Genomic DNA, 1,104,326 nt, shown 5'->3' on the forward strand with positions numbered 1-1,104,326 from the left:
GTAAGATGAGCTCATATGGAGACTTACGACTGTCACTCTCCGCATTGGCTCTCCGCAATCAGTGCTCACGAAAGGACCGAAAAGGGGAGAAATAAAGAAATAATAGAGACACAGGAAGTAATCTCCGCCACATACCGCAAGATGATACGTGGAGCATAGATGAGGATGTAGATATTGCTATGGACGATCGTATAACAATTTGTTTAATACCGGAAACTGGTTAAATCTATCTGGCGAGTATCCCAATATATTTTAAATATACTCGGTAACACTTTTAATGTTGTAAAACAGTGACAATAGCTCACGAAAACTCTTGAAACAATAGCGTATGAGATTTTTCTGGTGGACAGATACAGCAAATATTGCTTTTATTGGTAACTGTAGCTCACACAATTAGCAGATACGCTGCAACGAGGCATAAATATTAAAGAGACCGTTCAAATGGCACCGTATTTAAAATGGGCGCACAAATTTGCCTGCGGAACCTCACTGCATAATCCGGTGCGGTGAACTAAAACGCAATATGTATGTGATTGGATAGCAGCAATCATCAAGATAATTATACACGCCCGGCGTGTTCCGGTGTACAGCATATGCTATTTTCCAAGTGCTGAACGGTCGTATCCGGACACGTTGCGTTTTATATCAGAGTTAACTGTTGCGAAAATTCTGTGCTTTAGGTGTATATTCTTCACCCTATAATAAATATATCAACGAAACTCCCTGGTACATTAAAGCTGTGTATCGAACAGTAACTCGAAGCCGGAACTTTCGCCTTTCGTGGGTAAACTCTCTACCTACTTACCTATCCGGGTGTAGTTCGGAAGCCGCCCTCACTACCTCCACCATTACCCCTCCCCTACTCTGTAAACGTCACAAGAACTCTCCTGTAGGCAATACATTTCTTTTATTTCCGCCACTCATCACAAAACTTTTGGTCCTTAGACTATCTGTTTCGATCAGCAATGACCATCTTCAAATCTGCAGCAACACATGGGAAATGAAATGAACCAGTAGAGAGATATCCTGTTAAAACAATGAAATATGCCGAAACGAAAAATTATTGCTTTTATGGATGTGGTAACATGCGCTTAAAATATGACAAGGCATACCTGTTTTATAACATGCCGTACTGTAATAAAGCCATACTGACATCGTCACAAAATGTGAACAAAATCAGCTTACCATCGTTGCACATATTTAAAATGACGTGTAAACTAGGACCAAGTGCCGGCAGTGTCATACTGTCAGTAGCACTGCTGTTCGTAAGAAATTACGGTACAGTAGCCACAACAAATGTTTGTGTCGCGAGCTTGTTAAATGTCGCTACTGTATGTCTCCACATACTCATCAACAAAAAAATTGTAGAAAGTACAATAAATTAAAGACTACAATAGGTAACATCCCTAGTGAGCTTTCCCAGTGTGTAAGCTATTACAGAGATAAACTGTAATAATTGAAACACGAATAAAGTTGAATTTAAAATTGTTAAAAAGGAAATGGTTAAGTGGTAATATGTGCTTCCGAGACCCTCTTGTGGTCACTCTAGATAAAAATAATAACGTGCACAAAAACACGCTTTGTAACCTCCCCCTTCCTCATCAGCCTACTGGATTGCGATATAAGTGACCCTGATCGTGTATGCCTAATGAAATTTTACAGTGAGTAAGGCTATCGTTGCCGAAGGAAAATAACACCGGTTAGTTTGAGGAAAGTGTACAACAGACTCTTCTGAAAGAAGAATCTACTCTAAACGTAAGCTAAATACTGATGATAATTTTGAAATGGTGGAATATAGTGCAATCGCTCACGAACCACACAGGGGGAAAAAGGGTAACACGTAATATTTATTACAAAAATCACTGATAATGCTAATAAACCACTAATTAGCTAAAAAAGGGGTAATTAACCGGTCCACAGCCCGCTAGGGCAATGAATCTCCAGAATCATAAGAAAGGTAACGGCAAAGAAATTCAGTCGAATAATCACTGGCGTGGCAATAGAAGGTTGTCACGCTTTTCCACAACACAACAGTTCACGAGAAAACAAATGATTCAGAAAGCACTGAGTCTGCAGTTATTTATTCTGAAATACTAAATTTTGAAAGTAACGTGAATGAAATTACTGGTTAAATAAATGCGTGGCTTAAGTTAAACTTCGTTATGTAAAAAAATAGTTTTCAGTAACCTCAGTGTAACGTAATGCAAAGTTTAGAAAATGGCAAGCAATTTACTTTTGATTATTGAAAGACTGAAATGAATTTACTTTATGCAAACGAGCACTTGGTTTTACTTTTAAAATAACAACAATAAAATACATACCACGCCAGCACAAGTCACTCTCTAAGTTGACTACAGACTACATGAAATTGCGCCCTTTTAGTTTGTGCTGTATCTTTAGTTATTAGTTTTGCCAGTGAAACTTTGTTACTTTAAATGAATGAAGGTAGCACTCAAAATTTCAAATTACATGAGCCTCTGTTACGCAACACAAGAATGGCCAGTTACTGAGGAAGAAAATTTATACAAACTGGTCATTGGCAAACCACACAAAACTGGGAGTGAACAGTTAGTTTTCATATTCTTACGACACTCGGTGATTGCATGGAAAGAAAACGGACCCTGCCTGATAATGTCTAAGGACAAGACAACACAGATGCCAGGTGCCATAAAAGTTTTATCTATTGCGAATTATTATTCACGTTAGTCATACCTGTGAAAGAAATGTTCCTAGGCGAAGTCTCTCCATTCGTATATCTGTCAGTTAACGGTCTTACGGCGTTGTAGCAGCGCGGACGACCAAGAATGTAGCCGACGACAATGCTGAGCTGACGTTGCCGCTGCTGCTGCTGTTGTTAGAGACCCCTGAGTCGTCTCTAGAGAATCACGGATAATTATGGGACAGACATTAGTTGGAATTGGAGCTTCCTCCACCCGTCCACTCCCACCGTGCTCTAAATAACCGCAGGTTAACGAATCAGGCGCTTCTGCACTGGAGTGACCATTGCAGCACACCGCGTCGGCGGGAGCGCCCAACAAGCACTTCCGCACTCTTTGATACCTCAAGCTGCAATGTCTTCTGTATGCTAGCAACACGACAGAGACTCTCCATATGCAAAGATAAACAACGCCACAGATACTACCATTTCATCGTTGCTATCGATACATTTCAATAAGGTTCCCTTGGCTATTACTCAGCAATTTAGAACATTTTCATTATAATTACAATCAATTATATACAGTCAAAATGAAATACGCTAGTACTTCGATTACATATGAAATATAGTTTCTGTAGTACAGCTTACAGCGTCAGAATCAAAAGTACAGTGCAAGTCATAAACGGATATTAAACGGCGAAAAATTTTGAATGGTGCAGAAGGTATTTTATCTGCATTTTCGGTGTTAACATCTTATGAGGGTAACAAAATAAAATAAAGTTGATTAATAAAACTAGGGAAAGAAGCGAAAATGATGAAAACGGAAGACTAAAGCAAATAACCAGCGACAGATGTTGGCGTAGTCGCCAGAATTGTGTGTCCGATTGGGACTAGTCCATAATCTTTTCGCTAAATACAGCAATGGTGAAACTACAAACAGCGCATATAACCCAGACATTTTGTGACAGACATCTATTGCAGTCTAATTCTAACCTATTTTCTTTGATCAAAGTCATTTCACTTGTAATTTAAGATGTCTGTGTTGACTGATGTCAGGTATTACTGGTCTCTGGCATTACTTTGTCATAAATAACTCTAAATCGAGTAAACAGACAGCACCTATGTCGTTCCCAGAATCAGATTTTCACTCTGCAGCGGAGTGTGTGCTGATATGAAACTTCCTGGCAGACTAAAACTGCGTGGCGGACCGAGACTCGAGCTCGGGACCTTTGCCTTTCTCGGGCAAGTGCTCTACCGTCTGAGCTACCCAAGTACGACTCACGCCCCGTCCTCACAGCTTTACTTCTGTCAGTATCTCGTCTCCTAACTTCCGAACTTTACAGAAGCTCTCCTGCGAACGTGCAGAACTAAAACTCCTGGAAGAAAGGATATTGCGGAGACATGGCTTAGCCACAGCCTGGGGGATGTTTCCATAATGAGATTTTCACCCTGCAGCGGAGTGTGCGCTGATATGAGACTTCCTGGCAGATATAAACTGTGTGCCGGACCGAGACTCGAACTCGGGACCTTTGCCTTTCGCCGGCAACCACGACTCACGCCCCGTCCTCACAGCTGTACTTCTGCCACAACTGTGGCTAAGCCATGTATCCGCAATATCTTTTCTTCCAGGAGTGCTAGTTCTGCAGGTTTGCAGGAGAGCTTCTGTGAAGTTTGGAAGGTAGGAGACGAGGTACTGGCAGAAGTAGAGCTGAGAGGAGGGGGCGTGAGTCGTACTTCGGTAGCTCAGATGGTAGAGCACTTGCCTGGGAAAAGTGAAGGTCCCGAATTCGAGTCTCTGTCAGGCACACAGTTTTAATATGCCAGGAATTTACCTATGTTGTTTGTACATTTCATACTTACACGACACTGAAACACATCTTACTATATCATGGTTTTCAGAAACAGGAGATACATTTTTCTCCAGCAGTGAGAATTCCGAATCATAGCTCTGTTTGTGTACGGCACGTTGGCGTATCTAATAGAAAATTTCAGTTACATGTTCACATCTGTGTCGAAGCTATTTTCATCCTGTTGCAAGGGTAGAGAAAAGGTTCCAGTTATCACTTCAAAAAGTAAAGTTCCACCATAGAATGGGGCAACCCACTGATAAAGTGCTGTTATTAGTTTTCGGTACAGGGGAAAACGTACAAGGAGACTTCATGAAGCAAGTTACACAATATTGTGGCAGGCCAAGTGTCTTTTGTCGAATGCTCCACTACACTTCAGAGCGACACGCACCCGTGACACTATCTTTTAACACAGTCACCAAGTGTCTGTAAACAATGGCCGGAACATCGTTCAGATCCTCGACGACAGAAGTCCTCTTCCTGATGTCAGGGCCATTCGAGAACTGCTTTATGTCAGTATCCATCATTGAAATATTCCTGCCCCCCCCCCCCACACCCACTCCCACCAGGTGTTCTTTCAGCTTGCCGAAAAGATGAAAACGGCTTGGTGCAAGATCTGAACTTCTCTGTCGACGTCACACACCTCTGCGTGGCCTTGGTGAAATTCTTCGTACCATTTCATTACAGTTGAAAGGGACATTGCACATACCGCCACAATTTCACGGTGAATCTGTGTGCAATTTACACTCTTTGCCCACAAGAATCGTACTGTCCCACGTATCTCAACTTTGGAGTACGTTTCCAGTTAGGTAGCGCTTCATTTCACTGCCCCACTGTGGCACACCTGTTATCTGTATCGCACCAGAACTGCGTCTGCAAGAAACACAGAACACGTACCCTCTTCTGACAATTCGCCTCTCTTGTTGTCCAATGGTCTTAGCGGGGCAGGACCCGTGTAACTAGGAGAGATTTGCCGAAATTGCACCATAGTACAACGCCATCATCAACTGCATGGTGTTGTTCTTAGTAACTGATCGGAAGATTTGAAATTTTGAAAAAACGTAAACAAACAACTATTAATTTTTTTTGCAAATGGTACAAATCAGGAACCGGGTTCCCTAACTTACACGAGTGGGTGCATAAATTGTACAATCATTACAAACTATGCTCCTGAACTTGAAGATACGAGACTTGCCCATAAAGTAATGCACCGCATTTTTTTCTTCAACAATTCTTTATTGAACGTAATGAGAATTACACACACGAAAGAATGGTGTTTTATCTACACATCCCATTTTTCCATACCGTTCTATGGCCTTCCTTCAGCACGAAACTAGGGCGCGCATGCCCTGTCCGTACCAATCCTCGTCTTGGTGTCAGAGCCACTGCTTCACTGTGTAGATTCCTAACTGTGTGGATTCCTCGTCGTCCTTAAAATGCCCTTCACGAATGGCATCCTTTAATGGGCCAAACACTGTCCAACCCTGTTTCGCGATGTGTTCAGCAGTCCTCAGACTTGTGTGCGGCCGAGCGTTGTCGTGTCGCAGCGAAACATCTCCTACGTTGCTGTGGCGCCCAGATCGCCGGAAGTGCATCTTGGGTTTTGCTAATGTTTTGAGATATGCTTCCGAATTTATGCTACCGCCCCTTGGCATCATATCATTGAGAATCACACCTCCACAGTCTCAGAACACGCTGATAATGATCTTACCGACGAAAGGAGTTGCCTTGAATTTTTTTCTTCTGTGGGGGATTGGGAACGACTGTCGTTTTGTTTCGAGCTCAGAATGGTGAACCCAGGTTTCATCACCTGTCACAATCCGGGACAAGAAGGCCCCCCCTCTCAGCTTCAATCAGTTGCAACAAATCAATCGATTTGTGATCCACCGTTCGACACCGCGGGACCCATCTTGCGCACACTTTTGAATATCCAAGAGTGCGGATAGCTGCATCCACACTTCCTTTGCTGATTGACAGGTGCAACGTCAACTGCCGAGCCGTAATGCATCTGTCCTAGCGAATGACGTCAGCTCGCTGCAACACGTCAGGTGTGACAGCCGTGGATGATCTCCCCAACCGCTGCAAATCGTGGAGCCCCGCCGAACCACCATATTATGACCTCACCCTCCGTGCCCAGCCACTACCCGTACTTCTGTCGACAGTACATGCCCCATAGATACTGCACAAGCGTTTGTGAATATTCCCCACAGTTTCTTTCTCAGCAGTGAGAAATTCAATGACGGCACGTTGCTGTTTTGAAACTGTCCTGCAGCTACGATATCAGTCGAACGTGACGGAAACTTGGCGCGCTCACTCTGGAGACTTCAGATGATACATACGCAACGTTTCACATCCGTAGCATTGTTTTGTACATTGAGCAAGCAGTAAAGGGAACAAAAGGAAAATTCGGAGTAGATATAAAAATCCATGGAGAAGAAATAAAAACTTTGAGGTTCGCCGATGACTTTGTAATTCTGTCGGAGACAGTAAAGGACCTGGAAGAGCAGCTGAACGGAACGGACAGTGTCTTGAAGGGAGGATATAAGATGAACATCAACAAAAGCAAAACGAGGATAACGGAATGTAGTCGAATTAAATAGGGTGATGCTGAGGGAATTAGATAAGGAAATGAGACACTTAAAGTAGTAAAGGAGTTTTGCTATTTGGGGAGCAAAATAACTGATGATGGTCGAAGTAGAGAGGATATAAAATGTAGACTGGCAAAGGCAAGGAAAGGGTTTCTGAAGAAGAGAAATTTGTTAACATCGAGTATAGATTTAAGTATCAGGAAGTCGTTTCTGAAAGTATTTGTATGGAGTGCAGCCATGTATGGAAGTGAAACATGGACGGTAAATAGTTTGGACAAGAAGAGAATAGAAGCTTTCGAAATGTGGTGCTACAAATGAATGCTGAAGATTAGATGGGTAGATCACATAACTAATGAGGAAGTATTGAATAGGACTGGGGAGAAGAGGAGTTTGTGGCACAACTTGACCAGAAGAAGGGATCGGTTGGTAGGACATGTTCTGAGGCATCAAGGGATCACCAGTTTAGTATTGGAGGGCAGCGTGGAGGGTAAAAATCGTAGAGGGACACCAAGAGATGAATATACTAAACAGATTCAGAAGGATGTAGGTTGCAGTAGGTACTGGGAGATGAAGAAGCTTGCACAGGATAGAGTAGCATGGAGGGCTGCATCAAACCAGTCTCAGGACTGAAGACCACAACAACAACAACAACAACAACACTGTTTTCGGCTGAGAAAAAATAATGTGTTGTATTACTTTTTGGGAAATCCTCATATGTCTATATTTTTAGGAAATGATGTATATATCAGTTCTTCATCAATATTTGGCGGTACTATAATATAACTTTCTTCCTCCTTGCACTCACCCCTGCGTACTCTACAATAATCCACATTTTGCATTTCATGCAGCTGATCGTTTCTTTCATTCGTTATTCCTCGCACAACACGCTATACGATTCCTCTGTTTTACTAATGCTCGGCTCACAGGCCCCTCGCCTGTTTTGTATGGAACTTTCACATTTTCCCTCGGATTCGGCGATATTTCTTCGATAAACACCTTCAGCTCACTTTTTACTTGGTATGGCTTCTTCTGCGTTGAAATTGTAGAGGAAACCGTTTCCTTCCGCAGTGGAACAAGTACGTTTTCTTACTTCCGATATGCTTAAACCGAACTTCATCTCTTCAAAAGTATGAATATGTTTTTCTAATTCGTTTTCAACTTTGTTGGGAAATACTTCACTGAAGCCAAAAACTTTTACGTTCCAATCTGCAGTTTCATTTTCATTTCCAGAATTGATCATACAATGCAGGCTTTCACGGCCGGTATTGTCTTCACTTAAAACTTCCGGGCTGATAGGCCGTGGTCGAAGTATAAAACTCTCCACTGACCTTTCGTCTCCGACTACGGGAGACGTCCTCGGAGGTACAGCGGCGAACTGCGAAGAGAACTCGAGGAAGCGCTGATTATATAGGCAGTACAGAGGGCGCCACTGTCGATCACGTGGCGTCAGCTATGAGATTGTCTCCGGTAATGCCAACATTCTCGATTGAAAGTAATCGATCGTCACGCTTGCGGCGCAACGCTGACATCCAAATGTTATCCTGTTTAACACCTTCGTCTTTCCTGTTAAAATTATTACGGTGTTTATCAATGTCTATAACCTCTCTATACATGCGTGCGTAATAATGCGAGGTTTTTGATACGACGCTCGTCTCTCTGAATTTTATTTCATGATTACCTTCCTGGTAAACATGTTCCACTACGGCCGATTTATCCGTGTGACCCAGGCGGCAATTCCTCTTATGTTCAACAATACGGGTGTTCACACTTCTCTTTGTGATACCGATATAAACCTGTCCACAACTACAAGGAATTTTATATACCCCCGATGTAGCCAAAGGGTGTCATGCATCTTTTGCCGATCTTAAATATTCTTTTATTTTCATGGAGGGTCTGAAAATACACTCCTGGAAATGGAAAAAAGAACACATTGACACCGGTGTGTCAGACCCACCATACTTGCTCCGGACACTGCGAGAGGGCTGTACAAGCAATGATCACACGCACGGCACAGCGGACACACCAGGAACCGCGGTGTTGGCCGTCGAATGGCGCTAGCTGCGCAGCATTTGTGCACCGCCGCCGTCAGTGTCAGCCAGTTTGCCGTGGCATACGGAGCTCCATCGCAGTCTTTAACACTGGTAGCATGCCGCGACAGCGTGGACGTGAACCGTTTGTGCAGTTGACGGACTTTGAGCGAGGGCGTATAGTGGGCATGCGGGAGGCCGGGTGGACGTACCGCCGAATTGCTCAACACGTGGGGCGTGAGGTCTCCACAGTACATCGATGTTGTCGCCAGTGGTCGGCGGAAGGTGCACGTGCCCGTCGACCTGGGACCGGACCGCAGCGACGCACGGATGCACGCCAAGACCGTAGGATCCTACGCAGTGCCGTAGGGGACCGCACCGCCACTTCCCAGCAAATTAGGGACACTGTTACTCCTGGGGTATCGGCGAGGACCATTCGCAACCGTCTCCATGAAGCTGGGCTACGGTCCCGCACACCGTTAGGCCGTCTTCCGCTCACGCTCCAACATCGTGCAGCCCGCCTCCAGTGGTGTCGCGACAGGCGTGAATGGAGGGACGAATGGAGACGTGTCGTCTTCAGCGATGAGAGTCGCTTCTGCCTTGGTGCCAATGATGGTCGTATGCGTGTTTGGCGCCGTGCAGGTGAGCGCCACAATCAGGACTGCATACGACCGAGGCACACAGGACCAACACCCGGCATCATGGTGTGGGGAGCGATCTCCTACAATGGCCGTACACCACTGGTGATCGTCGAGGGGACACTGAATAGTGCACGGTACATCCAAACCGTCATCGAACCCATCGTTCTACCATTCCTAGACCGGCAAGGGAACTTGCTGTTCCAACAGGACAATGCACGTCCGCATGTATCCCGTGCCACCCAACGTGCTCTAAAAGGTGTAAGTCAACTACCCTGGCCAGCAAGATCTCCGGATCTGTCCCCCATTGAGCATGTTTGGGACTGGATGAAGCGTCGTCTCACGCGGTCTGCACGTCCAGCACGAACGCTGGTCCAACTGAGGCGCCAGGTGGAAATGGCATGGCAAGCCGTTCCACAGGACTACATCCAGCATCTCTACGATCGTCTCCATGGGAGAATAGCAGCCTGCATTGCTGCGAAAGGTGGATATACACTGTACTAGTGCCGACATTGTGCATGCTCTGTTGCCTGTGTCTATGTGCCTGTGATTCTGTCAGTGTGATCATGTGATTTATCTGACCCCAGGAATGTGTCAATAAAGTTTCCCCTTCCAGGGACAATGAATTCACGGTGTTCTTATTTCAATTTCCAGGAGTGTAGTTTCCACCCCATACTTGCTTAAAACTTTCCCAATGCGATCTGTGACCTTACTAATGAACGGAAGGAAAACTTTGCCCTTGGGCGACTGTTGTTCGTCGTTGCTCCTGATTCTCTGCCTAGAGTGAAGTGCTCGATCTATATCCTTGCTAGAATAGCCATTCTTCACGAAAGTTGACAGTTGATATTCAATCTCATCTTTTAAATAAACAGGTTCAAAAATTTTGTACGCCCTGTCTACCAAGGTTTTCATTACACCCCTTTTATGTTTAGGGTGGTGGTTTGAATCTTTATGCAAATAACGATCAGTATGTGTGACCTTTCTATACATCTTATGGCCCAACGTTCCGTCCCGTCGTTTAATCACAGACACATCCAGGAAATTCAATTGCCCATTCCTTTCCGTCTCCATAGTGAATTGGATTTTTGGATTAATGCTGTTTAAATGTGTCAGGAAGGCATCCAACTCCTCTGCTCCGTGTGTCCATACTACGAACGTGTCATCGACATAGCGATACCATCTGGCTGGTCTCTTACTGGCAGTCTGCAACGCCCGTTGCTAAAAAGTCTCCATAAACAAGTTAGCCACAGCAGGACTAAGAGGACTACCCATAGCCACCCCGTCAATCTGTTCATAAAAGTTATTATTGTATTGAAAGTAGGTTGTGGTGAGGCAGTGTCGGAATAATGCCACAATATCGGTAGGAAAAATATCCGCTATGCATAAGATAGCTTCGTATACCGGAATGATGGTAAATAACGACACAATATCAAAACTGACGAGGACATTATCCGAGCCCACGCTCGTTTCCTTTAACTTGTCAATGAATGAGCTGAATTTTTAATGTTACTGTCCGTCCTAGCAACATAAGGTTGCAGCAATGATGCAAGGTGTCTAGCTAAATCGTGTGTTGGTCCGGCTATAGCGCTGACAATTGGCCTCAACGGAATCTCAGCATTCGTCTTAACTGTTTTAGTCACATACGCATGCACATCGTTTTAATGCATGATCCCCACGTAGATGAATCGTTACAGCTAAAAGTAGTTCATCTCTGCTCCACTTTCAATAACGACTCATAATCCAACATAAAATAATATTTAATTAATAACTTAGGATAAAGAACAGATTTGAAAATTCACATTATCTTGCACAACTAATATTAAACGCATTTTTAAAGCTCACTATGTAAGAAAATTTCTCAAATTTTACCCACGTAATACCGGAAACTTATAGTGGTGCATTACAGGAAGCGTCTCCATTTTCTCTGTATTAATTTCCTAGACACGATTCGCAACGAATACAGATTCATGACTGCCAGAAAACTAAGATTGTTTCATATACAGGGTGATTCAAAAATGCATGTAAATATTTTAAGGGTGTATTTGTGTGGTAAATATAAGACAAAAATGTTCTATAAATGTTTTTCCATAAACGTTTAATTCCAGAGTTATCGTTAAATACGAAAGTCATGTCCGTATCAAAACGACGGCAGTGCAAGCAGCAGGATGCCATATTCTGGTACGTAATTCACATACGTATCTCCCAACAGTTGATTCGAAACTGCATGAATAGTGTTTGTTTTTGTTTGCACGTGATGTTTACTCCTACTGTACGGAAGATGGCGCTGATGTTGTTGGTAACGGAACAGTACGTCCTGTCGTTCATTCATCGTCGGAAGGCTAAAGGTTTCGTGCACATGATGTACTCAAACAGTGAGTATGCTGATATGCACCTTGTGTATGGTGCAGCAGATGGAAATGCACTTGCAGCAAGACGAAGGTACAGTGAGCTGTTTCCAGGAAGACGGTTACCAAGTCATCAGACGTTTGTATCTGTGGACAGACGTATGCGGGAGTATGGCATTCGTCCTGGGCCACATTCAGGTCGACCACTTGAGCATGCAGTGAACGTCGAGGAACATGTTTTGGACCTGGTAGACCAAGATCCATCTATCAGTACGAGACAAATTAGTGCAGCTGTACGACTTCCACAATCTACTGTATGGCGGCTGCTTCGGAGACAACAGTTGCATCCATTTCACCTGCAAAAAGTGCACGAATTGACACCTGAAGACTATCCTCGCCGTCAGCAATTCTGCCAGTGGTTACAAGAGCGTCATTTGAATGATCCAATGTTCATTCGGCGGATATTATTCACAGATGAGGCCATGTTTACTCGTGCGGGTGTAATCAATTCGCATGATATGCACCAGTGGGCTGTCGAGAATCCTGGCGCGAGAATTGTGCGTGGATATCAACATCAATTCTCCATAAACATTTGGTGTGGTATTGTGGGGAATTACTTACTCGGACCTCATGTTCTGCCTCCAAGGCTGAATGGGCACGCGTACTGCGAATTTTTGGAAGGAGAATTGCCTGGATTGTTACAGGATGTCCCTCTTGCAACACGAGCCACCATGTGGTTTATGCACGATGGTGCTCCCGCCCATTACAGCCGCAACGTAAGGGCGTACCTCAATTCTGCGTATCCACATCGATGGATAGGTCGCGGAGGACCAATTGCTTGGCCAGCCAGATCACCTGACCTGAACCCTTTAGACTTTTATTTATGGGGCCGACTAAAGACATTGGTGTATTCTTCTGCAGTACCGAACAGAGAAGTGCTACAACAAAGAATTGAAGGTGGTTGTGAAATTATTCGTGGAGAGTTGAACGGACTGTGTAATGTGCAGAGATCATTGATGCGACGAGCACGGGTCTGTCTGCAAGTTCAGGGACAGCATTTTGAACATGCATTGCATTAAGATTTGTGCAAATACAATACAGTACAGTACAGTCTGTAAAATGCTTCAATTTTCCTTAGTTATTGTGCATTGCTGTAGTTCAATCAACAGGACCTAAATTAATACAGTGTTCGCGAGGAATTGTTTCAGTTTGTTACGTCACGTTTATTTATCAGTTTGCGTTGTTAGTCCAAATGCACTGTAATTAAACTGTGAACTCTGGGAATTAAATACCTTACGTTGTATTGAATGTATTATCCTGTTTTGTTCATAACTCTGTAATAAGCCAAGTATGGAAAAAATTGTATAGAACATTTTTGTCTTATATTTACCTCACAAATACACCCTTGAAATATTTACATGCATTTTTGAATCACCCTGTATATTCACTCACCTACATCTACATCTACATGAACACTCTGCAAATCGGACTTAAGTGCGTGGCAGAAGGTTCATCGAACTACGTTCACAATAATTCTCTATTATTCCAATCTCGAACGGCACGCGGAAAAAACGAAGTGCCAAAAATATATTTTCGCATCCGGAGGAGATAGTTGGTGAACAAAATTTCGTGAGAAGATTCCGCCGCAACGCAAAACGCCTTTGTTTTAATTATGTCCATCGAAAATCCTGTATCATGTCAATGACACTACTCCCCTATTTCGCGATAATACAGAACGTGCTGCTTTTCTTTGGACTTTTTCGATGTACTCCGTCAATCCTACCTGGCAATGATCCCACACCTCGCAGTAGTATTCTAAAACAGGACTGACAAGCGTAGTGTAGGCAGTCTCCTTAGTATATCTGTTGCATTTTCTAATTGTTCTGCCAATAAAACGTAGTCTTTGGTTTCCCATCCCCGCAACATTTTCTATGCGTTCTTTCCAATTTAAATTTTTCGTAATTGCAATTCCTAGGTATTTAGTTGCCTTACGGCCTTTAGATGTGACTGATTTATCGCGTAACCGAAGTTTAACAGATTTCTTTTAGCGCTCATGTGGATGACCTCACACTTTTCAATATTTAGGGTCCATTTCCAATTTATGCACCATACAGTTCTCTTTTCTAAATCGTTTTGAGATTTGGTTTGGTATTCTGATGATTTTAGTAGACGATAAACGACAGCATCATCTGCAAACCTAAGACGGCTGATAGATTGTCTTCTGAGCCGTTTATACAGATAAGGAACACCAGAAGGACGCCAGAAATCACTTATGTTTTACTCGATGACTTTCCGTCAGTTACTACAAACTGTGACCTCTCTGACAGGAAACCACGAACCCAGTCACATAATTGAGACGATATTCCATGAGCAGCCAATTTCGCTACAAACCGCTTGTGTGGTACAGTGTCAAAAGCCTTCTGGAAATTTAGAAACACAGAATCAACTTGAAATGCCTCGTCAACAGCACTCAACACTTCGTGTTTGTAAAGTGCTAGTTGTGTTTCATTAGAACGATACTATCATTTACCTTATGACAGTAATTCTCTTCGCCACGTTCATAAAAACTTACAACAGAGTCAACGCTGCTGTCTTCAGACCTGGTTCAAATGGTTCAAATGGCTCTGAGTACTATGGGACTTAACATCTATGGTCATCAGTCCCCTATAACTTAGAACTACTTAAACCTTACTAACCTAAGGACAGCACACAACACCCAGCCATCACGAGGCAGAGAAAATCCCTGACCCCACCGGGAATCGAACCCGGGAACCCGGGCGTGGGAAGCGAGAACGCTACCGCACGACCACGAGATGCGGGCGTCTTCAGACCTGATCTTCAACGCACAGAGCTCTTAGTTAACAAAATGGCTCCAAGAAGCACATAGTTAACGCTGACCTCACTAAATATCGGCCAGTACAAGACATTCGAATTTTACAGCAGTGGTACGAACTGGTAGATGATACAATATAGGAAACTCTCTCCTAATTTCTAAAATCCCTATGTAGCTGTGTCAGGGGCACCTAGATGAGTTCTTTAGCCGTGGGATTGGCCTAACGTAACTCAAACGTCTCTGATTCTGCCGAAAACTAATCACCACACGTTAATCCACATTTTGGTTCTTCGTGAGACAACCGGGATCACCTTGTCCACCACGACTACAGGCATGTACCACAAACAAAGAAAACATTAATTACGTAATGTTGTTTTTGAAGTGATAATTAAAACTTCATGACTACCCCTCGTTTAGTATAGTTTGAAGTAAGCCATTATTGTTGAAAGTTTTTCTCAATTTATTTTCACCTTGCTAAGCACCGGTTACATCATTTGCCTATAGCGGAACCGAAAACGCTTCATGTCAACGCTGTTCAAAATGAATCTTTACCGTGAAGAGAATGATGATTAGCATAAGTGGAAGTGAGGGCAGAGAGATGTGAAGCGCCCATAGTTAATAGCAGTTATCAGGTCCATAGGCGCTGGGTCTGCACCAGCGACTCATCAAGGCCGTGCGCCTGTGTACACGCGCGGTTTACACTGGCGCCGGAGATGGACGGTCGCTGGCGAGCTGTGTGTGCAGTGCGCTAATGTGCTGGCGCCAGTAATCTCTCTCAAACACGTGCCGTGCAACCGTTAGCAGCCGAAAATCGAACGGCCTTCAATGGGTAATTTAGTGCCGCGACACAGCATCGATAGCAATTCTCGTAGTCTCTTTGAATAAGGGAACCCACTTACCAGTACAAATATACGTGTAGAAGAGCACTAGTACCATGAAATTTTCTGACATACAAATACGTTTTAGCAATTCAATGTTCACTTTAAAAAAGCTGACAAGCTAAAACGGAATAGGTTTCGGGGCACATATCAGACATTTTAACTTCAGCACTTCAGTGCAAACAGACTTTTCCGTACATAGGTAAAGCTACACCCCATGCCTCCTCGTATAAGGGCGTCAGTTCGACATGCTGTAGCTTGATACGTCTAAGTTACAAATTTCTAATGTACTTCACATGTCAGTCAATATTATGTAGCTTCCATGTAGAAATACGCGTTCATTTATGAGATTCAATGTTTTTTTTATGCATGCGGCTTCTGTGGCACGTCAGAAGGGGTCCAAACGTTCTGAACATCCTTGTTGAAGTTTCGAGCGTATGTGTAAACCATATCTCTTTAAGGCGCGATGAAAATGGTTAAATAGATTTCGTGTGAGTGCGAGTAAAGATATTGAGAGGTGGCATGAGCCCCCTCTCATATTTCTATCTTATTCTGAGTAATTCGATTTTCCTCTCTAACTTCATGCAGTGAAAAGTTGCTATTCCTTCACACAGATTTCCCATGTAGCGTCTCTCGTCACCCGGGTGGTCCGGTGACAGGCAGGTTCTGCTGAGCTTGAAAGGGTTAAGCCGACGGGTGTGAGGGAGTCGAGTGAATGCTTTCCAGACGCCGACATTGTCATAAGAGCGGGAGCGACTCGCCCACAGGGGCCTGAAGGAGTGGCTGGGCTAGAGATTCCGTTACTTCGCAGAAACATAGTGAAAACACTTTCTGGCGGGCTACCAACGAGGCGTGGAAATGACTTGTGTTCCCAGGCAGTCATGGCGGGTAAATTCTCGCGTTTTCTGCAAAATCGTAACTGTGATTGGCTGGCTCAGGGGATAGCTCTGTGACGTAGCAAAATCGGCGCAAAAATTGGCGCCAACTATCTCCATTGGTGGAATAGTAGTGCATCGGCAACAGAGTGGAATTTTCCACCGGTTTTTGAGTTGCTGATTGGAGCGTTTAACCACGGCCACTGTCATGGCGGTGGGAATGTTCTGTGTTCGGCTTGTACGGGTGCTCTTGAGATGGTCGGCTCCTGCCTTTCAGTCGGGGTGGTTTACAAGACTGAGCTCTCGCTGCTCTGGACAGCCTGGCTTCCGTTGGCTGTCTAACATACTTTCATTTTTAATTGTAACTGTTTGACGAAGTTGCTGAAATTTCGACTCCAACGTAACTTTCCGAGTACAGTTGGCAATTGCGCGTTCTGCGTACAAGCGGCCTATGTTGTTGGTCTTGAGCAGTTTTGGCTAAAGTTGATTGTATCGGAGTTACTGTGTGACTTCGCTTGTTACAATCAATCACTGTACTATTAGTGATTGTGTGGCGAGCCTTCTTCGTCTCCCTCAGAGGCGCATTTGTATTGACAGGAAGTCTTTAGTCTGGAACAACCAGACCAGGATAATTTGTTTCGGGCTATACTCGCGACATTATCATCACTACGACGGAATGTCGAAGCAACCAGCCATCGCTTCCGGTACGCCAGATCGTGTCCTTGCAGTTAAGAAGACAGCTTGGTAATGTATGTCCGCAGCACCGGCAGATTAGGGAATTTGCTCTGTGATAATCAGAGCTCAGCAGAGCGCACCTGTTCCTGTCTTTTCCTACGTGGTTCTGTCTTGGATGTTCATTGCCTGAGTTCTCACTACTGTAGCAGCAATTAATGTTGGGTTGGCTGGGTGTTTCTCTTAAGATTTGAGTTTCAAGGAATGGGCTCCACATACCACTTGGTCATAAAAGTCACAATCTAGTTTATGGACAACCTCACCTTCACAGAATTTATTTGAGTATCCAATTTTGATGTATTGTAACTGTTTCATGTGTTTTGTTTACTATTTTGAGTTCAGTCATAATAAATCAAATTGTTATTTTGGACAGAACTTTCATTCTGTTAATCGATAGAGCAACCCTTTCATTTCTCACTACGTTAATGAAACTCTACTTTATATAATTAATTTCTATCAAATTAAATTATTGCAGGTGCCACTTGCATGGTCGATTACAGTCTGTTCGCGTTTCTTCTTAATCCATGTGCAACAGCAAAAGTTGGAGTTAGAAAAGGGGGGGCTTAAAGCATCATTTCCATATGAAGATTCTAGAAGAATTTAGTGTTAAATACGCTGATAGCCCCGGCACCTCGCAATATAAGGTAAGTAGAAGTCATTTTTTTAAGTTACAGGTTTTCTGCATTCCTTAAAGAATTCTATAGTTAATAACCATTTCGAGCTTCGCAGAAATGAAAGGCAAAACATTATCATTCAGAACTATGGCTTACAGCCACAAATGTCTTCTTTTCTCTAGGGGTGGGCAGAAGGAAAGTGTTTTTAGTCATTATTCTCTTGAGTTCAAATGTTCAAATGTGTGTGAAATCTTATGGGACTTAACTGCTAAGGTCATCAGTCCCTAAGCTTACACACTACTTAACCTAAATTATCCTAAGGACAAACACACACACCCATGCCCGAGGAAGGACTCGAACCTCCGCCGGGATCAGCCTTCTCTTGAGTAACGGGGAGTGTATCAGTAACTGAAATTGTGGCACTGAAGTGAAAAATACGGGCAGCTGCGTCTGATTGTAGCTCACACTTCTGTGTGAACTTGAAGTAATTGCCCACGGACTGAATCACACTGAACGGCCGTTTCGTTTGTTCAAACCAATCGCTAAACAATAACCTGTAGGCAATCGGATCAACACAGATTACGAGAAATTTGGTACAATAATTACTGAAATCAGATAACACTAGATAAACATGATGAATCAGCCGCGGAGCATCAGTTTCCGTTACGTAAGTAGTGTTACGGATGTGGACTGCCACAGGATAGTAGGCTAAATCACGGATGGTCTCCTGCACGTTATTCGTTAGACATAATACGACTATAAAACAATTAGCACATACAGAGGCTTCCTGCACAGTACTACCCCCTGTATGTTTGTGGCGTTGTCAATGCATCACTATTACTAATTGGAAACTTTTCCCTTCACAGTGCAGCACTTCACTGAAACATAATTTCAAACTTCCTTTCAAGAGCTGATCAATATACAATAACGTTTTAGTTTTCGAGTGGAAGAGAGCTATCGAAAATGTTCATATTTTAGCAATGGCTACTCATTTGTATGTAATACGAAACATAAGCTGCAGTTGTTTTACTGAGATATTCAGTGTTGTGTGAACTAGTGCTGCACTCAGCCACCTTTTACCTGAACGACAATTTTGTCTTGATTTATTTTCCAAGTAAGTTAATGAAAGTTATCGAAGCAACACGACAGTACTTTCAAACGGAGGCATGACACTCTGTCCTTAACAGTTTACGTAAATATTAAAACAGCGAGCTAGATGTCTGGACTTGCTGGGAGTGGACACCCATACGGAAGTAGCTGTGAATTAAACCCCGTCATATCAGATTAAGGTTCTTTGAACTTTCCCTAAACAATTAAGATGAATGGAGAGTTAGATCACGGTCAGTTTAATGTTACGTATTTATTTGGATAAGCTAAGGCTTGTATTTATTGTTGAGTTTGATCTAAATACGAAGACTCTGTTGCGAAATTCTTCCCTAAATTTGAACTGTCATCGTCAATCGGCTGACGTCTATAAATCTACAGAGACGTTAATCACTTCAGATATTTTCAGTCCCTCACCACCAGTAGTAAACAAAAACGATATCATAATTTAGTGTCGTTTTCAGAGATAGTGTTGGTCTACCGACTATTCAAGTCTTCCCATTGTTTTCGTTTACAGTATCTGGTGGTGGTGGTGGTTAGTGTTTAACGTCCCATCGACAACGAGGTCATTAGAGACGGAGCGCAAGCTCGTGGTAGGGAAGAATTGGGAAGGAAATCGGCCGTGCCCTTTCAAAGGAACCATCCCGGCATTTGCCTGAAACGATTTAGGGAAATCACGGAAAACCTAAATCAGGATGGCTGGAGACGGGATTGAACCGTCGTCCTCCCGAATGCGAGTCCAGTGTGCTAACCACTGTACAGTATCTGGTGTCCGAAAATAGCGAACCAGCGTTTTACAAGGTTCTTGACATCGAATACTGCATTTCCAAATGCTGTACTAGGGGAAATTCTAAAGTATATGGTTAAAATAATATGTAATTTAATATCTTCGTTGTTAGAATCACACACACATTGTGTGACCTGTAATCTAAAGGTTAGTGTACGAAGAGACAACAGCCGCCGTCGAAGAGAGCAGAAGGCGTCTCTGGATAATGCTCCCAAGGTAACTCCCCTCCCTCATACCTTTCCAAGCCATTTTATGTAACACAGAGACACCTTGCTTCTTTCACTTGCAGAACCAGCAATAACGCAAATTGCGTAAGCTTGAGAAGGAGCCTATTTACGTCTCAGCAGGTGTTTGAGTTTGCAGATATAGGCTGAACAAAGCATTTGCCCAGGAATGATATTAAAATGGAACTTTTTTGACAAATATATGCGACTTTTTAACTTGGGGAAGGACGGTGGTACGCAATAGCAAAAAAGGAGCACTTGGGAAGTGAGATTGCATGAGGATTATCATATTGTTATACACATTGCTGCTCGACCTTTTGTATTGTAGTCTGCTGGGAGCCAACTGAGGACCTTGGTCGTTGCGTGTATATGGTAACCATCAGCCAGAATCACTGCCACCAGAAACTTGGCCCTGTTCACATTTATTGCACAGGTGCCGTCCCATTGACCCGGTGTCACCAACACACTGTCCATGCGCTGCTTGGTAATGAAACATACTGACACATTCAGGTAAAAGTCCATCTGCCATAGTTCCATTAAACTCAGAGTGATAACTGACACCCAGGACAATAACCCTGACGGCTGAGATAGTTCTCGATACACTTCTCACATTTTTTTTTTTTTGTTTTGTTTCTAATGTCAGTTTGTGATGGAAAGATGTTACTTGTTTCACTGTAGTTTTTACAACGATTAACTACAATGAAACGGGCTACTGTATTTATCACACGTTTTTTACAAAAAATCGAAGCAGTTATAATGAAATATAACTGCAGTTCTGCGACTGGCACACCTAATCTTTTTATAACTAATGTGCTCTCGCTATTGGCAATAAACGTAATTAATATAAATTAACATCTCTATCAGTAAAATGTAATGAAATCTACCACCATATAAATTAGCTTCCCGGATATAGTCTGAGGAATTGCTCACAACATAAATGAGCTCCCCGTCAAGGGACTGACAAAAAAGATAACAATATTTCTCAAGTTTGAACTATTTTCTGTCTCATGGGATATTCGGAATAAAATTGTTATCAGAAACGACCTCGGTTTTAGAAGTATATTCCCTTCACCGTGGGTTATTTCGTTTTATATGCAGAATATATAAAGAACACATTACAAAAAAGGTATTTGCTCCTCACCCCCCCCCCCCCCCCCCAAGAAATGAATTCATAAATGTAACATATTTAAGGACTCGTTCTTGTTTAAGACATTACTGATTACAGCAAAAAATAGATATGTAGAAGGAATTCGAGATGTAATGACCAAATCTTAGCTTGGTTGCAGAAAATTGAATGTATCAAAGACAGAACTGTTTACTTTGCTTATTGATAGAAACAGGGAATTAAAAAAAAATAGGGTACCGATGCAGCATAAGTAAATACCTCTATAAAATGGAATACTGTATTCGAAGCCGAAAAGTAAATGCGTTAGATGTGCTAAGACAGAAATGTAGTTCATTGTGAAGATAAACAATGTTGAAATAATAAAAATGGGAGCCGCGCGGGGTAGCCGCGTGGTCTATGCGCCTTGTCACGGTCCGTACGACTCCCCCCGTCGGAGGTTCGAGTCCTTCCTCGGGCATGGGTGTGTGTGCTGCCCATAGCGTAAGTTAGTTTAAGTTAGATTACGTAGTGTGTAGGCTTAGGGACTGATGAGTTCAGCAGTTTGGTCCCATAAGACCTTACCACAAATTTCAAATTTCCAAATAAATATATAGAAAGTAAATACCACCCGTGTAATCAAGAATGTAAGTCACGGTTAGCATTTGCAATGCATGCTACCTTATATGTTAGCGTGATACTGGAAGAACTGTAAGAAAAAAATAAAGCTTCTGAACAGAAAAAATAACGAAGCTACGCTAAGCTTTGGAGACACTGAGGGAAAAAGAATCTTAACACCAAAAACAGTTATTGCAGAGTAATGAAATTTCGAGAATACATTTGCCTTGGTAACATACTTAAGTGATTAAAGATCACAGATTAATGTAAGCGCAGGATAAGCCAATACAAATATGAAATGCTGGTAAATTAATAACCGGCATAACAGCTAGACTGTTGAATGCAAGCATGCAAAAGTCCATGATTTCGTTGTACAGGTGCCGGATATCAAATTGTGAGTTGGAGTTCCATGCATGTTGTACTTGGTCGGTCAATCCAGGGGCGGATAATGCTCTTTGTGGCTGATGCTGGACTTATGGTACTCTGATATCCCATATGTGCTCGAATGGAGACAATCTGGTGGAAACTGGCCGGAGTGGCCGAGCGGTTCTAGGCGCTACCATCTGGAACCGCGCGACCGCTACGGTCGCAGGTTCGAATCCTGCCTCGGGGATGGATGTGTGTGATGTCCTTAGGTTAGTTAGGTTTAAGTAGTTCTACGTTCTAGGGGACCGATGGCCTCAGAAGTTAAGTCCCATAGTGCTCAGAGCCATTTGAACCATATCTGGTGATCGAGCAGGCCAAGTTAACATGTCGACACACTGCTGGGCATGATGGGCTACAACAGATGCATACTGGGGAGTATAATCCTGTGGGAAAACACCCCCTGGATTGCTGTTCGCCGGCCGCGGTGGTCTAGCGGTTCTAGGCGCTCAGTCCGGAACCGCGGGACTGCTACGGTCGCAGGTTCGAATCCTGCCTCGGGCATGGATGTGTGTGATGTCCTTAGGTTAGTTAGGTTTAAGTAGTTCTAAGTTCTAGGGGACTGATGACCATAGGTGTTAAGTCCCATAGAGCTCAGAGCCATTTGAACCATTTGATTGCTGTTCACAAATGGCAGCACAACAGTCCGAATCACCAGACTGACGTAAAATTACAAGCCAGAGTGCGTGGGATAAACATGAGAGTACTCCTGCTAGCATACGAAATCACACTCAAGATCGTAACTCACGGTGTAGGTCCAGTGTGTCCAGTACACAAAGAGGTTGGTTGCAGGCCCTCAACTGGCTTCCACCAAACCAATTCATGACCATCACCAGCACCGAGGCACAGCCAGCGTTCATCAGGAAACACAACAGTCCTTCACCCGGCCCACCAATCAGCCCTCGCTTGACACCACTCAAGTCGCAAATGGAGGTGGTTTGGGGCTAGTGGAGTGCACGCTACAGGGCATCCGGCGCGGAGATGTCTTTGAAGTAACAGATGTGTAACAGTTCGTTATGTCGCTGTGGTGCCAAATGCTCCTCATACTTCTGATCCAGATGTAGTACGAGGGTGAGTCAAATGAAAACCTTGAATTTTTTTAAATATTATTTATTTTGCGGAAGTGGTACGAAGCTGTATCACTTTTCAACATAATCTCCCCCACGCTCAATGCAAGTCCTCCAGCGCTTACAAAGTGCTTCAGTTCCTTTAGAAAAAAATTCTTTTGGTATTCGGCACAAACACTCATGCAACGCGTGGCGTACCTCTTCGTCAGAACGGAACTTCTTTCCTCCCATTGCGTCTTTGAGTGGTCCAGACATATGGAAATCACTTGGGGCAAGGTCTGCTGAGTATGGTAGATGAGGAAGACACTCAAATGCAGGTCTGTGATTGTTGCAACTGTTGTACGGGCAGTGTGGGGCCTTGCATTGTCATGTTGCAAAAGGACACCTGCTGACAGCAATCCACGTCTCTTTGATCTGGATGCAGGCCGTAGATGATTTTTTATATCTGTGCATGATGAACTGGTGACAGTGGTCCCTCTATGCATGTAATGCTCCAAAATGACGCCTTTTTCGTCCCAAAAGAGGGTCAGCATAACCTTCCCTGCTGATGGTTCTGTTCAAAACTTCTTTGGTTTTGGTGATGAGGAATGGCGTCATTCCTTGCTCTCTTCGTTTCTGGTTGGTGGAAGTGAGCCCAGGTTCCGTCCCCAGTAATGATTCTTGCAAGCAAGCCATCACCTTCTCTTTCAAAGCGCCGAAGAAGTTCTTCACAAGCATCAACACGTCGTTCTCTCATTTCAGGAGTCAGCTGCTGTGGCACCGATCTTGTAGACACTTTCTGAAACTGGAGCACATCATGCACAATGTGGTGTGCTGAGCCATGACTAATGCGTAAACATGCTGCAATGTCATTCAGTGTCACTCGGCGGTTTTCCTTCACTATGGCTTCAATTGCTGCAATGTTCTGTGGAGTCACAACTCGTTGTGTCTGACCTGGACGAGGAGCATCTTCCACTGAAGTCACACCATTTTCGAACTTTCTACTCCATTCGTAGATTTGCTGCTGTGACAAACATGCATCACCGTACCGAACCTTCATTCGTCGATGAATTTCAATAGGTTTCACACCTTCACTGCGCAAAAACTGAATAACAGAACGCTGTTCTTCCCTGGTGCAAGTCGCAAGTGGCGCGGCTATCTTTATACTGATACTGCGACGGTATGTGTGCATCTGCACTATGCTGCCACCTACAGGCCATTCTGCACGCTGTTTGTAGCCCACTTACCAACTTACAGGATAACAGCGCGAAATTTCGATTTGTTATTACAAATTTGTTTTCATTTGACTCACCCTCGTGCGATGTGCCAGAACCAGAAGTGGAACACAATGGTGTTCCCTCGCGGTAGTGCCTCTTGGTCACCAGGAGCCCGGTCTCCTTGTGACCGTACATTCCCCCTGACCACTGGTACTAGCAATCACGTACAGTGACTACATTCCTGCAAAGTCTTTTTGAAACATCGCAGAAGGAAGAACTAGCTTCTTGTACCCCTATTATTTCGCTCAACTCCTTCTTCGTGTTGCGATTTTTTCCGTCAGTGCATTAGTTTTGTCACAAAGAAAAGGAACACTAGAACTAGTATTTATTGATAAACAGGTTTAAAGATAATCAAAAAGAGATGAGAGTTATGATGTTTTGACGGGGGGGGGGGGGGGGGGGAGGACGACGAGATAAGAATAGTAGACGAAGACGGAAACAACTTTCAGTATCGTAAGAATTAGATGAGTGATGTTGGAAGAAGTAAATTATTCCCGCTACGTAGAAAGGAAGGTGATGTTAAATCATCGAAACAAATTGGTACAAAAGGAGCGCACTAACGCTAGTGAAGGAAGTATGCTGCAACAGATTCGCGCTAGTCGTCCACGAGACTCAGAGGGCAATAGGCACGGGTTCCCAGGTAGATGCCGTGTTTCTTGACTTCCGCAAGGCGTTTGATACAGTTCCCCATAATCGTTTAATGAACAAAGTAAGAGCATACGGAATATCAGACCAATTGTGTGATTGGATTGAAGAGTTCCTAGGTAACAGAACGCAGCATGTCATTCTCAATGGAGACAAGTCTTCCGAAGTAAGAGTGATTTCAGGTGTGCCGCAGGGGGGTGTTGTAGGACCGTTGCTATTCACAATATATATAAACGACCTTGTGGATAACATCGGAAGTTCACTGAGGCTTTTTGCGGATAATGCTGTGGTATATCGAGAGGTTGTAACAATGGAAAATTGTACTGAAATGCAGGAGGATCTGCAACGAATTGACGCATGGTGCAGGGAATGGCAATTGAATCTCAATGTAGACAAGTGTAATGTACTGCGAATACATATCATTTAGCTACAATATAGCAGGTAAGCAACTGAGAGCAGTTGATTCCATAAATTATCTGGGAGTAGGTGTTAGGAGTGATTTAAAATGGAATGCCCATATAAAATTAACCGTCAGTAAAGCAGATACCAGACAGATTCATTGGAAGAATCCTAAGGAAATGCAGTCCAAAAGCAAAGGAAGTAGGTTACAGTACACTTGTTCCCCCACTGCCTGAATACTGCTCACCGGTGTGGCATCCGTACCAGATAGGGTTGATAGAAGAGATAGAGAAGATCCAACGGACAGCAGAGCGCTTCGTTACAGGATCATTTAGTAATCGTGAAAGCGTTACGGAGATGATGGATAAACTCTAGTGGAAGACTCTGCACAAGAGACGCTCAGTAGCTCGGTACGGGCTTTTGTTGATGTTTCGAGAACATACTTTCACCGAGAAGTCAAGCAGCATATTGCTCCGTCCTCCGTATATCTCACGAAGAGACCATGAGGATAAAATCAGAGAGATTAGAGCACACACAGAGGCATACCGACAATCTTTCTTTCCACGAACAACACGAGACTGGACTAGAAGGGAGAACCGATAGAGGTGCTCAAGGTACCCTCCGCCACACACCGTCGGGTGGCTTGCGGAGTATGGATGTAGATGTAGACTTAGGTTAAACATGTTGCTTGCAAACATTGGCCTAGATTTCGCGAAGTATGTTCTCACTATGTTTGTCTGTTGTACAGAATTCCATGATGGAAAACGTGGACAATGGAAGAACTGATTCCATTTGAGTTGGGCACTACAAAACAGTTCGAAAAACAGCATAAAATCAACCAAAATACGGTAGTATTAGAAGTAGACGAATAAATATATCTAAATCCATTATGAAATATTTTCGTTAGCAGAGGAACGTATGATCTAACTTACTGAAAGTGACTGACATATTTAAACCGCTTCTCAGTAAGGTATTACAACCTCGACCCTTTCATAGGCAATGCTCTTACCGAATGTGTGATCTAAACACGCATCACAATTCCCCTCTATGTAATGTGTATAATTCCGCCAGTAGATGCAGGTCCGAATTCGAGCGACAACTGCGAAGGAAACGGAATGCAGAGGACATTTGTAGCAGGCAGGATATTTCAGAAAATGAAACTGTTCACAAAAGATTTGTATGGTTTCAGTTGTCTAGACTACACAGAAACTATACTGTAGCTGGACTGGAGATACTAGCGTAGTCCAACGCGAACCGATACTGCCTCTCTCCAAATGATTCCAGGTGTAACGAGTGTATGGAGTGTGTAGCCAAGGATAAGGCTGGTGGGAATGTGGACCACCACAGCGTCAGAGACGGTCTTCTGGAGGAAGGACGAGGCGTGAGCGATGTCATAAGGATGGTGGAAGGCAGGGGGCGGCTTCTGGCCTGTGAATTGAGGGATTCCCAGTAGGCATTCCAGTCTACACAGCGTAGTCGTCAACGACTTTGGGAGGGGCGACTAGGCAGTGGGAGGGCGAGGGGCAAAGGAGATGGTGAGATGTGTAGTGCTTTTTTTCCCCTTTATTGTTATTTCACACCTTACATAAGGTGGGCTGGCAGCAGCACAATACGCTGCTCTTCAGTCACATGTTTTACAAAAGAAAAACAATGGAGACATAGAATATACATAACATTGTGGGGTACAAAAAATAGTAGACACAGCAACGAAAAAACACGAAGCCGTTCACATGCAAAGAAAACCAAAGAAACTGTTAGCACTGAACACGGACACTGATGATGGAGACGACACGTGAACGATGGAGCGTGGGTGGCGAAAACACTGAGGCACAAACACGACAGCACACACGCTAAACCAATGGCTATGATCTCTGGCGCGCTAATGTCCACTTAACGTGTGCGTGTCTGGGGACCTGCCAAGAGGGGAAGAAGGTGGTGGGGGAGGGAGAAGGGAGAGCAGAGATGCCAGAGGAGATGCTGGGAGGAATGAAGGTATGGGGGTAGGGGAAGCCCGGGGGAGGAGTGGGGAGGAAGGGAGGAGGAAGGGAAGTGAGAGAGAAGGGAAGAGCGTACCCTGAGGGAAAAACACGGGAAGTGGGAGGATCAAAGTTAATAGGAGGGATAAATGGAGGGGAGGAGGGCATCATCATGGAGGGGAGCTGGCGGAAGCCACCTTGGGAGAGGGTATGGAGAGTGGAGAGATGGAGAGCAGATGGGACGTGGAAATACAGGCGCGGCAGTGGACGGGGGTGGGAGAGGATGTGAGAGACAAGCGGGTGAGGGGGATCTAGTTTACGGGAGGTGTAGAGGATCCGTATCCATTCGAAGAGAAGGAGGAGCTGGGGAACGGAATAAGGTCGTCCAGGATCCGCGTATGGCAGGGGAGACGGATGCGGTAGGGGAGGCGAAGAACATGGCGTTCGAGGATTTGAAGGGATTTGTAAAAGGTAGGCGGGGCGGAGATCCAGGCAGGGTGGGCGTAGTAGAGGATAGTGCGGATGAGGGATTTATAAGTGTGGAGGAGGGTGGAGAGGTCCAGACAACATGTACGGCCAGAAAGGAGCTTGAGGAGACGGAGTCGGGAGCGTGCCTTGGCTTGGATTGTCCAGAGATGGAGAGTCCAGGAGAGGCGACGGTCAAGGGTGACGCCAAGGTACTTAAGGGTGGGGGTGAGGGCGATAGGACGGCCATAGATGGTGACATAGAAGTCAAGGAGGCGGAAGGAAGGAGTGGTTTTGCCTACAATGATCGCCTGGATTTTGGAAGGATTGACCTTAAGCAACCATTGGTTGCACCAAGTGGTGAACCGGTCAAGATGGGATGTATAGTGCCACATCCTGTCTGCCTTATACGCGTAGGAATCTGAACAAGAAGGCGAGAGTATGCCTTTTCGATTTCATTCCGAAGACGTGAGCAGGCTGAGAAGGGCGACCGGTTCCTCTGTAGCTCCGTAGAATGAGTGCCAGAGTCTCCGGAGCAAACTGGCTGGCGGCGCCGTGAATCAGCGGAATACGGCGCCGCCGCCTCCTCTGAGTTTTCCCCCTACTGGGTACGCGATGGTGGCGCCGCGCCGGCGCGTTGCGGCGGCGGCCGGAGATACGGGCCAGCTGCGGCCGCGGACGGAACACAATGCGCGGCGGTGATTGGGGAACAGGCAGCCGGCCGCCGGCCGCACAGCAATCTGCGAGATCAGCGCCTCTCGTGGCCGCCGGCGAAAGGCCCACGGGCGACCGGGGAGGGGGAAAGACAGATGGAGTACCAAAGGCTGCCCGTGTCGACTGTACGCGAGTTTTCCCTAACCGCCTGCATCTTAATGTTATTCGAAAAACGAGAGATCGTTCACTACGCGCTACTCACTAGGATTAAAAGGTCCATTATCGCTAATGTCTTTCTCTGCGTCGATGCATCAGCAGTGCCCAAAAAGACGTCAAAGGTTACTCTTCTTTTGCTTCTGGTCCTTATCCCGCTTAGGCAGCCTCCGCCGTATGATATTCGGCATATCATAATGTCCGACACTTACTTTAATAAGATACACGTCTGTTGTCACACACACATACCACATACACACTCATGCACACACACACACACACACACACACACACACACACACACCACACATTCCAATCTTATGATCAAATTCTTGGAAGCAATGGTTTTAGATCGCTTAGGGCATCAATAGAACCTCCCTATCAATTCAAAAAGACCATAACTTCTTCCCACGCTCGGGTTCCCGGGTTCGATTCCCGGCGGGGTCAGGGATTTTCTCTGCCTCGTGATGGCTGGGTGTTGTGTGCTGTCCTTAGGTTAGTTAGGTTTAAGTAGTTCTAAGTTCTAGGGGACTGATGACCATAGATGTTAAGTCCCATAGTGCTCAGAGCCATTTGAACCATTTTTTGCCATAACTTGGCTAAGTGGTAGAGAAACAACATCGTGCTTTGTTGTGAAAAGTTTGGTAGCTCTCAAAACCTTTCTTTCTGCTGACAGAATTTCACGGTGTACCCTACCCGCTGCTCCTAGAACATCAAGACGAATTCCAGCTCTGTCCATGGCCGCATCAGCACTGCAGCATCAACAGCTCTGATTGCTTCATTGATTCGTGCACGAAATGTAGCAATGGTGTTGTATGCACGCTATCCTTGACGTAAGCCCAACAAAAAAGTGGTTCAAATGCGTGACGTAGGGAGAGCACGAAGGCTATTAATGGATGGGAATATGTCGAAATTTGGACTGCTGATCTTGCTTCTTGTAATACGCCTGATGCACGACGAATTGGTTTGTAAGGGCTGTGATGAAATGCAGCTTCCACTTTGCCAACACATACTCGAGACACAAGCGAATGTCCACTTCGAGAGAGGTCTTTGACACTGCCTGTATCTGTAAAGCTTCTGAACCACGTCATAATGCATGTTTTTGCCAGTGGTACCCTCCTACATTGCCATAGACAGTTCCGCGATATTGTCGTCACAGGTTTGGATTCTGCGTACCAGATGATCCCAATATGTCGCCAATATGATGCACTTGAATACAAACCTGCAATAAAGACTAAAAGGAAAAAAGAAAGTCAAGATCTGATAAAAGTTTTACAAAAGGCCACGATTCTCTACAACACTTTCCGATTCTAAAATTTTGTGACAATAGTGTAACTTTATGTGAACCCTGTAATTTCTGCAAACGCTAAAATGTTGAATACACTGTATATTTATGTATGCTTCATTCTTTATTACGGGTAGCCCCCTCATCGTAACAGGTAGTACTTGTCCACTAACGAATGAGCAGAATCGGCTGCCGCGTGGTGGGTCAGCGGGCACCCAAAAATGGTGCTGTCGGCGTTTTGTCCCGCACCATGGTGACACAGAAATGTGTCTCTTCTAGACAACAGACGTGCGGTGAGAAGCTTCCGCGGTTAGAGTGGACACGAAACACTGGGAGGAGGAACGCCCAAAGAAACACCACGATCGTGCAGCGATTTTCGACAGAATATCCATATGTCTTCTCCTCATGATATTATTTTAACACAAGGATATACTGAAAACTAACGCCTCCGATGTTTTTTTTATTCTATTCTCAGCACTGGGTCATGTGTGTAATGTAACTATGTCAGTACGTGCGAAAAGCGTGAATTCGAAGTGTTTGTCCACACATCAAGCACCGTCTGCTTAAGAATGACAATTCCAAACCACACACGAGCGCCGTGACATCTGCAACAATCCGACAACTCGGGTTCGTTGTCACCGCTCACTGTCATCGATCCTTACAGCACTTACTTGGTCCAATCCCAGTTTCATCTGCTTCCAAAACTTAAAGAAAACCTTCAAGGACTTCTCTTATATAGTAATGATGCGACGTAAACAGAGATGAGGTTGTGGCACCGTCAACAAAGTCAAACATTCTACAGTCACGGTATCGACAAACTGGTGTTTTGTTGCGAGAAATACGTTCGTCGCCAGGATAACTATGTAGAGAAATAAATGTGTAGACATATGTATAATTATAACGTATAATCTTAATAAGATTTGATTTTATGTATATAAGCTGAAGCGGAGAGTATAAAGTTATACCAAGGCCAGATATCGAACACATTATGGTTTTACGTATATAGACAGATGCGGTGAGTGAAAATTTGTACTAATGCCGGCAATCGAACTCGGATCTCCTGCTTACTACATACATCAAGTCATATCTATATGAGATAAGTAAAGTCTCTCAAAATGTGCCATTTCATTTGTATAAGTACCTGAACCTGGGTTTCAGGCTGTATCCCCCAGTTATAGTAGATACTGAGGAGCTATTCCAAAACATGGAGAGCCTCGGCAGTTCTGTTCGTGTGAAAGGGGGAATTTAAAGTAGATCTGGGCGGCAGTGAGAATTTGGATCGAGGAGGGGGCCATGCCAGGGTAATCGGTGCAGTTGTGTGAACCGCTGTGCCAAGGTAGCTTAGTACCTAACGCATCTGTCTGGTAAGCAGGGGAGCCGGATTCGTTTCTCGGCCTTGGTTCAACTTTTCACTCGCCATATATACAGGGTGGCCCATTGATAGTCACCAGGCCAAATATCTCACGAAATAAGCATCAAACGAAAAAACTACATAGAACGAAACTCGTATAGCTTGAAGGGGGAAACCAGATGGCGCTATGGTTGGCCCGCTAGATGGCGCTGCCATAAGTCAAACAGATATCAACTGCGTTTTTAAAAATAGGAACCCCTATTTGTTATTACATATTTGTGTAGTACGTAAAGGAATATGAATGTTTTAGTTGGACCACTTTTTGCGCTTTGTGATAGATGGCGCTGTAATAGTCACAAACATGTTGTTGTTGTAGTGGCCTTCAGTCCTGAGACTGGTTTGATTCAGCTCTCCATGCTACTCTATCCTGTGCAAGCTTCTTCATCTCCCAGTATCTACTGCAACCTACATCCTTCTGAATCTGCTTAGTGTATTCATCTCTTGGTCTCCCTCTACGGTTTTTACCCTCCACGCTGCCCTCCAATACTAAATTGGTGATCCCTCGATGTCTCAGAACATGTCCTACCAACCGATCCCTTCTTCTGGTCAAGTTGTGCCACAAATGTCTCTTCTCCCCAGTTCTGCTCAATATCTCCTCATTAGTTATGTGATCCACCGATCTAATCTTCAGCATTTTTCTGTAGCACCACATTTCTAAAGCTTCTATTATCTTCTTGTCTAAGCTATTTATCGTCCACGTTTCATTTCCATACATGGCTACACTCCATACAAATACTTTCAGAAACGACTTCCTTACATTTAAATCAATACTCGATGTTAACAAATTTCTCTTCTTAAGAAACGCTTTCCTTGTCATAGCCAGCCTACATTTTATATCCTCTCTACTTCGACCATCATCAGTTATTTTGCTCCCCAAATAGCAAAACACCTTTACTACTTTAAGTGTCTCATTTCCTAATCTAATTGCCTCAGCATCACCCGACTTAATTCGACTACATTCCATTATCGTCGTTTTCCTTTTGCTGATGTTCATCTTATACCCTCCTTTCAAGGCACTCTCCATTCCATTCAACTGCTCTTCCAAGTCCTTTGCTGTCTCTGACAGAATTACAATGTCACCGGTGAAACTCGAAGTTTTTATTTCTTCTCCATGGATTTTAACACCTACTCCGAACTTTTCTTTTGTTTCCTTTACTGCTTGCTCAATATACAGATTGAATAACATCGGGGAGAGATACAACCCTGTCTCACTCCCTTCCCAACCACTGCTTCCCTTTCATACCCCTAGACTCTTATAACTGCCATCTGCTTTCTGTACAAATTGTAAATAGCGTTTCGATCTTTGTATTTTACCCCTGCCACCTTCAGAATTTGAAAGAGCGTATTTCAGTCAACATTGTCAAAAGCTTTCTCTAAGTCTACAAATGCTAGAAACGTAGGTTTGCCTTTCCTTAATCTATTTTCTAAGATAAGTCGTAGGGTCAGTATTGCCTCACGTGTTCCAACATTTCTACGGAATCCAAACTGATCTTCCCCGAGGTCGGCTACTACCAGTTTTTCCATTCGTCTGTAAAGAATTCGCGTTAGTATTTTGCAGCTGTGACTTATTAAACTGATTGTTCGGTAATTTTCACATCTGTCAACACCTGCTTTCTTTGGGATTGGGATTATTATATTCTTCTTGAAGTCTAAGGGTATTTCGCCTGTCTCATACATTTTGCTCACCAGATGGTAGAGTTTTGTCAGGACTGGCTCTCCCAAGGCTGTCAGTAGTTCTAATGGAATGTTGTCTACTCCGGGGGCCTTGTTTCGACTCAGGTCTTTCAGTGCTCTGTCAAACTCTTCACGCAATATCATATCTCCCATTTCATCTTCATCTACATCCTCTTCCATTTCCATAATATTGTCCTCAAGTACATCGCCCTTGTATAGGCCCTGTATATACTCCTTCCACCTTTCTGCTTTCCCTTCTTTGCTTAGAACTGTGTTTCCATCTGAGCTCTTGATATTCATGCAAGTGGTTCTCCTTTCTCCAAATGTCTCTTTAATTTTCCTGTAGGCAGCATCAATCTCACCCCTAGTGAGATAAGCCTCTACATCCTTACATTTGTCCTCTAGCCATCCCTGCTTAGCCATTTTGCACTTCCTGTCGTTATCATTTTTGAGACGTTTGTATTCCTTTTTGCCTGCTTCATTTACTGCATTTTTATATTTTCTCCTTTCATCAATTAAATTCAATATTTCTTCTGTTACCCAAGGGTTTCTACTAGCCCTCGTCTTTTTACCTGTTTGATCCTCTGCTGCCTTCACTATTTCATCCCTCAAAGCCACCCATTCTTCTTCTACTGTATTTCTTTCCCCCATTCCTGTCAATTGTTCCCTTATGCTCTCCCTGAAACTTTGTACAACCTCTGGTTCTTTCAGTTTATCCAGGTCCCATCTCCTTAAATTCCCACCTTTTTGCAGTTTCTTCAGTTTTAATCTACAGTTGATAACTAATGGATTGTGGTCAGAGTCCACATCTGCCCCTGGAAATGTCTTACAATTTAAAACCTGGTTCCTAAATCTCTGTCTTACCATTATATAATCTATTTGATACCTTTTAGTATCTCCAGGGTTCTTCCATGTATACAACCTACTTTCATGATTCTTAAACCAAGTATTAGCTATGATTAAGTTATGCTCTGCGCTTCCTCTTTCATTTCTTAGCTCCAATCCATATTCACCTACTATGTTTCCTTCTCTTCCTTTTCCTACTGACGAATTCTAGTCACCTATGACTATTAAATTTTCGTCTCCCTTCACTACCTGAATAATTTCTTTTATCTCATCATACATTTCACCAATTTTTTCGTCATCTGCAGAGCTAGTTGGCATATAAACTTGTACTACTGTAGTAGGCGTGGGCTTCGTGTCTGTCTTGGCCACAATAATGCGTTCACTATGCTGTTTGTAGTAGCTTACCCGTACTCCTATTTTTTTATTCATTATTAAACCTACTCCTGCATTTGATTTTGTATTTATAACCCTGTATTCACCTGACCAGAGCCCGCAGCTTGTGGTCGTGCGGTAGCGATCTCGCTTCCCACGCCCGGGTTCCCGGGTTCGATTCCCGGCGGGGTCAGGGATTTTCTCTGCCTCGTGATGGCTGGGTGTTGTGTGATGTCTTTAGGTTAGTTAGGTTTAAGTAGTTCTAAGTTCTAGGGGACTGATGACCATAGATGTTAAGTCCCATAGTGTTCAGAGCCATTTTTGAACCTGACCAGAAGTCTTGTTCCTCCGGCCACCGAACTTCACAAATTCCCACTATATCTAACTTTAACCTATCCATTTCCCTTTTCAAATTTTCTAACCTACCTGCCCGTTTAAGGGATCTGACATTCCACGCTCTGATCCGTAGAACGCCAGTTTTCTTTCTCCTGATTTCTCTCACAAACATATGGCTCACAATTTTACACGAACAGTTGGTAACAGGTAGGTTTTTTTAAATTAAAATACAGAACGTAGGCAAGTTTGAACATTTTATGTCGGTTGTTCCAATGTGATACATGTACCTTTGTGAACTTATTATTTCTGAGAACGCATGCTGTTTCAGCGAGATTGCCTGTAAATACCACATTAACGCAATAAATTCTCAAAACGATGTCCGTCAACTTCAATGCATTTGGCAATACGTGTAACGACATTTCTCTCAACAGCGAGTAGTTCGCCTTCCGTAATGTTCGCACATGCATTGACAATGCGCTGACGCATGTTGTCAGCCGTTGTCGGTGGATCACGATAGCAAATATCCTTCAACTTTCCACACAGAAAGAAATGTGGGGACGTCAGCTCCGGTGAACGTGCTTCGACGACCAATCCACCTGTCATGAAATATCCTATTCAATACCGCTTCAACCGGACGCGAGCTATGTGCCGGACATCAATCATTTTGGAAGTTCATCGCCATTCTGTCATGCAGTGAAACATCTTGTAGTAACATCGGTAGAGCATTAGTAGGATATCAGCATACATTGCACCATTTAGATTTCCATCGATGAAATGGGGGCCTATTAACCTTCCTCCCATAATGCCGCACCATACATTAACCCGCCAGCGTCGTTGATGCTCCACTTGTCGCAGCCATCGTGGATTTTCCGTTGCCCAATAGTGCATATTACGCCGGTTTACGTTACCGCTGTTGGTGAATGACGCTTCGTCGCCAAATAGAACGCGTGCAAAGAATCTGTCATCGTCCCGTAATTTCCCTTGTGCCCAGTGACAGAACTGCACACGACGTTTAAAGTCGTTGCCATGCAATTCCTCGTGCACAGAAATATGGTACGAGTGCAATCGATGTTGATGTAGCACTCTCAACACCGACGTTTTTGAGATTCCCGATTCTCGCGCAATTTGTCTGCTATCGATGTGCGGATTAGCCACGACAGCAGCTAAAACACCTACTTGGGCATCATCATTTGTTGCAGCTCGTAGTGGACGTTTCACATGTGGATGAACACTTCCTGTTTCCTTAAATAACGTAACTATCAGGCGAACGGTCCGGGCATTTGGATGATGTGGTCCAGGATACCGAGAAGCGTACATAGCACACGCTCATCGGGCATTTTGATCACAATAGCCATACATCAACACGATATCGACCTTTTCCGCAATTGGTAAGCGGTCCATTTTATCACGGGTAATGTATCACGAAGCAAATACCGTCCGCACTGGCGGAATCTTAAGTGATACCACGTACTTATACATTTGTGACTATTACAGCGCCATCTATCACAAAGCGAAAAAAGTGGTCCAACTGAAACATTCATTCATATTTCTTTACGTACTACACGAATATGTAATAAAAATGGGTGTTACTATTTTAAAAAACGCATTTGATATCCATTTGACCTGTGGGAGCGGCATCAAGCGGGCCAAACATAGCACCATCTGGTTTCCCCCTTCAAGATAGACAAGTTTCGTTCTTTGTAGTTTTTTCGTTTGATGCTTATTTCGTGAGATATTTGGCCCGGTCACGATCAATGGACTACCCTGTATATACATAAAATCGTACCTGTTCAAGATCAGTAAAATTTCTGAAAGTGTTTCATTTCATTAAAAAGATTTGATTCACTTAAAAATCCTTAAATGTTTTCACTTAATAAATTCGAAGACATTACTTTTCAGTACGCCCTCGTATTAGAAATAAAGATTCGATTTCCACTACACTCGTGTGTATGGATTTCAGTGTGTATATACTTCGAATTTTGGAGCTGCCAATGAATGTATTATATCATGGTGTTCTGAGTTCCGAAGGAAAGAAATTGCTTGTTGCTGCTGTGAGGGTGGAGGGGAAATGTAGGCCAGTTTATATTGGTCAGTTATAAGCCATACGGTAGCCCTGCAGTCTTAGACAGAGTGACTACCCCCTGTCACCCAACGACGAGGCCACTTGAAATTAATTCCTGTGGAAGGCCCTAGGACAGTAAGCTCGCATTTTCGAAAAAATTCAGGTCGGAGATCATGGTACACGAACCGTTTTTCGGCTAGGTGCAATAGTTACAACAATCGAAAAAAAGGATATAATTTACACATATCAGACATGCGAGGTTTTACTTTTTGAAATATTGAAAAATTAATAATTATGACTCGTTACATTTATAGCTTGTAAGTGGAGCGGTGACCAAGCAGTACAAGGATTGCAATCAGCAACCGGTCCAATCAGTAAGCGCCTTGCTTCTCAGGTATACATGCAACGAATCGAAAACGTTTCTCTGTGCAGTGCAAGATTCTTTATCTGCAAATAATTACTGCAACCTACATCCATCTCAACATTCTTACTGCATTTGTCTCCTGGTCTGCCTCTACAATTTTTAACATTCACACTTCCCTCCAATACTAACTTGATGACATCTCGATGCATCAGAATGTATCCTATCAACCGATCCCTGCTTTCAGCCAAGTTACCCCACAATTCTTCTTTCTCCCCAGTTATATTCAATACTTCCTCATTAGTTACGCGATCCACCCATGCAAATTTTAGCACTCTTTGTAGCACAAAATTTCAAAATCTTCTGTTATCTCCATTTCTAAACTGTTTATTGTCCACGTTTCTCTTCCGTAAATGGCTACACTCCATGCAAATAATTTCAGAAAAGACTCCCTGACATTTAAATCGACACTGGATGTTAAATTTATCCTCTTTAGAAAAGTCTTTCTTGCCATTACCGGTCTACATTTTATGTCCTCTCTGCTTCGACCATCATCAGTTGCAAGGTCAGGTCAGTCAATCATTCCGGCAATTACTGAAAAGGCTGCTGCCCCTTTTCAGGAACCATACGTTGTCTTACCTCCCAACAGATACCCCTCCATTGTGGTGGCACCTACGATACGGCCATCTGTATAGCTCAGGCATCCAAACTACCCCATCTCGCCAAGGTCCGTGGTTCACGGGGTGATGTAAAAATATTATTCGGAGCCACTCCAAGGTGACATGTGTGAGAGGGCTTAGCTTACTTCGTTTACGTTTTCGAAGAAGAAAAATAAGATCGAGCTCAAACGTCATGACAGATGCTCCGTTTCGGACCAGATGGTATCGTTGTAATACTTCAAAATAGGAAACTTTAATACTGAAGCGACAAGGAAACTGATATAGGCATGCGTATTCAAATACAGAGACATGTAAACAGGCAGAATACGGCGAGGCGGTCGGCAACGCCTATGTAATGTAACCTCCCCACAAAAAATTTTAAGATGATATTATTTTAAATGCTAATGCACATTGTGCTAAGTGTAAGCTCCCCAGAGAAATTTTGAAACACAATAGTTGAATGTTAACAAGAATACAACCTAACGTAAGCTCCCAGCAAAATAAATTTAATGACAATAAAAATGAGAATCGCAATCTGACTCAAGGTGTAAGCTGTCACGAAAGTAATGAAAAACAATTCAATGCTAATGAGACTTCAGTGACAATGTAAACTCAATTAAACCAAAATATCGGTCTTTGGCCCTGTGCAAAAAAAAAAAAAAAAAAAAAAAATCATAATTAATTTCTTACCTCATTGAAACTGCTTGTCAAATTTCTGCTCTTATTGTTGGCCACAGCTTGGAGGAACTGCATCGCAAGTAATATTTTTTTTTTAATTTAACTGAAACTTTTCTTTAAAGGAAATGGAAGGAAATCGTTCGTTCAATTGAATAGTTCTTTTGTTAAAAATATTGATTTGAAAACCAAAATTATTATTGGGGCGATTATTGCACAAATTAGTTACAGTTAATTTACATTATTAGCTGAGCGCATTTAAAAATAATATACCTCATCCTGAATCTTGACCAGAGTGCCATGTCGACGCCCGCCGACTCCTCACACACAACTGTACTGGGCTGCTACTACCGACATACTGCTCTGCCCTACTGCTACTGACAGACTTCCCACTGACTACTGCTCTCAACTGCACTGCACGGCTACTACTGACAGAGTACCGCTCGCAACTCTCGCGCGGTCAAGCGCAGACTAGCCACGATAAATGGTTCTCTGGTCAGAGACTCTGCAATGCCTCGCCATCGCCGCCACACAACATACGTGTTTCAATAAGACAACAAGTGTCTGCTGCTACAATGGCTGGTTATCAAGATTTAAGTGAACTGGAACGTGGCGTTATAGTCGGCGCAAGAGCAATTGGACACAGCATCTCCGAAGTAGCGGTGAAGTGGGGCTTTTTCCGCTTTCCGCACAACCATTTCACGAGTGTACCGTGAGTACAAGGCCAAGTAGAACATCAAATCTCCGACATCACTTCCGCATCAGCACCGAAGCCTGCGCGCAACCGACTTATCCGGTGTTTCTGCAAACTCGCTGCAGGCTGCCATCCTTGTCTAGGTCAAACTTAAATAAATAAAATTCCATGCCAGCCTTCTATTAGATTCCATTAACGTAATATTCACAGTGATACGTGATTGACGATTGAGCCTTTTTATCTAACGTATAACTTTCTTTTTATAAGTCTTAGTCTCACTTTTTATGTACTTGTATGACGTTCCTTGCTGATAGAGCACCTGTTTGACCACATGTATAAGTGAGATTAAATAATTTTAACTTATCAGTCTTTCGTTGCGGTTACCACATATTCTACGTACATTTTGTGACATGTTATTATGATTCACTGAAAGAGGTATGTTATTCTTCAGACGCATAACTATTACAGATAATCTTAAATACGCATTTCAATCTTTTTAGGACATCTTAATTATTCTGCTCTCAGTTTACGTCTGCTTATCCGTGTCGAAAACCAGTAGCGTGTAAGGTTCAAATGGCTCTGAGAACTATGGGACGTAACTTCTGAGGTCATCAGCCCGTAGAACTTAGAACTAGTTAGACCCAAGTAACCTAAGGACATCACACACATCCATGCACGAGGCAGGATTCGAACCGGCGACCGTAGCGGTCGCGCGGTTCCAGACTGTAGCGCCTAGAACCGCTCGGCCACAAAGGCCGGCTGTGGTAAATCACTTTTGCACATTTCCGATATAGAATTTGTATAGTTGTCTTCGTGTGTAAAGTGAATCTAAATTTCAGGAACATGAAATAGCGAAATGGGGTGAAAGTACGCAGGCTAATGTGGTAGAAGTTCGCAGTGCGTACTTTTACCCCAACAAGGAACTATTTGCGACATTTTGCCCCGCGACCTGTACTGAGAGCTGTGTAGTCCCTTTTTTTTTTTTTTTTGTCATCAGTCTACCGACTGGTTTGATGCGGCCCGCCACGAATTCCTTTCCTGTGTTCCTGTGCTAACCTCTTCATCTCAGAGAAGCACTTGCAACCTACGTCCTCAATTATTTGCTTGACGTATTCCAATCTCTGTCTTCCTCTACAGTTTTTGCCCTCTACCGCTCCCTCTAGTACCATGGAAGTCATTCCCTCGTGTCTTAGCAGATGTCCTATCATCCTGTCCCGTCTCCTTATCAGTGTTTTCCACATATTCCTTTCCTCTCCGATTCTGCGTAGAACCTCCTCATTCCTTACCTTATCAGTCCACCTAATTTTCGACATTCGTCTGTAGCACCACATCTCAACTGCTTCAATTCTCTTCTGTTCCGGTTTTCCCACAGTCCATGTTTCACTACCATACATTGCTGTACTCCAGACGTACATCCTCAGAAACTTCTTCCTCAAATTAAGGCCGGTATTTGATATTAGTAGACTTCTCTTGGCCAGAAATGCTTTTTTTGCCACAGCGAGTCTGCTTTTGATGTCCTCCTTGCTCCGTCCGTCATTGGTTATTTTACTGCCTAGGTAGCAGAATTCCTTAACTTCATTGACTTCGTGACCATCAATCCTGATGTTAAGTTTCTCGCTGTTCTCATTTCTACTACTTCTCATTACCTTCGTCTTTCTCCTATTTACTCCCCAACCATACTGTGTACTCATTAGACTGTTCATTCCGTTCAGCAGATCATTTAATTCTTCTTCACTTTCACTCAGGATAGCAATGTCATCAGCGAATCGTATCATTGATATCCTTTCACCTTGTATTTTAATTCCACTCCTGAACCTTTCTTTTATTTCCATCATTGCTTCCTCGATGTACAGATTGAAGAGTAGGGGCGAAAGGCTACAGCCTTGTCTTACACCCTTCTTAATACGAGCACTTCGTTCTTGATCGTCCACTCTTATTATTCCCTCTTGGTTGTTGTACATACTGTATATGACCCGTCTCTCCCTATAGCTTACCCCTACTATTTTCAGAATCTCGAACAGCTTGCACCATTTTATATTGTCGAACGCTTTTTCCAGGTCGACAAATCCTATGAAAGTGTCTTGATTTTTCTTTAGCCTTGCTTCCATTATTAGCCGTAACGTCAGAATTGCCTCTCTCGTCCCTTTACTTTTCCTAAAGCCAAACTGATCGTCACCTAGCGCATTCTCAATTTTCTTTTCCAGTCTTCTGTATATTATTCTTGTAAGCAGCTTCGATGCATGAGCTGTTAAGCTGATTGTGCGATAATTCTCGCACTTGTCAGCTCTTGCCGTCTTCGGAATTGTGTGGATGATGCTTTTCCGAAAGACAGATGGTATATCACCAGACTCATATATTCTACACACCAACGTGAATAGTCGTTTTGTTGCCACTTCCCCCAATGATTTTAGAAATTCTGATGGAATGTTATCTATCCCTTCTGCCTTATTTGACCGTAAGTCCTCCAAAGCTCTTTTAAATTCCGATTCTAATACTGGATCCCCTATCTCTTCTAAATCGACTCCTTTTTCTTCTTCTATCACATCAGACAAATCTTCACCCTCATAGAGGCTTTCAATGTATTCTTTCCACATATCTGCTCTCTCCTCTGCATTTAACAGTGGAATTCCCGTTGCACTCTTAATGTTACCACCGTTGCTTTTAATGTCACCAAAGGTTGTTTTGACTTTCCTGTATGCTGAGTCTGTCCTTCCGACAATCATATCTTTTTCGATGTCTTCACATTTTTCCTGCAGCCATTTCGTCTTAGCATCCCTGCACTTCCTATTTATTTCATTCCTCAGCGACTTGTATTTCTGATTTTCCCGGAACATGTTTGTACTTCCTCCTTTCATCAATCAACTGAAGTATTTCTTCTGTTACCCATGGTTTCTTGGCAGCTACCTTCTTTGTACCTATGTTTTCCTTCCCAACTTCAGTGATGGCCCTTTTTAGAGATGTCCATTCCTCTTCAACTGTATGCCTGCTGCGCTATTTCTCATTGCTGTATCTATAGCCTTAGAGAACTTCAAACGTATCTCGTAATTCCTTAGTACTTCCGTATACCACTTCTTTGCGTATTGATTCTTCCTGACTAATGTCTTGAACTTCAGCCTACTCTTCATCACTACTATATTGTGATCTGAGTCTATATCTGCTCCTGGGTACGCCTTACAATCCAGTATCTGATTTCGGAATCTCTGTCTGACCATGATGTAATCTAATTGAAATCTTCCCGTATCTCCCGGCCTTTTCCAAGTATACCTCCTCCTCTTGTGATTCTTGAACAGGGTATTCGCTATTCCTAGTTGAAACTTGTTACAGAACTCAATTAGTCTTTCTCATCTTTCATTCCTTGTCCCAAGCCCATATCCTCCTGTAACCTTTTCTTCTACTCCTTCCCCTACAACTGCATTCCAGTCGCCCATGACTATTAGATTTTCGTCCCCCTTTACATACTGAATTACCCTTTCAATATCATCATACACTTTCTCTATCTGTTCATCTTCAGCTTGCGACGTCGGCATGTATACCTGAACTATCGTGGTCAGTGTTGGTCTGCTGTCGATTCTGATTAGAACAACCCGGTCACTGAACTGTTCACAGTAACACACCCTCTGCCCTACCTTCCTATTCATAACGAATCCTACACCTGTTATACCATTTTCTGCTGCTGTTGATATTACCCGATACTCATCTGACCAGAAATCCTTATCTTCCTTCCACTTCACTTCACTGACCCCTACTATATCTAGATTGAGCCTTTGCATTTGCCTTTTCAGATTTTCTAGTTTCCCTACCACGATCAAGCTTCTGACATTCCACGCCTCGACTCGTAGAACGTTATCCTTTCGTTGATTATTCAATCTCATGGTAACCTCCCCCTTGGCAGTCCCCTCCCGGAGATCCGAATGGGGGACTATTCCGGAATCTTTTGCACATGGAGAAATCATCATGACACTTCTTGAATTACAGGCCACATGTCCCGTGGATACACGTTACGTGTCTTTAATGCGTGGTTTCCATTGCCTTCTGCATCCTCATGTCGTTGATCATTGCTGATTCTTCTGCCTTTAGGGGCAATTTCCCACCCCTAGGACAAGAGAGTGCCCTGAACCTCTATCCGCTCCTCCGCCCTCTTTGACAAGGCCGTTGGCAGAATGAGGCTGACTTCTTATGCCGGAAGTCTTCGGCCGCCAATGCTGATTATTTATCAAAATTTAGGCTATGGCGGGGATCGAACCCGGGACCGAAGACGTATTGATTATGAATCAAAGACGCTACCCCTAGGCCACGGGTTCCCTCTCCCATCTAGCGTATTTAAGCATTTTTTGGTGTGTATTTACTTTAGATGCCTCTTTATTCATCTTAGTTGCCCCATTATTCACCTCAGAGAACTTAAATTAATTTTTCATTTCTATAGTTTTTCTTTCAATGGGTATTAGTTTCTTCAAAGATGCCTACCTCACAAACACACCGAGGACATGAACTCGACAGCCACTGAGAGAACTGCTCTCTACCATCAAGCTCTTGGTATTATTGAACGTGGGAACCCTGTACGGTAGGCATGCAAAGTTACCGGTTTTTCAGAAGTTGACTTAAGAAAATGCCTTAAGACAGGCGGATGTGGTGATCGCTCCGACCGCTTCACAGAAACTTTCATTGGAGGAAGAACAAGCAATAGTGCAGCATTTCCCTAAAGAGACATGTTCAGGCCTCACTCTCGTATCATTACGACATTTCCTTTTTGAATTCGCCAAAAAATAAAGAGTTCCTAATTTGTTTTTTCACAAATTTATCTGTAATCCGCCATATTTTCTTCAGTTGGGGGTAAAACTGCGCACTGCGCACTCTTCTTGCCGCAAGCCCATGTGCTCTTACGCCATAGCACGGGTAAGAGTTCGCAGAATTATTTTTTCCGAAAACATTTATTATTCCTCTACTTACTACTGAATCACAGTGAGACTTCTAAACAGTGTTACAAAATATCAAACTGGGTGGTTTATGCGTAATTGGTGTAATATTGTTGTAAGCGATTTTAAAAAATTATTTGGTCAAACCAATAATTCATACTTTGACCCCCACCCATCCTACATTTTTGGTATGTTCTAATTGTTTGTACTATCGTGATTTTGGAAGCTTCCGAATATGGCACGTTAATTCGTCAAAAAAAAAAAAAATGTTCAACTGTGTGTGAAATCTTATGGGACTTAACTGCTAAGGTCATCAGTCCCTAAGCTTACACACTATTTAACCTAAATTATCCTAAGGACAAACACACACACCCATGCCCGAGGGAGGACTCGAACATCCGCCGGACCAGCCGCACAGTCCATGACTGCAGCGCCTAGACAGCTCAGCTTATCCCGCGCGGCGTTAATTTGTAAAGACCGGTTAATTACAATAAAATATTTAAATTGTGCAGCTGACTACAAATTTTGCGTTGAAAAAATTAAACTCATTAAATGTGTACATGATTTGCGGAGGCGCAACTCGAACCGTGCAAATTACGCAGAGTATTTGAAAATGAGAGTTCTTAGCGTCTTCCAACAAACTTTACACGCAATTTAAAACCTTTTAGAAACTTTTTTCCTCGCTGACACTGCTCACAAAGCAAAGAAAGAAAAAAATTCTTTCACTGCGCTTTTTCTGTTCTTGCAGTAAAAGATCAGCGTCAGGCATGATATTTTAGTTTATTACTTCTTTAATCCTAAATCTATTCACAACGAATTTTTCAGACTGTTCACGCACATAGCGTTGTATGTCCTTACAAAATTGTACCACTGGACGACTCACAATTCAGGAGACTCACGTTGAGATTTTAATGCTTAATGCTAAACATTTAAAACATTATCTCATTTTCAAACACATTTGTAGCTGTTTTATACATGGGAACTTTATTCTTCAAGAAATCGGATGCCGCGGGGAGCCCCTAGTGCTATAGAAACTGCTTATCTGAGTGTAATGAAATTATGGAAGAAATATAAAAACCTCAAACTTACAGTATAGCTGCTGGCTCAACTAACAAAACTAAATGCTCATGAAGTAAACAAATACTTATACTTATACCGTCTAGATCACTGTAAGTAAAACGCAATTACATACAAAGATATTTTAGCAACATGTTTGGTAGTGGATGTGGGTTATGCTTAAGCCGCTCTACACAACATATGCTGAATTTAGTTGCCATTTTAGAGTGGTAGTGAAATGGTACTTTAAAAGGTGAAATATATTTATGCACATTAATGAGGATCACAGTGAATTTGTATGGTTACTGCAAAGCTACAATTTAAAATGTGTTTTCCCAACTAATGGACTCCCTTTTGGGCCAAGGTAAGTACTTTTAAGTCCTCCTGCAGATGAGTCTCATTTGTCGTACTGAGTTAGTGAGCCGAACCATAAGCTGAAAGGAGGCATGCGTCACAATTTTGGTTAACGAAATCTTTGGCTATTGCTGCCACTTATGACATGGTATACAAAAAATGGTTCAAATGGCTCTGAGCACTATGGGACTTAACAACTGAGGTCATCAGTCCCCTAGAACTTAGAACTACTTAAACCTAACTAACCTAAGGACATCACACACATCCATACCCGAGGCAGGATTCGAACCTGCGACCGTAGGGCATACAAAAAATTGATTTTTTTTAATTCTGTGGAGTAATTAACCTTTGAAGCAGCAGTTACTCAATTTTGCGCAGGATGTACATCAATACACGACAAAACAATTTCTATGAAGCATTCTTCGTCTTAGGAAACATTGACTGTGTTGAAGGACATACTCCACACCATTACGCTACTTGAGATTTCAGCCTGAAAGTACGTAATAAATTCCACCTTTTTTATAATTAATATCTCACAATGTCGTTGCACATACACAATGTAAATGATGTTTACTCTCACAATGTCGACAGTGTAATTAATAACTTGTTGCAACCTTTCAGCAGGTATACTGTGCGTCCTCCACCTGACCTCGTTACGGAGCGGTAGTCCGAAGATCTGTTCTACCTCCACGTCCTTATATTTAGCGGTACACTAGGCAGAACTGCTTACCGACTATTAAATGTGTCATTTCAAACATCACCGACAATGAAATAGCTAAAAACCAATTACTAAAGTACACAAGAACGTGATTGGCACCATTATTATACATATGAAACATCTGTCTCAAATACGAAATCTTGATGATGATTGGTGTTTCCGGGCGCCAACAACGAGGTTATCAGCACCCGATATGAAATCTTGTTGCCACCACCTGTAAGTACTCCGCAATCAAATGACAAATGAGCGTTTAATGCTTGGGTATTTCGTAATTACACCTTGGCTTCCTCTAAACGAGATATTGCTCGAACCGTTCTACTTCACTGACAGTGACGCCAAACAATCTGATTTCGAGATTAGAAAGTTACGAGTCACACAGACAAATTCTTTATAACAGTTTCAGCAAATACCGGTAACAGTTAACTATCTAATAAATTTTAGATGCTCTCAATGTATGTGTTAGTATCTTCTTGATACCAACTCTCTTCGTAAGTCTAAACTTTGACATGAACAATGTACTACTTGTGGTCAGATGCCTAAGAAGACGCTAATGTATAATCTTTCGCATTTTTAACTTTTCAGAATATCTGCTACATTGCCTCTGAAGATGTCTGCCAAGGCGTCCTGGGTAAAGAAAGTTTGCAGAAACATTACTGTGGTGACGAGACAGACAGTAAATGAATTTTCGAACATGAACACGAAGACTTCTTGAGTCGGGAAAATACTTTATTCCTCTAAATCTTCTCATTATCATCTAAATTGGATTTCTTTTGTGTTGGCGATATCTTTCCGGGCGTAGCGTCTCCATTAACAACTGTAACTTAACAGTTAACATTTGTGCAAGTTGCGCCCGTAATCTCATACACTATTTAAGGTGTATTTATTTATTTTATGTAGTATTAGTAGACTCTTACTATTTCAGCTTTATATTTTGTCCCTTAGACGTCAGTCAAATGAGATAAATATTTGTTTAACCCATACCTTTCTCGATGAGAAGCTATCGCCAGTTCGCATACTGAGCCAGCAAAAAACTGCGAACGTGAAGTGATACTTCCGTTGACAAATAACGCAGCTCAGATCAGTTTTGCGTTGGCGACCCAGCCGTTTTTCACGGGACACGAGTATTAAATTTCGTGCCCATCACTTGTCAGTTTTTCGCACGCACTGGCATTTTGTGCTTTAATTAAATTTTCTGTCAATTTAAATGAGCGCCCTGTTTCCCCACAGATATTTTCTGTGTTACATTAGTGTGCAGAGGATCTTTTTTTTCCTCGAAATGCCATGATTCTCTACGTATCATTTTGTTTTGATGTCTACTCTGCTTTGTGTTGCTACAGGCGACTCCGCTCTGACTCGATGAAAAGCTCTCGTACAAACAGCCGCGTAGAATGCTGATTTTTCGTCAAATTGTGATTCTAAACTGTCATTCATCCAATATTAGAAACTGCGACAGAGCACACAGTGGTTAAAGGAAAGCTTCACTTTGCTGTCCCGCACTGAGTAATAGAGAAATTCCGGAGATTGCTAATTTTATTGGTTACCAGAACACCGTGAATACGTTATAAAAAGTTTCGCCTCTTCGTTCCCGAGGAAGTATGAATGAAAAATAAATACCATTGTTATATCAACTCGCTGAAAATATTTGAGAGACTTTCAAGAAAAAGTAATCGAAATTCTGTCCTCACACTGTGATAATCAACTATCCTTATCTGAGCAGAAGGATGCCATTCTTACTCTTTTAGCAACACCAAGAACAAGCGGGTACTTGTGCTTTACAGTGAGGTTCAGCAAATACAAATGACAGATGGTAGTACACAGGAGGGAACTAAATTCTAAATTGCAGCTGAAGCAGGTATTTAGAGAGAAAACTATATCAAAATTAATATCACCAGAACAATGAGGCGATGAAAGTGTTTTGGGATAAAGGGAAAGGATCCATGTCGCTGTATCATGGGGCCTATATATTGTTTTCATTTTCAGTAACACGGGCCGTGAGAATTTTTAATATAATTGTAACATGTGGGCCAAGGACAGCGTTTAAGGAGAATCTTACTTTTCGAGCCAATTTGGCACAGTGGCTGTATCTCGTCGCACTGGACTCTGATTTGCGCGGACCGGCTATCCAGATCACGGTTCTCCACGCTTTCTCCAAATGGTATTAGACAAATGACGGACTAGCTCCTTTGCCAATGGCACGGACGCCCACATTCACTACTCTCGTCCGATTCGAGCTCTTGTTCCGTCCCCAATGGCTTTGTTGTTGATGGCACGGAATAGCACGTTTGACCTTCTTCTCTTCTAAGCATATAAAGTGCTTTAACCAGCTTTTTAGATAAAACGGATCTGTTTTTTATTGAAACATTTTGGCGCGTTAAAACTGTGTTAGTGTTGCCATGCTGGAAACGCTTACCTCCGAGTCAGTTATTATCCAATTTCAGCTATAAATATCTCCATCCTCTTGACTTTGAAACAGCTGACTCAATGAAAAACATGTAATGTGTAGTGCAGTATAGCACGGGAGTACACGATCCAATTTTGCTTCTGTCTTAATCTGAGTAAACATTTTTGGATTCAGTTTGCCGGCAATGCAGATCAATTCATTTAATTTATTGTCATTTCATGCACGTTCCTCTATGCAGCAAGTTGTCATAAATGAGGTATCTACATCTACATCTAAGTGATTACTCTGCTATTCACAATAAAGTGCCTGGCAGAGGGTTCAATGCACCACCTTCAAGCTGTCTCTCTACCGTCCACTCTCGCACGGCACACGGGGAAAACGAGCACTTAATTTTTTCTCTGCGAGCCATGAGTTCTCTTATTTTATCGTGATGATCATTTCTCCCTATGTATGTGGCTGCCAACAGAATGTTTTCGCCATCGGAGGAGAAAACTGGTGATTGAAATTTCATAATAAGATCCCGTCGCAACGGAAAACGCGTTTGTTTTAATAATTGCCACTCCAATTCATGTATCATGTCTGTGACAGCTATGTTCCCTATTTCACGATAATACAAAACGAGTACTTTTTCGATGTCATCCGTCAGTCCCACCTGATGCGGATCCCACACCGCACAGCAATACTCCAGAATAGGGCGGACAAACGTGGTGTAAGCAGTCCCTTTAGTAGACCTGTTGCTCCTTCTAAGTGTTCTGCCAATGAATCGCAGTCATTGGTTTGCTCTACCCACAATATTATCTATGTGATCGTCCCAATTTGGGTTATTTGTAATTCTAATCCCTAAGTATTTAGTTGAATTTACAGCCCTCAGATTTGTGTGACTTATCGCGTAATCGAAATTTAGCTGATTTCTTTTAGTACTCATGTGAATAACTTCGCACTTTTCTTTATTCACGGTCAATTGCCATTTTTCGCACCGTATAGATATCTTATCTAAATAATTTTGCAAGTCGTTTTGATCATCTGATGACTTTCCAAGACGGCAAATGACAGCATCATCTGCAAACAATCTAAGTCGGCTACTCAGATTGTCTCCTATATCGTTAATATAGATCGGCAACTATAGAGGGCCTATAACACTTCCTTGGGGAACGCCGGATATTACTTCTGTTTTACTCGGTGACGTTTGTACATCTGTACATCTGGTGATAGGGTCGTAAGAGAGAAATAAAGAGCACAGTTACTTTCCCAGCGTTATATGCATACCCTATGTATGTTTAAAATGCACTCCCACCGCTGTTTTATGATCTTTTCTTTTCTATGGGTTCTACAACACCATCCGCAACACATACTTCCTTACGGTCGAAACCCGTACCCGGCAGCGTCACCAGTATCCCGTCAGCGAGAGGACAACTACTGCCTCACAGCGCGCTGGACCCCCCAGGCGCGGCGCCAGTTTAAACGCCATGAGTCAATGCGCCCCGTGCACCCTAAATAAAAAACCTGCGACCGAGTTTATAAGCAGCCGTAACTTAGCGCGGCCACTCTCGGGATTAGGTGCCAAGTTTTTTTACGGTGCATCGATAGGTGCTCCCTTAAATCGCGCGGGCCGTAAAATCCGCCCCCACTTGGCGGGGGCGGCGGTTGGGGAGGGGGGGGGGCGGTAAGAGTTTAAAGCGGCGCCGCCCGGCTGCCGAGATAGCGGACGCAGCACCTCGCCGGCGGAAATCACGGCGGCGGCGCTCTCCCGCTTGCGCCGCCAACAAAATGCACGAGGCTGCAACTTCTTGTGGCGGCGCCAAGTGCTCAACTTGCTACAGCCGCGACTGTACACGAGTAACAGCGCTCTGCAGCTGCAGTCGCTCCTTCTCGCTACGTCTACTATGCGTTTCACTCGGCAGAGCATCGTCCTCAAGTGCATTTTATACTGTATCGAATGCGTACACATGAACATATTGCAATAAGCAAACAAAGGCCATAAAATGAAACCATATGAAGAATTTGGAATATACGTACTAGAACAATCGGACTAGCCAGAATTTACTTCATGACAAAAGCGAATCAAATTCGATTACCTACTTAAGAAACTTCAAAAATACTCTTGAAAGTATCAACTACAATATTCGTATGATCCATACCTGATTCTATGCTAATAGAAATAACAACTGTAATGGAATTAATATGTTCCTGTTGTTGTCGTTGTAGCCTTCAGTCTGAAAACTATTACGTGCAGCTTGTAAAGGGACATCCTCATCTAGCATTACTTTCCCTCAACAGTAGTAGTCGATACCAGAAATATTATTCGAGTATTAAACATGTCAGTATTATCTCAGCTGTTTTTCTGAAAAATTTCATATAATTTTATACACTATATGGTGACTTTCAAGCTAACATTTATGGAAAGGAATTGCTTTATTTTTGTTGTTACAATCGATATGTACTAGCTCTGACTACACAGTTAAAATTGTTTTTTTAGAAACTTGAAATTAAAAAATATTTGGCACACTTAAAATTTCTGTTATTAATTATGCAATCTAGTACATTTTTTATGTTTATTTTTGGATTCATTTATAAAATAACATACTAAGCTAATATAAATTCATTTGTCAAAAAATTGTAAGTCCTTTGGAAAGTTGTTATTACTGCAGAGTGAAGGAGTAGCAAGCAGGCCTCTCATATGATCGGACATATTTTTGTATTTTGGACGAACAATGTAATTTAGACCTTGTTAATGTGAAAATTCGAAAGACGGTGTAATATAGCAAAATGTGAGACAATAAATTATCCTGAAAACAAACATTCTGCGTAGACATTCTTCAAAATTACTTAGATCAAACAAACCATGAGAATCTAAAATGTGAATCTTTCAGCTTCAAGAATAAGGCTCCTATACATGAAGAACTGGAGGCAAATGTGCGAAAAAAGATAAGTAAAAAGTTTATTGTAAATCTTACTCGTCTCGAATCTTCTGAAAAGACTTCACCATCGAGGACAGTAGCAACAAGAAGAAAGGGAGGGTTGGATTACAAGCTCTACACGCTAATCTACCCTGTACAAGTCTCTTCATCTCTGTACAAATACTGCAACCGACTTCAAGTTTTACCGCTCACTTTCCTACCACCCATTCACACTCCCTCCGTTAGCAAATTTATGACTCCTTGGTGCCTCAAGACGTGTCGTATCAACTGAGCCATTCTCATTGCCAAGTTGTACCACAAAATACTGTTGCTTCACTTCGATTCAGCACCTCCTCATTATTTATTCGATCTACCAACTCTGCTGTAGCATCAAATTTCAAAAGTCTCCATTCTCTGGAAGCTTCCTGGTGGATTAATACTGTGCGCCAGACCGAGACTCGGACTCAGGACCCACGCCTTTCACGAGCAAGTACTCCACCAACTGAGGGACCCATGCACGACTCAAGACTTGTTTCACAGCCTTACATCCGCCAGTTTCCGTGCTCGAGTCGCAGTCCTTCACACAGTTTTAATCTGCCATAAAGTTTCATATAAGTGTACACTCCTCTGCAGAGTGACAGTTTCATTCCATGCTCCTCTTCTCTGAATTGTTTATCGTCCATCGTTTCACGTCGACACACGGCTACACTCCACAAAAATACCTCAGAAAAGTCTTCCTTACATTTAAATTTACATTATACCTTGAAAATTTACATTTTTTCAAAGAAATCTTTTTTCCGATTGTTAATCTAAATTTTATGTTATCCATACTTCGCCCTTATCATTTATTTTGCTGTCAAAATAGCAAAACTCCTCTACCCTTTTCAGTGTGTCATTTCCTAATCTAATTCCATCATCAACATCTCATGTCATTCGACTACATTACATTGCCCTTCTTTACTTTCGTTGTCGTTCATTTTATTTCCTGTGCTCAAGATACACTGCAGTATACTTTACTGCCTTCCCAACGAAGTTCTTTACTGCCCTGGCGGAATCACGAAGTCATCAGCAATCCTAAAAATTTTAACTTCTTGTAACTAACGAGTTGGTTGCATCTTCCACAGACAGTTTGACCAATTTTTTTTCCTCATAATCATGTGGAACCAGCCAGTTTAAAGGATATGTATACATAATTAGTTTTATCAAGATAAGTCTTACTCATCAAAGTACACAAATAACTGGGTTCCCTTTATTTACAGAATACTATTTTTCAAATACAAATTCGTTCATGTAGTATAAGGATTTGTCCAGAACAGATGATTTAAAGTTATTTTAATATTTTTTGTGTAGGTGGCCGCGCAGCATGAAGCACTTCGCAACATAAGATTTTAAATTGAATCTTCTAATAGTTTCATTATATTTCGTAAAATAGGCCTGTTTCCTAGTACACAAATATCACAAAAGTATATCATATTTGCCATCTGTAGTTCTCAGATGTACTTGACAATGGAAAGACTGCCGAAATAGACCGATTGTAAGAAATATAATAAAAGTATTAGCAAGCAACTAATTTGAAACAATAAGTTTCTATAAAGCTTTGTGAAAGTTCAGTTAAAATGCCTAACTCCATGAAAAGATATCTATAAAGTAACTGCGAGTGAACACCATATATTCTTATCCATTGCTTTTGTGCTATTAATACCTTGTTTTCAAATGATGAGTTACCTCACGAAATTATGCAATATGATTTTACTGACGGGAAATACTCAAGTTACTTTACGTGTCTGATTCTTTAGATTATAACAGCAGCAGTTAAACGAAGACTAAAACTAGCTGAACTTAATAATTGGAGCAGCATAGTGAAATTTTTCTTCCATCTGCCAGGGTAGCGGAGAGCGCTAATGCGCTGCTTCCTGGACTCGGGTAGGTGCGCCGGCCCCGGATCGAATCCGCCCAGCGATTTAACGACGAGGGCCGGTTTGCTGGCCAGCCTGGATATGGTTTTAGGCGGTTTTCCACATCCCGCTAGGTGAATGCTGGGCTGGTCCCAAAGTTCCGCCTCAGTTACACGCCTCACAGACATTTGAAAACGTTCGCACTCTCATGACTTACACTAGATGCAGACAGCTGGGGTACACTAATTCCGTCCCAGTAAGTTCGGGTGGCGTCAGGAAGGGAATCCGGCGACCCTCTGCAATTAACACTGCCAAATCCGTCATAACAAAGCCGACCCCGCGCTGGAAGCGGGACAAAGGCCCGAGAAAGAAAGTAAAATTTTTCTTCCAGTTCAAATTTTCATCAATGTCTACACCCAAAAATTTGGAGGAACGCCCCCTAAATTTGTCCAAGGGTCTCAATATAACATGCTTCCACCTATGTATTTGTATTTTCAGTTGCGGATCGTTTCCATCAAAGTTAACGTCATCTTCCGTTTGAGTTCCCTTTGTGGAATCCAAACTAATCGTTGTACAACGAATACGGTATGCGACAGCTTATGAATGTGTAGCAAAGATGTTTTCATAGCAGTTAGGGCACTATACCATTAAAGCAGATGAGACACAAAACCAGAGATTTACTTAGTTCCCAAAAGGTAAATGCAACCCTTAGAAGCAAACGCTACGTCCGAAGAATTATCAATCTGCAAAGATTTGCTGTTAAAATTCGAATATTAAATGACGTAAGATGAGTCACGCAACTTACTGCTTCCTCTGTCGTACCTCTCTCAAAATGACCATTCCCGGAAGATCAGAGAAATTCAAGCTCAAATGGAGCCTTAGCAATAATTTTCCTTTGTGTGGTATTCGCGAAGGGAACAAGAAACGCGAAAAAGACAATGATTTATGAAGTTCTCCTCCACATGGCGTGAGTTGACTTACAGAATATGGTCGAAGATGAAGAATGTAATTTCCTCGATGAACTTCGCCTCTGTCCAATATTCTCGTGGAGTGCCAGAGAGCTCCTTTACCTCACCTAACCTCTGACTGGACACCACGACTACGTAATATTCTGCCAGGCGTACTGCTACTAAGATTCAGTGTAGCACTAAGTCATAACAGCTGCGAAAGAACCGTTACTGCTACCACCTCACAAAAATGCTTTATTGAGAAACGAAACCATTACATTATTTTCATAAGCATTTACATCTTTCTAAATTATCTTAAATTGTAGAATGCAACACGATAAACTCTATTCAACCAATAATATTTTTGCTCTCGAAATGTATGTGCTGTACTTTATCAGCTCCCATATAGTCAAACTGTCGATGTTCTATAAGATTCGAGGGAAGAAATAAAGAGGCATACGTGTCAGGGGACGAAACTACATGGAACAGCATAACATCCCGCTGCAGCTGGATTTACACACAAGTCTCGAAAGACCGGTAAACTCGCCCACGATAAGCGACAAGTGAATTGTGCCCTAGAGGACCGAGGGCTGTCGGCATCACCCCCTAACCATTACTTTGGGTCCGTGTACTTACTTTACGTGCTAAACCGTTTCCGAGTGCATATATGGCTCGCTAACGAGTCCCACAGGAGGCTATATCGCGAGCTACCTCGTTGTTCCGCAGTTATTCCGATTTACGGTTTTTTCCTCTTTATAAAATCCCATCAACCTATTTCATTCTGCAGCTATGGCTGTAAATCACTTAATGTGCTGCATTTAGTTTGGCATTCAGTATAAGTCCTTAATCGTGACAATTACTATTCCATTTAATTAGTTATAGGAAGCTGAGGGTGTGTTAACTGATAACTTTTCATCAACTTGCATCTATAAATATTTTAATGGTTTGTTTTAACGTCATTCACATTTCTGACACAAAATCTTCCGATTGTGGCGCAAACATCACATCTACACATGCACATACATCACATTCACGCCTCTACAAATATTTTTAACGTCAGGAAATAATTTTACGTCTAGTACAGAAACTCCAGGAAGTAAACAACCGCGTTCTAAACGATAATTAAACAGCGCCTAAGCCGTTAGGTGTTCCTGAAAGGCAAATGTTTTCGTACCATACAGTCCAAGTATGTCCTAAGGAAAAGGTAATTCACGGAAGTCAAGCACTTATAGCTATATTTCTATCAATAAATAGTCGTACAAAATGACAATCGAACAATCAGAATCGGTATAACTCCTCTGTAAATAAAACGTCATAAAAACGGTATACGGTGAAATACTACATAAAGTAATTATGATAACACAAAGGATCCATGGTTCTTGTCAGATCGAAAGCAATGAGCAAGGCGGCGCAGTGGTTAGCACAGTGGGTACCAAATCAGGACGACAACGGTTCAAATCCCCCTCTCGTCATTCAGATTTAGATAGTGGTGGTATCCCCATAATATAAATGACAGGATGGATTCTTTTTAAAAGGCACTGACGCTGTCGAATTCCTTCTCCCCTTTAAAGATGCTCACGAGACACTAATTGCTAATCTTCGTCGTTTATTGATGTAGGAAGTGAGATGTGCATGGTTCTAGAGGCAGCCACGCGTCTTAAAATCTTCTGCACCTCGATGTTTCATTCTTCGGCCTGACGTGTGCGTGTTGCTTCTGTAGTGATGAGGTTTTTACCGCGCTCGCTAACGTAGGGCAGTGAAGATTAGTGCAGTGACTTCCAGATATCTTTACGTGGACATTCATAAATTTTTTGTAGCCTATTCTGCGACTTTAATTTCCTAAAGGCTTAACTGTACGCTGTTTAAAGCTATCCTATCCAGAGTATACACAAAAATTGAAGAAATGACGGAGGAAACGACAGTGATTAATTTTTAGGATTGCGTGTTGGTAATAATTCAGTTGATAACGGCATACCGTAGAACTACCGAGATTATGAAATAAATTATTATTTGGTGTCATGAGAAAGAAAGATCAGACGTGCGTTGCGCTATCGACCAACCGTGCGCGAGTGAGTGATAATAATGCGGAGCTGGCATCAAAGTCGAAGGCCTTTCTGCCTTACACACCTTGCACCTCCAACAAGATTAGTCGAATTTTGCGGAAATATAATGTGAAATGCGTTTTCCGACTTTCATATAAGACTAGGGTCTTTTAGATTCCGTTAAGGGTGATCTTCGTTTGTGTAATGTGGGTGTCTGACGTATTGCTTGCAGTTGTTGCGTATTGTCAGACTATCAGGACCGTGAAGGACCGGTGTACTGAGCGTAAGCGGCACACACGCCTACAACAGCCGAGAAAATCGGCTACTGAAGAACATTGTCTTGACACCGCTCATCCTATGCAATCTAACAACACGGAGGGTCTTGTATGCATTTCCAGCTGTTGGAATAATGTAGTTAAGGAAACATCTGAGATTAAATTAGCAAGTAAACTTGTCAATAGACACGGAGGTTTCAGCTTAGATTCTGATTGGAATCCTGCTCTCTCCCTTGTCGAAAAACAGAGGGGCTGAGTTAACGTTACCTCACTCACTGGTTATTAATTTTCACTGTAGATAACTTCAGACGTCGGTCATCTCTGACGCGAGTTCAACGAGGAAGACAGGCCGCGGCGCGTACGTCACGAAAGTGGGTCTGCACTCGCTCGCACAACTCAGCAGACAAACTACGTTTCTACACCTGTTAATTCGTAACTAGTGTGTACGTTGTTGTTGTTGTTGTTGTGGTCTTCAGTCTTCAGACTGGTTTGATGCAGCTCTCCATGCAGGGAATTGCATCTTCTACTGGAATCCGCTATTATGGAGTCTTACTGCTATTAGTCCTACAATGGTCGGAAGTCCAAAGGCCTACTTATAATTTGTTACGGCTGTACTTGGGTAGAAGAAAATTAGAATCATGCCAAAATTGTTATCAGTTGCATAATGCACCACTTCTTGTATGAAATGAGGACTGAGTACTGTTAAGCAGAAGAGACTAAATTCACTACGCAAGCCGTTATACCATATATAGGGTGGTCCATTGATAGTGAAATAAGCATCAAACGAAAAAACTACAAAGAACGAAAGTCGTCTAGCTTGAAGGGGGAAACCAGATGGCGCTATGGTTGGCCCGCTACATGGCGCTGCCATAGTTAAAACGGATATCAACTGCGTTTTGTTAAATAGGAACCCCCATTTTTTATTACATATTCGTGTAGTACCTAAAGAAAAATGAATGTTTTAGTTGGACCTTTTGTTTCGCTTTGTGATAGATGGCGCTTTGCTTCGTGATACATTACCGTGTCAAAATGGACCGTTTAGCAATTGTGGAAAAGGTCGATATCGTGTTAATGTATGGCTATTGTGATCAAAATGACCAACAGGTGTGTGCTATGTATGTATGCTGCTCCGTATCTTGGACGACATCATCCAAGTGTCCGGACATCCATTGCACCCGTACCATATTTCTATGCACCAGGAATTGCATGGCGACGACTTTGAACGTCGTGTACAGTTCTGCCACTGGGCACAAGAGAAATTACGGGACGATGACAAATTTTTTGCACGCGTTCTATTTAGCGACGAAGCGTCGTTCACCAACAGCGGTAACGTAAACCGGCATAATATGCACTACTGGGGAACGGAAAATGCACGATGGCTGTGACAAGTGGAACATCATCTATCTCGGCGGGTTAATGTATGGTGCGGCATTATGGGAGGAAGGATAATTTGCCCCCATTTTATCGATGGCAATCTAAATGGTGCAATGTATGCTGATTACCTACGTAATGTTCTATCGATGCTACTACAAGATGTTTCACTGCATGACAGAATGGCGAACTACTCGCTGTTGAGAGAAATGTCGTTACACGTATTACCAAATGCATTGAGGTTGACGGACATCATTTTGAGCATTTATTGCATTCATGTAGTATTTACAGGTAATCACGCTGTAGCGCCATGCGTTCTCAGAAGCGGTAAGTTCACAAAGGTACATGTATCACATTGGAACAACCGAAATAAAACGTTCAAACGTACCTACGTTCTGTATTTTAATTTGAAAAACCTACCTGATACCAACTGCCGCTCCCTGTCGCCGTTGGATAAGCAGCTGCAGCAGCAAGTCGTGTACTCTTAGCTCACTTACTTGTTACATAGTTTAATTCTTAATTTCTTTGCGTGTTTTTGGTATTTGCATTGTTTAATTCATAAATTTCGGGCGTATTATGGTATTTGAGAGTTGTAGCATCGCGCTTTAGTACCTGAATAGTGTAAATTCGCGTAGTCGTCTCTCTTCTGTTTTTGATTTGAACGGCCAGTGTCGGTTGGTCACAGCCAGTGTGCTCCCTGCCGCCGTTGGATAAGCAGCTGCTAGCAGCAAGTCGTATACTCCTAGCTCACCTATTTGTTACATAGGAGGTGAAATTTCGAGTTTTAGTTACTGTAATCGTAAATTCAGGCAGATTGTAGCGCAGTCGTTAGACATTTCTACAGGTTAGTTCATACATTCTTTGCGTGTTTCCCTTGCGTTATCTAGGCACGGACTCGTGTTTCAGTAACTGTTGTTCAACATCGATTAGAATGGACAGGGACAGTGATTGCTGTGTTCGGATGAGGGCTGAGTTGGCATCCCTTCGCTCGCAGCTGCAGGCGGCGCTGACTTCAGTCACGCAGTTTGAGGCTGTTGCCAATGGCCACCACTGTGGGGAGCCGGATCTGGGTATCACGGGGATGTCAACCTCGTCCCGTCAGTCCCCAGATCGGTCTGCCGCTGTGGTTGCCCCGGTTGCTGCCTGCAGTGGGGCCGAGCCCTCGCCTGTGGTCGATTGGGAGGTCGTTCCAAGGCGTGGCAGGCAGCGAAAGACGTCCCCAGAGGCTGATCAGAAAGCCTCCCCGGTGCGTCTGACAAACAGGTTTCAGGTACTGTCTCTGGATGAGCCAGATGCAGCTGCCTGCCCTGTTTCAGAGGATGATTCTCAGCCTGCAAGGTCCGGGCAATCGCAAAGGGTGGGCTTATTGGTAGTTGGGACCTCCAATGTTAGGCGCGTAATGGGGCCCCTTAGGGATATGGCGGCTAAGGAGGGGAAGAAATCGAGTGTGCACTCCGTGTGAATTTCGGGTGGAGTCATTCCCGATGTGGAAAGGGTCCTTCCAGGTGCCATGAAGAGCACAGGGTGCAGCCAGCTACAGGTGGTGGCACATGTCGGCACTAATGACGTGTGTCGCTTTGGATCCGAGGAAATTCTCTCTGGATTCCAGCGGCTATCTAATTTGGTGAAGGCTGCCGGTCTTGCTTACGAGATGAAGGCAGAGCTCACCATCTGCAGCATCGTTGACAGAACCGACTGCGGACCTTTGGTGCAGAGCCGGGTGGAGGGTCTGAATCAGAGGCTCAAACGGTTTTGCGACCGTGTTGGCTGCAGATTCCTTGACTTGCTCCATAGAGTGGTGGGGTTTCGGGTTCCACGGAATAGGTCAGGAGTTCACTACCCTCACCTCGCGGCTACACGGGTAGCGGAGGCTGTGTGGCGTGGACTGGGCGGTTTTTTTAGGTTAGAAGGCCTTGGGAAAGTACGGGGTGGGCTGCAATCTCCAAGGGTGCATGGCAAATACAGGACGTGCTTGGATAAAGGAACAGTTGTAAATTGTTGTAGTAGTGCTGGGACAGTCCCTGAGCTTCAAGCGCTAATAGAAAGCACAGAAGTTGAAATCGTTATAGGTACAGAAAGGTGGCTAAAGCCTGAAATAAATTCTGCAGAAATTTTTACTAAGTCTCAGACGGTGTTCAGGAAAGAGATTAGGCAGAATTGGTGGTGGAGTGTTTGTGTCTGTCAGTAGTGGTTTATTTTGTAGTGAAGTCGAAGTAAATACTCCGTGCGAATTGGTATGGGTGGAGGTTATACTTAACAGCTGAACTAAGTTAATAACTGGCTCCTTCTACCGACCCCCAGACTCCGATGATATAGTTGCTGAACAGTTCAGAGAAAATACGAGTCTCGTAACAAATAAATACCCCACTCATACGGTTATAGTTGGTGGGGATTTCAACCTTCCCTCGATATGTTGGCAAAAATACTTGTTCAAACCGGTGGTAGGCAGAAAACATCTTCCGAGAGTGTCCTAAATGCTTTCTCTGAAAATTATTTCAGCAGTTAGTCCACGAACCCACGCGAATTGCTACGAAAGCACACTCGACCTCTTAGCCACAAACAATCCAGAGCTGATAGAGAGCATCATGACTGATACAGGGATTAGTGATCACAAGGTCGTTGCAGCTAGGCTCAATACCGTTTCTTCCAAATCCACCAGAATCAGACGCAAAATAATTTTATTTAAAAAAGCGGATAAAGTGTCACTAGAAGCCTTCCTAAGAGGCAATCTCCATTCCTTCCGAACCGACTATGCAAATGTAGACACTTTTTTAGGTCAGAAGGCCTCGGGAAAGTACGGGGTGGGCTGCAATCTCAAAGGGTGCGTGGCAAATACAGAACGTGCTTGGATCAAGGAACAGTCGGAATTGTAGTTGTATATTGTTGTAGTTGTGCTGGGAAAGTCCCTGAGCTTCAAGCGCTAATAGAAAGCACAGAAGCTGCAATCGTTATTCAAAGATATAGAAGCAACAGCTATTTAGAGATTCATACCTCATAAATTGGTAAGAGATGGAACTCATCCCCCATGGTACACAAAACTGGTCCCAACGCTGTTGCAGAGGCAACGGGAAAAGCATGCGAAGTTCAGAAGAACGCGAAATCCCGAAGGTTGGCTAAAATTTACAGACGCGCGAAATTTGGCACGGACTTCGATGCGAGATGCCTTTAATAGTTTCCACAACGAAACATTGTCTCGAAATTTGGTAGAAAATCCGAAGAAATTCTGGTCGTATGTAAAGTACACAAGCGGCAAGACGCAGTCAATACCTACGCTGTGCAGTGCCGATGGTACTGTTACCGACGACTATGCCACTAAAGCCGCTAAGTTTAAGAAGGGTAGTAGGAGTAATCTGTCGAACTACAGACCTATATCATTGACGTCGGTTTGCGGTAGGGTTTTGGAGCATATACTTTATTCAAACATTATGAATCACCTCGAAGGGAACGATCTATTGATACGTAATTAGCATGGTTTCACAAAACATCGTTCTTGTGCAACGCAGCTAGCTCTTTATTCGCACGAAGTAATGGCCGCTATCGACAGGGGATCTCAAGTTTATTCCGTATTTCTAGATTTCCGGAAAGCTTTTGACACCGTTCCTCACAAGCGACTTCTAATCAAGCTGCGGGCCTATGGGATATCGTCTCATTTGTGCGACTGGATTCGTGATTTCCTGTCAGGAAGGTCGCAGTTCGTAGTAATAGACGGCCAATCATCGAGTAAAACTGAAGTGATATCAGGTGTTCCCCAGGGAAGCGTCCTGGGACCTCTGCTGTTCCTGATCTATATAAATGACCTGGGTGACAATCTGAGCAGTTCTCTTAGGTTGTTCGCAGACGATGCTGTAATTTACCGTCTAGTAAGGTCATCCGAAGACCAGTATCAGTTGCAAAGCGATTTAGAAAGATTGCTGTATGGTGTGGCAGGTGGCAGTTGACGCTAAATAACGAAAAGTGTGAGGTGATCCACATGAGTTCCAAAAGAAATCCGTTGGAATTCGATTACTTGATACATAGTACAATTCTCAAGGCTGTCAATTCGACTAAGTACTTGGGTGTAAAATTGCGAACAACTTCAGTTGGAAAGACCACATAGATAATATTGTGGGGAAGACGAGCCAAAGGTTACGTTTCATTGGCAGGATACTTAGAAGATGCAACAAGTCCACTAAAGAGACAGCTTACACTACACTCGTTCGTCCTCTGTTAGAATATTGCTACGCGGTGTGGGATCCTTACCAGATGGGATTGACGGAGGACATCAAAAAGGTGCAAGAAAGGGCAGCTCGTTTTGTATTATGACGTAATAGGGGAGAGAGTGTGGCAGATATGATAGGCGAGTTGGGATGGAAGTCATTAAAGCAAAGACGTTTTTCGTCGCGGCGAGATCTATTTACGAAATTTCAGTCACCAACTTTCTCTTCCGAATGCGAAAATATTTTGTTGAGCCCAACCTACATAGGTAGGAATGATCATCACAATAAAATAAGAGAAATCAGAGCTCGAACAGAAAGGTTTAGGAGTTCGTTTTTCCCGCGCGCTGTTCGGGAGTGGAATGGTAGAGAGATAGTATGATCGTGGTTCGATGAACCCTCTGCCAAGCACTTAAATGTGAATTGCAGAGTAATCATGTAGATGTATATGTAGATGTAGCACTGTTCGTCTAAAATTGTGAGCCATATGTTTGTGACTATTACATCGTCATCTCTCACAAAGCGAAAAAAGTGGTCCAACTAAAACATTCATATTTCTTTACGTACTACACGAATATGTAATAAAAAATGGGGTTCCTATTTTAAAAAACGCAGTTGATATCCGTTTGACCTATGGCAGCGCCATCTAGCGGGCCAACCATAGCGCCATCTGGTTTCCCCCTTCAAGCTAGACAAGTTTCGTTCTTTGACGCTTATTTCGTCAGATATTTGGTCCGGTCACGATCAATTGACCACACTGTATGTTGAGTTTTGTTACAGTATGTTAATCAGTAAGACTTCATAATAGCAGATTCCGGTAGAAGAAGCAATTCTCGCTAGTACGTACACGTCCAGCTGCGAGTTAACAGATCTAGAAACGCATTTTGTCTGCTGAGCTGAGCTAGCGAGCGAGTGCAGGCCTACCTTCATGACGTTCGCGCGGCGTCGTCGTCTCTGACGGTGTGTTGGTGCTCGTGCTTACAGCGTGTCTGCGTGTTATCTTTCCGGAATCGCTTTGCAACTGCAAACTCTTATATGTATGTATGTATTGTATGTTAACCGGGGGCCTAGAAACGACGGAGATGATCCGTCCCCGCCGCAGCCGCAGTAGTCCCCAACCCCACGACGAGTACCGCAGTCCACTTCACCCCTCCGCCGCCCCACACCGAACCTAGGGTTATTGTGCAGTTCGGTCCCCGGTGGACCTCCTAGGGAACGTCTCACACCAGACGTGTTTAACCCCTATGTTTGCGAGATAGAGTAATGGTGGTGTATGCGTACGTGGAGAACTTGTTTGCGCAGCAATCGCCGACATAGTGTAACTGAGGCGGAATAAGGGGATAACCTCCTGAAAACCATCCACAGACTGGCTGGTTCACTGGACATCGACACAAATCTGCCGGGCGGATTTGTGCCGGGGACCAGGCGCTCCTTCCCGCCCGGAATTCCATGTGTTGGACCGCACGGCCAACTGGGTGGGTCTGCACAACCCTAACTTTCTGCAGTTTTGCCTTGAAAATGAAAGGGTTGTCATCTGTCGAAATATCGGCTGTTGTCGACAATGCCTCCCGGGTGCATTCTTTTAAGTTATTTTAATACAGTGTAATTTTCTCCTTTCCATCCCTGCTGGGGCGATGTGTAGGGGCTGTAGTAAGTTCCTCGACTCATCATTTAAAGCTAGTTCCTCAAACAATTGTTCAAATGGTTCAAATGGCTCTAAGCAATGTGGGACAACATATGAGGTCATCAGTCCCCTAGACTTAGAACTACTTAAACGTAACTAACCTAAGGACCTCACACACATCCACGCCCGAGGCAGAATTCGAACCTGCGACCGTAGCAGGCGCACGGTTCCGGAATGAAGCAGCCTAGAACCACTCGGCCACAGTGGCCAGCTCAAACAATGTAAACAGGGTTTCTCGGGATAGTTTGTAGCTCTCTTCAAGCGATCCGCAGTTCAGTTTCATCAATATTCCCATAGCACTCACCCACGGGACAAACAGTTTCTGGTACCCTTTTCTGCATACGTTCCATATCACCTGTTAGTCCCGTTTCGCACTGGCTCCACACACTTGAGCGATGTGGTGGAATGGATCGCACACATCTGTAGTAAGCAGAATACTGTGATATCTGACTGAATTTCCTGAGTGTTCGACCAAAGAACCGAAGTCTGCCACCTGTACTACCTGCTACAGAGCCTGTGTGCTGGTGCCAATTCATGTCCCTACAAAGCGTTACATCCAGCCACTTGTATCAGTTGACCGATTGCAGCTCTGACTCCTTGATATTGCAGTCATGCGTTTTTTTTTTAGTTTTATAAGGAAAAAATGTTTTAAGTTTCTGAACATTTAAGGGTTGTTCCCAATATCTGCACCACTGTAATAGGATGACCGGAGTGCGTGACGTGGTCGTGGTTGTAAGGTGCGGCTGGGTAGAAGAAGGTGGCTGTTTATAACGATCTTCCTCTTTATTGTTGGTTCCCCCAGTACATTTTCCGGTAGCTCAGCCCCACCGCTAGTGTCGTGGTGGAGACGAACTGATGCACGCAGTCCGGGGAATGCGACGCCGCGCTCGGTCAGCGGCTGCGCAGGCGGTAGGAGGTTAGCGGCACGAGACCTGGACGATCGCGCCTCCTGCAGACGCTGCTGCTCTACATCTACATCTACATCTATACTCCGCGAGCCACCTTACGGTGTGTGGCGGAGGGTACTTATTGTACCACTATCTGATCCCCCCTTCCCTGTTCCATTCACGAATTGTGCGTGGGAAGAACGACTGCTTGTAAGTCTCCGTATTTGCTCTAATTTCTCGGATCTTTTCGTTGTGATCATTACGCGAGATATATGTGGGCGGTAGTAATATGTTGCCCATCTCTTCCCGGAATGTGCTCTCTCGTAATTTCGATAATAAACCTCTCCGTATTGCGTAACGCCTTTCTTGAAGTGTCCGCCACTGGAGCTTGTTCAGCATCTCCGTAACGCTCTCGCGCTGACTAAATGTCCCCATGACGAATCGCGCTGCTTTTCGCTGGATCATGTCTATCTCTTCTATTAATCCAACCTGGTAAGGGTCCCATACTGATGAGCAATACTCAAGAATCGGACGAACAAGCGTTTTGTAAGCTACTTCTTTCGTCGATGAGTCACATTTTCTTAGAATTCTCCCTATGAATCTCAACCTGGCGCCTGCTTTTCCCACTATTTGTTTTATGTGATCATTCCACTTCAGATCGCTCCGGATAGTAACTCCTAAGTATTTTACGGTCGTTACCGCTTCCAATGATTTACCACCTATGGCATAATCGTACTGGAATGGATTTCTGCCCCTATGTATGCGCATTATATTACATTTATCTACGTTTAGAGAAAGCTGCCAGCTGTCGCACCATGCATTAATCCTCTGCAGGTCCTCCTGGAGTACGTACGAGTCTTCTGATGTTGCTACTTTCTTGTAGACAACCGTGTCATCTGCAAATAGCCTCACGGAGCTACCGATGTTGTCAACTAAGTCATTTATGTATATTGTAAACAATAAAGGTCCTATCACGCTTCCCTGCGGTACTCCCGAAATTACCTCTACATCTGCAGATTTTGAACCGTTAAGAATGACATGTTGTGTTCTTTCTTCTAGGAAATCCTGAATCCAATCACAAACCTGGTCCGATATTCCGTAAGCTCGTATTTTTTTCACTAAACGTAAGTGCGGAACCGTATCAAATGCCTTCCTGAAGTCCAGGAATACGGCATCAATCTGCTCGCCAGTGTCTACGGCACTGTGAATTTCTTGGGCAAATAGGGCGAGCTGAGTTTCACATGATCTCTGTTTGCGGAATCCATGTTGGTTATGATGAAGGAGATTTGTATTATCTAAGAACGTCATAATACGAGAACACAAAACATGTTCCATTATTCTACAACAGATTGACGTAAGCGAAATAGGCCTATAATTATTCGCATCTGATTTATGACCCTTCTTGAAAATGGGAACGACCTGCGCTTTCTTCCAGTCGCTAGGTACTTTACGTTCTTCCAGCGATCTACGATAAATTGCTGATAGAAAGGGGGCAAGTTCTTTAGCATAATCACTGTAGAATCTTAAGGGTATCTCGTCTGGTCCGGATGCTTTTCCGCTACTAAGTGATAGCAGTTGTTTTTCAATTGCGATATCGTTTATTTCAATATTTTCCATTTTGGCGTCCGTGCGACGGCTGAAGTCAGGGACCGTGTTACGATTTTCCGCAGTGAAACAGTTTCGGAACACTGAATTCAGTATCGGAACACTGATGACGCCGGGACTCGCCGGTGCAGCAGCGGGCAGCGCCCTCCACCGGCCGGTCCTCTGGGACAGAGTCACTGATGACGACGACGTGCAGCGAACCGAATGCCGACACCCACCTCTGATGCCCTTAAATAGTGCAGACTGCTGCTGAATCCGCCAGTTACGCAGCGCCGTGTTTATTAGAAGGTTCTCGACGAGTTGGCTAACGCAACCGCGCCACACGCGGCCCGCGCCTGCGTAATTCTGCTAATGCTGCGTTCTGGCTGTTGATGGCTGCCGCGCACGTACAAACATACCGACAATCGTTGCAAAACTGTGTCACCTGCATAACGCGCCGGCCAGCCTTCGTCCGCCGTCTGTCGTGAGGCTGGCTCATCGCGCACTGAAACACTCTCAATCACAAATTCGCATTGTACACTCCTGGAAATTGAAATAAGAACACCGTGAATTCATTGTCCCAGGAAGGGGAAACTTTATTGACAAATTCCTGGGGTCAGATACATCACATGATCACACTGACAGAACCACAGGCACATAGACACAGGCAACAGAGCATGCACAATGTCGGCACTAGTACAGTGTATATCCACCTTTCGCAGCAATGCAGGCTGCTATTCTCCCATGGAGACGATCGTAGAGATGCTGGATGTAGTCCTGTGGAACGGCTTGCCATGCCATTTCCACCTGGCACCTCAGTTGGAACAGTGTTCGTGCTGGACGTGCAGACCGCGTGAGACACCGCTTCATCCAGTCCCAAACATGCTCAATGGGGGACAGATCCGGAGATCTTTCTGGCCAGGGTCGTTGACTTACTCCTTCTAGAGCACGTTGGGTGGCACGGGATACATGCGGACGTGCATTGTCTTGTTGGAACAGCAAGTTCCCTTGCCGGTCTAGGAATGGTACAACGATGGGTTCGATGACGGTTTGGATGTACCGTGCACTATTCAGTGTCCCCTCGACGATCACCAGTGGTGTACGGCCAGTGTAGGAGATCGCTCCCCACACCATGATGCCGGGTGTTGGCCCTGTGTGCCTCGGTCGTATGCAGTCCTGATTGTGGCGCTCACCTGTACGGCGCCAAACACGCATACGACCATCATTGCCACCAAGGTAGAAGCGACTCTCATCGCTGAAGACGACACGTCTCCATTCGTCCCTCCATTCACGCCTGTCGCGACACCACTGGAGGCGGGCTGCACGATGTTGGGGCGTGAGCGGAAGACGGCCTAACAGTGTGCGGGACCGTAGCCCAGCTTCATGGAGACGGTTGCGAATGGTCCTCGCCGATACCCCAGAAGCAACAGTGTCCCTAATTTGATGGGAAGTGGCGGTGCGGTCCCCTACGGCACTGCGTAGGATCCTACGGTCTTGGCGTGCATCCGTGCGTCGCTGCGGTCCGGTCCCAGGTCGACGGGCACGTGCACCTTCCGCCGACCACTGGCGACAACATCGATGTACTGTGGAGACCTCACGCCCCACGTGTTGAGCAATTCGGCGGTACGTCCACCCGGCCTCCCGCATGCCCACTATACGCCCTCGCTCAAAGTCCGTCAACTGCACATACGGTTCACGTCCACGCTGTCGCGGCATGCTACCAGTGTTAAAGACTGCGATGGAGCTCCGTATGCCACGGCAAACTGGCTGACACTGACGGCGGCGGTGTACAAATGCTGCGCAGCTAGCGCCATTCGACGGCCAACACCGCGGTTCCTGGTGTGTCCGCTGTGCCGTGCGTGTGATCATTGCTTGTACAGCCCTCTCGCAGTGTCCGGAGCAAGTATGGTGGGTCTGACACACCGGTGTCGATGTGTTCTTTTTTCCATTTCCAGGAGTGTATTTCCTAAAAATAACCCCTTGTCCTCTACACCACTTTTACATCTGTTGAAGATCAAACTGAATATTTGAGCAACATTTTTTTCAGACAGTACTTTCCTAAAGACAATTGCACGATATTCGAAAAGTCTGAGATTGCTGTTAATATTGTCTGCAAGTTCATTAACATACAACATGAACAGCAAGGGATCCAACACGCTTCCCTGTAGCCAGTCAACGTTGCATCCACAACTGTCGACGACTGCATTCTGCGTCCTCCATACTACGAAGTCTTCAGTCCCGTAAGAAATTTCGCTTGACACGCCAGACTATCGATCTTTCGATAAAAAACTGTAGGTGTGATACTGAGGTAAATGCTTTTCGTAAATCGACAAATATGCCGTCACCTTAACTGTCTTGATCCATGGGTTTCAGGGTGTTATTGAGAAAGGTGCGAGTTCTATTTCACATGATCAATATTTTAGGGATCCGTGTGGGTTGGCATGGAGTGGTCACTCTGTTCGAGCTACATCATTTCGTTTGAGCTTAGACTATGTTCCAAGATTCTACAACAAATAGATGTCAAGGATACTGGACAACACTTTCGTGGATCACTTCCCTGTGATCACTACTGGAGAATTTCACCTGTGAGCTCTTGTACGACTGAAGGGATACTTTTATTCGCCTGTCCAGTCAGTGTGTGCAGTAAATGCTGTTGTACTTTCACCTTTGTAGCATCTGTCTTAAGAGAAAAAATTAACTTTTGTACAATGATTAATACACATGAGCTAAAATGACAGGATGGTGTACAATTAGCTACATAGCAATCAAAGATTAATTAGAGTACCGCATTTTTTCCTTAAGTGAGGGTTCTTACCCTAACCTCCCTTAGTTCCCTCACCATAAAATGTTAAACAATGTTCGGATAAAGATGTTCGGATGCGCCTTAGTAGTTTGGTTTAATTTCAACATAATTTGCGTACTTGCTGGATTGCTGCTAAACGACATTCTACAATATTCCGGCATAGATTACAGTGGATTTAAGAAGATTATTAAATAAAAAGAAAATGTTAAAGATAAGAATAGGGCAAAAACGAAACTGGAACTTTCAGCTGTCTCTTATCATTTAATAAGTCAGAAGGTCTATTTATTGAAAATGGAGTGACAATTGTACATGTATTCAAAGTTGTTTGGTTTCAAAAATGAACTAGAAGTAGTTAGCCAATAATGAAAATTATGAATTTTCGAAATTAGTTCAAGCTGACGTGAAGGAATCCACTCGACGTTTGGAAAAAGCGAACATGTCTGTAGATAACGGCCTTTCAAGAGAAATATTTAAAGCCAGACTCAAATTAATATAAATAAAAAAAGGAAAAATTACTTACAGAGAGCCGGCCGTGGTGGCCGAGCGGTTCTAAGAGCTTCAGTCTGTAACCGCGTGGCCGCTACGGTCACAGGTCCGAATTCTGCCTCGGGCATGGATGTGTGTGATGTCCTTAGGTTAGTTAGGTGTACGTAGTTCTAAGTTCTAGGGGATTGATGGCCTCAGAAGTTAAGTCCCACAGTGCTCATAGCCATTTGAACCATTTTTTTTACTTACAGAAAATCTTCTGTACTTTTAGGCTTTAAAAGAAATGGGACAGGTACGACACACAAAAAAATCATTGATCTACTGGTCTTTCCGTAATGTACGACATTTCATTAAAACCAACACCAACTGTATAGAAAAACAATGAATATTGTGACAGTACACTCAACCTGTGTTTAGATGTGGGTATGTCGCAGACAGGTTGTGAAGGAAATTATAGAACGAAGCAGTTGCGCAAACGTACTACCTTATCACGATATTATTACTGAACTTGGCCTCACGTGTGCGTTACCAGAAACACGCAGTGACGTTACAGTAAAAAATGCAGTGCTGACTAAGGAAAACACATCTTGCTGTGAATTATATCATGACATTTGTGCTTATACTACGAAGCCTTTCAGAGGGGAGCCAAACAAGCGTCAACCAATATTATCAAAACACTCATCTGGACCAGAATCCTGATGAGTTACTGGCATTAAATGAAATTTTAGTTTAGCTTCATAGTGTGCGCTACTAATTCATGAGCATATTATATTTATTGATATATAGACACTTGCCTAATTCACAGAATTATTTAATTAAAAAGAAAAATTGAATGTAGTAATTTAAATAAATAATCAGCATTAAACAGTCATTGACAATTTTATAAAAAAGAAAGCATGAGTACTGCTGTGAAAAGATAAGAAAATTTTGAAAAGTGCAACACATAACAAGAAAGAAAAAGTAGTTTCCTTTTACAGAGATGTTACAGGCACTCATAACTACTGCCCGATATATTCGCATCCTGAGAGGAACTTTACGTTGTAAAACGTCCCCTTAGAAAATTTAATGAACTACTGTGCTGATAAATCTCGACGTTATTTGATTTTCAAACATGAAAACTGAACGTACTCCGATATTACTTTCTTTACTTGTTCTGATCAACACTAAACTGACACACAATATTTTTAGCGCAACGCAATCTGACTTTCAAAAATCCCTACAAAAGAATAGCCCTGACTAACAATAACCTATACCTTTCATGAATCACTTACCTCACAAAAATCTTCGTTACTCGAACTACAGCAATACAGCAAGCGCCACTACTGCCAGCTAAATAAAAGATTCTAACTACTGAAGACACAAACTATTGATAGGAATAGTTAGCAAATGAAAGATTTTGATAAAGAACAAACAATGTATTTACCTTAATAGTGTTCAAAAGTCACAATATATATATCAGTTCATGACATCGAGTCTTACAAATTTACTGTCTCTGATGGACAGACGTCCAGATCATCCGCTCTCAAAACTCCGCCATTTCTCTCCCCACATCCACCACTGCTGGCGGCTCACCTCCAACTGCGCAGTGCTACGCGCTGTTCACATCCAACTGTCCAACACTACAATAGCAAGCAACAATGCACACCAGCCACAGACTGCACACAGCACAGTCAGTGATTTTCATACAGAGCGCTACGTAGCGTTACCAACATAAAACCTAAACAGCCTACTTACAATGTAAATTATACAAATGTCGGAAGAAATTTAATTCTCATGCGTTCTAAGGAATAATGAAATCTCCTTTTAAATCGAATGTACAAATACAGGTCAACAGCAGAGAACTCGTGGAGAGGATCCAAAGGTAGCGATCAAACTGATAGGGGCTGAAACAGTAACCACACATAATGGGAATATCTTATTAATCGCTACTTAAAACGTTAATCTGTAGATTTCTTGTGTTCCAAGAGAGGTTCTCTTGAAGTAGCGTCACGTTCGCAATAAAAGTTTTGTTACAAGTAGACCGTGTCTCAGCGCTAGCAAATCCATATGGAAATGATATTGTGTTTGATGAGAAAAAAGCCAAAGTTTTTAAGCTGCCCATATAAAAGTTCAAATTCTGAGAGAAAACGGAAACTAAACTTATTTTCTACAAAAATGGCTCTGAGCACTATGCGACTTAACTTCTGAGGTCATGAGTCGCCTAGAACTTAGAACTAATTAAACCTAACTAAACTAAGAACATCACACACATCCATGCCCGAGGCAGGATTCGAACCTGCGACCGTAGCGGTCGCTCGGTTCCAGACTGTAGCGCCCAGAACCGCACGGCCACTCCGGCCGGCTTATTTTCTACAAAAATTTAGATTTCATAAGACAAAATCAATGTACTCAACAGTCGACGGCTCCTGTTCGTAGCGTTAGTGCTCACGGTTGTTATAGTATGAATGAGTGCATTGCCTAACACAGTTTATAATTGACTATGTGACTTATATTACTATGTGACAACAGCCAGCTCTGTGTAAATGCTATGTACCTGTGTTGTTATTGATATGCTTTGTTTGTAGTTGGTCACAGAATTCTGTGTGTCGTAATTTTATTTGCAGTAACGAATTCATGGGTTTCACAATGTGACGCCTGTGACTTTATATCGCCTGGTATGATGTTGTAAATGCTTTTATGAGAGTACGTTACATTTTATTAGATGGATTTTGTTCGTTAGCAGGTACATCAATTAGTAAAAGTGAGAAAGTTTAATCTTGTATTGCTTTATATACGTCTTTTCAATTTGATACAGGAACCTGACAATGGTCCGTGGACCGTGTAATGGTACTTGAATTACGTAACCATTACGGCACCTCACCTCAACCTCTCGATATCAGCAATATTCTACTGTGTTTCTGTAAAATAGTTAACATATTTCTGTGACAATATTCAGATTTGATTTCATTAATGTAGAGGTACTTTGATACATCGATATGTTTATATTGCAATGATATTATTCTTATGCATATTCTTTCTTTTGTCACTATGATCTTTGTCATACTTGTAACTCTGATTTTTGGGCGCATAAGCGGTTATTAGAGAGTCAAGTCTTGGTCGTCATGTTGAAAAGACGCAAATTGTAGTCAGTTTATGAAATGTGAACTTTAGCAGTGAGGAAGATATTTTCAAGTATGTTTTATATTGTGAAGTGATGTTGCAACAAAAGTAATAAAAAAGAAGTGTAACTTAAATTCGGAGTGCTGATTACTTTTTTACATCACCATTCTCTTAACTTGCAAAAGTTTAATCTTCAAGAATGGTTTATGAAGCACATCTATAAAACTTTTGAATATCGCAGAGCCGGCTGTGGTGGCCGAGCGGTTCTAGGCGCTACAGTCTGGAACCGCGCAACCGCTACGGTCGCAGGTTCGAATCCTGATCACAACGAGACCAGCGTGGGAAGCACGAAAAGATGAGTGCCTAGTTTATCCATTATTTCACGAAATCTTTATTAACTGTGCTCTAATGACACCTGCCACATAATATAACTTTGTTGTTGCCCGAAAATGCAATATTTAGCAGCGTGAGCAACACTACAATCATAATTAAATTTTACCTTTGTTGTGGTAGGGTTGTTAGAACCGAAACTGGTTGTACAATATAAAAATTGTATCAGCAGCTCTTGGCGGGAAATCATGACGTCCTTTAAATATTTTCTATCACATGTCACATAAATCAGCAATCTATTGCAAGTAAAATGTAAAAATTCCATAAAAATACTTCTTTTGTAGTGTCATATCTCACGTATTACTTTGTTCGAAACGTCGCATAATTCCACTTTTAATTTATCGCAGGCGAAAGGGATGATCGGGCTCATAAACACGTAAAAGTGACCCTGGATGAAGAACCTTTATGAGATTTTCACATTAACCACAATGCTAGAAACGACTGACGTGTTGCAGAAAATTTCACCATCATTTTATCTTAATATAAAATATGGTGACTAAAAATGGGGCAACTACCGATAAAACAGGTAGTTTTGCAGTACGTATTATATAAAACTCGATACCGGTAACTTCTTTACTATAATCCGTACAACGTTTAAAACATAATTCACTGCCATCATGAAGAAAGGAAAACATGCGAGCGGATTATTGTATACAGACAGGTTCGGCTGAAGGCCTGCGAGAACAGTAGCCGGAAACAGTTTATGCGCACGTCCGCTCTGCTGATGGGCCTTTCCAATCCGTGCCAACATTTTCAGCCGTGCATTTTTTTGAAGTACTTGTCGCACAGAGGAGAGCCACGCCTTCAGAGTGATATTTCTACCCGTAAAATGTGACACCGAACGATGTTACTGGTACAGCGCGGGTGAAATGAGAGGAAGAGGAACGGGGGGGAGGAGAGAATGGGATTTAGGTGCAGGGGTTTTGACGGACACACTCTGCATATTGAGCTTTAGTAAAATATACATGATATGCATACGCATCTCTCCGAATCACCCTTTATCCTCTCTCCACTCCCTGCCCCCACCTCTCTACCCCACCCCTCCCTCTCTTACACATACACACTAGTGGCCGCAGTGGCTATTCATTTCCTCGGCTACAGTGCTTAGCGGAATTTTTTTGCTCCCGTTTTCATTTCCACGGGACGCCGCCTCGCATTTTAAATAAGCGCCCCCCATTCAGCTATACGCAGTCGGGGTCATGCTGGCGCTATTTACGCGGTATTTTTCCCGCTGGTCCTTTGTTCGCGTGGGTGCAGCATGTGAAAGGTTGGACACGAAACGTGTGACGGGTTACGCGTACGAACCGTTGCTGGCAACTGACGTTCGCAGAGGTCGACAAGTCTCTAGCGTTCCCGCACCAATGTCATGCTTGCTATCGCACTGTACAGCGTTTTAGGGGTATAATTACAGAAAATAATTCACGTATTGAATTACGTACAGGGTGAAAATTATTGAAACGGAAAAATTCTTGAAGGTTCCACGAGATACTGAAAACACAATTTCTAAACTTTCTTTTTCCTGTAAGGACCAAAGTAATACAAAAAGTTTTAGTTCTTTTTTACCAAGTGACAACATTAAAACGACACGATAGTCCAATTACAATAGAAGTTCAAAAATGCTTCCATTGACTTGTAAGCAGAATTTCACCGGTGGCTCCTGTTCTGTCTAACACAGTCAACGGTTGCAGAAGTGTGGTTAATTTCTACTGCTGTTGCTACTGTCCGGGTAACCAGATATTCTTCAGATTCAACAGGAGTTTTTTAGACAAGGTTGCGCATCTCTCATCACACAGAAAAGTCCAGACGGATCAAGTCAGGAGGTCGAGTAGGCCGTGCTGAAGGACCATCAGTTCCAGTTCACTTCTCTGGGAACTGTCTGCTCAAGAATCGACGCACAGGACGACTGAATGTGCCGGCTCCCTGGTTAAATATGGGCAGACTAGACCAGGTTAATATAATAAGTGGTTCTCCGCTGAAGAACAAGCGGGACCTCGAACAATGGAAAATCGATACATGGCAAGAAGAATGGGGCACAAGTGATAAGGACGCAGAGTACATATATTTTTTCCGGATATAACGATAAGGTTGAGAATGAAACATGCCAATCCTAGCCGCGACATGGTACATTTCTTGACTGGGCACGGACCTTATCCCACGCACTTGAACCGCGTGAGTCTAAGAGACACATCTACATGTACATGCGGAGGTATGTGAACCCCCGAACACATAATCCTATTCTGCGGCAAATACAGACAACACAGGAACACACCACGAATACAACACTTACAAACTGAACGACACGTATACGATGCAATCAGAACACCAGAATTATGGGACGAACTAAACGTACTGACAGAAAAAATCTCAGATGAATGCCATAAAGAGTACAGGCGCGAGAGACCGTACAGACAACATGCAGCACCCATAAGACGCCATAGTGTGGAGGATGAAAACCGAGACAGAAAGTAGACCAACAGAAATGCATCAGTCTAAACATAATGTACGGACATCACAATAGATTACACATAACTGAAGTTCAGCATGAATAGATGTAAACAGTGTCGGCGCACCGTCGCAATTGCCACAGGCAAACATGGCACTTTAAACCTGTTAATAGCGTAATTGTCTTAGTAACAGCTTTAGTAATTAGCATAGAAATTATAGATTAGCATAGATCTCCTTAGTTCAAGGTAAGCAAAGGATTTGAGACTGAGGATCAATGGCTTGACGACTAATCCCAAGGCTTTCATCCTCAGTTCCCCAAAGTGGAGTGACTATAAACTTCTTTCTTTCCTATCTTCTTTCCTCTTCTTCATTCTAAACTATACTTTTGTAGTTCTTTTTCAAAATTTAAATTTCATGTAAATTTTTGTTATTAAACGGTTTGGGAAAGCTGCCATGAAGAAAAGAAAAGAAAGATAAATAGCAAACAAATATAACGAAGTAAAAGAAAACAAAAGACGATCAACTGTGAGCCGCCTACACGTGGCGGCACACGGGGCAACCGTGCGATCGGATGCAGGAACTACTGTGGAGGTTCAGCCGTATCAGCGCTCATATACCGATCGCAGCGGCTAAGTGGTCAATAAAGACCCACCTTAAGCAATTAGGTGGTGGGTCGTCGAACCACATGCTCTGTCTTGTAGCGAATGGCACGTCCTCCAGCAACTCTGGCAATGCTCTGGCGAGCAAACCGCAATAATGCATGTCATTTAATGGCCTAGGTAGGAAATATGGTCCAATTAAACAGTCATCGACAACACACGCCCGCACATTCACGTATAACCACGGTTGTGTAAATGCGGCATTCGAAACATGCGAATCGTGGGTATTGAAGACCACATGACGTCTGAACGTTGCTTCATTTGCAAACAGCACAAATGACGGAAGTGTGGACGCGAAGACCATTCTGAATGAGAATCGTCTGGTTCCAGGTCGTGCTCACGCTATACGTCAAATGGATTAACGGTTGCTCATGAGGAAGGGCTCTTACAGTCTTGATTCTTCCCCATGTTATGACAGAGCGGTGTAGTGCAGTGGTTAGCACACGGTATTCGCATTTGGGAGTACGACATTTCAAATTCCAATCCGGCCATCCATATTTAGGTTTTCCGTGATTTTCCTAAATCACTCCAGGCAAATGCGGGGATGGTTCCTTTGAAAGGATCATGGCCGATTTCCTCCCCCAACCTTCCATAATCCGAGATTTTGCTCCGTTTCTAATGACCTCGCTGAAACGCCCGCTAAACCCGCTGGGCAGAACAGATAATAGGATTGTGGAAAAGGCCAAGGACTGAGGTCAGTTTCTGCTTCTAATTGTCATTTATTGTAATTTAGTCACTCTTTTGGACTGAACGCCTCCAACAAGAAATCTTAACAAGATAAAATCCAATTAAGATAGCAATAAAATAACTCAAAAAACAACATACGCAAAGTGCAATACAAATGGCTGCGGGCCACAACTAATTTCCTAATTGTAGAATATATGACCATAGACCCTTAAAGGCAGAAGGCCAACAAGAAATCTTTAAAAAATCTAAATTTCAATTAAGATAGCAATAAAATAATTTAAAACCCAAAAGGCAACGTATTCAAGGTGCAACACAAATCGTTGAGGGCCACAATTAAATTTCAAAACTTCAGAATATACAGGGTGATTCAAAAAGAATACCACAACTTCAGGAATTTAAAACTCTGCAACGACAAAAGGCAGAGCTAAGCACTATCTGTCGGCGAATTAAGGGAGCTATAAAGTTTCATTTAGTTGTACATTTGTTCGCTTGAGGCGCTGTTGACTAGGCGTCAGCGTCAGTTGATGCTAAGATGGCGACCGCTCAACAGAAAGCTTTTTGTGTTATTGAGTACGGCAGAAGTGAATCGACGACAGTTGTTCAGCGTGGATTTCGAACGAAGTATGGTGTTAAACCTCCTGATAGGTGGTGTATTAAACGTTGGTATAAACAGTTTACAGAGAATGGGTGTTTGTGCAAAGGGAAAAGTTCTGGACGGCCGAGAACGAGTGATGAAAATGTAGCACGCATCCAGCAAGCATTTGTTCGCAGCCCAGGAAAATCGACTCGCAGAGCTAGCAGAGAGCTGCAAATTCCACAATCAACTGTATGGAGAGTCCTACGAAAACGTCAACTACCCGAGGCGATGGATCGGCCGCCAGGCAGCCCGTGACAGAGCACTTCATCACTGGCCTCCAAGAAGCCCTGATCTTACCCCCTGCGATTTTTTCTTATGGGGGTATATTAAGGATATGGTGTTTCGGCCACCTCTCCCAGCCACCATTGATGATTTGAAACGAGAAATAACAGCAGCTATCCAAACTGTTACGCCTGATATGCTACAGAGAGTGTGGAACGAGTTGGAGTATCGGGTTGATATTGCTCGTGTGTCTGGAGGGGGCCATATTGAACATCTCTGAACTTGTTTTTGAGTGAAAAAAAACCTTCTTAAATACTCTTTGTAATGATGTATAACAGAAGGTTATATTATGTTTCTTTCATTAAATACACCCTGTATTACCATAGACCTTTAAAGGCAGAAGACCAGCATGTTTAACAACAAGAAATCTTAAAAATCAACAAGATAAAAATCCAATTAAGATAGCAACAAAATAATTTAAAGAAACAATGTATGCAAGGTGCAATACCAGTGGCTGAGGGCCACAATCAAACTTCAAAATTTCAGATACATTACCATAATCTTTAAAGGCAGAAGGCCGCTGTGTTTAAGCTTGAAGGTAAATTTAAAAATTAATTTTGCGGAATTTGAAGAAACAACAATAACCCTAAGCCTAAAATTTAAAATAGCTGACAACAGATAATTAAACACCGGTAGCACTCAGAAGGCCTCCAGGGAGGTCGGTCTGCCCTCGTTCACTTAGGCGAGACAGGTGGTGAACCCAACTATACTTGATCCGTCGGAACCAAACCAGGGGGCAGCCACGGACCGGCCGACAAAACTACTTGCTTCCCGTCAATCAGTACATGAGAACCCCAACCGGAAGTGTTACAAATAATCCACAATGGAGTACGTATTGGCTATCAAAATTACACACCATGTTGGTCAGCGACAACAGGTGAGGAACTGACGCTGCCTGAAATTACGTAAGTGGCCAGGGCAGGTAACCGGAACACTAACGGCCACTAGGCAGAAAATTCTGCTGGTACACTAGAATTTGACACAGGGTAATAGTTACCTTCACTCAAAAGAACACTGTCTGAATTTACGTCAGTGCCCAGTGCAGGTAACCGGAACACTAACGGCCACTAGGCAGAAAATTCCACTGGTGCACTCAAACCGTTGTTGTTGTTGTTGTGGTCTTCAGTCCTGAGATTGGTTTGGTGCAGCTCTCCATGCTACTCTATCCTGTGCAAGCTTCTTCATCTCCCAGTACCTACTGCAACCTACATCCTTCTGAATCTGCTTAGTGTATTCATCTCTTGATCTCCCTCTACGATTTTTACCCTCCAATACTAAATTGGTGATCCCTTGAAGCTTCAGAACATGTCCTACCAACCGATCCCTTCTTCTGGTCAAGCTGTGCCACAAACTTCTCTTCTCCCCAATCCTATTCAATACTTCCTCAATAGTTATGTGATCTACCCATCTAATCTTCAGCATTCTTCTGTAGCACCACATTTCGAAAGCTTCTATTCTCTTCTTGTCCAAACTATTTATCGTCCATGTTTCACTTCCAACATGGCTACACTCGATACAAATACTTTCAGAAACGACTTCCTGACATTTAAATCTATACTCGATGTTAACAAATTTCTCTTCTTCAGAAACGCTTCCCTTGCCTTTGCCAGTCTACATTTTATATCCTCTCTACTTCGACCATCATCAGTTAATTTGCTCCCCAAATAGCAACACTCCTTTACTACTTTAAGTGTCTCATTTCCTAATCTAATTCCCTCAGCATCACCCGACTTAATTCGACTACATTCCATTATCCTCGTTTTGCTTTTGTTCATGTTCATCCTATATCCTCCTTTCAAGGCGCTATCCATTCCATTCAACTGCTCTTCCAAGTCCTTTGCTGTCTCTGACAGAATTACAATGTCATCGGCGAACCTCAAAGTTTTTATTTCTTCTCCACGGATTTTAATACCTACTCCGAATTTTTCTTTTGTTTCCTTTACTGCTTGTTCAATATACAGGTTGAATAACATTGGGGAGAGGCTACAACCCTGTCTTACTCCCTTCCCAACAACTGCTTCCCTTTCATGTCCCTTTACTCTTATAACTGCCATCTGGTTTCTGTACAAATTGTAAATAGTCTTTCGCTCCCTGTATTTTACCCCTGCCACCTTTAGAATTTGAAAGAGAGTATTCCAGTCAACATTGTGAAAAGCTTTCTCTAAGTCTGCAAATGCTAGAAACGTAAGTTTGCCTTTCCTTAATCTTTCTTCTAAGATAAGTCGTAAGGTCAGTATTGCCTCACGTGTTCCAGTATTTCTACTCAAATCGTAGTCGACCAAAATAGTTAATTGCACCGCATGGTGGCTAAATCTCAGCAGTAGAACCACTCGGTGTTGCTCACCGGAAAACCTCCCCAACAGCAAACCACCGAAGCGAACCAACACAACAAGAATAGACGTGGCCTGGGTACTTGAAACCACTACTCAACTTTGACGTCCTGGGTCAGTGAACCACGAAGCTCGTAGCGATCGGACAGCTCCACACACGCACCGACACTGCGCAGGGACTGCCAGCGACCCCAGCCGACTGCACCGCACGGAGAACTTCCCACGTCCGCAACAACCGACCGACTCACTCCAGACCCCCTTGCCGGAAACTATATTCACCAAACCAAAGATGGTACACCGCGTAAATATCGATAGACATCACTACTGCCAGACGTAGAAGGGAGAAGAACCGCGACGTAACCGCGACAAGGGCGGGAAACCAAACACATAGAGACAGCGAAGTTCACGGAAACGCATAGTTGGCAGAAAGCACGGCTCGCTCGCCATCGACAGGATGTTAAACTCTAATTACTCCACCTCCTCCCACGTTATGAGTAATTGCAATAGTGCTGAAAGCGATTATGCCCTCTACCGTGTTGAAAATGCTCACAGGTAATTATGACATTAAGAAAAATGATTCTTTTGTTTTCAAATGTACCCGCCGCTATTTGACTGTACTTTTGTTTGTTTAATTACAACCCAGATTTCTGGTCTTTTATGTCATTTTCAAGTGACTGATTTTTGTGTCATTAACGTATATTGCAGGACTGATGGCAAACTCACTCATACTACATACACCGTGCATGTGTCTGACCAGCATTCATTCCTCCCCACGCCTGGGCGGGCTTACATCGATAGTAGGTCGATGGTCACAATGTTCTAGCTGATCAGAGTATACTTATTAAAGAGTGGAAAGATTATGAACATCTGTTTAGTGGCGTGTTGGTGCAACTTTGTTACGCAACACAATAGTAATGGTGCGTGGTGTGAATAGGACAGAATTTCGCAGGTTTCGTGAGATCCGTCTATGCACGGGTCACGTATTTCCAGTTTATTACGGGCCGGTGGGTTGTGAACACAGAGCTGACGCCAGATCGTTTCTCAGATGTGTTCCACATGGTTCAGGTCAGGTTAAATTGGTGCCCAAGAGAGAACTGTTCAACATTTTCCTCAAACCAGCATGATTTGGGCCGTGTACCATTGAGAGTTATCCAGTTTTCTGAATTTTGGTCACGGTCAGTCTGTAAAACGTGAAGAAGACGAGATTAACAATTCATCTTGTTTTACACTTGTAACTGTTGCAAACGTCTTAAGCACTTTCACTCTTGAACTTTACATTTGAGAACATGTGCCTTTCACGGAACAAATACGTAAAATTTTGTTTTAACACCATATTCCCCGGATTACAGATATCAGATTATACAAATGTCTGTACTGTGCAGTATACGCCTTATGTACAATCACCTAGATATTCGTTTGTATGTTACTCGAGAGTTTATTCAGTAACGGTCAGCAGATTTTTTGGAACTACTTTATAGCCAACTGGCAGGGAGAGAGTTCTCTGTAGCTCTGACCCTATTTCTGTCACGTGTCTTTTAGAAGGGTGACTTTCCATTCATCTGTAATACTTCTGTTTTCTACATTTCTTCAGAACCTCTTTGCAGATTATTTATAATCTTCGATGTGTCCATCTCACGACCTGATCTCCAATTTTTATTCTAGCTACTTCTTTCTTATTCGAATCCCCTTTACATTTTGAATATACTATCTTCTATGGCAGTTTCTTCTACCTCATTTTTCGAATTATTTCTCCTAGACACTTAAACATGCTTACGTTTTCTATTTTATTGCATTGTCCTACATTTTCGTTTGCACTCTGATACATCTAAACAAACAGAAAATGGCGTTCTAAAATATTTTGTTTGTGTTACGACAGTATGTTTTGATTACTGTTATTAGAAGAGATTATACGAGGGGTTCTCATAATTCTTTAACTAGCACCGCGAAAAAAAATCCGAAGTAACAATTCATTTTTTGCTTGTTTGCAGGCAACAAGTGCCGTCCGGGTACCTACTGTAATGCCTGCACCACATTACTGTTGTACGATTATTGTGAGTCGAAGAGTGCAGTTGATTGCCTTGACACAGCTGCCGAAAACAAATTACACTATTGGCCGTTAAAACTGCTACACCAACAAGAAATGCAGATGATAAACGGGTATTCATTGGACAAATATATTATACCAGAACTGACACGTGATTACATTTTCACGCAATTTGGGTGCATGTATCTTGAGAAATCAGTACCCAGAACAACCACCTCTGGCCGTAATAACGGCCTTGATCCGCCTGGGCATTGAGTCAAACAGAGCTTAGATGGCGTGCATAGGTACAGCTGCCCATGCAGCTTCAACACGGTACCACAGTTCATCAAGCGTAGTGACTCGCGTATTGTGACGAGCCAGTTGCTCGGCCACCACTGACCAGACGTTTTCAATTGGTAAGAGATCTGGAGAATGTGCTGGCCAGGGCAGCAGTCGAACATTTCCTGTATCCAGAAAGGCCCGTACGGGACCTGCAACATGCGGTCGTGCATTATCCTGCTGAAATGTAGGGTTTCACAGGGATCGAATGAAGGGTAGATCCACTGGTCGTAACACATCTGAAATGTAAAGTCCACTGTTCAAAGTGTCATCAATGCGAACAAGAGGTGACCGAGACGTGTAACCAATGGCACCAAATACCATCACGCCGGGTGATACGCCAGTATGGCGATGACTAATACACGCTTCCAATGTGCGTTCACCGCGATGTCGCCAAATATGGATGCGTCCATCATGATGCTGTAAACAGAACCTGGATTCATCCGAAAAAATGACGTTTTGCCATTCGTGCACCCAGGTTCGTCGTTGATTACATCATCGCAGGCGCTCCTGTCTGTGATGCAGCGTCAAGGGTAACCGCAGCCACGGTCTCCGAGCTGATAGTCCATGCTGCTGCAAACGTCGAACTGTTCGTGCAGATGGTTATTGTCTTGCAAACGTCCCCATCTGTTGAATCAGGGATCGAGACGTGGCTGCACGCTCCGTTACAGCCATGCGGATAAGATGCCTGTCATCTCGACTGCTAGTCATACGAGGCCGTTGGGATGCAGCACGGCGTTCCGTATTACCCTCCTGAACCCACCGATTCCATATTCTGCTAACAGTCTTTGGATCTCGACCAAAGCGAGCACCAATGTCGCGATACGATAAACTGCAATCGTGATAGGCTACAGTCCGACCATTATTAAAGTCGGAAACGTAATGGTACGCATTTCTCCTCGTTACACGAGGCATCACAACAACGTTCCACCAGGCAACGCCGGTCAACTGCTGTTTGTGTATTAGAAATCGGTTGGAAACTTTCCTCATGTCAGCACGTTGTAGGTGTCGCCACAGGCGCCAATCTTGTGTGAATGCTCTGGAAAGCTAATCATTTGCATATCACAGCATCTTCTTTCTGTCGGTTAAATTTCGCGTCTGTAGCACGTCATCTTCGTGGTGTAGCAATTTTAAACGCCATTAGTATACCTTACGATATTACACTTTATGAATCGGCTGTGCTAGCACTGTGCTGCATTACCGTGGCTCTGCGATTTCAGTGTTTAAAAGGCCTGCGGACACGAACCCGCAAACAAACAACAAATTAATTACGAGTAGATAAATTAATTTTATTGGTGACAAAACTTTATGTCAACATCTTGTAAGTAAACGAGAAAATCCCCTCCAGAGGTCCCCGCCGCACACGGAGCAATGATGGAGACGTGGAGCGGAGCGTGGGAGGCTCCCCCGTGCGTGACGCAGTGGCTGCGCGCGCCCCCGCGCCGTCTCTTGTTCCGCGATGGCGGCGTGAGATAAACCCAGCCGTGCCTGCCACGGCCGGCGCTGGCAGCGGGCGCCTTATCTCCGGCCGCGCGGCCGACCCGCCGAGCACCGCGGCTTTGCGGGCCGCCTTTCGGCACGCCGGCTGTGTGCGCTCCCAAGTGTGTGTACACGGGAGGGGGTGTGGTCGACAGGCGCGAATACCGCCTCCTCTCATTCTGGCGGGCGAGCGGTTCGCTGACGTGCAATTTCAGCTGTTTACCATACATCATTTGAACTATTATCTTATCGAAATGATGTGGAACGAGTCAGTTCGCGGGATATATATATGATTAGAGTCGAGATTCATCAACACATCATTTTGTTCCTACTCATACAACTGCACTTTAAAAAAGTTTATGGTTTCTTTTTACTTTGTACTGACTACCAGTTTTCAAGTAGAAATTCGTCACTGAAATACGAAATTTATGCAGGTTAAATGATTTTAAATTACATTTATAACTTGCTTCGTTACCTGTCAGACAGTTTATGTTTTTGGACAAATAATCGACAGTTTTTATTTCTGCATATTGAACTCCTCTCTAAACCACTGACGGCTTGAATAATGGCTAATAAAGGTCATTTCATCCCTCTAGTGTTCTTATGAAATTGTACTGGATTATTTATGACGAATTTCATTAGCGGAAATAGGTGTTGTGATGGTGCAGTTAAAATGCTTAGCTCCTTGAAGAGGCATGTACATGCCATCCGTGAGTGAACACTATATTAAATTATTTTTCTGATCGATTTTATGCAATCAATACTTTCTTTCTAAGTGATGAGTTATCCCCGAAAATTATCCCGTAAGATAATGTTGAGTATAAATATGCAAAATATCTGAGGAGGTTCATACTTTTCTTTCCAAGAGTGGCAATTATGCGAAGATTGAAAGCAGCTGAACTTAATTGCTTGAGAAACTCAGTAATATTCTTCTCCCAATTCAAGCTTTCATCAATATGTACACCTAAAAATATGGAGCTTTGTACCCTACTTACTGACGTCTGCTGATGTGCTACATCAGTCGTTGGTATGACTATTTTTTGTACAGAGTTGAATGTAGTGAATTTTTTCAAACTTTAGGGAAAATCCATTCTCAGAGAACCACTTAATAATTTTTTGGAAAAACGGCCGGTGTGGCCGAGCGGTTCTAGGCGCTACAGTCTGGAACCGCGCGACCCCTACGGTCGCAGGCTCGAATTCTGGCTCGGGCATGGATGTGTTGATGTCCTTAGGTTAGTTAGGTTTAAGTTGTTCTGAAGTTCTAGGGGACTGATGACCTCAGACGTTAAGTCCCATAGTGCTCAGAGCTATATGAACCAATCTTTGGGAAATATCATTTAGTAACTTTTCTGCTGCTTTCTCTCTAATGGGATTTCTTATAATAATGATATCGTCACCAAAAAGTACCAATTTTGCTTGTAGACTGTTAAATGGAGGGTCATTCACATGTGTAAGATACAGGAGTAGACTCAAAACTGAACCCTGTGGGACTCCCTTTGTGATTTTTTTTACCCCTGTCACTAAAATTTTCTACCTTTCCGACACTGAATTATTCAGCACAACCTTTTCCATTGTGTTTGTCAGATAAGATTCATACCGCATGTGTGTAAAGCCATTAGTTCCATAAAACTTGAGATTTTCTGTTAGAGTATCATGATCTACGCAATCGAAGGCCTTGGAGATATCGCAAAAATACCAACTGGCGGCATATTATTATTGCAATACAGGGAGCCCGGCACTTCCCAGCTTGATGCGGATTCGACACTGCGACGGAAACAGAAAGACTTACATAATCCAAAATACACAATTACTTGAGACAGCCAAAACTTCTCAGCCAAGATCGCTTGTAAACAACTTTTACTGGCGATTGCCTTTTTGAGTAAACATGGTTACGATCTTCATATTTGTGAATACAGGCATGCAATGTGAAATTATACAGAGATAAAATTAAGTATAACAGCAGGTGCATTGTATGATAGCAAAACCGAGTTACATCATACCGCATAGAAGTTATTAATCGTTTCCTACACCAGCTGTACGAGTACTCTATCTGAAACATTGGCAGGTATGTGACGGACGAGATTAACGATGCGTCGGCAAGTCAATATCAAAACCACGATATGCAGAGTAATTCGTCAAACTCTCGTGTCCCATACCTCACACTAATGTTCGCGTCCTTGGAGCCAGGGCACCGCTAGATTGGCGGTTGCTGTCCGGTACTGGCCGGAAAAATGACAAATGACAGCGACGGGTGCCGCTAGGTAGATTAACACTCGTGCAAGAGATCATTACGTTTGTATTGGTTAACCAGATAAAATACGGCATTAAATGTTTGCCGACAGCTGTTTAACCCATAGTGACTGCTTTTTTCCAGCTGTTCTCTACTGGCTGCGACCTTTACAGTTTAGTTAGATGCTCCCACTTCTTCTGATTTCAGGTCATACCCATTCATACGTAGACATCAGGCGACACATCCTTCGACTTTCAACATTTTTCTGACATTGCCTTTTCTTCTCTACCAACAAATGATGACAGGAATTGTAAGTAAGGAAGACAAATATAGGTCACAGGTAGACAGCTTAACTGAACATAGTAAAATAGCATTTTGTGGAGGTGTCATGCGTCTTATGCGTGACTTTAATCCGTTCTCTTTGTTATGCTATACATTTGTTTAACGCGTTTTTAACTCGATGAATTTAGCCTATCCATTAATAACATCGTGATGAGTATGTATTTTTCAAGTAGTAGACCACTGGAATAAAATGCACCCACTGTTCATGGCTTTGATACGGGCCGTCACACCGTCTAACTGTTGTTACTACGTGAGTTAAGTTCAAATGGTTCAAATGGCTCTGAGCACTATGGGACTTAACATCTATGGTCATCAGTCCCCTAGAACTTAGAACTACTTAAACCTAACTAACCTAAGGACAGCACACAACACCCAGCCATCACGAGGCAAAGAATATCCCTGACCCCGCCGGGAATCGAACCCGGGAACCCGGGCGTGGGAAGCGAGAACGCTACCGCACGACCACGAGATGCGGGCCCGTGAGTTAAGTGTGTTATCCACTATCACTGCAATACTTTATTATTTGCATTATTGTTAATTACTTAGGTGGTCATCTGCAGCGTAAAAGGCTATCTAAATGATACAGTGGAAGCCCACCGTGTAACTTCTGCACAATTTTGTAAATTTTATAAGTATACAATAATGTTTGCAGACTTTTATAAATTACAGAATATCGTCATACAGCAATATATTGTATATCAGTTTTTAGTAATTGCACCAAGTTTTAACGCAGCTTCTACATTAACGCATAAGTGAATGTTATAAAAATATTTAACAGTATCTGTTTTCATAACTATTTTAAGGAAAAAGTGTTTAGGAATCTTTTATCGACACATAACAGGACTCGTGCTGCAACAAAATACATCAGTAACTTTAAGTAAGGACGATATGAATACACTAGCGGCACCTGCGGTGACAACTGTCAGTTTTCTGACCAGCACCGGACACTGCCTGCCAGTCTAGCGATGTCCTGGCTGCCATGAAGTACACAGTAGCACGTGGTACGGAATTCGAGAATTTGGCAAATTCCTTTGCATATTGTGGTTTTAACCTTGACTTGCCGAGACATTGTCTATCTCGCCCCTTACATACCTGGCAATGTTTTAGAAAGAGTACCTGGACAGCTGGAAGAGGAGACATGTAATAACTTCTATCAGGGTATGTTGTAACACGGTTTTGCTATTACAATGCACCTGCTATTATACTTAACTTTATCTCTGTATAAATTCATAAATTCACATTGTGTAACCACGCTTACCGCAACCGTTAATCGATAGTAAAGGTAGTTCACAAGCGATCTTGGCTGAGAAGTTCACGTCCTCCTGAAAAATTATCACAGATCGCTCCTTAACACTCAAGATGAGTAAACTAATCAAAATACACAGGTTTTTACGGAAAACTGCCATTTACTGTATTTGCTAAACATGCTCCATGTCACATTTGACAGCTCACAGTATTACGTAACTGTTACTCGCCAAATTCTGACAACTTATTTACAAAATTACACTAAAAGCGCATTGTGTGTTGTATCACTTGCTTTTAATTCACTTTCTGGAAACATACGTCCAGTTTTCTTTTTCTCTCTGTTTTTAATTCCCTATGTTCCTGAAGGCCTTTCTCATTTTCCGGGAGAGTCAAAACAGTGGTATATTCAAACGAATTTTGTCTTGAATATTTTAAGAAAATGTCGGTACTATATCAGTGTCCCGGTGTGTGTGATCGCCCAATCTTCGCTCTCTTGCTCCACCGAACACGCGTTGTTGGCTATAGCCGATCACTTCGCTGCTTACAGGCATCGAATTTAACCACTCGCGGATGTTTTCATTTTCTACGTATTCACAACCGCAAATTCGTATTTCATAAAAAAATATTCGTTCCAATTACAACAGAAACCTTCAGGTCTGTTTTTCTTTATTTTTTTCGAAAATCGCTGAAATATGCACAGATAATTGGCAAACAGGGTAATGGGGAGATTTGTGTACACACAGTACGCGCGGAGACAGTTACCTAGACGTGTCGTCCCACGTTAAAACCACAGCGCAACAGGAGCGTTATATTGTCAGCAGTAATCAGATGTTCCAGTTTTCCCACAGACACAGTTCTGCTACGGTAGTGAGAACAGGTGCATCACGGTCTGCGAGTGAAATGGTGTGGCAGATGAAAGCTGAAGTACGTGGGACAGTACGATTCATGTCGGTAAAACGTCTAAGTAGCACACAGACTGTCAGTAAAATTCGTGACTGTCGACATTTTTTTCTGTTTTCCGTCGTTTCCTAGTTGCTTCAAAACTTGTGGGGGCATCTTCCGTCCACGCAACTAATTGAAGGCACTTGTGTCATTTCCATACGCGTTCCGCTTCGTTTATTTGTGAAGCATCTTCAGTGGCCTTTAACACATGTTTCTTTTTATACATATAATAAGTGTATTATGTGGTAGTTACAATGTGTTAATATGTTACATATTGTCATGTTTTTCTCTTGTTTTTTCTGTTAGATTTTGTAGCACGAATTTCATCATGTGAAACTATCGTTCGGTGTTACTTAAGATTTCCAGCCCTCTTAGCCCATGTGTGTGGTCCTGGAGATATATTCATTACTTTCCATCCTCCTGTTGGCCGATTTATGGCGTTCTTTCACCCACATTTGATTCAACACATCGCATACTTCACTTGCACTTTACATTTTGTGTTCAACATTCGATGTCTAGTGTTGCCAGCTATCGCTGTGTGTTCATCTCTCGTCTTTTGTTTGTATTGTGCGTGTGGTTTGATATTTTCATCTTTTGTGTGTGTGTGTGTGTGTGTGTGTGTGTGTGTGTGTGTGTGTGTGTGTGTGTGTGAATGTGTATTTTGTTGTGTATAAATGTGTCGTTCTTTCTGAGAGTGTGATTTTTTTAATGGATAGACGGAACACACCTCCATGAGTTCGTGACAAAGTTGAAAAATATTCTGACGTGTCTGTGTCTTCAAAGCGTAGTGCAGAATTCAATAAAGGCTACTTGATCCGTCACAATAATGTGGAACTTACTTTTTGAACTACAAGGCTACACACAACCACAACAGTATGACATTTTTATCTTTCCCTTTGACAAGAATAATAAGTTAAAATTAAAATAATGATCACTAGTTCTTGTTCATATTTCATTTTAGGTTAAATAGTAAACGCGTGATATAAAGAAAAAAATGTCATTTGCCATTACGTGCCTCATCTAGTGGAAACACCTGTGTTAGGGCAGGTCACAGGGCGCGGCGAGTAATCTAAGCGCGCGAAACTGGAGGAGTCCGCTGAGAACAGTCTGACCTGGCGAATGTGGAAAGAATGGCCTCGAATGCTGTAGCATCATGTAGACTTGCCGTGAAGTCCACTGAAGAATTGGCAGCGCTCATGGGTGTCATAAAATTTTCCCAATGGGCTCAGCAGCGATTTTATCCACCGACCATCTTGAGTCCTTATGCTAACTACAAGTGAGCGTTCTATGGCATGTGGACCACATTACAAGCGCCAGTTCACGATTGCCAGCAGCTCGTCATCATTATATGGAGGCTATCTACAGGGTGGTCACAAAAAATCTGATAAGCTTGTGTGAGTGTTGCAGGAGAGTTTGTGCTGAGAAATAATTATTAAGAAAAATTTCGATACGTTGCGCCGCTTCCGAGTTGTTCAGCACTGGAGTTAGATAATTAGATAGTTGCTTGCACAAATTCAAGCATTTCCACGCGCTAAGATGCGGTGATCCACAGACATCTGTTGGTCCGTGAGCTACCTCTTGTTCAAATGCTTTACAGCAACCAATATCATTGAGCAAAACTGAATCACAATGAGCTCCTTCAGTCTTACGTAAACTGTCCAACTGTCCATTAGTATAGCAGTTCTGCTAGAAGGCTGCTGTTGATGGTATTATGTTATGGCAGCAGCCAACTGGGGACCTACCGTTAGCGCAGTTCGGAACCGCGGGACTGCTACGGTCGCAGGTTCGAATCCTGCCTCGGGCATGGATGTGTGTGATGTCCTTAGGTTAGTTAGGTTTAAGTAGTTCTAAGTTCTAGGGGACTGATGACCACAGAAGTTAAGTCCCATAGCGCTCAGAGCCATTTGAACCTACCGTTATCTGGACTGCTGCAACTACTCCGTCTCAAGCGGACACAGTTACTTTCTGACCCTGAGCTCCCTGGGTTACTCAAGTAACCACTATCATCTGGCAAATATTGACTGGTATTTGGGGTACCAACTTCCTCGCCATTCCATGGTGATGAGCAGCTGTCCATCATTCCCACTAATGCATTACTCTATCATTTTTCCGGTGTAGGTCAAGATAAAGCTGGTCAACAGCAGCACAAAACACACTGAATAAGCAAGCTTTTGAATACGATTTGATTTGAATTTGTTAAAAAGTGCCTTTTTCTGGAGCGATAAATTTAAGCTACTTCCAGCACAACTGTTAAGAAATAAGCCAGTGACAATATTAATAGTGCTCTTACAGACTCAAATGCAAATTTTATGACCTTTGTGCCCTTCTGTAATGATGGATGATTTTAGACCAATCAACGGAAGCTCATACAGTGTGAGACGTATGTAGATCTTTCATTTTAGTTGAATAGTCTGTGTCCTTGTGTTTGTTATATCGCTAAAAGTGTTTTACCCATCTCATTAAATAAACCACAACATGGTCATGGAGCATAACTACATTAATTATTGGCTGTCAAAAGTAGGTAGAAACGCTCCACGTTCAACATGTTCTCCCAGATGCAATTTTAAGTTTCTGTACCTTTTCTGGGCACCGTGCATTTGAAACATTCTACAAAAGTTTTTTATTATTCTTATTTATTTATGAGCTTTCGTTTACTCGAAAATATCTGAAATGAGAACGCTGCAGAGCAAAGTAAATTAAACGATCGATATTTTCTTTGTCTAAGAAAAACAAAATTTCACAGTGGAGCTACTATTTATATTTTGTTGCTCTAGATGGGCTCTCTTTCTCTTATGGAAATTAGCGTTTGGCGTCATTGTCCGAGAGGCCCCTTATGGGATAGGTCCGGCCGCCTTGGTGCAGGTCTTATTTCATTCGACGCCACATTGGGCGACCTGCGCTCCGGATGGGGATGAAATGATGATGAAGACAATACAACACCCAGTCCCTGAGCGGAGAAAATCCCCGACCCAGCCTGGAATCGAACCCGGGCCCTTAGGACGGCAATCTGTCACGCTGACCACTCAGCTATCGGGGTGGACTTCTTTCTCTTATGAAATGAAAGTGGCAGTTGTCACCCAGGTCATTCCAACATTATGCTCATTGTCAGTTTACGTTCATAAATGTCGGCGCAAGCTTTTGTGCACCAAAAGCTACGCTCTTTTTATTGTAATGGCTGTTCGTCCATTCGTGGCTTCAACTGGATCTATACATCTGTCGTAAGTTCACCTACACTAGAAGGAAAAGAACAATACCATCATCAAAAGGAAAATGGTTTTTAGATGTTCCATTCATATGAATTTCTTCTTCACTTTTACAGTGTAAGTATGTAGATTGCTAGCATCGTTTGAAAAACCGAAAGTAAAGCCCTGTGAGGAGAAAAATAATTCGAAAGATCACTTGTGGTGGTAAACCATTGTGGAAACACTTCGATTAACAATTAAAAAAACGTAATCTGTCTGTTACAATATCCTTTATTAAAGTATCAGTAATTCTAAACACATTTTGTACTTTTTATACATATCCCTTTCAGGACCTTGAGTGAGTGTTACGATGCGCTAAGACATGAAGGAACTAGAGGAAGCTGTTGAGGTTAAAAATTGCAGGCTAAGACAGAGATTAGTACACATCAAAGTAATAATTGAGGATGTACGGTGCTGCTCTGAGATCAGAGGATGCCACCGGAGAGGAATTCGTAGCAGGCCACTTCGAACCCGTCAGATGAGTTATGACCCAAGAAAATAGTGTCCGTGTGACTTCAATAATCATCGATATATATTTTCCTGTGTAAGATGTTGGTGCGAATATTTTATGGAGGAACTGTTTGGGAAATGCCATCACATATTTGAGAAATAATTACCAATCCAGTCTTTTCAACTTGCCGGGTAGAACAGAATTAAAACGTTTCCTTTCTCTGGCATAATAATAAATTTTAAGGATATTATTTCGGATTCTAAGCTCAGTTACTCTCAGTTTAATTTACTTGCATGGCACAAAATCAGCTTAAAATGTGAGTACTCTTTCCAGATTAACTTATCTTTTAACCAAGCATTCGGATATAACGCGGAGCAGTGCGGAGTCATTCCAAGGCAACGCTAATTTCTATGTTTAAGACTTGGCAATAAACATTACGAGCACGAGCCGCTTCTGTGCCGAGAAAGCGGGATTAAACGTTTATTTATGTAGAACGAAGAAATAACGCCGGCAGGGGAGAGGCATTAGGCGCCGGTCGTAGGTGAGGCCGCGGTAGACGAACGACCGCGGCAGCGCCTAAGAAGATTAGGCTGGGCCGCGGCTCGCCGATAAAGCGTGTAAACAAAAGTGGATAAAGAAATGTGCGTGCGCGCCGGAATTCGCGATAGCGGGAGCCGCGTGCAGCCTAACCGGCGGCGAGCAGGGGTCCGAGAATACGCTGCCGTCACTGTCTCAGTACCGCAGAGTGTCGAGACTGCGATCATATGGACTGAAGATGCCATTTATGCATTCTCTGGACTGTGACACCTCGTGAAGAGTCGAGAGTCACCAGTGCATTTTTTTGTAGTAGGGAAGTTCCGATTTACTGTCACGTTGCATCTTAAAAATTTCTACCTATGTCAGTCGATGAGAAATGTCAGAAAGGAGCTACTGTTCCATTTGCAATGACAGATTAGATCAACGTCTACATCTACATGGTGAACCCGCACTCCCACCGACAATATTTCAAAGGTTTCAATGTATTTTCTTCGTACACTGAAGCGCCAAAGAAACTAGCATAGGCACGCGCATTCAAGTACAGAGATAACGGGTGATCAAAAAGTCAGTATAAATTTTAAAACTGAATAAATCACGGAATAATGTAGATAGAGAGGTACAAATTGACACACATGCTTGGAATGACATGGGGTTTTATTAGAACCAAAAAAATACAAAAGTTCAAAAAATGTCCAACAGATGGCGCTTCATCTGATCAGACTAGCAATAATCAGCATAACAAAGTAAGACAAAGCAAAGATGATGTTCTTAATAGGAAATGCTCAATATGTCCACCATCATTCCTCAACAATAGCTGTAGTCGAGGAATAATGTTGTGAACAGCACTGTAAAGCATGTCCGGAGTTATGGTGAGGCCTTTGGCTTCGGATGTTGTCTTTCAGCATCCCTAGAGGTATCGGTTGATCACGATTCACTTGCGACTTCAGGTAACCCCAAAGCCAATAATCGCACAGACTGAGATCTGAGGACCTGGGAGGCCAAGAATGACGAAAGTGGCGGCTGAGCACACGATCATCACCAAACGACGCGCGCAAGAGATCTTTCACGTGTCTAGCAACATGGGGTGGAGCGCCATCCTACATAAACATCGTACGTTCCAGCAGGTGTTTATCAGCAAAGCTGGGGTTGATGGGATTCTGTAATATATCGGCGTACCTCTCACCCGTCACGGTAGCAGTTACAAAACCAGAATCACGCATTTCCTCGAAGAAAAAAGGCCCGATAACGGTAGATGTGGTAAATCCAACCCATACCGTGACTTTCTCGTCGTGCAATGGAGTTTCCACGACAGTTGTAGGATTTTCGGTAGCCCAAGTTCTGCAGTTGTGGGCGTTGACATACCCTCGGAGCGTGAAATGAGCTTCGTCGGTCCACAACACGTTACCCAACCAATCGTCATCTTCCGCCATCTTTTGAAACGCCCACACCGCAAATGCCCTCCGCTTCACTAAATCGCCAGGTAACAGTTCAAAATTCCGATGGATTTTCTACGGATAGCATCGGAGGGTACGCCTTAGTGCCAACCAAACAGCAGTGTATGGAATGCCGGTGTGACGTGCGATTGCACGAGCGCTGTCTTCCCCGTGCTTAGACGAACCCGATACAGTCTTCATTTCTTCCTGAACTGTCTCAGCAGCATTACGCCTTGTGCTCGGTCGGCCACTTGGAGGTCTATCGTCTAAACAACCCGTGGCTTCGAACTTCGAAATCATTCTCACCACAGCTGTTTTTGCCAACGGACCTTTCCCCGTTCGAATCCCCTTTCTATGGCGGTAGGATAGTAACGCTGAACTAGCACATTCCACATTCTGATAATACAGCTTCACTGAAAGCGCCTTTTGAGGTAACGTCAACATGCTGTGACTGCTGGCGCATCTGATTCTCTCTCTCTCTCTCTCTCTCTCTCTCTCTCGTTACACGATTGTCATGCTCAGTCACTGACGTTTTGCTGTCAAGCGCTATCTGTCAGACATTTTGTGAACTTTTTTTTAAAAAAAAAACCATGTCATTCTAATCATTTGTGTCAATTTTTACGTCTCTATCTACATTATTCTGCCGTTTATTAAGTTTTCAAATTTATACTGACTTTTTGATCCCCCGGTATGTAAACAGGCATAAGACGACACTGCGGTCGGCAACACCGATAGGACAACAAGTGGCAGTAGCAGTTATTAGATCGGTTACTGCTGCTACAATAGCAGGTTATCAAGATTTAAGTGGGTCTGGGCGTGGTGATACAGTCAGTGTATGAAGGATGGGACACAGCTTCTCCGAAGTAGCGATGTAGTTGGGACTTTCCCGTACGATCATTTCACGAGTGTACCGTGAATATCAGGACTCCGGTAAAACATCAAATGTACGACATCGCTACAGTCGGAAAAAGATCCTCCAAGAACAGGACCAACGACGACTGAAGGGAATCGTTCAGCGTGACAGAAGTGCAACCCTTCTGCAAATTGCTGCAGGTTTCAATGCAGGGCCATCTACAAGTGTCAGCGAGCGAACCATTCAACGGAACATCATCGATATGGGCTTGATGACCGCACCACACAAGGCTTTACGCCTCGCCTGAGTCCGTCAACGCCGACATTGGACTGTTGATGACTGGAAACATGTTGCCTGGTCGGTCGAGTGTCGTTTACAATTGTGTCGAGCGGATGGACATGTACGGGTATGGAGACAGCCTCATGAGTCCATGGACCCTGCATGTTAGCACAGGACTGTTCAAGTGGGTGGAGGCTCTGAAATGGTGTGGGGCGTGTACATTTGGAGCTATGTGGGACAACTGATACGTACTGATACGACTCTGACAGGTGACACGTACGTAAGCATCTTGTCTCATCGCCAGCATCCATTGCTGTCCATTGTGCGTTCCCACGGACTTGGGCAATCTCATCAGGACAGTGGGGCACCCCACAAGTCCAGAATTTCTACAGAGTGGCTCCAGCAACGAGCTTTCGTGTTTAAACACTTCCGCTGCCCACCAAATCCCCCAGACATGAACATTATTGAGCATATGTGGCATGCCTTGCAACGTGCTGTCCGGAAGACATCTCCACCCCCTCGTACTCTTACCGATTTATGGACAGCGCTGCAGGATTCGTGGTGTCAGTTCCCTCCAGCACTACTTCAGACATTAGTCGAGCCCACCGTACGTCGTGCCGCGGCACTTCTGCGTGCCCGCGGGGGCCCTACACGATATAAAATGTAGTCTCATGTGACTTGCTACAGAGTGATAATTTAATTATGATTTATTCGGTTTGTTAACTCTATAACCTTATTGCCGTTAAAATACCTCCTGAAGAGTGAAAAGGCCTGTAACGTGGAATCAGCAAAAGACAAAGAACAGATTAACGCAACAATGCTCAGATTTACCCTCAGTTGAGAAGTCATGGGGTAGCAATATGCATACAGGGTGGTCCATTGATAGTGACCGGGCGAAAAATTTCCCTAAATAAGCATCAAACGAAAAAACTATAAAGAACTTGTCTAGCTTGAAGGGAGAAACCAGATGGCGCTATGGTTGGCCCTCTAGATGGCGCTGCATAGGTCAAACGGATATCAACTGCGTTTTTAAAAATAGGAACCCCTTTTTATTACATATTCGTGTAGTGCGTAAAGATATATGAGTGTTTTAGTTGGACCAGTTTTTTCGCTTTGTGATAGATGGCGTTGTTATAGTCACAAATATATGGCTCACAATTTTAGACGAACAGTTGGTCACAGGTAAGTTTTTTAAATTAAAATACAGATCGTAGGTACGTTTGAACATTTTATTTCGGTTGTTCCAATGTGATACATGTACCTTATCATTTCTGCGAACGCATGCTGTTACAGCGTGATTACCTGTAAATACCACATTAATGCAATAAATGCTCAAAATGGTGTCCGTCAACCTCAATGCATTTAGCAATACGTGTAACGACATTCTTCTCAACAGCGAGTAGTTTGCCTTCCGTAATGTTCGCACATGCATTGACAGTGCGCTGACGCGTGTTGTCAGGCATTGTCGGTGGATTACGATAGCAAATATCCTCCAACTTTCCCCACAGAAAGAAATTCAGGGACTTCAGATCCGGTGAACATGCGGGCCATGGTATGGTGCTTCGACAACCAATCCACCTGTCATGAAATATGCTATTCAATATCGCTTCAACCGCTCGCGAGCTCTGTGCCGGTCATCCATCGTGTTGGAAGTACATCGCCATTCTGTCATGCAGTGAAACATCTTGTAGTAACATCGGTAGAACATTACGTAGGAAATCAGCATACATTGCACCATTTCTATTGCCATCGATAAAATGGGGGCCAATTATCCTTCCTCCGATAATGCCGCACCATAAATTAACCCGCCAAGGTCGCTGATGTTCCACTCGTCGCGACCATCGTGGATTTTCCGTTGCCCAGTAGTGCTTATTATGCCGGTTTACGTTACCGCTGTTGGTGAATGACGCTTCGTCGCTAAATAGAACGCGTGCAAAAACTCTATCATCGTCCCGTAATTTCTGTTGTGCCCAGTGGCAGAACTGTACACGACGTTCAAACTTTTCGCCATGCAATTCCTGGTGCAGGTGCAATCGATGTTGATGTAGCATTCTCAACACCGACGTTTCTTAGATTCCCTATTCTCGCGCAATTTGTCTGCTACTGATGAGCGGATGAGCTACGACAGCAGCTAAAACATCTACTTCGGCATCATCATTTGTTGCAGGTCGTGGTTGACTTTTCATATGTGGCTGAACACTTCCTGTTTCCTTAAATAACGTAACTATCCGGCGAACGGTCCGGACGCTTGGATGATGTCGACCAGGATACCGAGCAGCATTCATAGCACAGGCCCATTGGGCATTTTGATCACAATAGCCATACATCAACACGATATCGACCTTTTCCGCAATTGGTAAAGTGTCCATTTTAACACGAGTAATGTATCACGAAGCAAATACCGTCCGCACTGGCGGAATTTTACGTGATACCACGTACTTATACGTTTGCGACTATTATAGCGCCATCTATCACAAAGCGAAAAAAAGTGGTCCAACTGAAACATTCATACTTCTTTACGCACTACAGGAATATGTAATTAAAAATGGGTGGAATATGTAATTAAAAATTGGTGTTCTTATTTAGAAAACACAGTTGATATCCGTTTGACGTTTGGCAGCGCCATCTAGCGCACCAACCATAGCGCCATCTTGTTTCCCCCTTCAAGCTAGACGAGTTTCGTTCTTTGTAGTTTTTTCGTTTGATGCTTATTTCGTGAGATATTTGGTCCGGTCACTATCAACGGACCACCGTGTATATTATGTTTGTGATGTTTTGTATGTTTTAGCTGCGTAGTATTGTTTATGTCTAGGACTTTTGAAATAACTAACTGCCGGCCGAAGTGGCCGTGCGGTTAAAGGCGCTGCAGTCTGGAACCGCAAGACCGCTACGGTCGCAGGTTCGAATCCTGCCTCGGGCATGGATGTTTGTGATGTCCTTAGGTTAGTTAGGTTTAACTAGTTCTAAGTTCTAGGGGACTAATGACCTCAGAAGTTGAGTCCCATAGTGCTCAGAGCCAAATAACTAACTCGTGCTGTTCTTTTCGCAGGTAAAACGCGCGATTTCTTCGCTTACAAATACGCCAAAGGTGCAGTTTCTGGGGTACTTTTATTTAATGTGTCTATGACTACAGCAAAGTCTGTTACCAAGATGTGGTTGTGTACAAACTGTGAAGTATGGCCCGAATCTGGATCGCAATATGGCCGCTCAGCACTCCCCGAATACTCTCGGCTCCCCCCGCAACGCCAACAGATTTTTTTTCTTATCTGAGAGCTTTTGCGAGCAGCTCGCGAGAGATGGAGGTTGCAGCCTACACGTGAGCTCAGAACTCGCAGATAGCAACTATCTGTATCTGGCCCCACTCTTGGACAGTGCGGACAAGCTGACTCTCGGGTATTTTTGCTCGACACGTATTGACTCTCGGATATTTTTGCGCGACACATATTACTCGCAAAACATCTCTGAGAGCGAAAAACTCTAGGGAGTATACCTAGCTAAACTTTGTCTCCTTACTATTAGAATCACATTCCAGTTCAAAGTAATGAGCGTTATTACCTCGCAGTGCGAACATGAGAAGTGATCTCGAATACCTTCGCGAGGAGCCGCAACACCTTGCTGTTAACGTCATTAATTTTACGGACAATGAGAACTGCGCCAACGGAGAATGAAACGGAAGGTGCAAGGCAATGATGTGCGAATTATGGAAGGAGGAACACTATGCCGACAAACTTTATTTTTGCTGTCAAGTGTGGGGCCTTGCCCACTCGTCTCGTCTATGGTGCCTAAAAGATGCTGCGTTATCGAAATGCTATACAACAATTCAAGCAAATAATACTAGTAGTTTTATTTCAATAAAGCAGATTGACAATACTTAACGTCGAAATAACAGTGGTGTTGCAAGCGCTGGGTGACACGCAACATAAATCAGAGTCCTTTGCTACATACGCTAGTCATGCTAGTTGTGGATCACTAATAACTGTACTCTTAGCGTGCTCTGCTAGGCCTGTCCGTAGACTGTCCCGATACTGAGCGAGTACTGAGCGTCGGGGCTGGCAGGAACTGCGGCGCTTCTCTTCCCTTTGTGTAGAGGCCGCTCGTGTCGTCGTTCGATCCTAATCAGCACACCACTGGCAGATGTCCTTTCACCGCCTTCTCTACTTTTGCGTTCTTCATCTTCGTTCCGGCGCTCGTGGTTTCGCCAGAACATCAAATAACGCCTATATCTATATCATTTGTGAAATATTTATTGTGTGCCTTTTACTACTTCTGCTGCGGTGCGGATACTTGAATCCTCATGCTTTTGTTGATAATAAACAAACACCGTGTATCATCTTGCCTTGTACAGGACTTTTATTCGGTGACTGTGGCGTCGGTTTGGCTGCTTTTATGTTAAAGTGGCTTCTCAGCTGCCATCATAAGGGTGAGTGGTCCTCCTTACAGACGTTGCTACCAAAACAGAAATTGAATTGGTCTCTGGGAATCGAGCTCAGGACCTTGACGGTCGTAGCGAAGAAGTCTAGACAGTCCTTTTTGATTATCAGATTGATTTGGTACTTTCATGAAAGTCAGGTGACGATAACCAAAATCATAAAGTAAAATGAACTACAAATTCGTGGCCGATCGGTTCTAGGCGCTTCAGTCTGGAACCGCGCCAACGCTACGGTCGCAGGTTCGAATCCTGCCTCGGGCATGGATGTGTGTGATGTCCTTAGGTTAGTTAGGTTTAAGTAGTTGTAAGTTCTAGGGGACTGATGACCTCAGATGTTAAGTCCCATAATGCTCAGAGCCATTTGAACCATTTGAACTACAAATTCAGCGAACAAATAGTCATTAGTAACGAAAGAAGACAAAAAGGAAAGTAACTTACAATGTATTCTCTAGTTTTTAAATTTTAATTATTTATTTTTATTTGTTTTATTTATTTTTGTGTAAGGAAGAAAAGTGAACAAAACTGGGCCTTACGTGGCTGAGCAGCAGAAACAGGAAAGAGCCAAAGGTCGCAAGGGAACTTAACCAACAACTTAACTACTTGTCGATTAAAAACAACAAATAGCATCTTTACAAAAAGCGTTCGATAACATGGGAACCGCAGCCGCTTCCAATGCTCGGTCTCAAAATATTGATGAAAGACATGGGGATTAGGCTACTTCCTTTCTTCAACAACGTAGTGATCCAGGACACAGACGACCATTCGATTTCGTCTGAGAAAAAAAGGATACGTGTGGACGAATAAGAAATTCATCCGAAAAAGAGTATTCAGGCCATCTGTAAAGAAAAGCCAACTGTCGACAAATGCAGAGCTAATGATCCCGATCACAAGAGACGAGCCTGTGAAGTAAGCTATAAGGATGGTGACGTTCATCACAGTGATGTGTTGGGCAAAGGCCTGTGTGAAATGGCGGTTGACACTCGGTATCAAACGATGGATGGCTCTATACCACAACGAAACTGTCTCTTTGCGTAATATAGGAAGTCTAAGATGAGACCAGGCAGTTTCCCAGGGTGTTGACGGGGAAGCAATTGCAACAGGGTAGCGGCAAGGTGGTTGATCCGAGCAGATGATAAGTCTCCAGTAGTGAGGCGCGTCTTTGTAGTTAGTTTTTTACCTATTGTTGCACATTTGAAGAATATCAAGACCTAAGAAACTGCCAGTCAAATATTCGTGGATACGTCGTAATTTGGGGTTATTCCAGCTAACATCATTGGGAGGAGTCAGGATGATCATTTGGAGACAGGAAAATAAAAATGGCTCTGAGCACTATGGGACTTAACATCTGAGGTCATCAGTCCCCTATAACTTACAAATACTTAAACCTAACTAACCTAAGGACATCACACACATCCATGCCCGAGGGAAGATTCGAACCTGCGACCGTAGCAGTTGCGCGGTTCCGGACTGCAGAGCCTAGAATCGCTCGGCCACCGCGGCCGGCGACAGGAAAATAAACGAGATGTAATGGGATGCGGCGCCTATGTACATGTTACGAAACTGTGTGGTACAAACAAGATGAACGCCTTCACTTTAATATCTGGAAGATCTCATCCTCTGAGACTGCGAGGCCTGGCCACTACTTCACACTGACCGCGAAATGTGTGTCGTCGACGCAAGAATCGGGCAGATAGTTGTTTGAATCTGCGGATCATCATCGCGGGAAGCGCGAAAATCTGTGCTACGTAATACACTTTGTTGAAAATAGAGGTGTCTGAGACCCGGTGACTAAGGGAACGGCGTTAGCGTTCAGGAATCGCTCCCTGAACACGAATAGTAACCTCTCGCCAGTTAAGTACAGCCATTTTGGCCGGGTTGCGATCTATTATGATCCAGAAAGTCTTATGACGATCGACAACAGTCGCCAACGTAATTACTACTTTGTTAAAGCTCTGAAATGGTAGAAAGGTGCATTTGCGATCATTCATGTGGGCACTAGCTAGGCGACAAAAGGAATCCAAGTTATCCTTGAACCCTGAAATGCCGTCAGCATTTCCTACTAAAACGATGACGTCATCGGCGTAAGCGAGGATCGAGAATTGGTCACCCAATTTAGTCCAGCCACGAAGTTTCATGGCAAATACGCCGAAGCAAGAGTTCTACGAACAAAACAAAGAGTGACGTGGATAAGAGCTTCCTCTGGGGTAGATCCCGTCGGATCGAAATTCGGGCGGTAAGGTGACCATTCAAAACCACGGAGGCATGGATACCAGTGAAAACTTTGGCTAGGACCTAGCATGCGTCGTGAGTAAAACCCAAAGCGGTTAACTCATTCATTAAAAAACTGTGACTGACATGGTCAAATGCCTTGTGGATGTCGAAAAAAAGCAAGGCGCCCGAGGTATTGGTGGCTACAGCCACCGAAACGACATCTCGACATTCGATAACAGATGTCAGTACCGTGCGTCCAAGCACACAGTTTTGGTGATGAGCAATAATTTTCTCGAGCAACTTAGATGAGTGCTTATAACTCCAGCAACAATTTTATAGTTGAGGTTTAGGAGAGTAATCGGACGAAGTGAGTCAAGGTCAGGTCGACCCTTGGTTTTCGGGATGAGGAGCATTTTACCTTGCTTGAAAAGAACAGGAAGCGAGACACACCGTATCACTTCAATGAGCATTGACGTCATTCTATCACCTACGAGAGGCCAAAAAAAGAACAAAAAATCCTTAGGAATGCGTGACTTGCGTGACTGAAATCCGGTAACAACGTCATACATATTGTCCTTGTGGAAATCACTCGAAAAAGCATCATTCAATTTAGGGGTGACGACTAACCCCAGCAAATGGGTGAAGTCGCGAAAATTTTCAACTGGAAAGTGGGAGTCATACAATTCAATAAATTAGTTAAAATTAAATTGAAAATGTCATGGTGGGATGTTGACAGTCGATCATCGGCGTTAGGAAGTGGAACAATGGAAACGTCTTAGTTGCGCGGGTGCATACGGATCAGATGGTATAGTGAAGCCAGTTCATCTTGTAAAACGGAACGTCGTTGAAATTGCATTCGGAGCCCTTCCACTTGAAATTGTTTTAACTGTAGCAGTTTGGCTCACCCATAATCCCAAGCTCCATGTAGGTTCAACGAGTGTACCAAGTCATCGAGTTCCTTACTAAAACTAAAATCAGAATAATAGTTCATCGGGCGTAGAACACAATTAAAATCACAAAACAACAGAATCTTTGTAGAGTATTTAAAAAGTAGATAAATGATTTTCTTTTCGTAGAAAAGCGAACGTTCCATAGAACGGTCGGCGTCGGGAGCAGAGAGAAGAAGTAAAGTGATACCAAAAAAGCTGCATTCTACAGCCCACCATCATCGGGAACTTCGATTCTCGTAACAGTATTCCGTCCCTTTAAACCAAAGCAGTGCCCGTAGAAAGTTCAGAAGCCACATTAAAGCATTTCTAGAACCCAGATATCAAAAACTGATGAAGTAATGCTCCCTGCAGAAACAGAACGTCTGCACCATAGTCATGTATAGACTGTCGCAAAACGGCAAGCTGGAGATCAGAACAAATCCTGTTAATACTCAAATTGAGGAAAGTATATGCTTGCATATACAATTGAACTGGAAGAAAAACTACAAAATTACAAAACCATCATGGAACGGAACTGTATACCAGTATCCATGGCAGAATCAACGGACATAACGGAGGAAGAAGGAATATGGACATCTCTCCCATCTTCCCTGATGCGACCCTTTCAGTCTGGATACGTTGTTTATTGCGGCTTCTCGGATTTCCCGCTACCTTGTGCGGTTGTGAGGGTGGATCATGCAGAACGTTCGTTTTAGACTGGGAGGGAAATACTTCCGCAGCCCATTCGTCGACGGACAGGTCTTCGCGTGTGGAGATTTGTTTCATAGCGACGAGTTAATCCTGCCCTTGGGAATCAATCCAGTTACGCTCATCAAGATGTCGTGACGTAGAAGTCGCGACAGAAGGCGTAGAAGTAATTTAGGAAGATGAAACAAAAGGTGAGGTATGCGATAGAGCTGGGGGACACAAGTGGGATTCTGAAACAAATTCTTTAACGGGGGGCGGCCTGGATGATTGGAGAGTCGCTAGACGACTTATCAGTGACCATATGACCAGATGCAGAAGCACCCGTGGCTTCGTCGTGCACAAACTCAGGCCGGAGAAAAGGGACCGCCATTGGAAGACTACCCGAAGGGTGAGCAAAAGCAAAAGCCTCCTCATCGTCTTGTGTTCTGCTACGTTTGTTTTTAATAACCAGGACCGGCATCACGGGAGTGATGGCGTTAATGTCTAATACGCATGAGCCGTGGGGGAAAATCAGGAGCATTATCTCTCAAAGATCCATTTTGACCCTCAACACCGTTGTTGACTCAGCTGCAGAATCCTGTGGGAGAAGATCCGCTGAAGTCAACTTTTACGCTGTTCGTAAGCAGGATTCAATACTACCGAACGATGCGTACGAGTGGTACGGATGCGGATTCTGTGACTACAAATACAGCAGGTTCCTTCCCAACCGGTATACGTAACATTAACCCGCACTTGGAAGTGAGGGTGAATATTTTTTTAATCACCATTTTGAACCGTAGCATCTTCATCTTTGCCTAGGTGTGGTGTGTCGTCTTCCGGAGCCTTGGCTTTGCTCTGCCGCGATTGGTCCGTTTGCTTGTAAATTTCGGAGGGCCCTGCGTTCTCGAGAGAGACCTGCTGACGACGAGAGTATCGAGTGCTGCTGCGGGGAGTTTAGTTTCCGGTTGTGTGGTAGCGCTATGTTGCGGGAAGGGTGGTATAACTTCCTGTGAACGCACGTGATTGTTACGAGTGTGTGTACTCGGGACGGCGGCAGTCGTTCTGGGCGGGCTGTGTGATAAGGAAGCTCGGCGCGGCAACTGTTGACGCGGCGTGTCCGCGTTGCTATGGCGGAACTGGGGCGATTGACATAACTCGAGTTGGTGTCGGTTGCAACCTGTCGCCGAATGCTTGTCTGCCTTCTGGACTAACGGTGAGAATTTCTTGACTTGATGTGTCTCACTCAATTTCTGCCCGTGTCGTCGGGTGTGTTACGCTCTAAGGTCGTGTGCCATGGTGTTTCGCAATTTTAGTAGGCTCAGGCGTGCCCGAAATCCCGGTTCAGTGATCTACTGTTATATTGTCAAGTGTAACAATCACTAGAAAAGAGTGTTAACTCTCTGTGTCTTAATAACTGAGCCTAAAATATTATCTATGGTTGAAATTTTATTCTGATCCAAGTGCCATAACGATCTTGTATTTTACAATTTGAGTGATATTATTATTTAGTACTGGCCTTTACATTTACTAAGTCGAAGATTTACGAAGGCGAGTGGGCGTCATTAACAGTTCCTGCCTAGATAGTCGTTATATTATGAGCTATGTGTTTCAATGTTTAGTAATTTTTATTTTATGTGTTATAGAGAGTTGCTGTCATGCCCTATGTGGACGATTCGCCACGCTGGTGAAGTTTCTAGTTGTTCTGCTGGCCTGTGATATATTTCTAAAGCAGGCAGTCCTAGCACAGCTGATTCTAATTTTTCCTAGTGGTGAGGACCACGGGCTGGTTTTAAGTGCTAACTCACTAACTTCAACCATTCTCAAATATTTATTACTACTGATATTCAGGCCCTTCAGGCCTAGTGGCGACGTCACTACCCCTTTTTGGTTATTAACTTTATCCTGTTAGCTTTTTTCATTAAAAAAAACACCTTTGCTATATGAATTTCTCTTTTGGTCTTTACTGCCCCTTTGGACGAAGTAAATTAACTGGTGGTTTTGCATTCTTGTAGCATTATCAAATCAGCATTTGTGGTTATATTTGATTGGCCTTTCTGGCCGAATGATTAAAGTCATTCCTTTCAGTAACTTATTGTATTGGTCAATAATTAATCAAAAGTGTTGGGTCCTTCAGACCGTGATTATCTTGAATCTTAAGGTTGTCATTCTGACATTACAGTTGTGAATGTTCAGCGGCTCTTCAGGCCTGGAGTTTTGGTTAAGTTTTCCCATACCACGACGTATCACATTTATACCGACCGAACACCACTGCTGACCTGTGAGCCGTGCTGTGCAGACCAGCATTCCCTTCAAATGTGTTGTATATCCCCATAATGGAGCAGGATAGACCCCAGAGAACTGTCCTCTAGCTCGAGGTGAAGATTTAAAACCCGATTATTTGTATGGACCACTTCTGTATTCCCTGAAAGAACCATGCTAGTGGAACCATCACGATGAGTAAAGGGGACCTGGGTACCGTGACGTAATAATACCCTGGCAATCTGAAGCGGGTCGAAAAATTTAGTAAAAAACGCGCATAATCCCGAATCAAAGTCTACAGTATGCACTTGATCTTGTAGTAATCTTGATATTTTCCACTAGCCTGTCGTGTATCTGTAAAGAGCTGGGCTGCACATGCAGCATGGGTTTTTCAAAACCGAAGCTCACGGCAGCTGTAGGTGGAATAGATGCGGGGAGCATCTTGGCCGTCACGGCGCGAGACAACGCTGTGTCACGAAGGGGTGCACGAACACCAAACAGTGGACGTTAAAAAACAATGTGACGCACACGAAGACTCACAAGACACTAAACGGAAAAAACTAAGGCATGCGGCGCTCGGTTAGACGCGGAACTAGGACAGCCCACTACAGTGGCCAGTAGACGGCGCCGTCAGTTTCCAGTCGCTGCTGTAACTGTAGCATTGATTGTATGAAACAGTCTGGTTTATCATCCACTACTGAAACTGCTGGTGATGAATCAACAGACCCGAGCGGTCTGTGGCGCTGCAGTCATGGACTGTGCGGCTGGTCCCGGCGGTGGTTCGAGTCCTCCCTTGGGCATGGGTGTGTGTGTTTGTCCTTAGGATAATTTAGGTTAAGTAGTGTGTAAGCTTAGGGACTGATGACCTTAGCAGTTAAGCCCCATAAGATTTCACACACATTTGAACATTTTGAATCAGCAGACACTGCTGTGGAGAATATTGACATCGCCGAGTAAGATAGGGTTACGGATATTGCTAGTGAACCGCTGTGGGCAGCGAAGGTGAGTCATACTGTACTTCCTGTTCCTGTTCTGAAAGGGTACCTCATTTAGCGGCGCGAAGAGTGTAGCTTATGAGTAGTGGTGTGCCGTAAGGCTGCGTGTTATCACGTTACTTATTCTATGTGTACGCAGAGTACGTTATGAAAAATGCCGGGCTAGATGAAGAAGAAACCGGAGTTAAGATAGCTGGGATAAACATAAACAACCTTAGATACGTAGATGATATTATGCTGTTGGCAGGAAGTGAAGAACAGTTAGACTCTCTCGCTGAAGGTGAAAGAAGAAATCGAAAAAGCTTGTCTTAGGCTGACTGTTAAGAAAAGGACAATTATGGCAACTACACCTATTTCATGTCATGTGGGAGGAGAAGCAATGGAGGCAGCGTCTCGATCAATTATCTCGGTTCCCAGATTTCTGCTGATGGTGGCTGCCGGCCGAAGTGGCCGTGCGGTTCTAGGCGCTGTAGTCTGGAACCGCGAGACCGCTACGATCGCAGGTTCGAATCCTGCCTCGGGCATGGATGTGTGTGATGTCATTAGGTTAGTTAGGTTTAACTAGTTCTAAGTTCTAGGGGACTAATGACCCCAGAAGTTGAGTCCCATAGTGCTCGGAGCCATTTGAACCATTTGATGGTGACTGCAGCCACGAAATTAGGAGACGCTTGCTGCTTGGTAGAAAGGCAGTGCCAAATCTTGACGACGTTTTAAGGAACAGAGATATAACTGTAGCAACAAAGATCCGGATTGTAAGGGCTATGGTCTTTCCAGTTACATGAAAGTGAGACCTGGACCATTAGAAAGGTTGAATGGCGAAGAAAAGACTCCATTGAATTATGGTGTTGGAGGGATCTTCTTAGAGCCCCATCGGCTGCATAGAGAACGAATAGGCCAATATTTGAGCAAATAAAACCAGATTGCTCCCTGGAAGATCTGATACCAAACAAAAGCTGACCCTCTTTGGACACATCAAATGCTGGGGAAGATCGAAGGCACTAGAAGAAGACGTCAGAGAATGAGTTGGATCGATGGCATCACAGAAGTAATGTGTTCCAACCTGGAAAGCCTACGGAAGACAGGCCAGAAGAAATTGGCGTTCTTTGGTTCAAGGGGTCACGGAGAATCGAAACCGACTAAACCAAGAGAGAGAGAGAGAGAGAGAGAGAGAGAGAGAGAGAGAGAGAGAGAGAGAGAGGGAGGGAGGGAGAGTGGAGTGTACGATATCGCTTATCGCTACCTCCCCTTCTACTGCCATCGGCGCGAGGTTGTCAGTCTGGTTTGCCCAGCAATAAATGCATCGTAATGCGGTTGCCCTCACTACGTAAACAGCTCAGCATAACGCCGTTGTACCGCTTTTCCATTGTTTCAGTGAACCCTAACGCAAGGTGTATACAGACTAAGTCTTCATCAATAATCCAATCCGCGCTGTTGTGTGCCACTGTAAATGTTTAACAAATACTGCTGGATAAACAAACCCTAGTTAGAACAGAGGACGAATGAATGCAAACTTGAGGCCGAGGAGTAGAATGTACGTTATTATTGTCAACGACAAGCACCGAGAGATGATGTAACTGCTTCGTTTCGAAACTACACACACATCGCACACCGTTGACACACAGTTGTGCAAATACTTTCAGACCATTACAGACAGGAAGATAGAGGGAGCTACGAGAAACAAACAAAATGCACATGCTGCGAGCCATCAGAGTCCACATTGCTCATAAAACGTTCCTGAACAACCTTCGATATTTTGTCAGTGTGTTTGGGGTTTACCTAGGGTACTCCGAAAACCACCATAAAGTACGTGTCGGGAGGTACTTCCTACCAAAGTTATAGATTTTCTGCCCTGTTATGCTTACGTATTGAGCGAAACAGTAGCTGGTTGTTACATGGCAGCCGCGCGGGATTAGCCGAGTGGTCTAGGGCACTGCAGTCATGGACTGTGCGACTGATCCCGGCGGAGGTTCGAGTCCTCCCTCGGGCATCAGTGTGTGTGTTTGTCCTTAGGATAATTTTGGTTAAGTAGTGTGTACGCTTAGGGACTGATGACCTTAGCAGTTAAGTCCCCGCCGGCCGGTGTGGCCGTGCGGTTAAAGGCGCTTCAGTCTGGAACCGCGTGACCGCTACGGTCGCAGGTTCGAATCCTGCCTCGGGCATGGATGTGTGTGATGTCCTTAGGTTAGTTAGGTTTAATTAGTTCTAAGTTCTAGGCGACTGATGACCTCAGAAGTTAAGTCGCATAGTGCTCAGAGCCATTTGAACCATTTTTTAGTTAAGTCCCATAAGATTTCACAAACATTTGAACATTTGTTACGTGGCTCTGTAGGTGCTTTAATCTCTCTTATCAAATTCTCATGATCATTAAGCGAGACATACGAAGGGGCAAACATAATGCTCGCACAGCAGGTTTCGTAAAGAATACGGCGCGTTTCTTTCAAGGACTATCATTTCTGTTACACTTTCGCATTGGCTACACCGACCTTTTACGATCGTAACAGTTCGCCTCTGAATTCGTCTGATGTCTGTCGTCGTGTGTACTGGATAATGAGGCAGTAGATTAGTGTTTAACGTCCCGTCGACAACAAGGTCATTAGAGACGGAGTACAGCTCAGATCAGAGAAGGATAGAGAAGGAAATCGGCTGTGCCCTTTCAAAGGAACCATTCCAGCATTTTCCTGAAGCGATTTAGGGAAATCGTGGAATACCTAAATCAGGATAGCCGGAAACGGGTCTGAACCGCCGTCCTTCCGAATGCGAGTGCTAACCACTGTGTCACCTCTCTCGGTACTGGATAAGGGCTCCAGACACTGGAAGAGTAATGTATGAATGCAGAGCCTCGCGACGATGCGGATAAAATGTTCTCGGGTTTCCAACCGCGTCAAATGCTTAAAACTACACGAGCTTTCGGCCAAGCACCCCTTGGCCATCGTCAAGTGATACGACTGCCAGTGTGCTGTTGGTGCGCCCTTATATACGCTAGCTGCCGGCTGTGACGTCACTGGTGCCCGTGACATTACCATATATGGGCATGTCTAGAGTCGGCGTTCGATGTGCCCTCTTCAACCGCACGATCGCTCGATCCCACGCAGCGCTGAACTGTAAGCCATCGTCTCTATTCAGGGTGTTTGCGGTAATTTTTATTTCAATAGCTTCCTTTGTTAAACTGTCCCAGAAGCCGTTAGTGCGAGCCACGACAGAGGTATCGTCAAATTTTATGTGGTGACTGTTGTCTAACGCATGCTAAGCTAACGCAGATTTCTCTGGATAGCGTAGGCGATAATACCTCTCATGTTCTTTCCTGCGTTGTTTCACAGTACGCACTGTTTGTCCGATGTACTTCTGGCCATACTCACAAGGTATGTCGTAGACTCCAGGTGTTCTGAGACCTACTGCGTCTTTAACTGGTCTCAATAATTGACGGATTTTCGTTGGAAGCCTGAAGATTGTTTTGATCTTGTGTCTTTATCATATCTGATAAATCATTTATGTCGTCTGAGATATTAGAGTTCCCATTACGCTTCCTTGAGCGCACCCAGTGATACTTTGGTTTCTGCACAACTTTCGCTGCCTTATGTAACTTTCTGGAATCTGTTGGCCACATTTCTATCGAAGATACTTCACATCGTCTAACATCGATCGGTAGTCGACGATGGAGTACCAGCTCGATGACCTTACGGAAATCTACGAAGACGGAATGTACTTGTTTGCGCGTGTATTATTTGCAGGACTTACTACATGTATAATGCAAGCAGTGTTTCACTCCAATGGGTTTTCCTGGATCTGTACGGATTCTTCCATAGAAGCTTGTTTTTCCTTCAGGAATGGCACACTGTTTAAGCTTAGCATATGTTGTAGGGTCTAAGAACAGTCGGACCTCAGCGATACTGCGCTGTAATGTTGTCCATCCGATCCTCTGGCCTTTTTGCTAAACCGGAATAACCTGCCCTCTTTCCCAGTCACGCAGACTGATCCCTGCTACAGAGGTTCTCGATAAATATAAACTAGGAAAGGTGCTGAATCCGCTGTGTATTCAAAGTAAATTCAAACTGGATTTCCGTCTGTGCCCGGTGCCTTTTTCTCTTTTACCTGTATAAATTCTTTTTCAAAGCCAAGAGAATTAATAACGATGGCTCTGCGCGGCGTTCTGACATTTATATGGTAGTATCCTCAGGCGTGAATACGTTTTTAAACGCAGAATTTGGTATATCAGCTTTTCTTCTGCTGTCTTCAGTTTCAACAAAAGCAGACGGATCCACTACAGACTGAATGTAAGGTTCAGGAGAAAACTATTTATCTTTTTAACATAATAGTAACACAGAAATATGCTAGAGTGGTAAAGAGGATTGTAACATTTAATAGGAAGACCAGTGCGATGAAAATCATTGTTGACTTTATTATATCCACAAAGAACCGTGTCAGCGAAAACAGTGTCGCGGGGAACACACTAAACATTCGCTGCTGTTGTCAAAGCTTTTAGTAAATACAAAGAATAAGCACCACTTTACTGAAGAATAAAAGATGTAGATAAGGATCCAGTGGAAACATGTCATGTTTTCCGATGGACGTGTTTATGTATGCAGAAGATCAAGGGAAGCATTCAGACTGTGTTCTTCCAACTGCAATGCTGGAGGCTCCCCAATGCTTTTACCAGTCACTGTGTGCTTTTTAATGCGTTCTGTGGCTACTCGGAAAGGACACGTAATTCCCAAGACATAATTACGAGAAAGACTTTAAAATTATTTTATGTAACGAGTGGCTCAATCTTCTTATTTTGTCCTTTACGGTGATTGCGTAGAAGTCTACATGTAGATACAAACATCTAGAGAATACAAGACTTGAAATAAGTTGCAATAATTCGTCTCTCTGTCTCTCCCTCCCTCCCTCTGTGTCCATCTATCTATGTGTCTCTGTCTTTCTCTCTCCCTATCTCTCTCTCTCTCAGTATCTCTCTCTCTCTCTCTCTCTCTCTCTCTCTCTCTCTCTGTGTGTGTGTGTGTGTGTGTGTGTGTGTGTGTGTGTGTATATCTATCTCTATCTACCTCTCTCTCATTCGGTCTTTCTCTCTCTCCCTCCCTCTTTCTCTCTCTCTGTCTATCTGTCTATCTACCTACCACCCCCTTTTTCAGGAAGTAGTTATCCAATTATTTTGCGTTATTCTCCACTTGTACCTGTGCTGCTTCAAATCTCTAGGTTCGTTCTTACCTTTTATGGTGCAACTTACATACATATTCTAACCCTTGTCTTCCACTGTAACTTTTCATGGCCACTACTTTCCCGAACGCTAAGTGTTTCAAGTACTTTACTTTAGACCTCATTGCCCACTTAATTTTAACATCAATCTATAATATCTGCTTTTGCGGTTCGTACATAGTCCATGGAACATGTACAGACAGTGCTCTGCGCTAATTCTGTAAACGACATTTTCGTCAGTCCTTTTGAGTACAACTTCATAAATAACGGTAAGGGCAGGTGGGCTGCAGAGTATTGCGCAACTCTTATCACAGGACAATGGACAGGAACAGAAATAAGTAATGAATTAGTTAATATAGTAAACAGAAGAATTACTTAACTTTCATTTCTCCACGTGCATGAAGTCTCATAAATAATACAGCAAGAAGCAGAGTCCAGCTACTACAATAGCAACAATGAGGCTCTTTGTACGAGGGTGAGTCAAACGAAAACCTTAAATATTTTTTTAAATATTATTTATTGTGCAAAAGTGGAACAAAGCTGTACCACGTTTCAACATAATCTCCCCCGCGCTCAAATTCAAGTCTTCCAGCGCTTACAAAGTGCATAAATTCCCTTAGAAAAAAATTCTTTTGGTATTCCGCGCAACCAGTCATGCACCGCGTGGCGTACCTCTTCATCAGAACAGAACTTCTTTCCTCCCATTGCGTCTTTGAGTGGTCAAAACATATAGAAATCACTTGGGGCAATGTCTGGTATGGTGGATGAGGAAGACACTCAAAATGCTGGTCTGTGATTGTTGCAACTGTTGTACGAGCAGTGTGGGGCCTTGCATTGTCATGTTGCAAAAGGACACCTGCCGACAGCTACCCACATCGCTCTGATTTGATTTCAGGCCCCAGATGATTTTTTAGGAGATCTGAGTATGATACACTGGTGACAGTGGTCCCTCTAGGCATGTAATGCGCCAAAATGACGCCTTTTTCGTCCCAAAAGAGAGTCAGCATAACCTTCCCTGCTGATGGATCTGTACGAAACTTATTTGGTTTTGGTGATGAGGAATGGCACAATTCCTTGTTCGCTCTCTTCGTTTCCGATTGTTGGAAGTGAACCCAGGTCTCGTCCCCAGTAACGATTCTTGCAATGAAGCCATCATCTTCTCGTTCAAAGCGCCGCAGAAGTCGTCACAAGCATCAACACGTCGTTCTCTCATTTCAGGAGTCAGCTGCCGTGGCACCCATCTAGCGGACACTTTGTGAAACTGGAGCACATCATGCACAATGTGGTGTGCTGAGCCGTGACTAATCTGTAAACATGCTGCAATGTCATTCAGTGTCACTCGGCAGTTTCCCTTCACTATGGTTTCAACTGCTGCAATGTGCTGTAGAGTCACAACTCGTTGTGCCTGACCTGGACGAGGAGCGTCTTCCACTGAAGTCACACCATTTGCGAACTTTCTACTCCATTCGTAGACTTGCTGCTGTGACAAACATGCATCACCGTACTGAACGTTCATTCGTCGATGAATTTCAATAGGTTTCACACCTTCACTACGCAAAAACCGAATAACAGAACGCTGTTCTTCCCTGGTGCAAGTCGCAAGAGGGGCGGCCATCTCTATACTGATGCTGCGACGGTATGTGTGCATCTGCACTATGCTGCCACCTACAGGCCATTATGCACGATGTTTGTAGGACGCTTACCAACTTACAGGATAACGGCGCGAAATTTCGATTTGTTATTACAAATTTAAGGTTTTCATTTGACTCACCCTCGTACTAAAGTAAGAACGATTGAGTCGGAGCCACGACTAGGTGGCGTGTGTGTAGCTACACGTAGCGGAGAGGCTTCAACTGCAAGTGGTCCGAGTGGCTGTCGTCGGCCGTCCTGTATCCCGGCGGCAGAGGGACTCGTGGTACACGGCCGCTGGAGGCGTGGCCGGCAGGCCTGCGCCATTGGGTCCGCCGCATCCGGCATGGCCACTAAGAGCCTCTGACGGACACATTTTTTGTTATCGTCGGTCTACGTTTTACAGTCTTCCCACTTGGGCCGTCATCAGATTTTTGCTCCCAAATAGCAAACCTCTTCTACTGCTTTTATTGTGTCATTCCTTAAGCAAATTCACTAAGTATCGCCTGATTTAATTCGTCTACATTTCATTACCTTGGTTTACTGTAATCTATATTCATTTTGTAACCTCTTTATAAGGCCATATCCATTCCGTTAAACTGATTCTTCGTGTTGTATATCTGCTGCAATAAATTACAATGTCCGTGGCTAAACGCAAAATTTTATTTCTTTTCCCTGAAGTTCAAATCAGTTTCAAAATTTCTCAAGGGTGTGCTTTAATCTTTGCTCGATGTAAAGACTGAGTAACATAGGGGATAGACTACAACCCTCTGGTTCCTGTATAATTTGGGGGTGAACGTTCGCCTCCTGTGTTTTATTCCTACTACCCTGAGAATTTCAAGAATATAATCCCTTCAGCTCAAGCTCTCTCTAAATCCACAAATGAACATAAACTTGCCTTTACTCAGTCTAAGACAGGCCGTAGGGTCTGTATCGCCTCACTTCCTCTTACATTTCTATGAACCCAAACGGATCTTTTCTGAGACCGACTTCTACCAATCTTTCAATTTATCTGTAAATAATTCGTGTGACTACTTTGCATACATTATAAGTAGGCTGTTTAGGTTTTTATATTGGTAACGCCACGTAGAGCTCTGTATGAAAATCACTGGCTGCACTATGTACAGTCTGTAGCTGGTTGGCATTGTTGTAATATCGCTATTGTACTGTTGGGAAATTGGATGTCAAAAAGGCGTAGCGTTGCGCAGTTGGAGGTGAGCCGCCAGTAGTGGTGGATGTGGGGAGAGAGATGATAGAGCTTTGAGGGCGGGTGATCTGGACATGTGTCCATCAGAGACAGTAAATTTGTAATACTCGATGTCATGAACTGATATATATATTGTGACTTTTGAACACTATTAAGGTAAATACATTGTTTGTTCTCTATCAAAATCTTTCATTTGCTAAGTATGCCTATAAGTAGTTAGTGCCTTCAGTAGTTAGAATCTTTTATTTAGCTGGCAGTATTGGCGCTAGCTGTATTGCAGTAGTTCGAGTAACGAAGATTTTTGTGAGGTAAGCGATTCATGAAAGGTATAGGTTATTATTAGTGAGAGCCATTCCTTTGTAGGAATTTTTGAAAGTCAAATTGCGTTGCGCTAAAAATATTTTGTGACAGTTTAGTGTTGATCAGAACAAGTAAAGAGCGAAATGTCTGAGTAGGTTCAGTTCTGCTCAGCTGTTTGAAAATTAAATAACGTAGAGGTTTTCCAGCACTGTCATTTATAAAATTTTTCTAAGGGGACGTTTCATAACATGATGTGTTATACTGACGGTTCTCTCATATTCACACTACTCAGTAGCTGCAGTCTGTAGAACTGGAACTATAACGTTCTACTTGAATTGTGAGGGTACTTCGCCCATTCCTACATTGTTACAGTAACTGAAAGATTTATGGCAATTTGGTGTTGATACAGCAGAGAGGAATATAAAATAAAATATTATGGCCTCAGGCGTTTCAGCTACGTATCTCAGTAAGTATGCATAGGTGTAGGTGCCGTTCAGATTTAGTGTATACAAAGATTAATCTAGATACTGTTTCTGCAGTAGAGCTGTAATATCGAATAAACTTATACATCCTATAGGATTCAGACAGGATAAAAGGCATGGATAAGATACACATTTTTTGTACAAAAGCTGTTAAGAGTCCCGTAAATCATTCTAAAAGAGTGAATCGCCACTAAGCACAGTCGAGAGTATGTTACTGTACAGTATCACAGTATTTGTTGCTGCTTACCTTCATGATAAAATGTAGAGAGAGCTTGGAATTTAAACCACATAATGTCCCCTACACGTTCCATAAAAGGATATTCGAAGAGATGGCACCTCCGATGTCTTTTAACACAATTGATTTCGTCAACATCTCTCACCTCTCTGTCCGTTTCTAAGACATAAGTATCGTAGTGGTTAATATTCAAGAGAAATTGAAATCAAATCCTGCCTAACAACCATGATTACATTTTTCCTCGCTTCCCTAATCACTTGACGGAAGGCCAGGGTGCCACTTGAACAAGACCATGGCTGAATTATTTTAGCAACTTTTTTTCTTTCCATCCTTGAATTTCGTCTATTTATGATCTCGACGTCGACGGGACGATCAATCAAAAATAGTTGAAATGGCTGTGAGCACTATGGGACTTAACATCTGAGGTCATCAGTCCCCTAGAACTTAGAACTACTTAAACCTAACTAACCTAAGGACATCACACACATCCATGTCCGAGGCAGCATTCGAACCTGCGACCGTAGCAGTCGAGCGGTTCCAGACTGAAGCGCCTAGAACCGCTCGGCCACACGGACCGGTGACGATCAATAATAACTGATTTGTTTTCCATCTTGACGAAGTCACAAATGAAACAGGAATAATGAGTAGCCGGGAGAGTAACAAGGAACATAAACTATCGATAATCCATTATACCGACGCACATAATAATACTGTAAAATAGTACTTAGAGTGGCGCTGCTGAGAGCTCTGGAATGAACGGGAGAGAAAAATTATAATTGTCACACTGATGGAGATAACCCTATATTAGGGAACCCATTAGAAACCTATATCCTAGGAGTCAGACGATAACTAAAATAACTGTAGCCCTAAACTTGAATCTAGTGTCCTGAACACTGCGGAATGAAAAATGGCGTTCATATTTGCGATAGACAACTGACATGTTGGATACTGTGAATACAAGCAAAACGTTGACAAATGTGGTCATCTTTAATGAAAATGTAGGCCGAATAAATAAACATGGAGATAACGAACCAGCGACAGTATTAGGTCATAATACTCTGTTGTTTCAAGATCCACAGTTATCCACACTGCTGCGCGAGAATACTGCGAGTAGTATTATATAGGACACGAATCACCATCTGCCGCCAGAATATATTTCGTGTTTAATTTTTCAAAACAGTACTTACTAGAATGGTGTTACTACTCGCTAAGTGAATTTTTTGAATGTTTATGCAAATAGTGGACAAGCAAATATGAAACATTGGTTTAATAATGCAATGCTTTCGTTATAAGCGATTTTTTAAGCAGTTTCAAATGTTAGTGACTCCAGTGAGCCACTATTGTTCTTATTTATTACGTTGTATTTTTTATGCGGCGTAACAAGAAACTTATGTTTGAAAATAGACATAAAATAAATTATGAATTTATCAAGGGATATTTACTAGCACAATTTTGTGAAATAGTACACTGTCACGTTTAGGATGCCACATTTAAAATTTGCGAGTGCTTAGGCAACGCGGTTTCGGGTCATGAAACGTTAGCGGGCTTGCGTATATACTCGTCTACGTGAGTAATACCTAAATAGCGTGACAAGCGGTAATTTTACGGTTTGTATTTCAACAATGATTATTGAACGTCCTTGTATTCTCAAATGCGATTGCGTGTGTGAACCGCGATTCATAACAAGGAGCGAGAAAATTATTGTTTCCTGTCGTAGAATAAAGAAGTCTCGCGTAATTTTATCTTGGTTGCTGTATAACATTACTTTCAACGTGCCAGAGTGCAATAAGGGATAATAATGTGTGTTCATGATCTCGGCTGAGAACTCACTCCTTTATTTACATTGTTTAATATGAGAACTTCAGTGTGTTCATTGAATTTGGTAGAAAATCCACTCGAAAGTGTGCGGTTTTCTGTTTAATGCGTGCACAGAAACAGTACGCTTCTAAGTAACAACAGTCGATGTGTAAAAAACAAGTTGTGCGAGGTGAATTGACTCATGAAGGAGCTGCAGGTAATGGCACGATATCTAAACTGACTGAAAATGTGGAAGAGGAGATCCAGATACAAAAAAAATTACTGTACTTTCTCCTATTCAGTCTTGAAGCTCATTTCCCTTGGATGTCCATGCTTAGTAACAACTGAAACTCTTATTTCTTAAAGGGAACAACTCATAATTGGTAAATTGTTCAGGAAGAAGAAAAAATGTGTCACAGCTTTGTTTAATAATTAACGCTGAACTTGTTTCTGCCGTATGAAACAATTCATTTTCTGGCATGTGTAAGGCTAGCACTACCTAGTTTGAAAAATATTTCTAGCTGATATTGTGATCTTTATCACCAAGAGTTCTCCCCTTATAGCAACCCATGAGGAAGCAAATATGTTTTAAGGCACTTACTTAACTTACATAAAAATAAAAACTTATAATTGATGAATGACTGTTTTTCTTGCGCAATAAATGTGACGTAAACAAAATATGTCTGTCTTGAACATATTGTTACCAAAAAAATGGCACTACTGTTGTACTAATTATGTTATGAAAAACATTTAAATGATAACCAAATAACTTAGTGTTCCTCATTGTCTCTGAACCTAAACCACTCATTATGTTTAACATTTATTTTATAGCCCTAAGTGTTCACAAAAGTATCAACTACTTGTCCGTTCTTTTCTAAACTGTGTTCGTACTACAGAAAATGCTGGGGAACAAATGACACTCTGTCACGTATCCTAGTGCCTCTTGCGGTTTTCTCAGCTGAGATGACCTTTCTGTACAAAAGGATCCACACTATTTCGGTTGTTTTTGCTGCATAAGCTGTAAAGAGACAAAGGTGGCTGGATTCAGTGATGGGTGACATCTATCGATCTGGAACAAGTATTCGGCGACACATTCGTACTTTTTTCTCGCGACACCCAAGTAGCGTTCAATAGCTAGACATGAGTGCCCTCTGATCTGGGAATAGTGGCAGATTTTGTTAGTTCTTCCAAGAACATATCTGTCTGTTAAGAACCACAACAGTCTTGTGATTGTATGATTGCTATTTTGTCCTCCACATGCATCTCTGAATAAATGGATTTCTCTTAACTTTTTGGGGACAAAGTTCTCAATGTAACGACGCAGAAAAGTGCAAGCTTCGTTAGGACCTTTCCTACTTTGACCCCCATGATGATTATAAAACATACCTAGAAACGTCCCATTAGAAAAATTATGAATGACAGTGCAGGAAAACCTCCTACGTTATTTGATTTTCAAACAGCTGAGCAAAACTCAACGTACTCAAACAGCTTTCTCTTTACTTATTCTGATCATCACTAAACTGACACACAACATTTTTAGCGAAACGCAATCTGACTTTCAATAATCCCTACAAAAGAATGTCCCTGACTAACATTAACCTATATCTTGCATGAATCACTTACCCCACAAAAATTTTCGTTACTCGAACTACTGCAATACAGCGAGCGCCAATACTGCCAGCTAAATAAAAGATCTAACTACTGAAGGTGCTAACTACTGATGGGCGTAGTTAGCAAATGAAATATTTTGATAGAAAACAAACAATTTATTTATCTTAAAAATGTTCAAAAGTCATTATATATATATATATATCAGTTCATGACATCCATCTTTACAAATTTCCTTTTTCTGGCGGGCACAAGTCCAGATCGTCCGCTTATAGTAACCTCTCAAAACTCTGGCATCTCTCTCTCTCTCGACATCCACCACTGCTGGCGGCTCACCTCCAACTGCACAACTCTACGCGCTGTTAACATCCAATGCTCAACACTACAATAGCGAATATTCCAACAATGCCAACCAGGCACAGACTGCACACAGCACAGTCAGTGATTCTCGTACAGAGCGCTACAGGGCGTTACCAACATAAAAACCTGAACAGACTACTTACAACATTCATCTGTTCTCATGTTGTGCATCTCAAAATTAAAAACCCATAGCGTACTAAAAGGTAATCAAGCTTACCTTTCTTGTTTTCTCAATTCTTGATCATTATTTGAAATTTCAAACTCTGAGCTGCTCATCTAAATAGTATCTGCGGATAGTTTATCAGAGTCAGTAATAAAAGTCACCACGTGGTTGAGCATGATTCCAGGCCTGCGATATGCCTATTTCTCAAGCGTGACAGCTCCTGGAGTCCCATATTAGGAACAAACGCAGATTTCAAACTGCTTTCCACAAGCAATAAGACAATGTCAGCATCTGATTTAAAACCTGCATTTTCAATTTTGGAGGAGTTATCTCATTTTAGTAATAAGTGAGTCAGTTGCCTTAAAATATGTTTCAAAGAGCAGCTAACAATTATTAAAGCACAGGATGTTTCAGGAAGATTTCACACCACTCTATCTTCTACACAAATGAGCTTGGGGCGGATATTAACTTACGCATCGAAATTAAAAGTTTACCTCGGCGCCAGTTGTAAGTTGCCGGTTAATATGGTTGCCGGTAAAGGTCTTGCTGGCACAGCTAGCGAGCCCCCTGGTTTATTACCAGTTCAGTTTCCACTGTGCGGCATATGACTCTCTCTGAGAGTACGCCACAGCAGCCCCTACAGTGAAAGGGTAGTACGGTCCGCACATTGCCCCATTGGCCTCCGAGGTCGCCTGATCTCAGAGTATGAGAATTCCCTTTCCGTGAAAAAAGACTCCCTCTACTTTGGCTGAACTGCATCACCGCATAGCAGCAGCAGAAGTGAATGCAATAACTCGAGACGTCCTCTCAAAAGTGTGACAAGAGTTTGACTACCGTCTGGATTTTGGTCGTGCGTCCGGTGGTGGGACAGTGAACATTTATGACAAACAAACGAAAATCTTAGTCCCAGACGTAGTTATAGAAAGTAACCCTGCGATCTACGCGCATGCATGTAAAAGATGTACTCTTTTAAACTCTGATGGTATTTTGAAATAAAAGCTGGCAGTCCTTCGTGTAACTTGGTGCAGGGAGTGGACCTGACGGGATACCAATTCGATTCTACACAGAGTACGCGAAAGAACTTGCCCCCCCTTATAACAGCCGTGTACCGCAAGTCTCTAGAGGAACGGAAGGTTCCAAATGATTGGAATAGAGCACAGGTAGTCCCAGTCTTCAAGAAGGGTCGTCGAGCAGATGCGCAAAACTATAGACCTATATCTCTGACGCCGATCTGTTGTAGAATTTTCGAACATGTTTTTTGCTCGAGTATCATGTCGTTTTTGGAAACTCAGAATCTACTATGTAGGAATCAACATGGATTCCGGAAACAGCTATCGTGTGAGACCCAACTCGCTTTATTTGTTCATGAGACCCAGAAAATATTAGATACAGGCTCCCAGGTAGATGCTATTTTTCTTGACTTCCGGAAGGCGGTCGATACAGTTCCGCACTGTCGCCTGATAAACAAAGTAAGAGACTACGGAATATCAGACCAGCTGTGTGGCTGGATTGAAGAGTTTTTAGCAAACAGAACACAGCATGTTGTTATCAACGGAGAGACGTCTACAGACGTTAAAGTAACGTCTGGCGTGTCACAGGGGAGTGTTATGGGACCATTGCTAGGTCTAGTAGATAGTGTCGGAAGTTCCATGCGGCTTTTCGCGGATGATGCTGTAGTATACAGAGAAGTTGCAGCATTAGAAAATTGTAGCGAAATGCAGGAAGATCTGCAGCGGATAGGCACTTGGTGCAGGGAGTGGTCCTTTATTGTATGATTATATGATAGCGGAACAAACACTGGTAGCAGTTACTTCTGTAAAATATCTGGGAGTATGCGTGCGGAACGATTTGAAGTGGAATGATCATATAAAATTAATTGTTGGTAAGGCGGGTACCAGGTTGGGAGAGTCCTTAGAAAATGTAGTCCATCAACAAAGGGGGTGGCTTACAAAACACTCGTTCGACCTATACTTGAGTATTGCTCATCAGTATGGGATCCGTACCAGATCGGGTTGACGGAGGAGATAGAGAAGATCCAAAGAAGAGCGGCGCGTTTCGTCACAGGGTTATTTGGTAACCGTGATAGCGTTACGGAGATGTTTAACAAACTCAAGTGGCAGACTCTGCAAGAGAGGCGCTCTGCATCGCGGTGTAGCTTGCTCGCCAGGTTTCGAGAGGGTGCGTTTCTGGATGAGGTATCGAATATATTGCTTCCCCCTACTTATACCTCCCGAGGAGTTCACGAATGTAAAATTAGAGAGATTAGAGCGCGCACGGAGGCTTTCAGACAGTCGTTCTTCCCGCGAACCATACGCGACTGGAACAGGAAAGGGAGGTAATGACAGTGGCACGTAAAGTGCCCTCCGCCACACACCGTTGGGTGGCTTGCGGAGTATAAATGTAGTGGCCAAAGGTAAATCTCCAGTGAATCTGCAGTTGTTAATTAAAATGATGACACCGAGTAAAAATTTTGCATTTGACTGTGTTAAAATAAAATTCGTTCCGAGACACGATCCAAAAGTTTCCTTCTATGGGAGTTTCTAGAGTTTCTGAAAAATAAACACTTGGCGCTGTTCCTAATTATATTTCGCACATTAAATTAAAATTCATCAGCTCCAAACTTCCGATCAATAATCGGTGCAACCTACTGCCACTTCAATAGCAAAATCTACCAAGAAGAAGAGTACAAATGCTGTAACTAACTTTTTGCATATAACAGAATTAAAGACTAGTCTGCTACAAAATATCTTATTACGTCACTCGATCAAGTACGCAAAGCAAGGATTGATTGTGCACAGTTAGATATTTTTCTTTTTTTTTCGTTTCTTGTTCTGCAGCTGTCGCGTCTTGAAGTCCTTTGGCTGCCGGTGTGTTGTCATCTTGCTGCCGTTGCTCACACGGACGAGTGCCAGGAAATTTCATCTCTCTCGGCACCTTCGTATTCTGCGTGGAGTCGCTCAAATACGTAGCTCGCTGGACGGTCGTCATGGGCGAACCGTCACAGTATAGTAAAATCGTATGAGTATTTTTGAAAAAACCCTTAGTTTGTAGTCAGTTGTAGATCGAAGTAAAAAAGATACATTTCTTGGAGCGTTTTCATTCTAATTTCCCAATGACAACAAACTGGGATTACAAAACACAATGATGATATGCTCACTTGGGCTACATCCGGAAATTTGACTGCCTTAGATGACCATTTCCACATTCGTGATAGACAACTTCGCATAAAAATAAGTTAGAACAGTAAAATTTAGAGATGATTATAAGTAATAAGTGGAAACTTCATCTGGGTTGCGACTCGAAGTTGATTGATAATCCTTTGTGAGCAATTTGTTTGTTGTCTGCGGTATCCCAGGGAACTTCACAGATGCACCTAAACCCTCAATCTCTAGTAGGTTACCCGTAGTCTAGGGAAGCTGACACGGCAGAGGCTGGCTGCCCTCTCCAAAAAAAAAAAAGAAATCAACGATGAACTTGAACAGGTGTCATGTGACGTCCGTCCAACCCAAATGCCACATAAAATCACGAAAAAAAGGAAAGCAAAAATGGATAGCATATTTGACTGATAATCTGGACGATAAATAGTTTGGACAAGAAGAGAATAGAAGCTTTCGAAATGTGGTGCTACAGAAGAATGCTGAAGATTAGATGGGTAGATCACATAAATAATGAGGAAGTATTGAATAGGATTGGGGAGAAGAGAAGTTTGTGGCACAACTTGACCAGAAGAAGGGATCGGTTGGTAGGACATGTTCTGAGGCATCAAGGGATCACCAATTTAGTATTGGAGGGCAGCGTGGAGGGTAAAAATCGTAGAGGGAGACCAATAGATGAATACACTAAGCAGATTCAGAAGGATGTAGGTTGCAGTAGGTACTGGGAGATGAAAAAGCTTGCACAGGATAGAGTAGCATGGAGAGCTGCATCAAACCAGTCTCAGGACTGAAGACCACAACAGCAACAACATTCTGGGTCCCAGGTTCGAACATAGCCACCCCTTAAATGCTGAATAAAAATCATCAGCAATGGGGATCGAAGACAATCGGCGTAAAATGTCACCCTCGTTCTGCAAACGACCCTGTGATTGTGGGAAAAGGAGCAGACAGACGTTCAGGTCACTTTCTGTTTGCAAAGGTAAAGATAAAATGCGTGTAATCAGATTTTCGTCAGATGAAGCAATCGAACGTTATAAAAACTGGTTTCCTGAAGTGTGAAGAGTGTCATCCTTGCTTTGAGGACCGTATCCCCTGTACAGAAATATACATAATGCAGAATGAGTTTTCTCTCTGCAACGGAGTGTGCGCTAGTATGAAACTTCCTGGAAGATTAAAACTGTGTGCCAGACCGAGACTCGAACTCGGGACCTTTGCCTTTCGCGGGCAAGTGCTCTAGCATCTGAGCTACCCAAGAACGACTCACGCCCTTTACTTCTGCCAGTGGCACGTCTCCTACCTTGCAAACTTCACAGAAGGTCTCCTGCGAAACTTGCAGAACTAGCACTCCTGACAGGATAGATATTGCGGAGACATGGCTTAGCCACAGCCTGGGGGATGTTTCCAGAATAAGATTTTCACTCTGTAGCGGAGTGTGTGCTGATATGAAACTTCCTGGCAGATTAAAAAGTTCGCAGGAGAGCTTCTGTAAAGTTTGGAAGGTAGGAGACGAGATACTGGCAGAGGTAAAGCTGTGAGTACCGGGCGTGAGTCGTGCTTGGGTAGCTCAGATGGTAGAGCACTTGCCCGCGAAAGGCAAAGGTCCCGAGCTCGAGTCTCGGTCCGACACAGTTTTAATCTGCCAGGAAGTTTCAATATACATAATGGATGAACGAGTGTAGGTTGTAGAAACGTGGTTGACGACATACAGAAGTTTCGTTGTGGACGTGAAGCGTGCTCGGATAGCTTAATGGCAAACCGACCGCTGTGATAAGCGGAAAATTCGGGTTCGGTTACTGATCGGACACAACTTTTCACTGTCGTCGTTCCTTTACGCAGCTGCTCGTTATTCTTTTTCTCAGCTGCGAAACGAAATAATGTAATGTACCAAGACGTACATGTATAGTGTGGTTCTACAGGTCGGTCTAAGCTGGGCACTGCTCAAGACAGACAAAAAGCGCTGGAAGTGATGGAAACGTGAGACTGGTGCAGACTATCGTAGAACAGATCGACGGAAAGAAGATCCAATTTAGATGTTATGAAAGAGTTCAATGAGCAAAGGAACATCATGGCAAATGTCCCAAAAAGTAATCATCGTCATCATCATCATCATCATCGTCATTTAAGACTGATTATGCCTTTCAGCGTTCAGTCTGGAGCATAGTCCCCCTTATAAAATTCCTCCATGATCCCTTATTCAGTGCTAACATTGCTGATGTTAAGCCTATTACTTCAAAATCATTCTTAACCGAATCCAGGTACCTTCTCCTTGGTCTACCCCGACTCCTCCTACCCTCTACTGCTGAACCCATGAGTCTCTTGGGTAACCTTGCTTCTCCCATGCGTGTAACATGTGTAACATGACCCCACTATCTAAGCCTGTTCGCCCTGACTGCTGCATCTATAGAGTTCATTCCCAGTTTTTCTTTGATTTCCTCATTGTGGACACCCTCCTGCCATTGTTCCCATCTACTAGTACCTGCAATCATCCTAGCAAAGTAAGACAAAAGTTTTTTTGATACTTATTTAGACACGATATTTTTAACAGACACATTGGAAGGAAAATTTGTGGGAAGGATAACCAAGGGGAGAATAAGAAAGGAAATAGATCTATTCGAAACAAAAAAAGCACCAAGATCATTGAAAAATGAGAAAGACGGCAGAAGACAGAGGAGGAAGGCTGCAGCGACCAGATGACGGTGATGTTGGTGATTATGGTGGCGGTGGTTGCTGGTAGAATTTGTGCAGACTTCTATCGCATGCTTCTCCTCTTGGCGCGGCCACACCAGAGCTCGGCGCAGAAGGCAAGAGCGCCAGCGGCGAGCCCCGCTGCCAGCAGGCAGAAGGCGCCCTGCAGGTGCTGCAGCGCCAGCGCGCGCCGCGGCGCCGCCCCCGCCGCCCCCGCCGCCCCCGGCGGGCGGCGCAGCCTCGCCTGGAAGAGCAGCGCGCGCTCCAGCCGGTCGACGACGCCCGCCTCCAGCAGGCGGCGCACGGCGCGGCCCAGCGCGGGCGCCAGGTGCGAGCCGCGGCGCACCAGCGCCACCACCGGCACGGTCAGGAACTTGGCGCCCAGGTGGCGCACCAGCGGCCGGCCCTCCTCGTCCACGTACCTGCCACACCCCCCAGACGGCTGAAAGACTGACTTACATCGTCCAAAAACTAAACGCGAAAAAGTAAAAGTAGAAGTACTGTGACTGATGTAGTGTCCCAGCAATGAATGCCATCCTCTCACAAGGAAACATCACCAATTTGACCTTATATGATAAAGAGAAAAATGTTCACTTGCCCCACCTAGCATGGCCTCATCATTGACCGTCACCTCACCTGCATCCCTCATCTCTGCTCCATCCATTTCAAAGCCCACAACCGTCTCCAACTGCTCAAACTACTCTCTGGCTGCACATGGGGGTTGCACCCCTCTACCATCCTCCACACCTACAAATCCTTAATCTGTCCCATCCTCTGTTATGCCAGTCCCACCTAGATATCTGCCCCCCCCCCCCCAAATTCTATAAGTCCCTCCAGATTCTTGAGCGTCATGCACTCTGCCTCGCCTTCCGTATACACCTCCCGTCCCCCACGTGGATCCCCTATGACCTCATTCCTTTCCCCCATCTGCTCCTATTCCTCGAACATATCCGCATACTCTACACTTCCCGTCGCCTTGATCCCCCTCACGCCCTGGCTGCTCCTCTCCTCTCCTGTCCCTGCCCCCTGCCATGTTTTCATTGTTGTGTCCCCCCTACCCTCCATATCTACACCCTTCATCTCCTTTCCGAAGGTGGCTTCCATCAACTCCCCCTCCCAGATGATGCCCTCTCTCCCACCATTGATCCCTCCTATCAACTCTGATCCTCACTCCCCCTCCTTTCCTCTGTCCTTTTCGTGGGCTCCCTGTCCCCCCCTTCCAGCCTCTTTTTTTCCACACCTACCCTCTCTCTGCCCCCCTTCTCTCCCCAGAGTCCTTTTGCTTTCCCTCCTCTGCCTTTTCCCATTCTCTCTCGCATCTGCCCTGCCCCTCTACCTCCTTTGGTTCCCCCCCTCCCACACTTTCGTTTTCCTCTCCTCCCTCCTTGTTTTCCCCCTCATCTGTCCAGGTCGCCCCCCCCCCCCCACCACCATCTGCACTTGGCTATGGTATGTCATCTTTGTGCCGACATTTTAGTGCAGTGCTTACAGTGAGTGTTCAGTGTTGTGTGTCTTTTACAAAGTGTTGTGACTGGACACCATACTGTCGCTGGGTGTGACTTTTATATCTCTTGCGAACAGAAACCAAACTGTCGCCATGTTTTTTTAATTGTCTGTCTACTATGTTCCCTGTCTACTTCCTGTGTATTTTATTTGCATTGCCAACCCTTTGTTTTATGTTTTAACTTTCCACAATTTTCCGCCGTTTTACAATTTTATCACCTGCTTTTATTGTTTATTATCTTCTTCTTACGTTTTAAAAAGTCTGTAGGCTGCAGCGCAGTGTACTAAGCTGCTGCCAGCCCGCCCCCTTAGGGGGAATCGAAATTCAATAAAGGAAAAAAAATGTTCACTTGCAAGAAAATTCAACTCATCCCCTGTTCACGACTGCATCACCTATCAACACCCTGAAGAATGCCCCACCTTTTTTCTACTTGCCCTTGCAACCCATTGTACCACTATCCTCTTCACAGGTTCCTGTCCTGAGCTGTGGAAAACCTCTAAAATCCTGATGTTCCTCAATCTGCACAAACCCCCTTCTGATTCTTCCTCCTATTATCCCACCTGCCTCACCTCACTGTTCAGCAAGATCTTTGAATCTGTCCTCTCCCAATGCATCCATCAACACCTGAACCAACACAACCTCCTTTCCATTCACGTATGGGGCTTCTGTCCCAAGTTTCTCCTCTTCTGACCAGCTCCTGCAGGCTGCACCTCACCCACCTCCTATCACATCAACTCGACTACCCTGTTTTCGTCGACCTAGAAAAAGCTTACAGTCCCACATGGCATTCCAATCTCCTTTTCAAACACGGGACATACACATCTCCAGTTAACTAATTCTGCCTTATTGCATCTTTCCTAACTAATTGTCCATCATTTATCACTATTAACAATACTGCTTTTCTCGCCCTCTTCCATATACTTTAGAAATCCCACCGGTCTCTCCAAACCCATCTCACTCAGTCAGTTTACCTTCTTGTGTAATCAATAGCTCCTCAAGATCTACATCTCTAAAATTTGGCCAGTAATTATAGGATGAATCATCCAAGCTTTTAGACTTCATTACTTTTGCCTTAAAATTTACGACCATGCTATCTAGTTTACTAACAGACTGAAATATCTTGGACTAACCCTCGACCAGCAACTAATGTGAAAACCTCACCTACTAACCATCCAACAGAAAGGCCACAACAGCCTAATACTATTAACAGGCCAAAGTTGGGGATTACACCCCTCCACTATTCTCAATACCTACAAAACCCTCATCCAGCCCATCCTCTGCTCCTCAAATGTTGCACTGATCTCTGTCCCACCGAAGTTCTGTCAGTCTCTCCAAATCCTCGAGAACAATCCACAGTGTCTCGCTTTCCACATCCATTTATCTTCCCCCACATTGATCCACTACCATCTCATTAAATTCCACCACATCTCTTACACCATCTGTAAACTAGATTCCAGAAACCCCATTGTCTTCCCTCAGATCACTAACGCTGCTACCATGCCATGCCTTCCACCTACACACATTGCATATCCTATCCCAGCACAACTTCAACCAACTCCATCTCGCAGACAATGAGATCTGCCCAAGTCTTTATCCTTTCTAACAACTTTAATTCTTCCCCACCTATGACACCCCACATCAAGGCTCCTCTCTCCTTTTCTCTCTCCGTCCACCCTCACACGTTTCCTCTTGTGGCCAATACCCTCCCCACACAGCACAGAGCTGCTGACTCTCCGCCTTATCACCATGTACACGCCCACTATCCACCTCAACTCCTACCTACCATCTCCAGTGTTTTCATACAGAACTGACATCTATCTTTTTACCCACACTCCTCAATGCTACGGAACGTACTCTCTCCATGCACAATACTTCTCTTGCAGTGCAGGTCTTTTAGAGCTTATGTAAAAGTGCAGTGCTCCAGGAGAATATCACCATGCTGCAATTGTATTTTTGAAGTGTATATTTTTTTCTTTTAGCTGCTCATTTTTAATATTTATAATTTCAAAAGAAAACAGTTCTCATATTTTTTATCATCTTTGTTGTATTTTTAAGAATGTCCTTGGTTGAAGAGAGGAGTTCTGTACTGCTGATACTCCACCCACCCCTTGCCCATATGGGGCAAGGAGGATGAAATATAATAAAGGAATCAAAATTACACATGCAAGATATCAATCCCAGAAAACGGTCCTCACACGAAACTCTGACATTTTATAGCAAAAACTCCTCAGCCAGCTATATCCTGACCTAGTTTCAGTAAGTCACTACAGCGTTCGTGGCTTATAGCTACATCATCGGGTGCATTTAAATACATGGTAAACAACATAGCGGAGAACATAGAAGGCCCAACATTTATAATTAAAACCATAATGATCGTAGGACGGACAGGCAATAAATAAAAATTTAGGCGACGACAAACATTTTATCCCAAGCAACTGGGTTACCGCACTTCACCCGAGTGGTTCAGTGTTGCGCTGACTTTGTGGTTATGGCGCGCTCTTGCGGCATAAGATGTTTTCCGTCCTCCAACATTTTATTGATTGACTATCCGACCTACGTACATTGTGGTTTTGACTATGAAAGTTAGGCATTCTGATTCTCCGCAGTGTTTTTTACTATGTTTTAACATTTATAAGCACCCGATTATGTATCCAGCGAAACTTGTAGTGACTTAATAACATTGGTTCGAAATACGCCTGTTTGCGGAGTTCTCGTATTGATATGCTGCAGCTACATACGAATAAACATAACCAACTGAACAATTATTGTGAAAAAATGAAGTTAACGATTTTCGATTTACATTTTAATCATGCATATCACGTTGAAGAATGGAGCATCTCCTGTACTTTATTTTAATAGTACCAGTTTAAATTCTAGAGAAAGTAACGCACAACAGCGTTGTCAATAATTAACGAGTGCACCGTAAATATCAGGCATCCGGTAAAGTATCAAATTTCCGACATCGCTGCGGTCGGACAATGACGACTGAAAAGAATCGTTCAGCGTGACAGAAGACCAATCCTTCCACAAAATGGTGCAGATTTCAATGCTGGGCCATCAACAAGTGTCAGGAAGCGAACCCATAATGGCTGCATGTCACAAAGCTTTACGTCTCGCCTGGGCCCGTCAACACCGACATTGGACTGTTGATGACTGGAAACATGTTGCCGGGACGGACGAATCCCGTTCCAAATTGTATCGAGTGGATGGACGTGTAAGGGTATGGGGACAACCTCATGAATCCATGGACCCTGCATGTCAGCAGGGGACTGTTCAAGCTGGTGGAGGCTCTGTGTGGGGCGTGTGCAGCTGGAGTGATATAGGACCCCTGATACGTTTAGATACGACTCTGACGGGTGACACGTACGTAAGCATCCTGTCTGATCACCTGCATCCATTCACGTTCATTGTGCATTCCGACAGACTTGGGCAATTCCATTAGAACAATGCGACACCGCACACGTCCAGAATTGCTACAGAGTGGCTGCAGGAACACTCTTCCGATTTTAAACACTGCCGCTGGTCACAAAACTACCCAGACATGAACATTATTAAGCATATCTGGGATGCAATGTAACGTGCTGTTCAGAAGAGATCTCCACCACCTCGTTCTCTGACGAATTTATGGACAGCCCTGCAAAATACATGGTGTCAGTTCCCTCCATCAGTACTTCAGACATTAGTCGAGTCAATGCGGCGCTTCTGCGTACTACCTGGTGCTCTACACGATTTTAGGCAGGTGTACCAATTTCTTTGGCTCTTCAGTGCAGAACACTAGTAAGACCATTTCTTGAGTACTGCTCAGCTGTTTGGGATCAGCACAAAGTCGGATTAAAGGAAGACCATCGAAGCAGTTCGAAAGCGTACTTCTAGATTTATTCCTAGTAGATTCGAACAAAACGAATTATGGGCGTGCTTCGTGAATTCAACTGGAATCCCTGGTAGGAAACCCTGTTGAGAAATTTAGAAAACCATCATTTGCTGCTACCTGCATTTTGGATTCCGTAGAAATATTGGAACACGTGAGGCAATGCTGACCCTACGACGTATCTTAGAAGCTAGATTAAAGAAAGGCAAACCTACGTTTCTAGCATTTGTAGACTTAGAGAAAGCTTTTGACGATGTTGAATGGAATACCTTCTTTCAAATTCTGAAGGTGGCAGGGGTAAAATACAGGGAGCGAAAGGCTATTTACAGTTTGTACAGAAACCAGATGGCAGTTATAAGAGTCGAGGGACACGAAAGGGAAGCAGTGGTTGGGAAGGGAGTGAGACAGGGCTGTAGCCTCTCCCCAGTGCTATTCAATCTGTATATTGAGCAAGCAGTAAAGGAAACAAAAGAAAAATTCGGAGTAGGTTTTAAAATCCATGGAGAAGAAATAAAAACTTTGAGGTTCGCTTATGACATTCTAATCCTGTCAGAGGCAACAAAAGACTTGGAAGAGCAGCTGAACGGAATGGAAAGTGTCTTGAAAGGAGGATATAAGATGAAGGTCAACAAAAGCAAAACGAGGATAATGGAATGTAGTCGAATTAAATCGGGTGATGCTGAAGGTATTAGATTAGGAAATGAGACGCTTAAAGTAGTAAAGGAGTTTTGCTATTTGGGGAGCAAAATAAGTGATGATGGTCGAAGTAGAGAGGATATAAAATGTAGACTGGCAATGACAAGGAAAGCGTTACTGAAGAAGAGAAATTTGTTAACATCGAGTATAGAACTAAGTGTGAGGAAGTCGTTTCTGAAAGTAATTGTATGGAGTGTAGCCATGTATGGAAGTGAAAGATGGACGATAAATGGTTTGGACAAGAAGAGAATAGAAGCTTTCGTAATGTGGTGCTACAGAAGAGTGCTGAAGGTTAGATGGGTAGATCACATAACTAGTGAGGAGGTACTGAATAGAATTGGGGAGAAGAGGAGTTTGTGGCACAACTTGACTAGAAGAAGGAACCGGTTGGTAGGACATATTCTGAGGAATCAGGTGATCACAAATTTAGCATTGGAAGGCAGCGTGGAGGGTAAAAATCGTAGAGGGAAACCAAGAGATGAATACACTAAGCAGATTCAGAAGGATGTAGGTTGCAGTAGGTACTGGGAAATGAAGCAGCTTGCACAGGATAGAGTAGCATGGAGAGCTGCATCAAACCAGTTTCAGGACTGAAGACCACAACAACAGCAGAACGATTGTACTGTTGTCAAAGTACACTTCGCATAAGGACAAATACCTGCCGGCGTAGCGGCACCGGCAACGAAGCCGCCAGCTGCTGCGGACGCTCTTTGAGCAGCTGGGATGCAGGCAGTGCGTTACCTGGTGGACGCGTAGTGTTTGAGGTAGGTGGCGCTGCCCCACAGGGCGAAGTCCCTGCGGCGGACCACGCGCTCGTAGCAGGGCGGCAGGTGGACGCACAGCTGGTAGGAGTCGTTGATGCGCGCCTCGGCCGGCGTCTCGCGGCCCGCGAACAGCGGCAGCGCAACCGGGTGGCCGCCGAGCGCCAGGCCGGACGACAGAAGGTCGTCCACCGTCTCCAGCGGCCGCGCGTACGTCGCCACCTGTCGCGGCAGGTCCTCAGCTGCTGGAGCTCGAAACGTGGCGATGCGATGAGCGCGGATGCCCACGCTGTAGCTTAGTACCACACCTCTCAACAAAAGTTTGGAATATCATAGTTTACTACAGTGACTTCTTATACACTGAAGAGCCAAAGAGATTGGTATAGGCATGCGTATTCAGATACAGAGATACGTAAATACGCAAAATACGGCACTGCGGTCGGCAGTGCCTATATAAGACAACAAATGTCTGGCGCAGTTGTCCCCCAACTTCTCCTTTTCCTTGAACAGATCCGCACTCTATACAGGGTGAGTCATCTAACATTACCGCTGGATATATTTCGTAAACCACATCAAATACTGACGAATCGTTTCCACAGACCGAACGTGAGGAGAGGGGCTAGTGTAATTGGTTAATACAAACCATAAAAAATGCACGGAAGTATGTTTTTCAACACAAACCTACGTTTTTTTAAATGGAACCCCGTTAGTTTTGTTAGCACATCTGAACATATAAACAATTACGTAATCAGTGCCGTTTGTTGCATTGTAAAATGTTAATTACATCCGGAGATATTGTAACCTAAAGTTGACGCTTGAGTACCACTCCTCCGCTGTTCGATCGTCTGTATCGGAGAGCACCGAATTACGTAGGGATCCAAAGCGAACGGTGATGGACCTTATGTACAGAAGAGACTGGAACAGCTCATTACGTCCACATGCTAACACCTTTTTATTGGTCTTTTTCACTGACGCACATGTACATTACCATGAGGGGTGAGGTACACGTACACATGAGGTTTCCGTTTTCAATTGCGGAGTGGAATAGAGTGCGTCCCGACATGTCAGGCCAATAGATGTTCAATGTGGTGGCCATAATTTGCTGCACACAATTGCAATCTCTGGCGTAATGAATGTCGTACACGCCGCAGTACATCTGGTGTAATGTCGCCGCAGGCTGCCACAATACGTTGTTTCATATCCTCTGGGGTTGTAGGCACATCGCAGTACACATTCTCCTTTAACGTACCCCACAGAAAGAAGTCCAGAGGTGTAAGATCAGGAGAACGGGTTGGCCAATTTATGCGTCCTCCACGTCCTATGAAACGCCCGTCGAACATCCTGTCAAGGGTCAGCCTAGTGTTAACTGCGGGATGTGCAAGTGCGCCATCATGCTGATACCACATACGTCGAAGCGTTTCCAGTGGGACATTTTCGAGCAACGGTGGCAGATCATTCTGTAGAAACGCGATGTATGTTGCAGCTGTTTGGGCCCCTGCAATAAAGTGAGGGCCAATGAGGTGGTCGCCAATGATTCCGCACCATACACGGTCGCTGTCGCTCTACCTGTCTGAGCCAGCGAGGATTGTCCACGGACCAGTAATGCATATTCTGTACATTCAAGGTCCCGTGGTTTGTGAAACCCGCTTCATCGGTAAACAGGTAGAACTGCAACGCATTCTCTGTTAAGGCCCATTGACAGAATTGCACTCGATGATTAAAGTCATCACCATGTAATTGCTGATGTAGCGACACATGAAACGGGTGAAAGCGGTGACGGTGCAGTATGCGCATGACACTACTTTGACTCAGTCCACCGGCTCTCGCAATGTCCCGTGTACTCATGTGGGTTCATGGCAACAGCAGCTAACACACCAACTGCACCCGCTTCTCCTGTGACGGGCCTGTTACGGACCCGTTTGCGTGCTACGACCATACCTGTTGCATACAGTTGGCGGTAGATGCTTTGCAATGTGCGGCACGTTGGATGCTCTCTGTCCGGGTACCGTTCTGCATACACTCTGCAGGTTTCAGCTGCATTTCGTCGACACTCGCCATAGATGAGTATCATCTCCGCCTTTTCAGAGTTCGAATACACCATTGTCACAGTTCCTACAACACTACACTATCACAGACGTCTGGTAACACGGTGTACTACAGTTGCTCTGCGTGCGGAGACGAATGCAGAATAACAATAGCAGCAAGCGCTACATGCGGACACTGCGACAGCTAGACCAAACCACAACAGTGCACTACAGCCACACTCGTAAACACGGTCGTCATCGTAAACATGCCGCTGCAGATGCTGCTCGCCGACCGTGGCCCGTGTTTGTTACAACACGCAACTGAACTTCGGAGGTTTCAAGCGTCAACTTTAGGTTACAATATCTCCGGATGTAATTAACATTTTACAATGCAACAAATGGCACTGTTTACGTATTTGTTTATATGTTCAGATGTGCTAACAAAACTAACGTGGTTCCATTTAAAAAAACGTAGGTTTGTGTTAAAAAACATACTTCCGTGCATTTTTGTATGGTTTGTATTAAACAATTACACAGCCCCTCTCCTCACGTTCGCTCTGTGGAATCGATTCGTCAATATTTGATGTTGTTTACGAAATACATCCAGCGGTAACGTTAGGTGACTCACCCGGTATATTTTCCGCCGCGCCTTTACCGTTGTGTCCCACCCTCTCTCCATCTCCACACCCCCCGCCTCCATTCCTAATGCAACTTCCACCATCTACCCCTCCGGGATGATGAACTTCGCCCTGACATCTACCCTTCCTCCCAACTCTAACCCCATCTTCCTGCCTCCTCCTCAGGGCTCCCTCTCCTCCCCCTCCCTTCTCCTGAGCGACTTTCCCCTCCTACCCCCCTCCCCCTCTTGTGCTCCCCTTCAGTGTCTCTGCACTCCCTCCTGCCCTGTCTTCCCTCTTCCTCTCCTGCCCCACCAGTCTCCTGCCCCTTAGTGTACCTGCTGACACCCCTACTCTCTTCATCCCGCCACCTCCCCTGCTGCCCCTTGCACTCCCCTCCTTTTCCATCCTCTCCAGCCTCTCCCTCGGCAGTTTTATTCTTCATCGTGTGTGTTCCAAGTGGGTTTTAAGTGTGTTGTTCTGGAGTGCATTTCATACTGTGGCCGACTTTTAACCTGTATGTGTGCCTTCAGTGCCTTCTTTGTGTTTTTAAAATCGCCAACTGTGTTTTTTAACCTTATGTCGCCTTTTTTAATTGTTCCCCCATGAACGTCTCCATGTCAGTATATTTCTACCTCAATTATCTCCCCTTATTCTGTTGTATGTTCCCCTTTTTTATCGCCTTATATATGAAACATTTTATTCTTGTCTTAGTTGTCATGTCACTCGGCTGAAGAGCGGTGGATTGTGCCACTGACAGCCCTCCCCTGCCCATATGGGGCAGGGGAATGAAATCACAATAAAGCAAATAAATGGCGCAGTTGTCACATCGCTTACTGCTGCTACAATAGCAGGCTATCCAGAATTAATTGAGTTTGAACGTGGTATTACAGTCGCTGCACGAACGATGGGACACAGCATATCCCAGGTAGCGGTGAAGCGGGGATTTTCCCATACTACCATTTCACAAGTGTGCTGTGAATATCAGGAATTCGGTAAAACAACAAATTTCCGACATCGTCGCTGCTGGAAAAAGATCCTGCAAGAACGGGACCAACGACGACTGAAGACAATCGTTCAATGTGACAGAAGTGCAACTCTTTTGCAAATTGCTGCAGATTTCAATGCTGGGCCATCAACAAGTGTCAGCATGCGAACCATTCGACTAAACATCATCGATATGGGCTTTCGGAACCGAACGGCTACCAGTGTACCCTTAATGACTGCATGTCACAAAGTTTTACACCTCGCCTGTGCCTGTCAACACCAATATTGGACTGATGATGACTGGGAACATGCTGGCTGATCGGAAGACTCTCGTTTCAAATTGCATTGAGACAATGGACGTGTACAAATATGGAGACAACGTCATGAATCCATGGAACCTCCAAGTCAGCATTGGATTGTTCAAGCTGGTGGAGGCTCTGTAATGGGACACCTGATTCGTATATTTTAATTTTATTTATTTATTTATTTATCTAACCTTATCAGATCAGGGCCATCAGGCCCTCTCTTACATCGGACCAGTGTTTCACACATGCAGCATTTCACACATCAGAGTTACATCATGACCATAGTTTAAATGAGAAAATTAGCTTACTTAGTGACAATATGAATAAAGAGTAGTGACTAAGACCTAATAAAGTAAATGCGGCAGTATTTTTACAACAGGTGCTATACATACAGATTATGATAAAAGCAATAATAATAACAGTAAAAAAAATCAAATAATAATGACAAACATGAGAAAGATTGGCAATAGTAATGGTTTGTGCAGATGTACATTAATATCTTGCTGTGTAAAGTAGATGTTTACTAGTATAGCGAGTTTTGGGGAAGGGAGATTTAAGGAGGGGGAAAGAGGGAAGTAATGAGGTGAAGTGCATTCGTGTACAGAGGAAGGCATTACTGTTGCTTAAGTAGATACGTCATTAACTGTTTTTTGAAGCCGGACATGTTTTTAAGTTCTCTAACATAACGAGGGAGGTTATTCCAGAGTCGGGTTCCCGCTACAGTAAAGGACTTGGAGAAGGTGACTGAGCGATGCAGTGGAACGGAGAGGATTTTATTATAATGGGAACGTGTGTTTCTGTCATGTTGTTCCCAGATGAGCGTTAGGGACGAGGAGAGATATGAGGGACAGTGTACATTTATAAGTATTTTTACAACAGAGTGTATGGAAATCTCTGCGTTTGTCTGCAAGCAGCCAGGACAATTTTGCATATGCTGGTGAAATGTGATCAAAAAGTCGAACGTCACAGATATATCGGACGCAGGCATTCATGACCAGTTCTAGACGTCGGGAATTTTCCTGAGAGAGGCCTTGTAGGATAATATCGCTGTAGTCAATGATTGGGAGTATAAGCGCTTGTACTAATTTCTTTTTCAGATCTAAAGGGAAGAGTTTTTTATATTTTTGTAGGACATGAAGGGATGCTGATGCTTTTTTGCACACTGCAGTTACGTGCTCTGTTCAATTTAGATTTTCATCTATTATTACTCCCAAACTCTTTGCTGAAGGAGAGAAGTTAATATTTGTTCCATTTAGGATAAGAGGTGGTACGGATTCCCGATGTTTTGGGCTAATGAGCTTAGAGTGACCAACAAGTACCGCTTGGGTTTTAGATGGGTTTAGTTTTAGACCTATGTCCTGTGCCCATTTTGACAGTGCATCGAGGTCAGTATTGAAATTTTCAATAGCTTTCTTGAGATTGCTTGGTTTCACACTTTGATACAACTGAAGGTCATCAGCATACATATGATATTTCCAATAGGTCAGAACCGATGACACATCATTGACATACAGAGAGAAGAGTATAGAACCTAATACTGAACCTTGGGGAACGCCTGACACTACCTGCCACCATTGTGATTTTATATCCCCAGACAGGACGCGTTGCTGACGAGACGTCATGTATGAGCAAAACCATTGCACTGCGCTTGGTGAGAAATTTAGACCGCTAAGTTTGGCTAGTAAGATGTCGAAGTCGACAGTATCAAATGCTTTGCTGAAATCTAAGAAGCAAATGATACTCACTTCATGTCTGTCCATGGCAAGTTTCAGGTCATCTGTCACCTTTATCAGTGCGGATGTTGTGCTTCGATGTTTACGGAAACCTGATTGGTATTCGTCTAGTAGGTTGTTAGTAGTTAGGTAGTTGGTGAGCTGGTCATGAACTATATATTCTAAGGCCTTTGATAGTGCAGGAAGAAGGCAGATATGGCGGTAGTCAGAGGGTGCTGTGGCGATGTCTTTTTTAGGCAGTGGCTTAATTCGTCCCAGTTTCCAGGCCTCAGGGAAAACACTTGTGATTAATGAATCGTTGAAAATGTCTGTTATAGAGGGCAGTAGTTGATCAATAATAAGTTCTGGATAGTGATACCATCATGTCCAGTAGATGCTGATCTAATCCGCATTATGGCTTTCTTGACAGTACTGCAAGTGACGTGCTGTAGGTAGATTTTTCTTTGCTACAGTCGTTCATCCCCATGAAGTAATCAATGATTCTCTGTTTGTTTTGCGGTTCAATTTTGGTTGTAGGTAATGTGAAGAATCGGTTTAGTTCTTCAGCTGGAACCATGGGATTTTCTGCAACTTTTATTTTGCCTAAACCGAGACTACGGAGATTTTTTCACAGGGTAGTTGGTCTACATCTATTGTCAGCTAATGTACGGGCATGTCTGAGCTTAGCGTTTCTCACCGCTTGACTGACTTTGTTTCGTTTCTGCTCGTATACAGCATGATTTTCAGGTGTGGGGTGTATCTTGTATGCTCGATGTGCAGCATCTCTGAGATTCATGAGCTGTTTTAGTTCATCAGTCAGCCAAGGTGCAGGTTGGCTTTTTGCTTTTCTGGTCTTTATTGGAGCGTATTTGTTATATAGTTGAGTAATTTTGTTAGTGAAATCCTGGAGTTTGTCGTTTATGTCCATGAGAGGAGTAGAGGTCATCCCCCAAACTATTTCTTGTGCCTCAGTTTCGAGTTCAGGCAAATTTATGCGTTTGAGGTCTCGGTATGTAGACAGTTTTTGTTTCTTTCTAGGGCATTCTAGTGAATACGTCATGGAAATGATGTCATGGGCAGACATGACAGGCGCAGATATTTGAGAGGTGCGGATTATTCTGTTCGGAGATTTCGTTGTGAATATATCTATGAAAGTGTGACTGGTAGTCGTGTGATGAGTAGGTGCCAGCTGAAGTAGCGTCATATTTGAGGAAGAAAGCATCCTCTTAAATTTCCCAGTGGAAGGACTATTGCACAGAAAATTGATGTTAGTGTCACCCGCTATAATTACATGTTCATATGACGATTCGAGACTAGAGAGGGCAGTTTCGAAGCAGGCGAACCCACCTACTTTAGGAGGTTTGTAAAGGACACATATTAAGCGCTTTCTGTTAAGTGATTTGATCTCTATGAACATATATTACACTTGTGTATCTACATTGTTTTCGGATGTGTGTAGTACTGTAGGTGACAAATCAGAGCGTATGTACGCCCCTACTCCGCCCCCTCGTCTGTTGCATCTGTCGTGCCTGAGAAAGATATAGCCATCTAGGTTTACGGAAGTTGTAGGAATACTTGGTTTGAGCCAAGTCTCTGACAAAAGTATTACGTGTGTATCATCAGTTTGAAATATATATTTGAACTCGTCGAAGTGAGCTGGCAGAGACTGGACATTTGCATGGGTACGACTGTGACAGGTGACACGCACGTAAGCATCGTGTCTGATAATCTACATTCATTCATGTCCATTCCGACGAACTTGGGCAATGCCAGCTGGAAAATGAGACACAGCACACGTCCAGAATGTCTGCACAGTGGCTCCAGGAACACTCTTCTGAGTTTAAATATATCCGCTGGCCACCAAACCCACCCGGACATGAACATATCTGGGACGCCTTGCAAGATGCTGTTCAGAATAGATCTCCACAACTTCGTACTCTTACGGATTTATGGACAGCCCTGCAAAATACATGGTGTCAGTTATCTCCAGCACTACTACAGATGTTAGTCGAGTCCATGCTACGTCGTGTTGCGGCACTTCTGCGTGCTCGCGGTAGCCCTACACGATATTAGGCAGGTGTACCAGTTTCTTTAGCTCTTCAGTGTAGCACACCCATTGACGATTGTACAATACAACTTTATCCACAGCTGTGTGCAGCAACCGTGAAAATATTTTTTATAGTAAAGACAGCCCACTGGTTGCATTGGATTTTATAGTCGAATTGACCATGGTCTCGACTCCCTTAGTTTAGGAGTCGAAACCATGGTCATTCCGACTGTAAAATCCAAATGCAACCAGTGGGCTGTCTTTACTATAAAAAAAGTTTCTACAATACTTAATTAATAAATAAACGTAATTCCTGTCCCCTAAGTGTACATCTTAACAAGAAAAACCGTGAAAATCTCTGTTGATGATAATTATCACTCTTTAGTTGGTAGTCTGTCCTCCCACACACGGATGAGCTCTTCCACCCTGCGAAACACGCTCTGGATCAGACCACCAATTTTATCTTGCTGTATTAAGTCTTCAATGACAGCTTCAATGACGTCACGAAGATTGTCAGGTGTATTCGGACACTGTGCAATGGCTACCTTCAATAGGTCCCATACATGCTCAATTGGATTTATGTCTGCGGACTGCGCTGGTCAATGCATTCGATTGATGTTTCACCTTTCAAGATACCGAGTCACTGCTAGAGTACGGTATGGTCTTGCATTGTCATCGACTAGGATGATGTTGTTACCGAGTTCACGTCTGTAGGGCCTTACAGTTGTTTGTAGGACCTCTTGGAGGTATTCGGGAAAAATAAAATTGTTGCAGAATGGAATTAGAGGAGTCCGCCGTCCCATCATTATTGCCTACCAGAACGTTATACTTCTGACTGCTTAAGTGGAAAACTTCTCGTTGGACTTCTGGAATGAAGACTAACCTGATGCAGTCTTTTACGCACTCTTTGGTCTGAGATACGAATCCCTGTTGCCCGGGAGAAGTCATTCCCAATATTTCTGGCAGCTGATGTTAGGCACCTGCGAGCCGACCGCTGGAGGAAACGATGCTGCATTAGTGTTATTGTACGAGGACGACCACTGAGAGGTCTATTGATCACATTTCTCGTCTTTCTGTACTTTCTCCACGCCTTAGACATACCGCTTTGAGGGACATAACCAATTGGCAGCAGCTTTCTGTCTACAATCTGCTGGAATTAAAGCCACTATTCTGGCTCCGTCAAAGTGCTGTATGCCTCTACGTGGCATGTTACTGCAGTGCTGGACACAAACTGAATGAAGCTGTTATTGATACTGAACTGCTCGCCGTGTGCCTCTGTAGTAGCGATATTTTACACGTATGTGTCTGGGAAACTGCGTGCCATATTAAAAACCGTCCAGGATATGGACTCTTAACTGCATAATGCATAAAGTACCTAGGTCAATGGGACCTCTATTACGGTAGACTACATTTTACGATAGTATTCCAAACTTCTGTTGAGCAGTGTGCTTATAATCTGTAACTGATGTACATGGGAATAATCACTCATTGTAAAAGCAAATGCGGTTGGTGTATGAGCAGAGAAACAGAAGTTATAGCGAGCTAAGAGGCGCGAATCGGAATTCAGTGTGGTATTGGTCGTGAAGTGAGATGGCACGGATCACATGGTTGGCGCTGCCGAATGCTTACGGAGTCAGCCGAGTCGTGTGTCGGCTGGCGATCGCAGTGACTAGCACGAGCAAGGAGGCGGAGGAACACAGCCACTATAGGAGTGGACAAAACCTAAAAACGCAGTATCTCTAAGCGGATACGCTTCTACAATGGGACAGGTCCTAGTAGTGTCCTCCATCAAAGATAGAACAGATCTGTCGGTAAACAATTAAGGTGAAGCAAGAGGCCATATATATATATATATATATATATATATATATATATATGGCAAATTGTTCTTCGTTTATGGGCGACAGTCGGTTGTTTTCTTGGCTAGGTTAAGTACGATCTGAATTAGTATGGTGTCACTAATCGTGCTAGTTACCTGAATTCGTTGTTCTTATAAGAGGAAAGACTAAATGTGTTCGTTGGATGACAAGGTCCGGGAGTTGCTACTTGAACAAAAAGTGAAATAAATGTTCTCTGTTCTAAATGTTTCTGCCGTTGCACCAGTTATTTGAGTTCTTAGGAAATCTGAATATCTGCCCGTTAAAATTGCTACACACGCGAAATTTAACCGACAGGAAGAAGATGCTGTGATATGTAAATGATTAGCTTTTCACAGCATTCACCCAAGGCTGGCGCCGGTGGTGACACCTACAACGTGCTGACACGAGGAAAGTTTCCAACTGATTTCTCATACACAAACAGCAGTTGACCGGGCTTGCCTGGTGAAACGTTGTTGTGATGCCTCGTGTAAGTAGGAGAAATGCGTACCATCACGTTTCCGAGTTTGATAAAGGTCGGATTGTATCCTATCGCGATTGCGGTTTATCGTATCGCGACATCGCTGTTCGCGTGGGTCGATATCCAATGACTGTTAGCAGAATATGGAATCGGTGGGTTCAGGAGGGTAATACGGAACGCCGTGCTGGATCCCAACTGCCTCGTATCACTAGCAGCCGAGATGACAGGCATCTTCTCCGCATGGCTGTAACTGATCGTGCACCCACGTCTCGATCCCTGAGTCAACAGATGGGGACGTTTGCAAGACAACAACCATCTGCACGAACAATTCGATGATGTTTGCAGCAGCACTGACTATCAGCTTGGAGACCATGGCTGTAGTTACCCTTGACGCTGCATCACAGACAAAAGCTCAACGACGAACCTGGGTGCACGAACGACAGAACGTCATTTTTTTCGGATGAATCCAGGTTTAGTTCACAGCATCACGATGGTCGCATCCGTGTTTGGCGACATCGCGGTGAACGCACATTGGAAGCGTGTATTCGTCATCGCCATACTGGCGTATCACCCGGCGTGATGGTATGGGGTGCCATTGGTTACACGTCTCGGCCACCTCTTGTTCGCATTGACGGCACTTTGAACAGTGGACGTTACATTTCAGATGTGATACGACCCGTGGCTCTACCCTTCATTCTATCCCTGCGAAACCCTACATTTCAGCAGGATAATGCATGTTGCAGGTCCTGTACGGGCCTTTCTGGATACAGAAAATGTTCGACTGCTGCCCTGGCCACACATTCTCCAGATATCTCACCAATCGAAAACGTCTGGTCAATGGTGGCCGAGCAACTGGCTCGTCACAAAACGCCAGCCACTACTCTTGATGAACTGTGGTATCGTGTTGAAGCTGCATGGGCAGCTGTACATGTACAGGTCTGTTTGACTCAATGCCCAGGCGTATGAAGGCCGTTATTACGGCCAGAGGTGGTTGACTGGGTACTAGTTTTCTCAGGATCTACGCAGCCAAATTGCGTGAAAATGTAATCACATGTCAGTTCTAGTATAATATATTTTTCCAATGAATACCCGTTTATCATCTGCAATCGTTTTTGGTGTAGCAATTTTAATGGCCAGTGGTGTATTACGCTTTTGTAGAGAGAATTCATAGGGTGGCGAAGACAGCACGAGTGGCTGCGATGCATGTAAAGTCAATAGCTTACAGATCGAGGCTGAATACACTTCTAATGTGCAGGTATGTACAGCAAGGACCTGCCAAGCACACCTCTAAGGCCATCGCTTACTGTACCAGTCAGTCAAAGTGGTCCCCGTGCGCTCGATACGGAGGGATTGTCATCCACCGCTTCTCCTGTTCCGACGCCAATGCGAATTCGTATTTTATTTTTATGTTACAAGGAGGAGTAGTGTGTTCGTCTTCGGAGAGAACTCTATGATGAGAATTGTTGCACGCTGTTGAGTCATTACTGGGTGAGTCTGCCTACCGTGAGGACGGTGACGAGAGAAGACTGGTAACCGGCAGAGAGGACGAGCGTCGCGACGACCCACCCCAGCAGCAGGAGCCGCCTCGGCCACTCGGAGACGGGCGTCGGCGTCGAGACGGCCAGCATCGCCGCCCACACGTTCAGCGGAGACAGCCCCGCCAGGCGCGCAGCGGCGCACATGCACAGCTGGCCGGCAGCAAGGACGGGCGCACTCGCATCAAAATAGGAGTAACACAAAACATCTTTGATATAAAAGCAATGGTACAGTATTCAGCAGTATCAGATAATCTAATTAGCGTCTCGTCGTTCGCCTAAAACTGGCCGTTGTAAACCTTTTCATAGGAAACTCAAATTTAGAAATGCTTCTTCAGGACAGTGTTTTAAATTTTTTAATTTAATCGTATGGTGATTTTATACAGTATACATATGATATAAGACAAGATTAAACCTTAAAGTCCGTGAAACTTCCTGGCACATTAAAACTGTGTGCCAGGCCGAGACTCGAACTCGGGACCTTTGCCTTTCGCGGGCAAATGCTCTGCCATCTGAGCAACCCAAGCACGACTCACTCCTCGTCCTCACAGCTTTACTTCTGCCAGTACCTCGGCTCCTACCTTCCAAACTTTACAGAAGCTCTCCTGCGAAAGTAAAGCTGTGAGGACGGGGTGTGAGTCGTGCTTGGGTAGCTCAGTTGGTAGAGCACTTGCCCGCGGAAGGCAAAGGTCCCGAGTTCGAGTCTCGGCCTGGCACGCAGTTTTAATCTGCTAGGAAGTTTCATATCAGCGCACACTCCGCTCCAGAGTGAAAATCTCGTTGTGGAAACATCCCCCAGTCTGTGGCTAAGCCATGTCTCAGCAAAATCCTTTCTTTCAGGAGTGTTAGTTCTGCAAGGTTCGCAGGAGAGCTTCTGTAAATTTTGGAAGGAAGGAGTCGAGGTACTGGCAGAAGTAAAGCTGTAAGGACGGGGCGTGAGTCGTGCTTGGGTAGCTCAGTTGGTAGAGCACTTGCCCGCGAAAGGCAAAGGTCCCGAGTTCGAGTTTAGGCCTGGCATACAGTTTTAATTTGCCAGGAAGTTTCATATCAGCGCACACTCCGCTGCAGAGTGAAAATCTCATTCTTGAAGTCCGTGTTTTTCAACCAGTTAATTAAGCTGGGTGTGAGAGTGAACAAGTCATCGGGAATTCCAGGGTGTGAATGAAGTGGACAGCGTTGGACTAAATGTTCAGTTGTCTGCTCTTCTTGATTACATTCACACACTGGTGAACTGATCCAGCCCCATTTGTACCTCAAGCAGCTACAACAACTATGTCCAGTCCTTAACCTGTTGAGGCGGCACCAAAGTTTCCTCAGTAGATCAAAACCTTTTGGCTTCTTTCTGGGATCAAGGTGATGGGCTCTTGTTCCCAATGTTTTTGTTGACCATTCATGCTTCCAGCTTTCATTTAGATCAAAACCATCCGCGATGAGTTGTCCTGCAGTAACACTTGCTGGTCTTCCTGATCGCAATCGTTGCTGTGGCGGATCACAGAATTCCTGGTGCAGTGGTAGAGAAGAGGATGCAGAGATTTTCTTGGCCTCCCTCAGTAGAGCTTGTTTCCGTCTTAAGTGAGGTGGAGGGATGTAACTCAGTAAATGGCTCTGAGCACTATGGGGCTTAACATCTATGGTCATCAGTCCCCTAGAACTTAGAACTACTTAAACCTAACTAGCCTAAGGACAGCACACAACACCCAGCCATCACGAGGCAGAGAAAATCCCTGACCCCGCCGGGAATCGAGCCCGGGAACCCGGGCGTGGGAAGCGAGAACGCTACCGCACGACCACGAGATGCGGGCTGTAACTCAGTACAGGTAACCAGTGGCATGGGGTTGATTTGATGGAACCAGCAATGCAGCGCATTGTGTCGTTGAGTTTTGTGTCCACCTTCTTCAGACGTACACTTTCCAACCAGACATGTGCACAGTACTCGGCAGCAGAGTGCACAAGATTGATGCCAGTTAAAAGCAGACAGTCAGCAGAGGTTTCCCAGGTGGTACCACTGAGCTTATGTAGTATGTTGTTCCTTGCAGCAACTTTATGAGAAACCTTGGTGGTGTGCTCTTTGTTTTAAATAAGTAATCATTTTGGATCTCAAAATGTATTTGGCGCATATGAGAGCACTTTCGTTCAGGAGGGCCGTGGGTGACGTGTGGTCTGAGTGGAACATGTGACAGAGAGTCATACATTGAAGTAAAATGTCTTCATTTATTGCACACTCGGGCTGCAGTAGGGCATAATCATTTTTGGAAATTTGTGGTACGTTCTTATGGGATCAAATTGCTAAGGCCATCGGTCCTTACACACTACTTAATCTAACCTGAACTAACTTACACTAAGGACAAACACACACACACATACACACACACGCATGCCCGAGGGAGGACTCGAATCTCGGACGGGGGGAGCAGCGCGAACCGTGGCAGTACGCCCCTGACCGTGCGGCTACCCAGCGCGGCATTCACATTGGCAAAGGGGTGGGCGACCGAAAGTTAAGTTTTCAAAAGGAATAGTGATACTGCAGAGGAGAAAGCTGAATAGAAGAGAAAAGGGCAGAAGGTCTGAGCCGGTTCCGGAAATATCCAACTGTTGTGGGTGTCGGCGAATAGATTGTAGCAGACTTACGGTTGCATAACCACGTCGGCTTTCTCGTTGCATTACGTTGTCCAAACTCTCAATAGCGCTTGCGAACAGCCTTTCCGCAACATCCACCACATTAGTAATACTTTTTCATTATGATAAAGCGCGGTCTCGTCGTGCAGCGCTCCATTGCTAACCACGGAGAAAACAATCGAAAATCGTGCGCTGTTCAGTGCTGCCAAATTATGAAACAGAAATGGCCGACACTCAAAAACTTGCTTTTTGAGAAGGGGGGGGGGGGGGGGAGGGGAATACCCCTTTAGCCAAAGAAGACCAGTTGCCTTTATTCGACGGTCTGGTTCTTTAATACACAGAGTGCTGCGGAAAACTTGGATGTCGCATGTCACTTAATCCCAATGCGTGACAGTAATTTTCCACCCTGGAGAGAGTGTCATCATAACAGCCACGGTTTGTTAGCAGTCGGGTGTGGTTTCAACGCACAGGATTGTTCAGTTTTTATTTGCCTTTGCCGGACACATATTTACAAACACTGTACACACATTTACAAAAAAAGAGATCATTCAGATGACATTTCTCTGAAATTAAGCAACACCTAGAGCACAGTAAGTTCACAAAGAGGACACTGCACAGGCGTTCCACAGTTCGTGCTTCTCCACACACACACACTTGTTATCGTAAACGCGTCAGTTTAAGGGCGGACTTCACCCACCCGACACCAATTCTCAAGCGGTTAAGGAATCTCCAAACAACCCAAACGGTTCCATCCAATCATGTTGTGCGATCTCCATTGAAAAGTCTTGTCTGGAGGGAGTTTCAAAGGGTCTGCTGTTCGAAGGAAACTTTTTCTTGATTTTAGCCTAAGCTGAGGTAGTTTATGGCCAAACATTGGTTCAACTTCAGTCGTTGGTGATCTGCGGCAATTTCTCTACGAATATTTGCAACTACAATACCTTCAAGACAGTGAAAGTGAATCTTCTCAACAGGGATAGAGTTTAAGCTCTCTATAATCAGCCTGCAAGCTTCGTTCAGAACAGGCTCCACAGCTTTCGCATAAAGTGGTTTATACCAAACAGGGTACAAAGTCCCTACTCTCTCTTCTGTACTTGTAAGAAATAAGTAACTCTATTGTCTTGTATTACAAGGGTCTGGTCGTAGCTCTCAAGCTGTGTGACCTTGCTACAACATTGATTATATATTGCAAAGTGTAATATTCGAATAAAACCAATAATAATAACACATTGAAAACTTTACTTTTTATTGATTCAGAAAGAAATAAAATGCACCTTATAAACGAATGAAACAAAGAACAGTCAAAATACACTGCTGTTGACCAAAACCTTAGAAATTTAAGTTGTTACACGGTAGTTTTAATTAAACTTTCCCGGAACATGTGTATCAAGCATTAGAAATAGTCAAGTTAAATTGGAATAAATTAATCCGCACTGGATAATAAAATACGAATTAGTACTAGTGATTTTCAACACATAACCACTTGGATTTTTATTTCATATCCCACATTGCTTTCCAAAGATAAATGAAAGGGCACTGGCAAAGCAAACTGTACTGTACTAAGAGGGAGGAATGCTTTGTAGGTCGTAACCCCTCCCCGAGGGAGTCCAACCCCATGCCGTTCCAGAACCTCCCCGATCGCTTCCCTGTGTGAAATGAAACGAGAGGCAGCTCTGAAAACGGCTAGAGCAGTGGAAGAGAGCCACCCCGACACAGTTGGCACCGTGCGTCTGCCGTCAGACACTGCAGAGGACATCACAGGAATTTGCAGGACAAAAGAGGTTCTTTCGAACAGCACGCGTCCACGGGATGCGTGCTGCCAAACGGCCAGACACCCAGCAGAGCCGCTTTTGTAGGAGAATTCAGTGGGAAGTCAAAATTTACAGAAAAACATGGGCTACTGATATGGCGAGTTAGAAAGTGGAAGAGGAACGGAAAGTTTGGACCTCTTTGTAGTGCATCAGACGCCGACACTCAATCGGGCGACACCAAAGTAAATGAATATATTTTTAGAATGAAGACAGGTCTAATTGGTTCAGGTGAACAGTCTAGCATTGGGGGAAGAGGGTGCGACTGCGCTTACTGTGACCTAACCGTATTAGTCAGTATCGGAAAAAGGCAAAGGGAGGGAGTAAGCATACACATTTTTGGAGCCCTAATACTAACAAGTTTTTGACCGGTAAACCACTTGGAATCCGAGTAAGGAAGGGAGGGCAGTGTCTTGCAAGACAACGTCTCACTACTCACCACTCACAAGAATCGATATGCCGCAAATCAAAATTGCCGAAAACCACAGAGCTCAAAGTTCTCCACGTCGGATGCTCTCGGCAGATAGTCACATCTCTCGTAGGATTCAGTTCTGGGCCACACTTCTGTTTTGACGCCACACGGTTGGGACGAGAAGCTCTCATCCAGCTGAGGTTAAACTTTGAATCTGGCAGTGACCATCTAACCGAGCCAAAGACTGATTTTGTAGCCACTGCAGTTGCCACTTGTAGGCTCTCAGTGCGGCAACGCATAGCCGCAACAGCGAAACGAACTGTAAGGCAAGCCGAAGTTTACAAAATGATGTTAATTAATTCCAATTTTAAGTTTCGTAACTTATTTGCAGTTAGAAATTCAACATGCTTTCGACTCTAGCAATAGATCCACACAGAAATCCTTCTATAATACGAGGGTCACTCCATAAGAAATGTACACTATTTTTTTTTAAATCCATCTCTTATTCTACATGTTTGAAAGTTTTACAGTGTGTAGATACATCCTTTAGGAACAATATTTTCATTTCTCCACATAATTTCTATCCCTCTCAACTGCCTTACGCCATCTTGGAACCAGCGCCTGTATACCCACACGGTAAAATTCTGGACCAACCTGTTGGAGCCACTGTTTGGCAGCGCGCGCAAGTGAGTCATCATCTTCAAACCTTGTTCCACGAAGAGAGTCTTTCAGTTTCACAAAGAGATGATAGTCACATGGAGCCAGGTCAGGACTGTAAGGTGGGTGCTTCAGTGTTTTGTGATCGCTTCCATGGTTTTTTCACTGACATGTAGCCGTGCGTTGTCGTGCAACAGCAAAACATCCTGCTTTTGCCGATGTGGTCGAACACGACTCAGTCGAGCTTGAAGTTTCTTCAGCGTCGTCACATATGCATCAGAATTTATGGTGGTTCCACTTGGCATGATGTCTACAAGCAAGAGTCCTTCGGAATCGAAAAATACCGTAGCCATAACTTTTCCAGCAGAAGGTGTGGTTTTGATTTTTTTTTTTTTTTTCTTGGGTGAATTTGCATGATGCCACTCCATAGATTGCCTCTACGTCTCTGGTGAAAAATGATGGAGCCATGTTTCATCACCTGTCACAATTCTTCCAAGAAATTCATCTCCACCACTCTCGTACTGTTCCAAAAGTTCTCTGCATACTGTTTTTCTTGTTTCTTTGTGAGCCACTGTCAACATTCTGGGAACCCACCTGGCACAAACCTTTCTTTAACGCCAACACTTTCAGTATTCTGCAAACACTTCCTTCCCCTATCCCAACGTCCCGTGACAATTCGTTCACTGTGATGCGTCTATCAGCAGTCACCAATTCGTTAACTCTCTGCACATTGTCTGGAGTGTGTGCAGTACGAGGCTTGCCGCTGCGAGGACAATCCTCAATATTGCCGTGCCCGCATTCATCACGTAAGTTGCTTGCCCACCGACTAACTGTACTGCGATCGACAGCAGGATCTCAATAGACCTTTTTCAACCTCTTGTGGACGTTTCTCACTGTCTCGTTTTCACATCACAGGAATTCTATGACAGCACGTTGGTTCTGACGAACGCCAAGTATAGCAGCCATCTTGAAGACATGCTGTGACGGCGCCACTCACGGGAATAGGTTGAACTAAGTTTGAAAACAAGAGGGAAGGATGTATCTACACACTGTAAAACTTTCACACATGCAGAATGAAAACTGTATTTTTACAAAAATAGTGTGCATTTCTTTTGGAGTGACCCTCGTATTTTCTTCCTCATGTCCGCAGGAAGAGCTCAGACTTTATAAATACGATTGTTTTAAATCCTTAAGCATATGACGATGAAATAAATGCGCAGTTACTATTCTCAATGTACTCTTACAATGGTTTTATCATATCTCTTCCCGATAATTGTCTTTAAATAATCGTTACGAAATTATGTCAGATACTGACAACACACTACGAGAATGCAAATGTAACGCTGTCAGATTATAAGGGAAAACACATTCTCCTGCAGAATAGTACAGGCCCAAATCAGAGGTTTTAAGAACCTGCGGCTTAGCTCGCTAGTTTGGCCTCTTAAGCTTTTCAGTACTTTGCTTGGAGGGTTGATTTCCCGTTTGGCGTTGGAGCCGTGTTGTCTGAAGGTGGAGAAGCAGCCCAGTGTTGCTGCTGTGTAATCTGGGGTGAAGCAATGTCCTAAGGAGGTGCTGTTCCAAGACACTTTCAATTTTCCAATTTTCTTTCGGTCACGCTGTTTCTGAGATAGAATATTGGAGGGGTCAGGCTTCAACTGATTAGCCTTATAGTATGTGTCGAGTTCTTTCAGAGCAACGGTAGAGAGTGCGCATATCAACCGATTGATTCTGCACAACCTGAGGATGAGATAAATAATGTAATATTACATATTAATAACTCGGTGGAAACGAATGTAAGGGATCATTTACCCAGATGTCTCCCAGTCGTGCACACAGAGAGCTGGACGTCGCATGGCCTAAGATCAACGTAACTATATTGCTAAATGGTACTGGCCCGGCAATAGGAGGCAGTTGAAGACAAAAAGACAGTGTGTGTCAAACAGCAAGCAGTTATGGTGCACTGTGGCCGTGTTCTTCTTTGCAAAATGGGCCAGAGACAACATTTGGATGATTTCACACGGGAAAAATCATCGGGAAACCGGAAGAAGGACGAAGTGTGACAAACGTAGCCCAGGGGTTCGGAACTGATCACAGCATTGTTTCACGTGCATGGGGAGCGTTCTGAAAAAGAGGCACTACTGCCAGAAGGAGAGGTAGTGATCGCCACGGTCCACTACAGCAGGATATGAATGTTACACTGTGCAACAGGCAGGAAAGGACCCACACCAAACAGCGAGTGCAATTGCAGCGATATTTAACAGGACTGCAAGGAATGCAATCTCACGCCGCACAGTGGCACGTGGACTGCATTGGGGCGCTCTCCTTGGCTGACGAACAGTACGTTGTGTTTCGCTGAGGCCCTCACATCCACTGCACCGCTTGCGATAGTAACAAGACTGTAGGGAGTGCACGAACGGGAAGTGACCCCACGTGGTCTTCTCGGATTGGCTCTGAGCACTATGGGACTTAACTGCTGAGGTCATCAGTCCCCTAGAACTTAAACTACTTAAACCTAACTAACCTAAGGACATCACACACATCCATGCCCGAGGCAGGATTCGAACCTGTGACCGTAGCGGTCGCGCGGTTTCAGACTGTAGCGCCTAGAACCGCTCGGCCACCTCGGCCGGCCTTCTCGGATTACAGCAGATCCAGTCTGACAAGGGGAGGCCGCCAATTGTGAAATTCAGTTTCGATTCATACTGCGCATAATAAAAGCTCATGGCCACAGGTGTAATGTGGCAAAGCACCAAGATGCACTTCTCAGCCGTTGTCGAGAAAATCGACAGTTAAAAGAAACCGTTGCGGTGAAATGCTCTCGACGATTAGTAATTTTCTACAGCGTCGTGGCGCAGCGGTAAGCGCTCGGGTTCGTAATCCGAAGGTCGCCGGATCGGATCTCGCGCCATGCAATTTTTTTTATTAGTTTTTTGTAATATATATATATATATATATATATATATATATATATATATATATATATATATATATATATTAATGATTTGCTTATGCATGTTGGTGAAGGCGGATCGCTCTCCAATTGTACCGCCTCCATTTTTCCTTTTTTCTTAACAGGGTGTACCAAAGCTCTCACGTCCGCACTGATTTTCGACAATGTTATAAGTTGCGCTAGGGACCGCATCTACCTTCTTTCGAAGTTAGCAGGCAACTACGCTGTTATGCAGCGGCTCGTTTCGGCCCATTCAACATCTGTCATTCAAGTGTAACGAGCGAGTAACGGAGTTTATATTTCATACCTGCCATAGCAAATTTGTGTTCGTGGGGTCTCTATTCTAATTCGAACGTTCGACTTACGCTATACGTATTCGTTTCGGAATATCGTTTCTACGTCTTCCGTTAACTATGCGTGGTTAACATTATGAAGACAATAAATAACATTTGTGAAATACAGCTTTGTTTGCGGAAAACATAATGATGTTCGAAGTCGCCAGTTTTTCCACGACAAACGACTTTCAACAACTTATTATATGCATAATTGTTGCAACTGATTGCCGGGAATTATATATATATATATATATATATATATATATATATATATATATATATATATATATATTTGAATTATAAAAAACAAATACTAAAAAAAAAAAGGTTGCATAGCGCGAGATTCGATCCGGCGACCTTCGGATTACGAACCAGAGCGCTTACCGCTGCGCCACGACGCTGTAGAGAATTATTAATCGTAGAGAGCATTTCACTGCAACGGTTTCTTTTAACTGTCGATTTTCTCGACAATGGCTGAAAAGTGCATCTTGATGCTTTGCCACATTACACCTCTGGCCATGAGCTTTTATTATGCGCAGTATGAATCGAATTTGAATTTCGCAATTGGCGGCCTCCCCTTGTGAGTAGTGATTCTCTACGTACTCTTGTATGGCGACGGATGGGAACACGTAACACAGCCAGCAACATTGTCTAATATAAAATATCTTCCACCCTATTGTGTCGTTTGATACAGGATCTGCAGGTAGAATATTTGAATTAAAACCAGTCATGGTTGCAATTTATTCTTTTATTAACAATGAGTTTTGCCTTCGTGGGGCATCTTCAGATTATTTTGAAATTATGTGGTTTGACGTGTGCTTCACTCCAACGCAGAGCTGTTTTATCGTTTGTTATATGTTATAAAAGGAAAATTTTGAGATAATCTGAAGATGCCCCACGAAGGCGAAACGCGTTTTTAAGAAATAAATTGCAACCAAAACTGTTTTTAATTCAAAGCATCATTGTTTTGGTGATCCAGACGTTACGGTGTGTGGAGGCAAAATTTTGCATAGGCGTACTGACGTCCAAATATTTGAAAACAGTAGGTTCAGCTGTGAAAGCTATTGTGACGCTGTAGTTGTTCCCCACGTGTGTCTTTTCAGCGGCGGGGTTCGGCCCTGCCTTCATTTTTGTGGATGGCAGTGAGAAATGGCATCGAACTGTGCAGGTGGAGGGACTATTGGAACGGGAACATTTTCGCTGAATAGACAAGTCTGATGGTTCTCTCGTCTTAAATCCCGTCGATCACGCGTGCAGCACGTCCACACGGACCAAAGACAATGCAACAGCTGTTAACTGTGCTGTTTGAGGGATGGAACGTCCTACAACAAGAGCTGTTTACCAATCATGGGAGCACGTTGCAGAGCCAGCAATGCCGTTCTATTAAGCACCATGTATTGCCTTTTGTAACGTCCAAGGGACCATAACAAGTAACGGATATTTCAGTCTTTAACTTACAATAAAAGTGTAAGTTCGTTCGTCTCGTTGCGTATTTCTTTGTTACCTTCCGTACTGTACTGTAGCAATTGTTTGTATGTATCGTATACGTTTCGTCGTGGCATGTTACTTGTAAGTGACACATCATGCGAAAATCACTTTCGTCGTTAATCCTTTCTATAGCAATTTTATTTCAAAAACGTTAACGTACGGTTATTTTAATTGGCGTTTTAGTCAGAAATAACAATATTAAAAGAGTATTTCCCGCCGTTTCGTTTCCCAAGGGGGTTGCGGGTGGGGGAGGGGGGAGGGAGGAAGTACAGGAATATTCATAAGTACCTCCAGGTCCTCAGAAGAAGACTGCGCAAGACCTACAAGACACACTGAAACAGACAAACATCAGGAGACAGCATCTCTCCAAGTCTCTACCTCGCAATATATGGGCTCAATATATGGGCCTTGTTTGTGATGTGGTAAGTGTCAATTCATGGGTTCAACTTCTCGACACGATGTGTCTGGGAAGGCGCGAAGACAACTCACTTTGCCATCTGGTAATAGAGTTGCCTAACTGCAGGAGCGAAATTATTCGAAGTGATAATATGGAGACGTGTGTGGCTCGTGTTCTCGCCATCATTTATTTTACACCCTGTTTTTATCGTACTTCCACCTCACTACGTTAAGTTAAATTACTACTGTCACTGAGTTGCTGATTTGCCTGACCGTGAGCAGCGTTAGCAGCGCGTATCGATATATCCCCTCTCGTAGTATCTTTGCTCGACTGCTATTACTTCCCGGTCTTGTCTGTCGTGAGGCAGTTCGCGTCGGGAGTTCGGGTAGCGAGTTCGGTCTGCCAGTTAGTTGGTCGGAGTTCGCATAGAAAGTCAGGTCTGCCAGTCAGTTGGAACGGGACTCGAGCGTAGTCTGGACCTGCCAGTCCGTGTTTCCTCTGCGTGGTTGGGTCCGGGCCAGTATTTCCGCCGTCGTGTATCTGGAAGTGAGTGGCAGACGCACCAGCAGTGCAGTCGCGACGGACCAGCAGGCAGTCGGTCAGTTGATGCGCACCAGGGAAGATGTCTCCGTGCGGTGCAGTCGCTGGGTCCGCTGCCGATCCCTGCGCAGTGACGGAGCGTGTGTGGAGCTGTCCGATCGCTACGAGCTTCGTGGTTTACTGACTCAGGACGTCAAAGTTGGGTGTGGTTTTAAGTACCCAAGCCTGGTCCATTCGTGTTGTTCGTTTCGGTGGTTCGCTGTTGGGTAGGTTTTCCTGTGAGCAACGCCGAGCGTTTGTATATGTTTCATTGTGAATATTCACGTTCGTAACCTTTTGTATTTGAGTTCTCATGTACTGATGGAAAGCAAGTCGTTGTGTCGGTCGGTCCGTAGCTGTCCCCTGGGTGGGTTCCGAGGGATCAAGTGTAGTTAGGCTCACCACCTGTCTCGCCCAAGTGAACGAGGGCAGACCGACCTCCCTGGAGGCTTCTAAGGGCCACCGGTGTTTAATTATCTGTTTTTAGATGTTTAAAATTTAAGGCTTTTATTTTTTCCTGTTTTCTTAAAAATTTTGCAAAATTAATTCTTTAATTTGTCTTTCAAGCTTAAACATTCTGGACTTCTGCCTTTAAAAGTGTATGGTAATATATTCTAAAATTTTTAAAATTAATTTGTGGCCCTCAGCTATTTTTATGGCACCTTGCATATGTTTCTTCTATCTACTTCGCTGTGATTTTTTTAAAAAATTTTATTGCTGTATTAATTGGATTTTATCTTGTTGATTTGATACGTTTTCTTGATGGGAGGCCTTCAGCCGTGAAAGAGTTGCATTCGGTAAAGGTCCGGCTATGTGCCGCTTTGATTGTAAAGGTTATTAAATCCTGTTACCTGTTCTGCCCAGCGGGTTCAGCGGGCGTTTCATTAACGATGAAACTTGAAGACACCACAACCTACAGGTGCAATCTGTAACTATTACAGTTCTGGTAATGAGTAGTAGGCTTGCCTTTAGGAGTGGGGCATTGATACATAGCAGCAACATCCAACAAATTCCAGTTCGTTCTCTTGCACACTGAGGACGCCTCCCAATATCGAGCCGGACCTCCTTTTTTCCGGCATGGTGCAGCAACTCGGCATCGTCTCAACAAGTAGAGGGAAGTCCCCTGCAGAAACACTGAGCCATGCCGCCTCTATAACCGTGCACCATTGCTTAAGTGTTGCCACTGCATGATTTTGTGCACCAACTGACATCTCGATTAAGTCCCATAAGTCTTTAATGGGATTCATGTCCGGCGATCTGGATGGCCAAAACATTCGCTCGTATTCTCCAGACTGTTCTTCAAACCAGTCAGGAACAATTGTGGCCCACGACACGGCCACTGTCATTCATAAAAACTCCATCGTTGTTTGGGAACACGAAGTCCATGAATGGCTGCAGTGGGTCTCCGAGTAGCCGAATATAACCATTCCCAGTTAATGATCGGTTCTGTTGGACTAGAGGTCCAATTCCAGTTCCGAGTAAACACAGCCCACAACATTATGGAAATTTTTTGGATATTTGTGGTAAGGTCTTGTGGGACCAAACTACTGAGGTCATCCGTCCATAAGCCTACACTTTACTTAATCTAAATAACTTACGCTAGGGACAACACACAGACCCATACCGGAGGGAGGACTCGAACCTCCGACGGGGGGCAGCCGCACGGACCGTGAGAAGGCGCCCCAGACCACGCGGCTACCCCGCGCAGCACACCATTATGGATCTACATCTACATCTACATACATACTCCGCAATCCACCATACGGTGCGTGGCGGAGGGTACCTCGTACCACATCTAGCATCTTCTCTCCCTGTTCCTCTCCCAAACAGAACGAGAGAAAAATGACTGCCTATATCCCTCTGTACGAGCCCTAATCTCTCTTATCTTTGTGGTCTTTCCGCGAAATTTAAGTTGGCGGCAGTAAAATTGTACTGCAGTCAGCCTCAAATGCTGGTTCTCTAAATTTCCTCAGTAGCGATTCACGAAAAGAACGCCTCCTTTCCTCTAGAGACTCCCACCCGAGTTCCTGAAGCATTTCTGTAACGCGTGGTGATCAAATCTACCAGTAACAAATCTAGCAGCCCGCCTCTGAATTGCTTCCATGTCCTCCCTCAATCCGACCTGAGAGGGGTCCCAAAAGCTCGAGCAGTATTCAAGAATAGGTCGTATTAGTGTTTTGTAAGCGGTCTCCATTACAGATGAACCACATCTTCCCAAAATTCTACCAATGAGCCAAAGACGACTATCCGCCTTCCCCACAACTGCCATTACATGTTGTCCAACTTCATATCGCTTTGCAATGTTACGCCCAAATATTTAATCGACGTGACTGTGTCAAGCGCTACTAATGGAGTATTTAGAGATTACAGGATTCTTTTTCCTATTCATCTGCATTAATTTACGTTTATCTATATTTAGAGTTAGCTGCCATTCTCTACACCAATCGCAAATCCTGTCCAAGTCATCTTGTATCCTCCTACAATCACTCAACGACGACACCTTCCCGTACACCACAGCATCATCAGAAAACAGCCGCACGTTGCTATCCACCCTATCGAAAAGATCATTTATGTAGATAGAAAACAACAGCGGACCTACCACACTTCCTTGGGGCGCTCCAGATGATGCCCTCACCTCCGAGTACTGGGTTCTATTACTTGAGAAGTCTTCGAGCCACTCACATACTTGGGAACCAATCCCATATGCTCGTACCTTAGTTAGGAGTCTGTAGTGGGGTACCGAGTCAAACGCTTTCCGGAATTCAAGGAATATGGCATCCGTCTGATATCCTCCATCCATCACCAGTTTGCCCAGTGTCTTTCTGACAACTTGGGCCCAAGGTTTTGTGGGGGTCTCCGCCACATTTGAACCGTACCATCAGCTACTACGAACTGAAATCGGGACTCATCTGACTGGATCACGGTTTTCCAGTCGTCTAGGGTCCAACCGTATACGGTCACGAGTCCAGGAGAGGCGCAGAAGGCGATGTCGTGCAGTCAGCAAAGGCACTGGCGACGGTTGACTGCTGCCATACTTCATTAACGCCACATTTCGCCTAGCTGTCTTAACGAAAACGTTCGCTGTACGTCGCACATTGATTTCTGTTGTTATTTCACGCGATGTTGCCTGTCTGTTAGCACAAACAACTCTATGCAAACGCCGCTTCTATTCGTCATTAAGTGAAAGATGCACTGCATTGTCCGTCATGTCAGGTTGAGAGGTTCCATGCCCTCTTTTGCATGTCGCTTCTCATTTTCATCAATTTTATTAATGTTCTATATCATTGCACGGTAGTAACAGACTGAATAAGGTTATTGTAATGAGAGTATTTGTACTGAGAGCTCAAAAAATGCTTTTCCCGCATTCCTATAAATGTTGGGTTACTTAACTGGATGGCCTGTCCGAGGCAAGCATCGGAGGACGCGGCACACGCCATTTCCGGTTGGGTGCTGCACTTCCCTGAATTCTGAGAGGTTCGTACAATAGGCTGGTGGAACGACTGACGTCGGTCGAGTTTCGCCTATTGTGTGCAGGGCGAAACGACCTGCGAGACATCTGAGTATCGGCGCAGTTTATGTGTTTACTGTTCCGGCGCGCCCGGAACGAAGATTCGTGACACCGACTGAGTGCGTTGTCCTCTAGATTGTGAGAATACTTGCGGACCGTGCCCTGCTGGGTGCGACTGTCTGGCGCCGGATGGCCAGTGGTCTAGGCAGGCTGTTTTCGTAGCCGGTCAAACGGCAAGTTCAGTGCCCTCAGCTGAACAGCAGAGGCATGATTGGTCAACTTAAACTGAGGGTAGTTGATGTCATAAAGCCCTGCTCGAAATTGGAGGGAACAGTCGCTATTGGTGCGAATGATGTTCCGAGACAGTGTGGGGGAATTTCGAAATCAGCACTGAACGCTGATTCGCGGTTTTCAAGGAGACTAGGGAGTTGAGCAATGCTGGCTTCGCTCTTGCATCGCATCACAGAGGGTTCGGGATCTGATCTTCCTCAGAGTCGGACAGTCCTTGTCGCTCGTTTTCGGAAGAAGTTAGAATTCTCGGACAGTCTTCGAAGCCAGAGGTTGAGACAGGGTTGCTGCACGGCAGAAGTCGGCGCCTACGTCATCAGGACGCAGCCTACCGACGACGTGCTCCAGATTTCAGTACTGGTACAGTATTTGGCGGCTCCGGCATTGTAGGACCTTATCAATTTTATGCTGAATCCCTCAGCAGCACGCACGTTTGCTATGCTGCAAGTCCACCTTGCTTGTTTCTTCATGTGATCCCATTTCAGCTCTCACTATTAATTACGATACTGCTATATAGTGGGAGATTAATATTTGATTCATTAGGACGTCCAGTCATTATCGTCAGTCTATTGCATCACAGAGAGTAGGAGGCTCTTGTTCTCGAGCCAACTCTCATTCTCACCATATTTCAGTATACCCTATCCTTTAACCTACTGTTTGTGTCGATAATCATTTGCATTTATGTTATGATGTATAATAAATTTCATTGTAGTATTTAATCCGGATATCATTTCGTAGATATATGCAGAATCCCATTTCCTGTTGTTTATTATGATAAAGTTCTCATTTTTTTGAGTAGATTACGATTTTTATTAAATTATTGTGAGTGTGCGCTCCTTATTTTACCATCTAGTAGGGTCCATCATCATTCCCTTCCATTACCGTTGTGCGCATAATTAATTAGCTGGTAGATAAGGAGGAGGTCGAGTGCATGTGTCGTTCTCATGCAAAATTCGTCTGAATTAAAGAGGTACATACTCTTCTCAACCCCGGCACCTCGCAAGGTAATGCCTGAAATATCGTATTCATTGCACACTCTTGGCACTGCGGATCTCGGAATATCGAACTCCCTAACGACTTTCGAAACGGAATGTCCCATGCGTCTAGCTCCAGCTGCCATTCCGCGTTCAGTGTCTGTCGACTCCCGTCGTGCGGCCATAATCAGTTCGAAAACCTTTTCACACGAATCACTTGAATACAAATGACAGCTCCGTCAGTGCACCGCCCTTTCAAAGGGTACTTCCGCGATCTTTATGTCACGTCAGTGTATGTCCCGTTCGACCCGCCAGGTTAGCCTAGAGCGCTAATGCGTTGCTTCCTGGACTCGGGTAGGCGCGCCGGCCCCGGATCGAATACGCCCGGCGGATTACCGAAGTCGGCCGGTGTGTCGGCCAGCCTGGATGTGGTTTTTAGGCGGTTTTCTACATCCCACTAGGTGAATACCGGGCTGGTCCCACGTTCCGCCTCAGTTACACGACTCGCAGACATCTGAAGACGTTCGCACTATTCCATGGATTACACTAGACACAGACAGGTGGGGTACACTATAGTTCAATTGTTTTATCTTGGCGGTTCGCGCATGCCCGCCCAGACGCGGGAGATTGCTGCGTTGCCAGTTGAACGCGCCAAGAGAATCAGCGCCATAGTATAGTTCGCAAACTTAGGTTTAGGGGGGAGCGCGCAGTTTATGAAGTAAAGCCACCACGGCCGCATTAATCCTTTCGCTGCTACAGAGACGTGCTCCCCGCATTCTGCGATGTGCCCGATTTTGTCATCATTGCACTGCTCACCTGTGCAGACACATGGTGTTCCGACTGCTTTGACACACTTTATCATTCGATTTCATAAAAACTATTTGGCCCAAAAATTTGATTTTTACACATCTACTTGACTGATGCCTTCCTCCCATAAATGACTTAATTTTTTTTTGATGTTCAACGCAGTTATTGGTTCAATTGGCTCTGAGCACTATGGGACTTAACATCTATGGTCATCAGTCCCCTAGAACTTAGAACTACTTAAACCTAACTAACCTAAGGACATCACACAACACCCAACGCAGTTATTGTGCAGCATTAGATGTAGTAAACCATTGCACGAAATTTTGAAGAGTTTGCAGAGGTAAACGTCCATAGCGTATACTTTCCGTATGGTCGATTTTAGTTGCCACTAAAAATTTCAAAAAATTACATTCAAACGAATAAAATTCAAGAAGTACGACACTTCGATATTGTTTTTAAAATAAAGAAAATATAAGGACCGATCAAGGTTTGAACCCAGAATCTTTCACTCAGCAGCCATGCACTTTAACCATTACGCTAACGCAGCTCGTCGTTTAGTATTTCCCCCAGAGGACTTTAAAATATCACGCAAAATACCGACAAACACTGTTGGCATGATTATGAATTACTCACGTTTTGTCGAAGTACTATAGGAAATAAACAATTACCGCTCTTCTTTATTGCGAAAAAGCGGTTAGTGAGAATGATACAATTACCTTTCCTTGCTATGGCCTGAATTAGGAGGCTTATTGCTTGTTTGGTTTAATTAATTAATAGAATATGAAGCAAATGGTATAAAGAATGCTTTTTTCAAACGTTCTATAAATGAAAGTCTGCTATCAAGACATTGCGTTTGTTCAATTACTTTATTTATGACAGAACGTTTCTAAAACTGAAGACACTCGTCCGTGCTCTGCACTGCAGTCGAGCTCTGGCAACGTCGTTCTCTGTTCATTGGCTGACTGTGTTTTGTGACGTCAGATGCGCAGAACGTACCTATACTCGGCTGCCGTCATAAATGACGCGCACTTTAATTCTGTCCCGGGGGGGGGGGGGGGGGAGCGGGATTGGGGGGTACGGGGTGGCGGCAGGAAGGGCATCCGGCCAACCCTTATTACTAACCTTGCAAAATCCGTTCCTAACCGTTCCGACCCTGCGAAACTGCGGGACAAGGCGCCAGCAAAAGAAAGAAAGCAAAAGAAAGCAACTGGAATCACTCAACAGAGGAAAGTCCACTGGACCTGGCGGGATACCAATTCGATTCTACACAGAGTACGCGAAAGAACTTGCCCCCCTTCTAACAGCCGTGTACCGCAAGTCTCTAGAGGAACGGAAGGTTCCAAATGATTGGAAAAGAGGACAGGTAGACCCAGTCTTCAAGAAGGGTCGTCGAACATATGCGCAAAACCATAGACCTATATCTCTGACGTCGATCTGTTGTAGAATTTTAGAATATGTTTTTTGCTCGCGTATCATGTCGTTTTTTGAAACCCAGAATCCACTCTGCAGGAATCAATATGGATTCCGGAAACAGCGATCGTGTGAGACCCAACTCGCTTTATTTGTTCATGAGACCCAGAAAATATTAGATACAGGCTCCCAGGTAGATGCTATTTTCCTTGACTTCCGGTAGGCCTTCGATACAGTTCCGCACTGTCGCCTGATAAACAAAGTAAGAGCCTACGGAATATCAGACCAGCTGTGTGGCTGGATTGAAAAGTTTTTAGCAAACAGAACACAGCATGTTGTTATCAATGGGGAGACGTCTACAGACGTTAAAGTAACCTCTGGCGTGCCACAGGGGAGTGTTATGGGACCATTGCTTTTCACAATATACATAAATGACCTAGTAGATATTGTCGGAAGTTCCATACGGCTTTTCGCGGATGATGCTGTAGTATACAGAGAAGTTGCAGCATTAGAAAATTGTAGCGAAATGCAGGAAGATCTGAAGCGGATAGGCACTTGGTGCAGGGAGTGGAAACTGACCCTTAACATAGACAAATGTAATGTATTGCGAATACATAGAAAGAAGGATCCTTTATTGTATGATAATATGATAGCGGAACAAACACTGGTAGCAGTTACTTCTGTAAAATATCTGGGAGTATGCGTGCGGAACGATTTGAAGTGGAATGATCATATAAAATTAATTGTTGGTAAGGCGGGTACCAGGTTGAGATTCATTGGCAGAGTACTTAGAAAATGTAGTCCATCAACAAAAGAGGTGGCTTACAAAACACTCGTTCGACCTATACTTGAGTATTGCTCATCAGTGTGGGATCGGGTTGACGGAGGAGATAGAGAAGATCCAAAGAAGAGCGGCGCGTTTCGTCACAGGGTTATTTGGTAACCGTGGTAGCGTTACGGAGATGTTTAGCAAACTCAAGTGGCAGACTCTGCAAGAGAGGCGCTCTGCATCGCGGTGTAGCTAGCTGTCCAGGTTTCGAGAGGGTGCTTTTCTGGATGAGGTATCGAATATATTGCTTCCCCCTACTTATACCTCCCGAGAATATCACGAATGTAAAATTAGAGAGATTCGAGCGCGTACGGAGGCTTTCAGACAGTCGTTCTTCCCGCAAATCATACGCAACTGGAACAGAAAAGGGAGGTAATGACCGTGGCACGTAAAGTGCCCTCCACCACACATCGTTGGGTGGCATGCAGAGTATAAATGTAGATGTAGAATGTAGATGAAGATGTATGTCCTGTTGGGAGTCAAAGGGTTAAGTTTTGCACAGCGGCGTATTTTAATTGGAAATGTGACTGACCAGCGACAGCAGCAGGGCGAGCCAGAGCGGCGGCGCCAGAGGCCGGAAGGGCGCCGTCCAGGGCGGCAGGCGTCGCGGCGCCGGCACGACGAAGGAGTAGCCGTCCTGCAGGTAGGCGGGAGAGAACTGGAAGGCGAGCAGGGTGCGCGGGAAGGGCCGCAGCCCGCAAGCGGCCAGAGCGGCCGCCCCGCGCCACACCTCGCCCAGCACACCCTCCGCCCTGCGCCGCGTCACGTCCAGCAGGCCCCACAGGCCGCCGTCCAGCGGCGCGCGGACCGCCGCCGTCGCGTTCAGCGCCGCGCCCACCTGCCGGCCGACCGCCTCTGTACTGCCTCCACACCAGCTGGCGAGACACTCGAAAGTTCCTCGCTGCGAAGTCGCTAGGCGCCATATAGCGGAACACCAGAACGTATTTCTTACTCGTTAACCGCTGGCCGGGGTGCCCGAGCGGTCCTAGGCGCTTCAGTCTGAAACCGCGCGATCGCTACGGTCGCAGGTTCGAATCCTGCCTCGGGCATGGATGTGTGTGATGTCCTTAGGTTAGTTAGGTTTAAGTACTTCTAAGCTCTAGGGGACTGATGACCTCAGATGTTAAGTCCCATAGTGCTCAGAGCCATTTGAACCATTTGAACCTACTTCCACAATACATTTGTGGTGTGGTCCCAAGAAACGTGTAACACCATAGCTGAGACACTACATATCTTTTGTTGATTCATTTTGCTTTCTGTTTTGTTCAACATTCCATTGTTGAGGTTCTCTCGCCGGAGAGCTTCTGTAAAGTTTGGAAGGTAGGAGACGAGATACTGGCAGAAGTAAAGCTGTGAGGACGGGGCGTGAGTCATGCTTGGGTAACTCAGATGGTAGAGCATTTGCCCGCGAAAGGCAAAGGTCCCGAGTTCGAGTCTAGGTCCAGCACACAGATTTAATCTGCCAGGAAGTTTCATATCAGCGCACACCGCTGCAGAGTGAAAATCTCATTCTGGAAACATCCCCCAGGCTGTGGCTAAGCCATGTCACCGCAATATCCTTTCTTTCAGGAGTGCTAGTTCTGCAAGGTTCGAAGGAGAGCTTCTGTAAAGTTTGCAAAGTAGGAGACGAGATACTGGCAGAAGTAAAGCTGTGAGGACGGGGCGTCAGTCGTGTTTGGGTACCTCAGTTGGTAGAGCACTTGCCCGCGAAAGGCAAAGGTCCCGAGTTCGAGTCTCGGTCCGGCACACAGTTTTAATCTGTCAGGAAGTTTCTCTAATTGTTCTATGATTAAGTTGGTACTGTATAAAAATGTGTACTTTTTTCTTTGTAGAAACTTTGATGTCCTGGTTTAATCATATTTAATGTATTGTCTGTATTATTTAAATTCTTTGCCTCGCGTGGAAGGGACAAAACTTACTATATATAATTGTAATTTCTGTGTGAATAATTTTTTTTTTGTAGTAGTACCAATAAGTGTAACTGATCTATTTTATTTAATATGTTTGGTTGCTGTTCTGTAATTGCTGATCCACAATAGGTTATTTCTATGTAAAATGGGGTGTGGCTCCCCTCGGGAACGGAATCGTGTATCGCGCACAAAATGTGGTTGGCACAGATAGAGAGGTGGAACAAAGAGTCACTCGGGGACGAGCTCAAATTGGTTCAAATGGCTCTGAGCACTATGGGACTTAACATCTGTGGTCATCAGTGCCCTAGAACTTAGAACTACCTAAACCTAACTAACCTAAGGACATCACACACATCCATGCCCGAGGCAGGATTCGAACCTGCGACCGTAGCTGTCATGCGGCTCCAGACTGAAGCGCCTAGAACCGCACGGCCACACCGGGGCGAGCTACCAAACTGTCAACTGCTCATGTAAAAGTTGTGTATTGTACCGGTGCCGAGAGAGGCTTTTTCGTGCCGTTTTCCGATGTGCCAATGCCTCGCATGGATAAAGAGCTGGAACTGCTCTGGAATTGGTATCTATCATCACCACCAAGTAATGACAGAGTACAGCATTTCCGCATGCAAATCCACCCACCAACATGCACTCGCCACCACGTTGCGCAATCACTGAAAAGGAACCAAGGAAGTGTAGAAATGTAAAGTGAATGATCAGCTCATGTGGATGATTTATTTGTTTTCAGTTAAAAGGTAAACCAAAAGGCTATTTACCAAAACATACCTTGATCTATCCTCTGTCACATTTCCGCTTAGGATCTTTCCCATGCTAAAGTGATTACCGAGTGTCCTTATTGAAAGAACATTAAAGCCCAGTGTTTTACTAATTAATGCCTCTTGAACATAGTGAAAAGAAAGTTAAGGTCAATGTGGCAAAAGAGTGAGCTGAAGTAAATAATGTTTGCTGAAAGTAATTTTGCAATTAAAACTGCTTAAAGTTTGGGGGCTTGCTAAAAAACTAAAGTGAAAAATAGAGTTTAAAGTAATAAAGCAGTACAAAACAGGTATTATAACAGTTTGCTGTCAACATCAAAATTAAAAGTCCTTAAAGCTGACGCTTATAAAATTTTGCTATGTAAATGATCACATTACTGACTGCTGTAAATCGCAAAAGGTGAGTCAGTATCTTACAAATATGTCAAATTTGTGTCCAATTGCAGCAAAAGTTGAAAACTGCAATTGTGGAAAGTTATACACTCAAGCTTGCTAAACACTTTTTTCTCTTGTGTATTGAAAGTGCGTATTAATAGTGTAACAGGCTCCACAGTTTATCCTTTATGCTCATGATAGATAACAATTAATGGAAAGACCACTATCTATGAAAATAGTAACTTCTTTCATTCAAAGGTCAGTGAGGAAGTGTTTGTTAGTGAAATACAATTTAACTTTTATTTTAAATAGAAAAGTATTTAGCTGAGAGAGGCTTAACCTATGCCCAGTTCATAATTTTTCAGTGAACTACATTTACAAATTTTTGTCAGATAGGAAAATGTTTGAAAAGTAATACTGAACCTATGTCCAATTTATGATTCTACAGTGAATATTAATAGTAAAATTATTGAGACCACTCAGTTTGACTAAGCCCTGAAGGTAGTAGTGTGTATCGTTATCTGTTATATTTATGCAAATAGTTTGTTCTGCTCGAACTGTCAGCTCCAACCTTAACGTTAACATATGCAGGTGGCTGATTTCATTGCACTCTCGTGTGACAAAGTGCAGGCTGTGTTTGCCCATTGAAGTTACTTATTTTCAGTTTCTTATTTTCAGTTTCTTGAACAAGAATGTTACTCATTCTTATGCCTATTAGGCTGGCGACCGTTTTTATTATCATTTGGACAGTGTGGATAGGTAAATTATTGTTTGTTACTGTTTAAATATTTACGTAATTCTGACTTTCACTTCCGATAAGCCACCTCCATTAGGTACATCACGGTCAACATAACAAAATTCCTTTCAGAGGGTAACACTGCTCTGTTGCTTTATACCATAATTGCTTTAACAAGATAGTTACATCTGCCTCAAACTTAAAGGTTATGGTATAGCAGTAGAAGCGGTAGTGTTGTAAACAGAGACATTACCCATGTTTCTCCAGCATCTGAACTCGCTCTACCAGAATATACAGTTCACCATGAAAATGGAAAAAGTTGCCATCTTACCATTCCTGGATGTCACGCTTAAAAGAAAAGTCGACGGTACACTGGGACACAGTGTCTACCAAAAACAGCTGCTGTCATCATCCTGCACAATGAGGTAGTGTCCTATGCTCACTGGTATATAGAGCACATGTGGTCTCAGATACGCCATTAATTCCGTTCTAAGCCAGTTGAAAGCAGGGACGTAGAAAAAGATGTGGAGGCATCCATTGCAACGGCTTTCTTGCAGTATTTCGGCAGGCTGTCTACAACAATCTACATCTACATCCATACTCCGCCAACCACCTGACGGTGTGTGGCGGAGGGTACCTTGAGTACCTCTATCGGTTCTCCTTTCTATTCCAGTCTCGTACTGTTCGTAGAGAGAAAGATTGTTGGTATGCCTCTGTGTGGGCTCTAATCTCTATGATTTTATCCTCATGGTCTCTTCGCGAGATATACGTAGGAGGGAGCAATATACTGCTTGACTTCTCGGTGAAGATATGTTCTCGAAACTTCAACAAAAGCCCGTACCGAGCTACTGAGCGTCTCTACCGCAGAGTCTTCCACTGGAGTTTATCATCTCCGTAACGCTTTCGCGATTACTGAATGATTCTATAACGAAGAGCGCTGCTGTCCGTTGGATCTTCTCTATCTCTTCTATCAAACCTATCTGGTACGGATCCCACACGGGTGAGCAGAATTCAAGCAGTGGGCAAACAAGTGTACTGTAACCTACTTCCTTTGTTTTCGGACTGCATTTCCTTAGAATTCTTCCAATGAATCTCAGTCTGACCTCTGCTTTACCGACGATTAATTTTATATGGTCATTCCATTTTAAATCACTCCTAATGCCTACTCCCAGATGATTTATGGAATCAACTGCTTCCAGTTGCTGACCTGCTATATTGTAGCTAAATGATAAAGGATCTTTCTTTCCTTGTATTCGCAGTACATTACACTTGTCCACATTGAGATTCAATTGCCATTCCCTGCACCATGCGTCAATTCGTTGCACATCCTCCCGCATTTCAGTTCAATTTTCCATTGTTACAACCTCTCGATATACCACAGCATCATCCGCAAAAAGCCTCAGTGAACTTCCGATGTTATCCACAAGGTCATTTATGTATACTGCGAACAGCAACGGTCCTACGACACTCCCCTGGGGCACACCTGAAATTCGGAAGACTTCTGTCAACTGATAATGACATGCTGCGTTCTGTTATCTAGGAATTCTTGAATCCAATCACACAATTGGTCTGATAGTCCATATGCCCTTACTTTGTTCATTAAATGACTGTGGGGAACTGTATCAAACGCCTTGCGGAAGTCAAGAAACACGGCATCTACCTGGGAAACCCGTGTCTATGGCCCTCTGAGTCTCGTGGACGAATAGCGCGAGCTGGGTTTCACACGATCGTATTTTTCGAAACCCATGTTGATTCCTACAGAGTAGATTTCTAGTCTCCAGAAAGAATCCTTCAGAGACGCGACGTCACGGTAAAGACAATGGAGGAAATTCGTTCGGTCGCATGAATCTTGTTTCACACTGTTACATCCCAAGAGTGAAACACGACAGCGGGTTCGAGTATGATCCTGCGAGCCACATCGTGGTATTCCATGGGCCCCATGATTACCCTGCAAGATTGCATAGCTACCAAGGATTATGTGACCATTTTGGCTGATCAAGTCTGTTCCATAGCACAATGTTTGTTTTTTTCCAATAGAAATGCTGCATTCCAAGACGACAAGGCCCCTGTCCACATAGCTCGCATCCTCCTGGACTGGTTTAGTGATCACGACGACGATCTGTCACGCCTCCCCGGGCCCCACAACATTCACCAGATCACAGTGCTGCTGAGCCTTTGTTGTGTACTTTGGAGAGAATTGTGCGTGACACCTATCCACCTTCATCATCGTTAGCTCATGTTTCACGAAGAATGGTACAGTATTCCTCTGAAAGCCATCCACGACTGTATACGTTTACGGTGATTTCATATTTGGTCCACTCCCTTAAGTTTTCCGTGGCTCTCCCTTCCACCACTGTACAAAAATTTGCGATGACACGAATTATTTATCTAATTTTTCAATCGTTGACCAGACAACAGACATGACAGACCTGGACCCGTATCTGCCATGCAATCGGAGTTCGTCTCGCTGTCCAGCCGGGCTGGAGCCGCTGTTGCTACAAGAAGCACTACGTTTAAAATCCTGTAAACCGTCAAATGAGCTACAATACGCACAATCAATAAAGATATAGATATATGCTATGCCTCAAGCTGTCACAGTTTTAGTGGCCAGTACTGCAATACCGTTTTCCTAGGTTTAGAAATCTCTGAACGACGCGTACGGCTGATAATCTGGAAACGACTATACAAAATATCATCCAGGATGTGTGAATTCTTGGAATAAGTGTTGACTGATAGAACATACTTCTTTTGTTTATAACGTCATGACAGTGCTACTCAGCGGTTAAGACAAAATAAACTTTTCCCAGTAACCGATATTATCCTGAAATCTGCTAATATTTATTCTATTATATTTATTAAAAATAAATATAATAGATTAAAAAGAATACATGGATAATATGCAGAAACAAAAAATGTGTAAATTAAATTAAATAAAAGCGGTTTGAAGTTTGTGTACTCCTGATACACCTAACTCAGTTCTTTGTCTCTGATTTATATAAACTGTCTAAATGACCAACGAAATGATCTGTAAACAATATTTATCTCAAATTTAACATTTACCACAGAAATATAACTTGAAGTATTGACAAATGTGCAAGTATCCATTCTGAAATTATTCCAAACTTAATAACTCATTATGTGTATTTGAGTAGCAATAGCTGCATAATTAACACTGACGAGTAGGGTGCTGTACATTGAATGAAGAGCTGACAGATAACGGTGTGACACGAAGGGAGAAATCGAACGCTTACTCATGACCAGAGACGGAGAGTGTCTTACAGCACAAATCTACGCCGACTGCAAACGGGACCGATATCAAGAATAAGAAGCCAGAATCGCATGCTGTCCATACGTCAGAGCCATTTTCGGGAGGATCATAAGAAAGATAGGAATATGCTGTTCCCGTATTGTATCGATTCCTCAAACGAATTTATTCGTCTACTGTACTGCGTGGAATTGGCTGTATTCTACAGGCCCTCTGAATGTGGCTCAAAAATGGTTCAAATGGCTCTGAGCACTATGGGACTTAACATCTGAGGCCATCAGTCCCCTAGAACGTAGGACTAATTAAACCTAACTAACCTATGGACATTACACACATCCATGCCCGAGAAAGGATTCGAACCTGCGACCGTAGCGGTCGCGCGGTTCCAGACTGAAGCGCCTAGAACCACTCGGCCACACCGGCCGGCGGGACTGTGGCATATCTTGCATTAGACAATGTACTAATTGTTGGAGGGAGATGTAAACAGCGCAAGTTTTACACCCATCTCAACCAGAGGAATAAATCACCAGTGGAAGAAAAATGCCTCACCTGAGAGCATGAAACGACATACGATGATACCAGCATCGCGACCAATTTGGAAAAGGAGACACTACAGACTGGAGTGACGAATACTGTAATTAGCAGGAGTGGAAACTTAGATTTGAATAAAGTGTGGAATCCGAAACTCATATTAAATCACTTTGCACACCTCAACGCCATCTCTCTGCTCATAGATAAGTACATATTAAGGCATCTTTGGTGAATGGTATTACCCTTTGGCATTATGGCCTTTTTTTACCTTTTCGCATAGCCTTGCTATTGGTTGTTTTATTTCTGTTGACTGTTTCATTGTTTAACGTCGCCGGAAAACAATATTTAAGTCGGCGCGCATTGTGTCCCGTTCACTGTTTGGTCAGACTCCAAAAGGAGAGCAACGAAGTTTGCGCTTGACACCTGAGGGAGACAGCTAGAGGATTTGTCGAAATGACGTGTAAAGGCAAAATGACAACTCAGCTGCAAATCCGATAGCTGGTAAACGTTAAAGTATTTTACTGATTGGCGCAACGAGAAGCGTAAATGAGTGCATGCAATTCAAAAGAAAACATCGTAGTCGTTCTAAAAGATGCACAGCAAAAACAGAAGTGCGCTGAAGAAGCAAATACGTAAGTTTCAGGAATGCCCCTGTTCAGTGGTCAGCCGTACCTCTTTCACGAGACGAATCTCGATACCATCCGTCAGATCATCGTTTACGAATGGCGGGAGTGGAATTGTGACAACGGTCAGCGGGCACCCGAAGAGATTTTTCCCCTTATCGGGAAACAGTTCCAGTCGGCCATTAGAGAGCGCCCCTCCTGGTTCCGGGCAGATGGTGAGTAGAGAGACCTGCCAAATCCTGGCTCCCGCGCAGCCTTGGCTCCACTGTGCGTCGTACGGGTGCCACGTGTAAGCCAACACCAACGGCCCCAGCACGACCAGTACGGTGGCCGACGCAATCTGCACAGCAAAGATAACAGCGTATTTGTCGTTTTATCTGGCCAATGAAGGCAGCAATCCACACAGTTAATGTAGGGAGGGTGTCGTCGTTACAGGAACCGGGCCCATGTCTTACGGACTGTGTCATTTCGTGTTAAACTGACGTGTTACCAGCGTAACATTCAGTTATAGTTTCTTGAAGCAAACAGCATGCAGTTGTCGTATTAAATAATACAATAAATTCGTGTAGATAAAACAAGAGGAGTTGGAGCATGGTCACGAAGATACCACTGCGCCGTCTTTCTGATAAAGGCAAATGAGAAATGGATCTGAACCGTGAATTTATTTTCAAAGAATATTCTTAAGAATTTATTTTATTTACTAGCGATTCATCAAGAACATTAACACATTTAATCACACTATGTAAGCGTGGAAGTAGTTGCCAGGGAGTAACTGATGAAATCATAATCAAATTCCTTTTAACAAATGGGAATTTTATTACCTTTACTTTAAAAGAAACAGATTTAAAAATAATAATCATAAAGCACACTCTAAATATCAAGTTACAATTTATTCAGAGGCAGAAAGAAACAAGTTTTTACTGTATGAGCTTTAGGGCAGAGAACCTTGCCACTCCCTTTTGACACGGCCGTAGTTACGACCGCTCACAACAGCCTCTGAAAAACTTCGCTGGTGCAAATCTGCAACACACCAGATTACCTTAAACTAAAAGTTTTAACAATTTAGACACGCACACAAACCATGCACCCCAATAGGAGGGCTGGAAATGGTACAAAACACTAAAAACTAAAATATTAACTTTGCCACCGAAGGTGCAACTTGATTTTAACTTCTAAGAAAAGTCTTACGATGAAAGGGTGGCAAGTTTATATACTAAAATGATCATTTAGATAAAACCCATGAAATGCAATCTTATATAAAACTCTACAGGGTTGACCAAACAAGTTAAGATGCTCTACAGTACACAGATACCGCCTCTCAAAATGATAGGCGAGACCCAAACATATTTCAGGAATTACGCCGTTACACTCCAAGCAATAAAATTCGTTAACACCCGAATTCGACAAACATGACAGAGGCAGTTACTAACGTACGGCAGATTGGTAGGGATATTACCGAACAACCCGAACAGCAGGTTGCTCTAACCCGCCCCTACTCCACAAGAGAAAAAACGGACCACCCAATTCATAAATCACTTTCCCGCGGGTGGGCAAACGGAGAAGAATGGTGGGACGACCCCAAACAAAGCGGCTAGTGACCTCACCAAGAAAACAAGTAGAATTTAACAAGTAAATGAAACAACATATCACCGATCACCTAACTTCTGATAAACTGCGATTTCTCGAGAAGCCCTGGCGCAGCACCCCCAAATTGCTCTCACGAAATGTCCGCTGCCAGCCGCTTTCCTGGTCCGCATCAACCGACCGACTGCCCGCTGCTCCGTCCGCGACTGCTGCTCCGTCGCGACAGGACTGCTGGTGCGCCTCCCACTCACTTCCAGGCACACGACGGCGGAAATACTGGCTCGGACCCAACCATGCAGAGGAATCACGCCCACTGGCCAAACGACATCCCTGCACCAGGAAAGGACCGAGCCAAGCTCCACAAGATGGTAACTGAAGTGGCCCAGAAGCGCTCGGAGAACCAGTTACACCACGGCGTCGCAGCTCGCACCGGCCAGACCGATGTCGTGGGTTGACTCCTGTTGCTCTCCTGTCGGCCACGAAGCCACTACCCCTCGCTATACGGCGCTGCCCACTGGACTCACGTGGCGACCTCACATGCACCGACGCTCATGGCGGACAAGTCATCTTGTGTCTCAGTGGGCGACCGACCATCCGATCAATCCAACCGCCAATGACCATTGCCTGAGCAACTCGAGCAGACTGGCGGCCTAACGCGCAGACTCAGATGCAGGAATTAAGACCCGACCGGGCGACCACTCGCTGAGTTCTCTTACTGGCGGAGTGGAAAGATTCTCATTTATCCGGCCTTGTAGATAGATCCGAACGAAAGATAGAGTAGCACTCCGGACGACAGACAGACACTAACTGCCTCCTAATTTCGGACGAGAGACTGATCCCACACTGACTCCAGACTGACTCACTGGCGAGCTCATAGCGCCCCTTAAATGCACGTGAACAGAAACCTTTCCCCTTTCCCACCAGAGGGAGACACCAAAGCTGCGATTGCCACAGCGGCGCCACCGCCAGAAACGGAGGGCGACTACTTCACACTACGCGCTGCGGCGCGCTCTTCAAAACAGCAATTTTTACCACGGCTCAGGATAACTAAATAAAGTTGTATGCACGCATTATTAATACTCTTTTCTGGGGTAAGGAATGCGAACAACACATGAAAGATTCCCTGAGCACAAAGTATGTCATTTAGTTTCAAAACGCATCAGTTGTAAATTGACCCGCTGTACAGTCGTTACTCATTTGGATCTCTTGGTGCAAGTGGTATACCAACCGCCTTTTAGCGGGGTTGGGGGAGAGGAGTAACCATGGAAATCGCATGGGCAGACACTGTAACTGTGTGAAGGATGTGAAGGGCTTCCCAGCAAAACTTCTGCAGTGTTCTCGAAACAACCACGGCAGCAAGTGGGCGGCAAGCCTCTCGTTCATGTCATACCAAACGAAGCCAACATATCGAAGTAGTTTTCTATCGAGGTAGGAGAATCGTATCTCTACCATAAGACGAGTAAATGGGTTGTGTGTGTCGGTGATAAGCCGTAAATGAAAGTTTCCGCATGCCACGGGAGCTTGGCTGAAAAATGTATGTCTGATTCACATTAGAAGAAACCAGCGAACAGGAAAGAGCCATGACCACTTCGAAACCGCCAAATCTCATTTGCATTTTTGTCCTTGTACACAAAATTGAACAAAAATAATTGACTGGACTGCGCACGTTTCACGTTCGTCACCAGAAGAGCAGCGTGTGGTAGCGAAAGTACGACCTCAAGTAGGAGGGGTGGGGAAAACAAGAGATAGCATGGACGTCTGCAGAAACTTATCCGGAGAGGGGAGAGTTGCATGACGCTGAAATTTGCATCTTTTTATATAAATGAGTTCGTCAGTTTAGAGACGTGTCATTACAGGAGAACTAAAACTTATAGGTAACTAAAAAACTTATTGCATCCGAGAGAACTGATAATTATCCAATGAATATTTGTTTTAGGCAGATTAGTCTTATAAACATGATCTCATGACTGTCTTAAAACCATAGCTTTTTGTATTATTAACCCACCGTTGGTAACATGAATAGCACATTATTCAATGGTAACAGTGACGACTTACCTCACGAATGTTTTACTTTGTAATTGATATCAACATTGCAAAACTTTCTAAATGGTAATTAGTCCAATGTTACGTGTTCAAATTCTTATTATCACACAAACATTACAGACAATAATTTAATAACGGTTATTAAGTCATTGTGCTTTAAGAGAAAGAGGATGTGAAAATTTGTCTATGGTCACTGTATGCAGGCTTACCGTATTTTACACAGGCTATTGTCACTTTCCTGTCTTTATCTCTAGGGCACAAACAATGACATCTTCCTGCTCCTATCTTGTCTGTCTGTAGTTTTTGTTCACAGGAATTTTCACAATGTCACTACTTTGAGCATTACTTTCCTTAGACGGTACCTTAGTCCGTAAAAATCCAGTAGCATTTTTCATTGCGTTTGTTGACGATGCCTCCTCCGTCCACTCCCCGTTACCGCCATCTTTTGAACTGAAACTTTTCTCTCACTATTACATTAACATTGTATTTCTGAATTATCTGCCACGCTTGAAAATAAGTCATCTTCATTGCCATCGTGTCGTCTTCCTCCAAAACACTTCCCACAAAGTCCTCAAAACCTGTATTACTCTTACTTACAGAGTTCATACCTGAAGGGCTTATGAAATTTGGAAATTTGTGGTAGGGTCTTATGGGAGCAAACTGCTCAGGTCATCCGTCCCTAAGCTTACAAACTCGTTTACCCCGAGCAGCAAATATTTATGAAAGCTGGCATGGCTACCAAGGAACATTTCACCTACATAAATGGTAACAGGGGTATCATATAACCCCAAGGATTATTGCATTTCAGTTAGGGGCTAATGGCAGCTGACTAACAGCACAACTGACTAGTGACTAATTTATGCAGCAATGACAATGGAATAGATAGACATGACGGAAAAATAAAACTATTGCAGCCAACTTTACACAAGAAACAAACTATTACTGGAGTGACGCATCACCCCTGTTACAATCAGAGGGTTAAAAAAATTGTGGGTGTGACATTTTTAAACCTGATGATCTGAACTTATTTATTTATATGATTAAATATTATATGTACCTGTTACATGATTAACAGGTAAATCGACCAGATAATCTGGCTGCTCAGGTTGAAAAGTATTGTATATTTTATTTACGCTCGGAAGGTGATAAACGTGTAATTCATTTCAATATTGAATGAGCAGATGAAAACTTCAGGAATTCTGGAACATTCCGATTTCATGCTTTTCGTGGCACTAAACTAATATGCTGCTGACCCCGGCGGAGGTTCGAGTCCTCCCTCAGGCATGGGTGTGTGTGTTTGTCCTTATGATAATTTAGGTTAATTAGTGTGTAAGCTTAGGGACTGATGACCTTAGCAGTTAAGTCCCATAAGATTTCACACACTAAACTTGTAAAGTGGCACTTCACGTTTAGAACGTGTGATACCTGACAGCTATCATTTGGCTCTGAACCAGTCGTGGCCCTATAAATGAATAAAAGAAAAGTTCGAGTCGTTTCCTACATATTCATGATCCAGCTGCTGGGAAGTATTGCAGTTCATTCAACTTGGTGGATGGACTCGCTAGGAGAAGTAAAAATGGTTGCGATACCTTTCGGTCCCAGAACTGCTGCAGCACTTCTCGGGCGACAAGCTCCGGCTGGTGCGCGCCCGCCGCTGCTTCCACGACGGCCAGGAAGCGAGAGCCGCTGTCCCAGAAGGGGAGCGTCCAGTTCCCCACTGTGGCCAGCAGCGGCTGCACGCCGTCTGTCGCATCGGCCCACACCACCACCGACCGCGAAGCCGTCTGTGGAAGTACGCGCTGGCATCGTTCTATGGCAGCTGGCGTCGTAAAGTAAACGTTCCCTGTCTCCTTTGTACTCGCGAGAACATAAGCGCAGTTCCAACAAGAAACGCCACAAACACCAGGGCGCTTCTGGACATCAACAACAAACTTTCAGGAGTGACATCTCACACACAAGTGATAAATTTGTCATACACTATTGGCCATTAAAATTGCTACACCAAGAAGAAACGCGGATGATAAACCGGTATTCATAGGACAAATATATTATACCAGAACTGACATGTGATCACATTTTCACGCAATTTGGGTGCATAGATCCTGAGAAACCAGTACCCAGAACAACCACCTCTGGCCGCAATAACGGCCTTGATACGCCTGGGCATTGAGTCAAACTGGGCTTGGATGGCGTGTACAGTCGTGGACAAAACGAGAGAGACCCCTCGCCTTTTGGTTATGCTGATCCGCACAGCTTTTAAGTCCGCTACACAGCATAACAGGCAAGGCGACGAAGTGCTACCAACATACTATGCACAGGCGTGTAATTGAAAAACTATCCGAACTTTGTCAGGCTGTTTTTAATCATGTGTAAGACTATATTAACGCTGGTTAGTGTGTTAAACACATAAATATAAGATATAAATGAAAGAGGAAACTCTGATTAGTATGAACTGTACTAATATGAATGAATTTCAGCTTATCGAGATAACACAACTGTTTTAGTAAGACAAAGTACCCCACATCGTTGCGAATTAGAAAAATATTACGCGCATTCGACCACGGAACAGTCTGTGTCAAAGTTCAGACCAGTCACACTAGATTACAGTTGCTGAACTACCATGAAAGTGTGCAAATTTAGCAAAGCGTGAAGACTCATAACGAAATTCTGTTAAAAATCATTCGTTGCCACACGTAAGTCAATTCAGTTATTGACAGAAGCGGAAAAAGTAGGCAGTAACAAGTATGAAGTTCTACAAGTGTTTCATATTGACATCCACACAAGGCGCTGGTTCAGAATAAAGGTAGAAATAAAACGCATTGGGGGTGCCAGAATTTCTTAAAATGGCTTTACTGATAGTCTACCTGCTTCCATCGAGATTAGAACCGAAAACAAACCAGACCTCCCTTACAGTAGCTAACACCTTTCACTACACTAGCAGACAACCCTGGCAACAGCCCTCTATTATTACTCCGGACATGATAAGCCGGCAATTTCCCAATGAAAATGGCACAATGATCTGCAGTTTCTGTTGCATACAGATTTCTGGACTCAAAAAAATGAATTTTCTACTTTTATGTCACCGCTTATGTGACGACCATCAGGATGTTTATCGAAATAACAAAATACTGTTATTCTCGAGTAAATTTAGTAGGATAATTCTGCACCACTCCAGGAAATAAACGGCGACATAGCTGCCAAACATATTCTACAGTGTTTCGAATTCTCCATTAGACTCACCACAGCCAGAAAACGTTTATTAGCCGAAGTGTTTCTTAAGCTGGCTAGCAATGGGAATGCTCTCACTTCTAAAACGCCGTGGCATTAATGCTGGGATCTGAATTACCACGTGTATAGGCAAATGGATTTTATTTGCATTCCTGTAAACATGATTTGGATCGAAACCGTAGCTGCGATTAATATGCTGATGTATCGACTGCAACTATAACATTTCGAATAAACAGTAGGGTGACTTATTCATTCGTTGTTAGGAATTCGTCACCTAAATCGGTAAAAATGGAACCCTACTAGTTTAACTTTCTTGGCCGTCTATCTGTCTACCCAACCCTTGAAACCCGGTTACGTCGTGTATGGGTAGATAAGCGGAAATGTGTCGCACTTCCTGCAATATACGATCCCTTGGTGGTGTAAAAATGTGAGCTTCTATGCCAACGTAATCTAAAGATACGGCCGTTTATGTAAAGAAAATTTACGCGAAAGTTCAAAAAGTGGCTCTAAGAACTATGAGACCAAACTGCTTAGGTCATCAGTCCCCTATACCTAACTACTTAAACCCAACTAAGCTAAGGACCTCACACACATCCATGCCGAGGTAGGATTCCATCCTGTCACTGAAGCTGCCGCGCTGTTCGTGACTGAAGCGCCTAGAACCGCTCGGCCACCGCACCTGCTGAAACCCTTTCCCCATTAACAGAATTTCGTTATGAATCTACAAGCATTGCTAAATTTGCACACTTCAATGGTAGGTCAGCAACGGTAATCCAGTGTGACTGGTCTGAACGATGACAGACCGTTTCGTGGTCGAATGCGCGTAATATTTTGCTAATTCGTAACGATGTGGGGTACTTTGTGTTACTAAAACAGTTATGTCATCTCGAGAAGCTGGAATTAATTTTTATTAGTACAGTTCACTAGTTAGCGTTTCTTCTTTCATTTATATTTTATATTTACGTGTTGTGTTTAGCACACTATTCAGCTTTAATATAGTCTTAGACATGATTGAAAACAGTCTGACAAAGTTCGGATAGTTTTTCAATTACACGCCTGTGCGTAGTATGTTGGTAGCACTTCGTCGCCTTGCCTGTTATGCTGGGTAGCAGACTTCAAAGCTGTGCGGATCAGCATAACGAGAAGGCGAGGGGCCTCGCTCGTTTTGTCCACGACTGTACAGATACACCTGTCCATGCAGCTTCAACACGATGCCACAGTTCATCAATAGTGACTGCCGTATTGTGACGAGCCAGTTGCTCGGCCACCATTGACCAGACGTTTTCAATTGGTGAGAGATCTGGAGAATGTGCTGGCCAGGGCAGCAGTCGAAATATTTCTGTATCCAGAAAGGCACGTACGGGACCTGCAACATGCGGTCGTGCATTATCCTGCTGAAATGTAGGGTTTCGCAGGGATCGAATGAAGGCTAGAGCCACGGGTCGTAACACATCTGAAATGTAACGTCCACTGTTCAAAGTGCCGTCAATGCGAACAAGAGGTGACCGAGACGTGTAACCAATGGCACGCCATACCATCACGCCGGGTGATACGCCAGAATGGCCATGACGAATACACGCTTCCAATGTGCGTTCACCACGATGTCGCCAAACACGGATGCGACCATCATGATGCTGTAAACAGAACCTGGATTCATCCGAAAAAAAATGACGTTTTGCCATTCGTGCACCCAGGTACGTCGTTGAGTACACCATGTCAGGCGCTCCTGTCTGTGATGCAGCGTCAAGAATAACCGCAGCCGTGGTCTCCGAGCTGATAGTCCACGCTGCTGCAAACGTCATCGAACTGTTCGTACAGATGGTCGTTGTCTTGCAAACGTCGTCGTCTGTTGACTCAGGGATCTAGACGTGGGTGCACGATCCATTACAGCCATGCGATAAGATGCCTGTCATCTCGACTGCTAGTGATACGAGGCCGTTGGGATCCAGCACGCCGTTCCGTATTACCCTCCCGAAACCACCGATTCCATATTCTGCTAGCAGTCATTGGATCTCGACCAACGCGAGCAGCAATGTCGTGATACGATAAACCGCAGTAGCGATAGGCTACAATCCGACCTTTGTCAAAGTCGGAAACGTGATGGTACACATTTGTCCTCCTTACACACGGCATCACAACAACGTTTCACCAGGCAACGCAGGTCAACTGCTGTTTGTGTATGAGAAATTGGTTGGAAATTTTTCTCATGACAGCACGTTGTAGCACCGGCGGCAACCTTGTGTGAATGCTCTGAAAAGCTAATCATTTGCGTATCACAGCATCTTCTTCCTATCAGTTAAATTTCGCGTCTGTAGCACGTCATCTTCGTGGTGTAGCAATTTTAATGGCCAGTAGTGTACTAGTAGATTCTTCTGTCATTTCTGTCAGAATTTCAGTGTTAAGTCTGAAAAGCAAGCAAACTGCATTTTGTGGCACTATTGTGCAAGAAAACAAACTTGTATCTTAACATACAGGATCTTGAAAAGTATCCATATATCCAGAGGTGGCAGTTTGGACCAAAACGAGGAAATAAGTGCAGTAAGCATGAGCTCTAAAATGCATACCTTAAGAGCTATGAGCACTTGTTCATCTACGCCATAGCGAAACACGTCTCCTCTGCTGCAAGTTCTTTACTGTTACTAACTGTCTATATTATGCAGTCTACAAATGATAAAACAAATGCGAACAAATCATTCTGTACTTATGAAACAGTAATGTTACAAGAAGCGGTCGAAAAATTTCCTTTTGAGGGCGTTGCTGTAGTTTATATGCAAAGTAGTATGACTCCGATGCAGGTATATAAGCACCGACATGTTGGCAAGGAATGAGTGTGGCATTCGCCTCTTTCGGACGTGCGTGTCGTAAATGTGGAAACGTGGACTATGGTGACGTTATTGCCAAATGCGACGAATCAGGACCAACGCGTTGTTATTCTTTTATTGCAGAAGGACAGACAACCACTGTTTTGGAATGGTACGTCTAGTTCCGTGCTGCAGAAAGTTGAAGTAAGCAGTTCACATAATATGCAAAATACTGGTGATTTCTCAAACTGGGGAACAATCAAGAATGGGGTGGCGCAAGTTTCGGTCTTGAGTCCTCTGCTGTTTTTAATATATATCAATGATTTGCCATTCTATATTCAAGAAGATGCAAAGCTGGTACTTTTTGCCGATGATACAAGTATAGCCATCACACCCAAAAGAGAAGAATTAACTGATGAAATTGTAAACGATGTTTTTCAGAAAATCATTAAGTGGTTCTCTGCAAATGGGCTCTCATTAAACTTTGACAAAACGCAGTATTACGGTACAGTTCCACACAGTAAATGGAGTAACACCACTAATAAATATAGACTTCGATCAGAAATCGGTAGCTAAGGTAGAATATTCAACATTTCTAGGTGTATGCATTGATGATGGTTTGAACTGGAAAAAACACACTGAAGATCTGCTTAAACGTTTGAGTTCAGCTACTTATGCTATTAGGGTCATAGCAAATTTTGGCGACATACATCTCAGTAAATTGGCTTACCACGCCTATTTTCATTCTCTGCTTTCGTGTGGCAATATATTCTAGGGTAACTAATCATTGAGTAAAAGAGTGTTCATTGCACAAAAGCGTGTAATCAGAATAATTGCTGGAGTGCATCCAAGATCATCCTGCAGACACTTATTTAAAGAGCTATGGATTTTCACTGTAGCCTCACAATATATATATATTCACTTATGAAATTTGTTATTAACAATCCGAACGAATTCAAAAGTAATAGCAGGGTACATGGCTACAACACTAGGAGGAAGGATGATCTTCACTACTCAAGGTTAAATCTAACTTTGGCTCAGAAGGGGGTAAATTATGCTGCCAAAAAAGTCTTTGGTTACTTACCTAATAGCATCAAAAGTCTGACAGATAGCCGTATAGCATTTAAAAGGAAATTAAAAGAATTTCTGAATGGCAACTCCTTCTACTCATTAGATGAATTTTTGGATATAGTAAGTGGGTAATTTCCCCACCCCCCACCAAAAACAAAAATATTAAGTGTCATGTAATATTTTGGGTAATGTAATATCTTGGATAGACACCTTTTATTAACCTGGCACGTTCCACATCATTACGAAGTGTCGTATTCATTATTTATGGAACAAGTACTAATCTAATTTAATCTAATACCACACGTTGCCGTATTTTAACATCGGGATATCCTCCTCTAGCATTACTTTTCCTCAACAGTAATTGCCGATATCAGTATTACTTTTCGAATTTTGGACAGGTCAGTATTATCTCAGCTGCTTTTCTGAAAACTTTCATATAATTTTATATACACTATGTTATATTTCAATCTAAAATTTATGAAAAGGAAATACTTTATAAAATATTTCAGTTTCGATGTTATAATCGACAAGTACTATTTCTGAATGTGCAGTTAAAAGTACTTTTTTAGAAACATTTGAAATTACGAAATATTTGTACACCTAAAATTTCTATTAATAATTACGCAATCCTGTACTGTTCTCTCTGTTTATTTCTGGATTCGTTAATGAAATAATAATCGAAATTAATAGTGTAATGAAAACTAAAAGGAATTCATTTGTTAAGAAAAATTGTAAACCCTTTGGAATATTGTTTTTTCCGTAGAGTGCGAGAGTCGTAAGCTTGTCTCTGACGTGATTGTACGTATTTCTGTATAACTGGTGCAAACAATGTAATTTCGGCTTTGTTAATGTGAAAAATCAAAATACTGTATGATATACTAAAATGAGAAAAACTATATTTACGTAAAAAAATTCTGCAAAAACAATCTTCAAATTTATTTAGTTCCAACCAACTGTGAGGACTTGATGTGAGATTTTCAGCTTCAAGAATCAGACCCTTAGACAAGAAGAACTGGAGCCATCTCAATATGACAAACTAAGTAAACTTGAAGGTTTATTGTAACCTCCGCTTCTCTCAAAATCTTCATAAAGGCTTTCCTTATTAATTACGTGAACTGCGCATTGTCTGATGTGGGCAATAGCTGGAAGAAGGAGGGAGGGGGGAGATTACAGTATGACATGGTGATATTTGACTTTAAATCGAAAAGTATTTTGACTGTTTAGCAGCTTTGTATCCATTAAGGAACGTTTCCAATCAGTTGTTCGGGCGGATTTCCTGGTATGTTGCTGAACAAGCACACCAACTTTGTTTCGGAGCTAGATCAACAGCCACGCTTCCTGTCCCTTTGAATTTCACGACCTGGCTACGCAACGTGTACTGCTCGACCTATTCAGTGTTCCCCAAAATCGAATGGTAACTTTGATCGTACATCGCACTGAAGGTACTAAAACTATAAAAAAAGAAAAAAAAACTCTCGTGTCCAGCAGTTGTAAGTGTAGTACCCGTATGCGGTTACTGACGTAAGCTGTGTCACTTTAGTACCCCGCCAGAGGTGTGCGGATCCAATACGATGACTAGAATTATCTAACTAGTCATTCAACGCAACTCTTTCTGGTCGGATTTACCCCGTGTACAATCTCATGACCTGAGATGTGGCAATTATGACTGCTAAATTTACGGGCAACCATAAAGTATTCTCCGACTAAAACATGTGTGTAGAGACAGTATCATAAGTACCGCCATGCAAAAAACTAGAAGAAACTGCACAAGAGTGACAAAATTTGATGGTCCTAGTGAGTCATCGGAAGATGGTACACGTCTGAGTTGCATTCCTCCAGTATACGCCAAACAGTTACGCGAACTGTGTTGGTAATACTTTCCGCAGCAGCAGTACTGGTTGTAACTGCGTTAGGGTGTGCACGCAAAGGAAGCAGGTTATGCGCACTCTGCGTGAGTTGGCTTGAAATTGTGCGAAGAATATCCTCCTATTTTCGAATGGGGAGATACATCTACAGAAGCGGACTGGCACCGGCTACTTACCCAGAATTCACGAAATACTCTTTTGGTGCTCCACTGCGGCGGTATCGGACTAGCTATACAGTGGGAGCGGACTCACGCTCGTCTTCTGCTCTGGAATCTCTCTCAAACGATTTTATCGAAACTATTCGGTAGCAAGTTTTTTTTATACAAGTTGTCATTTTTGTTTTTAGGACTACTTTTTCCCACTATCGCTGTTATCTAAGTAACATAAGTTACAACACTCCATTTTGTGGATGGAAAAGTTACTATCGTATATATTTATATGTTACCGTTCTCAACACAGGCTCTCTAACTACAATGTTGGCAACCAGAAAGTGATTAGCAAAAATGTGATGCCTGTAATTAGAGTTCACTGTGCCCACTCTGATGGAGAATTTAAGTTCATTACTCTGAGGATTAAGAATGATGTCTGGGATACATAGAAAATGCAGTTTACTATAACAGTTATCACTATATTCTGAAAACGATAAAGCGTAAAATTCCAGACAAATGATTATCCATATCAGGTATTGTACTATCAGAGCTGTTCAGAGTCTAGCTAACGAAACTGTTCAGTAATCGTTATCGATGTAAATGTTCAAAGTGAATGCTCCTCAAAATTTGATGTTAATACTCATCAAACGCCACGCTGGTAATGGTAGAAAGTCTGTCCTGCGGCGACACGTGAAAATACGACATACCCAAACTGAGAATAAATCACTGAGGTTGTTCCACAATTAACACTTTACCCCAATGCGAACTCATTGTTACGTGCATATCGAGTTACGTAATACGGCATCCAAGGCTGTTCCTTGCAAATGCACAAACGCGACGCAGCTTCCGACACGGAGTGCGCGCTGATACGAATCTAGAAGAGAACTGGGGCCTTTTCTAGCTCGCACGCTCTTATTTATATAGCCGCGGTGCGGATCGCCGAAGGCGCAGCCGACATTTGCCTTACTGACTAGCTGCTGGGTTAGCAAAATATCACTTCAATTTATTAAATAATTAATTGCTTCATTCGCTGAAGGCCAATGAAGCTCTCGATTTAATTGTGCAATCAGCACACAGGTAGGTATCTATAATAAAATTCTAATGTGGCTAGGTTAAATACTTTTGTCGAGAGAATTATTTTAGTTGTACTGCACGCAATAGATGAGGTCTGAACTTGCCCTTTGGAGTAACGATACAGCTATAGTTTTATAGGTACCTTTTGGAAACTTCTCACATCTTTGTTATTATAGCGTATCTCCATTGTACCTAAATCTAAAAATCCTAGCTTTATCTAATCACTTACTTAATCTATCTTGCTTCCGAACTTTCAGGACACAAAAACAGAAAATCATGAATTTTAACCTAAATATTACTTTGTGAGATCCAGTATGCTGTCTCCATTAAATTACAATGAACGAGGAATCTGAATATAAATTTTGAAGTTTCTAGCTCCTTCCTGTTGTGTCGATGATTTTTATGTAAAACGTCCAAATTTATAAAACTGTAAGTTATTAAACTAAAACTTAACACATTATCATTTTAGCATCATTTCTGACATTCCCTCAACTTTTCAGATTATTTACTTTATTTTTAAGGTATTGTGCAACATTCGTGACGTCAAAGCTAGTTACTGCGGACTAGGCTGGCACACAATGGAAAGCATATGAATTATATATGACGTGAGTAGGCTGCTTCCCAACAGTCTTTTGCGATTGTAACAAGAGTCTTATTCAGACCATACGCGTTTCGCTTTATTTCAAAGCATCTTCAGTGGTTACTGTAACAATTTGATTTTTCTTACAGATTTCTTTGTCAAGATCGTAAACAGTTCTCATGTTTTACATTACGACTACTAAATATAATTAAATTACAATGATGACTCACGGTTTTCTTTTTCCTTTTTGCATTGCACTTCACTCTGACACTGCATGTTTCATGTTATGTAGAGACCATACAGTATGTTACCGTGAGAGAGTGCAAAAATGCAATAGGACATGAAGGATGCTCCACTGAACAATTTGAGGTAGGGAACATGGGGTCGGAGAAGCCCGCTTAAAGAGATATGGAAGTGAAATTGTCTTCCGCTTTGTCTAGCATTACTAGTTTCCATATTCTTTACAACTAATATGCGTACAAGTTTACATGAACTGTGCTGTTCATTTACATGTACATTCTTTATTTCCTGCAAGGAAACAAGAAGGACAAGCCTGATTACTGGGAAGTCGTGATGCAGTTGGCCGTCTGAATGGCAACCTGTACTTCAGGTTCGTGCAAAGATTTCTGCCTGACTCGGAGAAAGTATCCTTGGCTGTTCGTGAGAGGATGTGGATACAACAAGACTGTGCACCGCCTCACTTCAATATGGATATCCGCAACCATCTCAGTGCTGTATTTACTGGTCACTGGACTGGAAGGGGAGATCTTATTCCGTCGTCTGCGAGGTCACTTGACTTGAATCCCTTTGCTTATTTTCTATTGGGATATCTAAAGTCATTTGTGTAAGAGTCCCCAGTAGATACGGAGATGAAATTAGTTCTCGGAATTGTATCTGTCTGTGATGCGATTAGGAATACACCAGGGATATTGTCAGGGTGCGTCAGAGTCTTTTTCGCCGGTTGCAAGCTTGCATTGCATTGCATTGAAGGTCGCCAGTTTCAGCACATTTTGTAAGAAAAGGTAGAAATGGTACGTTCATTGTGGCAATGACAGTATCTGCAGTTAACTGTAACGAATCTAAATAAAAAATTACAAAGTGATGTGGTTTTATTCCTATAATCTCCTTAAGCTGGCTTCTCCGCCCTAGGTTCCTAACTCCGATTGTTCATAGGAGTATGCTCTATGTCCTGTTCAATTTTTGGCCACTCTTACGGAAAGACCCTGTATACTTCCTGCAGTTTGTTTTCACGTGACTGTCGTTTGTTTCCGATATCTGTAGCTTTGAGAACGTCTGCTGTTCCTCTGTCTGTCTGTCTCTCTTTCTCTCTCTCTCTCTCTCTCTCTCTCTCTCTCTCTCTGTGTGTGTGTGTGTGTGTGTGTGTGTGTGTGTGTGTGTGTGTGTGTGTAGGTGGGTGGGAGCGCAGGACAGGTGTATTTCGTAAAGCCTGTGAGCACGTAGTACTACTTTGTTAAAGCTACTTTACTATGATACTGTGATACTGCGACGCTGTGATGGGTGATCTTCAGTGGGTATGTTGGCCGCATTATGTGACAGTGTTTTTGTGGTGGCTAGCGGGATTGTCATTGATCTACTGTATGTTTTATTAGTTTAAATAACGTTTGGCTGCCGACATTTGTTTCGTCATTTATTATCCGTTTGTTTTCTGTGATTGCTTTTTTAATCTGAAATTTTTCTTCTAGTGTCAGTAGCCGCTTTTTTGTTGTTGAATATGATTTCTTTGGTATCTACTTCTATTGTGGTTGATGGGAGAAAAGGGGGGGGGGGGGGGTTCTTCACAGAAGTGTTGCAAATATTGAATGGCTGGACCACACATTCAAGCTCTTCTGTTATTTATATCTTGTTTCAAATGTTCTGCTAGTCGTTCCCGAGTATAAAATGTCTGGAGTGTAACCAGAGTAATGATTCAATACAGAAAGATTTGAAGAATAAAGATGACACTGATGTGTATCGAAAATCTGGCGTTTACCAACTCCAGTGTAAGAGCTGTGATGCTATTATTTAAAAATTAAGAAGCATATCACAAGAAATTCGAATGGTTTGCAATGAATTTATCTTTAGTTCATATTAGGAAATACATTGCTGTGTATGAAATATAGCTGATGTACTGATTCTTTTTAACTTGGCAGAAGATCTATACCGACATCTGCATCCCATCTCGAGAAAGTGGACTGTATGAAGTGCACTGACTTCCCGCTGTACACATCACAAAACATCAAGAGTTAATTATTTAGAACTATCGTCATAGTTCATGAATGGTTCATGATATCGAAACGAGTTTTTGTCAGATGACAGCATTTAAAGATGAGAGTATTTTTTCTATATTTTTTATATTTGAAGCCGGCCGGGGTGGCCAAGCGGTTAAAGGCGCTACAGTCTGGAACCGCGCGACTGCTACGGTCGCAGGTTCGAATCCTGCCTCGGGCATGGATGTGTGTGATGTCCTTAGGTTAGTTAGGTTTAAGTAGTTCTAAGTTCTAGGGGACTGATGACCTTAGAAGTTAAGTCCCATAGTGCTCAGAGCCATTTGAACCATTTTTATATTTGAAACTTTCTCGTCTACTGCTATACAGAAATAACTACAGACTTTTTTCAGTGGAATTGTGCATTTTTAAGAGCGATCAATAGCTGTAGAAAAAGAAAATTTGTTTATACCTGCAAGAATATAAGTGAAGAAAATATACATTTAAGTGTATGCTCTGTAAACAAAACAAAAAGAGTGTTTGTTTGATTTTTAAGTATCACCCTACTTGAAACACAAATTTCTCCTTCTAAGTTCTTTGATATTCGTTGCGTTTCTGGATAAATCGTTTTAAATGAAAAGCTGTATTTACGAACATTAAGCATGAATCATACAAGTGATGAAATGAAACCAGCTTTGTATTACATGTGCCCGGTAAATTCACTCAGTAGGAATTCAGCATCTACACAAACTGTCTGTTTACGAAACGATACACAGGGAGACTCAGATGCCCCTAACCATGGGTATTAAGCAGCTCTTAATGCCTACAAATACCATGCGAAAGATTTTCATATTCTGTCACTTGTTACACACAAACTTTTAGTCCTACAGAAAAAATTAATGGGACGTTTTTGTAGGAAATTTAATGTAGTTAAGTCTTGGGATACGTTTTTGCTAGAGACCGTAGTTTTCGAATTATTCAAGAAATACGTATAAAAGAGACCTTCAAATTGCGTTCCCTTGAATAACTAGAAAACTGTGGCCTCCAGTAAAAAGGTATCCCAATGCAAAATTTTAAACTGCAGCTAATCTCCAAAGAACAGGCCTCAGAAGGCCCAAGTAATCGACCGACAGCTGTGTCTTCTTTGGCCGACAGGCTTTACTGGATGCGGGTATGGAGGGGCATGTGGCAGCACACGACTTTCCTGGCCAATGTCAGTTTTCGTGACCACAGACGCTACTTCTCAGTCAGATAGCTCCTCAATTGACCCCACCAGGATTGAGTGAACCCCACTTGCCAACGGCACTCGGCAGGCCTGGACAGTCGTTCATCCAAGTGCTATCCAAGCCCGACAGCACCGGTGTTACTAGTGTGGCAAGAACGTTGGCAATACAAAATTTAACTACATTAAATTTCCGACAAAAATATCCTGCTCATTTATTCTGTAGTACTAATAGTTTGCATGTAGTGAGTGAGAGTGTATGAAAATCTCACACGTGTTTTCCGGAGGCTTGTGAGTTGCATAAAACTCGTGGGTAGGGGCAGGTTAATCGGCTGTGCAGTAGATGGCTACCATCCCGAATAGTTCGCTGACTCACTTCATCGCTGTGTAACTGACTTGAACGTTAGAGCGACTCTATTTCTGCTGGTATTTGTAACTTTAAGTACAGTGAGCCACAAAGACGCATTTGCGCCGCTGCTGGCGACACCCCACCTCGATGGTGAGGCAGCAGGAGGTGCAGACTGGCCCGCGGCAGGCCTGGACGGCCCACCTGCCCGAGGCGTGCAGCCGGCGCGAGGTGTTCTCCTGCGGGGGAGAGTCGACTGGTCCGCACGAGACGAGCACCAGCTGGCCGGCCGGCAAGTGGCGCTCCGCAGCGGACAGCAGGCAGTGCTCCAGGGCTGACAAGGGCGTGGGCGACAGGTGGTGCAGAGGCAGCTGAGACGAGGGCTCGAAACTGACAACGGCCACAGCCACCACCAGCATTAACATCTTCAACGGTGCCAACACTCGACCCTCTAGGCAGTTTCTTCTCCTGTAAAACAGACCCTTAGTTATCTAAAAACATTTCCAAACGCACCGGTACGTGTCTCCACTTAAGCAGAAACTTGACACTAAAATACAGGTAACTGTGTGGCGCTTGTAGCTTCGAGATAATAATAGTAATGAGTGTATGGCATTGGTGGCCAGGAGACCCCTCGCGGGGCGGTTCGGCCGCAGCTCCACAAGTTCTTCAACGCCACTACGGCGACTTGCGAGTGAATGAGGATGAAATGATGATGTAAGACATACAACAACCAGTCATCTCGAGCAGAGAAAATCCCTGACCCCGCCGGGAGTCGAACCCGGGACCCAGTGCGCGGGAAGTGAGAACGCTACCGCAAGACCACGAGCTGCGGACACCTTCGAGATGAAAGGTCCTCGTTCCAAAAAGTGACCATTCTTGTGAGGTTCGTTTCATATAATACTGACAGGCTCACCAAACTGGAGAGGAACAAAAGTGAAAATTACATATGTTTGAGACAATGTCTCGAAGAAGACTGGGACAACACTCGACCCGTTAAGCAGTCTCTTCTCCTGTAAAACATACCCTTAGTTAACCAACGACATTCCCAAACGTACGTGTCTCCGCTTAACCAGATACTTGACACTAAAATACAGGAAACTGAGTGGCGCTTGTAGCTTCGAGATGAAAGGTCCTCGTTCCAAAAACTGACCATTCTTGTGAGGGACGTCTCATATAAAACGGACAGGCTGCCCAAACTGGGGAGGAACAAAAGTGAAAATTACATATGTCTGTGATGATGTCACGAGGAAGAAGTAATTTTTTTTTTTCGTGGTTTCCTTTATTACGTAGAGGAAACTTGAGATCGAATTAGCATGGTTTTCCAATATTTGTGGCGGTTTAAGATAACAGACGGTGCACAGTAAGGCATGTGTCTACATCTACATCTATACTCCGCAAGCCACCTGACGGTGTGTGTGTGGCGGAGGGTACCTTGAGTACCTCTATCGGTTCTCCCTTCTATTCCAGTCTCGTATTGTTCTTGGAAAGAAAGATTGTCGGTATGCCTGTGGGGGCTCAAATCTCTCTGATTTTATCCTCATGGTCTCTTCGCGAGATATACGTAGGAGGGAGCAATATACTGCTTGACTCCTCGGTGAAGGTATGTTCTCGCAACTTCAACAAGAGCCCGTACCGAGTTACTGAGCGTCTCTCTTGCAGAGTCTTCTACTGGAGTCTATCTATCATCTCCGTAACGTGATTACCAAATGATTCTGTAACGAAGCGCGCTGCTGTCCGTTGGATCTTCTCCATCTCTTCTATCAACCCTATCTGGTACGGATCCCACACTCATGAGCAGTATTCAAGCAGTGGGCGAGCAAGTGTACTGTAACCTAGTTCCTTTTTTTTCGGGGATTCTTCTAATGAATCTGCTTTACCGACGATTAATTTTATATGGTCATTCCATTTTAGATTACTCCTAATGCCTACTCCCAGAGAATTTATGGATTTAAGTGCTTCCAGTTGCTGACTTGCTATATTCTAGCTAAATGATAAAATAAAGGATCTATCTTTCTATGTATTCGCAGCATATTACACTTGTCTACATTGAAATTCAATTGCCATTCCCTGCACCATGCGTCAATTCGTTGCAGATCCTCCTGCATTTCAGTACAATTTTCCATTGTTACAACCTCTCGATATACTACAGCATCACCCGCAAAAAGCCTCACTGAACTTACGATGTTATCCACAAGGTCATTTACATATGTTGTTAATAGCAACTGGCTATGACACTCCCCTGCGGCACACCTGAAATCACTCTTACTTCGGAAGACTTCTCTCCATTGAGAATGACATGCTGCGTTCTGTTATCTAGGAACCCTTCAATCCAATCACACAATTGGTCTGATAGTCCATATCCTCTCACTTTGTTCATTAAACGATTGTGGGGAACTGTATCAAATGCTTTGCGGAAGTCAAGAAACACGGCATTTACCTGGGAACCCGTGCCTATGGCCCTCTGAGTCTCGTGGACGAATAGCGCAAACTGGGTTTCATACGATCGTCTTTTTCGAAACCCATGCTGATTCCTGCAGAGTAGATTTCTAGTCTCCAGAAAAGTCATTATGCTTGAACATAATACGTGTTCCAAAATTCTACTACTGATCGACGTTAGAGATATAGGTCTATATTCTGCACATCTGTTCGACGTCCCTTCTTGAAAACGGGGATGACCTGTCCCCTTTTCCAATCTTTTGGAAGGCTACGCTCTTCTAGAGACCTACGGTACATCGCTGCAAGAAGGGGGACAAGTTCCTTCGTGTACTCTGTGTAAAATCGAACTGGTACCCCATCGGGTCCAGTGGCCTTTCCTGTTTTGAGCGATTTTAATTATTTTTCTATCCCTCTGTCACGACAGTGCTTTGAATGAACTTGGCGGTCAGTTAAGAGTGGATCTCTGCACAGTTTCTCTTTGGTCTAATCGTTTTTGATGATAGCCGTGCTAGTATAAACGCTTACTCGAGATCACCAAATACATAACTAACAACGGATAAAATGAAGAGAAGTTTTGTAGCAGATTGCGTTGAAGAAACTTCGTGAAACCACTAGTCTACCACCGCCAGCACTCTGAAAACAGACGACTGATCTGTGCAAAAGGAAAACATTCGACGTTGGTACTGGAGCAGTCTTTTATAAATTTGTTGCATGTGGCAGAATATGTTTTTCACTTTTGCTCGTAAGTTTAATTTAGAGTCCACCTAGTGTACAATTTTATCATCCTCGTGATCAAGTAGTTGCGAAGTCCTAAGTCAAAGGTCTTACAAGCTATGTTCTTTGTTTACAATGCCCAAGGAATTGTGACAGACACTACAGTTTACTAGCATGACCTCTCACATACATTCTGCAAGAGATTACGCGAGGATGAGTCACTCATTCTACACGACAACTTTCTCCAGATGGTTTCAAAGCCGGCCGCTGTGTCCGAGCGGTTCTAGGTGCTTCAGTCCGGAACCGAGCTGCTGCTACGATTGAGCCGGCCGAAGTGGCCGTGCGGTTAAAGGCGCTGCAGTCTGGAACCGCAAGACCGCTACGGTCGCAGGTTCGAATCCTGCTTCGGGCATGGATGTTTGTGATGTCCTTAGGTTAGTTAGGTTTAACTAGTTCTAAGTTCTAGGGAACTAATGACCTCAGCAGTTGAGTCCCATAGTGCTCAGAGCCGTTTTTTTGCTACGGTCGCATGTTCGAATCCTGCCTCGGGCATGGCTGTGAGTGATGTCCTTAGGTTACTTAGGTTTAAGTAATTCTAAGTCTAGGGGACTGACGACCTCAGATGTTAAGTCCCATAGTGCTTAGATCCATTTGATGGTTTCAAATTTCGTGATTGAAACGTTGTGCGAATACTGTTGCAGTGTTACTCAAACTCCATACGGTCCAGCCAATACCTTATCCTCGAAGTGCGCCGATATTCTTCTCCGGAAGATATCGCTGCTATAGCTAAATTAGTGACTCATGAGCTGAACAGAAATGGCGTCATCGATGGAATAGAAAGACTTAGCACACTTTGAAACTGGGCAACTGACAAACTTCGAGATCGTGTTGGAGGACTCTGAAGAGATACTGTAAAATAAATAATATAGGTAACCCGTTCTAAGCTGAAGCCTACGCTCACAATTTTTGTAAATATTAAGCGGGATCCCTCGACACCCAAACTTTCACGGTTATCACTCAAAAAGGTCTGTCACCTCTGCTTTGATTATTATCTAAAAGGAATTCCGCCGAAAATACAGCGATTCATGTTTTCCTGGCTTGTTAACCATTTGTAACTTTCAGAGAAGTGTCAATATGTTAGCTAAATTTCATACGCAGCAGCATACACTACTAGCCATTAAAACTGCTACACCACGTAGATGACGTGCTACAGACGCGAAATTTAACCGACAGGAGGAAGATGCTGTGATATGCAGATGATTTAGCTTTTCAGAGTATTCACACAAGGCTGGCGCCGGTGGCGACACCTACAACGTGCTGACATGAGGAAAGTTTCCAACCGATTTCTCATACACAAACAGCAGTTGACCGGCGTTATCTGGCGAAAAATTGTTGTGACGCCTCGTGTAAGGAGGAGAAATGCGTACCATCACGTTTACGACTTTGATAAAGGTCGGATTGTAGCCTATCGCGACTGCGGTTTATCGTATCGCGACATTGCTGCTCGCGTTGGTCGAGGTCCAGTGACTGTTAGCAGAATATGGAATCGGTGGTTTCAGGAGGGTAATACGGAACGCCGTGCTGGATCCCAACGGCCTCGTATCACTAGCAGTCGAAATGGCAGGCATCTCATCCACATGGCAGTAACGGATCGTGCAGCCACGTCTCGATCCCTGAGTCAACAGATGGGGACGTTTGCAAGACAACAACCATATGCACGAACAGTACGACACCGCTTGCAGCAGCACCGACTATCAGCGCGGAGACCATGCCTGCAGTTACCCCTCACGCTGCATCACAGACAGGAGCGCCTGCGATGGTGTACTCAACGACGAACCTGGATGCACGAATGGCAAAAACGTCATTTTTTCGGATGAATCCAGGTTCTGTTAACAGCATCATGATGGTCGCATCCGTGTTTGGCGACATCGCGGTGAACGCATATTGGAAGCGTGTATTCGTCATCGCTATACTGGCGTATCACCCGGCGTGATGGTATGGGGTGCCATTGGTTACACGTCTCGGTCACCTCTTGTTCGCATTGACGGCACTTTGAACAGTGGACGTTACATTTCGGATGTGTTACGATCCGTGGCTCTAACCTTCATTCGAACCCTGCGAAACCCTACATTTCAGCAGGATAATACATGACCGCATGTTGCAATTCCTGTACGGGCCTTTCTGGATGCAGAAAATGTTCGACTGCTGCCCTGGCCAGCACATTCTCCAGACCTCCCACAGTGGACGATACATTTCGGATGTGTTACGATCCGTGGCTCTAACCTTCATTCGAACCCTGCGAAACCCTACATTTCAGCAGGATAACACATGACCGCATGTTGCAATTCCTGTACGGGCCTTTCTGGATGCAGAAAATGTTCGACTGCTGCCCTGGCCAGCACATTCTCCAGACCTCGCACCAATTGAAAACGTCTGGTCAATGGTGGCCGAGCAACTGGTTCGTCACAATATGCCAGTCACTACTCTTGATGAACTGTGGTATCGTGTTGAAGCTGCATGGGCCGCTGTACCTGTAAACGCGATCCAAGCTCTGTTTGACTCAATGTCCAGGCGTATCAAGGCCGTTATTACGGCGAGAGGTGGTTGTTCTGGGTGCTGATTTCTTAGGATCTATGCACCCAAATTGCGTGAAAATGTAATCACACGTCAGTTCTAGTATGACATATTTGTCCAATGAATACCCGTTTATCATCTGCATTTCTTCTTGGTGTAGCAATTTTAATTGCCAGTAGTGTATTATGTAATATGCACCAAACGCAAAATCATAACGACCCCCATATTTAATTGCAAACTTTTTCGAATTTCGTGCATTGTCTTATTTCTAAGTAAATATCGCAATAACTATATCCATTTACGAAATGATGGACACATCACAATGAATCTGACATATGAAGCTTCTATTATAGCAGAAATGATTTTTTTTATCGAATAGTTTCTGTAAAATCGGTTGAGAAAGATTGCGGTTCAGTTGTCGCCCACCGGCTGAAAGGTGGCAGATAGTGTTGGTCTCTTTTTTCGAACAAACGAATGATCTCGCCCAGAGCTTCGGGCGAAAACTGGTCACTGAGCATCGGCCATGACATCCTGCGCGGAATCTAAACATCTCCTCCGTGTATCTCCACTCATAATTTACTCAAACCAAAACCGTACACCGTCCATCCGCAAAGTTACGAGACTGATTTTACTCTTAGCGTACAAGCGAAATAGTGCAGAAACTATAGTGGCAACTTCAACTAACAATTATAAACAAAGGCGTGCGTGTGACCAGTCAGAAGTGAGCAGACAGTGTTGAGTGGTGGACGTGCGGCCACACTGTGTCACAACCAGCAATGGGGCAACGTCTCTACATCGAGTGCTGGAGACATTCTCTTGACTGTTTGGAAGAAGAGAGAAGTTGGCACAAAATTTGTCCCGCCCTCCTTCACATTCGAACAAAGACGGTGATGTGTCGACACCTGCACGAATTGATTGGAATACAAAACGCCCACAATTCTTTTCTTGGAAAAACCATCATGGGTGACGAGTCTTGGTATTATCAATGCGAACCTACATTTTCTTCTGACTGGTTTAATGCGGCCAGCCACGAATTCCTCTCCCGTGCTAACCTCTTCATCTTGGAGTAGTACTTGCAACCAACGTCCTCAATTATTTGCTGGACGTATGCCAATCTTTGTCTTCTTCTACAGTTTTTACCCACTACAGTTCACTCAAGTACCATAGAAGTAATTCCATCATATCTTAACAGGTGTCCTATCATTCTGTATCTTCTCCTTATCAGTGTTTTCCACATTTTCCTTTCCTCTCCGATTCTGCGCAGAACCTTCTTATTCCCTACCTTATCAGTCCACCTAATTTTCAACATTCGTCTGTAGCACCACATCTCAAATGCTTCCATTCTCTTCTGTTCTCCCACAGCCCATGTTTCACTACAATACAATGCCGTACGTTCTCAGAAATTTCTTCCTCAAGTACTATGTTTGATATTAGTAGAGTTCTCTTGGCCAGGAATGCCATTCTTGCCATTGCTGATCAGCTTTTGATGTCCTCCTTACTCCGTCCGTCGTTGGTTATTTTGCTGCCTAGGTAGCTGAATTCCTTAACTTCATCTACTTCGTGAGAATCAGTCCTGATGTTAAGTTTCTCGCTGTTCCTCTTTAAGGTACTTCTCATTGCTTTTGTCTTTCTTCAGTTTACTCTCAATCCATACTCTGTACTCATTAGATTGTTCATTCCGTTCAGCAGATCACGTAATTCTTCTTCATTTTCACTCAGGATAGCACTGTCATCAGAGAATCGTATCATTGATTCATGATCTTCACCTTGAAATTTAATTCCACTCCTAAACCTATCTTTTATTTCCATCATTGCTCACCCTTTTTTAATCCGAGCACTCGGCTCTTGTACATATTGTGTATTACCCGTCTCCCCCTATTGCTTGCCCCCTTTTTTTTCTAAAAATTTCGAAACATCTTGCACCATTTTACATTGAAGAAGGCTTTTTCCAGGTCGTCAAATCCCATGAACGTTTCTTGATTTTTCCTTAGGTTTGCTTCCATTATCAATCGCAACGTCAGAATTGCCTCTCTCTTGACTTTACCTTTTCTAAAGTCAAATTGTTCGTCATCTAGCACATCCTCAGTTTTCTTTTCCATTCTTCTGTATATTATTCTTATCAGCAACTTGGATGCATGAGCTGTTAAGCTGATTGTATGATAATTCTCGTACTTGTCAGATCGTGCAGTCTTCGGAATTGTGTGGATGATATTTTTCTGAAAGTCAGATGGTATGTCGCTAGACTCATACATTCTACACACCAACACGAATAGTCGTTTTGTTGCAACTTCCCCCAATGATTTTAGAAATTCTGAGGGAAATTTATCTATCCCTTCTGCTTAATTCGATCTGAGGTCTTCCAAAGCTCTTTTAAATTCTTATTCTAGTACTGGATTCCGTACCTCTTCTAAATCGACTCCTGTTTCCTCTTCTATCATATCATACAAATCTTCCAATTCATAGAGGCTTTCGATATATTCTTTCCACCTATCCGCTCTTTCCTCTGCGAACCTACTACAAAACGACAAAGTGCAGAAAGTCAGAAGCAGGATCGACTACAATCAAACCAGTGTGACGCATGAGCTGAACATCATCTCAGAGGAGGGTATTTCTGACAGTTTCGCATAGTTTAATGTTCTGTGCATTGTACGAAAATTGGGGGAGGGAGGACTATGTAGAACAGCTGAAGCATTAACACCGCCATCTTAAATTTTCTTTTTTGTTGATCCAGTCTCGAAACGTTTTGGATTGGTCGGGTACGATTGCGTAAATCAGCAATATGAACCACTAAACGCAAGATGTGACGTGAACTCTTATATCCACAAATTTCTTGTCTGTTTCATGAAGAACAGACAATTGCTATTTTTTTTAAATGTACTACTGATGCAAATACACAATATCAAACGACAACTGGCCTTCAGTTAGAGGCGGGGAAGTTCCCAGTTCCAATGCATCGTTTTTAGACTAGAGTAAATTTCCCTTTAGTGCACAACATAGAACAACATGCAAGCTTACGGTGATGTTCCATTGTGTGCTCCTCCCCAAAATCGTTTTACCCAGGATCTCTGAAGTATTACCATTTCAGGCAATGTTCTTCGTTTGAACTGTGCCCACAAAATAGTAGCGCTCTCACGTCGTCCAAATGGGATAATCCCTGAAGAACAGCCGACACAGGAAGTTCTTTCAGCCCGTGAACAGTTGATACTGCGTTGTGTCTAAAATAGTCACTTACCTCGCTCACATCAATCACAAAAACAGTTTAAAATCAACCAAACTCCCAACGTACTTTGTAATACGGTTCCCGATATGATACGACTGTTGATGTTGTAGGGCACCAGTCCACGGCGTCTGGGGAACTCTGTACGGCAATTTCTCCTTCATTGATGTTTTATACTATTTGCTGTAATGTGCAGGTATGAGTTCTATACATTTTATGACGCCGTTCGGTACATAGCTATAGCTCAAAGCGCTGCTTTGGTCATTCTCATAAGAACTGTTTACCATTACTCTGTTGCGTTTGTTTTTTTTACTGTTCTAAGAGAGATTTACCGTGTGTTGTCCCATAATAATACCTCAGGCTGTAGTCTGTTACTATTTGAACTTACTCCTGACTTTCGATCCACTTACTTGGTAATTGGTAATCATAAAGAACGTGAATAAACATGAGAATTTCAGACAGCACTGTCGCGTGCAGTTCGTCCGGTAGAAAGGAGCTGAACCGAAATAAAGAGCGCTCAGTTCTTTTATTACAGAAGCCTGATGAAATATTGGTCAGATAATAGCTTTTTGTATACTGGAGACTCGTTCACAGATTTATTAAGTCTGCAAATTTACTTCGCAGAGAAAATGGGGACGAAAGCTAGAGAGAGCGAAGGGAAAGACAGAGACAGAGAGGGATTGCAAGGGGGCAAGGGAGGGGAGCCGAATTTTAATTTCTCTCGAAGAATAATGGAACATAATTCAGTTCAGTTAAATGAATATCTTGTGTTTCATTATAAAGATTCATTTCCCGCCGTTTTAATAGACCGTTAAGAGCGCTTCCTAAGAAATGAACAAACACAGATCAACAAAGCGCATTTCTCTTCATTAAGAAACGTCTGGCATCTTTCTACTCATTTGTGAGTCCGAGGAGAAAACTGGGAATTGTATAGTGCATCAAGTTATTTCAAAGTGGTGGCGCAAGTGGCAACGCTTTCAGACATTTCGAGCGAAAACGTAAGGTGCAGACCTGAAGATATCAGTGAATCGTAAATTATTACTAGCATTCGTTACTTGCAAACAAAACGTTGTTTTTAATTGATTTCGCTCTCAGGCTTGCACAAACTCTGTAACATCTAGAAAATATTTCTTCTATTCATCTCCTCAAAGCTTGTCGAAGGACGACAGAAACCACATAGGATACATTAGCATGAAGAAGTGATGAATGGTGTTTTTTTTTTATTAACAGATGTTTGTCGTTTCGATATCACAGTATTGCACCTAGAATTGTTTTAAAGTAAGGAGAAGATTCCCGCAGGTTTGAAATCTAAGTCCTGAACGATTTTGTAGCCTTCTGTTGGAAAGTGGAAAGTCCTCTCACGGGCCAAACTTTCCAACAGAAGAATTTTCCAGAGTGAACACCTTCTTTGAGCATGCTTTAAAACTTCCAGCTTTACTCTGCTGGGGCAGAAGTGTTTAGAAGGGGACTGTACAAACTTCCTCTCACTAATTTGACTAATATTGAAAGGGTGTGTAGGGTACAACTACTACTTCAGTATGTCTAAACAGAAAGACACCATTCTGAAGCGTTTCTCAGAAAATGGAGTTTGAATATTACAGACGTACCAATGCTGCGTGCTTTGTGGGGCCGCTAGTGTTACTGGAGGCTGCAGCCTGGAGATGCAGTCTGCCTTTGGTAGTGGTGAAGTCAGCACGTATTGTTTGCGTCTCGCCAGTTGTGCTGCTTATGGGCGAGCGCACATTTGTTTATTTCTACGTAGCGGTTTGTCTCTGCGTCCAAATTCATTGACCGTCAAGGCGTTTCCATATCGCTAAGCCACAACTGAATTAACATTTCCTTTGAATCATGAACAACCAAAAGCGTATGAAGTAGAGTGGTTTACATGGGACGAAATGCGTCTCCCGCCACAAGATGTTCTCGAAATTAATTTTTTGACGCTTATTACCACCATATACATAAAACTGATGACTGAAGAGCTGTGAGGCCGGCCGGAGTGGCCGAGCGGTTCTAGGCGCTACAGTCTGGAATCGCGCGACCGCTACGGTCGCAGGTTCGAATCCTGTCTTGGGCACGGATGTGTGTGAAGTCCTTAGGTTAGTTAGGTTTAAGTAGTTCTAAATCTAGGGGACTGATGTCCTCAGATGTTAAGTCTCATAGTGCTCAAAGCCATTTTTTGAAGAGCTGTGTGGCTCCATGATGCCGATCTCAATTTCTGATACTCTGATGGCCATGTAAGAGCCATGGTGGTTGAGCATACTGGTTTTCGCCTGCGAACACTGAGGATTTTCGACCTCCCCCGTCGGACATTGTGGCGGCCCTCTTTAAACTTATAGCAACGTCATCAGTCATGTTTGTGAAACGTAAAAGACGTTCAAAACATACTGTGTTCTCAATGGTGTCCATCAGATAAAAACTGAAGAGAGGAAACATGTACCTTCTTACTTCGTCATTGCTGGGTGCAGGGCTGTCATCATGTATAACGATCAGCAGCGCTTTTGTTCAGATTGTGGTCAGGAACACTATGTCCACTCTGAATGTCTCTCAGCAGAGAATTCGCTCTCCCTGTGGCGCCCACTTTGTTACCCCTATCTTATACGTCTGTAATGGGGCTGCCAGCAGCAACCACTATAAATCGATTGGCACCAGCGACGTCTCCTCTTGACAACACGATGGATATTTTGCATGCATCTCCTACACTGCTGCTAGACGCAACACCAACAGCCGTTGACAGTCAGCATCTGCAAGACAACTGTTCGAACCCCATGTTTGTTCATCATGGAGTTGTTCCCATCTCTGCTTATCTGCCATCTGGCCATATGTCGGACGGCACGCGTCTGCCATCCGACACAGAACAACATGTTAGGAAGCAATAGTTGCTGAGGAAACAGCGCTGTACCCCTTTTGATGACAGCCTCCATCATCTGTGTACACAGGATGATGACCCTCCTACTGACGAGGTGCTATCCTCTGATGCTCTGGAACCAGACGATACAATGTCTCTACCCAACCCTATTTCCAGGCAGCATTCACCTATGGACACTGACCTTTCCCCATCTGTAACTGATGAGGCTGCCTGCCTTTCTGTGTCTGACACATTTCTGAAAATGTTCCACTGAGCTGGCCCAGTGGGGCATCTTTTTTCCTGGGCGGTCGACTTCGATGCTGAGGATGGACGTTCTGGAGGTGTACAAAGTAATGCACACCCCTTGGTGGGGTAAGCTCCCACATGTCACCATGATGTGCTCTTTCATGGGGGACTAAGCGGTTCTCCCTGTGCTCCCTTCATGGTTGCATCTCCTGCTCTCTTGACGATGGCAACTTTTCAAACTTATGACTTAGCCATGGTCAATGTTAATAACATTCGCACGTGCCATAAACAAGCATTACTCCACAAAATGCTGTATGCAGCGGACTTTGATATTTCCCTCCTTTAGGAGGTGAAAGTTGCAACATTCTGCGCTCCCCATGGCTTTATGGCACACATCTCCTATGCTTCCACTATCGGCAATGTGATGGCAATGATGGTATCCTCATTGATGCAGTTTCCAGTCTCCCAGATGCCAGAGGTATGGCCCTCACGTCCGGTGGGGTCAGCATCATCAGCATCTATGCGTCATTTGGTTCAGCTCGCCGCTGTCAACATTCCACTTTCTTCCCAAAGACAGTCACACATCTCTTCCTGGGTTGGTAGGATGCCTTAATCATGGGAGGCGACTTCAACTCCAGCCATGTATCCAAAGACCAACTGCCGTATCACTCTCTGCGCATGGTGCCGGCGGCGATTGTCCAGCACCTCAACCTTGTGGACTCTTGGGAGCATGTTCATGGTTATCGCCCAGGGTTTATGCATTTCAATAGCCATTCTTCCAGTCGTATCGATCGTGTTTATATCTCCCACTACATTGTCAGTGGATTGCAGGCTGCTCAATTCTGACCCCAGGCATTCTCTGAGGATGACGCATGTACCTCTACCGCCAAATTGTGCAGCGCAGCTGGGTACCATGGAAATCTGCGTACTGGGAGATCATCGAGATCACGTGGACAAATTGTCGTCGGTGTCGTGGTGCATATCGGTCTGCCCTGTCACGGTGGGTCCTCTCACAAAGTCCATCGTCTGCAGGGCTCACATTGGTTGTGGAAGGGAGGTCATGGCGTGGTAGCGGAAGAATTTCTATTTCACCATTCTCTGGGAATGTGCTACGATACCATATTCGCCAGAGCGATGGTGAATAGTGTTACGGTATTGTCCTCTCTCGACTTCGAAGCAGCTATGGTCAGGAAGTGCATATATCACAGTTTAGTCCAGGACTGTCCGTCTATGTACCACGTGATAGCAGGATGCAGCCACCATCGGATGACTTTCATTAATGGTCTTACAACGTATGCTGGGTGGCGCTTACCTACTCAAAGCGATATGGGATTTGCCTTCCATGCATATTACGATTTGCTGTACTCTGCACATCACCACCCTGCCAACATTATGGCCCTATCCCGACTCTCCTTTGGCTCGGTTCCTGGGGATTCTACGATGAATCTTCTTGCTGACCACATGGAGGACGAAGTCCATGATGGTATCCAGGTGGGTTCTACAAACTAGTCGCCTGGCCCTGAGGGCCTCCCACTACAGATTTACTGGACATTTTGTCTTCTGCTGGCGCCAATGTGGAGAACTCAGACCACATCCTCGACGGTCTCCTCATTCCAATCCAGAAACCTCAGGATACCTCACGAATATGTGATTATCGTCCCTTGACGTTGCTCGACAGAGGCAAGCTTAAATGGATTACTCAGTATGTTTTCCCCTGATCAAACCTCTTCGAGAGGTGCCAGTAAAATCCTCACTGCCTGTGTCGCAGTCGAGACATAATCGCTCTTGCTCACGCTCATCTTGTGCCTAGACTTTTAACAACTCTTGACATCTGCCAGGCGTTTGGTCGGATCGATCACGGCTACCTGGAAAGGGTGCTCAGCAAAACAGGATACCCCGGTACTACCATCTACTTCAAAATGCATCTCCTTCGTGGAGCGACGTCCCATGTACCCTGTAGTGTCCTTCTCGCTGCTCCCATATTTATCCCTCATTCAGCGCGTCAAGGGTGCTCTTCTCTGCATTTTTGTATGCTTTCGCCATGGAGCAGTTGCTGTCCCAGATATTTCTCGATGCCCGTGATATTCAACTGCACTGGTTATGGGGACGATCTCGTCATCTTTCTCTGGAGCGGTGCCGAGGTCAAAGAGCCACTGGCATGTGTTACCACCTACGACGAAGCTTCTGGTATCTGCCTCAACGTCCGCAAATCAAGCGCCATGGTTATAGGTGTAGGGCTTCCTGAGGACAGTGCTGCCCCACTGCGTGTAGCTGCTACTGTCTGATGTTTAGGACTCGATTTCGCAAGTGATCTGCATTGTACGACTGCCCTCAACTGCCGGCGCCTATTGTCCCAGTAACGAGCTGGGCTCATAGATCATCGTTTATGAGCCCTCGATCTTCTGGAATGGACAAAATATATTAATGGATGTTTGGCGACACACATCTCCCACGTGGCACAGACACTCCACATTCCGTCAGCCGTGGCCCGCCGCATGCTAGCGGCACTGGGTTCGTATGTTTACCACGGTTTGCTAATCAGGATACAGTACGAGACCCTCCCACGGTGCAAGGGTGGTTTAGGCCTGCATCATGTCCGTTACAGAGAGATAGCCCCTTTTTTCAGCTCTCAGATGGTGCTGTGGCGCCGTTGTCCTACGTGCCTTACCAGCCTGTTGCTGGAGACCCTTCTAAAACGCTCTCTCTCAGCCCCTAACCAGCCGCCCTTCTTTTGCTTCCGCCGTTTTCCTTCGAAATGAGCTAAGTCCGTACTGCAGTATTGCCAGTGCACTTGATATCCGCGAAGGTGATCTATGGCTTTCTTCAGCAGAACAGGTCACCAAATGTGGTTGAGGGGAAGCAGCGTCATGTCGAAACGCATGCCGTCCGGCGATCGATGTGCGCTCCTTACCTTTCCGCTGAAGTCCAATCTGCGTTGTACTTACAGTAAATGGGAAGCAAATAGGTCAGGCACGCCTTCACGGGATTCACCTTGCAAACACCGCGTTGTTATTCGCCTGTGATGTCACCTATTGCCCGGATCGGCGATGGGTGTCTGGATCTATGCGCTACAGATGCTGGCCTTAATTACGCGTACGACACCTCATCAGATACTTCCTCACCCGCTCCTCTTCTGGTCTCAGGATGCTTCCCACAAAAGAAGACGAACTCCGTGAAGTGGATAAGTGGATCTGCCAACATGCAGTCCACCATTTCTGAATTCGTCTCGTTCGTCTATCATTTCTTTATTGACTCCTGCTTGTTTTAGGTCTTCTTCTATTTCATGAAACCAGTTTTTTTTTATTGAGCTGTTGGCTACATCAAAAATCCTGTTTGTCTGTCTGTGAGACTGGTATTGATCATTCTGTTCCCAAAGAATGTTAACCGACGTATTCTGATTATGTCTGTGAGTCTGTTTGTATGATCGTATATTTCTTTGGTTGGCCTCTTCAACCATACACCATCTCTATGTACTGCTCCAAAAATTTTTCGAAGGATTTTACGTTCTATATTTTCTGTCTCTGTGATGCCTGGTGTCCCGATTGTGGTCGTTTCTGACGCGTAGAGGTCTTCTGGAAGTACAACTGTATCAATGAATTATTAAATATTGATACTTTACACTGTCATAAATCTGTTGTTGAAATTGCTTGAGGAAACAACAGCAGCGAGATTCGATCCAGAGACGTCGAGCTTATTAATCAATGCGATTGTGTCTTTAGTTGCTGACTCCGTGAACACTAGTGGCCATATAAAGCATACAAAATTAGCACGCCTACAATTCTGAAACTTGATGGTCTCAAAAACGGCTGAAAGTTGCGTCTTTCTCTTTACATATGTTAAAGCTCTACTCGTTACGTATACTCATTTGTCGGTATGAATGAAATCGGTAGTGATGAATTCATACATTCCCCTTGTTGGCTGCGCGCTGTACTGCCATATCGGTGGGGCCAACGAAAGGAGGAAAACCCACACAAGACTATATTGGGGACGTACAGGTAGTAGACAAAAACATGGAAACACATTCAAATCTGTAATACGGTGTAGGAAATCCGTTGACATTCACCACAGCTTCCATTCGTCTCGGAATGGATAAATACAGATCCCTTATGACTATCAAGAGAATTCTCGCAAAATTGTGGCAAGTTAGGTAACCGATGTGGATAGCGACCATGCACCATTTTCTTCTAAGACGATCGCAAAGGCGCAATAATATTGACATCTCGTGACCGTAGCGGCCAGGGAATATGCGAAAATTCGTCCTCGTGCTCACAACAGTCCTTACGATGCGAGCTGTGTGAACAGGAACCTGTTGTCGTGGAAAACAGCATCACCATTGAGGAACAAATATTGCACCATGGAGTGGATCCTATCGGCCAAAATTGTCACATAACCCTTAGTACTTGAAGTAGTAGATGAGTTTTGCTGTTTCGGGAGCAAAATAATTGATGATGGTCGAAGTAGAAAGGATACAAAATGTAGGCTGGCCAAAGAAAGGAAACGTTTCTAAAGAAGAGAAATTTGTTAACATTGGGTATAGATTTGTCAGGAAGTCTTTTCTGAAAGTATTTGTAAGGAGTGTAGCCATGTATGGAAGCGAAACATGGAATATAAATAGTTTAGACAAGAAGAGAATAGAGGCTATCGAAATGTGATGCTACAGAAGAATGCTGAAGATCAGATGGATAGATCACGTAACTAATGGGGAGGTACTGAATAGAATAGAGGAGTCTGTGGCATATTTTGATTAGAAGAAGGGATCTGTTGGTAGTACATGTTCTGAGGCATCAAGAGATCACCAGTTTAGTACTGGAGGGAAGCGTGGAGGGTAAAATTCGTAGAGCGAAACCAAGAGATGAATACATTAGGTAGATTCGGAGGAATGTAGGTTGCAATAGGTACTTGGAGATGAAATAGCTTGCACAGGATAGGGTTGCATGGAGAGCTGTATCAAACCAGTTTCTGGACTGAAGAACACAAAAACAGCTCTTGGCAGTAATATGACCTCGCGGAGTAACCATGGGGTCATAGAACAATACGATATCTGCCCAAATCTTCACAGAACGCCCGCATGGTTCACTTTCGCGATGTAAACTCGGCCAGAAGTTAGAAACAGTGAACAAGACTCATTCAAAAAAATTACTTTCTTTCGTTGCTCCATAGTCCGGGTTTTATGGCTTTCGTACCATATTTTCCTGTTACGGGCTTTTACGTCACTGATGAGGGGTTTTGTAGTACCAGCTCATCCTGAAATTCCCAGATAATGGAGATCATCTTCGTGTTGTTTTGTTGGTGACTGATTTCGCGAATGCAATGACCTTTGTAGCTGTCGACCTCTCATATTTCCTCACTTTCCTGTTCAATGATCATCCGTCACGATTATTCGGTACAGTCTTTCGTCAGCGTTGTAACTTAGCGAATGATTTTTTCCGCTTCCCCTGTCTACGGTACAAATCTTCGACTGGAGCCTGTTCAAACTGCGGACACTTTGGCTATCGGGAAGCACCCACCATAGGAGCGCTAGTAATTTGCCCACTACGAATTCGCTTTGCTCTGACATAATACTGTCACAACTGCACAGAAACTGCTCTGGCCAAGACTAACATTGCAACGTATTGATCCGCGAGGGGTAGCCTCGCGGTCTGAGGCATCTTGTCACGGTCCGCGCGGCTGCCCCCGTCGGAGGTTCGGGTCCTCCCTCGGGCATGGGTGTGTGTGTTGTCCGTAGCGTAGGTTACCTTAAGTTGGATTAAGTAGTGTGTAAGCTTAGCGATTGATGATCTAAGCAGTTTGATCCCATAAGGTCTTACAACAAATTTACAATTTTTGCAACGTATTGAGGACATTGCACAGGTCCCGCGGGTGGGCAAATACAACAGTACAAAATGCAAAACTGGCTAGCATCTGCATTTATGTTCAAGCGTGCATTTCTCGCCGCGTCTCCATATTTTTGTCCAACCCCTGTCCGTAAAACAGTTAAACTTGATTTTTCAATTTACCAACAGTGAAATGGAAATTCAGTTGAAATATACTGAATAACGTAAGGAAACACACCATGGCATGCAAATATAGGCGCCTTATTACCATATAGCCCACGTCTATTACGTAAAAAACACGTGCAGAATTTTTGTGGAAATGTCCAGCTACATTGTTAGTTAACGAAAGGGCACAGATGAAGTACGTGATTATTGGTACAATACATTACACTTTAAGATTTACCTATAATTTCGTGATATTTAATTTACTATTTACGAAAAAACTGGCTCAAAGGTGATGTACACTATAATTTGACGTTCTGCAAGGAAAATTCACTCATATCAAACTGACGTGAGTAGTGGTGCACTTCACGTAAGACCTCATGTATATTATTCAGTCAATAGTCACGAAAATTGTACGTCTTGTATTGTTTTAAGATACGTCGCTAGTGTCAGCGGGGCTGGACGGAACACAGTAAAAAGCGATTGCCTATGACACGCTAGGTAGCTGCGATAGTAAGGGAACACAGACTGCAAGCGTTGGACGACACTTGTTGTTCGCTGGTAAAACGGGGCAGCTCATCCTGGGAAATGGTTGACTGAACGCTTCATCCTGGGGGACAATGGTGTGGACCCTTGATGGCATGAGATCTAGGAGTGAGGACTTAAAGAGAAGACGCAGTTGTCTTGTGACAGCCAGAGCGAGAGCACCAGCAGCAGCGAGTACTGTTTGTATAAAGCGTTTATTTTGCATTTTGTTTACGACCTTCCACTAAGGAAGGGATTCTATTTGTGTTTATCTGCTCTGCATAGTAACTAACAGTTCTTGATAAAACTTTACGTAGTTTTCGTGTTAGATTTCTTAGTGTTTTCTTGATCGTTTAGAACAGAAAGCGCCCTAAAACCGTCTTTTGTTTGTTTCGCGGCCGTTAGCCACTAGTCACTTGAATCAGCAGTTGTCTTGTGACAGCCAGAGCGAGAGCACCAGCAGCAGCGAGTACTGTTTGTATAAAGGGTTTTTGTACTTATTTGCTGCGCTTAGCTTTTAAATAGTTTTTCTGGGAAAACCTAGCGTAGTTTTCGCGTCTCGTATTTCAGTGAGTGTTTCTTGATTATCAGAGTAGCTCATCAGAAGATTATCTTGGGAATTTGTCACCGTATAGAGTAGGGTAAACATAGTCATGTGTAGGGACTGTGGTTGTTGTGAGCGGACGCAAGGAGAATTGGCCACTCTTCGGGGGCAGGTGGAGGCTTTGTCTGTTAGGCTCATCGAGCTCGAGGCGCAGGCGTCGGCTCGTAGTGGCGTTGGGGCAACTGTGGTGAGACCTATGCCTACTTCGGTGGCCTTGGAATCACATGGAACCCCTGATGTCGCTGCGTCTTCCGGCAGTGAGCATCTTACCGGTCAGCCATCACTCCAGGGTGAATGGCGGACAGTGGTGGGCTCGCGCGTGCCTGGCCGAAAGGCGAAGGTGGGATCTGGCCGCGTGGCAGCTGCCTTACCCCTTTCCAACAGGTACGGGGTGCTTCCTAGTAGTGATGACATCGTTTCCGAGCCACCACAGGATGCCTCGCCTGTTGGACCAGTGGCCGATTCTCCGGCAAGGTCCCGACAGTCACAGAGGGCGGGCCTATTAGTTATAGGGAGCTCCAACGTTAGGCGGGTTATGGAGCCCCTCAGGAAAATAGCGGGTAGGTCGGGGAAGAATGCCAGTGTGCACTCGGTGTGCTTGCCGGGGGGTCTCGTCCGTAATGTGGAGGAGGCCCTTCCGGCAGCTATTGAACGCACTGGGTGTGACCGGCTGCAGATAGTAGCACATGTCGGAACGAATGACGCCTGCCGCTTGGGTTCTGAGGCCATCCTTGGTTCCTTCCGGCGGCTGGCTGATTTGGTGAAGACAACCAGCATCGCACGCGGAGTGCAAGCTGAGCTTAATATCTGCAGCATAGTGCCCAGAGTCGATCGCGGTCCTCTGGTTTGGAGCCGTGTGGAGGGTCTAAACCAGAGGCTCAGACGACTCTGCGACTATAATGGTTGCAAATTCATCGACCTCCGTTATTGGGTGGAGAACTGTAGGGCCCCCCTAGACAGGTCAGGCGTGCACTACACACCGGAAGCAGCTACTAGGGTAGCAGAGTACGTGTGGCGTGCACACGGGGGTTTTTTAGGTTAGAGGGACCCCCCCTTGGGCGAAACGATAAAATACCTGACGGCTTACCAGAGAGGACATTATCATCGTTGATAAAGAACGTCCGTCCTCAGAGACCAAAAACAGGAAAAGTTAACGTAATATTGGTAAACTGCAGGAGTATCCAGGGCAAGGTTCCTGAATTAGTATCTCTTATTGAAGGAAATAGTGCGCATATAGTATTAGGAACGGAAAGTTGGTTAAAACCGGAAGTGAACAGTAACGAAATCCTAGACACAGAATGGAATATATACCGCAAGGATAGGATAAACGCCAATGGTGGAGGAGTATTTATAGCAGTAAAGAATTCAATAATATCCAGTGAAGTTATTAGCGAATGCGAATGTGAAATAATCTGGGTTAAGTTAAGTATCAAAGGTGGGTCAGATATGATAGTCGGATGCTTCTATAGACCACCTGCATCAGCAACCGTAGTAGTTGAGCGCCTCAGAGAGAACCTGCAGAACGTCGTGAAGAAGTTTCGTGATCATACTATTGTAATAGGGGGAGACTTCAATCTACCAGGTATAGAATGGGATAGTCACACAATCAGAACTGGAGCCAGGGACAGAGACTCTTGTGACATTATCCTGACTGCCTTGTCCGAGAATTACTTCGAGCAGATAGTTAGAGAACCAACTCGTGAAGCTAACGTTTTAGACCTCATAGCAACAAATAGACCGGAACTTTTCGACTCCGTGAATGTAGAAGAGGGTATCAGTGATCATAAGTCAGTGGTTGCATCAATGACTACAAGTGTAATAAGAAATGCCAAGAAAGGAAGGAAAATATATTTGCTTAACAAGAGTGATAGGGCACAAATCGCAGAATATCTGAGTGACCACCATCAAACGTTCATTTCTGAGGAAGAGGATGTGGAACAAAAATGGAAAAAATTCAGAAACATCGTCCAGTACTCCTTAGATAAGTTCGTACCGACTAAGGTCCAAAGCGAGGGGAAAGATCCACCGTGGTATAACAATCATGTACGAAAGGTACTACGGAAACAAAGAAAGCTTCATCATAGGTTTAAGAGTAGTCGAATCATAGCTGATAAGGAAAAGCTGAACGAAGCGAAAAAGAGCGTAAAGAGAGCAATGAGAGAAGCATTCAACGAATTCGAACATAAAACATTGGCAAACAATCTAAACAAGAACCCTAAAAAGTTTTGGTCATATGTAAAATCGGTAAGCGGATCTAAATCCCCTATTCAGTCACTCGTTGACCACGATGGCACCGAAACAGAGGACGACCGAAGAAAGGCAGAAATACTGAATTCAGTTGTAAGTAGGCTGTTTATGTTTTCTCAATGTAAGTAGGCTGTTTATGTTTTCTCTATGTAAGTAGGCTGTTTATGTTTTCTCAATGTAAGTAGGCTGTTTATGTTTTCTCTATGTAAGTAGGCTGTTTATGTTTTCTTATTGGCAACGTTACGTAGCGCTCAATATGAAAATCACTGGCTGTGCTGTGTGCAGTCTGTGGCTGCTTTGCATTGTTGTAATACTCGCCATTGTAGTGTTAGGCAGCTGGCTGTGAACAGCGCGTAGCGTTGCGCAGTTGGAGGTGAGCCGCCAGCAGTGGTGGATGTGGGGAGAGAGATGGCGGAGTTTTGTAATTTTTCATGAACTGCTTTATTTATATATGATGATATCAAGGTAAATACATTGTTTGTTCTCTATTAATATCTTTCATTTGCTAACTATCCCTATGAGTAGTTAGCGCCTTCCATAGTTTGAATCTTTTATTTAGCTGGCAGTAGTGGCGCTCGCTGTATTGCAGTAGCTTGAGCAGCGAAGATTTTTGTGAGGTAAGTGATTTGTGAAAGATATAGTTTAATGTTTGTCAGGGCCATTCTTTAGTAGGGAATTTTGAAAGTCAGATTGCGTTGCGCTAAAAATATTGTGTGTCAGGTTAAGCACAGTCCTGTATAATTGTTAAAAGGGGACGTTTCATATGTCGACCCTTAGCCTAGGATACCTCACTGGAATCTTCTGATTTTTTCCTTGTAGTTTGTGTAATTAGTGTAGCTATTGTTTATTGCTAGCGCGTAATTGTAGAGAAAATCTCCTTTGTAGTTGCAGTCTTTCATTGTTGTGCAGTAAAACAGTTTTGGCATGCATGTAGATTTGCACCAAGTATTTCGCAGCTGCAATTAACTAGATATTATTTTCAGTGCTATTTTAATGTGTTCTCTTATTTTTGATCTTCAAATTGTGCTTTTCTTTGTTATCGTGTGAAATACTGTGACAATAATGGCGTGTGAAAAACGTAACACTAGGCTCCAAACTAAACTGAGAAATAATAGTGATGACGAGCGTAGCTTATCAGCGCCGCCGAGTAATGAATTTACTAATGTTCAAAGTAGTAATTTGGTAACTGTGCACAGGGAAATGGAGCGGGCGTCAAACAATGGCGTGGACAGTGAAACAATTAGTGAAGAGGGAAGCATTATCGATCGATCGGTCGGCAATAGCTCGCCTCAGGAAGCCGAAATGACACGACACGATCTCGCAAATACTGTAGATTCAGGTTTTGGATCCTCACCGTTTTCTCAAATAAGTCAAGACACATTTTCTGCTTGTCAAAATGTGAATGTTTCCGGTGTAAATTCACTGCCGAAAAGCACTGAGGAACATGTTTCAGACACCAATGCATTGTTATTACAATTAATACAACAAATGGGACAAACACAGCAAAAGCTTCAAAAGTTAGACACAATGGAACAACACCAGAGACAAACACAGCAACAGTTAGATGCAATGGAACAAAATCTTCACACCACGCTTGAACAAACACGTGAAGATTTAACTACTGAGTTACATAACATTGAATGGAAATGTCAAAAAGTCTGTAATGACGTAAAAACACAAATTTGTGAGCATGTTCAACCTATTTTTTCGCGGCATGAAAATGCATTACAGAATCACGAAGCAGCCATAAAAGAACTGCAAGCCATTGTTCATGAAAATCATGAGACCTTGTGGGCTAAAATTGACTCAGTTGCATCTACCGATTCGGTTACGCAACTTGCAATAACTCAGGAAAACTTAAAGGACACAGTAGATACGATTTCAACACAAATGGACAATCTGAAACTTGGTTCAGAAAAACATACAGAGGAAATAATTTCACTATCGGATAAAGTAGCCGAACTTTCGGATCAGGTCACTAACTTATCTACAAAGGTAGATGATGATCTGAATAACACAACACCTGTAGCCTTCACTGACACAGAAGAGTATGAACAAATAAGAAAATTCAAACAAAATCAAAATCAAATCAATACACAGTACAAAAGAGAAATCCGGGAAGTACAAGATCAGCTGACACAGGTAATTCAAGAATTACGTATTTCAGAGGACACTGGCGCTCCAACACGGGAAGAGGGACTTAGAAACACGGAAAAGCCGCAAAATAATAACACAGGGCATTTCGGAAGTTATGAAAGAAATTGGCAATGTGCACCGAATTTTGAGTTTGAACAGCCGACACGACGTGACAATGACCGATATGCGACTCGCCGACATGATGACTTTGACTATAAGCTGTTCATTACTACACGTAAATTCAAAACATTTAAGAATTCTGGCAACGACATTCATCCACAAGCATGGCTCCATCAATTCTCTCATTGTTTTCCTCCCAACTGGTCATTAGAGCACAGATTAGAATTTATGTGTGGCTACTTAGAGAATGAACCAGCTGTAAGAATGCGGTCGGTCATTCACGATTGCCACAGTGAAGGAGAGTTTTACCATGCCTTCCTCTCAGCATATTGGTCTCAAGCCACACAAGACCGTGTAAAACATAGTATCATAATGATGAAACATTTCGAACAATCTGAATTCTCCAGTCTTGTGAAATACTTTGAAGACATGTTGCACAAGAATCAGTACCTGTCAAACCCATACAGCCCCTCAGAACTCATCCGCATTTGCTTACTCAAATTGCCTGAACATTTACGGCATATTATTTTAGCAGGACGTTGCAAAGACGACATTGAAGCCTTTCAGGGACTGTTACAAGAACTGGAAATTGACACTGACAATCGCGGAACGCGAAAACAGGAACACAACAATTACAGGTCACATCTGTCACAATTCCGTGACGACAGAAACGATAACTGGACGCGACAAGGCTATTCTCACAACACAAATCGTGACCGAAACAGGCACCACCCGTATTACAACCGTTGGCAGAGTAGTAATAATTACAGGGAAAGATCACCTCTCCGCGGTAATGACTATTACAGAGACAATCAGAGAAACAGACAATATGGGAACCAAAATAATTATTATTACGGGAGACAGAATAACTTTAGACGCAACGGACCAGCGCGCAGTTACGATTCAGGGAGAAATTCTCCACCATGTGACCGACAAGAAAGAAACTATGGGATCTACCGACATGACGACAGACGATATGATCGTAACGACAGACCTGAATTGCATCAGAACTGGCGGGATTCAAACAGAGCAGGGCACTTTCGACAACGTGAATTTGTAGAAGTTAGGTCTCCTAATCCCAATAACGACGCGCGCCAACAAAGAAACAGACAATGACTCACACCGCAGGCAGCCGCGTGCGGCCGCTGGCTCAGGGAAAAATAACAAAGACGCTAGCCTTGAGAAAAGATTTAGCATTCTTTACCGATGTAAACAACATGATAATTGCTTTGAAGTTGAAAGTCTGCATACTAGGAAGAGTAAAGGATTGCACCACACTTCACATGTAAAACCGCTTACTGAGAGATAATCTGCTTTTTAACTTTGTCTTTGCCATAAAACGTTTCACTTCACGTTACTAGTATGCTTTAGAAACTGTTACCATGCAACAATGTTTGAAGTTAAATATCCCGCCAAGAACCAAGAGAAATTATTTAAACAGAAATTACGAATGCATTGTTATTGCGAACAGACGACACAGTGTAATTGTGTGTGTACATTCTTGCTTGTTAGTTGCACGATTAGAACATTTACCAGTACTGCTAATGAGATTTTAATGCAACATTTTGGTTTACTTGAAAATACATTCCGGATTTAAAGTACTTTCTGTGAGATACCAGATGAGACAATAGTTAGTTTATGTGACAGCTACACGATTTTATCACGACGCTACTAATGAGTGACAATTTACAATGTTGCTTTTGCAGTGTATCTGTTTTATATCTGCACAGTTTTCTGAATTCTTCTAGGAAGAAAAACATGTTTTAGTAGTAACTTTTGTGGTATAGCAACAATGAGACAGCCTTTTTCGTGGCACAACATTACGTCACTGTACAGTACTTTCTTCATCACGCCAATAAGCATAATAACTACGACATCTATACGCAAAGCATTTCACTTTTGTTTATCATGTGGTAAGTACATTGACTTCTGCAGAACTTAGCTTTCGGAGGACGATAACTACGACACTTCCACAGAGATTATGTTGCGACAAGATGCACAGTTTAGCGCTACAGTACACGCATTTGAGTGATTAATCTTATACTTAAAACACTTATTTTTAAAGATTTTTTTTTAATTACAAAGAAAGTTTTCCGTGATACATTTCATTCCATTGCGGTAATTTGTAACACCTGGGAGTATAATTACATTAATCCTCAGGGGGGTACACGCCTACTTTGTGTACCATGTGTGTGGCAACCACAAGGAGCCCTAGCTAATATGGTATTTGCTTATACAACTTTACACATCGGTACCATATTTCTCTAACACACAAATTACACAGCTATCTGATTATTTAACTGAGAGAGACAAACATTTATTTTACTACATCAGTGACACATGTTTACGCAATTATACAGTTGGATAACTTCACACTTATGAAACTGTATTTTGTCTGTACTTTGTAAACTGTTCATATTTTATCGGAACCATTGTGATACTATGAGAGCTTTGAATGATGTATTTGGTATGGATTCATGATTTTTAAAGTACTTTTGAGGCAGATGACACTCTTGACATGAGCAGAGAATTTTTTTAGGCTTAGAAATTATTGGAGGAAGTTACGACGATTTTGAGATTTGACTGAAGTGTTATGATGTTATTATTACGACGACGATGTGTATTATGTTGTTGAGGAATGTTTATTATGCTACGTATTTCTCACGATGAAATATTGAAGAAGTGTCGACGAATATGTATATGTATAATGAGGTAAGGAATAATGAGTAGTGTTTAGGGACTCTGATTTATGAAAAGGATGTTGTAAACCAAGAAACGTACTTTAAGAGTTATGAAATGTGTGACTCTATCACAATGCTGACCAATATTTTTTTTGGACACTTATATTTATAGGATTTTGTTTCTACAGATTTGCAACGCTAATTCTTGACCTGTGAAATATTTTTATGTGCGACTGTCTCTGTAGCGGAAACTGCTGTCGTAAATATTTCCGTAAGAAAGTTAATGGACCACCTACACATAATGCGTCGTGGGCACCCAGCTGTGTCAGACGCCTGGAAAAAAAGCCATTAGCGCGTGCCTTTCAGAGCACAGGAAAACACCTGGAGAACAAGCCATTAGGGTGTGCCTTTCATCGCTAATGCGACACCCTCGTTACTTGAAAACATATGATTACTCGCACTTTGTGCTAATTGCTGAAATGCTTATGAATTGATGGGAAATATTCGTACATCTGCACACCTGATTATGACAAGTGTCTTTCTATGAGAGTTGAGAGCTACTAACTTACGAAATGTCACATGACTACTGAATGATATTTTTATGCTTTGCTTTTCATAGTTGCTTATTTCATTTGATACCTGTTTTTCAGCTGTGTTGCAGCATTGCTTTTATAAAATGAAATGCATTTGCTAATGTGAACACTTTCTGTCAACAGATCTATTAAATAATTATTTTATGATCCACATTCTTTAAAAAAAAAAAAGGAGCACTTGGAAAGGAAAGAACAATAAGAAGGAACTAATAACAGTAACACATAATTTTCTTTTCAAGTACTTGGTAATTTCTTTTGTAGAATAAATTGTGATGCATCACTCTAATGTTAAGATGTGACATAGGTATTAGACATGGCCATTTTAGTGTAATATTTTTTCTGCTTGCGCTATGTCATGTTTAGGTATAAGTTACTGCTGTTTGCCAGGCATCGTGTTACTGAATTTTAATTTGTGTTACTCAGCTAAGCCAGATTTAATTTTTTGTTTACTGCGCATTGGCTCATATTAGTTGTAATGTTGCATTGCTTGTTAATTTAGATTTACTGTAGCTTGCTTTGCAAATTTCCATTTTTTTTCTCATTGCTGTTTGTGTTAATTGTTATGTGATGCTGCATTGCCTCGTCCCTTAGTTTAGCATCTGAGCTCAGTAGATTTAAGTTAGCTTAAGAGGGGGTAGCCTCTAAGAGAATGAGTTGCGATGAATTGGAAGAAATGCATTGAGAAAACAGGTTTAGGTAGGATTTTCTTGGAAATAAATGTTGAGGTAAGAAATGTGTGAACATATAAATACAGAAAGCATGCTTAGATAGAATTTTTTTTGGTGGAAACAAAGGATGAAATAAGAGGAAAGATATATGAAGTTTTGGGTTGGACTGCAGTACCAAATGTTACACTGAAAACGAACCCTGTCCTTTCCTATTGGTGTTATCCCACTATGTGTTTGTGTACCCTTGAGTATTTGTTTTCTTCCTGTCTCTGTGTACTGTTTCATAGAATTTTTTTCTCTTCCAATACTAAGCTATATTCACTATGAGGAGGAATACTGTTATCCTCAAATATAAGTTGCATTAATAATATGTTATTTTCTTTGTAAAGTTGTTTACAATTCTGTTCTGTTTCAATGTTCATGTGTGAAATTAATGTTTCGAAAACTATTCTCATTATTTTATGTATGTACTTATGTCACTATTTTTGTAACACTCATGTATATGTTTATTTCTATTCTTTTGTAAAGCCTGTACTACAAATGTTATCTATATTGCTATGTTCTTTAATGATATATTTTGTACCTTTGTAATTGTATTCTTATGTTATAATATTGTAATTGACACCAGTTCATCAAATTAAGTAACTTGTCAGTTTCATTTCACTGCACACGTTTCTGTTGGTCATAGTATATGGACAATATGTGAGAAGTAGGGACTGTTAGTGTTTGCACATGTGTTGATAATTCAGCAAGGGACTGGATAACGGCATTGCTGGTTCTAAGGACTATTCCAAAAACTTTGTGAGTGCACAAGTGGTGGTTATGGACTTGCTCTATTATCCAGAAGACTCTTTGATGGTGATTGTGCACCTGCACAGTCACAACAGATGGCTGCTGGCCATCTCTACAAGGACTACAGTGGATCTGCACCTCTGGTGGCCCACCAATACCATACTCTCTACCAGGACTACAGTGGGCCTGTCCACAATTTCTACAAGGACTGGAGTGGGTCTGCACCTCTGGTGGCCCACCAATACTCTCTACCAGGACTGCAGTGGGTCTGCTCTGTAATGACCTACCTACCTGTATTCATCATCTTCGAATGACTCTGCTGTGGGTTTACTCTGTTGTGGCCCATTACCTGTCTGCATGTCGAGTCAGCACTGTCTTTCCGTTGGAAGGACAACACTACTTCTTCAAGACTGCATGGAAATCCACTACTTCTGTGTGCATTTTCTTTTACTGCTCAGACTTTGAGAAAAACTCTGCATTTTTACTGAGATGAACAATCTGGACTGTCTTTATGGACTGTGAGAAATTTTTAGCTTTTGACCAACATTGTATCAATAAGTGTGTGCATTTGATATCTTTGTTATTGTAATTATGAAAAATTTTATCAAATCATTATTGGCCACTGCCCAAAAAAAATTTGTAAAACTTTTTGTGGGGAGCATGGGGGCTATGTAAGTAGGCTGTTTATGTTTTCTCAATGTAAGTAGGCTGTTTATGTTTTCTCTATGTAAGTAGGCTGTTTATGTTTTCTCAATGTAAGTAGGCTGTTTATGTTTTCTCTATGTAAGTAGGCTGTTTATGTTTTCTTATTGGCAACGTTACGTAGCGCTCAATATGAAAATCACTGGCTGTGCTGTGTGCAGTCTGTGGCTGCTTTGCATTGTTGTAATACTCGCCATTGTAGTGTTAGGCAGCTGGCTGTGAACAGCGCGTAGCGTTGCGCAGTTGGAGGTGAGCCGCCAGCAGTGGTGGATGTGGGGAGAGAGATGGCGGAGTTTTGTAATTTTTCATGAACTGCTTTATTTATATATGATGATATCAAGGTAAATACATTGTTTGTTCTCTATTAATATCTTTCATTTGCTAACTATCCCTATGAGTAGTTAGCGCCTTCCATAGTTTGAATCTTTTATTTAGCTGGCAGTAGTGGCGCTCGCTGTATTGCAGTAGCTTGAGCAGCGAAGATTTTTGTGAGGTAAGTGATTTGTGAAAGATATAGTTTAATGTTTGTCAGGGCCATTCTTTAGTAGGGAATTTTGAAAGTCAGATTGCGTTGCGCTAAAAATATTGTGTGTCAGGTTAAGCACAGTCCTGTATAATTGTTAAAAGGGGACGTTTCACAGTGTTCCGAAACTGTTTCACTGCGGAAAATCGTAACACGGTCCCTGACTTCAGCCGTCGCACGGACGCCAAAATGGAAAATATTGAAATAAACGATATCGGAATTGAAAAACAACTGCTATCACTTAGTAGCGGAAAAGCATCCGGACCAGACGAGATACCCTTAAGATTCTACAGTGATTATGCTAAAGAACTTGCCCCCTTTCTATCAGCAATTTATCGTAGATCGCTGGAAGAACGTAAAGTACCTAGCGACTGGAAGAAAGCGCAGGTCGTTCCCATTTTCAAGAAGGGTCATAAATCAGATGCGAATAATTATAGGCCTATTTCGCTTACGTCAATCTGTTGTAGAATAATGGAACATGTTTTGTGTTCTCGTATTATGACGTTCTTAGATAATACAAATCTCCTTCATCATAACCAACATGGATTCCGCAAACAGAGATCATGTGAAACTCAGCTCGCCCTATTTGCCCAAGAAATTCACAGTGCCGTAGACACTGGCGAGCAGATTGATGCCGTATTCCTGGACTTCAGGAAGGCATTTGATACGGTTCCGCACTTACGTTTAGTGAAAAAAATACGAGCTTACGGAATATAGGACCAGGTTTGTGATTGGATTCAGGATTTCCTAGAAGAAAGAACACAACATGTCATTCTTAACGGTTCAAAATCTGCAGATGTAGAGGTAATTTCGGGAGTACCGCAGGGAAGCGTGATAGGACCTTTATTGTTTACAATATACATAAATGACTTAGTTGACAACATCGGTAGCTCCGTGAGGCTATTTGCAGATGACACGGTTGTCTACAAGAAAGTAGCAACATCAGAAGACTCGTACGTACTCCAGGAGGACCTGCAGAGGATTAATGCATGGTGCGACAGCTGGCAGCTTTCCCTAAACGTAGATAAATGTAATATAATGCGCATACATAGGGGCAGAAATCCATTCCAGTACGATTATGCCATAGGTGGTAAATCATTGGAAGCGGTAACGACCGTAAAATACTTAGGAGTTACTATCCGGAGCGATCTGAAGTGGAATGATCACATAAAACAAATAGTGGGAAAAGCTGGCGCCAGGTTGAGATTCATAGGAAGAATTCTAAGAAACTGTGACTCATCGACGAAAGAAGTAGCTTACAAAACGCTTGTTCGTCCGATTCTTGAGTATTGCTCATCAGTATGGGACCCTTACCAGGTTGGATTAATAGAAGAGATAGACATGATCCAGCGAAAAGCAGCGCGATTCGTCATGGGGACATTTAGTCAGCGCGAGAGCGTTACGGAGATGCTGAACAAGCTCCAGTGGCGGACACTTCAAGAAAGGCGTTACGCAATACAGAGAGGTTTATTATCGAAATTACGAGAGAGCACATTCCGGGAAGAGATGGGCAACATATTACTACCGCCCACATATATCTCGCGTAATGATCACAACGAAAAGATCCGAGAAATTAGAGCAAATACGGAGACTTACAAGCAGTCGTTCTTCCCACGCACAATTCGTGAATGGAACAGGGAAGGGGGGATCAGATAGTGGTACAATAAGTACCCTCCGCCACACACCGTAAGGTGGCTCGCGGAGTATAGATGTAGATGTAGATGTACTGACATGTTCGCCATCATAGTTTCTGTCCAGTAGACAGGCTTTTTCACCAACGGCGTTGTCACGTAAATACACCTTTTCTCATGAAATCACCGAGGTTGGTTGGTTCAGTTGGGGGAGTGGACCAAACAGCGAGGTCATCTGTCTCATTGGATTAGGGAAGTATGGAGAAGGAAGCCGACCGTGCCCTTTCAAAGGAACCATTCCGACATTTTCCTGAAGTGATTTAGGGAAACCACGAAAAACCTAAATCATGATGGCCGCACGCGGGTTTCAACCGCCGTCCTCCCGAATGCGGGTCCAGTGTGCCAACTACTGCACCATCGCGCTCAGTATCACCGAAGTTACGCAACGTCGGGCGTGGTCAGTGGATGGGTAACGTAGTTGTATGGGTGTTATGTTGACGTGTTGCGCAATGGTTTGATCTGACAAGTACCCTTTGGCTTCTGCAAGAAACAATTTCCACCCTTACACTACTACAGAAGTCAGACGATCCTAACGTACCAAAAGGAAAGCTTGATAAACTTTCAGCAATAAATATCTTCTGGAGTCATCCTCTGTAAGGAAAAGGCACAAAAATATTCTATTTTCGTACGTAACTAGTAGGATACTTGGGTACTGGAGTATTGCTAGTTAGTGTAAGAAAAACATTAAACGAACGGAAAATATTATTTATTGCAAAATCTGAGAAAATAAATTAAACCTTTTTTTTATAAACTGATACACAAATTTCTGGGTTCTTCTCGGAATGGGAGGTTGCCTCTTATGGATAGGAATCCTGTTAATGAAATTTATATTAAAAGTGTGGGAAAGCTCTTTTATCCCTTTTCTTTAAGAATGTTATTTATTCAGCAGAATGGCTGAGAGTCGCACCTACTCAACTTGAATAATTATCCGATTGAATTTTTCAAAGTACGGTCGAAGCTGTCGCGTGAGAAATGTAACGGAGTGACGTCAATGAAATATGTTATTTCTAAAGGAGGAAAGATGGGGCTCACCTACGGTGTAGCGCACAATACCGTGAGCTGCAACGACTGTTGCCTGCGTCGTTCGCCACTGAAAAATAACAAAACTATCTCTTTCTATCTGGATTGACCTTCGCCAGTCGAACTCTCACTACACCTTGATGAAGTCAAGGACTCCTATTTGCCCCTAGTCTAACTACTGGTGTGGTACACCGGTCAGATAACCAGTCCACCAGGATGACACTCAATGTTCGCTCGCAGGCGCTAACTAATACTCTGTCTGTGTTCACACCGTACATTTAGTGTCATGGCCAACACAGAGAACAAGCATTTAATCGCGAACGACTCAGTATATAGTATCACTCAGATTTGCTAGCGACAGAGGTGCTCTCTCAGTGCAGTACTGAGTAGAGACTTTGTTCCTCGCTCTCTGCATGCATGCACGAGCGCACTCGCTCCCGCTACGTGTTCCTACTTTAAGAGCTTCACCGGACCGACCCCTCTCCACGACAAAACGAAAGGGTATATAATCCGCTGTCTTTCCCTCACTCCTTCGTCTTATTGCGCCAGAAATATCCCGCCAATCAGCGTTACTCTTACAAATGGGAGAGTGGCACTCCGTTTAAGCTGACCAGACCGGAAGTATAAAGCATTCACATTAGGCGTTTACTTTCCACCTGTGAGAACTCTGAAACTGCACACTAGGTCCATCAAAAAATGCGTATGCTGGGGCTCTCCCAAAGAATACAGTGGGTTTTGCTTTTAAGGTGAACACACAGTCCGTTATCCCTTTTCTCTGGCAAAAAACTGTTTTGATCCCAGGGTGGTCGACTGGCTGGTGCAGCTGCATGCTAACTCACCCTCCTATGGACTTTCCAGCGGGCTGGTTGCCTCTGCCGAAGAAAAACTCCTGTGCCTGTCATGTCTTGAATGTTTGTTTATGCCAGCCTCGACTTTTTAAACTCGGTGCGCACTTGCAATTTATTTATTAGATTTGCATATCGATTAAATGGAAATAAGTAAAATTGACTCTACCCTATCGAGTTTGGGCTGGAATGAAACATCTTGATACACAGAATACGATGTTAAGGTCGGAATATGAAAGAAATGAAAGTCAGGAGAGCACGCCACCTTACAGTACCCATGTGGATACACCATGTGCTGTAGGCTGCCTTCCATTTACCTTTACGAAAAAGGGGAGGATATGTAGTGACGTAAAGTTCTTGGTCACAGGTCTTTGTGTTAGTGTCCTGGATTAAGTTCCAAAGCTCTCCTCAGTGTCTCACGAGCTGAGGACATGTGACGCTGCTCACAATCATCAGTTCGTTGGAAGGAAACGTTAAGCCGAGTAACCTTCTCGGTGCTGTCTGACAGGTGTAGGCTATGTACTAGTACAGGGTTTCACCCTCTCTGATCTTATGATCATCGTCGTCATCATCACTGTCAGCCATCACGAACGTGACATCACACTGCGGACACCCATTACAGTCACACCGAGCGACATAGGGCAATGGTTATCACACTGGACTCGCATTCGGGAAGACAACGGTTCAAATCCAAGTCTGGCAGTACAGATTTTTGTATTCGGTAGTTTCCCCAAATCGATCCAGGCCGGAATGGTTCCTTTGGAAAGAGCACGGTCAATTTAGTTCCGCATCCTTGAAACACTCCGAACTTGCGCTCCGTTTCTAACTACCTCGATTTCAGTGGGACGTTAAACCCTAACCTTCCTTCCATACTTTCTTCATTACCGTCACCCACACACGTCAGCTACACCTAAACACACTGCACTCATACTTGGCGAGGTAAAGGTGTTACTGTGCTCGAAGGACAGGAAAGGTTTCCAATTAAGTGGCTTAATGTGCTCTTCGGGGTGTCTCAACGAACAATGCCATACGTTTTCTTTACTTATTTTACAGGTTTTGGGACAGAAATCAGTGTAATATTTAAATATTTTTGAGGAGCATTTTATGTTGTCAAGCCCAAATTTTTCTTCGCATGCCGTTACAAAAGCAGTAATGGATATAGGAACAGCACATTGTTCTTCATTTAGTTTGATTTAGTGAAAGAGTGTATACACTGTCTGCCAGCTTGCGCTGCTGTGACAACAGTTTTTAACGGCAAAACGATATGCATTTTCAACATAAATATTTGTATTTGAAACTATAATACACTACTAGCCATTAAATGCATATGATAAACGGGTATTCATTGGACAAATATATTGTACTACAACTGACATGTGATTACATTTTCACGCAATTTGGGTGCATAGATCCTGAGAAATCACTACCCAGAACAACCACCTCTGGCCGTCATAACGGCCTTGATATCACTGGGCATTGAGTGAAACAGAGCTTGAATGGCGTGTGCAGGTACAGCTGGCCATGCAGCTTCAACACGATACCATAGTTCATCAAGACGATTGTGACGAGCCACTTGCTCGACCACCATTGACCAAACGTTTTCAATTGGTGAGAGATCTGGAGACTGTGCTGACCAGGGCAGCAGTCGAACATTTGCTGTATAGAAAGCCCGTACAGGACCTTCAACATGAGGTCGTGTATTATCCTGCTGAAATGTAGGGTTTCGCAGGGATCGAATGAAGGGTAGAGCCACGGGTCGTAAAACATCTTAAATGTAACGTCCACTGTTCAAAGTGCCGTCAATACGAACAAGAGGCGACCGAGATGTGTAACCAATGACACCCCATATCATCACGCCGGGTGATACGCCAGTATGGCGATGACGAATACACGCTGCCAATAGGCGTTCACCGCGATGTCGCCAAACACACATGCGTCCATCATGATGCTCTAAACAGATCCTGGATTCATCCGGAAAATGACGTTTTGCCATTCGTGCATCCAGGTTCGTCGTTGAGTACACCATCGCAGGCGTTTCTGTCTTTGTTGCAGCGTCAAGGGCAACCACAGCCATGGTCTCCGAGCTGATAGTCCATGTTGCTGCAAACGTCGTCGAACTGTTCGTGCAGATGGTTGTTGTCTTGCAAACGTCCTCATCTGTTGACTCAGAGATCGAGATGTGGCTGCACGATCCGTTACAGCCATGCGCATAAGATGCCTGTCATCTCGACTGCTAGTCATACGAGGCCGTTGGGATCCAGCACGGCTTTCCGTATTACCCTCCTGAACCCACCGATTCCATATTCTGCTAACAGTCATTGGATCTCGACCAACGCGAGCAGCAATGTCACGATACGATAAACCGCAATCGCGATGGGCTACAATCCGACCTTTATCAAAGTAGGAAACGTGATGGTACGCATTTCTGCTCCTTACACGAGGCATCACAACAACGTTTCACCAGGCAACGCCGGTCTACTGCTGTTTGTGTATGAGAAATCGGTTGGAAACTTTCCTCATGTCAGCACGTTGTAGGTGTCGCCACCGGCGCCAGCCTTGTGTGAATGCTCTGAAAAGCTAATCATTTGCATATCACAGCATCTTCTTCCTGTCGGTTAAATTTCGCGTGTGTAGCACCTCATCTTCGTGGTGTAGCTATTTTAATGACCAGTAGTGTAATGCAGCCTTTGCGGTCATACACGATCCATTAATGTGACCACCTGTTGAAAGCATGAGTACCGTCTTTTGCAGCGCGGACCTGCAGGAAGAGAGTGGGTGAGGCTCTGGAATGTGGAGCCTTGCGGACTCTAGGGCCGTGGCCAGCTGCGCTTGGTTTCTCGGCTGAGGATGCGTGGCGCGCACAGCCTGATTGAGGTGGTCCCATAGATTCATGACTGAGTCTAAATCCGCCTAGTTTGGTGGCCACGGTAGTACGATAAACTCGTTCTGATGCTCTTAGAACCCCGCACGTACACAGTGAGTTACGTGACACGTTGCATTGTCCTGCTGGTAGATGCTGTCGTGCCGAGGAAAAAACGAACTCCATGTAGGGCTGTACATGGTGTCCAAGAACAGATGCATACTCGTGTTTATCCACTGTGCCCACCACACCAGAGCTCACCCTCCCCTGGCCTAGACCCTTTCAGCGATTGTTACAAAGAGTTTGCTTTCTAAAGTTTCACTCTGAGGGAGCATAAAACGATTCTCGTCTGGAAAGGCCAGCTGTCGCCAATCAGTAATTGAGTGCCAGATCCAGCCTTCGTCGCCGACTATCATCAGTCAGCATGGGTCTACTGCAGAGGTTCCTATGCAGCACGGTTCACTGAACGGTCCTTGAGAACACACTGGTTCATCTGCGCGGTCAGTTATTCAGTAGTTACACTTCTTTTTCCGCGTACACATTTCGGCAAGCGTCCTTCACCCCTGGCCCATGGTGCATCACAGTTACTTCGGCGCCTGTTCCTGATAGCGCCACTTTGCCATCTACGGTGTACTTTAACCACGGCGGCTCACGAACGGTCTACAAAATTGGCTGTTCCTTTCACATTTGGCCCGAAAGCCAACGATCAAGACCTGGACGTCACCTGGATCACCCCGCTTCCACATTACGACAACGACTGCACTGTTTCATACATCCCACGAAACGCTTTATATACCCTCCACTGTTAGTGCTGCCACCTGTGGCCTGTAAATGTTTATTGCCCGTCGACTTCGAACATATGCGGTGGTCACGTTAACGATACTGCACCGTGTATGTACTAGAATCTGGTCACTCCATCACGTGTGACTGTTACGGCATAACTTTTCTGTGAGACTCGACATTGTAAAATCAGATAAGAGAAGAACTGTCGCTGTGATATCTGAAAGTTGTGCGTCGTGCCTTTCCGTACCGTTTGGTACATATACATACCATGGGACTTTCAAGCAGTCGTAGACTTTAACAGCAGTTTCATAGCAAGAACGTTACTGTAGTATCTGTGGATTATTTCCTGGTGGGAAGGAGAGCCGGTCCTCGACACGAATCCGCCCGGCGGATCTGTGTCGAGGTCCGGTAAGCCGGCCAGTCTGTGGATGGTTTTTAGGCGATTTTCCATCTGAATCGGCGAATGCGGGCTGGTTCCCGTTATTCCGCCTCAGCTATACTACGTCGGTGATTGCTGCGCAAACAAGTTCTCCACGTACGCATACACCACCATTACTCTACCATGTAAACAAAGGGATCACACACGTCTGGTGTGAGACGTTCCCTTGGGGGTCCACCGGGGACCGAACCGCACAATAACCCTGGGTTCGGTGTGGGGCGGCGGAGGGGTGAAGTGGACTGCGGTAGTCGTCGCGGGGTTGCGGACTACTGGAGCTGCGTCGGGGACAGAGCCTCTCCGAAGTATCTAGGTCCCCGGTTAACATAACATAACATCTGTGGATTAGATCCTTCCATTATATTACCGTAGTTTAGAATTTTGGCTGCGCTTATCAGTGGAGAAATCAAGTTAAAAAGGATTCCTCAGTTTGATCTCATGAAATGGCTTTTTTTGTACTTAACACACATGTTGCTTTTCATAAATATAAGCTATTTTGTATTTTTCGTGTTGTGTGCTAACCATATGAGTCCCATCAATTCGCTAGTGTAACACAGCTATTTACATACATTTGGCACCGCACTAAGTTTTCACAACACGTCATCCGCTTCTTACGGTTTCCTTTGACGTAACGCAGAAGTCGGCAGTCCTCCAAGTTTGAGTAAAGTAAGAGAAACGATGAGAGAGAAAAAACGATTTGCTGTGTAGTATACACGGTCGCAGAGCCTTGGACTTGACGAGATCTGTCTACGGAAAAAGAATGGTTCGAATGGCTCTGAGCACTATGGGACTCAACATCTTAGGTCATAAGTCCCCTAGAACTTACAACTACTTAAACCTAACCAACCTAAGGACATCACACACACCCATGCCCGAGGCAGGATTCGAACCTGTGACCGTAGCAGTCCCGCGGTTCCGGACTGCAGCGCCAGAACCGCACGGCCACCGCGGCCGGCACGGAAAAAGAAGTTACTAAGTTCCCAACAGTCTGTTAATTAATCTGCGTTAGTAGAACATTGCGTGTAGTATTTGAAAGTAAGTAAAGATTCGCCATCTTGTACTTTTCCTACCTCTTTTTACACAGGATACCTGATTTATGTCCGCCCCCGCATATCAGTGGTCAGCGGCGTCTGACTGCGGAGGACCTGATTTAGATTCCCGGTACTGTCAGAGTTTTTTGTGGGCAGATTGGAGCGAGGTGCGCCTCGTGAAGCTACATGAGGAGTTACTTGAATGAGACACGGCTGGTTTAAGGGTAAAAAAAAAAAAAAATGCGGACGTCCTCTGAAAATGGATGAGTAGAGCAACATATGTAGAAGGAGGGACAGAGTGACGAGACGTGTGTTGAGCCAACAAGGAATAAAGTAAACGGTGCTTGATGGGGCTGTAGAGGGAAAGAAATTCTTGGCAGGTCGCATCAAAGTAATGAGAAAACTAATGACAAAAGCATGAAACTCTGCTCAGTCCTATATGGGACGGCAGGCTTTCTCGGCGAATTCTATTGATGAAATCTTCTCGAGTCGTAGCATCGCCTTGTCGCAGCGTTTCGGTGACCTTCCTACTTGTCATCTTCAGGTGAATATGAAGCGTACGAAACTCTTGGAAACATTGCAACAATACGACGTAACGACTCGGTTGATAAGATGATTTGCTCAATTCATTCATTTCTGTTTGTTAGTATTTACGAATGATTAACATCTCAGAACGCTTCGAGACGCTGCTCGTCAGGTGACTTATGATAATGCCGTGCAGCGCCCTATATTCGCACACCATAGACGCACACTCTTGGTGAAAAAGAGAGAGCTGGCCCTGTTCGCGAGACGTGCAGTCGTCGCCTATGCGGCGCGGTGCACAGCGCCTCGTATTTCGCGCGTAACGGCGGCCTTCGCCGGCGCCGTTAGCAGGTTCAGACTTACGGCACCGCCGCGGCCCGCCGCGCCGTTCCGGAGCGCAAGCACCGCGGCCGCCCGCTCTACGGCAGCGGCGCCGAGATGGGAAAGCCGATACGCCGCCCCTCACACCGTGACGGAACCGCAGCCCCCTGGCAGCTAGGCCGCACTGCGGCGCACGCTTCGCGTATTGTGTTCGCCGCAGTCTGCCCGTACGTCAGGGCAGACAACTTTCGTGTACCACACTGAGGCTGGACGACAATGTTTAGTGACAGTGTACTTCATTACTACGGAAGTGAATGCATTTTCACTGTTGGAATTTACACTCCTGTGTAGAATTCTACCACTCACAATTTCTTAAAATTAGCTCCTCCTTACAAGTTACCATTACATCCTATTACAGAATTTCGCTTAGGATATACCGCCTGGATGTTAAATAAGAGTTCTTTACACTAGCAAATCTCCAATGTGTGTAGTTAAATATATACTATTCTCTTTGTATTTCGTTATTGTATAATACCTACATGTACACCGTAGGGTGCTATAACAAAACTCTGGAACACTGTTAGTATTTTAAACATTTATTTATTTACATATTTATTTATATTTTACATGAGTCTTTTGAATGGTTTAATGCGGCCTGCGGTGATTTCCGCTCCTGTGGGAGCCTCTTCATCGCAAAGTAGCTCTTAACCCAATATCCTCAATTGTTCGTTCGACATTTTACAATCTTTGTGTGGTGTCACCGCCAGACACCGCACTTGCTAGGTGGTAGCCTTTAATTCGGCCGCGGTCCGTTAGTATACGTCGGACCCGCGTGTCGCCACTATCAGAGATTGCAGACCGAGCGCCGCCACACGGCAGGTCTAGAGAGACTCCCTAGCACTCGCCCAGTTGTACAGCCGACTTTGCTAGCGATGGTGCACTTCCTACATACGCTCTCATTTGCAGAGACGATAGTTTAGCATAGCCTTCAGCTACGTCAATTGCTACGACCTAGCAAGGTGCCATATTCAGTTACTATTGATATTCATATTGTGAATCATATCCCTCCTCACGCCAGCCTGCGTGAGCTAAAACGCGTGCATTTCGGCCTCCTCTAGTAACACGGTGTTGGCTCTTCTGCCAACACAACAGTCTGTACAGTTTTTTCCGTCTACGGTTCCCTCAGTATCATTCAAGTTCTTCCATGACCTCATAACATCCATCCTAAGAGCTTGCCCCTTCTTGTCATTTATTTGCTGTATGTTCCTTTCTTCCCAGATTTTGACGAGAACCACTTCATTCCTATGTTTTACAAGTCCACCTAATTTTCAACATCCTTCTGGAACACCATATCTCAATCACTTCGATTCTCTTGTGTTCCGGCATTTCCACTGTCCATGATTCGCTACCGTACGATGTTGTGCTCCGAACTACATTCTCAGAGATTTATTCATGGATTATAGCCTATTTTTGATACCAGCAGGCTCCTCTCTGCCGGAATGCCCTCATTCTTGTGCTACTGTCGTCCTTGTTTCGTCCATCAGGGGCTATTTTGCTTCGAAGGTAGCAGAATTCCATAACTACGCCTACTTCGTGACCACTGATATTGATGTTAAGATTATCACCATTCTCATTTCTGCTACTTCTCGTTACTTTTGTCTTTTTCCAGTTTAATCTAAATCCGTGTTCTGCATTCATTAGACTGTTCATTCCATGCAACAGCTGCTGTAATTCTGCTTCACTATCACTGAATTTCATCATTGATAATCTTTCACTTTTAATTTTAATCACACTCCTGAACCTTTCTTTTATTTACGTCATTACTTCTTCGATATGTAGATTTAACAGTAGGGACGAAAGACTACATCCCTGTCTTACTCCATCTTTTATTCCAAGAAGTTCGTTTTTGATTTTCCTCTCTTATTGCTACCTTTTGATTCTTGAACATATTGTATAATACCCTTCTTTACTGTAGCTTATTCCTATTTTTCACAGAATTTCTAACTTCTTATACCACTTTACATTGTCTAACTGCTGTGTAGGTCGAAAAATCCTATGAAATTGTCTTGATTTTCCTCCCGTCTTGCTTCCATTATCAAGTGCAATGTCAAAAAGCCTCCCCCTTTGCTAAAGCCATTTGATCGACGCCTCCACCTTTGCTGAAGCCAAATTGAACGTCGTCTAACAGACCCTAACTTTTCTTTTCCATTCTTCCCTATATTATTCTTGCCTCTCAACTGGAAAAGCAGATGGTCTCGAAAACAGATGTAAGACAGACATAGTGCTCATAACGTTTAGGAAATTATCCTTGTAATTCTTTCAAAATCACAATGATTTATTCAAACCTCAGGTTCAGTGAGCTTAGGGAAGAGAACAGTCCTTGTCAGAAAGTGTCCCTTCTATCATGTTTTATAAATACATCCCCGTCAACTAAGAAAAATTTGTTTCTCACTTTACTATGTCTTATTGAGGGCAGTGAGCATTCAAGCCCATTTGAAATGCGAGGTCTACAACCCATTGCGGATAATCTAATTTCCGTTCCTACACTCTCTTTTCTTCATAAATTCAACAATAGCGAGTTTCAAATCTAAAAATCATACCAGGCAAGCCCCTTGACTTAACCGAAGTATTTTGCAGTAATGTATGAAGTTTCCATACTCTTCTCTCAATTCCATCGAAAATTGTTGCCACTGACAGTGCAATAACGCGTGCGGATTCAAAAATTTTAGGAATACTATTCATACCACCAATTTCTTCATGTGCTGCAAGCCTTGCAGTTTATCACAAAGTGCTTCAGATTCCTCGATCGTTGTGGTTTTTGCTCTTTCATTGTCATCTAAATCTTTAACTTCTTTCTGCATGGCAGTGTAATGTCGTTTCATAGTAAATTTGCAGTATCCGTCGGTTATGCAACTGCATAATACATACTGAGAATTCTCATCCCTCTTTTCTGTCATTACCATTCATTTTTAAAGGCTTTTGACGATAGATAGCTAAACTAATCTTCTTGTCTGGACATCCTGCTACATCTATGAACGTCTTTCATACCACAACGAAATAGCGAAAGGTAAACAGCGCTGACCCGACGATTCTGCCGAACTGAAGAGAGTTGTGCAGACCGTAAAGAGCCACCGCACAATGTAAAACGACAGTTCACGATGTACCCAGAACTTCCGAGAGGAACGAGCAAAACCGAGATGGGCCGATTCGTCGCCCGCACACGGCCCACTGAACCGGACTGCGTGAAATCTGGTACACCGTGCCCTGTCCCGCCCCATAATACACTCCTGGAAATTGAAATAAGAACACCGTGAATTCATTGTCCCAGGAAGGGAAAACTTTATTGACATATTCCTGGGGTCACATACATCACATGATCACACTGACAGAACCACAGGCACATAGACACAGGCAACAGAGCATGCACAATGTCGGCACTAGTACAGTGTATATCCACCTTTCGCAGCAATGCAGGCCGCTATTCTCCCATGGAGACGATCGTAGAGATGCTGGATGTAGTCCTGTGGAACGGCTTGCCATGCCATTTCCACCTGGCGCCTCAGTTGGACCAGCGTTCGTGCTGGACGTGCAGACCGCGTGAGACGACGCTTCATCCAGTCCCAAACATGCTCAATGGGGGACAGATCTGGAGATCTCGCTGGCCAGGGTAGTTGACTTCCATCTTCTAGAGCACGTTGGGTGGCACGGGATACATGCGGACGTGCATTGTCCTGTTGGAACAGCAAGTTCCCTTGCCGGTCTAGGAATGGTAGAACGATGGGTTCGATGACGGTTTGGATGTACCGTGCACTATTCAGTGTCCCCTCGACGATCACCAGTGGTGTACGGCCAGTGTAGGAGATCGCTCCCCACACCATGATGCCGGGTGTTGGCCCTGTGTGCCTCGGTCGTACGCAGTCCTGATTGTGGCGCTCACCTGCACGGCGCCAAACACGCATACGACCATCATTGGCACCAAGGCAGAAGCGACTCTCATCGCTGAAGACGACACGTCTCCATTCGTCCCTCCATTCACGCCTGTCGCGACACCACTGGAGGTGAGCTGCATGATGTTGGGGCGTGAGCGGAAGACGGCCTAACGGTGTGCGGGACCGTAGCCCAGCTTCATGGAGACGGTTGCGAATGGTCCTCGCCGATACCCCAGGAGCAACAGTGTCCCTAATTTGCTGGGAAGTGGCGGTGCGGTACCCTACGGCACTGCGTAGGATCCTACGGTCTTGGCGTGCATCCGTGCGTCGCTGCGGTCCGGTCCCAGGTCGACGGGCACGTGCACCTTCCGCCGACCACTGGCGACAACATCGATCTACTGTGGAGACCTCACGCCCCACGTGTTGAGCAATTCGGCGGTACGTCCACCCGGCCTCCCGCATGCCCACTATACGCCCTCGCTCAAAGTCCGTCAACTGCACATACGGTTCACGTCCACGCTGTCGCGGCATGCTACCAGTGTTAAAGACTGCGATGGAGCTCCGTACGCCACGGCAAACTGGCTGACACTGACTGCGGCGGTGCACAAATGCTGCGCAGCTAGCGCCATTCGACGGCCAACACCGCGGTTCCTGGTGTGTCCGCTGTGCCGTGCGTGTGATCATTGCTTGTACAGCCCTCTCGCAGTGTCCGGAGCAAGTATGGTGGGTCTGACACACCGGTGTCAATGTGTTCTTTTTTCCATTTCCAGGAGTGTATCAAGGTCATGTCCTAGTGACCAGCTTTCAGTGTAGCTTCAACTAAAATAACAATAACGGAAACAAAATATCTATAATTCGTCTCCCATAGAATAATGTTTTGTGGCATGTGTTCACTTCCATCATCCCTTCTGGTCATTATTGATGATTCCTACATATTATGTCTTGGCAGTAATACCTTAGTAATTTGTAGAACTACACTACTGGTCATTAAAATTGCTGCACCACGAAGATGACATGAAGAAGATGCTGTGATATCAAACAGATTAGCTTTTCAGAGCATTCACACAAGGTTGGCACCGGTGGTGACACCTACAAAGTGCTGACATGAGGAAAGTTTCCAAACGATTTCTCATACACAAACGGCAGTTGACCGGCGTCGCCTGGTGGAACGTTGCTGTGATTCCTCGTGTAAAGAGGAGAAATGCCTACCATCACGTTTCCGACTTTGATAAAGGTCGGATTGTAGCCCATCGCGATTGCGGTTTATCGTATCGCGACATTGCTGCTCGCGTTGGTCGAGATCCAATTACTGTTAGCAGAATATGGAATCGGTGGGTTCAGGAGGGTAATACGGAACCCCGTGCTGGATCCCAACGGCCTCGTATCACTAGCAGTCGAGGTGACAGGCATCTTATCCGCATGGCTGTAATAAATCGTGCAGCCACGTCTCGATCGCTGAGTCAGCAGATGGGGAAGTTTGAATGACAACAACCATCTGCACGAACAGTTCGATGATGTTTGCAGCCGCATGGACCATCAGCTCGGAGACCATGGCTGCGGTTACCCTTGACGCTGCATCACAGACAGGAGCGCCGGCCGCGGTGGTCTAGCGGTTCTGGCGCTGCAGTCCGGAACCGCGGGACTGCTACGGTCGCAGGTTCCAATCCTGCCTCGGGCATGGGTGTGTGTGATGTCCTTAGGTTAGTTAGGTTTGAGTAGTTCTAAGTTCTATGGGACTTATGACCTAAGATGTTGAGTCCCATAGTGCTCAGAGCGATTTGAACCATTTTTGAACACACAGGAGCGCCTGCGATGGTGTACTCAACGACGAACCTGGGTGCACGAATGGCAAAATGTCATTTTTTCGGATGAATCCAGGTTCTGTTCACTGCATCATGATGGTCGTATCCGTGTTGGCGTCATCGCGATGAACGCACATTGGAAGCGTGTATTCGTCATCGCCATACTGGCGTATCACCCGGCGCGATGGTATGGCGTGCCATTGGTTACACGTCTCGGTCACCTCTTGTTCGCATTGACGGCACTTTGGACAGTGGACGTTACATTTCAGATGTGTTACAACCCGTGGCTCTACCCTTCATTCGATCGCTGCGAAACCCTACATTTCAGCAGGATAATGCACGACCTCATGTTGCAGGTCCTGTACGGGCCTTTCTGGATACAGATAATGTTCGACTGCTGTCCCGGCCAGCACATTCTCCAGATCTCTCACCAACTAAAACGTTTGGTCAATGGTTTCCGAGCAACTGGTTCGTCACAATACGCCAGTCACTACTCTTGATGAACTGTGGTACAGTGTTGAAGCTGCATGGGCAGCTCTACCTGTACACGCCATCCAGGCTCTGTCTGACTCAATGCCCAGGCGTATCAAGGCCGTTATTACGGCAGAGGTGGTTGTTCTGGGTACTGATTTCTCAGGATTTATGCACCCAAATTGCGTGAAAATGTAACCAAATGTCAGTTCTAGTATAATATATTTGTCCAATGAATATCCGTTTATCATCTACAATTCTTCCTGGTGTAGCAATTTTAATGGCCAATAGTGTACTTCTTACAATTCTCTAAGAAGGCCTGTATTGCGAACAGAGTCGCAATGGTGGCAACGCGTGGTGTCGTACAGTAGGAAGCCCGTTCTACGCGTTGTCGCTGGATCGCCCCCGCCCCCGCCTCATCGCATTTTAACACAGGAGTCCTGCCGTGTGTTTCCGCTGCGCAGCGCAGTGCGGTGAATTATTTGCTGGCGGCGCCGTTGGCAGTGAGGGTGTTATGCGGCCGCCTGTCGTAGAGCAGCATACGGCTGTCACTGCGCCTGCGCAGCCGGCAGCTTCGTCTTGAAAAATACACGCGCACCCCCAAAGTGCTCCCACACGGCGTTAGCAGCGGGCGGACCTCGCGTGCCTCTTGCTGCCTGGCTTCTCTCCAGCACACGTGACCCACGTGGAACTCAAACTAGCGCTGTGGAGTGACCCTCCACTGCAAGGCACAACTGTTCTTCCCAAACTGCCGCAGTAATCTTCCTTGAACGATTTGTACCATTACTAAAAATGGTTCAAATGGCTCTGAGCACTATGAGACTCAACTTCTGAGGTCATTAGTCCCCTAGAACTTAGAACTAGTTAAACCTAACTAACCTAAGGACATCACAAACATCCATGCGTACCATTACTTCTAGCTCATTTTTGTACCTGGCCTCTAACATGCAAACCTGTGGTGAAAACCCCGGTTTCTTTTGTAATTTATAGAGAGTTTCTACTAAAGTGGTAGCACATTCGGCTTCACTAAATCAATACTTTGTAATGTAGATTCGTCAGTAAAATGTCAACTTGTAACAACGGAAATGCATATCCTCCTATTTCCATCTATTGTACGAGGGCAGTTCAATAAGTAATGCAACACATTTTTTTTCTGAAACAGGGGTTGTTTTATTCAGCATTGAAATACACCAGGTTATTCCCCAATCTTTTAGCTACACAACACTATTTTTCAACGTAATCTCCATTCAATGCTACGGCCTTACGCCACCTTGAAATGAGGGCCTGTATGCCTGCACGGTACCATTCCACTGGTCGATGTCGGAGCCAGCGTCGTACTGCATCAATAACTTCTTCATTATCCGCGTAGTGCCTCCCACGGATTGCGTCCTTCATTGGGCCAAACATATGGAAATCCGACGGTGCGAGATCGGGGCTGTAGGGTGCATGAGGAAGAACAGTCCACTGAAGTTTTGTGAGCTCCTCTCGGGTGCGAAGACTTGTGTGAGGTCTTGCGTTGTCATGAAGAAGGAGAAGTTCGTTCAGATTTTTGTGCCTACGAACACGCTGAAGTCGTCTCTTCAATTTCTGAAGAGTAGCACAATACACTTCAGAGTTGATCGTTTGACCTTGGGGAAGGACATCGAACAGAATAACCCCTTCAGCGTCCCAGAAGACTGTAACCATGACTTTACCGGCTGAGGGTATGGCTTTAAACTTTTTCTTGGTAGGGAAGTGGGTGTGGCGCCACTCCATTGATTGCCGTTTTGTTTCAGGTTCGAAGTGATGAACCCATGTTTCATCGCCTGTAACAATCTTTGACAAGAAATTATCACCCTCAGCCACATGACGAGCAAGCAATTCCGCACAGATGGTTCTCCTTTGCTCTTTATGGTGTTAGGTTAGACAATGAGGGACCCAGCGGGAACAAACCGTTGAATATCCCAACTGGTGAACAATTGTGACAGCACTACCAACAGAGATGTCAAGTTGAACACTGAGTTGTTTGATGGTGATCCGTCGATCATCTCGAACGAGTGTGTTCGCACGCTCCGCCATTGCAGGAGTCACAGCTGTGCATGGCCGGCCCGCACGCGGGAGATCAGACAGTCTTGCTTGACCTTGCGGCGATGATGACACACGCTTTGCCCAACGACTCACTTTGCCTTTGTCCACTGCCAGATCACCGTAGACATTCTGCAAGCGCCTATGAATATCTGAGATGCCCTGGTTTTCCGCCAAAAGAAACTCGATCACTGCCCGTTGTTTGCAACGCACATCCGTTACAGACGCCATTTTAACAGCTCCGTACAGCGCTGCCACCTGTCGCAAGTCAATGAAACTATACGAGACGAAGCGGGAATGTTTGAAAATATTCCACAAGAAATTTCCGGTTTTTTCAATTGGCCGAGAAAAAAAATTAGTTGCATTGCTTATTGAACTACCCTTGTACTATAATTTTTTTCCTTATTTTGTTACCTGAAGATATGACATTTCTGTGTCTTTATATATTGTAATTGTTTTACTATTTGTATATATATATATATATATATATGCATTTATGTCGATGTATAATTGGTTTGTTTTGTAAATACTATTTGTATTTTTACGCTGAGTCTTGCCTAGGGAAACCTATGCTATCGAACGATTACATCGATAGGTCGTGTGGAGGACCAAAGTGCTTAGGATCTTTGGGAGCGGGGTCTGGCTGGTGTAGGGCGGTGGAGCAGGTTTGTTGTGTGACGCTCCCGCGAGTTGCCGCGCTTTCAGGGTTTGGCAGCATGTAATTGCGCTCGACTTGCTATGTTAGTTTCTGACACGGTGTCGCGGACGGGAAGCATTAGCTGGCGCACATCAACAGCCCGTTTCGCCTGGTGACTGTGCCGAGAAGAAGGCGTGCCAACATCCAGCTTCTGCAACAACGACGGCCGACAATGAGTGACTGTCGCCACCTCCTCGGTCGACGACTTCAAACCTTCAATCAACCAACAAGGAAGACTGGAAGCACATAAAGTTTTAGAACTGTACAGCAGACCTAAGCTTTTCAAACTGTTCCATTTCCCTCACAAAATTACAGCAACTTAGCATGAACCTTTGTTGCTCATTGTCCCAATTTCATTACCAAGCAGGGTCCCTTCCTTTTCTGGAATGAACCCGAGTGTCATTGAAATTCAAACGCCAGCATTAGAGTAATATCATTCCATTTCATTGCTTTAATTTCGAAGTTCAGTTAAAGTATTCATAGCTGCTACAATATTTAGATTACACAAGCACAAATTAAGAGTGCGAGTTTTGTTACCATATTTTAGCTTACCTGTGACTGCAGCTCAGCTTGGTACGTACTAAATTTTACTATTGTTAATTGTTCAGAATCAATTAATTCAAGTTCAAAGTTAAATCTCTTATTTCTAAATTGCGTAGATTCAAGTAGCTTTTGAAATGATTGTTGAGGTAGCAGAAGACTAACCTTATTTTATTGAATTTCGTACTGCTTCAGAAACAAAGTTCACTATTAATTTCAGTCACTAAATTAACTTTCAATTTTCCGGTTTTATTAATTCTTTTGCTAAATTAAGTCAGAGTGTAGCGAAATTTATTACTTCTGACAAACATTCAGTTTTCACACAACACGTGTCAACCTTCAGTTGCCACGCTTTTAGTGCAATAACCTTTCTTTTTCAGTTATTATAGTAGTTGTCCATAGGACTGGCGACCGTAATTTTCCCCAAATCTCAAATATCTAATTAACACCAGTTAATTGTTAACGTAACGACCGCACAATTACTTTCTTTATTAACTTACCCTTTTTTTAAATTAATTTCCACCGGTTTCATTTGTATTTCTCCTTTCATTTAGATGTAACCCTTTCCTCCGTCTTTACCGACAGATTAACTTCGGTGACGATTGCTTTTCCCAAATTTCCATTAGGTACACGCGGTTTAATTTTTACTGTCATTATGATCGATAAGTGAGGGGCAGGTTACAAACTGACTCTTTTGCCCTTGCTTGGTAGCAAGTCCACATCGACAGCAGCTTTGGTGGTATTAGCCGTCGAGGTACACTTGCTTCTTGATAAAAACGATTGTACACAGTCATTATGGTGAAAAATTTTTAGGTACTATGGTGGTCTCAACAGACCAAACTACTTTCGTTCAAATTATAGTGTGACTTTCGTGCCCTTTATGGCAGCTAAGCTTGATAATTGTCATCGACCAAAACTAGTGTCGAAATGTGCACAATAAAGGACAGCTGAAAGCTTAACCAGAAATTTTAACAATTATTTGGCTCCTGAATATCCCCACCTGCAATCACAGGGGGCTGTAACGCCAGTGATGATGATGGCGATGATGATGATGACGATGATGTAGGACTTTGCATTTTCTCGTCTCGCCTCCCTGTAGTTACCACTGGCAGTACTGTACCCCTCGTAGAATTTGTTCAGTCCCTCCGCACCTCCTATGTACTTCTTGGTATAACTGCATAAAATCCTTACTGGAACATTTGTTGTAGTGTGAATGGTGAAAAAAAGGTTTCTAACCAGAATGACATAGAGCGAGAAAAGATTTTCTACGACTTAAAATTCGAGATGTGTCGGGTAGTATGGGCCATACAATAAAAACAGCTTTTCAAATAAAAAAAGGTGCCTTTGTGGCTTACAAACAAATGAATCTGTTTATACATCAAAAGTGCAAGGTAATAAAAAAGTATGTTAAAATAACTTTCAACTTGTGGTCAACTGAATCTGACACAACACATCAAGATTTTCAGCAAGGTAGTTCTGGGCTCTTTTTCATAAAGTTTTGATACAGATCTTTACCTATCAATTTCTTTTTCTCTGTTCAATATGTGAAGTAGTTTTAAATTTTCTGGCAAATCGTAAGCCAACTTTTGAAACTCAACCTTAGCTTGCAGTGCTAACTTTGAATCCAAATCTTTCATGTGTGCAACAAATTTTCTTTGTAACTACCTTCAGACAGTGGTTTGAAACCACCGCTGATCTGTCACTTCCCTATAATGATTTTAATCTTCGTAACAGTGTAGTTCTAGGAACATTGAAACGATCGACAGCAGCACTTTCGGCCATTTCGTCTTCCAAAACATGTGAATCCGATTGCTTCATCGCATTCTGAGACCAGTCCCCTCAACTCTCATCGGCACATTTCTTCTTCAACGTTTTCCATACAACTCTACTTCGGGGTACCCGACTGCGCTGTACATTAACACATGACGGAAGCAGAAACTCACTTAAGCTAGTGGAATTTCATTATTACAATACAATCTACATTAGACTATTTAAATATCGCAATACCTGTGAGGTAGTACTATTTCTTACCTGTAAAAGAATTAAAAGATGCTGAAAATGACACCATTCACCAGCTTTGACAGTCAGAAACGAAAATGAATTTTACTATGACACATACTCAACAGATACGTACTGAAGTTCTAGCAAATGGCGCAGTTATGTGTGAGCTTTATTCGAAGCACTGCACGCATCTGCTGTTTTCCAGCATAAAGCAGGTGGCGCATATTGCCCACTGGCGCATAGTAACCACCGTTTCCCTACAGCTTCTTACAAAACATAAAATACAGTCTAAAACCTTCCTTGTTTGTGGGTGCATGTGTGTGTGATACATTTCTTAACCCAGGGATATGAAGGCTGAGAAACTAAGGGTACCTACATGTGTGTAATGTTGCGCAACGGATTTAACTAACACCAAATGAAGAGTGGCCCTGTCGCTTACAAATACCGCCTGGAGGTAGTTGTTAGAAACAAAAGCTAACTGACAACAACAAACAGTTTAATCACAATAAATATCTTACAAGTAGAACATATCCCATGGATAATAATTATGATAATGAGCGTATGGCATTGGTGGCCGAGAGGCCCCTCGCGGGGCGGTTCGGCCGCCGCTCCACAAGTTTTTTAACGCCACTATGGCGACTTGCGAGTGAATGAGGATGAAATGATGATGAAAGACACACAACACCCAGTCATCACGAGGCAGAGAAAATCCCTGACCCCGCCGTAATTCGAACCCGGGACCCGGTGCGCGGGAAGCGAGAATGCTACCGCAAGACCACGAGCCGCAGACATCCCATGGATTGTTCACTGATTTTATAGCATATTCAGGCTATATTCTCGTCTTCGAGCTCATCCAAATTAATTATTGTGCCGCGCGGGGGTAGCCGTGCGGTCTGGGCGCCTTGCCACGGTTCGCTCGGCTCTCCCCTTCGGAGGTTCGAATCCTCCCTCGAGTATGCGTGTGTGTGTGTGTGTGTGTGTGTGTGTGTGTGTGTGTGTGTGTGTGGTCCTTAGCGTAAGTTAAGTTAGATTAAATAGTGTGTAAGCCTAGGGACTGATGACCTCAGCAGTTTGGTCCCGAAGGATCTAACCAAAAATTTCTAAATTAATTATTTCATCTGAATACCGTGAATAAAATAAACAACACAAAACAGTAAAAGGCACTGATCAAGGGAAATTAATCTCTATTGAAAGAATAAATGGCATTCGGCATTATAAAATTTTATTTTAAGCCACAATCCGTTTAAATGAAGATGATGTAATGACATAAGCGTCCAACGGACATACAAAACTAAATAAAAGTCTCTGAACTAATACCAGCAATCAGCTGCCTAGTTCAGTTTGGAGCTGTAGCCTCAGAAATATAACCTGAGATGCCTGGCGTCACCTCAGTACGAAACTCTATAAGAAACTACCCCGAAAAAAATTGGCGTGAAGCCTCAGTGGAGATAAAAAATGCGTTAATAGCGATCACAGAAATTTATTTTTACAGCCTTACTAATCCGGAACGAACTGTAATATCACCGTGAATACAGCGCTGTGGCGAAACGGAGTGACGATTCTCGAAGAAATCTGCACCGTCGGCAGAGCTACAGACGCTCAGACTATTCTAAACGCTACAATGCAAAACCTTGGACAGCAGACTGCGGTGCACAAGCTACTGCTGTCTTCTAGCTTCTCTGCACACTACAAACGAGAGACGTGAACTCCCAGGCAAAACGGCGAAATTTAGTGAAAGTATAAGAAGAGAAGTGCTCTCAAAATCACCGTACGCTGCTTAATACACGAGAACCCCCAGCCAGAAAAGCGAAGTTCAGAAATGTCTAAGTTTATAACAGATATAGTGTTCTGCTCGCTAAAGTACAAGTTCGCCTGAGAGAAAAAGGCACCAAGTCCGTCCGTCATCAACAAGAGTTGACACGAAAGCACGAAAGACGTCCACCCTTCACGAGTGCCCAGGCGGAAGTCCCCTCTCTCAAAACTGTTCGCTCTGGGCTCTCCAGCAAACCCCCGACATCCTCCCCCCCCCCCCCTCTTAGTGCGAGCGGTGAATCATAATCATAGAATTTCCGTACATAATCACTCTGTGCTCATTCTTCCGACCACCAACCAACCACCCACTTAAGCTTGGTTTTTGGTATACAGGGTGTTACAAAAAGGTACGACCAAACTTTCAGGAAACATTCCTCACACACAAATAAAGAAAAGATGTTATATGGACATGTGTCCGGAAACGCTTAATTTCTATGTTAGAGCTCATTTTAGTTTCGTCAGTATGTACTGTACTTCCTCGATTCACCGCCAGTTGGCCCAATTGAAGGAAGGTAATGTTGACTTCGGTGCTTGTGTTGACATGCGAATCATTGCTCTACAATACTAGCATCAAGCATATCAGTACGTAGCATCAACAGGTTAGTGTTCATCACGAACGTGGTTCTGCAGTCAGTGCAATGTTTACAAATGCGGAGTTGGCAAGTGTCCATTTGATGTATGGATTAGCACGGGGCAATAGCCGTGGCGCGGTACGTTTGTATCGAGACAGATTTCCAGACCGAAGGTGTCCCGACGGGAAGACGTTCGAAGCAATTGATCGGCGTCTTAGGGAGCACGGAACATTCCAGCCTGTGACTCGCGACTGGGGAAGACCTAGAACGACGAGGACACCTGCAATGGACGAGGCAATTCTTCGTGCAGTTGACGATAACCCTAATGACAGCGTCAGAGAAGTTTCTACTGTACAAGGTAACGTTGACCACGTCACTGTCAATCCTCATTTCAGTGCAAATGTTCTCTTTACGGATGAGGCTTCATTCCAACGTGATCAAATTGTAAATTTTCACAATCAACATGTGTGGGCTGCCGAGAATCCGCACGCAATTGTGCAATCACGTCATCAACACAGATTTTCTGTGATCGTTTGGGCAGGCATTGTTGGTGATGCCTCGATTGGGCCCCATGTTCTTCCACCTACGCTCAATGGAGCACGTTATCATGATTTCATACGGGATACTCTACCTGTGCTGCTAGAACATGTGCCTTTACAAGTACGACACAACATGTGGTTCGTGCACGATGGAGCTCCTGCACATTTCAGTCGAAGTGTTCGTACGCTTCTCAACAACAGATTCGGTGACCGATGGATTGGTAGAGGCGGACCATTTTCATGGCCTCCACGCTCTCCTGACTTCAACCCTCTTGACTTTCATTTATGGGGGCATTTGAAAGCTCTTGTCTACGCAACCCTGGTACCAAATGTAGAGACTCTTCGTCCTCGTATTGTGGACGGCTGTGATGCAATACGCCATTCTGCAGGGCTGCATCAGCGCATCAGGGATTCCATGCGACGGAGGGTGGATGCATGTAACCTCGCTAACGGAGGACATTTTGAACATTTCCTATAACAAAATGTTTGAAGTCACGCTGGTACGTTCTGTTGCTGTGTGTTTCCACTCCACGATTAATGTGATTTGAAGAGAAGTAATAAAATGAGCTCTAATATGGAAAGTAAGCGTTTCCAGACACATGTCCACATAACATATTTTCTTTATTTGTGTGTGAGGAATGTTTCCTGAAAGTTTGGCCGTACCTTTTTGTAACACCCTGTACATACTTCTAGAATTTATTCCAACTTTGTCATCTAGACAGAATTCCCCCAATTGTAGACCACTAAGTGAAAATTTCACACTGGAAGCAGCCTCGCATACGTGCCGAGCTAACGGCTGATGGCGCTGCCAGATCCCACAGGACATTCCAGACTTCCTCTGTACTGGTCAACAAGATTTGCAGACGTAACTGCAAGGCAACCATGGAGCTCAACTGCTCACTGCGTGCGTGCTGCCACGATCCTTTACGTGAGGTCGCCGACCGCTGTATCACGAAGAGACCCTGAGGCGCCCCGCATCTCCCCTCTGTAAGCTAGGCTGTGAAATCGTCTTTGAAAGCTGTACCGCCGCCTCTCCACACTGCACGCCGTTTCCAGTCTGGCGAGGGCTGCCCGCACACACATCGTGAGACCTACGTCCTATTTCTGTCTCTTATTCCTCCGAGCTCACAGTCTCTGATAATAAAACCAATCACCCATCATGGAATAAACACTAAGAATTAATACAAGTGTGTGCCTGACTATGTCAGTCACCTTCAAATGTCCTCGTAAACGATACAGAACATATCAAGTTTCAGATTAATCGCATGGCCAGGGATGGGAATTGAATCACTCCAAGGTGCATAATATCTACATCTACATATATACTCCGCTAGCCACCAAGCGATGTGTGGCGCAGGCCATAATTCGCGCCAAAGTCATATTTCCCTCCCTCTGTTCCACTCGCGGATCGCGCGAGGGAAAAACGGCTGTCTGAACACCTCAGTACGAACTCTAATTTCCCTTACCTGTGTATAGTGATCATTGCGCGATTTGAAAGTTTAATAATATATGCTCTACATCCTTGGTGAAGATCGGATTTCGGAATTTACTGAACAACCCCTTCTGTTTAGCGCGCCGTCTATCTGCAAGTGAGTTCCACTTCAAACTTGCTATGAGATTTGTAACGCTTTCGCGATGGCTAAATGTACCAGTCACGAATCTTGCCGCTCTTCTTTGGACCTTCTCAATCTGTTGAATCAGACCCAACTGGTAAGGGTCCCACACAGACGAACAGTACTCCAAGACTGGATGAACTAACGTATTGTAAACTATTTCCTTTGTTGGACTGCATCGCTTCAGGATTCTACCAATAAACCGCAATCAAAAGTTCGCCTTACGCGTTACTTGTGTAATCATTCCATTTGACATCATTTCGAATAGTCACAACCAGATACTTGACGGACGTTACCGCTTCCAAAGACTGGGCATTTGTTTTGTACTCGTATATCAGTGGGGATTTTTGCCTTGTTATACGCGGTAGGTTACACTTACTAACACTGAGAGATAAGTGCCAGTCATTACACCACGCATCTATTCTCTGCAAATCCTCATTGATTTGTTCACAACTTTCGTGTGATACTACTTTACTGTAGACTACACCATCATCGGCAAACAGTCTAAGGCCGCTGTCAATACCATCAACCAGATCGTTTATGTAAATCGTAAAAAGCAGAGGACCTATTACGCTGCCCTGGGGCACACCTGAAGTTACGCTTGTTTCTGTTGAAGTCACCCCGTTCAGGACGGCATACTGCTTCCTGTCTGTTAGAAAACTTTCTATCCAACCGCATATGTCATCAGATAGACCGTAAGCCCGCACTTTTTGTAGCAGGCGACATTGCGGAACTGAGTCGAACGCCTTTCTAAAGTAGAGAAATATGGCATCACCCTTGGAGCCAGATGTAGAACCTGTTGTATATCATGCACAAAGATGGCCATCTGTGTCTCGCATGACCGCTGTTTCCTAAAACAGTGCTGGTTTCTGCAGATGAGCTTCTCAGAGTCCAGAAAGGTCATTATGTCTCAACACAAAATACGTTCCATTATTCTACAACAAATCGATGTCAGTGAAATTTGCCGGTAATTATGTGCATCCCATTTTCTACCCTTTTTATAGATTGCTATGACCTGGGCCTTCTTCCAGTCCCGTGGAACTTTCCGCTCTTCCAATGATCTCTGATAGAAGATGGATTAGAATGGTGCTATATTTGTAGCATAGTCAACATAAAATCTTATGGGGATACCGTCTGGGCCAGATGCCTTCCTGGCGTCTAAGGATTTTAACTGTTTTACAATCCCAGATATACTAAACACTATGTCAGCCATCCTTTCGTTTGTTCGATAATTGAAAGGGGGAATGGTGCTGCAGTCCTCTACCGTAAACGAGTTTTTGAAGGCTAGGTTTAGAATTTCGGCCTTCTGTTTATCATCATCAGTTGCATTACCCGTACTGCCAGCAAGAGAATGTATTGAATTATTTGTAGCGTTCATAGATTTTACCTACGACCAAAATTTTGTGGTCTTTTTTTAGACTCTGCAGATAAAATATTGCTTTCAAATTCGTTAAAAGAATCTCTCATTGTCCTTCTGATAGCTGCTTTCATTTCGCATAATTTCTGTTTCTCAATGCCGCCTTACAATGTAGCTATTGAAATTCGTTCTGGTTCTTTTGAATTTTCCTTTTTCCGAACATTTTCTCAAATATGAGTCCAAGACAGGTGTCCCTACCATAGGGCACATAGCCACTCCAATTTTCAGTGTTAACTTCAAAGCAGATAGGTGGTGACGACTCGGCCTGTCTGATGGCGACACGGACTTTCTAGTCACAACATTATGCGATTGTCGCATCTTACAATCAACCTTATGAGGTCGCAGAATTCCTGCTTCGGAATAAGCTTTTTCTATGTAGCCTCACGAAGATCAATGTTCTTGTAGAGAAATACCACTACAGACAACGCATCCGACTGAACTCTTCTGTCCACTGCTGCTGCCTTCCAGATTTTGTACCAGAACTAAACTTGCGCTGTACCAAATACAGTGTCTGGTTGTTTAGGCAGAGCACATAAATGACGTAGTAAATAGCAGGATTACGGGTAATATTGGTAGCATTAATACGGAAAGAAACATAACTGAATGCGTAAAGGAGAAACTGGGAGCCGACCACTTTTCTTTGTTTTATTGTTCTTTTTTGTTTGCTTTGCACAAAATCAGTAGCGTACAACATTCAGTGTTAGTCCATTGTGTATTCTGTACCACTATGCAATAGAAATTGCATTTCGTAACTAATAATAACTACTTAATCGCGTAACTTCTGCGCTTTTATGTAACCAAAGCAATTACTTTCCATGCAAGTACAGTTTGCTTGCACAAACACAAAAAGTATTAATTATTTTTGTTATTTTGTGCTCAATCAAACGTTTGTCATCATGATCAAAGGTAAGATTTTCCTGATGTTACTGATAAATTCGAAAGTTGTTTATGAATAACAGGAACATGTTTTAAATATGTTCGACAAAGTATTTAAGTGACAACTTTCTATTTTACGTTTTTATGGGAAATTGCATTTTCTAGACCTATATGATAAATTTGTATTTCTTCTTTATTTTTACAACAACATAGCAACATGGCAAATCAATTGTTTTCGAATAACCCGAATTAATCATTGACAGTTTCAATTTTGATGTAAATACTGTTTATTTTGAAATAACAGGCAGGAGGATGTCTGTGTAGAACAAAAACATTCCTTAGGTTACCCAGCCCTTTATATATACCCAGCAGTTACTGGACATTTGGCCACTTCTGATTTTTAGCGAAATCTAGTAGGACACTGATCGTATATGTAACTATAGCGATCATCGTGAGGTAATGCCGATACGTATGCAACTCAACCAACATACAGGTAATGCAGGTATGATTTTAACTGACCAAAGCTATTAGGAAAACTACCGCAGTCAGCGCTTACTTGCGGTAGTCTACATAGGCCTACGGTACTTATGGTAGTCTACATAGGCCTATGGTACTTGTTGTTGTTGTTGTGGTCTTCAGTCCTGAGACTGGTTTGATGCAGCTCTCCATGCTACTCTATCCTGTGCAAGCTTCTTCATCTCCCAGTAACTACTGCAACCCACATCATTCTGAATCTGCTTAGTGTATTCATCTCTTGGTCTCCCTCTACGATTTTTGCCCTCCACTCTGACCTCCAATACTAAATTGGTGATCCCTTGATGCCTCAGAACATGTCCTACCAACCGGCCCCTACTTCTAGTCAAGTTGTCCGACAAACTCCTCTTCTTCCCAATCCTATTCAGTACCTCCTCATTAGTTGTGTGATCTACCCATCTAATCTTCAGCATTCTTCTGTAGCACAACATCTCAAAAGCTTCTATTCTCTTCTTGTCCAAACTATTCATCGTCCATGTTTCACTTCCATACATGGCTACACTCCATACAAATACTTTCAGGAACGACTTCCTGACACTTAAATCTATACTCGATGTTAAAAATTTCTCTTCTTCAGAAACGCTTTCCTTGCCATTGCCAGTCTACATTTTATATCCTCTCTACTTCGACCATCATCAGTTATTTTGCTGCCCAAATAGCAAAACTCCTTTACTACTTTAAGTGTCTCATTTCCTGATCTAATTCTCTCAGCATCACCTGACTTAATTCGACTACATTCCATTATCCTCGTTTTGCTTTTGTTGATTTTCATCTTATATCCTCCTTTCAAGACACTGTCCATTCCGTTCAACAGCTCTTCCAAGTTCAGAATTACAATGTCATCGGCGAACCTCAAAGTTTTATTTCTTATCCATGGATTTTAATAGCTACTCCAAATTTTTCTTATGTTTCCTTCACTGCTTGCTCAGTATACAGATTGAATAACATCGGGGAGAGGCTACAACCCTGTCTCACTTCCTTCCCAACCACTGCTTCCCTTTCGTGTCCCTTGACTCTTATAACTGCCATCTGGTTTCTGTACAAATTGTAAATAGCCTTTCGCTCCTTGTATTTTACACCTGCCACCTTCAGAATTTGAAAGAGAGTATTCCAGTCAACATTCTCAAAAGCTTTCTCTAAGTCTACAAATGCTACTTATGGTAGTCTAAATAGGCCTACGGTACTTATGGTAGTCTAAATAGGCCTAAAGTACTTATGGGAGTCTAAATAGGCCTATGGTACTTATGGTAGCCTACATTGGCCTACAGTACTTGCGGTAGTATACATAGGCGTACGGTACTTATGATAGTATACATAGGCCTACGGTACTTACGGTAGTATACATAGGCCTACGGTACTTATGGTAGTCTACATAGTCCTACGGTACTTTCACAGCACCGAGCTACGTGGCTGAACTCCCATTCTGGATGATGACAGTTCAAACCTGCGTCCGTCAATCCTGATTTAAGTTTTCTGTGATTTCCCTAAATCGCTTCAGGCAAATCCTTTGAAAGGGCACGGCCGATTTCCTTCCTTAATCCAATGGAACCGATGACCTCACTGTTTGGTCCCCTCACGAAATCAACCAACTAACGTACTGTTACGACTCTAGACAGAACATCTAGATGGGGGGACACGTCCATCAGGCGCAGTCGCTGGCCTGCGCCGCAGTGAAAGAAACAGCAGCGGCAGTTGGAAGAGTGCAAACAGGCGGGAGCGCGCCCCTGGCTGTGACGAGCCGCGGCCTCCCGCCTTTGGTCGGCCGCAGCGGCGGCAGCAGCCGGGGGCCAATTAATTAGCGCCTCTCCGCCTCCGTGCCGGCTAATTATTCCGAGAGGCGCCCGCGGACTCGCCTGCCGCCTCGATCCGCCGCAGCCCACCTGCTCAGAAGCAGAGTTCACAAGCCGACAGTGGCTTTGTCAGCGTCCGACGAGACACCGGCTCAGTTGCCTGTGCTTCCGAGAGCTCTCTTAATCAACACCGCCCAGTATCTCATCGCGGAATCCGCGCGGACTTGTCGCTTTTGTTTGCAGAGGCTGCTGGCTCGGCTAACGAGAATGCCTCCTGAGGGCAATAAATTATAGCAGGTTTCGTAAAATAGTGCACAAGTGAGGTCGTGTAAGCTGATACCTTGCCTACAGCAAAGTGCTTACGTAGCACGACCAGTGTTTCGACAGAGCGAAGATCTACAATATTCGCTATCAAGTCAGATACTGGCGAAGACCGTAAGTGTTGCCACTCAATTCGCATAAGAGCGTAAACGGCACTGGAAAGAATACTTACATTCAGCTACTGCCTTCTTTGTGCCACATTTGTGAGTAGTTCGTAGCACTAGTGAATAGAACTGGGGGTGGGGGTGGGGAGGGGGAAAGAAAATAGCACTACAGAACTAAGTTTGGTTGGTTGATTTGTGAGAGGGACCAACAGCTAGGTCATCAGTGTCATCGGATTGGCGAAGGAAGTCGGCCATGACCTTTCAAAGAAACCATTCAAGCATTTACCCGAAGAGATTTAGCGAAATCACGGAAAACCTAATTCAGGATGGCCGAACATGGGTTTGAACCGTTGACCTCCCGAAAGCGAACCAGTGTGGCACTGTTGTACTAAGGGAATGGACAGGTTAATAGGACAATGATAAATCATCGACACGGTAGTGGAGAAAAGTGTGAGGAGGTAAAAACTGTACAACAAGCAGTTTCAGATGAATGTACACTACTGGCCATTAAAATTGCTATACAAAGAAGAAATGCAGATGATAAACGGGTATTGATTGGACAAATATATTATACTAGAACTGACATGTGATTACATTTTCACGCAATTTGAGTGCATAGGTCCTGAGAAATCAGTACCCACAACAACCACCTCTGGCCGTAATAACGGCCTTCATACGCCTGGGCATTGAGTCAAACAGATACAGCTCCCCATGCAGCTTCAACACGATACTACAGTTCATCAAAAGTAGTGTCTGGCGTATTGTGACGAGCCAGTTGCACAGCCACCACTAACCAGACGTTTTCAATTGGTGAGAGGTCTGGAGAATGTGCTGGCCAGGGCAGCAGTCGAACATTTTCTGTATCCAGAAAGGCCCGTACAGGACCTGCAATTTGCGGTCGTGCATTATCCTGCGGAAATGTAGGGTTTCGCAGGAATCGAGTGAAGGGTAGAGCCACAGATCGTAACACATCTGAAATGTAACGTCCACTGTTCAAAGTGCCGTCAATGCGAACAAGAGGTGACCGAGACGTGTAACCAATGACACGCATACCATCGCGCCGGGTGATACGACAGTATGGCGATGACGAATACACGCTTCCAATGTGCGTTTACCGCAGTGTCGCCAAACTCGGATGCGACCATCATGATGCAGTAAACAGAACCTGGATTCATCCAAAAAAATGACGTTTTGCCATTCGTGCACCCAGGTTCGTCGTTGAGTACACCATCGCAGGCGCCCCTGTCTGTGATGCAGCATCAAGGGTAACCGTAGCCATGGTCTCCGAGCTGATAGTCAATGCTGCTGCAAACGTCTTCGAACAGTTTGTGCAGATGGTTGTTGTCATTCAAACGTCCCCATCTGTTGACTCAGACATCGAGACGTGGCTGCACGATCCGTTACAACCATGCGGATGGGATGCCTGTCATATCGACTGCCTGATACGAGGCCGTTGGGATCCAGCACGGCTTTCCGTATTACCCTCCTGATCCCACCGATTGCATATTCTGCTAACAGTCATTGAATCTCGACCAACGCGAGCAGCAATGTCGCGATACGATAAACGGCAATCGCGATAGGTTACAATCAGACCTTTTTCATAGTCGGAAACGTCATGGTACGCATTTCTCCTCCTTACACGAGGCATCACAACAACGGTTAACCAGGCAACGCCGGTCAACTGCTGTTTGTGTATGAGAAATCGGTTGGAAGCTTTCTTCATGTCAGTGCGTTGTAGGTGTCGCCACCGGCGCGAACCTTGTGTAAATGCTCTGTAAAGCTAATCGTTTGCATATCACAGCATCTTCTTTCTGTCGGTTAAATTTCGCGTCTGCAGCACGTCATCTTCGTGGTGTAGCAATTTTAATGGCCAGTAGTGTACAAGTGTGAGTAGTTCGTACAACTAGTGAATAGAACTGAGGAGAAAAGACAAATAGCACTACTGAACTAAGTTTGGTTGGTTGATTTGTGAGAGGGACCAAACAGCTAGGTCATCGGTCTCCTCGGATTAGCGAAGGAAGTCGGCTGTGCTCTTTCTGAGAAACCATCCCAGCATTTGCCAGAAGCGATTTAGGGAAATCAGGGAAAACCTAAATCGGGATGACCGAACGTGGGTTTGAACCGTTGTTCTCCCGAAAGCGAGTCCAGTGTGGCACTGTTGTACTGAGGGAAGGACAGGTTAAGAGGACATTAATGAATCATCGACACGGTAGTGGAGAAAAGTGTGAGGAGGTAAAAACTGTACAGCAAGCAGTTTCAGATGGATGTAATTAGGCAGAGCTGAAGAGGCTTGTCCGGTGCAGAATAGCGTGGACAACTCTTCAAATCAGTCTTCGGTCTGAAGTCCACAAATGTTGTGCACAACTTTGTACACAACGGTAAGGAGAGTTGGGCTACAGTGCACTGAAGCAGCTGTCGTTGTATGGAAGCTGAAAAGATCAGCGAATATGTAAATACAATAAACAGAAGATTTACTCAGTTTGTAGCTTTCTCCAAGCGTCACGAATAAACTTTAAAAAAGAACAAGCAGCAGTGAAGACCAGCTATTCCAAGAACCCAAGTGTTGTGGAGTGTCGTGCTCCCACTACTGATGCAAGAGTGCACTGTCGAAGGCTGATTAAGGCGAAGATTGTCGAGGGCTGCAACTCAGACTGGGCCGTGTAGCTCCCACCAGCCATGCTATACCGCGGTGCATAGTGCTCTCATAGTCGGAGCCACTGAAGGCGTGGCTCAGCCGGCAGGCGTCACTGGGTCCATCAGGTCCCTGCACGAATGCTGTCGCCGTCTGTCGGGAACGTGTGTTTCTGTTGCCAACAGTGAGGGTGATATCGATCGGTGACACAACAACAAGTGAGTAAAACTGACATGTGGAGCTTGAGGTATATTTGCTCACACCTGGTGTACAAAAAGATATCCGTTCTACAGTTCCGACTGTTATATTCTAATTACCTTGCATATACACTCCTGGAAATGGAAAAAAGAACACATTGACACCGGTGTGTCAGACCCACCATACTTGCTCCGGACACTGCGAGAGTGCTGTACAAGCAATGATCACACGCACGGCACAGCGGACACACCAGGAACCGCGGTGTTGGCCGTCGAATGGCGCTAGCTGCGCACCATTTGTGCACCGCCGCCGTCAGTGTCAGCCAGTTTGCCGTAGCATACGGAGCTCCATCGCAGTCTTTAACACTGGTAGCATGCCGCGACAGCGTGGACGTGAACCGCATGTGCAGTTGACGGACTTTGAGCGAGGGCGTATAGTGGGCATGCGGGAGGCCGGGTGGACGTACCGCCGAATTGCTCAACACGTGGGGCGTGAGGTCTCCACAGTACATCGATGTTGTCGCCAGTGGTCGGCGGAAGGTGCACGTGCCCGTCGACCTGGGACCGGACCGCAGCGACGCACGGATGCACGCCAAGACCGTAGGATCCTACGCAGTGCCGTAGGGGACCGCACCGCCACTTCCCAGCAAATTAGGGACACTGTTGCTCTTGGGGTATCGGCGAGGACCATTCGCAACCGTCTCCATGAAGCTGGGCTACGGTCCCGCACATCGTTAGGCCGTCTTCCGCTCACGCCCCAACATCGTGCAGCCCGCCTCCAGTGGTGTCGCGACAGGCGTGAATGGAGGGACGAATGGAGACGTGTCGTCTTCAGCGATGAGAGTCGCCTCTGCCTTGGTGCCAATGATGGTCGTATGCGTGTTTGGCGCCGTGCAGGTGAGCGCCACAATCAGGACTGCATACGACCGAGGCACACAGGGCCCACACCCGGCATCATGGTGTGGGGAGCGATCTCCTACACTGGCCGTACACCACTGGTGATCGTCGAGGGGACACTGAATAGCGCACGGTACATCCAAACCGTCATCGAACCCATCGTTCTACCATTCCTAGACCGGCAAGGGAACTTGCTGTTCCAACAGGACAATGCACGTCCGCATGTACCCCGTGCCACCCAACGTGCTCTAGAAGGTGTAAGTCAACTACCCTGGCCAGCAAGATCTCCGGATCTGTCCCCCATTGAGCATGTTTGGGACTGGATGAAGCGTCGTCTCACGCGGTCTGCACGTCCAGCACGAACGCTGGTCCAACTGAGGCGCCAGGTGGAAATGGCATGGCAAGCCGTTCCACAGGACTACATCCAGCATCTCTACGATCGTCTCCATGGGAGAATAGCATATGGATATACACTGTACTAGTGCCGACATTGTGCATGCTCTGTTGCCTGTGTCTATGTGCCTGTGGTTCTGTCAGTGTGATCATGTGATGTATCTGACCCCAGGAATGTGTCAATAAAGTTTCCCCTTCCTGGGACAATGAATTCACGGTGTTCTTATTTCAATTTCCAGGAGTGTAATAATTTTTTTCATAATGTGGGGCCACATATATTTCTTTAAAGTCAGTACAGCCATTAGACTTTTTTTTAGTATTATTTGCAGTGTTACATGTACATTATCATGATTTCGGCTTAAAGTGCCATAATCAAGTGTTCTAATGTTATACAGCACCTAAGATGGCATACTGTCGTATTTAAAATACACTATTAGACACATTGCGTAAGGGTCAATATTTCTGGTAAAATCCTACTTCTTTGTTTTATCACTGAGTTTACCATCTATTCAATCAAGATGGTAAACTCAGTGATAAAACAAAGCAGTATGATTTCACCAGAAATATTGACCCTCAGACAATGTGTCTAATAGTGTATTTTAAATACGACAGTATGCCATCTTAGGCACTGTATAACATTAAAATACTTGATAATGGCATTTTAAGCCGAAATCATGATCGTGTAAATGTAACACTGCAAATAATAAAAAAAACAGTCTAATGGCGGTACTGAATTAAAGAAATACCTTGCATATGTGGAATTCTTTTTGTTACAATCAGATATGGATGAGTGTGCTCAACAAACCGCCACTTTCAAAACCAACATTTTCGAAAATTCTAATATTTTAATATCGCTTTCCTATTGTAATTCCAGTCCTTCAGAAGTAGCCGTGACAGTGATCGTCCTGTCGATTAACTCACAACCCGTGTGGTAGTCATATCACGATTCTATTCTGGAAGTGCGTCAAGCGAGTTTGCATCAAAGAGCTATTATACCATATTGCGTGCTTCAGAGACATTAGATCCAATTAACTATTTATTCTCGAGTCAGATCGGTCGTGCCCTGGGCGTCAGGTTTCTCTGGCGGCTGATCCTTTCACACCAGAAACTATGAAGAAGCAGCATAGTTCCCTGCTAACGTCCATAACAAGTAGTATGCCTTACTTACAAAACCATCCTGCCCCATCTTAATATTTACTTTTAATTTCAGAGCGTGGTCTATAGGCAACTGGACGTATTACGGAGATTGGGTTAAGAAAGAGTATACATTTTGTAATTTACCTGATTGTGTTCTCGAGCACAAATACATCTTATACAACCAGTAAAACTAAAAATTAGTTCACGACAGTAGACATTTGCTCGTTTTTTAAACGAGGTCAACAGGGCATTTCCTTCGCTAGCCTATTTCTCTATTCATTAGATTTGAATTTTTCACTTTCTCAATTTCATATTAGAATTTTCTACTATTTGAATTATTTTATAGTTGCCGTTCAGCAGTTCACAATACACTTTCACAGCCACCGTAATGTAAAATTCGTAATTCTTAACTGGTACAATGATAGCTGGTTATTGGATAATAAGTTCGCGCTATCTGAACGAACTGATCATTAACAGCCCAACCTCCACGTCATAACTCATGCGATTATATTTACTTTTTCCTTACTGACCGACGAATTGTCCTTCTGCGAGAATTCGCGACTAATACAGCGGTAAGGATCTCATGTAATTGCGACTTAACACACAACCGACTTCTCGAAACGTTTAAGTCAAAACTCAAACCGTGGTGACTTAGGCATTTTTGTTTACACCACAATGCCGTCACGTTCTGAAAATCCCAGAAAACCAGAAGTGTACTGTGTTATCAGTAGCCATGAACTTATAGATGTGTTACAGTCCTGGATAAAAAGATTAATTTCTACTGAATTAACAATTATGAATTTTGAGCTCAAAAATAGCTTCTAAGCTAATCTACTGCATTTGTTTATCCATTTTAAAGATGCTGAAACAGTTCTTATCTGTTATAAACGTAGATTTCACCTTAAAACTGTCGTTGAACTGGGCCAGGTAGAAATATATAGGTTGGTCAGCAACAGCTTGAAAAGCTTGTAAGGACGTTGCAGGGTAGATTGAGCTGAGAAATAAGTGATAAGAAAAAAATTCTATACGTTGCGTTGTTTCCGAGTTAATTAGGATTGAAATTAGGCAATCAGGCCGTTGCACGCTCAAAATGAAGCGGCGCCCCAAATAAATGTAGTTTTAGTTGTGCTTATAGCGTAGATGGTACCGCAAGAAGCTACTCAGCCTTTGACTTGGGTTCGTTCCTTACTATTGCTCCCTGTCTAATTTTTGTGTTGCTCTCGTTTTCGGTTTTAGGAAACCAAAAGAAGAACACATTTGGCGACACCGTCTCTGGCATGCCGCTTCAATTAGGGCGCGCGCAACGACACGATGGCTAACTTCAGTGTTAATTAACTCAGTAATTGCGCCATGCGTCGAACTTCTTCCTTAGCATTCATTATCTCTCAGCACAACCTACCTTGAAACACCCTTACATGTTTTTCGGACTGTTTTTGACCATATCGTGTATATAATACGTATTCTCATCGTGCACTTCCTCTTTTATCGATATGAACAATTTTAATAGCTGCGACTACAAACTCTGAAGTCGCTCTGGAACAAGGAACGGGTTATTTGGCCATAATCAATGTTTCTTTCTTTCCTTCAGTTTATTAACTGAGATTTCTCTTTGTTGCAGCTGGCATTCGCCGCTGGCAGCAAAGCTGCCGACAATGCGACCTTGCTACCGGACGCCGACTCTGATGCCGTGGGCGGCGATGGAAACTTTATGAGCAACAGCCTGGACCAGCTCGAGATGGAACTCGTTGAACAGGTGAGCTGTGCTACGAATTCCTGCCTCAGTCGTAACGCCTATTTAGTTGGACACCGCTCCACGTAACACAATAGAGCTTTCAACTACTTGTTTATTGTTAATGTGACACATTTGCGTATCCGTTTGTTCACAAGCTGAATTTGGTAAGTCATTATCCATATTATAGTGAAGAACTATTTCAGACAGCTAACGGCAGTGCCATCTTAAGATGGTTTCCATTACTATGCGGCATTCAGGTATAAATAAATTGTCCAGCTAACCTGGAAGTCCTTGTGTATGTTTTGTGAAAACGCGAAATTAGCATTCTACTCCATTCAGTCTTTGAGCTGACAGTACGTAACAGTTAGAAACAACGGACGCAAGAAGAGCGGCTTCTAGACCCAATGACAAGGCCTACTTAAACTGTTCCTCCCTACGATTCAATATTTTTTTCTTAGAAGATCTCTTTCCAACTTACGTAATGAACTTTGTTTTGTTATTTTTCCTATTTATGGTGAATGAAGCGCTGCATGGAATGTCTGCTACGACGTGTAATCATCGGCTACGTACTTGTAAGAAAGAGTAAGAGAATGTGGAGCACCAGTTAAGGCCTTCCATAAAGCAAGCTATAGCTAGTAACAAATCCTTAAAAATGGTAACCCCACAACTTTTGTAACCAGCCCTGGAGATACATGGTATTTATGTTCTGCACAAGTACTCCCTCAACACAGGAATGAGAGCTGTATATTCAACGACTGCGTGCCTAAACTCCAAGTACCTGGTTTTCCCGCGGCGGTTGCTCTTCTCTCTTTTTGCACAGCCTGCCCCGATGTGCACCGCAATACTTGTTGTTTAACAGGACGTGGAGCCACTCACACAGCCAATGACAACTTAAACTCGGGACCTTTGCAGGAGAACTTCTGTGAAGTTTGGAAGGTAGGAGACGAGGTACTGGTGGAATTAAAAGCTGTGGGGACGGGTCGTGAGTTGTGCTTGGGTAGCTCAGTTGGTAGAACACTTGCCCGCGAAAGGCAAAGGTCCCGAGTTCGAGTTTCGGTGCGGCACACAGTTTTAATCTGCCAGGAAGTTTCATATCAGCGTACACTCCGCTGCAGAGTGAAAATTTCATTCTGGAATGACAATTTAGCCTGGTATAATTCAATATATTCTTTTAGACACACACACGCCGTGTTGGGGTGCACTCACCACAGTTAATATTATTCCACAATTGACGTCAGTATTTGCATTTCACTTACGTAATCCATTGTAACGTACTAAAGTTATTGTTGAAGTAATATTAGAGTGGGACAAATAAAAGTGGTCTGAAGAACAGAGTTCCAGGGTACAAAGAAACAGAGCAAAGGAAAGGAGATACAGTACTAATCTGACTATAGCAGATGTTGAAAAGGACCACCGTTCATCTCTAGGCACTATTGGTCCATGGTCAGCAAGTTGCTGACTGCGGATCGAAGCTGGACTGCTGGAATTGTTGCAGTACCATCTAAACTATTCTGGTGCAGTTTTTGAACACTATGACGGTTGTTGTGATACACCTCAAACTTGAGGGCTCCCCACCCAAAGTAATCGCACACCGACTGATCAGGTGAGCTGGGTGGCCAGCTAGAGCTGGGACCGAACTGACTGCTAACAACTCTGCTAGGCGTGAATGTTGTGTAAATGTGCTCCTAAGTTCGACGAGCCGCATGGTCATTTGCTGCATCCTGCTGGAAGTAACTGCAGGTCTTTTCCGCCTCCGTTAATGCTCCCACAAATAGTTTCGTTCAGGCCACCTTTAATGTGCCCCCCCCCCCTAGACAATTCAAATACGTGCAACACAGAGCACACATGAAATTCATTGTTCGGTGGGTGGTTTATAAGTCGACGAAACCGACTGTTCTTCCAGCCAGCACTAAACAATTCCTTCGTTCATTACACGAGCGTGAGCGTGACCAGACGGGGAAGTTTCAAAAGGTCGGTGTGCGATATCCGAAACGAGAAAGTACCTAGGCTCGTCATATTCAAACAGTGCAATCGTACGTGTTTCATTCACTTGGAACTTGTAATCAGAGTCAATCTAGTCCACGTTATCTACCAGTAACCGTCCCTGCGTGGTTGATCGTTGACCTCCCGACACGAAACACGAGGTCGAAAATCGTCCCCTTTCAGATAAACATCAATATTGAGCCATGAACACTGATAGAAAATGTACAACTTTCGTGGAAAAAATTTTTAATTCCATGACAATAACTTGAGAAATTTGTGCTAGAGCCACGGCTTTGACCCTGGACGATCCTACATCAACTAAGCTACGACTACCGATGCGGTCTACCCTCGCCACGCTTAAAAACCTCTGCAATATTTTAGATAATTAGTGGTTTTATTGGTCATTTTGTAATTCTAAAATGCCGGCCGGGATGGCCGAGCGGTTCTAGGCGCTACAGTCTGGAACCGCGCGATCGCTACGGTCGCAGGTTCGAATCCTGCCTCGGGCATGGATGTTTGTGATGTCCTTAGGTTAGTTAGGTTTAACTAGTTCTAAGTTCTAGGGGACTAATGACCACAGCAGTTGAGTCCCATAGTGCTCAGAGCCATTTGAACCATTTTTTGTAATTCTAAAATATGCTGAGTAAATAATTATAGGAGTATACAGCTCCATTTATCATTTCAGTTCACAGCTTAACCACAGCAGTGGAATGACATAGGCGTCCGAAATTTTTGCTAGTGGCACACATTACAACAAATGTGGAAACGTATCCAATAAAAAATGAGCACTAAAGCAAAAGTCACATAGTTATCTTACGATCCCGTCATTTTCCGCTCTTAAAATATTTTTTTCAGATGATAAGCTATAATGCAAAAACATTTAATATCTTAGATAAAAGTTCTTAACTAAATAGCGTGCAACATTTTTGCAACAAAAAATCGTATAAAACTTGTGTTCTGTCAGCATAGACCTACAATAGTAACTAGCGTATATATATGTACACCCTCTATCAAGTAATTCAAGTTGAATAATGGTAGGCAACACAAACACGTCTCTATGAACTTCTTAAAAATGGAAACTAGACCATGATTGACCACAGCTACTGGTAACGCTATCACTGTAGAATTTGTATCATTGACAGGTGTTTCATCTCAAGATCAAATACCCAGTAAGATAAAAATCAGTCGTAAGTAGTCCGATTTTTAGTAAAATAATTCATCATTTGCTCGCATAATTACTGTGGGGAAGTTGTGAAAATAACGTAATTAGTCGCCTGTTACGTTGTAGAACAACATTTGGGATGAAAAGCAACCTCATTACTTCGTGGGCGGAAACACACAAATTATAAGCGATGGCAAATAGAACTTCTCGGCATAACTCGCGAAGGAAATGTTCCATTTCAGCAAAATGGGCCTTGCTGTTATTTTTTATACCATCACCACTATAAGATAAAGAAGCTCAAGTGCGATATTTTTGGAAACCAGGGAAAACAATGTAAGATATGTAACGGTAGGCTTCCGCGACCGTTGTCATAATCAATAAATTCTTCAATGTATGTGACCGCATTGATAGTGTGTAAAATTCTCTGACATTTCAGTCGATGTTGCAAATGGTCTTCCACAGGGTGTTTTTGCTAACAACAAAAACGCCCTGAGAAAAGCCATTTGCAACATTGGCCGAAACGTCGGAGAATTTTACACTTGTCATTGTGGTCACATAGCCTGAAGAATTTTATCGACATTGTAAGACATTTCCAGCTAAGGCACTATCTCGAAAGGAACAGTCCGTGTGAGAACACTGTAATCACTACTGAGTGAACACGATCAATTACAGTTGGTTTACAGACGTCCCACTTCTCTCTAGTATTCAGTGAAATCAAGGACACAAAAAAGTCCAAACAGTTAAGAGATTATTTTCATCTTAATGATGTTGACGAGAAGTTGACTGCTTCGTTCGCGTGCTTCACTACTGTACAGAGTGATCAAAAAGTCAGTATAAATTTGAAAACTTAATAAACCACGGAATAATGTAGATAGAGAGGTAAAAATTGACACACATGCTTGGAATGACATGCGGTTTTATTAGAACAAAAAAAAGAAAGAATGCACAAAATGTCCGACAGATGGCGCTGGACAACAAAACGTCAGAAACTGCTACCATGACGGGTGAGGGGTGCGCCGATATGTTACAAAATCGCATTATCCCCAGCCTGGCTGATAAACACCTGCTGGAACGTATGATGTTTATGCAGGATGGCTCTCCACCCCCTATTGCTAGACGCGTGAAAGATCTCTTGCGCGCGTCGTTTGGTGATGATCGTGTCCTCAGCCGCCACTTTCGTCATGCTTGGCCTCCCAGGTCCCCAGACCTCAGTCCGTGCGATTATTGGCTTTGGGGTTGCCTGACGTCGCAAGTGTATCGTGATCGACCGACATCTCTAGGGATGCTGAAAGACACATCCGACGCCAACGGCTCACCATAACTCCGGACATGCTTTACAGTGCTGTTCACAACATTATTCCTCGACTGCAGCTATTGTTGAGGAATAATGGTGGACATATTGAGTATTTCCTGTAAAGAACATGATCTTTGCTTTGTCTTACTTTGATACGCTAATTATTGCTATTCTGATCAGATGAAGCGCCATCTGTCGGACGTTTTTGAACTTTTGTATTTTTTTGGTTCTAATAAAACCCCATGTCATTCCAAGCATGTGTGTCAATTTGTACCTCTCTACCTACATTATTCCGTGATTCATTCAGTTTTCAAATTTATACTGACTTTTTGATCACCCGGTATATAGAGGGTCAGAGAAAATTATGGGAACAGCGCGCGAGAACTAGAACATAAATGTAGATGCTAGCGAAGCCTGCAGGTTGCGCTGTTATATTTGTACCACGGACGCCACCTGTGCAGCGGTCTCTATACCTCGGGAGCATCAGTCGTGGTCTGGTCAGAAAAGTGTTCTCTGCATCTGTGAGTGCATTATGTCAGAGCTAAGTGAATGCGAACTTGAGCAAATGGATGGTGTTCTTATCGTGTGTGTTCTCCTAACGAAGGTAGCCGCAGTGTTTGGTTTTCCAAGAGCCACTGTATTGAAGATCTATACCGCTCACAGCTAAGCGGAGAGACATTATCCGCTAAGTCGTAACACGGACGAAAGTGTCTGTTGAGTGATCGTGACAAATGGTCATTGTAGAGGACGTTGAAGGAAAATAAGAGGACGAATGGTGCGAAAGTCAATGCAAAGCTGAATATCGCGCTCTCGAACCCTGTCAGCTACAAATCAACACGAAGGGAGCGCCATTAGCTGTGAATTGCAGGACGATCTGGATCAGTGATGCAATGCCCATTACAGAAAAACGTGCCGCCGAAACCATAAAATTTGGACATGGAGCAAAGCAGAAAGTGGTTTGGTAATTTTTGAGAACATTTCTCGTGGAGAACAGAGGCCTAGCAGAAAGTAATTAAAAAATGAACACAAACAGTCTCTACCGCAAAAGCCGGCCGCGGTGGCCGTGCGGTTCTAGGCGCTGCAATCCGGAACCGCGGGACTGCTACGGTCGCAGGTTCGAATCCTGCCTCGGGCATGGATGTGTGTGATGTCCTTAGGTTAGTCGACGTTTATAGGTTTTTTTTCGACACATACTTCCCCAGAGTGCTGTTTCGACAATTACTTCCCCAGAGCGCAGTTTACAATCAGTTTAAACTTTACCCTTAATACCCCTGTGTCCATCATAATGGAACTAACGATGTCCATTCATTGTATAACCGCGCGACCGCTACGGTCGTAGGTTCGAATCCTGCCTTGGGCATGGATGTGTGTGATGTCCTTAGGTTAGTTAGGTTTACGTAGTTCTAAGTTCTAGGGGACTGATGACCTCAGAAGCTAAGTCCCATTGTGCTCAGAGCCATTTGAGCCATTTTTCATTGTATAAGCAGGATGCTAACAACCGGTTAGCTGCTCTTTCCAGAATAAATACTCTCCTAGCCTCCTTGATGTAATCTAACGCCGGCCGGTGTGGCCGAGCGGTTCTAGGCGCTTCAGTCTGGAACCGCGTGACCGCTACGGTCGCAGCTTCGAATCCTGCCTCGGGCATGGATGTGTGTGATGTCCTTAGGTTAGTTAGGTTTAAGTAGTTCTAAGTTGTAGGGGCTGATGACCTCAGGCGTTAAGTCCTGTAGTGCTCAGAGCCATTTGAACCAGTTTTTGTATTCACACATTTGTCGGGCAGTGAGAAAACAAACAAAATCGTCGGGTTCAGATGCTTTGGAAGCTCTGTTTCTTCGGGTGGAAGTTGTAATCGCAAAAGCGAAAGAAACTTTCAGTAAAAATCGTAGTACATCAATAATGAAAATCATCTAATGAAAAAAATTGACAGAAGAGTCGTATCACGAGGATCGGAAACTCGGATTTAGCATGAGGAGGATAAGACGTGAGCATGGCAGCCGTTGCCAACATGGGCCTAATTACTCCCCCTGGGGAACAATATAAAATCATCTGAGGGGTAAAATCAAAAAGATTTGGAATATGGCTTAGTCACTGTCCTGTAACATTTTTAAAAGATAATCATTAAAATATTACGAATTTCATAAGGAAATCTATATTGCAATTCACTAAATCCTGCACAATAGCAACTAAATACCATCAGCCAAAATCGTCCGTTTATCTTAAGCAAAATACGATGTTTTCGACTAAAACCACTCAAAATCCAGACTGGACAGATCAGGACAATAGTATACAAAGCCGCCCAAATTCTTCACAAATAAATGCGAGAACATCAGATCTGCAGGAGCACCAAAATTTATTGAGTGTACCGCAGCACTATTTTTACTGAAAGCATCTTTCGCTTTTGCGATTCCAACTTCCGTCAGAAGAAACGAAGCTTCTAAAGCAGATTTTGAAAATCAGTAGGTTTTCCAAAACCCTGCCGTACATGTCACCCAAGAAATTCTCAAAATAGCGTAAACAGTTATTCGTTTGAAAACTGCGAAACGCCACCACAAACGCTCGTGGTTTGTTGGAGCTCCTACCACGCCGGCACGGACACCTGTCTCTGAACTGACAGAGCCCTCCCCTGTTTCCGGCTGAGATACGCCGACGCCGCCCCCCGTTATGACAGGCGCGAGAGCCGCCCGCGGCAGGGGAAGACGGTAGGGAGGCGGGGGTGGGGATGTTACGGTCCAGAGGCGCGTCACCACTGACGGAACACTTGCTGTCGCCCTGCAGAGTGCACACTAATGCAGGGCTCCCATCGTACTGGACGTTTCCAGGAAGCTGAGAACTTTCTCAGGTCTATTATAAGTAGTCCACACCTGATGTTCAGAACTGTGATTGAGAACACTTTTAATATTGTTTGCATCATTCGTCATACAACAAAAAATGTTATCAGTACATTGAAAAGTAATTTTTGTACAAAAACTGCCAAAAAATTGTTTTACTAAATTTCAACAACATTGGCTAATACGTAGTTCAAGCTGTTCGGAAAGCCTAACTAGCTAAAGTTAGGTGTCACGACAAGCAGGTGATCCAAGTTCAAATTCCGGTTGATACAAGTTCGTATCATTTCATTTCATTCATTTTATCTTCTTTATTGTTATTTGCCCACGGGGACGGTAGACGGTGGACGGGGGGAGGGGGGGGGGGGGGGAGGGTTGACTGTCGGTTGATACAATTTGCCACTCTTCAGCCACATGAGCGTAAAACTTTTAAAACATAACATAAGAAACCCGTATAAAAGATGGGCATGTCGGGTGACTAAAATAAATGTTCTGTACAATAAAAAGATAGATCGTCAGTTACATAAGTTAATATACTGGGTGATCAAAAAGTCAGTATAAATTTGAAAACTGAATAAATCACGGAATAATATAGATAGAGAGGTACAAATTGACACACATACTTGGAATAACATGGGGTTTTATTAGAACCAAAAAAATACAAACGTTCAAAAAATGTCCGACAGATGGCTCTTCATCTGATCAGAATAGCAATAATTAGCATAACAAAGTAAGACAAAGCAAAGATGATGTTCTTTACAGGAAATGCTGAATATGTCCACCATCATTCCTCAACAATAGCTGTAGTCGAGGAATAATGATGTGAACAGCACTGTAAAGCATTTCCGGAGCTATGGTGAGGCATTGGAGTCGGATGTTGTCTTTCAGCATCCCTAGAGATGTCGGTCGTTCACGACACACTTGCGACTTCAGGTAACCCCAAAGCCAATAATCGCACGGACCGAGGTCTGGGGACGAAAGTGATGGCTGAGCACACGATCATCACCAAACGACGCGCGCAAGAGATCTTTTACGCGTCTAACAATACTTTTTGGTTCTAGTAAAACCCCATGTCATTCCAAGCATGTGTGTCAATTTTTACCTCTCTATCTACATTATTCCGTGGTTTATTAAGTTTTCAATTTTATACTGACTTTTTGATCACCCGGTATATTCAATATAGACACAGATTGATGGAAAATTAGTGTCACACACGAATATATAAAGACAGATACGTAGTTGCATAAGGTAACGGCTGATGTGTTGTCTGATAAAAATACATACACGGAAGAGTGAAGAGATGAGTGAATGTAAACTACTAGGGATAACGGTATCATTGGGCCGTAGAATTTAAAGGCAGTGCATAGGAGGGGGTATGTGTAGGGGAATGTTTGGAGGGGGAATGGGGAGAAGAGTGGAGAGAGATGCGGTTCTGAACCAAGACTTATGAAGTGGGTGGAGAGTGTGAGGTAACGAGTGAGTTGTGGCGCCCTTGAAATATTATATGTTTGGAATTGGGGCGGCCGCACTCGACGGTCGTCAAAGCCAGGGCCCAGCAGAAAACACGTGGTGGCAAACGTTAGCCGGACGAGAGGGGCAGCGCATGATCCAGCTGCGTGGCTGGGAATTCCGCTGTGACGAGGACGGTGCTTTGTGTCGATGAAGGAGACACGCAGGGAGTCCCAAAGACGGCGGACTATGTGAAACCTTAATGGCAGACATTTCACAGTTCGTATGGAAATTAATAGTAGCCAGATGAGTCATGACACCTCAAAAAGAAACATGTACATTACTATCATTTGCACGAGGATTCTCATGGTGTAATCAGATTTTCAATATCTTTATTACTTTAAAGGTTAGTACCTGACTGTAAATTATACAAGTAACACGCAGCAACGAATTTCCAAAATCTAAGCGGTTCTTCCGATTTCGTTGGTCTATGTGTCTTTAGAAAGCTATTAGTGTAAACCTAAATTGGTATGAATTACAGGCATGTAACTTAAATAGTACACGAGTTATTTGAGATCAAAATGGCAAATTACTATCGATCGCGTCAGGCCGTAAGTACTCCACAGTTACACGACAAAACGGTAGCAGCATGCTTATAAATATATTTATTCATTTATGTCTTTGTATATATCCGATATATAGTATTCATGAAGAAATTGGTTAAATATCTACTGTGTTTTAGAAAACACAGAGACATTAGGTTCCTGACCTTCTTCTGCTTCTTTTATTTTGATATGCGTTTATTTAATTGTTTATGTATTTAATAATGTGTGTTAGAGCGTTTTTATGGTCCATCCGTAGGAATATTTACTTGATTTCAAGTTATTTAAATGTATGCCCAGTATTTAGAAAATGTCTCATTTTGTTTGTGTGACTGTGCGTTGGCATGAAGACATGGCGCGAGCGCTCTAGCCAATCACAGCGCTCGTGAATGGGGAGACTGGATGAAAGCGAGTTTCCGGAGAGGACACAGGGGTAGTCCGGAGTGTATGGCACAGGACACGGAAAGTGCCGGGACGCGGAGTCGGCGGAAGGACTTGGACAGTGCAGCGGTTTGCAGGTGGTCGCGAGAGAGAGAAATACACTCCTGGAAATTGAAATAAGAACACCGTGAATTCATTGTCCCAGGAAGGGGAAACTTCATTGACACATTCCTGGGGTCAGATACATCACATGATCACACTGACAGAACCACAGGCACATAGACACAGGCAACAGAGCATGCACAATGTCGGCACTAGTACAGTGTATATCCACCTTTCGCACCAATGCAGGCTGCTATTCTCCCATGGAGACGATCGTAGAGATGCTGGATGTAGTCCTGTGGAACGGCTTGCCATGCCATTTCCACCTGGCGCCTCAGTTGGACCAGCGTTCGTGCTGGACGTGCAGACCGCGTGAGACGACGCTTCATCCAGTCCCAAACATGCTCAATGGGGGACAGATCTGGAGATCTCGCTGGCCAGGGTAGTTGACTTACACCTTCTAGAGCACGTTGGGTGGCACGGGATACATGCGGACGTGCATTGTCCTGTTGGAACAGCAAGTTCCCTTGCCGGTCTAGGAATGGTAGAACGATGGGTTCGATGACGGTTTGGATGTACCGTGCACTATTTAGTGTCCCCTCGACGATCACCAGTGGTGTACGGCCAATGTAGGAGATCGCTCCCCACACCATGATGCCGGGTGTTGGCCCTGTGTGACTCGGTCGTATGCAGTCCTGATTGTGGCGCTCACCTGCACGGCACCAAACACGCATACGACCATCATTGGCACCAAGGCAGAAGCGACTCTCATCGCTGAAGACGACACGTCTGCATTCGTCCCTCCTTTCACGCCTGTCGCGACACCACTGGAGGCGGGCTGCACGATGTTGGGGCTTGAGCGGAAGACGGCCTAGCGGTGTGCGGGACCGTAGCACAGCTTCATGGAGACGGTTGCGAATGGTCCTCGCCGATACCCCAGGAGCAACAGTGTCCCTAATTTGCTGGGAAGTGGCGGTGCGGTCCCCTACGGCACTGCGTAGGATCCTATGGTCTTGGCGTGCATCCGTGCGTCGCTGCGGTCCGGTCCCAGGTCGACGGGCACGTGCACCTTCCGCCGACCACTGGCGACAACATCGATGTACTGTGGAGACCTCACGCCCCACGTGTTGAGCAATTCGGCGGTACGTCCACCCGGCCTCCCGCATGCCCACTATACGCCCTCGCTCAAAGTCCGTCAACTGCACATACGGTTCACGTCCACGCTGTCGCGGCAAGCTACCAGTGTTAAAGACTGCGATGGAGCTCCGTATGCCACGGCAAACTGGCTGACACTGACGGCGGCGGTGCACAAATGCTGCGCAGCTAGCGCCATTCGACGGCCAACACTGCGGTTCCTGGTGTGTCCGCTGTGCCGTGCGTGTGATCATTACTTGTACAGCCCTCTCGCAGTGTCCGGAACAAGTATGGTGGGTCTGACACACCGGTGTCAATGTGTTCTTTTTTCCATTTCCAGGAGTGTACTTCGGAGTTCGGACTTATGAACTTGTGAGATTTCCGAGGTTTCTACAGTGAAGACGTAGTGTGCGTTTAGAAGTGAATATCTCGCGAGCTATGTTGTCGTTCACAACTAATTACGTGCAGTAGGAATCTACTGTTTCCCTGATATTCAACTTATATTTTATTTTATTGCTGGACCATCGACACCAATACGTGTTTGCAGAAATATACGGCATTTTCAAAAGTACTAATGCTATCATACTCATAATTTAAAGTCGTTAAAATAGCACCTGCAGATTTTATTTAACTGCAATCTTTCATTTATAAATTTCTATATCAATTCGCATTTGCAGACCATTCGATTCATGTGTGTATTCATGTTGTATACTGTAGACTCAGCAGCGTTTGGCTTGTAATGCGGCAACAATGTATCCCACCCCCTAGACAACGAAACCAGCCAAAACTGTTAACATTTGCAGCTTTGCGTCGGAGGGTGCGTAGTTATTATTAGTAAGCCCGCAGGAGGAGAAGACGGCAAAGGAATTCTGTCAAGGCGAGGGCAATAGGTTTCACCTACATCTGGTAGGACGGTTATATATCAGTTCGAATTTCGTAGTCGGACAAGGGAAGTGCACGGCATTTTATGTCCTATACTAATACAATGAAATCTAAATAACTGCTCTGTCTCTTGGTACCCTATGGTGTCAAAGTATCACACAGGTGAACATTTATCTCTCCTAGTTCTCTGTAAATAGCAACTGCTAAGTCAGAATGCAGTCATCGGAATGGAACTCGCGAAACTGTGCTCCACGGTGCAATTACAGGAACTCTACTGAATCGGCTGCCGGTGCTGCTTCGTGGCTCGTCTTCTTTCCTGCCTGCCGGCAGAAGGATTCCTCTCTCTGCCAGTACTAGGCAGAAGCAAAACCGAGAGAGGTGGCGCAGTGGTTAGACACTGGAATCGCATTCGGGAGGACGACGGTTCAAACCCGCGTCCGGCCATCCTGATTTAGGTTTTCCGTGATTTCCCTAAATCGCTCCAGGCAAATGCCGGGATGATTCCTTTGAAAGGGCACGGCCGACTTCCTTTCCTAATCCGATGAGACCGATGACCTCGCTGTCTGGTCTCCTTCCCCACAGAACCCCCAACCCCCGATGACCTCGCAGAAGCAAAGTAGTTTACAACCAACAGCGACCTCTCGGTCACCTGGCAACACAGTTGTCGGCGATTACGACGCGCTGATGGATGTGGCGCGGAAGTAGAAATATGGCGGACTCTCAGTATTTGCTGTCCGGTACAGAACAGACTGCAACACTAAGGAGATGTGTGACTGCACTGAGCCTTGTACCACAGATTAGAAAGAATATAAACGGTTACATTCACAGAACTGACCATTATCCCTCACTTGGAAAATTCAGCATGTACGTGTTCCATCGGACAAGGTTTAAAAATGGCTCTGAGCACTATGGGACATAATATCTGAGGTCATCAGTCCCCTAGAACTTAGAACTATTTAAACCTAACTAACCTAAGGACATCAGACACATCCATGCCCGAGGCAGGATTCGAACCTGCGACCGTAGCAGTCGTGATGGGACAAGAAAATGGAGGCTACGTCGCCCAGGAAAGAAGGTTGACTCATTCCTCGCCACACCTAAATCGTCAGGAGGAGTGGCAGTATGTCGGGCATTTGCTGTTCACATCCCCTTCAACACAAACGAATAGGGAATCGAACCTGATTGTGCAAAACAGAAACTTTCCTTGTGTTTTTGTTCTTCACATACAGAAGGTACGTACCCGGATTCAAGACAATGCTAAGAAATACGCTTTGGATTCTTTTACATGGTCCACGGCGCAGCTCTGTACTCTGGTGCAAAGTTGTTCAACAACTTAAACGTGTATACCATGTCAGTCGTGCAACTTGTCTTGTTATTGAGATTCGAGGACAAGTTCTGTCAACTGCGAGGCAGGTAATTGCATATATATATATATATATATATATATATATATATATATATATATATATATATATATATATATATATTCTTTGGAAAATACGAACGCAATAAAACGTATATTACGCTGCCCTTGGAAGATAAACATGACGTTTATAATGAAGCAGAGGAAGCAAAAGTTTTTTCCGAATAATTGCTTTCTTGCCGATTCAAAAGGTTAAGTTTAATTGGTATAAGCAAAAAAAAAAAAATGGTTCAAATGGCTCGGAGCACTATGGGACTTAACTGCTGTGGTCATCAGTCCCCTAGAACTTAGAACTAGTTAAACCTAACTAACCTAACTACATCACACACATCCATGCCCGAGGCAGGATTCGAACCTGCGACGCAGCGGTCGCGAGGTTCCAGACTGTAGCGCCTAGAACCACTCGGCCACTCCAGCCGGCCAATTTGAATAAGCACTGTGTTACTCGCTGCAGTGACGGTTTATTGACAATCAGTGTGTCCATTAAGTTGCTAAGCATAGCTTTTGTGTTGTTAACGTATACCTCCACTTGTTTGAATCCATGACGGTTCTCTTTCTTGCTGCGATCTACATATGAAGATGTATGAACGACTGAATGATCACTATTTTGTTGCTCTAATACAGGATGAACCAGAAGTTACGTAAATTCCTAAAATTCAAAACTTTATTATTCTACTAACATACGTTTTCTCACAAAAGATGCTGCAAATGTCATCCATGTGCTGCAGTACACGCCTCAATACGTCCCTTCATGTTAGCTGCTACGCTAGCGCTGGATGTTTCGTCTCGATGCTGTGCTTCAGTTAATCGACTGTATGAGCGTTGCTGTTATAGACTTTATCCTTCCGATATCCCCAAGAAGAAAGTCGGGGGAATATAAGTCTTGCGATCTAGGCTGCCACGCGTCACGCGAAGTTAAGTGGCCCCCAAACATCTCATGCTACATTATGAGGGTGTTACACACCGCCTGCGCTGCTGCACCATCTTGCTGCAGCCAGCAGTGTCGTTCATCGGCATCTAACAACGCTACAAACTGCAATTGATATCCTGGTAACGTGCAGTTGCTTTCGTCTCCGAGAAATAAATTCGGGCTTACCATTCTTTTGTGCGAAGCTTGACACCAATCGCCAAAATTCTATGTTTGTAATGAAGTCTCATGGAAAACATGAGCGTCGTTTGAGCTCCAATATCTGTAGTAAGGCAATTTGCTGACATAGTTCCGGTATCCACTTACTTGCTGGATGTAACAGCATACGCGGATATTTTCTAATGATGCATCACTTAACACTGAAGGCTGACCAGAACGTCACACTAGCAGTTTTTCTAAGGCGAGCGACTGTGAGTGAAATATAATCAGCACCCTTGTTTCAAGAAGAGCTACCCTAAAGTCTTTCTGGCGTTTAAAAACAGAGTGCTATTTCAAGTAACCTGAGAAGAACGAATGTTTTTTTCGCACACAAATAACCCAACGCTGGCATCGAAATGGCGGGAAAGTGTTCGGATGTGACGAGCCGTGCGTCTACGATCAGGTCATCCGTTGCCAAGGCAAACATTCCCGCCGATAAGAAACTCAATTTCCCACTACAATATTTTCTTTTTAATTTAGGTTTGCGTAATTTCTGACTCAGACTGTTTTTATTACACTATCATCATTTTAATCAGTGACCGCTCATGCAAAATTTTATCAGTGCGCTACAACGTGGTGGCCTATAGGGTTTCGAATTACAGTGGTAGTAATCGTAACTATATACTGAATATATTAACTTTACATACATAAACTGAACGGTTTCAGCATATTTAAATGTTGTAACTAATTGTTTGACATTGCGAGGAACAAAATACAATGAAAAAATGACGGTAACAGTGGGTTGGTTCAAAATGGCTCTGAGCACTATGGGACTCAACATCTTAGGTCATAAGTCCCCTAGAACTTAGAACTACTTAAACCTAACTAACCTAAGGACATCACACACACCCATGCCCGAGGCAGGATTCGAACCTGCGACCGTAGCAGTCCCGCGGTTCCGGACTGCAGCGCCAGAACCGCTAGACCACCGCGACCGGCGGTAACAGTGGGAACTAAACCCAGAATGACGAATCGACAGTCTACGCACTTAACCAATACGCTGCAGAGCTGACATTTGTACCGCTACCCGAAAATCGCTCATACGGTATGCTTAGAGAACTTAAGCGCTGTTTACCTGTCTTGTTCCACCAACCCTCCATCTTTAATGGACGAGTTACTTCCATCTCTCGGCAAATAAAAAAGTTTCGAGAATTTATCGTAAGAAATCTTTGCGTGCTATCATTTGCAAAATGTCTTCTTTCTATACCTTGAACCGTTTATGAAATGTGACGATTGTTACGCCCGCATAATTGTCGATACGCAGGAACAGCAATGGACGCATCGCAAGAGACCGTCCAACGGATATATGAAGAAAACTTTCGAGAACGAAAAGAGATATCGTTCTACTTTTAATTTTAAATAAGATTTCGTTATCTTATCTACATTTCACACATAGCAACGTTTGAGCGCAATGTTTACTCAATCCGTTTTTACCGCTCCAAACTCTTTAAAATTTTGTGCTGTGATTTGCCGTACCACAGTAATTAAGACAAATAATGAAAAGAAACTCAGTCCAATATCGAGGGAAAATGTGTAAAAATAAATTTTTTCACTGAATCGGAGGATGAGTATTTCATAGCCAATGGAATGCCGTCTCTCAACCTTCGTAGAATCAGTAGGCGGGCAGCAGAGCGACAAAAAAAACCACGCTCAGCACGGAATGTAGTGAGCACGTCTATAGCTGTCACAGTGTTAAAATTTTTTAATTAATAGTTGAACACTGAGAGGAATGAACTGCAATGATAAAAATAGTAGCAGCGGTATTAAAATCCGAACCACCAAATTACCAGCCTATGTACTATACTCGTGAGGCACACCTTTATTATGCAAAGCATTCTACCATCACCGCCGGCAGATATCCGTGAGAGCAGAGGAGAACAGTTGACAACAGACAGCTGCATCCCTTCTCTGAGTTGATCTTAACAACAGCTGACTGTACAGTACTCGACATTCGTGTCTAGTTATAGCGGAGAGAGCGTTACAAAACATACTTTCGTCGAGTTTATTCGCTTACCAGCACGCTTTCGTAGAGAATTGGCGTAATTTTAAGGAGATCTTTAGCTCGCATTCGATGAGAAATGGCATAAGATTAGTGCGATAGTTGCAATGTGGTGTAGCACATTAGCATATAAACACCGGCCGCCACTGACCTTAAGCTATTCGACATTCAGTCAGTCTAATTTTTAGCTCTCGAAGTCCATCGAAGTTCTTCCTTGCTCCACCAACCCCCCATTCGCTTGGCCACGTGTCGCTCCATATTATGTCAATTTCTTTACAGCAATAAAAATATTCCAGGTACTCTTAATTCTGAACTGTACATTCCCATTTCTTCAATCTACGCTGGAGCCGGCCGGAGTGGCCGAGCGGTTAAAGGCGCTTCAGTCTGGAACCGCACGACCGCTACGGTCGCAGGTTCGAATCCTGCCTCGGGCATGGATGTGTGTGATGTCTTTAGGTTAGTTAGGTTTAAGTAGTTCTAAGTTCTAGGGGACTTATGACCACAGCAGTTGAGTCCCATAGTCCTCAGAGCCATTTGAACCATTTGAATCTACGCTGGTGTCCAAAGTTAAGGCAACAAACCGCTCTTTCCTCGTCGTCTGTCTAATTCGCGATATAATGATACAAACTGTCAACCAGATGTCCGTACGATCGTGTTCTGCCCGGAACAGGGCATTTCGGTCAACGGACAACCATGCCAAAAGTGACGTTAGGTCACCTATCAAACAAGGTAGTGTTTTCCGGATAGTCCCACATCCTCAATCGCAGTGTACACAGTCACTGAGGGTGCAGTATGACACAGAAAAGACGGCTACCAGACTTTCTGCGGTGGAGGGCTATAGAAAGAAAGGAAGCAGGACAGTCGCAAAAGGATGTGGCCGGATGGCTTAATGTGAATCGCTCTGTTATTTCTAGAATATGGCGACAGTTTATAGAGACTGTAAGTATATCCTGAAGACCAGGGCTGCGCCAGTCATGTGTGACTTCAGAATAGAAGAATGTTGTAGAAAAATATCCGCTACCAGTCACAATAAAAGGTTATTTATTTGTCACACGACCGGTTTCGGGCTTGCGCCCATTCTCATGTGTTTATACATTCATGTACATGTTTCTACTGTTGGAAATCAACATGTACATGAATATACACTCCTGGAAATTGAAATAAGAACACCGTGAATTCATTGTCCCAGGAAGGGGAAACTTTATTGACACATTCCTGGGGTCAGATACATCACATGATCACACTGACAGAACCACAGGCACATAGACACAGGCAACAGAGCATGTACAATGTCGGCACTAGTACAGTGTATATCCACCTTTCGCAGCAATGCAGGCTGCTATTCTCCCATGGAGACGATCGTAGAGATGCTGGATGTAGTCCTGTGGAACGGCTTGCCATGCCATTTCCACCTGGCGCCTCAGTTGGACCAGCGTTCGTGCTGGACGTGCAGACCGCGTGAGACGACGCTTCATCCAGTCCCAAACATGCTCAATGGAGGACAGATCCGGAGATCTTGCTGGCCAGGGTAGTTGAGTTACACCTTCTAGAGCACGTTGGGTGGCACGGGATACATGCGGACGTGCATTGTCCTGTTGGAACAGCAAGTTCCCTTGCCGGTCTAGGAATGGTAGAACGATGGGTTCGATGACGGTTTGGATGTACCGTGCACTATTTAGTGTCCCCTCGACGATCACTAGTGGTGTACGGCCAGTGTAGGAGATCGCTCCCCACACCATGATGCCGGGTGTTGACCCTGTGTGCCTCGGTCGTATGCAGTCCTGATTGTGGCGCTCACCTGCACGGCGCCAAACACGCATATGACCATCATTGGCACCAAGGCAGAAGCGACTCTCATCGCTGAAGACGACACGTCTGCATTCGTCCCTCCTTTCACGCCTGTCGCGACACCACTGGAGGCGGGCTGCACGATGTTGGGGCGTGAGCGGAAGACGGCCTAACGGTGTGCGGGACCGTAGCCCAGCTTCATGGAGACGGTTGCGAATGGTCCTCGCCGATACCCCAGGAGCAACAGTGTCCCTAATTTGCTGGGAAGTGGCGGTGCGGTCCCTTACGGCACTGCGTAGGATCCTACGGTCTTGGCGTGCATCCGTGCGTCACTACGGTCCGGTCCCAGGTCGACGGGCACGTGCACCTTCCGCCGACCACTGGCGACAACATCGATGTACTGTGGAGACCTCACGCCCCACGTGTTGAGCAATTCGGCGGTACGTCCACCCGGCCTCCCGCATGCCCACTATACGCCCGTGCTCAAAGTCCGTCAACTGCACATACGGTTCACGTCCACGCTGTCGCGGTATGCTACCAGTGTTAAAGACTGCGATGGAGCTCCGTATGCCACGGCAAACTGGCTGACACTGACGGCGGCGGTGCACAAATGCTGCGCAGCTAGCGCCATTCGACGGCCAACACCGCGGTTCCTGGTGTGTCCGCTGTGCCGTGCGTGTGATCATTGCTTGTACAGCCCTCTCGCAGTGTCCGGAGCAAGTATGGTGGGTCTGACACACCGGTGTCAATGTGTTCTTTTTTCCATTTCCAGGAGTGTATAAACACCTGAGGATAGGCGCAAGGCCGAAACCGGTCGTGTGACAAATAAATAACCTTTTATTGTGACTGGTAGCGGATGTTTTTCTATACCCTATAAAGGGACATCACGAAGTTCGATAGCATCCACTATGGATAAAATTCATAGAAGAATGTTATTTGACTGTAAGGGCACCGTATTACCGCCTTAGTACTGCACGGCAAATGGCATGTGAGCCCACAGCATCCACTGGATGTGCTGTATAGACGAAAACGATGTGCAGAAGGCGTCGTCAGAGTGGCCTTCATTGTCGAAAACATGCTGTATGTGTACCTCTGACGCGTCTTCACAGAAGGGAAGGTCTAAGTGGAGTCATCAACATACCACATGGACGATCGAGCAGCGGGCCAATGTTGTTTTCGTAGATGAGTCTCGATTTATTCTGGAGAGTCATTCTCAATGGATTCGAATCTGGAGAGAACGTGGAACGCGATTTCGGGACCCAAACAGTGCGGAAAGAGACCGACATGAAGGAGGATCGCTAATGGTGTGGGCAGGGATTGTCTACCACTCGAATCCCTGTTCACGAATTTGTACAGATGACTCGGCAAGGTTTAACTGGGACCTCATTTGCGGTTGTTGCGAGGTGGCGTGGGCCCAGACTTCGTATTGCTGGACGATAATGATCGAAGTCATAGAGCAGGGGTTGTTGATGTTTTCTTGGAAAAGGAAGATATTTGACGCATGGCGTGGCCTGCTCGCCCTGACGATTTGAATCCCACAGAGCACGTCTGCAACGACCCGCCAGGGTAGCCGAGAGCGCTAACGCGGTGCTTCCTGGACTCGGGTAGGCGCGCCGGCCCCGGATCGAATCCGCCCGGCGGATTAACAACGAGGGCCGATGTGCCGGCCAGCTTGGATGTGGTTTTTAGGCGGTTTTCCACATACCGCTTGGTGAATGCTGGGCTGGTCCCTACGTTCCGTCTCAGTTACACGCGTCGCAGTCATTTGAAACACGCCCACACTATTTCAGGATTTCATTAGACGCAGACAGGTGGGGTACACTGATCCCGTACTGGGGGGTACGAGGGTGGCGGCAGGAGGGGCATCCGGCCATCCCTAAAACCAACATTGCCATATCCGTTGTAACCACGCTGAACCTGCGATCGCTGCGGGACTATGGCGTAAGCGATAGAAAGAAAGAGAATGACTGCGACGCATTAGGGAGACGGTGTGCGTCTACATCTACATCTACATTTATTCTCCGCAAGCCACCCAACGGTGTGTGGCGGAGGGCACTTTACGTGCCACTGTCATTACCTCCCTTTCCTGTTCCAGTCGCGTATGGTTCGCGGGAAGAACGGCTGTCTGAAAGCCTCCGTGTGCACTCGAATCTCTCTAATTTTACATTCGTCATCTCCTCGGGAGGTATAAGTAGGGGGAAGCAATATATTCGATACCTCATCCAGAAACGCACCCTCTCGAAACCTGGCGAGCAAGCTACACCGCGATGCAGAGCGCCTCTCTTGCAGAGTCTGCCAATTGAGTTTGTTAAACATCTCCGTAACGCTATCACGGTTACCAAATAACCCTGTGACGAAACGCGCCGCTCTTCTTTGGATCTTCTCTATCTCCTCCGTCAACCCGATCTGGTACGGATCCCACACTGATGAGCAATACTCAAGTATAGGTCGAACGAGTGTTTTGTAAGCCACCTCCTTTGTTGATGGACTACATTTTCTAAGGACTCTCCCAATGAATCTCAACCTGGTACCCGCCTTACCAACAATTAATTTTATATGATCATTCCACTTCAAATTTTTCCGCACGCGTACTCTCAGATATTTTACAGAAGTTACTGCTACCAGTGTTTGTTCCGCTATCATATAATCATACAATAAAGGATCCTTCTTTCTATGTATTCGCAATACATTACATTTGTCTATGTTAAGGGTCAGTTGCCACTCCCTGCACCAAGTGCCTATCCGCTGCAGATCTTCCTGCATTTCGCTACAATTTTCTAATGCTGTAACTTCTCTGTATACTACAGCATCATCCGCGAAAAGCCGCATGGGACTTCCGACACTATCTACTAGGTCATTTATATATATTGTGAAAAGCAATGGTCCCATAACACTCCCCTGTGGCACGCCAGAGGTTACTTTAACGTCTGTAGACGTCTCTCCATTGACAACAACATGCTGTGTTCTGTTTGCTAAAAACTCTTTAATCCAGCCACACAGCTGGTCTGATATTCCGTAGGCTCTTACTTTGTTTATCAGGCGACAGTGCAGAACTGTATCGAACGCCTTCCGGAAGTCAAGACAAATAGCATCTACCTGGGAGCCTGTATCTAATATTTTCTGGGTCTCATGAACAAATAAAGCGAGTTGGGTCTCACACGATCGCTGTTTCCGGAATCCATGTTGATTCCTACATAGTAGATTCTGGGTTTCCAAAAACGACACGTCAGCATCGACCAACCACTCTGCTCTGCAAGAAGAATGGGCATTATTGCATCAACGTGAGATTGATGACCCCATTCACAGCATGCCCCGTCGTTTTAGGGCCTGTACTGCTACCAGAATTGGTAACACCCCATACTGAGCACATTAACCAGTTGTCGGAATGTGTTTGCAAATCCGTTAAATTGGAAAAACGAAGCACATTGTTGCCTGCCGTTAAGCACGTTGCAGTTGTTCGTATTCTGCAGTTTTTACGTTGCTTTTACTTTAGTATCACCTGTTCATACTGTTTTGTAGTAAAATAAACGAAACCTTGCAAAATTTCCATTTGTTGCTTTAATTTCGGACACCAGTGTATTTCCCTAAGACAAGTCGTAGGATCAGTATTGCTTCAAGAGTTCCTCCATTTGCAAGATACCTCGTGTGGGAGGGGGAAAGAGATGTGAATTTTATTTATATTCTATAAATGAAATCCATGGGGTGCTGTTCAACATATAAGTGGTTTATTCAGTGAAACTGCATCAAACTGCTATGCAATAATTATTGAAATTTTATCAAATTCCTTTAACAATCAGTCACAAATTATTCAAATAATGATAAACAAAAATAAAAAATGTGGGTCTCCAGAAACTGTAGAAAGTATTAAAAAAAACCAACAGGAACAACAAATAGAATTGAACTGGCACCAGGAGCTCACAACAAGTGAATTATATAAGGTACCTGCCATGGTATTTGCCTTTTAGCATGAGCATTGTATGACTTCATTCTAATTTAATATATAAATAAATTACACGAGACGGGTTGACCTGGTGTAATAAATGAGGAAGGAATAAAAAAAAAGAGCTGAACATATGACTCTCTTAACGGGCAAACGGTGAATACTGTGCCTTTCGTTTTTATGAGCATCTAACACATTTCAAAGAAATTCAAGAAAGCGAAAGAAGAATGCGCAGCTAGGAAAGCGGGCGTTTTCTGTATTACCGTGCTCATGCCGTGGTCGGCGTGGCGGTGGAGTCGGCTGATTGCATGCGGCTTCATCAAGACTCTGCCAGCGACATAGTCGATCGTCTAACGTGCCCTACGCTGAAAATAGTGACCGAAATCTGTTACTGGAAGTTATCACTACTGGGCGATGGTATGCGTCCATCTGCAAGTGAAAAACTACGTGGAACTGCATTAAACAAAGCTCAAAAGTGTTCTAACAGTACTACCGTCATCGGACATGTAGTAAATCAAAATGGGATCCTGAGTTAAGCTCTTGATAACGCGCACTGTGAGTGAAGCTCGCCTACTTGGATCCAACAAACTTTGATCTCGACGCTGTTTGCGACGAATGCAAAGTGCATTGTCTCATGACAAGCGATAAGAGAATCCTTGCGACTTTTCGAAAGCAGTCAAGAGTGAACTCCTACCTCCTCAGAAGCAATATTCGGGAATGCCCAATACTAGTGCGCTCCTCGCACCTGGAGAGAGAGAGAGAGCCGCTCCCCTCTAGCGTCTTGTCTCTACCATTCCACAAATTACGTAGCTCGAACTATTTTTTCAGAGCGAACATTAGATTCTTGCCAATGCAGAGGTTCCTTTCAAAATTTCCTCCCTCCTTGCCGTCGTATTCCGCGAGGAAAAGAGAGCTATACTATGCGTGAGACAGAATATACAAATAAACCAAGACTTCTCCCTTTGAGTATTGCCGCTGCGTTCCCAGGTGTTCTGCTCGCGGGAAACGGTCAAAATTCCCCGGGCCACTTGAGATTCTTGGACACTCAATTCATGCTGTTGCTATTCAACTCGCCGCTCTGTCTGCGTCACCTAGAATCGTGACAAAGCTGTTTTTCATTCTAAGTTTAGAGTTTCCGCTGCCTCGGGCAGATGTGCGAATGTCCACGGCTTCCTTTGGCAGGGTGTTGATGTATGCAGTGTCTTCGCCTGTCGCTAATCCTCTGGGGACCTGCCCTCTCTGAAGCGTGCCGACATAGGCGCGCGACCGCCGCTCTCCCGTGGGCATTACTTGTGTCCACCTGGTCGCCGGACTTCCCAGCTAGGAACACATCAGAAGAATTCCTTTCATGCACAAACTGTACCAAGTTTGCAAAGAGAAGAATCATAGCCCTTTCCCGATACTTAAGGACACAATAATTCACCTCCATCACACTTCATATATTGCAATAAACTAATGACAGATTTTAAAAGCCATTTTCTCCTTTAATTATAAACATGAAAAGCTTTGACGTTTTTCACATTTCTCAGGAACCTTAAATGAATTTTGTGCGAGGTCGATGTAACGACACCAAATATTTCATTGCTATCTGTACCCGGGGGACAACTTCTCATCTTACCGCTGTACTACATTTGACACTTCATGACCGTAAATTAGACTTAGAGAAAGCTTTTGACAATGTTGACTGGAATACTCACTTTCAAATTCTGATACAGGCAGCGAAAGGTTATTTACAATTTGTACCGAAAGCAGATGGCAGTTATAAGAGTCGAGGGACATGAAAGGGAAGCAGTGGTTGGGAAGGGAGTGAGACAGGGTTGTAGCCTATCCCCGATGTTATTCAGTCTGTATATTGAACAAGCAGTGAAGGAAACAAAAGAAAAATTCGGAATAGGTATTAAAATCCATGGAGAAGAAATAAAAACTTTGAGGTTCGCCGATTACATTGTAATTCTGTCAGAGGCAGCAAAGGACTTGGAAGAGCAGTTTAACGGAATGGATAGTGTCTTGAAAGTAGGATATAAGATGAACATCAACAAAAGCAAAACGAAGATAATGGAATGTAGTCGAATTAAGTCGAGTGATGCTGAGGGAATTAGATTAGGAAATGAGACACTTAAAGTTGTAAAGGAGTTTTGCTATTTGGGGAGAAAAATAACTGATGATGGTCGAAGTAGAGAGGATATAAAATGTAGACTGGTAATGGCTAGGAAAGCGTTTGTGAAGAAGAGAGAGATTTGTTAACGTCGAGTATTGATTTAAGTGTCAGGAAGTCTTTTCTGAAAGTATGTGTATGGCGTGCAGCCTTGTATGGAAGTGAAACATGGACGATAACTAGTTTGGACAATAAGAGAATAGAAGCTTTCGAAATGTGGTGCTACAGAAGAATGCTCAAGATTAGATGGGTAGAACATATAACTAATGAGGAGGTATTGAATAGAATTGGGGAGAAGAGGAGTTTGTGGCACAACTTGACTAGAAGAAGGGATCGGTTGGTAGGACATGTTCTGAGGCATCAAGGGATCACCAATTTAGTACTGGAGGTCAGCGTGGAGGGTAAAAATCGTAGAGAGAGACCAAGAGATGAGTACAGTAAGCAGATTCAGAAGGATGTAGGTTGCAGTAGGTATTGGGAGATGAAGAAGCTTGCACAGGATAGAGTAGCATGGAGAGCTGCATCAAAGCAGTCTCAGGACTGAACACCACAACAACAACAACGACCGTAAATTTCGTCCTCGCCCGTGTACACCGCTACGCGACGTGCGCAGAGCAGCCAGGTTCGTAGAGGACTTGTCTCCCACCGCCGGCACTTTCGCCGGCAGAGGGAGCTCACATCCGGCCCGGTCCGTGCCGCAGAGCCTGGCAGCGGCGCCGCTGCTGTGTTTGCGTGTTGCTGGCCCGCCGGAACAGTTAGCGGCGCGCCCGGGCAATTACTGTCGGCGCTCGCTCTAATGGCATTCCGCTGGCGCCGATTACGGGGGCCGGCTGCCGGGGCGCGCTGCTGCCGCCGCCTGGTGGTGGGCTCGTCTGCGTCTGCTCGGGACCGAGGCGGGCGCCGGGCTGTCCGCTCTGGAACCAGCCTCACCCGCCTACCTGCCGAAGCGCTGTATGGCGAATGTCGCTTTTACCTCAGCGTTTTGCGAGTCCTGATGTTGATACGCGGAGGAATCTGACCAGGTTGCTCCCGTGAGTCAGGTCTGTTTTGTGGCTGGGAGCCTGGTGGAAAGCTTAACCAGAAACTCAGGCGATTCCGTGACGATATTGGTTGCGGATTTGTCTGCCTGCACCATGCGGAGAAGATTTCTACGGCCGCCGTTAACAGGTCAGATGTGCACTACACACAGGAAGCAACTACTAGGTTATAGGAGTGGCAGTGGCGTGCTTATGTGGATTTCCTAGGGTAGAGAAATCTCTCTACAGACTCGATAAGATGCGTTCTGATTCCAGAAGGCTTTCGTCTTCGCACTTCGGAGAATGCAAATGTTAATATACACTACTGGCCATTAAAATTGCTACATCAAGAAGAAATGCAGATGATAAACGGGTAGCCATTGGACAAATACATTATACTAGAACTGACATGTGATTACATTTTCACGCAATTTAGGTGCATACATCCTGAGAAACCAGTACCCACAACAACCACCTTTGGCCGTAATAACGGCCTTCATACGCCTGGGCATTGAGTCAAACAGATACAGCTGCCCATGCAGCTTCAACACGTTACTACAGTTCATCAAAAGTAGTGACTGGCGTATTGTGACGAGCCAGTTGCACAGCCACCACTAACCAGACGTTTTCAATTGGTGAGAGATCTGGAGAATGTGCTGGCCAGGGCAACAGTCGAACATTTTCTGTATCCAGAAAGGCCCGTACAGGACCTGCAACATGCAGTCGTGCATTTTCCTGTTGAAATGTAGCGTTTCACAGGGATCGAATGAAGGATAGAGATACGACTCGTAACACATCTGAAATGTAACGTCCACTGTTCAAAGTGCCGTCAATGCGAACAAGAGGTGACAGAGACGTGTAACCAATGGCAGCCAATACCATCACGCCGGGTGATACGCCAGTATGGCGATGACGAATACACGCTTCCAATGTGCTTTCACCGCGATGTCGCCAAACACGGATGCAATCATAATGATGCTGTAAACAGAACCTGGATTCATCCAAAAAAATGACGTTTAGCCATTCGTGCACCCAGGTTCGTCGTTGAGTACACCATCGCAGGCCCTCCTGTCTGTGATGCAGCGTCAAAGGTGGCCGCAGTCACGGTCTCAGAGCTGATAGTCCATGCTGCTGCAAACGTCGTCGAACTGTTCGTGCAGATGGTTGTTGTCTTGCAAACGTCCCCATATGTTGAGTCAGGGATCGAGACGTGGCTGCACGATCCGCTACAGCCATGCGGATAAGATGCCCGTTATCTCGACTGCTGGTGATACGAGACCATTGGGATCCAACACGGCGTTCCGTATTACCCTCCTGAACCCACGGATTCCATATTCTGCTAACAGTCATTGGATCTCGACCAACGCGAGCAGCAATGTCGCGATATTATACTCCCCAATCGCGATAAGCTGCATTTCTTCTCCTTACACGAGGCATCACAACAACGTTTGACCAGGCAACGCCAGTCAACTGCTGTTTGTGTATGAGAAATCGGTTGGAAACTTTCCTCATGTCAGCACGTTGTATGTGTCGCCCCCGGCGCCAGCCTTGTGTGAATGCTGTGAAAAGCTAATCATTTGCATATCACTGCATCTTCTTCCTGTCGGTTAAATTTCGCGTCTGTAGCACGTCATCTTCGTGGTGTAGCAATTTTAATGGCCAGTAGTGCATTAACAGCGTTAGCTGCCAGTGGACATTGATTTAAACCAATCAGGAAAGTTGAAAGTTTGTGCATAACCGGAATTCGAACCTGGGTCTCCTGCTTATCAGGCAGTGATTCCTTCAGTACAAACGCACACAAACCTCGAGCTCTTACGGGAATCGGCGAGATCCCACGAGTAATGAGGATAGTGGGCAAGGGGCACTACATAAGTAAGGTATTTGGCTCTGACTGGAGATGTGCTTCGGTTGTCCGTGCAGTTGAGACGACCACTGTGTAAACATGGCGCAGTGGCCAGCGCATCTGCCTAGTAAGAAGAAGACCTGCGTTCGAATCCCGATTAGGCACACATTATCAACTTTCCCCATTGATTTAGATCAATGTCCACTGCCATTTAATGTCTGTAATTCCTTTGTGACTCATAGTGGCTGCAGCATGTAAAATGATGACATGTCCGAAACAACCGACACCACACACGCATATATACTCTGCCACGGATTATGTGACCATTTTGGTTAATCAGATCCATCCTATGGTACAATGTTTTCTCCCCAGTGGTGATGCTGGGCTCCAAGACGCCACTGTTCACACAGCTCGTATCGTCCAAAACAGGTTTTGGGACCAGCGGGGATGAACTGTTGCATCTGTCGTGGCCACCACAGTCGCCAGACCTCAATATTATTGAGCTTTTGTGGTCTGGTTCGGAGAGAAGAGTCTGTTATTATCCACTTCCGTTATTGTTACCGAAACGTGCCCTATTTTGCAGTAAGAATGGCATAAGATTCGCTTTAAAATCAGATATTTATCACAGACCGAAACTAATTACCGATGCAAATATAGGGTGCTCCTTAACTCGAATAAGAACGAAATAAAACAAGTCATACCTGGATCATTGTTATTTTGCTACCACAACGCCGCAACTCATGTTCAGTGTTTGGGGGGGGGGGGGGGGGTATCGTCATTCCTCTTCCAGCCCTCCACGTCACCTGATCGAGGAAACCGTGTTTCTGGGATTTTTACCCCACTTTTGACTTTGCTAGTCACGGCTCACACTCCACCGCTGTACAGACGTGCTGGCAGCACCAGCGTCTTGTAGCACCTCAGCATTGTCTCCTTTCTTGCACTCTGTCTCGGAATTCAAGGTATTGTTTCATACCACAGTCAAATTTTCAGTTCAAGTGCTGGTACCAAATACACTACTGGCCATTGAAATTGCTACGCCACGAAGATGACGTGCTACAGATGCGAAATTTAACCGACAGAAAGAAGATGCTGTGATATGCAAATGCTTAGCTTTTCAGAGCATTCATACAAAGTTGGCGCCGGTGGCGACACCTACAACGTGCTGACATGAGGAAAGTTTCCGACCGATTTCTCATACACAAACAGCAGTTGACCGGCGTTGCCTGGTGAAACGTTGTTGTGAGGCCTCGTGTAAGGAGGAGAAATGCATACCATCACGTTTCCGACTTTGATAAAGGTCGGATTATATCCTATTGCGAGTGCTGGTTATCGTATCGCGACATTGCTGCTCGCGTTGGTGGAGATCCAATGACTGTTAGCAGAATATGGAATCGGTGGGTTCAGGAGGGTAATACGGAATGCCGTGCTGGATCCCAACGGCCTCGTATCACTAGCAGTCGAGATGACAGGCATCTTATCCGCATGGCTGTAACGGATCGTGCAGCCACGTCTCGATCACTGAGTCAACTGATGGGGACGTTTGCAAGATAACAACCATCTGCACAAACAGTTCGACGACGTTTGCAGCAGCATGGACTATCAGCTCAGAGACCATGGCTGCGGTTACTCTTGACGCTGCATCACAGATAGGGGCGCCTGCGATGGTGTACTCAACGACGAACCTGGATTGCACGAATGGCAAAACGTCATTTTTTCGGATGAATCCAGGTTCTGTTTACAGCATCATGATGGTAGCATCTGTGTTTGGCAACATCGCAGTGAACGCACATTGGAATCGTGTATTCGTCATCGCCATACTGGCGTATCAACCGGCGTGATGGTTTGGGGTGCCATTGGTTACCTCTTGTTCACATTGACGGCACTTTGAACAGTGGACGTTACATTTGAGATGTGTTACGACCCGTGGCTCTACCCTTCATTCGATCTCTGCAAAATCCAACATTTCAGCAAGATAATGCACGACCGCATGTTGCAGGTCCTGTACGGGCCTTTCTGGATTCAGAAAATGTTCGAGTGCTGCCCTGGCCAGCACATTCTCCAGATCTCTCACGAATTGGAAACGTCTGGTCAATGGTGGTCGAGCAACTGGCTCGTCACAATACGCCAGTCACTACTCTTGATGAACTGTGGTATCGTGTTAAAGCTGCATGGACAGCTCTACCTGTGCACGTCATCCAAGCTCTGTTGGACTCAATGCCCAATCGTATCAAGGCCGTTATTACGGCTAGAGGCGGTTGTTCTGGGTACTGATTTCTCAGGATCTATGCACCCAAATTGCGTGAAAATGTAATCACATGTCAGTTCTAGTGTAATATATTTGTCCAATGAATACCCGTTTATCATTTGCATTTCTTCTTACAAGGGGAGGCCGTCAATTGTGAAATTCAGATTCGATGCATACTACGCATAATAAAAGCTCATGGCCAGAGGTGTAATGTGGCAAAGCTTCAAGATGCACTTCTCAGCCGTTGTCGAGAAAATCGACAGTGAAAAGAAACCGTTGCGGTGAAATACTCTCTACGATTAATAGTTTTCTATAGCGTCGTGGCGCAGCGGTAAGCTCTCGGGTTCGTAATCGGAAGGGCACCGGATCGAATCTCGCGCCATGCAATTTTTTTTTATTATTAGTTTTTTGTAATTCAAATTATATATATATATATATATATATATATATATATATATGTATATTTAATGAATTGCTTATGCATGTTGGTGAAGACGGATCGCTCTCCAATTGTACCGCCTCAATTTTTCCGTTTTTCTTAACAGGGTGTACCAAAGCTCTCACGTCCGCACTGATTTTCGATGATGTTATAAGTTGCTAAGTTGCGCTAGGGACTGCATCTACCTTCTCTCGAAGTTAGCAGGCAACTACGCTGTTATGCGGCTGCTCGTTTCGGCCCATTCAACATCTGTCATTCAAGTGTAACGAGCGAGTAACGGAGTTTATATTTCATACCTGCCGCAGCAAATTTGTGCTCGTGGGGTCTCTATTCTAATTCGAACGTTTGACTTACGCTATACGTATTCGTTTCGGAATACCGTTTCTACGTCTTCCGTTAACTATACGTGGTTAACATTATGAAGACAATTAACAACATTTGTGAAATACAACTTTGTTTGCGGAAAACATAATGATGTTCGAAGTCGCCAGTTTTTCCACGACAAACAACTTTCAACAACTTATCATATGCATAATTGTTGTAACTGATTGCCGGGAATTATATATATATTTGAATAAGGTTGCATGGCGCGAGATTCGATTCGGCGACCTTCGGATTACGAACCCGAGCGCTTACCGCTGCGCCACGACGCTGTAGAAAATTATTAATCGTAGAGAGTATTTCACCGCAACGGTTTCTTTTAACTGTCGATTTTCTCGACAACGGCTGAGAAGTGCATCTTGGTGCTTTGCCACATAACACCTCTGGCCATGAGGTTTTATTATGCGCAGTATGAATCGAATCTGAATTTCACAATTGGCGGCCTCCCCTTCTTAGTGTAGCAATCTTAATGGCCAGTAGTGTATTTAATATGAGAAGGTAAAACAAAGGAAATTAAATTTTCTGTGCTGTTTGGTGGATTTTTTATTAATAACCAACTTGCAGCGCATTTGAGAAGCACCACAAAATGCCATGGATTCTGTTTCGTGCAGCGACGTTTCAGAATTGCACTTGTCCATTATTTTATTTAGTTCAAACGCAGCTCGTTGTAGTACATCCCAGAACTTGAAACTGTTACCTAATCGTCAGCAGCGGCAAGACAATCGCTGTTTGTGCCACTGTCAAAACTATATTAGCTATCCATAAATATTTTTTCCTTTTATACAAATAAAGTTTTGAATATTAATCCACGACTATTATTTTTTTATACGTTCAGTTCAACTGGATTTATTAAGTACAATAATGTACATGTATCCATGTCAGAATGAAAACAGCAACTAGATCTTATTGTCCTTTGCCGTGTTTGGTAAACATTACTGCTACATTTCTTGTCCTTCCCGGTATCTTTCAGAGCCGACTTCTAGATAGATTGCTGCTGTTTGATTTCACTGAGTTTATTATCCAGGAACGTGGCCTGTGAACGCAGAGAATGAGCTGCACGCTGCGCCGCGACTGTATCGGCAAAAGCAGGGGAGAGTGCGGCCAGAGTGAAGCTTTGGTGAGCAACACAGGTTTGGGTTCATTTCGCGTCTGCCGCGGGGGGTAACGGAGCTGCGTGTCAGCCCAGCGCGTGACAAATGAGCGGAGTTCTTCACAAACCACAAGCCAGAGGCCGCCTCCTGCGCTTCTACAACTCAGCTACGTTTCTCCAGCTGTCGGCTGGCAGTGCATCAACGCGCCGCTCACTGCAGCTGGGAATCGTGTAGACAGCCTCTCAAAAACTCTCACCAGAGATACTCTTCTTCATGTCCTACTTTCATTACCTCAGCAACAGATTATATGAACTGGCAACTTTACCTGTGCTCACTACATCTACATCTACATACATACTCCGCAATCCACCAGACGGTTCGTGGCAGAGGGTACCTAGTACCACAACTAGCATCTTCTCTCCTGTTCCAGTCCCAAACAGAACGTGGGAAAAATGACTGCCTATATGCCTCTGTACGTGTCCTAATCTCTCTTATCTTATGTTTGTGGTCTTTCCGCGAAATGTAAGTTGGCGGCAGTAAAATTGTACTGCAATCAACTTCAAACGCTGGTTCTCTAAATTTCCTCAGTAGCGATTCACGAAAAGAACGCCACCTTTCCTCTAGAGACTCCAACCCGAGTTCCTGAAGCATTTCCGTAACACTCGCGTGATGATCAAACCTACCAGTAACAAATCTAGCAGCCCGCCTCTGAATTGCTTCTATGTCCTCCCTCAATCCGACCTGATAGGGATCCCAAACGCTCGAACAGTACTCAAGAATAGGGCGCATTAGTGTTTTATAAGCGGTCTCCTTTACAGATGAACCACAACTTCTCAAAATTCTACAAATGAACCGAAGACGACTATCCGCCTTCCCCACAACCGCAATTACAGGCTTGTCCCACTTCATATCGCTCTGCAATGTTACGCCCAAATATTTAATCAACGTGACTGTGTCAAGCGCTACACTACGAATGGAGTATTCAAACATCACAGGGTTCTTTTTCCTATTAATCTGCATTAATTTACATTTATCTATATTTAGAGTTAGCTGCCATCCTTTACACCACTCACAAATCCTGTCCAAGTCATCTTGTATCCTCCTAGAGCCACTCAACGACGACACCTTCCCGCACACCACAGCATCATCAGCAAACAGCCGCACATTGCTATCCACCCTATCCAAAAGATCATTTATGTAGATAGAAAACAACAGCGGACCTACCACACTTCCCTGGGGCACTCCAGATGATACCCTCACCTCCGATGAACACTCACCATCGAGGACAACGTACTGGGTTCTATCATTAAGAAGTCTTCGAGTCCATATGCTCGTACCTTAGTTAGGAGTCTGCAGTGGGACACCGAGTCAACCGCTTTCCGGAAGTCAAGGAATATGGCATCCGTCTGATAGCCTTCATCCATGGTTCGCAAGATATCATGTGAAAAAAGGGCGAGTTGCGTTCGCAGAAGCGATGCTTTCTAAAGCCATGCTGATGCATGGACAGCAACTTCTCTGTCTCAAGGAAATTCATTATATTCGAACTGAATATATGTTCGAGAATCCTGCAACAAACCGATGTTAATATGTATTAATGTTTTTCGAGAACTAGACTACAGAGAGCCTACTGGTTGTGAAGATGTACTTTCATTTAATATGATTCTCTGTCTGTTCGTAGCCACAATATACAGAAGGAGGCTTCAGAAAGAGTGTAAGCACGAACCCGGTTCGAAAATTGAAAATGAATTTCTAACTGCACTGACATGTATTCCAGTTAGACAACTTCTGTTGAATTTATTTGCTACAAAACTCTTTCTCCTGGCTATCTGAATTAGCTAAGCCGGCAGTGCTAATTTCAGTTGCAGATTATGAAGATCCGGATACTCTCATTAGCTTTTTTCAAATGTGACCATCATATTTTGGAAATATAAGTTCACTAGGTGGAGTATTATTCGCACCGCCCCGTAAAAAAGCGCAGTGCTTAGTTTGGAGCGTTGTACGTTACGTAAAGCTGTTGTCAATCGGTGATGTGATCTTTCACTGCCAACGTAAGTTGGCTGTATGGAATGAGCATAAAAAAGTGGGTTGACGTCGTGACGTGATAAAACGGCAGAGGTGTGCTTCCGCGTTTTGATGTGCCCGTGACCACAAAGTGAATTAAGCTGCCAGATTTGATGGTTTGCCACGCAGACTATTCAAAGCGTATAATAAGAATGGTTTTTAAAGTGGTACCCTTTCATATACAAAACTCCAGCCCTATAGGCTATAAATAAATCTCACGGTCCTGCATTGCACAGTCGCCCACCCTTCCTTAGCCAGAAATCGAGCAGTTTGTCAATTTTTTTGCCTCCCTATTCACCGGAACCGTGACCGACAGTATACTGACGGAAAAAAAAAATCAGAACATCGAAAAGTAATTAAAGTAAAGTAATGAAATTTCGGGAATACATTTGTCTAGGTAACATATTTAAGTGATTAACATTGTGGAATGTGTCGTGTATACGCACGACTGAGTGGACAGTGTACAAGAGGAATACAATGATGACGATACGTGCTTAACAATTGAAAGTGATCATGAAACAGGTGGCAAACCATGTATTTCATCATCCAATCGAACAGAAAAGCCGGCCGGTGTGGCCGTGCGGTTAAAGGCGCTTCAGTCTGGAACCGCCTGACCGCTACGGTCGCAGGTTCGAATCCTGCCTCGGGCGTGGATGTGTGTGATGTCCTTAGGTTTAATTAGTTCTAAGTTCTAGGCGACTGATGACCTCAGAAGTTAAGTCGCATAGTGCTCAGAGCCATTTGAACAGAAAACCACAAATCCCGTTTCCGCTCAAACGTACTAACGGATAATCACTGTCCAAGGAACGGATACTACAAATAATTACGTACATGCAAGATTATCTGCAGCACAGCAAAAAAATAATTATGAACACATTTCCAGTAAGTCCACAGCAACATGACCGTGTAGCACATAAGAAAAACTACATATATTCAAGGGAGGACAAGGTGCACTTGTTACAAAAACTGATGTCTGTGAGTTTTAAGTGTGCTTGTAACCTCCTCCTCACTTATCGACCTTAATGACAGTGAAAAATTAAACCGCGTGTACCTAATGGAAATTTGGGAAAAGCAATCGTCACCGAAGTTAATCTGTCGGTAACGAGGGAGGAAAGGGTTACATCTATATGAAAGGAAAAATGCAAATGAAACTGGTGGAAATTAATTTTGAAAAGGGGTAAAGTTAATAAAGAAAGTAAATGTGCGGCCGTTACGTTAACAAATAACTAGCGGTAATTAGATATTTGAGATTTGGGGAAAATTATGGTCGCCAGTCTTATGGACACTTACTATAGTAACTGAAAAAGAAAGGTTATTGCACATATAATTAGCACTAGAAGCGTGGCAACTGAAGGTTGACACGTGTAGTGTGAAAACTGAAAGTTTGTCAGAAGTAATAAATTTCGCTACACTCTGACTTAATTTAGCAAAAGAATTAATAAAACCGGAAAATTGGAAGTTAATGTAGTGACTGAAATTAATAATGAGCTTTGTTTCTGAAGCACATCGAAATTCAGTAAAATACGGTTAGTCTTGGGCTACCTCAACAATCATTTCAAAAGCTACTTGAATCTACGCAATTTAGAAATAAGAGATTTAACTTTGAACTTGAATTAAATGATTCTGAACAGTTAACAATAGCAAAATTTAGTACGTACCAAGCTGAGCTGCAGTCACAGGTAAGCTAAAATATGGTAACAAAACTCGCACTCTTAATTTGTGCTTGTGTAATCTAAATATCGTAGCCAGATATGAATACCTTAACTGAACTTTGAAATTAAAGCAGTGAAATCGAATGATATTACTTTAATGCTGGCGTTTGAATTTCAACAACACTCGGGTTCATTCCGGAAAAGGAAGGGACCCTGCTTGGTAATGCAATTGGAACAATCAGCAACAAAGGTTCATGATACGTTGCTGTAAATTAGTGAAATAAACTTAACAGTTTGAAAAGCTGAGGTCTGCCATACAGTTCTAAAACTTTACGTGCTACCAGTCTTCCTTCTTGGTTGATTGAAGGTTTGAAGCCGTCGATCGAGGAGGTGGCGACAGTCATCCATTGTCGGCCGTCGCTGTTGCAGAAGCTGGATGTTGGCATGCCTTCTTCTCGACACGGTCTTCAGCCGAAACGGGCTCTTGATGTCTGCCAGCTAACGCTTCCCGTCCGCGGCACCATGTCAGAAACTAACATAGCAAGTCGAGCGCAATTACATGCTGCCAAACTCCGAAAACGCGGCAACTCGCGGGAACGTCACACAACACACCTGCTCCACTGCCCTACTCCAGCCAGACTCTCTCTGCTCTGCCTGCACTCCACGCGGCAGAGTTAACACTACCAAAGATCCTAAACACTTTGGTTCTCCACACGATCTATCGATGTAATCGTTCGATAGCATAGTTTTCCCTAGGCAAGACCCAGCGTAAAGATACAAATAATATTTACAAAACAAACCAATTACACATCGACATAAATCAAGATGATGTGACTTACCAAACAAAAGCGCTGGCAGGTTGATAGACACACAAACAAACACAAACATACACACAAAATTCAAGCTTTCACAACCAACGTTTGCTTCGTCAGGAAAGAGGGAAGGAGAGGGAAAGACGAAAGGATGTGGGTTTTACGGGAGGAGGTAAGGAGTCATTCCAATCCCGGGAGTGGAAAGACTTACCTTAGGGGGAAAAAAGGACAGGAATACACACACACACACACACACACACACACACACACACACACACACACACACACACACATATCCATCCGCACATACGCAGACACAAGCAGACATATATATATATATATATATATATATATATATATATATATATATATATATATATATATATATACAGTAAAACAATTACAATATATAAAGAGACAGAAATGTCATATCTTCAGGTGACAAAATAAGGAAAAAAATTTATAGTACAATAGATGGAAATAGGAGGATATGGATTTCTGGCGTTACATGCTCCATACAGTTATCAGTATGTGCATGATAGCGACGTGCTACGTTACGGATATCATATTGTGCGCGCATAGATTACAGTGATTTCAAGGGAAGCAGTAAATGGTTATATGACTTCAAACAGTGCTACAGCATTGTAAGATGTAGGGTAACGAAATTTCAAACCAAGCGTCAACTTGACGATGCACAGCAAACTGTGGACTTGGCCCAAAAATTTGTAGATGAGATAAACAAACTTATCCCATCCTTAAATGACGAATTTTTTTTTCGACTCCGACCATTCGGAATTTGAAGAGGAAATGTGTTTGAAACGTACCCAGTAAATTAGAGGAACCAAGAGAGTTGTATCAAAATCAACTAACATCAATACCTTAATGCATTCGTATACAATTATACCGACTGTTAATCTGGATGGCAAATTAGCTGGAAAGTTATTTATTGTGTTTGTGGTCCTGGAAGGAAGGTTGGTAATACACTCCAGGAAATGGAAAAAAGAACACATTGACACCGGTGTGTCAGACCCACCATACTTGCTCCGGACACTGCGAGAGGGCTGTACAAGCAATGATCACACGCACGGCACAGCGGACACACCAGGAACCGCGGTGTTGGCCGTCGAATGGCGCTAGCTGCGCAGCATTTGTGCACCGCCGCCGTCAGTGTCAGCCAGTTTGCCGTGGCATACGGAGCTCCATCGCAGTCTTTAACACTGGTAGCATGCCGCGACAGCGTGGACGTGAACCGTATGTGCAGTTGACGGACTTTGAGCGAGGGCGTATAGTGGGCATGCGGGAGGCCGGGTGGACGTACCGCCGAATTGCTCAACACGTGGGGCGTGAGGTCTCCTGAGCGCCACAATCAGGACTGCATACGACCGAGGCACACAGGGCCAACACCCGGCATCATGGTGTGGGGAGCGATCTCCTACACTGGCCGTACACCACTGGTGATCGTCGAGGGGACACTGAATAGTGCACGGTACATCCAAACCGTCATCGAACCCATCGTTCTACCATTCCTAGACCGGCAAGGGAACTTGCTGTTCCAACAGGACAATGCACGTCCGCATGTATCCCGTGCCACCCAACGTGCTCTAGAAGGTGTAAATCAACTACCCTGGCCAGCAAGATCTCCGGATCTGTCCCCCATTGAGCATGTTTGGGACTGGATGAAGCGTCGTCTCACGCGGTCTGCACGTCCAGCACGAACGCTGGTCCAACTGAGGCGCCAGGTGGAAATGGCATGGCAAGCCGTTCCACAGGACTACATCCAGCATCTCTACGATCGTCTCCATGGGAGAATAGCAGCCTGCATTGCTGCGAAAGGTGGATATACACTGTACTAGTGCCGACATTGTGCATGCTCTGTTGCCTGTGTCTATGTGCCTGTGGTTCTGTCAGTGTGATCATGTGATGTATCTGACCCCAGGAATGTGTCAATAAAGTTTCCCCTTCCTGGGACAATGAATTCACGGTGTTCTTATTTCAATTTCCAGGAGTGTATTTACGTCACAGCAAGCAACACGGGGAAAATGTGTGTAAGAGAACTACAACTGTGATTTGATATGTACTTTTGGCCAATATCTGGCCAAAATAATTTGCTGTTGCTTGATTCCTTGTCTGAGTATAAAAGTCATGCTCCTTTAGAGTAAACTTTTCCTGCTGAAAATTGTGTGACATTACAGTTCATACCACATGGAACCACTGGACAAATTCAGCCTATGCATGTTTGTTTTTGGCGTGCCTATAAAACATATTATCGAGCTATCTGTAGCGATGCCTTAAAGGATAGCCAGTTTCACGATAAGCTCCTCAACAGACTGTTTTGTATTCGGTTGCAAGCCATCACGTTCCGTCAGTTCTCATCACCCCGTTGAATCAGTATAATTCAATATGCATTTTTTAAGAGTGGATACCTAGCTGAACGTCCTCCATGATTTGTAACACCCAAATAGTCCGTCTTCTATCTTGACGGTGCGAACCTTTGTGATCACTTTGACGCGCGATTTTTCATTCGGCATTCATGGTGCAAGTTAATGGTTCCTTTTGAAAATTTCTGGAATGTCGGAAATGTCGATTTTGTGAATTGTGAGCACTGAATCCCACAGAAGGCTAATCGCTGCACCTCCCGGACACATTTCCTGTCGTCCTCCTGATACACATGGTAAGTCATTAGCAGCTAGTATTTTCCCTGTCATAACTGTTAACACAACAATTGCAAATGAGCCTTCCTAAAGATTGAAAACGTGAGCTCGTACTCAACGGGTTCTTTATTAGTATAGTAATGCTACCTAAGCCAACATGTTCTACCCACGGGGCAAGTTGGCAGAGTAGTTGGAGCAAATTGTCCAATATGACTTTATCATTTAATTCAGTTACAACGCTAATTATTTAACTGAAAGTACATCGACTGTAATGCTCCCAGTAACACAAATTCCTACAGATTTATCAGAAAAACTGCGATCATAAATTTTGTTATCATTGTTATAATAACAGTCTGACAGAAACGTGAGTCCAAAATTTTCGTCTCCGCTGGAATGCCCGCTAGGGTTCTCACAGTTCAAATATTCATAAAGAAGTCCTTCGCGTCATTTTTGACACATGGCATATCTGACCACCGCTTACAACTTGTGCAGTTAAGCCATTCATCACGTGTATTGCTGGGAGAAAATGGTTTAAAACACGTAAGTCACACGGCATACTCATTCTCATCTTGAAGAACGTTCTTAAGAATACGGCTGCATTTCGTGTCTGGTGTGATACTGAGGTTCTCATAAACAGATACTTCATATAATATTTGTTTATTATCAGCACCCAACAAAATGGTTCAAATGGCTCTGAGCACTATTGGACTTAACATCTGAGGTCATCAGTCCCCTAGAACTTAGGACTACTTAAACCTAACTAATCTAAGGCCATCACAAGCATCCATGGCCGAGGCAGGACTCGAACCTGCGACCGTAGCAGCAGCGTGGATCCGGACTGAAGCGCCTAGAACCGCTCGACCACAGCGGCCGGCTACCAATCAGTTGTGCACATCAAAAATAACATTGGTAATCACTGCACATACAGTTCTGTCCATGACAATGGAACAAGAGCTAAACTCAACTTACATTTACCAAGACAAAATAAACACAAAATTCAAAACAGAATTTTCTGCCAAGGAATAACACTGTACAATAGATTACCAAAAGAGATAAAAGAAATTGCAAAAATACATTTATTTAAAAAGTCAGCTAAAAAGTACGTGTTATGCAATACATTTTATACATTAAATGATTACATTTATAAGACATTACACAAATAAATAATAATAATTACTATAAAACATCCAAAATTCCACATAACACCTTCACACTATGTTTTCTTCCTTCTTTTTTCCTTTTCTAGAAAACGTTACCCCCAAGCTATGCATTGTATAATACTAACACCTTTTCGTCTTTCTGAGCCCAACATCTCACTCACTATAGAGGGATGCTGACTCAGTTTTTCAGGTATCAAATGGGAAGTTGTGGTACAGAAAATGGCCCAGAGATCACCAGTGCGTGTGTGTGTGTGTGTGTGTGTAGTGAGTGAAGTTTTTATTTAATTAGTTATTTGTAAAAAAAAAATTATTGTATACCAGGAGTAAATCAAATGATTGTCTCTAACTATAAATCTGTAAATTTATATCTATACGAAGTAGCTTATTTTCAATTGGTCTACTTGTAAATACTTTGACATGTCCTATATCCTTGTAAAAAGAGATCCACAGATGAATAAAGCTACTTCTAATAAGTAAAAACATATACCTGATTCACTCTAATATGGTCGCCACTATTGCTGCCGTCATAGCTTTATTGCCATGATACCGTTACTCATAAACGAAAATCTCGTGCAATACACGAGTGTAGCTGAAAACCAGCCACCATCCTGCCACTCTGCTAGTAACTGACCACCTTCTGCTGGGTCGCTCCTTTTGCAGTAGTGGCTTCTGACGTCATTATTATGGCGTCAGTCAACCCATACGTCAGAATTACAAGATACTCGTAGCTTTTGAATCAAGTTTCAAAGGATTATGAATACCACTTATTAACTTCTCAGTCCTGAGCTCATCTTTTATGAGTGAGAAGGTTATGTTCTTGACTAATCCATTGCTCTGGGACAAAATAAGACCAAAATATAAATTTAAAAAACCGGAGTAATTTACAAAAATTTTAATATATGTTCAAAGTGAATAATATTTATGTCAGAAAATAATCTAATATATACAGGGCTATTGTACACGATTTCTTCGTTCTGCACTTTCCAAAATAAAGCATGTGCAAATATAACTGATGAACGAATATATCTGTAAACTCCGCATGTTAGCATGCTATAGTCTAAAAATGTACTTCTAGTGTCCCTCTGGTCATACATCATACGTACATGCAGCAGTAACGTTCGTTCCATACTTTATGTGGCAACATGCTTCAGAGGTAGTCAAAGCAGCACTGATGCGTTGTCTGAGCTGTTCCAGCATCCTTGGCAGCGGTACATAAGCACGGTCCTTAACCCTAAAGGAAATATTCACAAGGCGTTAGGTCAGCTGACGTGGGTCGCCAAACGAACATCTTCGCCCCTATGCCCACTCCAGCGATGCGGAAGTTCGTCGTCTAAGAACCGACGAATATCAGTGCTCCAATGAGGGGAGGCCTCATCTTGTTGGAATATAAAATTTTCGGAATCGACAGTCATTTGTGAAACACCAACACCTGCAACATATCAATGTCCCATAAAACTTCGACTAAAAAAAAATGGTTCAAATGGCTCTGAGCACTATGGGACTTCTGAGGTCATCAGTCCCCTAGAACTTAGAACTACTTAAACCTAACTAACCTAAGGACATCACACACATCCATGCCCGAGGCAGGATTCGAACCTGCGACCGTAGCGGTCGCGCGGTTCCAGACTGAAGCACCTAGAACCGCTTGGCCACTCCGGCCGGCAACTTTGACTAAGACACTGGACAGAAAACATTATCCTTCGCCAAATCTCGTACATCTGCCACAATTTCATGAGGATTTTAAGGTTCAAATGGCTCTGAGCGCTATGGGACTTAACTTCTGAGATCATCAGTCCCCTAGAACTTAGAACTACTTAAACCCAACTAACCTAAGGACATCACACACATCCATGCCCGAGGCAGGATTCGAACCTGCGACCGTAACGGTCGCGCGGTTCCAGACTGTAGCGCCTAGAACCGCTCGGCCACCCCGGCCGGCTGAGGATTTTAAGTTCCCAACGCTCTCACATTGTGGCGATCAACCTCTCCACATAAATAAAGATTGCTTCGCCGCTGTATGTCAGCTTGGAGGTGAAATGTTCATCCTCGAGCGCTTCCTGTATTGTGAAGTAGAACTGAAGGCGCCGGCCATAACCTTCCTGTTTAAATCGTTGCACGAGCTGCGGACGATACAGTTTTAAATGTAGCCGCCGCCGCAGAAACTTCCACACACTTTGCTGCTGTATTCCAAGTTTCTAGGTCGCGTGGATCGTTGATTTTTTGGACTGCGTACGAAACTTTCCCTCACCTTCTCCTCGATTGCGTTTTGCAATCTGGTCGACCCGAACGCTTTTGTTCATAGAGGTAACCAGAGACCCTAAACTGTCGATACTAACGCACAATTCTACACATTTCTCTGTTTCCACGACGGTTCTTTTCCATAATTCCTTTTGAGTGAACGCTGCGCTATTATTACATGTAAACATCTCCCATACGCTTTCTTGCTTTGTCGCCATTTTGTCAAGGCATTGCCCTCGTAACGCCAAATGCACAATGCAGACTCAGTGAGTTTACGGTTCTATTCCCAAATCAGTAATACTTGTACATGTGATGCTTTAGAAAATATAGAACTGGGAAGACCGTTGATAATGTGTAGCTACCCTTTACAATACTCAGAAAACTCAGTATTGGACACTTAAAAATTATGGAACATATACCACCGTAATGTGAAAGTACTGATCATTGCTGAATGTGGACACGATGCTAAACGAAAAAAAATGTTTACCGTTACATTGTTGTGGTGAAATAAACAACCGCCTGTTCGATAGTGTAGGATATGTTAGCATATCATAGTATATTCGTAGCACTTTCTAGTTCAAAATTCCAAAAAACGACTCAAATTACCCTTATTTGTCGAAGACATGCTGGCACTGTGGTAAACAGCTTTTTAAAGCACTTACTGCCACCTACCTGGAACATACAGAAGCGAAAACAAGAGATGCAGAGGAAGCACACATTGCAAACTATATCCTACAGTCAGGCACTGAGAGTTTACTCGATTCCCTGACCTGGAAAAAACTTAAAGTCGGATGTAGCATGTATGATAGATTAGGACTGACGAAGTTAAGCAAGATGCAGTGCAGCTATAATGAATTCGAGGACCCTTACGGACTGTCGTTCTCTTTCGCATGCAAATCGTGTTTGTAATACATGGACTGAGCTGTGCTGAAATGAGAATAGAATGGTTAACAACACACAACAACTAAAATCATTACAGAATTCGAAAATAAAAGTTTAGTAGAACGTTGTTATAATTATCAAATGAGTGCTTTTGATCGATGGAGTATAAATATGAAATCGGATTTTATCAAGACAAAATACACACATCAAAAAAAGTTTTGCATCACCTCGTTTCCGAGAGTTCCGGAACCTGTACAGAAAATTGGAACAGAGACCAACACAAACATCATTTCCGCTCTTTTTATTGCTCATGAAAACCACACATTGTGTGTTGTACCACCATACCGCGAGACCTTCAGAGGTGGTGGTCCAGAATGCTGTACACACCGCTACCTCTAAAACCCAATAGCACGTCCTCTTGCAATGTCGCATGCCCGTAGCCGACGTGGCATATTATCCACTAGTTCATCAAGGCACTGTTGGTCCAGATTGTCCCACTCCGCAACGCCGATTCGGTGTAGATCCCTAGGAGTACTTGGTGGGTCACGTCGTCCATAAACAGCCCTTTTCAATCTAATCCAGGCATGTTCGATATGGTTCATGTCTGGAGAACACGCTGGCCACTCTAGTCGAGTGATACTGTTATCCTGAAGGAAGTCATTTACAAGATGTGCACGATGGGGACGCGAATTGTCGCCCATGAAGGCGAATGCCTCGCCAATACGCTGCCGATATGGTTGCACTATCAGTCGCAGGATGGCATTCACGTATCGTACAGCCGTTACGGCGCCTTCCATAACTACCAGCGGCGTACGTCGGCCCCACATAATGCCACCCCAAAACAGCAGGGAACCTCCACTTTGCTACACTCGCTGGACAGTGTGTCTAAGGCGTTCAACCTGACCGGATTGCTTCCAAACACGTCTCCAACGATTGTCTGGTTGAAAGCATATACGACACTCATCTGTGAAGAAAACGTGATGCCAATCGTGAGCGGTCCATTTGGGATGTTGTTGGGCCCTTTTGTACCGCGCTGCATGGTGTGGTTGCAAAGACGGATCTCGCCATGGGTGTCGGGAGTGAAGTTGCGCAACATGCAGCCTATTGCGCACAGTTTGAGTCGTAACACGACGTCCTGTGGCTGCACAAAAAGCATTATTCAACATGGTGGCGTTGTTGTCAGTGTTCAACCGATACATAATCCTTAGGTAGCGGTCATCCACTGCAGTAGTAGCCCTTGGGTGGCCTCAGCGAGGCATATCATCGACAGTTCCTGTCTTTCTGTATCTCCACCATGTCCGAACAACATCGCTTTGGTTCACTCCGAGACGCCTGGACATTTCCCTTGCTGAGAGCCCTTCCTGGCAGAAAGTAACAATGCGGAGGCGATCGAGCCGCAGTATTGATCGTCTAGACATGGTTGAACTTACGGCAAGAAAAAGGAATAAAAGTGAGATAGTGTTAATACTTTCATCCTTCTTTACCTCCTCTGCATTACTGCAGATGACGTGTCACCGAGCACATTTGTACTGTGCATGCAGTACACGTGAGGTGCCTAGTTGTTTCCACTGCCCTATGTGGAATACATAAGTTCTTGTACACTTCACTAACCTGCTGTCTTCATGATGATGATGTCCCCAGCGCAGAAGACAGCACGCAGGTCCTGGATTCTTTTTCTTGAGGCTGAAATAAACTTCGCAAGGAACTGCTGCTACGAATAAACTATAACTCATTTGGGATGCCACTTGCGTTTTTATTGATGTAGACACGAGAAACTATTCTTGATCACAACGTATTGAACATATCTTTCCACATTCATTATATCTGGCTAAAATAACATGAAATACATCCTGCCACAGACAACATGTCTGTCTACTGGAACCGTCAGAACTGGAGAATAAAATTACATGAATCAAATACTACTATTACAGACAACATGTCTGCACCTAGCGACGGTCGGAACTGTAGTAAATAAAATTGCATGAAACAAATACTGCTATAACAGACAACATGTCTGTCTACCGGAACGGTCAGAACTGGAGAGCCGGACTGCCCGAGACACCTCGCGCGCCAAGCCAGCAAGGCGTGACCCGAACGCCACCGAAGTGCATCGGCAGTAATATCGTCAGTCTTTTCTTTTAGTAATAATTTTGAAATGGCTGATTGATAGCTGGCTGTTGAGAGATGTTTATTTTAAAAAATGAAGTAATTTGGATGACAGGTTTAATTAATAATAGCAACTAAAGTTTAACGTTTTGGCGCCCTACCGCCGAACAAAGCAGCCAATCACAGAGCAGCAGCATCATGCAGGCGGTCTTTCTCACGGGAGTGGTACCGAATCTAACATCTGTCACCGGTACCTCATCCCACATTGCGTCATCTCTAAGCTTCTTGTTTCTCCACTGCTGGGGAATAGCCTCCTGGAGCCTAATATGATGGCTGAAGAAGCCAGAAATATTACAAACTACAGACAACACGAGCCGTGTATATCCTTCTTGGTGGAATGACTGGAACTGTTCGGCAGTTTAGTGACATCTCTGAACAGTCAAAGGGACTGTGTGAGTCAACGTCTATCTTCAGGAGTTCTGGGAACCGGGGAGATGCCAATTTTTTCTTATGTGTGTATTTCGAAAGTTAGTGATGCGTGATGCATTGTTATCGTGCTTTAATTAACTTGTATTAATTAAGAGCGCGGCTGCCGTATGAAACTAGTAATGTTTATCGTGCTATTTTAACCTCTTACTGAGATAGCCATACAGGTTAAGAAGACTGAAGGAATCAGTTATACGTAGATCGATCTGAGAGTGACAAAGAGAGTGTAAAATTCTCCAGAACTATGTTACATGTGGTACAGAAGTTTTGTCTCGTTTATGTCGGTTTGTGGAATCGGAGCAACTACTACTCCATTAAATAAATACCAGTTGTCTGCATGAAACTGAACTGATTCGATTTCTGTTCTTCTTGATATCATAACAAGACCTTCAGAACATGTGCTAACCCATCATCCATGAGAATAAAGATATGCCGCACGGGATTAACCAAGCAGTCTAGGGCGCTGCAGTCATGGACTGTTCGGCTGGTACCGGCGGAGGTTAGAGTCCTCCCTCGGGCATGGGTGAGTGTCTTTGTCCTTAGGATAATTTAGGTTAAGTAGTGTGTAAGCTTAGGGACTGATGACCTTAGGAGTTAAGTCCCATAAAATTTCACACACATTTGAACAATAAAGACGTCGGAGGTGGACAAGAATCAGGGAACTCCGAAACCACAACAAATTACCAAGCCTGATGCGCTACAGGCAAACAAGTCTCAATAATATTGAGAACGGTTGACTATGGCGGCCAGTGGAAATGCAAAAAAAAAAACATATCATCCTTGTGCCCACAAAACCAGTTTCGGGTGATGAGAGCTACGCGAAATGGAGTCCTGTCGTTTCGTACACTGTGTCGGTTGTGCTCTTTTGCATTCCCTTTTGAGGCTGCAGTCCGTTCTCTGGTGACGTCGAATGTGGTGTGTGCATCTAGCAGGTGAAAGACGGGTGAAGGACACATTTGCTGGTCCTCTAGACATGAGAAACACCTTAGCTGACTTTCTAAATTGTAAGAATGATTTGGAATCTGTTACATCATTGACATCAGTATTCGGGAGTGGAAATATCTATTTCCTCTATGTTTTTTTTTTTTTTTCAAGTTTCACGTAAAGGCCTTCACGGACGGGATGAGTTTCTAGTTACTCAGTGGTTTACAGCACGCTCCACCTAGCTAAAGTTTCGAGTTTTTGGAGAAATAATTTTGAGCCTATATCTTCAGAATAATACTGTGCGAGCGATACTGCTATGCAAGCGATATTTCTGTGTGCTTGATATCGAGAAGTATCGTGTAAATGGTATAATGTTCTGGCAAGCCATGTGAAAATATATGTGTTCTTGCAAGTTAGGTTAGTGAAGGTAGCCCATTTGACCTATTTTCCCGCCAAAATTTGAACTTACTGCTATGATGTCATTGTGACGTTGCCATATCTACAGCCGCCATCTTGGATCTGCCATCTTGAATAAATTTGGCAGCTATGTAACGTGGCGCCTTGCTCTCGTTGTCCCACTGCTAGTATTATTTTTCTTTCCCCCGTAATTCTAACAACAAGTTTATTATAACTGTGCAAATTATCAGTATCTAATGATTCACTTGTTACTTACATATCATGAAAAAATCCTGTTTTCCTAAGGGGCTTCGAAATGGAGAAAGATACACGAGAACTTTCAATCAAATCAGTGTAGTCATTTCCGTAAGATTATTGTGTCTGTATTTGCGACGAGTATAGTACGTAATGTATGGAGCACTGCACGAATTAGGAAAACAATAATCACTGTGATATAGAGCACATGTGATGAATGCCGCATTTTTGTATTTGTATAATTTTTCAGTGTGTCTCTTGCAAAACAAACTTTCTTTACAATCATAAACAATTCTAAGTCATCACACGGCTTAGCAGCGTACCATGCATATCGCACCATATCGCGAAGATTGGCGCAGACGACTGATTGCGAACGATGGATTCGATTTTACGCGATCTTCTCTTGAAGGTATCTCTTTATTATGTTCGATGACGTACGCCCAATGTCTTTTCATAACGTTCTGCGTCTGCATGTAAAAATAAATGTCGCAAGTCTGCACCAACAGAGTATGTTTAGGAGGGATTTTTTTTACTATTGCACGTTGGCAGAAGAACGTCGAACGAAAAAGAAAAGTGCGGGTAGCCAGATTCGATCCACGGACCTCGCACTTTGAAACTAACCGCTTCCCTCTCAGCTGTGGACTCCTTCAATGCTAACCGACCTTACAAAATATGTAAGCAAGTCTAAAATTTTCAGACTTCTCAAAGACGGTTGAGAATTGCGTCCTCCTGTTTCCATATGTTGAAGTCCTAGTCGTGCTCTAAACATCCGGTTAGTATGAATCAGATTGGTCAGGGGAAGTTTGAAAAATATGCACAGAACAGATATAAAGTGAGTACCAAAAATAAACTAGTAACGTTAGACTCGTCACTGGCAAAAAAAATCGTATTTGTAAATGCACCTGCCCCAATTCTTATACCATGAGGTATTATATCCTTCATCCATTCCCTGACCATGTCATCGATGCAGACATCGGACAGCGATATTGTAATACTACAGCCTTAACCTACTCTCTGGTTTATCTCTGTTTCTGGGAAATGATAGCGACGGAAATTGGCCGTGACCATTTCGAAGGAATCGTCTGGGAATTGAGTTCTGTTTATAGAAAGCACGAAAGGTCCTAATGTGAATGACCGCAGTCTTCCTAGTGCGTGCTTTGAGTTCATGAGTAGAAGAACAATTTCAAAAACCATATTTTAACACAGAAAAAATTGAAGGAAACTAGGCTTTAGTGTCTTGTCAACGACAAACTCTTTAGAGCACTAGGGCAGATATAGGTAGAATGGGGAAGGTAATCGATCTCGTCCTTTCCAAATGAACTATCCCCGCCATGTGCTGTGGCAATCAACGTTTTGAGCTATATAGGAAAACAATGGGAAATGTAAATCAACTTGTCTGGGGTGGGATTTGAAACTCCGTTTGTAGCACTGCTATCGATATCACCTACGTTTCTCTTATTAACTTTTTTGTCTGCTTATGTTTAATAAGACTTCTGTATCACGAAGCTCTTTTAGATACCGTCTGTGTAAAATTTTTATTCATTATTTATGTCTATTTATCTTATTGTAATAGATTTATGTGTGCAGTTTTAAAACCAATGCTCTGCAAAACTATTGGCATGTTAAAAGTATACTTGTAGTACTGGTAATCATTGTAATGATGTAAAAACCTAGTGGGAATTCCTTTCGCAACGAAACTGGCTTAGCGGGAATAGAAAATGTGGATTTGGTCGACGAACTGCAAGGTTCCTTTTTGGCAAGAGTTAGTTGATGGCTAGCATGTAAAGTGTTCGCATGTTGTGTGCTAAATAAGGTAAGACGATCAGCAAGATTATTTAATATAGCCTCGGATATGGAAGAAATTTTGCTCGTTTTTCATAGAATACATTGATTAGCTCTGGACGACAAAAATCTGACGCTAAGAAGAGAAGAATCAGAGATTTTGTACAAGAAGAGCCGTAAGTACACTTGCCGCCCTTTTAGTAGCCACAGAAGATCGCCATAGTCATCACCTTCGTCTTAAATAATCGGTTGAGTACTATATAACTGCATAGATCAGTTATTTGGTTTCTTATCCACATAATAATGCCATTTTGCTTAAAGTATGCGTTGAGGACCTGTATTCAATCCTGTTATTTACCTAGGCAGAATCCTTTTCCAGTTCCTGCAATATTTCCGAGAATTCTACTTTATTGAACTGAAAAGAAATTGTTTTCTAGAACAACGTTTAATAGCTTTGGTTGAGTATTAGATTTCATAATTATTCAGTGAGTCTTGTTTCTGGTGTATTCCATTAGTCTTACAAAAGTACAATTACAAAGAAAAGATCTCAAGTGCCTTGCTCAGATGTTATTCTCATTGAAATCCCAGTGCGTTATTAAAGTTGTCTGCCTTAAACTGGGACCATTCAGAGCATTTACTGGTTAGTAAACCTGAAGGGCCAGCTTACGGAATAATTACTTACATGTTTGTAATAATGTTTATATTTTACATACGTTTGTAGGAAAAAGTGTTTCTTTTTCATATTGTGTTGTAACAGGACTAGCCAGCCTTCATTTTAATCACAGATAGAATTAGTTTCTCGCACCCTCATGCTAACTGTTGAGCTATCTTTTCATTATGCATTATAACTGCAGTAATAACGAAGTGCAGCTATGACAGTTGTGTGATTTACTAAATAACTGGCTGCAACTATTCAAACTAGTATACTAGCTTCAGCGGCCACAGGTTTCGTTTGTGCTCTAGCAAGTATAAAGAAGTGAATGTTCCATAAGAAAAAAAAATCAGAAACAGTGAATATAAGTATCAAAAAACTACTTCAATGACAGCAAATTTCTAATCATTAAACTGATGGAAGGACTTCGCATCCAGGTTAATAGTGCTCAATCGTGAGTAATCCTCTGCACGTAACGAACATTAGTTCTCCTATTCTGTTGTAAGGATAGTAAGTGTTACTGACAGCAAGTTGTTGCGAAAATGCTTAACATTTCTTCAGTGTTGTTCACGCCAAAACACGAAAATTTCTTGTTAAAATGTACTACTAAGTGTCCTAGAAGCAAAATAGTATTTCAGTATTAAGTAAACTAATACCAATAGCTAACTCTCTTTATGAGCAGTGCAAGTACTTGGTACAAAACTGCGTAATTAGGAAGGAGACCGTTTCGTTTTATGTAATTGCCGTTCACTTTATTACTAATAGAACCATGGGTCGATTTCCGTTTATTTCTACAGAAAACTTTCGATAAATGAATTCAATTGGATACCTTAACCATTGCTCACATTCCTCAAAAACGTTCAAATGTGTGTGAATTCTTAAGAGACCAAACTGCTGAAGTCATCGGTCCCTAGACCTACACACTAAACTAACTTAAGCTAAGAACAACACACGCACCCATGCCCCGAGCGAGGACTCGAACCTCCGGCGGAAGGGGCCGCGCAGTCTGTGACATGGCGTCTCAAACCTCAAGACCACTCCACCCGGCCCTCACATTCCTCTCACAGCAGTAACATTATCATTATATTGCTCATTTAGTACAGTGTTCCATTTTTTTCTGAATGTGAGACTGTGACTTATGATATTTTCGATGTGGAACACAATAGGAACTTGCATTTTTCACGCTTTCTCCCATTTGATGATTGCTTTTGTAAGCAAACGGAACATTGCTGCAAAATCGTAGCTGAAGGACTCTGCTTCCATTCGAGTGCCGCCACACTTAACCACTGGAGCGCTACTGTGGGACTCTGTTTATTTTTTAGCGTTCCGAACTGTGTCTTGGGATACCAACGGGACTTAGCTTCTGATACCGTAAGGCTGGACTGTAATTATTTTCACCTCATTTAGGTGAGTGATTCTGAACAGTGCCGCTGGAATTTAACTGTGTTTAAACCAGTCGGGGCCGGCCTGAGTGGCCGAGCGGTTCCAGGCGCTACAGTCGAACCGCGCGACCGCTCCGGTCGCAGGTTAGAGTCCTGCCTCGGGCATGGATGTGTGTGATGTCCTTAGGTTAGTTAGGTTTAATTAGTTCTAGGCGACTGATGACCTCGGAAGTTGGGTCGCATAGTGCTCAGAGCCATTTGAACCATTTTTTAAACCAGTCGGGACTTTGAATATTTCGTTGCATGCGACATTTAGGAATTCGTGCTAGTGCCGAGTGAACTTTAGATCATCGGGGTTAGGCCATGTTTTAGAAAACTAATCGATTTGCTAACTTTCAATCGATGTTCTTCAGCATTCGACAATTTTTATTAAAATTGATGTGTTCGGTAACGCTATTCGGGGTTCGAGCAGTAATTAAAACGGCACGTAACTCTTTGGAAGGTACCACCAGTGAACTGTATTCAGTTATGAATAAAAACTTGTGAATTTTAATGAACTTAACACACGCATTCGATTAGTCATTTGGCATCAGGCTCCTAGACTGTACTCTGGTGAACATTTGTACTTGTCGGTCAGCAGCATCGAGAGTGTTTTATTTGCGCGGTTTAACAGGTGTTAAGCGCACGGGTCGCGCGGTAGAAGCATTTGCAGCACCATTCCACCGACTTTCGCAAGACCGCTCGTGCTTCTAGTTTCTACGAGTATTGTTGCGGTGTTCGGGTGTTAGCAGACAGTTTCGCAAAGTCTGGACAAAGCACGTCTCTCGTTGACCCAATCCACCACTGGTGGTAGTACTGCATAGACAGAGACACGGGGAGACAGGTACACACACACACACACACACACACACACACACACACACACAGAGAGAGAGAGAGAGAGAGAGAGAGAGAGAGAGAGAGAGAGAATGAGTCAAATAATGTGCACGCCAGACTTAATCTCCTGATGCAAATCTCACGCGCCCGGCACGTCGCCGGAGCTCATCAGGTGGAAGTGAGAACGTGTGAGAGAGCTCCCCCTGCGGCCGCCAGAAGTGATGAGAAGAAAAACTGGCGGCGACGCCGAGCGCCGCGGCTGACGTCATAACGAGAGGCCGGAATTAAAATTGGTTGTCCGGGCCAGCCGGGAGAGGCCGGCGCCGAGTACGGGCGCTGCCAGCGCGCCGGCCCCGAATGCAGATGCAATTACCGCTGCGCGTCCCGCAAACACGAGGGAACGGCCAGAAACAAAGGGCCAAAAAAGGCGAACAAGCCGCAGCGGGACATCGGCCGGATGAAACACTGGATTCTGTGTGTGCGTGTGTGTGTGTGTTTGTGTGTAACCGGAGCCCAGTGCTACGAATAATAGAGGTCGAAAAAAACAACGGCGGGGAGAAAGAGAGAGTGGTGAGGTCTCCGGGGATTGCTTTCGGGCTAATCACGGGTCATAGCGGCCCTGAGAGCGCGCGCGTCCGGGTTGATAATGTTCCCGCCAGGGGTGAGCGGCCGCTTTCCGCTGACTGCGGCCTCTGCAGAGAGGACACTCACGCACCAACTGCACGCCACAACTGCTGACCCATTTTGACGGAAAAGTGTTGCAAGCGTACGAGACACTCGTCAGCGGAGTGGAGAGCGTACCAACTAACAGGGCGCGTGTTGCAGAGGTCAGTTTAAATTATTTTTCCTTCTTTTTTAAATTATTTTTTAAGGATTGCTGTACAGGGGCTGGACAAAAATATACTAACGCAGCGAGAAATGGATGCTTGAACATAAACGCAGATACTAGTCGAGGCTACAGTTTCATTTCGGAGTTTTTATCGTCGACTCGGACACACAGTTTCCTGTCCTGCAGAAAGCTGTCTATGAGTCCAGTGTAACAATCCGCAATAGGGGTAGTGCGATGCAGTTTGACGATAAGGTTGGGCCGCCACACCTTATCGTAAGCTTTTTCGATGTCAAGGAATACACCAGTTGTGAAGTGCTGCTTGTTGTATCCTTCTTGTATCCGTTCGGTGATCCGTAGAACTTGAAGTCTGGCACATAACTTGTCCTTGTAACAGAATTGTTCGGATCGTATAACATCATGCGCTGGATAAGCGTGTCATGGAGCCTCTTCTACACCACTCTCTCGAGCACCTTGCCAAGGGTCGGCAAGAGGCTAATTGGCCGGTAACTGGTGGGTTCTGCTAGGTTTTTGCCTGGCTTTGGGGCTGGAACTGTTCGGGCCGTCTTCCATGCCGTAGGAAAATATCGCTGCAGGAGACAGCTGTTGAAAATTCGGGTAGATTTTACGGATCTCTGCAGGTGTGGTGAGTTTTGGGAGGCTCTGCACAGGCGTAGTAGCAATGTCCTCAATAGATTGCAAGTGTTAGTCGTGGCCAGAACAGTGTTCTGTGTAGATGGCAGTGAATTATGTGAGAGCTAAGTGAATGCCAACAAGGGAAAAGTGTTGGTGCTCATACCATACCGAGGTAGCCTAAGTGTTCGGTGCTTCAAGACGCATCGTATGAAACATTTATACCGCATACACAGAAGGCGCAAAAACATGTGTTAAGTCACAATGCTGACGAAAGTGTGTGTAGTGTGATCGCAGTAGACCGTCATTGAACAGGACTGTGACGAAAATAAGAGGACGACAGATGCAAAAGTCACTGCAGAACTGAATGTTGAACTCGCGAACCATGTCAGCACCAAAATAAATCGAAGGGAGCTCCATAAGCAGGGAATAGCAGGGCCAGATGGAATGTCAAAGCTGTGTCCAAAACAGGAAAACATAGTGTCGAAGTCATAGAACCTGGACTACGAATCAGTGGGAGAAAGTCATTTGATCGAACGAGTCTTGTTGCACACTCTTTGCAGCTTCTGGCCAGGTTTACATGGTGGTGGTTTTGGTGATGGTTTGGGCAGTTATATCGCGGTATTCCACGAGCCCTATGGGTATTCTGTAAGACAGCATTACAGCCAAGGTTTATGTGATCATTTTGTTTCATAAGGTCCATCCTATGGCGCAACATATGTTCCCCAGTGGTGATGCTGTTGTTAGGTGGCTAGTTTTCTCTGAAACTGTCTCACAACATGTTTCAGAATATTTCTAACCTCATTTCCTTTGATCAGTTTGTCTGTCACTGAGGCTCCACGGTAACTGTAATCAAAAAGTACCTCCAGTGACTGTCCCTTTTGTGGTCTTCGTTGCACTTCTCTCTTTCCAGTACGGTGAAGTACGTACAAAATTAGGAGCCTACGAGCTGGCAAGCAAAAGATAAGAGTCCTATTTAAGAGCAGCTGGCTGCTATATAAGTGTTGAGAGCCTGAGGCGGAGTCCCAGCCTCAGATAGACAGACCGGTATTCGCGTCCATTCGCGTCTCCCGTCCCACACTCTCAGGGCAGGACACGGGACACCTGCTTCTGACGGAAACAACCCAGCATTGTTCGTTGAAGCCTTTTAGCAAGATAACGAATCACTAGCCAGGTATTGCTTACCAGAGGCCAGCGTATGAATCTTCGTTCCCTCTAGAACGATGCCACAAAATAATGTTCGATTTTAATTTTTAGAATCCTACGTTCTGGTTTGTCCTTACTGTCATTTCCATAGGGCCTACAGTATCTCGCCTGTGCCTACATGCTGGCCATTATATAGGTCTGTATCAAAATTGTGGCATGGAGTGGGGGTGATTTTCTGCCTGCCTCCCCACCTGAGACCACTACTGGTTCGAAACAACAGAAATCTGAAAGAGCAGGAGGTTGTTTCACATCTTTACTTGAAATTTTTTGAACGTAGTTTTAGGAAATGTAAGCAGTCGTAAAATACTGTTAGCAATATAATGAAAAATTAATAAAAACAGCATGACTGCATATGTAGTCCAGATAGCTTTTGTAATTTAGATGACTCTGTGGCGTCTGTTCTTGGCTCTGAGCACTATGGGACTCAACTGCTGAGGTCATTAGTCCCCTAGAACTTAGAACTAATTAAACCTAACTAACCTAAGGACAGCACAAACATCCATGCCCGAGGCAGGATTCGAACCTGCGACCGTAGCGGTCTTGCGGTTCCAGACTGCAGCGCCTTTAACCGCACGGCCACTTCGGCCGGCGTCTGTTCTTTCGGACATCAGCGGCGACGAGCAAAAACTGGGATTCGCACCTCGGATCTCCTGTTTACAAGGCAGTTGCGTTAACCACTGCACCACCCGGCCACAGTGTTTATCGCGACTAAGTGGACTGCCACTGCACGCCTCTCGGCCGACCCACAGCAACACCGTCTCCAAGGAAGGCCTCGGCGCTTGTTGGTGACGTTACGTCAGCTAGGCACGGCGAACGACAGGTCTGTTGCAGGCAGAAACACCTGGGCGAGCTGATCACTATAAATCTTTTATTCTTGGACAAAATATTTGGTATTGTTTTGGATTCTGCAGTTTTATTTAGATGAAAGATTTTGTTACTATCGTAAAGCTACAAATGAGGATCATAGTTCTGTATTACTGAATCCTGTCGAAACAAAGGTAGATCAATATAAGAAGATGCTTTGCCCCATTGCAAGTTTAGGAAATTTTACATGAAAGTAACTATATTTACTTGATCCATTTCGTTATCGAAACTTACCCCAACCACCTTACAATTAACTCGTTTCTTTTATTTATTTTTTAATTTCGTTTGACATCGTCACTGGAAATGTGAACTAATTTACATGTGTTAATGTCCAACTGTTGCCAGTCATTAGATTACAGTCGTTTTCAACGACAGGAATTCTAAACAGGAAACAAAATAGCTTCATACATCGAAAACACTGCTGAGCTTAAACTTTTTTAAACATGCACATTAGAAAAGGTAAATATTTCCCTCCTGCAACTGAAAGGAGAAACTTTATAAGATAAAAAAATTTTATTTGATAAAACAAGTATCTCTCTTTTGCCTCTTCTTCTGTCCGCCACCCCCTCCCCCAGTGTGTACAATCGCAAGATATTTCATTAACATTCAGTGCTCCTCACCCCATAGTCAACCAAGATACCCAAAGAAGAGCAGCGATATGTTCACAGTTTCTTTTAAAAGCAACGCAGTACAAACATAACTCAAAAATGGCTCTGAGCACTATGGGACTTAACATCTTAGGTCATCAGTCCCCTAGAAGTTAGAACTACTTACACCTAACCAACCTAAAGACATCACACACATCCATGCCCGAGGCAGGATTCGAACCTGCGACCGTAGCAGTCCCGCCTTTCCGGACTGCAGCACCTAGAACCGCAATACAAACGTAACTTCCTCAGATTTACAAATAAGGTAAAGAAGCACGAATTCTGTTGCTGCTGGACCATGAAGTTGTTTTTGTATGTCAATCCTTAAAACAGGTGGAAATTTAAGTTCAGGAGTACACTATTTGTTGAGAAGTGTAATTAATTGCACAATTAATTGATTGCAGAAATCTCTCAGGACAATTTGTGTTGGCCAAGTACCGCCAATAGTTTCACATTTTCCTGTGTCAGGGAGGGAGACACCACCATTATGAGTGCAACAGACCTGGCGTTCGCCGTGCCTAGCTGACGTGACGTCACCAACAAGCGCCGAGGCCTTCCTTTGAGTCGGCGTTGCCCACAGTCGCAGCCAGCGCCACCTGTCCGTGTCCTCCGTGCTCGCTACTCTGAGATTCCCGCAGGAGGTCGGACGTGGTCGTGCATTCGCACAGAAGAACGTGGATTCGTCCCCCATCGAAGGATATGTCCGAAAGAACAGACACCACGCATACAAATAATTGATTCGCCTCGATGGGGAACGAATCCACCTTCTTCTGTGCGAATGCACGATCACGACCGACCTCCTGCGGGAATGTCAGAGTAGCGAGCAAGGACGACACGGACAGGGAATGTGGTGGATAGGTAGCGCTGGCTGCGACTGTTGAGTTGGCAGAGAGGAGCGACGAGGTAGTCTGCGCAGTTGTGATAAATACTGCTTTGTAAGCAGGAGATTCCAGGTTCTGATCCTGGTCCGGCACGTTTGCTTGTCGCCACTGATTCCGCGTAACGTCCCGATGTGGCTGACACCGACAGTCCCTTACCTTTCCTTTTCTTTCTCCCCCCTCCATCTCCAGTTTACATGTAAAACTTTTGTTACATTTTTAGTAAACCTCTACTTGATCACTACAGGGAACTAGCAATGTCCAGCGCCAGTGGCCGTCGAGGTCTCTGCTCTAACAGAAACAGCACAGATACACAGCGTCCTGGAAAAAAAAAAACCTCTTCAGCTTGGTTGTGAGTTGGCGCTAGGCTACGGAGGAGTGATGGCAGAGGCTGTTGGATGACTGATGAGTCCAGCCTCACTGTGGCAGAGAAGTATCTTTCCGCTCAAGTACCGAGTCCATAAACAGATCTCAACTCGAGAGTATCCAGCCATCACTGCCATCGCTTTCCGCATTACGCTAAGATGGGCCATTGTTGGGCGACCACCGATTCCGTAGGGGGACGATATTAGCCCACTCCCTTCAGAAGCCAGTTATTCCGTTTTAATATCTCGCAGCCAACTAGTTTGCTTTTAGTATGTAGTTTGGTAGCACGCCCGGCTACCCGTGCAGTCTAACGCATTGCTTCCAAGGCGGATTAATGTCGAGGTCCGGTGTGCCGGCCAGCCTGAGGATAGGTTTTTAGGCGGTTTTCCATCTGCCTCGGCGAATGCGGGCTGCCTCCCCTTATTCCGCCTCAGTTACACTATGTCGGCGATTGCTCAGCAAACACTGTCTCCACGTACGCGTGCACCATAATTACTCTACCACGCTAACATTGGGGTTGCACTCGTCTGGAATGAGACGTTCCCGGGAAGGGGGGGGGGGGGGCCGAGAGGAGGGGTTCCTCTGGGGCCGAACCACACAATAATCCTGGGTTCGGTGTGGGGTGGTGGTGGGGTGAGTGGACTGCTGTAGCCAATTATGGGGTTGTGTACCACTGAGGGCTAAGGCGGCGACGAAGTCTCTCCGTCGTTTCTAGGTCCCCAGTTCGATACATACATTCATACACTATTGGCCATTAAAATTCCAACACCAAGAAGAAATGCAGATGATAAACAGGTATTCATTGAACAAATATATTATACTACAAATGCCATGTGATTACATTTTCACGCAGTTTGGATGCATAGATCCTGAGAAAGCAGTACCCAGAACAACCACCTCTGGCCGTAATAACGGCCTTGATACGCCTCGGCATTGAGTCAAACAGCGCTTGGACGGCGTGTACAGCTACAGCTGCCAATGCAGCTTTAACACGATACCACAGTCCATCAAGAGTAGTGACTGGCGTATTGTGACGAACCAGTTGCTCGGCCACCATTGAGCAGCCGTTTTCAATTGGTGAGAGATCTGGAGAATGTGCTGGCCAGGGCACCAGCCGAACATTTTCTGTATCCAGAAAGGACCTGCAACATGCGGTCGTGGATTATCCTGCTGAAACGTAGGGTACCGCAGGGATCGAATGAAGGGTAGAGTCACGGGTCGTAACACATCTGAAATGTAACGTCCACTGTTCAAAGTGCCGTCAATGCGAACAAGAGGTGAACGAGACGTGTAACCAATGGCACCCCATACCATCACGCCGGCTGATACGCCAGTATGGCGATGACGAATACACGATTCCAATGTGCGTTCACCGCGATGTCGCCGAACGCGGATGCGACCATCGTGATGCTGTAAACAGAACCTGGATTCATCCGAAAAAACGGCGTTTTGCCATTCGTGCACCCAGGTTCGTCGTTGAGTACATCATCGCTGATGCTACTGTCTGTGGCGCTGCGTCAAGGGTAACCGCGGCCATCATCTCCGAGCTGATAGTCCATGGTGCTGTAAACGTCATCGAACTGTTCGTGCAGATGGTTGTTGTCTTGCAAACGTCCCCATCTGTTGACTCAGGGATCGAGACGTGGCTGCACGATCCGTTACAGCCATGCGGATAAGATGCCTGTCATCTCGACTGCTGGTGATACCAGGCCGATGGGATCCAGCACGGCGTTCCGTATTACCCTCCTGAACCCACCGATTCCATATTCTGCTAACAGTCATTGGATCTGGACCAACGCGAGCAGCAATGTCGCGATACGATAAACCGCAATCGCGATACGCCACCGGCGCCAACCTTATGTGAATGCTGTGAAAAGCTAATCATTTGCATATCAGCTCATCTTCTTCCTGTCGGTTAAATTTCGCGTCTGTAGCGCGTCATCTTCGTGGTGTATCAATTTTAATGGCCGATAATGTACTTGCACGTCGGTGATCCAGCTGGTGTCCGGGCCTGTCTCTCCGTGTCCTTCCCATAATTTACTAACCAATCTTATAACCAGTGATCGTATTCGCGTATTATCAAAGACGGTGAAACAGACGATTTCGTCGACATTCACATGATCGATATTTTAAACGCACATTATATAGAGTGATATTTAGATCGAATTAATTTTATATGAAAACAGCGCATTACTTTATTTGTATTAAAGATTGTCCGATAGTGATTGCCAATACATGAAGTGCTTGGAGGCGTTTTATTTCTTGAGAATTACGTTTGGATCACCTGACAAACAGCAGATCTAAGTGGACCGATGGCACCAATACCCTGTCGCGGGTTGTAATGGTGTCGCCGACGCCAGGTAGGACAGAGTGCAGTGGATAGGGCGAGCGGTCGCCAGTAGCGAGCCGACACAACGCTGACATACAGGCAACGCCGTCGTTGTAATTATGCACGAGGTGAACGCCGCTGCCACGTTCCTAAAGAGTTGTTCTGCGGTGAGGGCATTTTAAAGTACAGTGAAGATCCTGGAAGGCGGTAAGCAGTGAGCATTGGGCGGAGAATGCAGAGACGACGGCGCCAGTCTGCCGATAGGTAAAATCGGTAAGCGCATCTAAATCCCCTATTCAGTCACTCGTTGACCACGATGGCACCGAAACAGAGGACGACCGAAGAAAGGCAGAAATACTGAATTCAGTGTTCCGAAACTGTTTCACTGCGGAAAATCGTAACACGGTCCCTGACTTCAGCCGTCGCACGGACGCCAAAATGGAAAATATTGAAATAAACGATATCGGAATTGAAAAACAACTGCTATCACTTAGTAGCGGAAAAGCATCCGGACCAGACGAGATACCCTTAAGATTCTACAGTGATTATGCTAAAGAACTTGCCCCCATTCTATCAGCAATTTATCGTAGATCGCTGGAAGAACGTAAAGTACCTAGCGACTGGAAGAAAGCGCAGGTCGTTCCCATTTTCAAGAAGGGTCATAAATCAGATGCGAATAATTATAGGCCTATTTCGCTTACGTCAATCTGTTGTAGAATAATGGAACATGTTTTGTGTTCTCGTATTATGACGTTCTTAGATAATACAAATCTCCTTCATCATAACCAACATGGATTCCGCAAACAGAGATCATGTGAAACTCAGCTCGCCCTATTTGCCCAAGAAATTCACAGTGCCGTAGACACTGGCGAGCAGATTGATGCCGTATTCCTGGACTTCAGGAAGGCATTTGATACGGTTCCGCACTTACGTTTAGTGAAAAAAATACGAGCTTACGGAATATCGGACCAGGTTTGTGATTGGATTCAGGATTTCCTAGAAGAAAGAACACAACATGTCATTCTTAACGGTTCAAAATCTGCAGATGTAGAGGTAATTTCGGGAGTACCGCAGGGAAGCGTGATAGGACCTTTATTGTTTACAATATACATAAATGACTTAGTTGACAACATCGGTAGCTCCGTGAGGCTATTTGCAGATGACACGGTTGTCTACAAGAAAGTAGCAACATCAGAAGACTCGTACGTACTCCAGGAGGACCTGCAGAGGATTAATGCATGGTGCGACAGCTGGCAGCTTTCCCTAAACGTAGATAAATGTAATATAATGCGCATACATAGGGGCAGAAATCCATTCCAGTACGATTATGCCATAGGTGGTAAATCATTGGAAGCGGTAACGACCGTAAAATACTTAGGAGTTACTATCCGGAGCGATCTGAAGTGGAATGATCACATAAAACATATAGTGGGAAAAGCAGGCGCCAGGTTGAGATTCGTAGGAAGAATTCTAAGAAAATGTGACTCATCGACGAAAGAAGTAGCTTACAAAACGCTTGTTCGTCCGATTCTTGAGTATTGCTCATCAGTATGGGACCCTTACCAGGTTGGATTAATAGAAGAGATAGACATGATCCAGCGAAAAGCAGCGCGATTCGTCATGGGGACATTTAGTCAGCGCGAGAGCGTTACGGAGATGCTGAACAAGCTCCAGTGGCGGACACTTCAAGAAAGGCGTTACGCAATACGGAGAGGTTTATTATCGAAATTACGAGAGAGCACATTCCGGGAAGAGATGGGCAACATATTACTACCGCCCACATATATCTCGCGTAATGATCACAACGAAAAGATCCGAGAAATTAGAGCAAATACGGAGACTTACAAGCAGTCGTTCTTCCCACGCACAATTCGTGAATGGAACAGGGAAGGGGGGATCAGATAGTGGTACAATAAGTACCCTCCGCCACACACCGTAAGGTGGCTCGCGGAGTATAGATGTAGATGTAGATGTAGAGAGCAATATACCGGTCGACACCATGCAGACTCTGTAAAAGCTACAGGTATTTATAGCTCTATGCTCTCGGCAGAACTTTGCAGGCAGGTGTGATGATCCTGTAAGAGTCAGACCAAGTTCCTCATCCCAAAAATATCTGTAGGTCTGCCCTCATATATATCAAGCGGATCTTGGAGGGTCGTAGGAAACAACATCTTAATGCGCTCCTTTGGGGCACCGACAGGACAGCGCCAAAGCACATTCCTTTCGTTAGCTTTAGGCCTCGGGGCGCGAAAGTGCGGGAATTTCATTGGTCAGCGTGGTCTGATGTAGTAATTTTACAAAATTATTGAAAAGTGTGAGGACGCTCTCCATGAGAACTGAGTCTTGTGAATGGATGGGGCCAGGATTGTTCCCGAAGAAGGGGGGAATCTTACGAGGAAAGACAGACATAGTGAGTGGACTTAATTAATCAGTCGTAAAGGTGCTAAAGCAATGAACTACTGTTTGTTTACACACTAAAAAAGTAAATGGAAACTTTTAAAATACAAGCTCGAAAAAATCAAGACAAGAAAGTGGTCCAACATGCCCCGGTCGCCGGGCTTCCTCCATCCAGCTGCATGTGTTGTCGCAGAATGGCTGCCTTCCCTTCTTGGATATTTTGATCAAAAAAAAAAAAAAAAAGCCGGACGGTACGTTAGGACACTCGGTCTACAGGCCGGCCGAGGTGGTCTCGCGCTTCTAGGCGCGCAGTCCGGAACCGCGCGACTGCTACGGTCGCAGGTTCGAATCCTGCCTCGGGCATGGATGTGTGTGATGTCCTTAGGTTAGTTAGGTTTAAGTAGTTCTAAGTTCTAGGGGACTGATGACCACAGATGTTAAGTCCCATAGTGCTCAGAGCCATTTGAACCATTTGAACTCGGTCTACAGGAAGAAGACGCACACGGACTTATATCTCAATGCTCGGAGCTGCCACCATCCAACACAACGTAACTCAGAACCGAACACCTTAGTACAAAGAGCCAGGTCGATCCGTGACAGCGAGAGTTTGCCGCGTGAGTTAGCACATCTGCGGGAAACCTTCCGAAAGAACGGCTACACCGAGACACAAATAAGACACGCCTTGCGTGCAGATAAGAGGCGGCAGGAGAAACCAGAAGAAGACGAAGCAAAACGTGTGGCGTTTCTGCCGTTTATTGGACCGCCGACAGCCAAGATCGCAAGAATATTAAAGAAGCACGAAGTAATTACCATCTTTCGCGCACCGAAAAAAGTCAAAGGTGTACTTGGCTCAACCAAAGACCAGCTAGGGTTGCAGCCGCCGGGCATTTACAGTACTGAGTGCGAATGTGGGATGGAATGTGTCGGGCAGACACAACGATGTACCTCCCAGCGCTGTACTGAACACATCAGGAACGAACGACTAGGACAGATAAACAAGTCAGCGGTAGCAGAACATAGCATTATCGAGGGACACACCTTCGAATTCGAAGAAACGAAGAAGTTATGCAGCGCCAACGGTTTCTGGGACTCGGTCTTCAAAGATGCAGTGGAGATACGCCTGCACAACAAAAAATGGTTCAAATCGCTCTGAGCACTATGGGATTTAACTTCTCAGGTCATCAGTCCCCTAGAACTTAGAACTACTTAAACCTAACTAACCTAAGGACATCACACACATCCATGCCCGAGGCAGGATTCGAACCTGCGACCGTAGCAGTTCCGCGGTTCCGGACTGCAGCGCGTAGAACCGCAAGACCACCGCGGCCGGCGCCTGCACAACAATTTAGTAAACAGGGATAGCAGTTTTTTAGCTTAGTGCAGCGTGGAATTGACAAAATACGTCAGGAACACTCCGATCTGAAGGCATGTGATTGGCCGGCCTACAGAAGCTGACGACGTCCACGCAGCTATATAGATATTCAGAACACAGCATACCGACAACAAGAACATTGTGATCAAAGACCTACCGAGACGACTGTCCCTGCAGGCGATCAAAACATACTTGACTGCCCAGGGGTACGTCGTCAAGGCGGTCCTGCAGATGGGCAACATAGGAAGCAAATGGCCCCTATACCAGATCACAGTGCGAGATATCCCGCAAAACAAAAGGGAAATAAAGATGGTCCTGGCTGTCCCTGTGACCACTGAATCACTGCGCCGCAAAAACAAGATGGTGCAGTGCTTCAGGTGCCAGGGCCTTAATCGTATTGCAGCACACTGCTCCACGGCAGTCAGGTGCAGAAAATGCGCCGACATGGACATGCACAATAAAACACATGGACCCACAAACAAGGTGCACGCTGTGTGGTAAAAACCACACAGCGAGTTACCAAGGTTGTGAGGCCCACAAAAGACACTCACAGCAGGCATAGGGCGCCAAGGCCGCCCCCCGCCCCCATACACGCAAACAAATCACCACCAACCCATCCAGCCACACAAGAAAACAAATCATGACAACACACACGGACAAGGCCTGGGTAAAACCAAGACCGGACACACCAATGGCAACTTACACGGAAGTGGTTTCTCCTTCGAGAAGCCATGGAAACATAGCCCCATCACCACAACACCAGACTCCATCACAAGAGCAACACCGGGAAACACACAGCAACAACGACCAGGTCCACCATGACAGAGAAAGCTCTAGGGATCCCCACGCACAGCCCACACCCTCGGATCAAGTGTTAGGCATTATGGTGCAGACCATGAACCTCGTCATGGAAATGATGAAGGAATTCGAGGCAGCCCAGAAGAACGCACAGATCCTCGTTGCCCTTCACGCAGCGGTCCAGCAGTCGCTCCCCTCTGCGACTTCCTCAGTAGTTCAAAACCCCATCATGAGTAGATGACCAAACATCCAAGGCCTGACAATGTGCGTCTGTAACACAGACGGCATTGTTAATCAAGAGGTCGAGTTCAGAGAACTCATGAAGGAGTTCTCCATCGACATATGCATGATGGGGGAAACCCACCAAATACTGGGAATAAAAGAGACAGTCCCCAACTATGTTAGCTATCGCAAAGACAAGCCAACGCAAAGCAGAGGAGTGGCCATATACATAAAAAGAGGGATCCCCCACCACCAGGTATTCTTACCAGCTACCAATAAAATCGAAGCAGTGGCGGTGGAAGACCACTAACAATTGTTGCAGTCTACCGACCCCCACATGACCAGATAGATGAGGGAGACATAGCTGCTCTAGGGCAAATTGAAGGCAAAGTCATAATAGGGGAGACTTCAATGCCAAACACCCTGATTGCAATTCTAGAGTAAACTCCAGAGCAGGCGCCAAACTGCAACAACTTGCGCGCACCCACCACATCGAAACATGGGGTCCAGTCGAGCCCACACATTTTCCAAAAAATGGAGGCAGGCCCGACGTGTTATAGCTCTCACTAGGAGGATCGCAGGGTTTTTGGCCGCAATGAAAATCAACAGAATGTCCTCCGACCACAACCCAGTGAGTCTAGAGGTCGATGTGGGAGAATGGGTAGCACTCCCACGGTACCAGACGTCTTACAAACGTACAGACTGGGAGCGATACCGAGAAACTGTCACCTCTGATATTGCTCGCGCTCCGCCACCTACTGCCGAAACAATAGAACAAGCGCTACAAGACTTAACAGGCACCATCTTGCAGGCAGTGGAAGAGGCCACCCCTCCACAAAGGGATGGCCCACCGCCGCAAATACAGCTCCTGGAAAACTTGCTAGCTCAAATTCGACATAAGAACAGAGAGGCAAAAGAGTGGAAGATACCAGAAATCAGGCCACCAGGAGGCTGCTCAATCGTCCACAGAGAGAACTGAAGGTAGTGCTCAATGAGCACAGAAACCAGCAATGGCAAAACCGCCTCACAGCTCTCAAAGTAGACGATCATGCACTATGGAAGCAACAAAACAGTTCACAAAAAGACGCGCTAGGATGCCGCCACTGCACGGCGAGTGGGGTCTGGTATACAGCCATGCTGAGAAGTCCAACGCCCTCGCCGACTCGTTTGAGAAGCAGTTTCAAGCGGCAGAACCCCAGGTTGAAGAGCATGAAAAGTAGTCAGTCGTCAACTGGCTGTCTTCCTCAATGCTGAGGTAGTGATACATAAACCAGGGAAAGACCCTCTATTCCCGCAGCATTACAGGCCGATTAGCCTCTTTCCAACTCTCAGCAAGATCTATGGGCGCCTCCTGCTAAGATCCATACAGGAACATATTACCAGAGAGCAACTTATGCCGGATTTCCAGTTCGGGTTCTGGCAGAACCACTCTGCCCCACAACAGGTCAGTGGTTGAAGCAGCCACAGAGGGCTTCAATCACAGTGGCTACTGCGGGATAGTGCTACTAGATATAGCCAAAGCCTTTGACTCAGTATGGCATAGAGGGCTACTCTACAAGTTGTACACACAAGGGTTTCCCGGGAGCATAGTTAAGCTGATCAAAAGCTATCTCACGAATAGGACTTTCTCAGTCAAAGTAGAAACTGCCACCTCCACCAAAAGGCTGGGCTGCCACAGCGATCGGTCCTGGGGTCCGTTTTGTACAGTCTGTACACTGCGGACACACCAATGGCCCCTCTGGTGCACACTGCGCAGTATCCAGACGACACAGTCTTCTACACGAGAAATACGAACAAGGACCTGGTCACCCGTAGGCTACAAAGGGTTTTAGATGACACAGAAACTTGGGCCCGTCGCAGGGGTACCACTATCAACTCTGAAAAGACACAGACTATGCTGATTACCCGCAGGCTCGGAAGGCGCGAACCACCTCAAAGTCCCCCCCCCCCCCCCTCCACCTTCACCTAAATGGAACCCAACTCCCCTGGCGCAGAACCGCCAAGTACCTTGGCGTAACCTTGGACTCTCGTCTCACGTGTAAGCCCCACATAGACGAGGTCCACTGGACAAACTCCAGAGGCTGCAGAACCGCGCCCTCAGGAGGTCAATGCATTTACCTCTGGGATTCCCCACAGATGATCTGCACGCCGCAGCTGAAATCCCACTCCTGAGCGAGCGTTTACAAGATCTGGCAACAGCCTTCTATGAAGGTTCTTCCAGGTCAGGAAACGCCCTCATCCACTCCCTAGGTCGGTATGACATGTCCCGCGACAAGCACAAGCGCCCCATGACGATCTTCGACGATTAAGTCGAAGAGAAAATTCCTATACCCAATCCCTAATCCAGATCCTTCAGATATAACACCAATCATCTCGCCAACCTCAGGCAAGTACCAGACACAAACAGAACAATCATCACATTTCACAGACACCAAAAAAACTACAGAAATAATCACACACACACCTACAAAGGGGAGTAAAAGCCCCCACACACTTCCCCAAAGAGGGGAAAGTAACAGATGAGAGCCGCAGCAGCATCCCGACACTTCGCCAGAAGATGATGGGTACGAAACGTTGCGACAAAACGACGCTACCACTCGGCTGATAAGTTGAGAATAATTCATCAGTAGAACAAGCCGAGAAAGACTGCAATCGCATAGTTACAATATTGAAAGAGCTGAAACGGAAAATGCACCCTAAGCGCGATAATCCGTTTCCTGCAGACACAGCGCACGCGAATGGATAGCCACATATTACCTTATTGCATATATTTCAACCTGGAGCCTTCACACCAGCACGGCGCAAGATAGTACATTCGATTGTACCAACACCTGACAAACAAATGCTCGCTAGCGCAGCCTGATTACGAGACAATGATATAAACTCTGAAATCCAAAGTCTGTCCTCTATACGTGTACTCCGTAAATTGTCTCTTTAACAAATAATACAAACGAAACTGTCATCTCTCATAATACAGGAAGCTTAAAGTGCATAAATTGGTGAAAAAAGTCCAGATCGCAATGGTTATTTTATTTAAAATGACCGATGTCATCATAGTCCTCGGCCATCTTCGGAATAGCACCATCATCTGAAGCTGGCGATATCCGAAACAGTCAGTAGAGCTCAGACGCTGAAATTGCTGAGGTCTACTCACTGTTCTGGACATCGTCAACTTCAGCTGATGGTGCTATTCCAAACATGGCCTAAGGCTAGGCCAAAACCGGTCATTTTAAATAAAATAACCACGGTGATCTAGACGGTTTTTCACTAATTTGATACAGCTCACAAGATCACTGTTCTTCGAAAATGTTACACAAATTTTTGACCATAAGGGGTACCGACTAAGAGTTCTCTCTGAATTTGGATAAGTAAAGATGGTGCCTATATAAAGAATGAGAGTGAGACAGTCCGATACTACTCGGGTACAAAGTTATCTGGCGAACGTCTCTATGAAGTCGCATCGCATAAATATTTACTAATAGTTCTAAATAGTGATTTGAAATGTGTAAGGGGTCCGTAGGCCCTTACTATAACTCTGCACTCGGCACAAGTCGACAGGGCGAACAATCGATTGTGACGTGTTGTGAGAGCGAGTGTGGAGATGCGCCAGAGTGGTTGGCGGGAATGGTGTGTGTGGAGTGGAATACAGGGTTTTTAACCGAGAAGGGTGTCACCATGGCCGTGGTTAGACCTCTAAATAATAAATGAATACCGGGAAAGTGATGAAGTATCTTTGTAAAAGTGATCAGTGACGTTACTAGTGCCGATATTTAGTTTCGCGTCTACCGCGCCGGCCTAACCTTGGATTGTAGTGTTGGATGCAGTGATGGATTAGCGTGTGACGATAATGGCAAATGAGGAAAGCCTGTGCTGAGGTTAGCCGTAATTAGATATGTATGACTTAGGCAGAGGCTGTCTCCTTTTTTGTGTTTTGAGAAGAATATAAGTTCGTAATTAGTAAAACTGAGTTTGTGTTCCTTATTACCATACATTCAGTGTTATAACATTGAACAGGACGAACTGGAAAGTAACAACTTCCGTAGCAGTCAATTCCGATTACCAGCCCCATTAGGTTCACGGTCATGTTAATAATAAATATTGGGCTGCTATTCGATCAGATCATGTTGGGATAAAAAACGGAGGTGATACAAATGGGATCGATGAGTTCTACGTAAGGCGAATGAGAAACCTATATTTGTCGGAAAAGCGTTGGAAAAATTCAGTGCATCTCTAAGAAAAGCGAACCGACAAGTGCGAGCATCTCACAAGTCCTTATTAAGTAAACATAACAGCAGACATCGAGCGAGATCAAAGATGCACCTCATAGGGTTGTAACCGTTCCGTATGGCCCATATGAAAATGAAACAGAGCTGCTAGGGGAACTGAAATGAGGCTGTTTGGTAGAAAAGCGACGTAGTTGCAGGGAAACTCTGCGCCGTACATATAGAGGTCAGGCCCTCGAGGATGACTATGCGAGAACGTTACTGCGATCAGCTCAAATTCTGCGAGGGGTCGCCAGAGTAAGGTAAAAGAACAGATCAGCGTGCTGTCAGAACTATTTATTCCTCACTCAGTACTCGAACAGAATTGAACCGAAAATCGTTAACTGCTGCACTATCTGATCAAAAGTATCCGAACAACTTATGTGATGCGGTACTCACCGCCTCCCCCCCTTACCCCCCCCTTACCCCCCCCTTACCCCCCCCCCCCCCCCAGACGTGGCGAGAGGTGGACCTGGACCCGCCAGGATAAACAAACAGAGGCGCGTGAGTGTCGTGCTGTAACTGGAGAGACAGCAACTGCAGAACGGGTCAGTCAGGGGAGCCCAGTGGACTATTCATTAAAAGGAAGGAAGGAAAGAAAGTCAGGTTTAACGTCCCGTCGACAGCGAGGTCATTAGAGACCGACCACAAGATCTAATCGTGCCACGAATGTGGAAGAAAATCGGCCGTGCCCTCTCAAAGGAATCATCCCGGCATTTGCCTGCAGCGACCTACGGAAATCACGGAAAACCTAAATCTCGATGACCAAAAGCGGGTTGGAACTGTCGTCCTCGTGAATGTGAATCGAGTGTGCTACTCACTGCACGACCTCACTCGTTCCTAATAGTCACCGTATGTCACCTTAGTAACCAATCAGTCAGGGGTAGCTCAGTACTTCTAATGTTACACAAAGCGACTGTTGGTGATGTCAGCACGAATTGAAAACCACAAGGAACAACCACAGACGAACCGAGTCCAGATAAATCTCATGTACTGATGAACAGGGCCCGTCTAGCGTCGAGGAGAGCGGCTGTAAAGTGTTGCAAGAAATCAGCGCAAGGAATCACTCGTCAGTTCCAACGTGCTACTAACAGTCCAGACGGCGCAGGGACAGTGCGTAGGTACACTACTGGCCATTAAAATTGCTAAACCACGAAGATGACGTACTACAGACGTGAAATTTAACCTACAGGAATAAGATGCTGTGATATGCAAATGATTAGCTTTTCAGAGCATTCACACAAGGTTGGCGCCGGTGGCGACACCTACAACGTGCTGACATGAGGAAAATTTCCAAGCGATTTCTCATACACAAACAGCAGTTGACCGGCGTTGCCTGTGTGAAACGTTGTTGTGATGCCTCGTGTAAGGAGGAGAAATACGTACCATCATGTTTCCGACTTTGATATAGGTCTGATTGTAGCCTACCGCGATTGCGGTTTATCGTATCGCGACATTGCTGCTCGCGTTGCTCGAGATCCAATGACTGTTAGCAGAATATGGAATCCGTGGGTTCAGGAGGGTAATACGGAACGCCGTGCTGAATCCCAATGGTCTCGTATCACTAGCAGTCGAGATAACGGGCATCTTATCCGCATGGCTGTAACGGATCGTGCAGCCACGTCTCGATCCCTGACTCAACATATGGGGATGTTTCCAAGACAACAAAAATCTGCACGAACAGTTCGACGACGTTTGCAGCAGCATGGACTATCAGCTCTGAGACCGTGACTGCGGCCACCTTTGACGCTGCATCACAGACAGGAGCGCCTGCGATGGTGTACTCAACGACGAATCTGGGTGCGCGAATGGCAAAACGTCATTTTTTCGGATGAATCCAGGTTCTGTTTACAGCATCATGATGGTCGCATCGGTGTTTGGCGACATCACGGTGAACGCACGTTGGAAGCGTGTATTCGTCATGGCCATACTGGTATATCACCCTGCGTGATGGTACGGCGTGCCATTCGTTACACGTCTCGGTCACCTCTTGTTCGTATTGACGGCACTTTGAATAGTGGACGTTACATTTCAGATGTGTTACGACCCGTGGCTCTACCCTTCATTCGACCCCTGCGAAACCCTACATTTCAGCAGGATAATGCACGACCGCATGTTGCAGGTCCTGTACGGGCCTTTCTGGATACAGAAAACGTTCGACTGTTGCCCTGGCCAGCACATTCTCCAGATCTCTCACCAATTGAAAACGTCTTATCAACGGTGCCCGAGCAACTGGCTCGTCACAATACGCCAGTCATTATTCTTGATGCACTGTGGTATCGTGTTGAAGCTGCATGGGCAGCTGTACCTGTACACGCTATCCAAGCTCTGTTCGACTCAATGCCCAGGCGTATCAAGGCCGTTATTACGGCCAGAGGTGGTTGTTCTGGGTACTGATTTCTCAGGATCTATGCACCCAAGTTGCGTGAAAATGTAATCACATGTCAGTTCTAGTATAATGTAATTGTCCAATGAATACCCGTTTATCATCTGCATTTCTTCTTGGTGTAGCAATTTTAACGGCCAGTAGTGTAGTTTGCTAGCAAACATCCACGTACTGCTGCAATAGTTTACCTTTGAATATCTGTGAGCAGTGAAAGCCTAACCACATAGTTCACCGTTCTTGAAAAATAAAAAGGTATGTATGGAACATACACCGTCATTGTTTTAGCACCCGGCCTAATTGTGTTACACTTATTTCACAGATAAGTTGATGAATTGTTGTTGTTCTAACCAACACAGGTTTCTCGTCTGAAACCAGGCCTGGACTGACTGTTCCGGGACCAAAAATCTGGCCCTTCTATATCCTCAGAATAATAGGTGCTGAAACTTCACAGTTTTCGAAGTTTAATTTACGGAAATTACGTTGAAAACTTAACGCATTAAATTAACTGAATACATCAAAAATTGGTTCTTTTTAACAGTTTCTTCTACTACAAGAAAGAGGCCAAATTAGTTGTTTAAATCATGAAATAAACTAATATAGTTATATAAACAATACTTTTGACAAAACTGTTAATTCTTTTGGAATTTATTAAGGGCTGGCTTTGCTAACATGTTTTTTGGGTAGAGCCAAATAGATCCTTTAAGAATACTATTTGTTGTTCCTCCAGATGTTTATAATTAGTACAGAATTTATATTTGTTTGTACGTCAACAACAGAATTGAAGTTATGAAACAGTTACTGATTTCGCCCTATAACAAAAGATACTAACTAATTATAGTGAAAATAAATTAGAAAATCAATTATATAAATAAACTAAGCACAAAATCAGATCTGGTGTTATATTCTTTAAAACTGAGGGCCAACCTTTCTCTTCTATGGAAATGCAGATTATACTCACGTGTGCTAATGCTAATTAGTTAAAAGTGAAAAAATTAATTTTAAGGAGGCAGACGGCAAATCAAGAGGGGAAGTAACAATATACCAGCTTGCTTCATCACAAGTGGGATGCCATTCCTCCACAGGTGTCAGACACCTCGTTGAAAGTACCATCAGAAGGGATCAAGCAGTCATGAGAGCGAAGATGGACGCAGCCCATATTAATGTGCCGTAACAAGTGTCCAGATTGTTTTTCTCACATAGTGTGTATGTGTGTCCCCAGACACCTAGGTAAATAGTCTACTACAGTACATACGCTGCCAAAGACTTTACCTGCTACCAGTAAGAGATGACCGCTAGCAATCACTTGCATCTAGCTTCTGGTGGCATGCAGGAAAAAAAATCCAGCTGCCTTCACAACATGAGCTCACTTAATATCACCCTGTGCTTTATTATTCACCTCCCTGACAGGTGTGCATACGTGACAGAGATTATTATTGAATCTCAATTGGACAGGTCTTTGAATTGCGAATACACGGATTCTGACGGCCTAGCGTGGCCATGGACTAACTGAATTCTTGTCTTTTTTATTTATTTATTTATTTATTTGTTCCGTGGGACCAAATTAAGGAGAAGTCTCCATGGTCATGGAACGAGTCAATACATAAAATTATAACACGATAGTAGAAACAGATAAAATGAAATACAGGAAACATATTCAGGCGACAAGTCGAAAGTTTCAATAAAGAAAATCAACAATGTAACACTGGATTTTGCTTAATTATTCAGCTCTTCCCGGAGCTCCTCGACAGAATAGAAGGAGTGAGCCATGAGGAAACTCTTCACTTTAGACTTAAAAGAGTTTGAGCTACTGCTAAGATTTTTGAGTTCTTGTGGTAGCTTATTGAAAACGGATGCAGCAGAATAGTGCACTCCTTTCTGCACAAGAGTCAAGGAAGTGCATTCCACATGCAGATTTGATTTCTGCCTAGTATTAACTGAGTGAAAGCTGATAGCTCTTGGGAATAAGCTAATATTGCTAACAACAAACGACATTAAGGGAAATATATACTGTGAGGGCAATGTCAGAATTCCCAGACGATTGAATAGGGGTCGACAAGAGGTTATCGAACTTACACCACACATAGCTCGAACAGCCCGTTTTTGAGCCAAAAATACCCTTTTTGAATCAGAAGAATTACCCCAAAAAATAATACCATATGACATAAGCGTATGAAATTACGCAAAGTAGACTACTTTTCGTGTTATCACTTACTTCAGATACTGTTCTAATGGTAAATAAAGCAGCATTTAGTTTCTGAACAAGATTCTGAACATGGGCTTTCCACAACAGCTTACTATCTATCCGAACGCCTAGGAACTTGAACTGTTCAGTCTCGCTTACAATATGCCCATTCTGTCTTATCAAAATATCGGTTCTTATTGAATTGTGAGTTAGAAACTGTAAAAACTGAGTCTTACTGTGATTTAGCATCAAATTATTTTCCACAAGCCACGAACTTATTTCATGAACTAAATGGTTCAAATGGCTCTGAGCACTATTGGACTTAACAGCTGAGGTCATCAGTCGCCTAACTAACCTACGGACATCACACACATCCATGCCCGAGGCAGGATTCGAACCTGCGACCGTAGCGGTCGCGCGGTTCCAGACTGAAGCGCCTGAACCGCTCGGCCACTCCGGCCGGCCTATTTCATGAACTACATTGTTTGATACTGCTTCAACACTACACACAAGATCCTTCACTACCAAGCTGGTGTCATTAGCAAACAGAAATCTTTTTGAATCACATGTAATACTAGAAGGCATATCATTTATATAAATAAGAAATAGCAGTGGCTCCAGCACCGATCCATGGGGTACGCCCCATTAACAGTGCCCCATTGGGACTGAACATCACTGCCACTCTCAATATTGCGGAGAATTGCCTTCTGCTTTCTGTTCTTAAAGTAAGAGGCGAACCAATTGTAAGCTACTCCCCTTGCTCCATAATGGTCCAACTTCTGCAGCAATATTTTGTGGTCAGCACAGTCAAAAGCCTTCGTTAAATCAAAGAAAACACCTAGCGTTCGCAATCTTTTATTTAATCCGTCCAAAACCTCACAGAGAAAAGAGAATACAGCATTTTCAGTTGTTAAATCATTACTAAAACCAAACTGTACATTTGACAGCAAATTATGTGAATTTACATGCTCCGGTAACCTTGTATATACAACCTTGTCGATAACTTTAGCAAACACCGATGGCATAGAAATAGGTCTAAAATTGTGAACATTATCCCTGTCTCCCTTTTTACAAAGTGGCTTCACTACCGAGTGCTTTAATCGGTCAGGAAACCGACCACTCCTAAAGGAAAAGTTACGGATACGGCTAAGTAATGAGCTAACATACATAGAATAATACTTCAGTATTCTGCTAGATACCCCGTCATATCCATGAGAGTTCTTGGTCTTTAGTGATTTAATTATTAACTCAATCTCCCTCTTGTCAGTATCATGGAGGAGCATTTCAGGTAACAGTCTGGGTGTTTGTGTACAATTTTACGACGACTAGGCACGTACTGGTTTTGTAAACTGTCAACTGACGATGGTGTATCCACCTTTACTGTTGTGATAATAAATATTTGTTTTGCACTTCATCAGGTATAATATTAGCATTAGTATATAGTACCCACCGCCAAGCTCTACACAATTTCTAGTGGCATATTTGCGTAGAATTTGTTGTAGTAGTTTTACTGTAACCTGCGTTCCAACCTTCGTCTCAACACGAATGCTTCCGCGTTGAAGGTAGAGGTTTCTTATTATAGTTTGCTTCCGTAATAGTGATAATCGGAGCTACATACTATTTAATCGCGAATCTTGAAACAAGATACAACCAACAATCGCTGCCCTGGCCGATTCGATATACCGGAGATCCCGATCACATATTCATGATCCTTGGCGCTTTCCGAATGCGCCTGGAAACGATCGCGAAGTCGACGACAATAACACGGGTACCGCAGTAGTCCGTACAGTCGTATCGAACTCTACGAAACAAACGTGTTGGCGAGGCCACTCCATTCAGATCTTCAGCCATTTCCACACAGTGCTCCAGTGGAAAGGCATAAACCAGCGATCAGCGCCGAGCTTTTCACGGCTGCACTTCCGATCGGTGCGCGCACGACTCTGGCGGAAGATTTACCGCCGGACGTTAAAATGGTGCGGGGGCTGCGTTGCCGCACATAGCGCGTATCAAACAAACGCCGCACACATTCTGCGCCGGCAGATATTCGGGGCGCCCGTTCCCCAAGGCGACGCTTTCTGGCGGTTGCTTTTTTCCCTTACTTTTTTTTTTTTTTTGCATTTTTTGCAATCGCGAGCTGTCGCATCGGCAGTCCTGGCGTTCCGCCCCCGGCGAACTAATGGACGGCCGCGGTATATCTCCCTGAGCCTGCGGTCGCCGCGCCCGCCTCGGTGGTAATATTTTCGTTCCATTTCACTCTCCAACTCGTTCTCAAAATGACGCTCTGAGATATGACTGAGTGGTGACTTCACACGTAGCTAACTAATTCTACTGGGTATACTTCGAATGTTCTTATCCAGGGATGGAGTCCTTTTCCCTTTAATACCGCGAAGGCAAAGCACAAACAGCGACAATTCCAGTACGTATTTCTAAGTACTCTTTACTCTGATACAGATGACAATGTACTTACTCTGCGATTCACTATGAAGTATATGGCAGAAGGTACTTCTTTTTCGATGAAATTTATTATTTTTATATTATTATTGTGTACTTAAGTCTGCTGACAAAACTCTACCATTTAGTGCGCAAGATGTATGAGACAAGTGAACTAAGCTCAGACTTCAGGAAGAACATAGTAATTCCAATCCCGTAGAAAGCAGGTGTTGACAAGTGTGAAAATTACCGAACTATCAGCTTAATAAGTCAAGGCTGCAAAATACTGAAAGGAATTCTTTACACGCGAATGGAAAAACTGCTAGAAGATGACCTTGGGATGACTTATCTTAGAAGATAGGTTAAGGAAAGGCAAACCTAAGTTTCTAGCATTTGTAGACTTAGAGAAAGCTTTTGACAATGTTGACTGGAACACTCTCATTCAAATTCTGAAGGTGGCATGGGTCAAATACAGGCAGTGAAAGGCTATTTACAATTTGTACAGAAACCAGATGGTAGTTATAAGAGTCGAGGGGCATGAAAGAGAAGCAGTGGTTGAGAAGGGAGTGAGACTTTAATCTGTATTTCAGCAAGCAGTAAAGGAAACAAAAGAAAAACTTGTTGTAGGAATTAAAGTCCAGGGAGAAGAAATAAAAACTTGAGGTTTGCCAACGACAGCAAAGGACATGGAAGAGCAGTTGAACGGAAGAGACAGTGTCTTGAAAGGAGGATATAAGATGAACATCAAAGAAAGCAAAACGAGGATAATGGAATGTAGTCGGATCAAATCAAGCTATGCTAAGGGAATTATATTAGGAAATGAGACACTTAATGTAGTATATGAGTTTTGCTATTTGGGGGGCAATATAACTGATGATGGTCGAAGTAGAGAGGACATAAAAAGTAGACTGGTAATAGTAAGAAAAGCGGGAAGAGAAATTTGTTAACATCAAGTATAGATTTAAGTGTCAGGAAGTCTTTTCTAAAAGTATTTGTATGGAGTGTAGCCATGTATGGATGTAAAACATGGACGATAAATAGTTTAGACAAGAAGAAAATAGAAGCTTTCCAAATGTGGTGCTGCAGAAGAATGCTGAAGATTAGATTGATAAATCACTTAACTAATGAGGAGGTACTGAATAGAATTGGGTATAAGAGGAATTTGTAGCACAACTTGTCTAGAAGAAGGGATCGGTTGGTAGGACATGTTCTGAGGCATCAAGGGATCACCAATGTAGTACTGGAGATCAGCGTGGAGGGTAAAAATCGTAGAGGGAGACCAAGAGATGAATACACTATGCAGATTCAGAAGGATGTAGGGTGCAGTAGTTACTTGGAGATGAAGAAGCTTGCACGGGAGAGACTAACTTGGAGAGATGCATCAAAAAATGGCTCTGAGTACTATGGGTCTTAACATCTGAGATCATCAGTCCCCTAGAACTTAGAACTACTTAAACCTAACTAACCTAAGGACATGATACACATCCATGCCCGAGGCAGGATTCGAACCTGCGACCGTAGCAGCAGCGCGGTTCCGGACTGAAGCGCCTAGAACCGCTCGGCCACAACGGCCGGCGGAGAGCAGCATCATACCAGTCTCTGGACTAAAGATCACGAGTCCAATATGTCCCACACGAAACGTCTACATGATGAGCGATTTTCTTAGGCGTCACACTTCTTTCAACTTCTCACTATGGATTTCGTTCTATTCTTCTGACCAAGTTGGTTCTAACTTGAATCCCTTCACCTCTTGGCTCACTTTCCACTTTAATATTTTGACTGTCTTGTTCAAAAATGTTCAAATGTGTGTGAAATCTTATGGGACTGAACTGCTAAGGTCATCAATCCCTAAGCTTACACACTACTTAACCTAAATTATCCTAAGGACAAACACACACACCCATGCCCGAGGGAGGACTCGAACCTCCGCTGGGACTAGCCTCACAGTCTATCAATGCAGCACCTTACCCCGCTCATCTAATCCCGCGCGGCTGCCTGTCTTGTTTATCCTAGACTTTCATATCTTTTTTGACTTCGTCGATCCACTTCATATTCTTATAGCTTTCTGTGTGCTCCAAGATGTCCAGAATTCTCTCGTTATCCCCGTAAATGTCACCCAACGTTTCCTATATTATTTATTACTGTTTAGTGTATTATTTACTAGCTGAGTAACCGGCGTTTCCCAGGTGTGTATTTATTCCCATGTTCTGTTAGTCCATCTCCTTCTTCCCTCTCTCTCCGTCCCTCTCTCTATGTCCACCACCTCTACCACCGACTCTCTGTCCATCTCCTCCTACCGCTCTCTCCTTTCAGCTCCTCTTCCCCCCCCCCCTCTCTCTGTCAATCTGCTCCTCCCCCTCTGTCCATCTGCTCTATCGCCTTCGTTCATCTACCCTCCGCTAATGCCTTCTCCTCCTCCCCCTCTCTTTGTTCATGTCCTCCTCCGCCTCTCTCTTTTCATCTCCTCCCATATCCATCTCCTTCTCTCCCCTTCATTTGTGTATCTCCTCCCTTTCCCTTTCTTTGTCCATTTCCTCCACCTCCTCTGCCTGCTCATCTCCTCCTCTGTCTGTATAACTCTTTCATTTCTCTGTCCATCTCCACCTCCTCTTCCCTCTCTCTGTCCATGTCCCCTCCCCTAACTCTGTCGACCCCTTCTCTGCCTATCTGTGCCTCTCTCCTCCTTCCCCTCGCTGTCTGTCGAGTTCCACGTCTTCTCTTCTCTCTCCATGTTATCACACTCACCCCAACAGGAAGCTGATGTTTCGTACCTCTACAATATTTCTTTGCAGATTCTTGCTATCATGTGCACCAAATTTGATTCAAATTGTTCCGTGGGTTTAGGATTAGCTTTTTACCAGTTAATTTGCCCAAGTAGGCACATTTCAGATGTATTCCACATATATGTAACATATTTCACGAGAATTCTACACATATTTCTTCTGTATGTACAGCGAATTTCGCCCTGCAGTTTCATTTTCATGCATCTCAATGTTTATGACGACGTTTATCCTGAACTACTTGTCGTAAACTGCTATATTTTTCTAGGTCAATTCATCGCCATACGTGGATAGTGTCTGCGAATTGTGTTGCGAATAGAGGTAGTAACAAAGAAGTAATAAATTAAAACGACAAACACGATGCGACAATTTTTCTCGTAGCTCAGTATTTGACGTCATATTTCCTGAACTAAATATGTATCACACTATGATATATTTTTGTTGGTATATTCAGCAGAATGTGTGAATACTGTCTGCGAAATGTGTTGCGAGAAGAGTGAGTAGCAAAGACGCAATAAGTTAAAACGACATGCATGATGGGGTACTTTTTTCTTGTGTCCCAGTATTTGACGCGATATCTCCTGAACTATGTATTGTAAAATAATATAGGTACATCCAGCGGCAGCTGCAAATACCGTATACGGAATGGGATGCGAATAGAGTAGGTAGCAACGAAGTAATAAATGTAAACGCCATTCATGATGCGGTAATTTTTCGAGCATCTCAGTATTTAAGACGTCATATCTCCTTAACGAAGTGCCGCATAATAATGTAATTTTTGTGATATGTTCAGTGATATATGTCAATACTGTCTACAAAATATGTCACGAATACAATTAGTAGTAAAGAAATAAAAAATTAAAACTTTATGCTTCTCGTGGCAGTTTTAGCGCAGGAACAGCAAAAAATGGACTAAGCGATAAGCTTTTTAGCACTCTTCATGAGAGCATACACAATTTCATTTTCTCTGACACCATAGGGCTCTTTGTAAGCTGTTACGTACCTTGTGAACTAGAAGTTGCTTATTCACACAAGTGCAAAACAATTATTTATGCCCCGAAGAATGCTCCTCAATAGCAGAAACAATAAGAAAAACGTGACCTTATTTGAATGGTGATCGGGAGAGCAAGCTTAAGGAAAAGCGCATCAACGGGGGGATATCATTTGGTAGTAATGACTTTGTGAACATTCAATATGAATTGCAAACTGTGACTCCTAATTTCACTAACTCACAGCTTAACGAACAGTACCTTATGCGGTTCGTTAACTCCGGAATGTACCTCAGTTATCAGTTGCTCATTATTGTTTCATAACCTGCAAATCTGTGTTATTTGAGCAATATTAATAATAGCAAGTTGTTTGTCACTGCTGCCTCAAGACCTCGGAGGAAACTGCGTCAGCGTCAAATCTACCTTACGGTCTGAATACCACGGAGACAAGTGTCCGTTGTATACCAGATTACGTGGATTATTTGAGCTCGTAGAGGGATGTCGTTGAAAATTCTAATGTGTATGCCGTAGCAAATGGCACATTTGTGACTCAAGAGAACGCGAAACAAGTTACTGAATGCGTGTAACCCAATTAAACTAACTTGCTTTAAGCGAAAACGCAGGGGTCCCCAGAAATATGTTAATCCTCAATTCGGTAAGGATTAGTTTCATCAAGTTATGTGTTGTGCTTCCGAATGCACCATTGTTGGCCACAAGTAGTTAGATATCTACTACTAAAATGCTGTCTGTTATAAATATTGCTTTGTTTTTTTGTGCAGGGTGTCTCAAAAGGTACGGTAGAACGTCAATGTGTTATAGTAACCAAACTAATTAAGATGTTCACATCGCGTCTGACTTATGTGATACGCTATCTCATAAAGCTTCTGAGCCATTCAGTAAATTACAGCATATGAGCCTTCAGTGGTGTACACAACATCCAGTCTATATTCAAGCTCTCTCCACTCTCGGTTCAACATATCTGCATGAACTGTGGCAACTGCAGCAAGGATTCCGTTCTTTAAATCGTTTGTGTGGATAACAGGCGTTTGGTACTCTGTCCTTGACATACTCCCATAGGAAGAAATATGTCGGTGTAATGTCAAGCGACGTAGGGAGCCGGAGAATTGGACAATCCCTGCCATCCCAGTAGCGTGGAAACTCCCTGTCTATAAAATCTCGTACTATCTTAGCCCAGTATGACGCTGCACCACCTTGCTGGGAAACTACTGTGTCTTGATGGTCAGCCAGTTGTGGTAACGGAAACGCTTCAGCATATCAATGCTACTGTTAGAATTAACTGCTTTTCTGAGGAAAAAAAAGAAAAAAGACGGTCCCACAATGCAACCTACCCTCAAACAGCACCAAAAGTTCACCTTCGGGATGTCAGGTACCTCTTGCGTCACAGTATGTGGATTGATTTTGCCCCATATGTGAACAACGTGTTTACTTACTTTCCTACACATGTGAAATTTTGCTTCATCGGAAAATGGTAGGTTGTTTAGAAAATTTTCATTCTCCTGTAAACGGCGAAGAAGAACTACATACGTTGTCGCTTGTCGTCTGTTTCCAGTGCCTGCAACAGTTGTAATCGGTATGGATAAATCTGTAAAGGTTTCCAAAAGACCCGGCGCATAGTCGCTCTATGCATTTGCAGCTCTTACGACACCCTCCGAACAGAATTCTGCGGCGAACGTTGAGAAAACATGTTCAAATGTGTGTGTAATCTTATGGGACTTAACTTCTGAGGTCATCAGTCCCTAAGCGTACACACTACTTAACCTAAATCATCCTAAGGACAAACACACACACACCCATGCCCGAGGGAAGACTCGAACCTCCACCGGGGGCGAACGTTGAGTAGCCAACTGTATCCGTTCTGTGTCCGCTTCACTTGTCCCACTTCTACTACTGTGATGCTTCATACCAGCGCATCCTGACGGCGTAACATTCATATACCACCAGTGTATCGACGTCCGCGAGGGTTGCTGCTTCCTATACCGTGTTTGGAAGTTCCTTTGAACCCGAGCGTCCCATTAGGTCTAAAAAAAAACCATACCACACTCTAAGTCTTTTCTTGAGCTGTTGTCATTGTACTTCACTCATGACAATCTAGAACACCCACAAACAAAACTCTGTTAGTTTGTCTGTCAATTAAGCCAATCACTGTGTGAATATCTCAATTAGCTTGTGTGCTACAGCACACTGAAGTTGTAGCGTACCTCTTCAGACACCCTGCCTAGTTCGTTCTTATCACTGAATTTAACAAGCACATATCATCCACTAATGCAAAATACTCCTTTGTGGGTAGTCACTTTCTTCTACCGACATCTTCTATTCATCCTTGGTGGCTGTGCCCAAATAACGAAATAGGGTAACAGTTTTGAACACGGCTGTCTTTCATATATAAGTTTCAGTGGAGAAACAACACAGCCAACCGGTTGCAAATAATTTTTGGTACATTGCCCTAGGTTTCGACACCTCTAAGGATGTCTTCACCAGAATGAAATTTTAAAAGTCGCTGTGTTACACTGCGAGAAGGCAATAGCCAAAGTTTAGAGCAAAAAAATGGTTCAAATGGCTCTGAGCACTATGGGACTCAACTGCTGAGGTCATAAGTCCCCTAGAACTTAGAACTACTTAAACCTAACTAACCTAAGGACAACACACACATCCATGCCCGAGGCAGGATTCGAACCTGCGACCGTAGCGGTCGCGCGGTTCCAGACTGTAGCGCCAGAACCGCTCGGCCACCAGCGGCCGGCAAAGTTTAGAGCAGATATGCTAAAGTCAAAAATAAAAATTGAAAACGTTCCAACCTTTGGTACGTATACCTCGCAAGGGATAAATTTGGCTATTGCCTTCTCACAGTATAACTTCACGCCTTTTAAAATTTCGTTCTGATGTAGACAGCTTTAGATGTGTCGAAACCGAGGTCAGTGTACTAAACAATTATTTGTAAGCCGTTGGTTGTGTTGTTCCCCCGTTTGAAAGGGGGAAACTTTAAATGTTTTATGTAAGTAACACAAAACCACATTACAAAAACATATGATTTAAGGTGAGATAAGGGGCGTGTAAGTCATCTGAAGCTTAGGATGCCTGACATTGAAACGTACATTCTAAGACAAAGAAATGACGCACCACCAAGGAGTTATGCAAATTGGTCACAAATTGATATCCATAGAGGTATCGACGGAAAATGCAAAATTTTAATTGTGGCGGTCGATGGACGAATGCGTGACGCTGCAGCGCAATTTCACTACGCAGCTGGCAAGGATAGTAAACAGGGGACATGTCGTCGATATCGGGGCATAAAGTTTGCCAATTTCATTCCCTGTACTTAGTTAGACAGTAACAATGTCTCACAGGCAGCCGCTTGAAAACCTAAACAAGTGTCAGTATTTGAGAGAGGACGTGTAGTTGGGCTCAAAGAAGCCAGCTGAAGTAATCGGCGAGTCGCTCGACATTTTAAAAGGAACGATGCCATTATTCAACTATATTGGCAGGAATGGGTGAAACTTGAGAGAACACAGAATCGAAAAGGAAGCTGTCGACCGAGAGAGACGATACAAAGAGAGGTCCGAAAAATCAGAGACAAACTCGGAGCCCCAGTTCGTCGTTATCATCGATTTGACGCACATCTCGTGCTTCGTGACCACTAGAAACTATTAATAGATGACTCACAGAAAGGAGCGTGAGGTGACAGCGCACCTCGCGTCGAAAAACGTTGACTTTTGTACACCAGCAAGCCAGTTTGCAGTGGTGTCGGATACATTTGGCCTGCAGAATCACTGACTGGAGTAGATTTGTCTTTAAGGGGCCACACCCTGCCTATCTAACCCATGTTAATTTAGGCAAGTATTCGACCCATTTCTGAAAAAACTATTTGATGCAGGACCTCAATATTTTTACTGTATGTTGCATGATGCTAATAGAATCAACCGTACTAAAATCTACAGGGTGATTCAAAAAGAATACCACAACTTTAAAAATGTGTATTTAATGAAAGAAACATAATATAACCTTGTGTTATACATCATTACAAAGAGTATTTAAAAAGGTTTTTTTTCACTCAAAAACAAGTTCAGAGGTGTTCAATATGGCCCCCTCCAGACACACGAGCAAGATCAACCCGATACTCCAACTCGTTCCACACTCTCTGTAGCATATCAGGCGTAACAGTTTGGATAGCTGCTGTTATTTCTCGTTTCAAATCATCAATGGTGGCTGGGAGAGGTGGCCGAAACACCATTACCTTAACATATCCCCATAAGAAAAAATCGCAGGGGGTAAGATCAGGGCATCTTGGAGGCCAGTGATGAAGTGCTCTGTCACGGGCTGCCTGGCGGCCGATCCATCGCCTCGGGTAGTTGACGTTCAGGTAGTTACGGACGTTTAATACACCACCTATCAGGAGGTTTAACACCATACTTCGTTCGAAATGCACGCTGAACAACTGTCGTCGATTCACTTCTGCCGTACTCAATAACACAAAAAGCTTTCTGTTGAGCGGTCGCCATCTTAGCATCAACTGACGCTGACGCCTAGTCAACAGCGCCTCAAGCGAACAAATGTACAACTAAATGAAACTTTATAGCTCCCTTAATTCGCCGACAGATAGTGCTTAGCTCTGCCTTTTGTCGTTGCAGAGTTTTAAATTCCTAAAGTTGTGGTATTCTTTTAGAATCACCCTGTACTTTATCCATTGTATAGTTTTCCAGAAATTTTTTTTTTAAATTTATTAACAATAAATATTAAGTTTTTCCGAAGAAAATATTTTTTGTGAACTTCCTAATCGGGGAACATTAATGAATGTAGTACCAGATGTAGCTTTTTATGTTATGCAGAGTCTCTGAAAATTACATTAATTTATCTATGATAGTTTCTGATATAATGAGGCATATCTACTGAAAATTTTAGTTTGTGGGAAATTTACTTTAAAGAAAAAACTTTTGAAATTTGTTTCTTACAGTTAATTAAAACTGTCCTGCAGCATTTGATGGCCCTTCTTTGGCCTCTAGCAGGTCTTCCAGCTACTTTTTCACCTTCCTGGATGTTTGTCTTGCTTTCCTGGCCATATTAGACGCAGAGCTGATGCATCGGCTATCCTCATTTTATCGCAATGTTGCAGCCCAGTGATAATATTTTCACCAGGATTAATTCCCAGCTTTTTCAGTACCCAACACTTTCCAATATTATCACAACTGAATGTAATAACAGCATGAGGAACTCATAGTTTCATGGTATGCATGCCTACAAATACAGTTTTAGGAAGGCGGTTCCAAATTATGCCGTTGAAACATTCATTTGGGTTTTGTGTCTACCCATGCAGAAATTTCCTTAGAAGGTCAGGATGAGCCAAGTCTGGAAATAGGTTTAATTGCTGTAATAACAGCAACAGGAAGAGAATGCTGGTGAGAATAAGATTCTCCAGCTGCCTGAGCACTATTCTATTTGCACCACAAATTTTCTCCTGATGGACACAATCCATGACATGGCTTATCATCAGTAGAGGACTTATGGAAGAATATGGCCCAAACATCTCTCTCCATTGCCTCCCAATTTTGTTTATTTCTCCTAATTGCCGGCCCATAGTATACCTGCAAGTTTTCTATAACAACTACTCGCAATAACACTTGAACAAAACTAACCGTGTGTTTCAAAGCGTGTTGTTTACAAACAGCAGAAACAAAAGAATACCGACCGTTTCATTCCAAGGATAGCCAACATAGTTTGGAGTTAAAAAAAAATCCCTAACGTGCAATGTAGGGGATATAAAGATCTAAAATATATCCAGAAAAGTGGCTGACAGAAAAGTGGGCCGTGGCACATAAATACACGTGGTAGGAAAATGCTCTTTAAATGCTAGAAAAAAAAATTTTCAGCAAAATCCTTTTCAGAGTACTTAAATAAAACCTTAATCTATCGAAATATGATGGAAATCGAAAATCGATTTTTTTCGACCTGAACCACGGTGCGGTCCGCTTAATGAGTCCCGCTTCGAATTGAGGCGCACTGGCCAGTCAAGGCGCGTGTGGAGTCGCCCTGGACAGCGCTGGGATACCAGCCCGACTGTAAACTGAAGAGCGAGCAGCGCTTTTGGTGGGGGAAGTGGCCTTTCCCGGAAGAACCCTGCCACTGGCCTACAGGGCAACCCAAAATCAGTTGCCCGTTACCTATCTAGAGGTGTAGTTCGGCGTGCCACGATATACGTCGTTTCTGTTCGTGGGATCTTGGTTGCCAATCTCAGTTAGTTGACTTTGAGTACTCACTGATATACTTCAGTATCCGGAAGTGATGGATAATCGCCCTGCATTGCAAGAAAATGTACAGAATACAAAGGAGATATTTGCGCAGAACGAGCGTTCGATCGTCTCTAACGTTATTACAGCTTGTGTTAAGGAGGCAACACAAAAAGAGCGGTTGGCTAATATTACCAGTCCCAATCAAAGGGCTGCAGTTTAAGCAAACGTCAGCTTCGCCAAAATAGGACGCATAAGGAAGGAACGCGAAAACAACGCGCTTGGTTTACTGGAATCGCCGCGAAGAAAAACTAATAATTTAGGTAGGAAACCCATCGTTATAGACAGTTTCACAAAATCGGTCATTCGACAAACGATGGAGGACTTTTACATAAACCAAAATATAATGCCCACATTACGGAAATTACTCACTGGTGTGAAACAAAAAATACATTTTCGTTGCAGAAAGATGTTTTACACAAGCCATCGCATGAAATGGAATTTACCTGGAAATACTTTTCAGACATTTTTACGAAGACAATGACAAAAGAAGCAGTGCGAATCGAACTAATACAACACACGTAACTATAAATTTCTGATTAATTTTTAAACACTCTTCGTGTTGCAAGAATTGTTAAGTTTTAATGCAGCCCTTCAAAGAAAACTTCTACCTTTTAGTAGAAACACAAAGTAAGAACAAGCCTTAAATTCTACAGACTGATTGCACTATATCTGGTTCGTCTTACGAATAGAGGAACATACATTCATATGAATAGGCATTCGATTCTATGTTTGTAGTAGAATCCTGACTTCCGTTATTATGTTAATATTATTTACTCTATAATGCTTTGTTTGGAAGAAGCTATCGTCTTTTATTTTCCTTATACTCTTAACGCCTTTGTCTACAAATAAACGCAGACGGGACGTATCTGCACACGGCGTCGCCACAGATTTTAAAGCGCGCGCCGCGGCAGGGACTGTACTACGTTGTGGAACAGCCTGTAGAAGCGCCCTGTGACGTACCAGGGTAGGCAGAGTGGGGACTCGCGCGCTCGCTCTTCAGTTTACCGACAGACCATACCAGCCTGACTGTCGGCCACAAAACGGCGAGTGATGGTGTGGTGTCGCATTTCATTTCATAGCAGCACCCCGTTGGTGATCAAACACGGTACCCTTAACAGCACAGCGGTACATCGACGACATTCTTCGTCCCGTTTTGTTGTCATTCGTGGCATGCCGTCCTGTGCTTACATTTCTGTAAGATCATGCCCTTCCTCTCACAGAGTTTTTACTGCTTGTCGGATGCTTTCCAGACCATATCTTGGGCAACAAGGTCGCCAGATTTCTCTCCCGAATTGAGAACGTTTGGAGCATTATGGACATGACCCTCCAAACATCTCGGAATGTTGACAATCTAACGAGCCAACTGGACAGAAAATTCGATTATTTTTTCGTTAGAGTGCATACCTGATCATATGTCCTACCTGTAAATCACACGAAATAATAAACTCGATATTCCAGTAAAGCTCATTCGAAACACAGTTAAACGCAATGCACACAGCAATCTGCATCTCACCGTACCACGTGGAAGTGTACTGCTCAAAATGTTCCATCTTGTTCACTAGACAAAGGTCTGGATAACTGCGTGCTGCGCCCAGCGACAAAAGAAGAGTCAGTACGTCTGCTCCAGCGAACGGAGACCAGCCGAGAAATGGAATTTTGTGTGTTGCGAGGCACGTGGGTTGAACAAGCGAAATTACCTCGCAGCATTCCTACTGTTGACTGGAATACTCTCTTTCAAATTCTGAAGGTGGCAGGGGTAAAATACAGGGAGCGAAAGGCTATTTACAATTTGTACAGAAACCAAAAGGCAGTTATAAGAGTCGAGGGGCATGAAAGGGAAGCAGTGGTTGGGAAAGGAGTTGTAGCCTCTCCCTGTTGTTATTCAATCTGTATATTGAGCGAGCAGTAAAGGAAACAAAAGAAAAATTCGGAGTAGGTATTAAAATTCATGGACAAGAAGTAAAAACTTTGAGGTTCGTCGATGACATTGTAATTCTGTCAGAGACAGCAAAGGACTTGGAAGAGCAGTTGAACGGAATGGACAGTGTCTTGAAAGGAGGATATAAGATGAACATCAACAAAAGCAAAACGAGGATAATGGAATGTAGTCAAATTAAATCGGGTGATGCTGAGGGAATTAGATTAGGAAATGACACACTTAGAGTAGTAAAGGAGTTTTGCTATTTGGGGAGCAAAATAACTGATGATGGTAGAAGTAGAGAGGGTATAAAATGTAGACTGGCAATGGCAAGGAAATCGTTTCTGAAGAAGAGAAATTTGTTAACATCGAGTATAGATTTAAGTGTCAGGAAGTCGTTTCTGAAAGTATTTGTATGGAGTGTAGCCATGTATGGAAGTGAAACATGGACGATAACTAGTTTGGACAATAAGAGAATAGAAGCTTTCGAAATGTGGTGCTACAGAAGAATGCTGAAGATAAGGTGGGTAGATCACGTAACTAATGAGGAGGTATTGAATAGGATTGGGGAGAAGAGACGTTTGTGGCACAACTTGACTAGAAGAAGGGATCGGTTGGTAGAACATGTTTTGAGGCATTAAGGGATCACAAATTTAGCATTGGAGGGCAGCGTGGAGGGTAAAAATCGTAGAGGGAGACCAAGAGATGAATACACTAAGCAGATTCAGAAGGATGTAGGTTGCAGTAGGTTCTGGGAGATGAAGGAGCTCGCACAGGATAGAGTAGCATGGAGAGCTGCATCAAACCAGTCCCAGGACTGAAGACCACAACAACAACAACAACCTGACCAAACTCCGGTTCAAATACGAGGATGAGTCAAATGAAACCCTTAAATTTTTAATAACAAATCGAAATTTCGCGCCTTTATCCTGTAAGGTGGTAAGCGTGCTACAAACAGGGTGCATAATGGCCTGTAGGTGGCAGCATAGTGCAGATGCACACATACCGTCGCAGTATCAGTATACAGATGGCCGCCCCACTTGCGACTTGCGCCAGGGAAGAACTGCGTTCTGTTATTCGGTTTATGCGTAGTGAAGGTGTGTAACCTATTGAAATTCATCGACGAATGAAGGTTCAGTACGGTGATGCATGTTTGTCACAGCAGCAAGTCTACGAATGGAGTAGGAAGTTTGCAAATGGCGTGACTTCAGTGTAAGATGCTCCTCGTCCAGGTGAGGCACAACGAGTTGTGACTCCACAGAACATTGCAGCAGTTGAAGCCATAGTGAAGGAAAACCGCCGAGTGACACTGAGTGACGTTGCAGCATGTTTACAGATTAGAGGGTTTATCGAACCCCCTTCGCCGGCTGGAGTGGTCGAGCGGTTCTAGGCGCTATAGTCTGGAACCGAGCGACCGTTACGGTCGCAGTTTCGAATCCTGCCTCGCGCAAGAATGTGTGTGATGTCCTTAGGTTAGTTAGGTTTAACTAGTTCTAAGTTCTACGGGACTGATGACCTCAGAAGTTAAGTCCCATAGTGCTCAGAGCCATTTTTTGAACCCCCTTTAAGCTACTTCTCTACTGTTCATTAACTGAAGAACGTGCGGAAAAGACGAACACTTAAATCTTCACATGGAAGTTCTGATTTCTCTTATTTTATTACAATGATGATCATTTCTTCCCACGTTGGTGGGTAGAAAGTAGGTGGATCGAAAATGATTCAAATGGTTCTGAGCACTAATGGACTTAACTTCTGAGGTCATCAGTCCCCTAGAACTTGGAACTACTTAAACCTAACTAACCTTACGACATCACACACATCCATGCCCGAGGCAGCATTCGAACCTGCGAACGTATGCTCGCGAGGTTCCAGACTGTAGCGCCTAGAACCGCTCGGCCACCCCGGCCGGCAGGTTGATCGAAAAACGCCTTTGCTTTAATGACTCCCACCCCACTTCGTGTATCATATTCGTGGCACTCTCTCGCCTACTTCGAGATAAAGCAAAATTTCTTTGAACTTTTTCGATGTCGTCCATCAGTTCTGTTCAACAGCAAACTGAAAAACAATTTAGTGAAGTTTCAAAAGAAAACTACTAACTTTGGAAGAAAAGCTTGGGGGTGTCGAAAACATTTTATTTTACTTCACTTCATTTTAACGAACGTAAGTATTTTGCAACTTAAGGTAATCATGTTTGCCGGCCGGTGTGGCCGTGCGGTTTAGACGCTTCAGTCTGGAACCGCGTGACCGCTACGGTCGCAGGTTCGAATCCTGCCTCGGGCATGGATGTGTGTGATGTCCTTAGGTTAGTTAGGTTTAATTAGTTCTAAGTTCTAGGCGACTGATGACCTCAGAAGTTAAGTCGCATAGTGCTCAGAACCAACCAACCAACCATGTTTAAGAAAACAGTCTGCAAATCTGTCTCTCACTAAAAAACACACATGGACCTCCTCTGCCTTAATACCTAACACTGTTGTTATTCGTTATAGACGAGGAGGAAGAGTGTCCCGTCTTCCTTTGGTGTGAAATACACCGGAGGAAATCCGTACGGTCGGATGAGGTGTATCTATAATAAAGAGTGAATGTATATGTTTCAGTCAGGAGTCTGTTGCCGGCATAAGAGAAAGACAATAAGCTGAAGATGCGCACAAAGACGAGAAAACAACCATACCTGATGCGGCTGCACTATATATATATACACTCCTGGAAATTGAAATAAGAACACCGTGAATTCATTGACCCAGGAAGGGGAAACTTTATTGACACATTCCTGGGGTCAGATACATCACATGATCACACTGACAGAACCACAGGCACATAGACACAGGCAACAGAGCATGCACAATGTAGGCACTAGTACAGTGTATATCCACCTTTCGCAGCAATGCAGGCTGCTATTCTCCCATGGAGACGATCGTAGAGATGCTGGATGTAGTCCTGTGGAACGGCTTGCCATGCCATTTCCACCTGGCGCCTCAGTTGGACCAGCGTTCGTGCTGGACGTGCAGACCGCGTGAAACGACGCTTCATCCAGTCCCAAACATGCTCAATGGGGGACAGATCCGGAGATCTTGCTGGCCAGGGTAGTTGACTTACACCTTCTAGAGCACGTTGGGTGGCACGGGATACATGCGGACGTGCATTGTCCTGTTGGAACAGCAAGTTCCCTTGCCGGTCTAGGAATGGTAGAACGATGGGTTCGATGACGGTTTGGATGTACCGTGCACTATTCAGTGTCCCCTCGACGATCACCAGTGGTGTACGGCCAGTGTAGGAGATCGCTCCCCACACCATGATGCCGGGTGTTGGCCCTGTGTGCCTCGGTCGTATGCAGTCCTGATTGTGGCGCTCACCTGCACGGCGCCTAACACGCATACGACCATCATTGGCACCAAGGCAGAAGCGACTCTCATCGCTGAAGACGACACGTCTCCATTCGTCCCTCCATTCACGCCTGTCGCGACACCACTGGAGGCGGGCTGCACGATGTTGGGGCGTGAGCGGAAGACGGCCTAACGGTGTGCGGGACCGTAGCCCAGCTTCATGGAGACGGTTGCGAATGGTCCTCGCCGATACCCCAGGAGCAACAGTGTCCCTAATTTGCTGGGAAGTGGCGGTGCGGTCCCCTACGGCACTGCGTAGGATCCTACGGTCTTGGCGTGCATCCGTGCGTCGCTGCGGTCCGGTCCCAGGTCGACGGGCACGTGCACCTTCCGCCGACCACTGGCGACAACATCGATGTACTGTGGAGACCTCACGCCCCACGTGTTGAGCAATTCGGCGGTACGTCCACCCGGCCTCCCGCATGCCCACTATATGCCCTCGCTCAAAGTCCGTCAACTGCACATACGGTTCACGTCCACGCTGTCGCGGCATGCTACCAGTGTTAAAGACTGCGATGGAGCTCCGTATGCCACGGCAAACTGGCTGACACTGACGGCGGCGGTGCACAAATGCTGCGCAGCTAGCGCCATTCGACGGCCAACACCGCGGTTCCTGGTGTGTCCGCTGTGCCGTGCGTGTGATCATTGCTTGTACAGCCCTCTCGCAGTGTCCGGAGCAAGTATGGTGGGTCTGACACACCGGTGTCAATGTGTTCTTTTTTCCATTTCCAGGAGTGTATTTTAAGTTCAGAGTTGGGGGCCACCGCTCGGCAAGCCGCAACTCGTCAGCAACCGCATGATGCCACACAACGGCCGGACCGCGCGGCTGGGAATTCCATGGTGACACGCCTGGAGTGCCAAGGACGGCGGACTCTGTGAAACCTTAACGGCAGACATTTCACAGTTCGTATAGAAATTAATAGTAGCCAGATGAATCGTGATACCTCAAAAAGAAACATGTGCACTACCATTATTTGCACGACGATTCTGATTGTGTAATCAGATTTTCAATATCTTTATTAGTTTAAAGTTTAGTATCCGACGATAAATTTCGCAAGTAACACCCAGCAACGAAAGTCCAAAATCTAAATTCTTCGTCCGATTTTCTCGATCGATGTGTCTTTATAAAGCAATTAGTGTAAACCCAAATTGGTATAAATTACAGGCTTGTAACTTGAATAGTACATGAGTTATTGGAAGTCAAAGTGGCCGATTACTATCGATCGCGTCAGGCCATAAGTACTCCACAGTTACACGAAAAAACGGTAGTTGCATGCTTATAAATATATTTATTGCCGGCCGAAGTGGCCGTGCGGTTAAAGGCGCTGCAGCCTGGAACTGCAAGACCGCTACGGTCGCAGGTTCGAATCCTGGCTCGGGCATGGATGTGTTTGATGTCCTTAGGTTAGTTAGGTTTAACTAGTTCTAAGTTCTAGGGGACTAATGACCTCAGCAGTTGAGTCCCATAGTGCTCAGAGCCAATTGAACCGTTTTTGAAATATATTTATTCGTCTACGTCGTTGTTTATATCCGATATTTACTACTCATGAAAAAATTGGTCAATTATTTACTGTGTTTTAGAAAGAATAGAGACATTAGGCTACTGGCTTACTTTTGTTGTATTCTTTTGATATATGTTTATTTAACTTGTTTATGTGTTTAATAATGTGAGTTAGAGCGTGTTTCGGTCCAGCTTTAGGAATATTTATTTAATTTCATGTTATTTAAATGTAAATGCAGTGTTTAGAATGTGTTTTAATATGTTTGTGAGGGTGCGTTGGCTTGGAGACATGGAGGGAGCGCTCTAGCCAATCACAGCGCTCGTTACTAAGGGACGCGACTACCGAAGTGAATGGAGGGGGAGTTCTGAACAGGGCGGCTCTAGGGACAGTCGCACAGGACACGGAGGGCTCTGGACAGTATGGCAAGATGTAGAGTGGAGCAGTTTAGCGCGTGGTAGCGGGAGATAGAAATATTTCTTAGTGCCAACTTGTGCACTTGTGAGATTTCCGTGGCTTCTGCAGTGTAGACGTAGTATGCGTCTAGAAGTGAATATCTCGTGAGCTATGTTGTTGTTCATAACTAATTACATGAAGCAGGAATCTATGATTTCCTTGTTATTCAACTTATATTTTATTTAATTCCTGAACCATCGACACCAATAAGTGTTTTTCAGTAACAAATGGCATTCATAAAGGTACTTCGGCTATCATACTCATCATTTAAAGTAGTTAAAAACAGTACCAGCAGATTTTATTTACTTGCAATCTTTCATTGATAAATTCGTTGCATTAAAGATTCGCAATTTCCGAGTCATGGGAACCTTTGACCATTCGATTCATGTATCTATTCATATGTAGAAGAGGGTATCAGTGATCATAAGTCAGTGGTTGCATCAATGACTACAAGTGTAATAAGAAATGCCAAGAAAGGAAGGAAAATATATTTGCTTAACAAGAGTGATAGGGCACAAATCGCAGAATATCTGAGTGACCACCATCAAACGTTCATTTCTGAGGAAGAGGATGTGGAACAAATATGGAAAGAATTCAGAAACATCGTCCAGTACGCCTTAGATAAGTTCGTACCGACTAAGGTCCAAAGCGAGGGGAAAGATCCACCGTGGTATAACAATCATGTACGAAAGGTACTACGGAAACAAAGAAAGCTTCATCATAGGTTTAAGAGTAGTCGAATCATAGCTGATAAGGAAAAGCTGAACGAAGCGAAAAAGAGCGTAAAGAGAGCAATGAGAGAAGCATTCAACGATTTCGAACATAAAACATTGGCAAACAATCTAAACAAGAACCCTAAAAAGTTTTGGTCATATGTAAAATCGGTAAGCGGATCTAAATCCCCTATTCAGTCACTCGTTGACCACGATGGCACCGAAACAGAGGACGACCGAAGAAAGGCAGAAATACTGAATTCAGTGTTCCGAAACTGTTTCACTGCGGAAAATCGTAACACGGTCCCTGACTTCAGCCGTCGCACGGACGCCAAAATGGAAAATATTGAAATAAACGATATCGGAATTGAAAAACAACTGCTATCACTTAGTAGCGGAAAAGCATCCGGACCAGACGATACCCTTAAGATTCTACAGTGATTATGCTAAAGAACTTGCCCCCTTTCTATCAGCAATTTATCGTAGATCGCTGGAAGAACGTAAAGTACCTAGCGACTGGAAGAAAGCGCAGGTCGTTCCCATTTTCAAGAAGGGTCATAAATCAGATGCGAATAATTATAGGCCTATTTCGCTTACGTCAATCTGTTGTAGAATAATGGAACATGTTTTGTGTTCTCGTATTATGACGTTCTTAGATAATACAAATCTCCTTCATCATAACCAACATGGATTCCGCAAACAGAGATCATGTGAAACTCAGCTCGCCCTATTTGCCCAAGAAATTCACAGTGCCGTAGACACTGGCGAGCAGATTGATGCCGTATTCCTGGACTTCAGGAAGGCATTTGATACGGTTCCGCACTTACGTTTAGTGAAAAAAATGCGAGCTTACGGAATATCGGACCAGGTTTGTGATTGGATTCAGGATTTCCTAGAAGAAAGAACACAACATGTCATTCTTAACGGTTCAAAATCTGCAGATGTAGAGGTAATTTCGGGAGTACCGCAGGGAAGCGTGATAGGACCTTCATTGTTTACAATATACATAAATGACTTAGTTGACAACATCGGTAGCTCCGTGAGGCTATTTGCAGATGACACGGTTGTCTACAAGAAAGTAGCAACATCAGAAGACTCGTACGTACTCCAGGAGGACCTGCAGAGGATTAATGCATGGTGCGACAGCTGGCAGCTTTCCCTAAACGTAGATAAATGTAATATAATGCGCATACATAGGGGCAGAAATCCATTCCAGTACGATTATGCCATAGGTGGTAAATCATTGGAAGCGGTAACGACCGTAAAATACTTAGGAGTTACTATCCGGAGCGATCTGAAGTGGAATGATCACATAAAACAAATAGTGGGAAAAGCAGGCGCCAGGTTGAGATTCATAGGAAGAATTCTAAGAAAATGTGACTCATCGACGAAAGAAGTAGCTTACAAAACGCTTGTTCGTCCGATTCTTGAGTATTGCTCATCAGTATGGGACCCTTACCAGGTTGGATTAATAGAAGAGATAGACATGATCCAGCGAAAAGCAGCGCGATTCGTCATGGGGACATTTAGTCAGCGTGAGAGCGTTACGGAGATGCTGAACAAGCTCCAGTGGCGGACACTTCAAGAAAGGCGTTACGCAATACGGAGAGGTTTATTGTCGAAATTACGAGAGAGCACATTCCGAGAAGAGATGGGCAACATATTACTACCGCCCACATATATCTCGCGTAATGATCACAACGAAAAGATCCGAGAAATTAGAGCAAATACGGAGACTTACAAGCAGTCGTTCTTCCCACGCACAATTCGTGAATGGAACAGGGAAGGGGGGATCAGATAGTGGTACAATAAGTACCCTCCGCCACACACCGTAAGGTGGCTCGCGGAGTATAGATGTAGATGTAGATGTAGATTGTTTACTGTAGACTCCGCTTGTAATGCGGCAACGACGTATCCCAGCTCCTAGACAATGAAACCAGCCTAAAATTTAATATTTCAGCTCTGAGTCTGAGGGTACGTAGTTGAGGGCCATCACATTTTATCATTTCAGTTTTTTTTTAAAACCCGCAAACTTAAACTGTAAAAAATAAGTGCAAAAAAAATTAGCTGCTGACTAGACCTTCATGTCACGAAAATATTTTTATCCAGCTAGAAGGCTTTCCTTAAATCAGTGTCCTTTTCCTTCAGTTCATCTCGACAGATCTCCAATACGTTGTCGAATGAGCATACCGAGATATCCACGTAGTTGAAAAATTTATCGCAGTAATTCCTCGAATTATTGTATAGTGTGTGAAATAAGAGAAGAAATGTTGTGTGAATTACTAGTTTTTCTGCATTCTCTTTTTATGTCGACGCCGCATACGAAGCACTGCTACTAGCTGTTCTGTGTCCACTTCGTTGCTGAGTGCAGACTGAGGAAATTTCTCTGGCGTCTCTGCTGCCACCAGTCCTCTCGTGGCATCCCAGTGCGCGGCAAATTGAGGCGCGCGTGCCGCATGTAGCGCGTCGCAGTTCTTCGCGCATTTTGGTAACTTAACAGGTTCAAGTGCGACCGGGCAGACTGTGACGCGACGCGATGGTGACGCGACGCGATGGTGACGCGACTTGCACCTGCACCGGGTCGCGTGGTTCTGTGGTTTGTAGCGCAGTTTCTCACGACGCACGCCACGCTGTGGGAGAAGTGAGGCGAGGAGCGGGAAAGTGTAAAAACAATGATAGTTTGGCAGCGGCGCAGAGGGAGTTCCGACGTTTTTATAATTTAGGACCTCATGATGCCGTTCCGTTGAAACACGCGAGAAAATGTTGGATTAATAACTTTGGAGAGACTGGATCTGCCCTCAATAAAAAACTAACAGGACGACCAACAAGCGTGCGTTCTCCAGCGAACATTGATGTTGTACGCGAGTCTGTCTTACGGAGCCCACGGCGTTCAGTTCGTAAGCAAGCAGCAGTGGTTTGAATGTCCCAGAAGAGTGTTCGCAGAATTCTTCATCTTAACTTAAAATTTCATCCGTAGAAACTACAGATGGTGCAACAATTGAAGGACAACGATTACCGGTTACGATTAGGATTCTGTCAACAAATGATAACAAAAATAAACAATGCCGTTGAATTTCTAAACAAGTTGTGGATGTCAGATGAGGCACATTTTCATCACAGGTTATGTGAATAAAAAGAACTACCGAAACTGGGCAAACACAAATCCTAATGACGTTCATGACCGCCTTTTATACGCTTGTAAAGTCACAGTATGGTGTGGTGTTTCATCACGTGGGATTATCGGACCGTATTTTTTAGCAAATGAACAGGGAAACACAACAACTGTCAACGACGATCGTTTCGTGGAGATGTTACGAACTTTCGTTACACCTGCATTGAACAACTTCCCAAACGTTCAAGATGCCTGGTTGCAACGGAACGGAGCGTCATCACACTCTGCGTAGCAATCAGTGGCATACGTGCGAGAATTGTTTGGCAACCGTGTGATCTCACGATCCGGTAACATTCCCTGGCCCCCTAGATCGTCATATTTATCCCTTTGTGATTTTTTCTTGTGGGGCTACCTCAAGAGCAAAGTTTACACTCCTCGACCAAGAATCCTGGATGAGTTAAAACAAAGAATTCGAGATGCAGTTCACAGTACCCTCGCTGAGATGATGCAGCGGCCAATGAGGAATCTCAACAGCAGATTTTACGAATGTATTCGTACATGATGACGCCATCTAGAGAACGTAATTTAAAAAAAAAAATGATAAAAGCCATCAATGTGTCGTAAATGGAAAAGTTGTAAGGTTTCAATTACTATGAATGCAATTTCTTTCCTGCATCACTTCTAGTTTTTTTGGATTGTGGAAATGTTCCCGTTCTTCCGTGTCACCCTATATATGACTGTATTCGCTATCTTGTTTTGCTAATATTCTGCCTCCACAATGTCTTCAGATCGTAAGAAGGGACAGACAATTCATCGTGCTGGTAGTGATTAGGACGCAGTATTGTAGTAAAATCATGTGATCAAGTCGCGCGGTCTGAGGCGTCTTTCCACGCAGCTTCTCCCCACCTCCATGTCGGAGGTTCTACTCCTACCTCGGGCATAGGTATGTGCGTTGTCCTTGGCCGAAGTTAGTTTAAGTTAGATTAAGTTGTTGTAAGCCTAGGGACCGATGACCTTAGCAGTTTGGTGCCATAGGAACTTATCATAAATTTTCCATGTGATCAAGTAGTAAGGCAGGAAATTTCATATATTTTACCATGAAAAAAGATTATCTGTGTGCTGCCTATTAGCCCGCGTATCTGTGCGATCTGTAAAAAAAATTAATTAATTTAAAAAAAAAGTAATGTGGGAATTTCCACAGTATTATTCTCTTTGTACTCCTGATAAAAAGCATCCAGGGTCTGGAGTACATAAATTTGACTGTAATTACTTGGAAATGGACGTAATAAGAGACATTATACTACTTGCATGTGAACGTCACATTTTCACTGCTGAGAAACCCCCATCAATGGTACTGTTTTAAATAGCATGTAGTGACGAGAATAAGAATTTTGGTGGTTGCTAACACGGTATTAGCATCAATAAACTAATTACACAAGAGGCTACACAAATGAAGAATGTGGTCGATACTATTCCGAAAGTATCAATAACCTGAAAGAGTGTGGTGATTTGATATATTTACCTTTCTGAAATGTACTGCTGACAGATCTGCATTCATGGCAATGTTTTTCGAACCCTTCCCTCGGAAGGCACACCTAAATAGCTTCCACATTCCTGCTGCACGTATTATTTCCAACTGTTGACAGTACACTAACTGTCGCGTTGTGCAGTGGATTAATTGTATACTTCTCTCAATAATTTTTATTTGCATATCACAGATTGTCAGTTTGGCAAGCCATAGGTAATTGTAAGTGCGCATCACTCCACCTAAAGCACATGCTTGTCATTATTTTCACATGCTCTGATGAAGAACTGAAAGAAAATCCTTTGGTAAGTTTCCATTCGAGACAGTCACTATCAAAAATGCGATGGGTTACGAGGATTTCGCCAAAATTGCGACACAATTGGCTATTAATTTTTGAGTGCATTGTTTGCCTTTTCTCATTTGAAGAAGTATCATCTTTTATGAGTAACAGATACATTTCTCTTGTTGACAAGTTTCACTGTGGTTTTTTTTCTGCCAAAACACAAAATAATTTGCACAAACCCAACTTCCAGCAGGTATTGCTATAGAATCCTGAAACGAAGTCTCTTATGAAACAAGCAATTGGCGACTAGAGAGGTCAATAGGTTCCAGAAAACATTGTGTCGGTTTGCACTAACTAAGAGAAGAAATTTTATATTAATTTTCAGACTAGGAAATTTTCTTTCGCTAGTTGTTGATGCCTCTTCAAAATTCCAGTAGTGGATTGAAGAAAATAAAATAAAAGCTATAGTTTCTGCTCTCTCACGATAGATAAGAAAGTACCATGTGTTAATGATTTGCCGAAATACTCTTCTCCTTGTTTGCTTTCATTCGTCAAAATCTCGACTGGTTTAGGAGGTATCAGAGAAGTTGTGGTTGGGATGAACACTCTCCATACAAGCCATTTTATAGACATTGGCCCAACCTATAAAAAATTCAGTACAAGAGCTACATTTCATATGCACGAACATAGGGTGTAATATGCAGCAAACGCAAAATCGTAACGACCCTAATTTTTCATTGCAAACTTTTCGAATTTCGCGCAGTGTCTTACTCAAATGTGAATATCACAATAAGTATGACCATTAGGGAGATGATGTGCACTTCACCATGAAGCTGACGATTTCAGCTACAGATAACGTAAAAATCTAACTTTTTACTGAACAGTTTCTGTAAAATCATTTTGGGATGATTACTGGGTGCACACCTCAATTCTAGCAGCATAGAGCATCGCCAACTGGTGCAGACAAAGAAGTCTACATGTGGCAGTGTGTGCACGACCAGCCGTCACATGCATAACATGCGCGTCGCCATGTAATGTTGTATCACTTCACATGTGCTGTACGCATAGCATCTCAGAAGAGATCACCGCATTCTTGTACTAGCGAAGATGCACTGTCCGCACATTTTGCCGTCGACACAATGATCACCTGACCAGGCAATTGACAAACACATAGCGTATTGTAGAATCAGGAGAAATGAAAAGATGGTCGTTATTTACTGACCGCCTTTCACCCATGACATGCAGTTACAGCGTTGTAGTGAGAGATTCCATGCCCTCTTTTGCATGTCGCTACTCATTTTCTTCAATTTTATTAATGTTTTATGTCATTGCACGGTAGCAACAGACCGAATAAGATTATCGTAATGAGAGTATTTGTACTGAGAGCTCAAAAATATTTTTCACTCGATTCCTAAACATGTTGTTTTTACATCCCTGGGTGGCCTGTGCGAGGCGAGCGTCGGAGGGCGCGGCACACTCCGTTTCCAGTTGGGGGCTGCACTTCCCTGAATTCTGAGGGGTTCCTACAATAGGCTTAAGCGCCTGGCGGAACGACTGACGTCGGTCGAGTTTCGCCTATTGTATGCAAGACGAAACGACCTGCGAGACGTCTGAGTGTCGCTGCAGTTTGTGTGTTTACCGTTCCTGCGCGTCCGGAACGAAGATTCCTGGCACCGACTGACTGCATTGCCCTCTTGATGCTGAGAATACTTGTGGACTGTGCCCTGCTGAGTGCGACTGTCCGGCACAGGATTGCCGGTGGTCTAGGCAGGTTTGTTTTCGTAGCTGGTCAAACGGCAAGTTCAGTGCCCTCAGCTGAATAGCAGAGGAATGATTGGTCAACTTAAACTGAGGCTAGTTGACGTCATAAAGCCCTGCTCGAAATTGGAAGGAACGGTCGCTACTGGTGCGAGTTATGTTCTGAGACAGTGTGGGGGAATTTTGGAATCAGAACTGAATGCTGATTCGCGGTTTTTCGAGGAAAGTAGGGAGTAGAGCAATATTGGCTTCGCTCTTGCGTTGCGCGAGCAGTGAATTCGGGATCTGATCTTCCTCGGACTCGGTCGGTCTTGCGACTTGGTCGCTCGTTTTCGGAAGCCTTCGCGGCCAGGGATTGACACAGAGTTGCTGCACGGCTGAAGTCGGCGCCTACATGATCAGGACGCTGAGTACCGACGACGCCCTGCAGATTTCAGTACTGGTACAGTATTTTGCGGCTCCGGCATTGTAGAACCTTACCAGTTTGGTACTGAATCCCTCAGCAGCACGCGCGCTCGCTTTGCTACAAGTCCATCTTGCTTGTTTCTCCATGTGATCCCATTTGAGCTCTCACTACTAATTGCGATACTGCTATATAATCGGGAGATTAATATTTGATGCATTAGGACCTCCAGTCATTATCGTCAATCTATTGCATCACAGAGAGTAGGAGCCTCTTGTTCTCGAGCCAACTCTTATTCTCATAATATTTCAGTATACCCTATCCTTTAACTTACTGAGTGTGTCGACAATCATGTACATTTAAGTCCTGACGTATAATAAATCTCGTTGTAATATATAATCCGCATATCATTTCGTAGATGTAGGCAAAATCCCATTTCCTGTTGTTTACTATGATAAAGTTCTCTTTTTTGAGTAGATCATAATTTTTATTAAATTATTCTGAGTGTGCACTCCTTATTTTAGCAACTAGCAGGGTCCACCATCATTTCCTTCCGTTACCGTTGTGCCTATAATTAATTAGCTGATAGATAAGGAGGGGGTCGAATACATGTCTTCTTCTCAAGCAAATTTCGTCTGAATTAAAGAGGTACAAACTCTTCGCCACCCCGGCACCTCGCTGTAGTTCCGCAGTCCGTTCTAGTATCTGCTGAGAGGAGTGGCCAGTAGACCTGTAGCGGCCTGCTGTGATGGCAGGGGGTCATGTACCGGCCCTTTGTGGCACATTCCGTGACTCTGGGTATGTAATCGAGGCTCAGCCGACAGACGCGGAGGCCCGGGCGCCCCTGGAGGGCTGTCTCTCGCGCCCTGTGTGACGGGCCGTCTGCCAGCGTGTGTCAGCAGACACACACCTCAACGCGCCTAGAGTCGCTGTCCGCCATCTTGTCAGTGAATCCAGCGAGCAGCTTCTGTCAGGCCCTGCAATTAGCATCTGATCACAGACTCGGCGAATTGCTCCCTCTCTGCAGTTCTCCATATCCTAACACATCAGGTTGTCATGTCCTGCATCCCCTCAGAAACCATTATTTGTAGTACTTCCTCTGTTGTTTCAAAGAACGCATTTTACCAATACTCGAAGTTAGGTAACATCCACACTTTTCCGTTCTTTATCGTGTTTATTATCTTTCACTTCAGTTATACATATAGGATGGCTATAATTAAAGTGCAGCTACTCACACAGGCCCAGTATGCGATGAAATTATTGTAGGACAGCGAAACTTTAGGTATTCTAATGTGTTAATGCGGAACCAGGTTATTCTGGAAAAAGAATTAGTTCCAAGTTTGGCCATCAGGTGCACGTCTGGCGCTATATAGGATTTCATCAATGTCTCCAGTGCTAATATTTAACAAATTGTGCAAGCAGCAGTTAATAATAACATCAACATTATGGTTTTCTCACTTGTCTCACCTTTTCTGCCCATGTCCTATTCCTAATCCATTACATATGGAAACATTTCTATGAGGGTTGAATGGAAAGTAATGCATCCACCCTCCGTTAATTGGGTTTGGACGGAATATTTTAATATACTACTGGCCATTAAAATTGCTACACCATGAAGATGACGTGCTACAGACGCGAAGTTTAACCGACAGGAAGAAGATGCTGTGGTATGCAAATGATCAGCTTTTCACAGCATTCATACAAGGTTGGCGCCGGTGGCGACACCTACAACGTGCTGACGTCAGGAAAGTTTCCAACCGATTTTTCATACACAAACAGCATTTGACCGGCGTTGCCTGGTGAAACGTTGTTGTGATGCCTCGTGTAAGGAGAAGAAATGCGCACCATCACGTTTCCGACTTTGATAAAGGTCGGAATTTAGCCTATCGTGATTGCGGTTTATCGTATCGCGACATGGCTGCTCGCGTTGGTCGAGATCCAATGACTGTTAACAGGATATGCAATCGGTGGGTTCAGGAGGGTAATAAGGAACGCCGTGCTGAATCCCAACGGCCTCGTATCACTAGCAGTCGAGATGACAGGCATCTTATCCGCATGGCAGTAACGGATCGTGCAGCCACGTCTCGATCTCTGAGTCAACAGATGGGGACAACAACCATCTGCACGAGCAGTTCGACGACGTTTGCAGCAGCATGGATTATCAGCTCGGAGACCATGGCTGCGGTTACCCTTGACGCTGCATCACATACAGGAGCGCCTGCGATAGTGTACTCAACGACGAACCTGGTTGCACGAATGGCAAAACCTCATTTTTTGGGTGAATCCAGGTTCTGTTTACAGCATCATGATGGTCGCATCCGCTTTCGGCGACATCGCGAAGAACATACATTGGAAGCCTGCATTCGTCATTGCCATACTGCCGTATCACCCGGCGTGATGGTATGGGGTGCCATTGGTTACACATCTCGGGCACCTCTTGTTCGCATTGACGGCACTTTGAACAGTGGACGTTACATCTCAGATGTGTTACGACCCGTGGCTCTACCCTTCATTCGATCCCTGCGAAACCCTACATTTCAGCAGGATAATGCATGACCGCATGTTGCATGTCCTGTATGGGCCTTTCTGGATACAGAATGTGCTGCACAGGTCAGCACATTCTCCAGATCTATCGCCAATGGAAAACGTCTGGTCAATGGTGGCCGAGCAACTGGCTCGTCACAATACACCAGTCACTACTCTTGGACTAATCTTTATCAGTATGTGTAGCAGGTGGAAGGAGGAGAAGGAGAAGAAGAAGATGATGATAATGATGATCATGATGATTCTCAGTCTGCCGAAAGCAGAGGAGTGGTACCGACTATAGTCTCATTGGTTTTTGGAGCATTGTTTGAGTCCCTGTCTACACCATCTGATTCTTCATGGTTTCTCTATATCTTTTCAGGCTAATGTGGAAATGATTCTTCCAGCAAGTTCATTACTGAGTAGTTCCCATGCCTATACTACTGGCCATTAAAATTGCTATACCAAGAAGAAACGCAGATGATAAACGGGTATTCATTGGAGAAATATATTATACTAGAACTGACATGTGATTACATTTTCACGCAATTTGGGTGCATAGACCATGAGAAATCAGTACCCAGAACAACCACATCTGGCTGTTATTACGGCCTTGATACGCCTAAGCATTGAGTCAAACAGAGCTTGGATGGCATGTAGAGGTACAGCTGCCCATGCAGCTTCAATACGATACCACAGTTCATCAAGAGCAGTGACTGGCGTATTGTGACGAGCCAGTTGCTCGGCCACCATTGACCAGACGTTTTCAGTTGGTGAGAGATCTGGAGAATGTGCTGGTCAGGGCAACAGTCGAACATTTCCTGTACCCAGAAAGGGCCATACAGGACCTGCAACATGTCGTCGTGCATTATCCTGCTGAAATGTAGGGTTTCGCAGGGATCACATTAAGGTTAGAGCCACGGGTTGTAACACATCTCAAATGTAACGTCCACTGCTGAAAGTGTCGTCAATGCGAACTAGAGGTGACCGAGACGTGTAACCAATGCCACCCCATACCATCACGTCGGGTGATACGCCAGTATGGCGATGACGAATACACGCTTCCCATGTGTGTGCACCGCGATGTCGCGAAACACGGATGCGACCATCATGATGCTGTAAACAGAACCTGGAATCATCCGAAAAAATGACGGTTTGCCATTCGTGCACCCAGGTTCGTCGTTGAGTACACCATCGCAGGTGCTCCTGTCTGTGATGCAGCGTCAAGGGTAACCGCATCCATGGTCTCCGTGCTGACAGTCCATGCTGCTGCAAACGTCGTCGAACTATTCGTGCAGATGGTTTTTGTCTTGCAAACGTCCCCATCTGTTGACTCAGGGATCGAGACGTGGCTGTACGATCCGTTGCAGCCATGCAGATAAGATGCTTGTCATCTCGACTGCTAGTTATATGAGACCTTTGGGATCCAGCTGGGAATATCGTATTACCCTCCTGATCCCACCGATTCCATATTCTGCTAACAGTCATTGGATCTCGACCAACGCGAGCAGTACTGTCGTGATACGATAAACCGCAACAGCGATAGGCTACAATACGACATTTATCAAAGTCGGATACGTGATGGTACGGATTTCTCCTCCTTACACGAGGCATCACAACAACGTTTCACCAGGCAACGCCGGTCAACTGCTGTTTGTGTATGCGAAATCGGTTGGAAACTTTCCTCATGTCAGCACGTTGTAGGTGTCGCCACAGACGCCAATCTTGTGTGAATGCTCTGGAAAGCTAATCATTTGCATGTCAGAGCATCTTCTTCCTGTCGGTTAAATTTCGCGTCTGTAGCACGTCATCTTCGTGGTGTAGCAATTTTATTGGCCAGTAGTGTACATTGAAACCATTCACTCGCGGGTTGGAAGATTTGTTACCGGGAAGTTCGATCAGCACACGACCGTTGCCGAGATGCTTTGTGAACTCAAATGGGAATCTCTGCAGGGATGACGACGTTCTTTTCGCGAGGATCTGTTGAGGAAATTTAAAAAAACTGGCATTTGAAACCATCAGCAGAACGATTCTACTGTTGACAACATACATTTTGCGTAAGCACAAGGAGGGTAAGATGAGGAAAACTAGGGCTGTTACATGGGCTTAGAGAGAGCCATTTTTCAGTCGGGCACCCTCCATTCGGTGGCTTGCGAATTACCTACGTAGACATAATTACCACTACTGCTACTACTACACTACTGGCCATTGAAATTGCTACAGCACGAAGAAGACGTGCTACAGGCGCGAAATTCTCCATTGAAAACGTCTGGTAAATGGTGGCCGAGCAACTGGCTCGTCACGATACCCCACTCACTACTCGTGATGAACTGTGGTATCGTGTTGAAGCTGCATGGGCCGCTGTAACTGTACACACCATGCAAACTCTGTTTTAGCAATGCCCAGGCGTATCAAGGCCGTTATTACGGGCAGAGGTGGTTGTTCTGTCTACTGATTTCTCAGGATCTAAGCACCAAAACTGCGTGAAAATGAAATCATATGTCAGTTGTAGTATAATACACTCCTGGAAATGGAAAAAAGAACACATTGACACCGGTGTGTCACACCCACCATACTTGCTCCGGACACTGCGAGAGGGCTGTACAAGCAATGATCACACGCACGGCACAGCGGACACACCAGGAACCGCGGTGTTGGCCGTCGAATGGCGCTAGCTGCGCAGCATTTGTGCACCGCCGCCGTCAGTGTCAGCCAGTTTGCCGTGGCATACGGAGCTCCATCGCAGTCTTTAACACTGGTAGCATGCCGCGACAGCGTGGACGTGAACCGTATGTGCAGTTGACGGACTTTGAGCGAGGGCGTATAGTGGGCATGCGGGAGGCCGGGTGGACGTACCGCCGAATTGCTCAACACGTGGGGCGTGAGGTCTCCACAGTACATCGATGTTGTCGCCAGTGGTCGGCGGAAGGTGCACGTGCCCGTCGACCTGGGACCGGACCGCAGCGACGCACGGATGCACGCCAAGACCGTAGGATCCTACGCAGTGCCGTAGGGGACCGCACCGCCACTTCCCAGCAAATTAGGGACACTGTTGCTCCTGGGGTATCGGCGAGGACCATTCGCAACCCTCTCCATGAAGCTGGGCTACGGTCCCGTACACCGTTAGGCCGTCTTCCGCTCACGCCCCAACATCGTGCAGCCCGCCTCCAGTGGTGTCGCGACAGGCGTGAATGGAGGGACGAATGGAGACGTGTCGTCTTCAGCGATGAGAGTCGCTTCTGCCTTGGTGCCAATGATGGTCGTATGCGTGTTTGGCGCCGTGCAGGTGAGCGCCACAATCAGGACTGCATACGACCGAGGCACACAGGGCCAACACCCGGCATCATGGTGTGGGGAGCGATCTCCTACACTGGCCGTACACCACTGGTGATCGTCGAGGGGACACTGAATAGTGCACGGTACATCCAAACCGTCATCGAACCCATCGTTCTACCATTCCTAGACCGGCAAGGGAACTTGCTGTTCCAACAGGACAATGCACGTCCGCATGTATCCCGTGCCACCCAACGTGCTCTAGAAGGTGTACGTCAACTACCCTGGCCAGCAAGATCTCCGGATCTGTCCCCCATTGAGCATGTTTGGGACTGGATGAAGCGTCGTCTCACGCGGTCTGCACGACCAGCACGAACGCTGGTCCAACTGAGGCGCCAGGTGGAAATGGCATGGCAAGCCGTTCCACAGGACTACATCCAGCATCTCTACGATGGTCTCCATGGGAGAATAGCAGCCTGCATTGCTGCGAAAGGTGGATATACACTGTACTAGTGCCGACATTGTGCATGCTCTGTTGCCTGTGTCTATGTGCCTGTGGTTCTGTCAGTGTGATCATGTGATGTATCTGACCCCAGGAATGTGTCAATAAAGTTTCCCCTTCCTGGGACAATGAATTCACGGTGTTCTTATTTCAATTTCCAGAAGAGTGTATATATATATATATATATATATATATATATATATATATATATAAAGGGAGAAACAAGGTGACGATGAGCCACTAATTACGGTGCTTAATACAAGTACACAGAAAAGGGGATTACGAGAATGGCAAGCAGAATAAAACGAAGACAAAATGTTTTTACCGTCTGTACTGAACGCACTTCAAAGCGTTCCGAAAGAAAAGAAACTGACCACCAAAATGAGAGAAATTAGCGTCATAAATGAATCCCATTCAAAGAATATGCTCCTTCATGCTACAGTCACGTTCCAACTATGTATAACAACACACCTTCAGGAAAATGGCCAGTTGGAGGACATGGAAATGATCGTCCCGCATATTCCTCACAAGTCATTCCTGGTGCTGCAATATCTACTTCCTGATCTAAATAGCGCAGCTACGTCTTTTGCTGCAGCGAATGTCGCTAATAGGTCCTGTACATCACATTCGCGAGAATTATTTTAAGAAACAATACGTATAAAATGTTAAACAGGTCTCCTACCTTTTTGTATCATGTATTTGTAGTATAAATTTTGAGTTTACAATAAGGTGCTTTTGGAATAAAAACTGAAAAATCGCTTCTGTGTATACATTACAGTTACAAGTTGTGAGGTAACGGGCGGGTTGTGGCGCCCTGGAAATATTTTAAGTTCAGAGTTGGCGGCCACCGCTCGGCAAGCCGCAACTCGTCAGCAACCGCATGATGCCACACAACGGCCGGACCGCGCGGCTGGGAATTCCATGGTGACACGCCTGGAGTGCCAAGGACGGCGGACATTGTGAAACCTTAACGGCAGACATTTCACAGTTCGTATAGAAATTAATAGTAGCCAGATGAATCGTGATACCTCAAAAAGAAACGTGTGCATTACCATTATTTGCACGACGATTCTGATTGTGTAATCAGATTTTCAATATCTTTATTAGTTTAAAGTTTAGTATCCGACGATAAATTTCGCAAGTAACACCCAGCAACGAAAGTCCAAAATCTAAATGCTTCATCCGATTTTCTCGATCGATGTGTCTTTATAAAGCAATTAGTGTAAACCTAAATTGGTGTAAATTACAGGCATGTAACTTGAATAGTACATGAGTTATTGGAAGTCAAAGTGGCCGATTACTATCGATCGCCTCAGGCCATAAGTACTCCACAGTTACACGAAAAAAACGGTAGTTGCATGCTTATAAATATATTTATTGCTGGCCGAAGTGGCCGTGCGGTTAAAGGCGCTGCATCCTGGAACCGCAAGACCGCTACGGTCGCAGGTTCGAATCCTGCCTCGGGCATGGATGTGTTTGATGTCCTTAGGTTAGTTAGGTTTAACTAGTTCTAAGTTCTAGGGGACTAATGACCTCAGCAGTTGAGTCCCATAGTGCTCAGAGCCAATTGAACCATTTTTGAAATATATTTATTCGTCTAGGTCGTTGTTTATATCCGATATTTACTACTCATGAAGAAATTGGTCAATTATTTACTGTGTTTTAGAAAGCATAGAGACATTAGGCTACTGGCTTACTTTTGTTCTATTCTTTTGATATATGTTTATTTAATTTGTTTATGTGTTTAATAATGTGTGTTAGAGCGTGTTTTGGTCCAGCTGTAGGAATATTTATTTAATTTCATGTTATTTAAATGTAAATGCAGTGTTTAGAATGTGTTTTAATATGTTTGTTAGTGTGCGTTGGCTTGGAGACATGGAGGGAGCGCTCTAGCCAATCACAGCGCTCGTTACTAAGGGAGGCGACTACTGAAGTGAATGGAGGGGGAGTTCTGAACAGGGCGGCGCTAGGGACAGTCGCACAGGACACGGAGGGCTCTGGACAGTACGGGAGAGGACACGAGAGAGTCCTGGACAGCATGGCAAGATGTAGAGTGGAGCAGTTTAGCGCGTGGTAGCGGGAGATAGAAATATTTCGTAGTGCCAACTTGTGCACTTGTGAGATTTCCGTGGCTTCTGCAGTGAAGACGTAGTATGCGTCTAGAAGCGAATATCTCGTGAGCTATGTTGTTGTTCATAACTAATTACATGAAGCAGGAATCTATGATTTCCTTGTTATTCAACTTATATTTTATTTAATTCCTGAACCATCGACACCAATAAGTGTTTTGCAGTAACAAATGGCATTCATAAAGGTACTTCTGCTATCGTACTCATCACTTAAAGTCGTTAAAAACAGTACCAGCAGATTTTATTTAATTGCAATCTTTCATTGATAAATTACTACGTTGCATTAAAGATTCGCAATTTCCGAGTGATGGGAACCTTTGACCATTCTATTCATGTATCTATTCATATTGTTTACTGTATACTCCGCTTGTATTGCGGCAACTACGTATCCCAGCTCCTAGACAATGAAACCAGACTAAAATTTAATATTTCAACTCTCAATCTGAGGGTACGTAGTTGAGGGCCATCACATTTTATCATTTCAGTTTTTTTTTTAAACCCGCAAACTTAAACTGTAAAAAATAAGTGCAAAAAAAATTAGCTGCTGACTAGACCTTCATGTCACGAAAATATTTTTATCCAGCTAGAAGGCTTTCCTTAAATCAGTGTCCTTTTCCTTCAGTTCATCTCGACAGATCTCCAATACGTTGTCGAATGAGCATACCGAGATATCCACGTAGTTGAAAAATTTATCGCAGTAATTCCTCGAATTATTGTACAGTGTGTGAAATAAGAGAAGAAATGTTGTGTGAATTACTAGTTTTTCTGCATTCTCTTTTTATGTCGACGCCGCATACGAAGCACTGCTACTAGCTGTTCTGTGTCCACTTCGTTGCTGAGTGCAGACTGAGGAAATTTCTCTGGCGTCTCTGCTGCCACCAGTCCTCTCGTGGCATCCCAGTGCGCGGCAAATTGAGGCGCGCGTGCCGCATGTAGCGCGTCGCAGTTCTTCGCGCATTTTGGTAACTTAACAGGTTCAAGTGCGACCGGGCAGACTGTGACGCGACGCGATGGTGACGCGACGCGATGGTGACGCAACTTGCACCTGCACCGGGTCGCGTGGTTCTGTGGTTTGTAGCGCAGTTTCTCACGACGCATGCCACGCTGTGGGAGAAGTGAGGCGAGGAGCGGGAAAGTGTAAAAACAATGATAGTTTGGCAGCGGCGCAGAGGGAGTTCTGACGTTTTTATAATTTAGGACCTCATGATGCCGTTCCGTTGAAACACGCTAGAAAATGTTGGATTAATAACTTTGAAGAGACTGGATCTGCCCTCAAGAAAAAACAAACAGGACGACCAACAAGCGTGCGTTCTCCAGCGAACATTGATGTTGTACGCGAGTCTGTCTTACGGAGCCCACGGCGTTCAGTTTGTAAGCAAGTAGCAGTGGTTTGAATGTCCCAGAAGAGTGTTCGCAGAATTCTTCATCTTAACTTAAAATTTCATCCGTACAAACTACAGATGGTGCAACAATTGAAGGACAACGATTACCGGTTACGATTAGGATTCTGTCAACAAACGATAACAAAAATAAACAATGCCGTTGAATTTCTAAACAAGTTGTGGATGTCAGATGAGGCACATTTTCATCACAGGTTATGTGAATAAAAAGAACTACCGAAACTGGGCAAACACAAATCCTAATGACGTTCATGACCGCCTTTTATACGCTTGTAAAGTCACAGTATGGTGTGGTGTTTCATCACGTGGGATTATCGGACCGTATTTTTTAGCAAATGAACAGGGAAACACAACAACTGTCAACGACGATCGTTACGTGCAGATGTTACGAACTTTCGTTACACCTGCACTGAACAACTTCCCAAACGTTCAAGATGCCTGGTTGCAACAGAACGGAGCGTCATCACACTCTGCGTAGCAATCAGTGGCATACGTGCGAGAATTGTTTGGCAACCGTGTGATCTCACGATCCGGTAACATTCCCTGGCCCCCTAGATCGTCATATTTATCCCTTTGTGATTTTTTCTTGTGGGGCTACCTCAAGAGCAAAGTTTACACTCCTCGACCAAGAATCCTGGATGAGTTAAAACAAGGAATTCGAGATGCAGTTCACAGTACCCTCGCTGAGATGTTGCAGCGGCCAATGAGGAATCTCAACAGCAGATTTTACGAATGTATTCCTACAGGATGACGCCATCTAGAGAACGTAATTTAAAAAAAAAATTATAAAAGCCATCAATGTGTCGTAAATGGAAAAGTTGTAAGGTTTCAATTACTATGAATGCAATTTCTTTCCTGCATCACTTCTAGTTTTTTTGGATTGTGGAAATGTTCCCGTTCTTCCGTGTCACCCTATATATGACTGTATTCGCTATCTTGTTTTGCTAATATTCTGCCTCCACAATGTCTTCACATCGTAAGAAGGGACAGACAATTCATCGTGCTGGTAGTGATTAGGACGCAGTATTGTAGTAAAATCATGTGATCAAAGTCGCGCGGTCTGAGGCGTCTTTGCACGCAGCTTCTCCCCACCCCCATGTCGGAGGTTCTACTCCTACCTCGGGCATAGGTATGTGCGTTGTCCTTGGCCGAAGTTAGTTTAAGTTAGATTAAGTTGTTGTAAGCCTAGGGACAGATGACCTTAGCAGTTTGGTGCCATAGGAACTTATCATAAATTTTCCATGTGATCAAGTAGTAAGGCAGGAAATTTCATATATTTTACCATGAAAAAAGATTATCTGTGTGCTGCCTATTAGCTCGCGTATCTGTGCGATCTGTAAAAAAAATTAATTAATTTAAAAAAAGTAATGTGGGAATTTCCACAGGAGTATCCTCTTTGTACTCCTGATAAAAAGCACCCAGGGTCTGGAGTACATAAATTTGAATGTAATTACTTGGAAATGGACGTAATAAGAGACATTATACTACTTGCATGTGAACGTCACATTTTCACTGTTGAGAAACCCCCATCAATGGTACTGTTTTAAATAGCATGTAGTGGGGAGAATAAGAATTTTGGTGGTTGCTGACACGGTATTAGCATCAATAAACTAATTACACAAGAGGCTACACAAATGAAGAATGTGGTCGATACTATTCCGAAAGTATCAATAACCTGAAAGAGTGTGGTGATTTGATATATTTACCTTTCTGAAATGTACTGCTGACAGATCTGCATTCATGGCAATGTTTTTCGAACCCTTCCCTCGGAAGGCACACCTAACTAGCTTCCACATTCCTGCTGCACGTATTATTTCCAACTGTTGACAGTACACTAACTGTCGCGTTGTGCAGTGGATTAATTGTATACTTCTCTCAATAATTTTTATTTGCATATCACAGATTGTCAGTTTGGCAAGCCATAGGTAATTGTAAGTGCGCATCACTCCACCTAAAGCACATGCTTGTCGTTATTTTCACATGCTCTGATGAAGAACTGAAAGAAAATCCTTTGGTAAGTTTCCATTCGAGACAGTCACTATCAAAAATGCGATGGGTTACGAGGATTTCGCCAAAATTGCGACACAATTGGCTATTAATTTTTGAGTGCATTGTTCGCCTTTTCTCATTTGAAGAAGTATCATCTTTTATGAGTAACAGATACATTTCTCTTGTTGACAGGTTTCACTGTGTTTTTTTTTCTGCCAAAACACAAAATAATTTGCACAAACCCAACTTCCAGCAGGTATTGCTATAGAATCCTGAAACGAAGTCTCTTATGAAATAAGCAATTGGCGACTAGAGAGGTCAATAGGTTCCAGAAAACATTGTGTCGGTTTGCACTAACTAAGAGAAGAAATTTTATATTTATTTTCAGACTAGGAAATTTTCTTTCGCTAGTTGTTGACGCCTCTTCAAAATTCCAGTAGTGGATTGAAGAAAATAAAATAAAAGCTATAGTAGTCTGCTCTCTCACCATAGATAAGAAAGTACCATGTGTTAATGATTTGCCGAAATGCTCTTCTCCTTGTTTGCTTTCATTCGTCAAAATCTCGACTGGTTTAGGAGGTATCAGAGAAGTTGTGGTTGGGATGAACACTCTCCATACAAGCCATTTTCTAGACATTGGCCCAATCTATAAAAAATTCAGTACAAGAGCTACATTTCATATGCAGGAACATAGGGTGTAATATGCAGCAAACGCAAAATCGTAACGACCCTAATTTTTCATTGCAAACTTTTCGAATTTCGCGCAGTGTCTTACTCAAATGTGAATATCACAATAAGTATGACCATTAGGGAGATGATGTGCACTTCACCATGAAGCTGACGTTTTCAGCTACAGATAACGTAAAAATCTAACTTTTTACTGATTACAGGGTGCACACCTCAATTCTAGCAGCATAGAGCATCGCCAACTGGTGCAGACAAAGAAGTCTACATGTGGCAGTGTGTGCACGACCAGCCGTCACATGCAGAACATGCGCGTCGCCATGTAATGTTCTATCACTTCACACGTGCTGTACGCATAGAATCTCAAAACAGATCACCGCATTCTTGTACCAGCGAAGATGCACTGTCCGCACATTTTGCCGTCGACACAATGATCACCTGACCAGGCAATTGACAAACACATAGCGTATTGTAGAATCAGGAGAAATGAAAAGATGGTCGTTATTTACTGACCGCCTTTCACCCATGACATGCAGTTACAGCGTTGTAGTGAGAGATTCCGTGCCCTCTTTTGCATGTTGCTACTCATTTTCTTCAATTTTATTAATGTTCTATGTCATTGCACGGTAGCAACAGACCGAATAAGAATATCGCAATGAGAGTATTTGTACTGAGAGCTCAAAAATACTTTTCACTCGATTCCTAAACATGTTGTTTTTACATCCCTGTGTGGCCTTTGCGAGGCGAGCGTCGGAGGGCGCGGCACACTCCGTTTCCAGTTGAGGGCTGCACTTCCCTGAATTCTGAGGGGTTCCTACAATAGGCTTAAGCGCCTGGCGGAACGACTGACGTCGGTCGAGTCTCGCCTATTGTATGCAGGGCGAAACGACCTGCGACACGTCTGAGTGTCGCTGCAGTTTGTGTGTTTACCGTTCCTGCGCGTCCGGAACGAAGATTCCTGGCACCGACTGACTGCATTGTCCTCAGGATTCTGAGAAAACTTGTGGACTGTGCTCTGCTGAGTGCGACTGTCTGGCACAGGATTGCCGGTGGTCTAGGCAGGCTGTTTTTGTAGCTGGTCAAACGGCAAGTTCAGTGCCCTCAGCTGAATAGCAGAGGAATGATTGGTCAACTTAAACTGAGGCTAGTTGACGTCATAAAGCCCTGCTCGAAATTGGAAGGAACGGTCGCTACTGGCGCGAATGATGTTCTGAGACAGTGTGGGGGAATTTTGGAATCAGAACTGAATGCTGATTCGCGGTTTTTCGTGGAGAGTAGGGAGTAGAGCAATATTGGCTTCGCTCTTGCGTTGCGCGGGCAGTGAATTCGGGATCTGATCTTCCTCGGACTCGGTCGGTCTTGCGACTTGGTCGCTCGTTTTCGGAAGCCTTCGCGCCCAGGGATTGACACAAAGTTGCTGCACGGCTGAAGTCGGCGCCTACATCATCAGGACGCTGAGTACCGACGACGCCCTGCAGATTTCAGTACTGGTACTGTATTTTGCGGCCCCGGCTTTGTAGAACCTTACCAGTTTGATACTGAATCCCTCAGCAGCACGCGCGCTCGCTTTGCTACAAGTCCACTTTGCTTGTTTCTCCATGTGATCCCATTTGAGCTCTCACTACTAATTGCGATACTGCTATATAATCGGGAGATTAATATTTGATGCATTAGGACCTCCAGTCATTATCGTCAATCTATTGCATCACAGAGAGTAGGAGCCTCTTGTTCTCGAGCCAACTCTTATTCTCATAATATTTCAGTATACCCTATCCTTTAACTTACTGAGTGTGTCGACAATCATGTACATTTAAGTCCTGACGTATAATAAATCTCATTGTAATATATAATCCGCATATCATTTCCTGTTGTTTACTATGATAAAGTTCTCTTTTTTGAGTAGATCATAATTTTTATTAAATTATTGTGAGTGTGCACTCCTTATTTTAGCAACTAGCAGGGTCCACCATCATTTCCTTCCGTTACCGTTGTGCCCATAATTAATTAGCTGATAGATAAGGAGGGGGTCGAATACATGTCTTGTTCTCAAGCAAATTTCGTCTGAATTAAAGAGGTACAAACTCTTCGCCACCCCGGCACCTCGCTGTAGTTCCGCAGTCCGTTTTAGCATCTGATGAGAGGAGTGGCCAGTAGACCTGTAGCGGCCTGCTGTGATGGCAGGGGGTCATGTACCGGCCCTTTGTGCCACATTCCGTGACTCTGGGTATGTAACCGAGGCTCAGCCGACAGACGCGGAGGCCCGGGCGCCCCTGGAGGGCTGTCTCTCGCGCCCTGTGTGACGGGCCGTCTGTAGCGGCCACTGGGGCCGCCAGCGTGTGTCAGCAGACACACACCTCAACGCGCCTAGAGTCGCTGTCCGCCATCTTGTCAGTGAATCCAGCGAGCAGCTTCTGTCAGGCCCTGCAATTAGCATCTGATCACAGACTCGGCGAATTGCTCCCTCTCTGCAGTTCTCCATATCCTAACACATCAGGTTGTCATGTCCTGCATCCCCTCAGAAACCATTATTTGTAGTACTTCCTCTGTTGTTTCAAAGAACGCTTTTTACCAATACCCGAAGTTAGATAACATCCATACTATTCCGTTCTTTTTCGTGTTTATTATCTTTCACTTCAGTTATACATATAGGATGGCTATAATTAAAGTGCAGCTACTCACACAGGCCCAGTATGCGTTGTAATTATTGTAGGACAGCGAGACTTAAGGTATTCTAATGTGTTAATGCGGAACCAGGTTATTCTGGAAAAAGAATTAGTTCCAAGTTTGGCCACCAGGTGCACGTCTCGCGCTATATAGGATTTCATCAATGTCTCCAGTGCTAATATTTAAGAAATTGTGCAAGCGGCAGTTAATAATAACATCAACATTATGGTTTTCTTACTTATCTCACCTTTTCTGCCCATGTCCTATTCCTAATCCATTACATATGGAAACATTTCTATGAGGGTTGAATGGAAAGTAATGCATCCACCTTCGTTAATTGGGATTGGATGGAATATTTTAATATACTACTGGCCATTAAAATTGCTACACCACGAAGATGACGTGCTACAGACGCGAAGTTAAACCGACAGGAAGAAGATGCTGTAATATGCAAATGATCAGCTTTTCACAGCATTCATACAAGGTTGGCGCCGGTGGCGACAGCTAGAACGTGCTGACGTCAGGAAAGTATCCAACCGATTTTTCATAGACAAACAGCAGTTGACCGGCGTTGCCTGGTGAAACGTTGTTGTGATGCCTCGTGTAAGGAGAAGAAATGCGCACCATCACGTTTCCGACTTTGATAAAGGTCGGATTTTAGCCTATCGTGATTCCGGTTTATCGTATCGCGACATGGCTCCTCGCGTTGGTCGAGATCCAACGACTGTTAGCAGAATATGGAATCGGTGGGTTCAGGAGGGTAAGACGGAACGCCGTGCTGGATCCCAACGGCCTCGTATCACTACCAGCCGAGATGACAGGCATCTTATCCGCATGGCTGTAACGGATCGTGCAGCCACGTCTCGATCTCTGAGTCTACAGATGGGGACGTTTGCCAGACAACAACCATCTGCACGAACAGTTTGACGACGTTTGCAGCAGCATGGACTATCAGCTCGGAGACCATGGCTGTGGTTACCCTTGACGCTGCTCACATACAGGAGCGCCTGCGATAGTGTACTCAACGACGAACCTGGATGCACGAATGGCAAAACCTCATTTTTTTGGGTGAATCCAGGTTCTGTTTACAGCATCATGATGGACGCATCCGCGTTCGGCGACATCGCGAAGAACTCACATTGGAAGCCTGCATTCGTCATTGCCATACTGGCGTATCAACCGGCGTGATGGTATGGGGTGCATTTGGTTACACGTCTCGGTCACCTCTTGTTCGCACTGACGGCACTTTGAACAGTGGACGTTACATTTCAGATGTGTTACGACCCGTGGCTCTACCCTTCATTCAATCCCTGCGAAACACTACATTTCAGCAGGATAATGCACGACCGCATGTTGCATGTCCTGTATGGGCCTTTCTGGATACAGAATGTGCTGCACAGGTCAGCACATTCTCCAGATCTATCACCAATGGAAAACGTCTGGTCAATGGTGGCCGAGCAACTGGCTCGTCACAATACACCAGTCACTACTCTTGGACTAATCTTTATCAGTATGTGTAGCAGGTGGAAGGAGGAGAAGGAGAAGAAGAAGATGATGATAATGATGATCATGATGATTCTCAGTCTGCCGAAAGCAGAGGAGTGGTACCGACTATAGTCTCATTGGTTTTTGGAGCATTGTTTGAGTCCCTGTCTACACCATCTGATTCTTCATCGTTTCTCTATATCTTTTCAGGCTAATGTGGAAATGATTCTTCCAGCAAGTTCATTACTGAGTAGTTCCCATGCCTGTACTACTGGCCATTAAAATTGCTATGCCAAGAAGAAACGCAGATGATAAACGGGTATTCATTGGAGAAATATATTATACTAGAACTGACATGTGATTACATTTTCACGCAATTTGGGTGCATAGACCATGAGAAATCAGGACCCAGAACAACCACATCTGGCTGTTATAACGGCCTTGATACGCCTAAGCATTGAGTCAAACAGAGCTTGGATGGCATGTAGAGGTACAGCTGCCCATGCAGCTTCAATACGATACCACAGTTCATCAAGAGCAGTGACTGGCGTATTGTGACGAGCCAGTTGCTCGGCCACCATTGACCAGACGTTTTCAGTTGGTGAGAGATCTGGAGAATGTACTGGTCAGGGCAACAGTCGAACATTTCCTGTACCCAGAAAGGGCCATACAGGACCTACAACATGTCGTCGTGCATTATCCTGCTGAAATGTAGGGTTTCGCAGGGATCGCATTAAGGTTAGAGCCACGGGTTGTAACACATCTGAAATGTAACGTCCACTGCTCAAAGTGTCGTCAATGCGAACTAGAGGTGACCGAGACGTGTAACCAATGCCACCCCATACTATCACGTCGGGTGATACGCCAGTATGGCGATGACGAATACACGCTTCCCATGTGTGTGCACCGCGATGTCGCGAAACACGAATGCAACCATCATGATGCTGTAAACAGAACCTGGAATCATCCGAAAAAATGACGGTTTGCCATTCGTGCACCCAGGTTCGTCGTTGAGTACACCATCGCAGGTGATCCTGTCTGTGATGCAGTGTCAAGGGTAACCGCACCCGTGGTCTCCGTGCTGACAGTCCATGCTGCTGCAAACGTCGTCGAACTGTTCGTGCAGATGGTTGTTGTCTTGCAAACGTCCCCATCTGTTGTCTCAGGGATCGAGACGTGGCTGTACGATCCGTTACAGCCATGCGGATAAGATGCTTGTCATCTCGACTGCTAGTTATATGAGACCGTTGGGATCCAGCTGGGAATACCGTATTACCCTCCTGAACCCGCCGATTCCATATTCTGCTAACAGTCATTGGATCTCAACCAACGCGAGCAGTACTGTCGCGATACGATAAACCGCAATCGCGATAGGCTACAATACGACATTTATCAAAGTCGGATACGTGATGGTACGCATTTCTCCTCCTTACACGAGGCATCACAACAACGTTTCACCAGGCAACGCCGGTCAACTGCTTTTTGTGTATGAGAAATCGGTTGGAAACTTTCCTCATGTCAGCACGTTGTAGGTGTCGCCACAGACGCCAATCTTGTGTGAATGCTCTGGAAAGCTAATCATTTGCATGTCAGAGCATCTTCTTCCTGTCGGTTAAATTTCGCGTCTGTAGCACGTCATCTTCGTGGTGTAGCAATTTTATTGGCCAGTAGTGTACATTGAAACCATTCACTCGCGGGTTGGTAAATTTGTTACCGGGAAGTTCGATCAGCACACGACCGTTCCCGAGATGCTTTGTGAACTCAAATGGGAATCTCTGCAGGGATGACGACGTTCTTTTCGCGAGGATCTGTTGAGGAAATTAAAAAAACTGGCATTTGAAGCCATCAGCAGAACGATTCTACGGTTGACAACATACATTTTGCGTAAGCACAAGGAGGGTAAGATGAGGAAAAATGGGGCTGTTACATGGGCTTAGAGAGAGCCATTTTTCAGTCGGGCACCCTCCATTCGGTGGCTTGCGAATTACCTATGTAGACATAATTACCACTACTGCTACTACTACACTACTGGCCATTGAAATTGCTACATCACGAAGAAGAGGTGCTACAGGCGCGAAATTCTCCAGTTGAAAACGTCTGGTAAATGGTGGCCGAGCAACTGGCTCGTCACAATACGCCAGTCACTACTCTTGATGAACTGTGGTATCGTGTTGAAGCTGCATGGGCCGCTGTAACTGTACACACCATCCAAACTCTGTTTTAGCAATGCCCAGGCGTATCAAGGCCGTTATTACGGGCAGAGGTGGTTGTTCTGTCTACTGATTTCTCGGGATCTACGCACCCAAATTGCGTGGAAATGTAACCACATACATGTCAGTTGTAGTATAATATATTTGTCCAATGAATACCCGTTTCTCATTTGCATTTCTTCTCGGTGTAGCAATTTTAATGGCCAGTAGTGTACTATTAATGTGTGAAGCAAGTGAATGAACGAATAAAAATGATTTCATGCCAGTATGTCTGGAGCGTTGATTCCATTCATCGTCAGAACGACTCCATAAACACATTTTCGTCAGTCGAAAGTAGTCGCGCCGTTCTAGAACAGGACCGGGACCGAAGAGCCCAAATGTAAATACGGCTAACATCGGTGATACCTAGGATGGAATCGCCCGTAGCGGGCATTAGCAGAGGGCCCGCAGTGAGTTTTTCGCGTGGCCCGGCGCCCTGCGGCTTCCTGGACCGCCCCCCGCCGCCCCCCGACCCCGCCGGCGGCCCCTGCCGCCCGCAGCCTGGAGCACCTCCGGGCCGTCTGGTAATCCCCTCGGCAGAGCCCCTCCTAATACCCCCTTAACTCGGCCTCCGGGCCTAACTGGCGACCGCCCCGCTGCCGCGGTGCAAAAACTGCTTCCCAATTCCCCTGCAGCTGTTCCCCACCTGCTCCTCGTTTGCATCGCTCGCGACCGACATTCAGGGTCAAAGTGGCTCTAAACCCGCGCAACAGGGCAATTTCCGCATCCCTCGTCCTCGTACCTCTTACACTGATGGCTATTAGGGTTGCAGTAGCAGGAGGAATATCATTTTCTATCCTACTAGGCGTAGGTAAAACACAGTTTATCATCACTCGCACTGGCAGTGACACAAAGGTCAAAGCGATATGAAATGGTTTTCAGGAGGTGCTGCTCCCCTGCTCTTATATAGTTGAAAAATGTCATATTACCGCCTTCAGCCGCCGGTAGGATACACTACAGGCCATTAAAATTGCTACACCACGAAGATGACGTGCTACAGACGCGAAATATAACCGACAGGAAGAAGATGCTGTGATATGCAAATGATTAGCTTTTCAGAGCATTCGCACAAGGTTGGCGCCGATGGCGACACCTACAACGTTTTGACATGAGGAAAGTTTCCAACCAATTTTTCATACACAAACAGCAGCTGACCGGCGTTGCCTGGTGAAACGTTGTTGTGATGCCTCGTGTAAGGAGGAGAAACGCGTACCATCACGTTTCCGACTTTGATGAAGGTCGGATTGTAGTCTATCGCGATTGCGGATTATATTATTGCGACATTGGTGCTCGCGTTGGTCTAGATCCAATGACTGTTAGCAGAATATGGAATCGGTGGGTTCAGGAGGGTAATACGGAACGCCGTGCTGGATCCCAACGGCCTCATATCACTAGCAGTCGAGATGACAGGCATCTTATCCGCATGGCTGTAACGGAACGCGCAGCCACGTCTCGATCCCTGAGTCAACAGATAGGGACGTTTGCAAGACAACAACCATCTGCACGAACAGTTCGACGACGTTTGCAGCAGCATGGACTATCAGCTCGGAGATCATGGCTGTGGTTACCCTTGACGCTGCATCACAAACAGGAGCACCTGCGATGGTGTACTCAACGACGAACCTGGGTGCACGAATGGCAAAACGTCATTTTTTCGGATGAATCCAGGTTGTGTTTACAGCATCATTGTGGTTGCATCCGTGTTTGGCGACATCGCGGTGAACGCACATTGGAAGCGTGTGTTCCTCATCGCCATACTGGCGTATCACCCAGCGTGATGGTATGGGGTGGCATTGGTTACACGTCTCGCTGACCTCTTGTTCGCATTGACGCCACTTTGAACAGTGGACGTTACATTTCAGATGTGTTACGACCCGTGGCTCTACCCATCATTAGATCCCTGCGAAACCCTACATTTTAGCAGGATAATGCACGACCGCATGTTGCAGGTCCTGTACGGGCCTTTCTGGATACTGAAAATGTTCGACTGCAGCCCTGGCCAGCACATTCTCCAGATTTCTCACCAATTGAAAACGTCTGGTCAATGGTGGCCGAGCAACTGCCTCGTCACAATACGCCAGTCTCTACTCTTGTTGAACTGTGGTATCGTGTTGAAGCTGCATGGGCAGCTGTACCTCTACACGCCAGCCAAGTTCTGGTTGACTCAATGCCCCGGCGTATCAAGGCCGTTATTACGGATAGCGGTTGTTGTTCTGGGTACTGATTTCTCAGGATCTATGCACGCAAACTGCGCGAAAATGTAATCACATGTCAGTTCTAGTATAATATATTTGTCCAATGAATACCCGTTTATCATCTGCATTTCTTCTTGGTGTAGCAATTTTAATGGCCAGTAGTGTACTATGTTTACACAGTTGCTGTCAGTCGTGTGATCATCATCAGGTTTATCAAAATATTCACAGCGCCACGTTAGGCGAAATATAAAACCGTATCGTCAGGCGATAAAAACATGAACAACACATTGTTCTTTTATCGTAGATTGATTACATATTTTTTATTATGATGTGATAACAGTGTATTATTCATGTTTTTATCACTTGGTGATAAAGATTTTATATTTCGCTTAACTTGATGCTGTGAATACTTTGATGTACCTGGAAATGGTCAGACCACTTTTTCTCAAACAGTTCCTGAAAAATCATTAAAATCCAGTTTCAAGTGCCCAGGCATCTTCACAGTCGAAGTACTAGCTTTGTTGAACGGAGACGTGGAATAAACTGTTGACTCACTGAAGGATACAGTATGGCATCCACGTGAAGTGATTTAAAAGAGTCACAGGAGATGATTGTTCTGACTGGTTTACCACAAACAGTGGAGTGCAACATATCCTCCACCACAGTGATGAATGAAGTAATAAATGAAACTAGTAAATCAAAAATGTAATAAAGAATTCAGCGCATTTGTCTTTGTAGCTGATGCACTGATGCAGAGAAGCAAATAAGAAGGAGAAGAAGAAATGCAACAGAAATTAGAAATGTGAATCCACCAATTGAAGCAGTTTGGCATAACAATAAGCCACACGTAAAAGTTGTGATGTCAGTCAGCAGTCAAGGGTTACACGTGAACATCGGCCTGGATGAAGCTGTAATTTGACCACTTTCAGTACGTTACTTGTATCGTTCATAGAGACACAAAGTCTTGTACCGAATTAGTAATGGAATCCAGAAATGAGCTGTTTTACCACTAATTGTCCTATGCGACAAGAAAATTCTTTTAAGAGACAAGAAAACCATTAAGGAGGCAGTTTTTTTCTTGTAACTTTTGACACCCTTGAAATCTGTTATCTTCACCAGTACAAACAAGAGTAAACTACAGACTGCAGAAGTACACTGCTTGAGGTCTGTGCGAAAAACAAAAGGCTCGCGAAGACTGTATGAAATTATAAGATTCGAAATATTTTTGACACGTAGCGAGGATGGACCAAATAAGGAAAGCGAGAAACTAAGGGCATTTGTAGGCAAAAGACCTAGACTTCGGACCAGGAAACAGTGGATCAATCAAGTGAAAGAGGAAGCGAAACGCAGAGGATTCTGATGATACCAAGAGAGGGCAGAAGTGTACCTGGACACACAAAGATGGAAAGAGCTCTTACATCAGACTCCCCTTACTACTAATGTTTGATAGATTATGACTATGGTCACAATGGTGGTGACATCCTTACAGTCGAAGCTCTAACTTGGTTTATCAAGGATATGGAAGGAAATCTACTATTGCCAAAAAATGCTCTTCTACATCCATGTGACTTGATTTATTTGGTTCAAGGAAATTCTTAATACTGTGTTGCTTGTAGCACTCCCACGGACTGTTTATAAATATAGTTCTCGGCCGAGACGTTGGATGTTTTGTGTTCGCCGCACCTGAAGATGTCGTTCAGTTGCGCAGACGAAATATTGTGGAAATTTCGTAGTGACATCCAACGTCTCGCCCAGAACCATATTTACAAATTCTTAATACTGCTTGTCAGATGAGAATATCAACACCGAATGATTCAACTGAAGTTACAGTTATGGAAATTCGCTCACCTACTGTATTAAACTAAACTTCGTCCGAACAGGCCTTGGAAGGCCCAACGTATCCGACCGGCCTCCGTATCATGCTCAGACCACAAGCGTCACGGGATACGGTGTAACTATTCGTGAGGTATCGTGGGCAAGTTGCAACAATATCACATCACACAATCATGTTAACATTATCTAACGCAAACATGCGATCGGACAGTTAGTGATGCCGGTAGCCCAACAACTATAATGTTCTACCACGTGATTGGCTCCCCACGGACGAAAGACACATAAAGCAAGGAAAATTTACGAGAAGGCAAGGCTCTAAATATTTAGAAAGGTGAAAGCTTATACAGGCACGGCTGAAGGCAAACAGACATTCGTACAGAAGCGAGTAATCACTTCTTATCGACAACTTTGTGTGGCGCTCTTCCGGGGGATCCAAGTCTGCTACAGAAATTTTCTAAAAGAAAAATCTGCCAAAGTTTTGCATTCCTTGCTGCGACAAGGCAAAGCAATCTTCCAGATTTGAAAAGCGAGACCAAAGGCTAACAGCTCTCCCCTTGCCAAGTAACAACGCGCCACGCGGTCAGTCTAACTCACCCTTCTTCGACTGGAGCACAGCTGTGGACGCTTCCCGTACCGGCGGCAGACTGCCTCCCTTTTTCTTCTCCAGCCTCTTCCACGCTCCGCGTGGCCCGGAAAACCCAAAGATGCAATTTCCGCCACCAACCTAACGCAGGTGGATTTCTCACAAGTAGCGAAAACCTCTTTGCCGACTTGACCACTACGAGAGTTGGCTATTCTGTACCACTGCTGCTGAATCTGTACGACTATGGCAGACTTTCTGCAGCAGACTACCCCACCGTCTAGCAACGTGACACACAACCACATTCATTCAATCACACCACTATGATAATTATGGGAAAAGAGAAACAAGGAAGGAAAGAGAAATACTAGTGAAAATGGGCTACCGGACTATTGAAAGGTGGCTACAGGACCCTTTCAACGGGTATGGAGGGGCATGTGGTCAGCGCACCGCTCTCCCGGCTTTCTGTCAGTTTACTACTTACTTTATTACCGCTGAAAAATTTAGGAAAGCATAGAAAGCGAGAATGTGTGAACGATTCAAGATTATTACAAACCGGTTAGAGGACCGAGCGAGTTGGCGCAGTGGTTAGACACTGGCCTCGCATTCGGGAGGCCGACGGTTCAATCCCGCGTCCGGCCATCCTGATTTAGGTTTTCCGTGATTTCCCTAAATCGCTCCAGGCAAATGGCGGGATGGTTCCTCTGAAAGGGCACATCCGACTTCCTTCTCTGTCCTTCCCTGATCCGACGATGACCTCGCAGTTCGGTCTCTTCCCACAAACAACCCAACCCAACCCAGCCCCGGTTAGAGGCGCCATGTTACGAATCGTGCGGCCCCTCCCGCTGGAGGTTCGAGTCCTCCCTCGGGCATGGATGTGTGTGTTGTCCTTAAAGTTTGTTTAAGTAGTGTGTAAGTCTAGGGACCGATGACCTCAGCAGTTTGGTCCCTTAGGAGTTCACACACATTTGAACATTTGAACATTATTATAAACTGGTTTACTTCACTCTCAAAATTAGGTTACAAATGTAACAATAAAAACTGCCTCTTAGCATCAAATGAACTACACATTACTTTTTGTACATTTGTAGTAATATACGCGACATATCTCAGCATGATCCGCTGTATCCAAATATTCTGCTATCCAGGAACCCGGGATCTGTTGCGAGTTGCCTATCCCGAGAAGTGTATGTCGCTGAAGAATCACCGATAAAGCCTTGAAAACTACAGAAAACAGAGTTAGTTTACGGCAGTAAAGCCTCGATTATTTAAAGAATCGCACTCTCGTATAGAAAACAGCTTCAAACGTCTGATTATTTTACATATGAGTTAACGTATGTTAGATATTTAAGTTGAAAGGGTCCTGCAGCCACCTTTCATTAGTCCAGTAGTCCATTTTCACTACCATTTCTCTTTCCTTTCCTTGTTTCTCTTTTATCATAACTCTCATAGTGGTGTGATTGAATGAATGTTGTTGTGTGTCACGTTGCTAGACGGTGGCGTAGTCTGCTGCAGAAAGTCTGCGATAGTCATACAGAGTCAGCAGCAGTTGTACAGAATAGCCAACTCTCGTAGTGGTCAAGTAGGCAAAGAGGTTTGCTCTACTTGTGAGAAATCCATCTGCGTTAGGTTGGTGGCGGAAATGGCATCTTTGGGTTTTCCGGGCCACGAGGAGCGTGGAAGAGGCTGGAGAAGAAAAAGGGAGGCAGTCTGCCGCCGGTACGGGAAGCGTCCACAGCCGTGCTCCAGTCGAAGAAGGGTGAGTTAGACTGACCGCGTGGCGCGTTGTTACTTGGCGAGAGGAGAGTTGTTAGTTTTTGGTCTCGCTTTTCAACTCTGAAAGATTGCTTTGCCTTGTCGCAGCAAGGAATGCAAAACTTTGGGAGATTTTTCTTTTAGAAAATTTCTATAGCAGGCTTGGATCCGCGGGAAGAGCGACACACACAGGTGTCGATAAGAAGTGAGCACTCGCTCCTGTATGAATGTCTGTCTGCCTTCAGCTGTGCCTGTATAAGCTTTTATTTTCCTAAATATTAATAGCTTTGCCTTCTCGTAAATTTTCCTTGCTTTATGTATCTTTCGTCTGTGGGGAGCCAACCACGTCGTTGAACATTAGAGTTTGTTGGGCTACCGTCATCACTAACTGTCCGATCTCATGTTCGTTTTAAAGAATGCTAACTGTTCGTGATTGTGTGATGTGATATTGTTGCAACTTGGCCACGATACCTAGAAATTGCGTTTCCACGAACCACGTGGGCACGCGGGTGTACTGCGAAACGTGTATCATTTCACGAGTTATTGCGATCAGTTATCAGGCAACAGCAGTTGTATGAATGATTCACACACATGATTTTAGGTGTAGATTATAACGGTGAATGAATCTATGCTTTTCTTTAATGTTTTAGGAGTTAATGTTTTCAGTAATTGTGTATATGCCTCACATCCATATCTTAGGAATAAATGATTTTATCTACAATTTTCTCTTGTGTTCCGAGGTTACGTTTTTGCACCTATGCCACTCACCTCGTAGCTTTCCCGTTAGCAGATCCAACGCGTTTCCTTACGCACAGGTCCAGTGATTAGTTTCCCCTTTTATTTTAAAAAAATGCTTTAGATTAAGTCTTATTTTCAGGTGTGTTGCTGGGAGCTGATCTTATGCAGTGTTCGTGCATTTTCTATTTTATTTTAAATGGTTGATTCTCGTGAACAGTGCACGGGAAATACTATTAATTACATCGCATCCCCTATGAGCGATATCACGACGTACGCAGTTTTATGAGTTTTTGGTTTGTGATCAAATTAATTTATTTTCGCCGGCCGAAGTGGCCATGCGGTTCTCGGCGCTGCAGTCTGGAACTGCGAGACCACTACGGTCGCACGTTCGAATCCTGCCTCGGGCATGGATGTGTGTGATGTCCTTAGGTTAGTTAGGTTTAACTATTTCTAAGTTCTAGGGGACTAATGACCTCAGAAGTTGAGTCCCATAGTGCTCAGAGCCATTTGAACCATTTTTTAATTTATTTTCCGACTCGGCCAAACCTTTGATTAATTGTATGGTTAGAGTCGGTGGGACCCTAATCTTAACCTAATAACCCGTAGAAACAGGTTAGTTACAAAATTTAAACATGTAAGCAAGAGAAAAAGTTTAACACAGACTTGAAATTATCCTTAAGTTTGCTGGAAGCCGCTAAGTGCTCTAATTATGAAACACTGGATGAATATAATTTGGTAACTTGCGATACATTTTAAGCAAAAAGTAGTTTCTCAGGCATCTCAATGTTGGTAACGTCATACCTCCTAAACTATGTATCGTACAATCAGTGGTATATGTGGATACCATCTGCAAAATTTATTGTGAATAGAATTTGTTGTAAAGAAGTAATAAATTCAGACATTATTCCTGAAGAAGACTGACTGCATAACAGTGAAAATGTAAGCGAAGAACTTTTTTCCGTTCATCGTATTGTGGGGGTCGCCATGGAGCAAACGTCTAAAATTTGTTGAAAGTTGTTAAGTGCTCTCATTCTCAGATACTGGATGAATGAAGTTTAGCTGTTTGCACACCGCCCGTTATGCTGCCTGAAGACAAACGCACAGTTTCTTGCTATAATTCTTATCTCATTGTGTGGTGTGCGTGCTGTAAGACCTTCAGTACACACACCATCAGATTATTTGACTTGTCGCTCTAACGAAGTAGGCGAGTGTCAGCAATATGTCTCGTGGTCTTATCGTGGCATGTTTATCTTCTGCCGTTAGGTCAGACGATAGAAATGCCACTTCCACACTCAGGGTAGCAGATTGACGGTGACCAACTTTAAACAGAACTTGATTAATTTTCACACACATTTATTAAAATAATGACAAGCATAAAAATTAGTTAACTTGGTTCTGGATGCTATTTACAATTGACAATCTGAAGTTCCTTTGGTATTGGTACGTTAATCTTATTCTCACATATATCTCTGATACTTGACAAAAGTGTCTATACGTTTATCTTCATGGCTATGTACAGGAATATGGTAATCTTATTAGGCGCAGACTGAAACTTGACTATAGACTGGTACAGACAAATGTAGAACTCGTACAGACTGGTACAGACTAATGCAGACTGACTAATCAGAGGTCTGTACATTTGTTATAATACCTGGCGCGTTTATGTATCACTGTGATTTTGTGATCCGTGAGGAGAAAAGGTTCTACGCAAGCAGTAATCTCATTGGCTACGTTACATATTAATATGCGGATCGGCGGAAGCAGAATTTGGTCCGTCTCTATGGCAGCGCCATCTCGTAGTGCGTTGACGGACGGGCGCTCCGCCTGCACTGTTGCGTTTAACAGAGCGCGCTCTAGTGGGAAAGTTGTGTACACGCTGACTACGCGGAACTATGTACACAACACATTGTGTTAAACGTAACATTATACCTTTTATGAGTAGACAGAGGCAGCATTTTAAATTTTTCAATTCGGTCAATAATTATCCAGTTGATAGTGGGTGCTACCTGCCATCAACACTCGTGTGGCGTTAAAGGGTACTGGAACTGAGGAGACAAATTTTTTACCAAGTGAGAGTTTAAGGCTATATGTCCAAACCTTCAAAGTTCGCCCCAAACAATCTACATTCGAGTGGGATTAAGTAATTTGCCAATGCCGAACAGGGGTTCTCATTGATCATTTTCTTCTGAGATGCCCCCCTCCAGGATAATTTAGAAGTCTGACTGAACTTCCAAACATTTGTAGTTGATCCAAATTTATACACTTCGTCGCAAATCGTATTTCAAACTAACAGCTGTTCTTTAGGTCAATGTGGTACTCTCAAAATCGACCAGATAGTAGTAGTTTCGAAATCGAAAATAGAAAGGTAGCAAAATACCCTTGTTTCAGGACAGAAACTAAGACTGAATTAGTGTGATGTCAGTCAGAAGTAGTTGTACAAAACAGTATCGTCCACCTACACGGATGTACATACACTCCAGGATTTCTGAGGCACGCACGTACGGGCGGGGGCCATGTACAATGGTGTGATACCAATCACTGCAGATGCAGAAATGTCATTTTCACAGTAAGTCTTTCGATTTGGCCAACTTAACACAACTGCAGCACTTTATTTTCGACTCAACAGAAAGCAGTTAAAAAAGGGTCGACATTGCGTGTAAACAGAATTTCCATCACAAGATAGTGCACGTTAGAAACTAGTTCGCAATTAGAATTGGTTTATTCTTAATCATCTTAAAAATATTTACATTCTTAATATTCCAGTTCTGTTTTCGCAACCGGGTTTACCAACATTTCCGTGAAAATTGATGAAAGACCTTGACTGATCTTGGGAATTTTGCTCCATTTTGATACGCGAGGGGATGCCTTCCAGTATATTTACCAGAGTGGGACGTAATGAATTGTACTTACGTTGCGAAAATGTTTCTGGCCCCTGCGTTCAGATTTTGTTAATACTGGTGCCTCCCTCCGTAGTTGGAAATACTACTTGCTTCTGAGTCCGCAGCTCATGGTCGTGCGATAGCGTTCTCGCTTCCCGCGCCCGGGTTCCCGGGTTCGATTCCCGGCGGGCTCAGGGATTTTCTCTGCCTCGTGATGACTGGGTGTTGTGTGATGTCCTTAGGTTAGTTAGGTTTAAGTAGTTCTAAGTTCTGGGGGACTGATGACCATGGATGTTAAGTCCCATAATGCTCAGAGCCATTTGAACCATTTGAACTTGCTTCTGAGGATGTTATAATTCGAAGGAGTCGGTTATGTGGATTAGTAAAGTACTACATTATTCCTATTCACTCCAAAAAATTTCATTGAATGCTTTCTTTCGCTGGAATTTTTTAAGAAGCGGGCAATGAAAGATTGATCTGATAACAGTTATGAGAACAGACGCCGGCGGTTCGTATGTACCACTTGGTGTTTCTAGGATTTGCAGCAGAACAGCGTGTAGTGCATGGAATAAAGCGCAGACACCGCTCCGCCATTTTCTAAAACTTTATTGGTGTGGCTATTGAGTTTGTGTCAAAAGTGGATTTCATTTGTTTTTGAGTGCTGTACGATGTAATCCTCAGTATCTGTTTATGCTATTAAAGGCAAGAAGTAATATTATCCTACTATTAAAATTTCAGTAGTCTAGTGCAGATTGTGTCGCAGTACTGGAATTCCACTCGCTTCAGCCGGTTTCTCTATATGAAACGTTTTTATAAGTAATGTCAGTCTCACAGTATGGGCCATACCAAATTCGGATAATATGGGCAATATAAGTTTAAACAAAAGGGGGGGGGGCGTACAATGCCAATGTTGAAGAATGAAGAATTGAAGACATAGTGTGCCAGAGAGGATCGAGCATTGGCGGCCCAAGACTTCCGGTTTACTGCCAACGGCCTTTTCAAAGAGGGCGGAAGAGCGGACAGAGGTTCAGGGCACTCTCTCGTCCTAGGGGTGGGAAACTGCCCCTAAAAGCGGAAGAATCAGCAATTATCAACGGCATGAGGGTGCAGAAGGCAATTGAAGCCACTGCATTAAAGAAATGTAACGTGTATTCACAGGACATGAAGCCTGTAATTGAGGAAGTGTCACGATGATCTCTCCATTGGCAAAAGATTCCGGAACAGTCCCCCATTCGGATCTCCGGGAGGGGACTGCCAATGGCGAGGTTACCACGATAAAAAGAGTGAATAATCAACGGAAGGATAACGTTCTACGAGTCGGGACGTGGAATGTCAGAAGCTTGAACTTGGTAGGGAAACTAGAAAATCTGAAAAGGGAAATGCAAAGGCTCAATCTAGATATAGTAGGGGTCAGTGAAATGAAGTTGAAAGAAGACAAAGATTTATGGTCAGATGAGTATAGAGTAATATCAACAGCAGCTGAAAATGTTATTCCGGGAGTAGGATTCGTTATGAACAGGAACGTAGGGCAGAGAGTGTGTTAATGTGAACAGTTCCGTGATAGGGTTGTTCTTATCAGAATCGACAGCAAACCAACACCGACACAAAATAGTTCAGGTATATATGCCAACGTCGCAAGCTGAAGATGAAGAGATAGAGAAAGTGTACGACTTTGCTGAAAGGGTAATACAGTATTTAAAGGGATATGAAACTCTAATTAGTCATGGGAGACTGGAATGCAGTTGTAGAGGAAGGAATAGAAGAACAGGTTACAGAAGAATATGGGCTTGGGACAAGGAATGAGAGAGGAGAAAGACTAATTGAGTTCTGTAACAAGATTCAGCTAGTAATACCGAACACTCTGTTCAAGAATCACAAGAGGAGAAGGTACACTTGGAAAAGGCCGGGTGATACGGGAAGATTTCAGGTATATTACATCATGGTCAGACAGAGATTCCGAAACCGGATATAGACTCAGAACACAATATAGTAAGCTGAAGTTTAAGACATTAGTCAGCAAGAATCAATACCCAAAGAAGTGGGATACGGAAGTACTAAAGGATGACGCGATACGGTTGAAGTTCTCTAAGACGATAGACACAGCAATAATGAATAGCCCAATAGGCAGTGCAGTTGACGAGTAATGGACATCTCTAAAAAGGGCCATCACAGAAGTTAGGAAGGAAAACGTAGATACAAAGAAGGTAACTGCGAAGAAACCATGGGTAACAGAAGAAATACTTCAATTGATCGATGAACGGAGGAAGTACAGACACGTTCCGGGAAACTCAGGAATACAGGAATACAAGTCGCTGAGGATTGAAACAAAAAGGAAGTGCAGGGAAGCTAAGACGAAATGGCTGCAGTAAAACTGTGAAGACATCGAAAAAGAAATGACTGTCGAAAGGACAGATTCAGCATACAGGAAAGTCAAAACAACCTTCGGTAACATTAAAAGCAAGGGTGATAAAATTAAGAGTGCAACGGGAATTCCAGTGTTAATTGCAGAGGAGAGAGCGAATAGGTGGAAAGAATACATTGAAACCCTCTATGAGGGGAAGATTTGTCTAATGTGGTAGAAGAAGAAACAGGAATCGATTTAGAACAGATTGGAGGACTTAAGATCAAATAAGACAGAAGGAATAGAAAACATTCCATCAGAATTTCTAAAATCATTGGGTGAAGTGAAAACAAAACGACTATTCACGTTGGTGTGTAGAATTTACGAGACTGGCGACATACCACCTTACTTTTGGAAAAGCATCATCCGCACAATTCCGAAGACGGCAAGAGCTGACAAGTGCCAGAATTGTGGCACGATCAGCTTAACAGCTCATGCCTCCAAGTTTCTTACAAGAATAACATACAGAAGAATGGAAAAGAAAATTGAGGATGTGCTAGATAACGATCAGTTTGGCTTGGCAAAGGAGAGAGGCAATTCTGACGTTGCGGATAATAATGGAAGCAAGACTAAAGAAAAATCAAGACACGCTCATAGGATTTGTCGACCTGGACAAAGCGTTCGACAATGTAAAATGGTACACGATGTTCGAAATTCTGAGAAAAGTAGGGGTACATCTACATATACATCTACATGGATACTCTGAAAATCACATTCAAGTGCCTTGCAGAGGCTTCATCGAACCACCTTCACAATTCGCTATTATTGCAATCTCGTATAGCACGCGGAAAGGATGAACACCTATATCTTTCCGTACGAACTCTGATTTCGTGGTGATCGTTTCTCCCTATATAGGTCGGTGTCAACAAAATATTTTCGCATTCGGAGGAGAAAGTTGGTGATTGGAATTTCGTGAGAAGGTTCCGTCGCAACGAAAAACGCCTTTCTTTTAATGATTTCCAGCCCAAATCCTATATCATCTCTGTGACACTATCTCCCATATTTCGCGATAATACAAAAAGTGCTGCCATTCTTTGAACTTTTTAGATGTACTCCGTCAGTCCTATCTGGTAAGGATCCCAGCTATAGGCTGAGACGGGTCGTATACAATACATACTACAGCCAAGAAGGAATAATAAGAGTGAACGACCAAGAACGAAGTGCTCGTATTAAAAAGTGTGTAAGACAAGGATGTAGCGTTTCGCCCCTAGTGTTCAATCTGTACATAGAGGAATCATTTATGGAAATAAAAGAAAGGTTCAGGAGTGGAATTAAAATTCAAGGTTAAAGGATATCAATGAGACGATTCGCTGATGACATTGCTATCATGAGTGAAAGTGAAGAAGAATTATATGATCTGCTGAACGGAATGAACAGTCTAATGAGTACAGAGTATGGATTGAGAGTAAATCGAAGATAGACAAAGTTAATGAGAAGTAGTAGAAATGAGAACAGCGAGAAAGTTAACATCAGGATTGATGGTCACGAAGTAGATAAAGTTAAGGAATTCTGCTACTTAGGCAGTAAAATAACAAATGACGGACGGAGCAAGGAGGACATCAAAAGCAGACCAGCAATGGCAAAAAGGGCATTCCTGGTCAAGAGAAGTCTACTTATATCAAATATCGGCCTTAATTTGAGGAAGAAATTTCTGAGACTGTATGTCTGGAGTACGGTTCAATTGGTTCAAATGGCTCTGAGCACTATGCGACTTAACGTCTGAGGTCGTCAGTCGCCTAGAACTTAGAAATAATTAAACCTAACTAACCTAAGGACATCACACACATCCATGCCCGAGGCAGGATTCGAACCTGCGACCGTAGCGGTCGCTCGGTTCCAGACTGGAGCGCCTAGATCCGCACGGCCACTCTGGGCGGCCTGGAGTACAGTATTGAATGGTAGTGAAACATGGACTGTGGGAAAACCGGAACAGAAGAGAATCGAAAAATTTGAGACGTGTTGCTACAGACGAATGTTGAAAAGAAGATGGTTTTGCGCAGAATCGGAGGGAAGGAATATGTGGAAGTCACTGATAAGGAGAAGGGACAGGATGGTAGGACATCTGTTAAGACACGAGGGAATGACTTCCATGGAACTAGAGGGAGCTGTAGAGGGCAAAAGCTGTAGAGGGAGACAGAAATTGGAATACGCCCAGCAAATAATTGAGGACGTAGGTTGCAAGTGCTACTCTGAGATGAAGAGTGGAGGAATTCGTGGCGGGCCACATCAAACCGGTCAAAAGACTGATGAAAAAAAAAAAAAGATGGTCGAGTAGGATGATCCGAGATTTCAATGAAATTAGCAGTTTCCAGTGTTTTTAAGGTGAAAAAGGGCTGATACTGATCGTTTTAACATTACTAGAATTACGTTACAAAGGAGATTAAAATCAGTGTAGTGAATCATCATATATTTAAGACAGTTCAGATGGGCTTTTTTCAACTCAACGTTTGAAGAAAATTACGAAGGAATGGTTGTAGCATTAGAGATTTAGATTCCATCTTAATTGTCGGTAGCTAAGATTGAGTTCCAAACGTTGATTTACGATTTGTCAGAAAACTTAAAACTGCCTCCCAGCTTTAATAGAAGGAAGTGTTTGGAGGTAAAGCTTTCCGTCAAAACATCATGAGGAAGTGATAAGAACTGTCTTACAGAAAACCACGGCCACAAGTTTAATGCGTTTGGTTGGATTCAATCGATCACAAGTCGAAAGGATTTTAACAGTTTTATTATCTTGTACTGTTCATATACAAACAGATTAATTTGTTTGTGGGTATCAAAAACACGGTTTTGGGTTTCCATTTGTCAATGGGGAAAAACGGGACCCTGGCAGGGTAAAAAAAAAGATTGGAAATTTGTGGTAAGGTCTTACAGGACCAAACTAGTTAGGTCATCGTTCCCTAGGCTGACACACTACTTAACCTTACTTAAACTAACTTACGCTATGAACAACATACACGCCCATGCCCAAAGGGGATTGGAACCTCCTCCGGGGGTGGGGGCGGGGGGGGGGGGGGGGAGGGGGAACCGCGCGGACCGTGACAAGGCGCCTCAGATCGCTCGGCTACTCCGCGTGGCTCACAGGGTCACTTTATTGTCCGTCTCTCTGCCTGCCTGTCCGACTATTAAAAACGTTGTTTCTCGAGAACGGTTAGACGTATCAACTTGAAATTTATGTCACATGCCAAGGTCTATGTAAAAAATTTAAGCATCTAAGACAAAGCCACTTACTTCACGAATTTTGACACACTCAAACTCACTCATCAAAATCTGTAGTATACTTTCCGTTGACCTAGAATCATACCGAGGGAGGTGGCACAGTAGTCGGCACATTGGGCTCGCATTCGGGAGAACAGTGGTTCAAACTGGCGTCCGGCCACCGTGATTTAGGTATTCCGTGATTTCCCTGAATCGAGTCACTCAAATGCCCTTTAGAAGGCCACGGCCGACTTCCTTCCCCATCCTTCCCTAATCCGATGGGACTGATGACCTCGCTGTTTCGTCCCCTCCTCCAAATAAACCAACTAACCGACCTGGAATCATGAAATGAGGCAAGAAGCAAGGTCTCATAGTATAAGTAGGCGAGAAAATTTGAGACTATTAATTTTTAATTGTATCACACGATTTTTTTTGTCCGACTGCCTGTCAGTCCGTCTGTTAAAACCCCTTTTTTCTCAGCAGCGGATATAAATAATGAACTGAAATTTATCTTACACACTAGAGTTTATGGTCCCTTCGTGGTGTAAAAAATTTCAGCTTCTCCATCAGTGCAATCAAAAGATACTGGCGTTTACGTTACATATTTTGTGATCATGGCAGTATCGATATCGATAACCGGCAAAAATCGTCGAAATTCTCGATTCACAGGATGGTTGAACTGTCAAGTTCGTGTGAAACGCTCTGCGTGCCAGTCTTACTCGCTCTTATCCAGATATTTTGAATTTTTTTTTTAATTTTATGACCCTTTCCCCCCTATACTTTTCTTAACATTTCGACTTGTATGTATCTGAAAATCTCTTCTTGCTGTGAGTCGGTTTGGTTAGAAATGTTTTCTCCAGCATTTAAATAAAAACAAATGTTCAAGAATAGATTTCTTGCATTTATACCTTATTTGAAAAGCGCAAAAAAGTTGTATACCAATTTTGGCTTAAATGGCCCATACTAGATGCCGTTCTCCTAATGGCGGATCAAAAAGTGTACGATTTACTACCCAAGTTATTATTCGCTTCAGACCAGTTTAACTAAGTTTAGCCATGTCACATACACCACAATAAAACATTAATCGCTTTACACTGGAGCTCTGAGACCATAAGAGCGCGGTGCGAATAATTAGCCGGAATACATTACGCACGTCTCACGCGAGCGCGGCTGATCTATAAGCGCTGTTCCAGTGTCTGGACTCCCTACCAAGTAGGAACGACGACAGGCATAGAATGACTTCTGAGACGCGCTGCTAGAAACGTAAGAGGTCGGTATAGCTCACGCGAAAATATAACAGAAGCTGAAATGGGAGTGCTTGGAAGAAAGACGACATAGTTCTCGCGAAACCCTGTCTGATTAATTTAGAGACCTGTATTCGGCGGCGACTATATGGAAATTGTAGTGCCATCATCGTATGCCTCAAGTCGCGTTCATGCGATTAATGTAAGAGAGATTACGACACCTGCAGAGGTGTGTAGGCAATAATTTTTTCATCGCTCAACGCAGGAATGGAGTAGGTCAGAAAAGCGATAATATTGGTACGATTTTCCTTCCTCCATCTACTGCGCAGCATATTGCAGAGTACGTGTGTGGATGCAGCCAATAGTACGAATGATAAGAGACAATTCAGATGGTTCAAATGGCTCTGGGCACTATGGGACTTAACATCTGAGGTCATCAGTCCCCTAGAACTTAGAACTACTAAAACCAATGTAACATAAGGACATCACATACATCCATGCCCGAGGCAGGATTCGAACCTGCGACCGCAGCGGTCGCGCGGTTCCAGACTGTAGCGCCTATAACCGCTCGGCCACACCGGTCGGCGATAAGAGAGAATTATTGTTACGTTGTGATTAATTTTGACTCGACGAATCTGGTTGGCATTGACCGTTAATGTGATACAGCTCGAAGGAATTTATGGAGGGCCGGCCGGTGTGGCCGAGCGGTTCTAGGCGCTTCAGTCTGGAACCGCGCGACCGCTGCGGTCGCAGGTTCGAATCCTGCCTCGGGCATGGAAGTGTGTGATGTCCTTAGGTTAGTTAGGTTTAAGTAGTTCTAAGTTCTAGGGGATTGATGAGCTCAGAAGTTAAGTCTCACAGTGCTCAGAGCCATTTGAACCATTTTAACTCTATGGAGGAAACAATGTTAACAGAGTTGGGCGTCTCTTGAAAACAAAAAACAAAAAAAAAAACAAAAAACCATTGTGTTAAGAGTCCTTCCGACGTTCCTTGAACTTTAGGGCTCTTTTGGGGTACGTAAAGGACGATCTAGGTCTTTGCAAGGCAGGTGTCCTCTGTATCCCTTGTTATTGCGGCGTGACATAGATCGGTCGGACTGACGAGATGTTGAAGACGGTTGTGTGGAATTTAAGCAAATAGACTACTGTGAAACATTTTCTTGCTGCTAGCCATCATATGGAATACAACAGCACGCATATTTTGGCCTCCACTTAGACATCCCTTGTATCTACATCAATACTCCGCAAACGTCGTTACGGAGTGTAGCGGAGAGTATTGGTGTACCAGTCTGACTTCTGTTCCAGTAGCGAAGGGTCCACGTGAAGAACGGTACCTGGTTAGCTTCCGTGTGAGGTGGAATCTCTCTAATTTTGCCTTCGTGGTATTTCGATAGGTATACATATGAGAAAGCAATATATTGGTAGCAACGTAAGGTCTCGAAAATTTAACAGTAAACCACACCGTAATGCAGAACGCGTCTCTTGTAACATCTGCTAAGCGCCGATCCTCTGAAGGTCTTCCCGCATTTCGCTACAATTTTCTATCGCTGCCATTTCTCTGTGCGCATCAACTTCGTACGCGAAAAGTCACACTGAACTTGCTATGCTGTCCTCTGGGTACCTTATATACACTACTGGCCATTAAAATTGCTACACCACGAAGATGAGGTGCTACAGACGCAAAATTTAACCGACACTAAGAAGATGCTGTGATATGCAAATGATTAGCTTTTCAGAGCATTCACACGAGGTTGGCGCCGGTGGCGACACCTACAACGTGCTGACATGAGGAAAGTTTCCAACCGATGTCTCATATACAAATAGCAGTTGATCGGCGTTGTCTGGTGAAACGTTGTTGTGATGCCTTGTGTAAGGAGGAGAAATGCGTACCATCACGTTTCCGACTTTGACAAAGGTCCGATTGAAGCCTATCGCTATTGCGGTTTCTCGTATCGCGACATTGCTGCTCGCGTTGGTCGAGATCCAACGACTGTTAGGAGAATATGGAATCGGTGAGTTTAGAAGGGTAATACGGAACGCCGTGCTGGATCCCAACGGCCTCGTATCACTAGCAGTCGAGAGGAAAGGCATCTTATCGGCATGACTGCAAAGGATCGTGCAGCCACGTCTCGATCCCTGAGTCAACAGATGGGGACGTTTGCAAGACATCAACCATCTGCACGAACAGTTCGACGACGTTTGCAGCAGCACGGACTATCAGCTCGGAGACCATGACTGCGGTTACCCTTGACGCTGCATCACAGACAGGAGCGCCTGCGATGGTGTGCTCAACGACGAACCTAGGTGCACGAATGGCAAAACGTCTTTTTTTCGGACGACCCAGGTTCTGTATACAGCATCATGATGGTCGCATCCGTGTTAGGCGACATCGCGGTGAACGCACATTGGAAGCGTGTATTCGTCATCGCCATACTGGCGTATCATCCGCCGTAATGGTATGGGGTGCCATTGGTTACACGTCTCGGTCACCTGTTATTCGCAATGACGGCACTTTGAACAGTGGACGTTACATTTCAGATGTGTTACAACCCGTGGCTCTACCGTCCATTCGATCCCTGCGAAACCCTACATTTCAGCACGATAATGCACGACCGCATGTTGCAGGTCCTGTACGGGCCTTTCTGGATACAGAAAATGTTCGACTGCTGCCCTGGCGAGCACGTTCTGCAGATCTCTCACCAATTGAAAACGTCTGGTCAATAGTGGCCGAGCAACTGGCTCGTCATAATACGCCAGTCGCTACTCTTGATGAACTGTGGTATCGCGTTGAAGCTGCATGGGCGGCTGTACCTATACACGCCATCCAAGCTCTGTTTGACTCAATGCCCAGGCGTATCAATGTCGTTATTACGGCCAGAGGTGGTTGTTTTGGGTACTGATTTCTCATGATCTAAGCACCCAAATTGCGTGAAAATGTAATCACATGTCAGTTCTAGTATAATATATTTGCCCAATGAATATCCGTTTATCCTCTGCATTTCTTCTTGGTGGCAGTTTTAATGGCCAGTAGTGTACATTGTGAAACGTAATGATCCTATAACACGCCTTTGGATACCCCCTAACTTACTTTTACGCCTAAAGATTTCTCTTGTTTGAAAGTGACAACCTGTGTTCTAAGACAGAACGCAATCACCGTTCAGTGTGACAGCCTTACCGCCCACGTGGTACCACTCTATTGGTCGACATGGGAGTCAACGTCTTGCTGCATCAACAACCTCCCCATCATCCAATGATCCAAATGGCTCTGGAACTTAACATCTGAAGTCATCAGTCCCCTGAACCTAACTAACCTAAGGACATCACACACTTCCATGCCCGAGGCAGGATTCCAACCTGCGACCGTAGCAGCAGCGCGGTTCCGGACTAAAGCGCCTAGAACCACACGGCCACAACGGCTGGCTCCCCATCAACCACTTACTGCTTCCCGTGGAACGCATCCTTCTCGGACCCAACAGATGGAAGTCGGAAGGCGCGAGATCCGAGCTGTAGGATGAATGAGAAGGAACAACAGTGCTGTGAAGTTTCGTGAGCTACTCAAGAGTGCGTACACTTGTGTGAGGCCTTGCGGTGTCATGGAGAATAATAAAGTCGTTTACATTTTTGTGCCGACGAACATGCTGATGTTTCTTCAATTTCCTGAGGATAGCACAGCTGTGTTCGACCTTCTGGCACATATGAGATCGTACGGGCTTGCGCAATCTTCTTACGTTCGTGACAAACGCCCCGCCCAACGACTTACAGTGCTTTTGCTCACTGCCAGTTCTCCGTAGATATTCTGCAAGCGCCTATGAACATCTGTGATGGCGTGGTCTTCTGCCAAAAGAAACTCAATGACAACTCTCCACTTTCAACATACGTCCGTTACAGACGCCATCTTGAAGGCATGCACAGAGCCGCTACCCACTGGGACTTCGTGATACTTTAGGGTCTGAAGCAGGAATATTCCACGATGTCTCAAAACAAATTCCGCATTTTTTAATAAGTAAAGCCGAGAGAAAAATACGTTGCGTTACTTACTGAATGCCTCTCGGATGTGCTGTGTTCCGTTTGCTAAAGTCTCTTCAACCTAGTCATTTAACTGGTCTTGTATTCCGAACGTTCGTATTTTTTTCCTTAGGTGGCAGTGCTGAATTGTACAGAATGCCTTCCGGAAACTGAGGATCACGTTGTCATCCTGGACGTTGGTGCTATTGGGTCAATGTTGCAAGGGAAACCTTCGAAATTAGATTAGTGTGTCATCTTATAAAGAGGAAATAACGTGTTTTTCTTTAACCCTGCACAGAATCCAGCCAAACTACCTCAGGATAAAGGTGAACACAATTCTTTAATTTATCTGCGAGTAGCTACTACAGCACAGTTGGCTGGTAGGCAGTGACGCTAGAGTTGATTACTCGTAGTCCTATCTTTCTCTGTGCCCTCGTACATGGTTTGCACTTGCGCAGCACCGTCCACGGTGGATTTATGTTGGGGAACGCTAACAGCTTATGTGTCATCCCTGGTTATATTTTAAATGTCGTGCAAGAGCGCCAATTAGTTCTTTTCACAAACCATAAAATTTTCCTACAGTGTATAATTTCAAAAACAGAAATTTTTCGTTGTGTACTGTCTACATTATACACACACAAAGTGAACCAAAATTCGTGGACTTGGACTCCGCAGGTCAGTTCCTTGCATACTGTGTTCTAGTTGTCTTTAGTCCGAAGAATTGCTTGGTGCTTGATGCAGATGTCCATGGTACTCTATCCTGTGCAAGCCTCTTCATTTCACATTAACTACTGCAACCTGCATTCTTCCGAATCTGCTTACTGTATTCATTTCTTGGACTTCCTCTATGATTTTTACCTCCCACATTCCCCTTCAGTACAAAATCGGTGATCCCTTGATGCCTCAGAATGTGTAATACCAATCGATCCCTTCTTCCAGTCACGTTGTGCGGTAATTTCATTTGTCCCCATTTCTATTCACTACCTCATCATTAGTTACGTGAGCTCCCCATCTAATTTCCAGCCGTCTTCTGTAACACCACATTTCAAAAGCTTCTATTCTCTTATTGTCTAAACATTTTATCGTTCATGTTTCACTTCCATAAAGGACTAAACTCCGTAACCCTTAATTCTACATTCGAAGTTAACAAATTTCTCTTCTTCAGAAAAGCTTTCCTTGCCATTGCCAGTCTACATACTGTATCCTCTCTACTTCGTACATCATCAGTTATTTTGTTGCGCAAATAACAAACCTCATCTGCTACTTTAAGTGTCACGTTACCTAATCTAACTTCTCAGCTTCACTCGATTGAATTCGACTACATTCCATTAACCTTGTTTTGCTTTTGTTTATGTTCATCTTATGTACTCTTTTCAATACACTGTCCATTCCGTTCGTCTACTCTTCCAATTATTTTGCTGACTCTGACAGAATTACGTCGTCATCGGCAAACCTCAAGGTTTTTTATTTATTCTCCCTGGATTTTAATTCTTACTCCAAATTTTTCTTTGGTTTCCTTTGCTGCTTGCTCAATGTACAGATTCAGTAACATCGGGGATAGGCTACAACCCTATCTCACTCCCTTCTCAACCACTGATTGACTTTCATGGTCCTCGACTCATAACTGCAGTCTGGTTTCTGTACAAGTTGTAAACAGCCTTTCGCTTCCTGTATTTTATCTGTGCTACGTTCAGAATTTCAAAGAGAGTATTCCAGTCAGCACTGTCAAAAGTTTTCTCTAAGTTTACAAATACTATAAACATTTGTTTGCCTTTCCTTAACCCGTCTTCTAAGATAAGTAGTAGGGTCAGTATTACCTCGCGTGTTCCTATATTTCTCCGGAACACAAACTGATATTCCCTGAGTTGTCTTATTAAGCTGATAGTTCGGTAATTTTCACATCTGTCAACACCTGCTTTCTTTGGGATTGGAATTATTATATTCTTCTTGAAGTCTGAGGGTATTTCGCCTGTCTCATACACCTTGCTCACCAGGAGGTAGAGTTTTGTCAGGACTGGCTCTCCAAAGGCTGTCAGTAGTTCTAATGGAATGTTGTCTACTCCCGGGGCCTTGTTTCGACTCAGGTCTTTCAGTGCTCTGTCGATCTCTTCACGCAGTGTCATATCTCCCATTTCATCTTCATCTACATCCTCTTCCAATGCCATAATATTGTCGTCAAGTACATCGCCCTTGTATAGTTCCTCTATATACTCCTTCCACCTTTCTGCTTTCCCTTCTTTGCTTAGAACTGGGTTTCCATCTGAGCTCTTGATATTCATACAGGTGGATCTCTTTTCTCCAAAGGTGTCTTTAATTTTCCTGTTGGCAGTATCTGTCTTACCCCTAGTGAGATAAGCTTCTACATCCTTACATTTGTCCTTTAGCCATCCCTGCTTAGTCATTTTGCATTTCATGTCGATCTCATTTTTGAGACGTTTGTATTCCTTTTTGCCTGCTTCATTTACTGCATTTTTATATTTTCTCCTTTCATCAATTAAATTCAATATTTCTTCTGTTACCCAAGGATTTCTACTAGCCCTCGTCTTTTTACCTACTTAATCCTCTGCTGCCTTCACTATTTTATTCCTCAAAGCTACCCATTCTTCTTCTACCATATTTCTTTCCCCCATTCCTGTCAATTGTTCCCTTATGCACTCCCTGAAACTCTGTACAACCTCTGGTTCTTTCAGTTTATCCAGGTCCCATCTCCCTAAATTTCCACCTTTTTGCAGTTTCTTCAGTTTTAATCTACAGTTCATAACCATTAGATTGTGGTGAGAGTCCACATCTGCCCCTGGAAATGTCTTACAATTTAAAACCTGGTTCCTAAATCTCTGTCTTACCATTATATAATCTATCTGATACCTTCTAGTATCTCCAGACTTCTTCCATGTATACAACCTTCTTTCATGATTCTTGAACCAAGTGTTAGCTATGATTAAGTTATGCTCTGTGCATAATTCTACCAGGTGGCTTCCTCTTTCATTTCTTAACCCCAATTCATATTCACCTACTACGTTCCCTTCTCTTCCTTTCCCTACTATCGAATACCAGTCACTCATGACTATTAAATTTTCGTCTCCCTTCACTATCTGAGTAATTTCTTTTATCTCATCACACATTTCATCAAGTTGTGTTAGGCGTTGCAAAATGTGATTTTTTCAATTTAAATTCTCATCAACATGGACACCTAAGAATTTTGAAGTTTCCACCCTATTTTTTATTTCCTCACCATGTTTACACTTTTGGTGTAGTACCTCTAGATGCACAGAACTCAATATGTTGTGTCTTTTTAAACATCTGTTTCTGTATGTATGTCTTGACTGATTACAGTACTAGTGCCGCCTGCAAAAAGATCTAATTTTGCTTGTTGTGTCTTAGACGGAAGATCGTTTGCATACATGAGGAACAATAGCGAACCTAAGACTGAGCCTTCCTTATCCCCATACGTGATTTCTCCTCAGTCGGAATCACGTTCCTGGACTAGATTGATTGGATAACCAAGTACAACTTTCTGCATTATTTTGGTTAGATATGACATTGTCCATTGGTTGGCTATATTATCAGTCCCATAATACTTTCATTTATCAAGGAGAACACCGTGGTTCACACAGCCAAACGCATTAAACAGGCCACAGAAAAATACTAGGCAGCGCTATTTCATTATTTAATGTTTGTAAAATTTCGCAGGGTGACGACGTAAATGGGATTCTCAGTAGTGCAACTCTTCTGAAACCGAAACTGTGATTTTCTGACGTATAGTTGTTGCTAAGGTGAGGTACTATTCCAGGGTGTATACATGGCTAAAGATTTTCTATGCCGGCAGTGAAACGGGTTGGTAGTTATTGACATCTGTCCCATCACTTTTCTTAAAAAAGATTTTAACAACGGTACATTTCAGTCTCTCTGGAAAAATTCCTTGAGGTGATGGCGATGCATTATATATTTCAGGTAAGAGTGGGCTTATTATTTGGGAACAAATGTTTAGTATATTGAAAATAGAACCAGAACCAGATGAGCTATTGTTTTTGAGAGAATGTATAAGTTCTTTTTCAATTTCAGAAGGAGGTGTTAGCGATACTGAAAGGGTCCTGTAGCCACCTTTCATTAGTCCGGTAGCCCATTTTCACTAGCATTTCTCTTTCTTTTCCTTGTTTCTCTTTTCTCATAACTCTCATAATCGTGTGACTGAATGAATGTGGTTGTTGGTCACGTTGCTAGACGGTGGCGCAGTCTGTGCAGAAAGTCTGCGATAGTCGTACAGATCCAGCAGCAGTTGTACAGAATAGCCAACTCTCGTAGTGGTCAAGCAGGCAAAGAGGTTTGCTCAACTTGTGAGAAATCCACCGGCGTTAGGTTGGTGGCGGAAATGGCATCTTTGGGTTTTCCGGGCCACGCGGAGCCTGGAAGAGGCTGGAGAAGTAAAAAGGAGGCAGTCTGCCGCCGGTACGAGAAGCCTCCACAGCTGTGCTCCAGTCGAAGAAGGGCGAGTTTGGCTGACCGCGTGGCTCGTTGTTACTTGGCAAGAGGAGAGCTGTTAGCTTTTAGTCTCGCTTTTCAACTCTGAAATATTGCTTTGCCTTGTCGCAGCAAGGAATGCAAAACTTTGGCTGTTTTTTTTTTTTTTGTTTGTTTTTTTTAAATTTCTATAGCAGACTTGGATCCGCCGGAAGAGCGCCTCACAAAGGTGTCGATAAGATGTGAGCACTCGCTTCTGTATGAATGTCTGTTTGCCTTCAGCTGTGCCTGTATAAGCTTTTATTTTTCTAAATATTAGTTGCTCTGCCTTCTCGTAAATTTTCCTTGCTTTATGTATCTTTCGTCTGGGGAGCCAACCACGTCGTTGAACATTAGAGTTTTTTGGGCTACCGTCATCACTAACTGTCCGATATCACGCTTGTTTTAAAGAATGTTAACTGTTCATGATTGTATGGTGTGATATTGTGGCAACTTGGTCACGATACCTAGAAATTGCGTGTCCACAAACCACGTGGGCACGCGGGTGAACTGCGAAACGTGTACCTTTTCACGAGTTATTGCGATCGGTTATCAGGCAACAGCAGTTGTATGAATGATTCAAACCAATGATTTTAGGTGTAGATCATAACGGTGAACGCATCGATGCTTTTCTTTAATGTTTTAGGAGTTAATGTTATCAGGAATTGTGTATACGCCTCACATCCATATCTTAGGAATAAATGATTTTATCTACAATTTTCTCTTTTGTTCCGAGGTTACGTTTTTGCACCTAAGCCACTCACCTCGTAGCTTTCCCGTTAGCACATCCAACGCGTTTTGTTACGCACAGGTCCAGTGATTAGTTTCCTCTTTTATTTTAAAACAAATGCTTTAGATTAAGTCTTATTTTCAGATGCGTTGCTGGGAGCAGATCTTATGCACAGTGTTCATGCATTTTCTATTTTATTTTAAATGTTTGATTCTCGTGAACAGTACACGGGCAATACTATTAATTACATCGTATCCCCTATGAGCGACATCATAATGTATGCATTTTTATGAGTTTTTGGTCTGTGATCAAAGTAATTTATTTTCCGACTCGGCTAAACCTTTGATTAGTTGTATCGTTAGAGTCGGTGGCGGGGCTAATCTTCTCACGTTAATTTCACGATCAACAAGCATTTCCATTCCCAATAACAGCGTAATAACCCGTAGAAACAGGTTAGTTACAATACATTCACATGGTTGAATTTTATGAGAGTTACATTTTCCACATATTGCTGTGATTTTTTTCGTGAACTGTTTGTCCCTATACTTTCTGCTATATTTAAGAAATGATTATTGAATATATTTGTTGCATAATTTTTAACATTTTTATGCAGCGACAGCAACTGATATTGTTTGTATAAGAATATACAGCCTACAGTTGCAGGTTAACTTTATCGTTTACCTTGGTTTCAACGTGAGTAATAACGTCTTCTTCAGGACATAAAATATTATTTAAATGTTTTCGTAAAACAAGCCACGTCTTAAGTCAACTTTATCAAACTTGATGCATAACCATAAGGTTTTGTCATTTCTATGAAGCAAGCTGTAGCACAATCACTCGTCGTGTGACCAGAGACTCTCTAGTCTCTAGTCACACGACGGGGCCCATACAGCGGGCTTAAAGTGATTGTGCTACAGCTTGTTTCATAGAAATGACAAAACCTTATGGTTATGCATCAAGCTTGATAAAGTTGACTTAAGACATGGCTTGTTTTAGGCAAACATTTAAATAATATTTTATGTTCTGAAGAAGACGTTATTACTAACGTTGAAACTTAGGTAAACGATAAAGTTAACCTGCAACTGTAGGCTGTATATTCTTATATATATTTGTGGCCTGTAACTCATCATGTGCAGCCCTTCCTTTCAGTTCAGTAATAATGTTGTCCTGTTCTGTAGCTGGTTCTGATGTCTATCGTCGCTAATCTTATCTGTATTATTTGAGCGTCAGTTTGACTGGTGGCAGTTACCGATTTTTACAGTATACGTCTTGTCTGTCTCTGGGGCGGCTGTTAGCTGTTGAGTAGAGTGTTTTATGTTACTAATTTACTATCTCAGCTTGAGGCTGGAACAAATTTATTTTCTAAGCACTTGAAGGATTTCTTGCCCTTTCCTTGGAATATTAAACGTGGTCTACTGTCCGTTCAAAATTTCTAGTGTTCGGCGCACGTACAGAACAAAGTGCGACCATCAGTTTTGAGGACCACGTACTCGGTACATCGTAGCGGTCCGAAGCAGATAGAGGAGGAGGAGTGTGCAGCTGGGGCGTAACTCAGCCGATTCAATCGTACCGCCTGTGGCAGTCCGGCGCAGCGCGGTCTGCGCTTTTCGGCTTTATCGCGGCCGCGGTGGAGGTAGTCAGTTTTACGAGCGTTATATCTGCGTCGTGAATCAGGCGAAAAAAACGGGCCTTTGGCAGCAGTTGCGGGTGGGCGATTCGAGGCGCGATAGCGGCTGGGGCCAGCGAGCGGTGCCGGCGCGAGCCGGCCGACGGCGTCGTCCCCTTTAACGCAGCCGGGAACACTTGGCGCGTCAATCAATGCCCCACAAAGCCGGCGCCGCAGATAACAAACCGACCCACACAGCCACGCCGCCGCCCGCGTCTCTCAGACACAGGGAAATTCCGAAACACTGCCAGACTCTCTCACTTGACACTTTCTACTGAAAGTCTTGGCTCTGGAATAACAAGTAGCTCTCTCCTTTCTCCTGCTTCCAAAGCTCCCCCCCCCCCCATCCCACCTCTCTCTCTCTCTCTCTCTCTCTCTCTCTCTCTCTCTCTCTCTCATATATATATATATATATATATATATATATATATCTCACACACACACACCTGTGACGAAACGCGCCGCTCTTCTTTGGATCTTCTCTATCTTCTCTGTCAACCCGACCTGCTACGGATCCCACACTGATGAGAAATACTAAAGTATAGGTCGAACGAGTGTTTGTAAGCCACCTCCTTTGTTGATGGACTACATTTTCTAAGGACTCTCCCAATGAATCTCAACCTGGCACCCGCCTTACCAACAATTAACTTTATATGATCATTCCACTTCAAATCGTTCCGCAGCTCCTGCCACCCTACTACGGTTAGTTGAATCTTTGTATTAAAAGTTATACAGGGCGATTTTTTCTACATCTACATCTACTTCTATACTCCGCAAGCCACACAACGGTGTGTGGCGGAGGGCACTTTACGTGCCACTGTCATTACCTCCCTTTTCTGTTCCAGTCGCGTATGGTTCGCGGGAAGAACGACTGCCAGAAAGACTCTGTGCGCGCTCGAATCTCTCTAAATTTACATTCGTGATCTCCTCGGGAGGTATAAGTAGGGGGAAGCAATATATTCGATACCTCATCCAGAAACGCACCCTCTCGAAACCTGGCGAGCAAGCTACACCGCGATGCAGAGCGCCTCTCTTCCAGAGTCTGCCAATTGAGTTTGTTAAGCATCTCCGTAACGCTATCACGGTTACCAAATAACCCTGTGACGAAACGCGTCGCTCTTCTTCGGATCTTCTCTATCTCCTCCGTCAACCCGACCTGGTACGGATCCCACACTGATGAGCAATACTCAAGTATAGGTCGAACGAGTGTTTTGTAAGCCACCTCCTTTGTTGATGGACTACATTTTCTAAGCACTCTCCCAATGAATCTCAACCTGGTACCCGCCTTACCAACAATTAATTTTATATGATCATTCCACTTCAAATCGTTCCATACACATACTCCCAGATATTTTACAGAAGTAACTGCTGCCAGTGCTTGTTCCGCTATCATATAATCATACAATAAAGGATCCTTCTTTCTATGTATTCGCAATACATTACATTTGTCTATGTTGAGGGTCAGTTTGTCACTCCCTGCACCAAGCGCCTATCCGTTGCAGATCTTCTTGCATTTCGCTGCAATTTTCTAATGCTGCAACTTCTCTGTATACTACAACAGAGACTGCGGTCTAATACGCGCTGTAAGATGCAACCACAGCTACATTATGTGTTGAAAATGGTTTCCGTGTTCCTCAACGCATGAGTGTACGCGCCGTAACATGTTCTGTCTCACACGTTCACATTGGTCTGGCTGCATCCGAGCAGTGTCAAAGGCAGCAATAATACTATGCTCTGGTGTCTCTACAACTGGAATGGGCTCTGCATACACGATACGTTTGAGATGGTCCTATAACCAGAAATCGCACGGGTTGAGATCCGGTGAACGAGTAGACCATGCAACTGGACCCTCTCGTCCGATCCATCGACTAGAAAAGACACACCTGAGATCCGTCCGGACGTTAACGGTGAAATGGGATGAAACATCATCATGTAGCAACCGCAAAACCCATCGAATCATCAACGACATTTCTCCCAGCAGGGGAGGCAACGTCACGCACAAGAACTGCCGATAGTTCCGGGGTGTTAGGAGACATGGTAGGAAGACTATTCCCAAAATACGGTCGCCAGTTATCCCGACCCACACATTCCAGCTGCACCGATGCTGATGTTTCACTGTCACCATACTATGGGGGTTCTGCGTACTGCCCACAGATGACTGTTACACTACTGGCCATTAAAATTGCTACACCAAGAAGAAATGCAGATGATAAACGGGTATTCATTGGACAAATATATTATACTAGAACTGACATGTGATTACATTTACACCCAATTTGGGTGCATAGATCCTGAGAAATCAGTACCAAGAACAACCACCTCTGGCCATAATAACGGCCTTGATACGCCTCAGCATTGAGTCAAACAGAGCTTCGATGGCGTGTACAGGTACAACTGCCCATGCAACTTCAACACGGTACCACTGTTCATTAATACACTCCTGGAAATGGAAAAAAGAACACATTGACACCGGTGTGTCAGACCCACCATACTTGCTCCGGACACTGCGAGAGGGCTGTACAAGCAATGATCACACGCACGGCACAGCGGACACACCAGGAACCGCGGTGTTGGCCGTCGAATGGCGCTAGCTGCGCAGCATTTGTGCACCGACGCCGTCAGTGTCAGCCAGTTTGCCGTGGCATACGGAGCTCCATCGCAGTCTTTAACACTGGTAGCATGCCGCGACAGCGTGGACGTGAACCGTATGTGCAGTTGACGGACTTTGAGCGAGGGCGTATAGTGGGCATGCGGGAGGCCGGGTGGACGTACCGCCGAATTGCTCAACACGTGGGGCGTGAGGTCTCCACAGTACATCGATGTTGTCGCCAGTGGTCGGCGGAAGGTGCACGTGCCCGTCGACCTGGGACCGGACCGCAGCGACGCACGGATGCACGCCTTGACCGTAGGATCCTACGCAGTGCCGTAGGGGACCGCACCGCCACTTCCCAGCAAATTAGGGACACTGTTGCTCCTGGGGTATCGGCGAGGACCATTCGCAACCGTCTCCATGAAGCTGGGCTACGGTCCCGCACACCGTTAGGCCGTCTTCCGCTCACGCCCCAACATCGTGCAGCCCGCCTCCAGTGGTGTCGCGACAGGCGTGAATGGAGGGACGAATGGAGACGTGTCGTCTTCAGCGATGAGAGTCGCTTCTGCCTTGGTGCCAATGATGGTCGTATGCGTGTTTGGCGCCGTGCAGGTGAGCGCCACAATCAGGACTGCATACGACCGAGGCACACAGGGCCAACACCCGGCATCATGGTGTGGGGAGCGATCTCCTACACTGGCCGTACACCACTGGTGATCGTCGAGGGGACACTGAATAGTGCACGGTACATCCAAACCGTCATCGAACCCATCGTTCTACCATTCCTAGACCGGCAAGGGAACTTGCTGTTCCAACAGGACAATGCACGTCCGCATGTATCCCGTGCCACCCAACGTGCTCTAGAAGGTGTAAGTCAACTACCCTGGCCAGCAAGATCTCCGGATCTGTCCCCCATTGAGCATGTTTGGGACTGGATGAAGCGTCGTCTCACGCGGTCTGCACGTCCAGCACGAACGCTGGTGCAACTGAGGCGCCAGGTGGAAATGGCATGGCAAGCCGTTCCACAGGACTACATCCAGCATCTCTACGATCGTCTCCATGGGAGAATAGCAGCCTGCATTGCAGCGAAAGGTGGATATACACTGTACTAGTGCTGACATTGTGCATGCTCTGTTGCCTGTGTCTATGTGCCTGTGGTTCTGTCAGTGTGATCATGTGATGTATCTGACCCCAGGAATGTGACAATAAAGTTTCCCCTTCCTGGGACAATGAATTCACGGTGTTCTTATTTCAATTTCCAGGAGTGTAGTAGTGACTGGCGTATTGTGACGAGCCATTTGCTCGGCCACCATTGACCAGACGTTTTCAGTTAGTGAGAGATCTAGAGAATTTGCTGGCCAGGGCAGCAGTCGAACATTTTCTGTATCCAGAAAGGTCGATACAGGACCTGGAACATGCGGTCGTGCATTATCCTGCTGAAATGTAGGGTTTCGCAGGGATAGAATGAAGGGTAGAGCCACGGGCCGTGACACATCTGAAATGTCACGTCCACTGTTCAAAGTGCCGTCAATGCGAACAAGAGGTGACAGAGGCGTGTAACCAATGGCACCCCATACCATCACGCCAGGTGATACGCCAGTATGGTGATGACGAATGCAGGCTTCCAATGTGCGTTCACCACCATGTCGCCAAACACGGATGCGACCATTATGATGCTGTAAAAAGAATCTGGATTCATCCGAAAAAAAGATGTTTTGCCATTCGTGCACCCAGGTTCGTCGTTGGGTGCACCATCGCAGGCGGTCCTGTCTGTGATGCAGCGTCAGGGGTAACCGCAGCCATGGTCTCCGAGCTGATAGTCCATGCTGCTGCAAACGTCGTCGAACTGTTCGTGCAGATGGTTGTTATCTTGCAAACGTCCCCATCTGTTGACTCAGGGAACGAGACGTGGCTGCACGATCCGTTACAGCTATGCGGATAAGATGCCTGTCATCTCTACTGCTAGTGATACGAGGCTGTGGGGATCCAGCACGGCGTTCCGAATTACCCTCCTGAAACCACCGATTCCATATTCTGCTAACAGTTATTGGATCTCGACCAACGCGAGCAGCAATATCGCGATACGATAGATCGCAATCCCGATAGGCTACAATCCGACCTTTATCAAAGTCGGAAACATGATAGTACCGATTTCTCCTCTTTACACGAGGCATCACAACAACGTTTCACCAGGCAACGACGGTCAACTGCTGTTTGTGTATGAGAAATCGGTTGAAAACTTTCCTCGTGTCACCACGTTGTAGGTGTCGCCACCGGCACCAACCTTGTATGAATGCTCTGAAAAGCTAATAATTTACATATCACAGCATCTTCTTCCTGTCGGTTAAATTTCGCACCTGTAGCACGTCATCTTCGTGGTGTGCAATTTTAATGGCCAGTAGTGTAGCAGAACAATATGGCAATGTATAGCCTGCAATTGTACAAACTTACTTCCATTAACTGCCATTAGAGACAAGTACCAAGCAACGAGTACTGCTGCTTGGCCTCTGTGGGATATACTCTACTAACTGGAAATAAAAACCACGGGGACCTGGGTCTCTGCAGATGCGACCACTGGCTTCCGTCTGCACCTATCCACATACTATTACATACACGTATAGTTCATCAAGTAGATTTAATATGCATTTAAAATATAAAAACTATTTTTACACAATGAGAAACAAGATTTATCAATTCCCAAAATTGGGTGCATGTTTAAAACACAAGCCACGTGTCGCAGGTGGCGTTTACGTTCCGAAAACTCCGTGAACGGTTCCATACGTCGAAGTAAAGTTTACGATATGTGTCAGCGCTCTAAGAGACAAATACTTTGCTCTGTTGTAAACGCCCATGACTCTCTTACGTACCGCTATATTGAAGTACACTGTTTTTAAGAAAGTGAGGCATGTTTTGGTGGCAGCTCTTGAAAGAAGGACCAAATAGCATGCTACGTTTTCAGGAGTCAGGTAATGTAGAGGTTAACCCACTGGGCTCACATCTGAGAGAAACGATTCAACTTTCAGTTCAGCCATCTTGGTTTCCGAGATCAACCAGATCGCTTGAGGCGAATGCCAGAATAGTGCCTTTATGAACACCACGACTAAATTTCTGCCCAATCCTTGTCTATTCAGGGTTTGCACTTCGAACGTAATGACCTCGTTTTCCATTTTACGAAACGTTCTAATGATTACAGATAACATTCCTCAAAACACGTACGACGACATATTTTCGTAGCAAATTACGGTACGCGAACAGTGATGACTTTCAATCTTAGCAAATACTTTACCTATAAATTTTAATTTGGGTCACAACACTGTATGTAGTTTATTAAGAACTTTAGAATGCCTATAAAACAGTAGATCGTTTCATATTTAGAAACATAAGTAGAAATGTCAGTGTTTTGTTTTCTTTCTCCGTACATGAAGAAAAGTTAAGAGTATTAACAAGATAGCATATTTCGTGCACAATGAAGGGTGCTCACATTACATATGGCACACTACGTACACAGGGAATGTTAAATGTCTAAGCACAGATATTTTATTGATGACTGAGGACGGTGTACAGTACAGAATTACATCACTACTCACTTCATTTGCAGAATAATAGTTACAGGTACAAGCTTCCTACTTTCGATTGCTATCAAGATGACTCTGAGCACTATTGGACTTAACTTCTGAGGTCATCAGTCCCCTAGAACTCAGAACTACTTAAACCTAACTAACCTAAGGACATCACACACATCCATGCCCGAGGCAGGATTCGAACCTGCGACCGTAGCGGTCGCGCGGTTCCAGACTGTAGCACCTAGAACCGCTCGGCCACTCCGGCCGGCAATTGCTATCAAGACTTTACTAAAATTGGCAAAGGTATCGTTAATCAGAACACTGGCAGGAGTTGTTATCTAAATAGCAATAGATTTATTCATTATTAACATCGCTGGCCGGAGTGGCCGAGCGGTTCTAGGCGCTACAGTCTGGAACCGCGCGACCGCTACGGTCGCAGGTTCGAATCCTGCCTCGGGCATGGATGTGTGTGATGTCCTTAGGTTAGTTAGGTTTAAGTAGTTCTAAGTTCTAGGGGACTTATGACCTCAGCAGTTGAGTCCCATAGTGCTCAGAGCCATTTGAACCATTATTAACATCACAAGACAAAAAGATGTATAAAGAAATGGCACAGACACATTTTTTGTTGGACAAATGCTTTCAATGATATGTGGTCTATGGTAAACAAGGTGATCAGCTGGGGATCAGTACACAACACTAACAGAACTAACCGCTTTACCTGACTTCATACGTGTTAATCTGTTGTATGGACCAAAAACTACGCTTTTTATCAAGCATCTTTACTCTACTATTCCATAAAGAAAAATATGGTTCCAAATAACAGGGTGCTGACAAGCATATACTGGAGCCCTACGCCGCAGCTGCGAATACTTTACCCTCCTGCTGGTCACGGCGTCACACCACGATGCGCACGGAGACTGGAGTCATGGACGGCAGAAATCTGTTAATTTTGCGCGCCCAAAACAAAATGCAAGTGCGCAGTCTCGCGTTCGGCTAATTCGGAACGCAGGTACTTCCCTATGAGCCTCTGAAACCCCGGTGGATTCCAGTACGCAGGTGGACCCGACTGCTGGTCTGCCAAACCAATTTAACTCCGTGCCACAACTATACGTGACAGAATATATCAAATGTTTAGACGGCCGACTCAAAACAAATAAGTACACCTATGCATCACTCGCTGTGTGCGTGATGCTGGAAGCAGTACCTCTGACGGTTCAGATGGTGACTGTCACAGGCTCTGAGTGGCACACTAGCAAAGGACACAAGTCTCACCATTTAGGTAAAGATCTGCAGTTCCTTACTAGTGAAGCGCCACTACAAGAGCGTCCACTTCTCTCTCACTCACCTTTCCTCGGCATCTCGGTAGCCTAGCACATTCACGTCTTATACTACTCCCACTTTAGCCCAATCCAATCACGAGCTGGAGCACGACACTCGAAGCTGGGAGACCGCCACTTGCTCTGCATACCCAGATTTGACCAATCAGAGACCTTAAAATTAATTGGGGAAAATGAAAAACGATTCAGCTTCGCAGCCTCTTTCCCACGCGTTTATGCTGTGCCTTTTGCCAATAGCATGACCTGTATGGAACCACAGCCCTCCATAAAAAGATCGTTATCTCCCCTGCTGCGTCCATTTCGAACTTTCCAAAGAACGGCCATAAACTCCCTAAAAGCCTCATACCTTCCCAAATATGTTTTGTACCAGGGTCTGGACGTCTGGGTGCCATTGACCTGTCCCACGGAAATTCACAGAAACATACAGTCGTCCCATCGGATTCCTGCCTAACAGGATCCATCCTCTGCTTTATTGCCGGTCATCAATGCTCTGCCCATGGCAGCGACGATTCCTACCTGGACGTGGCTGCCGACCGACCGGCGCCATCCAACGTGTCTGCACAATGAGACCTAGGAGCTGGGCAGTCTGCAACGTTTTCACCCAGGCTTAGCAAAAAAAAAACGCTCCTCTCGGCCCTCTGCCGCCGTACACCTTTACTGCAGTTGTTTAAATCGGCACCCTCTTCCTTTGAACGCTAGTAAAGCTCACCACTACTCCTTCACTAGAGCACACAAGCAAATGGTTCAAATGGCTCTGAGCACTATGGGACTTAACATCTGAGGTCATCAGTCCCCTAGACTTAGAACTACTTAAACCTAACTAAGCTAAGGACATCACACACATCCATGACCGAGGCAGGATTCGAACCTGCGACCATAGCAGCAGCGCGGTTCTGTACTGAAGCGCCTAGAACCACTAGGCCACAGCGGCCGGCCACACAAGCAAGATCATTAACTACTACCAACCATTTCATCATATTGTGGCGGATCCGATTTATAGTATTTCACGACTCTAATTACTTATAAATGGTATTTCAGGTAGACCAAAAAAATATAAAACCAGTTACCTATTGTCAGCGTAACATTTCATGTGATCTCAGAAGTGATTATCCCGGCTAATATTTGTCACTCTGCTAAAGAAATCTTCACTTGACGTTGTGTAGAAATGTTGTCTGTGAAGTCGTGTGAGTGGCACTAAATTGCATATAATTTATCAGATTTTACACAACTGTTACTTAAGATAAAAGCACTTTTCTCTAGCAAAGGAAACAGTCACAAAATGCTACCCGCGCACAACCATGGCGTATGTCTCCTATTAAAATATTTCATGTAAATCGTCCGAAATAATTAAGCTTCATACATCAGCAAATAAGAAATTGATAATATGTAATGTGCTGTGAGCACTGTATTTAAGGATTCAATCTGAGTTGAATTCTGTATTTTAAAGTAGATTCGGGACCACCAGTGCACATTTACTTCCATTCATTTATATCTAACAACATTTATGTTTGTTAAAATTCTCGATTGAAACCCACCGCGGAGATATTTTTGGTAAGATGGCGGCAGACAGACGATAGTCAATTTGTCTATTGTTATTCTCGATTCCTTTTATATCAAGTTAATATACTCAGATAACAATCTTTAAGCCGTTTGTTCTCTATTCTTTAGCATTTACAATTATTCTCAATAAAAAATGATTCATATTTTTTATACCAGCTGCTAGTTAACTCCGCTGTAAGTTACTGGCGCTAATGGCTGCGCTCCTAATTGCGGAGCTGAAAATTAACACTTAAAAACATTAATTAGATTGGATTACAATTGAAATAAATACAAGTCCACGTCTAGACAATAGCGAGTCTATTTTTCAAATAATAATTAACAATATATAGTTACAGACTTTCTCTTTACAGACCTCACACGTCTCATGTCGAACAGTTCATCGGTTAGCACAGGAAGAACAGCTGAACCACAATTATCACAGATAACCAAAAAAAAGATTAAATTGTCATTGTCTATGAATGTACTTCTCCGATAATAGTCTTCATTCAGACAGAAATTAAATTATTACAGCAATAACGAAATAATTATCGTCGTATTTACACGACACAGTCTTTTTTTATACGTAGTACCGATAATATTGCTTGAAGTTTGTACACTTAGTTCATTTTAACATCTCGTGGCTAGAACATAGTGTCGTGGATATTACAGTATGAATGAAGTCAGATTATATCCATGTATAGCAACCAAGTAATAAAGATCAACTTCCCTAAGAACATTGTGCAGCATAACACCGTATCAGAAGTGAGAGTGCCCTGCAATCTCTTACAGTTACTGGGAGTAGTATGTTTTTAGTTGGGTAGTTCCTCAAAGTGCATATGGCAGAGCAAGCCATTAATATCTGCTTCCCCCCAGGCAGCACGTCAGGTACTGACGTGTGGATGCGTGGACGTAATACGGTTAGTCTATACTGAGAGACATATTCCATTTAGTGGAGCAGTTACGACCGTACAGAAAAAATCAGGTAGCAAATTATGTAATGTGTTTGCGAGAAGACCGTTAGATGCAGAGGGGAAAAAAACGACTAATACGCTGAAGTATGTGGTTGGTTGGTTGGTTGGTTTGGGGAAGGAGACCAGACAGCGTGGTCATCGGTCTCATCGGATTAGGGAAGGATGGGTAAGGAAGTCGGCCGTGCCCTTTCAGAGGAACCATCCCGGCATTTGCCTGGAGTGATTTAGGGAAATCACGGAAAACCTAAATCAGGATGGCCGGACCCGGGATTGAACCGTCGTCCTTCCGAATGCGAGTCCAGTGTCTAACCACTGCGCCACCTCGCTCGGTGAAGTATGTGCATATTAAGGTAACAGTGATCACAATATCTGCATTTATACCCCTAATACCTTATGTATAGTACTGTGAACATCCATAATTGTTCCCAAAGAGATACAAAAAAACGATCAAAGCAATTTCAACCAAACTTGGTATGCACGTGGCTTATATGGCAGAACATGTTGTGGGATGATGACACGATCTATCTCTTCTATGGAAGGGGAGGGAAAACGGGAGATATTAGCTTCGAATCCAGTTGTTTTTATGTTGCCTGTTTAATGTGTGACATTCGTATCGACATTTCACCTCTCATAGTGTGCAAACGGGGAGTCACATAAAAATAATCGATAAAAACTGACATTAGTGGAAAATCAACAATTTTTGAGATTATGCACCCTCAGCAGCATCGTAATATGGTAATATTCAGTAATAACATAGAATCAATTTGAAATATTGCTGAGAGATAAAAAGTAAGTGAAAAATTTTATTAATAAGTTTGGCAATTTGAATACTATTGTTACGTATATTCCAAAAAGAACTGAGAAATCATATTCACATATTGATGTTCCTCAGGCGTAGAGATACTTTTCATAGTTTTGTCGATGAAATTAATTTAAGTAAGTCTGGCCAAGGAGCCTTTGTACGGAAGATCACGCTTCCAAGCACAGGGATATTCATGAAAATTAAGGATAAACAGTGATCAGTGCCTGGCAGCCTAAGATCACAGACCTGGTTAAGTTGGGCGCAGAAAGCATTCCACTCTGGTCAGGCGACTGTCGTTCTGGATACGAGTCTTTAAATAGGACCTGCGGCAAACAACCAATCTCACTTGATAGCTAAACTTCAAGGAAATATCACGCGCCTCGGCTATCGGTACATTTTGCTGCCAGGTCACGTGGATCAGCCACAAACCTATAATTTTCGCCTTTTGCACAGAGAAAGGCAACTGATACCCAAGACAGTTTCGGCAGCTTGAATTTATTGGGCAGTTCAGTACAGATATTACGCACATTGTACGGTAGATAATGGGCAACTGGCCACAGCACAGGCTACGGAGGTTTAGCTAAAAGAATATTTACATATTGAATTGACAGGGCCGCAGTTTAAACAGGTTTGGCAAGTAGGGACTAAGGTAAAGATCCGGTGCGATATGTCACAAGACAAACCCAGACCTTTCCTACCAGAGCAACTGCGCAAACCTGTTTTTGATGATATACCTGTCGAGTTTGCTAATATGATAATTATCTGCTGATGACTCAGGAAAATAGGATAACAACTCCCAACACGAGCAGTCATTTCGATCCTTTCGTTACTCGAAAATGGCAGTATCTACGACTAATTTAGTAATGATATCACGAATGTACGATTGCAACCAAGCCTCGAGATCAACAAAATTGCCGTTTATATTATATTACCCCTGTTAGGTCTGCTGGGTTTGTTCTTGTATTAGTTAGCACATTTTCAGTGGTGTTAATGTTACTCAACCGGTGTCTTTTAATGGAACGTATTTTGAAGACCATAATTTATCTGTTTGTTCGTGTCTAAATACGGCTCTCACTTGACTATTTTTTGCGAAGGTCTGCTCGCGTACTACAGTTTATATGTCAAATTTTACTGAGCACAAAAACTGACCTTGATTTCACCAGTCCACTACGAAAAGAAATGTGATGATATCGCAGATCAGACAGGAATATTTCAAGCAGATTCCCACTCTTAGGAGATCTTAACCAAGAGCGGAGGATGATACAGAAGTTATACCGCCAGGAGTAGGGAGTGCACTCTTCACAACTCTGTCCCTAGCAATGTGATGGAAAATGTGCAAGAAAGAGACTGACTTAAAGTAATATCTGGTAACACGGTTTTTTTCCCGTTCGCGTTTTGACTAACTGGATGCGGCCCGTCACGCATTCCTCTCCTGCATCAAACTCTTCACATCAGAGTGGCACTTGCACTTAACGTCCCAGTGATTTGTTCCATAAATTACAATCTCTGTCTTCGCCTGCAGTTTTCACTCTCTAATGTCCCTTCCAGTATCATGGAAGTTTCCAAAATGAGATTTTTCACTCTGCAGCGGAGTGTGCACTGATATGAAACTTCCTGGCAGATTAAAACTGTGTGCCGGACTGAGACTCGAACTCGGGACCTTTGCCTTTCGCGGGCAAGTGCTCTACCAACCGACCTACCCAAGCACGACTCACACCCGCTCCTCACAGCTTTATTTCTGCCAGAACCTCAGTTCATATCAGTGCACACTCCGCTGCAGAGTGAAAATCTCATTCTGGAAACATCCCCCAGGCTGTGGCTAAGCCATGTCTCCGCAATATCCTTTCTTTCAGGAGTGCTGGTTCTGCAAGGTTCGCAGGAGAGCTTCTGAAAAGTTTGGAAGGTAGGAGCCGAGGTTCTGGCAGAATTAAAGCTGTGAGGACGGGGCGTGAATCGTGTTTGGGTAGCTCGGTTGGTGGAGCACTTGCCCGCGAAAGGCAAAGGTCACGAGTTCGAGTTTCGGTCCGGCACACAGTTTCAATCTGCCAGGAAGTTTCATCATGGCAGTTATTCCGACATGTATTAACATATGTTCTTTTGTAACGTAACAATAGAGAACTTTGTATACTGTCTCATATGTTTATAATTAAATGATAATATAGATTACATCTTATGGAAAAGCTCTCTGTACAATAACTATTTAACTGATTTTGTGTGTGTATGATATCTGTTTTATCAAGCAATGTTTTTATGGTTATTCGCCAAACCTTAGAAACTTCAAAGTAAATAATCGATCTTTACCTGAGGGATCAGAATACTCTTTCTGACCGTAGTCTTACACCACTGAAGCAGGGATGTTACAATCCTGTTTGCTTTAGCACCTTTTCTTGCCGTCGCGGGCAATGTTGGGGTTTCACTTGAAAGTCAGTCGTGGCGATATATCAGCGGAGAAAAGTCCCAGGTAGACGTTCGAAACAAACAGTGGTGACGTATCGTGAACTGCGCTGCACAGTGTTAAACGGAGGATTCAGATGTGTTTAATTCAGAAGTAAGTTATCTCTTTCATACAGACTATCCCATGAGGAGTGGTTAGTATTCAGGGATATGACAGACACGATCATTCGAAGCAAAAAAGGCTAGTAAAAAAAATGGGCTCTAAAATGCGTGCCATAAGTGCTATGATCACTTCATCTTCGACATTGTCAAACAAAATTTCTTCTTCTGCAGTCTCTTCACTTTCCATATTTTGAGAGGAAGTAGTGTGGACCGAAGCAAGAAAAAGTTGTCTAGTAAGCATGGCCTTTAAAATGAATTCCTTAAGAGCTATCAGCACTTCTTCAGTAGAAGAGATGTGTTTCACGGTAACGAACTGGAAAAGTGCTCCCAGCACTTACTACACTCACTTTAGAGCTCATGCTTACTCGGCTTTTTTTTATTTTCGTCCATACTACCATTTCTTAAAATAAGGAAAGCAAAGAGCTTGCAGTAGAAGAGATTTGTTTCACAGTATCGAAGGTGAATAAGTGCTCATGGCCCTTAAGGTATGTATCTGGAGCCCTTGTTTATGGACTTTTTTTTGCGTTGAATGATAATTCCTGTCATATCCCTGAATACTGACAATTCCTCCTGGGACACCTGCATAATTAACTTGGGTGCAAGATTTATGAGGCTACAAAAGTTAATGTTCTCACTTCACAACTTCAGGAAGCATGATGTTTACAAAAAACTATATTTGTGATAAGAGATGTGAAAATACTGCAAGGTGTCGGCTGATTACTGCTCACACGTCTGTGCATTATTAGAAAAATAAGGAAGTTTCATTTCTTTAGAACTGTAACAGAAAGATCAGTTGTAGTTTCCGACTATTTTTAACAATACTTTCGTTTTGTAAATTGTATCCTACTTTCAGTGTAAATTATTGTGAGCAGATCGTTACTTTTATCCCACCTCATGTGTTATAATCAGGCGTCACTTAGAAAATAATTTTGTGTGATCTTAATACTTGTACGGCAAAAGAATATTTGTGCAACATAAATGGTAACTGAGTGGCTCTGTATCAAGTAATGTGGCTTGTTGAATTTCTATGGTACTGCTATTCTGTTAACTCAATAAAGCAACTGGTAGGACAGTTACTAGATCTGTTTACTTCCGAAGAATGGCCGCAATGTTTATGTTTTTGTGGTTAATTGGCTTTTAATGTATTGCTATATTAACTTGAAACAGTCATAGATTTAAATTTGCTTACATTACATTATGAACAGATTTAGTAATTCTGGCTACAAAAAGGTCTGAAATTGTGCTTGCTCGAATAATCTTGATTTTCGCTTAAGCAAATGCGTCAAGTGTCATACCAGGTTCATCCCATGACTTCTTAGTCGAGATCCAAAATTATTTTTCATTTGCCCTTCAGGGCTGGCGATCATTTTCCTCATTATTTAAGATTTCTCGTGAGGTGAGACTGTACTGCTTCCCGCCCCAGTAGTTGAATACTGGCGCTGGTATTTGGTGGATAATAAAAAGTTATCTAAATGGTACCTCAGGTGAGCAGTGAAATGTTAGTGAAACAGTTTCGACAATACCCTCAATAACACCCACAAGATATTCGGAATATCCCGACAGTCTTTACAGTAGTTTCGAGAGGTGTTACAATAGACATTTCCAAGATTTATATCATTTAAGTTATTCTTAAATAAGTAAGTGCTTCAGTAAAAGTAATCATCAATAACGCTAAGGTGCCTCTTTGCTAGACTATTCGTGTATATGGTTTACGTGTCTGTAGCAACACAAGGTTTAGCAAGTTAGCAGATACAACTTCAGACTCGGAATGTATGAGATAAAAAATAACAAAAAATTTAATTAGTGAAGAGGTGTTGCACTTGTTCTGGTCAAAGTTTCGCACATGTTACCTTCCTCGCCGATTCTGCGGAGAATCTCCTCATTCATTATCGGTGCACCTAATTTTCAGTGATTCAGTTCCATATAATGCTGTGCTCCAAACGTACATTCATCGACATTTCTTTCTCAAAGGCCTGCGTTTGATGCTAGTACATTTCGTTTTGCCATGAATGCCCTTTCTGCCAGTGCTAGTCTGCTTTCTATGCCCTCCTTGCTCCGTCCATCATACGTTATTTCGCTTCGAAGGTAGCAGAATTCTGCCGATTTGTCTATTAATCAGCATATTGGCTTCTAAATTCCGCGCCATCATCACTCCTTATACACAGGGCGATTCCGTCATGACTTTACAAACTGGGCTGTTGAGAATGCAATTAACAGCCCAGAAGAATTTTATTGTCCATGTACCGGTACCATTGTTGCTACTATTTTAGGGTAGGAAACTATCGTAGCAGATAGTATGGACCAAAACAACAACAAAATCTCAAATAAAAACGAGCTACAAAATGCATACGTTAAAAGCTATAAGCTTCGATGTTGTGAAACACATCTCTTCTACTGAATACGTCCCATAGGTCTAGGGCAAGCACTTTCGAGCCCATATTTACTAGGCATTTTTTTCTTGTTATGATCTATACTACCTCTTCCAAAAATATGAAAACGAAAGACCTTGCAGTAGAAAAGATGTGCTTCACAGTATCGAAGATGAGCAAGTGCTCATAGTTCTTAAGGTATGAATTTTAGAGCTCACGTTTAGTAGACTTTTTTTCGTTTTTTTGCCCCGCTCTACCACCTCTGAAAATATCCTATCCTACAAAAACAAAAACGGTATCAGTATATCTCTTTTACTGTCATAGATACATTTATACACTTCTCCGTCATCCTTGAAAGTCAGTAACATCATAACGGGATCACCCTATATTTACGTCTATCTGAGACTGACGCCTTCATCCAGAGTTCTATGTGGTGCTCGGGAGCCCTCAGTGAACTTCCTCGTAACGTGTGAACCCTCGCCGCCTGCTTTTGCTACACGATCTGCCTACACCACAGGGCCAGCGAACGTGTAGGCCGCAGAGGGTTGAGCCACGGGTCGCCTTTCACAGCGCGTGTTCCACGGCAGCCTCAGGTGGGGATCACCGTGACGCGTGTGGACGGGGGGCGGAGAGAGGAGCCCCTCACTCTGCCTCCTGGAGCCAAGAGCTGAGAGCAGAGGGGTGGCCGCCTGCCTGCCACGGGTTGCCAACCTCGCAATGCCAGAGTCTCTCTTTCGTGAATAACGCCGTTGTACCTTCGATTTATCCGTATTTTCAGCGGGCTGGGTACTCTGGCACTAAACAATCCCTATGAACACGCTACTCATACAAGCGAATTTCCTCCAAACAGCAGAACGCCATCCACTGTGCATCGATTTCCGTAACCGACTACCGTCTCCAACGTCGATCTTTCACTGGCTTTTCGCCTCCATCTCTCTCCTAACCTTTACAAGATGCATAGGGACTACCTAAAACAATTTTGCTGTAGCAGACAGGTTCGACAAAGTTGACACATTTCGAGATACGAGAGTGCCAGAAATATGATTCACTGTAATCATTAAGGATCTTCTCCATGGGAGATTGGAAAGACTTGATTCCAAATCATAGATATCATTTCTAGTGTATAGTGTAACATTTGGGATCTGGAGAAGCCTGTGTACATTTCTTATGACCTCAATCAGCACACCATCTACTGTTTGTGATCCTTCTCAATAAACGAACACCTATAATCCACTGGATATATAGGGGAACCTGTGACATTGTATCGAGACAGAATACGTTACAAATACTGAAGAAATATCTAGCTTCAGCATGAGAGAGTTGCAAATAGCAGTTTCATACCACGTTCCTTAGCTGAATCACTTTCAAAATTCAGCGATTTTATCACGAGGTTGCATCGTGGGCTATGTCCACACCCGTCAGCAGTGTGTACTTCCGATACTTCGCTCATCGTCGCATGTCGTTCACTGGGGGTGAGCGCCTCGCAGCGCCGGGTGGCGTATAGCGGGAATGATTCAAGATTCTGGCTAACGGAGCTGTCCGAATGGAGAGACCTGTTGGGAGGTAGGAATGTGCCTGGCTTAACAGTGTCAGAGAGCGAGCTAATACTTAGTATGTGTTGGAGAGCTTTCGTGATCGTATGGAAAGATTAAGAAGAATCAATATGGACGTGTGGCTGCACATTTGCACCTCTATTTACTTGAGAGAACACCGACTTTGGTTTGCGGGTCTAGCAGGTGAAAGAGAGGTGGAAGACACCTTTTCTGGTTCTCTAGACATGAGAAACACCTTAGTTGACTTTGTAAATTATAGGAATGGTTTGGAATCTGTTATATCACCGACATTGGTATTCGCGAGTGGAAATAGCAGTTTTCTTTATTGTTTTTTTGAGTTTTCATGTAAAGATCTTTGCAGACGGTATATGTTTCTAGTTACTCAATGGTTTACGGCATGCTCCACCTAGCTAAAGATTCGGGTTTCTATAGAAATAATTTCCAGTCTATATCTTCGGGATTACGTTGCGCCATCGGTACTGCTATGCAAGCGATATTGCTAAGTGCTTGTTATTGTGAAGTATCGCGAAAAATGTTATGTTATTCTGACAAACCATGCGAAATTACATATGTTCTTGTAATCCCAGAATGGGTGTAGAAAAGCAAGCAAGCAGATCGGGACCAGAAACAGTAACATCTTTGTGCCGAAGGGAACCGACCCAGCCTTTACACAACAGTTCTGAGAGTGATGTCGATCCACTGAGGGCACTCTGGTCACGTGTCGGGAGTGGATGACTGTCCAACCTCACGCGAAATATTTAGTGGAACATGGTGCATGTGCTTATGCTGTCTGTCTTCGCAGTATATGTACAAGTGTCTGGCTGTCGATAGCTATACGAATGATGTAAAAGGGTCAGTTTTGTATGGCGCAGGATACGAATTGTATGTTTACTACATCGACACAATACACGGTGATATATTGGCGGGTTGGGGATCGGTTTCACTCTCTAATATTCAAGCTCCCATTCACAGTGACAGAGCAGTGTAATTGAGTAAGAGTCTTTCTGTATAACGATCTGTAGGTCACTTTGCAAGGTTTAATTGTCAGTGCAATATGGTGATCCGTACAAAATCGTTTTTTCCGCTGAAAGTATCATCTACAGAAAGAAAGAAAAGGCGGACAGTTCTCCCAAACCGGCAGTATCAGTAATTCGCTGGGCAAATTCAATAAGAGCCAGTCATAATGCTCCAATGATCCACAAGACATCCTATGTGCCAGGACGTAGAAGTGTCTACAAACTGATTCGAACAAGATAGAGGCAATGTATCTACAGTAAGTTCTGAGAAAGCAACTGTTCAACGACAAGTTTCAAGCAGACCATCCATCTCTGGCTGGGGTGTCACTCATCCGCCACTGTGGCATCAGGACATCTCCAGCCCAGTAGCTGTAGGATACCGAAAATTCCCACCATTTCTCTCTTCTGTAAGACAGTGCTTCGAATTCTATTTGCGTAATTGTTCTGATTTCCCGCAATCTGTGCTTAGACAGTGCTTTTTCCAAACAATAAGAATGCTTTTATGATTAACAGTGTTTTCACAAATGCACACAGACAAGATGAAGGCTTTCAGCGGTGAGAATGTTTAACGTTTCTGAGACGTATGTTGACTGCAGATCGAAGATTTCGCAGTGATGTGTCAGCAACACTTGTCAGTTAAGCACACGTGCATGGCTAGATGTGGCTCGCATGTCCCATTATTAGCGCTAGCAACAATGCAGACTGTGTTATTCTGGAAGCATTGCAACAGATTTCTATAGCGCATCTAGAGATAGGAATTGGCTGTTACTTACATAGATATGTGATGTCGGCATGACAATGTGAACCTTTAAGCTGCTATGCAAACATATCTCAGCAGTGTGGGGTAGCTGTGCGGTCTGAGGTGTCTTGTCACAGTCCGCACAAATCCCCTCATCAGAGATTCAAGTCCTCCATTGGGCATGAGTGTGTGTGTTGTCCATAGCGTAAGTTAGTTTAAGTTAGATTAAGTAGTGTGTAAGCTGAGAAACTGATGACTTAAGTAGTTTGGACCCATAAGATCTTACCACAAATTTAAATTTTTATCTCTCAGCACTGTACCTGCACTGCAGCTATGTGTCGTTGTGCCAACAGTGGTGCCTAGGTGAACACTTAATTCGACAGAAATTTCTCAGTTGTCAAGAATGAAATGGATGCTGGCTGCCGCCTCATGCTTGCGGTACACAAACGGACACCTGTGCATGGCTTTGCAACTGATTGCCAGGATGTCACTTCACGGGGCCCGCCAGAGCATCCCAACTCCCACGGGTGTGTTCGGAGTTGGCGTCATTGGCTTCGGGTGGTGGGATGTGTTTTGTTTAAACTATATTCCATTGATTTTACTGACCAATAGGATGCTGCAAATTAAAAAGGCTACCCTGCACATGTGAAGAACATCGATATTATTGTTGTTTGTTTGTTGTGGTCTTCAGTCCTGAGACTGGTTTGATGCAGCTCTCCATGCTACTCTATCCTGTGCAAGCTTCTTCATCTCCCAGTACCTACTGCAACCTACATCCTTCTGAATCTGCTTAGTGCATTCATCTCTTGGTCTCCCTCTACGATTTTTACCCTCCACCCTGCCCTCCAATACTAAATTGGTGATCCCCTGATGCCTCAGAACATGTCCTACCAACCGATCTCTTCTTCTATTCAAGTTGTGCCACAAACTTCTCTTCTCCCCAATCCTATTCAACACCTCCTCATTAGTTATGTGATCTACCCATCTAATCTTCAGCATTCTTTTGTAGCACCACATTTCGAAAGCTTCTATTCTCTTCTTATCCAAACTATTTATCGTCCATGTTTCACTTCCATACATGGCTACACTCCATACAAATACTATCAGAAACGACTTCCTGACACTTAAATCTATACTCGATGTTAACAAATTTATCTTCCTCAGAAACGCTTTCCTTGCCATTGCCAGTCTACATTTTATATCCTCTCTACTTCGACCATTTTGCTCCCCAAATAGCAAAACTCCTTTACTACTTTAAGTGTCTCATTTCCTAATCTAATACCCTCAACATCACCCGACTTAATTCGACTACATTCCATTATCCTCGTTTTGCTTTTGTTGATGTTCATCTTATATCCTCCCTTCAAGACACTATCCATTCCGTTCAACTGCTCTTCCAAGTCCTTTGTTGTCTCTGACAGAATTACAATGTCATTGGCGAACCTCAAAGTTTTTATTTCTTTGCCATGGATTTTAATACCAACTCCGAATTTTTCTTTTGTTTCCTTTACTGCTTGCTCAGTATACAGATTTTATTAATTTTATTAATTTGCATAAATTTTATTAATTAATTTTATTAATTTGCATAAATTTTTTATATCAATGTTTTGTGAGTGGTATAATAGTTAAAGGTAGGGTATGCGTGAGTGGTTGACATGGAGCAGAACAGCAGGTTAAGTGCAGAGCACTAGGTTAATTTGCATAATTTGCATAATTTTTATGTAAAACACAGTACAATGGTTTAAGGGGGTGGCTGACAAAGAAGAATGCGCCAGAAATGGCCTTCAGAAGCATATGAAATTCAAAAAGAGTCCCAGAAAACGGTAGGAGGACATAAATTACTTAATTTGATATCAAAGGTGGTACAATAGTTTAAGGAAATGGGGGTGACATGGAAAACTAATTAACAGAACAGTAGCTTATATGCCAGCAATGAGCCGAACATTAGGTTAAGACATCCAGAGTACAGTGCCAAACATTAGGTTATGGTACATGTTTACCCAATGTAATTACTTCTTACAAGTCCTACATGTTTCCAAACAGTAAATAATGATGAGCAAGAGAAATCCATCCCCTAAAAACTGATTTTTTTTTTGTACATAAAGTATATACCCTTGAATTTCCTGTTATGAGATCCTTCCTCTCTATCTCAGAGCCACCAATTTCCATATATTCCACATACTGCCTTGAATCCCCTAATTTGTTTGAAGAAACAATATTCCACACATTGTATAAATTGTTTAAACAATATTGCATACACATCAATCGAATTCCCCGCAATTACTAATTGATCAATTTAATTAAGCAGTCATTTAAGTTGAAATGTGTGAGAGGGGCTATCCAATAACTCAGACCTGAAAGTATACCTGTAGCAGCAAGGGGTGAGGTTTCCTGAGGGAGGAGGGGAGTGGGAAGGGGTGGGGGAACAATAGGTTAAATGCCTGTCAATCAAAAGGAAGGATTCTTTTAGCAGAAAAATAGGTTAAGGACCTATCAATCAAAGGAGAACAATAGGTTAGGTACTTGTCAATCAAAAGGAGAACAATAGGTTTGCCCCTGGGTGCATACCTGCCCCTGATGTAGGCAACCCACACTAAAAAAAATGCACTGGCGTCCTTGTCGCCCTACTCTTGGAATGAGAGGATATTCGACAAATATCTGGTCTTCCCATTCGCTGCAACTTGAATCCTGTCAATCACGTGGGGGAAGCTTTGGAGAGACGTGTTGTAGACATTCACGTGCACTAACGGTCACCCGCAGCTGTCATCTGCGTTTGCGGAGGAATGGAACACCTTACACAAGAATTCCTTATTAAACAGCAACCACGTTGCAGATTATGCACCGGTTCATGGTGATCACACAGCCTATGAAGAAACATGTGTCATCTTTTGTAATGCTCAGGGGACCACAGTGAATCGTAGTTACTTCAGTGTAATTATTGTCTTTGAATAAAAGTGCAATTTGTGTTTGTCGCTATGTGTATTTCTTTCAGTCACCTTTCGTAATATATTGTAGCAGTTTTTGCTGTGTTTGGTCCAACCTTCATCGAGCTATGGTTGTCAAATATCATCCGAAAGTTACTTTTGCACAACAGTCTATACACAGTTGATTTCCTAAAAGGCAGACAACCAGTGTGGTGCCACGTACTGAATGCATCTGGTTCGGAAGGCGTTGAATCCGTTCTCTCTTAGGTCTCCAGTTGTCTGGTTTGTGTTCTCGAACATGTTCCTCGAAACTATCGATCTCAATGTACAACTAGTCGCCATGCTTCATTAATAGAAACGACGTTATCTTAGTTATCATGCATGCATACATACATTAATCCTTGTTCCATATATCATGAATACGACATTTCGTAATGATGTTGAACATGTCACTTTAACATAAGTTTTGTTTACACAAAATAATTAATTAATAATTTTTTTACAGCTACTGCTTCATATCTAAGAATTCATCTGTTGAGTAGAAAGAGTAGTCGTACAGAAATTCTTTTAATTTATCTTTAAATGTTGGTTGGCTATCTGTCAGACTTTTAATACTATTTGGCAAATGACCAAAGATTTTTGTGGTAGCATAATTCATCCGTTTCTGTTCCAAAGTGAGATTTAACCCAGAATAGTGAAGATCATTCTTTCTACTAGTGTTGTAGCTATGCACTTTGCTGTTATTTTTAAACTGGAATCGGTTAGTAATGCAGTGAGTATATGTATTGTGAAGATAAAGTGAATATCTCGAGCTCCTTAAATAAATGCCTGCAATCTTATCTTATCAACGTAGTTATCGAGATACAGATTGGTCTTCAAGGCCTATTTATAATTATTTTCGTCCTACATTTAGTTGTCAATGAATAGGTTGCTTTAGGCGGCACTTGTCAACAAGCGGGCAATATGACATTTCCATCTAAGTTGGTGTTTAATAGTTATGGAACATTATCGATCTTTTAAGACCATTCTTCTGTAAGAAATACTATCAGCAAGTAAGTGTGAGGGACTAGATACAAGGATAGAGTTGAATTTTGTTACAATAATTCGTTTGCCATCAGATTCCTATTGCCGGCCGAGGTGGCCGAGCGGTTCTAGGTGCCACAGTTTGGAACCGCGCAACCGCTACGGTCGCAGGTTCGAATCCTGCCTCGGGCATGGATGTTTGTGATGTCCTTAGGTTAGTTGGGTTTAAGTAGTTCTAAGTTCTAGGGGACTAATGACTCAGAAGTTGAATCCCATAGTGCTCAGAGCCATTTGAACCATTTTTGAACCAGATTCCTATTAATAATATACAGAGGGGTAAAACAAAGATTCTTCGGAATGGGACATAGATGAAATTGACATATACCGAATAGGGAATGCTAACGTTAAACCGAGCGACGTGGCGCAGTGGTTAGCACACTGGACTCGCATTCGGGAGGACGACGGTTCAATCCCGTCTCCTGCCATCCTGATTTAGGTTTTCCGTGATTTCCCTAAATCGTTTCAGGCAAATGCCGGGATGGTTCCTTTGAAAGGGCACGGCCGATTTCCTTCCCAATCCTTCCCTAATACGAGCTTGCGCTCCGTCTCTAATGACCTCGTTGTCGACGGGACGTTAAACACTAACCACCACCACCACCACCACTAACGTTAAAGATTATTCTCAAACAAGAACCCAATGAATTACTTCCCCTCTCCTCGCGTATGCCTATGGTGTATTTAAATAGCAATCAGCTCGCAACTAGTCACTGACGCCTTCTCGGAATGGATGATATTATATCAGTTGTGGGATACTTATTCGAAGTGTCTGATGATAGATGATCAAGTTCTGTAAGCATACCACTTGTGGTTACTGCTGCTACTTAATTATTATCTCTTGTCGCTCACTGGAAGACGCCTGCAAATGACATCGTTTTACTTTGTTATAGGTTCAGAACATATCTTAAGAAACATAGAGATTCTACACAATACATTAAACGCATGTTTCTATTTTCATTCTTTCCTGCTTTAAAAACGAAGGAAGGAAGAACGGAGATTAATGTCGCGTGGACGACGAAGCCATTAGACGCCGACCAAAAGTTTAGATTGGGGAAGAACAGGCAAGGAGGACCGCTGTGCTCTTTTATTGGAACCATCCAGGTTACCTTAACGGGATTTTTCGATCTCGAAACTTTAAAAATATCGTTTTTATTACATATTTTGGCTCCTTATAGTCTTATGAAATGTAACCTAATGGATTTTGTCGGGAAATTATTCTTTATACTTGAAAATCACGTTTCGATGGAAGCACACTTACGCCCACTCTAGCCGCTGTCGGCGTTTGGGCCTTTTGCGACGCTAATCGACATCTCTTTCTCAGTAAAGCAATTGTAATATGCTAGATCGAAACAAATATCGACATACGTGCTGTACTTTCCCACTAGATGTCTCAGGTATATACTTTATCACAGGAGTTCAACGAATGGCGGTGTGCAGCATGACTGCTGTTCTCAGAGTTGGTATAAATAGAATGAAGCTGAGATGAAGGTGGCAATGGATACTTCAGATCATAAGCCGCCACCGAGAACTAAAGTTGCTGAAGCTACTGCTGATGTATACAAACATCTGACTGATTGCCTTGGAGCCCACAGCGCACACGCAGAAGAAAAATGAAGCACTTGTAATGTAACAGTATTTACTTGTGCTTACCTGCTCTCAGTAGCTGCACCTCCGTCAAATCTGGCTGAAAAGTGCTAGTCGAAATGATGAGGTCTACACCAGGTTTGCACTTCACACACTTCCATTGGAGTTAGATGTTGAGTATCCTACTGTTTGCGGCCAGATCGAGTCTCACTTACTATAATTTATGCACAGATAAATGGTTAGCCACATCTACACTCTGTTGAAGTTCCACAACAGTTCACGTCTGGCAAATGAATAATTAACAAAGCTATGAATCACGATCCTTGTAGTCTAACAGTCATACCAACACGAGAAAAGACATGCACAGTGAATAACACAGTTCACGGTTCGACCTAAATGTCACAGTGAGCATTATTGACCTTTCGCACAGTTCATGAAATTAGTTACAAGCTCACATCACTGAATCACTAATTAAACTCCTGGACGCAACATTTAAGTAAAGCGGAGTGCACTTTTTTCCTACTTGTAATTTATACTATTCGTCTGCCGTACATTTCCGTGAATCGGCGGGCACAGATCTTGTACGTTTCATAAGCTTCTGCAGATTGCCTGAAATGGCTTCCAGAAGCTCCTCTTCCATAAGTTTGCAATAGTAAGGCTGAAGTTGGCTATTGTTGTTTGCTGACTTTCCAAATTACGATTAAATATTTACCTTTTTGACTACCGTAACTTAATAACAGAGGAACATTCATCTTTAAGTGAAGTTACGGATTCAACAATCATTGCTATTGAATTTCGCTTTCCAGTTTTCCAAAATATGTGATTCTATTCCAGCAACAATGCTTTAGTTAAGAATGCTAATTACTCCAGAATTAAATGAATGAAACAGTCGCTAAATATTTTCAACATTATAAATCCTACAGCCCTTTACGTGACTTTTTCACGTGCTTTATCACGAAGTTAGCAGTCAGGTATATGTTCACATATGAACAATAATAACGCAGGTTTATATTACTGGTATTTGTAATTAGCATGGTATTGAGATAAACTAATTACACTTATGGGTTCTAATGAACCAAAAGAATGTAATGGATAATAAAGTTGAGTTGTCAAAGACCTGAGTCAATATTTGAGATTATTAAATAACTGTGCCTATTAAAGATATTTGTAAAAAAATTAATTTAGGCGATGAAAAACATAACATAAGGAAACAATCCACCTACTTTGTTACACATTGAATTCATTAATTTGGACTTAGGCTCCAAAACATGTTTTCGAGTATAAAAATTGTCTATGTTGCTAACAATCGGACGTGCGTCATTTTCAACGACGGACTGAAGGACGACCTGAATAACATAAAAGTCATCGGAGTCCTTATCAGCCCATGGCTTGCTCATTCGCCACGAAACGGGAGGAGAAACGGCTCAAACATTCGGACCAGCACTCATTCCACAGCAGAACTACGCCTAGAGAGAGTCGCGCCTTAGAAAATGAGATCGTCGAAGAAGAGGAGGGTTTACTGTGGCTCAGGACTGGCAAGTTAACAGTAAGTTGAAACATTTTAAAGTTATATACACAAAATACGAACTCAAAACATTAAATGTGTGTTTTTCTAGACAACATTTATTAAACTGGTTCGCCTGATTAAAAAAATTACTTGGTGAAATTGTATGCCTTTATGGATTCAACAAAGTAGATACTTGTAATTTTGGCCTGAACCTCAAGAAACAATACTTTTTCATTATTTCGTTATTTATTTACACTTAAAGGCAAGAAAATAGGTCACCTTTCAGTACCTACGTTTTAAAGTGACCCCCATTTTGAAATGCACTTCGGGAAATTTGGTTTCGGGGTTCACGGTATAGAGAATTTAATTCTGATAATGTACTTACGTTTAATCTTGATTGCGGACCTACACTTCAGCATCAATCGTTCGAACCGTTTAGTTGCGCAATCCGCGCAAAGCTACTTTGGCAGGCTTTTTGTGCTGCATAGGCTCATCTATTTACCTGCAAAAAATTATTTATATAGTATTTACTTTATAAAAGTCTTGTAGAATTGTAAAAATATCATTTTTGAAAAAAAAAGTTGAAAACTTGCATAAATCATGGCTCCGGTACCGCAAAACTCCCTTAAACTACTTAAGAAAATCACAGTAAACCTTAATCTGGATGGCTAGAAAAACATTTGAACTGCCGTCTTCCAAACTGCAAATCCAGTGTTTACTATTGCACGACATCACTCGGTACCCCTTGTTTGAGAATAGCTGGAGAACGTGTTGTCTTTTCGTTTCTTTTTACAAGGAACGTTCAGCCAAAGTTATAACCATTATAAGATAGACACTGGTATCACAAGCTAGTTGGGAACAAATCAGTGATCCAGAAAGCGTAGAATAAATTTCGTATATTTCCTTCAATTATCACGAATTTTTGTGTCCTTACTGTACCGGTTCCGGTAAGCGATTACCATCTTCGATTTGCAGCGAAACATGGTAAAACATAATACAACCTAAACCGGTAGTCTAAAGATCAAAAAATTTTGTAATAATTGACGGAAATGATATAAATTAATTGTAGGCTGTGGAATACCAACCAAACTTTTAAAATTTTTAAAAACATTGGGCTGATTGTCTGTAACTTACATAGTTACACGTACCCAGCTAGACATCTGGTGCTACATTTCTGGATTGTCACGTCCCAGTTTCATTCAGCATTGTTTTAATAGCTTTTTGTCTTAATTTCTATTCTTTCACATCAGCAACTTTATGAAGCCACAGCTCTGACAGTTCTGTATGCATGCATAATCAATATGCATCGTGCTCATGCAACAGATAATATCGCCATTCCAGTATTTATTTTAATTTATATTTATAGACCAATGATGACGTATGCGTCAGTAATTCACTTTTGTCCTTTACATTCGGGGATTACGAGGATTTCCGTAGGATATATTGATGATCAATATTCTGTATATTTGGAGATTACGAGTATTTTCAAACGATATATTGTTTATCGGCATTTCCAGTGATGTGTAACGTCCAGATTATACCTCGAGGCGAAAGATACATGTGATACCACGTAATCCCAAATGAAACTCTTTTAAGTGGTCTTGCGTCAGTTGGTGATGAAAATTTTTCGCTAGTGGAGATCTACATGTTCAGGTCGGGAAAAAAAGAGGCGAAAAGTGCTATACGGCGCTTTCGGATATGTATGTGTTTCGAAATATAACGCCACTTATGACAGCTTTAAAATGTGAATGACTATCAGATATAGCTACGCCCAAGAAGATTCCACACTGTTGTTAAGTAATAACAAGTTTAATAACATGTACATTCTCCCCCTACGTGCATGTATCTTTGATTGACGAAGGACAAGTAACAAATATTTCTTCATACAGCGATAATCCGGAACCGCCAGAAGGAAACTGTGACATGGTCTCAGGCCTCGGAAATATTTTGAAAGATAACTAAGCCCAATAGACTTGACCAAACCGTAGCCGACACTATGCGAATGTCAAAAGGGCAAAATATAATTTCAGAATAGACTACAGTCGTCATGGGTGCTGAATGTCTCTCCCAATAGTTCTTAAGCTACAGAAACAATCAAACAAGCACTTTACAAAACACTCCTGTCAAATTTTAACTTCGAAGAAATAGAGTAAGCCAGATATTCTTCCATAGCAGGCCACCATTGTGCCGAAAGTCGTAACTAAACTGCCTGATCAAAAGATTCCGGGCACCTGTTAATGGATATTAATATGGGGTGATACCAAAGAGCCGAAACGAGAGAATGTAATGATGTTGGACGATGATGTACGAAACGAAGTAGACATTCTAACTCTTCCAAATATTGATTAACATTCTTCTGGGTGTCGTATCACGTCACTGTATATAACACCGTAAATCATAAAATATTTAACCGACGTTTCGGCGGTATTACAGCAGTTTTTCTCTAGACCCTGAGGAATACTGTTGTAATATGGTCGAAACGTCGAGTTTACGGATTCTACTTTAAAAATACTTAAACTTTAAAATATTTTATACAATGACGTGGAACGACGCCCAGAGCAATTTTAATGATACTGACAGCAACCGCGGAAGCCGCAGTGATTATGTCATTATGTCATCCAAAAATTGTTCTCAGGTCGGAAATCTGGGCAAGCCAGTCCATATCAGGAATGTTATTGTCCACAAACTATTGCTTCATGATAGAGTGTATTGTCGTGCTGACACAATTACTCATCTTTTCCGAACTGTTCTTCTACTGTACGCAGTTTACAACACTGTAAAACCATATCCTGCCACATTTAGTGTTTTGTTAAGTTCAAAAAGCAGAGAGCGGACTATACCCTCACCACGCAAATACACTATGTGGTTAAACGTATCCGGACACCTCCAGAAACAAACGTTTTTCGTATTAGGTGCATTGTGCTGCCACCTACTGCCGGGTACTCCATATCAGCGACCTCAGTAGTCATTAGACATCGTGAGAGAGCAGAATGGGGCGCTCCGCGGAACACAAGGCACGCTGACAGGCTGATCGCTACACACAAGCTGCTTTTCCCCAACATGGTTGAGGTACATTGCGCTGTACTGAACTGCACTGAGACGCTCCTTTGCGCGGCTGGCTGTACATAGGGGTTTCCAGTGATCAAAAGTATCTGAGAAATGTCTGACATGAAAAAACACAAACTATTCCAGTCTTGAGTATGGTGCGAAATTAGTTAATGTTTCTCAACTAAGCCAGCTATCTGGTAATACACCATAAGAAATGTGCAGGAGATTTAGATTCGCTGTTTATGAATGGCTTGCTTAAAAACCAGAACCCTTCTACGTGAGCCTCTGAGAAATGAGAATATAAGTCATCCAAATACTGCAGAAATTACGTGTTAATTTACCAGTAAACTCACAAACATCTTCCATCCCTGTTGTCCCCTGACTGGTTAAAGCAATAAGGCTGGAGCTTGACTCTTTAAAAGCTCCAGAGGAGGAGCGTAGTGCCACTCACTTGAAGGGTGTCAAGGGGTTGCCTGCCCATAGGCGCCTAGGAATCGGTCAAGGATTGTCCCGGTACAGGAACATTTTTCAAGTGCTCAGCAAAGTTGCGAAAGCGGCATCGAGGGCGTTGTTGGCCTGGTCGATCTTAGTGACCCTTTGCTGTTTTGTTCACATGCATATCCGTGTCACAATTCCTCCACCCCATGACCACACCATAACCACAGAATGGCGTGAAACATGAGGACTGAAAAGTGTAAACATTCTTTTCATTTTTGAATCACGTTAATATTCGTTAAATGGTTATGAATGGTCCCTAGTGGTTCCATCCTGGATACCAAAGCAAAACTTACGCTTACGCTACATTCCAGAGGAGTTAGATGAGGTTTAGTGAGTTTGTAGACCCACAAAGTCCTTCAGAACGCTTTAGTCGTCCAGGGGTTGTCAAAGAATCAAAGTTTGTCAAAAACGTTGTTTTGTAGCATATCGAATTGTAAACTATTGTTTCTGACCGCGAAATGTATGGGAATCAGCACAACGTTAGGTGTGGTTTAATTGACGCCCATTATGCCACCTCTGAAGGTCTTTTAGTGTCGATTATGAGCGGCGGTATATCTCAAATGTTTCTCTGCGAACCATCAGAAAATTACGTGATTTCAACGCTGGGGGTCGTGGCGGCTTTGGTTACAGTTGTGATGAAATTTGGTGCCAATGTACGAGGGTCACTCCAAAAGAAATGCACACTATTTTTGTAAAAATACAGTTTTCATTCTGCATATGTGAAAGTTTTACAGTGTGTATATACATCCTTCCCGCTTGTTTTCAAACTTATTTCAATCTGTTCTCGTATGTGGCGCCGTCACAGCATGTCTTCAAAATGGCTGCTACACTTGACGTTAGTCAGAAGCAACATGCTGTCATAGAATTCTTGTGCTGTGAAAACGAGACTGTGGGAGACATCCACAAGAGGTTGAACAAGGCGTATGGAGATGCTGCTGTCGATCGCAGCACAGTTAGTCGGTGGGCAAGCAGGTTACGTGATGAAATATTGAGGATTGTCCTCGCAGCAGCAAGCCTCGTACTGCACACACTCCAGACAGTGCGCAGAGAGTTAACGAATTGGTGACTGCTGACAGACGCATCACAGTGAACGAATTGTCAAGCTACGTTGGGTTAGGGGAAGGAAGTGTTTGCAGAATACTGAAAGTGTTGGCGTTGAAAAAGTATGTTGACAGTGGCTCACAAAGAAACAAGAAAAACGGGATACAGCGAACTTTTGGAACAGTACGAGAATGGTGGAGATGAATTTCTTCGAAGAATTGTGGCAGGTGATGAAACATGGCTCCATCATTTCTGACCAGAGACGAAGAGGCAATGAATAGAGTGGCATCATGCAAATTCACCCAAGAAAAAAAATAATTCAAAAGCACATCTTCTGCTGGAAACGTTATGGCTACGGTATTTTTCGATTCCGAAGGACTTTTGCTTGTGGATATCATGCCAAGATTACTGCCATAAATTCTGATCCATATGTGACGACACGGAAGAAACTTCAAGCTCGACTGAGTCGTGTTCAACCACATCGGCAAAAGCAGGATGTTTTGCTGTTGCACGACAATGCACGGCCACATGTCAGTCAAAAAACCATGGAAGCGATCACAAAACTCGGATGGACAACACTGAAACACCCGCCTTACAGTCCTGACCTGGCTCCATGTGACTATCATCTCTTTGGGTAACTAAAAGACTCTCTTCGTGGAACAAGGTTTGAAGATGATGACTCACTTGTGCACGCTGCCAAACAGTGGCTCCAACAGGTTGGTCCAAAATTTTACCGTGTGGGTATACAGACGCTGGTTCCAAGATGGCGTAAGGCAGTTGAGACGGATGGAAATTATGTGGAGAAATGAAAATATTGTTCCTAAAGGACGTATCTACACACTGTAAAACTTTCAAACATGTAGAATAAAAGATGGATGTTTAAAAAATCTGAAGTCTGGCCTAATTTTCACATGTGTCAACATCTTGCTGTTTGAAGCGTCGCTGAGTCTGAGATTGAAATCGCCGGGCACCACGCTTTTGCGTCAGTACAAAGTCAGTTTGATGTTTGGTTGTTTATAAGTTATATCACACCAGTAATTCCCCCCCCCCCCCCCCAATCCGAAATTCCTTAAAGAATTGTACTTCCATGTATAAAAGAGCTTCAAACATCTGGCTACTTTGCGTGATGCAGAAATTTTAGCACATGAGCGGCCAAAGCGTAGTAAGCGATACACTTTTTCCTTTCATTATTTCGTGGAGAATGTTGGCGAGAAGACGTTTGAAATTATGTGTAAAGTTTGTTGGAAGTCGCTAAGAGCCCTCGTTTCGTATATACTGGATGAATAAAGTCTGGCTTCTCTGAGAGCTGCGAATTACGCTTCCTCACGACACATACACAGTTTCAAACTTTAATACTTGACTTACTGTATTAAACCTTTAGCTTAACAATATACCTTCTAGTGAGTAAATTATTCAGCGTTTTAAATATTTCAATTAGATAGGCAACCTTCCACTGTGAAAGTCATCGATCGTTTTAGCTCTTTAATAAAATAGATACCATTTAAAATCGCGCATCACCCACAGTGCCCTCAAACTCTGAGAAAGGGCGTTAATTAATGTGAGATAGTGATTGGCTGGTTAGACTTCATCAATTGTGGATGTACCTAACTACAGGCAACGTCATTCCGATTACTCTCGGTTGATAAACTGTGTGCAGTAATTGCTTTTGACATGTGGTGAATTTAATTGCTTTCATTTACAACCATTTAGTACCCACTTTGTTTGGCTTTATGTAACTTTTCATAATAAATACTGTAAAGATATCGTGTTATAAAACTTCTTGACGTGTTAGAAATCGAAATAAGCTCCTTCCGTTTCGGCGGAAATGCTCTTGCTAACTAAGTACCGTATCGACTTCTCTCCACTACTTTCCAGAACCCTTAGAAGGTACTGTGTATACAATTTAGTGCGAAATATGGCGATTAACGGTTTATCCACAACCGATGGATTGTTTTTATAATGAATCTTTTGCTCTGGAGTGCAGTGTTCTTTGCAGTGTGGTCTCGGAGTCTTTCGCTACACCATGCTGGAATAAAATCACTCTTGGTGTTGAAGCTACGCATTTAGCATAAAATTCTCGAGATTTCTACAGTTTTTTCTACCATCGTCTTCAGAAGTTTATTCTGAATTACTCGGCTTGAACACCGATATGATTTTACTCTCTTGTCTGTAATGATATTGGCTCACATGTTACAACTCCGCCCTGAAACGTAACTCGAACCCATGTCTCTGCATTTCGCTCCTAACGGCCTCGTTGTCTATGCAAGCCTCACAACTGGTGGCAAACTTATAGTGTACAATGCCCCTCCGCTATTATCCAGACACGGAATCTGAAAAGGTTTAGACATGTCAGTTTCCTCACAGCGCAAGATCGGTTACAGAGTGAAAGATTCTGTTTTTAGTCTCGTTTCTTTTCCCTTTTCTACGGTAACATTTCTTCTGTGTATTTCTAATAAATTATTTTTATCCAGGTACCAAAATTGTCAGTTACTGATTTCAGTTTTTGGATATTCATTAAGATTTTTTAACAAATAGGTTGGAAGAAATAATTTTATAAAGCTAAGTGGTGATAAGAAAAAAATACACTACTGTTCATTAAAATTGCTACACCACGAAGATGATGTGGTCCAGTCACGAAATTTAACCGACAGGAAGAAGATGCTGTGATAGGCAAATGATACGCTTTTCAGAGAATTCACACAAGATTGGCGCCGGTGGCGACACCTACAACGTGCTGACATAAGGAAAGTTTCCAACCGATTTCTCATACACAAACAGCAGTTGACCGGCGTTGCCTGGTGAAACGTTGTTGGGGTGCCTAGTGTAAGGAGGAGAAATGCGTACCATCAAGTTTCCGACTTTGATAAAGATCGGATTGTATCCTATCGCGATTGCGGTTTATCGTATCGCGACATTGCTGCTCGCGTTGGTCGAGATCCAATGACTGTTAACAGAATATGGAGTCGGTGGGTTCAGGAGGGTAATACGGAACGCCGTGCTGGATCCCAACGGCCTCGTAACACTAGCAGTCGAGATGACAGGCATCTTATCCGCATGGCTGTAACGGATCGTGCAGCCACGTCTCGATCCATGAGTCAACAGATGGGGACGTTTGCAAGACAACAACCATCTGCACCAACAGTTCGACGACGTTTGCAACAGCATGGACTATCTGCTCGGAGAGCATGGCTGCGGTTACCCTGCGCCTGCGATGGTGTACTCAACGACGAACCTAGATGCACGAATGGCAAAACGTCATTTTTCGGATGAATCCAGGTTCTGTTTACAGCGTCATGATGGTCTCATCCGTGTTTGCCGTCATCGCGGTGAACGCACATTGGAAACGTGTGTTGTGCGGCTGGTCCCGACGGAGGTTCGAGTCCTCCCTCGGGCATGGGTGTGTTTGTTTGTCCTTAGGATAATTAGGTTAAGTAGTGTCTAAGCTTAGGGAGTGATGACCTTAGCAGTTAAGTCCCATAAGATTTCACACACATTTGAACTTTTTTTTTTTTTTTTGAAGCGTGTATTCGTCACCGCCATACTGGCGTATCACCCGGCGTGATGGTTTGGCATGCCATTGGTTACACGTCTGGGTCACCTCTTGTTCGCACTGACGGCACTTTGAACAGTGGACGTTACATTTCAGATGTGTTACGACTCGTGGCTCTACCCTTCATTCGATCCCTGCGAAACCCTACATTTCAGCAGGATAATGCACGACCGCATGTTGCAGGTCCTGTACGGGCCTTTCTGGATATAGAAAATGTTCGACTGCTGCCCTAGCCAGCACATTCTCCAGATCTCTCACCAACTGAAAACGTCTGGTCAAATGGTGGCCGAACAACTGGTTCGTTACAAGACGCCAGTCAGTAGTCTTGATGAACTGTGATATCGTGTTGAAGCCGCATGGGTAGCTGTACCTGTACACGCTTCCAAGCTCTGTTTCACTCAATGCCCAGGTGTATCAAGGCCTTTATTACGGCCAGAGGTGGTTGTTCTGGGTACTGATTTCTCAGGATCTATGCATCCAAATTGAGTGAAAATGTAATCACATGTCAGTACAAGTATAATATAGTTGTCCAATGAATACCCGTTTAGCATTTGCATTTCTTGTTCGTGTAGCAATTTTAATGGCCAGTAGTGTACATTGCCGGAAAGTCAAGGTTGTTGCAACATTGCCTATGGAGTACTTGACATGACTGCATTTACAGATCAAAGCACAAGCGGTTCTGAGGTATCACGCATCGACCCGTACTGCAACACCCATATTAGTATGTGATGTAGCATCCATAAGCGGCTTTGCAGACGCTGACTCTGACATCCAGACGATCATATAGATGGCGAATACTGTCCTGGGGTACGCTACGCCACGCCCACTCGACCTGTTCACGTAGTTCTGTAAGAGTTGTTGGTTGTCGAGTTGAACGAGTCACTTCTCGTTCCATCATGCTCCACACGTGCTCGATTGGAGACGAGACCGGAGATCTACATCTACATCCATACTCCGCAAGCCACCTGACGGTGTGTGGCGGAGGGTACCCTGAGTACCTCTATCGGTTCTCCCTTCTATTCCAGTCTCGTATTGTTAGTAGAAAGAAAGATTGTCGGTATGCCTCTGTGTGGGCTCTAATCTCTCTGATTTTATCCTCATGGTCTCTTCGCGAGATATACGTAGGAGGGAGCAATATACTGCTTGACTCCTCGGTGAAGGTATGTTCTCGAAACTTCAACAAAAGCCCATACCGAGCTGCTACTGAGCGTCTCTCTTGCAGAGTCTTCCACTGGAGTTTATCTGTCATCTCCGTAACGCTTTCGCGATTACTAAATGATCCTGTAACGAAGCACGCTGCTCTCCGTTACATCTTCTCTATCTCTTCTATCAACCCTATCTGGTACGGACCCCACAAAGGTGAGCAGTATTCAATTGGTGGGCGAACAAGTGTACTGTAACCTACTTCCTTTGTTTTCTGACTGCATTTCCTTAGGATTCTTCCAATGAATCTCAGTCTCGCATCTGCTTTACCGACGATTAATTTTATATGGTCATTCCATTTTAAATCACTCCTAATGCCTACTCCCAGGTACTTTATGGAATTAACTGCTTCCAGTTGCTGGCCTGCTATATTGTAGCTAAATGATAAAGGATCTTTCTTTCTACGTATACGCAGCACATTACACATGTCTACATTGAGATCCAATTGCCATTCTCTGCACCATGCGTCAATTCGTTGCAGATCCTCCTGCATTTCAGTAAAAATTTTCCATTGTTACAATCTCTCGATATACTACAGCATCAATCCGCAAAAAGCCTCAGTGAACTTCCATGTTATCCACAAGGTTATATATATATTGTGAATAGCAACGGTCCTACGACACTCCACTGCGGCACACCTGAAATCACTCTTCCTTCTGAAGACTTCTCTCCATTGCGAATGACTTGCTGGCCAGGAAAATTGCTGCACATCTTACAGAGCACATTGATTTTCACGGGCACTATGTGGGCGAGCATTATCCTGTTGAAACAATTCATCACTTTCCTGTTGCAATAAGGCAAAAAACGGGTCTAACCAAATCTGTACATAGCGAGCGCTGGTTAGCGTCACCACCAGAAACACCAAAGGTGAACGAAAGTTGCAGCTTATCGCACCCCAGACCTTAAGGACTGGGGTGGGTTGGTTCAAATGGCTCTGAGAACTTTGGGACTTAACATCTGAGGTCATCAGTCCCCTAGAACTTAGAACTACTTAAACCTATCCAACCTAAGGACATGACACACATCCATGCCCGAGGCAGGGTTCGAACCTGCGACCGTAGCGGTCCCGCGGTTCCAGACTGAAGCGCCGAGAACCGCTCGGCCACCACGGCCACTGGGGTGGGATCAGTGCATCCTGATCGAATGCACTGTACGAGTCAGCATCCTCCAGGTTTGCGTCGTACGCACAAACGACCATCACTTACGTGCAGGCCGAACCTGCTTTTATCGCTGAAGACCACAGAGCGACATTCCACTTCCCAAGTGATCCTCTCACGGCACAAGCCGAGCCGTGCACGTCGATGCTGCAGCGTGAGTGGAAGACGGACCAGAGCTGTGAGTGCCTGCAGTCTCACTTTTAATAACACGTTTGGGCTCAGAAGCCCTCTCATCTGTGCTGTGGTAGCTGTACGGTCTGCCACTGCTGCCTTTACAATGCAACGGTTCTAGCGGCGTCTGTGCTGTATGGACGTCCAGAAGCTCTTCTATTGGTGTGAGAATGTTCACATGACACTACCGCCTGCTACTGTTATATCATAACCTCAAAGCTGGAGGCAGTTCGTACAAATGAAACTAATTTTATTAAAGCAGTTGCAGTATAAAGAAGCAGAGCAGTGTTACCCTCTGAAAGGAATTTAGTTGTGTTGACCGTGATATACCTAACGGAGGTGGCTTATCGGAAGTGAAAGTTAGAATTACGTAAATAATTAAACAGTAATAAACAATATTCAACCTATCCACACTGTTCAAAGAATAAAGACAACGGTCGCCAGCCTAATTAGGCATGTGAATTATTAACATTCCTGTTCAAGAAAATAGTTATGAGTAACTTTAACGGACAAACATAACCTATACTTTGTCACACGGGAGTGCAACGACCTCTGGCACCTGCATATGTTCACGTTAAGGTTGGAGCTGACAGAGCAGAACAGACTATTTGCATAAATATAACAGATAACGAAACACACTATTACCTTGAGGACTTAGTCAAACTGTATGGTCTCAGTAACTTTACTACTAATATTCACTGTAAAATCGTAAATTGGACATAGGTTTAATATTACTTTTCGAACAAATTCCTATCTAACATGAAATATGGATATGGTTCACAGCAAAATTAGTAATTGTGCATAGATTAAGTATCTTACTACTAAACCCCTTTCCACGTAGAATGAAAATTAAATGGAGTTCACTAACAAATTACTTCTCGCTGTCTTTCGAATAAAGAAGTTACTGGTTTCATAAATAGTGGTCTTCCTATTAATCATTATCTAGCATGAGCACAATAGACAAGCTGTGGATCCTGTTACACCATTAATATGCACTTTTATTACACGACAGGAACCCAATATTGCACAGCACTTGACAGGGATAGCAAGAGTAATTGAAACTTTCTATAATTAAGTAACTTTGAGCCTTTGGACTACTTTCAGTGGAGGGCCTTAATCTTGACCACTGTTGTAGACCAAACTAAGTGCACTTTCATTACATTAGTGAAACAAGCACTTAGCAAGGATGAACATATAACTTTCAACAGTTGCAATTGTGAACTTTTACTGCAGTGAAACACAAAACTGAGATATTTGTAAGATCCTTTCAACAAACAATATTAATATTAGCACACTCTATTGCCATATTAATTTTAATATGCTTTCAATAAAGGACACTCGGTAAGCACTTTAGCGTGGGAGGGACCCTAAGTGTATATGTGACCGAGGATAAATCACGGTAGGTACAAGAGTTCACCTTATATTTGAGTACACTATAGCATCCTATGAGCTGATCATTCACTGTACATTACTATAGTTCTCATGTGCCATTACAGTGATTGCGCAATGTGGTGGCAAGTGCATGTTGGTAGGTGGATTTGCAAGTAGAATTGCTGGACTCTGTCAGTTCTTGGTGATGATGATAGATATCAATTCAAACACAATTCCAGCTAGTTACTGCATCCATCTGAGGCTTTGACACATTGGCAAACGGCACAAAAAAACCCTCTCGTCACCAGCACAATTCAGAACCTTTTCGTGAGGTTCAGTAGGTCATCCCCGGCTGCCTCTTAATCCACTTCTTCTACCTATGCCAACCGTTCCAGGGGGGAGGGGGAATCACAACGGTTTTTACATACGAATAAATAAGAATCCTAAGTGAAGGTCAGCAGTTTACATAACAGCAACCAAACATATTAAATAAAATAGAATATTTGCACATATTGACATTTCTACAAAAAAATTATTTAAACAAAATTATTCAACCTCACAGATAACCAAAGAGATTATGTGAGAAAGACAAAACATGTCATTTGCTCATATTGTGCATATTACGGAGATTACACTTCTTACAGTATCGAATTAATTATTCACTAATTACAGAAGTTCAACGATGAAATGTTGAACAAAACAGAAAGCTAAATGAATCAACAAAAGGTATGTAGTGTCTAAGCTATGGTGTTACACACTGATAACAGCATCGTTACACAGCTAACGCACCTCTCGAAAGGACCATCCCGCCAATCGGAAGACCACAATTTGACCCCTTTCAGACTCGCTCAGTCGGCTGCAGGAAGCGCGAGAGCGTCTCTACGACATGGTTGCCTGCTTGCTTCACACGTTTGCATCACACTGGGTTTTCTGGCTGTGAGCTTTCCCTGCTAAATGGTAGACACAGATCGCCCTCTGGTAGCTATGCCAGTACGCTATCTGTTGGTAGGCGACGATGACACCCTGGTGACATATGACGTCATCAGATCAAAACCGACGTCGTCGTTCCAGGCGTATTAATTTTTTTCGACAGTGTAGTATAAGATCCACTGGAGGGAACAAAATGTGAAAATTATCAAGAAATATTGAAGGTGGTCCTAAACAGAAGAGAATGGGTGCAGTGTCTAAGTTGATTGATTATTCTGACTAAAACATAATCAGGTAATTTGAAACACTATAAAAATAGTTCACGTAGACATTTGAAAAGCCTATGCTAAGTTTTGTGTTAGCAGAAGAGCCAACACCGTGTTACGAGTGGAGGCCGAAATGCACGCGTTTTAGCTCACGCAGGCTGGCGTGGCGAGGGAAGAACTATACTGACGTGAGGTCTGGAACATAACAAGGAATGAGAATTCAGAAAGCGGACATAATTAGTTTGATACTTGACTTTAATCCATTAATGATGAACGTCGCTCTTGACGGTACATTATTCACAATATTATCTGTTCAGAATACATTCTTGAAGATAGTTCTTACAGTAACTGAATAGGGCGCCTTGCTAGGTCGTAGCAAATGTCGTAGCTGAAGGCTATACTAAACTGTCGTCTCTGCAAATGAGAGCGTATGTAGACAGTGAACCATCGCTAGCAACGTCGGTTGTACAACTGGGGCGAGTGCTGGGAAGTCTCTCTAGACCTGCCGTGTGGCGGCGCTCGGTCTGCAATCACTGATAGTGGCGACAGGCGGGTCCGACGTATACTAACGGACCGCGGCCGATTTAAAGGCTACCACCTAGCAAGTGTGGTGTCTGGCGGTGACACCACACTAAGTTCATTCCCATTGTTGGTCTATCTAATTATATCAGGTGTTGTAAACAAAGTTAGCTATTGCAGAGGTGTTTGCACTCGAAAATTGTGCTGGGCACTTGAAATAACGCTCGCCTTTAGTAGGAGAGAGATTCAAGTTTCTCTCCGAACATACAGACTTCGTGTATCTCCGTCTCCCTAAACTGCTTAAAACGAATGTCGAAAACGTTCCCTCCGACTTGGTTCCCAGTTCTTCTTCAATCTGATTACATACCCAATCTGCAATGCCTTCGTCCTCGAAGGTAATTTAAAGCTTCAATTTCCGTTCATTGAAACAGTGTGCGATTCAGTGTCGTATTTCAGTGTGGTAAGTTTTTAACTACTCGCAATATAGTGCCACTGAAATCAAACCTGTCTTACAGCACCGTGGTCTACCGTGTGCTTTCGAGAGCGTTTATAACAAGATGAAAATTGTATGGTTGAAGTATTATGGCAGAGGTCCATACGAAAGAAAAGGAGAGAAAACGGGAAAAGAAAAAATATTGTAAAAGCACAATGCTCGTTGATATAGGATATTATAGAGTGCATTACTCGTTCTCTAGAAAATGGATGCAATATGCAAATGCAAGCGTCTGTGTAATGGCTGGAACATTGCACCCCATCACTGGCGGAAATAATAGCCCTTACCTTCGGGCAATGCATAGTGTACAGAGAGAGAGAGAGAGAGGAGGAAGAAAGAGACGGAGGTCGAATAGACCACAGGAGTAAAACACGCTAGCCGCTAGTATATAGAGAAGCGCCCACATAGCGCAGGAGATGGTAAGGTGTTAGCCATAGTAATGCATACTCCTATTTCATAGAACTGCCCGCTACGTAAACGATGCCAAGGCTTAGTGAAACGCCACATGCGCCCATTATGCATTTCAGGTCAATCTTATACCTCTTGCGCTTGGCATAAACGTGTTTCATGCGCATATAAAAGGAGATGCACTGCCTTCCAGAGACCTAGCAGTAGTTAGTAGCTTGAAAATAACAGTTATTCCAGCCACACCTACGAAATGGTACAGATGGGCATGGCCAGGTTCGGTCGTTAGAGGCCAGCATGGAGTGGTAGAATATTTTAGCAGAGACACATCCATTATCGAAAATGAACGTGATATGTCACACTGTAATCAACTGTCCTGAATTGAAGATGGCAACCAATTTATGAAACCACTCATGAGCACTTGTACAGTTCCAATTAAATGCTTAAAGTAGAACAAAAATATCGTAGCCCTAAGCAGCATAATATCAATTTCAGCTGGCCAGTACTGGGGCCATTGCCGTCAATATCTCAGTATTTACGTGTAAATCTGTAGAAATTTCCCATGATGCTGTGGCGTATCTTTCTTGGTCAGAAACACACAGTTCTCCATTCGGTTTGCAATTGTGTTTCGTACGTTATCCTTATTAGTACTGGCATATAAATACAGATTAGTGGGAAATAGTAGATGATCAAATTAAAGTAGCATGCACGGACAAGAATCTATTCAAGATATTATTGGGTGGTGGTGGTAAGTTCCCATGGGACCAAACTGCTGAGGACATCGGTCCTTGGGCTTACACACTACTTAATCTAACTTAAACTAACTTACGCTAAGGACAACACAGACACCCATGCCCAAGGGAGGACTCAAAACTCCGACGGGGGAGCCGCGCGAACCGTGGCAAGGCGTCTCATCCCGTGCGGCTACCCCGAGCGTCATATTATCGGGAGCAGTAGATACGTAGAAGTGACTGATGACATCAAGGTAACTGAAGAACTTGTGAAAACAAAGAAATAGTATTCTCTTGAACAACACAAAACCTAATAACTTTGTTCCATTTTTTTTTCTTTTGCCTATGAACATGTAACAATATTTGTGTAGAAAAAAAAAAATCTGGACAAGGTGAGTGATTACATCAAACTTATCGAAGAGGATTTAACAATTTAATGGTACTGTCTTTTCCTTTAGAGATGCACAATAGCGCTACAGTTTTGTTGGTAATTATTGTATTGTTGTGTTATAGTACTACCATAGTCCATTTACCAACGTATATTTCAGTAATAAATTATAACAACATACCAGTTCAAATTACTGCACCTTCGCGAACTTGCTGACTGTAGTATGTCGCTCTGCTTCATGAGGTAGTGATGATACCCATTTTAAATCAAAGTATGAACTTGTTAAGCAATGTAAATGTAATTTTCATGTTGTCTTCATGTGTACTTGGCATTTGTAGATTGTTGTGTAAGTTCCATTTGTCAGCTAGTTTAAAAATAAAATCCCGTAGTCTTTGGGAGAAAGTTTTCACGTCTTCATAATGAGCTTGCAAAAATTATACAATTTTTCGATCAACATACATGACTGAAAGGCTTCTTTTCGCATACAAAGCTAAATACGATTACGTGGCAACCTGACTGCAAAAATCTATGATATTGTCTGTGTCTCTACATATGACGACAGTTTATACAAGATATAAAGTGTATTACGTCTTCAATAAGCCAGATAATTAAATAATACCGGGGCTTTGTTTCGTCTGAGACTTATGTTGTGGAGAAACGTGAAATATGAAACAAAAATTGTCTGCAGTGGGACTGCATTGCCATCTACACTGAAGCACCAAAGAAACTGGTGTAGACACTCCTGTTCAAATACTCAAATATGTAAACAGGCAGAATATGGCGCTGTGGTCGCCAACTTCTATATAAGACAACAAGTGTCTGGAGCAGTTGCTACAATGACAGGTCATCAAGATTTAAGTGAGTTTGAACGCCGTGTTATACTAGACGCACGAGCGATGGGACAGAGTAAACCCGAGGTAGCAATAAAGCGGGCATTCTCCCGTACGACCATTTCACGAGTATAGCGTGAATATCACGAATTCGGTAAAATGTCAAATCGCCGACATTACTGCAGCCGGAAAAAGATCCTGCAAGAATGATACCAACGACAACTGAAGAGAATCGTTCAACGCGACGGAAGTGCAGCCCTTCCACAAATTGCTGCAGATTACAATGCTAGGCCATCATCAAGTGTCAGCCTGCGAAACATTCAACGAAATATCATTGAAAAAGGTTTTCGGAGCAGAAGTTCCAATCGTGTACCGTTGATGATTGCACGACACAAAGCTTTACGCCTCGCCTGGGCCCGTCAACACTGACTGTTGATGACTGAAAACACGCTGCCTGGTCGGACGAGTCTCGTTTCAAATTGCGTTGAGTGGATGGACGTGTGCGGACGTGAAGACAACCTCATGAATCCATGGACCCTGCATGTCAGCAGGGGACTGGTCAAGGTGGTGGGGGCTCTGTAATAGTGTGTGGCGTGTGCAGCTGGAATGATATGGGTCCCTTGATACATCTAGATACGACTCTGACAGGTGATACGTACACGTACACGTACAAGTGACATACTGTCTGAACACCTGCATCCATTCATGTCCATTGTGCATACAGAGCGACTTGAGCAATTCCAGCAGGACAATGCGACACCTTACATGGCCAGAATTGCTACAGAGCGGCTCCAGGAACACTCCTCTGAATTCAAACACTTCTGCTGGCCACCAGACTCCCCAGACATGAACATTATTGAGCATATCGGGGACGCCTTGCAACGTGCGGTTCAGAAGAGATCTCCACTCCCTCGTACTCTTACGGATTTATAGGCAGCCCTGCAGGATTCATAGTGTCAGTTCCGTCCAGCACTACTTCAGACATTCTTCGTTGATCCAATATGGACCGTGGGACAAAGGCTTGCATGTATTTCTTGATGCAATAATTTATCAACAGCCGCATGTACTGTAGAAATTTATTTTAGTTTATTATATTATATTTATTTTATGGCGCCTGGTCACTAAGAGCTGCTGCATAACGATTTGATTCACGGATCCAGTTCCGTGTATAGTGATTTTACGACTATGACATGTGGAGCCTGAAGATGGCATCAATGTGATGCCGAAACTGGTAGCACATAAGAACTCCATAAAATAAATTTCAACAATACATACGGCTGTCGGTACATTATTGCATCAAGAAACTTCAGACACTAGTCGAGTCCATGCCACGTAGTGTCGCAGTATTTCTGCATGCTCGCGGAGCCCTACACGTTATTACGCAGATGTACCAGTTTCCTTGGCTCTTCAGTGTAAATGTGGCGCGTTCATGGTGTCCCACTCTTTCTCTTCCTCAAACTGAGACAGAGTGGAAGCGGTGGAGCAGTGTGCAGCCAGGCGAGAGAGCTTTGGCGCACAAGCGAAGGCACTGCTCATGAGCCGAATTCCAGACAATCCCTGTTCTGTAGTATCACATTTCAAAAGTTTCTAATTTTTTCCTAAGTTAACTATTTATCTGCCACGTTTCACTTCCATACAAGTTTACAATCCATCAAATGCCTTAAGAAAAAACTTTGTATATTTTATTTTATATTCAGTGTTAAAATATTCTCGCTTTTAGAAACGCTCTTCTTGCTATTGCCAGAGTATATCTCCCAGCCGTCGTTAAAACTCATCTACAATTAGTGCCTTTTCCTTAAGTGGAGTCGTACCGCCCAAAATGACAAAATTTTACATTTTTGCTTTTATGCAAATTATGAAAATATGGATGTTTATGCTTAATTTGGTGTTGGTTTTGTTGAAATATTCGATTATTTACTATTTTAAAAAAATATTTGAAAATAATCATGCAGTGACATTTCCGAGAATTTTGTTTTCCATCATTTCGCAAATTGACATTTTTCTCTGAAACTATATAGTCTAGAAGGCTGTGGTTTCTTTTGTTTTGTAGAGAACTGTCCGTTTCATAAGTTGCCTACACTGACGGTACTTCGCAGTACACTCTTTGAACTGTACATTTGTTTGTGTTTGACAACAACAGTTATCCACTAGCCGCGTTTTAGTTTCTGTGTTTCCTGTGATAGTTTTCGTCATGACTAAACCGAAAGGATTGTTTAAAAAAATACGAAACAAAGGAAACAGATACCACAGAACAAATGTAGCAGCAGTATAAAAGAGTGGTTTGCGCCGAAGGGCCTGATAATTTGGTTGTAAATAGTGACAGTCCTTCTACTCCTCCGAGTGCTTCCAAGAAAAAACTGCTGGGTAATGATGTAAAATACAACGCAGCTTCAGTCAGCGAAACAAACTACAATATCATTATTAATCTCCATATACTTGTTTCAGCTTTGTGTGAAACAATGTGTTGGCGTATATGTGGAGGGGCAATTGAAATTTCTAAAAAGCTATCTCAACGCAATGGTCTGGTGTGCACTTTACAAATAATGTGTTTGAACTGTAAAAGCGAAAAGACTTTCAAGACTTCAGAAGTAAGTGTAAAGAATGGACTTTTTGACACTAATCTAAGTTACTTCTATGGACTTAGATGCATAAGAAAAGGCCATTACGCTGGTAAGGTTCATTGTGGCTTGCTGAACCACCCAAGTCTCCCTACAAAATCTATTAAATACAACTCCATAGTAAGAAGTAGTGTTAAGGCGTGTGCTATGGAATCAATGACTACAGCAGCAGAGCAGGCTGTAGCAGAAAATGGCACTTCTGACATAGCAATATCATTCGACGGATCCTGGCAAAAAAGAGGTTTCCAGTCAAAGAATTCATGTGCATCTATTATCAGCATCGACAATGGGAAAGTGTTGGATGTTGACGTGTTGGCCATGTACTGTCAGGGTTGTAGGCAAGCAGGCAAGAGTATTGAAATGCAAATAAAGCATGAAATGAATTGTCAGAGAAACTATGAAGGAACTAGCGGAGGGATGGCGGTTGCTTCTGCAGTGAAAATGTTCCATCGTTCCCAGCATAACTGTGCTGTTTGCTGCATGAATTTTCTTGGGGATGGAGACTCACGATCGTATAAGGCAGTGGCGGGGAGTAAACCCTATGGTGATTTGTCAATTACAAAACTAGAGTGCATTAATCATGTCCAAAAGAGGATGGTCACGAGACTACGTAGACTCAAACAGTAGTTGGGAAGCACCATGTTATCTGATGGTCTAAGACGTCGACTGACTCATAAACAAATTGATCAGATTACACAATATTATGGTATGGCTATTAGAAGTAACAGAGATAATTTAGATGGCATGAAGAGAGATGTTTGGGCAATTTATTTTCACAAGCTATCTACAGATGCTGAACCAATACACAACCTGTGTTCCACTGAATGGTGTTAATACTTGAAGGCAAAAGAGGAGGGTAAAGTAGACACTTTCTCGCACAAAATTACTATAACAAATGCTGTTATGCTTTCCATAAAACCTGTGTTTCAGGATCTTGCCCAACCAGAGCTGTTGAAGAAATGTCTCAAGGGCAAAACACAAAATGCGAATGAATCATTTAACAATGTTGTATGGTCAAGGATACCAAAAAATGTGTTTGTTGGAAGGTCAGTCTTTGAACTTGGTGTTTTGGATGCTCTTCTTACTCTTAATGATGACTACTCTGGAAGGCTACAGGTTTTGGAATATCTTGGCATTTACAAAGGTTACAACACCAGTAAAAGTGTGATGGACTTGGAGCAACTGCGAATCACGAAGGCAGAGATTGCCACAAACGATATGTCAAAAGAAGCCGGATCCAAGAGGATGAGGGCAGCACTGGGTGAGGAAGGTGAAGGAGGATATGAGGACTATCATCCAGGAGGATTCTAACATACTTTTTATGTATCAGTTTGCTGTATACTAAAATTTTTTCTTAAACGCAATTTTCTCAACATGACATTTTTCAGTATAAAAGCCCCTTCTTCTCAGAAACTTCTGAATCTACACCAATGAATTATTTACCACATAACATAGATAGTAGAATGATGTTGTAGTTAATAAAATTCAAGAAATTAAAATTGTGAAAATTTACACCAACAAATTATAAGTTTAGGGAAAGAATCATAACTTTTGTTGCAGTTGTTATTTTAAAGTGATTGTAGAGCAAGACAGTCACAAAACATGGGAGAACATGTGATAAAAACACCACATTTAAATAGTCAACAGTTCAATAGAAAACGGGGCATTTGTATATCCGATTTAACATTGTCGAGATAGGGCGGTACGACTCCCCTTAATTTAGTTCCTTCACCATCGCCGATTTAATACAATTGCATTCCATTATTTTTCTTCTGTTTTTATTGATGTTTGCCACAAAACCTCTTTTCAAGACACCTATTCTGCACTCAGCTGCTCTTCTATGCCTTTGCCGTCTGAGACAGCAAAGTGTCATCTACAAAATCGAAAAGTTTTCGTTTCTCCTCGCTTATCTTTACATCTCTTTCCAACTTTCCCCTGCTTTCCTTCGTTGTTTACTCAATGTACAGAATGACTGTCTACTACCCCTCCCAACCTCGTCCCTGTCTGAAGAAGCTGGCGCCGCTATAGACGTGAGACCAGGCTACTGGGCAGTGTAATGACGGGGCGGCCCTGTGTTGCAGCAGCAGCCGAGCGCGGAGCGGCGCGGCGCCGGCTGGGCTCCCTGGTCCACGTGGAGCGCCTGCTCGCGCACCTGCGACGGCGGCGTCGCCTCGTCGCTGCGCCGCTGCCAGGCCGCCGCCGGCTGCGTCGGCGAGTCCATCCGCTACAAGATATGCAACATGCAGGTCAGCGAGCGAACACACACATCTTTCCATCTGAGAGCACAGTGGCCTTGACGCTTGTAGTCTTTGGGTGCCTTGCGTGGAGGATGCTAAGTTCACCCAACCTGGATATGATGTGACGTCATTATGACGTATATACGCTTTAGTCGATTAACACACCTATCGACTTTTACGAACGTTCGAGATTCTAAACTGTCGTCAGCTAGTGGCTTGTTTTGACACGTGCGATTCTGAAAACAGCTCAGTGTGGTAGCGTATATGTATTTCGCCAAAATAAAAGAGCTGGATATTAATAGAAATATTCCTGACTGTGGCCTTGAAAACACCACGTAAAAAAGTGAAGTCTTCTTATGTCCCAACCAGATTAGATTGTGTGATTGTTATATTGAATGCTTGCGCCGAAAATAATATTTATTTATTATCAACATTTTAGTATGGTTTCATACAATTGGTCTTGTCAGTACATATTAGATTGTAGCAGCATACTCTTGCTGACTTTTTTTTCTTAATTTATATAGCTGAAAGAGAACTCGTGCAAGTTTGTTAGCTAAGTAATTTATATGTCCATACCAAGATAGTCTTTTATCAACCATAATTCCAAGTAATTTTACACTCGGACCGCAGAGACAGGTACCTTAGTGTCCAGTAATGACTGATGTGTAGAATGATTGAATTTCGAACTTAAAAAGAAAAATATGAGGCATTGTTGAAGAAAAATCGTCGACCGGAGGTGAAATACGAGGGGAAGTGGATTTCTCCATGTAATCTTAACCAAAGGTTAGTGTCTAGTACTGATTGACGTATGAAATGATTGAATGCAGTGTCAAAGCATTCCATGGTGGTAAGCTATTCTCTCATTAGTCTCTCGAATGCTGAACACATAATTAGAGACGAGCAAACGAAAAACAACGCACAGGACACAAAAACAGTACAATACACGATTTAAACGCAAGGAACGCAAAACACATTTAAACGAATGGCGCAGAGCACAGCGCTACCCTGTCACAATCTCTCAAAAGTTCACAAAAGTCGAATAGTCGATATACGGTTTCCATCGTTTTCGATGTGGCGTGTATACGTCATAATGACGTCACATCGTATCCAAGTCCGGTGAACTTAACATCCTCCGCCTTGCGTACACCAGCCAGAGAGCTTCAGACTCTCTGTGTTTACATGTCGCACAACTTATGGAAGAGGAAAACCGAATTTCACAAACCGTGTCGGTTTACATGTCCACGCCTGAAGCGGTGTTTCCACCTTGGCACATATTAGTTTCCCGAACGTCAGTTGCCTCTGTAGCGTAGAACTTGGGTGGAGTCGTGTTTGGACTATGGAGCTGCACAGGCGTGGGTTCAGTTCTACCAAAACTTTATTAAGGGGGGTAGGACGTCTAACGGAGCGACTTGGAGCAGGAGAGGCACCATAGGACATTTTATTTTCTACTGTCTATACTTTTACAAATAAATTCATAAAACTTTGTCAGCATGACCAGGAAGGATTCAGGATTCACACTCATAGCAGTGGAAGTGCAAAAACATAACAAAATAAATTGTTTTAGATATGAAATTTCATCATTTTTTCACTTACTGTTGGCTGCATTTGTTGCTATAGGTACATTTTTCTTCACAAGTAAGAGAGATTCTTTGATGAATTTTGCACAGCATACAAACCATACTTACAGGTGTATGAAACTCTAGAATTTTCCAAATCTATTAAAAACTGTGGTAAAAATTGAGATCATTAACTACAAAATTTTATTTTTTTCTAAACATAAAGTTTAAAAGGTAACAGCTCATCCTTTTTTTCATGAATTAAATACATTCTAGAGTTTCAGACACCCGTAAGTATGGTTTGTATGCTGCGCAAAATTCATCGAACAGTCTCTCTTACTTATGAAAAAAAGTGTACCTATAGCAACAAATGCAGCCAATAGTAAGTGAAAAAATGATGAACTTTCACGTGTAAAAAAAATTATTTTGTTATGTTTTTGAACTTCCGCAGCTACGAGTGTGAATCCTGAATCCTTCCAGGTCATGCTGACAAAGTTTCATGAATATACTTGTAAAAGTATAGACAGTGGAAATTAAAATGTCCTGTGGTGCCTCTCCTGCTCCAGGTCGGCCCCTTTGACGTCCTACCCCCCTTAATAAAGCAGTATTCAAGCAGTGGGCGAACAAGCGTACTGTAACCTACTTCCTTTGTTTTCGGATTGCATTTCCTTAGGATTCTTCCAATGAATCTCAGTCTGGCATCTGCTTTACCGACGATCAACTTTATATGATCATTCCATTTTAAATCACTCCTAATGCGTACTCCCAGATAATTTATGGAATTAACTGCTTCCAGTTGCTGACCTGCTATTTTGTAGCTAAATGATACGGGATCTATCTTTCTATGTATTCGCAGCACATTACACTTGTCTACATTAAGATTCAATTGCCATTCCCTGCACCATGCGTCAATTCGCTGCAGATCCTCCTGCATTTCAGTACAATTTTCCATTGTTACAACCTCTCGATACACCACAGCATCATTTGCAAAAAGCCTCAGTGAACTTCCGATGTCATCCACAAGGTCATTTATGTATATTGTGAACAGCAACAGTCCCATGACACTCCCCTGCGGCACACCTGAAATCACTCTTACGTCAGAAGACTTCTCTCCATTGAGAATGACATGCTGCGTTCTGTTATCTAGGAACTCCTCAATCCAATCACACAATTGGTCTAATAGTCCATATGCTCTTACTTTGTTCATTAAACGACTGTGGGGAACTGTATCGAACGCCTTGCGGAAGTCAAGAAACACGGCATCTACCTGTGAACCCGTGCCTATGGCCCTCTGAGTCTCGTGGACGAATAGCGCGAGCTGGGTTTCACACGACCGTCTTTTTCGAAACCCATGCTGATTCCTACAGAGAAGATTTCTAGTCTCCAGGAAAGTCATTATACTCGAACACAATACGTGTTCCAAAATTCTACAACTGATCGACGTTAGAGATATAGGTCTATAGTTCTGCACATCTGTTCGACGTCCCTTCTTGAAAACGGGGATGACCTGTGCCCTTTTCCAATCCTTTGGATCGCTACCCTCTTCTAGAGACCTACGGTACACCGCTGAAAGAAGGGGGGCTAGTTCCTTCGCGTGCTCTGTGTAAAATCGAACTGGTATCCCATCAGGTCCAGCGGCCTTTCCTCTATTGAGTGATTTTAATTGTTTCTCTATCCCTTTGACATAAGACCAAAATTTCTTAGGATTTTCTGCCAAGTCAGTACATCGAACTTTACTTTCGAATTCATTGAACGCCTCTCGCATAGCCCTCCTCACACTACATTTCGCTTCGCGTGATTTTTGTTTGTCTGCAAGGCTTTGGCTATGTTTATGTTTGCTGTGAAGTTCCCTTTGCTTCCGCAGCAGTTTTCTAACTCGGTTGTTGTACCACGGTGGCTCTTTTCCATCTCTTACGATCTTGCTTGGCACATACTCATCTAACGCATATTGTATGATGGTTTTGAACTTTGTCCACTGATCCTCAACACTACCTGTACTTGATACAAAACTTTTGTGTTGAGCCGTCAGGTACTCTGTAATCTGCTTTTTGTCACTTTTGCTAAACAGAAAAATCTTCCTACATTTTTTAATATTTCTATTTACGGCTGAAATCATCGATGCCCCAACCGCTTTATAATCGCTGATTCCCTGTTCTGCGTTAACTGTTTCAAATAGTTCGGGTCTGTTTGTCACCAGAAGGTCTAATATGTTATCGCCACGAGTCGGTTCTCTGTTTAACTGCTGAAGGTAGTTTTCAGATAAAGCACTTAAAAAAATTTCACTGGATTCTTTGTCCCTGCCACCCGTTATGAACGTTTGAGTCTCCCAGTCTATATCCGGCAAATAAAAATCTCCACCCAGAACTATAACATGATGGGGAAATCTACTCGAAATATTTTCCAAATTATCCTTCAGGTGCTCAGCCACAACAGCTGCTTAGCCAGGGGGCCTATAAAGACATCCAATTACCATGTCTGAGCCTGCTTTAACCGTGACCTTCACCCAAATCATTTCACATTTCGGATCTCCGTCAATTTCCTTCGATACTATTGCACTTCTTATCGCTATAAACACGCCTCCCCCTTCACTGTCCAGCCTGTCTCTGCGGTATACATTCCAATCTGAGTTTAGGATTTCATTACTGTTTACGTCTGGTTTCAGCCAACTTTCTGTCCCTAGTACTATATGGGCGCTGTGACCGTTTATTAATGAGAGCAGTTCTGGGACCTTTCTGTAGACGCTCCTGCAGTTTACTATTAGCACATTAATATTGTTATTCCCTGTTGCATTTTGCCTACTCCTACCTTGCCGCGTCTCAGGAGGAGTCTTGTCGGGCCTAGGGAGGGAATTCTCTAACCTAAAAAAAAACCCATGTGCACGCCACACGTACTTCGCTACCCTTGTAGCCGCTTCCGGCGTGTAGTGCACGCCTGACCTATTCAGGGGGACCCTACATTTCTCTACCCGATAGCGGAGGTCGAGAAATTTGCACCCCAGATCTCCGCAGAATCGTCTGAGCCTCTGGTTGAAGCCTTCCACTCGGCTCCAAACCAGAGGACCACGATCGGTTCTGGGAACGATACTACAAATAGTTAGCTCTGATTCCACCCCGCGTGCGAGGCTTTCCGCCTTCACCAATTCCGCCAACCGCCTGTACGAACTGAGGATGACCTCTGAACCCAGACGGCAGGAGTCATTGGTGCCGACATGAGCAACAATTTGCAGTCGGGTGCACCCAGTGCTCTCTATCGCCGCCGGCAGGGCCTCCTCCACATCTCGGATGAGACCCCCCGGCAAGCAGACAGAGTGAACACCGGCCTTCTTCCCAGACCTTTTCGGTATTTCCCTGTGGGGCTCCATCACCCGCCTAACGTTGGAGCTCCCAGTAACTAATAAACCCCTCCCCCCCGTGTGCCTGCTCGGACCTTGCTGAAGGAGCAGCCACATGTCCACTCACAGGCAGAGCGGGCGATGCCACACGGCCAGCCTCCACATTTACCCTCCGCCTCGTGAGCCGCGAACGCCGCTGAACCCGCCACTCCCCTTGGGGAGAGGGTGGCCCAACCGCGCCCGGCACCCGCGAAGATGTCTCGACGGCAGGGACAGTGGGTGAAGCATGTAACACCTGGGGTGTACCTTGCGACGCACCAGACACCCCACTGCCGCCACACTCCGCGGCAGCAGCCTGAGGACGGCTGACCGCGGCCATCAACACGTTCAGCTGTTCGCGAACAGTGGCCAGCTCCTCCTCCGTCCGTACACAGCAGTCACACATCCTATCCATCCTAAGCAATCAATTTACTGTAGAGAGTTAATCAACTTTTAACTAGACTGCTAATTCACTAAAGTCGGCTGACTAAACTGACTAAACTGTGGTTGCTAGCCACTTCTTGTAGAAAACAACGAAAATAGCATTACCTGTCTCTGGACTGTATTGAAAACAAACACTAGCACTACTGGCACTATGGTTGACTAAAGGGACTCTCTCTGACTGTATTCAAAACAAACACGAAATCTATGGAACACTATTAATAGCACTCGACAAATAAAGCTTTCTAAAAGCAAAAACGCCGGCCGCGGTGGTTTTCGCGGTTAAGGCGCTCAGTCCGGAACCGCGCGACTGCTACGGTCGCAGGTTCGAATCCTGCCTCGGGCATGGATGTGTGTGATGTCCTTAGGTTAGTTAGGTTTAAGTAGTTCTAAGTTCTAGGGGACTGATGACCACAGGTGTTAAGTCCCGTAGTGCTCAGAGCCATTTGAACCATTTTAAAAGCAAAAACACACGGAAGAAGAAGTGACAAGTAAGAAAAATACAGTTAATACTTAAATTAAGATAGCTCGCTGCACAGCAGACGTGAAGCAGACGGCGGTTAGGACGACTGCTAGCAATGTTTGTTCTGCTATCATATAATCATACAATAAAGGATCCTTCTTTTTATGTATTCGCAGTACATTGCATTTGTCTATGTTAAGGGTCAGTTGCCACTCCCTGCGCCAAGTGCGTATCCGCTGCAGATCTTCCTGCATTTCGGTACAATTTTCTAATGCTCCAACTTCTCTGTATACTACAGCATCATCCGCGAAAAGCTGCATGGAACTTCCGACACTATCTACTAGGTCATTTATATATATTGTGAAAAGCAATGGTCCCATAACACTCCCCTGTGGCACGCCAGAGGTTGCTTTAAAGGCTGTAGACGTCTCTCCATTGACAACAACATGCTGTGTTCTGTTTGCTAAAAACTCTTCAATCCAGCCACACAGCTGATCGGGCGACAGTGCGGAACTGTATCGAACGCCTTCCGGAAGTCAAGGAAAATAGTATCTACCTGGGAGCCTGTATCTAATATTTTCTGGGTCTCATGAACAAATAAAGAGAGTTGGGTCCCACACGATCGCTGTTTCCGGAACCCATGTTGATTCCTACAGAGTAGATTCTGGGTTTCCAGAAATGGCATGATACTCGAGCAAAAAACATATTCTAAAACTCTACAACAGATCGACGTCAGAGGTAAACGTCTATAGTTTTGCGCATCTGCTCGGCGACCCTTCTTGAAGACTGGGACTACCTGTGCTCTTTTTCAATCATTTGGAACCTTCCGTTCCTCTAGAGACTTGCGGTACACGGCTGTTAGAAGGGGGGCAAGTTCAAAAATGGTTCAAATGGCTCTGAGCACTATGCGACTTAACTTCTGAGGTCATCAGTCGCCTAGAACTTAGAACTAATTAAACCTAACTAACCTAAGGACATCACACACATCCATGCCCGAGGCAGGATTCGAACCTGCGACCGTAGCGGTCGCTCGGCTCCAGACTGAAGCGCCTAGAACCGTACGGCCACTCCGGCCGGCGGGGCAAGTTCTTTCGCGTACTCTGTGTACAATCGAATTGGTATCCCGTCAGGTCCAGTGGAGTTCCCTCTGTTGAGTGATTGCATTTCATCCCGTATAATATGTATCCCATTGTATTTAATGAAATGGGAACTTGAGTAGGCAGACTACTTGATCAACAGACTGAATCCCTTTAGCCCATAAGCAAATGCAGTTGCCTAGTTGTGTTTGCTCTAAACGACAGTCTCGCATTTCAGTGAAGTACCGGGATGGCGTGTACACGCGGTCGGCGTCTCTCTCACACGCACACGCACGCACACAGAGTGCGGCGCTCACGCCGGCACAACTTGTCTCGGCAACGCAAACACGCGCGCGCTGGAGTGGTGCTGGTCGGCCTCGGACGCCCCTCCACTCTCCAGTGGCGGCCGCCGCGCGTCGAGTGCTGGCTGCGCGCCGGGCCGGGCTGTCCCGCGGACGGACAAACCCCCTCCCCCACCCCCAGCCACCACTCCCACTCCACCCCCACTCGGCGCGGTCCGGCTGACACTGGGACTACCACGCCAGGGGCGCAAACAAACCGCGCCAGCGCCATCGCACGCGCCGCTCTAATAAATGAAAGGCAAACACGGTGCCGCCGGTCGCACTCCGCCACGCACCGCACCTGGCCGAGTGACCACTTCCACCCCACAGCCAGACACATCCCACCCCACGCCTTCCCCTCTCTCTCTGTCCTAATCTCGAATTACGGAAAACTCGGTGGGCTTCACGTCCCGAACCGCATTTGGTCTGCTATCAGTACGATTATGAATCAACAAGCACGTTACACTTGTGTAAATACTGAAAAACACTTTTTCTTTACTTCCGCTAGACGTAATTAAACTACCCGCACGTATGACATTTCTCCCACCACTTCACGAGCTAAAGCGTACAGGTCGTTCGGAAATTCCCGCTGCAAACTTCTAGGACTTGTAGAGGGAGTGAATAAACTGTATAATATTTTGAACAGGAAGGCATGTCCGGAAACCTACTGTTTCCGTTCTACGACGAATTCAGTTCATATGCGTAACGCGTCCACGCCAGCCGGGGCAAAGAGAAAAGTCTCAGAGCTGCTTATTCTGGTATGCAATAGGGTAGACAGAAAGACGTGTACCACGTCAGACTGTCCCCTGACGTCACTTAACGCCTGCCTTGCTTCGGGACTCCTACAGAGACAGAGGAAGATCTGCTGGCACGAATTATGAAATTTTGGACCTCTATTAGGGTTATGCTTGTCAATTAAATTTATAACTGGACTATTTTTAGCTATAAAGCTGCACAATAAACTGAAGAGACACTAGGTGGGAATGAGAATGTGTTCCATAACAAGCTACGTAGGTACAATGTCTGTAACAACGTTGGTGGAGCCCACATCGAGCCGCTGCTGTAATGCATCAGTGTTGTTCTGTATGTATAGTCTGCAGGGTTCTCTTTTGTTTTGAAATAATGTAAACACGTAACATTTAGGTGTCAATACTCGTACAGACAAATGTGTTTAAGAGATAAAGGATGTTTCATTATGTTTCTTTTCGAATTGTTATCTAATAATTGTACGGCGTCACGCGTAATTCAGTTCGACTAGCAGAAGGGGATGAGTTAATCATCACAACTGAAACAGCCTTGGAATGGAAATTGCAAATGGCTCTGAGCACTATGGGACTCAACATCTGTGGTCATCAGTCCCCTAGAACTTAGAACTACTTAAACCTAACTAACCTAAGGACATCACACACATCCATGCCCGAGGCAGGATTCGAACCTGCGACCGTAGCAGTCGCGCGGTTCCGGACTGCGCGCCTAGAACCGCTATGGAAATTGCACATCCGTACGATGCTGTGAGGCAAGTTTTGAATATACGTCTCACCCGTATAGACAATTGGATGGCACTCACGTCTGTGCTCTCTGATATTTTTCAAGTAAGCAATTCGTGTTGCCCTGATACCACTCTCTTCCTAAAGAACTTTTCCGTTATTCGCCGTCGTCTTCCAAATAAATCCTAGAGTGCGAAGATTTTACAAAGTGTGTTGATACTTCCTTCCAAATTTTTGAAACTCAGTAACTTCTTCCGAATTTCCTCCAAAATACGTCTTCTGTTGTCTGTAATATAGAAGCTACTCAGCACGCAGCAAACGAATTGCTCAATAAACCAGCCTTCTAAGATCTTCTGGGTATTTTCTTTTGTGATGCTGACAATGTTGTTGACTCACCTGCCTGAACACTTCACTTCTCTCTTGATTCAGCGAACAAAAGTAAACGACACACCTGCCGGTTAGGCCACTCGTTTCAGTGTGGTTTTTAGTTTCAATACAGCCCTTAGAACAGCTTCTTCCTCCAGAAACTGATAGACATTTGTGTCCAAATCTCATATTTGACTATGAAGAAATTTATCTCTTATCTTGCTCTGTACTAACGGCATCTACGTGCCTTAGCAAAGCTTCTATTGTATTAGACGATGGTGCTATTTAGAATACTGTATGGCAGTTTGGTCTGTGATCTTGCCAGTCCAGCACAACCTGGCCATCTACAAGTTTTACAAAATACGGTACTCAGATGGATACTTTGTGCCAGCCGCATCGTTGACCTGCACGCTGCCCTACATATGGATACGGTACTAGAAGCAGTTCGCAAACGGACGACGACCCTGCACAACAAAGTAGACACTTTGCGTAACTCGGCGTACCACGTAAGAGCTCTGGACAGGACAATACCCCTGCCATGGCAACGGCATAAGGTACCACGTTCCTCGGTACTATGATATCCTAATCCATTCCACCAACTCACCAACTGGTAGTATCTTATGGACCGACCAACAGGCCCTAAGAAGTTGACCCCGAACGTTTATTCATAGTAAAGTGAACCTGAGTACCTAATTACCTTCCACCATGAAGTCTGGATCGCCGTCGACGATAGCACTTCGATTTACGGCCTGTCAGACAAACAAAAAAAGGCATCTACAACCTCGAATCTGTTCTCCCAGAGTATTTACCGGTGGAGAGCTCCGCCTGACTCGACGATGGCGATCGACTCCGCGCGCTCTGCTGCGCGTCGTTTATGATACCGCCCAGTTTTGTAGCTCTGTTAATACTAAAATTTTCTATTCGCCAACCCGTTCCACAGTAGGAGAAAGTAACTTTTCTTAACAAAATTTATAAAGCACACCTACAGATAGCTCCATGTAGAAGTTCGTCTTTTAAACTACTTTCATCAGATATGATGACAACGGGTATTCTCCACAACAGATACGTAAGGCACTACAAATAAAACCTAAGGTGTCCGTAATGAATGCAGAAGATGACGAGGAAACATTTAAATCCATGGCTGTCCTGCCGTATGTGGGAAGCCTTTCATCCAAAATAGGACGGATCCTCACTAAACATAAAGTAAAAGTGATTTTTCGTCCACCGGCGAAGACGGCTGCACTCCTGGGTTCCGTTAAAGATGACCTACTACTCCGCAAACCTGGAGTTTACAAGATACCATGTGAATGTGGCCTTTCATATATCGGACAAACGAATCGTACAGTCCAAGAGAGGTGTACGGAACATCGCAGGTACACTCGGCTCTTACAACCCAGTAAATCGGCTGTGGCAGAGCATTGTATTGATTCTGGTCACTCTATGGCATATGAAAATGTCGAAATTCTGACTTCTGTTTCATCTTTCTGGGACTCTGTAGTAAAAGAGGCCATTGAAATCCGCTTGGCGAAGAATTTAATTAATAGAGACAGCGGTTTCACATTAGATAAATCATGGAATCCGGCACTTTCAATATTGAACTTACAAAGACGTCGCTACAGTTCAGCTCCCAGTAATACATCGATCTCCCAGCATGGATCGAATGCGCAGCCACAGACGTAACTCATGCATATGTTACGTCTTTGCCGCCGATCAACATCACTGGCGCCTTGTTCATCTGTGGCCGCACGCGCAGTGGCGCGGTCCGCCAGTTTAAAAGGATGGAGCGAGCGCTGGAGCGTCAGTCGTACGGCTCTCTCTGAAGATGGCTGAAAGATATACAGCCGAAATATTAGAAGAAGAAGCAGAATTTATGCGGCTGCATTCCCGAAATTTAATGGAGCAGTCTTTGCGCCGCGAAAACCTGAAGATTCACACACCTACAGATAGTTTAAGAACACAATAATAGTTAGTTAGCAAATACATCATGTACAAATTTTATGAAAACCTAACGATACTATCTTTACCTCCCAATCGACCTCCACCCACCATGAAAGCTGGAACGTCCACTAGCGGACTGTAGGACCAGGTTGTCTACCACTGTTCTATAGTAAACTAAGCTGCTTATACATAAGTAGATATGCTTAAATATAAAAGATTGCAAAAATTCACCATTATTGTGTTCAGAGATTCATGTGGCAAAAGAGAATTTTCCTGTATCTGTTCTTCAACATACTTCGTTCTTATTGATGTGAAAGACTTCTAAATCTATTTCTGCTGAGAGATTTTAGTTCCGAAGGTCTACTGGATGGTTTCAGTTGAAAGTCAGTTTAAAATTTCAAATGAATTTACCTTAAATCTCGATCTAAACATAGGAGTCCCAGAGGCTCCACCTCGTGATATACGCTACAGAAAAGCCACTTCGTGGGTTAAGGGCTAGATTTGTCACCATTAAGCATGTCTGCGATGCTACGGGAAGATGTATACTTTCATAACACCCTCGAGCCAGCAATCTTCATGAACCTTTACAGCTTAAGTTTCGGGCATGGCAAGAAATTCTTCAAGATGACATTAGGGAACTGTTTGCTTCCTTGCGACAACGACCACAAGATTCTGGCCATGGGAGTCACATTTCTTACTGGTACTGATGATCATCATAAGTTCTGAATGGAATAAAATAACAATTTAAAACCCGTTATGAGAACACCTCCAAAACATTTGATAAATATCGGAATGGTGCATCATGGTCTAACACTTTCCAAGCCCGTCGGTGTACGCACAGCAAAGGTTCTTGTCCGTTACATCGGTTAGCAAAGTAAAAGCTTCACAATACTCCGACAGAGCTTCAGGTAATTATCTTCAGGCAGTGATGTTTGCCGCTGGTAACAACACACCAGGATGGCGTTACTCATGTCTTCCGTGGTGATAATGTCTTTAACAGCAGTATGTAAGTTCGTCAAAAATGACAGTTTCTACTAAGCTGTTGTTCCAGCCTTGCTTTGCATCACCAAATAGTGACAGATGAGTCTTCTTCGCTTGGACAAAAGATTCTAACCCTGCATTTTCTGCGTCTTAATATATTTTTCGGTCATCACAAGAGTATGGTGAAAATTTGTAGTTTACTTTTTCGGGACGTACTTTCATTTTGAGATCTGTAGCAGTGTAAAACTGTCAAACCTGATCGTGAAATGAGGAATAATGCAAATAAAAAAAGTAAGCTGTCTTTGTCAATGACTTTACCGGTCATCGAAGTAGTTTCTTACGTCCGCTTAGTGCCCCAGTTGCGTTATTCCATTTAAGCAATTACCGAGCAAGTGCACAGCGGTATCAGAATGTGTGTAATAACTCGGTTGGCAGAATGCTTCGAGAACCCTCTGACCACCCATAAAATTTTCACAAGACTTCGAAGCAAAAACAGCGAAATGGAGTAGCTGTTGACATGAATGATCCCGCTGTGTGAAAAGTCTGTAATTATGTAATAATCACTAGCACAATACTTATTTTATTGTGTAAATGGGATTATAACTAATCTGCATAACAAACGACGAATTCTGAAGGGATCTGCATTGGTAGTAAATATGAACGGTCCTTTGCTGATGGAAAAAGTCACGGGACTTGTTGGCTGTAAGCGGTAAAACTAATCCATTTTTTACGATCTAACATGTAGAGCCACGTCGCACGTATGAAAAAATTTGTTCTCCTCTCTCTGCACACAATGATGCTTACCCAAAACGATTGATGAACTGTTGGTGTAGAGACTATGAAGCAATTAACAACAGAGTAATGACTGCAGTGCTATAACACTGTTTATTTGTTGTTAGCTACGACCCTGTTTTACAATAACGACCCAGTTTTTTTTCACAAGGGAGAAAATTGCATTTTATTTCACTATATGAAGCAACGAACCTCCTCCCACACTCTGGTAAAAAACAAAACAGTGTGCAGCGATTGCCTTAGTTGGTAATGGTAATGTTTATCCATTATCATTGATCATGTGACAGCGCGTATTTACGAACCTATAGCCAACACCTAGTTATTACAGTAGCCTGTTAATTTAATGTGACAATATCAACAAGCGGCTTTGCAGTCTCCCGTCCATGATGTGTTATAATCCGCCTAGTGGTCGAATTAAAAATTTGTAACATTGTCTTGTGTCTATACATCGTACTTTTATACCACTTTATAAACTTTTTCAGCGTGTAGACACCACTAGGAAGATAATGATTGTAATAGGAATTGATTTGCGGCGGCTCGTAAAGCACGAGATCCATATATGTAATCAAGTATGCCACTTTCTGGCAAGTAGTGAGTAAATACACTCCTGGAAATGGAAAAAAGAACACATTGACACCGGTGTGTCAGACGCACCATACTTGCTCCGGACACTGCGAGAGGGCTGTACAAGCAATGATCACACGCACGGCACAGCGGACACACCAGGAACCGCGGTGTTGGCCGTCGAATGGCGCTAGCTGCGCAGCATTTGTACACCGCCGCCGTCAGTGTCAGCCAGATTGCCGTGGCATACGGAGCTCCATCGCAGTCTTTAACACTGGTAGCATGCCGCGACAGCGTGGACGTGAACCGTATGTGCAGTTGACGGACTCTGAGCGAGGGCGTATAGTGGGCATGCGGGAGGCCGGGTGGACGTACCACCGAATTGCTCAACACGTGGGGCGTGAGGTCTCCACAGCACATCGATGTTGTCGCCAGTGGTCGGCGGAAGGTGCACGTGCCCGTCGACCTGGGACCGGACCGCAGCGACGCACGGATGCACGCCAAGACCGTAGGATCCTACGCAGTGCCGTAGGGGACCGCACCGCCACTTCCCAGCAAATTAGGGACACTGTTGCTCCTGGGGTATCGGCGAGGACCATTCGCAACCGTCTCCATGAAGCTGGGCTACGGTCCCGCACACCGTTAGGCCGTCTTCCGCTCACGCCCCAACATCGTGCAGCCCGCCTCCAGTGGTGTCGCGACAGGCGTGAATGGAGAGACGAATGGAGACGTGTCGTCTTCAGCGATGAGAGTCGCTTCTGCCTTGGTGCCAATGATGGTCGTATGCGTGTTTGGCGCCGTGCAGGTGAGCGCCACAATCAGGACTGCATACGACCGAGGCACACAGGGCCAACACCCGGCATCATGGTGTGGGGAGCGATCTCCAACACTGGCCGTACACCACTGGTGATCGTCGAGGGGACACTGAATAGTGCACGGTACATCCAAACCGTCATCGAACCCATCGTTCTACCATTCCTAGACCGGCAAGGTAACTTGCTGTTCCAACAGGACAATGCACGTCCGCATGTATCCCGTGCCACCCAACGTGCTCTAGAAGGTGTAAGTCAACTACCCTGGCCAGCAAGATCTCCGGATCTGTCCCCCATTGAGCATGTTTGGGACTGGATGAAGCGTCGTCTCACGCGGTCTGCACGTCCAGCACGAACGCTGGTCCAACTGAGGCGCCAGGTGGAAATGGCATGGCAAGCCGTTCCACAGGACTACATCCAGCATCTCTACGATCGTCTCCATGGGAGAATAGCAGCCTGCATTGCTGCGAAAGGTGGATATACACTGTACTAGTGCCGACATTGTGCATGCTCTGTTGCCTGTGTCTATGTGCCTGTGGTTCTGTCAGTGTGATCATGTGATGTATCTGACCCCAGGAATGTGTCAATAAAGTTTCCCCTTCCTGGGACAATGAATTCACGGTGTTCTTATTTCAATTTCCAGGAGTGTATCTGTAGGACTTAACTTTTCCTCTGCTACTTACTGCTAGCGTAGCTATCGAATTAATAAAAATACCAGATAGCAGCCACTGTTGTAGTAGCTAAACACAACGGGGATCACTTGTGAAAGAAGAAACGCCGCGTAATGAGCTACCAGAGTGCTGCATGATTCATGTGCATCATAGCACTCACCATTAAATACAAATGTAGTCTCTATCACAACCAAAGTAAATTGACATCACTCTTTCACCTAGCAGACGTCAGACAGCGGAACACATTATTATTCATATTCATTCTGTAATACATGTAAACCTATCGATAATTTATTCAGACTGTACAGAACGACTTTTAACCTACATCAAGGAAGAAGACAGATTACCAGAGTGGTGCAGAATACATGCGGTAGTACGATAGGGATGCACCCTTCCCCCACTTTCGTTTGTTATTTATATGAATAAAACCACCCAAGAGTCGAGACAAATGACGCACGGTCTCAGTCATATCAACAGAAACTCAAGAGTTAGATGATTTACTTTTAGAAGATGACTTACCTATTTCAGCATCTCCAGAGGATAGCTATTTCAGCATCTCCAGAGTATAGCTCACAGCATGCTGTACAGTTACGGACTGTCTTTATCTACATCTACATGGATACTCTGCAAATCAGATTTAAGTGCCTGGCATAGGGTTCATCGAACCACCTTCACAATTCTCTGTTATTACAATCTAGTACAGCGTGCGGAAAGAACGAACACCTTTATTTATTTATTTTATTTATTTATTTATGCATTTATTTTACCTGGCAAGATTAGGGCCTTCAGGCCCTCTCTTACACCTAACCAGGCATACTCAGATTCAACAAATTTCAGTGTCTACAGAAAATTAGGACATATAACATGTTATACAGTATTAATGTTAAAGAAAAAAATAGAGATTATAAAAGTAGTACAATGATAATTATAACAATCAAAAAATAATTATAACAATCAAGAATAATAAAAATAATAATAATAATGATAATAATAATAATAATGACTATGTATAAGAAAGTAAACATATTTTTCTTATATGAGTGTCAGTCCTATTGCTAGTTGGGAATTTTCTCGTTATATTCTTGCAGCTTGTAAGTTATTCTCATCAAGCAGAGACATAAGACGATGGAATGGGGTGAAAGAGATATAGAAGAGGTAGATAGGTTAGAGGAAGAGAAATAGAATGGTAAAATTCGAAGCTATGATGGAGAGGAGAAAGAAAAAGATGAGGGGGGGGGGGGCACAACAATGGTGGCTATACCGTCCCAAATATGTAAGTCTTAAGTTCCCTCTTGAATGTTGAATGGTTTTGGATAAGACGCAGATCACAGGGGAGCGCGTTCCATAGTCGTATGGCTGAGATGGAGAATGACACGGAGAAAGATTTTGTGTTATGTAAAGGTACAGCCAAGATGCTAGACGTATCCGATCTGGTACATCTACATCTACATTGATACTCCGCAAGCCACCCAACGGTGTGTGGCGGAGGGCACTTTACGTGCCACTGTCATTACCTCCCTTTCCTGTTCCAGTCGCGTATGGTTCGCGGGAAGAACGACTGTCTGAAAGCCTCCGTGCGCGCTCTAATCTCTCTAATTTTACATTCGTGATCTCCTCGGGAAGTATAAGTAGGGGGAAGCAATATATTCGATACCTCATCCAGAAACGCACCCTCTCGAAACCTGGCGAGCAAGCTACACCGCGATGCAGAGCGCCTCTCTTGCAGAGTCTGCCACTTGAGTTTATTAAACATCTCCGTAACGCTATCACGGTTACCAAATAACCCAGTGACGAAACGCGCCGCTCTTCTTTGGATCTTCTCTATCTCCTCCGTCAACCCGACCTGGTACGGATCCCACACTGATGAGCAATACTCAAGTATAGGTCGAACGAGTGTTTTGTAAGCCACCTCCTTTGTTGATGGACTACATTTTCTAAGCACTCTCCCAATGAATCTCAACCTGGTACCCGCCTTACCAACAATTAGTTTTATATGATCATTCCACTTCAAATCGTTCCGTACGCATACTCCCAGATATTTTACAGAAGTAACTGCTACCAGTGTTTGTTCCGCTATCATATAATCATACAATAAAGGATCCTTCTTTCTATGTATTCGCAATACATTACATTTGTCTATGTTAAGGGTCAGTTGCCACTCCCTGCACCAAGTGCCTATCCGCTGCAGATCTTCCTGTATTTCGCTACAATTTTCTAATGCAGCAACTTCTCTGTATACTACAGCATCATCCGCGAAAAGCCGCATGGAACTTCCGACACTATCTACTAAGTCATTTATATATATTGTGAAAAGCAATGGTCCCATAACAGTCCCCTGTGGCACGCCAGAGGTTACTTTAACGTCTGTAGACGTCTCTCCATTGATAACAACATGCTGTGTTCTGTTTGCTAAAAACTCTTCAATCCAGCCACACAGCTGGTCTGATATTCCGTAGGCTCTTACTTTGTTTATCAGGCGACAGTGCGGAACTGTATCGAACGCCTTCCGGAAGTCAAGAAAAATAGCATCTACCTGGGAGCCTGTATCTAATATTTTCTGGGTCTCATGAACAAATAAGGCGAGTTGGGTCTCACACGATCGCTGTTTCCGGAATCCATGTTGATTCCTACATAGTAGATTCTGGGTTTCCAGAAATGACATTATACGCGAGCAAAAAACATGTTCTAAAATTCTACAAGAGATCGACGTAAGAGATATAGGTCTATAGTTTTGCGCATCTGCTCGACGACCCTTCTTGAAGACTGGGACTACCTGTGCTCTTTTCCAATCATTTGGAACCCTCCGTTCCTCTAGAGACTTGCGGTACACAGCTGTTAGAAGGGGGGCAAGTTCTTTCGCGTACTCTGTGTAGAATCGAATTGGTATCCCGTCAGGTCCAGTGGACTTTCCTCTATTGAGTGATTCCAGTTGCTTGTGCGGTTGTGGAATGATGATAGGTGTTTAATGTGAGAAGATAAGTATTGGGGGCACCAGTGGCTAAGAAATCGATGAAGTAAGCACATCGTGTGGAGATCGCGTGCCTTATGTGGGCGTATCCAACCTATCTGGGAGTATGAAGGACTGATATGATCATACAACCGTATGTTGCATACGTATCTAACACAAGCATTCATCACTAGCTCGAGGCATCTCGAATTTTCATTATTTGTGCCATGTTGAACTACATCACAGTAGTAAAGATTAGGCAAGACTAGTGTTTGGACTAATTTTTGTTTAACGTGGGATGGAAATATTTTTCTAAACTTTTGAATTGCATGTAGGGAGGAGAGCGATTTCCGGCAAGCTGTGACTGTTTGTTCTTCCCAGTTTAGGTGTTCATCCAAGATTATTCCAAGGTCTTTTACTGTTTTTTGGTATGGTAGTTGGGTACCATTGAGGAGTATTTGAGGGACTGTTTCGCGAAAGTACCGACTGATTAACTTTGGATGAGATATAAGTATGACCTGGGATTTCTTGGGGTTTAGTTTCAGACCTAGGTTCTGTGCCCATCGAGAAACAGAGCAAAGATCTGCGTTCATACTCGCTACTGCGTCAGCAATGTTCTTGGGGCTTGCACTTATGTACAGTTGGATGTCGTCGGCATATAGATGGTAGTTGCAGGAGTGAATCACTGAAGAAATATCATTGATGTACAGTGAGAAGAGTAATGGACCAAGGACGGAGCCTTGGGGAACTCCAGAGCGCACGTTTTTCCATGATGACTTTTCCGATCCACAAATGACTTGTTGACTTCTGTTTTTGAGGTAGCTGTCGAACCAGTGTATTGCGCTGTTTGAGAAATTCAGCTACTTCATTTTAATTAGTAATATATCAAAGTCAACTGTATCAAAAGCCTTGCTAAAGTCAAGCAGTGTTAGGATGGTAGCTTCACGTCTGTCCATAGCATGTTTAATGTCATCAGTTACTTTGATTAATGCAGTTGCTGTACTATGGTGCTTTCGAAAACCTGACTGATATTTGTCGTGGATGTTATGAGTTTTTAGGTAATCTGTCAGCTGTTCATGGACGATGTGTTCTAGGGCTTTAGATATTGCAGGAAGTATGCTGATCGGCCTGTAGTCACCTGGCGACTTAGGGTTGTCAGTCTTGGGTATAGGTTGAATTAAGCTTTGCTTCCACTTAGTAGGATATGTACTACTGACAAGAGACAGGTTGAAGATGTCTGTGATAACTGGAGTAATAGTGTTTACGACGTTCTTAATCATGCCAATGCTCACTCCATCATTTCCTACTGCCTCGGAAGAGATTCTCATAATTGCCTTGTGTACTGTGCCGGTAGTGACATGTTTTAGGAAAAACTTGTCTCTCGAGAGATTGATATCTTGGGGCTGGTAATTTGTCGCTGCGTGGCAGTTTACGGCTGTTGAGAAGAAATCGTTTAATTCTTCTGCAGACGCTTGATAAACAGCGTCAGATCTTCGCTTCCCTATACCGAAACTGCGCAGCTTTTTCCACAGTGCGGCAGGTTTTGATATGCCGCATACGACAGAGCGGGCATGTCTGATTTTGGCATTCCTCACGCTTTGCTTGGTTCTATTTCGGAGTTTCCTATAAGCTTCGTACGCCTCGGGAGTTGGGTTACGCTTGAAGGCCCTATGTGCAGCATCACGTTCATTCATTAACTGGCGTAATGCAGTGGTGAGCCACGGAGCGGGAGCTCTCTTTACCTTGACAGTGCGTTGAGGAGCATGTTTATCATACAGTGCAATAATTTTGCGACATAATTCCCGAATTTTTCCGTCTAAAGTCGGTTCATTGCTTATATCATGCCAAGGGATGTCTGAGCAATCCTTTTGAAGAGCGTCATGGTTAACATTTTTTAGGTTTCTGTAGGTTACCAGGTGAGATTTTTCTTTGGTAGTATGTACTGAGTAATTTAAGAAAATCACGTCATGAGCAGAGAGTCCTGGAGCGGATGTCTGATTGGCGCGAATTATTTTATCTGGTCGCTTTGTTGCTATTATATCTATGAGTGTATGGCTGTGTGGCGTGTGATGAGTTGGGTCCAGCGGTGCTAATCTCATATCATTGGAGTGGAACAGTCTCCTAAGTTTTTCTGCAGAGGGAGATTTTAACTGTAAGTCGATGTTTGTGTCGCCCATAATGATTATGTGTTCATACAGTGTCACGAGCGAGGACAGGGCAGACTGAAAGGAGGACATAGCACCGACGTTTGGAGGTTTATAGATTACTCCAATTAGCAGTTTCTGATTTGATGTATTTATTTCGAAAAACAAGAACTCTGCTTCTCCTTCGCCCTTTGCATCCGATGTGCATAGTATAGTAGGTCTCAGATCAGAGCGAATATAGGCACCCACACCACCCCCGCGTCGTGTTTCACGATCTGCCCTTAGGAGAGAGTAACCAGTGATTCGGATAGCGTCGGAAGAAATGTTTGGTTTCAACCAAGTTTCAGAGACGAGGATAATATGGAACAGCGATTGGCAGAACAGGTCACAGAACTCGTCGAAGTGAGCCGTTAGCGACTGAGCGTTCGCGTGGGCCACAAAGAGCCCGCCGCCGGAACCGGTCCGTCCCATTGTGGCCGCCTGTAGGACCGAGCGCGCTCCGTCTACCTGCTGGCCGGAAGAGGGACAAAAGCTGGATTTCGCGGGGGAAGACATATTTACAGGTGTGTCCAAGGTCGTGACTGACTCAAGCGTCTGTGGGCTAAAGGTGAAAGACAGGCTGGTGGTATCGGAGAAGGGAGCGAAAAGAAAGATTGAAAGTGGCAGTAGTGGTTACGATAAAGATAATAGTAGTAGTAGTGGTAGTGACGAGGATGAAAATAATAGATATAGAAAGGCGGTTTTAAGGAGATTCCTGTTAATGGAGAATGTTAATTCCCATTTGACTGACAATATGAATATAAATGAGCACTTATGATAGGCAACTAAAGAAGCAATATTTATGTGAAACAATTGACTGATTTTAAATAGAGTACTTATGGTACATATAGAAATAACGAAGCAATATTTACGTGAAAAAAATGAAAAGAAAGAATAAAAATTAACTTATATTAGACAGAGTAAAGTATGAGACTTTGTGTCTCGCGAGATTTCGCTCAGTCTTTCAGTTCGGACATGTTCGTCACCGTTTTCCTCCCTCCTTCCGTCTTGACTACGATCCTGCCATCCTGGGTCCATACATTTTGAAGGCCGAACTGTGTGATCGCAGTGTTCAAAACTTTTAGTCTTTCGCGCGTCAGATCTTCCCTCAGGGTAACCCCACTCTTGGCAAGTTTTCTTTTCTGAGCAAACACTTCAGCTCTTTTCCGGTATGACACAAATTTAATTATTATGGGCCTGGGTTTCATCGCACCTGGTATCCTGCGCCCAACACGGTGGCTTCTGTCAATATCGGCCACGTCGATCTGCACGCCAAGTTTCTCACGCACGAGGCTAATGGCCAGGTCGTCGGTGTTTTCTCGATCGTTTTCAGCTACCCCGAACAAGCGCAAGCTGTTCCTTCGCTGATACTGCTCAATTTCATCGGTGGCCGCAGACAGTTTAGCTTCTAGGTCGGCGGCTTTTTTCTCTTGTGCGGCCAGGGACTTTTTAAGAGACTGGATTTCGGTGCTGTTGCGTCCGACAGACTCTTGCAGTTTGTCCATGACCGCGGCCGTCACAGAGTCCTTGATGGATTGCACAATTACGCCTAGTGTGTCTTTACTGTGCAGCGCCGCACTCACCTGGGACCAGACGAGCTCCCCGATGTCGGGCAGCGAGGCCTCACCTGCCGCCGGAGACCGGGCGCCCGCGCTGCCTGCGCCCCTGTAGCCTCGCCTGCTGCCGCTTACTCGTGCTCTTCCCATTTTTCACTCACTTATCACTTATCACTTGTGGTAATCAACAGAGAGCAACACACCTCGGCAAGTAACACTTGTTTAGTCGGATGTACACGTTGTGGACTGCCGCACTTCTCTGTAACACCTTCAATGAGCGGAAAAACTCGCGAGCCAAAGAAACGCGCGTCACTCAGTGGCCGCCATGACACTTTATCTTTCCGTACGAGCTCTAATTTCCCTTATGTTATCGTGGTGATGTTTCTCCCTATGTAGGTCTGTGTCAACAAAATATTTTCGCATTTTAAATTATGTCCATCCCAAATCCTGTATCATTTCAGTGACACTCTCTCCCATATTTAGCGACAATACAAAATGTGCTGCCCTTCTTTGAACTTTTCTGATGTACTCCGTCAGTCCTATCTGGTAAGGATTCCACACAGCGCAGCAGTATTCTAGAAGAGAACCGACAAGCGTAGTGTAGGCAGTCTCCTTAGTAGATCTGTTACATTTTCTAAGTCTCCTGCCAATAAAACGCTGTCTTTGGTTAGCCTTCCCCACAAAATTTTCTATGTCTTCCTTCCAATTTAAGTTGTTTGTAATTCCTATGGATTTAGTTGAATTTACGACCTTTATATTTGACTGATCTACCGTCTAACCGAAGTTTAGAATATAGATGACTTCACACTTTTCGTTATTTAGAACTAACTGCCAATTTTCGCACCATTTAAATATCTTTTCTAAATCGTTTTGCAGTTTGTTTTGATCTTCTGATGACAAACGACAGCGTCATCTGCAAACAACTTAAGACGGCTGCTCAGATTGTCTCCCAAATCGTTTATATAGATAAGGAACAGCAAAGGGCCTATAACACTACCTTGGGGAACGCCAGAAATCACTTCTGTTTTACTCGATGACTTTCCGTCAGTTACTACGAACTGTGACCTCTTTGAGAGTAAGTCACTAATTCAGTCACATAACTGAGACGATATTCCGTAAACACGCAATTTCACTATAAGCGGCTTGTATGGTACAGTGTCAAAAGCCTTCTGGAAATCCAGAAATACGGAATCGATCTGGAATCCCTTGTCAATAGCACTCAACACTTCATGCGAATAAAGAGCTAGTTGTGTTTCACAGGAACGATGTTTGCTAAACCCATATAGACCGTTTTGTTCGAGGTAATTCATAATTTTGAAACACAAGATATGTTCCAGAAGCCTGCTGCATATCGTCGTTAATGATATGGGCCTGTAATTAAGTGCATTACTCCTCCTACCTTTCTTGAATATTGGTGTGACCTGTGCAACTTTCCAGTCTTTGGGTACGGATCTTTTGTAGAGCGAACGGTTGTATAAGATTGTTAAGTATGGAGCTAATGCATCAGCATACTCTGAAAGGAATCTAATTGGAATACAATCTGGACCAGAAGACTTGCTTTTATTAAGTGATTTAAGTTGCTTCTACTCCGAGGATATTTACTTCTATATTACTCATGTTGGCAGCCGTTATTGATTCGAATTCTGGAATATTTACATCGTCTTCTTTTGTGAAGGCACTTCGGAAGGCTGTGTTTAGTAAATCTGCTTTGGCACGACTGTCTTCGATAGTATCTCCATTGCTATCGCGCAGAGAAGGCATTGATTGTTTCTTGCCGCTAACATACTTCACATACGTCCAAAATCTCTTTGGATTTCCTGCCAGGTTTCGAGACAGTTTCGCTGTGGAAATTGTTATAAGTATCTCGCATTGAAGTCCGCGCTAAATTTAGAGATTCTGTAAAGCATCGGCAATCTTGGGGATTTAGCGTCTGTCTAAATTTGGCATGTTTGTTTAGTTTTTACGAAATACGGCGTGGGTATCAACACCGAGAAAACAGAAACTATGGCCTCCTGCGCAAAATTCCCAGTACAGATTAAGACCTGTTAGAAAAATTAAATTGTCGAAACAGTCAACACATTCACAAACCTAGGTTGTAAACTAAATACCGAGGAATTACAATTGCCAACAACTTAAACTGGAAGGAAAGTATAGAAAATGTTGTGGGGAAGGCTAACGAAAGATTGCGTTTTACTGGCAGAATATTTAGAAAATGTAGCAGATCTACTAAAGAAACTGCCTACACTACGCTTGTCCGTCTTCTTTTAGGATACTCCTGCGCGGTGTAGGATCCTTACCAGATAGGACTGACGGAGTACATCGAAAAAGTTCGAAGAAGGGCAGCACGTTTTGTGTTATCGCGAAATATGGGAGAGAGTGTCACTGACATGATACAGGATTTGGGCTGGCCATCACTAAAACAAAGGCGTTTTTCGTTGCGGCGGAATCTTCTCACGAAATTTCAATCACCAACTTTCTCCTCCGAATGCGAAAATATTTTGTTGATGCCGACGTACATAGAAAGAAACGATCATCAATAAAATAAGTTGGCCAGAGCTCGCACGGAAAGATAGAGGTGCTCGTTTTTCCCTCGCGCTGTACGAGATTGGAATAATAGAGAATAATTGTGAAGGTGGTTCGATGAACCGTCTGTCAGGCACTATGATTTGTAGAGTATCCACGTAGATGTAGATGTAAACTACCCTTTCGTGCAAGAAACAGACCCAGCTGAAAAAGCTATCAGGCATGCTAAAGCAATGCGAGTCATGAACAACGTAATGTAACCTTCCGCGAGGGCCACACCAGAATACGCCTCATCAGACCCTAGCAAGACCTTTGCCGTGCTGTGACAATGAAGCCGTGACAACAAAGGCAAACGAGAGGTGAAATACTGTTCAGTTTGCTTACGTACCTAAACACGCAAGTGCGTGTCGTTTCGCTTAACCTGCTAAAGATTGCAACATCTACCTCATGTAACGGCATTTCCCAAAAATCGTATTTCGTGACACTGAATTAATGTGAAGCGTTAGCCAACATTCTGTTGAAACAGTTATTTCATGAATCTGGATGAAGAGCGGAAGACTTACGAGAACTTAAAAAGAGAGACAGCAGAATAGCGGCGGATATGTGATAAGCCAAGGATGTATAATGACCAACACAAACCAATTTTATTTATCAGTGTTTAAAATGTTCGAAATTATATCTTCCAGGGAGATAAAGCAACCGATTGAAATTGGCACATGGGAAAAATGTTACAAATTAAACGTTCGGAGCGTATCAACAGACTGACAATAAGACAATGTTGTGTGACCCGCAATCCACCATTGCATTGCCACAAGTTCCAAGAGCGAAACTCAGATGAATTGTTTATTCTCAAGTGCAGTTTTACTTTCTTTCATTTCCGTTTTTACGTCTTTCATTATCAACACTGAAGGGAAGGAGTGGGCTGATGAGAGAGCTAGTGCTTTTACCAACCATAGGTTACATTTTTTCGTTTTGACTACTTTTATTTTTAGATGGGGACAAAGGAGAATTTTGAATTTATTATCTTTTTCTGTTTCCGATTTTGTTTCTATTTTGATTTTGGTTTTGATTTCAGTTGGCTAATTAAAATTCCAGTATTCGCCTTACAGGTGACGGAAACCTAAAACCTCATCTGGGATTAGTCAGGGAATATAGCGCCCTCTCGAAATGTAAATTGTCGGCAGCAGAATCTTTCTGCAGTCAGCTGTACAAATTGTCTCAGAAGGTGTTCCTCTAACAGAACGTCGTCTTCCCACTAGGGTTTCCTATTTGATTTGCCAAAGCATCTCCGTAACACTCGTGTGTTGCTCGAGCCTACCGGTAACAACTCTAGCAGGTCCGCCTCAGAATTCCCTCGACGTCTTCCTTTAATTCGATCAAACACTCCAACAGAATGGATGGCACTAGTGTTCTACAAGCGTTCACCTCTACAGATTATCCTAAAATTTTCCCAATAAACAGAAATCAACCTACCTCCTACTGCCGTAACGTGCCCGTTCCATTCCATATACCGTTTTACACTGTTACACCTAGATATTTAACTGACGTGACTGTATCAAGCAGCACTTTACCAATACTGTACTCGAACAATATGGGATTGTTCTTCCTACTCATCTGCATTAACTTACACTTTTTAAATGTAGAACTAGCTGCTATGCATCATACTAACTAGAAATTTTCTCTAAGTCATCTTGTATCCTCCTACAATCACTCGATATCAACACCTTCTCCTACACCATAACATCATCAACAACCAGCGGCTCATCCCGTCTGTCAGATCATTTGTGTATACAGAGTGTCTCTCCGAAAAGGAGTCAGGTATATTTTCTCTGATATTTGAACAGATATTTGCAGTGTCATTTTTCCGAAGTATAACTAGAGTTAGTACAAACAGATACTGATCGTCACGTACTTCAACCGACGCCCAGCATAAGAAGACAAGGATGCAAGGGAAGTAACCACGTTATTTTGTTCTTATGGACCTTATTTACGTTTCGTAAGTCTAGTGCGACATTCGTTTTTCGACATATACCGACAGGAACAGTAAAACACGAAGAATAGTCAGTACTGCAGCAGCGACAGCTCCTCCTTGGCTCGCGTTGATTGTTACCGCCATGCAGAATTGCTGGTCAGTCACTGACACCAGCCACAAATTGCAAGAACGAAAGACAAGAGAAAATGAACCTAAAGAGCCACAGACAAAAGCTGCGGCCCTATAACACCTCAGTGGCGCTCTCCTGAAAATACTCTTGTCCTCACCATCGAGGACACTGTACTTGTTTCTACAATTTAAAAATTCTTCGCTACATTCACGTAATCTGCGAACCTACTCCTTATGCTAGTACCTTCATTAAGTCTGCAATGGGGCACTGTGATGGACGATTTTCTTCAGAAATACACTACTGGCCATTAAAGTTGCAACACCAAGAAGAAAAGCAGATGATAAACGGGTATTCATTGGACAAATATATTATACTAGAACTGACAGGTGATTACATTTTCACGCAATTTGGGTGCATAGATCTTGAGAAATCAATACCCAGGACAACCACCTCTGGCCGTAATAACGGCTTTGATACGCCTGGGCATTGAGTCAAACAGAGCTTGGATGGTGTGTACAGGTACAGCTGCCCATGCAGCTTCAACACGATACCACAGTTCATCAAGAGTAGTGACTGGCGTGTTGTGACGAGCCAGATGCTCGGCCACAATTGACCAGACGTTTTCAATTTGTAAGAGATCTGCAGAATTTGCTGGCCAGGGCAGCAGTCGAACATTTCCTGTATCCAAAAAGGCCCGTACAGGACCTGCAACATGCGGTCGTGCGTTATCCTACTGAAATGTAGGATTTCGCAGGGATCGAATGAAGGGTAGAGAAAAGGGTCGTAACACATCTGAAATGTAACGTCCACTGTTCAGAGTGCCGTCAATGCGAACAAGATGTGACCGAGACGTGTAACCAATGGCACCCCGTAAAATCACGACGGGTGATACGCCAGTATGGCGATGACGAATACACGCTTCCAATGTGCGTTCACCGCGATGTCGCCAAACACTGATGCCATCATGATGTTGTAAACAGAACCTGGATTCATCCGAAAAAAATGACGTTTTGCCATTAGTTCAAACAGGTTCGTCGTCGAGTACACCATCGCAGGCGCTCCTGTCTTTGATACAGCGTCAAGGGTAACCGGAGCCATGGTCTCCGAGCTGATAGTCCATGCTGCTGCAAACATCGTCGAACTGTTCGTGCCGATGGTTGTTGTCTTGCAAACGTCCCCATCTGTTGACTCAGGGATCGAGACGTGGCTGCACGATCCGTTACAGCCATGCGGATAAGATGCCTGTCATCTCGACTGCTGGTGATACGAAGCCTTTGGGATCCAGCACGGTGTTCCGTATTAGCCTCCTGAACCTACCGATTCCATATTCTGCTAACAGTCATTGGATCTCGACCAAAGCGAGCAGCAATGTCGCGATACGATAAACCGCAATCGCGATAGGCTACAATCCGACCTTTATCAAAGGTACGCATTTCTCCTCCTTACACGAGGCATCACAACAACGTTTCACCAGGCAACGCCGGTCAACTGCTGTTTGCGTATGAGAAATCGGTTGGAAACTTTCTTCATGTGAGCACTTTGTAGGTGTCGCCATCGGCGCCAACCTTGTGTGAATGCTCTGAAAAGCTAATCGTTTGCATATCATAGCATCTTCTTCCTGTCGGTTAAATTTGGCGTCTGTAGCACGTCATTTTCGTGATGTAGCAATTTTAATGGGCAGTAGTGTAGTAGGACTGACACTTGGCTGTGTTTCATTCTTACGCTCCCACCAACTTGACACAGATTGTTGCAGCATTGTTCTCATTCAAATGCAGGAAACGAATTACAGCTTAATACTTCACTCCACCAGTGGTGTGCGCCATTTCGCTTCGACTTGTCTACCGGCGTGCTACGGCACTGTGACATGGATATCTCATGCATACTAGGACTACAGAAATGATCATGCAAACAAATAATAGTTACGTAACCTTACGACTACCCGCCGCACCGATGTATTAGTATTCAAACAACTAATCTCAAGAACAAAGCTTCTTCCACAAAGTGAGGTTTTATACACATGTGCTTTTTTCACTAACATTAATGTGACCACCACCTATCAACGTGCAATAACAACTCACAGACGGCAGGTAGAAGCAATGAGAGTGGAGGATATATAAATCGTGTCAGAAGGATGCGGAAAACAGTGCAGTCGTTGTCATAATGTGGAAACGGAGCGATTTGTCTGACGTCCAAAAATGGTGTGATAATTTGCTAAGTTTGTAAATTGTTTTCCTGCAGCCGTGGTCAAGGTATATCGTGCACGGTAGAATGGCGCTAACCAAAACCGGTGTCGAAGTAGCTGTTGCGCACTATGTGTCATAGGTGACAGGCGTGAGCGATGGCTGCAGAGGTGTTTGCGGGCGAAAAAAGGTGCAACTGTTGAACAACTGACCTCCCAGATGAACCAGGAGACTGCCAACAGTGTCTGCTCAACGACTGTACAGCCAGCTCTGCTGCGGATGGGGCTCCACAGCCTGGGTCAAGCTCTCCTGCTGACTGCTGTTCATCAGTGACGAAGGCAGAAATTTGGCACACCAATGCAGCAACTCGACGTCTGCTGAGTGACACAGGTGGCTTTTTCCGATGAATCACGATTTGTGCTCCATCAGACAGATAGCCGCTTGGCGTATATGGCGTAGAAAGTGTGAAAGAAAAGGATACAGGTCGGAGCAGGGAGTTTTATGGTCTGGGGAATGTTTTAGTGGCATTCCTAGGGTGATTTTGTCATTCTGGAAGGCACAGTGGACCAACACAAGTATGCATCTGTCGTTAGGGACCATGTCCAACCCCGACATGCAGTTCGTTTTTCCTCAGCACGATGGCATCTGGCAGCTTGCAGTGTACGAGGTGGGACCCAAAAGTAAACGGAATCGTAATGCGGCACATCGTGTACTTGTAGTAGCAGGTTGCGCCGCCAGAGTGTTGTAGTAGGAGCTCTCCTGAGTCATTCTGCCACGCGGCGTCACCCAACAGTGAGAAGTGTGGTTTCTTTGGCAGTTCTTTGAGTGTGCGTACAGTGCAGACGTGACACGAGGAAATGGCTAGTTCTTACGAACAACGTGCAGCAGTGAAGTTTTGTTTCTTGCTCGCAAGAACGCAGCAGAGACTGTTGCGATGATTCAGACAGCCTACAAAGACCGTGCTCTTAGTAAATCGCAAGAATAGGAATGGTTTTCTCAGTTTAAAAAGGGAGAAATGGTGGTCGAAGATCAACCTCGTTCCAGTCGACCTTCAACTGCTCGAAGACAACACCGACAACAACCGTGATCTCATCAGTGAAGATCGACACAGGCCAATCGACCAACTCGAGAACTTCTCCGGGTTGTCTTGGTTCTCAATTCAGCGCATCTTGACCAACGATTTTGGGATGCGAAGAGTGGCTGCAAAATTCGTGCCGAAGCTTCTTACCGGAGATCAAAGGGATCGTCGCGTTCAAGCCTGTCTCGAAATGAAGGACGGGTTTAAAGATGATCCACATTTTTTCAGTAAAATCATTACAGGTGATGAGTCATGGTGCTATGAGTACGATCCAGAAAGTAAACAACAGTCAGCAGAATGGAAGTCACCTGGCTAACCTCGACCAAAAACAGCTCGACAAGTGAAATCGAATGTGAAAACGATGTTGATCTGTTTTTGTTTTTTGTTTTTTTTCCTTTTTTTGACATCAAAGGTATCGTACACTCTGAATTTGTCCCTGAAAACCAGACAGTAAACCAACAATTCTATTTGGAGGTTATGAAATGACTTCGCAGAAGTTTGTCGCGAAACGTCCGGCTTTGTGGGATTCTGGCGTGTGCTTCCTTCATTACGACAACGCTCCCGCGCACAAGGCTCTCAGCGTTGGCCAGTTTTTGGCCTCAACGAAGACGACTACCTTGACCCACGCGCCCTATTCCCCGGATTTCGCACCCTCGGACTTCTTTCTATTCCCAAGGATGGAAAGAGACTTGAGATGGAAGCGTTTTGCGGATGTGGAAGACGTAAAACGCAACGTCATGAAAGTGCTAGCAGGTATCAAAGAGGACGAATTTAAAAGGTGCTTAAAACACTGGAATGAACGTTTCGACAAGTGTATTAATGCTAATTGAGAGTACTTCGAAGGAGATTAAGGTTGTATTTGAAAACAATAAAGTACGTGCTTTCTAGAAAGAAATTCCGGCTATTTTTGGGTCCCCCCTCGTATGTGCGTGGTTGAAAGAGCACCGGGATGTCTTCACCATACTCCCCTAACCACCAAACACTAAGGATTTAAACCCAATCGAGAATCCGTGGAACCTCCTCGATCGGGCTGTTTGCACCATTGATCCTAAACCAAGAAACCTTGTGCAGAAGGCCACGGCACGGGAGTTGGTATGGTTGCCGGTACCTTCCAAAAAAAATGTTCAAATGTGAGCGAATTCCTAAGGGACCAAACTGCTGAGGTCATCGGTCCCTAGACTTACACACTAACTTAAGCTAACTTTTGCTAAGAACAACACACACGCCCATGCCCGAGGGAGGACTCGAACCTCCGGCGGGAGGGGCCGCGCAATCCGCGACGTGGCGCCTCAAACTGCGCGGCCACTCCGCGCTGCGACTTTCAAAACCTCGCTGCAAAAGCTGGTTCTTCAGATTTTTGAGTGGTGGTCACATCAGTGTGAGTGGATAGTGTACAACTTACCATCGTGAAAGAATTTTCTACACTACAACTTGATCAATGAGGTGAAAAGCGAACTTCACTCTTTCTACAGGCTGCAAAAAAAAGCTACTATTAAATGACAGCGTGGAAGTAGGGTACTAAAGCGTACTAAAACAACTATCGGATGATGCCTGACAAACTTATAACCGAATCGCTTTAACGCATAGAGCGAATTTACGAAACTTCCACACCGTTGCTACGTCAAGAACCGCATTGCTAGTCACTGCTTTTTCTGCCAAAAGATCCTCTCCTCGGGAAGTCAGAGAGGTTTCGATCTATCGAAGCTCTCGATGTTCCCACAATGGTATCGTACTTATTTGCATTTCGACTTCTCGCATGATAGGCATTCCTGTTTTATACATATGAGGTATGGGGGCCGAATAACCCTACATCAGTACATAATACGTTGTAGCTTCGTTAGTAAGTCATATAGAACATCAAAATTTATGAGAGTGGCTCTTTAATCTCTTTTGAACATAAAAACATAAAGATATTGTCGATACTGATCTCTGGAGGTTCAGAAACTCAGAATTAGGAAAATGGTTCAATTAACGCCACATACTTTTAACACAAAGTCAGTTGGTAGAGCACTTGCCCGCGAAAGGCAAAGGTCCCGAGTTTGAGTCTCGGTCCAGCACACAGTTTTAATCTGCCAGGAAATTTCATATCAGCGCACACTCCACTGCAGAGTGAAAATCTCATTCTGGAAACATCCCCCAGGCTATGGCTAAGCCATGTCTCCGCAATATCCTTTTTTTCAGGAGTGCTACTTCTGCAATGTTCGCAGGAGAGCTTCTGTAAAGTTTGGAAGGTAGGAGACGAGATACTGGCAGAAGTAAAGCTGTGAGGACGGGGCGTGAGTCGTGCTTGGGTACCTCAGTTGGTAGAGCACTTGTCCGCGAAAGGCAAAGGTCCCGAGTTCGAGTCTCGGTCCGGCACACAGTTTTAATCTGCCAGGAAGTTTCACAAAGTAAGTAGTTACTTTCATTCATGATTATCATTAATTAACCAAAACATCACACTGTCAACCTGTTTTGAGCTTATATAGCACATGAACATTCACCATCAAAGTCATCAGTCGGTACATTCTGGGCACTTGTACATTGTAAGGTTTATCTTTTTTCTAATACCCCCACATTTATCATGCAAATACCTGACACAGAATTTACACAGTGACATATACTCCACACGACCTTCATCACACAGAAAACACATCCAGCCTTTGCCTGAGTCTGCGCTGCGTTGGGGATCCTTTGTCGCAGGAACTTCTTTAGACCTGGTCTTCTTACGTATGTTTAACACGTAATTAAACAGTGAGGCCTTAATTACAGTTCCTTTGTAGTTCAGCGATTTACGTGTGATCCTCTCAGGGCGTTTTCGTTTTGTCATGGAGAGCGCAGCAGAAAATGGAGTTGGGCGTGTAGTTGTTCGTGATGTTTCTGCCACTTCTTCGTTAGCATTGTCTATAGGACGACTAAAATTAGGGATTTCTACTGTGCGAAAACGTTGTGAAGTCATTTTCAATGAGGGAGATACGCTTGGTGGATAGTCTTGAGCAATACTGGGATATGAAACTTCTATTGCAGCCGTAATTTGATTTCCAGTTGCTGGTTCTGCTAGTTCTGCTGCTTAATCTACAGCTGAAGCGTTTTTCTTGCAACTTCCTCCAGGTGACGTTGCAGGAGCAGTGTCAACCGCTTCCTGCCAACAGACAGTTTTGACACATCAGAACCGTATGGTAAACTGTTAAGTAGGCAGACGTTGAAAACAGAGACAAGTAAAACTTTCGCAGTTATTGGCATATCACTCTCACTCAATCGAAAATACGAAAACCTAGTTATTCTTCCATTTCCTTATTAAGGTAAGGATTACGGCCAAGCATCCTGGCACATGATCCAGTTAGATATGACCGCGTAGAGTCCTCCAAGGAATTTTATGTACTTCTGAAGCTCTTTTTCACACTCATTCTTTCGTCTATTGCATTCACTGCAGCCTTCAACTGTTCTTCTGACCATAGTGCTTTTTTTTGCGTCTAAAATTAAAAGACAGTACCATTTAGAGTACATGAAGTAGTTTTACACAAAACGATGTTTTAATACTATAAATATATAAAATAAAGTAAAGACTGCAAGTTACGACTGCAATATCGTAAATATTTTGTCTATAGACCTATAACGCCAGTATACTGTTGTATGTAGACCTATAATGTCACCATGGCGTTAAAATGCTATCATGTATTTCATAAGAGTATAAATTCGTTTCTCTAGTATTACATAGTATTTTATAAATTAAGGTTTGTAACATTAAAGAAGAACCTTGGAGGATAGCGAAAATGTATAGTTTTACATAGTTTTCCATTCGTACAACCAATAAATGCTTACCTTGATATAACATCAGTGGTTCAGCTGAGTGACAGAAGACACAATGGCGTTTGTAACCTTGATATGAAGGATGATCTACATCTACATCTACATACATACTCCGCAGTCCACCATACGGTGCGTGGCGGAGGGTACCCCGTACCACAACTAGCAATGCCTCTGTACGAGCCCTAATCTCTCTTATCTTATCTTTGTGGTCTTTCTGCGAAATGTAAGTTGGCGGCAGTAAAATGGTACTGCAGTCAGCCTCAAATGCTGGTTCTCTAAATTTCCTCAGTAGCGATTCACGAAAAGAACGCCTCCTTTCCTCCAGAGACTCCCAGCCGAGTTCCTGAAGCATTTCCGTAACACTCGCGTGATGATCAAGCCTACCCGTAACAAATCTGATTGGGGAACTTGTAATACCTTTTCCTGCCGCTAACTGCCGTGACAGCACAGACCCATACAACATACAAGAGCTGCCTAGTACGATTACACGAAATTACTTGGGTGGCGTTAAAGGCATAAATGGCGTCATATGATCGAGGTACTTGGTTGTAGTCTGACGTTACGAAATTCCGATTAAGCTGATAGACATCGAAACATGATGATGACTGCTATTCCCGTTATTTTTTTACTAAAGACACACACAGACACACACACACACACACACACACACACACACACACACACACACACACACACACACACGACCACACAATTTTTCGATGAGTGAGTTTTAAATTCCGAAAACTCATTGCATTGTGTTGTTGTTCTTCTTGTTTTTGTGGTCTTCAGTCCGAAGATGCAGCTCTCAGACGTACTCTATCATGTGCAAGCCTCTCTTCGAATAACTACTGCCACCTAAATTTCTTCCGAATCTGGTTACTGTATTCATTTTTTTGTCTCCCTCTACTATTTTTAGTCCACACATTTCCCTCCAATACTAAATTTATGATCCCCTAACGCCTGACAATGTGTCCTGTTGTAACCTCCCCCCTCACTTATCGACCTTAATGACAGTGAAAAATTAAACCGCATGTACCTAATGGAAATTTGGGAAAAGCAATCGTCACCGAAGTTAATCTATCGGTAAAGAGGGAGGAAAGGGTTACATCTAAATGAAAGGAAAAATGCAAATGAAACTGGTGGAAATTAATTTTGAAAAGGGGTAAAGTTAATAAAGAAAGTAAATGTGCGACCGTTACGTTAACAATTAACCAGCGGTAATTAGATATTTGAGATTTGGGGGAAATCACGGTCGCCAGTCCTAAGGACAATTACTATAGTAACTGAAAAAGAAAGGTTATTACACATATAATTAACACTAGAAGCGTGGCAACTGAAGGTTGACACGTGTAGTGTGAAAACTGAAAGTTTGTCAGAAGTAATAAATTTCGCTACACTTAATTTAGCAAAAGAATTAATGAAACCGGAAAATCGAAAGTTAATTTAGTGACTGAAGTTAATAGTGAGCTTTCTTTCTGAAGCACATCGAAAGACAGTTAGTCTTGGACTACCTCAACAATCATTTCAAAAGCTACTTGAATCTACGCAATTTAGAAATAAGAGAATTAACTTTGAACTTGAATTAAATGATTCTGAACAATTAACAATAGTAAAATTTAGTACGTACCAAGCTGAGCTGCAGTCACAGGTAACTAAAATACGGTAACAAAGCTCGCACTCTTAATTCGTGCTTGTGTAATCTGAATATTGTAGCCAGCTCTGAGACTTAAACTGAACTTTGAAATTAAAGCAGTGAAATGGAATTATGCTGGCGTTTGAATTTCAACGACACTCGGGTTCATTTCGGAAAAGGAAGGGACCCTGCTTGGTAATGCAATTGGGACAATGAGCAACAAAGGTTGATGCTAAGTTGCTGTAATTTTGCGAGGCAAATGGAACAAGATTAAAAGCTGAGGTCTGCCATACAGTTCTGAAACTTTACGTGCTTTTAGTCTTCCTTGTTGCTTGATTGAAGGTTTGAAGCCGTCGATCGAGGAGGTGGCGACAGTCACTCATTGTCGGCCGTCGCTGTTGCAGAAGCTGGATGTTGGCGCGCCTTCTTCTCGACACGGTCACCAGGCGAAACGGGCTCTTGATGTGCGCCAGCTAATGCTTCCCGTCCGCGACACCATGTCAGAAACTATCATCGCGAGTCGAGCGCAATTACATGCTGCCAAACCCCGAAAGCGCGGCAACTCGCGGGAGCGTCACACAACACCTGCTCCACTCGCTACTCCCGCCAGACTCTCTCTGTTCTGCCCGCGCTCCACGCGGCAGAGTTAACCCTACCAAAGATCCTACACACTTTGATTCGTCACACGACCTATCGACGTAATCGTTCGATAGCAGTTTTCCCTAGGCAAGACCCAGCGTAAAAATACAAATAATATTTACGAAACAAACCAATTATACATCGACATGAGTGCATAAATATATATATACAAACAGTAAAACAATTACAATATATAAAGAGACAGAAATGTCATATCTTGAGGTAACAAAACAAGGAAAAAAAATAATAGTACAATAGATGGAAATAGGAGTATATGCATTTCCGGCGTTACACGTGCCCCACATTGTCTGAGGATGTTCGTGTAACGTAAACAGACTCAGAAAATGTCCCAAAAAAGAAACAGCGGAAATGCATATGCTCAAAACATCAACAAAATTTAGCATTCGTCTAATTAATCATAAATCAATTTTTAGACCATAATAATTGAGTGGGGACACTCCTAATCTTATTCCACTCTGTCATCTTGCACAAAATAAAACAGGTTGACAACATATTAAAATTCATAGAAGATATAGAAAATGGTTTAGCTATTCCAAAATCATTAAAATTCGTAACACTATGAGAAATGGAATACTATTTGCAAAATTAATCAGAGTACATGGTCATAAAAACAGGTAGATCAAAATACGCAAATTAATAATTAATTACATAGAATACACATTTTTACATAACCTTTTCATAATTAATATCTCGTCATGAGATTCCACTTAACGCTAAACAAGAAAATAATATTCAGTAGATCGAAAAAAACATAAATATTGACAGCAGAATTCTTTCACATCAGCTGTCCGGGAAGAAAAACTATTCCGCCTTTCGTACTCGCAAGTACAAAGAATGCCGACAGCGGCACAAGAGCCAACAGCGGCACAAGAGCCGACAGCGGCTCGCCTCGCCAGTATTGTTGCGCCCGCGTGTGCGGCACGCTTGATCTCACTCGCCCTTGTGACGGCGTTTCCAGAACGTCCGTTTCACTGAATTCTTTAGGAAAAACTCACTCCCGAGTAATCTCAAGGAGTCCCTTAATACTATCACAGTGGATAACTCAACACTGTCCATCATCACACGCATGTACTAGCCTGAAACTTAAAACAGCGTCTAAGTACATCGGCAATGACTAGTAAAACACATATTCATGAAATCTTACAGCTAGTTACAAAATCATATTTACGTTGCTTAATCTACTGTGACTCAGCTGAAAACTTAAATTAGCAGCTTGGATTTTTCAATTGATAAATAATCACTCTCTCTTAAATCATTTAGTCAAAATTAATTACTTATTAATTACAACTTCTTTAATGTCCTCTTGGTCAGTCAAAAGCATGGCAATCTAGCAAACCTTAAATCTTACACTCTATATTTACATATTGTACAAATTACCCATTGTGTGGTATTAATCGATCCTAGGTTGGTACAATTTCAAATCTATTATATTTCGTATACCTAATAGCTTTCCAGAGCTTGGATACTCTAAGCAATAAGCATTTGTGTGAGGTATACCAATGACTTTATATGGTCCATTATAAACAAACTTAAATTTAGAGATTTCATTGTCTATCTCGCTCGATTTCTCATGAGCTTTTACAAGTACTAAGTCTCCGATCGCAAACTTAGCAAAACGCGCTTTAGCGTCATGACGACGTATGCGAGCATCGGCTTTAAGCTTCATTACTTCTCGCAAACGATCTTTTTTCACACCAATACTAATGTCAATCCGTGGAGGGAATTTGATTATCTCTTCCACTAAACTTTTACTTCTGTCATCCAACAGGATTTCCTCTGGAGAAAATCCCGTCGATTCATGTCTCAAGGTGTTCATAATTCTCTCAAATACTGCTACATATTTGCCCCATGCCCTATGGTTGTGATGGCAATAGGTACGGCACAGTCGGCCTAGCTCGCGCATATACCTCTCAGCGGGATTCCCAGCCGGACAATAAGCTGAAATATGGATCACCTCGACCCCATTACTTTCCAAGCCTTCATTCCACAACTTAGAAGTAAATTGTGCCCCATTGTCTGATAGAATCGCCTTGGGCTTACCAATATGAACAAAATAATCGTTAAGCTTGCTATAGACTGCTTTGGCTGTAGCTTTCCTAATCGGGTATAGTTTGATGAACTTGGAAAAAGCTTCTAGCACTACTAAAATGTAAGCAAAGTTTCCTGATGACTTGGGCAAAGGTCCGTACAAGTCCACGCACAGTAACTCAAAGGTGTCGTTAGGCCTTATACTTTGCATAGGACCACGACTCGTACAGTTGGTAACCTTCACCTTCTGACATAAATCGCAAGTTTTCACTCTGTCAGTAACTCGTTTTAACATGTTGTTGAAATGCACTACTTCACTCAGCTTTTCCGTACATTTCTTTGGTCCACAGTGACCATACGCCAAATGGTAGTAGTCTATTATTTCCGTGACGTATTTGCTGGGCCAGCATACCCGCCAAATATTACTATCTTCACCCTTACGTATGTACAAGATATGATCGTATATCTTGTAATACTTCCTTAATTTCTCTCCTTCTGGACTCTTTTCATCATATCGGGTTTTCACCATATTTAAACAACCATCCTCGTTCTGATGACGACGTAGATTCTTACAAATGTTCATTATTAATTTACGTCCCTCAACTTCTTTAAAATAGTACAATTTGACCACTCCATCTGCCTCATCTTTCAATAGACCTTGATTAGACTCGGGCAACCGCGACAGCGCATCCGCTACGCAATTGTCGGTCCCTTTTACGTAACAGATGTCATAGTTAAATTGCTGTAAATACAGCGACCACCTAGTCAGTCTTTCGTGAAGTAGTTTACAATCCTTCAGATAAGTGAGCGCCTTATGGTCCGTATGAATAATCACCTTACGGTCCCATAGGTAACCCTTGAACTTCTTGAATCCCCACACGATAGCGAGACACTCTTTCTCAGAAATCGTGTAGTTTCGCTCACTTTTTGATAAAGTTCGACTCGCGAACGCTATCGTCCGGTGTTCCTTATCCTCTCCTTTACCAACTTCTAGGAACAGTTCTACCCCCACCCCGTAATTCGACGAATCCGTTCCCAGATGGAAGGGTAGCGATAAATCAGGATGAAATAGTATGTTAGATCTTAACAACTCGTCTTTTAATCTCTCGAAAGCGGTCTGACACCCGTCAGTCCACACAAACGGAACATTTTTGCGTAAGAGGTTATTCAAATTTTCATCATTAAACACTTGTCCTTTTACAAATTTACGGTAAAATCCTGTGAGCCCTAGAAAACTTTTTAACTGTTTCCTAGACTTGGGTGGAGGACAATTCTTTATTGCCTCTAGTTTCTCTGGGTCTTTCGTAATACCAGCAGTGGTAATTACATGCCCTAAAAATTTCAGTTCCTGCTTCACAAATTCGCATTTCTTTAGCTTTAGAGTCATTCCGCCACGGCGCAATGCTCTAAAAACTTCATCTAACAGGTCACAATGGTCATGCCAAGTGGCATTGGCCAACAATAGGTCGTCAACATATACAGTTAATCTTGAACTCAAAGCCGGTCCTAGCACTTTATCTAGGGCCCTGATGAACACGGACACAGATATATTAAGTCCAAACGGCAGTACTCTATACTGATAACACCTGCCCGCAAACAAGAAGGCGGTGTATGGCCTAGATTCTTCTTCGAGTTCTATTTGCCAGTAACTAGCTGTCAGATCGAGGCTAGTCATGAACTTAACGTCATGAAAACGTTGCAAAATCTCCTCCATACTCTCTGGTCTGTCTGTTTCACGTTGAACGACCCTATTCAACGTGCGTGCGTCAATCACAATACGCACACTACCATCCCGTTTTGCTACAATGACCAAACCGTTATTGTATGGACTTGTACTTCTTTCAATCACTCCCCATTCGATCATCTTATCTATCTCCCGTTGCACTGCTTCCTTTTTGGACAGCGGTATAGCATACGGTCTCACGAAGAATGGTTCGTGCGGAATTACATGCAACTTGCATTTATATCCTTCCACAAGACCCGGTTTGTCTGAAAACACACTCTTATTCCTCATTATTACTTCATACAGGCCTCGTCTTTGTTCGTGTGTTACGTTTGACACACCGTCTACAATACTTTCCAATTCACTTTCTACACTATTGTCAATGCCGAGATTCCTCACATTACAGTAGTTCAAATTAATACCTACGTCAATACCATTCGGCCAGTTAACAATGTGTATAGGCTGGTATTGCCTATGCACACCGTCTCCTGCCTCGTCAAAACTAACTACTATTGTTTTATCTTGGGACGTACATGTCAACGTTTTGCTTTCGCAGTTAATCACTGCACGGTACTTTAACAGCCAATCTAACCCGATAATTACTTCCGTAGTTAAGTCTGGCACGACGACAAACTCTTGTTCAAATCGTGCCCCACATATCTCGAAGTTGACAAAAATCTGTTTTGTGACCGGTTTACTGGCCTTCCCAGTAGCACCGATAATTTTCACTCCTGTTACTGGCATAACTACGATGCCAGGTCTGTCTTTCAGTAACTCAAATATTTTCCCAGATACAGCACTCAATTCTGCACCGGTGTCAATCAACACGTTTAGTTGTAGGTCGTGCATATTAACAGACACTACTATCTGTCTACACTTGTCCTCGACTGTTTCTTTATTTTCCCACAGTAAATCCTCGTCTATATCCAGGTCATTCCAGAAAAAACCATCCGGCTTTGATCCTAAATCCGGTTTATCTGGCGGCTTTTTCAGCCTCTGTTCACATACAGTTTTAATTTCAACACGTTTGTCCTGAGGCTTAGTCTCTAGCTTCGCCTCCAATACCGAAACCTTTTCCTGTAACTCGTCAACTAGTGAGTGTTGCTTTGCTATCAATTCACTAATTGTCACCTTCGTTGATTCCTCTTTAATCAGATTGATCTCATCTGCCAAGCTACCTGGAGGAATGTGCCCAGTCGCATCTGAAATTACTTCCTCTGGATCTGCGCAACCCACACTGCTACCGTCTGACCGCATAACGTCAGCTCTAACCTCATACACGCTGAAATCTATGTGCTTTTCTACCAATTGTGTCCGGCTATCACTAAAATTTTCGTAATCTTTCCCCTTAATACTCTCGCAATGTTTAAACTGGAGGTTTGCGTCGGATGGGTCGGCTACTTCTACCACTATAACTTTCGGTAAAGTCTGCCGGTTAGGGCCAGAACTTTCCGTTACTCCTTCAACATCTAACTCCTGCGGGACGAAACACGACGAATCTTGCTCGTGCTCCCCATTAACATCAACTATTTCTAGTAAAGTCTGCCGGTTAGGGCCAGAACTTTCAATCACTTCACAAATACTATCTTCCTGTGGGACGAGACGCGGCAAGTACTGCACGCGCTCCCCATAAACACTTCTCCCATACAGACCCCTATAATCTCTTAGTTCGTCGTATAAGCGACCGAACTGCCTTAACCAGACCTCATCCCTCTCTGCATCTCCTCGCTCGATGACGGACGTTTTATCCGACATCTGATCTTCTTTCAACACTTGCGAATCATTCTTAAACTCAATCTCCAGTTCCGCTGTGGGTATTACAGCTGCCACTTTATAATCGATTTCCGGAACACTACTTAAATTGTTCTCACTGACAGTGAATGTACCTTCTACTGCCGTGTATACAGCTGATCTACTACTTGTGGGCGCACTCCTTTCTCTTAACACTGGCACACTCTCCCGCCGTTGATTATTCCATACGGAATTTTCATAACGACGGCACCTGGGTTTTCTCCTGTTATCGGGCCGCCAAAATTTCTCCACGCCCGGTCGGCCCCTCACCGGCGCGGCTAATGGTTTCCCTGTCTCGTCCCAGCAGATACGCTCCCCGGATACTGCTGAGGCGGCTGGCCACACCTTCTAGCGTTATTACTATTCTGCGCAGCCCGTATCACGCTAGTATGATACTGGTTTCCATCATTCCGGTTATTATTTGCATTGTACCGATTGTTATTACGGTCCGAACCATTATTGTTATTGCTGCCATGGTTGCGGTATGCATTATTCCCATGGTTATCGTTGCTGTGGTACCCGTTGTTGTTACCACGGCCTCCACCACTGTCGCGATTATTGCGCCAATTGTCCTCGTCCTCAACTCTTTCCAGGAAATCATTGATTGTCCTGTAATTGCTTCCTACGTAGCGTTTTGTATCATCTGGAAGCTTTTTGTAGAGTTCCCAGACTATTTCGGATTCCGTGCGGCGATCACGCAAATATTCCAACTTGCGGATCCAGCCCTCACAAAACTCCTTCATCGAGCCGCGCGAATTCGCATCGAAAGGCCTCGATACGACAAATTCGCGCCAGACACTTTGCTGTTTTTGCTCTGACCAGTATTCAGCCAGAAACAAATTTTTAAACTCGTCAAAAGTCAGGTTCGTAATGTTGAGGTTTAGGCCCCAACGCTTGGCATCACCAGCCAACACATCAATAACCGCATTAATTTTTCTCTCATTAGTCCATGATCTGGGTAAAACTCTTTCACAATTTTTAATGAAATCCGTCGGGTGTATACCGCCTTTCTTCAAGGGGTCGAACCGCTCCTCTTTCGTCAACAACTCCGAACTATGTGCACAGATTGGCACACAGCTCTGTTTTTCGTCAAGTTTCCTTTCTAATTCCGACACCCTCGTAATCACTTGGCAAGTGGTTGTCGCAAGCGTTTCCAATTCCCTCTTTTTCTCTTCGCAGGTGTTAGCCTGCTTCGTCACTTTGGTATCTACTTCGGATACTAAAGCCTTTAAAGTTTCCACCTTCTGTTGATCCTCTTTTCTCACTAATTGAATTTGTTCCGTCACCTTATTCTCGATGATCGGAGCAACTGCGTCTCTTACACTTTTCTCGATTCTGCTAATTTCGGAATCAAAACGAGTATTTATGCTCGCAATTTCCGCCTGAACGCCTATCATTTCCTGTTTAAGGTTACCGATTTCGGTATTAATCACGACAATATCGTCTTTGATTTTATCAACTTTTGTGTTAACAACTTCAACATTGTTGTTAACAACATTTATAGCTTTGTTCTGATTGTCTAGCATTCGTTCAATTTTTTCAGACTGAGCTACTTGCTTGGCAGCCTGAGCTGCTTGCTCGGCAGCCTGAGCTCCTTGCTTGGCAGCCTGATCTTTAATTTCTGCCGATTGACTCTTGATTTCGTTAATCAAAACATTCAATAAATCAGTTAAATTCCCGGAAACCACCGGTTTTACTTCCGTAGCGGCTTCCTCTTTCATTGTCCCCCCGTATTCGTCATCAAGGGATTCAGATTTGATTTTCACTTCCGATTCCGAAACATTTTCTAAAGTCTGGAATTCCATTTCTGCTCTTTGTTGCGTTTCGGCGGCCGCATCTTTCATGCTAGCCGCCTGCCCCGGAACAATGGGTACCGCTGTGCGCGTTTCCCACTGTTCGACCGATTGTTCCGTATCTAAGTCTACCAAATTTTGGTAATTGTTCCCTTCACTCATTTTAATAATTTTCAATATAAATGCAAAATCTCAACTCTAATTAGGATTCCTCACACGAATATTCTCGCTGACGTATCGACCATTTCGTAACCAGTACTTTGTTACGAGATTTGCACAATGCAAAATTCGTGTCCAGAACAACCTCAAATTTGAAGATTGTCCTGTCACCAGGTCGCCACGTGTAACCTCCCCCCTCACTTATCGACCTTAATGACAGTGAAAAATTAAACCGCATGTACCTAATGGAAATTTGGGAAAAGCAATCGTCACCGAAGTTAATCTATCGGTAAAGAGGGAGGAAAGGGTTACATCTAAATGAAAGGAAAAATGCAAATGAAACTGGTGGAAATTAATTTTGAAAAGGGGTAAAGTTAATAAAGAAAGTAAATGTGCGGCCGTTACGTTAACAATTAACCAGCGGTAATTAGATATTTGAGATTTGGGGGAAATCACGGTCGCCAGTCCTAAGGACAATTACTATAGTAACTGAAAAAGAAAGGTTATTACACATATAATTAACACTAGAAGCGTGGCAACTGAAGGTTGACACGTGTAGTGTGAAAACTGAAAGTTTGTCAGAAGTAATAAATTTCGCTACACTTAATTTAGCAAAAGAATTAATGAAACCGGAAAATCGAAAGTTAATTTAGTGACTGAAGTTAATAGTGAGCTTTCTTTCTGAAGCACATCGAAAGACAGTTAGTCTTGGACTACCTCAACAATCATTTCAAAAGCTACTTGAATCTACGCAATTTAGAAATAAGAGAATTAACTTTGAACTTGAATTAAATGATTCTGAACAATTAACAATAGTAAAATTTAGTACGTACCAAGCTGAGCTGCAGTCACAGGTAACTAAAATACGGTAACAAAGCTCGCACTCTTAATTCGTGCTTGTGTAATCTGAATATTGTAGCCAGCTCTGAGACTTAAACTGAACTTTGAAATTAAAGCAGTGAAATGGAATTATGCTGGCGTTTGAATTTCAACGACACTCGGGTTCATTTCGGAAAAGGAAGGGACCCTGCTTGGTAATGCAATTGGGACAATGAGCAACAAAGGTTGATGCTAAGTTGCTGTAATTTTGCGAGGCAAATGGAACAAGATTAAAAGCTGAGGTCTGCCATACAGTTCTGAAACTTTACGTGCTTTTAGTCTTCCTTGTTGCTTGATTGAAGGTTTGAAGCCGTCGATCGAGGAGGTGGCGACAGTCACTCATTGTCGGCCGTCGCTGTTGCAGAAGCTGGATGTTGGCGCGCCTTCTTCTCGACACGGTCACCAGGCGAAACGGGCTCTTGATGTGCGCCAGCTAATGCTTCCCGTCCGCGACACCATGTCAGAAACTATCATCGCGAGTCGAGCGCAATTACATGCTGCCAAACCCCGAAAGCGCGGCAACTCGCGGGAGCGTCACACAACACCTGCTCCACTCGCTACTCCCGCCAGACTCTCTCTGTTCTGCCCGCGCTCCACGCGGCAGAGTTAACCCTACCAAAGATCCTACACACTTTGATTCGTCACACGACCTATCGACGTAATCGTTCGATAGCAGTTTTCCCTAGGCAAGACCCAGCGTAAAAATACAAATAATATTTACGAAACAAACCAATTATACATCGACATGAGTGCATAAATATATATATACAAACAGTAAAACAATTACAATATATAAAGAGACAGAAATGTCATATCTTGAGGTAACAAAACAAGGAAAAAAAATAATAGTACAATAGATGGAAATAGGAGTATATGCATTTCCGGCGTTACACTGTCAACTGATCTCTTCCTTTAGCCAAGTTGTGCCACAGATTTCCTTCTCCCCCAATTATATTCAGTACTTCCTCATTAATTACGTGATATACCCGTTAAAGAATTAGTAAAACGATTTTCGCTCAGATACTAACATGTACTCTTTTTCCCGTGCTACCGCGCGCCGCACATTAGAGAAATTTATTACGGCTTTTGTTTCCTCCTCGTTCCGCGGAAATGTGCTGAATTTATCTGAGAAACTCTGCCTCCGTCGTCGAAGCACCCGTCGATCCACTCGGCCCGTTCCGCCTTAACGCACCGGCGACTCGGTGACTTATTCATATCCTTCAAAAGAGATAAGGCGAAAGGCTGCGATCCGTCTTTTGTTTCCCTTTTTCCGCCGGACCGCCTGGCAAACGGGCCGCCCGCAGAACGAGATGGATGGCGGGGCGAACGCGGGCGGGTCACACAGCGGCGGCTATTCGCGGCACTCTAAAGCGTTTATCGATTCCCTCCGCAGACACAGCCGCCGCCGCCGACGCGCCGCGAAATGTGTGGGCGCTGCCCGCTCGGTGACTACGATTCACTTTTACCTCGCTGTTACCCCCCTCCACCGCTTCCTCCAAACCACTCTTTTTTTTACGCAACATTTAGCGTCCGAGTGGAGGAAAAACGAGAATGCGCCGCTTCAGCTGGCAGTCTGCAGTGAACAAGACGAAAAGGACATTAAACAAGACGCGTGCCAACTTTTGTTATCGGCCAGTGCTTCTCCTGCTGGCCGCAGAGCGGTGCAAATCGGTATATTTGTTCTTCTTTTAAAGGGTATTCATAGTTTCAGAGAAACGATAGAGTGTCTTGTTACAGTTTTTGTGAATCTGTTTCAGTTTCCCCGTACATCTTATCCGAGGAGTCGTTCCTCTCTGTTTGTCTCCTGTTTCCAGCGATATACCGAGCGAGGTGGCGCAGTGGCTAGCACACTGGATTCGCATTCGGGAGGACGACTGTTCAAACCCGCGTCCGGTCTCGCTCATTTAGGTTTTCCTTGACTTCCCTAAATCGCTTCAGGCAAATGCTGGGATGGTTCCTTTGAAAGGCCACGGACGACTTCTACATCTACATCTACATACATACTCCGCACTCCACCATACGGTGCGTGGCGGAGGGTATCTCGTACCACAATTAGCATCTTCTCTCCCTGTTCCACTCCCAAACAGAACGAGGTAAAAGTGACTGCCTATGTGCCTCTGTACGAGCCCTAATCACTCTTATCTTATCTTTGTGGTCTTTCCGCGAAATATAAGTTGGCGGCAGTAAAATTGTATTGTAGTCAAATGCTGGTTCTCTAAATTTCCTCAGAAGCGATTCACGAAAGGAACGCCTCCTTTCTTCTAGAGACTCCCACCCGAGCTCCTGAAGCATTTCCGTACCACTCGCGTGATGCTCAAACCCACCAGTAACAAATCTAGCAGCCCGGCTCTGAATTGCTTCCGTCCCCATCCTTCCCTAATCCGATGGGACCGATGACCTTGATGTATTGTCCCCTCTCCCCCCCCCCCCTCCCAAATAAACCAATCACCCAGCCTAACAATGCAGAGCTGATACCTGTTAAGAGTGCTTTTGCTCTGGACATTTGGATTATTGATACAAAGTCGATACCTACACTACGCGGTAACAATGGTAATGTTACGAATAACAGTCCAACAAAAGCGGAGTTATAGTAAAACGATCTTCCGAAATTCTTTCACCAAAGAACACGTGCTAGGAAATCGAGTGCCAAATGGAGAAATCGGAACATTTCCAACATATTCTTCGGTTTGAATTCAGCAGAGGGCTGACAGCAGCGGAGGCAACCAGAAACATTTGGGATGCGTATGGGGATAATACCATGGGAGAGATGACCCACCGGCCGCTGTGGCCGAGCGGTTCTAGGAGCTACAGTTTGGAACCGCGCGACCGCTACGGTCGCAGGTTCGAATCCTGCCTCGGGGCATGGATGTGTGTGATGTCCTTAGGTTAGTTAGGTTTAAGTAGTTCTAAGTCTAGGGGACTGATGACCTCAGATGTTATGTCCCATAGCGCTCAGAGCCATTTGAACCATTTTGAACAGAGGACGCCAAGAAAACGGTTTTCTCGTTTAATGAGGATCTTTTTGACATTAGTGACTGTCCCAAGTCCAGGAAGACCTTCAAGGTTTAATGAAGATCGTTTAAACGCATTAATCCGCAATGATCCACGTCATTTCGAGAACTGGCAAATATGATGAACTATGAGCAGTCCACCATCCTGCGGCATTTGCATGCAACACGGAAGGTTCAAAAATCGAGTGTATGCGTGCCGCTTACTGTAAGCGAAAATCACAAAAATCAGTGGGAGGAGATATGTGCATCTCTGCTTACTCGTCATCAATGGCTCGTGAACAACACCGACCATTCATATCCCGTATCGTTAACGGTGATGAGGAATGGTGTCTTTATACTGATATAAGGTAAAGAAAGAAACGGTTGAGCCGAAACAAAGCAGCAACTGCCAGTACAAAGACCTCCGTACATCCACGAAAGGTAATTTTGTGCATCTGGTGAAACAGTGACGGTGTAGTGTACTTCGAATAGCTTCCCCGAGGTGCGGCCATCACTGCTGACATTTACTGTCAACAACTTAGACGTCTTACGGACGCAGTCCAGGAACAACGACCGCGAAGATTGCGGGAAGTGATGTTACTCCACGATAACATCCGCTCGCATTCTTATAGACTGACAAAAAACACTGTACAGTAGTTGGGTTGGGAAGTCATTCCGCGTCAGCCTTATTCACCTGATCTTGCGCCCACAGAGTTTCACCTTTTTCGCTGTCTATAGAACTATCTTCAAGAAATTTCCTTTCCGGATGAAAAAGCGCTTCGAATTTTGCTTGGCGATTTCTTCACTTCAAAACCACGTGATTTATACAGTCGCGGAATCGAAAAATTACCCTTTCTTGGCAGACTGGCAGACTACTGGCCATTAAAATTGCTACACCAAGAAGAAAAGCAGATAATAAACGGGTATTCATTGGACAAACATATTATACTAGAACTAACATGTGATTACATTTTCACGCAATTTGGGTGCATAGATCCTGAGAATTCAGTACCCAGAACAACCACCTCTGGCCGTAATAACGGCCTTCATACACCTGGGCATTGAGTCAAACAGAGCTTGGATAGCGTGTACAGGTACATCTGCCCATGCAGCTTCAACATGATACCACAGTTCATCAAGAGTAGTGACTGGCGTATTGTGACGAGCCAGTTGCTCGGCCCACCATTGACCAGACGTTTGCAATTGGTAATAGATCTGGATATTGCGCTGGCCAGGGCAACAGTCGAACATTTTCTGTATCCAGAAAGGCCCGTACAGGAGCTGCAACATGCGGTCGTGCCTTATCGTGTTGAAATGTAGGGTTTCGCAGGGATCGAATGAACGGTAGAGCCACGGGTCGTAACACATCTGAAATGTTACGTCCACTGTTCAAAGTGCCGTCAATGTGAACAAGAGGTAACCGAGACGTGTCACCAATGGCACCCCACACCATCACGCCGGGTGATACACCAGTATGGCGATGACGAATACACGCTTCCAATGTGCGTTCACCGCGATGTGGCCAAACACGGATGTGACCATCATGATGCTGTAAACAGAACCTGCATTCATCGAAAAAATCACGTTTTGCCATTCGTGCACCCAGGGCCGTCGTTGAGTACACCATCGCAGGCGCTCTTGTCTGTGATGCAGCGTCAAGGGTAACCGCAGCCACGGTCTCCGAGCTGATAGTCCATGCTGCTGCAAACGTCGTCGAACTGTTCGTGCAGATGGTTGTTGTCTCGCAAACATCCCCATCTGTTGACTCAGAGATCGAGACGTGGCTGCACAATCCGTTACGGCCATGCGGATAGGATGCCTGTCATCTCGACTGCTAGTGATACGAGGCCGTTGGGATCCAGCACGGCGTTCCGTATTACCCTCCTGAACCCACCGATTCCATATTCTGCTAACAGTCATTGGATTTCGAGCAACGCGAGCAGCAATGTCGTGATGCGATAAACCGTAATCGCGATAGGCCTACAATCCGACCTTTATCAAAGTCGAAAACGTGATGGTACGCATTTCTCTTGCTTACACGAGGCATCACAACAATGTTTCACCAGGCAACGCCGGTCAACTGCTGTTTGTGTATGAGAAATCGGTTGGAAACTGTCCTCATGTCAGCACGTTGTAGGTGTCGCCACCGGCGCCAACCTTGTATGAATGCTCTGAAAAGCTAATCGTTTGCATATCACAGCATCGTCTTCCTGTCGGTTAATTTTCGCGTGTGTTGCACGTCTTCTTCGTGATGAACCAAATTTTAATGGCCAGTAGTGTATTATTGACTACTAAATTGTTCACTATGCGTGTCTGTTGTGTTAATTAAACTTACGGAAAAACACTACGAACTTAGGCACCAATGTAATAGTATGTCGATGTAAATATCGCGATACTGTCCAATCGTATACCACCACGAATGATCCGTACCGAAGACTTGAAAGATGCAGAGACCACACCAGTGCACAATAAATCCGCTGAATTGCAGAGGCGTATCACTGACGTAGATCTGCACTACGAATTTGTAACTATACTGTGTTCGAACATTATAAATTAAGTCGAAGAAAACGATCCATTGAGACATAGTAAGCACGGATTCAGAAAATTGTGTTCTTGCGGAACACAACTAACTCTTCATTCACACGAATTAATGAATTATGTCGACAAGAATCTCAAATTGATTCCATATTTCTAGATATCCAGAAGGCTTTTGACATTGTTGCTCACGAGCGGCTTCTGGACAAACTGCGTACCTGTGGACTATCTTCCCAGCTGTACCACAGGATACTTCATTTCCTATCAGAAAGGTCAACGTTCATAGTAACTAAAGGAAAACCATCTATTTCTGGCATTTCCCAATGAAGTATTTTAGGGCCTCAGCTGTTTCTAACCTATACAGGGTATTTGTTATAACTTGAGACAAAAAACGACGCATCGTACGAAGAAAAATTTTCTATGTGAAAAGTTAATACAGGGCTATTACAAATGATTGAAGCGATTTCATAAATTCACTGTAGCTCCATTCATTGACATATGGTCACGACACACTACAGATACGTAGAAAAACTCATAAGGTTTTGTTAGGCTGAAGCCGCACTTCAGGTTTCTGCCGCCAGAGCGCTCGAGAGGGCAGTGAGACAAAATGGCGACAGGAGCCGAGAAAGTGTATGTCGTGCTTGAAATGCACTCACATCAGTCAGTCATAACAATGCAACGACACTTCAGGACGAAGTTCAACAAAGATCCACCAACTGCTAACTCCATTCGGCGATTGTATGCGCAGTTTAAAGCTTCTGGATGCCTCTGTAAGGGGAAATCAACGGGTCGGCCTGCAGTGAGCGAAGAAACGGTTGAACACGTGTATCTGGACATGCTGGAAAATTGGCTCATGCCACAACTGGAGACCGACAGCGCCGACTTCATCTTTCAACAGGATGCTGCTCCACCGCACTTCCATCATGATGTTCGGCATTTCTTAAAGAGGAGATTGGAAAACCGATGGATCGGTCGTGGTGGAGATCATGATCAGCAATTCATGTCATGGCCTCCACGCTCTCCCGATTTAACCCCATGCGGTTTCTTTCTGTGGGGTTATGTGAAAGATTCAGTGTTTAAACCCCCTCTACCAAGAAACGTGCCACAACTACGAGCTCGCATCAACGATGCTTTCGAACTCATTGATGGGGACATGCTGCGCCGAGTGTGGGAGGAACTTGACTATCGGCTTGATGTCTGCCGAATCATTAAAGGGGCATATATCGGACATTTGTGAATGCCTAAAAAAACTTTTTGAGTTTTTGTATGTGTGTGCAAAGCATTGTGAAAATGTCTCAAATAATAAAGTTATTGTAGAGCTGTGAAATCGCTTCAATCATTTGTAATAACCCTGTACTAGTGAAGAGGACATATGTTTATGCTACAACTGGCCACTTCCCAACTACTCATCCTGTGTGAGCGGGGTCATCTTCGCAGAACCCCTCTTTTTTGCGGAATATTTGGATTCTGCGCCAAAAAATACTTACTGTTTAATCAAACAATTTTTTTCCATTCGTGGTAGATGGCACTGTTGTTAAAATGTTTAAATGTGCGTGAATTCCTAAGGGACCTAACTGTTGAGTTCTTCGGTCTCTAGACTTAAACACTACTTAAACTGACTTAAACCAACTGATGCTAAGAACAACAAGCAGACCCATGCCCGAGGGAGGACTTGAATCTCCTGCTGGAGGTTCCGCGCAGTCCGTGGCATGGCGCCTCAAACGGCGGGCCACTCCGCACGGCAGATGGCACTGTTATCGACAAATATCCAGTGTGCCTGCTTTTGCAATCAAGGACGGAAGCGTTTGTTTCTACATTCCACATTTCATTTCGATGCAGATGTAAACCTTCGTGTTCTAACAGTTGATATACTCAGAGTGGTCCATTGATCGTGACTGGGACAAATATCCCACGAAATAAGCGCCAAACGAAAAAACTACAAAGAACGAAACTTGTCTAGCTCGAAGGGGGGAAACCAGATGGCGCTATGGTTGGCCCGCTAGATGACGCTGCCATAGGGCAAACGGATCTCTACTGCGTTTTTTTAAAAATAGGAACACCCATTTTAATACATATTCCAGTAGTATGTAAAGAAATATTAATGTTTCAGTTGGACCACTTTTTTCGCTTTTTGATAGATGGCACTGCAATAGACACAAAGATACGGCTCACAATTTTAGACGAACAGTTGGTACTCGAAGGTTTTTTAAATTAAAATACAGAACGTAGGTACGTTTAAACACTTTATTTCGGTTGTTCCTGAGCAAGCAGTAAAGGAAACAAAAGAAAAATTCGGAGTAGGTATTAAAATTCATGGACAAGAAGTAAAAACTTTGAGGTTCGCCGATGACATTGTAATTCTGTCAGAGACAGCAAAGGACTTGGAAGTGCAATTGAACGGAATGGACAGTGTCTTGAAAGGAGGATATAAGATGAACACCAACAAAAGCAAAACGAGGATAATGGAATGTAGTCAAATTAAATCGGGTGATGCTGAGGGGATTAGATTAGGAAATGAGACACTTAAAGTAGTAAAGGAGTTTTGCTAGTTAGGGAATAAAATAACTGATGATGGTCGAAGTAGAGAGGATATAAAATGTAGATTGGCAATGGCAAGGAAATCGTTTCTGAAGAAGAGAAATTTGTTAACATCGAGTATAGATTTGAGTGTCAGGAAGTCGTTCCTGAAAGTATTTGTATGGAGTGTAGCGATGTATGGAAGTGAAACATGGACGATAACCAGTTGGGACAAGAAGAGAATAGAAGCTTTCGAAATATGGTGCTACAGAAGAATGCTGAAGATAAGGTGGGTAGATCACGTAACTAATGAGGCGGTATTGAATAGGATTGGGGAGAAGAGAAGTTTGTGGCACAACTTGACTAGAAGAAGGGATCGGTTGGTAGGACATGTTTTGAGGCATCAAGGGATCACAAATTTAGCATTGGAGGGCAGCGTGGAGGGTAAAAATCGTAGAGGGAGACCAAGAGATGAATACACTAAGCAGATTCAGAAGGATGTAGGTTGCAGTAGGTACTGGGAGATGAAGAAGCTTGCACAGGATAGAGTAGCATGGAGAGCTGCATCAAACCAGTCTCAGGACTGAAGACCACAACAACAACAACATTCCAATGTGATACATGTAACTTTGTGAACTTATCATTTCTTAGAACGCATGCTGTTACAGCGTCATTACCTGTAAATACCAAATTAGTGCAATAAATGCTCAAGATGATGTCCGTCAACCTCAATGAATTTGGCAATACGTGTAACGACATTCCTCTCAACAGCGAGTAGTTCGCCTTCCGCAATGTTCGCACATGCATTGACAATGCGCTGACGCATGTTGTCAGGCGTTGCCGGTGGATCACGATAGCAAATATCCTTCAACTTTCCCCACAGAAAGAAATCCAGGGACGTCAGATCCGGTGAACGTGCTTCGGCGACCGATCCACCTATCATGAAATACGCTATTCAATACCGCTTCAACCGCACGCGAGCTATGTGCCGGACATCCATCATATTGGAAGTTCATCGCCATACTGTCGTGCAGTGAAATATCTTGTAGTAACAACGGTAGAACATTACGTAGGAAATGAGCATGCATTGCTCCATTTAGATTGCCATCGATGAAAGGGGGCCAATTATCCTTCCTCCCATAATACCGCACCATACATTAACCCGCCAAGGTCGCTGACGTTCCACTTGTCGCAGCCATCGTGGATTTTCCGTTGCCCAATAGTGCATATTATGCCGGTTTACGTTACCACTGTTAGTGAATGGCGCTTCGTCGCTAAATAGAACGCGTGCATAACACCTGTCATCGTCCCGTAATTTCCCTTGTGCCCAGTGGCAGAACTGTATGCGACGTTCAAAGTCGCCGTCATGCAATTCCTGGTGCATAGAAATATGGTACGGGTGCAATCGATGTTGATGTAGCATTCTCAACACCGAACTTTTTGAGATTCCAGATTCTCGCGCAATTTGTCTGCTACTGATGTGCGGATTAGCCGCGACAGTAGCTGAAACACCTACTTGGGCATCCTCATTTGTTGCAGCTCGTAGTTGACGTTTCACATGTGGCTGAACACTTCCTGTTTCCTTATATAAAGTAACTATCAAGCGAACGGTCCGGACACGTGGATGATGTCGTCCAGGATACCGAGCAGCATACATAGCACACGCCCGTTGGGCATTTTGATCACAATAGCCATACATCAACACGATATCGACCTTTTCCGCAATTGGTAAACGGTCCATTTTAACACGGGTGATGTATCACGAAGCAAATACCGTCCGCACTGACGGAATGTTACGTGATACCACGTATTTATACGTTTGTGACTATTACAGCCCCATCTAACACAAAGCGAAAAAAGTGGTCCAACTAAAACATTCATATTTCTTTACGTACTACACGAATATGTAATAAAAAATGGGGTTTCCTATTTTAAAAAACGCAGTTGATATCCGTTTGACTTATGGCAGCGCTATCTAGCGGGCCAACCATAGCGCCATCTGGTTTCCCCCTTCAAGCTAGACAAGTTTCGTTCTTTGTAGTTTTTTCGTTTGATGGTTATTTCGTGAAATATTTGGCCTGGTCAATATCAATGGACCACCCTGTATATTCGAAATTTTCTGTAGTGTTAAAAATTTGATTGTACAGCACAATGTGGTTAGCCGTTTCCATGTCTGGTTGGAGACAACGCTAAACGCTATCGTGGACTAACGACGTGGATGTAATAGTTTTCGGTTGCCTTCGGAATGATTGATGTCGATGAGTCCCCTTGCCTGTCACCACTGAAGCGCTTGGTTTCGGTGAGTATCCATGCCAGGTCGCCTGTCACTACCACTTCATGGACATTTGACCTTATTGCAATGGTTGTGGTTCGTATTGTGCCAGTAGACACGTAGCGAGCAGCGCGAGAGTTACGGCGGTTGGACGGAAAAACACCTCGAAATCTGTGACAAATATGGCGGCATTCGAGGACAGCCGCCGAAATCAGGCAGTCCGATGGTTCGGGGACTCACCACTGTCAACCCCGTAGGGATCAGAAAACTACATTACCATACAAGTAGCTTATCTGAAGGGAATTTCAGTATCTAGCGGTATTATTTGTACTGTCCAATCACATTTGCAACACTCAAGTAACGTTTGAACATTAATATCATCCGTTGCAGATCCACTTTTACATCGTAAATAGCCGCACTTGATATTTGTGGGTTACAGCACCGTCTACTATAAATGGAAGACAATGGCTCGGTAATTTGTTTGTATTTTTTGCGTAGAATTGAAAAATGCGAAAAAAATGGGAGGTTCCCATTTGAAAATACGAAGCTAACCCCGCACAAGCAGACAGGGTGGTTACGAGGTGGGTAATTATAGCACAGACATATGTCTCCTTTACTAATATTAACTTTTCATCTAGAATTTTTTTTTTCGTACGATGGGTCATGAGCAGCTCTCTTAGACTTTTTGTAGATGATGGTGCCGTTTGCCGTCTAGTAAAGTCAGCAGAAGATCAAAACCAATTGTAAAACGACTTAGGAAAGGTTTCTGTGCAGCCCTGAAAGTAGTAGTCAATTCTAAACAATATAAACCGTGAGGTTATCCACATGAGCACAAATACAAATCCGTTAAATTTCGGTTACACAATAAATCACGCAAATCTAAAGGCTATAAATTCAACTAAATACCTAGTGAATACGATTACGAACAACCTAAATTGGAACGATCACATAGATAATATTGTGGGGAAGGCAAAACGCTTAGGAGCTCAAACTTGTCTAACAAAGAGAATGCCTACACTACGGTTCTCCATCCACTTGCCGGCCCTATCTATCAATCAAATCAGTCACAACATGCGCCGTATGCGCCAGAGCAATGTCCTACAAAATGAGGGACAGGTCATTCAGAAAGCGTTGGCGCTTCTTTCTCTGAGCAGATCGTAAGCTGTACTCCAAAAAGGAACAGCTTAGAGAAAGAAACGGCGACAGTTTCTGCGCGACCTGTCCCTCACTCTGTAGGACAATGTTCGGGCGCATACGGCGCAACTCGTGACTCATTTGATCGGTCGATGAGGCTGGGAAGTGCTGTACCACCCACCACACTCCCCGGATTTCGGCTCTTGTGAATACGTCTACATCTACGTGATTACTCTGCTGTTCACGATAAAGTGCCTGGCAGAGGGTTCAATGAACCACCTTCAAGCTGTCTCTCTACCGTTCCACTCTCGAACGGCACGCGGGAAAAACAACCACTTAAATTTTTCTGTGCGAGCCCTGATTTCTCTTATTTTATCGTGATGATCATTTCTCCCTAAATAGGTGGGTGCCAACAGAATGTTTTCTGCAAACGGAGGAGAAAACTGGTGATTAATGATTGGCACTCTAATTCACGTATCATGTCTGTGGCACTATCTCCCCTATTTCACGATAATACAAAACGAGCTGTCCTTCTTTGTACTTATTAATGTTCCACCTGAAGCGGATCCCACACCGCACAGCGATACTGCAGAATATGGTGGACAAGCGTGGTGTAACCAGTCCCTTTAGTAGACCAGTTGCACCTCCTAAGTGTTCTGCCAATGAATCGCAGTCTCTGGTTTGCTCTACCCACAACATTATCTATGTGATCGTTCCAATTTATGACATTTGTAATTGTAATCCCTAAGTATTTAGTTGAATTTACACCCATCATACACTCCTGGAAATGGAAAAAAGAACACATTGACACCGGTGTGTCAGACCCACCATACTTGCTCCGGACACTGCGAGAGGGCTGTACAAGCAATGATCACACGCACGGCACAGCGGACTCACCAGGAACCGCGGTGTTGGCCGTCGAATGGCGCTAGCTGCGCAGCATTTGTGCACCGCCGCCGTCAGTGTCAGCCAGTTTGCCGTGGCATACGGAGCTCCATCGCAGTCTTTAACACTGGTAGCATGCCGCGACAGCGTGGACGTGAACCGTATGTGCAGTTGACGGACTTTGAGCGAGGGCGTATAGTGGGCATGCGGGAGGCCGGGTGGACGTACCGCCGAATTGCTCAACACGTGGGGCGTGAGATCTCCACAGTACATCGATGTTGTCGCCAGTGGTCGGCGGAAGGTGCACGTGCCCGTCGACCAGGGACCGGACCGCAGCGACGCACGGATGCACGCCAAGACCGTAGGATCCTACGCAGTGCCGTAGGGGACCGCACCGCCACTTCCCAGCAAATTAGGGACACTGTTGCTCCTGGGGTATCGGCGAGGACCATTCGCAACCGTCTCCATGAAGCTGGGCTACGGTCCCGCACACCGTTAGGCCGTCTTCCGCTCACGCCCCAACATCGTGCAGCCCGCCTCCAGTGGTGTCGCGACAGGCGTGAATGGAGGGACGAATGGAGACGTGTCGTCTTCAGCGATGAGAGTCGCTTCTGCCTTGGTGCCAATGATGGTCGTATGCGTGTTTGGCGCCGTGCAGGTGAGCGCCACAATCAGGACTGCATACGACCGAGGCACACAGGGCCAACACCCGGCATCATGGTGTGGGGAGCGATCTCCTACACTGGCCGTACACCACTGGTGATCGTCGAGGGGACACTGAATAGTGCACGGTACATCCAAACCGTCACCGAACCCATCGTTCTACCATTCCTAGACCGGCAAGGGAACGTGCTGTTCCAACAGGACAATGCACGTCCGCATGTATCCCGTGCCACCCAACGTGCTCTAGAAGGTGTAAGTCAACTACCCTGGCCAGCAATATCTCCGGATCTGTCCCCCATTGAGCATGTTTGGGACTGGATGAAGCGTCGTCTCACGCGGTCTGCACGTCCAGCACGAACGCTGGTCCAACTGAGGCGCCAGGTGGAAATGGCATGGCAAGCCGTTCCACAGGACTACATCCAGCATCTCTACGATCGTCTCCATGGGAGAATAGCAGCTTGCATTGCTGCGAAAGGTGGATATACACTGTACTAGTGCCGACATTGTGCATGCTCTGTTGCCTGTGTCTATGTGCCTGTGGTTCTGTCAGTGTGATCATGTGATGTATCTGACCCCAGGAATGTGTCAATAAAGTTTCCCCTTCCTGGGACAATGAATTCACGGTGTTCTTATTTCAATTTCCAGGAGTGTATTTGTGTGGCTTATCGCGTAAGCAAAATTTAGCTGATTTCTTTTAGTAGTCATGTGAATAACTTCACACTTTTCTTTATTCATGAATACAACTTGATTGCTAATTTGAAGGAAGCACTGCGTGCATGCGCTTCAAAACTGTTACAGAGATTCTTCGGACAGTAGACCGCTCTGCTAGAACTATCAACACAGCTGGCGCTGCTAAGGGTTTCCTACGACATCCACGCTGCTGGCAACGGGTTAAACACAGTGCTGGTGACTACGTTGAAGTACAGTAAAACTTTGAAAGGTGTATCTACATTTAGGTCACAAAAGTGATGGGATACCTCGTAATAACGTGTCGGATCTTCTTTTGCCCCGCGTAGTGCAGCAGCTCGACGTAGCATGGACTCAACAAGTCGCTGGACGTCCGCTGCAGAAATATTGACACATGGTGCCTCTATAGCCATCTATAATAGCAAAAGTGTTGTGCACGAACTAACCTCTCAACTATGTCCCATAAATGTTAGATGGGATACATGTAAGGAGATCTGGTTGGCCAAATCATTCCCTCGAACTATCCAGAATGTTCTTCAAATCAATCACAGCAGGTTTGGGATGAGTCATAACTTCGGATTTGCTCGAGACAAACATCACCACCTTGTCCGGCTTTGGCTCTCGAGGGAGAATCGGCTACCGTTTTCTACTGAAAGACCTCATTGACAATATCCACAGCAGAGTTCACGCCATCCTAATGGAGGAGGGTGAACACACCCCATATTAATGTCCACTGCAGGTGTCCGGAGTCTTTTCACCAGACAATGTGTATTTCCGGCATTCGTTCTACTGGCAGTACTGATTCCTGCCGCACGTGTACGTCGTTATCACAGGGCGTGCACAAATTGGCGATGGATATATGCATCACAGGCAGTTAAAGGAGGAAGAATTAAAACTGTCCACACATTTAGTTAACACTTAACTTCTGCAACGTTACCAACATAACGGAGACAAAAATATCGATGATTTTAACGCAGTTTCTGTGCGTGATCCAGAACTTTCCTCTTGCCATTGTAGTACCGGTTTCGTGGCAGCCATTGTGTGTGGTTGGACACAGCGCGAGGTGGCCGTGTCTGCCCCGTGTGTGTACGTGCGTGTTCCCCCACAGCCCCGCTCCTACAGCTAGCGGCCTGTTGCTGACAGGCGGTCAGACCCCGGCGGCAGGCGGTATTGGCAGCCGTTCGCTGCAGAGTGGACGCCGCGCCAGCAGGACCTTTCTCTCCAATACGCCGCACTCGACCACGTCGAGGACATCCTTTACAAATCGCCTGACGAATCGTTGCCGCTGACAGGTGCGCGACCTGACCGGGCGAGCTCCTAACAGGGGCAGGCGCTGTGCTGGTAGGTACAGTAAGTGCTGCAGGAGCCAATACCGTCTGTGGCGCCAGTGTTAGAGATATACCTTGCGTCGTTTGACCACTAAGTTAATTCGTGACGTGACTTACAGCTTTTCGTGCAGTTTTTTTTTTTATCGCATATACAGGGTGTTACAAAAAGGTACGGCCAAACTTTCAGGAAACATCCCTCACACACAAAGAAAGACAATATGTTATGTGGATATGTGTCCGGAAACGCTTACTTTCCATGTTAGACCTCATTTTATTACTTCTCTTCAAATCACATTAATCATGGAATGGAAACACACAGCAACAGAACGTACCAGCGTGACTTCAAACACTTTGTTACAGGAAATGTTCAAAATGTCCTCCGTTAGCGAGGATACATACATCCACCCTCCGTCGCATGGAATCCCTGATGCGCTGATGCAGCCCTGCAGAATAGCGTATTGTATCACAGCCGTCCACAATACGAGCACGAAGAGTCTCTGCGTTTGGTACCGGGGTTGCGTAGACAAGAGCTTTCAAATGACCCCATAAATGAAAGTCAAGAGGGTTTAGGTCAGGAGAGCGTGGAGGCCATGGAATTGGTCCACCTCTACCAATCCATCGGTCACCGAATCTGTTGTTGAGAAGCGTACGAACACTTCGACTGAAATGTGCAGGAGCTCCATCGTGCATGACCCACATGTTGAGTCGTACTTGTAAAGGCACATGTTCTAGCAGAACAGGTAGAGTATCCCGTATGAAATCATGATAACGTGCTCCATTGAGCGTAGGTGGAAGAACGTGCGGCCCAATCGAGACATCACCAACAATGCTTGCCCAAACGTTCACAGAAAATCTGTGTTGATGACGTGATTGTACAATTACGTGCGGATTCTCGTCAGCCCACACATGTTGATTGTGAAAATTTACAATTTGATCACGTTGGAATGAAGCCTCATCCGTAAAGAGAACATTTGCACTGAAATGAGGACTGACACATTGTTGGATGAACCTTTCGCAGAAGTGTACCCGTGGAGGCCAATCACCTGCTGATAGTGCCTGCACACGCTGTACATGGTACGGAAGCAACTGGTTCTCCCGTAGCACTCTCCATTCTGTGGCATGGTCAACGTTACATTGTACAGCAGCAACTTCTCTGACGCTGACATTGGGGTTATCGTCAACTGCACGAAGAATTGCCTCGTCCATTGCAGGTGTCCTCGTCGTTCTAGGTCTTCCCCAGTTGCGAGTCATAGGCTGGAATGTTCCGTGCTCCCTAAGACGCTAATCAATTGCTTCGAACGTCTTCCTGTCGGGACACCTTCGTTCTGGAAATCTGTCTCGATACAAACGTACCGCGCCACGGCTATTGCCCCGCGCTAATCCATACATCAAATGGGCATCTGCCAACTCCGCATTTGTAAACATTGCACTGACTGCAAAACCACGTTTGTGATGAACACTAACCTGTTGATGCTACGTACTGATGTGCTTGATGCTAGTACTGTAGAGCAAAGGGTCTCATGTCAACACAAGCACCGAAGTCAACAGTACCTTCCTTCAATTGGGCCAACTGGCGGTGAATCGAGGAAGTACAGTACATACTGACGAAACTAAAATGAGCTCTAACATGGAAATTAAGCGTTTCCGGACACATGTCCACACAACATCTTTTCTTTATTTGTGTGTGAGGAATGTTTCCTGAAAGTTTGGCCGTACCTTTTTGTAACACCCTGTATAACTTCACTAGTATCGCTGATTAATGACAGAAGTATCTTTCGGATCTGTCACGCGCTCCTTTTTGGGAGATTACTGTGCAGGGATGTGCTCGAAGGAGTTTGAAGATGTGTAAGCGTGTATTGCCAAACGCGGGTGTAGAAAGATTGCTGGTATATACCATGACGGGTTGAGGTAACTGTGGTCAATCCTAATTTTTCATCATCTAGAGGCAGAGCAAATGATCATATAAAATTAATTGTTGGTAAAGCGGGTGCCAGGTTGAGATGTAGTCCATCAACAAAGGAGGTGGCTTACAAAACACTCGTTCGACCTATACTTGAGTATTGCTCATCAGTGTGGGATCCGTACCAGGTCGGGTTGACGGAGAAGATAGAGAAGATCCAAAGAAGAGCGGCGCGTTTCGTCACAGGGTTATTTGGTAAGCGTGATAGCGTTACGGAGATGTTTAGCAAACTCAAGTGGCAGACTCTGCAAGAGAGGCGCTCTGCATCGCGGTGTAGCTTGCTGTCCAGGTTTCGAGATGGTGCGTTTCTGGATGAGGTAACGAATATATTGCTTCCCCCTACTTATAGCTCCCGAGGAGATCACGAATGTAAAATTAGAGAGATTCGAGCGCGCACGGAGGCCTTCCGGGAGTCGTTATTCCCGCGAACCATATGTGAGTGGAACAGAAAAGGGAGGTAATGACAGCGGCACGTAAAGTGCCCTCCGCCACACACCGTTGGGTGGCTTGCGGAGTATAAATGTAGATGTAGATGTAGCAAATAGTCCTTCATGTTTCCCTTACTCGCCGAATAGGAGGCTCTAATGGTGAATTCGTAACAGAAAAGTTCAGGTCTGCTATCACTGCATTTCAAAGCATCCGTGTTAACGAAATTCTTGTCCTGTTCAATGCGTGTCTGCTATTCCGTCGAAAAGAAGTCGTTTCAGAAATAAACGTTTGTTCCGCGTGACTGTGAAACTGTGGTTGTACTATTCTGTTATAGCAGGCAGTGAAAGCTAATAAGAAAAGTCGGCCAGCATACTCGAACAAGTCTGGAATCTTATTTTGAAAGAGGACGCACACCACACGTAAACACCTAGTACACAACTGCCTATCTGTTTCAGTATTTGCACGACAGTGGATCTAATGTTGTAGATATAGTTCAAGTGAAGGCAAAGAAGTGCCGGAACCAGAGCGCAAGATACAGAGAGGTGAACTGGAAACTAGTCCGACAAGCACACTATCTGCCATTGAAGTGGGTGGAAAAGAGGTATACAGATGTCATACAGCTGATCTAGAAAAGCATTTTTATTTGCCATCAGCTGTATATATTTTATTCTTGGGCTGTTTAGGTTATTTCAGCCTTCATCAACTGAAAGAGAGATTATAAAATCTGTTGGTTTAAAAATGCATGTTTCTCATATGTGACATTTTCGTATGCCCAATGTAACAATGATAAAACCTGGAATGCAACGTAATCAGATTCTGAAAATACCTTGAAAAACTTAGGTAAGATTCATATACACGCCTGACAGTTAACAGGTGACTGGCATCTCAGGTCTACGTAATCCCAGATGCCCGAAGAGTCTAAACTTTAGGCTCTAAGAGACCCTCTGCTCTGTTGTGCAGGATGTAGCCTTGTCGGGTTTGCCGTCGGATCTTAAAGTCAACATGACGCAATTTTAGGGTGTTCCATATGGCTGCTTTCTGTAGATTAGACGCTGTTGCTGAGTTTTGCTGAGATGATGTGGCATAAAAGTCACTAATAGGAAAGTGTGCATCATGTCAATCCTAGGATCCGATGGCAAACACGACAGGAATATCACGAATGATTATCCTGAAGAGGAATACAGAACGACATGAGCTGTAGCATTTCGAATAAATAGGAAAATACAAGTGTTATTTTTGTTATGTTCGTTTATCTTGAACATATTTGGTCATTTTGTGTCTCGCTTAAAATAAACAGCAATAATGTGGAGGTTTCTGTGATTAAGTAACAAACGTTAGGCTATTCTCAGCAGGCAACAAGAATAATCGTTACCATTTCTTAGTGTCTTACAATCGTTAAGAAGGCTAACAAACGAAAATCGATTCGTAAGATAGGCCTTTATATCAAATAACAGATTTTTACAGAGAAATCTTATCTCTGAAGATTTTTGCAGTATGAATGTCGTGTGTGGAGCAATCACGTAAATTTATACCCCAAATGAAAAACCCTTGTGCAGTTTAACTTTTCTCATGATGTAGCGCTGCATGTGTGTCACATAATATATTGGTACGATGCTAATGATGTCTTTCAGTGAGACCATGCGAAGTGTAATGTCGCCTCTCCTGAAGTCACCGTATAGTATTTGAAAAATTGTCCTGTAGTGGCACATACACTACTGGCCATTAAAATCGCTACACCAGGAAGATGACGTGCACCAGAAGCGAAATTTAACGAACAGGAAGAAGATGCTGTGATATGCAAATGATTAGCTTTTCAGAGCATTCACACAACGTTGGCGCCGGTGGCGACACATACAACGTGTTGACATGAAGGTGCGTTTACACTGCCATTTGTATCGGCACATGTATGAGATACATGTATATGCGACTTTGCGACATGTATCGCGACTTGTATGAGTTGACAAGTATCAACCTCATACATGTATGAGCGTGCGTTTACACTGGTTGATATGAATCACTGTGCGATAGCTTTCGACGACGATTTGGAAGATTTCACATTTTTATGTGTTGGTACACTTGCTCTTTTGGAAGATGATAGGAAGAAAAGGCGGAGGAAGCGTAGATGGTGGCAGAGAGAGTTTCTCGCGAATTAACGCTAAAGGATGGCGCATATTTTAGAAATTATGTTAGGATGAGTATGGAGGATTTCCGCGGTTTGTTATCACTTGTGGCTCCTCTTGTGTCCAAAACCAACACAAACTTTCGGGAAGCGATTCCACCAGAGGATCAGTTGGCAGTAACACTCCGTTTTTTGGCCACTGGGGATTCCTCTTGAAACGAAGATTTCATTACAAAACATTTGCATTGTCGCGCGATTGCGTAATGCGAACGTCTCACACACGATTGTCGGCATCCGCTGTCAACATTATCACGCGAGGCCGCCGGAATAATAGCAAAAAATTGATATACGTGCCAGATGCATGAAAAAATTATAGAATGTATTACATACTCTGATATATATAAAACTTTTACCTTCACTTCTTGGAATAAAACTTGCACAGTAGCCTCGCAAACACGAAGAATAATGTTGCATATGGCACTTTTTGATGTTCTATGCGGATACATTAACGTCGAAACGATAGTCGGCACCTCCAAAACTCAAACAGCCGCCAAAGAGCCTGATACTACGCATGCGCTAATCGTCAAAATAAGCGGCAGGTGACAAGACGACAGGAAATGATGGTACTGCGCATGCGCGAGTTCTTCAAATGTCGCTCATACATGTCGCGTATATGGCCAAAAAGCGATATACAAAATGTATACGCGACATGTATGAGCTCGAGGGTCCGCATACAAGTTCCGTGAATTTTTGTATGAGGTGATGTATCGCGACATGTCAAATTGACATGTCGCTCATACATGTCGCGATACATGTATCCCAGTGTAAACGTACCTTGAGGAAACTTTCCAACCGATTTCTCATACACAAACAGCAGTTAACCGACGTTGCCTGGTGAAACGTTGTTGTGATGCCTTGTGTAAGGAGGAGAAATGCATACCTACTCGTTTCCGGCTTTGATAAAGGTCGGATTGTGGCCTATTGCGGTTGCGGTTTATCGTATAGCGACATTGCTGCTCGCGTTGGTCGAGATCCAATGACTGTTAGCAGAATATGGAATCGGTGGGTTCAGTAGGGTAATACGGAACGCCGTGCTGGATCCCAACGGCCTCGTATTACTAGCAGTCGAGATGACAGGCATCTTATCCGAATGGCTGTAACGGATCGTGCAGCCACGTCTCGATCCCTGAGTCAACAGATGGAGACGTTTGCAAGATAACAACCATCTGCACGAACAGTTCGAAGAAGTTTGCAGCAGCATGGACTATCAGCTCGGAGACCATGGCTGCGGTTACCCTTGACGCTGCATCACAGACAGGAGTGCCTGCGATGGTGTACTCAACGACGAACCTGGCTGCACAAATGGCAAAACAATTTTTACAGCATCATGATGGTCGCATCCGTGTTTGGCCACATCGGGGTGAACGCACATTGAAGCGTGTATTCGTCATCGCCATACTGGCGTACCACCCGGCGTGATGGTATGGGGTGCCATTGGTTACACGTCTCGGTCACCTCTTGTTCGCATTGACGGCACTCTGAACAGTGGACGTTACATTTCAGATGTGTTACGACCCGTGGCTCTACCATTCATTCGATCCCTGCGAAACCATACATTTCAGCAAGATAATGGACGACTGCATGTTGCAGGTCCTGTACGAGCCTTTCTGGATACAGAAAATGTTCGACTGCTGCCATCGCCAGCACGTTCTCCAGATCTCTCACCAACTGAAAACGTCTGGTCAATGGTGGCCGAACAACTGGTTCGTCACAATACGCCAGTCACTACTCTTGATGAACTGTGGTATCGTGTTGAACCTGCATGGCAATGTGCACGCCATCCAGGCTCTGTTTGACTCAATGCCCAGGCGTATCAAGGCCGTTATTACGGCCAGAGATGGATGTTCTTGGTACTGATTTCTCAGGATCTATGCACCCCCGCATGAACCATGGACCTTGCCGTTGGTGGGGAGGCTTGCTTGCCTCAGCGATACAGATGGCCGTACCGTAGGTGCAACCACAACGGAGGGGTATCTGTTGAGAGGCCAGATAAACATGTGGTTCCTGAAGAGGGGCAGCAGCCGTTTCAGTAGTTGCAAGGGCAACAAAATGGTTCAAATGGTTCTGAGCACTATGGGACTCAACATCTTAGGTCATAAGTCCCCTAGAACTTAGAACTACTTAAACCTAACTAACCTAAGGACATCACACACACCCATGCCCGAGGCAGGATTCGAACCTGCAAGGGCAACAGTCTGGATGATTGACTGATCTGGCCTTGTAACAATAACCGAAACGGCTTTGCTGTGCTGGTACTGCGAACGGCTGAAAGGAAGGGGAAATTACGGCCGTAATTTTTCCCGAGGGCATGCAGCTTTCAAAAATGGCTCTGAGCACTATGGGACTCAACTGCTGAGGTCATTAGTCCCCTAGAACTTAGAACTAGTTAAACCTAACTAACCTAAGGACATCACAAACATCCATGCCCGAGGCAGGATTCGAACCTGCGACCGTAGCGGTCTTGCGGTTCCAGACTGCAGCGCCTTTAACCGCACGGCCACTTCGGCCGGCTCATGCAGCTTTACTGTATGATTAAATGATAATGGCGTCCTCTTGGGTAAAATATTCCGGAGGTAAAATAGTCCCCCATTCAGATCTCCGGGTGGGGACTACTCAACAGGATGTCGTTATCAGGAGAAAGAAAACTGGCGTTCTAAGGATCGGAGCGCGGAATGTCAGATCCCTTAATCGGGCAGGTAGGTTAGAAAATTTAAAAAGGGAAATGGATAGGTTAAAGTTAGATATAGTGGGAATTAGTGAAGTTCGGTGGCAGGAGGAACAAGACTTCTGGTCAGGTGACTACAGGGTTATAAACACAAAATCAAATAGGGGTATTGCAGGAGTAGGTTTAATAATGAATAGGAAAATAGGAATACAGGTAAGCAACAACAAACAGCATAGTGAACGCATTATTGTGGCCAAGATAGATACAAAGACCACACCTACTACAGTAGTACAAGCTTATATGCCAACTAGCTCTGCAGATGACGAAGAAATTGAAGAAATGTATGATGAAATACAAGAAATTATTCAGATAGTGAAGGGAGATGAAAATTTAATAGTCATGGGTGACTGGAATTCGAGTGTAGGAAAAGGGAGAGAAGGAAACGTAGTAGGTGAATATGGATTGGGGCTAAGAAAACTGACTAAACCAGAGGTTGTACAGAGTTTCAGGGAGAGCATAAGGGAACAATTGACAGGAATTGGGGGAAGAAATACAGTAGAAGAAGAATGGGTAGCTCTGAGGGATGAAGTAGTGAAGGCAGCAGAGGATCAAGTAGGTAAAAAGACGAGGGCTAGTAGAAATCCTTGGGTAACAGAAGAAATATTGAATTTAATTGATGAAAGGAGAAAATATAAAAATGCAGTAAATGAAGCAGGCAAAAAGGAATACAAACGTCTCAAAAATGAGATCGACAGGAAATGCAAAATGGCTAAGCAGGGATGGCTAGAGGACAAATGTAAGGATGTAGAGGCTTATCTCACTAGGGGTAAGATAGATACTGCCTACAGCAAAATTAAAGAGACCCTTGGAGATAAGAGAACCACTTGAATGAACATCAAGAGCTCAGATGGAAACCCAGTTATAAGCAAAGAAGGGAAAGCAGAAAGGTGGAAGGAGTATATAGAGGGTCTATACATGGGCGATGTACTTGAGGACAAGATTATGGAAATGGAAGGGGATGTAGATGAAGATGAAATGGGAGATACCATACTGCGTGAAGAGTTTGACAGAGCACTGAAAGACCTAAGTCGAAACAAGGCCCCCGGAGTAGACAACATTCCATTGGAACTACTGACGGCCTTGGGAGAGCCAGTTCTGACAAAACTCTACCATCTGGTGAGCAAGATGTATGAAACAGGCGAAATACCCTCAGACTTCAAGAAGAATATAATAATTCCAATCCCAAAGAAAGCAGGTGTTGACAGATGTGAAAATGACCGAACTATCAGTTTAATAAGCCACAGCTGCAAAATACTAAAGCGAATTCTTAACATATGAATGGAAAAACTGATAGAAGCCGACCTCGGGGAAGATCAGTTTGGATTCCATGGAAATGTTGGAACATGTGAGGCAATACTGACCCTACGACTTATCTTAGAAGAAAGATTAAGGAAAGCCAAACCAACGTTTCTAGCATTTGTAGACTTACAGAAAGCTTTTGACAATGTTGACTGGAATACTCTCTTTCAAATTCTAAAGGTGGCAGGGGTAAAATACAGGGAGTGAAAGGCTATTTAAAGTTTGACAGAAACTAGGTGGCAGCTATAAGAGTTGAGGGGCATGAAAGGGAATCAGTGGTTGGGAAGGGAGTAAGACAGGGTTGTAGCCTCTCCCCGATGTTACTCAATCTGTATATTGAGCAAGCAGTAAAGGAAACAAAAGAAAAATTCGGAGTAGGTATTAAAATCCATGGAGAAGAAATAAAAACTTTGAGGTTCGCCGATGACATTGTAATTCTGTCAGAGACAGCAAAGGACTTGGAAGAGCAGTTGAATGGAATGGACAGTGTCTTGAAAGGAGGATATAAGATGAACATCAACAAAAGCAAAACGAGGATAACGGAATGTAGTCGACCTAAGTCGGGTGATGCTGAGGGAATTAGATTAGGAAATGAGACACTTAAAGTAGTAAAGGAGTTTTGCTATTTGGGGAGCAAAATAACTGATGATGGTCGAAGTAGAGAGGATATAAAATGTAGACTGGCAATGGCAAGGAAAGCGTTTCTGAAGAAGAGAAATTTGTTAATATCGAGTATAGATTTAAGTGTCAGGGAGTCATTTCTGAAAGTATTTGTATGGAGTGTAGCCATGTATGGAAGCGAAACATGGACGATAAATATTTTGGACAAGAAGAGAATAGAAGCTTTCGAAATGTGGTGCTACAGAAGAATGCTGAAGATTAGATGGGTAGATCACATAACTAATGAGGAAGTATTGAACAGGATTGGGGAGAAGAGAAGTTTGTTGCACAACTTGACCAGAAGAAGGGATCGGTTGGTAGGACATGTTCTGAGGCATCAAGGGATCACCAATTTAGTATTGGAGGGCAGTGTGGAGGGTAAAATCGTAGAAGGAGACCAAGAGATGAATACACTAAGCAGATTCAGAAGGATGTAGGTTGCAGTAGGTACTGGGAGGTGAAGAAGCTTGCAGAGGTTAGAGTAGCATGGAGAGCTGCATCAAACCAGTCTCAGGACTGAAGACCACAACAACAACATGCACCCACATTGCGTGAAAAAGTAATCACATGTCAGTTCTAGTATAATATATTTGTCCAATGAATACTCGTTTATCATCTGCATGTCTTTTTGGTGTAGCAATTTTAATGGCCAGAAGTGTATACTAGTAATAAACATTGTCAACAGTGGCGGTATATCTCCGCCGCTGCAGCAGGGTTTTACAATGCATGTAATTGGTCACCGTGCATGCACATTGGCGTCTATCATTAGCATGGGAGAAGAGGTATTAAGAGCCAGATGAATTATGAAAGCCGGCCGAAGTGGCCGTGCGGTTAAAGGCGCTGCAGTCCGGAACCGCAAGACCGCTACGGTCGCAGGTTCGAATCCTGCCTATGGCATGGATGTTCGTGATGTCCTTAGGTTAGTTAGGTTTAACTAGTTCTAAGTTCTAGGGGACTAATGACCTCAGCAGTTGAGTCCCATAGTGCTCAGAGCCATTTTTTTTTAATTATGAAATGTCGATTCACGCAATGATTCAACAGCTTACGTTACTTCAGCGTATTGCCACAGTACTAAGCTACACTCAAGCAGAGTTTTTAGTTGTCTACACAGTTACAAAGGAAAAAATATCCCGCGTATTAAAATATCATAATCTTTCCTTCATGGGGGACCAAAGTGGTACAGAATGTTTTGAAAAATATTTCCGCCATTTCCCTGTTAACTGCCGGCCGCGGTGGTCTCGCGGTTCTAGGAGCGCAGTCCGGAACCGCGCGACTGCTACGGTCGCAGGTTCAAATCCTGCCTCGGGCATGGATGTGTGTGATGTCTTTAGGTTAGTTAGGTTTAAGTAGTTCTAAGTTCTAGGGGACTGAAGACCACAGCTGTTAAGTCCCATAGTTCTCAGAGCCATTTGAACCAACCCTGTTAACTGTTCGTTTGTTTTACACCATCACCATTTGACTTTATAGCCATTCTCAAGTGCATGCTGAACTGAAAATCGGTAAAGAGTACGTATCACACAGGTTAGGGCGTAGAAACAAGAGCTTGTTACGAATATGAAAACATTACTTACATGTTAAAAACTGCTCTATAAGACCAGAGGTATATTTTTAGACGCTGACATTTCACAGACAGTCAGACATTTTTGACAACGTAACTAATGGTTTCAAATGTTTTTTAACCAATTGTTTCTACGTGTAAAATGGTAAAATGGTTCAAATGGCTCTGAGCACTACGTGACTTAACATCTGTGGTCATCAGTCCCCTAGAACTTAGAACTACTTAAACCTAACTAACCTAAGGACATCACACACATCAATGCCCGAGGCAGGATTCGAATCTGCGACCGTAGCAGTCGCGCGGTTCCGGAATGCGCACCTAGAACCGCTAGACCACCGCGGCCGGCGTTTCTACGTGTAACATTGTGTAAAATTGTGTAAAATAAGTGAACGATTAACAGTCATATGGCGGAAATTTCTTTAAAACAAAGAATAAAATAAAACACCATGGTTGAGTGAGCCATTTATTTAAATAAAAAGGGCCAATATCGTTTCATTCCCGCTGATTGTATCCAGTCAGCTATGTAATAAATTTCCCCAGAGAACACTACATAAGACGAGTGCATAAGGCGACACGAGTTTCCTTTTTGGTCACGAATGACGCGAAATAATAATTCAGCAAACTCTATCCGACATGTGAAATATGGTTTGCATGACAGAATCAGCGAAACGTTTGCCAGAAATGTTTACGATTCACTAGCGACAAGGCTGGTCCCAATTAATTTCAGCAATTTAAATTGTATTAAAAAGGTGCATGGCGAAGTCCAAAATGATTACCGTCCTCTGCATGTTTACATTTACAGTAACAGATGCAATAAATCACAGCATATACCGGCCATCAGACAAGAGTCCAAATGTTTACACTGTGGCCTAGAGTTAAACAGAACCAGCGCTAAAATTCACGTTATACGGAGCAAACATATCGAGTGACTGCCAATAAAGCGGCTACGTCAATGTGCGTAGGATGTTTTCGTGATGATGATACAGTCTTTCAGGATGATGGAGAAGACCAAATGTAATATTTATTACAGATATTTAAACTACGAATGTACAGCTACTAAAAAATAAGTATTTATAACGCCATACGAGTTTCGTTTTACTGATGTAAAGCATCGTCAGTGGTCTGTAATCAAACATACATAATTTTATATTGCTTTCTGGATCTAAAAATAGTTCGTTGAAAAAGATACTGAGGTGCGATTTTTCGATTACGGCAATGTACGTCAGGTTTTCGCCTACATCAAGAATTGTTTACTTGCATTTTTTCGATGTATTTCTTCGTTTGGCACTGAAGTTTCTTATCTACTCTCACTCAGGTTTGGTGCATTACACATTAGCTGATGTTAAACACGTCACAATATACTACCCTTCATGTTTCCTTGCAAACTTCTATTTAAATTTATCACTGGTTTTTTTTAGTGTATTTAATGTTGCCATGTTAACCACTAGATTTCGTTTCCACTTGATCTAAAAATACCATCTATGGTTTGTCATATATGAATTATACAAACAGTAGTGACATTATATTGTCTCATATTTCACATCAGGTATTTTGTAGTGTTGCAAATCAATGTGAGACTAGGCAAAAACCACCAGTAGCAAACGAAGGAATGGTCGAAAATGTAGAAGCAGAAAATAGTTCCTGATGTAAGTGAAAATCAGGCACGAAATGCCATAAGTAAAAGATCACAAGTCTGTCTCTTTTATAACTAACTGTTTCAAGGTCTAGAAAGCAAAGAATAATTTTAAATGAAGACCTTGGCTGTAAAGGGATAATATGGTTGTTTTGAGAAATTGTGCAGTATTTGTTTCACTAAAATTTCACGAGACATTTCAAGTGCATCCATTGCGAATCTTTCATTCGGATAAGTGTTTTTTTTTTTTTTAAACATTTCTGTAGTGACGACATATTTTGAAAGATGTAAATACTGTATGCAATTGTGTTCTTAAAAATATGTCATGGGTACTTAATACTTGCAAACTGAGTGCACTTAACATGGGTTAGCATTGGCTTACTACTGTTTACTTGCTGGGCGAATTATCGAAACATTACTATGAAACTTCATTTAGAAGGTCCGACTTCTTTCAGTTGTGATACTATGATTTTCATTTCCAATTTCTGCAATAATATACCATAACAACGTCAAAAATTAATCAATGATTCACCACAATACAGGGTGAGTCACCTAACATTACCGCTGGATATATTTCGTAAACCACATCAAATACTGACGAATCGATTCCACAGACCGAACGTGAGGAGAGGGGCTAGTGTAATTGGTTAATACAAACAAAAAAAAATCCACGGAAGTATGTTTTTTAACACAAACCTACGTTTTTTTTAAATGGAACCCCGTTAGTTTTGTTAGCACATCTGAACATATAAACAAATACGTAATCCATGCCGTTTGTTGCATTGTAAAATGTTAATTACATCCAGAGATATTGTAACCTAAAGTTACGCTTGAGTACCACTCCTCCGCTGTTCGATCGTGTGTATCGGAAAGCACCGAATTATGTAGGGATCCAAAGGGAACGGTGATGGACCTTAGATACAGAAGAGACTGGAACAGCACATTACGTCCACGTGCTAACATCTACATCTACATTTATACTCCGCAAGCCACCCAACGGTGTGTGGCGGAGGGCACTTTACGTGCCACTGTCATTACTTCCCTTTCCTGTTGCAGTCGCGTATGGTTCACGGGAAGAACGACTGTCTGAAAACCTCCGTGCGCGCTCTAATCTCTCTAATTTTACATTCGTGATCTCCTCGGGAGATATAAGTAGGGGGAAGCAATATATTCGATACCTCATCCAGAAACGCACCACTGAGCTAGATGGCGCAGTGGATAGCACACTGGACTCGCATTCGGGAGGACGACCGTTCAATCCCGTCTCCAGCCATCCTGATTTAGGTTTTCCGTGATTTCCCTAAATCGTCTCAGGCAAATGCCGGGATGGTTCCTTTGAAAGGGCACGGCCGATTTCCTTCCCCGTCCTTCCCTAACCCGAGCTTGCGTTCCGTCTCTAATGACCTCGTTGTCGACGGGACGTTAAACAACACTAACCTAACCCAGAAACGCACCCTCTCGAAACCTGCTTAGCAAGCTACACCGCAATGCAGAGCGCCTCTCTTGCAGAGTCTGCCACTTGAGTTTATTAAACATCTTCGTAACGCTATCACGGTTACCAAATAACCCTGTGACGAAACGCGCCGCTCTTCTTTGGATCTTCTCTATCTCCTCCGTCAACCCGATCTGGTACGGATTCCACACTGATGAGCAATACTCAAGTATAGGTCGAACGAGTGTTTTGTAAGCCACCTCCTTTGTTGATGGACTACATTTTCTAAGGACTCTCCGAATGAATCTCAAACTGGTACCCGCCTTACCAACAATTAATTTTATATGATCATTCCACTTCAAATCGTTCCGCACGCATACTCCCAGATATTTTACAGAAGTAACTGCTACCAGTGTTTGTTCCGCTATCATATGATCATACAATAAAGGATCCTTCTTTCTACCCTTACCTTTTTATTGGTCTTTTTCACTGACGCACATGTACATTACCATGTGAGGCGTGAGGTACACGTACACACGTGGTTTCCGTTTTCAATTACGGAGTGGAATAGAGTGTGTCCCGACATGTCAGGCCAATAGATGTTCAGTGTGGTGGCCATCATTTGCTGCATACAATTGCCATCTCTGGCGTAATGAATGTCGTACACGCCGCAGTACATCTGGTGTAATGTCGCTGCAGGCGGCCACAATACGTTGTTTCATATCCTCTGGGGTTGTAGGCACATCACGGTACACATTCTCCTTTAAGGTACCCCGCAGAAAGAGGTCCAGAGGTGTATGATCAGGAGAACGGGCTGGCCAATTTATGCGTCCTCCACGTCCTATGAAACGCCCGTCGAATTTCCTGTCAAGGGTCAGCCTAGTGTTAATTGCGGAATGTGCAGGTGCACCATCATGCTGATGCAACATACGTCGACGCGTTTCCAGTGGGACGTTTTCGAGCAACGTTGGCAGATCATTCTGTAGAAACTCGATGTATGTTGCAGCTGTTTGGGCCCCTGCAATGAAGTGAGGACCAATGAGGTGGTCGCCAATGATTCCGCACCATACATTTACAATCCACGGTCGCTGTCGCTCTACCTGTCTGAGCCAGCGAGGATTGTCCATGGACCAGTAATGCATGTTCCGTAGATTCACTGCCCCGTGGTTTGTGAAACCCGCTTCATCGGTAAACAGGTAGAACTGCAACGCATTCTCTGTTAATGCCCATTGACAGAATTGCACTCGAAGACTAATCACCATGTAATTGATGATGTAGCGACACATGAAACGGGTGAAAGCGGTGACGACGCAGTATGCGCATGACACTACTTTGACTCAGTCCACCGGCTCTCGCAATGTCCCGTGTACTCATGTGTGGGTTCATGGCAACAGCAGCTAACACACCAACTGCACCCGCTTCTCCTGTGACGGGCCTGTTACGGACCCGTTTGCGTGCTACGACCATACCTGTTGCATACAGTTGGCGGTAGATGTTTTGCAATGTGCGGCACGTTGGATGCTCTCTGTCCGGGTACCGTTCTGCATACACCCTGCAGGCTTCAGCTGCATTTCGTCGACACTCGCCATAGATGAGTATCATCTCCGCCTTTTCAGAGTTCGAATACACCATGGTCACAGTTCCTACAACACTACACTATCACAGACGTCTGGTAACACGGTGTACTACAGTTGGTCTGCGTGTGGAGACGAATGCAGAATAACAATAGCAGCAAGCGCTACATGCGGACACTGCGACAGATAGACCAAACCACAACAGTGCACTACAGCCACACTCGTAAACACGGTCGTCATCGTAAACATGTCCCTGCAGATGCTGCTCACCGACCGTGGCCCGTGTTTGTTACAACACGCAACTGAACGTCGGAGGTTTCATGCGTCAACTTTAGGTTACAATATCTCCGGATGTAATTAACATTTTACAATGCAACAAACGGCACTGATTACGTATTTGTTTATACGTTCAGATGTGCTAACAAAACTAACGTGTTTCCATTTAAAAAAACGTAGGTTTGTGTTAAAAACATATTTCCGTGCATTTTTGTATGGTTTGTATTAAACAATTACACTAACCCCTCTCCTCACGTTCGGTCTGTGGAATCGGTTCGTCAGTATTTGATGTGGTTTACGAAATATATCCAGCGGTAACGTTAGGTGACTCACCCTGTATAACATTAATTTTACTGTCACCTTACAACAACACGTAAACAAGGTTAAGGTTGGACCTTATCATTTCTACCATCACACTGTCACGTAAATTCGCTTAAAGTATGGTAAGAGATACAAGTTAACATTTTTTGTTTAAATAATTATTCACTTTTAAGTGACTATCAACAAGTTTGAAGCACATTTGTATTCTGGAATACATTCATGAATCTTTACCCTAGTCGTAGCTATCCACATCATTCTCGGACTTGTACAAAACATCCTTGGCAAGCATTTTCCTGGCACGAACACCGCACACGTTACTCTACTGACGGAAACACATCCTGACAAAATTTTACCATTAGCGAGAATCTGAAATTATAAGTACAGCTGCCATTTCTCTGCTTAATATGAATAAAGCACCTGAGTTACCGTATTTCGTTTGCCATAATTCTGCTTCTCTTCAAGGTCTTCAAATGTGCTTTATTTCAGACCAATGAAAATGTTTTATATCAATAAAACGAAACGCGTATGGTGGTAGAAATTTTGCATATAATAGTTGTTAGAAAGGCAGAATTTAAATTTCTTTAACAATAGTAAAGCTGCTACGGACATCATAACCACACAAATTAAGAATTAAATGCATCAATCTGAGATGAGGAGCCCTGGCCCAGAATAGCCTGAGTCGAAAACTTTGAACTAAAATGAAGAAATTTCCTATGTACAGTTGGTCTGCTGACGACCTCTGTGACAGGAAATAATGAAACCAGCTGCACAACTGAGAGGATACTTTAAAGGGAGGCGATTTGACAAGCAGTCGCTTGTGAGAAACGATTTCGAAAGCTTTCTGGAAATCTAGAAATATGGGATCAACTTGAGCTCCTCTGTCGATAGCACTCATTTGTTCCTGTGAACACAGAGCCAGTTGTCTTTCATTAGAATGACATTTTCTGAATCCATGTTGGTTATGTGTACACATACAGTTGTCTTCGAGGTATTTCACAGCGTTCCAAAAGCCTGCTACAAGTTGATGTGTATAATAGGGCTGTATAAATCGTGGAATCACTTTTATTTCCTTTCTTGCATATTGGTGTGACGTGCAACTTTCCAGTCTTCAGGTGCGGATCTGCCGCGAAATGATCGACTATATACGACTGCAAAAAATGGTGCTATTTTATCTGCTTACTCCAACGCCTAACTGCTTTACCACCTTAACCAGAAGATTTGTGTTTATTAAGTGACATAGGTTGCTTCAGTACCCAAGAGGAGGAGCAATAGTAGTAGTAGTAGTAGTTGTTGTTGTTGTTGTTATTGTTATTGTTGTTGTTGTTGTTATTGTTGTTGTTGTCGTCGTCGTCGTCGTCGTCAGTTCGAAGATTGGTTTCAAGCAGCTCCCCGTGCTACTCTGTCCCGTGCAAGACTCTTCATCTCCGAATAACTACTTCAACCTACATACTTCTGAATCTGCTTATTGTATTCATCTCTTGTACACTCTCTATGAGTTTTACCTCTTGATGTCTCAGAATGTGCTCCATCAACAGCTGTCTCCTTTCAGCCAAGGCCGGCCGCGGTGGTCTAGCGGTTCTGGCGCTGCAGTCGGGAACCGCGGGACTGCTACGGTCGCAGGTTCGAATCCTGCCTCGGGCATGGGTGTGTGTGATGTCCTTAGGTTAGTTAGGTTTAAGTAGTTCTAAGTTCTAGGGGACTTATGACCTAAGATGTTGAGTCCCATAGTGCTCAGAGCCATTTGAACCATTTTTTTTTCAGCCAAGTTTTGGCACAAACTCCTTGTCTCCCTAGTATTATTCAGCACCTCCGCGTAAGTTACACCATCTACCAGCCCAGTCCTTAACATTCTTCTGTGGCACCACATTTCAGAACCCTCTGTTCTCTTTTTGTATAAACTGTTTATCTTCTATTTTTCACTTTCATAAATGGCTACTATCCAGAAAAATACTTTCAGAAAAGAGTAATTAGCACTTAAATATGCATTCGAATTAAAGTAGAGAAATGGTAATGGCAAGAAAAGCATTCCTGAACAAGAGAAACTTTTTGATTAGAATGCAGATTTAAGTGCTAATAACTCTTTTCTGAAAGTATGACGAAAGTGAGAAACGGACGATAAACAGTTTACACAAAAATCATTTCAAAAATGCCTCTGAGCACTATGGGACTCAACTGCTGTGGTCATAAGTCCCCTAGAACTTAGAACTACTTAAACCTAACTAACCTAAGGACATCACACACACCCATGACCGAGGCAGGATTCGAACCTGCGACCGTAGCGGTCATGCCGTTCCAGACTGTAGCGCCTTTAACTGCTCGGCCACTCCGGCTGGCTAAAATCATTTCCAAATCTAGTTTTCACAGCAATTCGACTACATTCCATTTCCAAAATGCTATTGACAATGTACCTCAAAAGCGGCTCGCAGTCAAATTGCGTGCTTGTGGAATATTTTCTCACAAGAAGAGGCCACGACGTTGCGATCATGGATTTACTTCAAACTTTGCACACCTTCAGTAGGCCATTAAAACAGCATAATGTAGAAGTAGTAAAGTGCACTGCTCTGGAAATTCCGAGAAAATCGCAGGAGGCGAATGAATCACTCGTATGTTCCAAAGTGCAATCAGGAGTTCAGCTAGCACAAGGACTCTAAGTAGGGAGTTAAAACAGTCAATCATCCCTCGTGAGCCACACCTTTCTGTGCTCAACGCTAAGCGACGTTTGAGATGGTGCAAAGAGAGACGCCGTTGCACACTGGTAGCTGGAAACGAGTAATTTGGAGTGACGAATCACGCTTCATCCTGTGTGAGTCTGATGGAAAGGTCTGGGTTTGGCGAATGACTGGAGAACGTTAACTGACATCATGTGTAATAGTAACAGTGAAGTAAATACGAGGTGGTGTTTCGATTTAGGGAGGTTTGTGGTAGTTAGGCTGTGGAGACCGTACTGCACTTAAGAGAACAGTAAATACAGAAGGATATGAACACGTTTTAAAGCATTATGTATACTGTAAAGTGGAAAAACAGTCCGGAGACGATGACTGTATCAGTACGACAACACACCAGTCATAAAGCAGCATCAGCGAGGCAATGGTTTGTGGACATAAACATTCCTGAAATGGTCTGAGCTGCGGACGGTTCATACCTGATGCTGATGGACGTCGTTGGCATGGAGTTACAACGTCAACTTTGCTCTACATCCCAGCGTCCTATCTTCTCTGGTCTCGGCTCTTGAGAAAGAAAGCGTTTCCGTTCCTCCACAGATGCTCAGACACCTCACTGAAAGCGTCGGCAGCTAAGCAGTCATGAAGTCGAAGGGTTCTCACACCCCAATTAGTGTTCCATAGCAGGTGTCTGGCACTTTTTATTTGAAATAATGCATTGCAAACCACCAACTGTAGCAACACAACTTTATTCATCTACCTTTTCATAAAACAGTCATCACTCGTGACGTTATATGAGGCGTGTTTTTTAAGTAAGTACCGTTTCTAAATTTAAAAAAGACGTGCTAAGAGGAGGAGGTTAGTGTTTAACGTCCCGTCGACAACGAGGTAATTAGAGACGGAGCTCAAGCTCGGGTTAGGAAAGGATAGGGAAGGAAATCGGCCGTGCCCTTTCAAAGGAACCATCCCGGCATTTGCCTGAAACGATTTAGGGAAATCACGAGAAACCTAAATCAGGATGGCTGGAGACGAGATTGAACCGTCGTCCTCCCGAATGAGAGTCCAGTATGCTAGCCACTGCGCCACCTCGCTCGGTGACGTGCTAAGATATCTCAATAATTTTATTCTTAGATGAAAGCCTGTACCTTAATCTACTTTTCTACATAATTTCCGCCAATATTGAGGCACTTGTCGTAAAGTTGTAGCAGTTTTTGAATACCCTCCTCACAGAACTCTGCCGCCTGATTTGTTAACCACTGTTTGGAGTCGCGTGACCGCTCCGGTCGCAGGTTCGAATCCTGCCTCGGGCATGGATGTGTGTGATGTCCTTAGGTTAGTTAGGTTTAATTAGTTCTAAGTTCTAGGCGACTGATGACCTCAGCAGTTAAGTCGCATAGTGCTCAGAGCCATTTTTTTGTTAACCACTGCATCACCACTGTTTTGACTTCGTCATCGTCTTGAAGACGCTGATCGCCCATGTGTTTCTTCAAGTGCAGGAACAGATGGTAGTCACTGGGTGCAAGATCGGAGCTGTACGGAGGATGATTTCGAGTTTCCCATCGAAAAGATGTGATGAAATCTTTGATCTGATTCGCCACATGCGTACGGTCATTGTCTTGCAGCAAAACGATGCCCTTGCTCAACTTCCATGGACTGTTGCTTCGATTCTGGTGAGGAGTAGACCACCCGTGATTCGTCGCCCGTAACATTTTGGCATAAGAAATCATCACCGTCTTTGTGGTACCGCTCAAGAAAAGTCACTGAACTGTCTAAACGTTTGGTTTTGTGCACATCCGTCAACATTTTCGGTACCCAACGTGCGCACAATTTTAGGTGATTGAAGTGCTCGGTGACAATGCCATACAAAACACTACGAGAAACCTTACGAAAGTCATCCCGCAAGGAGGAAATCGTAAAGCGTCTGTTTTCTCTCACCTTATTGTCCACTTCCTGCACCAAACTTTCATTAGCGACCGAAGTACGCCCACTCCATTGTTCATCATGCACATTTGTGTGGCCATCTTTAAATGCTCTCACCCACTTTCTTACCATTCCATCACTCATAATGTTTTCTCCGTAAACTGCACAGATCTCACGGTGGATATCGATCGCTTTTAGGCTTTTAGCACCAAGAAATCTTTTAACAGCCCGTGCTTCACAGTCGGCGGGACTCACGATTATCGGAGGCATCTTGAACACTCAGTACACAATGTAAACAAGGAAGAACCAGACTGTAATGGCGTCAGTGCGTAGATTAAAGTACAAGCTTCCGTTTAAAAACAAAGTTATTGGGATATCTTAGCACCTCTTTGTTTAATTTCAAAACGGTACTTACTTAAGAAAACACGCCTCGTAACAACGCAGCAAACACGATGTAGGACACGCAGGGAAGTACAGAAAAAAATGTTCTGAAAACTTACACTTGTAAAGTCACTTACAAAGCTGGAAATTTGTGATGTACACGTTCATATCAGTAGAATGGTGCTTCACTATGAATACCTCCGTCTTAGCTCACACAGTATTTACTACTCATTACAGCAACTTATGTTCGAAGATCACGATCACAAACTTGAAATTTTGGTAATACACTACTGGCCATTAAAATAGCTACACAACGAAGATGACGTGTTACAGACGCGAAATTTAACTGACAGGAAGAAGATGCTGTGATATGCAAATGAGTAGCTTTTCAGTGCATTCACACAAGGGTGACACCGGTGGCGACACCTACAACGTGCTGACATGAGGAAAGTTTCCAACCGATTTCTCATACGCAAACAGCGTTGCCTAAAGAAACGTTGTAGTGATGCCTCGTGTAAAGAGGAGAAATGCGTACCATCACGTTTCCGACTTTGATAAAGGTCGGATTGTAACCTAACGCGATTGCGGTTTATCATATCGCGACATTGCTGCTCGCATTGGTCGAGATCAAATGACTCCTAGGAGAATATGGAATCTGTGGCTTCAGGAGGGTAATACGGAACGCCGTGCTGGATCCCAATGGCCTCGTATCACTAGCAGTCGAGACGACAAGCATCCGCATGGCTGTAACGGAGCGTGCAGCCACGTCTCGATCCCAGAGTCAACAGATGGGGACGTTTGCAAGGCAACAACCGTCTGCACGAACAGTTCGACGACGGTTGCAGCAGCATGGACTATCAGCTCGGAGACCATGGCTGCAGTTACCCTTGACGCTGCATCACAGGCAGAAGCGCCTGCGATGGTGTACTCAACGACGAACCTGGGTGCACGAATGGCAAAACATCATTTTTTCGGATGAATGCAGGTTCATGATGGTCGCATTCGTGTTTGGAGACATTGCGATGAATGCACATTGGAAGCGTGTATTCGTCGTCGCCATACTGGGGTATCACCTGGCGCGATGGTATGGGGTGCCATTGGTTACACGTGTCGGTGACCTCTTGTTCGCTTTGACGACACTCTGAACAGTGGACGTGACATTTCAGATGTGTTACGACCCGTGGCTCTACCCTTCATTCGATCCCTGCGAAACCCTACATTTCAGCAGGATAATGCACGACCGCATGTTTCAGGTCCTGTACGGGCCTTTCTGGACACAGAAAATGTTCGACTGCTGCCCTGGCCGGCACATTCTCCAGATCTCTCGCCAATTGAAAACGTCTGTTCACAATACGCCAGTCACTACTCTTGAAACTGTGGTACCGTGTTGAAGCAGCATGGGCAGCTGTACCTGTACACGCCATCCAAGCTCTGTTTGACTCAATGCCCAGGCGTATCGAGGCCGTTATTACGGCCAGAGATGGTTGTTCTGGGTTCTGATTTCTCAGGATCTATGCACCCAAATTGCGTGAAAATGTAATCACATGTCAGTTCCAGTATAATATATTTGTCCAATGAGTCCCGTTTATCATCTGCATTTCTTGTTGGTGTAGCAAATTTAATGGTCAGTAGTGTAATATTCGTCAGGTTACGTCAAGTACCAGAGATCAAAGGTGTTACGAGTGCCAAAGTGCAGAAGCGAGGTGTAGCAGTGCGCGTTGCGGGTTGCTGTCCGCAGGCGTGCCCCGAGCCGGGCGACTTCCGCGCGCAGCAGTGCGCCTCATTCGACAAGGAGCCGTGGAGGGGCGCCGAGCTGCGCTGGTTGCCGCACCAGCAGGAGGCGGCGCCGTGCGCGCTCACGTGCCGCGCGACGCGGCCCGACGGCTCGCACGTGGTCGCCACGCTGGCGGCCCGCGTGCAGGACGGCACGCGCTGCCGCTCCGGCTCGCTCGACATGTGCATCAGTGGCCAGTGCCAGGTACGTCCGTAGCCTACACTGGCCCCTACCTTGTCGTTTCCGTAAGAACGGGCAAAAATTTAACAGGATGCTCTACTGAGCAATTTGAGGTAGGGCACCTTGGGTCGGAGAAGCCAGCTTAAAAAGATAGCAGGAATAAAATCACATTACTCTGTGCAACTTGTGGTCTCATAGGACAACTATCCGAGGAATTCCACCCAATAATATCCAAACAGCAGACTCTGTACACAATTTATATAAATTGCCAATACTAAACTCTTTTAAATAACTACAGTTTCATATAACTTACAGAACTTAACAAGTGGTAAAAAAGAATGAGCTTTTAAAAACAGTAACGGCAGCCTGGCACCATAAAATCAAAGAACCTTTTACAATAATGCTTTTAGAGGCCGGCCGGAGTGACCGAGCGGTTCTAGGCGCTACAGTCTGGAGCCGAGTGACCGCTACGGTCGTAGGTTCGAATCCTGCCTCGGGCATGGGTGTGTGTGGTGTCATTAGGTTAGTTAGGTTTAAGTAGTTCTAAGTTCTAGGGGACTGATGACCTCAGAAGTTAAGTCCCATACTGCTCAGAGCCATTTGAACCATTTGCTTTTAGAGTTTATCCACGGGACAAAATCCAGTAATAAGTTAACTTAGCAATACAACTTAAGATCATTTACAAAAACCTTGAGAAAGATAATGGCACTTGGCACCTTGAAATCAAAGAAGCGCAACACACAACCAACGAATATAATAACAAAATAATAATTTGATACAACCGAAGGGCAAGGGCAACTCCCAACGCAATCACAGACAAGCGAGCTCTCAACACTTCAGAGCCTTCCCACTAGAAACGGTCCCCGAAATAAACCGTTGAGAACTCCCCGACATGCCTCCCACAACTGCCCATCATTTACTCACCTTGGTTATATTCTGTAACACACGACAGATAATATCAACACAAGATAAAATTCAAAATCAAATAACAATATAACATCCCGACAGCACATTATAACCACGGCGCCCTTAACTCGGGCGCTCTTAACAAGTGCCGGAAGCCAACACACACAAATCTTGTCCGAAAGAACAGATACCATCTTACTAAATATATAGTTCAGGCTCACCGGCCACTTGACCATCTTCTTCTTCTGTGCGAATGCACAAACAGTGCCCGAACTCTTACGGGAATCGGCAACGCGCCGCGAGTAATGAGTATAATGGGCGAGGGCACTACGAATGTAGTGCGGGACAATACGTTGAGAATGTGGGTTTCGCGGGAGGTGTGCCAGAGATAAATCCCTGCAGTCGCGCTATCTTCTGTGTCCTCGGTGGCTCAGATGGACGGAGCGTCTGCCATGTAAGCAGGAGATCCCGGGTTCGAGTCCCGGTCGGGGCACACATTTTCATCTGTCCCCGTTGACGTATGTCAAAACTTGTAAGCAGCTGAGGGTGTTCATTTCATTGTAATTTAATTCTCGCTTCTTAAAACAAAACAATAAAAGCCAAGCGCACATGAATAGTCAAACCACAGTCTTAGAAGTGCCTTAACGACACCAAACGGGACTATTCCACCAAGTTAATAATACCACAGTGAGATAAAAATACAGAACACACCACTAAATGATGTTACACAAACCAAATTGACGAGATCGTGTTGTTCAGGTCCTAGAAGACCACATATACCAGGCAGCAGTAATTCACTATGCGTATACCGTCCAAAACCGCCTTTCTTAGGCAGACTTTACCTAACACATCAAATGCCAAATATACATGAACTCAACTCCAGGCAGGTAACGGGAACCATCTACGTGAATTCCTTTAAAAAGGAACAAACAGGCACCACCAAGGGTAACGCTGAGCAGAACGTGTGGGCAACGACCCACTCAGCGGGATAACCAAAAGATACTCCAGTTGAGTAAATAAAATAGTACCAACAAATATCGAAACGTGCCACACACACACACACACACACACACACACACACACACACAGCAAAAACTTCCAAGAACGCCGTCCCACATAATAATGAAGTTCAGAAACTGCTGCTGGAGCTTCCAGCGGAAAATCTGAAGAGCCAACCGAGCCCACACCCTAACCTGGCAGACGACTCCAAAATTCAGCAACTAGTTGTCTCCGGGCGAGAGTATCACAGGACCCCACCGGACCTCCACATCAGACAGGCAGGCAGAACAAGTACGCCGACTCCAATTAATCACCACCGCATGGCCCGCACAGCGGCAAGTCGCCTCCGCCCCAGACCACTCTGCTCGTATTGCGAGGCACAACAACCTTAGCGCTAGTCACCAGCGAGTCAGGCAGAGCGAACTTCACGTTCTATGCAATACACGGAAACCGACTACCCTCTCGCTTTCCGCCCGCCACCGCAAACACACGCCAGCGACGTAATAGCAAATCAGCACCGGTACCCCACCCGATCCAGAACAGAGAACTATAATCGATTATAGCGCGCGCTATAAACAAGGTCACAGGATAGCGGCGCGCGCCATATCACTCTGTATCTTTTTATTTTCATTAGTTACAGTTAATGCAAATACCATCCTTGAAAAAATTAACGTATCATTTGTACTGTAACTTAAAAAATGTGCTGTAACTGGCGGCCGTCAACCTCTATTCAAATATGACATCGGCGAACAAGATTCTGATGTACCCTCACAAATATCCCTGGTGTGTTTCGAATCACATCAAAGGCGGCTACAATTCTGGCAACTAATTCCATCTCCATACCCATTGAGGTCTCATACACAAGTGACTGTTGACATCCCCATAGGAAATAATCGTGGGGATTAAGGTCAGGTGACCTCGCAGGCCATGGAATAGGATCTCCCCTTCCAGTTCACCGACCAGGATATACAGCACTGAGATGGTTGCGGACATCCGCACTGCAGTGAGGCCGTGCACCGTCATATTGTGTCCACGTCCTCTCACGAATGGCCAAGGGTACGTTCTCCAACAACTCAGGTAGAACTTTTTGCACGAATTTCAAGTACAGGCCACTCAGACGGCCAGGTAGAAGATATGACCCAGTGAGATTGTCGCCTACAATGTTGGCCTAGATTTTCACAGCAAAACGTACTTGATGGTGTGACTCTGCTACAGCGTGAGTGTTCTCCTCATCCTACACATCGCTATTCCTGCTGTTCGAAATACGAGGGTTCCCCAGAAAGTAATGCACAGACATTTTTTCTTCAACAGTTTTTTATTGAACATAATGAGAATTACACACACGAAAGAATGGTGTTTTACCTCGATTATTTTTCCACGTAATCTCAGTCCCGTTCCATGGCCTTCCTCCAGCGTGAAGCAAGGGCGTGTATGCTCTTTCGGTACCAGTTCTTGACCTGGTGGCGGAACCAGTGCTTCACTGTATCAATTTCCCCCCCAGGGGGAACGTCACTCTTTGGCACGTTCGTGCTTGGCTATCACGGGGCCCCAGCCTATGCAGCGTTTTTTCCCTTCCGTGCTTCATGTCTATCATCTTGCTATTCTTTTTACCCTCCCTTGGGGAACATGTGTAGGATGTTATCGGGAATGTTCTGTATTGTCTGTCGCTGACTTAAAATCAGTCTCACAGTTGTTTCTCTCTCCTTTTTCCTTTCTTCGTTTCCCTTCTCCTCTCGTTCCTCTGCTTCGACGTTTGAGGTTTCTCTTCTTCTTCTTCTTCTTCTTCTTCCTCCCTGTGCGCTCATGAAGGCCGGCCCACGCGTCTGACACGTAACAGGTGACTGGGTAGTGCATAATTCCCAGCTCTGGGTCGACATGTAGGATTCGCGTGTACCCCTGGTACAGGCCAGCCCAGGAAGGATGACTGCCAGAGCTGCAACCTTCCCAAATTGCCGGCCGATTGGTCCTTCTGTCAGATGTTCAGGAAGCGTGACCTGAGGTATGAGCAATCACCTAAGGTGGGTGCGCCCCCTTGTCAAGGGAGCAACCAGTTGGAAGGAGCACACCATCAGAGGTGCTGGTAATCATGGGGGATTTTCTAGCAATGAGTCAATCACCTTCCCAATCTTCCAAGCGTAATGAGGTTAATTATTCGAAGACCCTTCCCGCTGCACCGCGGTTCCTCGTGGTATCACATACTGAAGACAGTCAGTCCTTCGCCGTAGTAAACCCGTTTATTATTCAGAAAGGTATTGATGCAATTGCTGGACCTATGAAATCCTGCTCTCGTTTACAGAATGGCACTTTGCTTTTGGAGACTGCTTTTGATTCTCAAGCATAACAACTGCTTGCTGCCTCGCTTCTCCACAGTTACCCTGTTCGTGACGAGGCCCATAAAGCTTTGAATCCTTCCTGTGGTGTAATTTACACCAGGCTGCTCGACGATCTAACCGAGGCCGAAATCCAATCTTACCTCTCTGACCGGGGTGTCATTGCCGTCCACTGTGTAATGAAAAAGGTAAATTCCTCCTCAGTGCCCACCTGCACTCTTTTCCTCACCTTTGATAGAATGGTGCTGCCGTCCAAGATCAAAGCAGGCTATGAAATTATCACAGTCCGGCCGTACATTACAAACCCAATGAACTACTACCAGTGTCATCGTTTCAACCAAACTAGAACGTCTTGTCAACACTCAGCCCAAATGTGTAACCTGTGGTAGGGATGCACACAAGAGCGACTGTCCGCCTCCTTTTGCACGCTGTATCAACTGCAATGGCGGCCAAGGCCGCCTCCTTTCGGAATTGTCCCTTGTGTCTAGATGAGCAGCTGTCCAAGAGATCTGGTTAAAGGAAAAAGTGCCTTACCCAGTCTCTCGCAAGTTGCTGGCTAGTTGCAAGCCCTGTGTTCTACCATGTGTCACCTATAGCTCTGTTATTGTTACTCCTCACTGCATGAAGGACATGACCATGCAGACATGCGACCTCAGATTCAGCTCCGAGGTTGTCAAATCGCCCAGTCTCAAGGTAGCATCTTCACGCCCCCTCCCATCCCACTGTGCAACAAACCGCCAAGCTCTCGCCTCTAGGGGCGCAGCCAACAGCTACATAGCCAGTAGGCAGGAAAGGACAGAAGAAGAACTCCCATGAAGACTTCCTCTAACCCTCCAGCCAAACAACACCCAAGTCTTCCTCTAACCAGAAAGGCTCGAAGAAATCCACCAAACGCAAACGGTCTTCTCCTTCACCAACTTGAAAATCCTGTTCGACAGTCTCGCCACATGGCACCTTAGCTCGGCCAGCCTGTCTCGCCGGTGCGCACCAACAACCGTTTTTCAGCACTGGACTCCATGGACCAACCGCACAAGCAACCCGATGCTTCTGTGCACCCCATGGAGCAGGATCCTCCTGCTTCTATGCCCTGTAGAAGCGACTCTATACTAGCTTCCACGCGGCGGCCGCCGAGTCGACACCCCTACATCTCTTCCTCCTGATGACAGTCCTCCAATGGAACGTTCACAGCCTTTGATCCCACAAAGAGGATTTACAGCTGCTTTCAGCATTGCAGCATCCCCTTGTATTCTGCCTTCAGGAAGCTAAATTGCACCCTCATGACCGCTTTGAGGTTTCACATTACTTACCGATTCTTTTTGACCTTCCCCCTGCGGTCGGCGTTCGATCTCATGGGGGCATCATGCATCTCATACAGGATGACATTCATAGTGAAACCATCTCCCTGACTACTTCAAGCTGTTGCCATTCGCCTTTTCCTTCCCCACATGACTTTTTCCCTCTGTACCATTTATGTACCTCCGTCATTATATGTCACTAAGGCAGACTTCCATCACCCTATTGGGCAGCTAACTCCCCCATTTTTGCTACTCTGTGACTGTAATGCACATCATCCACTTTGGGGTTCTCCCTGGGCCTGTCAGAGAGGTCCCCTCTTGGATGACCTTCTTAACCAACTTAACCTCTTCTGTCTTAACAATGGAGCACCTACTTTTCTTTCTGACTCTTCTTACACCTATTCATATTTGGACCTATCCTCCTGCATTGCCCAGGTTGCCCATCATCTTGAGTGGCCCGTTCTTTCTGACACTTACTCGAGCGAACATTTCCCATGTGCTCTCCGTTTTCTGACTCCTACCCCATCTGCGTGCACGCCCAAACGGCAGCTTTCTAAGGCTGACTGGCAGCTTTATTCCTCCCTGGCGACCTTCGAAGAACCGAAGAACAAGACTTCCCCAGCTGTGATGACCAGGTGGACTGTCTCACCAATGTTATCCATACTGCTGCAGAACGTTCCATTCCTCGCATACCACATCGTATTCTAGTCCCTTGGTGGACTGAGGCATGCTACGACGCAATTCGCGCACGAAGACGTGCTCCCCGCGTTTTTAACCGTCATCCTATGATGGCAAACTACATTCATTGTAAACAGATGCGTGCAAAGTGTCGTCGCGTTCTTAGCAAACGAGCTAGCTGTGTATTTCATGCACTAGTTCTTTTAACAGTTCCACCCCTTCCTCTGTCGTGTGGGTCAACCTCCGACAGCTCTCTTGGACCAATATCCATTCCCCCATTTCCGGCCTCACAGTAGCAGATGATGTTAGCGTGGACCCCATTGCTATATCCAACACCTTGGGCCACGATTTTGCGAAAGTTTCGAGCTCCTCCACTACCACTCTAACTTCCCCCGTCAGAAACGAGCGGAGGACGCTCGGGTGATACCCTTCTCTTCTCCGAATCGTGTGCTACAATGCCGCCTTTACTATGAGGGAGCTAGATCATGCTCTCAGATCATCTCAATCGTCCGCCTCAGGGCCGGAGTCCATCCATATTCGGATGTTGCAGCACCTTTTTCTTGTGGGCAAGCACTTTCTGCTTAACACATACAACGACACTGGGCAGAGGGCACATTTCCCGGAAGCTGGCGTGAAGCCACCATCATACCGATACCTAAGCCCAGTAAGGACAAAAACCTTCCTTCTAGCTACCGCCTCATCTCTCTTACCAGTTGCGTTTGCAAGGCTATGGAACGTATTATTCACGCCCGACTAGTATGGTGGCTCGAGTCTCGAAATTTACTGACAAATGCACAGTTGGGATTTCGAGCCCAGCGTTCTGCAGTTGACCATCTCGTTACTTTGTCCACCCATGTCACGAATGGTTTTCAGCGGATATCCCAGACTGCGGCCATGTTTTTCGATTTGAACAAGGCCTATGACATCTGCTGGAGAACTGGTATCCTCTGTACTCTTTACACATTGGGCTTCCGTGGCTGCCTGCCCTGTTTCCTTCAGGCATTTCAACAAGACTGAGTTTTCACGGTGCATTGGGTTCTGCCTTGACGGGCACCTTTATCCAGGAAAACGGTTTGCCTCAGGGTTCCGTCCTGAGTGTCATCCTCTTTGCTATCGCCATTAACCCTATCGTGGCCTGTTTGGGCATCTCCGGCTCCCTTTTTGTCGACGATTTTGCCATCTATTGCAGTTCTCCACGGACCTGTCTCACTGAGCGGCGTCTTCAGCGGTGTTTTGATCGTCTTAATTCCTGGAGCATCGACAATGGCTTTCGCTTTTCCACCGACAAAACCATCTGTACGAATTTCTGGCGATGCAAGTGGTATCTCCCACCATCTTTACATCTTGGGCCTGTTGCCCTTCCATCCACTGAAATACGAAATTCCTGGGGCTCATGATAGATAGGAAACTCTCTTGGTCCTACCATGTATCTTACCTGGCAGCCCGCTGTACGCTGTTCCTCAGTGCCCTACGTGTCTTCAATGGTACTTCCTGGGGTGCCGATCGAACCACCCTCCTTCGTTTGTACCGGTTCCTTATCCGTTCGAAACTCGACTATAGGTGCTTTGTTTCTGCGTCTGCACGATCATCCCTCTTATGCCGTCTCAACACTATCCACCATTTGGCCATGGACACCTTTTACACCAGCCCAGTTGAGAGTTTGTATGCTGAAGCTGCTGAACTACCTTTGTCCTACAGCCATGACCTTCCCCTCAGCAGGTATGCATGCTGTTGGTCTGCCATGCGTGGCCACCCATCCTATGCCTCCTTCTTTGATGATTCCTTTGATCGTCAGTATGGGGCTCATCCTTCTTCTCTGTTACCTCCTGGAGTCCGCATTCGGCACTTGCTACAACGGCTTAGCTTCGCACTATCTGCACCTTTCCCAGTGGGCGTGAACCCTTCACCACTTTGGCTTCGTGAAGTGGGCCATGTTAACCTTGGCCTTCATTCGCTTCCTAAGGACACTACTCCAGCCCCTTTCTATTGGCTTCACTTTCACGACCTTCGCATGGCACTTCGCGATAGTACCTTTGTGTACACTGGTGGCTCTCGGACTGTCTCTGGGGTGAGGTGTGCCTTTGTCATTGGCACCCGTGTCTTTCGATATCGGCTTCTCGCACACTCCTCAGTATTTACAGCCGAGCTCTTCGCCTTGTATCAGGCCATGGAGTACATCCGGCGATACAGCCTTTTCATTTGTGTCCTCTGCTGAGACTCTCTCAGTGCCTTTCAAAGTCTATGTGTGCTGTACACCGCCCATCCCTTACTGCAGCGGGTGCAGGAAAACTGTCAACTGCTCACTCTTGGTGGAGCCAGTGTGATGTTTCTGTGGGTTCCTGGTTATGTCGGTCTGCGGGAAACGAGGCTGCTGACGCTGCTGCCAAAGCTGCAGTCCCCATACCTCATCCCGTGAGCACCTATATTCCCTCCGATGATCTCTGTGTTGCCGTCTGTCAGGAGGTGGTGTCCCTTTGGCATCGACAATGGTCCTTCCATCACAGGACTAAGCTCCGGCTTATTAAATCTCTCCCAGCGGCTTGGACGACCTCCTCTCGGCCCTTCCGCCGGGAGGAGGTTATTTTAACTCGGTTTCATATTGGGCACTGCCATTTTAGCCATCATCATTTGCTAAGTAGCGCTACACCACCACTTAGTACACATTGCACTCAATCTTTAACTGTACGTGACTTCCTGATGGAATGTCCATTTTTTTAACGTTTTACTTTCCCGTTTGGGTTTGCCGTCTGAGTTATCGGCCGTTTTAGCAAATGACGCGCGGGCTGTCGACCGCGTCTTACTTTTTATCCGCCAAAGCAATACGGCAAAGTCTATTTAATTTTTTGTTTTGGACCTCCGTTTCTGTATGGTGTCTTTTTTAGCCCTTTTTCCGAGTGCCTGTTTTTAGCTGTCGTCTATTACGTCAATTGGGACTGACGAATAGTCGTGTTTTAACTCCTCTCCGTCGTCGTGATCTGTAGTTTTGACTTCGGCGCGTATGACCCCAGTTGTTTTTGCGTCCTAAAGCAAAACAAACAAACAAACAACTGTGTGAATGACCTCAAAATGTCTTCTATGTATGGCATCATTCAATGGCCCAAACAAGTGGAAGTCGGAGGTCGCTAGGTCAGGTGTGTCAGATATGACAGCCGTGGATGGTCTCCCCGACAGCTGCAAATCGTGGAACTCCGCCAAACCGCCTTCTGATGACCTCACTCCGTGTCCAGCGACTAACTGTACTTCTGTCGACAGCAGATGCTCCATACGCCTTGCACAAGCGCTTGTGAATATTCACCGCAGTTTCTTTCTCTGCAGCGAGAAATTCATTGACGGCAGGTTGCTTGTAACGTACATCACCGACAGACGCCATTCTGAAACTCTCCTACTGCTATGCTATGTGTCGGAAGTGATGGACAGGAGACCTTAAGTAATACATACGTAACGTTTCGCATTCGTAGCATTGTTTTCGGCTGAGAAAAAAAAACGCTATGCATTACTTTCTGAGCAACCCTTGTACCATCACGATCAAATAAGGCCTCGTCAGTAAACAGTGCGATTTGGAGAAAATCTGCTCGATCAATCTATTGTTGGAGCAGCCGCTGTCACAGTGCGACCCTTGGTGCAAAGTCAGTCGCAAGCGTTGCATGGATTCGTTGTGAGTGATATGGGTATAATTATTGTTCGTGGAGTACTCGCCACACGCTAGTATGTGCAGCGTCTATTTCGCGTGCAATACGACGAGTACTTGTAGCGGAGTTCCCTGCAACACGTTCCTGAACCTCCTTTTCAAAATCGGGTGTGCGAGTGGTCCTCATGTTGCCAGTTTCTTCGTTTCTTCTTTCCAATGGACCAGCCTTCCGCATTCGTCGATCGACATAAATAAACATTCGTCGTGACGGATGACGCCTGTTAGGAAATCGTTCCCTCTACAGCATTACAGCAGCGAGAGCATTGCAACGTACTTCCACATACACAGGTGCATTTCAGTGAGTTCTGAAAAACTATACCGCTACTGCTCCATCGTATTGTACTGAACGTCTCTGAATAGTACTGAGTAATGAATGGATCTGTCGTTGATTCATAGCATGTTCGGTCATGCGACAATGTAAAAACGATACAACAGAGCTGCCTTATGGTCAAGAAATCTAAGCAAAACCTGCTCCATGACTTCTTAGGTATCAGGCACTTCCTCCTTGTTTTCTTGCAGGAAATAAAGAATGTACATGTAAATAAACTGGACAGTACCTGTAAACTTGTACACACGTTAGTCGCAAATAAGCTGGAAAACAGTAATGCTATACAAAGCGGTAAACGAGTTTACTCCAGTATCTCCTTAAGGAGGCTCCTCTGACTCCAGGTTCCCTACCTCAAATTGTTCAGTGGAGCATACTCTATGTCCTGTCGCATTTTTACACCCTCTTACGGAAACACTTTTTAGACCTTGCATACTCATTCAAGTTTTGGACAGTAACTCATGCCCTCAAATATGAGAAACAGTTTTAGGGGATAAGTAATTTCAGTAGAACAGTGATACGGAGAACAATATTACGTAAAACAGCGACAAGCAAGGAGAAAATCATTTAACAGTATACCTTACTGAAGATTAAACATGAATTGTGGGTTCCTAGTTTCATTATTTCAAAGCGCGGCGAAAAACACTAAAGCTGAGTCCGTACACTCCAAAAATGTCCTTTACTGGTTAACGACGAATCTCTGTCTTTTTCTTCGTTTATATCAATTACTACGTGCAATGACAATGGGAATCGGCAAAAATCTACAATGAAACATGCAGATCATTAACTGCTAGTAATACTGCTCCAAGGTACACTCTAAGACAAAAAAGCCACGCTCCCCAAGGGGACGGAAATCCGTAGATGTGGTGTACATGTAGAGACAAAAAATTATTACAGTTTCAGAAAAATTGGTTGCTTTATCCGAGAGAAAGAGTTTCACAAACTGAGCTAGTCAATAACGCGTTTGTCAACCTCTGGTCCTTATGTAAGCAGTCATACAGCTTGGCGTTGATTGACAGAGTTGATGGGTGCCCTCCTGACGGATATCGTGCCAAATTCTGCCGAATCGGCGCTTTAGATCGCCAAAACCCCGACCTCGCTGCAAGGACCTGTCAATAATGTTCCGAACGTTCTCATTCGGGGAGAGATCCGGCGACCTTTTTGTCCAGGGGCTGAAACTCTTGCTGAAATGTAAGCCCAGGATGGCCTGCCATGAAGGGCAACAAAGCCGGGGAGTAAAATGTCGTCGACGTGCCGTTGTGCAGTAAGGGGGCCGCGGATCACAACCAAAAGGATCCTGGAAATGACACCCCAGACCATCAGTCCTGACTGTTGGGCCGTACAGTAGGCGACAGTCGTGCTGGAATCCCACCCCTGTCCAGGGTGTCTCCAGACATACCTTCGGCCTGAAATCTCACTGACTGGAGTAGAATTGTTTTCAGTGATGACTCCCGACTTGAACTGATCCCTGATGATCCCGGCGCTGAAAACCCTGTTACGACAGTAAAATCTATTATCCACCTGAACCCCTGAATGCCTAATCTTAGTCTCTCCATTGACTGATTTGCACAATGTACGATCCTTGCCTACCGAGCGAGGTGGCGCAGTGGTTAGCACACTGGACTCGCATTCGGGAGGACGACGGTTCAATCCCGTCTCCAGCCATCCTGATTTAGGTTTTCCGTGATTTCCCTAAATCGTTTCAGGCAAATGCCGGGATGTTTCCTTTGAAAGGGCACGGCCGATTTCCTTCCCAATCCTTCCCTAACCCGAGCTTGCGCTTCGTCTCTAATGACCTCGTTGTCGACGGGACGTTAAACACTAACCACCACCACCACCGATCCTTGCTTAGCAGGGGTAATTTTCAAACATGGCGCAATCGCTTATACCATTTAAAATCTAACAAAGAAACATTACTGCCTGAATCATTTAACATGCACACTGCTTCATGATTCAGACTCGCACACACAAATGGTAAGAAAATTCGTGACACTGCTTTACCATTACTGCAGCCTTTCAATATCTCATGCAAATCCTTCGGCTTAGCTACCCACCACTGGCGTGAGCTTTGTCTGCTCGTACCTCTCGGGATCCTGCAGTCACGTACTAAATGACAGGCACGATTACACCTATAACACAATTTTTTTTTTTTTTTTTTTTTGTGAATTGGCAAGAGCCAATTCACGGCGTGAAGTCTGGAACAAGGTAAGTAATTAAGTAGCCAAAAATAATACATAGCTTCTGGAATACTTAACTTTAATCCATAATTGGTGAACATCGCTCTTGTCGGTACATATTTTACAATCTCAAAATTAACTGGTAATGGCGCCTTGCTAGGTCTTAGTAAATGACGTAGCTGAAGGCTATGCTAACTATCGTCTCGGCAAATGAGAGCGTAATTTGTCAGTGAACCATTCCTATCAACGTCGTCTGTACAACTGGGGCGAGTGCTAGGAAGTCTCTCTAGACCTGCCGTGTGGCGGCGCTCGGTCTGCAATCACTTACAGTGGCGACACGCGGGTCCGACGTATACTAACGGACCGCGGCCGATTTAAAGGCTACCACCTAGCAAGTGTGGTGTCTGGCGGTGACACCACATTTTTTTTTTTAAGAGCTGCACCTTCGTCTCCCCACTGCGGTGGAACTTCTTCTAGGTTTAGTGACTCGGCCCTGACTTGCTAATTATTCGCTGCTCATCACTGAATCTGATATTCTGGATAGGAGGCAACATTTTATCAAGTTCCTGAAGGCTCACTGGCTTAGTATCAAAAACAAGTCGAGACCGATATTTTGGCCGCATTCCTCCCAAAATGTGGCTAGACAACTCTGCTTCCGTCCACTCTATACAGGGTGGTCCATTGCTGGTGACTGGGCCAAACATCTCACGAAATAAGCATCAAACGAAAAAACTACAAAGAACGAAACTCGTCTAGCTTGAAGGGTGAAACCAGATGGCGCTATCGTTGGCCCGCTAGATGGCAAAGCCACAGCTCAAACGGATATCAACTACGTTTTTTTTAATAGGAACCCCCATTTTTTATTACATATTCATGTAGTACGTAAAGAAATATGAATGTTTTAGTTGGACCACTTTTTTCGTTTTGTGATAGATGGCGCTGTAATAGTCACAAACGTATAAGTGCTTGGTATCACGTAACATTCCGCCAGTGTGGAAGGTATTTTCTTAGTGATACATTACTCGTATTAAAATGGACCGTTTACCAACTGCGGAAAAGGTCGATATCGTGTGGATGTATGGCTATTGTCATCAAAATGCCCAACGGGCGTGTGTTATGTATGCTGCTCGGTCTCCTGGACGACATCATCCAAGTATCGGGACTGTTAGCCGGATAGTTACGTTATTTAAGGAAACAGTAAGAGTTCAGCCACATGTGAAACGTCAGCTACGAGCTGCAACAAATGAGGATGCCCAAGTAGGTGTTTTAGCTGCTGTCGCGGCTAATCCGCACATCAGTAGCAGACAAATTGCGCGAGAATCGCGAATCTCTAAAACGTCGGTGTTGAGAATGCTACATGAACATCTATTGCACCCGTACCATATTCATATGCACCAGGAATTGCATGGAGACGACTTTGAACGCCGTGTACAGTTCTGGGCACAAGAGAAATTACGGGACGATGACAGATTTTTTGCACGACGAAGCGTCATTCACCAACAGCGGTGACGTAAACCGGCATAATATGCGCTATTGGGCAACGGAAAATCCACGATGGCTGTGGCAAGTGGAATATCTGCGACCTTGGCGGATTAATGTATGGTGCGGCATTATGGGAGGAAGGATAATTGGCCCCCATTTTATCGATGGTAATCTACATGGTGCAATGTATGCTGATTTCCTACGTAATGTTCTACCGATGTTACTACAACATGTTTCACTGCATGACAGAATGGCGATGTACTTCCAACATGATGGATGTCCGGCACATAGCTCGTGTGCGGTTGAAGCGGTAGTGAATAGCATATTTCATGACAGGTAGATTGGTCGTCGAAGCACCATACCATGGCCCGCACGTTCACCGGATCTGACGTCCCCGGATTTCTTTCTGTGGGGAAAGTTGAAGGATATTTGCTATCGTGATCCACCGACAACGCCTGACAACATGCGTCAGCGCATTGTCAATGCATGTGCGAACATTACGGAAGGCGAACTACTCGCTGTTGAGAGGAATGTCGTTACACGTATTGCCAAATGCACTGAGGTTGACGGACATCTTTTTGAGCATTTATTGCATTAATGTGGTATTTACAGGTAATCACGCTGTAACAGCATGCGTTCTCAAAAATGATAAGTTCACAAAGGTACATGTATCACATTGGAACAACCGAAATAAAATGTTCAAACGTACCTACGTTCTGTATTTTAATTTAAAAAACCTACCTGTTGCCAACAGTTCGTCTAAAATTGTGAGCGATATGTTTGTGGCTATTACAGCGCCATCTGTCACAAAGCGAAAAAAGCGGTCCAACTAAAACATGCACATTTCTATACGTACAACACGAATATGTAATACAAAATGGGGTTTCGTATTTAGAAAAACGCAGTTGATATCCGTTTGACCTATGGCAGCGCTATCTAGTGGGCCAACCATAGCGCCATCTGGTTTCCCCCTTCAAGCTAGACAAGTTTCGTCCTTTGTAGTTTTTTCGCTTGACGCTTATTTCGTGAGATATTTGTCCCGCTCACGATCAATGGACCACCACAGCGCTCAAACTTCTGTCCTAACTTTCTCAGTATAGTGCATGAGCATCTCACTCACATCTTGTACTCGGTAGCATTGCCTGTTTGGTAACTCCTTCCTTAACCTACGCGACAAGCTCAGAAACAATGATTTGCGGAATTGGCGCAACGAATCGTGTTTGTGCAAGGTCTTAGTAATTACTCTCCTTAACAGTCTTTGGGGAAATGATAGAAAACCTGAAAGACCGTATAACCACCAACATGTAACTTCCTAGCCTGCTCCTCCAACCGATCAGACAACCACAATACCTGCACTATCTGTTAATTATTATCTATGATCCACCTCTCAATTTTTGGAACCATAGAATACTGAGGACGTATCACAGTTATTCTTCGTGGATCTCGAGAGCCGTATAACTTGTGGACTCGATTGCCAAATATCGTCAAACTGTTCAAGAAGCCTGTATTTGTAACTCCATTTCTGACAGCCTGCTATGTACAGCCGCCGTTATGTGCGTGCGTCTGGTCAGAGGCCTGTTGTTTCGCAGCGCGTCGGCTGCGACCTGCGCATCGGCTCGTCGAAGCGCGTCGACGCGTGCGGCGTGTGCGGGGGCGACGGCTCCTCCTGCGCCAAGCCGCTCTTCCACTGGGAGCACGCCTCGGCCTCGCTCTGCTCGGCGCCCTGCGGCGGCGGTAAGTAGTCCCACACGTCGTCAACACCACTGGCACGTGTGTGCAATATTTCACTCTCATATGTTAGTCCCATCATGAGCGGAGCCAACAATGTCTGCTGTATCGACACTGCCTGGCAAGAAACCACCCGGTAGGTTAGGAGGAAACGAAATGAGAATATACTGGTTGAGAGGGTATGTGATGTCATTTCAGCGACTACAAAATCAAGTCAAATTTACAAGGAACTTGACACGATGAATGACGGCACCTCGACACTGTAGCGTGGGAGGTAACGGATTTGGACACAGGTTGTCCGTGGCTCATCGCTGTACCGTCAAATTGTAATCCCTGACAGAGTACTCGTTAAAGCCTGTACTATGGTAAGTGAGCGGGATTCACCTTATGAGAAAGGATTTTCCCATAAATATCGACCGCGTCTACCTGAATGGTGGCAAATCAGACTTACATCCACTCTGTAATAACAATGATCCGTCAAGTAAGTCCGAAATACAATCACACGTCAGGATGGATCAAAAGCAAACCAGAAGATGTTACCAATGTGACAATAATACGCTCGCCAGCCTAATTAAGCATTAACTGAGTTTCTTCCCTGTACGAGTTGGTATATATTCATGCAAAACGACAAGTTGTAATACTGCATAATATAGTAGAATTTTAGAACCAAAAAGTCTATTGAACTGATAGTTTCACGTTCTGTACTGACATGGAAAATCATGAATACATAACACTACACTATAATGTTTACTACAAAACTTTATACTTTCTATTAATCTGATTAAAATCAGGCATAGGTTACCCTAGAAATTGTACTTTCATGCCACACACACAAAATGTCAATTTTGATAAAGATAAAACACTGATAAATTTTGACTTTTATATTGACTTTAACTTTTGCTGGGCAAACCAATTTAGAACACATCAGAATTCAAATGAATAAAGGGGGGACCCTGAAACTGTTATGATCGCTGTATTTAAAAAAATGGTTACTGAATTTATTATTCATTCAAGATTTCCAGTATATAAGTTACTACTCTTTTCATCTTATTTAATGCTCATTTAAATGCCCTTAAATCTGTCTCGAAATAATAAACTTCATTACTATATCAATACTAAAGTTATCTTTCGACTTCGTTAGACCTCCGCTATTCATTTACTGGTTCATTAACAAAACAGTTCTTTAAACACCATTCTAATATAGCTAGTTCTGCAAATAATTATTATTAACACAATTTTTAATTTTCATTTTGGGACACTCGGATTGCACAACGTTTGGAAAGGACCCCGTCTAGGTTAGTTGTCAGGATAATTAAATGATGGAAAAATTCTGGTAAAATTTAGGTTATTATTGCACCAAACAAACACAGTTCACTCTCTGATCCATACGAATACAGTACTAAAAGTTTCAGTCTGCTAGTATCGATCCGGCGGTTGGCGGGCGTTAAGATGGCGAGGCACAGAGCAGACATACAACCACAGCTATGGCTCTTGACGTATCGGCACTTTAATTCTTCATGGCGTCGCAACACTTTTCCATTTAGTGCCTATGGAATTTTGACATGCTGTGTGGGCGTTGGACGGCATACCCGAGGCTCAGTGAAGCTATGTCTTCCAGAAGAGCCTCCTCGCTCCAGAAGGTGTTGCTCAGACCAGTGCCAAACTCCAACTACTAACTGTGCCCGTTGTGCCATGTAGTGCCCGCGCATTTTCCCGCGCTCGCCTGCCATCCACCTTTTACCGCTCCCTGACAGACCGGGTATTCACCCGCGGTTTTGCAATCTACATATCCTAACACATTGCCTACGTATGAACCAGACACACAGTTACAATTTTAAATATCTTACAACAGTTTTAACATTTGTTACATTTCAATTCTACTACAAATAAACATTAATATCCACATTGAAACTTATTTACAGTTTTCTTAACGTAATGGCATGAAACAAAAAGAAATGAAATCAGAACATCAATTACACAAGTTTATCGTAAAATCAGATGAAAAGAATTACTTATATGTACAATAGTACAGAGTCGTTGTTGTTACAAGATACCCCTCAATCACTACCACTCGTCCCCTGACGTCATACCCGATGGCTCCACACACCGTGATGCCCGCAGTAACACCGCTATGCCTGTCTGTAACATCGAAAGAATGGGAACTCTCCCCAGGTCTGTGCAATGCTGACGCAGGTCGCCTGGGGTAGTGCAGAACCACGATTCTTCGCTGAACGCAATGCAGCCGTTTGTGTCGTGGTATTAAAGGGAGTCTACGCATGGGCATTAATTCCATAATCCGGCTGCTGCTACCCTTCGATCACTGGCGCAGGATGACAGACGATGTGTCTAGGAGTCCACTATATATCTCGGATTTTAGGTGCAGATGGGAAGGGGCTACGATGTGCTTGCTGCTCAATACAAGATCCTCCCTTGTAGTGGTCATACATGGTCGACTGGAACTTTGACGTTGTGTATGCCTGACCTCATGTTCCCCTGCAGTTCAACATAGCCTCACTGTCGTATCCGAATGCCCCACAACTCTGGATATTGCACGATTCGACCAGCTGTCCAAATAGTGGCCCTCAATGCCGCCCCTTTCAAACTCTGTCATGTGCTGATAACGCTGTCACACATGAGTATGAGGCACCTACGTGTCCTTCACCATGATCATTCATCATCTGACGCTTTTCACTCCCCTTATGTATCCAAACAGGCGAGGTAACAACGGTAATGCTCCACGGTGGCTCTCTAGCTGTCACAGAGAATTCTAGTTCTAGGTATTCACATACCCAGTGATAGTGTGTACGTTTACGAAGTTATGTTGATACCTGACCATGTCTTCTCGGTGTGTTGCTTCCTTGTGAGGCAGTGTCTATATATTTTCTATTTTTGTTCTTATTTCTACACTCCTGGAAATGGAAAAAAGAACACATTGACACCGGTGTGTCAGACCCACCATACTTGCTCCGGACACTGCGAGAGGGCTGTACAAGCAATGATCACACGCACGGCACAGCGGACACACCAGGAACCGCGGTGTTGGCCGTCGAATGGCGCTAGCTGCGCAGCATTTGTGCACCGCCGCCGTCAGTGTCAGCCAGTTTTCCGTGGCATACGGAGCTCCATCGCAGTCTTTAACACTGGTAGCATGCCGCGACAGCGTGGACGTGAACCGTATGTGCAGTTGACGGACTTTGAGCGAGGGCGTATAGTGGGCATGCGGGAGGCCGGGTGGACGTACCGCCGAATTGCTCAACACGTGGGGCGTGAGGTCTCCACAGTACATCGATGTTGTCGCCAGTGGTCGGCGGAAGGTGCACGTGCCCGTCGACCTGGGACCGGACCGCAGCGACGCACGGATGCACGCCAAGACCGTAGGATCCTACGCAGTGCCGTAGGGGACCGCACCGCCACTTCCCAGCAAATTAGGGACACTGTTGCTCCTGGGGTATCGGCGAGGACCATTCGCAACCGTCTCCATGAAGCTGGGCTACGGTCCCGCACACCGTTAGGCCGTCTTCCGCTCACGCCCCAACATCGTGCAGCCCGCCTCCAGTGGTGTCGCGACAGGCGTGAATGGAGGGACGAATGGAGACGTGTCGTCTTCAGCGATGAGAGTCGCTTCTGCCTTGGTGCCAATGATGGTCGTATGCGTGTTTGGCGCCGTGCAGGTGAGCGCCACAATCAGGACTGCATACGACCGAGGCACACAGGGCCAACACCCGGCATCATGGTGTGGGGAGCGATCTCCTACACTGGCCGTACACCACTGGTGATCGTCGAGGGGGCACTGAATAGTGCACGGTACATCCAAACCGTCATCGAACCCATCGTTCTACCATTCCTAGACCGGCAGGGGAACTTGCTGTTCCAACAGGACAATGCACGTCCGCATGTATCCCGTGCCATCCAACGTGCTCTAGAAGGTGTAAGTCAACTACCCTGGCCAGCAAGATCTCCGGATCTTGTCCCCAATTGAGCATGTTTGGGACTGGATGAAGCGTCGTCTCACGCGGTCTGCACGTCCAGCACGAACGCTGGTCCAACTGAGGCGCCAGGTGGAAATGGCATGGCAAGCCGTTCCACAGGACTACATCCAGCATCTCTACGATCGTCTCCATGGGAGAATAGCAGCCTGCAATGCTGCGAAAGGTGGATATACACTGTACTAGTGCCGACATTGTGCATGCTCTGTTGCCTGTGTCTATGTGCCTGTGGTTCTGTCAGTGTGATCATGTGATGTATCTGACCCCAGGAATGTGTCAATAAAGTTTCCCCTTCCTGGGACAATGAATTCACGGTGTTCTTATTTCAATTTCCAGGGGTGTATATACGAAGGTTGGAACTTTCATAGTGGCAACTATTTATTTACAGCTCGTACAAAATAGGTACGTGCTTCAAAGTTTTACTGACCTTCAAAGTAGTCACCAGCATTGTGTATAACCCGTTGCCAGCGATATGGAAGTCTTACGATACTCTTAGCAATGCCAGTTGTGTTGACAGTTCGAGCGGCGCACCCTATTTCCCGAGGAATTTGTAGCAGTTCTGAAGCGAATGCTGTGAAGTGTTTCCTTCAGTTTCTGCTTCGTGATGACTGGGTGTTGTGTGCTGTCCTTAGGTTAGTTTTTAAGTAGTTCTAAGTTCTAAGGGACTGATGACCATCGATGTTAAGTCCCATAGTGCTCAGAGCCATTTGAATCATTTTTTGTTTCCTTCAGTTTAGAAATCGATTGAATTCACGAGGGCTAAATTAAGGGGGAATGCAGTTGGTGGTATAGCACTTAGCAGGACCATCAGTCAAACAAATCAGTAACAGCTTGCACTGTACGTGCTTGAGCATTGTCCTGCAAAATGATGGTCACATCCTGCAGAAAGTGTCATTACTTCTGTCTCTATGCTGTTCATTTTTGGAACGCAACCTAAGACCAGCTCAGAGACAAAAGTGATGACACTTTCTGCAGGATCTGACTATCATTTTGCTTTCAGATATCTAGTCTGTCTTGTGAAATAACACTCATAGCAAAAACATCCAAGTCGTCATGGAACATTGGCTATATCTCACGAAAATGAAGAACTATAATAAAATAAAGACTAAAATACATAAAAGCGCGAAACCATCTCGTATATAATGAGTGCATGCGGGAAAATATGTTAACTTACGATCTTGGCACAGGATGACACCGCCCTGCCCCCTCCCCCCTCCCCCAGCCAGTCACAGCCAGCCTCAACGTTGGAAGTTTCTTCCCGAGAAACCTTGAAGTTGACGACTTGTCTCGTTCCGTCAAATCCCATTCTGCTCCATGGACGGCCTGTGTGAATGCGGCCGTTTGAAAAACACTGTGAAATGGTTTGGGGCCCCGTTCCGTTAAGTTAAATCGACCGTCTGAAGTAACTTCAACCAAATTTTGTAAGTACATGACTCATTACTTTTATTTCATGTACACATTGTGTTCAAAGTATCCAGACCTCTATTAGTGGACATTAATATGGATCGCGTCAACCCTACAGCTTTGTAACGTCTTGAACTCTGTAAGGTATGCTTTCAGTGAGGTGTCTGAACATTTGTGGCAGGATCGCAGCCCATTATTCTTCAAGAGCTGAACGCTGTTAAGGTAATGATGTTGGACACCCAAGTCTGGAGTGAAGTCGACATCTCTCATCCCAAAGGGGGTCGATTTCATGAATGTTGCAGCACTTTCTCCACTCCCGAAGTTTTCTCAACCTCAACCTACGATAACCTACTTTCCCCACACCCTCCACTAAAAGTTTCTGCTCTTTCCGTCCTATCACCTCCTCACAATTCACGTTTCCTCGCCCTCATTGTGCCCCGCCCTGTGTCCCCCACCTTTTCCGCTTTCTGCTCTTCTCCTCCTCCACTCCCCAGTTCCCCACCCCTTCCCCACAGCCTCCTGACAGCCCTATCCTGCCACATTCCAGATCCTGCCAGCTCCGCCAGACAGTGCTCCTCTCTCACCCACCTATACCCTGCTATCCTTCCCCCCTCCCTCCCCCATTCCAGACTGCTGTGTTCATTCAAAAAAACGAATCACAACCTCATTAACAGAACCTTGTATGAGAAGCTGTTTAAGCTTTTGTGTTTTGTAATACCATCCCTGTGATTTGTCACTCTCCTTGTGATCTGTATATCTTTCTATTCAAACTGATAGATTGCCAAAGCTACACTACTGGTCATTAAAATTCCTGCACCAAGAAGAAATGCAGATGATAAACGGGTATTCATTGGACAAATATATTATACTAGAACTGGCATGTGATTACATTTTCACGCAATTTGGGTGCATACATCCTGAGAAATCAGTACCCAGAACAACCTCCTCTAGCCGTAGTAACGGCATTGAGTCAAACAGAGCTTGGATGGCGTGTTCAGGCACAGCTGCCCATGCAGCTACAACACAATACCACAGTTCATCAAGAGTAGTGACTGGCGTATTGTGACGAGCCAGTTGCTCGGCCACCATTGACAAGACGGTTTCAGTTGGTGAGAGATCTGGAGAATGTACTGGCCAGGGCAGAAGTCAAACATTTTCTTTATCCAGAAAGGCCCGTACAGGACCTGCAACATGTGGTCGTGCATAATCCTGCTGAAATGTAGGCTTTCGCAGGGATCGAATGAAGATTAGAGCCACGGGTCGTAAATCATCTGAAATGTAACGTCCACTGTTCAAAGTGCCATCAATGCGAACAAGAGGTGACCGAGACGCGTAACCAATGGCACCCCATACCATCACGCCGGGTGATACGCCAGTATGGCGATGATGAATACACGCTTCCAATGTGCGTTCACCGCGATGTCACCAAACACGGATGCGACCATCATGATGCTGTAAACAGAACCTGGATTCATCCGAAAAAATGACATTTTGCCATTCGTGCACCCAGGTTCGTCGGAAACGTGATGGTACGCATTTCCCCTCCTTACACGAGGCGTCCCAACAACGTTTCACCAGGCAACGCCGGTCAACTGCTGTTTGTGTATGAGAAATCGGTTGGAAACTTTCCTCATGTCAGAACTTTGTAGGTGTCGCCACCGGCGCCAACCTTGTGTGATTGCTCTGAAAAGCTATTCATTTGCGTATCACAGCATCTTCTTTCTGTCGGTTAAATTTCGCGTCTGTAGCACGTCATCTTCGTAGTGTAGCAATTTTAATGTCCAGTAGTGAACACGAAGGATATGGAATATTCTGTCTGTCTGCCACGCAGGCTCGGCAGGTATGTTAGGTATAGATCGTACGAAAATCCCTGAGATATATCGCTCATTTTATCGTCGAGTATAAAGCGTTCATTGTCATTTGCCGATAGTGCCAATTTGCTGTGCTGTATAGTGGAAACTGAATGTAGATTAGATAGATTTATATACTGAAAAGTCGATTTATCGTCATCATTTAATACACATTCCCGGTTATAATTTCTTAGCTAATGAATGTTCACACATTTCGCTCTACGCATTACGCGTTGCTTTTCAGTTTACAGAGCTTATATCTGTGCTTCTGTGCCATGAATGCTGTAATACCGTACCTGATAATTCGTCTTTCATTAAACCCACTTTCATGTTATGGACGAATGGGATGTTGCAAATATTATTATCGATGAAACCCGAAATGTCAAACCACCTATGGACATCATTTTAACAACATCACAAATATTTTAGGAAAATACATGATATATTAAGCTGTCTGTGCAACAGTTTTTGGCGCCTTTCTCTCATAGTTCTTCAACATTTAGTCGTAACGGAAATCGGGAAGAAGAGACTTAGAAATATCTAAAACAGCTATTCTTACAGCTATGGGTTTGTCAAAAACAACAGTAATTCTACTTAATTCTGTAACGACAGAATCAAAATTTTCCTTAAACACGACACTCCACATAAATCATACAATTTCTTTTCGGGCTTCTTTGTTCCAGTTATTTTATAACGTAGTTTGTGTTCTTCTGGTACAGCTAAGCGATCACAGTGCGCTTTATGTATGCTGCATTTACGTCACAGAGGGTACTCTGGTTGCACAAAATAGTGCAGTAAGTATTTTATGCAATTCTGGTCATGCGTCTGCCAAGTCGTAATTAAACACGGGAACTGTTCTGTTGTTCGAAACTCATCACATTCCACCGCAAATAGTGACTGATGCGATGCAGTTGGCAGCTATTGTGACCGTAACAACAGCGCGTCGTCCCCGGCGCCTACACTGTCTTTCTCTGCGGCGTGTAGATGTGCCGTTCGTCTCAACTGGTCTTTTTCTCTTTCCTTTTACAGAATTCAGGAAATCAAAGAGTTGCTTTTGAAGAGCTGTTGTACAGTACTGTGTATAAATGAACATGGCCTTAAGCTCCAATGTCCATTTTAAGCTATTAATTTATCCTAGAATCGGAACAACCGAATCTGTGAGCGTTTAGTACACAGTGCACATCGCACCATTTCTCTCAGATTTTCTCCAGTATCTATCAGCATATCATGACTCTTCTTTTACCATTCTACTTCTGTATCATCGAGCATACTGTACTCGCATCGGGGAGGACGACGGTTCGAACCCGCGTCCGGTCGTCCTGATCCAGGTTTCCCGTGATTTCCCTAAATCGCTTCAGGCATATGCTGGGATGGTTCCTTTGAAAGGGCACGGCCGACTTCTTTCCCCATCCGATTATACCGATAACCTCACTGTTTGGTCCTCTCCCCAAAATCAACCAAGCAACCAAGCATCTGTATCATCGATTTGACGGGATTTACTGTGCACCACTAAGAAATATTTTTGGCGCTTTTTAGTGCTTTTTCTGCTACAATCGTTAACCGTATTTGTGTGCAACAAACATCAGAAAAATTCTGTGAGATATACCGTGATGATATTCATAATTTATTAATCAAATTATTGAAACTTCCTGGCAGATTAAAACTGTGTGCCCCACCGAGAATCGAACTCGGGGCTTTGCCTTTAGCGGGCAAGTGCTCTACCATCTGAGCTACCGAAGCACGACTCACGGCCGGTACTCACAGCTCTACTTCTGCCAGTACCTCGTCTCCTACCTTCCAAACTTTACAGAAGCTCTCCTGCGGACCTTGCAGAACTAGCACTCCTGAAAGAAAGGATATTGCGGAGACATGGCTTAGCCACAGCCTGGGCGATGTTTCCAGAATGAGATTTTCACTCTGCAGCGGAGTGTGCGCTGATATGAAACTTCCTGGCAGATTAAAACTGTGTGCCCAACCGAGGCTCGAACTCGGTACCTTTGCCTTTCGCGGGCAAGTGATCTACCATCTGAGCTACCGAAGCACGACTCGCGGCCGGTACTCACAGCTTTACTTCTGCCAGTACCTCGTCTCCTACCTTCCAAATTTTACAGAAGCTCTCCTGCGAACCTTGCAGAACTAGCACTCCTGAAAGAAAGGATATTGCGGAGACATGGCTTAGCCACAGCCTGGGCGATGTTTCCAGAATGAGATTTTCACTCTGCAGCGGAGTGTGCGCTGATATGAAACTTCCTGGCAGATTAAAACTGTGTGCCCGACCGAGGCCCGAACTCGGGACCCTTGCCTTTCGCCGGCAAGTGCTCTACCATCTGAGGTACCCAAGCACGACTCACGGCCCTCCTCACAACTTTACTTCCGCCAGTACCTCGTCTCCTACTTTCCAAACTTCACAGAAGCTCTCCTTCGAACCTTGCAGAACTAACACTCCTGGAAGAAAGGATATTGCGGTGACATGGCTTGGCCACAGCTTGGGGGATGTTTCGCAGGAGAGCTTCTGTGAAGTTTGGAAAGTAGGATACGAGGTACTGCCGGCAATAATGCTGTGAGAAGGGGGCGTGAGTCGTGCTTCGGTAGCTCAGTTGGTAGAGCACTTGCCCGCGTAAGGCAAAGGTCCGGAGTTCGAGTCGCGGTCCGGCACACAGTTTTAATCTGCCAGGAAATTTCATGTCAGGGCACACTCCGCTGCAGAGTGAACATCTCATTCTGGAAACATCAACCACGTTGTGGCTAAGCCATGTCTCCGCAATATACTTTGTTTGAGGAGTGCTACTCTTGCAAGGTTCGCGGGAGAGGTTCTGTAAAGTTTGGAGGGTAGGAGACGAGGTACTGGCAGAAATAAAGCTGTGAGGCCGGGGCGTGAGTCGTGCTTGGGTAGCTCAGTTGGTAGAGCACTTGCCCGCGAAAGGCAAAGGTCCCGAGTTCGAGTTTCGGTCCGTCACACAGTTTTAATCTGCCAGGAAGTTTCAACGTCACAAATATTTGAGGAAAATACATAATATATTGAGCTGTCCATGTGTGTGTAACAGTTTTAGCGTCTTTGCCTCACAGTTCTTCAACATTTATCCGTAATGGATATCACCAAGAAGAAACTGAGAAATATCTGAAATAGCCATTCCTACGACTATCGATTTGTCAAAAACACTATTAATTCTACTTAATTCAATAGCAACAAAATCAAAATGTTCCTTAAACGCGACACTACACATACATTATACACTTTGTTTTCGTGTTTCTTTGATTCAGTTATTTTATGAAGTATTTTGTATTCTTCAAGAACGGCAAACGATTCTCAGTACGCTTTATGTATGCTGCATTCACGCCACAGACGGTATTCCAGTTGCACAAAATACAGTTCAGTAAACATTCCCTCAACATAATGTGCATTGTCACACTGACGGAAACGCTCATCGGTTCCGAACTATTTCTGTATTCTACGCGGCACGGTGCTGTAGAATGCGCTCACATTCCTCTGTATTTCGCGTTTCCTTAAACGCAATAACCACGAAAAACTCCTCCATAACGTAACACCACCTCCTCTGCGATTCATCGTTGGCACTACACCTGATTCCAGGTAACGGTGACCAGACATTCGCCACACCCAAACCCTCCCATCGGACTCGCACAGGGTACAGCTGGTTCATTACTGCAGGTTCAGTCGTCTGCAGCCATCCGCTGTCCAGTGGCGTCTTTCTGTGGAGCACCTCAAGTATCACTTAGCATAGATTACGGAAATGTGTGGCTCATGAGAAGCTGCTCGATCACTGTACCCCATTCATCTACATCTACATCTACATTTATACTCCGCAAGCCACCCAGCGGTGTGTGGCGGAGGGCACTTTACGTGCCACTGTCGTTACCTCCCCTTCCTATTCCAGTGGCGTATGGTTCGCGGGAAGAACGACTGCCGGAAAGCCTCCGTGCGCGCTCGAATCTCTTTAATTTTACATTCGTGATCTCCTCGGGAGGCATAAGTAGGAGGAAGCAATATATTCGATACCTCATCCAGAAACGCACACTCTCGAAACCTGGACAGCAAGCTACACCGCGATGCAGAGCGCCTCTGTTGCAGAGTCTGCCACTTGAGTTTGCTGAACATCTCCGTAACGCTATCACGCTTACCAAATAACCCTGTGACGAAACGCGCCGCTCTTCTTTGGATCTTCTCTATCTCCTCCGTCAACCCGACCTGGTACGGATCCCACACTGATGAGCAATACTCAAGTATAGGTCGAACGAGTGTTTTGTAAGCCACCTCCTTTGTTGATGGACTACATTTTCTAAGGACTCTCCCAATGAATCTCAACCTGGCACCCGCCTTACCAACAATTAATTTTATATGATCATTCCACTTCAAATCGTTCCGCACACGTACTCCTAGATATTTTACAGAAGTAACTGCTGCCAGTGTTTGTTCCGCTATCATATAATCATACAATAAAGGATCCTTCTTTCTATGTATTCGCAATAGATTACATTTGTATATGTTAATGGTCAGTTTCCACTCCCTGCACCAAGTGCCTATCTGCTGCAGATCTTCCTGCTGCATTTCGCTGCAATTTTCTAATGCTGCAACTTCTCTGTATACTACAGAATCATCCGCGAAAAGCCGCATGGAACTTCCGACACTATCTACTAGGTCATTTATATATATATTGTGAAAAGCAATGGTTCCATAACACTCCTCCGTGGTACGCCAGAGGTTAGTTTAACGTCTGTAGACGTCTCGCCATTGAGAATAACATGCTTTTTAAGTTCCTACGCTCAGTCTACATCTACATCCGTACTCCGCAAGCCAGCTGACGGTGTGTGGCGGAGGGTACCCTGAGTACCTCTATCGGTTCTCCCTTCTACTCCAGTCTCGTATTGTTCGTGGAAAGAAAGATTGTCGGTATGCCTCTGTGTGGGCTCTAATCTCTCTGATTTTATCCTCATGGTCTCTTCGCGAGATGTACGTAAGAGGGAGCAATATATTGCTTGACTCCTCGGTGAAGGTATGTTCTCGAAACTTCAGCAAAAGCCCGTGCCGAGCTACCGACTACCTGGACTACGGGTCTCTCTTTGGAACATAGGGGTGATTGCTACCGCCGATTTCATGCGGTTTCTTACATTTACGCTCAGCAAAGATCGACATTCACTGTACATGAGGTCCGCCCGGTCTCGATTTAGCCGTAATTGTTTCTTCGCGTCACAGTCAGATCACCAACAGTCCACTTGGGCAGCTATAGAGCGCTCGCAATGTCCATGATGGATTCCTTACTCAGATGACATCCAAAGACCAGAGCACGTTCAAGGTCACTGAACTCCCCTGACCGACCCACTCTGCTGTCATTCCTTCTTTCATGACAACACAGCACTCCCGTCCTCCTTTTATACTGGAGTTCTGCCACTCGTCGCATCTAGTGGTCGATTCCGCATTTCGTAGAGGAGTTACAGGCAACTTTGATAAGATAGTGTATGTGATAAGTTATCTACGTCTCGACTGCTGCAGGAAGCAGTGTTCATCAGGCAGACGAAGGCTGCCTGCAATGGCAGCCGACACTTCTGTAGTTTTATCGGCAATGACGTGTTCACACGCCCATGACGATTTTGCTCAACTGGACTCCGGCCACGAAAGCTTACCGTGTTTCTACACTACTGGCCATTAAAATTGCTACTCCAGGAAGAAATGCAGATCATAAACGGTTATTCATTGGACAAATGTATTACACTAGAACTGACATATGATTACATTTTCACGCAATTTGGTTGCATAGATCCTGAGAAATCAGTACCCAGAACAACCACCTCTGGCCTTAATACCGGCCTTGATACGCCTGGGCACTGAGTCAAACACAGCTTGGATGGCGTGTACAGGTACAGCTGCCCATGCAGCTTCAACACGATACCACAGTTCATCAAGATAGTGACTGGCGTATTGTGACGAGCCAGTTGCTCGGCCACCATTGACCAGTCGTTTTCAATTGGTGAGAGATCTGGAGAATGTGCTGGCCAGGGCAGCAGTAGAATATTTTCTACGTCCAGAAAGGCCAGTACAGGATCTGCAACATGCGGTAGTGCATTATCCTGCTGAAATGTAGGGTTTCGCAGGGATCTGATGAAGGGTAGAGCCACGGGTCGTAAGAGATCTGAAATGTAACGTCCACTGTTCAAAATGACGTCAATGCAAACAAGAGGTGACAGAGACGTGTAACCAGTGGCACCCCATACCATCACGCCTTGTGATACGCCAGTATAGCGATGACGATTACACGCTTCCAATGTGCGTTCACCGCGATGTCGCTAAACACGGATGCGACCATCATGATGCTGTAAACAGAACCTGGATTCATCCGACAAAATGACGTTTTGCCATTCGTGCACCCAGGTTCGTCGTTGAGTACACCGTCGCAGGCGCTCCAGTCTGTGATGCAGCGTCAAAGGTAACCGCAGCCATGGTCTCCGAGCTGATTGTCCGTGCTGCTGCAAACGTCGTCGAACTGTTCGTGCAGATGGTTGTTGTTCACCAGGCAACGCCGGTCAACTGCTGCTTGTGTATGAGAAATCGGTTGGAAACTTTCCTCATGTCAGCACGTTGTAGGTGTCGCCACCGGCGCCAACCTTGTGTAAATGCTCTGAAAAGCTAATCATTTGCATATCACAGCATTTTCTTCCTGTCGGTTAAATTTCACGTCTGTAGCACCTCGTCTTCGTGGTGTAGCAATTTTAATGGCCATTAGTGTACTTACGTACTTACGTTCCGTCGGTGAAGCTGTCATTGGAGACAGAGTACATGGTCGGTTTGGGTAAGGATTGGAAAGGGATATCTTCCGTGTCCTTTCAAAGCTGCCATCATGGCATGCACCTTAAGTGATTAGAAAAATCACAGAACCCTACATCTGGATGGTGGGATTGAGATTCGAACCGCCTTCAAACCGAATACGAGCTAAGTGTCTTAACATTTTGCTCCCTCGCTAGGTGAGGCGGCAGAAGCACTTTTGTCGGTGAAAGAAGATTGCGGGAGGTGGCCCTTTCAATTCAGAATAAGCTTTGAATATTCCTCCAGTGCCGGCTGTGTTGGCCGTGCGGTTCTAGGCGCTGTAGTCCGGAACAGCGGGACTGCTACGGTCGCAGGTTCGAATCCTGCCTCGGGCATGGATGCGTGTGATGTCCTTAGGTTAGTTAGGTTTAAGTAGTTCTAAGTTCTAGGGGACTGATGACCTAAGATGTTAAGTCCCATAGTGCTCAGAGCCATTTGAACCATTTTATTCCTCCAGTAGCACTGTTGTAGCCAGACTACTTTTTAGGAACTTGCTGAATTGGTTGTTAAATTCCTTAGAGATTACGTTTTTTAAACTAATAGCTTTGTCTACCAGAGTAAGTCTGTTGGTTCTGTGCTTAGTAAATTAGAAGGCGCGACCTATACTGCCACTGTGAGGAAATAATCATACAATATTGTGACCAATGGTTACAATGTGTCAATGTTTCGGCCACAGCTATTATTTGAGGACTCTCTTTCATTTAATTCACTGTTTTAATTTTTTTTCTCTTTTCAATAGTATGAGTAGCATTCAAGTTACAACACCTATGATTTTTTTTTTTTTACTCAGGACTGGAAACGTAGAAATATAAGGCCTGTTTTAATATACGCGTGCACTCATCTACATCTACACCCATACTCCGCAAGCCACCTGACGGTGTGTGGCGGAGGGTACCCTGAGTACCTCTATCGGTTTTCCCTTCTATTCCATTCAGTCCCGAAACATTGTGAATGTGTGACAGACAGCAGGCTTGTGCAGCACAGAGGACACTAGCAGCAGCAAAACCAACAGCAATGGCGATAGTGAGGTCTGTCTGTGATACTCAAAATGGCGATGTTTTCATTACAAGAACAACGCGTAACCATTCGTCTTCTTCATTTGTATGGCGTGACACCGACTGAAATTCATCGACAGTTGAGTGAGACAAAGTGGGGACGATGTCACGGACGTGTGTAATGTGCGTTTGTGTGCCAACAGACCAAGACAACCTAGGTCTTGCACCAGCCAGTCTGTCGACTCGAGCTACTGGAGGAAGTTGCTTCGGAGGATCGCCGAACCAGTGCGGAACACATCGCCTCCAGAGTTGGCATTTCCGTGAGATCTCCGCGCATAATCCTGCATGAAGACCTGAAAATGCGAAAAGTGTCTTCCAGGTGGGTGCCACGTGTGGTATCACCGCCAGACACCACACTTGCTAAGTGGTAGCCTTTAAATCGGCCGCGGTCCGCTAGTATACGTCGGACCCGCGTGTCGCCACTGTCAGTGATTGCAGACCGAGCGCCGCCACACGGCAGGTCTAGAGAGACGTCCTAGCACTCGCCCCAGTTGTACAGCCGACATTGCTAGGAAAGGTTCACTGACAAATACGCTCTCATTTGCCGAGACGATAGTTAGCATAGCCTTCAGCTACGTCATTTGCTACGACCTAGCAAGGCGCCATTACGTTTATATTGAGATTATTATTGATGTATCAACAAGAGCGATGTTCTCCAATTATGAATTAAAGTTAAGTATTACATCAACTACGTACTTTATGTGCTACTATTAATTCCCTTAACTGTTCCAGACCTCACGCCAGTCTGCGTGAGTTAAACGCGTGTATTTCGGCCTCCTCTAACAACACAGTGTTGGCTCTTCTGCCAACACTACACCACGTATGCTACGCGAATGGTATTTTGCCAGACAATGTTGAAGCGTGATGACGGCATGGATGGTACTTTCTTTTCCATTGTGACAATGGATGTCACACGGATTCCATATTTCAGTCCCGAAACGAAGTGGCATTCAGCTCACTGGAATCATACACACACTCTGCCACGGGAAAAATGTTGGTGACCCTGTTCTGTGACAGAGGTGGAATACGTCTTACTCATTACTTTGCAAAGGGCACTACCGTGATTGGTGTATTCTACTAAGAAATTTTGAAGATCAAGCTCCTTGCAGCACTGAGTGAAAAACGGCAGGAAAAAAACCGACATGTGCTCTTATACCCAAGAAAAACCCGCAGCTAGTGCTCCTTCACGACAGCAACCTTGAAGTGATTGCTCATGCTCCCTGTTCACCTGACCTGACTCCTACAGTGTTATAGGACCTCTATTGTTCCTGATCTATATTAACGACATAGGAGACAATCTGAGTAGCCGTCTTAGATTGTTTGCAGATGATGCTGTCATATACCGTCTTGTAAAGTCATCAGATGATCAAAACGCCTTGCAAAATGATTTAGATAAGATATCTGTATGGTGTGAAAAGTGGCAATTGACCCTGAATAAGAAAAAGTGTGAAGTTATTCACATGAGTACTAAAAGAAATCAGCTAAATTTCGATTACGCAATAAGTCACACAGATCTGAAGTCCATAAATTCAACTAAATACTTAAGAGATTACAATTACAAATAACCTAAATTGGAGCGATCATATAGATAATATTGTGGGTAGAGCAAACCAAAGACTGCGATTCATTGGCAGAACACTTAGAAGGTGCAAAAGGTCTACTAAAGAGATTGCTTACACCACGCTTGTCCGCCCTATTCTGGAGTATTGCTGTGCGGTGTGGGATCCGCATCAGGCGGGACTGACGGATGACATTGAAAAAGTACAAAGAAGGGCACCTCGTTTTGCATTATCGCGATATAGGGGAGATAGTGTCACAGACATGATACGTGAATTGGAGTGGCAATCATTAAAACAAAGGCGTTTTTCGTCGTGAAAATCACGTTTTCTCCTCACATTGCGTAAACATTCTGTTGGCACCCACCTACATAGGGAGAAATGATCATCACGATAAGAGAAATCAGGTCTCGCACAGAAAAATTTAAGTGCTCGTTTTTCCCGCGTGCCGTTCGAGAGTGGAACGGTAGAGAGACAAGTTGAAGGTGGTTCATTCAACCCTCTGCCACGCACTTTATTGTGAATAGCAGAGTAGTCACGTAGATGTAGATGTACAAATTTTCGGCCGTTTTCAACGATGAAAGACGTTCTCCGCAGTCGCACATTCACTAGTCGTGCGGCTATCACAACAGCGATTTTCCAGTGCCCAGACCAAACTCCTAAAGAAGCGTTCGCTGCAGCCAAGGAATCATGGCGTGGACGTTTTGAAAAATGCGTACGGTTGCAGGGAGATTACGTCGACGAGTGAGACAGGTTTCACAATTTTCATGTGACTGCGTTGTGAGAAGAAAAAAACCAGAGGTCTTATATCTTCAACGCACCACGTTCTGTAAATGTCTTTTGTTTTTTTCTTGAACTATATACACCATCCGCTCAAAAAATTCTGAGAGCTACTTTATTCCTGGCGCACAAACGCCGTCTGCGCGGTAACTACGGTGGCAGCTCGAACTAACTACTGTAAACAGCAGAGAGACGTTCGACCATAAAGTTGTGGGCATAAAGTGTTACGCAGCGGACCTGCGGCCGTAGTGTGTAAACACTGTTTGCCACAAGTCGTCAAAGCATTCTCCAGAACGTTTTGAGGAAGAGAAAATTGTGTGCAAAATTTGTCGCACACGTCCTGACTTCCCAACAAAAACAACGAATCGCTGACGCCTGCCGCGACATGATGGAAATGCGAAACGCGAATAATTCATTTCTGGAAAAAAATAACCGCGGGTGGCGCGATCTGATGTTGTCATTGCGAACCTGCCACCCAGCGACATTCACATGAAAAATTTACAGTTTGATGACATCATCGACACTCAAGTCCGTGTGACGCACAGTTGAACAACGTCAAAGAAGGATTTTTCTGACAGTTTCATGAACATTTTGTGCGTTTTATTCAGTGAAGCAGATTACGTAGAACAGCTACAGCATTAAAACCGTCATCTTCACTTTTCTCTATTTTTTAATAATCCACTCTCGAATTTTTTTTATTGTGTCATGCATTGGGTTCGGAGTCCTGTCAGCTTCAGCTGCCTTTAGTCGTTATAGCTATATTATGCTGCACATAATTTGTAAGATATGTGTGTAACATTCAATTGTTTGGTCACGTATTTCCTTCCCACGCTCAGATAGGCTGGAGCAGTACCAAATAAGATGCGTCAAGAATGTTGACTGTTCCTTTCTACAACACCAAAGCCCCGTATCCTTCTCTATTTCAACCATACGACGCTGGAACCAAACTACCCTGCAACCTATGTCTTATCCAACACCACTCCGCATTCAAGAAGAGATTACAGCTGCATCTGTTATCACAGTCATGGCTTCCCTCTAGGTATACCACCACTGTTTTCTGTTTTTCCCCAAAAGAGACCCAGTATCTCAGCCACACTGTGAACTATCCACATTTTTCTCATCGCTTTCTACTTCTCTGTTCTTCTTCCACCTGTTAATCGTGCTCTAATATTTCTCGTTCTTCCTCTACCCAGTGAACTTTTTCTTCATACTGATTGTTCCTGTATTGTTGTCATACATGGCATTACTTACATTCGACAAGAACATAAGGAGGAAACAATCCGAATAATTTACGGTAATGCCGTCGTGTGATGTCTTTATTGTTGTCGGCGACTACATCACCCGGTTGCATTCCCTAAGTTGTTTCGAAACTTTATGCGCTGTGAGAATCTCGAATTTCACAGTGAGGAAATTGCTTTCTACAATGTTAATATGACCGACGTTCCTTAAATGCCATATATTTTATATATACCGTGTTTCTGGAGGCGCATTAGGAACACATCCCAGGTAAACAATGCAGAACAAGTTCATCAGTAAATCCATGAACTCATACAGGGTGTTTCAAAAATGACCGGTATATTTGAAACGGCAATAAAAACTAAACGAGCAGCGATAGAAATACACCGTTTGTTGCAATATGCTTGGGAGAACAGTACATTTTCAGGCAAACAAACTTTCGAAATTACAGTAGTTACAATTTTCAACAACAGATGGCGCTGCGGTCTGGGAAACTCTATAGTACGATATTTTCCACATATCCACCATGCGTAGCAATAATATGGCGTAGTCTCTGAATGAAATTACCCGAAACCTTTGACAACGTGTCTGGCGGAATGGCTTCACAGACAGATGAGATGTACTGCTTCAGCTGTTCAATTGTTTCTGGATTCTGGCGGTACACCTGGTCTTTCAAGTGTCCCCACAGAAAGAAGTCACAGGGGTTCATGTCTGGCGAATAGGGAGGCCAATCCACGCCGCCTCCTGTATGTTTCGGGTAGCCCAAAGCAATCACACGATCATCGAAATATTCATTCAGGAAATTAAAGACGTCGGCCGTGCGATGTGGCCGGGCACCATCTTGCATAAACCACGAGGTGTTCGCAGTGTCGTCTAAGGCAGTTTGTACCGCCACAAATTCACGAAGAATGTCCAGATAGCGTGATGCAGTAATCGTTTCGGATCTGAAAAATGGGCCAATGATTCCTTTGGAAGAAATGGCGGCCCAGACCAGTACTTTTTGAGGATGCAGGGACGATGGGACTGCAACATGGGGCTTTTCGGTTCCCCGTATGCGCCAGTTCTGTTTATTGACGAAGCCGTCCAGGTAAAAATAAGCTTCGTCAGTAAACCAAATGCTGCCCACATGCATATCGCCGTCATCAATCCTGTGCACTATATCGTTAGCGAATGTGTCTCGTGCAGCAGTGGTAGCGGCGCTGAGGGGTTGCCGCGTTTGAATTTTGCATGGATAGAGGTGTAAACTCTGGCGCATGAGACGATACGTGGACGTTGGCGTCATTTGGACCGCAGCTGCAACACGGCGAACGGAATCCCGAGGCCGCTGTTGGATCACCTGCTGCACTAGCTGCGCGTTGCTCTCTGTGGTTGCCGTACGCGGTCGCCCTACCTTTCTAGCACGTTCATCTGTCACGTTCCCAGTCTGTTGAAATTTTTCAAACAGATCCTTTATTGTATCGCTTTTCGGTCCTTTGGTTACATTAAACCTCCGTTGAAAACTTCGTCTTGTTGCAACAACACTGTGTTCTAGGCGGTGGAATTCCAACACCAGAAAAATCCTCTGTTGTAAGGAATAAACCATGTTGTCTACAGCACACTTGCACGTTGTGAACAGCACACGCTTACAGCAGAAAGACGACGTACAGAATGGCGCACCCACAGACTGCGTTGTCTTCTATATCTTTCACATCACTTGCAGCGCCATCTGTTGTTGAAAATTGTAACTACTGTAATTTCGAAAGTTTGTCCGCCTGAAAATGTACTGTTGTCCCAAGCATATTGCAACAAACGGTGTATTTCTATCGCTGCTCGTTTAGTTTTAATTGCCGCTTCAAATATACCGGTCATTTTTGAAACACCCTGTATCTTCTCCTTGGAGTAAGCTTGTACATTGGCAGTATGTGGTTAAGTCAGAGAAGAATGCCACGGTAACTGTTTTTTGGGCTGAGTTTACTTTCGAATGAAAAAAAATTAATAACATGAAGCACTACACCAGACAGTACCGAAGTCCACATACTCGTATGTCCGCATTGCAGAAGCCACACTTTGGGGAACGTGGTGACAACACTGGCTGTTCCATTGAGAGTATTTTGCTGGTTGGAATATGGCGCCGAAGATCCCGCTAGTTCCTTACTTAGACTAAACCACTGCTGAACAAAATAAACCACTACTTTTGTCGGTGCCTGACCCAGAGAACTCATTAGGAATGAACTGCCCCCCACAGCCCAGTCGCTGGATTAAATACAGTGAAGGCATCAGAATGCAGCTGTATCTGTCTGAAGCCACAGAGGTAAGCGGGTTACGCGGTCAGTGACCTTCTGTGGCGATAACGCTGATGCCCGTTGGCCCGGCAGAATCTTCTGCCTGTCGTTTTCTGAAGTAGCCCCTGCGGTCCCACTGTGTTGGCCACTCGCTTGATGCCTCCGTCTGCCTGGTTGTTATATGAGAGAGCGAAGAGGCTGAGCGGCCTCAACGTGGTATCCCTCCTCACCGCCCCGACGGACAAGTGGGAGTGGCACATTCCGAAGTCCCAGAAGACGACGGCCCCTCTGCCGGCGACCTGTGGAACTGCCGAACCCGGAGGCTCGCTGTCGATGTCCAAGTGTGTGGGCACCTGTGTCGTGGGAGTGCTGATCTTGTCAGCTTCCGGAGACTACATCGCCTATAGTTGGCGATTTCTGTCTATGATCTGTAGTACTGAGGTGTCCTACTTCGGAACAGAAAATTATGGAATATTTCTAGTCGGAAGGATCGGTGCATTGTGAGGGCTCACCTGGTTGATGTGTTTGCGGCGTCTGTCGCCTTCTCGAAATTGCACTTTGACCATTACTCGACATAACAGATATGTTCAAACCGCTGACAGGCAGCGTTGACAGCGTCTGGATAAGCCTCACCTCATCCTATAGGGATTATTGATACCCAGGAAGGGAGGGGGCAAGAACAGTCAGGTGAATAACCGAGAGTTTTGACTGATGCGACATCCCATGCAGTTTTTTGGCCTGCCTACACCCATCTTGTGGGGAGGAGCAGTAGGAGGCTAAAAATAATGCAGACGCCTCGTCCAACAGATGATACTGACACATCTTGGCCATTTGTGTCTTGAATGCGCCGGGAAAGTTTCTCATAAGACCACTGGTAGATGGAAGGGTGCCATATGCAGCCAGGCAATGCCATATTATGAACAAGAAGTGCCAAATTCAGCAGCTGTAAACTGGGTACCACAAGGGGGAAAAATGCGAAGCAGTGTTAGGAATTGTTTTTGCCAATGATTCGAAGACACCTGTGGGAAACTGTTGCCTGCATCAGTGACAATTAACCATGAGTAACCCAAGAAAAGGCCTACAGAGTCTAAGTGGAGGTGAGACCATGCTGATGATGTGTCCAGCCCAGGAAAGTATCGCTGAGCTGGAACAGTCAATATTAGTGTTGGTCAGCCAGTCTTTTGTTCAGGAATACATACCCCAATGACCTTTGTGGAGGAGCATCACTCAGCATTGTCTGAGGGCTTGGGGAATCACTACTCAGGTGCAACCATTGTCCCCCTCAAGCGACACATTGCCGTTAAGAGTTATTTCGTTTCGACGATACCAGTACGCTTGCACTTCCAGGTAGTATAAGTGTTTGCGGTCCCCTAGCCAAAAATGGTCGACTAATCAAATTACATCCCTGATGACTGTGTCACCTAAGCATTGGCAGGGGGACTGTCGAATCCAAGCTTCTTCTACTTCGATATCCATGTGGGAATAGATCTCTAGTGCCGAGTTGAATTCCAGGTCTTGTCCAAATGCAGCCTTCAGAGGATATCAACATTGGTGTGTTGTACCGTTTACCTAAACATTACGTCGTTGTTGAATCCCAACGGGAGCAATCCTCCCTGCTGGATATGACAAGTAGCGTTCTCGCTTCCCACGCCCGGGTTCCCGGGTTCGATTCCCGGCGGGGTCAGGGATTTTCTCTGCCTCGTGATGACTGGGTGTTGTGTGATGTCCTTAGGTTGGTTAGGTTTAAGTAGTTCTAAGTTCTAGGGGACTGATGATCATAGATGTTAAGTCCCATAGGGCTCAGAGCCATTTGAACCATTTTGATATGACAAGCTGGTCTGGTTGAAATGTTGGAGTTGGCCTTGAACAGTGGCAAACGAGGTTTATGATCATCTAATAGAGTAAAATGTTTGCCCTATACATAATCGCGTAACTTCTTCAGCATGAGGATAATAACTAGGACTGCCTTTCCTCTTTTACTTTTTGTTAAATCCAGCCTAGTCGTCAAATCTGGGGTGTCTAGGAAACCTGCTTTCTCGGATCGCTAGACAACATTCAAACAAATCGTACTAGTGAATTTTATTATAAAATGAAAAAAATACAATACTTAAGTTTGTGTTACACGGAAGTGTTGCAAGCAAAGGGCGGCATGCAAAATAAGCAATGTTCTTCAGTATAAAAAAATTCCCTAATCCCAGATACGTAGATTGTACAAGCAAAGTAACTAGTGTTACCTTCTGTGTAGTTAGTTTTAAAAACTTGTTACATTAAAAAGTTTTTTATTTAAATAATTATTTTTAAATAGAGGGTCATTCAAAAAGAAAGAACAGATGTCAGTTGTTTATTATTGAGAAACTATGAAGGACAGAAACACATTGAGCATGTCACTGGAGAGAAGAATGTTCAAAGTTTTATGTTTGCACAGACACTATATCACACACACAACTTGAGCACCATGCGTTCCTCGAGAAACATCGAAGCGGTAGTCCACTTCATACCATCCCTGTTTATTGAATCGACAGCTTCAACAATTTGATTTCTCAGCCCTTGAAGAATATCTGTCGCAGGTAGGACAAACACTCTGTCTTTTATGCATTTCCACAGAAAAAATGGCAAGGTATGAGGTTTGGTGACCTGGGAGGCCAAAAGAAATAAACAGTATCTTGTTGTTCTAATCCAACGTTGTGGGATGGTGTTGTTAAGATATCGGCGCACCTCAATGTTTTAAGTGAGGCTGGGAACCGTCATGCATAATAATGAGATCCCTGCAAACTTCGTGAAGTTGAGGAAACAATCAATTTTGTAGCATTACTGTCGCAGTTTCCACCGCAAAAAGAGAGGTCCATAAACTTTGTGAACAGAAACGGCCAAAACGCATTCAGTTTCGCTGAGCCTCTTTCATGTTCGACGACAATGCCCGGATTTTGTAACCTCTAAATTCTTACATTATGGCGGTTTACTTTAGGCAGTAGCTGAAATGTCGATTCGTCCGAAAAGATGAGTCGTTCGGAAAAAGTGTCCTTTGCGATATCCTGGAGAACTGCAATCCAAAATTCGTTCCTTCTATTACGGTCGCCGGGACACAGTTTCCGCAGTAACTGCAACTTGTAAGGCGTCGTTTCAGAACACCCACACCATTGTTTGAGGAAGTTGAAATATCTGACCTGCCCTTCTGGTGGACATCCGCGGGCTCCGTGCGAGCTCATCTCGGATACGCTCGACATTTTCATCATACATGGTTGGCCGATCAGAGCTCTTTGCTTTCCATACGCGACCAACTTCCAAGAACTTTGTATGCCAGTCATAAATCCGCTCGTGCAGCTTCTTGCTGAAACGACGCCGGAATGCATGTTGCACTTGAACAGCGGATTGACTTCAGACGAATTCCAAAACACAAAATGATTTCTTCATGCAATAATTTACCAACAGCCGTATGTATTGTAGAAATTTATTTTATTTTATGGACTTCTATGTGCTACGAGTTTCGGCATTACATTGATGCCATCTTCAGGCCCGTTTACAATGAGTAGAAGAAATGTACTATTATAAAAAATATAGAGCATACGTTAACAATCGACAGGTATCATGTTAACTATGTAAGTGGCTCAAAAATACACTCCTGGAAATTGAAATAAGTACACCGTGAATTCATTGTCCCAGGAAGGGGAAACTTTATTGACACATTCCTGGGGTCAGATACATCACATGATCACACTGACAGGACCACAGGCACATAGACACAGGCAACAGAGCATGCACAATGTCGGCACTAGTACAGTGTATATCCACCTTTCGCAGCAGTGCAGGCTGCTATTCTCCCATGGAGACGATCGTAGAGATGCTGGATGTAGTCCTGTGGAACGGCTTGCCATGCCATTTCCACCTGGCGCCTCAGTTGGACCAGCGTTCGTGCAGACCGCGTGAGACGACGCTTCATCCAGTCCCAAACATGCTCAATGGGGGACAGATCCGGAGATCTTGCTGGCCAGGGTAGTTGACTTACACCTTCTAGAGCACGTTGGGTGGCACGGGATACATGCGGACGTGCATTGTCCTGTTGGAACAGCAAGTTCCATTGCCAGTCTAGGAATGGTAGAACGATGGGTTCGATGACGGTTTGGATGTATCGTGCACTATTCAGTGTCCCCTCGACGATCACCAGTGGTGTACGGCCAGTGTAGGAGATCGCTCCCCACACCATGATGCCGGGTGTTGGCCCTGTGTGCCTCGGTCGTATGCAGTCCTGATTGTGGCGCTCACCTGCACGGCGCCAAACACGCATACGACCATCATTGGCACCAAGGCAGAAGCGACTCTCATCGCTGAAGACGACACGTCTCCATTCGTCCCTCCATTCACGCCTGTCGCGACACCACTGGAGGCGGGCTGCACGATGTTGAGGCGTGAGCGGAAGACGGCCTAACGGTGTGCGGGACCGTAGCCCAGCGTCATGGAGAGGGTTGCCAATGGTCCTCGCCGATACCCCAGGAGCAACAGTGTCCCTAATTTGCTGGGAAGTGGCGGTGCGGTCCCCTACGGCACTGCGTAGGATCCTACGGTCTTGGCGTGCATCCGTGCGTCGCTGCGGTCCGGTCCCAGGTCGACGGGCACGTGCACCTTCCGCCGACCACTGGCGACAACATCGATGTACTGTGGAGACCTCACGCCCCACGTGTTGAGCAATTCGGTGGTACGTCCACCCGGCCTCCCGCATGCCCACTATACGCCCTCGCTCAAAGTCCTCAACTGCACATACGGTTCACGTCCACGCTGTCGCGGCATGCTACCAGTGTTAAAGACTGCGATGGAGCTCCGTATGCCACGGCAAACTGGCTGACACTGACGGCGGCGGTGCACAAATGCTGCGCAGCTAGCGCCATTCGACGGCCAACACCGCGGTTCCTGGTGTGTCCGCTGTGCCGTGCGTGTGATCATTGCTTGTACAGCCCTCTCGCAGTGTCCGGAGCAAGTATGGTGGGTCTGACACACCGGTGTCAATGTGTTCTCTTTTCCATTTCCAGGAGTGTATATATTGTATATCATTAAAACTATATGTACCATTAGGGCACATATGCTTCTGCCTATGTCATGCTGTTGTTAATAGTTTTCCACGTTTTACTCAAATAACGCATGATATATGAACATATGTGTATGCTATTATTCATAAAACCGTAACACACAGTTGTAATAGGCCATGCAACACATCAGATGTACTGCATACATTCGTATGTCCAGTGGAACAGTGGAAGAATTTTTTTAATAAAAATTAACCAATATAAATAACAATAAAATAAAATACAAGAAATGTGACAACCATGTCAGAATACATAGCTACTTACGTGTGGTCTAGGTCGTATTATGTGTGTACGACAAACTGCTGCCGCAATATTAACGATGAAAAGCATAAAAGAGTTTGTCTTAAAGCTCAGTTGCATTCCCGAAGTAGACCAATGCAATCGTACTATAAAATCATCTAACACCTGGTCATCATAGACACACCATTAGGCCCTTATGTAGGACAGCCACACATTGTGCTCAGTGGATTAATGCAATGCTAGTAGCTACCACAAGTAGTCAAGGTTACAAAGAAGTTTCTCAGTCTCTGTATATCAAGAAATGTCTATCTCCCAACATATAAGTCCTATACAATTATGCAGGATTATACCAAGTGGAATCGATTGAATAAAAAGGAAAGGAAGGAAAAGAGAAATATAGAAGGCCGCTTATATCATAGCGCTCTATATGAAGCTCACTGACTGTGCTGTGTGCAGCCTGTGGCCGGTTGGCATTGTTGGAGTAGTTGCTATTTTAGTGTTGGGCAGCTGGATGTGAACAGCGCGTAGTGTTGCGCAGTTGGAGGTGAGCCGCCAGCAGTGGTGGTGGATGTGGGGAATGAGATGGCGGAGTTTTGAGAGCGGATGTTCTGGACGTGTGTTCATCAGAGACAGTAAATTTGTAAGACTGGGTGTCATGAACTGATATATATATATTATGACTTTTGAACACTATTAAGGTAAATACATTGTTTGTTCTCTATCAAAATCTTTCATTTGCTAACTATGCCTATCAGTAATTAGTGCCTTCAGTAGTTAGAATCTTTTATTTAGCTGGCAGTAGTGGCGCTCGCTGTATTGCAGTAATTCGAGTAACGAAGATTTTTGTGAGGTAAGTGATTCACGAAAGGTATAGGTTATTGTCAGTCAGGGCCATTCTTTTGTAGAGATTATTGAAAGTCAATTTGCGTTGCGCCAAAAATATTGTGTGTCAGCTTAGTGTTGATCAGAATAGATAAGAGCGAAATGTCTGAGTACGTTCCGTTCTGCTCAGCTATTTGAAAATCAAATAACGTAAGAGGTTTATCAGCACAGTAATAAATAAATTTTTCAAAGGGGACGTTTCAATGTATACAATCCCTAAGACTAAGGGTATGACGTATAACCATGTCAAATCATTCTGTGGTTGCATTAAGGGCAGGTGTAGTAGCGTATGAGATGACTATCCGGATCTTAAGTACATCATCCAGTGTCATTATTTTCTGTATAATAACCTTAATGAGTCAGAAACTATCTGCATGGATCGAAATATCACGGTACCGAAAAACTAGTCAGAGTATTTGAATAGTTAAAGCCGGCCGAGGTGGCCGAGCGGTTCTAGGCGCTACAGTCTGGAACCGAACGACCGCTACGGTCGCAGGTTCGAATCCTGCCTCGGGCATGGATGTGTGTGAATTCCTTAGGTTAGTTAGGTTTAAGTAGTTCTAAGTTCTAGGGGACTGATGACCTCAGAAGTTAACTCCCATAGTGCTCAGAGCCATTTGAACCATTTGACTAGTTAAAGTCAGACAATAATAGACTTATACACATTAGCTGAGTGTTAGGAAGTGCAATGTTGCATCACGTATAAAATTGGTTAAGTGGCAACTCAAGAGTGCAACGATAGTTGAACAGTAAAACAGAGAAAACTATTAACAACAGCATGACATAGGCAGAAGCATATGTGCCGTAATGTTCAAATGGTTCAAATGGCTCTGAGCACTATGGGACTTAACTTCTGAGGTCATCAGTCCCCTAGAACTTAGAACTACTTAAACCTAAGGACACCACACACATCCATGCCCGAGGCAGGATTCGAACCTGCGACCGTAGCGGTCGCGCGGTTCCAGACTGCAGCGCCTAGAATCGCTCGGCCACTCCGGCTGGCATGCCAGTTCAGGTGGAATGCAGTGTCAAAGGCATTCGCGGTAGGACGGACGTCGATTCGGCCCATCATCCTCGCCGGGACAGTTACCACTGGATACCAACGATGCGCCAGCCACCTCTGAAACCAAGCAGTGTGAGACCCAGGAGCGGATGCAGATCAGTCTGCCTGAACCACCCCTATCGGTAAAGACTGCAGCAGAAAAGAAGAAAGGCCGCCGAAGGAGAAGCAAAGGGAATAGTGGCAAAGAGGCCGGCGCCGTAGTTTTAATGATATACAATATATCTCTTTGAGCCACTTACATAGTTAACATGATACCTGTCAATTGTTAACGTATGTTCTATATTTTTTTATAATTTTTTTATTATAGTACATTTCTTCTACTCATTGTACTGGGGCCTGAAGGTGGCATCAATGTAATGCCGAAACTGGTAGCACATATAAATTCAAAAATTTGAAAAAATTTCTACAATACATACGGCTGTTGGTAAATTATTGCATCAAGAAGTTCATGCCAGCCGTCGCCCCACGATCCATAATGGATCAACGAAGACAAAATAATTTCTCCGGTGGTGTTCCTATAAACACACAACAGCACAGCTGTGCCAAAACTTCAAACCTTCGTCTACCCAGTGACATGCGCAAAGTGTTTCTACCTTTTAAAATTTGTCAGTAAGAACCAAATAAAATATGTTCTTTCTTTTTGATGCACCCGGCACAGTAAGTTTCTCTAATTAAGGAAAATGATCAGGGAGATTCGGGTATCCAGATTAATAAATGCCGAGTAAACGCGGTTCCTCTGTACCTCATAAAACAGATTTCCATCGTGGAGCTTCTAACAACCCTACCACAATAAAGGTCAAAAATTAAATATGATTGTAGTGTTGCTCACGTTACTAAATATTGCATTTTCGGGCAACAACAAAGTTATATCATGTGGCAGGTGTCATTAGAGCACAGTTAATAAAGTCATTTCATGAGATAATGGATAAACTAGACACTCATCTTTTCGTGTTTCCCACGCCGGTCTCGCTGGTCTTGTTGTGATCTCATGGCTCAATCGTCGAAAGTCTAGGTGGTGGTGATTCCAAGCTCGGATGTAAAGACGCCTAGGTGTTATTCTGCGACATTCAAAAGTTTTATAGATGTGTTTCATAAACCATTCTTGAAGATTAAACTTTTGCAAGTTAGGACAATGATGATGTAAAATAGTAATGAGCACCCCGAATTTAAGTTACACTTCTTTTTTATTACTTTTGCTGCAATATCACTTCACAATATAAAAAATACTTGAAAATATCTTCCTCACTGTTAAAGTTCACATTTCATAAACTGACTACAATTTGCGTCTTTTCAACATGACGACCAAGACTTGACTCTCCAATAACCGCTTACGCGCCCAAAAATCAGAGTTACAAGTACGACAAAGATCATAGTGACAAAAGAAAGAATACACATAACAATAATATCATTGCAATATAAACATATCGATGTATCAAAGTACCTCTACATTAATGAAATCAAATCTGAATGTTGTCACAGAAATATGTTAACTATTTTACAGAAACACAGTAGAATATTGCTGGTATCGAGAGGTTGAGGTGAGGTGCCGCAATGGTTACGTAATTCACGTACCATTACAAGCTAAAGAGTTTTTCAGCACTGACTTGACAATTAATCTGCTCTGTTACAGCACGGCAGCGGGTGTGCACGGTGGCCCGGTAGTGACTTGTGTGTCTGTCCGCAGGGCGCAAGATGTCTCGCCCGGTGTGCCGGAACCGTGTGACGGGCGCAGAGGCGGACGAGAAGCTGTGCAACGCCTCCCAGAAGCCGCCGCGCCTCTTCCTCAGCTGCAACGCACACCGGTGCCCGGCAAAGTGAGTACCAGCCGACGGCCGTTGAGCCGCACCTGCCGTGTAGCCTGCGCCGCTCTAGATAGGCATCCGCCGGCGCGGTCAGTCCCGTTACGTGGGAACGATAGAGTGCCGGACGAAAATACACTACTGGCCATTACAATTGCTACACCAAGAAGAAATGCAGATGATAAACGGCTATTCTTTGGACAAATATATTATACTAGAACTCACATGTGATTACATTTTCACGCAATTTGGGTGCATAGATCCTGAGGAATCAGTACCCAGAACAACCACCTCTGGCCCTAATAATGGCCTTGATACGCCTGGGCATTGAGTCAAAAAGAACTTGGATGGCGTATACAGGTACAGCTGCCCATGCAGCTTCAACACGATACCACAGTTCATCAAGAGTAAAGACTCGCGTATTGTGACGAGCCAGTTGCTCGGCCACCATTCACCAGACTTTTTCAATTGGTGAGAGATCTGGAGAATGTGCTGGCCAGGGCAGCAGTCGAACGTTTTCTGTACCCAGAAAGTCCAGTACAGGACCTGCAACATGCGGTCGTGCATTATCCTGCTGAAATGTAGCGTATCGCACGGATACAATGAAGGGTTGAGCCACGGGTCGTAACACATCTGAAATGTAACGTCCACTGTTCAAAGGGTCATCAATACGAACAAGAGCTCACCGAGACGTGTAACCAATGCCGGCACCCTATACCATCACGCGGGGTGATACGCCAGTATGGCGATTACGAATACACGCTTGCAATGTGCGTTCACCGCGATGTCGCCAAACACGGATGCGACCATCGTGATGCTGTAAACAGAACCTGGATTCATCCGAAAAGTAACGTTTTGCCATTCGTGCACCCAGGTTCGTCGTTGAGTACACCATCGCAGGCCTTCCTGTCTGTGACGCAGCGTCAAGGGCAGCCGCAGCCATGGTCTCCGAGCTGATAGTCCGTGCTGCTGCAAACGTCGTCGAACTGTTCGTGCAGATGGTTGTTGTCTTGCAAACGTCCCCACCTGTTGACTCAGGGATCGAGACGTGGCTGCACGATCCGTTACAGCCATGAGGTTAAAATGCCTGTCATCTCGACTGCTAGTGATACGGGATCGTTGGGATCCAACACGGCGTTCCGTATTACCCTCCTGAACCCACCGATTCCATATTCTCTAACAGTCATTGGATCTCGACCAACGTGAGCAGCAATGTCGCGAGACGATAAACTGCAATCGAGATAGGCTACAATCCGACCTTTATCAAAATCGGAAACGTGATGGTACGCATTTCTCCTCCATACACGAGGCATCGCAACAACGTTTCACCAGGCAACGCCGGTCAACTGCTGTTTGTGTATGAGAAATCGGTTGGAAACTTTCCTCATGTCAGCACGTTGTAGGTGTCGCCTCCGGCGCCAACCTTGTGTGAATTCTCTGAAAAGCTAATCATTTGCATATCACAGCATCTTCTTCCTTTCGGTTAAACTTCGCGTCTGTATCACGTCATCTTGGTGGTGTAGGAATTTTAATGGCCACTAGTGTATTGATCAAATTCAGGATTTTTTTTCTCCGTACTGGAATGTAATAGACAAATGGGGTTTGCTGGAATGAGTAAAGAAAACATTGAAGTTTTCATTTCTATTTTTATTGAAAAATATTAATACCTTCACTGTATGATTGGGATTTTCACGAGGTAGCACTGAAAGGTGGTAGATCTACGGCTGCCGCCTCAACTCCGGTTGTGGTTATCTGAAACATGAAGCTAACATATCATCCGTTAGTTCATCATAGGGATTTTCAAAAAAATTTCTTTTGGAAAAATTGTAGATATTTGAAAAAAAAAACACCATTCTTTTCTGGGTGGAAAAAGTACTAAACATCAACATAAAAAAGTCGGCTACGATGAACTGAAGAAAATTCAGTTTGCTTCAAGGTAGATCAAAAATCCTTAAAATCCAATGAAAATTGTAGCTCGGTCGACGACACCATGCTGAAAAACATGGTTTTGGGAAGAACGCGTTTAAAGTTTGGGAAGTATTTATCATACAAGAAAAGGAACAAAGCTTGAAACTTATGGGATATCGTCGATGTCGCTCTGGCCAGTGGATGGCCGCCTTCTGCTACTTTGACCTGATACGCCCTCATTTTCGTCCTCAAAGCCCCTTTCGTCGCTGAACGCGTCGCTACTGGCGAATCTATCTTCATAGAATCGGCACACGTAATCGCAGATTTTGATATGAAGGGCATTTTCCACGTGCATTCGGCACCATGGCCTACATTGAACAGACACACGGCCAAATTTGAAGTAATATTGTGAATTTCGCTTCGGCTGGATGTTATTTTTGAAGCGTATCTCCAGATGAGACTATTGAAACTTTCACTCACATTTTGAGTACAGCCGCCCGAACAACGCAAATCAGGTTTACTAAGATCGGTATAATTAGGAAGAGTGAGCGCGGAAACGGTTCTCTAAAGAAGAGGCCTGCCATGCACGCACGGCTTCAAACGCTCACAGAATTATTAGTTCTTGGAGTTCGCCCATAATATTTTTGGGAATAATTCTTCAATGTACGAGGGTCACTTCAAAAGAAATGCACACTATTTTTTTTAATCCATCTTTTATTCTACATGTCTGAAAGTTTTACAGTGTGTAGATACGTCCTTTAGAAACAATATTTTCATTTCTCCACATAATTTCCACCCCTCTCAACTGCCTTACGCCATCTTGGAACCAGCACCTGTACACCCGCACGGTAAAATTCTGGACCAACCTGTTGGAGCCACTGTTTGGCAGCGTGCACAAGGGAGTCATCATCTTCAAACCTTGTTCCACGAAGAGAGTCTTTCAGTTTCCCAAAGAGATGACAGTCACATGGAACCAGGTCAGGACTGTAAGGCGAGTGTTTCAGTGTTGTCCATCCGAGTTTTGTGATCGCTTCCGTGGTTTTTTCACTGACATGTGGCCGTGCATTGTCGTGCAACAGCAATACATTCTGCTTTTGCCAATGTGGTCGAACACGACTCAGTCGAGCTCGAAGTTTCTTCATTGTCGTCACATATGCATCAGAATTTATGGTGGTTCCACTTGGCATCATGTCCACAAGCAAGAGTCCTTCGGAATAAAAAGCACCATAGACATAACTTTTCAAGAAGAAGGTGTGGTTCTGAATTTTTTTTTTTCTTGGGTGAATTTGCATGATGCCACTCCATCGATTGCCTCTTCGTCTCTGGTGAAAAATGATGGAGCCATGTTTCATCACGTGTCACAATTGTTCCAAGAAATTCATCTCCGCCATTCTAGTACTGTTCCAAAAGTTCACTGTATCCCGTTTTTCTTGTTTCTTTGTGAGCCACTGTCAACATCCTGGGAACCCACCTGGCACAAACCTTTTTTAACGCAAACACTTTCAGTATTCTGCAAACACTTCCTTCCCCTATCCCAACGTAGCGTGACAAATCTTTCACAGTGATGCGTCTGTCAGCAGTCACCAATTCGTTAACTCTTTGCACATTGTCTGGAGTGTGTGCAGTACGAGGCCTGCCGCTGCGAGGACAATCCTCAATATTGCCGTGCCCGCTTTCATCACGTAACCTGCTTGCCCACCGACTAATTGTACTGCGATCGACAGCAGAATCTCCATACACCTTTTTCAACCTGTTGTGGATGTTTCCCACTGTCTCGGTTTCACAGCACAGGAATTCTATGACAGCACGTTGCTTCTGACGAACGTCAAGTGTAGCAGCCATCTTGAAGACATGCTGTGACGGCGTCACTCACGGGAACAGGTTGAACTAACTTTGAAAACAAGCGGGAAGGGTGTATCTACACACTGTAAAACTTTCACACATGCAGAATGTAAACTTTTTTTTTTTTAGAAAAATAGTGTGCAATTCTATTGGAGTGACCCTCGTATACACATTCGAATTCCGCAATAAAAGAAAAATCGAGTTTTTTCGACCGACACCCTGTCGTTACCCTTAAAATCTTCCTAGCGTTTATCTTATAAAAAACTGAAAACGCCAAGACGCTGAGATGTCCTGCCTTTCGGTCGTGTTGCGGCGGCCTTCCTGAGGATGTAGACTTCTTTTGTTGTGGGTGCAGTGCTTCAGTATAGAGGCGTTTGACTGATACACTAAGGTGACAAAAGTCATGGGTTGCCTCCTAATATCGTGTCGGACCTCCTTTTTCCCGGCGTAGTGAAGAAATGCGACGTGACTTGGACTCAACAAGTCGTTGGAAGTCCCTTGCACAAACATTGAGTCACGCTGCCTCGATAGTCGTCCATAACTGCGAAAGTGCTGCCGGTTCATGCTTTTGTGCACCAAGTGAACACTCCATTATATCCCAGAAATGTTCGATGTGATGCATGTCAGCTGATCTGGATGATCAGATCATTCGCTCGAACTGTCAAGAATTTTCTTCAAATCATAAGCGAAAAATTGTGGCCCGGTGATATGGCACATCGTCAGCCATAAAATTGCCATCGTTGTCTGGCTGCAAATGGTACTGTCATCAATAGTACTTTCATTGCTATCGCGAAGATTTTGTCTCGCCGCTAGCATACTTTGCACACGACCAGAATCTCGTCGGATTTTGTGCCAGGTTTCGAGACACAAAGTCTCGTTGTGGAAAGTACACAACTGGCCATTAAAATTGCTATACCAAGAAGAAATTCAGATGATAAACGGATATTTATTGGACAAATATATTATACTAGAACTGACATGTGATTACATTTTTACGCAATTTGGGTGGAAAGATCCTGAGAAATCAGTACCCAGCACAACCACCTCTGGCAGTAATAACGGCCTCGATACGCCTGGACATTGAGTCAAACAGAGCTTGGATGGCGTGTACAGGTACAGCTGCCCGTGCAGCTTCAACACGATACCACAGTTCATCAAGAGTAGTGACTGGCGTATTGTGACGAGCCAGTTGCTCGGCCACCATTGACCAGATGTTGTCAGTTGGCGAGAGATCTGGAGAATGTGCTGTCCAGGGCAACAGTCGAACATTTTCTGTATCCAGAAAGGCCCACACAGGACCTGCAACGTGCGGCCATGCATTATCCTCCTGAAACGTAGGGTTTCGCAGGCATAGAATGAAGGGTAGAGCCACGGGTCGTAAGACATCTGAAATGTAACGCCCACTGTTCAGAGTGCCGTCAATGCGAACAAGAGGTGACCGAGACAGGTAACCAATGGCACCTCATACCATCACGCCGCGTAATACGCGAGTACGGTGATGACGAATACAGGCTTCCAATGTGCGTTCACCGCGATGTCGCCAAACACCGGTGCGACCATTATGATGCTGTAAACAGAACCTGGATTCATCCGAAAAAATGACGTTTTGCCATTCTTGCACCCAGGTTCGTCGTTGAGTACACCATCGCTGGCGCTCCTCTCTGTGACGCAGCGTCAAGGGTAACCGCTGCCACGGTCTCCGAGCTGATAGTCCATGCTGCTGCAAACGTCGTCGAACTGTTCGTGCAGATGGTTGTTGTCTTGCAGACGTCCGCATCTGTTGACTCAAGGATCGAGACGTGGCTGCACGATCCGTTAGAGCCATGCGGATAAGACGCCTGTCATCTCGACTGCTAGTGATACGAGGCCGTTGGGATCCAGCACGGCGTTCCGTATTACCCTCCTGAACCGACTGATTCCATACTCTGCTAACAATCATTGGATCTCGTTCAACGCGAGCAGCAATGTCGCGATACGTTAAACCGGAATCGAGATAGGCTACAATCCGACCTTTATCAAAGTCGGAAACGTGATGGTACGCATTTCTCCTCCTTACACGAGGCATCACAACAACGTTTCACCAGGCAACGCCGGTCAACTGCTGTTTGTGTATGAGAAATCGGTTGGAAACTTTCCTCGTGTCAGCACGTTGTAGGTGTCGCCACCGGCGCCAACCTTGTGTGAATGCTCAGAGAAGCTAATCATTTGCATATCAGAGCATCTTCTTCGTGTCGGTTAAATTTCGCGTCTGTGACACGTCATCTTCGTGGTGTAACAATTTTAATGGGCAGTAGTGTAATGATAATAATACTATGTATAGAACTATAGTAGGGCTTATGTAGTTACTCCTGTGTCGTGGTGTCAATGCGGATAAGATGCCTGTCATCTCGAGTGCTAGTGATACGAGGCCGTTGGGATCCAGCACGGCGTTCCGTATTACCCTCCTGAACCGACCGATTCCATACTCTGCTAACAGTCATTGGATCTCGTCCAAGGATCAAAATCGTCGGCGTCCTTGGTAATATTTTTTTCGGCTGTGTGTTTGACATATGTCCAGTGTTCTCTTTATAGGAACGAAGCATTAACACACGTCGTAGTAAGGTATCACTTGAAAACGAGATAACGGGCTAAAACCGCGATCGTGGTGGATTGATACGTTTAATAAAAGTCGTGGCACAAACTGTTGTCCTCTGTGTGTGACACGGGGCAGCGTTCGCGCCCCGGCGCTGGCTGCGTGTTAAAGCTGGTAGTCACGTGACGGCGTGCTGTGCAGGTGGGTGCCCGACCCCTGGGGACCCTGCTCTGCGACCTGCGGCAGCGGCCACCGGCGGCGAGGCCTGCGCTGCCTGCAGCAGGAGGGCAACGGCAGCCTCACGCTGGTGAGTACCGCTCCCTTTCTTTCTCTCTTTCTTTCTTTTGCTTCTGCCTTCATCCCGCATTGTGCGCAGGGTCGGCAGGGTCAACAACGGAATTGGCACGGTTAGTTGTAAGGGGTGGCCGGATGCCCTTCCTGCCGCCACCCCGTACCCCCCGGGACGGAATGAGTGTACCCCAACTGTCTGCGTCGAGTGCAAATCGTGAAATAGTGTGAATGTGTTTCAAATGTCTGCGAGTCGTGTAACTGAGGCGGGACGTGGGGACTAGCCCGGTATTCATCTAGCAGGATGTGGAAAACCGCCTAAAAACCACATCCAGGCTGGCATACACACCGGCCCTCGCGGATTCGATCCAGGGCTGGCGCGCCTACCCGAGTCCAGGAAGCAGCGCGTTAAGCCCGTCTCACACGGAGCGAGATTCGCTGTAAGTTTCCTTGCTGGCTTGCGCGGCGGCTACCTTGCGGGCTCCGTCGTCTGCTATCGGGCTACCTTGCTGAGAACCTTGTAAGATTTCTAGGATAGGTCCGGTGCTATTTTTCTTGCAAGGTTCCCTGCGTGCTACCTGCGTTGGCCAATCATGAGGCGTTTCGTTTGTGACGTCAGACGCGGAAAGCTTGGGCGGGAAGCCTTTGTTGATAGTCGCTTTTCTGCTGTTGTGAGGAGCGGTAGGAAGTTCTTATAATTATTAAATAATGGCACTGCAGTGGTCCATGGAAGCGATTGAAGCACTGATATGTACTTATAGGGAAGAACAGTGTCTGTACGTCGTGAAAAGCGCAAACTATTATAATAAACACTTGAGTGCAGAGGCACTCTGTAACGTCTACGCTCGGGCGTACGTTAACTTTTTAAAGCCTGTACTATGGTAAGTTGACGGGCTTCACCTTATAAGAAAGGATTTTAGTAAATATGTTGACCGCGTGTACCTGAATGGAGGCAAAATCAGACTTACACCCACTCAGTAACAACAATGATACGTCAAGCATGCCTAAAGTGCAACTACACGTTAGGACGGGCAAGAAACATACACAGCAGATGCTACCAATTGTTAATAATACGGTCGCCAGCCTAATTAGGCATTAAGTGAGTTTTTTTACTTGTACAAGTGGATGTACGTACAAGCATAACAACACGTAGTAATACTGCATTATATGGTAAATTTTAGAACCAGAAAAATCTACTGAACTAATATTTTCCCTTTCTGTACTAATTTGGACAAGCAATAAATACACAACATTACACTATAATGATTACTACAAACTGCGTTTTGTCTATTGATCCGACTGAAATCGGGCATAGGTTACCCTAGAAATAGCACTTTTGAAACACACATACAATGTCAATTTTAAGAAGAGTAAAACACTGATAAATTTAGGTTTTATATTGACTTTAACTTTGCTGGTCAAATCAGTTCAGTACACTTCAGAATTTAAATGAATAGAAAAGAAAAGGGGGGGTGGGGGGGGGGACCCTGAAACTGTAATTGTCACTGTATTAAAATTCTTTGACTATTGAAGTCATTAAGCACTCAAGGTTTCCAATATATGAATTACTACTCGTTTTGTCTTATTTCTTGCTTATTTAACTACCATTATTTTTGTCTCAAATTAATTAAACTTCATTACTAAACCAATTTCAACATTATCTTCCAACTTTGTCAGGCCTATGTTCTTTACTTGTATATTCATTAACAATAAAGTTCCTTAAACATCATTCTAACATAGATAGGTCTGCAGGTAAGTATTATTAACATAAACTTTACATCTTCATTTCGGGACACTCGGATTGCACAACATGTGGAAAGGACCCTGTCTAGGTTAGTTGTGAGGATAGTTAACTGATAGGACAATTCTGGTAAAAGTTAAGTTGTTATTGAACAGTCAGGAACAAAAGTAACACTGGTCCACACGGATACAGTACTAAATGTTTCAACCTGTTCGTGTCGATGCGGCGGTTGGCGGGTGGCGAGATGGCGAGGCGCACAGCACACATACAATCACAGCTATGGCTCTTGATGTATCGGCACTTTGCTTCTTCTTAGCGTCGCAATCCTTTTCCATTTAGTGCCTATGGAATATAGCCATGCTGTATAGTCGTCGGAAACAGCACATCCGAGGCTCAATGAAATCACGTTTTCCAGGAGAGCGTCCTCGATCCAGAGCGTGTTTCTCAGACCGATGCCCAATTCCGACTAACTCTGCTGAGCCCGTTATGCCGTGCCGCGCCCGTGTGCATTTTCCCGCGCTCGCCTGCCTCCACCTTTTACCGCTCCCCTACAGACAGGGTATTCACCAAAGGTTTTACATTCCACATATCCTAATACATTGCCTACGTATGGACCAGGCGCACAATTACAATTTTAAACATGTTACAATAGATTCAACATGGGTTACACTTCAATTCTGTTATAGCATTGCTTGAAATTTGACATAAATATTAATATTCACATCGAAAGTTGCTTACAGTTTCTTTAACATAATGACACGAAAAGAAAAAGAAATGAAATCAAAACATTGCTTACACTAATTTATCGAAAATCAGAAGAAAAAATTATTATATGTACAGTTGTTGTTACAACTCGTTTTGCAAATACCAATACATCCATTTGTATAAAATTTGCAAAGGATTTACGATCTTCTATCCTATAAAATAAAGTCGTATATAACAGTCATTATTGGTATATTTATAAAATCAAACAGTAATGAAATGATCATACTTTTCAAACAAAAGTAGGTGTTATGCGAATTAACCTCAACTCTTTATGAAGCATGGAGCGCACACCTTTTCCAGCGTTTCTCCTCTTAATCCAGTTTTTCGTCCATTCTTTCTTTCTTCTTCTCTCATTAGCATGCATTTCTGCATCGTTTAGCACCAAAACAGCTAAAAACGCCAGATTGCTCTGAACATCTGTACCTGAAGCAGCCATCTTCGTTCGATACGACATGCAGCCGATCACAACACAACTAGCTGACGATCTTGCACCGTGGGAGAGCTTCGGCATGAAAGATAGCCGGCTCCTTTGCCTGCAAGCCGGCAGGCATGCCCGCCATCTCGCAAACTTACGGCGAACCTTGCTCCGTGTGAGACGGGCTTTAGCGCTCTCGGCTACCCTGGCGGGTGCTGAGTATCGCTCCCTGCCTGCTCTCAGCTAACGGAGCCCCAGCTGTTGAGCGCAGCTCAGTCTGGTCCTCGCCTACCTCTACAGTATCCTCATCTATCCAAATGATCTAGTAATTAAGAACAACCAGGGACACGCGCAAAGCTTTCGCATTTTTATAGTTTTAAATCGTGACAGTAATTGGAGTAAGTGTAGTCGTTGGGATAAGGGTAGTTGTGGCAATGAAGAGGAAACATCTTTAAAAATTGGCCAAACGTGAGTAGGAATCGCGCACTGAGGATCCCATGCAAACTATATACAGGGTGAGTCACCTAACATTACCGCTGGATATATTTCGCAAACCACATCAAATACTGACGAATCGATTCCACAGACCGAACGTGAGGAGAGGGGCTAGTGTAATTGGTTAATACAAACCATAAAAAAATGCACGGAAGTATGTTTTTTAACACAAACCTACGTTTTTTTAAATGGAACCCCGTTAGTTTTGTTAGCACATCTGAACATATAAACAAATACGTAATCAGTGCCGTTTGTTGCATTGTAAAATGTTAATTACATCCGGAGATATTGTAACCTAAAGTTGACGCTTGAGTACCACTCCTCCGCTGTTCGATCGTGTGTATCGGAGAGCACCGAATTACGTAGGGATCCAAACGGAACGGTGATGGACCTTAGGTACAGAAGAGACTGGAACAGCACACTGCGTCCACATACTACTTTTTATTGGTCTTTTTCACTGACGCACATGTACATTACCATGAGGGGTGACGTACACGTACACACGTGGTTTCCGTTTTCAATTACGGAGTGGAATAGAGTGTGTCCCTACATGTCAGGCCAATATATGTTCAATGTGGTGGCCATCATTTGCTGCATACAATTGCCATCTCTGGCGTAATGAATGTCGTACACGCCGCAGTACATCTGGTGTAATGTCGCCGCAGGCGGCCACAATACGTTGTTTCATATCCTCTGGGGTTGTAGGCACATCACGGTACACATTCTCCTTTAACGTACCCCACAGAAAGAAGTCTAGAGGTGTAAGATCAGGAGAACGGGCTGGCCAATTTATGCGTCCTCCACGTCCTATGAAACGCCCGTCGAACATCCTACCAAGGGTCAGCCTATTGTTAATTGCGGAATGTGCAGGTGCACCATCATGCTGATGCAACATACGTCGACGCGTTTCCAGTGGGACATTTTCGAGCAACGTTGGCAGATCATTCTGTAGAAACGCGATGTATGTTGCAGCTGTTTGGGCCCCTGCAATGAAGCGAGAACCAATGAGAGGTGGTCGCCAATGATTCCGCACCATACATTTACAGTCCACGGTCGCTGTCGCTCTACCTGTCTGTGCCAGCGAGGATTGTCCATGGACCAGTAATGCATGTTCCGTAGATTCACTGCCCCGTGGTTTGTGAAACCCACTTCATCGGTAAACAGGTAGAACTGCAACGCATTCTCTGTTAATGCCCATTGATAGAATTGCACTCGATGATTAAAGTCATCACCATGTAATTGCTGGTGTAGCGACACATGAAACGGGTGAAAGCGGTGACGATGCAGTATGCGCATGACACTACTTTCACTTAGTCCACCGGCTCTCGCCGACTGCTACGGTCGCAGGTTCGAATCCTGCCTCGGGCATGGATGTGTGTGATGTCCTTAGGTTAGTTAGGCTTAAGTAGTTCTAAGTTATAGGGGTCTGATGACCACAGCTGTTAAGTCCCATAGTGCTCAGAGCCATTTGAACCATTTGAACCGGCTCTCGCAACGTCCCGTGTACTCATGTGTGGGTTCATGCCAACAGCAGCTAACACACCAACTGCACCCGCTTCTCCTGTGACGGGCCTGTTACGGACCCGTTTGCGTGCTACGACCATACCTGTTGGCGGTAGATGTACGTAAGTACGTGTTAGATATGTGTTACGCGTCGAGCAGCGCGTGACCTTGATTGGGACTTAGGAGTTTTCGCTGCCTCTGCTACAGCGTCCTATATATTTATTTGGCTCGTATTGCAGAAGTTGTGGTTTTGCTACTTTCGGTTGCGCAAGATAGATGTTTTGCAATGTGCAGCACGTTGGATGCTCTCTGTCCGGGTACCGTTCTGCATATACCCTGCAGGCTTCAGTTCCATTTCGTCGACACTCGCCATAGATGAGTATCATCTCCGCCTTTTCAGAGTTCGAATACACCATGGTCACAGTTCCTACAACACTACACTATCACAGACGTCTGGTAACACGGTGTACTACAGTTGGTCTGCGTGGGGAGACGAATGCAGAATAACAATAGCAGCAAGCGCTACATGCGGACACTGCGACAGATAGACCAAACCACAACAGTGCACTACAGCCACACTCGTAAACACGGTAGTCATCGTAAACATGTCCCTGCAGATGCTGCTCACCAACCGCGGCCCGTGTTTGTTACAACACGCAACTGAACGTCGGAGGTTTCAAGCATCAACTTTAGGTTACAATATCTCCGGATCTAATTAACATTTTACAATGCAACAAACGGCACTGATTACGTATTTGTTTATATGTTCAGACGTGCTAACAAAACTAACATGGTTCCATTTAAAAAAACGTAGGTTTGTGTTAAAAAATATACTTCCGTGCATTTTTGTATAGTTTGTATTAAGCAATTACACTAGCCCCTCTCCTCACGTTCGGTCTGTGGAATCGGTTCGTCAGTATTTGATGTGGTTTACGAAATATATCCAGCGGTAACGTTAGGTGACTCACCCTGTATATGAAAACGAGTGTACACACACACACACACACACACACACACACACACGTGGGACAAATGTTGCATGGGACAACGGGGGCCATAATATGACGTTGGTTTTTTGTTGCTAGATGGTGGCGTTCAGGTACAGATCTGTGTGGGTGGGTTTTCTGTAGACGCTGTGGCCAAGGCACCCATTGCGTTTACGGCGGCCACAGCGTCAACAGAAAACCCACCCACACAGACCTGTACTTGCACGCCACCAGCCATCATCATCCAGCACAGAAGGGCACAGTATTAGAAACATTGATGCATCGTGCAAAAGTAATATCATACGACGATAACCTGCCCCATGAACTGAGCCACCTACGCAAGGTTTTCGGGAATAACGGCTACAGCGCCCATCAAGTAAAAGAAGTGATTTCTGGGAAATATCAGAATAAGACCACCGACGCAGAGCAGGAAAAGAAACTTGCTTTGCTGCCATTCTGTGGCTCTGTGTCGGGCAAGATAAGCCGCCTGTTGAAAAGACACAAGATCAAATCAGTCTTCAGGCCTCCAACGAAAATCCGTCAATTACTGAGACCAGTTAAAGAAGCAGTAGGTCTCACAACACCTCGAGTCTACGAAATACCTTGTGAGTGTGGCCAGAAGTACATCGGACGAACAGTGCGCACTGTGGAACAACGCAGGAAAGAACATGAGAGGTGTTATCGCCCATGCTATCCAGAGAAATCTGCGTTAGCTGAGCATGCGTTAGAAAACGGTCACCACATAAAATCTGACGATACCTCTGTCGTGGCCCGCACTAACGGCTTCTGGGACAGTTTAATAAAGGAAGCTATTGAAATAAAAATTACCGCAAACACCCTGAATAGAGACGGTGGCTTGCAGCTCAGCGCTGCGTGGGATCCAGCGATCGCGCCGTTGAAGAGGGCACATCGAACGCCGACTCTAGACATGCCCATATATGGCAATGTCACGGACACCAGTGACGTCACAGCCGGCAGCTAGCGTATATAAGGGCGCACCAACAGCCCACTGGCAGTCATACCACTTGACAATGGCCAAGGAGTGCTTGGCCGAAAGCTCGTGTAGTTTTAAGCAATTAACGCGGCTGAAAACCCGAGCACATTTTATTGATGTTTAACAGTAACGTCTTTGAAGGTCAACGAGGGTCAAAAAGGTGGCACGAACGTCCATTTACAGGAGGTGTTAGAATTGATGACCATTGGTATCATGAAGTGCTGCAATCTTCTTATCGTGGATTGAGTGGTATTACTTATCACTTCGGCACTTATAGGAGCACATGCTCTAATAATTCTCTCCCGTATATCGTGCAAACAGTAAATATTCGTCGAATACGGCGTATCCATCTAATGTGCCATTGACATGTAAACACCATTCGGCGGTTTCGCAAATTTGGAAGTTTGTGGTAAGGACTATGGGACCAAACTCCTGAGGTCATCGTTCCCTAGGCTTACACACTACTTAATCTAACTTAAAGTAACCCATCCTAAGGACAACACACGCACCCATGCCCGAGGGAGAACTCGAACCTATGACGGTAAGAGCCGCGCGAACCGTGACAAGACGCCAGACCGCGCGGCTACCCCAGCGGCAACGGTTTCGCAATACAACACTAAAAGGAACGGTAAGACTAGTATCGTCGAATCAAGCGAATGTGAATGATGTATTCCTGCGAACGTGGTCAGGTCATTGGGTGTCACTTGTGTCATGCCTCTGTACGCGAGATTTCCACACTCCAAAACACCCATAGGTTCACTGTTTCCGAAGTGATAGTGAACTGAAAACGTGAAGGGACACGTACAGCACAAAAGCGTACAGGCCGACCTCGTGTGTTGGCTGACAGAGACCGCCGACAGTTGAAGAGGGCTGTAATGTGTAATAGGCAGATATCTATCCAGACCATCACACAGGACGCCTCGCTTGGTGTACGGAGCGTAATCATTGGACGATTGAACAGTGGAAAAACGTTGTATAGAGTGACGAATCGGGGTACACAATGTGGCGATTCGATGTCAGGGTGTGGGTATGGCGAATGCCCGGTGAACGTCATCTGCCAGCGTGTGTAGTGCCAACAGTAAAATTCGGAGGTGGTGGTGTCATGGTGTGGGCGTATTTGTCATGGAAAGGGCTTGCACCCCTTGTTGTTTAACGTGGCACTATCACAGCGCAGATGTTTTAAGCACCTTCTTGCTTCCCACTGTTGAAGAGCAATTCGAGGATGGCGTCTGCATCTTTCAAAACGATCGAGCACCTGTTCATAATGCACGGCCTGTAACAGAGTGGTTACAAAACAATAACGTCCTTGTAATGGACTGAACTGCACAGAGCTTTGACCTGAATCCCATAGAAAACCTTTGCGATGTTTCCGAAAGCTGACTTCGTGCCAGGCCTCACCGACCGACATCGATACCTCTCTTCAGTGCAGCACTCCGTGAAGAATTGGCTGCCATTCCCCACGAAACCTTCCAGCACTTGATTGAACTAATGCCTGCGAGAGTGGAAGCTGTCATCAAGGCCAAGGATGGGCAAACACCATATACCAGCATTACCGATAGAGGACGCCACTAACCTGTAAGTCATTTTCAGCGAGGTGTCCGGATACTTTTGATCACGTAGTGTATTTTCAGTTACAGTAAGCATATTAGTCCGTAGTAGCAACAGGCGAATCACAATTCAAAGCTAAAATGACAAATATGTTTGTCGTTTCGTTTAGAAAAGTCAATTTTTACGACAGAGATACTGAACTACCGCAGTGGTCGTAGTTATTATCAGTGACCATGCTGTATACAAATTATCCAGTCACTAAGTACTTTAAAACAAATAAAACGCTGTTTGTAATTAGATAATATGAAAAAGGAGTCTCTTATTTCTGACTAATAAGTTACCTTCCTAAATTCCCGGTATGAAACTCTGTGTCCATGATGCTCTTTTCCTATGATTGTTAGACGTCTCTTTTATGTAAAAATTTTTCACAAATGCCATGTTTTAGCGCAAAATCGATATGCAGTGTCAGAAATCGGTTAAAAAACCTAACTAACGATTCCTCATTCATCCCTATACGATCAATATGTCTTGTAAAAAAGGGTGTTGACTTGAGAAATAATATACAGGGTAGTCCATTGATCTTGACCGGGACAAATATCTCACGAAATTAGCATCAAACGAAAAAACTACAAAGAATGAAACTCGTCTAGCATGAAGGGGGGAACCAGATGGCGCTAAGGTTGGCCCGCTAGATGGCGCTGTCATAGGTCAAACGGATATCAACTGCGTTTTTTAAAATAGGAACCCAAATTGTATTACATATTCGTGTAGTACGTAAAGAAATATGTATGTTTTAGTTGGACCACTTTTTTCGCTTTGTGATAGATGGCGCTGTAATAGTCACAAACGTATAAGTACGTGGTATCACGTAACATTCTGCCCGTGCGGACGGTATTTGCTTCGTGATACATTAAACGTGTTAAAATGGACCTTTTACCAATTGCGGAAAAGGTCGATATCGTGTTGATGTATGACTATTGTGATCAAAATGCCCAACGGGCACGTGCTATGTATGCTGCTCGGTATCCTGGACGACATCGTCCAAGTGTCCGGACCGTTCGCCGGATAGTTGCGTTATTTAAGGAAACAGGAAGTGTTCAGCCACATGTGAAACGTCAACCACGACCTGAAACAAATGATGATGCCCAAGTAAGTGTTTTAGCTGCTGTCGCGGCTAATCCACGATGGCTGCGACAAGTGGAACATCAGCGACCTTGGCGGGATAATGTATGGTGCGGCGCTATGGGAGGAAGGATAATTGGCCCCTATTTTATCGATGACAATCTAAATATTGCAATGTATGCTGATTTCCTACGTAATGTTCTACCGATGTTACTACAACATGTATCACTGCATGACAGATAGGGGATGTACTTTCAACATGATGGATGTCCGACACATACCTCGCGTGCGGTTGAAGCGGTACTGAATAGCATATTTCATGACAGGCGGACTGGTCGTCGAAGCACCATACCATGGCCCGCACGTTTACCGGATCTGACGCCCCCGGATTTCTTTCTGTGGGGAAAGTTGAAGGATATTTGCTATCGTGATCCACAGACAAGCGCACGACAACATGCGTCAGCGCATTGTCAATGCATGTGCGAACAATAGGGAAGGCGAACTACTCGCTGTTGAGAGGAATCTCATTACACGTGATTCTTGAGATTCTCCCGGCGTATTTGATAATCAAAATATCCACGGGTGTACTCCCGGTCTACAGGGTCCAACGGGCACAATATTTCGGCGATCATACATGTCGCCATCGTCAGGTGAACTGACGGACTGAGCTCCTGTGAACGTGCCGGCACGGAGATCCGTACGCTATGGCTGCTCAGAGGGAGCTGGGTTCGGTCGCGGCGGCGGAACATTTAAATACCCTCCGCCCGCGGCGCGCTCCCTCCGCCGTCCGCGCCCCGTGCTACGGTCGCGCGGTGGAACAGATTGCGACGGCGTCTGAGATGACGTCGGAGTGATGGCTCTGTCCGCCGTGGTCGTCACAACTATACGTTTGCTCGATTTCCTCTTGATTAACCCAATCGCTGATTCCCAAGCCTTGCTAAGATTATAGCCACAGTCACGGTTTATGAGGTCGTCATTGGTGCGAATTTCGATGGCCTCTCTAACAACGCTGTCCCAGTATCAAGACGTCTGTACCAGAATCCTCGTGCGGTCATACTCCATAGCGTGATTTTCCGACAAACAATGTTCGGCGACCGCCGACTTGCTCGGATACATCAGTCGAGTGTGCCTCTGGTGTTCACGGCATCGATCCTCGACGGTACGCATCGTCTGACCAATATACGACTTGCCACATTGACACGGTACACGCCGGCCTTCCTCAAACCGAGGTCATCTTTGGCGCTCCCCACCAGTTCACGAGTTTTATTCGGAGGACAAACACAGTTCCGAGACGGTGTTTCTTCAAAATGCGGGCGATTTTCCCCAAGAGTGCGTCTGCATATGGAATAAACGCAGTGCCTACCTCCTCCCTCGTGATTCACCAATCTCCACAGGTTGTGCTGCAGTGGTTGGGCGGAGAGCACGTTGAATCTGCCACTCTTGAGTACACATTCTTTCGAAATACAGTTCTCAGATGTTCCAATTCCTGGGGTAGACTCTCTGCGTCAGAGATAGTGCGCGCACTATGTACTAGAGTTTTAAGTACGCCATTCCTCTGTGAAGGGTGGTGGCAGCTGTCTGCGTGCAAATACAGATCAGTGTGCGTTGTCTTCCGATACACCCCATGACCTAGGGTGCCGTCAGCCCTTCTCTTGACCAAGACGTCAAGGATTGGTAATTTACCCTCCGTTACAGTCTCCATAGTGAATTTGATGTTGGGGTGTATGGAGGTCAAGGAGTTTATCCATACAATGTGGACAGATGACGAACGTGTCGTCCACGTAACGGAAAAAAGCAAGTAGGTTTCCATTCGGATGACGACAGGGCTTCCTCCTCGAAGTTCTGCATGTACAAATTCGCTACCACCGGTGAAAGTGGGCTACCCATGGCAACTCTCTCCGTTTGTTCGTAGTATTCTCCATTAAAAAGAAAATACGTGGAAGTCAAGACATGCCTAAAAAGGTCAGTGGTCTTCACGTCAAACTTCTGACTAATCAATTCTAGTGACTCTCGCAGGGGTACCCTCGTAAACAAGGAAACGACGTCAAAACTCACCATGATATCTGACTCATCCAACCTGAAGCTATCAAGGCGTTTAACAAAATCCACGGAATTACGGATGTGATGAGGGCATTTACCCACATAAGGACTTAATATTCCCGTCAGGTATTTGGCCAATAAATATGTAGGTGCCCTGATGTTGCTGACAATGGGGCGTAATGGTACACCCTCTTTGTGAACCTTCGGGAATCCATATAGTCTAGGCGGTACCGGACCTTGGGGTAACAATTTCTTGGCGTCACCCTCCGGTAAATCTGCGTCCTTGAGAAGCGACCTCGTCTTGTTTTCCACCTTCTTTGTAGGGTCAACGTTGATCTTTCGGTAGGAATCGTCTGTTAGGAGGCTCTGCGTCTTATCAGTGTAGTCCTTATGGGAGATAACAACTGTAGCATTGCCTTTGTCAGCCGGTAAGATAACAATTTCAGAGCGCTCCCTCAGATCACGAATGGCCGCCCTCTCTTTACTGGTGATATTTGACTTCATCGGCTTGGATTTCGTCAACGCCGCCGCGAGCGAACCCGGTTCCCTCTGAGCAGCCATAGCGTACGGATCTCCGTGCCGGCACATTCACAGGAGCTCAGTCCGTCAGTTCACCTGATGATGGCGACATGTATGATCGCCGAAATATTGTGCCCGTTGGACACTATAGACCGGCAGTACACCCGTGGGTATTTTGATTATCAAATACGTCGGGATAAAAAATCACATCATACACCTTTACGGGGAGGAGATGTACCGCAGCATGAAGAAATTTGAAAAGTTGCCCCACCGTAGATGTCGTTTGCTAAGTACTCTTGCCTTTCTAAAGAGATGTCGTTCCGAGAATGTTGTTCCAAATTTTGCTAAGGTTATGCATTCACATCGATTCTGCAGCAGCTAAGAGAATCAAGAAACGAGCCAGCCTCGCATTGGTACGTGAGAGAGTGCGATTCACCCGCCGTAGCCTTGAGTTTATCTCACAGGAATTACTCAGACTACATTTGCAACTGGCTAGTAATTTCACTTCTTTTTCCTGGGATTGGATTGATGGTGTCACCTGGGTTGCAGCTGATTCCGCCCATAAGAAGGCAACGGACGTCAAACAGCTAAGTTCTCACGTCTCCTTGACAAACCATCTCTGCAGGTTCCGTGCAAGACTGTCATCAATTTGAGTGGCATGGTGTTGAGTGATGATGCGGTCTCGGTTTTGCAGAAAGGTCTCAACTTCGCTCCCACCCCCAAGTTCACCCCGGTCGCAGAAATTGCTAGTGCTGTTGAACAGGTTGCAGCTCGGCTTCCGCCTGAATCAGCTGAGGAAATACGTCGTGAAACGTGTCGTGCGTTGACGAAATCCAAGCCGATGAAGTCAAATATCAATAGTAAAGAGAGGGCGGCCATTCGTGATCTGAGGGAGCGCTCTGAAATTGTTGTCTTACCGGCTGACAAAGGCAATGCTACAGTTGTCGTCGCCCATAAGGACTACACTGATAAGACGCAGAGCCTCCTAAATGACGATTCCTACCGGAAGATCAGCGTTGACCCTACAAAGAAGGTGGAGAACAAGACGAGGTCGCTTCTCAAGGACGCAGATTTACCGGAGGGTGACGCTAAGAAATTGTTACCCCAAGGTCCGGTACCGCCTAGACCAGGGATCCCCAAACTATTTTGGACAAGTGACACCTTTTCCAAAATGAACTGTTACCTCAGACTCCCATGGCCAAATTACCTACTTTTAAGATCAACCCCCTTATTCATAATAGTCCGCTAACTTAAAACAGCTGCTACAGAGTGTTATTTTTCATTCTGACAGGTCAATAGAAGAAGACAGAGTGAGAATTAGCAATGCTTTAAGTTAGCAGAATGAATAAGGGGGCTTATCATTAGTTTTTTCCTATTGACACAAAATACCTAGGTACTAAGGTACCAATTGGAAGACTTTGCACTTGGTTAAGTGAGTAAAAATGACTTCATTTTCTCATCAAAATTTAACAAAATAAAATGACATACAATTCAGTAAATATCAAGTTTAATTTATAATGATTATTACAAATTAAGTACTTAAAGAATCTTAAGTAGGTAGGAAATTATATTTAAAAAAGTATTAATTCGCAAAGAGAAAATAAAACATTCAGTGTGATGGATGAACCTGGTGACTATCTACCAATCTAGCTACATCCGGTTCAATATTGGTGAGTAGCAACCTTAAATCTCCATGTTCGTTGATTTTCAACAGACTTGCCGAGTTTTCCATCTTGTACGAACTTGAGACCTTACATTACTACAACAATGCTATTTCCTACAAAAATATTAATTATTCTTCGTATACGTAACACAACATAAACAATACAGTACCTACCTATCTTGAAAGTTTTAAATAAGAACTTGTGTTAATTTAATAGGGGTCGATTTTTAGACCTCGTCGACCCCCCAAAATCAGTTTTCGTTTATGTCGACCCCTAGGAAACCGATATCGACCCCAAGGGGTCGGTATCGACCACTTTGGGAATCCCTGGCCTAGACTATATGGACTCCCGAAGGTTCACAAAGAGGCGGTACCATTACGCCCCATTGTCAGCAACATCAGGGCACCTAGATATTAGTTGGCCAAATACCTGACGGGAATATTAAGTCCTTATGTGGGTAAATGCCCTCATCATATCCGTAATTCCGTAGATTTTGTTAAACGCCTTGATAGCTTCAGGTTGGATGAGTCAGATATCATGGTGAGTTTTGATGTCGTTTCCCTGTTTACGAGGGTACACCTGCGACAGTCACTAGAATTGATTAGTCAGAAGTTTGACGAGAAGACCACTGACCTTTTTAGGCATGTCTTGACTTCCACGTATTTTCTTTTTAATGGAAAATACTACGAACAAACGGAGGGAGTTGCCATGGGTAGCCCACTCTCACCGGTGGTAGAGAATTTGTACATGCAGAACTTCGAGGAGGAAGCCCTGTCGTCATCCGAATGGAAACCTACTTGCTTTTTTCCGTTACGTGGACGACACGTTCGTCATCTGTCCACATTGTATGGATAAACTCCTTGACCTCCATACACCCCAACATCAAATTCACTATGGAGACTGTAACGGAGGGTAAATTACCAATCCTTGACGTCTTGGTCAAGGAAAGGGCTGACGGCACCCTAGGTCATGGGGTGTATCGGAAGACAACGCACACTGATCTGTATTTGCACGCAGACAGCTGCCACCACCCTTCACAGAGGAATGGCGTACTTAAAACTCTAGTACATAGTGCGCGCACTATCTCTGACGCAGAGAGTCTACCCCAGGAATTGGAACATCTGAGAACTGTATTTCGAAAGAATGGGTACTCAAGAGTGGCAGATTCAACGTGTTCTCTGCCCAACCACTGCAGCACAACCTGTGGAGATGGATGAAATCACGAGGGAGGAGGTAGGCACTGCGTTTATTCCATATGCAGACGCACTCTTGGGGAAAATCGCCCGCATTTTGAAGAAACACCGTGTCGGAACTGTGTTTTGTCCTCCGAATAAAACTCGTGCACTGGTGGGGAGCGCCAAAGATGACCTCGGTTTGAGGAAGGCCGGCGTGTACCAGATTCCGTGTCAATGTGGCAAGTCGTATATTGGTCAGACGATGCGTACCGTCGAGGATCGATGCCGTGAACACCAGAGGCACACTCGACTGATGTATCCGAGCAAGTCGGCGGTCGCCGAACATTGTTTGTCGGAAAATCACGCTATGGAGTATGAACGCACGAGGATTCTGGTACAGACGTCGAGATACTGGGACAACGTTGTTAGAGAGGCCATCGAAATTCGCACCAATGACGATCTCATAAACCGTGGCTGTGACTATAATCTTAGCAAGGCTTTGGAACCAGCGATTGGGTTAATCAACAGGAAATCGAGCAAACGTATAGTTGTGACGACCACGGCGGACAGAGCCATCACACCGATGTCATCTCAGACGCCGTCGCAATCTGTTCCACCGCGCGACCGTGGCGCGGTGCGCGGACAGCGGAGAGAGCCCGCCGCGGGCGGATAGTATTTAAATCCTCCGCCGCTGCGACCGAACCCAGTTCCCCCTCAGCAGCCATAGCGTACGGATCTCCGTGCCGGCACGTTCACAGGAGCTCAGTCCGTCAGTTCACCTGACGATGGCGACATGTATGATCGCCGAAATATTGTGCCCGTTGGACACTGTAGACCAACAGTACCCCCGTGGATATGTTGATTGTCATTACACGTATTGCCAAATGCGTTGAGGTTGACGGACACCATTTTGAGCATTTACTTCATTAATGTGGTAGTTATAGGTAATCACGCTGTAACAGCATGCGTTCTCAGAAATGATAAGTTCACAAAGGTACATGTCTCACATTGGAACAACCGAAATAAAATGTTCAAACGTACCTACGGTCTGTATTTTAATTTAAAAAACTACCTGTTACGAACTGTTCATCTAACATTGTGAGCCTTATGTTTGTGACTATTACAGCGCCATCTATCACAAAGCACAAAATGTAGTCCAACTAAAAAATTGGTATGACGCTTATTTTGGCCCGGTCACGATCAATGGACCACCGTGTATATTTGCAAAATGATATGCGATTTAATTAATTACTCTGCTCTAGGATGTACTATGTTTTGTAGCGGTTAGGGGTTCAGTGACACTAGATGTTGTTGTTGTGGTCTTGAGTCCTGAGACTGGTTTGATGCAGCTCTCCATGCTACTCTATCCTGTGCAAGCTTCTTCATCTCCCAGTACTTACTGCAACCTACATCCTTCTGAATCTGCTTAGTGTATTCATCTCTTGGTCTCCCTCTACGACTTTTACCCTCCACACTGCCCTCCAATGCTAAATTGGTGATCCCCTGATGATTCAGAACATGTCCTACCAACCGATCCCTTCTTCTAGTCAAGTTGTGCCACAATCTCCGCTTCTCCCCAGTTCTATTCAATACCTCCTCATTAGTTATGTGATCTACCCATCTAATCTTCAGCATTCGTCTGTAGCACCACATTTCAAAATCTTCTATTCTCTTCTCGTCTAAACTATTTATCGTCCATGTTTCACTTCCATACATGGCTACACTCCATACAAATACTTCCAGAAACGACTTCCTGACATTTAAATCTATACTCGATGTTAACAAATTTCTCTTCTTCAGAAACGCTTTCCTTGCCATTGCCAGTCTACATTTTATATCCTCTCTACTTCGACCATCATCAGTTATTTTGCTCCCCAAATAGCAAAACTCCTTTACTACTTTAAGCGTCTCATTTCCTAATCTAATTCCCTCACCATCACCCGACTTAGTTCGAGTACATTCCATTATCCTCGTTTTGCTTTTGTTGATGTTCATCTTATATTTTCCTTTCAAGACAATGTCCATTCCATTGAACTGCTCTTCCAAGTCCTTTGCTCTCTCTGACAGAATTGCAATGTCATCGGCGAAACTCAAAGTTTTTATTTCTTCTCCATGGATTTTAATGCCTACTCCGAACTTTTCTTTTGTTTCCTTTACTGCTTGCTCAATATACAGATTGAATAGCATCGGGGAGAGGCTACAACCCTGTCTTACTCCCTTCCCAACCACTGCTTCCCTTTCATGTCCCTCGACTCTTATAACTGCCATCTGGTTTATGTACAAATTGTAATAGCCTTTCGCTCCCTTTATTTTACCCCTGCCACCTTCAGAATTTGAAAGAGAGTATTCCAGTCAACATTGTCAAAAGCTTTCTGTAAGTCTACAAATGCTAGAAACGTAGGTTTGCCTTTCGTTAATCTTTCTTCTAAGGTAAGTCGTAGTGTCAGTATTGCCTCACGTGTTCCAACATTTCTACGGAATCCAAACGAGTGACAATGACAGAGGGAAGCAAAGGTCATTATTTCGTCGGCGATGGCGTGAGGAAAAGCGGCTCTTTGTGGGCGGTGGGATGGGTTCTTTACCTGCTTCAGTGGGTGAGGTGTGAGAGAAACATTGGTGGTTCCACTAACATTCATTTACTGACACATAAGACCCTTTAAACAAAGAGAGCAATATAATGTGTTCTAACTCGCTCAATCCCTCGCGGCGGCAGAGCGGCGGAGTCGTAGCGTGCATATTCTAACGACGCTGAGGCGGCGGCGGCTCGTGTTGCAGCGGCGCTCGCTCCAGGCGCCGTGTACGTCCACTCAGTACCGTGTCCGTGACTCACGGCGGCTCCTTGCGAATTCTCTCGTTGCGTTACTAACAGGCGGCTACGGCGTGGCGCGCAGTGCTCCATCCCGGAATCTAACTAGCGTCTCTTAGGTTCGCCGTCTTCTAGCGGTGTTCATCAACCTCTAGGTTCACAGGTGGCCCATTTGGAGTGGCCACAGTCCCTTCGTACTCACCAGCCACCTGGGTAAGTACCACACGAACTTCTTTCTGGCAACATCTGGGACAGTATCTTCTGCGTTGACCTATTGGCCCGGTACCGGGATCTTCTTCTGTCGAGCAGTGCAGGGGCTAAGTCGTTGTAACGAAGTATGTCGTCCGCTGACTAAGCATCGGTCCGTCCGTCCAGGCGACGTTTCTTCGTGTCTTCTTTCTCCCCTCGAAGGACCCCGTCCTGCCCCTTTGTCGGGGTATTTATTCAATGTTTCCGTCAATGTCGCGAAGTTTCTAGGGCGGTGACTGACTCCTCAATCGCTGATCTATACTTAACACGTTGGCAGAAACGTGACCAACGTCGACACACGTGCCGGCTTTCCTTGTTCGACTGCTACCGCTTCCGAGTATTGTGGCTTAACTTGTCAAAGTCTCTAAAATGTTTACTCAACCTATAATAAGTCGTTACGCATTTTTCTGCCGGATATCTGCTTCGAATAACCACAAAAAACACCTAATTATTATACACAACTATAAATTACAAATAGTTATTAAACATAATACCCTAAAAATTATTGTAATATTCAGAAATAACCAGTTTTAATATAATCACACGAAAGAGAAATTACACTACTGGCCATTGAAATTCCTACACCAAGAAGAAATGCAGATGACAAACGGGTATTCATTGGACAAATATATTATACTAGACTTGCATTTGATTACATTTTCACACAATTTCGGTGCATAGATCCTGAGAAATCAGTACCCAGAACAACTACCTCTGGCCGTAATAACGGCCTTGATACGCCTGGTCATTAAGTCGGACAGAGCTTGGATGGCGTGTACATGTACAGCTGCCCATGCAGCTTCAACACGATACCACAGTTCATCGAGAGTAGTGACTGGCGTATTGTGACGAGCCAGTTGCTCGGCCACCATTGACCAGACGTTTTCAATTGGTGAGAGATCTGGAGAATGTGCTGGCCAGGGCAGAAGTCGAACTTTTTATGCGTCCAGAAAGGCCCGTACAGGTCCTGCAACATGCGGTCGTGCATTATCCTGCTGACATGTAGGGTTTCACAGGGATCGAATGAAGAGTAGAGCCACGGGTCGTAACACACCTGAAATGTAACGTCCACTGTTCAAAGTACCGTAAATGCGAACAAGAGGTGACCGAGACGCGTAACCAATGGCACCCCATACCATCACGCCGGGTGATACACCAGTATGGCGATGACGAATACACACTTCCAATGTGTGTTCACCGCGATGTCGCCAAACACGGATGCGACCATCATAATGCTTAAACAGAACCTGGATTCATCCAGAAAAATGACGTTTTGACAATCGTGCACCAAGGTTCGTCGTTGATCACATCACCGCAGGCGCTCCTGTCTGCGATGCAGCGTCAAGGGTAACCGCAGCACCGTCTCCGAGCTGATAGTCCATGCTGCTGCAAACGTCGTCGAACTGTTCGTGCAGATGGTTGTTGTCTTGCAAACGTCCCCATCCGTTGACTCAGGGACTGAGATATGGCTGCAACATCCGTTACAATCATGCGGATAAGATGCCTGTCATCTCGACTCCTAGTGACACGAGGTCGTTGGCATCCAGCACGGCGTTCCGTATTACCCTCCCGAACGCACCGATTCCATATTCTGCTAACAGTCATTGGATCTCGACCAACGCGAGCAGCAATGTCGCGATACGATAAAGCGCAATCGCAATAAGCTACATACCGACCTATATCAAAGTCGGAAACGTGATGGTTCGCATTTCTCCTCCTTACTCGAGGCATCACAACAACGCTTCACCAGGCAACGCCGGTCAACTGCTGTTTGTGTATGAGAAATTGGTTGGAAACTTACCTTACATCAGCACGTTGTAGGTGTCGCAACCGGTGGCAGCCTTGTGTCAATGCTCTGAAAAGCTAATCATTTGCATATCACAGCATCTTCTTCCTGCTGGTTAAATTTCGCGTCTGTAGCACGTCATCTTCGTGGTGTAGCAATTTTAATGGCCAGTAGTGTATATTGCAGTAAAAATGAATACGAAGCATAGTTTGTGAAAAATACACTGCGATACCTGTGTATGAGCGTCACCAATACAACAATTGACCCAACATTTCCAAAATTACTTTCTGACACATTTATTATTTTAGTCCGCACTGTCCGAACAATTGACACCAACTTTCTTCAAATGATTAGGGCATTGCACCTAACACACCACTTCCTGGTTAATTTGTCCCGTGATCCATCACACTCCCACACTTTTGCGCCATTACAGAGGAAGGTAGTATGCACCTTTGAGCGAAATTTCGGGACTTATTTATCGCAGGGTATCGAAAAACTTGCTCTTTAGTTTTGCCGCACAGTGTTAATGATAAGCTTTGTAACAGTTCTTAATGTTCTGCGTGCCACTTCTTTCGGTTGCACGATTAGTGTCAGACGCTTTCGACCCCTCCACGCGGCTCAGTAGGCACAAGAGATTGCTGCCTGCAGCGGACGACCGAGTTCTTTGCCTTTCCGCACAGTAGTTCCGAAGCGGCGTCCACTGGGCTGCTCCTTCCGCGCAACGAGGCAAAGAAGGCAAGAGGAGAGAGCTTTGTAGGGCACCTACCTTCGTCAAAGGAGCCAATTTCCTTTTCAGGCCGCGTGCGACCTGCGGCAGCTAATGGTGGCCCGTTAGGTCCCCGCTGCTCCTTCTGCCCGGTTCCCGCTTTGCGTCAACAGCAAAAGGCGTGTTCGACGTTCCATTTCCGTTGCTGCACCTCAAACGCCGTCACTACTAATATAAACAGGCCACGAGAAACTTTGTTAAGTTAATAGCAACATTCCAAAAGTGCAAAAATTTTCCCATTCCGTCGTGGCAGGCTTTTACAGTAACCGGTTTAAAAGTGTTTCAGAACAAAAACAGTCTCGGTTACGAAATTATTTAATGTCAAAGACGCGTCTCACCCTGTTGGAGCACCATCAGGTTGTCTACAAAAACAAGAAACCAATGAAGTAGATACAAATGGAGGAAAAGGGCATGGCCCTGTCTTTCTACCTTGCACAGCTACGCAGACATCGTAAACTGAAAGTAAAGAAACTAACGTAAATGTAGCCGGATACGTAACCCATCAGTTATAAAACCACATATAATGTAAAATAGACACCAAAGTAACCGGATATACAGTATAGTCCATCCGTTATGAAACATCTAACGCATGAAGTGGACCTAGTGAAAGGAGAGAAAAGCCAAAATAACAATCAGAAAGTACAAATATGTGCGGAAAAATCTTCCACATTTATTGTATATTATCTAGAGTACGCCAGCCGGTAATACGCTTACAAAACCGCGGTATGAGCCACACACGGCACAATGTCTGTATTGCCCAAGCGTGGCCCTATCTTGTACTGTTACGGCGGAGACGGCTGATGTGCTCAAGGTCCACTTCACGGTTTAGAAGTTTCTAGGTGGATGGATTGTATACCCGGTTACCTTGGTGTCTATTTTACCTGATATGTGGTTTTATGACCGAAGAGGTCATGTATCCAGTACTTTTACACAGTCTGATGATGCACCGAAAGGGTGAAACGCGTCAGTGACATTAAATAATTTCGCAGTCCAGACTGCTTTCTTCTGGAATTCCAAAGATGTTTACACACGAACCTCGGTAAACTCCATGCTCGATACGACAAATCGCAAGCGGGTTTCTTCTCATAAGCAGTCAGGCGTCAGTTTGTAAACATCGGGCGAGTTGCGAAACAGGACACAGCACTTCAGCAAAGTGAGCCTCCGATTGTACACTACTGGCCATTAAAATTGCTACACCACGAACCCAGACGCTACAGACGTGAAATTTAACCGACAGGAAGTAGATGCTGCGATATGCAAACGATTAGCTTTTCAGAGCATTCACACTAGGTTGGCGACGCCTACAACGTGCTGACATAAGGAAAGTTTCCAACTCATTTGTCATACACAAACAGCAGTTGACCGGCGTTGCCTGGTGAAACGTTGTTGTGATGCCTCTTGTAAGGAGGAGAAATGCGTACCACCACGTTTCCCACTTTGATAAAGGTCGGATTGTAGCCTATCGCGATTACGGTTTATCGTATCGCGACATTGCTGCTCGCGTTGGTCGAGATCGAATGACTGTTAGCACAATATGGAATCGGTGGGTTCAGGACGGTAATACGAAACGCCGTGCTGGATCCCAACGGCTTCGTATCACTAGCAGTAGAGATGACAGGCATCTTATCCGTATGGCTGTAACGGATCGTGCAGCCACGTCTCGATCCCTGAGTCAACGGATGGGGACGTTTGCAAGACAACAACCATCTGCACGAACAGTTCGACGAAGTTTGCAGCAGCATCGACTATCAGCTCGGAGACCATAGCTGCGGCTACCCTTGACGCTGTATCACAGACAGGAGCGCCTGCGATGGTGTACTCAACGACGAACCTGGGTGCACGAATGGCAAAACGTCATTTTTTCGGATAAATCCAAATTCTGTTTACAGCATCATGATGGTCGCAACCGTGTTTGGCGACATCGCGGAGAACGCACATTGGAAGCGTGTATTCGTCATCGGCATACTGGCGTATCATCCAGCGTGATGCTATGGGGTGCCATTGGTTACATCTCTCGGCCACCTCTTGTTCGCATTGACGGCACTTGGAACAGTGGACGTTACATTTCAGATTTGTTACGACCCGTGGCTCTACCCTTCATTCGATCCCTGCGAAACTCTACGTTTCAGCAGGATAATGCACGACCGCATGTTGCACGTCCTGTACGGGGCTTTCTGGATACAGATAATGTTCAACTGCTGCCCTGGTCAGCACATTCTCCAGATCTCTCACCAATTGGAAACGTCTGGTCAATGGTGGCCGAGCAACTGGCTCGTCACAATACGCCAGTCGCTACTCTTGATGAACTGTGGTATCGTGTTGAAGCTGCATGGGCAGTTGTACCTGTACACGCCATCCAAGCTCTGTTTGACTCAATGCCCAGGCGTACCAAGGCCGTTATTACGATCAGAGGTGGTTGTTCTGGATACTGATTGAGTGAAAATGTAATCACATGTCAGTTCTAGTATAATATATTTGTCCAATGAATACCCATTTATCATCTTCATTTCTTCTTGGTGTAGCAATTTTAATGGCCAGTAGTGTAGTAATGAAAACCATGAAGATGAGGGGATGCTTCACTGAGTTATTAAGATTTATCTACATCTGCACACATACCCCAGAAGCCGGCGTAAGGCACCAAATACCACTACCAGTCATTTCCTTTCCTGTTCCACTCGCAAACAGAGTGAGGGGAAAACGATTCTCTATTGTCCCCGTACGAGCGCCAATTTCTATTATCCCACTTCGTGGTCCTTGCGCGATATGTACGTTGGTGGCAGTAGAATCGTTCTGCAGTAAGCTTCAAATGCCGGTTCCTTAAATTTTATCAATAATATTCCTCGAAAAGAACGTCGTCTTCCCCCCGGATTCCCCTTTTGAGATCACGAAGCATCTCCGTAACACTCGCGTGTTGATCGATAGTACCAGTAAGTAAACAAGCAGCCCACCTCTGAATTTTGTAAGTGTAGAAGTACATTAGTTAATATTTCAGGGGATTTGTGAAATACCTATAGCTCTCATTTATGTGACCATATTGTCCGTAGTTGGTTTACAGTTCTTAGGGTATTTTTCTCTGTCGTTGCAACTAATGGGAAAGTTATGTTGGCAACACCACAAAACACAAACCACAATACATACTTGGAAGTATAAAAACAAACAGAAAACAGAGATGTGAAAAAAACTGTGCTGTGAAGAACATAAGAAATGCATAGTGCTGCAGAACAACTTAAAATTAAACCGCAACTATCAGTGTCTAAAGAAAAAAAACATCAACGACGTGCTAGCAGACGGCGTTTCCCGACGTAAGCGAGAAATCAAGCAGAAATCATTGTAAGTACAAACCAACATATTGTTAACGAACTGTTCTTCGATCTTAAAGCAAATCAAAACGTAAATAACTTAATTACAGACCATTAATGATCCTTCATCTCAACAAAGCGAAAAGCGTCTGGTGAAAAGACAGGAAAAAAAACTGTGTAAACTTAGCGGTTATTATAGCTGAGCAGTCGTTCATAACTGGCATTCAACTAAGTTTCAGAAGCATTATTAGTTCAGGTGTTGAAACGATTCTGGGTTTGTTGGGGTTGGATTGTTATGTTTGAGGTGCTTCCGGGGCGTCGTACGGCGGCGAAAGACGCCCTGTTCTTGAGTTTCAGTCATCGCAAGTGGTCGCTCAGAATCTGCAGCGCCGTGCGTCACGCCGTCGAGCTTCCCCCTGGTGAAGTTAAATGGTTTTTGTCAACACAGGTCTAAGAATGTAGAACGAAGAAAATAAGCTGACGACACAGATCCGTCAGAAGAGATGTTCTTGTGAACGACTAAGTGGTAATCTGAGTTATAAACTGAGTCTGAGTTGAAGTCAGACCAGTAAACTAGATTGTGTCCAGAGTACACGGGCCGTTCTCCACAATGAAAGATGAAAGTAGCTTAACTGGAAGAACCCGTTGCAGTCAAGACATCTAACGATAACTTTTGAGGGGTGCACATGGGGCCCGAAGATGGGATACTGAATTGCCGAAACCGGTAGCGGAAATAAAATAAAACAGTTCTCAATTTGCACTGCTTTTTGGCGAATTTCTTTGTTAAATATTTGACGAGGCGCTGTCCCATGTCCGCAGTGGATCAACAGAAACATCCCAAAGGTGTTCCATAATGGACAGGCCAGTCCTCTTCAGGTGCGTTATTTTCCACGGAGCATTGCCTCACAGGCTCTGCTTTAAGACAGGGTGCGTCGTCATGCTGACACAATCAATCATCGTTTTGGAACTGTTGTTCTACTGAACCGGGTACGCATTGGTGTAAAATGTTTTCATATTCCCCGCATTTAGCGTTTTCTTAGGTGCAAAAGGAGAACAACACCGTAACGACGAATACAGTGCCGTACCGTAACACCACCTCCTTCAACTTCACTGTTGGCACTGCACTTGACGGCAGGTAGTGTTCTCCAGCCAGAACCCTTCCATAGCACTGCCATAAGGTATTACTCGTTTACAGTCATCCACTGCCCAGTAGAGCAGCTCTGAATACCATCTCAAGCGGCGCTTTGCACTGTCCACAGGAACGTACGCTTAATGCGGAGCTGCTGTATCGTCGTACTCGCTACGCACTATCGCCGTGCTATCTGGACTGCTGTTAGTACTTTGGAACTCACAAGCGATTCCTTCCGCTGATTTCATGCTATTTTTTACAACGACTCCGCAAAATTGGACGCTGCCTGTTCGTCAGGACATGAGCTCTTCCTGGACTTGCTTTAACTGTGGTTGTTCCTGGGAGTTTCCAGTTCACAGCCAAATCACCAGCAGTCGAACTAAGAAGTTTAGAAGGGATGAAATGTCGATGACGGATTTCTACTAATGTGACATCCAACGACTAGTCCACTTCCGAAATCACTGGACCCTTGTGACCGTCCCATTCTGCTGCTACTGAAGGCAGAATACTCCTTACTTCTTTCACACCCCCGTCTGCAAGTCTTTTAACATCCAGTGTCAATCCCACAATCTTCTATAGGGCGGGTATGACATGTTGACGAAGCATATCGCAGTAACGCTGGCCAGTCGCAATGTACGTCTTTGGTCCTTGAGCGCCAACCTGTTCAAGAAAGAATGGGCCAATGATGAACGTATGCGTGAAGCCAGACCATACGATGACACGTTCACCGTGCACAGCAACTTCGTGCACATTGACTGTAGGTGAAGATCTCCACACTCGGCAATTTTGTGTGCTTACTTCACCCGTCAGAGAAAAATGGTCTGACGAAGTCAAAAGGTCGTTGGGCGTCCTGTGGCGCAAGCTGCTATATGATATGGGTCCTGTACGGATACCATTTGAGAATGGTTCGAAGCATCTTGCGTACAGTGGACCACGGGATGTCCAACTGTCGTGACAGAGCACGCGCACTGCCTAACGATCAAGAATTGCGTGCAGAGTTGTCTGGCATAGCAACAGCGATGTCATCAGCCACCTGTGGTGCACCCGGTCTTCGGCATCTTCCCGGAGCGACGCCCAGTTCTCCAGTTTATTCGAACTTCTACATCACGCTCCGCACAGTAGGTGGAGGAAGAGGAGCCGTCCGTAATCTTTCAGCCGGCGATATTCTCGAAGTGCAGTTGCAGCATTACTGTTGATTTGATAATAGAGCTTCACCAATAATGCCCTGCTCCTTTTCTCCAAGCTCATGTTGACTGGTCAAAAAGTGCATGGCGACTGGTCAGGTGTGTCAGACTATGCATCACTAATACTGATCACGGCACCTCGTGGCCATAGTTGGAATTGGACGGTGGCTCTGCGACGCATGGAAATCATACACCCCGTACTCTGGACATTAATGCTGTCCAGTCTGACACTCGTGCGGTAATTAGTTTCCGTGTTGTAACGTGTTAAATAGGGAAAGTTTGATTACAGGGTGAAAAGTGTTTAAACCGACAAACTGCGGGAGGTTGTAGGGGACATCAAAACAAATGTTTTTCCCTAATGTCACAACACTGTTGGAACACGTGAGGCAATACTAACCTTACGACTTATCTTAGAAGAAAGATTAAGGAAAGGCAAACCTACGTTTCTAGCATTTGTAGACGTAGAGAAAGCTTTTGACAATGTTAACTGGAATACTCTCTTTCAAATTCTGAAGGTGGCAGGGGTAAAATACAGGGAGCGAAAGGCTATTTACAATTTGTACAGAAACCAGATGGCAGTTATAAGAGTCGAGGGGCATGAAAGGGAAGCAGTGGTTGGGAAAGGAGTGAGACAGGGTTGTAGCCTCTCCCCGATGTTATTCAATCTGTGTATTGAGCAAGCAGTAAAGGAAACAAAAGAAAAATTCGGAGTAGGTATTAAAATCCATGGAGAAGAAGTAAAAACTTTGAGGTTCGCCGATGACATTGTAATTCTGTCAGAGACAGCAAAGGACTTGGAAGAGCAGTTGAACGGAATGGACAGTGTCTTGAAAGGAGGATATAAGATGAACATCAACAAAAGCAAAACGAGGATAATGGAATGTAGTCAAACTAAATCGGGTGATGCTGAGGGAATTAGATTAGGAAATGAGACACTTAAAGTAGTAAAGGAGTTTTGCTATTTAGGGAGTAAAATAACTGATGATGGTCGAAGTAGAGATGATATAAAATGTAGACTGGCAGTGGCAAGGAAATCGTTTCTGAAGAAAAGAAATTTGTTAACATCGAGTATAGATTTAAGTGTCAGGAAGTCGTTTCTGAAAGTATTTGTATGGAGTGTAGCCATGTATGGAAGTGAAACATGGACGATAACTAGTTTGGACAAGAAGGGAGTAGAAGCTTTCGAAATGTGGTGCTACAGAAGAATGCTGAAGATAAGGTGGGTAGATCACATAACTAATGAGGAGGTATTGAATAGGATTGGGGAGAAGAGAAGTTTGTGGCACAACTTGTCTAGAAGAAGGGATCGGTTGGTAGGACATGTTTTGAGGCATCAAGGGATCACAAATTTAGCATTGGAGGGTAGCGTGGAGGGTAAAAATCGTAGAGGGAGACCAAGAGATGAAACACTAAGCAGAATCAGAAGGATGTAGGTTGCAGTAGGTACTGGGAGATGAAGAAGCTTGCACAGGATAGAGTAGCATGGAGAACTGCATCAAACCAGTCTCAGGACTGAAGACCACAACAACAACAACAATGTCATTTTTTCCTATGAGGATTATTTAATCCAGTGGAGGCCGTATTACGTTCTTCAGTTGTTAGAGGGCATATTACGCTCTTCAGTTGTAGGCAACTGCTGTCCACCAGTGTAGTAGTGCATTGTCTCTGTTTGCTGATGGAGCTATACACCTGGAGTGAGTACACTGATATGGCTGGTGCGTACTGCGTAGCGCACCACAACATACGAGCTGCACAGAGGGTTTATCAACAACAGTATCCTAATCGCCGTATCCCGCATCATACGACCTTTGCTTCTGTGTACCAACGTCTCCGAGAAACCGGGTCATTTAGCAGATTACCTGGACAGGGACGCTGTCGCACGGTAAGAACGCAGCAATTTGAGGAAGCTGTCTTGCATCATATGGAGCGGGATCCTTCAGTCAGCACTCGTGCAATTGCACGTAACGTGGGGACGAATCAGACGAATGTAAGATCAGTCCTTCGAGAGCAATTGTTACGTCCGTTTCACCTACAGCGTGTCCACAACCTGGAACCAGTTGATTATCCACCCAGAGCACAGTTTTCGCAGTGGTACCTGGAACAGTGTGAAATGCATCCTACATTTCCATCCTCTGGGTTGTTTACAGATGAAGCAACGTTTGGGTGTGATGGAGTCATCAACACGCACAATTCGCATGTTTGGAGTGAGGATAACCCACATGCCACAGTTACTAGCCTTCATCAAGTGCGGTTCTTCGTTAATGTGTGGGTCGGTGTTGTTGGGACTGTCTAATTGGGCCGTATCTGCTACCTAGGCCATTAAACGGCAGGCACTATTACAATTTTCTCGCCAGAGCATCGTCAGAATTTCTGGAAGACGTCCCGCTCCCTACAAGACAACGCATGTGGTTTCAACATGACGGGGCACCAGTACATTTCAGTCGTCGTGTGCGTCGATTCCTGGACCGACGGTTCCTAGAAACGTGGATTGGCAGAGGTGGTCCTGTACCATGGCCTGCTCGATCCCCAGATATGTCCCCTCTAGACTTTTTTGTGTGGGGAGAGATGCGTATCCTTGTTTACACAACTCCTGTTGCATCGGAAGAGGATCTGGTTGCCCGGCTACTAGCAGCAGCAGGAACAATTCAGGATATTCCTGGGATTTTTGCCCGTGTCAGACAGAACATGATCCGACGGTGTAACCTTTGCTTACGTGTCAATGGAGGCATTTTTGAAAATCTACTGAAATTGAAATTGGGTTGTGTTAATGTGTTGTCTCCTGGTTATAAAAAAATGGAAAAGTGTTTGTTGGTTTGATTCATTTGCCGCCAGAGAAATCTTCCCCTACCGGTTTAAATACTCCTCATAGGAAAAAATGACATTAGGAAAAAGTATTTGTTTTGATGTCCCCTACAACTTCCCAGAGTTTGTCGGTTTAAATACTTTTCACCCTGTATAACCACACGGTACATTGAAAATAAGTAAATTGAAAGTATTCCGGTACAAGTGAAAAGTAAATTGAAAGTATTCCGGTACAAGTGAAAATACAATTTAGTCTGTCTATGCAAGAAAAACGTCTGTACCTATCTACGCATAAAGTATGAATTGAACACTACAAAAACACAGTTTCAACACTGGAAAATATCCTCCATGAATGATTAATGTTAAGGTTCAATACCTTTCACCTTTACACCAGCATAAACTGAGAATTAATTATTTTACCTTAAGCGTTGAGCCAAGCCGTTGTCGATACTGGACGTTATACTTACATCAGTTCTACATGTTTTGTAAAAATATATTTGTGATAGTCAGATCTCAGCACTCCTGTAATGGCGGACAACAAGGAGACCAGCGATGTTACGTTCGTCCCCGCAGCAGCGTGTGCTAAAAATGCTGAAAACTCACTCATGTGGCCAATGGGAATTACATTTCTATAAATGAAAGCACAGAACCACATTTACCGCTAAGTTTTGACTTCGGAAAAATGAAATTTTACAGAATAACAGACTTGAATACAGCAATTCGCAGATGAGTAGCAAGCGAACAAATCGACCACCCAGTGGCAAGAGAGAGCAGAACGAACAGAACAGAGGGCCATAACCTTATCGCATGATTATATATATATATTAAATGATAGCAGCCAACGATTACATGTTGGCTTCTTCCATACACATTCTTGTCATAGTCTTTAGCAATCATAAACGTAATATTTACTACACTGAAGAGCCAAAAAACTGGTAGACATGCGTAATATCGGGTAGGGCCCCCGCGAGCACGCAGAAGTGCCGCAACACGACGTGGCATGGACTCGACTGTCTGAAGTAGTTCTATGGGAATTGACACCATGAATCCTGCATGGCTGTCCGTATGAGTACGAGTGGTGTGGAGATCTCTTCTGAACAGCACGTTGCAAGGCATTCCAGATATGCTCTATCATGTTCATGTCTGGCGAGTTTGGTGGGCTGCGGACGTGTTTAAACTCAGAAGAATGTTCCTGCAGCCACTCCGTAGCAATTCTGGCCGTTTGGGGTGTCGCATTGTCCTGCTGGAATTTCCCAAGTCCGTCGGAATGCACAATGGACATGAATGGATGCAGGTGATCAGATAGGATTCTTATGTATGAGTCACCTATCAGAGTCGTATCTAAACTTATCGTGGGTCCCATATCACTCCAACTGAACACGCCCTACATCATTACAGAGGCTCCACCAGCTTGAACAGTCCGCTGCTGATACGCAGTGTCCATTGATTCATGAGGTTGTCTCCGCTCGATACAATTTGAAACGAGACTCGTGCGACCAGGCAGCATGTTTCCAGCCATCAACAGTCCAACGTCGGTGTTGACGAGGCCAGGCGAGACGTAAAGCTTTGTGTCGTGCAGTCGTCAACGGTACACGAGTGGGCCTTCGACTCCGAAAGCCCATATCGATTATATTTCATTGAATGGTTCGCACGCTGACATTTCTTTACGGCCCAGCACTGAAATCTGCAGCAATTTGGGGAAGTGTTGCACTTCTGTCACGTCGAACGATTCTCTTCCGTCGTCGTTGGTCCCGTTTTTGCAGGGTCTTTTCCCGGCAGCAAGATATCGGAGATTTGATGTGTTACCGGATTCATGATATTCACGGTCCACTGGTGAAATGGTCGTACGGGAAAATCCCCACTTCATCGCTACCTCGGAGATGTTGTGTCCCATCCCTCTTGCGCCGACTATAACACCACTTAAATCTTGACAACCTGCCATTATGGCAGCAGTAACCGATCTAAAAACTGCGCCAGACACTTGTTGTCTCATATAGGCGTTGCCGAACTCAGCGCCGTATTCTGGCTGTTTAGATATCTCCGAATACGGTGTCTATACAAGTTTCTTTGGCGCTTTAGTGTAAATGTACACTGCTGGCCACCGTAAATGCAACACCCTGAAGGAAGCATCCGAATCAAGTGAAATTTACACCATGGGTTTGCAGCGATGAGATATGCAACTGATTAGAATTTCAGCGCAGACGCACATCACGCGCGCCTGTGGCGCCACCTCATAGCGACATTTAAGGCTTGGCGATTTCGACGAGTGTACGTTCGGCACGTGTGTTTACCTTCTTGTTGTTTCACAAGATGATCAGTTATGCCTCGTAGACAACAGCGAACATCGTTTGATCAAGTATCCGAGTTCTACAGAGGAAGGATAGTGGCTTACCGAGATTGTGGATTGTCATACAGAGAAATCGCTAGTCGTGTTGGACGAAACCAAACAACTGTAATGCGGATATGTGACCGTTGGATGCAGGAGGGTACGACGGACCGACGTGGTCGATCGCATTCACCTCGGTGCAACATTGCACGTGCTGATAGGCAAATTGTGCGCATGGCAGTGACGGATCGCTCAGTGACATGCCGAACCATAGCACAGCACATTGCGTCTGTAACGCATCATCCAGTGTCTGCGCGTACCATTCGACGCCGTTTACAGCAGAGTGGTCTGTCCGCAAGACGTCCATTGCTTCCTCTACCATTGACGCAGAACCACAGACGTCTCCATCGGCAATGGTGTGATGACAGACGGATGGGGACGGCAGAATGGAATGACGTTGTCTTTACTGACGAGGCACGCTTCTGTCTGCAGCACCACGATGGTCGGATTCGAGTGTGGAGACACCGTGGAGAGAGGATGCTGGACAGCTGCATTATGCATCGCCACACTGGTCTTGCACCGGGTATGATGGTATGGGGCGGTATTGGATATTACTCTCGCACGCCTCTAGTACGCATTGCCGGTACTTTAAATAGCCGGCGCTACATATCCGAGGTGCTGGAGCCAGTTGTCCTTCCTTACCTTCAGGGCTCGGCTACAGCCATATTTCAACAGGATATCGCGCGACCACACGTGGTACGCATTTTCCAAAGGTTCTTCGTCAATAACCAGATTTAATTGCTTCCCTGGCCGGCTCGCTCTCCGGATCTTTCGCCGATAGAAAACATGTGGTCCATATTTGCTCGAGTGACCCAGATTACATCCCCAGCTGCCACACCAGATGATCTTTGGCAACGTGTGGAAGCTGCTTGGGCTGCTGTACCCCAGGAACACATCCAACGTCTCTTTGACTCAATGCCGAGACGTGTGGCAGCGGTGATCTCCAACAATGGCGGCTACTCTGGCTACTAATTCTGGCAGGAACCACATGTCACAGACGTCTGTAAACGTAATCATTTGATACTTGGTCAACATGTTACCTACAAAATAAATTTTGTTGTGCTACCTCTTGTCTTTCTTGGTGTTGAATTTACGGTGGCCAGCTGTGTACATAATTACAGATTTCATCACTGTTTTTAGTATCAGAATAGTATTTCGCTTTTAGCAAAAATCCTCATAGCTTGTGTATTTTGTATTTAGTTGTCAAAAGTACCCACGAGTACACTAAGCGCTGTGTTTGTCCGGCCATTTCCCGCAGGTTCCTGAGTCGGAGTGTCGCGGCCCGGCGCCACACCAAGAGGAGAGCTGCAAGGCCGCCGACTGCCCCACCTGGAGGGCCACGCCCTGGTCTCCCGTGAGTGCCGCCCGCTTTTACTGCTGCCGCCTGCCCAGCGCATTAGTCAGCATTAGCCGTTTGTTCATCTGCCTACACTACCGCTCAATGACTTCAACAAACCTAGCAACTGACATCCAATTCCCTGTAGAAACCGTGTAATACCATGACTAAGTACAGTGTCACGCCCCCTCTCCGCCGCGTGCTGATGTTGTCGACGCCGTGGAGCTGTTACTGCTACAGCTCGGTCGGTGGAGCCGAGACGCGATGCGCGATGATGGATGTCTCCGTCGGTTAACGAGAGACGCCGGCCGGTGTGGCCGAGCGGTTCTAGGCGCTACAGTCTGGAACCGCGCGACCGCTACGGTCGCAGGTTCGAATCCTGCCTCGGGCATGGATGTGTGTGATGTCCTTAGGTCAGTTAGGTTTAAGGGGGGTAGGACATCAAACGGGCCGACTTGGAGCAGGAGAGGCACCACAGGACATTTTATTTTCTACTGTCTATACTTTTACAAATAAATTCATAAAACTTTGTCAGCATGACCAGGAAGGATTCAGAATTCACACTCATAGTATTGGAAGTGCAAAAACATAACAAAACAAATTTTTTTAGACACGAAATTTCATAATTTTTTCACTTACTGTTGGCTGCATTTGTTGCTATAGGTACATTTTTCTTCACAAGTAAGAGACATTCTTTGATGAATGTTGCACAGCATACAAACCATACTTGCAGCTGTATAAAACTCTAGAATTTTCCAAATCTATTAAAAACTGTGGTAAAAATTGAGATAATTAACTACAAAATTTGATTTTTTTCTAAACACAAAGTTTAAAACGTAACAGCTCACTCATTTTTTCATAAATTAAATAGATTCTAGAGTTTCAGACACCTGTAAGTATGCTTTGTATGCTGTGCAAAATTCATCGAACAGTCTCTCTTACTTATGAAGGTAAGTGTACCTATAGCAACAAATGCAGCCAACAGTGAGTGAAAAAATGATGAAATTTCACATGTAAAAAAATTATTTTGTTATGTTTTTGAACTTCCGCTGCTACGAGTGTGAATCCTGAATCCTTCTTGGTCATGCTGACAAAGTTTTATGAATTCACTTGTAAAAGTATAGACAGTGGAAATTAAAATGTCCTGTGGTGCCTCTCCTGCTCCAAGTCGGCCCGTTTGACGTCCTACCCCCTTAAGTAGTTCTAAGTTCTAGGGGACTGATGACCTCTGAAGTTAAGTCCCATAGTGCTCAGAGCCATTTTTTAACGAGAGACAAGATCTGAAAAAGCTCTTAAGAACTCGTTCCTCGCGTAATGATTTGAGTTTGTTTGCGAGTCCGCACAGTTTCCTTATTAATGCGAACTGCGCACTCTGATTGTCTCTTACGGTTTGAAGTTGAATTATTATGTGCCTGGTTAACACTTTAGTGCAATAATTGATGAATCTTCCCTCATGCGCACCGTCCACATCACCAAAAGCGAGGAAAAAGTTCAATTGCAGATCGCATTGGTCGTTGTTTTTTCGTTGCTAACAAGGGAACCTCCACATCGCTCCCCACTCAGATTTAGTTATAAGTTGGCACAGTGGATAGGCCTTGAAAAACTGAACACAGATCAATCGAGAAAACAGGAAGAAGTTGTGTGGAACTATGAACAAAATAAGCAAAATAGACACTGAGTAGTCCATGTGCAACATATGCAACATCAAGGATAGCGTAAGCTCAAGAGCGCCGTGGTCCCCTGGTTAGCGTGAGCAGCCGCGGAACGAGAGGACCTTGGTTCATGTCTTCCCTCGAGTGAAAAGTTTACTTTCTTTATTTTCGCAAAGTTATGATCTGTCCGTTCGTTCATTGACGTCTCTGTTCACTGTAATAAGTTTAGTGTCGGTGTTTGCGACCGCACCGCAAAACCGTGCGATTAGTAGACGAAAGGACGTGCCTCTCCAATGGGAACCGAAAACATTTGATCGCAAGGTCATAGGTCAACCGATTCCTCCACAGGAAAACACGTCTGATATATTCTATACGACACTGGTGACGGCATGTGTGTCACATGACAGGAATATGTTGTCGACCTAACTTGGCGAATGGGCAAAAAGATTCTTCTACCTTGCCCGATTTAGGTTTTCTTGTGGATGTGATAATCACTCCCAAAAAAGTGATGAAAACATAAGAGTTTGTCACATAAACTGCGACAAATGAATGCAACGGTTTTACAGTCGCACAGTTTTCCCTGTGCTCTGTCAAAACATATGTTTTTAACGTTTTCAAATATTTCCGTGTGTAGACCGTCAAATCCTGCACATGTCCAAGCAAATCTGAACATGTCCTGGAATTCTGGAGAGCGAAGTTGATTATACAAAAAATTAAACTTACCACTCGAGAGAAGACTTGAACCAAAGACCTCTCGTTCCGCAGCTGCTCACGCTACACCACGGCGCTGCTGAGTTCATATTAGCCTTGATGTTGCCTATGATGCACGTGGATTACTCAGTTTGTATATTTTGCTTATTTTTTTCATAGTTCCACACAACTTCCTGTTTTCTCGATTGATCTGTGCTCAGTTTTTCAAGGCCTATCCACTGTGCCAACTTGTAACTAAATCTGAGGAGGGTGCGATGGGGAGGTTCCCTTGTAAGTAAAATTGTTCGCTCTATATGACGCGAGATCCACAGATACTCTTTAACAATGTCTTAATTATCTTCGCGTCGTAATATTCTGTATATCCAAACCTCCCTTGTCACAACTAAAAGTCCACGAATTTACTTTCAAGTTAGTCACTGTTAATTAACCTTTGATCAGCAATTACCAAATATTCATAGAATGATGGAGGCGACACGTTGAATTTCCACTTTTGATTAACAATTTTATTGTTCCTTTTCGCCAAATACTTTATAAACATCACGCCACAAGCACACACTGTTAATTAGCACTGGCAGTTCTGTTACTTTCAACTATCGTGACAATTACGACAGCTTTAACCCTCGGCGTAATTGTATCTTCTTCATGTTTTCGTGTCAATGTCTCCTACTCGAGACTAAAGGTGTATTATAGTCTTTTGAAACTTTGTCCATTCCTTTCTATAAATTCACTTATATGAATGTTGAGTCCAATATTGCCTACTTCCGTTAATAAAGTCCAACAACTCGGTATACACAGTCAACATACTGTCTCGGTTCAAATCTCTAGTCTGAATATCAGTTCACAAAATCCGTGCGTCTACGTCACGCAACAACGACCCTTAAAAGTAAAACAATCTCGTCGCGCTCCGTTCGCTCAACCATGGCAAGAGCTGCTCTCGTATGACTTGATAGCACGATAGCTAGCAAGCGACTTACTTTTTCCGTGAATGAGTATTGTAGACGCATCGAATTTCGTCGTTGCGTTTACAGCTCTCTTCCATATAAAAGTTATCTCTGACCGACATTTCTTTGGACTTAACTTTCATGATATTAATTTGCAATTATTACTTAGATGTTTGGCAAATAGCTAAAGATGACCTTTCTTTCTTCTTCCTTTCTACCAAAACACACTCTGTAATGCTTAATGTTGGTGTTTATCAAGACTTTCTGGTGTTATATCATCGGAAAAGTTTTCGTACCTGTCAGTATAACTTTTCCCTACTTTACATCGTGATGGTCTTTCCTAATTGGGTTTTGGGGTTCATTAGGGTGTTACAACAGGAATAGTTTTAAAATTTTGAACATGGCTATAAAGGGCAGCTGTGAAGCCTGCAACAGCCCTGTTAAATTATTACGAACTTAGTCAGGCAGTGTCGTAATTCTGAAATGAGATTACGCGATAAGTCACACAAACCTGAACGCTGTAAATTCAACTAAATACTTAGGGGTTACAATTACAAATAACCTACATTGGAACTATCACATAGATAGTGTTGTGGGTAGAGCAAACCAAAGACTGCGATTCATTGCCAGAACACTTAATAGGTGCAACAGGTCTACTGAAGAGATTGCCTACACCATACTTGTCCACCCTATTCTGGAGTATTGCTGTGCAGTGTGGTATACGCATCAGGTGGGACTGACGGATGACATGGAAAAAGTTCAAAGAAGGGCAGCTCGTTTTGTATCATAGCGAAATACGGGAGGTGGTGCCACAGATATCACATGTGAATTAGAGTGGCAATTATTAAAACAAAGTCGTTTTTCGTTGCAACGGGATCTTCTCACGAAATTTCAGTCACCAGTTTTCTCCTCCGATTGCAAAAACATTCTGTTGGCACCCGCCTGCATAGGGAGAAATGATCATCACCATAAAAAAGCTACTAAAGTGACTGCTTACACCACGCTTGTCCGCCCTAATCTGGAATATCGCAGTGCGGTGTGGGATCCGCATCAGGTAGGACATCTAAAAAGTACAAAGAAGGGCAGCTCGTTTTGTATTATCGCGAAATAGGGGAGATAGTGCCATAGACATAGTAACGTGAATTAGAGTAGCAATCATTAATCACCAGTTTTCTTCTCCGTTTGCGAAAACATTCTATAGGCACCCACCTTCTTAGGGAGAAATGTACTCATGATAAAATAAGAGAAATCAGGGCTCACACAGAAAAATGTAAGTGCTCGTTTTTCCCGCGCGCCATTCGAGAGCGGAACGGTAGAGAGACAGCTTGAAGGTGGTTCATTGAACCCTCTGCCAGGCAATTTACTGTGCATAGAAGAGTAATCACGTAGATGTAGATGTAGTAAGACTGTCGCGCAATAAATATTTCGCCTGAAGCGCCGTTGCGACAGAGGCAAAGGTCAGTTGTGGAAACTAAGCCACTGAATATTAAAAGTAACGTTATTAAGGAATACACCCGACTGACTACACAGCATAAGAGGGCACGTGCATTCTCGAGCGGGTGATTCAAAATGAGAACTAATACTGTAAGGGAAATGGATGATAAGTACAGTTACGTCGGTACACACTCAGTTGTATGCGAACGTACGATCGCCATAGAGGCGCGTGTGTTCTAAGTACTATTATTCACGTAGCCTGGGTAAAAATAATTGTGGTTAAAGTGCATTTATTCATTTGAGAAAGAAAATAATCGGACATTATAATTAAATGAAAAGAAAGATTGCAGTTTCTGAATGTCGCGGCAAATATGATCTATATATTGAAATTGACATTGGCAGCCACCAAAGGAAAGAGATGAACACATTCACGTACCTCCATTGTTGAGCAGCTCCGTCGTGAAGATCGTCGCCTCCATCTAAATCCTCCATGCAAAATTAATATAATAATAATAATAATCTTCCAGAGTTACAGGAGCTGGGATCCATGGTATCGTAAATGAGAAAATCGTTTTGTTTCACAAGTTGCTTTCATTATTTAGCACAAATTCGCTTGAAATTACAGAGCACTTCGTTTACACGTCTTATCACCAGGACATGAGAACAACGAAAGGTAACTATTACCAAAACTAATAAACGAAGACCGTAAATCTTCTTTTGTCCGTCAGTGTTAAATACTTTTCAAATGAATCTTTGGTATGAGAGTCGAACAATTATCTATACATTTATCAATAAGAAAGAATTATTAAGTTTCTTTACAAGTGACGGTCTTGCAAAGAATGAAAAATGAGACAACCAGTTGGATAACACAGGTTTTTGGAATCCTTGACCTAGGTTTCGAAAGCCACAAAATTATCCTCTTCAGAAGGATATTGCAACGCCTAGAAATTACACATGAGTTACAAAAGTTTCAAGTAAAACAGAAATAGCAAATAGGACAAAGTACTAAAAGCCAAGAGTACACACTTACTTTTTACGTATTGTGGTGAAAAGGTGCGTTAGAATAAAGCCCTTTGGTTCTTGTCAAGTAAAAGTTCACCTCAAAAACATTAAAATAACAAGACATGATAATATCATAGCATCAGTGTGAATTTTACGGATAACACCGGCTAACTGACTATCGTAATAGGCTCGTAAGTTGAGGTAATTCAGGTATAGAGGGCGCAGCTGTGTCACCATAGGTATTGTGGAAATAAACATGAACAGTGGACTACATAAAATCAATTTACAAATAAATAATTAAGCCTGATTATGGGCGAAAAATCATGCTGACTATCTTATGTCTGATATCTGAGTACAAGTTGTGCTCGATTATCGAGCACTGCAAGCCTACCTTTAACAGAGCAGTGCATTGAAGATTAGACTGATGTTGTCGCATTATCATGACAAGTTATTTTATTTTTAGAAGTGAAATTTTACTTGAAGAAAGCTAAACGGCTCTATTCTAACGTAGCTTTTCGCAACAGTATGCTAATTGAATTTACCCGCCTTTGCCATTTCTGTTTTACTTGGGCTTTTTGTCACCAATGTGTAATTCCTAATCGCTACAATCTCCTTCTCAAGAGGATAATATTATAATTATCGAAACCTAAGTCAAGGGTTCTAATAAACCTGTGTTACGCAGCTGATTTTTCATCCTTTCCAAGAGAAAGGTATAGTACAACATCGGTAAACATGCCAGGTTTATGTGTCTGTTTTCATCTGTATGCAGTATTACCCAGTAGAGTGTTGTGTACAAACAAAGTATAGTTACCTCAGCTGGTAAGTTTGTTTAATTGTGTGACGAATGAATGACTCTTCCATACTCCCCTGTTGCTCCCTGTGATGTTGTGATGTCCACAGTGTACTTCAAGCATTGGTACGATACATACTACATGGTTAGTGCAGTTCGGTTCCTTAGTGACAGCTGACAGTGTGCACATCGATGTTACAGCCCCAAGAAGGGAGACATCCATAGACGGACGTACTGCAGTTGTAGCACTCAGACATTCAGGTTTATCTATGCCCCAAATTGCGAAACGATGTGGCGTGTCTGTGCAGTACGCCCTTTACCGCCGAAGTCAACAGTTAGTAATCAGGACCTGCCACGACCAGGACGACGTCTTAGAAGAACCGGAAGTGATGTAAAATGCATTATAGCTAATAATAAGAGAAATATGTTCAAAACAACAGTACAAAGTCGCGGAGACTGATTGATGCCGGCTTGAAAGAACGTGTGGCAGCGAGTAAATCCCTTCTGCAGCCCAAAAATAAAGAGAGACTCGATTGGTGTGGGAAACACAGCAAGTGGACGCATGACAAGTGGAAGAAAGTGTTATTCACAAATGAAAAAAAACTCGACATTTTTCGTACCAGGTGGAGGACATTTGTTCGTCGATCTGAAGGAGAAACGGTATTCCAGCACTGCATTCTGTCTACAGTTAACCACATTGGGGGTTCTATTACGTTGCGAGGTGTTTTTCAGGAGACAAGAGTTGGCGAATTCGTGAAAATAGAAAGATATATGGACCAGATGTACTACTATCGCGTACTTTAGTATCGTAAGATACCATGTGAACTGCGCTTAATAGCGAAAGAGTTCACATTGCAACAGGATAATGATCAAAAACGTCGGTCGCCATTCTGTTAGAAATACATTGCACCAAAGGAAAAACAGAAGATACGGAAGCATATGATGTAGGTGTTCCAAAGCACTGACTGTAATCCTATTGAAATGGTCTGGGATGAAGTGGATGGACTTACGCAGAAAGTTCACATAACAAGCAAGGAACATCTGTGGAATGTCTTTAAGGATGTGTGAAATGAGGTAGACTCGCGGTACCTACAAAAACACATTGAACACATACCTCGAGTTTGTGAGGCAGTCACTAAATCTAAACGAGGATACTTTGATGAAAGTAAAACATAATGTTTCTAATCAAAATATCCACGGGGGTACAGCCGGTCTACAGTGTCCAACGCAGCTGTATGATCGCCGAAATACTGTGCCCGTTGGACACTGTAGACCGGCAGTACACCCGTGGATATTTTGATAATCAAATACGCCGGGAGAAACTCCAGAATCACATAATGTTTCTGTTTGTTTATATACGTTTAAGTGTATACCATTACATTTTTGGAGAAATAATGTTTTTTTGTGTTTATGTTTGAAATATAAGGTAACAGCCGTAGTTTATTGAGGATCATTTACAAAATGATATCAAACATTCCAGTTTGATGAAAAAGGAAACGCTTTTTTTAATTTAACTAAATCATTCGTACAATAATACTATCCCCTCAAAAAATATGTTAGTACTATTCATTTATATCACGTCAGTGGCCATTGCCCACATTATGCGCCAACACACACTACGCTACATTGTAATAGGTGCAGGAATCTTCTCTTTTCTACACATAACTGATTTTGCCTGGCAGTGGCTGTTAAATGAAAGCCCCAAGTATGCTAATCTCACTACATCTATTTAGCAGTTATTCTTTCACTATACGTGCAGGGTCATATCGGATTCTGACTAGATTATTAAAAATTTAATTCTGTTTGATACATCTGACAAAACAAAATAAACGTAACAGAAACACCAAGTCCGGAACGACTATCTCACTGTTCAGTCGTAGCTTCTATAGTCCCATACTTATACACGAGGTGGGGGAATACGGTCAACTTGCACGACGATCAGCATTGGAAAGCCTCTTTATACACAGGAACTATGATCTACTTGAGGATGGGTTTATCGCCATGCACAGGCTTTGGTCTAACAGATCAACAATGAGATACAAGAGGGGAAAATTGTGACTTACATTAACTATAAATATTCTAGAAAAATTCGTTCAATACGAAATGGTGGAACTGTTAGATAGGCGGGTCCAATATCTCTCCAGAGGAAGTGGCCGGTAACTAAATAGCACTGATGGCTGGACACGTGCCGTTCTGTACCACAGTGAGAACAGAGCGACTAGATGAGCAACACGACTGAGATACAACTGAATTAATGCTCCGCACATCTAACAAAATTTAATGAACTTAGATGGTACTAATCTAACAGCTACGAACATACAGTGTCTACACAAACGGATACAGGAACCTACAACATACTGTATGCGTGGTACTGAGCTTCATTCCAAATACGGAATTTCACAAGCAAGAAGTAATTTAAACATAGTCACTCCCTACGCCTGAAGATGCTAATACCAACGGGTTTAAACGGGTCCTAACCCATAAGATATAAACCGACTTAGGATTACATCTCCACATTTCAGCAGGTCGTGCATACTCACCAGGACTTCAAAGCAGAATGGCCTCTCAGTCCGTTGTTAGACCCCCTCCTGTGCAACCCTCGGCGTCTGCTCTCGATGGAAGGCGCAGCTAATTGACCAGTCTCCAACGCTCGCCGAAAGCGTGATGGGCTAAGCCCCAGGAGGGTCTGGGAAAGCACAAGCCTTCGCTGGCCTCAGTACTTCCAGAACAGAGAAGGCTTCGAGAATGTCCTCGAGCATTTTCGCGGCCAGCTACACGACCAATCAAACAACAAGATTTTAAAGACGGCGGGGAAGTTCGGCTATGATGTTGACAATTGGTCCGCTGAGTTTGAAAAGAAAGCCAAACGAATTCTTCCCAGCCTCTGAGCGAAGGAAAGAAAGAAAACCTTCACTGACTTGGAGCTGCTCCGCCATATTCCCATTTCAAGCAGGTTACTGCCCCTCGAATTAATATAAGGGAAGGCATGAGGCTGCTGATCACGAAAGACTGTATAAAAAAATAAAATAAAATGTCCAGGAGAATTCCTCTTCAAAGTATAGGCATCTAAACAAGAAAAGAAAAACCACACACACACACACAACCTTGAAGATACTTCCCCCATTCTGTTGACTTCTCTATGTTGTCTCCTTGACCTCTCGGAAAAATCTGATTCAGCTCCTCACCACAGTGAATGAGACGTGGAGATCAAAGAAATGGGAGCATTATCCTTCACACGATCCAGGGCATATGATTTTACAGTAATAATTAAACTATGACAGTTTGGTATACAAAGACAGTTATTTATCATTAAGTACCAGTTAACTGAAGTTTTTTACTCATGTGGATGGTACAGATCAACGCCCAGCGTTAGATGGAAGGCATTGTCCAATGAGTCATTTGATGCAGAAGCCTTGGGATTTGACCATTGAGAAATCCATGATTTTTCTTTTTTACTTTTTTAGAGGTCCCGATTGCATAATCAATTTATTCCATAACACTTTTGTGTGTTTGAGTGTTATGCTATTGCTCTTCACCCTGCTGGCAAGATATAAAGTAACAAACTTAAAAATGGTTCAGATGGCTCTGAGCACTATGGAACTTAACATCTGAGGTCATCAGTCCCCTAGAACTTAGAACTACTTAAACCTAACTAACCTAAGGACATCACACACATCTATCGCCGAGGCAGAATTCTAACCTACGACCGTAGCGGTCGCGCGGTTCCAGACTGAAGCATCTAGAACCGCTCGGCCGGCGTAACAAACTTAAATGTCACTAATATACCTGTGCCACATTCATTCAGAAAACAGGTACTCGTAACGTTTAGCCTCCACATACTTTCGTAAATGTATAAGTGATGCCGAAGCGTACTGCTAGACCAGGCTCCACGTCACTCTTCTGGTTTGTAGAGTGTCGTATCGCGACAAGAGATGTAATTTTCTGGAATAACATGGTTTTCACAAAGCTGTATTGTCACTTTACTAAACAACCAGTTTCGGTCATAAACGGACCACCCTCAAGTATAATGCGACATCGCAATCAAGTGTGTGACAAACCATAACAATTAACGAGCGTAATGTCCTAAACGAACACGTTAGTTCAACGCTATTTTTCTGCACAATTAGCTGCTCCAAAATACAGATAATATTCTCATCAGACGTTACTCACAGTTTTCGATGAGTTGTGCCGAAAGACTTTTTCCTGAGCCACACGGGGCTTCTGACTCATGTAGGTTTTCATCTACGACGCATAGTCGCAAATGTTTAGTTATCACCTCTGAAAAATAAAGTAGCGTAACTAATTTTTTGTTTGTTTGCAGATTCATGTCTGAAGTCCTCTCACACAAGCTAATCCCAGCACCAAAGTGCCTGAGCACAACAGAAGACGAAGCAAAGCAAAATGTTGAACCCTATTCATAAAATCGAGAAACATTGCCATAAATGTTTTGGCAAACCCAACGTTACTTTTTCTATGGGATGATTAAAACTTTATGAATACTCCACGGACATATATACTCCGCAAGCCATTGTACAGCTCATAGCGAAAGGCAGATACCTAAACCTGTGCACTGTTTCATGAGGCACGCAGACTAAACTGACAAGATTTCTCCCTGACCTTCCTCAAACCTATAAAGGCCGTTCATACAGCTTTTTGCCACTACATGTCGCCTCAAACACGAGTTTGCCATTCACGAGAACTACCACAGCTCACACTACACCTCTTCTATCCAAATCCTTATAACACTCATTTCTTTCCCTGACTGGTTCTTACACCACACCAATATCCGTTTGCTACTGAAATATCGTGAGTAATGAGTTTGTTAATATACTGCTATTGTTTTGAATTTTACTGCAAAATAAAAAGAAAAGCAAAGTGCTTTATTCGATGGAAATCATTTCCGCAGTGACTGTTTAATGGTAAATCACTTCCAAATCCGAATGTTAGTTCCTAAAGCATAGTACACCACTGGCCATTGAAATTGCTACACCAAGAAGAAATGCAGATAATAAACAGGTATTCATTGGACAAACATATTATACTAGAACTAACATGTTATTACATTTTCACGCAATTTGGGTGCATAGATCCTGAAAATTCAGTACCCAGAACAACCACCTCTGGCCGTAATAACGGCCTTCATACGCCTGGGCATTGAGTCAAACAGAGCTTGGATAGCGTGTACAGGTACAGCTGCCCATATAGCTCCAACACGATACCACAGTTCACCAAGAGTAGTGACTGGCGTATTGTGACGAGCTAGTGGCTTAGCCATCATTGACCAGTCGTTTTCAATGGGTGGAGCTCTGCAGAATGTGCTGGCCAGGTCAGCAGTCGAACATTTTCTGTACCCAGAAATGCCCGTACAGGACCTGCAGCATGCGGTCGTGCATTATCCGCTGAAATGTAGGGTTTCGCAGAGATCGAATGAAGGGTAGAGGCACGGCTCGTAACACATTTGAAACGTAACGTCCACTGTTCAAAGTGCCGTCAGTGCGAACAAGAGGCGACCGAGACGTGTAACCAGTGGCACCCCATACCATCACGCCGGGTGATACGCCAGTACGGCGATGACGAATACACGCTTCCAATGTGCGTTCACCGCGATGGCGCCAAACACGGATGCGACCATCATGATGCTGTAAACAGAACGTGGATTCATCCGAAACAATGACGTTGTGCCATTCGTGCACCCAGATTCGTCGTTAGGTACACCATCGCAGGCGCTCCTGTCTGTGATGCAGCGTCAAGGGTAACCGCAGCCATGGTCTCCGAGCTGATAGTCCATGCTGCTGCAAACTTCGTCGAACTGTTCGTGCAGATGGTTGTTGTCTCGCAAACGTCCCCATCTGTTGACTCAGGGATCGAAACGTGGCTGCACGATCCGTTACAGCTATGCGGATAAGATGCCTGTCATCTCGACTGCTAGTGATACGAGGCCGTTGGGATCCAGCACGGCGTTCCGTATTACCCTCCTGAACCCACCGATTCCATATTCTGCTAACAGTCATTGGATCTGACCAATGCGAGCAGCAATGTCGCGATACGATAAACCGCAATCGCGATAGGCTACAATCCGACCTTTATCAAAGTCGGAAACGTGATGGTACGCATTCCTCCTCTTTACACGAGGCATCACAACAGCGTTTGTGTATGAGAAATCGGTTGGAAACTTTCCTCATGTCAGCCCGTTGTAGGTGTCGCCACCGGCTCCAACCTTGTGTGAATGCTCTGAAAAGCTAATCATTTGCATATCAGAACATCTTCTTCCTGTCGGTTAAATTTCGCGTCTGTAGCACGTCATCTTCGTGGTGTAGCAATTTTAATGGCCAGTAGTGTAGTTTGAAGGCACAATACTACAGGATTTCCTACGCCCTTTCCTTCCTCCATACCGATTTACACATAAATTTGTGTAGATGTACAGTTGAACGTGGAATCCGAACCAAGCTCGTCTTGACATTTTTCGCATTAACATGTAATTTTCAGAGGTGAAAGACGAAATACAGGGAGTCCCAAAGAAACACCGACAATGCTTAGTATGTTGTGCGGGAAGGCACACCGATCAGCTTTCAAGAAGGAACCCATATCCGTAAACGCATGGGCGTTGGTGGTCGTCCAAGTCCCAGACAGGTGTATGTTCCACATGGCGTCAACAAACCCAACATGAGTACCACATCACGCAGTCTACATAACAGACGGACTTCGAACTGTGTACCTCCTACGCCAATGCAGAGCCTACATCGGCGGCGCTGAACCTCACGCACTCGAGCCAATACGCTCGGTCGTCTTTGAAGTATGTAACACCCCACACGTTGCTTGTCCGATTTTTGCGTTTGTTCGCCCCTGACAAACTACTTAAAGAGAAATTGGGAGCGGAACTGTACGCAAAAATGGATAACGCTAGATTTAAATGCGGCGGTGGTAGCGTTGACGATTAATCAAACCTTTTTTTACTTCCAAACATGAATGATCATGAACACTTAGAGTGTTCAATGATATCAAACACGTACACAAAAATAAAATAACGCAAAAGGGTGAATTCAGGATCAACTACTGAAAGTAAAGGCTCTATTGAATCACAATAATTTTATTATAACCTTCAGATCAATGCTGAGTAAAACACAATGAACAATTTACAAATTATCCTCCTGACTGGCATTGGCAGTGGACTGTGTTAAAATTGGTCCAAAACCCGATCTCTTATAACTTGGCTGACCGACTGATATCGACACAAAACGTAAAATACGAAGATCCACTACATCCCAAAGTACCGTGAAACCTCTGTGGAAATAGCAATTGCACGTGATCCAACTATTTAACGTTACTCCTAACACAGGCCGAAGCGGGAGCCATCTCACTGTAATGTTCCTGTTGCAGCGGCTGTCTGCGACGGCGACGGCGCGGCTGTGCGGTTGGCATGTGGCGTCTCAGAAAGTACACTCCTACACTACTCGGACAACAGACCGCTTGCCATAAACTTCTCTAATTGCAACGATCTTCCGGCAGCAAAGATTTGGCGCGGCTAACGTCCACTCAGAACGAAAGACCAAGAGGGGAGACGACATGGCTAACGTCCTCTCAGTACGAGAGCCCAGAACGGAAGACCCTTAACCGAGAGTCCAGCAAGATCGCTCTTCACCTTTGTTTTCTCCCCTCAACTTTTACCGAGCGAATCACATCAGTAGAAGCTCTCAAAATACCCAGTTTGCCAGCGCCGACCAATGTATGGCCTGGGAATAGAACACTTTTCCACCATTCTTTTATTTCTACAAAATTTCACAAGTAAACTCCGCCCTCGCCGGCTAGGAAGAACGACAGCTGTGGGCAATAACACGTTTACTGGAAGTTTTCTCCCAAGAGACCACTCGAGATTTTCCTGGCAAGATCCCCGTCGTAGTGAACACAGATTCTTGCATTGAAAGTTTTGTTATTCGGAACTCCTGGCCTGCCCTACTTGAGTTACTCGAAGACGTAAAATTAGTGGGACATAGGCGAGAGCACGCACAGGAAAGCCCGTCCAGCTATCCACTGCTCTGTTTTGGTAAACACTTGAACACCTGCAGCCGCACGTCCTTCAGAGGTTGGCGACCGCTGTGGCCGCTCTAAACGGATTACAGAAATCCCCCAGTTCACCATTCATACCGTTAAGCCGTCGGCACACGGACCGAGCTGTCGAACGTTAACGTTAAGCGTGCCGAGTTCAACGTGCTGCTGAGCGCTCAGGAAGGATGCGACTTGTGCATACGGTACGTGGGCCCCAACGTAGTATACCCGATCGCAACGCACTCCAGCGGCAGTTTAGAGATGTTTCTAGTTCGTAAATCACACTGGGCCAGCGTAAAATTCCCACGTTAGCTCTATTAAAGCTCACATTTCCTCCATCGTCCACGAAAACGAAAGTACTATGTCCAATCAATAAGGACACAGGCTTATAAAACTTCCATTACAAACAGTGCGGTGCAAATTTGGAATACTTCTCCGCATAAGAATAATAAATAATGTTTATTATTTCATCATTCCCACATTTTAGTAAAACCCCAAGGTCAGTCTTACTTGATCACTGTTCCCACCCAGTAGCACAATCTTTGCAACATGTGAATTACGAAGCGTAAATGAAAAATCTTTATACAAGTAGCGCAAGCTGTCTAGTAGATTAAGCCAATCGAACAGTCACCCCTCAAAAAAGGTGAACTTATATTTACATAACATCAAATATTCTAGTGTATACTTACATTAAACTAATAATAAAGTATCAGAACCTAATAAAAACGCGAATGTTAGGAAAAAAAAACTGGAAGTGTCTAGACGCGAACCACCGCCCCGGCAGTTAATCCATTACTAGTCGGTGACTCTACTCATTACGCTAAACCAATAACAGTCTCTTTTTTCGACTGATAGGTACTTACTCCATGCTGAAAACCGTAATCGTAGATAATTACTAATTGAAATTTAATTTTAACAAATTGTACCAAGAACAATGCGTTTTGAGTCGATCTTTAGTGTGCCGGTGCCTTCAAATAGCCTACTCTCATAACACGCAAGTTACAATAATTCTTTTGCCACGAATATGATGCTTCTCATTATTTTATTGGAACGTATCACACAGTTAACAACGGGTTTTGCAGTGATTCTCAATTTGCTGGTGCTCAGAAACGGCATATATACATATAGGCTTGAAATGAATGCCAATATGGCGCCTCACAACTCTGTACTGAAGAGAGACGGCGTGAGTGTGACGTAGGAGGCGTTGTGCCATCTCATTGGTCAACGCTCAGACGCACGCTGAGAATATCTGACATGCCAGATGTTGTTCTGCACGTTCGGAAAGACTCCCGAACGTGCTAGTCCACGCTATGACGTCAGAAACTCGGCACGCTCAACGCTCAACGTTCGGATGCACGGTCCGTGTGCCGACGGCTTTAGGCTGTGGTCGTAGGCGGCTAGGCGGGGAGGTAACCGAGCTCTGTCTCGCGTACTGCCTCTCCGCAAAATCTTATAATCACAAAATCGCGGAATTCTCGCGTGCCGATGCGTTTCCACATAGATTTCCTACACCGTAATTTAGAGTATTACTCCAGCAAAACCTAAAGTGTCACTTTAAATGGACTCATGTAAGGTGCAAGGCCGTTGCCACCTTACAAGTATTTCAGTCGCGCCGTGGACTCTAGCTATGAGGTCCTCCGCTGACGTTACAGATTTGCCATAAACCTTATCCTTCATACTAGACCACAGAAAACATTCGAGAGGTGTGAGATCTGGCGACCGTGCTGGCCATGGAACTGGTGCACCTCTACTAATCCACCGCGCTGAGGTGATTCCGCTCATAGACATCAATGGGTGCTGTAGCTCCATCGAGTTGCAGCCAGATCGGTCCTGTTCGTCTGTTTGGCATATGGCCAATGATGTGTGTGTGTGCGTGTGTTGAGTCCAGAGCAGTGAGGCAGAGACGCGCGCCGCGGCTGTTGCAGTGCTCGGCGACGTGCGGTGCGGGTGTGCAGACGCGCGCCATAACGTGCGGCGACGCGGCGTCGCCGGCGCCCCCGGCGCTCTGCGACGCGGCGACGCGCCCCGTCCAGAAGCAGGCCTGCCACTCCGGCGTCGTCTGCCCAGGGCCCGTCTACCGCACAGGTGAGTCTCTCCCTCTCCCTCTGCCTCTCTCCCTCCCTGTCCCTCTGTCTCTCTCTTTCTAAAACTCCCCAGAAGAATAATATACACTCCTGGAAATGGAAAAAAGAACACATTGACACCGGTGTGTCAGACCCACCATACTTGCTCCGGACACTCCGAGAGGGCTGTACAAGCAATGATCACACGCACGGCACAGCGGACACACCAGGAACCGCGGTGTTGGCCGTCGAATGGCGCTAGCTGCGCAGCATTTGTGCACCGCCGCCGTCAGTGTCAGCCAGTTTGCCGTGGCATACGGAGCTCCATCGCAGTCTTTAACACTGGTAGCATGCCGCGACAGCGTGGACGTGAACCGTATGTGCAGTTGACGGACTTTGAGCGAGGGCGTATAGTGGGCATGCGGGAGGCCGGGTGGACGTACCGCCGAATTGCTCAACACGTGGGACGTGAGGTCTCCACAGTACATCGATGTTGTCGCCAGTGGTCGGCGGAAGGTGCACGTGCCCGTCGACCTGGGACCGGACCGGAGCGACGCACGGATGCACGCCAAGACCGTAGGATCCTACGCAGTGCCGTAGGGGACCGCACCGCCACTTCCCAGCAAATTAGGGACACTGTTGCTCCTGGGGTATCGGCGAGGACCTTTCGCAACCGTCTCCATGAAGCTGGGCTACGGTCCCGCACACCGTTAGGCCGTCTTCCGCTCACGCCCCAACATCGTGCAGCCCGCCTCCAGTGGTGTCGCGACAGGCGTGAATGGAGGGACGAATGGAGACGTGTCGTCTTCAGCGATGAGAGTCGCTTCTGCCTTGGTGCCAATGATGGTCGTATGCGTGTTTGGCGCCGTGCAGGTGAGCGCCACAATCAGGACTGCATACGACCGAGGCACACAGGGCCAACACCCGGCATCATGGTGTGGGGAGCGATCTCCTACACTGGCCGTACACCACTGGTGATCGTCGAGGGGACACTGAATAGTGCACGCTACATCCAAACCGTCATCGAACCCATCGTTCTACCATTCCTAGACCGGCAAGGGAACTTGCTGTTCCAACAGGACAATGCACGTCCGCATGTATCCCGTGCCACCCAACGTGCTCTAGAAGGTGTAAGTCAACTACCCTGGCCAGCAAGATCTCCGGATCTGTCCCCCATTGAGCATGTTTGGGACTGGATGAAGCGTCGTCTCACGCGGTCTGCACGTCCAGCACGAACGCTGGTCCAACTGAGGCGCCAGGTGGAAATGGCATGGCAAGCCGTTCCACAGGACTACATCCAGCATCTCTACCATCGTCTCCATGGGAGAATAGCAGCCTGCATTGCTGCGAAAGGTGGATATACACTGTACTAGTGCCGACATTGTGCATGCTCTGTTGCCTCTGTCTATGTGCCTGTGGTTCTGTCAGTGTGATCATGTGATGTATCTGACCCCAGGAATGTGTCAATAAAGTTTCCCCTTCCTGGGACAATGAATTCACGGTGTTCTTATTTCAATTTCCAGGAGTGTATTTTTGACAGGGCACGGTGCATATCCTGCGTATTTGTGTAGAATGTACAAGACTAGGGCACAGATGTCCAGCTGTGAATTGGTTGGCACAACTGAAGACACAGTGGAACTCTAATCGTCCGGAGTGACTGGACCCGATTCGGATAATCGAATATCCGGATTTGAACAGTTCTCCGGTCGTAATTTCTCCACAATATTTCGGCAGACGTACACGCTGCCATCTTCAGGTGGTTCCTGACGAATGCTGTGCTGTTTCTCACGGCGCCCTATATACAGGGTGTCCCAGCTATCTTGTCCACCCAAAATGTCTCTGGAACAATAACAGCTATTGGAAAACGACTTTCACCGGTATCAATGTAGGGCTGGGGCCCATGAATGTACATATTTGGAAACATTCTAAAACGAAAGCATATGTGTTTTTTAACACAAACCTATCTTTTTTTAAATGGACCTCCTATATTTTTCTTCAGCAATCCATAGCATGACAAAGCACATACACAATGGCGTAGATTGCATCGCAATATTCCCATTACATCCCGAGATATTGAGACGCGAAGTTGACGCTTGAAACACCCGACATGCGCTGCTAGCGCACGTCCTGAGGCTCAGGCGTGTACCCCGTGCTGCCCGTCATCGCGATGTGATTGACATGTGTAATCACACCTCCATACTTATCAAGAGGATGGCAGCAGACCGTATTATTCGTTTCGGACCATCGCGATTACGGGCAGCATGGGGTTCACGCCTGAGCCTCAGGACGTGCGCTAGCAGCGCATGTCGGGTGTTTCAAGCGTCAACTTCGCGTCTCAATATCTCGGGATGTAATGGCAATATTGCGATGCAATCTACGCTATTGTGTATGTGCTTTGTCATGCTATGGATTGCTGAAGAAAAAATATAGGAGGTCCATTTAAAAAAACATAAGTTTGTGTTAAAAAACACATATGCTTTCGTTTTAGAATGTTTCCAAATATGTACATTCATGGGCCCCAGCCCTACATTGATACCAGTGAAAGTCGTTTTCCAATAGCTGTTATTGTTCCAGAGATATTTTGGGTGGACAAGATAGCTGGGACACCCTGTATACTAGCCGTTTCTCCCTCCACCGTTCCTCTCCTGGTGTCTTCGGTCAACACCGACTCAAAGCAAGGCCTCGGCGCTTGTTCGTGACGTCACGTCAGCTAGGCAAGGCGAACGCCAGGTCTGTTGCAGGCATACTCATAATGGTGCCGGCCGGTGTGGCCGAGCGGTTCTAGGCGCTTCAGTCTGGAACCGCGCGACCGTTACGGTCGTAGGTTCGAATCCTGCCTCGGGCATGGATGTGTGTGGCTCCTTAGGTTAGTTAGGTTTAAGTAGTTCTAAGTTCTAGGGGACTGATGACCTCAGAAGTTAAGTCCCATAGTGCTCAGAGCCATTTCAACCATTTCATAATGGTGGTGTCTCCCTCTCTGACACAGGAAAATGTGAAACTATTGGCGGTAGTTGACCAACACAAGTTGTTCTGAGAGATTTCTGTCATCAGTTAATTGTGCAATTCATTACACTTCTCAACAAATAGTGAACTCCTGAACTAAAATTTCCACCTGTTTTAAGGATTGACATACAAAAACAACTTCATGGTCCAGCAGCAACAGAATTCGTGCTTCTTTATCTTATTTGTAAATCTGAGGAAGTTACGTTTCTACTGGGTTGCTTTTACAAGAAATTATGAACATATTTGTGCTCTTCTTTAGGTATCTTGGTTGACTTTGGGGTGAGGAGCACTGAATGTTAATGAAATATCTTGCGATTGTACACGTTGGGGGAGGGGGTGGCGGACAGAAGAAGAGGCAAAAGAGAGATACTTGTTTTATCAAATAAATTTTTTTTATCTTATTAAGTTTCTCCTTTCAGTTGCAAGAGAGGAATATTTATCTTTTCTAATGTGCATGTTTAAAAAAGTTTAAGCTCAGCAGTACTTTCGATGTATGAAGCTATTTTTTTCCCCGTTTAGAATTCCTTTCGTTGAAAACGACTGTAATCTAATGACTGGCAACAGTTGGACATTTACACATGTAAATTAGCTCACATTTCCAGTGACGATGACAAACGAAAATAAATAAATAAATAAAAGAAACGACTTAATTCTAAGGGGGTTGGGGTAAGTTTAGATAACAACACGTATCAAGTAAATATAGTTACTTGAATGTAAAATTTCCGAAGCTTGCAATGGGGCAAAGCATCTTCTCATATTGATCTACGTTTGTTACGACAGGATTCAGTAATACAGAACTATGATCTTCATTTGTAGCTGTACGATAGTAAGAAAATCTTTCATCTAAATAAAACTGCACAATCCAAAACAATACCAAACATTTTGTCCAAAAATAAGAAATTTATAGTGATAAGCACGCCCAGGCGTTTCTGCCTGCATCAGACCTGGCTTTCGCCGTGCCTAGCTGACGTGACGTCACCAACAAGCGCCGAGGCCTTCCTTTGAGTCGGCGTTGCTTCGGTGCGGCCGGCGCGGCGGCTACTGGAGGTGGTGGGGGAAGCGGCGCCTGGGTCTGAACTGGGGTCTGCAGTCTCCCTGCTGCCGCCGTCTGGAGCGGTCCTCGATCTCTGGGACCGCATCTTTCTCTCCAGGCTGAGTGCAGGGTTCCAAGCCTGACTACGTTGAAGGCCGCTGTCTTTATTAATTAGATTGTCCTGAAGTCGGATTTCGATGGCCTCTTTAGTAACGCAGTCCCAGAAGTACGAGGATTGACAGAGTATTTTTGTTGTTTCATAGTCCATAGTATGACCAGTCTTTATACAATGGTCAGCCACGGCTGATTTAGTGGTTCAAATGGTTCAAATGGTTCTGAGCACTATGGGACTTAACATCTATGGTCATCAGTCCCCTAGAACTTATAACTACTTAAACCTAACTAACCTAAGGACATCACACAACACCCAGTCATCACGAGGCAGAGAAAATCCCTGACCCCGCCGGGAATCGAACCGGGAACCCGGGCGTGGGAAGCAAGAACGCTACCGCACGACCACGAGCTGCGGACGGCTGATTTAGTGGCCTGGCGTAATTCGGTATGGCGCTTGTGTTCGCGGCACCTCTCTTCAACAGTGCGGACTGTCTCCCCAATGTATGATTTTCCGCACTGACAGGGAATTTGATAAACGCCTGGTTTTCGAAGGCCTAGGTCATCTTTTAACGAACCCAGTAGAGTCAAGGTTTTTGCATGGGGTCGGAATACACATTTCAAATTGTGTTTCCCCAGGATTCTACCGATTTTTCTTGAGGTGTTTCCGACAAACGGAATGCACGCCAACGACTTGTGTTTTTCTGTTTCTTCTTCTTGTTCTCTTGGCGCAGTCTGTCTGAGTGCGTGTCTTATTTGCTTCTGGTTGTAGCCATTTTTCCGAAATCTTGTCTCGAGATGCTGCAGTTCTGCTGGAAGGCTCTCCTGATCGCAGATCGATCGCGCCCTGTGAACAAGTGTGCGCAAAACGCCTTCATGCTGGGAGTTGTGGCGGCAACTGAAGGCATTTAGGTACAAATCGGTGTGTGTAGGGTTTCTGTATATACTGTGTTCCAGCTTGCCGTCAGGTTTCCGCTTCACCAGGACATCAAGAAACGGTAGGGCACCATCCTGCTCCACCTCCATCGTGGACTGTACGTTGGGGTGCAGCGAGTTGAGGTGTTCGAGAAATTCATTTAAGCTGTCCCGTCCATGTGGCCAAACAACGAACGTGTCATCCACGTAGCGGAAGAAACAAATTGGTTTTTGTTTGGCTTGTTCTACTGCCTTCTCCTCGAACTGTTCAAATTGGAAATACGCCGGGAAACTTCAATGTGTGTGAAATCTTGTGAGACTTAACTGCTAAGGTCATCAGTCCCTAAACTATCCTAAGGACAAACACACACACCCATACCCGAGGGAGGAATCGAACCTCCGCCGGGACCAGCCGCACAGTCCATAACTGCAGCGCCCTAGACCGCTCGGCTAATCCCGCGCGGCCGGGAAACTTCAGATCAAATATCCTGATAGTTGGATAAATCATTAAAACACGTCATTTCTTTTTAAAATGGACAAAAACTCATGTAAGGCAAGAAGACGCAGCTAAAATGAAAGGATACATGGGCGAACATACCAAATCGAGTCATGTTCCAGTCAAGAAAAGAAAATGGGATGACTCAGCGTTCACAGAAATTTTTCGCTAAGTAGTGGACGTCAAACATAAAATAGCATAAAATAACACAGAACGCTGCCATGGTACCTAGAACGGTCGAAAGACAAAAAGAAGAAATTCCTAATTAGGAAGATAAAATACTAACAGATTCTACTCAGATTAAAACTGTGTGCCAGACTGAGACTCGAACTCGGGACATTTGCCTTTTGCGGGAAAGTGCTCTACCAACTGAGCTACCCAAGCACGACTCACGCCCCGTCCTCACAGCTTTACTTCCACCAGTACCTCGTCTCCTACCTTCCAGTTTTAATCTGCCAGGAAGTTTCGTATCAGCGCACACTCCGCTGCAAAGTGAAAATCTCATTCTGGAAACATCAACCAGGCTGTGGCTAAGCCATGTCTCCGCAATATCCTTTATTTCAGGAGTGTTAGTCTTGCAAGGTTCGCAGGAGAGCTTCTGTAAAGTTTGGGAGGTAGGAGACGAGTACTGGCGGAAGTAAAGCTGTGAGGACGGGGCGTGAATCGTGCTTGGGTAGCTCAGTTGGTAGAGCACTTGCCCGCGAAAGGCAAAGGTCCCGAGTTCGTGTCTCGGTCCAGCACACAGTTTTAATCTGCCAGGAAGTTTCATATCAGCGCACACTCCGCTGCAGAGTGAAAAGCTCATTCTAGATTCCACTCACTTTGAGTAACAATATCTGGTGAGCTAGCCTGTCCCCACACACCAAAAAAGCGATCAAAAACCGACCATATATGATCATCTATGGTATTATGCATTTTATACTTGACCTGAAACTGTCTCACAGCAGCTACGTAAGCTGACTCAAGACCAACCGGCGCCTATTCCTGTTTGGCGCTCGCTTACAGGCTATAGGCGACACAGGCAGATTCCAAACGAAAAAAGACTGATAGGAAGTACAAATAACAGCAAATAAAAATGTCAATACGTTGATGAAAATTACTCAACAAAGGATTAAAAATAAAAATAAATAAATTTAATCCAATTAATCGTATAAAAATAATAGTCATTTTGATAAATATTTAAATAAAAAATTATTTGTTTATAACCTCACGAGACTCAAACAGACAACCTTCAGCTGGTGAGGACGGTTTCTTAACCACTACGCTGCGCCACCACCTCATATTACTGCATTATATTTATTACTCTGCAGACCCAGTCACAATGACGATCTGCTGCCTTCAAAAAGTTCGTTCTTATGCAATGTCTTATGAAGCTTACCTACTGTAGGCCGATCTCTCCGATGACGATAACTGAATATGTCACGCTGAATCGCGTCTTGAGCGGGAGGATCCATTACTGTTTCGCTAGTGCTGTGTATTTAATGTTCGTATTCTGTAACCACTACTGTGTGTGTATTTTTGTGTGTGTGGTTATCATGTCTGATTAAACGCGAAATAAAAGGGGCAGACTCAGGATTCAGGAACCAAACACATCAAGAAAGAAAGCTGGACAAGGAATTGGAAATGTACTGAGCATTTGTTGTGACAGTTTGCCAACGGCGAACAGTTTGAGTGCGACGTCGAGCGCTCCTGTTGGAGGAAGACAGCTACAATCCGCGAAGTGTCTACCAATACGTAATTTTAATCTGACCATAGAGTTAGTTCTCTGTGATAGGTAGGACGGCTACCAGAGCGCGTTAGTGTTTTGTGTTACACTACCGGCCATTGAAATTGCTACACCACGAAGATGACGCGCTACAGACGCGAAATTTAACCGACAGGAAGAAGATGCTGTGATATGCAAATGATTAGCTTTTCAGAGCATTCACACAAGGTTGGCGCCGGTGGCGACACCTACAACGTGCAGACATGAGGAAAGTTTCCAACCGATTTCTCATACACAAACAGCAGTTGACCGGCGTTGCCCGGTGAAACGTTGTTGTGATGCCTCGTGTAAGGAGGCGAAATGCGTACCATTACGTTTCCGACTTTGATAAAGGTCGGATTGCAGCCTTTCGCGATTGTGGTTTATCGTATCGCGACATTGCTGCTCGCGTTGGTCGAGATCCAGTGACTGTTAGCAGAATATGGAATCGGTGGGTTCAGGAGGGTGATTACGGAACACCGTGCTGGATCCCAACGGCCTCGTATCACTAGCAGTCGAGATGACAGGCATCTTCCCCGCATGGCTGTAACGAATCGTGCAGCCACGTCTCGATCCCTGAGTCAACAGATGGGGACGTTTGCAAGACAACAACCATCTGCACGAACAGTTCGACGACGTTTGCAGCAGCATGGACTATCAGCTCGGAGACCATGGCTGCGGTTACCCTTGACGCTGCATCACAGACAGGAGTGCCTGCGATGGTGTACTCAACGACGAACCTGGGTGCACGAATGGCAAAACGTCATTTTCTCGAATGAATCCAGGATCTGTTTACAGCATCATGATGGTCGCATCCGTGTTTGGCGACATCGCGGTGAACGCACATTGAAAGCGTGTATTCGTCATCGCCATACTGGCGTATTACCCGGCGTGATGGTATAGGGTGCCATTGGTTACACGTCTCGGTTACCTCTTGTTCGCATTGACGGCAGTTTGAACAGTGGACGTTACATTTCAGATGTGTTACGACCCGTGGCTCTACCCTTCATTCGATCCTTGCGAAACCCTACATTTCAGCAGGATAGTACACGACCGCATGTTGCAGGTTCTCTACGGGCCTTTCTGGATACAGAAAATGTTCGACTGTTGCCATGGCCAGCACATTCTCCAGATCTCTCACCAGTTGAAAACGTCTGGTCAATAGTGGCCGAGCAACTAGCTCGTCACAGTACGCCAGTCACTTCTCTTGATGAACTGTGGTATCATGTTGATGCTGCATGTGCATACATCCAAGCTCTGTTTGCCCAGGCGTATAAAAGCTGTTATTACGGCCAGAGGTGGTTGTTCTGGGTACTGTTTTCTCAATATCTATGCACCAAATTGCGTGAAAATGTAATCACATGTCAGTTCTAGTATAATATTTTGTCCAATTTCTTCCTGGTGTAGAAATTTTAGTGGCCAGTACTGTATATTACACGGCGTTGTAGGGTATAAAAGCGGTGTGCAAGGCATCAGATGTTGACGGATCACTGTTAAGGACACGGAGATGTTGAGAACTTCGGTGAGACAGCGTTATCGGCACCCAGCACAGTTTGACAGGGGATTCATTGCGGGTCTCCATTTGGGCAGCTGGTAGAATCGTGCAAATCTGTGGCGCGTTTGGATGTGACAGGGGCTCGATCTTGAACTCCGTGTGAACGTGACGACAGGCAGACTCGTCGTTAGGGTTCTGGTCGACCACTTGTGGCCATTACAAGCGAGGATCGCCATACTGTGCACTACGCACATCGTGACGCCTTTACATCTGCTCCTGCCATTCGAGAACAGATAATAGACTCACTGCAACATTCTGTGTCTTCCTGCACCGATGATAGAGAATAGCAGAAGCAGGACTAGAGACATACTGTCCCATGGACAGACTGCCGTATCAACACAACACAAACGGCGGCGCGTGGAGTCGTGACGCGACTGGGAAGCATCGACTACTGATGAATGGAGTCGCATTGTGTGGAGCGATGAATCGCGGTATCTACACTGCCCCAGGCGACTGTAGTTGGCAAGTTTGGAGCTAACCTGCCCATTCTTTCAATGAAACACAGAAGTGTTACTCTGGGCATTATGGTGCGGTCAGCTATCGGCAGTTCACAGTTGGTAGCGGCTGAGGGAACTCTGACGGACATCCTGCGTCCTCATGTATTACCTATGTGACAGTATCGTGGTGCCATTTTTCAACAGAGCAACGCTCGTCTACAAGTGGCACGTGTCTCTACAAACTATCTGTGTGATGTCAAGGCACCCGGATGGCCGGCGAGATCCCCACATCTATCCCGGTGCCATTATCTAGAATATCAAGGACCAGTTACTAAAGGTTGGGGACCAGTTTGCTTCAGCAGAGGATACAACGACTCTACGACTTCAGTCCCAGCCGAATCAATGCGTACGTCAAAGTCTGAGGGGCACGACGTCATACTGATAAGCAGGCTTATGTTGCCATTCTTTGTAAATCTGACTCATTTTGATAATCACTGAAATAACATCACAGGCCATAAAATTTCATTTCGTTTCCTCGTCCCCTTCTGAATCCGTTACATTTCTGTCGGGTAGTGTTAAACTAGACGATTATGTAAATAAAAGATACTCGAGCAGTAAAGTAAAGCCACTAGCATTCAAAACACTTGATTACGAATAACAGACCAACTAGTTCTAACGACCGCTGCAAATGGAGAAAGATTAGAGAGATTAGATTAGACTAGTACTTGTTCCATAGATCATGAATAAGACTCTTCGTAATGATGTGGAACGAGTCAGGTTAATAAGTGGTGTCCATACAAGTAATTACATTACACAAAATATTACATGACACTTAATAATTTTTTTGGGGGGGGGAGAGGGGGGGAGGGGGGAATTACCCACTTACTATATCCGAAAATTCATCTAATGACTAGAAGGAGCTGCCATTAAGAAATGCTTTTAATTTCCTTTTAAATGCTATATGGATATCTGTCAGATTTTTTATGCTATTCGGTAAGTGACCAAAGACTTTTGTGGCAGCATAAATTACCCCCTTCTGAGCCAGAGTTAGATTTAACCTTGAGTAGTGAAGATCATCCTTTCTCCTAGTGCTGTAGCCGTGTACACTGCTATTACTTTAGAATTAGTTCGGATTGTTAACAACAAATTTCATAAGTGAAATATATATTGTGAGGCTACAGTGAAGATCTCTAGCTCTTTAAATAAGTGTCTTCAGGATGATCTTGGATGAGCTCCAGCAATTATTCTGATTACACGCTTTTGTGCAATGAACACTCTTTTACTCAATGATGAGTTACCCCAGAATATGATGCCATACGAAAGCAGAGAATGAAAATAGCCGTGGTAAGCTAATTTACTCAGATGTATATCGCCTAAATTTGCAATGACTCTAATAGCATAAGTAGCTGAACTCAAACGTTTCAGCAGATCTTCAGTGTGTTTTTTCCAGTTCAACCCCTCATCAATCCGTACCCCTAGAAATTTTGACTGGTCTATTGCAACCCTTTTGTAACCCGATGTATTTCCCAAAACAGTTTTAACCATCCCATCCCGTATACATAATTAAGGTGATAACAGCCAGTGACCCCTTCAGTGCAGATGCACACCAAGTTCAAACTCTTACGGGAATCTGCGAGATGGCGCGGGTAATGAGGCTAATAAGGAAGGGCACTACATCAGAAGTGTGTAGCACAAGTTGAGAAACTGGGTCTGACGAGAGGCGTGCTAGAGTAGTCCTCGCAGTTGCGGTGACCACTTGTCCGGAAGGCGTAGTAGTCGACGTATCTGCCTTCGTAAGCAGGAGACCTGGGTTCGGATCCCAGTCCAACATAAATTTTCTAATTGGCTTATGTTTGAAAGTACAGACACCAGATACATAAAACTGTCTTAAGTTACATCTTATGCAGTTATCTCTCGTAAAGAAGACCTCCGCAATTACAACTTTCGAACAGACACTAAATACATGAGCTACTTAAGTACAGATGCAACTGTCACAAAGCTGCACTACAAATAGATACAACTTTTTACGACCTAGTTGGTACAATACTGGCTCTCACAGATAAAAATTCTGATGAAAGGACATTGCATTTAACAAATAAAGGATAATTGCATCACAAAGGAACAAAGATATTCAAAACAGTATGCGCTTACATGGTTTTTAAAGTATGAAAAGTGCCACAAAATTGCTGTGGTTTACGGTATCGATAATGTCGAACGAAAATGCTACGAATCAAAAAGCTAATAGCTTATGTGACTTACACAAATTTTAGTTTTGACTACAGAAAACAGCCGCGCGGGATTAGCCGAGCTGTCTAGGGCGTTGCCGGTATGGTAGCTCAGCGTGTTCGGTCAGAGAGCCGGTTGGCCTCTGTAATAAAAAAAAAAACTGAGTGGAAAGATCAACAAACGAACTTTAGCGGACTTTATGTGGCGTCCGCAACGACCAAACACAGCGATCAACAACGAACAAAATGGAAAAAAAAGAGCGCTGCAGTCATAGACTGTGCGGCTGGTACCGGCGGAGGTTCGAGTCCTCCTTCGGGCATGGGTGTGTGTGTTTGTCCTTAGGATAATTTAGGTTAAGTAGTGTGTAAGCTTAGGGACTGATGACCTTAGCAGTTAAGTCTCGTAAGATTTCACACACATTTGAACATTTTTGAACTACAGAAAACAGCATGCCTATTTTGGCCCAGGTATTTTGGACAGGTGTTTTCCGGAAAATATGAAAGGACTGACGGTAGGTTACAGAATTTTATAAGATTAAACGAGATTCCCGTTGTGGGCCACTACCTTTTTGGTGGTACTGGACGGCACAGCCACAGCACGAAAGAGTGGCGCGAGGTAGACAGATGCCCCCCGTCTCGGTTAATTTGATTCTGCAGTCTGCACAGCAGCACAAAAGCGTTTCCCTGTTGCAGGAGAAGAAGAGGAGGCGCTTCCGGGACAGGACCACACGCAGCCCTTGGTGCAACCGTATCCGCCCACGGACGGCAGGTAAGAAATTGCTCAAGACACCTACACGATTGTAACTCAGAGCAGTTCAGTTATGCAGTAAAAGCTTTCATATGCGACGTTTTATTTCTAGGAAACATATATTTTGGGCCTATATTGCAGCCTTTAGCATTTTTTTTTTTTTTTTTTTTTTTTTTTTTTTTTTTTTTTTTTTTTTTTTTTTTACCAGTTTCGTTTCGTGCTGCATTAGACATCGCTACTGTGGAAATGAGTACCGCCATCGGCACTGAAATTATCCGATATTTACTGCTTCGGACTACGAATTCATACCAATTACTATACTGCTAACAATCGTTGCTAACAATAGGAGAGGTTGTAGTTTTCAATGCGAATTTAAGCACGTATCTTCTTTGTTCACAACGATGTCTCCTGCAGCAGAAAACTGAACATTCGGCGTAATTTATGTCAAATATTACGACTTTAGTTCGAACATCCATATCCCATCGTGAAAAAAGAGGTTTTCCTCTTTAGTCGTGATGTATGGCATAACGGATAGATCGGCACAACTCAATCCAATAGAAAGCTTTCGCATGGCGCACCTGTTGTTTCGAAGTCTCTGCACCAAGTAAGGCCTAGATATTTTTCAACACGTTAAAAATATCGTTGTTTATCCCTTATACAGATTCCATACTGTGCTAGTAGCAAAATACATTTAATAGTTTTTTTTGTTAAGGTATTGTACCCATACCATTATTAATGCTGAGCTCGATTTTCTCGAGTCTAATCCTAGTTGTTAAGTCGCAGGGTATTTCATCACAGACTAACATGTTCCTGGTGAAAGTGGAACGCTAATATTTCCCTGTTACCGGAACTGCTTCCATTGCTTTACCAGTCAAAGCAGATATTACCTCACTAACATCTTTCTGTAAGCAGTTGTGGCCTCAGCCCTCGAATGGCATGAATCCCGAAGTCATCTGCATGCTTTGAGAACGTTACAGGGCACCGTAAACATTTACGACTGACCATTGTGTGAAGGTTACAAGTATAGTTCTCAAAGAATGTATTTATAAGTAGGCCTACTTTACAGAAGGTATATTAAATGGTGCTTTAGTTTATACCAGTACTGTTCATGTGATGCTTTCATAATTTGTTAGTTTATGGAAAAGTTTAACTTTGAATGACCCATTGTCTTTTCATCTATGAAAGCAAAGTGTACAAACATTCAAAAACTTCGCAATTGTAATGTCCTATGTGTAAAATAGGCTAGCCACAATTTAATTTTGTATCATGTTTACAGTTCTTGTGGTTGGTTGCATGGGCCCTTGCTCAAAAGCCATTTCAAATGAATAAACCTTTGTTGTTTTTGACTGTGGTGCAGAATTTGCTAACCAAATACATTTTAACAAGGCATCACTCTCCAAAATCAAGTAGGCCTAATACTATCTTATCAAAAAGTGGCACCAGGTGTAATTGCACAATGAAGTGTGTAACGCGCCAGTTTTCAACAGAAATAGGTGAGTTAAATCTGGATCAAAGAGACGAGAAAAGGTTCACTACACTCACCTAGGCAAAAGGTAGGAGGTTCTCCACAGTATGATCTACTCAGCTCAAAAACAGGAGATGTACATAATTTCTCCACTCATAATAGCTGGAAGAGCTTATGTGATTGGGATGTCATCCAGCCTTAGGAATATAATAGTGCTAAATCAAAGATAAGTGGCCCCTATGCTAGTCCTTGAAAATATAACACCACGTCTGTTTGAAAATGTTTAGAATATGATTGATGATAGATGACCTGGGAGATGGCACAAGCACCCTCATGCCTGTAGTGTGTTTCTCAAACCACAGTAACACAATTTGTGAACATTATGATGCACTGTCTTGCTTGAAGATACATGTTACATAGGGGATGCTGCAGGCGAACAGACCAATGTACACCATTGGACAGTACGGTCTTGTTTAGTTTACTGGTGAGAATTGATAGTAGACATATCTGTGCATCCATTTGATTCCAGGTAAATATGGGCTACACGAGATACAGCAACCATCTACCAGAACACTACCCTGCTGACGAGTGCATGTATCTTGCCACGTAGTTTACTCTGCTATCGGTGTGTTCCAACATGTACCAAGACCCACCATCCAAGCTATCTTTTTTTCTGTGCATTTAGTCTCTAATGCCAGAGATCCTGCATCCAGTCTAATCATCTGAATACAGATGCCAACTGTACCACCAAAATGTGATTGTCAAGCTTTGAGAACCAATATTAAATGACCAATCTAGGAACATACTACAGTCTCCTAAATACCACTCCCATAAGGACAGTGCAGACAAAAATAAACTAAGTAACATGAACACAGAGGCACTCATTCTGCCTGCAGCTGTACACAAATAGAAGGAAAATAAACTTTAATACACAGTTCAGCCTGAAGCACCTTCTACTATGCATTTCGCTGTGGTTTGCACAGTGCAAATGTATATTTACATTGTGGCATGTGAAGTTTGGTGAGCAAAGCTACTCACTTTGGAGCTGGTTCTGGGTGATATTGCTCTTCACTGATTGGAGAGAATTTTGATGCACAGTGGTCCCTCTATGCAGAATTACAATCTGCAATCAGAATTATAATCTGCAATAGTCAAAAAGTCATCATCTACAGCAATTCCTCTCTTGACAGCCATTGTCCCTGAATCGAGCTCCATATGGTATGTGAATGCCATTTTGGCATGTGAAAAAACTCACTGATGACACAACCTCTGAGCTCATGTTCCATGCGTCTAGCATCCACAATGTGCCTGTGATTGAATATTCTCATATAATGTGCCTTGTCCATCCTGTTTATTGTTGTCACACTGGCAGCCATTTCTAGTTCAGATGACATCTCAGACCACTGAAATTCCAAACTATTCAATTCACTGGAACAACAGGTGCACTATGTCTCCAACACAGGATCTGTCTCTAATCTGGTTGCTCATGAGTGTATATGCACATTTGTACTGAAATGAGAAATAACCAACCAATGCTATATGTACTCATCTCTCTCAAATGGCTTTTTCTCAGAACCGTAACTAGGAAACAACAATGAGGTTTCTTTAGAATTAAGGCAGAGTCTTGAAATTACCGTGCAGCCACAGTACTCAGTAACTGCACTTACAGTTTCTTTGGCTAATCGCCAGTGACAGAATGCCTTTTCTTTAGTAACAGGTTCTAATAATACCACCACTTGCAAAGCAGGTTATAAATCAGATTAATAATGTTGCTCACGCAGCATATGTTCACTTTATTGGGCAACAATGAAGTTATTGACTGTGGATGGTATCATCAGAATGTAAATAATAAAGTCACTGTAAAAAAGTCATTAATTTTGGCACTTATCTTCAATGGATTCCCACGTAGATTTCGTTGAAGTTGTTATGGCTCATCTTGTTGATTCTAGGGTGATTCCACTTTGACCACTAGAAGGTCCTGATCTGTATTTTAGCAGTATTTGAAGACCTAACAAATGCATTTTTCAGGAAATTCTTAATGAACAAACAATCCCAGATCAGAACAATGGTATGGTAGAAATAGTTTTTGACTTGGTGTTCACGATCCACATTTTTATTAAACTTCTTCTTAATTGTCACATAATCAAGAAAACAGTTTTGTATCAATCTTCATATATTTAATTTCCACTTTAATCAAACACAAGACTTGACTTTTCTTTTACAAAGCGAAATAACAACTTAACTTCTGCGAAGTGAAACAAGGACTGCTCTGTGCGCATTCGCGCCAAAAGGGTTACAAGTAAGTCAAAGATTATGACAGTCTCACAGAAATGAATACACACAAGAACCATATCACTGTAATATATCGACACATCGGAGTACCTAAACATTAATAAAACCAAATGTGAATATTGTCACAAAAATATGTCTGTTACTTCTCAGAAAAATAGTACGATATTACTGGTATCCAGAACTGGGGTTGGAGTGCCGTATTGGTCACGTAAATAAAGAACCATTACAAGGTGAAGCTGGGAATTTCTTTAGAGCCTAAATTCATTACATTGGGAATGAAATCACTCCACTGTTGCTGTTGTGAGTCTTCCATGAAGTTCAACAATGCTACAGTACTTTGAATTTTCCAGCGAATGGATGCACAGTTGTGGCTGAAAGGTATAATGTAGGGCTATATTCCCCATACACAGTACAAAAGCCTTTGCATTGTTTGTGGCCGAGTCTACATTTTGGCTTTTGTATACTCTATAGAGCAATTATTTTCATAATTACAATTGCTATTAGCAGTTACATCCACAGCTGGACCATTTCCATGTACACATTCAGCATACAAATGTGATAATAACTGTGACAGAGTGCACACAAAATAACTTGGCCTTTACTGGTGCAGATGGGAGGAGGAAACCGTATTGCCGGGAGGGCAAGGGGCCTTGTGAATGGCCACCACATGGTGTGGGAGGTACGGTTGAAGAGCTAAAGCATACCTCAAATGCATATTCCGCATAAGTTGTAAGCTACACCTAGCAAATTGCATTAACAGGTTATATCAGTATGGCCAATAATTTGACAAATATAAACATTCAGAGTCAATAATTTCTCACTAGAGTACCAAAAAAGAAATCCTCACATAAACAAGAAATCAACCAAAGCAAAACAAGTCCAATCACCTGCCATTAGAAGAAAATCTCCTAAAACAAAAAGGGGGTAAAAAACATAGCATAGTGGACAGTATCACTTACTACAACACTAGTAATTTAAAATAAAGGACATGTGTCTTGTTGAAGTTATGTACTGCCCTCTGATAACCTGTTCATCAATATTACCAAAATATAAAATCATCTTCTGCATTTTTTGTGGTGCAGTGAAGGCTTGGGAAGTATTTGTAGTTGTTTCTCCCTGTTCCTTATTACCTTTACTGTGTGACTGGAATAGCTAGTTGTTCCTGCAGCCCTCTCAAGCACACTTGACTTTTGACTCATGCTCTGCCTCTTCAGACATAGATTTAATGAGACTGCTTATAGTCACACATGTCATATTATGAAGGCCTCTCCCTGAACCTACAGTGCACAAAGACTGTGTTACCAGGCCATGTAGTAAAGAGGTAGATGTGAGAACATTCAGAGCACACAGGACAGAAGGCTAGAGGCAACTGAGGCAGCTGCCACTTCGAAACAAAAGGATGGGATCGCCCAACTCTTAGGACAAGAATGTGTTTGTGTGCAGAGGCCACATTATTCTACACAAGTTACACCAAAGTAGGTCCTCCTTTCAAACGTAGGAGGGATACAAATTTGACTTATTATTGTATAGAATTAAGCAAATTGAAAAACAGCTGAAGTTGTTAGAAATAAGGCCACAGAAGCTGATAGGCTAAATTACGTACTGAATAGCAGGAGAATTAGCCAGTCTACTACAAAAAGTGTGTCATAGGTCACTGAAACATTGGAGTATCTTGTGTCATTTGAAAAAAGGTATGGATCTTTCTAAATAGAGTAACAGTACCAACACACAGAATTACAGACCAATCTTCAATTTTTTGGTCCTGTCCTCCTCAGTTGCGCGTAATACTACGGTATGTTGATGATTTTCACTTATGGACCGTCTGACAGCAACTGAATAAAACACAATTTTAGTGCCATACGCGTTTCGCCTTTATTTTCTGCAAGGCATCATCAGTGGCAGGTTGCGTAGACAGTTTCTTACATATTACGCTCCTGTTGCATTTTTGGTCTTGTTCGTCTTCCTATGAGCGCCAATTTGCTGTCTTTTCTGCATTCCACAGCACTATGCAGAAAAAACAGCAAATTGGCGCTCATAGGAAGACGAACAAGACCAAAAATGCAACAGGAGCGTAATATGCAAGAAACTGTCTATGCAACCTGCCACTGATGATGCCTTGCAGAAAATAAAGGCGAAACGCGTATGGCACTAAAATTGTGTTTTATTCAGTTGCTGTCAGACGGTCCATAAGTGAAAATCATCAACATACCACAGACCAATCTGTCTGCTCCAGAACTATGGAATAATTTTGTATAAATTGTTCACAGCATCCTAAGTGTGGGCTTCCTAGTTCTGGATTGGTGAAAGTTGGTAGGCTTTGGGCCACAAGTGTTTTGCATCCAACTGCTGCCAACATTTGTGAAATTAATGTGCAGTAAATGTGTGTACCATAGCCATTTTATAGTGGTTGTCATGTTGTGTCTTATCATGCTGTGCCAAATCAATAAGCTCATGTATAGTGCAAGCACTGCATGACAAAATCTTGGAGGCTACTTCCCTTCCACACTGCCTGTCCTACCTCAGTAGCTGGGGGTCAGTGGGCAGAGCTGCACTGCTTGCACATCTCTGAGAATTCATTCAGGACATTGTGAACAAACTGTACTTCATACAAGGCTTTTGGAGAGTCAACAGCTCATCTTTATGTGGCAATTGGATACTGAAAGCACTGGTAGTGTGAAACCTAGCTTGTTCTATTTGTGAAGTAGATGCAAAAGAGTAGGTAGTGGAGCCATTAATGTTGCCACATTCCTGGGCTTCCTAAACAATTTCCCACCATTTCCTGTTAAACAGAATAAGTATTTACACAATGCAGAAACATTTAATTTGATTGTATGTCCTCAAAATAAAATCTGTCTGTCATTCATAACAGAGAAGACATTATCAGACGTGAAAGTAGCATGCCGTGTATCTCAAGGAAGTGTGACAGCTCTGTTATTGTTCACGATATATCTCTATGACCTGGCATATAATGCCTATGGCTCTATGACACTGCAAATGATGCAGTTGTGTAACAGGAGGAGAAATTGTTTAAAAATGATGATGAAATGCAGAGAACCTGTAGATGATTAACTGTGGCAGCTGATCATAAACATAAACAAATGTAATCTACCTTAATGCACTTCAGTAGAACAAAAGAAGAGATATCATCAGACTGCATGATTAACAGTTCATCACTTGAAGCAGCTACAACTATCATATGCCTAGAAGTATCTGTCTGGGGCAGTTTAAAATGAAATGATCACATAAATCAGTCCCTGGAGAAACTAGATGTCAGAGTAGAGTAGTAGTCTGCATACAAAACCCTTGTCTGATCCAATCGCAAATAATGTTCATCAGACTCAGATCTGCATCAAGTTAGATAAGGCAGTGATACAGACAGAGAAATTTCAAAGAGATACACAGTGAATAATGGGTTGTTTTAGTCAGCATTCATTCATCCATGTGGTCTTCAGTCCTGAGACTGGTTTGATGCAGCTCTCCATGCTACTCTATCCTGTGCAAGCTTCTTCATCTCCCAGTACCTACTGCAACCTACATCCTTCTGAATCTGCTTAGTGTATTCATCTCTTGGACTCCCTCTACGATTTTTACCCTCCACTCTGCCCTCCAATACTAAATTGGTGATCCCTTGATGCCTCAGAACATGTCCTACCAACCGATCCCTTCTTCTAGACAAATTGTGCCACAAACTTCTCCCCAATCCTGTTCAATACTTCCTCATTTGTTATGTGATCTACCCATCTAATCTTCAGCATTCTTCTGTAGCACCACATTTCGAAATATTGTATTCTCTTCTTGTCCAAACTATTTATTGTCCATGTTTCACTTCCATACATGGCTACACTCCATACAAATACTTTCAGAAATGACTTCCTGATGCTTAAATCTATACTCGATGTCAACAAATTTCTCTTCTTCAGAAACGCTTTCCTTGCTATTGCCAGTCTACATTTTATATCCTCACTACTTCGACCATCATCAGTTATTTTGCTCCCCAAATAGCAAAACTCCTTTACTACTTTAAGTGTCTCATTTCCTAATCTAATTCCCTCAGCATCACCCGACTTAATTCGACTACATTCCATTATCTTCGTTATGCTTTTGTTGATGTTCATCTTATACCCTCCTTTCAAGGCACTATCCATTCCATTCAACTGCTCTTCCAAGTCCTCTGCTGTCTCTGACAGAATTACAGTGTCATCGGCGAACCACAAAGTTTTTATTTCTTCTCCATGGATTTTAATACCTACTCCGAATTTTTCTTTTGTTTCTGCGGTGTCACCGCCAGACACCACACTTGCTAGGTGGTAGCCTGTAAATCGGCCGCGGTCCATTAGTATACGTCGGACCCGCGTGTCGCCACTGTCAGTGATTGCAGACCGAGCGCCGCCACACGGCAGGTCTAGAGAGACTTCCTAGCACTCACCCCAGTTGTACAGCCGATTTTGCTAGCGATGGTTCACTGACAAATTACGCTCTCATTTGCCGAGACGATAGTTAGCATAGCCTTCAGCTACGTCATTTCCTACGACCTAGCAAGGCGCCATAATCATTTGCTATTTATCTTGTGATGCATGTACCATCAGACCGATGTTCACCAATTATGGATTAAAGTTAAGTATTCCAGAAGCGACGTACTTTTTTTACTAGACTCAACTCCTTTAACTGTTCCAGACCTCACGCCAGCCTGCGTGAGCTAAAACGCGTGCCTTTCAGCTTCCTCATAGTGGCTTGGTTGTCTTGCCAAGTCACAACAGTTTCCTTCACTGCTTGCTCAATATTCAGATTGAATAACATCGGGGAGAGACTACAACCCTGTCTCACTCCCTTCCCAACCACCGCTTCCCTTTCATGTCCCACGACTCTTATAGCTGCCATTTGGTTTCTGTACAAATTGTAAATAGCCTTTCGCTCCCTGTATTTTACCCCTGCCACCTTCAGAATTTGAAAGAGCATATTCCAGTCAACATTGTCAAAAGCTTTCTCTAAGTCTACAAATGCTAGAAACGTAGGTTTGCCTTTCCTTAATCTAGCTTCTAAGATAAGTCGTAGGATCAGTATTGCCTCACGTGTTCCAACATTTCTACGGAATCCAAACTGATCTTCCCCGAGGCTGGCTTCTACTAGTTTTTCCATTCGTCTGTAAAGAATTCGCGTTAGTATTTTGCAGCCATGACTTATTAAACTGATAGTTCGGTAATTTTCACATCTGCCAACACCTGCTTTCTTTGGGATTGGAATTATTATATTCTTCTTGAAGACTGAGGGTATTTCGCCTGTTTCATACATCTTGCTCACCAGATGGTAGAGTTTTGTCAGGACTGGCTCTCCCAAGGCTGTCAGTAGTTCTAATGGAATGTTGTCTACTCCCGGGGCCTTGTTTCAACTCAGGTCTTTCAGTGCTCTGTCAAACTCTTCACGCAGTATTATATCTCCCATTTCATCTTCATCAACGTCCTCTTCCATTTCCATAATATTGTCCTCAAGTACATCACCCTTGTATTGACCCTTTATATACTCCTTCCACCTTTCTGCTTTCCCTTCTTTGCTTAGAACTGGGTTTCCATCTGAGCTTTTGATATTCATGCAAGTGGTTCTCTTTTCTCCAAAGGTCTCTTTAATTTTCCTGTAGGCTTTATCTATCTTACCCATAGTGAGATAAGCCTCTACATCCTTACATTTGTCGTCTAGCCATCCCTGCTTAGCCATTTTGCACTTCCTGTCGATCTCATTTTTGAGACGTTTGTATTCCTTTTTGCCTGCTTCATTTACTGCATTTTTATGGTTTCTCCTTTCATTAATTAAATTCAGTATTTCTTCTGTCACCCAAGGATTTCTACTAGCCCTCGTCTTTTTACCTACTTGATCCTCTGCTACCTTCACTACTTCATTCCTCAAAGCTACCCATTCTTCTTCTACTGTATTTCTTCCCCCCATTCCTGTCAATTGTTCCCTTATGCTCTCCCTGAAACTCTGTACAACCTCTGATTCTTCCAGTTTATCCAGGTCCCATCTCCTTAAATTCCCACCTTTTTGCAGTTTCTTCGGTTTTAATCTACAGTTCATAACCAATAGATTGTGGTCAGAATCCACATCTGCCCCTGGTAATGTCTTACAATTTAAAACCTGGTTCCTAAATCTCTGTCTTACCATTATATAATCTATTTGATACCTTTTAGTATCTCCAGGGTTCTTCCATGTCTACAACCTTCTTTCATGATTCTTGAACCAAGGGTTAGCTATGATTAATTTGTGCTCTGTGCAAAATTCTACCAGCGGGCTTCCTCTTTCATATCTTACCCCCAATCCATATTCACCTACTACGTTTCCTTCTCTCCCTTTTCCTACTGACGAATTCCAGTCACCCATGACTATTAAATTTTTGTCTCCCTTCTCAATCTGAATAATTGCTTTTATTTCATCATACATTTCTTCAATATCTTCATCATCTGCAGAGCTAGTTGGCATGTAAACTTGTACTACTGTAGTAGGCGTGGGCTTCGTATCTATCTTGGCCACAATAATGCATTCACTATGCTGTTTGTAGTAGCTTACCCACATTCCTATTTTCCCATTCATTATTAAACCTACTCCTGCATTACCCCTATTTGATTTTGTGTTTATAACCCTGTAGTCACCTAACTAGAAGTCTTGTTCCTCCTTCCACCGAACTTCACTAATCCCCACTATATCTATCTTTAACCTATCCATTTCTGTTTTTAAATTTTCTAACCTACCTGCCCGATTAAGGGATCTGACATTCCACGCTCCGATCCGTAGAATGCCAGTTTTCTTTCTCCTGATAATGACATCCTCTTGAGTAGTCCCTGCCTGGAGATCCGAGATCCGATTGGGGGACTATTTTACCTCCGGAATATTTTACCCAAGAGGACGCCATCATCATTTAACCATACAGTAAAGCTGCATGCCCTCGGGACAAATTACGGCCGTAGTTTCCCCTTGCTTTCAGCCATTCGCAGTACCAGCACAGCAAGGCCGTTTTGGTTAGTGTTACAAGACCAGATCAGTCAATCATCCAGACTGTTGCCGTTGCAACTACTGAAAAGCCTGCTGCCCCTCTTCAGGAACCACACGTTTGTCTGGCCTCTCAACAGATACCCCTCCGTTGTGGTTGCACCTACGGTACAGCTATCTGTATCGCTGAGGCACACAAGCCTCCCCACCAACGGCAAGGTCCATGGTTCATGGGGGGGGGGGGGGGGGGGGCGGGAGAGGGGGGGTTAGTCAGCATGACAGCATCAAATAAATACCCCTATGCAAAAATCTCTAGTGTAAGAAGTTACAAGAAAGATAGTGTATATCACAGAAACTCATTTTAAAACCTTCTGTATGAGTCAAGAAAGAAATTACTTTCTCAAATGAACAACATATACAAAGGGCTTGATAGTAAAATTAGAGAAGTTTTGTCTTACTGAATGTATTACCCACAGATTTTCTTTCTACTTACCACATACAGATGCAAAACAAAAGAGGGAAGTGAATCTAGTACATTATGTGTCCTCCATAAGATTGCAAGTGGTGGTTTGCAAGACACAAATATAGACAGAGAGATAGGCACAGTTAACATATTTTTAGACCAGATGTACAACAGGGACCTTTGTTCAGAAGCAATGGAATTGCACACAGGATTCAAAGTAATGAAGTACTGAAACAAGTACCTAAGTCCATGTGTTTCTGCTCTACAACAGAATACGTTGGCCTGAGTATTTTTCCCCCTCTAGGTAAAAGTTCCCCACCCCATGACACTCTCCACTCCTTCCTTCTACCACAATACCAGTGCAACTAAACTCTGCAAGTTGAAACCCACTTTCCATCACACATACAGTTCTCCTCATTCATTGACTAACGTCTCTTCCTCCTGACTTCCTACTTCTTGTATATATTCCATGGCTCTCTTCCTCTCCTCCTGTGGCCACTGTTAATCTTCCTTTTCACATGCATCTTTCATATTGTTAATGTCATGCCCTTTCTTTTCCCTTTTCTTTATCTTACATCGGTATTTTTCAATTTTGTGGTCTTGCTATGATATTTTCTTATGTCTGTTCCTTACAAATCTTGATTCTTATATTTGATGTATGTGTTTAGTTCTTCCAAATTTCCATTCTTACATTTGATGTATGTGACTTTCATATCTCCCATAACCTGTACATTTTGTGTATTATATATTTTCTTTTTCCTTCATCTATAAAATTAAAAGAACTGGAGCTTTAATGTCTCCTGATTTTTTTTTTAATTTTAGCCATTCTCTCCTAGCTTTTGCTTTTGTAAGTGCCAAATAATCTAAATAATAATGCTTCTGTTTTACCTCGTATAGTATAGACTTTAATTTTTAAATTCTGTGAGTTTTCTTAAGAGTGAACTGTTACACAGATCAAAAAACTCACTGACATCGTAATGGATCAAGATCAGATTATACTGTTGTTATAATTTTCTCTCCATCTGTCACACACACACACACACACACACACACACACAATGTAGTTAGTTACAGCAATCTGCTTCACTGATTGCCACTTCGTACCCCCCCCCCCCCTCCCCCCCCCCCTCCCCCCCCCCCCCCCGGCCTTCCCCATTTCCCCACTCCTGCATTCCCAACTAACCAAAAATCTTGTATGCTTAGTATTCCTTTATGCCTCAAACACTGTTGAAGATTCTTTTGACTGTCATCAAAGTGTATCCAGAATAATGTATGTATGCTTGTTTGTACATTAGCATGGTTCTCAATTTCAAGTTTATTGGAACAAACACAATACTGGTGCAGTTTCAGTAAATTACTACTGTATTTTTTTCTTTCATTTTCATTGCAGATAATTATTGAGCAGCTAAGCTTCATTTTTGCTCGAACACTTTACTGTTGGTGCCGTGGTGCATATTATTAATTCTTCTTTTATCTGTTAGCCAAAATGCTATGAATTTATAGCTTTAACAAAGTATGTATTCACAGCTGTTATCTTTCATTTCTCTTATTGTTTTCAAATTTATGTACACAATAGCGATTTTTAATTTGTGCTGCAGTTTTAATGTATAAGCTTTGCAGTTTTGTTCAGTAGCAGTATTGTAATTCTCTGCTCCTGTCCTGTTGATTCAAATGCACTGTAGCTTTAACCTGAAACCTTTCTTCCATTGTGATTTTCAGCCATTTCAAAATGTTCTTTGCGTGCGGTTGGTTGTATTTGAGGTACAGTATATTAAATTATCATGGCCTGTCTAATGCTGAAATCATTCACTTCACGCAGTTTCTATAAGGCACACTGGTTCCCATTGCAGCACCAGCCCATTTGAAGAAGAAACACAAGTATCCATTCATTCCCAAGTGGCACTGTTCCCTGCTTCCATTAGCTCACATTCCCTATTTGCATCTTGTGAGACATGACAACCCCATGAGGTAACATGTCCGCATGTTCATTTTCAATTAGACATCATTTTTCTGGACATTTTCTGCAAACAAGAATGTGAAGAGGGCTGGAATGTATCTTCCTTTAGAAAAGGCATGACTCAAAACACCCCTTACATTTCATTATCCAATTTTGGCATGGATCATTCTAATAACTTTTCTTTCAAGCAGTTTTGTGACAGTTGCTATAATGAAATTCTGTGAACACATCTTCATCAGTTGCATATTGGCTACAGCAATGGTGAAGCAACTATTACTTTTCCCCTTTTGTAAAAGTAAGTTCTGTACAGCAATTTTTAAGAAACTTTTGTAGACGCTTATTGACTTGAGCTTACTTTCTTTTTAACTTTGTCTAGAGCTGCAGTACATATGCTCGTTTTGAAAAACAGATTATCCAAGAACTCTTTTCGTCTGCTTTAGTATTGAATTGACAGGCAATAGATTTCTTATATTTTGTATCTCCAGCAACTTTCAAACCACCACTGAATTGCCAAACAACTGGCAAAATGTAGTAGGTACTACTTCAGAGGTGGTGTTAGTGCAAATAATGTTGTACATGAGCATTATCATGAAAATCTAAAATTGTGGTTAGACTGTATACAGTGATTGGAGAACAAACCACCACCAACTTTTTAGAAAAAGTTATAACAAGTGGCAGTGAAGAAGAGAAAACCTAAACATTAATACTGAAATCTTACTATTCTTAAGAGGGGGAAACTTAAAAAATTTGAAGAATACACACTTACTTATTATGCCTTGATGTTTTGGTAGCATGCTAATGTGTGAAATTTCATATAGTATTTATATATTTAGAAAGTTATTTTGGTTTAATGTAAAATCTAAATCATTATTATGTTTCCCTGCTTTTTCACAAACAGCCAAATGAAAAAATATGTCTCTTGTAGTGAATCAGACAGAATTCAAGATTTAAATGAATCTCTACAGCAAACAAGTATATATTTCCTCTATAAATTTGGTAATGATAAATCGCAGTGGAATGTAAATAACTCAAGGAGTAAAAGTAACAACTCACTGAATAATAGACATATTGAGTCATCAAAAGGCACCTAAAAAAGATGGAGAACATAGCTAGTTCTCAAGAAAATCTAGTTTGTGGACTGGAAGGGGAAGTGAGATCAGGAGAAGGGCACACTGCAGTGAAGAGGGTGTGAGTGCAGAGCAAGTGTAGTTTGGCCCATGGGTGGGGAGACCAATGTCAGGTGGATTATGAGATCAAAGGATGTATTGCTGGGACAACTGCTATCTAAATAATACAGAAAAGCTGGTGTTGGGGAGAAGAAGACAGAGGACACAAATTGAGAAGCATCCGTTGAAACTGCGCATGTTGTGATCAGCAGTTTGTTCCATCACTGGGTGATCTACCACCCCCTCAACTCCCGGCCAAAATTCGGCAATGGCCATCCATTCAGGTGAGCAGCTGATTAGCAGTTGTGCCTCCAGAAATTGCAGCAGGTCTGGTATATGAGTTGACTGATTTACAGCTCACTGTTTCTTTGATGGGATGGGTTGAGCCTATGACAGGAATGGAGTAGGATGTGCTGGATGGGCGTATCGGATAGGTCTTGCAATTTGATATTCCACAGAGGTATCACCCATGTGCCAAGGGGCTGGGAATAGGTGTGGCATAGTTATGGACTAGGATACTGCTTAGATTGGGTGGACTGAGAATTACTGCATTGAGAGTGGTGTGAAGTATTTCTTATTTTTGCTCACAATGGTAAATAGTCAAAGCCTTGACAAAGGATATGGTTCAGTTGTTCCAGTTCGGCTAGATTATGGGAGATGAGAGGGTGCCACTGATTTGCAGCTGGTTTTTGGGGGTGACTGGAGGAGTAGAGATGTGTGAGGATATGACACAGGAAATCTATCTGTCGACAAGGTTCATGAGATAGTGCCTGTCTGCAAAGACCTTCAGCATACTGTGTAAGGGATTTCTCATCACTGCAAAAATGTGCAGTTCACTGGTAGCCCATGAATTGTTAGTGAGCTTGTATGGAAAGAGTTATGAATGGAACCACCAGAGTGGTAAATGTCAACGTCCAGGAAGATGACACTTTGGGCTGAGGAGGACTAAGTGAAGCAGATGGGAGAAATGATGTTGAGACTGTGGAGGAATGAGAATAGGGTACTTTGCCCATAGTTCCATATCATGGAGATATCAACAATTAATATGAATCAGACAAGGGGTTTGGGATCTTGGTTGCCTTGGAAGGTTTCCTGTAGATGGCCCATAACGGGTTGGCATAGGAGGGTGCCATGGCTGTGTCGTATATTTGTCTGCATATCGTCCCCTCAAACAAGAAGTAGCTATGAATGATAGTGTAATTAATTAGGTGTATAAGGAATAAGGTAGTGGATTTTGAGTTGAAAGGACACTCATACCACCATCCAACCATGACCCTCCCCAACTCCCTCCAGCACCTCCTGGATAGCTCACAGGAATTTCTTACCTCCATCTTCACTTTGCTCTCTTTTCGAAAGACACTTTGCAGCTATCAGTGGAGGAAAGAACAGCCATCAACAACAGATCCTGATTAATTATACTTCCTGCAACCAGAGACTTTGCCATTGTCGTGATGAACCATGGTGGTCACTTGACAGAAGGCATCAGTAAAGTGTTTGAACAAGTCCTACCATAGTGATGCCATCCCAGAGGTCCAGCACAACCTCAAATCCCTATTCAAATCCTCAGGTTCATTCCAGAACCCCCCCCCCCCCCTCCCTCAGCCCAAATCTGTCTCCCTTCTCACCACAATAACATACTCACACATACCTTCTACATGCTTCTCAAAATCGATAAATGTAACCTTTCTGGATACCCCATTGTAGCTAGTTACTGTGCTTCCATTGACAGGCTCTCCAGTTTTGCTGACCAACAGCTTCAACCAATTGCCTGCAGCCTAGCCACCCAGTGAAGCAACATCCTTCTGAGCACAACAGGCCAATTTTCACTGACTGATTCACTTCCCACGCTGTCCAGATCCTTCCTCCCAACAACAACTTCTCTGAATTTCATATATGCGCATTCTCCTTGCTACACATCCATTGATCTCACAACCGTCCTGGCCTCAATCTCTGCTAGCCTCCTGCTCCACATTTCTCTCCATCCCTACCCAGGATCTTAACTTCACTCGTTGTACTCACACACCGTCTTCCCTGCAGTCTCCCCTTCCTTTGCTCTGCCTCTCTCTCCCAATCCACTCCTCCATGACATTGTGTACTGCACAATGTGTGTGTGTGTGTGTGTGTACTGCACAATGTGTGTGTGTGTGTGTGTGTGTGTGTGTGTGTGTGTGTGTGTGTGTTTGCGTGAGTAGCCGCCACTATTCAGTGGATGTTACCTCTACTCCTTATATTATTTAGGTTTCACCTGTAATTTGGTCATTTGCCAATGACTACAGGTATTTATGACTGTTTTTGTATTATATAACTGTTAATGAAAATGCAGTGAAATGCTGTTGTGAAGTGAAGCTTGTCACTGTACATCATGTACTTTTATGGCAGGCACAGTAGTGAAAGGCACTAAATCCATACACGCGATTAACGTTTATTCATACTAATTTTTTTGGTTTCACTCATGTGATAACAGTGGAATTCCATACATTTGAGAATCATTTCCATACATATTGGCATTAATAATTTTACAAATATTTTATAAATGTGCGATGACTGCCTTTCATTAGAAATATAATGAAATTGAAATACATCTTCAAAAAGAAAAGAGGAGGGAAACTGCTTGCATTTACTTTCACCTCTTGTACTATTAAACTTTCTTTAGGTAAACAGAACACTATCTACAAATGTATGATGGAAACTTCCTGTAATTGGGCAAGAAGAGAAACATGTTTGCAGTTGCAATGTTTTGTAGAGAGAAGTACTATGCAGTTAATTTTCAGTCCATAAATATTATTATTAAAGTAGTCATGTCTGTGGTGAAGGAAACATGTTAGGTGGGAAACATAGTGGTGTGTTTAGTCACAAGGGTATTGCAAAACATTATCAACTGTAATAAACTGTTGAGTGTCAGCTTGGCTTATCATCTATGCATTGTATTTCAGTAACCTAGAGGTCTTCATCAGATGTTGCAAAAAATGATCTTATACATTCCCACTGCCTGGACCTCATCCAGAGTGTGAAGTTTTCATATGTGAGTTTGAATTCCAGGAACTGTCATGCTCTTCACTATACATATATTTCTAGAGCTTGTGCCAGCATTCTAAAGCACATACCCAGGAACACACAAGTGGGCTGCATATATAGCCTAACAAGGAATTGTGTCATTTACAAGCTACAACATAATTTAAAGAAAACACCTTGTATAAATACCAAACATCTTTATTTTTATCACCTTTACATACAAAATTAATCAGATTTATCTTTTTAACTATAGTAAACAAAGAAATAAAAAACTCTTTAAAAAATCAATGATCAAGCACCGGTTTGACGATGTTCACATAATTTAACTTCAAAAGTAATACTTATTAGTTTCCTGATTTCTGATCTTTTAATGGAACCAATAAACACTTTTTCACAATCATCTTCACTCAGTTGGCATACATTCAGGGCACCAGACAGCCTGATGGTCGCTACAAATGTGTCTCATACCCCTGCTGCATTGTTTACACATCCTGCAATCATGAGACCTACTATAAAAAGAACATTGGCAAACTCCTCCATCAGTAAGTGTAACAGGGCACATGGATTGTTCTAAAAGAAAATCCAAGTAGTAGTCTGCCTTTGAGTCTGATAGCTCTGGGTATGTTTTGCTGCGATATTCGATGCTCAGTAGAAGTTTATTGTATTTACAGTGAATCCAACTTCTTGTAGGTTATTATGGTGGACAATTTTCGTTTCGGGGTTGTTCATCTGATATATCACAAGACCATTTATGCCCACCATATTGACAAAATTGTAAAACATTGTGAGAGGCCATCATTGACTATTTCTAGTGTTGTCATATTGTCTAAACATTTTATCATAAATAGCGATGCCACACTTCATTTGGTTATAAAGTATGATGATTTCTGGTTTTCTAGAATCACCACTAACAGCATCGTTTTTTCATCATTGTGAAGTGTAGACAACAACAAAACTACTTTGTTTAGCTTTCGCACATAACTGACCAGTGTGCAATCATGTTGAAACTCGAAAAGGATTTGTTTATTTCTCAGTTTTGTGTTGTTTTGAACAATTCAGGTATCCCTGGTTTATTATTTCTTAGCGTTTATATGGCCGTACTCCTGTGTGCCAACAGCTTTTTGCATGCAAGGACACTAGTAAACCAGTTGTCTATAGTGGTACTGCTTCCCAGGCCATATAATGGGCTCAGATCTGATGGACAATATCAAACTTTTATTTGATTCTCTAAATGGTCCCTCATGATACATGCCTACATAGATCTCAAAATTATACACAATCTTTATAACAAACTTTGCTGGTTTGTTTGCCATGTACATCACAAAACCACAGCGTCCATTGAAAGTGACTGACTGCTCATCAGTCATAACATTTCTTAAATTTCTGAAGCATTATGTTAGTAATTTGGCACAGTACAACCAATCAGTGATTTGCTTGATGAGTTTGCCTGCCTCTTACATCATCAAAGCAGACAGCCCACAGTAGGAATCGGAATCTACTCTCTGACATAGTCGTATACACTAATTCAATGCCAGTACCTTTTAGATTATCTCAAAAGTCCTTTATATTTCTTTGCCCTGCTCAGCAAGTTCCAATTACTGATAAAATGCCTATAATTGCCTTGATTGCTATGAGGTCAGTATGAGATGCATCTCTGTCTCTTTGATATTCTCTTTTTATGGTGTCAGTGTAAATGTTTGTCAAATCAAAGAGAACGTTTCAAACATCAACATCAAAAAATAGCAGAAATGATAGAAGAGCTGTTTTAGCACTTTTAGCCAAACCTATTGGGCCTGGTGGATGAGCCAAACTGAGTGAGATTTGGTTCTTGAAGTGAGTGGAGGGACCTTTCTCCATTTCGTGCCATTTCAAGATTGAAAGGCAGCCAAAGCCAACAGATGCATATCTTCATCAGCATCATCTTCCTGACCTTCCTGTTCCATATCACACTTGTGAGGAGATACATGCAAGACATTTTGTTCCCCAAGTTGTCCTTCCTCCTCACTTTCCCTCAAAATGTCATAATCTTCATCATCCTCCAGTAGACATCTCTGAATCTGTTCATCCATCTAATTTATGTAACCTAACATCTAAAAGTACAATATAAAGAATAAGAAATTACTCCAATTGGAAAAATGTGTACAAATGACAATACTATGAAATGAGCAATGCTTTTGTAGTATTTATTAGAGTAATTGTATCACATTTACCTCAGTTTTACAACTTGTGAAAATTAACATCCATGAATGGTCATGCAGGCTACAGATGTAGCCCACAGACTTTAACTACAATTTATTTACATGTCTTTGCGCTGTGGGAATCAGCACACTAATAGTTAGAACTGGGGTTCATACCCAAGGAATACACGAAACGGTGGCATTATAGTGCACCAACTGTCAAAACTAAATGACTGTTTTACTCACTAGGCTATACATGCAGCCTGCACGTGCACTCTAGTGTTAAAAAAATAGTATCCCGTATTCTTAAAAGACATATTATTGGTCAAAACTAGAACAAAGGTCCTTAAGCATACATCCAGAAACCAGTCGTTGTTGAGACATAGACCATTCTAGCCTGTGATAGCCACCTGCCTGTTGCCACTATATGAGGTGCTCAGTTTCAATACTACTCATTCTTACATATTCTTCAGAATTAATTCTCAAAGAATCATGGGCACAGAATCCAGTAATGTGTGCACTTTTTTAATGTGGGTGGAATCTAACTAAAAAGCCACCTGTAAACTGCTAATGTTTAGCTCCCCATCGTAGAACCCATTGACAGAACTGTAGCCTGTTGTGGCGATTTTGTGAACTGAGAGCTTGTGTAAAGGATATGGATAAAGTAGCTGCTTGTATGTAATTGAACACAGAAGTATGTGGTTTCTGCCTTCAGCGGTTCCAGTTATTTGCATATTTGTTTCAGTATCATTTTCTTCTCATCACAACTCTAGCTCTTCCATATCTGGTACAGTGTGTGAGCTGTTGTTGCTGTTTCAGTTGCTCCCATGTCTGCATGGTGTTGATTAACACTGTTGCTAAATCATAGAACAATACCGTGTGTGCAATTTCCCTCAAAGTATAATGGGGTTGAATTTCGCTGTTTGTTTTTCACATTCCAAGGAATCACTAATTTTGTTCTGATCCTAGCACAGCGTCAAAACAATATGTATGGGAGGGCTAACAAAGGAAACAGCTGTAAGTTTAGTGTCTAACAATGGCTTCACAATCAGTGATCTTCTTGACAGAAGTAAAGTTGTCCATATGCCAACAAGTATTTGTTAGCAGGCATTTGCTTATTGGGCTTTTTCTAGTTTTAGTTGATACTGTCTTCTGTAAGAACATGGAACACTTTCTTAATGGCCTTTAAATCCCTGCTAGTTTCAGCTCTAATACACTGCCTAGTTAGATTGCTGTGATCACTTGTCAAAACCTGAATAACCACCTTTTTGAGTGCGAACCCCTGTGAGATGTGCAGGAAGAGAGTCAGTGAGGCTCTGGAAGGTACTGATTGGGATATGGAGCCATGGCATCTACAATTCTATGGCTAGCTGTGCTAGATTACTCATCTGATGAACCATAGTGCAAACAGCCCAGCTGATGTGGTCCCATAGGTTCTCAGTTTGGCTTAAATCCAGGGAGTTTGGCGGCCAGGGGAGAGCAGTAAACTCATCCTGGTACCCTGAAACAAGGATGTCTGTTGTGAGTTGTATGGCCTGTTGCATTGTCTTGCCTGTAGATGCCATCATGCTGAGGAAAAACGAATTTGATATCACAAATGTAATACCACAAAAACATTCCACAGACCATAATTCTGCCTCTTCTGCTTGGAACACTTCCGTGATTGTTTCAGGGTGTTTGCTTTCAGACGTTTCATGACATACACACCAAAGGCTATTTATCCAATGGATTCATCTGAAAAGACCATCTGTTGCCATTCAGTGGACGTCCAGTTGTAGTATTGGTATGCAAATTCCAGCCCTCATCGCTAACAAAAAGCACTCAACATGGCTGTACGAACCAGAGGCCCATACCCAGCAACATTCACTGAACTGTCATTGAGGAGAAACTGTTGGTAGCCTCTTGGTTCATCTGGGTGGTTGGTTGCTCAACAGCTGCACATCTGTTGACCCATACACATCTCCACGGCTGTTGTTCACCCTCGTCGTCTATGGCCCGTGGTGCACTGTAGTTGCTTCGGCACGTTTTGGATAGCACCATTCTGCCATAACAGCACACAAACAGTTTAAAAACTTAGCCATTTCAGAAATGCTTCCTCTGTAAGACCAAAAGCCAATGATCATGCCCTTTTGGGCACCAGACAAATCTCTCCTTTTCTGCATTATGACAATGAGTACTCTGTTTTCCATGTCCCCCTGTTATGCACTATATACCCTCCACTGCTAGTGCTGCCATCTGACATCTGTGATTGGCTTTTACATGTTGACATCTAACAGAAGCAGTGGACACATTAATGTGACATGACAGTGCATATGAGACTGCCTGAGAGATCTCACAAGACATCAGAGTTGAGAAATGCTGAAACAACATGCGTTTCAGGAAGCACCAACATGGGAACATCAAATGACAAATCAGTTGCCAGCAGTAAAACTTTGGTTTAAAAAGCTCATGTAACACCTCACAGCCCAACTTGGTTGTCGTCCAGGCAGTAAGCAGATCATAGGCCATGTTTCATAGCACTTTAAAGAGATTACTAGGTCAGGTGTAAAAAAGAAAGAAGGAATGTATAAAAAATTTTAACTCAACAGCAAACACAAAACTATACTTTTTGTCAATCACATGAGGAAAACCCCAGAAATCTTCATTTATATTTGTGATATTGATGCAGGAAATTATATGAATAATAGTTATTTTGTAACTGCATGAATATTTATTGAGAAGACTCATATTCATGAACAGGACATTTAAGTTATAGCCAAGCAGTGATAGTAATAATACTGATGATAATAATAATAACAGGACACCCACACCAAGCAATAATAGTAGCACAAAATGTAACAAATCCAGTACAGTGATTATGCAGAAATTTTCATAATATGTGCTCAGAAATATAAGATTAGTTTAGAGACAATATACTCCCATCTCCTACTTAGAAAATACTCCCAAGAAAGAAAAAAACTGGATAAAATTCAAGTTTTAACATCAATGATATATATTCTGGAAACAAAACAAATCTATATTTTTGTCAGCAGTAACCTTTTTCTTTAAAAAAATGATAGGAAAGCAAACACAATATTAATGCAAAGGACATATACATATAGCAGTGTTGCTCAAATTTTCTCATGTTGAAAGAACTGGAGGGTGATCTGTTTAAATGTTAAAAATTCTTCAACAACCAAGATCAAACAATTTTTTTTTTTTTTAATTTATGATGAGGGAATAAGATATAGTTGTAGGTAAACTACTAGAATTCTCTCAGACACAGATTTATTAGCACTTCGCTTCTGCACAGATACAAGTCCGGAGGCTAACTGCTGTTAGCGGCCAACATCCTTCCCAAAGCCCTCTCCTCAAAGATAGCACACTTATACACTGAACAAATATCGATATTTATGGCGCTCTACACCACATAGCCTCCCCTGCGCAGTATGGAGTACGTCCCTGTGAATTGGGGGGGGGGGGGGGGGGGTGAGAAGTTGGGAAGGTAATGTACAGTTCTTCCGCGACTGGTAGGAGACTGGGGCGTGAAACCCAGTACGTCAATGGCAAAGTCAGCAAGCGACTCCTGCGGCTGAAGACGATGTCCTGTCCTGGTGTGGAAGTGTAGCACTTCTTCAGCAGGCAGGCAGAGAATCACCTTGCCAGAAGGCCTAACAAAGGCATGTAAATTGCCACACACAGCACTTGTGTTCAATTTAAAGTGGCGCACGACACGAGTTTCTGCACTTCCTCCCTCAACATTGTCACACGTGAGTACCACACACACCGTATCGCCATCTATGACAACAGATAATTTATGTATGTCATCAGGGTGTACATGTGTTGTGAATTCTTGGGTGGCACCTGTACGAGCAATGGTAGGGAGGCATGGAGGTGTGGGAAAGCCATGGCAGGGGGAAGCATCTGTGAAGAGGGGGGTGACAAGTGCACTGGACTGCGCAGGCGACAACCTCAGGCGATCAGCTGATGGATGAGGGAGCGTGACCGAAGGCAACAAGGAGCCAGCATGGATTGAACGGCATGACAAAGAGCTGTCACATGAAGATGGTAACACAGTGGTAGAATCCGAGTGGTTGGCAGTTCGACTGCGAGGGCTTTGAGAAGTGAAACCTCAAAAAGATTGGCCACTCGAATTAGATGAATGCGGAGAAGAAGCAGTGTTCGGCAGAGAAGCAAGCTGTGGAGAATCAATACCCAAATGTATGGTATGAGAAGATGGATGGCCGCTAGAAGCAGGAGTGGGAGAAATAGGGGCAGAATCAGGGAGGTTCACCTGAGGCTCAATGAAAGCTGGTTTCACTCGGTTGTCAGACCGTGGTTACAGAGTCTTTTATGAGGAGATCCATGTTATTCTCGGCGCGTTTGATGACCTTGTAAGGACCTGTGTAGGGTGATTGAAGCGGGGCTTTGATTGAGTCGTCTCTGAGAAACACGTACTCACAAGAGTCTAGCATGTGCGGTATGTACACACACGGAGGTGTATGAGTAGCCGGAGGTGGCGGCTGAATTTTGTTGCAGTGCAAGCGCACTCACTCGAGAAGTGAAGGGAGTTCAGGGGGCCATGGAAGTGGGGTGGGAGTGACTAATTCTCCAGGCAAAACCAGAGGTTGGCCATACACAAACTTGGCTACGGAACCCTTGAGGTCTTCCTTGAAAGTCGCACGAAGGCCAAGAAGCATGAAGGGCAGTGCTTCTGTCCATAGTGAGTCATGGCAATGCAAGGCAGACTTTAAGGTGTGATGCCATCGCTTGACAAGCCCATTGCTTTGGGGGTGGTATGCGGAAGTATGAATTTTGACAATATCACACATTTTACATAAGTCGGAGAAAACTGAAGATTTGAATTGTCGTCCCTGGTCAGTGGTGAGGTAAACAGGTGATCCAAATCTAGAGATCCACGAATCTAAGAATGCTCGACTTACTGTCTCAGAGGTAATGTTCGGAATAGGCACAGCCTCAGCCCACCGAGTCATCCTGTCAATAGCTGTAAACAAGTAACGGAAACCCTCAGAGGGGGGCAAAGAGCCTACAAGGTCCACATAAACATGGTGAAACCGGCCTGGCAGTTGGGCAAAACAGCCAAGGGGTGGGGAAGTGTGCCTGGAAACTTTGTTCTGTTGACACAACATGCATGCCCTGGCCCAAGACTGACAGTCGCGGTGCATGTCTCTCCAGACAAACCGTTCAGGTACCAGACGGGTGGAAGCTTTGACACCGGGGTGTGCTAATGTGTGTAATTTGTCAAAGACCTGGCATTGAAGGGGCTTGGGAATGAATGGCAGCAACGTACCAGTTGATTCATCACACCACACTAAGTCAGATATGCCAGGGAAAGTAGAGCGTACCGGTTGGAGAGAGGAGCTGTGGTCCAAAATTAACTGCATGGTATCGGGGTCTGCCGATTGCAACCGAGGTAGGCCCGTTAAGTCAATTAAGGTTGTGCAGCACCAACATGCGAGAGAAAATCAGCAACCACATTGTCCGCTCCTCAGATGTAGCGAATGTCATTTGTAAATTGCAAGATGTAATCAATTTGATGAAACCATCGTGGGGGTGGATCAGCCAGAGGATTTTTTATGGCAGGAACCAACGGCTTGTGATCAGTGAGCACATAGAAATCTCGTCCCTCAACATCAGTTCTGAAGTGTCTTATGGCCTCGTAAACTGCAAGTAATTCTCTGTCGAGTTATGAGTATTTCTTCTGTGTGTTGTTTAGCTTTTTTGAGAAAAACTGCAGGGGGGTCTTAACATCATTGTATGTCTGACTCAGTACTGCGCCGATAGCATTGTCTCTGGTGTCAGTAGTGATAAACATTGTGGCGTCCACACACGGGTGATCAATAGTGGCCACGGAGGCCAACAGCTGTTTGAGTTCGTTAAATACCTTGTCCATGTCCAGTGTCCATGGGACCTGGCGGGTGCCAGAAGTTTGTGGGCCAGCGAGAGCATCTGTGAGAGGAGCCTGCACCACAGAAGCGGCTGGCAAATGTTTACGGTAATAATTAACGGTTTTGATGAACCTGCATAATTCCCTATAGGTCTGGGGGCATGGCATCTCAAGAACAGGATTGATCTTGTCCTGCGGTGTTGTCAGACCGTCTGACGACACAACATAACTTAGGAATGTGACGGATGACTGGTGCAATTGAGTCTTTTTATTGTTCAGTTCAATACCAGTGGCTGCTAAAATATCTGTCACGACTTGAACATGCTCCTCACTCTGTTCCAAAGTAGAAGCAAAAATCACTATGTCGTCCATGTATACGAAACAAAAGTCTAGATGGGTTAAAGTTTGATTGATGAAACGCTGCCACGTTTGGGGGCATTTTTCAACCCAACCAGCATAAATTTGTGTTGAAACAGCCCGAAGGGAGTGGTTATGGCAGTCTTTTCAATATCGTCCGGAGCCATAGGAATCTGATGAAATGTGTGCTTACAGTCCAAAACAGAGAAGTACTTTGCACCTGCGAGTGCATGATTGAAGTCTGCAATGTGTGGGACCGCATATTTATCAATGATAGTGCGGGCATTTAAACGCCTATAGTCTCCAACCATACGTCAAGTACCATCTTTCTTTTGGTCAAACAGGATAGGACTAGCCCAGCAACCGGAAGAAGGTTCAATTGTTCCCTTTTGTAATAGTTCATCTAATTGTTCTTTTGCAATTTTCATAAATTCCTGCTTGAGGCGACGTGGGCATTGCGATATGGGCAGCCCATTGGTTAGACATAACCGATGAACTGTGCCATTAGTGACTACTGCAATACGTGGCGTGGCACGACAGTCAGATGTCCGTGAAGTGGAGCAGGCAGTGGCGGATGGGCAAAGCTGTGGCACTGAGGGCACGGAAGTACAGGTGTGCCAACCGCTCGTAGGCTGCGTAAAGGCCACATGCGTGTTAACATGGGCGAGGTTGATACACTGATTCTTGGTAGCAGGCTGTGCCGCTATGAGCGCTGGAGGCACGAGTGGGTGTGGCTGAACAGCAGATGGCCGTAGTTCATTGCCACGAGCTTGGGAAGTTAATTGTCCATTCGGAATGCAAGGAACATAAGCACTCGGGCATACAAGTCATTACAATAGGGGGTGCTGACACAGTTTACAGAGTTCACAACATTGTCGTTAACGTGCGCGGGCACGGGAACATCAGATTGGCATGGACTGACGTTGTCTGTAGCCGATGAGTAGTCTGCTTGTAATGTCGCGAGGCATTGTTGTGTGGAGGCCAACTCGTGGTAGTTGTGGTGTATGTTGCGGAGATGCAGCAGCATTTCCATATGTTCCATCCGCAACTTCGAAGACTTGGTGCACTCCACTAGCCACTTGTTTGTCCAAGATTGCAGCTCCAAGGATAGGTTTAAACACTTCTTAGCACACCACACATGTTTGGTGTTAGCCAAACTGTCACGCGGCAGAGCGAAAGGAATATGTTTGTTTAGTGGGGGGTAAAACAGTATTTTGCACAAAATCTAATGACAACTGATAGTGCTTGAGGAAATCAATTCCGAGAATAGGTTCTTCAGTTGTTGACACTAAAAACGTCCACTCCAGCTTGCACTTGGGCGAAAGTTTCACTCTATACACAGTAGAACCCGAACATTGTACGGTAGACAAGTTCACTGCACGAAGTACTGTTTTGTGTGGTTGCACTTTATTGGTTGCTAGGCGAACTGGCAGTGAAGAGACGTCTGTGCCAGTGTCTACCAGAAAATGTACACCTGATTGTAAATCGCGAACATAGACTCGACCACACTTACTGTTGTTGTCCGAAACGGAATGCAGCATTGGATGGTGCCCATTGCTTACATCGCAGGAGGTGGCACCGCAGCCTACCTGCAGTTGGAGTTTGGGTAAGAACACAGTTACTGGCATGTGCGAGCTTGCTCCCCGAATCTTGCGTGGAAGAAACAGTAAAGCTGGGCGGGCCTGTGCTCCTGTGGGTAGTTGCTAGGTGACAGAGTATGTGACCCAGAGTCTTCCACAGAGGCCAATGCACTGTCGTTGCGGGGAGTTGAAGGTGCAGGCAGGGCGGCTAGTTTAACAAACTTGTTATTAGCAGCACCAGACAAGGACGTGGTGTCAGAAAGCTTCTTAGTGCAGTCACGTCCAGAATGCAGTGCACGGAGCTCACTTTGCCTGGCGGAGTATGCTCTGTCGACGGCGTGTAAACGTTCATTTACTGGCCTATCTTCATATGCAGAGATTGCAGTTTGGACAGGCAAAGGCAGCATTTCTGTCCAGATTTCTGTGAGCGTGTCATCAGGCAGAACTTGCTCATCAATGAGAAGACAGATGCACCGCCACAGCTGGGACGGAGACCTGTCACCAAGATGCTCTTCGTAGATGAGCTGTCACACATTTTCTCTCCTGGTTTTCGAGACGCACTCCAGTATTGTCTGTTTCGCCACAGCATACTTCCCTGCTAGGGGGGGGGGGGGGGGGGGGTGCTTTGATCAGATCGTGAAGATGGTTCATGAGGCAGGCGAAGCGTGCGTCGTCGTCCAAAGCACAGACATTGAATGTTTGCTCAACCAGATTAAACCAGAACTCCGGGTGAGCGGGTTTGAAGTCTGTTAGTTTCGGCAGATTCGGGACTGCAGTCACTGAGGAGGTGCGCCTATTTCTTCAGATGGAAGTAGAGCATGCAGAAGATAGCGAGTCCGAATTATTGGCGTACCGTAATGCGGGTATCGCAAAATTCACTTGACGCCGGGGGGGCGGCTGAGAAGCGACGGACGCTCGAACAGTGTGAGGATCGTAGTCAAAATTTGCATTCTCATTGACATGATAGCTCGGAGAGAAGCCACAAGTACTTAAGAACATTGGTGAATGTCCGTTATGCACGCTATATTCACTCGGCCTTGAGTGGTGGGGCTGGTTGTAGATGTCCGGGTAATTACTGTCCGGCATAGAATTGTTGACTTGATTAGAAGCAACACAATTATCCCATACATGTCCACTAGGATGCACACTCGGTGTGATATTTGCTGTTTGGCGAGCATTGAGCACCTATTGACTAGCCGGCGCGGAAGGATACACACGTGGCGGGAACTGATTCGAGTTTGAATTTACTATTGGATTTTCCAAAGTAGCAAAACTTCACTCGACACCACGAACTGTATTGAATTGTGCATTCGACACAGGAGTAGGAATTTTCTGAACAACACTCTGTGGAGAAGATGTGGGAAGGTCTAGGCTAACAAAGCCAGAGTCTGCAACCGTTGGCGGTTGGAAGAAACTGGCGGCACTTGACGAATTCCACTGCATGTACGGGCAGAAGGATTTCGAAGAGTCTTGTGGCATTTCCACTACAATGGCAGGAGTGCTGGAGAGATGTTGCTGAAATCCGGGTGGCAGTGAGTGCTGAAAGGCCATTGTCTGAAGCTGAACAATGGCCCTTGCGATCGCGAAGAAACCCGCCGCAGTAGGCGCGTAAATAACCTTCGGGCAGTAACTTGGACGTGTATTACACAAAAAACGGGGTCACCAGTGAGGGAATAAGATATTGTTGTAGGTAAACAACTAGAATTCTCTCAGATACAGATTTATTAGCGCTTCTACACAGATACAAGTCTGGAGGCTAACTGCCATTAGCGGCCAACATCCTCCCCAAAGCCCTCTCCTCAAAGATAGCACACTTATACACTGAACAAATATCAATATTTATGGTGCTCTACGCCACAAAGACAACCAGTTTCAACAGACAATGCTTTCATCTTCAGGTCATAAAATCTTATTGTTGTAAAGTAAGCTCATTTTATGCTCACATCACACACATCCACCTGTTATCATGCATGTGATATCAGTGTGAAATGAACATGTTTTACAACAATAAGATTTTAAAACTTGAAAATGACAGCATAGTCTGTTGAAACCAGTTCTCTTAAATTTATGCAACTTTGGCTGTTGATTGGTTTTTAGCAGTCTTAGCATAGCATCATACTACAGAACCTGACAGCACAGTTTCCTCATTCTATCTACTCCAGTAATAGCACATTTTCAAGCTCCGTGAGTTATTTTTATATTTATGCTTTTTTCAAAAACTGTGTATTGACCCTACAGAAGACAAACACAGCATGTCAATTAGGTTTAAAATTTATTCTCTCATATTCTTTTGATCTTTGTTCTGCACTTTCCAATTTTTAGTGTCTAGCAAAAGGTAGACCAGTAGATTGATTAAAAAATGCACATTTAGTTGATTTAACATAGGAAAAATTTCTTATGTTGATGCTTCCTATTTTCACTTCTGTCATTTATTTCACTTACTTGAATGCTTTTTATGCTGAACACTCCTTTCTTGAGATCTTATTTTTTATACTGCTGCAAACAGCTGTCAGCAGAATGCTTCTGATAACTGTTTGTGTAATCTGTTACAAAGGACAGATCTCTCTCCATTTCAATCAATTTGTTCTTGAGATTATGTGTGTGATAATGAATTGCACTTACTTGTGCTTCTTTTGTGCCTTTGTCCCACACTGAAGAATGTGCACTCCAAATGTCTTTAGAGGTATCTAACAGAATATTTGGAGCGTATTATGAAATTAATGTGATGTGAATACCCATAAATATTGGAGTTTATCATCAGATTATAATTTTTTTAAATATATTTTAATATTTTATGTGTAGAAGTAAGTCATTCTTGCATAATACACTAATAACATCACATCTCAGTACGTGGAATATTAGCTAACCAAATAGACAGTTAAAGAATCAATACTGAAATCTTGCTAGTTTGTTATTATGTATCTGGCATATATTTGTGCAGCCTGTATTACTGTCCTTCAGATTGAGGTATCATTCTATATAGTGACACTTTGTCTACCATAAAATCAGTAGATATGCTATTCACATAACTCACAAGATAGGTCTCTGTTAAAAAGTAAATACAAATGTGAGAGAAGTTATAAAGGGGGAAGACAGTAAACAGCAAAATTCCTAGCACTGTAAGTAAGCTGATTGTCTTTCCAGGTAACAGCACAAATTTATTATTTTGAGTCAACATAACCTGTTGGTGTACATTGGGTAGATAGTCTGTCATTATATTGATATATTTACTACAACAGGAATTTTAGTGTTCAACAAAATCTTACCCATAATAGCTTCATTTACATCTCATCTTTTCTTATTAAATTGTGGAAGGAAAAACATATTTCTGTTGTGCCTGTGGAAATAATTTCTGGTGTAAGAAAGTTAACTAAAAAAATAACTAATCCAGTTAAACAACACAAGCACTGATCAAACTGTGTTATGCAAATGTGAATGTCTTTGATTCTGCTTGATGGCCTCTAGTACACTTTAACATTAAACATGTACATACATTGTGCCTGTTTTCCAGTGTCATCCACTCTTTTTCACTAGGACATTGCTTGAACCTTTTCTTCTCAGAAAAAATCCATCAAATAATTTCTGTACAAGTAATTCAACTTCCATCAATATGTCTGGCTATATGTCTCACCCACATCCATTTTAGCTTTACGGAAGCTAAAATAACATTTTCAATTACTGCTTTTTTCCCATCCTTTTATTTCTTTGTCTTTCATTATTGTTCTTTCTATTACCCATACCCGTTCAGAAGCTCTCCGTTTTTGGCCATGTTGGAATATAGGTTACTGCTAGAAGTTCATATTATTTAAAGTCATTCTATTTCAGGCACATTTGGACCTTAATTTTTCACACAGTGTTCACTTTCTCAAATTAACCTGAAGATCTTTCCTGTCTTCTATTTATTTCTTTCAGTACAAAACTAATCAGATAAAAAGTATTCCCTTTCATTCCCTACAAAGGCTTCCCTGTAAACTGAAATTCTCTATGTCAGTACTTTCCTGTGAATTTTACTAGCCAATGTTTGTTTTCCTTACAGTTTGCAGGACATTTCTGAATCAGAGAATTTCAGTTTCAGAGAAGCCTGTTTAGGGATGAAAAGTGGCACTATTTCATCTTATTGATTTTATAGTGAAAGAAATAAATAGAAGAATGCAAAGAGCTTCGAGTTTCTGTACCAATAAGCCTGAAGTGGACTGTCTGTAAACAATATGTATAAAATGTATCATTTTGCTGTGGAACTTAGCCATATGTTTTTGTCCTCTGGAGACATATTATTACATATTCTTAAGGATGTTGTAAATATTTCTGTTACTAGTAGTCACAAATGAATTTTCTAGTTAGATTACTTGCAGTAAACCACCGTTTTCATACTTTTCATAAAACTATGTGCTTCATTATGTCACTTAGAGAGTAATGGACTGCAGTATCATATATCATAGCTACTTTAATGCAAAATCTACATATATTTTGCTCTTCAAAATGAGTGAGAAATTTAAATGCTTAATTTGAAGCCATTTTGACTATTATTCAACCGTGACTGTCTCAAGAAATATGTAAAGGTTTTTTTTAAATTACCGCCACCAGCTTGTGACTGGTAGTGATAGTTAAAAAAAATCCTTTACATAAATGCTTAATGCCTGACTCAAGTAGATGACACAGCCCATCTTAAATCACTAGATGTTATGATTAGGAGGAGGCTCAAAAGATTCTCCATTACACTGGAAGTAAAGCACTGAGTGTGGAAGAGATAGAAAGCTACAAAGCAAAACTAGTTTTTAAACAGGGGTAGTAGGGGTTAACTGAACGTAATTTTTTTTTCTTCTTGTGTTGTTGTTGTTGTTGTTGTCTTCAGTCCTGAGACTGGTTTGATGCAGCTCTCCATGCTACTCTATCCTGTGCAAGCTTCTTCATCTCCCCGTACTTACTGCAACCTACATCCTTCTGAATCTGCTTAGTGTATTGATCTCTTGGTCTCCCTCTACGATTTTTACCCTCCACGCTGCCCTCCAATGCTAAATTTGTGATCCCTTGATGCCTCAGAGCATGTCCTACCAACTGGTCCCTTCTTTTTGTCAAGTTCTGCCACAAACTCCTCTTCTCCCCAATTCTATTCAATACCTCCTCATTAGTTATGTGATCTACCCATCTAATCTTCAACATTCTTCTGTAGCACCACATTTCAAAAGATTCTATTCTCTTCTTGTCCAAACTATTTATCGTCCATGTTTCACTTCCATACATGGCTACACTCCATACAAATACTTTCAGAAATTACTTCCTGACACTTAAATCTATACTCGATGTTAACAAATTTCTCTTCTTCAGAAACGCTTTCCTTGCCATTGCCAGTCTACATTTTAGATCCTCTCTACTTCGACCATTGTCAGTTATTTTGCTCCCCAAATAGCAAAACTCCTTTACTTCTTTAAGTGTCTCATTTCCTAATCTAATTCCCTCAGCATCACCCGACTTAATTTGACTACATTCCATTATCCTTGTTTTGCTTTTGTTGATGTTCATCTTATATCCTCCTTTCAAGACACTATCCATTCCGTTCAACTGCTCTTCCAAGTCCTTTGCTGTCTCTGACAGAATTACAATGCCATCGGCGAAGCTCTATGTTTTTATTTCTTCTTCATGGACTTTAATACCTACTCCGAATTTTTCTTTTGTTTCCTTTACTGCTTGCTCAATATACAGATTCAATAACATCGGGGACAGGCTACAACCCTGTCTCACTCCCTTCCCAACCACTGCTTCCCTTTCATGCCCCTCGACTCTTATAACTGCCATCTGGCTTCTGTACAAATTGTAAATAGCCTTTTGCTCCCTGTATTTTACCCCTGCCACCTTCAGAATTTGAAAGAGAGTACTCCAGTCAACATTGTCAAAAGCTTTCTCTAAGTCTACAAATGCTAGAAATGTAGGTTTGCCTTTCCTTCATCTATTTTCTAAGATAAATCGTAGAGTCAGTATTGCCTCACGTATTCCAACATTTCTGCGGAATCCAAACTGATCTTCCCCGAGGTCGGCTTCTACTAGTTTTTCCATTCGTCTGTACAGAATTCGCGTTAGTATTTTGCAGCTGTGGCTTATTAAACTGATAGTCCGGTAATTTTCACATCTGTCAACACCTGCCTTCTTTGGGATTGGAATTATTATATTCTTCTTGAAGTCTGAGGGTATTTCGCACATCTTGCTCACCAGATGGTAGAGTTTTGTCAGGACTGGCTCTCCCAAGTCCGTCAGTAGTTCTAATGGAATGTTGTCTACTTCCGGGGCCTTGTTGTGACTCAGGTCTTTCAGTACTTCTTGTGATGTAGATTTTTGTGTAATTTTCATTAACAAATCTTCACACAGATGTCAGTACTTTCGTTATAGCAGTACCTCATACACGTTTGATTGAACCAGAAAAAACTTTGATCTTAATTTTGGATTACATAACACTAGCAGCTAGCCTTCCTGTTGAAGGTTCACATTCCAATGATATGCTTTTATTTTTATATTGACTGTTAATATGTAGTTTTCAGTTGTGTATTTAGTGGTACTGCCATTGTGTCAGTGAACTGAATAGGATGATGCAGTTAATAATTACTTTAAGGTTTGGGTGCAAGAGGTATTAGTTTACCAAAAGCTCAGGATGGTTACAACTTGGTGATAATTTTTGTGTAAGCTGTCATGTGGTAGTATCTAGCTCCAAGTGTCATTATAGCAAGTATATCCACATACTTAATTTTGGTTACACCTGTTGGTGTTGTTATCGGTAGTCTGATGGTAGCTGTGCTAACTCACGATATTTCACATGTGGTGATAGTGGGCACAATATGCTAGAGCTTAGTAATGAGACGGCACCATGGAGCTCTCACTTGCATGGTGACAACAGGGCCCATCACCTTATATTTTAATGTCAGTGTGTGGTTGGTACAGTACTTGATGGATGGGTATATGATATTGGTAACTCAAAATCTTTACACAAAAGGGGCATACGATGTATGCAGTCATGCCATTACATACGGAGGCTTTGTATTGCCCCTTTTTGGTTTTAGTATGCAAAAGGCTGGATTCTGCTCCTTGTGGGGCTGCATGTTAGTGACAATATCAATCCTGGACTTTTGTACATTGATGTTGTTTTTGTATATTGTTTGGTCATTACCAATTTATGTTTTGATTTCATTTTGCGGTTAATAAAACAAAAAAATACGACCAATGCTGTCTCTCCTTCCAAGTATATTCATTCAGAGTGGTTACACTCTTTTATATCTGGAGACCTGTTGTGTTTAATGTAGGTCCAGCTCTACAAGTGGTTTTCTGTGCAACCTTAAAATATATGTGATGAATTTTCTGCATACATGTCATGCACCAGAGAATCATTATATTATCCCCTGTTAGTTGACATCTGTGGATATTCTGTAAATATTGACATATCCTCTTTACAGTTTTATAACAAACTCTACTGGTTTTCTTAGGTTTTGATAATATGGGTAGTCATCACATTTGGTTGTAAATCTTCAAATGCATCTGAAGGTGGGACTGTTGTCATGAAACCTGGTTGTGCTCTCCTTTTATTGAAAAATAAAATTTGTAACAGTAGTTGTGGATGTTATCAATCAAGAATGATCTCTGCAACAGTTGTCATATCAACAGAAACTTGTCAGATGATGTCTGGAAAGGACATGGGGACATCTAAGTATATTTTAATTTACATCACAAATTAAGTGAACATTAGTGCTGATATAAAATTTAATAAGAGGTGTTCTACACTTAAGGTTGTACCTAAGTACATTTTTGCAATATTTAGACAAGCCAGTGAGCATCAATGTGTTTACATTTCTAATATTAATCAGTTGTGCATACCACAGGAGATTAGGGAATTATATAAAAAGAAGAACAACTAAAAATGGGTGATTATACTTAGCACACTTTGCATTGACAGCTGCTTTGAGTACAGATGTTTTTGTGTTATATATAGGCATGTTATGAATAATATGTTGCTGTTTAAGGAAGAATTAAAGGCCGCACATGAATTCAAGTTTTGGGGACTGGAGGTTGAGCAAAACCTACTACAAAAAAGGCATTGCTTTCCATTATTTACCATTTCGTATTTTCCCCAGGGTATAAAATTGTACCAATATTCAGTTGTCAGACTATGAATTAAATTTTCTAGATAAGCTCTCATTTAATAAACAAGAAATATTTACACAGAAACATGTGGAGAGTTAACACCTCACATGACAGTGGCTGTACAGCAGAAAAAGGTAGTCCCTTTTAAGAAAAATAGTGTCACTATTAGATTCGCTAGGGGTATACTTAATCAGGGTAAGGGCAGTAGGGATTCCACAGGTAGTATCACTCACCAGTGGGTTGCTAAAAATATGAACAAAGAAGCTAGCTGAGAATGGAGATCTCATTATTTGGATGAATAAAGATAAAACTACTATGGTGTTGTTTCATGCTGAATATAAACAGAAATTGGAATTTATTACAGATAATGGCATACAATGGTTTATATGTGATATCACTAGCAAACATGGTGGAAATCAAAAAAGTATTTAAAGATAATATTAGACCAGTCCTCCCCCCCCCCCCCCCCCCCAAAAAAAAAAAAAAGAAAAAAATTGCCTCCAATGAACCCAAAAACTCCTGTCCTATAGGACACACTCAAGATGCAGAAATAATATGCCTATATTATTAGTATCATTGATAGTTCGAAAATCAGTTAGCAAGGTATCTCAATAAGATTTTCATACAAAATTATTTTTTTCCAGACCCATGTATAGTTAAAAATGGGAAGCAAGTTTTTGAGCATCTGCAGTCACTTAGTATACCAGAAGGAGTGACATCAGCATACTTTTATGTGGAAGTATGTGTTCCAACATCCCTATTCTTGAAGCTCTTAGCATCAACCCAATAATCTCTAGACTTATACTACTTGGGGAACATGTCTACAAACAAAATGCAGGATAGGCCATTGGTTCCCCTACAGCCACTGCCTTAGCCAATATTTGCATGGTGCATTTTGAACAAAGATCCTTTAAAGTAAAACTGCACTTTAAAGACAAGATCATAGCTTGCAAGTGGTATATTAATGATGTAATTCTGATTTTTGATGACAATAAGGATCAGTTAAGATGTTGTGGAGGTTGGGTGGGCAATGGAATACTATTTCAGAAGGGATGGATAGGATGTCCCTCATTTCAGGACATGAAGATAAATAAACAAAGCCCTAATCAAGGATGTGGTTTAGTTGTTGTTGTCACTGCAGAACCACCTTCTCTGGATGGCTAGGCTGTATGAGAGAGATTCTTTGGTTTGGAAGAGATGGCTGTCAAAATGCAGGTAGTGTTGGTGGTTGGCAGGTTTAATGTGGAGAGAGGTGTGGATGGAGCCATGGAGGTAATCAATGTTCAGGAAGGTGGCACACTGGGTTGAAGAGGACTGGATGGAGCAGATAGAAGGTGCTGAGGTTATGAGTAGGGATCCAGGAGGTATCAGGGTAGAGGATGGTGGAGAGCCGGTGAAGGAATTGATCTGTATCTCTGAGATGGAAAACTAGATTTCAGCCAGTTGGTTGGAGGTGTTGATCAATGAGGGTTGAAATTCTTTCAGTTTGGATGCAATAACCAGCTACAATAAGGCATACAGGATTGTTGGTGTGTCATATGGCACTTGCTGAGAGCATATCTCTTGCCTTTCGGCTCTTGTCGGCTAGAGGTTTAGTTTAAAAGACCTACTGGGTAAAAGCAAGGCAATGCCCTCTTGCATAGGGCAGGGAACATGTGCAACTCTGGCAATGACATGGAGGCAGAAGGTTGCTGGCGCTTGTGCTTTGGTGGGCTGTGCTGTGGGCCACTTGGAGGGAATTTTTGGATTGTTGTCTTGAGTGGCTTTGGACTTGTGTTCAAATGTTAACACAGTTTTTTTAAGTGTTGCAAGGGTGATCTGGACAGTTATTCAATTCATCTGGGCTGTTGCAGGTGTGCTTAAATTTTCATGTGATTTTAAGTGCTGCACAAATGATCTGGACAGCTATTGTGTTCATTAGCTTTATATCAGTTTGTTATTTAAATTTACCAGTGGTTTTAGGTGCTGCTCAGATCAGCTTGGCAGCTGTTGAGTTCATTTGAGTTCTTGCAGTTGTTGACTGAATTTTGATGGATTTTAAGTGCCTGGAAGCTGTTGGCATGGTTGATGTGCTGCAGATTTTGTTTATTATATATTAATGTGGATATTAAGTTCAAGTTCATGTTCCACTATCTGGATGATCTGGTTGTGTGTAGTGCTTGTGTATGTATTATATATTAATGTACAGTGCAAGTTAGCAGCTTTTGAGCTGATTAGCGAGGCTCCAGGTTGACATTGATGGTCCTAATGGCAGCTGTGAATTGAAGGAAGCTGTTGCTGATATTTACCATTTCTGTTTATGCCACAGTAGTAGGAGTTGGACTCCATGGAGATTATACTTCAGCAGTTATAAAATTGTGCATTATTAGTGGACTAAAATCTGTTTGGGTCAGAAGGCATGGATAGTAATAGTTTTAGAATGCCGTGAAACAGGTATATCCTTCGGCCTTGCATATCTGCAATTAGTGTGTGACGTAGTAGCCCAAATGGCTTGTCAATTCTGGCCATTCATTTGGTTGTTGAAATAAGACATTGTTAAGGGAGAGCATAAGGGAACAATTGACAGGAATAGGGGAAAGAAATATAGTAGAAGAAGAATGGGTAGCTCTGAGGGATGAAGTAGTGAAGGCAGCAGAGGATCAAGTAGGTAAAAAGACAAGGGCTAATAGAAATCCTTGGGTAACAGAAGAAATATTGAATTTAATTGATGAAAGGAGAAAATATAAAAATGCAGTAAATGAAGCAGGCAAAAAGGAATACAAACGTCTCAAAAATGAGATCGACAGGAAGTGCAAAATGGCTAAGCAGGGATGGCTAGAGGACAAATGTAAGGATGTAGAGGCTTGTCTCACTAGGGGTAAGATAGATACTGCCTACAGGAAAATTAAAGACACCTTTGGAGAGAAGAGAACCACTTGTATGAATATCAAGAGCTCAGATGGCAACCCAGTTCTAAGCAAAGAAGGGAAGGCAGAAAGGTGGAAGGAGTATATAGAGGTATTATACAAGGGTGATGTACTAGAGGACAATATTATGGAAATGGAAGAGGATGTAGATGAAGATGAAATGGGAGATACGATACTGCGTGAAGAGTTTGACAGAGCACTGAAAGACCTGAGTCGAAACAAGGCCCCGGGAGTAGATAACATTCCATTAGAACTACTGATGGCCTCGGGAGAGCCAGTCATGACAAAACTCTACCATCTGGTGAGCACGATGTATGAGACAGGCGAAATACCCACAGACTTCAAGAAGAATATAATAATTCCAATCCCAAAGAATGCAGGTGTTGGCAGATGTGAAAATTATCAAACTATCAGTTTAATAAGTCACAGCTGCAAAATACTAATGCGAATTCTTTACAGACGAATGGAAAAACTGGTAGAAGCGGACCTCGGGGAAGATCAGTTTGGATTCCGTAGAAATGTTGGAACACGTGAGGCAATACTAACCTTACGACTTATCTTAGAAGAAAGATTAAGAAAAAGCAAACCTACGTTTCTAGCATTTGTAGACTTAGAGAAAGCTTTTGACAACGTTAACTGGAATACTCTCTTTCAAATTCTGAAGGTGGCAGGGGTAAAATACAGGGAGCAAAAGGCTATTTACAATTTGTACAGAAACCAGATGGCAGTTATAAGAGTCGAGGGGCATGAAAGGGAAGCAGTGGTTGGGAAAGGAGTGAGACAGGGTTGTAGCCTCTCCCCGATGTTATTCAATCTGTATATTGAGCAAGCAGTAAAGGAAACAAAAGAAAAATTCGGAGTAGGTATTAAAATTCATGGAGAAGAAGTAAAAACATAGAGGTTCGCCGATGACATTGTAATTCTGTCAGTGACAGCAAAGGACTTGGAAGAGCAGTTGAACTGAATGGACAGTGTCTTGAAAGGAGGATATAAGATGAACATCAACAAAATCAAAACAAGGATAATGGAATGTAGTCAAATTAAATTGGGTGATACTGAGGGGATTAGATTAGGAAACGAGACACTTAAAGTAGTAAAAGAGTTTTGCTATTTAGGGAGTAAAATAACTGATGATGGTCAAAGTAGAGAGGATATAAAATGTAGATTGGCAATGGCAAGGAAATCGTTTCTGAAGAAAAGAAATTTGTTAGCATCGAGTATAGATTTAAGTGTCAGGAAGTCGTTTCTGAAAGTATTTGTATGGAGTGTAGCCATGTATGGAAGTGTAACATGGACGATAACCAGTTTGGACAAGAAGAGAATAGAAGCTTTTGAAATGTGGTGCTACAGAAGAATGCTGAAGATAAGGTGGGTAGATCACATAACTAATGAGGAGGTATTGAATAGGATTGGGGAGAAGAGAAGTTTGTGGCACAACTTGACTAGAAGAAGGGATCGGTTGGTAGGACATGTTTTGAGGCATCAAGGGATCACAAATTTAGCATTGGAGGGCAGCGCGGAGGGTAAAAATCGTAGAGGGAGACCAAGAGATGAATACACTAAGCAGATTCAGAAGGATGTAGGTTGCAATAGGTACTGGGAGATGAAGAAGCTTGCACAGGATAGAGTAGCATGGAGAGCTGCATCAAACCAGTCTCAGGACTGAAGACCACAACAACAACAAGGTGATGTAGTTGGAATAATTCAACTGCTCTTCACTCAAGAATTGCTTGTGGGACCAAGCTGGGGTTACATTGGGTTTGTGGATTTTGGGGAGCACAGAGAAGACATGTGTGCAGGGTGTCTTAGGGGTGAGGAGGAAAATAAATTCTGGAGAGAGGCCGTGGAGGTCCTAATGCTTTAAGCAGGCATTGGATGCTATGTTGGACTTGAGGCATGGGACCACTCTGGCAGAGTTTACGGGTGGACAAGTCAAACAATTGGCAGAAGCCTTTCGCCCGGTAGCCACTGTGATTCATAATGACAGTGGTGGAACCTTTGTCTGCTGATAGGATGATTAGATAAGGATCTGTTTTGATGCTGTGCATGGCTGTCCTGTTCTTTGCTGTAACATTGGTGTTTATAGGGGGACATGGGAACGGATGGTGAGGCCAAGTTGAAGGTAAGAAACTTCTGGATATTGTTGGGAGGGAAAGGGGAGGATCACAGTTGGATGGTGGTTTGAACTGGCAGAGGCAGAGTTCAGTGTTGGTATTAGGTTGGCTTTGGTTGGAGGGATGGGTGACCAAAGAAGTGTTTTCATTGCAGGGATTGGAAGAAGGGCTTAAGGTGGATCCTTTGGATAGGACTGAAACTTCTGTGAGGCTGATGAATTTGATGGAAGGGTTAACAACAGTGTCCTGGGTCTGTTTCAACTCTGTATTTAGTTTGGCTTTGAGAAGGAGTTCTGGGGATGTGTCAAGTTGAAAAGATCCACTAGGCTGCATCTGGGTGCTATGAGGGGGTGATGAGGAGGAATACTGTGGGTAAGATAGTGGTGCCCCAAATTTAGCCCCCCACATCAAAGATACCAATCATTTCCTTCACTGACTCTCCGCCATCTTTGTCCCTTTAACTTCTGGATCCCTGCTCATTACTGTTGACATCACATCCTTATACACCAATATCCCTCATGCACATTGTCTTACCACTATTGAATCCTACCTCTTCCAACATACTTCAGACGCCAAACCCATTACCTCATCCCTTATACTCCTTACTAACTTTATCTTAACACACAACTAGTTCTTCTAAGGAAAGGTACACAGAGAAATCCAAGGCACAGTTATGGGCACCCACATGGCACCTTCCTATGCCATCCTATTTATGAGTCATTTAAAGGAAACTTTCCTAGCCTCCCATTCCCTGGTGTGGACTCAGTGCCAAGACACCCTATCCCCATTCCTTCACAGCCTCAACACCTCTCCCATCTGCTTCACTTGGTCCACCTCAACCCAGTGTGTCACCTTCCTGAATGCTGACCACCTCTTCCCTGATGGCTCCATCCACACCTCAGTCCATTACGTAACTGGGTTTTCTCTTTTGATGCTAGTCAATTGTCAGGATGAGCATTACTGCAAAGGGCATTTAATTCTAAAGCATTATGTCAGGGTGAAAACACTAAATAAATTACTTTTTCTCTCTTAACAGCATCTGGGTAGGATGGGTTCTTCCTTGGCTCGGGTATGAGGTAGAATGAAACAGCATTTTTACATAAGATAACTTTTATTGAAGATTTGTACAATGGTTTCCTTACTGGATTGTTCTGGCTGGTAGAGCGGCAGCTGTGTTGTTTGCGAAGCCTCTGCTGTGTGAGCAGCCCCGTCTGATTACGCCTGGCGGTGTGTATCTCATGTCGCCATTTCGCCCAGTTGACTGACGATGCGCACCGTGCGGTGGCCCGTTTAATTATTGAGAACAAAGTCGTGAATCGGGTGGTGATACCTCAGATGTGGCGTCCCAGTGTTTCTCTTCTCGATGAGGCTGCATGTGACAGTGTTGTGCATCGGCCAGCGGAGCAGCGAGGCAGGGGAAGGCCAGCGTCCTGGACTCGAACAATGGACTCGAGCTTGCCAGCCTTTCGCTATCAGATCTTCATCATCAGCTCACAGGTGACTGCTGATGTGAGGCCATCTCCTTCCCATCCTCACGAGTCACCAGAGTACATAAAAATCAGTCTTCAAATACCTTCTAACTTCTGTCTTCTGACGACGAGACTGCTGCTTGCTATTCCATTACAGTGGCGGACTTGGTGCTTCTGTGTACGATGTAGTCTCTTCCTGCATGATGGTCTTTAGCACTGACTGAACTGTACTGGAACTGAACTGAAAAACTACTGTTGGGCCCACTGTGTCTCGCATATTTATTTACTTCAGTTCACTGGAGGTGAATGACTTCACGGTCATTACCTCTTTTGTCACGTTGAAAAGCTTCTTGAAGAATCTTCTTAATGTTGGTCAATAGCTCTTGGAATGTAGGCAAGGGCCTTTGATCACATGTGAAAATTGAGAAACATGTGAGCTGGTCAGGCGATGCCCTGACGGCTGAATCGACAGCTTCCGCTTATGTGGGGAGGGCAATGGCTTCTCCTGAACGTGCTGACTTCACGGTCATTGCCTCTTCTGCTCTGCCCGCTGTTTGCCAGTGTGTAATTCTTCTAAACTAAACAAAGTTTTTCATTTATTTTCTAATTTCTACCTCACTTCACATTGATTTCACTAATTTATTTACCTATCTTAAGTACCACTCAACAATTAAACCCACCCGAGGGCTCCCTTCGTCAAACAATACCACTCTGGACTGGCACAACTGAACCACAATCTTCATCAGCACTTTGATCACCTTTCATCATGCACTGAAATGAGGGACATCCTACCCAAGTTCCTTCCCATCACTCCTAGAGTGGAGATCCATCACCCACACAAACTCCACAACATCCTAGTCATCCATATGCCACACCTGGGCAGGTCCTGCTCCTGAGACTTCCACAGGGATATGACACCTGTGACGACCTGCCCAATCTGCCTATCCAGCACTTCCTATTCCCTTCCTGTCATAGGCTTTTTCCACTCCATAAGAAAGCAGGCCACCTGTGAAAGCAGTCGTGTCATAAACTAGCTCTGCTGCAATATTGCACAGCTTTCTATATGACTATCAACCACCTTCATCATACAAGAAGATTGTATACATGGAAGAAGCCTGGAGATACTGACAGGTTTCAGATAGATTATATAATGGTAAGACAGAGATTTAGGAACCAGGTTTTAAATTGTAAGACATTTCCAGGGCCAGATGTGGACTCTGACCACAATCTATTGGTTATGAACTGTAGATTAAAACTGAAGAAACTGCAAAAAGGTGGGAATTTAAGGAGATGGGACCTGGATAAACTGAAAGAACCAGAGGTTGTACAGAGTTTCCGGGAGAACATAAGGGAACAATTGACAGAAATGGGGGAAAGAAATACAGTAGAAGAAGAATGGGTAGCCTTGAGGAATGAAATAGTGAAGGCAGCAGAGGATCAAGTAGGTAAAAAGACAAGGGCTAGTAGAAATCCATGGGTAACAGAAGAGATACTGAATTTAATTGATGAAAGGAGGAAATACAAAAATGCAGCAAGTGAAGCCGGCAAAAAGGAATACAAACGTCTCAAAAATGAGATCGACAGGAAGTGCAAAATGGCTAAGCAGGGATGGCTAGAGGACAAATGTAAGGATGTAGAGGCTTATCTCATGAGGGGTAAGATAGATACTGCCTACAGGAAAATTAAAGAGACCTTTGAAGAAAAGAGAACCACTTGCATGAATATCAAGGGCTCAGATGGAAACCCAGTTCTAAGCAAAGAAGGGAAAGCAGAAAGGTGGAAGGGGTATATAGAGGGTCTATACAAGGGTGATGTACTTGAGGACAATATTATGAAAATGGAAGAGGATGTAGATGAAGATGAAATGGGAGATATGATACTGCGTGAAGAGTTTGACAGAGCACTGAAAGACCTGAGTCGCAGCAACGCTCCGGGAGTAGACAACATTCCATTAGAACTACTGACAGCTTTGGGAGAGCCAGTCCTGACAAAACTCTACCATCTGGTGAGCAAGATGTATGAGACAGGCGAAATACCCTCAGACTTCAAGAAGAATATAATAATTCCAATCCCAAAGAAAGCAGGTGTTGACAGATGTGAAAATTACCGAACTATCAGTTTAATAAGTCATGGCTGCAAAATACTAACGCGGATTCTTTACAGACGAATGGAAAAACTGGTAGAAGCCGACCTCGGGGAAGATCAGTTTGGATTCCGTAGAAATATCGGAACACGTGAGGCAATACTGACCCTACGACTTATCTTAGAAGCCAGATTAAGGAAAGGCAAACCTACATTCCTAGCATTTGTAGACTTAGAGAAAGCTTTTGACAATGTTGACTGGAATACTCTCTTTCAAATTCTGAAGGTGGCAGGTGTAAAATACAGGGAGCGAAAGGCTATTTACAATTTGTACAGAAACCAGATGCCAATTATAAGAGTCGAGGGACATGAAAGGGAAGCACTGGTTGGGAAGGGAGTGAGACAGGGTTGTAGCCTCTCCCCGATGTTATTCAATCTCTATTTTGAGCAAGCAGTGAAGGAAACAAAAGAAAAATTCAGAGTAAGTATTAAAATCCATGGAGAAGAAATTAAAACTTTGAGGTTCGCCGATGACATTGTAATTCTGTCAGAGACAGCAAAGGACTTGGAAGAGCAGTTGAACGGAATGGATAGTGTCTTGAAAGGAGGATATAAGATAAACATCAACAAAAGCAAAACAACGATAATGAAATGTAGTCGAATTAAGTCGGGTGATGCTGAGGGAATTAGGTTAGAAAATGAGACACTTAAAGTAGTAAAGGAGTTTTGCTATTTGGGGAGCAAAATAACTGATGATGGTCGAAGTAGAGAGGATATAAAATGTAGACTGGCAATGGCAAGGAAAGCATTTCTGAAGAAGAGGAATTTGTTTACATCGAGTATAGGTTTAAGTGTCAGGAAGTCGTTTCTGAAAATATTTTTATGGAGTGTAGCCATGTGTGGAAGTGAAATATGGATGATAAATAGTTTGGACAAGAAGAGAATAGAAGCTTTCGAAATGGGGTGCTACAGAAGAATGCTGAAGATTAGGTGGGTAGATCACATAACTAATGAGGCACTATTGAATAGCATTAAGAAGGGATCGGGTGGTAGGACATGTTCTGCGGCATCAAGGGATCACAAATTTAGCATTGGAGGGCAGAGTGGAGGGTGAAAATCATAGAGGGAGACCAAGAGATGAATATACTAAGCAGATTCAGAAGGATGTAGGTTGCAGTAGGTACTGGGAGATGAAGAAGCTTGCACAGGATAGAGTAGCATGGAGAGCTGCATCAAACCAGTCTCAGGACTGAAGACCACAACATCAACCAGCTGTGAATTTTAAAATTTTCCTGGCGAATTGACTGTTCAAACAAATTTCGGGCTTTCAGCCGGTCGTCGTTTAATACTTCGCACAATATTTCAACTGGGCACCTGCCAGTCATCTTCAGGTGAGCCGTCGCATACTGGCGAAAACGTCCTCCATTCCGCAGTATATAGCGTACTGTAAGTATTCTGCGCATGCGTTGAAAACTTGATAGTTGAACCACACTGCCCACCGGCAGCGCCCTCGCTGGTGGAATAGCAGAACTCAGTCGCTCTCTGCGTTGCTGTTTGCCACGGCCGTCGACGTACTCTGTCGTCTTCGATTTGAGCAAATTGTGGAGATGATGGGATTCCATGCACTGAGAAGCAGGAAGTGAATAGAGAGGAGAACATGCTGGAACAATGTTTAGTTTTTCTTCCTTTCGTTGGCAACACTTCGTTTAAAATAGCAAGAATCCTCTGAAAATTTCAGGTAAAAGTGGTTTTCCGCCCACCATCGAAGATTGCGGACCTTGCGGGATCAGTTAAGGATAATCTGTTACTACAAAAGGCCTGAATTTACAAGATACCGTGCCAATGTGGTATGGCTTACATAGGTCAAACCACACACACCGTGAAAGAACGCTGCACTGAACATCAACATTACACCCGCCTTTTGCAGCCAAGCAAGTCCGCTATTGCTGAACATTGTATTTCTACTCGACATTCAATGGAGTATGAGAAAACAATGATTTTGTCCACAGCAACGTCTTTCTGGCACTCCATTATTAAAGAATCCGTAGAAATACGACTGGCGGAAAATCTGTTAAACCGTGACAGCGGCTACCGGCTGGACAGTGCATGGAATCCCATCATCTCCACGATTTGCTCAAATCGAATACGAGAGAGTGCGTCGACGGCCGTGGCAAACAGCATCGCAGAGAGTGACTGAGTTCCGCTACTCCACCAGCGAGGGTGCTGCCAGCGGGCAGTGTGGTTCAACTACCAAGTTTTCGACGCATGCGCAGAATACTTACAGTACGCTATATATTGCGGAACGGAGGACGTTTTCGCCAGTATGCGACGGCTCACCTGAAGATGACTGGCAGGTGCCCAGTTGAAATATTGTGTGAAGTATTGAACGACGACTGGCTGCAAGCCCGAAATTTGTTTGAACAATCAACCAGCTGTCCACCAAGATAAACTTTCACCACCAAATTGTGGCCAAGAGCAAAGTGGACCAGCCTAAGTCACAATCTGTGGTTTAATGTTACACACTTGATTTCGATGGTTTCTTCACAATGTAGGCCATATGGATTCTCCCCTCCACCACCAGCTTTCCTGAGCAATGCAGATGGGAGTTATCCTTAGAAATATTCTATGCTCCCGAACTTATTGCAGCCTCAACCCTCTGTAACCTACTATCCTCACACTGTCCACCTAACAGTTCCCCCCCCCCCCCCCACCACCCCCACCCCCTCTGTCCTGTCCTATAAGCTCCTCTCAGTTCATGTCCCCTAACTCTCACTGTGTGCCACTCTCTGCCAACTTACCCCATGGTCTTTTCTCCTTCTCTGTACAGCTCCTTTTCCACTCCCTGTTCCCTCTCCCCTCCCTCCCCCACAGCCTCCTGAAGCTGCACCTGGCAGCCTTGTCCTGCCGTCATGTATTCCCTGCACACTCCTCCACATAGCACTCTTCTCCTGCCCCACACATAACCTGCTATCCCTCCCTCTTCCCCTCCCCACTCTGGGTTGCTGATGTCATTTGACATGACAACTGCATTCTGGCCAGAATGGCCAGAGATTTTGTGTATGTGTGTGTGTGTGTGTTGGGGGGGGGGGGGGGCATGTGTCTGTGCCTGTATGGTCACTAGTATTCGAAGAGTCCACAGCTGAACTTCATAATCACAAAGTCCCTGGATTGAATTTCATCAATGGTATGTGTTTTGTTCCTTTTTTTCCATTCTCACGTAATTCTAACAACAGATTTACGCTGAGATGACATAAATTATGGGATAGCGCTATGCATGTATACGAATGTTGTTCGTATCTGTGCACACAAATTATAAAAGGGCAGAGCGTTGCCGGTGCTGTTTTATTTGTACTCAGATGAGTCATGTGAAATAGTTTCCGATTTTGTTTTGGCTGCATAACAGGAATTAACAGGCTTGGAGTGTGTTATGGGAGTTGCAGCTAGATGCATGGGACATTCCATTTCAGAAATCGTTGGGGAATTCTGAGATCCAAAGTGTCAAGAATGTGCTAAAAATACCGTATTTCAGGCATTATCTCTCACCATGGACAACGCAAAGGCCAACAGTCTTCAATGCTAACAGACAAGCAACACTGTGCAAAAGAACCCCAGAAATCAATGTGAAACATACAATGAACGTATCCGTTAGGACAGACCAGTGAGATTTGGTGTTAATAGGCTATAGCAGCAGACAACCAACGCAACTGCCTTTGCTAACAGCACAACGTCTGCTACAACATCTCATCTGGACTCATGATGATATTGGTTGAAGCCTAGACACTGAAAAACTGTGACCTGGTCAGATGAGACATGATTTCAGTTAGTAAGAGGTGATGGTAGGGTTTAAGTGTAGTGTAGACTCCACAAAGCCATGACCCAAGTTGTCAATAAGGTACTGTGCAAGCTGATGGTGACTCCAAAATGATGTGGGCTGCATTTACATGGAAGGGACTGGGTCCTCTGCTCCAATTGAACTAATCAAGGACTGGAAATGGTTATGTACTGACGCTTGGAGACTATTTACAACCACTCATGGACTTCATGTTCGCCAAGCATGTCACTGGGCCACAATTGTTCACCATTGGTTTGAAGAACATTCTCGACAGTTCGAGTGAATGATTTGACCATCCACATTGCCTGACATGAATCCCATTGAACATTTATGGGACATAATCAAGATGTCAGTCAAAATATTGCACCAGCTACACTTTCACAATTATGAGCAGCTATAGAGGCAGCATGGCTCAATATTTCTGCAGGGGACTGGTTGAGTGCATGCTATGTCTAGTTGCGACACTGTGCTGGTGAAAATTAGGCCCGAAATGATATTAGAAGGTATCCCATGACTCTAGTCGCCTCAGTGTATATGACCATGCAAATTATAAATATGTAATGAATCCGTGTTATTTTCATAATATGTAATCCTGAAAAATTGGATTTTTCTCTAAAGATTTGAAGGTAGTTTCCCATTATAACCGTATTTCTGCTGGTATATTCCATCTCACCATCAGCCTGCTTTCTTGGTACAAGGCCACCTATAGTATGACTCATTATATGAGCCCATTTTCCTGGTGTTCCTTCAGGTAGTTTCACCCTACCAGAAACAGCTACTTGTGCACAAGGTGCTTTTGGTTGGTGGAGGGAGAAAGGGACAGTGTTTACAAACCAGGAAAATACTTCATTTGTATGTTAGCCTCTAAGGTAGGTATTTTGCCAATGCTCCAAGGTGTTTGATTTTATGAGTAAATATAGTGATGTGCCTGGTACTCTGACGACAAGAAAAAGTGAGCTTGATTGCCAAATTGCTTAAAAGCAACCCTTGTGTATATGAAGAGCTCTTTCTCCAAAAAAATCTCATTGCTTCAAATTGTTCTAAAGTAATAACACAAGTGCACATGAAAATTGGAGAAAAAATATTTTGTAACACTTTTGAAATGCCGGCAGAGAAACAGCTCATGGTACAAGACAAACTAACTGCCCACTACGAAATGGATGAAGAAGCTCTGCTTGAAGAAACCAAAGAAGTAGCTTCATCTTCATCAGATGCTTAAAGTCTGAAGAGAAGCAAGTAGGTGAAAATGGACAGCAATTGTATTCTGCTGGATTGCAAGATTATGGTCATCAATCTAGTGAGAGAGACTCCAGGAATGAGTTTGGTCACTGTTCGTAGAAAGGGAGTATCACACCTCAAAAACATGAAAGATTTGAAAAGATGGAAAGAACATAAAAAGCAGGGTAGAACGAAAACTGAACAACTTAAAACAAATGACCTGTGGAACTATAAACATTTCATAGAAGCTTGAGAATGTGGTCACTAGCTGACAATGAGAAACTTGCAGAAATGGGCTCTTGCTGCCGCTAGCCAATATTCTGAGTTGAATTTTCAAGATTCTGACTCATAGGTTGTGCTCTTCAAATGAAGTCATTAGCTTGATCAGAGCAAAATCATCAGATATGTGACTGAGAGTGCTTCAGTAGAGAAAATCCTTGATGCAGCATCAAATTTCTGAATTCAGACTTGAGCCCTGATACCAAAATACAAGGATTTTGTTATTGACGTTGATCAAACAGTTATTACAGAGAAAGGAACACATTCATTCACATGAGTCAAAATATAGTTTTTGCAGACCATGCAATACTAATTTGTTGTTGTTGTTGTGGTCTTCAGTCCTGAGACTGGTTCGATGCAGCTCTCCACGCTACTCTATCCTGTGCAAGCTTCTTCATCTCCCAGTACCTACTGCAACCTACATCCTTGTGAATCTGCTTGGTGTATTCATCTCTTGGTCTCCCTCTGCGATTTTTACCCTCCACACTGCCCTCCAAATGCTAAATTTGTGATCCCCTGATGCCTCTGAACATGTCCTACCAACCAATCCCTTCTTCTAGTCAAGTTGTGCCACAAACTCCTCTTCTCCCCAATTCTATTCAATACCTCCTCATTAGTTATGTGATCTACCCATCTAATCTTCAGCATTCTTCTGTAACACCACATTTTGAAAGCTTCTATTCTCTTCTTGTCCAAACTATTTATCATCCATGTTTCACTTCCATACATGGCTACACTCCATACAAATACTTTCAGAAATGACTTCCTGACACTTAAATCTATATTCGATGTTAACAAATTTCTTTTCTTCAGAAATGCTTTCCTTCCCATTGCCAGTCTACATTTTATATCCTCTCTACTACGACCATCATCAGTTATTTTGCTCCCCAAATAGCAAAACTCATTTATTACTTTAAGTGTCTCATTTCCAAATATAATTCCCTCAGCATCACCTGAATTAATTCAACTTCATTCCATTATCCTCGTTTTGCTTTTTTTGATGTTCATCTTATATCCTCCTTTCAAGACACTACCCACTCCATTCAACTACTCTTCCAAGTCCTTTGCTGTCTCTGACAGAATTACAATGTCCTCAAAGTTTTTATTTCTTCTCCATGGATTTTAATACCTACTCTGAATTTTTCTTTTGTTTCCTTCACTGCTTGCTCACTATACAAATTGAATAACATTGGGGAAAGGCTACAACCCTGTCTCACTCCCTTCCCAACCACTGCTTCCCTTTCATGCCCCTCGACTCTTATAACTGCCATCTGGTTTCTGTACAAATTGTAAATAGCCTTTCGCTCCCTATATTTTACCCCTGCCACCTTCAGAATTTGAAAGAGGGTATTCCAGTCAACATTGTCAAAAGCTTTCTCTAAGTCTACAAATGCTAGAAACGTAGGTTTGCCTTTCCTTAATCTAGCTTCTAAGATAAGTCTTAGAGTCAGTATTGCCTCATGTGTTCCAATATTTCTACAGAATCCAAACTGATCTTACCCTAGGTCGACTTCTGCTAGTTTTTTCATTTGTCTGTAAAGAATTCGCGTTAGTATTTTGCAGCCATGACTTGTTAAACTGATAGTTCGGTAATTTTCGCATCTGTCAACACCTGCTTTCTTTGAGATTGGAATTATTATATTCTTTTTGAAGTCTGAGGGTATTTCACCTGTCTCATACATCTTGCTCACCAGATGGTAGAGTTTTGTCAGGACTGGCTCTCCCAAGGCCGTCAGTAGTTCTAATGGAATGTTGTCTACTCCCAGTGCTCTGTCAAACTCTACACGCAGTATCATATCTCCCATTTCATCTTCATCTACATCCTCTTCCATTTCCATAATATTGTCCTCAAGTACATCGCCCTTGTATAGACCCTCTATATACTCCTTCCACCTTTCTACTTTCCCTTCTTTGCTTAGAACTGGGTTTCCATCTGAGCTCTTAATATTCATACAAGTGGTTCTCTTTTCTCCAAAAGTCTCTTTAATTTTCCTGTAGGCAGTATCTATCTTACCCCTCATGAGATAAGCCTCTACATCCTTACATTTATCCTCTAGCCTCCCTGCTTAGCCATTTTGCACTTCCTGTCGATCTCATTTTTGAGATGTTTGTATTCCTTTTGTCTGCTTCATTTACTGTGTTTTATTTATTAAATTTATAAATTATATTTGTTTTAGTGTGCCAATATCAGTCAACTTGTTAACTCTCACTGAACAGAGAACAGAGGTTCTTGTACAGCAGAAGGATATGCGTAGGGTGACCCACTTGTACCCTGCACAGTATGCTGTTATGCTATCCAGAAAATTTCTACCAACAGTTGTAGTTTGCTTGCAAGAAGCCATTAGTTCATTTGGGACAAGAGTGAAGAAATCAGCTGATGAGTACACTAGCAAATACAAAAACAACACTATAACATTTTCAAAGAGCAGGAAACTTACAACAGCATTATACCAGAATTTTCTAACCATTGTCTTGAAACCATACGTAAAAGAAGAACAATTTCTTTCGCTCCTCATTTCATAGGGAGGGCAAACAAAATTGTTTTTGTATGACAGAACTTTCCAAGATGTAGAGGGTCTGCCAAAGTGCAGTGTTAAAGTAAGTCCTTCAAAATGTGCTCTGCTGTTGCACCCTTGTGACACTTGTTTTTATGAGCAGGTGAAGAACCTTATAAAATGACTACAGATTGTGTGTACATCATGGAGCAGAATAGAATATATAGCTTCTAGAGAAGGCTGCATAAAAAATCCAATCAGTTGTACACCACAAAATTGTATGATCAGAGGTTACACATTGTGCTTGCCACAAATGATGTACAGTAATGTAAATAAAATGACTGTATGGATTTGATGAAAGTGCTTGTGTATCCTTTTTCTATTTTGAATTGCCTTATGAAAAAAAATTCTGCTTTTTCCAGGATAAAGCTTATGAAAATGATAAATGAATCATTAAGTATTGATAATTTGCATGGCCTTAATAAATTTGTTGTTAGAATTATGTGGGAAAAGAGTAATGGGAGTGGGATTCAATCCAAATACCTCTCCCTTATGAAACCAAGTGCTTCCACTCGGATGCAGTTTTCATTAACACTAGTTACCAAAAAAAGTATATAAACATGTCTAAAATTTTCAAACTCAATTTTCTTGAAAATGATTGAGAATTGTGCCTTCCTGTTTACATCTGTTGAAGTCCTAGTTGTGACATACACAACTTACCAATGTGAATCAAATATATGAAGAAAAGTTTGCACAGTCCCATTTTCAGCAAATTTTCAACTGTAAAGTCTTCTGCAGCCAACAGTGAACTGCAGCTTCAAACCAATGCCTGTAGTGCACACATGTTTTCAGCAACAGTAGTGCAATTTTTTGTTTCCTTTCCCTTTTTTATTTATTTTTTTTTAAATAAAAAGAAACAGAAGTTACTTTCCTTTATGAAATATTTTAGAAGTGTTCTCCTTTTGGACATTCTTTTAATGAAGTTTTAAAGTATTCAATAAATATTTCCAGTTTATTTGTAAGTGTGGGAGGTAACCAGAATTCTTCAAACTGGGAACTTCCAATGTATATGGCCTGTCCACATCATCACACGTACATTTGTAAACATGTAGTTCAGCTTCCCATATCCTACCCACATACAGAATCAAAATGAGGGCGAATTTCGATATGTGAGTCCAATACTTTCCTAAATGCTACTAATTTCAGGTTGTTCAGTATTTAAGTTGCAAGTCAGAAATATAGAGAAAACAAAAATTTGATTTGTCTATTTTTGTTTGATTAATCATAATTTTATCACTACAACTAACATATCATCAGGAATCATTGAAGCAGTGTATAACATAGAGGTACATTTCATGAAAATACAAGGCTGGAAAATAGTTTCCAATTTCCATCTAATTATCAGATGAGTGAAAAAAATGGTTATTATAAAACAACCTCAAAAGAGGTTTTTAAAAGGTGACTATAATTGTGCTTAAATGTCATGGGAGCTATTTCATTTCATTTCTTTTAGTCTGAAATTCAGATAAAATTGTGTTCTTTGGTACAATTACTCTTAATAAACTTTGCCTGTTGATTACAATTTTTTCAGTATATGATATGCTTAAAAATTACTATTTTGGTTTAAGATGTGGAGCAGGATCTGTCATAAGAAGACAGTAAGGTGGCACAGAGGCTGTGCACTGGACTCACCTTTGAGAAGAGAAGGGTGTAAACTTCCATCTGGCCATTCAGATTTAGGTATCCACGGTTTTCCAAATCATTTATAATCACTGGCAACAAGGTTCCTTCAAAAATTTCCTACCTCACCTGATGTGAGCTCAAGTCATGTTTTTAATAACCTTATCATCAGTGAGATGTTAAACCCTCATATTCTTCCATTTTTCTATGATGAGAAATGTCCCATTCATGTTAATAAGCATATAACAAAGTCTGGAAATTATGAGATACTTCAGAACTTCTTGATAGACTGGTCCATTATGTGCCCCTCAAGAATTTTCAAAGGGCACTTACTTGACTGCAGAGTTAAAAATTTGTTTTGGGCACAAGACATTGAGTTCTGCTTCAGCAGTATACAGTTATTAATATTAATAAGCTGCTTAAGTGTGCATTAGACATAACAGGTTCATAACTAAGTTGATTATGTTTTATGGATTACTGCACCATTTCCTCATTGCAATCAACACTTGCAACTAGAAAACCTGGAATATCAAATGTGGATGATTGCCTGTTCACATTTACTAATAGCACAGAACCGATTGCAGTAATTTTTCTGACTTTAATTTTACCTCTCTCTGCTGCTTTCCTTGGTATGTTGTTATGCTTCCATGATAATCATATTCTGTAAGAGATCTAGCATATTAGTAACACAAATTGTGGCATTTTATCAAATTCCATTTAACCTAATGGTGGTAATGGTTTTGATGTTTTTCCTATTATTCTGAAGTGATGAGGATTGAATATAGTGATGACATAAACAGTTTGACAAAAAAGTAAAGCACCCGGAAGACACAATCAAGAGTCAATGTAACTTCATACACATACAGACCATTGGTGAGAATGTAACTGATCGGAGTTACAGTTCTCTGTGACAAGTAGAATGGGCCCAGAGTACATCAGTGTTGTACATGTATGGTGCTATTACCATAACTAGTGTGATATACAGGGTGAGTACAAAGTGTTGCCCTGATTATAAAAATTTTTTATAACAGAATAAGCATTTGACATAATAAGTTACATTTGATGCCATTACATGGATTAGTGTTACTAGTTAAAGACCACTTACTTTATTAAACCTCAACGTGTGCTCTCTTGGTAGCTCGAAGAATGTCAAGGTGGTATTCCAGTTCCCACCAGGTGTTTCATAACATGTGTTCTGTTACAGTAACCACAGCAGCTTGTAACCTAGCCTTCTGTTCATTGACATCAGCAACTGGTGTGGTGAAGACTCTGTCCTTGATATAGCCCCAGAAAAAAAAGTCAAGGGGCATAACGTCTGGAGAGGGGAGTAATGTCCAGATTGGTGGATTGGAAGGAACGATCCAACAACCTGACCAACTCGTTCTCCAGACATTACGTCACTTGACCTTTTTTTTTTTTTTTTTTTTTTTTTTTTTTTTTTTTTTTTTTTTTTTGAGGGGGGGGGGGGGGGGGCTATATTAAGGACAGAGTCTTCATCACACCAGCTGCTGTGGTTACTGTGACAGAACACATGTTATGAAACACCTAACACCTGGTGGGAACTGGAATACCGTCTCGACATTCTCCGAGCTACCAAGGGAGCGCACGTTGAGGTTTAATAATGTAAGTGGTTTTAAAAAGGACTAGTAACACTAACCTATGTAATGGCATCAAATGTAAATTATTATGTCAAACTGTTATTCTGTAATAAATTGTTATAATCTGGGAAAGACTCTGTGCTCACCCTGTTTAAGGAGCAAGAACATTAGCAGATGTTGAGTGATTACTTTCAAGGACGCGGAGACACTGTATACTCATGTGAGGCAAGGTTATCAGCTTCAGATGGAGTTTGAAAGTCGCCTAGTTGTGGTTCCCCATTTGACCAGCTGCTGGAATTGTACAGTATCCAAACTTGCGGGGCATTCAGGTATGACAGTGGCCCAGTGATGGACTGCATGGGAATGTGAGGGTACGCATACTTAAAGGTTCCTGTAAGTCACAAAAGAGGATTGCCATATTGTACAACAAGCACATTTTAACCCCTTCAGATCTGTGCCTGCAGTCTGAGAGCAAGTAGTGGACTCCCTGTAACATTCTGTGTCATCTCTCACCATTGGTCGACAACTAGCAGTAGCCATACTAGGAAATTACCATCCCATCTGAAGACTGCCATTAACCAACATGAACAGCTGCACTTGGAGTATTGCTGTTAGCGGGAAGTATGGACTGATGATTAATGGCATCACATTGTGTTCAGTGATGAACTGCAGTTCTGTAGTACACTGGATGACTATTGTCAGTAGGTGAGGCAGTGACCTGGGAAGTGATCCCATCCATCCATTGCATTGGAGAGGCACAATTGTGCTACTTCTAGTGCCATGGTGTGAAGAGCCATCAGGTATGATCTCAAGTCACCACCAGGAGTGATTGACAGAACTCTGATAGCATAACAATGTATCTTGCACAAACTGCACCCTCACATGTTACCTCTCATGTGCCAGTAATGAGTGGTATCATTTTTTAACAGGGCAATGCTTATCCACACATGACACTTGTCTGTATTAGCTGACTGCATCATGTTGAGGTATTTTGATGGCCAGAAAGATCCACAATAGAACATTTGTGTGGCCTTCTCAGATGTCAGCTCCATCACAGGGCCAATATCCAGTATATTGGGGGGGGGGGGGGGGGGACCAGTAGTAACAGTTGTGGGCTAAGTTGCCACAGAAGAGGATACAATGGCTTCATGACATCCTTCCCAACTGAGTGAGAGTATGTCCGCCAAGTCAGAGTGGGTGCAACATCGTAATAATAAATGGGCTCATACTGCAAGTTCTTTGTAAATTTGATTTGATTTTGAAATAATGCCACATATCTTCCAACACATGAAGTTTCATTTCCTCCTCCATTTCACTTTTGTTGTCAGGTGGTGTAGATGAATAATTTAAATAAACACCTTTGATTAAAGAAGTTGTGGCTACACTTAAAATAATTTCTGGGATACATAGAATAGGTAGTTTTATTAGTTTGATAAGTTTTTCTAGGCCATGTGAAGTAGGTATGGTCTTGACAGTTTCATTAACCCATTAGTGTTTTGTAGGTCGTCATCCATACTTACCTGAAAAATACAAGCACGTTTTAGACTCACTGTTTCATTCACTGCTCTGTTGTGGAACCATTTTCTAGAAACCACTAATCAAAGCATAAACATACTTAGATGGAAAATCAAAGCATTTAGGATAATTTGTGGTTAAAAAAAAAAATTAGCCTTTTAAAGTTTACTGACCTCATTTTTTTTAAATGTCCCATACTTATTTACTTATTTGTCTTCAAAATGAGAAATGGTAAACCAGTTCTCAACAAGAACATATGTGAAACATCTTGGCAGCACAAGGAACTTTGTCATTCATGTGCAAGTGCTCCCCTGACCTAGCTATCCAAGCATGACTCACAATCCACTTTCACAGCTTTGCTTCCATCAATAACTCAGGAGGTACTGGTGGAAGTAAAGCTGTGAAATTGGGTCTTGAGTGGGGTTTGAATAGCTCTAAAGGTCCCAGGTTTGAGTCCTGGAGCAGCAGCAGTTTTAAACTGCCAGGAAATTCAGATCAATGCACACTCTACCATAGAGTGAAAATTCATCCTGGAAGAATGTACCAGGTGTGATCAAAAAGTAACAAGATTTTTTTTTTTAATTTTGCAGGCTTTATACATCCAATTTTCAAAACATTTTTTATCTTGTCAGCACATAAGTTCCTGCTGCACATTTGCATTTTCAGTTGTTTTGAGTATTTAGTTTATTGTTGGCAGTCGAAAAGGTTATGCGTGTTGTCGAGTGCTTCACAAATTTTTACTTACTAAAGAGATGGATCAAAGAATTTACATTAAATTTTGCTTGAAAAATTGAATAAAATGGAATACCATGTTCAAAATGATTACTATGGCTTTTAGCAAATCAGCTGTGAGCAAGACAAAAGTTTATGAGAGGTATAAATGTTTCAAAGAAGGTCGAGAAGACATTGAAGATAGACGCCCTAGCACATCAATTACTGATAACAATATGCAAGAAGTAAAGAAAATGGTTCTGGAAAATTACCAGATCACCATCACAGAAGTTGCTGATGGTGTTGGCATATCCTTTGGCTCATTCCAAGCATTTTTTTTGTGTGTGTGTGTGTGTGTGTGTGTGTGTGTGTTGTGTGTGTGTGTGTGTGTAAGTACAATCTAACTTCTGCACCATTTCAGTTTTATTATACAACATAGTCTGCACCACAGATGGAACAGTATTAGCAGATAATGCGGATTTTGATAGAGGACTCTCCTATGACACAATTACTGTACCAAGCACAGTACACTCAAATGTCCGTGATAAATTTCCTAGAACGTCAACCTACCAGGAAAGTATAATTCATTCTGGCATCACATTACACAACAATATACCGGATGGAATAAAAATTGTTCCAGATCCAGTATTAAAGACTAAACTAAAGGTACTCGTGGCACTGATCTATTCCGTAATGGAATTTCTAAATGTAGAAAAGAGCAATTTTGCTTTGAACTGAACTTATATTGCAGGTATGTTTTTGTTGTTTCTTACTACCATAGTTACTATGGTCATCTGATTGATTCATTATCACATGTGCAGACTATGTTGTATAATAAAACTGAAGCAATAAATGTATAACTGGTTACAATTTCATTAACAGAGTACATGAAGATTCACTGTATAAGATTTCTTGATGTGTACATTTCTTCAGACACTTTATGTTCTATGGCATTGTAACTCATTCAGATTTCTCTCTTTGCAAATGCTGTCCACTGTCTATTATAATTTTTCATGTATGTCCTGAGCCACCATTGCATCACAAAATCAAGAATTTAAGCCGATTGTTTTTCTAAAGAGCCTTTTGTGATATAGTCCACATCTATATAAAAGTGAAGAGCTCTGCATGAAAAAGCACATTGTTTTGCTTTCTCAGTTAGCATTTACAAACAAAAATTGCATTGGAAAAGAGTAATGAAGTGAAAAGGAGAATAAAAAAATATCCTCTGTTTTGTGTGATGAATGTAAATAAATGAAACATATTTCACATACATAAGAAAATAAATCCAGTTATCACACAACTACACTACTGATGACAAATTGCTGGAAGCAGTACCTTCTGTAAATTAACTAGGAGTTACTATCCAGAGAAACCTTAAGTTTGATGACCACATAAACCAAATAATAGAAAAATCAGATGCCAAACTAAGACTCATAGGAAGAACCTCAAGAAAATGTTAAGTCAGTCCCGAAGGAAGAGGCATACAGGGTGCTTGTTCAACCTATTCTTGAGCATTGATCAGCAATCTAGGATCCATACCAGGTAGGACTGATAAAAGAGAGAGAGAAGATCCAAGAAAGAGTGGATCATTTAGTCAGTGCAGGGGTGTTATAGAGTTGCTCAACAAACTCCAATGGCAGACATTACAAGGGAGGCGTTTGCATCACCAAGAGCTTTACTATTGAAATTTTGAGACAGTATTTTCTGGGAGGATTCAGCCAGCATGTTATTTCCTCCCACATAAATCTTTCTAAATGACCAAGACAAGAAAATTTGAGAAATTAGAGTTAATACAGAGATTTACCAACAGTCATTCTTCCCATGCATTGTTTGTGTGTGGAAGAGGGAAGGGTGGGATCAGTTAGAGGTACCAGAGTACCCTCTTCCACACATCTTTAGATGTAAACATAAGTCTCATGGAATTTCTACTTCAACTGTTCTCAAGGAATTATTGGATTTAGTGAACAGTTGTGAAATAACAAGTTTGTTAAATAATGTACACAACACTGCAAAAATTACATTTCAGTCTTTCCATACTTATTGGCACTTAAGCTCCATTTTGGAGCCTCAATATGTGTACCACAAATCAGTGAGCTACACTATTTAGCAGAAGTTTCACAAAGTTCATCATTGGCAAAGGCTAATAATTTCTTTACACAATCCTAACGGAGACATAGTAACTGTACAGATTGAAATCTCATCCATGACTCACACAGGCTGTGTGGTTGATGCCTGTTTATGAATCTGTGTATTACAAAAACTACAATTTGGTAAAATATAGGAATGAATATTTTGGAAATTAGCATGAAAGAGAGAAAAAAATGTCCATTACAAAAGCTGCTTAGCTAAAAAACAACATAACATACATCATGAGTGTGGAGTTTTAATGTGCATAGCGATTCCCAAAAGTTCACCAAGAATTTTCGAGAAAGTGAAATTTTCTAGTTGGAATAATTAATTAGGCCTAACCAACAGGTTATTTAAGTAAAAGTATGCATTTTTTTGTAAAAGAGAAATTGGAGCTACAAAACCTTGGCACTGATATTTGCAAAGAGTGACATTTATAGATTGGAGCATGAAAATTTTGAATAAAAGTAACTTTTAAAATATAATTTTTTTGGAAGAAGTGAAACATTTGTCAAAAAGTGGAGGTGAGGGCTTTTAAATAAGCTATGTTAATCTTAAAATAACTTTTTGTGGTAGCTAAATTTGATGTGCATATTGTTTGTAATTATCATGAATTATTAATGCTTCTTTAAATAAAATGTTGTTAGACAAAGTAAAAGTACTTTTTCCATAATCAGACAGCAAATTTTATTGTGAATAATGAAGTTTATTGAAATATCACATGGATGATAATTCAGCCATTATATGTAATTTTAATTAGCAGTATGCATCACATGTATCGTGGAAAAAAGAAAAAAAAAAATCTTTATTTACGAAGTAGAATTGTAACAGTGGAACTATCTCACTTTGCTATGTCTCACACTGGGTGATAACACTTTTAGCCCAGTCATACTAAAAATTGAAGTATATTGATAACCTCTTTAAATGATAGATTATTAATGCAGTTTACAAATATCTGCATATCACAAAAGTTTTCTTGGTGTGCACAAATTCTTTCAAAACTTATTTATGACTAACAAACATTAGCAATTGTTTCCTTCTCAGAAAATATTAATATTTTCAAGACTAGTTGCTTTTTTTATTTGACAAAAAAATTCTCACAGTGCACAGTGTTATTGTGGAATGAACCAGATGACAAGAAGCAGTAACAAAGCTAATGAACTGGATGCTTGTGAAATGAATTTCTAACAAGCATCTTCGCCACTTGCTGTATAAAGAGGTAGACTTTGGTGAGATTTTTGTATGGATCAGAGTGAAAGTTCATAAAAGATACTCTCCTCATATTTTTCTTCAGACTATACTCCAGTTTATGCCAGACTGCATGCAATAATGAGTGTTCTATCTGTTATGCACATGGCTTTATATATGTTTTCTTACTTTCAATGTTTGTATTTTTCATGGACATTCTTATTGCATAAGTTTCACATGAAGGTAAATTCTTCCTGATTTTTAGGGTGATATGCATGTTAATGTATTTCTACACTTTTTGCCAGCTTCATGGCAGGAAAATGGGGCCCTTGCAGTGTAACTTGTGGTATTGGAATTCGCACGCGTGATGTATACTGCAGAATATATTTGGAATTCTCAAAAGCTTATGCCAAGATGCCTGATGAAAACTGCCAAGGACCAAAGCCATCAGAGTTTGAAAAATGTAAAATGCAGCCTTGTGAAGATCAGAGGTATTGAAAGCTTTTACTACCATGATAATGCATTTATCTGTTAGCTTCAAGAAATGTATGTAATTGACAAAATTTCAGTAACCTATGCTTTTAATGTGTTTTGTATTACAGCTTTCCTACTGTCAGAGCTGTACCGTCAACTGTCCAGTTACTACAGCTAGGCATATTTTTATCCAGACAAAATTATAAAACCACAAAATTCGTATCCTGTGACTAAAAATCTACAACATGAACCCAAAATATGCTGATAAAATTCCAGAGATTGTTGAGGGATATTGTCTGAGTATTTTAGTATAAGAAACCTATGATTTCTGATGGCTCATATCAAGTAATTGCATTTTGTTTGTTTCCTTACCTTCATTCATCATTATGTCTACTTACACTGAAAATATCTGCACTACAGGGCAAATGGTAACGGTATGTGCTTTGTGTTTTATCTGGAAACAAACCTGCTCTGTTCATCATAGTATGGCTTTAGTGAACAGTAATGTCCTCATTACTCTTCCTCTTCAAGCTCGCCATCAGTACTGCTCAATTCTGCCTGGGATTTGTTTTTAAGGCTGTGTTAATTCTATATTAACAGTGATAAACAGCAGTATAATTAGGTTTACTGTGAAGAGTTGACTATGAAGCAACTTGTGAGTAGTTTCACTGAATGCAATGACAAAGTGGCACAATAACACTATGCTGAACTGTGGTAAAAGCATTATTTTGTTTGAGGGTAGTTGCATTACTCTTTGTTTTGTGTTGTACATTTTAGTCACTGATAATTACAGGCTTGATCACTTCTGTGAACATACGCTGCCTGAGAAAAAATGTGCAGCATTGAGGCACTCCACACTTGATATCAGTAGTTTTGGGGTTTGAAAGACCTACTGTTTGTTTTAAGCAACACAAATTGTTTCCTGTTGCTCATATACAATTTTATTAAATCATAGCCAGTTCCTCTAATACTGAGGTTCTACAGCTTATCAAGTAATATGGGGTTGCTGACACAATCAAATGATGTTCCTAAGTAAGGGACATATTTTCACCCAACAGTGTTGATTGACAAACGTGTCATGTATGCCATATTACATCCTCAACATTGCACTCCATCGAAGAAATCTTCAAAAGATTGTTCCAGTTACTGCAGTCATGGGATAAGGACAACACCAGATAATGAGAAGCAAGTGATGCAATGAGTAAAACATGGTCCTAAAACATATGTGTGAAGAACTGAAGACATAAATCACACTCTTGAATGGTCTAGTGTGCATAAGCAATTGCGTTATTCACATTTATAGTGTGTATCAGTTCTCATGGTTCAAGACTATCATGCCAAATAACAGTTCTGCCAATGGGTTCTAAGACAGATCATTCAACATCTACATTTCATATCGTACATTTTATTTACAGGTGATGTGGAATTCACACACTGTGGGATAATAAATTACCATAATAACCAAGTATGGGCCTTTGCAAATCTTTATTAAGCATGGAAGTGAGGCATCAGGCTTGCTTTAGTACCAGTGTGTTTGCAGAAATTGTGAGTGACAGACTCAGAAGACCATACACTTTACTAGACAAAGTAACAGGTGCTGTTTACTGTCAGTTTCTGCACAGAAAAGTACCTGTGCTGTTGGGTAGTGTCAGCCTGGCCAAAAGACCCAGACATGGTTTATGCTGCTGTGGCAGCACCCATTTCCTACATGTTGTACAAAAGCACCTAACAAGACCTAATGAGTGAGTATTGGTTGATGAGGTCCAGTATTGTAGGCTCCAAATTCAACTGACTTTAATCCCTTGGATTTCTGGCTGTGGTGAAATATTTAAAAGTATTAGTTTATTCCACACCCCACTACCTACTTCAGTCTTTGTAGACAATTTTACTGTGGCAATTAATCGAAGGTTAGACATCATCAACACAAAAACTGTGGTAGCTTACAGAGTAAATCCTTTGTCGAGTTAGGGTACACACACACACACACACACACACACACACACACACAAACACATGTGGATGCAAATGCACACTTTTCTTTGATCTTTTTTCTCACAAAACATTTCAAAAATGCTCCTTGGTAAATAGTGGGGAAGTCTCATTAGCAGACTGTTTCTCCATCAGCTTTTCTCTTTTCCGTTACCATGGACAGACAAAATTCAACTACTGTATTTTGCCCTGTTGCTGTCCAGAGAAATTAAAATGCATAGCTTCAGAATGGGAAAAATAAACTTTCTGTAGCACCTCACAGTCTTACATATTTATCTGATTGAGCCAAGTGGTGTACAGTATATTTGCATTTTTATCAACAACCTGCAGTTACCAGCTTATTTTATTCCTTCTACCAGTATTCCTGGCAGTGTTTTCCATCTCAGGCATGTCTGTGGCGGTGCAGGAGATGAATATAGAATATTCTCTTGGCATCACACAGCAGGGCATTAGTTGACAGAAATCAGATTTCTCTTTCATTCACTGTCTCTTGTAGCTTATTTATGTTGCACCAGTTCCTACAACATGCAGTTATCCCACGGTTGTGAATCCAGAGAAACCGTAATGGGCTGGAGTTCTAAGCAGCCTTAAAACCTTCGTTTGGATGGAATAATTTTTAAAAAAGATAATACACATTCAGCTACTGTAGGTTTTTGTCATTGATGTTTCTTTTAATTTTCACTGTGAAGTCCCTTTGAACTTTACCAGCAATGTTCTTAATGTGAAATAAATGTATTCTTCAGTATAGGCTGACTTGTCGCTGAAGTAAAGTGTTCTCAACAGTAATACAAAGTACAGCTGGGACACAATGCTGTGGAAAACTTGACTGTTGAAAGTACATCTCTGGACCATGGATTGCTAATTTTTCACCCAAGACATTAGAAGAAGACATATACCAGCAAAACAATAAAGTTCATCAAATCCATTTTTTTTTTTTTTTTTTTTTTTTTCTTTTTCTTTTTTTTTTTTTTTTCCAGTTTGAGAACCCGGTTTTCACCAATGTTTCCATGTTGTTGTTGTTGTTGTTGTTGTTGTTGTTGTGGTCTTCAGTTCTGAGACTGATTTGATGCAGCTCTCCATGCTAATCTATCCTGTGCAAGTTTCTTCATCTCCCAGTACTTACTGCAACCTACATCCTTCTGAATCTGCTTAGTGTATTCATCTCTTGGTCTCCCTCTGCGATTTTTACCCTCCATACTGCCCTCCAAATGCTAAATTTGTGATCCCCTGATGCGTCAGAACATGTCCTACCAACCGATCCCTTCTTCTAGTCAAGTTGTGCCACAAACTCCTCTTCTCCCCAATTCTATTCAATACCTCCTCATTAGTTATGTGATCTACCCATCTAATCTTCAACATTCTTCTGTAGCACCACATTTCGAAAGCTTCTATTCTCTTCTTGTCCAAACTATTTATCGTCCATGTTTCACTTCCATACATGGCTACACTCCATACAAATACTTTCAGAAATTACTTCCTGACACTTAAATCTATACTCGATGTTAACAAATTTCTCTTCTTCAGAAACGCTTTCCTTGCCATTGCCAGTCTACATTTTATATCCTCTCTACTTCAACCATCATCAGTTATTTTGCTCCCCAAATAGCAAAACTCATTTACTACTTTAAGTGTCTCATTTCCTAATCTAATTCCCTCAGCATCACCAGACTTAATTCGACTACATTCCATTATCCTCGTTTTGCTTTTGTTGGTGTTCATCTTATATCCTCCTTTCAAGACACTGTCCATTCCGTTCAACTGCTCTTTCAAGTCCTTTGCTGTCTCTGACAGAATTACAATGTCATCGGCGAACCTCAAAGTTTATATTTCTTCTCCATGCATTTTATGGCCTACTCCGAACTTTTCTTTTGTTTCCTTTACTGCTTGCTCAATATACAGATTGAATAACATTGGGGAGAGGCTACAACCCTGTCTCACTCCCTTCCCAACCACTGCTTCCCTTTCGTGCCCCTCGACTCTTATAACTGCCATCTGGTTTCTGTACAAATTGTAAATAGCCTTTTGCTCCCTGTATTTTAACCCTGACACCTTTAGAATTTGAAAGAGAGTATTCCAGTCAACATTGTCAAACCTTTCTCTAAGTCTACAAATGCTAGAAATATAGATTTGCCTTTCCTTAATCTTTCTTCGAAGATAAGTTGTAAGGTAAGTATTGCCTCACGTGTTCCAACATTTCTACGGAACCCAAACTGATCTTCCCGATGTTGGCTTCTACCACTTTTTCCATTCATCTGTAAAGGATTCGTGTTAGTATTTTGCAGCTGTGACTTATTAAACTGATAGTTCGGTAATTTTCACATCTGTCAACACCTGCTTTCTTTGGGATTGGAATTATTATATTCTTCTTGAAGCCTGAGGGTATTTCGCCTGTCTCATACATCTTGCTCACCAGATGGTTGAGTTTTGTCAGGACTGGCTGTCCCAAGGCCGTCAGTAGTTCTAATGGAATGTTGTCTACTCTCGAGGCCTTGTTTTCACGTAGGTCTTTCAGTGCTCTGTCAAACTCTTCATGCAGTATCGTATCTCCCATTTCATCTTCATGTACATCCTCTTCCATTTCTATAATATTGTCCTCAAGCACATCGCCCTTGTATAGACCCTCTATATACTCCTTCCACCTTTCTACTTTCCCTTCTTTGCTTAGAACTGGATTTCCATCTGAGCTCTTAATATTCATACAAGTGGCTCTCTTTTCTCCAAAGGTCTCTTTAATTTTCCTGTAGGCAGTATCTATATTGCCGCTAGTGAGATAAGCCTCTACATCCTTACATTTGTCCTCTAGCCATCCCTGCTTAGCCATTTTGCACTTCCTGTTGATCTCATTTTTGAGACGTTTGTATTCCTTTTTGCCTGTTTGATTTACTGTTTTTTTATATTTTCTCCTTTCATCAATTAATTTCATCAATTAAATTTCTTCTGTTACCCAAGGATTTCTACTAGCCCTCGTCTTTTTAATTCTTGATCCTCTGCTGCCTTCACTACTTCATCCCTCAGAGCTACCCATTCTTCTTCTACTGTAGTAGGCATGGGCTTCGTGTCTATCTTAGCCACAATAATGCGTTCACTATGCTGTTTGTAGTAGCTTACCCACACTCCTATTTTTTTATTCATTATTAAACCTACTCCTGCATTACCTCTATTTGATTTTGTATTCATATCCCTGTATTCACCTGACCAAAAGTCTTGTTCCTCCTGCCACCGAACTTCACTAATTCCCACTATTTCTAACTTTAACCTATCCATTTCCCTTTTTAAATTTTCTAACCTACCTGCCCAATTAAGGGATCTGACATTCCATGCTCTGATCCGTAGAACGTCAGTTTTCTTTCTCCTGATAACGACATCCTCTTGAGTAGTCCCCGCCCAGAGATCCAATTTTACCTCCGGAATATTTTACCCAAGAGGATGCCATCATCATTTAACCATACAGTAAAGCTGCATGCCCTCGGGAAAAATTACGGCTGTATTTTCCCCTTGCTTTCAGCCATTTGCAGTACCAGCACAGCAAGGCTGTTTTGGTTAGTGTTACAAGGCCAGATCAGTCAATCATCCAGACTGTTGCCCCTGCAACTACTGAAAAGGCTGCTGCCCCTCTTCAGGAACCACACATTTGTCTGGCCTCTCAACAGATACCCCTCCGTTGTGGTTGCACCTACGGTACGGCCATCTGTATCGCTGAGGCACACAAGCCTCCCCACTAACGATTTCCCATTAACATTGATTGATATCACCTACTGCAAGTATCTTCAACTACTGTATTACAATTACCATGAGAGATAATTATTACCACTTTATGCTTACGTACAGAAAACAAATCATAAATAAATGAAAATTAAACAATGGGAACTCCAGGCTGGAATATGAACAACATTATAAAAAGGGTAGATTACTGCTCACCATAAAGATAACCTGTTGAGTTGCAGACAGGTACAACAAAAAGACTGTTACATATTATAGCTTGCAGCCAAATCCTTCTTTGGCAAATAATATGCACACACACTCACATTCACACAGGCAAGCACACCTTGCGCACACATGATTGCTATCACCAACAGCTCCAATCAGAATACAACTGTCACGTGAGTAGCAATCTGGAACGGGGTTGGAAGGGGGAGGGATAGCAGGATACAGGTTGGGGGAGAGAAGAGCACTGTTAGGTGGGGCATGCAGGGACTACGGACTACCAGGTGCAGTGTCAGGAAGTGGGATGTGTGGGAAAGAGGAACCAGGGTGCAGAAAGGGAGGGGAGTGGAAAAGGAGAGGAGCAGGGTAGGGGAAAGGATTGGTGGGTACATTGGCAGGGGGCAGCACCCAAAGAGGGTGGTGGAATGTGAAAAGGGAGGAGGTGATAGTATAAGGGGGCTGAAACTGCTCGATGGAGGGTATGGGGACAATAGGTTACCGTAGATTGATGCAAGGATAATTCTGGGAGCAGAGAATATTTGTAAGAGTAACTCCCATCTAGGTAGTTCAGAAAATCTGGTGGTGAAGAGGAGGAGCCAGATGGCCCAGGTTGTGAAGCATCTATTGAAATCAAGTGGGAAGGATCTTGAGTAGGATGTCCCTCATTTCAAGGGATAATGATAGATAATCAAAACCATGAGAAGGGTATGGCTCAGTTGTTCCACTCTGGGGTGGTATTGGGTGACTTAGGTAACACTCTGTTTTGGCTGGCTCTTGGGGTTGGTGAGAGAATTGGGGATGTGCAGGGAAATGGCGCAGGAAATCTGTTTGCAGACTAGGTCGAGGGGAGTTCTTGTCACTGCAAATATGCCATCCCCAGGTGGCAATATTGAAAAATCAAGTTCACCATCATTCTTATTATGTCTAGGTTTTTTTTTCTTTCCTTGTATTTGTTTCTAAATACTAGGAGTTTCCACCATCTAGTGCGTCTCTGTACTGTGCTTACCATTCTGATACAAAGAACTTGAGCTGTTAGGGTGTCCCTAATGGAATTGTCAATATTTGGTGATTGGACAGGAATGATTATTCAAAGCAAAAAAGTCTAGTAAACATGGGCTCTAAAATGCATACCTTAAGAGCTGTGAGCACTTCTTCATTTTCAGTACTGTGAAACAAATCTCTTCCACTGCAAGCTCTTTGCTTTCCATATTTTGAGATGTGATAGTATGGACCAAAAAAGAAAAGAAGCCCTGTAAACGTGTCCTCTAACAAATACAACTTAAGGGCTATGAGCACTTGTTCATCATCGTTACTCTGAGACACATCTCCTCTACTGAAAAAAGTGTTGGTCGCTTTTAAGGTATGCATTTTAGAGCCCTTGTTTACTAGTTAATGCTGTTCCACTGAGACAGCAATATACAGTTTCACTGTCCGCGTAATAGAGTCTTTAAATAGTAAAATGTCACCAATAGGAATTTTCTGTGACTTGTCCAAAGCATTTGATTGTGTGAACCATGACATTATGTTACAGAAATTACAGTTCTATGGCATAAATGAAATAGCATATGAGTGGTTTAAGTCGTACCTACAGAACAGGTAGCAAAAAATTTCCTTATAGGGATCAAGTGATTTTAATAAGTTTGCCACTTCATCTAACTGGGGTGAAATTATATTAGGTGTTCCACAGGGTTCAATCATGGGTCCCCTTCTGTTCTTGATATATGTGAACAACCTCCCTTTCTATCTGAAACAGGAAGCTGAACTGACAGTCTGTTTGCTGATAATACAAGCATCATTATTAATCCAGTAAAAGAAACTCCAATTGAAAATGATACAAATAAGGTCTTTGGAAAAGTCATTAATTGGTTTTCTGCAAATGGGCTTGCTCTAAACTTTGAAAAAACACAGTACATCCAATTTTCTGCTGCAAAAGGTACAGTTCCTTCAATAAATATAACACAGTAGACAGGGTAGAGCATACTAAGTTCTTGGGTGTACACATAGATGAGAATCTTAATTGGAAAATTCATATTTTGGATCATCTAAAGTGATTAGTTTTAGTAATTTTTGCAATCAGAATAATTGCCAATTTTGAGGATATAGAAATTAGTAAGCTAACATACTTTGCATACTTTAACTCTCTGATGTCATATGGAATAATATTTTGGAGTAACTCAACATTTAGACAAAAAGTATTCACTGCTCAAAAGAAAGTGGTTAGAATAATGTGTGGGGTTCATAGTCACACATCTTGTAGGCATTTGGAAATTCTAACAACAGCCTCACAGTACATTTACTCACTAATGAAATTTGTTCTCAACAACATGGACCAGTTTAAAAACAACAGCGACATTCATGATTATAATACCAGAAAAAAGAAAGACTTACACTATCCTTTACTTAACCTATCTTTGGCACAGAAAAGGGATAAAATATGCTGCTGTAAAAAAAATTCGACAAATTACCAGACGAAATAAAATCTCTGACAGACAGCAGTAATAGCTTCAAAAATAAACTGAAATAATATCTCCTTGACAACTCCTATACCATAGATGAATTCTTGAATAGGAATAAATAAATCTATAAATATAGTATATGCATTTTGTGCCATTTAAGGGAATGGGGTAAATAATAGAAATTGAAGTTATTTTCTCATTTTGAATATAAAGAATTTTATTGAGACAGAGGAGCTTCTGTCCACAGTTGAGCATGGATTTAGAAAGCACTGTTCATGCGAAACACAGCTTGCTCTTTTCTCACATGATATCCCTTGAACCAGGGATGAGGAGCAACAGTCAGATTCTGTATTCCAAGATTTCTGGAAAATGTTGGAAATAGTGCCCCACTGTGCATATAGCAGACTGTTCATGAAGGTACGAATATATGAAGTAGGTTCCTAGATATGTAAGTGTCTCAAAAACTTCTTGAGTAATAAAACCTAGTATGTTGTCCTTGATGGCGAGTGTTCATCAGTGACAAGGGTATCATCAGCAGTGCCCTAGGGAAGTGTGGTAGCACTGCTGTTGTTTTCTGTATACATAAATTATCTGATGGAAAGGGCGTGCAGCAGTCTGTAGCTGTGGTGTATGGGAAAGTGTCATCATTGAGTGACTGTAAGAGGATAGAAGACAACTTAGCTAAAATTTCTAATTAGTGTGGTGAATGACAGCAGTCTGTAAATGTAAAAAAATATATATGTGTGAATGGATATCTGTGTGTGTGCGAGTGTATATCTGTCCTTTTTTCCCCCTAAGATGAGTCTTTCCGCTCCCGGGATTGGAATGACTCCTTACCTTCTCCCTTAAAACCCACATCCTTTTGTCTTTCCTTCTCCTTCCCTCTTTCCTGACAAAGCAACCGTTGGTTGTGAAAGCTTGAATTTTGTGTGTATGTTTCTGTTTGTTTGTGTGTCTATTGACCTGCCAGCACTTTCTTTTGGTAAGTCACATCATCTTTGTTTTTAGATATAAAATATAAGTTAATGCAGATATGTAGGCAAAACAATCCTGTAATGTTCAAATACAGCATTAGTAGCGTACTGCTCAACACGGTCGCATCAATGAGATGTCTGGGTGTAACACTGCAAAGTGACATAAAATGAAACAAGCACGTAAGGGTGGTATTAGGGAAGGCAAATGGTCAACTTTGGTTTATTGGGAGAATTTTAGGAAAGTGTGGTTCATCTGTGAAGTGTGAGCCATCCTCAAGTATAGCTTGAGAGTTTGGGATCCCCATCAAGTTGGGTGGGTTAAGGGAAGACAACGAAGGAATTCTGAAGCAGGCTCCTAGATGTGCCAGCTGTAGGGTCAATCAGCATGGGAGTGTTATGGAGATAGTTCGTGAAGTCAAGTGGGAATCCCTGGTAGAAAGACAATGTTCTTTTCTAGGAACACTATTGAGAAAATTTAGAGAACTGGGATTTGAAGCAGACTGGCTCTATTTGTGAGTGGAACAAAGGAAGAATCACAATAAAAAAATTACATTTTTACATGCATTGATTTCCAAACTTCACAACCTAATTTTGGAGAGTAAAGCAGCATGAAAATTAAGGCTCTCATAAATGATGAGGAGTTATAGAAATTACCAGCTGCATTTAACGCAGGATATGTCTCATTTCCTCATATGAGTGTCTGCCACATGGTTGCCTTGAGGCCTGACTAACAACATTCCAGCCACACAATGGCATATATTCACAGGCTGACAGTATCTGGTGTCAATAACAAACCCAACACACTTTGTGAGTCTACAGGTAGTATTAGCAGAGCACAGGCAACTGAATAAGGAAATAAAGAAATATAGAGACCCTCCAATAGAATGGAAAGTAAGGGGAGTGACTACCCTGAAGTGCCCGGAATGACAGTAAGAAACAATATTCCCCTCAATTACACACTCACATAGCCCTAGTCTGCTGCCCAGTTACAAGCCATACTGCTTTTTGAAACACTAATAATGGTTAGTGCACTCTTCAGTCTTATATTGTATAACTTATGATAATGTCAAAGTTGTCAGAATATATTGCTATTACAGTTCTTAAATTAATTGTCTGATGAATGTCCTTCTCAAATTTTCAGATGAATGCTTTCCAGATGCTATATTTCTACATATTACAATTTTTTACATATAGTAAGGACTAACCTAAATAAACTATTATTATTATTACTATATTAAAACATTTTGTATGTTTTAACATTGCTATTAAAGCCACAGGCATCAGTGGCACAGTAAGGGTGATGGCAATTTATGATTGCAGGAAAGGGGGTGGGGAGGGGGTAGCAGGGGAGGGGGAGACAGTAGCAAACTGTGACTCCCCTTCCTTCAGAACTGAACATTGGATCCACACCTGCTGAGAATGTTGCAAGAAATGGATAGAATGGACATGCAACACCAGGATTCAATGCCTGAACCCATTACAACATTCTCTGCCATTAGTGGGACATACTCTTCCAGGGATAGTGTATCTTCGAAAAGGAGGGCTCTGATGCGAAACATGTAGAAGATGACTTTGTATGTGATTCCCAGCACTGCCTGAAAGGGAGTAGGAAATTTTTTTTACCATTGTTTCAAGAGGATGCTTAGTTTTAGCTTATAGCCCAACAATATTATGTTCATGATATTTACTGAGCAAGCCCTGTTTCACACATTTATTTTACAGTTTATTGAACTAAGTACTTATTTTCAGTGCCATTGAACATTTTAATCAATAAAGGGGAATTTTACATTCAGCTTTGTTGAATGGTAACTATCAATATGATCATGTTGATATTAACTGAGCAATAGCTACAGTAAGTGCAGCTAGTTTGTAGCAGTCGAACAATATCAGTAGTTAACTATTAAACTTGGATTCTAACTGCTGCTTCCCTTTGGCTTTTTCTACATTCCAGAATAATTTTCTGCATAATGGAGTCAATGGAACTGGGTAAATAAATGAATTAATGAAATATAGTGGTCTGTTCAAGCATAGATAATGATCTTAAAAATTAATTACAATATTACCAAGTATACCCTTACCTACTTTTTTACAGAGGTGCTGACAGGAAAGATAATTGCCTCTATAGTTTTTTCATAAATGCATTAATGCATTTAAGAAATATAGTGGTCTGTTTAAGCATAGATAATGATCTTAAAAATTGATTACAATATTACCTAGTATACCCTTACCTCCTTTTTTACAGAGGTGCTGACAGGAAAGATAATTGCCTATATGGTTTTCTCATAAATGCATTAATGCTTTGAATGAAACATCACAATGACTTAAATTTATGCAAGTAACTGACTTCTTCAGACAGGTTATTGCCAAAGCACTTCTCATTTATTTCGACAGTCATTACTGTCCAGGAGATACCAAAAATGTAGAATACCCTTGGAAGTTATGTGATTTTCTTCAAGTTGTTGTTATAATTCTCTGCCAATTCTTACAGTGGGCCTAAGAGTTAAAACTTTTTGATTTTGTACATCCTTCAATAAATTTCCATACTGCACCATTTGTTAAAAATTGTAATACAGTTACCTGTGAACAATTAATTTCCAGTCTCAAAAATAATATAGTATGTAAATATTACTAACACTATAATGATATTCAATTGTTTTTCTTTTTGAACGTCAGGCTCTTTCTGGAATTGGTGTTGTAACATATGTTTAGTTTGTTCCTAGTTTTCTTTCATGCTAAATTTGTACAAAAAGAGAGAATATTCATTGCATATATGGATGCTATTTATCTTTTTTATATTTTTCTTGTATACTGGTTCCCCGCAGCATGAATGATACACTTCGAGATGGCACACAGAGGGACCCAGCTTCGACATCTCACATCTCCCATGGAGATCCAGACATAAAAGTGAAGGTTGCTCCTGGATCGTCTGGGCCATATTCGTGGAAGTCACAAGGCTTCACTCACTGCAGCGCTTCCTGCTTAGGAGGTACTGATAAAGGCTACAATGTCCAACTTCTGATGAGTAAAACAAATTCTTTCTCTGACAATAGCAGAACCAACCCTATGTAAAATTCTATTTACTGCAACGTTCTTAACAAAGTGAACCAACCTTGCAAATTTTGGGACAGCTCCAACTGAAGTGCCGCGACATGTCGTGTATCGCAAACCAACACACACAAATCTATATCTTCATGCCAGTAGCTGCCATCACCTATCACAGACCATAGGTGTCCTTAAAACCTTAGTGCATCGGGCGCACTGTATATCCAATAAAGACAATTTGCAAAAAGAGCATTTTTAAATCAAATGGATTTTCTCCACAACAAATTCATAGAGCATTCAATGCAAAACCTAAAATGCAGGTATGTGATGGGGAAGAAGATAGTAATTCCTTCAGATCTAGTGCTTTTTTGCCCTATGTGGGTTCTCTTTCCTCAAAGATAGGTCATATTCTTGAGATACACTGTCAAAGGGGATCTTCCGGCCCCCCACAAAGATTGCAGCTTTACTCGGCTCTGTGAAGGATGATTTACAGCTTCGTAAAGCTGGTGTGTATCAGATTCTTTGCGGAAATTGTGAGAAGTCTGACATAGGTCAAACAATAAGCACTGTTCATGAGAGGTGTGCAGAGTATCGAAGATACACACGCTTATTACAGCCAACAAGTCAGCTGTGGCCGAACATTGTATTGATACAGGGCATTCCATGAATTACAGTGATGTGAAGATTTTAACATCCACCTCTTCTGTCTTCAAGGAAGCTGTAGAGATTAGATTAGCCAATAATTTAATAAATAGAGATAATGGTTTTTATTTGGACAAAGCATGGAATCCAGCTCTTGGGGTAATTAAACTGCATAGAAGTTGTCATGGCATCACCGCCGCCAATCATACATCGATAAGGGAATTGAATGTCTGTACAGCCTCAGCACAGGCGGCGCATGTATAAACGTATTTCTCTGCCTCCGACCAGCATCTGTGATCCGCATGTGTAGTACCACTGTGGTGGAGCATATAAGGCCGCACTTGGCATCTTGTCGTCAGTCTTGTGACTCATTCTGAGTATGGCTGGACGATACGCAGCTGAAATATCAGTGGAGGGAATTTTATTTGCGCGGTTGCATGCCCGAAATTTTATGGACTACAAATACTGAAATACCTCTTTATAAATCTGTATGATACATTATCTGGAGTAGATTTTCCATGATGTTAAAAATGCACACTTAGTTTAGAAAGGTAGAAGAACTAAATCAAACATGTTAAAAAAAAAGTTTAGAATAGAGATTAATGGAGAGTAACATAAAGCAAAAATTAGAAAATATGTTAGACAGGGATGTTCATTATCATCATACATATTTAACCTCTTTGTAGAAAATGCTGTGAGGAAGAAAAAACACCTGCAGTTAAAATGAAAAAAGTTCTCCTACACTGCTTAAGATTTGTGGATGATTATACCTTAATAGCTGACAGTGAAAAACACATGCAGAACATACACTGACAGGAATGGAAAGTGTTACACCATAAGAACATATAGGCCAAATGATACCAAACTGATACTCCAGTATTTCCATGCCTGCAGTATATTTTGACTAAAATTTCATGCTTCTGCAAGCTCATTTTCACTGCATAAATGAGCTATTCATAGAGGCAATGAATGATGAGAGTACACAGTGGCTGTTCAATGTGTCTAATGTTACTGTAACTTTTCACGTGTAGATTGCAACACAGTATCGTCAAAGGATATGAGCTTGAAGCTTATCAACATCTTTCAGAGAAAGTTCAAATCATTGGGATCAGAGACATGGGAACATCATACCAACAGATCACACAGATAGTTGGCCATAGTGCAGTGGCAGCAGAATGAGATAAGATAAGATAAGATAAGATACTTTGTTGTCACATAACATGTTTTTATACAATCATTCGATTGAGAACATTGGTGACTCATCAGTCTTTAACCTAAGTTGTTACAGTATTTTATATACTGCAGGAAATACGTCATACATACATTGCTTATTATAATAAAAATACAACATTATATTTTAAATCTTTTCATAACTCATTGAATCATTACTATAGCCTTCACACTCCTATATGAAGTATGGATGTACTGAATGGGATACAAACCGCCATATAATTCTATATATAAACATGAATATACAGTGAACGTGTATACTTTGTATCTACATGGCTTCGAAAGTATACCATTTGTACTTGCATCTTTACTCCCTATTCCTATTTATAAATTATTCTAAACTATAACATTGCTTTTTATTCATTTAGAAATTCTTCTAGACTATAATAACATTTGCTTTTTAGGTATGTGCCAATGGTCTCCAATGTGGATTTCCGAAATATTGACCTTATCTTATTTCTGATCTTCAGAGCCATGTAATGTGGAGTATTTTCATATAGTGTGAGTCGGTGACAAGGTAGAATGTATTTCAATTTATGTCTAGTTTCATAGGCATGTGTGAATGTATTTCCTTCAAACAGATGTGAGTTTTTCTGTTCAAAGAGAAGTATTTCATATATGAAGATGGAAGGGATTGTCATGAAGGGGAGAGAAGACAGACTCAAGACAAAAGTATGACAAGAAAAGTAGCCGTGGACTGTCCAGAAAGACTATATCATGAAAATATTGTAGGATCATTTCCCTTACCTTGATAAATATGAGGGGCATTCAATAAATAACACAACAATTTTTTTCTGAAAGCAATTTGGTTTTATTCAGGATTCCAATACACCACATTACTTCCCACTCTTTTGGGTACAAAATCCTATTTTCCAACATAATCTCCGTTCATTGCAATGGCCTCATGCCACCTTACTGGGAGAGCCCATATGCCTGCATGGCCGCATGGTACCAATCTACAACTCGAAGTCAGCACTAAAGTCTTGCTACATCAATAACCTCCCCATCATCTGTGTACTGCTTCCAGTGGAGTGCATATTCCATTGGGCCAAAGAGTTGGATGTCGGAAGGTGCAAGATTCAGGTACACACTTCTGAGTACTCAATCTGGTGTACAAGTGTGTCAGCACTGCCAGCAGAGATGTCCAGTTGAGCAGTGAGCTGTTTGATTATTGCTGGAGTCACAACTGTGTGTGGTCAGTTGGCACTTGGAAGATCGGCCAGGTTTGCGCAGCCTTGTTGTGATGATGACAGATGTCTTGCTCAATGACTTAACATGCTTCTGTTCTCTCCCAGGTCTCCACAGACATTCTGCAAATGCCTATGAATGTCTGTGATGCTCTGGTTTTCTGCCAAAAGAAACTCAGTGACAGCCATCTCCCTGGAATCCACTTCTGTTACAGATTCCATTTTGAAGGCTACACATTGCGCTGTCATTTATCTGAACTTCATGGAACTATAGGGGCTAAAACTGAAATATTTCAAATTCCAGATTTTTTTTGACTGGTATCATCATCATCATCATCATCATCATCATCATCATCATTTAAGACTGAGTATGCCTTTCAGCGTTCAGTCTGGAGCATAGCCCCCCTTATACAGTTCCTCCACGATCCCCTATTCAGTGCTAACATTGGTGCCTCTTCTGATGTTAAACCGATTACTTCAAAATCATTCTTAACCGGATCCAGGTACCTTCTCCTCGGTCTGCCCCGACTCCTCCTACCCTCTACTGCTGAACCCATGAGTCTCTTGGGTAACCTTGCTTCTCCCATGCGTGTAACATGACCCCACCATCTAAGCCTGTTCGCCCTGACTGCTACATCTATAGAGTTCATTCCCAGTTTTTCTTTGATTTCCTCATTGTGGACACCCTCCTGCCATTGTTCCCATCTACTAGTACCTGCAATCATCCTAGCTACTTTCATATCCGTAACCTCAGCCTTATTGATAAGGTAACCTGAATCCACCCAGCTTTCGCTCCCATACAACAAAGTTGGTCGAAAGATTGAACGGTGCACAGATAACTTAGTCTTGGTACTGACTTCCTTCTTGCAGAAGAGAGTAGATCGTAGCTGAGCACTCACTGCATTAGCTTTGCTACACCTCGCTTCCAGTTCTTTCACTATGTTGCCATCCTGTGAGAATATGCATCCTAAGTACTTGAAACCGTCCACCTGTTCTAACTTTGTTCCTCCTATTTGGCACTCAATCCGTTTATATTTCTTTCCCACTGACATTACTTTCGTTTTGGAGATGCTAGTCTTCATACCATAGTCACATTTCTGATCTAGCTCTGAAATATTACTTTGCAAACTTTCAATCGAATCTGCCATCACAACTAAGTCATCCGCATATGCAAGACTGCTTATTTTGTGTTCACATATCTTAATTTCACCCTGCCAGTCTATTGTTTTCAACATATGATCCATAAATAATATGAACAACAGTGGAGACAGGTTGCAGCCTTGTCTTACCCCTGAAACTACTCTGAACCATGAACTCAATTTACCGTCAACTCTAACTGCTGCCTGACTATCCATGTAAAGACCTTTAATTGCTTGCAAAAGTTTGCCTCCTATTCCATAATCTTGTAGAACAGACAATAACTTCCTCCTAGGAACCCGGTCATATGCCTTTTCTAGATCTATAAATCATAGATACAATTCCCTGTTCCACTCATAACACTTCTCCATTATTTGCCGTAAGCTAAAGATCTGGTCCTGACAACCTCTAAGAGGCCTAAACCCACACTGATTTTCATGGTATTGGCTGAGAAAAAAAAGTGTTGCATCACTTATTAAAATCTTTCGTAGCTGGATGACAACAGCTGAAATCTGGCCAAAGTTTACAGGCTGAGTGTCACCACAAATCATCAGGAACAGATTACTGAAAATTAGTTTGAGATTTTGAGTTACAAACTGTTGTTTATTGCTGGCACCAAACCACAGATTTACTTGGTGTAGAGCTAGAGTCAGCTGGGATATTGGGTAGCATACTGTGGTGCTCAGTAGCAATTCTCATTTCTTGTATTTCTTGAAGTTTTTCTGGCAGATAGAATATTCCATCATCTTTTGGGTGTGCAGTCAAGATGGTATTATTGCTGCTTTTGATATTTCTGCTGATAACTGTAGAGCTGTCTTCAAGATCAGTTGATGACAGAATTAAAACTACTAGATACAGTACTGTGGAGAAAATGCATTTGTTCAGAGATACAACTGTCAGCAACAAGAGCATTAGATAAAACTTTACGTGTCTAAGCATATAACACAGCAAGCACCAAGTCAGCAAATTCATGAAGCTTATGATTTATGTGGTTAATTATTAAAATAGATGGCACATGATGGAATGCCAGGCAGCGAGGACTCAGAAAAATAATTCCTTTGAGAATGCAGACATGAAACAATTGCTTCACTTCTGAAATCCAGCTCTCTACCCAGGGATGTTACCAACAGACTGGAGGGATACAGATCTGTGCCTACCAGGTTACACAGTCTTCCTAAAGGCCACAGAGTTACAGAGGGGAAAAAAGGTTCAGTTGTGTGGTTCTTTGATGCATAAAGTTTTGTCTGTGACTAACACCCTTGTTTCTGACAGTCTTATCCCTGATGCCCATACATTTACTCCACAGTATTGTGTCAAGTGGTTTTAATTCTGTCATTGACTCACTTTGGAAATGGCTGTGTAGTTATCAACCAAAATATTGTGTGAAGAAATAATCACACCCAAAAGATGGTGGAATAGTCTGATTTATGTTTGTGGTGATATGGTTGATACCAATGAGTCTGTAGATGAACTGATGGAAAGTACAGGAAGCAGTTATTCTTGAGATATACACTTTTATAGCAATCTCCAGCTAGCAGTCTTCATGAAATGCCGCAGCGTGTGGTTTAGTCATGGCTAAAAATTCATCAAGATGACATTCAGAGCCTGTTTGCTTGAAAACCGTTATTATTATTGTTCTTGTCATGGTCTTCATTCAGAGGACCAGTTTGATCCAGCTCTCCACCTTAGTCTATTCTGTGCAGACCTCTTTGTCTCTGAATAACTACTATAACCTGTGTCCATTTGAACCAGCCTTGGTCTCCCTTCACAAATTTTACCCCTCACATTTCCCTCCATTACCAAATCGGGAATTCCTTGATACTTCAGATGCATCAATGAATCCCTTCTGTTAGTCAAGGTGTGCCAAAAATTTTCCATTTTCCCCAATTCAATTCACATAATTACAAGAATATATTTGTGTCTGTGGCAGTCATACCTCATATTGAGGTTAATGATCAACATTAGCTCCAAATGAAATGAAAGTTTATTCATTTACCATTTTTTATTTGTTTGTATGATGAACATCTCTATAAAGCTAGATAAATATTGGACTGGTGCTTCATGGTACAACACTTTCCATTTCTGTCAGTGTACTTTCTAAATTTGCAATAATAATGAAAAAATGGAGGTTAAAAAAAAGTTATTATACTAAGCAAGTCAAAAATGAGAAAGGTGGCTGACTTCAAAAATAAAAACAATTAATTAGAAAAAATTCATATATTTTGTCATTTAAACACTTTCATTACAGAAGACAACACCTTGACCGTAACCTGTGAGTGCTGTACTTAGGGTGTTGTAATATAATCCTAAGTTCATCCCTTAATGCTGGCTCATCATTTTAACATTTCCCTCTCATGACAACTACTTAATAGAAGGACAAACCTTCGTGATCTTTTGTACTGTCTTTTAATAAGTCCTGTACTTAATCTTTTTGAGTGGTGTTAATACTTTTGCACAGTTTGTAAAACTCTGATACTTTTTAAACAATGAAAATGCAGGATGGAATAATGCCAGTATTATGAAAAGGATAGATTGTTGCTCGCCATATAGTGGAGATGTTGAGCTGCAGATAGGGTCAACAAAATTACTGTCAGAGAAGTAAGCCCATGGCCAAAAAGACCTTCATCCGTATTAGACAACACACACACACACACACACACACACACACACACACACACACATGCTAAAGCAGACACGGCTCACACACAGATGGGTAGGGCAGCTAGATGGAGGGGGGGGGGGGGCAAGTGGGAAAGGATAGAAGTAAAAAGACTGTGGCTTCGTTAGTGGAACAGAGGGCTGTGTAATGTTGGGGTGGTAATAGGTGAGGGGATAGATGGGTGTAGGACAATAACTAACAAAGGTTGAGGCTAGGAAGGTTATGAGAATGTAGGATACATTGCAGGGAGAGTTCCCATCTGCACAGTTCTGTAAAACTAGTGTTAGTAGGAAGGATCCAGGTGGCACAGCCTGCAGAATAGTCATTAAAACAATGAATGTTGTGTTGAGCAGTGTGCTCAGCAACTGGACAGTCCAGCTTTTTCTTGACCACTGTTTGTCAGTGGCTGTTCATGTGGACAGACAGTTTGTTGGTTGCCATGCCCACATAGAATGCAGTGCAGAGGTTGCAGCTTAGCTTGTAGGTAGGTGTTGTGTTGCGCATTTGTTTAGCGCGGTCGCCGCACATAAGATGTGGCCACTGCCTTCTTGAGCACCTTGTGTCAATGCTTCAGTGGCAGCAGCACTGCATACTTCAAAGTGCTCGTAGTGGGGGCACCACAAGCAGCAGACATACCACTGGAGTCAATGGAGCCAATCAGGATGCAGCCCCACGTAATTAAGTTGCATCATTGCGGCCCAGAAGGGGGTCATCTGGTGGGCCTCCTGGAGTACGGAGCAGGTTTCCTCTCAGGTGTGATGTAGTTACTGTGTTAGTGTTTATGGGAGATGAACTTTGGCTAAGGACCTCAGTATGAGTGATTACTCTGAGTTATGTTTCACCTCATTCTCAGAATAAATTTTCTAAGTTGTAATTCATTCTGACTTTCCATCTGGTAGTTTGTACCTGGGACACAACAACATGAAGTCATCACATACAAACAAACCCAGGGTATGGCCATGGGCACCCACATGGCACCATCCTGTGCCAACCTATTCATAGGCCATCTGGTGGAATTCCTTCTAACTACCCCTAGTCTCAAATCTTTCACATAGTTCAGATTCACTGATGACATCTTTGTGATGTGGAGTGAGCATGAGGACACCCCATCCACATTCCACCAGAACCTCGCACCTTCTCCCTCATTCGCTTCACCTGGTGCTCCTCAGCCCAACAAACCACCTTCCTCAATGCTGATCTCCACCTCAAAGATGCTTACATCAGTACCTCCATCTACACCAAACCTACCAACCACCAGCAATATCTCCACTTTGACAGCTGTCACCCCTTCCATACATCCTAGCCACCTGTGGCCATTGCATCTGTAGTGTCAGACAGTCCTTCTCAAAATATACCAAAGGTCTCACTGAGGCCTTTACAGACAGTAATTATCCTCCAAACCTTGTACAGGACCAGATCTACCATACCTTGTCTCTCTAGTCACCCCCTTCCCCATCCAAAGTCCCATTTTCCTGCCACAGAGGAGTGTTCCCCTCATGACTCCATGCCACCCAAGACTGGAGCAACTGAATCACATTCTCTGCCAGGGTTTCTCATGGTGCACTGAAATGTGGAGTATCCTTCCCAACACTTCCACAGTGGTATACTGCCATCCACCGAACCTACCGACACCAGCTTTTCTGAGTTGCACAGGTGGGTACTCTCCCTGCAATATGTCCTATGTTCCCGTAACCCTCCTGGTCTCAACTTTCATTAGTCATTGTCCGTTACCACGTATCCCCTTTCCTGTTCTCATCCCAGCAATACATGGTCTCTAGTCCACTAATGGACCCACAGCCTTTCTACTTTTCTCCTTTTCCACTGCCCCCACCCCCAACCACTTCTCCACTCTCCTCCTGACGGCACCTATTTGCTCTACATTCACTCCACCTCATCACTTAATGCTCCAACAAGCTGCACTTTACCACCTCCCTCCCCTACTCTGCTACCCCTCCCCCTCCCCACCCCAGCCTCTTTAACCCCACCATCTGCATTGCTTCTCCCATCAGGCACTGCTGCTTCCAGTCTGGCCTCTGCAGCCAGAGACTGTGTTTATGTGTGTGTGAGTTGTGTTTGCGTGAGTGTGTATGTATTTTGTCTAATTCAGATGAAGGCATTTTTGGCTAAAAACTTACTTTTTGGCAGTCTTTTTGCTATACCTATCTGCAATCAGCATCTCCACTATATGGTGAGTCTCTCCTTTTCGTAATACTGATTTTTTTTTTAATTTGTGAATTTCAAAGCTGTGCACCAATACGTAAATGTTTTTAATTACCTGAGTTATCATTAAACAATGGAAGCTCCAGGTAGGAATATCAATAGTGTAGGAAAAGACAGATTGCTACTTACTGTGAAGAAGACACATCAAGTTGCAGACAGGCGCAATTAAAAGACACTTACAATTTCAGTCTGGAATGCAACTATCATGTGGGATACAAGCCGCAGTCAGGAGGAGGCAGGAAAGGGGAAGGGTTCGTAGTGTATGGGAGGGAAAAGAGGTGAAAGCTAGCTGGTGGAGTGTGCAAGGACTAGGGTGCCAACAGGTGCAACGTAAGGTGATTGTGGGGCAGAGAGGTGGGGAAAAAGGAGCAAAAAAGGGGAGGTGCAGGGAAAGACGGGCAGATGCATTGGCATAGGGCTTCTAATAAACAGGGTGGGAAATGAGGAGATGATAGGACAGAGGGGGTGGAAGTTGTTGATTGGAGGGTGTGGGTACAGTATGTTATCATAGGTTGAGGCCGGGATAATTACAGGAGCAGAGAATGTGTTTAAGGATAACTCCCATCTTCGCAGTTCAGGAAAGCTGGTGGGGGAGGGAAGGATCCAGATGGCTCAAGTAGTGAAGCAACCATTGAAATCAAGTGTGTTATTTTGCTCTGGACCCCAGGTTGGCAGTGGCTGGTTGGCAACAGAGGTGGTAAATGATGTGCTGCTTCCACAGGTGGCCTGGTGCATTCTGGGATAGGATAAACCTGTGACTGGACTGGAATAGGAAGTGCTGTGTGGGTGGATTGGTCAGGTATTTCATCTGGATCTTCCACATGCGTATGATCCTTGAGGCAAGGGGTTGAGACTGGGAGTGGCATAGGGAGGACTAGGATATTGTGGAGGTTGTGTGGGAGTCAGAACACGCCTTTAGAAGGGGTGAGAAGTATCTCGCATAGACAGTCACTCATTTCAGAGCATGATGATAGGTAATCAAAGCCCTGGTGAAGGATGTTGTTCAGTTGTTCCAGTCTAGGATGGTACTGGATGATGAAGGGGACACTATTGGCTGGTTCTTGGGGATGGTACAAGTATTGGGGATATGAGGGGAAATGGCATGGGAGATCTATTTGCTGACTAGGTCTGGGGGTAGAGCCTGTCTGTGAAGTCCTTGGTGAGACCCTCAGCATACTGAGTAGAGGAGTTTTTGTCACCGCAGATATGCTGTCACTGGGTGGCCAGGCTGAATGTGAGAGATTTTTTGGTGTGAAATGGATGACAGCTGTCAAAATGCAGGTACTGTTAGTGATTGGTGGCTTTTCTGAACTGTTCAAATAGGAGTTATCCTTGCAACACATTCTCCACTCCTGTAATTCTCCCAGCCTCAACCTACAGTAACGTACCCCCACACCCTCTATCTTATCATCTCCTCATTTCCCACCCTTTTTATTTGCAGCTGTCTGCCAACGCATCTGCTTGTATCTCCCTGGTCCTCTCCTTTCTTGCTACTTTTTTCCCACTTTCCTGCCTCAACCTCCTGACACTGCACCTGTTGGCAGTCTAGTCCCTGCACACTCCACCAGACAGCATTCATCTCTCTTCCTACCCTGGCAGTCACCACGTGTGAATGAGGTGTGCTTGCTTATTTGTGTGAATGCTGTATGTCTCTCTTTCACTGATGAAGGCTGTGGCCAAAAGCTTTGTGTAAGTGTCTTTTCCTTATGCCTGTCTGAACTTTACTGTCTTCTTTGTGTAAGTAGCAATCTGTCTTTTCCTACATTATTGAGTTATCATTAATATAGTTTACAATTTGTTTTTAATGTGGCCACTGCAGTCTATATGTTATAAGTGCTTTAATTCTGTAAGATAGGCAACTGTTCCTTTTCCATTTGAGAATAGCTTAGAAGAAAGCAGGGGTATTGTCATTGTCATCTTTAATATGGAGATAGAGGAAAGTTCTAGTTATTAATATCATATAACACAACAGAATATTTTTGTTTTAATATACAGTTTTGTTTTAATGTATAATACGTATGTTAAAATACTAATTAAAAGAAAAAACTTTGATTTTCAAGGAGACTTTACTGAGGTTTATAATTTACCTTGTTTTGGCATATTTTGTAAGTATTTTTCACAAAAAGTCTTTTGATAGTTTTTGTTGTCATCTCTGTATTTTCCCAGGTGTCCAAGAATCCTTGATATCCTGTGTACAAGACAACAACCAAAAGACAGTGAGTCCGTATTTGTGTGACAAAGAAACCAGACCGGAAGTACTGATACGAACATGTAATGATCACCCTTGTCCTCCACGGTGGAACTATTCTGACTTTCAGCCTTGTTCAAAGCCATGTGGCATTGGAATAAGGACAAGAGAAGTTATGTGCATACATGAAGTCACAAGAGGTGGAGGAAACACTGTGATAGTGCCTAACAACATGTGTCCACAACCACCTCCTCCAGACAGGCAATACTGCAATGTCTTAGACTGCCCAGTGAAGTGGCACACAAAACCGTGGTCTAAGGTGAGTAAGCTTCTTGGTTGTAATCTATGTAATTTTCTCTCATATGCATTATGACAAACTTTCATATTTTTTTTAAAAAAAAGTTATAAACTCATTTGCATTTTATAATCTACCTGTCTCTTACTGTGGTGTTTGGCTGAATTAACAAACAAAATTTACATAAATCTCAATACCAGAGAAGGAAAGTTGCTACTTACCATATAGCGGAGATGCTGAGTCGCAATAGGCACAACAAAAAGATTAACACAATTATAGCTTTCGGCCATAAAGGTCTTTGTCAGCAGTAGACACACATACACACGCGCGCGCACACACACACACACACACACACACACGCGCGCGCGCGCACTCACACACACACACACACACACACACACACACACACACACACACACACACATCTGCAGAGAGCTGAAACCACACTGCGAGCAGCAGCACCAGTGCATAATGGGAGTGGCAACTGGGTGGGAGTAAGGAGGAGGCTGGGGTGGGGAGGGGGAGGTATAGTATGGTGGGAGTAGCGGACAGTGACGTGTTGTACTTTAGACAGAGGGCAGGAGAGAAGGTGTGGAGGAGGAGGGATAAGTAGCAGAAAGGAGAGAAATAAAAAGAAATTAAAAGACTGGGTGTGGTGGTGAAATGACGGCTGTGTAGTGCTAGAATGGGAACAGTGAGGGGCTGGATGGGTGAGGACAGTGACTAATGAAGGTTGAGGCCAGTAGGGTTACAGGAATGTAGGATGTATTGCAGGGAAAGTTCCCATTTGCACAATTCAGAAAAGCTGGCGTTGGTGGGAAGGATCCATGTGGCACAGGCTGTGAAGCAGTCATTGAGATGAGGGATATCGTGTTTGGCAGCATGTTCCGCTACAAGTTGGTCCACTTGTTTTTTGGCCACAGTTTGTTGGTGGCCATTCATACTGACAGACAGCTTGTTGGTTGTCATGCCTACATAGAATGCAGCACAGTGGTTGCAGCTTAGCTTGTAAATCACATGACTGGTTTCACAGGTAGCCCTGCCTTTGATTGTATAGGTGATGTTAGTGACCGGACTCCGATCTTTTTGTTGTGCCTATCGCGATTCATTTCAGCATCTCCACTATATGGTGAGTAGCAACTTTCCTTCTCTGGTACATTCCATCCTGGATTTTCCATTGTCTGATTACATAAATCTCATAATTTTTCAGAATTTTATTAAATCTACCACATATATAAAACTGTCATTCACAACAGCATATACCAGCAAGTGATGTTACAAAGGTTATAAAACTCTGATCACAAAATTTAAAACAATCTACATCTACATACATACTCTGCAAGCCACTGTGCAGTGCACGGCAGAGGGTACTCTGTACCAGTAATGGTCATTTATTTCCTTTCCTGTCCCACTTGCGAATAGAGCAAGGAAAAATGACTGTCTTATGCCTCAGTATGCACCATAATTTCTTTTATCTTCTTATCTTCATGGTCCTCTAACAATTCAGCTGCATAAGATGCATTGTTACTAGCAACATCATGAGCAGACATATGTACTGAGATGTGGTAGTTGTTTCATATACATGTTTCACATCTTAATTACATACTGATGGGGAAAAAAAAAGAAAAAAAAAAAGAAACAAGATCATCAAGCTTCCTTACTCATTTCAGTTCATTATCCATTTGACTGCATGCAAAATGGCTGTGTCTCTTCATTAGTATTATGCTTATTATTCATTTCTGTGGTTGATAAGGTTACTTATTTTCACTAAAATATGGATTCAAATTGACATCTACATGGAAACGAAGGATTGCTTCTGAGCACATAGAGGAGGTGTTGTGTCACAAACAAGCACAATGAAAGAGAACACTAGAAATATTTTCAGTTTTCAAACAAACTCATCCTGCAGGAGCAGCACCCACACACACACATGACCACTGTCTCCAGGCACTAAGGTATGACTATGACTACGACTGCATGTGAAATGAGCAGCACTCTAGCTGTGATGGGTAGTGAGGGGGAGGAATGGATGGAAGAAGGTGAGGAAAGGACTTGTGGGTACATTGGCAGGATAAAAGCCATGTGATTCCTGGAATGGGAGCGGGAAGGGGATAGGCAGGAGGAGGACAGGAGATAATGAAGGTTGTGCCCAGGGAGGTTACAGGGACAAAATTACGTTGTAGGGAAGGTTGCCACACTTTCGGTTCAGAAAAAGAAGTTTTGAAACTTCCTGGCAGATTAAAACTGTATGCCAAACTGAGACTCAAACTCGGGATCTTTGCCTTTCATGGGCAATTGCTCTACCAACTGAGCTACCCAAGCATGACTCACAACCCATCCCCACAGTTTTACTTCTGCCAATACCTCATCTCCTACCTTCCAAACTTCACAGAAGTTCTGCCAAACTTGCAGGACTAGTAAATACCGGAAGAAAGTATATTGTGGAGACATGGGTTAGCCGCAGGCTGGGGGATGTTTCCAGAATGAAATTTTCACTCTGCAGCAGAGTGTGTGCTGATTTGAAACTTCCTGGCAGATTCAAACTGTGCCAGACTGAGACTCGACTCAGGACCTTTGCCAACTGTGTGCCCAGACTGAGACTTGACCCGGGACCTTTGCCTTTCTCAGGCAAGTGCTCTACCAACTGAGCTACCCAAGTATGACTCATGACCTGTCCCCACAATTTCGCTTCTACCAGGAGAACTTCTGTGAAATTTGGAAGGTAGGACACAAAGTACTGTCAGAAGTAAAATTGTGGTGAAGTCGTGAGTTGTGCTTGGGTAGCTCAGTTGGTGGAGCATTTCCCTGTGAGAGGCAAACATTCCGAGTTCTAGTCTCGGTTCGGCACACAGTTTTAATCTGTCAGGAAGTTTCAAATCAGCATGCACACTCTGCTGCAGAGTGAAAATTTCATTCTGGAAAAGTAGTTTTTTTGGGAAGAATCCAGATGACACAGGCTGTGAAGCACTCATTAAAATTAAGCAACTCATGATGGGCAATACTTTCAGTAATGTGGTGGTTCAGCTGTCTCTTGGCCACAGTTTGGTGGTGTCCATTCATGCAGACAGACAGCTTGGTTGTAGTCATGCCCACATTGACTATGACACAGTGTTTAAGGTTTAGTTTATAGATCACAGGACTGCTTTCACAGGTAAACTTCCCAGTGATGAGAGAGGAGATGCCTGTCATCAGATTGCTGTAGGTGGTGGTGGGAGGATTTTTGGGATAGGTCTTGGAGCTAGGTGTGTTCCAGGGATATGAACTATGAGGCAAGGGATTGGGAGTAGGGTTGTACAAAGTAATTGCAAGGTTTGGTGAACAATGGAATATCAGCATGGGAGGGATATTCCTGTTTTCAGGGCATTATGAGAGGCTGTTGAAACCCTGGCACAGTGTGTTGCGCAGTTATTCCAGTCATGGGTGGTACTGAGTCATGATGGGAGCGCTCCTTTGTGGCCAGACAGTGGGCACATGGGAGGTGGTAGACAACTGGAGAGACAACGGAAGAGGGATTTGCTTCTGGACAAGGTTGGGAGGGTAATTTGGGTCTATGAAGATCTCAGTGAGACACTTGGCATCTTTGGAGAGGGGCTTTATGCAAGGGACTCCTTGGTGCAGAATGAGTGGCATCTGTCGAAGTGGAGGAATTGTTGGTGGTTGGTAGGTTTGAAGTAAAAAGAGATACTGATGTAACCATCCTTGAGGTAGAAGTCAACATCAAAGAAAGTGGCTTGTTGGGTTGCAGAGGACTAGGTGGAGAGCATGGTGGGAGTTGTTTAGGTTCTGGAGGAGTTTGGATAGGATGTCTTCATCCTCAGTCCCGATCATGAAGATGTCATCAATGAATCTGAACCAGGTGACGGATTGGGGATTCTGGGTGATGAGGAAGGATTCCTTGAGACGGCCCATGAATAGAACAACAGAGGATGGTACCCTGCTGGTGTCCATTGCTGAACTATGGATTTGTTTGTAAGTGTGACTTCAAGGAGAAGTGGAATGAGTATGTATCACCATTTACATGTCAATTGTGCGGTGAGCCAGTTTCACTGTCTCTCCCATGCACTAAGTTCAGAATGTAGGTTATAGTGATGGACTGGTGACAGGAACCCATAAAGTACATGCTTGCTTTAAACTAATTTATTCAGCACAAATGAGTAAATGAACACTTCATAAAATAAATTCTGATTGTAGTGTCTATTACCTGGCTAAAGTTGTAAACATGTTTGAACAATAGTTCCATATCAACACTGTCGCGAAGTGTATAGATGCCCCTCAGTGAAGAGTGTGTCGACTGATTGCATGACAGCTGGAGAATAATGGATGTGTGACTGAAACAAAGTTAACTTTCATCACAATCATGGGAGTGCCGTGCACTTTGCAGATGTGATGAAACGGAAATGAATATGAACGGAGAGTGCCAAACAAACTTCTGAATGCATTGGTGCGGAGCTCGACCTACATGATCTGTGGCTTACAGAATTAGCCCCCTGAATAAGTGTCTGCACAGTACTGTAGCCCAGCTCACATTGTCTGTTACTTTTTACTAACCTGCACCTGCGTATGTGACATGTGTTGCCAGAATTTTGCCTATTAGTAAGTGTGCACAACAGTGGATACCTGATGCAGTTAGCTTGTACTGACTGTGAGCATATCTGATCTGTTCTTGTTTTTTTGCATCACGGTTGCCACAGGGATGTAGTTGCTCATGATGACCAGGAAAGAGGTTGTAGACTTTTAGTCTGCTGAGGGTTGGGAGAGGGAGTGTTCAGCAGCGGCAAGGCCATGGGCATTGAAGATGTTAGCATAGATGGAGATGACATTGGCAGTGATGAGCATCAGGTCGTAAAGGAACAGGAACTATGGAGAGTCAGTGGAGGAAATAGTTGGTGTCTTTTATATAGGAGAATAAGTTATGGGTAGACTGAAGGGTGGGTTCTCAAGAGCAGCAATTCCCTCTGTGGGACCGTAGGAATCAACCACAATGGTGGTTCCGAGGTGGTTGAGTTTATGGACTGAGAGAGAGAGAGAGAGAGAGAGAGAGAGAGAGAGAGAGAGAGAGAGAGAGAGACTCAGGGCAATGGTTCCGGGGTGGATCTAAGGATTTGAACTGGGACGGGAGAACCTGGTGGATTTCTGGAATGGGTTCAATGTGGAATAGTTTGTAGGTGGACATATCTGACCGCTGGCAGAGTCATTTCACCAGGTAATGCCTGCAGTTCATAATCATAGAGGTTAACAGTTGATGAAATCATTCCACCAGGTAATCCCTGCGGTTCATGACTATAGTGGTAGAGCCTTTGTTGGAAGTAGAATTATACAAGCAGAATCAGTTTTTAGGTGGTGGATTTTTGTTTCTTTTGTGGATCTGAGCTTGGTTCCCATGTTAAGCCATTTTCGGAATGATGGTGAGGCAAGGTTTGAGATTAAAATTGTGGAATGTTAGCAAGAGGGGATTTGGAGGCTGAGAGAGTGGGTCATGGTTGGATGGAGAAATAAACTGAGTCAGGCAACATTCAATATTGGTTTTGGATAGAGTCTGATTGGTAGGGATAATGGTGAAATAGTGTTTCCACTGTAGGGACCGAGAGAAAGAGAGAAAGTCCTTAACAAGCCAGGTGACTGAATTTTGGATTAGAGCAAAAGGTAAGGTCTTTGGAAAGGACTGATACTTTTATAGTTCTGTGGCTTTTGGAGGACAGCCCAGTAACTGTGTTATGGGACTGTTGAGGCTATGGACTCTGTAGGGTGATGGGAGGGAGTTTTGGAGGGCGTGCTAAATGTAGCAAGTCTGCAAGGCAGGGTTTGGTGCCCATGAGGAAATGCAGTTTTTTTTCTTTTTTTTTTCTTTTTTTTTTTTTTTTCTTTTCCTGGAGGGCAATGATTTCAGCCCGGAATTTGGCAGGTACAAATTTGGGATTTCCAAGTGAGTGGTAGTCCAGATCTTTTCTACTTCTTTTCTTCCCCCATTTTCTCTCCCTCCTCGCCACCCCCCCCCCTCCCGCCCCTTCCCCCACCACCCCACCCGTCCCTTCCCCTTTGCACAGCCTCCCGATGCTGCTCCTAGCAGCCCTATCTGTCCTCACCTTGTCCTTCTACACTCCCACAGAGTGCAAAAGTATCTTCCTCAGCCCTTCCCAGCTATACTTCCCCCTCCCCACCCAATGCCTCCTCCTTACCCTCACTACCGACCCCAGCTATATTGCTACTCACATCAGATGCAGTTGCAGCTGGGCCTTAGTGCCCAAAGACAGTGACCCTGTATGTGTGAGTTGTTGTGTAAATTTGTGAGAGTGCTACTGTTGAAGAAAGACTTTGTCCAAAAGCTGAAAATATTTCTGGTGTCCTTTTTTGTTGTGCCTGTCTGTGACATGTTCAACAACCAGTCTTGCTGTTATTGCAAGCATGTATGTTTGTGTGTCTGTGTGATAGTGTATGTGAATGCACGTACTCTTACCAGAAGAAGAGTAAGAGCCCAAGAGCTAATTTTTTAACATTTTTCTGTGCCACACACCAGTCCTCTATAGGTTAGTGGTTGCTTTTCCCGTATTTTACATATTTTGCTGTGTTATCTTTACTTTACAGGCTCACACAGGATAACTTACCTGGAAAATCAGAAATAACTCTGAGGTAAAATGAATTTGTGGGTAAAGTTAGGGAAATCTTGGATAATTCTGAAAGACATGGATAATTCTGAGAAACTCAGGGAGGACCTGAACTATTCATTCATGAAAATAAATGTACTGAGTCAATTTGTGACAAACCACTCTGAGGTTCCGCTTCAGAAACAGGCACTTGTGGAGTCATGTAAGCAAAGGTGAAGAAGTTCATTGGATGTGACCTATCAGCCAATCCCTTCTTTTAGCCAAATGTGCTGCAACTTTATTTTTTCACCGGTTTGATTCTCTAAGTATCACTGTAAACATTATATCTGGAGTTTTGTATATAATTTGTTTTTAATTCTAGCTGAACTTCAAATAATGACTAACAAGCTACTGTGTAGCTCAAAAAGTTTCATTTGCAGTTGTGAAAGATTGTAAAGAAAAACTTGCTCTTGCATACAAAAAAGTGGTTCATAGAAATTTTGAAATTCAGCTTGAAAAAAACTGGAAATTTCAGGGAAAAGTTGGTAGAGTAAGCCATAAATATGTGACACATTTCATTTGTATCCAGGGCATGTTGTCACTTTATTTGGATTCATTAGAAATGCTATTCTCAGACCTTTACCATTTTCTCCTTCTATAACTGTGAGATTACATCATAGTTAGACAGAGAATCCAAAATTTGGTATTGAATTTTAAGGCATACTCCTGTGCAAATATAGACTCAGATCATAATTTAGTAATGATGAAGAGTAGGCTGAAATTTAAGAGAATTACCAGGAAGCATCAGTTTAAAAGGAAGTGGGATACTGGTGTATTGAGGAGTGACGAAGTGTATTCATAGTTACCTGAGGCTGTAAATAGTGTGATAATGAATATCACAGTATGTTCTGCAGTTGATGGAGAATGGGCATCCGTAAAACAGGTAATCACAGATGTTGGACAATCAGATACAGATAACAAAAGTAAGTGTGAAGAAATTATAGGTAATAGAAGAAAAGTCAAGGCACTTTCATAGGGTTTGTCAGCCTAAAAAAAATGTTTGACAATGTAAAGTGAGACAAGATGTTTCAAATCCTCAGATAAATTATGACCAACGCCCACTGAGAGACTGGACATCACTTGGTGGTATTGTGGGCAGATGACATGGTAAAAAATAAATATAAGTAGAACAGAGACAAATGAGGAACCAGTTCAGCAAATGATACAGTCCACAATAGGGAAATCCATTGATTCAGAAAGAGCAGATTCTATGGCCTGGAGCCTGGGAAAGAGCATACAATGCTGGTGCAGGCACAAGTCTTTCAGAGCACACCATTCAATGTACAGTGTTGAACATGTGGCTCCACAGCAAATGACACTGTCAGTTAAAATTGCAGTGAGCATGGGATCATCAAGATTGGACTGTGGTTCAATGGAAATCTATTGCCTAGTTGGATAGTTGGATCAGTCATTTCTGTTACTACACCAGGTCAATGGTCATATCCGGATACACTGTCATCCAGGTGAATGTGTGCTCGAAACATGTGCATCATGTAGTGAGCGCAGACTGGTGGTGGCAATATGATGTTATTGTGGGGGGGGGGGGGGGGGGGGGGAGGTTCCATGGTACGTGTGGTAGTAATTGAAGACACTGTGATAGCTGATAGCTGTGGACTGTGTGAACATTATTGTGGACCACTTGTATCCCTTTTGCTTGCTGTCCTCTCCAACAGTGATGATTTCTTCCACAGGTTTGAGTCAAGGCTAGAATCATGCTACAGTGGTTTAAATAACATGATAATGAACTGGCATTGATGTTACAGCCACCAAATTCACCTGGTCTGAACATGGTGGAACAAATCTGTGATGCTAACAGGCACAAGCTCCATGCCCATGTACCAGTGGCACATAGTTTATGGGAACTAAGTGACAAGTATATAGACATCTGGTGCCACATACCTCCAGAAACCAACCAAGGTCTTGTTGAATCCATGTCATGAAAAGTCACTGCTGTATTATGTTCCAGTGGTGGAGCAACATGCTATTTAGCAGGTGGTCATATTGTGTTTGGCTCATCAGTGTATGATATTGCTATCCCCTAAGAAAATGTGGAAGATTTACAGGACTTATTGAATGAAATGAACAGACTACTGTATTCAGAATATTGATTCAAAGTAAACCAATGAAAGAGGAAAGTACTGAGGAGCAGCAGATATTCAGTTAGTGGCTAACTTTACATCAAAATTGATGACGAAGTGAAGGAATTCTTTTATGTTAATTACAAAATGATGTATAACAGATGAATCAAGATAGACATCAGAGGCAACCAGAACAAGCAAAGAGAACATTCTTTGCCAAAAGAAGTCCGTTGATACGGAACATAAACCATCACTCGAGAAATAAATTTCTGAGTATATATGTCTAGAGCGGAGTATTGTTTAAAGTGTATCAGTGACTACGGAAAAATCAGAAGAGAAAAGAATCAAAGCATCCTTTAGTATCCGGTCTTTTTTGCCCAAGTGAGTGTATGTGTCACAGTTATCATTCATAAATAAATAATGGCATAAATAAAGAAAACTATTTACTGCATAGTGGAGGCATTGAGTGGTAGAACAGATCACCACAGACCAGCACCAGCAGTTCAAGTCATCGCTCTTCACAGCCTTGTGCTGCCTGAGCAGTATCATTCGCACAGCCACCATATCTTACCACCGCCAAAAACAACAGACTGGTTGAGAGATGGCACAATACTATGAAGGAGGCTCTGACGGGCCACAGTGGGTCTTCGTCCGAGGCACTGCCATGGGTGCCCTTCGACATTCGGTCAGAATATAAAAATGTCATTCATGCGTCACTTGCGGAGATCCTATACGCCAATACCGTATTCCTTCACACAGACTTCTCACAGCCTGCGTTTGATGCAGCACACTCTGGCCTGTCGACTTTGGTGAACTGAGTTCACAAACATATTCAGAATATTTACATGCCACCACTGTCACCACACACAGAGCAGTAAGTCTTCATTCATAAGGACCATCACCAGTGTGAGTTCATAATGATACGCGATGACACCATATGTCCATCCCCTCAGCCAACATACACGTGGCCTCACAAAGTGCTGTCCTGGAGCGAACAAATGTTTGACGTACTAGTGTGCTGCACACCAACAACAGTGTTGCTCACAAGGCTCGAACCTGTTTGGGTTCTGCAGGACATCCACATTATGTCCCTCACAGACAACAGACCATCCAATTCCAACAAAGGCAAACAGACTGTGCTGATGCCACCACCACCTACTCAGCCAAGCCACTCACACATCTACCGTCACTGTCAGTTGCACTGGACCTCACCTCTGAATTGTGTTATAACTGTGTCAGAAAGCAGCCTCAACACATGTGGCAATATCATCTGTATGCCGTTCATCAACATGCTCCTCCCCCCTCCACAACAGACAACAAATACCCATGTATGGTGAAGGCCTCAAATGAGCTCACCATCATTATACAGCAGCCGTCCAACACTCGGCTCAATGAGGAATGGTCCAATCATGTCTTACTCATGCACTAGCCAAGCTACAGTCTGTCTGGTGATCTCGCACATCACTCACTGTCGATGTAACCCACAATATTCTGTACTTCCCACAGAGGCTCTGTGGGAATCAAAAGCTTTGGAAGGTCAAAATCTCTCTGGCATCCAAGAGAGATAATCTTTGGATGAGGAAAGCAAAGACAATGAGTGCATTCTTGATGTTGCAACTGTACAGAATATCTGTAAATTCACTCTATGCAATAAAATGATTCATGTATTCATGTATAACCACAACATGCATCATTTATTAGTGTTTCTAGTAGACCTTGGTACGCTATTTCCACAAGCAGTTAAAGTCTGTAAGCAGTTTACTGCATTGAAATGACTGTTAGCAAATTCAGTGTCTCTCTGTTCATAAATGTCATTTCTGGGCCTCAAATGCAAGCTCTGGTAATCAGGATACATGTTGAATAACAAAGATCTTTTGCTACATTCCATCTGTGAGTGGAGAATACAGTACGTAAATTTTAACTAATGAGAATCCAAGTTTGTAGGTTGAGTTCGTCTGTGGTGATTTGTTCTTGGATTCTGAATTATATGATCCACATTTCTGTAAGTGTGTCTGCCTTCGTTTCCACTGTAATATTGTGGATGGGTATCACCTCAACCCATCTTGATGTTCTGTCAATGGCCAAAAGCGAGTACCAGAAACCTTCCAATTGAGGAAGAGGTCCTACAGCATCGATCTAAATTTGTTTGAAATCTACTTTGGGTGTCAGAAAGTGTCTGGGCTGTGGCTGGGCGTGTCGGCTGGTTTTGCTGTGTTGACGAGCCAGGCAGCCCTGAGTCTAGCATCTCGCTTAACCCCATGCCACACGAACCTCTCTGTTACCAGTCCTGTTGTTATTCTGATTCCTGGATGGCCCAGGTTGTGTACTCTGTTGGACACCTCCCATCTGATAATGTGTGACACTATGGGGCATATTCTGTCTTGGAACACGTCACACAGCAGTGTTAGCCTGGTACTGGGTAAGTCTTGATATTTCATTCAAAGACTGATTGTCTGATCTGTTATGAGTTTGTTGATGGAAGAATCATTGGCTTTCTCTGTGGCCATAAGTTCATAGTCAAATTGTAATGAAATTGCACTGATGTACGAGAGGTGATCTATGATTACATTGTCTGCTCCACAAACATACTGTGAAATGAGGTCTAGGTGGCAGAAATGGTACGGACTGATTTCTTGAGGCATGTTCTTTATAGTGTCCATGAGTGGCTTATGATTGTTGTGAACTGTTACCTTGTGCCCTTTTATGTTCTCTTGAAAATGTCTGCAATGTAGATTGTAAGCAGATTGCAACTGAAGGCAGACAACAGAACCTAATCAGCTGCAGTACATTGTTGGCAATTTGCTGCAGAACAGCCTCCATCATGGTGTTGCAAGTGTTCATTGTAAGGCTGAGTCGTGCATTTGTGTCAGGATGGACTTGGGTGACTGCCTTAATTAGTGACTGTTTTGAGGTCCGCAGCGCTTCTTTCATACTTGCTGTCCATTCGACTTTTTCTTGCTGTGTTTGTCCTTTTCAGCCATCACATCTGTTAACAGTGACTGTGAAGCAACTATGTGTGATAGGTTGCAGCAGTGAAAGTTTGGTGGGCCAAGGAAAAGATGTGTAAGACATGGCACGTCTCCAGTAGAGGCAGGGTCTGAACCATAGGTAAGCACTCCACGATGGGGTGGATGCCTTCTGTGTTCAAGGTGTGGCCCAGGAACATGACTTCAGACTGTTTAAGTTGAGATTTAGCCTTCTTAATGATAACCTGACTTCATGGAGAGTGGCTAAGACCTGTTCTAAATGAACTGAATGATCTTTGAGGTTATTGCAGTAGGCCAAAGCACTGCCTAAATATGTGTAGCAGTGTGGGAGCCGTAAGAGGAGTTCACATATGATGTCACATTTGGGATGCATTCCAGAAGAGGAGTCCACCAGTGATGTCACATATGGGGTGCATTCTTAAAGCTGTATGGCATATACAGGTTCTCAGAATACCCAAATGAGGTAATAATGATGATTTTCTCAATGTTGTCTAGGTGCATTGGAATAAGGAGGTACACCCACTTACAGTTGAACTCTGTGGCACACACAAGTATGTGAGTAAAATCTTGCATGCTAAGAATTGTCCTGGAATTAGGAACCCAGTAATCACCACAGAGCCTCGTGGTACCATCTTTTTTTGGGACAAGTTTGATACTGGAGGCCTATGGACAGTCCACCGGTCGCACAATCCCCATTTGGAGCAGTGTGTCAATATCATTCTTCAGGATCTGCAGATTGACTTGATAGAGGTGACATAGTTTGTGACAGCTGGGCAGACATTCTCTTGTAACGGTGCTAGGGTGCAGGAGGTGGCAGTAGCGGAAGCACTATTTGTCAACACCATATGTTGCCTTTACTGGTCTGGGCATGACTGTTGTCCCATTGGGCCAGTGTTGAAGGAGGCAGGGCAGCACCTTCGTTATGAGTGTAGCTGGCTGGTGACCCATTTGATGTAACCAACTGCTGTGAGATAAGGACCGTAGATTGTTGTGTGCCTATTCAAATGATGTAGTAGTGATTTCAATGCAATGTGTAAGAGGAGAATTCTCATATCATAGTTTTGTGACTGCAATTGACATTCAAGAATTCGATGATGCATCAAAAGGATGTTGTTTACTGTGTGAGTGCAGTTGTGGAGGGTCTCCACGTAGGCATCATCAAAGAAGTGGTGTTCTGATGGGCAGGCTGTGCCACTTTGGGTTGTATATGGGGAGAGTGCAATGACACCATCCATATGATATTCTGTTCTGTGCTGTGTGAGCATGACTAGCACAACATCCAGTTGACTGGCATGAAGGAAGTCAATTCCCAGGACTGGCTCTGTGATGTCAGATACATAGAAGTCCCTTTGACATTAGTGAAAATCTCAATTTGTTAGCATGGAAATTCCCCAATCTTACGGACATTTTGGAGGAGACTGTAATTGTCCTACTGTCAATTGGGGTAATTACACCTTTGTAAGTGGCAGGAGTGACGCTTGACGGTGTGTTATATCTAATGGCAGCAAATGGACCTGACCTGTTAGAGGATTATCACATTGAGGCTGGTATCAGTAAACATTAGGCTGTTGTAGCAGTAATTGTCACCAAACTACAAAATACAGCTAAAACAAGTAGAAAGATTTACATGTTCAGAAAATTAGATAAATATGCAGTAGTGTCACATCTCAAATAGGAGCTCAGAACATCTACCTCTGAGAAGGAGCTTACAGAAGAACTGTGGCTCAAGTTTTCTTGTAGTTGCTCAAGCACTAGGTAGATGTCTACCTAGTAAAACAGTTCATGCTAGGAGGGAAGCTCCACAGTATGCACTCACTGTAAAGAAACTTGTAAAGAACCTACTGCATTATAGATGTAAGATGAAGCATAGGGCTGTAGATAGAGAGATGCTGAATAAAACGTGTTTAGCTGGCAAGACAGAAATGCCTGAAACCTTCTATCACTAACGTAGCAGAATATTATTGATAAATTTCTCACAAAAGCCAAAGAAATTCTGGTCATATGTAAAGGCTGTTAATTTCAGACACTCATGAATGAGATAGGACCTAAGATCGAGGGCAGCAAAACAAAAACAGTAATACTGAACTCCATTTTCAATTGTTCCTTTACACAGGAAAATCCAGGAGTATTGCCCCAGTTTAATTCTTGTACCACTTCAAAGATGTATGAAATAGGTATTAGTGTCATTGCCATCAAGAAACATACAAAATCATTAAAAATGAGGAAAGCTGCAGAGCCCAGTGGAATCCCAATCAGATTCTATACCAAATTTGTGGCTGAAATCAGACAATGGAAAATCGAGGATGGAATATAACAATATTATGAGAAAGAAAGTTGCTGCTCAGCATATAGCGGAGATGCTGAGTCACACATAGGCACAATAAAAAGAGTTTCACACTTAAAGCTTTCGGCCAATGGCCTTTGTCAACAATAGACACACACACACACACACACACACACACACACACGCACACACACACTCATGCAAACGCAACTCACACACTCGACTGAGTTAGTCACTATTTCAAGCATGATATATCATAGATCCCTTGAATCTGTGTTCATTGCTTGAAAGGAAGCACAGGTTACACACATCTACTAGAAGGGGTGTCTTCGACATCCATTTGTTGTAGAATCTCATAACATAAAGAGAACTCAAATGTGATGAGGTAACTCAGTCAAAATGACATCCTCCTTGCTACCCAGCATATATTTTGAAAGTTTAGATTCTGCGAAACCCAATTAGTGCTTTTCTGAATTGGTGTGCAGAAATCCATGGACAAGGCATTTGAATAGATGCAGTATTTCTTCACTTCTGGCAAAGCATTTGAGTGAATACCACCATTACCCTCATAATCAAAAGTATAATTGGATGTGGGGCATCAAGCAAAATTTAAAAGTGAATTGAGGATTTCTTGGTAGGGAGGATGTGGCAGGTAATTTTGGATGGAGAGTCTTTGATAACTGCAGGCATAACTTAAGATATGCCCCACCTAAGTGTGTTGGTACCCTTGTTGTTTGTGATGTCTTGTTGTTCATGACCTTGCAGACAATTTTAATAGGAACCACATGTTTATTGCACATGGTGAGGTTATCTGTAATGAAGTACTGTCTGAAAAATGGAGCACATATAGTCAGATCTTGAAAAGATTTCAAGATTGTTGCAAAGATTGGCAACTTGCTTTAAATGTTCAGAAATGTTAAATTTTACTCTTCACTACATGGAAAAAAGTATCCTATGGCTACGATATTAATGCATCACACTTGGATTCAGGCAAATCATTCAAATACCTAGGTGTAACAGTTTATAGAGTTATAATAGAGGGAAACATTCCTGTCTTTTAGTTTATTATAAATCTTAAGTTCTGTGTGTAGAGGTGTCTGGGCATAAAAATTTTATCTGTGTGTTGGAAGTTTGAAATTTGCTTTGTGAAGAGTACTATAATGTACTTGAAATGATAATTTTGTAGTGCATGGTGATTTTGTATAGTTTATACAGTTAAATGTAAATGTAATATATCTGTCTCAAAATGTACAGTGATCAAATCATCTGATGTGAGGAGATATCTCAAGTAGAAAAATAAACATAAATGCCCTTTTTATACAAAAAATGAAATGATTGTATGGCATTATTGGCTCAGTGACTTACACATCTGTAATGATGAAATGATGATAATGACAACACTACACCCACTCTCTGAGCAGATAAAATCTCTGACCTGGCTGGGAACCAAACCTGGGACCCCCTGATCTATTGGCAACCATGCTAATTGCTAGACCACAAGCTGTGTACTTTTATACAGAAAATTAAACAGATGTCAATAAAATAAAAAAGGATGAGAAGTTTTACATTAGTTTATAGAAATTACTTTAGTATCATTTATTGTTATAATTTGTTATATGGAAGAATGTTAATAATAGATTATAACATAGTGGCTTAATTTTATTCTTTAAACTAAAAATTCTTTTATTGACTTATTGCACTACAAAAATGGCTGTAGTATTGTTATGTGTGCATATAAATGTATTTTGTTGTTTAAACTGTCATCCATAAATTTTTCTGTAGAGTAGCAACTTATCTACTTGAAGATTATACAACTGTCATTTCAGTGAGAAAGTTCCATGTTAAATATATTCCTGTCTTTTAGTTTATTATAAATCTTAAGTTCTGTGTGTAGAGGTGTCTCAGCATAAAATTTTTATCTGTGTGTTGGAAGTTTGAAATTTGCTTTGTGAAGAGTACTATAATGTACTTGAAATGATAATTTTGTAGTGCATGGTGATTTTGTATAGTGAAATACAAATTTCATAAATATATAGAGATAGAGTGATTAGTAGTTTTGAACAGTATGCAACATGTTTCTGGTGATTTTGTTTTAATTTATTAGAAGTCTAATGTCATTAGTTGAATTTCTCAAGAGGATCATGCCATGCTAATTGAAAATATCTGTGATACACTAGTTCCACTTGCTTATATGAATGGCACTTGATCAAAAACATATTGCAAAAGTTATGCTGTTCAGTTTGTTTGCTATGAAGTCTATGTGTGCTGTGCCTTCCAATTTAAATTTTTGTCTGCATTTAGGTCTCAAAACTTCACAGCGTTTACTTCTCTTGTTACCTCATCAATGCGAGCTGTTTTTATGCGCACCATTTCTGTTGATTTAGCACTAGATGGCATCGTCTGGAAATTTTTTACATTCAGTTTCAGATAATTTTGATGAAACCAGGATTTCAGGTTTTCTAGAGTATTTTGTACACTACCTTGTTTTTTTTTTCTAAGACACCATTTTCAATTAGGACTGAGGTGTCATCTATAAGACTGAGTGAACATCAATGTTTGATGACATGTTATTTATATAATACAGAAAATGATATGGACCCAGTACTGAACCTTGTGGTACCTCTTTGTAAATTATGTTCCGATCATAGAATTAATTGTTTGAATTTGCTGTTGTAATCTCTCAGTTTTTCCTTTCTGTCAAATATGATTTGTACCACTGCAACAAACTGCCCCCATCCTACACCTTTGTAGTTTATAAAGAAGTAATGTATAATTTACTATGACTTTTTTAACCCTTATCTAATGAGGAGATTAATTTTTCGGTGAATTCACTTGTGGAATTTATAGAACTTTTCCTGTTAGGAAACCAAACTGATTTTTACAAATATAATTTTTGTCACAAAATTTTCCATTTGCTTGGATAAAATCTTTTCAATGACTTTAGAGAACGCTGGGAGGAGTGAGATAGGACAGTAGTTCCTCATATCTTCCAGTGATCCCTTTTCTGAAGAGTGGCTCAGAACATCTCAGGACATTGGAAAAACATCTCTGTTCAACTGATTAGTTAATAATTGTAGTCAATGCACGAAAGGTAATATCACATACAGCCTTCACAACAATGATGCATATTCCATCCCACCCACAACACCATTGCATAGTCCTTACCATCCAGCTCAATTTGAATATAAAATATAAAGTGTAATGAAATCATACAAAGAAGAACAGCATGAATGGTCAGGTTTGTTTGACCCATGAGAGCACTGTGCAGATGCTCAAAAAACCAAACTGGCAGACTCTTCAAGATGAGTGCAAACTATCGCATGAAAGCCTACTCACAAAGTTTCATGAACCAGTGTTAAGTGAAGAATCTAGGAATGTACTACAATATATTGCTCCCAAGGGGATCATGAAGACAAGATTAGACTAACTATAACACACACAGACGCCTTTAAGCAATTGGTCTTCCACACTCCGCATACGAATCAAACAGAAAGATGCTATAGTAATTGGTACAATGAGAAGAACATTGTGTCATGCACTCTACAGTTGTCTGCAGAATAAGGCTGCAGCCTTATTATTTTTCCATCAGCTCTTCTGGTTTGGGTGCACTTCTTATTACAAATCAATGTTGCTCTTTCTTTTTCTTCCTGTTGATCTTAAAACTGCTGCCGTCTCAAGTATTTCTTGCTTTCATTTTCATTTTGTGTGTATCTAAAACCATTCTCCTGGCAATTCTCATTTACCATTCTTGAAACGACATATTACTTTGTTGTTTTTATCATCATCTAAGCTAACATATTATTGTAATTGCCCAGATTTTTTGACATTTTTGCTCGTTGTAATAAACTCTTCTCTGTGCTTTATCTGTCAGAGTTGCCAATGTTTTCTACATTCTCTGTCTGAATGACACCACATTCCGTTTTTGATTTGTTTTGCACAATATTTTCTCTTCCACATACGTGCAAATATTCGCAGCATGTAACATCTTGTTTATTGCCTCTCAAAGGACTATCATAACTTTATCAGCTATTATTCCTTTATACCTTCTTTCAACTTCATCTTCTAAACAGTTTTTAAAGGAATGCATTTCTGTTCATGTATCTCATGGATTGTTACTCTCTGCTATTTCAAAAACTTAAATGGGAAGGACAAAAATGTAAATTAAAAGTTCTACTCAAACTCATGAAAATCAAATACTGACCAGTCCCTGAAATAATGTCACTGTAAACTTTATACAGAAATAATGCTACCTCCAAAGACACATTAAGATAAAAATATGTATAAGGGAGGCCAAAGGAACTCTGTTAAAATTAGTTGGAATTGCTTGCTTCAGTTTAGGTTATTCTGACATTGTGCATGCATGTTCTATTTACAAGTTCTGATTTGTACTGCATTAAATATGTGAATTTTATTTATGATTACATCTTATTAATTCCAGTGCTCGAAACCTTGTGGTGGGGGTATAAAAACAAGAGAAGTTGAGTGCCTGCAAGTAATGGCCCAGAACCATATAGTGCCACGTCCTACATCACAATGTCCTGCATCTAAACCAGCTGACAAGAAGCCATGTAACACTAAAGCTTGTTCTACACATTCTGATCGACCAATTATTGATACTGAAAACAAAACTTTTATCCAAAAGAACTCAAATGACAAGAAAGTAAGTTTGAAGATAGGAGGACAAGCAGTGGTGTTTGCAGGTGTTCAGGTGAAGATAAGATGCCCTGTTAGAAGATTTAACAGGTAAACACTTCACTTTTTATGTTTTAAGCTTACGAACTTACGAGTATCTTCCTATGCAAAATGTTTGTAAAATGTACCATCAACTTAGTACTCCATTAAGGAAAAAGATCATTTTTTTCAGTGATTTAAAAAATTAAACTTTTGCTGGTTTAAATCAACAGCAATGTTATTCTCACATTGTTCTTAACTTCGTGGATTTCTACAAAATGGATATCACAGTAAATTCACTTTACAAAATATAATGTAGAGTATGACTGTAGAAATAGCATACATTTAACTCAGCATAAACCATCCCCCCCCCCCCTCCCAAACCACCCCTCCCCCTAATCAGTAGCACAAATTTATGTAGAGCAATGTTTGTTACATATAATTAGAAGTTTAATTTCAATGCATGTACAGCTTCAAAGTGATAAGTCCAGTGCACTTTGAGATACATGTCAAGCAAGAGACAATGTTTTTCATGTTTGTGCACACAGAGTGCTGAGTGCTTTGGAATTGCAGTATTTTATATGACTGAAATAAAGCAAATCCACCATGGGGCTGTTGTTTTTGATTGAGTAAAACATTTTTTGGGTTTTGGGGAGAGTGATCTAGGTTAAAATAACATTGCCACAAAGGCCAGGTGTGGGAACTGGCACACAGTTCTGAGAAGTGATTGACAGTGTGAAGTCACATACACTTCTTTCATGTAGGATGTTCTGAAGAAAACTGCTTCAATAGATATGATGAGGTTGGCCTTTACTGATTTAGTAGTCGTGCTTATTGTCATAATTATGGAGAAAGAACTGCTGATTTTAAAGCTCAAAGCTCAACTGGCAGTAGCACAGGCAAAATTGGGATTGTTGAGAACTGCAGTTGCCAGCAGTAATGTTGGAATGGAGTTTATGATTGGTCTATTGTCAAACCCGCCAAATCAGACAAGAAGTTGTAAGAGATATTGCAAGTCTGTTAGTTTTAGTCTAGATGTCTCCAGCTGCTTCCCTAGAATGGAGACTGGAGAAAAATATGTAAACAACCCAAGGAGTTCATGAACACTCCAAAAAGAAAGGAAAACAGAAGCAAGTTGTGGTTCGTAGTAGTCAGAGGGGTGAAAAGGCCAAGAAGATCCTTCTGTTAGTGAGTACCCATGGGATGAAAAGTGTGAACTAGTACAGAACCTGCAGGCAGTGGATATAAAGTAACAAGCCTTTCTAAAGGCAAGTTTCAGGTCTCAGTAAAACCATTTGCCATTTATGCTCTCTGGGAAAAAATCTTGGTGAAGCAATCCACATAGTAATTATCAGGGGGAAGGAGGTCTTTGAAAGGTAATCTCAACTTGGCAATTGTGGAGAACATCAGGCACATGTCTGGTAATGCTCATCAGACTAACATGAAGACTATCACTCTCTGAATAATAAGACAAATTCTGTATGAAGAATTCCATCAAATATGTTAATGCAGAACCTTAAAATGTTGCTCAATAGAATGGGGCAGTGACACTCAGGAGTGGTTAATACATTGGACCTTATGCAGTACACCACGAGTGGTATGGTCTACATCCGAATGTGTCCACTAAGAGCTTACTTACATGACTTGCGCTGTGTGACAAAAAAAGTGAAGCACCTAGAAGGGGAGAGGAAAGTAAAATGAAACTTCATAAGTTAAGAGGGTATGTGATGTTATTCCAGTCATTTAAAAAGAACTTGGCAGTATGTGCCAACTTATAAGTATGACATTTCTCCTCCTCTTGCCTGTGTGCATGCACTGATTTGTTAGGGAATGGCATCATAAAGCCAATGTATCCTCTCCTGAGGCGAGCTGGGCCACAGCTGTTGTAACTGGTCTTCAATGTCCTTGATGCTGGCAATGGTATTGATTTCACATTCAGACTAGTCCCACACATGTTCCATTGGTACATACCTGGGGATCATGTTGGACACAAGAGTACCTGAATATCTCACAGACAGCTCATAGAGATGTACATGCGTGATTGGCCATTATCCTGTTGCAAAAAGGCATCACAATGCTGTCGAATGAGAGGTAACACTTGAGGGTGCAGGATGTCTGTGACATACCATGGTGCCATCAGATGTCCACTATTATCCATGACCTGAAGTCATATCCAATGCCCCCCTCCACTCCATGATGTTAGAAGTAATTGCATCTCTCCAAAACATTGGACGAATGAGACCTCTCCCTATGTCACCACCAACAGTAGTCATCCGAGATATTGCAGAACTGTGATTTATTTCTGAATGGTTTGTGTTGCCATTTATCAGCAGTCCATGCCTCCCACTCACAGAACCAATAACGTAGTCCTGCTGATGCTAGCCTCTGACCAATTCTAAGGGATGACACAGAATGTCACAGGAAGTCTGTTATTTATTCTTGTATGAGCAGGTGCAAATGTGAAAGGATTACAATGCACCTGGTGCATAGTAAGGTGATCCTCCCTGGTGGTCTAAACCCCATCTTCCAGAACGTTGAAGATGAGTATGCCTACCCTCACACTTCAAGCAGTCCAACTTTGGACCACTGTTACATCTGAATACATTCAAATATGGATATTGCAAGACTCAACCAGCTGGACAAATGAAGACCCATAATGACGCCCATTTCAAAATGTATTAGATGCTGATAAAACTATCTCACATGAGTATGCTGCATGTCTCTGTCCTTCAGCATTTGATAGCATTCATGTCCCTTATACACGGAATAACCAAAGAAACTGGTACACCTGCCTAACATTGTGTAGGACTCCACGAGCATGCAGATGTGGTATGGACTCGACTAATGTCTGAAGTAGTGCTGGAGTGATGAATCCTGCAGGGCTGTCCATAAATACCTCTTCTGAACAGTATGTTGCAAGGCATTCCAGATATACTCAACAATGTTCATGTCTGGGGAGTTCGGTGGCCAGCAGAAGTGTTTAAACTCAGAAGAGTGCTCCTGGAGCCACTCTGTAGCAATTCTGGACATGTGGGGTGTCACATTGTCCTGCAGTAATTGCCTAAGATCCTCAGAATACACAGTGGACATGAATGGATGCAGGTGATCACACAGGATGCTTACGTACATTTCACCTGTCTGAGTCTTATCTAGACGTATCAGGGTCTCATATCAGTTCAACTGCATATGCTCCACACCATTACATAGCCTCTACCAGCTTGAAGAGTCCCATGCTGACATGCAGGGCCTATGGATTCATGAGTTTGTTTCTATACCCATACACATCTATCTGCTCAATATGATTTGAAATGAGACTCGTCTGACCAGGCAACATGCTTCCAATCATCAACAGTCCAATTTCAGTGTTGAATGGCCCAGGCAAGGCATAGCTTTGCACCTTGCAGCCATCAGGGGTACATGACTTGGTCTTCGGCTCCAAATTGATGATGTTCCATTGAATGCTTCACACACTGACACTTCTTGATGGCCCAGCATTGAAATATGCAGCAATTTGCAGAAGGGTTGCAATTCTGTCATGTTGAATGATTCTCCTCAGTCAACATTGGTCCCATTCTTGCAGGACCTTTTTCTGGACACAGTGATGTTGGAGATTCGATGTTTTACCAGATTCCTGATATTCACAGTACACTCGTGAAACATTTGTATGGGAAAAATCCTCACTTCATCGCTACCTCAGAGATGCTGTGTCCCATCGCTTGTGCACTGACTACAACATCACTTTCATATTCACTTAAATCTTGATAACCTGCCATTGTAGCAGCAGTAACTGATCTAACAACTGCATCACACACTTTTTGTCTTATATAGGCATTGCTGACCACAGTACCACATTCTGCCTGTTTACATATTTCTGTATTTGAATATGTATGCCTATACCAGTTTGTTTGGCACTTCAGTGTATATGCTACTTGATATGTCAAGTTCCATGGAGATATCCACCAGAGTAAAAGGAAGTCAATATAAAAGTTTATTTGTTGACCACAACTTTAATAAAGTCTTCAGTGTATTATGGAAGTAAAGTTCTTTCAAGTGAAAAATAAACAATAGACCTCCAATGGCAAACAAAATTAATAATGTGACTCTTCAAGCTTTCCTGGCGGATGTGTTGTAAATAGTCTTCACAGGTTTGCCGGCAGATCATGTTGTGCAAATTCCACATTATTTCGTCAGAGCAACTGTCTGACATCTTCAGGTGATTCAACCTTGCTGGTGGCTAGGTACAACTGACGGTACCCGCACATTGACACCCTGTTTCTAGAACACGCACATGCACAGGTGTGGAAATTGTGCATGCACAATGATTTGCAGTTAGATGGTGCCATATTCAAACTACCTCTTCCAAAAATCGCAGAACGGCCCTCCTGCACATGCACTGTATGCTGCATTTGCCAACAGTGCGGCCAGATGTTACTCACCAATGGCCGTATTAGATCAGTGTTATGATGGGCCTGTTATCAAAGAATCTTGATTTTCACATCATGATTTAATAGTAGCCAATGCAGAGTTCCAGGCTATGCTCAGCTGAAATCCCATGTTGTTGTTGATGAGACTATCGGCAGTACGGATATGTATTGCTTCCTTAATGATGCAATCCCAGAAAGATGATGCAGGGGATAAAACTTCCGTCTCTTCATAAATCATCCAATGTCCTGTATTCAGACAGTGTTCCGCAATTGCCGATTTTTCGGTTGATGAAGGCGTGTATGACGCTGATGTTCATCACAGCATTCTTGTACTGTGTGGCATGTCTGGCCTATATATGCTGCCCCACATTGTCAAGGAATCTGATACGAATACACCCACCACTTTGGCCTTTTTGCCATATTTTGATGCCATGTCATCAAGAATCAGAAGAGTCCTCGAAAGATATGGAATTAAGTGTGTTTTTCAACCATCTGCAAAACCGAGAAGCCTGTTGGGTTTGGTTAAGGATGACCTTGGCCTGAGGAAATGTAGTGTGTACAAGATTCCTTGTCAATGTTGGGCAGCGTATATAGGTCAGACGTGCCGCATGGTATGAGAACCCTGCAATGAACATCAGCGTCATACACACCTTTGTCAACTGAAAAAATTGACAATTGCGGAACACTGTCTGAATACAGGACATTGGATGATTTATGAAAAGATGGATGTTTTACCCACAACATCATCTTTCTGGGATTGCGTCATTAAGGAAGCAATATATATCCATACATCCGATAGTCCCATCAACAACGATACGGGATTTCAACTGAGCACAGCATGGAGCCCTGCATTAGCTGTTATTAAATCATGACACAAAAATCAAGATTCTTCGATAACAGGCCCATCATAACATTGGTCTAATTCGGCCATTGGTGAGTAATGTCTGGCCGCACTGTTGGCAAATGCAGCATACAACATACCTGCAGGAGGGCTGCTCTGCAATTTACGGCAGTTGGAGTTAGAATATGGCACCATCTAACTGCAAATTATTGCACATGTGCAATTTCTGCACCTGCGCATTCTTTGGGTGCGTGTTCTAGAAACAGGGCATCAATGTGTGGGTACCATCAGTCGTACCTAGCCACCAGCAAGGTTGAACCACCTGAAGATGTCGGATAATTGCTCTGAGGAAATATGGAATTTGCACAATATGATCCAGTGGCAAACCCGTGAAGACTATTTACAAAATTAATAATCCTGAATCAAAAAATAAATAAGTTCCTCAACATGCGGAAAATAACCAATTGATAAAAAAGAACACAACACTCTTTAAGAAAGAGTTTGAAGAAAGTTAAACTTAAAGCAAGTTCCTTAATTCTTGGGCTTGGAAATCAAAGTCTGCACTCTGGCTTAAGCCATGGGAACAAACACTTTCAAAATATCTTACAGTTGTACTTCACAGAAGAAGTTCTAATGATCAAATAGTACTTAAAGTGTCTAAGTCTGGTAAGGACAGAAGCACAAAGTAAAATCTTTGCACTATCTTGTCAGTGAAGTAAAAACAACAGAAATGATACCAAGTCCTGGCTATCACACCACCAATCACACTTAGAGACCAGATGGAGGAGGTGGCATTCTAGCTCGGAAGATGGTGATGAGTCTGTAGTGAGGCATTGCTCAAATTTTCTTTTTGGTTGCTCACTGCAGAGGAACAACCTATCTAAGCGTGAGTGCCAGCCTAAATAGGTGCCTCACAGTACCATTCATGTACATCTATTTTCAGCATGTGAAACTGTGGATGCAGGAAGAGGTGCAGTAAATCAACGACCTCTACCATCACCATGCAAGCTGCCTGGTGGTCTGCACAGAATGCTGTTGTTGCCACCTGCTGGTCTGCGCGTAGTGTTCCAGAACTCATATTTCCTGTGGCATTCGTTTTGTAGGAGCAGAGCTAGTGACAGCCCGGACTACTTAGACATTGTGCATGGTGCCATCATTGCCTGTCATCCAGAGTGCCATGTCACTACTAGGCTTGGTAACAACACTAAACTTGAAGAACACTACTGTGCTCTGATGGTTATTCTAACTGTTACAGAGAATTGCTACTTCAGTTTTTTGTCAGACAGTGTATTTATACAAGCATTGATTGCACTAGGCACTGTTTGTCCAAGCCCTGTGATTTTCAATATTTTTGATAGGTCTTTTTAGGATAAATGTTTCCAAAAGATATAGCTGCCAAATAACTATTGATGCAGTTGCAACAGCCAGTGAAGCACAAACAGAAAAAGGCACTTTGTGCAACCCAAGTGGTAACAGTCATTTTACATTTCAACTTCTTCATTAAAATGTAAAAAGCTTTTTAAATAAGAAAGACAAATTCTTCATACCAAAACAGGATAGTCATAAGTGTAAACATATTTCTGCATATATTCTGTGCATGAAAAAATGTAAGCTGGAAATGAACACTCACATCTAGATGGATACAAGGTAGTATACCATCACTGTGGCATAATACGAGGGTTGGAACTTTAATAGTGGCAACTATTTATTTACAGCTTGTTCAAAATAGATATGTGTTTCAAAGTTTTACTGACCTTCAAAGTAGTCACCAGCAGTGTGTATAAACCCTCGCCAGAAATGTGGAAGTCGTAGGATACTCTTAGCAGTGCCAGTTGTGTTGTTAGTTCGAGCGGCGCGGTCTATTGCCCGACGAATTTGTAGCAGTTGTGAAGCAAAAGCCATGAAGTGTTTCCTTCAGTTTAGAAATCAAGTTGAACTTACGAGGGCTTAAGTCAGGGGATTGCAGTAGGTGATATAGCACTTAGTAGCTCCATCAGTCAAACAAATCAGTTACAGCTAGCACTGTATGTGCTTGAGCATTGTCCTGCAAAATGATGGTCAGGTCCTGCAGAAACTGTCATCACTTCTGTCTCTAAGCTGGTCATAGGTTGTGTTCCAAAAATGAACAGCATAGAGACAGAAGTGATGACAGTTTCTGCGGGACCTGACCATCATTTTGCAGGACAACTCTCAAGCACGTACAGAGTGTGTGTGTGTGTGTGTGTGTGTGTGTGTGTGTGTGTGTTTGTGACATCATAAGAGTAGAACTGCCAAACAATAATTAACATATTATTTTCAATATATTTACATCATTTACCTTCTTATCAAAACAGTGACAGTTATAAGGCAATTCACTAACAACATAATATGGATGTCACATCATTCCAGACATACTTGGGAATGACAATAAATGCCAAAACAGTGTGTCATGAATAAAGATTAGTTATTATAAGCAGCTGTTGTGCTGTGTGTATCTAATAAACATGTTCAACAAGTATCTTTATCCAGTACAGCATAACAATGCACGTAATTAGTGCTGTGGGCAGAGTTTTGCATTACAATACTCCAGGTAGAGAGTTGATGTTATAATTATAGTACATCATCTCAGCAGAAAATATGGCAACATATTGACTGTTTACATGATTTCATAATGTAATTTCTTAAGTCACAGATAGGCACAGATAAGACACTTACTCATAAGTTTTCAGCCACAGTTTTCATCAAAAAAGACACACACACACACACACACACACACACACACAATTCATTCACACAATCAAGCACATCTCATGCACACATGACCGCAAACTCCAGTATTCTGGCCAGAGCTGTTAGAGTCGGTGGTCATGTGTGTGTGTGTGTGTGTGCGTGTGTGTGTGTGTGTGTGTGTGTGTGTGTGTGTGTGTGTGTAAAATGTGCTTGCTTGTGTGAATGAACGGTGTGTGTTTCTCTTTTTCTGATGAGGGATGTGGTTGAAAGCTTATGTGTAAGTATCTTTTAATTGTGCTTTAAAAGATATACTACTACACATTTAGAAATTCTTCTGTAGAGTAGAAGAAAATGGCAAACAGATATGATATCAGTTTGTGTTTGAAGTTAATATTATTGTGTGTTTGAGATTTACGGGCGCTAAACAGCGGGGTCATCAGTGCCCAGTTAATATTATTATTGCCAGCTGCAGTGGCCGAGCGGCTGTAGGTGCTTCAGTCCGGAACCACACAACTGTTGCGGTCACAGGTTCGAATCCTGCCTCGGGCATGGATGTTTGTGATGTCATTAGGTTTAAGCTGTTCTAAGTTCTGGGGGACTGATGACCTCAGATGTTAAATCCTGTAGTACTCAGAGCCAATATTATTATTCATTTAATTCTGCTTGTAAGTAGGTAGCTGGTCAAAGATTTTTGTGGTTGAATACCTCACTCATTTCTGTGCCCCAATAAGGCTGAGTGAAGGAAAATGTAACTCAATTCTCCTCCTAGTATGTTAACAAATACTGTTATTGTTTTCAAACTGTGAATGATTGTTGACAACAGTAGCCATCACATAGTATCATTGCTACATGCTTCTGTACAACAAACATTTTTACCACCAGTGATGAGTTACCCCAGAACCCATAAGACATTAATGAGTGAACATTTTCATCTCCAAAATCTGGTATCATCCATAATACAGTAGTTTCTTCATGCCCTTATCAATATAAACATCAAATGATTCAGGATATTCTGTTCCATTTATTGATTTACCCTTATGCTGTATTTCTAATAATATGGTCAGGTCTTCCCGTACAGTACTGAATTACAAATACACTGACAAAAGTCATGGGATACCTCCTAATATCTTGTTGGGCCTCTTTTTGCCTGGCTTAGTGCAGCAGCTTCATGTGACAAGGACTCGACAAGTTGTTGGAAGTCCCCTGCAGAAATACTAAGTCACGCTGCGTCTTTAGCTGTCCATAATTGCAAAAGCATTGCCAGTGCAGATTTTGTGCATGAACTGACCTCCCAATTATGTCCCATAAATGTCTGATGGGATTCTCCAGAATGTTCTTCAAACCAATCATGAACAAGTGTGACCTGGTAACATGGCACATTGTCATCTGTAACAAGTCCATCATTGTTTGGCAATGTGAAGTCAATGAATCACCACAGATGGTCTCCAAGTAGCTGATAATAACCATTTATAGTCAATTTATTTATTTATTTATTTAGCATCCAGTAGATCACACATGTGATATAGGATTTGTCATTTGATTACACGTAACACATAACAACACATACACATAATAAACTGACAAACATATACAAACAGCAAACAAATTACATACACATAGTACATAAGTAGTGTACAAGAACATATTACCCAAAAAACAAAAGTACATGCTCACAATAAAAATTTTTAGATAAATGAACTATGCCTTATACACAAAACTTGTTACGGATATACACAAAAACGTATTACGGATATTTAACAGATCATAATTACAAAGTTGAAAACATCATTTAATTAGTCTGAATTTTTTTAAAAAAATAAGTAGGCTACAGGTTTCAATTCACAGTCTGAGACAGGTATTCATTTACACTGTAGAAGCATTTTTCCATCAAGTATTTTTTTACTTCATGCTTGACACAGTCCACAGCCCACACCATTATGGAGCCACCACCAGCTTACACAGTGCCTTGTTGACAACTTAGGTCAATGGCCTCATTGGATCTGCATCACTGCCGAACCCTACCAAAAGCTCTCCCCAACTTGAATTGGGACTCAGCTGACCAAGGCATGGTTTTCCAATCATCTAGGGTTGGGTATGGGTGGGAGGGAAGATGCTAGAGGAGGGATGTGACATACAGGATAGTTGATTGCAAGGTTGTGCTGGAGGGGAGGGGAGGGCAAAGGGGGGATGAGAAAGTAGAGGAGGGGAAAGAATTAGCCAGGTGCTTTGGCAAGATAAAGACATGCGTAGAGCTGGAGAGGGAGCAGGGAAGGGGATAGAGGCAGGTGGAGAGAACAGGGACTAGTGAAGGAGTCGCAAGAACAAAGGATATGTTGCAAGGAGACTTCTCACCTGTGGAATCCAGAAAAGCTGGTGTCAGTGGGAAGCCCGTGCCATCTGTATTGGTTTCGTCAACACCAGAAGTCTACATGTTTTATATATATTATGTGAAAATTGCACACACATCTGCAGTCTCAGCGAGCTGAAACCACACTGTGAGCAGCAGCACCAGTGCATGATGGGAGTGACAACTGGGTGGGGGTAAGGAGTAGGCTGGGGTGGGGAGGGGGAGGGATAGTATGGTGGGAGGAGCAGACAGTGAAGTGTTGCACTTTACATGGAGGGCAGGAGAGAAGGTGCAGAGGGAGGGGGGGGGGGGGGGGGGTAAGTAGCGGAAAGGAGAGAAATAAAAAGAAATTAAAAGACTGGGTGTGGCGGTGAAATGACAGCTGTGTAGTGCTGGAATGAGAACAGGGAGGGGGCTGGATGGGTGAGGACAGTGACTAACGCAGGTTGAGGCCAGGAGGGTTACAGGAACATAGTATGTATTGCAGGGAAAGTTCCCATCTGCACAATTCAGAAAAGCTGGCGTTGGTGGGAAGGATCCATGTGGCACAGGCTGTGAAGCAGTCATTGAGATGAGGGATATCATGTTTGGCAGCATGTTCCTCTACAAGTTGGTCCACTTGTTTTTTGGCCACAGTTTGTTGGTGGCCATTCATACTGACAGACAGCTTGTTGGTTGTCATGCCTACATAGAATGCAGCATGGTGGTTGCAGCTTAGCTTGTAAATCTCATGACTGGTTTCACAGGTAGCCCTGCCTTTGATTGCATAGGTGATGTTAGTGACCGGACTGGAGTAGGTGGTAGTAGGAGGATGTATGGGACAGGTCTTGCATCTAGGTCTATTACAGGGGTATGAGCCATGAGGTAAGGGATTGGGAGCAGGGGTTGTGTAAGGATGGACGAGTATATTGTGTAGGTTCAGTGGACAGCAGAATACCACGGTAGGAGGGATGGGAAGGATAGTGGGCAGGACATTTCTCATTTCATGGCAAGACAAGAGGCAATCAAAACCCTGGTGGAGAATGTAATTCAGTTGCTCCAGTCCCAGATGGTACTGAGTTGCAAGGGGAATGCTCCTCTGTGGCCAGACTATGGGACTTTGGGAGGTGGTGGGAGACTGGAAAGATAAGGCATGGGAGATGGGAGGATAATTGCGGTCAGTGAAGGCTTCAGTGAGGCCCTCAGTATATTTTGAGAGGGACTGCTCGTCACTGCAGATGCAATAACCACAGGTGACTAGGCTATACAGAAGGGACTTCTTGGTATGGAATGGGTAGCAGCTGTCGAAGTGGAGGTATTGCTGGTGGTTAGTAGGTTTGATATGGACAGAGGTACTGATGTAGCCATCTATGAGGTGGAGGTCAACATCTAGGAAGGTGGCTTGTTGGGTTGAGTAGGACCAGGTGAAGCAGATGGGGGAGGTGTTGTTGAGGTTCTGGAGGAATGTGAATAAGGTATCTTACTTTCAGTCCAGATGGCAAATATGTCATCAATGAATCTGAACCAGGTGAGGGGTTTAGGATCCTGGGTTTTTAGGAAGGATTCCTCTAGATGGCCCATGAATAGGTTAGCATAGGATTGTACCATGTGGGTGCCCATAGCCGTACTGCGGATTTGCTTGTAGGTAATGCGTTCAAAGGAGAAGTAATTGTGGGTGAGGATATAGTTGGTCATGGAGACTAGGAAGGAGGTTGTTGGTTTGGAATCCATAGGGCATCTGGAAAGGTAGTGTTTGATAGCAGTAAGGCCCTGGGCATAAGGAATGTTAGTGTACAGTGAGTTTGCATCAGTAGTGACGAGCAGGGCACCGTGTGGTAAAGGGACAGGAACTGTGGAGAGTCAGTCGAGGAAATGGTTGTTATCCTTTATATAGTAGGATAGGTTCTGGGTAATAGGTTGAAGGTGTTGGTCCATGAGAGCAGAGATTAACAGCAACCGACCACAATGGGGTGTCCTGGGTGGTTGGGTTTATGGACTTAAGGAAGCATGTAGACGGTGGGAGTGCGGGGAGTGGTAGGGGTAAGTAGAGAGATGGACTCTGGGGAGAGGTTCAGGGATGGGTCTAAGCATTTGAGTAGTGACTGGAGACCCTGCTGGATTACTGGAATGAGATCACTGTGGCATGGTTTGTAGGTGGAAGTATCTGACAGCTGACGGAGTCCTTCTGCCACATAATACTTGCAGTTCAAAACAACAGTGGTGGAGCCATTGTCTGCAGGTAGGATTATAAGGTCGGGATCAGTTTTTAGATGGTGGACTGCGGTTCTTTCTGCGGATGTGCGGTTAGTTTGCATGTTGAGGGATTTGGGGAATGACGGTGAGGCAAGGTTTGAGGTTAAGAAATTCTGGAAAATTAACAGAGGGTGGTTTGGAGGCAGTGGAGTTGAATCACTGTTGGATAGAGGATTGAACTGAGTTAGGCAAGGTTCAATATTGGTCTTTGATTGAGTCTCATTGGTCAGGTTGGTGGCGAAACAAATGGACTGGCGCTGCTGCTCGCAGTGTGGTTTCAGCTCTCTGAGACTGCAGACGTGTGTGCAAGTTGCATTTGTGTGAGTGTGTGTGTGTGCGTGTGTGTATGTGTGTCTACTGCTGACAAAGGCGTTTATGGTCGAAAGCTACAATTGTCTGAATCTTTTTGTTGTGCCTATCGTTACTCAGCATCTTTGCTATATGGTGAGTAGCACCTTTCCTTCTCTGGTATCGTTACATTCCATCCTGGATATTCCATTGTTTGATTATATGAAAATTGTCACATTTAAAAAATGAATAATAAAGTTATAAAGTTGGTTTTGCCATTTGTAATGTAACATTCACAACTTGCATAACTGAAACTTAATTTAACAGAGACCAAAAAGGAAACTGTGTTTGCCATTCTGTGTCATATGCTTATTGATTTCAAGTATTTTAAGTAGTGTTGTAGTTTTGCTTTTCTGTACCACATACAAAACATCAGGATGTACTTCATTTGGCTGGTTTTCTATTAGACTCATCAGCTGTGTGTGTATGTGTGTGTGTGTGTGTGTGTGTGTGTGTGTGTGTGTGTTTGAGAGAGAAAGAAAGAGAGAGAGAGAGAGAGAGAGAGAGAGAGAGATTGTGTCAGGGTGGGGGGGGGGGGGGGGGGGGCGGAGAGAGAGACAGATTCACAAAAACAAGAAGGGGAGCAGTCTTTCAGTCGGATGCCCCTTGGGCGACTTGCATGTCCCAAACCTACCCCAATAATCCTAGTGAGGAAAGAGAACCTACAGTTTAACATGGAATATGAACCCTATGTCATTCCTAGAAAACCTTCCTATCATTGAGATGTGAAGGTTAAGTTAAAGATAGGCAGAAATATTCTTAGTCCACCTGGAATTTCATCCCATGACTTCCTACAAGTGTGTTTACTACAAGACCACTAGGCCCGACAGTATACGACAGTATACTACTAAACAAAATGGAGGTACTAGGAATAAGGGGAACAGTAAATAATTGGTTTCAATCATACTTGGAAAATAGGGTACAGTGTGTAGAGATCTCACAAACGAAGTTCAGCAGATTGACAAAACACATTTCCAAACCAGAACATATTAACATAGGAGTCCCTCAGGGAAGTGTGTTAGGGCCAATACTCTTCCTAATATATATCAATGATTTTCCCCAGAGTGTCAAATACGGGGAAGCAATACTATTTGCAGATGATAGCAGCATCCTTATCAGTGACAAGTCACCAGACAAATTGAGAGACAAAGCTGAAGAAACTCTCGATCATGTATGCAAGTGGGTAGTAAGCAACAAATTAACCCTCAATATTAAAAAAACAAACAGTATTAATTTCCACATAAATAAAAAACATAATAGCATAGGCCTAAGAGTTAAAGATGAACTTATAGATTGTGTCACAAACACAAAATTCCAAGGAATGCATGTTGACTCACAGCTCAACTGGACTGACCATATTGCAGCACTAGAAAAGAAAATTGCTACTGCTTGCTATGCACTCCGGATAATTATGTCAGTATGTAATAGTTCATGTGCTAAGACGACATACTTTGCATATGTGCATTCAATAATTAGTTATAGCATAACCTTCTGGGGTACAAATGTGCAGAACATACAAGCAATTTTCAAGCTGCAAAAGAGGGCAGTACGAATAATAACAAAAAGCTCCAAGAGAGCTCACTGTACTGATTTATTCAAAACCATGGGAATCTTGACAGTACCATGTGAATACATCTTTCAGACTGTGATATATATAAAGAAACACATTGACCAGTACACACAAAACAGATCTATGCACCAACACTGGACTAGATCCTGCCACCATTTGCATCTCATACGAAAAAACAAAACAAAAACCCAAAATAGTTTATTATTTAATGGATTAAAAATGTATAATAGACTTCCAGAGGAGATCAAAGCTGAAACTGGAATACATGCCTTTAGGAAAGCTGCAAAAAATTATTTAGCAGATAAATGTTACTATACTGTCAAAGAATACTGTAAATGACATGTGTTCACCTCAATTCATGCAAGAGTACCTTTGTAAATTTATATTTATCTTTAATTAAGATTGGTATGTATTTGTTTTGTGTAATCCATGCAAGAAATATGTACTACCAGAAGTACTATTATGTATATACTCATTCCATGTATACAGTTGACAACACCCATACAACACAAGTTGTCTACGGATGAATAAATAAATAAATAAATAAATAAAAATAAATCCCAAGTGTGCTATCTTCCTAACGGTTATAGGAGAGATTTTACCAGGTCTCCATTAGTGTAGGTAACAATAGTAATAATAATAATAATAATAATAATAATGCGAGGAGATAGAATTAATGCAAAATATCTAGTATAATACATCAAGTAAAACCACAGATTTGGAACAACAGAATGCATGAATAGCTTTAAATATGTGGTCAATTCTATTGCAGCAAAAGGGACTAAACAAGGAAGACTTGACAGCAAGCGACATAACAGCTTTATAAACCACATGAAACATGTACCACAAAAAGTGCTTTTCCATAAATACCAAAGTTCATCATTACAACGCCGACATAAAACCGGTATAACTATATGCATCTGAGTGTCTTATCCTCTCTGAGAGGTGTTTAACAGTAGAATTAGGAGGAAAAGAGAGAAACATCTTACACAGTATACTGGGTTCAACTTATAAGAATGGGATCTATATAAAAATATTTAAACTAGAAATATATTTCGAAATAGAAAAAATTATGGAAGCAATTCACAGATGCATAGTCTGATTTAATGGCCACATAAGAAGAATAAATGATTCCAGATGAATGAAACGCATCTTCAACATCTTTGACTCTAAACTAAAAACAAGTGTAACACTGTTCATGAATATCAAAATGATATAGAGGTGTGGCATCAATAGGTCGTATTAATCACAATTAATGCCACCTTAGGACTCTTATTGCTTTGCCAAGCCTCCATGTTAGTTTTTAGTTCTGTTCTGTATCTTAAGCTGTGTAAACGTTTATGACTAGGGGTGACCCCCAAGTTTCTATGTCTTCCGCGACTTCCACGCCGAGTGTTATACGCACGACGCCATAGCTGCATCACCCAATGCTTTGTTCGAAGATTTGGAGGCCGAACTACGACAACCAGGCCACTCCAATCCTTTGCCAATGGCCGGCACTTCACTAATCAACAGTGATTCATGATCTCCAACCAAGTTAACCTCAAACTTTGTTGTTCTACAATGGTCGAATGCTACACCGTTAACTCAGACAATGGACTCGGGTTTCGTGTTGCCGGACTGTGCTCGCCAACATGTGAAATGTGTAGTGGATAATTTTCAGAACTGTGTAACTACTGATCGATCATGTAATGTTCAAAGTGATCTACATTCGCACACATACTTTGACTCTCAATGGGCCGCAACGTCGGTGACAGTCATGCCGTGTGCAGTGCCACCATTTGTGCAAAATGCTCACACTATCAACCGCTTCTGGTTTTGCCTCAGTCACAAACTAACGATGGACATTTTCATACACCAAATTTGCCTTGTTCACCCACTACACCTGTTGCTCAGTTTTTCAACCATGTGGGTTCAAGCACATCTTACGGCGTTTCGCCTTCCAGGAACATTTTACCACAACAGTGTGATCTTCAGCAAGTTTCACTGGTAATTTATAGTCTGGCCAATGGGGTGTGTTCCCAATGTGCACAGAAAACTTACACTGTTGTCACATGAAGTACCAGCCCCCCACATGATTCCCGGCGGGGTCAGGGATTTTCTCTGCCTCGTGATGACTGGGTATTGTGTGATGTCCTTAGGTTAGTTAGGTTTAAGTAGTTCTAAGTTCTAGGGGACTGATGACCATAGATGTTAAGTCCCATAGTGCTCAGAGCCATTTTTTTGAACCCCCCACACGCACTGGTGGCCGGGCACCCCGATTTTGACCGTTCAGCCGCTTGCCTCTCCCACAGTTCTGCCTGTGACTGCTGCACCGGCCTTCCGCGTCACTTCCGAGGTGAACAATTTCAAACCTGTACCTCTCACCTCCAGTCCAATTTATGGGACTGCCACATGTGCTGCGCAACCTCTCATTCCTACGGGGTACCTACCGTGCCAGCCTCGTCATGTTTTCATGACACATCAAGGACAATGCAACCTGCCATTGCTTCGGACATACTTGCAGTACGGCCCCTCCTACCATGGACCAGCAGGCCTTGTAAGACACACTGAAGCTGCCTTCATCCGCCCCCCCCCCCCCCTCACTCTGGCCATCTTCCGAAGCTGCCCCTTCTATATGAGGAAAACCCCATATCAAGATATCATGGTTTGCATTTGTGGAGCATCTGTTCGAGTTACATCATGTGACCGACAACAACTCTAAATTCCCATGTCTTGTCATGCGCCGCCATGATCACTCAGATTTAATTTATGATCTACTCCTCTTGCCACCACCTCCACCAAAGTTCACAAAGAAAACAATATTGGACTGATTTGCCAGCTGACCACAAGAATTAATCATCAAGATCTTGTACGAGGAGCACCTAGGGGACCGAACTCCATCACAACTCTGGCGCCGCCTTTGATTACTTGTGAGTGAACATACGATGCCGGACATTACGCTGTGGGCAGTATGGTCTGCCATGTTACCTACCAACCTACAGATTCACCTGCTACCACACTCCTTGAAATCAATTGGCTTTCGTCTTCGCATCGCAGACCAGCTGTATGCACTGCTACGACAACACCAACCAGCACACCACTCACCACTGGTTGGCACAACTGCTCCTGTTTACCAGCCATCTGCGGGCAGAGGCAGATCTCACTCCACCTCTGCACCGTCTACACAGTGCGACAGTATCCGCTCTCTCTTTCCTTCATCCGAGCACTCAAGAATCGCCCATCAATCAAATCAATGAGTACAAGCCTCCTCTGCTGCTGCAGTCGCTGCCACCACCACGTCCGGCTCATCCATATTGTTAGTACCACAAGATTTTTGGCGATTATGCCAAGAAGTGTTGATTACCTTGCCAGCACCCAAATGCTGACTGCAGGATCTAGAAGATGCCGAGTCCTGCTGGGAACCTCACAGGCATCCTCACACATTTCACTCCGTCCACTCATCCACCTGGCTGAGCGGTTGTTTATACGTGACCAAAATTTTGTCATGGCTCATCTTCCTAGCCGACACAGGCACTGAAGTTTCTATCATACCCACATCATTGGCTCCTCCTGCTTTTTCACCAATGAGGTCACTTCTACGAGCTTTCAATGCATCAACATTACAAACCTCAGGCTCTGTCAAAGTTACGATGCAGCTATCTCCTTCTCTATGTTTTCTGTGGACTTTCTACATTGCTGACATCAATGAACCAATTCTCAGTATGGATTTTTTGTCACATTACAACCTCTCTCTGAACATGGTTCAGGGCTCAGTGCTACATCATCCCACTAACACTCAGATACTGTGCTCCCACACTTATGTTCCACGTTCTGTTTCTCTCGCGACATGTGAGTTAATACGCAAGTGCTCCACCCTCGTGGGCAACATTGTGACCTGCGTCACTAACTTACTGTCAGAATACAACGCAGCAGCACAACTCCACCGGGAAAACGATAAGCTGAAGCAATGAATAGCACACACTTGCAACGAGCTCATCGCGGCTCATACCTCACTGCTGAAACTGCAGTCCACAGTGCTGCCACCTAATCGTGTTTCTCCAGCAAACACCAGCTTGGGCACTTAGCAGGTTAGTCCAAAAACATTAACTGTGTGTGATGATTTGAATCCGGTAGACACCGCACCCTTAACACGCTCACCACATTCAGTGCCATGTGTTTCAAACAGTGCTTCTAATGACAGTCGCATGCATGATACGACCACACCCACAGTGCAGGCAGCCACCCCACATGTTGATAAACATCCCCCCTCTCTCAAGCACCAGCCACGTGACTCAGCGGCCATTGCTGTTCCCCGCATGACGCCAACGCCAATCTTCCCTGCCCCACTTACCCAAGGCAAGGCTGACAACAGACAGTCGCTGTGTGTCCCGACCTGCTCCATGCTGTGCATGCAGCCGACCTCTCCAAACAAGTGTGCACCGTGCTCACATAATAGGTATGCGACTTTCGTGCTGCCTTTTCCCACTCACACTAATGGGTATGCCTCGTTGTGCCCAACTCGTCCAGAAACTTCGCATCAGGACATTGCTCAGTCTCGTGTGCGGTTTTGTTTCTTCTGCCACTGATGGAATGACACACAAAGTAGTTACCACTGCCAGCCATCCTATTAGGCACAAGGTTAGATGCCTCAACCCCATTAAGATGCACGCGGTCCGGCAGAAAATTAACGAATTATTGGAGGTAAGTATCCTGCAACCATGGGACAGCAACTGGTCTTCATCAATTCACCTTGTCACCAAACATGATGGCTCTTTCTGAAAGTGCGGTGACTACAGATGCTTAAATGCTCATACCATCATGGACAATCACCCAGTGCCGAGCATAAATGATTTCACTCATATGTTATCGGGCTCCACAATCTTCAGTGTTATTGGCTGTAAAAGTGCCTATCACCAGATTCCCATAGCACCGGAAGACATTCCAAAGACAGCTATTATCACGCTGCTCAGTTTGTTCCAATACAACTTCATGCCATTTGGTCTGAAAAACGTGGCACAAACATGGCAGTGTTTCATTGACTCAATCTTACGACAGTTCGAGTTTTGCTTTGCATATCTGGATGATATACTCATTTTCAGCAACTCAGCTGAGGAACATGAAAATCATTTATCCAAGGTCCTCCAGACCTTCAACTGCAATGGTGTCAAGGTCAACAAGGACAAATTCCAATTGCGCCAGTCTTCTGTCACATTTTTGGGTTACACGATCTCCACAGGTGGAATACAGCCTCCCAGTCCCTGCGTTCAGGTCATCACATCACTGCTGCCTCCAGCTACTTGCAAAGAACTCCGATATTTCTTAGGTACAATAAATTACTACCATCGGCATCTGCCTTCTACCACCACCGTGCAGGCCCCGCTGACAGACTCACTGTCAGGCAAACAGACTTCAGGCCTTAAACCAGTTCGATGGACTGAACCTATGCTGGAGGCCTTCAAGGCTCTAAAACTTCCTTAGCTCATTCTGTGACACTCGCCCATCCTGACCTGTCGGCCGAGTTGTTCATCACTACGGACGGCAGTGACATCGTGGTGGCGGCAGTACTACAGGAATTCAAAGGTAACATGGTTTCTCTCCTTCATTTCTTCTCTAAAAAACTGTCTACAGCTCAGAAGAAATATTCCGCTTTTGATAGGGAACTTCTGGTGGTCTATGAAGCCGTCAAACACTTTCGCCCCGATGTTGAGGGCCATTCTTTCTCCATCCATACTGATCACAAACCAGTAGCGGACGCTTTCTGCAACCCTCCCGAGGACCCACCCCCTTGGTGTTTCCGCTACTTTGATTTAGTCTCTCAATTCACAACAGACATTTGCTACATCAAAGGCACGCGAAACATCCCCGCAGATTTTTTCTCGCAGTTCAATACTGTATCACGCATCATTGACTTATCCAACCTGGCTGCTCTCTAGACCTCTGACGAGGAATTTCAAGCTCTCTTTGCAGATCCTCAAACATCTCTTGTGCTTACCAAAGCCAAGTTCCCCAGCATTTTGGACAAGGTGTGGTGTGATTCTTCTACCGGCACCCTGCGGCCATTACTCCTGCCCACATTACGTTGGCAAGCCTTCGACGCCTTGCATAACCTTGCTCACCCTGCTTTCTGTGCCACCACACGGCTCCTTTGGAAAAATATTAAATGGGACTTTCAGACCTGGGCACGCAGCTGTGTCTCCTGTCAATGCAACAAAATTGGCAGCCACACCTCCCCTCCACTAGGCAAGTTCAACATTCCGCAAGGAAGATTTTGTCATGTACATATCGACCTTATTGGTCCACTACCACCCTTGCAGGGCCATAGGTATAATCTCTCCACAATCGACCACAAGTCTCACTTGGTGGAAGCTGTTCCTTTACCCAACGTCACTGCTGAAACTGTGGCCAAGGGTTTCATCTTGTCATGGATCGCCAGGTTCGGTTGCCCAACCACAATCACCTCCGACCCAGGTCAGCAGTTCGAGTCTGCCCTGTTCACCATTTTATGTAACATCTACGGCATTAAAAAAATTCATACAACAGCCTACCACCCACAAAGCAACGGGTTAGTTGAACGGTGGCACTGCACCCTCAAAACTGCCCATAGGTGCCATGGCTGCCTTTGGTCTGAGGCGCTTCCATGGACGTTACCCTGTCTCCGTTTGACCTTTAAACCAGACTTACAGGGAACCATCTCTGCATCCATTTTCGGGGAGAACCCAGATTTCATTAGCCGCATGCACACTCACTTCAAACATGCATGGCTACACCCACCAAGCAGCTGCACCAGTATTCTTGAAATACACAGACAAGCTGCTTCCAAATAATGAGAAAAGAAATACCATAAGTTGGAAAATTTTAAGCAATCTTATAAAAGAAAATAATAAGTAGTGCAAATCATGCAACTAAATGTACTAACAGAACATATCAGCACAAAATAAACTACTGAAATTACAAGTAAATACAGACTGAAGTAAAATGTAAATCTTCTTAACCCCGCACTTAAGCTGAAAATATTCAGTCAGTGTTCATTCATGGGTGTCAGTTTTCTGAACCATATTCAACATCAAGGTAATATATGCCTGGGCTCCCACACAACAAGGTCAAAGCAGTATAATCATGTAGTCCAAACACTCTATCATACAGTGTGTCCAGTCCAATTCCCTCACCTTTCACGTAGCGTAAACAGATATTAAATATTCCATTGTTTGGGACTAATAAATGTCATGAAGTATTGTTCATAGTGGAGCCAATCATCAGTGTACATAATGCAGTAATCCAAACTTTCTCTGCAACCTTCATGACACAAAATTTCAAACATCAATCAGTGGTACAGATGCCTTTCAATAAAATTATGTAACAAGTATTTTCATCCAGCTGAATAATAAGGTGTAAGGCATCATCTTGTATGATAATACAGTGGGACTCATATAAGTCAGCATAATTAAGGCATCTTAATTAATTAAGAATGACAGCATTGGTGGAGAATGGTAATTTCAGTAGATCAACAGAGTAGGAGAAGAATAGATGTAAAATAGAAACCAAAGTGAAAAAAATGCTACAACAGCTGGAGCCATGTGCTTCTCATGGCACATCACACACAAAGCATGTATATCCTCCTGAGATTTTACATAATTTGTTAATGCAGAAAGAAATAATAAAATTTTATACCAGCAGGTAAATCTGTTTTTCATAAGCAACTATAACTAACATATGGAAATTTTTAGTCAGTACTTTTCCTTTTTTGTCTGTCACATGTAATGTTTTCTCTTTCCATTCAAGATTTGCACTAATGCTGTGTAACTAATCTGTTTCCAAAATAAAATCTTCACTTAATTCTGTTATTACAAACAACTGTGTTCAAATTCTACACCCGCAATTTCAAATGTCAGTAAGTTTTGATTTCTTGCCATCTTGATTTCTTGCCATCTTGCTGTGTATACTACTAGCCCCCCTAACCCTGACTCCTATTACTTTCATTTCATTACAATTCTTATTTTGTTTCGTTTCATTACATAAACCTTCTGATATTCCAGAAATGCTGCTACCTGAATCGAGTAATGGTTTGCCTTCCCTGTTTCATACTTTTGCATAAACATAAGGATTTCCTAATTCATTGTCTGTCCTTGCATCAATGTCTCCATCTGATAAATCCTTTTCAACTTCACTGAATTCCATATCCTCATTATTTTGAACATTTTTGCTCCTGTATCTAGTTGGGTCACTTTCTTTTTCTTCCAATTGACATTTAAATCTGAAATGTCGCTACCACTTATAGTGGTCATTATGCGTTACCCAAAAACAAAATTAAATCTTCACTCATCCATTACCTTTCCTTGATATGATTCATAAATATCATTGCAATTTTCATCCCAGCAATCAGGGTAAACTCTTTCACGCAAGATTTTTTTAAAGTGAGACACTTAATTGTTCTTCGCTCACATTTATCCACACAGTGTGCAGGAAATGCATATTCCTAACTTCAAGAGTTAGAACTGAACAATGATTAGACATCTCACATACTGATTTGTTCTGAGCACTTTCAAAGACTATGTTAGCAGTGTCATTAGTATTTGTTCATATAACAGAGTCAGGCCCTTCATCTGCAACTTCATTTACATTTCTGCTTACCTGCGTCAACTTAATGAATAACATGGAATCAGCTTCGTCCTCATCTAACAAACCATCTTTTAATCCAACAAAATAATCCACATTTTTGTTTTCATTAATTTTAATTCTTCCTTCATAAATAACATCACTTACACTACAAATACTGTTTCCATCTTCATCTACCAAATGTTTGCCGCTCTACTCATGTTCCACTACTTCTTATTCTCAGAAGAGATCTCATAAATATTTAAGTTATAATCACTAGCCTCATTAAATTTTTTTCCTGTACAAACATTACAAAAGTTTTGTAAGTCACATTCCTGCAACTCATAATTAAGATTTTTCATTTCTGTGTCTTTTGTTGTTTAACCTAACCTTTTCAGAAAGTAATCCAACACTCTTGATCCACTCTTATATTAATAGCTCGGTATTCTTGTGTAATTACCCTCCCCCACTCACATACCATGTTGTAGAAACTATTTTTTATATCACATTTATTATCATTACTGGTTCATGCAGTAAAACTACTATTCATCACCCTCACATTTTGAATTTCAGGCATAGCCACCATTAGTTTATTGACTCTTTAATTTTTGTATCCTGACTGAAAGGCTGATGTAGATGTTGAATATTATTCCAGTTTGTTTTACTTCATTCATATTCCCTGTTATATTGTTTTTCTCTATTATCAAATTCATTTGAAGGTCCCCTTTTTTGATATCAGTGATTGTTACCTTCATTCCTTCCATGATAATTATTTTACCCCATTTTCCATTGTAACAGCTGCCCCCCTTCATTTCTGAAATGATTTGAACCAAAACCCTGTATGTTAATGTTTCCAAAGCTCCGTAAAACTTATGTACATATTTGAGAAAACATTCAGCTGATTCATCAGGTTCATACACAACCATCTTGAACATTCTGAGGTAACCTTCTCTTTAATGCTTCCATTTGTGTCAGTTCATCAAAAGGTTGGAATAAATGGACAAGTTTCTATGATTTATTTTTACAAAATTCTTTCATACCCCTCTGCATCTTGGTTCATTTAGACATTTGCTTTGAGTTCTAGCCTGTTCAACTGTGACCAAAACTTATTTAGGAAACTCTTTTAAAAATCATTACATCTTAAATCTTGCGTACAAGTCTGATTTGCCAAGGACAGTGCTTCACCATCCAAACATATTTCCATAGATTTAATTTTAAGGCCATCAGTCAGATTTTGAATGAAATTTCTTTACAGTGTTGTAAGAAATCAAAAGGATGCAAACAGCATCTCTAGGAAAACTTTTCACTGGTGTATTGAACAAAACATTACAATATGTGTTAAAATATTTTTGCAAGCACACCATCATGTGAATTATGTAATTGTTTTTGGACACCAAACAAATTATTTTCTAAACATGGTATACTATTCCTACAGACACTATTATTTTCATAAAGGACCTCTTCAAAGTTACAAAATTTTGTATCGCAAATATTCTTAACATATACAACTTTGTTATATAGATTATGATCTACTTCTGTAATCTCACCTGGTAAAATAATTCCCAAATAAGTTACTCTCTGGCCAACAATCAGAATGCAGGATTCTGTGTTTGCGACTTATCGCCTATTTCTTTGAGTTTAGAATTTGCAGTTTCGATTTGATCCCTCAGTACATTTCTGACAGCAGGAATGTAACTAATTAGTTCTTTGTAGAATGCCATGATCTGCTTACCTAACTGTAATTAAACTGACTCACAACTTTTATAAATCGTATTTCCTCATTCAAGTTTCAAAGTTTCTCTATTTTCTGTTAACTCATTCATCAGGGCATTGCTGTTTTGTGTTAACTCATTTTTCAAGGTAGTGCTGTTTTATGGTACCTCATTTTCTGAGGCATTATTACTTTCAATAATGTGATTGTTTGTTTCAGTAATTTAATTGTTTGTTTCAGTAATTTGCCTGCCTAGAGCATCAGTGTTCCTAGCTAAAGAATTTATAGGCATTGTCATGTCTGTCTTAATAATATATTCACTGAATCTACTGGATCTTCCATATTCTGACTTTGAAATCCTAACCTTGAATTGTCTTTCTCAATCAAGTCCTGAAGTGAATCATTTTTCTCTCTTTTTGGGGCATTTTCAAAGTATGAGAAATAATATAAGTAAACAAAGAAATTGTTTCACATACAGAATTAGAGTAACAAGTCGCAAATTTTCTGTCACTGTGCTTTCTCTAATGAGATAATTAAAGAAGAAAGCTGAAATTATGTACTTAACATCTGCTGTTATGTATCTGGTTATATCCTCTTTGTTCTCCAGTCATATTGTTCACAGATCTTGATTGCTTTTCTGTTTCAACTCCACACTGTTGACGTTTGTGTTCATTGTAATTTTGTTTCTTTTAATATCAGATTGATATTTCTTCATACTATATTAATATCTCAGGACAACGCACCCACACATATTCAATGATCTGCACTCAAACCAGACATTTGTCATTACTTTAAAGTGCGATGCATTGTATGGCATATCAGCGTACTAAGATATTATATTTTTACTTTTCTGATTATTTTGATGTTGATTTTGTTGTCCTCTTTAGAAGCATGAGCTAGTACATAGAAAATTAACTGAAATAAGGATTGTGAATATCTGTTAAATCTCAAGCTATGAAATGAACATTTAAATATCTCTATTCTGAAACTCTTCATGCATTGCAATGATACAGTTTGAATTAATGATTCAAACAATACATCTGCTTTCTAGAGCCTCACAAAATGACTTGACCACAATTTAGCACAACTTCCTGCCAAGACTGTACATGATGAAGAAGCACCAACATACTGTACAAAGCAAAGAGTTCACATTTTTGTGAGGTGATCACTGCATATTTAGCAAAGCTTAATAGAATTGAACTTACAAAAACATTCTTCTAGAGACGTGGGAATATAAATATTTAATAATACAATAATTAATTTTACTTGACATAGTTTTTATACATAGTTTTATATGAACTTTTTCTTTTAGTAACTGGTATCATAGGATTCACAAAGTGTCTTGGGTTTCATTACATTACAATATTTTGGAATGTTGATCAACTGTGCCATCATTTTCTAAATGATTTCTTCACTTGACTCAAATCATGCTCCTCTCTGGAGCTTTTACAACTTGAGAAATGGGCAAAACTTCCACAGAGCATGTCAGGGGAGAAAGTAGCCTGACTATCCATAGGAATGTCATGTTTGGCAAGGAAAGTTTGAATCAGATACGCAGAATGGGCCGTTGCATTATAGTGATGGAGCTGCCAAGTCTTTTGCTGCTAACTAATTCAATTGTTTACACTGCACAGTATCACAAAGGCAATGAGGGACCTCCTAGTAGTATTATGTTGGGTTGGTTTGGCCTTGTGATGCATACTTATGATGTACCACTCCATAGGAGTTGAACAGAGAGTCAACATGACATTGACATTGCTGCGGACCTCTATGCTCATTTTGACCTTGGAAATATAGTATGTTTCCGCTATGATGACTGCACTTGGTTTCTTGGTTGTACCCGTAAACACATGTCTCATTATGTGCCATCAGTACTCAGAGAGTTGGGATTACTGTTTGCATTGTTGAGCAACTCCTGTGCGATTTCCAGATGATGTTGCTTCTGCTTCATTGTCAGCAGCTTCAGTATGAATTTCACAGACACACTCCTCATGCACAAATCAGTAGTCAGAATTGAATGTAACAATCCAGTGCTTGCCCCTATCTCTTTTCCAAGTGCTCATGCTGTGATACGGTTGTGTCCCATAATTAAAGTCAGCACTTTCTTAATTAAATTGTCATTTCAACTTGTTGAAGGTGTGCCTGAATGCAGTGCAGTTTCCACTGATGTGCAGCAATCTTTGAAGCAGTTGTACCACTCTTTTATCTGTGATTTGCTCATAGAAATGTCCCTGAAAGACTGTTGAATTTTTCAAATGGTTTCCACTCGGGTATCACCAAGCTGTTCACAAAATATGATTCAATATTGGTGCTCAGTTTCTTCCATCACTTCACAACTTGATGGAATCTGATGAGCATTCACCACTCTTCCTTACTCATAGGCCAGCTGCAAGTGACTGACACTTTCTGCTGGTGAGAAAAAATTCAGACTGCTCGTGAATGTCTCCCACCACATTTCCACTGTTAATGCATCAGGACTGGCCAGGAGGGGAAACAGTAGGCACCCGTTGAGGTGAAGAATAAAACATAGTTTAAACTACATGAAGTTTTAATGCTGTAAAGAAAGGCAGGCCTTGAGAAGCTGCTGAAACTGTATAAGCAGCCGCCCAGGAGAGCAAATGAGGAGGGCGTCTGATTGGTTTGGAAGCTGCCAGCAGAAGACAGCATACAGTGTGTCCGCTCCCGGCAGCTGGCCGCGGTTCGACCCCCACTGGACCACCTCCAAGCCTCCCTATTGATCAGTCAGACCATGAGACGCATAGTTCAGTAGTGTTACCTCGTCAGCAACACCTGAGTTCGGTTGCTGATGGTTCAACACTTGAGTTTCAGGGTGGTTCTATCTGGTTCTGGGCAACATGACTGAGACGCTGCAAATTACCACCAGGCAGAAGGCACTGACAAACATCAAGTGAAAAAATAAAAATCAAACTTTATACTAATCAATCCAGTCAGTATCGGCCCCCACTGTACACCCTTCTCCCCTCCACAGGAGTGAGGCATGGGGGGATGGTAGATTGACAGTTACTAAGGGGCTCCTGCGAAGGACGGCCTTACATAATTTTACTATACATCTTAATTATTTGTGTTTCCATGTTAGATTTGCATTAAAAAATGACAATAATTAGGTGATGAATGCTTGCTTGACAAAATTTGGATGACAGCGGATGGTGTGGCGGTGGTGTGGGATGCTGTGAGCAGCAGCAAGGGTTGCGGTGCTCAGCTGTTGGCGGTGGCAGAGGCAGAGGTCTCTGATGCGGCAGACAAGAGTGCACTGTGATCCACTGAAACTTCTGCCGTGATGGGCGATGCACGATTCACAAAGGGGTGGGGGAAGAGGTTAACACTGGTGGAGCACTTCACATGCATATTTTGTTGCTTACATGTTAAGAAGGGCCATGCCTTTCCTTTTGGGTAGATATTAGGTATTTCCTATTCATTTCTACTCACTACTATCTTTTACTGACTACTACAGTATGGGGGCAGCAAGGAACACTTTTGCTCCCATTTCTTGCTTAAGCGTGGTATTCCCCAGGAGGTTGCTGTTCAGGGACAGCAGGAGGGGGTGACCAAAGTCACGCAAAAAGTCCTTTTCTAAATGCTACCCATAGCATTAAACCAATAAAGATAATTACTAAAGGGGTACATACAGAACTAGGAATAAGTATATGACTGTGATACTGGTGGTGGTGCCAATCCGTGATGTGCGCGGTGGCACGATCTAGCGTAATCTGCCCTAACTCTTTGTTTACCAGGTCAGTTGAAGACTGTACCAACTGGTAATGTGAGTGATTGGGGAGAGATGGCCAATTGTCAGGTGATGGTAGTACCATTGGTTGCTCTGGTAAATACCACATGAGAGGAGGGAGTCGCACATTTTGGGTGTAGGGTAAGTGTGCAAACACTTCCTCGGTGGGGGTAGCGATATTGCAGTGAGAGCTGTTAAATAGTAAACTGCTACTGTTAAGTAGCACTCGGTAGGGCTGAGTTGCTCAAAGGTATACGTAACATATGATCATGGCTGTTATGGGGTAGAGTACAGTGTATAGAAAGCTATTGCCTATGGCAACAAACTGAGGTTCAGTTATGGGTAGAACTAGATGGCTACAGAGGGGGGTTGCTTGCTCCGAGAGAAACAACGCGACTTCGTATGCCTTTTTGTGAGTGCGAAGGATGAGCGTTGAGCACATGTAGTACTTTCCCTGTTGGCAGCTTTGCAAAGCACCCTTGGAAAGGACAGAATGAGTCCCCCCGGTTCTTACTCATAACCAGAATTTCACAATTTTTCCTTATATCATAAACTTGTACAGAATGCCAGTACACTGGAAAAGCGTGGATACGGTAGCTTTCAAATTCACAATTAGCACAAAAGACTGGTAGGTGGATCACAGTATTCAAGTAATCGTGGTCTCGGGTCATTTGGACATGAGGGGAAATGTAGTATAATGCAAGAGTTGCTTCCCACATGGGATATATCATCTGTAGAGGGGCCGGGAGGCAGGATGAAATATTGGTTAAGATTTGTAGAAAAAGTTCAGCAGCTTTAAATTGGGACTTAGTCGATGACCTAGACTGTTCTGGATGATATTATGCAGAGAGCTGACATGTACTTGGGTGGCCTGCGCATTGTGTAAAAGTACCTGCAGGGTCTTCATCACCATAAGGATGGTGGTTACGTTGTTAAGTTCCTGATGGACCAAAGTGAGATTGTGCTGAATCGAATTACGTATTGCATCATACTGGTGGTCTAATTCAGCAGCAGTTTCATGCACTTGGTGAGTGGTCGCAAAACGGTTATCTTCTATGTGTGTGATGTATTATAGCCTCATGGTTGTCTTCTGCCATGTGTAGGGAAGCATCCAAACTATCCGCATCTGATTGATCGGGTGTGCCAAAAACTGTTTTCAAGATTGTACCGTCAGCATTAAACCATGTCCGCTTAGTGCAGCGCAAGGGTACGGCATCGGATATGCTACGCAGTTGTCCCTGACTATGCGTAATTACTTGTCGTAGATCGCGCAATGTGCGGAGAGCTTCTCTCTGATCGGCACATACTAATAACCTCTTGCAGGTTAACAACCTCTTCACCACATCTTGCAACATGAATTCTTCCTCTTTAAGTGCAGATAGACCCAAGTTGGTAGATATTACTACCTGGTGTGGAGTATACAATAGGTTATTCAACCAAACATTCAAACATAGCTCCTGAATTGGATGGGTGATTCCAAAACGGTGGAAGGCTGAGAACAATGGCAATAAGGGCGAGCACCAAGTAATATATCTTTGTGTTAGCACACTGGAAGACAAGAAGACGTTAACACACTAATAGCAGCGTCATGGTGGCAGGTGGTAGAACAGGGTGCAGGCAGTCAGGCTTGAGTACCTACAAGTACGAATTTATTTTGTAAGCTGCAGCTAATGGTTATTTTGCAAAAGGGAAGTATTACATTAGTTGAAGAAGCAGTAAGTAAATACCTGAAATTTTAGTGGCAGTTGAAAAGTCGATGGTGAACTCAAATGTCAAATGCACACTATGTCATGGGGTAATCCAAACTGGCAACTCCAGGGGACGGTAGGGGTATAAATTAGTAACAACGGGGTAGTGGGGGGAAGAGGGGGAGGGGGGGGGGGTTGGTATGGTCATGCTGACAAAAGGCTTACACATCCACTTGATCAGCATGAGCACAAAAGGGCAGGGTTACATTAATCAATACCTGTAATCAGTACGTAGGCGGAATTCGTGGTATGTAGGAGTTTCATAAGTTATTTGCTGAATTGGAAGCTTAAGTACTGGACATTGGGGTTTAGGAAGAAAAGGGATTTTTCCAATGAGAAGAATCATGTTATGTTTAACGCAGAGTTTGTTCTTGGTATATTTGTGTACAGCCATCCGCGATCGCAACGCCAGGGTTGCCCAACATACTGGCCAGTTATGCTGAGAGGCCCACCCACGACAAACTGGGAAGGTGTTCACGTTAAAGAGTAAGGAATGGAGTATGATCGTGAACAGGCTTAGGTAACGGATTTCAGAATAAAACTGCTTCAGCGGTGATACCTACTAGTTGCAGGGTACGGAGATATGGGACTGGATACACACATCTACTGGGTGATTGGTCACTTGCTCAGATAACTAGCTGAAACACAGATTTTTCCCAACGGTAATACCTCAGAAAGTAGTTAATGGGCCACTGCAATCAAGGGAGGAGCAATACCTCTATGATATGGCTGGAAAAGCATGTCTAATATACAGGGTTATATTAGTTCTTGTGGTCCTGCCAGAAGGCATAGCCAAGCTACCCTTCCCTGATGGAAGAAAGGAAAAAGACAGAATAGATATGTTGACCCAGCAGTAGGGTAAGAGAAAAAGGGGTGGGCGAAAAATCATCTGCAGCGACTAATACGGCAGTAGTCCACAGGGACTTCCACAGCAGAATCGGTCGCCTACCGCTGGCCTAGCAGAAGAGTAAGGAACCGAGTCAATGAAATTTGGCCTCTACTAAACTGGGTTTACCAAGGGTCAAAACAGGACTGGTCTTAGTTAACCAGCAGGGAACCGACTATGTAACTAGAGGAGCAGGAGGCTGAACGTGGCAACAACAGAGAAATTCCAACTGTAGAAGTCATATTGGAATAGGAAAGGCTTCCTTCCCCCTCCCTCTGGGGGGAGGCAATGATGCATAGATGAAAGAGACAGGTGGGTGTTATACATAAAACATATTCAAGGAAATGCAGTATCTTCAATAGTGCAGAAATGCTAGGTTGTTACCCTGATCCTCACATATAATAGGCTTTAGTCAACAACGACAAGTGTTGGCACGGTAATTGAGAAGGGTCCCAGCAATAGAGACATGTACATGTGGACAGAGGGAAGGATAGCTTGGTATGCTAACGAGAAGTGAGAAATTAAATAGAAGATTCGGAGTGTTGGAATCAAAGAAGAAAATATGACAGACCCCAAAGACAGGAAAACCCCCCTCCCCCCCTACCCAGGTTCCCCCACTGTTCCAGTACTTCACTGTGGCATCGGAGGGAGAAGTGTGTTCGGCCTTCCCTGCACAACGGCCCTGCCACAGCTTCATGTTCCCAGTCCCTGAAAATTAACCCCAACACTCCCTATTAACTGTTCAATGAAGGGTAAACAATTAGTATTCTGCAAGACAAAGTAATGGATATAGAATTTAAGTTGCAAATGACACAGGAGCTTCATATCAGCACTGAAAAAATATTATGAGATGAAAGACAAGGGCCCAAGAATGGGTGGATAGCCCAGGGGCATGACACTGATTGAGCCTCTGAGTTCAGTGGCAAAATAGCCTGACAGTAGGCTGGGTGCAGGATGAACACTGCTAGACTATAGTAGTCGTACTGAGAGACAAGAGCCACGGACGTATAGACAAAAGGGATAGGTAGACGATCAATTTACGAAACCGAAAATTGAAAGAATAAATCGATCAGCTGGGCACTCTGTGGGTGCTAACCACAACGTGCAAGGTACACGGCCCTGGAGGAGTGTAGGACAGAATATCGGAAAGGAGCCATCAGACATATTGGCAGATTGTTCCCTCTGGGTGGAGAGAATAATGCACAGATGAAAGAGATCGATTTACGAAACTGAAAATTGAAAGAATAAATCAATCAGCTGGGCGCTCTGCAGGCACTAACCACAATGTGCAAGGAACATGGCCCTGGAGGAGTGTAGTGGAAAGTAATTGTTGAGGTGGGAACGAGCAACTCAAAGCAACAGCAGGAACCCGGTGGAATGCATGGGCAAGGAAGACATAGAGTGAATACATGTTGGGGGAGGGGGGGATTTAACTACAAAATTCCTAAAATCCCCAAAGTAACAAGGTGAGCTATGAAAAATAGGGGCTAGAACTACCACAATAAAGTGTAATAAACTACTATAGTGTAGTAGCACAATCTTCAACAAGATAGCGCGTAACCGTGCTTGGGCAATTGCATCACGTCATGGGCACTACTCATCCACAAACAAATGCTTATTTCAGTGGGAGCTTCCATCTTGGAACATCACGGGTGTGTTTGTTTGAATAAACAAACGGGTGCCTCTCACTTCCTAAATGTACGTTGGAGCACTGTACCCAAAAGGTAGCAGTGTCTATTTTCATGCTCGCTCATAACAACTTCTCTTCATCAATTAATTACTTCATAAGAAGTAAGGTGAATAATAATGAAAGCTACATTTGTGTGGATGAACTCTTAAATGTGCAACTCACACATGGGGTGCTAACTACTATTCTTCATATACTTGGGTGAAATTTGATCATATCTCTCCTACCACAAAATCTATCTCGCTTACCGCTCTACAGCGAGAGGGTAGCATACTTCTTCTCAGCTTCAGGGGCGAATTCAACTGGGGTGCTTCACTCACTTCTAAACATACCTGACCGGCTTTGGGTCGAAGAGAAAGAAAAAGAAAAATACAAGTTATTGGTACCAATTATTAACTGGCTATCAACTGACAATGCGTAGTGGCTCGGACATCACTCAACACTGCTAAGCATACAAAAGGCATATACTACAGAGTGGTGAAACAATTTATCAGACTCTGTACTGGGAAAACAGGTAACATTATGAAGCTGGCTGGAGGCAGTAACAGACCAAGGCGACAGAAGCAGGTATGAAGTTAGTGCTGAGGTTGCAGCGCAGTGTGCGCGGGCGACACACAGAGATAGCGAGACAGTGGCGAGGCACGTGTGATGTTGAGCTAACCAAGAGCGGCACGTCTTGAGTGAGCAACACCTTGGGCATTGTAACTAACCACTGGTAGACATAGTCCATAAAAATTAGGAAGATTAAAGCGAAACTAGTGTTTGTTGCTAATAGTATTGACCAACAAAATAGTAAAGAAGGGTTGAATAGACTGTGATGAGCACGTAATGGTGCAACCATTAATGAATTCGGAAAAAGAGTAGGTAGTCGGTTATGAAGGTACGTGAGACTAGGTGGAGGGTGGGAGGATAGTACTATTCGATGGGGGAGGTTCGGAACAGCAAAGCGCCACCAAACTAAATGTCGATGTGCTGGAAGACACCTCTGTAACAATGCGCTTCATTATTGAGGTGTGTTTCCGCTTCACGATCCATCAGCTGGAGGTCGCTTGTTTCTAAACTTCCCACGGAGGTTTAGCCTGATTAGCGGACATGAGAGTGAGGGACTCACAATCTTTTGTAATCTTAAGGCAGCTTGAAAGAAAACAGGGAAACAAATGCTTCGAAAATGACAATAGACTTAGCTCATCTGCAAAGCAATGGAACAGTGGAGTATTAGTTGCAAAAATTGGATGAGAATTCAAAGTATCGCCATCTATTGAACAAGAAAGGACATACAGAATGGACAATGCAAGGAGGGGGCTCCACATACTAGGTTTGACAACAAAATGAAACATTCAACAATGTAGGATTGTAAAAAGTAACATTGGAGAAGAATTTTTGTAAGGTAAACTTGATGCATTCTTTTGAAAGGCAAAACAAAATCATTGTCAATAAAGGAGATCCAAAAATGAAATATAGTATAATACAAAAATTCTGCAACAAAGCTGAATTTAGGGCAAATAGCTTAATATCATCAAATAGGAAATACTTATACAGTAGTTGGGAGAGGGTACCTTTAAACACTTAATACTCTCGTTGCATGTGGACATGTTGGGGGCTTAGGAATGCAAATAAATTTACGAGTTGAAGTTACTCGGTCAGTGAGGTGGAAGGACGGAGGAAATTATGTTTATAATAGGTATTGCATAGAACATGTGGTGCTGTTCTGTGTTAAAGTTCTATGCATTGTTTGCGAAGATAGTTCTAGTAAGTGTATATTAATTTACTTGCGGAAGACAGACACACTGACGGCACGCGGAGAGCGGGGAAGGAAGGAGAAGTAGGGGGGTGGGGGCTCAGGTGGTGACAGCTGGGCGCAGCTTGTGGGGCAGCGCGGGTTGGTGGAGTGGCGGGGGGGTACTGCAGTGTCAGATGAGTGTCTCTGCCCTTTACATAATGGCTGCTGCACATGCAGCTGCCTGGTTTACAACACCAGCTGATTTTGACAGGTTGAGCACATGTGTTCACAGTTTCGCAGTATCAGTGTTCAAATGGGAAAATTACATAATGCAATCTCTTCTTCATGCAATATTCTTATTTAGAATGAACTGTATTGGTACTGAACATAGAGCTGCTTTCTGACCACTAGGCGTGTCATAACACATAAATGACATAAATAGAAATAAAATAAGTAAAACACAGGTTAAAACTAGTGGTTAGAACTAGGCCAGCATTGCAGAACAGGCTGGGCTGGTAAAACTCAAACAGTCTTTTTCAGAGAGCGATGCCAGGGTGACATTTTGGTTATTATAGTATGGGAGCATAAAATACAAATTATAGGGATAAAATGTTTACTTGAAAAGAGGAAGAAGAAGAAAAAATAATAATAATAAGGTGGTTGCTTGAATCTTGTTACATTCTCCTTTGATTGATCAAACTGGGAATCTCTTAGGCACAAAATTGCATCTCCTTTTCTAATCCCTAGATCTGAGAGCATAAGAATGCTTCGATCTGAGCCTGTATCTGGGGGCAGGGGAACTTTCCATTTTCTCCACTTCACAGGAGGAGCAGAACCTGTGGAAGGTCCAGTGCTTCTCTCAGAAGGTTGTGGGAGGGGCATAGTTCCTGAGTAGGGTTTTAACCTGTCAAAATGAACAATCAGCTTGCAGTCAGGCAGTTGTTGTTCTGCATTAACAGGGGAAGTAAGCCGAATAATTGAATATGGTCCATCATACAAGGGGGTAAGTTTCTTCACTCTTCCTTTCTTTACACTAGTTTTTTTCAGTAAAACCGAATCACCAGGTTTGTAGGGGGGGGATAGCATTTTTATTTCTTCTTTCTATCTGCTTCCGGATTGCCTTGTGGTTGTTCCCTTGTACCTTCTTCCAAATGGCCATAAGGCAGCGGACTAGCTCCTTAACAGCTGTGTGATCGATTCCCGGAGGTAATTTATCAATCTCAAGATATATTCCATAGGGCAGCCAAACACTATCTCATAAAGGGTATGTTCAGTGGCTTCGTGGAAACGGCTGTTGCACCCACATGCCACGTATGGAATGTATCTTTGGCAGTCGCTGTGGGTTGAGTTGATGTAATAGGAAATCATTCGTTTCACAGTGCGTTAAACATGTTCAATGCGGCGACTTGTCTGAGGGTGAAAAGGGGTGGTTCTCTCCTTTCTAATTCCCAGCAATTTGCAAACTTGGAAAAATAAGGTGGGCATAAAGTTAGTTCCTTGGTCAGTTGTAATGGCTTCAGGGCTTCCGAAAGGAAGGACAAGATGATCTACAAAAGCTCATGCTGTGGTTTCAGCTGACATGTCAGTGATGGGTACCAAAATAAGGTATCAGGAAAATTGATCAATAATAGATAGAATATATTTACTTCCTTCTGTACTTACTGGAAGTGGCCCTACTACATCTAAAGCGACAAACTGAAAATGTTTTGATGCCTTGGGAAGAGATTGTAAGGGAATTTTGATTTGTGGGGGTGGTGCTCTTTGGGCACATGGTAGACAATTTTTTATATACTTAGCAACATCTTGCCATCTATTGTCCCCCAAATACTTCGCAAAAATGCGGGTGTTTGTGGTTCTTTGTCGAATGTGGCAAGCTTGGGTGCTTTTATGGCACTGGGCAATAATTTTTGATTGCAAATCTTTTGGTATTACTATACGTTTACTCAGGGGGGTCTTACGATATAGAATTCCATCCTCTGTAACAAAATCCAGATGGGAGTGGTACTGGCAGCATTTTGCATCATTTTCCTGGGAGTCTTTTAATTCGTCAGTTAGTACATCACCTGTTTGAGCTACTCTCACCTTTCTACTAAGGGCGTCAGAATTCTGGTGCAATCTTCCAGTTTTGTGTTGCACTTGGTAATCATACTCACTCAAATTCAGGGCCCAGCGTGTGAGGCAGCTGCTAGGGTCTTTTAAATTTAATAGCCATTACAGTGCCACATGATCTGTTACTACTGTAAATTTTCTCCTGGAAAGGTAGCATCTAAAGTAGCTAACTCCAAATGTTAGGACCAGTAATTCTTTCTCTGTTGTATTGTAATTGATTTCCGCCTGGTTCAGCTGACGGAATGCGTAACCAATTGGTGTTTCCTCACCGTCAATAATTTGACTGAGAACAGCTCCTACAGCAAAGTCTGATGCATCACATGAGTGAATGAACGGTTTTTGAAAATCAGGATAGATCAACAAGGGGGAACTAGTTAGAACATCTCTGAGATGCTGCACGGCAGCTTCACACTCGGAGGTCCATTGAGAGGGTACATTTTTTTTCGACAGGTGGGTAAGGGTTTTAGCTATTGTGGCATAGTCCTTTACAAAACACCTATAATAATTGCTGAGTCCCAGAAAGCTTTGCAATTCTTTTACATTCTTAGGGGACGGGAAGGTAGCAATATCAACAATGTAGGAAATGATAGATTGCTAGTTACCATAAGGAGACACATAAAGTCACAGACAGACAAAATTAGAAGACACTTACACAAAGCTGTCAGCCACAGCCTCCATTAGCAAAAGAGAAACAGAGAAACACACTATTCAGACATATGAGAAAGCACACATCACACACAAGGCTGCTAACTGTGGCAGCTCAGGCCAGAATGCAACTTGTTGCAATTTTAGTTGCATTCTGGCCTGAGCTGCCAGAGTTGGCAGTCATCTGTGCATGATGTGTGCTTGCTTCATGTGTGTGTGAGTGGTAACGTAATGTGTCTTCTTTACATTAAGCAGCAATCTTTTCCTACATTATTAATATTACATTAACGTTTTCTTACTCTGATCTGAAATGATGAGAGCTACCCTGTGTAGTCAATGTGGCTGACACTCTTATCTCACCCCCCCCTCGCCATGAACCATGGACCTTGCTGTTGTTGTGGAGGCTTGCGTGCCTCAGCGATACAGGTAGCCATACTGTAGGTGCAACCACAACAGAAGGGTATCTGTTGAGAGGCCAGACAAACGTGTAGGTCCTGAAGAGGGGCAGCAGCCTTTTCAGTAGTTGCAGCAGCAACAGTCTGGATGATTGACTGATCTGGCCTTGTAACACTAACCAAAATGGCCCTGCTGTGCTGGTACTGCGAACAGCTGAAAGCAAGGGGAAACTACAGCTGTGATTTTTCCCAATGGCATGCAGCTCTATTGTAGCGTTAAATGATGATGGCGTCCTTTTGGGTAAAATATTCCGGAGGTAAAATAGTCCTCTATTCTGATCTCTGGGTGGGGACTACTCAGGTGGATGTTGTTATCAGGAGAAAGAAAACTGGTATTCTACGGGTCAGAGCGTGCAATGTCACATTCCTTAATCGGGCAGGTAGGTTAGAAAATTTAAAAAGGGAAATGGATAGGTTAAAGTTAGATATAGTGGGAATTAGTGAAGTTTGGTGGCAGGAGGAACAAGATGTCTGGTCAGGCGAATACAGGGTTACAAATATAAAATTAAATAGGGGTAATGCAGGAGTAGGTTTAATAATGAATAAAAAAATAGGGATGCAGTTAAGCTGCTACAAACAGCATAGTGAACACATTGTTGTGGGCAAGATAGATACGTAGCCCATGCCTACCACAGTAGTGCAAGTTTATATGCCAACTCGCTTCGCAGATGATGAAGAGATTGATGAAATGTTTGATGAGATTAAAGAAATTATTCAGAGAGTGAAGGGAAATGAAAATTTAATGGTAATGGGAGACTGGAACGTGACAGTAGGAAAAGGAAGAGAAGGAAACATAGTAGGTGAATATGGATTGGTTGGAAGAAATGAAAGAGGAAGCCACCTGGTAGAATTCTGCACAGAGCATAACTTAATCATAGCTAACACTTGGTTCAAGAATCATGAAAGAAGGTTGTATACATGGAAGAAGCCTGGAGATACTGGAAGGTTTCAGATAGATTATATAATGGTAAGACAGAGGTTTAGGAACCAGCTTTTAAATTGTAAGACATTTCCAGGAGTAGATGTGGACTCTGACCACAATCTGTTGGTTATGAACTGTGGATTAAAACTGAAGAAACTGCAAAAAGGTGGGAACTTAAGGAGATGGGACCTGGATAAACTGACAGAATCAGAGGTTGTACAGAGTTTCAGGGAGAGCATAAGGGAACAATTGACAGTAATGGGGGAAAGAAATACAGTAGAAGAAGAATGGGTAGGTTTGAGCGATGAAATAGTGAAGGCAGCAGATGATCAAGTAGGTAAAAAGATGAGGGCTAATAGAAATCCTTGGGTAACAGAAGAGATACTGAATTTAATTGATGAAAGGAGAAACTACAAAAATGCAGCAAGTGAAGCAGGCAAAAAGGAATACAAACGTCTCAAAACAGAGATCGACAGGAAGTGCAAAATGGCTAAGCGGGGATGGCTAGAGGACAAATGTAAGGATGTAGAGGCTTATCTCATGAGGGGTAAGATAGATACTGCCTACAGGAAAATTAAAGAGACCTTTGGAGAAAAGAGAACCACTTGCATGAATATCAAGGGCTCAGATGGAAACCCAGTTCTAAGCAAAGAAGGGAAAGCAGAAAGGTGGAAGGAGTATATAGAGGGTCTATACAAGGGTGATGTACTTGAGGACAATATTATGGAAATGGAAGAGGATGTAGATGAAGATGAAATGGGAGATATGATACTGCGTGAAGAGTTTGACAGAGCACTGAAAGACCTGAGTCGCAACAACGCTCCGGGAGTAGACAACATTCCATTAGAACTACTGACAGCCTTGGGAGATCCAGTCCTGACATAACTCTATCATCTGGTGAGCAAGATGTATGAGACAGGTGAAATACCCTCAGACTTCAAGAAGAATATAATAATTCCAATCCCAAAGAAAGCAGGTGTTGTCAGATGAGAAAATTACCGAACTATCAGTTTAATAAGCCACGGCTGCAAAATGCTAACACAAAGTCTTTACGGACGAATGGAAAAGTGGTAGAAGCTGGCCTCCGGTAAGATCAGTTTGAATTCCATAGAATATATGAGACAATACTGACTGTACGACTTATCTTAGAAAATAGATTAAGGAAATGCAAACCTACATTTCTAGCATTTGTAGACTTAGAGAAAGCTTTTGACAATGTTGACGAATACTCTCTTTCAGATTCTGAAGGTGGAATGGGTCAAATACAGGGAGTGAAAGGCTATTTACAATTTATACAGAAATCAGATGGCAGTTATAAGAGTTGAGGGGCATGAAAGGGAAGCAGTGGTTGGGAAGGGAGTGCGACAGGGTTGTAGCCTATCCCCTATGATATTCATTCTGTATTTTGAGCAAGCAGTGAAGGAAACAAAAGAAAAATTCAGAGTAGAAATTAAAGTCCATGGAGAAGAAATAAAAACTTTGAGCTACGCCGACGACATTGTAATTCTGTCAGAGACAGCAAATGACCAAGAAGAGCAACAGAACAGAATGGACAGTGTGTTGAAAGGAGGATATAAGATGAACATCAACAAAAGCAAAGTGAGGATAATGGTGTAGTTGAATTAAATTGGGTAACGCAGAGGGAATTAGAGTAGGAAATGAGACGCTTAAAGTAGTAAATGAGTTTTTCTATTTGGGGAGCAAAATAATTGATGATGGTTGAAGAAGAGAGGATATAAAATGTAGACTGGCAATGGCAAGGAAAGTGTTTCTGAAGAAGAGATATTTGTTAACATCGAGTATAGATGTAAGTGTCAGGAAGTCATTTCTGAAAGTATTTGTATGGAGTGTAGCCATGTGTGGAAGTGAAACATGGACATAAATAGTTTAGACAAGAAGAGAGTAGAAGCTTTCAAAATGTGGTGCTACAGAAGAATGCTGAAGATTAGATGGGTAGATCACATAACTAATGAGGAGGTATTGAATAGAATTGGGGACAAGAGAAATTTGTGGCACAACTTGAATAGAAGAAGGAATCATTCAGTAGGACATATTCTGAGGCATCAGGGGATCACCAATGTATTATTGGAGGGCAGCATGAAGGGTAAAAATCGTAGAGGGAGACCAAGAGATGAATACACTAAACAAATTCAGAAGGATGTAGGTTGCAGTAGGTACTGGAAGATGAAGAACCTTGCACAGGATGGAGTAGCATGGAGAGCTGCATCAAATTGGTCTCTGGACTGAAGACCACAACAACAACAACAACAACAACAACAACTCTTATCTCTTACAAACCTGCATGCCTGTCTGCCCAGGTATGAGGGTGTGGTCCTACAATTCCACACGTGATCACAGAGGTTGAGAAATCTGCATGTGAAATAGTCACAGAATTATCTGTCCCCCTAGTTTAAGCTCTTCACCTGATTCCTTATCAGAGAAGCACAATCATTTTCAGATACAATGTTGGTAACCGCTAGCTCACTATTCATCCCACATTTGTGATTAGCTCTCTCCTCCAGTTCAGCCAGCCACTTGTAGGAACTGAGGGTGTCCTCTGAACCCAGGTGCCAAGCTTCATTCATAGTGAGATGCACCATAATTTGCCGCCGGCCGCATCCAATAAACTCAGTAGCTGCTGGCAGAAGCATCTTCACATCCCAGATCTCCCAGAAAACATACTGAGTGGCCTCTGCCTGTCCTCCTCAACTTGGCTGTTATTTCCCTAAGAGGTTCCATCACTCTCCTAATGTAGATGCTCTCAGTTTCCAAGAAACCTACGCCCTTCAGTTGTTGAGACCTTTCTGTGTCAATAGATGAAGGAGAAACCATGTGGCTTGCACGCACTTTTACCTTCTGCTTATATATTTGCAACAACACAGTTGTTTGCCATTCAACATCAGGTGAGTGTAGACTACCCATGTCAGGGGTATCAGAAGATGCCGCAACACCACTGCTCTAGAGGCATCGGAGGTGCTGTAGCTTTCACCACAGCTGTCTTGGAGCTAAGCAGAGCAGCAACCTGAGATATGCAGAATGAGATTTTCACTCTGCAGCAGAGTGTGCGCTGATGTGAAACTTCCTGACACATTAAAACTGTGTGCCGGACCGAGACTCGAACTCGGGAACTTCGCCTTTCACGGGCAAGTGCTCTACCAACTGAGCTACCCAAGCACGACTCACAACCCGTCCTCACAGCTTCAATTCTGCCAGTACCTCGTCTCTTACCTTCCAAACTTCACAGAAGCTCTTCTGGGAACCTTGCAGAACTAGCACTCCTGGAAGAAAGGTCCTGAGTTCGAGTCTCAGTCCGGCACACAGTTTTAATCTGTCAGGAAGTTTCAACCTGAGATATGATGACCATGATTAAATCATCTTCCAACAGTACTTCAGGAAAATTATATGTATAAATTAAGAACTCACATTTCATAAAAAGTATATTTTATGGATTTTAGAACTTCTGCATTTATGTTCACTTCAAAACATTCTGTTTATTAATATGCTATCATTAATTAAGGAACCGCTGGACACACTATGGAATGATATAAACATGGCGGAAGTTGTCACTCAAGGTGCCAGGCTGAGACTGAAATTAATATGCAAACATATGATCTGTAATAAAGGGAGGTTCTGGGAAAAAATTATACATGTGTCATATCTAAATCTTAATGGAGTTAAAACATTAATACTATATAATGTTTTTCATTTATTTAAAGATATAGTTAACATTTTTATGATTTTTTTGTGAAGGTATAATTTTTCTGACTGCTGAGTCTTTAACTGACCTAAATCATCCATTGAACATAAGGATAAAAAAATAAACCATCAAAAGCAGCGTCATACAGTAGTCTTCTTGTGAAAACCAATTTATTTGCCAGGATCACTATGTTAACAAAATTTTTTGATTACTAGTTTCAGCAATACGAATATTAATCTTCAGACGCATAAAACCAGCCTGTGGTAGCTACATCATACAGTGCTTAAACCACTTTGTCACATTAGGACCATACAATATGCATAAGGCAATAAGAGGCATTACAATGAAATGCGAGGTGTGTTACCATAATCTTTGTACTACGTGGAATACGAATGGCTTGAATGAAATAGATACACACCACATCTTGCCTCTTCATGATATAAAGCCATGTTGGCTGCGATAGAGTAACTGACGACAGCAGTACAAATTTATAGATCATCTCCAGTATTGAATGATCATGTCAGGTAACCATAAAAGCAGATTCATTAAAAATCCTTTGACAGGCATTGCGTACTTTGCCACCAGACAATAGTTTTGCTAAATCAACTGTTAAACACATCATAAAAATCATTAGGTCACTGGAATGTAGTAATTCTTCTGCTTATGATGGTATGTCTGTCAAACTATGAAAAGTTTGTACTGACCTTTGAGTTATCATAGTAATCAGTCTGTGAGTCAGGATGCATTTCCTGAAAGACTGAAGTAAGCATAACACCATTTATAAAAGCAAAGATAAGCAAGTGACTTCAAATTATAAACAATCCATGTTCTCAAAGTTTTTTGAGATTGCAGCTTACAACAAAATACTGGAATCACATTTCTGAGAATAACCATGTAAGAACAATTTTGTTTGACTTTAGTAATGGCTTATTTCCAGAGAAAGCAATATATGATCCTACAAACCCAGTTACATTAGAACTACTCAAGAAAAGTTATCCTCTTGGTATTTTTTTATCTCGCCAAACTCTTCGACTGTGTAGATCATAGAATTCCACTAGGTAATCTAAAATAGTGTAGCATCACCCCTCGCAGGGATAGCATCATATATAAAAGTTGCATAAATGATAAGTATGATATGGTGCAAAAAGCACCCTGGTATGAGTGTTGTGGATGTATGGTACCAAAGTAGCCTATGGTAGCTGGTGATGCGTATGACTGAGCTTGTTCCACACCCTTCAGTGCTCACCTAAGATAGGATATAGAAAATTACATGTCAACGAATTAATGAATGAGAGATGTAAACCATGAAAGACAAACAATGTTATTACATAACATTCCGCACAAAAAATTCTCCCAATTTCTGTATTTCAATATGATCATATCTGGTGCTTGTGAGGATGGCATCATCATGCCCGTCAATCTAGACATATATTTCTAGACATATAGGTAAAGAAATTATTGTATTGGAAGATTAAGTTCTTTACAGGGAACAATGTTGCTGCCATTGAATGAAAATGATGATGTAATATGGTTTCATGGACCTTAACAGTTGCCATTTCTGCCTTGGTAGTCATCAGGGAAGGAAGGGCAACTGTTAAGGTCCACGAAACCATAGGATACTATCATTATATGTTCATTCAAGCCATTACAGAACTTCATTATACTTCATAGTTAAAGCAGACACAGTGGGGGGAATGTTTCCCTGTTGTTTGCGTTACTTAAACACTCTCTGAGGTCAGGGGCATCTTCATTTGGTTGTTAGGCCAAATTTGTGGTTCTTGCCACTGAAACTTCTGCTTTTTCCCATTGGCATATGTTATATATACAGTAGCTCAGAGTACTTCTAATTAATTTACCATTGTTATCACAGATGCTCCAACTAGGTGGACATCAACATCAAGAGTAATGTGTAAGACCTGTATTTATGGGACATTATTTCTGTGATCACTGATGTACTAGTGGCATAGAATTGTTGCAAAAATGCTATATCCATGGAGAGAAAGTAAAACACAGTGACAGTGCATTACATTTAAGTTGGAACATTAGTTCTTAATGAAGTGTTTAGAACATGATGGTGTTATTACTTTGACTAATATCTCTAGCCCAACAATAGAAATAATCATAAGACTTCAATTTATTGTTACCTTTATTTTTTCAAGTTGTGATTTGTCAAAAGAAACAAGCACTGTAACTCTGCAGGGTGTCCCAAAAGTGATGTATCCACTTTTTTAATATCTCTTTAATTAAAGCAGATAGACAGGAAAAATACTTTGTCAGATACATTAAGGTGGTATAGGCTCAAAAGACCACCTTCCACCACAGTACATTGTTGATGACTTAGAACAGAGTGGCATGCCAGTTTTATTGATTCTAATGCAATAGCATTGCAGGCTTGCTCGGATTGCTCACTTAGATCATCCAGTGTTTGTGGTTTGCAGCATACAATGCATTCTTGACAGTACTCCAAAGACAGAAGTCTGAAAAGGCTAAATCTGGGGATTGAACTGGATACACCACAGCACTTCCTCTTCACCCTCTCCATCTCAAAGGGATTTTGCAGTTGAGAAATTACCCGACAACTAGTGGAAAGTGAGGTGGTGTACCATCCTGTTGAAAGTAATAATCTCCATTGCCAAAATGTCATTAAGACCTGGTGTTATGATGTGGAAAATTTCTAGGTAACAGTCACCTCTTCAAAGAAGTATGACATGATTAATCCACTAGATGAGAGATCACACCAGACTGTAACCATATCAGTTAGACTTGGATTATCATCAGCATAGCACACACAATTATGGTGGTTAATTGTCACATTAAAGTTATAGGTGGTTTCATCCAACCACACACACTGAAAAACCACTCACAAAATTCAATTCACCTATTGGCATCATTCACATTCATAGCATGGAGAAGAATCATAATGTAAGGCTTCCATCTCTGAGTGCACATAATTCTGTGAACATTGGTTTTACTGAGAGCACTGCACCACAATTTTTTTCGTGGATTGTGTGTATGTGTGAATCACTGCATCAGCTCTTTACTTATCCCTTTAACATACCTTTTTTCTGCTACCACCCGTCTTCAGATCATGTACTATTCCACTGATTTCAAAATTGTCTCAGGCTCCTGTAACTGTTAACCATACAGATGGTGGTGTTCCAAATTCAACTCCCCAATGTTGTTGAACCTCACTCACATTCCCTGTTTTCCTATGACATTTTAGCACCAACTTCAGTATCTCAAATGAGACCTCCATATTTATTTCTAATACTGGACCAAATGAAGCATTGCTCACTTTTTTACTGGCTTAAAAATTATTCCTATCTGCTTTAATTACAGAAAGATACAGTTTGAAATAATGTATATGTTGTTTTGGGACACCTGTATTAAGAGATATTGGATCATTATCTTTGACCTTTCTGCCGACGCAGATGTAATACAAATTCTCACCTATTCCAGAACGAAGATCCAATGGGAAAAAAATAATACACAGATAGTAAACTCAAAGAAATTTAAAATAACAAAGAAAGGAGCATTGAGGATTCAGAACTTAAATTTCAGAGACAATGGAAAATATAGTTGTATTGGTAAGTATTTTTGTTGTGTTGTCGTTTATTATTTTGCTATGTCAAAATGGTCAAATTTCTTTTCTGCCAGTGTTTTGCAAGCATGTTTTGTAATGTTTTCACCTTTTCTTAACATATCACAATTCACTGTTTGTTTGTTAAATTTCTGATAGGTACAAAGGCAAAATTCTGGTAGCATATTCATTGTCCACAAAAATTTATTTGGAGTTACAAATGTTGTTTATGTTTATCGTAAACTAAAAATATGTGTCAGAGCTGTCATACATGTATAATATTTACAACAGAGAGATTTTTACTCAGTGGTTAGTCCTATTTGAATCTTATGATGCTCTCAATGCTGCTACTGCTGCACTCTGTAATTATTATTGTCTACCTTAATTGGCATAGGTAGACCACAGTTTATGATCATTCACAATGGTAGTGATGCAGAGACTGAGGGAACAAACAAGCAATTCCTGTGGTCAATGACAGTGAAGTTCACAAAGAGAATTTCTAGCCAGGGGGTAGCGAAAATCATCGTAGGCTTGCACAAATAGTCCAGGGAGTGATCTGTATTGGAAAACATAAACACTGGCAAAATCAGTCACTCTGTTATCAATGACACATTTTAAAGGGTTCAGAGAATAGCAATAATTACCAGACAAGTATGGGGCCACATTATTTACAGACACTCTTGCGTCAGTGGATGGGCCCAAGTGACAAGCTCTTAGGAGCAGTGCCCTCTGCTGAGTTGCAGCCATGGTGTGAAGCCCAAGCATCTCTGACCATTCCTCCATATCGATACTTGGACTGAGCAACTAATCTAAATCTCTGTGTGATACTGAAAACTCTAACTATTATGTTTACATTCTGGTTGCAGTACAATGAATCACTTCTACAAGTTTATATTGTTAATAAATATTGCATCATTGTCAAATTTTAGTTACTGCATTAATGTGCATGCTTGAGTTAGGCTGGGGGGAATTATTAGGCAGAAGGTGCAGTGAAGTATGTGTAGCACAGGAGGACACAGGAAAAAACACAAAAATACACTAGGGGGTAACGCGATCAGTTCGGAGATCCAGGAATAATTGTAGTAGAGAGAAGAATGTGGGACACAAAATAGTGCAACCACAATCTGTGTGGTTACATAGCTGTCTGTTGGGTGCAGATGAGACTGTTGATACAGAGTGACTAAGAATTCAGAGTGTATGCAGTTTTGGAGGTGAGAATAAAAAATTGGAAAGTAGAGAAAGAAAGGACAGACATGAGTAATGCAATGCAATAGAGAATAGTGACAAAGAGGAATAGCACTGGCTTTTGGTATGGAAGGGAAGCAGCTAGGTAAAATGAAACAGTGGAAGATCTTCACCAACATATTTACTGTGTGGTGCATGGCAAAGTGTACCTTGTTTCGCTACTAGGCATTTCCTTTCTTATCTCATTTGCAAATGGAGCAGGGGAAAAACAACCGTCTATTCTAGTTTCATATAAGCCCTAATTTCCTTATTTTATCTTCATGGTCCTTACTGGAAATGTAAATTGGCAGCAGTAGAATTATTCTACTGTCAGCTTCAAATGATGGTTCTCTAAATTCTCTCATTAGTGTTTTCCAAAAAAAAAGTCACATTTCCTCCAGAACTCCTATTTGAGCTCATGAAGCAGAACTGTAACACTTGTGTGTCGATCAAACCTACAGATTACAAATGTAGCAATATGCCTTTGAAGTCTTCCTCTAATCCAACATGGTGGGTATCCCAGACACTGGAGCAGTACTCAAGGATAGGTCACTTTAGTGTTCTGTATGCCGTCTCCTTTATAGATGAGCTACACTTTCTTAAAATTCTCCCAATAAACTGAAGTTGACCACGTGCCTCTCCTACTACTGTCCTCATGTGCTCACTTCATTTCACATTGCTTTGCAGTGTTATGTCTATATATTTAATAGATATGATTGTGTCAAGTAAGACATTACTAAGGGTATATTTGAACATTATAGGATTGTTGTTTTCTTCTCATCTGCATTAACTTACATTTTTATATATTCAGAGCAAGCTACCATTCATCACATCAACTACAAATTCTGTCTATGTCATCTTGTATCCTCCTTCAGTCACTCAATGACACACTGCCCCATACACCACAGCTGCTGATTGCTGCTCATCCTGTCTGTCAGCTCACTTATGTATTCTGTGGGGCAATCCTGATGATGACCTTGTCTGTAATGAACACTTGCCATCGAGAACAGTGTACTGGGTTCTATTACTTAAGACATCTACAAACCAGTCAAATATCTGGGAACCTAGTCTGTTTGCCTGGACAGTCTCCAGGGTGGAATAACAACAATATGGAAAGGATAGCTGCTACTCAACACATAGAGGAGGCATCGAGCTGCAAACAGACACAATGAAGAGAATGCTAGAAATATTTATGCTATGAGACACAGCCCATCTCCAGAAGCAGAAAACTCACACACATTCATACAGCAGCAATAGCTCACACACACATGTGGCCACTGTCTTCAGATACTATGGACCCAGAGACAGTGACCACGTACAAATAATAGTGTCACTTCTGCCACCAAGTAAAAATATAGCACTGTAAGCAATCGGAATGTGAAATATTTCCTTTTTTTATGTCAGTATGCTCTTTGTTGCTTGGCAACAGATGTTGATTTCTTTTATGAAATGACTGTTGGTGTAAGGGATTAAAAAGTTTGAAGTTTTCCATACAAAATGCAATGGTTATTGAGAAGGAAGACTCTGCACTGCTGGTAAAGTTGTTTTAGCAGAACAGCAGCAATAGTAGCACTGCAGTGCATGAATATTACCAACAGAAGCAGTGCAAAGATCTAAAAAAATTATCTAAAGAATTTGATCAGTAGATATGAAGAAACATGAAGAAACAGTTGAATTAGGTGGTGCAACAGAGAGAGAGAGAGAGAGAGAGAGAGAGAGAGAGAGAGAGAGAGAGAGAGAGAGAGGGGCAGCCCATTGCCATTGCAGTTGTTGTTGAAGTCGCTTTTGCTAAAGTCGATTGTGCAGCATGTGCCTCAAATTCTGCAGCCAGTGCTTGAGCTTTGTCACAAGAATTGTCTCTCCCCTGGTCAACAGTTCAAAAGATTTTGCAATGTATTTTACATTGATATCCCTACAAGATTCAGAATGAGGACAAAATGAATCCACAAGGTAGGGTACAATGCTGTGACTTTACCCTTCATTTTTCGGCACACCTGGAAATGGATGACACATAGGCAGGGAATATTTCATGGACGGACGAGGCCCATTTTACTCTGCATGGTGCATTGACTGCACAGGGGGTCTACTCAGCCACATGTTGTACAGAAACATCCATAGTACTCAGCTTAAATGACTGTGTAATGTGGTTTCACAAGCTCCGTCATTCTCACTCCATTTTTTGAGGATATTACACCCCATTGGCCTGATAGGTGTACAGAGACATCTGCATGGTATGAGAATCTCCTTGTGCAACATATTATTCCAGCTTTGCTAGAACACAACTGTGTCCACACCACTATTTTCATGCAAGATGGGGCGGCACCACACGTCACTTGCCAGGTGAAAGATTTGCTTGGAGAAAACTTTGGTAATGACCACATTATCTCTAGGCAATTTCAAGATATGATTAGATTAGGGGCGTATCACTCTGATTACACTGAGTATGCTGCGAGCAGCTGTCGACTATACCATATTACAGATGCAGCATTTGCTGATTTGGGAAATCATATTGAACACATCTTGTAACTTGTAAATATGCCAGAACCTTTATTTACATGTGTTCGATTATTCCTCCCCTATACCTGCACCCACACTATGTCACTATGTTCTGATTGCTTACAGTGCCATATTTTCAAATTGTGGCAAAAAATGGAACTATTCCCCCCCCCCCCCCCCCCCCCTAGTGTACCCTACGAGTGCACCAGTTAATGAACATACCTATGATGTTTCAGCATCCTGCAGTGTATACAGGCCATACTGAAATGCTCAGAACACTGTCAGTTTAATTATAATCAACTAGTATGTGTGAGCTGTCATGTGAAAGTGTATGAATTTTCTACTTTTGGAAGAGGCCTTTGTCCAAAAGCTGAAGTATTTCTACCATTCATTTTCTTTGTGCCTCTCTGTGACTCAACAACTTCTCTAAGTGGTGAATAGCAATCTTACCTTTGCATATTGTTGTTGTTCCATCCTGGGCTATCCATTGTTTGATTATGTACTAATTGGTTTCTAATTAATATTTTATCACTATCTTGTAGGAGAGGAGACTATGCTGTGTATCAGTTTTTAAAGATGTTGATAGAAACCTAAGTTTAGAGTACAAATTAGAACTAGCTGTCAAAACAGTAGTTTATTTGAATGTTATGTCAACATTAACTGTCTTCTGTTCTTTTGTTTTTGTTTTTATAATTACACATAGCAGTATGTGAGCTGTCATATTTATTTGTTGTGTGATTTCAGCTGGATTATCCAGGGCAGATCTCTTCCTTTCTGTAAAGCAGCCTCTAGTGACAAGTTCAGAAGAACTGGAAAGGCATTCACATAATCGTTTGCAGCAACAGATGCCTATGAACGATAAGAACATACAGATGACAGGTGACTATGTGTAAAATGCACTATCAATTTATATCGCATTCTGTCATGAATAATTCTGTAACTATAACAACACCGTAAAATCAGAACTGGGGATTGGAGCTGACAGCAAAGATATTTCCAAAATTAAGGTGTTGAGTAAAATTGTAACAAATCAGGCTCAGATGTCAGAGTCAGTCAACACTTTTTTTTATAAATGTACCTAAATCAGATGTAAATGTACATGTTTAAGCAGAAAAAGTACGTTTAAGGCACAAGGCAGAAGAATACTTTAACAAATATGAGAAAATGTCAGTTAAAAATGTAAAGAAAACTATATTACAGCTAAAAAACAAAAATTCTGCTGTGTGGGAATCTCCTGATTTTTTCAAAAATATTTGAAAAAGTGTTGGTAATACAAATTAAAAAAATTATAGTGAAATCAAACATAATTTCAGATAATCAATATGGCTTTCAAAAAGGCAAGAGTACAATGAGTTTGTGAACGAAATCAGTTCCACCCTAAACAAGTGAAGAAAAGTTGTAAGATTGTTCTGTGACCTCACAAAAGCATTTGATTGTGTAAACCATCAATTGCTCTGTATAAAATGGAAACATATGGAATTTGGGGTTGTGTTTTAGAGTAGTTTAGGTCATACCTCATGAACAGATAACAAAGTGTAGTTATATCATCAAGTAAGGGAAATTCCTTCTCTGAATGGATGATTAGTTCACAAGGCTCAATTCTGGATCCGATTGTGTTTTTACTCTATATAAATGATCTACTCCTGAACGTAAATTCACACTCAGTTTTATTCACTGATGGTACTTCTGCCCTTGTTGAAAGCAATGACCCCAAACAAATTCCTTCAACAGTTACAAAACTATTAGACAGTTTGGAAAACTGGTTCCAATTAAATGGGCTAAAACTGAATATTTGGAAAACACATTTGCTGCAGTTTAAAACTAAAACTCTAAGGTAAAAGAATTCCACATTAGTTATAGAAACCAAGAACTGAAAGAAGTGGACTGTGTTAAATTTTTAGGCATGCATGTGGACTAAAATCTATCCTGGTCTTCACACATGAATTATCTAGCAAGTAAATTAAACAGCCTGATATTTGCAATGAAGATTCTGTCATATTCAACTAACATGGAGACAAGAAAAATAGTTTACCACAGCTATTTTGAATCAGTTACAAGGTGTGGCATTATTTTTGGGGGAGACACAGGCAAAATGACTAGAATTGTAAAATTACAAAAATTAGTTGTTATAAATATGTCTAATGCAAAACCAAAAGTATCTTGTTACCCACTGTTAAGAAATTTAAAAATATTAAGTGCTCCACATTTGTACATTTATGAACTGATTATCTTTGTATACAGTGACCCAAAGTTATTCATAGACAATAAAGACAATAGCGTTAAACATCAATACAGTACTAGGAACAGGGAGAATTTCATGCTTCCCAACCATAGATTAAAGCTGTTTACACAAACCCCAGAATACATGGGCATGAAAATTCACAACATCCTAAAAAAGAAACAAATCATGAGAATGGAGATGGGGCAACTAAAGCAAAAACTACAACAGTTGTTAGTACAGAAATGTTATTATTCCTGAGAAGAATTTCTTAATGATAATGTGACAATCTGAGCAAGAAAGAAAGTGGCTGAAATGTTTTGTTGATTAAGCTTAGAAGTTTTATTTCTAATAAATGACTGTAATAATTATTCTCTTTTTACAGTAATACAGTTGTTAGGCTACACACAGTCTCTGTAAATTATAAACTATTGTTTCTGTAATACACATAAATTGTAATTGCAATATTGACAAGTTCCCTGTACATTATATCTTGTGATTTAACTCTTTATGTTATGGGACAATAAACATTCTGATTCTGATTCTCTAACTGAACTAGGAGCAAGACGGGACCTTTTCTCACAAGACTTGAGCCATGAGACACAACCAGAAGGTCAAATGAAGCTAGGACGAACATGGGCATCCCAATCAAGTTCATCTACTCTTCAGCCTTCCCTTTCATCACCAGAACCTCCAGGAGTTAAGGTAATTTGTAAATATATAGAGCATGAAGTACTTGTAGACCTCCAGAAGTTTTACTAACTTATTGTTCTGTTTGTGGGCATTTAAACTGTACCAAATCTTCAGTCCTCTCCCCAATTTATCTGTAGTTCACTTGCCTTAAACCATGTTATTCATGTGTCTTTTGCTTTTGATACATTAATATCTTGGTTGAAGGCTGGTGTCTTGTGCCTGTTGCATCATAGTAATAGACAAAAATGAGTACAGAATGAATTTCTGTTATTGTATTATAAATTACACATTTCAGTGATTTCTTGTACTTTAACCATACAAAAACACTGCTTTGTGTCATTCCTTTCTGCTTTTGGGTTACTATAAAGGCTAATAAAAGAAATACTGTATGAAAGAAGAGCCATTTAATGGACACTTATGGCTCATAACATTTAGTTTATTTAACACTAGCTGTATGCACTGCTGTGCTCACATATTAGTAGTTTTGTTATGATGAATGATGGTGACTTACAACTGGATTCTCATCCTCATTGAGCAATTGATAAACGCTCAGACTTGCTGACCTCTGTGTTAGTGCCATCTGCATCTCAGTAATGTATAACATATTTAAAAATATGAATAGTTCTCAAAAATATAATGCAACTACCAGACTTAAAAATGAAAAGATGGAATGGTTTTTTTAGAAATTAAAAAGTTTGAAAATCTCTTTGATATTGAAAAAAAAAAGAAAAGGTTGCTATAGAAATGGCTAAATCTGAACAGCTACTCAATGTAACAGGAGTTTTGCAAAATTATAAGAAATACAACTTTGCTGGCTTAAAAAATCATTGAAAATAATCATAGCAAAAATGACTGCAAAAGAAAAAAAATACAATCATTTGCTACACAGTTGTTTAATTTGTGACCATAAATTAAATTAAATTAAATATGAAATTTGAAAATCACAAAATATGTATTATTATCCACTACAGAATGGATGCCTGTTTCAAGGAATTAAGTTAGGCACTAAAAGAAAATGCAGACTTTCTAAAATTAGTAAATAGCATTAAACTGATGAAGGAAGAAAATAAATAATATCAGCTGCTCTCACATGTCTACTTGTTCAGGTAAGCATAACTGCTGATGTAACACCATCCCTCCTCTTCCCAGTGCCCCCTGCCCTAAATGCCCTGTGCACACTGAAGTGGCACATGCAGCATTGCTGCCAAGTGGTGGGTGCAGAGGGGAATGGGCAGGACTCTGCACCTATGTGTCGTGCTGTTGAACTAAGTATGCTTCATACCTGTACACTATACAACAAAGTCATTAATTTTTTTAATATGGTTTATGTTCACTGATGTAGAAAAAGATGTTCCATTCCCTACTTCACATTCTCAGGGGCTAAGGGCCAAATTCCCCCCCCCTCCTAGTAGCCCATGTTCTTCCACAGTGTTTAACCTATCTCCATATCAAATTTCATCAAAATCAGTTCAGTGGTTTAGTCATGAAAACATAGCAAACAGTGTTACTTTCACACTTATAATACTAGTATGTATTTGCACCAGTACATAATGCAAATACTGACTGACTCTCTACTTTATGTTTGTCATAAAAATTGCTCTTAGCTGTCATCAGTAAGCATCATCATTGTGGATTTTGTCATGATGTATTCAGAAGCTTATTATTTTGGATCTGTATTGTAAAATGCCAAAGATCACATCACACTCAGTTACTAAACGCTCCAGCTTCTCATTGTTGTGATGTGACAGCAGATAAAAACCTAATATTACAGGAGCTTGAAATGTACTTTCATAGTTTACCATCCATTCATGTTGTCAATGTATCACATAATTCTGTTCACATAGCTCCAGATAATTCGAACCAGTTGGAAGTGGAAACAGCAGTTTTTAAACAGAAAAACTGTGAGACTGCTGCATTAGATCATTTCTGTGTAGACAGAGTGGTAGGACTCAGAAGTATCTGCCAAAAAATGCTGTATTGATACTCAAGCAGAATTTGGAAAGACAGTGTAAACCTAATGACTGGAAGTAGGATTGCATCACCCTACAATTTAATAAGAGCAGCAGGGGAAATTGCTCTACAAGATGTATTATATATTGTGACACCAACTGCTTTCTGTGACGTGAACTGCATCTAATCACTCTTAATAATTACATTGAAGTGATATTGTGGAAAACAGTCATAATAATTAATGAAGAGAAAACATGAAAGCTTCAAGGCAGCCTTGCAGCAAATTGACAGGAAATGTGCATAATATGACAAAAGCCAATTCATAATTTAATTGAACAATGGAAAGGCCTGGATGGAATAATTACAATATTATGAAAAGGATAGATTGCTACTCACCATATAGAGGAGATGTGGAGTCGCAGACAGGCACAATGAGAAGACTGCTATACATTTTAGCTTTTGGCCAGAAGGAATTCCTGTGAAGTAGAAAAAACATGCACACATTCACCTCTGGCAGCTGTGGCCAGGCTGGGTCATAACTGTGCTTGATGGGTTCAGCAATCCAGTGTGGATGATGTGATTAAGGAAGAGGCATGGCGAGAAGAGGGGAATAGCAGGGTGGGATGGGGGAAGGTGTAGTGCTGCTTGTGGGACTGTGCATGGACCTGGTGAGGGCAGGGCAGAGCTGCTAGGTGCAGGTTGGAGGTTGGAGGGGGCAGGAGGGGAGTGGCAAAGGTGAGAAGTAGAGAAGGGGAAAAGGTCTAGTGGGTATACTGGTGCAACAGAAGACTGTGTTGTGCTGCGGTGGGAGCAAGCAAGGGCACTGATAAGTGGAGGACAGGGACTAGTGGAGGTGGAGGCCAGGGGGTTATGAGGACATATGATATATTCCAGGGAGCACTCCCATCTCTGCAGTTCAGAAAGGCAGGTGTTGTTAGAAAGGATCCAGGTGGCGCAGGCTGTGAAGCAGTCATTGAAGTGAAGCATATTGTGTTGGGCAGTGTGTTCAGCAACCCAGTGATCCAATTGTCTCTTGGTCAGTTTGTTGGTGGCCATTGATGTGGATGGGCTGTTTATTAGTCATCATGCCCACGAAGAAAGCAGCACAGTTATTGCTGCTTAGCTTGTAGGTCACATAAGTGATATCGCAGGTAGCCTTGCCTATGATAGGAGATGCCTGTGACCAGACTAGAGTAGGTAGTGGTGGGAGGGTGTATGGGACAGATCTCAGATCTATGTCTATTGCAGGGATATGAGATGTGAGGCAATGGATTTGGAGTAGGGATGGGCAGCAGTATATCACAGTGGGATGGGTGAGAAAGTAGTGGGTAAGATACCCATTTCAGCACAGGATGAGAGGTAGTTAAAACCCTGGTAGAGAATGTGATTTTGTGCTCCAGTCCCACTGAATCATGAGTGAGGTGCTCCTTTGTAGGCAAATGGTGGCTGTGTGGGAGGTGATAAGTGACTGGAGAGACAAGGCACAGGAAATCTGTTTCTGTACAAAGTTGGGAGTGGAATTTCTGTCTATGAAGGCCTCAGTGAAGGCCCAACACAGTGTGGTTCACAACTTGCACTACACGGATCCTTCCTACCAACACCAGCTTTTATCAATTGTGCAGGTGGGTATTCTCCTTGCAATATATCCTACACTCTCATAACCTCTGTGCCCTCAGCCTTGCAAGTCTCTGTCCTCCACTTACTTGTCCCCTTCCTTGCTCCCATTCTGCCAGCACATCCACTAGTCCTTTTCTTCTCTGCTTCCACCTTTCTGCTCCCCCCACCCCCAAGCTCCACTACACCTCCCCCTCCCCAACCTGGTACCTCCCTCCTGTTCCCCATGCCTTCTCCTTATCCCCACCACCATACCAAATTACTGCTCCCATTAGGCACAGTTACATTGCAGTCAGGCCTCAGCGGTCAGAGACAGTGGTCATGTGTGCATGAGTGGTGCTTGTTTGGATGAGTGTGTATTTTATACTTTAGAAGAAGGCCTTTCAGCCAAAACCTCAAATATAAAGCAGTCATTTTGTTGTGCCTGTGTGTGACTTATCATCTTCTCTATATGGTGAGCAGTAATCTATCCTTTTCATAAAATTATATGAAATGGTTGGAACAGACAGTGAAGTAGGAGTGATTTCATATTACAAGAAATACTGTGTTATCTGAAAAAGGAAACTGCAAAATTAATTGAGAAATGTTAGGAATTTGATATTAAATAAAACAGCTTGTGATGAAGCAAGCTAGGATATTTTTAATTCCCCTCTTGTTTTGCCATCTGCCTCCTTTAAATTCATTTTTTCACATTTAGCTAATTACCTTTATCATACGCGAGTATAATCTGCATTTTCATAATGAAGAAAGATTGGCCCTCTGTTTTAAAGGATAGAACACCGGATCTAATTTTGTACTTGGTTTTATGTATGTAATTGATTTTCTAATTTATTTTGATTATTCCTAGTTAGTATCATTTGTTATAGGGTGAAATCAGTGATTGTTTCTCAACTTTAATTCTATTGTTGACATATAAACAAGTATAAATTCTGTAATAATTGTAAATGTTTGGAAGACAAAGTACTAGTAATCTTGAAGTATCTATTTAGCTCTATTCAAAAACATTTTAGCAAAATCAGCCCTTCATTAATTCCAAAGTAATTAACAGTTTTGTCCAAAGTATTGTTTGTGTACTTATATTTGTTAATTTCATGATTTAAACAAATAATTCAGCATAAACCTCGTAGTAGAAGAAACTGTTAAAAAGACACAATTTTCGATGTATTCAGTTAATTGAGTGAGTTAAGTTTTAGTTTTAATTTCTGTAAATTTAACTTTAAACAATGTGTGGTTTCAGTACTTATTATTGTGATGACATATAAGGGCCTGATTTTTGGTTATGAGACAGCCAGTCCATAGCCGAGTTTCAGACAAGTAACCTATTCTGGTTAGAACAACAACAGTGCTTCAATTTAACTGTGAAATAAGCGTTAAACAACTAAGACTTGTGTAAAAACCAGTGACAGTGACTGCTCCATATGTACCTGTTTATTTTTAAAGAATTGGGAACTTTGTGGTTATGTTTTTACTGCTCGTAGATGTTCAACAGTAAACTATTGTAGCAGTATTTGGAGTTTCACCAACTAACTATTAATGAGGCTTATCGAAGGTTAAATAATACTGCACTTGCCATATAACTGTGTAATATTGGGGGTTGTGCAAAGCGAAAATTAAAGTACTGTGAAACGCAGCTGTGCACCTGTCAGCTACATGATTTACAGTAGTGTGCGTCGGAATCCACAACCCATTTTTCAGCCAGTGTAGCAATGCAGTACATAGACACCGAGGACAACAAACAATCAATGAAGAATTAAAAGCAGGTGGAACCACCACAAGCTGAATCATAAAAGACGGAAGTCAGATAATGAACTTATTTTCAGATTATGAACTTATTTAGTAAATCACTCCTTGGAAGTAGTTCAGAATATAGATATGAACAGTCAAGGGGTAGCACATCAAATACATGCCACAATGAGTGCTATATACACAGTTGTTCCACGCTATTTCTAAAAAATTAACACTAAAGTGACTAAGAAAGTCATCAGAAGATCAAAACAAACTGCAAAATGATTTAGAACAGATATCTCAATGGTGCGAAAAGTGGCAATTGACCCTAAATAACGAAAAGTGTCAGGTGATCCACATGCGTGCTAAAAGGAACTCGTTAAACTTTGGTTACACGATAAATCAGTCTAATCTAAAAGCTGTAAATTCAATTAGATACCTAGGTATTACAATTACGAACAACTTTAATTGGAAGGAACACATAGAAAATGTTGTGGGGAAGTCAAACCAAAAACTGCGTTTTGTTGGCAGGACACTTAGAAAATGTAACAGACCTACTAAGGAGACTGCCTACGATACGCTTGTCTATTCTCTTTTAGACTACTGGTGCACAGTGTGGTATCCTTACCAGATAGGACTGATGGAGTACATAGAAAAATTCAAAGAAAGGCAGCACATTTTGTATTATCATGAAATATGGAAATATGGGAGAGGGTGCCACAGAAATGATACAGGATTTGGGCTGGGCATCATTAAAAGAAAGGCATTTTTCACAAAATTCCAATCACCAACTTTCTCCTCTGAATGTGAAAATATTTTGTTGACACTGACCTACATAGGGAGGAACGATCACCACAATAAAATAAGGGAAATCAGAGCTCTTATGGAAAGGTATAGGTGTTCATTCTTTCCACGTGCTATATGAGATTGGAATAATAGAGAATTGTGAAGGTGGTTCAATGAACCCTCTGCCAGGCACTTAAATGTGATTTGCAGAGTATCCATGTAGATGTAGATGTAGATGTAGAACCCCCTTCAAAGCACAAACTTTCTTGCATTTGATAATACATCAAGTAAATTGCCAAAACCCTGTTCGTCATATACGCTGATGAGCCTACACATTAAGACCACTTGCTTAGTAGCATACTGGTTGACCTTTGGAATGCAGTACATCAAAGTTACTGAGTGGCATTGAATTGACAAGTCCGTGATGGTTTTCTGGAGCTATGTAGCACCAGACATCTATGTACAGGCCACACTATTCTCCTGAATTATGGGCTGGTGGTTTGTGGGCTTGGAGTTGATGCCTGATAGTAATCCAGATGTGTTCCATCTGCTTCAGATCAGGTGAATTTGGTGGCCAAGACGTCAGTGTGAGTTTACTATAGTGCTCCTCAAACCTCTGTAGTACAATTCGGACCTTACAGCATTGCAGTTATCCTTCTGGATGATGCCATCGCCATCAGAGAAGATCTCAACCATGAAGACATGTAGGCGGTCTGCAACAATGTTCAGATGGTCTGTAACTGTCATGGTGCCTTAAGATACTACCAACAGGTATCATGGAAGCTCAGGTGAATGCCGTATGTAGCATGGTTCTACTCCCACTAACTTACAGCTGTGTCATGGTGCATGTCACAAGCAGCAATTAGCCTGGGTGATGGCATATTTGGACACAGCCATCAACCTTGTGCAACAAGGAATAAAATTTGTCTCATCAGACAACATGTTTCCATTAATCCAAGGCCTAGTCTCAATGATCCTGTGCCCATCGCAATTGTAATTGACAGTGTCAGAGCCCCATATTTGTCAGTGTACACTGTGCTCTGATACACTTGTACACCAGCACTGTACTCTATCATCAGATCTGCCACACATTGCCAGCTATCCTATTTTACAGAGCAGGGAAGCTCTGACCTCCATGTTTCATGATGAGACATAGATGTCCAACACCTTGTTTGCTTCTCATGGTTTCATGACTCTTCAGCTGCTTTGCTTGGATACTGAACCGCCAACCAGCTTCAGTGACTTGAGAGGCTTGTTCCCAGACTCTGCACTGTAACAATCTGGGCTTTCTCAAAGTTTCATATGTCACTGTGTTTCCACATTTGTGGCCCACGTGATTGCTAGAATGAGTCCCCATTCACTCTCTGCACAGATTATATAGCAGGGTGTATACAACCCTGGACAGCCGGGAGATCCAGGAAAAGTCTGGGAATTTTTTCATCCGGGAGAAAACCAGGCAAAACCCAGGAATTTTTTACAATTCCGGGAATTTTCCATTGTTTTAATTTTCAGTTAATTTTTTGTAACTTTGACTGGTAAGAATCAATACTCCAACAAAGAAATTGTATGTCGCTACTGCAGAATAATACTGCAACAATAAAAAACGAACGAGAGAAAAAAAAAAAAAAAAAAGAAAATAAAACTTGAGTTGCAAAGGAAATGTACCATATACAACAACAAAACACAGTGCTCATACAAGCGTCTGCCAACAGCAAAATCTGTCAAATGCTTTAGGAAGACTATGCAATGTTTCATAACAACAAATTACCTCCTATGAGCGTGACTTCATAACTGTTTAGATTAGATTCGTTTGAGCGGTTCCGAGTTAGTTTATGCGCATGTGCAGTTGAGTCTCGGATGAGTAGTACCTTCTCCCACTTCTGGCTACAGAAGTGTAGTTAGCTGTATAAGCAATAGCAGCAAGCAGCCAGATGTTATCCGGGAAAATTTCACTGGTGTGCCTAAGCTGCCAGATTCACGTATGCGCAACAGGCTCGGAACTATGGGGTAGGGGCAAACCGGTGTCTGCCCAGGGCGGCAGTTTCAGGGTGGGCGCGACAGATTCATATTATTGAGGAAAAAGACCGTTTCACAAAGCGTCTAGCATCCAGCGCGCGTTGGTCTATCGATTACTCATATGATTTTGAACGCATCCATGTTGCTTGCATATTATTGAGGAAAAAGACCTTGTTTCACAAAGCGTCTAGCATCCAGCGCACATTGGTCTATCGATTATTCGTATCATTTTGAACGCATCCCTGTTGCTTTTTGAACATTTTTGAAAACAATTCTAAGTTGATTTCTGAATGAATCATAAGTTGATTTTTGAATATGTGCATAGTGTACGTGATGTCTCTGCCAGGGGAATCCCCATCACATCTAGAAATAAACTTTCCTGCAGACAAAAGGGGATGGGTCTACACGACCTGAGGGGAATAAGGCTGAATGGGTGAATGCCAATCGCTGTTTATTTGTTTGACTGTATTTGCAAATGATCAGTATTGTTATAATTACTAGCGAATTCCATAGATTCAGACTAACAGAGTGGAAATAAACGACTAACAGGAATAATAGGCAACAAAGATTACGTATTGTCTTCTCCGTGTATACAAGAAAATGAAATTTTGACAAAAATTTTTTGGCCAGAATGCTACACTGCTAAGGGCCAGTTATACAGTCCCTGGCTAGCAGCCGCTAAAGTTCTATTCTGGGAGTAGCGCGGAAAGTGCGTTGTACGAACATGTAATAAGGCCTGGCTGGAGAATAAATGTGGTATAACTAAACCGGTGACTGTGGCAGGGTTAATTAACCAAAGAATAAGTTTTGACACTGGCAGGGATAGTTACAGAATTAGTGACGACAAGATTGTTTATTAGAACGAGGAAGGAGAAGAAACGGGAGACTCAAACAAATTACGGAAGAATATGACAATTCCAAATTTATATAAAAATTTCGTACTACTACTTTTCGATCTCATGCTTCAGAAGCTAGAGAGTATGGATAAAATGTGAAACTATCTCCTGACATAAAACTTTTTGCTTGTAGTAGGCCTAATAGGCATTTGATGTTGGTACTTCGTGAATTACATTCCGTTGTGCTATAAAAATGACCTTTTGTGTCAAACCAGTCTCGTGTATTCGGTGTGTGTAACAACTGCTGCAATATTAGGCAGGCCTATTTGGTTTTACCCAGCAGACAGTGACAAAATACACGTAATCAGCTCGAGAAACCACACCAGTCTTGGGTACAATTTGTGTTAACAGCTTTTTTAGCATTATACGATGACATTTCGTTTTTTCATGTAGCAAAACATCGACGAACTTTGATGAGGTATAGATTCTTTCCCAGAAAGTACGCTATATAAAGCTGTGACAGGATTAGAGAGAAAAAAAGCTAGGACTTGTAAGGAATGAAGAAATGTTTACTGTCTTGCTTGTCTCTTGTCTTTACTCGTTTTATGTATTCTACACTCCTGGAAATGGAAAAAAGAACACATTGACACTGGTGTGTCAGACCCACCATACTTACTCCGGACACTGCGAGAGGGCTGTACAAGCAATGATCACACGCACGGCACAGCGGACACACCAGGAACCGCAGTGTTGGCCGTCGAATGGCGCTAGCTGCGCAGCATTTGTGCACCGCCGCCGTCAGTGTCAGCCAGTTTGCCGTGGCATACGGAGCTCCATCGCAGTCTTTAACACTGGTAGCATGCCGCGACAGCGTGGACGTGAACCGTATGTGCAGTTGACGGACTTTGAGCGAGGGCATATAGTGGACATGCGGGAGGCCGGGTGGACGTACCGCCGAATTGCTCAGCACGTGGGGCGTGAGGTCTCCACAGTACATCGATGTTGTCGCCAGTGGTCGGCGGAAGGTGCACGTGCCCGTCGACCTGGGAACGGACCGCAGCGACGCACGGATGCACGCCAAGACAGTAGGATCCTACGCAGTGCCGTAGGGGACCACACCGCCACTTCCCAGCAAATTAGGGACACTGTTGCTCCTGGGGTATCGGCGGGGACCATTCGCAACCGTCTCCATTAAGTTGGGCTACGGTCCCGCACACCGTTAGGCCGTCTTCCGCTCACGCCCCAACATCGTACAGCCCACCTCCAGTGGTGTCGCGACAGGCGTGAATGGAGGGACGAATGGAGACGTGTCGTCTTCAGCGATGAGAGTCGCTTCTGCCTTGGTGCCAATGATGGTCGTATGCGTGTTTGGCGCCGTGCAGGTGAGCGCCACAATCAGGATTGCATACGACCGAGGCACACAGGGCCAACACCCGGCGTCATGGTGTGGGGAGCGATCTCCTACACTGGCCGTACACCACTGGTGATCGTCGAGGGGACACTGAATAGTGCACGGTACATCCCAACTGTCATCGAACCCATCGTTCTACCATTCCTAGACCGGCAAGGGAACTTGCTGTTCCAACAGGACAATCCACGTCCGCATGTATCCCGTGCCACCCAACGTGCTCTAGAAGGTGTAAGTCAACTACCCTGGCCAGCAAGATCTCCGGATCTGTCCCCCATCGAACATGTTTGGGACTGGATGAAGCGTCGTCTCACGCGGTCTGCACGTCCAGCACGAATGCTGGTCCAACTGAGGCGCCAGGTGGAAATGGCATGGCAAGCCATTCCACAGGACTACATCCAGCATCTCTACGATCGTCTCCATGGGAGAATAGCAGCCTGCATTGCTGCGAAAGGTGGATATACACTGTACTAGTGCCGACATTGTGCATGCTCTGTTGCCTCTGTCTATGTGCCTGTGGTTCTGTCAGTGTGATCATGTGATGTATCTGACCCCAGGAATGTGTCAATAAAGTTTCCCCTTCCTGGGACAATGAATTCATGGTGTTCTTATTTCAATTTCCAGGAGTGTATATTTAATTTTATGTCACACAAAACAGCAAATTATTAGCGAATAGGCAGTAAAGACTGCAAATTTTCTGGAGTTCTTGTTCTGCCAGTTAAAAATAATCCCATCCAGTATTAATTGCGAGATTTTTTTTTTAAAGAGGGGCAGGATGTCTAAAGTGCCGACTGGGAGCAGGAGAGACACCACAGGACATTTTAATTTCCACTGACCAGAATATAGTTTGATGGCACCCATTACAAAATATTACACGTTTGATCTCCACAGAGCGAAGTATGTGCGATAGAAGAATGCTGTGTGAAGAGGCGTGGCACTGAACTTTGGCACACTTAAGACCGAATAACATGTCTTACGTTTCCTCGAACGCATATGTTTCATTTTTCAGAAAGATGTGTGCTACAAGATGAAAATATTTTTGAAAAGCAGATTTTTTAAATTTTTGGCATCCTACCTCAAACGCTCGAGGGAGGGGGAGCACCACTATCTAATATTGCCTCGGTTCCGAAATATTGTAGCTCCGGACCTGATAGATAGAGCAGTCTGAAATGTAGTGGGGAGGTGGTTGTCTCCACGTGACCCGTATTTACGTTAAGTGATTTTGCTGTTTCCTCTTCAGTTATTGCTCTCACGTCAAATGAAAACAAAATGGGTTTCTGTGGTCGGGAGCTATCAAGTGCATTAAAATACATTCACATAATTACGGAAGGCTTCAAATGTTATTAGTTTCAGATTTTATTTTGTTTTCACCTTTCTGACAGTCAAGCGTTAATTGCCTTGCAGAACAATGAAGCTATTTTTGTTGGTTTGTTAAAGAAATTTGACCTTTATAAATCTTTTCTGCTGAGGCAGTCAATTTGTTTGAAATGAAGTGTTTAATTCCGCACTATGGGCTAGTTTCAACTGTTCTTTGCATTTCAAGTTCACATTTTCATCTTCTAGCATGTATGGCGTTATGCCATAATAAAGAACCAAACATGAAATAATACAGTCCTGGTACGCCAAGAAAATTTACATCTGAATCTGGACATACGAATGTGCACTTTAAGCCGAATTATGCATTTTAGTATAGTTCACGAAATTCCCATGCTCTTGGAGTATCCCCTATGTCTTGTTCCTTGTATGACATAATGGAAGGTCTATTAATGTTTTACACGTACGGCGCGGCGACGCCTGTTATCTGGTGCTCTCTGGCAACTGCCGAAACGAATCTGTTTCTAACAGGTCGCGGGAAAATATTCCGAATGGCTGTTTGAAAAGCGTAACTTTCAAAGTAAATTTACTCTTACGCAAGATGAACTCTGTGCGTGAATGTCCCATGAATTTCTTAAATCACAGAGCGTTTGACTCTCCTTCAAAAATCAATTCTTTGAGGACGACCATTTAGAATATTTTCGAGCCCAGAACGACATACTGGAAGGGATTATGTACCAAAGAACTGCAATAAATCTCTCTCACAATAAGATAATTAGTCTGTCCCAATTTGAAATTCAGGAGGTCTTCTCCAAAGAATGTGATATTATACTAAATTGAAAAAAAAAAAAAAAAAAAAATTGCCAACTGATATGTTAAGTGACTTGTAAAAAGCTCTTGTAGATCACTATATTCTCTTAGAGAAACCCAAATATTATAATAATAGAAATCTTGTAGTAATTGGTTTTCATACTGCCTAATTGAAAGGATACAGAGTGTTGCATTAAGAAACCTCGGGGTGTACTCAATGACACAGCATGTTCAAAATGCACCTCACAGTGTTTTGCAGAGTACGTATATAGAATAGGGAATAATCATTATAATTGTACTATTGGGATCAATATAGGGTCTGCTCTTGTTCTTATTACATATAAATATCTTCCATCTTATATTCAAGGAACCAAAATACAGAATGTCCACAATTAAAGTTCCAGTTTCAAAACACTGTAGAAAGAGAACCACTGCTCAGAATGATGTCAAATTTGAACAGCATATTATTGACACAGGGGTAAGCATCATGGAATTTTTAAAAAAATAATGAAAATTTTACCAGTGGATGTGGGTGTAAGAGTCTTAACATAAATGGGATTGGCTACAAATAATAGATGAATCCCAATACAACAGCAATGGTTTGAGCTGCATGTTACACCAACTGTACTGTTCAGTGTGCATGGCTGCCCAAGTTTGTCAGTCAACAGTTGTGGCACTGTTAGTTAGCTAAGCCCATCCACCATAGTGAAGTCATACCAGATTGGATGACAAGAATCGGTTTTTTACTGTCCTGAGGTCAAAAAATCGCATAAAAAGCAAAATGACATCAGTTTTTAATTATCATGGGGCCCAAACCAACATAAAAAGAAAATGGTATTGGTGTTTAATTGTCTTGGAGTCAAGAACTGCACAAAAGGAAAATGACATTTCTTCTAATTGTCGTGAGCCAAGACGTGCTGACCACGGCTTTCTGCCACAAGTTGAAATCGAGAACCAGAATATTCAACAGCAGATCAAATTGTCTCGGGTGTCAAGTTCAGAATGTGCTGTGAGTGTGTGTCTTCAGTTCAGCTATATTTGTAATTGGAGCACTGAACACAACATTCTTCAGATAATCCCCAGCCACAAGTCACATGAATTAAGATTCGGTGATCTGGATGGCCAGGCTGTAGGGTATTTCCAAAATGCCTCTGCAGCAGCCACTTCACTGGTAGTAGAGGAGCGTCATCTTGCATAAGAATGATTCTACCCACATATCCACACTGTTGAAGGATTGCAATGATGGTGGTGCACGAAAGACCCTCATAGTATTTACCAGTGATGGTACAGGTAACAAGACACACAGTACTCATCCCCTTGAAAAAAATATGGCCCTAGGCCAAACAAGGCTGTCACCCTGCACCACACAGTCTCCTTTGCAGAATGAGGTGGTATCAGTTGATGTGTGTGCAGATTTTCCATTGCCCATATTCTGCAGTTCTGTATATATTGACATTACCTTGAAGATGGTAATGGGCTTTGCCTGTCCACGAAATTTTCCGTGGTCATTCATTGTCCCCTTCCATGTGAGCAAGAAATTCAGAGTGAATGTCTGTCTTGCTGGTAGGTCAGCAGGCAGTAACTCCTGAGTATGGGTGGATAGCAATGCAGGATGTTTCATAGGATTTTATGCACTGAGTTCACAGGCATGTCCAGGGTACAGGCAATTCCCTGTGCACTGCATGTTTGCACAACATTGCTTGATGCCTCCTGCAATTCTGTGGCCACATCTTCAACAGATGTTGCATCAACTGCTTTCGTTCCTCTGCCAAATTGCACTTCAAAAGAACTTACCTTTTTTTGAATGTTGTAATCATTTTCTCCAGATCGTTAGCAGACATCAGACCAATGTCTTCCTTCACACCAGAAAGTGTCCAGAACTTCTGCAGGGCTAATCGTGCACAACCACCATTTTTGTAGAAGAGTCCTACCAGTAGTGCACAATCCATCATGGAGACAGTCATGTTGTGTGTCTCGGACACAGACTGAGAAAGGGTCGTGTGTCACATGTCTGTTGATGAAGTGCATATTATGACACTTACAGTTTCATCTGTTGGTCTTCTTTTTTCCCTCCACATCATTTCTTCCAGCATCAGTAATATGCTGTTCAGATTTGACATTATTCTGAGCCAGTGGTTCTCTTTCTATAGTGTTTTGAAACTTTAACTATGGACAACCTGTGGTTCCCTTTGTTGATGCCAGTATGATAATCAAAAAATTACCAAATATGCAGCAACCAGTCGCAAAATCATGTTTTATTTATTCACTATGTAACCACTCATAAATGATGAATGTTTTTGTCATCTACATTTTTGCAACCACTAATCTGCATAGGAAAATAAAATATTCTTTCTAAATGTAACAGAGTACACATGTTTCGTTGTTTACTTTTTTTTTTTTTAAGTTGCTGGGGATGGTAATGACTGGGGTAAACTAAGAGTGTTGTGGACAGGAAGCATTGACCAGCCCCCAGCTCTGAATTGCTAGATTAGTCCAACTCAGATTTAGTTATTACTTAGTGAACTAACTCCCTAAGTGCTTGGCATTTAGTATCATCTGAAGAGCACACATAAATTTATGGGTTGCTTTTAGTTGGCCAAGTATTATCCCCTTGTGCCAAACAAAAGCTACATCCATCTAACTGAAATGGAGCTCACATACTATTGTGTGCAAAACACAGAAACAGGTGAAATGAAGACAATGTTTAGGGTTATAGCTTGCAGAGGACCCTGTGATTGTACTGGTATGATCATATATACATAAACCCTGAACATACTTTTCCCAGTGTGTTCACTGAATGGAACCAATAATAAAAGTTTTTGATGATATAAGGAAAATCAGATTCCTGAGGAAATTTTATATATTTATAATTAAAATTTATATTTTTACTATTATCAGCTATTTTAACCTGTTATAAATAGTAACACATGCTTAGTATTAACAAATTGAATTAAAATTATTCATAATTTATGTTGCCTGTAATTTTCTTTTCTTGTGGGTATTTAGAGCACACTGTTTGACTGAATTTAATCATATCATTTGTCATGTTAGTTTTTCTTGTGCTATACTGTGAACAACACATATTTTCATTTGTGCACAGTTGGGCGAGTTCAGTGCACCAACTAGTTCACCTGGCTCACTGGAGGATCACAGTCCACAACTGTCATCTGCAAGTTCAGGAAGTTCAAGAGCGGGTGTCCCTGCAATGCCACATTTCCAGCAACTGCTAGAAGGTTTGCAGGTAAACATGCTGAAGATTGTTGTTACTATTAGCAAGCTTCACAAGCTACAAAAGCTCTTCACTGCAGGCATCACAACCCTGTGCTAGGTTGTTCTATTTTGGCATTTAATTTTACAATACATCACATGTAAAATTTTCGTATCTTCTTTGACATTGCCACATCTGTGCTCTTTCTCTCTCTCTCTCTCTCTCTCTCTCTCTCTTGTGTGTGTGTTCTCTCTCTCTCTCTCTCTCTCTCTCTCTCTCTCTCTCTCTTGATGTGGTAACATGTAACATGTGGTGATACATAAAACTCCAGAGCAGAGATGTGTATCCCTAGATCTTCTTACCAGTGAATGATACTCAAAATGGAAAATTATAAAATAAGAAGTTGTAGGTAAAAGTGAAGATATTGTGCAAGGTTGTTATGTTTATTTGCATGTGGTGAGGTCTGTTGAGGGACAATATGCACCTTCAACATGGTACAGTGATTGCAGGGACCCAGAAACAAAAGTTGTGGTATCACCAGCCTGACTTGGAGGTGTGCTGAATTCCAAACTGTAGGGAGAAATAATTGAATCTTGTTAAGAAAAACATGTTAAAATAATCTTTGTCGTTCTTTCTGTGTTTGCTTCTGAATTGGGACATGATACACTGCATAACAGTGAAGCACCCAGAAGAGGAGGAGGAAACAAAACGAAACTTTACAGGCTGAGAAGGAAAGTAATGTTATTTCAACGATTAGAAAATCTAGTCAGCTTCAAAAAAACATAGCAGTATCACCCCATTTATCAGTCAGACATTGCACACCACTTTGGCCTGGACTAATGCACTGATTCATTTGGGGAGCATGTCATAAAGTGACTGTATCCTCTCCTGAGTCAACTTGGCCCACAACGGTTACCACTGGTCATGAAAACTAGCACTGTGGCAAAACTGATGTGTGAGTTGGTCCAGTACATGTTCTTCTGTGGACAGACCCGAGGATCTTGCTGGCCATGGGATTATCTCAGTATCAATCAGACTTTTTGTAGATACGTATGGCTTGTGTGGATGCCCTGTTTAAACATGGCACCACAATACTGTCACATGAGAGGCAATGGAGGAAGATGTAGGATGTCAGTGATGTACCTTGTACCATCAGAGTTTGCTTGGTCATTACCACTTGTGACCTGAAGTCATGCCCAATAGCTCCCCACAACATGATGACAGGAGTAACACCAATGTTCTTTTCCAGAATGGAACCTCCTGGGTTTCCACTGTACTCATAGTACACATAGTGCAGAACCGCAATTTACCACTGAACACAATCGATGCTACTCATCAGAAATCCATGCTTCCTGGTCACAGTACCACTTCAGATGAAGTCATCTGTGTTGTGGTGTTAACAGCAGCCTACATACGGGACATTAATTGCATAGTCCAGGCAGTGACTGTCTGTGACAATAGTGAGGGATGATACAGAATGTTGTAGGGTGTCCATTGCTTGTTCCCAGATGGCAGGCACAGATATGAATGGGTTGCAATGTGCTTGGTGCACAGTATAGTGATCCTCTGTTGTGGTGGTCAGCCATGGTCGACCAGAACCTTGATGACAGGTATACCTGCACTCACATTTTTATGCATTCAAACATTGGACCACTACTACATCTGAAGGCCCCGTAAATCTGGATATTGCACAGTTCAACCATCTGACTAAATGGAAACTCACAATGAGGCCCCTTCAGACTCTGTCAGGTGCTGATAACACTGTCTCAGACTAGTACATGGCACCTCTGTGTCCTTCTCAGTGCTCACTCAATATCTGACTCTGTTCACGCCCACTATATACCTGATGTGGCTTGGTAACAATGCCAATGCAGTCTGGTGGCTGTTATACCTCTCACATAGAATTACAGCTGTATCATTTACATACCTGCCCATGGTGTATACATTTAGAAATTTATACTGATATATGTTTATGTCTTCTGGGTGGTCCACTTTTTTGTCAGGCACTGTAAATTGAACCAAGAAATCGTAATTGTAAATGAGTTAATGTATTTTTTGTGAAGATAATAGATATGTTATTGTGATACTTGAGTCTCTCCTAGTATATAAAATGTTCAAACAACTTACAGGGATGCAGCCAGGTAATGTCTTTGACAACTGTTGATATTTTGACAGATACACACACTGTCGTTTTCGAGATATAAATGCAAGGAAATTTAAAACCTTCATGTGGGGCATATGCTGAGGGACCCCTCATGTGCACACACGCTGTAAACAATACTGCCTTCATATAACCAGTTATAAATATCAGAGTTTATACTGAAAATGAATTACCAATGGGCAAAGTATGAGGTAGCTTAACTCTGTGCTGCTGCTGTTTCACAAGGGAGAGAGCAGAATTCCAAGCTGCATTTAAGCAAAACCCACCATAGCCATAAGATCACTTGCTTATGTCATCTCAACTGCTTTCTTAAAATCAATATCTCAGTGGCTCACAGTGGACACCAGAAGCTCCACCTGTTATATTCCACAGGGTGACCAGTATCAAGGCAGTCTTCTGCAATACTAGATTTGCTCTGCTCTTGTAAGAATGTGACACACTCATGCCCAATACATGGGCCTCCATTGACCTGGTGGTGTAACCAATGTATGACATTATACAACTTCAAGTGATATGTTAGATATCCACCTAATATAAACCAACATCAATCATCCTTTACAGACCCTAAAGGTCCCTAATCTTGGTTAGTGGTCAAAACATACATTTCACATCATGTTTCCACATGCATCCAATAATCCAATAGTGTTGGAAATTCTGGAGGGTAAGACAGACATGCCATAGACTTTGGTGACACCTCATTATTTTTTAACTCACCTGATTCATTGCTTGGTTGACAGCGCAACGTGTATCTGATCTGCCTCCCTCTCTCTCTCTCTCTCTCTCTCTCTCTCTCTCTCTCTAACCATTGTGAGAAAAGGTGACTTAAGCTGACATGCTTTTGGCATCTGACATGACATGGGCCCTATCAACCAAGGTACAAAGTCCTCCTTCACTCTGAGCTAGATGGCATCAACTATTATCCTGAAGATAGAAATCAATGTGAGTTGACATCTTACAAAGGGCATTTCCCAACATACCATCAGTCTTCTTCTTGACATACACATCAAAGAAGGGCAGGCAGCTATCCTTTTAGTCATCACCGTGAAGTGAATATTTGGGTGAATTGAATTAAAAAAAGCCGTAGTATGTTACAGAGAGCTCCCCAGTGTAACTCCATCTGTCTCTTCATAGAACTGGTCATTAAAGAAAAAGTAAGTGGAAGTCAGCACATACTGAAATAGGTTGTGTTAATTGAACACCAAACCTAATCTCACAAGGGGAGGTCACAACATTGGGATCACATATTTACTTCAAACTTTGTACGCCTTTAGTAGCTATTAAAACAAAATAATGTGTTAGTGGTAAGGTGCACTACTGGGGTAATTCTGACAAAATCACAAGAGAAGTTTTACATGTCTGTCATATGCCTTATGTATCTGTGAGTAGGTGCTGCACATTAGAGTTCATGGTAATCAAGTGATTAGCAATCAAGCTTCACAAGACGAGTATGTATGAAGCAACAGGTCAACTCCCACTCAAACTTCATTAAACTATACATCAAACGGTCCCTTCCCTACAGCCTAGGTCTTCGTGGCAAACGACTCTGCTCCAGTCCGGAATCCCTAAACCATTACACCAACAACCTGAAAACAGCTTTCGCATCCCGCAACTACCCTGCCGACCTGGTACAGAAGCAAATAACCAGAGCCACTTCCTCATCCCCTCAAACCCAGAACCTCCCACAGAAGAACCACGAAAGTGCCCCACTTGTGACAGTATACTTTCCGGGACTGGATCAGACTCTGAATGTGGCTCTCCAGCAGGGATACGACTTCCTCAAACCCTGCCCTGAAATGAGATCCATCCTTCATGAAATCCTCCTCACTCCACCAAGAGTGTCTTTCCGCCGTCCACCTAACCTTCGTAACCTCTTAGTTCATCCCTATGAAATCCCCAAACCACCTTCCCTACCCTCTGGCTCCTACCCTTGTAACCACCCCCGGTGTAAAACCTGTCCCATGCACCCACCCACCACCACCTACTCCAGACCTGTAACCCGGAAGGTGTACACGATCAAAGGCAGAGCCACGTGTGAAAGCACCCACGTGATTTACCAACTAACCTGCCTACACTGTGAAGCTTTCTATGTGGGAATGACCAGCAACAAACTGTCCATTCACATGAATGGACACAGGCAGACAGTGTTTGTTGGTAATGAGGATCACCCTGTGGCTAAACATGCCTTGGTGCACGGCCAGCACATCTTGGCACAGTGTTACACCGTCCGGGTTATCTGGATACTTCCCACTAACACCAACCGGTCAGAACTTCGGAGATGGGATTTTTTTTTCAGTATATTACATCTCAAATGTCATATAAATTAAATAACATAACCAGTGATGAAAAATAGATTAAAAAGTAAGTGGTTGCAGTATTTAAACTGTTACTTCATTTGTGACTTGTTTGCAACATGTGTATGTTAATCACTTGACGACAATGACTTCTTATGACCAGCACCTTGGCACAGATACGTCAGTTACACAATAGATGCGTAAACTTCTTTTGAAATTTTCTCCAAATTGCCAAAGTAGTGCATCTTACATCTTGGACATTATGTTGTTTTAATGACCTACTAAAGGTGTTCAAAGTTTGAAGCAAATCCGTAATTCCAGCATCATGGCCTCCCCTTGTCAATTAACTATAACAAGTCAGTCAAAGAACACAAATGATGAGAGACCATATCAAAACTAACTAAAATATCAAAGTCATTCAAACAAGTTCTTAATGTGGTTCACACACTGATCTGCTAGTGGGCTTAACACAGTAGCAAAATATTTTACTACATGTTATGTCAGAGCAACATTGTTACTGACAATAGGCCTAAGAGAACCCCTTCCTTGTGAATCTTCAGAAGGCCTTATAATCAGTGGATCATGGAACAATAAGAGTTAAAACTCCTATAGTCCCTTGCAAGAAGAAATTTTTCTTTAGAACGTTGTTGGTCTTCCTCTCAACCTTTTCGTTGGGTCAGCACTGAGCCTGCAATGGATCAGACAGTAAATACTACATCTTTAGAATGTAATCCTGCTTGCTCAGCACAACTGTAACACTGTCCTTGTCCGTGGGTAAGATAACAATATCAGGATCCAGCATGAGTGAACACAAAGAAGCTCTTGTTATATTACTCTTGGATGAATGTGTCCCAGTCAGTGTATGACATCCTTCTCTCCTCAACACTTCAGCAGCATCAGGACATGCATGGATAAACCTGCATCATCCAAAGCTTTCTTGATGAGATTTGTTGCAGAATGTCTAGCTGTAGTGCGCATGCCATCTCAGAAGTTGTTTGGTAGAGGTGAGAAATGTGGTGTAACAATTCTTTAATAGCAGTGGAGGAATAGATTGATCAGAAGTATAACCAACACATAAAGACACAGCAGTATAGAATTAAAGTAAAGAACAGCTAAATTATTTCAGTTACAGCAGAAGAATTAATGACAACTTAATCCCTTAATAACAGACCAGCAATTAGTCACTGAAGCCAAGCCTGAAACATGTTTCACAAATATTTCTACCTTTCATACTTGGTATTGCTGTTGTTATCGTACCTATATACTATGATATGTTTCTTGAATCCCATTATATTTCTTTTTTTGCATTACAATTTAGCACAGTCTTGAACCCAGTGATTTCTACAATCATACTATGATCAGTAGGGCTAGATTTTTTATTGTGAGCACACCTTGGTCCAACAGAAGAGTCACACAGCAATCAATTAAAGTTTGGGTATCATTTATAATGCCACAATAGCAACAGCACTTGCTATCCTGTGCATGCATTGATGTCTTCACTTTTGTTCCTGGTAAAAGGCTCTTTTGCACTACCCACTGTAACCATGAGTTCCTGATGTGGTTCCCAGAAGAAGACTGTCCCAACACAAACAATTAGTGGTGGCATTCATCTGAAAATTTTGAGCAGTTTTCCTGGTGAAATATGTGAAATATTCATGAAGTTGCAGGCAGCAGTAAACAACTACTTCATGTCATCTGCTCAAGAGCAAATCATGTGATCCTGTAATATTCACTGTTTAAATTTTCCATTCTATCCCACAAAAACAAAGTACAAAATCCAAGCTAATGCACCCTCTTGATGTGGTGAAAGCTTAGATGTTGATTTCTTTCCTGCTTCTGAAAGTAAGAAAGCTTTCAAGGACGTTCATTATTAGTTAGTTGCCATGTATGAAAATAGTGCTACAAAATATGACACCAACCTTGCCTGCTTTTTCCTTAAACCCACATAAATTACAATGTATTTGGATAAATAGTAAGGAGACATGTTAGTGTCTTCAATTAATGATGGAATTGTCAAAATATATAGATGCAAACAAAATTTATCCAGCAAACAGTATCTGCTTACACACCTTACATATGCTCAGCTTGAGAGGCTCACCAAAAAAGTGACTTTAGAGGCGGAAGATAAAACAATGGTGCACCTTCATTTAGTCCCAGTGACTTTTCATTAACTACCTTTACAATTTCTGGAAGTTTCAATGTATGAAATGCAATCTTTGAATGTTTATCAAATATGCTTATCACAGATTGGTTTTTACATATTAGTCATTTTTTATAATGACACATCATTACATTATCAGTTATAAGAGTAGGAATTAGAGAAAAATAATAATAACACGAAACACTTCAAACTGCTCATCTCAGAGGAAAGATCTGGGATTGCTGTTCAAGTGGAAGCCCAGGTGCTTCAAGGCAATTTCATTTTTGCCTCATAAATCATGCAGAAGATGTATTTTTCTTATGGGTTATTGAGAAACATAATTTATGAGATTTTTGATGTGTCATAATGCCCTGCTAAATGTGTATTGCACTTGTTTATATTCCAACAAAAATGGCGCATAATGGAAGCAGCTGCCAAAATCTTCCAACATTACAACCCTGATTCTGATTACTGTTCTTGGTCTCCTGGTGATGTTGGGCATGTTGTTATACCAAGACTGAACAGAAAAGCAGGCAGTGGAGATTCTCTTCACTGCTATCACCAAAAATATAAATACACAGATGTAATTTGAAAGGTTCTACTAAGGTTTTCTTTCCCATGGTGTACTTTTGACATGCTGTGCCTGTAATTATGGAAAAATTTTATCAGGATCTTCTGATAAAATTATAGAAGGAAAAAAGGTTAAATCTTTGGCAAAAGCTGTCCAAGGAATTTTGTTTGCTGCATAGCAATGTTCCAGAGCACTCCTCACAGCATAAAGTGGTGCATGCAGATTTCTTTGGATATCTAATGTTATTGCATACCCAATATATACTGCAGAGACAGGCTGGACAGTGAAGGAGGAGGCGTATTTATAGCGATAAGAAGTGTAATAGTATCGAAGGAAATTGAGTGAGATCCGAAATGTGAAATAATTTGGGTGAAGGTCATGGTTAAAGCGGGCTCAGACATGGTAATTGGATGTCTCTATAGGCCCCCTGGCTCAGCAGCTGTTGTGGCTGAGCACCTGAAGGATAATTTGGAAAATATTTTGAGTAGATTTCCCAACCATGTTATAGTTCTGGGTGGAGATTTTAATTTGCCGGATATAGACTGGGAGACTCAAATGTTCATAACGGGTGGCAGGGACAAAGAATCCAGTGAAATTTTTTTAAGTGCTTTATCTGAAAACTACCTTGAGCAGTTAAACAGAGAACCGACTCGTGGCGATAACATATTAGACCTTCTGGTGACAAACAGACCCGAACTATTTGAAAGAACAGGGAATCAGCGATCATAAAGCGGTTACTGCATCAATGATTTCAGCCGTAAATACAAATATTAAAAAAGGTGGGAAGATTTTTCTGTTTAGCAAAAGTGACAAAAAGCAGATTACAGAGTACCTGATGGCTCAACACAAAAGTTTTGTATCAAGCACAGATAGCGTTGAGGATCAGTGGGCAAAGTTCAAAACTATCGTACAGTATGCGTTAGATGAGTATGTGCCAAGCAAGATCATAAGAGATGGAAAACAACCAACGTGGTACAACAACTGAGTTAGAAAACTGCTGCGGAAGCAAAGGGAACTTCACAGCAAACATAAACATAGCCAAAGCCTTGCAGACAAACAAAAATTACGCAAAGCGAAATGTAGTGTGAGGAGGGCTATGCGAGAGGCGTTCAATGAAATCGAAAGTAAAGTTCTATGTACTGATTTGACAGAAAATCCTAAGAAATTTGGGTCTTATGTCAAAGCGGTAGGTGGATCAAAACAAAATGTCCAGACACTCTGTGACCAAAATGGTACTGAAACAGAGGATGACAGACTAAAGGCTGAAATACTAAATGTCTTTTTCCAAAGCTGTTTCACAGAGGAAGACTGCACTGTAGTTCCTTCTCTAGATTGTCGCACAGATGACAAAATGGTAGATATCGAAATAGACGACAGAGGGATAGAGAAACAATTAAATTCACTCAAAAGGGGAATGGCCGCTGGACCTGATGGGATACCAGTTCGATTTTACACAGAGTACGCGAAGGAACTTGCCCCCCCCCCCCCCCCCTTTCTTGCAGCGGTGTACTGTAGGTCTCTAGAAGAGCATAGCGTTCCAAAGAATTGGAAAAGGGCACAGGTCATCCCCGTTTTCAAGAAGGGACGTCGAACAGATGTTCAGAACTATGGACCTATATCTGTAACGTCGATCAGTTGTAGAATTTTGGAACACGTATTATGTTTGAGTATAATGACTTTTCTGGAGACTAGAAATCTACTCTGTAGAAATCAGCATGGGTTTCGAAAAAGACGGTCATGTGGAACCCAGCTCGCGCTATTCGTCCACGAGACTCAGAGGGCCATAGACACGGGTTCACAGGTAGATGCCGTGTTTCTTGACTTCCGCAAGGCGTTCGATACAGTTCCCCACAGTCGTTTAATGAACAAAGTAAGAGCATATGGACTGTCAGACCAATTGTGTGATTGGATTGAGGAGTTCATAGATAACAGAATGCAGCATGTCATTCTCAATGGAGAGAAGTCTTCCGAAGTGAGAGTGATTTCAGGTGTGCCGCAGGGGAGTGTCATAGGACCGTTGCTATTCACAATATACATAAATGACCTGATGGATGACATCGGAAGTTCACTGAGGCTTTTTGCAGATGATGCTGTGGTGTATCGAGAGGTTGTAACAATGGAAAATTGTACTGAAATGCAGGAGGATCTGCAGCAAATTGACGCATGGTGCAGGGAATGGCAATTGAGTCTCAATGTAGACAAGTGTAATGTGCTGCGAATACATAGAAAGATAGATCCCTTATCATTTAGCTACAAAATAGCAGGTCAGCAACTGGAAGCAGTTAATTCCATAAATTATCTGGGAGTACGCATTAGGAGTGATTTAAAATGGAATGATCATATAAAGTTGATAGTCGGTAAAGCAGATGCCAGACTGAGATTCATTGGAAGAATCCCAAGGAAATGCAATCCAAAAACAAAGGAAGTGGGTTACAGTACGCTTGTTCGCCCACTGCTTGAATACTGCTCAGCAGTGTGGGATCCGTACCAGATAGGGTTGATAGAAGAGATAGAGAAGATCCAACAGAGAGCAGGGAGCTTTGTTGCAGGATCATTTAGTAATCGCGAAAGCGTTACAGAGATGATAGATAAACTCCAGTGGAAGACTCTGCAGGAGAGACGCTCAGTAGCTCACTACGGGCTTTTGTTAAAGTTTCGAGAACATACCTTCATCGAAGAGTCAAGCAGTATATTGCTCCCTCCTACGTATATCTTGCGGAGAGACCATGAGGATAAAATCAGAGATATTAGAGGCCACACAGAAGCATACCGACAATCCTTCTTTCCACAAACAATACAAGACTGGAGCAGAAGGGAGATCCGATAGAGGTACTCAGGGTACCCTCCGCCGCACACCGTCAGATGGCTTGCGGAGTATGTATGTAGATGTAGATGTAGACCTGGCCTGATGCCCTGTGACTTCTTCCTGTTTCTTCCATTAAGAATCAGTGGTATGACAGACATTTCCAGGATGACAATGAGGTAAGAAGAAACATGGAAATGGTCAGCAGCTGCCAAAGTGAGGAGCTTCTCACTCAGGGTGTATTCCAACTCATCCATTGTATAGAAAAATGAGTCATTTTTAATGATGAAAATGTTTGGTTTAGTTAATTTTTTGTGCCTAGATTGTGTTTCACAATGATCCTAGATGTGTCATGTTTACAGTTTTATACAGAATAAAAAATATTTCTTAGAAATTTGTCATTGACATACAAAAACAATTTTTTGTAATAATATTTTAAAGATAATCAATATTAATACACAATGCTAAAATATACTAATAGCCAACAGTAATTTATGCAACAGTTTTGCATACTTAAATAAAGTCTACAAAGTTATATATTGTTTACCACACTGCAGAAAATATTTGTACACGTACAGGTAGTGAAAAAATCAATTAAATCATATTTGCACTAATACACTTAGTCTACATGTTTTCTTCTATATTTTCTGCAGTATACTTTGCCTTTCATTTCCTTATTTCAGGAAATTTGTTTCCACATGACAAGGAAAATGTTTTACTCCATTTACAACTTTACATATGTCCCATTGATTTGCCTGCAAGTACTTCTTCACGTTATATCAACATTCAGAAATGAGATGTTCTTTCAGTTCTCATTTGAAGGTGTTCACTTTCTTTATGCTCATTATGCTAAGTGGCAGTCTGTTGTAAAATAAGCTTCCTGCATTTTTAGGGTCGCTATCTGTCATTTTCAATCTTTAGCTTCAGATGTGGTAGTTATCTCTAGTTCTTATGTAGCGGTTATGTAAATCTCACTTTAGAGGTGCTGTGCAATTTACCATTAAAAGAGGTATTGTCTCAAATATGTACAAACTTGACACAGTCAATATTTTTAATTCTTTGAATTTGTTTTTGTGGGATTCAAAATGGTTCAAATGGCTCTGAGCACTATGAGACTTAACATCTTAGGTCATCAGTCCCCTAGAACTTAGAACTACTTAAACCTAACTAACCTAAGGACATCACACACATCCATGCCCGAGGCAGGATTCGAACCTGCAACTGTACCAGTCCCGCGGTTCCGGACTGCAGCGCCTAGAACCGCAAGACCACCGCGGCCGGCTGTGGGATTCCCGTGTTGTTAGTTTACCTGTGCATTTGATGGATTTCTTTTAAAGTATTAAGATTCTTTGAATGTGTCCATCTGCTGCTCCTCCCCATATTGGTATAAGTACAGTATGTGCGAGAAGATAAATCCATAGTACATTTTTAGAAAGGTTTCTATGTTCACTGTATAGCACATTCTTTTCATTAAGAATACATTTGTACTTATTGTTGAACACATCTTATTAATGTGATTTTCCCATGTTAGAAATTTGTTCACATCTATTTCCAGAAACCTGTTACAGTCCACTTCTTCTGATTCTGCATCCCCAATGCTCAAAATAAATTTGTCTGAACTGTTAGTTCTGTTTGTTTCAAGTTTTGTATACACAGTTTTCTTCCTGTTGATCATTATATTATACACTGTATACTGCAATGATGCCTTGTCAGCTCTGATGAGCATATGCTGGTGAATTCAGTCTCTTATTTAAATTGTTTATGTGTACCTCCCACTTCATATCTGCCTGAACATGTACACCTAGAAATTTTGTATGACTGACCTTCAACGCATTTTCCCCTTCGATAGTGAAAACAAGGTTTGCAGGCTGGAGGTTTTGTGTGGTATGAAAGTTAACTACCACAGTTTTTTCAGAACTTACGATGAGCCTATTGGTCTTGAACCAGTGTGTTAAGGTACGCATAACTGATACTGCAGCCTCGTGCAGATTTTCCTCATTCTGTGATTTAATTAGAATATTAGTGTCATCTGCAAACAGTACAGTGGTTCCATCATGTATTTTACTAGCCAAGTCATGTACATACAGCAGAAATAGGACAGGTCCTAGAACTGACCATTGTGAGACTCCATACTTGATTTTCTGCTCATCACTGTAAAAACTAGAAATTTTTTGTGTTTTATTTCTGTAATCTGCTGATGATTACTGAGTTACAAGTGGATCCACTTTTCAGACTGGCCTCTAATACCATAATTACTTAATTTACACAAGAAAATGCCATGATCAGTTACATCAAAGGCTTTATTTAGATCCAGAAATATCCCAGATGCATGTTGTTTATCATCCACTGCCTCTAATACTTCATTTAAGAAGGCAAAAATTGCTGATTGAGTTGACTTTCCAGCTCCACTTATCAGCCTCTCTTTATTTAAGAAAACTTTTAATCTTCCAAGGAACATTTTTCCATAGTTTTGCTGAAGCCTGACAAAACTGAAACTGGTCTATAGTTAGCAATATCACTTTTTGCACCCTTCTTATGCAGAGGTGTTACTTTTGCAGTTTTTAGATTATTAGGAAATACACCATTCTCAAAAGATGAATTTACTATGTCTGTTAGTGGTTCCACAATAAATGTTGCACTAGCTTTGATAGCATCTGGTATCTCATCAACACCCACTGAATATTTATTAGGCAATTCTTTTAGGAGTCTTGACAGTTCCTCAGGTGTCGCTGGATACAGGAATAATGTGTTTGAATGAATTTCTTGATCTGAGTGACTGGTTGGCTGTTTGTCATGGTGTGTATTTATTAACTGATATGCTATATTTGAGAAACAATTGTTGAAAGCACTAGCAACATGTTTGGGGTCAGTTAGTTTATTTTTATTCATAATCAGCTCTATATTACTGTGATTAACTGGCCTGGCACCCATTTCTTTCCTTACAGTTTGCCAGGTTGCTTTAGTTTTATTCTTGGAATCACACAATATTTTGTCATTTTGTAGTTTTTTTGCTTCTGAAGTAATTTGTGTTCGTATTCTTTTGTATCTTTTGAAATATGCAATAAGGTCAGGACTGGTATTATGCTTGGAGTACTCATACAATCTCCTTTTATTTTGACATGATATCCTTATCCCTTTTGTAATCCACATGTTTGTTTTTTGAGTAGAGTTCAACATAGTTGTTTTCTTGGAAAAAGCCATTTCAAAAAAAAATATTTGTCTGCAGCCATCATATTTCTCTTTGGTCTCATTACAGTCATATACATCTTTCCAACTTCACCCTCTAGGAGAGAACAAAAATATTCCACATTTTTTATACTGAAATTCCTTACAGTGTGTTGTATTTGACTGGGAATTTGGTATCCTGAAACATTCATTGCAATAATTTGAGCATAGTTATCACTAAAACCCATGTTTACAACTTGTGTGTTATAGGCATATTTGCATGTATTTCTTAAGATCTGATCAATAATAGATGCAGAGGTAGGTGTTTCTTGAGTTTGTTCAGTTACCGTTGGACTGATGTTGAACAATTGTAGTAAATTTATGTCATCTCTGAATTTATTGGATTTCCAGAAATCAATATTAAAGTTGCCACATATAATTATATTTTTCTTAGAAGAGTGAATTTCTTCCAAGAGTTTCTTCATGTGATTGTAAAACACTTTTTTGTCTCCATCTGGTGACCTGTATACACAAATAATAACTGTATTTTGCCTTGATAGTTCAGCAATGGAGAGTTCTATATCTTTTTCATAAGACAGTTTGTGGTATTTGGTTGTTGTTATTGTGATCTTCAGTCCAGAGACTGGTTTGATGCAGATCTCCATGCTACTCTATCATGTGCGATCTTCTTCATCTCCCAGTACCTACTGCAACTTACAACCTTCTGAATCTGCTTAGTGTATTCATCTCTTGGTCTCCCTCTGTGATTTTTACCCTCCACGCAGCCCTCCAATACTAAATTGGTGATCCCTTGATGCCTCAGAACATGTCCTACGAACCGATCCCTTCTTCTAGTCAAGATGTGCCACAAATTTCTCTTCTCCCTAATTCTATTTGACATCTTCTCATTAGTTATGTGAACTACTCTTCTAATCTTCAGCACTCTTCTGTAGCACCACATTTTGAAAGCTTCTATTCTTTTCTTGTCCAAACTGGTTATCGTCCATGTTTCACTTCCATACATGGCTACACTCCATACAAATACTTTCAGAAATGACTTCCTGACACTTAAATCTATACACAATGTTAACAAATTTCTCTTCTTCAGAAACACTTTACTTGTCATTGCCAGTCTACATTTTATATCCTCTCTACTTCGAGCATCATCAGTTATTTTGCTCCCCAAATAGCAAAACTCATTTACTACTTTAAGCATCTCATTTCCTAATCTAATACATTCAGCATCACCCGATTTAATTTGACTACATTCCATTATCCTCGTTTTGCTTTTGTTGATGTTCATCTTATGTCCTCCTTTCAAGACACTGTCCATTCCCTTCAGCTGCTCTTCCAGGTCCTTTGCTGTCTCTGACAGAATTACAGTGTAATCGGCGAACCTCAAAGTTTTTATTTCTTCTCCATGGATTTTAATTCCTACTCTGAATTTTTCTTTTGTTTCCTTTACTGCTTGCTCTATATACAGATTGAATAACATTGGGGATAGGATACAACTATGTCTCACTCCCTTCCCAACCACTACTTCCCTTTCATGACCCTCGACTCTTATAACTACCATCTGGTTTCTGTACAATTGAAAATAACCTTTCGCTCCCTGTATTTTACTCCTGCCACCTTCAGTATTTGAAAGAGAGTATTCCAATCAACATTGTCAGAAGCTTTCTCTAAGTCTACAAATGCTAGAAACATAGGTTTGCCTTTCCTTAATGTTTCTTCTAAGATGAGTCATATGGTCAGTATTGACTCACGTGTTCCAACATTTCTACGGAATCCAAACTGATCTTCCCCAAGGTTGGCTTCTACCAGTTTTTCCATTCGTCTGTAAAGAATTCATGTTAGTATTTTGCAGCCATGGCTTATTAAACTGATAGTCTGGTAATTTTCACATCTGCTTTCTTTGGGATTGGAATTATTATATTCTTCTTGAAGTCTGAGGGTATTTCGCTTGTCTCATACATCTTGCTCACTAGATGGTAGAGTTTTGTCAGGGCTTGCTCTCCCAAGGCTATCAGCAGTTCTAATAGAATGTTGTCTACTCCCGGGGCCTTGTTTCAGCTTAGGTTTTTCAGTACTCTGTCAAACTCTTCATGCAGTATCATATCTCCCATTTCATCTTCATCTTCATCCTCTTCCATTTCCATAATATTGTCCTCAAGTACATCGCCCTTCCACCTTTCTGCTTTCCCTTCTTTGCTTAGAACTGGGTTTCCATCTGAGCTCTTGATATTCATACAAGTGGTTCTCTTTTCTCCAAAAGTCTCTTTAATTTTCCTGTAGGCAGTATCTATCTTACCTCTAGTGAGATATGCCTCTACATCCTTACATTTGTCCTCTAGCCATCCCTGCTTAGCCATTTTGCACTTCCTGTAGGTCTCATTTTTGAGACGTTTGTATTCCTTTTTGCCTACTTCATTTACTGAATTTTTATATTTTCTCCTTTCATCAATTAAATTTGATACATTCTGTTATCCAAGGATTTCTACTAGCCCTTGTCTTTTTACCTACTTGATCCTCTGCTGCCTTCACTATTTCATCCCCCAAAGCTACCCATTCTGCTTCTACTGTATTTCTTTCCTCCATGCCTGTCAATTGTTCCCTAATGTTCTCCCTGAAACTCTCTACAAGCTCTGGTTTAGTCAGTTTATCCAGATCCCATCTCCTTAAATTCCCACCTTTTTACAGTTTCTTCATTTTTAATCTACAGTTCATAACCACTAGATTGTGGTCAGAGTCCACATCTGCCCCTGGAAATGTCTTACAATTTAAAACCTGATTCCTAAATCTGTGTCTTATTGTTGTATAATCTATCTGAAACCTTCGAGTATCTACAGGATTCTTCATGTATACAACCTTCTTTTAGGATTCTTGAACCAAGTGTTAGCTATGATTAAGTTATGCTCTGTGCAAAATTCTACCAGGTGGCTTCCTCTTTCATTTCTTACCCCCATTTCATATTCACCTACTACGTTTCCTACTCTTCCTTTTCCTACTATCAAATTCCAGTCACCCATGACTATTAAATTTTGTCTCTCTTCACTGTCTGAATAATTTCTTTTATCTCATCATACATTTCTTCAATCCCTTGTCATCTGTGGAGCTAGTTGGCATATAAACTTGTACTACTGTGGTAGGCTTCGTATCTGTCTTGGCCACAATAATGCGTTCACTATGCTGTTTGTAGTAGATTACCTGCACTCCTATTTTTTTTTATTCATTATTAAACCTACTCCTGCATTACCCCTGTTTGATTTCGTATTTATAACCCTGTATTCACCTGACCAAAAGTCTTGTTCCTCCTGCCACCGAACTTCACTAATTGCCACTATGTCTAACTTTAACCTACCCATTTCCCTTCTTAAATTTTCTAACCTATCTGCCCGATTAAGGGATCTGACATTCCACACTCCGATTTGTAGAATGCGAGTTTTCTTTCTCCTGATAACAATGTCCTCCTGAGTAGTCCTCGCCTGGAGATCCGAATGGAATATTTTACCCAAGAGGACGCCATCATCGCTTAACCATACAGTAAAGCTGCATGCCCTACAGAAAAATTTCAGCTGTAGTTTCCCCTTGCTTTCAGCCATTCGCAGTACCAGCACAGAAAGGCCGTTTTGGTTAGTGTTACAAGGCCAGATCAGTCAATCATCCAGACTGTTGCCCCTGCAACTACTGAAAAGGCTGCTGCCCCTCTTCAGGAACCACATGTTTGTCTGGCCTCTCAACAGATATCCCTCCATTGTGGTTGCACCTACGGTACGGCTATCTGTATCGCTGAGGCACGCAAAGCCTCCCCACCAACGTCAAGGTCCATTGTTCGTGGGGGGAGGGGGGGGGGGGGGGGTAGTTGGTTACACTATTGGGTTCAATATTTTCTTTAACATATATAGCAAGCCAACACCAAAAATAAGAAGTGGACAGTTTGGAACTTTCCTACAGAGTCAATAAATTTGCTACAGAGTCAATAAAACAGAGTGACATCTCTAAAAATATATGATACATGCCACTCATCACACATATCACGTTTTTGACGTTGGATTACTAATGGGTTGAGCCTATTTCATTTCTGAAGATGACAGTTTAAACTGTCAAAACCAGTTAAGTGAACCAAAGAAAGATTTTCTTGTGCAGCTGATGACTGAGTTTTTATCTTTGGTGCAGTATTCTGCAGCTGCTGAACTACAGCTCTGATCAAAATCATAAATGAGGATTGTAAAATGATTTTTCTGCTTGATGATGCATGGCTACAATAGCCTATGAACTGTCATATACGCCTTAATGTATTGAATGTTTAGATGTTTTGCGATAACTTTACTATACCATGTAAATGAAAATATGTTTAAAATTTTTTTACTTTATTCCACATGCATGAGAACCATTTCACTTGACATATGTGCAAGATATCGTATTGTACAGTGGAACCCTGCTTAATGTGCACCTCCTATAATGCACAATTTGCAAACGACCAAAAGAAATTGTAAAAAAAAAAAATTACTCGCTTGACGAACGATGTTTTGGATAATGATTTACATTGATTTAGCGTAGCTAGTGGCAGGGAAACATTCAACAATACAAACACATTTCATATGAACAATGTCTTTAGTACATACTGCAGTCTGGGTTTACCACTCTTTCTGCAACCATCTTAGTGCAGCTTGTAATCGCACATTTTTCTAAACTTGTGTTTGCAAAGTGTTTTTTGTGTGCAAATCTTAATAACCTGTCCTCAAAGATAAAGCCATAAGAAGATGACCATAAGAGAAAGAAAATAACCTTAGAAAAGAAATGTAAAATCATTAAAAACGTGAACCTGGTGTGAATGTTGCTGATGTAGCACACACCTACAATTGGTCGACATTATGTATTTCCACTATCCTCAAGAATAAGAACAAGATGAAGGAGATAGATGCTTCAAGGGGAGTGACAAGTGTATCTAAACAACGGTTTCATATTCTCAGAGATGTCAAAAGGTTGCCCCTTATGTGGGTAAATGAAAAGCAACTGCAAGGCAACACTATTAACAAGAACATCATTTTTGAGAAGGTGAGAATTGTTGTTGTTATGGTCTTCAGTCCTGAGACTGGTTTGATGCAGCTCTCCATGCTACTCTATCCTGTGCAAGCTTCTTCATCTCCCAGTACCTACTGCAACCTACATCCTTCTGAATCTGCTTAGTGTATTCATCTCTTGGTCTCCCCCTATGATTTTTACCCTCCACGCTGCCCTCCAATACTAAATTGGTGATCCCTTGATGAGAGAATGATTTTTGCCAATCTCATTAAAAAGACATCAGCAGCTGAACAAGTGTTGAAGGGAAGCTACGGGTAGGTTGAGAAGTTTAAGAGAAGAACTAACATCCACAGAATTGTGAGGCACAGTGAAGCAGCCAGCTCCGACACAAAGGCAGCAAAGAACTTCATCAGCAACTTCAAGATGCTCATAGATTCTGAGGGTTATCTGCTGCAACAGGTTTTTAATTGTGACAAGATGGCTCTATTCTGGAAAAAAGATGCACCATTACTCTGGCCTATGTACCAGCAGGTTATTTCTGACTTTAAGAAACTCTACACTAAAGCACTCTTTGATCATTGCTGTGAGTCGACTAAAGCTACCAATCTCTTAGAGAGTTTTGGAAATATAACTTCAACATCGTTGACTGTGTCAAGATGATTGAAAAGGCATGCGTAGGGGTTACCAAGAGAACCCTCACTTCTGCTTGGAACAAGCTTCGGCTAGAGAGCATTGTCAAATGTGATTCTGAGGCTTTTGAGTCAATACCTGTGGAGCCTGTAGTCAACGAGATTGTATCTTTGGCCAAGAGCATGGGACTAGAAGTGGTTAACAATGATATCAATGAGCTTCTGGAAGCTCACAGCCAAGAAATGACCACTGAAGAGTTTATTGAGTTGCAGTGTGTTTCACAGTACGATGTTGAGGAGAGGAGTTGTTCAGAGAAGGAGGAGGAGGTGGTAACAGCAAAGCAGAAATCCACTGGCGCAATAAGAGAAATGCTGAAAGCATGGTAATCACCGTAGATAGTTTCCTAGTAAGAAGAATTAGTTATGAATCATGAATAATAAAGTGCATAATACAATATGTATTATTTTTTCTGAATAAATGACATGAGTAAGATAAAAGTTTTAGTACTCTTTCTGCATGGAACACATCATTGGGACATTAATTTATATGGGATAAATTGTTTTGTTTAATGAGTGTTTCACTCTGCGAGGAAGATTCTGGAATGAATTATGCCTGTTATGCGAGTATCCACTATATTTGTTTCTGTCTGTGTATTCTAGTTTTTTGACAAGTTTTACATCCTGGAGGATCTCCTCACTATGAATCTATTGGATCAAAAAGTGCATCTAATCCAATCTAATATTTGCTGTCTCTAACAGAATTACACTGTCTTTGGTAAACCTTGAAGTTTTTGTTTCTTCTCCCTGTACATCAGTATTTTTCCATATTACTCCTTGGTTTCAATTACTGCTTGCTCAATGTACAAATAGAATTATGTTGCAGATAGGCTGCAAACTTGTCTTCCTCCCTTCTCAAATTTAGCTTCCTTTTCATATTGTTAGTCTCTTACAACTGCAGGGTGGTTTCTGTACAAGTTACAGATAACATTTCGCTCCCTGTATTTTGTCCATGCTATCTTCATAATTTCAAAAATTCCTTTCCAGTCAACTGTGTTAAAAGCTTTCTCTAAATCTACAAATTCCATAGACATAAGTTTGTCTTTACTCAACCTACCTTTGAAGATAGGTCATGTGATCAGTATTGTCTCATATGTTCCTACTGGACCCCAAACTGATATTCCCTGAGATTGGATTCTACAGACATCTCCATTCTTTTGTAAATAACTTGTGTTAGTATTTTGACACAATGATTTATTTGGCTGATAATTCAGTAATGTACATACCTATCAACACCTGTATTCTTTGGAATTGAAATATTACATTTTTCATGAAGTCTGAGAGTATTTGCACACCAGATGGAGTAGTTCTACCAGGGCTAGCCCTCAAAGGGATGTCAGTAATCTTGAAGGAATGTCACCTACTCCAGAGCCTTGACCGAGCGAGGTGGCGCAGTGGCTAGCACACTGGACTTGCATTCGGGAGGATGACAGTTCAATCCCGTGTCCGGCCATCCTGATATAGGTTTTCCGTGATTTCCCTAAATCACTCCAGGCAAATGCCGGGATGGTTCCTTTGAAAGGGCACGGCCGACTTCCTTCTCCATCCTTCCCTAATCCGATGAGACCGATGACCTTGCTGTTTGGTCTCTTCCCCCAAACCAACCAACCAACCAACCAGAGCCTTGTTTCAGCTTAGGTTTTCCACTACTCTGTCAAGTTGTTCTTACATCATCATATCTCTCATTTGATCTTCATTTACTTCCCCTTGCCCTTCTAGTACATTATCTTAAAGTTCATTTCCTTTGTATAGCCTGTTTGTACACTCCTTCTGCCTTTTCCCTCTTTGTTCTTTGCTTATAGGTGAAATCTATTTTTCGCCTGCCTTGCATGGTTCTGCAGCTTTGGGGATGCCTTCTAACAATTCCTTCTTTGACATTTTCTGTCAGTCTCATTTTTAGACCTCAGTATTCCCCTTTGCCTGCTTCATTTTTATATTTTCTCTTTTTGTCAATTAAATTCAATATCTCCTGTGCTTCCAAGGATTTCTACTAGATCTTTTCTATTTCCCTGTTTGATCCTCTGCTGCCCTCTTTATTTCATCTCTCAGAGACACCCATTTGTCTTCTATTGTAATCCTTCCCCCTGTTTCGGTAAATCATTACCTAATGCCCTCTTTGAAATTTTCAGCAACTTCTGCTTCTTTCAATTTACTCAAGTCTCATCTCTTCAGTTTTCAACCTCCCTCCAATTCCTTCAATTGTGATCTGCAGTTTACGAACAATAACTTCTGATCAGAGCCCACTTCAGCCCATAGAAATGTTTTGCAGCTTAAAATATGGGTTTGGAAAGCACTGTCATAGTGTTACATAATCTTTCTGAAATCTTCTGTTTTATCCAGGTCTCCTCCGTGTACACAACCTTCTTTAATTATTCTTAAACCAAGTGTTAGCAATGATTAAATTCTGTCCTGTGCAAAATTCTGCCAGGGACCATCCACTTCCATTCCTTTCCCGAAGTCCATTTTGTCCTGCTATTCTTCTGCCTCCTCCTTTTCCTGCTGTTAAATTCCAGTCCCTAGTAATAGTAAAACTTTTGTCTTCCATAACTAACAATAATTTCTCTTGTCTGTTCATCATCTGCAGAGCTGGTAGGCATATATACCATATTTACTCAAATCTAAGCCGCACTTTTTTTTCGGTTTTTGTAATCCAAAAAACCGGCTGCGGCTTAGAATCGAGTGTAAAGCAAGCAGAAGTTCTGAAAAATGTTGGTAGGTGCCACCACAACTAACTTATGCCGTCGAATATATGTAGCGCTACACAGGCAAGTGTTGTAAGCACAAAGATAAATACTGGCGCCAAAAAAAGGGTGCAAGACGAGCTTTTTTTTCTCCGCCCCGAGTTTCGACCACTGCATTTTCATACATTATCCAACGAAGTAAATACAAATTCCGTATTGTTAATCTTCGAATGTAGCAGAATTTCAATGTACTATGAAAATCTGACTGGCAAGACTGTTTGGGATGTTTGTCAATATGGCCAACTCTACGTTCTCAATTTTTTCCTACCTGTGAGAAGAGATGGTTGCTAATTGGAACCTGATGAAATGTGAATCACATGCAGTATTCTCTTCACCATAAGAATAATACGAATATAAACATTTTGCCACGTATTTTTCATGTTTGCTGCTATCTCATTTAAATCCTGTCTGCCTAATAAACTACGAAACTAGAGTGAGACAACAGCAAACGCGGAAGAATATACGTATCGTGTCATGTTTATATTCGTATTATTCTTATGCCTAATAGTGATACAGTCAGAAATGAAGCACGGCAACTGACTAGATTTCTAAGCCTAAGATGACTCTAACTTCTGTGCAGAATTTGATGTACTAAAGAAGCGGCCGCAAAGATTTTCAAACAGAGAAAAATTTTCACCTAACTCTCGTTCAGAACATGTTCTATCTTGTGCAGTCTATTATTTGGTTCTTGTTGATCATTATCGAAGAAAGCAGCAGTGTAAGTAACAACAAATAGCAGTCTCTTGCCATTGTTTCGCTAATGAGATGATTCCTCTCTTTTTTTTTTTTTTTTTTTGTAAGCGGCGGTAGCGCGCACAAAAGCAAGCCATGCCGCCAGCCACGACAGGCCGTAAACAAGCACTATCAGAATGCGACAAACAATGCATGACACAGTACAGTAATGCATTTTCAGCTTAAGAGTGATGTAAACACCTATAACAAAGAAAACGGCAATTATCAGATCGAAGCAAACTAAGCAATCGATTCAAACCAGACGAAGCACTTGAAAAAGGAAGGATACCCGAATAAATCGGACGGAGCACCTGACGCATAGCAATGGCTACCTGGTAAAGCTTAACTGCTATGCTTACGACTCGAACCAAACTACTGTAGCTGTATCATCATTGATTCGACCTAAATTGTGTCTCATATTACAATGGACCAACTATGTCTCGATTTGGAGGTGCAGCCTAAAACTTTTCTCTCCCCTTGAATTTCGAGTCTGAAATTACAAGTGCGGCTTAGATTCGGGAAATATTTTTTGCTTTATTTCGAGTCTCATTTTTCAGGTGCGGCTTAGATTCTAGTGCGGCTTAGATTCAAGTAAATACGGTACTCGTACTACTGTGGTGGGTGTTGGCTTCATACCTGTTTTGGCTGTGACAATGCAGTTACTATGCTGTACTTAGTAACTTACCTAGATTTCTATTTTCTTGTTCATTATTAGACCTATTCCTGCAACTTTTGTTTGATTTTGTGTTAGTAACCCTGTACTCACCTGACCAGAGCACATATTCTTCCTGCCAGTGCACTCCTCTAATTCCCACTGTATCTGACTTCAACCTATCCATTTCCCTTTTGAAATTCTCTGATTTACCTACTCAGTTATGAAATTTAATGTTCTACATTCTGACCCATAGAAAGCCAGTTTTTTTTCTGATATCAATATCCTTCTGAGTAGTCCTCACCAAAAGGTCTGTGTGAGGGACTATTTTACCTCCAGAATATTTTACTCAACAGGTTGCCATACTCATTCTGTCTACATCTACATCTTTACTCTACAAACTACCATGAGGTACATGGCAGAGGATATGTCCCACTGTACCACTTATTAGCACTTCTTCCTATCCCATTCATGCAAGGAGGGTGGGAAGAATGATTGTTTGAATGCTTCTGGGCATGCAGTAATTATTCTAATCTTATCCTGACAAACCTGTGTGAGCAATATGTTGACTCATCATTTAATGCCAGTTGTTGAAACTTTGTTAACAGTCTTTCTTGGGATAGTTTATATCTGTCTTCAAGAGCTTTCCATTTCAGTTTCATCATTATCTCTATGGCACTCTCCCATGGATCAAACAAACCTGTGACTATTCTTGCTGCTCTTCTCTGTATTTGTTCAATATTCCTAGATAGTCCTATTTGGTATGGGTTCCACATACTTGATTAACATTCTAGGACTGGTCATACGAGTGATTTGCAAGCAATTTCTTTGCATACTTCCACAGTATTCTACCAATAAACCAAAGTCTACAACCTTCTTAACCCACAGTTGAGCCTATGAGATCATTCCATTTTCTATTCCTACAAAATGTCATGACTAAATATTTCAAGCAATGGAAAATCCAGGATGGAATGTAACAATACGAGAGAAGGAAAGTTGCTACACACCATATAGCAGAGATGCTGAGTCGCGATAGGCACAATAAAAAGACTCACACAATCATAGCTTTCGGCCATTAAGGCCTTTTTGTCAGCAGAAGACACACCTACACACACACACACACACACACACACACACACACACTCACCCAAGCACAACTTGCACACACGTCTGCAGTCTCAGAGAGCTGAAACTACACTGCGAGCAGCAGCAGCAGTGCAGGTGTGGCACCATCCCATCATGCACTGGTGTTGCTGCTCGCAGTGTATTTTCAGCTCTCTGAGACTGCAGACATGTGTGCAAGTTACGCTTGCGTGAGTGTGTGTGTATGTGTATCTACTGCTGACAAAGGCCTTAATCGCCGAAAGCTATGATTGTGTGACTCTTTTTATTGTGCCTATCGCGACTCAGCATCTCCGCTATATGGTGAGTAGCAACTTTCCTTCTCTCATATTATGACCAGGTACTTGCATGAGATGCCCGATTCCAGCAGTGACTCATTAATATTATAGTCATAGGATGCTATATTTTTTAGTTTTGTGAAGTGCACTATTTTACATTTCTGAATATTCAAAGCAATTTGCCAATATTTTGCCCCACTTTGAAACCTTATCATGATCTGACTGAATATTTATGAACCTTCTGTAAGTACTTCATTATAGATAACTGCCTCATCTGCAAAAAGTTTGTGGTTACTATTAATATTGTCTACAAGGTTGTTAATAAACAACATGAACAGCAAGGGTCTCAAAACACTTCCCTGGGGCACACCCAGTTACTTATACAACTGACAATGACTCTCCATCAAAGATAACATACTGTGACCTTCCTACCAAAAAGTCCTCAATCCATTCACAAATTTCACTTTTTGCCCCGTATGATCATACATTTGACAGTAACCATAGGTGTGGCACTGAGTCAAATGCCTTTTGGAAATCGAGAGATACTGCATCTACCTGGTTGCCTTGATCCAAAGCCTTCAATATGTAACGTGCAAAAAGTGCAAGTTGGGTTTCACATGGTCAATGTTTCAAGAATCCATGATGGTTGGCATTGAGGAGGTCATTCTGCTCAAGTTACCTCATTATGTTCTAAGATTCTATAACAAATCAATGTAAAGGATATTGGATGGTAGTTTTGGGGATCACTTCTACTACCATTCTTGTGGATGGGTGTGACCTGTGCTTTTTTTTTAATAATTCTTTTTAATAACTTTTTTTGTTTGAGGGATCTGCAGTAGATTATAGTTTGAACAGGGGCTAACTCAGCTGAAAATTCAGTATGGAATCTGGCAGGGATTCCATCGGGCCCTGGAGCTTTGTTCAGTTTTAACGATTTCATTGTTTCTCAATACCACTGACACCAGTAGTGATTTCACTCATCTTTTCAGTGGTTGTTGTTGTTGTGGTCTTCAGTCCTGAGACTGGTTTGATGCAGGTCTCCATGCTACTCTATCCTGTGCAAGGTTCTTCATCTCCCAGTACCTACTGCAACCTACATCCTTCTGAATCTGCTAAGTGTATTCATCTCTTGGTCTCCCTCTACGATTTTTACCCTCCACACTGCCCTTCAATACTAAATTGGTGATCCCTCAACATCTCAGAACATGTCCTACCAACCGATCCCTTCTTCTAGTCAAGTTGTGCCACAAGCTCCTCTTCTCCCCAATTCTATTCAATACCTCCTCATTAGTTATGTGATCTACCCATCTAATCTTCAGCATACTTCTGTAGCACCTCATTTCGAAAGCTTCTATTTTCTTCTTGTCTAAACTATTTATCATCCACGTTTCACTTCCATACATGACTACACTCCATACAAATACTTTCAGAAACGACTTCCTGACATTTAAATCTATACTCGATGTTAACAAATTTCTCTTCTTCAGAAATGCTTTCCTTGTCATTGCCAGTCTACATTTTATATCCTCTCTACTTCGACCATCATCAGTTATTTTGCTCCCCAAATAGCAAAACTCCTTTACTACTTTAAGTGACTCATTTCCTAATCTAATTCCCTCAGCATCACCCGACTTAATTTGACTACATTCCATTATCCTCGTTTTGCTTTTGTTGATGTTCATCCTATATCCTCCTTTCATGACACTGTCCATTCCGTTCAACTGCTCTTCCAGGTCCTTTGCTGTCTCTGACAGAATTACAATGTCATCGGCGAACCTCAAAGTTTTTATTTCGTCTCCATGGATTTTAATACCTACTCCAAACTTTTCTTTTGTTTCCTTTATTGCTTGCTCAATATACAGATTGAATAACATCGGGGATAGGCTACAACCCTGTCTCACTCCCTTCCCAACCACTGCTTCCCTTTCATACCCCTTGACTCTTATAACTGCCATCTGCTTTCTGTACAAATTGTAAATAGCCTTTCGCTCCCTGTATTTTACCCCTGCCACCTTCAGTATTTGAAAGAGAGTATTCCAATCAACATTGTCAAAAGCTTTCTCTAAGTCTACAAATGCTAGAAACGTTGGTTTGGCTTTCCTTAATCTTTCTTCTAAGATAAGTCGTAGGGTCAGTATTGCCTCACGTGTTCCAACATTTCTACGGAATCCAAACTGATCTTACCCGAGGTCAGCTACTATCAGTTTTTCCATTGGTCTGTAAATAATTCGCATTAGTATTTTGCAGCTGTGACTTATTAAACTGATAGTACGTTCGTTTTCACATCTGTCAACACCTGCTTTTTTTGGGATTGGAATTATTATATTCTTCTTGAAGTCTGAGGGTATTTCGCCTGTCTCATACATCTTGCTCACCGGATGGTAGAGTTTTGTCAGGGCTGGCTCTCCCAGGGCTATCAGTAGTTCTAATGGAATGCTGTCTACTCCCGAGGCCTTGTTTTGACTTAGGTCTTTCAGTGCTCTGTCAGACTCTTCATGCAGTATCATATCTCCCATTTCATCTTCATCTACATCCTCTTCCATTTCCATAATATTGTCCTCAAGTACATCACCCTTGTATAGACCCTCTATATACTCCTTCCACCTTTCTGCTTTCCCTTCTTTGCTTAGAACTGGGTTTCCATCGGAGCTCTTGATATTCATACAAGTGGCTCTCTTCTCTCCAAAGGTCTCTTTAACTTTCCTGTAGGCGGTGTATATCTTACCCCTAGTGAGATAAGTCTCTACATCCTTACATTTGTCCTCTAGCCATCCCTGCTTAGCCATTTTGCACTTCCTGTCGATTTCATTTTTGAGACGTTTGTATTCCTTTTTGCCTGATTCATTTACTGCATTTTTATATTTTCTCCTTTCATCAATTAAATTCAATATTTCTTCTGTTACCGAAGGGTTTCTATTAGCCCTCGTCTTTTTACCTATTTGATCCTCTGCTGCCTTCACTATTTCATCCCTCAAAGCTACCCATTCTTCTTCTACTGTATTTCTTCCCTCCATTCCTGTCAATTGTTCCCTTATGCTCTCCCTGAAACTCTGTACAACCTCTGATTCTTCCAGTTTATCCAGGTCCCATCTCCTTAAATTCCCACCTTTTTGCAGTTTCTTCAGTTTTAATCTACAGTTCATAACCACTAGATTGTGGTCAGAGTCCACATCTGCCCCTGGAAATGTTTTAGAGTTTAAAACCTGGTTCCTAAATCTTTGTCTTGCCATTATATAATCTATCTGATACCTTTTAGTATCTCCAGGGTTCTTCCATGTATACAACCTTCTTTCATGATTCTTGAACCAAGTGTTAGCTATGATTAAGTTATGCTCTGTGCAAAATTCTACCAGGCAGCTTCCTCTTTCATTTCTTAGCCCTAATCCATATTCACCTACTATGTTTCCTTCCCTCCCTTTTCCTACTCTCGAATTCCAGTCACCCATGACTATTAAATTTCAGTGGTATGAGGATTAAATTGTGGAATTCTCATGGATTTTCCTTTGTAAAGGAACATTTGTAAACAGAGTTAAGCATTTCAGCTTTTGCGTTGCTACCCTCAATTTGAGTTCTTGTCTCATTCACTAGGGATGGACACTAACTTTGGTGCCACTAATAGTCTTTACATACAACCAGAATTTCTTTGGGTTTTCTGAACTATCGTGTGACAATATTTTGCTTCAGTAGTATTTAAAGAAACAGAGAATACTGCATAGTAGGTGTAAAACATAGTGTAGGGATGGAGATAAAGAGATGCTGAATGAAACACATTTGGCTGTCAAGAGAGCAATGTGTGATGCCTTCAATGACTACTGTAGCAGAATATTGTCACATGATTTTTCTTTATAGTGAGTGTATACCATCAAGATTGCATCCTATTTGAACTGTTCTACTGGGTGTGTACCTGTCCAGTGCATAGTCAACTATTCTTTTAAACTTAATCAATAGTTGCTCTACATGCTCCTGCCCTGTGCTGAAAGTTCAGGTTGCTCATTGAGATATGATATTACTGATTTTTTTAATCTAATTTACTGAACATTTATATCTTTCTGGCTGTTTTAGTTGTTCATCGTACCTTGGTAATCACTGTTGCCACACCCGTGTCATGGTCACTGATACCAATTTGGATGTGGACTTCTAAAAGAGTTCTAGTCTGTTTGTTACTGGTAGATCCATCATATTTCCATCATGAGTGGGGTTCCTAACTATCTTATCTAAGTAATTTTCAGAGAAATCATTTAGTAATCTTTCACAGGATGTCCTATCACATACACCACTCACAAAACTGTGATTTTCCCAATTAATTGTTGGATGATTAAAGTCTCCACATATGATTACAGTATGCTTGGTGATTGTATGTACAAGTGAACTGAGATTTTTCTCTAAAGTTTTTAGTTACATCAGGAAATGAGTATTGTGGGTAGTATAAGGATCCAATTATCATTTTATGCCCACCCCTGGTACTGAGTCTTGCTCAAACAGACTCACATGCAGCTTCAATTTCTATCTCGGTAGATTTTAGTTTCTTGTCTACTGTGACAAATACACCACCTCCATTTTCCATATGCCTTTTTTTTTTCGACATATGCTTAAATTTTCCTCAAAAAATCTCAGTGCTTTCTGTTTCAGGTTACAATCAGTCTTTGTACCTAGTATTAAGTGAGCTTCATTGCTTTTCGTGAGCACATCAAACTCTGGCACTTTGTTTAGAATGTTTTGGCAGTTTATCATTAGGATTTTAACACTCTTCATCTGTAGGAGGCATTTCTTTCACTCTTACACTATTACTTCTGTTTTTCCTACAGCTATTGTCATTTGGCTTGGGTGGAGCATCACATAATCTAAAAAAATACCTTGTGTGCACCCCACACACAATCAGCTACCTGGATAGCAGCCTCTGATATGTAGTGCACACCTGACGCATTTAGTGGGACCCTACAGTTCTCAACACTATGGTACAAGTCCAGGAAGTCACTGCCTAGCTTGTCACAGAACCGTTAAAGTCTCTGGTACAGTCCTTCCACTCAGAGGACCATGATAAACAGGGCTGTTGATAATGCTGCAAATTGTAAGCCCATCGAAACTCCACATGCGAGATTGGTCTTCTCAGCCTTCTCTGCCAGTCACTGGAATTACCCAAGCCCAGACAACAGGCATAATTTGTTCCAACATGCATCACAATCTGCAGTTGGTTGCACCCTGTTCCCTCAATGGCTGCTGGAATACCCTCTTCAACACGTTTAATGAGACCCCCAGGCATACACACTGAAAGCACCTGATATCCTCTTCTGCCCCTTTATGCCATATGTTTGAACTGCTGATGATTGATAGACCCCACCTCTTTTTTGTTTGCTTCCTCTTGATGTCAGACAAAACAGGTTTACCCAATACAGATGAACTGAGTCCCACTGTCTGAGTCTCAGTTTCAGTGAAAGAATCTCAAACTTGTTTCTTAGGGGGATCAGTACAACATCCTGAGTCCTTCCTGGTCCCCATCCACCCTGTACAGGATGCGTAGATATACCACTGACATGCCATGTGCAGTCAAGTGGATGAGTAATGGCAGATCCTATACTTTCTGCAAAGGAGACAGAATCCACAGGAGAGGATAGTACTTGAAGTACCTCGTACTAGTACCACAGGTCGCTACTCTCAGGAGCTCTACCAACACACTGATTCATAGCAGCTACCAATTGTTTGACAGTAGTGAGGGCAACTTCCAGCTGCTTATGAGCATCATCCATCTCATCCCATGTTCGCGAACAGCATTCACAGTTGGACTGCATTTTGGCTGGTGCAATGTATTACAAGGCAGTGAAAAAAATAACTTTAAATGAAGCCCGCTGACTATCTTTTAGTCTGTTGAGCTAAAAGGTTGGTAATTCCCTATAAGAATTGAAGCAAAAACACAAAATGAGATCTCTATTAAGACAACACAAAAACCTGTGGTAAAAATTATTAGTTTCCAAAGTGTTTTGAGGTTAATTATAGTTGTTAGCAAACTAAAAAACAGACTTAATTTACAATAAATGCATATAATATATATGACTATTCCTCTTTACGGGAAAATAAGCTGTAACACAATATGTTAATTTGAATATCTGCTACAGTAACTAAATTTACTACAAACTGCTCATAGATTATGCAGTGAACAACGATAGCCTCTGACAATTCTCGAAAACGCACTTTTATTTGTGTTGATATAGAGTGAAATTTGTGAATCACAAACACTGATTTGTTATTAAATAAGTTACATGTCCAAAACACTTGTACCAGTAACTTACAAAAACATAGTTTTGTAAGTATTCAAAAATTCTCATAACCAATCTGTTTCTAATGTGATTGTACAATGAAATTAGAGAACAGTTGTTTTGGATGAAAATAGGCCTATTGTTCTTAAAAATTTTAGAAGAGTACAATTGAGTTTAAGCCTATAATAGACAATAACAGTGTGATTATGTTTGTAATTTTGCAATGTATCACAATTTAGCCATACTGTAGAACTGTGTGCCTTCAGGGAAAATAACTGCTGTAGCATTCCCTTACTTTTAGTTGTTCACACCACCAACATAGCATGGCCATGTTAGTTAATGTTACAAAGCCATATCAGTCAATGAACTAGTGAAGGGTTCATCCTCCTTAGGACCCACAGGTTAATCTGTCCTCTCCACCAAGAAAACCTCTACTGTGGTTGCACCTATCAAATGGCTGTCTGTGTGTCGATGCAAGCAAGCCACCCTTCATTACCATGGTCCATGGCTCAAGGACAGAAGGAGATTGTTGGGGGGGGGGGGGGGGGGGGGAGGATATTTAACAAAATAGTTTGCTTTCCATCAGTCACACTACAGAATACCATAAAGATTGGAACTTTGGACTATCTTGTGTTTGGGAAAAAGAAAAAAGGCCCATTCACCGTATTACAATTCAGTGATGATGAAATGAAGTTTTAAGTGGTGAAAATACGCTTTCTTTTATAAGGTTATGGAAGAATTTATTTTGTATATGGTTAAATTGTCTAGGAATTTTAAAACTTACCTCTGTCTGTATTTGTAAAAGTGAGTCTATTGAAAGGAAATTGTGTTCTTAATATTGGTCTATTTTTCTTATTCTCCTCAAAAACAAAACAAAAACTAAATTCCTTGCTGTGTTTTTTTTCCAGATGTAATGTTTTTAACCCCATGGTTATAAACTTATTTCTGTCAGACAAGTTACATATAAGATTTTTACTAGAACTAGAACATTATGCAAATATGGTTGTTTCCCTTCACTCAACTAACTTGGTTAATTTTGTAGTGTGTATATTTTTTCTCACTCATTTAATAAAGAATCTGATTAACCAAGGAAACAGGAATTTTTACCTTTCCAGGCTTTCAGCAGCCCCAGGGGCCTTCGAACAATTCCAGAAACTGCTGTAACATCATTTGGAACTAAAAGACAAAATGAGGAAGAGGAAGAATATGGAGACGATTATTTTGAATATGACAATGAGAATCCTGTGTTTCAACTGGGAGAGCAGGATAACATTACTGAAGAGTCAACAGAGGAGCCAGTTATCTCTCTCAGAGGTAAACAAATAATTGATTAAAATGATGTAACAGTTACCAACTTACTACAGATATTATCAAAATCTTTCCTTTAAGATAAAAATATTCAAAAGTACATTTCCTCAGTGCATTGTCATATATGGGAAATGAAATCAAATTTTGTTTCTCAGTCTATCTTGAACGCTGCTCTTCAGATCACCACTGGCTCTCTTCAGTTATATGTGCTGATTGCCTAATCCTGCACAGTATTGCTGTAGACAGATAGTGTACAAAATTTTTGTCTTACCTCCTTCACAAATTTTATTTGGTAGGCAGAAGCAGATAGCATATTACTGCTGTTTTTCTTGTTTGTGACTTGTAAATGGATAAATTTGGGCTCATTAACTCAGTAACTTAGGCTTTACAACTATACTTCATCGTAGAATCAGGGTTTTCTATTGTTGTAGATCTGTTTCATGAATTAGACTGTAAAATTTTCATTTAAATATGTCCAGTGTATACTATGAAAAAATTGGGAAAAAACATCAGATCAGATAACTGAGTGTAATGAAACATGTAGATGCTATTAATAGTGCAGAGGATGTGTGAGAAACTGAAAATAATCTAAATGTAGTGGCAAAGGGTAAAAGAAAATATATATTTTCCAGGATATGACAAGCATTTTTAAGAATTCACATGCAGTTGGTGTGTATAAAACTGATAAAAAGTGAAACAACTTTTGAAAATCCCACTTTTTTTGGTGTTGTAAGATTAACTGAATACAGAAACAAAATTGTTTTGATGTCAGTGGGGTAACTGCAAAGCTGCTGGAGAATTATTCATCATGCTTTTTTGTATGAGAGAACGCTTTACTGTAGCTGTTATTTTAATATTTAATGTTTTCTTTGCACCTGTGCATATGAAAAATGTAAATGTTCAGGAACTCTCTTACCGGTGTTGATATATTTCATTTTATCATTATATATTTAACTATAATTACATGGTTTTACATATTTGAATTTAATTCTACATAAACTTGCATATTATTGCTTTTTTCCCATCTTATTCTCATTAGGTTGCTCCCTAGGAACACTACTGAATCAGACATACTACAGAAGTTGAAAATGGGAGTTACATTATCTCTAAAAACCACATTTTAGTGCAAAAAAATGTGGTTAATTGCACTTTGAGTTGGATAATGTAGGATGTGATTCTTCTTAATTTTGTAATATTTGAAATTTCAGTTATCAAAAGCAAAGCTGATGTGATAACAATACTCTGTGTTGCACTGTTATAGCCATTAGTATGTATGGTGGAGGGTTTGGGTTTTGTTGAGATTGGCAGTGGGGCAAACAAAACATTACCATCCCAAAGTTTTGCAGCTACTAGTAACTTCTAGTGATTCAGAATGAGGGAGCTAGGGAATATATGCACTAAGAAAGTTTGCTAAATAATACTTCTTAGAGAGTTCATGACTTTTTGTGTTTATGATGCCTCCTGTTTCATCAAAGTGTGTGGTGCTGTATAAGTAACAAACTACGTCTGTTTAGTCATTGATGAAACAAAAGGTGGCCATCTCATTGTTGGCAAACTTGATGGAGAAAGACCCTCAAAGCCAATAACAATAAAAGTGTGAGAACAGTAGCTCATTAGTGAATGGCAGTCTTAAATTGTTGTGGCTTGTGGGAATCCAAGAGGAAAATCTTCTTGTTAGGTATTTGGCAGGAGAAAACAGATATAAAGGTACTGAAGTCTGCAAGCCTTTGGAGCCAGTGGCTCCTTCTTCTGGCAGAAGGGCTGGAGCGGAAGGAAGAGGACAAAGGAAAAGGACTGATGAGGCTTAGGAAATAGGGAGAGTTCAGAAAAGTCACCCAGAACCCCGGTTCAGGGCAGACTTACAGGGCAGGATGAGAAGGAAAGGTTGATTGTTGGATTGTTGGGGACTGTACCAGAAAGATTTGAAAACTTGAGAGCTTAAAGGTGGAAGAAAGGGGAAATATACAAAACAAAGATTACTGACATCATATCATGCTTGAGTTAAGAGTGGAAACCCAAGTGCATTGTATGTGGGTATGAGGGGGGTGGAATAGACAGGTTAGAAAACTAAAAGGGTCTGAAGAAAGGAATAGTTACTGAGAAGATGTGCTGAGACTGAAAAAATTAAAATAATGAAGGCTAGGGCGATTCCAACAACAAGCACATGTTGAGATGCCAGTTCTCGCCTGCAGAGTTCTAATAAACTGGTTCTAAGGGAAGAATGCAGATGGCACTTGCAGTGAAACTGGCACCAAGGTCATGACTGTCATGATGTACAGCATGGTCCACAAGAGGATAATGTATGTTACCGGTATACACCCTCTGAATCCTAACTAATAACTTGATGGTAGTGATGTCAATGTAAAAGGCTGAACAGTGTTTATATAACAACTGGTATATGATATGTTATTTCACATGTGGCTCTCCCTTTGATGTTATTTGTTTTGCCAGTTACAGAGCTGGTACAGATGGTGGTTGGGTGATGCACAGGATAAGTCTTACAGTGGGGACAGGCACAGGGGCAGCAGCCGTAGGATAGGGAAATGGATACAGAAGGAGCTTACAGTCTTTCAAGGACATTGTGGAGATTGGGAGGCTGATGAAAAGCTTTTCTAGGCATGGTGGGCAAAGTGACGGACACAGTGGAACTCATTTCAAGGCATGATTTTAGGAAATTATAGCCTTGTCAAGTAGCTGACTAAGACATTCAAGATCATGATAATACTGAGTGACAGGAGGTGTTCTCCTAAGTTATTTTTTGGGCTGATAAGCAGTACCAGGATTGGATGTGATGGCCCAGGAAATCTGCTTTTGAACCAGGCTGTTGGAATAATTATGTCCAGTAAAGGCTGAAGTGAGAGTGGTGGTGTATTGCTGTAAAGGGCCTGCATCTGAACAAATACATTTGCCTCAAATGCTGAGACTGAATGGGAGGGAGTGTTTGACATGGAAAGAATGGCAACTGTCAAAATGTAGTACTGTTGTTTGTTAATAGGTTTAATGTGGGCAGGAGTGTGTAGCTGACCTTTGGTGATTATGAGGACAACATCAAGGAAAGTGGCATGGATTTGAAATAAGGCAGTTCAAAATTTAATTGGGAGAATGACTTCAGATATTCCAACAGTTTTAATAGCCTCAGCATGAGTCCATATGTCAAAGATGTCACCAACCTATCTAAATGAAAGCAGAGGCTGCAGACCTATGGATCCCAAGTAAGCTCCCTCCAAGCATCCCATGAAAAGGTTGGAAAAGGAAGGAGCAATCCTGGTTCCTATGACCACGCCCCTGATGTATTTGTATGTCTGCCCCTCCAAGGTAAAGTAGTTGTTGGTAAGTATAAAGTTGACTAAGATGAGCAAGAAGGATGTTATAGGTTTGAGATCAGGTGGGCTCTGGTTGAGGTAATGTTCACCAGCAGACAGGCCATTTACATGGGAGATGTTGGTATAAAGTGAGGTGGTATTAGTGGTGACAAGTAGACAAGCATGGTGTGTGATGGAATGGGACAGACACAGATTTCAGATGACCTAGGAAATGGTTGGTGTCTTTAATATAGGAGGGAAGTCATTGTACTATAGGTTGCTGGTGCTGATCATCATGAACATTCAATGCTTTGAAGCCAGCAACCATGGGATGGCTAGCCTTATTTGATTTGTGGATATTAGGTAGAAGATAAAAGGTGCATGGTTTGAGAGGGGTAAGAAGTCATTTTCAGTAAATTGAGGTTTTAAGCATGGACTGCAGTTCAGTTTGTATCACAGGGATGGGATCTAAATGGCAGACATTATATGTAGAGGAGTCTGACTGCTGGTGTAGACCCTCACTTACATGTGGTCAAGTACCACAGTGATGGATCCCTTGTTTGCTGTGAGGATAATGATATAGTCATCAGTTTTTAGGGAACAAAGAGCCTAGAGTTCTACAGAGAATGGGTTAGGTTCATGTTATAGGGACCTGAGGAATGGTTGGGGAGCAATGCTGGATGTTAGGAATTCTTGGAAGGCTTGTAAGGGATGATTTTGAGTTAGTGATGGTGGATGAAGTTGGGATGATGGTCAGAACTGTTCAAGACAGGGTTCTATGTCAGTTTTGCTGATGGAAAGGTTTTGGGATTGGTTTGCAAAGTGATATGTCCCATTCGCTGTTCATTTGAAGGAAAGTAGGTCTTTCACCAAAGCAGCATAATTAAATTGACATCCAGGGCTGAAAGTGAGAACCTTGGATAACACAGTTAATTTAGGAGGGGAGAGTGTCTTAGATGAGAGGTTGAGAACACTGTACTGTTGCAACTGGCTTGTGTGATCATAAGTTATCCTTGGTCCAGGGGGCAGTGGTGAAGGCTGGAGGATGTTAAAAGCTTGGCCAAGCTCGGTTTGTAGGAGAAGAGTGTTGGCTGATGATATGGCTGTTTAGGGAGCAGGAGAGGGACAGAAAGGGAAACACCACTGTTGAGGTAGTTTAGGAGAAGGTGGGATACATTTTTGAGGTGAAGTCTGGCCTGTTGTTGCAGTTTGAAGTTGGCTTGGCAGATGATACCATTCAAGGAAACATGAGGTGCAGATAACTGCAGGAATTTGTAGAAGGAGAGAACTCTGGTGCAGTGAAAATTGGGAGATGAGACATAGAGGTCACAGGTTAGGCAGGTAAGAGCAAGAGATTGCTGTATCTGAAACTGAAAAAGTGGCTGGTGCAGAGTATGATTACATCCAAAAACAGGGACTTTCAGTGCTAGGCCTTTGGGGGTAACTTCCAGAAACAGAATGTGGGACCTTAGTGTTGATAGTGCAAAATCATATTTTTGAAAAGACTGAACGTAATACATGATGGGATTCATCAAGGCAAAAGAGGAGGGTTTGGAGTATTTGAGATGGTGTGAGTGGCAAAAAAGAAGCAGAAGAGGGAAAAAGAAAGAAAAAAGGAAAAGTATTGGAAAAATAGATACAAAAATCATCAGAACTGACAAGGGTCAAAAAGAGGTAATGTGTGGGTGACAATTTCTATAGTGCAAAGACTTCCCTCCCATATTGATGACAACAGTTATTTCTTAGATCATCTAAAGTCTGTGACCATCCACTCCCATCACAGTCCTTGCTTGTCATCATTGATGCTGCCCCCCTCTGTTCCAACATCCTCCTTGTACATGGTTTGTCTGCTGATGAACAGCTCCTCAGTCAGCTTCCACCTGATTCCAAATCTATGATGTGTTTCCTGCTCACTTTAATCAATGTTATACTTACAAACAGATCAAGGGTGCAGCCTTTAAAATCAGGAAGGTTCCTTCCTATGCCCCTCTTCATGGGTCACTAGGAAGGGACTTCCCTGGAATCCATGAGCCTAACCTTTGTTTCGTTTAGATACATGGCTGACATATTTGCCATATGGGCTCATGGTGAGGCTGACCTGTACACATTGTTGGAATCTCTTAAAGTCATTCTCCCAATTACATTTCAAATGGCTCTATTCCGAATCCAACACCACTTTTCTCAAAATTGCCATTGTTCTCACTGAGGGTCAGCTACACATCTCTGTTGACAGTTAACTTACTAACAAACAATAGTGCTTACAGTTTGATATTTGCCATCATTGCTGTGTCAAACATTGCCTCCCATGCAGCCTTGGCATTAGAGGCAAATGTATTTGTTGGGATGAAAGCTCTTTACAGAAATATACCACCAGTCTCACATCAGCCTTCACTGGATATAATTACCCCTTTAGCCTAGTTCAGAGGAGATTTCCTTGGCTATCACATCCAATCCTGTTACTGCTTATCCTTCCAAAAAATATTGTAGGAATATGTCTCCAGTCACTCAGCATTTTCATGGACTTGAATGTATTAATTGGCTACTTCAACAAGGCTATGACTTTCTAAAATCATGTCTTTAAATGAGGTCCATCCTGCCCGACATTTTGGCCACAGTATCTAGAATAGCTTCTCCTCAGCTTCCCAATCCCTGCAGTTTCCTTGACAGACTCTATATTCCTTCTGCACCCGTTCCCGTATCCTATGGCTCCTATCCCTGTGGCTGTCCACACTGTAAGACTTGTACTATGCACCCTCCTAACACCATCTATACCAGCTCTGTAACTGCCAAAATGTATGATGTCAAAGGGAGAGCCACGTACGAAACAACACATCATGTGCCTTACATAAACAGTGTTCAGCCTTTTACATTGGCATGAGTACCACCAAGTTGTCAGTTAGGATGAATGGACATATTCAGAGGGTGTATACTTGTGACACACAATATCATGTTGTAGAGCATCTTCTACTACCTGACAGTCATGACTACAGCCACATTTGCCATTTGCACTCTTCCGCCACACACGAGTTTCTCAGAACTCCTCAGGTAGGAATTGGCTGTCACAACATGTGCTTGGTTCTTGTCACCCAATGGCCTTCATTTATGTTACTTCCTTTGGCTTCAGCATTTCTTCTCAGTAACTATTCCTTTTTTCAGTCCCTTTCAATTTTCCATATCTTTTATTTTCTGACTTGTCTATCCCCTCCTCCTCCCCCCCCCCCCCCCCTGGCCCTCAATGCCCCACCCCTGCACACACACACATACAATGAACTTAGGTTTCCACTCTTATTAACTTATGCACAGTGTTTTGTCAGAAATCTTTGCCGTGCATATTACCCTATCTTCTTCAGCCCCTCTGCCAGAAGAAGGAGCCACTGACTCCAAAAGCTTCCAGATTTCAGTACTTTTCTTTCTCCTGCTGCTCCTTGGTGTTTAGATTTTTTATCTATCCAATTACATTATATTTTCAAATATTGATTAGTTTCATTGTTATGTATTCGAATCCCATGACTCACAAGGTGGCAACTGCCCTTCATGTACTCTTTTTGCATTTAATCCTTTTCTCCTGTCTTGTTCATGCATCGCTGAGGAAGTGTATCTATGAAGAAGTGTGCAACAGCTACCCAGAAGTAAATAAAATAATTTCATACACAAAGAAAATGTTTCTAAATGTCCTGTCTTATGTGTTGCTCTTTAGAGATCTGATGTTGAACATAGTGTTGCCACATGAGCGTATCTTAGTGAGGTGGTGCACATGGATTGAAGTTGTCAGTTTCTATAATGATTATTTCCAAGCCATAAAACCTGTGATTGATTCATTTATGAGAGAGAGCCTTCAGTTTCAGTATAAGAGGCACAAAATGCTGTCATTGAACCTAAAATCAAAAATGTTTTTGTTTATATCCATGTCAACTTTTTCTTGCTTGTTAGTAGCAGAAAATTAGAATCTCTTGGACCATCTGTACAGAAATCATTAGAAATGGTTGAGAATGTCAAATGCAAGCTGACTGGCATTAGAGATGGTTTTGGGACGGGGGTAGTGAATAAGTTTGATGCTGTTTTTGGAAGAAATCCAGGCTACTCCACTTTTCCTTCTATTGGCAATGTCCTCAGTGGAGGAGATGAAGACACTATAGGTGAAATCTCTCCAGAATTACACAGGAACTGAAACTGATGGTAGCAAAGCAAAGCAGAAATGTTTAACCACATTTTCATGCTTCAGACTGTATACAGAAATTGTGGCTCTGTAATCATAATATATCATAGAGCCCCAAATAAAATATTTTGACCTGTATTTGAAAGAAAGCATAGGTCACACTCATCTACAAGAAGGTTAACAGAAGTGATCCTCAAAACTATCATCCAGTGTTATCAATATCTATCTGTTATAGGATCTTAGACCACACTATGAGCCCAAACATGATGAGGTATCTCAAACTCTCTTTCATGTCAGTAAGCAAGTGACTTCTAATTATAAATCCATCACCTTCCACCTGCATTCTCAAAACTTTATTAGAGGATAGCTTCTGTCAGAATATTGAACACTTTTTATGGAAAATACTCATTAACAATTGCTCAGTTTGGTCTCTGTAAAGGAGTTTTTGCAGAAAAAATTTACAACTGCTCAGTTTAGCTTCTGTAAAGGAGTTTCTGCAGAAAAATTTGTAAATGATCTGGTAGAATTAAACAAGAAAAGTTACCAAGCTGACATTTTCTGTGAGCTTGCCAAGATATTTCATTATATAGACATAATATTTTGCTATAGAGACTAAAGCAAACAGCATTAAAATCATCCCCCTTGCATGGTTGGGGTCATAATTTAACAACAGAAAGTCACATTTACAAATGTCGCCACAGGGATAAAACTTGATTAAGAATGAGAAAAGTTTATGTATGGTCTTCTGCAGGGTTTGTTATGCAGTACACACACGTGTTTGATCTACATTAAGGATTTACTAAAGGCCTTAGAGTACTCTTCAAAACACTGTAATGTTTTCTCTCAATACCAATAAGGGCCCAAAAACAACAGCACCATATAAAGCTAGGAGTATAATGGAACCGGCTTACAGCTTGCTCACAGTAGACAACTTAACTACCAATATTACAAAAGTTCATAGCGCACAGTTTCAGAGAAATAAGAATTATTTGCATCTACCAAAAATAGGGAAAATTGGGCATACACTTAGTGAATCTCAATGTATGAAATTAGTAGGCAGTTGGATGGGCAACAAACCCAGGTGGTGCTAGCATATGGATAAGATCTCTGACTCACAGCACTGATTTGAAAACGGGATTGTTAGCACACTTATCATACTTTCAGCTGTAGAGTCCTTAAATATAATTTTCTGGATCAATACAGTGTCGCACAAAAAAGTAATTATTTCTCAGAACCATGTAGTGAAAATATTGTGCAAAGATTATAACAAAACATCTTGGAGAGGCCCAGTAAGGGATACAGAGATTATTATTTCATGATCATTGTATTTGTCCCAGTCGTGAATTTAAGATGAACTGTGAAATTTACAACCCCAATACTAGACATAAAAATAATTTCCATATACATTTTTCATTCTTGTTTAGATTTCAAGATGGAATTGTATAGCTTTGAGAAAGTCTTTAATGGGTTTTGGTTGTGCCACATATCAGGCAAGACACGAAATTTCTGGGTATTAAAAATGAGATAAAAATTTCCTTAGTTTGCCACTCATTCTGTAATTTATCAAAATATTTGCATGCAGAGAGTTAAATTCCAGTTAACATTGATGTTAAAATTAAACAGGATTCAGTTTCCCAGTATACAGGCAGCTGATTACAGTCTCCAAGATCAGTAAAGTCAAATTAATTTTTACTATGTTACAACAGATGCAACAACATCTCAATAATTTAAGAGGGAGAACAGTGGCTTTTTTATTTCAAAGTAGCTAATTTATAATGTATTAAAATTGTAACATTGTAACGTAGTAATAATTCCCGTAATTAATGATACAAGTAGTTTACCACTAGTGGTAATTTTGGTAATTTTTTTTAGTATACTTCACAAAAATTCCCAGCAATGGCTGCTTCTGTCACTTTGTGTGTAACGTGACCTATACTTTGCCCATGATATGATTTACATAACATGATTTGAAAGTGAGTAAGAGAATGAATAACTGTACAAAACAACCTCCCTTGTGCACAACACCATTGTAAGGGATGATCTTCTACTGGATTCCAAGGCAGTCAACAGCCAAAGAGGTCTGCACACTACCCATATAGTGACCTCACCATTGAGACCCAAGTCAGTGACTGAAAGTGGGGGATAACAAATTGTGGCTGGTAAAGTCCACTACCTGGCTGTAATGTACCACCTTATAGCCATTAAGAAAAATGTAGTCCTTCTCAGGATGCCAGTGTGTGATCTTCCTCAGTAATTGTTGAGAAATATTTATTCTCAAGATAAGTTTACAGATTTTCTCATTATCAGATATTAATTGGTTCATTTGGTCAGTTAGCCAAAAAGTGGGCCATACAAAGTGAATAAATAAATAAACTAAAAACATTTGAGAATACGATTTAAATCTTCAAACCACTCATCCTAACAGTGGCTGTGGAGAGATCATGCATTGCTGTCCTGAATTTTACCATCTATAGCCCCCCCCCCCCTCCCTCCACAAGCATTGTTACAGTGAACGAAACCATATAAAGTCTTCTCACTCATCTCCAGACTGCGCACTGCTTCTGATGTGTGGTTTCCTCCAGTAATGAAAGGAACCATTAGTGCACACTCATTGCAGGGGCAATTGTAGAAGTCAGTCAAGGGGGTGAGCTAATGGGGGGAAGGAGGGGGTTAGGGGGAATGGAATATCGCTTAACAAAAGGAGAGTTGGGGTCCTCCACTGACAAACTGGTGAAATTTGGTGTTGCTTAAAGTAGGTTTTGGTAACTGTTTTGGATTTCAGGGTAATAACATGTCTACAGAATGTGTGTGCCTGGGAAAATAAATACAATTTGACCCAGATGTCCAGCGTTTTCAAAGTTTTTGTCTGAGGTCAGCAATTTAAGTTTTGGTGGGCATACCCAACATATTTAGCTTTCTTGATTATTGTAAGTGGTACTTATACATTAATGTGCATCCAATGTATATTAAGAAATAATAAGTCGCCCATTTTAAGTTAAATGATATTTATTGGTTTACATAGTAAGTTATTTGCCACTCTTATTCTTTTGTTAAAATGTGTTTGAAATACATTGCAACCTATATTGCTACATAATTATAAAAAAAATGATTGAATCTGTTGAAGTAATATATTCGCTGATTTCTGAATTCATTTTATCCAGTGTAATATGATACTTTGTTGGGGGAGGGGGCGCTATAGCCCCCATAGCCCCCCCCCCCTTTCCCCTCCATCTGCCGCTGCCCCTGATTCATTGTGATTTATGTCCTCCACATTTTGGCTGGGAAATTATCTCTTATTTTGGGAGATTATAAACAAAGTATAAAACATTTACTAACCATTCCTTCTATTTTGAATGCCTAAAGATGTTCTTAGAGTCATTTGTACACATGTCTTCTGTAGTATTTTAACTAATTATATTACTCTTAATGTTCTTTTGCATCAACTTTCATAATCTGGCCATTATCACCACAGTAATGCTCATTGTCACTGATTGTTTCATTTCTGTCATGTTCATTAATTAACTCACTTTTCATAATAATATTGAATGTAATTCAGGGTGCTCCCCTGACTTAAAGCTCCCACTACAGACTGCCAACATTATTTTGATAGAAGTTACACTCTAGCACTTTGTACCAGTGTTTTCTGTTCACATAATTCAAAACTTCTTTGTAATATCCTTGCATTTTTTACACCTAATTATTGTCACATTGGTAAGATAAATAATGTGTAAAAGAAATATTTTATTTTATTTTACTGGTTTTTGTCATTAACTTTACTATTTCTTTTTCCTGGGTAGCACAGAAAATTTAAAATTTGACTGGATGATCACAGAGTGGTCCAAATGTTCACAGACATGTGGCAATGGTGGATTTCAGGTAAATAAACAGTTTCATTTTATCACTTTATCACATACTTTTTAATAATGCAGTGCCTATTTCATTATGAAACATATGTTTTTTAAGTATTTGGAGCATTCATCTTCAAAAACACTTTTGATAATTTCACTTTATCATAAATAAATACTCTTTTGATTATTGTTCACTATTCTTTATTTACTAGTTGTGTAAGAAGATCAGAAAGCTTAGCATGTATTTGTTTGTACTGCATAACATTTTATAGACAAAAAATTCTGATTATCTAACGGTTCAACTTGAAGACCAACGCAGGAGGATGGAAAAATATTAGAAATGTTACAAGTATAAAATGCTGTAAGAATTGGTGTAGTCAGTTAAGGAAACATGTGATCCATTGTAATTCACTATACAGGGTGGTCCATTGATCGTGACCAGGGCAAATATCTCACAAAATAAGTGTAAAACGAAAAAACTACAAAAAACGAAACTTGTCTAGCTTGAAGGGGGAAACCAGATGTTGCTATAGTTGACCTGCTAGATGGTGCTGCCATAGGTCAAATGGATATTAACCACGTTCTTTTTAAATACGAACCTCCATTTTTTATTACATATTTGTGTAGTATGCAAAGAAATATGAGTATTTTAGTTGGACCACTTTTTTGCTTTGTGATAGGTGGTGCTGTACTAGTCACAAACATATGGCTCACAATTTTAGATGAACAGTTGGTAATAGGTAGGTTTTTTAAATTAAAATACAGAATGTAGGTACATTTGAATTTTTTTTTTTTTTTCAGTCGTTCCAATGTGATACGTGTGCCTTTGTGAACTTATCATTTCTGAGAATGCATGCTGTTACAGTGTGATTACCTGCAAATACCACATTAATGCAATAAATGCTCAAAATGATGTCCATCAACCTCAATGCATTTGGCTATACGGGTAACGACATTCCTCTCAACAGCTAGTAGTTCGCCTTCCGTAATGTTTGTACATGCATTGACAATGTGCTGACGAATGTTGTCAGGCGTTGTCGATGGATTACGATAGCAAATAGCCTTCAACTCTCCTCACAGAAAGAAATCCGGGGATGTCAGATCAGGTGAACATGCGGGCCATGGTATGATGCTTTGACAACCAATACACCGGTCATGAAATATGCTATTCAATATCACTTCAACCACACACGAGCTATGTGCCAGACATCCATCATGTTGGAAGTACATCACCGTTCTGTCATGCAGTAAAAGATCTTGTAGTAACATCAGTAGAGCATTACGTAGGAAATCGGCATACATTGCACCATTTAGATTGCCATCGATAAATTGGGGGCCAATTATCCTTCCTCCCATGATGCCGCGCCATACATTAACCCACCGAGGTTGCTGATGTTCCATTTGTCGCAACCATAGTGGATTTTCCGTTGCCCAATAGTGCATATTTTGCCGGTTTACATTACAGCTGTTGGTGAATGATGTTTCATCGCTAAATAGAACGCATGCAAAAAATCTGTCATCGTCTCATAATTTCTCTTGTGCCCAGTGGCAGAACTGTACATGACATTTAAAATCATTGCCATGCAATTCCTGGTGCATAGAAATATGGTGCAATCACTGTTGTTGTTGTAGAATTCTCAACACTGAGGTTTTTGAGATTCCCGATTCTCGCCAGTTTGTCTGCTACTGATGTGCAGATTAGTCGTGACAGCAGCTAAAACACCTGCTTGGGCATCATCATTTGTTGCAGGTCGTGGTTGATGTTTCACATGTGGCTAAACACTTCCTGTTTCCTTAAATAACGTAACTATCCAGTGAATTGTCCAGACATTTGGATGATGTCATCCAGGATACCGAGCAGCATGCATAGCACACGCCCTTTGGGCATTTTGATCACATTAGCCATACATCAACACGATCTCGACCTTTTCCGAAATTGGTCAATGGTCCATTTTAACACGGGTAATGTATCACGAAGCAAATACCATCCACACTGGCGCAATGTTACGTGATACCATGTACTTATATGTTTATGACTATCACAGGTTCATCATTCACAAAGTGAAGAAAGTGGTCCAACTAAAACATTCATATTTCTTTACGTACTACATGAATATGTAATAAAAAATGGGGGCTTCTATTTAAAAAAACGCAGTTGATACCCGTTTGACCTATGGCAGCACCATTTAGCGGGCCAGCCATAGTGCCATCTGGTTTCCCCCTTCAAGCTAGAAGAGTTTCATTCTTTGTAGCTTTTTCATTTGATGCTTATTTCGTGAGATATTTGGCCCATTCACTATCAATGGACCACCCTGTATATCGTCGCTAAGCAATGAAAACTTGTAACTCAAATTGGTCAAATTTTACAGGAGAAACAAAAAACTAATTATAGAAGTCACATGGGGACCTGATTAGTCAAATGTAGTGGTTTCTGCTACACAATATGGATCCAGTCATTGGTACATAAGACTTTATTATGCACTTCAAATTGTCTGCCGGTTTTTGGAGTTATGAGGTTTCCACAGTTATTTTTTTGGTAGTGATAGAGATAAGAGGCATGTAACGAGTGCACAGTTAAGAACTGAAATGAGTGAATGTTTAATTTGTTTAAAAATATTCTTACTTAAACTTTGCATTATTTGTGTATTATGAAACATCTGTAAGGATACATTGTTACAGATATAAAGTGAAATGAATAATTTCACATTGATCAAAATATTGGAATCTGGATTTTAATAAATTACAGCGTTTAAAAAAAATAGAAACAATGTTGTTAGCTTTAATTAAACTTTTATTACTGTAAACATTTGTGCAGTTTATTAACATTTATTATTGTTACTATTACACTACTATCACAGTCATAGGTGGCTGTAAACAAGTTTATTTTCGGCTGCATTTTTTTTAGGCACAGACATGTTCTCTCATTACAAATGTGAGGCAGTGTGTCATAAAATGAATGCACATCCCTTGGAATGACCAGCTTTAGTTGTTGCAAATGTGTAAACTTTTCTGCACTGATCTTTAGTAGTGAAACGTAGAGAGGGGGTACTGTAAATGAGCTGGGTATGTTTGACAGCCTTCTTGGAAGTGGTTCCCATGTATCGCTGAATTTCAATTTATATTTCATTTTTCCAGAGGGACATACTTGGCCGAATAGACGAATACAACGAGAGTTTATCATAGGACTTGAAAAACGTGTGGTCCAAATAACTGACAACATAAGGTCTAGGACTTTGTCTTGTGGTAGTAAGCATAGAATCACACTCCATTTGAGTGTAATCTTTCTCCAGAAATTTTTGCACTATTGTAACACTTTTCTGATTGGCGAGATTAGCCAGTGCATTACTCATGACTGAGTTTCGATTCCGGTACGTGCATCCGTAGCTATAGAAAATAGCTTCTGAATAATTTTGGACGAACGTTTCTATAAAATGCACGAGTATACTGGCAAATTCCGAAGCTGTTAGTCCACCTTCACTCTCGTGCCGAAGGTAACAATAACCATTGTTACTTTTTAAATCATAGATGGTAAAGTTGTGGACCTTCAGTTTGCTTTTGCAGTACAGTGCAGGTGCTTTTAGTCTGGGAGAAAGCAGAAGTGCTTGAAGGTCAATAGTAAACACTGTAGCTGATCCTAATTTATCACAATTTTTCGCTTCCCTTGCCTCAGTTTTTCGGGTCATATGCACAGAGTATTCATTGTCTGAGAGATTGCCTGTCTGGTGAGAACAACAAAGGTTGCTCTGGTCCTTTCTAGGGGAAAATAAGTTTAGATTATTTTCATCGAATACCTCACAGAACTGTTTGTAAGCAGCTGGGATTTGTTCTCTTTTTTTGCAAAATTCTATATATTCCCCATGTAGTTCTGATTTACTCTTCACATTAGGTTCCAAGTAGAGTTAAGTGGAAGAACGACGGCAGTAATGCGATTCCAGTTTTGACAACTCTGCAAAAAAATCTGATGCTGATTGTCGTCCACCTGAAACTTTCATTGGTCTCTCCTGCATTTGAGGCCCTTCTGCAAACGTTCTTCCTGATGCACTAGATGCCCATGTTTTGACACTCCATTCACCTAAGCGCAAAATTTTCAGAAACATAGTCTTGCAGACAGTTTTTTTCTGTCCTTCTAATACAAAATTGTAATATAGTGTGTTAGAACGGTGAGATTTATTAGGTTCTGAATTATTTCTGCATCTTTTAACTGGAATGTAGTAGACATGGCTTCTAACAAAAATTTTTCTTTCGCCCCAAGATATGTCCTGCCACAAATGATTAAATATTAGCTGTCTCTGCTCTTCTGTAATATCCTCGAAATTCCTGTTCCGATTTAAGGAAGAATGTTTACAAGTACATCGTGGTTCCATTTCCCTCCTACTTCTGCTCATTGTTGGTCTCTTGGTGCCAAACTCATCTTTTTGCATTCCTAAATAATCCTGTCCCCTAATAAGTTTTTCTTTCTGCAAACTTTGAAGTGATTGATTGCTTTTCCTTGTACGGCGCTGCTTAGTACTTTTTGCTCCCACATCAACTTCATCATCGTCGTCTTCCGTGCTGTTGTTACTGCTATGGTCATTTTTGTTTTTATCTGTATCATACACATCACTATTGCCACTGGAGATATCATCCTCACTGCAGTGTTCGAAAAGACTTTCAAACTCAGGAGTGGAATTAGCCTCTGTATTGGCTTCTTTTTCCACATTATCTGTAGTGTAAACAATAATATTTAAATAATATAATCACCTCAACTTTCAAACAAGGATATTTCCTGAAGTTACAACAATATAAACTATGGTTTACCTTCATTTTGTAAGTCTACTCTTTCTTTTGGTGCAGGACAAGGAGAACCCGACTAGAATCTTCTTCTGGTGATTTTATATGATATAATCTGTTGTCAGCTTGTTTCACAAGATGAAGAGTGAATTTACTCTTTTTACCCATAGCTGAAAACAATGTAGTTACTGTAGAATGTATAGGATTCTGTTAAGTTCTAAAATTAGAACCTCGTATGTACCGAGTGCAGTCTGCTTTAGCGCGATGAAAAACTCGTAAGTCAACATTGTATTTAACGAGGTCATTATTAATTCTGTATATTAAAATACATTACATATATACCTAGAAATACTTACAGTACCTGTAGCAATAAAGCAGTGTTGGGTCTGTCAGTCAAAAAGGTTACTATCACATCAAAAAACGTTTTAATCTCGGAGCATGTGTTCGCCCTGCACACTAACAATGGCGATTACCGGAGATGCGAGGTTTACAGCACAAACTACATATCGCTGAAGATGTGAGTTTTTCATTATTGCCGCTAGATGGCGACACCGTTCAACTCGAAGAAGAAAGGTTTCAACAGGCTATCTGGCATAATTGTCTACATTTGGTAATAGAGTTACATGTATTTCATTGTCAGATGGAGTTATGAGGTTTTCATTGCCTAGCAATGATATGTATTTTTCTTGACTGCAATGTCAAGAAGCAGTTTGATAAATGGTTTCAGTTACAGGACAAATATTTTCATATCATGGTTTCTAATGCTAGAGGAGCATGAGAAGCTATGTTCCAAAGGTGCTTATTCATAGCTGAAACCAATTACCTGACTGCTTATTATCAAGACAAATAAATTTATAATGAATTACAAAATGTAAAAGCAAACAATGGAAGGTCCATAATGCCTTAACAATAATATTATGAAAAGGATAGATTCCTGCTCACCACTTAGAGGAGGCATTGTGGAATGTGAAATGTGTTTTATTCATCTTATAATATACACAATTTCAGAATATAAGTCTGATGTCCAGGAGACATGGCAAGGTTACAATTAGATAATTTGAAATTTTGTCACACTTACAATAATACTTTGTGGAGAATTTACTTATTTAAAATTTGTCAAACTTACAGTATTTACATCTACTATAACTATTATAAATTTTTTTCTATTTTAGGGATCCAGCTCAAAGTATTACTTCATCCTTCATGAAATCTTCCACAGAGTAGTACCATCATTCAGTTAGAAAATCATGTAACTTGCTTTTTAAAATATTTATCTTCATATTCATTATTTCACAGGCTTTTATTGTGTTGTGAATTTTCTTGGCTATATACTAAGGAGTTTGAACTCGCAGTTTTAAGTGATGTGAGGTGAGCATGAAGTTTTCTTTGTGTCTCGTGTTGTATGAGTGTTCAAAATGTGTTTTTTTTTTTTTTTTTTTATTTTATTTTATGAAAAGGCTGCATGCCACATGTCGCCACAATTCCGTGATCTTACAATGCGATTCCAACACAGCGTCTGAGGCAAGACAAGTCGCGCAGCAGCAGTATCCGCGCACCTGTCCAAAGGCACTCTTTTAGCAGAGTAGACACTCGGTGTGGTGGCTGACTGTAAATGGGAACTGCCTTTATGGTCCCTCCCATCAGCCACCGCGCCGAGTGTCAACTTTGTTTCTGGACCAAAAGTCCTTCTTCGGAAATAGAAAACACAAACACATTCACACAAGCACAACTCCCTCTCCCTACTCCCCCCCCCCCCCCCCCCCTCTCTCTCTCAAGCTCATTGCTGTTTCTCTATGAATGAACCTGCTCCAAAGTGATACGACTCCATCATTTATGGTACATAGACAGTGGTTGCACAGCACACACGTGAAATGATCCAAAAGTGTTTCTACATTTGACATAACTGCAAGAGAATTTAATGCTTGCAGACAACAGCACTACCCAAGTAACAGCTAAATGTGATGTACACATCACAACCACAACCAGTGGTGCCAACTCTATCAAGGGGAATTCCCACCTGCATAGTTCAGAGGAACTTGTGCTGGAATGGTGTATCCAAATGGCCCTTGTAGTGAAGCAGCCATTGAAGCCATTTGTGTTGTGGTGTGCAGCATATTCAGCAACTGTATGGTCAAGTTTATTGTTCACCACAGTTTGGCAGTGACCAATCATGCAAATATATCATTCCCTATTGAATAAATAGTTGGTTATTTGTCTTGTCCACATAGTTTTCTGTGCAGTAATTGCAGCATGGCTGACATATAACATGGGTGCTTTCACACGGCCTTGCGTTTTATTGGATGGGAAATTTCTGTGGTTGGACTGCAGTAGGAAGTGGGTCAGTGTACAGGACAGGTCTTGCATTTGGGTCAACCACAAGGAAAAGACCCATGGGACACAAGATTGGTTACAGGAGTGGAAGAAACAGGGATGGAACAGGATGTTCTGTAGGTTGGGTGGGCAGTAGAACACTGCTTTGGGTGATGTAGATAGGATTTTGGGTAGAATATCCCTCGTATCGGGGCACAACAAGGGGTAGCCGAAGCCCTGGCCTAGCTTTTCATGGCGAGGATCATACTGGGTTATCAAAGGAGTGCTGATCAGTAGCTGGTTAACAGGTTTACTGATGTCAGAGGAGGTGGTGGCACAGGAGATGTGTTTGTGGATGAAATGGCTAGGATACTGTCTGTCAATAAAGACTCTGGTAAGGTTATCAGTATATTTCAACTGCTCCTACTGTCCACTCCAGATGTGTCATTGACATGTGGTGAGGCTATAAGGAAGAGACTTTTTGATATGGAATGGGTAACAGATGTCAAAGTGGAGATACTGTTGGTGGTTGGTGTGCTTGATATGAAGATATGTATTTATGGAGCCATCTGAGAGGAGAAGACTGTCATCTATAAAGATGGCTTATCAGGTTGAGAAGGATCAGGTGAAGCAGATGTGGTAGTAGGTTTAGATTAGATTAGATCAGATTAGATTTACTTTCATTCCAATTGATCCGTAGTGAGGAAGTCCTCCAGGATGTGGAACATGTCAGAAAAACAACAATACATGACAAATATTTACAACTAAAACAAATAAGCTAATGTACCATTCCACAGGTCCCAAGTGGAATGATCGTCATTTTTTAATGAACACTATGTGAAAGAGTCATTTCACAAATACTAATGCACTGAATTTAAAATAAAAAAGTTTTTTATTTATTTATAAGGTAATAAACATGTAATAGAACTACTATAATACTTATTTACAATGAACACATTACTGCACTGAAATGGTGCAGAAGTTAGATTGTACTTACACACACACACACACACACACAAATTTTCAATGAACACATTACTGCACTGAAATTGTGCAGTAGTTATATTGTACTTATATACAAATCAGTTGGTTTTACTGAGAAATTCATCGCTGGAGTAGAAGGAGTTGGCCACCAATCAATCCTTTAGGTGTTGTAGTTATGAAGTAACGAGTAAAGATTGCTCTTGCCATGAGTCCAGACCATGAGAATGTCATCAGTGAATCTGAATCATGCAAGGGATATTAGATGTTGACTGGATAGGAACAATTCCTCCAGAAGGCCTGTAAATAAGTTGACATAGTATGGTGCCATGTGAGGATCCATTGCAGTGCTACAGATTTGTTTATAGATTGCTCTTCAAAACTGTCACAATTGTGGGTCAGGATGTGGTTGGCTAGGAGGATTATGAAAGAGGTAGTGGGTTTGGTATCAGAAGGATGTTGGAAAAGATTGTGTTCCATGCCCACAAGGTCACGGGCATAGGAAATGTTGGTGTACAAGGCTGTCACATCTGCAGTGACCAACATGGAGTCTGATGGTAATGGGACAGGAATTGTGGAGAGATTATGTAGGAAGTGATCAGTATTTTGAATGTAGAGTGAGAGGTTATGGACAGTAGTTTGGAGGTGTTGGTCAGCAAAGACAGCTGTTTGTTTGGTGGGAGCATTGTACACAGCCACAGTGCGATGACCAGAAGGGAGACCAGTGGGGTTGGGTTTGTGGAGTAGGTAAAAGGTAAGAGTGCAGGCAATTGCTGTTGTGAGGAGGGAGGTGGATTCCAGTGTCAGGTTTCTGGATGGATGTAAGATCTTGAGGAGCTACTGGAGACCATGTTGGACTTCTGGAATAGGATCGTGGTCATCAGGTTTGTACGCAGAAGTGTCAGAAAGTTGACAGAGGCCCTCAACTTTATATTCACTCCCACTCATGACCACTGTGGTCGAGCTTTTGTTATGGGAAGGATGATGAGATTGGGGTTGGTTTTCAGGTTACAGATAGCTGTGTTTCCATAGAATTGATGTTGGACTCACTAGGGAGGGATTTAGGAAAGGAGGGTGTGGCCAGATTAGACGTAAGGAATTTGTAAAATTTTATTAGGGATGACTGGTTGGAAGGGTGGAAGGACCAAAGTTGGAGGAAGGTTGAAACTTTTAAACAAGGTTCTGGGTGGGGCTTTGGTTGGTAGTTGTCAGTGTGGTGAGTGGTGAAGAAATATTTCCACTACAGAGCACAAGTAAAGGAAAGAAGGTCCTTTACAAGTCCATCATGGTTGAACATAGGTATCTGTCTGTGGCGTCGATCCACGCATCGATAGGCCAGAACATCGTAAGTGTATTATGTCTTCGAGTTGATCTTTGTTTTATATACTTCCGGGACCTCAGTTCCGGCCTAGTCTTCGACTTGTACGTTTGTCGCGTAATAAAAGTATTGATGATTAGAAGAGACAACTATGGTCATTACCTTACCACCTTGATATCTCCTTCAGTGGTGACCCCGAAGTTCGAATAATCCATTGAACTGAGCACAAAGTGACTATCGCACTGGCTTCCGCATTCCGCATGGACCTTTGTTTGCTACACAGTGGCCTTCTACAACAAGCCGCCGCCACCGCCCGGTTTTCACCTTCAATAGCAACTAAATTCAAGCACACCAGCTGTAGTTGGTGCCTGACATAAATTTCCACAGTCCTATAGCCTCGAGAACCCAGGGACCTCGTGAGGTGCAGTGGTTTTGAACATGACGCCAGCGGTCTCCAACTCCGGCTTTGTTAGCCCCCAAGTGCTTCAGTTTTCGCCGCACAGCAGTACAAGAAACCACTACACACTGATACCAAACTTTAATGCAAGTACTGTAAATAGTGGGAAGCATAGTTTTCATAATGTGCCACAACAGGACACCTTTTTTAATGTGCAAGTCCCACGTGTGTATCATTCCGCACCAGTTGCACACTACGTGAATGACATTCGCCAGCCTGTTACTCTGAGTGTTCATCAGTGCAGTAACATGAGCGGGTCAGGTTCCACCAAGCTCATCAGTGACTCTGTGATGGACAATTTCGCTGCAGATGTGTAGGACCAATTGCATAATAACCTGTTGAGTAACTGCCGTGACCACTTTGACCTTCCGCCGCAACAACCGGACCCGCTTCACTCCAGGCCGGGCTTCCTACTAACGAATTTCGCTTCCCCTCCAGCTACTATGAACACAGCTGGCATATCTGCTTCCTCTCTACTGCCCTCACAACGCAGAGTTAACTTGACTTGCCTACTGCTGCATCCGCGAGCAGCTGCCCTCATTCTTCGACCGCCAGTTCGTCGAATATACCAAAACTTCCAGCATTCAAACCTGCCCACCCGGAATTCTGGTTCAACCTGATCGAGCAAACTTTCAGTGTCCGTGCACTTGATGGCAATGCTCATTTCACATGCCTCATGAACCACCTCCACAACTGTGTCAACTTAATTTATAATCTGGTTGAGTCACCTCCTCTGAACGAGAGGTACACCACAGCTAAACAAGCAATACTGGAACGTGTCTCCAAGACAAGAAGAGAAAACGTTGGACAGCTCATCTATGAGGAACACCTCGGCGACAAATCTCCGTCCCAGCTGTGGCAATGCCTTTGACTTCCCGTCGGTGAATGCAACATGCCAGACGCCACGCTCACCGAGATTTGGACAGAAAAGCTGCCTCTGTCTGTCCATACAGCCATCTCTGCCTACGAAGATAGACCAAATAGCAAACACTTGCGTGTCGCCGACTGAGCTTACTCCGCTCTGCTATGTGAATGCCGTGCCCAGCAGTCCAGCAGCTACGCCAGTTTCCAACCACGACCAGGGCCCCAACGTGGATGCCCCACTAAACCTAAGTCTGTCAAGCTTGCTGCACTACCGACACCTTCATGTCCACACAACAACAGCACATCTGACTCTGCGGAAGATTCTGGGGCGCCGCCATCTGACCACTCACAGGAGCAGACATCTGCCCATAAATACTGTTTCTTCCATGCAAAATTCGGGGAACAAGCATGCAATTGTAAACCGCCATGCTCCTACCCAAACTTCAACTGCAGGTAGACAGCGGCACCACCTCATGTGATGTAAACAACAGGCACTGTCCCACGGTCCATTCTATGTCTAACACTAATGCTTAGAATGGACGAGTCTACATCCGCGACTTGAACTCTGGCACGAACTTTCTCATCGACATGGGCGCAGATGTTTCCCTACTTCCATCTCGTCTTGCTACTGAAAAGATCCGACTACACAAAACTGTCCTACGTGCTGTAAACTCATCTAGTTTGTTGTGCTTAGGTTCTACTTCATATGCAGTGTCCCTCTTGCCTGAGTGCAACCTGAAGTGGTCCTTCCTGGTGGCTGACATTGACGATCCCATTTTGGGCATCGACTTTCTACGACACCACAAACTGTGGCCTGACCTCATCAAGAATACAGTGTTCTACCACCCTATCCAGGAACACATCCCGTGTGCTTCGTCGAGCATCAATAGTACTGCTAAACAGGCCCACTTGGCTAGGAAGTGTAATAACCCCTCCTCCAAGCTCTTGTCATGGACCAGTAAGTGGCTCACAGAGTGTGTCGAGTCTACACGCCTGTGCTTGGAACAACTTGAGCTACGCCGTTGCCTTAACGAGTTATCTTCGGCACAGCAGCAGCTTGCAGCAGACGACGCCTCGGCAACACACAAGGTTAACTGGAGCCACTGCAGTGTTCTTGCGCCCGATTGCATTTGTGACCATGTGCCACATAAACTGTACAGCGTCCGCACTCCCACCATCTCTAACTGTGTTAATTCGAGCGCACATTCATCCCCCTCCTTGCTTGGGCAGCTAACTTCCCAGGTGCAGGTTAGTCTTTTGATTTACTGCCATCAGCTGTTCATTTGGGCCCACTACCACCACCAAGCTTGACAGCGGCACCTTCGGTTACTAATATACAGTGTACCAACCTTGTTTTGCGTAGCTCACTTGTCTGTCACTCCCAGCCACCCAATAGTTGGCACTTATGCAAACTTTCGCTGTGCACGCCACAATCCAGCCTAGTGGTTGCCGCACACACTATACCACAAACAGTCACCTCGTGTACCGCGTCGCGCATTTCCGTGGTTACAGATGGCACCGCCCACAAACTTCGCTTGCAAGATGGACCGCCTATCTCTTGCCAACCACGCCGTCTCAAGCCAACTCATGGAAGTGGCTCGCGAACAAATAGGCGATCTCTTAACAGCCAGCGTAATTGAACCATTTGCCAGATGCTGGGCCTTGCCTATCCACTTCATCACAAAAAGCGACGGCACCTGGCGTATGGTTGGCAACTATACTAAGTTGAACTCTCGTACTATCATAGACAAGTACCCGGTTCCTAACATTGCGGATTTTAACCATGCTCTTGTAGGCGCCAAATATTTCTCGATAGTGGACTGTAGGAGGGCCTATCATCAAATTCCGATGAAAAGACAGCTGTTACAACACCTTTCGGCCTTTTCCAGTACTGGTTCATGCCCTTTGGCCTCCGCAATGCTGCACAAACTTGGCAGAGATTCATAAACAAGGTGTTGTTTTATCTGGATTTTTGTTTCGTTTACTTGGACGACATTCTTATTTTCAGTCCTACTTTGCAAAAGAGCAAGGAACATTTGCAAGTTGTTAAAGACACTCTTACTGCTGCCGGAGTTGAACTGAATAATAAGAATCTCCAATTGCACCAGACTTCGGTAAAATTCTTAGGCTACATCATGTCAGCTAAGGGCCTCACTCCTCCCGAGGATAAAATCAAACTTGTTTTGAATTTGCCACGCCCTCACTCATTTAAAGAACTGTGCAGGTTCATTGGAACAGTTAACTATTATAGGATGCACTTGCCTGCCTTAGCCGATGTTCAGGCTCCCCTAACAGACGCCCTTGCTGGCAAAAATACGACCGGTTTCTGCCCGGTCCTCTGGACCCCTGCCATGGAACAAGCTTTTGACAAACTGAAGCACCTATTAGCAAACGCAGTGACTGTTGCCCACCCGCATCCAGACACTACATTTTTTATTACCGCGGATGCCAGTGATACCGCAGTAGGTGCTGTCCTCAGCCAAACCATCAGAGATACTACCTCTCCTTTGTCGTTCTTTTCTAAGAAGCCCAATGGCGCAGTTCACGAGGCTGTTAAATACTTTTGCGCCGAGGTTGAGGGAAGGGACTTCTTCATTTTCACCAACCATAAACCTTTGGTTGCTGCTGTAAAGAACCCCCCGACTGACCCTCCACCTAGACGCTTCCGTCATTTGGACTTTATATTGCAATTTACCTCTTACATATGATACATCAAGGGTGCAGATAATGTGGTCGCAGATTTTTTGTCTTGTGTCGGCACTCTCACAACTCTGATAGACCTCTCTAACTTGCCTCGGCTGCAGTCTGCCGACACGGACACTATGGACCTTATTTCCGATCACAGCTCGTCACTCAAACCTGTGCGATCCACCTTTCCCAGTGTCATAGGCAAGGTTTGGTGTCACAAATCAACTGGTATGCTGCGTCCCTTCATACCCAAACCTCTACAGAGACAAGTGTTTGACAAATTACACAACCTAGCTCATCCAGGTGTGAGAGGCTCTACCAGACTTATTTCAGAGTGCTTCGTCTGGCACATCGTGCATTGCGACTGCCAAGCCTGGGCCCGTGCCTGCATTCCGTGCCAACAAAATAAAGTTTCGCAACACACATCGCCCCCACTAGGCAGCTTCACTGCTCCTCCCAGTCGCTTCCAGCATGTTCACATCGACTTGGTGGGCCCCCCCTCACCCCCTCCGAGGGTTACAGATACGTGCTATCTATTATAGACAGAACCTCTCGTTGGGTGGAAGCTGCCCTGCTACCCAATATTATATCCGAATTAATGGCACGATCCTTCATAGACACTTGGATTTCACACTCTGGCTGCCCTGTTTACTTGACAATCGACCAAGGCCATCAATTTGAGTCTGCCTTGTTTTCTGAACTATGTAGGCTGTGTGGCATCAACAAAATTCATTCAGCAGCATACCACCCCCAAAGCAATGCCCTTGTGAAACGTTGGCATAGGACACTTAAGACAGCCCTACGTTGCCATGGCCTCCTTTGGACAGAAGCCCAGCCATTCGTCTTACTCGGTTTGCGGACCACTTTCAAGGAAGACCTTAAAGGCTCAGTGGCTGAGTTCGTCTATGGCCAGTCACTTACACTGTCAGGTGAACTTGTTGCTCCTACTCCAGTCGCCAAACCGTGTAGCCCACAGGTTCCTGCCACGCCCACTCAGACCTCGCCGTCTGGCTCTCACCCCTCTACTCACAGCACACCGCCCTCACCGTGCTATGGTTTCCCCATCCCATTGGCTCAGCATACCTCTCCGTTAGCAGGCGCCACTTATGAGCTCTCTACCCATGTTCATCCTAATGACATTTGTGGTTTATCTGTCGTCATTAGTGGCGATACCGCATTAGTGGTGCTTGCGTGTGACAATTCGTGTGGCTCGTTAGGTGGCGAGTCACAACATGTAGTGAAGCGTTTCAAAATCTCTCGAAGTGCTATGTGTGGCAACCTACGTGCTTATGTTAGACCAAGTGGAAAGGTGATCATTAGGTTCCCTATCGACGACATCTTTCCACACCAGCGCTCCCGCACCGGCCGACGACTACGACCGCCAACGTCACTTCAAGACTTCAGCATCAGCATTCCAGGATTTGCTCCACGCTCCCCTCCCACACGATCCGTGCCATTAGACATGGAGGAACTCACTGTAACCCACTTAAACACTCGCGAACCCCCCCCCCCCCCCCACCTACCCCCCTTCCACCCCCCCCCCTCCCCCCCACCTCCACCTTTGGGTACATACTCCACACTGCAGGGGGGGAAGGGGGGAGTATGTGGCGTCAATTCACGGATCGATAGGCCAGAACATCATATGTGTATTATGTCTTCGAGTTGATCTTTGTTTTGTATACTTCCGGGACCTCAGTTGCGTCCTAGTCTTCGACCTGTACGTTTGTTGTGTAATAAAAGTATTGATGATTAGAAGAGAGAACTGTGGTCATTACCTTACCACCTTGATATCTCCTTCATGTCTAAAGGTGAGGCCTTTAAGAAGTACTGAGACTTCTTAAGCAGTCAGAATTTTGGCAGAAAGGTTAGCAACAGTGTAATGGGATGAGTATTCAGGACAGTGTATTTCATGGAGGGTGGAGGAAGGTTTAGGGGATGTGGAAAGTGAACTGAGTCGGCAAGACTAGTTTGGGAAGCTATGAGAGGTTTATGGGGTGGGATTGGATCAGAATGTTAGGCCCTTTGCTGGCTATAGGGAGTCCCATATGCCAAAAGACCGGAGTAGCTGAGTGGCTGTTCCTGGAGGAGGTTCGAGTCCTCCCTCGGGCACGGGTGTGTGTGTTTGTCCTTAGGATAATTTAGGTTAATTAGCATGTAAGCTTAGGGACTGATGACCTTAGCACTTAAGTCCCATAAGATTTCACACACATTTTTTGAACCAGAGTAGCTAGGACAGCTTCCTCATTTGGTGCTGAGAATCCTGTTCCAAATGATAAAGGAGAGTTTCTGTCGCAGTGATGGTATTCAGGAAGTTGTAGTCACTTAGTAACTGGATTTTGTGAAAGGAGTGGAGGCTGTCAAGAAGGGTTTGAGTTTGGATTATATGATTGTGAAGGAGCAAATCTGTGAGAGTGAGGGACTGATGGAAATGGGAAAGATGAAGTTTCTTGCAGTAGGCAGGGTGACAGCCTGATATGCCAATTTTAATGGTAAACCTGTTAGTTGAGATACCATGTGCCAGACATAATTTCACAAAGAGGATGTGTGACTGGTATTCTCCTTGGGCAAAGTAGAGTTTTCAGAATTGGCAAAGGTAGAATGAGCAGAAAATTCATGGTTGTATGGTTGGTTGACGAAAGGAGTTATTGAAAAATAGTTAAAAAAGATTGGGCCAAATCTTACAGTCAAAGTACTATATTGGAAATAAGTGGTAGGTACCATATAGAGAGCTTTGTAGGAAGTTAGAAGGAAGGTCAGAAAAAGTTTTAAAGAATCGAAAAGTAATAGGCGAAATTGTAAATAAATATGTGCAAACATGAATTGACCCACATGACAGAAACCTTCACAAACATACAGTGTGATTGTAAATATACATGTGTGATCAGCTAACAGGAAAGTTGGGCAGCATATTGTTGATAGTGGAGAATATATTAAAAACAGTACTAAAATTAAATGATCAAAAGAGAGCTGTCACCGCAAGAGCAGGGCATTAAGAGGGTGGCCAATGTGTATTTTGAAGGCAGGTACTGGAGGGTTTGAAACCTCTACACCACTACTTTTTGCCGTATTTATCTCATCACTGAAGCTCCAACAGCATTTAGTCTCCAAGCCTTTGTGGGAAGGAAAGGTAGCAACATTTGTGTATTCACGTTTGTTGTCACATTGTAATAGACTGCTGACCATTGAAACTGCAACACCAGCAAGGATAGAAAATAATGAAATTCTGATTATTGTCATATACAGTACAGAAGAATGAATGCAAGATCAAATTTGCACTTGATTTGGGGGTGTACAGTGTTCAAAATTTAATATGCAGAACTTCCACGTGTGGCAGCAACAAGTGCTTTAAACCTGCTGTGCGTCATGTTGAGCTGAGCTTGGATGACAGAAGTGATTCTGCCATTCTGTGCTACTTCTACTCTGTGCCAGGGTTTATCAATTGTAATGGCTTATGAGTGATAGGGTGCCAGTCTCTCAGCAGTCTGTGACCAGATGTTTTCAGTGGCTGAGAGGTATGGAGGATGTTCTGGCCCGGCAACAGTCAAACACCGCTTGTATAGAGGCACACCAGGGCAGCATTAGCAACATATACTCTTCTTGAAAGATAAGATCATGGAGACCTCAAAGATAAGGTACAACCACAACCTCAGATCATCAGAAATGTAATGGTTGCTGTCCAAATCACCATTTATGCAAACCAGAGGTGGTCATGACTCCTGACATCATCACACCAAGTGCTGGTACCGAATAATGATAACAAACACAATCTGGTAAAGTTTGATGTCTTCAGTGTCTACAAATAGAGATAGGTCCATCATGATATTGCCCACAGAACTGGATCTCTTCTAAAATGATGATGTGATACTATTCTTGTGTCCACTGTTGTCGTTGGAAGCCCCTACCATCAGCATGTCCCTTGGCACTGCTGCTTCATGGGAAGCTGCAACATAGGTCACCATTCTGACCGTCTGCAGTGCTCCAGACGTCATCATGTGGTCAGTGTAGATACTTGTGTTATCTGGAAACAAGTGCATTTCTTGACTCAAGGTATGTAATGTGGCTGTACAGTCCTGCACAGCAATATGTCCATGCTCTAAGGTACTAGTCATGTGGAGCCTTTTAGATCCTGCCAAGCACTGAGTGTGACCTTCCTGTACTCATCAATTCCATGTTCACATGACAGTCATGAGGTCTTGATCAGACAAGCAGCAATATTGTGGAATGGTAAACCACAGACCCTGTATGCCATAGTCATGCTGCTACCAAATTTGAACACAAGCTGGTAGATTTTGATCCTTCTTAGATGAGACAACACAATCATACATTAAGCCAACAAAATTCAAATGTAATTTCTGAATGAGAAACCCACTGCATAGTATTTGCTTGTGTGCAGAATATATGTAGCAGTACTTATATCTACTTGGAGCAGTTGCACTGAACTAGTAATCATATATCCAAGATGTAGTACACTACATGACAATTTGATATTTGCTCCATACCACCTCCATGTTGCAGTTTTAATACCCAGCAGTGAATTTGTATTTTGGTTAGGATTTCGTGCCTGAGACTAATTTCCTTACGTTACTCCTTCCTTCATTATATGTATCATGTGGCTGTGATTCAAAATCACTTTCTGCATGTATGTCCCCTGGTGCAAACTTTATTTATTCTGCTCTCAAATTGTGAGCAACTCAGACTGCTAAATAATCTTATTTATCAACACATGGTGGCTCCATGGTAAAGTGCCATATCAAAAAACCCAAAGGTTTTGGGTTTAGTTCCCAGGCAGTCCTATAATTTTCATCTGATACCTTTCTCATCTTTCAACTGTGGCAGTGTTATGGCTTGGAATCCACATTTAACTGTAGGTTGCACTATAACTTGCTGGATAAGTCTTTTCTAAGATTGAAGAAGGCAGTGGCATATAACTTCTAATAAGACCATGCTTAGAAAAACCCTGTAGTGTTCAAACAACCTGAGGTTGATGATAGCATTATATTTTTGCTCTTTCAAAGATATTATGTTTGCCCCATCAAAGACTGGAGGTTCTACTGATAGCCAATTTATTTTTGGATTGGGACATATGTATTCATTACAAACTATTAACACATTATCATACTTTCACTGTTAATTTTAAAGTGCCAATCCTGTACTAACAGTTTTAATTAACTGCAATGAAACCAGGAGACTTGCACATCTGTAATACAGTATTACTAATCAACTGTGTACATTCCTAGGTACGAGCTGCTCACTGCATGCTTCATGTTAATGGAAGCACCCAGAGTGTTGAGAATAGGCTGTGTGAGGATGCGGGACTGCCAGTTCCTCCAACAATGCAAAACTGTGGACTGGAATTCTGTCCACATTGGACAGCAGGAAACTGGTCACTCTGTGAGGAATCGAGGTGCTTTACGTGGAACACAGGTAATAACAGCGTACTGTCACTGTAATAACAGTGATGATAGTGACATAAAAACAATATGTGATTACTTATTTAATGAATCAGTGTGATGCACAGAAAACATGAATTACTCTTCAGAAAAAAATTTGTGGTAGTATTTTCAAACTTGTGTACTCTTTTAGAAAGTTGTACTCTTTCCAACTTTTGATAAACTGTAATTGAAATGAGTCTGCCTCTCTTTGAAATATTTTTTTTCTAATTACAATGCATGCCACCTGCAAAGCATTTGCCTTGCCATATCAAAATGTAACTGTAGTGATAAGTTCTCATCCTTTGTAAACTGTAATATGCTGCATGCAATTTACTTGCAAAAGTGTCATCCAAGGTTCTCAGAAAGTTAGATACCTACATCAAGGAGATATACCTTGTGTGACTCTTCAAATGAGGTGAAACTAGATTCAAAATCAGAAGCAAATCAGTATGATAAAGTATTCAATGTTTTATTAATCACTACACGCAAATACCAACATGTTTCCTGTAACAAATCAATTGCTCTTTTATTTCTAATTCTTGTCAAACTTATCTAGTTAGTTTTGCAAGAAATGACCTCAGAAACTTTTTTTTTACTACGGTAAAAGTAAATGTAGTTCAATATATCTTTTGCTAAAGATATCTTGAGCTACATTTACTTTTACCATAATAAAAAATAATCAAGTCACATGTAAAGTTTAAGAAAGTTTTATTTAAACTGATTATACAAATATACAACACAATGCCATCGTATGATATAAAGAAGTTACAGTTGTTCCTTAAATGATGAATTCTGTGCACCTATTCTTCCTGGTAAATTGGTTAATTACATTATCAATAGGACAATCAATGTCAGGGTGAGTGTTCAACAGAGCTAAGCCATTAAGTCGATCCTCCTCCATTCTCGACCTCAGCCATTTCTTTGTACGCTGCAATGTTGAAAAAGTTCTTTCTACTGTAGCAATAGATGCAGGTGGACAAGCAAATATTTTGTACAGTGTGTGCAAAGTAGGATAGTCAGATCTAGGACAAAAAGACAACGCTTGCATAACAGACATGACCATTAAGGGTGTTTATGCTCATTTGCTTGTATTTAAGAACCCATCCCATTAGTCTCTTTGTAGTCACAAAGAGTGATTCTTCTTCTTCTTCTTCTTCAAAGAATGGTAGTTCAATTAAGCACTGACTGAATTTATGTGCCAGATCATTACCATCATGTTTCAGTAGTTGTGAGGGCAAAAGTATGTTGAATTTTAAATGATAAATTTTTCTTCTGCAAAACATTTTCTCACGTCAGTCGTAACATGGTCAAGTGTTGGAATAAAAACAGTTCTTTTCCAATATGTCATAGCATCATCATTATGATCACAGTTTTCCCTGTGTCTTTGTCTGCCTGTAAGGCAAAGAACACTCATCTCCACATCCAACTCTTCCACAACTGTCTTCACCTCTTCAACAATATGAACAAAGTGGCTATCAGCATTAGCTCTCATGCCGTCATACACCTTGAGTGTCAAATCTAATTTCACTTTTGCCATCACGACATCCAAGCTAGGGTGTTGTAAGATTTTGCTGACTGGATATGTTGTGCTCATAATGTCACTCAATGTAAACAGAGTGATAATAAACTCACAATTAGAGAGAGCTCGAAGGAGAATATTGGCTTTGTCAGCTGTTGTTCTATCCCTCCAACACTGTATTCCTTTAAGAACTTTGCAAACTGTTCCAAGATTAGCTGCAAATTGAATGACAGCATCGTGTCACTCAACCCATCTTGTTTGACAATGTGACTGCAGCGAGTGTTTCAGGGGACTCATCAATGTTGCGAACCACTTGCTAGATGCTGTAAAGGATGATACTAACTCTTCAGTAGTACAAAGTGAGTTCCTCACACTTGTAGTGTGCGGGTTGGGTGGTGAGGGCGGCGTGAGTCGCAATGCGGGCAGGGGGGTGGCATGCCCCCCTTATGCCTTATGTATCCGTCACTGAAATACCTGTATTGCAAAAATATTGCTCGAACATAGAATAAGCAAGAGACAGCAGCAAAAAGTGGCAGAGTATCACTGTATTCAATTGTCGAACTAATTACATTTGTTAACAGAATCTTCCGTTGGTTCTTGGTAGAACAACATTATAATAAACGAAAAGCAACAGTTTGCTTTTTTTCTACAATATTACTTTTATTGTTAACTGGTTTTCAGACTATAGGCCATCTTCAGGCATTTACTGAGTATTCTCACCATAGAAGTTACAGTGTTTGCAAACAACATTGGAAGAGAAGTAACACGTCTAGACTGAAGTAGAAACATACAGTAAGTAATGTTTTTGACAGTGTGGTGGTAATGCAATGAAAAAGTAAAAATTGAAAAGTACATAAATAACAATGGAGTAGACAGGAAAACCTTTAACACAAAATAGGAATAGCATGCCTACATAATAGTTTTCTATAAATAATCAAAACTAATAAAATAAAATAAAATTTGGACTATACAAGGCTACATCAGTAGGTATGAAACATGGAGAGTGAGACACAAACCAATTAAAAGAAGAGACAATTATCAATGGAACTACAGCATACGTAAGGAACCAACAGTAAATGCAATCTTTGAGAGTGTGATGGTTCTGCATTTTAACATTAACATTATAATCGAAACAGTGGCTGTGTAACAGTTTGCATTAAATACATGAACAAAGTGAAATATGAACAATATTTGATGAGACAACTACACTGGGTGTTAAACATGTACAATAATACAAGTACCAGTTAAAAGAAAGCCTTAACTATTGGAATTACTGTCTATATAGAATACAAGGACAACTTCAACAAAACAAAAGAACTTAAAGAATACAGGAAAATGGGAATATGTAGGAGGAGACAGTGTGGGAAGTAATGAACAACAGAGATGATTATATGAAGTTTAAGAGAGGGGGAGTGTTGTGCTGTGTCTGGTCATTACATTTGGGTGAGTGTAAGAGTCAACAGCACTGTTCTGGTTATTCCAAAATGAGTGAGGATTTTATTCACCAGTTGTATCAGCTGAGTTATCAGGATGAGTGGAAAGATGAATAAGTATGCATTAGAGCACAAACATCCTCTTGGAAACATTGAATGTGTAGAAGAGCTTGTAACATACATATTAAGAGTCAAGAATGCAAACTGGCCGCTGCTTAAACTTTTGCAACAGACTATCCTAGTACATCTACCACAAATCTCACAACCTTCAAGAAGGATCAGACTCTCATATGAGACATTTCTTTAAGACTTGATTGAGCCACCCACGTATCAGCTGAAGAACGTTACTGTCCTCCACTCTTAGTCATTTATGAAAGCATGAAAAACAAAGGTGCCTTCAAAAAGAATGACACCATTACAGAACACACCAGAAACCAAAGTGTGCTGACTTTGAATTACTTGCTAATATCGAGTAAGGCATAAGAAGTTATGAAACGTACAAAAATCACTATCCTTCAGATTTGCAGGGATGCATTAGAAGATTTAGGGAAGAGTGACAAATTTATTTTTCCGCCTGTTGCTTCCATTTTTAAATAAAAAAGTGTCATTTACTCACAGTATGCAATACAGAAAATAAATCAATCTCTAAGGGATATAAGAAATTTATCAAAACTGCTATCAAATAAAATCTCCGTAATTTCCTATCCTGAACTGAAGGAAATCCCAAAATCTCTTGAAACTAAAACATAATGTGAACTTGATATCACCAACTTCATGTGAACTTGATATTAATGTTCTGTCTTTATAATATTAGCACAAACTTTTGTTGATGGGTTCATATCACCATTCTTGACATTGTAACTCTTTATTTCAGTTTGTTTTCAGAAGACTTTCTTGTGTCCGGAGCTGTACCTAGGAACTAAACAGATTGTAATAAAAAATATATAAATAAAAAATAAAACTAAGTTTGCCAGCTGGCAGTCTAACAGTAGTCATTGCCATCAACAAACACCATCTCAGAAACACTCCCAGAAACACTATCCCCCCAAAAGATTGGACCTACCAAAGAATAGCACCTTAAACTACCTAAACTAAACTAAACTCCATCTGAACAGCCCTTCAAAGGCCCAACGGCACCGACTGTCTACCATGTCATCCTCAGCTCACAGGCATCACTGGATGCAGATACGGAAGGGCATGTGGTCAGAACACCACTCTGCCGGCCTTTGTCAGCTTTCATGACCAGAGTCACTACTTCTTAATCAAGTAGCTCTTCGATTGGCCTCACAAGGGCTGAGTGCATCCCACTTGCCAACAGTGCTCAACAGACCCAGTCAGTCACCCATCCAAGTGGTACCCAAGCCCAACAGTGCTTCACTTCAGTAGACTGTCATCGAGAGCGCACCGCTAGTACCTGCTACTAATAAGGCGAGTTCACTATTTGCTTGTTACTTATTTTTACAAGTTTCAACCAGGAGAAACTTACTTTCAGTTATCTGTGTAGTTGTGTGTCCAAGTGCTTACTAGGCACAACCTTTTATTTCAATAACAGTGTAGTGTACAGTACTGCCATTGCTATCGACCATTGTATTGACCCTCGTATCGTACAGGCTTTTGTTTGTTTTATTAGAACCGCTCAGTGTCAGTTAGACCGTCTGTGAGAGAGCACTTCGATTTCCCATTTGTTGCATATTTTTATGAGCTTAAAACAGGAGCGACTGCAGTAATGGATAGGAACTGCGACTGTTGTGTACAGATGTGAACTGACTCTTCTCCCACAGCTCCAAGCTGCATTGGCTGCTGTCATACAATTTGAGGCTGCTGCCGAGGGGCGTCACTGTGGGGGATCGAACGTGGGGATGCGAGGGATGTCCCACGTTTCCTCCGATCGGTCCACTGCTGTGACCGCCCCAGCTACTGCCTGCACCGAGGTTGACCCCTCACCCATGGTCGAGTGGGAGTCATTCCAAAGTCTGGCAGGCAGTGAAAAACTTTCTGAGGGGCTGATCATAGGGCTTCCCTGGTTCATTTGACGAACAGGTTTTGGGCGTTATCTGTGGCTGACGATGTCTCTGAGCCAGATGCAATCGTCCACCCTGTTCCAGAGGAAGCTTCTCAGCCCGCAAGGTCTGGGCATTCACAGAAGGTGGCTTTGCTGGTAGTTGGGAGCTCCAACATTAGGCATGTAATGGGGCCCTTAGGAACATGGCTGCCAAGGAGGGGAAGGGAGCCAGTGATCACTCTGTGTGCATTCTAGATGTGGAAAGGGTGCTTCCAGATGCCATGAAGAGTACAGGGTGCAGCCAACTGCGGGTGATGGCTCATGTTGGTACCAATGACGCGTGTCGCTTTCGATCGGAGCAGATTCTGTCTGGTTTTGGGCGGCTAGCGGAAATGGTAAAGACTGCCAGTCTTGCTTCCAAGATTAAGGTGGAGCTCACCATCTGCAACATCGCTGATAGAACCAACTGTGGTCCTTTGGTGCAGAGCCGAGTGGATGGTCTGAATCAGAGGCTCAGGCAGTTCTGTGATCATGTAGGCTGCAGATTCCTTGACTTGCGCCATCAGGTGGTGAGTTTCCAGGCTCTGCTTAATAGGTCAGGAATCCACAACACACAGGAGGTGGTTATACGGGTAGTGGGGGCTGTGTGGAAAGGACTGGGAGGTTTTTTAGGTTAGAGGATCTCAGAGAACCACAGAAGGGGTGGACAGGTAAAACACAGTAAGGTAGTTGTAGGAAAGATTGGTATTGTAGTTGTAAATTGCCGTAGCTTGTTGGGAAAGAACCAGAGCTCCAAGCCCTAATAGAAAGCACTGAAGCTCAAATAGTTGTAGGTACAGCCAGAAATAAGTTCAGCTGAAATTTTTTCAAACGATCTAACAGTGTTCAGAAAGGATAGATTAAATACAGTTGGTGGTGAAGTATTTATTGCTGTCATAGGTAGTTTTCCTTGTAGCAAAATTGAAGTAGATAGTTCGTGTGAAATAGTATTGGTAGAGTTTATACCTGATAATCAGACTAAACTATTAATTGGATCATTTTACCGACCCCCTGACTCAGAAGATATAGTTGCTGAACTGTTCAAAGAAAACTTGAGTCTCATTTCAAATAAGTACCCCGCTCATACAATTATAGTCGGTGGTGACTTCAATCTACCCTTGATATGCTGGAAAAATTATACGTTTAAAGCTGGCGGCAGGCATAAAATGTCATCCGAAATTGTACTGAATGCTTTCTCAGAAAATTATTGTGAACAATTAGTTCATGAGCCCATTCAAAGCATAAATGGTTGTGAAAGCATACTTGACCTTTTAGCAACAAATAATCCTGGACAAATAGTGAGTATTGTGACAAATACAGGGATTAGTGACCACAAGGCAGTTGCTGCTAGGCTGAATACCATAACACCTACAACCATCAAAAAGAAACGCAAAGTATATCTATTTAAAAAAGCTGATAAAAATGGTCTTAATGCCTTTTTAAGAGACAGTCTTCACTCCTTCCAATCTGATCATGTAAGTGTAGAAAAGTTGTGGAATGTTTTCAAAGAGACAGTATCAACAGCAATTGAAAGATATATACCACATAAATGAATAAGTGACGGTACTGATCCCCCATGGTACACAAAATGGGTCAGATCGTTGTTGCAGAAGCAACAAAAAAAGCAGGCCAAATTTAAAATAATGCAAAATCCCTAAGATTGACAAAGTTTTGCAGAAGTTGGAAATATAGTGCATACTTCAATGCGAGATGCTTTTAATAATTTTCAAAACGAAATTCTGTCTTGAAATCTGGCAGAAAACCCAAAGAGATTCTGGTCATACATAAAGCACACCAGTGGCAAAGACACAATCAATACCTTCACTGCGCGATAACAATGGTGAAGTCACTGATGACAGTGCCACTAAAGCAGAGTTATTAAACACAGTTTTCTGAAACTCCTTCACCAAAGAAGCCGAAGTATATATTCCTGAATTCCAATCAAGAACAACTGCCAAGATGAGAAACATAGAAGTAGATATCCTTGGTGTAACAAAACATCTTAAATCACTTAATAAAAGCAAGGCCTCTGGTCCAGATTGTATACCAGTCAGGTTCCTCTCAGAGTATGTAGATAAAATAGCTCCATATTTTGCAATTATATACAACCCCTTGCTCACAGAAATATTCATACCTAAAGACTGGAAAATTGCTCAAGTCACACCAATACCCAAAAAAGGAAGTAGGAGTAATCCGCTGAATACAGGCCTGTATCACTAATGTCGATTTGCAGTAGGGTTTTGGAACACATACTGTATTCGAACATTATGAAGTACTTCGAAGAAAACGATTTATTGACATATAGTCAGCACGGATTCAGAAAATATCGTTCTTGTGAAACACAACTAGCACTTTATACTCATGAAGTAACAAGTGCTATCGACAGGGGATGTCAAATTGATTTCTTTAGATTTCCTGAAGGCTTTTTACACCGTTCCTCACAAGCGTCTTCTAACCAAACTGCGTGCTTCCGGAGTATTGCCTCAGTTGTGCAACTGGATTCATGATTTCCTGTCAGAAAGGTCACAGTTCGTAGTAATAGATGGAAAGTCATCGAGCAAAACAGAAATAACATCCAGCGTTCCCCAAGGAATGTTATAGGCCCTCTATTGTTCCTGATCTATATTAATAACATAGGAGACAATCTGGGTAGCCGTCTTAGATTGTTTGCAGATGACGCTGTCATTTACAGTCTTGTAAAGTCATCATATGTTCAAAACGAATTGCAAAATGATTTAGATAAGATATCTGTATGGTGCGAAAAGTGGCAATTGAAGTTATTCACATAAGTACTAAAAGAAATCAGCTAAATTTCGATTATGCTTAAGTCACATAAATCTGAAGGCTGTAAATTCAGCTAAATACTTAGGGATTACAATTACAAATAACCTAAATTGGAACGATCACATAGATAATATTGTGGGTAGAGCAAACCAAAGACTGTGATTCATTGGCAGAGCACTTAGAAGCTGCAACAGGTCTACTAAAGAGACTGCTTACACCACGCTTGTCCACCCTATTCTGGAGTATTGCTGTGTGGTGTGAGATCCGCATCAGGTGGGACTGACGGACGACATCAAAAAAGTACAAAGAAGGGCAGCTCATTCTGTATTATCGCGAAGTAGGGGAGATAGTGTAACAGACATGATACGTGAATTGGAGTGGCAATCATTAAAACAAAGGCGTTTTTCGCTGTGATGGGATCTTCTCATGAAATTTCTTTCACCAGTTTTCTCCTCCGGTTGCGAAAACATTTTGTTACCAGCCACCTACATAGAGAGAAATGATCATCACGATAAAATAAGAGGAATCAGGGCTAGCACAGAAAAATTTACGTGCTCGTTTTTCATGCGTGCCATTCAAGAGTGGAGCGGTAGAGAGACAGCTTGAAGGTGGTTCATTGAACTCTCTGCCAGGCACTTTATTGTGAATAGCAGAGTAATCACATAGATGTAGATGTAGATGTAGATGTAGATGTAGATCTGATGGGAACCAGTGTTACCAGTGCAACAAGACTGCTGGCACCTTAAGCCACCAACCAGCAATAATAAAACCGCTGACCAGTGCCCACAGGAAACTACACTACCACTATGTTTTTGACAGTAATTGCAGTCCAAAGTCCAAGTTGGCAAGACTAACTCTTTGTTGAGGCCAAGTTACCTAAGGTTCTGGGCAAGTCACCGTGAAATGCAAGGTACTTGTACTCATATTGATGAGATTTGTCATCTCTTATTTGATATATGTGAGGCTTTTTGCATGTCATCGCAATCACACATTTCTGCTGTGAGTGTACACTTATAAACCTTGTGCATGAAACTAACTGGGTAGATCATGGGCGACTTTGGGAGTAAATACCAAGCTGTCTGCCCAGGGGTTTTGTCATGACCCCAAGGTAACCCTGGATAGTAGAAGGTATCGACACCTCAAACAACTGTCTCAGCACTAATGTGTGCTTGTGGTGTTGAGGTTTCTGTTTCTGCACTACATGAGTAAATACCAAGGATAACTATAAAGCATATACGTACATCTCAGACATCAGTGTGTGCCCATTATGGATATGTGACGGATGGAGTAATCCACGGATCTGTGATGTGTCTTGTACTGTGGAGGCATAATGAGAACACTGACCAGGAATGCAATGCAGAACAAGTTTATTAAATCTTCAAGAAACACAAGTCTCCATCATTGAGCACCAGCCTAATGTTGTCATGGCACATTGATACAGCATGAGCTGCTGGCAGGCACATGACATATTGTGAAAACGATGCCCACAGCTGCAGCGCTGTGGTTGTGGAAGACCTTCTGCTGGCGTCTGCAAATTGCATTTGTAGGTTTTAAGGACTTTAATTATGACACTTTATTTTCTGTAAAATCAGCTGTGGTATACCATGATATGCAATAGAGATACACTTAATTTTGTTATTCAGGGACCTGAAGATGGCATTAATGAGATGTCAAAACTGGTTGTCTAAATAAAAAAATTTCTCAACACATGCTGCTGTTTGGTGATTTGCCTTGGTAAAACTCAGATGACTGACTCCGTGTTCACAGCAGGACAGAAAGTGACCTTCAAAAGGTGTCATGGGTTTTCTATTGACACTGACAAGTCTCTGGATAGAAATAACCAACAGTTACAGTCAAACACTTTTTCCTCACACACAATAACCAGTAAATAAACCACATCAAGCAAAAACAAACAAAGTCCAAAACAAGATCTAAAGCTCACTGAATCCAAAGATAGACCACTCCTTGTCCTAGAGTCATAGGCAGTTGATGGTTGCCACAGTATCTTGTGCCATGTCTGTGGATTTTTCCTGAAACTGTGATCCAAATGGACAAAATGAATGTCTTTAAGGAAGAAAATGGCATGAATGTGGAAGAGGCATGGGGAAGAGAATACTATAACTTATTCTGAGTTCAGAGGTAATGAGGTATATTGAAAAGAAGGACCTTCTCCACAAGATCAGTATTGATTGTGAAAGCACTGGTCTTCCAAAACCAAACTTACACGTTCCTCACTTGAAAGTGTGAACAGCATGCATGAAGGTGATCAGATAGGTTAAAAGTATTTGACTGGGTACAACACCATTTCTTATTAATTAATGTCCAATAATATGGAATGTCAAACAAAAGCTGTGATGGGATTGAGGATATCTGAGGATATATATCTGCTGTAAAACCAAAGAATGCAAATGCTTTTAGATTGAAGGAGATGACTCACCAAAAACCAAGTGTTGAGTTGTTGACAGATACCCACAAAAGAAAGAAAACTTGCTAGCTCTTGGAGTTATCTTTTGTATTTTACTCTAGCTCATTAATGGATAACTCTGAAAGCTATCAAGTTTTATTTCTTTTGTGTGTGCCTATCAGTGACTCAACACTTCTGCTTTTCAGCGAATGGTCTCCTTTACATTCTGTGGTTCCACAACAGATATAGATGTCAATGAATTTGGACAGTAGCTTTGTAATGTAGATGATATTGAATTGTGCTTTAATTGTTTGAGAAACCTACTGCATATTAACAGACAGAGTTGGGGTACTTCAGCTGGAAATTTTATGAAGAACTCGAAAGGGATTCCAGTATGCCAATATGCATGCCTCCAATTTTAGTAATTTCACCTATTTCTTAACACCACTGACCATAATATATAAACCATTCATATTTGTAGTGGTCTAAGAATTAATCTGGGAAGTACTCCTGGATTGGCCTTTGTGAAGGAATATTTTAAGATAGAGTTAAGCATTTCTACTCTTGCTCTGTTATCCTGGACATAAAAGCTGGTGCCACTTACAGCTGCCAATACTTGTGCCAGTGTGGACATCCTCAAAGGACTGACTGTTGCTGTGATTTCTAATACATTTTCATTATGAGATAAAGAGTGGGATTCCTAGCATTGATACACAGTATGTCATGTCACACACAACTTATAAGATTGTAATGATTCCAATCAACTATAGGACAATTAAAGTTCCATTCATTCATTCATTCACACATCATGCTCTGTAAGTCCCATCATAAAAGAGAGCCTTCAGGGACGTGGAAAAAAAAATGGTTCAAATGGCTCTGAGCACTATGGGACTTAACATCTATGGTCATCAGTCCCCTAGAACTTAGAACTACTTAAACCTAACTAACCTAAGGACATCACACAACACCCAGTCATCACGAGGCAGAGAAAATGCCTGACCCCACCGGGAATCGAACCCGGGAAACTGGGTGCGTGGAGTGAGAACGCTACCGCACGACCATGAGCTGTGGACAGGGATGTGGAACTAGTCAAGTTATTCATTAACAAAAAAAGAAAAAAAACCACTGCTGGCTACTGATGTAAGGTATGCTAACAACAAACTATGACTACTGATAGTCTACCTCAAAATGATAATTATGGGAATTGCTTCTAGATTACTTTATATACCTGTATTAGGAGAAAAACAGCTATTTTGAAGAAAGTTCCTGTACACCTTTTATACTACTCAGCTGCTGTTTTTATCTAAAACTTCAAACAGGGCATTTATACAACTTTGCACAGACCACTATTAGTTGCCTGTGTTTGGTAGAGCAAGGAAATTCCAACTCAAATATCAGAGTATTGCAGAGTTTACATTCTTGTGTCCTAATATTCTGATAAATTATAGGAGTCACTAATGAGTATTCTTTTACTTTGTCTTTAAATATTTGTGGATTTCCAGTTTCCCACCTAATGTCCACTGACAGTTAGATGCAGTCAATAAACTTTATTATTTGGTTATTACAGTAGTACCAGATCGTTGGCATCCAGGCGTAGTGAGGCAGGAAAAAAAGAAGATTAATACTTAGCATTCCATTAACAATGAGGTCATTAGACCCAAAGACTGAGCAGTGATAAGACAATGATGAGAAAAAAGTTGACTATGCCCTTTTAAAAGGGAGCATCCTGCTGACAGCCTCAAACACTTTATGGAAAGTATATAAAATCTAATTTTGGATTACTGGATGGAGACTTGAATGGTGTTCTCCACTAATCACAGTCATACAGTGAAAATTCCAGGATGAAATAACAGCAGTACTATGAAAAGGATAGATTGGTACACATCATATAGCTGAGAAGTTGAGTCACAGATAGACACAATGAAAAGACTGCTATACGTTTTAGCTGAAAGCTCTTCTGTAGTGGGACTGAGTTGTAACTGCACCTAATGGGAGAAGCAGTCTGGTGGTGGGGATAAGGATGAAGCCTAGGCCGGTGAAAGGAGGGGGTGGGGGAAGGTAGTGCTGTTTATGGAAGTGTGTAGGGATATGGGGGGCCAGGGTCGGCCTGCTAGGTGCAGTTGGGAGGTTTGGGGGGTGGAGGGTGGAAAAGGGAGAGGAGGGGAAAAGGACTAGAGGATGAATTGGTGGAATAGAAGATTTTGTTGTGCTGGAGTGGAAGCAGTGAAGAGGATAGGTAAACGGAGAACAGGGACTATTGAAGGCTGAGGCTATGGGGATTACAGGAATGTAGGATGTACTGTGGAGAGAGTTCCCACCTGCACAACTCAAGAAAGCTAGTGTTGGTAGGAAGAATCAAGATGGTGCAGGCTGTGAAACAGTCATTGGAGGAAAGCATGTTGTGTTGGACATCATGTTGAGCAACTGGACAATTCAGCTGCCTCTTGGCCACAGTTTGTCAATGTCCATTCATGCAGAAAGGAAGACAGCTAGTTAGTCATCAAGCCCCCATTGAAAGCACCACAATAGTTGCAGCTTAATTTGTATATAACATGACTGCTTTCACAGGTAGTCCTGGCTTTGATGGGATAGGAGATGCCTGTGACCAAACTGAAATAGGTGGTGGTGGGAGGATGTAAGGGACAGGTCTTGCATCTAAGTTAGTTGTATGGATATGAACATGAGCCAAGAGGTTAGGGGCAGAGATGGAGTAGGATATCTCATAGGTTTAGTGAGTGGCAGAATACCACTGTGGGAGGGAGGAGTGGGAAGAATAGTGGATAGGATATTTCTCATCTCAGAGCGTGACTAGGGGTGGTCAAAATCCTGGTGGAGACCTCCAGACTTTGGTGTTACTGAGTCACGAGTGCTCCTTTGTAGCCAGATAGTGAGTATGTGAGTGGTGACAGGTGACTGGAGAGGCAAGGCTTGGGAGATTGGTTTTGTACTAGGTAGGGTGGGTAATTTTGGTCTGTGAAGGCCTCAATAAGATCCTTGGTATATTTGGAGGGTAACTGCTTGTCACTGCAGATACAATGGCCATGGGTGTATGGAAGGGACTTCTTGGTACAGAATGGGCGGCAGTTGTCAAAATGGGGTTTTGCTTGTGGTTGGTAGATTTGATATGGATGAAGGGACTGCTGTAACCATCCTTTAGGTAGAAGTCAACACTGAGGTAGGTGGATTGCTGGGTTAAGAAGGATTAGGTGAAGCGATGGGGGAGAAGGTTCTGGAGGAATGTGGATAGTGTGTCGTCACCCTCAGTCCAGACCACATAGATGTCATCAGTCAATCTGAACCAGGTTAGGAATTTGGGATTCTGGGTTGTAGAAAGAACTGCTCTTGATGGCTCTTGAATAGGTTGAAATGGGATTGTGCCCATTGCTGTACCATAGATTTTTTGTAGGTGATGTCTTCAAAGAAGAAGAAGTAGCTGGGGGCAAGTATATAGTTGATTATTGTGACCAAGGAGGAGGTTGTAGGTTTGTAGTCAGACAGATATTGGAAAGGTTGTGTTCAGTAGCAGCAAGGCCATGAACATCAGGGATATTAATGTAAAGGGAGGTGGCATCAAAAGTGACAAGCATGGTGTGGAACCATGTTGAGTCGGAGGAAATAGTTGGTGTTTTTTACATAGGAGGGTAGGTTACAGGTAATAGACTGAAGGTGTTGGTCCCCAAGAGCAGGGATTAACTCAGTGGTGGCACAGTACCCAGCCACAATGGGATGTCCTGTGTGGTTGGATGTATGGACTATAGGAAGCATGTAGAAGGTAGGAATGTGAGGAGGTTACGGGTGAGGAGAGAGGGATGTTCTACGATGGATTAAGGATTTGAGAAGGACTCAAGATCCTGTAGGATTTCTGGAATGGGTTCACTGTGGCAGATTTGTAGGCAGATAAATCTGACAGCTAGCAGAGTCCCTCCACCAGGTAATCTGTGCAGCATAACCACAGGGAAGGCCATAAGGTCGAGATCCATTTTTAGGTGGTAGATTGCTATTCTTTCTGTGAATGTTAGGTTGTTTTCCATGTTGAGGGAGTTGGGGAATGATAGGGAGGGAAGGTTTGAGGTTAAGAAATTATGGAATCTGATTAGGGCACAGTGAGGGTGGATCATGGTTTGGCGGAGGAGAGAAATGAGTCAGGCTTGGTTTAGTATTGGTTTTGTGTTGAGTCTGTTTTGTAAGGTTGGTGGTTCTTCTTCCAGTCCCTACAGTGGCAATACTTTCTCGCCAACAATGCTACCAGTCAGACTCATCCCAAAACCAATATTGCACCCTCCCTGACTCTGTTTACTCCTCCATCCAACCATGATCCACCCTCACGGCCCCTTAATCAACCCCCCACCCCTCACTGGTTAACATTCCAGAATTTCTTAACCTGAAACCTTGCCTCACCATCATGGAAATAAACCTTACATCCACAGAAGGAATTATGATCCACCATATAGAAGCTGATCCCAGCACTATAATCGTACCTGCCAACAAAGGCTCCATCACTGTGGTTTTGAACTGTAGGGGTTACCTGGTGGAGGGTCTTGATAGATGTCAGATGTGTCCACCTACAAACCCTGCCACAGTTACCCCATTCCAGAAATCCAACAGGTTCCCCAGTCCTTCCTTAAATCTTTTTACCACACATTGCCCTACACATCACTGATGATGCCGCCTCCCTCTACACTAACATTCCCAGTGCCCATGACCTTGCCACTAGTGAATGCTATCTTTCCAATGTCTGACTGACTCCAAAGCTATAACTTCCTTCTTGGTCACCATGACCATCAATAGCCTTGCTCAGTATTACTTTTCCTGAACCCCGTCACTTGGTTCAGATTCATTAATGACATTTTTGAGAATGAAGAATATCAATCCCACTATCCTTCCCACTCTTCCCATTGTGGTATTCGGCAATGTACCAAACCTATGCAGTATCCTTGTCCATCCTTGTTCTTCTCCTGGCCCCAATCTCTGGCCTCATGGCTCATATCCCCACAGTTGACCTAGAAGCAAGACGAGTCCCATACATTCACACACCACCACCTAATACAGTCTGGACACAGGCATTTCCTAACCCACTGAAGCCAAGGCTATCTGTGAAAGCAGTCATATGATCTACAAACTAAGCTGCAACCGCTGTGCTGCTTTCTATGTAGGCATAATGTCTAACAAGCTTTCTATCTGCATGAAAAGCCACCAACAGACTGTGGCCAAGAGACTACCCAGTTGCTGAACATGCTGCCCAACACAATGTGCTTCACTTCAACTTCAGTGACTCCTTCACAATCTGCACCGTCTTGTTTCTTTCTGCCAACACCAGCCTTTATGAAATGCACAGGTGGGAACTCTACCTGCAGTATAGCATTCCTTCCTGTAATCCTCCCCACCCTGTCTCAACTTTCACCAGCCCTGTTCTCCTTATCCCCATCCCTGCTCCCACTACAGCACAATGCAGAAATTTATTCGATTAGTGCACCCACTAGTCCTTTTCCCGTCATCTACTTTTCCACTCCTCCTGACCCCACCCCCTCGTGCCCCCACCTAAACCTCTTGCCTGTACTTCGCAGCCCTTCCTGCTCTACCACATCCTTACATCCTCTCATAAGCAGCACTACATCTTCCCCCATATTATTCTGATCTGCCCCATTTTTCCCACACCCTGCCTCCTCCTTATCCCCACCACCAGATTGTTGCTCCCTTCAGGTGCAGTTACAAAATAGTCGAGCCACAGTGGCCAGAGACAGTGGTCGTGCATGTGTGTGTGTGTGTGTGTGTGTGTGTGTGTGTGTGTGTGTGTGCGTGCACGTGTGCTTTCTACTTCAGAGGTACTACACTCATACAGCGAATGCTTTCATGACCAGATGAGTGGGGACGGGCAAGGGACAGTAGTGTACAGGTGGGAAAAGATATGAATGCTGTCTGGTGGAGTGACACGGTTGAGAAGCCAAGAGGCGCAGCATTAGGAGGTTGTGGGGTTGGAAGGTGGGCAGAAAGGAATGAAAAACAAGAGGAGCAGGGAAAGATGGGCAGATGCATTGGCAGAGGGTTGCAAATAAACAGTGTGGGAGATGAGAATGGGAAAGAGATGATAGGGCAGAGTAGGTGGAAACTGTTGTGTGGAGGGTGTTGGGACAGCATGTTTTGATAGGTTGAGGCCAGGATAATTACAGGAGCAGAGAATGTGTTGTAAGGATAACTTATGTCTCCACATTTCAGGAAAGCTGGTGGTGGAGGGAAGGGTCCAGATGGCTCAGGTAACAAAGCAGCCATTGAAATCAAGTGTGCTGTGTACAGCTGCATGTTGTTCCACAGTTTGGTCTGCTTTGCTCTTGGCCACAGTTTGGTGGTAGCCGTTCATCCTGGTGGACAGTTAGTTGGTAGTCATACCAGTAGAAAAAGCTGTGCAGTGATTGCAGCAATACAGACGACAGTGATATCTTTGGGATAAGGAAGCTCTTATCCTTTCCTGTGACTGCTGAAGCACTCCCCTGCAAGGCATGGACCCAAATTTTATGTGGCTTTAGGTGCCAAGCTGAAGGGCATGTGACTAAATACTGCCGCAACTAATCAAAGTGTGTCAAGTGCACCGGCGAGCACGACACCCGCCCTGTGACGGACAGTGAGACAAGGTGTCAACTTGTTCTTGCTGGGGCCCACATGTTGCAAACTGGCTTGGCTGTCCGGCCTTTTCCAGTGATGGCTGAACTGGAGACAAGGCATAGACCAAGAAGAAATGACTGACGGCATCATAAGTGCCGCCGAACAAAGACGCAACTGCGAGGTGAGAAGACAGCTATCACAGTGATCAGGATGATCAAGGGTAGCAACTACATCATCCGCTACACAATGGAGACTGAACTGCAGCCTTCACTGAGCCTGTCAGCACAGCCAATGAAGGAGGAGTAATGCCACTATGTGACCATACATCTCCGAGCATTTGGCTACGGCGATCGACTACCAGACACTGATGGATGACCTAGGCCTTCCCCAGTCCCCAGGCACCATTGATGAAGCATGACAGGTGGCTCTCATGGCTTAAACTGCAGCACACTGTGCTGCCGTATGGTAATGGACTGATCTCTTACAACTAACATATGGCGTGACACAGTATCGTCTTGCATATACCCGCTGTTAACTTAACCCATCCTTGCATGACCTGTCTCAGTCTGCAAGATTCTGCTACTGCTCTTACTACCCAAGCCTAACTATCACAGAGATTTTTTTCCCTTGGCACTTGCCCTTGCACTTTTTTTCCTCTGTCCTTGAAAACACTACCCTTTATTCAATTTTTGACCCAATCTAGCTCCATATGGGCACGTATTAATGGTTAACCTTAACCAGATGTACACAAACATTGCAGTACCCACATCCTGTGATACCTCACTTTAGTGAACACTAACCCTTATGCTGAAACATGGACTATGAGGAAAAAAAGACAGAGAAAGGCTGGAGGCTTTTGAGATCTGGACATGGCGGAAGATGGAAAGAATAAGTTGGATGGACAGAGTAAAAAATGAAGAGTTACTGAGAAGAGTGGGAGAGAAAAGACAGTTACTAGATGTAATAAAGAGAAGAAAAAGAAATTGGATTGGACATATATTAAGAAAGAATGACGGACTGATAAAAACAGTTTTAGAAGGTTACGTAGAAGGGAAAAGGAAGCGAGGAAGGAAGAGATTCCAGATACTGGATGACATGATGGACGGTACAACATACAGCAGCCTTAAGAAGGAAGCAATGGATCGCAGAAAATGGAGAGGCAAAGGACTTGCTAATACAGCAGATAACTGATGATGATGATGAACCCTTGTGCAGAGATGGCAGTAGACCTTTTGTGTTGGCCATCATGCCAGTGTGGGTGTGGAGGGGCACCACCTCTAAAAAAAAAAAAAAGTCTTCGACATGGCTGCTTTCACAGGTGGCCTGGCCCCTGATGGGGTAGGATAAACATGTGACAGGACTGGAATAGAAAGTGCTGGGTGGGTGGATTGGGCAGGTTTTGCACCTGGGTCTTCCACAGGGATATGATCCTTGTGGCAGGGGGTTGGGATTGGAATGGACTAGGATGTTGAGGAGGTTGGGTGGGCAATGAAACACCACTTTAGGAGGAATAGGAAATATCTCTCATTTCATGGTATGATAATTGGTAATCAAAGTCCGGGCAAAGGATGTTGTTCAGTTGTTCCAGCACAGAGTGACACTAGGCAATGAAGGGGAGACTCCTTTGCAGCTGGTTCTTGGGAGTGATGGGAGGATTGGGGGTGTGAGGGGAAATGGCACAGGAGATCTGTTTGTGCACTGGGTCTAGGAGATAGTGTCTGCCTGTGAAAGTCTTGATGATACCCTCAGCATATTGAGCAAGGGAGTTTTGTCACTGCAAATGCACTGACCCTGGGTGGCCAGGCTGTATGGGAGGGATTTTTTGGTGTGAAAGGGGTGACAGCCATTAAAATTCAGGTACTGTTGATGGTTGGTTGTTTAATGCAGACAGAGGTGGGGGTGAAACTATCAGACAGGAGGAGGTCAACATCTACAAAGGTGACATGCTGGGTTGAGGAGGACCATGTGAAGTGGATGGGGGAGAAGGTGTTGAGGTTGTGAAGGAACGAAGATTGGATGTCTTGGCCCTGAGTCCAGATCATGAAGATATTGTCAGTGAACCTAAACCAGACCAGGGGTTTGGTGTATTGGGAGACTAAGAAGGTCTCCTCTAGATGTCACATAAAAAGGTTGGCATAGGAGGGTGCCCATGGCTGTGCCGTGGATTTGTGTGTATACCTTCCCTTCAAATGGAAAGTAGTTGTGGATTAGGATAAAGTTACAAAGGTGGATGAGGAATGAGGTAGTGGGTTTGGAATTATGCGAGAACATGGCTTGCACCCTGGTAGCCAAACACATTACGGCAAAACAACTCTCAATATATTTAGGAAGATGGTCAACCCTGTCACATTTGCTTTCTCTAGTTGGCTTTGGTACAATTCATCTTCATTTTGTGGGCTGATGCTCCTCATATTTATCAGACCTGCTGACATATTGCTGTGTCACACATGGAGAAATTTCTTTTGACAGTTCTAGTGAGTCTACAATATTTGAAGCCTTTACCAAGCTGTGGGCCAAGTGAATTCTGAAGTTAATGGGAGACATCCACTTTTGTTTCGGTATCCCTTCTTTTTGACTACATGTTTTGTACATAATCCATGAATTAATTATGGCTAAATCAGTTAAGTGGTTGAATATTCTGACAGTCCACTTTTTCGTCCTGCTGCCTGGCCTATGGTATGCCATGTATCTATCACAAAGATCAATGCCATCCATATTGCGATTATAACTTTGGATGATGGCTGGTTGTTTGACACTAACCTTTGCTTTTTCTGTATTAATACCACTGTTTGTAGGTACGCTCTGATTCACTCCCTGTGCACAAGGATAACAAAGTGACAGATTTATTGTCCTTCCATTTGAGGGCACAAACTTCCTGGTCCTCCCTTACGTACTCATCCCATAGCCCCCATTGTAGCTCCTGATCTCTCTTGAACTTAGAAGCTACTCCTTTTATTCTGTTGGCCATCACAGTGCCTGTGTGAAATATATTCTTGTCCAGTAAAAGCTGAACAGCTTTTGAACTGGTGAAAAATCTGTCACTGTAAATTACATTATTGTATTCACTGGGTACAGTTCTAGCCAGTGCTTTGAGTGTACCCACTCCAAGGCCATGTTCTTTCTGATCACTTTCAGGAATCGTTCCTTTGCTAGTGCATATAGCAAAATCAAGGAAAAGTCCATCTGATGACAGCAAAACAAAATTTTTGAGGCCAATTGGATTAGGTTTGGAAGATACATATGTCCACATATTACACCTCCCCATGAATGGAATCATCTGTTCATCCACAGACAGGTGTTGAGACCTGGGTAAACTAATGCATTTATTTCTAAATGCATAAAATGGTTCAAATGGCTCTGAGCACTATGGGACTTTACTTCTGAGGTCATCAGTCCCCTAGAACTTAGAACTACTTAAACCTAGCTAACCTAAGGACATCACACACATCCATTCAAACCTGCGACCGCAGCGGTTGCACGGTTCCAGACTGTAGTGCCTAGAACCGCTCAGCCATTCCAGTTGGCTCTCTAAAGCATCAATTACAGGTCTAACCTTCCAGAGTTTGTCATTTGCGTCATGATCTTCCAAATTATTTACAAAATGCATATTATTCCATGATTTGTAGTATCCATCTCTTGTCATGGTTGATGATACAAGTGGAATATCAAGTTGCATATTCTAGTAAAGTCTTGCCTGGGACAATCTCAATGTACCCATCAATATCTCAATGCTGACAAGGAACAAAATTTCATTAATATCTGTATCGAGATTTTTTGAGTTCTTGTGCTAATGATATAAATTAGTTTGTCCTGCAACATTTCTCCAGAAATTTTTATCAATGTACTCAAAGAAAAACTATGAAGGGTTTCTCAGTTCACCATCTGTCTGTTCTTCAAAGTTTTCATCAGAAGGCTGTCAATTACACATCCTGCAAACAAATAGTACCATTGAAAAATACTGATCTAAATCATGTAGGATGGCCCACAGAACTACACCAATGTATTGCTTACTTAGATAGCCTCCAGCTTAGTGGACAACAGTGAGCAGATGAAGCTGATGTTCCAAGATTGTGGTTGTCATTGTCAGATGCAGATGCCTCTAGAATAACATCCACATTGCATGCTTCAACTTCAAGCACATCATTTCATTGAGGTGAAGTTGGAAGTTCATCAACAGAATCCTCATCTTCATCTGACAAGGAACTCAAGTCATTCGTCTCAAGTAGTTTTATAATTTCAGCATCTGTCAGAGAACTGAAAATTATATAAAGTGAAGGTAACTGTGGAAGTAATTGAATAAAGAAATGAAAGTGAACCTAATAAAAAAATTAAAAATTTTAGAGCTTCTACCAATATTAGAACCCAGGATCTATGGATTACTAATCCAGCATGCTACCCATTACACCTGCACTGTATTAAGTCCTACAGTCCAGTATTAGTAGCTAATCTATCAGACTTTAATTTAGATTACATTTTAAATTATGATTTCGCAATGAGATCAGTCTTAGCGTTAGTACCACTACATTCTGTGAGCAAGGACTTGATGTACACAAGTGTGTACTTCAAATTCAACAGTCGATGTTTGTAAAACTATGAACCTATCGTTTTAATTGCATGCACATATCACTTCATTGATGACATGTCTTGTTTGGAGTAAGACATGATGAAAACAGTAATATAACTCAAAATTGATTATTGAAACTGAATTTACCTTTCTCACATGCTGTAGATGATGCCATCCTTCAGATCGGGAGTTTCAGGATGTGAGAAAACCTGCCAAAACTGAGTTGCACGTGACCTAGTGGCAAATACAGAAACCACATGATGTGCAAATCAGGTCTCAATTTGGAGAAACAACACTTGGCAGGATGACACTACAAAGACCTGATGTGGACATATGTGTATGTCAAGACTGAAGAGGATAGGGGGGTGGCATCAACAGTGATGAGTAGCGATCTAGGTGGTAAAGGGGTGGCAATGGTGGAGAGATGGTGAAGGAAGTGGTTGGTGTCTTTGACATGGGAGGCTAGATTACAGGCAGATGGTTGGAGGTGTCGGTCAATGAGGTCTGAATAACCAGCCAGCATTTTTGTGCCCCCACTGAAAGAGTTTCAGCCCTTATTGACAAACATCTCCAACCAGTTGCCCTTAATCTACCTTTCCGCATCAAAGACACTAACCACTTCCTTCACCTACTCTCCACCATCGCCATCCCCTTTACCTCTTGGATCCCTACTCGTCTCTGTTGATGCCACCTCCAAGTACATCAACTTCCCTCATACCCATGGCCTTACTAATAATGAACACTACCTTTTCCAGCATCCTTCAGACTCCAAACGCACTACTTACAGTCCTTTCCCCTTCCCCACCACGTCCAGATTGCTGCTTCCTTCCCACGTGATGGTTGCATTCTGATAGGTGCATCCTGAGATGCTGAAGTTGGTGATCATGTGTGCATGAAGTGTGGTTGCTTGCGTGGGTGAATGTCGTGTGTCTCTCTTTTACTGATGAAGACTGTGGGCAAAAGCTTTATGTAACTGTCTCTTAATTGTGCCTGTCTGCAACTTGACATGTCTTCTTTACAGTAAGTAACAATCAGTCTTTTTGACATTGTTGACATTCCTACATGGAGTTTCCATAGTTTGATTGTATTACAAAAAAAGCAGTTTTTCCTTTCTACTGGGAAGTTAGATATTTCATTAAAATCCTTCATTAACTGTTAGGTAATAAGTATGAAATTGTCATGATGTTATTGATTTATGAACATTCTGAATTTGGTGTTTTAAGTAATTCTATGTATTTACCAAAGTACTGAAGATATGAAGTTAAAACTAACACAATCCTTGGCTATTAGCACTACTGACTGTCATGCAAAGTTTCATTCCATTTTATGCTAGGGAAAGGGATAATTTAATATATAGTAGTGTACTTAATATCTCATTGCCTGTGAGGCTGTTACACCCCTCAACTAAAGTTGCAGACTATCTCAGGTGGGAAAACACTTGTCACAATTAAGCCATGACTGATATTATTTGTGCAGCTAACTTCTGTCCGATTCTATCTTGGCAATTTCCAGCACTATGCCACAGCACTTTTGAAACACGAGTGAAAATAGATAATATTTATCCAGTTCTGAATGTATTCCACATATTACAGGAAGCTGAAGTTTCTGTTGACAGTATTACCTTGACTGTAACAGTAAGAAGCAGGTTCAAATAATGAACATTCTATTACTATTACTCTGTATCAACAATAATGCTTTAAAAATAAAATAAATTGTTTGTTGTTATGTACAGACAAGATCCGTCAATGGTTGCTTTTCTACTACAAATTTCAGTGTATGTCATTACAGAAGCAAAACTGAGGTTATTAAATCCCCACTTAAGCTCATTTTGTAATTGTTTACTCTTATCTTTCAGCTATGCAGCGCAGAGATGTTACATGTTTGCTGAGTAATGGAACAGAAGTTAATGGCTTGTGCAATGAATCAGAAAAACCTCCAGTAAGACAAGAGTGCTATAATGATAAGTGTAAAGGAACATGGAAAGTGGGAGAGTGGTCTGAAGTAAGTATTTTGCATATTTAATGAAAAAAATTACATGCTACCTACTTGTAGGACTTGCAGCTCTTTCTTCATTATGTCATTGGTTACTTTTATCAGTAGAACAGGAGGAGTCTTGTTCACAGTCTTAAAAAATAGAATGAAGCAGGACAACATTATAATCATTACTGCTCCAGTGAACTAAGACAACTATGATGAAAAGGATTTTGCTACTGTGTAGCGTTCATCAAGATAGGAGTTCAGGAGCTGTAGGAAGAGATAGGCACAAAAAACAGTGCCATAAGTGTTGGATAATATCTAATGGTTGTCTTAGATAAAGAAAGACATGTGGTGCTGTCAAGGAATATGAATGAAGTGAGCCAAGTGCTGATAGCTTGGGTACCAGATACTAGTCTGGCAAAAACTGTATAATCCAATATGAGTAGTGATGTGGATATGTTCGGTATTGCACTTTAAATACAAATTTGAGTTTCAGTCAGTTTCTGCACTAAGAGGATCTGCCTTTTATGATTTAAAACACAAGAAGAGTAGTATGGGAATCTAGGAATGTATCTTACTGGCACTGCACTGTACCTTAAGTTAAATTAGACCTGAAGATACAAATCACCTGTTGAGTGCTGAAGGAGAAAATACAATAGATGTACATTATCAGACAGTAGATACACTTATCATTTGCCCTGGCATCTGTAGATGAAATGTAAAATGTACTAAATGGTGTGAAGTGCCAGTATTCTCCAATCCATTCTTACACAAATTGGGCTTGATGGGGTACTGCATTGTTTTGCTGAAGATACAGTTCATCTGGGAAAAAGGGACAGAAGGAAGAGTTTTAAAGTCCCATCAACATTGAGGACATTACTGGTGGAGCTGAAGCTCAGATTGTTTCAACGATGGGATAGGAAATCATCCATGCCCTTTTGAAAGGAACCCACATTAGATACCTCACCATTCACTACAGAGTGGACAATAGTAATCAAATTCTATGATGCTTGAAGAGTTAGGTCTTTAAATTCAGTATACATTTTCCTACATGATTCCTTGTTGTTAATCTCTTTTGCTGTTCTTGATGTTTTCTCTTGCCCATTTCCCCAAACTGAAATTTCCTGAAATCACTTCTTAAAAAGTTATACATATTTAAGTAACAATCACATAATTGTGTTTAAATATTACATTATGATTTAGTACAATTGTCAGTAAGCAGTTAAATTCATATAAACATCACTACACATGCAAAATAATATTAAATACAGTAACCTGTTATACTTCTATATAATTCACACTCTACACACTTTGTATACCACTAGCATTTACTTACTGTTAAACAGAAAATGTCTGCACAGACAGTAATATAAAAATGTACCAGAAGCAGTAATTTTCCTGTATATAAACCAGTTTTTGTATGCTTTTCTATCTTTAGGACACAGAGTGCCATTTGGTAATGTTAGCCATCATGTTGGGTTTCTCACTATTCCGTAAATCTATGTTTACATTAAGTTTAGAAATATGTTTTTGTTCACAACACTGTTTCCGACCAATTCCGCAACATGTTTCCAACTATGTTCATCGTTCACAACCCCATTCACGCTAGTGACAAACATTTCTGCATGTTTCTTCATATCATCTACACACGGATTGTGACAGCAAATGTTTCACTTTGTACACTACATTGTGTCCAGTGGTGAGGCTGAATTAATGATGTGTGGTGTTGCATTAGTAATACTTTATAATATAAGTAGTTGAAGACAAATGTCCAGTCACCATTCTGGACAAAAATGTACAATAGAGTGTTGGTGGGAATGGTAGACTGCATAAGCTGAATGTGGAAGATGCCACTGCTCTTTGTAACTTCACTATGATGTCACAGCCCAATTTTAAAACTCTAAGTGCTTGATACAGCTTATTTTTAACACAAATTTTAAAAAAGTCAACTCCTGTGAAGTAGGGATTTGGTGTTAGTCTTATATATTTGGCAGTAAGAGAATTCTTCCAAAGAATCTCAATAGAATTATGTAAAGGCAGTTCACTTATGTAAAGACAAATGGGAAAATGTTTTATTTCATATTGAAACTTTTATAATATGTTAATATATCATATCAAATCATATTTATCATCAACACCTATCACCTCTTCTACAGCAGTTTCACAATTGGCACTAATAAATGTGATGCGGGAATCTGTTGTCAAACCCCTGCTCTACCCAAGCTCACTGATGATTCCTTCTTTCTCTTATATAATTTCATTTCTGCCACAAAGAGAATGTGTCTATATCATGTCAGCAGAGACCTCAATTTCTTTGCTACATCACTGTTGCTGGTCTTAAGCGCTGCGCTGATTTTTTGGATGGAGTCTTGTTTGAGCTCAGGAGTTCCATACTTTGCACTTCACTCACTCCACTGACATTCATCTTCAACAGAGTGTGAGAAGAGCATGTATCTTTCATTTTGCAACAACAACAGATATTTGAACTTACCACAAACTGTGAACTTACCACACACTTTGAGGCAACAACACACTGTGAAGCAACACATTTACTGCAGTCCACTACAGGAAGTAAGTCATAAAAAAATGAACACTAGCACTACAGATGAGCATTTAGCAGTCACAGGCCAGAATCAATGATTCCTTTGATCTGTATTGTCACAGCCATGGATAGCTGTTTTCATGTTTAATGAAGCAGTAGCTGCAAACAACATTGTGAGCATTGTTGCAAAACATTTTTCAGATTCAGTGTAAATGCCACTTGACCCTGTTTGGAGGACCAGAAATTATAAAACATTTTCTTTCATTTCTGAATCATGTACTTTATTCATGCTCTTTAGATCCAGAGACAGTTTGTTGTAAACAATTCAACTAGCATTTACAAGAGATCTTTTACTTGTATCCTTTCTGCTTTCTGTGTGATGGTCATTCATTTTCCTTACACTTTGGTGGTGCACATCCCTGTTTAACGATGTAATGCAGTTGGAACTTGAGTTGTTAAATCATTTATATTGAGTGTACTGTCAATGCACTAAGTTCCCTATATTTATACCTGTAAGGTTGTCTTGAGTGGATTCCAATGACACAGCTGGTGGTTTTCTTCTTAACAGTTATTTGTGTGAATACTGGCAACACAGCCACATATCATAATACAAAAGACAAGTGTGAGAAGTCAAATCTATAGTAGACTTCAGTGACATATCCTCATTAGATGTACCTTAGAGCTTATTTTTACCACATTGTTTTCAAAGTGTTTCCCATGTTATGTGTTACCCAACCACAACACCAAAGAATTTGTTGCTTTATATTTTATTTATAAAGTACAAGTCTAGCCAGGAATTAATTTTCTGATCTGGAGTGTTTTATTACCTGCATCGGCATATACAGGGTGAATCACCTAAAACTTGCACTGCAAATATTGGGGAAACGGAAATGTCTATTGATGTGCAGTTTCCACAGAATGAATTGATGCTCATGGGCTCATATTGATGATAATGACAATGATGATGATGATGATGATGATGATGATGATTGGTTTGTGGGGTGCTCAACTGTGTGGTCACAGCACCCATACAAAGTCCCAATTCTTTCACAGTCCAATCTAGCCACTGTCACAAATGATGATGATGATGATGATGATGATGATGATGAAATGATAAAACACCTAGTCCCCAGGCAGAGAAAATCCCTAACTCAGCCAGGAATCGAACCCGGTACCCTGTTATCCAGAGGTAGCAGTGCTAGCCACTAGACTTCGAGCTGCAGACATTGGCTCATATTATTAGCCAATAAACAGATCTTTCCTTCTCATCTCGTCCAGTAAGTTTCCACTGACCCAGGGTTCTGGGTGACTTTTCTCAACTGTACCCCTTTCTCTAAACCTCTCCAGTCCTCTTTTTTCCTTCCCCTTCAACTCTTTTGCCAGAAGAAGGAGCCACTGGCCCCAAAAGCTTGTAAAAGTTAAACCTTTTTGTGAATGTATGTTCTCCTGCCACTGCTTGATGAGTAGGTCTTCTATCTATCTATTTACATTATATTGTCAATAATGGATTATTTTTGTTGTTATAGATTGTAATAATACTTAGGAAGTGTATTTTTTGTGCAAACATACACATTTTTAAATGGAACAATGCCTACTGACATTAACAAACTGAAAGTAGAGTAAATTAGAATGTCAGTGCTGTATGTTGCAGGATACTATTGTGAGTCATTAATGAGGTATCACATCTTGAAAAGTTCTCACACATACACTTCTACAATACCAGTGGTAGCACACACTAAAAAACAACACAAGTGTATACACTAGCTGTGTGGATTCTGACCAGTAATGAGATGACCAACCATCACAGGTTGTGTTCAAGGTGACCACCAGCAGTAGGAATACACGCTTCCAGTCTGGTATGGAACAAGTGCTGTAAGTGTGTTTGCTTTTCAGTTGAGATGTCAGAGCAGGCTGCAGTAATAAGTCATTCCATATCATCAGGTGTAGTTGACATGTCCTTGTTGGCAGCATCTTTCAGTTTTCTTCACAGAAAAGTCTACATGTGTCAAACCCGGGGGATTGCCTGACCAAGATACAAGTCCAAAGATTTGAAAACAGTTTGTGAAGACATGCTGTAGCATTTCTCGCCCTAGGAGCTGGACAGCCTTCATGTTTGTACCACAGGTTCCTCCTAGTCTGCAGAGGAATGTGTTCAGTATCCAACATCACAAGTTTACACTCCATGGACTCTGGAATTCCACCTGATGAAGCCAACGGGGATTGTTAATGTGCCAATAGGGCATATATTGGAGGTTTACCTGCCCATGATTGGTAAATGTGGCTTTGTCACTAAACAAGATACATGATACATCTGGAGTATCCTGTCTTAATGCCCATGTATGTAAGTTAGTACCATTTTCATAATCATTTCCACGCAGCTCTTGATGGAGAGAGATGTGATAGGGGTGGAACCTATGTCGATGGGGAATACATAAGGACACTTGCCTGACTCATGCCACTTCTTCATGTGATTGTGCAGGAGCTAATGTGAGGATCAACTGCAACAGCAGTGAGGACATTAGTTTCCCCCTCTTCTGTCATCACTTGTTTCCTCTTATTTTGTCATCTAGGTGTTACACTATCACTTTCATGTAACTGGCTGAAACAAATGCATTCTTCCTGGATGCTCCAGACACTATGAGCATGTCGGCTTCTTCTGCATTGGTAAAGCCCATCATCCACTCACAACATACTGCATGGACTAACTCGCTCTCTAGTTGATTAGTAATCATGACCTTTGCTTGGTCTGTCACACAATGACTGACTAACAAGTCACAGTGCATACAAGCACACTGTAAGAAAACATAAGAACATCATACCTAGCAATTACACAGCATGGAAACTTTTCAAAATATCTCATAAATTACTCACACTAGAATCCTGCAACAAACACCACTGATATTATAATTCACCCTACTTTTAGTTTGTTCCATTTAAAAAGTGTACATTTGCACAAAAATACACCTTGTAAGTATTATTACAATCATATTATTGGCTACCCATTCAAGCCCTTGACTACCAATCCATTCTGTGAAAACTGCACATCGGTAGCACTTTCCATTTCCGCAATATTTTGGTTCAAGTTTTTGGTGATTCACCACGCATATTATCTTATGCTTTTTATAAACATAGAAAACATAACAGGTCTACTAAACAGACTGCTTTCATTATGCTTGTCTGTCATCTTCAGGCTATTGCAGTGTGGCGTGGGATCCACAGCAGATAGGATTGATGGAAGACATTGAAAAAGTTCAAAGAAGGGCATCTTGTCACAAAATAGGGAAAAGTGTGCTACATATATGATACACAAATTGGATGGCAGGCTCTTTTTGCTGTGGCAGGATCTTCTCATGGAATTCCAATCACCAACTTATTTTTCAGAATGTGAAAATACAGGGTGTACATAAAGCCCGGGTACACATTCAATTATTTATCACACAAGAACCAAACATTGTACAGGTATCATACATATGTCATTTTGAAGAGAAACCCTGAAAGTTTTTTTTTTTTTTTTTTTTTCGTGTATACTGCCACAGCATAGTTTGGTAATTTGCCGATAGTCAGCTCTATTCGCAAACATGGCGGCCATGCTACAGAAGGGCACAGCTGTTTCACAAAATGGCCTCCTTGATCACAAGATCTCACTCCGTGTGAAATTTTTCTGTGGGGTCACATTAAAGATTTGATGTATGTACCGCCTCTACCACATAATGTAACAGAGCTCCGGGAGAGAACAAGAGAAGCAACTGCCACAGTTGACAATGCCATGCAGGGATGGGTATGACAAGAATTTGATTGCCATATAGATGTCTGCTGGGTCACTCATGGTTTGCATATTGAATTTTTTGTAAAAAACTTTCAGAATTTCTCTTCAAAATGCAGTATATATGACATATGTACAATGTTTAGTTCCTGTGCAATAAATAATTGAAAGTGTTCCCAGACTTTACGTACACCATGTATTGTGTTGGCACCCCTCTACAAAGATGTAAATGATCATCATAATAAAATAAGATAAACTGGAGCTCATTTTTGCCACACACTGTTCGAGAGTGGAACAGTAGAGTAGTAGCATGAAGGTGGTTAGATAAACCCTCTACCAGGCACTTTATTATGAATTGCTGGGCAGCCATATAGATGTTGATAAACAGATTATTCCCAGATAAATATTTATTGGAGTTTTCTGTGTGCTGTGCTATTTTTGCTCCTAGTTCTTACACACTACTAGTACCTACTGCAGTAGCTGTAATGAAAATGGTAATCCCATCTATATCATGTAAATAAGGAAAGTGGCATGTCTCTCGGCTTAGCCTTTGATGCTGCCAACCCACAGGGTATCTATTCTTAGTGGGTTATCATCAGCTCAGCCCTCGCATTCAGGCTGGGTTCAGCAGTACCTGGCTCAGCCTCCAGAGGATCTCTCAGCAACCAGCCAGAGGATGCAGAAGATAGCAAGAGGCATCACTCCAGACATGCACTTCTTGGTGCACCCACCACAACTTCGATAGCCTATAGGAAAATTGTAACCATCCATCGCATGAGTATTTCTGCATGTGTGGAGCCAGATAGAGCCAGTTTCATCTTCGCCAGCCAGCGACTGATGTACCATTGCCGTTTTGAGACTCCCTCAGATTAGACATCACCTTCACCACCCAGACAGCTGCACTCCCACAATGCTTGCTCAGAGCCTTGGTGTTCAGTGCAATGGACAAGACAGAACTTCAAATGCATACTTTGTTTTGAAGACAGACTTTTTGTTGGTCAAGAGAACACACTCTACACTCTCAAGAATCTATTTTCGTTTCGTTGGAGAATCTACCACTCATCATATAGTAAAGATGCTGGGTCGCAGATAGGAACAACAAAATAACTCACAATTTATTTTTCGGCCGGTATGTATGTCTATTGTTGATGAAGGCCTTAAGGCCAAAAGCTATAATTGTGAGAGTATTTTTGTTGTGTCTGTCTGCGACTCTGCATCTCGGCTTTATAGCCTCTCTACTTCGACCATCATTAGATATTTTACTCCCAAAATAGCAAAACTCATTTACTACTTTAAGCGTCTCGTTTCCTGATCTAATTCCCACAGCATCACCCAATTTAATTCGACTACATTCCATTACCCTCGTTTTGCTTTTGTTGATGTTCATTTTATATCCTCCTTTCAAGACACGGTCCATTCCATTCAGCTGCTCTTCTAGGTCCTTTGCTGTCTCTGACAGAATTACAATGTCATCAGCGAACCTCAAAGTTTTTATTTCTTCTCCATGGTGTTTAATTCCTACTCCAAATTTTTCTTTTGTTTCCTTTATTGCTTGCTCAATATACAGATTGAATAACATCAGGGATAGGCTACAACACTGTCTCACTCCCTTCCCAACCACTGCTTCCCTTTCATGCCCCTCGACTCTTATAACTGTCATCTGGTTTCTGTACAAATTGTAAATAGCCTTTCGCTCCCTGTATTTTACCCCTGCCACCTTCAGAATTTGAAAGAGAGTATTCCAGTCAACATTGTCAAAATCTTTCTGTAAGTCTACAAATGCTAAAAACGTGGGTTTGCCTTTCCTTACTCTATTTTCTAAGATAAGTCATGGGGTCAGTATTGTCTCACGTGTTTCAACATTTCTATGGAATCCAAACTGATCTTCCCCGAGGTAAGCTTCTACCAGTTTTTCCATTCGTCTGTAAAGAATTCGTGTCAGTATTTTGCAGCCGTTGCTTATTAAACTGATAGTTCAGTAATTTTCACATCTGTCAACACCTGCTTTCTTTGGGATTGGAATTATGATATTCTTCTTGAAGTCTGAGGGTATTTCGCGTATCTCATACATATTGCTCACTAGATGGTAGAGTTTTGTTAGACTAGGCTCTCCCAAGGCTGTCAGTAGTTCTAATGGAATGTTGTCTACTCACGGGGCCTTGTTTCGACTTATGTCGAAATAATATAATATTGTCCTCAAGAACATCGCCCTTGTATAGACCCTCTATATACTCCTTCCACCTTTCTGCTTTCCCTTCTTTGCTTAGAACTGGGTTTCCATCTGAGCTCTTGATATTCATGCAAGTGGTTCTGTATTCTCCAAAGATCTCTTTAGTTTTCCTGTATGCAGTATCTATCTTACCCCTAGTGATATGCGCCTCTACATCCTTACATTTGTCCTCTGGCCATTCCTGCTTAGCCATTTTGCACTTCCTATTGTTCTCATTTTTGAGACCTTTGTATTCCTTAAGATATATAGTATATATAAGGTATATAGTATTTGTATGTTATTTTCTACTAATACTAACTCTTTCTCATGCCAATGCTATGGAATCATACAGTTGTTAACAAAATTCAATTATTTTCAACAAATCAGACCCAGCTCAAGCTTTGATTAATTCAATCATATAATAAAAGGCAAACAGTTAATCCTCAACATCACTCTTCCTAGCTTCCTTATAGTCATTTCTCAGGATTTCCTAGGGCACACCATCATAAACAAAAGCACAATGCATTACAAATCAGGGTACCAATAAGTCCGTAATATTTCATTTCCATAACATTGCTATAAACCTCATAAACTTCACATACTCATTATAGTTCACTAAACAATAAACCATTCCTCACAGCACTTCATCTCAGTATAAACCCTCATGAACATCTCAAAAGTACTTCAGAAAATCTCATAATACCATCAACAGAAAAATTGTTTTGCATTTTAATTCTTGTATTCTATTCATAATAGTACAACATGTTGTGGGTTTTTTGGCTACAGCAACAGCCACGCACAGTAAGCTCCAACTTATTACGATAAGACACTTTTATTAAGGTTTGTATGATTACAGAAAACACAAGGAAAACATTGCAGAAATTCACGACACGTGTATCACTCAGTCAAGTAGTAGATGGGACTCCCCAAAGAACTCCAGTCTCCAAAGACCATTTACTCTGCACTTCGCCAGTGAAGTTACTGGCGTTCGACTGTCGCCACAGAGCCCCCCCCCCCCCCCACCTCCCTCCTCCTGGGAGTGCGGAGCACTGGGGGCAGGACGTGGGTGTCTTCCTGTGGAGTGGCGTTGTGGGATGCTCACTGGTTGATAGCAGCGTGTGCTAAGAGTAAGAGTCCATACTGTCTGTGCAGGCTGGACTAGTGCTCGTATAGTCCACCATCCAGTGTGGGGGGGGGGGGGGGGCGGACTGGCCGACCTGCACTCGTGAACTGGACTGGCACAGAAGATGTCATCGTTGCAGTACTGGCGGAGAGGGGGATGCGAATCTTGAGCATCCCGTTGGTGCTGAACGTTGCAGCTATGCCAGCCGTATCCACCCTCTTTGGGATAGGGACTGTGCACAGGATGGTGATATGTGATGTGGGTGTGGACCCATTTGAAGTGTCCCCTATGCAGAGGACGAAGATGGATCCCTCGTGGAGCTGCAAGGAAAGCTCGTCATGTGGGCACTCAGCGGCATTGATTGCGACGCAAATTTTGTTGACAGTGGATGTATGGGGCACTAGGGGGATGGGGAAAGTAACATAGTTCAGGAGAAACACTGGAACACTCTGTGAGGGTATTGGGTGCCATCACTTGGGATGGGGTAATGTCACATGCAACATGTGGTTGAGCCTGAGGTTGTGGATTGTCACACGGAGTATCATTTCACGGAACCACTGAGTTGCCCACAGATGTAGGCTCGGTGCACATACGATCATGGTGGGGCGCAGGGGAGTGAGCGGTCTGTGTGAGATCGGGTTCGTCACTTGATGGGAGAACACTCGACTCCGGGGTGTGTGTTACAGATTCCTTGATTGTCCAGGCTGGTTTCACGCGTTGGACGGAAACTGTCTGCCAGCGGCCACTGATGAGAATATCCATAGTATTGTCCATGCGAGCCATTACTCGATGCGGGCCAGAGTAAGATGGCTGTAATGCCGGTTTGACTGTGTCATCCCGTAACATAACGAACTCGCAAGAGTTCAGTGCCAAATGCAGGAACACCCGAGGACGGGTATGTGGTCGTGGAGGAGGCGTGCGGATCGCGGCTATGTGTGTCTGGACATGCTCAACTAGTGTGGGGAGGTCAGATAGGTCAGCGATTGCTTCGTCATTGACAAACTCTGTGGGGAGAACTAGGGTCTCGCCATACAGGAGCTCTGCGAGTGAAGCCTGGAGGTATGTCTTGTAAACTGTGCGTATTCCTAGCATAACCCAGGGAAGGGCGTCTTATCACTCACCACCGTGGCACATGAGTGCCACTTTAAGAGTCCTGTGTCACCGCTCAACCAGTCCATTGCTCTGAGGATGGTAAGCCGTAGTGCGGAATCTATCCACCCCACAGAGGATGCAGAGTTTGTTAAACAGCAAGGATTCAGACTGTCTTCGCTGGTCGGTGGTGATGGATGTAGGGCAGCCAAATCGAGCTGTCCAGGAGGATACGAATGTACGTGCTACAGAATCCACTGTGATTTCCTGCAGGGGTATCGCCTCCACCCAACATGTAACGCACTCAATGACAGACAAGATATACCTGAACCCATCAGACACGGATAACGGTCCTACGAGGTTCACATGTACATGTCGGAAGCAGCCTTTCAGGATGTTGAATTTACCTAGACTGGGTTGTGTGTGCCTGCCAACTTTGCTGCGCTGGCATTGTAAACAAACACGAGACCAAGTACGACAATCCCTCCTCACACCTGGCCACACAAAGCGTTCTGTAACCAGGCGCGTAGTAGCCTTAGCACCAGGATGTGCCAGGTTATGTAAAGTAGTGAATACTTGGCGATGCAGCGCAGGGGGAACCGTAGGTCGAGCGGTGCCCATGCATGTATCACACCACAGTGGCCTGGCCGAGCCCAGAAATGATCTGAAGGGAAGTATCTGGGTCCTGTCGGAGGTTGTGCAATTCGGTGTCACTGTCCTGTAAGTGGGCCCATTCGTCGAAATTAATGGGGGACGAAATTGCAGTGATATGTGATAGGTAGTCAGCCACCACATGTGGATGTAATGGATGTCTGTTGTGTATTGGCAAATTATGTCCATTTGCCAAAACATACGTGGGGGGAGATCACGTCGGGGTCACCAGTGTGGGTTTTTTGGCTATAGTGACAGACACGCACAGTAAACTCCAACTTATTACGATAAGACACTTTTATTAAGGTTTGTATGATTACAGAAAACACAAGGAAAACATTGCAGAAACTCACGACACGTGTATCACTCAGTCAAGTAGTAGACGGGACTCCCCAAAGAACTTCAGTCTCCAAAGACCATTTACTCTGCACTTCGCCAGTGAAGTTACTGGTGGTCGACTGTCGCCACAATGTGCTATAAAACAAGAAAAATATGTTAATCATTAACTTCACATAGATCTGAAAAACAACACTCTCAATTATGCCTTTCCCTCATAAAAACACCACAATAGTAACTGAATTGACTGTGACTGAATTGACTTCTCACTTTTTCAGTTTCCATAAACATTATTTATTCACTAAAGCGGTAGATGTTTAAGCATTGTTAACACTGGCTGACTATAGTAATATTTTCTCTGTCTGACACATTTATGTAAAAAATTTAAATTTCTTTTGCCCTCATCATAAAACTATAAGACATTTTTATTAATTCTCACTTCTCACAAAATATTCTCATCTCACAGTTCACCGCCAAAGATCATCAACAACAATAAACTCATGTTACAGAAACTTTCTGACAGCAGCATAACATTCATTTCTCATTATCATGTAACAGATTCCAAATCCAGCATTATGACATTCAACATATTATATACCACAAAGAAAATTATATTGAGAACTGAATAAATGCTCAGGAATTGACTGAGACTTGTATTTCACAAAAGAACATAATAAACTACAAAACATGAGTTATTTACAACCAGTAGAAAAGTGACACAGTACAACCAAAAATAAGAAGTCACCACATTTAAATTATTTGCACAAAAATTTGTGAAAAACTATAACTACAGAATTATTTAAATATGGTAGAAAACATTTCATTTCTAGAACATTCTTTTTTTTTGCTTTGTGGAACACATACATATAACTTTTTTCTTTTCTTTCTTGTTTTGCTGCAATATGTTATTTTACAGTATGAAAATTGTTACCATTTACTCTATTATGCTCCTCCTGATGATAATTGTTACCATTGTGATTACTATGATCCCTCCTGTTGTGATTCTTATTGTGCCAATTTTGATTACTACCACTTTCAATAGTGTGGGTGTCTGTCGTTTTTGTATTGGCCCCTTTTTCTCCAACCTTGGCCAAAATCTGCCTAAAAGTCCTTTCTCAAAGTCTGCATAGGTTACGTCATGATTCATGTACTGATTTACCCAGCTTAATGCTTCATCTTTCAGAAACTTCTTAACAAATTTGATTTTCATAATATCAGTCTTATTGGACGCAGTGTTATCTCTGCAATGTTTCAGAAAATCTACAGGATTTAAACTACCTTCATCTGAAAAGTTTTTCTCTGGAATATTTCAAAACATGGTACCAACATTGTTAACAAGATTTCTATTAACTACATCATTATACAATTCTTCAACTTTTTTACACAAAACCGAAACACTGCTTTCTAGGGTGCTAGCTTCACCGTTACTTAATTTTACATTTTCTGTGAGTTTGCTGTGTGTGGTTTTCACCTGTTCAACAAAACTGCTTTCAACAAGTTCCAGTTTGGTGTCAACATTAGTTACCAAAGTTGAAATTCGACTATTTACATTTTTGTCCACAGTACTTATTTGATCATGCACTTTATCAAAAGCAATTTTGTTTTCCTCACTATCTTCAGAGATCTCATCTTTGACATTTTTAACTTCATTGTTAAATTCAAGCTCAGTTTGTTTTATTTTGGATTCCACAGACTCTACTCAAACTTCTGATCTATCAGTTTTTTGTTCAGTATCATTTATTTGAGCTGTATTTTTACTGACACACTCAAATAACACTCAAATTGAATGCCCAGTTTCTGTGAACTGATTCTTATTTTCTTGTTTATGATTTTCAAGTTGCTCATTTAGGCTCATTTCACATTGGGACACTGGTTACAGTCGCCATTGATGGTCACTGGTAATTCTGGTGAACACTCCTGGATCACCAGTGTCCGACACCTCAGGTATTGCCATCTGATTAGTTAGTGAAATGGACCCAAGCGAGGAGGATCTTTATGTCATTTAAGGATATGTTAACTATTCACAGATTTCAGGACATGTCACCTCATTTAGTCCATGGAGGAAATATTGTGAACAGTATCAGAGATGACTTTGCAAGCTACTTCATTAGCCCTGAAGGTGAAGTGGCTTGGCAGCTGCAAAGAATTTAATTGCTAGAAATGTTACGTGAATGTTAATGTAGTTAGGCCTCATTGCTCATCTGGCATTGTATTTGTGATGTGCATTGTGCAATTATTACTATGTTAACTGTAAGAAGTCACATTATTGTATTCACTGAAATGATTGGAACTTACAATTAAAATTATAGTGTGTCAGGAAATACATACAGATGCAAAAGATTTATAAACCAGTTGCTCTTCAACACAATGTCTCTTTAGAAGATGTTGGGCCCTAGCCACCATGAAAGTCTGTAGATTTTATTCAACTGGCAAACACACAAAATGGTCTCAGTACATGAATGTTCGAAATTAAGTACACCCACTGCTGGAGCTCCAGAGAGAGGATGCTTGCATCTAATTGGCAGCAGCATGGTTGTTTGTGGCAGTGGCCTCATGCCACAGTGGCAGCTGTAGGAATTGCGGCAATGTAACTGGCAGCATTTGTATTTGAAAGTGCGGCCACCCGGATTGTGGCCGATACCACACATGCAACTTCAAAAATCACAACATATTTGGAACAAACAGCCAAATATTTGAGACAATGGAGATATAAGTTTCACAGCTGTCCTATTTGAATGATGGTTATTAAAATTTGTGATATCACAGATGAGAGGCTAAAGCAAACAAAAAAGGAAGCAAAGATAAAAATTGATGTAAACAACTTGTTTTTGTTTATTTTATTTTTCTTTGTGTTATCAAAATTTAGACAGTCAATAATGGCACAAATCTACAATAGGTGTAACTTTTTAGATTGGTCCCTTACTTCTTCTTCTTCTGCTTTTACGGCCTCATTGGACCTCTTCAGTCAATCATTTCTGGTCCTCTTCTTTGGTATTTTCCCCTTCCGAGTGGCTCAGTATCTCTTCATTCGTTCCGATGCTTTTCATCGTTCCTTATCTGTAAATACCCTTTTCATTGTACGTCGTTTGTCAATTTTTGGTTTAAATCTTATTTCTGTGTCCCTCAACTTCTTTAAATTTGGCGTTTTGTTCTGCAAATCATCCAGAGTTATTTCCAGTTCTTCCATATCCTCTCTTATTTCCTTAAGCCATCCTCCTTGTTGTTTCAAATTCCAGAGTTTCTCAATAATTTTCCTTGATAATCTGGTTTCTGGTGTCCTCAGAATGTGACCACAAAAAGAGATCCTTTTCTTTCGTATAGTATCAGTGATGGGCTCCAGTTCTCTGTATACCACTTCATTTGGAACTATCTGCCATTGCCCAGCTTTTTGATATTTCTTATTTATGCATGTTCTAGCAATTCTTCTCTCTACTTTTAAAATTTTGTCAATTCTGTTTTTCTGGGTGACTTTAAAAAGAGTTTCACTTCCGTATGTAACCTCTGGTTGAACCACCGTCTTGTAATGTTTTAATTTTGTTTTAATTGATAGTCATTTTTTATTGTACGTAGACCATGTTAGTTTTTGAGCTTTTATCATTTTATTAGTTCTTGCTCGCCATGCAGGTTTCTCGTCCAATTTATGTGTTATAATTTCACCCAGGTATTTAAATTGTTTCACTACTTTAATTTCCCTATTGTTCACTGTGATGTGATCTATTACAAGTGGATCCGTTACCATTATTTCAGTCTTTTCAAATGATATCTGGAGTCCTAATTTTTGTGCTATATTTTGTAAGCTTGTTATTTGTTTCGTGGCTTCCTGAATATTATTAGCTAGTAATGCTAGGTCATCAGCAAATCCCAAGCAATTTAGGTTTATTTTATCTTTCTTAGTTCCAATTTTAATATTCATAGGATTTTCCTTGTACCATTCTCTCATTACATATTCAAGAGCACAATTGATTAGCAATGGTGATAAACAATCTCCCTGTCTCAACCCTGTTTTAATCGTAAATGGTTCAGATATTTCTCCTCTAAATTTTACTTTGGATTTCGTGTTTGTTAACGTTAACTGTATCATTTTTATTAATTTAGGATGAAGTCCAAAATTCCTTAATATTTTCATCATTGAAGATCTATGGATGCAATCATACGCCTTTTTGAAATCTACAAAGGTTATGACTGGTTGTTTTTGCCTTCTTTTGTAGACATCCATAACTAACTTCAAGGTGATTATCTGTTCTGGGGAGCTTCTCCAGGATCTAAATCCTCCTTGATATTCTCCCAGTTCCAGTTCTAATTGATCTTTACAGTGGTTGTATAGTATTCTTGACATGATCTTATACGTGCAGTCCAAAAGGGAAATTCCTCTATAGTTGTCTGGATTTGATTTTTCTCCTTTCTTATGTAATGGATGTATTATAGCAGTAGTCCAATTTTCTGGTAATTTCTCTTCATTCCAGATTTTTACTATGCATTGGTGTAATGCTATCTTTACTGGTTCTGCTGCATATTTCCAAAGTTCAGCAAACGTTTGATCTTCTCCACTTGCTTTGTAGTTTTTGAGTTCTTTCAAAGCTCTGTAGACCTCATTAATTGTAGGTGGATTTATATTTTCTGCTGGTGTTTTAATTGGGGTTTCTGTGTTTATCTGAAGAAGTTCTGGGGGATCTTCACAATTTAGTAACTTGTTAAATGTTTCTGCTAGAATTTCTGTATTTTTACTATTGCTATGGGCTAGGTTATTATCTTTATCTTTTAACATTAATGTTGGAGGATCATATCTTTGTAATTGTCTGCCAAATATTTTGTAATAGTCTCTTGAGTTTGTTTTTTCACTATTTGTTTCTATCATTAATCAATAAAAGTTTGTAATTTTGATTAGTCAGAATATGTTGAAAAATAGATTTTTCTCAAGAAACCACTTAAAAAAGGGGGAGGGGGGGTCATCTTATGTTCAGGGTCGTCTTATATTGTAGACATGCATTTATGTGTAGTGCAGCAGGATATAGTGCAATGAAAGGTGAAAAAATGTACAGGTGTTGTAATAAGTGAAGGAAATTTATTAACTGGAATTTTCAAGCCACAGAGTGCTGACTAAGGGTATGGGCAAATAATTGTTTGCACAGTACGAGGAAATGTTATTGGGGCCTCTGACAGAAGATTCACAAATAAGTACCTGTCAATTTTCATGTGAGAAATGCATCATAAATAAGTACCTGTCAATTTTCACGTGAAAAATGCACACTTCAGAAACTACAGTATGAAGAGGAATCATGGAGCAGCAATTACCGTACACAATTTGTGCCAGCAAGTGGACCAAATGGTTTTTAACCCAAGGTTGAGTTCTGTCACTGGATATCCAACCAAGTTCTACAATGTTAAACTTCTACAGTTTTTATTGCTCACAGATGAGGCCTTTCTCAGTGATTTCAATGTTTTCAGCACCCACGGTAGCCATGCCTAGGGTGATGAAAATTTGTATGCGACGCTCATCTCGGATCATCAGTTGCAGACAAATAACAAGCCTAGCTTGTAAAATGCCTTTGATATATAGTTTTTACTGGAGTTTTTACTATCATCATAGAATCTGAGCACAATTACTGCCTATACTAGTTGCAGAAAAATTATCTTGAGTGTCCCTTTGGGATTTTGATGCTGCTTCAGATCTACAACTAACTCCATCTCATCCCTTAAGTCTGGACAGTGTGTACTTAGCAGCGCTGTTTATTCAAATCCACTCAAGAAACATTAGATATGGAAATGAATTCTTCCTGCTGTTAGTGTATTTCAGACTTGGCAATGTCAGTGAAAGCACTTGTCAACTCTGTTAAAGCCCATGATGTCCTTGTATGCTCCAAATTATATGGCTGCATTTCAGTTGCTAATCTTTTGTCAATACAATGAAAAGCTGTGAATAATTTGCACTTTAATTGTGATCATAAATTGGTCAATTTAATTTTTTGACTGTAAGAAGGTTATTCCTTGCTTATGTAGAAACTGCTGTGATTTTTTGCATTTCTCTTATCCACCATTGGAACAGTGAGAGAGAACTTTACTGTTGAGATCACCCGGAAAGCAAATAGTATGCAAACATAGTAATTTCTAGCTATTAGATGTGTGTCAAACAGACATTAAACCTTTCCTAGAAGTTAGCCTCTGCAAGTTTCCATGAGTTCCAAGAATATACAACTCTCACTGACACACACACACACACACACACACACACACACACACACACACACACACACAAGTTTTCTGTACTTTGATTGGCAGTAATGAAAACACTGATTTTTGATTGCCTCCTGCCTGGCATGGTGGGAAGTTCAAATTTTGGCTCTGGCCATCTTTCGTGCTGTCAAATGTAGTAAATGATAATTGAAACTGAAGCAGCTGTTGCTTTCAGAACGATTTCCTTGAAAGGGGGGGGGGGGGCAGTACTATGTGGTGTTATGGAATCTACTCCAAGACCCAGTAAATAAATATATTAGTAATATAATTCAGGATGTTGTAGCTCTATTAAATGTTATCTTGTTAACATTCATATTCTCCACTGTTTCTGATCTGCTGCACCAGTCTTTTGCTCTGCTATACCGTAACCAACAGAAATTACAACATTACTGCAAATTGCTGCAATACACAGGAATATTGTGGTATTGTCTGATGCTGCTGCTGCTGTAGTCCACCGGGGATGTAGAGTGCTTTGCATGACTGGGGATGTGTATCTCTAATATTGTTCATAAATGCTTCCCACTGAGTCAGCCTTGCTTGCTCTTCCTCACGGTGATAGCACCATAGTGCCAAATCATAAAATCTGAGAGGTGAAACGTTATGGTTTCACTTCATTTTGAAAGTTGGCACATATCTGTAGAGCCGTTAAACTTTTTTATTGTCTACAGAAATATAGACGTGAGCAAACAAGAGAACAGTGACATTTATGCATGTGATACATCTACAACCGGAGCTATGGGACATAGAAAGCAATGAATACAAAGACATCAATATGAAAAAAGACATTCTCTCTGCTACTATTGTTTTAGAAGAAGATCATAGCAGTGAGTCACAGTTGTATCCTACACAGGTTCTTAAGACTGTTGAATTGGTTGTAAGCTTCATCTCATGTATTTCCATGTTCATTGGCAGCAACTTGCCAAATGCTCTTTTTCTGATTGCAGTCTTTGTATACATTGCCTTACAAGTCCCATAATTTCTGAAATTCATAATTCTTTCACTGTACTGATGAACTACAATAAGGTATTAATACAAACATTTTATTGTTATTTAAAATATACCTTAGTGAATTTCTTGAGTCCTTCTGCAGAAGCACTACAAAATTATGGTACAATGTGAAATGCATATTAGAAGTACATTAAACTGTTGCAGGGATCCAGTAGCTAAAAACCAAATGGTGATCACCAGTCTTGTTGCAAACAGTGTACATATTGTGGTATTAATCTTATGAATTCTTAGACCAACTGCTTATACAATTAAGTGAAACTCCACTCAAAAAATTTTGGAAGGAGATTTTTTTTTTTAAACTAACTAACTTGCAGGGGAGCTTCACTCACTTCTACTAGTTCTCCGTTATTCATATTGCAGCAATACTGTGGCCGTGTAAATACTTTTGCCTGGAAATGTACTGCTCAAACATTGCCAGGCAATGGCGGCACATAATTTTTCCACACATGTGGCAGCAATTCCTGTGACCAGCAGTGTTGCTGGGGCAAGTTGTCAGCTTTATGCAATTTCTATGGCTCATGTAAACGTATTTTAAGACATAATAGGGTCATCTGGAAAGTAAGCTCTTATCAGTGAAGTAAGAAAAAGCTACTTAATGTCCTCAAGTGTTGAGCCACTTGAGATCGTTCTGAATTCCTGCATTGCAGAAATTTTCACCTGTAATCGTAATAAGCTGTCAAGAATTTCTTTACTAACTTTGATCCATCGTGGTGATGTTAATGGTGCTCTGTGTTGCTGATAAAGTCTCTCACTGAGAAATATTTGTCTTCTTTAAATGAATCCATCAGTCTTTACTGACAAATTCTCAGATCAATTTGATGGCCAGATACTTTGCTCTTCATTATGGTGATTCTAACATTCTGGATTGAATGTTCACACTACTCACTGCACCATATCATTAACTACACAAATTTTATAATATATCAAGAAAATACTCAGTGTTTGAAAATATAAAAGACATTTAAGAAAATGAGTAGATACTGAAAAGAAATGCTAAGATTATATAAATTAATGTAAGATTAGGCCAGGTGGGTGGCAAGAACAAAACATATGTTATAATGTCAGCTCCCACCTGTGGAGCTCTGAGAAACTGGTGTGAGGAGTGAGAATCCACATTACACAATTACAGAAATGGTGAAACAGGAACCAAGGTCATGGCTGTGATGTTGCAGAGAATGCTCTGCAGCAGAATATTTTATGTCGCCAGTACACATCCTCTGTCTATGCCCATTTACCCTACCTAATAACCTAGTGGTAGTCATACCAATGTAAAGGCCAAACAATGTTCACATAATACCTGGTACACGGCATGTGTCATTTAAAGGTGGCTCTTCCTTTGATAGTATATGTTTTGGCAGCTACAGGGCTGCTTTGTGTGGTGGTAACGGGTCCATTTGGCATTTGGCAAGTTTTACAGCAGAGTGGTCACAGAGATAGGAACCATGTTGTAGGAGTGTTCACAGAGATATGAACCATATAGTAGAGAAATGGGTCCAGAAGGAGCATAGGGTGTGACCAAGACATTTCAGAGATTTGGATTGGGGGGGGGGGGGTCCAATGAAAAGCTATTTAGATGTGGTGGACCTCATTTCAGGGCACGATTTTAGGAAGTCATAGTTCTTTCAAAGTACCTGATTAATACATTAAAATCCAGGATCACACTGAGTGACAGATGTGTACTCCTGAATTGTTTTTAGGAGTGATCAGCAGTGCCAGGATTGGATGTGTTGGTCCAGGAAATCTGCTTTTGAAGTAGGCGAGAATGGTGATGTATTGCTGCAAATTAGTCTTCATCTGAACAGATATGTTTGTCTTGAATGTCAAGACTGTAAGGGAGTGAATGTTTGACATAAAAAGGACGACAACTGTCAAAAGGTGCTTTTGTTTGTTTGTAGGTTTACTGTTTTAATGGAACAGAAGTGTGTAGCTGACCCTTGATGAGATAAGATCAGCTTCAACGAAAGTGTTGTGAGATTCAGAATAGGACTATGTAAAATTTAATTGGGAGAATGTATTTAGTGATTCCAAAAATTTCAACAGATTAGCCTCAACATGAGTACATATGGCAAAGATGTCATTAATGTATCTAAATCAAACCAGTGGCCAAAGGCTTATCACTCCCAAAAAAGCCCCCTTCAAGTGACCCACAAAATGTTGGCCTAGGAAGGAGCCATCCTTGCTTCCATGGCTGTATCCCTGATCTGTATGTATAACTGCTCCTCAAAGGTAAAGTAGTTGTTTGTACGTATAAAGTTGACTAGGGTGAGCAGGAAGAATGTTGTAGATCTGGAATCAGATGGGCACTGTTGAGGTAATGTTCAGCAGTAGACATACAACACACCTGGTGAATATTGGCATCTAGGAAAGTGGCATCAGTAGTGACAAGTAAGATGTGTAGTGGGAGTCGAATGGGGACAGATTTCAGACAATCTAGGAAATTGTTGGTGTCTTTAATTTAGGAGGGAAGTCTTTGCACTATAGGTTACAGGTTTTGATTAACCAAGGCAGTGATATGTTCAGTGGGTGTTTTGAGATAAGCAACTATGGAACAGCCAGGGTCATTGGGTTTAATCAACTTTGTACTTACAGACAACCCCTTTACCTTTAAGCAACAGACAGACAAACAGATCAGTGGTATGACCACAGGAACCAGGATGGTTTTCACCTATCCTTCCTTATTTATACAGTTATTCATCAAACAGCACAACCTTTAAATAATAAAATATTGCCAGTTGGCATTTTTGTGATCTTTCCAAGCTGTTTCATTATGTAGATCATATTACTATCTCAGAAAAACTCAATATTTATGGAATTGATGGTTTTATGTGCAATTGGCTTGAATCATACTTAAAAAACAGAATGCAAAAAGTTGTGCATAAAGCTGTGCTGAATAATTTAGACAATACAAAATTGTTAAGGCTTTCGTGGCCACTTGTTGACAAACTGCCTATTTTCTTCTGTCTTGGGTTCTTTGACCAATGTTCATCTGATGATTTTACTGACATTTCACCAGCATGAGTGGCTGGTATTGTCAGAGCTTCACCCTCCATTGCCGGTGGTGAACTGGAGATGATCTCATGGCCACAGACTACATGTACCTGGTGCGCCAACGTCCGAGGGCTTCTCCACGGTCATTTCTGGTGTGGTTCTCCTCTTGCTACCTGCAATGGTTGTTTGCTGCAGTACGGGAACCCAGAATCTGTTTTGTGTATTTCTACAGCTTCTCTGAACAAGCAAGTGTGATAGTGCTTCTCTACAGCCAGAACTTCCATGTCGGTGAATTTTATTACATGGTCGGTGTCACTTAGCACATGCTCTGCCACATCCAATTTCTCTACCTGCCCCAACCTGCAGTGTCGCTTATGTTCTTTAATCCTGGTGTTGACTGATTGCCCAGTCATTCCGACATAAACTTTTCCACTCATGCATGGTAAGCATGCCACTTACCATGATTGATCATCCAGTCATTCCAACATACCGCTTACCATGCACATGTGGAAAAGTTTATGTCAGAATTATTGGACAATCAATCAACACCAGGATCAAAGTACATAAACGACACTGCAGGTTGGGGCAGGTGGAGATGTCGGCAATGGTGGAGCACACACTAAGTGAGACCGACCGTGAAATAAAATTCACCTATATGGAAGTTCTGGCTGTAGAGAAGCACTATCACACTTGCTTTTTCTGAGAAGCTGTAGAAATACACAAATATGAGAATAGCTTCAACAAGAAAGAAGAATGCCTTACGGTAAATAGATCATGGGTTCCCGTACTGCAGCGAACACCCGTCGCAGGTAGCAAGAGGAGAACCGCACCAGAAGTGACCTTGGAGAAGCCCTCGGATGTTGGTGTACCAGGTACATATAGTCTGCGGCCATGGGCTCGGCTCCAGTTGACCACCAGCACTGGAGGTTGAAGCTTTGACAATGCCAGACACTCATGCTGGCGAAACGTCAGTAAAATCATCAGATGAGTTTCGGCCAAAGAACCTGAGACAGAAGCAAATAGGCAGTTTGTCAATTTAGACAATGTTGGAAGGGAAGAAAGTTTTGGTAACTGGGGAGAAATCACAAAGGAAGTTCCACAGGGTTCAAAGTTATGTCTGCTGCTATTCCTTATATATCTGAATGGTGTTCAACTTAACATTTGACAAGCAGAATTGGTACTTTTTGCAGACGATACTATTGTTACGGTAAACCCTATCAGAGATAAATCAACAGAAGAATTTGTAATTGATATTCTCCAAAGAATTATGAAGTGATTGTCAGAAAATGATCTCTCCCTAAATTTGTGGGTAAAAAATAACAGAAGCAATGCACAACAAATATAGTCATCCCAACAGCTGATGTAGCACCGGAACAGTAGTCGATAAATGAGCTAGAATGCTCAATATTTTTGCGAGCATATACATTGATGAAAGCTTGAACTGAAAAAAGCATATTACTGAACCGGTCTAACAGTTGAATACAATTACTTTTGCTCTTCATCTGACTACTAATCTTGGAAACAAACAAATTAAATTCCTGACATATTTTGCATGTTTACACTCAATAATGTGATATGGAATAATTTTCTGGGGTAACTCACAACTTATAAAGAAAGCACTGAATGCTCAAAAGTGAGCAGTTAGAATAATATGTGGTGTTCACCCATGGATGTCATTCAGGTACCTCTTCAATGAGCTAAGCATTTTTTAAACATTTTCTAAAAAGCCATCACAGTACATATATTCACTAATGAAATTCATCATAAATAATCCATCACAATTTAATAAAATTAGTAATGTCCATACCTACAACTCTAGAGTGGAAAATGGTCTTAAGTAGCCATTACTGAAGCTCTCGGTGGCTCAAAAAGGAGTTCAATATGCATCAAAAAATATTTTGCTCATTTTCCCAATATCAGGAAATGTCTGGCAGGTACCAATGAAAGTTTTAAATCTAATCTAAAATCATTTCTTCTGAACAACTCCTTTTATTCTATGGACAAATTTCTTTTCAATAACCACTTTCCATTCATACAACTACATTTAATACAATTTAAGTGTTTTTGCTGAAAAACACTTAAATTGTATTAAATGTAGTTGTATGAATAGAACTAAAAATAGTGTGTTCATTCATGTTAATACCAATCATGTTTACCTATCCTGTAAACTGACATGTTACACATCATTTGATAAAATAATTGTTCAAATGCTCTGTGGAACATGTAATTAACTAACTTGGAGGGGGTTTCCTGGGTTCCATAAGCCTTCAGCCCCAGGTTTGGATTAGATAAATTAATGACATCTATGGCATAAGGACTGATCTGCTGAAATTTTTGGCGTATCGAAATATGTTCTTCCAATTAAATTTCACTTGGTCCGATTGTGAATCTCATGCTACTTTCCTCAATGTTGGCCTCATCCTCACCAACAGTCAACTACACACTTCCGTTTACAGTAAACATAAAACAAACAAGAGTGCTTACATTTTGACAGTTTGCTCCATTTTTATGTCAAATGTTCCCTCCCATACAACCTTGTCATTTGAGCCCAACATTTTTGTCCAGATGCAGTCTCTTTACAGCAATACACTGCAATTATCACCTCACCCTTCACTGTACATAATTATCCCACCAGCCTGGTTCAAATGAAGATTTCCTGGAAAAATATATCCAATACTGGTACTGCTAGTTCCTCCTAAAAACAGCTTAGAAGTACACTTCTTATCATTCAGTACTATCCTGTATTTGAATGAATTAATCAACTTTTTTGGCAGAGCTATGACTTCTGTCCTGGTCAGACCTCATGCTCCTTCTGCACCCACTTCCTTACCATATGGCTCCTACCCTCATGGTCAATTCCATGCAAGACTAACCCAATGGATCCTCCTACCACTACATGTACCAGCCCTGTAACTGGCTAAACATTTACTATCAAATGGAGATTCACCTATAAAATGACACATGTTGTGTACCAGCTGTTATGTGAACACTGACCTTCTATGTTGGTATGACTACCACCAAGATATCAGATAAAGTGAATAAACATAGACAGAGGGTGTGTACTGGCAACACACAATGTTCTATTGCAGAGCATGCTCTACAGCTTGACATCGCCATGCCTGTTTCACCATATCTGACATCTGGATTCCTGCTCTTGACATCAGTTCCTCAGAGCTGTAAGGTTGGGAACTGGCATTTACAGTATCTGCTTGGTTCTTGCCACTCATCTGGCATAAATTTACGTTAATTTCTATGGTCTTACCATTTCTGTTCTGTAACTATTGCTTATCTTCATTCCCTTTTATAGTTTTCTATATCTCTTATTATCTGATCTGATGTATCCTCCACTCCCCCACCTCACCCCCGAAAAAAAAGACACACACACACACACACACCTCTACCACAGAGAATGCACTTAGCTTTCCACTCTCATTAACTAATGACAATGTAGGAAGAGACAGATTGCTACTTACCTACTTACCGAAAAGAAGACATGTCAAGTTGCAGACAGGCACAATTAAAAAGACACTCATATACAGCTGTCAGCCACAGCCTTCATCAGTAAAAGAGGCACACACTCACATCATTCTCTCTCTCTCCCTCTCCCTCTCTCTCTCTCTCTCTCTCTCTCTCTCTCTCTCTCTCTCTCTCTCTCTCTCTCTCACACACACACACACACACACACAGACACACACACACACACACACACACACACACACACACACACACAAGCAAGCAGGCAACCACACCTCGTGCCAAAATGCAACATCATGTGGGATGCAAGCAGCAATCTGGAGGGACTGAGGAAGGGGAAGGCATAGTAGTGTACAGGTGGGGAGATAGAGGAATGCTGTCTGGTGGAGTGTGCAGGGACTAGATTGCCAAGAGGCACAGTATAGGGAGGTGTGGGAAAAGGACCAAAAAAGGAGAGGAGTGGGGAAAGATGGGTGGATGTGTTGGCAGAGGGCTGAAAATAAACAGGATGGGAGATGAGAATGGGAAGTAGATGACAGGGCAGAGTGGGTGGAAACTTTTGGGTGGAGGGTGTGGGAACGTTATGTTACTGCAGGTTGAGGCTGGGATAATTACAGGAGTGAAGAATGTGTTGGAAATATAACTCCCATCTGTGCGATTCAGAAAAGCTGGTGGTGGAGGAAAGAATCCAGATGATACTGATATTAATGGCTGCTTCAGTACCCAAGCCATCTGTATTCTTCCCTCCACTACCAGCTTTTCTGAACTGTGCAGATGGGAGTTATCCTTACAACAAATTCTCTGCTCTGGTAATCATTCCGGTCTCAACCTATGGTAACATGCTGTCCCCACACTCCCCACCCAACTGCTTCCACCTCCTCTGTCCTGTCATCTCCTCCTCATTCTCATCTCCCATCCTGTTTATTTGCAACCCTCTGCCAACACATCTGCCCATATTTCCCCACTCCTCTTCTTTTTGCTCCTTTTTTCCTCACATGCCTGCCCCACTAGTTCATGACACTGCACCTGTTAGCAGTCTAGGCCCTGCACTCTTCATCAGACAATGTTTGTCTCTCTTTCCCCACCTGTACACTTCCATCCCTTCCCCTTCCCCACCCCATCCAGATTGCTGCTTGCATCCCATGTGACGTTGCATTCTGGGCCAAGATGCTGGAGTTGGTGGTCATGTGTGGGTGAGGTGTGCTTGCTTGTGCGTGCGTGCGTGCGTGTGTGTGTGTGGGTGTGTGTGTGTGTCTGTGTGTGTGTGTGTGTCTTTTACTGATGAAGGCTGTGGCCGAAAGCCATATGTGAGTGTCTTTTAATTGTGCCTGCCTGCAACTTGTCTTCTTTATGGTAAATAACAGTCTGTATTTTCATACATTGTTGATATTTCTATCTGGCATTTCCATTGTTTGATTTTCACTCTTACTAACTCTTGCATGATGTTTTGTTGGTAACCTTTGTGTTGCTTGTTACCCTTTCTTCAACTTTTTAAGTTCTCGGGATTTCAAATCTCAACCAGTGCACATATCTACAATCAGTCTTTCATTCTCAACCTGTCTGTTAAGTCTCCCCTGACATGGAGTTCTGGGCAACATTTCCATAACTGTTCCCATTTCCTAAACCTCACCAATCCTTTTCCTTCATCCCTTTTCCTTTCCATTCAACTCTTCTGCCAGTAGAAGACACCATTGTCTCTGTAAACTTGTGAATTTCCATAGCTTTTATATGTCATCATTGATAAAATCTGCTTCAGGTGTAAAGTTTTTTATACTTATTTTTAAAAAGTAAAGCACAACCTATGCCCTATATACAGGTGCATATTAAACTGTGAGTCCAAAAATGATGCATAACCAAGGATAATATAGATTAAACTATGTTAAAATAATGTATCCCTTGTATGTAGCATGAAACAGGATATCCTCTTTGATTCTAGACCTGCCAGAAAGCCTCTCACAGAGGAGGGTAATGGTCTGGACTAAAGGTGTGCCATACATGTATCCACATGGTAAAAGGCTGTTGTTCAAACATAGTGCTGCATACACATCCATCAAACTTGTAATGAGCGCAAGCCAAAGTTGGAGTCATCATTTATGGACTCACATTTTAATGTGCACCTGAAGATGGGACACAGGTCCTGAAATTGGGCTGTGCTTTCCTTTTCAGAAATAAATATAAATAATTTTACAACTGTAACAGATTTTATCTTTTATTTTGTGTGTTTTCCTGTGCTACTGCTTGGTGTACAGATGTTTTATCTGCCCAATACATTTTACTTTTTTTTAGTACAATAAACAAATCTCGCATTGGTTAATTCAGCTCTACACATCTTCAACACTGACCACTGTAATATCACCACTGGATGCAGTAAGATATACATATATCCAAGAAAATAGCCATAATACATATGCAGAATGGTAGCTATACTACAGTGAAGCTGGGATTAATCACAAAATCTTACTTTCTGGATGACCAAGCATATGATACTGTTAGTCAGTGCCCCCAGCAAATGTTCTGTCTCCACAGCCTAACAGCTTTTTTCTGTGTGAACAATGACCTGATTAAAAATATTTTTATGCTGTGGCACTTGTAGTGTACTGCACCATGTGAGATGCAAGGTATAAAATATCGCATTCTGCAGTGTGTGTGGTATGGAACTAAGAAACCAGCAGGCAATGCATGCCGTGAACAGCCTCGACCACCAGTCATGAAAGTTTGCATGGGACCTCCTTGTGCTCAAGGTAAGAAAAGTAAAAGAAAAGAAACTGGTTTAAAATAATTTTTCATTGCTTCAACATCAGCATTTTATCACATATTAGATCTTAATTATTTACTAATATGTATCTATTTCAGGTTGGTTAGTTCTACCAGGAATAGCTAATTGAAATTTTTATAATAATAATAATAGTGGTATACAGTAAGTACTGATAGTTAAATAACAGAGAGAGAGAGAGAGAGAGAGAGAGAGAGAGAGAGAGAGAGAGAGAGAGAGTTTAAGGTACAACTTTGGAATTCAGAGATTTGAATTCAGCTCTACTATACAAAGGAGGATCAAATGTGAAAGATGCACAAAGCTAAATATAAAATTCTTGTTTGTATATAGCCTCCCCTTCTGCAAGTACATTCCCTCCATAAAGCGGAAATTTCTTGGTTCTGTTCATAAGAAAGATTCCAGATTGCCTCAACAATTTTGTATTGCTGATGAAGCTAATTTTCCATTATGTACCACCCTACTGGAAACTTCTTAAGATAGTCACATACTTGATTTATTTATTTATTATTGGTCCTGTAGATAATACAATTTGTACAGTAAAGCACATCATAATATAGGACAAGTCAATTTGAAAATTATGTTAAGACTGTGTATGATGAATGATGAGAGATGACGGTAGTGGTACATAACTCACATAGTAGAATACATGTAGGATATATAGACAAAATCTAAAAAAAGGTGGTGTGTGATGAGAGATGGCAGTGGTGGTACATACTACACAGTGCAGAATACATATGAGATATACAGGCAGAATATGTATATCATACAATAATTAAATTTTCTTACTAAGTAGAAATACCTGCAAGTGAATAAACAGCTTATTACAAGTAATTAAAATTTTGTTTCAAGAAATTCATGTACAGAATAGAAACAGCGATTTAGCAGTAATTCCTTTAATTTAATTCTCATTATTTTTGGGTTTTTGCTTGTTTTTATGTCTTTTGGGACATGGTCGTATATTTTAATGCCCATACACTTAACCCGATTTGCATATAATTTTGTGTTGTGAGCTATAATTTGTAACTGGGTTTTGTTTCTGGTGTCGTGTGTGGCAGTCTGCATTTCTGTGGAGGGATTCCAAGTGCTGTACTACAGAATAGAAACAGTGATTTAGCAGTAATTCCTTTGATTTAATTCTCATTATTTTTGGGTTTTTGCTTGTTTTTATGTCTTTTGGGACGTGGTCATATATTTTAATGCCCATACACTTAACCCCATTCGCATATAATTTTGTGTTGTGAGCTATAATTTGTAACTGAGTTTTGTTTCTGGTGTCATGTGTGTGGCAGTTTGCATTTCTGTGGAGGGATTCCAAGTGCTGTACTGTATTACTTTGGATACTTCTAATACATTTGACATTTTTGTGAGCTTTACTGAGGATGTTGGTGACACTCTAATAATACAAGCATTTTTGTATGTTATACCCACTGATTAGTATACTAATAATTGTTATAGCTCACTTCACAGCCTTGGTCAATGTTATTCCTCTTATTCTTTCCAGCCTCAGCAAGATTCACTAGTTGAGATTTTAGAGAAATGTTCTGTTTATATTTATTACACTGTCATATGTGGGAATGTTGCTTTCCCTTATTACCAAATCTGATGATAACTAAAACTGAATAAATATTGGAGCAACTCTGCTACTCTGATCTTTATGATAACTGTAGCTGCTACAAAATATGGAATCCAATTTCATTGTAGCATTTGCTGCAGTCTGCACTATTTTTGAAAGTCTGTGTGAATGTTTTGTGTCTCTTCTCGGAAAGATTTTTAGTGATTTTTCCATACTTCTCTTTCTATTTATATTTCTCTCCTTGCTGCTCATTGTGTTCCTTGTTTGGAAAGTTGTAAGTCAACACTTTTTTTTCATGCCACACAAGTGTCAAATGTAAGTAGAGCATTTGGTTGCCAGTTAAGGAGTGCTAGATCTAGACTGAATTCAAAATGAGGATTCACAGTCATTGATCTGAACACCAGTAAGCCTGGTTGTGATTTTTAGGCAGTTTTCAGCACCTAATTTGAGAAATGCAAGCCTGTATCTCTAACCTGAAGGGCATTCTGTTCACAGTAACCAACCATTTTTAAATTGTCTATCTGTTTGCTTTCCATGTCTTTGAAGAGTTACGATTGAAGGAAAAGTGCCGGCCGGGGTGATTGAGTGGTTCTAGGCGCTACAGTCTGGAACCACGTGACCGCTACAGTCACAGGTTCAAATCCTGCCTCAGGCATGGATGTGTGTGATGTCCTTAGGTTAGTTAGGTTTAAGTAGTTCTAAGTTCTAGGGGACTGATGACCTCAGAAGTTAAGTCCCATAGTACTCAGAGCCACTTTTTTGAAGGAAAGGTAGAGAGTGAAACTAAGTGTTGCTGCACGACATTTTTCTCTCAGATGATGCTTAGACAGATACCAAGCTTGACAGACAAATAACCATCAACAGTGTCACATACCGTCAGTCAGTAAGACAAAGTTTTGGAATCTGAACTAGGACGATCTACCCAACTACGTCTCTAATCGATTTTGCTAAATACTGGCAGTGAAAAATTTTTCACTACCAAAATTCAATCTGTCCACCTCTGATTTGATTCTAGCTTCACAAGCACATATTAGCAGCTTCAGTTACAGAGGCATGTGTAAGAACATAATTACTACAGAATTTTACTCAGAATAATAAAGCACATTGCCTATATTATATAGTGCCCTTCCTGGAGAATATTTTAAAGCACATGCTCTGACAGCAGAATATTTGAAAGGACATGCATACACACACTTCTCATAGTTCTTTGATTGTATTTTTCAGCCTCAGGCCACACAAATAGCATCATCGAAGGTTTTGTCTCTGTAATAGGTAATAATCAGATTATTTGAATACATTACATAGTCACTCATCAACTGAATGGGTCAGAATACAAAGTAACTCGTCAACTGAACAGGCTAGGATAGGCACTCATAATATAAAATTTCATTGGAAGCTGGTCACTTTTATCACCTTAGGCAGTATGCCTAGCCTAGTCAGTATATGCTCTTTTTTGACCTTAAAACTGCAAATATGTGGCTGATAGCAGTGACATGTATTTAAAGTGTAAGGGCCATTCTTTTACATTTAAACATTGGCAGAATTACTTTAAATGCAAACTTTTGGGTTGGGCTTTACCGTGACTGTTATTGACATTAAATGAAACAACAAGTTTACCGTTACCAGTCACTGTTCATTTATCTCCATGACACATTTCAAAGGTTTAAAACTCCATCCTCAGATGTATTTACATTTGTTATTATGACATTAGTGCATGTGTTGCATTACAAATTTTTGGAGGAACTTGTGGCTCTGTCTAGTGGAGAAACAATACACTATTTCAGAACATGGTTTTGGGTTTCTTGTGACAAAAAACTGAACATATATCTAACAGTAAAAGTAAAATATAGTTTCTTTCTTTCTTGAAGTCATTGTCCCACTTCAAAGCGGGGTGGGTCTTGTTACTATTGATATGGCAGTGTTAGTTGCAGAGGGTGGCCGGATGCCCTTCCTGCCGCCACCCGAATCCCCCGGGATGGAGTTAGTGTACCCCAGCTGTCTGCGTCTAGTGTAAGCCATGGAATAGTACAAACGTTTTCAAATGTCTGCGAGACATGTAACTGAGGCAGAACGTGGGCACCAGCCTGGTATTCACCTAGTGAGATGTGGAAAAACGCTTAAAAACCACATCCAGGCTGGCCAGCATACCAGCCCTCATCGTTAATCCGCCAGGTGGATTCGATCTGGGCCAGCGCGCCTACTGGAGTCCAAGAAGCAGCACATTAGTGCTCTCAGCTACCCTGGCAGGTAGAAATAAGTAAAATAGAGTACCTAACTATTTTACTTATTTTATTTTTGCCGTTAGATATATGCTTACTTTTTTGTCAGAACAAACCCAAAACCACGTTCTGAAATTGTGTTTTATTTCTCCACTAGACAGTGCCACAAGTTCCTCCAAAAAATCATAGCACAATACACACACAAATGTCATACTAAAAAATGTAAATCTGCCTGATGATGGCGGTTTAAATCTTTGAAACGCGTTTGGAGATAAATAAACAGTGGCTGGTAACATTAAACCTGTTGTTTCATTTAATTTGCAGATTTAAGAAAGTTGAATGAATGCAGTAACAGCTGCAGATTTTTATTGAAAGTATATAAGTTGTTGTTTTGATTCAGTAGTCATTTAACTATGAATGAAAGAAAACAACAATGACTTCAAACATTATGGCTCCCGCCAGTTGCAAAGTATTTTAATTTTTTGTACCTAAAAGGATCTACAGATACTCATCAGGAGCTACACCTAGTTTATAAGTGTACAGTAATGAGTGAAGAAAAAGTTAGAAAATGGTGCCAAAGACTTTAAAAGTGGCCATAGAACTGTGTGAATTGGAGAGATCAGTGGCAGGCCTATTATTCAGAACTTTGAAATTGTACAGCAAGTGAACCAAGAATTGTAATCTGAACAATTATTGGCAGTCATTGCTCTGGCTGATGACTCCTTTCATGTTGGATCACCACTATTTGTACCATTTTGCAGCAAAGCTTGGATACCAGCTGCAAAATGAGTAGTGTACAACATTGGTATGAGTATCAACCAATATAAAGAGCAGAGTATGTCAAAGGCATGAGTGTTTTGGATCATTATTGACAAGATGGAAATGATTTTTTTCTTTGCATTGTTAAGAGTGATGAGACAAGAGTATCCTACATGAACTGAAAATCATACAAACAGTCAGTGCAATTCAACTTCTTCAAAACTACCATTGTCAGCTGCTTCAATGCCCAAACAGAAGATGCTTGCCTGTGCAGAGAGGTTGAAGAAGCTAATGTAATATTACAAAAAGTGCTTCAATGTGAATGGTTATTACATGGAAAAGTGAAGTAGTTCAGTGGGAAACTAAACTTGTCAGTAAAAGCTTTTTTATAATTCTCTCTCTCTCTCTGTCCAATTTTGAAAAGAGAATGAAAGTGGTGGTGATGGTGATGGAAGTGGAAGAATTAGTAACAGCATTGGTTTTATTTTGTTACAGTAGTAGTAGTAGTAGTAGTAGTAGTAGTAGTAGTAGTAGTTGTTGTTGTAGCTTTGGTTGTAGTGGTTGTTGTTGGTAAGTGTATAGTTTGAATTGTTTGTCTTAAGAGCGTTTTAAGATAACTAGGAATACACAAGATTGCATTACAGAATTGGATTTATATGGATATACGTACCTACACACAAGTAAACGTACTACTTACAGAAACAAAACACCAGATATTTAATATATATGCTCCCTGTAATGGAAATTTGTTACATGTATTGTACATGTTCTAATTACTTGCAAATAATATGTAGTACCCTTTCATATTTGCACTACTGTCAGTGCAGTAGTAGGGAAACCAGTAATGTGTGGGGATGAAATTTATCTGTGATCTTTATCTTACTATATAGTCATATCATCTGTTGTATGAATGACAAAATAATACCTGCTCCTGAACTGTTTATTATAGTACTAACATTTTTTTCTTTTTTTGTTGTTTCTATTGCAGTTTGGTTTCTCCGTAATCCTTGAGAACAAAAAAAATTTTTTTTGTAACTCAAGTAAAGAAACGTATAATTTTAACTACAAGAAAAAAGGATAGTAACTATATCTTTCATCCAAATGATGCCTTTGACAAAGCCTTCAATGACATTGGGATATTTTCAAAGAAACAATTTTTCCTCATCCTTGTAACAGGTGGATCCACCTCATACTGGGGCCTGAATGACCTCCCCCTTCTTTCTAACCCTCTCCAAACTAATCTCCATTCCTCGCTGAGAAAGAAAGTATCAGTTGCAAAAGCTAGGGTAGGCTTTTGTACTTTTGTCTACGTCTTGTCAGCAATACTTTTGCCTCCTGATGGTAAGCACTGCCCTTCCTTTCTGTCTCATAAGTTTATTCTTTTCTCAAGTGAGTTTTTCTTTGATGTGATTATTAGGAAACCAGTATTTACTTTTAAGTGCAATATTGAATCATACCATTTTTGCCATTGTGAATACCATTTCTTCCAGTATTTCAGTGGCCTGAACTAGTTCACCAACTACATCTGTAACATAAATTAATATACTACCATTAATACACTACCATTTGTAAAAAGTGCAACAGCAGGAAGAATACACATGACTGAAACATCCTTCATAGCGCACTGTAGTTACATGACAGTTCAGAAAATGATTACAGTTTCAAAACTGTGCATGGACTCTGAGAGTTCAGTATTTTGCTTAGTCCTAGCTTGTTACAGTTGAAGTATAAATTTTACAGTGTGGAATGTAAACTGACCTGATATGTCTCTAGGAAGTTTTTCACCATATTGTTTGCATATGGGACCACAGAGCATCAAAACTAACAACCATGACCCAGACATGTTAGGTGACTGACATTATCAGGTGAATCTGTAGGCCATGTAAGCAGTGCTACTTGTCGCTCTTTAACGAAAGCTTGGACATTCATTTCTACTTGTGATTGTGAATTTTTGCACTGAAACATGGAGTTGCCTAAAGAAAGAGAAGTACTACAGGCTCATATACTGTCCTGATGTAGTGGCTGATGTTGTGGTTACTCTCAATACATAGGAGTTGAAACTGAATGTAGCATCCCATGGCACCCCAAAAAAATCACACTTGGTGTTTGTCTGCTGTGCTGCTCAACAATGTGGGCTCCCAGATTGTAGCAACAAGTTGCAGTGGCACTCATTTGAAAACACCAAATTTTTGCCCTTCAGAATGACAATAATGATATTCACATGCCCATTGTTGTCTGAGGAATTTCTAATCTGTGAACACTGGAAGCTAATGCAATTGCATTAATGCCACCAGCCCACTCCAATGTAGACTGCATCAGACCACTAATGCAGATAGGTACATACTACTGCAGTGCTCCATTGTCAAATAAACACTGTTGACAAAGTTATGAGGCCTTTTGTGACATTGCTGATAAGGTGGCAGTTATCTCATGCAATGGCAACAATGTGTGGTCCAGTAACTGCTTGTCACTGTGTGTCATTCTCTTCTACCTACTGATTCCACACGTACACCACTGTTACAAAAACAAATCCTGCATGAACCAAAATGTCATACAATAACATTTCTACTTCCCAGAGACCAATAATTTGTTTCATTTGAGCTCACTCATACTAATACTGTGCCCTTTTGTACTGAATGGCTCTTTACTGACTTAGCTTGGTGCAACAATGTCCTTTTTAGATACACAAGAGAGAGCATAGCTAGTCCTTCATATATTCCTGATACCTCTGCAATATTGTTGATACACTCTTTTACACATTCTTCACATTTGAATTCATTCAAAACATTCTTTTTGGCTGTTGAAATTTTACACGTATTATTTTGTTGTCTGTTACGTGTGAACGTACAGTGCAGATCAGGTACTAGTGTTACTTAAGAATGTATAGAAACTGGTAACTTGATCAGTAGTGAAAATGTCTCATGCCTAGACAAAAAATAGACAAAGTGTCCCAAATTTGCAGGGTTAAAATTATGTGGATGGTTGTTGTTGTGGTCTTCAGTCCTGAGACTGGTTTGATGCAGCTCTCCATGCTACTCTATCCTGTGCAAGCTTCTTCATCTCCCAGTACCTACTGCAGCCTACATCCTTCTGAATCTGCTTAGTGTATTCATCTCTTGGTCTCCCTCTATGATTTTTGCTCTCCACGCTGCCCTCCAATGCTAAGTTTGTGATCCCTTGATGCCTCAAAACATGTCCTACCAACCGATTCCTTCTTCTAGTCAAGTTGTACCACAAACTTCTCTTCTCCCCAATCCTATTCAACGCCTCCTCATTAGTTATGTGATCTACCCATCTAATCTTCAGCATTCTTCTGTAGCACCACATTTCGAAAGCTTCTATTCTCTTCTTGTCCAAACTAGTTATCGTCCACGTTTCACTTCCATACATGGCTACACTCCATACAAATACTTTCAGAAACGACTTCCTGACACTTAAGTCTACACTCGACGTTAACAAATTTCTCTTCTTCAGAAACGATTTCCTTGCCATTGCCAGTCTACATTTTATATCCTCTCTACTTCGACCATCATCAGTTATTTTACTCCCTAAATAGCAAAACTCCTTTACTACTTTAAGTGTCTCATTTCCTAATCTAATTCCCTCAGCATCACCCGATTTAATTTGACTACATTCCATTATCCTCGTTTTGCTTTTGTTGATGTTCATCTTATATCCTCCTTTCAAGACACTGTCCATTCCGTTCAACTGCTCTTCCAAGTCCTTTGCTGTCTCTGACAGAATTACAATGTCATCGGCGAACCTTAAAGTTTTTACTGCTTCTCCATGAATTTTAATACCTACTCCGAATTTTTCTTTTGCTTCCTTTACTGCTTGCTCAATATACAGATTGAATAACATCGGGGAGAGGCTACAACCCTGTCTCACTCCCTTCCCAACCACTGCTTCCCTTTCATGCCCCTCGACTCTTATAACTGCCATCTGGTTTCTGTACAAATTGTAAATAGCCTTTCACTCCCTGTATTTTACCCCTACCACCTTCACAATTTGAAAGAGAGTATTCCAGTCAACATTGTCAAAAGCTTTCTCTAAGTCTACAAATGCTAGAAACGTAGGTTTGCCTTTCCTTAACCTTTCTTCTAACATAAGTCGTAAGGTTAGTACTGCCTCACGTGTTCCAACATTTCTGCGGAATCCAAATTGATCTTTCCCGAGGTCCGCTTCTACCAGTTTTTCCATTCGTCTGTAAAGAATTCGCGTTAGTATTTTGCAGCTGTGACTTATTAAACTGATAGTTCAGTAATTTTCACATCTGTCAACACCTGCTTTCTTTGGGATTGGAATTATTATATTCTTCTTGAAGTCTGAGGGTATTTCGCCTGTCTCATACATCTTGCTCACCAGATGGTAGAGTTTTGTCATGACTGGCTCTCCCAAGGCCATCAGTAGTTCTAATGGAATGTTGTCTACTCCCGGGGCCTTGTTTCAACTCAGGTCTTTCAGTGCTCTGTCAAACTCTTAATGCAGTATCTTATCTCCCATTTCGTCTTCATCTACATCCTCTTCCATTTCCATAATATTGTCCTCAAGCACATCGCCCTTGTATAGACCCTCTACATACTCCTTCCACCTTTCTGCCTTCCCTTCTTTGCTTAGAACTGGGTTTCCGTCTGAGTTCTTGATATTCATACAAGTGGTTCTCTTCTCTCCAAAGGTCTCTTTAATTTTTCTGTAGGCAGTATCTATCTTACCCCTAGTGAGACAAGCCTCTACATCCTTACATTTGTCCTCTAGCCATCCCTGCTTAGCCATTTTGCACTTCCTGTCGATCTCATTTTTGAGACGTTTGTATTCCTTTTTGCCTGCTTCATTTACTGCATTTTTATATTTTCTCCTTTCATCAATTAAATTCAATATTTCTTCTGTTACCCAAGGATTTCTATTAGCCCTTGTCTTTTTACCTACTTGATCGTCTGCTGCCTTCACTACTTCATCCCTCAGAGCTACCCATTCTTCTTCTACTGTATTTCTTTCCCCCAGTCCTGTCAATTGTTCCCTTATGCTCTCCCTGAAACTCTCTACAACCTCTGGTTCTTTCAGTTCATCCAGGTCCCAACTCCTTAAATTCCCACCTTTTTGCAGTTTCTTCAGTTTCAATCTGCAGTGCATAACAAATAGATTGTGATCAGAATCCACATCTGCCCCTGGAAATGTCTTACAATTTAAAACCTGGTTCCTAAATCTCTGTCTTACCATTATATAATCTATCTGATACCTTTTAGTATCTCCAGGATTCTTCCAGGTATACAACCTTCTTTTATGATTCTTGAACCAAGTGTTAGCTATGATTAAGTCATGCTCTGTGCAAAATTCTACAAGGCGGCTTCCTCTTTCATTTCTTCCCCCCCAATCCATATTCACCTACTATGTTTCCTTCTCTCCCTTTTCCTATTGACGAATTCCAGTCACCCATGACTATTAAATTTTCGTCTCCCTTCACTACCTGAATAATTTCTTTTATCTCGTCATACATTTCATCTATTTCTTCATCATCTGCAGAGCTAGTTGGCATATAAACTTGTACTACTGTAGTAGGTATGGGCTTTGTGTCTATCTTGGCCACAATAAAGCGTTCACTATGCTGTTTGTAGTAGCTAACCCGCACTCCTATTTTTTTTCTTCATTATTAAACCTACTCCTGCATTACCCCTATTTGATTTTGTATTTATAACCCTGTATTCACCTGACCAAAAGTCTTGTTCCTCCTGCCACCGAACTTCACTAATTCCCACTATATCTAACTTTAACCTATCCATTTCCCTTTTTAAATTTTCTAACCCACCTGCCCGATTAAGGGATCTGACATTCCACGCTCCGATCCGTAGAACGCCAGTTTTCTTTCTCCTGATAACGACGTCCTCTTGAGTAGTCCCCGCCCGGAGATCCGAATGGGGGACTATTTTACCTCCGGAATATTTTACCCAAGAGGACGCCATCATCATTTAATCATACAGTAAAGCTGCATTTCCTCGGGAAAAATTAGAGCTGTAGTTTCCCCTTGCTTTCAGCTGTTCGCAGTACCAGCACAGCAAGGCCGTTTTGGTTAATGTTACAAGGCCAGATCAGTCCATCATCCAGACTGTTGCCCCTGCAACTACTGAAAAGGCTGCTGCCCCTCTTCAGGAACCACATGTTTGTCTGGCCTCTCAACAGATACCCCTCCGTTGTGGTTGCACCTACGGTACGGCCATCAGTATCGCTGAGGCACGCAAGCCTCCCCACCAACGGCAAGGTCCATGGTTCCTGGGGGGATGTGGATGGTAGTTCCTATGTGGATGGTAGAGGAACTAAACTGCGTCCTTTGATGTAGGAAACAAATAATAATAAATGAAAATCCAAGTTTTTATCAGAAAGAAACAATTTATTCCTTGTAGCAGCAACATTAGCTTATAGCAGTTGTTCAAAAAGATAACCTAAGTTCAGCACTGCAATTTTGCACTACATTATTCATTGACATAATTAAGCTGTTGTTTGTGATATGCCTGTAACTGCTGTTTCATCCGTATTCTCCACTCCGTGTTCTTCGAAGTATGCATTTCAAGGACGAGATGACAGGGGCTTATTGATGAATTTTATCCCATATGATCCAACACTTTTTCATCAAATTACATTGTGCAAACAATTCATTTAAAACGAACTGACACAGTTCTCTATACCTTTTACAACCTGGTTTCTTTCCCACGCTGAAAAATTTGATACTTAGAAGTGAAACATTTTCTTGTACCTTCAGTTGGCTCTCTGGGCTTTACACTCAGCTACACCATATGTTAATTGCATACCGGCAACTACTTGTGTCCAATAATAGTCCATCTTTGCCTACCAGTCATGAACTGTAAAAGATCATTAACCACAATGTACACACATCACAGATGACGGTGTTCTATTTTTCAAGGTAGCACCTCTAATGTCACCAGTCTTTTAACTGGTTTGATGCAGCTCACCATGAATTTCTCTCCTGCACTGACCTCTTTGAGTAGCACTTTCATCCCCATATCCTCAATTGTTTGTTGGAGGTATTCCAATCTCTGTCTTTCCCTATGGTTTTTACACTCTAGAGCTCTGTATAGTACCATGGAGGTTACTCCCTGATGTCCAAACATATGTCCTATCACCCTATCCCTTCTTCTTGTCAGTGTTTGTCATATGTTTCTTTCTCCATCAGTTATTAGGAGAACCACATCATTCCCTATTTTATCGGTTCAGCTAATTTTCAACCTTCTTCTGTAACACAATATCTCAAATGCTTTCGTTATGTTGTGTTTCAGTTTTCCTGCAGTCTGTAATTCGCTACCATACTATGCTGTGTTTGAAATGTGCATTTTCAGAAATTTCCTCCTCAAATTTTATTCACTATGAAACATAAACAGTTTACAAACATTAACTTCACAGTGTAGCATGCCACCACTTTCTAGCAACATTTGTTGAAGTGATTTATATTTGACACTGTTTGGCTTTCTTAAAATGGAAAGGTGGCAGACACAAATTTGAAATAAAATGTTTACTTATCTGCTTCATCAGCAACTTGATAGTCTTTTCTAAATTCCTCTGTCCTCATTCCCAAGTGTTAGAAGGATTCAGGCAAATGTAGATAGTAGGCTCAAAGATTATATAGAAAATCAGAGTTCAAATTGTAAGCATCTTACATTTATTAAATTTGCCAGTACAACTTTCATTATTTACAAAAACTTTTATAAACAAATATCTTATTACTGTTACCAAACAATATCATCCACAAGGTCTCACTAAACTGCATATGGCAAGAGCTCTCCCAAAGAACTTCTCACAACAATATCTCTCTTAGAACAAACTTACATAGTAATGTGCATAGCACTGATGGCCCCAAAACAAAGAAAAGCAATAAAAAATAGGAATTTTTACAGTTTTTATAACCAAATTCTTCTAGTACACTTATAATTGTTTTTTATTTTTAAATTAGGATTCTGCAACTCTTCTTCAGGTAAGTAATTTGACCATTACTGACAGCATATTTGCACATCTCCGTGTAGGTAATGTATTTCAATAAAAAAGTGAAAAATTAAAATTGGTATCAGTTACTGTTTTAATCATGCTAAAATGATGCACACATCTTGGAAACAAAAAATAAGTGTTTTCATATAAATCTGCCAAAATTATACATCCACTACACAGTATTGAAAAATATATGAAATATTCGTTACCTTGTCACTTGAAAATTATATTGTTTGGTACTGCATGTCTTGAGTATCAGCCCTGAACTTTACAACATTCTCAACAGCATTACAACAGACACTGCTTACTGGCTGAAGTTTTCATTTTCTATCATTGGTTTCTTTTGTCAAAATACTAATGTGTACAATCTTGAAATGAAAGTTTTGGGTGTTCTGCATAATGTTTTCACCTGTTTACCAGATTTTTCAGCAACAGGAATCTTTTTTATTTCAATCTGCATTCATGACTTTCATTATTGGCCACCATCTTTAACTCACAAGGAGGGCAGGGGTGGTCAAATACTTTTATGGCAGCATACACTGCTACTCTGGTACCAAGTGCCGTGGGTTTTGAATCCGTGCCAGGCGGCATGGAACTCAATGACCACTAGAGGTCTCTGCAGCAGTTGCACCATAAGCCGTGGCTGTGCGCGCTCCTGGCCCCAAGTCTAACGTGAGGATGCCATTGTGGAGCACGTCGTGCCAGCAGCCAATAGCGGCAAACCCTGTCGTGTATTTAGGCGGCTGCCTCTCACTCAGCAAGGCAGTCTGGTATTCGTATTGAGCTGGTTGATATCTCACTTACAGACATCGTGTTTACGTTGCATGTGCTTACTTCCCATTTACGAGTGGATGTTGTTTGATTTCATGAGGTTATCTCTCGTGACCCCATTGCTTAATACTTTGTTGTTGACCTTGGTCTCTTGCTTGGTTGTCTATCGTCATGCTTGTCCTTCTATTCCCGTTCATCCATCTTGTTTGTTCACGGGCCACTCCTGTTCAGCCCTGCTGCATTTTTGTTAGCGGCAACCCTGCGGCCGTTCCTGTTGCGGTTACATCAGCTACTTTCTGCGTAAGAGAAAGGTCAAGATGTATATAGTGGAGGCTATTTCTGTGTCTGTGAGTTGAATTGCCTCAGAAAATTATTCCATCTTATATCAATGTATAGAAGCATACAAAATAAACTAATTTTCAGATGTTTCCATCACCAAAATCATAATTACACATAGAGCAAATGTTGCTGAATGAAAGCACTTGAGAAGAGCTAGTCTATGTGATTGCTAGTTGAAATTCTGATCAAAATGAACATGCAGGGTTTTTTAACAATCAGTTTTACATGTTTCCTTTCCCCTGCACTGTACTGTTATTGACGATGACACATTGTGCCTTCATTGAGTGAGCCGAACTACTCTATGTTATCCAAAGTTAAATGTTACTCCATTTACCAAGAACATCTGAATATTTAATTTATTGCTCCTTCTCTTGTACCATGTTATATAACTTAATCTGTCTCTTTTTCAAGTTATTGTGACATTAAGATTTAACGAGTTTATATTGTCTCTTTACAGTGTTAGAATGCAAGGATCAGTCAAAATACTGTCAGATAGTGAGAACCATGAAAGTGTGTGGTATGTACCAATACCAGTATCAGTGTTGTCAGTCCTGCCGCAGTAAAGGTTAATCTGGCAGATTCAGTCAACTGTTTCTGCAAGAAGAGGGAAAACATCTGTGTATCACTAAAGTTAAATAAAAGCAAGATACAGACTGCGTACTACACAGTGATGATATTCCTCTTTGAAAGATGTAAATATTCTTGGGCATTGGTAGTAGTGATGTGGTCTCAGAATTCTGTGTGTGATTTTTTTTTTAACAGTGTGCTAATGTTCTGCTTTTACCTTCATATGAAACACCATAATTTTGTGCTATGTTTATACCAACATGTTTACACATGGCTACATTTCCTCTGTATAAATGATCAAAACTTGTAATATTTCCATGTGAACTTTAGTTGTGGACATTGGAATATGTGCTATAGCGTGTGAAAATTTACCACAGTCCAAGTGAAAACATTTCACAAACAGTTATGACTTCACCTGAGAGTGTCTTACATTGGCAAAATCAGTGATGTCAGCAAAATAAAGGAAAAGCTGGCTCTTAAACTGTTGCCAATATATTTGTTTTAATATGCCCATCTTAAATTTTCATATAGCTACACAAGTTGAAATTCTTGTTCCACATTCCAAAGAATTTATATTTATAAGTGTAAATAAAATATCAAGAAAATAATGAACATTGAGACTGTCAGATTAATGAAGACAAAACTAAATGTGTGAAGTGCAGTGGATTCTATATTTCCTATTTACATAATAAATCTGAAGTATCTCTTCAGAAAATTGCTATTGTGCTGTCTAACTGATTTTATGCTTTGCATGAGGAAAAAACTAATCCCAGAGTAAATATGGGGCCATCGTTCATTTTTGTACACCAAAGGGAAGATTAAAAATGCAGAGTTTGTTATCATAGAAACTTCTGATTTAGGACATATTCCAGAATAGTCATAAGTATCTGAGTTACTGTAAATATTGATATTGGAATAATTCCTTTGATACTGTTGTAATCTTAATAAAGTTTAATTGGTCATATGTAATTTTGCAAGTAATTCAAAGAATCATTCTCAAAATATTCTGGTATCCACATCTAATTACTTGAAAAAATTGTGGGAAGAACATAAATGCAGCGTAATTGCAACATAAATAGTTGTTGTTATGCAATATTACTGTTGATTATAGTGCAGATCAGTTTATGTGTCGTTATTGTGCAATGTAAAATATTTTATTTCAGTTGGATCTAGAATCTTAAAAGCTAAAATTGGGTCATATTAATCTATTATTTGATTTAAACATGCAGTCTCTTTCTCTCAGTTAATTTAATTCTCTAATAATCAGTGACAGGCTTTATTTATTTGAACAAATCAGTTTACAGTACTTTTTCATGCTGTAACTTCATGATAAACAGTAAATTCATTTTCCTCCCTTGATGAGTTTACAGCACTGTTACCAGTACATCACAGAACTCTGTTCACAGTTTCGCTTCATTTTAATTAAGATCTCCATTTATATATAAAGGCATCGGTCTAAGTGAACAATTATGGACCAGTACAAAGGAAGAGATGCTTTTTGTGCATTTAGTACTTTGAACTGAATCACAATTCTGTAAATCTATGCATTGATCATCACAAATGTAGCATAAAAAGGTTTCTGTCTGTGTTTTAATATTATTGCACTCATGCTAATTACTTATTATTTGAAAAATATGGATGTCAAACTCCAGTCATAGAAAGACAGAAAAAACTTGCACTCAGTAAACCTCAACACCTGTTCCTCAGGGAATTCTACATGTGATCCTTCATTGTATATTTGCCATATTTCTTTATTTTAACAGTTTTCATACCTAGATGTTAGAGACTGTGAATGAGAGTAATACATGGTGTGGTGCTGTAGATTACTGAACCCTTTTGCTAGAAAACTGATGTTGCAGTAACATTACAAGTACCATGAATATTTTTCTAAAAAATGCTAGAACAATTCTGATAAGTGTACAGTGTTTTCTGATATCAAAGCTTATTCAATAATTGAAAGATATTTTGTTAACTGGAGTATCTAAAGTAAAAGCAGGAGATGCAAGAAATAACATTTCTGGTAGTTACACTGGGTGTGACTGTTTTTCTTTTTTTGCTACTCAGTTTCTTCTTCTGAATTACTGTTTGATGTGGACAAGGGAGTAATTTATTTTTGCAGAAAGATACATGCAAATCAATTCTCATTTTAAAATGTAAATGCTCCTACAGGGAAGAAAACATTTAATAAAATATGAGTCATGTATTATTCATTAGTTCTTAAGAGCTAAGCAGACATAATTTCTGAATATATTATTCTGAACCACTGCACAAAATCTGCAAATGGAAACAGAAACTCGTAGGAACCACAGCACAATGGTAGCAGGAAAATATTAATATTTCATTTAAGTCACAAAAGGAATTCCACTTACTCATGAAAACTCAGTAATTTATGGTTGCAAGAAATGGTTTAATTTTTAATGCTCTTATGCTATTAAAAATATCAATAAGGATACTAGGGTGAGAATAGCTTTTCATTCATTATACATCAGGATAGTAATATAGCTAACATCATGATTGAAATGCAGACTACAACATAACCCAACAACATCTCTGATATTATTTCTGCTTGTTATATAAAAAACCACATAATAGAACTTAATCCAAGATATTCTAGTTGAGTCTGAATCCACGTGATTGTGTGTGATAGGGAAACTCATATTATGGCAGTGACAATGGTAAAAGTATATGTTTGTCCATGTTATAATTACTTGACTGAATAAGAATTAACTTTTTTCCAAAACTAAGCAAAATAATCAAAAATGAAAATGTTAAAGATACAAGGTCTGCATCCACAAAAAAACATGTGTGACATGCTTATGTGTGGCTAGAAGTAAGATTTTATTCCACTTTACACCAATCAGTTTTATATTAAGCAATAACTACAGTATCTTGAGTATTAATTTCTTTTCATTCAACAGTGATTTACTGTGTTCAACATTCATAAACACAGGATCTCCAATTTTTACCATTGTCTTTCACTGCCTCATTCTTCTATTTCATCTATCTAATAATATCATATGGACAGTCTAAGCCCTTCAACCTAGCTATGGATGAGAAGGAGAGATTTAGTGGCATTAATCAATCTGTATGTCAATTCGTAACAAATATGCAGAAGTTTCAAATAAACAAGTACTGCTCACAAAGGATATGGAATCAGATCTGTGTCCCACTCCAACATTACTTTCATTGGCATAAATATTACATTATTATTATGTAACTTAAATGACAAATTTGTAAAGGAAATCGGTTGCTGATAATATTTCCTCCGAAGAACTATCTTCATTGTGTCAGTTCTGGGGATAAAATCTTACTAGACCCTGATATGCTCCAGAATTTCTGAACATTTTTATAGTCTGAAAAATTAACAAGTTAGAATTTTTTGTATTTGCTTTTCACAAATTATATTTGACTGTTTGTTTTTGTAACTGTGAAGATTCATCCCTAATGCCGATTTCAAAGAGGCCAATAGTCAGCCATGTGAAATAATGTCTTGCTGCAACCTAGTGTACATGATCAAATGAAAATCTGTTGTGTACAGAATACGTTTCTAAATTTAGTAACAATTTGAACAGTCTTTGCACATGCCACATTTGTACCTAATCCTTATTTTACTGAAATGTGATATGGCAGATGTAGGTATGGCAAAACATTAACCATGTTTTATAAAAAGGAAAAGAAGCACTTCTTTTGTGTACTCATTTCGAAAACTTGACAGTCTTAAGCCATTTAAGGAAGATGGCATGACTCTTCTCTTACATTATTTATAAAAGCCTTCTTTTATCATCTAATTTGCATTACATGTTGATTGTGGTATAGGCTATCACACCAAAACCACTATGTTCCTTTTGTGGGATTTTCAACAAAAATAATCAATTGTTGATAATATAATGTAAATGAGTAGATAAAAAATCTACTCACCAAGCAGTGGCTGGGCAACACACACACAAAAGGCTTTAACTTGTACAAGCTTTTGGAGCCAGTGGCTCCTCCTTCTGGTAGATGAGTTGAAGGAGAAGGAAGAGGGGTGAAGGAAAAGGACTGGAGAGTTTAGGGAAAGGGGTACACTTTGGAAAAATCATCCAGAAGCCCAGGTCAAGGGAGATTTACTGGCTGGGATGAGAAGGAAATACTGATTGTTGGGGACTGCACCAAATGAGATTTGAAAACCTGGAGCTTAAAGGTGGAAGACAGGCTAATATGCAAGACAGAGATTACTACTAAAACATTGTGCATGAGTCAATAAGTGTTAAAAGCTAAGTGCATTGTATGTAACAGAGGTGGGAGGGTGAAGGTAAAAAATAGACAAGTCAGAAAATGAAAAAGGCAGAAAACTAAAATGGAGTAAGGAATTAGTAGTTACTGTGAATAAATGCTGATACAGAAGGAATAACATAAATTAAGGCCAGGTAGGTGGCAAGGACCAAGGACATGTTGTGGTGCTAGTTCCTAGCTGCAGAGTTCTGAGAAACTGGCACCACAACACGTCCTTGGATCTTTCCACCTACCTGGCCTTAATTTACATTATTCCTTCTGTCTCAGCATTTATTCACAGTAACTACTCCTTTCTTCACTCCATTTTAGTTTTCTACATTTTTCGTTTTCTGACTTGTCTATTTTTTGCCTTCCCCCTCCCACCTCTGTTACATACAATGCACTTAGCTTTTAACACTTATTGACTCATGCACAATGTTTTAGTAGTAATCTCTGTCATGCACATTAGCCTGTCTTCCACCTTTAAGCTCCAGGTTTTCTAATCTCATTTGGTGCAGTCCCCAACAATCAGTATTTCCTTCTCATCCCATCCAGTAAATATCCCTTGACCTGGGCTTCTGGATGATTTTTTTTATCTGTACCCCCTTTCCCTAAACTCTCCAGTCCTTTTCCTTCACCCCTCTTCCTTTTCCGTCAACTCGTCAGCCAGAAGAATGAGCCACTGGCGCCAAAAGCTTGCAAAGGTTTAATCCTTTCTTGTGTTTGTTCCCCTGTCACCATTTGGTGAGTATAACTTCACAGATAAGTGTGTCTTTCATCATGTACATCTGTTTGTAATTAGTTTATTTTATTTTTGTATTTTTCAACTAAACATCAGCTCTCATCACTTTTCAAACAGAATACACACCGAACAGGAAAGTAGGGTCTTTGTCTCCATTCATTGAGACATCACATTTTGTCCAACAAGCTATGTTTTTAATTTTTTTTCTTTATCACAGCTGTAGCTACAATAAATGGTGTATTTTGATTAGCTTCTACAAATATTCTATAATTTCTTACCATACTGCCCAGTAGTGGGATTTCATAAAAACATGGACAATATTCATTGAATTATTCCAGTAAAACCTTTGATCTGTTTTATAAATTGACTGTCAAAGTAATACAGTTTTATTAATTTCAGCAACTTTTGTTTGTGATGTAATTGTGTTTTCAGTGAGGAACAAGAAGCAACCTTTAAAGTCTTAGAAAAATAGAGTTTGGAAATATGTATCTATTTAGACGGTGTTTGGAGAGTTTTTGTTTCACAAGGCAGTTCTAAACTGGTGCTGATTAGGATCTCACATGTACAGAAAAGTTGGCTGTACAGTGTTTTTTAATTATAAAATTGAATCTGAGATTAAGTTTTGTTTTCTGGGGAGAGGAATGTATATTACCTGCATCAGTACTCTTAGCAAAAGTCTTTAATATTAGGTGTGTTCAAAGAAAATGTTATTGTATCAAATATATGACATTTGAAATATGTACTAAAAACTGTTAATACATAAAGTATGTTTATTTTACAATAAAGATATACCAAATTAAAAATAACAAAATGTTTGGTTTCTTGCACTTCACTAAAGAAGAGTTATATAGTGAACTTTATCAGCTATTTCAGCACCACATAATAGATAGGACCAAGGATAAGGATAATAATACCAGTATTACCTTTCCAATAATAATCAAACAGCATGAAAAATCTATAAATTAAAGACATGTTCATGATAAAATGAGTATAGTGCCATGTTCAGTACACAACTGACAGCATCACAGTCTACGTCCCATTATAGTTGATGGTGCTGCAAACTTACACAATCTGTCACTGTGTGTGTCAATCCAGGTGCAAGTACAAAAGGAACAAAATATATTTCTAATTTCTAAAAAAATTCTCTCTCTGAATGTGGAAACAAAAGATGAAGAAATGACGTACTTGGAATGGAAAATAAAATCGCAAAAAGCTGGGTATGTGCAGCTAATCATGATGCCAGCTATCGATAGAATGGCTGGCTCCCTATATGTATGTATGACTGGCTTCTAGCATTCATTTACATCTACATTGAGTGTCTTCTTCTAAGAAACTCTCTAGGTCTGTTATGTCTTAGATAAAATTCTTTTTTATCTTGGTGTGCTTCAGGCTGTAGCATTCATCTACATCAACATATATACTCTACAAGCCAGCATATGATGGAGGGTGGAATGATTTATTTTTAATCTGTATCTTTTTGTTGATCAATGAATGGTATATATGTTAGTTTCCATGGTCACCTGTGCTGTGAATTAATTAAGGTTCCGACTTGTAATCAGATATGAATAAAGGTGTTTCTGTTCCTCTTAGTGGACTCCTTTTCCTTTGCAGTGTCTTTGGCGCTAAAAGTTGAAAGAAGGCTGGAAACCCTCAGAAATCTGTGTGTTAACCAAGAAAATTTGTTCTTTCACCACTAAACTACTAAAGGTTCTTTATACATCGACAGATAATTTCCATCTGGCATGCAAAATACAATTGTGTCGCCATTGCTTGAATTACATATGTTTTGCCTCATTAGACTGCGCAAAGAGAATACATTTCCATAAAGCAAAACATCTGAGAATGAATGAGAGTTATAAAACTTATTTTGTGTTTGCTTCCATGATGTCACTACTGTTATTGTGGGTGGCGTTCTTCCTCAGCTGCAACACACCTCAAAGCCGCAACATCTAAGAACAAGCAGCCCACAGCAGGTGAAGATGCTAAACTCATCATCCTGTCTTGCAGATATGCTGCCCATGTACCTCATATCACCTTCACATTTTAATAGACCATTTCTCCCATGCTGTCCAGAACATAACTATTAATAAAAAAAAAAAATATTAAACATCTTGATTATCTTTCATAACTTGGAAGGACTGGGGGGGGATAACCCTTCATTTTCCCAAAACTGCTGTGTTATACCTCATATTCTCCCACTGAGATGAAAGATGTCTTTAAATAACCAATAACAATTTCTAATTCTGTACATGTATTTAACATAACAAATAACTGTAAGCATTTTGTCTTTTCTAATAATTCCAACGTATTTCCAACCAAAGAAATACTACGTATTTTTATAAAAAGCAACAACATAGATCTCCTTGTTGTTAGTAACTTCTGCTAATCTCTATTTACCTTTCTAGTTTTGTGATTTGTGCTGCAGAGAATATGTATATTGTCAACCTTATTTTAACCTCTATTAATTTTCTATATTTTTCTTAGTGCTACTTTCACATCTTAAACTTATTTTCTTTTCTTTATGTATGATATTAATTACTGATTATCCGTGGGCAATATCCACTTATATGCTAATGGTTAGATGAACTGTTTGCTTCCACATATTTAAAGAGTGAATAGGTACTGTTTGGACTTGGTTAACTAACTGCTACACCAGAACCATTGCAGTACGCTAAAGTAGAAATGTGTGAGAAATTAAATAATCTTTGTTTTAATTTTCCACTTCATATTAAATTTTCTATGTAGCCACATTATGTTTAATGATGTAATTGTTATTTATCTGTTTATTTAACCTGATCAGATTAGGGTCTTCAGGACCTCTCTTACACCGGACCAGAGTTCCACACATTTAGTGCCTTTTTTTTACATTATGGTTACCTAGCAAATAACAGTAATTTTAATGTGACAAATAGTAATAAAATCTTTTGAATATTTGCAGACAATGTGAATAAATAGTATAGACTAATAGTTAACAAACTTAATACTGGTGTTACTTCTACTACTGCTGCTGCCACTGTTAATGTTCATAATAATAATAGTAATAATAATAATAATAATAATAATAATAATAATAATAATAAATCTGTAAAACCATCATGTCCGTCTTTTTGTCCTTGAAAATGATAATCTCCAAAACTACTTGTCAAATTTTCATGGGGTTTTCAAAGGTAGCTTGGCATAGTTTGGGGCGCCATATAGTATTTGGTTCATCAAAATTGTGTTACGGAAAAAAAGATATTGCGATTTTAAGTTTTAGTAAAACTTTCTTGTCTCTCTGTCCAAATAAGCGAATCTCCAAAACTACTAGATGGATATTTACGGGGTTTCAACTTGTAATTTCAGTGCAGCTAAGGGCACTGTATAGGCAATATTTCATCCGAATTGGATTATAGAGAAAAATATATTCATACATATTATAAAAATGTGTGTGTGCATGTATGTATGGTTGTATATACTGGGTGTCTCACGAAAGATGCCCGGGTATGGATCCATGGGTCACACAGCACAGCCACCAGGCAACGCCACTGCATCCACCAGCCGGCGACATGCCCGACTCTGAGACACTAATCTACTGGTAGTCGGCTGTGTGTAAACTTTCTTTGAGTTAAGCATAAACACTATTGCCATCTGATTAACACCTGTTTACTTTTATTTACAGTAGGTGCTCAAAATGAGGTCCCTTTGTGGTAAGAACAGCCTGACATCTCCTGAACACATTCGACGAATTTCGGCTGCTGAACTGCAGGAAATGGCTAGCCGAACCCTGTCTTCCAACTCTTTGAGCATGTGGGGATTGGTTACATATGCCTTGTCTTTTAACATTCCCCAAAGATAAAAATCACACAGACTTAGATCTGGAGAGCAAGAAGGCCAGTCAACTATCCTATCATCAAAAACGCTTCATATTGCTGTCATAGAAGCATTAGGGATGTGTGGTCTAGCATTGTCCTGCATGAAATAACCTTACATCTTTTTGTAAGGTGTTCATTCTTGGGAAAACAGATGCAGTTTATTGTTCACATACCTATTAGAATATATTGTTTCATGGAAAAAGGTTGGTTCAATAATTCATCTTGCACTAATTGCACACCACACTCCTGTTTTCTCATCATGCAGAAGCTGTAGAATAATTCATGAGGATTTTTGAAACTCCAATGTCAATTGTTCTGGGAATTACACACCCTGACAAATGCAGCCATGCTTTGTCAGGAAAAAAAAGCATCTCAGGATCAACTTCCCCATCATGCACAGACTTTAACAACCAGTTGCAACAACAGTGTTGAGTAACAATATCTGGGTTCCTCAGTTCATACACTACTATTATTTTGTATGGTTTCAGTTTGTGCACAGCTCTATGAGCAGATGCTCTCGACACACCAGTCTGAAGTTCCAAACGATGCAGATATTTTCTCAGACTTCTTTCCAAGGACTCCAATCTCATCTAATTTATTTTTGGTTAAAACACTAGGTTTTCTAGGGCTTCATTTGCGTAACATAGATCCAGTCCCTTGATATTCCTTCAACAATCTGATTGTCATAAAATCATTGGGAACATGCACACTGGGAAATTTTTGTATGAATTCAACCCGACATTCCACATACGATTCTGTTTTTGCATACTTCAACACAAAGAACACTCGTTGACAAGAAACTCAAAACAAAACACTCAAACACTCAGTTGCACTGTATAGAAGACATGTGCATGGTACACTATGTGATCAAAAGTATCCGGACTCCTGGCTAAAAATGACTTACAAGTTCATGGCGCCCTCTGTCGGTAATGCTGAAATTCAGTATGGTGTTGGCCCACCCTTACACTTGATAATGCCCTCCACTCTTGCAGGCATACATTCAGTCAGGTTCTGGAAGGTTTATTGAGGAATGGCAGCCCATTTTTCATGCAGTACTGCACTGAGGAGAGGTATTGACGTCATTCAGTGAGGTCTGGCATGAAGTCGGCATTCCAAAACATCCCAAAGGTGTTCTATAGGATTCAGGCCAGGGCTCTTGCAGGCCAGTCCATTACTCCACCACAGGCCGTGCATTGTGAACAGGTGCTCAATCATGTTGAAAGATGCAATTACCGTCCCTGAATTGCTCTTCAACAGTGGAAAGCAAAAAGGAGCTTAAAACATCAATGTAGGCCTCTGCTGTGATAGTGCCACGCAAAACAAAAAGGGGTTCAACCCTCTCCATATAAAACACGACCACACCATAACACCACTGCCTCCAAATTTTACTGTTGGTGCTATCCACGCCAGCAGATGATGTTCACTGGGCATTCGCCATACCCACACCCTGCCATTGGATCGCCACATTGTGTACCATGATTTGTCACTCCACACAAAGTTTTTCCATTGTTCAACTGTCCAATGTTTATGCTCCTTACACCAAGGGAGTCATCGTTTGGCATTTACCAGCATGATGTGTGGTTTATGAGCAGCCACTCAACTGTAAAATCCAAGTTTTCTCACCCCCTGCCTAACTGTCATAGTACTTGCAGTGGATCCTGATGCAGTTTGGAATTCCTTTGTGATGGTCTGGATAGATGTGTGCCTATTACACATTACGACCCTCTTCAACTGTCGGTGGTCTCTGTCAGTCTACAGACGAGGTCAGCCTGTACGCTTTTGTGCTGTACACATCCCTTCACGTTTCCACTTTACTATCACATCAGAAACAGTGGGCCTAGGGATGTTTAGAAGTGTGGAAGTCTCGTCTGTATGACACAAGTGACACCCTACCACCTGACCACACTCAAATTAGGTGATAGCACACTGCACCTAATATGAAAAATGTGTGCTTTTGGAGGTGTCGGATACTTTTGATCACATAGTGCATTTCTGTCTGAGGACCGCACCTAGTGACATATGGGCAGGGAAAGCCCTGGACTCAGGCACAGTTGCAATAATAACATCAAGCAGCAATATTTGAAATGATTAAACTTGACAAAAGAACTCGAAAGAAAACAGCAGTACACTCAGTCAGACAGAGTAGAAGGCGCTCACAAAGTATTGGCATCTGAGAACTATGCATAGCAACAACCATCAGATGCAGCCGCAACAGCTGACAAACACACCACACAACCCACGGACACCTCCCAAGTGTCTTTCGTGAGACACCCTGTATAATATCATAAACACTGAAATGTCTGAAAAACAGCTGCATCATGCATGACTTTTAAATTTATAATTACTAATCCACTGACCTGATTTCCGTGAAATTTTGTAAGGAGATAGCTTGAACCCTAAGAATGAACATAGGCTACTTTGGAATGTGTGTAACACAATACACTTACTGTTCTGAAGAATATTATGCGAATTAGGGAAAAATATTTACTCTTTGAAAAAGCTATTTACTTTTTAACTTTACCATATTTGTGAAAATGATTTTCTTGGTTAAATTGTGCTATGTAATACAATTCAAAGTAATGCTTATATGATGTCCAGTGTGTTTATTCCATACTGTCATGGTATTTGCTGCATAATGTTGTAAGGTAATGGGGGATAATATGGCCATACAGCAGCTTTGCTGGCAATGGAAATATCTGCTACAAAAAAATGGATGGGATGTGAAAAGCACAAACACAAGTCAGTACATTCATAGACTCATGTTTCCCTGATAAGGAAAAGGCAGCATTCAGCAGTTTCAGATTGTTTAAATTACTTCACCACATAATTGCATATAATTACTGTACATGACTTTGCACTTAAGTAAATAATGTAGGGTGTGCTTGTAATGTGAGTTCTTGGATTTGCTGGATACCTAATCATTGAAATAGAAGTTATGCAAAAACAAGCCCTTCCAAGTAGTTCGTAATTTAAATTTAAAGCACAGCAGCAGAAATAGTATGTTGCTGTACTTCAGTCAATACGTTTCACAGTAGAATTAAGTTACAAAGATGTTTAGAACAACTGCAAAGTAAGTCATTATTTTATTATGACGACACCATTCAGTTTCGATCTTTGTAGTGCCAGACAAGTATTTGTATGTCTCATTTTTCGTGCAAAGACATCATTAAATGAAGGGGAAGGGGTGAAACTGTGCCAAAAGATGAAGTTATTCCTAATTATGTAAATCTCATAGCATGTCATAAATTAGAACTGATTTTAATTTTCTGTGCTTAAGAATAAAATTATGTATTAAATGCAGAGTGAAAATAGTGTAATGCAAAATTGATATGAAAGTACTTGTTTTGCGTTTTGATGAGCATTCATAGTTACGTTACATAGTGTTTTTTTATTTTTTTTAATTGCAACGAATTATAAAATTATGTGGTGATAATTGTGTGTAAAATTATATAATGTATTTAGGCTTAAGTATTTCAATCTTATAAAATTGTAAACGAATTGTGGCCATGTTTAGGAATTATTTTGATTAATGTTGTGTCACGTGACCCGACTAAGAACTGGAGATATGAGTGTGAAAGTGGGGCTTTTCGTCATTATCTATTGTGGTGGTAAGTTCAGAGTGGCAAAGTGCTGCAAGTGTAACCATGGACACCAGTGTATGTGAATAAACTGTGAAGGAACAATGTGAAAGTGTGTTTTTGTAGTGTACCTCATTTTGTGCAAGGTTGTGGTATAGACAATTGTGTATTCAGTTCACTGCTGTTCAAAGGTTAGCCGATATATGACTCAGTATTGGGGGCACAAATGCAACAGTTCACTACCAAACCCTTTGCAGATGAGCCACGTGAAAAACAGGTAGTGAATGAGCCTGAGTACAGTGGCAATGTACACATTGCATAACGTATAGCTGCTGTACACACTATCCAGTATTCGAGAACAAGAGAACATAGTGACTTGCAACAAAATTTACACATAATATCAAACCCTTATGAAACTTTTTCTCACTGACAACCTCCACAGAATGATGAAAAGCAAGAAGTCTATTGCTTATTATATTTCCAGTGTTCATTCATAAAACTGTCGCATCAGGCATGACATCATAATGTTTAAATTTGTTGCATCTTTGCTACTAACTCTTATTCACAACACTTTCAGCAGACAGTATCCACATATGCTGCTGAATGTGTCTACAAAATTTTTTCGTTGTGTGGAACATAGTTCAGGAGATATGAGAGAAACGTAAGATGGACAGAGGTAGTGGGGAGGAGGTGATGGACAGAGAGGAGCGGTGGAGGAGATGGACCAGGAAAGGGGGGGGGGAGGAGCTCGAGGAGTTGGACTGAGACTAGGACAACACTGGGTACTCAGCTACTAGTAGTAGTAGTAGCAGTAGTAGTTATAATAATGATTACAATAGTGACAGATATAAAAAGTATTTATAGATGCACAAAATAGATATATCAACAATGTGGAAGAGATAGATTGCTCCTTGCCGTAAAAAAGACACATTAAGTTGCCGGCAGGCACAATTAAAGGACATGCAAAGCTTTTGGCCACAGCCTTCTTGAGCAAAAAAGAAACACATACCATTCACACACAAAAGTGCACCAAATGCACACATGACAGCCAAGTCCAGCAGCCCGGGCCAGAATGCAGCTATCACATGGGGTGCAAGCAGCAATCTGGAGGAGGCAGGGAAGCTGAAGAGATAGTATAGTGGTTGGGGGGGGAGGGGGGGGAGACGAACACTGTCTGGTGGAGTGTGCAGAGGCTAGAATGCCAACAGGTGCAGCATCAGGAAGTTGTGGAGCAGGGAGATGGGAAAAAAAGAGCAAAAAAGGAAAGGAACGGGGAAAGATGGGTGGGTGCATTGTCAGAGTGTGCCAGATAAAGACAGTGGGAGACAGGAATGGGGAGAGGTGATAGGACAGAGGGGATGGAAATTGTTGCGTTTAGGGTGTGGGGACAGTATGTTGCCATAGGCTGAGGCTGGGATAATTTTGGGAGTGAAGAGCACATTGTAGGGGCAACTGCCATCTTTGCAGTTCAGAAAAGCTGGTATTGGAGGGGAGGATCTAGATGGCTCAGGTACTAATGCAGCGATTGAAATCAAGCATGTTATGTTCAGCTACATGATATGCCATAGGGTGGTTTACTTTGTTCTTGGCCACAATTTGGTGGTGGCAATTCATCGTGGTTGGCAGCTGCTTGGTAGTCATACCATTCACGCCTCCTCCAGATTGCTGTTTGCATCCCACATGATAGTTACATTCTGGCCCAAGCTGCTTGAATTGGTGGTCATGTGTGTGTGAGGTGTGATTATTTGTGTGTATGAATGGTGTATGTTTCTCTTTTGCTGATGAAGGCTGCGGCCGAAAGCTTTGTGTAAGTGTCTTAATTGTATCTGTCTCCAATTTAACGTGTCTTCTTTATGGTAAGTGCAGGGTGTATCCTCCTAGGACAACTGGAGAATTCGGGAAAGACTCGGGGATTTTTTCATCCTGCAGAAAGCCAGGAAAGACCATGGAATTTTTTTCAAATTCTGGGAAATTTTTATTGTTTTAGTTTTGAGTTAAATTTCTGTAATTTTAAGAGGTAATAACTAATATTCTAACAAAGAATTTTACTTCAGCCCACTACTGCAGTATAATACTGCAGCAATAAGACATAAAAAAGAGAAAAATAGCAATATAAAACTTAAGCAAAGAAAATGCACCATTTACAATAACAAAACATAGTGCAGACAAGTGTTCGCTGACAACAAAATGTGTCTAATGCAGTACGACAAAGACTACACAATACTTCATAACATCAAACTGCCTTCAATGAGCATGGTGTCATAACTGTTTCCATTAGGTTTGTTTGAACAATTACTGGTGGACTCATGCTCATGCACAGAGCTGGAGTCATGTATGAGCAGCCACGTCTCCTGCATCTAGATACTTGAAGTGTGGCTGTTAAATACATAAGCAGTAGCTGCAAGCAGGCAGATGCTATGGGGAAAAATTTTTCTGATGTGACCAAGCTGCCAGATTTGTGCATGTGCAGAATGGTCAGAGTTGTAGTGAAGAGTGATCTCCATGTGACCTGTGTTAATGTTTTGTGATTTTACTTTTCTCTCTTCATTTACAATCGTCACTTCAAATGAAATCAAAACGGATTTCTGTGTCTGGGAGTTATCAAATGAATTGAAATACGTTCATATCATTACAGAAAACTAAAATATGTTATTAGTTCCAGTTTTCTGACTGTACTTTATTCCCACATTATTAGCATTCAAGCAGTAATAGCTTTGAAGAACAATGAAGTTATCTATGTCACTTTGCTAAAGAAATTTGGCTTTTATTAATCTTTTTCACAGAGGCAATCAATTTATTTGGAACAAAGTGTTTCATTCCAAACTGTTAGCTAGTTTCAACTGTTTGCTGAATTTCAAGTGCACATTTTCATCTTCTGGTATGTAGCACATTATCCAATAATAAAGAACCAAACACAAGGTAACACAGTAATGGTACAGAAAGAGAATTGGCTTCCCAAAAACCACACTGAAAAGCTTTAGCAGAATTTTACGTACCTCCCTTCTGCAAAACACAATGTTTTTCAATAACAAGACATGTTTCAGCACTTGTCTGGTATCTTCTCTAGGCTTGACATTATGTCTTAATTTGTGTTGTTTACGGCTTAAACTTACAGAACGCCATTCTTCTGGGAGCACAAATGACAAAATAATATATAATGCAGAGAATAAAAGCAAAGTAGTCTGGGATGTTATAAAAAAGGAAACGGGGAGAGGCAAATGCAGAATAACATACTGCTAAGGGAGGAGGATAAAGTAATAAATGATCCACAGCAGTTAGCAAACTGTGTAAACGAGCATTTTTCAAGTATTACAGAGAAGCTTTAGCAAAAATTCCCCCAAACAAATGTAACATCTGTAAATAATGTTGCACTAAATACAATGATGTTACTTCCAACCACAAAGAATGAAGTCAGTAAAACAATTCAAAAAATAAAGTCAGTTGGCTTAGATGAAGTACCAATGTGTGTACTGAAACAATGAATAGGGATTATGCAAGGTCCCTTAACAAATATAATAAATGAATTGTTCACATCAGGGACATTTCCAGAGCAGTTAAAACATGCAAGAGTTGTACCTTTGCTTAATAAAGGTAATGCAGAATACATAGAAAATTACTGTCCCATTTCCCTGCTGCCAGCATTCTCAAAAATAATAGAAGCAATTATGAAAGACAGGTTAATGAATTATCTGAATAAATACAATCTTTTAAGTGAATCACAGTTTGGTGTTCGAAGTGGCAAAAATACAGTCAGCCATAGTCGAATTCACAAAAGTTGTACTTGATGCTCTTGATAAAGACGAGTATGTCACAGGCATATTTTTGGATCTTTCTAAGGTGTCTGATACAGTCAACCACAAGATTCTATTAAATAAATTAGAAGCATTAGGAATAAGATGGGTAGCTAATGACTGGTTTCGATCATACCTAACAGATAGGGTACAAAGAGTAGAGATAACACATACTTCAAATAGATCCAAACATTTAGTAAAACACTTTTCAGAACCAAAATACATTAATATAGGGGTTCCGCAAGGTAGCATTTTAGGACCAATACTGTTCCTGATATACATCAATGACTTCCCCAGTAGTGTTATTCATGGTAAAAAAATCCTATTTGCTGATGACAGCAATATTATAGTCACTGAGAAAAGAAGAGATCTCCTTGCTGAGAAAGCAAATGAAACTCTCAAGGAAGCTTATGATTGGTCAATAAGTAATAAAGTGATATTGAAAGTAAAGAAAACTAATGCCATGAATTTTAGCTGGAAGAGTAAAAATTACAATGTTAAATTAAATGTAGATGGCACCTCTATAGACTGTGTAACAAATGCAAAATTTCTAGGAATGAATACTGATTCTCAGTTGAAGTGGTGTGAACACACAAAGGTACTTGCAAACAAACAGAATGTCTCCAGAATGAGATTTTCACTCTGCAGCGGAGTGTGTGCTGATATGAAACTTCCTGGCAGATTAAAACTGTGTGCCGGACCGAGACTCGAACTCGGGACCTTTGCCTTTCGTGGACAAGTGCTCTACCAACTGAGCTACCCAAGCACGACTCACGCCCCATCCTCACAGGTACTGGCGGAAGTAAAGCTGTGAGGACAGGGCGTGAGTCGTGCTTTGGTAGCTCAGTTGGTAGAGCACTTGTCCGCGAAAGGCAAAGGTCCCCATTTCGAGTCTTGGTCCGGCACACAGTTTTATCTGCCAGGAAGTTTCAAACAGAATGACATTAGCATGTTACGCCATTAGAATCCTATCCATGACCATGCAACAAGAGATAGACTCAACTTACATTACCAAGAAAAAATAGACATAAAACTCGAAACAGCATTTTCTAGCAAGGAATAAAACTGTACAATAAATTACCAAAAGAGATTAAAGAAATTGCAAAAATACACTTATTTAAAAAGGCAGCTAAAAAGTACCTGTTATGCAATACATTTTATACATTGAAGGATTACTTAGCTAAAATAGAGTAGTGGTTTAATAAAAAAATGTTATACAAATAAATAATAATAATGATTATAAAATATTCAACATTCCACATAACACCTTCACTTTATGTTTTTTTTCCTTCTTTTTTTTCCTTTCTAGAAATACTTACCCCCAAGCTATGCATAGCACAATACTAACACCTCTTCCTCTTCCTGAGCTCAACATCTCACTCATTGTGGAGGGATGCTGACTCAGCTTTTCAGGACAGCAAATGGGAAGTTGCAGTATAGAAAAAGGCCCAGAGATCACCACTGTGTATGTGTACAATGTGGCATTACATTATTTAATAAGTTATTTGTAAAAAAAGTATTGTATACCAGGAGTATATCTAATAATTGTATCTAACTAGAAGTCTGTAAATATATGTGTATATGAATCAGCTTATTTTAAATTGATCTAAATTTGTAAATATATCTAAAAACAAAGATGATGTGACTTACCAAACAAAAGCGCTGGCAGATCGATAGACCTGCCAGCACTTTCGTTTGGTAAGTCACATCATCTTTGTTTTTTTATATATTTTTCCCACGTGGAATGTTTCCCTCTATTATATCCATACCATAAATTTGTAAATACTTTGAGATGTCTTATATCCTTGTAAAAGGAGATCTACGGATGAATAAAGCTACTACTACTACTACTACTACTACTACACACTGTGTTTTATCATTGTACCTGCTCGCAAGGCTTTATATTTACTCCTGGACTAGAATACAAACTGCCAACTATAAAGTTTCTGGGTTTCACAAGTAATCTTGTTTATTTTCACACAGTTTGAAAAACTCATGAAAAGTTTATTTGTCTTATTTCTGTTGTATAGAAGTAAATAAACAACTTTTTCTGTTTTTTCCAAGAAATTTGTATTCCTTATTACTAGCTGTTTCAGTTCTGTGTGGATGTAAACTGGATTGGAAATAATACTTAACAGTTTTCAATGTGTAAGTAAAAAAGTCTATGTTGAAGTCACTACATAGTGAAATATTAAGGCACTTTGAGTTGTATAGTCTAGGTTTGGAATGAATATAGTGCTAAGGACTGCTCTCTAATTTTGCATTCATTATCTGGATAGCATACATAAAACAATTGCCCTAAGTGCAGAAACTCTGTATGTCCTCTGAACAACAGGCAGCACCACTGCACATGGCCACGTGATGCCCCACTACGTGTGAAATTCCAAAAAGAATTGCGATGAAAGGTGTGTGAGCAGAGAAAACACCAAATGCAGGCTTCCTACGTCATTGTAGCTGTGCGTGCACATTAATCCTGTCTTCTTACACTCTCTGGCAACTGCTCAAACTAACCCAAAATTTCTAACAAGGTCTGGCATTTGCCTGCTTTATTTCTTCATTTGTTATCCTTGGTGTCAACGTACTGCATTGTTATACTAGCTGAAAAATGGGGTGTGGAAGGCAAACACAGACTACTTTAAATGATGTAGCCGACAAGCGCACATTTGCATTTCACAGACATTTACTTTCACTGTTTACAACCCTACAATAAAAAATGGTTCAAATGGCTCTGAGCACTATGGGACTCAACTGCTGTGGTCATAAGTCCCCTAGAACTTAGAACTACTTAAACCTAACTAACCTAAGGACAGCACACAACACCCAGCCATCACGAGGCAGAGAAAATCCCTGACCCCGCCGGGAATCGAACCCGGGAACCCGGGCGTGGGAAGCGACAACGCTACCGCACGACCACGAGATGCGGGCCAACCCTACAATAATACACAGTTATAACTGACCAGTGCTCTATTGTTTAACTTTCAATAAGCCTTATTAATAGGTTGCAGGCAAACATCCACATACTGCTACAATAGTTTACTGTTGAACATCTAAGAGCAGTAAAAGCCTTACCACACAGTTCACTGTTTTTGTAGAATAATAAGCTATGTATGGAACAGACATTGCCACTGCTTTAACACACAGCCTATGGGTGTAACATTTATTTCACAGTTTAGTGGATGCATTGTTGTTGATGTAATCAAGACAGGTTCCTCGTCTGAAACTCAGCTGTAGACTGACTGTCTCGGGACCAAAAATTGGGCCCTTATATATCCTCACAATAATACCTGCTGAAACTACACATTGTTAGAAGTTTAATTTACAGAAATTACAATTAAAACTTAACTCATTAAATTAACTGAATACATAGAAAAATTGGTTCTTTTTAACAGTTTCTTCCACTACAAGAGTTAAGCCAAATTAATTGTTTAAATGATGAAATTAAGAAATATCATTATGCAAACAATAATTTTGACAAAACTGTTATTACTTTGGAATTAATTAAGGCGTAGCTTTGCTAACATGTTTTTGAATAGAACCAAATAAATCCCTTTAAGAATACTATTAGTTGTTCCTCCAAATGTTCATAATTATTATAGAATTTATATTTGTTTATAAATCAACTATAGAATTTAAGTTACGAAACAATCACTGATTTCATTCTATAATGAAAGATACTGACTTGGAATAGTCAAAATAAATTAGAAAACCAACTACATACATAAAACTAAGCACAACCCGGGATTGAAATGACTCCTTACCCTCTCCCTTAAAACCCACATCCTTTCATCTTTCCCTCTCCTTCCCTCTTTCCTGACGAAGCAACCGTTGGTTGCGAAAGCTAGAATTTTGTGTGTATGTTTGTGTTTGTTTGTGTGTCTGTTGACGTGCCAGCACTTTCATTTGGTTAGTCACATCATCTTTGTTTTTATAGAGGGAAACATTCCACGTAGGAAAAATATATCTAAAAACAAAGATGATGTGACTTACCAAATGAAAGTGCTGGCAGGTCGACAGACACACAAACAAACACAAACATACACACAAAATTCAAGCTTTCGCAACAAACTGTTGCCTCATCAGGAAAGAGGGAAGGAGAGGGAAAGACGAAAGGATGTGGGTTTTCAGGGGAAGGGTAAGGAGTCATTCCAATCCCGGGAGCGGAAAGACTTACCTTAGGGGGAAAAAAGGACGGGTATACACTCGCACACACACACATATCCATCCACACATATACAGACACAAGCAGACATATTTAAAGACAAAGAGTTTGGGCAGAGATGTCAGTTGAGGCAGAAGTGCAGAGGCAAAGATGTTGTTGAATGACAGGTGAGGTATGAGTGGCGGCAACTTGAAATTAGCGGAGATTGAGGCCTGGTGGATAACAGGAAGAGAGGATACATTGAAGAGCAAGTTCCCATCTCCGGAGTTCGGATAGGTTGGTATTAGTGGGAAGTATCCAGATAACCCGGACGGTGTAACACTGTGCCAAGATGTGCTGGCCGTGCACCAAGGAACGTTTAGCCACAGGGTGATCCTCATTTCCAACAAACACTGTCTGCCTGTGTCCATTCATGCGAATGGACAGTTTGTTGCTGGTCATTCCCACATAGAATGCGTCACAGTGTAGGCAGGTCAGTTGGTAAATCACGTGGGTGCTTTCACACGTGGCTCTGCCTTTGATCGTGTACACCTTCCGGGTTACAGGACTGGAGTAGGTGGTGGTGGGAGGGTGCATGGGACAGGTTTTACACCGGGGGCGGTTACAAGGGTAGGAGCCAGAGGGTAGGGAAGGTGGTTTGGGGATTTCATAGGGATGAACTAAGAGGTTACGAAGGTTAGGTGGACGGCGGAAAGACACTCTTGGTGGAGTGGGGAGGATTTCATGAAGGATGGATCTCATTTCAGGGCAGGATTTGAGGAAGTCGTATCCCTGCTGGAGAGCCACATTCAGAATCTGATCCAGTCCCGGAAAGTATCCTGTCACAAGTGGGGCACTTTTGTGGTTCTTCTGTGGGAGGTTCTGGGTTTGAGGGGATGAGGAAGTGGCTCTGGTTATTTGCTTCTGTACCAGGTCGGGAGGGTAGTTGCAGGATGCGAAAACTGTTGTCAGGTTGTTGGTGTAATGCTTCAGGGATTCCGGATTGGAGCAGATTCGTTTGCCACGAAGACCTAGGCTGTAGGGAAGGGACCGTTTGATGTGAAATGGGTGGCAGCTGTCGTAATGGAGGTACTGTTGCTTGTTGGTGGGTTTGATTTGGACGGACGTGTGAAGCTGGCCATTGGACAGGTGGAGGTCAACATCAAGGAAAGTGGCATGGGATTTGGAGTAGGACCAGGTGAATCTGATGGAACCAAAGGAACCAAGCACAAAGCTAGATATGGTGTTATATTCTTTAAAACTGAGGGCCTATCTTTGTCTTTTATGAAAATGTGGATTATACTCACGTATGTTAATGGTAATTAGTTAAAAGTGAAAAAATGAATTTTAAGGTGGCAGGTGCAAAACAAGAGGGGAAGAAAAAATATCACAGCTTACTTTGTCACAAGGTCACAGTAAAAAATTGCGAATGGTGGTTTGACAAGTAAATATCCTTTTACGCAAGATGAATTATGTTATCTGTGAGACTGAGCAATGAATTTCTCAAATCATTAAATCACAGATTGTTTGACTCTCATTAAAACCTTAACACTTCAAGGACCAGCCACTCTGAAAACTTTAGTGCCCAGAAAATTGCCATTCATGCCATTATTTCGAATCTTACTGCACATTTTTGTTTGATATATCTTAAATGGGTAATATATGCTAAAAAAAGAGCAATATTACATGTAAAAGCTTAGCTTTTCTTGTAGCTATACTACACGTTTATTAATTTAAATCATGAACTTCCATAGTTGTGTGTGTGTGCTACTTAACAGTGATGTCGCTATTAGCAGACTACATCATGTGTCCCATACTCTGCAGGCGCACGGGGGGAGGGGTTTATTAGTTATTGGGAGTTACAACGTTAGGCGGGTGATGGAGCCCCTTAGGGAAATAGCGGAAAGGTCGGGGAAGAAGGCCAGTGTTCACTCCGTCTGCTTGCCGGGGGGGCCTCATCCAAGATGTGGAGGAGGCCCTGCTGGTGGCGATAGAGAGCACTGGGTGCACCCGACTGTAATTTGTTGCTCATGTCGGCACCAATGACTCCTACCGTCTGGGTTCAGAGGTCATCCTCAATTTGTACAGGCGGTTGGCAGAATTGGTGAAGGCGGAAAGCCTCGCTCGCGGGGTGGAATCAGAGCTAACTATTTGTAGTATCGTTCCCAAAACCGATCGCGGTCCTCTGGTTTGGAGCCGAGTGGAAGGCTTAAACCAGAGGCTCAGACGATTCTGCGGAGATTTGGGGTGCAAATTTATTGACCTCCGCTATCGGGTAGAGAAATGTAGGGTCTCCCTGAATAGGTCAGGCGTGCACTACACACCGGAAGCGGCTACAAGTGTAGCGGAGTACATGTGGAGTGCACATGGGGGTTTTTTAGGTTAGAGAATTCCCTCCCTAGGCCCGACAAGACGCCACCTGAGACGTGGCAAGGTAGGAGTAGGCAAAATGCAACAGGGAATAACAATATTAATGTGCTAATAGTAAACTGCAGGAGCGTCTATAGAAAGGTCTCAGAACTGCTCTCATTAATAAACGGTCACAACGCCCATATAGTACTAGGGACAGAAAGTTGGCTGAAACCAGACGTAAACAGTAATGAAATCCTAAACTAAGAATGGAATGTATACCGCAGAGACAGGCTTGACAGTGAAGGGGGAGGCATGCTTATAGCGATAAGAAGTGCAATAGTATCGAAGGAAATTGACGGAGATCCGAAATGTGAAATAATTTGGGTGAAGGACATGGTTAAAGCAGGCTCAGACATGGTAATTGGATGTCTCTATAAGCCCCCTGGCTCAGCAGCTGTTGTGGCTGAGCACCTGAAGGATGATTTGGAAAATATTTCGAGTAGATTTCCCCACCATGTTATAGTTCTGGGTGGAGATTTTAATTTGCCGGATATAGACTGGGAGACTCAAACGTTCATAACGGGTGGCAGGGACAAAAAATCCAGTGAAATTTTTTTAAGTGCTTTATCTGAAAACTACCTTGAGCAGTTAAACAGAGAACCGACTCATGGTGATAACATATTAGACCTTCTGGTGACAAACAGACCCGAACTATTTGAAACAGTTAACACAGAACAGGGAATCAGCGATCATAAAGTGGTTACTGCACTGATGATTTCAGCCGTAAATAGAACTATTAAAAAAGGTAGGAAGAATTTTATGTTTAGCAAAAGTGACAAAAAGCAGATTACAGAGTACCTGACAGCTCAACACAAAAGTTTTGTCTCAAGTACAGATAGTGTTGAGGATCAGTGGACAAAGTTCAAAACCATCATACAATATGCGTTAGATGAGTATGCACCAAGCAAGATCGTAAGAGATGGAAAAGAGCCACCGTGGTACAACAACTGAGTTAGAAAACTGCTACGGAATCAAAGGGAACTTCACAGCAAACATAAACGTAGCCAAAGCCTTGCAGACAAACAAAAATCACGCGAAGCGAAATGTAGTGTGAGGAGGGCTATGCGAGAGGCGTTCAATAAATTCAAAAGTAAAGTTCTATGTACTGACTTGGCAGAAAATCCTAAGAAATTTTGGTCTTATGTCAAAGCATTAGGTGGATCAAAACAAAATGACCAGACACTCTGTGACCAAAATGGTACTGAAACAGAGGATGACAGACTAAAGGCTGAAATACTAAATGTCTTGTTCCAAAGCTGTTTCACAGAGGAAGACTACACTGTAGTTCCTTCTCTAGATTGTTGCACAGATGACAAAATGGTAGATATCGAAATAGACAATAGAGGGATAGAGAAACAATTAAAATCACTCAAATGAGGAAAGGCTGCTGGACCTGATGGGATACCAGCTCGATTTTACGCAGAGTACGCGATGGAACTTGCCCCCCTTCTTGCAGCGGTGTACCATAGGTCTCTAGAAGAGCGTAGCATTCCAAAGGGTTGGAAAAGGGCACAGGTCATCCCCGTTTTCAAGAAGGGACGTTGAACAGATGTGCAGAACTATAGACCTATATCTCGAACGTCGATCAGTTGTAGAATTCTGGAACACGTATTATGTTCGAGTATAATGACTTTTCTGGAGACTAGAAATCTACTCTGTAGGAATCAGCATGGGTTTCAAAAAAGACGGTCGTGTGAAACCCAGCTCGCGCTATTCGTCCACGAGACTCAGAGGGCCATAGACACAGGTCCACAGGTAGATGCCGTGTTTCTTGACTTCCGCAAGGCGTTCGATACAGTTCCCCACAGTCGTTTAATGAACAAAGTAAGAGCATATGGACTATCAGACCAATTGTGTGATTGGATTGAGGAGTTGCTAGATAACAGAACGCAGCATTTCATTCTCAATGGAGAGAAGTCTTCCGAAGTGAGAGTAATTTCAGGTGTGCCGCAGGCGAGTGTCATAGGACCGTTGCTATTCACAATATACATAAATGACCTTGTGGATGACATCGGAAGTTCACGGAGGCTTTTTGCAGATGATTCGGTGGTGTATCGAGAGGTTGCAACAATGGAAAATTGTACTGAAATGCAGGAGGATCTGCAGCGAATTGACGCATGGTGCAGGGAATGGCAATTCAATCTCAATGTAGACAAGTGTAATGTGCTGCGAATACATAGAAATATAGTTCACTTATCATTTAGCTACAAAATAGCAGGTCAGCAACTGGAAGCAGTTAATTCCATAAATTATCTGGGAGTACGCATTAGAAGTGATTTAAAATGGAATGATCATATAAAGTTGATGGTTGATAAAGCAGATGCCAGACTGAGATTCATTGGAAGAATCCTAAGATAATGTAATCCGAAAACAAAGGAAGTAGGTCACAGTACGCTTGTTAGCCCACTGCTTGAATACTGCTCAGCAGTGTGGGATCCATACCAGATAGGAAAACAAAGGAAGTAGGTTACAGTATGCTTGTTCGCCCACTGCTTGAATACTGCTCAGCAGTGTGGGATCCATACCACATAGGGTTGATAGAAGAGATAGAGAAGATCCAACGGAGAACAGCGCGCTTCGTTACAGGATCATTTAGTAATCGCGAAAGCGTTACGGAGATGATAGATAAACTCCAGTGGAAGACTCTGTAGGAGAGATGCTCAGTAGGTTGGTATGGGCTTTTGTTGAAGTTTCGAGAACATACCTTCACCGAAGAGTCAAGCAGTATATTGCTCCTTCCTACGTATATCTCGCAAAGAGACCATGAGGATAAAATGAGAGAGATTAGAGCCCACACAGAAGCATACCGACAATCCTTCTTTCCATGAACAATATGAGACTGGAGTAGAAGGGAGAACCGATAGAGGTACTCAATGTACCCTCCGCTACACACCATCAGGTGGCTTGCGGAGTATGGATGTAGATGTAGATATCTGCTGTCATTTGCCAACAAGATAATGTAACAAGAGCTGACTGTCTGAGAGAAGTGCGTCAAAGTCAGGACTTCAGTGCTTTGTAAATTAACATGCTGTGTTTGATGGAATTCGACTTATACTTTCAGAATATGAAAATATGCAACATTCATTTTGCTGTCTGTCAAAGATCTTTCCAAAATGCATTATTTTTTTTACTGGGTTTCATTTCCCAAAGTGTCAGGAAGTTCTACTCCGGGGTATAAAACCTTCACCATTCAAAGGATTGATGAATTTGACTGTTCTGAGTGAAAGTATATTGTCAGTTAACATTGAGAAAGTGTATATTCATCCAGAAAAATTTGTATTTTCAACAGGGAAATTCCAGAAAAATCTGGGAATTCTTTTTCCTTGTAAGTAGCAATCTATCTTTTCCACATTGTTGTTATTCCCACCTGGAGTTTCCTTTGTTTGTTTTATTTTCTGATATAGTGAGTTCTGGGTAACGGAAATTAAGGAGATTGCACCAGGTAAGAAGTGGGGATAGAGGAAGATCTGGTTAGAAAGGAGTATGTAAAGAGATAACAAGTGCATACAAGGACCATCGTAGTCTTTATTGTTGCTTCAGTAGATATGTCATTAACAGTTTTTTGAAACTAGTGGTGTTATTCATTTCTGTAACATAATGAGGGAGGTCAGTTCAGAGTCAAGTTTGTGCTACGGAAAAGGACATTGAGAGAGTGACTGAGTGATTAAGTGGAACAGAAAAGATTTTGCTCTGATGGGAACAGGTGTTTCTGCCATGTTGTTCACACAAGAGAGTTAGGATCGAGGAGAGGTATGAGGGACAGTGTATGTTGATAAGACAGTAGAGAAGAAAGAGGGTATGGAAATCTGCATGCTTGTCTGTATGCAGCCAGTATACCTGTGCATATGACAGTGAAATATGATCGAAGAGTTGAGTGTCACAGACACATTAGACATGGGTGTTCATAACAAGTTCCAAGTGCTATGAGCTTTCCTGAGAAAGACCTTCCAGGATAACATTGTTGTAATCAATAATTGGAAGTATAAGGGTTTGTACAAGTTTCTTTTACAGGTCAAGAGGGAAGAACATTGTATACGTCCATAGGGCAAAGAGAGATGCCAATGCGGAAAGTGCTCATCCTATTCGTCAGATCATTAATGTATACAGAGAATAAGAGTGGTCCTTTCAAATTTCTCTGGTGGGCTCCTGACAATACTCTTGTCTCATCTGAACACTTGTCACTGAGGACAATGTACTGCGTTGTATCACTTAAGAAGTCTACAAGCCATTCATATATCTGGGAACCTATCCCATATTCTCTTGGGTGGCATACCTTCTCTTGAAACTAAGGAAGGTAGTGAGCTTGGAGTACCTCAGGGTGACATACTTTGGCTATTCCAGTCACATATTTCATATGGTCTGATTATATGGGGGCACTCCCCTCACATCAAAAACATATTGAAATTACAAAAAAAAGTCATACGTGTAATATGTAAAAGAGGTCATAGGGAGCACTGTCGTCCTCTTTTTTCCAGACTCAGAATACTTACCATTATAAATCTATACATCTACGTGTCTGTACTCTATATTAAAAATAATATTTCAGAATTTATTGCCAGAAGGGAAATACACAAACACAACATCAAGGCTAACGGTAATTTAGACATACCACACCACAGATTAGCGAGAACAGGAAATTCCCACAGAGTTAACCCACTCGAAATGTTCAATAAACTGCCAGTTCATGTTCAGTCTATGGATACAAATTCTTTTAAAATTAAGTGGTACAGCTGGCTGTCAGATCATTCATTCTGTGACATTAAAGAATTCTTTGAGATGCCTGAGGAGAATATAAGCATTTAAAAGTTGTCTGTAGTTAAACATATTATTTTGTGCTGTGGTTAATCATGTGTAATTACAAAGTTTATACTATAAACAATAAAATACCATATTATATTAGATTATAAGATAGCTTGTTGCGTTAACTTTTAAAAGCTATCCTTTGTAATTTGGTACACTGCCATGCTTCAAATGTATCCTATAATGTCTTGACAGAAGTTTATTTTATTATTCTGTATGACGAAGCCAATATCATTGTAAAATGATCTATGGTGAATAAAATTCTTGATTCTCAGTCCGTTGTCAACAGTCTGCAGTCGGCACCACAACAAATGCTTTCTGGAAGTCTAGGAATATGTAATCTGCCTGTTGCCTGTCAGCCATGGTTCAGAGAATATCATGCAAAAAAAGAGCAAGATGAGTTTCACACAAGTGATGCTTTCTAAATCCGTGTAGATTTGTGAACAGAAGCTTTTTTATCTCAATGAAATTTATTGTATTCGAACCTAGAATATGTTCATATGTCCAATAATACTGTAGCATACTGCTGTCAAGAATATGGGTCTGTAATTTTGTGGATCCATTTTTATACCATATTCTATGAGGTTTCAGGATTGCAGTTGAATCATGTTGACTTCTTGCCACAGTATTTTGGCTGGCAACTGTACAGCCATCTTCAGGCGTCCACCATTGGAGATTTCTAGTTCACGGTGTTGGCTTTGTAGCAAAACTGACGCATATGCATTGGCGGCCGTCACAGGACCTTCCTCTATTGAGTCAGTGCCCTCTGGAAATACTGTTCCATCTGTGGTGCACAGGAGCATGCAAAATGATGAAACTACATGTCCGGCCTCTATTGGAAAAAGTGTTTGTGGTGCTATAAACAAATGTCAGATGTTGCCAGACGTGTCATTATGAGTAAAATATTTCTTCTCAGAATAAATTTGTATTTTCAACAGGGAAATCCCAGAAAACCGTGGAAATTCTTTATCCTTGTAAGTAGCAATCTACCTTCTCCACAGTGTTGATATTCCTACCTGGAGTTTTCTTTGATTGTTTTATACTGCGTTCTGGGGTAAGAATTGGGGATAGCAATCTGATGTACTGGCATTACGTCAGTATAAAAACAAATGACAAAAACGGTAAGTTTTTATTACAAATTAATGCTTCTCGCATTTTCTCGTGTAACGTGGCTGCTACGCCTCTCCTCATTAAATAACTTATGGTCCTAGGTCAACTGCAAGGCACTTAAACCGGTCAAGAATTTAGTTTTCGAAAAAAAAAAAAAAAAAACATGACCTGTAAAATGTCGTACTTGTCTGTTGCACTGACATAGAAGCTTCTATTTTGTACAGAATGAAGAGACTGGGTACCTTAATACGTGACATAAATTTCCGGCCGATAAATGTAACCTTTCCCGAGAGAAAGGCAAGCAATGTGATGTGGCAGTACGTCAGTACAAAAGTAAATGACAAAAAGGGTACATTTTCTCACGTTTTTACTACAAATTAATGCTTCTCGCGTTTTCTCGTGTAATGTGGTTTCTATGCCTCGTCTCTTGCCAAATCTTATAGTTCTAGGTCAACTGCAAGGCACTTAAACAGGTCAATAATTCCGTTTTCGATAACCAAAACATGACCTGTAAAATGGCGTACTTATCGATTGCACTTACGTGGAAGCTTCTATTTTATACTGAACGAAGAGACTGGGTACCTTAGTACGTGACATAAATTTCCAGCCGATAAATGTAGCCTTTCCCGAGAGAAAGGCGAGTAATGTGATTGGTTTTGGTTGGTTTGATTTTTAAAGGGACCAAACTGCGTGGTCATTGGTCCCTTGTTCCATAGAACCAAGTCCATGGGATAAAACGGAAAATGTGCCATACACACCACAGGAATTCTAGATGCACGAAAAAATAAGCACAAAGCTGAACACACTTGGGACAACAGAAGACAAGAAATCACAGACATGCAAGAAACAGGCAGATGAGCTTACAACAGGAGAGCAGATGCCCTGGGATCGCCGATCACGAGGATAAAAAAGGATGAGCCAGCCACTCTGCAACACATTAAAATCTCTAACCTAAAAGTACTAGGGTAGAAAGCATAGGGAGGCAAGGGACAGGAGCTAAAACTTAAACCAAGGAATAAAAACCAGCGTCATGTACAAAATGTATAGCCAAGTTAGCCATGGAGGTATCACCTCCTAAGATCGAAGGAAGTGCGTCAGGAAGATTAAAACTCCGTCGCAGAACGGCTAGATGTGGACAGTCCAACAAAATGTGTACCACTGTCAGATGGGAATCGCAGCGACAGCATGTTGGGGCCTCACATCGTAGAAGATAGCCCGCAGAGAAGTCTCACACTCATGTGTGCTCTCCTTGATGGAGCAGAGTTTATTGGGCGTAACTAAATTGCGCCATTCAGCATCCCAAATCCCGAAAACTTTGCGGCATAACTCCAATCGGAGGTCAGGTTTGGGTATACCAATATCCAGAAGCGGCTTACGAGTGGCCTGTTTGGTCAGGCTGTCAACGAGCTCATTTCCTGGATTTCCGACATGCCCTGGGGTCCATACAAAGACCACTGAACGACCAGACCATTAGAGGGTATAAACCGACTCCTGGACAGTTGCTGCCATATGATGGCGCAGGTAGTACTGATCAATGGCCTGTAAACCACTCAACGAATCACTGCAGACCAGGTAGGGCATACTGGGGCAGGAACAAATACACTCAAGGGCACGAGAGATGGGCACCAGTTCGGCAGTGAAGACACTGTAACCATCCGGCAAGGAGCGCTGTTCGATATGTGCCGAGTGAGCATAGGCAAAGAATATGTGACCATCAACCAGAGAATCGCTGGTATAGATGACTTCAGAATCCTGGGACGCATCAGGGATCGATAGGAAGTGACTGCAGAGTGCCTCAGGAGGAACCAAGTCCTTATGGAAATGCGATAGGTCCAGACTTAGTTTCGGCTGAGGCATACACCACAGGGGCAAATGCTGATGGGCCCACACGAGATGCTGTAAAGGAAAGGACTCAAGTTCCAACAACAGGGAGTGGACATGTACAGGGAGTGTTATCCCTGACTGAGGTCGCCATTCAAGGAGAGGAACCACCATGTTTGGGAATAAAAGATGGTAATTCGGATGCTGAGGCGAACTATGGACATGCGCTGCATAGTTGGTGAGCAGTTGGAGGCGCCTGGTGTGTAATGGAGGGACTCCAGCCTCCACTAGTAGACTGGCCACTGGACTCTATCGAAAAACGCCCGTCACTTGACGAAACCTGCAGTGGTGCACAGGATCAAGCAACTTCAATGCTGAGGGCACTGACGAACCACGGTCAAGTCATGAGTGAACTAGGGCTTTGTAGAGCCACAGCAACGTAGAGCGATCTGCCCCCCAAGTGATGTTGCTCAGGCAGTGGGTGGCATTAAGATGCTGCCAGTACTTTCACTTAAGCTGATAAGTGTGAGGGAGCCATGTTAGCCGGGCGTCGAAAACCAGTCCCAAAAAGCAATATGTTTTGACTACCCATAGTGGATAGCCAGCAAGAAAAAGTGCAGGGTCACGATGGTCTGTCCGTCGCTGACAGAAGTGCAAAACACAGGTCTTGTCAGCAGAGACTTGAGACCCATGGGCGAGAGCCCATGACTGCGCAGTCCAAATGGGTCCCTGTAGTCGGAGTTCAGCAACACCAATGGTTGAGGAACTGAAGTACAGGCAGAAATCGTGAGCATATAAGGAGGGCGACACTGACAACTCTACAGATGCTGCGAGGCCATTGATAGTGACTAAAAACAGTGGAACGCTCAATACGGAGCCCTGCGGGACCCAATTCTCTTGGATATGGGAGGAGCTAAAGGAGCCTCCGGCCTGAACACGGAAGGTACAGAGGGAGAGAAAGTTCCGTATAAAAATCGGGAGCGAGCCACAGAGGCCTGTCGCAAGGATGTGGTGGGAGGAGCTAAAGGAGCCTCCGGCTTGAACACGGAAAGTACAGAGGGAGAGAAAGTTCCGTATAAAAATCAGGAGTGAGCCATGGAGGCCGCCCTCATGCAGCGTCGCAAGGATGTGGTGGCGCCAGGTCGTGTTGTAGGCCCTCCGTAAATAAAAAAAGGTGGCTACCAGATGTTCGGATGGCAGACTCAACACACACCAAATTATCTGTCGTTGAGCGGCCTCAGTGGAAACAACCCTAGGATGGAGCCAGAAGGCCCCAAGACTCCAGGAGCCAACACAACCTCTGGTTCACCATTTGTGCAAGTAATCTGCAGAGAACATCGTTGAGGCTAATGGGATGGTAGCTGTCCAACACTGCAGGGTTATTCCCAGGTTTCAACACTGGGATGATGATGCTGTCTTGCCACTGGGACAGGAACCCTCCCTCGATCAGATGCGATTCAAGATAGACAGAATCTGAGGCATTGAGGCCACAGACAGATGTTTGAGTAATTGGGAGTGAATTGGGTCAGGGCTTGTAGCTGTGCCAGGGCAATGGTAAGGAATTCCCACTCAGTAAAAGAATGTCATGTGACGCGAGTCTCCCATTGGGCAGACCACTTGCCTGGTGCAAGTCTTTCGATTTGACGCCACTTCAGCGACTTGCGGGTCGATGGGGATGAAATGATGATGAGTAGGACAACACAACACCCAGTCCCTGAGTGGAGAAAATCTCTGACCCAGCTGGGAATCGAACCCGGGCCCTTAGGATTGACAGTCTGTCGCGCTACTGGGGGCGGACATTCCCACTCACTAACAGGAGCACTGTACAGCTCAAGGCGGCGCAATGTAAAAGACAAATGCTGTCGTTTTGCCCACTCTTACAAGGACCAAAAAGCCGGCCGATAGTTTGCAGATGCAGAGCTCCGAGTAAAATGCTCGGCAATTTCACCTGGGTCGGTGCACACTGCCCCATTTACTGAAATTCCACGCACTCCTAGTGGGGTTGGGTAATCATAAAGATAGTGAATCCGAGTCCACACCTGGGAGGCAGGGGTATGAGAACCAATGGAGGAGACATATCTTTCCCAGCACTCTTGCTTCCATCTTTGCATCAGGTGGTGGGCACGGGCATGGGGCCGCTTAAAAAAAATGATCATCTCCAACGATGGATGCCACTTATGTCACTGGAGGGTCCGCCTATACTCTTTGATGGCCTCAACAATGTCCGGTGACCACCAAGGCACAGTTTTATGCCGAGGGCACTCGGAAGAAAGAGGAACCATGCATTCTGCAGCCGATGCGATCGACGCAGTGACCCGCTCGACCACCACATTAGTAGTGCCATCTGCTGCAGTGTCAACAGTGACAGCAGATGTGAAAACCAGCCAATCGACCCTATTAAGGGCCCATTGCGGCAGATGTCCAGAAGTGTGACACTAGGGCAGTGACAGGAAGATCGGCAAGTGGTCACTACCACACTAGTCATCATGAATCCTGAAGTGGACAGATGGTGAAAGTCCTGGGCTGCAAAGCGATAGGTCAATGGCCGGATAAGAGCTGTGAACCACACTGAAGTGTATGGGGTCTCTTGTATTTAAGAGGCATAGGTCGAGCTGAGAGAGAAGATTCTCGACATCTCTACCCTGGCCAGTAGTCACGACACAATCCCACAAGGTGTTAAAGGCGTTGAAGTCCCCGAAAAGTAGGAATGGTGGGGGAGTTGGGAGATCAGAGCAACCATTTCATTAAGAGGCACAGATGGTAGTATCCATGGTCGTCCTTATCCTCACAGCAACAGCCTCTAGAGCTGTATTAAGAGGCACAGATTCAGAATATATAGAGGTAAAGACAGACAGACATACTCCACCTGACGCCCTGTTACATTCAGTCCATTTTTTATTAAAAAAACCGATGGCCATGAAGGGCAGGGGTGTGCATTGCTGGGAACCAGATTTCTTGGAGGGCAATACAGAGAGCAGGTGTTGAGATTAGAATCTGTCTTAGTTCAGCCAAGTGCTGAAAAAAACTGCCACAGTTCCACTGGAGGATGATGTCATTATTAGGCTGGAAAGGCATAAAGCGATCAAGGAGGCAGGTTACACCTCAGGGTCACCAGCTGCCACTGATTGAGTACACGTGAGAGTGACTTCCTTGGTGTGTGAGGAACCGGCGAGATCTAGGTCCTCAGCAGATGCCAGAATCTCCACCTCATCCTCAGACGCAGAGCTTGTAGGTTGCAGTGGGGTGGGTGCCACCGCAAGTTCCTTGGTCTTTGAGGTCTTCTTCTTTGACTTTTCCTGCTTTAGGATCATGAAGCCCTATGACCAGCTGCTGGTGGGCACTTACGCCACTGGCAGGCGTCATCCTTACCGATGGTGGAAACCTGGAAAGGGAGGGACCCAAGGGATCCCTTAAAAGCGATAGGAGCCAAAGAAGTTGGATGCTTCTCAGCTTAGAATTGTGGGCGGATGTCCCCAATGAGTGTGTGGAGGAGGGGGGGCGGGGGGGGAGTGCCTGTTGCTACCAAAGTAGATGGCGTAGGAGCAACAGGGAGGGTAGTACCCCCCCCCCCTCCCCCAATCAATGGGCAGGTGTAGTCTTCCGCCTCTGAGAGGTGAGAGGTGACTGTTGGAGGTGGAGCTGATGGCGCTAGAACAGTGGTAGCGGCAGTGTAAGAGGTAGTCATGCAAACAGGATGGATGAGTTCAAACTTCTGCTTAGCCTCAGTGTAGGTCAGGTGGTCCAGGGTCTTATATTCCATGATTTTCCATTCTTTCTGTAAGATCCTGCAGTCTGGGGAGCAAGGTGAATGATACTCTCCACAGTTGACACAGATGGGAGGCGGGGCACATGGAGTATTGGGATGTAATGAGCGTCCACAATCTTGACATGTGAGGTTGGAAATACAATGGGAAGACATATGGCCAAACTTCCAGCTCTTAAAGCATCAGATCAGGGGAGGGATATAGGGCTTGACGTCACAGCGGTAGACCATCAGCTTGACCTTCTCAGGTAATGTATCACCCTGGAAGAACAAGATGAAGGCATTGGTGGCAACCTGATTATCTCTCGAACCCCGATGAACGCACCAGACGAAATGAACGCCTCACCACTGTAAATTGGCGTGCAGCTCGTCATCAGACTGCAAAAGAAGGTCCCTATGGAATATAATACCCTGGACCATATTTAACCTCTTATGGAGCGTGATGCTAACTGAAACATCCCCCAACTTTTCACAAGTGAGTAACCTTCGTGACTGGGCAGATGATGCTGTTTTTATCAAAACTGATGCAGAGCACATTTTGGACAAGCCCTCCACCTCCCCAAACTTGTCCTCCAAATACTCTAAAAAGAACTGAGGCTTCATGGACACAAAGGATTCCCCATCAACTCTTGTACATACAAGGTAGCTGGGTGAATAAGCTACACTGCCATCCTTAGACTTTCGTTCCTCCCATTGTGTGGCCAGGAAGGGGAACGATTTGGGGTCATACATGTTTGCATTAAATTGAACACTCGAATGCTTAGAGACTGCTGGTGGCTGGCAACCAGCAAGAGATGATGTACCACGCTTCACTGCCAGTCATCCACCCTGATACCACCAACTCCAACCGAGGGCACGCACCACGGGCGCCACCCAGACTCAGCTATGGCCACCTTGCAGGATGATCATTGCCAGGAGTCCCGATGCCACAGGGAGATTGGCATCTACTCCATGGCACACGTGGGGAGTTAACGGCGCAGGCATGACCAGAGCGATCCCTGTATCGTCAGTGGGCTGCAACCAACAGGATGCATGGCGGCCCCACGGCAACGGACTGGCTACCGTGCTGGATATCAGGAGACAAGTAGTCCATGGTCGTCGTCGGCGCAGAAAGCGACGCAGCATAGTGGATGGCGGAAACTGCACCCGGAAATGTTTCCTCGTCCAAGAGATGGAGAGTGAGCAGGACTGCAATGCGACGACAAGAAAGCGGGATAAAGATCTAAATGCACAATGGACACAATGCACCATGTAAAGCACCCTACCCCAATTGGGTCGCTCATCGGAAGAATTATGAAATATGGAGGTCAAACCCTACAGGAGATCATCACATCAAGGCCAAAACCTGTGAGACTCTGTTTAGTCGCCTCTTACGACAGGCGGGAATACCTCAGGCCTATCCTTTTTCCAAACCCGCAAGGGGCGTCCTGGCATTACGTCAGTATGAAAACAAATGACAAAAACGGTACATTTTCTTATGTTTTTACTACAAATTAATGCTTCTCGCATTTTCTCGTGTTTTGTGGCTGCTACGTCTCGTCTCATGCCAAACCTTACGATCCTAGGTCAACTGCAATGGATTTAAACCGGTCAATGATTGAATTTTCTATAACCAAAACATGACATTTTAAATGGCGCACTTGTCGAGTGCATTTACTTAGAAGCTTCTATTTTGTACAGAACGAAGAGACTGAGTGCCTTAATACGTGACATAAATTTCTAGCCGATAAATGTTAACTTTTCTCGAGAGAAAGGCGAGCAATGTGACGTACTGGCATTACGTCAGTACGAAAACAAATGACAAAAACGGTACATTTTCATACGTTTTTACCTCAATTTAATGCTTCTCGCATTTTCTCGTGTATCGTGGGGGCTACAGCTCGTCTCGTGCCAAAACGTATGGTCCTAGGTCAATTGCAAGGCACTTAAACCGGTCAATAATTGAGTCTTCGATAGCCAAAACATAAACCTGTAAAATGGCATACTTATCGATTGCATTTATTTAGAAGCTTCTATTTGGTACTGAACGAAGATACTTGGTACGTGACATAAATTTTCAGCCTATAAATGTGTCCTTTCCCGAGAGAAAGGCGAGCAAGTTAATGTTCTGGCATTACGTCAATACGAAAATAAACAACAAAAACGGTACGTTTTCTTAAGTTCTCACTACAAATTAACAGTTCTGGTATTTATCGTGTAACGTGGCTGCTACACCTCGTCCCGTGCAAAACCTTAAGGTCCTAGTGAATAGGTACGTAAGAAAAAGCCCCAACAAGCTATGACAAAAATTTAAAACCGGTGATAATAATCATTAGCGCGTCCGCCGTAAGTGTCGATAAAGGTATATTTTGCTACGCCGGAAGGCGAATAACAAATGATAAAAAAAAATGGCTCTGAGCACTATGGGACTTAACATCCATGGTCATCAGTCCCCTAGAACTTAGAACTACTTAAACCTAACTAACCGAAGGACAGCACACAACACCCAGTCATCACGAGGCAGAGAAAATCCCTGACCCCGCCGGGAATCGAACCCGGGAACCCGGGCGTGGGAAGCGAGAACGCTAGCGCACGACCACGAGCTGCGGACAAATGATAAAAACTCCAGTCATTTTTGTCAATCATTAGGGAGACTCTTTAGTTCTCGTGGCGAGAAGACGTTTTTCTTGGGAATCAGTGTGTTGTCTAAATAATAATCCTATGAAAATACTAAGTCTGTAAATTCGTTTTTGTGCTAAACCACGAAAGTTTTCGCTTCTTCCGCGCATTATCTCAATGTCAGGTCAAGAAGCGGCCTGCATCGGAAGAGGAAGTCTGTTCAAGAATTAATGTTAAACACACGGTCAAGAGATAAATACGTATGGCGGAAGAAAGCGAATATAACAAAGGATACCAGATGTAAGTTCTGACACCACTGGCAAACAATTTACTGGATTTGTGAATTAAACGTGGAAAAACAATTTATTCGCTGCAAAATACATAAAAAATCACATATGACAATAGTACAATCAATATATATATATAAAATTTTGAAAAATAGAAAACTGAAATATATTATTTTTGGAAATTTAAGCATACGATTTACGTGTCGGCAAGTGTTAAATAGCTACTTTTATGACACACGAAATGTTATGAAACAAAACTTCAAACTTTTCTCTCGCTAATCATTACATAAAAGTAATGAAAAATTCATTAAAATACCTTTAGGAAGGGAAATTGAGGAAAGGAATCTCTAATTACTACGCAGGAGACGCTGCAAAGCGTATCTAAGCAAGCGGTTGCGTAGCGGCCCTACCTTTGCTGTGATGAAACAAACAGCGTTTTCCAAAATTTTCCATAAATTCCGATTTCACTTTTGAATTGGTTACTTTATCCATAATAATTTTTTGTTCTGGTTATTTTGCTCCCAGTCGTGATGCTGCACATGAAAATTTGAAAATAATTAGTACATGCCATAAAATCTCATACCATGTCATAAATAATTTTGAATAATTTACACAACTGGTTTCATGGCTTTCTCAGTGGCATGTCACAGGTCGCCAGTTGGGTTAATGGTCATAGAGCTCGGCTTTCTGACTGCCAAGCTGCTTCACAATACAAGCGTCTGTGAAGAAATTCGAATCAACCATCAATGATGGGTAGCTTCAAATATGGGCAATTTTGTCGCCTTAAATCCAAATGAATATTTTAAATATCACTTTTGAATTTGTCCATTAATTAATGTATGGACCTCAAAACAAGCAATTTGCCTGAGTAGCTGCAGAGCAGGTTCTAAAAGGTTTGACACAATGTTTCGCATCCATTTACCATAGGGAATCAAAGGAAGAAACCAAACACATTACATTGCATTTACTCTCTGTTCCTTGACTAACACATATGAATCCATGACAAAAATAAAATATTTGAAGAATCTCCTGCGAAAGGAAGAAGAACAGGATGTGACACTTTAATTATAGCGCACTAGATCAGAAACAATGAAATTAATTCTGTGTCACATTGATGTACTGCATACTAGTGTAATAAAATACTCATGAAATAAAAACGGTTTTGTGCCTGTGTTGCTATCGAGTGTGAAACACAAATCGTAGACAGATTTTATGGGTCACCACTCAACAACATTAAAGCATTTTACACCGTCGAGATTGAGGAGTGGAGCAGACGCTGTCGGCAGAAGACGAGGCAGCGCAGTGCCTCAGCCCCTGCCGGTAGGCAGCAAATGGGTCCTAGAGAACTCAGATGCATGCGGTGTTCAGAGGCAGATGGTCGGCCAAGAAATCTCTCTCTAAAATATTGTTGAACCAAACTGTTACTATCAATGTACAGAAAGCGAAATATATTGTAGATTCGCTTGAATTACACTCATAGCTTCAGCACCTAGAGGAAAGGGGCGATAAAAGTTTGTCGACGTGTGCTTTCAGTTGCCAGATGTCGTATTAGCTAGTTTCGCGTTTTACCACAAGACTACGGTCATAGTCAAGAGTGATGTACTCAGACTGCAGTTAAGACTTCTTCCAGGAAGTGCGGCGGTCTACAATGTTCCCAGATCGAGCATATTGCCAGACACAGAAATCTGAGGGGAGCATGACTGTATTGTCCACCTTACATGAACGACTCGGCGGTAAATTTTTTGTTTAAGACTGTATCTACAACACATAGTGCACACTGAAGACAGAGAAGAATTTAAAAAAAAAAAAAACAAAATTAGTTTATGAGAGCAACGTTAACTATAGCGTTCGAAGTATTCATAGTACTGTACACGTGTGTGTGTGTAAACGCCTTGCAATGCCCACTCAAGGAGGACAAGGATACACAATCTAGCTTAAATGTTATAAATAAGCCTCAGTTTGTGGATGAACACAGACTTAGGTTGATAATCATTTTGAAAATTTAGCAGTAATGTACTCACTCGTGTTAAACTAATTTTCAACCAATGATTCCCACAGCTACAGGAACACTACTTGTGATACCTCTTAGACAAAATACTTACGCACTGCTATCAGACGAAAAGATCAATCTGATACAAACTGTGCAAAGTTTGTTTTACAACCTTCATACTTGGATAAGAAGCTTTTCCTATTTGAGATATCTGTGAACGTTGCTACATAAAACGATTTAAGAAGAAACTAAATTCCTTCAGCTACGACAATGCTTAAAGAAATCGTCTTGACTGCACTAAATCGTGGTTTGTGAATCGTTTACCGGCCATACTCTGCCGCATTTTGCTGGTTGGACGGCAAGAAGCTTAGTGACGAATTACACTGAAGGAAAAGGGGGACGAAATGTCTCCCACTGGAAGGTCATGTTGTTTTATTTAAATGATTACAAATTCAGGTGAAACGAACAGTGAGGTTGTCAGTATAAGCACATTACTGTTGTCAGTATGATGTTGCACTGCCCAGGACCTGTAATGATAAAGGGCCCGTTTAGGTCAGGCATATTGTATACAGAAGAGGAAGAGAGAGCACCACTAAATTCTACAATCCGTATGCATTGCATACACACAGAAATTACTGCTACAGTGTACTTATGGAGCCCAATGAGTGAATTGCGTATTTTCTGGCGAGAAAGATCACTAGCAAACAGTCTTCGCTACATTAGGTTACTTAAACTGGTGTCACTCAGCTTGAATTTGCGGTCAGCGACTAAGTGTAAGGTCAATGAGTCGGATGCGGGTTTTGCAACTGTGAAATACTTAACTACATTATTGAAGCGAATATTAAATTTGAACTAATATAGCGAAAATTTTGAACTTGGATATAGCTTAGAATGAAGATCTTTCTGTTTATTGCAAAGGAAAACAAGTGATTTTCTAAAACATTCTCTGTCATACACAACTTGAAACAGGTCACGTTGACCAAATCATATGGAAGAACTGACAGCGACGTATATCGGAAGGCAGTAAGATCCCTTGGCTTTTCGTTTGACAGTATTCGACGGCCATTTCTAGGCACAAGTAAATGAAGAAAGACAGCACGTTTTTGTTATCAAGTGACGTCTTCATCAATTACTTTAGTTTTAGTATAATCTACGAGTAATTTCTGATGTTCGATATTAACATGAAAAGGATTCCGTAGACAGGGAAAGAACCTGTTCTTGGGCAACTACTTCTATAATGACCAAAAGCCATTAAATGATCTTCAAGCACATGTGTTCCAGCAGGGGTATGAAGAAAGTGATACTAATAAAGACGGTAATAATCGAATTATCCACTTCACAGTGGATTTTCTCGAACTAAGAAATTTGCTGAATTAGTGAAAATTTCAAAATGGCTTCACATCGAGGCTGTGATGCCTAGAGGAGTCTTTAAATCCTGCTGACATGAGAATAGCATAATCTCCGCGTCAGAAGCTTGCTTCTACTTAACCATTTAATAGACTCTCATTATTTTCACCATGACTAATTTTGTAAGCTAAGCACATCATCCGTTACAGCACACTCCTGGGGCTGGGAAATGAGGCCACAATGGTCTGATGGAAAGAACTATCACAGGTGCAATGCGTGGGTTCAGGCGTTTACTTTTAAGAGGCACAAACAGATTTACTTTACCTCTGGTAACCTCAAAAGAAAGGCGCTATAATCCAAAATCCGCATTAAACATCACGTTCCTTCATTACCGACTGGGCAGAGCCGGTTTACGTTGGGAAATGACATAGGCGGAAGTCATGGTAAATAGAAATACTGTCGCCAGTAAACTTACTTACATTAGAAAATTTTATTTTATTTGCTGAACCGATAGCCATTTAAAGGAACAGGGTTCTTATTTTACTTGTACTTGACTGAATTAGAGACGTTGAAAAATTTTGTGCTGGACTGTGTTTTGAATTCGTATCTCCTCTTTCGAGGATCTGAATCTCTCGGAACAGTATAGTTCAATCATTTCGTTCCTTTTCCCAAGACTGCAATCTTCTATAGGTCTCCTCCAAAGGTAAGTATGTGGGTCCGAATCCTGATCCAGTACAAAAACGTTCATAATTTGATTTCAAGCCCTATCAAGTGCTAGTGAAAATTAACATGCATTTTTTAATGTTTGTTCATGTGTTGCCAACAATCGCAATAGGTGTCGTTATTTTTGGTCAAACACGCACACATATTACTGTTGGTGAGTAAGCAATTGATACTTAAGCTATTTTCGTGGATGATATAAAGAAGGACGGTAGGTGTGCGGTTCGATTGTCGCTCAGGCACAAAAATTTGTATCCTAATTTTAGACTCAAACGCCTAAAAGCTGGTAAAAAAACCGATACGTAACATTTGATTTTACTTAGTTAACGTCCGCTGCTCGTGGTCGTGCGGTAGCGTTCTCGCTTCCCGCGCCCGGGTTCCCGTGTTCGATTCCCGGCGGGGTCAGCGATTTTCTCTGCCTCGTGTGGGTGTGTGTGTTGTGTGATGTCCTTAGGTTAGTTAGGTTTAAGTAGTTCTAAGTTCTAGGGGACTGATGACCGTAGATATTAAGTCCCATAGTGCTCAGATCCATTTTTGAACTTAGTTAACAATCCGATTACGTGTTTGGTTTGCATCTCAATCACAGAACTTCACATCATGTGCTTCATCTTTAAATGCATGCACACTTTGTTACTTCTGAATGGAGGCGTATCAGACATCTTTCGTAGTTAGTTAACAGGGACGAATGGGGCTCGATAGGAGTCCCGGTTTATAGCAAAAACTGTCATCTTTATTTTCAAGTTTAGATTTTGTTGCTGATATTAGCGAAAATTTCGGTAATTCATGACTCTTCATGGCTAGTCAGCAACATGATTACATTAGAATAGATTAGATCTGATTAGATTAATACTTGTTCCATAGATCATGAATACAACATTTTGTAATGATGTGGAACGTGTCATTTTAATGAAAGATTTCTTTACATACCATGATTCAATTACTTTACAACAATTTATTACTCGCTCTCTATCATTCTTTTTTACATTTCTCTCTCTCTCTCTCTCTTCTCTCACACACACAAACACACACACACAGATTCTTTTTTTATTTTAATTTGCTTGTTGTGTTCGACTATCAGCTAGGCATGAAAACGTCCTTGAATGAGTCGCTTAGTTTTGAGTACACTTACGAAAGAAATATAAAAACAACTATTGGAGTTACTGATTCATGATACTTAGTTTGCAGTCAGTTCTGAGTATTATTAGTAACTACCATCCAGCCCCTAAACATAGTAACAGAAATGCGAATCAGACGCATTACGTCTTCCAGGCCGTGGCAGCCGCGACTTGGAGACACCAGCTATGTTCATTTCCCAGCCCGCTGTAGGAACACATTGGTTCGTCTTCTTCCTGCTGGTACTGTAACTGAGATTTAGCAATAAGGCAAGGTATGTTTGGGAACTCTGTGATCGATGAGTTACGTCCTGGTGTGCACGGAATGAAGCCTCAAAATTCACTTGATTTTTCCTGTCATTTCCTTTGAATAATCTGAGTTATTATCGCTTGACGTGTAAGAAAAGATTGTAAATTTACGGTTTTCAGCCCAGGAAAGTAGTTGCACGTGGAAATCGCAACTAATCTCGTCCTTTAGATAGTGGTTTACGCATTCTAGCCAATATTGATATCGTAGGAGAAAGCCACGACACATAACTCTTCTCTAGGTCTGTGGTAACATGGTGACCTCTGAAAAAGCGTCTGTTATGGTTCGTGGTTCCAGTCTCGCTGACTATAACGTTTTCATCCCTTCTGTGGAAGAGCTACAAGCAGTCACATCAAACATCGACAAGGAAATCGCATGAAAATACTTTCGGCTCATAATGCAATGGCGAAAAACTTACAATGCTGCACAACAGGTAGCGACTCTTTCCGCTGCTGACAAGCAAAATTTGGGTTTCTAGGAATACATAACTTTGTTTATCAAATGCCACATTTGCATACCTCTTGAGTATGACACAGCATACAAATTGAACACAGACCCAATCGAAATCCAAGTGAGTAGTAATTTACTAATTCGTGCCGATAAAGGCACCCTTGTGTACAGATAATCAGTTCCATTAAAACAGACTTTCGTCGTAAGGTTATCTTGGGTATTTTTATTTCATTTCTTATAATACAGTGCACTATTTTCGTGATGTTTCTTTATGTGTTGTTAAAAAAATAGTAAACATGAGTGAGAAATAAATCATCAACGATATATGCGAATTCTCTGATGTTATCTATAACAGTCTGACAATGCACAGACAATCGTATTATTCCAGAATGAGATTTTCACTCTGCAGCGGAGTGTGCGCTGATATGAAACTTCCTGGCAGATTAAAACTGTGTGCCCGATCGAGACTAGAACTCGGGACCTTTGCCTTTAACGGGCAAGTGCTCTACCATCTGAGCTACCGAAGCCCGACTCACGCCCGGTCCTCACAGCTTTACTTCTGCCAGTATCTCGTCTCCTACCTCCCAAACTTTACAGAAGCTCTTCTGCGAACCTTGCAAAACTAGCACCCTTGAAAGAAAGGATACTGCGGAGACATGGCTTAGCCACAGCCTGGGGGATGTTTCCAGAATGGTATTTTCACTCTGCAGCGGAGTATGCGCTGATATGAAACTTCCTGGCAGATTAAAACTGTGTGCCCGACCGAGACTCGAATTCGAGACTTTTGCCTTTAGCGGGCAAGTGCTCTACCATCTGAACTACCCAAGCACGACTCACGCCCCGTCCTCACAGCTTTACTTCTGCCAGTACCTCGACTCCTACCTCCCAAACTTTACGGAAGCTCTCCTGCGAACCAAGCAGAACTAGCGCTCCTGAAAGAAAGGATACTGCGGAGACATGGTAGCTCAGTTTTAATCTGCCAGGAAGTTTCATATCAGCGCACACTCTGCTGCAGAGTGAAAATCTCATTCTGGAATAATACGGTTGTCTGCACGAAGAGCTTAGGACCGTAGCGGATTGCTAGAAGCCGTCCAGAGGATCGACGAATGGTGCAGACACTGGCATTTCACCCTGAACGTGAAGATATATAACGTATTACATCTACTATAGGCGAACAAATCCACTACTGTTCGATTACACGATCGTGAGACAAAGAGAAGCCTACGAATAACTATGCACAACGACTTAAAACTGTAGGAAAAGCAGATGCCACGCTCAGATTCGTTGGAAGGATTTTAATGAAATGTAACTCATCCATGAAAGAAGTGGCTTGTAGCGTCTGGTTGCGCATTCACTCAGTTCAACTTGCCGGAACTCCTATATCTGTGCGATCTGTTCTCACGGTCGAGAGAAGGCGACCTTCAACATTGTGCTGAAAATTACGCAACTTCGTTGCAACCTGTTCTGCACTTGTATGCAGTTAGTTGCTGGAGATATTCTGGAATGAGATATCAATGTGGGTAGGAGGGAGGGGGGGGGGGGGAGGGGGGAGCGCACTTCTTTCTTACCCCGCTGAATGATGAGTGTGGCGTTCGCCGCCTGTTTGGTACTGGTCTCGCTGTCTGCCGGGCTGCTGGCAGTCGCGGCGTGGCTGTGGGCAACCCGCCGTCGAACGTCGATCCCAGGACCCCCGACACTGCCGCTGCTGGGAAACGCGGTCATCTTCTACAAGCTGCCCGTACTGTGGGACCGCCTCGCGGAGCTGCACAGTCGCTATGGGGACATCTTCAGGTTAGTTAGGCGCACTACCGAGCGAGGTGGTGCAGCGGTTAGCACACTGGACTCGCATTCGGTAGGACGACTGTTAAAAAACCGCGCCCTGCCGTCCTGATTTACACTACTGGCCATTAAAATTGCTACACCAAGATGAAATGCAGATGATAAACGGGTATTCATTGGACAAATATATTATACTACAACTGACATGTGATTACATTTCCACGCGATTTGGGTGCATAGATCCTGAGAAATCAGTTCCCAGAACAACCACCTCTGGTAGTAACAACGGCCTTGATACGCCTGGGCATTGAGTCAAACAGAACTTGGATGGCGTATACAGGTACAGCTGCCCATGCAGCTTCAACACGATACCACAGTTCATCAAGAGTAGTGACTGGCGTATTATGACGAGCCAGTTGCTCGGCACCATTGTCCAGACGTTTTCAATTGGTGAGAGATCTGGAGAATGTGTTGGCCAGGGCAGCAGTCGAACATTTTCTGTATCCAGAAAGGCCCGTACAGTACCTGCAACATGCGGTCGTACATTATCCTGCTGAAATGTAGGCCTTCGCAGGGATCGAATGAAGGGTAGAGCCACGGGTCGAAACACATCTGAAATGTAACGTCCACTGTTCAAAGTGCCGTTAATGCGAACAAGAGGTGACCGAGACGTGTAACCAATGGCACCCATATCATCACGCCGGGTGATACGCTTTCAATGTGCGTTCACCGCGATGTCGCCAAACACGGATGCGACCATCATGATGCTGTAAACAGAATCTGGATTCATCCGAAGAAATGACGTTTTGCCATTCGTGCACCCAGATTAGATTAGATTAGTACTTGTTCCATAGATCAAGAATACGACACTTCGTAATGATGTGGAACGTGTCAGGTTAATAAGAGGTGTCTATACAAGATAGTACATTAGACAAAATATTACATGACAGGCGCTCCTGTCTGTGATGCAGCGTCAAGGGTAACCGCAGTAATGGTCTCCAACCTGATAGTCCATGCTGCTGCAAACGTCATCGAACTGTTCGTGCAGATGGTTGTTGTCTTGCAAACGTTCCCATCTGTTGACTCAGGGATCGAGACGTGGCTGCACGATCTGTTTTACAGCCATGCGGATAAGATGCCTGTCATTTCGACAGCTAGTGATACGAGGCCGTTGGGATCCAGCACGGCGTTCCGTATTACCCTTCTGAACCCACCGATTCCATATTCTTCTAACAGTCATTGGATCTCGAGCAACACAAGCAGCAATGTTGCGACACGATAAAGCGCAAACGCGATAGGCTACAATCCGACCTTTATCAAAGTCGGAAACGTGGTGGTACGCATTTCTCCTCCTTACACGAGGCATCCCAACAACGTTTCACCAGGACAACGCCGGTCAAATCGGTTGGAAACTTTCCTCATGTCAGCACGGTGTGGGTGTCATCACCGGCGCCAACCTTGTGTGAATGCTCTGAAAAGCTAATCATTTGCATATCACAGCATCTTCTTCCTGTCGGTTAAATTTCGCTTCTGTAGCACGTCATCTTCGTGGTGTAGCAATTTTAATGGCCAGTAGTGTAGGTTTTTCGTGATTTCCCTAAATCGTTTCAGACGAATGCCGGGATGATTCCTTTGAAAGGGCGCTGCTAACTTCCTTCCCCATCCTTCCCTAAACCGATGGTACCGATTAATTCACTGTTTGGTCCCCTCCCGCAAATCATCCATCCATCTAGGACACTGCTGGGACCCAATACTACGTCTCCGTTTACGTCTCTGTGTCCATGATTACTCTGCAGTCCAAAATTAAATGCCTAGCAGAGGATTCATCGAACCATCTTCAAGCTATTTCTCTACCGTTCCCCTCTTGAAACCGGGCGGAAAAAACGAACACGTAAATTTTTCTGTGCGACCTCTGGTTTGTCTTGTTTTATTGTGATGACCTGGGGATGCCAACAAAATACTTGCACACACTGAGGAGAAAGATGGTTATTGAAATTTTATGAGATCAACCTGTCGCAACGAAAAACACCTTTGTTCTAATGATAGACACCCCTCTTCAAATATCATTTCGGTGCACTCTCTTCCCTGAATCACCGTAGTACATAATGAACTTTTCGATGTCCGCCGTCGATCAAATCTGATGCGGATCCCACATCGCACAGCAACACCCCAGAAGAGGACGTACAAGCATAGCGTAGGCAGCATTTTAGAAGACCTCTTATACTCTGAAGAGCCAAAGAAACTGGTACACCTCCCTAAAATCGTGTAGCGCCCCCGCGAGCACGCAGAAGTGCCGCAACACGACGTGGCATGGACTCGACTAATGTCTGCAGTAGTGCTGGAGGAAACTGACGCAATAAATCCTGCAGGACTGTTCATCAATCTGTAAGAGTACGAGGGGTTGGGAACTGACATTGTGGATCCTGCGGGGCTGTCTACAAATCTGTTAGAAGTCTCTTCTGAACAGCACGTTGCAAGGCATCCCAGATACGCTCAATGATATTCATGTCTGCGGAGTTTAGTGGCCAGCGGAAGTGTCTAATCCCAGAATATTTCTGGAACAACTCTGTAGCACGTCTGGACCTGTGGGATGCCACATTGTCCTGCTGGAGTTTCCCAAATCCGTCGGAATCCACAACAGGCATGAATGGATGCAGGTGAGCAGACAGGATGCTTATGTACGTGCAACCTGTCAGAGTCGTATCTAGACGTATCAGGGGTCCCGTATCATTCCAATTCCAAATGCCCCACACCATTACAGAACATCCACCAGCTTGAACAGCCCCCTGGTGACATACAGGGTCCATGGATTCATGAGGTTGTCTTCATACCCGTACACATCCATCCGTTCGATACAATTTGAAATGAGACTCGTCCGTCCAGGCAACACGTTCCCAGTCATCAACAGTCCAATGACGTGTTGAAGGGCCCAATCGAGGTGTAAAGCCTTGTGTCGTGCACTCATCAAGGGTATACGAGTGAGCCTTTCGCTCTGAAAGCCCGTATTGATGATTTTCCGTTGAATGGTTCGCACGCTGACAGTTATTGATGGCCCAGCACTGAAATCTGCAGCAGTTTGCGGAAGAGTGGCACTTCTCTCACGTTGAACGATTCTCTTCAGTCGTCGTTGGTCCCGTTCTTGCAGGACCTTTCTTCGGCCACAGTGATGTCGGAGATTTGATATTTTAGCGGATTCCTGATATTCACGGTAAACTTGTGAAATGATCGTATGGGAAAATCCGCACTTTATCGCTACCTCGGAGATGCTGTGTCCCATCGCTCGTGCGCCGACTACAGCACCATGTTCAGACTCACTTAAATCTTGGTAACCTGCCATCGTAGCAGCAGTAACCGATATAACAACTGCGCCAGACACTTGGCTTGCAGAGGCGTTGCCTACCACAGCCCAGTATTCTGCCTGTTTAGATATCGTTGTATTTGAATACGCGTGCCTACACCAGTTTCTTTGGCGCTTCATTGTATTATCTCAGCATTCTGTCAATAAATCGTAGTCTTTGGTTTGCCTTACCCACAATATTACCTATTTGACCGTTGCAAATTAAGTTATTTACAATTGTAATCCCTACGTATTTAATTGAATTTACCGCCTTTAGATTTGTGTTATTTATCGTGTAACCGAACTTTAGGCGATTGCTTTTGGTACTCGTGTGGATGAGTTCACACTTTTCATTATTTAGAGTCATTTGGCACTTTTCGCACAGTACAGATATCTTGTCTAAATCGTTCTGTAATTTGTTTTGGTCATGATGACTGTATAAGATAGTGGATGACAGCATCATCTTCAAATAATCTAAGAGATTGACTCAGATTGTGTCCAAATTTGTTTATCTAGATCAGGGACAACAGAGGGCCTGTAACACTTCCTTGGGGAACGTCAGATATTAGTTCTGTCCTACTCGATAAATTTCCATCCATTACAACGAACTGTGACCTTACTGACAGGTAATCACGAAACCAGTCACCTAACTGAGACGATACTCCATAGGCACTCAGTTTAATTAGAAGTCGCTTGCGCAGTACGTTGTATAAATCTAAAAATATGGAATCAGTTTAACGTCCTCTGTTAATAGCACTCTTACTTCGTGAGAATAAAGAGCAAATGGTGGTTCACAGAAACGATATTTTCTGAATCCGTGTTGGCCGCTTGTCAATAAATCGTTTTCTTCGACGTACAGTAATTGAAAATGTGCGAATACAGCGTATGTTCCAAAATCCTGGGTCTGTAATTCAGCGGATTATTCGTATTTCTTTCGTTGGGTATTGGTGTGACTTGTGCAGCTTTCGCCGGCCGTGGTGGCCGAGGGGTTCTAGGCGCTTCAGCCCGGAACCGCGTGACTGCTACGGTCGCAGGTTCGAATCCTGTCTCTAGCATGGATGTGTGTGATGTCCTTAGGTTAGTAGGGTTCAAGTAGTTCTAAGTTCTAGGGGACTGATGAGCTCAGATGTTAAGTCCCATAGTGCTCAGAGCCATTTTTTTTTTCAGCTTTCCAGTCTTTAGGTACGAATCATTTTACGAGCGATCGGTTGTATATCACTCCTAAATGTGGAGTTGTTGTATCAGCGTACAGTGAGAGGAACCTGACTGGTACACAATCAGGGCCGGATGCCTTGCTTTTATTAAGCGATCTAAGCTAACCGAGGGTATCTACTTCATGTTGGCATTTTTTTGGTTCGAATTCTGGAATATGCATATGGTGAAGGAATTTAGGAAAACTGTATTCAGTTACTCTGTTTTAGTGGCACTGTCACCAGTGACATCACCATTGTGATCGCGCGGGGGAGGTATTGATTGTATCTTTCTGCTGGTGTGCTTTACATACAACGAGAATGTTTTTGGATTTTCTTTGAGATAGAGATTCGTTCGGGATGGTATTACAAGCATCTCGCATTGAAGATCGCAGCGCATTTCGAGTTTCTGTCGAACTTCACCAATCTTTAGGGTTTTGTGTCTTTTTTTAAAATTTCGCATGCTTTCTTCGTTGCTTCTGCAACAGTGTTCTGACCTGTTTTCTGTACCATGGGGAAGCGTTACCGTCTCTTATTAATTTATTTGCTATAAGTCTCTCAATACTGCTCCCTTGAATTTAAGCCTCATTTGGTCTACACATACATATTCAGATTGAAAAGAGTGTATACTGTCTCTTAGGAACGCTAACTACTGTGTTATTGGCGACCACCACTAGCGTTGTAGTTCGTTCCTACGGACTCAATTATGCATTTAGAAAGTGGACACGGGTTCGCAACAGTATCCAGGAATCATCAGATTGCAATTGAGACATTTTCACTGTGTCCTAATGCTAACTATGGCCATAGTCGCTAAGCGTTGGTGCCACGAGTGTCTTGAATAAGTTATGTTGTGCCACCAGTAACGATATTTATTTTTTAATTTGATACATTGATACGCCTTTTGTGCATGTTTTGCTCATCATCAGGCGTATTCTGTTGCTTGAATATGAAGTTAAATATGTCTGCCATAGTCTTGACGAAGACGCTTATTGTGAGAAAATACAGGGTTATTACAAATGATTGAAGCGATTTCACAGCTCTACAATAACTTTATTATTTGAGATATTTTCACAATGCTTTGCACACACATACAAAAACTCAAAAAGTTTTTTTAGGCATTCACAAATGTTCGATATGTGCCCCTTTAGTCATTCGGCAGACATCAAGCCGATAATCAAGTTCCTCCCACACTCGGTGCAGCATGTCCCCTTCAATGAGTTCGAAAGCATCGTTGATGTGAGCTCGCAGTTCTGGCACGTTTCTTGGTAGAGGGGGTTTAAACACTGAATCTTTCACATCACTATGCGTGAAACTTGCCCGCACGCGTTCAACCGTTTCTTCGCTCACTGCAGGCCGACCCGTTGATTTCCCCTTACAGAGGCTTCCAGAAGCTTTAAACTGCGCATACCGTCGCCGAATGGAGTTTGCAGTTGGTGGATCTTTGTTGAACTTCGTCCTGAAGTGTCGTTGCACTGTTATGACTGACTGATGTGAGTGCATTTCAAGCACGACATACACTTTCTCGGCTCCTGTCGCCATTTTGTCTCACTGCGCTCTCGAGCGCTCTGGCGGCAGAAACCTGAAGTGCGGCTTCAGCCGAACAAAACTTTATGAGTTTTTCTACGTATCTGTAGTGTGTCGTGACCATATGTCAACGAATGGAGCTACAGTGAATTTATGAAATCGCTTCACTCATTTGTAATAGCCCTGTATATTTTATGGAAAAAAAGGGATTACAGGGTGTGAGTATGTGGGGGAGGGGGGAGCTGGAGCGAGAAAGCTGCAACCAGTGTTGTTGTTGTGCTCACTGCTTCTAATATTGTAATGGAATTCTGCATTATAATGTAGTCTTTCCAGCAGGAAATACGTGTAAATAAAGGTTGGAAGACATAGATCGTAGGCAAAATCTCTGACATGCAAAGAATATGAAATAGTGCTACATACTAATTGATATTAACATATCGTCATGCATCTAATGCAGACAGGTCCACGACCAAGACTATGCAGCTCAAAATCGTATATATCTCCGTCTACACATATATTCCGCAAACCAATGTGACGTGTGTGGCAAAGTGTATATAGCGCGGTACGACGTGTTGCAGTTTCTTCCGGTTCCGATCGCGAGTGGAACGCGGGATTAACGACTGTATAAACGCCTCTCTGCTTGCCGTAATTAGTCTAATGTTACGTTCACGGCCCCTACGAGAACGATGTATAGAAGGATGGACAACATTTCTAGTTTCTTCACTCAATTTTGTTACAGGATTTTCACGGGGTAGTCGCCTTCTGTTTGTCGACATGGAAAAAGCTCTCGAGAGTGTAGAATGGTGCAAGATGTGCGAAATTCTAAAAAAAAAATAGGGGTTAGCTATGAGGAGAGACGTGTAATATAGACTATGTACAAGAGCCAAGAAGGAATAATAAGAGTGGACGACCAAGAATGAAGTGCTCGGATTAAAAAGGATGTAAGACAGGTACGTAGTCTTTCGCCCCTACTGTTCAGTCTGTACATCGAAGAAGCAATGATGGAAATAAAAGAAAGGTTCAGGAATGGGATTAAAATTCAAGGTGAAAGGACATCAATTATACGATTCGCTGATGATATTGCTATCCCGAGTGAAAGTGAAGAAGAATTACATGATCTGCTGAATGGAGCGAACAGTCTAACGAGTACAGAATATGGCTTGAAAGATAAATATCGAAGAAAGACAAAAGTAATGAGAAGTAGCAGAAATGAGAACAGCGAGAAACTTAACGTCAGGACTAACGGTAACGAAGCAGATGAACTTACGGAATTCTACTATCTAGGCAGCAAAATAACCAATGACGGACGGAGCAGGGAGGACATCAAAAGCAGACTAGCACTGACAAAAAGGGCATTCCTGGCCAAGAAAAGTCTACTAGTGCAAAACATAGCCTTAATTTGAGGAAAAAACTTCTGAGAATGTATGTTTGGAGCACAGCATTCGATGGACTGTGGGAAATCCGGAGCAGAAGAGAATCGAAGCATTTGAGATGTCTTGATACAGACGAGTGTTGAAAATTCGATGGATTGATAAGGTAAGGAATGAGCAGATTCTGTGCAGAATCGGAGAGGAAAGGAATACGTGGAAAGCACTGACAAGGAGAAGGGACAGGATAATAGGACATCTGTTAAGACATGAGGGAATGACTTCCATGGTACTGGAGGGAGTTGTGGAGGGCAAAAATTGTAGAGGACGACAGAGATTGGAATACATCCAGCAAATAATTGAGGACTTAGGTTGCAAGTGCTACTCTGGGATGAAGATGGCACAGATGAGGTATTCGTCGCCGCCCGCATCAAGCCAGTCAGAAGACTGATGACTCAGAAAAAAAGAAAAAAAGAAAGTCTTCTTCTACCCTCAAGCACGGCCACGAAGATTGTCTATGACATTTTTGCACATCCCAGTCATCAGCTTCAAGTTTTTCTAGAATTAGCTGAGTGATGTATTCTCCAGTCTTGCCGTCAACTTCTATAAAATAAATAAAGTTTTCCTTCAGTTCACATTCAGTTTCTGTTCTTCTAATGTAAAGAATCACCTAGCTCACTTGTACTGTGTGAGATAAATCTGGAGTGTAGTGAAACAGGATGTGACGATCTCACTGATAATCATCCGCGTATTTCCAAATTTATTTGCTATTTCGTCGATGATTTCATATTGTAATGTCTTCGACAGATAGGACAATTGTCCTTTGTTTTACGTGATATAACTGGTACTTGATAGTAGGACTGTCTTTATCGAGCATTATTATCGAATGAAAAAAAAATTCCTTCACTATGTTGAGGAAAATTTCCAGTCAGATCACTCAGCGTTTCTTTAAAACCCCGAAAAGATAGTTTGTGGCAAGGTACATGATAATGTCCATTACTGTATTTAGAATATGTCTCCATTTTTCTTTTTCCGAGTGAATTAATCGCTCGGTCTCGGGATCGATGCCTTGACACGATTTCATTTACTGCAAACGGGCTTTCCACTATCAACTGAAGAACGAAAGTGACGAATGCAGATTGCAGGAATACATTAGGCGTTGAATACACCATACTGTATGTTAATGGTTTCTCATTATGCATTCATTATGCATAATGTCTGCCATATTTTGTACCTTGAATGTGTACTCGTATCATATAATACGACAACTGGTCTGTAAGACCAGAAATATGTGTTTTCGACGATGACATGTCACAAACAGGACAGGCATTTCTTAACATTCCAACATGCACTTGAGTATGGCCACAGAACCGAAATGATGATTGTATGAAATAAAAGAACGATTAACAGTCAAATGGCGGGAATTTCTTTCAAAAAAACTATGTAGAAGTGTTGCTTTATACCTGCCACAGCAAACTGCGTCTTCTGTTTTACAATAAACAAGCCAAGATCTTTTAATATTTTTCTTATTTGCCAATGTTCCAAACCACATGTGACGTGTCAAATTGCCGACCGTTGCGTTATTTGGATGTTCATCATTTAGTAACTCAGCTTGTCTGCTGAAGAATAACCTTCGTTGATCGGTAATTTCTTGTCGTCCATCCATGTAGTGTTTTCTTTTTTTTTTTTTTTTTTTCCTACTCAACTGCCGCAAGTCACTACATGCTAGCTTGTTGTCATCTTTCTTCTGAGATAATACCGACGATGAGGACTATTTACCATCATCTGAGCCTTGAAGTGTTGACTGTTCAGTCGAGTTATCTTAAATGTCCAAATTAGAAGAATTATTTGAAATACCTGGAACTGTAGTAACGGAAGTATCAGTAAAGCTACTTTGTGAATCCTTCTTCTCGTCTTAGAAGCCTGTTTATTTACTTCTTCAGTTTTATCTTTAGTTCTTTTTCTGTTTTGAGCCCCAGGAAGCTTTTTGCTTTTGAAACTTCCTGGCAGATTAAAACTGTGTGCCAAACCAAGACTCGAACTCGGGACCTTTGCCTTCCGTCCAAGCTAATCGTTGATTCCTTTACTCAGTTTCTTTTATTACAGAGGCCAGCCAGGGTCTCTGAGCGAACACGCTGAGCCGCCGTGCCGGAACCGACTGAGCTCCACAAGCACGACTCCCCCATAGCTTCAATTACGCCAGTACCTCGTCTCCTACCTCCCACAACTTCACAGAACCTCCCCTGCGAAACTTGCAGATCCAACACTCGTGGAAGGAAGGATATGGCTTAGCCACAGCCTGGGTTATGTCTGCGAATGATATTTTCTTTCACACTGCAGCGGAGTGTGTGCTGATGTGAAACTTCGTGACAGATTAAAACTGTGTGCCGGACCGAGATTCGAACTAGTGATCTTTGCCTTTCGGGAGCAAGTGCTCTACCGACTTTTTTTGTGATCTCATTTTGTTTCTTTATTGTTCGTTCTGTTTGTTCGTGGCGGAGGTCCCATGACGCTTGTTCATCATTGCTCCATTAACTCAGTTTTCTATTACAGAGGGCAGCTAACCCTCTGACCGAACGCGCTGGGCTACACAAGCAAACACAAATATAGCGTAGCACATAGTCTAGAAGAAAAAGTGTAGGCACTCGACAAGTTTCCGCGGGCCTGTTCAATACATGTACTATTAGGATCTTACACAATTTTAAAACGCTGTATTTGACAAGAGTAAGACAGGATAAGTGAACTATGCCGTCTGAATTGAAATATAAAACGTTGATGTCCTTTAAGGCAGTTATGAAACATCCGATCACCTATTGTATTGGACTGAAATGGGGACCTAGAAACGACGGAGAGGTTTAGTCCCCGCCGTAGCCCTCAGTGGTCCACAGCCCCACAACATGCTACAGCAGTCCACTCACCTCACCGCCGCCCCACGCCGAACCCAGGGTTACTGTGCAGTTCGGCCCCCATTGGACCCTCCCCTCCCCCCCTCCCACCCCCGAACGTCTCACAGAAGACGAATGTAGCCCCAATGTTTGCGTGGTAGAATAACTATGGTGTACGCGTAATCAACCGGGCGGATTCGTGCCGGGGACAGGCACGCCTTCCTGCCCCGAAAGTGTTGCGTAGATCGCACGGCTAACCGGGCGGGCCTATCACGTATAATAAGCTAATAAAATAGACTGACGAAGATCGAAATACAGTTTAACAAGCAAAAAATCATCTACAGAGGCATACACCAATCAATAATAGAGACTAAAACACAGGAGATAAACCATAATATAAACTCAACCACGTAATTTGCAGCTGTTAGTTGTCAGAAACTTTGGAAAGCTGACGTGATGACTTTGCAGTCTTCGCTGACAAGAGCTCTTTGCTGATTTCTTTCGTGTGAAAGAAAAAGCGGCACTTCATTAAATGGAAAATTAATATATCGAGAAGGTCAAGTTTATGTTCCACAGAGCATCCTAAATCACATGTTCCTAAAACAGTTTCGTCAGTGCTGTCTAAACACTCATAAAATATATCACTCCCGTAGTTTTTTTGAGATGGAAGACAGTTTATTTCCAGGAACTATTTCAGCCTGTAAAAGAATGATGAAAACGCTGTCAGACGGATAAATCAAATAAGAAAGGCCATTTATTGAGCCGAAGTCATTTATGGCGGTGAAAGTTGCTACTTTGAGTCAGACAGCATTTCATTCACAACGGTTTGAGCACACTTCACGCAGCTGCTCCGTTTATTACGCTTTTTGACATCGTAACCCGCTGTGTGATAAACTAAACATTGTTTCGGTATGTTGTCCTTATATGGAATAGGAAAATCGTTCTCCCAGTCCACTATTACCATTTTCTCCTTAATTTTGTCCTCAGTGAGCAAGTTAATGCGTCGTGTCGCCACTGTCAGTAATTGCAGACCGAGCGCCGCCACACGGCAGGTCTAGAGAGACTTACTAGCACTCGCCCCAGTTGTACAGCCGACGTTGCTACGAAAGGTTCACTGAGAATTACGCTCACATTTGCCGAGACGATAGTTAGCATAGCCTTCAGCTAAGTCAATTGCTACGACCTAGCAAGGCGCCAATTATCCTTTGCTATGTATCTAATGACGCATATACTGTATCAACAAGACCAATGTTCACCAATTGTAGATTAAAGTTAAGTATTCCAGCAGCTACGTACTTTTCTTTATAACATTCATTACGTATCCTGTTTCAGACCTCACGCCAGCCTGCGTGAGTTTAAGCGCGTGCCTTTCGGTTACCCGTCACTGTGGACTGGCTGTCTTGTCAGTCCACAACAATTTTTGTAGAGTGAGTTATTTGGTATTCTAGTGTTGAGCGCATCTGATACATTACGGTACTCGTATCTCTCGTGACTAGTTCCGTGTTTTCACTGCAGTTAAAATTCTCGGGATTAGTTATGCGGAAAAGGTCTACAAACACAAACGAAAATATTACTCCTCTGTTGCTTTTTGATAAAAAAAATCCTTAACGTCACGAAATACAACTAAACACAACAACAATTCTAAATGTGTCTTACGAGCCGTCCTGTTATAAATCTACTTCAGTCAGCAAGCGACCGCTGCACAGTCAGTGGGTGAGCGCTACCACTACCGTTATAAAAGATACCACGTAAAACTGAAGTAACGACACTTCTCCTTCTAAGCGCTACGACAGTAGTTTGACTCTATGAATGTATCTATTAATTATAATATCGCTGATTATTCGCACACCCAATCAACCGCGTAAATGAACAGTGATCGTGGCTTGACGTTCAACCGTTCGTGTTTATTCGGCTCAACTCGTGTAACCCCGTCCCGTTTTGTCTGCGATAAAGATTCTTTTTCTGGATGTGACGGAGATTTCCTGGCAGAGACGTCAAGTACACTACGCACGAATTCAAAAGTCATCTTGGAACATGTTCAGAAATCAGCTCAGGAATTGTTTTAAAACCACTGGGACGTGTTTCAATATCATATGATTAATCGATGAAACAACGGCGATGGATGCCAACTGCTTTGTGAAACAAGGTTTGTTTCTTTTTTTTTCCTTTGACGTATGAATTTGACTCCATCTGAAATTGCCTAAAGGGGCATATATCCCGGTTTATCCTCCCCTCCCCTCTCCCACCCCCCTGGATACAAGCCTGTTAGGACAAGATGCTACTTTTGGTTTACAGCATCTCTGGAACACTCTCGCATGAGTCAGACATACCTGTGACCATTCGTGGTGCTTCTTTGACTACATCCAGTACCCGCTGTGCTGTATGGAGTGGTTCTCTCACACTTCGTCAATATTCTGAGACGGAACCCACGATTTCACACACTACTGGCCATTAAAATTGCTACACCACGAACATGACGTGCTACAGAAGCGAAATTTAACCGACAGGATGAAGATGCTGTGATATGCAAATGATTAGCTTTTCAGAGCATTCACACAAGGTTGGCGCCGGTGGCGACACCTACAACGTGCTGACACGAGGAAAGTTTCCAACCGATTTCTCATACACAAACAACAGTTGACCGGCTTTGCCTGGTGAAACGTTGTTGTGCTGCCTCGTGTAAGGAGGAAAAATGTGTACCATCCCGTTTCCCACTTTGATAAAGGCCGGATTGTAGCCTATCGCGATTGCGGTTTATCGTATCGCGACATTGCTGCTCGCGTTGGTCGAGATCCAGTGACTGTTAGCAGAATATGGAATCGGTGGGTTCAGGAGGATAATATGGAACGCCGTGTTGGATCCCAACGGCCTCGTATCACTAGAAGTCGATATGACAGGCATCTTATCCGCATGGCTGTAACGGATCGTGCAGCCACGTCTCGATCACTGAGTCAACAGATGGGGACGTTTGCAAGACAACAACCATCTGCACGAACAGTTCGACGACGTTTGCAGCAGAATGGACTATCAGCTCGGAGACTATGGCTGAGGTCACCCTTGACACTGCATCACAGACAGGAGCGTCTGCGATGGTGTACTCAACGACGAACCTGGGTGCTCGAATGACAAAACGTCATTTTTTCAGATGAATCCAGGTTCTGCTTACAGCATCATGATGGTCGCATCCGCGTTTGGCGACATCGCGGTGAACGCACATTATAAGCGTGTATTCGTCATTACTGGCGTATCACCCGGCGTGATGGTATGGGGTGCCATTGGTTACACGTCTCGGTCACCTCTTGTTCGCATTGACGGCACTTTGAACAGTGGACGTTACGACCCGTGGCTCTACCCTTCATTCGATCCCTGCGAAACCCTACATTCAAAAAATGGTTCAAATGGCTCTGAGCACTATGGGACTCAACTGCTGAGGTTATTAGTCCCCTAGAACTTAGAACTAGTTAAACCTAACTAACCTAAGGACATCACAAATATTCATGCCCGAGGCAGGATTCGAACCTGCGACCGTAGCGGTCTTGCGGCTCCAGACTGCAGCGCCTTTAACCGCACGGCCACTTCGGTCGGCGAAACCCTACATTTCGGCAGGATAATGCACGACCGCATTTTGCAGGTCCTGTACGGGTCTTTCTGAATACAGAAAATGTTTGACTGCTACCCTGGCCAGCCCATTCTCCAGATGTCTCACCAACTGAAAACGTCTGGTCAATGGTGGCCGGGCAACTGGCTTGTCACCATATGCCAGTCACTTCTCTTGATGAACTGTGGTATCGTGTTGAAGCTGCGTGGCCAGCTGTACCTATACACACCATCCAAGCTCTGTTTGACTCAATGCCCAGGCGTATCAAGACCGTTATTACGGCCAGAGGTGGTCGTTCTCGGTACTGATTCCTCAGGATCTATGCACCCAAATTGCGTGAAAATGTAACCACATGTCAGTTCTAGTATAATATATTTGTCGAATGAATACCCGTTTATCATCTGCATTTCATCTTGGTGTAGCAATTTTATTGGCCTGTAGTGTATGTCTGTCTAGTGTTGAAACTAAATTTTGGACTCCCTAAAGATACTTGAGAAGGGAGCAGTAGGAGACTTAAAAATGTTTGTGTTTTAAAACTGTTATTTCTTGCTGTATTGATTTTTTTAGGCTAAAGGCATCTTTTAAGTGACAACACAATTTTTAGATGTGCGCTGGGGTACTAGGTCACTCTCATCGGAAATCTAACATTGACAAAAGATCACACACGATAAATCCATTAATATTCAAACTAACTTTTGAAATTGACTCATGTATTTATTTAGTCTTTGTAATTTGTGTGACGTCTCGCTATATTACACGTGCCATTTACATTTTGTTTATTCTGTGTTAACAAGATTTACTCTGTTGTACTAAATGAACAAGTTTTGCTGGATGCTTGGATAGAATTTGTCATGTTGTTGTCTCTGTGGAGGATTGAGTCATTGTGAATGTTTGGGCAGCCGTAAAAAAATCTCTGAGGTGAGAATGCAGTGCTCAATGATACTGTATTTACTGTATTGTGCTTAGGGAAACCGGTCATATCTGACCTCAGCTCCAGTCTCAAAGGGTTAGTTAAATGCCTGCATGATCCTTTAACCATTCAGTCATTTATTTATGGTCAGGTTTGTATGTAGTAGTGAGTGTGTGAATTACCCCTGGTTGAATGAGGGCTAGACAGGGTGTGGTTTCCTTTTCTTTTGTTTTTAGTTGGCAAAACTGTCATGATCCAGCATGTTAATCTCAAAGACACAGTCAGAGTGTCATAATTTCTTCTGCTCCGTGTAACACTAACCTCTTTATTGGAGTGTGACACTCCCCATGCAGAAATTATTCAATAACAGGGAGGTAGTGAAAGGTGGCAAGTCACTCTGTCACTTTAACTGCTCTGTCGGTCAGATTAATATTCATATTTTAGGTCATGATCTCCATGTTCCCCAATACTACATTTGGCATGTGTAGCTTATGACTCTTTTTTACACGAGGAAATTGTGAGCAGAATATTCTTATAACTGCATGTGTAGCCAATAGTAGAGAACTTGTACCTGAGGGGCCATAGTGGAGGCGACAGGGAACAGGTAGAAAGGTGGATTGTGGGCCATAAACGTTGTGCCCAGTGACGTGGTTGTGCGATTGATTTGGGGAAGCAGCACTCTGTGAATTGTACCTGCAGAGGGACCTCGGCCCGTGGCACTCCTCTCTTGCTACTTTGGGGCAGAGCAGGAGAGCGCCAGGTCTCAGGCGACAGTCCATCGCGAAGGTGTCCTGATGGCGGCAAGTGGGTGCAGGAAGTCATTTAAGAGAGACTGTTGTAATCTGAGGTTTTGTACGAAGGGAAGGATGCTCATAAAACTATAAGCATTCTCAAACTAGAATCTGGGACGATACAATCGGAGTTACTGGTGTACGAGTTTAGTGGAGGAGAGACTGTAGCTCCCCTGATGCCAGGAAATCGTCAGATTGTTTCAGCGATCGGAAAAAAATATATATTTCACTGGCATGACTGTCTGGGCAGCTCAACAGCCTTCTTTCAGAAGTTGGAAATGGTCAGCCTGGAAAGATTAGATTTCTTCATAAATGAGGGACTGTGGTCCCATCTAGGTAGATGTCTTTTGACGAAACTTGGCCATGCTTACCGTGAGAATGACGCGCCTCTAGTCCAAAATCTTCTTTTCCCGAAAGTGAGATTCTGAGTCGCTGATTGGTTCCTCTCAGGATACACAAAGCAGAACCTCGCTGCCCCCAGTGTGGGAATTCCGATGTTGTTTCTGGATTGGCTACCAGGCCAGCAAAACATTCAAGAGGGGAGATTCAGTGATGGAGGATAGTTTGGTTCGTTCGTACAACATGGAGATGGGCCCTTTTTCTGATAATTCGGCTCCTGCATAAGGATTGATGAAAAATAATTGTGATTCTTTGCCTTCCTCGTCTTCTTGTCCTCCCCTGGTGGAGAACTTCATGTCTTTCGCTATTGGGTGAGACTTGGAGCATGCAACTTGTGGTGGACTAACAGCCAGTGGCAATTTCCAACTCTATCGACACCGGAGCAACATATAACCTCGGACTTATCATGTGTCACGATGGTGAACTTATTCCAGCTGAGGAGGCCGTCTGACGTTTGGCAATTCCAGCCGCGCCTTCCAGGCTGTGAGTCAAATTGATTGGCCAGATCAGCGAACGGACGCACCTCACATTGAAATTTGGCATGATTTCCGGGCTCTGATAGGGAAGTTTCCCGCATTCTAATAATCAGAACGCCAGTGCGAACAGTTTGCAAGTTTTCATGTATCAGACTATTACAGCTGCCACCTCTCACCACAGCGTGCCGTTTTCTACAGCCGCCTGAATCAAGGTGAAAGGGTAAAGTGCCGGCTGCTGTGGCAGAGAGGTTCTAGGCGCTTCAGTCCGGAACCGCGCTACTACTACGGTCGCAGGTTCGAATCCTGCTTCGGGCATGGATGAGTGTGATGTCCTTATGTTAGTTAGGTTTAAGTAGTTCTAAGTTCTAGGGCAGGGCTTCCCAACCTTTTCAGCTGGCGGACCTCTTCTTCAGTTGAAAATCCATGGCGGACCCCTAGTCAGTCAAGAGCACAGTAACTTTAAATTTCAGAGCGAAACCCATGGGAACTGAAAGCTTCTTAATGTAAGTGCCATGTTCCCAATGACCCCCCCCCCCCCCTCCACCCCTCCCTCCCCCCCCCCCCGAAGTATCAATAGTCTTTGGTTTAGAGATGAATGAAAACAACATAAAATTAACGATCGAATTTGAATTCCCACTGTATCCAGACACTTACTAGTGGATTTACTCACTTTGTTCAAAACACTACAGCCTGATTAAAATTACGTGGTAATTGAAATTTCACCCGATGGAGCTGTCTTCCTCAAGAGCAATCAACGTCACGTCGAAACTGTTCGCTGTTGACAAGCTGCCGCTTATGGTCTGTTCACTTCCACTATTTGGTGGCTACTGCTGTGTAAGGAGCATGCATATTTCGTAAAATTCGTGTGTGTGTGTGTGTGTGTGTGTGTGTGTGTGTGTGTGTGTGTGTGAGTGGTGTTTCGTGAAATCCGAAGAAAAATATTCAAATGTATGTAAAGTCTTCCTTTGGTCGTCCTCCCTCCTCATTCATTTCAACTGGAAACTTCCCTTGTTGTGAAGGCAATGGAGAAACTGCACCCTTCTTCAATGATCCTGACTTCAGCCACCGATCCATGTTAGAAGTAATAAACTGGTCAAAAATCGACTTATGAAATAGGTAGTGCACTGACAAAGCAAGTTTAACATTTAATTATGCCTGAGGCCGCATACGTGCCAGCGAGCGCTGTGATTGGTCGACGAAGCTCGCTCTGCGCATTCGTAAAAGGTTTCAGCGCATCTAGCGCCGTGAGCCGGGCCACAAACGACCTCCGTATTGTTGCGAAACAGTCGATGAGAGAAGCCGCATTCTCCGGCACTAAACTGTGTATGCGTTCTCAATTAGGAACCGCAAAGGCTGCTTGGGAATACGACCTGAAGTAAAAGTCCACGTTTTTCACACGAAAAAGACAATAATGATGAATTTGATTTTCACATTTCTATTCAATAATTTTACTCATTATTTTACACTATTTGGTGAAAGGTGGCCGCGGACCCCTAAGGGGTCCGCGGACCACAGGTTGGGAAGCCCTGTTCTAGGGGACTGATGACCTCAGATGTTAAGTGCCATAGTGCTTAGAGCCAAAGCGTAAAGCACTGCTGCGCCAGCGTAGAGTTCTTAAATGATATTCACAGCTCCCTGTTCTCCGTGAACTATAGTTTGTGGTGTAATTGGTCGTAGTTGATTCATTTGAATAGAGTTTGGCCCCGCAGTGGATTCATGTAAACGAAGCCCGATAGCGTCGTAAATGGGATTAATTCAGGGGAGAACTTGTGTAGTTTCCACCCCACTGAATGCTTTGCCAGTCAAGGACCATTCATTTCCTGCTCTATGTTTGTCATTTTTTTAAAGATTTATCAGCTCTATTGCAGTTATAAAAGGATGAATAAAAATTTATCATTATTTTTGTAAACTTAGATATGCAACTGTTCTCATTCATACTGCCTTGGCCATTCGCCATTTTTATGTCACTGTGGTGACACATAGATACACCAGCAATTCAGAATGCACTCATACCAAATTAACTAATTTGATGATTAACTGGGTTCTGAAAGTGACTGCAGACAATGGCAACGAAAGTGCCATGAGTAAATTCACTAGTTTCACGTATAAAAATTAAGGCTGTAGTTCACGATTTCAATAATACTTTTGTATATGTAAAGGTACATCTACATCTACATCCACATGATGTAAAGGTACATCTACATCTACATCTACATGATTACTCTGCAATTCACATTTAAGTGCTTGGCAGAGGGTTCATCGAACCACAATCATACTATCTCTCTACCATTCCACTCCCGAACAGCGCGCGGGAAAAACGAACACCTAAACCTTTCTGTTCGAGCTCTGATTTCTCTTATTTTATTTTGATGATCATTCCTACCTATGTAGGTTGGGCTCAACAAAATATTTTCGCATTCGGAAGAGAAAGTTGGTGACTGAAATTTCGTAAATAGATCTCGCCGCGACGAAAAACGTCTTTGCTTTAATGACTTCCATCCCAACTCGCCTATCATATCTGCCACACTCTCTCCCCTATTACGTGATAATACAAAACGAGCTGCCCTTTTTTGCACCCTTTAGATGTCCTCCGTCGATCCCACCTGATAAGGATCCCACACTACACAGCAATATTCTAACAGAGGACGAACCAGTGTAGTGTAAGCTGTCTCTTTAGTGGACTTTGTTGCATCTTCTAAGTGTACTGCCAATGAAACGCAACCTTTGGCGTGCCTTCCCCACAATATTATCTATGTAGTCTTTCCAACTGAAGTTGTTCGTAATTTTAACACCCAGGTACTTAGTTGAATTGACAGCCTTGAGTATTGTACTATTTATCGAGTAATCGAATTCCAACGGATTTCTTTTGGAACTCATGTGGATCACCTCACACTTTTCGTTATTTAGCGTCAACTGCCACCTGCCACACCATACAGCAATCTTTTCTAAATCGCTTTGCAGCTGATACTGGTCTTCGGATGACCTTACTAGACGGTAAATTACAGTATCATCTGCGAACAACCTAAGAGAACTGCTCAGATTGTCACCCAGGTCATTTATATAAATCAGGAACAGTAGAGGTCCCAGGACGCTTCCCTGGGGCACACCTGATATCACTTCAGTTTTACTCGATGATTTGCCGTCTATTACTACGAACTGCGACCTTCCTGACAGGAAATCACGAATCCAGTCGCACAACTGAGACGATACCCCATACGCCCGCAGCTTGATTAGAAGTCGCTTGTGAGGAATGGTGTCAAAAGCTTTCCGGAAATCTAGAAATACGGAATCAACTTGAGATCCCCTGTCGATAGCGGCCATTACTTCGTGCGAATATAGAGCTAGCTGCGTTGCACAAGAACGATGTTTTCTGAAACCATGCTGATTACGTATCAACAGATCGTTCCCTTCGATGTGATTCATAATGTTTGAATACAATATATGCTCCAAAACCCTATTGCAAACCGACGTCAATGATATAGGTCAGTAGTTCGATGGATTACTCCTACTACCCTTCTTAAACACTGGTGCGACCTGCGCAATTTTCCAATCTGTAGGTACAGATCTATCGGTGAGCGAGCGGTTGTATATGATTGCTAAGTAGGGAGCTATTGTATCAGCGTAATCTGAAAGGAAACTAATCGGTATACAATCTGGACCTGAAGACTTGCCCGTATCAAGCGATTTGAGTTGCTTCGAAACCCCTAAGGTATCTGCTTCTAAGAAACTCGTGCTAGTAGCTGTTCGTGTTTCAAATTCTGGAATATTCCATTCGTCTTCCCTGGTGAAGGAATTTCGGAAAACTACGTTCAATAACTCCGCTTTAGCGGTACAGTCGTCGGTAACAGTACCATCGGCACTGCGTAGCGGAGGTATTGACTGCGTCTTGCCGCTTGTGTACTTTACATAAGACCAGAATTTCTTCGGATTTTCTACCAAATTTCGAGACAATGTTTCGTTGTGGAACCTATTAAAGGCATCTCGCATTGAAGTCCGTGCCAAATTTCGCGCGTCTGTAAATTTTAGCCAATCTTCGGGATTTCGTGTTCTTCTGAACTTCGCATGCTTTTTCCGTTGCCTCTGCAACAGCGTTCGGACCTGTTTTGTGTACCACGGGGGATCAGTTCCATCTCTTACCAATTTATGAGGTATGAATCTCTCAATTGCTGTTGCTACTATATCCTTGAATTTGAGCCACATCTCGTCTTCATGTGCATAGTCAGTTCGGAAGGAATGGAGATTGTCTCTTAGGAAGGCTTCTAGTGACACTTTATCCGCTTTTTTAAATAAAATTATTTTGCGTTTGTTTCTGGTGGATTTGTAAGAAACGGTATTGAGCCTAGCTACAACGAGCTTGTGATCACTAATCCATGTATCAGTATGACATTTAGCATCACTTGGACATATATTTATGATAAAGCAAACGGCCGCTTGCATAGTCTCCCTCCCACCTCCCAGCAATGTTCGTAGGGCCGAGAAAGAGGGGAGTGGTCTCCTCAGAGTAAAATCGAGCTCTGGCCATTCTATGGTCAGGACCAGATGGCCATACAGATTTAGAATGCGGGCGCCCATTATGGTGAGCACCATACCCCTCACAAATGGAAGGTTCATGACATCCTCAACTGATATGTTCTCGTGAAGATCATGCCCAATATAGTCACCAGGAGAGATGAAAGAGGCGTAACCGGCCACATCCAGTAAAGCAGCCAAGTGCACCTCCTGAAGCAGTGCGTCCTGTGTGTCCGTACGATCCACCGCAAACATTGCCGATGGCGGTGGCAAAACAGCCGAGTCGCTAGTGGGGCGAAGTTGCTCTAGGTCGTCGGCTTGTGCAGGCATCGCACTTGTCACAGCAGGTTCGTGGACCAAAGTAACGTTGTGATCCTCTTCATCTTGAGAAATCACTGAGGTGTCACAAGGGCGATCGGTTATAGAATCTCAGATAGAAAGCGAAGCATCATAGTCAGAGGTTGTGCGGTACTGCCACGTGCACTTCCAGGGTGACCGCTGCTAGCGCATCCGACCTTCAGTGTCGGAAGACGGGAGTGATTCACGGCCTTGCGGAACTAAAGTCGTCGTAGGAAAGACTGATGAAAGTTCCATCGAAGCGTCTGGCTTGGCGTCGACGTTGTCAATATGGTAGGGAGATAGAGGGATGCAGCCACCTCCAATGTGTCAGACTTCACAGGTAGGCGTGTCACTTGTGACAGTGGCTCTGATGGTCGCGGTAAGCGGTAAGTGAGGGCCGCCGCGTTAAGTTGTAAGCATGGAGGTAAGAATAGAGGGAGACACCGTGACGTCACAGCTGCGAAGCTATGTGAAGCCGAGGGTAGCCATCTCAACCCGACCAAAACATTACTGCTGTAAGCTTGTGTGCATAGGCTCGTCTCTCGCTTTTGGAAGGATTTTGCGCTATTATGGTGACTTGTGTGGTGTTCGGATGTACGAATCGTTCTGATTGTGATGCGAAATCGAAGGGAATAACATTTCATGTGCAAGTTGTCTCGTTAAGTGTGATTTTACAACTTCATTGTGAACGAACGTGTGCTACATCGGTACTTGTACTATAGCGTGTTTTTCTCCTGTACGATTTTAGATTTCCTAAAAATGAAAGTCGGAAAGCTTTGTGGGAGAATGCCGTGAGGAGGAAGAACTGGCGTGCGTCTAAATGGAGCACTATATGTTCTCAGCATTTCCGAGAAGAGGATATAGACCGAACTTCCCTTTCAACAGTAAGGCTCCGAGAAAATGCTGTACCATCAGTTTTCCCTACACACCCAAAACATTTGCAAAAGGTATGTTAATTCAAAGAATTAAATTCTTAGTTTTCACGTTTCAGTATAATACGTACGTATCGCCGATAATCGAAGTGTTGAGTAACTCACTTTGTCTTCATCATGTACCAAATTAAAAGCTAACACTACATTAACTGGCGTAAAGTATAGGCCTAAACAGGACACTGTGTAGATTTGCCATTCTGTGTACCGTATTTCAGTAAATATTGGTGGTAATGAACAGTGTTCCCCAGTAGTGTAACGTAACTGAAATGTCCCAGTACGTATTACAAACAAGATGTATTTATGGGGCTTTGGAGGGAGTGTATAGCTAACTTAGTTTTCAGTTTCCATTATTTAGTTTGTGATATACGTTTATTACTGAATTAACAAAATTGTATCGTTTACACTGAAGGCTAGCTATTCGTAATATCACATTAAAAACTATTTTTAATCAGAAGGAAGGCGTAATGTCGCCTTTGCGAGGTTTTATGTTAAACAAAAACTTTGAAACAACCAATCTGATGACGTTACATGCGTATATGGTGCAATTAGCGACTGTTATACACGCAGCGCTATAGCACACTGGCAATGTTTTGGTCAGAGTGTCATGGCAGCGAGCCACGCCCCCATGGCTTCAAAACGTAGTACGGCTGGGATACGTAGCGCCATCTCCCCTTATTCTTACCTCCATGGTTGTAAGCGTATTGTCATATCGCTGGCTTAGTTGTGGATTATCTTTCCGGGCAGCCACGCCTGAGAGTCGAGCGCGGGACACGGTACTGTTATGTTGTGTAGTGTGTGGCTGTGCGCTTAAGAAGCATTGTTAATATTCAGGTTGAAGTGTTGCTACTTGCTGTTACAGTAAAGTGATGAAATATGGAAGTGATTCAGAGGAAAGTATGTCAAGAAGTAATGAAAAAATGAGCAGTGCCGTCGATAACGTATTTATGTATCCTCTCGTTGCGTGTCGCACAGTATCGATCATCCGCGCCGTGTTCGGCCTCTCAGAATGAACTGATGTGAATCAGTAGAAATTAGTTACGATAACGAGTGCAGTCAAGTGCCAGTGTCTTGTAGCGAGCGTGAGCACATGCGTTCGATCCTCGCGTTTCCGCATTATCAACAATCAGCCGCGCCGCGCCGCGACGGTTACGCGCACGCTCGTACAAGTGAGAACTGAGAACTGAAAAATTAACCTTACGAACAGTGTTACATCATTACTAGTGACAAGGAGGACTATTACCAGGTATCTGTATGTGTGACGAGCGTAAGAACTTTCGTTCGATCATTCGGCTTCCGCAACATCAACAATCACCCGCGTCGTGTCGGTTACGCGTACGCTCGTCTAAATGATATTTTGTGGACTGTTAATCATCCATTAATTGGGATAACACTTCTGAATTGGAATGTAAACAGTGCAACCTGCGAGTTTCCTTTACTAGTCTCAGAATATAGATTTTCATACCAGACATAGGACAGTGTTGTGTTTAAACGTTGAGTGGCTCCCCTAAATTCGCTTGCATTTTTTCTATAGAGCAGAACAATACGACCGCCGCGGGATTACCAGCTACGTGGTGTGGACAGGGCGCACGGTCAAGAAAAGCAGAAACAACAACAGTATAGGGTCCCCCACCCCCATTCGTACTCCCGGGCGTGTTACAAAGTGACAGGCAATACCATTAGTACAGTCTCTCTCGGCATCTCAGCGAGCGACAGTTGATTTATGCGTCGTTGTAGGCATTCCGAACGGAGATGAGCCTCCTGGCCACAGCTAGAACAGATCTTGGGTGGACCGACATGTATGAACGCAAATCACTCATTGATGTTTACGTAGGATGTCAAGTGACAACGAAGACCAAATGTGATCCGACACACCCCGTTTGAAATGGGGTGTGTACTGAACTGCACCCACCTTTTTGCAGTGTAATTGTCAACCACGCCGTAGGGTCCGAAGACCACTATGAATTCTTCCGCCGGCAGCTGCAAAGCCAACCGAAATAAATGTGCTGTACGAACGCCAAAGCCAGCGTACACTATAGCGACCGCGTCTGTGTGACAAAACCATAGAGTAAATATCTCTGGAGTGAACATTGCGTACTGCGCATGTTGTCAACATTAAACCAGGATTGTCATGTGTTTTCGGGACTTCGCTGCGCATGTGTGCTTTCCGCAGAGTTTGAAGTTTGTAATATCAAGAGTTTTTGTTGTGTTTTCACCGTTTATTGATAGTGTAATAGCGATGGTGAATTACTGTTGTTGCTACAGATGCAAAGAAAAATATGTGAAAGGAGGGATAGTAACTTTTCATGGGTACTATGTCCAAAAATTTCGAGACGCATTATAATTAAGGCTTGATTCCGTAGACCTATTTTTCTACGATTTTATGATTATATAATAGATATTACGGCTCGTACAAAAGCTTACAAACAATCGCTTCCTCTCGTAAATTTGCTAGTGGAACAGGAAAGGGAATGGTTAGTTGTTTCAGCAAATAGTATCCTCCATGCATTTATCAGTGACTTGTCGATTATATATATAGATTTGAAAGACGGGAGACAGATAAATTCAATAGAATGGGAGTCTGTAATTGTCTTCGTATAATATGTGTGTCCAAACCCTTTTGTTTACTATAAAGTTACAGTAGGAGACCATGTTAAGTGTGTCTAGCACATGGAGAATGATTTTATATTTTAGTTTCCCAAAGGATGAACAACGAGCAAAGATGTGGCTCCAGAAAATAAGGAGGAGTAATTTTGTCCCCACAAAATATTCAAAAGTATGTTCAAAACACTTTGAAGAGGAATGTTTAGACAGAGTAAAATTTGAACGTGTGTGGCTGAAGGTAGATGCTATACCAACTATTTTTAATTTTCCACAGCATCTATTACCAATTTCTGCATTCAGCTTAAATACATCTTCTGCACAAATCAAATAAAAAACACAATAGTGTAGCTAATCAGAGTACACATTCATCTTCTTTGGTGTATTTTGCCTTCAATTTATTTTCTTCGCCATTTGATTAAGAAGGGTAAAATATTAGTAAACATGTCCCCAAACTCCTTCATTTGTGTCACTTACCACTTCCCTTAATGGTGTTATGTGGGTTGACTGTTACATGACCAACTGTATTTGCTTTCCAGTACATTTATTCTCCGATCGCCTTTTTTCCCCCTTCTTACTCAGTCTATTATTTATTTATTCAAACTGCGAGCAAGTACGTAAAATGCGTTAAATAAACACTTCAAAGTGTCACCAGTAAAAAATTGTGCTTTAGGTCGCAAAAACGAGAAAATTAATACGCAAAAATAGCAGAAAAAAGGACGAATTAGCAGGGATATAATCGCTAATGTGTGGCAAATTCGGTGTTTTTCGGACACTTGCAAAAGTACGTACGCCTGACAACATTCGTCAGCGCATTGTCAATGCATGTGCGAACATTACGGAAGGTGAACTACTCGCTGTTGAGAGGAATGTCGTTACACGTATTGCCAAATGCATTGAGGTTGACGGACATCATTTTGAGCATTTATTGCATTAATGTGGTATTTACTGGTAATCACGGTGTAACAGCATGCGTTCTCAGAAATTATAAGTTCACAAAGGTACATGTATCACATTGGAACAACCGAAATAAAATGTTCAAACGTACCTACGTTCTGTATTTTAATTTAAAAAACCTACCTGTTACCAACTGTTCGTCTAAAATTGTGAGCCATATGTTTGTGACTATTACAGCGCCATCTATCACAAAACGAAAAAAATGGTCCAACTAAAACATTCATATTTCTTTATGTACTACACGAATATGTAATAAAAATGGGGGCTCTTATTTAAAAAAACGCAGTTGATATCCATTTGACCTATGGCAGCGCCATCTAGCGGGCCAACCATAGCGCCATCTGGTTTCCCCCTTCAAGCTACACAAGTTTCGTTCTTTGTAGTTTTTTCGTTTGATGCTTATTTCGTGAGATATTTGGCCCGGTCACTATCAATGGACCACCCTGTATAAAACAACAAATGTCTGGCGCAGTTGTTACATCGGTTACGGCTGCTACAATGGTTATCGAGATTTAAGTGCGTTTGAACGTGGTGTTATAGTCGGCGCACGAGCGATGGGACACAGCACATCCGAAGTAGCGATGAAGTGAGGATTTTCCCGTACGATTATTTCACGAGTGTACCGTGAATATTAGAAATCTGGTAAAACATCAAATCTCCGATATCGCGGAAGCCGGAAAAAGATCCTGACGACGACTGAAGATAATCGTTCAACGTGACAGAAGTGCAACCCTTCCGCAAATAGCTGCAGATTTAAATCCTGGTTCATCAAAAAGTGTCAGCGTGCGAACCGTTCAACGGAACATCATCGATATGGACTTTCAGAGCCGAGGGCCCACTCGTGTACCCTTGATGACTTCATAACACAAAGCTTTACGCCTCGCCTGGGCCCGTCAACACCAATACTGGACTTTTGATGACTGTTAACATTTTGCCTGGTCGACGAGTCTCGTTTCAAATCGTATCGAGTGGATGGGCGTGTACGGGTATGGAGATAACCTCATGAATCTATGGTCCCTGCATGTCAGCAGGGGCTGTTCAAGCTGGTGGAGGCTCTGTAATGGTGTGGGGAGTGTGCAGTTGGAGTGATATGGGACCCCTGGCACGTCTAGATACGACTCTGATAGGTGACACGTACATAAACATCCTGTCTAATCATCTGCATCTGTTCGTGTCCATTGTGTGTTCTGACGGACTTGGGCAATTCCAGCAGGACAATGCGACTCCCCAAACGTTCAGAATTGCTATAGAGTGGCTCCAGGAACACTCTTCTGAGTTTAAACACTTCCGCTCGCCACCAAAATCCCCAGACATGAACATTATTGAGCATATCTGGGATGCCTTGCAACGTACTGTCCAGAAGAGATCTCCATCCATCGTAGTTTTACAGATTTATGGATAGCTCCGCAGCATTAATGGTGTCAGTTCCATTCACACATTAGTCGAGTCCATGCCACGTCGTGTTGCGGAACTTCAGCGCGCCCGCGGCCTGCTTAGCCGGGTGGTAACGCGCTCACCTCCCAAGCAAGCGGGCCCGGGTGCGATTCCCGGCCGGGTTGGAGATTTTCTCCGCTCGGGGACTGGGTGTTGTGTTGTCCTCATCACCATTTCATCCTCCTCACCGGCGCGCAGCTCGCCCCATGTGGCATCGAATCAAATAAGACTTGCACTTGGCGGCCGAACTTCCCCGAATAGAGGCCTCCGGCCAACGGTGCCATACGCTTATTTTATACAGTGGGCCTACACGATATTAAGCAAGTGAACCAGTTTCTTTGGCTCTTCAGTGTACGATAACACTCAGAGCAAATTTTGCACGATCCACAGACAGCCGGCACACGGATTCCGTCTATTTTTTTTATTCTCGAGTCAGAAACATACAAATTTACAGTAGCCATACACATCAATAAATAAAGATATAAATAAATAAATTATATATATATACAGGGTGAGTCACATAACGCTACCGCTGGATATATTTCGTAAACCACATCAAATACTGACGTATCGATTCCACTGACCGAACGTGAGGAGAGGGGCTAGTGTAATTGGTTAATACAAACCATAAAAAAATGCACGGAAGTATGTTTTTTAACACAAACCTACGTTTTTTTAAATGGAACCCCGTTCGTTTTGTTAGCACATCTGAACATATAAACAAATACGTAATCAGTGCCATTTGTTGCATTGTAAAATGTTAATTACATCCGGAGATATTGCAACCTAAAGTTGACGCTTGAGTACCACTCCTCCGCTGTTCAATCGTGTGTATCGGAGAGCACCGAATTACGTAGGGATCCAAAGGGAACAGTGATGGACCTTAGGTACAGAAGAGACTGGAACAGCACTTTACGTCCACATGCTAACACCTTTTTATTGGTCTTTTTCACTGATGCACATGTACATTACCATGAGGGGTGAGGTACATGTACACACGTGGTTTCCTTTTTCAATTACGGAGTGGAATAGAGTGTGTCCCGACATCTCAGGCCAATAGATGTTCAATGTGGTGGCCATCATTTGCTGCATACAATTGCAATCTCTGGCGTAATGAATGTCGTACACGCCGCAGTACATCTGGTGTAAAGTCGCCGCAGGCTGCCACATTACATTGTGTCATATCCTCTGGGGTTGTAGGCACATCACGGTACACATTCTTCTTTAACGTACCCCACAAAAAGAAGTCCAGAGGTGTAAGATCAGGAGAACGGGCTGGCCAATTTATGCGTCCTCCACGTCCTATGAAACGCCCGTCGAACGTGTACCTCACCCCTCATGGTAATGTACATGTGCGTCAGTGAAAAAGACCAATAGAAAGGTGTTAGCATGTGGACGTAATGTGCTGTTCCAGTCTCTTCTGTACCTAAGGTCCATCACCGTTCCCTTTGGATCCCTACGTAATTCGGTGCTCTCCGATACACACGATCGAACAGCGGAGGAGTGGTACTCAAGCGTCAAATTTAGGTTACAATATCTCCGGATGTAATTAACATTTTACAATGCAACAAATGGCACTGATTACGTATTTGTTTATATGTTCAGATGTGCTAACAAAACGAACGGGGTTCCATTTAAAAAAACGTAGGTTTGTGTTAAATAACATACTTCCGTGCATTTTTTTATGGTTTGTATTAACCAATTACACTAGCCCCTCTCCTCACGTTCGATCTGTGGAATCGGTTCGTCAGTATTTGATGTGGTTTACGAAATATATCCAGCGGTAACGTTACAAATTGTATTTATATTATATGTGCCCAGTACTTTGCAACCCCCAAGGCGCTTGGAGTGGCTTGCAGGAGATCAATCTTTTTGCAGGATGTAGGGCACAAAAGGCACTGGAGCATGTGGCTTGTGGTTTGTTCTTGTCCACAATCACAGGACGTATCTTCTGTTATGAAGCCCCATCTCTTCAGGTTGTCTCTGGATCGTCCAACTCCTGTTCGTAATCTGTTTAAAGATTTCCACACCAGCCAGCTCTCGTTGTGTCCAGGTGGTAGTTCTTCAGCTTCTGGCGTCTGCAGATGAGGCGTCGACTTCTTCCATAACTCCAGCCTTGCCTTCTCTGGTGAAATGGTGAGCTTCTCGGATGTTCTCAGGAAGCTCTTTCGCGATCTCAGCCGTTGCTGTGGTGGATTATGTCCGTGCAGTGGATGGGCACTGTCCTGTTCCACTTTCTGTCCATTAAGTTAACAGACGACGGTGGTGACAAGAAGGGTATCCAAGCACAAAATCAAAGAAAATAAATTTCCAGAATCATGAAATCAGCGGACCTTTCATTATGGGATAAAGGATAAGAGGGTCTATTCACGACTAGGTAAATATTTATATCTTTTTCATTTCATTCATCATAGTCGATGTTTTTCCAACGCCTGCAGCTGTGGCAATAGAAGACCTTAAGCTATACCATTCCCTCCAGAAATCACTAACAGCGGTAGATCGAGGATCTGGAAGTTTTTGTATACCACAAAAATTCAGGAGAAAAAGTTCTCACTGACGATTTACTCGTTGTTTATAATTAAAGTGCTGCTTCAAATGGCTCTGAGCACTATGGGACTTAACATCTGTGGTCATCAGTCCCCTAGAACTTAGAACTACTTAAACCTAACTAACCTAAGGACATCACACACATCCATGCCCGAGGCAGGATCCGAACCTGCGACCGTAGCAGTCGCGCGGTTGCGGACTGAGCGCCTAGAACCGCTAGACCACCGCGGCCGGCAAAGTGCTGCTACTCAGGGGGGTAGATGTGTTGAAGCGTTAACGCATAACCTATTTACACTGCGAAAAAGTTCTAATTTTGACCACCAGATACAAATCTGGAGCTGTGCAACATCCTGTCGACGTCTTCGGTGTTCGTATTGCACACTCTGTGTAAATATCAGTTAATAATAAAGTAACATTATTTCTCTCTCATCTGTTTCACCTTTCCTGCTAATGTCCTGCTACTAATCCATTACATACGGAAACATTTCTATGCGTTTTGAAACGTCCCCTTACAAAAATTATAAATGACTGTGCTTAAACTGACACACAATATTTTTAGCGCAACGCAATCTGACTTTCAAAAATCCCTACAAAAGAATGGCCCTGACTAACAATAACCTATACCTTTCATGAATCACTTACCTCACAAAAATCTTCGTTACTCGAACTACTGCAATACAGCGTGCGCCAATACTGCCAGCTGAATAAAAGATTCTAACTACTGAAGGCACCAACTACTGATAGGCATAGTTAGCAAATGAAAGATTTTGATAGAGAACAAACAATGTATTTACCTTAATAGTGTTCAAAAGTCATTATATATATATATATATATATCAGTTCATGACATCCAGTCTTACAAATTTACTGTCTCTGACGGACACACGTCCAGATAATCCGCTCTCAAAAGTCCACCACCACTCTCCCCACATCCACCACTGCTGGCGGCTCACCTCCAACTGCGCAACGCTACGCGCTGTTAACAGCCAACTGCCCAAAACTACAATAGCAAATTCCAACAATGCAAACCAGCCACAGACTGCACACAGCACAGTCAGTGATTCTCATATAGAGCGCTACATGGCGTTACCAACATAAAAACCTAAACAGTCTACTTACAGTTTTTCTTGCACCAACTGCTCCAAATTTAAACTTGGTGGTCAAAATTGGAACTAACTTTTAGCCAGTGTAAATTGGTTCCGTATTAATGCATTAGAATGTCTACAAAGTTTCGCTGCCGTACGGTAATTACAGCCGATTCTGGACCTCTGTCAGTAGGTGCACTTTACTTACAACCACCGAGGATACAGTGTACCGTTTAAATTCTTTAAAAGTTCCTCTTGTATATAATAACGACAATAAATCCATAAAATGTTGTTCCCTTTATTCATTTCTCTCTGTATTTGCAGACAATACAGAAACAGAATTCCAAGCAGAATAGTTAATGCAAATAGCTATTGTTGTTATTATTAGCAGTTGTGATAATTTAACGCAAATAATTTAATTATTCATTTTATGTATTGTTTAGTAAGGCTCGATTAGCGCCGTAAGACGCTATTTTACAGCAGACCGGAAGAAACACACACCAAAAAATTTTAGAAAAACGTTCTCTATTTTTATGCCATACTGCTCGTTGAATCATGTACATCTAAGTAATTAACTGAGAACAACGTAATTACAAACACAAATAATAACAGCATATAATAAGAACAACAAGAATATTATCCGCTGAATCGGAACCCATCTGACTGTTTGGGAAACAATTCTTTCGCAATACGAGTGTTCACCTACAGACATGTTATCTGTAAATGTTCCGCTGCCTTGTACTGGTCTGCCCAGGAAATGAACACTAGAAATCAGGTCATTGGCGGTAATTCTCATTTCCAAGTTGAAACCTTCCCGTCTCTTCTATATCTCTTTCGTTACGCAACCTTCCCTTCTCCAATAACCTATGAAACCTTCCATTGGGATATCTATCTCTTGCTTAATAAAAACAAATGAAATCTCCCCTTTGAAATTAATTCTATTTCTCAATAATAATAAGTGCAATCTTCTCACACAAATTTAAATGCTGCTTATTAAAAGTAATTTGCTGATTATTTCGACGAAACATAGAATGTGTCGTCGTCGTGGCCCTCAGTCGTTACCTGAAATAACCCAAAACTGTTCCTTACCTTTTTTACTGTGACTGGATCGCCATCTGACTGCTACATCGAACTGCGACATGAATATACTTACTCTGTTTTACTATACTCTATTAGCTGCTGATGGGCTGTCATAATAAGTTGGTTGGTTGGTGGGATTAAAAGGACCAGCATAATAAGTGGCTGTATTTATTACCAAAGCTGACGTTATTCTTTAACAGCAAATCTGACGTTATTCTTTAATTAATTTGACTTACGTAATTCATAGTTAAACTTTTCCTGACAACAATAAAATTTTGCAAAGTTTTACGTTGATGGTTTTTGGGATGGATTATAATCAGTAATGCAATATTGCTGACAAAAATTAATTATATTCTGAAAACGATTCTTCAAATATTTACTGTTGGTAATGAAATGATTTTACAAACGTTCAAATGGGACTTACTTTTTACAATAATCTTACAACTAACATTGCGCAAACATATCTTCGCTAGTCTTGAGTTTCTCAACAAAAATTATTCAATAATATTAGTTCCTCTTATGATAATAGTTAGGTGATGTCTCTGTACATGTGTTTATAATCTCTTGTAAATCATAGCTGGTGGCTGGCAGGCACACCGCTCCTCTAAACCTCTCGCTTCAGACCTGCTACCGACTCGCTTCACATCTCGCTTACTACTTACTGACTTCCTACGAACGCTAAAGTGCGGTCTCTCCCGCCAACAATGCTTTCTGGTGCATACAATCCCTGCTACCATTACAAAATGTACCAATGCGCGGTCTTTCCCGCTCTTATACGCGGTCTCTCCCGTCCTTTTTAAAATGATATTGTGCGGTCTCTCCCGCCACTAATACTTTGGTGCAGACATTCCCTGCTACCACAATTATTTCCAAAATGTCAAATATTAATTATTCCTGCTTAATAAAATATAAACGTCTTTCATGAATTGTGGTTTGACAATAGAGAATAGAAATATACACGTCTTACAAAGTCTTTACTAATCTCCGTTGGCTGAGGTTTACAACGATGCATTACAGTTTGCTAATACACTCCAGTTCATTGCTTACAAAACACCATGTTGCAGATTCTACATGGGCCCGAAGCTGGTGATCGTGCTAACACAGCCGGAAGACGTCAAGTGTGTCCTTTTGGGCAGCAAACCGCGACAACGCGAACCATACGTTGCGGACGTAATCCGTACATTTATGGGAGACGGGCTACTCAGCATCAACGGCGGAACCTGGAAAAGACACCGAAAGAACCTCGAACCGGCGTTCCATATAGAAGTGAGTCGAATTTAGTGTAAGATTCTTCTACCTAAAAATGATGCACTATGAAGTCTACTCACCTGTAATTGCTTTTAGGGGAAGTGCAGCAGTGTGAATGCTCATGTACCAGGTTACCCTATAGACCCTCACTCTTCCCCTCCACTCTCCAGTCTAGTGAAAAAGATGTTGCGTTGAGACATTTTCTTGCAGTTGTCTGAACTGCTGGTTCAGACGAGTTGAAATTAGGTACTTCAGATCATGAGTACTTAAGTTCGAGCCAGTTAGGGCGAAATCTCGTCCAACCATCAGCCACAGTAAGAGTGCTTATTGAGTACTGACGTATATGAAATATCCATTCACTGTAAGCCTCATAGATTAACTTAGACGTAATAGTTGATTACAATTCGTGCATATGCTGATATAGAAGTCAAATTCGCCGACAAAGTTTCATACGTTGCTGAGGCACACTTTCAAAATATTTTTATATAACGGACCTACAGCCTCTGGTGGTCCGTTACACAATAAACGTACGAGGGTTGCCCAGAAAATAATGCCCTGCATTATTTTTCTCAGCCGAAAACAACGCTACGAATGGGAAACGTTATACATGTACACTACTGGCCATTAAAATTGCTACATCACGAAGATGACGTGCTACAGACGCGAAATTTAACCGACAGGAAGAAGATGCTGTGATATGCAAATGATTGGCTTTTCAGAGCATTCACATAAGGTTGGCGGCGGTGACGACACCTACAACGTGCTGACATGAGGAAAGTTTCCAACCAATTTCTCATACACAAACAGCAGTTGACTGGCGTTGCCTGGTGAAACGTTGTTGTGATGCCTCGTGTAACGAGGACAAATGCGTACCATCACGTTTCCGACTTTGATAAAGGTCGGATTGTAGCCTATCGCGACTGCGGTTTATCGTATCGCGACATTGCTGCTCGCGTTGGTCGAGATCCAATGACTGTTAGCAGAATATGGAATCGGTGGGTTCAGGAGGGTAATACGGAACGCCGTGCTGGATCCCAATGGCCTCGTATCACTAGCAGTCGGGATGACAGGCATCTTATCCGCATGGCTGTAACGGATCGTGCAGCCACGTCTCGATCCCTGAGTCAACAGATGGGGACGTTTGTAAGACAACAACAATCTGCACGAACAGTTCGACGACGTTTCCAGCAGCATCGACTATCAGCTCGTAGACCATGGCTGCGGTTACCCTTGACGCTGCATCACAGAGAGGAGCACCTGCGATGGTGTACTCAACGACGAACGTGAGTGCACGAATGGCAAAACGTCATTTTTTCGGATGAATCCAGGTTATGTTTACAGCATCATGATGGTCGCATCCGTGTTTGGCGACATCGCGGTGAACGCACTTTGGAAGCGTGTATTCGTCATCGCCATACTGGCGTATCACCCGGCGTGATAGTATGGGTTGCCATTGGTTACACGTCTCGGTCACCTCGTGATCGCATTGACAGCACTTTGAACAATGGACGTTACATTTCAGATGTGTTAAGACCCGTGGCTCTACCCTTCATTCGATCCCCGCGAAACCCTACATTTCAGCAGGATAATGCACGACCGCATGTTGCAGGTCCTGTACGGGCCTTTCTGGATACAGAAAATGTTCGACCGCTGCCCTGACCAGCACATTCTCCAGATCTCTCACCAACTGAAAACGTCTCGTCAATGGTGGCCGAGCAACTGGCTCGTCACAATCGCCAGTCACTACTCTTGATGAACTGTTGTATCGTGTTGAAGCTGCATGGGCAGCTGTACCTGTACACGCCATCCAAGCTCTGTTTGACTCAATGCCCAGGCGTATCAAGGCCGTTATTACGGCCAGAGGTGGTTGTTCTGGGTACTGATTTCTCAGGATCTATGCACCCAAATTGCGTGAAAATGTAATCACATGTCAGTTCTAGTATAAGGCGGTTCGGCGGAGCTCTACGATTTGCAGCAGTTGGAGAGACCATCCATGGCTGTCAGACTGGATGTGTTGCAACAAGCTGATGTTGTCACTCGCCATTAAAAGATGACATTCGTGGAAGGCATTTTGAGGACGATGAGGAAGTGATTCACACATTGAAGCACTGGTTGCATCACGAGGACAAGGATTGGTACCGACAGGTCACACACGCTCTTGTTTCGCACTGGAGGAAGGCGATAGAATGGGATGGAGATTACGTGGAATAACAGGGTGTGTAGATAAAATACCATTGTTTCGTGTATGTAATTCTCATTGTGTTCAATAAGGAACTGTTGAAGAAAACTGTGGTGCATTACTTTCTGGGCAGCCCTCGTATTTCGTTTGCTTTCTTGCCCCAGTTAGCTTTTTATCTGTAATGCCCTGAAATTAGTGCATAACAGTGCAAATGTCGACGGTGTGTGTTGTATGTCCTGTTACCATTCACTCACGTTACTTTTTGTTGACAACGTTGATGCCCTACTTACTTCATTGTTCTCAAGTTTGTATTCAGTACTGCTCGGTTCTGTGTAGGGTTTAGTAGTTCGGTGGTGTTAGCTGCATGTTAACAGTGATACACCACAGTACTGCGGGTAGATTTACTGACTAAATGTTGGCTTCTATACATCACATGGGATGGAATTGACGTCCGAGCTGGTCCCACACACGTCTTGCCGAGACAGATCCAGGGATCTTGCTGCTAGAGCTTGCCGGCCACTTGGGTTCCTCACAATTAGCAGACATGCGCCATGAGTGGACGAGCATTGTCCTGTTGAAAATGGCTCCATGACACTGTCACATGAGAAGTAATGCATGAGTACGCAAGGTGTCAGTGACGTGCCAACGCTCTGTTAGTTACTTCAAGCACTGTCACCCCTGATCTGATGTCATAAGAGACGGCTTCCCACATCATGAGGTCAGGAGTAACATTGCTGAGCTTCTGCAAAACATTGGAAGAGTAGTATCTTTCCTTACGCTGCCGCCATGCTCGATGATGATGGTCATGTGAGGCAGTGCATAACTGTGATTCATAGCTGAACACAACGCAACGATAATCATCGGCAGTCCGTGCATCCCAGCCATGGCAACACCCCAAATCCTTCCGTTCTGTTATTAACGGCAGCATACACTACGGATACAGAATTTTGTAGTGAGTCCATTACTTCTTCTTGGATGGCAGCCACAGGCGTAAAGAGATTTCGAAGTGCATGGTGCACAATACGACGATCCTTCCTTTTGACGGTTAGATGTAGTCCAACGAAACATTGACGATGAGTGCAACGTCAGGTTATTGTTGCATCAGAATACCGTACAAATCTTGATACTATTCGATTCGAACAGCCTATCAAATGAAGACCCACAATGAGGCTCATTTTAATCTCCGTCAGGCAACGATACCACTGTCTCACAGGAGTACACCCCCATCTCTGTGTCGTTCACAGTGATTGCATAGCATCTGACGCTGTTCACATCTCTAATCTACCCTACCAGGCCTGGTAACAACACTAAACACAACCAATATTAATCCAATCTGTTGGACTGGAATGTTAATCATTTACATACCCAACGAGGGGTGTACATGTACGAAGTTACGTTGACATCTGGCCATGTCTTTGGGTTCTAAACTTTTTTGTGCCAGCGGCGTATCTCCTAAGAGTCGTCAGGCCCATTTCGTTCGGTGTTGCTCAGATATCTGCATTTTTTTTTTGCCATCTATAGATGGAATCAAGACAAACGAATACTGCTCATTCATATCGTTTCATCAGCGATCGGTGTCAACGCAGAATGTCAGTTTTTTGCCCTGTTACAACCAAAATGAGTTTAAATGTCTAATTTTACGTGCAGATTCGATAAAGTTACCCCAAATTAGTCTAATGCTGTATTCGTTTTACTGATAGAAACACATAAAAAAAAATTTTGCCGTCCGAAGTGGCCGAGCGGTTCTAGGAGCTACAGCCTGGAAACTGTGCGACCGCTACGGTCGCAGGTTCGAATCCTGCCTCGGGCATGGATGTGTGTGATGTCCTTAGGTTAGTTAGGTTTAAGTAGTTCTAAGTTATAGGGAACTGATGACCTCAGAAGTTAAGTCCCTTAGTGTTCAGAGCCATTTGAACCATTTTTTGAAAAAGTTTTGCATTACCCCGGTTCCCAGAACTCCTGATGATACGCGTTGACTATGGATATTGTATCACAGACACAGTCCCTTTGACTGTTCAGAGATGTCACTAAACCCGCCCAAAATATGTAAACAACTATGCATGAGCAGCGCTTATTAGATGGTGGGGATCCGACAGCCGATCAGTTCCAGTCATTCCGCCAGGAATCATTTCCAGTCATTCCACCAGGAAGAAGGTACACGGCTCGTGGTGCCTGTAGATCAACCATGCCTAGACGGTCAATACCGCGGTTCGATGGCGTCCGCATTGTTACTCTGTGCCAGGAAGAGCTCTCAACTAGGGAAGTGTCCAGGCGTCTCGGAGTGAACCAAAGCGATGTTTTTCGGACATGGAGGAGATACAGAGAGACAGGAACTGTTGATGACATGCCTCGCTCTGGCCACCCAAGGGCTACTATTGCAGTGGATGACTGTTACCTACGGATTACGGTTCGGAGGAACCCTGACAGCAACGCCACCATTTTTAATAATGCTTTTTGTGCAGCCACAGGACGTCATGTTATGACTCAAACTACGCGCATTAGGCTGCATGATGCGCAACTTCACTCCTGACGGAAGGCAACCCGGTCAGGCTGAACGCCTTAGACATACTGTCCAGGGAGTGCAGCAAGGTGGATGTTCCCTGCCGTTTTGGGGTGGCGTTATGTGCGGCCAACGTACGCCGCTGGTGGTTATGGAAGTCGCTGTAACGGCTTTACGACACGTGAATGCCATCCTCCGACCGATAGTGCAACCATATCGGCAGCATACTGGCGAGGCGTTCGTCTTCATGGACGACAATTCGCGTCGCCATCGTGCACATCTTGATAATGACTTCCTTCAGGATAACGACATCGCTCGACTAGAGTGGTCAGCATGTTCTCCAGACATGAACCCTAACGGACATGCCTGGGATAGATTGAAAAGGGCTGTTTATAGACGACGTGACCCACCAACCACTCTAAGGGATCTACGCCGAATCGCCGTTAAGGAGCAACAGTGCCACGACGAATACAAGCATGCATCAATGCAAGAGGACGTGCCAGTCATATTCAGGTGAGCCACCGAAAAATGACGAAGAGCTGCTCTGTTCCACAATATATAGCGCGCTGCAGTTATAACCTGCATGCAGCATTATCAAGTTGACAGACGGACCACACTTCCTGGCGCCAGCGCCCTCGCTGGTGGAACTGCGGAATTCAGCTGTCTTTGCGTTACCGCTCGCCGTAGAGAGCCTGTATACAGAGAGGCGAGTACTGACTTGACCCGGGGTCTAGCCATCTCCCCTCCACACTGTTTGAGCACTGTAGCTAGCGACCAATAAGGAGCCACCAGACGACTACCAAAGAAAAAGTGCTGTGCATCAGCCGCGCGCGAAATTTTGTGTTAGTACTCACAACTCACTATTGTGTTTGTATGTGTATGCGTTTCCTGCGTCGTCTTCGTATTGTATTTTCGAAATGATTTCGTTCGAAGATAGTGTTGTGGACTATCGAAAGGCTGAAGTATTTGTAAGTACCATATTTAGTATGAATTTTCTGCACTTTATGTTTTTTTAAGCGTTGTAATTCATTGCTTTCAATGATAATGCTGTCGGCGAACGAAAGGAAGAGTGAAATAGTTAATACTATTTCTCAAGTGGGTGCATTCTCTGCTTGCTTTTTGAAGCTATTAATCCAGACTGCTCACTTGACAGTTGTTATTGGCAACTTGGTAATGTTGGCTACTTAAGATTATAGAATTACGGGGATCAAATAAAACATGAAAGATAGGGTATTGGTAGGGTAAAAATAAAATAAGCAGGATCGGGTAAAAATAGCCGTTATTAGAGTAAATTATGGAAGGAAATAAGGTGAAGGTACAGCCAACTTGTTTACCTGAAATCCTCATTTAAAAATCTTGCTGTGGACTCCAGTAATTTAAATGGTGTGATAGTAAGCAGGAGATTTAATACAGCGCGCGCAAATCGTAGTATAAAACAGCGGTATACCTATTTTGACAGATTTTCATTTCTCGGTACTGGAAAATTACCATTTAATACATGTTTCTGTACGAAATTGGTTTTTATGTTTCTTGTTACCCACATAGACTTTTAATGGTCCTTGAAAAGAAGGCGGGACTAGTGTAGCAGGGGATACAACCCGTCGGCTTTGGACAATGACGTCACAAGTGGCCAATCGAGAAGCGATTCTTCTTAGTGTTGTAGCTCCCTTCAGTGGCTGATAAGTGTTTTTTGGCTTTTTAAAAAAAAAAATCTCACGAGATAGAATAAACAGATCCACTTTATTAAGCAATCAGTAAAAAAACGAAACTGAAACATAACAGCAAAAGCGAAAATGGTAAACTGCTCTCTGGCGACTTGTGACGTCATTGTCCAAAGCCGACGGGTTGTATCCCCTGCTGCACTAGACCCAAGAAGGCTTTTTCGTAGGCCATTTTTTCCGTATGTTTCACAATCAGTTTCAGAATCAGCTAAAACTTATTAACATTGTGTACTGGAATTATAAAACACACTTGTATACTAAACTGTGAGTTGTTTTTTCCATTGTTTGGAAAGGTGGAGGAAAAGTGGAGTAAACAGAAGGCAATCATATCTTGAGCAGCTGACTGCGTCCTAAGTTCAGATTAATTGCAAATAGTGTTTGCTTTTTTAAAAAAAATTAGTAACTTTTTTGTTTACTCTCTGTATTTCAATTTGGAAATCATTAGACTGTCAGTAGTGTTGAATGCCTAGAAATTACATTAAACTGCAACCTTTAAGAGAAAGACACAGAGTATGCTGTGGTAGTTTAAAATTAATGCCAGGTGTAAATAAAAGCTGTTACTCAACTGTAATTTAAACATACCACTGGTATCTGAGAGCAATACTAAAAAGTTCTGAAAACACAAAGATCTGTTCTCAGTAAAGATGAGTATACTTGCTTGGCTACATGGGCCTTCCTGTAACTTCATTCAAGGTAAAACAGTTTGTTGCTGAGTTTGTTCATGTACTACAGAAAGCATATTTACCAGTGAAAAGAAGTTTTGCCAGTAAGGATTGGTTTTCAGATTTTACCAAACACCCAGCTCTAATCACCCAGAAACTTCAGAAATTTTAAATAATATATAGGAGCACACCAACACGTCCATTTGTCTTTCCCTTAAAAACATTTCCCTTAAGATTTGGAATTGGAACTATCAGACTGAAGTGTCTAGAAAAATTTGTTTAGGCCAAAACTATTAGTTTAAATACTGTTTGTAACATTAATAGACATAGTTAATATTTCCTCTGTATAAAAGTCTACCCTTTTCCTCATACTGTTTATAACATTAATGGACATAGTTAATATTTCCTCTGTATAAAAATCTACCCTTTTCCTCAAAACTTATACTACATTAATTTGTTTTACATAGATAGGCCTATGTCTAATAGACCATTATATGAATTCTTTTTATCTTGCCTCATCCTTTTATTGTCCTGTCACCTGTGTAGGTACTTTCTTCAGTTTAGTCACTAGGTCTTTTTTTGTGCCCCCAAGTATTTTTTTCTTTTTTCAGCGAAATGTTTGTGTGAATATGAAGCATTTTTAACCATATTCTGACGAGTACAAAAGCTTTTCACCCGAAATTTCGAAAGTTTAAATATTGTTTTGTTTTTACCCCTCCCTGCCCAAGGTAAAATGTGTACTTATTGGTGGTTTTTATGAAATTGTGGTCTGATCTACCATGTGTCTACATACCTGCTGCACTTCTTATATCAAATGTATGTTACTGTAGGGAGGAAAATTCTGAAATAATTTAAATGAAGCCAAGTACAGAAGTGATAGTAATACATGCTCTTCTCTCTTAACAGGAAATTCTCCCGCAGTGGAAAACGCGTGTGTTGGAGCTGCACAGAAATGATTGTAATGTGCAAGAAATTAAATCTTTAAACATCCTTGTTGGTGTTAAAACAAGGGAGGAGTTTGGACAGTGGTTGGCACAGTTTGAAAACATAACAAAAACAACTTGTACAGTAAGGTGCACTGAACCTGCATCAGGAAAGTATGTTGTTTTCAAACAAAGGCTGGTATGTCACCACAATACTCGCAGTATAAAAGTTCATGGTTCAGTGCAAAGGGCAACAAAAAACACTAACTGTCCATCAAAAATGACAGTGACAATTCACACTGTGCATGATACAGAGGTAAGTCTGTAGAGAAAGCAATGCTCTACAAGGAAATGCCGTGTGAGGTTAACTTGGTGTTGGGTCATAACCACAGTGTTGAGAGTGCTGCTGCTTTAAGATTTAGGCAACCATCAAGTGATGTCAAAGAAAAATTAATATCCCTGTTTGAAAGAGGTCATTCAGCAGCCACTGCTCTTGAGTCAATAAAGGTTGAAATTCAGCTGAATTGTTCAGATTACCCTTTAGTCCTTGCAGACAGAAGCAGGTGTCCTGATTACAACTTTTGCCACTATTTGTTCAACAAAGTTTTAAGAAAAAGTATGGGCCAACAGACTTCAACAAAGAAGGAAAGCAGCTGTTGCAACAGAGGATAGTGGAATACAACAGCGAAGTTGGAGCTGTGTGTGCCAAGATGATTCAGAAAGATGATGATTATATAGTATGGTAAGGGTATATTTACAAATTTGTAGTCTGATGAAAACTTTATGCATATACATTTAGCTACTATTAATATTTGTATGATTGTTTTTCAGCATTTGCTCACCACTGATGCAAAAAGTCCATACTCATGTAAAAGCTGCTTCCAAACTTGTATTTATGGATTCCACTGGTTCTCTGGATCATGATAGCAGCAGAGTGTTCGTTTTACTTACTCACAGTGAGTGTGGAGGTTTACCACTAGGAGTTCTGATTATGTCTTCAGAAAGCTGCGGAGTTATAGAAATGGGACTAGAGTTGCTGAAAGAGATAGTGGGGGAAAATATTTTTGGGGGAAACATCAATGGCCCAAGTGTGTTTCTGACTGACGACAGCCAGTCAGAACAAAATGCAATTGGAAGGTGCTTCCCAAACACAAAAACTTTGTTGTGTATATTCCATGTCCTGCAGGCAGTGTGACACTGGCTTCTCAAAGCAAAAAATGCTATACCACAGCAAAAACAGTGCGAATTCTTCCATAATTTCAAAAAAATAATGTTTGCGCAAACAAAAAATGAAGCAGTGGTAAACTATAATGTAACAAGAGCGAACATCAGTGAAAATCATCAAAATTTATTGAAATACTTGGAAGGGTATTGGGATAGGAGAGAACTGTGGACCCTTTCACATCGGCGAGGTATGCTTATAGAAGGGCACAACGCAAATAATATAAGTGAGGCCTTCATGAGAATTTTAAAGGACAGAATTTTTGAGAGGGTGCGTGCCTTCAATGTGGTTCAGATGGTGGACTTTTTTCTCACAAAGGTGAATTTGTATTTTCAGAGGAGACTTCTTGATGCTGCTAATGGAGCAAGTCCTAAGTCTTTCTGTAGGCCTATAAAGGCTCCTTCACAGGAGATTCTAGCAAAAATCAGGCAAGTCAATGAGGATGTTCTGCTCGTTCCCAGTGAAGAAAGGGAGAATCATTATTACATTGTTAATATGGCTGTTCTTGTTTGCACTTGTTGCCAAGGCAATACAGGGAAGATCTGCAAACATATAGACTGGGGCATTACTGTTTTACCATCAGGAAACTACAGGGAGGTGACGGATAGTGACAGTATACGTAGACTGTATTATTTTATTGCTACAAATGAGGAGACTCCTGAAGGGTGGCTAGAGCCTCTGTATTGCTCTCAGAATGCAGGGGGCTTCAAGTTCTTCGGAACGTTTGGAGCAAATGGACACAGGTTTGCCCTGTGAAAGCCAAGAAGAGATGCCAGAGACACTTCACATGGAGACAGTTCCAGACAAAAGAAATAATGATTTAATCGACGAGATAAAAGCTCGTCTCATAGATTTTTCAAATAAATCCCCTGAGGAAATGAAGAAAGGCCTTGAAGTCATGTGCGAAAAATTGGGAAAGCTTAAAACGCCATCTGCATGTGCATCTTATTTGGCAAATTTTGGTGAAGGTAAGTAAAACATACTTTTATATAAATGTTATGGAAAGTAATTCAATATTGTATGAATTCTAATTTTTGTTACAGGAAAATCTAGAAAATATCGTGGTAACTATATTCCCGTTCAGCCCACTGCAATAAGCAGAAGAAAAAACAAGTTGGCAGGTCGCAGATGTCATCCGGGGGGAAGACAAAGACCACACTCTAAGCAAAGCAAGGAATTTGTAAAGACAGTAGAAATTTCTGAAATGGTAAGTATTACATTTCTAAAGTGAAGTATGGCATTTTGAAATTTATCTAGCAACTTTCCTTTCCCCAAAGGGCATATTAAGGAATAAAGTAATTATTATTTATTTAACATTTTTAAGTTTGATGGAGCACTGCTGGACATACAGTGCTATTGGCTAACTTGCATAAATTTAATACTGTGTGCTAATGGTGGTGTAAAGACCGAAACAATCCGCAAAAGAAATAAGAAATTGCAACTGAAAACTGCCTCCAGACTGACCTCACATCCAGTATTGATAAAGGCTATGGCATGCAAGTTTCAGGCACCATTTTTAAAATAATTCTTATTTTATTTGAAGGCAGCTCTGTTAGTATAATTAAAGAAAAAGAAAATACTTAATTATGATTTGATGTGACTGTCACGTGGAATAATTTGTAGACATTGCTATTGAAAAAACTGAAGTCACTCCACACCTTGAACTTGGTGTGGATAATTCCATTACACAGCAAGCCAGCTGAATGATACACTGCAAATCAGTCATAAAGTGTTTACACATTCTGTTTCATTCGGAAAAAAAAATTGATGTGTGTACAGGATGTTCCCTTCTGTGCAAGCAGCATTGCATATTTCCATTGGCTTGTGACTTTCTCATGCAAATGTGACTGTTCAAACATAGTTCACAACACGTCTTGTTCCAAAGCAGTGGCATTAGTACATTATGGAATAATTGCTGATGGGTAAAAGTGCTCATATCTTGTGTTAAAACAACTTCCTGATTGGCAGCTGCCTCAAGTTCCCCATTAGCTTAAAATCTCATTCCTGACTAAACACCATCTAGGCAGAAAAACTACATCTGGTATTATCACCCATATTAATATACTCACGTTCAAACTGTTTGCTAATCTTGTTTAGATGTTAGGTTATTAACATCATGGCATTTCGTTTCTTTGGTCCAGTATGTCTTGCATGTACAGTAAAATTCTCATTATATGACATCTAAATTGTAACAATTAACTAGGCCTATATTTTTTATTATTTGTTATCTAAGTGTTTTTTTAAGGTGTGCCATATACATATTATGACTTTAAGTAGCTAATTACAATATAAAGATGTAAATACACACAAATGTGGAGCCACTTTGAGCTTCATTCCGTCATTGAATATTTCGATACAGAAATGGATAAGAAAAGCCATGTTACATAAACAATTTTCCCCAATAATAACCCAGTATTAGTGCAACAAACTTAGTAATCCATAATTTAGAAATAAAGGTTTTCAGTAATGTTAATGTGGATTTTAATTTCTTTTCAGGCTACCTTTCCATCACCAGCTATGCAATCATCCCAGTCAGCTTCAGACTTTTGAAGGTGCACGACTGTTTACTGCAGCATAGTGTGTAGGATTTTCTTAATCTGAGATCCAACCTAATGGAACTATTAAGGGATTGATTGTAGTAATTAAGTTTTTTCTTAAAGCTCAGGCCTAGCCTGACTGCTGAAATATATTAAGTTTTTTTTGTTGTAGCTCTAGCTCGGGTCTGACCTGATTATTCCCGGCGGGGTCAGGGATTTTCTCTGCCTCGTGATGACTGGGTGTTGTGTGATGCCCTTAGGTTAGTTAGGTTTAATTAGTTCTAAGTTCTAGGGGACTGATGACCATAGATGTTAAGTCCCATAGTGCTCAGAGCCATTTTCTAACCTGATTATTGAAATAAGTTTTTTCTTAAAGCTCAGACCAAACTTACTATTGAAATATAGAAGTTCTTCTTTAAATTGGGATAGCCCAAGAATGTGGATACTTATTGTGTATGTTGCACAAGTTTCTGGGAAATGTGAATTATCTTTTCTTAAAATGTAAACTACATTTTATATTCTGCATATGACTTTTTTCATTTACATCTGTTCCTTCAGGTTACGTTATTAAGTTTTTTACAACATTAATGCATTTTTTTGTTTAGTTTAGGATGGTTGCCTGAAAGTGTGTTCTCCCAGCAAAAAAATCGTTTACTTCCCTTTTAGTTAATTTGAGATGGAAAATTTTTGTTTAGACTCTACATGCCAGAGGAAGTTATCATCATAAGCAATTCCTTTATGCCAACCTTGGTGTAAATGGGGGCAATCTGTTCATAATTCCTATTTAAATGTGATGCTTATATTAACATTGCAAAATATCTTCACTTAATCTTCTAAAATAAAGTTTTAATACCAATTAATAAAATAACAGTTCGTTCCTGCCAATATTACAGTTTATTATTGCCAATATATATTAAAATGCAGGAAACATTTTTCATTATCAGCTGACAGAACTACTTCAGAAAGCAGACATAATATGACAAATTAAATAAGCTTATTTAATTTGTTATATGCATCGATGACAAAGAATAAAAATATAAATATAGCACTGGCACACATTTACTAAATTCAAGAAACCAATTTAAGAAAGGTATTGATTATAATGATTACAATTTGTACACAACTGCCACAAAACAACACTGACAGTAAAACACAATTTGGGGTTATTCACATTATAGCATTTTAAAAAAATGATACTGTATTGCTATACAGGCTGTTGTGTTATTTAACCTAATTGGGATTTCATGTAATGTACTGTAGTGTTTCTGTCCTAACCCATACCAAGCTCACTTAGACCTAGATGTCTGGTGCTCTTAAAACCCCACTCAGTGCTGCCTTCAAATTGCCAGCAAGCTTATACATACATCTCTCACTGCCATTTGACTAGTGGAGTTATGTTCAACTTCAGTGATATTACCATCAACAAAAATGCAAAATTAAAAATGTTCAGAATGCAATCATATGTCCAAATTAATTTGTGATGTGTTGCACATCACTACAATCTATAATGCAAAGTAATCCCTGGAACATATTACTAACGAACTGTCAGGCTATTTAGTTCACAAAATAGTCCTTTAGGACTTCAGCATAGTAAAATTTTGTTTTAATTGCTCTTTTCATAAAGAATGCCTATTAAGTACTAAAAACTGAACCATGTAATGTCTAAGTAACATTGATTTTCTAATTTTGCAATTACACACACACACACACACACACACACACACACACACACACACACACACACACACACACACACACACACACATTTACGGATTGCATGCTGTTTGTGTGATCCATATCTGAGTAGGGGGTCATGCTTATCCACCACTGCCAGATATCAGCTTTCAGGTAAGTGACGCACTGTATTTCCTTTATGTATATACATATACAATCTTAAGTCATTATCTTGTGACATTAAGGTGCACAGGAAACAACAGTATGTACCAGGAAAGAAACTGGAATGAGTTACAACAGGACAGGTATACCAGCTTGCCCAGGAAAATGCATTAAACATAACTAATATTATATCAGCTTCACTTTTAAGACTTATGCCTGACAACATTAAGTCTCTGTCATTGTCTTCCTAATGAAACTCCTCCATCACACTTGTCAAACAGGGTGCTTCAAGTTGTTGAGATATCTCACTTCAAAAAAACTTAGTAAAACATTTATCATAACCTAAATAGGCGTGTGTCACTCAGGGGACCATATTATACAAAGTCTTTTTCTTCATGAATGTTTCCCACAAACTTTCATGCATGGAGGATAAAATTCATTCACTAACGATGGTACTAAGTAATCCCAAATAAAAATCCAAGCCAGCTGACAGAGAAATCAAATAAATGTCTCAAAGATGGTTAAAATTCATCACATAAAGACAACGCGGCCCTAAACATAAAGAAAACTAACTGTATGAACTTCCATTCAAATAAAAACCATAGTGAGGTTTGACTAATAGTTAACAAAGATCGATTAAAACATGTGACAGAGTAAATTTGTGGGCATTAATGTGTTGCCAGCTGGAACAAGGAGAACATGTGAACATTTTAGCAGAGCACATGTTACACTCCTCTGAGAATTCTCGAAGTTATCTAGTTTGTAAATAAACATTCAAACATCAGTAATACACCAAAATACTGGTCAGTTATGTGATAATATTTTAGGATACCAGTGCTTGGAATGTGTAGATTGTCTTCAAGGCATACACAAACAGAAAAAAGCACTATTGCCCACAGAAAAATCTTTAACTGTGTGGAGTAATACTAGACAAATTTTTCCAGATAGATGTAATTTTTAAATCTGAGACAATATGTGGAACAAGCAACTGAACGTATATTTCCACATTTTCTGTCGTTATTAAAATTATATGTAGTATAATACAGTTAAAACAAATATTAGGCCCACTTCTAGATTTGAAGTTGAGGTAAAAATAGAAAGTGGAAGACAAAAGATGGACAGATGTAAAATCTCCATATCATTTAACAGCAATGGGGGTATAAAAAAAGCTGACAGCCAACACCTTAATCTGTACTGCACACTCAGTCTGCCATATTTATTTTTAAATCTGAAAGTTGTTACCATTTGAAAAGTCTTAGCCTATTTTGTTTTGCTAAGATCCAAGGTAACTGGTGTTATCATAACATGTTTCTTTACACTTAAACTAATTTAGTAAAATTCTTTAATTTGTATAAAAATAACACAAGTAAGACTTTTGGGCCCGTATGAATGTAGTTTTATGAGCTTAGCCAGAACTATTACATGAGCACGTGTTATTTTCTGATTTGACTAAAAAAAATATGTATTCAAGGTAAGTACATTCTATGCTTCTTTACAATGATTCCATCACAACACGCCTATAGTAAGCATATTTTACTGTGCCTTAAAAGCCTTTGAGGTCTGGTACTGGCAATTTACCTAATGTATCATGGCTGACTGTGCTACATTCAACTTCTATTGGGGCAAACATAGATATATTAACAAACTGGAAGATTAATACATTTGTTAATGTGTCCATGTTTCATCCTACGTGCATGAAAATGATTTACAGTCCTAGAAACAATTAAAGAGGAGTCAGTTAAATAGTAACATTTAATACTGTAAAAAGGTCATGAAAGAGCAATACACTAATTAGATTGGTTTGGCTTTCTTTATCTACCGAAACTTAAGGCTGCTGCCATGGAATAATTTTTTAGTAAAATTGGGATAAAACGTATTGTATTATATTCTACTCGTTTCTATCCAGGATAATGCCCCAAAAATCCCCATAGGTACTGTTGCATACTTACATATGTTGACCTCTCATACATATGTTGTGTGTGCTTTGAAAATTTTTTTTTTTTTTTTTTTTTTGTGTAATTGAGTTCTTACTCAAGTTTGAGAAAAAAAAATCAAGTTCATAAATCAGAATGATCATTCTGGAAACGTCCCCCAGGCTGTGGCTAAGCCATGTCTCCGCATTATCCTTTCTTTCAGGAGTGCTAGTTCTGCAAGGTTCGCAGGAGAGCTGTAAAGTTTGGAAGGTAGGAGATGAGATACTGGCAGAAGTAAAGCTGTGAGATCGGGTGTGAGTCGTGCTTCGGTAGCTCAGACGGTAGAGCACTTGCCCGCGAAAGGCAAAGGTCCCGAGTTCGAGTCTCGGTCGGCCACACATCTGCCAGGAAGTTTCAAGTTCATAAATGTGTGTGTAATACACCAAAATACTGGTCAGCAGCTATGAAACTCTATGTATGGTTTTATTGAGCCTTGGTCAGTCTTTTCTGAAGAGATTACTTTTGCACAGTAAAAAGTTGAGTCATAAGATCAAAACATCTGCAATACAAACGCAACTTCGAAAAATAATTTTTCAAATAGGCACCTAAAAAATTTAAAAACTTTGACCATATTTCATAAATGTCTGACAATAGAATGATGTTCTTATAGATCCAGATGTCTTAGTTTTCTCATAATAAACCAGCTCATAACTCTGTGCCATAATGACATGTCACACCACAACACCCTTATCTTGCGAGTCAAGGCGCACAGGTGGGATCGGACGCCTCCATTGACCTCTAGTTTCTTACAGTTTTCGATTTTCTGTAATTAGGCTGACATTCCTGATTATGGCACATGTTGTTACATAGTACTGATGAATATGTGGTTGTCCACAGGTATTTCAAATACTCATTTACAGTGCAGTAGCCCAAATGTTAGTTAATAAAATTGTTGTATATCTTTGACCAAATGTGTGGGAATCATTTGCACCAAATCCTTTGCACTCTTATAGACTCAAAACTAGTAATCTATGAATAATTTAAAAAATAAACACGTACCATTTAATTAATATTTCTCTGCGGACACATAAATTTTAAAAATTAATAAAAATACCGCAATAATTTGATTTTATGCGTTAGACATGGCTTGTGAAAGCCAGCAACGACTGTGGAAACAATGCCTTTGTTTATAAATAACTGCTACCACACGATTTTTACTTTTATTTATATTTTTCACGACGCGTTTCGTGAAATAATTCTCATTTTGAAGTGCATTGTTCTGTATACTATGCCATTTTTTCGTGGTGTTTGTGTGGGGTTCTGGTTCTTCTGTGGTCCAATTTTCTGAGTACAATACAGGCATACATACAAAAATAACAAACGCACATATATGGTTACAAGCGAAAACACCACGAAAAAATGGCACAGGATGGTGAACAATGCAATTGAAAATGGTTATTATTTAGCACAACGCTTCGTGCAAAATATAAAGAACAGAAAAAATTGTGACTGGTGGCTCAGTTATTTATAAACAAACTCTTAGCGCAACGAAATTTGTGACTTGTCACGTTTTCTTAAGCTGGCAGTTTTATTGTTCTATAGTAGAATGATTTCTTCAGGGAGTCACACCTAGTGATACGTGGCTGGCGACCACGGGGCTCCGAGCTGAGTCCTGGCATTGCTGCCACTTACTTATGCCAGGCTCCTCACTCTTATCTTTCCTATCTGGCCACCCTCGGCCAGCTCTTGTTCTTTTCCGACCCTGACGCTGTTAGGTTTCGAGGGCTAGGGGTCTTTCATTTTCCAACCTATACTTCTCATGCAGCGTCTGACCCGGAGCGGGCGGCTGCAAAAGGCGTCTGTATCCCATGTTAGGGGCGGCCTCCAGAACTGCGGAAGGCAACGGAATACCACCGCAGATTATCTTCCCTGCATAATGCAGTCTCCATTTTATGCACAAAAAATGGCTTCCTCTCATGTTAAATCAGTGTCCGGAGGTAAAATAGTCCCCCATTCGGATCTCCGGGGGGGACAACTTGAAAGGAGGCAAAAAATCAAAACGAGAATTGGTACCTGGAATGTCAGAACTCTGCTACAAGCAGGAAAACTAGAAAACCTTAAAAGAGAGATGGAAAAGAATCATATGGACCTCGTAGGAGTTGCTGAAGTAAGATGGAATGGACATGGAGAGTTGCAGTCAGATGAATATGTATTCTACTACTCAGGAGGAGAAGTAAAAGGAATTAATGGAGTAGGAATGATTATGACAAAGGAATTGGCTAAATGTGTGGAATATGTAGACTATGCAAATGACCGGGTTATTGGTGTAAGGCTGAAAGGAGCACAAAAAGATTTACTGATTGTCCAGGTGTATATGCCAACTTCAGAACATGATGACCAAATTGTAGAGGAAACGTACAATGTAATAGAGAGAATAATGGACGAAAATAAAAAATGCTGCAAAATAGTAATGGGAGACTGGAACGCCATTGTGGGAGAAGGGAAAGAGGGAAACATAGTAGGCAGTCATGGTCTTGGAAAGAGAAATGACAGAGGTGAATGGTTAATTGACTTCTGCAGGGAAAGGCAGCTGATAGTGGCAAACACATGGTTCAAGAACCATAAGAGGAGGCTCTACACTTGGAAATCACCAGGGGATAAATATAGAAACCAAATCGATTTTATACTGGTAGAAGAAAGATACAGGAATGGAATCAAGAAGGTGCACACATTACCAGGTGCAGATATTAATAGTGACCACAACTTACTTATGGCAGAAATAGAAATAAGAATGAAAAAACTGAAAAAGGCGACAATGGTGAAGAAATGGGATCTAGAGAAGATAAGGTCCAACAAAGAACAAATTACAGAAATGCTGTCTCGGGACTTTCTAAACACATTACGAGACAAAGAAGCACCTGATAATGCCAACGAGTACTGGAATATGCTGAAAGAAGGAATCATTAAAGCAGGACAGCAAAATATAGGATATGTAAAAGGGAAAAGGTCAAAAAAACCATGGGTCACACAAGAAATGATTTCCAAGATGGAGGAGAGAAGAAAATTGAAAAACAAGAACACTGAAGATGCAAGAAAGATATACCGAAGGTTAAATAACGAACTGCGAAGAGAAACAGAGCAGGCTAGGAAAAAATGGCTAAAAGAGGAATGTGATGAAATTGAAGAACTGGACAGGAAAGGAAGATACGACTTACTATACAACAGAGTAAAGACTATGACATGGGAACAAAACAGAGCAGGAAGTGCTACTATGGAAATTTTGAGTAAAGACGAAGAGGTAGTGTATAAAGATCGTGACGATGTCCTCCAGAGATGGGAAGAATATATAAAAGAGCTATATGACACAAATAGCAAACCAGAAACTCTGGAACTTGAATCACACAACAGTGTAAGTGATGAAGAGAAAGGACCGACCATCATAATGGAAGAAGTAAAGTCTGCTATTGCTGCAATGAAAAATGGCAAAGCAGTAGGTACAGATACAATACCGGGAGAAATACTAAAATGCTTGAACCACAATGGAATAAGAGAAATATTGAGGTTATGTAATAAAATATATGACAGTGGTGAATGGCCTGAGGACTTTTTGACAACAGTAATGATTCCATTGCCGAAAAAACAAGGAACCAAGAAATGCAGCGAGCACAGGACAATCAGCCTCATTTCACATGCAGCCAAAGTGATGTTAAGAATTATTAATAAAAGACTTGAAAAAGTAATAGAGGAGAATCTCGGCGAGGAGCAGTTTGGCTTTAGATGGAATACGGGCACCAGAGATGCAATAGGGCTCCTACGAATCTTAGGAGAAAGGTTTATTGAAAAAGGAAGAGACCTATATATGTGCTTCATCGATTTAGAAAAGGCATTTGACAATGTGGTTTGGGACAAGCTGGCGACTATTATGAGGGAAAAGAGAGTGGACTGGAAACCAGAAGACTTATAAACTCATTGTACCTTAATCAAAAAGTTTCAGTTAAAGTGAGAGGAGAAAGTACAAACTGGATCAGACTAGGGAAAGGAGTAAGACAAGGATGCTGTTTATCACCTACTCTTTTCAACCTGTACTTGGAAAATATGATTGACCAATGCTCATTAGATGACAAAGGAGTAGAAATTGGAGGAAGAAGAGTAGGATGCTTGAGATTTGCTGATGACATGGTCCTTCTAGCCACAGGGGAAAAAGAATTACAGGATTTGGTGGACACCATTGCAACTAACGGAAAAAAATATGGAATGAAAATTAACACAAATAAAACAAAAGTATTGGCAATAGGAGGAAATAAGGAACTAAAAATTGTGCTGAATGGAGAAAAACTAGAACAGGTGCAAAATTTTAAGTATCTTGGAAGCAGGATAGACACCGACTGGAAGTGCACCACAGAAATTAAAACAAGGATAGCAATGGCAAAAGAGGCGTTTTATAAGAAAAGGAGAATCTTCTGCAGCGGTATGGACAGAGAACTCAGAAAGAGACTCATAAAATGTCTTGTATGGAGTGTTCTTCTATATGGCGCTGAAACATGGACTATGAGGAAAAAGACAGAGAAATGCTGGAGGCTTTTGAGATCTGGACATGGCGGAAGATGGAAGGAATAAGTTGGATGGACAGAGTAAAAAATGAAGACGTACTGAGAAGAGTGGGAGAGAAAAGGCAGTTACTAGATGTAATAAAGAGAAGAAAAAGAAATTGGATTGGGCATATATTAAGAAAGAATGACGGACTGATAAAAACAGTTTTAGAAGGTTATGTAGAAGGGAAAAGGAAGCGAGGAAGGAAGAGATTCCAGATACTGGATGACATGATGGACGGTACAACATACAGCAGCCTTAAGAAGGAAGCAATGGATCGCAGAAAATGGAGAGGCAAAGGACCTGCTAATATAGCAGATAACTGATGATGATGAGTAGAATGATTATTATATTTCACTGTGTTAATACAAAATCATCAGTAAATTACATTCAAGGTTTGTAGTAACAACCACACCAAAAGCTTTACGTTCTACGCGATAAATCGACAGTTCTCCGATTTTACGGTGGATAATCATCACTAACGCACAACATATTCGTACTTGTTGTAATCTTAGCACACTATTCATAAAGAAGCGCGTATAATTTCCGCGAAGAAATATAACTTTCACAGAAAAAAACAAGTTTTCACAACTAAATACAAATATCCACGCCTTTGTATGTACTTTCCTACTAGGCTACAACAAACATCAGCTGTTCCCAGCCCGGCAATATAGCTTTTATAAGGCGCTATCTGATTGGATACTCGGTTTCGCCCACTTCTGAACACTCACTGGTCTCTAGCTTGGAGCTCAGACGGAATGGAGGGGGTATGGCTAGACCGCTGCTAGACCCCGGGTCAAGTCAGGAGTTGCTCACTGCTACGTCCAAGTTCGGAATGTCGGGAGTTGCACGTCACGAGAACAAGAGACTATTCTGGACCGTAAAGAAAGTATGGCTGCACACTGGTCAAAATAAATGAAAACTAAGGCTGGTCAGCTCCGTGAACAGGCAGCGGACATTTAAAAACAATTGATATGCAATACACAACAATGTAATTTAAACAATACTTGAAGAAATTTCTACTCTACTAAATGCAATCTACTGAATTCAAAGCAAATTTTTACTGCAACTACTAAAGATCGTCACAAATTGATTAATGTCGGATGAAATTAAGGAAGCTTGGCTATGGCTAACGAAATTTTAACTTACGTTGTTGATGACTGCCTTGGGCGTTGCAACTAGATTTTCGCACAAATTCTGTTCCAAAAAAAAAAAATCTCTCTTCCGTAATTTTCTCTGAATATCTCGTTTCTTTCGCTCAATGGAAATTTTATTGGATGGCGTTTGATGTCATGTAACAAATAAAAAGCACAAGATTAGCTACAATTATTTATGAATATTTCCACAATGCCTATCTTACATAAATTTTTATTCCTTTAAGTTTTTTTTTTAATTCGGGTCCCTGTTCGGGCGCCAATTATAACAATATGTTTACGTAATGTGTATATATAAACATACAGTTATAAATGTCCCCGTTCGTAGCCGCTAATTATAACAATATATTTACTTTTGTGCTGTAACATATAGCTATAATCAGCGGTGGAAACATATTTGCGAACGCCGACCGTGTGCGGCTGTTACTTGTTGGATCGTCTGATCAGTCGGAAGTTGCATTGCGGAAGAGAGTAAATGCCTATTCAAAATATAATTATTTTTGGATAGCTCAACATGAATTTCCTAAGGGACCGTAGTTTATCATGCATTTACCATTAGAATATGGCGCGGAGAAAATATTTCGCCGCATGCAACTTCCGTCCGTACTCGACGAAGGAATTCGTAACTGTGAACTCTCTATTTGGCGGAAACATAAAGAAAATTAAATAACTTCATGAAGGAGTGAGACATAGATTCTATATTAAATAAATAGTCCATACACCAGTTCCATTTAAATCTGAATTTATGGCAATTAATAGACGAACTTACACTGCAATGAAGGATTTAACATGGATGCCGTTTTGACTGGCACTTCTCGTAATGAAAACAATTCCTTTGACGTTTTCACATACATGTCGCACAATAAATCTACTGCTAGGCACTTTTAGTATTACACATTTACTTTACACTAGAACAATATTATTTTTAACAATAATAATACGGCGGCAAGACATGCGCGTCCGACACACGTTACAGGAGACAAGAGAAGAATGAGTAACTGTTCATCGAGAATATCTCGTACATCAAAAAAAATGTGTAAAAGAGTGTTCTTCTTCTGTCCGTTTTTCGCGCCGCGGTTTTCAAAGTCAATAACTCACAGCATCTCTGACGGCGCTTCGACAATAAACAAGTTACGTCACAGGTCGTTCACCTTTTACGTTCTCGCAACATTATTTGCTAACTGTAGCTGTTGCCGAGCGACTACTCGATTAGTGAATGATTTAAAATGATAAGGCAATCACATAATGTTACAAAGTTTGGGCATATGTCTTCCCACCTGTACTTCCAACGTAAGTTCATGATTGTGGATTCCATCACATCCCAATGCTCTATGTGCCCCACCTCCCATCTGTGTCAACTGCAGTGAGCAACATTCCCCTTCCTCGCCGGACTGCAGGCTTCTACAGAAAGAAAGGAAAATCCTTGAATACAAGACCCTGGACCGACTGACCTACATTGAGGCTAAGAGGAAATTTGAAAGGCCATGTCCTGTGCGCATGACAGCATCTTATGCTGCAGCTACATTGTACAACTTTGATTCCAGCCCCATCAGTTCCGCCATTTACAGTTGGCCCTCAGGCCCATAAGACTATGTCTACCCCCCACCCCCCGATGGTGTCGGGCACTCCTATCCCTGTTGCTCCCATACCACCTACTTCTGGAGCAATACCCTCCCAACCATCGGGGACATCAGTCCCCACTTATCAGCTGGAGAACCATCAGTCTTCTTCGGCTGCTATCACTAGGAAGGGCTTGCTTCGGTCACTCGCTTCCCATGTTCTTACCAGTGGGAAAGAGGACACCCACAAGTGGCTGAAGCACCCACAGGCAGCTGGTCATAGGGCTTAAAGATCATCCTCAGTCCCTAAGACTGAATCAGTGAAGCCCTCCCAGACAGAGAAACCCAAGGAGCAGTGAGAGAACTCTAAGAAGAAGAAGACCCCCAAGAACAAATAAATTGCGATGGCACGCACACCACCACTGCCTACAAGTTCTGCATCTGAGGATGAGGTGGAGATTCTGGCATCCCCTGAGGACCTAGATCTTGCCAAACCTTCAGGCACAATGGATCTATGTGGGCATTTGTGCCTTGAGAATGGCAGGGTGTGCTCCTGTCGAAATATCGGCAGTGGTCGATGACTTCACCTGGCAGCAAACCCGTAAGTTATTTGAACAATGGATCTAGATCGCACAGGTACTCAATTGGTGGCAGCAGGTGACCCTGAGGCGTAAACAGCCTCTTTGATTGCTTCACGCCTTCCCAGTCTCAAGGCAATGTTATCCTCCAGTGGAATTGTGGCAGTTTTTTCCACTAACTAGCTGAGCTACGACAACTGTTAAGCTTTACACCTGCTTTCTGCATTGGCTTCCAGGAAACCTGGTTCCCAGAAATGTGGACCCCTGCCCTTCGTTGCTATAGGGGATATTACAGAAACTGTAGTGGCTACAGTAGTGTCAGGTGGAGTATGCAGTATGTAGTGAACCTGTGCCCCTTCAAACTCCTCTCGAAGCTGTGGCTTCAGAGTAAGGACAATGCAAGAAATAATCGTCTGCAATGTATATCTTCCTCCAGATGGTGCAGTACCCCTGAACGCATTGGCTGCACTGATTAATCAACTCCCCAAACATTTCCTACTTTTGGGAGATCTTAACACCCATAACCCCTTGTGGGGTGGCACCATGATTAATGGCTGAAATAGAGATGTCAAGAACTTACTGTCTCATCTCGACATTTGCCTCTTAAATCCTGGGGACCCCACACATTTCAGTGCAGCTCATGGTACTTATTCAACCATTGATTTATCATTTTTCTGCCCAGGACTTGTCCTATCTATTCACTGGAGAGCCCATGGCAACTTGTGTGGTAGTGAACACTTCCCCGTCTTCCTGTCACTCCCCCAGTGTCATTCTCCAGGATTCCTACTCAGATGGGCAATAAACAAGGCAGACTTGGAAGCTTTCCCCTCTGCCGTTACCACTGAATCTCCCCCACTTGATAACAATGATGTGGTGGTTGAGTGAGTAACCACAACGAGCCTCAGGGGATCCCCAGTGAAAGACAGTGCCTTGGTGGTTGCCAGAAATTGCTGAGGACATTACAGAGCATAGGCAGGCCCTACAGTGACATAAGCTGTACCCATCACTGGAGCACCTAATAGCTTCTAAACTGCTCTATGCTCGTGTTCACCAGCTCATAAAAAGACAGAAACAGGAGTGTTATGAGAGGTACGTCTCAACCATTGGGTACCAAACATTGCTTTCACAAGTCTGGACCAAGACCAGACGCATCCTGGGTACCAGACCCCAAAAGGTGTCCTTGGCATTAATATCAATGGAGTGTTATCTACTGATGCAAATACAATTGCTGAGCACTATGCTCAGGCCTCTGCATCGGAGAATTACCCTCCACCCCCCCCCCCCCCTTTTGTAGGGGGGGGGGGGGGAACTCTTTTTTGTTCACTACACACCACAGTGAACCATATAGTACTCCATTTATTGCATGGGAACTCATCCTCGCCTTTGCACATTATCCCGAAACAGCCCCTGTGCCAGATTGCATCCATGCTCAGATGATTAAACATCTCTCATCGGACTACCAGCGACATCTCCTCACAATCTTCAACCACATCTGGAGCGATGGTGTATTTCCGGTGCAGTGGTGAGGGAGCACTATCATTCCAGTGCTCAGACCTGGTAAAAACCCGCTTGATGTTGATAGCTATCAGCCTCACCAATGTTCTTTGCAAGCTGCTAGAATGCATTGTGAGTCGGCAGTTGTGTTGGCTCCTTGAGTCACGGGGCCTACTGGCTCTGTGCCAGTGCGGTTTCCACCAGGGTTGCTCTACCACCAATAACATAGTGTCCCTTGAGACTGCCAGCTGGACAGTCTTGTCCCAATACCAACACCTGGTAGCCATATTTTTTTACTTAAGAAAAGCCTGTGACAAGACCCAGTGACACCATATCCTAGCTACATTACATGAGTTGGGTCTCAGGGAGGCTGCTTCCCATTTTTATACAAAACTTCCTGTCACTCTTGACTTCCCATTGCCTCCCATAGTTCACCCCATGTCCAGGAGAATGGAGTCCCGCAGGACTCCGTATTGAGTGTCTCTCTATTTTTAGTTGCAATTAAAGGTCTAGCAGCAGGTAGCAGATGCAAGGCTGTCCATCTCACCTGTCCGTATCCAGATGACTTTTGTATTTCCTACTGCTCCTCCAGTACTGGTGTTTCTGAGTGGCACCTACAGGGAGCCATCCACAAGGTGCAGTCAGGGGCTCTATCCCATGGCTTCCAGTTCTCAGCCACAAAGTTGTGCATCATGCTCTTCTGTCAGCATTGTACCAATCATCCAGAACCAGAACTTTACCTTAATGCAATCCACTGACTGTAGTGGATACATATCAATTCTTAGGACTGGTTTTTGCTGGCTGATTGAGTTGGCTTCCTCATCTTCATCAGCTTACGCGATAGTGCTGGCAGCACCTCAGTGCCCTCCGCCACCTGAGCAACAGCAAATGGGGGTGCTGTTCACTCTACACTGCTGCAGCTCTACAAAGCCCTTGTTCAAACCCACATTGACTACGGGAGTCTGGTTTATGGTTCAAAGGTGCCCTTAGTGTTGCAGTTACTAGACCCAGTGTACCACTGTGGAGTTCGACCAACAATGGGATCTTTTAGGATGAATCTCATGATCAGTGTACTGGTGGAGGCTGGGGTCCCTCCATTGCAGCTCACGCACTGACAAATGCTTGCCAGTTATGTCACACACATTCGTAGCTCTCCTGAGCATCCAAATTACTATCTCCTTTTTCTTGATGCTGGCAGTTCATCTCCAACATCGGCGACCCAGGTCAGGGATTATGATTGCAGTTCATGCCCAATCCTTTCTGTCTGAACTAGAGTCCTCTTCTTTACCACCTCTCCTTCGGTTCCATTTGCATACACCTTCATGGTGTACACCTAAGCTGCAGCTTCATCTGGACCTGACTCTGTAGTGACTCCTTTGAGCAGCTTAATGCTACTGAACAGTGCTAACCACGCCATCCTTTGGTAGCAACCATCCAGGAGTCTGTCTATGCTCTGGAATGGTCCAGTCATTCAGTGGTGTTTGCCTGGACCCGAGGACATGGCAGAATCCCAGGCAATGAACTTGTTGACAGACTAGCCAAACAGGCTACTCAGAAACTACTTCTGGAGATCGGAATCTCTGAAACTTATCTGCGTTCGGTATTCTGCTACAAGGTTTTTCAGCTTTGGGGCACCAAACGACCTAACCTTAGAACGCACAATAAACTGCGTGCTATAAGGGAGACTATGAATATGTGGAAGTCCTCCATGCAGGCCTCTTGCAGGGACTCTGTGGTTCTCTGCTAGCCCCGCAGCAGCCACACTTGGGTGATCCATGGCTATCTCCTGCTCTGTGAAGACCCACCTCAGTGTTGTTGTGGTGGCCGGTTGAGAGTGACCCACATTCTGTTGCGCTGTCCTACTTTGGCTACCCTGTGATGTAGTCTTCAGTTACCAGGCTTTTTACCATTAATTTTAGCTGACAATACCTCACTGGCTGGTTTAGTTTTATGTTTTATAATTGAGGGGTGATTTTATCATTCTATCTATATTTTAGCACATGTCTTTTGCCACTTTGTTCTCTGCCCTATTGCTTTTAGGCTGGAGATTTTAATGTGTTGCAGAGTGGCCAACTTAAACTTTTTTATTCTCGTATCAGCCAGCTGTGGTAATCTGCTCTTATGTTTTAATCCCTTCTACCCATTTCTTGCATCTCTCTGTGGTTTTCTTGTTCTATTTTGTCTGTTGTAGTGTTTGTTGCCTTCTGTCATTCTTGTGGTTTTTATTTTCTCCCAGTTTTTTGCAGTAAGTTTCGTTTGTTTTATTCTTTCCCTTGTGGACTTGTTTTTATATGGACAAGGGACCTAAGCAATTTGCCCCCCCCCCCCCTCCCCTTCTCATGCCCCCTTAAACCAACCAACCAACCAGACACAAAACAGATGTTGAGCAGCAATCTTTTAACAAATAATATAGCTTTTAGAATGTACATGTTTACTATGGTTAGCATAAGGTTTTGGAAACAAGCCACAGCATGAGTCCTTATATTTCGCTCCACAGATGATTCTTATAGCCCTTTATTGAAGGATCAATACCTTATTTAGATTTGCTTTGGTTGTTGCTACCCAAATTTTATTTCTGTAATTCAAGTTAGAGGAAAATAGAGCATGGTATGTAGTCTATAGGACAACAGAGTCTTTGCAGAACTTGCTAATCATATTAATTGCAAATATAGTCTTAAACAACTTACATGCTAGGATGTCAACATGTGTGTTCCATTTTAGATTGCTTTGAATTGTTTAACTGAGAAATTTTACACTAAACTCTTTTTTTACTAATTCATTGCCTATGTATTGTCTAATTTCATCATTAAAACTACTGTTGTTAAAACCCATGAGACAAGTTTTACTACTGCTTACATTTAAGAGGCTTTCATTAAAGTCCTGAACCATTTCATTTGCCACATTATTACAGTGGGTGGGTAGTTCATTAAATGATTCCTTTTTACATAGGATGGATACATCATCTGCATACAGAACATTTTGGAACTCTGAGTCCAATATCTTACATCATTTACATAAATCAAAAATAGAAGAGTACAAACTGTTTTCGGTTACTCATGTAGGATTTTACAAGGTCATGAGCGGTGCCTCTGACGCCAGTGTTCCATAGCTTATCTAACATGGTAGTCACGTTAACATAGTCAAAAGCTTTCTCAAGGCCAACATTAGGTTGTGCATCTGGAGAAAGTTTATAATTCTGTTATATATGACTTTTTCAGCTATTCTGGAAAGGACAGGAAGTATTGAGATTGGTCTGTAGTTTTGAGTTTGTCACCTTTTTTAAAGACTGGTGTTACCTGGGTTATTTCTAGTTTGTTAGGCAATGTGCCTGATTCTATTATATTACTTACTGCTACAGACAGAGGTACAGAGACATGTTGTCTACACATGTTTAATACATTAATATTAAGGCCATCACACCCTGAGGAACTGGAAGATTTGAGAGAGCTAATGATGTTAATTATTTCTTTGCAATTTGTAGGATGCTAGATATTTGCTATGCTCAGATAGACTGTCTTTAAAATTATACTGCAAGTTACTATGTTTGTCATTGATAATACTCAGATAGGTTGCCTTTAAAATTATACTGCAGGTTATTATTTTTGTCATTGATAGCTTCCCCTACTAAAGAAAAATATTCATTGAAAATATTATCAATTCCAAGTTGATCTTTTACAACCATCCCACTGTGGTCAGTAATAAATTCCATGCAGGATTTGTCTCTGCCTGCTCTAAAACTGTTTATCACTCCCAAGACACCTGCAGTAACATTGTATGAAACCTGAAGCTTGTTTGGAAGATAGTTGCTCCTGGTCTGTATTAATAAAGCTGTTTAGTATTCTTGATAAATTTTGAAGGCCTCCTATATCTTGAGATTTTGTCAATTATTCAACATTGCATTATGGAATAATTTTAATTTTTCCCTTGTGTCAGTAACATGATTATTTATCCAGATACTTTTGTTTGTATTTATAGTTTGTTTACTGGTAACTTTCATGGCTACAACTGGGCATGTGGCATCAAAACAATAGTAGAAGTCAGCAGCAGAGCTGTCATAGAAAAATCTATCATTCTCAAAACATGGTATGTGTGCTAACGTGCATTTCAGTCTACTGGTGTTATCATTATACATAATTCTTTAATTTACATACAGTTTCTTTTTAGTGACAAAGGGCATCTCATTTGCCTCCAATTGAACTGTACTGCATGGTTATCAGAGATGGGTGATTTTAGAACGGATGTACTTTAGGAACTTTGTTGTTATGTTATCAAGACATGTTTTGCCATTGCCAATTTGTCTAGTTTTCTGAGAGATAAGTGGGGTCAGATTGAATACATCGAGTAGGACCTGTAGCGTTTAGGAGTTCCAGTATTGAGTAATAGGTGAAATACTTACGTCCTCTGTTATTATGGTATTTAAAGCCCATTTAACCCAGAAAATGTACTGTCTACATATGAGCAAGTCAGATACATTTTTGAAAACTAAAAACCATAGTCCACTTACAATAGGAACAATCTTTTATAACATACTATCATCTGACCCAAGACAGCTAATTTAAACACTTTAAAGAATAAAGTTACACATTTATTAATATATAAAAGCTGTTCATCAGTAATACCTTTCTAACCCACTGCATATAGCCTGAGTTTGTTTCTGCGACAAAAAAATTATAAGTTTTGCTACAAAAAATTATAATTTCTGACCTTTACTGTTTTATCAATGTGTGCACTTATGTATGTTAACCAAACCTTTATATATGTGGCCTAAAATCTATGAAAAAATGTGTGATGTTCATTTTCAAACCTTCTTTTAAGCAACCATTTTATTCTCAAGCTTTTCTGTTTTTTCTACTGTTCATCTTACTTTGACTTTAGTTTTGTTAAGTCTTTTTCAATAGCATCAATGCTTCTCCTTGCCTGTTAACAATTTTCTAGATTATCAAACCTTTCATTAATTTGTTTACTCGATTTTTCTGAAGTTCCTTTTGTTAAATTGACTAGTATATCAAACAGACTATTGCCACTATTACTACTGATCATGTCTCCTCCTCTCATCAGACCTGAATAAATGCATACAGACCCTATCTACACATTTCGTGATCTACTGCCTCCTCCTCAGGCCCTACATTAATGTGACTCTCCTCATTAATATTGTCATTATTCTGCTGTAAATCTGCTTCCTCCTCCTCCTCCCTTCTTTCATTCTCATTTTCTACATTTACATCACCCATGTTCCCAAAATATATTACTAACCAGAATTATCACTCAAAATAAAATAAGATAAAAAAATTTCAATGCTAAAAAAAAGTTCTTCACACAAACTACAAACACTATCACTTTGGGGAAAAGTAGAAACAATTGTTGGAAATATGTTGTTGCTAAAGACAATGTTGCTGCTGTACTGTGTTGTTGTTTGCTGTACTCACAGCTGAAATTTTGTATCGTACTTTGTCCAAATAGTTGTTCATCCTTGTTTATTCTTTTCCTTGTCCAAATTTTGTTTTAGATCTTGATTGTTCTCAATATTCCATCAAAATGTACCTGAAACTTAAAAACTGTGTAGGCACTCCAGTCAGAAATTTACATTGATCCCAGCTCCTCCACCAGATGAAATGTTTCTATTTTTGGCTGGGATCATGTATTTAACTTGAGTTATCTGCTTTGTTGAGTTTATTTGGTACTGTAGGTATAGAAAAGAAATAAGTTGAAGTCCTGATATAACAAAGACTGTCTAAGTGTGGGTAGTGATGCTCACATTAATTCATGCCATATGTTATGTTGAGTTTCAATATTGTTTATTTCTGTGTTGAAGCCCTTTCAGCAATAAGACGAGCCAGGGTACAACTGTTTAAAGTTGGCACAGTGTGTGGCTTTAAGTATAAATTACATATGTACAGATCAGATTGGCACAGAGGTCATCTCAAAACTTTGACCAAAACTACATGCACTACTGTGGTTCCGCATGATCCTTATATACATTTTGCTACAATGAAGTGATTGTTAAAAACAGAACATTAAAGTAGTATGAGGGGGTACTCCAAAAAACTGGAATAATAATGCCATAGGCAGAGCTTGTGTAGTATGCATTTTTGCCACTAGGAGTGTATAGTGCAACTCATTGTCAGTTCAGTGCTCCCTGCATTGTTGACCTTGTTTGTTCTGTTCATCTGCAGTGATTGTTTTTGCTAGTGCCGTTTTGTTCTTGTTTCATTTTTTATGATGGCAAGTTTAAGTGAACAATGTACAGCTGTGAAATTTTGTTTTCTACATGATAAAAATGTTGCTGAAACTGTTTTAATGTTGAGTGGTTTGCTCAATTTAAAAATGGCGACATAGTAACTGATGACAAACCTCATTCTGGCCTTCCATCAACTGCCCAAATTGACGAAAATATTAAAAAAATTTGAGAGCTTGTGCTCACAGATGTCAACAGACAATTGATCAACTGTCAGAGATTAGTGGGTATCTTGGAGCTTGGTTCAGCGAATTTTAACAGAAGATTTGGAAATGAAAAGTGTTGCTACCAAGTTTGTTCCTCAGGTACTGACTGACGATGAAAAGGAACATAAAGTTGAAACATGCTGTGCTTTGAAACCACAGCTTGAAATTGATCCAGATTTTCTGTTAAAGGTCATTATTGGTGATGAGTCATGGCTCTATGGTTACAACCCAGAAACAAAGTGACGGTCAAGCCAGTGGAAGAAGTCATCGTCACTCTGTCCAAAAAAATGTCATGAAGTCAAATCAAACATCAAAACAATGCTGATTTGCTTTTTTGATGCCAAGGGCACAGTTCATTCAGGTTTTGTTCCAGCAGGTCAGACCGGCAATCATATCTTTTATTTGGAAGTTTTAAGAAGATTGCGAAACTGTGTTTGCCAAAAAGACCTGATTTGTGGCAGACAGGAGATTGGTTCTTCCACCACAACAACACACCTGCGCACACAGCCATCTCTGTATGACAATTTTTGGCTAAAAATGGTGTACTTCTGCTGCCCCATGCACCTTACTTGCCTGACCTGGCTCCGGGCAACCTTTTTTTTTTTTTTTTTTTTTTTTTTGTATAAAAAGGGGCATTTAAGGACACTGATTTGACAGCACTGAAGAAGTCAAGAAAAAAATGAGGGAGGAGCTGTCAGCCATTTCTAAAGATGACTACAAAAATGTTTTCAACAGTGGAGGCACCGATGGGACAAATGTATTAATTATAATGGAGAGTGTTTTGAAGGTGATAAGGCTGTTATATAAACTATTTGAAAATGTATAGCTTTCAAAGAAAAGTTCAAGTTTTTTTCTGAGTAATCCCTCATACAATGAATTTTGACAGACATCAGAACAATGAATGATACTGTAAGAATTGTAAAATAAAATAATATTACCTACTATATGAATCTTGTTACAGATTGGTCTCATTCACAATGAAAATTGTGAGATATATAAATATAACAGTACATATTATATTTTAGTGGATTATTTGTAAAGTATCAAATATAATTTCTTCATAGCATGTTTCCTGCTTTAGTAAAATTTACTTCATTCCAGTTATAACAGTCTTCCAAAAATGAGCACGGCAGACAGGATAATGCTTACATAGTAAGAGTCATATTTTGATTAGGCAATGATCATAACTGGATTTTAGTGATTTTAAGAAAATAGTATGGCTTCAAACATTCCTGCCAATCACAGTGCCTGTTTGAGACATAAGGAAGACATTGTACATGTTTATTTCATTATAACAGTCCACAAAGTACAGTGTTACTTACATTGCCCATATCTGGCTATACTTGGTATTGCTGTCGATGTGCTATTAGCTTTTCAATTAATTAATGTGAGTGAGAGTCTGCTGGTAACAAACTTGAATAGAAACAGAACGTCCTATCTGTTATGCTTCAGGACGAGGAATCAATTAAGAGGAATCAACTCAGTAGTGTGAATGTCATTATTTTATGTCGACACTTGATAAAGGAATCAACCATAAATTTCTCAAATTTACACCAAGTGAAGATATACATCCCGTTTTATTCCGCATGTGATTTCAAGACATGTTACCCAGTACATGGGTAGACAACAACAAAATGAGATTCATGGTCAGCCATTTATCAGGAAATGCAGCACAATGGAGTATACTGAGGGTAGATGGTTTCAGGTCTTTTGTTGATTCTGAAAGGGAATTCTGAATTAAATACTGGAGTGAGGGAGCACAAAAGAAACTTCACTTGGAACTATTGGCATCAAAACCATGTAATAGCAATGAATGGATGGGATGCAGAGATTTTGTTGAATGTCAACTACATGAATCCAAATACCTTGATGATCCAATTCATGAGGAGCACTTAATAGAAGTCATTATCAGCCATGTACCTTAGAGAGTAGAAGGTAAGCTATTAGGGAAAGACAGGAAAAGCTAACAGCCTTTCAAAATATTTGGAATATCTGGATACAATAGAAACCCAGCTGAAACACTGAAACAATAATTATACAAACACGATCAGCGTCAACAGACAAATCCAAACTAACAGTCAAGTTATGGGACAAAGAGAACAGAAAAATGAATATAATAACTAACATATCAATAGATCCAGATGGAGGTAGAGAGATGCTAATTGAAGTACTCTTGACAGAGGTCAGGACAATCAAGAACTTCATAATAACACACAGAGGGAAAACTGATAAGCTTCAGAAGAGAGGCTCAATCTTTTGAGTCTGTTGCAATTCAGCTGATATCACAAGAATCCCATATGATTATGTATGATAAAGGTAATATAATGATGAATGATTTATTAGATGATGATCAATATAGCTAAAAATTACATCCAACCAAAGCTACATGGAATGATTGGCAAGGTACCAGTAGAGTCAGGCAGTGAAATTTGTGTTGTGCACCATTTTTGAATGACCTATAAGTTGATGCCAATGTTGCTGATCACCAGTGTCAAGTTGACGAGAATTACAGGAAAAAACAGTAAATCGATACAAGCAGAAATCTTAATTCATTTTGCTATTGGTACATGTAAGTTGAGTTACCCAATGTTCCTTGTATCTGAATTAAATGAGCCTACCCTTCTGAGAATGGATTGGCTCTTAGAGATTGGCAGACACACTCAGTTTGAGAAAACAGATGAACAGGAGTCAGATTTTAGCATACTGCCTCCATTTAAACAATGTTTAACAGAAAGTAATCAGAAACTGCCAGTTCATCTTCACCAAAGCAGTTATAACCCCATTAGTATGCAGTATCAGTTATCTTTATTACACCAGAACATTCCGGGACTCAGAAATAAAGTTGATGAACTACTCATTTGTATCGATGAAATGAATTCATCTAACCAAATTGACATAATCTGCCTCTCTGAACATCAAGTGACCACTGGCATAGATATGTTAGACATTTCAGGATTTAAGCTAGCTTCCTACTTCTGCAGAGTAGATATGGATGGAGGAGGAGTTGCCACATTTATTAAAAACTGCCATAAATTCAAGAACATTGACATTAATAAATTCTGTTTAGACCAGCCTCTAGAAGCATGTGCAACAGAAGTAGAGTTCCATAACAGATCCTATATAATAGTAACTATTTACCGAGCACCTGCAGGAAATTATAATCTATTCATAAATCATCTAGAAGCTCTTTTGGGTTATTTAACAGGAAGAAACAAAGAAATTTTGATTGCTGGTGACTTTAATACAGATTTTCTAATGCAATCTTCCAGTAAACATTTACTGCAGTTAGTAATGTTGTCTTTCAATCTAACTCACACTGTAAACTTTCCAACTAGGATCACAAAATCCTCAAAGACAGCCATTGATAACATTTTTATAGACAAATCAAAGGAACAAAATCATATCATAAATCCTGTAATAAATGGACTATCAGATCATGACATGCAGCTCCTTGTTTTAGATGTAAATTCTAAGCAGATTATCAAGACTGCTAAATCTGAGTACAGGAGAGTATTCAATCAACCAAAAATTTAGTGTTTTAGAAAACTGCTCAAAGATATGAACTGGAAAGATGTTTATAGTGCTCATGACATGAATGAAAAATATAACACATTCATGAACAATGTCAGTACCATGTTTGAAAACTGTTTTCCTCAAAAAGTTACTCAAATTAAACAGAAGTCTATAATAAAACCATGGATCACACAAGGAATAAAGATTTCCTGTAAGACAAAAAGGGAAATGTATCTGTTGACCAAGAATAGCTCCCATGCTGATGATTTAGCTAAATACAAGAAATACTGTAAAATATTAAAAAAAGTAATTCACACATCTAAACAAATACACTACGAGAAGAAGATAGCAATGTCAGGGAACAAAATAAAAACAATATGGGATATAGTGAAAGAGGAGACTGGTAGAACCAGAAAAGAACAGGAGCAAATAGCACTAAGGGTAGATGACACATTAGTAACCGATGGGCATAATGTGGCAAATCTATTTAACAAGTACTTTATATCCGTTACTGATAGAATGGGATTGTCAGGATCAGTAAATAATGCCCTTGAATATCTGAAACTAGCCTTTACAAATAGCTTCAGGTACATGAATATGTCACTCACTTCACCAAAAGAAATAACTTCCATAATAAAATCTTTAAAAATAAAGCATTCTAGTGGTTACGATGAAATATCAACAAAGTTAATTAAGGCATGTTCTTGTGAGTTTAGTACAATTCTAAGTTACTTGTGTAACCAGCCAATTATAACTGGGACATTTCCTGACTGGCTGAAATATGCAGATGTTAAGCCTCTATTCAAGAAAGGGGATAAAGAGATGCCATCAAACTACAGACCGATTTCACTTTTGCCAGCATTCTCAAAAATTTTAGAAAAAGTAATGTACAGGCAGCTTTTCAACCATCTGACCACAAATAACATATTATCAAGAACACAGTTTGGATTTCTGAAGGGTTCTGATATCAAAAAGGCTATTTATACCTACAGTGAAAATGTACTTAATTCATTAAATAACAAGTTACAAGCAGCAGATATTTTCTGTGATTTGTCAAAGGCATTCGATTGTGTAAACCACAACATCCTTTTGAATAAATTAGAATTATATGGTGTCACAGGCAGTGCTGCAAAATGGTTTGAGTTATACCCCACTAACAGGAAACAAAGGGTGTCAGTGCAAGGGACTAGTGAATTAAGTCATCATCAGAATGGGAAGAAATTACATGTGGTGTCCCACAAGGATCCATCTTAGGGCCATTGCTTTTTCTTGTATACATTAATGATCTCTCATCAGTTACGCTGCCAGAAGCAGAGTTTGTTTTGTTTGCAGATGACACAAGTATTGCAATAAATAGTATGTCGAGAGTAGTTCTAGAAAGATCTGCTAATGATATTTTCATGGATATTAATAAATGGTTTAAAGCCAACTCACTGACATTAAACTTCGAAAAGACTCACTATATGCAATTCAGAACCTGTAAGAGGTTTCCACCCAGCTTATGCATAAAGTACAAAGAAGAGCAGATAGAAGAGGTTGACAGTCTTAAATTCCTGGGATTACAACCTGATAATAAATTCAGTTGGGACGAGCACACCACAGAACTGCAGAAACACCTTAACAAATCTGTATTTGCAATTCGAGTGTTAGCAGACATAGGTGACATAAAAGTGAAAAAGCTTGCATACTTTGCCTACTTTCATTCCATAATGTCATATGGTATAATATTTTGGGGTAACTCTTCAAGTCAAACAAACGTTTTCAGAGTCCAAAAGCGTGTAATACGTATTATTTGTGGAGTAAACTCACGGACGTCTTGTAGAAACCTCTTCAAAGAACTGGGTATACTAACTACTGCCTCTCAGTATATTTAGTCCTTAATGAAATTTGTCCTAAATAATATATCTTTTTTTCCAACAAACAGCTCAGTTCATACATACAATACCAGGAACAAAAATGATCTGCACAAGGACTTAAAAGCACTTACTTTAGTTCAAAAGGGGGTCCACTACTCAGGAACACTCATCTTCAATAATTTGCCAGCAAATATAAAAAATTTAGTTACAAATAAAGATCAGTTTAAAAGGAGCCTGAAAGACTTACTAGTGGCCAACTCCTTCTACTCCACTGACGAATTTTTTAATAGAAACAAATGATGTGTTGTATATATTCATAGTATTAGTATGTTATTTCAGCTTAAAAAAAAAAAGTGACATGTTCCACATCCACGAGGATCTCCTCAACATGGATCTATGGAACGAAAAACTAATCTAATCTCTAATCTTAGATTCTAAAGCTATTTTAGATTTTCCTATGAGATCTGTAATTTTTCAATGTGGTGAGAATCAGCAACTAGTATTGTTACTACTTGATTCCATGGCAACCAGCCAGATGACTAATACTCACGGCAGAAACTGTGATACATCAGTCAGAGATAGATAAGGCACCACATATATGGAAACAATACCAGTGGAAAGTAAGTAGTTAATATTGATAAATAATTAGAGCTTAATGCAAATGAGAAAGTAGACATTATTCACTTACTAACCAGTTATAAATAGAAACCAGGAACAATTTAAGATTTCACATGAACAATATATATATATATATATATATATATATATATATATATATATATATATATATAAAAAATAGAGGGAAACATTCCACGCGGGAAAAATATATTTAAAAACAAAGATGATGTGACTTACCATACGAAAGCGCTGGCAGGTCGATAGAACCACAAACAGACACATACATACACACAAAATTCAAGCTTTCGCAACAAACTGTTGCCTCATGAGGAAAGAGGGAAGGAGAGGGAAAGACGAAAGGAAGTGGGTTTTAAGGGAGAGGGTAAGGAGTCATTCCAATCCCGGGAGCGGAAAGACTTACCTTAGGGGGAAAAAAGGACGGGTATACACTCACACACACACACACACATATCCATCCACACATATGCAAACACAAGCAGACATATTTAAAGACAAAGAGTTTGGGCAGAGATGTCAGTCGAGGCAGAAGTGCAGAGGCAAAGATGTTGTTGAATGACAGGTGAGGTATGAGTGGCGGCAACTTGAAATTAGCAGAGATTGAGGCCTGGTGGATAACGGGAAGAGAGGATATATTGAAGAGCAAGTTCCCATCTCCGGAGTTCGGATGGGTTGGTGTTAGTGGGAAGTATCCAGATAACCCGGACGGTGTAACACTGTGCCAAGATGTGCTGGCCGTGCACCAAGGCATGTTTAGCCACAGGGTGATCCTCATTACCAACAAACACTGTCTGCCTGTGTCCATTCATGCGAATGGACAGTTTGTTGCTGGTCATTCCCACATAGAATGCGTCACAATGCAGGCAGGTCAGTTGGTAGATCACGTGGGTGCTTTCACACGTAGCTCTGCCTTTGATCGTGTACACCTTCTGGGTTACAGGACTGGGGTAGGTGGTGGTGGGCCTTTGGATAGGACAGAGGTTTCGGATTGGGAGAGAGGTTTGGAGGAAAGGTTAACTACTGAATTAGGGTGTTGTGGTTCCCGATTGTGTTGATCGGAATTTTGAGGTTTTGGAGGGAGTGGAGCTGGAAGTGGGAGATTGAGTAGATGGGAGAGACTGGGTTTGTGTGCAATGAGAGGAGGTTGAGGTTTGCTGGAAAGGTTGTGAAGGGTGAGTGAGTTGCCTTTCCGGAGGTGGGAAACCAGGAGATTCAACCAAACAGCCCTCGTCAAAGATTTACTGTCCTACACCCGTACTCTCTGCTGGAAGTATCACTTTGCCACGAAGAAAAATGATCCTAATCCTACTCCTAATGATCCGACTCCTCAAGACACCATCCAAATTGAACCCTGCCTGGAACAGTTCCGTCCTCCGTCACAGCGGGACCCACCTCCTCTTCCTCAAAATCACCCTCTCCAAACATTCCAGGAATTTCTGACTTCCAGCCTTGCATCTCAATCCTTCTTAAAAAACCTTAATCCTACACCCAACATCACCACTGCTGAAGCCCAGGCTATCCGTGATCTGAAGGCTGACCGATCCATCGTCATTCTTCCGGCGGACAAGGGTTCCACGACCGTGGTACTTGATCGTCGGGAGTATGTGGCTGAGGGACTGCGTCAGCTTTCAGACAACACCACATACAAAGTTTGCCAAGGTAACCCCATTCCCGATGTCCAGGCGGAGCTTCAAGGAATCCTCAGAACCTTAGGCCCCCTGCAAAACCTTTCACCTGACTCCATCAACCTCCTGACCCCACCGACACCCCGCACCCCTACCTTCTACCTTCTACCTAAAATCCACAAACCCAATCATCCCGGCCGCCCCATTGTAGCTGGTTACCAAGCCCCCACAGAACGTATCTCTGCCTACGTAGATCAACACCTTCAACCCATTACATGCAGTCTCCCATCCTTCATCAAGGACACCAACCACTTCCTTGAACGCCTGGAATCCTTACCCAATCTGTTACCCCCGGAAACCATCCTTGTAACCACTGATGCCACGTCCTTATACACAAATATTCCGCACGTCCAGGGCCTCGCTGCGATGGAGCATTTCCTTTCACGCCGATCACCTGCCACCCTACCTAAAACCTCTTTCCTCATCACCTTAGCCAGCTTCATCCTGACCCACAACTTCTTCACTTTTGAGGGCCAGACATACCAACAATTAAAGGGAACAGCCATGGGCACCAGGATGGCCCCCTCGTACGCCAACCTATTCATGGGTCGCTTAGAGGAAGCCTTCTTGGTTACCCAAGTCTGCCAACCCAAAGTTTGGTACAGATTTATTGATGACATCTTCATGATCTGGACTCACAGTGAAGAAGAACTCCAGAATTTCCTCTCCAACCTCAACTCCTTTGGTTCCATCAGTTTCACCTGGTCCTACTCCAAATCCCATGCCACTTTCCTTGACGTTGACCTCCACCTGTCCAATGGCCAACTTCACACGTCCGTCCACATCAAACCCACCAACAAGCAACAGTACCTCCATTATGACAGCTGCCACCCATTCCACATCAAACGGTCCCTTCCCTACAGCCTAGGTCTTCGTGGCAAACGAATCTGCTCCAGTCCGGAATCCCTGAATCATTACACCAACAACCTGAAAACAGCTTTCGCATCCCGCAACTACCCTCCCGACCTGGTACAGAAGCAAATAACCAGAGTCACTTCCTCATCCCCTCAAACCCAGAATCCCCCACAGAAGAACCACAAAAGTGCCCCACTTGTGACAGGATACTTTCCGGGACTGGACCAGACTCTGAATGTGGCTCTCCAGCAGGGATACGACTTCCTCAAATCCTGCCCTGAAATGAGATCCATCCTTCATGAAATCCTCCCCACTCCGCCAAGAGTGTCTTTCCGCCGTCCACCTAACCTTCGTAACCTGTTAGTTCATCCCTATGAAATCCCCAAACCACCTTCCCTACCCTCTGGCTCCTATCCTTGTAACCGCCCCCGATGCAAAACCTGTCCCATGCACCCTCCCACCACCACCTACTCCAGTCCTGTAACCCGGAAGCTGTACACGATCAGAGGCAGAGCCACGTGTGAAAGCACCCACGTGATTTACCAACTGACCTGCCTACACTGTGATGCATTCTATGTGGGAATGACCAGCAACAAACTGTCCATTCGCATGAATGGACACAGGCAGACAGTGTTTGTTGGTAATGAGGATCACCCTGTGGCTAAACATGCCTTGGTGCACAGCCAGCACATCTTGGCACAGTGTTACACCGTCCGGGTTATCTGGATACTTCCCACCAACACCAACCTATCCGAACTCCGGAGATGGGAACTTGCCCTTCAGTATATCCTCTCTTCTCGTCATCCGCCAGGCCTCAATCTCCGCTAATTTCAAGTTGCCGCCACTCATACCTCACCTGTCTTTCAACAACTTCTTTGCCTCTACACTTCTGCCTCGACTGACATCTCTGCCCAAACTCTTTGTCTTTAAATATGTCTGCTTGTGTCTGTATGTGTGGATGGATATGTGCGTGTGTGCGAGTGTATACCTGTCCTTTTTTTCCCCTAAGGTAAGTCTTTCCGCTCCCGGGATTGGAATGACTCCTTACCCTCTCCCTTAAAACCCACTTCCTTTCGTCTTCCCCTCTCCTTCCCTCTTTCCTGATGAGGCAACAGTTTGTTGCGAAAGCTTGAATTTTGTGTGTGTGTTTGTGTTTGTTTGTGTGTCTATCGACCTGCCAGCGCTTTTGTTCGGTAAGTCACCTCATCTTTGTTTTTATATATAATTTTTCCCACGTGGAATGTTTCCTTCCATTATATATATATATATATATATATATATATATATATATATATATATATATATATATATATATATATATATATATATATATATATATATATATATATGACTGTGTCTGTGTATGTGCGGATGGATATGTGTGTGTGTGCGCGAGTGTATACCTGTCCTTTTTCCCGCTAAGGTAACTCTTTCCGCTCCCGGGATTGGAATGACTCCTTACCCTCTCCCTTAAAACCCACATACTTTCGTCTTTCCCTCTCCTTCCCTCTTTCCTGACGAAGCAACCGTTGGTTGCGAAAGCTAGAATTTTGTGTGTATGTTTGTGTTTGTTTGTGTGTCTATCAACGTGCCAGCGCTTTCGTTTGGTAAGTCACATCATCTTTTAAGGCTTACAGGCATTCAACAATGAGGTTATCAGTGACTCACACACACATTGAAAGAAGTGAATGTGGATAAAAATAAAGTCTCATGATTTGTTCTGTGTGAGACCATACAAGTTTCAGTAGCACTAAAGGACGTAGTATGGCGTAAAATTAACGGGATGATAGATTGGCATATAATAGCAATATCTAACAGTCATTATAATAACCCACTGGTTGTTGTTGTTGTTAAGAAACCACATGGAGAAGTTAAGCTAGTGCTTAATGCAAGAACACTAAGTACTATAATAGAACCAGAAAGAGACAGACCACCCATAAAATATGAGTTGTTGACAACATTTACGGGGATGAAGTACATTAGTACTATGGATTAAATATCTGGATATGGGCAAATTGAACTACACAAGACATCATGCAGATATACAGCATTTCTCATTAAGAGTAGAGCTTATCAATTCAAGGTTCTACCATTTGGATTGAACATCTCAGTGTCAGTCTTCATAATAGTTCTAGATATGGCAATTGGAGGTGGTCTGAAATACAAGATCTTGGTATACGTAGACAACATAGTAATAATATTGCAGACCTATGAGGATCACATACACTAATGTCTCAATTGTATTTGCAGGGAATTACCCTGAAATTATTTAAATTTCAATTCAAACAATGGAAAATCCAGGACTGAGTAATGACAATACTATGAACATGACAAATCAGTCCTAAATGCATCGCATATGACAAAGTTATTGAAATAATATTCAGTGTGGCAATGGACACGAGAATGCACAGCAGAGTTCTTAACTGGTGCATCCTGAGTTCAGCTATCCATTTCCTTTTACAACTGATGCTTTGGATTATGGGCTCAGGGCACACAGTTGGGTGCTATAGAAACACAGTTGGGTGTTATAGCATTTAAAAGCTGCGTGCACACACATACTGAAAGGAATTATGGCATAACTGAGAAAGAGACATTAGCAGTAGTATGATTGTTTAAGAAGTTTAAATACCAATTTGCAAGAAATTGTCCACAACGATCACACATTATTAACACTACTCTTAAAAACTAAACTGCTACACAGTTGGCTCACTAGGTTGGGATTCCCTTGCAGGAATTTCATTCTTCTTTAAATTACATCAAAGGCAACAAAAATATAGCAACAGATGTGCTGTCTCAGTTTCCAGTAGTTTTACCGGAAGATGTTGGGAATGTGTCACTTACAGTGTATTTTTTTGAAAACAATCAGTTTAGATAAGGTTGCTATAGATTTGTCTTAATGTGCAGGCAGAACAATGTGAAGCCCAAACTGTACTTAAACATACTTAGTGGTTAGAAAATGGGACCAGATGAATCAAACACCAGATGGAAGGTCCACAGAGGAATACTGTTCCACAAAAGGCACTCTTTGAGTAATTGGTTGCTATGTATACCAAATGTGAGATATCACAGAAAGTGAAAATAAAGATGAGGAACTGCACATCTTACTTTATCTCAAAATACCCAATGAATATTTAGTAGCAGTGGACTTCTATGGCCCACTGTCTTGGAGGTGGGGAAGTACGATGTTAATTTTTGTCATTCTGGCTGAAATTAGTTGAATTGTATTCAATGAAAAAGTCATAGTGTCATACTAAAGCTGAGAGATCATTATTTAAAGCAGGTACAGGGACCAAAACATTTGTTACCAGAAAATCAATCATGTCCACATGTCTCAGTACCAGCCAGATGCCTGATGCTGTAACTAGGAAGGTTATATTGATCTTAATGTGCTGGTAAACACTACAGGTGGAGTGAGATGGCAAGTGATTTTGAAAGAATACTGAAAGAACTCCCCCACTTGGCTATCCGGGTAGCAACCACAGAGATTTTAGGCAAGCAAATTGAAGGTGAAGCATTGTTAAAATACAGCAGCTGGCCTAAAGAGAATTTATTGATTACTCCACTACTGCAGTCAAATATCAAAAAGGTTTTAATAAAGCAGGTAATGAGAGAAAGAAAGATGGAAAAGGAGTGCCCTTAAAGTGTATGAATTAAGGGACTTGGTATTAGTAAAGAAGCATAATAAAAGTTCAAAGAGTGAAGAACTAACAACCAACTTTCAACATCTCTATGAAGAGCCATATACAATAGCTCATATACATCCCCTGAAACCAACTGTGCTCACTGTCCTGATTACAAGGAAAGAAAACATGTTTAACATGCAAGATTCAAACCCCTTTGTACTCGGTGAATGATAAATTCTTCACTACATTACGTTAAAAATTTAAGGCAAATTGAAATTCAATGAAACCTCGCTCCCAGCTTCAGGCAGTGTTGGCTTTGGTCACACAGCTTGAGGCTGTTGTCAATGGGCATCACTGTGGGGGTCCGGATGGGGGTTTGTCGGGGACGGCTAGCTCGTCCCGCGCATCCCCCGATTGGACTATGACTGTGGCTGCCCGGGATACTGCCCACATTGAGGCTGATCCCTCACCTGTGGTAGAGTGGGAGGTCGTCTCGAGGTGTGGCAGGGGGTGAAAGACATTCCGGAGGGCTGAATGGAAGGCCTTTCCAGTTTGTCTGATGAACCGGTTTCAGGCTCTGTCCCAGGCTGATACTGATCTTCGGCCGGACATGGCTGCTTGTCCTGTTCCAGAGATTGCCCCTCAGTCTGCAAGATCCGGGTGGTCGCAGAGGGTGGGCGTGCTGGTAGTTGGGAGCTCCAACGTCAGGCGTGTAATGGGGCCCCTTAGGGATATGGCACCAAGAGAGGGGAAGAAAACCAATGTGCACTCCGTGTGCATACCGGGGGGAGTCATTCCAGATGTGGAAAGGGTCCTTCGGGATGCCATGAAGGGTACAGGGTGCACCCATCTGCAGGTGGTTGCTCATGTCGGCACCAATGATGTGTGTCACTATGGATCAGAGGAAATCCTCTCTGGATTCTGGCGGCTATCTGATTTGGTGAAGACTGCCAGTCTCTCTAGCGGAATGAAAGCAGAGCTCACCATCTGCAGCATCGTCGACAGGACTGACAGCGGAACTTTGGTACAGAGCTGAGTGGAGGGTCTGAATCAGAGGCTGAGACGGTTCTGCGACCGTGTGGGCTGCAGATACCTTGACTTGCACCATAGGGTGGTGGGGTTTCCGGTTCCGCTGGATAGGTCAGGAGTCCACTACACACAGCAAGCAGCTACATGGGTAGCAGAGGTTGTGTGGCGTTGACTGGGTGGTTTTTTAGGTTAGATGGCCTCGGGCAAGTACAGAAAGGGCAACAGCCTCAAAGGGTGCGGGGCAAAGTCAGGACATGCGGGGACCAGGCAGCAATCGGTATTGTAATTGTAAACTGTTGAAGCTGCATTGGTAAAGTACCGGAACTTCAAGCGCTGATAGAAAGCACCGAAGCTGAAATCATTATAGGTACAGAAAGCTGGCTGAAGCCAGAGATAAATTCTGGCGAAATTTTTACAGAGGCACAGACGATGTTTAGAAAGGATAGATTGCATGCGACCGGTGGTGGCGTGTTTGTCGCTGTTAGTAGTAGTTTATCCCATAGTGAAGTAGAAGTGGATAGTTCCTGTGAATTACTATGGGTGGAGGTTACACTCAACAACCGATCTAGGTTAATAGTTGGCTCCTTTTACCAACCTCCCGACTCAGCAGCATTAGTGGCAGAACAACTGAGAGAAAATTTGGAATACATTCACATAAATTTTCTCAGCATGTTATAGTCTTAGGTGGAGATTTCAATTTACCAGATATAGACTGGGACACTCAGATGTTTAGGACGGGTGGTAGGGACAGAGCATCGAGTGACATTATACTGAGTGCACTATCCGAAAATTACCTCGAGCAATTAAACAGAGAACCGACTTGTGGAGATAACATCTTGGACCTACTGATAACAAACAGACCCAAACTTTTCGACTCTGTAAGTGCAGAACAGGGAATCAGTGATCATAAGGCCATTGCAGCATCCCTGAATATGGAAGTTAATAGGAATATAAAAAAAAGGGAGGAAGGTTTATCTGTTTAGCAAGAGTAATAGAAGGCAGATTTCAGACTTCCTAACAGATCAAAACGAAAATTTCTGTTCAGACACTGACAATGTTGAGTGTTTATGGAAAAAGTTGAAGGCAATTGTAAAATGCGTTTTAGACAGGTATGTGCCGAGTAAAACTGTGAGAGACGGGAAAAACCCACCGTGGTTCAACAACAAAGTCAGGAAACTACTGCGAAAGCAAAGAGAGCTTCACTCCAAGCTTAAACGCAGCCAAAACCTCTCAGACAAACAGAACCTAAACGATGTCAAAGTTAGCGTAAGGAGGGCTATGCGTGAAGCGTTCAGTGAATTCGAAAGTAAAATTCTATGTACCGACTTGACAGAAAATCCTAGGAAGTTCTGGTCTTACGTTAAATCAGTAAGTGGCTCGAAACAGCATATCCAGACACTCCGGGATGATGATGGCATTGAATCAGAGGATGACACGCGTAAAGCTGAAATACTAAACACCTTTTTCCAAAGCTGTTTCACAGAGGAAGACCGCACTGCAATTCCTTCTCTAAATCCTCACACAAACGCAAAAATGGCTGACATCAAAATAAGTGTCCAAGGAATAGAAAAGCAACTGGAATCACTCAACAGAGGAAAGTCCACTGGACCTGACGGGATACCGATTCGATTCTACACAGAGTACGCAAAAGAACTTGCCCCCTTCTAACAGCCATGTACCGCAAGTCTCTAGCGGAACGGAAGGTTCCAAATGATTGGAAAAGAGCACAGGTAGTCCCAGTCTTCAAGAAGGGTCGTCGAGCGGATGCGCAAAACTATAGACCTATATCTCTGACATCGATCTGTTGTAGAATTTTAGAACATGTTTTTTGCTCGCATATCATGTCGTTTTTAGAAACCCAGAATCTACTCTGTATGAATCAACATAGATTTCGGAAACAGTGATCGTGTGAGACCCAACTCACTTTATTTGTTCATGAGACCCAGAAAATATTAGATACAGGCTCCCAGGTAGATGCTATTTTCCTTGACCTCCGGAAGGCGTTCGATACAGTTCCGCACTGTCGCCTGATAAACAAAGTAAGAGCCTACGGAATATCAGACCAGCTGTGTGGCTGGATTGAAGAGTTTTTAGCAAACAGAACACAGCATGTTGTTATCAATGGAGAGACGTGTACAGACGTTAAGGTAACCTCTGGCGTGCCACAGGGGGGTGTTACGGGACCATTGCTTTTCACAATGTATATAAATGACCTAGTAGATAGTGTCGGAAGTTCCATGCGGCTTTTCGCGGATGATGCTGTAGTATACAGATAAGTTGCAGCATTAGAAAATTGTAGCGAAATGCAGGAAGATCTGCAGCGGATAGGCACTTGGTGCAGGGAGTGGCAACTGACCCTTAACATAGGTAAATGTAATGTATTGCGAATACATAGAAAGAAGGATCCTTTATTGTATGATTATATGATAGCGGAACAAACACTGGTAGCAGTTACTTCTGTAAAATATCTGGGAGTATGCTTGCGGAACGATTTGAAGTGGAATGATCACATAAAATTAATTGTTGGTAAGGTGGGTACCAGGTTGAGATTCATTGGGCGAGTCCTTAGAAAATGTAGTCCATTGACAAAGGAGGTGGCTTACAAAACACTCTTTTGACCTATACTTGAGTATTGCTCATCAGTGTGGGATCCGTACCAGATCGGGTTGACGGAGGAGATAGAGAAGATCCAAAGAAGAGCGGCGCGTTTCGTCACAGGGTTATTTGGTAACCGTGATAGCGTTACGGAGATGTTTAGCAAACTCAAGTGGCAGACTCTGCAAGAGAGGCGCTCTGCATCGCGGTGTAGCTTGCTCGCTAGGTTTCGAGAGGGTGCATTTCTGGATGAGGTTTCGAATATATTGCTTCCCCCTACTTATACCTCCCAAGGAGATCACGAATGTAAAATTAGAGAGATTAGAGCGCGCACGGAGGCTTTCAGACAGTCGTTCTTCCTGTGAACCATACGCGACTGGAACAGAAAAGGAAGGTAATGACAGTGGCACGTAAAGTGCCTCCACCACACACCGTTGGGTGGCTTGCGGAGTATAAATGTAGATGTAGAACCACTTTTTAGGGAAGATTAGGACAGAAGGTATGATGCCAATTAAAGGCAAGGGAGTACTCAACAACAATCCCTGTGCAAACAAGTGAAGAGATGAATTATGGAAATTAGATAGCAATCAAGTGATGAATTATTGTCTGAGCCGACTGGGATGGCAACTATGAAAGTCATGTTTGTTATCAACCCAAGAGGTGCCGGGTAAAGGAGGATTAAGTATTAACTTTGCAGCTATTAAGAAAAATAATTAAGTATTAACATTGTAGTTATTAAGAAAAATAGTTATTAAGTGTGTTGTGGATTGTACTTTTAAGATATGAAATATTTAGGTTTTTTTCTTTTTCACCTTTTGTATGAACGGGATATACTGCTTAAGATAACAGTGTCTGTTCGGTCAATTTAGATTAAGGATACACAGTACTGGTATTAAATGGTGTGCATAAATGAACCTTTAGTGGAGAAGAATGTGTAATCAAAGTCAGACCATCAGGAATGATGTGCCCTGGTTTCTACCTGAAAGACAATGTAGACCTGTATGGCATAGTTCATACTTTATTGACAGAATTTGCTTTTTTTAGGGCAATGATGGTAATAAATGTGGTTAACATAAGGGACCCACCAGATGTGGGATATATGTTCAACAACATGTGCATGCATACTGGAACAGTGGGAGCACTGTAAAGAAAGAATCGTGTGTCTCGGAATAAGGATCTTAACAAATGAACAGTTGGGGCCCTGAGCGACAGTGAGCTTATAGTGGCTATGCTGCACAAACTATTTTTATGAACATATTGTTTCACTCTGTAGTGACAAAAAATGTAATTGGGGTGAGAAGATGTAGGGGAATAAGCATATGTCATGAGTAAATGAGCAGTTACTAACAACGTAGGAAAAGATAGATTGCTACTTACCATGAAGAAGGCACATTACGTTGCACACAGAAAAAATTAAAAGACACTTACATAAAGCTTCCGGCCACAGACTTCATCAGCAAAAGAGAAACACACACCATTCGTATGCACAAGCAAGCACATCTCTCGAACACATGACTGCCAACTCCAGCAGCTTGACCTGAGCTAGAGTTGGCAGTCATGTTGAAGCAAACCAAGCGCTGTATCATGTGTGAGATGCAGAGGCGAGCGAGTGCGCCGAGACTTACCCCAGTTCACTGCTAGTAGCGCCACGTCACCTTAACGCATCTGCATGTAGCACAAAACTATTACACCACAATTTAGTATGAAATTAAAAATCAAAATTTATGTTTAAAACTTTGTTAAATTATAGTTTAGTGTAATAATGTTCCTAATACCAACTCTTGATGTTCTAAACTTACTGTAATAGTTTACGGAAAAATGCCATTTTAAGAGAAAAATCAGAGGCGCTAAATAATGATGCTAGGAATCCAGAATTTGGTCAGAAGGTGCAGTTAGAAGTTATAAATAAGTGATGCTGGTTTCCAAAACCATAAAACAAAAATTAACACCTGAATCCACATTTTTCGGAAAAATCAGAGGCGCTAAATAATTGACTTAGAAACTTGAAAATTTGTTTTATGCTTCAGTACACCCCAAAAATAATAATAAGAGAGAGTCCACGTTAATCTACCTCTTATAGTTTTTGAGTAATTAAATAAAAAATAATTTTGTAACTAAAATGTATGTAAGTGTTGTAGATTAAGTACTTGAAATTTTAATGACAGAGGATTTTGGTTAACCAGATGATCAAATACCGGTAATCAAATAATAGAACTACACCAAGTTTAAGACTTGTAACATAAATAGCAACTGATATAAGTTTTAGCAAAGGTATGGTTCAGAGGTAACAATCTACCGTTAGTTCCACTAAATAAACTCTATTAAGCAAAGTTTTCATTCTAGCGAGCTGAAACTTTCTACGTGCTTTCAAACTGCTTATCTGCATACCAGCAAAAACTGAGAAGTTTCTGAAGTAATTGGTAACTATGTTATTAAAGATTATGTGCCCGAGATAGCGGTCATTTGTAGACTGACGCCGTATGCAAATAGACAGAGACAACAGATGTTTTCTCAGCAGTCCGCACCGGCACCTTATAAATACAGCCCCTGAAGCAGTAGGAAGGTTCAGTTCGCTCTCAGACACTGTGAGGTCCATGCCAGTTAAACGTCTGGTCACACTCTGCCTTGGATGACGTCAGAGCCAAGCTGTAACAAGCGCATATTTGGCAATGAAAACGGATAGTGAACTCGCGAGGACTGTACACCATCCTGGATTGTTTAGAATTCAGTAAAATAACTGTTAGTGCGCCGTCTGTGTGAAATTCAATTCCGCATGGCAAATGGTGAATTTTTTTCCACTTCTATGGCGAGCTTTAATTTTTGAACATTGACTGCGAACTTTCAATTGAGTGATGTTAGTCAGGGCAAAAAACAATCTGGTAGGAAGTTACCATAGAGGTCGCCTCTGAACTGCTAAGGGTGCTGTTAGATTAGAGAGACTTGTTTTCAATTGAACATAATGCAATTTTAAGTGTTGTTTGTGAGAAACTTTAATTAAATTAAATCTTGATTGGAACTTTGAACTTTTACTGAAGTCGTAGTCCTGATCCCGCAAAGAACTGGGAAATAGACACTTTTCTTTCAGTGGGCTGGACCAGAATGTGGCTGTGCAGACTGGAAACTAAGGTCAGTATGCTTCCCTTCGCTTTCAGGCTGACCACCAAATTAGTTGCCAGGCTCACGTGTTTAAAGACGGCATCAAAACTTTAAACCAGTGAAGTAGCTTACTCGCCGCCCCGCAATGTGTACAGTGTTTACATAACACCTGGTATATGATATGTGTCATTTTACAGGTGGCTCTACCTTTGATAGTACAACATTTTACTAGTTACACAGCTGGTATAGGTCGTGGTAGGAGGGTGCATAGATCAAGCAAGGTGTGTGGTGGGAATGGGACGGGTAAACATTTCAGTTGATCTAGGAAATGTTTGAGGTTTAAAATATAAGAGAGAAGTCTTTATACTATGGGCTGCAGATGATGATCAACTAAGGCAGACATATGTTCGGTTGGTGCTTTGAACCCAGCAGCTATTGGTTGGCTTGTGTGATTGGGTTTGTGGATCTTAGGAAGAAAGTAAAAGGTGGGGGTGCAAGGTTTGGGTGTGATAAAAAGTTCTATGGATTGAGATGTTAGTCCCTGTGAGGGGCCAGAGGTTTCTTGTCACCACTGATGCTACCTCCCTCTACACCAACATCCCCCATGCACATGGTCTGTCTGCTGCTGGACATTTCCTCAGTCAGCAACCACCTGATTCCAAACCTATGATATCTTTTTTGCTAACCTGAATCAACTTTATACTTGCCAACAACTACTTTACCTTTGAATGGCAGACATTCAAACATATCATTGGTACAGTCATGGGAACCAGGATGGTCCTTACCTATGCCAGCCTTTTCACAGATCACTTGGAGGAGGCTTTCCAGGGATCCATAAGCCTCCAATTCCTAGTTTGACTTAGATACATTGAAGACTTCTTTGCTGTATGGGCTCATGGTGAGGCTGACCTGTTAAAAGTACTGGAGTCTCTAATACATTCTCCCAATTAAATTTCACATTGTGCCACCTGAATATCACACCACTATCCTTGACATTGATCTCATCCTCACTGATAGTCAACTACACATTAAACCTAAAAACTAACAACAGTAGTTATATTATGACAGTGGCCATCCTTTCCATGTCAGATGTTCCCCCCCTTACAGCCTTGGCATTTGGTGCACACATATTTATTCGGATAATGGCTCCTTACAGCAATAGAGTACCATTCACACCTCAGCCTTCACTGGACATAATTATTACATCAGCCTAGTTGAAAAGCAGATTCCCCGGGCTCTCACACCCTGTCCTGGTACTGTTGATCCCTCCAAAAAACAACTTTGGAGCTCACCGCTTGTCATTCAATTTTATCCTGGTCTTGAATGTATTGATCGGCTACTTTGACAAGCCTATTATTTCCTAAAATTGTGCCCTGAAATGAGGTCCATTATGTCCGAGTCTTTGCCATCCAGTTATAGAATATCTTTCCATTGCCCTCCCAATGTTTACAACATCCTTGTCAGACCCTATACTCCTTCTGCTCCCATCTTCCTACTACCATGGCACCTGCCCCTGTGACCATTCCTGCTCAAGACTTGCCCTATACACTCTCCTAGCATCACCTATACCAGTTCTGTAACTAGCAAAACATATTCTACCAAGGGAGAGCCACCTGTGAAACAACACATATCATATACCAGCTATTATGTAAACATGACTACCACCAATCTATCAGTTAGAATGAATGGGTACATGCAGTGGGTGTATATTAGCAACATACAATATCCTGTAGCAGTGCATGCTCTACAACATGACAGTCATGACCTCAGTGTGCGTTTCACCACACATGCCATCTGTATTCTTCCCCCCAACACCAGTTTCTCAGATCTCTGCAGGTGGGAACTGGTGCTACAACATGTCCTTGGTTTTTGCCATCCAAGTGGCCTTAATTTACATTAATTTCTTTGGTCTCAGCATTTCTTCGCAGTAACTGTTCCTTTCTTCATCCACTTTTAATTCGCTACACCTTTCGTTTTCTGACCTGTCTATGTTTTGCTGTCCCCCTCCCACTTTATCATATACAATGCACTTAAGTTTTCACCCTTATTAAGTCGTGCGCAATATTTTAGCAGTAATCTCTGTCTTACAGATTGCCCTATCTTCCACCTTTAAGCTCTCAGGTTTTCAAATCTCGTTCGGTGCAATCCCCAACACTCAGTCTTTCCTTCTCAAACTATCTGGTAAGTCTCCTTTGACCCGGGTTCTACATCTACATCTACATTTATACTCCGCAAGCCACCCAAAGGTGTGTGGCGGAGGGCATTTTACGTGCCTCTGTCATTACCTCCCTTTCCTGTTCCAGTCGCATATGGTTCGCGGGAAGAACGACTGTCTGAAAGCCTCCGTGCGCGCTCTAATCTCTCTAATTTTACATTCGTGATCTCCTTGGGAGGTATAAGTAGGGGGAAGCAATATATTCGATACCTCATCCAGAAACGCACCCTCTTGAAACCTGGCGAGCAATCTACACCGCGATGCAGAGCGCCTCTCTTGCAGAGTCTGCCACTTGAGTTTATTAAACATCTCCGTAACGCTATCACGGTTACCAAATAACCCTGTGACGAAACGCGCCGCTCTTCTTTGGATCTTCTCTATCTCCTCCGTCAAACCGATCTGGTACGGATCCCACACTGATGAGCAATACTCAAGTATAGGTCGAACGAGAGTTTTGTAAGCCACCTCCTTTGTTGATGGACTACATTTTCTAAGCACTCTGCCAATGAATCTCAACCTGGTACCCGCCTTAGCAAAAATTAATTTTATATGATCATTCCACTTCAAATCGTTCTGCACGCATATTCCCAGATATTTTACAGAAGTAACTGCTACCAGTGTTTGTTCCGCTATCATATAATCATGCAATAAAGGATCCTTCTTTCTATGTATTCGCAATACATTACATTTGGCAACTTTTCCAAACTCCACCCCTTTCCTTAAATATTGCCAGTTCTTTTCCTTCCCCTTTAACCCCTGTGCCAGAAGAAGGGACCACTGGTTCTGAAACCTTGCAAACTGTAACATCTATCCAAATTACTTATATCTTCAAACTTTTTGTTGTTATACTTTTAACTCTTTGGTGTGAGTGTTACTCTGTTCACACCTCTACACCAAAAAATGTTAGATTCATTCCTTCTGTGGGTTCACCTGACCAAGATATTGGCCATCCCTTCCAAGGGTCCACCCACCCTTCACCTCTCCCATAATTATGTCCGCCCCATTAGCTGAGTGGTCAGCACGACAGATTGCCGTCCTGTGGTCTGGGTTCGATTCCCGGCTGGGTTGGAGATTTTCTCCGCTCAGGGACTGGGTGTTGTGTTGTCTTCATCATCATTTTGCCCCCATCCAGCATGCAGGTTGCCCAATGTGGCGTTGAATGTAATAAAACCTGCACCGAGGCGGCCGGACCTGCCCCGCAAGGGGCCTCCCAGCCAATGACGCCAAACGCTCAATTCATTTCCCATAATTACACAAAATCAGGACCATCCCATCTTTGATACCATGCACAGCCTCTGACATAGGTATCCGCAAACAGGCACTTTCCCCTTCTAGAATCTCAGAATACAGACATTTTTTATTTGTTACATAATTCTCACACAGTGATTGTCTGCAATTCTAGTAAACCGAAGGCTTAATATTTCTGAGCATGACAGAAAATATTGTCTCTTTATCAACCAGTATATAACTTAAATTTTATGTTTGCCGTGCAGCTCACTGGAAAGTATACCATTTCCTTGGTGCAGATGTCTTTGGCTTTGTCTTGCAATCAAACTGGACACAAATCTTAATGGAACAAAGCCGAAACAGAATTTCCAACCTTTTCTCTGTCATTTCCTCCCAAAGCCCTTATCAAGCTACTGTAAAGGACCACTCCAGCGCCCTGGTGCAATTTCGGCAACAATTCCCAACATAACATAACATAAACATATGAGCTGCGCACATTGATGCTTCTTCCATGTATTGCTCAACTTAATCACAACAGCAACCATTTAGCTGTGGACAAAGGACACCCGTGATGGCTAATTGAGTCTACTTTCAGTTTTACACAGCACAGCTACTGTGGAACTCTCTGAAGATCACGACCACACTATGCCGTATGTATATACATCTCCACTTCATCTGTGGGCCGAAACACGAGGCGTGTTTTTTAAGTAAGTACCGTTTTGAAATTTTAAAAAAAGATGTGCTAAGATATCTCAATAATCTTATTTTTAAATGAAAGCCTGTACCATAATCTAATTTTCTACATCATTTCCATCAATATTGAGGGACTTGTCATAGCGTTGTACCAGTTTTTGAATACCCTCCTCATACAAGTCTGCCGCCTGACTTGTTAACCACTGCATCACCACTATTTTGACTTCTACATCGTCTTGAACACGCTGACTGCCCAGGTGTTTCTTCAAGTGCAGGAACAGGTGGTAGTCACTGGGCGCAAGATCGGGGTGTATGGAGGATGATCTAGAGTTTCCCATCGAAAAGATGTGATGAGATCTTTGGTCTGATTCGCCACATGCAGATGGGCATTGTCTTGCAGCAAAATGATGCCCTTGCTCAACTTAGATGGACTGTTGCTTTGATTCTGGTGCGATGTAGGTCACCCATATTTCATTGCCCATAACAATTTGACTTAAGAAATCATCACCGTCATTGTGGTACCGCTCAAGGAATGTCAATGCACTGTCTAAACATTTGTTTTTGTGCACATCGGTCAACATTTTCGGTATCCAACGTGTGCACAATTTTCGGTAATTCAAGTGCTCGGTCAAAATGGTCTAAAAAACACTACGAGAAACATTAGGAAAGTCATCCTGCAAGGAGGAAATCATAAAGCGTCTGTTTTCTCTCACCTTATTGTCCACTTCCTGCACCAAATTTTCATTAACGACCGAAGGATGCCCACTCCGTTGTTCATCATGCACATTTGTGCGGCCATCTTTAAATGCTCTCACCCACTTTCTTACCATTCCATCACTCATAATGTTTTCTCCGTAAACTGCACAGATCTCATGATGAATATCGATTGCTTTTAGGCCTTTAGCACTAAGAAATCTTATAACAGCCCGTACTTCACAGACTCATGATTATCGGAGGCATCTTAAACTCACAGTACAAAATGTAAACAAGGAAGAATCAGACTGTAATGGCGTCAGTGCATAGATTAAGGCACAGGCTTTCATGTAAAAATAAACTTATTGAGATATCTTAGCATGTCTTTCTTTAAATTTCAAAACGGTAATTACTTAAAAACCATGCCTCATACATCAGTCGAGAAGAGAGAAAAAAGAACAAGCGTGAACAGGTCAAAAAAGATTTGAGACTTTCTTAAAGTCCGCATGATGGAGCAGAGAACAATATGCAGTCACTGAGTTACAAATACTGCAATCCTGTTGTCTACATCTACATCTACACGGTTACTCTGCAGTTCACACTTAGTGCCTGGCAGAGGGTTCATCGAACCATTTTCATACTACTTCTCTACCATTCCACTCTCGAATGGCACATGGGAAAAAGGAACACCTAAATCTTTCCATTCGAGCTCTGATTTCTCTTATTTTATTATTATGATCATTTCTCCCTACGTAGCCGGGTGTCAACAAAATATTTACGCATTCGGAAGAGAAAGTTGGTGATTCGAATTTCGTAAATAGATCTCGCCACAAAGAAAACCACCTTTGTTTCAATAACTGCCATCCCAACTCACGTATCATATCAGTGAAACTCTCACCCCTATTGCGTGATAACACAAAATGAGCTGCCGTTCTTTGCACTTTTTCGATGTCCTCCGTCAATCCTACCTGGTAAGGATCCCACACCATGCAGCAAAATTCCAGCAGAGAATGGACAAGTGTATTGTAGGCTGTCTCTTTAGTGGGTATGTCGTATCTTCTAAGTGTTCTGCCAACAAAGCGCAGTCTTTGTTTCCCCTTCCCCACAAAATTATCTGTGTGGTCTTTCCAAACGAAGTTGCTCGTAACTGTAATTCCTAAGTATTTGGTTGAATTGACGGATTTCTTTTAGTACTCATGTGGATGACCTCACACTTTTCTTTGTTTAGTGCTAATTGCCACTTTTCGCACCATACAGAATTTCTCTCTAGATCATTTTCTAATTGGAATTGATCGTCTGATGGTTTTACTAGACGGTAGATTACAACGCCACTGCAAACAATCTAAGGGGGCTGCTCCGATTATCACCTAGATCATTTATACACTCCTGGAAATGGAAAAAAGAACACATTGACACCGGTGTGTCAGACCCACCATACTTGCTCCGGACACTGCGAGAGGGCTGTACAAGCAATGATCACACGCACGGCACAGCGGACACACCAGGAACCGCGGTGTTGGCCGTCGAATGGCGCTAGCTGCGCAGCATTTGTGCACCGCCGCCATCAGTGTCAGCCAGTTTGCCGTGGCATACGGAGCTCCATCGCAGTCTTTAACACTGGTAGCATGCCGCGACAGCGTGGACGTGAACCGTATGTGCAGTTGACGGACTTTGAGCGATGGCGTATAGTGGGCATGCGGGAGGCCGGGTGGACGTACCGCCGAATTGCTCAACACGTGGGGCGTGAGGTCTCCACAGTACATCGATGTTGTCGCCAGTGGTCGGCGGAAGGTGCACGTGCCCGTCGACCTGGGACCGGACCGCAGCGACGCACGGATGCACGCCAAGACCGTAGGATCCTACGCAGTGCCGTAGGGGACCGCACCGCCACTTCCCAGCAAATTAGGGACACTGTTGCTCCTGGGGTATCGGCGAGGACCATTCGCAACCGTCTCCATGAAGCTGGGCTACGGTCCCGCACACCGTTAGGCCGTCTTCCGCTCACGCCCCAACATCGTGCAGCCCGCCTCCAGTGGTGTCGCGACAGGCGTGAATGGAGGGACGAATGGAGACGTGTCGTCTTCAGCGATGAGAGTCGCTTCTGCCTTGGTGCCAATGATGGTCGTATGCGCGTTTGGCGCCGTGCAGGTGAGCGCCACAATCAGGACTGCATACGACCGAGGCACACAGGACCAACACCCGGCATCATGGTGTGGGGAGCGATCTCCTACACTGGTCGTACACCACTGGTGATCGTCGAGGGGACACTGAATAGTGCACGGTACATCCAAACCGTCATCGAACCCATCGTTCTACCATTCCTAGACCGGCAAGGGAACTTGCTGTTCCAACAGGACAATGCACGTCCGCATGTATCCCGTGCCACCCAACGTGCTCTAGAAGGTGTAAGTCAACTACCCTGGCCAGCAAGATCTCCGGATCTGTCCCCCATTGAGCATGTTTGGGACTGGATGAAGCGTCGTCTCACGCGGTCTGCACGTCCAGCACGAACGCTGGTCCAACTGAGGCGCCAGGTGGAAATGGCATGGCAAGCCGTTCCACAGGACTACATCCAGCATCTCTACGATCGTCTCCATGGGAGAATAGCAGCCTGCATTGCTGCGAAAGGTGGATATACACTGTACTAGTGCCGACATTGTGCATGCTCTGTTGCCTGTGTCTATGTGCCTGTGGTTCTGTCAGTGTGATCATGTGATGTATCTGACCCCAGGAATGTGTCAATAAAGTTTCCCCTTCCTGGGACAATGAATTCACGGTGTTCTTATTTCAATTTCCAGGAGTGTATAAATCAGGAACAGCAGAGGGCCTGTGACACTACCTTGCGGAACACCAGATATCAGTTCTGTTCTACTCGATGATTTAACATCAGTCACTACAAACTGTGACGTCTCTGAGAGGAAATCATGAATCCAGTCACACATCTGAGATGATACTACATATGCATGCAATTTGATTAACAGTCACTTGTGAGGAATGGTATCAAAAGCCTCCTGGAAATCTAGGAATATGGAATCGATCTGAGATCACTTGTCAACAGCACCCATTACTTCATGGGAATAAAGAGCTAGCTGTGTTGCACAAGAATGATATTTTCTGAATTCGTGTTGGTTATGTATCAATAAGTCATTTTCTTGAAGGTGATTCATAATGTTCAAGTACAGTATGTGCTCCAAAATCCTACTGCAAATTGAGGACAGTGATATGGGTCTGTAATTCAATGGGTTACTCATATTTCCTTTGTTGAATATTGGCATGACCTGTGCTACTTTCCAGTCTTTAGAAACAGACCTTTCGTCAAGTGAGTGGTTGTATATGATTGCTAAGAAAGTGCTATTGTGTCTGCATACTCTGAGAGGCACCTGATTGGTATACCATCTGGACTAGAAGACTTGCCTCTCTTAAGTGATTTGAGTTGTTTCGCAACACCTAAGATATCTACTTTTATGCAACTCATGCTAACAGCTGTTCTAGTTTCAAATTCTGGAATATTTACTTCATCTTCTTTCGTGAAGGAATTACAGAAAACTGTATTTAGTAACTCCGCTCTGTTGGCGCCATCATCGGTAACATTTCCATCGCTATCACGCAGTGACGGTATTAACTGTTTTTTGCCACTGGTGTACTTTACATATGACCAGAATCTCTTTGGGTTTTCTACCATATTTTGAGACAATATTTCATTGTGAAAACTATTAAAAGCATCTTGCATTGATGTCCGCACTAAATTTCGAGCTTCCATGAAACTTAGCCAGTCTTGGGGATTTTGCATTCTTCTGAATTTGGCATGCTTTTTTCGTTGCTTCTGCAACAGTGTTCTGACGTGTTTTGTGGACCATGGTGGATCAGTCCCGTCTCTTATTAACTTATGCGATACGAACCTATCTATTGCTGTCAATACTGTATCTTTGAATTTGAGCTATATCTGGTCTCCACTTACATAATTAGCTTGGAAGGAATGGAGACTCTCTTTTAGGAAGGCATCAAATGAATTTTTAACTGCTGTTTATTTTTAGTGGTTTTGGTTGATGTGGTTTTGAGCCTCGCTACAATGACCTTGTGTTCACTAATCCCTGTATCTGTCATGACGCTCTATATTAGATCAGGATTATTTGTGGCTAAGAGGTCAAGTGTGTTTTAACCATTTACAATTTGTGTGGGCTCATGAACTAATTGTTGAAAGTAATTCTCAGAGAAAGCATTTAGTACAGTTTCGGAAGATGTTTTCTGTCTACCACCAGCTTTGAACATGTATTTTCGCCAACAAATTGAGGGTAGATTGAAGTCTCCACCAATTATAACTGTATGAGAGAGGTACTTATTTGTAATGAGATTCAAGTTTTCTTTGAAGTGTTCAGCTATTATATCATCTGAGTCGGGGGGTCGGTAGAAGGAGCCAATTACTATTTTGGTACAGCTGTTGAGTATAACCTCTAACCATAGTAATTCACAGGAACTATCTATTTCAACTTCATTGCAAGATAAACTACTATCAACAGACAGAAACACACCACCACCTACTTTATTTAATCCATCCTTTCTGAACTCTGTTTGTGCCTCTGTAAAAATTTTGGCAGAATTTATCTCTGGCTTTAGCCAGCTTTCTGTTCCTATAATGATTTCAGCTTCAGTGCTTTCTATCAGCGCTTGTAGGTCCGGTACTTTTCCAACACAGCTACGACAATTTACAACTACAATACCGACTGTTGCTTGGTCAATTCTCGTCGTTTCTTTCCCCTGTACCCTTTGATACTGGAGCCCTTTTTTTATCTTTCCCAAGACTGTCTAACCTAAAAACTGCCCAGCCCATGCCACATAGCCCCTGCTACCCGTGTAGCTGCCTCCTGTGTGTAGTGGACACCTGACCTATTTAGCGGTACCCAAAACCGCACCACCTATGGCACAAGTCGAGGAATCTGCAGCCTACATGGTCACAGAACCGTCTGATCCTCTCATTCAGACCCTCCACTCGGCTCTTTACCAAAGGTCCGCAAACGGTCCTGTTGATGAAGCTGCAGATGGTGAGTCCTGCCTTCATCTTGCTAGCGAGGCTCAGATAGCCGCTGGAAACCAGAGAGAATCTCTTCCGATCCATAGCGACACACAACATTAGTGCCGACATGAGCCACCACCTGCAGTTGGCTGCACCCTGTACCCTTCTTGGCATCCGGAAGGACCCTTTCCACATCTTGGATGACTCCCCCCCCCCCCGGTATGCACACGGAGTGCACATTGGCTTTCTTCAAACCCTTAGCTGCCATATCCATAAGGGGCTCCATCACCCGCCTAACAATGGAGCTCCAATTGACAAGTAATCCCACCCTCTGCGCTTGTCTGGACCTCTCAGGAAGACCGGCCACTGCCACAACAGGCGAGGCCACCCTTCCTGGCTCGGAAGTGCTTTCAGCAGTGGGCAGCACCTCAAACCTGTTACGGAGGCATAAGGGTACAGCCTTGTGGCCAACACCAACTTTCGTCTTCCACCCCGGGGTTCGCAACCCCGCCATGGTTCGCCAATCACTTTCAAGCATGTGTTGACCAGCAGGGACATCTGAATCTGAGGGCGCAGTGGCATCAGAGATCCCAGGCAATGCTACAGGTTCCAGAGGCGCCAAAGCACTCTCCTCGGGTGTCCCAATGTCAAAGCGGCCCAGGGCAACAGCCTGGAGCCTGTCAACCACGGCTAACACAACTTCCAGCTGTTTATGGATGATGGCCAATTCCCCCTGAATCTGTACACAACAGGCACAGTCCCTATCCATCCCTAACTTTTTTTTCCTCTTTTTTATGACACAAGCCATTGAAAACAAACAGATGACTGATGACTAGGCAAATTTACACTGTACGGGTACTAAAACACGATGCTACAACTGTCAAATACTATAATACACCCGAAATCTGTGAATTAAACTATGCAAGTACCCAAAAACACACAAAGGAATTAAGAATTAAACTACGAAACAAATAAGTGAGCTCAGAGTACGACTTGCTACTGGCTGCTGCTTATCCAATGGCGGACTGTCATTGCTGTACAATAACGTGCCAAACTGGAGAGACAAGAACTGCCTTCACTCAATCCCAAGCTGCTAAAAGGTGACTTGAGAGTTGTTTTGAGTGGTTTCCCACATTAGTTGAATGGTGATGCTAGATCACATGTTATCAAAATACCTAAAAAAATACTCTGTTCAAAACACATTTTGTTCAACTTTAATAATGTTAATAAACATTAAAGAATGTAAGGCATGAAAATACTGCAACAAATCTAGTAACATGCTCAGACATGAAATTTTGCTAGCAAACACAGTGCAATAGATAAAATAATGTTGAACAACACTATATAGCAGGATCTTGGCAATTATTTTGATTTTTTCCTATTTCATATTTTCTATTTTTAGTATCAAGCTAACATCACTGATCTAGGAATAAAAATATCATTTTGTAAATAACTTGTTGGGTGCCCGGGATTTAATAATAAGAACAATGTAATTTCACAATGTTAAATCAAAACTATGACTTTTATATTTGTATTAACAATATAAAATGATGTACTTTGTACGTACTAACAAAATATGCTGACCATTTAGGTATTAAAGTAATGAACCTTAAAAACACTGAGTACATACCTATCACTCATTTGAGATACAATAGGTTTTTTTGTCTCTCCTGCAATTTTTTGTTCTTAGAACATGATACATATTGAAAGTTGCCAATCAGCTACATCAAAAATGAAATTTAAAAATTTTGTCCCCACCTGGATAAACTTTTTCAGATGCTCATGGGCCTTAACCTTATCTTTACATCTCCCAGTGACAAAGTTTCTCATAATGCTTCCAGAATGAGATTTTCACTCTGCGGCGGAGTGTGCGCTGATATGAAACTTCCTGGCAGATTAAAACTGTGTGCCCGACCGAGACTCGAACTCGGGACCTTTGCCTTTCGTGGGCAAGTGCTCTACCAACTGAGCTACCGAAGCACGACTCATGCCCAGCACTCACAGCTTTACTTCTGCCAGTACCTCGTCCCCTACCTTCCAAACTTTACAGAAGCTCTTCTGCGAACCTTGCAGAACTAGCACTCCTGAAAGAAATGATATTGTGGAGACATGGCTTAGCCACAGCCTGGGGGATGTTTCCAGAATGAGATTTTCACTCTGCAGACCCTATGTGTAATTTCCTTTCCTGTTCTGCTTCCAAATGGTGCAAGGGAAAAACTAATGTCTGTATGCCTCTGTATGAGTGCTAATTTCTGGTATGTTCTTGGTCCTTACGTGCAATGTATGTTGATGGCAATAGAATTATTTGGCAGTCAGCTTGAAATGCCAGTTCTATAAATTTTCTCAATAGTGTTTCTGAAAAAGGATGTTGCTTTCCTTCCAGGGATTCCCATTTGAGGTGCCAAAGCATCTCTGTAACACTTATGTGCTGTTCAAACCTACCGGCAACAAATCTAGCAGCCACCTCTGAATTGCTTCAATGTCTTCCTTCAAACCAGCCTGGTACTGATCCCAAACACTCAAGCAGTACTCAAGAATAGATCACACTAGTGTCCTATATGCTGTCTTCTTTACAGATGAACCACTCTTTCCTAAAATTCTCCCAACAAACTGAAGTCAACCATTCACCTTCCCTACCACAGTTCTCACATGTTATCATATCGCTTTGCAATGTTATGCCCAGATATTTAAACGACTTTACTGTGTCAAGCAGGTCATTATTAATACTGTATCCGAACATTACAGGTTTGATCTTGCTACTAATCCACATTAACTTACATTTTTTCACATTTAGGACTAGCTGCCATTCATCACACCAACCGGAAATTTGGTCTAAGTTGTCTTGTATCTTCCTACAGTCACTCAACTTGGACACTTTGTATTACACCATGGCATCATCAGCAAACAACTGCAGATTGTTGCCCACCCTGTCAGCAAAATCATTTATGCATATAGTGAACAACAGTGATCCTATCACACTTCCCTGGGCACTCCTGATGATACCCTTGACAATCTATTAAATGATTTGAAATCTCTATTTACTCCTTCTAATATTCAGAAGATAAGCTTCATCAACTTAATAGTTTGATGAGCCATTTCATGAGTCATTCATTAGTGCTCTCTCATCAGCAATAGCAGTAGTCTTAACTAATGCTTACATGGTAACAAATAATAGTTGCCTTCTCTTAGGAAATGGTTTCATACTTGCCTTACACTTACGAAATAGTTTCTATTCATGACCACTTAGGCCTGTATTTGTGACACACCTAACACGTCTATCCATTGTCATTATCTCTACAAGCTTTTATTTGCTTATGATATGTAACCTTCTGTATTAAAAAAGTCATATGAGCCCAGCAATAATACATCATAGTATAGACAGTATATAAAATTCTTCTTATACATAACACATCATCTCAAGTTGTCAATGACACATACCATAGCTATAATGGATTTTGTTTATATTATCACAGTTGTTTCTTTTATTTACAACGTAACTACTATAAACTCTCTGTAATAGGCCAGAGACCATTTCATTGTTGTTCTACAACTGAAACTAGTATACAATAGTGCAAGATGATTTAAGTTAAAGATCACAGGATAGAGAGCATAAAAGAGACTGCTCCTGGGGGGAAAAAAGTGAAATATTGAAATAGTTAACTTTGATACACGACTGTAATCAATCCACTGAATCTGCAAAGATAATGAATTCTCCTAGGGCTATGAACTTCTTTAACATGTCAGTATTATATAAACATTTCCCCTGATCCATTCTGGGATTTGCTGAAAACAAAGCATTTAAAAAAATGCTTGTCTCTTTCTTCGTACAGGCTGTCCATGATGAAAGGTCCCATTTCAAAGTGCTGTAGAAAGATTCTCACTGCTCAGAATGAAGTCTAATTAGAACAGCATATTATTGTCACAAGGGGATACATATTGGGGGAGGGGGGAACACGGATGAGAATTTGGCCAATAGATGACACCGTAAACATGAAAATATGCACACCAAGAGATGTGTGGCACATGGCTGTTCATCAGTTTGTCTGAGATGCCCAATATGAAAGTCTCCATGAAGGATCATGTGCTGCTGATAAAGCTTGTTTAGTAGAACGGTGACCATGCTCCAGTAGCCCTGTAGAAGTTCTGGACACTATAGGGTATGAATAACGGCATTAGTATGATGTCTGCTTAGGGCGGAGAAAATGATTAATTTGAAAAGATAGCTTCTTTTGAAGTGCACTGTGGCAGAGTAAGGGAAGCAGTTGATCTGAGATCTGCCGAAGATGTGACCACAGCATAACAGGAGTTGAGTTGTGGTGTGCATACATGCAGTGCAAGTGGAATTGCCCGACCATTGGACATGCCTTGGAACACAATGCATAAAATTCTATGAAACATCCTATATTGCTATCCATATAAAATCACCCATATTCAAGAGTTGCTTCCTACTGATGTGCCAGCAAAACAAACACTTCACTCTGGAATTTCTTGCTTGCATGGACATGGACAATAAAATGGCCATGGAAAATTCTGTGAACAGATGAGGCTCACGTCCATCTTCAAGGGCATGTTAATACGCAGAACTGCAGAACATAGGCAATGGAAAATCCGCACACACACACCATCTGGTACTACTTCATTCTACAAAGGTGACCGTGTGATGCAGGGGTGGCATCATTTATCGTAGGGCCATGTTTCTTTCGAGGAGATGATTCCTGCAAGTCTTATTACCTATACTGTCACTGGTAAATCCTACGAGAATGTCATTCCAACCCTTTGAAAATGTGGATGTGTGGATATGCAAGACGGCACTCCTCTGCACATTCCACAGCCAGTGAAGTGGTTGTTGCTGAGAAATATTGAAAATGCCAGATTTATTGGACATCGTTTCCCTACAGCCTGGCCATCCAGGTCACCTGATGTTAACCCACGCGACTTTTGGCTGTGGGGTTATCTGAAAGATGTGTTTAGTGCTGCAATTACGGACAGAGCTGAATTGAAGGCACACATTGCACAACATATGCTTTATGTGACCCACTGAGACACTCTGATCTGTTGTGGAACATGCTGTTTCTCTATTTCAACTTGTGGCAGAAAACGGCAGACAGCGTATTGAACATGTCTTGTGACAGTCTCATGACAATTAACAACCAATGTCATTTTGCTTTTTAAGCTGTTTTTGGTCCCAGGACAGTTAAAAACTTATGTCTCTATGCTTTTTATGTGGCTTTTGCCCCCAGGTCAATTAATAACCGATTTTTCCCATCTGATGTGGTATGACCTTGCCATGGTTGAGGGACTTACCTGACTAACCTTGCCACAGCTGTTGACTGCTGAACTTGTGAAGCCATGCTCAATGAACAGTATGGATGGTATAATGTGCAACTCACACCAGAGCCATCGCATTGCAATTCATCTGCCATTTGTAGCCCACCCCATTTATGTTAAGGTGCTTACAGCGCCATCTATTAGCGAAATTTTTGTTAACTGTTATTATTATTATTATTATTATTATTATCGTTCCCCATTAAGGAGAGCGTTAAAACACAATCAATATTCACAATGACAATATGGTACATAAATTGGTACATTTCAAATTCATGGCACTTTTTTCTGTCTCTTTCTTTTCTCTTCCCAAAAACCTCTCATAAATTCACTGTGTTTCTTCTTCCTCTCTTCTGTCCACTTCTTTCCTGATTTCTTCTCTTTCGGTGTTTCTTCGAATTTCTGTTTGTTGATTTTTTCTCTGTATTTTCCTCTGTTTGATATTTCTTCTGTGGAGATGTTTAGATTTTTGAGGTCTTCCATGGTTTCCTTTACCCAGTTAGTTTTCACCTTATTCGTCACCATTATGTTAAAATTCTTCTTCGTCAGCCTATTTTCATTCATCCTATGAATGTGCCCATAGAATTTTGCCCTTCTTTTTCTGATATTGTCTGTAATTGTCTCTGCCTGTTTGTACAATTCCTTTGTTGGTCTCTGAACTGGCCCATAGGTCTTTCTCAGAATTTTCCTCTCTTGCTTTTCCATTTCCTTCATTTTAGTTCTTCCTCTGATTACTGTTGTTTCTGAGGCATACAAGGCCTCTGTTAAGACTACTGTTTTGTAATGTCTCAATTTGGCATTGACGGAAATATTTCTTTTATTGTAATTATTATTATTATTTGTTTCATAACGTTTTCTCCTGCATCAATAATCTGCTATTCCAATTTTACATCATTTTGAGCAGTAGTTCCCTTTCTAAAGCATTTTGAAATTGGAGATTTAATTATGGACACACTGCATTTGAATTAGAATAATATAATGTAATCAATGCACGCCAGAGATGACTACTGGTTATGCATTATGCTCACAGGCCCAGCAGTCATCTTTAATTTGTTTAACCCAACAGCTGACACTTACCAACCAAAGGTGCTGCTTACTTTATTCATCATGTAGTTCACAATCTCTATGTTTAACTGACCATTTAATAAATAGTTAATAATGGCATAGAGCCTCAGGTAAGCAATAAAAATATATAAAATCGTAGAATTTCAGCATAAAGCTTAAAGTGTTATTTGTTTGAGGAAGAATATATTTTCGTTAATTTTGTCAAGAGCCAGTCTAGTATGTGTACATTTTTCCTTTAATAGTTTCTGCATAAGGAAGAAAAAAAATCCCACACAATGTTTAGTTGTTAATTGGAATGTAGTGCTAGTAGTAGTAATGATAGTAATAATAATATTTATTGTTGTATTCTTTAACACCATAGTCAAAATTTATCGATGGTTAACAATATTAAATGACATGTTGCTGAAACAACAGAATTAGGAACAATTTTCTCTTGTTTTTGTGTTGAGAGTGTGAGCTCATTCCCTTTTTTTTTGGTCTGTCTGTCAAAGCGAGCAGGAGTTCTGTGTAAGTTGTGTTTAGATTATAATGTTTACTGGTTAAAGTAATTAAATGTGGTATCTGTTTAGGACTTTTGTAATCATTTTCTTTCTACTTTCAGTATGGATAATTACATGATTGTTTGCTATTGTGTTATTTGTTACAGACAGGATGCAGCGATGTTGGGAGATCATTGTGAAGAGGCATAATGACCAAACAAATATTGTATTCAGTCATTAATTTGTCTTTCATCAGAGCAATCAGCAACTCTAAGGTTAAAGTCTAACCACTTTAATGTATCTTGCACTCATTTCATGCAAGAGACGTGTGAATGATTTGGTCATTCATCCCCGAACAATGTTGCTGTCGGTCTTTGACCATGTCAGACACTAGCCCCTGTTTAATGATAAAGTGGTCCACTATCTAACAATAATGTGTTGTCTTCCTGTGAAATTATAAGGATAAAGTAAAATGCAGTATGTAATTCTACCATCCAACATGGGACATGGCAAAAAATAATTGTATGTGAGTTACGTAACAGCCCTATTCAACTTTATGTATTTTATCCACCCACGTATAGGAAATACTGATTTTGTAAACCAAAGGAAAAGGTCAACCAGTAATAAAATCTGATGAAATTTTTGGATGAGGAAAATTTTTTATGATGTGATGCAAAATCGTAAGGAAATCTTAAGTGACGCCAGCCATGCCAGCATGTGTTTGAAAAACTTTGTGTGTTTGACAACTACCTTGAATTTTTCGTAAATAACTCTTGGAACATTTTGGATTTTGAGTGATAAACTTTATTATCTGTAATTTTATTTCTGCATATTGTTGTACAGGTTATCAAACATGACCGCTACTGCACCAGTGGCGGCTGCTGTGTAAGAGCATGTGAACATCCTAACTTTTGACACCTCACGGATGTGTTGGTTACTTTTATTCGAATGCCATTAATCGTAACATAGATGGGGTAATCTGAAATACACAGCACACTGTGCTGCTCATCCTCTAGACTTCATAAAACTTGCCATCAGGGTTGCGACTACATCTTCAGTTGTGCACGTTTGGAGGTTTTGTGCATGAGCAAATGGTGTTCACATACGGATTTGATAATCAACGTGCATGGTTCATGGCATGCTCAGCTAGCTATTCCCACTGAACTACAAGTTTACATCAATGTCACTAGGTGGTAGCATGCTGCAGCAGACCTTTATCGCTGGTCACTTGGCATAAATCGTGCTAGGTGGCAGCACACTCCTCAGATATACCAATTCACTCACTACATAGTAAAATTAGATCGGACATCAGTATATGTTACAGTTATACTGACAGAAAACCCTATTTTGTGGGTTTGTGTATTTGTTACAGTATATTAAGTTTTGGATTTTATCATACAGTAATCCATTTGAGGCACTGAGACCCATAAAGTACATCATAATCAACTGCGAGACTGTAGCATTTATTCACATTTCTGACACCTGTTGATCTTTTGGTGGGTCAGGTTTATCTGTCCTGTTGGCCCTTATTGCATATATGAAAATTCACAAAAAGGTGTCGCACTGGTTTGTTTGATATTCCATTAAATGTGGGATCAACACAGTGTGCTTTCGGCCCTTATTGTTCTCAGTGTCTCATTTCTATTCTAGTCAAGAGACCTCGTTGGTAGACATTACTACCTGAATTTAATCATTTCCACAAATGGCTGTTTGTGTTCAGAGTTGGTTGTTTACTGTGCAGGAATCGGCTTTCATGTGCAGTGTCAACATGTAATCTGTTGAATCTGTTTTCAAGTGCTAGCAGAAAAGAAAATTATCAGGATAAGTTAGCCACAAAGGAACTAGGGCCTCCCAACAGCTGACACTTACCAACCAAAGGTGCTGCTTACTTTATTCATCATGTAGTTCACAATCTCTATGTTTAACTGACCATTTAATAAATAGTTAATAATGGCATAGAGCCTCAGGTAAGCAATAAAAATATATAAAATCGTAGAATTTCAGCATAAAGCTTAAAGTGTTATTTGTTTGAGGAAGAATATATTTTCGTTAATTTTGTCAAGAGCCAGTCTAGTATGTGTACATTTTTCCTTTAATAGTTTCTGCATAAGGAAGAAAAAAAATCCCACACAATGTTTAGTTGTTAATTGGAATGTAGTGCTAGTAGTAGTAATGATAGTAATAATAATATTTATTGTTGTATTCTTTAACACCATAGTCAAAATTTATCGATGGTTAACAATATTAAATGACATGTTGCTGAAACAACAGAATTAGGAACAATTTTCTCTTGTTTTTGTGTTGAGAGTGTGAGCTCATTCCCTTTTTTTTTGGCCTGTCTGTCAAAGCGAGCAGGAATTCTGTGTAAGTTGTGTTTAGATTATAATGTTTACTGGTTAAAGTAATTAAATGTGGTATCTGTTTAGGACTTTTGTAATCATTTTCTTTCTACTTTCAGTATGGATAATTACATGATTGTTTGCTATTGTGTTATTTGTTACAGACAGGATGCAGCGATGTTGGGAGATCATTGTGAAGAGGCATAATGACCAAACAAATATTGTATTCAGTCATTAATTTGTCTTTCATCAGAGCAATCAGCAACTCTAAGGTTAAAGTCTAACCACTTTAATGTATCTTGCACTCATTTCATGCAAGAGACGTGTGAATGATTTGGTCATTCATCCCCGAACAATGTTGCTGTCGGTCTTTGACCATGTCAGACACTAGCCCCTGTTTAATGATAAAGTGGTCCACTATCTAACAATAATGTGTTGTCTTCCTGTGAAATTATAAGGATAAAGTAAAATGCAGTATGTAATTCTACCATCCAACATGGGACATGGCAAAAAATAATTGTATGTGAGTTACGTAACAGCCCTATTCAACTTTATGTATTTTATCCACCCACGTATAGGAAATACTGATTTTGTAAACCAAAGGAAAAGGTCAACCAGTAATAAAATCTGATGAAATTTTTGGATGAGGAAAATTTTTTATGATGTGATGCAAAATTGTAAGGAAATCTTAAGTGACGCCAGCCATGCCAGCATGTGTTTGAAAAACTTTGTGTGTTTGACAACTACCTTGAATTTTTCTTAAATAACTCTTGGAACATTTTGGATTTTGAGTGATAAACTTTATTATCTGTAATTTTATTTCTGCATATTGTTGTACAGGTTATCAAACATGACCGCTACTGCACCAGTGGCGGCTGCTGTGTAAGAGCATGTGAACATCCTAACTTTTGACACCTCACGGATGTGTTGGTTACTTTTATTCGAATGCCATTAATCGTAACATAGATGGGGTAATCTGAAATACACAGCACACTGTGCTGCTCATCCTCTAGACTTCATAAAACTTGCCATCAGGGTTGCGACTACATCTTCAGTTGTGCACGTTTGGAGGTTTTGTGCATGAGCAAATGGTGTTCACATACGGATTTGATAATCAACGTGCATGGTTCATGGCATGCTCAGCTAGCTATTCCCACTGAACTACAAGTTTACATCAATGTCACTAGGTGGTAGCATGCTGCAGCAGACCTTTATCGCTGGTCACTTGGCATAAATCGTGCTAGGTGGCAGCACACTCCTCAGATATACCAATTCACTCACTACATAGTAAAATTAGATCGGACATCAGTATATGTTACAGTTATACTGATAGAAAACCCTATTTTGTGGGTTTGTGTATTTGTTACAGTATATTAAGTTTTGGATTTTATCATACAGTAATCCATTTGAGGCACTGAGACCCATAAAGTACATCATAATCAACTGCGAGACTGTAGCATTTATTCACATTTCTGACACCTGTTGATCTTTTGGTGGGTCAGGTTTATCTGTCCTGTTGGCCCTTATTGCATATATGAAAATTCACAAAAAGGTGTCGCACTGGTTTGTTTGATATTCCATTAAATGTGGGATCAACACAGTGTGCTTTCGGCCCTTATTGTTCTCAGTGTCTCATTTCTATTCTAGTCAAGAGACCTCGTTGGTAGACATTACTACCTGAATTTAATCATTTCCACAAATGGCTGTTTGTGTTCAGAGTTGGCTGTTTACTGTGCAGGAATCGGCTTTCATGTGCAGTGTCAACATGTAATCTGTTGAATCTGTTTTCAAGTGCTAGCAGAAAAGAAAATTATCAGGATAAGTTAGCCGCAAAGGAACTAGGGCCTCCCAACAGCTGACACTTACCAACCAAAGGTGCTGCTTACTTTATTCATCATGTAGTTCACAATCTCTATGTTTAACTGACCATTTAATAAATAGTTAATAATGGCATAGAGCCTCAGGTAAGCAATAAAAATATATAAAATCGTAGAATTTCAGCATAAAGCTTAAAGTGTTATTTGTTTGAGGAAGAATATATTTTCGTTAATTTTGTCAAGAGCCAGTCTAGTATGTGTACATTTTTCCTCTAATAGTTTCTGCATAAGGAAGAAAAAAAATCCCACACAATGTTTAGTTGTTAATTGGAATGTAGTGCTAGTAGTAGTAATGATAGTAATAATAATATTTATTGTTGTATTCTTTAACACCATAGTCAAAATTTATCGATGGTTAACAATATTAAATGACATGTTGCTGAAACAACAGAATTAGGAACAATTTTCTCTTGTTTTTGTGTTGAGAGTGTGAGCTCATTCCCTTTTTTTTTGGCCTGTCTGTCAAAGCGAGCAGGAATTCTGTGTAAGTTGTGTTTAGATTATAATGTTTACTGGTTAAAGTAATTAAATGTGGTATCTGTTTAGGACTTTTGTAATCATTTTCTTTCTACTTTCAGTATGGATAATTACATGATTGTTTGCTATTGTGTTATTTGTTACAGACAGGATGCAGCGATGTTGGGAGATCATTGTGAAGAGGCATAATGACCAAACAAATATTGTATTCAGTCATTAATTTGTCTTTCATCAGAGCAATCAGCAACTCTAAGGTTAAAGTCTAACCACTTTAATGTATCTTGCACTCATTTCATGCAAGAGACGTGTGAATGATTTGGTCATTCATCCCCGAACAATGTTGCTGTCGGTCTTTGACCATGTCAGACACTAGCCCCTGTTTAATGATAAAGTGGTCCACTATCTAATAATAATGTGTTGTCTTCCTGTGAAATTATAAGGATAAAGTAAAATGCAGTATGCAATTCTACCATCCAACATGGGACATGGCAAAAAATAATTGTATGTGAGTTACGTAACAGCCCTATTCAACTTTATGTATTTTATCCACCCACGTATAGGAAATACTGATTTTGTAAACCAAAGGAAAAGGTCAACCAGTAATAAAATCTGATGAAATTTTTGGATGAGGAAAATTTTTTATGATGTGATGCAAAATTGTAAGGAAATCTTAAGTGACGCCAGCCATGCCAGCATGTGTTTGAAAAACTTTGTGTGTTTGACAACTACCTTGAATTTTTCTTAAATAACTCTTGGAACATTTTGGATTTTGAGTGATAAACTTTATTATCTGTAATTTTATTTCTGCATATTGTTGTACAGGTTATCAAACATGACCGCTACTGCACCAGTGGCGGCTGCTGTGTAAGAGCATGTGAACATCCTAACTTTTGACACCTCACGGATGTGTTGGTTACTTTTATTCGAATGCCATTAATCGTAACATAGATGGGGTAATCTGAAATACACAGCACACTGTGCTGCTCATCCTCTAGACTTCATAAAACTTGCCATCAGGGTTGCGACTACATCTTCAGTTGTGCACGTTTGGAGGTTTTGTGCATGAGCAAATGGTGTTCACATACGGATTTGATAATCAACGTGCATGGTTCATGGCATGCTCAGCTAGCTATTCCCACTGAACTACAAGTTTACATCAATGTCACTAGGTGGTAGCATGCTGCAGCAGACCTTTATCGCTGGTCACTTGGCATAAATCGTGCTAGGTGGCAGCACACTCCTCAGATATACCAATTCACTCACTACATAGTAAAATTAGATCGGACATCAGTATATGTTACAGTTATACTGACAGAAAACCCTATTTTGTGGGTTTGTGTATTTGTTACAGTATATTAAGTTTTGGATTTTATCATACAGTAATCCATTTGAGGCACTGAGACCCATAAAGTACATCATAATCAACTGCGAGACTGTAGCATTTATTCACATTTCTGACACCTGTTGATCTTTTGGTGGGTCAGGTTTATCTGTCCTGTTGGCCCTTATTGCATATATGAAAATTCACAAAAAGGTGTCGCACTGGTTTGTTTGATATTCCATTAAATGTGGGATCAACACAGTGTGCTTTCGGCCCTTATTGTTCTCAGTATCTCATTTCTATTCTAGTCAAGAGACCTCGTTGGTAGACATTACTACCTGAATTTAATCATTTCCACAAATGGCTGTTTGTGTTCAGAGTTGGTTGTTTACTGTGCAGGAATCGGCTTTAATGTGCAGTGTCAACATGTAATCTGTTGAATCTGTTTTCAAGTGCTAGCAGAAAAGAAAATTATCAGGATAAGTTAGCCGCAAAGGAACTAGGGCCTCCCAGACCAGATCCTTTGATGGAGAATCTGACGAACTCAAATAAGCATTAGTACAAGGAAACATTTAACAAGGAAGTGCGCAATAGTGTAAGTTGGTGTGTTGGTGCGAGATAAGAATGTCTGAATTTCAGTCTGGAAGTTAATTCATGGACTAATACATGAGTTACGGATCTTGTACATTTGTCTGAAAAAAGTAAAAAAGTACGAAAACTACCACTTACACAAAAATTTGAAACAGAAAATAGCAAAAGCTTACATGTTATTTCATTCCTGCCCTGAACTGTACTTAATTATGTGACAAACAACAAAATTCCACAAAACAATCCTTTCTTTTGGTAGACAAGTTAAGCATATCATTGTTATTATTATTATAGCTAGTGACTGTAGTTGTATAAATTTGTTGATAAGCATAGCTGTAATACAACAGATGCTATTAATTTCACACTCTAATGTTTATCTGAATCCAAAGATTTGTTAACACTCAGAATGTATACTCATGAGGAGCCACTGTACTGCACTTTGCACCGGCAAGATGGAGTGCTGTATGTTCTTCTGTTAGTAAAACGAGTATCATTCTTGTTTATCTGTATTAGTTAATATTTTTGCAGCACATAGTTATTGAATGTATGAACTCAAACTCTGTTTTTAAATGTTATGAGATTCTGTGAGATTTAATTAGATAAAATTTGGGAAACCAGAAAAGATGGAATTGGAACATGACACAGAGAAACAAATGCATGTTGATGGTGGCAACATTGGCAGTGGAAAAAGGAGATTCAGATATTTACGCTTCAGAATCCACAGTGGCTAATGTTAGTGGTTCATTTGAGGATCCTGACTTACAACCACAAGTTTGTGCGGAAGTTCTACCTTCTCTCTCATATGGTTTGAGAGTTTATTTGAAAAACTGACTGAACTAATGTTAGTATAGTGGTTGAAAATTCTTCTCGCATTGCAAAAAAAAAAAACAAAAAACACCACAACAGTACATCAGGATGGGCAAAATGTTTGACAGTGCAGTTAAAATATATAAATAATCAGATTACCACCACTTTCGATTCAGTGAAAAATGAAACATCAGGTCTCACAGACAGGTCACGCAGAAGCATACAATACAATACCACGTGTAGTAGCTGAATTGTCTGAGGATGTTAAAGAATTAAAAAGCACTCAGACTATAATTGAAAATAATACAGGGTGATTCAAAAAGAATACCACAACTTTAAAAGTGTGTATTTAATGAAAGAAACATAATATAACCTTCTGTTATACATCATTACAAAGAGTATTTAAAAAGGTTTTTTTTCACTCAAAAACAAGTTCAGAGATGTTCAATATGGCCCCCTCCAGACACTCGAGCAATATCAACCCGATAATCCAACTCGTTCCACACTCTCTGTAGCATATCAGGCGTAACAGTTTGGATAGCTGCTGTTATTTCTCGTTTCAAATCATCAATGGTGGCTGGGAGAGGTGGCCGAAACACTATATCCTTAACATACCCCCATGGGCTCCGAACAAATGCTTGCTGGATGCGTGCTACATTTTCATCACTCGTTCTCGGCCATCCAGAACTTTTCCCTTTGCACAAACACCCATTCTCTGTAAACTGTTTATACCAACGTTTAATACACCACCTATCAGGAGGTTTAACACCATACTTCGTTCGAAATGCATGCTGAACAACTGTCATCGATTCACTTCTGCCGTACTTAATAACACAAAAAGCTTTCTGTTGAGCGGTCGCCATCTTAGCATCAACTGACGCTGACGCCTAGTCAACAGTGCCTCAAGCGAACAAATGTACAACTAAATGAAACTTTATAGCTCCCTTAATTCGCCGACAGATAGTGCTTAGCTCTGCCTTTTGTCTTTGCAGAGTTTTAAATTCCTAAAGTTGTGGTATTCTTTTTGAATCACCCTGTATATCAAAATGGATGCACCAAGTTAACAATGTGTCACTTGAACAAGTCCACAGAATATACCAAATCCTGTGAACAGTTTAACAAACTTTTAATCACTGGATTTCAGACAAAAACACTGAAATTCTTGAAAAAGCCAAAAAGTAAATTTGTGCTGCAGCATAGTCCACTGGTGTGGAAGTCCTGTCTGAACTGGGGACTTCAGGCGAGATGATACAAAAAAATTACCTGACTGGTATGACACTGTTAATGCATAGGTCTCTGACTTGAAATGGGAACTGGATATGATTAAGATGTCACCGCATGAGACAATGGCTACACTGACACATGCAAATGGAAGGTACGATCAGTTTGGACGGGCTTTCCTTGTAAAGTATTGGTCAGAGCATGTCTAGGATTACTTACAACATGAAATGTTCAATCCTGAAACATACAACCCGAAATACAAAGGAGATGGCTTACAAAACATTCATTCGACCTATACTTGAGTATTGCTCATCAGTGTGGGATCTGCACCAGGTCAGGTTAATAGAGAAGATCCAAAGAAAACCAGTACATTTCATCACAGAGTTATTTGGTAAGCGTGATAGCATTACGGAGATGTTTAGCAAACTCAAGTGGCAGTCTCTGCAAGAGAGGCGCTCTGCATCGCGGTGTAGCTTGCTGTCCAGGTTTCGAGAGGGTGCGTTTCTGGATGAGGTATCAAATATATTGCTTCCCCCTCCTTATACCTCCCGAGGAGATCACGAATGTAAAATTAGAGAGATTCGAGCATGCATGGAGGCTTTCCGGCAGTCGTTCTTCCCATGAACCATACACGACTGGAACAGAAAAGGGAGGTAATGACAGTGGCACGTAAAGTGCCCTCTGCCACACACCGTTGCGTGGCTTGCGGAGTATAAATGTAGATGTAGATGTAGATGTAGATAATTAAAAAATCTTTAAAACTAGAAACCTTAAAAAAACTCAGCAGCAATTTAAGACTTGTGATCTTAACTGTAGATAATGAATTCTTTAGGAACATTTAAATAACACTGACCTACCAGAAAACTTCAACTTCATGATTTTAACTAAAGTAAACTTTACAGCAAACTCAATAACCCTGTTGTTGCACCACAGCAGACAAATGATTTATATCAAATAGCTTAGGCACTTGTGATAGTGCACAACAGTTGACAATTATGTAAACAAGAAATCTGATTTCCACAACTTACAGTTCATAGTAAGAAGATGTTCAACTTATAAGTTAAATAGAGAAAAAATGGCCATCAGAAACTAATTAAAACCACAATAAAATATACAGATGGTAGTCAAGGTAAATAAGGTAAATCATTAGCACAATAACATGCAGACAAATTGGCCCAGGTAAACAGCTCGTTTTCAAGGGAACAGCTCAAACATCAAACACGCATGATGTTCACCTTTTCCAAACAGCACCCTGCCAAACAATGCATCCAGCAGTTTGAGTCAACAATTTGCGGCCACCGTACTGCAGATTATATCAGGTCACAGCTCATCCCAAAATAAGCAAGTACATTCGACGTCCAAAAAATGACTCAGCTCTACCGAGGCACCATTGCATGCCGCAATTCATGAGTTATGCCAGGAACAAGGTTACACAGGCTGCTCATAGCTGAGTGAGAATGAGGTTTGCGCTAGCAGACTTGCGCCTCAGCGTTACCAGGGCTGCGCCTCCTCTCCTTACGGACTCTGTGCACAACTCCACAGATAAACATTGACTGCTGCTGACAATAAGTCACAGCCATGGGGCAGGACTTAACTGTTTTGCTTCCTGGGCTGACTATCCATGAACACCTTGGCTCACAACTAGGAGGTGGCTCGCCAAAACACACAGCATGGCGGCCCCACCAGAATGGCTGCTGCCAACTTTAGGCAAGTGATAGCACGAGTAAAATCAAAAGCATCAAACTGACTTATGGTTGAAGCTAAGATGGTTACTGTTGCTAGTAGAACCCTTTCAGAGTGTGAACTTGGATATTCTGCTACTGAGTTAGAAGCTGTGGCCATAATATGTACATTTAAGAAGTGCAGTTCTTGGAAAACACATTAAGGTATTTTGTGACCACCACGCTCTGAGGTTTTATTAACCTGTAAGCAACTACATCCTAGGATTATGAGGTGGACAGCTTTTCTAAAGGAATATAGTTTTGAGGATTTTTTTTTTTTTTTTTTTTTTTTTTTTTTTTTTTTTTTTTTTTTTTTTTTTTTTTTTTTTTTGGGGGTCATCAGTCTACTGACTGGTTTGATGCGGCCCGGCACGAATTCCTTTCCTGTGCTAACCTCATCATCTCAGAGTAGCACTTGCAACCTACGTCCTCAATTATTTGCTTGACGTATTCCAATCTCTGTCTTCCTCTACAGTTTTTGCCCTCTACAGCTCCCTCTAGTACCATGGAAGTCATTCCCTCATGTCTTAGCAGATGTCCTATCATCCTGTCCCTTCTCCTTATCAGTGTTTTCCACATATTCCTTTCCTCTCTGATTCTGCGTAGAACCTCCTCATTCCTTACCTTATCAGCCTACCTAATTTTCAGCATTCGTCTATAGCACCACATCTCAAATGCTTCGATTCTCTTCTGTTCCAGTTTTCTCACAGTCCATGTTTCACTACCATACAATGCTGTACTCCAGACGTACATCCTCAGAAATTTCTTCCTCAAATTAAGGCCAGTATTTGATATTAGTAGACTTCTCTTGACCAGAAATGCCTTTTTTGCCATAGCGAGTCTGCTTTTGATGTCCTCCTTGCTCCGTCCATCATTGGTTATTTTACTGCCTAGGTAGCAGAATTCCTTAACTTCATTGACTTCGTGACCATCAATCCTGATGTTAAGTGTCTCGCTGTTCTCATTTCTACTACTTCTCATTACCTTCATCTTTCTCCGATTTACTCTCAAACCATACTGTGTACTCATTAGACTGTTCATTCCGTTCAGCAGATCATTTAATTCTTCTTCACTTTCACTCAGGATAACAATGTCATCAGCGAATCGTATCATTGATATCCTTTCACCTTGTATTTTAATTCCACTCCTGAACCTTTCTTTTATTTCCATCATTGCCTCCTCGATGTACAGATTGAAGAGTAGGGGCGAAAGCCTACAGCCTTGTCTTACACCCTTCTTAATACGAGCACTTCGTTCTTGATCATCCACTCATTATTCCCTCTTGATTGTTGTACATATTGTATATGACCTGTCTCTCCCTATAGCTTACCCCTACTTTTTTCAGAATCTCGAACAGCTTGCACCATTTTATATTGTCGAACGCTTTTTCCAGGTCGACAAATCCTATGAAAGTGTCTTGATTTTTCTTTAGCCTTGCTTCCATTATTAGCCGTAATGTCAGAATTGCCTCTCTCGTCCCTTTACTTTTCCTAAAGCCAAAATGATCGTCACCTAGCGCATTCTCAATTTTCTTTTCCATTCTTCTGTATATTATTCTTGTAATCAGCTTTGATGCATGAGCTGTTAAGCTGATTGTGCGATAATTCTCGCACTTGTCAGCTCTTGCCGTCTTCGGAATTGTGTGGATGATGCTTTTCCGAAAGTCAGATGGTATATCGCCAGACTCATATATTCTACACACCAACGTGAATAGTTGTTTTGTTGCCACTTCCCCCAGTGATTTTAGAAATTCTGATGGAATGTTATCTATCCCTTCT

At 42.7% G+C, this 1,104,326-nt stretch overlaps 2 protein-coding genes and 1 non-coding gene across 3 annotated transcripts; all 3 read left to right on the forward strand.

Annotated features, from left to right (window-relative positions):
- The first annotated feature begins 145,131 nt into the window (after window positions 1–145,131).
- Window positions 145,132–145,208, forward strand: Trnap-cgg. Its single transcript has one exon. It is a non-coding gene; the product is annotated as a tRNA-Pro (tRNA).
- Window positions 145,209–376,857: 231,649 nt separating this feature from the next.
- On the forward strand, window positions 376,858–948,314 carry LOC124799190 (protein madd-4-like). Its single transcript, XM_047262725.1, has 23 exons — window positions 376,858–377,010; window positions 451,631–451,795; window positions 533,425–533,664; window positions 549,110–549,254; window positions 579,135–579,264; window positions 585,773–585,878; window positions 618,492–618,632; window positions 635,068–635,227; window positions 647,418–647,493; window positions 708,444–708,629; window positions 720,778–720,941; window positions 732,239–732,579; window positions 750,984–751,288; window positions 797,046–797,173; window positions 801,631–801,765; window positions 803,664–803,809; window positions 819,357–819,497; window positions 851,180–851,396; window positions 862,651–862,724; window positions 881,322–881,508; window positions 904,714–904,859; window positions 932,843–932,990; window positions 947,130–948,314. Exons 1-23 carry the CDS (start codon window positions 376,858–376,860, stop codon window positions 947,240–947,242), a joined length of 3,747 nt encoding a protein of 1,248 aa, XP_047118681.1. The 3' UTR covers window positions 947,243–948,314.
- Window positions 948,315–1,030,826: 82,512 nt separating this feature from the next.
- Window positions 1,030,827–1,037,640, forward strand: LOC124798651. The gene is made up of 4 exons (XM_047262150.1): window positions 1,030,827–1,030,939; window positions 1,033,261–1,035,467; window positions 1,035,543–1,035,706; window positions 1,036,996–1,037,640. Exons 2-4 carry the CDS (start codon window positions 1,035,194–1,035,196, stop codon window positions 1,037,047–1,037,049), a joined length of 492 nt encoding a protein of 163 aa, XP_047118106.1. The 5' UTR covers window positions 1,030,827–1,030,939; window positions 1,033,261–1,035,193; the 3' UTR covers window positions 1,037,050–1,037,640.
- Window positions 1,037,641–1,104,326: the final 66,686 nt, after the last annotated feature.

Source organism: Schistocerca piceifrons, chromosome 5, assembly GCF_021461385.2.
Source record: "Schistocerca piceifrons isolate TAMUIC-IGC-003096 chromosome 5, iqSchPice1.1, whole genome shotgun sequence".
NCBI classification, from domain to species: Eukaryota; Metazoa; Arthropoda; class Insecta; order Orthoptera; family Acrididae; genus Schistocerca; species Schistocerca piceifrons.

What these genes read in the sequence shown, in the direction of transcription:
- LOC124799190 (XM_047262725.1), top strand. Translation starts at nt 376,858, where the DNA reads ATGGAATCGCCCGTAGCGGGCATTAGCAGAGGGCCCGCAGTGAGTTTT. An exon ending in AGGGCCCGTCTACCGCACAG is followed by an intron (nt 635,228 to 647,417) that starts GTGAGTCTCTCC and finishes TCCCTGTTGCAG; the next exon opens with GAGAAGAAGAGGAGGCGCTT. An exon ending in CCTGTTAGAAGATTTAACAG is followed by an intron (nt 751,289 to 797,045) that starts GTAAACACTTCA and finishes CACCTATTCCAG; the next exon opens with AACGAAGATCCAATGGGAAA.
- LOC124798651 (XM_047262150.1), top strand. Translation starts at nt 1,035,194, where the DNA reads ATGCAGGGGGCTTCAAGTTCTTCGGAACGTTTGGAGCAAATGGACACA. An exon ending in TTTGGCAAATTTTGGTGAAG is followed by an intron (nt 1,035,468 to 1,035,542) that starts GTAAGTAAAACA and finishes TTTTTGTTACAG; the next exon opens with GAAAATCTAGAAAATATCGT. An exon ending in CAGTAGAAATTTCTGAAATG is followed by an intron (nt 1,035,707 to 1,036,995) that starts GTAAGTATTACA and finishes ATTTCTTTTCAG; the next exon opens with GCTACCTTTCCATCACCAGC.